Here is a 1,145,811-nt window from a genome sequence, read left to right on the forward strand (position 1 = left end):
TATATACAGGAGAGATGTACTGCAGGGGGGGTGTATATACAGGAGAGATGTACTGCAGGGGGGGGGTGTATATACAGGAGAGATGTACTGCAGGGGGGGTGTATATACAGGAGAGATGTACTGCAGGAGGGGGCAGTGTATATACAGGAGAGATGTACTGCAGGAGGGGGGAGTGTATATACAGGAGAGATGTACTGCAGGAGGGGGGGGGTGTATGCACTGGAGAGATGTACTGCAGGAGGGGGGGGTGTATACACTGGAGAGATGTACTGCAGGAGGGGGGAGTGTATATACAGGAGAGATGTACTGCAGGAGGGGGGGGGTGTATACACTGGAGAGATGTACTGCAGGAGGGGGGGGGTGTATACACTGGAGAGATGTACTGCAGGAGGGGGGGGTGTATACACTGGAGAGATGTACTGCAGGAGGGGGGAGTGTATATACAGGAGAGATGTACTGCAGGAGGGGGGAGTGTATATACAGGAGAGATGTACTGCAGGAGGGGGGAGTGTATATACAGGAGAGATGTACTGCAGGAGGGGGGAGTGTATATACAGGAGAGATGTACTGCAGGAGGGGGGAGTGTATATACAGGAGAGATGTACTGCAGGGGGGGGTGTATACACTGGAGAGATGTACTGCAGGAGGGGGGGGGTGTATACACTGGAGAGATGTACTGCAGGAGGGGGGAGTGTATATACAGGAGAGATGTACTGCAGGAGGGGGGGGGGTGTATACACTGGAGAGATGTACTGCAGGAGGGGGAGTGTATACACAGGAGAGATGTACTGCAGGAGGGGGAGTGTATACACAGGAGAGATGTACTGCAGGAGGGGGGAGTGTATATACAGGAGAGATGTACTGCAGGAGGGGGGAGTGTATATACAGGAGAGATGTACTGCAGGGGGGGGTGTATACACTGGAGAGATGTACTGCAGGAGGGGGGGTGTATACACTGGAGAGATGTACTGCAGGAGGGAGGTGTATATACAGGAGAGATGTACTGCAGGGGGGAGTGTATGCACAGGAGAGATGTACTGCAGGAGGATTGTATATACAAGAGAGACGTACTGCAGGAGGGGGACTGCATATATAGGAGAGACGTACTGCAGGAGGGGGGGTGTATACACAGGAGAGATGTACTGCCGGAGGATTGTATATACAGGAGAGATGTAGTGCAGGGGGGGGGGGTGTATATACAGGAGAGATGTACTGCAGGAGGGGGACTGTATATACAGGAGAGATGTACTGCAGGAGGGGGACTGTATATACAGGTGAGATGTACTGCAGGAGGGGGACGTGTATACACAGGAGAGATGTACTGCAGGACGGGGGAGTGTATACACTGGAGAGATGTACTGCACGAGGGGGGAGTGTATACACTGGAGAGATGTACTGCACGAGGGGGGAGTGTATACACGTGGTCAAAATTGTTGGTACCCCTCGTTTAATGAAAGAAAAACCAACAATGGTCACTGAAATAACTTGAATCTGACAAAAGTAATAATAAATTAGAAGTGTATGAAAATGAACAAATGAAAGTCAGACATTGCTTTTCAGCCCTGCTTCCACAGAAATTTTAAAAAAATTAATCTCATGAAATAGGCCTGGACAGAAATGATGGTACCCCTGAAAATAATGTGACAAAAGGGACATGTTAAATCAAGTTGTGTCCACTAATTAGCATCACAGGTGTCTACAATCTTGTAGTCAGTGGGCCTATATATATATACTCACTGCGCTGTTTGGCGACATGGTGTGTACCACATCAACATGGACCAGAGGAAGCAAAGGAAAGAGTTGTCTCAGGAGCTAAGAAAGTAAATTATAAACAAGCATGTTAAAGGTAAAGGTTATAAGACCATCTCCAAGCAGCTTGATGTTCCTGTGACTACAGTTCCACATATTATTTAGAAATTTAAGATCCATGGGACTGTAGCCAACCTCCCTAGGCGTGGCCGCAGTAGGAAATTTGATGACAAATCCAAGAGACGGATAATACGAATGGTAACAAAAGAGCCCTTTAAGACATTAAAGGTGAACTTCAAGCTCAAGGAACATCAGTGTCAGATCGCACCATCCATCGTTGTTTGATCCAAAGTGGACTTCATGGGAGACAACCAAGGAGAACACCATTGTTGAAAAAAAATCCTAAAAAAGCCAGACTGGAATTTGCCAAACTACATGTTGACAAGCCACAAAGCTTCTGGGAGAAAGTCCTATGGACAGATGAGACAAAAATGGAAGTTTTTGGCAAGGCACATAAGTTCTATGTTCACAGACGGAAAAATGAAGCATATCAAGAAAAGAACACTTGTCGCTACTGTGAAACATAGAGGAGGCTCTGTTCTGTTCTGGGGCTGCTTTGCTGCATCTGGCACAGGGTGTATTGAATCTGTGCAGGGTACAATGAAATCTCAAGACTATCAAGGGATTCTAGAGAGAAATGTGCTGCCCAGTGTCAGAAAGCTTGGTCTCAGTCGCAGGTCATGGATAACGACCCAAAACACACAGCTAAATACACCCAAGAATGGCAAAGAGGAAAACATTGGACTATTCTGAAGTGGCCTTCTATGAGCCCTGACCTAAATCCTATTGAGCATCTTTGGAAAGAGCTGAAACATGCCGTCTGGAAAAGGAAACCTTCAAACACGAGACAACTGGAGCAGTTTGCTCATGAGGAGTCGGCCAAAATACCTGTCGAGAGGTGCAGAAGTCTCATTGACAGTTACAGGAATCGTTTGATTGCAATGATTGCATCAAAAGGTTGTTCAACAAAATATTAAGTTAAGAAGAACCATCATTTCTGTCCAGGCCTATTTCATGAGTTTTATTTTTTTTTAAATTCTGTGGAAGCAGAAAAGCAATGTCTGACTTTCATTTGTTCATTTTCATAGATTTTTAATTTATTACTTTTGTCAGATTCAAGTTATTTCTGTGACCATTGTGGGTTTTTCTTCCATTAAACGAGGGGTACCAACAATTTTGAGCACGTGTTGAGCACGTGTGTGTATATACAGGAGAGATGTACTGCAGGAGGGGTGTATATACAGGAGAGATGTACTGCTGGAGGGGGGTGTATATGCAGGAGAGATGTAGTGCAGGAGGGGGACTGTATATACAGGAGAGATGTAGTGCAGGAGGGGGACTGTATATACAGGAGAGATGTAGTGCAGGAGGGGGACTGTATATACAGGAGAGATGTAGTGCAGGAGGGGGACTGTATATACAGGAGAGATGTAGTGCAGGAGGGGGACTGTATATACAGGAGAGATGTAGTGCAGGAGGGGGACTGTATATACAGGAGAGATGTAGTGCCGGAGGGGGGTGTATATACAGGAGAGATGTAGTGCCGGAGGGGGGTGTATATACAGGAGAGATGTAGTGCCGGAGTGAGGTGTATATACAGGAGAGATGTAGTGCAGGAGGGGGGTGTATATACAGGAGAGATGTAGTGCAGGAAGGAGGTGTATATACAGGAGAGATGTAGTGCCGGAGGGGGGTGTATATACAGGAGAGATGTAGTGCCGGAGGGGGGTGTATATACAGGAGAGATGTAGTGCCGGAAGGGGGTGTATATACAGGAGAGATGTAGTGCCGGAGGGGGGTGTATATACAGGAGAGATGTAGTGCAGGAGGGGTGTATGTACAGGAGAGATGTACTGCAGGAAGGGGGTGTATATACAGGAGAGATGTAGTGCAGGAGGGGGGTGTATATACAGGAGAGATGTAGTGCAGGGGGGGGGGTGTATATACAGGAGAGATGTAGTGCAGGAGGGGGGTGTATATACAGGAGAGATGTACTGCAGGAAGGGGGTGTATATACAGGAGAGATGTAGTGCAGGAGGGGGGTGTATATACAGGAGAGATGTACTGCAGGAAGGGGGTGTATATACAGGAGAGATGTAGTGCAGGAGGGGGGTGTATATACAGGAGCGATGTACTGCAGGAAGGGGGTGTATATACAGGAGAAATGTAGTGCAGGAGGGGGGTGTATATACAGGAGAGATGTAGTGCAGGAGGGGTGTATATACAGGAGAGATGTAGTGCAGGAGGGGTGTATATACAGGAGAGATGTAGTGCAGGAGGGGGGTGTATATACAGGAGAGATGTAGTTCAGGAGGTGGGTGTATATACAGGAGAGATGTACTGCAGAAGGGGGGTGTATATACAGGAGAGATGTACTGCAGGAGGGGGGTGTATATACAGGAGACATGTAGTGCAGGAGGGGGGTGTATATACAGGAGCGATGTAGTGCAGGAGGGGGGTGTATACACAGGAGACATGTAGTGCAGGAGGGGGGTGTATGTACTGGAGAGATGTAGTGCAGGAGGGGGGTGTATACACAGGAGAGATGTAGTGCAGGAGGGGGGTGTATATACAGGAGACATGTAGTGCAGGAGGGGGGTGTATACACAGGAGAGATGTAGTGCAGGAGGGGGGTGTATATACAGGAGAGATGTAGTGCAGGAGGGGGGTGTATATACAGGAGAGATGTAGTGCAGGAGGGGGGTGTATATACAGGAGAGATGTAGTGCAGGAGGGGGGTGTATATACAGGAGAGATGTACTGCAGGAGGGGGGTGTATATACAGGAGAGATGTACTGCAGGAGGGGGGTGTATACACAGGAGAGATGTAGTGCAGGAGGGGGGTGTATATACAGGAGAGATGTAGTGCAGGAGGGGGTGTATATACAGGAGACATGTAGTGCAGGAGGGGGGTGTATATACTGGAGAGATGTAGTGCAGGAGGGGGTGTATATACAGGAGAGATGTAGTGCAGGAGGGGGGTGTATATACAGGAGAGATGTACTGCAGGAGTGGGGTGTATATACAGGAGAGATGTAGTGCAGGAGGGGGGTGTATACACAGGAGAGATGTAGTGCAGGAGGGGGGTGTATATACAGGAGAGATGTAGTGCAGGAGGGGGGGTGTATATACAGGAGACATGTAGTGCAGGAGGGGGGTGTATGTACTGGAGAGATGTAGTGCAGGAGGGGGTGTATATACTGGAGAGATGTAGTGCAGGAGGGGGGTGTATATACAGGAGAGATGTACTGCAGGAGGGGGGTGTATATACAGGAGAGATGTAGTGCAGGAGGGGGGTGTATACACAGGAGAGATGTAGTGCAGGAGGGGGGTGTATATACAGGAGAGATGTAGTGCAGGAGGGGGTGTATATACAGGAGACATGTAGTGCAGGAGGGGGGTGTATGTACTGGAGAGATGTAGTGCAGGAGGGGGGTGTATGTACTGGAGAGATGTAGTGCAGGAGGGGGTGTATATACAGGAGAGATGTAGTGCAGGAGGGGGGTGTATATACAGGAGAGATGTACTGCAGGAGTGGGGTGTATATACAGGAGACATGTAGTGCAGGAGGGGGGTGTATACACAGGAGAGATGTAGTGCAGGAGGGGGGTGTATACACAGGAGAGATGTAGTGCAGGAGGGGGGTGTATATACAGGGGAGATGTACTGCAGGAGGGGGGTGTATATACAGGAGAGATGTACTGCAGGAGTGGGGTGTATATACAGGAGAGATGTAGTGCAGGAGGGAGGTGTCTATACAGGAGAGATGTAGTGCAGGAGGGGGGTGTATATACAGGAGAGATGTACTGCAGGAGGGAGATGTATATACAGGAGAGATGTAGTGCCGCAGGGGGGTGTATATACAGGAGAGATGTAGTGCCGCAGGGGGGTGTATATACAGGAGAGATGTACTGCAGGAGTGGGGTGTATATACAGGAGAGATGTAGTGCAGGAGGGAGGTGTCTATACAGGAGAGATGTAGTGCAGGAGGGGGGTGTATATACAGGAGAGATGTACTGCAGGAGGGAGATGTATATACAGGAGAGATGTAGTGCCGCAGGGGGGTGTATATACAGGAGAGATGTAGTGCAGGAGGGGACTGTATATACAGGAGAGATGTACTGCAGGAGGAGAGTGTATATACACGAGAGATGTAGTGCAGGAGGGGACTGTATATACAGGAGAGATGTAGTGCAGGAGGAGAGTGTATATACAGGAGAGATGTAGTGCAGGAGGGGAGTGTATATGCAGGAGAGATGTAGTGCAGGAGGGGTGTATATACAGGAGAGATGTACTGCAGGAGGGGGGTGTATGTACAGGAGAGATGTACTGCAGGAGAGGGGTGTATATACAGGAGAGATGTACTGCAGGAGGGGGAGTGTATATACAGGAGAGATGTAGTGCAGGAGGGGGGGTGTATATACAGGAGAGATGTAGTGCAGGAGGGGGGGTGTATATACAGGAGAGATGTAGTGCAGGAGGGGGGTGTATATACAGGAGACATGTACTGCAGGAGGGGGGTGTATATACAGGAGAGACGTACTGCAGGAGGGGGGTGTATATACAGGAGAGACGTACTGCAGGAGGGGGGTGTATATACAGGAGAGATGTAGTGCAGGAGGGGGGTGTATATACAGGAGAGATGTAGTGCAGGAGGGGGACTGTATATACAGGAGAGATGTACTGCAGGAGGGAGGTGTATATACAGGAGAGACGTACTGCAGGAGGGGGGTGTATATACAGGAGAGATGTAGTGCAGGAGGGGGGTGTATATACAGGAGAGATGTAGTGCAGGAGGGGGGGTGTATATACAGGAGAGATGTAGTGCAGGAGGGGGGGTGTATATACAGGAGAGATGTAGTGCAGGAGGGGGGTGTATATACAGGAGAGATGTAGTGCAGGAGGGGGGTGTATATACAGGAGCGATGTACTGCAGGAGGGGGGTGTATATACAGGAGCGATGTAGTGCAGGAGGGGGGTGTATATACAGGAGCGATGTAGTGCAGGAGGGGGGTGTATATACAGGAGAGATGTAGTGCAGGAGGGGGGTGTATATACAGGAGAGATGTAGTGCAGGAGGGGGGTGTATATACAGGAGCGATGTACTGCAGGAGGGGGGTGTATATACAGGAGAGATGTAGTGCAGGAGGGGCGTGTATATACAGGAGAGATGTAGTGCAGGACGGGGGTGTATATACAGGAGAGATGTAGTGCAGGAGGGGGGTGTATATACAGGAGAGATGTAGTGCAGGAGGGGGGTGTATATACAGGAGAGATGTAGTGCTGGAGGGGGGTGTATGTACAGGAGAGATGTACTGCAGGAGAGGGGTGTATATACAGGAGAGATGTACTGCAGGAGGGGGAGTGTATATACAGGAGAGATGTACTGCAGGAGGGGGGTGTATATACAGGAGAGATGTACTGCAGGAGGGGGGTGTATATACAGGAGAGATGTACTGCAGGAGGGGGGGTGTATATACTGGAGAGATGTAGTGCAGGAGGGGGGTGTATATACAGGAGAGATGTACTGCAGGAGGGGGGGTGTATATACTGGAGAGATGTAGTGCAGGAGGGGGGTGTATATACAGGAGAGATGTACTGCAGGAGGGGGACTGTATATACAGGAGAGATGTAGTGCAGGAGGGGGACTGTATATACAGGAGAGATGTACTGCAGGAGGAGAGTGTATATACAGGAGAGATGTAGTGCAGGAGGGGACTGTATATACAGGAGAGATGTAGTGCAGGATGAGAGTGTATATACAGGAGAGATGTAGTGCAGGAGGGGAGTGTATATACAGGAGAGATGTAGTGCAGGAGGGGGGTGTATGTACAGGAGAGATGTACTGCAGGAGAGGGGTGTATATACAGGAGAGATGTACTGCAGGAGGGGGAGTGTATATACAGGAGAGATGTACTGCAGGAGGGGGGGTGTATATACTGGAGAGATGTAGTGCAGGAGGGGGAGTGTATATACAGGAGAGATGTACTGCAGGAGGGGGGGTGTATATACTGGAGAGATGTAGTGCAGGAGGGGGAGTGTATATACAGGAGAGATGTACTGCAGGAGGGGGGGTGTATATACAGGAGAGATGTAGTGCAGGAGGGGGGTGTATATACAGGAGCGATGTACTGCAGGAGGGGGGTGTATATACAGGAGAGATGTAGTGCAGGAGGGGGGTGTATATACAGGAGAGATGTAGTGCAGGAGGGGGGTGTATATACAGGAGAGATGTAGTGCAGCAGGGGGGTGTATATACAGGAGCGATGTACTGCAGGAGGGGGGTGTATATACAGGAGAGATGTAGTGCAGGAGGGGCGTGTATATACAGGAGAGATGTAGTGCAGGACGGGGGTGTATATACAGGAGAGATGTAGTGCAGGAGGGGGGTGTATATACAGGAGAGATGTAGTGCAGGAGGGGGGTGTATATACAGGAGAGATGTAGTGCTGGAGGGGGGTGTATGTACAGGAGAGATGTACTGCAGGAGAGGGGTGTATATACAGGAGAGATGTACTGCAGGAGGGGGAGTGTATATACAGGAGAGATGTACTGCAGGAGGGGGGTGTATATACAGGAGAGATGTACTGCAGGAGGGGGGTGTATATACAGGAGAGATGTACTGCAGGAGGGGGGTGTATATACAGGAGAGATGTACTGCAGGAGGGGGGTGTATATACAGGAGAGATGTACTGCAGGAGGGGGGGTGTATATACTGGAGAGATGTAGTGCAGGAGGGGGGTGTATATACAGGAGAGATGTACTGCAGGAGGGGGGGTGTATATACTGGAGAGATGTAGTGCAGGAGGGGGGTGTATATACAGGAGAGATGTACTGCAGGAGGGGGACTGTATATACAGGAGAGATGTAGTGCAGGAGGGGGACTGTATATACAGGAGAGATGTACTGCAGGAGGAGAGTGTATATACAGGAGAGATGTAGTGCAGGAGGGGACTGTATATACAGGAGAGATGTAGTGCAGGATGAGAGTGTATATACAGGAGAGATGTAGTGCAGGAGGGGAGTGTATATACAGGAGAGATGTAGTGCAGGAGGGGGGTGTATGTACAGGAGAGATGTACTGCAGGAGAGGGGTGTATATACAGGAGAGATGTACTGCAGGAGGGGGAGTGTATATACAGGAGAGATGTACTGCAGGAGGGGGGGTGTATATACTGGAGAGATGTAGTGCAGGAGGGGGAGTGTATATACAGGAGAGATGTACTGCAGGAGGGGGGGTGTATATACTGGAGAGATGTAGTGCAGGAGGGGGAGTGTATATACAGGAGAGATGTACTGCAGGAGGGGGGGTGTATATACAGGAGAGATGTAGTGCAGGAGGGGGGTGTATATACAGGAGCGATGTACTGCAGGAGGGGGGTGTATATACAGGAGAGATGTAGTGCAGGAGGGGGGTGTATATACAGGAGAGATGTAGTGCAGGAGGGGGGTGTATATACAGGAGAGATGTAGTGCAGGAGGGGGGTGTATATACAGGAGAGATGTAGTGCAGGAGGGGGGTGTATATACAGGAGAGATGTAGTGCAGGAGGGGGGTGTATATACAGGAGAGATGTAGTGCAGGAGGGGGGTGTATATACAGGAGAGATGTAGTGCAGGAGGGGGGTGTATATACAGGAGAGATGTAGTGCAGGAGGGGGGTGTATATACAGGAGAGATGTAGTGCAGGAGGGGGGTGTATATACTGGAGAGATGTAGTGCAGGAGGGGGGTGTATATACAGGAGAGATGTAGTGCAGGAGGAGGGTGTATATACAGGAGAGATGTAGTGCAGGAGGGGGGTGTATATACAGGAGAGATGTAGTGCAGGAGGGGGGTGTATATACAGGAGAGATGTAGTGCAGGAGGGGGGTGTATATACAGGAGAGATGTACTGCAGGAGGGGGGTGTATATACAGGAGAGATGTAGTGCAGGAGGAGGGTGTATATACAGGAGAGATGTAGTGCAGGAGGAGGGTGTATATACAGGAGAGATGTAGTGCAGGAGGAGGGTGTATATACAGGAGAGATGTAGTGCAGGAGGGGAGTGTATATACAGGAGAGATGTACTGCAGGAGGGGGGTGTATATACAGGAGAGATGTACTGCAGGAGGGGGGTGTATATACAGGAGAGATGTACTGCAGGAGGGGGGTGTATATACAGGAGAGATGTACTGCAGGAGGGGGGTGTATATACAGGAGAGATGTACTGCAGGAGGGGGGTGTATATACAGGAGAGATGTACTGCAGGAGGGGGGTGTATATACAGGAGAGATGTAGTGCAGGAGGGGGGTGTATATACTGGAGAGATGTAGTGCAGGAGGGGGGTGTATATACAGGAGAGATGTACTGCAGGAGGGGGGTGTATCTACAGGAGAGATGTACTGCAGGAGGGGGGTGTATCTACAGGAGAGATGTACTGCAGGAGGGGGGTGTATCTACAGGAGAGATGTACTGCAGGAGGGGGGTGTATATACAGGAGAGATGTACTGCAGGAGGGGGGTGTATATATAGGAGAGATGTAGTGCAGGAGGGGGGTGTATATACAGGAGAGATGTACTGCAGGAGGGGGGTGTATATACAGGAGAGATGTAGTGCAGGAGGGCGGTGTATATACAGGAGAGATGTAGTGCAGGAGGGGGGTGTATATACAGGAGAGATGTAGTGCAGGAGGGGGGTGTATATACAGGAGAGATGTAGTGCAGGAGGGGGGTGTATATACAGGAGAGATGTAGTGCAGGAGGGGGGTGTATATACAGGAGAGATGTAGTGCAGGAGGGGGGTGTATATACAGGAGAGATGTAGTGCAGGAGGGGGGTGTATATACAGGAGAGATGTAGTGCAGGAGGGGGGTGTATATACAGGAGAGATGTAGTGCAGGAGGGGGGTGTATATACAGGAGAGATGTAGTGCAGGAGGGGGGTGTATATACAGGAGAGATGTAGTGCAGGAGGGGGGTGTATATACAGGAGAGATGTAGTGCAGGAGGGGGGTGTATATACAGGAGCGATGTAGTGCAGGAGGGGGGTGTATATACAGGAGCGATGTAGTGCAGGAGGGGTGTATATACAGGAGCTATGTAGTGCAGGAGGGGGGTGTATATACAGGAGAGATGTACTGCAGGAGGGGGGTGTTTATACAGGAGAGATGTACTGCAGGAGGGGGGTGTATATACAGGAGAGATGTAGTGCAGGAGGGGGGTGTATATACAGGAGAGATGTAGTGCAGGAGGGGGGTGTATATACAGGAGAGATGTAGTGCAGGAGGGGGGTGTATATACAGGAGAGATGTAGTGCAGGAGGGGGGTGTATATACAGGAGAGATGTAGTGCAGGAGGGGGGTGTATATACAGGAGCGATGTAGTGCAGGAGGGGTGTATATACAGGAGCGATGTAGTGCAGGAGGGGGGTGTATATACAGGAGCGATGTAGTGCAGGAGGGGGGTGTATATACAGGAGCGATGTAGTGCAGGAGGGGGGTGTATATACAGGAGCGATGTAGTGCAGGAGGGGGGTGTATATACAGGAGCGATGTAGTGCAGGAGGGGGGTGTATATACAGGAGCGATGTAGTGCAGGAGGGGGGTGTATATACAGGAGCGATGTAGTGCAGGAGGGGGGTGTATATACAGGAGAGATGTAGTGCAGGAGGGGTGTATATACAGGAGAGATGTACTGCAGGAGGGGGGTGTATGTACTGGAGAGATGTAGTGCAGGAGGGGCGTGTATATACAGGAGCGATGTAGTGCAGGAGGGGGGTGTATATACAGGAGCGATGTAGTGCAGGAGGGGGGTGTATATACAGGAGCGATGTAGTGCAGGAGGGGTGTATATACAGGAGCTATGTAGTGCAGGAGGGGGGTGTATATACAGGAGAGATGTACTGCAGGAGGGGGGTGTATATACAGGAGAGATGTACTGCAGGAGGGGGGTGTATATACAGGAGCGATGTACTGCAGGAGGGGGGTGTTTATACAGTACATCTATCTTGTATTTACTTCAGTCTCCATACAAATGACCTGCTTGTTATATTTAGCTACGGTAATCCTAGCTGTACTTTGGTGCCACCTTTTTTGCTTATTGCCATAATTTACCCACCCACCATTTTGTATTGTTTTTATTGTTATTTGAATGAATAAAAATAAACTTTTATTTAGTGCTGTGCGCACTTCCTTTTATATGATCAATCTCTTATAATCCGAATGTAGTTTACCCGGGGGGGGATGAGGTGGCTGCAATGGAGCGGGGTCCAGGAGGCAGGGTCATTGCTCCAGGAGGGTGGCGATCGGAGTGGGGTGATGCTGTGGGCCCCTGGCTGGGAGGACTGCCCAGGGTCTGCAGCCTTGCAGCGCTGGGACACCCCCTTCTCCCAACTCGCAGCATCGCCCCACTCCTGCCACCGCCAGCTTTTTTCAGCAGTGACCCTGGCCCACCGCAGCTGCTTCACTCCTTCCTGGTAAGCTACGGTAAAATCAGACTATAAGGCTGTGTGCCCACTATGTGTTTTTCCAGCGTTTTTGATGCGGAATTTCCGCAGTGTAAGCGCAAAACGCTTGGTAATCCGTGCCCCATGATCCCCAATGAAAATCTGCTTGTTCTGTGCCCATGCTGCGGAATTTCCTTGAAAAATCTGCAGCATGTCCTTTATTTGTGCGTTTCTGCATGTGGATTTTAGGTCCCAATGCATTTGAAAAACGCAAGTCAAATCCGCATGTAAAAACGCTGCAAAAACGCGTGTAAAATCCGCAAGCGTTTTTACTGCGAAGAACATGCAGAAACGCTGCAGAAATTTTCTGCTTCATTTCTGCATTGTGGGCACATGCCCTAAGACGCACCACCATTTAAAAAAAAATAAAAATTCCTATTTTGGGGTGCATCTTATGGTCCTCAAAATATGGTAATTGTGTGTTGATAAAAGTATAGTGATGCCACTCCTAAAGAGTAACTAAACATTAGATCTTTTTGTGAGTAGATTGGTTTGGATTCAAGTCTTGAGACGCCCACTGATCGCTCAAAAACGACCCAAGAGGTATGCAACTCATGAGATGTGAGTGCAAAGATAATGCCTTCGTACTCACACAGAGCACATGCTTTCTGTTGTTTTCTTCCTTTAGCTGCTCATATTAATGCAAACTCCTCGTGGTGCCTCACACTGTGCCCTCTGCACCCCTAATTATTATCACACCAAACACTGCATGACTAACTATAATTACATCAGACCGTCCTCAAAGTAAGTGTCCCACACATTGCATCTTAATAGCACCCCTTTAATATTTTTTAAAACTTTTTTTTTTCACTTTTTACTGTCTTCAATAGTCCCTTTTGGAGACTTGAAGTTGCGTTCATCCAATCACCGCTGCTATACATAGCAGGGCTTCAGCACTGCTATGTATAGCAAAAATCACAATCTCCTATGAACGCCGGCCTTAGGCCGTGATGACAGGCACGGGAGCAGGGGTGTACATAGAAATTATGGGGCCCCATAGCAGAAGTTCTAATTGGGCCCCCCACCCCAAAAAAAAATATTAAATAGTTGTCAGGGTCACAGAAGAGCAGACAACCTTCCAGCCTTTACATAGCAATTTTCTTCCTGCTGAAGTCCTAGATTCATCTTTCATTGCTCCCATAAAGTATGATACCATCAAAAGTGCCCCCCAAACACAGTATGATACCATATGGTGAACTCAAGAGTGAATATTAATTTTCTTTAGCAGCGGACGCACATGGTAGCTGCAGCAGCCGGCTACTGCTTGTGTCAGCTCCTCCACCGCAGCAACACCCCACCGGTGTGTGTGTGTGTGTGTGTATGTATGTATGTATATATATGTATATATACAGTGGTGGCCAAAAGTATTGGCACCCCTGCAATTCTGTCAGATAATACTCCGTTATTATAAATGGGGTTGGGACCATCAGTTGTATTGTGCTGAAGTCTGGTGGATACACAGCTGATAGTCCTACTGAATAGACTGTTAGAATTTGTATTATGGCAATAAAAAAGCAGCTAAGTAAAGAAAAACGAGTGGCCATCATTACTTGAAGAAATGAAGGTCAGTCAGTCTGAAAAATTGGGAAAACTTTGAAAGTGTCCCCAAGTGCAGTTGCAAAAACCATCAAGCGCTACAAAGAAACTGGCTCACATGAGGACCGCCCCAGGAAAGGAAGACCAAGAATCACCTCTGCTTCTGAGGCTAAGTTTATCTGAGTCACCGGCCTCAGAAATCGCAGGTTAACAGCAGCTCAGATTAGAGACCAGGTCAATGCCACACAGAGTTCTAGCAGCAGACACATCTCTTCAACAACTGTTAAGAGGAGACTTTGTGCAGCAGACCTTCATGGTAAAATAGCTGCTAGGAAACCACTGCTAAGCACAGGCAACAAGCAGAAGAGACTTGTTTGGGCTAAAGAACACAAGGAATGGACATTAGACCAGTGGAAATCTGTGCTTTGGTCTGATGAGTCCAAATTTGAGATTTTTGGTTCCAACCACCGTGTCTTTGTGCAACGCAGAAAAGGTGAACGGATGGACTCTACATGCCTGGTTCCTACCGTGAAGCATGGAGGAGGTGTGATGGTGTGGGGGTGCTTTGCTTGTGACACTGTTGGGGATTTATTCAAAATTGAAGGTATACTGAACCAGCAGGGGTACCACAGCATCTTGCAGCGGCATGCTATTCCATCTGGTTTGCGTTTAGTTGGACTATCATTTATTTTTCAACAGGACAATGACGCCAAAAACACCTCCAGGCTGTGTAAGGGCTATTTGACCAAGAAGGAGAGTGATGGGATGCTACGCCAGATGACCTGGCCTCCACAGTCACCAGACCTGAACCCAATCGAGATGGTTTGGGGTGAGCTGGACCGCAGAGTGAAGGCAAAAGGGCCAACAAGTGCTAAGCATCTCTGGGAACTCCTTCAAGATTGTTGGAAGACCATTTCTGGTGACTACCTCTTGAAGCTCATTAAGAGAATGCCAAGAGTGTGCAAAGCAGTCATCAAAACAAAAGGTGGCTACTTTGAAGAACCTAGAATATAAGACATATTTTCTGTTGTTTCACACTTTTTTGTTAAGTATATAATTCCACATGTGTTAATTCATAGTTTTGATGCCTTCAGTGTGAATGTACAATTTTCAGAGTCATGATAATACAGAAAAATCTTTAAATGAGAAGGTGTGTCCAAACTTTTGGTCTGTACTGTATATATATACAGTGAAGGAAATAATTATTTGATCCCTTTCTGTTTTTGTAAGTTTGCCCACTGACCAAGACATGAACAGTCTAATATTTTAAAGGTAGGTTAATTTTAACATTGAGAGCTAGAATATCCAAGAAAATCACATTGTATAAATTAGATAAATTTATTTGCATTTTGCAGTGAGAAATAAGTATTTGATCCCTCTAGCATACAACCCTTAATACTTGGTGGCAAAACCCTTGTTGGCAAGCACAGCAGTCAGATGTTTTTTGTAGTTGATGATGAGGGCTGCACACATGTCAGGAGGAATTTTGGTCAACTCCTCTTTGCAGATCATCTCTAAATCATTAAGATTTTGAGGCTGTTGCTTGGCAACTCGGAGCTTCTCCGTAAGTTTTCTATGGGATTAAGGTCTGGAGACTGGCTAGGCCACTTCATGACCTTAATGTGCTTCTTTTTGAGCCACTCCTTTGTTGCCTTGGCTGTATGTTTTGCGTCATTGTCTTCCTGGAAGACCCAGCCACGAGCCATTTTTAATGTCCTGGCAGAGGAAAGGAGGTTTTCGCTCAGGATTTTAAGGTACATGGCTCCATCCATTCTCCCATTGATGCGGTGAAGTAGTCCTGTGCCCTTAGCAGAGAAACACCCCCAAAACATAATGTTCCCACCTCCATGCTTGACAGTGAGGACAGTGTTCTTTGGGTCATAGGCAGCATTTCTTTTCCTCCAAACACGGCGAGTTGAGTTAATGCCAAATAGCTAAATTTTTGTCTCATCTGACAACAGCACCTTCTCCCAATAACTCACAGAATCATCCAGGTGTTCATTGGCAAACTTCAGATGGGCCTGCACATGTGCCTTCTTGAGCAAGGGGACCTTGCGGGCACTGCAGGATTTTAGACCTTTATGGCATAATGTGTTACCAATGGTTTTCTTGGTGGCTGTGGTCCCAGCTGCCTTGAGATCATTAACAAGTTCCCCCATGTAGTTTTAGACTTATCTCTCACCTTCCTCATGATCAAGTATACCCCATGAGGTGAGATTTTGCATGGTGCCCCAGATCAATGTCGATTGACAGTCATTTCGTATTTCTTCCATTTTCTTACTATTGCACCAACAGTTGTCTCCCTCTCACCCAGCCTCTTATTTATTGTTTTGTAGCCCATTCCATCTTTGTGCACGTCTATGATCTTGTCCCTGACATCCTTAGAATGCTCTTTGGTCTTGCCCATGTTGTAGAGGTTAAAGTCTGACTGATTAATTGATTCTCTGGACAGAGTCTTTTATACAGGTGACTATGTAAGACAGCTGTCTTTAATGCAGGTAACAAGTTGATTAGGAGCATCTGACTGGTCTGTAGGAGCCAGAACTCATAATGGTTTGTAGAGGATCAAATACGTATTTCTCACTGCAAAATGCAAATAAATTTATCTAATTTATACAATGTGATTTTCTTGATTTTTTGGGGATATTCTATCTCTCAATGTTAAAATTAACCTACCCTTAAAATTATAGACTGTTCATGTCTTTGTCAGTAGGCAAACTTACAAAAAACAGCAAGGGATCAAATAATTATTTCCTTCACTGTAAGTATATACAAGTGCTTCTCACTAAATTTGAACATCATCAAAAAGTTAAATTTATTTCAGTTTTTCAATACAAAAAGTGAAACTCATGTATTATATAGAGTCATAACAGAGTGATCTATTTCAAGTGTTTATTTCTATTATTGATGATTATGGCTTACAGCCAATGAAAACACAAAAGTCATTAGCTCAGTAAATTAGAATTATTAACAAAAAACACCTGCAAAGGCTTCCGATGCGTTTAAAAAGGTCCCTTAGTCTGTTTCAGTAGGCTCCACAATCATGGTGAAGACTGCTGACTTGACAGATGTCCAGAAGGCAGTCATTGACATACTCCACAAGGAGGGTAAGCCACAAAATATCATTGCTAAAGAAGCTGGCTGTTCAGAGTGCTGTATCCAAGCATAGTAATTGAAAGTTGAGTGGAAGGAAAAAGTGTGGTAGAAAAAGGTGCCAAGCAACCGGGATAACCGCAGCCTTGAAAGGATTGTTAAGAAAAGACCATAAATTTGTGGGAGATTCACAAGGAGTGGACTGCTGCTGGAGTCATTGCTTCAAGAGCCACCACACACAGACGTATGCAGAACATGGACTACAAGTGTCGCATTCCTTGTGTCAAGCCACTCATGGCCAATAGACAACACCAGAAGCATCTTACCTGGGCCAAGGAGAAAAAGACCTGGACTGTTGCTCAGTGGTCCAAGGTGTTGTTTTCAGATGAAAGTAAATTTTGCATTTCATTTGGAAATCAAGGTCCCAGAGTCTGGAGGAAGAGTGGAGAGGCACACAATCCAAGCTGCTTGAGGTCTAGTGTGAAGTTTCCACAATCGGTGATGGATTGGGGAGCCATGTCATCTGCTGGTGTAGGTCCACTGTGGTTTATCAAGACCAAAGTCAGCGCAGCCGTCTACCAGGAAATTTTAGAGCACTAAATGCTTCCCTCTGCCGACAAGCTTTTTGGAGATGGAAATTTCATTCTTCAGCAGGACTTGGCACCTGTCCACATAGCCAAAAGTACCAATACCTGGCTTAAAAACAACAGTATCACTGTGCTTGATTGGCCAGCAAATTCGCCTGACCTTAACCCCATAGAGAATCTATGGGGTATTGTCAAGAGGAAGATGAGAGACACCAGACCCAACAATGCAGACGAGCTGAAGGCTGCTATCAAAGCAACCTGGTCTTCCATAACACCTCAGCAGTGCCACAGGCTGATCGCCTCCATGCCACGCCGCATTAATGCAGTAATTGATGCAAAAGGAGCCCCGACCAAATATTGAGTGCATTTACTGAACATACATTTCAGTAGACCAACATTTCGGATTTTAAAATCATTTTTCAAGCTGTTGTTATAAAGTATTCTAATTTACTGAGATAATGACTTTTGTGTTTTCATTGGCTATAAGCCATAATCATCAACATTAACAGAAATAAACACTTGAAATAGATCACTCTGTTTGTAATGATTATATATAATATATGAGTTTCACTTTTGGTATTGAATGACTGATATAAATTTACTTTTTGATGATATTCTAATTTAGGGAGAATCACCTGTATAAGTATATACCCGAGTATATACGCCTATAGTATATATACATAGTATACTACTGCTAAAAAAAATAAAGGGAACACTTAACACAATGTAACTCCAAGTCAATAATACTTCTGTGAAATCTAACTGTCCAGTTTTCAAGCAACACTGATTGTGAATCAATTTCTCCTGCTGTTGTGCAAATGGAATAGACAACTGATAGAAATGATAGGCAATTAGCAAGATACCCCCTATAAAGGAGTGGTTCTGCAGGTGGTGACCATAGACCATTTCTCTGTTCTTATCCTTTTTGGCTGTTGTTTTGGTCACTTTTTTATTTTGCTATTGCTCTCACCCCTAGAGGTACAGTAGCATGAGGCGGTGTCTACAGTACAACCCACAGAAGTTGCTCAGGTAGTGCCGTTCATCCAGGATGGCACATCAGTGCAAGCTGTGGCAAGAAGGGTAGCTGTGTCTGTCAGCACAGTGTCCAGAGCATGGAGCAGATACCAGGAGATGTGGAGTGAGCCATAAGAGGGCAAAAACCCAGCAGCAGGACCGTTACCTCCTTTGTGCAAGGAGGAACAGGAGGAGCACTGCCAGAACCCTGCAAAATGACCTCCAGCAGGCCACAAATGTGCATATGTCTGCACGAACGGTTAGAAACCGACTCCATGAGGATGGTATGAGGGCCGGACGTCCACAGATGGGGGTTGTGCTCACAGCCCAACACCGTGCAGGACGCTTGGCATTTGCCACAGAACACCAGGATTGTCAAAGTCGCCACTGGCGCCCTGTGGTCTTTACAGATGAAAGCAGGTTCACACTGAGCACATGTGACAGAGTCTGGAGACGCCGTGGAGAGTGATCTGCTGCCTGCAACATCCTTCAGCATGACCAGTTTGGCAGTGGGTCAGTAATGGTGTGGGGTGGCATTTCTTTGGATGGTCGCACAGCCCTCCATATGCTCACCAGAGGTAGCCTGACGAGATGAGATCCTCAGACCCCTTGTGAGACCATATGCTGGTGCGGTTGGCCCTGGGTTCCTCCTAATGCAGGACAACGCCAGACCTCATGTGGCTGGAGTGTGTCAGCAGTTCCTGTAAGATGAAGGCATTGAAGCTATGGATTGGCCCGTCCGTTCCCCAGACCTGAATCCGATTGAACACATCTGGGACATCATGTCTCGCTCTATCCACCAACATCACGTTGGACTATAGACTATCCAGGAGTTGGCGGATGCTTTAGTCCAGGTCTGGGAGGCGATCCCACAGGAGACCATCCGCAACCTCATCAGGAGCGTGCCCAGGCGTTGTAGGGCGGTCATACAGGAACGTGGAGGCCACACACAATACTGAGCCTCATTTTGACTTGTTTTAAGGACATTACATCAAAGTTGGATCAGCCTGTAGTGTGTTTTTCCACTTTAATTTTGGGGGTGACTCCAAATCCAGGCCTCCGTTGGTTAATAAATTTGATTTCCATTGATGATTTTTGTGTGATTTTGTTGTCAGCACATTCAACTTTCTACAGAACAAAGTATTCAATGAGAATATTTCATTCATTCAGATCTAGGATGTGTTATTTGAGTGTTCCCTTTATTTTTTTGAGCAGTGTATATAAGCCGGGGTGGGCTTTTTCAGCATAAAAAATGTGCTGAAAAAGTCGGCTTATCCTCGAGTATATACGGTAACAATAATTCAACCACAGGTAAAGCTAATTATTCATTAACCTCTTTACACCCCCAATGTGGTTTGCACTTTAATGACAAGGCCAATTTTTACAATTCTGACCACTGTCACTTTATGAAGTAATAACTCTGGAACGCTTTAACGGATCCCCCTGATTCTGAGATTGTTTTTTCGTGACACATTGTACTTCATGACAGTAGTAAAATTTCTTCGATATCACTTGCGTTTATTTGTGAAAAAAACGAAATTTGGTGAAAATTTTGAAAATTTTGCAATTTTCAAACTTTGAATTTTCATGCCCTTAAATCAGAGAGATACAGTACAGACAAAGTTTGGACACACCTTCTCATTTAAAGATTTTTCTGTATTTTCAGGACTATGAAAATTGTACATTCACACTGAAGGCATCAAAACTATGAATTAACACATGTGGAATTATATACAGTTATATGAAAAAGTTTGGGCACCCCTATTAATCTTAAGCTTAATGTTTTAGAAAAATTGGTGTTTTTGCAACAGCTATTTCAGTTTGATATATGTAATAACTGTTGGACACAGTAATGTTTCAGCCTTGAAATGAGGTTTATTGTACTAACAGAAAATGTGCAATCTGCATTCAAACAAAATTTGACAGGTCCATAAGTATGGGCACCTCACCAGAAAAGTGACATTAATATTTAGTAGATCCTCCTTTTGCACAAATAACAGTCTCTAGTCGCTTCCGGTAGCTTTTAATGATTTCCTGGATGAAGGTATTTTTGACCATTCCTCTTTACAAAACAATTCCAGTTCAGTTAAGTTTGATGGTCGCCGAGCATGGACACCCCTCTTCAAATGATCCCACAGATGTTCAATGACATTCAGGTCTGGGGACTGGGATGGCCATTCCAGAACATTGTAATTGTTCCTCTGCATGAATGCCTGAGTAGATTTGGAGCGGTGTTTTGGATCATTGTCTTGCTGAAAGATCCTTCCCCTGCGTAACTTCAACTTTGTCACTGATTCTTGAACATTATTGTCAAGAATCTGCTGATACTGAGTGGAATCCATGCGTCCCTCAACTTTAACAAGATTCCCGATGCCGGCATTGGCCACACAGCCCCAAAGCATGATGGAACCTCCACCAAATTTTACTGTGGGTAGCAAGTGTTTTTCTTGGAATGCTGTGTTTTTTTGCCGCCATGCATAACGCCTTTTTGTATGACCAAACAACTCAATCTTGGTTTCATCAGTCCACAGGACCTTCTTCCAAAAAGAAATTGGCTTCTCCAAATGTGCTTTTGCATACCTCAGCCGACTGTTTTGGCGTGCTTGAAGAAACGGCTTCTTTCGCATCACTCTCCCATACAGCTTCTCCTTGTGCAAAGTGCGTTGTATAGTTGACCGATGCACAGTGACACCATCTGCAGCAAGTTGATGCTGCAGCTCTCTGGAGGTGGTCTGAGGATTGTCCTTGACTGATCTCACCATTCTTCTTCTCTGCCTTTCTGACGTTTTTCTTGGCCTGCCACTTCTGGCCTTAAGAACTGTCCCTGTGTTCTTCCATTTCCTTACTATGCTCCTCACAGTGGAAACTCACAGGTTAAATCTCTGAGACAGCTTTTTGTATCCTTCCCCTGAACAACTATGTTGAATAATCTTTGTTTTCTGATCATTTGACAGTTGTTTTGAGGAGCCCATGATGCCACTCTTCAGAAGAGATTCAAACAGGAGAACAACTTGCAAGTGGCCACTTTAAGTAGCTTTTCTCATGATTGCATACACCTGGCTATGAAGTTCAAAGTTCAATGAGGTTACAAAACCAAAAAAAGTGCTTTAGTAAGTCAGTAAAAAGTAGGTAGGAGTATTTAAAACAAGAAAATAAGGGTGCTCATACTTATGCACCTGTCAAATTTTGTTTGAATGCAGATTGCACATTTTCTGTTAGTACAATAAACCTCATTTCAAGGCAGAAACATTACTGTGTCCAACAGTTATTACATATATCAAACTGAAATAGCTGTTGCAAAAACACCAATTTTTCTAAAACATTAAGCTTAAGATTAATAGAGGTGCCCAAACTTTTTCATATAACTGTACTTAACAAAAAAGTGTGAAACAACAGAAAATATGTCTTATATTCTAGGTTCTTCAAAGTAGCCACCTTTTGCTTTGATGACTGCTTTGCACACTCTTAGCATTCTCTTGATGAGCTTCAAGAGGTAGTCACCGGAAATGGTCTTCCAACAATCTTGAAGGAGTTCCCAGAGATGCTTAGCACTTGTTGGCCCTTTTGCCTTCACTCTGCGGTCCAGCTCACCCCAAACCATCTCGATTGGGTTCAGGTCTGGTGACTGTGGAGGCCAGGTCATCTGGCGTAGCACCCCATCACTCTCCTTCTTGGTCAAATAGCCCTTACACAGTCTGGAGGTGTGTTTGGGGTCATTGTCCTGTTGAAAAATAAATGATTGTCCAACTAAACGCAAACCGGATGGAATAGCATGCCGCAGCAAGATGCTGTGGTAGCCATGCTGGTTCAGTATGCCTTAAATTTTGAATAAATCCCCAACAGTGTCACCAGCAAAGCACCACCACACCTCCTCCATGCTTCACGATGGGAACCAGGCATGTAGAGTCCATCTGTTCTCCTTTTCTGCGTCGCACAAAGACACGGTGGTTGGAACCAAATATCTCAAATTTGGACTCATCAGACCAAAGTACAGATTTCCACTGGTCTAATGTCCATTCCTTGTGTTTTTTTGGCCCAAACAAGTCTCTTCTGCTTGTTACCTGTCCTTAGCAGTGGTTTCCTAGCAGGTATTTTACCATGAAGGCCTGCTGCACAAAGTCTCCTCTTAACAGTTGTTGCAGAGATGTGTCTGCTGCTAGAACTCTGTGTGGCATTGACCTGGTCTCTAATCTGAGCTGCTGTTAACCTTCGATTTCTGAGGCTGGTGACTCGGATAAACTTATCCTCAGAAGCAGAGGTGACTCTTGGTCTTCCTTTCCTGGGGCGATCCTCATGTGAGCCAGTTTTTCTGTAGCGCTTGATGGTTTTTGCAACTGCACTGGGGGACAGTTTCAAAGTTTGCCCAATTTTTCGGACTGACTGACCTTCATTTCTTAAAGTAATGATGGCCACTCGTTTTTCTTTACTTAGTTGCTTTTTCCTTGCCATAATACAAATTCTAAGTAAAGAAAAACGAGTGGTCAGCATTACTTTAAGAAATGAAGGTCAGTCAGTCCGAAAAATTGGGCAAACTTTGAAAGTGTCCCCAAGTACAGTTGCAAAAACCATCAAGCGCTACAGAAAAACTGGCTCATATGAGGACCGCCCCAGGAAAGGAAGACCAATCGCAGGTTAACAGCAGCTCAGATTAGAGACCAGGTCAATGCCACACAGAGTTCTAGCAGCAGACACATCTCTACAACAACTGTTAAGAGGAGACTTTGTGCAGCAGGCCTTCATGGTAAAATAGCTGCTAGGAAACCACTGCTAAGGACAGGCAACAAGCAGAAGAGACTTGTTTGGGCTAAAGAACACAAGGAATGGACATTAGACCAGTGGAAATCTGTGCTTTGGTCTGATGAATCCAAATTTGAGATCTTTGGTTCCAACCACCGTGTCTTTGTGCGATGCAGAAAAGGAGAACAGATGGACTCTACATGCCTGGTTCCCACCGTGAAGCATGGAGGAGGAGGTGTGATGGTGTGGGGGTGCTTTGCTGGTGACACTGTTGGGGATTTATTCAAAATTTAAGGCATACTGAACCAGCATGGCTACCACAGCATCTTGCTGCGGCATGTTATTCCATCCGATTTGCGTTTAGTTGGACAATCATTTATTTTTCAACAGGACAATTACCCCAAACACACCTCCAGGCTGTGTAATGGCTATTTGACCAAGTAGGAGAGTGATGGGATGCTACGCCAGATGACCTGGCCTCCACAGTCACCAGACCTGAACCCAGTCGAGATGGTTTGGGGTGAGCTGGACCGCAGAGTGAAGGCAAAAGGGCCAACAAGTGCTCAGCATCTCTGGGAACTCCTTCAAGATTGTTGGAAGACCATTTCCGGTGACTACCTCTTGAAGCTCATCAAGAGAATGCCAAGAGTGTGCAAAGCAGTCATCAAAGCAAAAGGTGGCTACTTTGAAGAACCTAGAATATAAGACATATTTTCAGTTGTTTCACACTTTTTTTTGTTAAGTATATAATTCCACATGTGTTAATTCATAGTTTTGATGCCTTCAGTGTGAATGTACAATTTTCATAGTCATGAAAATACAAAAAATCTTTAAATGAGAAGGTGTGTCCAAACTTTTGGTCTGTACTGTATTTTTTTTTTTTGCCTAAAATACAAAGGAAATGTGTAATCCTTAACTTTAGCCCTTTTTAGAGATCATGTCATCTTCAACTCTCTTAACTGTTCACAATAACAGTAATTTTGACAAGGGGTGCCCAAACTTTTACATGCCACTGTAAAAGGGTGTTACAAACAAAACCCCTTACCATTTCATGCCGTCAGCAATGGCACCAAGAAGTCGAAAGCCAAGCTGGGGTGTTTACCATAACACAATATGGTGTACACTGCAGAGGAATGGTATGCATGGGCGCTACCTCTTGCCTCTCTGGGGGTGCGCAATTAAAAAAATAGCACACACTTGTACAGAACTTTGCCAGCAGCCGCCTTGCACCTTTCTCCAGCCGACAGCATTGAGCACACTCACAACCAGTGCACAGGCTGTGACAGTAGTGTCAGTGAGTCACTAACACCGCTCCCTCTGGCCATTGAATGCTGGATATAAAAGCCTGTGGGGTCATTATACTGTATGGTGCGGGGGCCATCATGCTGTATGGAAGGCTGAGGGGCCATCTTATATATGGGGAGCTGTTGTAACCATACAATATATGGGTGGCTATGGTGGTGGCCATACAATATATTGGGAGCTATGGTAACCATCATACTCATCATACCCTATGGGGGGTTTTGGTGGTGACCATACTGTGTAGGGGGGTTGTGGTAACCATACTCAATGGGGGCTAAGGTGGACATCATACTGTATATTGTGGGGCCATTATGCTGTATGAGTGTCAGTGAAGGACATTATACTGTGTATAAGGGGCTGTGGGGGTCATTATACTGTATGAGGGATTGTGATGCCATCATTCTGTATGGGGGACTGTTGAGAACATCATACTATATAAGAGGCTATGTTGACCAAACTGTATGGGGGTTGTGGTGGACATCATACCATGTATTGGAGGGGCTTTAGTGGATATCATACTGTGTGTAGGGCTGTGGTGAACATCATACTGTATATGGGGATTGTGGTGACCATCATACTGTGTAGGGGGACAGTATGAGAAGGGGAAACAGTTTGGAGAGGGCAGTATGGTGGGTATTATGACAGCATAGTGAGAAGAGGGGGTACACTATGAATATGGAGAAGGGAAAGCGTAAGATGGGGCACAGTATGGAGAGGGGCTAGAATGTTGGGGGAACAGCATGGAAATATAAAGAACTTAAGGGAAAACAGTGAAGAGGGGACAGCCAATGTATAGGCCGTGGTTCATAAGGACAAACAGTATGGGACTTATAGCTGAAAAAGACCGACAGTGTGGCTGTTATAGCTCATTGAGGTGGACAGTGTGCCGGGTGTAGCTCATAAGGGCAGACAGTGTGGAGGCCATATACCTTAAGAGGCTTATTTATGTGGCACCCCAGGAGTCCGGTTGCCACATTGGCATTGCCTCCCTCACAGGGAGCGTTCCCCTTATCAGGTAACACCAGCATCCAACACTTTTCCTGACTCCAGACCAGAAAGGGGAGCTCTAACCCAGTTTCAGGGGAGCTTCCCCTTTAAATTGGGGCCCGGAGGCGGGGGTTAGGAGAGTCAGTTGGGGACGGAGGAGAGTGAGTGAGAGACGAGGGAGAACCTGGGGAGGGGAGCTGTGACCAAGATCGCCCCAAAGAAAAGCGCCAGAAACCGGACACCGGAGTCCATGGTTGCTCGGGTACTGAATAAAACTGAAAACACTGTTGTCCGGCAAGGACTAGGAGGCAGGTGCTGGGTAATAAAGGGTGATACAATCACCTGACCAAGACAAACCCAACACTATGGGAAAAAGACCAGCAGCCAGAAAACCACAACAAAATGGCGGATGGTCAAAAAGACACAGATTCTAACAGTACCTCCCCTTTTATGAGGATCCTCCAGATCCTCTTGGCCGAGCCTTATTCGGAAATCTCCTGTGAAAAGCTTTAAACAGCCTTGAGGCCGAGACGTCCCCAGCTTTCACCCAGGAATTATCCTCGGGGCCGAACCCCTTCCAGCACACGAGATACTGTAAACTTCCTCTGTGCCACCTAGAATCTAAAATGTGTGACATTTCAAATTCGCTGTCCTCATCAACTGGAGGGACAGTCTGCATCGCGTCCTTATCTGGCGTGTCCGCTTTCTTCAGTAAAGATACATGAAAAACTGAATTAATTCTCCTGGATCAGGGGATGGCTAATCTCACGGCTGCCGAGTTGACCACCTGGACCACTTTGAAGGGTCCTATAAACCTAAGCCCCAGTTTTTTAGAAGGGATCTTCAAACGCAGATTCTTAAAGGACAACCAGACCATGTCCCCAACTGCAAACAACGTCTCCTTTCTTTTGTTGTCAAAATATTTTTTGGAGCCCCTATTTGCCTCTTTCAGATTATGGCATACCTTGGTCCAAACCCTTTCTAAATTTCTTGAAAAACTCTCCTCCTCAGGCACCGCCGCCCCAATTTTTGAAAATGGTCCGAAAGATGGATGTCTCCCTGTACAGCAAAAAAAAGGAGAACACCCAGCCGAAGAAGACGTATAGTTATTTAGAGCAAACTCAGCTAGTGGTAGATATTCCGACCTCATCTCCTGATTGTCTGCTAGAAAACATCTTAAAAACTGCTCAACGTCCTGGTTCTTCCTTTCGGTCTGTCCATTGGACTCCGATTGATACCCAGACGAAAATGACAAATGAACCTTTAATCTGTCACAGAAAGCACGCCAAAGGCAAGCGACACACTGAGGTCCTCTATCCAAAACAATATCCGTGGGAACACCATGGAGCCTAACAATCTCTTTCCCAAAAGCCTTAGCTAGAGTCTTGGCACAGGGTAGTTTATTGAACGGGACCAGATGGCACATCTTACTAAACCCGTCCACAACAACCCAGATGACAGAAAAACCCTCAGAGACCGGCAGATCGGTGATAAAATCCATGGCAAGATGCGTCCATGGCGAACTAGGGACCTCCAAAGAGCACAGCAACCCCGCAGCCCCGGGGAATGTGAGGCCTTCAACCTAGCGCACACCATACACTGACGCACCCACTTGATGATTTCTCTTTGCCACCCTGGCCACCAGAAACTTTGACCGATCGACTTTCTAGTTTCCGAAATCCCTAGATGACCCGCCAACTGAGACTCATGACATTCGGCAAATAAAGCTCTCCTCAAGCCTTTAAGCACAAATAATTTACCATATGGAGTGTTTGTTGGTGCAACATTCTGGGCCTCTAAGATGCTATCCTCCAACTCCGAACCCAATACTGCTACCACCACCCCTCTCTGCAAAATACATTCTTCCTTCTCAGTATTAACTGCTGGAGTGAAACTATGAAACAGAGCATCCACTTTAACATTCTTTGTCCCAGGAGTATATGTTACAGAGAAATGGAACCGGGCGAAAAACAGTGCCCACCTAGCTTGATGGGCATTCAAACATTTAACAGCATCCAGATACATCAGATTTTTATGATCCGTAAAAACCTGTACCGGATGTCTAGCCCCATCCAAAAAATGACGCCAATACTCAAATGCGAGTTTAATAGCCAGCAATTCTCGGTTTCCTACATCATAGTTGAGCTCTGTCTCCGAGAATTTTTTAGAAAAGAAAGCACAGGGATGCACCCCATCCTCTCCCTCCTGGGTCAGAACAGCCCCTATTCCCACTGATGAGGCATCAACCTCTACCAGAAATGGCTTAGACTCATCTGGCTGGATCAAAACAGGCGACCTCCTAACAGGAAAAGAGGAAGCTGCAGTAACGAAAAAGGACTAAAAGGAATCTTAGCAGGCAGAACTAGAAGATCCCAGAACTGCGCAAAACTAAACACAGAAACACTACTATCAAACCTCCTGGCCAGAACACTAACGGATAAACACTGTTGTCCAGCAAGGACTAGGAGGCAGGTGCTGGGTAATAAAGGGTGATACAATCACCTGACCAAGACAAACACGCCAGCAGCCAGAAAACCACAACAAAATGGCGGATGGTCAAAAAGACACAGGTTCTAGCAGAAACCACTATTCCTGTGTCGTCTGGTCATTATCTGCACCCTCAGTCCTACACCCCAACATCCACAATCCCCTACATAAACCGTACCGGTAACCCTTGGGCCCCACTCTACCCGTTGGGAGCAAATCCATCCCAGCTGCGTCACCAACGGCCCAGCGGTCTCTTTCAGCACCGGCAGCCACCTATAGCCGCATACCACTGGTGGCGTCACAAAACTTTTCCCCTAAATAAACTGTCCTTTTTATTGACCGCCCAGGGCCCCGGACCGTGACTATCCCGAGGAACCGACCGACCTGGTGGCGAGTACCCCACGGTCCTAGGGGCGCGTCATTTAGTGCACAGTATGGACAGATATTTTTATGTAGAGGGCATTGTAATACCACTTGTTGTTAAAGGTACAGTCTCGGGATGTGCTGCAGAAGACAGGGGAAGATTGAAGGCTGTAGCTATGAAAATTTATTATGGCATCTGGACCAGATAACGAGATGAAAGGGTTGAAAACAACTACAGAAGGTGTTACCTGGATGTAATTTTTTATTGGTGATACTGTCAATGTGTCATCAATACTGCATGGTCCGCATTCTGATGATGGCTGTTAACAACAACCCCCAGTATCTCCTTAGTATTGTTAAAGACATACTTTTACTTATAGATTCATGTGATACACCTGTATATGCGGCTGACCTGATATTACAATTGCTCTATATACTGAGCTTTGTTCTAATAGTCAATTGCTGAAGGTGGATGTGGTGCCGTATTCATGTTCTGAGGACCGTTCTGGTAATGTATCATATACTGGTGACGTATTCATTTAGTGATGGTGGTTCTGGTGACATATTTATGTATTGGTGGTTCTGGTAATGTATTCATGTACTGATGATAGTACTGGTGTTGTATGCATGTACTGATGATGGTTCTGGTACTATATTCATGTGCTGATGATGGTACTGGTGTCTTATTCATGTACTATTGATGGCTCCAGTGTTGTAGTTGTATACTGATGATGCCTTTGCTGTCGTATTAATTTACTGATGATAGTTCAGGTGTTGAATACATCACCAAAACCATTATGACTACATGAATACATCACCAGATGCATCAATAGTACATGAATTTAATACCATAACCACCATCACTACATGAACACGTCACCAGAACCATCATCAGTCATGAATATTGCAAAAAAAGCACAATAAGTTTTGTTGCAAGGTATATTTGTTCTGTGATGTGCACAAGCACAATCAGACTTATTCCTTTATCTATAATGGGGTCTGTTTACTTTCCATTATGGTATCTGTCAAATGCTGGACATCTTAATTGAAATCAAGTGGCCCCCATTATTTATTATTATTATTTTATAGCCTTCAGCTCGGTCTCCAGCCATGGCGACTCGGTGGATGAACGCTGTGTAGGAAGATCATTCTTATGCATGCCCAGATAGGTCCAAAAGGGTCTCATATCTGCTATTATTTTCTCATGCCGATTCGGTATGTGAAAATAATCGCAGCATGCTGTGAATGACTACGAGAATCGGATCGCACTCACCCATGTGAAACATCGCATTGCACTCGGATGTCATCCGAGTGCAGTGCAATTCCCGCAGACGCCGGCAATAGAGGAGATGGAGAAATTCATTTCTCAGTCCCCTCCACACCTGTGCTGCGATTCTCACATGCAAAAGGAGCACAATGCACAGACATTCAGCTTAAACTCGCACCAGTGTCATTAGAATTTCGCATTCGATGCTCTCGCATCGTTATACGCTAGTGTGACTCAAGCCTTAGGAAACTTACTTTCTGATACACTGCTTTGCTTGGAGGGGTGGAGTGTCATTTGCCCCATCTGCCTACTGCACCAAAATACCTTGTTCTGGCCCTGTGCATGGGTGTTGTCCACAAAGGAAGCCTCTCCTATAGCCCATACACAAAAAAGCCCACCTATAATTTGCCAGGGCCCATGCTGAAATATATGAAGGCTACTGGGATGCTATACTCTGGAATGATGAGACCAAACTATATGGAATTGCAAAGGTGAAGAGTACAAAGAAAAATGCATTGTGCCTACAGTACAGTGAAACGTGGTGGCAGTGTTTTTATGGTGGACTGCATGAGTGCTCCTGGTATCGGGGAGCTACATTTCATTGATGGTATCATGAATTCACAGATGTACTGCTCTATGTTGAAAGAGCACTCCATGCCCTTGGTAGACATACACTTTTCCCACAATGATCCAAAACACAGATCTAAAGCCACTGTTGCATTTCTGAAGAAGAACGGTGAAAGTAATTCAGTGGCAAAGTATGTCTCCTCATCTGAACCCAACCGAAACACCTGTGGGAGATTCTGAAGAGACAAGTTGATCATCACTCTCCATCTTGCATCCAGGCTCTAAAAGAGGTTGTTCTCTGTTATTCAAGAAAGATAGATGTTGCAATATGTCACCAACATGTTGATTTTATGCCTAGAAGACTTGGTGCTGTCCTTAAAGGGAATCTGTCAGTAGGTTTTTACTACCTCATCTGAGCCCAACAGGATGTAGGCAAAGAGACGCTGAATCCAATGATGTATCACTTAGATTACTGAGTGCAACAATCAGTTTTTAGATTTAGAATGAAGCAGAGCTGAGAAAGCTAACCCCACCCACACCAGGCTCTCTGTGTACAAAGTCCATAGACAGTGAGCTGCTTAGTTGCCGGACTAGTCCAGCAATGTTAATCTCTTAGTGATAAATCCTTCAGTTAGTAAACTACAGCATGCACTTTGACAAGTGACACATCCCTGAATTCTGTGTTTCAGCCTCTATCTCCTGCTGTCTTCAGATTGCATAGCAAAAACTTGCTGACAGATTCCCTTTAAAAATGATGGATGTCATATAAAATACTAGATGTACTGTAGCTGTTTTTGATGTGGGTATATTCATTTTTGCACCAACTAATTATAATAAAACTGAAGATTTTGTAATTTTAAATGTAGGTATATTATTAACCTCCTTGATTTGGGTTAAAAAATGTTCTATGAAACTCAGTTTTGTCATTTTTTTAACTTGTTGTGCTGAGTGAGATATTGATTAAAATGTTACTTTTCAAAAGGAGACTACTCATTTATGCCGAGCACTGGACAATCTAGTTAACAGCGATTAATATGTTACATAATTGTTACGTACAGTATTTGTTGTGCCTATGAATTATACATATTTTTATACTCAGCCCCACCCTTTTTTGTTGTATTTTTACTTTATTTTGTTTTCCCCAGAATGCCAATTTTCTATAAGGGTTCTGTTACTCTCTCTGCTAATACTATAATAGTATATGAAATAATTATATGCCTTTTAAGTTTTTGTTTGACATTTTTATTGCTGTTGGTTTTATTACATGTCGGTTGAATGGTCAATCCAACAATAGATCTTGGCAAATATACATATTTTTTTATGGATAGATTTTTGTGATGCAATTTGAAACTAGTTTACCCTTTGAAGTGTTGGTTATCTTGCCATTGGCACTGTTTCGTCCTGTTTAAATTTTCCTGTTCTTGTCGCTATTGGTATACCTAACTGTGTTGTAATTCAAGAAGAATCCAGTCCGAAAATGTGTTTTTTTTTATTGATGCAAAATAAGTACTTTGAGCAGTATTTTTGGATCCGGTAGTGTTCGAATGTGGTGCTAACAAGGTCTGCAAATACAATTTCTTCCTTTCTACAGTGAAAAGGATGTCCTTGCCCAGTGCCAACAGTGAGCTATTCCTCCCTTGCAGTGCAAGTATCAGTGCAGTGATCTGACATATACATCTTTAGTTTATACAAAGCTATAAGTATTATGTTAGCAGCATCCAGCAGACCTCAGTGGCATTGGGTCAACATGGTGGCTCAATGGTTAAGCACTGTTGGACAACAAAAACAACATCTGCAAGTAGTTTGTATGTTCTCCTCGTGTTTGCATGGGTTTCCTCCGGGTTCTCCGGTTTTCTCCCACTCTCCAAAGACATGATAGGTTTGTTTAGATAGTGAGGCCCAGTGGGGACAGCAATGATAATGTCTGTAATGTGCTGTGGAATTAATGGTGCTATATAATGAAAATAAATAAATCTGCCATGTCCATGGGCCAGTACACCTTCATTGCACATATATTAAATGCTGATGACTTAAGTTCGATGCCACTGTACGAGCACTGTATATATCAGAAGCTTTATGCCGCTGGGGGGGTTTATAGCAGCACTGTTGTGAATCCTGTGAACTTGACTGGCAGATTACATCTAAGCCGATTAAACTAACTTTTTCTGTTTTCCCCTTTCTACATTATTTCTCAGATCCTGGTTCCTTCTTGCCAAAACTCCATACACTTAGTAGGATTTCATATCTAAAGAGAAAACAAAGACACAAGGATGGTATACACACAAATATGTCTAGCAAATAAATAATGATACATATAGTATCCAGCAGGGTCAGACTGGGGTGTCTGGGGCCCACAGGGAGAACTGACTCTAGGGGCCCACCTACAGCCATATGCAAATATCTGTTATCCGCTATCCCTGTTATAGTGGAGCATTGACTGGCGGCTCCTGCACATCTACTGTGCGACACTAACTGGGATGTAGAATTACTGTAGTTTGCATTAAAGGGGTTCTTTGGTTAAAATAAGTTATCACCGATCCATGGGATCCACAGGATAGGTGATAACTTATTGATCGTTTGGGTCCGAACATTGGAAAACGCACCTATCGGAAGAATGGGGAAGTTTTATCCCTGACAGGACACTTATCCCCATTTTAAAATGCAGCGACAGGTGGGACGTCTGACCGCAGCTCCATTCATTCTCTTGGGGGCTTCCAAAAAAGATCAGCGCTCACAGCCACTGAGGGAATGAATGGATCAGTGGTCGCATCTCACATGCCGCTCCAGTCTAATGGGGAGAAAAGCTCCACATTCTGCCAATTGTGTCCCAGCAGTCAGACCCCCACCAATCAATATTATCACTGATCCTGTGGAGAGGTGATTACTTGTTTTCACCAGAGAACCCCTGTAACTGCATCTCTGCTGCTCTGGTCCAAGTATTTAATCTCTAAAGCCACGGCCCCACTATCAGTATTTGGTCAGTATCCGGTCAGTATTTTTTTTTCAGGAGCTAAAACCAGGTGAGGAACAATCAGAGAAAAGGTAGAATAGAAACAAGTCACCAATTCTGCATTTATCACCCACTACTTGATTTGGCAGCGACTCCTGAGAAAAAATACTAACCAAATACTAATGGTGGGGCTGTGGCCTAATGGAAAAAATCTTTTCCTAGTTAATATCAGCAAGAACAAAATGACCGCCATACACAACACAGTTCACTATATCAACACCAATAATACCACATACAAAAGGGACAAATATCGCCACACCATGACTAGATCACATATTACCACCACATAGTGACCGAATAATACCACATACAAGGAACAAATATGGCCACACCATGACCAGACCACATATTACCACCCCAAAGTGACCAAATACTACAATACTGATCATGAATACAAACCACAATACTAGCAACCCTGTTATTACCACCAGCGACATTATACACAGGAGCTCTATATATAGTGTCAGTGTACAGGTAACACAGTGATCACCAGTGACATTATACACAGGGACTCTGTATATTGTGTCAGTGTACAGGTAACACAGTGATCACCAGTGACATTATAAACAGCAGCTCTGTATATAGTGTACAGGTAATACAGTGGTCACCAGTGACATTATACACAGAAGCTCTGTATATAGTGTATACGTAATACAGTGATCACCAGTGACATACACAGGAGCTCTGTATATACTATATACACACGTGGTCAGAATTGTTGGTACCCCTCGTTTAATGAAAGAAAAACCCACAATGGTCACAGAAATAACTTGAATCTGACAAAAGTAATAATAAATTAAAAATCTATGAAAATGAAGAAATGAAAGTCAGACATTGCTTTTCTGCTTCCACAGAATTTTAAAAAAAATTAAACTCATGAAATAGGCCTGGAAAGAAATTATGGTACCCCTGAAAATAATGTGACAAAAGGGACATGTTAAATCAAGTTGTGTCCACTAATTAGCATCACAGGTGTCTACAATCTTGTAATCAGTCAGTGGGCCTGTATATAGGGCTACAGATACTCACTGTGAGGTTTGGTGACATGGTGTGTACCACACTCAACATGGACCAGAGGAATCAAAGGAAAGAGTTGTCTCAGGAGATTAGAAAGAAAATTATAGAAAAGCATGTTAAAGGTAAAGGTTATAAGACCATCTCCAAGCAGCTTTATGTTCCTTTGACTACAGTGTCACATATTATTCAGAAACTTAAGATTCATGGGACTGTAGCCAACCTCCCTGGACGTGGTCACAGGAGGAAAATTGATGACAAATCAAAGAGACGGATAATATGAATGGTAACAGAAGAGTCCAGGAAAACTTCTAAAGAGATTAAAGGTGAACTTCAAGCTCAAGGAACATCAGTGTCAGATCGTACTATCCATCGTTGTTTGATCCAAAGTGGACTTCATGGGAGACGACCAAGGAGAACACCATTGTTGAAAAAAAAAATAATAAAAAAGCCAGACTGGAATTTGCCAAACTACATGTTGACAAGTCACAAAGCTTCTGGGAGAATGTACTATGGACAGATGAGACAAAAATGGAAGTTTTTGGCAAGGCACATCAGCTCTATGTTCACAGATGGAAAAATGAAGCATATCAAGAAAAGAACACTGTCCCTACTGTGAAACATGGGAGAGGCTGTTATGTTCTGGGGCTGCTCTGCTACATCTGGTGCAAGGTGTCTTGAATCTGTGCAGGGTACAATGAAATCTCAAGACTATCAAGGGATTCTAGAGAGAAATGTGCTGCCCAGTGTCAGAAAGCTTGGTCTCAGTCGCAGGTCATGGGTCTTGCAACAGGATAATGACCCAAGAATGGCTAAGAGGAAAACATTGGACTATTCTGAAGTGGCCTTCTATGAGCCCTGACCTAAATCCTATTGAGCATCTTTGGAAAGAGCTGAAACATGCCGTCTGGAAAAGGCAACCTTCAAACACGAGACAACTGGAGCAGTTTGCTCATGAGGAGTCGGCCAAAATACCTGTTGAGAGGTGCAGAAGTCTCATTGACAGTTATAGGAATCGTTTGATTGCAGTGATTGCCTCAAAAGGTTGTTCAACAAAATATTAAGTTAAGAAGAACCATCATTTCTGTCCAGACCTATTTCGTGAGGTTAATTTTTTTTTAAATTCTGTGGAAGCAGAAAAGCAATGTCTGACTTTCATTTGTTCATTTTCAAAAATTTGTAATTTATCAGATTCAAGTTATTTGTGTGACCATTGTTGGTTTTTCTTTCATGAAACGAGGGGTACCAACAATTTTGACCACGTGTGTAGTGTAAGTGTACATAGAATCATAGAATGGCAGAGTTGGAAGGGACCTCCTGGGTCATCTGGTCCAACCCCCTGCTCAACGCAGGATTCACTAAATCATCTCAGACAGATGTCTGTCCAGCCTCTGTTTGAAGACGTCCATTGAAGGGGAACTCACCACCTCTCGTGGCAGCCTGTTCCACTCATTAATCACCCTAGCTGTCAAAAAGTTTTTTCTAATATCTAATCTGTGTCTCCTCCCATTTAGTTTCATCCCATTGCTTCTAGTCTTTCCATGTGCAAATGAGAATAAAGATGATCCTTCTACAATGTGACAGCCCTTGACGTATTTGTAGACAGCTATTAAGTCTCCTCTCAGTCTTCTTTTTTGCAAGCTAAACATTCCCAAATCCTGCAACCATTCCTCATAGGACATGGTTTGCAGACCAGTCACCATTCTGGTTGCTCTTCTCTGAACTTGCTCCAGTTTGTCTATTTCTTTTTTAAAATGTGGTGCCCAAAACTGTACACAGTATTCCAAATGAGGTCTGACCAAAGAGGAGTAAAGACCGATAATGACTTCACGTGATCTAGACTGTATGCTTCTGTTAATACATCCCAGAATTGTATTTGCCTTTTTTGCTGCTGCATCACACTGTTGACTCATGTTCAGTCTATGATCTATTAGTATACCTAAGTCTTTTTCACATGTACTGTTGCTTAGCTCTATTCCTCCCATTCTGTATATGCTTTTTTCATTTTTATTGCCCAGATGCAGTACTTTGCATTTTTCCCTGTTAAAAACCATTCTGTTGGTTGCTGCCCACTGCTCCAGTTTATTTAGGTCTTTTTGAATCCTCTCTCTCTCTTCTCTAGTATTAGCTATCCCTCCTAGCTGACTCACCAGTGACGTCTCTAGGTGAAGTCCTTCATCTTCGCTTTTCTTCTTCATCAGGCACAGTCCGCCATCACTTCTTCCAGACAGGAATCGTCTCTGCAGAAAATAACACACAGTTACCAATAACTGATCTCTTCTAGAGAATATTCCCACTTTTCCCCCCTGACTTCTACACTATACCAGTTGAATAAAAAAAGCAACATAGTGCCATCCTGCACAGTAACAGGACTCCTCTTTTGTCCCATCCCATGGAAAACAGTTTCCTAAAAAGTAAATTATATTACAGAAGTAATAATGTAATAATAATAATTGGAATCTAAAGTAATAATGTTCCCCACTGGCCACCATAAACTAGTAAAGTATGTTCCTCAATCTGGCCCCCAAACAGTAATTAAGTCCCTTGTGCAGCCAGGCACCCCCATATGTCCCTTCTGGCCCCCATATGTCCAGGGTGGCCTTTCCATATATTTATCCTAGCCCACATGTATCGAGCCTGCCTCCCCCATATATCCACCCTAGCCCCCCATGTTTCCAGCCTGCCCCCCATATATCCATCCTGGACTCCATGTATCCATCCTGACACCCCCTGCTTATATCCCTTCTGGCCCCCATTTGTCCAGTGTGACCCCTCCATATATTTATCCTAGCACACGTGTATCGAGCCTGCCCCCTCCCATATACCCATCCTAGCCCCCCCATGTGGCCAGCCTGCCCCCCCATATCCATCCTTGCCTCCATGTTTCCAGCCTGCCCCCCCATATATCCATCCTGGACTCCATGTGTCCAGCCTGCCCTCCCATATATCCATCCTGGCCTCCATGTGTCCAGCATGCCCCCCATATATCCATCCTGACCTCCATGTGTCCAGCCTGCCCCCCCATATATCCATCCTGGCCTCCATGTGTCCAGCCTGCCCCCCCATATATCCATCCTGGCCTCCATGTGTCCAGCCTGCCCCCATATACCCATCCTGCCCACCCCCCTTTGCCTGGGTCCAGCCAGGGTCCCTCCTTGGGTGTCCAGCCAGGCCCCCCCCTTGTGTGTCCAGCCAGGGCTCCCTCTTGTGTGTCCAGCCAGGGCCCCCCCTTGTGTGTCCAGCCAAGGCCCCCCTTGTGTGTCCAGCCGGGCCCCCCCTTGTGTGTCCAGCCAGGGTTCCCCCTTGCGTGTCCAGCCAGGGCCCCCCTTGTGTATCCAGCCAGGGCTCTTGCCTCATGTATCCAGCCAGGGCTCCCGCCTCGTGTATCCAGCCAGGGCTCCCGCCTCGTGTATCTAGCCAGGGCTCCCCCCTCGTGTGTCCAGCTTGGCCCCCCCTCGTGTGTCCAGCTTGGCCCCCCCTCGTGTGTCCAGCTTGGCCCCCCTCGTGCGTCCAGCCAGGGTTCCCCCTCGTGTGTCCAGCCAGGGTTCCCCCTCGTGTGTCCAGCTGGGCCCCCCTTGTGTCTCCAGCCAGGGTTCCCCCTTGTGTGTCCAGCCAGGGCCCCCCTTGTTTGTCCAGCCAGGCCCCCCCTTGTGTGTCCAGCTGGGCCCCCCCTTGTGTGTCCAGTCAGGGTTCCCCCTTGTGTGTCCAGGCAGGGTCCCCCTTCTGTGTACAGCAAGGGCACCCCCTTGTGTGTCCAGTCGGCTCCCCCCTTGTGTGTCCAGCTGGGCCCCCCTTGTGTGTCCAGCCAGGGATCCCCCCTTGTGTGTCCAGCCAGGGTTCCCCCTTGTGTGTCCAGTCACCTCCCCCCTTGTGTGTCCAGCTGGGCCCCCCTTGTGTGTCCAGCCAGGGTTCCCCCCTTTTGTGTCCTGTTGGCTCCCCCTTGTGTGTCCAGCTGGGCCCCCCTTGTGTGTCCAGCTGGGCCCCCCTTGTGTGTCCAGTCGGCTAACCCCTTGTGTGTCCAGCCAGGCTACCCCCTTGTGTGTCTGTCCAGCTGGGCCCCCCCTTGTGTGTCCAGCTGGGCTTTCTTCTTGTGTGTCCAGCCAGGGTTCCCCCTTGTGTGTCCAGCCAGGGTTCCCCCTTGTGTGTCCTGCCAGGGTTCCCCCTTGTGTGTCCAGCAAGGGTTCCCCCTTGTGTGTCCAGCCTGGGCCCCCCCTTGTGTGTCCAGTCGGCTCCCCCCTTGTGAGTCCAACTGGGCCCCCCCTTGTGTGTCCATCCAGGGTTCCTCCTTGTGTGTCCAGCCAGGGGCCCCCCCTTGTGTGTCCAGCCAGGGTTCCCCCTTGTGTGTCCAGCCAGGGTTCCCCCTTGTGCATCCAGCCAGGGCCCCACCTTGTGTGTCCAGTCGGCTCCCCCCTTGTGTGTCCAGCTGGGCCCCCCCTTGTGTGTCCATCCAGGGTTCCCCCTTGTGTGTCCAGCCAGGGTTCCCCCTTGTGTGTACAGCAAGGGCCCCCCCTTGTGTGTCCAGTCGGCTCCCCCCTTGTGTGTCCAGCCAGGGTTCCCCCCTTTTGTGTCCAGTAACTCCCCCTTGTGTGTCCAGCTGGGCCCCCCTTGTGTGTCCAGCTGGGCCCCCCTTGTGTGTCCAGACGGCTAACCCCTTGTGTGTCCAGCCAGGCTACCCCCTTGTGTGTCTGTCCAGCTGGGCCCCCCCTTGTGTGTCCAGCTGGGCTTCCCCTTGTGTGTCCAGCTGGGCCCCCCCTTGTGTGTCCAGCCAGGGGCCCAGACCATTACACACACACACACACACCTCTTACCTTCCTGCGCTCCCGTGCGGTGTCCTCCTTCTCCTGAGTTGCGCGCCTCCTTCACAGCAGGCGTATGACGATGACGTCATACGCCGGCCGGCGAAGGGAGATGCGCAGCTTCAGCTGCTTCACTGGGACGTGCGCCGCGGTGGTTCAGATAATGAACGCTGCGTGCGCGCGTCCCTGCATACACTGTGCCTGCGCTTTTAAAGGGCCCGTGCCCCTTAAAACCGCAGGATTTTTTTTTTGCTCTCTTCTCCCCCCTCTCATCTGCAGCAGGGGGCGGGGCCCACCGGGAAAATTCCCGGTATCCCGCCAGCCCAGACCGACCCTGGTATCCAGTATCTGGGGTATGCGCATGTGTGTGTATTGGACTAAGCATTGAACATGACCCTCGGTAAGTATACACACATCTACTGGATTTACTGCTCGGGACCACCCACTAGTCCCACAAATTCAGTCCTGTTTAGGTCTATTACATTAACTGTATCTTACCCTAATGTCGCTACCTAACTATAACCAACTACCTTATACTAAACTATGTCTTACCCAACACTTATCCTATACTGTACACTATACGTTACCAACATTATGCATTACCTTTACTTTACTTATACACTATACATATTACACTTCATACGACACAATATATATAAAAAAGACGCAAGACACAATACACATAACGCAATTGGTAGGAACGCGACAGCCATTGTCCACCACCCTTACATTACCTTAACCTACTTGTATTTTTTGCATTTTTTACTAATAGAAATATATCTTGTGTATTGATCCATGTTAGTGATCTGGTACATGTGTGTTACATGGATATGCACTACATAATGCATTTACCATATATGTACCATATCTATATATATATATATATTTAATCATTGCATTGCATGTCAGTAGATATCGGATATACTACAATACGGATGCAAATATTTACATATTCTATACAGCAGGTCCTTTTTTACATATTGCACATGTTTTTTCAATTTTCATCTGTTATGCGCCTCCTTTCTGCTATGTTGCAGATTCATTGCAAATTCTTTGATTAATTTTTACTTTAATAAAAGTATTTGTTATTGTACCTTATGACCATTATCTCGATTCCTCTCTTTTTCTCTGTTAGCATTTCATATCTGTGCATATACTGATATTGGCTGGTGAACAATTCATGCAGCTTTATATGAATGGCCTTATTTCTCATAAAAGATGGCTGGACCATATAATACAAACAGATTTTACCTACTGTGTCACCTCTATGTCTTCATAGATTGTAAGCTCCTGTGAGCAAGGACATAAATCCTCTTGTTTAATTGTTGAATTATGTGTTAAAGCGAACCTGTCACCAGATTTGACTGATAGAAGATACGGCCATCACCTTTCAGGCCTGATAGACAGCATTCTATAATACTGTGTATATGCCCTTGATTCGACCTGCCAGACATGAAAAACACCTTTTATAATACTCAACTGGGGGCGGGCTGGTCCGAGGGGCGTCGCTGGTCTTGTTCCGGTGCCTCCTTTCTTTTTTCGATGCCGTCCTCCTTCTTGCTTTGTGTGCATGACTCGTCCCTACGTCATCCACACAGTCTCCCCGGCATCATGCTCTTTGACTTTTCCCAGCACCTGCACACTGCAGTACTTTGCTCTGCCCTTGCCAGGGCAGAGAAGTATGCCTGCGCAGGATAGCTATACCGGGGAAACTGTGTGGATGACGCCAGTGAAAGTAAAATATAAAAGAAATAATTATTTAAATAAAAATAATAAACATATTATATTCACCTACATCTTGTCCCCTCGTCCCCTATAAAAAATAAAAAAACACCTATCACGCCAGGTGTGGGAAAGACTTAGTGCAACACAGAGGGAAAGGGAGCCCAGACACTAGGGAAAGGGAGAAGTGGAGACCTTCTAGTCTGGTCTAGTGTCACCCTGTCTCAACTACTTCCCCTATATTGCCTCCTCAGCAATCGCCGCACGTGTGCCTCGCCATGTCTTTCCCTGGCGAATAGCTAAGGTTAGGGATGGGAGGAGATGAGCACTAGTCGATCTCCACTAAACTCTATAGACAACAAGGGTAGACAAACAGGGGGAGAATGCTTAGCTTTAGATGACTCCAGACAAATGTGAACTCAGCCTCAAGCTCCAGAGAGGACGAAGTACTGCTAAGTCTTGCTAAGCCTTCACAAGTAGAAATTAATATAGCCGGCACCTCCCTCTCAGACACACCAGGTAAATATACACCCAGGGAGCTAATTACCAGAGGGAGGTACCCACTAGGTTTAGAGACAGCCTCTCACCTAAGAAGATATCTGTAATGCCAAACGTAGAGATCTCCTGCAACCAACTGCACGGGGACTGTCTGTCACCCTTGATACACCCATGACAACACCATATACTCACCTTACACCTAATCCCCGAAGCCATTGTCTCCCGAAATAAAGAAAAAATAATAAACCACCATAACCTCACCTGTCTGCCGTAGTCCAGGTAATATCGAGTTTCCCACAACGATCTCACTGATAGCACAGCCACATCTGGAGATGTGACCGTGCTATTCGGCAGCCGGCGATACACTGACAGGAGCGCGATTGCTCCCGGCAGTGTATAGCGCAGAGCTGCCGGCACTGAGGTCACTGGAATTTATCAGTTGAAGATCAGCTGAGTGTTCCTGTGCCCTCACGGTATCGATGTTGCGTGAGAATTTTCCCACGCATCTTATAGACTTCTCTCCATTACTTACTTGGGCTTCATGTCAACCGCCAATACAAGGCTGACATGAACCCCAACCCTATTACCCCACTCACCACCATTACTCGGCAGTGGGAAGAGCGGAGGCTAAGCGCCAGAATTGGCGCCATTTCTGGGGCTGCTGAGAGCTGATATTATTAGCCTTGGAGGGGACCAGGATCCATGACCCCTTCCCTGGCTATTAATATCAGCTCACAGCTGTCTGTTTAGCCTATGCTGGTTAGATTTTATAGGGGGATCCTACGTCAAATTTTTCTGGGGTCCCCCTATAATCTTCAGACAGCTGAAGTTCAGCTGAGAGCTCCAGTGACCTCACGGCATCAGTGTTGCATGGCAAAATTCTGGAGCGACCTCAGTGCTGGCAGCTCTGTGCTATACACTGCCGGGAGCCATATCGCTCCTGTTAGTTTATCGCTGGCTGACGAATAGCACAGTCACATCTCTGGATGTGGCTGTTCTATCAGTGAGATCATTGTGGGACACTCGATATTACCTGGACTACGGCGGGGACAATAATGTGTTTATTATTTTTATTTAAATAATTATTTATTTTAACTTTTTTTTATCTTTTACCTTCGAGCACGGCTGATGAGAGATTACTCCTCCCATCAGTGGTGCTTGCGCTGCCTGTTTACAGTGACAGAAGGCGCTGGATGATGGGGGTGGTAGCCCAATCAGCCGGCGCCTATGACACCTGACAGTGTGATCAGCAGCGCTGTGCCTGATGGTAGCGATGTTACTGTCAATCACAGCCCCTGTTTCCTGCGCTGGCACGCAGGTGACAGTTTGGGAAACCAGGGATTTTCGTGTTCGGGCCAACTTTTGCAGATTTTTGCACAAAAGGCTTGGGAGCCCGAACAGTAATCCGAATGTGCAACATTTGTGCCGAATTTGAAAAAATTAACGTTTGCCAAATATGTTCGCTCATCTCTACTAAAGACCTTACTGTTTGTAACGCTTCGTTTGAAGCTGGATTTTTTCTGCTTTTGACAGTGACATCACAAGTATGGTAAAGTAAGGTGGACATAACAATTGTGGTAATGTAAGGTAAACCACTGTGACATTACAAGTGTGATAAAGTACAGTAAGTGTGGCAGATCGCTCACTTGGCTGCACACAGAGGTAGAAACAGGTATGCCGTCTCTTTAAATCTTTGGTTGATTTATTGTAATGCTGCATAAACCAACCTTTAGTCCAGAAAAATAAACACAGCCCGCTGGCCAAAACAGGAAAACAAAGCAAAAATGGTTACACATAGAACACAGTCCTTGGAGTAGCAGGGATTCACCTGCTGAGAGTTCATCAACTACACATGGTTTAAACACAAGCTCCCTTCTGGAGCTTACTTCTCCAGACATTGAACCCTGAATGCCACAGCTGTCCAAGTATTTAAACCTCCCCCAGACCACACGCTGGGGAGGAGATATGGAGAACAACCTCCCACCCGCTCTTTGGTTATTCTCATAAAAAAAATTTGGATATGGAGACTTAACCTTTCCTTGCACATAATATGGTGGAGGAAACTTAATGGTTTCAATTCACTGACGCCCATAGCCTTAGGGAAACATATCTCCCCTCCACCACTTTCCCAGTGATTTTGTCACATATCCCCGTCCCCTGCCCAAAGCCAGAGGTTTTGGCACCTTCACTCGCTAAACAGGGAAGTCTGGACAGGGCGTCTGCGTTTCCATGTAGTCTCCCGGGCCTGTGCTGTACATGAAAATTAAAATCTTTGAGTGCTCGGAACCACCTAGTTACCCGGGCATTGTTCCCCTTCCTTTCCCTCATCCATCTCAGGGGTGCATGGTCTGACACTAGCCTGAACTTTCGGCCTAACAAGTAGTATATTAGTGTCTCAACTGCCCATTTGATGGCCAATCACTCCTTTTCTACAATGGCATCGTTTTTTTCACAGGAGGTGAGTTTCCTACTCAGGAATAGGACTGGATATTCATCCCCATCTATTTCCTGGGACAACACAGCTCCCAAACCGACCTCAGAGGCGTCAGTCTGCACCACAAATTCATTAGTGAAGTCAGGCGTGACTAAGACCGGCTGTCCACATAGGGCGAGCTTCAACTCCTGGAATGCCATCTACGCTTCCGAGGACCATTTTGCCATCGATGTCTTCGAGCCCTTAAGAAGATCAGTCAGGGGAGCGGCTATCATGGCGAAATTTAGAATAAATCGCCGATAATAGCCCACAATTCTCAGAAACGCACAAACTTGCTTCTTGGAGCTTGGTTGCGGCCAGTTTTGGATAGCCTCCACCTTCTTTACTTGCGGCTTTATTTCGCCCCTTCCGACAACGTAGCCCAAATACTTTGCCTCTTCCTTTCCGATGGCGCACTTCTTTGGGTTTATTGTAAACCCTTCCTTCTTTAGCGCATCCAGTAATGCCTGGACCTTCTGTAAATGACTTTCCCAATCCGGGCTGAATATTATGATGTCATCCAGGTAAGCTGCAGCGTACTTCTTGTGAGAGGCTAGTATCCGGTCCTTGGCCCTCTGGAAGGTAGCTGGGGCTCCCTGCAGACCGAATGGCATCCTGGTGTACTGGAAGCACCCGTCAGGAGGCTGTCTTCTCCTTGGCACTTGGGGACAAGAGAATCTGCCAGTACCCTTTCGTTAGGCCCAGGGTGGTGATTAGTGATGAGCGAGCATACTTACAAGTACTCGGTACTTGCCCGAGCATCTTGCTTGGAGCTCGCCGAGTACTTGCGTGATGCTCAGGTGGATGCTCGGGTCCCCTCCCTGCGTGTTTGGCGCTTTTTAGAGCGCCAGTCAACATGCAGGGATTGCCTGCCACTCATTGTAATGCCGCAACCATGGTGGTTGTGGCATTACCGTGATTGCCTGGCTGCACAGCGTCATCAGGTCTATATCAGACCTGGCGCTGCTGTGTTCATCACAGTCACTCAGGAATCGGGCAGAGTAGGGAGAGGTGCTGCTGAGCTAGGGAGAGATTTGGTTGTGTATTAGGTAGTGTAGGGAGAAAACCCGTACACTACACATATCCATCTTAACAAACAGTCCTTCTGAGGACTAATCCATCTGCAGAGATATCAGGCAGGCAGTGTATATAGCAGACTGCAGTGCATATAGCACAAGAGGCTCCATTCCAGTTCTGCCTTCTGCTGCTGTTAGATATTTCTAGACAAAGGCCCAGGTCTCAGGGGCCAGAAATACTTTTTTTTGGATCTTAATCCTCATTATTTGCTTAAAAAGCAATCCAGAGAACACCGTTTTCTGCACCATTTGCTTGTTGGCACTGCAGAATACAGCCAGGTCCTTTCCATATTACTGCACTAAAAATCCAGCTATTTAAAACTGTGTTTTCTCCATCACACGGATCACATATACGTTTTCAGAAAATACTGCCATTTCTGACCTCCATTAAAAATTTGTTTCAGTGTGTCAGTGAAGCAATTCACACCAGTTTGCTGTTCAAAATAGTTGCCTACAGGCCAGGTAATTAAAACTGTGGTTTCGTCGTCACACGGATCACATATAAATTCGCTCCAAATTCAGTCATTTGTAGTAAGCGTGGAAGACATTGTCCTACATTTAAAATGGGCAAGGCACGTGGCAAGGAACGGGGAACTGGATGTGATGGTGAAAGTGCATGCAGAGGCTGAGGACAAGGTCATGGGCAAGCTGAAATTATGCCACAACAAACACCCACATCTTCTCGCCCGACCTTCCTGTCACAATTCCTAGGGGACCGTAGCACACCACTATTGAACCCAGAGCAGTGTCAAAAGGTTGTTGGTTGGATAGCGGATAATGCTTCCAGTCACTTAGCCACCACGACCACCCTGTCTTTCAGTAGCCGTGAGTCTGGACCGCATATTCCTCACCCTGATCCTCCTTCCTCCCACCATGCCGAGTGGAGACAAATGATCCCACACCTGGACACTCTGAAGAGCTGTTCACTTTTGCATTTATAGATTCGGGCCTCTCGCCCGGTCCACTTGAAGCGGGGCAAGAGGAGATCGCATGTAGCGATGCCCAAATATTTGAGCAGCCACGGTCACACGAAGGTGACGGTGGGAAAGTGTCACAAGAGGTGGACGATGATGAGACACAATTGCCAGAAAGTCAGGAGGGGGACCAGGGTGCGGAAGTGGAATACGAGGTTGTGGATGATGTAGTAACTGACCCAACCTGGCAGGAGGACATGCAGAGCGAGGACAGCAGCACACAGGGGGAGGGAGGCAGAGCACCCCAACAGGCAGGAAGAAGCAGTGTGGTGGCCGCAGACAGAAGGCAGGCAACTGTTCCCCGTAACAACAACACGAAGGAAGTTGCCAGTACAACTGTTAGGTCTTCCCGAGTCTGGTTGTTTTTTAAAGACTCTGCCGATAACCACAAAAAAGCCATTTGCACCATCTGCCAGGCCAGCATCAGCAGGGGTGGCAAAACTATCAGCCTGACCACCACCAGCAAGATCAGGCACATGGCAGCAAAGCACCCGACTTTGTGGGCCGAACCCCAGGGTCCAGGAACAGTGTCTGGGGGTGGCACCATTGCTTCTTCCTCTGTTGTGCATGTAAGCCAATCCCCTGTCCATGGTGCATGCGAAGATGCCTCCTGCCCTGCACCTGTCGTTGCACATTCTCAAGTAGCAGCATCAGGAAGCACATCCACGTCCTTGTCCCAGCGCAGCATTCAGTTGTCCATACTCCAGTCCTTGGAACGCAAGCGCAAATACGCAGCCAACGCCCCACAGGCCACACTACTAAATTCTCAAATTTCACGACTGCTTGCGCTCGAAATGTTGCCTTTTAGGCTAGTGGAGACGGAAGAATTCCGCAACCTGATGGCGGCAGCCGTCCCTCGGTACTCGGTCCCCAGCCGCTACCGGTGTGCCGTCCCCGCATTACACAAGCATGTTTCCCAAAACATTAGCCGTGCCCTCAACAACGCAGTTACTGGAAAAGTCCACCTAACAACGGACACGTGGACAAGTGTTTGTGGGCAGGGACGGTACATCTCGCTGACGGCACACTGGGTTAACATAGTGGAAACCGGGACCCAGTCGGACCTTGAGACGGAACACATCCTCCCGACGCCAAGGATAGATCAATCAGGGTTTCCCCCACAGTCTACAGCTCCTGCACCTCATCCTCCTCAGCCTCCTTCTCCTCTTCAGCCTCCATCTCTGAAATGACCACATCAGTCACAAGCTGGAAGCACTGCGGCACTGCCTCGGCCAAGCGGCAACAGCTAATATGCTTAGGTGACAAACCACACAATGATGAAGAGTTGTGGACAGCTCTGAAAGAGCAGGCAGCTCTGTGGCTCACACCGCTGAACCTACAGCCAGGAATGGTCGTGTGTGACAATGGCTGGAACCTGGTGGCAGCTCTGAGGCGAGGCAAGTTCACACACGTACCATGCCTGACCCATGTGCTTAACCTCGTGGTTCAGCGATTTCTCAAATCCTACCCGGAGCTGCCGGATCTGCTTGTTAAAGTACACCACCTGTGTGCCCATTTTAGAAAGTTACCTACAGCTTCCGCTGCCCTTGCCATGTTTCAGCAGCGTTTGCAGCTTTCGGCTCACAGACTGGTGTGTGATGTCCCCACGCATTGGAACTCCACACTGCAGATGTTGGGAAGTATTTGTGAGCAGAAGAGGGAAGTTGTTGAGTACCAGGTATTCAGCTCAGACTCCACACATAAGACCTCAGGAGTGCACATGGATGTCAGACATATGTACCATCCTCCAAAACTTTGAGGACTCCACCAAGATGGTGAGCGGCGATGAAGCCATAATTAGTGTCACCATCCCGCTTCTCTGTCTTCTTTGGTGGACCTTGTAGTTGACGTCACTCAACTTTTCGACCACCTTATGGCCCTTGCCACTTAGCCAGTAATTTACTCTCCACTGTTGGGATCAACACCAACACCCGGTCTCCAGGGCTGAACTGTCTCAGTCTCGCCGATCGATAGTAGACTCTTGCCTGGGCCTCTTGGACTTGAAGGAGGCTCTCTCTTACAATCGGCATCACCCTCGCAATCCGGTCTTGCATCTGGGCCACATGCTCAATGATGCTCCGGTGGGGTGTCACCTTGGCTTCCCAGGTCTCCTTTGCAATGTCCAGCAGCCCCTGAGGGCACCGCCCGTAAAGCAGCTCGAAGGGTGAGAACCCTGTAGAGGCCTGGGGAACTTCCCCAATGGAGAATAGCAGGTAGGGAAGTAGGCAATCTCTGTCTCAGCCATCCTTCTTCACAACCTTTTTTAGCATAGACTTTAGGGTCTTGTTCAATCTCTCAACCAGGCCGTCCGTCTGCGGATGGTACACAGACGTTCGGAGTTGGGTAATTTGCAGAGGTTTACACAACTCCCTCATAACTCTCGACATGAACAGAGTCCTTTGGTCTGTCAGGATCTCCTTTGGCAGGCCCGTTCTGGAGAAAATATGGACTAGTTCACGCGCTATACTCCTGGCAGAGAAGTTTCTCAATGGTATCGCCTCCGGGTATCATGTTGCGTAGTCCAGCGTAGTCCATCCCGTATTGGTGACCCCTGGCGGACTTAACTAAGGGCCCTACCAGGTCCATAGCAATGTGGTCAAATGGAAACTCTATAATGGGTAATGGGACCAGGGGACTATGGAAGTCGGACATGGGAGCAGTTAGCTGGCACATAGGACAGGACCGACAGTAATTAATAATTAACAACCTCCCGGTGACACCCAGGCCAGTAAAACCTCTGAAGGACCCGCTCTTGGGTTTTGTCTATGCCCAGATGCCTCCCATGAGAATGGGCTAGGTCTAGCACCCTATGCCTGTAGGGTCCTGGTACCAACAGCTGCTCTAACACTTCCCCTTTCTGTTTAGTGACCTGATATAGCAAATCCTCATTGACTGCAAAATAAGGAAACCTGGTGTCAGCCCCCGCCTCTTGGGCAACCCCATTTATCACAGTGACATTGTGCCATGCACCTTTTAATGTAAGGTCCTCGATTTGAGCAGTCCCAAAATTCCCCCCAGAAACCCCAATTCTGGAATTTCATCTTCATGGGTCACGGTCTTGTCCTCGTCGCCAGCAAGGACACACAAGGGAAACTCTTCTGCCTCTGACTGCAAAGAGGATTGTTCTGTCCCATGATTGGGACATTTACAGTTTATCCTGGACATTTTAATTGCTGTACAGCATTTCCATGTGTTTTGGGGTTTGCTGTGTATTGCATAGCTGTAAGCTTCACTTTTTTTGAAGTTTGTCCCTTCCCTCTCCTTCTCTCTCTGTTGGCTGTGATGTCGCTATCTCTTTCTTCTTCCTGCTTCCCCTCTCATTCTCCATCTTGGCACAATAGGAAGCTCATGTGCTTTCAGCCTGTCTGAAGAAAGTCTTTTTTACCTGCTGTTATTCATGCATTTAACAAGAGTTCTTAAAGAAAAACAAAGTCTCTTCTGAATTCTTCACAACGTGCCTGCTAGCAGCCGAGGTAAGCTATCTGCGACCGTCGCCAATTGTAAGTACAAGTGAAGAGATCCAGCATCTCACAGAGCCATATTTACAGCCACAGGCCATGAGGACAGAATAGTAAAAAAAAGACTTCCCAGATTCATCTGTAAAGCCAGCTACAGCTTCTATAAAGCTACAGAACTTTCAGCAGAGCATCTGTTCTCATCATAAAAGAGACTATACAGCTTCCCTCCTCCCTGTGAATTAAGATGGCTGAGGGAATGACTACATGGTCTCTGCCAGACCCAATGTTGGAGGAAAAGTGCATAGAACTAGATCCACTTTTTAATGAGAAGGCTAGACATCCCACAAAGCCCACATGGAAAGTCAGGAAGAACCTTGAAGTCAGTAAACATGATCAGTCCCGTGTTGTAGCAGACTTATGGCAAAAACTGCTGAGTCACATGGACAGCCTGTCTCATCCTGCTTCTCTCAAACTACCACCAGAGTGAGCCCTTGCACAACTGCATTCAGATTATCAACTGTATGTAAAAACAACAGATGAATACGCCACCATTTTACAAAAAAATTATCCTATGGTTCCCTGCAAAGAGCTGCAAGCTTTCCAACAACTTAACTCTGAGAGAGAAAGCATGGTGAGTGATATTAAAGCCAAGACAGAGGCAAGAATTGCACTAATGGCCGAAATGTCATCTTGCATTTCTGGCTCAGCCAGGCAGTCAAAGTGATCATCTAAGTCACGCTCTTCAAAATCTTCAACCCTCAGCGAACAGCTTATAAGAGCACATGCCGAAGCCGAGGCTACTATGGTACAAGCTGCCTTTGCTCAAAAGAAAACTGAGATGTAAGTTGAGGCAGCCGAAGCAGTGCACAGAAAGGCAGAAATGGAAGCCAGCGCAGCACGCCAAAGGGCTGAAATGAAAGCCAGCGCAGCACGCCAAAGGGCAGAAATGGAAGCCATCTCAGCATGCCAAAAGGCAGAAATGTAAGCCAACGCAGCACGCCAAAAGGCAGAAATGGAAGTGGAAGCAGCCAAAGCAGCACGCAAAAGGGCAGAAATAGAGGCCCTAGAAAAGGAATGTGAACACGCCATGGCCATGGCAAGGTTAAAGGTCCTGGAACAAGCCATCTGTGGGAGCTAAAGAGACAGCATCAGTTTAAGTGTTTTTGATACCAAAGACCCTCTTAAACGTACCAGAGACTTCATACAAAGTCAGAATAGTGCACCCCCAGCTCCAGCAATCGTTCCCAATGCCACAGCCATTCGTCTAAAGCAACAGGACACAGAGTGTTTATCAGCATCCTGCATTCAAGGTCAGTACGCTGCCAACCCTGCATCCTGATCATCCTCCGTGCACCGGAACGTACCTGGCCCCTGCACCTCACCAAACCCTATACACAGAAGCACACGTGCAGGCCAGTATGCAAACAAGTCATCACATTCTGGTGAGCCACACAGTTCTAGTCCCATGTGTGTCAGAAACTAAGCACATTAAGCCAGTTACTGGACTGAATGCCTACGCTGCTCCATATTTTCCTGCATTCCTAGGTCGAAACACCACAGACTGTATGAACAATGCTACCCAGCCATCAACAATCCTTCCAAAATCAGAGAATGGTGATATGTCCGGCTTTGCAAAGTACATCTAACTAAGTTTGACGATCAACCTGAGAGCTACAGGGGTTGGAAATGTGCCTTTAAAACCACAATTAGCGAACCTCGGCATCACCACTGCTGAAGAGCTAGACCTGCTAATCAGGTGACTCGGGCCACAATCCACAAAATGGGTCAAGAGACTTAAGTCTGTCCACATCAGTAATCCAATCTCTGGTCTCACCGCTGCATGGAAGAGGCTAGAAATAAGCTATGGCAGTCCTGAGGCCATAGAAAAGGCCCTGTTGAAATGACTAGATGATTTCCTAAAGGTATCCGGTAAGGACAGTGCAAAATTCCAAGAGCTCAGTGACCTTCTGTTAGAGCTTCAGCTGGCCAAAGCAGACCCGAACCTGCCTGGCCTCAGCTACCTGGACACTGATCATGGGGTAATCCCAATGGTTTCTAAGCTACCATCCAATATATGAGATAGGTGGGCCACACTTTGATCAAACTACAAAAGGGAAAACCAAGTCTCCTTCCCTCCATTTTCCTACTTTTGTGAGTTTATCGAAAATATTGCAGAGTGTAAGACTGACCCAAGTTTTTCCCATGGAGAACCCATTGACCCTGTTTTATCACCTAAACACGAGAGTCCATGTCTTAACTACAGGAACCTCCGAGCTCCAATGTCCGTCAAGAAGACTGATGTTCTTCCCACACCTACATCATCACAAGACAAGAGCAGCAAAGGTATGAAGGTTGAAAATCCAAATTGTATGTGTCCCAATCATAAGAAACCGCATCCCTTAAAGAAGTGCATTGGCTTCAGAAAGAAACCACTCCAGGAACACAAACAGCTTCTAAAGAACTTTGGGGTGTGTTATAGGTTTTGTGCTTCTACTGAACACTTTGCTAAGGACTGTAAAATCCATATTAAGTGTTTGGAATGTGACAGTGAGGACCATGTGCAAGCGCTCCATCCGTCCCAATCTAACGCTGCACAGCGTACGCCTTCCCCCACCACAAGGCAAGGTGGGGAGGATGCTGATCAAACAATGTGTCCTATCACAATATCTTCTTCATGCACAGAAGTCTGTGGAGAAGGCCTCTGGGACAAGTCGTGTGCGAAGATATGCCTGGTCAATGTGTGTCCCAAGGGTCAACCAGAGAAAACCGTAAAGGTGTATGTTATCCTGGACGATCAGAGCAACCGATCCCTCGCAAGGTCAGAACTCTTTGATCTATTTGACTTAAAGGGAAATGCTCACCCCTACACCTTGGGCACCTGTAGTGGTGTTACGGAGGTCTCTGGGAGAAGAGCCAATGGGACTCATGGTGTCTTCTCTTGAGAACAATGTGGAGATACCTGTAACGGGTCCGGGAGGCGGAACCTCTGAGCTACTATACAAGGGGGCGGCCCTTGTAAGGGAGCGGGTGGCAGTCTCTGGGTGAACGGACAGGGAGTTACGGCAAGTGATCAGGGCAGTCTCTGGGTAAGGGGTAGGTACGACCTGTGATGGCAGAGCCTCCGGGTAGGCTAGCAGGCAGATGGTAGATGTGTGCTCCCAGGTGAGCAAGCGAGAGTCTCTGGAATAGCAGGTGGTCACGGCACGTGACGGCGGAACCTCCGGGCTGGCAGGCAGGTAGGTAACGGAGAAGCGCTCCCAGGTGAGCGGGCAAGAGTCTCTGGAATAGCTGGTGGTCACCGCACGTGACAACGGGACCTCCGGGCTGGCAAGCAGGCAGGTAACGGAGATGCGCTCCCAGGTGAGCGGGCAAGAGTCTCTGAGATAGCTGGTGGTCACAGCACGTGACAACGGAGCCTCCGGGCTGGCAAGCAGGCAGGTAGCGGAGAAGCGCTCCCAGGTGAGCGGGCAAGCTGGTCCATAGACAGACTGACCGGAGTTGTAAGGCAGACCGTCGGACCTCAGGCAAGCAGGCAGGTAGCTGATGTGCGCTCCCAGGTGAGCGGACAAGTTGGTCCTTAGACAGACTGACCGGAGTTGTAAGGCAGACCGTCGGACCTCAGGCAGGCAGGCAGGCAGGTAACAAGTATTCAGGCAGGAATCAGGCAGGTAACTAGCAGGAAACTGGCAGGAAACTGGCAGATAACTGGCAGATAACTGGCAACGGGACCTGAGGGCTGAAGCACAGGTGAGACACAGGTGCAAACAACATTGCTCGGGCACCTCCATTTTGGAGGAGGTGCCTTATATATGATGAAGTCCTCCGGCCATTGGCCGGGGACTCTTTAGGGCGGCGCGTGCGGCCCCTTTAAGAGGAGGGGAGCGCGCGCGCGCGCGCCCTAAGCACAGGGGCCGGGAAGGAGCGCGCGCTGAGAGCAGAGCAGGAGGAGGACGCCGGGACGGAGCGCGCGCTGACAGCAGAGCGGGGAGAGGACGCCGGGCACGGAGCAGAGCGGTGAGGGGAGCAGCGTCCCTGCCTAGCAGAGGGCAGGGACGCCAGCGCTACAGTACCCCCCCTTTAGGCCCCCCCTTTTTTAGGCCAGACAGAAATTTAGCTAGGATGAGAGGGGCATGGATGTTCTCCCGGGGCTCCCACGTTCTCTCCTCAGGACCAAACCCCCTCCAATCTACCAGAAAAAAGGTCTTTCCTCTTACCCTTTTGCTGGCAAGAATGTTCTCTACCTCAAACTTGTCCTCAGCAGAAACCAGAGCAGGAGGCGTACCTGTAGACTTAGAAAAAGAGTTAAGTACCACAGGTTTGAGGAGAGATACATGGAAGGAGTTAGGGATCCGTAAGTTGGCCGGGAGTTTCAATTTATAGGCTACCGGGTTGATCTGACCGATGACCACCAGTGGGCCGATGAACCGAGACCCTAACTTATAGGAAGGGATCTTGAGTCGGACATATTTGGACGAGAGCCAGACTTTATCCCCAGGACGGAATTGAGGAGGGTCCATCGCTAAATGCTGCCAGGGGGCAGCAGGTACTGGCAGAGGAAGAAGGCGGCCGGCCGACAGGTGTCTCGGAACTTTGTTGCGGGCGCAGGACACACAGGCAGAAACAAAGTCCATAACATCCTTGTGCAGGTTAGGCCACCAGTAGTGTCGGGTAATAAGCTGGAGGGTCTTTTTCCGACCGGCGTGGTCAGCTAGTTTAGACGAATGACCCCAGTGTAGGATTCTCTCCCGATCAGGTACCGGTACGAACGTCTTACCAGGAGGGAGACAATTTAGACTCACGGGAGCCACCTGCATTACTCTGGCGGGATCGATGGGGCAGTCACATGGTCTATGAGGTGGTGATGTCTCTGCCTCCTCCTTAACAAAGACATCAGCACTAGACCAATAAGGAATCGGAAGTCCAGGTAGATTAGCTGGGATAGGAGAGGGACGGACGGAATGGACGGGAACCAGGCAGGTTTTATGACAGGCCTGTCCCCAGTGAAGGACTTCTCCGGTTTGCCAGTCAAGCACGGGTGCATGTCTCTGGAGCCAAGGCAGACCTAGCAAGAGGGCGTGAGGGAGACCAGGCAGAACGTGAAAGGAGATACTCTCTGAATGCAGCATTCCCACCTGCAGAGTAATGGATTCGGTGATGAATTGGATGGGGCGAGGTAAGAGGCCCCCATCCACGGCAACAACAGACAAGGGTACAGCCAGAGGTTTGGTGGGGATGCGGAATTTCTCCACCAGGGACTGTGAAATAAGATTTCCGGCTGCTCCAGAGTCAAGTTGGGCTAGTTCGGAATAACGATTCTCCCCGCAGATGATTGAGACTGACAACAGCAGGGATGGAGAGGATTTATTTTTGTCTAGATCGACCCCTCTGAGTGAACCTAGATACAGGCGTTCTCCCGACCTCTCCGGGCAGGCACGGATCAGATGCTCCTTACTGCCACAGTAGAAGCAGCTCCCCTCGGCACGGCGGAAATCCTGACGGGATTTGACCATCTTGGTCTGGTCGACCTGCATAGGCTCAGGAGAGTGTACCTGTGGAGAAACGGAAGGAATGACGGGTTCCTGGAAAGTAGGAGCTAGACGTGGAATCCTTCTCTCACGGGTGACCTCTTTGGCACGCTCCTGGAACCGTAGGTCAATCCGGGTGGCAAGGGTTATTAGATCATCGAGAGTGGTAGGAATGTCCCGACCAGCAAGTTCATCTTTAATACGGCCGGACAGACCCTCCCAGAAGACGGATACCAGGGCTTCGTTATCCCAGGCCAGCTCCGAGGCAAGGGTACGGAACCGTATGGCATATTGGCCCACGGTGAGGCTTCCCTGACGGAGGCGAAGCAGAGAAGATGCGGATGAGGTCCTCCGTCCGGGTTCGTCGAAGGCTTTCCGGAAAGCCATGAGAAAGGCAGGCAAGTCGGACACCAGAGGATCTCCTCTCTCCCATAGAGGATTTAGCCAGGCCAGGGCCTCCCCGGTGAGATGGGACATGATAAAGGCAATTTTGGCTCGGTCGGAGTTAAACTGGTGGGATAATAGTTCAAAATGCAGGGTGCACTGATTTATGAAGCCCCGAGCCAGGACGGAGTCGCCTCCGAAGCGAGGAGGTGCAGAGAGCCGGGGTCCGGAAAAGGATACCATGGTACTGGCGGAGGTTGTTGGTGGATCAGACAGAGTGTTCAGGCGAGTATTAACATTCCGCAGGTGACCCAGGATGGTCTCCTGTTGGGACCTCTGACGGGACAGTTCAAGACAGAGGTCCGAGAGCGAGGGAGCTTGGGTGCCACCGGGTTCCATGGCCCGAGCAAACTGTAACGGGTCCGGGAGGCGGAACCTCTGAGCTACTATACAAGGGGGCGGCCCTTGTAAGGGAGCGGGTGGCAGTCTCTGGGTGAACGGACAGGGAGTTACGGCAAGTGATCAGGGCAGTCTCTGGGTAAGGGGTAGGTACGACCTGTGATGGCAGAGCCTCCGGGTAGGCTAGCAGGCAGATGGTAGATGTGTGCTCCCAGGTGAGCAAGCGAGAGTCTCTGGAATAGCAGGTGGTCACGGCACGTGACGGCGGAACCTCCGGGCTGGCAGGCAGGTAGGTAACGGAGAAGCGCTCCCAGGTGAGCGGGCAAGAGTCTCTGGAATAGCTGGTGGTCACCGCACGTGACAACGGGACCTCCGGGCTGGCAAGCAGGCAGGTAACGGAGATGCGCTCCCAGGTGAGCGGGCAAGAGTCTCTGAGATAGCTGGTGGTCACAGCACGTGACAACGGAGCCTCCGGGCTGGCAAGCAGGCAGGTAGCGGAGAAGCGCTCCCAGGTGAGCGGGCAAGCTGGTCCATAGACAGACTGACCGGAGTTGTAAGGCAGACCGTCGGACCTCAGGCAAGCAGGCAGGTAGCTGATGTGCGCTCCCAGGTGAGCGGACAAGTTGGTCCTTAGACAGACTGACCGGAGTTGTAAGGCAGACCGTCGGACCTCAGGCAGGCAGGCAGGTAACAAGTATTCAGGCAGGAATCAGGCAGGTAACTAGCAGGAAACTGGCAGGAAACTGGCAGATAACTGGCAGATAACTGGCAACGGGACCTGAGGGCTGAAGCACAGGTGAGACACAGGTGCAAACAACATTGCTCGGGCACCTCCATTTTGGAGGAGGTGCCTTATATATGATGAAGTCCTCCGGCCATTGGCCGGGGACTCTTTAGGGCGGCGCGTGCGGCCCCTTTAAGAGGAGGGGAGCGCGCGCGCGCGCGCCCTAAGCACAGGGGCCGGGAAGGAGCGCGCGCTGAGAGCAGAGCAGGAGGAGGACGCCGGGACGGAGCGCGCGCTGACAGCAGAGCGGGGAGAGGACGCCGGGCACGGAGCAGAGCGGTGAGGGGAGCAGCGTCCCTGCCTAGCAGAGGGCAGGGACGCCAGCGCTACAATACCCCTACCCACACTGGTCGAATGCAACCAGATACTGTGCAACAGAGAGTAAATCCCATTTCCAGAGGCTGCACTCCATCACCCTCATTTATGGACTTTGGCAAACAAGAAACCAGCTCTTGACAACAGCGCAAACATCTTGATTTTGCTCGGCAGAGACATTCTGCAGCTACACAAGGTACATCAGCAAATCAACGGGCCACATGACGCTCCATTTGCTCAACGCTATCATAGGAAATGTCTGTATAGAAAGGATGAAGAGACCTACGAGGATTTCCTCATTTAAGACTCACGTCCTACCAAACGGTGGCAGCACTTACTTTCAACTATGCCCACATCATTACTGGGTGAAAGAGAAGATAAGCGACAGTAAGTGGCAGCAAGAAACCTCTGACTACACGAACATGTTCCTGTTCCGTGATGACGACCTCGGGTCAACAGTGTTCAATTCTACAAGAGAAGACAACCAGTTAGCACCTGCAAGAGACGACAAAGAATTCATAAAGATTATGGAAAAGGATTTTGCCCAAGACGATTCAAATAGCTGGGTAGCACCTTTACCTTTTCGATTTCCAAGAAGAAGGTTACCTGATAATCTGCAACAAGCGACGGCAAGGTTTTCATCTCTAAAATGAACCTTAAAGAAAAGGCCGGAGATGGAGAAACATTTTGTCGACTTCATGCAGAATATCTTCAACAGAGGTCACGCAGAACCTGAACCTTCGCTAAAGGAAGGAGAAGAATGCTGGTATCCTTTGGTGTCTACCACCCTCGCAAACCCGACCAAATTAGAGTGGTGTTTGACTCCAGTGCTCAGTATAAAGGCATCTCTCTCAATAGCCTGCTCCTCACTGGGCCTGATCTAAACAACAGCCTAATAGGAGTACTGATTCGCTTCAGACAAGAACCTGTTGCAGTAATGGCCGACATTCAACGGACAGCACAGGAAGGTGAGAGAGAGTATGGGCCTGATGCTCGTCTATTTGAGGAAAGAAACTTCTATGTAGATAATGGGCTTAAGTCTCTGCTCACAAGCAAAGAGACAATTGATCTGCTCTCTAGAACATAGGAAATGCTGTTGACAGCAAACCTTAGACTCCACAAGATCATCTCCAACAGTAAGAAAGTAATGAAAGCATTTCCATCAGAGGATCACGCAGCTAGCGTAAGGGATCTTGTTCTGGGTCTGACGTTCCTTCTATGCAACGCAGCCTCAGTCTTATTTGTGATAATTAGGCAGGACACGTTCGCATTCCAGGTGTCAGCTTGTGATAAACCTTTCACTAAACGATGAGTCTTATCTGTTGTGAACAGCATCTATGATCCTCTCGGGTTTATTGCACCCATCACCATTCAAGGCAAGATACTATTGAGACCGCTGAGATCATGGATTGGGATACTCCGCTACCATCCCAGAAAAAACAAAGGTGGGAGACATGGAAGAAGTCTCTGAAAGTCTTAGAGCATCTCCAAATCCCACGTTATTATTCCCTAGGCACCCTTTCAGTCACCACCAGAACAGAAGTCCACATTTTCTCCGACGCTTCTACAAAGGCCATAGCTACAGTAGCCTACCTGAACACCTAGGAAGCCAACAACAAGGTACATTGCGGATTCGTCCTCGGTAAGGCAAAACTAACCACAAAACCTGCTCACTCTCTACCAAGACTCGAACTTTGTACTGCCGTACTGGCAGTGGAATTAGCTGATGCTCTAAAGGACAAAATGGACTTTGCTATTGATTCATTTACATTCTACACAGACAGTAAAGTGGTACTTGGTTACATTTACAACCAAACAAAACAATTTTATGTCTACATCAGCAATAGAGTAGAGTGTATCAGAAGCTTTTCTATCCCTGAGCAGTGGCACTACGTCACTACTGACCTGAACCCAGCTGACAAAACTCACAGCCGCGTCTAAACTCAATGACAACATGTGGCTGTCGCCACCAAGGCTCCTATACGAGGATTCCAGTTCAAAGGACTTCAACAATACTTATGAGCTGGTGGAACCGGAGTCTGACAAAGAGATCAGAACAATCATCTCTACTTGCTACACTTCTGTGATGCCAAAATTGAAGCTAAGATCTCACCGCTTTGAACGCTTCTCAAGATGGTCAGCGGTTGTGCAAGCCATAGCTCATCTTATTCACATCACTCGTTCCTTTGCCAGTGACAAAACATCAGAGTGTTGTGGCTGGCATATGTGTAGAGGACACCTTACTGTTGCTGACATCAGACATGCAAAGCAATTCATCATCCGATGTGTGGAACAAGAAGAATATGGTCACGAGATCGATAGTATCACAAAGGGTACCAGCCTGTCTAAGAACAGTTCACTGCTTGAATTGAACCCAGTGGTTGATCATCACGGACTGTTAAAGGTGAGTGGTCGTATAGAGAAGTCTGATCTAAGTGATAAGGAGCAGAATCCTATCATCATTCCAGGTCGGCACTACATTACTATTGGTCCGTCACTATCATGAACAAGTGCAGCACCAAGGAAGACAGTTTACTGATAGAGAGAATGCCAAGAGTGTGCAAAGCAGTCATCAAAGCAAAAGGTGGCTACTTTGAAGAACCTAGAATATAAGACATATTTTTAGTTGTTTCACACTTTTTTGTTAAGTATATAATTCCACATGTGTTAATTCATAGTTTTGATGCCTTCAGTGTGAATGTACAATTTTCATAGTCATGAAAATACAGAAAAATCTTAAAATGAGGTGTGTCCAAACTTTTGGTCTGTACTGTATATCCTCCAGCTGTGCTGGAACATTGGAACATTTGAACTTTTTCCAGCGCATTGTTGGGTTAGTGGAAGTGTTTGCATGTTGCGGCTTCCCCAATCCGAAGATGGGTTTCCATTTAGACTCTGACTATCCGGCCGTTGAGGACTTCAGTCCTCCAACTGAAAATTGGACTACAGCAATTGGACTACAATGGTTATTGTTGCATGTTTGTTTTCTCTTTTGTCTTTCAGGTCTACAATGATATCCTCAGAAGACATCACGTTATAGAATCATTGAAATCTAAAGATTTCAGACGGGGAGTGTTCTGCCCCATGATTGGGACATTTACAGTTTATCCTGGAGACTTTAATTGCTGTATTGAATTTCTTCTATTTCCATGTGTTTTTGGGTTTGCTATGTACTGCTGTGTATTGCATAGCTGTAAGCTTCACTTTTCTTGAAGTTTGTCCCTTCCTTCTCCCTGTCGCCCTCTGTTGGCTGTGATATTGCTATCTCTTTCTTCTTCCTGCTTCCCCTCTCATTATCCATCTTGGCACAAGAGGAAGCTCATGTGCTTTCAGCCTGTCTGAAGAAAGTCTTTTTTACCTGCTGTTATTCATGCGTTTAATAAGAGTTCTTAAAGAAAAACAAAGTCTATTCTGAATTCTTCACAACGTGACTGCTAGCAGCCGAGTTAAGCTATCTGCGACCGTCGCCAAATATAAGTACAGGTGAAGAGATCCAGCATCTCACAGAGCTATATTTACAGCCACAAGCCATGGGGACAGAATAGAGATTCTTCACGGACGAACCGGCTCTTACCTGAGTTAGTGGGTCTGCTGCAATAGTAGCTTGCTTGTCTCCTGCTGCGATAGCACAAGATGCTTGACCTGGTCAAGCTTATAGCCGCCTTTACTCAGGACATGCGGTTTATCCTCAGCCGTTACACGTGCCTCCTGGGGATCTTGCCCGCACTTCTACTGCCACTGTGGTAGATCGCTCACTCGGCTACACACGGAGGTAGACACAGGTACGCCATCTTTTTAAATCTTTGGTTGATTTTTTGTAATGCTGCATAAACCAACCTTTAGTCCAGAAAAATAAACACAGCCCGCTGGGCAAAACAGGAATACAAAGCAAAAATGGTAACACATAGAACACAGTCCTTGGAGTAGCAGCGATTCACCTGCTGAGAGTTCAGCAACTCCACATGGTTCAAACACAAGCTCCCTTCTGGAGCTTACTTCTACAGACATTGAGCTCTAAATGCCTCAGCTGTCCAAGTATTTAAACCTCCCCCAGACCACACCCTGGGGAGGAGATATGGAGAACAACCTCCCACCCGCTCTATGGTTGTTCTCATAAAAACACACCCTTTGGAAATGGAGACTTCACCCCTCCTTGCACATAACATGCTGGAGGAAACTTAAGGGTTTCAATTCACTAACACCCATAGGCTCAGAGAAACATATCTCCCCTCCACCACTTTACCAGTGACTTTGTCACATAAGGTAACCCACTATGACATAAAAAGTGTGGTAAAGTTAACCATAGTGACATCACGATTGTGTGGTAAAGTAAGGCTAACCACAGTGACATCACAAGTGTAGTAAAAAAAAGGTTAAAGGGAACCTGTCATCCGAAAAAAACGCTATTATCCTACAGATTGCAATACTCACCTGGCTGGTGCCCACACGTAGTCGAACGCTGTGAGGAGATAATTAACTTTATTCCCTCTGCAGCGTCCTGGTTCCAGTCACGGGGGCGGCATCGCCGCTGGTTCAGTCACTGATCTGAAAATGCAGAGCGGTGGCTGCAACCGCCCACCCAGCCCTGACTGACAGCAGGCCCTAATGCAGAGCCAGTGTCAGTCAGGGCCGGGGTTGCAGTTACAGCCGCTGTTCTGTATACTCAGAGTGATGATGGAACCTGCGCCAACACAGCCCCCGTGACTGAAACAGGAACGCTGCCAGGAGAAATAAAGTTGATTTTCTCTCCGCAACGTTTGGCTAAGTGCAGGTGCCGGGCAGGTTAATAAAATTGTTAACCTGCAGTTTAGCCCCATATCTGCAGGTTAATAGCATTTCTTTCTGCTGACAGGTTCCCTTTAAACACAATGATATCACAAGTGTGGTGAAGTTAATCATTATGACAGCACACGTGTGGTAAAGTAAGGTTAACCACTGTGACATTGCAAGCATGGTAAAGTTAGGTAAACCACAGTGAAACCACCTGTGATCAACCCTTTCATGCATCACTGCTATTAACCATTACCCTTCTGGAAGATTCAAGACTGCATTTATTCCTCTCTCTTTCCTGTGATTAACTGCTTGCCTGCTGTAAGATACTAGTTTCCTATAAAGTTATGGTCCCAATGTGTATCTGCACACCTGGCTCAGATGACCTGGTACTATCTTGTTATGCAAGCTAGTTCTTATTTTAACAACTAGTTTGAGTTAACTAGTGAAATCATAGCCCCTGTAACAACTCTGTTTCTTTTTTAACCCCTTCGCAACCCTGGGATTTTCCATTTTTGCATTTTGGTTTTTTGCTCCACTTGTTCCCAGAGCCATAGCGTTTTTATTTTTGGGTCAATATGGCAGTGTGAGGGCTTATTTTTTGTGGGATGAGTTGTACTTTTGAACGACATTACTGGTTTTACCATATCATGTACGGTAAAACGGGAAAAAAAATCCAAGCGTGGTGAAATTGCAAAAAAGTGCAATACCATAGATGTTTTTTTTTTTTTTCCCACGTTCACTGAATGTTAAAACTGACCTGCCATTCTTATTCTCTAGGTCATTACGAGTTCGTAGACACCAAACATGTTTAGGTTCTTTTTTATTTAAGTGGTGAAAAAAAATTCCAAAGTTTGCTAAAAAAAAAAAAAAGGCGCCGTAGCGTCTCCATTTTTCGGGATCTGGGGCCGGGTGAGGGCCTATTTTTTGCGCGCCGGGCTGACGTTTTTATTGATACCATTTTGGGGTAGATCCGATGTTTTGATCGCCCGTTATTGCATTTTATTGCAATGTTGTGGCGCCCAAAAAACGTAATTCTGGCGTTTAGAATTTTTTTCTTGTTACGCCGTTTACTGATCGGATTAATTCCTTTTTTTATATTGATAGATCGTGCGATTCTGAATGCGGCGATACCAAATATGTGTATGTGTTTTTTTTTATTATTATTTTATTTTGAATGGGGCGAAAGGGGGGTGATTTAAACTTTTATATTTTTTTACATTTTTTAAATATTTTTGAAAACATTTTTTTTTCACTTTTTGCATGCTTCAATAGTCTTCATAGGAGACTAGAAGCAGCATTTGTCTGATCACCTCTGCTACATAGAGGTGATGAGCAGATCACCTCTATGTAGCAGAAATGATCCTGTGCTATGAGCGCCGACCACTAGGTGGCGCTCATAGCGATCAGCACATGACAACCACTGGGGTCTGCTGCAGACCCAGGGTTGTAATAAAGTTACTTCATCGCACTCTCATAATTGTGATAAAGTGTAATTTATTTATACAGCATAAATCAAATTAATTTTGTCAAACCAGAGATGGGTGGCGACAATATATTGAGACTTTTTGGCCTGAGATGGCCTTATTCAATCCAGTCGCTATTGCTGCTGGTTGATATATGAGTAGAGGATTTAGGCTGTACTTTCAAGCAAAAAGAACCTCTCTTTGTAATCCAGGTGGTGCTGGCTTAAGTAATTTTATGGAAACCGGTATCAGGTCGGTAGCAATGGTGAACAGCAGCGCTGGCTGCATCACCTGGATTACAAAGAGAGGTCCCTTTTGCTTGAAAGTACAGCCTAAATCCTCTACACATATATCAACCAGCAGCAATAGCGACTGGATTGAATAAGGCCATCTCAGGCCGAAACGTCTCAATATATTGTCGCCACCCATCTCTGGTTTGACTAAATTAATTTGATTTATGCAGTATAAATAAATTACACTTTATCACAATTATGAGAGTGCGATGAAGTAACTTTATTACATTATCTTGGGCTTATAAGCCCATTGCATCTGCACCTCGACTTGAGACAGAGTGCACGCCAACTTAACCCCTTATTTGCAGACCCAGGGTTGTCATGCCCACGCATCGGTGACCCGCGATCATGTGATGGGGTGACCAATAGGCGGGGTAAGTGACGTGCTTCCGGCGCGGCGATGTTAAATGCCATTGTCAGAGATTGACAGAGGCATTTAACATGTTAACAGCCGCGGGTGGATCGCGATTCCACCCATGGCTGTTGCGGGCACATGTCAGCTGTAATAATCAGCTGACATGTGCCCGGTTCAGGGTGGGCTCACCGCCAGAGCCCGCGCTGAACAGAGGGTGACAGCCTGGTGCGTACTAATACGCCATAGGCTGTAAAGGGTTTAAAGGGAGTCTATCAACACAAAATAGATAAACTGTAGGGAAACAGAACTCACCAGACCACAGGGTGATATCTTTATAAAAATATATAATAGATCCAGGTAACATGCTCACCTGAGTGAGTTGCACAAATCCTGTGAAAGCTCAATAATGGTTGCTGCTGCCCCATGGCTAGGGGATCAACATCACCAGGATGCTTGGAGGAAGCGACAGTTCACGATTTTGGGCTGCGCTAATCGAAATAAAGATCCTTGATCCAATAATATAAGGAAGCGGCTTTTATTCCACAATGTGTTGCTATTGTGGCGCCCCTGCGGGTTCAGTCGCCGCAGAGGTACTGCATCTCACCCAGAGGTGTGGTATCTCACTCTCAGGTAAGGATAGAGTGCTGCCCGGGACCCTAACACCTGCATCCAACACTACACTACTCCAGACCAGACCAGCAGGAGGGGAAAGATATGTCGCTTCCCTGCTGAGCCCTGTCCCTGGCTGGAGTGGGGGGAACCAAAGTAGGGGGAACCATGTAGTGGGTGTGGATGGAGGAAGAAGTTCAGGGGAGCTCAGTAAGAAGTGATATAAAAAGAGAGTGGAACATTCTAGAGAGGGGAGAGTCTTAGCAGAGTTCAGTCAGGGAAGGACAGTGAGAGGAGCAGGAGCTCGGTAGGAGCTCTGCTCAGGAGGAGGGCCTAGCCAGAGAGGCCCAAGACTGAAGAGAGAGAGGAGCAGGAGAAAGGCTCCAGGAACGTGGAAGTGATCCCAGGAGTACGGGCAGTGCTGGAGGCCACCCGTACGCCCGAATCTGCCAGGCGGTGGAGGGATTGAGCCGCAGAGGGGACCGGCCCCTAACTAGTGAGAATTACAAAGTTCAACTAGAAACCGGAGGCTCCTGTACTTTCAGGGTGCAGTTGCCACATCCGTACTCAAGTCGCCAAAAAGGTAACCACATAGGATCCAGGGAACTCCAGGTTGCCCAGAAAGATCCGAGGATACCGGCTTGGGACATTGTTTAGTGAGGCGCAGGGCAAGAAGGGTGAGGGCCAGCGCAGGAAGATGGCTGAGAAGGGCATATAGAACGGGGTCCTGTCAGGCACTCTTGAAACACCTGGGAGTTTGCTGAACCCCTGCCTGGTGAATGCAGCGCGACGTGGGAGGTTGTAATCCGGAAAGTGCAACCTGAGGGACTTATCAAATGTGAGTAAATCCGGAAGACTGCACCCCACTGTCTCTGTCAATTATTACTGCTGCGCCATCACCCCCTGCACTACACTGCACCACAACTGCAACAGCAACATCCATAGCATCTCAGCACAGCCCTGGAGCTAAGCTCTGCCTGTGGAGAGCTGAACCAACTCTGCTGCATTAACAACAGCTCCAGAGGTCCTGCTCCGCAGCGGCGCTCCCTTTAGCCGCATACCACAGGTGGTGTCACGAACTGTATATAAGAACTATAATCCCCTGTAAATATCCCCTTTTATTGACCGCCCTGGGTCACGGACCGGGTCACCGCCGCTGTGACATCTCCCCTAGCAATGACTGGCCCGGCACTGAGTTCCCCACGGCCCAGGGGCCGCGTCACTATGTTGGACTGATTTCTTCCTCAAATGTAGAAACCAACTGTACAGTGCGCATAGGAGCAAGAGGGGATACAGGAGGTCCACGCTATTTAAACCCTTCTTGCTCCTATGTGCACTGTACAGTTGGTTTTTATATTTGAGGAAGATACTAGTCTGGGGTTGAAACACACATTTTGGAATAAAAAACGCTCCCTTATAGTATTAGCTCAAGGATCTTCATTTTGGTTAGCTTAGCCCAAAACTGTGAATTGTCTTTTCCTATCAGCACAAAATGACTGTTGAAACCAAGCAAAAGTGCTGAGTGCAACTGATGTTTAACAGTTCTGTGTACCTTCCAATTCTAATTATTTTACATCTATCTCAGCCCTTCTCTGGCTATAGTAAAGCCAGGGCTGTCAATCAAGGAAGAAGGGGCAAAGGTAGATTGAATACAAGTAGATGGAAAAGTGCACTGAACTGCTCTACCTTGAGAAGGGTAAACTGAGCGTTTGTGCTTTGTTTGAACAGTCGTTTTGTGCTGACAGACTCCAGTTAAGGCTATGTACTTTTTGCACCCTCTACCCTAACATTGAAAATGAGATGCCAGCTCATGCTACTGTAGGAGGGTGGCGGGCTGAGAAGACGCCGAGTCAACAAGGGGTTACTGAATTGTGATTTTATATGTTTTATGCGGTTTATGTTATTTATGTGATAAAAATGTTTGCTGTGTGTTATCCCTATGGCCATTATTGTATGCCGGTTCTCCATAGGGTCTGCCTAAGGTCATCCCTGGGATGCGGGAGGTCTGCCCAGAGGGGAACCATACAATAGGTAGGGATTGAGTTACACTGCACTACTTAGAAACTAGAGAGTTAAATTCCGGGTTGCATGAGGTTGCATCAATAGCTGGGAGGGGTTTAGAACAGTTTTTACTGAAAACAATTTCGGGTTGCAGACAGTTAGGGGGAGAGTCAGAGAGAGTCAGGCAGCGAGACTGCCAGGGGGTTGTCTGTGGCAAGGCCACCCCAGTTCTGGGTCCACAGCCCAAATAGCACAGGACTGGTGCAGGTCCTGTTTCAACCAGAGTGAATGAAGTGTAGAAGGAAGACTGAACGGACAGAGAAGCAAAATCCAACGGCAGATACAGTGGTGGAGAAAGTGTTTTAATGGTGCAAGTTGTCAGAATAGAATGGGGACACATTTTATACTCGATCTGGACACTGGCACAGTCCTAGGCTTACAGCCAACCAGAGATGCTCAAAGGGAGGCCTCTAGATCCCTCATGGGGAGATTCTCAGCGGGGGCGCAGAAGAAGTGGATGATGTTGGGTCTCAAGACAGGATGAGGACGAACACTGGAAAGGCACATAACCAAGAGTACTTCACTAACTAAAGATTATGTCTTAATCTGTATGCTGCAGCCATGTGTAGAAGACTTGGACAGTAAAAGTGAGTCTGTTAATCCAGATCTAAGATCTCCTGTCTTGTTTGAAGTCGGTTCTGGTTCTAATCCAGAGGTCATTGTGGAGAGACAGTCTTGTGCAGTAGTGTATGGAGGTATGGGGAGTTATGGATCACCCAGATTAAGGCCCTTTTTCTCTTGAGCACCATTGTAGTTGGCTATATGCTACGCACACCAACGCATTGATTATATATTAGAGTACTGAGCGCTTTACCCTTTTTCTTCATATCTGACTCCCTCTGGAAAACATGAAGTTGTTTTGCAAGAAGTACAAGTGATTAGATATACTTTACTTCAATCTACAATCTGTTTGACATATATAACGTTAACTAGACTTGCCTTTAGCTGTGATTTATTGGAAACTGGAAAATCAATCCATCAGCCTTTCTGCAAAGTAAACAAGAAAATGTACAATATTTTCTGCGAGCGTTACCATGGAGATCTCGCTGCATTACCGCAGTCTGTTCTCTTTGAATGCTATAAACCCCTTCGAAGACCTTTTGCACTCTCTCCGAATTCTGATAATCTTGCAAAAGTAACGGAGGCTAAATATTTTACTAATCCCATTTGCTAGTTAGAAACAATTCCATATTATCGTCTGATTTTATCACGTGTTCCACGTATATTTACGAGCATTATTTCAGTATTTTATGCAATGTGAAACGCACAGAGAGAACATTCATTTCTGGTGGGTGAACACAATAAATGCATAGATGCCAGGTCCAAAACGTCATTTTTTTTTTTAAGATGAAACTGCCTCCATGCCCTAAAAACCGTGCAACGTTAAGCTTCAGTTAGAATCTTCTAATATCTATGAACTGTATCAAATAACATAGAATCCTGCAACAATTCATTGAAATATGGTACATTGCAAAACTGAAAAAAAAAATTTGCCCCATTGTTCTGAGATGAGTATTGCCAGAATTGGTTCACAGCTGTGCACCCTCCTAGGGACTAATATGGTCATTCATCTGAGCTGAATATGGATGTTATTGAGGGACTTGTGAGTGATCATTTCTGAATTCTGGCTTGCAAATATCTACTGCACAGAATTTAGGAAATATACAAGACAAGGGCGCAGCTGTTTAACCCCTTCCCACTACAGTCACCCAAAGAAAAGCTTTATATAAAGGCCAAAGTATTACAAATATATACATTTCATTGGTGGAATTAATACAAGACACAATAAAAACGCGTATAAAACATGAAAAAAACACTGGTAAGACACTGGTGGGAACACCCGGATGGTAAAACAATCATCAGTGTGCTAAATATTAGATTTATCCTTGCAACATGAATACAATCAATCCTCTAAGAAAATATACTTCATATACCTGTATGAAAACATGTATATATATTATTAGATGTGGGCATAACAGTTTATGCCTATTGAATTATCATAGCATATAATACAGCATCAGAATGGTAGTGCATATGAATAACAGAAATATATTTGAATACATTTAAATACAGCAGGAAGAAAACATTATATCAAAAGCACATGGATTACCTTAGCAGCTGTTCCAGGGACCCACCACACCCGATGCACGTTTCGCACTGAAATGCTTTGTCCAAGGGTGGTTAGGTGGTGGCCAGGTAGGTATTTAAGGTATCAACAACCAATAAAAAGGAGGATAGAACAGGTGTACCGGTATATACAATAATTACGAATGCACTTGCCGCCGATAGTTACAAAATCATTTGCCGTCGATACACTCAGAATCATTACGCCGTTACTATGGTTTGCTGTCATTTGACAGGATGGAAAGGGTACCAGGTCACTTCATGGTTACCGCATGCAGAGCATGCGTGGAGAGACAATCTCCGCCAGATGGGGAGGGTGCCGGTTCGCGTCACTTCCTGGTTACCGGGTCGCGTCACTTCCTGGTTACCACACGCCGAACATGCACGGAAGAACAACTTCCACCCTTCCCACTACAGCTAAACATTTTCTTCACTTTCATAATTTTTATATCCTTTCATAACTTTTGTATTTTCCATCAACATAACCATGAGAGGGCTTGTTTTTGCTAGAAGAGTTGCATTTTATTTTAGCAGGAGCTTCAGCTCGAAGGGGTCTGCATCCTGAGACCACCACTGATCACTCAAAAAACTGCTCTTGATTGTGCTGCACAGAAAGCAGAAGAACTGACCTCCTACATGAGAGTGAGTACAGAGCAGAATATGAGAGCAAAAGTCTATGAGTCCTTACATCGCTCATGTGTATGCAGGTGCTTGGCTCTTCTGCCTGCTGTGCTCCGCCATTAGAGCAGTTTTTTCAGTGATTGAACCTGGACCCTCACAGATCGGTAACACCCATGACAAAGGAATAAAGTTAAAAATATATGTAGGTACTCTTTCATTAACTGAAAACACAATATTAGAATATGGGATAATAGGGTCTGAGAATATGGCAATACAAACCCAATCTATTTCAATATTTTTTTTATTTTGAAAAAGAGTAAAATCTAAAAAAATTACATGTATCCTTAATCGCCCCAATGACTGATCCAATAAAGTTAACATGTCATTTCTACCATACAATGTACAACATAAAAACTTAAACCATCAAGGATCCACTACCACATACTACGACCATTCAAATTGCCTTACCTTACGGACTCAACTCTCATCCACACCCAAACCAGGTAAATCCTATTTCTTTCTGCTCATGTGGTGAGTAAGTGTGCTTACTAACCTCCCTTCCCCCTCTATTTCAACTTAGGAAACCACCTGGACTATCCTTACAACGTCCAACTCCAACCAGCTCCCAGACCCACGGGTCCACTGCAAAAGAATCCCGCTCATAGCTTCTTTTTACCCTTCAGGAGCTACGTTTTAACTTTTTATCTTCCCCTCTCTCCCCCCTATTTTAATGTGATATTAACCTTAATAAACATTGTGTGTGAAATATACCCACGTTTTTAATATTTGTACTACTTTAACTATCCTACCTCTACACTAAGGCCTAAACTTACCAGCGCAAGACATCTTATATATCTATTTTATTATTGGATTTATCCAAATTTGTCAACCTGTGGTAGGTTGTCTGTCCTTGCAGCAGGTATAACCAGGCCTACCTACCAGCACCTTCATACTTTTTATCTAAAAACTTAAACCATCAATAGTTTATATGTTAAATACAATTGATGAAAGACATAGAAAGGCTTCCCACCGGATGGTAATGTACTTTGGTAACAACTGTTATCCACTTCATGTTTTCCCTAATAGTTCTATTTTGTTTTGTTTCAGTCAATTTAAATGTCTTGGATATTCCAGATTATACTACCTACAGATATTTGTTAATTACTTCTAGGTATTGTTGTTATTATTGTTTGTACCGTGAACTCACTTGTTTCACTAACGTTTGTAATTATATATTAACAGGTCATTGAACTGTATGTGTTTACTACTCAATAAATTAAGAATGATTAAAAAAAGAAAGACATAGAAAGGGGCCATTGAAACCAAATTTTGACAAACTGAGTTTTAGAATGCCCCATAGCACCCTTTGATTGCCTTCAGGCCATTTATTAGATTTGTGAATTTGCAAGTTCCATTTATTCTACAGTACAGACCAAAAGTTTGGACACACCTTCTCATTTAAAGATTTTTCTGTATTTTCATGACTATGAAAATTGTACATTCACACTGAAGGCATCAAAACTATGAATTAACACATGTGGAATTATATACTTAACAAAAAAGTGTGAAACAACTGAAAATATGTCGTATATTCTAGGTTCTTGAAAGTAGCCACCTTTTGCTTTCATGACTGCTTTGCACACTCTTGGCATTCTCTTGATGAGCTTCAAGAGGTAGTCACCGGAAATGGTCTTCCAACAATCTTGAAGGAGTTCCCAGAGATGCTTAGCACTTGTGGGCCCTTTTGCCTTCACTCTGCGGTCCAGCTCACCCCAAACCATCTTGATTGGGTTCAAGTCTGGTGACTGTGGAGGCCAGGTCATCTAGCGTAGCACCCCATCACTCTCCTTCTTGGTCAAATAGCCCTTACACAGCCTGGAGGTGTGTTTGGGGTCATTGTCCTGTTGAAAATTAAATGATGGTCCAACTAAACGCAAACCAGAACGAATAGCATGCCGCTGCAAGATGCTGTGGTAGCCATGCTGGTTCAGTATGCCTGGTCTCTAATCTGAGCTGCTGTTAACCTGTGATTTCTGAGGCTGGTGACTTGGATAAATTTATCCTCAGAAGCAGAGGTGACTCTTGGTCTTCCTTTCCTGGGGCGGTCCTCATGTGAGCCAGTTTCTTTGTAGCGCTTGATGGTTTTTGCAACTGCACTTGGGGACACTTTCAAAGTTTTCCCAATTTTTCGCACTGACAGACCTTCATTTCTTAAAGTAATGATGGCCACTCGTTTTTCTTTATTTAGCTGCTTTTTTGCTGCCATAATACAAATTCTAACAGTCTGTACAGTAGGACTATCAGCTGTTTATCCACTAGACTTCTGCACAACACAACTGATGGTCACAACCCCATTTATAAGGCAAGAAATCCCACTTATTAAACCTGACAGGGCACACCTGTGAAGTGAAAACCATTTCCGGTGACTACCTCTTGAACCTCATCAAGAGAATGCCAAGAGTGTGCAAAGCAGTCATCAAAGCAAAAGGTGGCTACTTTGAAGAACCTTTCATAATCAGCAATGGGACAAGGCAGGGATGTCCTCTGTCCCCTCTCTTATACATCCTAGTGATGGAGCACCTGCTCTCATCAATTCACGATAACCCCAATATTAGGGGGATTGAGGTGGGAGGCACCGAGTACAAGTGCTCTGCATTTGCTGATGATTTCCTAGTATATATCACTCAATCACATATATCCATCACTGCTGTTATGGCTGAAATAGATCACTTTGGTACATGGTCAAATTTTAAAATCAATGCAGCGAAGTCTGAGGCCCTCGATGTCTCCCTCCCCAAATCCATACAGAATTCCATCCAGTCCAACTTTCCCTTTGCCTGGCCCTCACAGGGTATCAAATACTTAGGAATTCGTATTCATAGAGACCTCTCCCGTCTATTTTATCTTAATTTTGGGCCCGTTATTGAACAACTCCATAGAGATCTTACTTCTTGGCCGGTGAAGGATTTTTCCTGGTTCGGCAGAATAAATATACTAAAAATGAACGTCCTACCTAAACTCTTATACCTCTTCCAAACCATTCCCGTGGTAATTCCCTCAAATTTTTGGAAAATACTACGCAGTAGCTTTTGCAGATTTATCTGGGCAAGTGGGTGTCCACGCATTCGGGGGGACATTCTGATCAGACACAAACAAAAGGGGGGCCTTAGCCTTCCGGATTGTAGAAGGTATTACATGGCCGCAGTACACGCTAGAATCCTGGACTTCTTCCATCATTCGGAGGGGAAATTGTGGGTCAAAATAGCTCAATCCATTTGTCCTAAAGCTCTTACCACTCTCCCATGGTGCGCCCATTTAATTGTCCCCTCTCTTGGCCTCATGTCTCTTATGCCACTGCTTTGGCTTTGAGATCCCAAAAAAAAAGCTTATCCTCAATCGACCCCCAGGGCCCCTTGCTCCCGATTTCAGATAATCCAGATTTCCCACCAGGACTATCTGCAAATAGATTTCTCGGTTCATAGAATCATAGAATCATAGAATCATAGAATGGTAGAGTTGGAAGGGACCTCCTGGGTCATCTGGTACAACCCCCTGCTCAAAGCAGGATTCACTAGATCATCTCAGACAGATGTCTGTCCAGCCTCTGTTTGAAGACGTCCATTGAAGGGGAACTCACCACCTCTCGTGGCAGCCTGTTCCACTCATTAATCACCCTAACTGTCAAAAAGTTTTTTCTAATATCTAATCTGTGTCTCCTCCCATTTAGTTTCATCCCATTGCTTCTAGTCTTTCCTTGTGCAAATGAGAATAAAGATGATCCTTCTACAATGTGACAGCCCTTGACATATTTGTAGACAGCTATTAAGTCTCCTCTCAGTCTTCTTTTTTGCAAGCTAAACATTCCCAAATCCTGCAACCGTTCCTCATTGGACATGGTTTGCAGACCAGTCACCATTCTGGTCGCTCTTCTCTGAATTTGCTCCAGTTTGTCTATGTCTTTTTTAAAATGTGGTGCCCAAAACTGTACACAGTATTCCAGATGAGGTCTGACCAAAGAGGAGTAAAGACCGATAATGACTTCACGTGATCTAGACTGTATGCTTCTGTTAATACATCCCAGAATTGTATTTGCCTTTTTTGCTGCTGCATCACACTGTTGACTCATGTTCAGTCTATGATCTATTAGTATACCTAAGTCTTTTTCACATGTACTGTTGCTTAGCTCTATTCCTCCCATTCTGTATATGCTTTTTTCATTTTTATTGCCCAGATGTAGTACTTTGCATTTTTCCCTGTTAAAAACCATTCTGTTGGTTGCTGCCCACTGCTCCAGTTTATTTAGGTCTTTTTGAATCTTCTCTCTCTCTTCTCTAGTATTAGCTATCCCTCCTAGCTTTGTGTCATCAGCAAATTTAATCAGTTTACCCTCAATTCCTTCATCTAAATCATTGATAAAGATGTTGAACAATACAGGTCCCAGGACGGAGCCCTGTGGTACCCCACTTGAGACATTCATCCAGCTGGATGTGAAGCCATTTACAACCACCCTTTGAGTCCGATCACTAAGCCAGTTATGAATCCACCTAACAGTTGCCTGGTCCATTGCATACTTGGTCATTTTTTCAATAAGGATGGTGTGAGATACTTTGTCAAATGCTTTGCTGAAGTCAAGATATACTATATCTACAGCATTTCCCTGATCCACCCAGTCAGTGATTCTGTCATAGAAGGAAATTAAGTTAGTCTGACATGACTTGTTAGTTACAAACCCATGCTGACTCTGGTTAATCACTTCATTCTTATCCATGTACTTACATACATGTTGTTTAATAATTTGTTCAAAGATCTTTCCTGGTATAGAAGTCAGACTCACCGGCCTATAGTTCCCTGGGTCCACTTTCTTCCCCTTTTTGAAGATAGGAACAACATTTGCTCTTCTCCAGTCTTCTGGGACTTCTCCTGTTCTCCAAGAATTTTCAAAGATTATGGAGAGTGGTTCTAAAATTTCTTCTACGATCTCCTTCAGTACTCTGGGGTGTAATTCATCTGGACCTGGAGACTTGAACTCATTTATGTTAGCTAAATATTCCCTCACAATCTTTCTGTTTACAGATAACTTGGATTCCTCTATTCCTTTAAAAGGACAGTGAAGATCAGTTGATGTTACATTTTCTTTCTGAGAGAAAACAGATGCAAAATAGGAATTAAAAAGTTCGGCCTTCTCAACATCCTCTCTTACCATTTCTCCATTTTCATCCTGTAAAAATCCTATAGCATCTTTGACTTTTCTTTTACTTTTGACATACCCCCAAAATCCTTTTTTATTGCTTTTGACATCTCTTGCAAGCCTTAATTCATTGTCAGCTTTAGCTAACCTGATACGTGCCCTGCAGGATCTGCAGACTGCATTATAATCTTCTTTAGATATGCCTCCCTCTTTCCATTTAATAAACATTTCTTTCTTTCTTTTTAGCATGTTGTAACGGGTCTGGGAGGCGGAACCTCTGAGCTACTATACAAGGGGGCGGTCCTTGTAAGGGAGCGGGTGGCGACCAGGGAAGACGGGCAGGCGGTCACAGCAGGTGACCGGGACAGTCTCTGAGTGAATGGGCTGGAGGTCACGGCAAGTGACCGGGGCAGTCTCTGGATGAACGGGCAGGAGGTCACGGCAAGTGACCGGGGCAGTCTCTGGATGAACGAGCAGGAGGTCACGGCAAGTGACCGGGGCAATCTCTGGATGAACGGGCAGGAGGTCACGGCAAGTGACCGGGGCAGTCTCTGGATGAACGGGCAGGAAGTCACGGCAAGTGACCGGGGCAGTCTCTGGATGAACGGGCAGGAGGTCACGGCAAGTGACCGGGGCAGTCTCTGGAATGGCAGGTGGTCACAGCACGTGACGGCGGAGCCTCCAGGTAGGCTAGCAGGCAGGTAGCAGATGTGCGCTCCCAGGTGAGCAGGCAAGCTGGTCCATAGACAGACTGACAGGAGTTGGAGGGCAGACCGTCGGACCTCAGGCTAGCAGGCAGGTAGCAGAAGAGCGCTCCCAGGTGAGCGGGCAAGCTGGTCCTTAGACAGACTGACAGGAGTCGGTAGGCAGACCGTAGGACCTCAGGCTAGCAGGCAGGTAAGCGGAATATCAGGCAGGAATCAGACAGTAAACTGGCAGGAATCTGGCAGGTAACTGGCAACGGGACCTGAGGGCTGAAGCAGAGTAGTGAACAGTGCAACAACATTGCTCGGGCACCTCCATTTTGGAGGAGGTGCCTTATATATGGTGAAGTCCTCCGGCCATTGGCCGGGGACTCCTTAGGACGGCGCGCGCGGCCCCTTTAAGAGGGAGGGAGCGCGTGCGCCCTAAGCACAGTGGCCGGGAAGGAGCGCGCGCTGCCAGCAGAGCGGGAGGAGGACGCCGGGCTCGGAGCAGAGGGGTGAGGGGAACAGCGTCCCTGCCTAGCAGAGGGCAGGGACGCCGGCGCTACAGTACCCCCCCCTTTAGGCCCCCCATTTTTTAGGCCAGAGAGAAATTTAGCTAGGATGAGAGGGGCATGGATGTTCTCCCGGGGCTCCCACGTTCTCTCCTCAGGACCAAACCCCTTCCAATCTACTAGAAAAAAGGTCTTCCCTCTTACCCTTTTGGTGGCCAGAATGTTCTCTACCTCAAATTCGTTTTCAGCGGAAACCGGAGCAGGAGGCGTACCTGTAGACTTGGAAAAAGAGTTAAGTACCACAGGTTTGAGGAGAGATACATGGAAGGAGTTAGGGATCCGCAAGTTGGCCGGGAGTTTCAATTTATAGGCCACCGGGTTGATCTGACTGATGACCTCCAGAGGACCGATGAACCGAGGCCCTAACTTATAGGAAGGAATCTTGAGCCGGACATACTTGGACGAGAGCCAGACCTTATCCCCTGGACGGAATTGAGGAGGATCCAGACGTTTTTTGTCAGCATGTCTTTTCATACGCTCGGATGACAGAAGGAGTGCGGATCGGGTACTCTCCCATATGGAGGAAAATTTGTTAACAAGAGATTCCGCAGCCGGATTGTCCACTGAGGTGGAGACGGGAAATGGGATCCGAGGATGCTGACCGAAGACTACAAAAAATGGGGATTTGGAGGAAGATTCGCTCTCGTGATTGTTGTAAGAAAATTCGGCCCATGGCAGGAGATCCACCCAGTCTGAATGGTGGGCATTAACGAAGTGCCGGAGGTAACTGGTCAGGTTCTGATTGATCCGCTCCACTTGACCATTAGACTGTGGGTGGTAAGCGGAGGAGAAGTCCAGGGTGACGTCTAGCAGTTTACAAGTGGCTCTCCAGAAGCGTGAGGTGAACTGTACCCCACGATCCGACACGATGTGGAGGGGCAGGCCATGGAGACGGAAGATGTGGCGGATAAAGTCTTTAGCCAGCTCGGGTGCAGACGGGAGGCCTGGCAGGGGAACGAAATGAGCCATCTTGGAAAAGCGGTCAGCGACCACCCAAATGACCGTACAACCGGCAGAGACGGGGAGATCAGTTATAAAGTCCATAGCTATATGCTGCCAGGGGGCAGCAGGTACTGGGAGCGGAAGGAGGCGACCGGCTGGCAGATGTCTCGGAACCTTGTTGCGGGCGCAGGACACACAGGCAGAAACAAAGTCTATTACGTCCTTGTGCAGGGTAGGCCACCAGTAGTGCCGGGTAATAAGCTGGAGGGTCTTTTTCTGACCGGCGTGGCCAGCTAGTTTAGACGAGTGACCCCAGTGTAGGATCTTCTCCCGATCAGGTACTGATACGAACGTCTTACCGGGAGGGAGACGATTTAGACTCACGGGAGCCACCTGCATTACTCTGGCGGGATCGATGATGTGTTTCGGTTCTTCCTCGAGATCAGACACCAGAAAGGATCGGGATAAGGCGTCCGCCTTGATGTTTTTGTCAGCCGGGCGAAAATGAAGAATAAAATCAAAGCGAGCAAAAAACAAGGACCACCGAGCTTGGCGCGGGTTAAGTCTCTGGGCATGCTGAAGGTAAGCCAAGTTCTTGTGGTCAGTGTAAATTATTACCGGGTGAAGAGCCCCTTCGAGCAGGTAACGCCACTCCTCCAATGCCAGCTTGATGGCCAATAACTCTCGATCTCCAATGGAATAGTTGCGCTCAGAAGAGGAGAAGAGTTTGGAGAAGAAGCCACAAGTTACCATTCTCCCGGAAGATGATTTTTGGGTAAGTACCGCTCCGGCTCCAGAGGAGGAGGCGTCAACCTCCAGGAAGAACTGCTTGTTGCCATCTGGGCGATGCAGCACCGGGGCGGAAGAGAAGGCCTGTTTTAAGGAAAGAAAGGCCTCCTCTGCTTCGGGCGGCCACTCTCTGGGATTAGTGCCCTTACGGATGAGCGCGGAAATTGGGGCAGTCCGGGAAGAGAAGTGCGGTATGAAGAGGCGGTAGTAGTTGGCGAAGCCCAGGAACCGCTGAATGGCCTTCAACCCCTCCGGTCGGGGCCATTTCTCGATGGCAGACAGTTACTCTGGATCCATTCGTAGGCCGGTCTGAGAAATAATGTAGCCCAAAAACGGAAGCGAGGTCTGCTCAAAGAGGCACTTCTCATATTTAGCGAAGAGGTGATTCTGCCTGAGCCTGAGCAGGACCTGACGAACGTCTCTCCGGTGAGTTTGAAGATCCGGAGAGAAGACCAAGATGTCGTCCAGGTACACCACTACGCAGGAGTAGAGAAGGTCCCGGAAGATGTCATTGACCAACTCTTGAAAGACGGCAGGAGCGTTACAGAGACCAAAGGGTATTACCAGATATTCATAGTGGCCGTCCCGGGTGTTGAATGCAGTCTTCCATTCATCCCCTTGACGGATACGGACCAGGTTGTGCGCCCCACGGAGGTCCAGTTTGGTGAAGATTCTAGCCCCCCTCAGACGATCAAATAATTCTGGAATGAGCGGAAGGGGGTACTTATTCTTTACCGTGATCTGGTTAAGGCCTCTATAGTCTATACAGGGACGGAGAGTGCCGTCCTTCTTTTTTACGAAAAAGAAGCTTGCTCCCGCCGGGGAGGTAGATTTCCGGATGAATCCCCTGGCCAAATTCTCCTCAATATATTCGGACATCGACCGGGTCTCAGCAGCGGACAATGGGTAAATACGCCCACGGGGAGGCGTAGCACCGGGTAACAGGTCGATAGGACAGTCGTATGGTCTATGAGGGGGTAATGTCTCTGCCTCCTTTTTATTAAAGACATCAGCAAATGACCAATAGGGAATCGGAAGTCCAGGTAGATTAGTTGGGGTAGGAGAAGGACGGGCGGGATGAACAGGAACCAAACAAGTCTTATGACAGTCCTGTCCCCAGCGAAGGACCTCTCCGGTCTGCCAGTCAAGCACGGGTGCATGTCTCTGGAGTCAAGGTAGACCTAGTAAGAGGGCGTGAGAGAGTCCAGGCAGAACATGAAAAGAGATGCTCTCAGAATGCAGCATTCCCACCTGCAGAGTTACGGATTCGGTGATGAGTTGGATGGGACGTGGTAAGAGGCCCCCATCCACAGCAGCGACAGATAATGGTATAGCCAGAGGTTTGGTGGGAATGCGGTATCTTTCTACCAGGGCCAGTGAAATAAGATTCCCGGCCGCTCCAGAGTCGAGTTGGGCTAGTTCGAAAAAACGATTCTCCCCGCAGATAATTGAGACTGACAGCAGCAGAGATGGAGAGGATTTATTCTTGTCTAGGTCGACCTCTCTGAGCGAACCTAGACACAGGCGTTTCCTGACCTCTCCGGGCAGGTACGGATCCGGTGCTCCTTACTGCCACAGTAGAAGCAGCTCCCCTCGGCACGGCGTAAGTCCTGACGGGTTTTGACCATCTTGGTCTGGTCGACCTGCATAGGCTCAGGAGAGTGTACCTGGGGAGAAACGGAGGGAGTGACGGATTTCTGAAAAGTAGGAGCTAGACGTGGGAACCTCCTCTCACGGGTGACTTCTTTGGCACGCTCCTGGAACCGTAGGTCAATCCGGGTGGCAAGAGTTATTAGGTCATCGAGAGTGGTAGGAATGTCTCGACCGGCAAGTTCATCTTTAATACGGCCGGACAGACCCTCCCAGAAGACAGATACCAGAGCGTCGTTATCCCAGGCCAGCTCCGAGGCAAGGGTACGGAACCGTATGGCATATTGGCCCACGGTGAGACTTCCCTGACGGAGGCGTAGCAGAAATGATGCGGATGAGGTCTTCCGTCCAGGTTCGTCGAAGACTTTCCGGAAAGCCGTGAGAAAGGCAGGCAAGTCGGACACCAGGGGGTCTCCTCTCTCCCATAGAGGATTTAGCCAGGCCAGGGCCTCCCCGGTGAGATGGGACATGATGAAGGCAATTTTGGCCCGGTCGAAGTTAAACTGGTGGGACAGGAGTTCAAAGTGCAGGGTGCACTGATTTATAAAGCCCCGAGCCTGAGCGGAGTCGCTTCCGAAGCGAGGAGGTGCAGAAAGCCGGGGTCCGGGGTAGGATACCATAGTATTGGTGGGCAGCGGAGCTGCCGGATTACGAGTCATGGCACTGGCGGTGCTTGCTGGTGGAGCAGTCAGAGTGTCCAGGCGAGAATTGACATTCCGCAGGTGACCCAGGATGGACTCCTGTTGGGACCTCTGACGGGACAGTTCATGACACAGGTCCGAGAGTGAGGGAGCTTGGGTGCCACCGGGTTCCATGGCCCGAGCAAACTGTAACGGGTCTGGGAGGCGGAACCTCTGAGCTACTATACAAGGGGGCGGTCCTTGTAAGGGAGCGGGTGGCGACCAGGGAAGACGGGCAGGCGGTCACAGCAGGTGACCGGGACAGTCTCTGAGTGAACGGGCTGGAGGTCACGTCAAGTGACCGGGGCAGTCTCTGGATGAGCGGGCAGGAGGTCATGGCAAGTGACCGGGGCAGTCTCTGGATGAACGGGCAGGAGGTCACGGCAAGTGACCGGGGCAGTCTCTGGATGAACGGGCAGGAGGTCACGGCAAGTGACCGGGGCAGTCTCTGGATGAACGGGCAGGAGGTCACGGCAAGTGACCGGGGCAGTCTCTGGATGAACGGGCAGGAGGTCACGGCAAGTGACCGGGGCAGTCTCTGGAATGGCAGGTGGTCACAGCACGTGACGGCGGAGCCTCCAGGTAGGCTAGCAGGCAGGTAGCATATGTGCGCTCCCAGGTGAGCGGGCAAGCTGGTCCATAGACAGACTGACAGGAGTTGGAGGGCAGACCGTCGGACCTCAGGCTAGCAGGCAGGTAGCAGAAGAGCGCTCCCAGGTGAGCGGGCAAGCTGGTCCTTAGACAGACTGACAGGAGTCGGTAGGCAGACCGTCGGACCTCAGGCTAGCAGGCAGGTAGCAGAAGAGCGCTCCCAGGTGAGCGGGCAAGCTGGTCCTTAGACAGACTGACAGGAGTCGGTAGGCAGACCGTCGGACCTCAGGCTAGCAGGCAGGTAAGCGGAATATCAGGCAGGAATCAGACAGTAAACTGGCAGGAATCTGGCAGGTAACTGGCAACGGGACCTGAGGGCTGAAGCAGAGTAGTGAACAGTGCAACAACATTGCTCGGGCACCTCCATTTTGGAGGAGGTGCCTTATATATGGTGAAGTCCTCCGGCCATTGGCCGGGGACTCCTTAGGACGGCGCGCGCGGCCCCTTTAAGAGGGAGGGAGCGCGCGCGCCCTAAGCACAGTGGCCGGGAAGGAGCGCGCGCTGCCAGCAGAGCGGGAGGAGGACGCCGGGCTCGGAGCAGAGGGGTGAGGGGAACAGCGTCCCTGCCTAGCAGAGGGCAGGGACGCCGGCGCTACACATGTGTTTAAGTTCTGTGTTCATCCATCCTGGTTTCCTTAAATGCTTCCCATTCTTCCTACTTTTCGGGATTGTTAACGATTGTGCTTTGAGAATCTCATTTTTAAAAATTTCCCATCCATCCTTTCCCATCCGATATTATTTTCCCATCCATCCTTTCCCATCCGATATTATTTTCTTATGTCATCTCCAATACTTCGCTGCTCCCCCTCAATGACTTGTTACAGGCAAGAGCCACTTCCCCGAAGGCTAATTTTGAATATAGCCAGTTACAACACTTCTATTCAACTGTGAAGAAGCGCACACATCTTCATAGAGATCTCACAAACTTTGAAAACTTGAGCCTATCATTGTCACCCCCTACACACTCCATCTCCTTACTGTATAATCTCCTCATTGCCCAGGTAACTGACAATAGGCCAGGATTCTGCGGTGCATGGGAAAGGGAACTAGGGAAGTCCTTCTCTGACTCACAATGGGATAAATGTTTCTTCCTAACACATAAAACCTCAATAGGGTCCAAAGCTCAAGAAACTTCCTTCAAAATTATCTCTAGATGGTACCGGGTACCAGCAGTCCTTCATAGATGGTATCCAGTGGTCTCAGATAGATGATGGAGATGTGGGGAGGGGGAAGGGACAATGTCACACATATGGTGGGCATGCCCTACAATAAATGCATTTTGGGCAAAGGCGGTTCCCATGATTGAGAAAATAACTGGTTTGACTATCCCTAATACGCCAGAAGCCCTCCTTTTATCAATGTTACCAATAAGTAAACGTAGTTATAAAAGGTCATCAATAGGCTACCTAATACAGGCGGCTAAGAATGTCATTCCACGAAACTGGAAAAGCAGAGACCCACCCACTGTGGAGGAATGGTTTGCGGAGATCTCTCTCCTTAATAGGATGGAGCATCTGATTGCCATCTCACCGGCTGATGTTGATAGATACTGTGTGATTTGGAGGGATTGGATTGATTTGCAAAACTCTGACGCCTACCATCTAGCCCCCAACTAAAGTTATCTGTGATGTCGGCACAACAATGATCATAATCTCACTCTATTGATTGGTGGTCTGCCGTGGTCCGCTCCCTCTCTCTCTATCTTTCATATGGAAAAATACATGCTTGATCTGGATATTGATGGAAAACCCTCCCTGTACCCCCCAATGTACTGTTGTTATGCATAGATTTATAGTTATACTACCCCTTTTACTATGTATATTGTATTTTCTTGTACTTTTTCAACACAAAAAAAAAAAAAAAACTTGAATTTGAAAAAAAAAATTGTAATTAGATCTATAGGCGGTGGCTACTCCACTGACTAGCAGACACTGAAGCTTTGGAGCAGACCTCTGATTCCCAGGCTATAGTATGAGTAAACAGCTCTTCAGACTCAACCATCTGTGTTACCCCAAGCCATAGTGTATGTAGTTTCTTACGGTTAAAAGGGGGGGGAGACCCGACCCACCTGGAATTGACGATTCCAACGTCATGTAAAACACAGCAAGGGGACTCCAAAAAGAGTCTCCATTTTTTCCCAAAATTGTGGCACAGACACCACTTAAGTGGCATCAATTGTCCCAGAGTTGCTTAAAATGGTTGGTGAGGTGATTTTCCAAAATCCTCAAGCTTTTAGTCTCCCCAGAATGACACAGGTGGGGCAGATGGTGGTTGTCCCGGCCCGCTAGGCCGCATTGTAGCACAGTGAGCTTCACACTGCAACTTATGCTTCATATCCGTGTGACGGTTCATGCATGAAGTACTCAAACTATGGATTTTTTGGTCTCTACTTAGTTTTTGGTGACAAATGTTACCGATAACACGAGTTTGGTCATCCTTATCAATCTGAAAAAATGCACAGGCTATGCAAGGTTTAGAGCCCATGCGACTCTGCTACTAGCAATACTATCAAATGATTGGCCGGGTTAGATGCAGAGCGTCTGGGTTTGGTTGGCGGTCCCCAAAGTCTGCCTAGGCTAGATGCAGTTAAAAATTATTATTAGATACACAGGCGGTGCAGCTTGCTTCGCAGCTGGGCTAATACGCCCAAAGTATTGGTAGACTCTATACTAAATAAGGAAGGATTCACTGACTGTGGTGTCCCCTCCGTGGGCCGTGGCGATTGGTGGAGATTTGGTGGATGATTATAGGAGAAAGCTCCTTAATAGAGAAAGTTGGTGGATTTATACTTTAAATGCACGTGTACCAGTGGGTTTAAACATCAGACATGATTTGATGTATCATTATGAATGATCATTTATGGATTATTATTATATATATGTTCCTTTTTTCTTCTTTTCTTTTGGATTATTTACATTTATATGCATTGTTTCTATGCTATACGATTTTAACATGGTATGTGTGTTTAAATTTCTGATTAACTCAGCCTTGAACAGGTGCATAGCAGGACATGACATATAAATACCACTTCCTTGCTGTTTTTTTGCTATGCAATGATTAAGAACCTTTAGTTCGAAACGCGTTTGCTGTTCTTCTCCAAGGTGGACTTTTAAAATATTTTTTGTATGACCCAATAAAAAGTGGATTTTAGAAGATTTGTTCAGCTGGATCTTCCTGGTTCCTCATGTTCGTCTGGTAGCACTCCTGGCTCCGTGCTGTTGATCTTCTAGGTGGGTGAGCTGATTTTTTCCTTTCTTTTTCTGCCATGTGGCGATTGGTCATCCACTTTCGCTGCCCCTTACTCAACGAATTCACAAACATCTCCCGTCGGTTTGGAGTCCCATTATGCCCAACCAAAAACATAGGCCCCACAACTAAAAAAAATCGTTCTTAGGCATCGAAATTGACACCACAGCAAGGTTGTTCCGCCTCCCATGGAAAAAAATACCAAAACATTACACCTGATCTAGGTTTTTGCGCAGTATGGAAAGTAACACTACAGCAGATGCAAGTATTACTAGGTCTCCTCGTGTTTGCGAGCCGGGTGATGCCAGTCGGAAGGGTTTTTTCTCTTCATTTATCGCCCGCAACAAAAGGGACATCTAAACCGAATCATACAATCAGAATCAGCATGAAGCTACGGGCGAACTTAGAGGTGTGGAAAACCTTCTTATAATCATTCAACAGTCACATGTTATTTATGTCAGCAGAACAGTCCAACATTCAACTAAGATTATTCACCGGGGCGGCAGAATCAGGCGGATATGCAGCGATACTAAATAACCAATGGTGCACAAGCTTATGGCCTCCGTATTGGGCAGAACAAGTGCTGACAAAAAAACAGACAGTCCTGGAACTGTTTCCAATAGTGGTAGCAATAGAAATATGGGGCGTTCGCTTGGCTAACAAAAATATACTCTTCATAGCAAAAAACACCAGCCTAGCGCACTGCATTAATAAGATGGCATCATGGTCTCTCCCAGTGCTAGGCCTACTACGCCGGCTAGCATTCCTGTGCCTAAAACACAATGTATGGGTCCGCGCTAGCCACGATGCTGTTAACGCTTTATCACAATTCAATTGGCAGTTTTTCACAGAGCTTCTCCCCATCGCCCACCCATCGGGCGCAACAGTTGCCCAGCCTCCCTATGGGATCTAGTGGAGAATAGTTGATACCATTAATCAGAGCGTCAGTTGCCCCGTCGATGTGGGAAGCATACGGTAAGGCATGGGAACAGTGGACACGACTAGTAGCAGGCAGACGGGTTGACCAATGTGAACAAGCCAGATTACAAGTCACCATAGAATTTCTCCACCAGCTAATGATGAGGGGCATATCAGGGGCGTCAGCGCAGCGGTGGCTGACCGGAGTATCATTTCACTTCCAACTACTGAATTGGGGACATGTGACAAAGAGATTCATCATCAGACAATCCATAAAAGGGTGGAAAAGGGGTCAGCCAAGTCAGGAGTGTAGACGTCCCGTCCCGTGTCACTAAAACTGATTTCTCACATCATTTCCCTAACACCATTAATATGATACTCACAATTCGAAGCAACACTACTGTCTACTGTATTTGCAATCGCCTTCTTTGGGGCGCTATGCATAAGCGAATTAGTCCCTCAATCCAAAATTACCACCAGTGGAGGCTTATTACACCAGGACGTAATCATAGCCAATAATGCAATACGTCTACGCATACGCAAATCGAAAACGGTTCCAGCGGGCAGGGGCACTTGGGTACTTCTACAACCCACAAATGGTACGCTGAGTCGGGTAACAATAGTAAAAGCATATATAACCATCAGATCACAAAGTAATTTCTTCCAATCACACATTGATGGAACGCCATTATCAAGATACCAGTTCCAAGCTATATTTAATAAATGCATAACATCGGCAGGGAACCACCCCAAAGGTTATGGGACACACTCATTCCGCATAGGCGTGGCCACGGAAGCAGCAAGAGCAGGACTGTCACAAACGGAAGTTCAGAGTATAGGGAGATGGCGATCCACGTGTTTGGCGAGATACATAAGACCGGACTTGTTATCCTAACGTGGTTTGTTTCTTTTACAGGTGACGCTAAGCCAACAGTGTGGGTGATAGGCCACTCGTATATATATTGGGCAGAAAAAAGGGCGAAAGTCCGTCCAGGTGGGAGTAAATTAGAGTTTCATAACATATATTTCAACTGGAGAGGTATTAGAGGCCTGCAATGGCCACAGGTACTAATGGAGGTAATCAAGGTAGGGAGAGAGGCAAGAGGTCCGGTCATCTTAGTTATACAGGCCGGGGGAAACGACCTAGGTTATCACGAGAGTGCATAACTAATGGCAATAATGAAACTAGACACTGAGCTCTTCAGAGAATTTTTCACAAAAATAGTCAGAGATTGTGCCGAGCGCGGTATGGCAAGGTGCCCGAGACATCACGGCCATCGAACGGACAAGGCGGCTAATAAATATTTGGATGCCAAAATTTATAAGAGACAGAGGTGGACAACTGGAAAGAGATAAAGCAGGCCTCATACGCCCCGACTGTCTTCATTTAATGGATATTGGACTGGTCATATTGCTGTCAGGACTCCAGGACGGAGTGGAACAAGCGTTAAGAGTGATGGATGGGGGCCAGAGTCCTGCATACGAGTACGTAGGATTCTCCGTGGCCTGGAAATAGGACATGTTGGAGAGTTACACTTGTTGGCCAACTTGCCGTTGTGGAGACTGGAGACACAGGGTATGCTGCAACAAGCTGAATTATTTTAGAAATAAAATGCCTTTCTAATGTAATTGTAGCGTCGGCGTCCCTGCCTCCTGCCAGACAGGGACGCCGTTCCCCTCACCTCTCCGCTCCATGCCCGGCGGCTTCCTCCCGCTCTGCTGGCAGCGCGCGCTGCTTCCCGGCCTCTGTGCTTAGGGCGCGCGCGCTCCCCCTCTCTTAAATGGGCCGCGCGCGCCGTCCTAAGGAGTCCCCGGCCAATGGCCGGAGGACCTCACCATATATAAGGCACCTCCTCCAAAATGGAGGTGCCCAAGCAATGTTGTTGCAAAGCCTTTCAACTCTGCTTCAGCCCTCAGGTCCCATTACCAGTTACCTGCCAGTCACCTGCCAGATTCCTGCTTGATACCTGCCTGATACCTGCCTGATATCTGCTTACCTGCTTGCTATCCTGTGATCCGACAGTCTGCCTACCAGCACCTGCCAGTCTGTCTATGGATCAGTCCGCCTGCGGACCAGGAAGTACCTGCCAGATACCTGCCTGATACTTGCCTACCTGTCCAGAGACTCTTACTCGCTCACCTGGGAGCGCTTACCTGCTACCTACCTGCTAGCCTACCTGGAGGCTTAGCCGTCACTCGCTGGGACCACCTGCCTGTCCAGAGACTCTTGCCCGCTCACCTGGGAGCGCTCACCTGCTACCTGCCTGCTAGCCTACCTGGAGGCCCTGCCGTCACTTGCCGTGACCACCTGCCTGTCCAGAGACTCTTGCCCGCTCACCTGGGAGCACTCACCTGCTACCTGCCTGCTAGCCTATCTAGAGACTCTTCCCTGCTGTCACTTGCCGTGACCACCTGTCCGTCTAGAGACTCTTTCCCTGCTGTCACTTGCCGTGATCTCCTGCCTGTTTAGAGACTCTTTCCCTGCTGTCACTTGCCGTGACCACCTGCCTGTCTAGAGACTCTTACCCTGCTGTCACTTGCCGTGACCATCCGCCTGCCTGGAGACTGTCCCCGTCACTTGCCGTGACTTCCTGCCCCTTCTACCCAGAGACTGTCCCCGTCACTTGCCGTGACTTCCTGCCCCTTCTACCCAGAGACTGTCCCTGTCACTTGCCGTGACTACCTGCCCGCCTTCCCTGGGAGCCACCCGCTTCCTTACAAGGACTGCCCCTTTGTATAGTTGCTCAGAGGTTCCACCTCCCAGACCCGTTACAGTAATGAGTATAAACAGTTAATAAAGCTGTGACCGATCCTCACCCATCCAGTTGTAAGAGTTACATGATTGTATTGTTAATGAAAGGGGGGTGGTAGGGGGCTGAGCGTCTGGGTTTGGTTGGGGGTCACCACAGTCTGCCTAGGCTAGATGCAGTTAAAAATCATTATTAGATACACAGGTGGTGCAGCGTGCTTCGCAGCTGGGTTACTACGCTGACTAGCAGACACTGAAGCTTTGGAGCAGACCTCTGAGTAAACAGCTCTTCAGACTCAACCATCTGTGTTACCCCAAGCCATAGTGTATGTAGTTTCTTACGGTTAAAAGGGGGGGGGGAGACCCAACCCACCTGTAATTGATGATGCCAACGTCACGTAAAACACAGCAAGGGGACTCCAAAAAGAGTCTCCATTTTTTCAAAAAATTTGGGGCACACACACCACTTAAGTGGCATCAATTGCCCCAGAGTTACTTAAAAAGGTTGGTGAGGTGATTTTAACAAATCCTCAAGCTTTTACTCTCCCCAGGATGACACAGGGGTAGAAAAGTCCTTGCGGATCCATGATTTGTTCATCTTTATGAACGTGAGTCTGTCTACATTGTCAGGGGACAGCCGCGTGCGCTTATCTGTCAGCACACCACCAGCAGCGCTGAACACACGTTCAGAGAGAACAAAAATTATTATTAATTTGAAAGCTGGTGGAGCTTAGTATAGATGGCCTAATAGAATGAGTACCACACACTGCTACAGGCCCAAAATTATTTTCCGGGCTAGATGCAGCTAAAAATTATTATTAATTTGAAAGCTTAAAACGGTTGGTGAGGTGATTTTAACAAATCCTCAAGCTTTTACTCTCCCCAGGATGACACGGCTAGAAAAGTCCTTGCAGATCCATGATTTGTTCATCTTTATGAACGTGAGTCTGTCTACATTGTCAGTGGACAGCCGTGTGCGCTTATCTGTTAGCACACCACCAGCAGCGCTGAACACACATTCAGAGAGAACGCTGGCTGCGGGGCATGACAAGATCTCCAAGGCGTGAGTGGCGAACTCCGGCCATTTATCCAGATTGGAAGCCCAAAAAGAGCAAGGGTCCAGTGACACAGTCATGGCTTCGATGTTCACTTGGAGATACTCCTGTACCATCGTCTCTAGGCGTTGACTATGTGTCTGACTTCTTGTCTCCTGTGGCCTTGCAAAGGATGGGCTAAAAAAGTGGTGAAAGGATTCCGTAAAATTGCTGTTACCAGCAGATACTGTGTTTCTGTTACGGTTTGAGTGCTGAAGACTCGACAGTCCCACGGTTGGCAAGTTAGAACTGTGAGATTCACTACGTGCACCACTGGTGTTTTGTGGAAAAGCGCATGTAAGATTCTGCAACAGTCTCTGCTGATACTCCTGCATGCGTGAATCCCTTTCTATGGCAGGAATTATTTCGGCAAATTTACTTTTGTACCGGGGATCTAAGAGTGTGGCTACCCAGTAGTCAGGATTATTTCGAATTCTGACAATTTGAGGGTCATGTTGCTGGTAGTGCAGCAAGAAGGCACTCATGTGTCTTGCGCATCCAGGAGCACCAAGTCCCTGTTGTGTTGGTGGCGAGGTAAGAATCATGCTTCCTTCCTCTGCCTTCTCCCCCCAACCTTGCACAACAGAAATGTGATCAAGGTCTCCCTCATCTGATGAGTCTTCCATGCCCATCGCCAGTTCGTCCTCCACTTCTTCCTGGGCTCCTGCACCTTCCTCACTAGTTTGGCTGCTACCATGCGCCCTGGTTAATCCCTCTCCCCCACCCTCCCATGCCTGCCGTCTTGGTGCTGCCGACCGTCTGGACCTTGCAGATGTTAGCCCTTCCGCATACAACTCCTCCTCCTCTACTTCCTCCACCTCCTCTTGTCCCACCACCTGACTCCGAATTCTGTTTAACATGTGCTCCAGCATGTAAATCACCGGAATAGTCATGCTGATAATGGCATCGTCAGCACTAAATATCTTCGTCGCCATTTCAAAACTGTGCAGAAGGGTGCATAGGTCCCTGATCTGAGACCACTCCTCCAGCGTGATTTGCCCCACCTCTGGATCTCGTTGACCCAGGCTATAAGTCAGAACGTATTGCACCAGGGCTTGTCGGTGCTGCCACAGTCTCTGCAACATGTGCAGAGTTGAATTCCACCGTGTTGGCCCATCGCATTTTAGCCGGTGAAGTGGCAGGCCCAACGACTTCTGTAGAGATGTAAGTCGCTGAGCTGCGGGATGCGAACGGCGGAAGTGAGCACACAGCGACCGTGCCCTCTGCAGAAGGCCATCTAGTCCGGGATAGTGGGCTAAAAATTGCTGGACAACCAGGTTCAACACGTGAGCCATACAAGGCACGTGTGTGTGACATTGCCCCGGCGAAGGGCCGCACCCAGGTTTGCAGCATTGTCGCATACGGCCTTCCCTGGTTTCAGGTCCAGTGGAGACAACCATTCATGAAACTGGTTCTCCAGAGCTGACCACAACTCCTCAGCTGTGTGACTCACATTTCCCTGACATTTCAAAGTAAAAACCGCCTGATGACATTGAGCCCTGCTGCTAGCATAGTAAGGAGGTGTGCAGGATCCCTTCTGCGCAGTTAGAAAGCGGGTGGCATGACCAGACAGGCTTTGGGTGCAGGTGGAGGACCAAGAGGAGGTTGAGGAGGCAGAAGCAGTGGAGGAACTTCGAGATAAAGAGGATTGACGCACAACTCGTGGGGACGGCAAGACTTGGACAGCAGCCCCTTGTCCTGCTGTCACCATAGTTACCAAGTGCCCAGTCAGCGACATGTAACGCCCCTGTCCATGCCTACTCGTCCAAGTGTCTGTGGTGAAATGCACCCTGTCACACACAGAGTTTCTCAAAGAAGCGGTGATGTTGTGTGCGACATGCTGGTGGAGCGCAGGCACACCTTTCTTTGAGAAGTAGTGCCGACTGGGCATCTGGTACTGGGGCACTGCGATGGACATAAGGTCTCGAAAATCCTCTGTGTCCACCAGGCGGAAAGGCAGCATTTCTGTAGCCAAGAGCTTGCAGATGGTGAAATTCAACCTCTTAGCTTTCTCATGGCTAGCAGGAAATGGTCTTTTACTTGTCCACATCTGAGGGACCGAGGGCTGGCTGTTGTGCTTAGACAGGGTTGAGTAGGGTGTCCCCGGCAAACTGACGGTCTGTGAGGAAGATGCAGGCGGAAAAGTTAGGTTGCCTTGATCCAAAGGTGGTGCTCTCGATGTCGGAGAGCGCTCAACACCAGCTGGTGTTTCCACTTACAAATGAAATTATGACCTGCCAATCACACTGGCTGTTGCGGGTAAAGAGGTGGCAAGTCTGCATCTCAAAACAGGTGTGACTGCTGTCCCCCCAGTCACAGAGGATGAAGAGGCCGCAGATGCACAAGATGGGGCAGACGGTGGTTGGCCCGGCCCGCTAGGCCGCATTGTAGCACAGTGAGCTTCCCACTGCAACTTATGCTTCATATCCATGTAACGGTTGCATGCATGAAGTACTCAAACTATGGATTTTTTGGCCTCTACTTAGCTTTTGGTGACAAATGTTACAGATAACATGAGTTGGGTCATCCTTATCGATCTGAAAAAATGCCCAGGCTATGCAAGGCTTAGAACCCATGCGACCTGAAGAGCCACCACGTCTTGTGGTCAGAGGCAGAGTTGTGTTTGAGGATGCAGTTGTTGACGTGCTTCCAGTACTACGTCTCTGTCCAGGAAGGCGCAACCTGACCTCATCATCACTAGCATCCTCCTCCACCTCCTCTGCTGACCTCATCGACTAGCTGACTGTGGGTTGACAGTAAGTGGGATCTGCATCCTTGTCATCATCACCCTGTGTGTTCTCACACCCGTCGTCCTAAGAGCCAACCTCTTCCTGCCCTGACAAAAAACTCAAGTTGTCGCTCCAATCAGGTATTTGAGTCTCATCATTGTCTTCCTCATTGTCTCCACCAACAGGAGTTACAGTTTGGGAACGAGGGTCTACATTATGCTCAGAACCTTCTTCATCTGGTCCTGGATCCGACTCATAAAGATTCTGGGCATCAGTGCAGATCATTTCCTCGTCTGGATTCACAGAAGCTCTGGAGCCGACCTCTGATTCCCAGGCTATAGTATGAGTAAACAGCTCTGCAGACTCAACCATCTGTTCTACTCCATACTCAGACGGGCAGCTGGAGACTTGGGAGCTGTGAGGAAGCAAGTGCGATTGGGGTGACACCTCTGAGGACTGGAGTATTTCTGATGTTGAAGTTGAGGTGGAGGAGAGCCCACTTAAAGGAGCACTTGATATCCGTTGAAGCACCTGCTGTTTTTGTGCCTCATCTGGAATTTGTAGCGATGGGCGTGGCCGTAAGAAAGGGATCATATCACATTGTCCACTCAAAGAAGTAGACATCTTAGTTTGGCTGGAAGATGATCTTTCTTCTGCAGATGTTACTGTTGCTTTAACACCTACCCTACGGACACAACCTTTTTTTCCCTTCCCAACACGCCTATTCCCCTTTCCACCAGCAGCAGGCCTTTTGCCACTTATTTTGGTGGTTAACTAATTGACAACTCTTGAGTTGTTTGCACAAAAAACGATGGATGGAAACCGAGCACAGCTGAGTGGCCAAATTGTGGTACTAGCCCAAAAGGATTGGCTGGGTTAGAAGCAGTAAAACAATTTTATTAGATACACAGGTGGTGGAGCTTGGTATAGATGGCCTAATAGAATGAGTACCACACACTGCTAATATGCCCAAAATTATTTTCCAGGCAAGATGCAGCTAAAAATTATTATTAATTTCAAAGCTGGTGGAGCTTGGTATAGATGGCCTAATAGAATGAGTACCACACACTGCTACAGGCCCAAAATTATTTTCCAGGCAAGATGCAGCTAAAAATTATTAGGAATTTGAAAGCTGGTGGAGCTTAGTATAGATGGCCTAATAGAATGAGTACCACACACTGCTATTATGTCCAAAATTATTTTACAGGCAAGATGCAGCTAAAAATTCTTAGTAATTTGAAAGCTGGTGGAGCTTAGTATAGATGGCCTAATAGAATGAGTACCACACACTGCTAATATGCCCAAAATTATTTTACAGGCAAGATGCAGCTAAAAATTATTATTAATTTCAAAGCTGGTGGAGCTTGGTATAGATGGCCTAATACAATGAGTACCACACACTGCTACTATGCCCAAAATTATTTTCCGGGCTAGATGCAGCTAAAAATTATTATTCATTTCAAAGCTGGTGGAGCTTGGTATAGATGGCCTAATACAATGAGTACCACACACTGCTACTATGCCCAAAAGGTTTTATTTGGCTAGGTGCAGTAAAAAAATTGTATTACATACACAGGTGGTGTAGCTTGCAACACAGATAAGCTACTCCACTGACTAACACACACTGCAAGAGGCCCAAAAGGATTTGCTTAGCTAGATTTAGCCAAATGCTGTGAAAAACACTTGCACAGCACTAAAACAGACCTGCCTGGCAAAAATTGATAGGAACTGATGTAACCTAGCCCTCAAAAGGGCTGGAATTACAACTAGTCACTACTCCCAACCTATCTGTCTATTTAAGAGCACAGACCTGCCTGCTAAAAGTGCTAGGAACTGCTGTAACCTAGCCCTCAAAAGGGCTGGAATTACAACTAGTCACTATTCCCAACCTATCTATTTAAGAGCACAGACCTGCCTGCTAAAAGTGCTAGGAACTGCTGTAACCTAGCCCCCTCAAAAGGGCTGCAATTACCAACTAGTCCCTACTCCCTAAACCTTTCTGTCTATTTAAGAGAAAAATCGCTTGCAATTCAGTTACACAATATAGCGCTAACAGCAGCAGCAGTGCCGTCTAACACTCAGCTGCAGCAGTGAGAAAATTCTGGCGACGGGGAAAATGGCTGGGTCTTATAGGGCAAGGACATGTGACATACACAGCCAATGACACATGCCCTTGCTTGTGTGAAAAAAAGCACTTCGCTGCGTGTGTGCGCTGCTGATAGGCTGACAGACTGCACCTCCCCACTGTAAATGTGGGAAAGAGAAAAAAAAAGCAGATCTTCATTATTTCTGCAGAGATCCATCCCATGCCCCTCCCCCCGCCCCGCTGTACACTCAAACTGTGTATTAACATTGATTATCAGCATTACTGTGAAAAAATCCAGTTACGATTTTGGTGCACGAACAGTTATCGAACATAACCTTGAACAGCCGGATTTTTTTCAAATCGCTCGGGTTCGTCGAACGGCTCAAACGCCGCCCAAAACAGCTCGAATTTGAAATTGGCGAACAGTTCGATTCGAACACCGCTCATCTCTAGTCAGGAGCAAGCTCCTGTCTGTGGTCTGCAGCAACCAGTGATGCCTCTTACCCTGGAGGAGGCAATTTCTAAACTGTCCCTGGAGGATACAGAGTTCCTCCATGCCGAGGTCCAAGAGCTAGGCCGGAGGATGGAGAGGGCCCAGCAGGATGCCATCGCTAGCTGGAAGGAGGAGCTGCTGGGAAAGATTGTGACCCCGCAGCAGCCAGCGCTGCATTCCACCAGCAGCTCCCCAGCCCCGGAGGAGCCTGAACGGAGCCAGGAGGTAGAGTGCAGCACAGGAGCGGCCATGGGAGCAGGTAAGAGGAGTCTCCCTGTCCCAGGGGCTGAGAGTGCTGACCTGCTCCTGGATCCCCTGGCAGAGCCTCGGATCCCGGGCGCCTGCTCCGCCAATCTGCTCTTAGGCCCCTTACCAGAGCCATCTGCCCCCGCACTCGAGTGGATATACGGAAGCCCCGTCTATGACTGGTCCGCCAAGTTCGAGGATCAGCAGGGACTCCCTCTGACACCTACATCTGCACCCCCGGTTGCCTGCCAAGGAGGAGAGGAGTTTCAGTGGGAGAACCGGGAGGGGGACCTCATGGGGTTCCCGTGGGAGACCCAGGCCATCAGGAGGGAGGAGCACTGCAGACGGGAGCTCCTGCAGTTGGAGAAGGAGCGGTACAATCGGCAGGTGCTTTGGGAGCAGATGGAGGCCCGGAATATGGTTGCCAAAACCCGGGCCCGCAAGAGAAGATCTGCCACATCCAGTCCGTGTCTGCAGGGGAAAGTGGTGAAATTCGACCTGGAAGCCGGGTAGGGTTTCGTCAGAGAGCCGCAGATGGACTGCAACGTCTTTGTAAATCGGCGGGACGTCGAACACCATCTCCAATGGGCGTCCCGGCCAAGAGACCTCTACCCCGGTGACCGTGTCACCTTTACCCGACACAAGGGAGAGCGCGGGTGGTATGCCCTCCAGGTGTACAGAGTAGTGGAGGAGGAACAGCACATGCCCCCGCAGTACAAGGCTGATGACCCGGCTGGGTCAGCCAGCAGGAATCAGGTGTTTCCCAGGAGGGAGCACCACTATTAAACTCCGCAGTTAAAAGACTGTATATAGTTACCCGGAAGGGTATAGCATTGTTTGTGCGAACTGAAAAGAAAGGTTATGTGTGTGTTACCCAGTTACCCGGTAAGGGTACCAAAAACTGACAGGCTGAGGACTGTGAGCAGCCAAAAACTTTACTGTAAATAGTTGCACTTCTTAAAGTGTCCCTTATTGGTATTATATAACAAGACTGACCTCAGAACAAAAACCTGTTTGGCGTGGCCGAAGACGTGGTCCAACACCTGGATCACCTATGCCCTGCAGCCATGCCCAGGGCCTACGTTGAGGGTTTTCGAACGGGTCCCTCATGTTGCTTAAATCGCACCTTACCAGTGAAAAGGACATTCGGCTGTAAATTTCACTGTATTTGATTGAAAATGTTTGATATGAGAAGTGTTTTATCTGCTTGAAAAATGTTTTATATGTGTGAAGAAGGAAAATGTGTTCTTTAAAAAGTTTTATTTGGTAACCTGTAACGTTTAAGAAATGTGCCTTCCATAAAGGGAAGAAAAGTTTTGTTTATTATCTTCTTTGTGAATGCATTCAAAAATTTGCATGTCTAAAATATGTTTTTACTCTGTTCCAGCCCGCGGATGTGCTGTGTTTTACCAGGGGGGTATGTGGTGCCCCTGCGGGTTCAGTCGCCACAGAGGTATTGCATCTCACCCAGAGGTGTGGCATCTCACTCACAGGTAAGGAAGGAATACTGCCCGGGACCCTAACACCTGCACCCAACACTACACTACTTCAGACCAGCAGGAGGGGCAAGATGCGTCGCTTCCCTGCTGAGCCCTGTCCCTGGCTGGAGTGGGGGGAACCAAAGTAGGGGGAACCATGTAGTGGGTGTGGGTGGAGGAAGTAAATCAGGGGAGCATTGGAAGAAGTAATATAAATAGAGAAGCCATCTTGAAAGGACAGATCAGTGTGAGAGGAGAAGTAGAGGGAGCAGGAGCTCTGTAGGAGCTCTGCTCTGGAGGAGGGCCTAGCCAGAGAGCCCCAAGACTGGAGAGAGAGAGAGAGGAGCAGGAAAGGCTCCAGGAACGTGGAAGGGACCCCAGGGTTATGGGTAGTGCTGGAGGCCACCCGTACTCCCGAATCTACCAGGAGGTGGAGGGGTCAGGTCGCACAGAGGGGACCGGTCCCTAAACTAGCAGAGTTCTTTAAGCCTCAGCTAGGAAACCGGAGGCTGCAGTATTTCAGGTACTGCAGCCACAAGCCACATCTGTCTCACCAAGAAGGTGGCCATAGAGGACCCAGGGGACAGAGAAGACGTCTCCCGGGAAGGTCCGCGGTCACTGGATTGGGACACTAGGTGTGAGGTGCAGGGAGACAACCAGAGGGAATACACAGAAGGGGGTCCCGTTACGTACTCCGGAGAGACCTGGGAGTTTACTGAACCCATCCCTGAGTGAGCACAGAACGCCGTGGGAAGTTACTTTAGTACTGGTAACTGGAAGTCTAAGAAACCGTGAGTAAACCCTGAGGACTGCACCTTACTGTCTTTGTGATCATTATCTGCGCCATCCTCTGCACTACACCATAACAGCAACATCTACACCGCCCTGGAGCTAAGCTCTACCTGTGGAGAGCTAAACCAACTCTGCTGCATTCACACCAGCTCCAGAGGACCTGCTCCGCAGCGGCGGCTCCCTTTAGCCGCATACCACAGGTGGCGTCACAAACTGTACATAAAAACTATAAATCCTGTGTAAATAATATTCCCCTTTTGATTGACCGCCCTGGGTCACGGACCGGGTCACCGCCACTGTGACATCTCCCCTAGTTACTACCGGCCCGGCACCGAGTACTCCACGGCCCAGGGGGGCATCAATAGCAGTGACAATAGCTGTGTTAAGTGACCGCAGTGCCACCCCTTGTTGATGTCCTGTTTCAGGAAAGGTGATAGACTCTACAGAGGAGTGAGTGCAGTTCCAGCCTTCTGTGACATCCTGTTTGATACTCCTCTCAATCGAAACATCATAGGAAGTAAAGTAAAAAAACACATAAAGGAAAAAGCAGGATAGGAGAAGTGTAGGGAATTTAATAATAAAACGAATTATTGGTTAAGGCTTAAAGATAGATTTGAAAAGCCGGGGTCTTCCATGGGCGTAACGCCACTCAGACAACACAGGGTGAGGGCAAAATAGCGTGGCAATACTTTATTGAACAACAAAGTCGGACAATAAACACACAGAACAGTCCCAGCAAGTACCCAAGATGGTACAACATTACACAGTCTCACCCTTCCTTCTCCGCCCGCCTGGGATAGAACAGCTGTGACTTTGGAGACTTCCAGGGCCGACTACCTTAACCAGTGGCCCCCCGCTTCTGGCGGGCCCCCACAGAGAGAAGGTAGCGGCAAGCTTAGGAAGCTATCAGTCCATCGAGGTACAAGACCAGGAGACCCGAGGGTCCCAACCTGGCCTATTTGAGAGTTTCCATGGGGCCAGATGACCGGTGGGTCCCAATCTGGCTTCTCTGAATCTCTCTGGGGGTTGCAGGCAACCAGAGGGTCCCTCCTGGCAACCCTAAACAACATATCCATGGGGCCATGTGACTTCTTCTTCCCGACCCTGGTCTCCCCAAAATGTATCCATGTATTTCTGATGGTCAAATGGGGCAGATCCATATCTTTCCAATCAGGGCTGATACCCTTAGACTAGAATCATATAGAATACAAACTGTGTCTCTTTGGGTAATGCTCCTTGATTCTCCTCAAGTCTGACTGCTACAGAAACACATGTCCCTTCTGCTTCTCTGGGCTCAGCCCCCTGAATGGCAGGACTGCTCTCACCCTGCTCCCTAAAGCTAAGTGTGCATTAGTGGAGGTATCTTTCTCAGGTGACCTCATCACCTGGGTCTACATGTGAGACTCCCTGTGGTGAAGGCTCCTCTGGATCTTCTTTCAACACTTACACAATGGGCCCAGATGACTTTTGAACAATGGTTAGAGGCTCCTGAGATACTAATGAGATTAGTGGAATGCTGGACACTTTACAAGTTAAATTAGTGTACATAAACTGACGAGAAAGCAGACCATTAATAAAACACAGCCAGCAATCTCTAATAAAACACAATAAGGTATTTCTCTTGGATTAACAAATCTAATCATCTGGCTAATTAAGATTTTACACTGTATCGTCATAATAGATATTTATAAAGGGCTTTATAGGTATCAGACCACCCTTTTAACATGCAATGGGTATAAAGAGTCCCTCTTTTGCATTGCTTTGCTGTAACTCCTATGTTCATAAGGAGGTTTTTTAGGAGTTTTTGGTAGAGGATCCATTTCAAAATCCTCCTCAAAAACTAATTGAAAATTTTTGTTCAATATAAAAGGCTCAAAACACTAAAGGACCTACCCATATATACAGTCATGGCCAAAAGTATTGAGAATGAGACAAATAGTAATTTTTCCAAAGTTTACTGCTTCATTTTTTGTAATGGCAAATTGCATATACTCCTGAATGTCAAAGAGTGATCAGCTTAACAGCAATTACTGTACTTGCAAAGTCAATATTTGCCCAGAAAATGAACTTTAACCCCCAAAACACATTTCAACATCATTGCAGTACTGCCTTAAAAGGAGCAGCTAACATCGTTTTAGTGATTGATCCATTAACACAGGTGTGGGTGTTGATGAGGACAGGGCTGGCGATCAATCAGTCATGATTAAGTAAGAATGATATCACTGGACACTTTAAAAGGAGGCTGGTTCTTGGTATCATTGTTTCTCTTCAATTAACCATGGTTATCTCTAAAGAAACACGTGCAGCTATCATTGCACTGCACAAAAATGGCCTAACAGGGAAGAGTATCGCAGCTACAAAGATTGCACCTCAGTCAACAATCTATCGCATCATCAAGAACTTCAAGGAGAGAGCTTCCATTGTTGTCCAAAAGGCTCCAGGGCGCCCAAAAAAGACCAGCAAGCGCCAGGACCGTATCTTAAAACTGTTTCAGCTGCGGGATCGGACTACCAGCAGTGCCGAGCTTGCTCAGGAATGGCAGCAGGCTGGTGTGAGTGCTTCTGCACGCACTGTGAGGCGGAGACTCTTTGAGCAAAGGCTGGTTTCAAGGAGGGCAGCAAAGAAGCCACTTCTCTCCAGAAAAAACATCAGGGACCGACTGATATTCTGCAAAAGGTACAGGGAGTGGACTACTGAGGACTGGGGCAAAGTCATTTTCTCTGATGAATCCCCTTTTCGATTGTTTGGGACATCGGGTAAACAGCTTATTCGGAGAAGAAGAGGTGAGCGCTACCACCAGTCTTGTCTCATGCCAACTGTAAAGCATCCTAAAACCATTCATGTGTGGGGTTGCTTCTCAGCCAAGGGAATCGGCTCACTCACAGTCTTGCCTAAAAACACAGCCATGAATAAAGAATGGTACCAGAATGTCCTCCAAGAGCAACTTCTCCCAACCGTCCAAGAGCAGTTTGGCGCCCAACAATGCCTTTTCCAGCATGATGGACCACCTTGCCATAAAGCAAAAGTGGTAACTTAATGGCTCATGGAACAAAACATAGAGATTTTGGGTCCATGGCCTGGAAACTCCCCAGATCTTAATCCCATTGAGAACTTGTGGTCAATCATCAAGAGACGGGTGGACAAACAAAAACCAACAAATTCTGGCAAAATTCAAGCATTGATTATGCAAGAATGGACTGCTATCAGTCAGGATTTGGTCCAAAAGTTGATTGAGAGCATGCCAGGGAGAATTACAGAGGTCTTGAAGAAGAAGGGGCAACACTGCAAATATTGACTTGTTGCATTAACTCATTCTAACTGTCAATATAACCTATTGGTACTCATAATATGATTGCAATTATATTTCTGTATGTGATATAAACATCAGACAAACACTAATAAAAACCAGAGGCCAGCAGATCATGTGAAAATATAATTTTGGTGTCATTCTCAAAACTTTTGGCCATGACTGTAGACTTGTAAGGGTCATTTTGATCCATGACTTGGATCGACAACATCCAAGTCTCTCTAATTTTATTGTGGACACACTGTACAAAAAACGCGGCCATATAAGTAGCACCATAGACTTTAATGGGTACGTGTTTGATTCATGAAAATCATAGATAGGACTCATATTTGATTCATAGATATCTGAATGAGACCTAAGATGTATCTGGCTATAGGATGCAACTACATTTAGATAGAAGAAAGCAGGAAAAAATATTTGATAGTAATTAAAACTTCTATGGTGTTCTAAGGAAGCCAAGGGGTTAATGTAACTCTGCACAAAGATTATTGATGCATGACAACCATATTTACTGTGGCTTTAGAAATAATGCATAGCAATAGCGAAATTAGGATGTGCAAGACTGATGCAGCAGAGCTGAAAGTATAATTAAATGCCAAATTATCTACATTTTGTGGAAGAAAGCAGACTAACTATACATGCAAAATCATTAAAGGGGTTGTTTAGACTTAAAGTACAAGTCTGCCGTCATTCTATGAGACTGCAGACTTGTGAATCCTCACATCATGCGCACTGTGAGGATTCTCCGATGCCTGTAGTGGGCGCGTGACCGCAAGTATGTGATTTGCATACATGCTTTCACATGCCGACTTGATGGGTGATGCCTTCGTCAATGCAGGTATATTGAGTGAGGCCGGATACAGTCTAATCGGAATGTGGCCAGAAATCTGGAAATCATATACTTACGGTTACATGACTGCCTGTTCCAGGAACCGACTCTGGAGAATCCTCTCAGCATGCAGTGAGCGCGATGTGAGGATTCACAAGTCAGATAGAATGACTGCAGACTTGTAGCTTAAGACCACACAACCTCTTTAGCTGCCAATTTGCTGAAGTTTCCAATGCACATCTAAAGCTATCTCCCTCTTTGAGCTGCACTTTCCCTTTTAGCTCAATGGATTCTGTATGCATTTATGAGCAGAGAAATTTCTGGCAGATGTAGTGCAGGAGTGTCAGTAAGGAAGCTATACAAACTGCTTTTTCACCTGCCCTGCTCTGATCAGACAGGCCAGTGTCTGGCAGGGAAAGATATATATATACAGTACAGACCAAAAGTTTGGACACACCTTCTCATTTAAAGATTCTTCTGTATTTTCATGACTATGAAAATTGTACATTCACACTGAAGGCATCAAAACTATGAATTAACACATGTGGAATTATATACTTAACAAAAAAGTGTGAAACAACTGAAAATATGTCTTATAGTCTAGGTTCTTCAAAGTAGCCACCTTTTGCTTTGATGACTGCTTTGCACACTCTTGGCATTTTCTTGATGAGCTTCAAGAGGTAGTCACCGGAAATGGTTTTCACTTCACAGATGTGCCCTGTCAGGTTTAATAAGTGGGATTTCTTGCCTTATAAATGGGGTTGGGACCATCAGTTGTGTTGTGCAGAAGTCAGGTGGATACACAGCTCATAGTCCTACTGAATAGACTGTTAGAATTTGTATTATGGCAAGAAAAAAGCAGCTAAGTAAAGAAAAACGAGTGGCCATCATTACTTTAAGAAATGAAGGTCAGTCAGTCCGAAAAATTGGGAAAACTTTGAAAGTGTCCCCAAGTACAGTTGCAAAAACCATCAAGCGCTACAAAGTAACTGGGTCACATGAGGACCGCCCCAGTAAAGGAAGACCAAGAGTCACCTCTGCTTCTGAGGATAAGTTTATCCGAGTCACCAGCCTCAGAAATCGCAGGTTAACAGCACCTCAGATTAGAGATCTGGTCAATACCACACAGAGTTCTAGCAGCAGACACATCTCTTCAACAACTGTTAAGAGGAGACTTTGTGCAGCAGGCCTTCATGGTAAAATAGCTGCTAGGAAACCACTGCTAAGGACAGGCAACAAGAAGAAGAGACTTGTTTGGGCTAAAGAACACAAGGAATGGACACTAGACCAGTGGAAATCTGTGCTTTGGTCTGATGAGTCCAAATTTGAGATCTTTGGTTCCAACCACCGTGTCTTTGTGCGATGCAGAAAAGGTGAACGGATGGACTCTACATGCCTGGTTCCCACCGTGAAGCATGGAGGAGGAGGTGTGATGGTGTGGGGGTGCTTTGCTGCTGACACTGTTGTGGATTTATTCAAAATGGAAGGCATACTGAACCAGCATGGCTACCACAGCATCTTGCAGCGGCATGCTATTCCATCTGGTTTGCGTTTAGTTGGACCATCATTTATTTTTCAACAGGACAATGACCCCAAACACACCTCCAGGCTTTGTAAGGGCTATTTGACCAAGAAAGAGAGTGATGGGGTGCTACACCAGTTGACCCGGCCTCCACAGTCACCAGACCTGAACTCAATCGAGATGGTTTGGCGTGAGCTGGACCACAGAGTGAAGGCAAAAGGGCCAACAAGTGCTAAGCATCTCTGGGAACTCCTTCAAGATTGTTGGAAGACCATTTCCGGTGACTACCTCTTGAAGCTCATCAAGAGAATGCCAAGAGTGTGCAAAACAGTCATCAAAGCAAAAGGTGGCTACTGTGAAGAACCTAGAATATAAGACATATTTTCAGTTGTTTCACACTTTTTTGTTAAGTAGATTATTCCACATGTGTTAATTCATAGTTTTGATGCCTTCAGTGTGAATGTACAATTTTCATAGTCATGAAAATACAGAAAAACCTTTAAATGAGAAGGGGTGTCCAAACTTTTGGTCTGTACTGTATATATATATATATATATATATATATATATATATATATATATAGAACCCCTGGCAAAAATTATGGAATCACCGGGCTTGGAGGATGTTCATTCAGTTGTTTAATGTTGTTGAAAAAAAGCAGATCACAGACATGGCACAAAACTAAAGTCATTTCAAATGGCAGCTTTAGGGCTTTAAGAAACACTAAAAGAAAGTAAATATTATAAATGTGGTACTCATTAAGGGTAATCTTTTTCAGACCAAGCAGAGGGAAAAAATTATGGAATCATGAATAACACACACACACAAAAGAACACTCCAATACGTCACTAGTATTTTGTTGCACCACCTCTGGCTTTAATAACAGCTTGCAGTCTCTGATGCATGGACTTAATGAGTAACAAACAGTACTCTTCATCAATCTCGCTCCAACTTTCTCTGATTACTGTTGCCAGATCAGTTTTGCAGGTTGGAGCCTTGTCATGGACTATTTTCTTCAACTTTCACCAAAGATTTTCAATTGTATTGAGATCCGGACTATTTGCAGGCCATGACATTGACCTTATGTGTCTTCTTTCAAGGAATGTTTTCACAGTTTTTGCTCTATGGCAGGATGCATTATCATCTTAAAAATGATGTCATTATCCCCAAACATCCTTTCAATTGATGGGATAAGAAAACTGTCCAAAATATCAATGTAAACTTGGGCATTTAATGAAGATGTAATGACAGCCATCTCCCCAGTGTCTTTACCTGACATGCATCCCCATATCATCAATGATTGTGGAAATTTGCATGTTCTCTTCATGCAGTCATCTTTGTAAATCTCATTGGAACGACACCAAACAAAAGTTCCAGCATCATCACCTTGCCCAATGCAGATTCGTAATTCATCACTGAATATGACTTTCATCCAGTCATCTACAGTCCACGATTGCTTTTTCTTAGCCCATTGTAACCTTGTTTTTTTCTGTTTAGGTGTTAATGATGGCTTATGTCTAGCTTTTCTGTATGTAAATCCCATTTCCTTTAGGCAGTTTCTTACAGTTCGGTCACAGACATTGACTCCAGTTTCCTCCTATTCGTTCCTCATTTGTTTTGTTGTGCATTTCCTGTTTTGGAGACATATTGCTTTAAGTTTCCGGTCTTGACGCTTTAATGTCTTCCTTGGTCTACCAGTATGTTTGCCTTTAACAACCTTCCCATGTTGTTTATATTTGGTCCAGATTTTAGACACAGCTGACTGTGAACAACCAATATCTTTTGCAACATTGCGTGATGATTTACCTTCTTTTAAGAGTTTGATAATCCTCTCCTTTGTTTCAATTGACATCTCTCGTGTTAGAGCCATGATTCATGTCAGTCCATTTGGTGCAACAGCTCTCTAAGGTGTGATCACTCCTTTTTAGATGCAGACTAACAATCAGATCTAATTTGTTGCAGCTGTTAGTTTTGGAAATGAAAATTTACAGGGTGATTCCATAATTTTTTCCTCAGAATTGAGTGATTCCATAATTTTTTCCCTCTGCTTGGTCTGAAAAAAATTACCCTTACTGAGTACCACATTTTTAATATTGATTTCTTTTAGTGTTTCTTAAAGCCCTAAAGTTGCCATTTGAAATGACTTTAGTTTTGTGCCATGTCTGCGATCTGCTTTTTCTCAACAACATTAAACAACTGAATGAACATCCTCCGAGCCCGGTGATTACATAATTTTTGCCTGGGGTTGTATATATATGTATCACTGCACAATGCTCAGCATTTTGAGACAAATGTTTCATGAGTGCTCTGCACTGTGAGGTGTTAGGCTCACCTTGTGAAGTGGACCTCTCATGTCTCACTACTTTGTCCTGTAACTCTCCCTGAAGCCCGGTTCTGATGTCAGTAACCCTTCCCTTCCTCCTGTGCCAGTGTTTGTCAGCCAAATTTGTCTGATGATTATTTCTATACATCTCTGCTTCAGAATTGTCTTTTTACATACTGCAGCTGATGTAGCTCTTCGTAGCTACTGCTATTGTGCATAATACAAGAATTCAGTTTGAAAATAAAAACTTCTTCTGCAATCTTCTTATGTGCCTCCTGCAGTAGAGTTGAAGCTATATGATGAAATCACTTTGTGTGAGTACTGGATCAATACAGACCTCCATAGAAATACTGTCTCAAGAACCTCACACTCGGAGCCAAGTTATGGAGTCAGAATAGGACCCACTAAGGTCCAGGTCTGGGTGGGTACATGGACACTGGGTGTTGGTACAGCTGGCAAAATGGCACATGGGGAGTGAGCATGTGGCACACTCAGGAATCTTGGGAACAACAGGATGGATGATGTGAAATCAGCAGGGATAGAAGTAGGTTAGCACTGTATGCATAGAAGGTGGACTACACCAAACTAGAGTCTTGAATAGAGATGAGCGTTGTTCTACTCGAACTGTTCGCCAATCTCAAATTCGAGCTGTTTTGGGCGGTGTTCGAGCCGTTCGGCGAACACGAACAATTTGAGAAAAATTCGGCTGTTCGAGGTTATGTTCGATAACTGTTCGTGCACCAAAATCATAACTGAATTTTTTCTCAGTAATGATGAAAATTAATGTTAATACGCAGTTTGAGTGTACAGCGGGGTGGGGGGAGGGGCAGGGGATGGATCTCTGCAGGAACAATGAAGATCTCCATTTTTTTTTCTCTTTCCCGCATTTGCAGTGGGGAGGTGCAATCTGTCAGCCTATCAGCAGCGCACACACGGAGCGAAGTGCTTTTTTTCACACAAGCAAGGGCATGTGTCATTGGCAGTGTATGTCACATGTCCTTGCCCTATAAGACCAAGCCATTTTCCCCGTCGCCACCATTTTCTCACTGCTGCAGCTGCGTGTTAGACGGCACCGCTGTTGCTGTGTGCGCTATACCTTGTTAATTTCAAGCCAATTTTCGCACAAATATACAGATAGCTTGGGAGTAGGGAATAGTTGTGATTGCAGTCCTTTTAAGGACTAGGTTACAGCATTTCCTACGACTTTTATCAGGGAGGTCTGTGCTCTTAAATAGATAGGTTGTGGGAGTAAAGACTAATTGTAATTGGAGTCCTTTTCAGGACTAGGTTACATGAGTTCCTATCAGTTTTTGCCAGGCAGGTCTGTGCCAGTGCTGTGCAAGTTTTTTTCACAGCATTTGGCTGAATCTAGCAAAGCTAATCCTTTTTGGCCTATTGCAGAGTGTGTTAGTCAGTGGAGTAGCCTATCTGTGTTGCAAGATATAACACCTGTGTATAGAATACCAATTTTTTTACTGCACCTAGTGAAGTAAAATCTTTTGGGCATAGCATCATTCTATTAGTCCATCTATACTGACCTCCATCAGGTTGCAAACTGAATATAATTTTTTTCTGCATCTAGCTCTGAAAAAATATTTGGGCTTCTAGCAGTGTGTGGGACTTGGTCTATTAGTCCATCTATACTGACCTCCATCAGGTTGCAAATTAAAAATAATTTTTTTCTTCATTTAGCTCTGAAAAAATATTTGGGCTTCTAGCAGTGTGTGGGACTTGTTCTATTAGTCCTTCTATACTGACCTCCAGCAGGTTGCAAATTGAATATAATTTTTTTCTGCATCTAGCTCTGAAAAAATAGTTGGGCTTCTAGCGGTGTGTGGGACTTGGTCTATTAGTCCATCTATACTGACCTCCATCAGGTTGCAAATTAAAAATAATTTTTTTCTGCATCTAGCTCTGAAAAAATATTTGGGCTTCTAGCAGTGTGTGGGACTTGGTCTATTAGTCCATCTATACTGACCTCCATCAGGTTGCAAATTAAAAATAATTTTTTTCTGCATCTAGCTCTGAAAAAATAGTTGGGCTTCTAGCGGTGTGTGGGACTTGGTCTATTAGTCCATCTATACTGACCTCCATCAGGTTGCAAATTAAAAATAATTTTTTTCTGCATCTAGCTCTGAAAAAATATTTGGGCTTCTAGCAGTGTGTGGGACTTGGTCTATTAGTCCATCTATACTGACCTCCATCAGGTTGCAAATTAAAAATAATTTTTTTCTGCATCTAGCTCTGAAAAAATATTTGGGCTTCTAGCAGTGTGTGGGACTTGGTCTATTAGTCCATCTATACTGACCTCCATCAGGTTGCAAATTAAAAATAATTTTTTTCTTCATTTAGCTCTGAAAAAATATTTGGGCTTCTAGCAGTGTGTGGGACTTGTTCTATTAGTCCTTCTATACTGACCTCCAGCAGGTTGCAAATTGAATATAATTTTTTTCTGCATCTAGCTCTGACAAAATAGTTGGGCTTCTAGCGGTGTGTGGGACTTGGTCTATTAGTCCATCTATACTGACCTCCATCAGGTTGCAAATTAAAAATAATTTTTTTCTGCATCTAGCTCTGAAAAAATATTTGGGCTTCTAGCAGTGTGTGGGACTTGGTCTATTAGTCCATCTATACTGACCTCCATCAGGTTGCAAATTAAAAATAATTTTTTTCTGCATCTAGCTCTGAAAAAATATTTGGGCTTCTAGCAGTGTGTGGGACTTGGTCTATTAGTCCATCTATACTGACCTCCATCAGGTTGCAAATTAAAAATAATTTTTTTCTGCATCTAGCTCTGAAAAAATATTTGGGCTTCTAGCAGTGTGTGGGACTTGGTCTATTAGTCCATCTATACTGACCTCCATCAGGTTGCAAATTAAAAATAATTTTTTTCTGCATCTAGCTCTGAAAAAATATTTGGGCTTCTAGCAGTGTGTGGGACTTGGTCTATTAGTCCATCTATACTGACCTCCATCAGGTTGCAAATTAAAAATAATTTTTTTCGGCATCTAGCTCTGAAAAATATTTGGGCTTCTAGCAGTGTGTGGGACTTGGTCTATTAGTCCATCTATACTGACCTCCATCAGGTTGCAAATTAAAAATAATTTTTTTCTTCATTTAGCTCTGAAAAAATATTTGGGCTTCTAGCAGTGTGTGGGACTTGTTCTATTAGTCCTTCTATACTGACCTCCAGCAGGTTGCAAATTGAATATAATTTTTTTCTGCATCTAGCTCTGAAAAAATAGTTGGGCTTCTAGCGGTGTGTGGGACTTGGTCTATTAGTCCATCTATACTGACCTCCATCAGGTTGCAAATTAAAAATATTTTTTTTCTGCATCTAGCTCTGAAAAAATATTTGGGCTTCTAGCAGTGTGTGGGACTTGGTCTATTAGTCCATCTATACTGACCTCCATCAGGTTGCAAATTAAAAATAATTTTTTTCTGCATCTAGCTCTGAAAAAATATTTGGGCTTCTAGCAGTGTGTGGGACTTGGTCTATTAGTCCATCTATACTGACCTCCATCAGGTTGCAAATTAAAAATAATTTTTTTCTGCATCTAGCTCTGAAAAAATATTTGGGCTTCTAGCGGTGTGTGGGACTTGGTCTATTAGTCCATCTATACTGACTTCCATCAGGTTGCAAATTAAAAATAATTTTTTTCTGCATCTAGCTCTGAAAAAATATTTGGGCTTCTAGCAGTGTGTGGGACTTGGTCTATTAGTCCATCTATACTGACCTCCATCAGGTTGCAAATTAAAAATAATTTTTTTCTTTATTTAGCTCTGAAAAAATATTTGGGCTTCTAGCAGTGTGTGGGACTTGTTCTATTAGTCCTTCTATACTGACCTCCAGCAGGTTGCAAATTGAATATAATTTTTTTCTGCATCTAGCTCTGAAAAAATAGTTGGGCTTCTAGCGGTGTGTGGGACTTGGTCTATTAGTCCATCTATACTGACCTCCATCAGGTTGCAAATTAAAAATAATTTTTTTCTGCATCTAGCTCTGAAAAAATATTTGGGCTTCTAGCAGTGTGTGGGACTTGGTCTATTAGTCCATCTATACTGACCTCCATCAGGTTGCAAATTAAAAATAATTTTTATCTGCATCTACAGTACCTCTGAAAAAATATTTGGGCTTCTAGCAGTGTGTGGGACTATTTGTATTAGTCCATCTATACTGACCTCCATCAGGTTGCAAATTCAAAATAATTTTTTTCTGCATCTAACCCAGCCAATAGTTTTGGCCTAATACCACAGTTTGGCCACTCAGCTCTGCTCGGTTACCATCCATTGTTTTTTTGTGCAAACAACTCCAGAGTTGTGAATTAGTTAACCACCAAAATGAGTGGAAAAAGGCCTGCTGCTGGTGGAAAGGGGAATAGGCGTGTTGGGAAGGGGAAAAAAGGTTGTGTCCGTGGGGTAGGTGTTAAAGCAACAGTAACATCTGCAGAAGAAAGACCATCTTCCAGCCAAACTAAAATGTCTACTTCTTTTAGCGGACAATGTGATAAGATCCCTTTCTTACGGCCACGCCAATCGCTACAAATTCCAGATGAGGCACAAAAACAGCAGGTGCTTCAACGGATATCAAGTGCTCCTTTAAGTGGGCTCTCCTCCACATCAACTTCAACATCACAAATACTCCAGTCCTCAAAGGTGTCACCCAAATCGCACTTGCTTCCTCACAGCTCCCAAATCTCCAGCTGCCCGTCTGAGTATGAGGTAGAACAGATGGTTGAGTCTGCAGAGCTGTTTACTCATACTATAGCCTGGGAATCAGAGGTCGACTCCAGCGCTTCTGTGAATCCAGACGAGGAAATGATCTGCACTGATGCCCAGAATCTTTATGAGTCGGATCCAGGACCAGACGCAGAAGGTTCTGACCATAATGTAGACCCTCATTCCCAAACTGTAACTCCTGTTGGTGGAGACAATGAGGAAGACGATGATAAGACTCAAATACCTGATTGGAGCGACAACTTTAGTTTTTTGTCAGGGCAGGAACAGGTTGGCTCTGAGGACGACGGGTGTGATAACGCACAGGGTGATGATGATGAGGTCGGAGATCCCACTTACTGTCAACCCACAGTCAGCCAAGAGATGAGGTCAGCAGAGGAGGTGGAGGAAGATGCTAGTGACGACGAGGTCAGGTTGCGCCTTCCTGGACCGAGACGTAGTACTGGAAGCACGTCAACAACTGCATCCTCAAACACAACTCTGCCTCTCACCACAAGTCGTGGTGGCTCTTCAGGTCGCATGGGTGCTAAGCCTTGCATAGCCTGGGCATTTTTTCAGATCGATAAAGATGACCCAACTCGTGTTATCTGTAACATTTGTCAGCAAAAGCTAAGTAGAGGCCAAAAAATACATAGTTTGAGTACTTCATGCATGAACCGGCACATGGACATGAAGCATAAGTTGCAGTGGGAAGCTCAGTGTGCTACAATGCGGCCTAGCCGGCCGGGCCAATCACCGTCTGCCATATCTTGTGCATCCGCGGCCTCTTCATCCTCTGTGACTGGGGGGACAGCAGTCACACCTGTTTTGGGGCGCAGACCTGCCACCTCTTTACCCGCAACAGCCAGCGTGATTGGCAGGTCATCATTTTCTTTGGAGGTGGTAACACCAGCTGGTGTTGAGCGCTGTCCGACATCGATAGCACCACCTTTGGATCAAGGCAACCTAACATGTCCGCCTGCATCTTCCTCACAGACCGGCAGTTTGCCGGGGACACCCTTATCAACCCCGTCTAAGCACAATAGCCAGCCCTCGGTCCCTCAGATGTGGACAAGTAAAAGACCATTTCCTCCTAGCCATGAGAAAGCTAAGAGGTTGAATTTCACCATCTGCAAGCTCTTGGCTACAGAAATGCTGCCTTTCCGCCTGGTGGACACAGAGGATTTTCGAGACCTTATGTCCGTCGCAGTGCCCCAGTACCAGATGCCCAGTCGGCACTACTTCTCAAAGAAAGGTGTGCCTGCGCTCCACCAGCATGTCGCACACAACATCACCGCTTCTTTGAGAAACTCTGTGTGTGACAGGGTGCATTTCACCACAGACACTTGGACGAGTAGGCATGGACAGGGGCGTTACATGTCGCTGACTGGGCACTGGGTAACTATGGTGACAGCAGGACAAGGGGCTGCTGTCCAAGTCTTGCCGTCCCCACGAGTTGTGCGTCAATCCTCTTTATGTCAAAGTTCCTCCACTGCTTCTGCCTCCTCAACCTCCTCTTGGTCTTCCACCTGCACCCAAAGCCTGTCTGGTCATGCCACAAGCTTTCTAACTGCGCAGAAGGGATCCTGCACACCTCCTTACTATGCTGGCAGTAGGACTCAACGTCATCAGGCGGTTTTTACATTGAAATGTCTGGGAAATGTGAGTCACACAGCTGAGGAGTTGTGGTCAGCTCTGGAGAACCAATTTCATGAATGGTTGTCTCCACTGGACCTGAAACCAAGGAAGGCCATGTGCGACAATGCTGCAAACCTGGGTGCGGCCCTTCGCCGGGGCAATGTCACACACGTGTCTTGTATGGCTCACGTGTTGAACCTGGTTGTCCAGCAATTTTTAGCCCACTATCCCAGACTAGATGGCCTTCTGCAGAGGGCACGGTCGCTGTGTGCTCACTTCCGCCGTTCGCATCCCGCAGCTCAGCGACTTACATCTCTACAGAAGTCGTTGGGCCTGCCACTTCACCGGCTAAAATGCGATGTGCCTACCCGGTGGAATTCAACTCTGCACATGTTGCAGCGACTGTGGCAGCACCGACAAGCCCTGGTGCAATACGTTCTGACGTATAGCCTGGGCCAACGAGATTCAGAGGTGGGGCAAATCACGCTGGAGGAGTGGTCTCTGATCAGGGACCTATGCACCCTTCTGCACAGTTTTGAAATGGCGACGAAGATGTTTAGTGCTGACGATGCCATTATCAGCATGACTATTCCGGTGATTTACATGCTGGAGCACATGTTAAACAGAATTCGGAGTCAGGTGGTGGCACAAGAGGAGGTGGAGGAAGTAGAGGAGGAGGAGTTGTATGCGGAAGGGCTAACATCTGCAAGGTCCAGACGGTCGGCAGCACCAAGGCGGCAGGCATGTGAGGGTGGGGGAGATGGTTTTACCAGGGCGCATGGTAGCAGCCAAACTAGTGAGGAAGGTGCAGGAGCCCAGGAAGAAGTGGAGGACGAACTGATGGAAGACTCATCAGATGAGGGAGACCTTGATCACATTTCTGTTGTGCGAGGTTGGGGGGAGAGGACAGAGGAAGGAAGCATGATTGTTACCTCGCCACCAACACAACAGGGACTTGGTGCTCCTGGATGCGCAACACACATGAGTGCCTTCTTGCTGCACTACCTGCAACATGACCCTCGAATTGTGAGAATTAGAAATAATCCTGACTACTGGGTTGACACACTGTTAGATCCCCGGTACAAAAGTAAATTTGCAGAAATTATTCCTGCCATAGAAAGGGATGCACGCATGCAGGAGTATCAGCAGAGACTGTTGCAGAATCTTACATGTGCTTTTCCACAAAATACCAGTGGTGCACGTAGTGAATCTCACAGTTCCAACTTGCCAACCGTGGGACCGTCAAGTGTTCAGCACTCAAACCGTAACAGAACCACAGTATCTGCTGGTAACATCAATTTTGCGGAATCATTTCACCACTTTTTTAGCCCATCCTTTGCAAGGCCACAGGAGACAAGAAGTCTGACACATAGTCAACGCCTAGAGACGATGGTACAGGAGTATCTCCAAGTAAACATTGAAGCCACGACTGTGTCACTGGACCCTTGCTCTTTTTGGGCTTCCAATCTGGATAAATGGCCGGAGCTAGCCACTTACGCCTTGGAGATCTTGTCATGCCCCGCAGCCAGCGTTCTGTCTGAACGTGTGTTCAGCGCTGCTGGTGGTGTGCTGACAGATAAGCGCACGCGGCTCTCCACTGATAATGTAGACAGACTCACGTTCATAAAGATGAACAAATCATGGATCCGAAACGACTTTTCTACCCCTGTGTCATCCTGGGGAGAGTAAAAGCTTGATGATTGGTTAAAATCACCCTACCAACCGTTTTAAGCTTTCAAATTACTAATCATGTTTATCTGTATCTTGACTGGAAAATAATTTGGGCTTTGTAGCAGTGTGCAGCACTGATCCTATTAGGCCATCTATACTAAAGCTTCACCAGATTTAAAATTAAAAATAATTTTTAGCTGCATCTAGCCCGGAAAATAATTTTGGGGCTCCGAGATGCGCAAGACACATAAGTGCCTTCTTGCTGCACTACCTGCAGCATGACCCTCATATTGTCAGAATTCGAAGTAATCATGACTACTGGGTTGCCACACTCTTAGATCCCCCAAACTTTTCGATCAACCTTTTCATTTTAATAAAGACCAAAAAAATGGTCATTTTTGAAATTATAAGCATTAGCAGGTTGTTAGAAACTGAAATCAAACAGTTTTCAACTCAAAACTTTATTCTAGGTGATGTTACATTTTCACATAGGACCCCTTGTTCGAAAGGAGCTTCTGAACTCTCTCGTCCATTGAATTTGTCAGGTTTTGGATGGTTTCTGCTTCAATTGTTTTGCATGAGGACAGAATACCCTCCCAGAGCTGTTGCTTAGATGTGAACTGCCTCCCGCCATCATAGACACTCCTTTTAATGATGCTCCAAAGGTTCTGAATGGGGTAGAGGTCAGGGGAGCATGGGGGTCACACCATAAGTTTGTCCCCTTTTATGCCCATATCAGCCAGAGATGCAGATGTTTTATGTGCAGCATGAGATGGTGCATTATCATGCAGAAAAATGATCTTGCTGTGAAATACACGGTTCTTCTTCTTGAACCATGGCAGGAAGTGCTGTTTGAGAAAATCCACATACATTATGGAGTTCATCTTTAGCGCCTTCAGGGATCCTAAAGGGGCCGACAATCTCTCTCCCCATGATTCCAGCCCAAAACATTACTCCACCTCCTCCTTGTTGGCGCTGTAGCCGTGTTTGCGTGGGGTGTCCATCAACCAGCCATCCTCCACTCCATCCATCTGGACCATCGAGCGCTGCACGGCACTCATCCGTGAACAAAACCGTTTTGAAATCAGTCTTCATGTAATGTTTGGCCCACTGGAGCCGTTTCTGCTTGTGTGAAGTGGATAGAGGAGGTCGACAGGATGGCGCATGCACAGCTGTAAACCTCTGAAGGACCCTGCATCTTGTTGTTCGGGGGACGTTGGAGGCACAAGCAGCTTCAAAAACTTGTCTGCTGCTATGACAAGGCTTTTTTGCCGCTGCTCTTTCAACCTGACGTAATTGCCTGTAGGAAAGAGTCCTCAATTTGCCCTTATCAGCACGCACACGTGTGTACTGTGAATCAGCTACATACTTCTTGATTGCCAAGACACTTCATCCTGATCATCGCACAATGTTGATTGTAGTCATGCCTTGACCTAAACACTCCACAATTTGTTGCTTCTCAGCAGCCGACACATCCTTTTTCTTTCCCATTTTGGCAGAAAATGTAGGCTGCTTAATAATGTGAGAGAGCCTTCTTAAGTAGTCTTGCCTTTCATTGGACACACCTGCCAAACTAATTAGCACAGGTGTCTGCAATTGCTTACAGTGATATAAAGAGCCCTGACACACATCACCATCAATGAGTTTAACTGACAAACAAACAAATTCTTCCCTTATCACTCCTAAACACTTTTTGTATAATAATTTGGAACGCAGTGTACATGTGCTTTTCCACAAAACACCAGTGGTTCACGTAGTGAATCTTACAGTTCTAACTTGCCAACCGTGGTCTGTATGGAGTTGTTCAATAAAGGGCCCAAAATTAAGATAACATAGATGGGAGAGGTCTCTATGAATAGGAATTCCTAAGTATTTGATACCCTGTGAGGGCCAGGCAAAGGGAAAGTTGGACTGGATGGAATCCTATATGGATTTGGGGAGGGAGACATCGAGGGCCTCAGACTTCGCTGCATTGATTTTAAAATTTTACCATGTAACAAAGTGATCTATTTCAGCCATAACAGCATGGATGGATATATGTGATTGAGTGATATATACTAGGACATCATCAGCAAATAGAGAGCACTTGTACTCGGTGCCTCCCACCTCAATCCACCTAATATTGGGGTTATGGCGAATTGATGAGAGCAGGTGCTCCGTCACTAGGATGTATAAGAGAGGGGACAGAGGACATCACTGCCTTGTCCCATTGGTGATTGTGAAAGGTGATGAAAATGTTCTGACGCACCCCCTGGGCCTTGGGACACCCGGAGCCGGACCCTTTTTGGTGGATGCTGGTGGTTGTAGTCTTCGTGGCGGCGACCCAGTTCCGTGGCTCAGGGCGGTCAAACCAGTGGCGGAACTATTTATGTGGTTTTCATGTTTAAATGTCCGACTACGCCACCCGTGGATTGCGGTCAGAGTGAACCGCCGCTACAGGGCAGACCACTGAGGCTGGTGTTGTGGGTGCAGCAGAGCGTAGCATAACTCCCCACGGGAGGAGTATAGCCTCAGGGCAGTGTATGCGGAGGATGGGGGTGATGGTGCAGGGCAGCAGCAGTAACGACACGGAGTCAGTGATGCAGTTCAGGGCCTTTACTCACAGTTCTTATTATCCAGACCACGTCTGCAGGTAACGGCTGCCCACGTCGTACTGTGCTCACCAGGTGAGGGGCTCAGACAACTCCCAGATAACTTTGGAGCACTTCACAGGACCCCCTTTGTGTGTCCTTTGTCTGGCCTTTCTTACCAACACTTCTGTCCGGCTGCCTCGGGCCTCCTCTTGGTAAACTTGGCGCCAGTTTCCCTGACCCTATGTGGTGCCTTCCTAGCGGGTGTAGCGAGGGGCTGCGCCACATAAAATGTCAGAGCCTCCGGTTTCTAGCTGAGGGTCGTTTCCTGCCTCCACTAGTTCGGGGACCGGTCTCCCCCTTTGGCCTGACCCCTCCACGCAGGTGGATTCGGGCGTGCGGTGGCGACTCGCCCGTCCGCACCCCTGGGATCCCTTCATTCCTCATTCCTGGAGCCTTCTCCGCTCCTCTTCCTTCCTTCTCCCTCTTCCAGGCCTGGGCCTCTGTTACTAGGCCCGCCTCCGGAGCAGAGCTCATGCAGAGCCCCTGCTCCCTGCCACTTCTGCTCAGACTTCTCTGCACTGAACTAAGATGGTGCCCACCTTTTATACTCCCTTCTCAATGCACCCAGGAACTGCTTCCTCCCTGCTCCTGCACTACAGGGTTCCCCTTCCTCAGTGTTCCCTCCCCCCACTCCAGCCAGGGACAGGGACTGTCGTGCCCATCTCAGGGGCATATTGGTCGCCCTGCCCCACGGCAATGTGGTGTAATGCATGCAGGTGTCGGGTCCTGATCCACACTCCATCCTTACCTGAGAGTGAGATATCACACCTCTGGGTGAGGTGCAATACGTCTGTAGCAACCGAGCCCTCAGGGTGCTACAGTTCCATTTATCTTCAGCCTAGGTGACGTATTGCGATACAGGGCCGTGATTTTGGCTATAAAAGGGTCCCCTAGACCCCTACCCCAAGCTTTTTAAGAGAATCATATATGGCGTGCCAGGAGACTCTATGGAATGCTTTCTCAGCATCCAACGAGAGTATCTAATTACAAATTTTTAACTGCATCTAGCCCAGGAAATACTTTGTGCCTAGTAGCAGTGTCTGCTAGTGAGCGGATTATCCCGGCTGTTAAGCAAGCTGCACCACCTGTAGTTTAGACACTTAATTTTTTCAAAGGAAATGCTTCGGGACCATGGGATTCTTAGTGAAGAGCATCAGGAGGCACCCCAAGGCATAGGGGCTGGGACTGGCAGTAGGATGCCTTGCGGTGGACAGCCGAGCTCGATCCTTATAAAAGCTTTTTAACTGCAGCAGCTTTAGTGGACGCTACTGGAGCTGGAATTACCGCGGCTGCTGGCATGAGACTTGCCCTCCAATAGATCCTTGTAAATGGATTTAAAGTGTATTCATTCAAATTAGAGAGACAATTTAAATTAAAAAGCTTAGAGCTGCCTCCACCACAGGGGGGCTCGCTCGACCCACCAGCGGACAGGCACCAGTATTGGGAGAGGGGGGCTGGCCGTCAGGGTTCACCGCGGCTCTGGCACAAACCCGGCGACACGGAGGTGGCACGGGCAGGAGCGGACTGGCCGTGTCGGCTTCTCACTTTTTGGATTTTAGAAGGGCATGACATGCCTATATCTGTGTCTCCCCCTCCTTTTACTCCTCCACCTCTTTTATTTTCGCATGACTATATGTACTTGTCACTTTTCCATGTGTTAGTTATGTCTTCTGAGCAGTTTGTCAGCTTTTGGACACCTTTGAAGGTGTTTTCTATGTGTTTCTATGTGTTTTTGTTTGCCTGCCATTGGTTTTAACGGTGTTCGAAGGTGTTCGACGAACAGTTCGACGAACAGTTCGGCGAACACACAGGTGTTCGACGAACCGAACCGAACTCGAACACTACGGGGGTGGCTCAACACTAGTCTTGAATCACACTCCTAAAACACAGGTGTGTGTCTTGTTGGGCCTTAAATCGGATTATGGAGATGACGTCACTAAGCCAGGTCATGCAACCTGCAATACCCGACGTGCAGCACAACAGAGGCAGCAGATCGAGGTGAAGGAAGCAGAGCCCGAGATACTTGAGACAAGTGTGTAGCAGGAGGGTTCTGAGAGCAGATTATAAGATTAAGGCACTTTTAGGAAGTTTTTTCATTGCTACAAATGTGAGCATTATAGCAAAAAAAAAACTGTAGTTTTCATTTTGTTCGAAATATTCTGATTTGGTTTCTTCGTTTTATCATTTAGTTATTTTTTTCTGGATTACAAATTTACTAAAAATTGTTAAAGCGCACATGTCAGCAGGATTGTGCGCAGTAAACCTCATACACTGTCAGGTGGGCGCCATTACACTGATTAAAATGATACCTTTGTTGATGAAATCCATGCCGTGGTTCTTGTGTAATCTTTACATTCAGTTTGGAGATAATGATATGCTCGTGCTTTGGGCCGGCCTGTGGGGACGCTCTGTCTGGTGCTCTGCTTACTTATTCATCTGTATGCTCTTATGACAGCTCACTGTGCCTTTACTGACCTGCCTCCTATTTTACATAATGCATCTAGTAGTGCGGGGCTAGGTACAGATGAGTATGTAAGCAGAGCACCAGATAGAGCGCCCCCCACAGGCTTCCCCGAAGCACGAGCATATCATTATCTCCAAACTGAATGTAATAGTGTATGTAGTTTACTGAGCACAATCCTGCTGACAAGTGCGCTTTAAGTAATTTTTGTTCTTATAAATTTAAAAAGGTTTCACCCTTTCAGCAATCTGAATGACAACTTTTGTTCACTTGTTTTTCGTTGCTTTGTGTTTTCTTAGAAGTGAGCTTCCTTCAACTTTTGTGGTGGTTAAGGACCATCTGGCAGGAAATTTTTAGCTGTGTTTGGAGAAATAGAAAACATGATTGTTATGATTTTTTATGAATTCACATATTTATAGTTGCCTCTGTGAATTCTTTGTGGAAACATTACATTTTCAGCGATACACCAAACTAGCAGATGAAAGGCTAGGTACATTACAATAATTTGGAGATTATCTGTCAGGTTTGATTTCTTCTTAAAGTCTGTAACAATTGCATCTTTGAAACTGTAGAAGTATCATTCACTCTATTCACTCTGGGCTTTCACAGTCGTTTGGAATTTGGGGTGACAAAAAGTAAATTAGGTACTTATGTATTTGTGTAGATAATTATCTATTACTATATTTGTAATGTCTCTAAGGTGAATGTGTTTGCAGTGTGACGGATCTTCCTGGTTAGTTACTTGGAATTTTATGGCCCTACAACTTCAATTACAAAAAAGTCGGGACTTTGTGTTAAATGTAAAGAAAACAAGAATGCAATGATTTGGAAATCTCTTAAAGCCATATTTTATTCACCGTAGAACATAGATTAGAAGTTGAAAATTAAACATTTTTCCATTTTGTTTTGGTAGAATTAAATTATTTAGAAATTGATGGCAACAACATATCTTAATAATGTTGGGACAGGGTTAACAAAAGGCTGGAAAAGTAAATTTTTAATAATGAAAGACAGTTGGAGGGTCAATTTGCAGCTCAGTCACATGACTGTGTCATATGACAGGTTAGAGAGGCAGAGTCTCTCAGAATCAAATATGGTCAGAGGTTCACCAACCTATGAACAACTCCATCTAAAGATTGTGGAATAATTTCAGAAAAATGTTCCTCAACATAAAATTGCAAAGACTTTGAATATCCCATCATCTACAGTACATAATAACATCAAAAGATTCAGAGATTCTGCAGAAATCCATATGCACAAGTAACAAGGCAGACGGCCAATATTGGATGCTTATGATCAACAGGTACTTAGACAGCACTGCATTAACCCCTTCCCGACCTTAGACGTTATCAGTAGTTACTGGTTGGGAAGTGCTTCTCAACCTTGGACATACTGAGTACGTCCAGGCAATTTTACACGCAAAAGGGCTATGCGCGTGAGATCACAACCAGGTGTCAGCTAATTCTGACAGCTGACATGTGGCACTCCATGGCAGAAGCGGTGCCCGCACCGCTCCCAGCACCCTAACCCCGTAAATGCTGTGATTGCAGCATTTAGCAGGCATGCAGAGGAAGGGAGCACCCCATGCACTCTGATCGGCGTTCTCATGACGTCATCGCGGGGCCCGACCGTTGCCATGGTGACTCGATGCCGTCATAATGACATCCAGGTCACCACGCACTAGCAAGTTAGTTAGATCATGCACACTGCATGATATATAACTAACTTGTGACAGTGGAGAACTGACAGTTACAAAGATATGCTTTATAACTGCAATCAAATGGCTAAAAGTGAAAGTACCATAGTGGGACTTAGTAAAAAAAAAAGTAAAAACAAATTATAAAAATATATTTTTTTAAATATCAGAAAATAATAAAAAATAAATAAAAATATATTGTACTGATAAATTTGTGATTTTATGTAAAAAAATAAATAACTAAAAAAAATACACGTTTGGTATCGCCGCGTCCGGAACAACCTGTCCCATTAAACTGTCACACTAGTTAACCCCTTCAGTGAACACCGTAAAAAAAAAAAAAAAATGGTCAAAAGACAATGCTTTTTCATCATACTGCCAAACAAAAAGTAGAATAAATCGCGATCAAAAAGACAAATGAAACTAAAAGTAATATCACCGAAAACATCATCTTGTCCCGCAAAAAACAAGCTGCTATATAGCTCAATCAGCAGAAAAATAAAAAAGTTACAGCTCTCAGAATACAGCGATGCAAAAATATTTCTTCTTTCTATAAAATAGTTTTTATTATTTAGAAGCTCCAAAAAATAAAAAAATTAATAAATGTGGTATCGCTGTAATCGTACTGACTCGAAGAAGAAAGTTACCATTTCCATTTCACCACACGATGGACAGCATAAAAAAAAAAAAATTCTTGAATTGCTGGATTTTGTTCATTCTGCCTCCCAAAAATCGGAATAAAAGACAATCAAAAAATGTCATGTGCCCAAAAATGATACCAATGAAAACGACAGGTCCCGCAAAAAACAAGACCTCACATGACTCCGTGAGAAGAAATATGGAAAAATTATAGCAATCAAAATATAGCGATGCAAAACCTAGTTTTTGAAAAAAAAGCGTCTTTTAGTATGTGACAGCAGCCAAACATAAAAATTATATAAATCTGGTAGTGCTGTAATCGCACCGACCCGAAGAATAAAGTTGTCTAATCACCTATATCACATGAAGAATAGCATAAAAAATAAATAAAAGCAATTTTTGATCTACTGTTGATTTGTTCATTCTGCCTCCCAAAGATCGCAGTAAGGCTCGGTGCACATTTATCCTGCACTCTGCGCTGAGCACTTACACCGGGGTTTCTGTGTAAATCTCTGAAATAAGTGAGTCAGACGGAACCACTGGCAGATGATTCCCTATAATGAGGCAGATGGGGGACACTGTGAATGCCGTCTGGCCTGTGATCCAGCAGTGTCCGTCTTTTTAAGCGTGCATAAAAGTGCCATCGGCTACAGTTTTGTGCACTTCTGAAATGAAGGACACCACTGAACAGAGGCCAGATGTAGTCGAGAGTAACTCTGCTGCCTCATTATAGTGAATGGATCCCTCAGGGATTTCATCTGAATCACATCACTTGGAGATTTAGATGGAAACCCCGATGTAAGTGCTCAGCGTAGAGCACAGGATAAATGTGATCTCAAATGTTATGTAAAATGTTCCCAACAAAAGCTACAACTCAATCCACAAAAAAAGCAAGTCCCCACTCAAGTCTGTCCCCTGTTATTGGAAATATAGTGGGCTTCCACATTACTGGTAATACAAAGGCTCTGGAAAAGTGCTATGGCTCCTCGCCCTCCAAAAGAAATCTGATGAATTATGCACTCCCAAATCCAAATGCTCCCTTCCCTTCTGAGCCCTAGTGTGCTTAAACCACATTTATGGTCCAATTGTTTGGCATTTCTGTAGCGATGAGAGCACACCTAATTTATGGGTGTGTGTCTCCAGAATCATGAGCTGGGCACTACCACGTACTGGTGACTACAACGTACTGGTCACTACAATGTAGGGGGAACTAGAATCTACTGGGCTCTACAATGTACTGGTCACTAGAACGTACTGGTCACTACAACGGCAGTTTGCAATTTTAACTTAACAACATCCACTGCTGCTTGTTTCTGGAAAACACCCATGGAGTCAAAATTGTCACTACACCTGTAGATAAATTCCCAAAGGGGTATAATTTCCAAAATGGGGTCACTTGAGGGTGGATTCTGCTCTTCTAGCACTTAGGGTCTCTGTATATGGAGTCCGCAAACTATTCTAGAAAAATCTGCGCTCCAGGAGGCAAATAGTGCTTCATCCCTTCCGAGTCTCGCCTTGCGGCTAAACAGTACTATATAGCAACATATGGGGTATTGCCATGTTCAGCAGAAGTTATGGGACAAATTTTGGTGCCATTTTTACCCACCTCTCCTTGTGAAAATGTAAAATCTGGGGCTAAAACAAAATTTTGGTGTTAAAATTGTAATTATTTTTTCTCCACTGCTCAATTTTTTAAAATTCTGTGACACACCCGTGGAGTCAATATGATCACTGCATCCCTAGATGAATGCATTGAGAGGTGTAGTTTGTAAAATGGGGTCACTAGTGTTTTTTTTGTGCTGTTCTGGCACCTCAGGGGCTCTCCCAGTGGGTCATGGCATCCACAAACCATAACAGAAAATCTGCACTATAATATGGCGCTTCATCCCTTCTGAGCTTTGTACTGTTCTTGAAAAGTATTTCCCGGATACATGTATTGACGCACTCAGGAAAAAATGGACCTCAGTTTGTTGTAAACATTTCTCCTATTAGCCCTTAGAAAAATTACAAACTTGTGGCTAAAACAACATTTTTGTAGTAAAAATGTAATTTATTCTTTCTTCACTGCTCAATGGTATAAAATTCTGAGGCATATGTGATGTCAGTATGATCACTGTACCCCTAGATGAATTCATTGAGGGGTATAGTTTGTAAAATGCAGTCACATATGGGAGGTTTCTGTTGCTCTGGCACCTCAGGAGCTCTGCCAATGTGACATGGCCCCCTCAAACTATTTCAGCAATATCTGAACTCAAATATGGCACTTCTTCCCTTCTGATCTTTACACTGTGCCTCAAAAATAGTTTTTGACCACATATGGTGTAATCAGGAGAAATTGCACCAAAAAATTTGGGGTCCATTTTCTCCTGCTATCCTTGTGAAAATGAAAAAATTTGGGGCTAAAAAATTTTTTTGTGGGAAAAATATATATTGTTTTCATTTTCAGAGTTCAATGTTGTAAAATCAGTGAAGCACCTTTGCGGTTAAGGTGCTAACCTTACATATAGATAAATTCCTTAAGGGGTTTAGTTTCCAAAATGGAGGTGGGGGTTTCACCGTTTAGGCACATCAGGGGCTCTCCAAATGTAACATGGCTTCTGCTACCGATTTCAGACATTTTTGCATTTAAAAAGTCAAAAGGTGCTCCTTCCCTTCCGAGCTCTGCTATGCGCCCAAACAGTAGTTATCTCCCACATATGGTGTATTGGCGTATACAGGAGAAATTACACAACACAGTTTTGGGTCCATTTTCTCCTCTTAAAAGAAATAAATTTGGGGTTAAATTAACATTATTGTGAAAAAAAGTAAAATGTCCATTTTTTTCTTCCACATTGCATTAATTCCTGTGAAGCTCCTGAAGGGTTAATAAACTTCTTGAATGGGGTTTTGAGGATCTTGAAGGATGCAGTTTTTGAATGGTGACACTTTTGGGTATTTTCTGTCATATAGGCACCTCAAAATCACTTCAAATGTGATGTGGGTCCTAAAAAAATGGTTTTATAAATTTTGTTGGAAAAATTAGAAATTGCTGATCAACATTTAACGCTTCTAACTTCCTGACTAAAAAAAATATGTTTCAAAAATGATGCAGATGTAAAGTAGACATGTGGTAAATTATATTTTTTAACTACTTTGTGTGACATAACTCACTGGTAAAGAGCATAAGAATTAAAAGTTTGAAAATTGCAAAATGTTCTAAATTTTCACCAAATTTCTGATATTTTCACAAATATCAAACAAATGTTACCACTATCACAAAGTACAATATGTCATGAGAGAACTATCTCAGAATGACTGGGATCCGTTGAAGCGTTCCAGAGTTATTACCACATAAAGTAACGCTGGTCAGAATTGTAAAATTTGGCCTGGTCATGAAGGTGAAAACTGGCTTGGGAGTGAAGGGGTTAATCACGTCATTGTGATTTTGCATGTTGTTATCACTATTTTACACTTCAAATTAAAAGTTATATAACATATTATGCTTATTAGTGATGAGTGAGTGTGTTCGTCACTGCTCGGTACTCGCCCAAGCATCTCACTGCTCGACATGCTCTGCGCTCCTCGAGTATTTCCAGCATGCTCGGGCTGGAGCTCGCGTCCCCACCCTGCATGTCTGGTGCTCTTTAGACAGCCAATTAACATGCAGGGATTGCTTGCCATGCACTGTAATGCCATAGCCATGTTGGTTGTGGCATTACAGTGATTGGCTATCCGCATAGCGTCATCGGGTTTATATAAGACCTGGTGGCCCTATGCTCGTGACAGTCTAACCAGTAAACAGGCAGAGTAGGGAGAGATTTGCTTGTTTATTAGTTAGTATAGGTATTCCACAACATATATATATATATATATATATATATATATATATATATATATATACAGTACAGACCAAAAGTTTGGACACAACTTCTCATTTAAAGATTTTTCTGTATTTTCATGACTATGAAAATTGTACATTCACACTGAAGGCATCAAAACTATGAATTAACACATGTGGAATTATGTACTTAACCAAAAAGTGTGAAAGAACTGAAAATATGTCTTATATTCTAGGTTCTTCAAAGTAGCCACCTTTTGCTTTGATGACTGCTTTGCACACTCTTGGCATTCTCTTGATGAGCTTCAAGTGGTAGTCACCGGAAATGGTCTTCTAGTAATCTTGAAGGAGTTCCCAGAGATGCTTAGCACTTGTTGGCCCTTTTGCCTTCACTCTGCGGTCCAGGTCACGCCAAACCATCTCGATTGAGTTCAGGTCTGGTGACTGTGGAGGCCAGGTCATCTGGCGTAGCACCCCATTACTCTCCTCCTTGGTCAAATAGCCTTTACACAGCCTGGAGGTGTGTTTGGGGTCATTGTCCTGTTGAAAAATAAATGGTGGTCCAGCAAAACGCAAACCCGATGGAATAGCATGCCGCTGCAAGATGCTGTGGTAGCCATGCTGGTTCAGTATGCCTTCAATTTTGAATAAATCCCCAACAGTGTCACCAGCAAAGCACCCCCACACCATCACTCCTCCTCCTCCATGCTTCACGGTGGGAATCAGGCATGTAGAGTCCATCCGTTCACCTTTTCTGCGTCGCACAAAGACACGGTGGTTGGAGCCCAAAATCTCAAATTTGGACTCATCAGACCAAAGCACAGATTTCCACTGGTCTAACGTCCATTCCTTGTGTTCTTTAGCACAAACAAGTCTCTTCTGCTTGTTGCCTGTTCTTAGCAGTGGTTTCCTAGCAGCTATTTTACCATGAAGGCCTGCTGCACAAAGTCTCCTCTTAACAGTTGTTGTAGAGATGTGCCTGCAGCTAGAACTCTGTGTGGCATTGACCAGGTCTCTAATCTGAGCTGCTGTTAACCTGCAATTTCTGAGGCTGGTGACTCGGATAAACTTATCCTCAGAAGCAGAGGTGACTCTTGGTCTTCCTTTCCTGGGGCGGTCCTCATGTGAGCCAGTTTCTTTGCAGCGCTTGATGGTTTTTGCAAATGCACTTTGGGACACTTTCAAAGTTTGCCCAATTTTTTGGGCTGACTGACCTTCATTTCTTAAAGTAATGACGGCCACTCGTTTTTCTTTACTTAGCTGCTTTTTTCTTGCCATAATACAAATTCTGAAACAAGAGGGGATTGTAGGGAGAGAAAATAGGAAGCGCAGGCTTCTAAGTGTAGTAGTTAGATTCCAAGGGTATATACTCAGTATAAATCCACTCACCTATTTGGTATCTTGAGGTAAAGCATGTAAATCCAATCAGTGGATCACTCCATTCCTCTTTCCATTCAGTTTGCTGCAGAAATCTGGGAGCTGATGAGAGCACTGGACAGAGCTTTCATAGGCAATACCACTTTGTAAATGTTTTTTCCCAGCAATATGCGCTCCTGAAGGATGATGATGGAACTTGATATTCGGATTCAAAGAATTTTTATTTCAAACTAAAATACAACCGGTTTCGACTTCTTTGCAAAGAAGTCGAAACCGGTTGTATTTTAGTTTGAAATAAAAATTCTTTGAATCCGAATATCAAGTTCCATCATCATCCTTCAGGAGCGCATATTGCTGGGAAAAAACATTTACAAAATAATACAAATTCTAATAGTCTATTCAGTAGGACTATCAGCTGTGTATCCACCTGACTTCTGCACAACACAACTGATGGTCTCAACCCCATTTATAAGGCAAGAAATCCCACTTATTAAACCTGACAGGGCACACTTGTGAAGTGAAAACCATTTCCGGTGACTACCTCTTGAAGCTCATCAAGAGAATGCCAAGAGTGTGCAAAGCAGTCATCAAAGCAAAAGGTGGCTACTTTGAAGAACCTAGAATATAAGACATATTTTCAGTTGTTTCACACTTTTTTGTTAAGTATATAATTCAACATGTGTTAATTCATAGTTTTGATGCCTTCAGTGTGAATGTACAATTTTCATAGTCATGAAAATACAGAAAAATCTTTAAAAGAGAAGGTGTGTCCAAACTTTTGGTCTGTACTGTATATATATATATCCATCTGAACTAACAGTCCTTCTAAGGACTAATCCAGCTGCATATATTATTCCTGATAGCAGGAGTTAGGCAGGCAGGGTTTGTATACAGCACAATAGGGTCAATTACATGTTCTGTCTGCTGCTGTTACAGATATTTTTGCTCTTAATCCTGATTATTTGATTAAAAAGCCATCCAGAGTATACCATTTTACTGCTTCATTTGCTTGTTTGCAGAATACAGCCAGATTTTTTGGATTATATTTGCATAACTGTATTGTGGAAGCAGAGAAACTTTTCCATGATCACAAGTAATCCGATATTACTGCAGTAATAATACAGACATTTTGTGTAGCGTGCCAAATATTCCACACCATTTAAAGTCAGCCAGCTGTGTTTTGTTGAACCTACTCACAGTTGGTCGCTGACAAATACCATACTATTAGGTGACTGCTTGAAACCGTGGCCATCAGACGTGATCCCATATTACTGCCATAATAATAATACAGAAATTTTTAGGAAAATGTCAGCTATTACACTACATTTAAAGCATGGCAGTTGTGTGTTCAAACCTACTTACAGTTGGTCGCTGACAAATACCATACTATTAGGCGACTGACTGAAACTGTGGTCATCAGACATGATCCCATATTACTGCCATAATAATAATACAGAAATTTTTGGGAACGCGTCAGATATTACACTACATTTAAAGTAAGGCAGTTGTGTGTTCAAGCCTATTTACATTTGGTCCCTGACAAATACCATACTATTAGGAAAACCAAACCTAGTATTCACAGTTGGTCGCTGACAAATAGCATATCTGTGAACAATGTTGTCAGAGTATTATGCCACTTTTACAGACTGACAATAAAACATACAAAAACCAAGCTAAAATGGATTTTCCTGAAAAAAAATGCTAAGAAACATTCTTTCCAGGATAATGACTTGAATATAAGGCCAAAGAAATAATAATAAAAAAAAGTTATGGACTGTGGAAGAGATTTATGCGACCAGAATCAACAGTCATCTGGAGCTGATGATACCACCTAGCAGCACTTGTCTCTATTATAAATGCATGTAACAGTGTTATCGATAGGGAATAGTATAGATTTTTATTTTTTTCGGCAGCAGCATGCAGTAAAAGGCAATAATACCTGGCTGGATCGGTGTAATACGCTATCCATACTGCGATACCTCACCCATAAATGAATTTCAGATAAGACAGATAATATTCTAGAATATAGAATCTTGTAAAGTGTAGAATTCAGTGTATATGGAGTCTTGGCATGAGTGCAAGGAAGTACAAGAAACACAGGTCTTGATAAAGTAATATTCTTGTATTACGTCATACAAGCAGATGCACAGTAATATACAAGTCTCTGAGCAAAAGGGAACACCTCCTGGTGTAACTGGATTAACCCCGGATTCCCCGGAGTTGCAAAAGGCACAACAACAAAAGACAGTCTTTAAGCAATAAGCAAAGTCTCTCTTACGGGTGCTGAGAAGTCCTTTGAGTAAAGCAGTAGTCCAGTGATCCAGCAGGTAAGAAGACTCAGATCCATAAATGGGAACTTCAGACAGGCAGGTAAACTATGAGGATTCCTCAGAGAGTGAAGCTGACTTGAAGAGCTTAGTCCAGAGGCTTCAGGAAGCAATGTTACAGACTGGCTGCAGACAGGATTCAGAAGCACTGAACTAACAGCTGAGGCTGCTTAAGTGCAAATGGCAGAAAAACAGGGTGGAGACATAGAGGCTGAAGACTCCATTACAACTGAGGGCAAAATGGATGCACAAAACAGAAAGCAAGATGGCTGCAGGGAAAAAACAAGATCTAAGCACAACATGAAAAAACCATGATAGAAAGTCTCAGAACCTCACATTACTCCCCCCTTGAGGACGGCCTCCGGACGGCTCCGAACCAGGTTTGTCTGGGTACCTCTGATGGAACTGGCGGAGTAAACGGGGGGCATTGATGTTGTCAACTGGTTCCCAAGAGTTATCTTCCACTGAATAGCCCTGCCATTTGATCAAGTATTGGAGACGATTTCTGTGCAGCCTAGAGTCCAGAATCTTTTCCACCACAAATTCTTCCTGTCCATCGATCAACACTGGATCAGGAGGGGAAGGAGACCGTCCAAGAAATATATTAGGAACTGCTGCCTTAAGTAAAGACACGTGAAACACTGGGTGAATTCTCATAGATTTAGGAAGTTGAAGACGATAAGCCACTGCACTTATAATCTTGTTAATCTTATAAGGACCCACGTACTTTTGTCCAAGTTTAGATGATGGAATTCTTAAGTTCAAATTCTTGGTTGACAACCAGACTAAATCTCCTACCTTGAAGTCTGGTGCTGGCTTTCGAAATTTATCGGCTGCTTTTTTATACCTTTCCCGAGCTGATTCCAGATTCTCCTTTAACACCTCCAGATTTTGTTGCAGGGAAGAAATTCTGTCGGCCACAGCTGGTAGAGGCGTATCTATGGGAAACCGAGGAAGAATGTTAGGATGATAGCCTAAATTGGCAAAAAATGGAGATTGCTTTGTGGAAGCGCTCTGTGAGTTATTATATGAAAACTCAGCCAATGGGAGAAGATCCACCCAATCATCCTGCAGATGGCAAATAAAGCAGCGGAGATATTGCTCCAGGGTCTGATTGGTGCGTTCAGTTTGTCCATTTGTCTGGGGGTGAAATGCAGAAGAGAGATTAACTTTAATGTCTAAAGCAGCGCAGAAACTCTGCCAAAATTTTGAAGTGAATTGCACCCCCCGATCAGAAATGACTTCATCTGGTACTCCATGTAGGCGAAACACATTTTGAACGATTAAGTCTGATGTCTGTTTGGCAGAAGGTAAACCGGTACAAGCAATAAAGTGAGCTGCCTTTGTCAAACGATCCACCACCACCAAAATGGAGTTTTTCCCCTGAGAGTTTGGCAACTCCACAATGAAATCCATAGAAATTGAGCCCCAAGGGCGGGATGGGATGGGCAAGGGCTGCAAAAGACCTGTAGGTGAGGAACGTGGTGTCTTGAATCTGGCGCAGACTTCACAAGAAGCAACATAATTTAGGACATCCTTCCTGTAGGTGGGCCACCAAAAGAAACGGGATAGAAACTCCTGAGTCTTTAGACTTCCTCTGTGACCCGCCATCTTAGAGTCATGAACTAAATGCAGTACTCTCAATCTGACAGTCTCAGGTATATACAAGCGTTGTCCCTGCATCCACACACCATTCTTATAAGTCAGACTTACCTCGTTAGAAGGTTGTTCTAACAAGGAATCCAGTTGATAAGCTTCCTTAATGTCGTTTAGTAAATCTTGATTATGGATCACCCCCAGGACCTTGGAATCAGGAAGAATGGTCTTAGGTGTCATGATTGGAGTGGTCTCAATTGAGTGGATCCTAGATAATGCATCCGCCTTTCCATTGCGGGAACCAGGCCTATAGGAAATTACGAAATTAAATTGATTTAGAAAAAGACTCCAGCGGGCCTGACGAGGGGTCAGGCACTTGGCCGACCTAATGAATTCCAGATTGCGGTGGTCCGTCAGTACAACTATCTGCTGAGATGCTCCTTGAAGATGATGTCTCCATTCCTTGAAGGCGGCAATAATGGCCAGCAGTTCTCTGTTCCCTACGTCATAGTTCTTTTCTGCTGACGACAATCGCTGAGAAAAGAAAGCACAAGGATGTAAAATACTGTTCTCACCTATCCTTTGGGAGAGTATAGCTCCAATGGCACAGTCCGAAGCATCCACCTCTATTATGAAAGCAAGTTCAGGATCTGGGTGCACCAAGATGGGTGCCGTCGTGAATCTGGTCTTAAGACGGGAGAACGCTTCTTGGGCTTGAGAGGTCCAGGCAAAGGTAGACTTCTTACGGGTCAGCTGTGTGATGGGTGACACTATTTCAGAAAAGTTCCTGATAAAACGCCTGTAAAAATTTGCAAACCCGATGAAGCGCTGAACCTCTTTCACATTCCTGGGCACTGGCCAGTCCTGAATAGCCTGAGTCTTCCTCACATCCATGGTTATTCCCTGTGAAGAAATTACGTACCCCAAAAACTGGATCTTAGTTACATGAAACTCGCATTTCTCAGGCTTGATATAGAGGCGGTGCATTCTTAGACGTCCCAAGACCGTCCTCACATGTTCATGATGTTCATCTATGGAATTAGAGAAAATTAAAATATCGTCCAAATAAATCACCACAAATGTATCCAAAAGATCCCTGAAGATGTCATTGGCTAAATGTTGAAATGTTGCTGGCGCATTGCATAAGCCGAACGGCATGACTTGATATTCAAAATGTCCGTAACGTGACCTGAAAGCTGTCTTCCACTCATCACCTGGCCTAATGCGGACCAGATTGTAGGCCCCACGAAGATCTAATTTAGTAAAAATCTTAGCCTGTCGTACCCTCTCCAACAATTCGGGGATCAAGGGTAGTGGGTAGCGATTCCTGATGGTGACCTTATTAAGCTCCCGATAATCTATACAGGGTCTAAGAGATCCGTCCTTTTTCTTTACAAAAAAGATGGGTGCACCTGCAGGGGAAGAAGAGGGACGTATAAAGCCTTTAGCTAGATTTTCATCGATATAGTCTTTCAACGCCTTTAGTTCTGGGCCTGCCAGAGGGTAAATATTACCAAAGGGTATTGCTGCACCTGGTAATAGTTCAATTGGGCAGTCATAGGGACGGTGGGGAGGAAGCTGGTCAGCATTCTTCTTATCACAGATGTCAGCATACTCACTATACATGGGCGGCAGCTTGAAGACTGATGGTGTGGAAATTACCGGAGTGGAGCAAATCATAACCCCGGGAATTGTCTTCTTCTCCGGGAAATGCAGCTCCTTGGTTTCCCAATTTATTGTAGGGTTCTGAATCTGCAACCAAGGTAATCCTAAAATAATGGGGAAATGTGGAGAAGTGATGAGCATAAATGACAGTCTCTCTAGATGACCTTTCCCCATGAAAACCTTGACGGGTACCGTCTCCTGATCCACGGGTCCTGAACTTAACAGAGAGCCATCCACTGTCTCCATCTGTACAGGGGTTGTCCTCTTCACAGAACGTATTCCGTGTCTTTGGGCAAAGGAAATGTCCATAAAATTGCCGCTAGCTCCAGAATCAATCATAGCTGAAGTGGACACCCAAACAGCATTAATCCAGAGTTTAATAGAAAGAAGACAATGAGAACTGTTCTTGTTGCAGTTCGGACGAGACACAGCAGAGGAAACCGGAAAAATTGCAGCATTGATATGTGAATCAGGCTCAGATGTGACAGAGTTTAAGTCTGAATAGTCAATATCTATAGGTGCAGCCGGGTCAGACAAGAGTTCCCGAGCCGCCATCACAGACCCCTTTTCACAGCATTCACAGTGTATAACTGCAGCAGTAGCCTTACGGGAATGGCTGGGACAGTTTATAATGAAGTGCCCAGACTTACCGCAGTAGAAACATAGATTCTCCTTCAACCGATGCTCCTTACGTGCGTCACTGACCCGTTTCTGTAGAGAGTCCACTTGCATGGGTTCAGGTTCAGCTTCTCGAGGAGTCAGAGGAACAAAGTCTCTAGTTGGAGAGGGAGGAAGGTATCTGTTAACACGATTAATTGCCGACCATCTCTCCTGTCTACGTTCCGTAAGCCGGGCATCGATCCGGATGCAGAAATTGATGAAATCTCCCAAAGCAGTGGGAGGGTCAGCACGGGCGAGCTCATCTTTAACTTCAGAAGACAACCCCTTCCGGAAAATGGATTTCTTGGCGGAGCTATTCCAAGTAGTGTCGAGGGCCCATCTCCTAAAATCCAGCGCATATTCTGCTACTGAGCGTTTACCTTGACGCAAGGTTAGCATGGCAGCTTCTGCTGTAGCACTGCGATTGGGATCATCAAACATTTGCCCCAGGGCCAATATGAAAGTATTTAGATCGTCCAGACATGCATCATTAGTCTCAATCAAAGGGTTCGCCCATGCTAGGGCCTTGTCAGTGAGAAGCATGATTATTGTTAGTACCTTAGATCGGTCAGTAGGGTATTGTAATGCCTGGGTGGCAAAAAACAGTTTGCATTGATTGAGGAATCCCCTGAATTTTTCTCGTTCTCCGCCAAAGCGAAAAGGTGGTAACTTGGGGAGGCCCGATACCGGGTAGGAACTGGTGCACGAACTAACTCCTCCAAAGCTTCAGTCCGGGTGCAGAAATCTCGAAAATTTTGACCAAGCACCTGTAGGCTGTGATCGCTACGATCCTGCAGACCTGCAAAGTTCACCTTTAAAGTCTGCAAATCAGTGAGGATTGAGTTAGTCACCTCATACAATTTCTTAATGCGGGCATCAATACTCCCAGACCCAGCTGACTCCATCTTGTGGCTTCTGAATCTTGTAAAGTGTAGAATTCAGTGTATATGGAGTCTTGGCATGAGTGCAAGGAAGTACAAGAAACACAGGTCTTGATAAAGTAATATTCTTGTATTACGTCATACAAGCAGATGCACAGTAATATACAAGTCTCTGAGCAAAAGGGAACACCTCCTGGTGTAACTGGATTAACCCCGGATTCCCCGGAGTTGCAAAAGGCACAACAACAAAAGACAGTCTTTAAGCAATAAGCAAAGTCTCTCTTACGGGTGCTGAGAAGTCCTTTGAGTAAAGCAGTAGTCCAGTGATCCAGCAGGTAAGAAGACTCAGATCCATAAATGGGAACTTCAGACAGGCAGGTAAACTATGAGGATTCCTCAGAGAGTGAAGCTGACTTGAAGAGCTTAGTCCAGAGGCTTCAGGAAGCAATGTTACAGACTGGCTGCAGACAGGATTCAGAAGCACTGAACTAACAGCTGAGGCTGCTTAAGTGCAAATGGCAGAAAAACAGGGTGGAGACATAGAGGCTGAAGACTCCATTACAACTGAGGGCAAAATGGATGCACAAAACAGAAAGCAAGATGGCTGCAGGGAAAAAACAAGATCTAAGCACAACATGAAAAAACCATGATAGAAAGTCTCAGAACCTCACAAATCTACTCCTTCCCATTATTAAAGAGTGAGTCTCCTATACTGTTATTCCATATATGCAGTAATTTTAATGGCTGGCAAAAATTAAGACACGCTCCTATACACATTTGAAGAGACGTAAAAAAATAAATAAACAAAATATAAAAACACAGCAGGATCTTTTGTATAAAAAACAGACTTGCCAATGTAACCTCAATGTAATCACATTGTACAATTCCTGCACCTCCTCCTCTTCGGCCTCCATCTCCGAAATGACCACATCAATCACAAGCTGGAAGCACTGCAGCACTGCCTCGGCCAAGCGGCAACAGGCTGTGCTGAAGATAATATGCTTATGCTTAGGTGACAAACCACACACCGCTGCAGAGTTGTTGAAAGCTGTAACAGAGCAGGCAGATCTGTGGCTCTCATCGCTGAACATATAGCCAGGCATGGTCATGTGTGACAATGGAAGGAACCAGGTGGCGGAGAAATGACAGGCGGAGTAGGTACGGTTTCCCTCTATGCCAGTTCTTTCATCCTACCTAAAGAATATGGCTGTGGTGAAATACAACTCTCACCGATAAGCAGCCTTGGCTCAGAAAAGTCTGTGTGAAGGTTCCCGGACACTCTATGGCTGATTTTTTACTGTGGACTGGATCCAGCAATCTATAAGATTGCAATCTATAAGATCCCTTCACTGGCTTCCAATTGCCAAGCGTATCCAGTTCAAACTACTAACACTGACCTACAAAGCCATCCCTTATTCCCTTACGTAATCTCTGGTCCTCCCAAGACTTCCTTCACTCCTCCATACTTATTCGTTCCTCACCCAATTGTCTCCAAGATTTCTCCCGAATGTCCCCCATCCTCTCAAATTCTGTGCCTCAACACGTCCGATTAGCCACCACATTTGGATCCTTCAGACGGAACCTGAAAACCCATCTCTTAAAGACAGCCTACAGCCTGCTATTACCTCGCTGCCACCTCAACACCAACGGAGCTAATGCAACAGCTCAACCTACTATCTCCTTCCCCACCATCCTGTAGAATGTAGGCCCGCAAGGGCAGGGTTTATAAGACTTAAGATGCAATCTGGCATCTTGGCAAAGCACAATTCTGTTCTCCCTCTGATATCTAACAATACCAAACATGTCATGCTGGAGAGACTTGCACCTACTGCCACTCAGTGTCTTCAGCTCCTTTGTTAGAAACTAGTGTTTGGGCAGCTACTCAGTCTGCCAAATAAAATTCCTGAGAAGGAAATTGTGGATGGCTTCACTGCACTGCTAATACCATGGCATGCCATAATTCACTGGAAATATTCCTGGCTGGTTGGAGACAAGCTCATTCCCACAGAAAAGTACTAGAAATCTAAGGAGATGGTGGCCTCTATCATCATGAATAATTTGCTCGTTGTCTAGGAGATGAACCACTGCTGCTGTCTACTTTGTGAACATTGTGTTGAAGCTTGATTGACCCAGGGCCCGCAATCCTATGTGTCGGGAAGATGTGTTCCATCCCAGGGTCCGACTGGGTCCCAGATTCCACAATATTAACCCAGTGTGCCATGAGTGAGATGTACCATCCCTGGTCACAAGCACTTGTCCACATGTCTGTGCTTACGTGGTCCTTCCCAGTAACTGCGCTGGTGAGGGTACGGGTAATGTTTGGGACCCATGCTTGTATAAGGCGGGGACGACACCAGGAGAACTAGTCGCGGCTGGGGACTGAGTACTGAGGGCCAACCGCCACCATAAGGTTGCGGAAAGCTTCTGCCTCCATGAGCCTAAAAGGCAAAATTTCTAGTGCAACCAGTCGAGAAATGTGGCAGTTTAGTATTGTGACTTTTGGGTGGTTGGCTTCGTATATACACTTGCGTTCAAAGGACTGGGGTAAGGATAACTGAACGCTGTGCTGGGACAAGGACTTGATGTGCTTGCTGATGGTGATGATTGCAAGTGTGCAACTACTGGTGCAGCGAGGCATTTTCGCCTGCATCGTGGATGGAGGCTTGGCATGCTTGTACAACAGGGAAAGAATCAGTGATATCACATTCGGCCCATCGACTTCATCGTTCACCACCTCGTATTACACTTCCGCACCCTGGTCCTCCTCCTGACTTTCAGTTCATTGTATCCCATCATCATCCACCTCTTGCGACAGTAATTGCACTTTCTCACTGTCACCTTCGGGTGGCCGTGGCTGCGCAAATATTTGGTCATCGTTACATGCTATTTTCTGTTGCCCTGCTTGAAGCGGGCCGGGTGAGAGGCCCGAATCTATAAATCAAATAGTGAACAGCTCTTCGGAGTGTCCAAGTGTGGGGTGTGTTGTCTCCAGGCACTCTGCAAGGTGGGAGGAAGGAGGATCAGGTACTAACCAAAATCCCATAATGTCTGTCCGCTATTTCATCCTTCTTCTCTGCTAGATTTCTAAACCTTAACATGGATAAAACAGAACTCATCATCTTTCCACCATCTCATTCAACCCCCTCATCTGACCTTTCTATCAATGTCAATGGCTGTCCAATCTACCCAGTCCCGCAAGCTCGCTGCCTTGGGGTAACCCTGGACTCTAATCTCTCCTTCAAACCACATATCCAAGCCCTTTCCACTTCCTGCCGACTCCAACTCAAAAATATCTCCCGGATCCACACATTCCTCATCCACGAATCTGCAAAAACACTAGTGCATGTGTAGCACCCTGAGGATTCGGCTGCTACAGGAGTATTGCACCTCAACCCAGAGGTGTGATATTCCACTCCCGGGCAAGGATGGAGTGTGGAACTGAGCTCGGTAGGCTGCATGCACTACACACATCCCATTTCCGAGGAGCAGACCGACGGTACTCCCACTTAGAAATGTGCAGGTACGACCGAGTCTGTTCCTGGCTGGAGTGGGAGGGGGGTGGTACATCCCATGTAGTGTAGGGGCAGATAGGGGGAGCAGCCTGGGTAAAGATAGGAGCTCATTGGGTGCTGGTCACCTGAGCTCACACATAGAGGGTGTATATAAGGTGGGCACCAACTAAGATCAGGGTCAGATGCAGAGGATCAGATGCAGAGAGTCAGTCAGCTGCAGAGAACAAGTCAGGAGCAAAGGAGAGAAGAAAGACAAAGACCCAGAGTGAGAGAGGAGAAAAGAGAGAGACCCAGAGCACAGAAGAGAAGGACTCTGAGATCCCAACTAAAAGCACCGGGTGAAGAGTCGGCATCAGGGTACCGGAACCCAAGCTGGTGGGGGTAAAAACATTCCCCAGCCAGAGACCGGAGACCGTGGGCAGCGTTTGCCACGGTCACCCACCACATCCACCCCGAAGGCACACCACATGAAGGGTCAGGGAACCCAGGGCCAAGGGTGTCCCAACAGAAGGCCCGAGGGAGCTGGACCTAGGTGGATTACTGGTGGGGACGGCCAGAGAACGGGACAGAAAGAGAGCTCAGGGCCACGCTCCGGACTTGTTTGGGGGTTGGCTGGATCCAGGACCTGGTGGACGCAGCACGGCTCGGGTGGTCACTCGGAGCTGGAGTGACCAGTACAACATCTGCAGTAAGTAAACACCCTTAACTGCACAACCCGACTCTGTCTTCACTGCCGTCTGCACTACACCACCACAACCCCCATCCTCTGCGCCTGTCCCCTCTGAGGCTATACCCCTCCCGTTGGGGGTTATCCCACCAAGCTGCGCACCCACCATCAGCCTCAGCGGACCCTGCTGCAGCGGCGGCCACAGTGACCGCATCACAACGGGTGGCGTAGTCGACACAAAAGAACTCTTAATAACATCTGTAGGACTGCCACATAACACTGAGCTTGACGCCCTGGGCACGGGGCCGGGTCACAGCCGCTCGGAGACTACAACCCCCCATCTGATCCGGTGCCGGGTATTCCCCTCAAAAAGGAATATGTCCCAGGGGGCGCGTCAACTTTGGCGTAGTCGGCAGGATTACGTGCCCGCAACACCCGGGTACTGCGTGCCTGAAGAAAAGTGCAAGTTTACCTCAGAAAGAAGTCTCCCGCCGGTTCCGGAGGGTCCACGCCATCGGACCCCATCACAAGTCGATTCCCGCCGATTGTCCGCCATTTCCAGCTTGTTCCCGCCATCTGCAGAGTTTCCCGCCACTGGGCGACGCTTCCCGCCAAAACCGCAGATTTCCCGCCTTGGAAGAGCAGCGGACGCCATTATGGTGTGCCAAAGGAGGGCAAGAGGCCGCCTCCCATCGTGGGCCGGGACAGAAAATGGCGCCAAAAGTGGAAACCGCCCCCACCAACAGAGACTGTGATGCTAGAGGTGTCTGTCAGCGTGAAAGAACTACCCCTGGAGCTGACAGTCACCGAGTTGCCCCGGGACCGCCCTCGAAGTGGGAGGAGACGAAAGAAAAGAGCGAAGATGGGTGCCGCCTGGAGCAGTCTAGAGCGAGCGCACCCGGAGGCAAGAAGTCTAACGAGGAGTAGCAGAGAAGCTCACCCGGAGATGTCCAGAGAGCAGAGCAGCACCGGCCCGCTGGCCAGGAGCCTGCTGGAAGAAGAGCAGAGCAGCACCGACCCGTTGGTCAGGAGCCTGCTGGACACCACGACCCCACTAGGCCTAGTGGAGGTCCTTGCACAGCTCCCCCGAGACCGGGAGTGTGCACAGACTGCCCTGGAGGGCCTCGCACGGAGGATGGCCCGGGTACAGCGCGAGATATTGGCGGAATGGAGCCGGGAGATGGCCCAGCAAGCTGAAACCAAGACGCAAGCTGAAACCAAGACCCGGAGCACGCCAGCCGAGATGAGGAAGGAGACCGCCTCTGAGGATGGCGCGGGAGGACCCAAGGCCGGAGACGGCGCCGAGGAGGGAGCCGAACGCAGGGAGGCAGGTAAAGGGGACGCCTATACCCCAAGCCGAGACACCGCTTACCTGCCCCAGCTCCCCGTCGCAGAGCCCGAAAGTCCCCCTGCTGTGCCCGAAAACGCCATGTCACCGACGCAGACTAGGCCCCAACCGGAAGCCGCCGCCGCGACCCCTGTGACGTCACACGCCTCGACCCCGAGCGTGACCAAGCAGGAAGTACCACCAGCCTGGTCGCAGGGCCTAGAATTCCCGGGCGTCGCATCACCAACAGCGCCCCCTACCTCCGCGGAGCCTCCGGCCTGGTCGCAAGGCCAGGTAGCCCAGGGCGCCGCCGTCCTAACGGTGCCCTTCACCTTCCAGGTGCCCCAGGCCTGGCCGCAAGGCCTGGGCAACCCGGGCGCCACCACCACCGCGCCCGCGCCCGTAAAACCAAGGGTGCCGCGTCTGGGAGAGGACTTGTTTGCCCAGCACACGTGGCCGGACGGGCAGCCTTTCATCTGGCCCCAGAAATATTATGAACTGGAGCACCAGAGGAGGGTTGGGGCCATGTGTGCACCCCTGATTCCGGCTCCGAAGCCCGTAATAAGGATCTCGCCCCCGCTAGCGGAAGCGCAGTTTGAGTGGGACCCCACCGGAGAAGATCTAATGGGGTTCACTCAGGAAACCAGGGCGGCTGCAGCGGAGCGTGCTGAGTGCTGCCGCCAACAGCTCGAGGAGTTTGCGAGGGAGCGGAGAGAGAGGCGGGTCCGGGAACAGCAAGCTCAAGTGAGGAGCGCGGAGCAGAAGAGCCGGACCAGGAGGGACCCCCGTGCAGCGCATTGTCCCCGCACCATCGGGACAGTGATAAAGTTCAACCAGCAGCACGGGTGGGGCTTCATTAGAGACAACAACACCCCCGGCGACGTCTTTGTCACGCGCAGAGACGTGGAGTCCCATCTGCCGGAGGGGCACAGAGGTCGTGACCTCTACATCGGAGACGAGGTCACCTTCACCCGGCACAAGTGTGCCAAAGGACCTTACGCCCTCCACGTACACCGCCTGACGGAGGAGGAGGAGCAAGAGGACCCGGACGGGTCTGAAGTAACAACCAGCTGTAAGCAAAGAGCAGGAGGAAGACGCCGTTGAGTGCGGCAGAGAAGTGATGTAAATAGTTACCCGACCGGGTACCAAAGAAACTGTTGATACTTATATATAGTCCCCGTTGGGACCAGCTGAGTGAACTGTTTACCCGTTTACCCCTTAATCCCACAGGCTGAGGACTGTGAGCAGCCATTCCCTTCCCTCTACCTGGCCGAGGACTGAGAGCGGCCAACTTCCCCTGTATATAGTTGCGCTTCCTAAAGCGCCCCCTACCGGTTTTATAGTAAAACCAGTTTTTCTAAGAGACTGTCGCACTTTTCCCGGACACACGTTGCACAGTGTCCGGAGGAGGAACCTGAAACAAGAGACGACGAGAATGTTTATATGAAAAGTTTTATATATATAATGTTTTATATGTTTTATTATGTTTATATGAAAATTTTGTATGTTTTGGAGATGTTTTATGTCTTACAGCCCGAGGACGTGCTGTGGTTTACCAGGGGGGAATGTAGCACCCTGAGGATTCGGCTGCTACAGGAGTATTGCACCTCAACCCAGAGGTGTGATATTCCACTCCCGGGCAAGGATGGAGTGTGGAACTGAGCTCGGTAGGCTGCATGCACTACACACATCCCATTTCCGAGGAGCAGACCGACGGTACTCCCACTTAGAAATGTGCAGGTACGACCGAGTCTGTTCCTGGCTGGAGTGGGAGGGGGGTGGTACATCCCATGTAGTGTAGGGGCAGATAGGGGGAGCAGCCTGGGTAAAGATAGGAGCTCATTGGGTGCTGGTCACCTGAGCTCACACATAGAGGGTGTATATAAGGTGGGCACCAACTAAGATCAGGGTCAGATGCAGAGGATCAGATGCAGAGAGTCAGTCAGCTGCAGAGAACAAGTCAGGAGCAAAGGAGAGAAGAAAGACAAAGACCCAGAGTGAGAGAGGAGAAAAGAGAGAGACCCAGAGCACAGAAGAGAAGGACTCTGAGATCCCAACTAAAAGCACCGGGTGAAGAGTCGGCATCAGGGTACCGGAACCCAAGCTGGTGGGGGTAAAAACATTCCCCAGCCAGAGACCGGAGACCGTGGGCAGCGTTTGCCACGGTCACCCACCACATCCACCCCGAAGGCACACCACATGAAGGGTCAGGGAACCCAGGGCCAAGGGTGTCCCAACAGAAGGCCCGAGGGAGCTGGACCTAGGTGGATTACTGGTGGGGACGGCCAGAGAACGGGACAGAAAGAGAGCTCAGGGCCACGCTCCGGACTTGTTTGGGGGTTGGCTGGATCCAGGACCTGGTGGACGCAGCACGGCTCGGGTGGTCACTCGGAGCTGGAGTGACCAGTACAACATCTGCAGTAAGTAAACACCCTTAACTGCACAACCCGACTCTGTCTTCACTGCCGTCTGCACTACACCACCACAACCCCCATCCTCTGCGCCTGTCCCCTCTGAGGCTATACCCCTCCCGTTGGGGGTTATCCCACCAAGCTGCGCACCCAGCATCAGCCTCAGCGGACCCTGCTGCAGCGGCGGCCACAGTGACCGCATCACAACGGGTGGCGTAGTCGACACAAAAGAACTCTTAATAACATCTGTAGGACTGCCACATAACACTGAGCTTGACGCCCTGGGTACGGGGCCGGGTCACAGCCGCTCGGAGACTACAACCCCCCATCTGATCCGGTGCCGGGTATTCCCCTCAAAAAGGAATATGTCCCAGGGGGCGCGTCACATGCTCTTATCATCTCCCGTCTGCAACCTTCTGCTCTGTGGCCTCCCTTCCAACACTCTCGCACCCCTCCAATCTATCCTAAACTCTGCTGCCTGACTAATCCACCTGTCCCCCTGCTATTCCCCGGCCTCTCCTCTCTGTCAATCCCTTCACTGGCTCTCCGTTGCCCAGAGACTCCAGTTCAAAACCCTAACCTTGGCATGCAGAGCCATCCCCAACCTACCTCCTCCATACATCTGTGACCTAGTCTTCCAGTACTTACCTGCATGCAACCTCTGATCCTCAAAAGATCTCCTTCTCTACTCACCTCTTATCTCCTCTTCCCACAATCGCATACAGGATTTCTCCTGTGCATTCCCCCTACTCTGGAATTCTCTACCCCAACATATCAGACTCTCGCCTACTGTTGAAACCTTCAAAAGGAGCCTGAAGACCCACCTCTTCCGAAAAGCCTACAACCTGCAGTAACCACCGCTCCACCATACCACTGCATGACCAGCTCTATCCTCACCTACTGTATCCTCGCCCATCTCTTGTAGACTGTGAGCCCTTGTGCGCAGGGTCCTCTCCTCTCCTGTACCAGTCGCCGTCACATTTTTGTTTAAGATTATTGTAATTGTTTTTGCGATGTATACCCCTTTTTCACATGTAAAGCGCCGTGGAATAAATGGCGCTATAGTAATAATAATAATGTGGTCCAGACTCACGGCTACTGAGAATGGACCGTGTGGAAGACAGGGTAGTGGTGGTGGTTGCAAACTGACTGGAAGCATTATTTATTTATCTGCTATTCAACCAAAAACCTTTTGACACTGGTCTGGCTTCAAGAGTGGTATTCCGCGGCCCCCTAGAAAGTGGGACAGGAAGCTAGGTCGACATGATGTGGGTGCATGTTGTGCTCCCTCAGCAGGCACAGTTTCATCTTGCCCACGGCCTCGGCCTCTGCATGCACCATCACCAGTATGTCCACTTCCCAGTCCCTTGCCACGCGCCTTGCCCATTTTAAATGGAGTTTAATATTTGTCACGTTGCCAAAAATGGCTGTATTATTACCACAGTAATATAGGATCAGGTCTGATGACCATGGTTTTAGGCAGTGACCTGGTAGTTAAAGATGCTTCCAGGGGTCTTCTCCATGCTGTTTCCATGTCTTTTCAGCACTGTATGGATGTGTCTTTCATGTCTCACACACCACATGGCCAGATAAGGTAGTAAAATATTAAAATTACATTTAGTGGTCAATGTATTTTTTCACCATTGAAAGCAAAGCAAAAGTGCAAAAACGCATCAAAAACTCTACGTGTGAACAAAGCCCAAGGTGTGGAGGAGCATTTTTTTGGGGGTTGTTTATTTTGCCATATATGCAAGTTATTACCCTTGAAAGAATGTCCCTTAACATGTTTTCCAGGAAAAACCTGTTTGGTTTAGTTTTTGTATGTTTTATTGTGAATCCGTAAAAGCGGAGTAATACTTCTGACAACGTTGTTCACAGCAGTAACCTGGGAGTCAGAGATGCTTCCAGGGGTCTTTCCCATGCTGTTCCCATGTGATTTGAGCACTGTTCCCATCGATTTCGGCAATTTCTGGGCCCCCTGCAGACCTCCGGCGGGGGAGTGGAGGGGCCGCAGGAAAATGCTTGAGTTTCCCATAGACTTACATTGGGCTCGTTGCTCGGGTCGAGCACCCGAGTATCACGGCGAGCTGGGCCCGAGCTTCGAGCACCCGAGCATTTTAGTGCTCACTCATCACTAATGCTTATTATTCATTTAAGTTTTCTAATTGTCCATACAAAACCTTGGTTGTAAGTGGGGGTTTTTAGGACCTGGATACTGACCTTCATATTTCCTTTTTTCCTTCACGAAAAAAAATAGTGAACCTAACTTGAACTTAAAGAAAACCAGTCACCTTATTCATGCTGCCCAAACTCAAAGCAGCATGAATCAGATCTTGGCCACAGGATTGTAGCTAGTTATAATTTTGTCTGAAACACTCTGGTGTTTCAGAATAAATAAACTTTCAAGATCCAGCCAGCTTCTCCCAGCAGCGCTGCAGGTGATTCATGGGTCACTAACATAGTGAGAGACTTGTCGATCACCTTTAGCAGCGCCAGTCTTATCTCTGCTTATGGTCCCCGGACTTATTTTGAATGTATATTTTCTCTTAAATGCTGGAGCGTAGGATTGTTAAAGTATATTTTCTCTGAAGAGAAATCACAGAGAAAGAATGATACCATCCTAGAGCACATATACCAAATTCTGAATATATTTTCTCTGAAAGGCCAGAGTGTTCCAGAGAAAAATTTACCTGGTTGCATCTGTATAGCCAGTATCTGATTCATGCTGCCCGCGGTTTGGGCTTCATGACTCAGGCGGCAGGTTCCCTTTAACCTAATCTCAAATAACAATATAATCATCCCATTAATGTCACAGTTAACTGCCTTTTTCTAATGACAAAGGGTAGATTTAAACCTGATGGATCTGCTGATAAATTTCTGTGACTTTCCCACTTATCTGAAGAGGGTTTGAAAAAATTGACTGATCTTGCTGCCAAATTCAGTCAAATTCACTGAATTCAGCTTGTTGGAACTTATTTTCAGGTACATAAACTTCTGCAAAAAAATGTACTAGGTGTGAATATCAAGATGTAGCAATGGGGTTTGAATAGGGTAACCACACAATCAAGACAAATTAAAGCAAATAAAGTGGTACAAGAGGCTAAAACATAACCTTTAATAAATAGAATAGGTAAAATTGGAGATACAAAAAGTCACTAGGACCTAAAATCAGATAAGTGCCTGCCGATGGTGGTACATACCACACTAATTTAGAAACTCGTTAAATACAGGATTTTAACGGTATATTACCTAGATATAACCCTCCTGTGTCATAACCAAGACTAATGGCAGGGACTAATGGGGCTGTCAAGGGAATATCCCAGCGCTGATGAACCTTAACAGATACTCTATGGGTGTATAGACATTCACACTTCAAACATAATCATGGAACAACCTCACAGTAACGGGTCTGGGAGGCAGAACCTCTGAGCAACTATACAAGGGGGCGATCCTTGTAAGGAAGCGGGTGGTGACCAGGGAAGATGGGCAGGTAGTCACAGCAGGTGACCGGGACAGTCTCTGGGTAAACGGGCAGGAGGTCACGGCAAGTGACCGGGACAGTCTCTGGGTAAACGGGCAGGAGGTCACAGCAAGTGACCGGGGCAGTCTCTGGGAGAACGGGCAGGGGGTCACAGCAAGTGACCGGGACAGTCTCTGGGTATAGGGTTGGTACGACCTGTGACGGTTGAGCCTCCAGGTAGGCTAACAGGCGGATGCAGATGAATGCTCCCAGGTGAGCAGGCGAGAGTCTCTGGATAAGCAGGTGATCACAGCTTGTGACGGCGGAGCCTCCAGGTAGGCTAACTGGCAGGTAGCAGATGAGCGCTCCCAGGTGAGCAGGCAAGAGTCTCTGGACTGGTAGATGGTCACAGCACGTGACGGCGGAGCCTCCAGGTAGGCTAACAGACAGGTAGCAGGTGAGCGCTCCCAGGTGAGCGGGCAAGCTGGTCCATAGACAGACTGACAGGTGTCGGAAGGCAGACCGTCGGACCTCAGGCTAGCAAGCAGGAAAGCGGATGACAGGCAGGAATCAGGCAGGCAACTGGCAGGCAACTGGCAGGCAACTGGCAGGTAACTGGCAACGGGACCTGAGGGCTGAAGCAGAGTAGTGAACAGTGCAACAACATTGCTCGGGCACCTCCATTTTGGAGGAGGTGCCTTATATATGGTGAAGTCCTCCTGCCATTGGCCAGGGACTCCTTAGGACGGCGCGCGCGGCCCCTTTAAGAGGGGGGGAGCGCGCGCGCGCCCTAAGCACCGTGGCCGGGAAGGAGCGCGCGCTGCCAGCAGAGCGGGAGGAGGACGCCGGGCTCGGAGCGGAGGGGTGAGGGGAACAGCATCCCTGCCTAGCAGGGGGCAGTGACGCCGACGCTACAGTACCCCCCCCTTTAGGCCCCCCCTTTTTTAGGCCAGACAGAAATTTAGCAAGGATGAGAGGGGCATGGATGTTCTCCCGGGGCTCCCACGTTCTCTCCTCAGGACCAAACCCCTTCCAATCTACTAGAAAAAAGGTCTTTCCTCTTACCCTTTTGGTGGCCAGAATGTTCTCTACCTCAAACTCGTCTTCAGCAGAAACTGGAGCAGGAGGCGTACCTGTAGACTTGGAAAAACAGTTAAGTACCACGGGTTTGAGAAGAGATACATGGAAGGAGTTAGGGATCCGTAGGTTGGCCGGGAGTTTCAATTTATAGGCCACCGGGTTGATCTGACTGATAACCTCCAGAGGACCGATGAACCGAGGCCCTAACTTATAGGAAGGAATCTTGAGCCGGACATACTTGGACGAGAGCCAGACTTTATCCCCAGGACGGAATTGTGGAGGATCCAGACGTTTTTTGTCAGCGTGTGTTTTCATCCGCTCGGACGACTGAAGGAGTGCGGATCGGGTACTCTCCCAAATGGAGGAAAATTTGTTAACGAGAGATTCCGCAGCCGGATTATCCACCGAGGTGGAGACGGGAAATGGGATCCGAGGATGCTGACCGAAGACTACAAAAAACGGGGATTTGGAGGAAGATTCGCTCTCGTGGTTATTGTACGAGAATTCAGCCCATGGCAGGAGATCCACCCAGTCAGAATGGTGGGCATTAATGAAGTGCCGGAGGTAACTGGTCAGGTTCTGATTGATCCGCTCCACTTGACCATTAGACTGTGGGTGGTAAGCGGAGGAGAAGTCCAGGGTGACGTCTAGCAGTTTACAAGTGGCTCTCCAGAAGCGTGAGGTGAACTGAACCCCACGATCGGACACGATGTGGAGGGGCAGGCCATGAAGACGAAAGATGTGGCGGATAAAATCTTTAGCCAGCTCGGGTGCAGACGGGAGGCCTGGCAGGGAAACGAAATGAGCCATCTTGGAAAAGCGGTCAGCGACCACCCAAATGACCGTACAACCAGCAGAGACGGGGAGATCAGTTATGAAGTCCATAGCTATATGCTGCCAGGGGGCAGCAGGTACAGGAAGCGGAAGGAGGCTACCGGCTGGCAGATGTCTCGGAATCTTGTTGCGGGCGCAGGACACACAGGCAGAAACAAAGTCAATTACGTCCTTGTGCAGGGTAGACCACCAGTAGTGCCGGGTAATAAGCTGGAGGGTCTTTTTCTGACCGGCGTGGCCAGCTAGTTTAGACGAGTGACCCCAGTGTAGGATCTTCTCCCGATCAGGTACTGATACGAACGTCTTACCGGGAGGGAGACGATTTAGACTCAGGGGAGCCACCTGCATTACTCTGGCGGGATTGATGATGTGTTTAGGTTCCTCCTCGAGATCAGACACCAGAAAGGATCGGGACAAGGCGTCCGCCTTGATGTTTTTGTCAGCCGGGCGAAAATGAAGAACAAAATCAAAGCGAGCAAAAAACAAGGACCACCGGGCTTGGCGCGGGTTAAGTCTCTGGGCATGCTGGAGGTAAGCCAAGTTCTTGTGGTCAGTGTAAATTATTACCGGGTGAAGAGCCCCTTCGAGCAGGTAACGCCACTCCTCCAATGCCAGCTTGATGGCCAATAACTCTCGATCTCCTATGGAATAGTTGCGCTCCGAAGGGGAGAAGAGTTTGGAGAAGAAGCCACAAGTTACCATTCTCCCGGAAGACGATTTTTGGGTAAGTACCGCTCCGGCTCCAGAGGAGGAGGCGTCAACTTCCAGGAAGAACTGCTTGTTGCCATCTGGGCGATGCAGCACCGGGGCGGAAGAGAAGGCCTGTTTTAAGGAAAGAAAGGCCTCCTCTGCTTCGGGCGGCCACTCTTTGGGATTAGTGCCCTTACGGGTGAGCGCAGAAATTGGGGCAGTCTGGGAAGAGAAGTGCGGTATGAAGAGGCGGTAGTAGTTGGCGAAGCCCAGGAACCGCTGAATGGCCTTCAACCCCTCCGGTCGAGGCCACTTCTCGATGGCAGACAGTTTCTCAGGATCCATTCGTAGGCCGGTCTGAGAAATTATGTAGCCCAAAAACGGAAGCGAGGTCTGCTCAAAAAGGCACTTCTCATATTTAGCGAAGAGGTGATTCTGCCTGAGCCTGAGCAGGACCTGACGAACATTCCTCCGGTGAGTCTGGAGATCCGGAGAGAAGACCAAGATGTCGTCCAGGTACACCACCACGCAGGAGTAGAGAAGGTCCCGGAAGATGTCATTGACCAACTCTTGAAAGACGGCGGGAGCGTTACAGAGACCGAAGGGCATTACCAGATATTCATAGTGGCCGTCCCGGGTGTTGAATGCCGTCTTCCATTCATCCCCCTGACGGATACGGACCAGGTTGTACGCCCCACGAAGGTCCAGTTTGGTGAAGATTCTAGCCCCCCTCAGATGATCAAATAATTCCGGAATGAGCGGAAGGGGGTACTTATTCTTCACCGTGATCTGGTTTAGGCCTCTATAATCTATGCAGGGACGGAGAGAGCCGTCCTTCTTTTTAACGAAGAAGAAGCCTGCTCCCGCCGGGGAGGTAGATTTCTGGATAAATCCCCGGGCCAGGTTCTCCTCAATATATTCGGACATAGACCGGGTCTCAGCAGCGGACAATGGGTAAATACGCCCACGGGGAGGAGTAGTACCGGGTAACAGGTCGATAGGACAGTCGTACGGTCTATGAGGGGGTAGTGTCTCTGCCTCCTTTTTATTAAAGACATCAGCATATGACCAATAAGGAATCGGAAGTCCAGGTAGATTAGCTGGGGTAGGAGAAGGACGGACGGGATGGACGGGAACCAAACAAGTCTTATGGCAGTCCTGTCCCCAGCGAAGGACTTCTCCGGTCTGCCAGTCAAGCACGGGTGGATGTTTCTGGAGCCAAGGTAGGCCTAGCAAGAGGGCATGAGAGAGTCCAGGCAGAACATGAAAGGAGATACTCTCAGAATGCAGCATTCCCACCTGCAGAGTAATGGATTCGGTGATGAGTTGGATGGGACGTGGTAAGAGGCCCACATCCACGGCAGCGACAGATAAGGGTACAGCCAGAGGTTTGGTGGGGATGCGGTATTTCTCTACCAGGGACTGTGAAATAAGATTCCCGGCTGCTCCAGAGTCAAGTTGGGCTAGTTCGAAATAACGGTTCTCCCCGCAGACGATTGAGACTGACAACAGCAGAGATGGAGAGGATTTATTCTTGTCTAGGACGACCTCTCTGAACGATCCTAGACACAGGCGTTTCTCGACCTCTCCGGGCAGGTACGGATCCGGTGCTCCTTACTGCCACAGTAGAAGCAGCTCCCCTCGGCACGGCGTAAGTCTTGACGGGTTTTGACCATCTTGGTCTGGTCGACCTGCATAGGCTCAGGAGAGTGTGCCTGGGGAGAAACGGAGGGAATAACGGGTTTCTGGAAGATGGGAGCTAGACGTGGAAACCTTCTCTCACGAGATACCTCTTTGGCGCGCTCCTGGAACCGTAGGTCAATCCGGGTGGCAAGAGTTATTAAGTCGTCGAGAGTGGTAGGAATGTCCCGACCGGCGAGTTTATCTTTAATACGGCCGGACAGACCCTCCCAGAAGACAGACATCAGAGCGTCGTTATCCCAGGCCAGCTCCGAGGCAAGGGTACGGAACCGTATGGCATATTGGCCCACGGTGAGATCTCCCTGACGGAGGCGTAGCAGAGACGATGCGGATGAGGTCTTCCGTCCGGGTTCATCGAAGACTTTCCGGAAAGCCGTGAGAAAGGCTGACAAGTCGGACACCAGAGGGTCTCCTCTCTCCCATAGAGGATTCAGCCAAGCCAGAGCCTCCCCCGTGAGGTGGGACATGATAAAGGCCACTTTGGACCGGTCGGAGATAAACTGGTGGGACAAGAGTTTGAAGTGCAGGGTGCACTGGTTTATGAAGCCCCGAGCTTGAGCGGAGTCACCTCCGTAGCGAGGAGGTGCGGAAAGCCGGGTTCCAGGACAGGATACCATGGTATTGGTGGGCAGCGGCGCTGCCGGGTTGCGAGTCATGACACTAGCGGTGGTTGCTGGTGGAGCAGTCAGAGTGTCCAGGCGAGAGTTGACATTCCGCAGGTGACCCAGGATGGACTCCTGTTGGGACCTCTGACGGGACAGTTCATGACATAGGTCCGAGAGCGAGGGAGCTTGGGTACCACCGGGTTCCATGGCCCGAGCAAACTGTAACGGGTCTGGGAGGCGGAACCTCTGAGCAACTATACAAGGGGGCGATCCTTGTAAGGAAGCGGGTGGTGACCAGGGAAGACGGGCAGGTAGCCACAGCAGGTGACCGGGACAGTCTCTGGGTAAACGGGCAGGAGGTCACGGCAAGTGACCGGGACAGTCTCTGGGTAAACGGGCAGGAGGTCACAGCAAGTGACCGGGGCAGTCTCTGGGAGAACGGGCAGGGGGTCACAGCAAGTGACCGGGACAGTCTCTGGGTATAGGGTTGGTACGACCTGTGACGGTTGAGCCTCCAGGTAGGCTAGCAGGCGGATGGCAGGTGTGTGCTCCCAGGTGAGCAGGCGAGAGTCTCTGGATAAGCAGGTGGTCACAGCATGTGACGGCGGAGCCTCCAGGTAGGCTAACAGGCGGATGCAGATGAGTGCTCCCAGGTGAGCAGGCGAGAGTCTCTGGATAAGCAGGTGATCACAGCTTGTGACGGCGGAGCCTCCAGGTAGGCTAACTGGCAGGTAGCAGATGAGCGCTCCCAGGTGAGCAGGCAAGAGTCTCTGGACTGGCAGATGGTCACAGCACGTGACGGCGGAGCCTCCAGGTAGGCTAACAGACAGGTAGCAGGTGAGCGCTCCCAGGTGAGCGGGCAAGCTGGTCCATAGACAGACTGACAGGTGTCGGAAGGCAGACCGTCGGACCTCAGGCTAGCAAGCAGGAAAGCGGATGACAGGCAGGAATCAGGCAGGCAACTGGCAGGCAACTGGCAGGCAACTGGCAGGTAACTGGCAACGGGACCTGAGGGCTGAAGCAGAGTAGTGAACAGTGCAACAACATTGCTCGGGCACCTCCATTTTGGAGGAGGTGCCTTATATATGGTGAAGTCCTCCGGCCATTGGCCGGGGACTCCTTAGGACGGCGCCCGCCCTAAGCACCGTGGCCGGGAAGCAGCGCGCGCTGCCAGCAGAGCGGGAGGAGGACGCCGGGCTCGGAGCGGAGGGGTGAGGGGAACAGCGTCCCTGCCTAGCAGGGGGCAGGGACGCCGACGCTACACTCACCATATACAGAGTCGGTTCTCGTCTTTTCCCTTTAAGACAGCTCCCTGTAGTGGGGCATCAAAACCTCTTCAGCCTCCAACTACATGTGGAACACCACTCCCAACGCGTTTCATCACCTCAGTTACTCATCAGGGGTGATAGGGGTGTCATCTCATTCAGTGTGATCCTGGTGTCCATCGCCAAGCCTATCCCAGAGGCAGCGCCGTTTCCAGATAGGCTTGTAGTCATTTTTATACCTTCCGCGCTCCCTAATCGCGTGGACGCATCACTTCCGGTTCCGGCCAAGTTACATCTGGTATGTGGAACGCAAGTGCCGGCCGTGACTCGCACACGTCACATCCGGTGCGCGCCTCGTGAGACGCGCTCAGACGCAGACCAGGTGATGTAAGTATAGGGTGTGTACACAGCGTGTAGGAATATCCACACAATGCTGTGGGTGGGACCTAACAGCTGGTGCCCACTTTCACTCCAGCCAGGAGGTGTGTCCATCCAAAGACAACACGGGACACATCTCCGTCTACATACCAAATGCGGCGATATACATTTAAACAACGCTATAACCTACCCCGGTGGTATATGGCCAAAAAGACTCCACAGGTACAAAAGAAGTCAGTGGCCCCTTGGCACAGATTTAAAGAGCACATGCACTGCCCAAAGAGAAGCACACCCATAGGAGATATCAGTGGCAAGAATTGGCAAGGACTGCAACCATATTAAGGGAGACAATTAGATGAAAAAACATGGAAAGTGGACTAGTGAAGGGTTGAGGAGGGAACAAGTATCAACCAAAGGACTATCTATCCCTAGTAAATATACTAGTGGAAAAAATCCCTACCTGTCAGTGGAGGTTGGCACTCTAGAACCTGCGCAATGGCGCCCCCACTCCGTGACGGCTTTCCCTACTCTCCTTACCCTATAATTCCCTACACTTATAAGAACGACCTATAGGACACTTGTGTTCCACATACCAGATGTAACTTGGCCGGAACCGGAAGTGACGCGTTCGCGTGATTAGGGAGCGGTGCAGGTATAAAAATGACTACAACCCTATCTGGAAACGGCGCTGCCTCCGGGATAGGCTTGGCGACGGACACCAGGATCACACTGAATGAGATGACACCCTATCTCCCCTGATGAGTAACTGAGGTGATGAAACGCGTTGGGAGTGGCGTTCCACTTGTAGTTGGAGGCTGAAGAGGTTTTGATGCCCCACTATAGGGAGCTGTCTTAAAGGGAAAAGGCGAGAACCGACTCTGTATACGGTGAGGTTGTTCCATGATTATGTTTGAAGTGTGAATGCCTATACACCCATAGAGTATCTGTTAAGGTTCATCAGCGTTGGGATATTCCCTTGACAGCCCCATTAGTCCCTGCCATTAGTCTTGGTTATGACACAGGAGGGTTATATCTAGGTAATATACCGTTAAAATCCTGTATTTAACGAGTTTCTAAATTAGTGTGGTATGTACCACAGGCACTTATCTGATTTTAAGTCCTAGTGACTTTTTGTATCTCCAATTTTACCTATTCTATTTATTAAAGGTTATGTTTTAGCCTCTTGTACCACTTTATTTGCTTTAATTTGTCTTAGGTGTGAATATCCCATTATGGTAAGAGATCATGACATTGTGTGTTTTTCCCACCTAAACATTAAGGTAACGAATAATCCTTCACCTTCTCTGTTCTCAGGGACAGTTGTCATGTTGGCATCAGTGTCACGTGGGCCGCTTTATGTTGTTTTACAAGGTTCTTATGATAAATGTAGTTTGGCCTTTCCAGTTCACATCAGCTTTCATTAATGGTCTCTCCATGCCAGATAATGTTTTTATGCTTGAGGACATGCAGGAAAATGTGTTTCTGGAATTGTACCAACTAGCAACAGAAGAGACCCATGGCAGGAGTTGATGATAGTTGTGAACATAATTTCTAAAGCAAATCCCCTTTCTGGGAACTGTACCAAATTGCCAATATCAACTTTCAGATCTCAAAATGAAATTTCCTATAAAATGTCTATGATTTCATCTTCATCTTATAGATCAACATATACAGTGGGTATGGAAAGTATTCAGACCCCTTTACATTTTTCACTCTTTGTTTCATTGCAGCCATTTGGTAAATTCTAAAAAGTTCATTTTTTTCTCATTAAAGTACACTCTGCACCCCATCTTGACTGAAAAAAAACAGAAATGTAGAAATTTTGCAAATTTATTATAAAAGAAAAACTGAAATATCACATGGTCATAAGTGTTCAGACCCTTTGCTCAGACACTCAAATTTAAGTCACATGCTGTCCACTTCCTTGTGATCCTCCTTGAGATGGTTCTACTCCTTCATTGGGGTCCAGCTGTGTTTAATTAAACTGATAGAGCTTGATTCGGAGAGGCACACACCTGTCTATATAAGACCTCACAGCTCACAGTGCATGTCAGACCAAATGAGAATCATGAGCTCAAAGGAACTGCCCAGGGAGCTCAGAGACAGAATTCCTAGACCTGGCCATCCAACCAAACTGAGCAATCGTGGGAGAAGAGCCTTGATGAGAGAGGTAAAGAAGAACCCCAAGATCACTGTGGCTGAGCTCCAGACATGCAGTAGGGAGATGGGAGAAAGTTCCACAAAGTCAACAATCATTGCAGCCCTCCACCAGTCAGGCCTTTATGGCAGCCTCTCCTCAGTGCAAGACATATGAAAGCCCGCATAGAGTTTGCTCAAAAACACATGAAGGACTCCTAGACTATGAGAAATAAGATTCTCTGGTCTGATGAGACGAAGATAGAACTTTTTGGTGATAATTCTAAGCGGTATGTGTGGAGAAAACGAGGCACTGCTCATCACCTGCCCAATACAATCCCAACAGTGAAACATGGTGGTGGCAGCATCATGCTATGGGGGTGTTTTTCAGCTGCAGGGACAGGACGACTGGTTGCAATTGAAGAAGACATGAATGCAGCCAAGTACAGAGATATCCTGGATGAAAACCTCTTCCAGAGTGCTCTGGAACTCAGACTTGGCTGAAGGTTCACCTTCCAACAAGATAATGATCCTATGCACACAGCTAAAATAACAAAGGAGTGACTTCAGAACAACTCTGTGAATATCCTTCACTGACCCAGCCAGAGCCCTGAACTAAACCCAATTGAGCATCTCTGGAGAGACCTCAAAACGGCTGTTCACCAAAGTTCACCATCCAACCTGACGGAACTGGAGAGGATTTGCAAGGAAGAATGGCAGAGGATCCCCAAATCCAGGTGTGAAAAACTTGTTGCATCATTCCCAAGAAGACTCATGGCTGTACTAGCTCAGAAGGGTGCTTCTACTCAATACTGAGCGAAGGGTCTGAATACTTATGACCATGTGATATTTCAGTTTTTCTTTTTTAATAAATTTGCAAAAATTTCTACATTTCAGTTTTTTTCAGTCAAGATGAGATGCAGAGTGTACTTTAATGAGAAAAAAATGAACTTTTAAGAATTTACCAAATGGCGGCAATGAAAGAGTGAAAAATTTAAAGGGATCTGAATACTTTCCATACCCACTGTAATTGTGATCTCAGCTTTAATGTGCATTCCAAGGTGTCTTGAAAAATACTTGACTCTTGTAGCATTTCTGCATACATTGCACAAGGACAAAGCTAACTTTGGCCTTCATGAGACAGCATATTTTTTTCTTATTTGCTTTACTGCTTTCCTAGAGACGTAATAGTTTTATTCATTCATTGACGTCGCTATATGATGTCTTTTTTTGTGCTTTTCCAGATATTTTTTATGGTATTATCTTGTGGTATAAATAACATTTTGTTTAATCTACTGTGTATTGCTTAGATTCTTTAGTGGAATGCAAAGAAATAAAATTTACTGAACTGGTTGTAACAATTTATCGATGTCTAATATCTGTAGGCTGTTTATTTTTTTTATAACTTTTATTTACCGTAATTAAAAAAGCGTTTCCAAAAATATTTGTTGATACCATTTATTTATTAATTTTGTTTTCTATTATATAGATTTTTTTGTTAACCCCTTCATGACCGGAGCATTTTCCATTTTTGCGTTTTTGTTTTTTGCTCCCCTTCTTTCCAGAGCCAGAACTTTTAAATTTTTTTTCAATATGGCCATGTGAGAGGTTACTTTTTGCGGGACGAATTGTACTTTCAAACGCCATCCTTGGTTTTACCATACCATGTACTGGAAAACAGGAAAAAAATTCCAAGTGCGGTGAAATTGCAAAAAAAATGGAATTCCACAGTTGTTTTTTTTTTTTTACCACGTTCACTGAATGCTAATACTGACCTGCCATTATTATTCTCTAGGTTATTACGAGTTCGTAGACACCACACATGTAAAAAGTTTCTTTTCTATTTATGTGATGAAAAAAATGTCAAAGTTTGCTAAAAAAACAAAACAAATGGCACCATATTCCGAGACTCGTAGCGTCTCCATTTTTCGGGATCTGGGGCCAGGTAGGGACTTATTTTTTGCAAGCTGGGCTGATGTTTTTATTGATACCATTTTGTGGTAGATCCAATATTTTGATCGCCCGTTATTGCATTTTATAGCAATGTTGTGGCGATCAAAAAAATGTAATTCTGGCTTTTGGAATTTTTTTCTCATTACACCGTTTACCGATTGGATTAATTATTTTTTTATATTGATAGATCGCGCGATTCTGAACGCGACGATACCAAATATATATATATGGGGTTTATTTTTTATTATTTTATTTTGAGTGGGGCAAAAGGGGGGTGATGTAAACTTTTATATTTTTTTTAATATTTTTAAAAACTTTTTTTTTTACACTTTTTGCTTGCTTCAATAGTCTCCCTCGGAGATTGGAAGCAGCAATTACCTGATCGCCTCTGCTACATAGAGGCGATGAGCAGATCGCCTCTATGTAGTAGAAATGCTCCTGTGCTTTGAGCGCGGACCACTAGGTGGCGATCACAGCAATCTTTACATGACAACCACAGGGGTCTGCTGCAGACCCCGGGTTGTCATGCCCACGCATCGGTGACCCGCGATCATGTGACGGGGTCACCGATGGGCGGGGTAAGTGACGCGCTTCTGGTGCAGCGCTGTTAAATTCCGCTGTCAGAGATTGGCATTTAACTAGTTAACAGCTGTGTGTGGATTGTGATTCCACCCGTGGCTGTTGCGGGCACATGTCAGCTGTATAAATCAGCTGACATGTGCCCGGTTCAGTGCGGGCTCAGCGCCGAAGCCCACGTCGGAAAGGGGTTTAACTGCATTTAAACAAAAATGTATTCCAAACATTAGACTGTGCATATAAAGTACGTAGTTAGCTTTTAGGGTACAGTTAAATTGGATATCCGGGACTTTTATATTAATGGCCTATCCTTAAGATAGGTCATCAATGTATGATCAGTGAGATTGGGACACCTGGCACTCCAGCAGTTCAGCTGTTCCTGGTTCTGGCAGTGGTCAGTTGTGCTGAGTTGTGGAGCTGCACAAAACAGCTCCGTTATTTGTATGGTAGTCACGGCCAGTACAGCGCATTTGCCTCATATTCGCATTAATACTCTGTCATCAGATGTCAGGAATTTCTGAAACCTACTGAACAGTCTAGAGTAGACCACAGAGAAAATTATTTGCCCCCTAGTGGCCAAAGCTGAGCAGACAAGTCACTGCTGTGAATTCCAATGGAAAGAATAAGAGCAAATGAAAGATGAGGTTATAAAAGTCCTGCAACCCTAGGCACGTGCCCACCAGTGCCTTATTGTTAATATGGCCCTGTATATACTTGCATTTATGTGCTCTGGCGTAGTCTTTTCTTTGCTTATTCTCATTTTGTATAGTTGCCTTAGCAGATATAATTTGTATTTTAGACTAGATCCTTCTTGTCTCTATGTTGTATGTGAGAAAGACACTCTCAGACATGTGCAGTGCGCCTATGTAGCCGGGAAGCGTGCATGCTGAAATTTGCTGGGAATTAGCAATGAAGACTCTTGAAAATCATGTTATCATGTGTTTAGGGGCGTGATAACATGCTGTGAGGCCTGTGTAGTCTGGGGAAAACAATGCCCCATGGACTAGTCAAAGGCCTAATTAGCGTATGAGATGCAAAGATTATAAAGCCTTTTCATAAGCATGGGTCTAGGCTTTAAACACTATAAAGGGCTGGTTAGGCAGGGTATTAGCAACAAATTGTCTCATGAGAAGGGGACCTATCAGAATCCCTTTAACATTTCGATCTCTTTCATGTTTGCAATGTAAATTAGGTCACTTGTGTTTCACCTCATCACTTAATAAAGAGAAGTAATCACCAAAAATTATCTATTTATTAAATCAGGCTTTTTGTGTTAAATGTATTTTTTAAACATTTTTGGCAATGTTTCTTCTTACATAGCACAATCTATATTAACAATAAAAAATATAAATCTTGCAATTTTAACACTGACCACTGGGACTTTTTAGATGTAACCTCCTGTTATTTTAGAATATAACACTTGTACATTAGCCATATTGCTTGGATCTCTATCTTTTGTATTGAAGTGTCTAATGAGCATGTGCAAAGGTCAATGTGAAAGGAGGGGGAACAGGGTTAGCTGTTACGTCGCCTATTGTGATTGGTGGATACTATGTTATCAGCTGTGTGTAGAGGAGTTACCTGTCATTATAACTAGAGATGAGCAAACCCGAACTGTAAAGTGCTGAAGTCCGAGCATGGACTTCTCTCGGACGTCCGTTTTAGAGTTTGGGTGCTGAGGATAGAGACTTTTGCAGACCCCTAGCCCTTACTATGACAATTTTACAGCACCAAAGTTCTGGTCACCTTTGACTTCTATGGGGTTTGGGTTCAGGTTAATGTTTGGGTACAGCTCTGGTAGCCAAACTGAACTTTGGACTAAAGTTTTCTCGAACCTGAACATCCACTAGTCCGCTCATCCCTAATTATAACCCTACCTCTACTAGTAAGAAAACTCCCATGAACTCTTCCTAAAAAAACAAGAAGTATGGGTCTAAAGAAGCCCCATAGGCCAGTGTGAAAATTACAAAAGTACTTATTTTATTTTTTAAATAAATATCATAATATGAAAAAAATTCACTTTTTAAAAAAAAAAAATACATGTAGCACAAAAAAAGGATTTAAACCATTGCTCATTTTTTGATAACTTCTTTTTAACAAATATTACAATCGAATAAGATTTCACACTTGTCACATTTGAAATCCAAAAAGCCGAGGGGATGATACATAAAAGTGTTGAGAGCAGAAAATTGCAGAGTTGCGGCAAAACTTTAACAACTTTTACCATTTTCACACCAGTTTTAAGCAGCTCCACCAAAATGGAAAGAGCTGGGTGGATCCATGATGGATTGTTGGCTACGCCTACCCATAAAATTTATAGAAAATGGCTGCATTTCTTATGCCAGAAATATTACTCCAGTCCCTGACTGCAGTAACATTTCTGATGAGGCGCTATTGAGAAGATGCACCAAATTTTTAAAGTGATGTGGACATCTTAATAAATTTGGGGTATCTTATTTCTGCATGCCCCTCGCTATGACTAGCAAATGAAACCCCAGTCATAACGAATTGAGGCCATAGTATTCAGTTAACCTACTAATTTAGCTCATGCATGTCCAAAGCTTGGAGTAACTGTAATATCACATTGCATCGATCATATGCTTCTCTATAATATACTCAGCAAAAATGAAGTGGCTTGAAATTAAAGTCATGGTGTACATGCAGTAAGGCATTTATTTTCATTCTTGAGACAAATTATATGAACATAGCAAAATATTATTCTGCACCTAGTTGTCTGTCCTAAACTGATTTTGTGATAACTTGGTAGCTAATTTAATGCTTTATCTGAACAGATTAGTTTAAGACTTGTCTCCTGAAGTCACCCTCTGTTCAAATGATCTATCAAGGCATAAGAACATCATATAAAGGGTTTGCCTGTTTGAGTCTTTTATATATGAGCAGCTCTTGTTCTAGCAGATTTGATATGTCCTCCTTATATTACATAGACGACCATCCATGTAAATGGCAACTGTCCACATTCTTTCCCCAGGAAAATCAGCTGATAAGCCAGGAGCAGGACCCATGGTTATCAGCTCATCATCCCAGTGCCTGCATTTTAATAGGAGTTGCCCAAGTGAAAAAAATGTGGACTCATTTAAGTGCTATATTTTAGCTTCCCAACTGAAGCCTTTATCAGTTATGAAGCTGAAATACTGCACCTAGGTGGGTGAATGAAACTTCACATATTTCGCTAGGACCCTTAAGTGCTGCCTCAATTTTTTCCTTTATTTTATATCTATAGGACTTTCTTGGCTACAGAACAAACCTAGAAGGGATTGCACCATTGACTGAAGACTGCTGCCATCTTTTGAGATATATATATTAGGGTGACAATGCGTTCTATAGAAAAAATAAAAATTAGCTTTATTCAAAGTCTCACCCCCTATAATTGATACACATAATGATCTGTAATATTTAAAAAAAAATATTTCTTTTGGTTGTGTTGAAAAGGTGGCTCAGTATCTTCAATGTCAGCCCTTGAACACTTAATAGCCGTTAAATTAGGATTTGGATAGTTTTAATATAGAACAGCAATAAGGGCCCCACCGCTCCTTGAAACTCTCTCCAATTTACTTATTTGTAGTTTGTAAAGAATATTTAATATTATTGATTTTAGTTTATATTTCCTGTTTCAAAGTAAACTTGTCAGATTACAGAGAACATTCAGTATTATTCATTGTTTTAGCTAAATCTAATCTCTATTTGCGCTGCAGCCTACACCACTCCGATTGTTTCTTTTACGGTCTAATTACATTTTTGCCTGAAATTCACTTACTTAAATTTATAATAGTAATTTCCAAGTGTTGATGAGCGATATTATGGTGATTTGCAGCAAGTAGGGTAAGGGTATGTGCACACGATGCAGAAATGAAGCAGAAAATTTCTGCATCATTTCTGCATCTCCCTGGCAGAAAAAACGCATGCAGATTGTGCATGCGTTTTTCCTGCAGAATACATGCGGATCCACATGCAGATTGACATGCGTTTCCGCATGCAGATTGACAAGCGCTTTCCAGGCGATTTTAGCATCACCTGGAAAGTGCTTGACAACTAGGTCACACTATATAAATCCATGCAAACAGCATGGATTTATATAGTGTGACCCGAGAGAGTGTATATACTTACCTCTGATGGCCCGCGCTGTCCTGCTTTACAAAGTTCCCGGCTGCCGGCAACTTTGAATTGAAAGACCTGCCGACGTCAGCGTCACGTGACCCGTCACATGACTCTGACGTCACCGCAGGTCCTACAACTCACTGCAAGTGCCGGGAACCAAGCGGGAGCGCTGCGAGGGCCGACAGAAGGTAAGAATACATTTATTTTTTATTTTATTCTTTTTTTTACAGCTTTTTTAATGGTACCTGGGTGTGGATGAGACTCTCCTCTCCTCCACACCCGGGTACCATCCGCATATTAGAACGCGCCAATAACGCAAGTACAAATGCTGTCTTGCGGAATTGGCGCGTTCTAATGCAAGTCAATGGCGGCGAAATCGCCGCGTTTCCGCAAAATTAATTGACATGCTGCGGATTTTTGACCGCAGCGTTAACGCTGCGGAAAAATCCGCATCATGGGCACAGCACATGCGGATTTCCATTGGGGAACATTGCTGCCCTTCTACCATGCGTTTTTCATGCGTTTCCGCGGCGTTTCCGCAACTGCAAAAACGCCGCGGAAACGCATGAAATACGCATCGTGTGAACTCAGCCTTAAGTGTAGTTTATGTCATTCGACACGACCAGTAGTAACCCTGGTACAAAGGCTGGTGCATACATCCTCCTGCAACAGAAACTGCAGAAAGAACTACTGAGTTTGCCATGTAGGCACCACATTCACAAGCTAATTATTGCAAGCATGTTTGATAAATTGTGGCCGGCATCAACAGGTCCAAATATAAAGTTGTTTGAGAGATTTTCGGCTGCCTGGAATCAATTTGATAAAACCAAGTTTTCAGCTGGAATGGAAGATGACATAGTTTCAACTGAGCTTGGTCTACTTAAGGAGTGTCTAGTAGAATTTTGCACCAACCAACTTGCACAATGCCATCCAAGAGATGATTACAAGGAATTGTTAACACTGGCTCTCCTGTTCCTTATTCGCCGGCAAACCCAGACGTACACATCAACACTTCAGGCTCCTATCATCGTGCCCGATGGATGGCCAAGTGATATACACTCTGAAGATCTTAATGTTTTGTCACCAAATCTCCTTCAATTTTATTTGCACTGTCCGCTTATACTTGAAGGCTCGGTACCTCTGTCAGATCCCAGTCACACCGCTTGTATCATACAAAGGAATCAACAAGCCTGTTGCTGAGGCAGCAATAAAAACTTTCAACAGACACCTATGGTACCTCAGTGAGATTATGGTGGGTCTGGCTTTTTTTGACAGTGAGGTTCCAACAGCAGAAAAAGGTTGAGATGGTACTGGCTCTGCGGAAGGAAGGCAACGATGTCTGCTCAACTCTCGTGCAGCTTCACCGAAGACCTTGTGTCACACAAAGAAGCTTCATCACTTCATGTCGTCCAACACAAAAAAACTGTTTGTTTCACTGGAAATAAACCAAGATTTTCTTCATCAAGATCCTTGTCTGTGGCACACTAATGCAAGTGACATCAATGCATCCTCAAAAGTCGCGGTATTGAAAATCGTGAATGATGCCGTCGAACGCTCCATTGTACTCATGAGTACATTCCATTCGTCACTGAGAACTCAAGAAGACAAGAAACAGTTTATTCTCCAGTGTGTGAAGAAGCATCGCCATGACTATCCTGAACAAAATAGAGCGTGTTTCATTAAACAAAGCAAACCCATGAAACTACTGTAAAACTGTACCTTTACTTTGCTGCAAGACATTTATTACAAATAATTGTTAGTTTAGTGATGATTGAGCTACCAGTAAACAACGTGCAATGTTATGAAACTTTGTGTATGTTACAATCACACCAAAGGGAATTATTCCCAGTGGTGGGAAATAAAACTTTAGACAAAAAAAAAGTTTTGCCTGTCACCCTAATATACAGTTGAAACCAGAAGTTTATATACACTATATTTACACTACACATATAATGTACACATATAGTATATGTAAACTTCTGGTTTCAACTGTTTATTTATATATACAGTACAGACCAAAAGTTTGGACACACCTTCTCATTTAAAGATTTTTCTGTATTTTCCTGACTATGAAAATTGTACATTCACACTGAAGGCATCAAAACTATGAATTAACACATGTGGAATTATATACTTAACAAAAAAGTGTGAAACAACTGAAAATATGTCTTATATTCTAGGTTCTTTAAAGTAGCCACCTTTTGCTTTGATGACTTCTTTGCACACTCTTGGCATTCTCTTGATGAGCTTCAAGAGGTAGTCACTGGAAATGGTTTTCACTTCACAGGTGTGCCCTGTCAGGTTTAATAAGTGGGATTTCTTGCCTTATAAATGGGGTTGGGACCATCAGTTGTGTTGTGCAGAAGTCTTGTGGATACACAGCTGATAGTCCTACTGAATAGACTGTTAGAATTTGTATTATGGAAAGAAAAATGCAGCTAAGTAAAGAAAAACGAGTGGCCATCATTACTTTAAGAAATGAAGGTCAGTCAGTCTGAAAAATTGGGCAAACTTTGAAAGTGTCCCCAAGTGCAGTTGCAAAAACCATCAAGCGCTACAAAGAAACTGGCTCACATGAGGACCACTGCAGGAAAGGAAGACCAAGAGTCACCTCTGCTTCTGAGGATAAGTTTATCCGAGTCACCAGCCTCAGAAATCGCAGGTTAACAGCAGCTCAGATTAGAGACCAGGTCAATGCCACACAGAGTTCTAGCAGCAGACACATCTCTACAACAACTGTTAAGAGGAGACTTTGTGCAGCAGGCCTTCATGGTAAAATAGCTGCTAGGAAACCACTGCTAAGGACAGGCAACAAGCAGAAGAGACTTGTTTGGGTTAAAGAACACAAAGAATGGACATTAGACCAGTGGAAATCTGTGCTTTGGTCTGATGAGTCCAAATTTGAGATCTTTGGTTCCAACCACTGTGTCTTTGTGCGATGCATAAAAGGTGAACGGATGAACTCTACATGCCTGGTTCCCACCATGAAGCATGGAGGAGGAGGTGTGATGGTGTGGGGGTGCTTTGTTGATGACACTGTTGGGGATTTATTCAAAATTGAAGGCATACTGAACCAGCATGGCTACCACAGCATGTTTCAGCGGCATGCTATTCCATCCGGTTTGCGTTTAGTTGAACCATTATTTATTTTTCAACAGGACAATGACCCCAAACACACCTACAGGCTGTGTAAGGGCTATTTGACCAAGAAGGAGAGTGATGGGGTGCTACGCCAGATGACCTGGCCTCCACAGTCACCAGACCTGAACCCAATCGAAATGGTTTGGGGTGAGCTGGACCGCAGAGTGAAGGCAAAAGGGCCAACAAGTGCTAAGCATCTCTGGGAACTCCTTCAAGATTGTTGGAAGACCATTTCCGGTGACTACCTCTTGAAGCTCATCAAGAGAATGCCAAGAGTGTACAAAGCAGTCATCAAAGCAAAAGGTGGCTACTTTGAAGAACCTAGAATATAAGACATATTTTCAATTGTTTCACACTTTTTTGTTAAGTATATAATTCCACATGTGTTAATTCATAGTTTTGATGCCTTCAGTGTGAATGTACAATTTTCATAGACATGAAAATACAGAAAAATCTTTAAATGAGAAGATGTGTCCAAACTTTTGGTCTGTACTGTATATATATATATATATATATATATATATATATATATATATATATTTATTTATATATATTTATATTATATGTTACTGCAGACTTTGATTCGAAATACATAAATATTAATTCCATTTCACAAGTTGCATGGCAATAAATTGAGAAATCTTGCAATTTTCACACTAGCCTTTGGAGCTTTTTTAGACTCTAACTTTCAGGAAATCCACATGTATATTAGCAGCAATAGTCTGACTCAGGCCCAACTTTTGTATTGAAACATCTAATGAGCGCAAATAAATAGATTTATGGATCGTGTGTTTTCAGCTATATGAATTACCTGTAAATGTCCTGCCTGTAATGATAAGGAATCTGCTGAAAACTCTTAATGAAAGGACAGGAAAGATCCTATAATAGCCACAATGGCCAGTGTGAAAATTGCCAGATTACTTTTTTTTAATACATGGTATGAAAAAAAGGCCAATTTGTTTTGAATATATGGAACACAAAAACCTGATTTAAACAATGGTCATTTCCTAATCCCACATTCCCGTTACAGAGGGCTGTGTTACTATAGAATTTAATGTACACCAATATATAGAAAGCTCCTATGCTCCATCCAGTGGTGGCTGCGCACAACTTTGAACCTATTTAGTTAAAAAAAAAAAAAAAAAAGGTTATAGAAGAGAAAAATATTAAAACATAGTTTATGTCATTATCAAATAGCCTATTTAGGGTCCTAATATGATATAAAATGAGCAACAAATCTAAAAAATGCATGCTTTACTAAGGCGTATGCAGTATTAAATGAGGAGATAATTGAAGGTAATCCTAGAGGACTGTGACATAGGGGAGAAGAAAAGTTTAGTTTCCTTGTGATGAAATAGTATTGAAGGAAGAGGGCACCAGAGTACAGACAAAACTCTGCCTCCGCAGCTCTGTGTGCCAGTGCAGCAGCTGGTGCTCACACAGCAGAGTCCATCGGAGCCAGGTCTGCAGCTCTCACCCAGGTAAGTGGGCAACTTTCATCCCTGCTCAGCACTGTCCCCCAGAAACCGCAGAGTCCAGCCTTGGTTTTATCATCTTTACCACCGGACACTCATTATTTGCTGCTTTCCTAATGACTGCCCTGCGTTTGCTGATCATGGATCTAATCCCTATTGATTATTGAGTGGCTGTCAGTGGTCAGTCTGTGTCCAGCCTTGGTGCCACCCTGCAGAGAGTGGGCAATGCACTGCGCCCACGGCGACAGAAGGAGCTGCTGCTGGTTGCATTTGCTGGTGTGTGGGCTGTGACTGTGTGTGGGAGCTTCGTGGTTGTGGGAGAGAGTTACAGACAAAGCTACATAAGAAAGCAACTGTGGCTATGGACGTGAGTGGACCCGGCTTCACTGCACTGTCTGGGTAAGTAGGGATGAATGGGAGTTGTAGTCACACAGGTGGTGCAGGGTCCTTGGTGGCGGAACCAGCAGCTGATATAGAAGGCACCTACATGTCAGTGCCAATAGTAACGAAGCCTCCTGGGCAATGCAGCACACATGGGCTGGAGCGCTGTCCACTGTGCTGAAACCTGCGGGGACCGTGGAAAGTACGTGCTGATCCCACACACGAGTGTGCAGATGGGGCAGAGCGCATAGTGATAGGGAACTCTGCAGAGCCCATAGAAAGCACATAGCATTACACTTAGTGCATGTGTATGGGAGCATGCAAGGAGGAGTTTTTCCTATTCATTCACTGTGCAATAATATATATGTATAGCATCTGTATATAGCTCTGTCCCTGGTACTGGAGCCAGTGGGTGCCATAGGAGCCCATACAGTGAGTGCAGAACATGCACAGAGTGATGAAGCTCTGTCCCTGGTACTGGAGCCAGTGGGTGCCATAGGAGCCCATACAGTGGGTGCAGAACATGCACAGAGTGATGAAGCTCTGTCTCTGCTGCTGGAGTCAGTGGGTGCCATAGGAGCCCATACAGTGGGTGCAGAACATGCACAGAGTGATGAAGCTCTGTCCCTGGTACTGGAGCCAGTGGGTTTCATAGGAGCCCATACAGTGGGTGCAGAACATGCACAGAGTGATGAAGCTCTGTCTCTGCTGCTGGAGTCAGTGGGTGCCATAGGAGCCCATACAGTGGGTGCAGAACATGCACAGAGTGATGAAGCTCTGTCCCTGGTACTGGAGCCAGTGGGTTTCATAGGAGCCCATACAGTGGGTGCAGAACATGCACAGAGTGATGAAGCTCTGTCTCTGCTGCTGGAGCCAGTGGGTGCCATAGGAGCCCATACAGTGGGTGCAGAACATGCACAGAGTGATGAAGCTCTGTCTCTGCTGCTGGAGTCAGTGGGTGCCATAGGAGCCCATACAGTGAGTGCAGAACATGCACAGAGTGATGAAGCTCTGTCCCTGGTACTGGAGCCAGTGGGTGCCATAGGAGCCCATACAGTGAGTGCAGAACATGCACAGAGTGATGAAGCTCTGTCCCTGGTACTGGAGCCAGTGGGTGCCATAGGAGCCCATACAGTGGGTGCAGAACATGCACAGAGTGATGAAGCTCTGTCTCTGCTGCTGGAGTCAGTGGGTGCCATAGGAGCCCATACAGTGGGTGCAGAACATGCACAGAGTGATGAAGCTCTGTCTCTGCTGCTGGAGTCAGTGGGTGCCATAGGAGCCCATACAGTGGGTGCAGAACATGCACAGAGTGATGAAGCTCTGTCCCTGGTACTGGAGCCAGTGGGTTTCATAGGAGCCCATACAGTGGGTGCAGAACATGCACAGAGTGATGAAGCTCTGTCTCTGCTGCTGGAGTCAGTGGGTGCCATAGGAGCCCATACAGTGGGTGCAGAACATGCACAGAGTGATGAAGCTCTGTCCCTGGTACTGGAGCCAGTGGGTTTCATAGGAGCCCATACAGTGGGTGCAGAACATGCACAGAGTGATGAAGCTCTGTCTCTGCTGCTGGAGCCAGTGGGTGCCATAGGAGCCCATACAGTGGGTGCAGAACATGCACAGAGTGATGAAGCTCTGTCTCTGCTGCTGGAGTCAGTGGGTGCCATAGGAGCCCATACAGTGAGTGCAGAACATGCACAGAGTGATGAAGCTCTGTCCCTGGTACTGGAGCCAGTGGGTTTCATAGGAGCCCATACAGTGGGTGCAGAACATGCACAGAGTGATGAAGCTCTGTCTCTGCTGCTGGAGTCAGTGGGTGCCATAGGAGCCCATACAGTGGGTGCAGAACATGCACAGAGTGATGAAGCTCTGTCCCTGGTACTGGAGCCAGTGGGTTTCATAGGAGCCCATACAGTGGGTGCAGAACATGCACAGAGTGATGAAGCTCTGTCTCTGCTGCTGGAGTCAGTGGGTGCCATAGGAGCCCATACAGTGGGTGCAGAACATGCACAGTGTGATGAAGCTCTGTCCCTGGTACTGGAGCCAGTGGGTTTCATAGGAGCCCATACAGTGGGTGCAGAACATGCACAGAGTGATGAAGCTCTGTCTCTGCTGCTGGAGCCAGTGGGTGCCATAGGAGCCCATACAGTGAGTGCAGAACATGCACAGAGTGATGAAGCTCTGTCCCTGGTACTGGAGCCAGTGGGTGCCATAGGAGCCCATACAGTGAGTGCAGAACATGCACAGAGTGATGAAGCTCTGTCCCTGGTACTGGAGCCAGTGGGTGCCATAGGAGCCCATACAGTGGGTGCAGAACATGCACAGAGTAATGAAGCTCTGTCTCTGCTGCTGGAGTCAGTGGGTGCCATAGGAGCCCATACAGTGAGTGCAGAACATGCACAGAGTGATGAAGCTCTGTCCCTGGTACTGGAGCCAGTGGGTGCCATAGGAGCCCGAACAGTGAGTGCAGAACATGCACAGAGTGATGAAGCTCTGTCTCTGCTGCTGGAGCCAGTGGGTGCCATGGGAGCCCATACAGTGGGTGCAGAACATGCACAGAGTGATGAAGCTCTGTCCCTGGTACTGGAGCCAGTGGGTTTCATAGGAGCCCATACAGTGGGTGCAGAACATGCACAGAGTGATGAAGCTCTGTCCCTGGTGCTAGAGTCAGTGGGTGCCATAGGAGCCCATACAGTGAGTGCAGAACATGCACAGAGTGATGAAGCTCTGTCCCTGGTACTGGAGCCAGTGGGTGCCATAGGAGCCCATACAGTGAGTGCAGAACATGCACAGAGTGATGAAGCTCTGTCCCTGGTACTGGAGCCAGTGGGTGCCATAGGAGCCCGAACAGTGAGTGCAGAACATGCACAGAGTGATGAAGCTCTGTCTCTGCTGCTGGAGCCAGTGGGTGCCATGGGAGCCCATACAGTGGGTGCAGAACATGCACAGAGTGATGAAGCTCTGTCTCTGCTGCTGGAGTCAGTGGGTGCCATAGGAGCCCATACAGTGGGTGCAGAACATGCACAGAGTGATGAAGCTCTGTCCCTGGTACTGGAGCCAGTGGGTTTCATAGGAGCCCATACAGTGGGTGCAGACCATGCACAGAGTGATGAAGCTCTGTCCCTGGTGCTAGAGTCAGTGGGTGCCATAGGAGCCCATACAGTGAGTGCAGAACATGCACAGAGTGATGAAGCTCTGTCCCTGGTACTGGAGCCATTGGGTGCCATAGGAGCCCATACAGTGAGTGCAGAACATGCACAGAGTGATGAAGCTCTGTCCCTGCTGCTGGAGTCAGTGGGTGCCATAGGAGCCCATACAGTGAGTGCAGAACATGCACAGAGTGATGACGCTCTGTCCCTGGTACTGGAGCCAGTGGGTGCCATAGGAGCCCGAACAGTGGGTGCAGAACATGCACAGAGTGATGAAGCTCTGTCTCTGCTGCTGGAGTCAGTGGGTGCCATAGGAGCCCATAGAATTAAGAAGTAAACTAATAATTTACATTTTAAAACTCTGACCCCGGGGTCCTTCTATACTGAATATCTAGTCATCACTTATTGGTATTCTTTATGTTATATTATATATGCCCCAAACCACATCTACAAAACAATTTCAGACCATTAAAGTTTAGGACTTTTTTATAGGACGTGATATAGGGCGATATAGTCTTCAGTATATCTAACACTGGTTCTGCTTAGTGAGCTGCTCTCAATACACTAGTTCTGACCTTGCCAAAAGGACAAGATAAACAAGTTGCATTTTTTAACATAAATTGAGAAAGAATGATGTAGGGCTGTTCTCTATCCTATCGTTTGCCTGGAGCAGGGAAATGACAACCTTTCATGAGAACCGGAGTTGACATGCAACAAGATACATACCAGCAATACCCATATGCTGGCTTGATATATATACAGTATATATATATATATATATATATATATATATATATATATATATGTATATGAATAAAGTCTACTTTTTCCACTGAATTCCATTGGAGTGCTGCTTCCAATCTATCCTCTCTACACTTGGAAGCTTCTTGACTGGTTGCTTACAGAAGCATTGCACCCATAGCATTAGGACTTTGCCATTTTTCCTTGTTGAGATATATATAAATATATATATATATATATATATACATATATATATATGTATATATATATATATATATATATGTCATAACAGGAATATAATCAGCACTGTGTTCAGCTATAGTACAAGCCTCAGGATCCAAGTTATAAGTCTCTACTTGATAAGTCCATAAAAAAATATAAAAGAAGGCTTCACTCCAAAATACCAAATGTGGGGGGAGAATTTTATTGGCCCAATATAACATTTCAGTCAAGGCTGCATTGGGCCAATAAAGCTCTCACTCTACATTTGGTATTTTGGAGGGCTGTCTTTCTTTATATTTTGTGTATATATATATATAAATATATATATATATATATATATACACATATATATATATATATATATATTGCATTTACTGTCTCTAGTAGCAGACAAACTTACAGCTGACTTAGCATTCTGACAATATACTATTTTACATCACTATGAGTATTCTTTCTATTTCTCTATAACAGGGTCACAGTGTCTGCGGAGATGTCCCTGGCTACTGTCTCAGTCTGCGTAATGTACAGTTACTAAGGCGGGATCTGGACGTATTGGATTGTGATTAGGAAAAATACAGCGTGAACAGGCATTTGTTTTCAGAGCAGTTCATTTACTTTTCCCAAAGATCTGCATGGCGTTCTTTTGTAAAATGCTTGATTTCTGCTTGATCCTCTTGATGATGATGATGATGACACTGGGCAGCTTTGATGGGAGTGTTGGTAGAGCAGGTGCTTCTAGCCCAAGGTCGGTAGCAAGGATGGATGGAGATATTATTATAGGAGCCTTGTTTTCTGTACACCACCAACCACCAGCTGAAAGGGTACCAGAGAGGAAATGTGGGGAAATCAGAGAACAATATGGCATCCAAAGAGTAGAAGCCATGTTTCACACCCTGGATCTGATTAACATGGATCAGAACTTGCTACCCAACATTACCCTGGGAACAGAAATACGAGATTCCTGTTGGCATTCCTCTGTCGCCCTGGAGCAAAGCATAGAATTCATACGAGATTCCCTTATTTCAATGAGAGATGACAAAGATGGCATCAGTAAGTGTTTAGATGCCACTCCGACTCCTCAGGGCAGAATTAAAAAACCTATTGCTGGTGTGATCGGTCCAGGGTCTAGTTCTGTAGCGATCCAAGTTCAGAACCTATTGCAACTTTTTGATATACCACAGATTGCTTATTCTGCAACAAGTATTGACCTTAGTGACAAAACTTTATATAAGTACTTTCTGCGAGTGGTTCCTTCTGATATACTTCAAGCCAAGGCTATGCTGGACATCGTGAAAAGATATAATTGGACTTATGTGTCTGCTGTCCATACAGAAGGTAAGATAACTGTGAAGCAAGATAAATAAAATAGAATAATCGCCCATTATAAATAAATGATAGTTGGTTGTAAGATTATTTTACTACATCCGCCAGTCTAGACATCTTCACAAGTATGTATTGTATTGCACAAAGTTATAACTAACAGCAGCTTCCTTAGATCTCTGTGTGACACTTATGTGTCTAGTGTACTACTATATCCTTACTGTGTGACACATCATTGCACAGTACAGAATATACTCCTTCCCTTCAGGTATTTTATGCAATTATTTACTTTGCCTTTTCCTGTTTCCCCAAATGATATGATACTCTTTTATTCTGTAGGAAACTGACCTTTGAATCTTGTATTACCTTGTAATAACAAGAATGCCTTTACAATCTACAATTAGGTTGCATTTATTTGTTAGAGCTATGTGAGTGACACAGTGCTTGTAATATTGCCACAATGGGACTGAAGTTCTTATTCCTATATCTTTACTGATTGTCCTGGTGATTTATTATATTTGGACACTATATTGCTTTTTTTTGCATTATGATGATTATTGGCTACAAATGTTGAGTGAACCTGCTCGGATAAAAGTTTTTCCGAGCACGCTCGAGTCCTAACCGAGTATCTTCGGCATGCTCGGAAAATAGATTTGCGTCGCCGCGGCTGCATGATTCGCGGCTGTTTGACAGCCATGAGACATGCAGGGATTGTCTGACAAACAGGCAATCCCTGCATGTCTTGCGGCGGTCTAACAGAGACATGCAGCTGCGGCGACGCAAACATATTTTCCGAGCATGCCGAAGATACTCGGTTAGGATTCGAGCGTCCTCGGAAAACCCCTTATCCGAGCATGTTCGCGCAACACTATTGGCTACTGAAGATTTATTTTATAAGATCTGGCAGCTTTGCTATATTTTGATATTTATATAGTTGTGAAATCCTTCCATAATATGTTGTATCACAACCAAGATGGAAAACGTGTAAATTCTTATGATAAAGACCAGAAAAACCAAAATATAATGTCACGAGACTATTAGCGAATAAAAAAACATTTCCGCAAACCATCGACTATCCTGCTATTCCTTATCTCAAAATGCTGCCATGACATCTAACCTTTGGGAGACACAGACATAGATTGCCCTGAAAATGTGCATGTACAATAATGCTCACAACATTAATGTCAGTGTAAAGGTGTGCTTGGGGGCATGCTAAGCTTGCTAAATTTGTATACTCCTGTATCTGTTGTGCACCCTTATAATGGATCTTTCCAGGTGTAATACTGTCTCGCTTAAATCTATGCAGTTTTTTTCCTTCATTACTCTCTTCTACCGAAACCCTATTTATATAAGGGTTTATCTTGTTACTCTAGTTTTATGCTACGATTTTTTTTTTTTCTTGAATGAGACATTATTCTACCGTGTATTCAGGTAATGTAACTTATGAGATATCTTTCTTAAAGAGATTGTCCAAGAATCCCAAAAAATAGTGCCCTTCCTTTGCACGGGCTGTTCCTGATATTGAAGCTCAGCTCCACTAAAAATAAATGGATCAGACACAACCCATAGACAGGAGTAGTGCTGTTTCTGTGGAAACAAAAGCAGACCCCTTTTTCTCTAATCCTTGAAAGCCCCTTTAATTCTGCTGGAGAGTGTTTTACATATTTTCTCAAACAACTTTCTGCACATCTATATTACGTTCTTGTTGATTTGTTGGCTCTTCTTTAAAAAGATGTAATATTCTAGCAAAGTTAAATAAGGCTGCAAAAACATCATCTAAGAGGACTTTTATTTTTTTTACTCTAATACGTCCCTACAAATGGATGCGAGAATAGAACATGACAAACATTTATTACTCAGGAATCCAAATAAGTTGACCTTCGTGATTTTATACTCTTTCAGCTATGATAGATTAGCACTGGGATACATTTTTTAGGAGCTAGAGAGTTATAGCAGCATTTATAGATTTTCTAGGCATTTTCAGGGACATCCATAAGCCATCACTATTGAGGTGAAGCTTTGACTCCAGTATTGCACAAATCAGTAGAAGAAAGGGGATGCTGTCATGAATGAAGCTGTGTCTCGTAACGGCCGCTTGCCCTTTGCCTAACCCCATTGACTGGAATGGGTTTCTTGTAGCGTTTATTGAGGTTCGGTCATTTATTTTATATTCCTAAAAATCCGAACTATAGGTAACTCTCAGCAAAATTGTATTACCGATGTAATGATCATTGTTGGAGTAAGTTTTTATGGGGTAAATAGCAATGGTTTCATACTATCTCTACTCCGTATGTGCCAGTTTCCTAGTACTTGTACAATGTTTCAGACTCCTGTGCCTCATGTTTAGCGGCTATAAACTGATATTTTGTGAAAAATTTTTAGTTTTATATTTTAGTTTAATTGAATGGATAGTTCCCAATGCACTTGTGTTGCTTTCTTCGTTCATATCTATATGCAATTTCTATGCAATTGAAGCCCTATATGCAAATTGCCTCCTCAAAGAGGAAGAGGACTTGAATGCTAGTGCAACCTATGGGAAGTAGCAATCCTAAAATTCACTGTAGTCCAATTAATGATTTTTCCATATGACTTAGGCTAAAAGCAAACCTTACACTGACATGCCAGGCAGGTCACTCTCCACAAGGAGAAACATTACCCTTTAAATTTGAAGCCCTAGTAATCCTAAACAGTGAAGCCAGCAGATGAAGAATATTAAAAATGTATTTTTGTGGGATTAATGAAACATCATTTTACTGGTTGAGACAAATAAATAATAATTACTAAATAAATCATGACACAATAGTTTTAAAAAAGGATTATTATATTTAAATGAGCAATTAAACTCTTAAAACTATTTTACAATTTACAAAGTTTATCTTTATCTGATTGCTAACATAAATAAGATAGTAAGTGCAAAACAGATGTTAAATTATTTCATTATTTTTACTTTTCTACCTGTGAATCATAATTTGTCATATATTGACTATCAAAAGTCGATATATACAGTACAGACCAAAAGTTTGGACACACCTTCTCGGTTAAAGATTTTTCTGTATTTTCAAGACTATGAAAATTGTACATTCACACTGAAGGCATCAAAACTATGAAAAAAACTAACAAAAAAGTATGAAACAACTGAAAATATGTCTTATATTCTAGGTTCTTCAAAGTAGCCACCTTTTGCTTTGATGACTGCTTTGCACACTCTTGGCATTCTCTTGATGAGCTTCAAGAGGTAGTCACCGAAAAAGGTTTTCACTTCACAGGTGTGCCCTGTCAGGTTTAATAAGTGAGATTTCTTGCCTTATAAATGGGGTTGGGACCATCAGTTGTGTTGTGCAGAAGTCTGGTCGATACTCTGCTGATAGTCCTACTGAATAGACTGTTAGAATTTGTATTATTGCAAGCAAAAAGCAGCTAAGTAAAGAAAAACGAGTGGCCATCATTACTTTAAGGAATGAAGGTCAGTCAGTGCGAAAAATTGGGAAAACTTTGAAAGTGTCCCCAAGTGCAGTTGCAAAAACCATCAATCGCTACAAAGAAACTGGCTCACATGAGGACCACCCCAGGAAAGGAAGACCAAGAGTCAGCTCTGCTTCTGAGGATAAGTTTATCCGAGTCACCAACCTCAGAAATCGCAGGTTAACAGCAGCTCAGATTAGAGACCGGGTCAATGCCACACAGAGTTCTAGCAGCAGACACATCTCTTCAACAACTGTTAAGAGGAGACTTTGTGTAGCAGGCCTTCATGGTAAAATAGTTGCTAGGAAACCACTGCTAAGGACAGGCAACAAGCAGAAGACACTTGTTTGGGTTAAAGAACACAAGGAATGGACATTAGACCAGTGGAAATCTGTGCTTTGGTCTGATGAGTTCAAATTTGAGATCTTTGGTTTCAACCACCGTGTCTTTGTGCGATGCAGAAAAGGTGAACGGATGGCTCTACATGCCTGGTTCCCACCATGAAGCATGGAGGAGGAGGTGTGATGGTGTGGGGGTGCTTTGCTGGAGACACTGTTGGGGATTTATTCAAAATTGAAGGCATACTGAACCAGCATGGCTACCACAGCATCTTGCAGCGGCATGCTATTTCATCCGGTTTGCGTTTAGTTGGACCATCATTTGTTTTTCAACAGGACAATGACCCCAAACACACCTCCAGGCTGTGTAAGAGCTATTTGACCAAGGAGGAGAGTGATGGGGTGCTACGCCGGATGACCTGGCCTCCACAGTCACCAGACCTGAACCCAATCGAGATGGTTTGGGGTGAGCTGGACCACAGAGTGAAGGCAAAAGGGCCAACAAGTGCTAAGCATCTCTGGGAACTCCTTCAAGATTGTTGGAAGACCATTTCCGGTGACTACCTCTTGAAGCTCATCAAGAGAATGTCAAGAGTGTGCAAAGCAGTCATCAAAGCAAAAGGTGGCTACTTTGAAGAACCTAGAATATAAGACATATTTTCAGTTGTTTCACACTTTTTTGTTAAGTATATAATTCCACATGTGTTAATTCATAGTTTTGATGCCTTCAGTGTGAATGTACAATTCTCATAGTCATGAAAATACAGAAAAATCTTTAAATTAGAAGGTGTGTCCAAACTTTTGGTCTGTACTGTACATACTAAACAATTATATGACATATTTTCTATTTATATGTTTTTCAGCATATAACATTATATAATGCAAAACCCTTCTAGAATAGACTCCTCATATTTATCCAGTTTGATCACTCCTTGCTGCAGTTTTGCATTTTACCTTCACACCATCTCCAACTATATGACAAATTATCACTAACACTGCATTTGTAACTTTGGATGTACCGCTACCATTGTCTAGTGGTTACTTTCTTTTGTGGTCAAGACAAAAATATAGAGTTGTATAAACATATACAGTGGGGAAAAAGGTATTTAGTCAGCCATCAATTGTGCAAGTTCTCCCACTTAAAAAGATGAGGTCGGCCTGTAATTGACATTATAGGTAGACCTCAACTATGAGAGACAAAATGAGAAAAAAATCCTGAAAATCACATTGTCTGATTTGGAAAGAATTTTTTTTCAAATTTGGGTGGAAAATAAGTATTTGGTCAATTACAAACAAGTAAGATTTCTGGCTCTCACAGACCTGTAACTTCTTCTTTAAGAGGCTCCCCTGTCCTCCACACATTACCTGTAGTACTGGCACCTGTTTGAACTTGTTATCAATATAAAAGACACCTGTCCGCAACCTCAAGCAGTCACACTCCAAACTCCACTATGGTGAAGACCAAAGAGCTGTCGAAGGACACCAGAAACAAAATTGTAGCCCTGCACCAGGCTGGGAAGACTGAATCTGCAATAGGCAAGCAGCTTGGTGTGAAGAAATCAACTGTGGGAGCAATAATTAGAAAATGGAAGACATACAAGACCACTGATAATCTCCCTCGATATGGGGCTCCACACAAGATCTCACCCCATGGGGTCAAAATGATCTCAAGAACGGTGAACAAAAATCACAGAACCACACGTGGGGACCTAGTGAATGACCTGCATAGAGCTGGGACCAACGTTACACAGGCTACCATCAGTAACACACTACGCCGCCAGGGACTCAGATCCTGCAGTGCCAGACGTGTCCCCCTGCTTAAGCCATTACATGTCTGGGCCTGTCTGAAGTTTGCTTGAGAGCATTTGGATGATCCAGAAGAGTATTGGGAGAATGTCACATGGTTAGATGAAACCAAAGTAGAACTGTTTGGTAGAAACACAGCTCGGCGTGTTTGAGGAGAATGAATGCTGAGTTGCATCCAAAGAACACCATACCTACTGTGAAGCATGGGGGTGGCAACATCATGCTTTGGGGCTGTTTCTCTGCCAAGGGACCAGAACGACTGATCTGTGTACATGAAAGAATGAATGAGGCCATGTATCGTGAGATTTTGAGTGCAAACCTCCTTCCATCAGCAAGGGCATTGAAGATGAAACGTGGCTGGGTCTTTCAGCATGACAATGATCCCAAGCTCACCGCCAGGCAACGAAGGAGTGGCTTCGTAAGAAGCATTTCAAGGTCCTGGAGTGTCCTAGCCAGTCTCCAGATCTAAACCCTATAGAAAACCTTTGGAGGGAGATGAAAGTCCGTGTTGCCCAGCGACAGCCCCAAAACATCACTGCTCTAGAGGAGATCTGCATGCAGGAATGGGCTAACATACCAGCAACAGTGTGTGCCAACCTTGTGAAGACTTACAGAAAACGTTTGACCTCTGTCATTGCCAACAAAGGATATATAACAAAGTATTGAGATGAACTTTTGTAATTGACCAAATACTTATTTTCCACCAAAATTTTTAAAAAAATTCTTTCCAAATCAGACAATGTGATTTTTAGGATTTGTTTTCTCATTTTGTATCTCATAGTTGAGGTCTATCTATGATGTCAATGACAGGTCTCTCTCATCTTTTTAAGTGGGAGAACTTGCACAATTGGTGGGTGACTAAATACTTTTTTTCCCCACTGTAAAATGCTGGGTCTTATATGCTGTACCTAGATGTTAAAGGGAACCTGTCAGGTCCGCCGTGCCCCCAGAACCAGCAGCAGTTGTGTGTGCATATATAAATTCCCTGCCTAATTGTCCCTGCATTACATTACATACATAAATAGATCTTTAGAAAAAGTATTTCTAATGTTCATTTATGATATGTAATTGAGGGTTTTGACTAGTCGAGGGGATGCTAGTGTCTCCAGACTAGTCGGCCCACTTAGCATGTTATCATGCCCCATAACTTCCAAGTGCCGGCGTCATTGCTAGTGCTATACTTACCTCTCAAATGCATGCGGCTACCCCCTCTCCTCATCGATCCTATGAAGTCATGTGTCACAGTGCCAGGTTCAGAGAGTCGCACTGCACATGATCGGAAGTGCGGAGACTTTCAGTATGAGCAGACTCGCAGAAATTTGGTTTTGGCGGGTTCAGCCAAACTTGAGTCTAAAGTTCGTTTCGGGTACACAAAGTTGACCTGAACTTGACGCCGGACCCAAACCCCACATAAGTCAATGGGAACCCAAACTTTGGTGCTGTAAAATAGTTGTAGTAAGGGCTAGGGGGGCTGCAAAAGGAAGAAAAATGAGAGTTAGAGCAGGACAATAGCCCTGCAAACAAATGTGGATAGAAAAATAACTTAGAACAAAAAAAAATAAAATAATAATCTTGAACCAGGAGGAGGAGGTTCAAGTTGTGGAGTAGAGCAGTGTCTTAGTTGTGTAGTTTATTGGACTTGTTAATAAATAAATAAATGGAAAAAAAACATGTGAGGTCCCCCTATTTTTAATAACCAGTTAAGGAAAAGCAGACAGCTGTGAGCTGGTATTATTATGCTGAGAAGGGGCCAATATCCATGGACCTTCCCAGCCTATTAATATCAGCTCCCAGCTATGTGCTTTGCCTTTGCTGGTTATTAGAAATTACCCTAAAAAATTACTATGTTTAATAACCAGCTAAGGCATAGCAGACCACTGGGGGCTTATATTAATTTGCTGGAAAGGGACATGGATATTAGCCCCTTCCCAACCTAATTAAGACCAGCTCTCAGCCGCCCCAGAAATGGTGCATGCATTAGATGCGCTAATTCTGACTCTTAGCCTTGGCTCTTCCCGATTCCCCTGATGCATTGGAAATCAGGGTAATGATATTGTGGGGTTGATGTCAGCTGTGTAATGTCTGCTGACATCAAGCCCATCGGTTAGTAATGGAGATGCATCTGTCAGACACCCCCATTTCTAACCCCGTTGTCAGGCTTTTTTCAATTGTCACAATTGAAAAAAGCCTGTAAGGGGCTGAAACGTCTTGTTGTAGTTTTCCTACATGTGGAATAAATGAACTGATCGAATACACGTGAGTGCCGGGATTTCTTTACTTTGCTTTTCTCTCTAAACCTTAAAGGGAACCTGTCATGTAAAATAATGCTATTATCCTGCAGATATGGGGTTAATCTTCAGGTTAATAGCATTTTGACACAGTGCGGCCACTGTACTGTGAGGCCCGCATCCGGGAGGATATGAATTTTATTACTCCTGGCAGCTTTCCAGTAATAGGGGTAACACCGACATGGTTTCAGTCACCGTTCTATACATAGAGAGTGATGGCTGTAACTATGCCCCTGGCATTGATTAATTAGCCAATTATTCCCTGGCCAATAAATTCATTAGCCACTGTGCCTTTCTGTGTGACACCTCAGTCGCCCTCCCTGACGCCAGGTCAGTGTAGGGGTCGCGGGGGATGCAGTCGTGGTCCAGACCCGTTCCGTGCCCAGGGCTGTCACATTAAAAATAATGAGCTTTCAAGTAAGAGTGGTATTTCGACTACACCACCTGTGGTTTCCGGTGATGGACACCAGCGCTGCTACAGTCCACTGAGGCTGGTGTTACGGGCAGCTAAGATGGGACCGCTCCCCGCAGGCGGAGCAGGCCTCATGGCAGTGTGAGAAGGAATGGTGGGTGCAATGCCGCGCAGGAAATAACAGGCTGAGGCGGTGTGTGAAGTCATCCGGATCTTTACTCACTTTAGATGAACTTTCAGCCGCAAAGCTTCTCTCTGCTCCACACGGCGTACTGCGGCCACCGGAAAGGGGGTCCAGCACTTCCCAGGTAGATCAGGAGCACCTGTCGAGACCCCTCTTGTGTGTGTTCCTCTCCTTTATAAGTTCTCCCACTAAGTCTTCTCCTGACTGTGTGTGTTACGAACGTGGTGTAAGGCCGGGTCCCACTGGATAAACGCAGTGTGAGAGATACAGGTGGCGACTCCGCTTCGTCCGTATCCCCCTGGGATCCTTTTGCCTGTGGAGCCTATCTCCTCCGCTCCCCTCCAAGGCCTTCTTAGGTCAGGACCTTGACCGGCTAGAGACAGTGGTTAACTCTGACCCGCTAATCGTCTCAAGGCCAGAGTACGAGGACCGCGAACCTTCCGCCAGCTACAGCCTCTTGCTGGACCCTGACAGTAGACTCTCAATCTAAGACCTTGAACTTAAGATGGCCGTAGATTAAATATGAATCAATAAGTGTTTCCTAAAAGTGTGTCCTCCACCCTCACCCACTACATGGTTCCCCCTATCTTTGGTTCCCCCCATCTCCTCTATCCCGGGCCAGGGCAGCACCCTGGTGCATTTAGGCCTCCTTCAGGACAGGAGTGGTGTAGTGTTGAGTGGTGAAGTGGGGTCCTGAGAGATGCTCCATCCTTACCTGGAAGAGGAGATACCACACCTCAATCTGAGGTGCAGTACCCCTGTGGCGACTGAACCCTCAGGGGCGCCACATTCCCCACCGGTGAAACACAGCACGTCCGCGGGCTGCAATAGAGTAAAGAATAGGTACAGACATTCAAATTTTGAAAGTTTTTGTAAACATGAAACAATCTTCCCTTTATGGGAGGTTCAGATTCTTTAACGTTGCATGATATATATATATATATATATATATATATATATATATATAGTATAAATCTAGAAAAACATCAAAGAGACATTATGCATATATGGAAAACATCAAAGAGACATTATGCATGTAGACAGTACTGTAGAAAATACGGTAGAAAGTGTCAGTTCAGCAGCATGAGGGACCTGTCCCAAACCCTCAACGTAGGCCCTGGGGTGGCTGCAGGGCATGGAGATCCCGAGTTGGACCTCCAGTAGGGCCACTCCAGGCAGGTTTTTCTTCTGAGGTCTGAGGTAGAAGGAGTTTTGCATAAAACCAATAGGGAGCATCTAAATAGGTGCAAAACTATATACAAAAGTCAGTCTGTCTACTGCTTAGCGTCCGCAGGAATAAATGTCTCTCTCAACTAAATTCGGGTGTAGAAAAGAAAACAAAGAACAGTTCACACAACAGTTCACACAACAGGGAGATGCATCTCTGGGGGCTGCTCAAAAGTGGTATCCCCACCAGGGAAATGGCTCATCTTTCCCGACGGAGCCTGACCGGTCCTTTGTAAGTAGGTGGGTGGGGGTATCCTCCTTAAATACCCTGTGGACGTTCAGGGCATACCACCCACGCTCCCCATGGTGGCGGGTGTAGGAAACCAAATCGCCCGGGTAGAGGTTCTGGCCAGGGTGGCCCTGCTCCAGCCGTGGCTCAACGTCCCGACAAGTGACAAATACGTCTCGGTCGAACTGTGGGCTGCGGATAAAGCCCCATCCTGCCACCTGGTGGAAGCACACAATAACGCCTTCTTCCTGGGGGCTTGGATGGGTGGCCTGCGTTTTGGCAGCCTTGGCACGCACCTCCAGACGCTCACAGCGGACCCTCCTGTCGTGCCGCTCCTTCTCGAACTGGAGGAGCTCTTTCCTGCAAGTGTCCTCCCGCCTACGCGCTTCGGCCTGGGTCTCCCGGGGGAAGCCTATCAGATCGCCCCCCCGGTTGTCCCAGGCAAACTCTTCGCCCGCTTGACAGGTCACTGGGGGCGCGGGTAGCGGCTGTAACAGGGGTTGCTTTTGGCCCTCTGTTGGTGCGGACCAGTCCGGGTTGGGGCAGGTGTTCACCCAGGTAAGCGCAGGCGGTTCTGGCACGGGAGTCGGGAGGCATAGCAGGTCTCCGGTACTGGCGGTGGCTTGGGCCTCGGCCTCTGGAGCCAGGAGCTGCTCCCATACGATGGCGCCCGGGGATAGGGGTGCCAGCAGGATATTCAGGAGGGCTTTGGTGCGTCCCGCGCCTGGGATAAGAGTTTCAGTCTTACCCGCACTTGGGCTGCACGGGGCCTCCTGGGCTTCCTCCGCCTGGGCTGGAGCCTCACTTGTCAGGCACGACGAACTCTGGCGGCGGGCCTTGATCCTCCGCAACACTTCTTCTCTCCACTCTGCGGCGGCCAGTCGCTGGGCCTCTGCGACCCTCCGGGTCAGGTCCTGCATTTCACCACGGAGGAACTTGGCCTCCTCCGCAGTCAAGTAGATTCCCTCTATAGTGAGGGGAGTAGCAGCAGGTGGGCCAGCGACGGAGGACATCTCCTTTGCTGCTTCCATCTTTGCTGCTGGGCACGGTCTGTTTCTCCTCCTCCTTTTAGGGCAGCTCCAGGGCGGCTGGCTGACGGGCACTCCTTGGGACGTCCCATCCGTCTTGACGGACACTACTATGCGGACTGTCTCTGCTGGAGGGGGCGGTCTGCACTTTTGGCGCCATTGGGGAGCCAGGCCCACGATGGGAGGACTTTGGTTGCTGTTGTTTTTGCACATAATGGCGTCCGTTCTTCCTGGGCGGGCGTCACATGGAGTGTGAAACGACAGTCTTTTTGTGAAAAGGCGCACAGTACCCGTCGGCAATGGGGGTTATCCTCTTCCGTTGCTGCGGGCACGATATCCTGCCGACTACGCCAAGTGTGTGACACCTCAGTCGCCCTCCCTGGGTTCTTGGGGTACTCGGAGCCAGGTCAGTGTAGGGGTCGCGGGGGATGCAGTCGTGGCCTAGACCCATTCCGTGCCCAGGGCTGTCACATTAAAAATAATGGGCTTTCAAGTAAGAGTGGTATTTCGACTATGCCACCTGCGGATTCCGGTGATGGACACCAGCGCTGCTACAGTCCACTGAGGCTGGTGTTACGGGCAGCTAAGATGGGACGGCTCCCCGCAGGCAGAGTAGGCCTCATGGCAGTGTGAGAAGGATTGGTGGGTGCAGTGCCGCGCAGGAAATAACAGGCTGAGGCGGTGTGTGAAGTCATCCGGGTCTTTACACACTTTAGATGAACTTTTAGCCGCAAAGCTTCTCTCTGCTACGCACGGCGTACTGCGGCCACCGGGAAGGGGGTCCAGCACTTCCCAGGTAGATCAGGAGCACCTGTCGAGACCCCTCTGGTGTGTGTTCCTCTCCTTTGTAAGTTCTCCCACTAAGTCTTCTCCTGACTGTGTGTGTTACGAACGTGGTGTAAGGCCGGGTCCCACTGGATAAACGCAGTGTGAGAGATACAGGTGGCGACTCCGCTCCGTCCATATCCCTTTGGGATCCACTAAGCCTCCGGGCTTTTCTGACTGAGACGTCAGATATCGGGGGGCAGTTACCCCTCTTGCAGCAGGAATCCCTCTGACTAGGCCAGAGTAAAGAATACAGGTGGCGACTCCGCTCCGTCCGTATCCCCCTGGGATCCTTTTGCCTGTGGAGCCTATCTTCTCTGCTCCCCTCCAAGGCCTTCTTAGGTCAGGACCTTGACCGGGTAGAGACAATGGTTAACTCTGACCCGCTCCTTGTCTCAAGGCCAGAGTACGAGGACCGCGGACCTTCCGCCAGCTACAGCCTCTTGCTGGACCCTGACAGAACACTCTCAATCAAAGACCTTGAACTTAAGATGGCCGTAGATTAAATATGAATCAATAAGTGTTTCCTAAAAGTGTGTCCTCCACCCTCACCCACTACATGGTTCCCCCCTATCTTTGGTTCCCCCCATCTCCTCTATCCCGGGCCGGGGCAGCACCCTGGTGCATTTAGGCCCCCTTCAGGACAGGAGTGGTGTTGTGTTGAGTGGTGAAGTGGGGTCCTGAGAGATGCTCCATCCTTACCTGGAAGAGGAGATACCACACCTCAATCTGAGGTGCAGTACCCCTGTTTTGACTGAACCCTCAGGGGCGCCACATTTCCCCATAATTCATGACTAGTCCTGTGTCCTATCCTCACAATTCTTTGCAATTCTATATCCCCTCTCCAACCCACATCTGCCCGGTTCAATGCATTTTCATGTCCTCTATCACACCCCAAAATTCTTTACAATTACATGTCCTCTCTCCCTCCTCTACCCCAATTAATTTCAGTTAAATGTCCTCTCTCTCACCCCCACACCATGTGCATCGTGCTCTCCCTCATTGTAAAAAAAAAAGGAATAACTTATCCCTCCAGACGAACCCTTGTGCCGCCACTTCCATCCTCTTCTGGCCGGATATGTGCTAAATGACTCAGCCGGTGTGATGACGTCATTGTGCCGGCAGTGTCATAGAGAAAGCACCTAGCTGAAAGCCAAGAATGACTTCCGGCAGCTACTCTGCTACTTGCTATTGTCGGAAGCCGAACTGAGCTACTCCCTGCCTGGCACTGCCTCGGTCCTGGGTGCTAGCCCAGATTGCCTTCATGATAATTCATGGCTGCGGGCCATCAGAAATTTGGCCCTTGGGCTGTGTGCTTGAAATCTCAGCTCAAGACTATACAAAAAAATATATTTCTGTACACGGTACAAAGATAAATTCCTCCGGCTTAAGACTATACTTCTTTGTTTATGCCACTGTACTCTCCAGGCACCCCCTAGTACATAGGACAGAAACTAGTGACCCATTGTCACAACAGTGTCTACATTTCTATGTTAGTTGACAACATTTGGAATAGCGCTATTGGATGTCATCATGGTGCCCACTACTGGTGACCTATGCCTGACTTATGTGAATATTGCTACATTAGAAGCTCTATGGTGCAAAGTCTGAATAAGTAGATTGAGGTGTGTCCATAAAAGTTTGTGTATTTGGCATATTGAGCACAAGACAGATACCTCCTGTGAGATTGGGCAGAGATCTGATTCTCGACAGCCACAGAGGAGCATTTCAGTGGGCTACAAAGGAGTGCCCGGGAGAGACTGCAGCCTGAAGAAAAGCAGAAGCAATCTGAAATGAGACAGCGTGAGTTAGAGAAGGGTTCCCCAACTCCAGTCCTCAAGGCCCACCAACAGGTCATCTTTTCAGGATTTCCTTAGTATTGCACAGGTGATGGAATTATTGCCTGTGCAGGTGATGGAATTATCACCTGTGCAATACTAAGGAAATCCTGAAAACATGACCTGTTGGTGGGCCTTGAGGACTGGAGTCGGGGAAGACTGAGTTAGAGAGAGGCAGGTCTTTGTGAAAGAAACCCTCAGTGGTGTCACTCAGAGAAAGACAAGAATGGCTGCGCCGCAGAGTTTCATGAGTCTGAGAGATTGTTTTCAAAGGAGCCAGTGGCTAATTATTATGAGGATGTAACATGTAATTGAAATGTGCACAGATGAAGTAAAAAGAATGCAAGTATGACTGCAGATTTATTGTATTAAAGTTAAATGACATCCAAGCACTTATCCCAGTCATGTCAACTTATGCGTTTCGGATATCCAGTGCTGTGAGTGTACAGTATGCTGTGGATTGTGATTACTGATATGGAATCAGCGTCTGTAGTTATTCTCCCGTAATATCAGACTCAAAGCGTGCAAGTTCAGAATTACTGTCAAGGTGACGTATGTGCTGTTAAATTAAGTTAAAGTGGTACTTGAAAAGGTGGCATCACGCTTCATGCACTCTGAACTTGAGCTTTGCTGAAAAGAGACGGTGCAATGTTAAAACTGCAAGTGTGAAAGGTATGCACAATACAAATCACACATTGGTGGTGTCATGTGGATTTTTGAAAATAGGTAGTGCCTTAGCAGTTGCAAGAAATGCCAGAGCATCCTAAAGCAGGTGATTGGTACAGACCCCATACATCAACTAGACAAGGTATGCTGTAATAGGGATTGTGAAGACACGGGGTCTTCCGTGGGCAGAACACTACTCAGAAAACACAGGGTGATGGTAAACAGTGTGGCAATAATTTATTGAACCACCAGCAATCAATAACATATAGAACAGTCCCAGCAAATACCCAAGATGGTACAACATTACACAGTCTCACCCTTCCGCTGGCCCTCCTGGATTAGAGTCGTGAGATATGTAGTCAGGTGACCTGATTGTCCCAACCTGGATTCTTCACATCGTCTCTGAGAGTTCAGCAATGGTCAATGGAGCAGTTCTGTATCTTTCCAGCCAGGGCAATGGTCCCCTAGGCTCTCATCCTGTAGTGTCTCTCTGTATAAAGCCATGCTACCAAGCTGATGTTCTGAAGAATGTCTCTCTGATTCTCTGATTCTCCTTGAAGCAGGATATAAAACCCTTTTTATATTTACATATGTGGCTAAGGTCATCAGTCACAGGTTGGTGGGGGGGGGGTGCAGTGCTCAGGTCTCATTGTTTGAGCCAATCCCCCTGCTCTTGTAAATAAACTAGCTGGCTTAGTAGAATATGCTATTAGCATAGTAACAAACATCATTGTTTCCCAACACTGAGTCACTGTCCTTCTTGACCAGCCAAAGATAAACATACATTCACAAGTCAACACAAGCACAATAGTTTATTTCTCTTGGCTTAGCAAATCTAGACGTCTGGCTGAGTAAGATAAGAAGCTGTTTCGTCACAGGTATTAAAAAACAATTTACTAAAACAAGGACTAAAAATAAATTAAAAACATCACTAAAAAAGAAAAATAGCAGCCATATTTACAATAACATATATAACAGGATGCGGCAGGTCCCTCGTAATAAAAAGGGGGGGCAGCACACATGAAAAATACTAATAAAAGAACGACTTTCTAACCCACCAAACATCCGTGGCTTGCCGCCTAGTTTTCAAAAAGCACACAGGCTTGCATAGGGCGCCGTTCACACAATTACGTGAGATGCACCTCTGTCCGTATAACAGCCTATTACCAACGCCCCTACTATTACATCAAGCGGGGTTCCAGTACAATATGTGCACCCACAGGCCAGACCCCCCATTTACCCAGCCAACCCCACGTAATGGTGTGAATGGCAGCCTATGCAATCCTGTATGCATTTTTAATACTAGGCACCCACCCCACAGATGTTTGGTGGGTTAGTAAGTGGTTGTTTTATTAGTATTTTGCACCTGTACTGCCCCCCACCTTTATAATGGGGGACCTGCTGCATCTAATAGAGATTATCTGTCTTTAGACCAATGTGTGTGGGTTTGGGCAAAAGGTATAAATCATCTTGGGCAAAACCTGACATGACCACCAGGTCTAAACCAAAGTCTTGCCTACTTCTCTCGCATTCTTGAGCCTATAACCATTACACTTACAGTGCTGGCCAAAAGTATTGGCACCCATGCAATTCTGTCAGATAATACTCAGTTTCTTCCTGAAAATGTTTGCAATCACAAATTCTTTGCTATTATTCTCTTCATTTAATTTGCTTGCAAGGAAAAAACACAAAAGAGAATGAAGCAAAAATCAAATCATTGATCATTTCACACAAAACTCCAAAAAAGGACCGGACAAAAGTATTGGCACCCTCAGCCTAATACTTGGTTGCACAACCTTTAGCCAAAATAACTGCGAGCAACCGCTTCAAGAAACCATCAATGAGTTTCTTACAATGCTCTGCTGGAATTGTAGACCATTCTTCTTTGGCAAACTGCTCCAGGTCCCTGATATTTGAAGGGTGCCTTCTCCAAACTGCCATTTTGAGATCTCTCCACAGGTGTTCTTTAGGATTCAGGTCTGGACTCATTGCTGGCCACCTTAGAAGTCTCCAGTGCTTTCTCTCAAACCATTTTATAGTGCTTTTGGAAGTGTGTTTTGGGTCATTGTCCTGCTGGAAGACCCATGACCTCTGAGGGAGACCCAGCTTTCTCACACTGGGCCCTACATTATGCTGCAAAATTTGTTGGTAGTCTTCAGACTTCATAATGCCATGCACACGGTCAAGCATTCCAGTGCCCGAGGCAGCAAAGCAACCCCAAAACATCAGGGAACCTGCGCCATGTTTGACTGTAGGGACCGTGTTCTTTTCTTTGAATGCCTCTTTTTTTTTCCTGTACACTCTATGTTGATGCTTTTTCCCAAAAAGCTCTACTTTTGTCTCATCTGACCAGAGAACATTCTTCCAAAACATTTTAGGCTTTCTCAGGTAAGTTTTGGAAAACTACAGCCTGGCTTTTTTATGTCTCGGGTTTAAAAGTGGGGTCTTCCTGGGTATCCTACCATACAGTGCCTTTTCATTCAGACGCCGACGGATAGTACAGGTTGACACTGTTGCACCCTCGGACTGCATGGCAGCTTGAACTTGTTTGTATGTTAGTTGAAGTTCTTTATCCACCATCCGCACAATCTTGCGTTGAAATCTTTCGTCAATTTTTCTTTTCCGTCCACAGCTAGGGAGGTTAGCCACAGTGCTATGGGCTTTAAACTTCTTGATGACACTGCGCACGGAAGACACAGGAACATTCAGGTCTTTGGAGATGGACTTGTAGCCTTGAGATTGCTCATGCTTCCTAACAATTTGGTTTCTCAAGTCCTCAGACAGTTCTTTGGTCTTCTTTCTTTTCTCCATGCTCAATGTGGTACACACAAGGACACAGGACGGAGGTTGAGTCAACTTTAATCCATGTTAACTGGCTGCAAGTGTGATTTAGTTTTTGCCAACACCTGTTAGGTGCCACAGGTAAGTTACAGGTGCTGTTAATTACACGAATTAGAGAAGCATCACATGATTTTTCAAAGGGTGCCAATACTTTTGTCCACCCCCTTTTTTAGGTTTGGTGTGGAATTATATCCAATTTGGCTTTAGGACAATTCTTTTTGTGTTTTTTTCATTGAAGACAAATTAAATGAGAATAATACTAAAGAATTTGTGATTGCAATCATTTTCAGGAAGAAACTGAGTATTATCTGACAGAATTGCAGGGGTGCCAATACTTTTGGCCAGCACTGTACATACCACTTAAAGTGACAGTAGCCGCCATGATCCCTGGTGTGTATACTGCCTTTTAAGGAGCATGCCTGTTATCCATACAACTCTCACCTCCAGACTCGGCACATGCATTCTCACTGATGGCTCCCATCATGCTCAGTGTCACTGAAGTCAAATTAACACAAACCTTTGCAGCATAGACAAAGCCTGCAGGATCTGATAGGTTCAGTCTATGCAGCATGGTTTTGTGGAAATTTGATGTTTGCAGTTCAATAATTACATCACAAATTGGCCTTCAAATATACTTCTCCGATACACCACCCCCATCTTGCCCCATCAGTCATCCCAAGGTTAAAATAACTTTGATCATACTTTATCCATTCTCTTTCCGCTGAATAATATTTGGCCAGGCATTCATGATTTTATGCATTTAGTCCCTGCCACATGATTGGCTTATTGGATCAAGGAGGCAGTGTATGAAATCAATCACAAGTTTTTAGCTATACCTTCTGAGAGCAGAATAATGTAGGGACGTCAATCCTGATTCCAGTGATGTATCATTTACTGGGCTGCTTGCTGCAGTTTTGATAAAATCACTGTTTTATCTGCTGCAGATCTAGCAGTTCTCTCAATGTTGAGATCTGTATATCCCTGCCCACACCACTGATTGGCAGCTTTCTGTGTACACTGTGGGCAAAAAGCTGCCAATTAATGATGGAGGCGAGACTATAAGAGCTCATGAATATGAAGAACTACATGACAGCAGGTTTATTAGTGATAATCGCCTGCTGATCAGCAGTGATTTTATCAAAACTACAGCAAGCATCTCAATAAGTGACACATTGCTGGAATTAGGGTCTCTGCTCCAACATTATGCTGCTCTCAGATTAGATGGCAAAACCCTGGTGACAGATTCCCTTTCACAAAATCATTTATTTTCTATACAGTATTTTAAATCTATATACTGTATATAAAGTCAAACCACTTTAAGACATCTATCCAAAATTGCAGGAAAAACTGGTCTTTCAGAGCGATGATCTCATAGAAGAGGGTGAATGTTTATAGAATATAAAGGAGATAAAAGTCTATCACGGAAAAATCAGGCCTTGGTCAAGTGTGATCTCAAAAGTGTTGTCCTCTCGAAAGGTTGCCTGTTTCCATATACACTGCTCAAAAAAATAAAGGGAACACTTAAACAACACAATGTAACTCCAAGTCAATAACACTTCTGTGAAATCTACCTGCCCAGTTATGAAGCAGCACTGATTGTGAATCAGTTTCTCCTGCTGTTGTGCAAATGGAATAGACAACTGATAGAAATGATAGGCAATTAGCAAGATACCCCCTATAAAGGAGTGGTTCTGCAGGTGGTGAACACAGACCATTTCTCTGTTATCATCCTTTTTGGCTGCTTTGGTCACTTTTTCATTTTGCCATTGCTCTCACCCTTAGAGGTACAGTAGCATGAGGCGGTGTCTACAGTACAACCCACAGAAGTTGCTCAGGTAGTGCAGTTCATCCAGGATGGCACATCAGTGCGAGCTGTGGCAAGAAGTGTAGTTGTGTCTGTCAGCAGTGTCCAGAGCATGGAGCAGATACCAGGAGATGTGGAGGGAGCCATAGGAGGGCAACAACCCAGCAGCGGGACCGTTACCTCCTCCTTTGTGCAAGGAGGAACAGGAGGAGCACTGCCAGAGCCCTGCAAAATGACCTCTAGCAGGCCACAAATGTGCATGTGTCTGCACAAATGGTTAGAAACCGACTCCATGAGGGTGGTATGAGGGCCCGACGTCCACAGATGGGGGTTGTGCTCACAGCCCAACACCGTGCAGGATGCTTGGCAATTGCCACAGAACACCAGGATTGGCAAAGTTGCCACTGGCGCCCTGTGCTCTTCACAGATGAAAGCAGGTTCACACTGAGCACATGTGACAGACTTGACAGAGTCTGGAGACACCGTGGGGAGCGATCTGCTGCCTGCAACATCCTTCAGCATGATCGGTTTGGCAGTGGGTCAGTAATGGTGTGGGGTGGCATTTCTTTGGAGGGCCGCACAGCCCCTCCATGTGCTCACCAGAGGTACCCTAACTGCCATTAGGTACTGAGATGAGATCCTCAGACCCCTTGTGAGACCATATGCTGGTGCGGTTGGCCATGGGTTCCTCCTAATGCAGGACAATGCCAGACTTCATGTGGCTTGAGTGTGTCAGCAGTTCCTGCAAGATTAAAGCATTGAAGCTATGGACTGGCCCACCCGTTCCCCAGACCTGAATCCGATTGAGCACATCTGGGACATCATGTCTCGCTCCATCCACCAATGTCACGTTGCACCACAGACTGTCCAGGAGTTGGTGGATGCTTTAGTCCAGGTCTGGGAGGCGATCCCACAGGAGACCATCCGCAACCTCATCAGGAGCATGCCCAGGCGTTGTAGGGAGGTCATACAGGCACGTGAAGGCCACACACAATACTAAGCCTCATTTTGACTTGTTTTAAGGACATTACATCAAAGTTGGATCAGCCTGTAGTGTGTTTTTTCCACTTTAATTTTGGGGGTGACTACAAATCCAGGCCTCCATTGGTTAATAATTTTGATTTTCATTGATGATTTTTGTGTGATTTTGTTGTCATTCAACTTTCTACAGAACAAAGTATTCAATGAGAATATTTCATTCATTCAGATCTAGGATGTGTTATTTGAGTGTTCCCTTTTTTTTGAGCAGTGTATATTTAACATTATACTAACTTCATATCACTGTAACCTTCCTTAATGACCCATTTGCAGATTGTAAGCTCTTCTTGTGTTTGGAGCTGTAATATGCATCTGTCTATGACCAAGCACAGCATGAATCACTTTCCTTGCTTGAGTCTAAATGACATGTTGACAGTTTACTTTAGAATCATGTAAAATGTGGTTGCAGATGTTCACTTGCTCAGCATGCGTCCTCTGTGTCCTGCAAGTTTAGGAAGCTATGGTATATTTATTGAGATCAGACTGCTGTTAAAACATCCTTCAGCTGTATTTTCTTAATCTACAATCCCCCAGTGTGAATTATGCATCAAACTTTACTGGTTTGATCTTCACGCAGTTGTTAAAATATTCCACGAACTCAATGTTTAGAATAAAAAACATATTTTAGTGTTAGATTTATTTTTAAAGTTAAATAATGATTATCAGCCTAAGGATTCAGTGACAGATTGAGTACAACATAGACCCTGGGGTGTATCCCCAAATTTGGACCCCTCTCTTCCTTACCATCGCTACAGTGAACATTGTCTATCACTGCTGGTAGACTTAAAGGGAACCTGTCATGTCCTATCGACTATCTACACTGCCCCCATTGGTTTGTTAGTGATGCAGTGTGCATCACTAACAAGCTGTTTTCATGAAAATCGGTGGTATTATAATGATTTTATAACGTTTTATATACTGTACTTTGTCCTTCCTGCTGTATTCAGTCATAGGGGTGTGATTCTCAGATTCAGTCATGGGCGGTCGCCGCGTTCAGTTAGTGCTGGTGCCAGCCATGACATTTGAATACTGCTCCTGGCAAGCGCTATGTTTGTGGGGCGCATGTGCATTTGCACGCGCCGGGAGCCACAGGTCACAGCGTGTGCGCAGTCAATGTATTTTGCTGTCACCGCATGTGACGCGCCCCCTGGGACATATTCCTTTTTGAGGGGAATACCCGGCACCGGATCAGATGGGGGGGGTTGTAGTCTCCGAGCGGCTGTGACCCGGTCCCGTGCCCAGGGCGTCAAGCTCAGTGTGATGTGGCAGTTCTACAGATGTTACTAAAGTTCTTTTGTGTCGACTACGCCACCCGTTGTGATGCGGTCACTGTGGCCGCCGCTGCAGCAGGGTCCGCTGAGGCTGATGGTGGGTGCGCAGCTTGGTGGGATAACCCCCAACGGGAGGGGTATAGCCTCAGAGGGGACAGGCGCAGAGGATGGGGGTTGTGGTGGTGTAGTGCAGACGGCAGTGAAGACAGAGTCGGGTTGTGCAGTTAAGGGTGTTTACTTACTGCAGATGTTGTACTGGTCACTCCAGCTGCTAGTGACCACCCGAGCCGTGCTGCGTCCACCAGGTCCTGGATCCAGCCAACCCCCAAACAAGTCCGGAGCGTGGCCCTGAGCTCTCCCTCTGTCCTTTCTTCAGCCGTCCCCACCAGTGATCCACCTAGGTCCAGCTCCCTCGGGCCTTCTGTTGGGACACCCTTGGCCCTGGGTTCCCTGACCCTTCATGTGGTGTGCCTTCGGGGTGAATGTGGTGGGTGACCGTGACAGACACTGCCCACGGTCTCCGGTCTCTGGCTGGGGATTGTTTTTACCCCCACCAGCTTGGGTTCCGGTACCCTGATGCTGACTCCTCACCCGGTGCTCTGATTTGGGTTCTTGGGTCCCTTCTCTTCTGTGCTCTGGGTCTTTCTCTTTTCTCCTCTCTCACTCTGGGTCTTGGTCTTTCTTCTCTCCTCTCCTAACTTGTTTTCTGCAGCTGATCCTCTCTGCATCTGACTCTCTGCGTCTGACCCTGATCTTAGTTGGTGCCCACCTTATATACACCCTCTATGTGTGAGCTCAGGTGACCAGCACCCAATGAGCTCCTATCTTTACCCAGGCTGCTCCCCCTATCTGCCCCTACACTACATGGGATGTACCACCCCCCTCCCACTCCAGCCAGGAACAGACTCGGTCGTACCTGCACATTTCTAAGTGGGAATACCGTCGGCCTGTTCCTCGGAAATGGGATGTGTGTAGTGCATGCAGCCTACCGAGCTCAGTTCCACACTCCATCCTTACCCGGGAGTGGAATATCACACCTCTGGGTTGAGGTGCAATACCCCTGTAGCAGCCGAATCCTCAGGGTGCTACACATGCGCAGTGACATTCCAGTGGTGACAGCAAGATACATTGACTGCGCACTCGCGGGTAGCCACAGGTGACAGCGCATGCGCACAGAAGCTGGTAATCACACAGCCTCAGTGTGCATGCACCGGACTAGCGGCTCGACGTGTGCAAATGTGCATGCACCCCACAAACATAGCGCTTACCGGGAGCAGTATTCAAATGTCATGGGCGGCACCAGCACTAACTGAAAGCGGCGACCGCCCATGACTGAATCTGACAATCACACCCCTATGACTGAATAGAGCAGGTAGGACAAAGTATATAAAACGTTAGAAAATCATTATACTACCACTGATTTTCATGAAAACAGCTTGTTAATGATGCACACTGCATCACTAACAAACCAATGGGGGCAGTGTACATAGCAACTAGGATGTGACAGGTTCCCTTTAATTCTGGTTGAGAAGTTTACTCTTGTTCTGCTTGTGTGGACAAAAATTGGGTGTTATTGAGTGTCTACACAGTCTGACACGGTCTACTCATCTTCAACTTTATGGTAACGCATAGGTTGAAAAAAGGCACAGGTCCATGAAGTCCAACCTTTCTTATACCAATAGTACATTCTTTTTTACTAAATTATCTATATCCAACAATGCCATTTCTGCTGAGTAAATCATCCAGCCCTCTTTTAAAAGTTCTTAAAGAGTCTGACAATATTACCTCTTGTTGTCAGTATTCCACAGTCTGACTGCTCTGACTATAAGGCTGTAAACCCTTTCCTATTTAGCTGCCAGAATCGCCTTTCTTCCACCCGTAATGAGGGCCCCCTGGTCCATAGTATGGTCTGTGAACAGAATAAGTCTACATGTATTTATACATATAAATGAGATCTCTGAGATGCGTTTTTTTCTAAGCTAAACCAGCCCAACTTATCCAACCTCTCTCATATGAGAGGCCTTCCATCCCTTGTAATAATCTAGTTGCCCGCCTTTGAACTGACTCTAACTTCTGAATATCTTTTTTATGTGGAGCCCAAAACTGGATCCCATGTTATACATGTGGCCTCACCAATGATTTATAGGGGGGTAACTACACGTTGGGATCGCAGGATTTTATCTCTCCTTTTATACATCCTAAAATCTTGTTTGCTTTTGCGACTGCTGCTTGACATTGAGTACTGCTGCTCAGCTTACTTGTAACCAGAATACTCAAGTCCTTCTCCTGTTCTGTAGTCCCAAGTATACTCCCATTTAATGTATATGCAGCAATAGGATTACTCCGTCCTAAGTGCATTACTCTACATTTATCTACATTAAATCTCATTTGCCAAGTGTTTTCCTATTCAGACATCTGATGCAGATCATTCTGTAATAGCAAATGTCAAAATCAGATTTTAATATCCTACATAGTTTTGCGTCATCAGCAAAGACTGACACTTTACTCTCAATCCCAACCCCAAGGTCATTAATAAAGAGGTTAGAAATAATCTGTCCTAGCACAGATTCCTGCGGTCCCCACTGCTGACTATATCACATTTAGAGAATGTACCATTTATGACGACTGTTTCTTGTCTTTTAGTCAGTTCCTTACAGATCTGCATATAGTTCCCCAAAGTCCTTGCCTGTGTAGCTTTAGTATAAGGCTGTTCTGTAGTACAATATCAAATGCCTTTGCAAAGTCCAGATAAATTACATCAGCCGCATTAGCAATATCAGATATGCACTTACCTCCTTATAGAAACCCAACATATTGGTTAGACACAACTTATCTTTCATGAATCCATGCTGATTGCCAGTTATTATATTATTCTCTGCAATATATTTCTGCAGGTCATCACTTATATGCACTGAAAAATTTTACACACTACTGATGTCAGGCTTACCGGACGGTAGATAACTGGATCCCTCTTCTTACTTGTTTTAAATATCGGTACCCGATACCAACTCTGTTACAAGAGAGTCTGAGAAGATGAGATACAGTGGTCTGTCAATTACTGAGCTTAATTCCCTCAATGTCCGTGGATGAATGTCATCTGGCCTCGGGATTTGTCAGACGCAGGCGTACTTCGTTTTGTGGTAAAGAGGTTATCACTATTTTATCATTAATGACTTATCAGTAGGATAATTGATGACTTATCATTAGGATAGGTTATCAGTGTCTGAACGGTCGGGGTCCAACACCCTGCGCACCACGCCGATGAGCCATTCTCGGTTTATGGTTTCATGAAAATCATGATCAGCACATTGATGCTATTTGTGTGCTGAGATTAACAAAATCAAAGAAATGAGCTGGAATATAAGTTGGTATAAGTGCAATGTGTAGGTACACATTCAAACTGTGGTCATTTAACAGACAAAATCTAAATACTAAATGTAAATAACATAGGGCACTTAGTTGACATTATTTTAATTAAAAAGCTTTAAGGCCATCTCACCTCGAGGAGGTGGACCCAATCAGAATGGTCCCTAACATGTGTAGTAGGGAACAGCAGGACCCAAACTGGACTATGCAAAAAAACAAAAGCAAAACCAAACAAATGAGAAGGAAAACATGTTGGTATAAGTGCAATGTTTAGGTACACATTCACACTGTGGCCATTTAACATTTAACAGACAAAACCTTAGATTAAAAAAATCAACAAATACATTGTAATGAGTAAGAGAAGCTTTGCATTTTTTTTTACTTTGGCATACGAAAAAGTCACTGATGATAGAAATGAACGCACTGGCCAAACACTGGTGAAATTTGTATCCAACAAATGGATGAAAATCAATCTGATTTTGTAAGGGAAATTATAACATCAGTAAAATAACATTAGATTAAGTCTGCTATTCAAATGATTGACACTACACATCGGGCATAACATCTATGTACTTTTATTACAGGAATTCAGAACCAATATAGGTATCGCTGGGATCACTGAGAATGTCATTCCTGGCACCTCGGCTTGGTGAGCCCAAGTTTGGAAGCTTGGACAGATGGTGCTTTGTGGCCAGGCTGGATAGTTCCTATTTACCATAGAGAGGGGGGAGCTTGAAAAAGTAAGGTATTTAATGTGCTATGTGCTCACCCCTAATTAGCCAATAGTCCAGTTACAGATCTGTGATTTCAATATTACAATCTAGGCTGTCATTGATAGGCTACACAGTGGATAGGTATTTGCATGTGGTGGTTGGCCTGAGTTGAATGTGATCCATAAACACTTTCTCCTGCCCTCAAGGAAACAGAAGAATAACTTTAGAAGGAAAAGTTAAGGCATTTCTGTTGTTTCTCCATTTTTATTTTATAACTGTTTTCCTTATTTGTGTGTCACTTTATTTTTCTCTTTTTATACCTTTTCTTTTAAGCACTATATTTTTTATAATAAAGCTTAAAACTTTAATAATTGGTCCTTGTATGCTCTAAAGAATCCAATGCCTTTCAGAGAGTGTGTGGCCTTTTGACAGTTGGACAGTCAAAATAAGTAGTGAACACGTCACCAATTTTCTAAGTAAATATATTTCTAAAGATTTTTAAGAAAATCCAGTTTAACATTTTAATATATATTATTTATTGCCCAAATATCCATAACAACTCAATCAAACATGCAAAAACAGAGAAGTAAGAGTAAATGCCACCTCTAAAAATTGATTTTATTGAAAATACTTTAAAAATCTCCTGATGACTGGGAATGAGATATATATTTGAATACAAATTTTAATATTGCTATCTACATTTTAATTTTATAGGATATTGCGTTTTTTTTGTCAACAGGGTTAAACACAGAGCAGTGGTTGTTAGAGGCCAGAGAAGTGTTTTCAGATCAGGACTTTATACAAAAAAGATATACACCATCTTATAATGCAGCATTCAGAGAATTGATGCAGACTTTTAAAGACCAAATAGCCACATGGTGGGAAGTGAGGAGTCTTGAAGGCTATATCAAAGCAGGAATTGTACCTCGGGGCTTGAAAATTAATTTGACATTGGGACCTAAACATAGAGACCCTGGTTTTCTGGCTAAATGGGAACAAGACGCCACCCATAGCTCAATACGCTTTATGAAATTGCTGCTTGAACAGGAACAATTATCTTTGAATACATTAAACGAGAAAGTGAAGGAACAGGTGGAGGTCACCAAAATATTCTCAGCAGAACCAGATTTTTCAACAAAAGAAACTAAATTGCAGGGCACTCTAGAACGCTATCAATACCATCTAAAAGATAGGAAACACAAACAATACTCTAGGGACTGCCAAGACTTTAAGGACAATAAAGCCTATTTGGTTCTTAATTCTAACCCTATCCCACATGAAAGGGAAACTGATTTATCTTCTACAGACGAGTTCTCAGATTCAGAGGGTAGAGGATGACCTGAGAGAAGAAGGGGAAGAGGCAGACGAGGGGGATATAAATCTCGTGATCATCAATTCAGACCCTTCAGTCGCTCTTTTTTTAGAACAGAACTACCCACTGAGGAACCACATGCAGCAGAACAAGATCTAAAATCTAACATACAGATTATTAATTTATCTAAAAAGAACCTGAATCATTCTGAAATGGCAGTCCTAAGTAAGGGTCTAACTTTCGTCCCTAGTTCTAATTTTGACCTATTTGGGGCAAACAGGGACTTCCATCTGTTCCTTCGCAAGTTAAGGTGGAGGAAACATTTCCTTAGGCAGGATAACCATACTTGCCAAGATATGGGTATTCCAAATGAAATACTCTCTGATGTTAGACTATTAAACAGTATCGGAGACATGGACCCTAACCTTTTGGGCATGGGCCCATTTACTTCTCTAAAAACTAAAAGTACTAAAAATACACCACCTTCTAATGATGTATCAGCCATCGATATCTTCTGTAACTTTGTTTCCAAGGACCTGAGAGAACTGTCTGCATCACCCAGGTTCACCACATACAATTGCAGTAAGGTGAAGATGTCGGCCCTGAGGGGTTTGGAACAAGACAGCCACATTATCATTAAACCCTCTGACAAAGGTGGCAATGTGGTTGTCCTGGACACTCCTCATTACAAACAGATTTGTGAGGACCTACTCAGTGACCACCGAAGGTTCACAAGAGTCTGAAACCTTTGAAGGGAAGACGCATTGTTTCGGGAATTTGCAGTTTGACACAGAATTGTGGCATTTATCTGGATAAAGTTCTAAAACCCTTTAACACGTCATTACAATCCTTTGTATGTGATACTCCTGACTTATTGCGGAAATTGGAGGGACTATCCGTCGAACCTGGAGTGATGATTGGGAGTATTGACGTTGAGTCCCTCTACTTTTCTATTCCTCATGAGAAGGGTTTGCAAGCAGTGCATTTCTCAGCTCCAGGGGTGTCAATATCAGGCCCTTAATGAGTTTGTCATTAAATTGTTGGAATTTTGCCTAACGCGGAGCTACTTCCTGTTTGACCATAAAATGTACCACCAGCTCAGGGGCACCACGATGGGTAGCCCTTGTGCGCCCACTTACGCAAATCTGTTCCTGGGCTGGTGGGAAGACACTAGAGTCTTCGGGGGTCTTCTGGATGAACACACCTCTAGACTGGAATTTTGGACACGTTACATCGATGATGTGTTTCTAGTCTGGAATGGTGGTCGGCAGGACTTTAGTAAGTTCATTTCTGCTCTTAATGAGAATGATATAGGAATGTTCTTTACCTCTGTACTAGAGACATCGGAACTACCCTTTCTGGATTTGCTAATTACCAAAAACAATGTAGGTGAATTGTCCACATGTACTCACAGAAAACCGACAGCAACAAACTCCCTCTTACAGTGGGACAGTAGTCACCACAAACATCTAAAAATGGGTATACCCAAAGGGCAGTACCTGAGACTGAGGAGAAATTGCACCGATACCACTACTTTTGAACTTCAAGCCAGGGATCTGAGAGAGAGGTTCAAGATTAGGGGCTATCCTGACTACATCTTGAGGAAAGCCTATCATCATGCTAGAGGTCAGACTCAAATCGAGCCTGCTTGCACCCCCGAGGAGACCCACCACCACTGAATCTTTTAGGTTCATTACCACCTTTGATAATGGAGCCCCACAGGTCAGGGAAATTTTTAACAAACATTGGGCCATCCTAAAAATGGATTCTGATATTGGGACTTTACTGCCGGACAGTCCCTTAATAACATATAGAAAGGGAAGATCCCTCAGCGATCGACTTGTCCAAAGCCACTTTCAAATTTCTAGAACCCCTACATGGCTTGAAAACCATAAGGGGTGTTACAAATGCCACAATTGTGTGTCCTGCCGACATGTCCAGACAGGCTCGAGCTTTATGGGCAACGTCACCAAGAAAAATTATGATATAAGATCCTTTATTAATTGTCGAACCCAGGGTGTGATTTACAAAGCGACATGTGCTTGTGGCCTTGAATACGTGGGTAAGACCATCCGGGAGTTTAGACACCGTATAGGTGAACATGTTGGTGATGTTGAACATCAAAGAGACACTCCACTTGCTAGACATATGAATTTGCATCATAATGGAAACATGAAATTGATTAAATTCATGGGGATTGATCACATTCCTAAACCCCAGAGAGGTGGAAATTGGGACAGATTGATATTGCAGGCCGAGACTAGGTGGATTTTCTATCTCAATACAGTGGCACCATTAGGATTAAATGAGCAATGTACTTATAATTGCTTTATTTAAAGAATTACAGCCTTTTGGTTGCCCTTCACATTGTAATTTTATGCCTTTACTTCTTTAGCTTGATCAATTTAATACTGGCTGATGTCGCACAATTATGTCTCTGTCTTGGACTCTGTACCGCCAGAGGTAATCCTATTAATCTGTACCTATAGTGGTGGCCAAAAGTATTGGCACCCCTGCAATTCTGTCAGATAATACTCAGTTTCTTCCTGAAAATGATTGCAATCACAAATTCTTTGGTATTATTATCTTCATTTAATTTGTCTTCAATGAAAAAACACAAAAATAATTGTCCTAAAGCCAAATTGGATGCAATTCCACACCAAACCTAAAAAAGGGTGTGGACAAAAGTATTGGCACTGTTTGAAAAATCATGTGATGCTTCTCTAATTCATGTAATTAACAGCACCTGTAACTTACCTGTGGCACCTAACAGGTGTTGGCAATAACTAAATCACACTTGCAGCCAGTTAACATGGATTAAAGTTGACTCAACCTCTGTCCTGTGTCCTTGTGTGTACCACATTGAGCATGGAGAAAAGAAAGAAGACCAAAGAACTGTCTGAGGACTTGAGAAACCAAATTGTGAGGAAGCATGAGCAATCTCAAGGCTACAAGTCCATCTCCAAAGACCTGAATGTTCCTGTGTCTTCCGTGCGCAGTGTCATCAAGAAGTTTAAAGCCCATGGCACTGTGGCTAACCTCCCTAGATGTGGACTGAAAAGAAAAATTGACGAAAGATTTCAACGCAAGATTGTGCGGATGGTGGATAAAGAACCTCAACTAACATCCAAACAAGTTCAAGCTGCCCTGCAGTCCGAGGGTACAACAGTGTCAACCCGTACTATCCGTCGGCGTCTGAATGAAAAGGCACTGTATGGTAGGATACCCAGGAAGATCCCACTTCTTACCCCGAGACATAAAAAAGCCAGGCTGGAGTTTGCCAAAACTTACCTGAGAAAGCCTAAAACGTTTTGGAAGAATGTTCTCTGGTCAAATGAGACAAAAGTAGAGCTTTTTGGTAAAAAGCATCAACATAGAGTGTACAGGAAAAAAAAAGAGGCAGGAAAGCAGGACAATGACCCAAAACACACTTCCAAAAGCACTATAAAATGGTTTGAGAGAAAGCACTGGAGACTTCTAAGGTGGCCAGCAATGAGTCCAGACCTGAATCCCATAGAACACCTGTGGAGAGATCTCAAAATGGCAGTTTGGAGAAGGCTCCCTTCAAATATCAGGGACCTTGAGCAGTTTGCCAAAGAAGAATGGTCTACAATTCCAGCAGAGCATTGTAAGAAACTCATTGATGGTTACCGGAAGCGGTTGTTCGCAGTTATTTTGGCTAAAGGTTGTGCAACCAAGTATTAGACTGAGGGTGCCAATACTTTTGTCTGGCCCATTTTTGGAGTTTTGTGTGAAATGATCAATGATTTCATTTTTGCTTCATTCTCTTTTGTGTTTTTTCCTTGCAAGCAAATTAAATAAAGATAATAATACCAAAGAATTTGTGATTGCAATCATTTTCAGGAAGAAACTGAGTATTATCTGACAGAATTGCAGGGGTGCCAATACTTTTGGCCACCACTGTATATGACTCCTAGTACCAACGTTCAACATATCCTCTTTTGTACATTGCCAATATAGTGTGAACTCCTTAATCATTTTGGTGTGGACACTATAATAATACACTGTTTTATGTGGCCCTTCTCCCCTGTATATACAGGAGGGATTAACCTGGTTATGCTATCCATTGCATAAACTAGCCATGTGTTGATACATGTGCGGTCTGTGCCCCTTCCATGCACGCTTAATGGGGTAAGTTATGGATTTGCATGTTATGCGACGCCGGTGTGAATTGGGACATTATGTGAATGGTCCCATGCCTGTGTCTTGATATGGCCCCGAGTGATGCTGTTTTTTTGAGCTCCTCTGGCTATGAAGCTGTAATTAGTGTTGTGACTGCTTGACCAGCGATGAGGCCGCTTAGGGTAACGTCTCCGGAGATATCGTCACCGGAAGTGACGTCCGGTGCGTTCCACAGGTATAGCATGCTTGTCACACGCTGCTGCGTTCACTCCACCGGATATGACATCACCGGAAGTGGTCTGCGTTTCACTAGGTGAGCATGCGTTCCCCACATTACCCCATGCCACTGTCCGGCGTGTCATTTACTCTTATACATCAAACTGATGGGTTTGACATTATTGGCAATTATAAGTGGACCTACATCCACCTGACTACTTGAATATTAGCATCATATATAAACTCCTCCTCTGTGCCATAGCACTGCTTCACCTGAGATTAGTGAAGACAGTTATGCTTTATCATGTTGAGATAACTTAGCCTTTATGGTGCTACACAGTAGGGAGAAAGGAAGAAACGTGTCGGGACTACAGGGCAAGCAGAGGGCTACTAGAGCAGTCTAGATGTGGACTGTCCTTGTTAGGGCAAGAGTAAAGGGGCACAGGGATAGTGCAGTATATGTAGGTTGTTAATAGGGACAGAAAAATATGCCTCCCCTGGACCATTGCCTTTCTACCTGCTTCCCCTTCAAGAAACATCTCGTTCTTTTTTTTCCCTACTGTGATGTGTACTACTCCACATATTGGGTGAGGATGTTCCATTACTTTTATTCAATTTTCTACATATTATTCTATATGGATGATAAATGTTTTCTATTGTTGAAGTCATTATAGTAATCCTACCTTATCTATGTTGAATGCATATGAGAAACGTTTTTTCAATCATTCTAAGACGTTTATCCTGTGTTAATAGCAGGATCATCATATTGATACTATTTGATCACTTGAGAAACGTCTAATTTTGTCCACTTACTTGTTGGACGTTTCACAGAGACTCTGTGTCATTTAGGCATTAATAAATGATCCTTTCTGATCAGGGTCTGGTACCCCACTTAGGTGACGTGCTTTACTCTCTTATAGTGATGAGCGAGCACTAAAATGCTCGGGTGCTCAAAGCTTGGGTCGAGCACATTTTAATACTCGGGTGCTTGACCCGAGCAACGAGCCTAATGTAAGTCTATGGGAAACTCAAGCATTTTTCTGGCAGTCCAGGAGCAGGACCCATGGTTATCAGCTCATCATCCCAGTGCCTGCATTTTAATAGGAGTTGCCCAAGTGAAAAAAATGTGGACTCATTTAAATGCAATATTTTAGCTTCCCAACTGAAGCCTTTATCAGTTATGAAGCTGAAATACTGCACCTAGGTGGGTGAATGAAACTTCACATATTTCGCTAGGACCATTGAGTGCTGCCTCAATTTTTTCCTTTATTTTATATCTATAGGACTTTCTTGGCTATAGAACAAACCTAGAAGGGATTGCACCATTGCCTGAAGACTGCTGCCATCTTTTGAGATGTATATACAGTATATATATATACAGTACAGACCAAAAGTTTGGACACACCTTGTCATTTAAAGATTTTTCTGCATTTTCATGACTATGAAAATTGTACATTCACACTGAAGGCATCAAAACTATGAATTAACACATGTGGAATTATATACTTAACAAAAAAGTGTGAAACAACTGAAAATATGTCTTATATTCTAGATTCTTCAAAGTAGCCACCTTTTATTTTGATGACTGCTTTGCACACTCTTGGCATTCTGTTGATGAGCTTCAAGAGGTAGTCACCTGAAATGGTCTTCCAACAATCTTGATGGAGTTCCCAGAGATGCTTAGCACTTGTTGGCCCTTTTGCCTTCACTCTGCGGTCCAGCTCACCCCAAACCATCTCGATTGGGTTCAGGTATGGTGACTGTGGAGGCCAGGTCATCTGGCGTAGCACCCCATCACTCTCCTTCTTGGTCAAATAGTCCTTACACAGCCTGGAGGTGTGTTTGGGGTCATTGTCCTGTTGAAAAATAAATGATGATCCAACTAAACGCAAACCGGATGGAATAGCATGCCGCTGCAAGATGCTGTGGTAGCCAAGCTGGTTCAGTATGCCTTCAATTTTGAATAAATCCCCAACAGTGTCACCAGCAAATCACCCCCACACCATCACACCTCCTCCTCCATGCTTCACGGTGGGAGCCATGCATGTAGAGTCCATCCGTTCACCTTTTCTGCGTCACACAAAGACACGGTGGTTGGAACCAAAGATCTCAAATTTGGACTCATCAGACCAAAGCACAGATTTCCACTGGTCTAATGTCCATTCCTTGTGTTCTTTAGCCCAAACAAGTCTCTTCTGCTTGTTGCCTGTCCTTAGCAGTGGTTTCCTAGCAGCTATTTTACCATGAAGGCCTGCTGCACAAAGTCTCCTCTTAACAATTGTTGAAGAGATGTGTCTGCTGCTAGAACTCTGTGTGGCATTACCTGGTCTCTAATCTGAGCTGCTGTAAACCTGCGATTTCTGAGGCTGGTGACTCGGATAAACTTATCCTCAGAAGCAGAGGTGACTCTTGGTCTTCCTTTCCTTTTCAGACTGACTGACCTTCATTTCTTAAAGTAATGATGGGCACTCATTTTTCTTTACTTAGCTGCTTTTTTCTTGCCATAATACAAATTCTAACAGTCTATTCAGTAGGACTATCAGCTGTGTATCCACCTGACTTCTGCACAACACAGCTGATGGTCCCAACCCCATTTATAAGGCAAGAAATCCCACTTGTTAAACCTGACAGGGCACACCTGTGAAGTGAAAACCATTTCAGGTGACTACCTCTTGAAGCTCATCAAGAGAAGGCCAAGAGTGTGCAAAGCAGTCATCAAAGCAAAAGGTGGCTACTTTGAAGAACCTAGAATATAAGACATATTTTCAGTTGTTTCACACTTTTTTGTTAAGTATATAATTCCACATATGTTAATTCATAGTTTTGATGCCGTCAGTGTGAATGTACAATTTTCATAGTCATGAAAATACCGAAAAATCTTTAAATGACAAGGCGTGTCCAAACTTTTGGTCTGTACTGTATAGGCAGACAGGCAGGCAGGGTATATAGGAGGGTGCATGGAAAACATAGCAGGGCACTTAGAACACACTAGTGCCCTCCGATTTTCATGCACCCGTCTCTTTAAAAAAAACATCCGGCAATTCATCAGTGGCATACACTGGTACCCGACAATTTAGAACAGAAAGAATAGAGCATCACACATAGATTAGATAGATAGAAACACGTCAGTCACATATATAATAAGTACAGTGACAGTGTTGGTTACTGTACTTGTCATTTAGTGTTAAAATAAAGGATTTATTAAAAAAAAATTGGCGTGGGATCCCCCGTAATTTTAGTCTCTAGCAGAGGTTAAGCAGACGGCTGGGGCAGATGTTTGAAGCCTGGGAAGGGGGTAATACCCACAGAGCTTCCCAGGCTACTAATATCAGCCCCCAGCTGAATACCTAGCCTTTACTAGCTATTAAAATTGGGGACCCAAAAAATGATGTGCGGTCCCCCTATTTTAATAGCTAGCAAAGGCTAGGCAGACAGCTGGGGGCTGATATTAGTAGCCCAGGAAGCCCAGCCCTCAGCCATCCCAGAAATGGCGCATCCATAGGATGCGCCAATTCTGGCACTTAGCCTCACTCTTCCCACTGCCCTGTAGCCGTGGCAGTGGGGTAATAGGGCTGGGGTTGATGTCAGCTTATAATGCCAGCTGACATCAAGCCCAGGTTAGTAATGGAGAGGCGTCTATAAGACACCCCCATTACTAACCCCATAGTGAAAGTTAAAAAAAACTGCAACACCCAGAATAAAATCCTTTAATTGAAATAAACACACATTCCTCTAATGTTCTAAATTAAACTCTACTTACCGTATCGTCCATTCCAGCTGAAGCCAATGTCTTCTGCAATAAAAGTAAAATAATAAACCAACCTCATCATTACCTTTCCATGGTCCCAGGACGGCTTCAGCTCTGCTACATTAACATGATAGGCTGGATCGCAACAGAACGCTGCCATCCAGCTTGCCGTGCCGCAGACACTGAGAAGCTCCTCAGTGAAGCTCCTCAGTGTCTCGCTGTGACGGCATCCCGATGAGTCGAGTTCATGTCCAATGAACTCAGCTCACCTCATGCATGTCACTGACAGCGTGGGAGAATTCTCCTGCTCATGCGGTGCCGGCAAATTACGTCACCGCTTGAGCAGGAGAATTTTCCCACGCTGGGATGGCATTGAGATGGCAGGCTGGATGGTAGCAGAACGCTGCCATCCAGCTTGCCATCCTTCAGAGACACTGTGAAGCGCAATGCCTTTTATTATTTTGTATGTCCATGGTGCTGTGGGCAGTGCAATTAGATATCAAGATGAGAAAAGTTGAAAGAGAGTATGATCATAACTGCCAACAATTTGTTTAGGGATACTTCGGCTTAAACAGAGAATGTGTCTTTTTGGGGAGTGGTTTCTTATACTGTGACTTTCCATGAAGCAGAATAATTTTTTCTCTAAATATTACGTTTATTTTCCTCACTAAAGTTTTTATAAAGTCTTGATAATCCATTAAATCCAGACCAGGCCCAAAATTATCTGAGACCTCATAATTCTGAACCCTAATTTGCACAAGCTAGACCCCATACAGTAGTTCATACCCCAGTATTTGGATTCCAGTATTCAGACCTCCCACCATATTCCAGACCTTTTCTGAAAATTTAGACTACTTTAATACTTACTTCTTCTTCATCCTGGCTCAGGATGATATCAGAATGTTGCATGTTATGACAACTAGACCCAAAGAAGAGCTAAGTCTGAGAGAGGAAGAAGTAAGATCGAATACAGATGAGTAATTTTGTGCTAGCAATTACTCTGCAAAAATTCCAAACCAAATTCGAGGCGACAAATTGGTCACTAATATTCACAGCATAAATTGACAGGCTGAAGATGTAATATCTGCCGAGCTAGTCAATTTACGATGCAGGTTTTACCATCATTTCTTAAAATCTCATGCACTCTGCTGGTACTTGAAAACATTAATTAAATCACAGACAGCTGACATTTTACAGACACTTTGGAAATCTAAAATAACTTAAGATTTTAAGTGTTATATGTCTGCAGCATACACTACCAGTATGAACACATTAGCACCTGCTTCTCCAGTTTCAAAAAAGCACATTTTTTTACTGACAGTAGAAAATTGTTGTAACATCCCTGGCGGCGTGCTTGCATGACTTACCATGTCTCACCATGCAAGACCGCCATCTTACCTATCAATCCAGGCTGCACACTTTGCTCCAGTACCTGCTGTGTCTCTTGTCTGATTGCTTAGGGTGGCGGCGCGGCTACTGCCTGATTCTTATAGTTACTGTGTGAACACTCCTAATGCCTCCCCAGCCTATTGCTGTGAGTCACTGGATACTTAAACCCCCTCCACCCAGTAGGGAGTGCCTGAGCAACACTTTCATTCAGTGTGTTCTGTGCAACTGAGTTGCCAGGTCCTGTCCTGTATCTTGTCTGTTTCCGCCACACTGGGGGCTGTATACCCAGGCCTGTTACCTGTATCTGTGACTTCTCGTCTGTTCCGCCACCCTGGGGGCTGTATACCCAGGCCTGTTGCCTTTATCTGTGACTTCTAGTCTGTTTCTGCCACCCTGGGGGCTGAGTTCCCAGGCTCGTTCCTGTATCTTGTTCCTGGTTCAGTTCCTGTCTGAACAGTGTTCTAGCCCGTTACCTGTTTGTCTCTATGTCCGAACCTTCCCTTTTCCTGCAGTGTCTGAACCTGCACCTAACTCCAACTCATTGTCACTGTACTTCTGTTTGTGAGTTTTGTGTCCACTCGCTACTTCATTGTAAGTACCTTGTGTGTATCTGGTTCTGCTTGTCCTGTTTCCCTGCCTCCGTATCTACCTCCTGTGTTCTAACTATCTTCCTGTATTTTCCACTCTGTTCCATGTGAACAGAGCCCTGTCCTGTCTGCCTGCACCTTCTGCTCTGCTTGTTCACTGCACCTGCGGTTCCGCTCTGCTCTGCTTGTTCACCGCACCTGTGGTTCCGCTCTGCTTGTTCACCGCACCTGCGGTTCCGCTCTGCTCTGCTTGTTCACCGCACCTGCTTTCCGCTCTGCTCTGCTTTTTCACCGCACCTGCGGTACCGCTCTGCTCTGCTTGTTCACCGCAGCTGCGGTTCCGCTCTGCTCTGCTTGTTCACCGCACCTGCGGTTCCGCTCTGCTCTGCTTGTTCACCACACCTGCGGTTCCACTCTGCTTGTTCACCGCATCTGCGGCTCCGCTCTGCTCTGCTTGTTCACCGCACCTGCGGTTCCGCTCTGCTCTGCTTGTTCACCGCACCTGCGGTTCCGCTCTGCTTGTTCACCACACGTGCGGTTCCGCTCTGCTCTGCTTGTTCACCGCACCTGCTGTTCCGCTCTGCTCTGCTAGTTCACCGCACCTGCGGTTTCGCTCTGCTCTGCTAGTTCACCGCACCTGTGGTTTCGCTCCGCTCTGCTTGTTCACCGCACCGGCGGTTTCGCTCTGCTCTGCTTGTTCACCGCATTGGCGGTTTCGGTCTGCCCTGCTTGTTCACCGCATTGGCGGTTTCGCTCTCCTCGTTCACCGCATCTGCTGTTTCGCGCTGCTCTGCTGTCCACTGCACCTGCGGTTTCGCTCTGCTCTGCCCCACTTGTCCTCGGTGCCTGCGGTTCTGCTCTGCTAGTCCACCGCACCTGCGACTCCATTCCTGTGTCCCAGTCTGTACTGGTCCCTATCCTGCCTGCGCGCCTACCTGCCAGTACCCACCTGTCTGCATGCCAGCCGTGCCTGCCAATACCCATCTGTCTTCATACCAGTCGTTCCTGCCAGTACCCACCTGTCTGTATGCCAGCCTAACCTGCCTGTTCCTGCATTCCCAAGCTGTGACCAGGGTCTGACCTGTAGTAGCACCTGGTCCCTGTGCTCGGTTCCTCCCTGGTTCACGGAGTCGACCTTGGTTGGACCGAGTTGATACTTAGTTACGCCCCTCCAGGCACGCCTCTATTCATGGTCCAGTGGGATCACTAACCACGCTCACGCCAGTTAGTCCGGGCGTGAGCGTAACAATTGTGTCCTATTTTACGGATTATGCAGGAATTTTTGGAGAGTTGACAAACCTGCCATAGTGGAGAACTTCACATTTATTGAATACAAGAGATGATCAAAGGCTTTGAATTTCAATTTCACCAGGTTTGACAAATTTTTTAAGAAAATTAAATTTGATTCACTGCAAATACTGCAAATCATCCAACTTCCCTGAAAAGATGTATGTGGCACTCTGTGGTCCCGTAGTACTTTTTTCAATCCCTTTAAAGCTCTTTAACACAAATACTGCTTCAGTAATGTCATCTTGACCTCACCATAGAAATAGATGGTAACTGGTAGAAACCAACAGCCATTTTATTAACACAATGCATTGATAGACTTTTCATGTTTTTTAATTAAAAAACTGTCCAAAAAGTATCCCTCAGACTCTAATCATTTGTGAACAGGCAGACTGTTCTGTGCAGAACACTGACTCAAACTGACAGTGTTACTTTCAGAGGTAATATCGTCCTGTGAGATGTGCCATATATTCTATAACGCCCTCCACTTCTTCCACACTAACATGCTTCCCAGAGGCAAAAGAAATCAGTTTGGTGGTACTACTGTTACACACCTGTCCCAGGTCTGGGCTCTGCGCCCTACACCCTAAATTTTCTTGTGCTCCATGTTGGGCTTTGCAGGTAGCTCAGTGTGCTCCCATGTGTTGAACTTCCTAAACCGATATAAGGCCTCCCAAGACACACACCTGTGGTATAACAGCGTTCTAGTAAGACTTTGTCTGTGCACAGTTCCTGTCCACAGTCTCCTGGTAGTCTCCTTGCTGCCTGTGGTTTCCAATCCCCGAGTTACTTTTCTGCAGTTATCAGTATCACTGCTAACTATCTTCAGTCTCCAGGACATCTCCTGTCTGTCTGCGGCTGTTACTGGTCTTCTAGGACCCCTGCTTCATGTCTGCCTGCGGCTACCAGGACGTCTCCTATCCGGATATGGGTTCCATGGTATTCAAACTTTCTTTCTCCGGAGTTCTGTCTGCTACCTGTCTGCGGTCTTCAGGACATCTCCTGTCCGCCTGCATCCTCCAGTGCATCTTATGTCCGTTTGTGGCTTCCCGGACATTACGACTTTTAGTTTGCCTCTGCTATGTGTCCAGCTTCAGCTTCCAGGACCTCATTAAGACATTAAGACTTATAGTTTGCCTCTGGTACGTGTCTGCCTGTGGCTTCCAGCATGTCTTCTGTTCGCTTGCGGCTTCCTGGACTCCAGCTATGTATCCACATGCGGCTTCCAGGACGTCTCCTGTCCGCTTGTGGCCTCCAGGACCTTATTAAGACTTTCAGTTTGCCTTTGCTATGTGTCCTCCTGCAGCTTACAGGATGTCTCCTATCCACCTGCAGCTTCCATGGTATTCAGACTTTCTAATAACTCCAGAGTTCTTTCTGTGGCCTTCAGGACATCTCCTGTCTGCCTGTGGCTTCCAGGATGTCTCCTGTCAACTTGCGGCTTCCAGGACCTCATTAAGACTTTTAGTTTGCCTCTGCTATGTGTCCGGTCTCAGCTTCCAGGATGTCTCCTGTCTACTTGTGGTTTTGAGAAACTTATTAAGACTTTTAGTTTGCTTCTGCTATATGTCCACCTGAGCTTACAGGACATCTCTGGTCTGCTTGCGGCTTACAGAACTTCTACTACGTGTCCACCTGTGGCTCCCATAGTGTCTATTGCCCACTTTCAGCTTGCAGGACCCTATTAAGACTTTTAGTTTGCCTCTGCTATTGACTCGCCCCCTGGGCCGTGGGGCACTCGGATCCGGGCAATTAGGGAAACGGTGGGAGTAGTAGTGGCAACCCGGTTCCGTGGCTCAGGGTGGTCAGGCCAATGGTAGTCTGCTACGTTCTGCTGATAATGTCCGACTACGCCACCCGTGGATTGCGGTTATTAGGAACCGCCGCTGCATGCAGACCGCTGGGGCTGATGAGGTGTGCAGCTAGGGTAGTGTGACTCCCCACGGGAAGAGTGCGGCCCCAGGGCAGTATAATGGATGGTGGGAGTGATGGTAGTGAGAATCCCAGTGCTGATAGTGCTGGAGGAGCAAGGAGCACACAGACAACAAGTTGCAGTCCAGGGTCTTTACTACAACAGGTAAACTGACCCATAAACAGTCCCGGCTAGGAGGGGACCTGGATGTCTGAGAGCAACGGGAAAATTGGCCCTGGTCAGGGTGAGGGTGTAGGCCTACCGTGCTTTCTGCGCTCCTTCTGGCTATCTCCTCCTGATAGGGTAACAGCCCACGTTTCCAAGCTTTCCGTGTATTCTCGCCTGTATGGCCTGCGACGTGGGTTCCTTTCTGCTCCCAGCCTTGTACGGCTTTACTGGTCCCTTCGGTTGTGGCAGGGCCTTCAGGCTTCTTAGGCCAAGGAATGTACAGTCCCTTGCGGACTGGTTCTCTGCTGGGGGATGTGGAATCCTTCCAGCCTCAGACACCAAAGTCTGGTAAAAATTAAGTCTTTTCTCTGCCAAGACAGGCTCTCCTTGCCTCTTGTCCCTGGCTTGTGGCTCTCCTCCTGCCACACTTCCTCTTAGGTGCAGTGCAACTGTCTGTCCCTGCTCTGCTGAGACACGTCTCAGTCCTGAGACAGGTCATCTGGTTTCTCTCTAACCCTGCCCCCAGCACCAGCTTTTATAGAGGCAGCCTGCTCCCCCTACTGGCCTGAGACAGGAGGCATTGCATGCTAATGTTCCCCTGACTAGAGAACCTCCCCCTTGCTCTCAGACACAGCTTTAATACATTTTGTGGCATCCAGGTCAGGGTGACACATTCCCCCATAGTGAAATTTAGTACTCCGGGACTAAACAATAAACAAAGACAATATGCATAACAATAAAACATTAATAGACAGACGACGCACAAATTGAGTTCTTACTGTCACAGTGTGGCCTATGACCGGGTGTCCATATCACCAGTACAACGGGGAGCCTTAACCAGGTGGGGGTCTGTCCTACCCCAAGTCCTTTACAGTCTTAGTTCATTCCTTGGTTAGGCTCCGAACACAGTCCATACAAGGTCCCAGTTATAAAAAGTCCATAACCTTTGAGTCCTTACGGTAGCTGCAAGAAACTGAAACACACTATTAATAAACATGCAGGTAACTTGGCAAACATGTCAACATTTTGCAACAGGGTTATTTACAATTTTAGTACACTCTATATTCTCCAGCGAGCGGGTATCTGTCCCTTTGTGCTCCTGGTTGACCTACGTAGCCCACTGTCTGGTGGTGGACTGACCTGGCTATCTCCACTAGCGTTAGGGGTACAGCTACCAGCTGGGTGTACAGGTAGGGCAGGCAGCTGTCTGCGGGTCCTTTGGCTTACCGCAGGCATGGCAGGCTCACTGTCAGCAGAGGGTTGACTCTCCTGGGCTGCTGGTACAGGCTCTTCTGCCTCTGGAACCGCTTGCTCCTCTTCACCTTCCGGCTCTGGTGTTGGTTGTTGCTGTGCCGGTTGCAGGAAATGCAGGACGGGTACCACTATGGCATCATTTATGCGAGTCCAGGACGGAGGGAACTCTCCGAGAACGGTGCTGATCATTTCTTCCTTGTCCTCTGTGGGTTCAAGGTCACTCTGATCCTCTTCTGCACTACGGAGTTGCTCGGGGCACCTTTTGAGGTGGTCTCTGGAGACGGTGCTAGTGGTTTCTCCTCCGTCCTTGGTGATTACGCACACCTTCGGGTTGTCGTGATCAGACTGCAGTACGGTGTAGGGTTCCCTTTCCCACTGGTCGTCCAACTTATGTAGCCTTCTCTTCCGCTTCAGGACTTGCTCACCAGGTTCTAGGGGACCAGCAGGGGCGTGTTGATTGAAGAGTCTTTCTTGCTTCTCTCTCACCTGGGCCAGGCTCTTCTCCACACTCTCCTGTACCTTCTTGTACTGCAGTTGCCTTTCCGCATCCCAGTCCACATCCGGGGAGGTGTCCTCAGGTATTAGGACTCCCATCTCCAGGTCTACGGGCAGCTTACCTGGTCTAGCTCGCATCAGGTAAGCCGGGGTGCAGTTTGTAGCGTTCACCGGGATGTTGTTGTACATGTCTACCAGGTCCGGCAATTTTTCTGGCCACAGGCTGCGTTCCTCCAGGGGCAACGTCTTCAGGAGATCAATGACTATATTGTTCATCTTCTCACACATCCCGTTGGTTTGGGGGTGGTAAGGCGTTGTCCGAATCTTCTTACAGCCATAGAGGTTGCAGAACTCCTGGAAGATTTCAGCTTCGAACGCTGGACCCTGGTCTGTCAGGACCTGTTCCGGATACCCGTGAGGATGGCAGAAGTATTGTTGGAAGGCTCTGGCCGCTGTTTGGGCTGTCAAGTCCTTTACCGGGACCACCACTAGAAAACGGGAATAGTGGTCCACGATTGTCAGGGCATAGATGTATCCAGACCGGCTTGGAGCCAATTTGACGTGGTCCAGAGCTACCAGCTCAAGAGGCTGCGTGGTGACGATGGGCCTCAAGGGTGTCTTCTGGCTGGCACGGTCCTTCCTCCTTAGGTGACAAGGGCCACAGTCTCTGCACCACTTTTCTACAGCTCCTCTCATGCCGACCCAAAAGAACCTTCCTCTTAGCAGGAACTCCAGTTTCTTCCAACCGAAGTGTCCCGCTCTGTCATGGTAAGCCCCCAGGACCTTAGCTGCATCCCGCCTTGGGAGCACGACTTGCCAGGTCAGCTCGTGCGTCCGGTGGTTAACAATCCTTCTGCACAACTTGCCTTCGTAGAGGAACAGCTTGCTCTTCTCTTTCCATAGCTGCTTGGCTTCCTCTGGGGCATCTGGATCTAGGCAGGCGTCTTCCTGGGCCAGCAGATCTTTCACCAGGCGGACTGCGGGGTCACTATCTTGGGTCTCGGCCCAGCTGTGGTGAGGTAGGGGATTGATCATCACGGTTGTTAGATCCTCCTCTTTCACGCGGTGGGAGTATTGAGCGGCTCCATACCGGTGAAACGCGGGAAGTTCTACCTCTTCCAGCTCTTCTGGGTCTTCGTCACCTTCAGGTAAGTGAGGCATCCTCGACAGGGCGTCTGCGTTGGCATTGGTTTTGCCGGCCCGGTACTTGATCACAAAGTCATAATTGGAGAGACGGGCCATCCACCGCTGTTCTAGGGCACCCAGTCTTGCATTGTCCAGGTGTGTCAACGGGTTGTTGTCCGTGTACACTGTGAACTTTGCGGAGGCCAGGTAATGCTTGAAGCGTTCCGTCACGGCCCACACCACCGCCAAGAATTCTAGCTTGAAGGAGCTGTAATTCTCCGGGTTCCTCTCGGTGGGCCTCAGCTTCCGGCTGGCGTATGCGATCACCCGTTCTCTGCCTTGTTGGTTTTGGGACAGTACGACTCCCAGTCCCACATTACTGGCGTCTGTGTGGAGAATGAAAGGCTGGCCATAATCAGGGTAGGCCAGGATCTCATCCCCTGTGAGGGCCATCTTTAGCTGGCGGAAGGACTCCTCTTCCGGTTTATCCCACTTGAAGGGTGGCTTTTGACTTCTGGACTTGGACTGTCCGATCAGGAGGTCCTGCATAGGAGCTGCCATCTTAGTGAACCCGGGGATGAACCTTTGGTAGTAGCCTACCAACCCGAGAAACTGTCTCACCTCTTTGATGTTCGAGGGGCTTGGCCAGCTCTTGATTGCCGTGACCTTGTCAGGGTCGGGGGCCACTCCTTCCGCGCTTACCACGTGCCCTAGGTACTGGACCTTTGGTTTCAGCAGGTGACACTTCGATGGTTTCACCTTCAGGCCGTAGCCTGCCAGGGCTTCGAACACCTCGGCCAGGTGCTTTAGATGGTCCTCGTAGGTTTTCGAATAGACGATCACGTCGTCCAGGTAAAGGAGGACCGTCTCGAAGTTTTGGTGCCCTAGACAGCATTCCATCAGCCGCTGGAAGGTCCCTGGTGCGTTGCAGAGCCCGAAAGGCATACAGTTGAACTCACTCAGTCCCATCGGGGTGGTGAAGGCGGTCTTCTCCTTGTCAGCCTCTGCTACAGGAACCTGCCAGTACCCGCTAGTAAGGTCCAAAGTAGAAAAGAAGTTAGCTGATTTTAGTGCGGCTAAAGACTCCTCTATTCTAGGCAGCGGATATGCGTCTTTGTGAGTGATACGGTTGATTTGTCTATAGTCGACGCACATTCTCATGGTGCCGTCTTTCTTTTTGACCAGAACCAAGGGGGCTGCCCAGGGGCTACAGCTGTCTCTAATGACCCCAGCTTCTTTCATCTCTCTTAGCATGCCCTTGGCGTTCTGATAATGTGCAGGGGGTACAGGTCTGTGTCTCTCTTTTATTGGTGGGTGGCTCCCTGTGGGGATGTGGTGTTCTATCCCCTTTACTCTGCCGAAGTCTAGCGGGTGCTTACTAAAGACTCTCTCGTACTCCTGTACCACCCGGTAGACTCCTTGTTTTTGGTGCAGGGGAGTGGAGTCAGCACCCACATGGAGTTTCTGGCACCAGTCCTCCTTTTGTTTCTGGGAGCCATTACCCTCCGCCTGAGGAGATGGAGGCAAGGGTTCCACGGCCCTGATAGCTTTGTGTTCGACGACAAACAGTTTGGCGAGTGTAGCGTACCTGGGTAAGTGTACTTCCCTCTCCCCAATGTTGAGGATGCGGACGGGCACCCTCCCATGACGGACATCAACCACCCCCCGGGCTGTCAAAATGGTGGGCCTGCTGTCTGAGTACACGGGTTCTACCATGGCTTGGTAGTCTCTACCTCTCAACCCGATTGCAGTCCGACACCAGATCATCATTTCACTTTTGGGAGGCATGGAAATGGGAAATGGATCACTGAGTCTTACGCTACCGATCTCACCACCAGACAGTTCTACCTGCTGCCGTCTCATCAGGGCTTTTATCTCCTTGTTGAGGACTCTCTGTTGGCTGGAACTAGCATTCGCCGCCACCTGTTGTAGAATTACAATTACCTCTGAAAGACAATTTTCAATTACATTAGTACTCACAGTTATTTTAGGGTGACTTTCACGACGGTCAATGTCCACAATAATCACTCCCTGTGCCGGCAGTTCAACTTTACCAATTTTAATGGTCATCTCCTTGAACCCCATCTGCGGCACGGGTAAGCCATTACTGGCGATGATGCTCAAGTTACTGTCTGGATACCGTGTGATATCAGCATCAGTCCAATACTGCTTAAAAAGTACATAAGGGATAGTGGTTACTTGTGACCCAGTATCCAGCAAGGCGCTCATGGGGATACCGTCCAGCACCACGGGTAAAACCGGGCGCCCCCCAACGTACTTATCACGCCAATTATAAGGGCCTGGTGATCTTATACCTGGGGGTTGGCCCTCTGCCCCAGGTTGGACCCGTTTAAATTACAGTACCTGGAAATGTGTCCGGGCTGGTTGCATCGACGGCAAATGGGCTGTCCATCCTCTGTGTAGCGGTCTGTGGGCCTCCCCCAGAACGACGGGATCCTCCTCTGTCGACGCCACGGGACATCCTCCGGACTTGAAGCCGACTCGATGGGTCTTGACGGGTCCACTTGCAACGCCTGGTGGACGGTCCTGGTCAACGCTGCGACGCTCCTGGTCAGCTCCTGGACTTGGTGGTGCAGGTCTTTCGACGGGGCTTGGTTCAGGGCCTGTGCATCAGCCCCCACGGGGTCCATAGAGGAGGGCGCCGCCTCCTGGTGGTAGGTGAGAGCAGGGCGCCGGGGGTTTATAGCGCCACTGGTTGCAGATTCACGGAGCACCCTTATGGCCCTGTCCTTAAATTGGGCAAAGGTCAGGTCGGGGTTCTGAAAGAACATGAGGCGCAGTTGGGCCCTGTGGGCGCTAGACAGCAGACCTTCTATGAATTGTTCTGTTAGCAGTTTATCCGTTTCCTGCACACTGCCAGGGTCAGTTTGTTGAATAGCCCTCAAGGCTTCCTGCAGATTTAGGGCATAGTCTCTGATGCTGTCCTGTGCCCGCTGCTTACATCCATAGAACCTCATTTTAATCTCAGCGGAGGTACGTGTGTCAAAGGTACCCCACAGCCGGGCCAGAATACCCTTCACAGTCCTTTTCTCCTCAGTGGGCCATGATTTTACCTCCCTTTGGGCTGCGCCAGTTAACTGCCCTGTCAATATGCTGACCTTCTGCTCCTCTGTCAGGGGGTAAACCTGGAACAAACTCTACAGCCTTTCTTTAAAGTCAGTTAGGGCATGGGGCTCCCCTGAGTATTTGGGCAGCCAGGCCGCTCCAGGGATGTAGGGCAAGGAAAAGGGCATTACCGCTGCTGCAGCTGCGTTGGTGGTAGTGGGCGCCTCTGTGTCCGACATCTTCCTCCCCCCTAGTTAAGTGTGGCCTACCTTCCGACGATCCTCTTCTGTAGGCCGCGGCTCCGCTGCTGCTGCTATGGATGAGGACCTGGCGTCGCGTCCTGATGACGTCAGCGTCGCTCTCTCTCCCTTCCAGGACCTTGCGCAGCGTCGGTGCGTGGGGCGGAGCTTCGGATCTCGCGCGGTTTGGACGTCCACGCCCCTCTTCTTCCCGCGCGGCGTCCTGAAGATGGCGTCCGATGGCGGGAAACAGCTGCGGATGGCGGGAAGACGGCAGAAGACGGTGGGAAACGGTCCAAGATGGCGTCTGATGGCGGGAATCGGCTCCGGATGGCGGGAAACTTCGCCACAGGTAAGTTACAAAAGTCTTTTTTCAGGCACGCAGTACCCGGTGGTTGCGGGCACGAAATCCTGCCGACTACGCCAAAGCTGACTCGCCCCCTGGGCCGTGGGGCACTCGGATCCGGGCAATTAGGGAAACGGTGGGAGTAGTAGTGGCAACCCGGTTCCGTGGCTCAGGGTGGTCAGGCCAATGGTAGTCTGCTACGTTCTGCTGATAATGTCCGACTACGCCACCCGTGGATTGCGGTTATTAGGAACCGCCGCTGCATGCAGACCGCTGGGGCTGATGAGGTGTGCAGCTAGGGTAGTGTGACTCCCCACGGGAAGAGTGCGGCCCCAGGGCAGTATAATGGATGGTGGGAGCGATGGTAGTGAGAATCCCAGTGCTGATAGTGCTGGAGGAGCAAGGAGCACACAGACAACAAGTTGCAGTCCAGGGTCTTTACTACAACAGGTAAACTGACCCATAAACAGTCCCGGCTAGGAGGGGACCTGGATGTCTGAGAGCAACGGGAAAATTGGCCCTGGTCAGGGTGAGGGTGTAGGCCTACCGTGCTTTCTGCGCTCCTTCTGGCTATCTCCTCCTGATAGGGTAACAGCCCACGTTTCCGAGCTTTCCGTGTATTCTCGCCTGTATGGCCTGCGACGTGGGTTCCTTTCTGCTCCCAGCCTTGTACGGCTTTACTGGTCCCTTCGGTTGTGGCAGGGCCTCCAGGCTTCTTAGGCCAAGGAATGTACAGTCCCTTGCGGACTGGTTCTCTGCTGGGGGATGTGGAATCCTTCCAGCCTCAGACACCAAAGTCTGGTAAAAATTAAGTCTTTTCTCTGCCAAGACAGGCTCTCCTTGCCTCTTGTCCCTGGCTTGTGGCTCTCCTCCTGCCACACTTCCTCTTAGGTGCAGTGCAACTGTCTGTCCCTGCTCTGCTGAGACACGTCTCAGTCCTGAGACAGGTCATCTGGTTTCTCTCTAACCCTGCCCCCAGCACCAGCTTTTATAGAGGCAGCCTGCTCCCCCTACTGGCCTGAGACAGGAGGCATTGCATGCTAATGTTCCCCTGACTAGAGAACCTCCCCCTTGCTCTCAGACACAGCTTTAATACATTTTGTGGCATCCAGGTCAGGGTGACACACTATGTGTTCACCTGTGGCTACAGGACGTCTCCTCTCTGCCTGCACTTCCATGGTATTCAGACTTTATAGTAACTCCACAGTTCTGTCTGCGGTCTTCAGGATGTCTCATGTTCGCCTGTATCTTCCAGGATGTCTCCTGTCTGCTTGTGGCTTCCAGGACCTCATTTAGTTTTTCTCTGCTATGTGTCCGCTTGCGGATTCCAGAATATCTCCTGTCCAGTTGAGGATTCCAGTAATTCTGCTACCTGTCTGCTGTCTCCAGGACTTTTCCTGTCTGCCTACGGCTTTCAGTAACTGTGCTGTTTGTCTCTGGTCTTCACGACATTTCCTGTCTGCTGGTGGTTTCCAGTAAATCTGCTACCTGTCTGTGGTCTTCAGGATGTCTCCGGTCAGCTGTGGCTTATAGTAACCATGCTACCTGTCTGCAGTCTCCACGATGTCTCGTGTCTGCCTGCTGCTTCCAGTAACTCTGCAATCTGTCTGCAGTCTCCATGATGTCTCGTGTCTGCCTGCTGCTTCCAGTAACTCTGATATCTGTCTGTAGTATCCCAGATGTCTTTGGTCTGCCTGCATTTTCCAGTAACTCTGCTACCTGATTCTCCCTTGCAACACCCGCCTGCTGCACTGACGCCAATGGCCCGGCCCGTGTGCCCTCTTGGACTTTGAGGATCCACCTCACCTAGTGACAACTCTTGACAACTACTGCCCGAACAACTGCTGTCAATTTTGGTGGTGCATCTGTTGCTGCGAAAAGTTCCCACATTCTTAGCCATGATATGTTTTTTTTTCTTTTACACTATCCCATCCATCACAACACTATAATTAACTTTTGAAAATATTTTAAAATCAATTTTTTAAACCCTTACCAAGAATAATGTAACAAAAATATCTAGGTTGGTAAGGACATGTACAGAAAGAAAAAGGTCACAGTACACAAACTATCTAGTGTTTTTGACAATGTTTATGGGTCTCTCTTCCTAACTCTATAGCCAACCTGTGAGCTCTGATATCCTCTTACAATCCTAAATAACTCTAAAATGGATGCTGCATTCCCTGCCTTGTCTTTAATATAGGCTATGATAGTCCATTCTATTTGCTATGCTATACCATGGGATGTGATACCTTCAAGGCATTATGAAGATGTCCACATGGTCATTCCTAAGGTTTGTGAGCCTTCTATGACTGATACAATCTTCTGCAATGTGTATAACTGAAGTAGGCATTTTTTGGGCATTGTCGCAAATTGAAATGCAAATTGTTAACATTCGCCAGGACCTTAGAATTTAATAAAATTTCTAACAAATGCATAGTTTTTTCAAAGTTTTTCAAATTTATGATATTAAAGGGGTTGTCTGGTCCAAATCGATAAGTCTGCAGTCGCTCTGTGTGACTACAGACTTACGAATCCCCCCCAGCACGTCTACTGTGTCAGGATTCGCCGATTTCTGACCCGGGACCGGAGGGTATATTTGCGTTATACATACTCCTGACCAGTTGGCGCGGCCTCACTTCCATACACTTGTATGAAGTGAGGCTGCGCCCTCTAGTTGGCCACGCCCAATGGACAGCTGCATCACTAGACGGGGCGTGGCCTTGCTCTATGCAAGTGTATGGAGCGGGGCCGCGCTCACTAGACGAGCCCCGGCCGGGAGTATGTGTATAACGCATACATACTCTCCGGTCCCGGGTCAGAAACTGGTGAATCCCCACAGTACACAGTGTGTGCACTGGGAGGGTTCGGGGGTTCATAAGTCTGCAGTCACATGGATTAACTGCAGGCATATCGATTTGGATCGGACAACCACTTTAAGAAAGAACATCCTAAGCTAACGAAAATGTCATGTTTTCCTTACATAAATCCAAATCTTTTCCATTTAAGACTTCATTTCTAGTCAACACCTAAGTTTATTGGTTTTGTTTGTAGCTGTATTTTATTTTGCCCGCAGCTAAGAATCACTGTGGGAAATAAAGGAGTAGCATGCTGACATGAATGCCGCTCTTCCTACAGCTGTCGGAAATGTTTGTGTCCTTTAACCATCTTGGGAACTTGTGCGGAAAGTGAACAAAACCTAAGCTTGGGAAAATCATGTCTCCTTCTATATAAGCAAACATGTCTTATAAACTTTATAGTCCATTCTAAGCTAGTATTGCAATTACAAAATATTTTTGATTTATTTTGTTTAAATGAGTGCAAAACTTTTGTAGCAGCCATCTGTTGTTGTTTCTACTATTTTCAAAAAATAGTCTCATGTTCTTTTTGGCACAGTTTTTGAGCGTCCAATGTTAGCACTAATTACCATTACCAAAAGCTATGGCAACAGCAAGATCTAATGCAGTGGAGATCAATAAATAATTTTTAACTTAGGCTTGGTTCACATATGTTTTTAGGAAATCATGTGTTTCTCTTATGTTTCAGGAATCAAAAAAATAAATTTATGTAACTTTGAATTCTAGGAATCTCCATTTAAAGAAGTTTTCCAATTTTATAGAAAAAAGGCCTAAAGTCTGGATATGCTTTAAAATAACATAACAAGTAGGACTGCTGAAGGCTCTACACGAGAGAGACATCTTTCTGCTGCTCCAAGATGGTCTGTGTTTAAAGCAGGGGTGGTGAATCTTTTTTCTGCCAAGGGCTATTTGGATATTTATACCATCCTTCAGGGGCCGTACAAACCGCTCTCTCTAACTCTGCCCACAAAGTACATCCTGATGCTGGCACTGGTGTCAAGACGTAACTTTCATTGCACGTGCCTCAGAGTTCAGTAGTGAATACTGCATGCATATGCTCACAGAACAAGAAGATATGAATGGGCCGGCGGCCATTAAAATACAGCTGCTGGCCCAAGCACTGCATTCCCCAGGAATCTGCCCAGAGGCCAGATAAAATCATTGAGGGCCATAAACATCCTTAAGGTTCCCCACCCCTGGTTTAAAAGGTCCAGCTGTGACATTACATCTCCAGTACGTGAATGATGACACCAGTGATTGGCTGCAGTGGTCACCTGCTGTATTTGGAAATCACTGATGCAGCCCTGTCATCAAACACCTCTAGGGAATAGTAGGTAAGTTGTGCTTATTTTATTATTTTTAACAGAGTATTGCTAATGCCAGCAGGCAGTCACGTGACTGCATGTTTGAAATCTGTATACTAGCATTCCTACGCCAACTAGTCTCATCCGGCTTCTCTCAACTCACTTCTATGGAGTGAAGCCAAAGGTGTCTAGTAGACATGTGTCCACACGTATGCAAATTGCATATATCCATGAGTGCCCTCCCGTGCTGGCAATACCGGGGAATTGTGACAGCATGTGCACTACACACTGTCACGATTCAGCACTCTGCAGTCATATAGAATGAATACTGACTTTTGTCCCAAGACTAGGCAACCCCTTTAATAAATAATAAAGTTTATTTCTAAAAACCAAAATTTTAGTTTGTAGAGGTACTTTATTTTTTATTTCACTCATAAATTATATTACATATATCTGTCACTGTAGGAGTACCATCATGACAAGAATGGGGATGTTCAGCAGACACCCTGCCATCATGACAACCTATTAGAGCTCCATGGTTTGTTACGGGGGAGCCGATGAGTGGCTAGACTAGTGCGCACCCCAGAAAGAGCTCTGTAAATGCCGCTGTCAGAAAATGAAAGGTGCACTTAACAGGTTACCAGCTGCTACTCTCCACTCTCGGCTGTTAGAGGCAGATGATGGCTGAATGTCAGTCATTATCTGCCAGGAGTGGGTTAATCTTAGCTCCTGAGCCCTCTCCATTCATCCTCTGTCGACTATCGTCATTCATGTAGGGTGCTGGCCGTTAATAGGGATAGGATTTCTCCCTCTAACTACTTTAAATATGCATGTAGCTCTTTTAAAAGCAAGTCTAGCAATATCTTTACAAGGACCGTCTGTTCCTCCATTACTGAGAAACCAGCTTTTAAATGATATGCAAATGAGGCTGAAGAACTATTTGTAGATCTGAAGCTTCTGTCACTTCAGCTCTATTCCTCCCCAATGCCACCACCTCCTGCTTGACTGACAGCTTCTATGTTGTATGACGTCAGACAGAGGACCGGTCAGTCATGCAGGAGGAGACAATGCTGGGTAGTGTATAGACCTGGAGTGACAGAGGTTTCAGAGCTACAGCCTCATTTGCATATAAACTCAATTGTTGATTTCTTAGTAATAGAGGGATGGACTGACCATGTAAAGGTATTTCTGGACTTGTCTTTGAAATAGCTACATGCACATACACTGGAGAAAATAAGTATTTGATACACTGCCGATTTTGCAAGTTTTCCCACCTACAAAGAATGGAGAGGTCTGTAATTTTTATCATAGGTACAATTCAACTGTGAAAGACAGAATTTAAAAATAATCCAGAAAATCACATTGTATGATTTTTACATAATTAATTTGCATTTTATTGCATGAAATAAGTATTAGATACAATAGGAAAATAGAACTTAATATTTGGTCCAGAAACCTCTGTTTGCAATTACAGAGGTCAGATGTTTCCTGTAGTTCTTCACCAAGTTTGCACACTCTGTAGTAGGGATTTTGGCCCACTCCTCCATACAGATCTTCTCAAGATCTTTCAAGATTTGGGGCTGTCGCTGAGCAACATTGAGTTTCAGCTTCCTCCAAAGATTTTCTATGGGGTTTAGATCTGGAGACTGGCTAGGTCACTCCAGGATATTGAAATGCTTCTTACGGAACCATTCCGTAGTTGCCCTGCCTGTGTGTTTTGGGTCATTGTCATGCTGGAAGACTTAGCCACGTCCTCTCAGTAAGAGCACTGAAGATTGAAGGAGGTTGTTGGCCAAAATACATGACCCCATCCATCCTCCCTTCGATACAGTGCTGTCGTCCTGTCGTCCTGTGCAGAAAGGCACCCCCGATGTATGATGTTTCACCCACCATGCTTCACGATTGGGAATAGAATTGTATGAGAGATTGTTTTTTTTGGAATACAAGCTGTAGTTTTTGTTATTACCATTTTGGGGTCCATACAACTTTCTGATCTCTTTTTAATTACTTTTTTAAGTGATGAAGTGACCAAAGCAATCTTGACATTTCGATAAAAATGCAAAAATGATTTTTTTAGCCCCAAATTCATGCAAAGGGAATCTGTCACCACAGCTTTCTATGTACTTTGTCAAGTGACAGTGAGCTGCTTATCAGAGGAGGGGCGTGGTCGATCTAGCAGGCACATGAGACCTAGTCCAGGAAGTGATAATGTCCTGGTGATAAAACCTTCTTTGTAAGTAAACAATAGCACACACCTAATAAGTGACACATCCCTGAATTCAGTGTTTTAACATCACATCATGCTGTCCTCGGATTACATAGCAAAAACCTGCTGACAGATTCCCTTTAAAAGTACTAACCTCTTATCCCTTTACAGGGAAGCCACATGTCACTTTAATAGTGCCAGTCTCTTGCCCTATAGCTGTGCCAACCTCATGACCCTTCATTCTGCTGTGTGCACATGCCATGCCTGTGAATTATGACATTAGTTGGCAGAGCAGTGCCTCCACTGATGCCTGTCATGGCTTGGGGAAGCTTGGCATCAGCTTTGGATTTGATCTGCCACTCTGATTCATTTCTGACTTTATGAATTGCAAGATAATACTTCCACGCCTTTATAGTTTTATTACATAAAAGGTAAAAATCTTGAATGTGTGCTGCATTTTCTGCGTAATAATTTCATCCAATTTTCAATTACTTTCTTTTCATATAATAGATACTGTGGTGAGGCGGTTTACTTCACAGTATCTAATATCCTAAATAGTTATTTGTGAGAAAGGATATTGTAACCCACTGTGATATCTGTATTAGCTATCTGACTAATGGTACGGGCTCCGCTGGGTTCATTGAAACAAAGTCATTAAAAATAAGCAGAATGAACTATGGGATATCTATCAATCTTACTGCTTTTATTTGAACAGTGGCATAACTTTTCATTTTCATTATGAAACACTGATTCATCTGTCATTTATCCCCTTGTCCACTAGATGGAAGAGTATGAATTTTATCAAGGACACCCAGTGTACTTTTACTAACCTTCCATAATGCTAAATGACAGCTATTCATATCTTCATCAGACTCAAAAAACAAACACTTTTATATAGGCATAAGGTATATCAAAAGACTAAAACATGATGCAAAACTATCTGATACACTTCAGTTTTCAACTAATACTGTTACTGTATATCCTTTTTCATATAATTCTGAACTTTATGTCCCAGTAAATGTTGAAAAAATGGTACAAAATGATTATGGTACAAAGTTAAAAGGGTCTTTTGGCAAGCAAAGCTTATATATTTATAGTGAAAAGTTATACACAGTGGTGGTCAAAAGTATTGGCACCCCTGCAATTCTGTCAGATAATACTCAGTTTCTTCCTGAAAATGATTGCAATCACAAATTCTTTGGTATTATTATCTTCATTTAATTTGCTTGCAAGGAAAAAACACTAAAGAGAATGAAGCAAAAATCAAATCATTGATCATTTCACACAAAAATCCAAAAATGGGACAGACAAAAGTATTGGCACCCTCAGCCTAATACTTGGTTGCACAACCTTTAGCCAAAATAACTGCGAACAACCGCTTCCGGTAACCATCAATGAGTTTCTTACAATGCTCTGCTGGAATTGTAGACCATTCTTCTTTGGCAAACTGCTCCAGGTCCCTGATATTTGAAGGATGCCGTCTCCAAACTGCCATTTTGAGATCTCTCCACAGTTGTTCTATGGGATTCAGGTCTGGACTCATTGCTGGCCACCTTAGAAGTCTCCAGTGCTTTCTCTCAAACCATTTTATAGTGCTTTTGGAAGTGTGTTTTGGGTCATTGTCCTGCTGGAAGACCCATGACCTCTGAGGGAGACCCAGCTTTCTCACACTGGGCCCTACATTATGCTGCAAAATTTGTTGGTAGTCTTCAGACTTCATAATGCCATGCACACGGTCAAGCATTCCAGTGCCCGAGGCAGCAAAGCAACCCCAAAACATCAGGGAACCTCCGCCATGTTTGACTGTAGGGACCGTGTTCTTTTCTTTGAATGCCTCTTTTTTTTCCTGTACACTCTATGTTGATGCTTTTTGCCAAAAAGCTCTTCTTCTGTCTCATCTGACCAGAGAACATTCTTCCAAAACGTTTTAGGCTTTCTCAGGTAAGTTTTGGCAAACTCCAGCCTGGCTTTTTTATGTCTCGGGGTAAGAAGTAGGGTCTTCCTGGGTATCCTACCATAGAGTCCCTTTTCATTCAGACGACGACGGATAGTACGGGTTGACACTGTTGTACCCTCGGACTGCAGGGCAGCTTGAACTTGTTTGGATGTTAGTCAAGGTTCTTTATCCACCATTCGCACAATCTTGCGTTGAAATCTCTCATCAATTTTTCTTTTCCGTCCACATCTAGGGAGGTTAGCCACAGTGCCATGGGGTTTAAACTTCTTGATGACACTGCGCACAGAAGACACAGGAACATTCAGGTCTTTGGAGATGGACTTGTAGCCTTGAGATTGCTCATGCTTCCTCACAATTTGGTTTCTCAAGTCCTCAGACAGTTCTTTGGTCTTCTTTCTTTTCTCCATGCTCAATGTGGTACACACAAGGACACAGGACAGAGGTTGAGTCAACTTTAATCCATGTTAACTGGCTGCAAGTGTGATTTAGCTATTGCCAACACCTGTTAGGTGCCACAGGTAAGTTACAGGTGCTGTTAATTACACGAATTAGAGAAGCATCACATGATTTTTCAAACAGTGCCAATACTTTTGTCCACCCCATTTTTTAGGTTCGGTGTGGAATTGTATCCAATTTGGCTTTAGGACAATTCTTTTTCTGTTTTTTCATTGAAGACAAATTAAATGAAGATAATAATACCAAAGAAATTGTGATTGCAATCATTTTCAGGAAGAAACTGAGTATTATCTGACAGAATTGCAGGGGTGGCAATACTTTTGGCCACCACTGTAATTACCTAATATAGGGCGCGATTCGTCATGCTGTTTTCAGAAGACATAAAACTGCTTAAAATGTCACAAATTTTTACACAAGTTATATTTTCACTACAATTTTGCAACTTTTGGCCCCCGATTCATTAAAGGGAACCTGTCATGTCATGTCATTTTCACAAAAAAAGCAGTTTGTACTTGTTTGACAGTATGTTTGCACATATGTCATTCTTGTAAATAGCTGACATATAATACTAAATTTTCTGCATCATCTGCTGCAGGGGAAATTCCTGCCTAATGTTGCTGATGAACGTAAGCTCTTAATCATCAATGGACTCATGAGCTGCTAATATTTGAAAGAAAGGTACCGCACACCACATACCGTTAACTAAAAATAGTGAAAGAAAACTTGCATAAAAACGTGCATAAAACACAAACATGAATAAGCAATGGCTCATTCCAGCAGCCCATGACAATGTTGAAAATTTTGGGGCAGCAGAGCAGTAAACATTTGTTTGGAAATATGTAAAAAGTACTTGGAGACATTGTGGACTAGGAAGAAGTAATAGTTTAGCTTGCCTGTGAAACTTTTTAAAAAATTACTTTTAGATTTTTGTTGGCAACAGTAAAATTTACTAAAAATAGTGAAAGAAAACAGCTGACTCTGAAATCCATGGGGTATGGCTCAGCGTATGCGTGAAAAGAGAACACAGTCCTGGTATGACTGAACCTGGTTCTTCAGAAGTGTATCATGTTGACCTGCGGCTGATAAAACATCTGGTCCATCATGTCATATATGCTGTAATCGCTGCTACTCCTTTGAGTCCTTGGTTCGGTAGTGGTTGTAAAGGTGTGGGGGTGTTGGCTCTCTGGGGAGCAGATATTACTCTCCTGACCAAATATGCATTCTACAGGCCTCTGCTCTGTGAAAGCTTTCCTGAGAAAGAAACACAGTTTATTTTGATAATGCATCAATTTTGACTTCTCTTTTGTGAATGAAAAATTCATCCATTTTGCTTTGATGAGGATCTTAAACCAAGACTGTCCAATAGTCATCCCTTTGCTTAATGCTTATGATACGCCTACCAACCCAAGAGTAATCAAGCATGAGCTTACCATGTTTGCCAGTATGACCTAGGGCCCGCTGCCCTCCGCTGTCCCCCGCTGAGATGGTCACTTATCATTGTCAATGTAGCGTCGGCGTCTCTGCCTCCTGCTGGGCAGAGACGCCGTTCCCCTCACCGCCGCGGTCCCAGTCCGGCGTTCTTCAGCTCCCCTGCTGCTGTTGCACGCACCGTGCGCTGCTTCCCATGCACTGTGCTTAGGGCACGCACGCGCTCCCTCCCTCTTAAAGGGGCGGCGCGCGCTGTCCTAAAGAGTCCCAGTCCAGTGGCAGGAGGACCACTCCTATATTAAGCACCACCTCCAAAATGGAGGTGCCTGTGCAAGGTTATTGTATGTGTGCTAACACTCTCCTCAGCCCTAATGTTCCAGTACCTGCCAGCCTGTCTGTTAGCCGTGCCCATCAGCCAGTCTATAAGTCGTGCCCGCCAGCCTGTATATCAGCCGTGCCCGCTAGCCTGTCTATCTGCCGTGCCCGCCAGCCTGTCTGTCAGCCGTGCCCGCCTGCCTGTCTACCCGGATCACCTGTCAGGCCACCTGCCGTGTCCGCCTGCCTGTCTACCCGGATCACCTGTCAGGCCACCTGCCGTGTCCGCCTGCTTGCCTACATGGATCACCTGTCTGGCTACCTGCTGAGCCCGCCTGCCTGCCTACCTGGACCACCCGTCAAGCTACCTGCCGTGCTCATTCGCTGTACCGGTCAGCTTCAGCCATCTGACCCGTGGGAGTCGCCTACTCTCACACATGGTCGGTCCCAGAGTGGCACCTGGTCCACCTGCCCGGTCCCTCCCTGGTTCACGGAGTCAATTAAGCTGCCATGTGGCCAGGGTCGGTCCGAGTTGGCACTTAGTTACGCCCCTCTGGTCCCTCCTTGCATCTCAGCACAGAGGTTCCACCAACCGGACCTGTAACAGTTTGCACAGGCCATGGAACCCGGTGGCTCCCAGGCTCCTTCGCTCTCAGACCTGTACCAAGAGGTCTCTCGCCAGAGATCCCAACATGATACTACCCTGTCCAATCTGCGGACAGTACACTCCCACCTGGACGCGCTGTCCACCTTGACTGTGTCCGTCTCTAACCGAGCGGCACCCGCTCCGGCGGCACCTCAACCCAATGGTGCTGTAGCACCTGGCTTTGGACCCCGGCTCTCTGCGCCTCCACGTTTTGGTGGTGACCCCGTTCTATGTCGGGGCTTCAGAAATCAGTGTGCGACAGGACACAGAAACATAGCACTCTTTCTCCTCCTGTACTTGGGATAACACGGCTCCCAGACCATGTAGGCTCCCATCAGTGTGGAGTATGAATGTTTGGGAGAAATCCGCATAGGCAAGTATTGGGGCCTCAGTCAGGGCCATTTTTAGGGCACAGAAGGTTCGTCACGAATCTTCAGTAGTACCCAGCAAGTCCCAGGAAGGCCCGAATGTCCTTCACTGTCTTCGGGGAAGGCCACTCCTGTACGGCGGCCACCTTTTCCCGGGTGGGCCTGACTCCTTCACCGGACACAGTATGACTGAGATATTCGATCTGCTTGCAGAACAGGTGGTACTTCTGGGGCTTCACCTTTAGGCCATGACTCTGTAGACGACTCAGTACTTGCTCCAGTCGCTGGAGGTGCTCCTCGAAGGTGGCGGCATAGACAATTATGTCGTCAAGATAAATCAGTGTCGCCTCGAAGTTCAAATCGCCCAGGCACCTCTCCATCAGATGCTGGCAGTCCCGGGGATGTTAGTCAGGCCGAAGGGCATCCGGTTGAACTCGAACTGTCCCATGGGTAATATGAACGCCGTCTTCGCACAGTCATGTTCGGCCATGGGCACTTGCCAATACCCACTGGCCAGATCCAAGGAGGAGAAGTATCTTTCCTTCCCTAAGGCTGACAGGGACTCTTCGATTTGGGGTAGTGGGTAAGAGTCTCATACTGTACAGGCATTCGGTCATCTATAGTCCACACAGAACCGCAGGGTCCCATCTTTCTTCCTGACCAGGACAATCGGGGCTGCCCACAGACTCTGACCCTCCCGTATCACACCATTCTGTAACATATGGGCTAACATCTCCTTAACCTCTTTATACATCTGGGGAGGTATCTGCCGATGTCTCTCCCACACTGGGGCAGCACTCCCCATGGGAATCTCGTGGGTAATGGCTTCGGTGCAACCAAAATCATCCTCATGGCGAGCAAAGACTTCCTGGTCCCGCTCCGGTACCTCCTCAACCTGCTTCACCTGTCAAGGTGAAAGTCCCGTCAATTCAGACCGCATTTGTTCTAGGATTCTTCGTCCCCCCTTCACACTAGCATGGTGGGATTCCGGCGGCATGGTGACCGCCAGAGTCCAGGGGTCTCCTCGTACAGCGGACAGCTGTACCACATCAGGTTGCACCAACTTCTCTGGCATTACCAGAATCTGGGCTATTTCCGCCCTGGGAGGGAGTGTGAGATCACCTTCTTCCAGATTAACGCACCGCACTATAACAATGCCACCCTGGACTGTGGCCAGTGTCCGAGCCATGGGGATACTCTGTCCATCAATGTTGGTTCTATCTGAACATTCGACCCCCTCAAGAGGTGTGCAGGCCCGTGCGGGTAATGTGAGTACAGTTTGTCCTGGCGGTAAGGTGAGCGCCATAGCCGCTGGTATTATTATTTTCCCCAGGACCTTCCCTTCACTCGACGTCTCCTGAGTCTGTACGGCTTGGATTAATTGTTGAAAAACCCTCCTTTGGGGGGTTCGTGGGTCCCTTCGGCTCACTACTCGGGATTTTCCTAATCTTTTTCAGCACATTCCTTCCGAGGGTCACTGGGGGTCCACTTCCGGTTCCCCCTGCGACCAAAGCGACCCCTTTTTCTCCCACATCTTTTCCACACACTCGGATCTTCATCCATACCACCCCTGCGACCGGGATGGGTAATTTATTAGCTGCTGTGAGTCTAATTACTGGTCCCCATTCAGGCTGCGCTATCTCTGGAAATCGCTGTTGAAAGTAGGCTTCTGTCATCATAGTCACCTGGGATCCCGTGTCAATCAGGCAGTGAACAGCCCGACCGCTTATTTCGGCCCAGACAGTCGGGCTGGTGGAAACTAGATCCTGGGGACTTCCTCTTTTTCTTTCCCCTTCCTTAGGCTCCGGCTGTGTCCCCCAAACACGGAGCCCGTTAGTTTAACGGCTGCCGTGACGGGCCGCCCTCGGCTAGCACAGCCCCTGGCGTAATGTGCTGCACCTCCACACTTCCAGCAGGTCGTGTCTCTGTCTGTGTAGGGTTGCCTCACTTCTCTATGGAACTCTCCTGCAGGGCAGGGCCTGAATTAAATTCTTTCCCTAACTGGGGCAATCGATCCGGGTATCTCTGGTGTCGGTGCAGGGGTCTTCTTGAGACTGGACCATTCACCCCGCATCTTCTGTATCTCCTTTGGCATCTCTGGAGCCCATTCTGGTTCAGCTGCAGGCGGGGTGGGAACCTCGTTACTCCGGACCATCCCTGCCAGGGCCGTCATCCCCATCTCCTGCTCTCTCACACGTGCCTCCGCCCCCACTTCTAGAAAAGTCATACGTGGGTTAGCGCGCAGTTGCTCCCACAAGGCCTGCTTCAGCTGCACATCCCTGAGGCCTGCCACAAATTGGTTCCTTAAGATCATGTCAGGGGGGCCCATTCTCAAATATCCGCATCACTTTTTCTACAGTATCCCGGTCATGAGGAGGGCATTACATCACGGAGTGTCGGGCCTCGCCGTCCAGGGTCAGTAAGGCTATTTCGGCTTGCATAGTGTGGGGTCATCGGATGCATACGTAACATACTTCTAACTCTCTCAACCCAGTCCCACAGCATCATATTGTCCCCGGTGAACTTTGGAAGATTGCTGAGCATGGCCCCCAGCGGCAAGCTAGATCCAGGTGCTCCCAGGAGGGACTGATCTGCAGTGTCTGTGTCTAAAGACTGCATCCTGCCGACTATGCCAAATGTGACACAGGTACTTTAGATGCAGTGACACAGAAACACAGAGCAGCCAGTACAGGGTTAATAAACAGGGGGGATTTATTGATACATGCAGGGAGTAACAGGGGAAATATGGGGACAACAAAGGGAGTAGCAGGTAACTGGCTATACCCGACAATCCACAGTTTGGCTAGATGTAGCAGAGTCTAAACGGTTGTAATCGGTAGTTTTACACTTAGCTGACTCTTGTTTCCCACAAGGCCGTTGTCGGCTGATGCCGGTGTTGTTGCCTTCTGGCTTCCCCACCTAAACAATGCTCCGTCTTCTGGCAGCAGCGGGCGGTCTCCAGTTTGACCCGCTGAGCCCCTAGTCCATAACACTGCAGCTCACTTGCTCGGCTCCATGGACCCTGAGTCTCTTCTCCCTCTAGTCGGGCTTGACTCCAACTGTCAACTGCCTGCTTTCCCACGCAAAACTCCTTTTCCTCCCTCTTCCTAGACACGCGCCCAGCTCCCCGGTCACCTGACCCCTGAGCTCTGGCTCTGGACACACTCCCAGCTTCCCGGTCACCTGACTCCTGTGCTCGCAGTCTGTCTTCCCCCTGCAACCAGAGGCATGGCCCCGGCAGTTCCGGATCCCTTGTTCTGAAAGTACAAACACCCCGGTCTTCCCCCTTACACTTGCACCCTGCACTTTGAACTCCTGGCACACCAGTTCACCTCCAACCGGGTCAAGTTAGCGTTCATCATGTCTCACCTCACCGAAGAGGCGTTGGCGTGGCTTAACCCTCTGTGGGAGAGAGGGGATCCCCTGGTGTCCGATCTTTAGGGATTTCCTCGCTGCCTTCCAGAAGGTGTTCGATGAGCCGGGACGAAAATCTTCTACTGCCTCCTCACTTCTCCGTCTCCACCAAGGGAGTCTCACTGTGGGCCAGTATGCTGTGCATTTCCGAACCCTCGCCTCTGAACTTTCTTGGAACAATGAGACCCTGGTGTCCACCTTTTGGGAGGGTCTTTCCGGACAGATCAAGGATGAGCTAGCCGGTCGTGACATACCACCCTCCCTGGACAACCTGGTGTCATTAGCTACCCAGATTGACATCCGTTTCCTGGAACGCGCTAAGGAGATGACCCGTGAGAAGAGACCTCCGTGTCTCGCTCCCGTCTTCCAAAGTCCAGTCTCGCAACCTACACTCCCCTGGGTGGCTTCTACAGAACCGATGCAAATTGACCAAGCCAAGATGGTCAAGTCTCGCCAGGAGACCCGTCGTGCCGTGTGGAGTTGCTTCTATTGTGGCAAGATAGAGCATCAGATCTGCTCTTGCCTGGTGAGACCGGGAAACTCCAGTGTCTAGGACCGCTTGGAGAGGTCGTCCTAGACAAGAGTTCTTCCTCTCCACCCTTTACTCTGCTTCCGTTACCAGTGGTGAGACCCGCTTCTTCGAGACTGCCCATCTGGATTCCAGAGCCGCTGGGAATCTCATTCAACAGGCCATTGTGGAGCATTTTCAGATTCCTACCATGCGCCTGGCGGATCCTTTAGCAGTTTCCTCTGTGGATGGAAAACTTCTCCCTGAAACCATCTTGTTGGTCACTGAGCAGGTAACTCTTCAGGTGGGAATGCTGCACTCGGAGAAGATCTCCTTTTATGTACTGTCCGGTCTCTCTCATCCCATCTTGCTTGGCCTGCCTTGGTTACAGAGACATGAGCCCTTCCTGAATTGCAGCTCGGGAGTGGTGCTCCGTTGGGGGCAGAAATGCTATAAGACCTGTCTGATTCCAGTTCGTCCTGCTCGACACCCATCTACTCCGGCTAACCTACCTGGCTTGCCTGCACCCTACTGGTCCTATCCGGATGTTTTTGATAAAAAGGAGGCAGAGACACTACCACCTCATAGGCCGTATGATTGCCCCATCGACCAAATACCTGGTGCTTCGCCTCCTCGCAGGGCGAATCTGCCCTTTGTCACTGGCCGAAACCCGTGCCATGTCTGAATATATTGAAGAAAATCTTGCTAGGGCATTTATCCAGAAATCCACCTCTCCGACTGGAGCAGGATTCTTCTTCGTCAAGAAGAAGGACGGCTCTCTTCATCCTTGTATCGACTATAGGGGTCTAAACCTGATTACCATCAAGAATAAGTACCCCCTGCCTCTCATCTCCAAGCTGTTTGACCGCCTAAAGGGCGCCAAGGTCTTCACTAAGCTCGAACTGCATGGGGCGTACAATCTGGTCCGGATCCGCCAGGGAGACGAATGGAAGACGGCACTCAACACCCGTGATGGTCACTACGAATACCGCATGATGCCCTTCGGTCTCTGCAATGCTCCAGCCGTCTTCCAGGAGTTGGTAAACGATATCTTTTGAGATCTCCTGTATGTTCTCCCCTTATCTGCCCTCTCACTGGAGGGATGTTCGTCAGGTACTGCTGAGGCTCCGGAGAAATCTCCTTTATGCTGAGTACGAGAAATGCCTCTTTGAGCAGAAATCCCTGCCATTTCTAGGGTATATCATCTTAGAGACCGGACTGCGGATGAATCCCGACAAGGTGTCTGCCATCTTAAAGTGGCCCGTACCTAAGGGGTTGAAGGCCATTCAGCGGTTTCTGGGATTCGCTAACTATTACCGCCTCTTTATTTCTCATTTCTCCTCCCGGATAGCTCCCATCTCTGCTCTTACCCATAAGGTAGCAAATCCCAGGGAGTGGTCTCCCGAAGCAGAGAAGGCCTTTATCTCTCTTAAACAAGCCTTCTCCTCTGCTCCTGTGCTACACCATCCTGATGGCAATAAACAGTTCTTCCTGGAGGTTGATGCCCCTTCCTCCAGAGCCAGAGCAGTGCTCACCAAGAAATCCTCGTCCGGGCGAATAGTCACCTGCGGCTTCTTCTCCAAACTCTCCTCTCTCCGGCCAAGCGTAATTGACACGCCCCCCGGGCCGTGGGGTACCCTGTGCCGGGCCGGTAAATGCTGGGGGATGTCACAGTGGCAGTTACCCAGGGCGGTCAATTAAAAGGGGTTATTGATAGGGGATTTATAGTGATTGTATAAAGTTCGTGACACCACATGTGGTTTGCGGCTAGGGGAGCCGCCGCTGCGGAGCAGGTCCTCTGGAGCTGATGTTGCTGCAGCAGGGATGGTGTGGCTCTCCACAGGTAGAGTTTAGCTCCAGGGCAGTGTAGATGTTATGGGTTATGCTGGGCGTTGTAGTGCAGGGTTTGATGGCGCAGCAATAATCAGTCCACAACTTAATGGCGATTTCCTCTTATCTTTACTGGTGGTGATTAGACAAGCCAGGACTAGGGTACTGGCTAGAAGTGGAAGTCCGGGCAGCCTGGAAGCAAGTAAAGAATCCTCCTTGCCAGGTGAAGTTGGAGGCCTTCCCTTTCCACTAAACACTTTGGCCCTGCTGCTTGTAGCTGTGCGGTGGTCCTCGTCCCTGAGTGCAACGTTTCTGTGCTCACCCGTATGGCAGGCAGCTCGGGCCTTGCTGGTGCATCGCTCCCACGTGGCGGTGCTGGACCCTGCGGTGCTGCTGAGCCTCCGGGCGTCTGATAAGGCCAGGAGACCTGCAGTCTCCTGCCCTCCGGTTTCTACTGCTGGGCCTTCGGTGCCCCACAGCCTTGGACTCCCGTGTCCGGTTCTTCTGTGCTGGTTCTTCTGGGGTGAGCTGCCGGGAAGCTCCAGTCCCCAGCTTCTCTCTCCTCGACGTCCTGACTTCAACTCCTCACACTAAGTGTCACTAACCCCGCCCCCAGATCCCAGTAGCTAAGGGGAGGAACTCCCCTTGCTGGTCTGGAGCCAGGAAAGTGTTGCATGCTCAGTAAAATCTGATTAGGGGACGCCTGCTTGCTTCCTGGCATGGCATCACCTCTTGTGAGGGAGGTAATGCCACTGTGGCAACCGGACCCCCAGGGTGCACATAATTACTCCATAGGAGATCGTAAACTGCTGGCCATCAAATTAGCGCTGGAGGAGTGGTGCTACTTGCTTGAGGGGGCTCTACACCTGGTGGTCATCTACACTGACCATAAACACCTCGCATATTTGCATACCGCCCAGAGACTAAACCTGCATCAGGCCAGATAGTCTTTGTTCTTTACTCGATTCTGCTTCAACCTCCATTACCGCCCGGCAGACAAGAACATTAAAGCCGACGCTCTATCCTCTTCTTTTCTGTCTTCCGACCTGGAGGAAGAGCCTCTGCACATCATTGATCCCTCCAGAATAAAGACTGTTGCTCCTTTTGACCTGTCTCATCTTCTCCCTGGTAAGACCTTTGTAGCGGCTCAGGATCGGAAGAGGCTCTTACTCTGGGGCCATTCGTCCAAGCTGTCTGGCCATGCCGGCCAGAGGAAGACACTTATGGTCATTACCCGGCACTATTGGTGGCCCACACTGCGCAAGGATGTTGCGGATTTTGTCGCGGCTTGTTCCTCTTGTTCCCGTAACAAGATACCCACCCACCTTCCAGCCAGTCGTCTCCTTCCTCTTCCCGTGCCTTCCGCTCCGTGGCAACATATTGTGATGTATTTCATCACGGATCTTCCTCTATCGGCCGGTTGTACTGTACTGTCATTTGAGTGGTTACCTACCGCTTCTCCAAGATGGCTCACTTCATCCCTCTGCCTTGTCTTCTGTCTGCACCTGTGCTGGCTAAGGATTTTATCCGTCACATCTTCCGTCTCCACGGCTTACCCCTCCACATTGTCTCGGACCGAGGAGTTCAGTTCATTTCACACGTGCCAGCTGCTGGATGTCTCTTTGGATTTCTCTTCTGCCTATCATCCTCGGTCCAATGGTCAAGTGGAACATATCAATCAGATCCTTACCAGTTTTACTCGGCACTTTGTCAACGCTCACCATAGCGATTGGGTTGAGCTCTTACCCTGGGCCGAGTTTTCCTATAACAACCATGTGAGTGAGTCCTCTGCTAAGACTCCGTTTTTCGTGGTCTATGGTCAACACCCCCGGATTCCGTTTCCCGTCTCCGCTTCAGTGGACAATCCTGCCGTGGAGTCTCTCATCAGTGAATTTTCTGCAATTTGGGAGGACACTAGATCTGCGCTTCTTCAGTCCTCCGAGCGGATGAAGAAGCATACTAATAAGAGACGTCTGGATCCGCCTCAATTCCGTCCGGGAGACAAGGTCTGGCTTTCCTCCAAATATGTCCGTTTCAAAATTCCATCATATAAGTTGGGTCCGCGGTTCATCGGTCTGTTCGAGATCCTGAATCAAGTAAATCTAGTGGCTTACAAGCTGAAACTCCCGGCCTCCTTACGGATCCCCAACTCCTTTCACATGTCTCTCCTCAAACCTGTTGTCCTTAAATCTTTCTCTGATGATCCAGGTGCCGCTCCAGCTCCAGCCTCCGCTGAGGACGTCGTTGAGGTAGAGAACATTTTGGCCATCAAGAGGGTAAGAGGAAAGACTTTCTTTCTTGTGGATTGGAAGGAGTTTGGTCCTGAGGTGAGATCTTGGGAGCCCAGGGAGAACATTCATGCCCCTCGTCTTCTTGAAAAATTTCTTGCGGGCCTAAAGAAGAGGGGGCGTAAATGGGGGGGGGGTACTGTAGCGTCAGCGTCTCTGCCTCCTGCCCAGCAAAGACACTGTTCCCCTCACCGCCACGGTCACTGTCCGGCTTTCTCCAGCTCCCCTGGTGCTGCTGCTGTTGCGCACACCGCGCGCAGCATCTTCCCGGGCACTGTGCTTAGGGCACACGCGCGCCGTGCTAAAGAGTCCCTGGCCAATAGCCGGAGGACCACTCCTATATTAAGCACCTCCTCCAAAATGGAGGTGCCTGTGCAAGGTTGATGTTTGTGTGCTAACACTCTCCTCAGCCCTCAAGTTCCAATACCTGCCAGCCTGTCTGTTAGCCATGCCCGCCAGCCAGTCTATCATTCGTAACCGCCAGCCTGCCTATCAGCCGTGCCCGCCAGTCTGTCTATCAGCTGTGCCCGCCAGCCTGTCTATCTGCCGTGCCAGACAGTCTGTCTGTCAGCCGTGCCTGCCTGTCTACCGGATCACTTGTCAGGCCACCTGCCATGTCCGCCTGCCTGTCTACCCGGATCACCTGTCAGGCCACCTGCCATGTCTGCCTGCTTGCCTATCTGGATCACCTGTCTGACTACCTGCTGAGCCCGCCTGCCTGCTTACCCGGACCAACTGTCAAGCTACCTGCCGTGCTCATTCGCTGTACTGGTCAGCTTCAGCCATCTGACCCGTGGTAGTCGCCTGCTCTCACACAAGGTCGGTCCCAGAGTGGCACCTGGTCCACTTGCCCGGTCCCTCCCTGGTTCACGGAGTCGATTAAGCCTCCGTGTGGCCAGGGTCAGTCCGAGTTGCCACTTAGTTACTCCCCTCTGGTCCCTCCTTGCATTTCAGCACAGAGGTTCCCCCACCCTACCCCGTAACAGTCAACGACGTGATTGTCATCAATTTCGCACTGTCAGCCTTGTCCTTTGCTTGTGCCTGTGATAACTCAATGTCTGCCTACTCATCCACTTGCTGTGCTCCTCCTCCACATCCTGCTGCATGAAACATTGTCCTTGAGGGTTCCCAGGGCAGCACTCAACATGTAAAAGTTGTAGTCTTTCCTTCATCACTTGTTGCATCCTTGTCTAATATAAATATTGAAGCCACAGTTGTCTCTACAGACTAATTTAATAGTCTCTTTGAGGGGCCTCAGTAGGAGACATGTGTCTGCCAATGGTAGATTTTAAAGTAATTGAAGCTCCAACTTGTCTTTTGCATTTATATAATCAGTCACTGCTTTACACTGCTCATACAGATGCTCTAACATATGCAACATTGAATTCCATCATGTTTCAATGTTACAAATCAAGTGGTACTCAGAAAGACCATTCTGTTTGTGTAAAGCCCGAAGACCATGTTTCAGCACGTAAGAATAGTTAAAATGGGCAGACACACTTCAACCGGGAATAATAATGAATTTTGCATAATTAGTTTCAGGATGAGCGCAATGTAGGGACCATGTGTTTCATTGCCAAGAATGCAGCCAACTTGTTCCTTGCATTGTTGTACTTGACATGCTTAGTTGTACTTGACTGGGAGCCATCCAGCAAAACATTTGTTGCTGTATGGCTTTTGTCTTCGTTGCAAAACTTGGCAGCACTTCAACGTATATGATTGGAAAGTAGATGCAACATTCTGATGTGTTGCCTTTGGAGGATAATAAAATATCGATTGAGGATGATGTGGATGAATTTTATATGTGCCACCTTTTGTTTGAACCAGACTCATTGCCCAACCGTATATACAGTGCTGGCCAAAAGTATTGGCACCCCTGCAATTCTGTCAGATAATACTCAGTTTCGTCCTGAAAATTATTGCAATCACAAATTCTTTGGTACTATTCTCTTCATTTAATTTGCTTGCAAGGAAAAAACACAAAAGAGAATGAAGCAAAAATCAAATCATTGATCATTTCACACAAAACTCCAAAAAAGGGCCAGACAAAAGTATTGGCACCCTCAGCCTAATACTTGGTTACACAACCTTTAGCCAAAATAACTGCGAACAACCGCTTCCGGTAACCATCAATGAGTTTCTTTCAATGCTCTGCTGGAATTGTAGACCATTCTTCTTTGGCAAACTGCTCCAGGTCCCTGATATTTGAAGGGTGCCTTCTCCAAACTGCCATTTTGAGATCTCTCCACAGGTGTTCTTTGGGATTCAGGTCTGGACTCCTTGCTGGCCACCTTAGAAGTCTCCAGTGCTTTCTCTCAAACCATTTTATAGTGCTTTTGGAAGTGTGTTTTGGGTCATTGTCCTGCTGGAAGACCCATGACCTCTGAGGGAGACCCAGCTTTCTCACACTGGGCCCTACATTATGCTGCAAAATTTGTTGGTAGTCTTCAGACTTCATAATGCCATGCACACGGTCAAGCAGTCCAGTGCCAGAGGCAGCAAAGCAACCCCAAAACATGAGGGAACCTCCGCCATGTTTGACTGTAGGGACCGTGTTCTTTTCTTTGAATGCCTCTTTTTTTTCCTGTACACTCTATGTTGATGATTTTTGCCAAAAAGCTCTACTTTTGTCTCATCTGACCAGAGAACATTCTTCCAAAACGTTTTAGGCTTTCTCAGGTAAGTTTTGGCAAACTACAGCCTGGCTTTTTTATGTCTCGGGGTAAGAAGTGGGGTCTTCCTGGGTATCCTACCATACAGTGCCTTTTCATTCAGATGCCGACGGATAGTACGGGTTGACACTGTTGCACCCTCGGACTGCAGGGCAGCTTGAACTTGTTTGGATGTTAGTTGAGGTTCTTTATCCACCATCCGCACAATCTTGAGTTGAAATCTTTCGTCAATTTTTCTTTTCCGTCCACATCTAGGGAGGTTAGCCACAGTGCCATGGGCTTTAAACTTCTTGATGTCACTGCGCACGGAAGACACAGGAACATTCAGGTCTTTGGAGATGGACTTGTAGCCTTGAGATTGCTCATGCTTCCTCACAATTTGGTTTCTCAAGTCCTCAGACAGTTCTTTGGTCTTCTTTCTTTTCTCCATGCTCAATGTGGTACACACAAGGACACAGGACAGAGGTTGAGTCAACTTTAATCCATGTTAACTGGCTGCAAGGGTGATTTAGTTATTGCCAACACCTGTTAGGTGCCACAGGTAAGTTGCAGGTGCTGTTAATTACACGAATTAGAGAAGCATCACATGATTTTTCAAAGGGTGCCAATACTTTTGTCCACCCCCTTTTTTAGGTTTGGTGTGGAATTCTATCCAATTTGGCTTTAGGACAATTCTTTTTGTGTTTTTTTCATTGAAGACAAATTAAATGAAGAGAATAATACCAAAGAATTTGTGATTGCAATCATTTTCAGGAAGAAACTGAGTATTATCTGACAGAATTGCAGGGGTGCCAATACTTTTGGCCAGCACTGTATTTCATCACCTATTTTGGTTAAGATGGTGCATAACTGCCTCTGTAAACACTAACTCAGGGGACCATGAAAGACATGTACTGTCACTGATCGTAATTGTTGCTCCATGTGTCAGTGGTGCAGTACACTTTCCAGCACCACTATGATGCTTGTCAGTGCCCCTGCCACAAAGGCTACTAGTACCACTACAATTGGCATCACCAACACAACTAGGCATTTGAGTCATGTCCTCCAACTCTACCAGTTCTATCACATCCAAGGCCAAATACTGGTTGTTTTTATTCAAAACATTAACTTGAAGTAGTAGTTGTGGAATATCTTCCTTAGTACCTGGAGTGCTATGGTTTAGTGGACAATGCATCTGGGTAGGGGATCAAAAATGACAGAGATATTTTTGATGGAATTGTAAGTGTGGTGTGTATGTTTGTCAAATTAGACTGATTATTTTATTATTTACTCACTTATATAGCACCATTAATTCCACAGCACTTTACAGACATTAGCATCACTGTCCTCATTGGGGCTCACAATCTAGATTCCCTATCAGTATGTTTTTGGAGTGTGGGAGGAAACAGGAGAACCCAGAGGAAACCCACGCAAACACAGGGAGAACATACATCTCCTTGCCGATGTTGTCCTTGGTGGGATTTGAAACCAGGACCCCAACACTGCAAAACAACAGTGCTAACCACTGAGCCACCGTGCTGCCCAATAAATAAAACAGTTGTGCACAAAATCAGTACTATATGTACTTTTCTCCTTTCCCACAATCGAGTGACCAAAAATGCTACGGCAGCCAGACAATAAATGTTATTTTTTTTTCTTTTAACAGTATTGGTGGCTTGCTTTTGCACGAATACAAAAAAATGTGTGATTAAATTGCAGTAAGGCTGTGTGCCCACGATGCATTTTTTAAGCGTTTCCGCAGCAGCAAAAACGCTGCAGAAACGCTTAAAAAACGCATGGTAGAAGGCCTGCCATGTTCCCCAATGATAATCCGCATGTGCTGTGCACATGCTGCGGAAATTTCCGCTGTGGATTATCATTGCGGAAATAAACGCAGCACTACCAATTATTTTGCGGAAGTGCTGCGTTTTCGCCGCCATTGACTTGCATTAGAATGCATGTATTCCGCTTCACTAGATAAGGACATGCGGAATACATGCATTCAATGTGCGGATGGTACCCAGGTGTGGAGGAGAGGAGACTCTCCTCCGGACCCGGGGACCATAGAAACTGTGAAAAAAAGAATAAAATAAAAAATAAAGATTATACTTATCTTCTGACGGCCCCTGGTGCACTCGTCCTTTCATGCCGGCAGCTAGCGATGGACTGAAGGACCTGCACTGACGTCATAGTCATGTGACGGGTCACGCGACCCCTGACGTCGGCAGGTCCTTCAGTGTACCGTTGCCGGCATGAGAGGACGGAGTGAAGCAAGACTGCGGGGGCCATCTGAAGGTAAGTATAATATTTATTTTTTTATTTTTTACCATTCTTTCGGTCACAGTATATAAATCCATGCCGTTTTCATGGATTTATATAGTGTGACCAAGTTGTCAAGTACTTTCCAAGTGATGCTAAAATCGCTTGGAAAGCGCTTGTCAACCCGCATGCGGAAATGCATGCGAAGAACGCTTCACATCCGCATGTCCCTGGCAGGAAAAACGCATGTACAATCCGCATGTACAATCCACATGTACAATCCGCATGTACAATCCGCATGTACAATCCGCATGCGTTTTTTCTGCCAGGGAGATGCAGAAACGCTCAGGAAAAAATCCGGAGCATTTCTGCATCGTGGGCACATAGCCTAACACTATAACCACACTGATTAAATTAGCAGCAGCAGCTATATGTCCCTCCCTAGCCCTGCAGTTTATCAGACACTGTCCCTCTCCTCTCCTATCTGGCAGTGAGTAAGTACAACCATATTTGTTATTTTTATGCACAGGAAACAAATGGATAAGAAAACAATTAAAATAGACAACCCCTTTAAGAACACCTTTAGGGGAAAGCTTCAAATTTGGAGCTCCTTTAGTAAGTACTGTATATTAGATGGCACAGTCATTATAAGGCTATAAATATTAATGTTTAAACGACCATATAAAAATGTAATAGAGTTTCATCCAGAAAAATGACTTTTTTTCTCACTTGTCATCTGTGTGTAGTCTCTATGCAGGACGTTTTTTACAGCAGCAGCTTTTAATCATTTACAAGACCATTTACAGTTACCTATGCTACAGAATTACAATGTATCCGTAAAAATCTGATTTTTTCCTCGCACCCAGAGACTTGAATGGGCGAGTCTCATTCGATTTCCAGAGGAAAATCGTGCATGCTTCAATTTTATTCACACACACATTTAGTTAGTGAAAAAAATCCTTCATCTGCACTGCCCCATTGAATAACATTGGTCAGAGTGCGATCCATTTTTTTAATGGATAGCACTCATATTAAAATTATGAATGTGTGCATGAGCCCTAATAGAAATAATCAGATATAAATATTCTTAGTGGCAGGAAGTATCCACAAAATAAACAATATCCCACATTCAGGTCAGGATCAGTGATATCCATTTGCTGATCTGCTATATAAGCAAAATGTATGACATGGGAATCAAATTGTATTTATGACTCAGTATTTATTGCGGATTGTTTATTGAAATCTTCTAGCACTTAATTTACTGGAAATCTGGCCTTTATTGAGATCATTCTCTATTTTCAATTCTATTTCAGGTAAAGTATAATCATCTAATGATAATATATGACCTATTAATGGTACAGCATATTTTTAAGTTTCACCTTGATCAAATGATATGCACTATAGATTTTCTTTATGCATTAAAAAGCACTCCCAGCAAAGTTTTTATCCTCATATTATATTGCAATCATCATATTATACAACACAGTGTGCTTACAATTGCTCATTTTGCATTTCTATCCAGTAAATTCTTCTCTTTTCTCTGCTGTAAGTAGAAACAGGAAGTCTCTTGTCCGTACATTTATCATTCCCCTCTTCAACTCCTGACCCAACTGATCCCTCCTATCTCCCGCCAGGGACTTTTGCAGTGACATATGACTCATACAGGGAAAATTGACCTCCTGTTTCTACATAGAGCTTAGAAGGATTCATCCAGTCAGTTTTCAATCACGTGATGTCATAGACCTAATAGAAAAGAAGAAAAGAATTAGATGGGTAGAAGGGCCAAATTAGCAATTGTAAGTACGAAGTGATGTATAATTTGATGATTGCAATACATTAAGAGGATAAAAATTTTGATGGGAGTGCTTATTTAGTTAAAATTTACATTTTATTTCTCGGTTTGATTACAATGGAAATTTTTGGACTTTTTGCTATTGGTTTAAAAATGATTTATTAATCTCTACTAATGCCATAGAGCCTTACAGCTTCATTTATATTAGATGACTGCACAACTTTTAAAGAAAGTTTTTTTGTGAGTAACAGTGTAGAGTAGATGCAGAACTATCATTTTTTTACAGAATGGAGAGAGCAGCATTGCAATTGTATTGACAGTCAGGATTTAAAGGGAATCTGTTAGCAGGTTTTTCAGGTTTCTAATGTGGAATCTGAGGACAGCATGAGGTAGAGGCTGAGACACAGATTTCAGGCTTATGTCACTTACTAGGCTGTGTGCTGCTGTTTCCATACAATGAATGTTTTATCACCAGGAAATTATCACTGCCCGGACTGATTCTCACCAGAGCCCTGGTCTGACCATGCCCCCTCCTCTAATAAGCAGCTTACTGTCAATATGAAATGCACACAGAAAGTTGTGGTGTGGGTGGTGTTAGCTTTCTTAGCTTTCTTTATGTTGCAATCAGCATCTCTTTTCCTACATTATGCTGCTCTTAGATGAGGTAATAAAAATCTGGTGACAGATTCCCTTTAACCCCTTAACGCCCAATGTCGGGGATAAGCCATCATGGCAGGATACTAGTTTGCGCACCATGATGGGTTAAACCCGTCATGACTTTGAACTGTCACTGCGTGACAGTTCAGTGCCGACACCAGTCACAGACAGCTGAGCAGCAGGGGAAGAGGTGCAGGGACCCATGCCAGTGGTCCCCACACCCAGATCGCTGTGATCGGTCAGTCAATCTGACCGATCACAGCACGATTGCACAGGAGAAGCTGAAATATCAGCGTCTCCTGCCGATCACTGCCGAGCCCCAGCACTAAACAGCCAGGAGCGGTGTCAGGGCCGCCCCTGGCTGTTAACCCCCTGAATGCTGCGATCGATCAGGTTCGCAGCGTTCAGGAGGCAGGCAGAGGGCTGGGAGCTCCCTCTGCCTTCAGATCAGTGCACGTCATTGTGGGGGCCCAACCGTTGCCATGGTGACCTGGGGTCATCATGACGACCCCCAGGTCACCAAGCTACAGTAAGCTTTTGAGCCCATTTACACAGCATAGTCTCAGGAGCTTTCACTATGGGTATAATGTACTGCAATGCTAGTGCATTGCAATACATTATACCTGTGGAAAAAGTGAAAAAAGTGTAAGTCCCATAGTGGGACTAAATAAAAAAAATTGTAAAAATCTAAAAAAAAAGGTTAAAAAAGAATAAAATATATTACACTTATAAATATACATCTTTATGTAAAAAAAAAAAAATAAACAAAAAAAGTACACATATTTAGTATTGCCACGTCTGGAACGACCCAATCTATAAATGTGTCACACTAGTCAACCTCTTCTGTGAACAGTGTAAAAGAAAAAAAAACGTGGGAAACTATGTCTTTTCATCATACCGCTAGAAAAAAGTGGAATAAAAAGCTATCAAAAAGACAAATGTAAATAAAATGGTACCGCTGAAAACATCATCTTGTCCCGCAAAAAATAAGCCACCGTACATCTCCGTCAGCGGAAAAATAAAAAAAGTTATAGCTCTCAGAATAAAGCGATGTAAAGATAGTTATTTTTTCTATAAAAGTTTTTATTATGTAAAAGCGCAAAAACATTAAAAAAATTACATAAATGAGGTATCGCTAGAATCGTACTGACCCAGACAATAAAGCTGCTTATCAATTTTACCACACGCAGAATGGCATAAAAAAAATAAAAAAAAACAATTCCTGAATTGTTGGTTTTTGTTTATTTTCCCAAAAATCGGATTAGAAAGTGATCAAAAAGTGTCACGTGCCCACAAATGGTACCAATAAAAACGTCAACTTGTCCTGCCAAAAAAAAAGCCCTTACACCACTCTGTCGGCTGAAATCTGGAAAAATTTTAGCTATCAAAATATGGTGATGGAAAAACTAGTTTTTGCAAAAAAAGCGTTTTTTAGTGTGTGACAGCTGTCAATCATAAAAATCCGATATAAATCTGGTATCGCTGTAATCGCACCGACCCGAAGAATAAAGTCACCTTATCACTTATACTGCATGAGGAACTACGTAAAAGATAAATAAAACCAATTCTTCACCTGCTGTTTATTTGTTCATTCTGCCTCCTAAGAACACATTTATCTTGCGCTCTGCGCTGAACACTGGGGTTTCCGTGTAAATCTCTGAAATACGTGATTCAGCTTTGTGAACCTCTGAAAAGGACAACGCTGAACAGAGGCCAAACGGAGTCCAGAGTAACTCAGCTGCCTCATCTCATTATAGTGAATGGATCCTTTGGGAGTTTCATCTGAATCACGTCATTCAGAGATTTAGATGGAAACCCCAAAGTAAGTGCTCAGCGTAGAGCACTGGATAAATGTGATTCAAAATGTTATGTAAAATGTTCCCAATAAAAGCTTCATATAAAAAGCGCCCACTCAGGTCTGTCATGTATTAATGGAAATATAGGGGGCTTGCACGTTACTGGTAGTACAAAGGCTCTAGAAAAGCGAAATGGCTTCTCATCCCCCCAAAAGAAATTCAGCAAATTCTGCGCTCCCAAATTCAAATTCCCCCTCCCTTCTGAGCCCCACATTTAGCATCCACATGTTTGGCAGGAGTATGATTTCCAAAATGGGGTTACTTGAAGGGGCAGTTCTGCTCTTCTAGCACTTAGGGGCTCAGTATATGGAGTCTGCAAACTACTCTAGGAAAATCTGCGCTCCAGCATGCAAATAGCGCTTCGTCCCTCCCGAGTCTCACCGTGTAGCTAAGCAGTACTGTACAACACATGTGAGGTATTGCCACGTTCAGCAGAAATTGTGTGACACATTTCGGTGCCATTTTTTTACCAATTTCCCCATGTGAAAATGTAAAATCTGGGGCTAAAACAAAATATTTGTGGTAAAAATGTAATTATTTTTTCTTCAATGCCCAATGGTATAAAATTCTGTGACACATATGTGGTATCAATATGATCACTGCAACCTTAGATGAATTCATTGAGAGGTGTAGTTTGTAAAATTGGGTCACTTATGGGGGATTCTGCTGTTTTGGCACCTCAGGGGCTATGCCAATGTGACATGGCACACTCAAACCATTCCAGCTACATTTGAACTCCAATATGGCGCTTCTTCACTTCTGAGCTTTGCACTGTGCCTCAAAAGTAGTTTTCGACCATACATTGTGTGTTGGCATACTCAGGAGAAATTCCACAACAACTTTTGAGGTCCATTTTCTCCTGTTACCCTTGTGAAAATAAAAAAATTGGGACTAAAAGATAATTTTTGTGGAAAAAATTGACTTTTTATTTTTACATCTCTACATTATAAACTTCTGTGAAGCACCTGGGGGTTCAAGGTGTTCACCACACATCTAAACATGTTACTTTAGGGGTCTAGTTTCCAAAATGGGGTCACTTGTGGTATGTTTCCACTGTTTAGGCACATCAAGGGCACTCCAAACGCAACATGGAGTCCGCTTTCGATTCCAGACAATTTTGCATTCAAAAGGTCAAATGGTGCTCCTTACCATCCAAGCCCTGCCATGCACCCAAACAGTGATTTTCCCTCAAATATGAGGTATTGGCATACTCAGGAGAAATTGCACAACTAATTTTGAGGTCCATTTCCCCTGTTACCCTTGTGAAAATAAAACATTTTTTAACTAAAAGATCATTTTTGTGGAAAAAAATAGATTTTTTATTTTCACAGCTCTACGTTATAAACTTCTGTGAAGCACCTGGGGGCTCAAGGTGTTCACCACACATCTAAATATGTTCCTTGAGGGGTCTAGTTTCCAAAATGGGGTCACTTGTGGCATGTTTCTACTGTTTAGGTACATCAGGGGCTCTCCAAACGTAACATGGCTTCCGCTCTCGATTCCAGACAATTTTGCATTCAAAAAGTCAAACCATGCTCCTTGCCATCTGAGCCCTGCCGTGCGCCCAAACAGTGATTTTCCCTCACATATGGTGTATTGGCGTACTCAGGAGAAATTGCACAACAAATTTTGAAGTCCATTTTCTCCTGTTACCCTTGTGAAAATTAAACATTTTGAAATAAAAGATCATTTTTGTGGAAAAAAAATAGATTTTTTATTTTCACAGCTCTACGTTATAAACTTCTGTGAAGCACCTGGGGGTTCAAGGTGTTCACCACACATCTAAATATGTTCCTTGAGGGGTCTAGTTTCAAAAATGGGGTCACTTGTGGTATGTTTCCACTGTTTAGGCATATCAGGGGCACTCCAAAGGCAACATGGCATACGCTCTCAATTCCAGCCAATTTTGCGTTCAAAAAGTCAAACAGTGCTCCTTCCCTTCCGAGCCCTGCCGTGCGCCCAAACAATGGTATTCCCCCACATATGGGGTATCGGCATACTCAGGAGAAATTGCACAACAAATTCAGGGTCCATTTTCTCCTGATACCCTCGTGAAAATAAAAAAAATGGGTCTAAAGTAACATTTTTGTGAAAAAAAGTTAAATGTTCATTTTTTCCTTCCACATTGCTTAAGTTCCTGTGAAGCACCTGAAGGGTTAATAAACTTCTTGTATGTGGTTTTGAGCATCTTCAGTGGTGCAGTTCTTAGAATGGTGTCACTTTTGGGTATTTTCTGTCATATAGACCCCTCAAAGTCACTTCAAATGTGATGTAGTCCCTAAGAAAAATGGTTTTGAAAATTTTGTTGGAAAAATGAGAAATTGCTTGGCAACTTTTAACCCTTATAACTTTCTAACAAAAAAAATGATGTTTCAAAAATTGTTCTGATGTAAAGTAGACATGTGGAAAATGTTATTTATTAACTATTTTGTGTGACATAACTCTCTGGGTTAAGGGCATAAAAATTCAAATTTTGAAAATTGTGAAATTTTCTAAATTTTTGACAAATTTCCAATTTTTTCACAAATAAACGCAAGTCCTATCGAAAAACTTTTACAACTACCATGAAGTACAATATGTGATGAAAAAACAATCTCAGAATCAGTGGGATCCGTTGAAGCTTTCCAGAGTTATTACCTCTTAAAGTGACAGTGGTCAAATTTAAAATATGAGGCCTGTTCATTAACCTACAAAATGGCTTGGACCTTAAGGGGTTAAAAAGAGAAAATGTACAACAATTTAAATTTCAAATCTAAATCCTGATTCCAATTATTCACACCTGCTCTTGTGGATTCTGTGCTTCTGTGCTCCTAGAGCCTGGGTGAGCTGGTTTTCTTTTTGCTTATTCATTTAAATTTTGTCACAGCAATTCCTCTCTTAATCTCCTTATTTTCTTTGATTCTGTTTTGTTTCATGTTTATTTTAAAACTGAAAAATATATAGAAATCTTTTCTGCCTGTCACAGATCATCCTTGTCCTTTTTTCATGACTGTGGCTATAAGACAACTAGTTTAATTTAAACTTTTATCTCTAAATTTAGTTTCCGTTAACTCCACGCACATTTACAACCATCTTTAGTGTTCTACTGCATATCAGTAAACATTGCAGCTACTTAGCACTTTTTATTAAAAATATTCTTCTGTTTAATTTGCATTTTTTTTCATTTGGGAAGAATGCACTAAAATTAGTTGTGATGGTGGACATAGTCTTTAAGTGCTGGCAGGCATCACATCTGCTCTGCTGCTTTCTCCATTCTGAGAATTCATGCTCATAAATGCACCTTTAACAACTTCCCCCATTGTTTTTTTATTATTAAATGACAGAATTCTATTTGGACACAAGAACAGCAGTGAGTGAATTTAACTTTCTCTTTAAATTTTGATGAAATTACTAATAATAATTCCTTACTATAGACAGTTCCCCGGTTACCAACTAGACAGGTTCTGAAGGTCTGTTTATAACCCGAATTTGTATGCAAGTTGGAAAAGTGATAGCAAAAAAAAACCTCACCACATCGCTGTCCTTTCTGGCCGCCCCGCTGCTCGCCGTCCAGTCCCCTTATTTCTACAATATCATCTCCGGCCTCTTCACTATAAGCCAAGACTCCATAGGCCATGTCCAGGCCTCAGAGGTCAATCTGTGTTTTAAGGTCGTGACATAGCGACGTCAAGATTTGCGTCACAACTTTATGACACTCAGTGACCTTCAAGGCCTAGACACAGCTGGAAGTTATGGCATGTATTGAAGAGGCCAGAGATACGGTGCACAACAGTGAAAAAGAAGTGGACTGGACAGCCGGGCGCTAAGGTTTTTTTGTTTGCGAATACTAATCGCTTTGCTTATCTCTCCAGCCGCCTCTCTGCCTGCCATACAGTCCTCTTCTTCTTACTGTTGCGCGCCACATCTCTGGTCTCTTCACCATAGACCAGGATTTCCAGACTCAAAGTTCATTATACGTCATAAGGTAGCAGCGCATATCTTGATGTCACAACGTCACAACAGTACATCACACGGTGACCTCCGAGGTCTGGAAGTGGCTGGATGTCCTGGCCCATAATGAAGAGAGTGGCAATGTGATGCACAAAAGTTGAGATAAGAGCACTGGACACTGGGCAGCATGCAGCGAGGCAGCCAGAGAGGTGAGCTGTTAAGGATTGTTTTTTTCATTACATCTTACGTTCATAACTATAAGTTGTGTGTAAGTCGCATATACGTAAGTCGTGACTGCCTGTATACCGGTCAATGTTTTCAAATGTACATCAGTATCCTTTGCACAGATTGCGTCTCAAATTCAACCTCTGCCCAAATGCAGTACCTGGAAAAATGGGTATCAATTGATGTACCAGAAAGGAGAGCCGTTCTGTAAGAGTGGCACCTGATCCAGTTGACCCCACAGTTTTATAGAGGTGCACCTCTCAGTATAAATCTCACTCAATGCAGCACTTCATTGAAACCATAATTGGCAGTTATGTGTTTCTATTTTGTGTTGTTTTATACTATAAAGATTGAATTTTCTTTATGTATTTTTTTTCTTTCCAGGAATTCTAATTGGTTAGTTACAACTTTACAACTGTTTATCCTCATTGTACTGCTTTCTTTAATACATAGTTGGTTGTGCTGGCAATGGAAATATTTTTTAGATACCAGAATCCTTGAGTTTGCTGCATTGTGATTTATGCTTAAAGACAAATTCTATGACTTTAATTTTAAATATTTATTTTCTTCGCAGTCTTATTAAAGCCTATTTTGTGGATATAGTGATGGTCATTTTTACCTTTTGTCAGTTTTAGCTTTCATTTAGGTTGTGTATTTTGACAAATAGCTTCCAATTTGCTAAAAGTTGAGAGACGATTTGTTTGATAAACTTAATAAATAAATAATAACTCTGGCAGATTCATGGAGAATGATCAGAGATGCTGTGCATATCCCAGACTGCCACTCAATTAAGACTGGGTCCTACAGAGCATAGATGGAGGAGGAGGGTGGGTGTTCTGACCTACAGCAATCAATAAGTTGTCATCCATCCTTAGTATAAGTGATAATTTTACTTTAGGGCAACCCATTTAAGCACCTTGATGATTCACTTTTTACAGTGAGTTTTTATAACATTATTGATTACTTTAAGACCTACAGTGGGTACGGAAAGTATTCAGACCCTTTAAAATTTTTCACTCTTTGTTTCATTGCAGTCATTTGGTAAATTCTAAAAAGTTCATTTTTTTCTCATTAAGATGCACCCCATCTTGACTGAAAAAAAAACAGAAGTGTAGAATTTTTTGCGAATTTATTAAAAAAGAAAAACTAAAATATCACATGGTCATAAGTATTCAGACCCTTTGTTCAGTATTGAGTAGAAGCACCCTTTTGAGCTAGTACAGCCATGAGTCTTCTTGGGAATGATGCAACAAGTTTTTCACACCTGGATTTGGGGATACTCTGCCATTCTTCCTTGCAGATCCTCTCCAGTTCCGTAAGGTTGGATAGTGAACGTTGGAGGACAGCCATGTTCAGGTCTCTCCAGAGATGCTCAATTGGGTTTAGGTCAGGGCGCTGGCTGGGCCAGTCAGGAATAGTCATAGAGTTATTCTGAAGCCAGTCCTTTGTTATTTTAGCTGTGTGCTTAGGGTCATGGAAGGTGAACCTTCAGCCAAGTCTGAGGTCCAGAGCTCTCTGGAAGAGGTTTTCATCCAGGATATCTCTGTACTTGGCCGCATTCATGTTTCCTTCAATTGCAACCAGTCGTCCTGTCCCTGCAGCTGAAAAACACCCCATAGCATGATGCTTCCACCACCATGTTTCACTGTTAGGATTGTATTGGGCAAGTGATGAGCAGTGCCTGGTTTTCTCCACACATACCGCTTAGAATTATCATCAAAAAGTTCTATCTTCGTCTCATCAGACCAGAGAATCTTATTTCTCATAGTCTGGAAGTCCTTCATGTGTTTTTGAGCAAACTCTATGCAGGCTTTCATATGTCTTGCACTGAGGAGAGGCTTGCGTCGGTCCACTCTGCCATAAAGGCCCGACTGGTGGAGGGCTGTAGTGATAGTTGACTTTGTGAAACTTTCTCCCATCTTACTACTGCATCTCTGGAGTTCAGCCACAGTGATCAGTTAAAAAATAGCATAAAAAAAACAGTAGGATCTTTCTTTAGTATAAAAAACAGAGTCACCAATGTAACCTCAATGTAATCACATTGTTCAGCTCCTGCACCTCCTCCTCCATCTCCGAAATGACCACATCAGTCACAAGCTGAAAGCACTGCAACACTGACTTGGCCAAGTGGCAACAGGCTGTGCTGAAGATAACATGCTTAATGCTTAGGTGACAAACCACCCAGCGTTGCAGAGTTGTTGAAAGCTGTAACACAGCAGCCTGATCTGTGGCTCTCACTGCTGAACATACAGCCAGGCATGGTTGTGTGTGACAATGGGCGGAACCTCTTGACGGAGAAATGACAGCCGGAGTAGATACAGTTTCACCGAGCTAAAGAATATGGCTGTGGTGAAATACAACTCCCACTGAGAAGTATACTCCAGTATACAACTTGTCATGGGTATGCAATCCTTAACCAGCTGTTTGAGTGTATATACTGTCACGCTGGATGTTTGCATGTTGAACGGTTGAAAGTCAGGTACTGGATCTAAATGAGCAAATAAGACTTATTGTCATTATGGAATGGTATTTGCTGCTCACTGAAATGGTGCTCACTGGGATAGATGTGGTGGAGGATGGTGGCATAGAGGTGCAGAATAATGAGGCAGCTAGCTGGGTGACAGAAGACAGGGTAGAGGGAAATTATCAGGGGGGCTAGTCCTGATCTGGATTACCCCATCGAGTTTGCCAGGTAGGCAGATGATGGGGATGTCAGTACAGGGGTAGCACTGCTACAAGATATTTCCTCTGAAAGCCAGAATAAAGAAGGGAATAGGAGCACCGGACAGGTCAGACAAATGTTGGTAGCGAGGGATTCAATTATTAGGATAACAAATAGCAATCTCTCACAAAGACCAAAATTGTTCAACGGTGTGTTATCTTGCTGGCACTTGAGTTCAACATATTGTGGATTGGGTTGATAGATTATTGGAAGGGGCTGATGAAGACCCCACTGTGATGAGGCAAATTGGCACCGATTTCAAAGTTCGAAGTAGGAGGAAGGTTCTTAAAAATGATTTCAGGGATTTAGACTATGAGTTTAAAAAGTGCCTATCAGCAAAATACCACTTTTATTAAAAAAATAAAAAAAATGTAGTTATACAGTACAGACCAAAAGTTTGGACACACCTTCTCATTTAAAGATTTTTCTTTATTTTCATGACTATGAAAATTGTACATTCACACTGAAGGCATCAAAACTATGAATTAACACATGTGGAATTACATACTTAACAAAAAAAGTGTCAAACAACTGAAAATATGTCTTAGATTCTAGGTTCTTCCAAGTTACCACCTTTTTGCTTTGATGACTGCTTTGCACACTCTTGGCATTCTCTTGATGAGCTTCAAGAGGTGGTCACCGGAAATGGTCTTCCAACAATCTTGAAGGAGTTCCCAGAGATGCTTAGCACTTGTTGGCCCTTTTGCCTTCACTCTGCGGTCCAGCTCACCCCAAACCATCTCGATTGGGTTCAGGTCTGGTGACTGTGGAGGCCAGGTCATCTGGTGCAGCACCCCATCACTCTCCTCCTTGGTCAAATAGCTCTTACAGAGCCTGGAGATGTGTTTGGGGTCATTGTCCTGTTCAAAAATAAATGATGGTCCAACTAAACGCAAACCGGATGGAATAGCATGCCGCTTCAAGATGCTGTGGTAGCCATGCTGGTTCAGTATGCCTTCAATTTTGAATAAATCCCCAACAGTGTCACCAGCAAAGCACCCCCACACCATCACACCTCCTCCTCCATGCTTCACAGTGGGAACCAGGCATGTAGGGTCCATCCGTTCACCTTTTCGGCGTCGCACAAAGACTCGGTGGTTGGAACCAAAGATCTCAAATTTGGACTCATCAGACCAAAGAACAGATTTCCACTGGTCTAATGTCCATTCCTTGTGTTCTTTAGCCCCAACAAGTCTCTTCTGCTTGTTGCTGTCCTTAGCAGTGGTTTCCTAGCAGCTATTTTACCATGAAGGCCTGCTGCACAAAGTCTCCTCTTAACAGTTGTTGTAGAGATGGGTCTGCTGCTAGAACTCTGTGTGGCATTGACCTGGTCTCTAATCTGAGCTGCTGTTAACCTGCGATTTCTGAGGCTGGTGACTCAGATAAAGTTATCCTCAGAAGCAGAGGTGACTCTTGGTCTTCCTTTCCTGGGGCTGTCCTCATGTGAGCCAGTTTCTTTGTAGCGCTTGATGGTTTTTGCAACTGCACTTGGGGACACTTTCAAAGTTTGCCAAATTCTTCAGACTGACTGACCTTCATTTCTTAAAGTAATGATGGCCACTCGTTTTTCTTTACTTAGCTGCTTTTTTTCTTGCCATAATACAAATTCTAACAGTCTATTCAGTAGGACTATCAGCTGGGTATCCACCAGACTTCTGCACAACACAACTGATGGTCCCAGCCCCATTTATAAGGCAAGAAATCCCACTTATTAAACCTGACAGGGCACACCTGTGAAGTGAAAACCATTTCCGGTGACTACCTCTTGAAGCTCATCAAGAGAATGCCAAGAGTGTGCAAAGCAGTCATCAAAGCAAAAGGTGGCTACTTTGCAGAACCTAGAATATAAGACATATTTTCAGTTGTTTCACACTTTTTTGTTAAGTATATAATTCCACATGTGTTAATTCATAGTCTTGATGCCTTCAGTGTGAATGTACAATTTTCATAGTCATGAAAATACAGAAAAATCTTTAAATGTGAAGGTGTGTCCAAATGTTTGGTCTGTACTGTATATATACTGAAAGTCAGTGTCTGTCTAAAAATCTTTGATTTATACAACAATTTTTTAATATAAATGCATCGTCATCTTATGGATCCAAATTTGTGAAAAGCCGGCAACACTGCACAATTTTACGTGCTTGAGGAAAGGACTATAGTTCTATAGAATTATAGAAGAGATCACAGAACCGAAGACAGAGGTTATAAATCCTTGCTCCAAGTTATATATTTATTGAAATCTGGAAAAAGGCAAGAACAGATAGCGTCTGACTTTTCGACTGACAAATGGTCTTTTTCAAGGACGACAAATAAAACAAATGAAAGTAGCATGCATGTAGGATATATCAGATGTGTAGGTATATCAGAGTATGTCAGGAGATATGTTAGTAGATAGTATACGAAAGTCACAGTCAATGGATAAATAAATATGTTTGGCTTAGGTATGATTTTTGCAAAATGTGCCACAACAGGGGCTGCATATAAAGACAATGTGCAAAAGTAATGATACTGGTATAGTGATAGGAAGAAAGGATGAGCAAATAGGAAACTGCAAGTATTAGGCTATGTGCCCACGATGCAGAAATGCTCAGGATTTCTCCTGAGCGTTTCTGCATCTCCCTGGCAGAAAAAACGCATGCGGATTGTACATGTGGATAGTACATGCGGATTGTACATGCGTTTTTCCTGCCAGGCACAAGCGGATGTGAAGCGTTCTTCACATGTATTTCCGCATGCGGGTTGACAAGCGCTTTCCAAGTGATTTTATCATCACTTGGAAAGTGCTTGACAACTTGGTCACACTATATAAATCCATGCAACCGGCATGGATTTATATAGTGTGACCGAAAGAATGTTAAAAAATAAATATATACTTACCTTCTAATTGCCCCCGGTGTCTTTATTCGATGCGTCTCGGCTTGCCGGCAGCTCGCGGTACACTGAAAGGACCTGCCGACGTCAGCGGTCGCGTGACCCGTCACATGACTAAATTACGTCATGGCAGGTCCTTGAATCCACCGCGATCTGCCGGCAAGCCAGGACAAATAGCCAAGGCTATCAGAAGATAAGTATAATGTTTATTTTTTATTTTATTTTATTTTTTTTCAGGTTCTATGGTACCCGGGTCCGGAGGAGAGTCTCCTCTTCTCCAGACCCGGTTACCATCCGCACATTGAAACGCATTTAATCCGCATGTACAGATCCAGTGCTGCGTTTTTTTCCGCAATGATAATCCGCAGCGGAAATTTCCGCAACATGTGCACAGCACATGCGGATTATCATTGGGGAACATGGCAGGCCTTCTACCAAGCGTTTTTTAAGCGTTTCTGCAGCGGAATTGCCCCTGCGGAAACGCTTAAAAAACGCATCGTGGGCACACAGCCTTAATGGAAAGCATAGAACTAAAGGCATGGCGATAGGTGGGATTATCTGTACTTTGGAGAGATGGGGATGAGATTTGCTAGTCAGTGCCATGTGTGGAGTGTCGTGGCTGGTGGTAGGATCTATACAAAGGCAAATCTCAGTGACTCGTGCGCCCCATCCCGAAAGTACTTGATGTGATATAAGCGCTGCCCAGTAAACTAAAGCCCCCGTCTCACATAGCGATATCGCTAGTGAGATCGCTGCTGAGTCACGGTTTTGGTAACGCAACAGCGACCTCACCAGCTATGTCGCTATGTGTGACACTTTGCAGCAAAGTGTCCTGGACCATTTTTTGGTCGTTGGCCTCCCACTGGCCAGCACACATCGCTGTGTGTGACCAGCGGGACCAACGATCAGGCTGGTATCCATGGTAAACATCGGGTTACTAGGGGCACGCACGCACTTAGTAACCCGCTGTTTACCATGAATACCACTCTGCTACGGTGTGCGGGAGGTTACCGTTCACCTTAGCAGAGTCGTATCCATGATAAACATCGGGTTACTAAGTGCGGGTATGCCCCTAGTAACCCGATGTTTATCATGGATACGACTCTGCTAAGGTGAACGGTAACCTCCCGCGCACCGTAGCAGAGTGGTATCCATGGTAAACATCGGGTTACTAGGGGCACACGCGCACTTAGTAACCCGATGTTTATCATAGTTACCAGCCTGCACCTGCTTCAGCAGCAGGCTGGTAACCGGGAGCAGGACATCGTGGAAAGATTCTTTCCACGATATCGCTGCTCCCCTGATCGCTGGTGAGCCTGCCTGTTTGACAGCTCACCAGCGACCACATAGCGATGCAGCAACGATCCCTGACAGGTCGTATCGTTGTCGAGATCGCTGCTGCATTGCTTAGTGTGACAGGGCCTTGAGATCTAATCCTATGTGTGCCAATAAATAGTGGGTGTGTGGAGGGGAAGAAAGATAATTGTCTGACATGAAGTTTTGACTGTGGGGTGAGTTAATGTGACAGACCAGATGAGAGTCTGGTAAAGAAGGGCAGTATGAATAGAAGAGAAAAGAAAAAGAAGAGGAGTTTGTACTAAGAGGAATAAAGTAAGGAAAAGAATATCTGAACTTGAGGATATGGGATAAGGAATCTGGAAAGAGAATCAGGAAAATAACGTTATACTTAACTTGCAATGGGGAGACCAAATCATATGCAGGGTACATATAATGATGTTGTGTCATGATTAGTGTTGAGTAGTGTTGAGCATTCCGATACTGAAATATCGGGTATCGGCCGATATTCGCAGTATCGGAATTCCGATACTTAATTCCGATACTTTTGCAATATCGTATACCGGAATCGGAAGTTCCCATAATGCAATGAGCCATTTTCATTTTATTCAGCCAATGAGGATCCTAAGAAGTGTGGGCACATCCTGTTAGGCATGTAGGCATCTTAACTAATGGCATGGCTGTGATTGGCTGCTGAAATGATGTCATGATGCACTATAAAAGCCGCCGCCGCCATTTTGAGCTCACTCTGCTGTGAATTCAGTTAGGGATAGGACGCTGTTGTTCTGAGGGACAGTTTTAGCTACCTATTTGGTCTATTCTGCTTTACCCAAGCTACTTTATAAATCGCTGTGCCTTGCAGTGCTAGTGCACAGTTCTCTGTGCTGTTCACCGCTGTCTGCAAGGTCTCTGTGTGTGAGTGCAGCTCACCCTGTAGTGTGTGCTTCAACCACGTCTGGTTGTAGTGCACTCAGTGTGTGTCACTGCCTCATACATTGTCCTTTATTGCCAATTCATAATTTTTCCTGATATCTCCTATTAGTGTGGTGGTTCCATCCGTATTCAGCTAAATTGGTTCCAAACACACTATATAGGAGTAGATAGAGAAATTTTTTTGGTCTTGCAGCGCTAGTGCACAGTGCTCTGCATCTGTACTGTTCACCGCTGTCTGCAAGGTCTGGTGTGTGAGTGCAGCTCACCCTGTAGTGTGTGCTTCAACCCCGTCTGGTTGTAGTGCACTCAGTGTGTGTCACTGCCTCATACATTGTCCTTTATTGCCAATTCATAATTTTTCCTGATATCTCCTATTAGTGTGGTGGTTCCATCCGTATTCAGCTAAATTGGTTCCAAACACACTATATAGGAGTAGATAGAGAAATTTTTTTGGTCTTGCAGCGCTAGTGCACAGTGCTCTGCATCTGTACTGTTCACCGCTGTCTGCAAGGTCTGGTGTGTGAGTGCAGCTCACCCTGTAGTGTGTGCTTCAACCCCGTCTGGTTGTAGCGCACTCAGCGTGTGTCACTGCCTCATACATTGTCCTTTATTGCCAATTCATAATTTTTCCTGATATCTCCTATTAGTGTGGTGGTTCCATCCGTATTCAGCTAAATTGGTTCTAAACACACTATATAGGAGTAGATAGAGGAGCCTTTCTGCAGCATTGGGCCCTGCAGCCCCAGCCAGATTAGTATTAGCCTATTTTTTGCAGCCTCATCTATTGCATTGTAGGTTACCTTCCTACATTGTAATAGCTACAAAAAGTTTGTGATACTATCGTTATTACATCTTTAGGCACATCCAGTGTCTTTTTGTGAAAAAAAAAACCTAAATAAAGTTCACCAAACACTCCACTTTACAGTTGTGTAGGCCACATTAGCTCATATTAAAGTCTAGTCCACACTTTATAAAATTAGTGTTTCTTATACCTGTTAGCAGCTGTTCAGGAATAAGCACACTAAGCCCTTAGTACTTTTCTGCCTATCTTTATCAGTCTACCAAGATGAAGAAGGCAGGGAGTAAGGCATGTGGTCGTGGGCGTGGGCGTGGAGTTTCTGCAGGGAGAGGACGTGAGGATTCTGCGCCTGCAGGGAGAGGACGTGGGGATTCTGTGCCTGCTGCGGGCACCAGTGACTCAGCATCCCCCAGTTTTACCAGGGAACAGTCCTTCATGCGCAGCTTTGTAGGAGCTAGCCGTACCCCACTGCTGCGCGAGGACCAAATTGAAGCCGTTGTCGGATGGATGGCAGCTAACGCATCGACTTCAATTAGTTCCAGATCCTCTCAGGTCCTGAGCACTGAAGAGCACCCATCTGTCTCTTCACCACCTGCCAAATTGCCCAGGCAGTCAGAGAGCCCTGGACAGGAGCCATCTCTACTTCTGTTCTCTGAATCTCTTGGCTTGGAAAGAGGGGGCCAGCCAAGCAGAATTCTAGAATTTGAAGAAGAGGTAGTATGCAGTGATGCGCAACCGTTTTGTCTCTCTGAATCTGAAGAGGCGGGTGGGCCAGTGCCTATGGTCAGCAGCACACCTCAGTACGCATCTGATGATGAGACTCAGGTGCCACTTTCTGGTGCGTACTGTGCTGTCGAGACTACCCAGGAGAAGCAGTTGTTTGAAGAGGGTGGTGTAGATGATGAGGTCCTTGACCCATCATGGCGTGAGGGACAGGAAGGTGGTGGGAGCAGCTCTGAGGAAGAGATTCCCCGAACGGCCCAAAAAGGAGGGAGAGGGAGGGGGCAGACTTGGTTGCCTGTAGCCTCCACTTCGGCACCCATTAGGAGCATGGCTCTTCCAAAATCCAAAGCGGGCGCTCCCAAGACTTGCAGTGCCTGGTCCTTTTTTGACACAGTTGCAGATGACATTTGCTTTGTCAAATGCAAGCTGTGTAATCAGAAGGTGAAAAGAGGGAAAAGTGTCAGCAACCTCAATACCACAAATATGTGGAAACATGTGCGGACCAAGCACGTGGTGGAGTTACAAAAACACACTGAAGACCTAGGCCAACCTACAGCGCCACCTACCACCTCTTCAGCTCGTGTTGTAGCCTCTTCCTCCAGCTCACACACAGCTGGTTCGGCTTCCTCACAGGATCGCCATGGAAGAATCTCTGGCACTGTTGTACAGAGACACAGTGTAATTCCACCCACAGCACCACTTTCCCAGTCATCCTCACACTCCCAGGCCAGTCTACAGCCATCGTTAGCACAGGCATGGGAGAAAAGGCGCCCATACTCGGCAAACCACCCCCGAGCACAGGCTCTGAATGCTGGCATTGCTAAACTACTGGCCCTTGAAATGCTATCATTCAGGCTGGTGGAGACTGACACATTCCGTAACTTTATGGCATTGGCAGTCCCACAATACAACTTGCCCAGCCGCTTTTATTTCAGCAGGCAAGCCGTCCCTGCCCTGCAACATCATGTGGAGGGAAAAATTAAACATGTGCTACAAAACGCCGTCAGTAGCAAGGTCCACCTGACCACCGATGCGTGGACCAGTAAGCATGGACAGGGACGATACCTTTCCCTCACTGCCCATTGGGTAAATGTTGTGGAGCTGGGTACAGATCTTGAGAGTGGCGCTGTACGTGTTCTGCCAACTCCAAGGATTGCAAGAATCCAGTCTGTACACATTGACTCCTCCTCATACTCCAGTTCCTCTGAATCAGCGCTGCAGGAGCCGTCACGGTCTACCTCCACATCGACCCGTGAACGGTTGGTTACCTGTTATGATGACCGATATGAGCACAGCCGTGGCCAAACGTCAACAGGCCGTATTAAAATTAATTTCTTTGGGGAATCGAAGCCACACAGTGCAGGAGCTCTGGAATGCCATCAAGCAGCAGAGCGACGTGTGGTTTGTGCCAGCGAATCTCCAGCCAGGCATGGTAGTGTGTGACAATGGCCGAAATCTGGTGGCAGCTCTGGGCCTAGGCAACCTCACTCACATCCCATGTCTGGCACATGTGCTCAACTTGGTCGTGCAGAGTTTTTTGAGGGACTATCCGGATCTTGATGCACTGCTTCACAAGGTCCGCATAGAGTGCGCTCACTTGCGGCGTTCCAGCAATGCAAGATCATGCATTGCAGCTCTGCAGCGCCGATTACGTCTTCCAGAACATTGCATCATATGTGACCTACCCACCAGGTGGAATTCAACGTTACATATGTTGGAGAGGTTATGTGAGCAGCAGGCAGCAGTAATGGAGTACCAGCTGCAGCAGGCGCAAACAAGTCGCAGTGCGCGCCGTTCACACTTCACCACCACTGAGTGGGCCTCTATGAAGGACATTTGCCACGTTTTGCGTGCCTTCGATTATTCCACGCGGATGGCGAGTGCAGATGATGCACTAGTCAGCATGACTATCCCCCTTATCTGCCTGCTTGAAAAAACACTGCAAGCACTAAGGGACGAGGTTTTGGAAGAGGTGGAGGATGAGGAGTCACAAATGCCATCTGCTTCTCTACAGTCTGCGCAACGTGGTTCCTCACAAAGGCCTAGGCAGGGGACACTTTGTGAGGAGGATGAGGAGGAGTCAATGGATGAGGAAGACATCTGTCCAGAGGAGGGAGGTACACAATGCTCTAGTAGTCAGTATCTAGAGCGAGGGTGGGGTGATGCAGAGCAGGCAGAGATCACGCCTCAAGCAGGGGACAGTGTTTCTTGGCCAGTTGGCAGTCTGCAGCACATGGTTGATTTCATGCTGCAGTGCCTGAGAAACGACCGCCGCATCGCCCACATTCTCAACACGGCTGATTATTGGGTGTCCACCCTCTTAGATCCTCGCTACCGGGACAACTTACAAAGCCTCATAACAACGTTGAACCGGGAGCGTAAAATGCGGGAGTACCAAGACGCACTGGTGCATTCCATCATGTTCTCCATTCCAACCGAGAGCAGTGCTGCTAGTGCTTTACAAAGCAGCACAGTGCGTCGAGGCAGTGGAGGAAGCTCTGCACAAAGAGGGAGCAGAAGCAGCGCCTCAGCACAAGGCAAGACCAGTATGGCCGAAATGTGGCAAAGTTTTGTGTCCCCGCCGCCACAAATGTCTACACCATCACAGACGGCTCCAGTCAGCAGGAGGCAACGTTTCCGTCAGATGGTGACAGACTACATGTCTTGCCCTCTTAGTGTACTCCCAGACGGCTCTTCTCCCTTCAAGTTTTGGGTCTGTAAGCTGGATACATGGCCAGAGCTTAGTCAGTATGCATTGGAGGTGCTAGCTTGCCCTGCTGCTAGTGTATTATCGGAATGCGTCTTTAGTGCCGCAGGTGGTGTACTAACAGACCGTCGCATGCGACTATCCTCCGATAACGTTGACCGGCTTACTTTTCTCAAAATAAACAAGGCCTGAATCTCTCATGAATTTGCCAGTCCTCTTCCAGAATAAATAATTGGTTGGCAACAGTATCCAGGTCTCCTGTTCTGTTCATGTTTCCACCACCTGAACTGTAATCTCTGAGCTCCAACACCGCCAGTTGGCGCTCGGAAGTGCCGTCTGCACAGTCAACACTTGCTGCCGTGTTATTGGGGTTCAGTAACGTCAGCTGTTCCCCTGCTGTGCGGACGGCAATTTCTCCTGCTCTGTCCACATTCTCACTACTACAGATTTGAAAGTTTCTCCAATTACACCTCTGGCTCCTCTGTTTTCAGTATTATCCCTGAGCTCCAACACCGCCAGTTGGCGCTCGGAAGTGCCGTCTGCACAGTCAACACTTGCTGCCGTGTTATTGGGGTTCAGTAACATCAGCTGTTCCCCTGCTGTGCGGACGGCAATTTCTCCTGCTCTGTCCACATTCTCACTACTACAGATTTGAAAGTTTCTCCAATTACACCTCTGGCTCCTCTGTTTTCAGTATTATCCCTGAGCTCCAACACCGCCAGTTGGCGCTCGAAAGTGCCATCTGCACAGTCAACACTTGCTGCCGTGTTATTGGGGTTCAGTAACGTCAGCTGTTCCCCTGCTGTGCAGACGGCAATTTCTCCTGCTCTGTCCACATTCTCACTACTACAGATTTGAAAGTTTCTCCAATTACACCTCTGGCTCCTCTGTTTTCAGTATTATCCCTGAGCTCCAACACCGCCAGTTGGCGCTCGGAAGTGCCGACTGCACAGTCAACACTTGCTGCCGTGTTATTGGGGTTCAGTAACGTCAGCTGTTCCCCTGCTGTGCGGACGGCAATTTCTCCTGCTCTGTCCACATTCTCACTACTACAGATTTGAAAGTTTCTCCAATTACACCTCTGGCTCCTCTGTTTTCAGTATTATCCCTGAGCTCCAACACCGCCAGTTGGCGCTCGGAAGTGCCGTCTGCACAGTCAACACTTGCTGCCGTGTTATTGGGGTTCAGTAACATCAGCTGTTCCCCTGCTGTGCGGACGGCAATTTCTCCTGCTCTGTCCACATTCTCACTACTACAGATTTGAAAGTTTCTCCAATTACACCTCTGGCTCCTCTGTTTTCAGTATTATCCCTGAGCTCCAACACCGCCAGTTGGCGCTCGGAAGTGCCATCTGCACAGTCAACACTTGCTGCCGTGTTATTGGGGTTCAGTAACGTCAGCTGTTCCCCTGCTGTGCAGACGGCAATTTCTCCTGCTCTGTCCACATTCTCACTACTACAGATTTGAAAGTTTCTCCAATTACACCTCTGGCTCCTCTGTTTTCAGTATTATCCCTGAGCTCCAACACCGCCAGTTGGCGCTCGGAAGTGCCGTCTGCACAGTCAACACTTGCTGCCGTGTTATTGGGGTTCAGTAACGTCAGCTGTTCCCCTGCTGTGCGGACGGCAATTTCTCCTGCTCTGTCCACATTCTCACTACTACAGATTTGAAAGTTTCTCCAATTACACCTCTGGCTCCTCTGTTTTCAGTATTATCCCTGAGCTCCAACACCGCCAGTTGGCGCTCGGAAGTGCCGTCTGCACAGTCAACACTTGCTGCCGTGTTATTGGGGTTCAGTAACGTCAGCTGTTCCCCTGCTGTGCGGACGGCAATTTCTCCTGCTCTGTCCGCATTCTCACTACTACAGATTTGAAAGTTTCTCCAATTACACCTCTGGCTCCTCTGTTTTCAGTATTATCCCTGAGCTCCAACACCGCCAGTTGGCGCTCGGAAGTGCCGTCTGCACAGTCAACACTTGCTGCCGTGTTATTGGGGTTCAGTAACGTCAGCTGTTCCCCTGCTGTGCGGACGGCAATTTCTCCTGCTCTGTCCACATTCTCACTACTACAGATTTGAAAGTTTCTCCAATTACACCTCTGGCTCCTCTGTTTTCAGTATTATCCCTGAGCTCCAACACCGCCAGTTGGCGCTCGGAACTGTCATCTGCACAGTCAACACTTGCTGCCGTGTTATTGGGGTTCAGTAACGTCAGCTGTTCCCCTGCTGTGCGGACGGCAATTTCTCCTGCTCTGTCCACATTCTCACTACTACAGATTTGAAAGTTTCTCCAATTACACCTCTGGCTCCTCTGTTTTCAGTATTATTCCTGAGCTCCAACACCGCCAGTTGGCGCTCGGAAGTGCCGTCTGCACAGTCAACACTTGCTGCCGTGTTATTGGGGTTCAGTAACGTCAGCTGTTCCCCTGCTGTGCGGACGGCAATTTCTCCTGCTCTGTCCACATTCTCACTACTACAGATTTGAAAGTTTCTCCAATTACACCTCTGGCTCCTCTGTTTTCAGTATTATCCCTGAGCTCCAACACCGCCAGTTGGCGCTCGGAAGTGCCGTCTGCACAGTGAACACTTGCTGCCGTGTTAATGGGGTTCAGCAACGTCAGCTGTTCCCCTGCTGTGCGGACGGCAATTTCTCCTGCTCTGTCCACATTCTCACTACTACAGATTTGAAAGTTTCTCCAATTACACCTCTGGCTCCTCTGTTTTCAGTATTATCCCTGAGCTCCAACACCGCCAGTTGGCGCTCGGAAGTGCCGTCTGCACAGTCAACACTTGCTGCCGTGTTATTGGGGTTCAGTAACGTCAGCTGTTCCCCTGCTGTGCGGACGGCAATTTCTCCTGCTCTGTCCACATTCTCACTACTACAGATTTGAAAGTTTCTCCAATTACACCTCTGGCTCCTCTGTTTTCAGTATTATCCCTGAGCTCCAACACCGCCAGTTGGTGCTCGGAAGTGCCGTCTGCACAGTCAACACTTGCTGTCGTGTTATTGGGGTTCAGTAACGTCAGCTGTTCCCCTGCTGTGCGGACGGCAATTTCTCCTGCTCTGTCCACATTCTCACTACTACAGATTTGAAAGTTTCTCCAATTACACCTCTGGCTCCTCTTTTTTAAGTATTATCCCTGAGCTCCAACACCGCCAGTTGGCGCTCGGAAGTGCCGTCTGCACAGTCAACACTTGCTGCCGTGTTATTGGGGTTCAGTAACGTCAGCTGTTCCCCTGCTGTGCGGACGGCAATTTCTCCTGCTCTGTCCACATTCTCACTACTACAGATTTGAAAGTTTCTCCAATTACACCTCTGGCTCCTCTGTTTTCAGTATTATCCCTGAGCTCCAACACCGCCAGTTGGCGCTCGGAAGTGCCATCTGCACAGTCAACACTTGCTGCCGTGTTATTGGGGTTCAGTAACGTCAGCTGTTCCCCTGCTGTGCAGACGGCAATTTCTCCTGCTCTGTCCACATTCTCACTACTACAGATTTGAAAGTTTCTCCAATTACACCTCTGGCTCCTCTGTTTTCAGTATTATCCCTGAGCTCCAACACCGCCAGTTGGCGCTCGGAAGTGCCGTCTGCACAGTCAACACTTGCTGCCGTGTTATTGGGGTTCAGTAACGTCAGCTGTTCCCCTGCTGTGCGGACGGCAATTTCTCCTGCTCTGTCCACATTCTCACTACTACAGATTTGAAAGTTTCTCCAATTACACCTCTGGCTCCTCTGTTTTCAGTATTATCCCTGAGCTCCAACACCGCCAGTTGGCGCTCGGAAGTGCCGTCTGCACAGTCAACACTTGCTGCCGTGTTATTGGGGTTCAGTAACGTCAGCTGTTCCCCTGCTGTGCGGACGGCAATTTCTCCTGCTCTGTCCACATTCTCACTACTACAGATTTGAAAGTTTCTCCAATTACACCTCTGGCTCCTCTGTTTTCAGTATTATCCCTGAGCTCCAACACCGCCAGTTGGCGCTCGGAACTGCCATCTGCACAGTCAACACTTGCTGCCGTGTTATTGGGGTTCAGTAACGTCAGCTGATCCCCTGCTGTGCGGACGGCAATTTCTCCTGCTCTGTCCACATTCTCACTACTACAGATTTGAAAGTTTCTCCAATTACACCTCTGGCTCCTCTGTTTTCAGTATTATCCCTGAGCTCCAACACCGCCAGTTGGCGCTCGGAAGTGCCGTCTGCACAGTCAACACTTGCTGCCGTGTTATTGGGGTTCAGTAACGTCAGCTGTTCCCCTGCTGTGCGGACGGCAATTTCTCCTGCTCTGTCCACATTCTCACTACTACAGATTTGAAAGTTTCTCCAATTACACCTCTGGCTCCTCTGTTTTCAGTATTATCCCTGAGCTCCAACACCGCCAGTTGGCGCTCGGAAGTGCCGTCTGCACAGTGAACACTTGCTGCCGTGTTATTGGGGTTCAGCAACGTCAGCTGTTCCCCTGCTGTGCGGACGGCAATTTCTCCTGCTCTGTCCACATTCTCACTACTACAGATTTGAAAGTTTCTCCAATTACACCTCTGGCTCCTCTGTTTTCAGTATTATCCCTGAGCTCCAACACCGCCAGTTGGCGCTCGGAAGTGCCGTCTGCACAGTCAACACTTGCTGCCGTGTTATTGGGGTTCAGTAACGTCAGCTGTTCCCCTGCTGTGCGGACGGCAATTTCTCCTGCTCTGTCCACATTCTCACTACTACAGATTTGAAAGTTTCTCCAATTACACCTCTGGCTCCTCTGTTTTCAGTATTATCCCTGAGCTCCAACACCGCCAGTTGGTGCTCGGAAGTGCCGTCTGCACAGTCAACACTTGCTGTCGTGTTATTGGGGTTCAGTAACGTCAGCTGTTCCCCTGCTGTGCGGACGGCAATTTCTCCTGCTCTGTCCACATTCTCACTACTACAGATTTGAAAGTTTCTCCAATTACACCTCTGGCTCCTCTTTTTTAAGTATTATCCCTGAGCTCCAACACCGCCAGTTGGCGCTCGGAAGTGCCGTCTGCACAGTCAACACTTGCTGCCGTGTTATTGGGGTTCAGTAACGTCAGCTGTTCCCCTGCTGTGCGGACGGCAATTTCTCCTGCTCTGTCCACATTCTCACTACTACAGATTTGAAAGTTTCTCCAATTACACCTCTGGCTCCTCTGTTTTCAGTATTATCCCTGAGCTCCAACACCGCCAGTTGGCGCTCGGAACTGCCGTCTGCACAGTCAACACTTGCTGCCGTGTTATTGGGGTTCAGTAACGTCAGCTGTTCCCCTGCTGTGCGGACGGCAATTTCTCCTGCTCTGTCCACATTCTCACTACTACAGATTTGAAAGTTTCTCCAATTACACCTCTGGCTCCTCTGTTTTCAGTATTATCCCTGAGCTCCAACACCGCCAGTTGTCGCTCGGAAGTGCCGTCTGCACAGTCAACACTTGCTGCCGTGTTATTGGGGTTCAGTAACGTCAGCTGTTCCCCTGCTGTCCGGACGGCAATTTCTCCTGCTCTGTCCACATTCTCACTACTACAGATTTGAAAGTTTCTCCAATTACACCTCTGGCTCCTCTGTTTTCAGTATTATCCCTGAGCTCCAACACCGCCAGTTGGCGCTCGGAAGTGCCGTCTGCACAGTCAACACTTGCTGCCGTGTTATTGGGGTTCAGTAACGTCAGCTGTTCCCCTGCTGTGCGGACGGCAATTTCTCCTGCTCTGTCCACATTTTCACTACTACAGATTTGAAAGTTTCTCCAATTACACCTCTGGCTCCTCTGTTTTCAGTATTATCCCTGAGCTTCAACACCGCCAGTTGGCGCTCGGAAGTGCCGTCTGCACAGTCAACACTTGCTGCCGTGTTATTGGGGTTCAGTAACGTCAGCTGTTCCCCTGCTGTGTGGACGGCAATTTCTCCTGCTCTGTCCACATTCTCATTACTACAGATTTGAAAGTTTATCCAATTACACCTCTGGCTCCTCTGTTTTCAATATTATCCCTGAGCTCCAACACCGCCAGTTGGCGCTCGGAAGTGCCGTCTGCACAGTCAACACTTGCTGCCGTGTTATTGTGGTTCAGTAACGTCAGCTGTTCCCCTGCTGTGCGGACGACAATTTCTCCTGCTCTGTCCACATTCTCACTACTACAGATTTGAAAGTTTCTCCAATTACACCTCTGGCTCCTCTGTTTTCAGTATTATCCCTGAGCTCCAACACCGCCAGTTGGCGCTTGGAAGTGCCGTCTGCACAGTCAACACTTGCTGCCGTGTTATTGGGGTTCAGTAACGTCAGCTGTTCCCCTGCTGTGCGGACGGCAATTTCTCCTGCTCTGTCCACATTCTCACTACTACAGATTTGAAAGTTTCTCCAATTACACCTCTGGCTCCTCTGTTTTCAGTATTATCCCTGAGCTCCAACACTGCCAGTTGGCGCTCGGAAGTGCCGTCTGCACAGTCAACACTTGCTGCCGTGTTATTGGGGTTCAGTAACGTCAGCTGTTCCCCTGCTGTGCGGACGGCAATTTCTCCTGCTCTGTCCACATTCTCACTACTACAGATTTGAAAGTTTCTCCAATTACACCTCTGGCTCCTCTGTTTTCAGTATTATGCCTGAGCTCCAACACCGCCAGTTGGCGCTCGGAAGTGCCGTCTGCACAGTCAACACTTGCTGCCATGTTATTGGGGTTCAGTAACATCAGCTGTTCCCCTGCTGTGCGGACGGCAATTTCTCCTGCTCTGTCCACATTCTCACTACTACAGATTTGAAAGTTTCTCCAATTACACCTCTGGCTCCTCTGTTTTCAGTATTATCCCTGAGCTCCAACACCGCCAGTTGGCGCTCGGAAGTGCCGTCTGCACAGTCAACACTTGCTGCCGTGTTATTGGGGTTCAGTAACGTCAGCTGTTCCCCTGCTGTGCGGACGGCAATTTCTCCTGCTCTGTCCACATTCTCACTACTACAGATTTGAAAGTTTCTCCAATTACACCTCTGGCTCCTCTGTTTTCAGTATTATCCCTGAGCTCCAACACCGCCAGTTGGCGCTCGGAAGTGCCGTCTGCACAGTCAACACTTGCTGCCGTGTTATTGGGGTTCAGTAACGTCAGCTGTTCCCCTGCTGTGTGGACGGCAATTTCTCCTGCTCTGTCCACATTCTCACTACTACAGATTTGAAAGTTTCTCCAATTACACCTCTGGCTCCTCTGTTTTCAGTATTATCCCTGAGCTCCAACACCGCCAGTTGGCGCTTGGAAGTGCCGTCTGCACAGTCAACACTTGCTGCCGTGTTATTGGGGTTCAGTAACGTCAGCTGATCCCCAGCTATGTGTCCGGCAAATTCTCCTGCTTTGTCCACATCCACTGTACTACGGATTTAAAACCTCCTCCAAATACACCTCTGGCTCCTCCGTTTTTAGTATTTACCCTGGGCTCCAATACCGCTAGTTGCTGCTCAGAAGTGCCGTCTGCACAGTCAATGCTTGCTCCAGTGTTATTGGGGTTTAGTAAAGTCAGCTGATCCCCAGCTGTGTGTCCGGCAAATTCTCCTGCTTTGTCCACATCCACTGTACAACGGATTTAAAACCTGCTCCAAATACACCTCTGGCTCCTCCGTTTTTAGTATTTACCCTGGGCTTCAACATCGCTAGTTGCTGCTCAGAAGTGCCGTCTGCACAGTCAACGCTTGCTCCAGTGTTACTGGGGTTCAGTAACGTCAGCTGATCCCCAGCTGTGTGTCCGGCAAATTCTCCTGCTTTGTCCACATCCACTGTACTACGGATTTAAAACCTCCTCCAAATACACCTCTGGCTCCTCCGTTTTTAGTATTTACCCTGGGCTCCAATACCGCTAGTTGCTGCTCAGAAGTGCCGTCTGCACAGTCAACGCTTGCTCCAGTGTTATTGGGGTTCAGTAACGTCAGCTGATCCCCAGCTGTGTGTCCGGCAAATTCTCCTGCTTTGTCCACATCCACTGTACTACGGATTTAAAACCTCCTCCAAATACACCTCTGGCTCCTCCGTTTTTAGTATTTACCCTGGGCTCCAATACCGCTAGTTGCTGCTCAGAAGTGCCGTCTGCACAGTCAACGCTTGCTCCAGTGTTATTGGGGTTCAGTAACGTCAGCTGATCCCCAGCTGTGTGTCCGGCAAATTCTCCTGCTTTGTCCACATCCACTGTACTACGGATTTAAAACTTGCTCCAATTACACCTCTGGCTCCTCCGTTTTTAGTATTTACCCTGGGTTCCAGCACCGCCAGCTGGTTCTCGGCAGTTCCATTTGCTCTTGTACCTTCTACTACCCATCCGGGTTCCAGTACCGTCAGCTGGTTCTCGGCAGTGCCTTTGGATTAGGTGCCTCCTTCTCGGTATCCAAGTTCCACCAACGTCTGCTGGTCCTTGGTAGTGCTTTCTGGCACAGGTACCTCCTGCTTAGTAACCGAGTTCCAGTACCGTCAGCTGGTGTTCGGCAGTTCCATTGGCTCTTGTACCTTCTGCTACCCATCCGGGTTCCAGTACCGTCAGCTGGTCCTCGGTAGTTCCATTTGCTCTTGTACCTTCTACTACCCATCCGGGTTCCAGTACCGTCAGCTGGTTCTCGGCAGTGACTTTGGCACGGGTACTCCCTCCTGCCCAGCCTGGTTCCAGCACGCCAGCTGTTTCCGGGTAGTGTCAACGTCACTTTGCCTCCAATGCGTTGTCCTGTCGTGTTGCGGTCGGGTTAGCCGACTCTATGGTGCCTGCAGTTTAGGTGACTCCTATGTGGGCTGCGGGATCTGGCAATGAAGGCTGGTTCCATAGTGCCAATAGGACAAGCACCCCCTGTAGGACTGTGGGTTTTGGTAACTGCGGTCGGCTTCTGCTACCCATCCGGGTTCCAGTACCGTCAGCTGGTCCTTGGTAGTTCCTCAGCTTTCTTGTACCTTCTGCTACATTTCCAAGTTCAAGCTTTTTGAAATGGTTCTTGGTAATCACTCTAGATCTCCCTGACCAGGACCCTGAAGACGAGGACCCTGAAGACCAACCCTAAGAAGACGAGGACCCCGAAGACGACGACCCTGAAGACGAGGACCCTGAAGACCACCCCGAAGGAGACGAGGACCCTGAAGACCACCCTGAAGAAGACGAGGACCCTGAAGACCACCCCGAAGAAGACGAGGACCCTGAAGACGAGGACCCAGAAGACCAACCCGAAGAAGACGAGGACCCCGAAGACAAGGACCCCCGAAGACGACGACCCTGAAGACCACTTCTTCAGGGTCATCTTCTTGGTCTTCTTCGGGGTGGTCTTCAGGGTCGTCGTCTTCGGGGGTCCTCGTCTTCGGGGTCCTCGTCTTCTTCGGGTTGGTCTTCTGGGTCCTCGTCTTTGGGGTCCTCGTCTTCTTCGGGGTGGTCTTCAGGGTCCTCGTCTTCTTCGGGGTGGTCTTCAGGGTCCTCGTCTTCTTCGGGGTGGTCTTCAGGGTCCTCATCTTCGGGGTGGTCTTCAGGGTCCTCGTCTTCAGGGTCGTCGTCTTCGGGGTCCTCGTCTTCTTAGGGTTGGTCTTCAGGGTCCTCGTCTTCAGGGTCCTCGTCAGGGAGATCCAGAGTGATTACCAAGAACCATTTCAAAAAGCTTGAACTTGGAAATGTAGCAGAAGGTACAAGAAAGCTGAGGAACTACCGAGGACCAGCTGACGGTACTGGAACCCGGATGGGTAGCAGAAGGTACAAGAGCCAATGGAACTGCCGAAGACCAGCTGACGGTACTGGAACTCGGTTACTAAGCAGGAGGTACCTGTGCCAGAAAGCACTACCAAGGACCAGCAGACGTTGGTGGAACTTGGATACCGAGAAGGAGGCACCTAATCCAAAGGCACTGCCGAGAACCAGCTGACGGTACTTGAACCCGGATGGGTAGCAGAAGGTACCCATGTAAAAAAAAGTTCAAGGCCGCGAGCCAGCCGCAGTTACCAAAACCCACAGTCCTACAGGGGGTGCTTGTCCTATTGGCACTATGGAACCAGCCTTCATTGCCAGATCCCGCAGCCCACATAGGAGTCACCTAAACTGCAGGCACCATAGAGTCGGCTAACCCGACCGCAACACGACAGGACAACGCATTGGAGGCAAAGTGACGTTGACACTACCCGGAAACAGCTGGCGTGCTGGAACCAGGCTGGGCAGGAGGGAGTACCCGTGCCAAAGTCACTGCCGAGAACCAGCTGACGGTACTGGAACCCGGATGGGTAGTAGAAGGTACAAGAGCAAATGGAACTACCGAGGACCAGCTGACGGTACTGGAACCCGGATGGGTAGCAGAAGGTACAAGAGCCAATGGAACTGCCAAAGACCAGCTGACGGTACTGGAACTCGGTTACTAAGCAGGAGGTACCTGTGCCAGAAAGCACTACCAAGGACCAGCAGACGTTGGTGGAACTTGGATACCGAGAAGGAGGCACCTAATCCAAAGGCACTGCCGAGAACCAGCTGACGGTACTGGAACCCGGATGGGTAGCAGAAGGTACCCATATAAAAAAAAGTTCAAGGCCGCGAGCCGGCCGCAGTTACCAAAACCCACAGTCCTACAGGGGGTGCTTGTCCTATTGGCACTATGGAACCAGCCTTCATTGCCAGATCCCGCAGCCCACATAGGAGTCACCTAAACTGCAGGCACCATAGAGTCGGCTAACCCGACCGCAACACGACAGGACAATGCATTGGAGGCAAAGTGACGTTGACACTACCCGGAAACAGCTGGCGTGCTGGAACCAGGCTGGGCAGGAGGGAGTACCCGTGCCAAAGACACTGCCGAGAACCAGCTGACGGTACTGGAACCCGGATGGGTAGTAGAAGGTACAAGAGCAAATGGAACTACCGAGGACCAGCTGGCGGTGCTGGAACCCAGGGTAAATACTAAAAACAGAGTGGAGCCAGAGGTGTAATTGGAGCAAGTTTTAAATCAGTAGTACAGTGGATGTGGACAAAGCAGGAGAATTTGCCGGACACACAGCAGGGGAACAGCTGATGTTACTGAACCCCAATAACACGGCAGCAAGTGTTGACTTTGCAGACGGCACTTCTGAGCAGCAACTAGCGGTATTGGAGCTCAGGGATAATACTGAAAACAGAGGAGCCAGAGGTGTAATTGGAGCAACTTTAAAATCTGTAGTTGTGAGAATGTGGACAGAGCAGGAGAAATTGCCGTCCGCACAGCAGGGGAACAGCTGACGTTGCTGAACCCCAATAACACGGCAGCAAGTGTTGACTGTGCAGACGGCACTTTCGAGCGCCAACTGGCGGTGTTGGAGCTCAGTGATAATACTGAAAACAGAGGAGCCAGAGGTGTAATTGGAGCAACTTTAAAATCTGTAGTAGTGAGAATGTGGACAGAGCAGGAGAAATTGCCGTCCGCACGGCAGGGGAACAGCTGACGTTACTGAACCACAATAACATGGCAGCAAGTGTTGACTGTGCAGACGGCACTTCCGAGCGCCAACTGGCGGTGTTGGAGCTCAGGGATAATACTGAAAACAGAGGAGCCAGAGGTGTATTTGGAGGAGGTTTTAAATCAGTAGTACAGTGGATGTGGACAGAGCAGGAGAAATTGCCGTCCGCACAGCAGGGGAACAGCTGACGTTACTGAACCCCAATAACACGGCAGCAAGTGTTGACTGTGCAGACGGCACTTCCAAGCGCCAACTGGCGGTGTTGGAGCTCAGGGATAATACTGAAAACAGAGGAGCCAGAGGTGTAATTGGAGCAACTTTAAAATCTGTAGTAGTGAGAATGTGGATAGAGCAGGAGAAATTGCCGTCCGCACAGCAGGGGAACAGCTGACGTTACCGAACCCCAATAACACGGCAGCAAGCGTTGACTGTGCAGACGGCACTTCTGAGCAGCAACTAGCGGTATTGGAGCTCAGGGATAATACTGAAAACAGAGGAGCCAGAGGTGTAATTGGAGCAACTTTAAAATCTGTAGTAGTGAGAATGTGGACAGAGCAGGAGAAATTGCCGTCCGCACAGCAGGGGAACAGCTGACGTTACTGAACCCCAATAACACGGCAGCAAGTGTTGACTGTGCAGACGGCACTTTCGAGCGCCAACTGGCGGTGTTGGAGCTCAGTGATAATACTGAAAACAGAGGAGCCAGAGGTGTAATTGGAGCAACTTTAAAATCTGTAGTAGTGAGAATGTGGACAGAGCAGGAGAAATTGCCGTCCGCACAGCAGGGGAACAGCTGACGTTACTGAACCCCAATAACACGGCAGCAAGTGTTAACTGTGCAGACGGCACTTTCGAGCGCCAACTGGCGGTGTTGGAGCTCAGGGATAATACTGAAAACAGAGAAGCCAGAGGTGTAATTGGAGCAACTTTAAAATCTGTAGTAGTGAGAATGTGGACAGAGCAGGAGAAATTGCCGTCCGCACAGCAGGGGAACAGCTGACGTTACTGAACCCCAATAACATGGCAGCAAGTGTTGACTGTGCAGACGGCACTTCCGAGCGCCAACTGGCGGTGTTGGAGCTCAGAGATAATACTGAAGACAGAGGAGCCAGAGGTGTATTTGGAGGAGGTTTTAAATCAGTAGTACAGTGGATGTGGACAGAGCAGGAGAAATTGCCGTCCGCACAGCAGGGGAACAGCTGACGTTACTGAACCCCAATAACACGGCAGCAAGTGTTGACTGTGCAGACGGCACTTCCAAGCGCCAACTGGCGGTGTTGGAGCTCAGGGATAATACTGAAAACAGAGGAGCCAGAGGTGTAATTGGAGCAACTTTAAAATCTGTAGTAGTGAGAATGTGGACAGAGCAGGAGAAATTGCCGTCCGCACAGCAGGGGAACAGCTGACGTTACCGAACCCCAATAACATGGCATCAAGTGTTGACTGTGCAGACGGCACTTCCGAGCGCCAACTGGCGGTGTTGGAGCTCAGGGATAATACTGAAAACAGAGGAGCCAGAGGTGTAATTGGAGCAACTTTAAAATCTGTAGTAGTGAGAATGTGGACAGAGCAGGAGAAATTGCCGTCCGCACAGCAGGGGAACAGCTGACGTTACTGAGCCCCAATAACATGGCAGCAAGTGTTGACTGTACAGACGGCACTTCCGAGCGCCAACTGGCGGTGTTGGAGCTCAGGGATAATACTGAAAACAGAGGAGCCAGAGGTGTAATTGGAGCAACTTTAAAATCTGTAGTAGTGAGAATGTGGACAGAGCAGGAGAAATTGCTGTCCGCACAGCAGGGGAACAGCTGACGTTACTGAGCCCCAATAACATGGCAGCAAGTGTTGACTGTACAGACGGCACTTCCGAGCGCCAACTGGCGGTGTTGGAGCTCAGGGATAATACTGAAAACAGAGGAGCCAGAGGTGTATTTGGAGGAGGTTTTAAATCAGTAGTACAGTGGATGTGGACAGAGCAGGAGAAATTGCCGTCCGCACAGCAGGGGAACAGCTGACGTTACTGAACCCCAATAACACGGCAGCAAGTGTTGACTGTACAGACGGCACTTCCGAGCGCCAACTGGCGGTGTTGGAGCTCAGGGATAATACTGAAAACAGAGGAGCCAGAGGTGTATTTGGAGAAGGTTTTAAATCAGTAGTACAGTGGATGTGGACAGAGCAGGAGAAATTGCCGTCCGCACAGCAGGGGAACAGCTGACGTTACTGGACCCCAATAACACGGCATCAAGTGTTGACTGTGCAGACGGCACTTCCAACGCCAACTGGCGGTGTTGGAGCTCAGGGATAATACTGAAAACAGAGGAGCCAGAGGTGTAATTGGAGCAACTTTAAAATCTGTAGTAGTGAGAATGTGGACAGAGCAGGAGAAATTGCCGTCCGCACAGCAGGGGAACAGCTGACGTTACTGAACCCCAATAACACGGCAGCAAGTGTTAACTGTGCAGACGGCACTTTCGAGCGCCAACTGGCGGTGTTGGAGCTCAGGGATAATACTGAAAACAGAGGAGCCAGAGGTGTAATTGGAGCAACTTTAAAATCTGTAGTAGTGAGAATGTGGACAGAGCAGGAGAAATTGCCGTCCGCACAGCAGGGGAACAGCTGACGTTACTGAGCCCCAATAACATGGCAGCAAGTGTTGACTGTGCAGACGGCACTTCCGCGCGCCAACTGGCGGTGTTGGAGCTCAGGGATAATACTGAAAACAGAGGAGCCAGAGGTGTAATTGGAGCAACTTTAAAATCTGTTGTAGTGAGAATGTGGACAGAGCAGGAGAAATTACCGTCCGCACAGCCGGGGAACAGCTGACGTTACTGAACCCCAATGACACGGCAGCAAGTGTTGACTGTGCAGACGGCACTTCCGAGCACCAACTGGCGGTGTTGGAGCTCAGGGATTACAGTTCAGGTGGTAGAAACATGAACAGAACAGGAGACCTGGATACTGTTGCCAACCAATTATTTATTCTGGAAGAGGACTGGCGAATTCATGAGAGATCCAGGCCTTGTTCATTTTGAGAAAAGTAAGCCGGTCAACGTTATCGGAGGATAGTCGCATGCGACTGTCTGTTAGTACACCACCTGCGGCACTAAAGACGCGTTCCGATAATACACTAGCAGCAGGGCAAGCTAACACCTCCAATGCATACTGACTAAGCTCTGGCCATGTATCCAGCTTACAGACCCAAAACTTGAAGGGAGAAGAGCCGTCTGGGAGTACACTAAGAGGGCAAGACATGTAGTCTGTCACCATCTGACGGAAACGTTGCCTCCTGCTGACTGGAGCCGTCTGTGATGGTGTAGACATTTGTGGCGGCGGGGACACAAAACTTTGCCACATTTCGGCCATACTGGTCTTGCCTTGTGCTGAGGCGCTGCTTCTGCTCCCTCTTTGTGCAGAGCTTCCTCCACTGCCTCGACGCACTGAGCTGCTTTGTAAAGCACTAGCAGCACTGCTCTCGGTTGGAATGGAGAACATGATGGAATGCACCAGTGCGTCTTGGTACTCCCGCATTTTTCGCTCCCGGTTCAACGGTGTTATGAGGCTTTGTAAGTTGTCCCGGTAGCGAGGATCTAGGAGGGTGGACACCCAATAATCAGCTGTGTTGAGAATGTGGGCGATGCGGCGGTCGTTTCTCAGGCACTGCAGCATGAAATCAATCATGTGCTGCAGACTGCCAACTGGCCAAGAAACGCTGTCCCCTGCTTGAGGCGTGATCTCTGCCTGCTCTGCATCACCCCACCCTCGCTCTAGATACTGACTACTAGAGCATTGTGTACCTCCCTCCTCTGGACAGATGTCTTCCTCATCCATTGACTCCTCCTCATCCTCCTCACAAAGTGTCCCCTGCCTAGGCCTTTGTGAGGAACCACGTTGCGCAGACTATAGAGAAGCAGATGGCATTTGTGACTCCTCATCCTCCACCTCTTCCAAAACCTCGTCCCTTAGTGCTTGCAGTGTTTTTTCAAGCAGGCAGATAAGGGGGATAGTCATGCTGACTAGTGCATCATCTGCAATCGCCATCCGCGTAGAATAATCGAAGGCACGCAAAACGTGGCAAATGTCCTTCATAGAGGCCCACTCAGTGGTGGTGAAGTGTGAACGGCGCGCACTGCGACTTGTTTGCGACTGCTGCAGCTGGTACTCCATTACTGCTGCCTGCTGCTCACACAACCTCTCCAACATATGTAACGTTGAATTCCACCTGGTGGGTAGGTCACATATGATGCGATGTTCCGGAAGACGTAATCGGCGCTGCAGAGCTGCAATGCGTAATCTTGCATTGCTGGAACGCCGCAAGTGAGGAAGTGCACAAAGCATGGGCAACAAATAAGGAGAATTGGAACTACTAATGCAGGAAAAGGAATATGATGTCATTGGAATCACTGAAACTTGGTGGGACGATACACATGATTGGAATAAAAGGCTAAAAGGATACAACTTATTTGCAAGAAACAGACTTGATAAACGAGGAGGAGGTGTTGCATTGTATGTTAGAAAAGCGTATATCTGCACAGAGATTGAAGCTTCAGAGACTGGGAGTTCTGTGGAAACTGTTTGGGTAAGAATACAAGGAGAGAACAACGGAAAGGACACCATTGTAGGCATTTACTACAGGCCACCTGGGCAAGCTGAAGATATGGATGAACTCTTTATGTATCAAATGACCAAGTTCTCCAAAAAATATGACGTAGTGGTCATGGGAGATTTCAACTATCCAGACATTTGTTGGGAATCTCTCAAGTAAAACTAACAGGTCAAGCAAATTCTTATCCTCTCTTGCTGACAACTTTATCTTCCAAAAGGTAGGGGAGAAAACAAGGGGATCTGCTACTTTGGATCTAATCCTTATAAACAGGGAGGAAATGGTTGAGGAGGTAAAGGTGGCTGGGACCCTAGGAGGCAGCGATCATGCTATTATAGAATTTTGGATAACTAGAGGAGGAAGACATGTGAAGACTCAAACTTCAAGGTTAGATTTTAGAAAGGCAGATTTTAAGAAACTCAGAAAGAGAATAGGAGGGATCCAATGGCTGGATGTCCTTAAGGACAAAAATGTCCAGGAAGGATGGGAAATTTTTAAAAATGAGATTCTCAAAGCACAATCGTTAACAATCCCGAAAAGTAGGAAGAATGGGAAGCATTTAAGGAAACCAGGATGGATGAACACAGAACTTAAACACATGCTTAAAAGAAAGAAAGAAATGTTTATTAAATGGAAAGAGGGAGGCATATCTAAAGAAGATTATAATGCAGTCTGCAGATCCTGTAGGGCACGTATCAGGTTAGCTAAAGCTGACAATGAATTAAGGCTTGCAAGAGATGTCAAAAGCAATAAAAAAGGATTTTGGGGGTATGTCAAAAGTAAAAGAAAAGTCAAAGATGCTATAGGATTTTTACAGGATGAAAATGGAGAAATGGTAAGAGAGGATGCTGAGAAGGCCGAACTTTTTAATTCCTATTTTGCATCTGTTTTCTCTCAGAAAGAAAATGTAACATCAACTGATCTTCACTGTCCTTTTAAAGGAATACAGGAATCCAAGTTATCTGTAAACAGAAAGATTGTGAGGGAATATTTAGCTAACATAAATGAGTTCAAGTCTCCAGGTCCAGATGAATTACACCCCAGAGTACTGAAGGAGATCGTAGAAGAAATTTTAGAACCACTCTCCATAATCTTTGAAAATTCTTGGAGAACAGGAGAAGTCCCAGAAGACTGGAGAAGAGCAAATGTTGTTCCTATCTTCAAAAAGGGGAAGAAGGTGGACCCTGGGAACTATAGGCCGGTGAGTCTGACTTCTATACCAGGAAAGATCTTTGAACAAATTATTAAACAACATGTATGTAAGTACATGGATAAGAATGAAGTGATTAACCAGAGTCAGCATGGGTTTGTAACTAACAAGTCATGTCAGACTAACTTTATTTCCTTCTATGACAGAATCACTGACTGGGTGGATCAGGGAAATGCTGTAGATATAGTATATCTTGACTTCAGCAAAGCATTTGACAAAGTATCTCACACCATCCTTATTGAAAAAATGACCAAGTATGCAATGGACCAGGCAACTGTTAGGTGGATTCATACCTGGCTTAGTGATCGGACTCAAAGGGTGGTTGTAAATGGCTTCACATCCAGCTGGATGAATGTCTCAAGTGGGGTACCACAGGGCTCCATCCTGGGACCTGTATTGTTCAACATCTTTATCAATGATTTAGATGAAGGAATTGAGGGTAAACTGATTAAATTTGCTGATGACACAAAGCTAGGAGGGATAGCTAATACTAGAGAAGAGAGAGAGAGGATTCAAAAAAACCTAAATAAACTGGAGCAGTGGGCAGCAACCAACAGAATGGTTTTTAACAGGGAAAAATGCAAAGTACTACATCTGGGCAATAAAAATGAAAAAAGCATATACAGAATGGGAGGAATAGAGCTAAGCAACAGTACATGTGAAAAAGACTTAGGTATACTAATAGATCATAGACTGAACATGAGTCAACAGTGTGATGCAGCAGCAAAAAAGGCAAATACAATTCTGGGATGTATTAACAGAAGCATACAGTCTAGATCACGTGAAGTCATTATCGGTCTTTACTCCTCTTTGGTCAGACCTCATCTGGAATACTGTGTACAGTTTTGGGCACCACATTTTAAAAAAGACATAGACAAACTGGAGCAAGTTCAGAGAAGAGCGACCAGAATGGTGACTGGTCTGCAAACCATGTCCTATGAGGAACGGTTGCAGGATTTGGGAATGTTTAGCTTGCAAAAAAGAAGACTGAGAGGAGACTTAATAGCTGTCTACAAATATGTCAAGGGCTGTCACATTGTAGAAGGATCATCTTTATTCTCATTTGCACAAGGAAAGACTAGAAGCAATGGGATGAAACTAAATGGGAGGAGACACAGATTAGATATTAGAAAAAACTTTTTGACAGTTAGGGTGATTAATGAGTGGAACAGGCTGCCACGAGAGGTGGTGAGTTCCCCTTCAATGGACGTCTTCAAACAGAGGCTGGACAGACATCTGTCTGAGATGATCTAGTGAATCCTGCTTTGAGCAGGGGGTTGGACCAGATGACCCAGGAGGTCCCTTCCAACTCTACCATTCTATGATTCTATGATTCTATGAGCGCACTCTATGCGGACCTTGTGAAGCAGTGCATCAAGATCCGGATAGTCCCTCAAAAAACTCTGCACGACCAAGTTGAGCACATGTGCCAGACATGGGATGTGAGTGAGGTTGCCTAGGCCCAGAGCTGCCACCAGATTTCGGCCATTGTCACACACTACCATGCCTGGCTGGAGATTCGCTGGCACAAACCACACGTCGCTCTGCTGCTTGATGGCATTCCAGAGCTCCTGCGCTGTGTTGCTTCGATTCCTCAAAGAAATTAATTTTAATACGGCCTGTTGACGTTTGGCCACGGCTGTGCTCATATTGGTCACCATAACAGGTAACCGTTCACGGGTCGATGTGGAGGTAGACCGTGACGGCTCCTGCAGCGCTGATTCAGAGGAACTGGAGTATGAGGAGGAGTCAATGTGTACAGACTGGATTCCTGCAATCGTTGGAGTTGGCAGAACACGTACAGCGCCACTCTCAAGATCTGTACCCGGCTCCACAACATTTACCCAATGGGCAGTGAGGGAAAGGTATCGTACCTGTCCATGCTTACTGGTCCACGCATCGGTGGTCAGGTGGACCTTGCTACTGACGGCGTTTTGTAGCGCATGTTTAATTTTTCCCTCCACATGATGTTGCAGGGCAGGGACGGCTTGCCTGCTAAAATAAAAGCGGCTGGGCACGTTGTATTGTGGGACTGCCAATGCCATAAAGTTACGGAATGTGTCAGTCTCCACCAGCCTGAATGATAGCATTTCAAGGGCCAGTAGTTTAGCAATGCCAGCATTCAGAGCCTGTGCTCGGGGGTGGTTTGCCGAGTATGGGCGCCTTTTCTCCCATGCCTGTGCTAACGATGGCTGTAGACTGGCCTGGGAGTGTGAGGATGACTGGGAAAGTGGTGCTGTGGGTGGAATTACACTGTGTCTCTGTACAACAGTGCCAGAGATTCTTCCATGGCGATTCTGTGAGGAAGCCGAACCAGCTGTGTGTGAGCTGGAGGAAGAGGCTACAACACGAGCTGAAGAGGTGGTAGGTGGCGCTGTAGGTTGGCCTAGGTCTTCAGTGTGTTTTTGTAACTCCACCACGTGCTTGGTCCGCACATGTTTCCACATATTTGTGGTATTGAGGTTGCTGACACTTTTCCCTCTTTTCACCTTCTGATTACACAGCTTGCATTTGACAAAGCAAATGTCATCTGCAACTGTGTCAAAAAAGGACCAGGCACTGCAAGTCTTGGGAGCGCCCGCTTCGGATTTGGGAAGAGCCATGCTCCTAATGGGTGCCGAAGTGGAGGCTACAGGCAACCAAGTCTGCCCCCTCCCTCTCCCTCCTTTTTGGGCTGTTCGGGGAATCTCTTACTCAGAGCTGCTCCCACCACCTTCCTGTCCCTCACGCCATGATGGGTCAAGGACCTCATCATCTACACCACCCTCTTCAAACAACTGCTTCTCCTGGGTAGTCTCGACAGCACAGTACGCACCAGAAAGTGGCACCTGAGTCTCATCATCAGATGCGTACTGAGGTGTGCTGCTGACCATAGGCACTGGCCCACCCGCCTCTTCAGATTCAGAGAGACAAAACGGTTGCGCATCACTGCATACTACCTCTTCTTCAAATTCTCGAATTCTGCTTGGCTGGCCCCCTCTTTCCAAGCCAAGAGATTCAGAGAACAGAAGTAGAGATGGCTCCTGTCCAGGGCTCTCTGACTGCCTGGGCAATTTGGCAGGTGGTGAAGAGACAGATGGGTGCTCTTCAGTGCTCAGGACCTGAGAGGATCTGGAACTAATTGAAGTTGATGCGTTAGCTGCCATCCATCCAACAACGGCTTCAATTTGGTCCTCCCGCAGCAGTCTGGTACGGCTAGCTCCTACAAAGCTGCGCATAAAGGACTGTTCCCTGGTAAAACTGGGGGATGCTGAGTCACTGGTGCCCGCAGCAGGCACAGAATCCCCACGTCCTCTCCCTGCAGGCACAGAATCCTCACGTCCTCTCCCTGCAGAAACTCTACGCCCACGCCCACGCCCACGACCACATGCCTTACTCTCTGCCTTCTTCATATTGGTAGACTGATAAAGATAGGCAGAAAAGTACTAAGGGCTTAGTGTGCTTATTCCTGAACAGCTGCTAACAGGTATAAGAAACACTAATTTTATAAAGTGTGGACTAGACTTTAATATGAGCTAATGTGGCCTATACAACTGTAAAGTGGAGTGTTTGGTGAACTTTATTTAGGTTTTTTTTGTCACAAAAAGACACTGGATGTGCCTAAAGATGTAATAACGATAGTATCACAAACTTTTTGTAGCTATTACAATGTAGGAAGGTAACCTACAGTGCAATAGATGAGGCTACTAAAAATAGGCTAATACTAATCTGGCTGGGGCTGCAGGGCCCAATGCTGCAGAAAGGCTCCTCTAACTACTGCTATATAGTGTGTTTGGAACCAATTTAGCTGAATACGGATGGAACCACCACACTAATAGGAGAAATCAGGAAAAATTATGAATTGGCAAAAAAGGACAATGTATGAGGCAGTGACACACACTGAGTGCACTACAACCAGACGTGGTTGAAGCACACACTACAGGGTGAGCTGCACTCACACACCAGACCTTGCAGACAGCGGTGAACAGTACAGATGCAGAGCACTGTGCACTAGTGCTGCAAGACCAAAAAAATTTCTCTATCTACTCCTATATAGTGTGTTTGGAACCAATTTAGCTGAATACGGATGGAACCACCACACTAATAGGAGATATCAGGAAAAATTATGAATTGGCAAAAAAGGACAATGTATGAGGCAGTGACACACACTGAGTGCACTATAACCAGACGTGGCTGAAGCACACACTACAGGGTGAGCTGCACTCACACACAGAGACCTTGCAGAAAGCGGTGAACAGCACAGAGAACTGTGCACTAGCACTGCAAGGCACAGCGATTTATAAAGTAGCTTGGGTAAAGCAGAATAGACCAAATAGGTAGCTAAAACTGTCCCTCAGAACAACAGCATCCTATCCCTAACTGAATTCACAGCAGAGTGAGCTCAAAATGGCTGCGGTGGCTTTTATAGTGCATCATGACATCATTTCAGCAGCCAATCACAGCCATGCCATTAGTTAAGATGCCTACATGCCTAACAGGATGTGCCCACACTTCTTAGGATCCTCATTGGCTGAATAAAATGAAAATGGCTCATTGCATTATGGGAACTTCCGATTCCGGTATACGATATTGCAAAAGTATCGGAATTAAGTATCGGAATTCCGATACCGCGAATATCGGCCGATACCCGATATTTCAGTATCGGAATGCTCAACACTAGTCATGATTTAATAAGATGCCAAATGACCACCATGTTATGTAACATCTAAGTTTATAAGCTGGATGAACCAGAAAAACAGAGTGGATGTACAGTTCATAATTTCTGATTAAGCAGTACCTGGTCCATAATGTTTATTGGGTATATTAATAGTAGTAAATTGCGTAGTGACGCTTCAGACCTCGTAGTTCTTTAGACTGTAAGGTGTGTAACCAGATAGCCTCTCCTTCTTTCAACCTCTGGATACTGTTCCCTATTCTACGTACTGTAGGAACGTGTTTGATCACTTGGAACTGTAGTTGTCACACTAAGCATCGAGCTACACAGAATTGGGTTGGAAGGGGCAGCATGGTCTTTCCACAATTAATGGTAGATTCATGCTGTGGTATTGTGTCCGTTATATGCTGAGTAATTTCACCCACATATTCAAGACAACAAGGATATTGGATGAACTAAATAACCAAAGATGAATCACTTGAATAGAGCCCTTGATGAGTATTATTTCTCAGTTTGTGGATGTGTGAAGAACGTGCCCTTAGTTGAGTACTGATTACCATTGAGACATGGAAATGTGCCTCTGTGGTGTAGTGTACAAAGTCTGTTGGTAAGTTTGTTGCACTGTGTCCCTACATCTGACAAGTTGGTCTCTCAGATTCGGTGGGCGTTTATGGCACATTAGTGATGAGTTTTGGAAGGTGCAGTGGGATATGGTTTTGACAAAAGGGACCAAGTTTGTGAGATGATATAATGTATTTTGTTCATAAAAGGATGGCATGTGTTTACAAAAGCAATGTGTTGTATATTTTTCGTATTTGGTTCATTCTGCTGACACTGGCATTGTTGTAATTGTTTCCTGATTCATTTTGTATGATACCCCTGTTGATAAACTTGTTGTGTCATCTCAATTTGTCTAGTTCCCTTGGTAGTGGTATCTGATAAAATGCGTTTTACATGGCAAAGTTGTGATGTCGGTAGTGACAGTTTGGGATTTTGTGGATGACAACTTCTGTAGTGGAAAATATTGCTGAAGTTGGTGGATTTTACATATAGGTCAGTAGATTGGGACCTGTCCATGTTTACAATACCCATAGTGTCCAAAAGGTTAATGTTTTTCATGTCATAATGAATTATTATTGTTATTTATTATTATAGCGCCATTTATTCCATGGAGCTTTACATGTGAAAAAGGGGGTATACATAGCAAAAACAGTTACAATAATCTTGAACAAAGCATGACCGTGACTGGTACAAGAGGAGCGAGGACCCTGCCCGCGAGGGCTCACAATCTACAAGGGATGGGTGAGGATACAGTAGGTGAGGGTAGGGCTGGTCATGGAGCGGTAAGATGGAGCGATGGTTAATGCAGGTTGTAGGCTTGTCGGAAGAGGTAGGTCTTCAGGTTCCTTTTGAAGGTTTCCACGGTCAGCGAGAGTCTGATATGTTGGGGTAGAGAGTTCCAGAGTATGAGGGATGCTCGGGAGAAATCTTGTTTGCGATTGTGGGAAGAGGAGATAAGGGAGTAGAGAAGGAGATCTTGTGGGGATCGGAGGTTGCATGTAGGTAAGTATCATGAAAGGTAAGTATTATGAAAGAAAGGCCTGGAACTCTAGTACTGAGTTCATTAAAAAGTGGTACAGTGTTTCAAGGGGATTTTTCCAGATGAGGAAAATATCATCAGTGTATGTTTTCCACATTATGATGTGATCTTTGTAACTGGTATGTGTATAGACAAATCTTTTTTTCAAACGGGCTATAAAAATGTTTGCATATAGAGGCATTACATTTCACCCCATTATGGTTCCTTTTTTCTGTTAATAGAATTATTCTTCAAATAGAAAGTATTTTCTGATGAAAATAATAGTGAGAATCTCAATATAAAATTGTTTCTTTATTGGGCTCAATTCAATATTATTGTACAAGAACACTTGTGTGGCCTGTATACTCTATAGGTGCTCAATACTCGTGTAGAGGTTATTAACATCCATTGTCACAAGGAAACTATTAGGTGGAATGGAACCTTCTTCAGAGAGGGCTTTAAGAAAGTCATTAACAAGGAAGAAAGATTTGGTACATCAGATGAGAGGAGTCAGGATTTTCTCTAGTATAATGAAGTGGGGAGAAAGGATGTAATCAGTAAAGGACATAATAAGATGACAAAGTGGTCATTATAAGTTTTTGTGTATCTTGGGAAGGGTGTAGAAAACAGATGACAATTAGTCATGTATTCTTTTAATTTGGTATTGTTTGTGCCCGAATTATCATATCTATGACGCGCCCCCTGGGCCTGTGTTGTGCAGGGGAACCCAGAACGGGGCCAGTTGTAGAATGCTGGGGGTTGTAGTCTCCGTGTGGCGGTGACCCGGTCCGTGCCCAGGGTGGTCAAACCAGTGGCAGTCTTAATGTATAGCAAATGTCCGACTACGCCACCCGTGGATTGCGGTCAGTGGGGACCGCCGCTGCGCTGCCGACCGCTGAGGCTGATGTTGTTTGCGCAGCCGAGTATGGGGTAACTCCCCACGGGAGAAGTATTGCCTCAGGGCAGCTAATGTGAGAGATGATGGGAGTGATGGCGTGAGGGTCCCAGTGCTAATGGTGCTGGTGCGGCAAGGAATCACAGAGACATGAGGTTCAGGGTCTTTACTGATGGTACAAGGCAGACCCTCCCAGGAGTACTGGCTAGTATAAGGGGCCTGGTCAGTCTGCGAGCAAGCAGGAGTTCCCCTGGCCAGGTGGAATTGTAGGCCTTCCCGTTTATCTGCACTCTTCCTGGCTACCTTGCTGTCAGCGGTTACAAGTAGCCCACGTCTGTTATGTTCTGCTACCAGAGCTAAGGAAAGAGAGGAGATCTGTCCCTACGATAGAACTCAGCTGAATCCCTACGATGTAACAGGGGACCTGATCCTGCGATCAGACCTGCTAAAGTCCTAAGCTAGTCTGTACGGAGACCTATAGATGTGGGGAAGGAATCCCTACAAGTACTAAGGACTGGGAGGAATATGGGACACCTCCTAACAGAAATAGTAGCAGACAGACGAACAAACAAAAAATATAGAACATAGAGGTCAGTAGACCAAGCAAACTAACAGAGCAAGACACAGAGCACAGGCTAGCTAGAAAGTAGATATACAATGAAGTCCAGCAAAGGCAGAAGGGCGGAGCAGGATTAAATAGGCCAACAAGGTCAAGTGACCAGCAAAGGAAAAAAAACCTAAGAGCAAGGTTCTAACAGTACCCCCCCTTCTAAGAGGATCCTCCGGATCCCCTAGGACCAGGCTTATCAGGAAATCTCCTGTGAAACGCTCTGATAAGTCTGGACAAGGAAACATCATCCGACCTCACCCAAGAGTTATCCTCGGGACCGAAACCTTTCCAGGCCACAAGATACTGCAAACTACCTCTATACCGTCTAGAGTTAAGGATGCGAGAAATTTCATATTCCCCGTCCTCCACCACCGGAGGAACAGAGGCAGAGGCGTCACAATCCGATACAACAGCTTTTTTCAACAGAGAGACATGAAATACCGGATTAATTCTCCAGGAGGTAGGAACCTCCAACCTAACAGCAGATTGGTTGACAACCTGAAGCACCTTAAAGGGCCCTACAAACTTGGGACCCAATTTCTTTGAAGGAATCCTCAACCGCAGATTCCTAGAGGACAACCAAACCATGTCACCAACAGCGAACAAAACCTCCTGTCGTTTCCTATCAAAGTAGTCTTTAGATTTTCTGTTGGCCTCCTGAAGATTACCACGCACATCCGTCCAAACTCTCTCCAAATCACCGGAAAAATTCTCCTCCTCAGGCACGGCAGATCCCAACTTGGAGAACGACCCAAACGACGGATGTCTCCCAGAACAACAAAAAAAAGGCGAACAACCAGCAGAAGATGTATGATTGTTCAGAGCAAATTCAGCAAGTGGCAGAAACTCAGACCACCCCTCTTGATTGTCTGCCACAAAACAACGCAAGAACTGCTCAACATCCTGGTTTTTCCTTTCTGTCTGGCCATTAGATTCAGGATGATATCCGGACGAGAACGACAAATGAACTCCCAACCTATCACAAAAGGCACGCCAAAAAAGAGCCACGAACTGAGGACCCCTATCAGAAACAATGTCAGTAGGAACGCCATGAAGTCTGACAATTTCCTTGACAAAGGCCTTAGCGAGAGTTTTAGCGCAGGGCAGTTTGACGAAAGGAACCAAGTGACACATCTTGCTAAAACGGTCCACGACCACCCAGATGACAGTAAAACCCTCAGAGGGGGGAAGGTCAGTTATAAAGTCCATAGCCAAATGTGTCCAAGGAGCACTGGGAACCTCCAAAGGACAAAGCAACCCCGCAGCAGGAGTATGTGAGGACTTAGATCTAGTACATATAGTACATTGACGCACCCACTTAATGACTTCCTTCTGCCATCCAGGCCACCAAAAACTGCGACCCACCAGTCTCTTGGTCTCAGAGATTCCGGGATGACCTGCCAACCGAGATTCGTGACACTCAACAAACAAATCTCTCCTAAAGGTCCCAGGCACAAACAACCTCCCATGAGGAGTGTTAGAAGGGGCATTCTCCTGTGCTTTAAGAATCTCATTTTCCAAAACGGAGTCCAAAGCAGCTATCACAACACCTTCTTGTAAAATGTTCTCCTCTTTCTCAGCACCGACTATGGGAGAAAAACTGCGAGACAAGGCATCCGCCTTAACATTCTTAGTACCAGGGATGTAAGTAACGGAGAAATTAAACCGAGAGAAAAACAGTGCCCACCTAGCCTGACGGGCATTCAGGCGCTTGGCAGCATCAAGATATATCAGATTTTTATGATCCGTAAGAACCTGAACGGGAAATTCCGCACCTTCCAAGAAGTGGCGCCAGTGTTCAAATGCGAGTTTAATAGCCAATAATTCCCGATTACCAATATCGTAATTCAGTTCAGTCTCCGAAAATTTTTTTGAAAAAAAGGCACAGGGATGTAATCCATCCCCGTTATCCTGAGACAATACTGCGCCAACCCCCACAGAGGAAGCATCAACCTCAACCAAAAACGGCCTAGTAACATCAGGCTGCATAAGGATGGGAGCAGAGGTGAACTTCTCCTTGAGATACACAAAAGCTTCAATGGCCTCAGAAGACCACTGAACCGCATCAGCACCTTTCCTGGTGAGATCAGTCAGAGGTTTGACAATACTAGAAAAATTTTTTATGAATTTTCTGTAGTAATTGGCGAAACCCAAAAACCTCTGTATCGATTTCAAACCAATAGGCCTAGGCCATTCCTGCACAGCCTGAACCTTAACCGGATCCATCTCAAAACCTTTGCTGGAGATAATGTAGCCCAAAAAACTAATTCTCTGTACAGCGAACTCACATTTCTCCAGCTTAGCAAAAAGCGAATTGTCCATTAATAACTGTAATACCTCACGCACGCTCCGCCAATGAGACTCCAGATCCGGCGAATAAATCAAAATGTCATCCAAATACACAACCACATTTTTACCGATCAAAGGTCTAAGGATGTCATTAATCAGATTCTGAAAAAATGCAGGAGCATTAGTAAGACCAAAAGGCATAACCAGATTCTCAAAATGACCCACAGGAGTGTTAAAAGCAGTCTTCCATTCGTCACCCTCCTTCATGCGCAACAGATTGTATGCCCCCTTAAGGTCAATTTTAGAGAACCACTTGGCCCCCATTAACTGGTTAAACAGATCAGGAATCAATGGCAGTGGGTAAGGATTGCGTACAGTAATTTTGTTAATCTCACGAAAATCCAGACAAGGACGTAAACCGCCGTCCTTTTTTTTTACAAAAAAAAATCCAACCGCCACAGGAGACTTAGAGGGCCTAATGTGACCGGCGGCCAAACTTGTCTGTATGTATTCCTCCAAAGCCTTCCTCTCAGGAATAGTAAGGTTAAATAAACGACTTTTAGGAAGAGTCGCTCCAGGGACAAATTCAATAGAACAATCATAGTCTCTATGGGGAGGCAAAACCTGCGATTCCTTCTCAGAAAAAACTCTCCAAAAATCCTGAATAGGAACAGGCAATTCTCCCCTATCCAAAGCTGCAATACGCCCGTTACAACACTTGTCATAACATTTATGGCTCCAGGATTTAATTTCACTGGTAGACCAATCCAGTACAGGATTGTGAAATTTTAACCAGGGCAATCCCAATATTACTGGAGAAGGCAAATTATTCAACACTACCAAATCCAATTTCTCATGGTGAACACCATTAATAGTGAGAGGAAATTCACAGACCTTGAGAGTAATATTCTTCAAAGGGGAACCATCCACAGAAACCACAGCAATGGGGGAAGATAAAGGTTCAGGTTTTAAATTGAGTCTTTCCACGAATCCCCCATCAATTACATTCAGAGTAGACCCGCAATCAACAAACACCCGAAATTCCATTAATTTTTTCTGAGCAATCGTGGAAGCAGCTAAAAATATACCCTTGGAATTTAAACAGGCAATACGGGCGTGACTGACCTTTTTTTTTTCTTTCTTCATACGAAGCTCACAGCCTTTAATCAAATGACCAGATTTTCCGCAATAGAAACACAAGCCTTCAGAAAATCGACGGTCTTTTTCTTGAGAGCGAGGTGCCACCGATCCAATCTCCATTGGTTCACCACTGTTAGTACACACATTCTCATAACCAGAAACTGACATAGCAGAGGATTTGCTCTCATTAACCCTTGCACGCAGTCTTCTATCCACCCGTATAGCTAATTGCATAGCCTGTTGCAAATCTTCAGGTGTAGGATAAGCAATTAGCAGGTCTTTAACCCTTTCACTGAGCCCAGCAAGAAATAGACTTTTCAGTGCAGAATCGTTCCACCCTGTTTGAGTAGACCAACGACGGAAATGAGTACAATATTTTTCCACATTACCTGATCCCTGTTTTAAACGTCTCAACTCAGTCTCAGCTGATGCGACACGGTCAGGATCATCATATAATAGTCCCAAAGCAGAAAAAAAACTATCCACTGATCTGAAGCATGTATCACTAGGTTGCAAAGAAAAGGCCCACTCCTGAGGCTCTTTGCGCAAAAGTGACATTATGAACCCTACGCGCTGGGATTCATCCCCAGAGGACTTAGGTCTCAAACGAAAATACAATAAGCAAGCATTTTTAAATGAAAAAAATTCCCGGTGTTCACCAAAAAATAAATCCGGCAAACATACCTTAGGCTCCAAGAAATGTGCTCCAGGACAGCTACTCACGTGCTGACGGAGCTCGGCCACCTCCAGAGAGAGTCCCTGCAGGCGATGAGCCAAATCCTGAACCGACACCATGATGGAACAGAAAAATCTTTCCTTAGAGAATTTGCAGGCTGGACTTACTGTTATGTTCTGCTACCAGAGCTAAGGAAAGAGAGGAGATCTGTCCCTACGATAGAACTCAGCTGAATCCCTACGATGTAACAGGGGACCTGATCCTGCGATCAGACCTGCTAAAGCCCTAAGCTAGTCTGTACGGAGACCTATAGATGTGGGGAAGGAATCCCTACAAGTACTAAGGACTGGGAGGAATATGGGACACCTCCTAACAGAAATAGTAGCAGACAGACGAACAAACAAAAAATATAGAACATAGAGGTCAGTAGACCAAGCAAACTAACAGAGCAAGACACAGAGCACAGGCTAGCTAGAAAGTAGATATACAATGAAGTCCAGCAAAGCCAGAAGGGCGGAGCAGGATTAAATAGGCCAACAAGGTCAAGTGACCAGCAAAGGAAAAAAAACCTAAGAGCAAGGTTCTAACAACGTCCCTGAGTATACCGTGTGGTGCTCACCCGTATGGCTGGTGACTTGGGGCCTTCTGTTAGCCTCCGCTCTTGGATGGCGGCGCTGGTCCCTTCTTTGTGACTGAGCCTCCGGGCTTCTATGGCCAGAGGACCTGGAATCCCCTGCCGGTTGGTTTCTGCTGCTGGGTATATATCAGTCCCCACAGCCTCGGACTCCTGTGTCCGGTTTTAGTAACTTCAGCCAGGGCGAGCTATATCTCTGCTCACAGCCCCTGGCCTTCTGCCTCTGCTCCTACAGAGCTCCTGGTTCTTACTTTCCCTCTCCAGGCTCTGACTGCTCTGCTTGTTCTGCAGGCTCTGTCTAACCTAATCCTGCCCCAGACCCAGTTTATAAGGGCAGATTCCTCCCCTCCCAGGTCTGGGTGGGCCGTGTTGCATGCTTAGGGCTCCTGACCAGAGAAACCTCCCACTTGCTCTCAGACATAATATCTCTATTACTGTGGCAACCAGACCCCTGGGGTGTCACATTTATCTCGTGTGTTTTGGATCTACTTCTTAAACTTGGTTTGTGGGTCATTAGGTATTGCAATACATGTTTTGCTATCCTGTATTTGTGAGAGTATTTTATTCACATATTAGCTTTTGTCCATAATGACAATGGCTCCTTATTTATCCACTGCTTTTATTATCATTTTTTAATGATCAATGAGGCTATTAAAAGCAGCCCATTCATTAGGTGGGAGATTCCATTACAAATGGAGCTCACTTACTTGGATCTGTTATGAAACCTATTGTACATCTCTGTTAATATGAAAGTTTCAACTGGATGGTGGGTTTTAGGGGATTGTAGTGGCTCTGATGGTGGAGGCCAAGTTGGAAAATGATAAAGGTGGATGGCATGGCTTCTCATTCATCCCTCTGCACCACACGTTTCTATTGAACATGTCCAGGTAGAAGAATCGGATAGTGTGCTGGTGTTAGGACAAAGTTTTACTTCATTAACCCCTTTCTGACATGGGGCGTATTAACACGTTTCTGTGCCCTGGGCCTTTTGGGCCAGATACGTATTAGTATGCCCTGGTGATTTCGCCCGCACAGAGGCTGTGCGGGCGCGATCGCCACTGGGTGTCAGCTGATTGTCACAGCTGACACCCGGTACTATGTGCAGGGAGCGGTGCCGCACCGCTCCCTGCACATTAACCCCAGAAATGCTATCGAAGTCGATTGCAGCATTCCGGGAGCAAGGGGAGGTAAGGGCCGTTACTTACCTCCTCTCCGGCATCCCGTGCTGTCTCTACTGGGTCCCGGTGGTTGTCATGGTGACCTGATGTCGTCATGGTGGCATCCGGGTCACCAGACAGCAGGAAGCTACTTTGATCATGCGCAGTGCACGATCAAAGTAACTTCTCCCTGTGCAGCCCTGACAGTCTGGCTAGCATAGAGATGCTGCTGCATCTCTATGCTATATAGGCGATCAGACTGCAAAAAGTGAAAGTCCCATACTGGGAAAAAGTGTAAAAGTAAGAAAAAGTATCAAAAATTTAAAAAAAAATGTAAAAGTATTTTTTTAAAAATTAAAAAAATAATCCAAAAAAAGAAAAATATATTGTACCCATAAATAAATATTATTATGAAGAAAAAAATCCCCAAACAATAAAAGTATACATATTTGGTACTTCCGCGTCCAGAATGACCTGCCTATAAAACTTTCCCACTAGTTAACCGCTTTAGTGAACATGGTAAAAAATAAATAAAAAACAAAACAAAAAACGATGCTTTATCATCATACCGCCAAACAAAAAATGGAATAAAATACGATCAAAAAGACGAATGTAAATAAAAATGGTACCGCTAAAAACATCATCTTGTCCCGCAAAAAACAAGCTGCCATACAGCTCCATCAGACGAAAAATAAAAAGGTAATAGCTCACAGAATAAAGCGATACAAAAAAATTATTTTTCCTAAAAAATAGTTTTTATCATGTAAAAGCGCCAAAACATAAAAAACAATATATAAATGTGGTACCGCTATAAATGTACTGACCCAAAGAATAACGCTGCCTTATCAATTATACCACACACGGAATGGCATAAAAAAAACTCAAAAAAACTATTCCTGAATTGTTGGTTTTTCTTTATTCAGCCTCGCAAAAATCAGAATAGAAAGCGATCAAAAAATGTCATGTGCCCGAAAATGATACCAATAAAAGCTACAACTTGTCCCGTTGTCATATGAATCTGTCGGCCGAAATTTGGAAAAATTATAGCTCTCAAAATATGGCGATGCAAAAACTAGTCTTTGCAAAAAAAGGGTTTTTTAGTGTGTGACAGTTGTCAATCATAAAAACCCGATATGAATCTGGTATCGCTGTAATCTCACCGACCCGAAATATCACTTATACTGCACAAGGAACGGCGTAAAAAATAAATTCTAGGGTTAGGGTTGTGCTAGGGTTAGGGTTGTGCTAGGGTTAGGGTTGTTCTAGGGTTAGAGTTGTGCTAGAGTTAGGGTTGTGCTAGAGTTAGGGTTGTGCTAGAGTTAGGGTTGGGCTAGGGTTATGGTAACGCTAGGGTTAGGGTTGCGCTAGGGTTAATGTTGTGCTAGGGTTAGGGTTGTGCTAGGGTTAGGGTTGTGCTAGGATTAAGGTTGTGCTATGGTTAGGGTTGTGCTAGGGTTAGGGTAGCGCTAGGTTTAGGGTTGTGCTATGGTTAGGGTTGTGCTAGGGTTAGGGTAGCGCTAGAGTTAGGGTTGCGCAAGGGTTAGGGTTGCGCTAGGGTTAGGGTTGCGCTAGGGTTAGAGTTGTGCTAGGGTTAGGGTTGTGCTAGGGTTAGGTTTGTGCTAGGGTTAGGGTTTTGCTAGTGGTTAGGGTTGTGCTAGGGTTAGGGTAGCACTCGGGTTGGGGTTGTGGTAGGGTTGGGGTTGCACTAGAGTTAGGGTTGTGCTAGGGTTAGGGTTGTGCTAGGGTTAGGGTTGTGCTAGGGTTAGGGTTGTGGTAGGGTTAGGTTTGTGCTACGGTTAGGGTTGTGCTAGGGTTAGGGTTTTGCTAGGGTTAGGGTTGTGCTAGGTTTGGGGTTGTGGTAGGGTTGGGGTTAGGGTTGTGTTGGGGTTGGGATTTTTTCAAAAGTAAAGGAAAAAAATTATGACGATATGACGACTAGTGTTGAGCACAAGTGCTTGCTACTTGAGTTTGCATCCGGTACTCGGGTATGCACCGAGCATTGCGGGTGCTCGAGTGACATTCTTGAGTCTCCGTCCCATTTGTTTCGCGGCTCTTATACAGGCAGAAAAACCTTGCAGGGATTGCCTGGGTGTCTAATAACAGTGAAACATGGGGGTGGGGACTCGAGCATCCGCGATACATGGTGCATACTCGAGTACCTGATACAAACTCAAGTGGCGAGCACTTGCGTTCAAGACTAATGACTTATTCAATATGATGACCTAATGTTATCAAATTCTGTGTTGTACCTTGAGGGGTCTAGTTTCCAAAATGGTGTCACTTGTGGGGGGTTTCCACTGTTTAGGCACATCAGGGGCTCCCCAAAGTGGACTGTTTGGTGGATACCGGATCACAGGCAACGACTATGCCCGAGTCATACTTCAATCTCTACTTCCAGGCGATGGCCAAGCCAGAGCGGGAGACGTTAATTCGGGTGACGTCAGCTAATCAGCTGACACACTGTGTTGTGTGTTATCTCAGGTCCTAAGTCTCCAGGGAAAATGTTCTTCAAGAAAAGGATGAATTTCTCTATTCCTTGACACAGTCCCAAACAAATCTTGCTATAGTCCGTAATCTTCTCTTTCCATAGATTAACAGTGTCTTTTTTATTAAGTCACAGTGTATTCAATGTCCGGTAAGGGCCGATCCCCTACACACACATAAACCCCAATGTGATCCAGCAAGTCAGAATTGCCGTCACCTGAGTGAGAAGAGGATTGGTGCGGCGCTGGAAACCGGGGAAGGTGTCAATTGGTGAGTACATTATTGCACATACACTAGAGTACATCTTAGATTTACATAGGGTTAGGACATAAAACATTTTATGGGATTGCTTCTTTAAATCACTGCTGAGACCACTAAAATCATAATTTATTAGCAACTTTTACCTACAAATATCATTCTTGGTAAGATATTCAAAAAAATCTACACACAATTGTTTGCCTAGTATAAACATAATTAGTCTACCTAAACATCTGTCAAGTGCTTTGTTGTATAATTAGAATTATCTGTATTTGTGAATTGACAATGCCTATTATTTATGATCTGATCATACAAAGATCCAATTTGGCACAGACTGGTAAAGAGACTAGTACATCATTTACGCTATTTTTCTTATTATAATTGGTACTGGCAATGCTGAATGTATGTCTAGATAGAAATAAAAACTTGTGCGTCTGAATTCCCCTGTGATAAGTATAATAGGATAGTGCTTTATTATGTATCTGCAAAATGCAGGCTTTGGTTGAAGCGCTTGCATAGATTTATGAAATTTTTGTTCAAAATGTTTTTATTGAAAATGTTTTCAAATATTATGGGGGAAGGGGTACAGAAAAGAAAAGGGGAAGTCATTAGGAAAAGTATGGGGAAACAAGAGACAAATAGGAAAAAAGGGGGAAAGAAGGATACTTCTTAAAGCAGACAATATAAGGATCAAGAAATGCACTATATTCCTTTCATGTAATAGCTGTTAATAAAATTTTCAATTGCAGTATCATAGCATGAATATGACAAACGTTTTTGTTAGAACTCAGTTAAACATAAATTGGGCATACATTTTTTTAGACCAAGGAAGCCATCTTAAATTGTATCTTCCGAAATTCTTGTGTCTTAGTGCAAAATTGTATTCATAGACATTGTGTGCTGAAACTCTTTGGATTATTTCAGTAATGGTTGGGATTTGTTTGCTTCCATTTTGTATCAAACAAATATTTGGTAACTAACAAAATATGACATATTATATGTATATACTTATTTGAAAAGGGTTCAAGATCTATGAAGAAGAGGACAAGTTGTGGGGAAAGAGTAATATTAAACTGAGAAATATTATATATCAGATTTTGAATTTTCTGCCCTAGGGGATTTAATTTAGGGCAACTCCAAAAGATATGGTTTATGCTTCCTATCTCTCCACATTCTCTCCAGCACAATGGGGAATGATTTTGAAAAGTTCTATTTAGTTTTTTGGGGGTAAAATACCATCTGGAAATTATCTTGTACTGTGTTTCCTGACTTATGAAATTTTTAAACTATGGCATGTGCAGTGAGAAGGAAAAATAGTGACTCTGAAAGTTTCTAAAATAATAATTTAATTTTTAGGATGGCAAGTCCTTTGAACCTATACACCTAGGGAAAAACCTGTTTTATGCCACATATGAGAACTAGTGTTGAGCGAGCACTAAAATGCTCGGGTGCTCGAAGCTCGGGCCGAGCTCGCCGTGATACTTGGGTGCTCGACCCGAGCAACGAGCCCAATGTTAGTCTATGGGAGACCCGAGCATTTTTGCAGCGGCACCCCTGGCAGTCTTTTAAAAGTCTAACAAGTGCCCAAAACGATAGTGACAGTGCTCAAATGACATGGGGACCGCATGGGGATCGCCCCAGGAAGCATTTCTGACCCCCAGGTCACTGCTGTCAACAATGTGGTCAAAGGTATTAAGCCACTTTTACGGGCTCACAATAAAACGTTCAAAAACTAAACTGAAAGTGCTTTCCTGTGAAATATGTTAAGGAAGTTCCTTTCCAGGGTAAAGGCTTGTGTATAAGGTAAAATAAATAACCCCCCCAAAAAATACTCCTCCACACCTTGGGCTATGTTCACAAGTAGCATTTTTTATGCGTTTTTGCACTTTTGTATTGCTTTCAACCGTGACAAATGCATTCACCGGGAAATGTCTTTTTAACATTTTACAACCTTATCTGGCCATGTGCTGTGTGACACATGCATACAGTGCTGAAAAGAAATGGGAACAGCATGGGGAAGACCCCTTGAAGCATCTCTGACACCCAGGTCACTGCCTAAAAGTGTGCCCATCAGAAGTCATCCTTGCCGCATCAGAAGATGCAGACTTGCAACTATCCCCGTGCAAGTTCTTGTCCCAGGGCAGTGTTCAATTGTACCACCCCCATTACTTGCAATGCAAGCGCAAATATGCAGCCAACCACCCACCCACCCCCAGGCTGCAATACCATACTGCTTGCTTGCTTGCACTTGAAATTGGGCCATTTAGGCATGTGGAGGCGAAATCTGGCCACCACGTCATGGCTGCGTTGGCGGCCTGGTATCCATACTCAGTCCCAAGCCGCCCGGCGGCCGGGTGTCCACACTCGGTCCCCAGCCGCCAAGGGGCAGCCGGGTGTCCATACTCGGTCCCCAGCCGCCCCGCGGCCGGGTGTCCACACACGGTCCCCAGCCGCCTGGGGGCAGCCGGGTGTCCATAAACGGTCCCCAGCAGCCCCTATTTCTCCTGTCAACTTCCCCCCACACACTTTTCTTAGCCCGGACTGCTTTAGGGCTGCATTGGATGAGCCCACCAGAGAACCAGACTCCTCCCGTGGGCCCTGGCTTCTCCATCAGGGGAGTTGAGAGTGCCAAGGTGAGGACCATGATGATGATGATAGAAGTTAGCATCTGCTTTGTTTTCTTGGAATGCAAGCGCATGTATGTAGTAGCGGCTAGGCCTGAGGTGGTCAGCGTTTTGGCGCCTATCCTACCTCCTCCGAGGATTGCTGGATGTTTTCCTGCTACTATCCCAGTTCTATGACTCCCGTTAAAACAAAGCTTCAGGTGATAAATGATGGATGAGGTATTCGCAAAGGAGAAAGAGCAGGAGGAACAGGGACCATTCACATCAATATCAGGCCAGTCAACCACATATGTCTTGTAGGATATGTTTCTGTAACAAAAGGAGCGGTTCAGCTACACAGTTATAGGGCATAAGTGAGTGCAATGCCTACCAAAAATTTTGAGACACTCCAATGCCCCTTGGAAATGACATGGAGGTCACAGGTCCTTACCTAAACCGTTTTTTCCATTTATAGCAACTGGGCCTCCTGTACACTGTTGGCCTAAGCAGTGAATGGAAGGCTTTCCAAAAATTATGAGGAACTGCAATGCCCCTTGAAACAGACGTGGATTACAGCGTACTAAAAACCTTCTACCCTTTATTTGGGAGTCAGTCTCCCTTAGTTTTCGCCTTTGCATTGAAAAGAAAAATCTGACTAAAATTAGGAGGAAATGCAATGCCCGTTGGAAGAGTCGTGGAGGTTAGAGGTAATTAAAAACAACATTTCAATGCCCCTTGGAAGAGCTGTGGAGTTCAGAGTGGCTTAAGAAGACGGTTTTAATGCCCCTTTGAAGAGACGTGGAGGTCACAGTAGCTTAATAAGACGGTTTTAATGCCCCTCGAAAAAGACTTGGAGGTCCCAGTAGCTTAACAAGACGGTTTGAATGCCCCTTGGAAGAGACGTGGAGGTCACAGTAGCTTAACAAGACGGTTTTAATGCCCCTTGGAAAAGTGGTGGAGGTCGAAGTAGCTTAACAAGACGGTTTTAATGCCCCTTACAAGAGCTATACAGTACAGCATCTTAAAAACATTATTCCCATTATTGGGGAATGTGTCTCCCATAGTATTTGCTTATGCCTTCCAAGCAAAAGCTGCCAAAAATTAAGACGGAGGAACTTGCAATGCCCCTTACAAGAGCCATGCAGTACAGCATATTACAAACATTATTCCCATTATTGGGGAGTGGGTCTCCCATAGTCTTTGCTTATGCCTTCCAAGCAAAAGCTGCCAAAAGTTAGGAGGAAATGCAATGCCCGTTGGAAGAGTCGTGGAGGTTAGAGGTAATTAAAAACAACATTTCAATGCCCCTTGGAAGAGCTGTGGAGTTCAGAGTGGTTTAACAAGACGCTTTTAATGCCCCTCAGAAGAGACGTGGAGTTCCCAGTAGCTTAACAAGACAGTTTTAATGCCCCTCGGAAAAGTGGTGGAGGTCCCAGTAGCTTAACAAGACGCTTTTAATGCCCCTCAGAAGAGACGTGGAGGTCCCAGTAGCTTAACAAGATGGTTTTAATGCCCCTCGGAAAAGTGGTGGAGGTCGCAGTAGCTTAACAAGACGCTTTTAATGCCCCTCAGAAGAGACGTGGAGGTCCCAGTAGCTTAACAAGATGCTTTTAATGCCCCTCAGAAGAGACGTGGAGGTCCCAGTAGCTTAACAAGATGCTTTTAATGCCCCTCAGAAGAGACGTGGAGGTCACAGTAGCTTAATAAGATGGTTTTAATGCCCCTCAGAAGAGACGTAGAGGTCCCAGTAGCTTAACAAGACACTTTTGATGCCCCTCAGAAGAGATGTGGAGGTCCCAGTAGCTTAACAAGACGCTTTTAATGCCCCTCAGAAGAGACGTGGAGGTCCCAGTAGCTTAACAAGACGCTTTTAATGCCCCTCGGAAAAGTGGTGGAGGTTGCAGTAGCTTAACAAGACGCTTTTAATGCCCCTCAGAAGAGACGTGGAGGTCGCAGTAGCTTAACAAGACGCTTTTAATGCCCCTCAGAAGAGACGTGGAGGTCACAGTAGCTTAATAAGACGGTTTTAATGCCCCTCAGAAGAGACGTGGAGGTCCCAGTAGCTTAACAAGACACTTTTAATGCCCCTCAGAAGAGACGTGGAGGTCCCAGTAGCTTAACAAGATGCTTTTAATGCCCCTCAGAAGAGACGTGGAGGTCCCAGTAGCTTAACAAGACACTTTTAATGCCCCTCGGAAAAGTGGTGGAGGTCGCAGTATCTTAACAAGACGCTTTGAATGCCCCTCGGAAAAGTGGTGGAGGTCGCAGTAGCTTAACAAGACGCTTTTAATGCCCCTTACAAGAGCCATACAGTACAGCATCTTAAAAATATTATTTCCATTATTGCGGAGTGGGTCTCCCACAGTCTTTGCTTATACCTTCCAAGCAAAAGCTGACAAAAATAAGGACGGAGGAACTTTCAATAATGGCAACACGGACCACGGTCACCCTGGTGGTATAGTTGTGGTGGAGGCTGAGGTTAAGGAGAAGAACATGAAACAGCCAAAATGAGGAAGCGTATACCCATGTGTGGGTGTGAAGCGGTGCATGTGAATACACCTCCCGAAAAAACACAGTGGATTTGATTTTATGTTACTCTGCTGTCATTTGGTGGTGATGAGAAGTCTGGCCCAATCCAGCCCTTGTTCATTTTGATAAGGGTCAGCTTGTCAGCATTGTCAGTTGACAGGCGAGTGCGCTTATCAGTTATAATTCCCCCAGCGGCACTAAAAACACGCTCCAATAGCACGCTAGCGGCAGGGCAGGCCAGGACCTCCAAGGCGTACAGAGCGAATTCATTCCAAGTGTCCAGCTAGGATGCCCAATAATTAAAAGGCACAGAGGAATCACGGAGGATGCTGGTACGGTTGGCAAGGTACTCCCTCACCATCTTTTGAAACTTTCCACTCCTTGTGAGAGTACCCCGCGCCTCAGGGCCTGTAAGCTGGGCGGGTCTCAGAAAACTGTCCCAGAATGTTGACAGTGTTCCCCTGCCTCTGCTGGATTGGAGGTGCCTCTCTCTCGCTTGTACGCCTTGGTTGGTCAACGAACTGTGACCTCTGCCGCTAGCATGTTCAGATGGGAACTTTTTTAACAGTTATGCAGCAAGGGCCTTCTGGTACTGCCCCATTTTTGTAGACCTCTCCACCTCAGGAATAAGAGAGTGAAAGTTCTCCTTGTAGCGGGGGTCTAAAAGTGTCACCAACCAGTAATGACTGTCAACCAACATTTTGACAAAGCGAGGGTCACGGTTAAGGCAGCGTAACATAAAGTCAGCCATGCGTGCCAGACTGGTAACGGGCTAGACTTCCATGTCCTCACCAAGATGACGACTGACCATGCTCTCCTCCTCCTCCTCCCCCCTGTCCTCAGGCCACCCACACTGAACCGACGGAATAACAGTTGTACAGGGACTACCGTCTACAGCGCATGATACAAGCTCCTCCTCCTCGTCCTCTCCCTCATTGTCCCCCAATGCACGTTGGGATGAGATGAGGCTGGGCTGTGTGTAATCGACCGCTACGGCTTCTTGATCCATCTCATCATACTCTGGCTGCAATGCCTCCTCTTTAATTCTCTGCAGAGAGCGTTGCAAAAGACAGACAAGTGGAATGCTGACGCTAATGATGCCGTCATCGTCAGTCACCATCTGGTTGGACTCCTCAAAGTTTGTCAAGATGGTACAGATGTCAGACATCCAGATCCACTCCTGAGGTCTTATGTGTGGAGTCTGACCTGAATATCGACGGCCTTGTTGCAGCTGGTACTCCACAACTGCTCTCTTCTGCTCAACTGTAGCCGACTTGCGAAAATGAGCTGACAGGCGGCGTACTTTGACGAACAAATCTGGCAACTCGGGGTACGATTTAAGAAACCGCTGAACCACGAGGTTAAGCACATGAGCCAGGCATGGTACGTGTGTGTTATCGCCTCGCATCAGAGCCGCCACCAGGTTACGCCCATTGTCACACACGACCATGCCTGGATGTAGGTTCAGCGGTCTCAGCCACAGATCTGCCTGCTCTTTCACAGCTGTCCACATCTCACAAGCAGTGTGAGGTTTCTCACCTAAGCTTATGAGTTTCAGCACAGCCTGTTGCTGCTTGGCGGAGGCAGTACTGCAGTGCTTCCAGCTGATGTGTTGATATCTGAGATGGAGGCTGAACATGAGGAGGAGGATGATGCGCAGGAGCTGTACACTGTGGGGGCAACTCTGACTGACATAGGGTCCGCAATCCTAGGTGTGGGGAGGATGTGTTCCGTCCCAAGGTCCGACTGGGTCCCAGCTTCCACTATGTTTACCCAGTGTGCCGTCAGGGAGATGTACCATCCCTGGCCACAAGCACTTGTCCACATGTCCGTTGTCAGGTGGACTCTCCCAGTAACTGCGTTGTTGAGGGCACGGCAGATGTTTTGGGACACGTGCTTGTGTAGTGCGGGGATGGCACACCGGGCAAAATAGTGTCGGCTGGGGACCGAGTACCGAGGGACGGCCACCGCCATAAGGTTGCGGAAGGGTTCCATCTCCACCAGCCTAGAAGGCAGCATTTCCAACGCAAGCAGTCGTGAAATGTGCGAATTTAGAACTGTGGCCTGTGGGGCGTTAGCTGCGAATTTCCGCTTTCGTTCAAAGGTCTGGGATATGGACAATTGAATGCTGCGGTGGGACGTGGACGTGGACGTTGATGCTGTTTCTTGAGAAACTGCCATAACAAGTGAAGACTGAGAGGAGGGGGCATCTCTGCATGCAGTATGGACAGGGGATTGCCTTGCACACACAACAGGGGGTTCTATTGCACGCACAACAGCGGAAGAAGCAGTGGTGACACCCGCTGACACTGGTCTTGGACCCTGGGGTTCGCCCCACAAAGTCGGGTGCTTTGCTGCCATGTGCCTGATCATGCTGGTGGTGGTCAGGCTGGTAGTTTTGTCACCTCTGCTGATGCTGGCATGGCAGGTGGTAGAAGTGGCCTTTTTGGGGTTATCAGCAGAGTCTTTAAAAAAATTCCGGACTCTGGAAGACCTACCGCTTGTACTGGCAACGTCCCTCGTGTTGATGTTACAGGGAACGGTTGCCCTCTTTCTGTCTGCGACCACCACACCGCTTCTTCCTGCCTGTTGGGGTACTCTGCCTCCCTCCAACTGTGTGCTGCTGGCCTCACTCTGCATGTCCTCCTGCCACGTTGGGTCAGTTACTAGATCATCCACCACCTCCTCCTCTTCCACTTGCGCACCACGATCCTCCTCCTCACTTCCTGGCAATTGTGTCTCGTCATCGTCCACCTCTTGCGACAAATTGCCAGCGTCTACTTCCTGTGGCCGTGGCTGTTCAAATATTTGGGCATCGCTACATGGGATCTCCTCTTCCACCACTTCAAGCGGAGCAGGCGAGGGGCACAAATCTGGAAATGGACCAGTGAACAGCTCTATAGAGTGTCCAAGTGTGGGATCAGTTGCTGTCTGACGACACTCGGCATGGTGGGAGGAAGGAGCATCAGGGAGAGGAGGAATATGCGGTCGAGACTCACGGCTACTAAGAATCGACTGTGTGGAAGACAGGCCGGAGGTGGTGGTGCCCAGGTAACTGGAAGTATTATCTGCTATCCAATTAATAACCTGTTCATACTGATCAGTTCGCAATACTGGTGTTGTTCTGTGCTTCCCTAGTAATTCGGTCAAGAAGTGGGAGCGAGAGGATGTGGCTGTTGGTTGTGGCACATTTTCACCTTGGCCACGGCCCCGTCCTCTGCACGCACCATCACCAGAACGTCCAGTTCCACGTCCCTTGCCACGCTCCTTGCCCATTGTAAAGGTAGTAAAATAGCTTACACTCGCACTATCAATGGAAAAAGGGTAAGAAAAAGTAGATTAGAACCGTGGAAGAGGAAAACCACAGTTCTATTTCTCTGGCCTACACCCGACTCTTTTAAACAATCTGAACAATCAGGGAAAAACTATTACTGTTTTTCTTTACAGAAAAAACACCAAAAGCTGAATAATAGAGATTTCTTACTGTGGAACAGCAAAACCACAGTTATAATTTACTGGTGTATACCAGACTTTTTTAAATATACAGTACAGACCAAAAGTTTGGACACACCTTCTCATTTAAAGATTCTTCTATATTTTCATGACTATGAAAATTGTACATTCACACTGAAGGCATCAAAACTATGAATTAACACATGTGGAATTATATACTTAGCAAAAAAGTGTGAAACAACTGAAAATATGTCTTATATTCTAGGTTCTTCAAGGTAGCCACCTTTTGCTTTGATGACTGCTTTGCACACTCTTGGCATTCTCTTGATTAGCTTCTAGAGGTAGTCACCGGAAATGGTTTTCACTTCACAGGTGTGCCCTGTCAGGTTTAATAAGTGGGATTTCTTGCCTTACAAATGGGTTTGGGACCATCAGTTGTGTTGTGCAGAAGTCAGGTGGATACACAGCTGATAGTCCTTCTGAATAGACTGTTAGAATTTGTATTATGGCAAGAAAAAAGCAGCTAAGTAAAGAAAAACGAGTGGCCATCATTACTTTAAGAAATGAAGGTCAGTCAGTCCAAAAAATTGGGAAAACTTTGAAAGTGTCCCCAAGTGCAGTTACAAAAACCATCAAGCGCTACAAAGAACCTGGCTCACATGAGGACCGCCCCAGGAAAGGAAGACCAAGAGTCACCTCTGCTTCTGAGGATAAGTTTATCCGAGTCACCAGCCTCAGAAATCGCAGGGTAACCGCAGCTCAAATTAGAGACCAGGTCAGTGCCACACAGAGTTCTAGCAGCAGACACATCTCTTCAACAACTGTTAAGAGAAGACTTTGTGCAGCAGGCCTTTATGGTAAAATAGCTGCTAAGAAACCACTGCTAAGGACAGGCAACAAGCAGAAGAGATTTGTTTGGGCTAAAGAACACAAGGAATAGACATTAGACCAGTGGAAATCTATGCTTTGGTCTGATGAGTCCAAATTTGAGATCTTTGGTTCCAACCACCGTGTTTTTGTGCGACGCAGAAAAGGTGAACGGATGGACTTTACATGCCTGGTTCCCACCGTGAAGCATGGAGGAGGAGGTGTGATGGTGTGGCGGTGCTTTGCTGGTGACACTGTTGGGGATTTATTCAAAATTGAAGGCATACTGAGCCAGCATGGCTACCACTGCATCTTGCAGCTGCATGCTATTCCATCCGGTTTGCGTTTAGTTGGACCATCATTTATTTTTCAACAGGACAATGACCCCAAACACACCTCCAGGCTGTCTAAGGGCTATTTGACCAAGAAGGAGAGTGATGGGGTGCTACGCCAGATGACCTGGCCTCCATAGTCACCAGACCTGAACCTAATCGAGATGGTTTGGGGTGAGCTGGACCGCAGAGTGAAGGCAAAAGGGCCAACAAGTGCTAAGCATCTCTGGGAACTCCTTCAAAATTGTTGGAAGACCATTTCCGGTGACTACCTCTCGAAGCTCATCAAGAGAATGCCAAGAGTGTGCAAAGCAGTCATCAAAGCAAAAGGTGGCTACTTTGAAGAACCTAGAATATAAGACATATTTTCAGTTGTTTCACACTTTTTTGTTAAGTATATAATTCCACATGTGTTAATTCATAGTTTTGATGCCTTCAGTGTGAATGCACAATTTTCATAGTCATGAAAATACAGAAAAATCTTTAAATGAGAAGGTGTGTCCAAACTTTTGGTCTGTACTGTATATATTTGCGGCTGAACAGTGAGCGACACACTCAAACTGTTTTTTTTTAGATACAAATGGCCCAAAAGTGGATAATACAGAGGTTTGAACCGTGGAACTGCAAAACCACACTTGTATTTCTCGGGCCTACACCAGACTATTTTCAACAGATATATTTGTGTCTGAACAATCAGGAGACTCTATTATTTATTTTTTACGGCAAAAAATGCCAAAAGCAGGATAATAGAGATTTTTTACCGTGGAACAGCAAAACCACAGTTATAATTTACTTGTGTATACCAGACTTTTTTCAGTATATATATTTGCGGCTGAACAGTGAGCGACACACTCAAACTGTTTATTTTAGATACAAATGGCCCAAAAGTGGATAATACAGAGGTTTGAACCGTGGAACTGCAAAACCACACTTGTATTTCTCGGGCCTATACCAGACTATTTTCAACAGATATAATTGTGTCTGAACAATCAGGACAGGAGACACTATTGTTTATTTTTTTATGGCAAAAAATACCAAAAGCAGGATAATAGAGATTTTTTACCGTGGAACTGCAAAACCACAGTTATAATTTACTGGTGTATACCAGACTTTTTTAAATATATATATTTGCGGCTGAACAGTGAGCAACACACTCAAACTGTATTTTTTAGATACAAATGGCCCAAAAGTGGATAATACAGAGGTTTGAACTGTGGAACTGCAAAACCACACTTCTGTCTCTCTGGCCTACTCCAGACTATTTTCAACAGATATATTTGTGTCTGAAAAATCAGGGAGACACTATTATTTTTCTTTTTACGGCCAAAAATGCCAAAAGCAGGATAATAGAGATTTTTTACCATGGAACAGCAAGACCACACTCCTGTCTCTCTGGCCTACACCAGACTATTTTCAACAGATATATTTGTGTCTGAAAAATCAGGGAGACACTATTATTATTTTTTTTTACGGCAAAAAATGCCAACAGCAGGATAATAGAGATTTTTTACCGTGGAACAGCAAAAGCACACTTCTGTTTCTCTAGCCTACACCAGACTATTTTCAACAGATATATTTAAATGCCAAAAGAAGGATAATAGAAATTTTTTACCGTGGAACAGCAAAACCACAGTTATAATTTACTGGTGTATACCAGACTTTTTTAAATATATATATTTGCGGCTGAACAGTGAGCGACACACTCAAACAGTTTTTTTTAGATACAAATGGCCCATGGAACTGCAAAACCACACTTCTATTTCTGTGACCTACACCAGACTATTTTCAACAGATATATTTGTGTCTGAAAAATCAGAGACACACTTTTTTTGGGGGGGGGGGGGGCGGACACCAAAAGGTTAATAAGACGGGTATTTGTACAGTGTGGAGGGAAAAAAAAAAAGAGGATTTAGATGAAAAAAAAAAAAAGATTTTTCCTGGTCCCCGAGACCTAGAGCTAAGTCCAGCAATTTCAGCAACAGGAGCACACAGGACTGTAATGCAGCGTTTGCTGGTATAACCACTGCGTCTCCTATACAGCCTGCCTGCCTGCCTGATATCTGGGATGGATATTAGTCCTGAGAAGGACTGTTTGTTTGATCTGGCAACCTTTACAGACCCTACACTAACTATTTCGCAGGATATCTCTCCCTAAATCGGCAGCGCTGTCCCTACACTGTCTGATCCGGAGCGACTGTGTCCAAGATTGCGGCGCCCGGTTTTAAATACTCGAGGTGACGCTGTGCGGCCAGCCAATCACTGTAATGCCCACAAACAACATGGCTGTGGCATTACAGTGACTGGATGGCAATCCCTGCATGTTCATTGGCTCTGTAAAGAGCGCCAAACATGCAGGGCGGAGTAACCCGGAAATGCTCGGTGCTCGCCGAACATCCCGAGTAGCGTTATGCTCGGGCGAGTACCGAGCAGTGTCGAGCATACTCGCTCAACACTAATGAGAACCAACTCATGGGATCACATCTACAGTTGCAATCAAAATTATTCAACTCCAATGGCAAATGATGTTTACTAGCAAAATTTACAAGCTTTCTGCTATTTCAAATAAACCAATCAAATATGAACAATTTATAAAAACCTCAGCTCTATTAACCCCTTTAACCCCTAAGGCTGTTTTCACCTTAATGACCAGGCCAATTTTTACTATTCTGACCAGTGTCACTTTATGAGGTAATAACTCTGGAACACTTCAACGGAACCCACTGATTCTGAGAATGTTTTTTCTTGACATATTGTACTTCACAATAGTGGTAAAAATTCTTTGATATGACTTGCATTTATTTGTGAAAAAAATGAAAATTGGGCAAAAATTTTGAAAATTTAGCAATTTTTAAACTTTGAATTCTTATGCCCTTAAATCAGAGAGTTATGTCACACAAAAAAAGTTAATAAATAACATTTCCCACATGTCTACTTTACATCAGTACAATTTTTTAACATTTTTTTTTAGGAAGTTATAAAGGTTAAAAATTGACCAGCGATTTCAAATTTTTCTAACAAAATTGACAAAACTGTTTTTTTAGGGACCACATCACATTTGAAGTGACTTTAAGGGTCCTATATGACATAAAATACCCAGAAGTGACACCATTCTAAAAACTGCACCCCTCAAAGTACTCAAAACCACATTCTAGAAGTTTAATAACTCTTCAGGTGCTTCCCAGGAAATTTTGGAATGTGGAAGAAAAAAATGAACATTTAACTTTTTTTCACAAAAATTTTACTTTAGACCCAATTTTTTTTATTTTTGCAAGGGTAAAAGTAAAAAATAGACCCAAATTTGTTGTGAAATTTCTCATGAGCATGCCGATAACCCTTATGTGGGGGAAAACCACTATTTGGGCACAGGGCTTGAAAGGGAAGGAGCACCATTTGACTTTTTGAATGCAAAATTTGCTGGAATAATTAGCGGTCGCCATGTCACGTTTGGAGAGCCCCTGATGTGCCTAAACAGTGGAAACGCCTCACAAGTGACACCATTTTGCAAACTAGACCCCATATTTGATACATGGAGCATATTTATGGTCCACATTGTGGGACCAATATACTTTGAATCATCTAATCATCTATCGCCTATACTTTCCACATGTGTGGTTACCACACAGAAGATTATCATATACATGTCTGTATTGTCTTACGAATGCTGACACAATCGATACATGTGCTTTTTTCCTTATCATCCCTATATTTGTTTAATTTGTCTTAGGGTGAACATTAGGGTATTCAGGGTTACCGACACTGAGTGGGGTCACCATACCGTTTAACATTAGGGTGCCAACCTCCGCAGCAAGATAGGGCATACTAGGGTAAGGCTAGCCCCTTTTATGCCCCACCTGCATACAACAATTATTCCTGATTATTTATCTGTATGTTCTCCTTTGCATTATGTTTATTACTGGTTGACATGCCTTCATTCTAAAACTCAAGTCTTTTTAAGCACTTTTTTGCACTTTGTTCACTTTGTACTTGAACTATTTTAGGTGGGCTATTAGAGCATTTGGGGGTGTAGACACTTAACGAGGGCGCCATACTATTATTTAAGGATATGCCATTTCCCGCAACAAGTTAGTTTGATTGCTAAGAACTATTAAGACATCTTTAATCTTAATACCTGAATATAGGTATTTTCCCACCCTTATGCCGTGTGTATAATTTATATGGGGATATTTTATGTGTTTTGCTGTGAGTCCGAATGCTTTTAAATATTAATAGTTAAATTTTAGGGATCTATTTTGTTCTGAGGTTTTCAAGTATATGAGATCCTGCTCTATTTTGAATAATAGGTTTTGTTGCTTTATATGCCTACAATACTGTGTACAATTTTGAGCTCGAGGGTAGAAGAAGGATATTTCTGAACTAGAGCGTGTGCAGATAAAAGTGATCAAGATTATTAAGAGAATGGGAGGACTGCATTACCAAGACAGATCAAATTTGTCATTATTCAGTTTGAAAAGAGTTTACTAGTGATCTTTTTGCGATATACAGAATATGGACAGTACAGAGATCTTTTTAACAATATTTTTTTTTCACCTATTCATGCAAGGATTTCAAGTTTCTATACTTTATATCTAGACACAGGGACGTCAAACTCAAATTCACAGAAGCCAAAATTAAAAACTTGGACAAAGTTGCCGGCCAACTTTGATATTCATTAAAAAGATGTCTACCATTGAGGATGTTTTTCCTTATCATCAAATACAAAGATGACCCTTTTCATATGTAAACAAAATTAAATCAGTTGTCCCACAAACAAAGTACATTTTAATGAATAGATCTTAGAATAAAATAAATACACGGTCACAAATGGAATAGTATACAGTGAAGGAAATAATTATTTGATCCCTTGCTGTTTTTGTAAGTTTTCCCACTGACAAAGACATGAACAGTCTATAATTTTAAGGGTAGGTTAATTTCAACATTGAGAGATAGAATATACAAAAAAAATAAAGAAAATCACATTGTATAAATTAGATACATTTATTTGCATTTTGCAATGAGAAATAAGTATTTGATTCCTCTGGCAAACAACACTTAATACTTGGTGGCAGGCACAGCAGTCAGACTTTTTTTGTAGTTGATGATGAGGGTTGCGCACATGTCAGGAGGAATTTTGTTCCACTCCTCTTTGCAGATCATCTCTAAATCATTCAGATTTTGAGGCTGTCGCTTGTCAACTCGGAGCTTCAACTCCCTCCATAAGTTTTCTGTGGGATTAAGGTCTGGAGACTGGCTAGGCCACTCCATGACCTTAATGTGCTTCTTTTTGATCCACTCCTTTGTTGCATTGGCTGTATGTTTTGGGTCATTGTCTTGCTCGAAGACCCAGCCATGACCCATTTTTAATGTCCTGACGGAGGGAAGGAGATTGTCACTCAGAATTTTACGGTACATAGCTCCATCCATTCTCCCATTGGTGCGGTGAAATAGTCCTGTGCCCTTAGCAGAGAAATACCCCCAAAACATAATGTTTCCACCTCCATGCTTGACAGTGGGGATGCTGTTCTTTGGGTCATAGGCTGCATTTCTCTTCCTCCAGTTTTTGTCTAATCTGACTACAGCACCTTCTCCCAATAATTCACAGAATCGTCCAGGTGTTCATTGGCAAACTTCAGACGGGCCTGCACATGTGCCTTCTTGAGCAGGGGGACCTAGCGGGCACTGCAGGATTTTAAACCTTTAAGGCGTAATGTGTTGCCAATGGTTTTCTTGGTGACTGTGGTCCCAGCTGCCTTGAGATCATTAACAAGTTCCCCCGTGTAGTTTTAGGCTGATCTCTCACCTTCCTCATGATCAAGGATACCCCACGAGGTGAGAATTTGCATGGTGCCCCAGACTCATTGACTTGCATGGCCGAGTGCAATCTAAATTTCAGATCAACCTTGTGCATGCTGCGATTTTTTCAATTTTTTTGCACAAACTCTGTCTGAGGAAAAAATTGGACATGTGCACTGCCTCATAGAATAATGTGGAGACGAGTGTCAAAATGACGGATTGCACTCTATAATTACGGTCATGTGCACAAACCTTTAGGGGGTTTCTGAAGCTGGACCTGTAGCAATCAACTGATTTTTAGTGGCTTGCTTCAATTGAAAATCCATAATTTGCTTTTTGTATCTACAGCTACAAACACAGTTCCACGCTTGTGGTATGTAGAGATGAGAAAATTACAAAAAGTCAGCTTAAACGTTGACTTACCAAATCAAGCTGTATAGTTTATACTGTTCCAGTTTGCTAATTAAATGGTTCATCCTAATTACCTTAAATGCACACAAAATCAGTATTTGGGTTCAATCATTATTATTTATTTTTTTATTTATATGCAGCATAGACATTAAAGGGAACCTGTCACGTCCTATCTACTATCTACACTGTCCCCATTGCTTTGTTAGTGATGCAATGTGCATCACTCACAAGCTTTTTTTCATTAAAATGTCCAGCTTTGGGTCCACTCGCATGTGCAGTGAGGCTGTGTACTTTGCAGCTTCACTGCGCATGCGCTATGACCTGTGGCTCCCCGAGTCATAGTGCATGCGCAGTGAAGCTGCAAAGTACACAGCCTCACTGCACACATGCTGGGACCCGGGGCCGGACATGTAAAACTGTGCATGTGCTCCACAAATATCAGCGCTCGCTGGGAGCAAATTTCAAATACATGGGTGACGCCAGAAGTGACAGCATGCTGCGCCCGCCCCTGACTGAATATGAGGATCACCCCCCTATGACTGAAAATGAGCAGGTAGGATATAAGTATTAAAATGTTATAAAATCATTAGAACACCACCAATTTTAATGAAAAAAACTTGTTAGTGATGCACATTGCATCACTAACAAAGCAATGGGGGCAGTGTAGATAGTCGACATAACAGGTTCCCTTTGAGACCATTAATAATCTTTAAATTTATTGTTTGTTTAACTCATTTGGAAAATGAAATTGAAAATACAAAAATATAATTACCTTTTTAACACCTCTAAGAATGCAACCAATTTTCATTTTTAAGTTTTTAATTTTTCCTCCTATTTTTCCAAGTGCCATATCTTTTTTCTTTTTTCCATCAACATAGCCTTATGAGAGCTTTTGTTTTGCCGAATGAGTTGTAGTTTTGAATGACACCATTTACTTTACCATACTTTACATGGAAAATTCGATTCACAGCGAAGTTATTCAATGCAAATTGAATATTCCATTTTATGCTCTGGGTTTCTAGAGTCCTTTGTGCTTCTTCTTTTCACATTTTTGCATTGCACAAATTTTCTTCGGGATCTTCCAAGCTGGTAGTTGTGAAATGACTAGGTCCCTGACATTGCGCCTCACCCGAGTGACGTGTAACTAATTGCCCAGCCCTTTACAGTTCAGCAAAATGATGGCAGTAGCTGACCATCATTTTGCTGAATTTGTATGGAGTGAATTACAAAAATTCTGTATTCAGGAGGTTATGAATATTTTTGAAAAATTAGAGGAAAATTCTATTCCACGCAAATAAATTCACTCATTTTTATTTACCATACAATATAGTGAAAAATGGTCAAAAAGAATCCAAGTGCAATGAAATGATGAGAAAAACGCAATTCCAACATTGTTTTTTGCTTTTACAGCATTTATTGTGTAGCAAAAAAATTAGCTCGCAATATGAATGTCTAAATCAGCATGACTAGAATTATACCAAACATGTATAGTTATTTTATTAGGTTAAAAAAAAAGTTACATTTTTTAAAAATAAATTTAGTTTGCGTTACCAGTTTCCTTGACAATAACTTATTGATTTTCCATTGATGAAAATGTATGAGGGATTGTTTTATGCCATGCTGTATTATATAAAGGTACTATTTTGAGGTATATATGACTTTTTGACCCCTTTTAACTGCATTTTTTTGTGACAGGTGCTGCAGCCATAAGAATTTTGGCACTTTTCTTTTTACAATGCTTACTGTATGGATTAACAATTTTATATTTTCAGAAATAGTTTTTTTTCAGATATGGCAATACCGAATTAGCTTTTTTTTTTTTTTTTATTAGATGTAACAGAAAAAGCAGGTTCATTTGGATTTTTTTAAAACTTTTTTTTTTACTTTACATTTTATTTTTTAGATCTCATAAGCGATATCAACCTGCAATAGTTTCAGCACTATGGTGTAGTGGAGTATATAGAACAAATCACTGTCTCCTATGATGCCCAGCCAATGGCTGGGCTTCATAGGAGTGCCAATATAGCAGCAACTGGGCTCTTCAGCATGCTGCTTTGGCATCCCATTGGTAAGCAGTGATCACGCTGCCGTGGGGGACCAAAAGGCACTCAGTATAGACCAGGGATGTCAAACTCAAACACACAGAGGGCCACAATTAAAAACTTGGTCAGAGTCGCAGGCCATCCAGTATACAGTATAATGGGTCCACATAGTCCTCCATAAAGAATAATGGGCCCCACATAGTGCTCCATACATACAGTATAATCAGTATAATGGGCCCCACATAGTCCTCCATACAGTATAATGGGCACCACATAGTCCTCCATACAGTATTATGGGCACCACATAGTCCTCCATACAGTATTATGGGCACAACATAGTCCTCCATACATAATAATGGCCCCACGTTGTCCTATATACAGAATAATGGGCCCCACATAGTCCTGTATACAGAATAATGACCCCACATAGGGGTGGTGGTTATGGTGTCGCGAGCCAAATAAAATCACCCTGCGGGTCAGATTTGGCCCACAAGCCAGAGTTTGACATGTATGGTATAGACGCTTGGTTGGGATCATGTAAATTAAATGCCTGTTAGTGATTGACAGCAGCATTTAAGAGATTATCAGCAGCAACCAGATCTAGCTCAGCTTGCTGATGTTAGAGGCAGATGCAGTCCATATAACACAGCTGACAACTGCCCTGGGTGGTGCAGGCTTTGATCTACAGGCTGCTCCACATAGGGCAGGTGCCAGCTGTGTTACATAAATACTTACTCCATGACATATATATCTGGGTTAATATTTTATAAGAAATAAAACATTCCAGTGATGATATTACTTTATTGTGTACTTTGTAATTTGGAGCTGTTAATTCACTATGACAATTCCATTTTTGTTCAAAGTCATAAAGATCCTTAATTGCAGAAAGTTCCATTAATTCAGCCATTTACTGTGAGTATTCATAGTACAATTCTATATATTGCGCTGTAGTTTATTAAAAATTTAAGCAGGTTAAACCACCCAGAGTGATGACATAATTGGATATTATTTAATGTATTTGCCATAAAACAGTAGCACTGAAAATGCTGTTACTAAGTCACCTAGGAGAAAAAAAAACATAAACTGCTTGTCCAGAAAAGACTATTCAGTTCTTACAAGCGAATTATGCTAGCAAAGACTAACTCAGGTATTAGAGAATTATTTTTACTGACAAATAAATGGTATAGATATCTGCCTGGTAGACTAAATGTACAAGATAAAACGTATTTAAGGCATATTTAGATAACAGAAAATATTCAACAAATGTATCTATTTATTATAGGGTAAGATGAAAATCTGGCATTTTGTTCTGCTTTTGCGAGTATGCTGAAATGCATCAATGACAAACATAAATGATGACATTGTCTTGATATGCCTAAAATACACTCCTCAAAATTGAAAGTACAACACCAAGAAGGAAAAGTCATAGAATAACGGAAATCACAGGGTGGATACACATGTTAATATTATATAAACAATGAAAAAGTGGAAACAAAATTTTTGAAACATCTCGATTTATTAAGTATCAAATAAGAGTACTGCATACATGCGCTTACACACCTTGGCTGCTATCAATGAGGTTATGAATGGTTGTCTGAGGAATGTTCTGCTAAGCTGAATGCACATGGGCACATAAATCATCAAGATCCGCTGCTGACAGCTCTCTTTGCAATTGCCTACGAATGACGTACCAGGTACAGTATGTTTGATGGGAGACGATTTTGGAGATACTGCAGGACATGGTACCATGTTTAGGCCACCCAAGCAGCTCACAGTAACACGAGCTGGCTTGGTCTTGTCGTAATGAAAAACAGCTCCTGTAACACTTTTTACTGCCCAATTAAAAAATAAAAAACAAAAAACAATAGCAGAATTGAGTTTTTTCATCATTTCACTACACTTGGAATATTTTTTTGGCTTTCTCTATATGGTAAAATCAATGATGTTATGCAAAACTACAACTCATCCTCCAGACAACATGCTCTCATACGTCTATGTTGAAGGAAAATGAAAAAAGTTAGAACTATTTGAAAAAGGGGAAGAAAAAATTAAAATACACAAACAAAAATTGGGATTACAAAAAGAAAATATTTGCACTACTCTGGAGGTGTTTTTTAAGATTTAAATGTCTGTGTGAGAAGGTATTGAATTTGGAATTTGGAACGAAGTCAAATTTTTGATTCATTCCATGACTGTTGTCGTGAACTGTTGGCATATACGGTGGAAAAATCCCCAGATATATACATGCACATGCCTATAAAATTGAATCTTGACTGGAATATACAAGTGGTTAACTTAGGCATTAAACAGATAGACTGAACCACTACAAGTTAATACCTTAATATTTTGAAGTGTGCTAAAAAGTAGTGCCGCCAAATAACATTGCCTCAAGGTAAAGCTATGGTGTAGTTACACACTTGTTGCTAAATTTTAGAAGTGCATGTTGCAGGGTGCAATATTGCCTAAAATGAAGCAGCCGATGTCACCGCTCAGCACTGCATCTGGATGTAGCAGAGTCGGGGATTGTTGTGGGATGTGGGATGGATTTACGGTGGACCCCTTTGGATTATTTTATTTTCTAAAGGTAATAAATGAGTAAAAGTAGGTCAGAGAGTTCTTTTTACAATTAAAGGACTTTTCTCTGTGTGTATGTTTATTGCTTTTGACTGCCGTGTTAGTAATGGGGGTGTCTTATAGACCCCTCTCCATTACTAACCCCTGGGCTTGATGTCAGCAGACATTACACAGCTGACATCAACCTCAAAACCATTACCCCACTTGCCAATGCACCAAGGCAAGCGAGAAGAGCCAAGACTAAGCGTCAGAATTGGATGTGCCATTTCTGGGGCGGCTGATGGCTGGTGTTATTAGTCTGGGAGGGGGCCAATATCCATGGCCACTTTCCAGCCTATCAATATCAGCCCACAGCTGTATGCTTAGTCTTTGCTGGTTATTAAAAATAGGGGTTACCCCACATCATTTTTTTCGGGGAGCCCCCCTTTTTAATAACCAGTAAAGGCTACCCAGACAGCTGGGACCTGTTATTAATAGTCTGTGAAGATCCATGGATATTGGCCCCTTGCCAGAATAACACCAGCTCACAGCTGTCTGCTTTCCCTCAGATGGAAAAATTAAAAATAAGGGGGACCCCACGCCATTTTATTTTTTTCATTTAATTTTATATTTATTAGCTAAATACATGTACAGTAAACTACACTGTGTTCCAAATCATTATGCAAATAATATTTTCTCAGTTTTTCCCAAATTACCTATATGAATTGCAGTCATTGTAATTTTACAGTCAAATAACTATTAGAGTACAATTGAAAGGTTTTTGTACAAACTGCCTATGATAACAGTATATTTTTAAAAAAATAAAAACTCAAACTGCACTCAAAATGCATGTACCAAGTTATTATTCACAGCAGAGTTTTCAACCTTTTCATTTTAATAAAGAACAAAAAAATGGTCATTTTTGAAATCATAAGCATTAGCAGGTTATTACAAACTGAAATCAAACAGTTTTCAACTCAAAACTTTATTCTAAGTGATGTTACATTTGCATATAGGATCCCTTGTTCGAAAGGAGCTTCTGAACTCTCTCGTCCATTGAATTTGTCAGGTTTTGGATGGTTTCTGCTTGAATTGTTTTGCATGAGGACAGAATACCCTCCCAGAGCTGTTGCTTAGATGTGAACTGCCTCCCGCCATCATAGACACTCCTTTTGATGATGCTCCAGAGGTTCTCAATGGGGTTGAGGTCAGGGGAGCATGGGGGCCACACCATAAGTTTGTCCCCTTTTATGCCCACAGCAGCCAGAGATGCAGATGTGTTATGTGCAGCATGAGACGGGGCATTATCATGCATGAAATGATCTTGCTGCGGAATGCACGGTTCTTCTTCTTGAACCATGGAAGGAAGTGCTGTTTGAGAAACTCAACATACATTATGGAGTTCATGTTGGAATAATACATATTAATCTGTATGTGTATTGCAACAACTACTGTGCGGTTGAAAACTCTGCTGTGCATAATAATTTGGAACATGCATTTTGAGTGCAGTTTGAGTTTTTTATTTTTTTTAAAAATATACTGTTATCATAGGCAGTTTGTACAAAAACCTTTCAATTGTACTCTAATAGTTATTTGACTGGAAAATTACAATGACTGCAATTCATATAGGTAATTTGGGAAAATCTGAGAAAATATTATTTGCATAATAATTTGGAACACAGTGTACACACGCACTGCACTAATTATACATCTCACTGATATCTTTTTATCTATCTGTTCTATTTTTATACAGTATCTATTCTATCTAATCTATTCTGATGGTTCACACTGTGAATTTACTGTACTCGACTGATGAAATGTCGGGTTTCCTATGAGATCGGTGCATAAAAATCGGACGGCACAAGCATGGTCCATGTGCTGTGCGATTTTTTTTCTCACACCCATTGACTTGCATTGGTGAGTTGTGGCCATTTTACGCAGCCATACGCTCTATGTGAGGTAAAACTTGCAGATGAACACTGCCTAATTGAATAACATTGTTGCGAATGCAATGCGATTTTTTCTCACATTGCACTCTCCGATATTATACGCAGATGTGAGCGCAGTCTAATTCTTCCACTAGCCATGCGATTTTATTTGGGAAACTGTGCCTAGTCCAATCAAGTTCCTTTCTAAGATTTTGTGTGTATGAGTATATGAGTGTATGTATATATATATATATATGTATATATATATATATATATATATATATATATATATATATATATATATATATATATATATATATATATATATATACAGTGGGGAAAATAAGTATTTTGCAAGTTTTCCCACCTACAAAGAATGGAGAGGTCTGTAATTTTTACCATAGGTACACTTCAACTGTGAGAGACAAAATCTTAAAAAAATCCAGAAAATTACATTGTATGATTTTTACTTAATTAATTTTCATTTTATTGCATGAAATAAGTATTTGATACAATAGAAAAATAGAACTTAATATTTCATACAGAAACCTTTGTTTGCAATTACAGAGGTCAGACGTTTCCTGTAGTTCTTGACCAAGTTTGCACCCACTGCAGCAGGGATTTTGGCCCACTCCTCCATACAGATCTTTCCAGATCTTTCAGGTTTCAGCTCCCTTCAAAAATTTTCTATTGGGTTCAGGTCTGTAGACTGGCTAGGCTACTCCAGGACCTTGAAATGCTTCTTATGGAGCAACTCCTTAGATGCCCTGGCTGTGTGTTTCAGGTCATTGTCTGCACCGCTTCACTGCAGTCATCAGGAGCAAGGTCTGAGAGGCAGAGAAGGAGGTAATGCAAGGGCAGGCCAGACGAGTGAAAGAAGCGTGTTTTTCTGGGCACAGCACCGCTCTTTCTCTTTTCTCCATACCCCGGGCATCCCGGACGCCTGCGGCTTGCTTCACTTACACTTTCCCGGTGAGGCGCCCCCTCACCTCGTCACTGCAGTCCTCAGGAGCAAGATCAGAGAGGCAGAGAAGGAGGTACCAGTAATAGGATACAAGGACGGGTTAGAGGGATGTGCTGCCGCTCTGATAGTCTTGGAGACAGGGAGGGCTTATAAATTACCATAAATACTGTATTTTTCGGACTATAAGATGCACCGGACCATAAGACACACCTAGGGTTTAGAGGAGGAAAATAGAAAAAAAATGTAAGCAAAAAATGTGTTCCCGATGCACTTTTAAGGGGGAGGGGGTATCCTGCTGACACTGGTATAGGGATAATGTCCCCCAATTCTGACAATATCCCCCATCCTGGTATATACGCCCCCCCTTCCTTTTATACATGGCCCCCACCCCCATCCTGGTATGCCTGGCATCCCTCCATCCTGGTATGCATGGAACCCCTCCATCCTGGTATGCATGGCACCCCTCATCCTTATCCTGGTATGCATGGCACCCCTCATCCCTATCCTGGTATGCATGGCACCCCTCATCCCTGTCCTGGTATGCATGGCACCCCTGATCCCTATCCTGGTATGCATGGAACCTCTCCATCCTGGTATGCATGGCACCCCTCATCCTTATCCTGGTATGCATGGCACCCCTCATCCCTATCCTGGTATGCATGGCACCCCTCATTCCTATCCTGGTATGCATGGCACCCCTAATCCCTATCCTGGTATGCATGGCACAGCAATCCCCATCCTGGTATGCATGGCACCCCTCATCCCTGTCCTGGTATGCATGGTACCCCTCATCCCTGTCCTGGTATGCATGGCACACATCATCCCTATCCTGGTATGCATAGCACCCCTCATCCTTATTCTGGTGTGTATGGTCCCTCATCCTTATCCTGGTATGTATAGCCCCCTCATCTTTATCCTGTTATGTATGCCCCCCTCAGCCTTAACCTGGTATGTATGGCCACCTCACCTTTATCTTGTTATGTATGCCCCCTCATCCTTATTTTAGTATGCATGGTCCCCCTAATCCCCATCATGCTGCACATAAAAAAATAAACACTCCTACTCACCTTTATTCTCTCCTCCAGCGCTGCGTCCTGTCTGCCCGCACTGATCTCGCCATGTTAGCCGCGGATGGCGTCACTACCATGCGCGGCTCACAAGGAGATATCAGCTGCCGGAAGTCACTGCTCCCCACGCCGGTACTGTGTGCGCGGGGAGCAGTGACTTCATACTCCTTAATAGCCGGCACACAGCGTAGGCGCAGCGCGGGTCCTGCTGCCGGGCGATCGCATGTGCCCGCTATTAAAGGGCATGAATATTCACCCCTCCCCACGCCCATGGGAGGAGCTACCAGGAGACAGGCCAGTACACCAGATGTGGAGGGGGCCGTAGGAGGGCAACAACCCAACAGCAGGACCGCTACCTCCGCCTTTGTGCAAGGAGGAGCAGGAGGAGCAATGCCAGAGCCCTGCAAAATGACCTCCAGCAGGCCACAAATGTACATGTGTCTGCACAAATGGTTAGAAACCAACTCCATGAGGGTGGTATGAGGGCCCGACGTCCACAGATGGGGGTTGTGCTCACAGCTCAACACCGTGCAGGACACTTGGCATTTGCCACAGAACACCAGGATTGGCAAAGTTGCCACTGGCGCCCTGTGCTCTTCACAGATGAAAGCAGGTTCATCCTGAGCACATGTGACAGACGTGACAGAGTCTGGAGATGCCGTGGAGAGCGATCTGCGGCCTGCAACATCCTTCAGCATGTTTGTCAGTGGGTCAGTAATGGTGTGGGGTGGCATTTCTTTCTAGGGCCGCACAGCCCTCCATGTGCTCGCCAGAGGTAGCCTGACTGCCATTAGGTACCGAGATGAGATCCTCAGACCCCTTGTGAGACCATATGCTGGTGAGGTTGGCCCTGGGTTCCTCCTAATGCAGGACAATGCCAGACCTCATGTGGCTGGAGTGTGTCAGCAGTTCCTGCAAGATGAAGGCATTGAAGCTATGGACTGGCCCGCCCTTTCCCCAGACCTGAATCCGATTGAGCACATCTGGGACATCATGTCTCGCTCCATCCACCAACGTCACATTGCACCACAGACTGTCCAGGAGTTGGCAGATGCTTTAGTCCAGGTCTGGGAGGAGATCCCACAGGAGACCATCCGCAACCTCATCAGGAGCATGCCCAGGCATTATAGGGAGGTCATACAGTCACGTGGAGGCCACACATAATGCTAAGCCTCATTTTGACTTGTTTTAAGGACATTACATCAAAGTTGGATCAGCCTGTAGTGTGTTTTTCCACTTTAATTTTGGGTGTGACTTCAAATCCAGGCCTCCGTTGGTTAATAAATTTGATTTCCATTGATGATTTTTGTGTGATTTTGTTGTCAGCACATTCAACTTTGTACAGTACAAGGTATTCAATGAGAATATTTCATTCATTCAGATCTAGGATGTGTTATTTGAGTGTTCCCTTTATTTTTTGAGCAGTGTATATATACAGTACAGACCAAAAGTTTGGACACACCTTCTCATTTAAATATTTTTCTGAATTTTCATGACTATGAAAATTGTACATTCACACTGAAGGCATCAAAACTATGAATTAACACATATGGAATTATACACTTAACAAAAAGTGTGAAACAACTGAAAATATGTCTTATATTCTAGGTTCTTCAAAGTAGCCACCTTTTGCTTTGATGACTGCTTTGCACACTCTTGGCATTCTCTTGATGACCTTCAAGAGGTAGTCACCGGAAATGGTTTTCACTTCACAGGTGTGCCCTGTCAGGTTTAAGTGGGATTTCTTGCCTTATAAATGGGGTTGGGACCATCAGTTGTGTTTTGCAGAAGTCTGGTGGATACACAGCTGATAGTCCTACTGAATAGACTGTTAGAATTTGTATTATGGCAAGAAAAAAGCAGCTAAGTAAAGAAAAACGAGTGGCCATCATTACATTAAGAAATGAAGGTCAGTCAGTCCGAAAAATTGTGAAAACTTTGAAAGTGTCCCCAAGTGCAATTGCAAAAACCATCAAGCGTTACAAAGAAACTGGCTCACATGAGGACCGCCCCAGGAAAGGAAGACCAAGAGTCACCTTTGCTTCTGAGGATAAGTTTATCTGAGTCACCAGCCTCAGAAATCGCAGGTTAACAGCAGCTCAGATTAGAGACCAGGTCAATGCCACACAGAGTTCTAGCAGCAGACACATCTCTACAACAACTGTTAAGAGGAGACTTTGTGCAGCAGGCCTTCATGGTAAAATAGCTGCTAGGAAACCATTGCTAAGGACAGGCAACAAGCAGAAGAGACTTGTTTGGGCTAAAGAACACAAGGAATGGACATTAGACCAGTGGAAATCTGTGCTTTGATCTGATGAGTCCAAATTTGAGATCTTTGGTTCCAACCACCGTGTCTTTGTGCGATGCAGAAAAGGTGAACGGATGGACTCTACATGCCTGGTTCCCACCGTGAAGCATGGAGGAGGAGGTGTGATGGTGTGGGGGTGCTTTGCTGGTGACACTGTTGGGGATTTATTCAAAATTGAAGGCATACTGAACCAGCATGGCTACCACAGCATCTTGCAGCGGCATGCTATTCCATCTGGTTTGCGTTTAGTTGGACCATCATTTATTTTTCAACAGGACAATGACCCCAAACACACCTCCAGGCTGTGTAAGGGCTATTTGACCAAGAAGGAGAGTGATGGGGTGCTACGCCAGATGACCTGGCCTCCACAGTCACCAGACCTGAACCCAATCGAGATGGTTTGGGGTGAGCTGGACCGCAGAGTGAAGGCAAAAGGGCCAACAAGTGCTAAGCATCTCTGGGAACTCCCTCAAGATTGTTGGAAGACAATTTCCGATGACTACCTCTTGAAGCTCATCAAGATAATGCCAAGAGTGTGCAAAGCAGTCATCAAAGCAAAAGGTGGCTACTTTGAAGAACCTAGAATATAAGACGTATTTTCAGTTGTTTCACACTTTTTTGTTAAGTATATAATTCCACATGTGTTAATTCATAGTTTTGATGCCTTCAGTGTGAATGTACAATTTTCATAGTCATGAAAATTCAGAAAAATCTTTAAATGAGAAGGTGTGTCCAAACTTTTGGTCTGTACTGTATATATATATATATATATATATATATATATACATTAAATTGCTGTGGTTTTAGTCATTTATACCATTTGGCCAGCTAAACACTTTTTAAAGAAGCATAAATGCAATTTAGAGTCTTTCTTAATTTTTTTGGCATTGAGTAGGTTAACAAGCCCAAAAAGCTGGGTAGCAATTGGAGGAGGGTTTTGTTAAATAGGGAAACACTTTGGATAGTGAAATTCATACCTTGTTCCCAAATGATATGAATAACCATACCAACTTTATATATATATATATACAGTACAGACCAAATGTTTTACACACCTTCTCATTTAAAGATTTTTCTGTATTTTCATGACTATGAAAATTGTACATTCACACTGAAGGCATCAAAACTATGAATTAACACATGTGGAATTATATACTTAACAAAAAAGTGTGAAACAACTGAAAATATGTCTTATATTCTAGGTTCTTCAAAGTAGCCACCTTTTGCTTTGATGACTGCTTTGCACACTCTTGGCATTCTCTTGATGAGCTTCAAGAGGTAGTCACCGGAAATGGTTTTCACTTCACAGGTGTGCCCTGTCAGGTATAATAAGTGGGATTTCTTGCTTTATAAATGGGGTTGGGACCATCAGTTGTGTTGTGCAGAAGTCTGGTGGATACACAGCTGATAGTCCTACTGAATAGACTGTTAGAATTTGTATTATGGCAAGAAAAAAGCAGCTAAGTAAAGAAAAACGAGTGGCCATCATTACTTTAAGAAATGAAGGTCAGTCAGTCCGAAAAATTGGGAAAACCTTGAAAGTGTCCCCAAGTGCAGTTGCAAAAACCATCAAGCGTGTAATGCCGTGTGCGTGTTTAGTAGTTCCACTGGGCCATGAACCGGAGAGTGCCTGGAGGGGCGTAACTAAGTATCTGCCCGATCCGACCAAGGTCGCACGACGGCATACGACGCCAGTGCACCAGGGAGGAACCGAGCAGAGGGACCAGGGTCTACTCCAGGTCAGACTCCGGACACAGCTGGTATGCAGACGGGTGGACGCTGGTAAGCACGGCTGGTATGCAGGCAGAGAGGTGCTGGCAGGTACGGCCGGAATGCAGGCAGGTGGATGCTGGTAAGCACGACTGGTATGCAGGCAGGGAGGTACTGGCAGGCACGACAGGCTGGAGCACAGAATGGATAGGACCCAGTACAGACTGGGACTTCCAGAACAGAACCGCAGATGCAGTGGACAAACACAGCAGGGTGAGACCGCCCAGAGTGGCGGGCAAGAGCAGAGCAAGACTGCCGGAGCAGCGAGCAAAGGGTCAGAGCAGAGCGAGGCTGCCGGAGCAGCGAGCAAAGGGTCAGAGCAGAGCGAGACTGACGGAGCAGCGAGCTAAGGGTCAGAGCAGAGCGAGGCTGCCGGAGCAGCGGGGACAGGGCTCTGTTCACATGGAACAGACAGGAAGGGAAAGGCAGAACCAGATACACACTAGATACTTGCAATGAAGTAGCCAGTGGACACTAAACTCACAAACAAAAGTACAGCGACTACGAGTAGGAGTTAGGAGCAGGTTCAGACTCTGCAGAAAAAGGGAAGGGACGGACATATAAATAAAACAGGTAAAAGGTAGGAGAGTGTTCAGGCAGGAACTGAGTGTTCGGACAGAAACCGACACTGCAGCGAGAGACAGGAGCGAGTCTGGGTATGCGGCCCCCAGAGAGGCGGGACGAAGAGGCATGGAGCATGTTCAGACTGGCCTAGAAATACAGCCTCAGGAAGGCGGACAAACAGGCAAACAAACACAGAAACAGATCTAGGTATGCAGCCCCTAGAAGGCAGGATGAACAGGCTAAGAGCGTGTTCAGACAGGTAGCTGGCTAGAGTGCACAGACAGGACACAGTTCAGACACGGGAACTGATACCGTAAGGCAGGGAACAGGGAAGAACCTGGCATGTCAGCGACCAAAGGCCAACTGACAGAACAAGATGCTCAGGCAAGGATTCCAGGAAAGAGCTGGGTTAAATACCAGGTGACAGACAGCAATAGGCTGAGGACGCACAAGGGGTGTGCCCGCAGCAGCTACAAGAAGCAGGAAGTGATCGGGCGCCGCCCTTAAGCAGAAGAAACAGAGGCAAGCAGACAGCATGGAGGAAAGCCAGAGTGATAGTCTGGACTGGAAATCAAGTGCGCGCTCTTGCACAGTGGGAGATGGACCACTATGCAAGGACGCTGCCAGGTATGTTACAGTACCCCCCCCTTACGCCCCCTCTTCTTCAGGCCTGCCAGAATCTTCCACAAGGAATTCGAGGGACAATCCTTCACTTCAAGAAGATCACTCCCACTGTCCACAGGAAAAACTGGTCTCATCTGGGTAGCTAGGATGCTACCTCCTATCCAGCCATCCTCAGTAACAGACGAAACGGGTGGAGTACCAGGAACAGCACACAAGGAAGTCTCTCTCCACATATTTTCAGGTGGCACCCCAGAGGGTACAGGAGACAACTGGAAGTCCTCCGCCGGGTTGGAGGGGGGCAGAGACTCGGAGGTAACCTCTGCTTCGGGGTACATCTTGTCAAGCTCACAGGAAGAAATAGGCGGGGTATCAGGTACAAGATGAAGAAAAGTCACTGTCCCTTTGTTATCTGGTGGTACCCCGGAGGATTCAGGAAACAACTGGAGGTCCTCCGCCGGGTCGGAAGAGTGCAGAGACTCGAGGGTAACCTCTTCTTCGGAGTACACTAGGTCGGACTCACTGGATGAAGCGGACGAGGTATCAGGTACCGAGTATAGGAAAGTCTCTGTCCATTCACTACGAGGTAGTACCCCGAAGGGTTCTGGAGACAACTGGAGGTCCTCCGCCTGGTCGGAGGGGTGTAGAGACTCGGGGGTAACTTCTGCTTCGGAGTACACTAGGTCGGACTCACTGGATGAAGCAGCCGAGGTATCAGGTACAGAGTGTAGGAAAGTCTCTGTCCATTCACTACCAGGTAGCACCCTGAAGGGTTCTGGAGATGACTGGAGGTCCTCCGCCTGGTCGGAGCGGTGTAGAGACTCGGGGGTAACTACCGCTTTGAGGTACCCATTGTCAAGCTCACAGGACGGAGGGAACGAAGTATCGGGTACCGGGTGTAGGGAAGTCTCTCTCCATTTGTCATCAAGTGGTATCCCGGAGGATTCAGGAGGCAACAGGGAGTCCTCTGCCAGGTAGTAGAGGTGCACAGACTCGGAAATAATCACTGCTTCGGAGCACCCTTGGACAGGCTCACTGGTTAAAGTGGGTGAGGTATCAGATACCGGGTGCAGGAAGTCCTCCTGTGTGGATTCTGGGTGGGCAGTAGACTCTTCGGGCAGGAAAACTGGTGCGCTACCCATGCACATTATCCGTCGGGGCTGCTCCAGGATACAGGGAAATGAAGCTTCAGCAGGGACTTCAAGGTTGGGATCAGGAGGTCTTTGGGAGGACAGACCCTGGCGTGATGGCTTGCCTCTACGCCTAGCACGTCTGGACTGCCTTTTGAGGTTGGGAGAAGTATTCCGGAGAGCGTAGTCATCCTGTGTGGATTCTGGGTGGGCAGTAGTCTCTTCGGGCAGGAGGACTAGTGCGCTACCCACACACATCACCCATCAGGGCAGCTCCGGGACATTGGAAAGTGAAGCTTCAGCAGGGGTCTCCGGGTTAGGGTCATCAAAGACCATTAGAAAGGCCACCAGGAAGGCCTGAAGGTCCAGGAGGATAGGATCCTGTGCTTCCCATAGGGGGATGATCCATTCCAAGGCATCACCTATTAGGTAAGACATCATGAATCCTACCTTAACCCGATCGGTGGGAAAACAAAGAGGGTAGAACTTGAAGTGTAGCATGCATTGCTCCACAAATGCACGACTCAGTCTTGGATCCCCATAGCACCGTGGCGGATCCGCTGGAACGAGTGCTGATAGATCCATCTGGACGGGTGCATAATTCGCCTGAAACTCAGTTGGTAGCAAAAAAAAAAAATTTCTTCTAGAAGCACGTATTCGCTGGAAAACGTCTCAGAGAGCGAAGGCCGTGGGGCTCAACGGGAACCATGGCCTGAGCATGCTGTAATGCACACACCCGGATTGACTGGCGTGTGCGTGTTTAGTAGTTCCACTGGGCCATGAACCGGAGAGTGCCTGGAGGGGCGTAACTAAGTATCTGCCCGATCCGACCAAGGTCGCATGACGGCATACAGTGCCAGTGCACCAGGGAGGAACCGAGCAGAGGGACCAGGGTCTACTCCAGGTCAGACTCCGGACACGGCTGTTGGCCCACACCGGGGAATACAGGAACTGGAAGGTAAGGCTGGAACACAGACTGGGGGTATAGGCAGACACGGCTGGTATGCAGATGGGTGGACGCTGGTAAGCACGACTGGTATGCAGGCAGAGAGGTGCTGGCAGGTACGGCCGGAATGCAGGCAGGTGGATGCTGGTAAGCACGACTGGTATGCAGGCAGGGAGGTACTGGCAGGCACGACAGGCTGGAGCACAGAATGGATAGGACCCAGTACAGACTGGGACTTCCAGAACAGAACCGCAGATGCAGTGGACAAACACAGCAGGGTGAGACCGCCCGGAGCAGCGGGCAAGAGCAGAGCAAGACTGCCGGAGCAGCGAGCAAAGGGTCAGAGCAGAGCGAGGCTGCCGGAGCAGCAAGCAAAGGGTCAGAGCAGAGCGAGACTGATGGAGCAGCGAGCAAAGGGTCAGAGCAGAGCGAGACAGCCGGAGCAGCGAGCAAAGGGTCAGGGCAGAGCGAGACTGCCGGAGCAGCGGGGACAGGGCTCTGTTCACACGGAACAGACAGGAAGGGAAAGGCAGAACCAGATACACACTAGATACTTGCAATGAAGTAGCGAGTGGACACTAAACTCACAAACGAAAGTACAGCGACTACGAGTAGGAGTTAGGAGCAGGTTCAGACTCTGCAGAAAAAGGGAAGGGACGGACATATAAACAAAACAGGTAAAAGGTAGGAGAGTGTTCAGGCAGGAACTGAGTGTTCGGACAGAAACTGACACTGCAGCGAGAGACAGGAGCGAGTCTGGGTATGCGGCCCCCAGAGAGGCGGTACGAACAGGCAAGGAGCGTGTTCTGACTGGCCTAGAAATACAGCCTCAGGAAGGCGGACAGACAGGCAAACAAACACAGAAACAGATCTAGGTATGCAGCCCCTAGAAGGCAGGATGAACAGGCTAAGAGCGTGTTCAGACAGGTAGCTGGCTAGAGTGCACAGACAGGACACAGTTCAGACACGGGAACTGATACCGTAAGGCAGGGAACAGGGAAGGACCAGGCACGTCAGCGACCAAAGGCCAACTGACAGAACAAGATGCTCAGGCAAGGATTCCAGGAAAGAGCTGGGTTAAATACCAGGTGACAGACAGCAATGGGCTGAGGACGCACAAGGGGTGTGCCCGCAGCAGCTACAAGAAGCAGGAAGTGATCGGGCGCCGCCCTTAAGCAGAAGAAACAGAGGCAAGCAGACAGCATGGAGGAAAGCCAGAGTGATAGTCTGGACTGGAAATCAAGTGCGTGCTCTTGCACAGTGGGAGATGGACCACTATGCAAGGACGCCGCCAGGTATGTTACAAAGCGCTACAAAGAAACTGGCTCACATGAGGACCGCCCCAGGAAAGGAAGACCAAGAGTCACCTCTGCTTCTGGGGATAAGTTTATCCGACTCACCAGCCTCAGAAATTGCAGGTTAACAGCAGCTCAGATTAGAGACCAGGTCAAAGCCACACAGAGTTCTAGCAGCAGACACATCTCTACAACAACTGTTAAGGGGAGACTTTGTGCAGTAGGCCTTCAAGGTAAAATAGCTGCTAGGAAACCACTGCTAAGGACAGGCAACAAGCAGAAGAGACTTGTTTGGGCTACAGAACACAAGGAATGGACTTTAGACCAGTGGAAATCTGTGCTTTGGCTGATGAGTCCAAATTTGAGATCTTTGGTTCCAGCCACCGTGTCTTTGTGCGACGCAGAACAGATGAACGGATGGACTCTACATGCATGGTTCCCACCGTGAAGCATGGAGGAGGAGGTGCGATGGTGTGGGGGTGCTTTGCTGGTGACACTGTTGGGGATTTAATCAAAATTGAAGGCATACTGAACCAGCATGGCTACCACAGCATCTTGCAGCGGCATGCTATTCCATCTGGTTTGCGTTTAGTTGGACCATCATTTATTTTTCAAAAGGACAATGACCTCAAGCACACCTCCAGGCTGTGTAAGGGCTATTTAACCAAGAAGGAGAGTGATGGGGTGCTACGCCACATGACCTGACCTCCACAGTCACCAGACCTGAACCCAATCAAGATGGTTTGGGGTGAGCTGGACAGCAGAGTGAAGGCAAAAGGGCCAACAAGTGCTAAGCATCTCTGGGAACTCCTTCAAGATTGTTGGAAGACCATTTCCGGTGACTACCTCTTGAAGCTCATCAAGAGAATGCCAAAAGTGTGCAAAGCAGTCATCAAAGCAAAAGATGGCTACTTTTAAGAACCTAGAATATAAGACATATTTTCAGTTGTTTCACACTTTTTTGTTAAGTATATAATTCCACATGTGTTAATTCATAGTTTTGATACCTTCAGTGTGAATGTACAATTTTCATAGTCATGAAAATACAGAAAAATCTTTTAATGAGAAGGTGTGTCCAAACTTTTGGTCTGTACTGTATATACACTTTGGGGTCATTCAGAAATTTCATTATTTTTGAAAGAAAAGCACTTTTTTTTTCAATGAAGCTAACATTAAATGAATCAGAAATACACTCTATACATTGTTAATGTGGTAAATGACTATTCTAGCTGCAAATGTCTTGTTTTTATTGCAATATCTACATAGGTGTATAGAGACCCATTTCCAACAACCACCACTCAAGTGTTTTAATGGTACATTGTGTTTTCTAACTGTGTAAGAAGGCAAATAGATGTTTAGAAAACCCTAGAAAACCCTTGCACAAGTATGTTAGCCCAGCTGAAAACGGTTTGGCTGATTTGAGAAGCTATAAAATTGACCTTCCTTTGAGCTAGTTGAGAATCTGGAGCATTACATTTGTTTGTTCTTTGAAACTCTCAAAATGGCCAGAAAAAGAGAACTTTCATGTGAAGCTCAAACTCGACAGTCTATTCTTGTTCTTAGAAATGAAGGCTATTCCATGCGAGAGATTGCCAAGAAACTAAAGATTTCCTACAACGGTGTGTACTACTCTCTTCAGAGAAGAGCAGAAACAGGCGCTAACCAGAGTAGAAAGAGAAGTGGGAGGCCCCGCTGCACAACTGAGCAACAAGACAAGTACATTAGAGTCTCTAGTTTGTGAAATCGACGCCTCACAGCCCCTCAACTGGCAGCTTCATTAAATAGTATACGCAAAACGCCAGTGTCAACGTCTACAGTGAAGAGGCAACTGCGGGATGTTGGCCTTCAGGGCAAAGTGGCAAAGAAAAAGCCATATCTGAGACTGGCTAATAAAAGTAAAAGATTAATATGGGCAAAAGAACACAGACATTTGACAGAGGAAGATTGGAAAAAAGTTTTATGGACAGACGAATTCAAGTTTGAGGTGTTTGGATCACACAGAAGAACATTTGTGAGACGCAGAACAACTGAAAAGATGTTGGAAGAGTGTCTGACGCCATCTGTCAAGCATGATGGAGGTAATGTGATGGTCTGGGGTTGCTCTGGTGCTGGTAAAGTGGGAGATTTGTACAAGGTAAATGGGATTTTGAATAAGGAAGGCTATCACTCCATTTTGCAACGCCATGCCGTACCCTGTTGACAGCGCTTGATTGGAGACAATTTCATCCTAGAACAGGACAATGACCCAAAGCACACCTCCAAATTATTCATGAACTATTTAGGGAAGAAGCAGGCAGCTGGTATTCTATCTGTAATGAAGTGGCCAGCGCAGTCACCAGGTCGCAACCCAATTGAGCTGTTGTGGGAGCAGCATGACCGTATGGTACGAAAAAAGTGCCCATCAAGCCAATCCAACTTGTGGTAGGGGCTTCAGGAAGCATGGGGTGAAATTTCTCAAGATTACCTCAGCAACTTAACAGCTAGAATGCCAAAGGTCTGCAATGCTGTAATTGCTGCAAAGGGAGCATTCTTTGACGAAAGCAAAGTTTGAAGGAGAAAATTATTCTTTCTAATAACAAATCATTATTTCTAACCTTGTCAATGTCTGGACTATATTTTCTATTCATTTTGCAACTCATTTGATCAATAAAAGTATGAGTTTTCATGGAAAACACAAAATTGTCTGGTTGACCCCAAACTTTTGAACGGTAGTGTGTATACAGTCATGGCCAAAAGTTTTGAGAATGACACCAAAATTATATTTTCACATGATCTGCTGGCCTCTGGTTTTTATTAGTGTTTGTCTGATGTTTATATCACATACAGAAATATAATTGCAATCATATTATGAGTACCAATAGGTTATATTGACAGTTAGAATGAGTTAATGCAGCAAGTCAATATTTGCAGTGTTGCCCGTTCTTCTTCAAGACCTCTGTAATTCTCCCTGGCATGCTCTCAATCAACTTTTGGACCAAATCCTGACTGAAAGCAGTCCATTCTTGCATAATCAATGCTTGCATTTTGCCAGAATTTGTTGGTTTTTGTTTGTCCACCCGTCTCTTGATGATTGACCACAAGTTCTCAATGGGATTAAGATCTGGGGAGTTTCCAGGCCATGAACCCAAAATCTCTATGTTTTGTTCCATGAGCCATTTAGTTATCACCTTTGCTTTATGGCAAGGTGCTCCATCATGCTGGAAAAGGCATTGTTGGGCGCCAAACTGCTCTTGGACGGTTGGGAGAAGTTGCTCTTGGAGGACATTCTGGTACCATTCTTTATTCATGGCTGTGTTTTTAGGCAAGACTGTGAGTGAGCCGATTCCCTTGGCTGAGAAGCAACCCCACACATGAATGGTTTCAGGATGCTTTACAGTTGGCATGAGACAAGACTGGTGGTAGCGCTCACCTCTTCTTCTCCGAATAAGCTGTTTTCCAGATGTCCCAAACAATCGAAAAGGGGATTCATCAGAGAAAATGACTTTGCCCCAGTCCTCAGCAGTCCACTCCCTGTACCTTTTGCAGAATATCAGTCGGTCCCTGATGTTTCTTCTGGAGAGAAGTGGCTTCTTTGCTGCCCTCCTTGAAACCAGCCCTTGCTCAAAGAGTCTCCGCCTCACAGTGCGTGCAGAAGCACTCACACCAGCCTGCTGCCTTTCCTGAGCAAGCTCGGCACTGCTGGTAGTCCGATCCCGCAGCTGAAACAGTTTTAAGATATGGTCCTGGGGTTGCTGGTCTTTCTTGGGTGCCCTGGACCCTTTTTGACAACAATAGAAGCTCTCTCCTTGAAGTTCTTGATGATGCGATAGATTGTTGACTGAGGTGCAATCTTTGTAGCTGCGATACTCTTCCCTGTTAGGCCATTTTTGTGCAGTGCAATGATGGCTGCACGTGTTTCTTTAGAGATAACCATGGTTAACTGAAGAGAAACAATGATACCAAGAACCAGCCTCCTTTTAAAGTGTCCAGTGATGTCATTCTTACTTAATCATGAGTGATTGATCGCCAGCCCTGTCCTCATCAACACCCACACCTGTGTTAATGGATCAATCACTAAAGCGATGTTAGCTGCTCCTTTTAAGGCAGGACTGCAATGATGTTGAAATGTGTTTTGAGGGTTAAAGTTCATTTTCTGGGCAAATATTGACTTTGCAAGTACAGTAATTGCTGTTAAGCTGATCACTCTTTGACATTCAGGAGTATATGCAAATTGCCATCACAAAAAATGAAGAAGTAAACTTTGGAAAAATTACTATTTGTCTCATTCTCAATACTTTGGCCATGACTGTATATATATATATATATATATATATATATATATATATATATATATATATATACAGTATATATACAGTTGGAAACAGAAGTTTTCATACACTATACAAAAGACACATTTGCATGTTTTTCTCAATATCTGACATGAAATCAGAATAAATCTTTCGCGTTTTAGGTCAATTAGGATTGCCATAATTTTTAATATTTGCCAAATGCCAGAATAATGAGAGAGAGAATGTTTTAAGACATTTTTATTACTTACTGCAAAGTCAAAAGTTTACATACACTAAGATTACTATGCCTTTAAACAATTCTGGACTGCCCATATGATGATGTCATGTGTTTGGAAGCTTCTGATTTTTGATTGTTTTTTTGGCAACATTTCAGTTAATTAGAGACACACCTGTGGACGTATTTTAATGCACACCTGAAGCACACTGCTTCTTTGTGTAGCATCATGGGAAATTCTAAACAAATCAGCCAAGATATCAGGAAGAGAATTGTGGACTTGCACAAGTCTGACTCATCCTTGGGTACAATTTCAAGATACCTGAATGTGCCTCGTTCATCTGTGCAAATAATTATATGCAAGGTCAAAAAAGATGGGAATGTCCAGCCATCATACCACTCAGGAAGGAGATGGGTTCTGTGTACAAGAGATGAACATGCTGTGGTTCGACATGTGCATATCAAGCCAATGGCAAAAGCAAAAGACCTTGTAAAGATGATGGCGAAAGCTGGTAAGATTGTCTCAATATCCACAGAGAAACGAGTACTGCATCAACATGGGCTGAAAGGCCACTCTGCCAGGAAGAAGCCATTACTCCAAAATAAACATAAAAAACCCAGATTAATGTTTGCAAACACACACAGGAACACAGACTTGTAGTCTGATGAAACTAAAATTGAACTTTTTGGGCAAAATGATCATCATTACGTTTGGAGGAAAAAGGGAGAAGCTTGGAAGCGTAAGAACACCATCCCAACTGTGAAACACTGGGGTGGCAGTCCCATGTTGTAGGGTTGTTTTGCAGCAGAAGGGACTAGTGCACTTCACAAAATAGATGGCATCATTAGAAAAGAAGATTATGTGGCAATACTGAAGCAACATCTCAAGACATTAGCCAAGAAGTTAAAGCTTGGGTGGAAATGAGTCTTCCAAATGGACAATGACCCGAAGCATACTGCCAAAATGGTAACAAAGTGGCTTGAGGATAACAAAGTCAATGTTTTGGAGTGGCCATCACTGGATCAGTTACTCCAGTTTTGTCAGGAGGAATGGGCCCAAATTCCGACCAATTTTTATGAGAAGCTCGTGGAAGGATATCCCAAACGTTTGACCTAAGTCATTCAGTTTAAGGGCAATGGTACCAAATACTAATGAAATGTATGTAAACTTTTGAATTTGCAGTAAGTAATAAAAATGCCTTAAAACATTCTCTCTCTCTCATTATTCTGGCATTTGGCAAATATTAAAAATTATGGTAATCCTTATTGACCTAAAACGGAAAAGGTTTATTCTGATTTCATGTCAGATATTGAGAAAAACACGCATATGTGTCTTTTTATATAGTGTATGTAAACTTCTGGTTTCAACTGTGTGTATATATACATATACATATATATATATATACATGTATATGTATATATACAGTACAGACCAAAAGTTTGTACACACCTTCTCATTTAAAGATTTTTCTGTATTTTCATGACTATGAAAATTGTACATTCACACTGAAGGCATCAAACTATGAATTAACACATGTGGAATTATATACTTAACAAAAAAGTGTGAACTAACTGAAAATATGTCTTATATTCTAGGTTCTTCAAAGTAGCCACCTTTTGCTTTGATGACTGCTTTGCACACTCTTGGCATTCTCTTGATGAGCTTCAAGAGGTAGTCACCGGAAATGGTTTTCACTTCACAGGTGTGACCTGTCAGGTTTAATAAGTGGGATTTCTTGCCTTATAAATGGGGTTGGGACCATCAGTTGTGTTGTGCAGAAGTCAGGTGGATACACAGCTGGTAGTGCTACTGAATAGACTGTTAGAATTTGTATTATGGCAAGAAAAAAGCAGCTAAGTAAAGAAAAACGAGTGGCCATCATTACTTTAAGAAATGAAGATCAGTCAGTCCGAAAAATTGGGAAAACTTTGAAAGTGTCCCCAAGTGCAGTTGCAAAAACCATCAAGCGCTACAAAGAAACTGGCTCACATGAGGACCGGCCCAGGAAAGGAAGACCAAGAGTCCCCTCTGCTTCTGAGGATAAGTTTATCCGAGTCACAAGCCTCAGAAATCGCAGGTTAACAGCAGCTCAGATTAGAGACCAGGTCAATGCCACACAGAGTTCTAACAGCAGACACATCTCTACAACAACTGTTAAGATGAGACTTTGTGCAGCAGGCCTTCAAGGTAAAATAACTGCTAGGAAACCACTGCTAAGGACAGGCAGCAAGCAGAAGAGACTTGTTTGGGCTACAGAACACAAGGAATGGATATTAGACCAGTGGAAATCTGTGATTTGGTCTGGTGAGTCCAAATTTGAGATCTTTGGTTCCAACCACGTGTCTTTGTGCGACGCAGAAAAGGTGAACGGATGGACTCTACATGCCTGGTTCCCACCGTGAAGCATGGAGGAGGAGGTGTGATGGTGTGGGGGTGCTTTGCTGGTGACACTGTTGGAGACTTATTCAAAATTGAAGGCATACTGAACCAGCATGGCTACCACAGCATCTTGCAGCGGCATGCTATTCCATCCCGTTTGCGTTCAGTTGGACCATCATTTATTTTTCAACAGGACAATGACCCCAAACACACCTCCAGGCTGTGTAAGGGCTATTTGACCAAGAGGGAGAGTGATGGGGTGCTACACCAGATGACCTGGCCTCCACAGTCACCAGACCTGAACCCAATCGAGATGGTTTGGGGTGAGATGGACCGCAGAGTAAAGGCAAAAGGGCCAACAAGTGCTAAGCGTCTCTGGGAACTCCTTCAAGATTGTTGGAAGGCCATTTCCAGTGACTACCTCTTGAAGCTCATCAAGAGAATGCCAAGAGTGTGCAAAGCAGTCATCAAAGCAAAAGGTGGCTTTTTTGAAGAACCTAGAATATAAGACATATTTTCAGTTGTTTCACACTTTTTTGTTAAGTATATAATTCCACATGTGTTAATTCATAGTTTGATGCCTTCAGTGTGAATGTACAATTTTCAAAGTCATGAAAATACAGAAAAATCTTCAAATGAGAAGGTGTGTCTAAACTTTTGGTCTGTACTATATATATATATACTAGCTATTGAACCCAATATTTTTATTGGTATATAGTCTCCCATGCTGGTATGTGCTGCCCCCCTCCTGTCCCCACCATCCTATACTGGTATGCGTGGTACCCCTCACCCCAATCCTGGTATGCATGGTACCCCTCACTCCAATCCTGGTATGCGTGGTACCCCTCACCCCAATCCTGGTATGCGTGGTACCCCTCACCCCATTCCTGGTATGCGTGGTACCCCTCACCCCAGTCCTGGCATGCATGGTACTCCTCACCCCAATCCTGGTATGCATGGTACACCTCACCCCAATCCTGGTATGTGTGGTACCCCTCACCCCAATCCTGGTATGCATGGTACCCCTCACCCCAATCCTCGTATGCGTGGTACCCCTCACCCCAATCCTGGTATGCTTGGTACCCCTCATCCCAATCCTCGTATGCGTGGTACCCCTCACCCCAATCCTCGTATGCGTGGTACACCTCACCCCAATCCTGGTTTGCGTAGTACCCCTCACCCCAATCCTGGTATGCGTGGTACCCCATACCTCATCCCTATCCTGGTATGCATGGTACCCCATCCCTATCCTGGTATGTATGGTATTCCTCATCCTGGTATGCATGGCCCCCCTCATCCGAATTCCGGTGTGCGTGGCCCCCCTCATCCGAATCCCGGTATGCGTGGCACCCCTCATCCGCCCAATCCCGGTATGCGTGGCACCCCTCATCCCCTCAAATCCAGGTATGCGTGGCACCCTTCATCCCCCCAATCCCGGTATGCATGGCACTCCTCATCCCCCCAATCAAGGTATGCGTGGCATCCCTCATCCCCCCAATCCCGGTATGCTTGGCACCCCTCATCCCCCCAATCCCGGTATGCGTGGCACCCCTCATCCCCCCAATCCCGGTATGCGTGGCACCCCTCATCCCCCCAATCCCGGTATGCGTGGTACCCCTCACCCCAATCCTGGTATGTGTGGTACCCCTCACCCCAATCCTGGTATGTGTAGCCCCCGCATCCCTTTCACGCTGTACACACATCCAAAAAAAATAAACACTTATACTCACTTTTCTTCTCTGTGCTCCAGCGCTGCTGCGTCCTGTTCTGCCGGAGGCTGGGGAGGAGCACTGTGCGAGAGCACCGCGCTGTCCGGCGCCATTTTGCTGAAGACACTGCAAATGTGTCTTCAGTAAAATGGCGCCAGATAGCGCTATGCGCATGCGCCAATCCGACGCCTCACTCCTGCCCCGGTCTCCGGCGAAGAGAGAGGCGCCGCGGCAACGCTTCTCCCGGTCAGGTAAGTATCTAAGTATGGCGCTGGAGATCGCGGTATGCTTTCAGTGTCTACACATACCGCGATCTCCGGCGCCATACAACTCCTCTTACCTGTAACGGCTCCAAGCATTCTTCTGTCTGGAGCCAGACTGCGTGTCACGCATGCGCAGTCTATAAAGGCTTCAGACAGAGGGATGCTTGCAGCGTTATATTATAGATATATATATATAAATACAAACGAATGTGGTGAAAATTGTTGGTACCCCTCGTTTAATGAAAGAAAAACCCACAATGGTCACAGAAATAACTTGAATCTGACAAAAGTAATAATGAATTAAAAATCTATGAAAATGAACAAATGAAAGTCAGACATTGCTTATTAACCCTGCTTCCACAGACTTTAAAAAAAAATTAAACTCATGAAATAGGCCTGGATAGAAATGATGGTACCCCTGAAAATAATGTGACAAAAGGGACATGTTAAATCAAGTTGTGTTCAGTAATTAGCATCACAGGTGTCTACAATCTTGTAATCAGTCAGTGGGCTGACAAATACTCACTGTGCTGTTTGGTGACATGGTGTGTACCACACTCAACATGGACCAGAGGAAGCAAAGGAAAGCGTTGTCTCAGGAGATTAGAAAGAAAATTATAAACAAGCATGTTAAACGTAAAGGTTATAAGATCATCTCCAAGCAGCTTTATGTTCCTGTGACTACAGTTGCACATATTATTCAGAAATTTAAGATACATGGGACTCTAGCCAACCTACCTGGACGTGGCCGCAGGCGGAAAATTGATGACAAATCAAAGAGACGGATAATACGAATGGTAACAAAAGAACCCAGGAAAACTTCTAAATAGATTAAAGGTGAACTTCAAACTCAAGAAACATCAGTGTCAGATCGCACCATCCGTAGTTGTTTGATCCAAAGTGGACTTCATGGGAGACGACCAAGGAGAACACCATTGTTAAAAAAATTCATAAAAAAGCCAGACTGGAATTTGCCAAACTACATGTTGACAAGCCACAAAACTTCTGGGAGAATGTCCTATGGACAGATGAGACAAAGATGGAAGTTTTTGGCAAGGCACATAAGTTCTATGTTCACAGACGGAAAAATGAATCATATCAAGAAAAGAACACTGTCCCTACTGTGAAACATGGAGGAGGCTCTGTTATGTTCTGGGGCTGCTTTGCTGCATCTGGCACATGGTGTCTTGAATCTGTGCAGGGTACAATGAAATCTCAAGACTGTCAAGGGATTCTAGAGAGAAATGTGCTGCCAAGTGTCAAAAAGCTTGGTCTCAGTCGCAGGTCATGAGTCTTTCAACAGGATAGTGACCCAAAACACACAGCTAAAAACACCCAAAATGGTTAAGGAAAACATTGGACTATTCTGAAGTGGCCTTCTATGAGCCCTGACCTAAATCCTATTGAGCATCTTTGGAAAGCGCTGAAACATGCTGTCTGGAAAAGACAACCTTCAAATACGAGACAACTGGAGCAGTTTGCTCATGAGGAGTGGGCCAAAATACCTGTTGAGGGGTGGAGAAGTCTCATAGACAGTTACAGGAATCGTTTGATTGCAGTGATTGTTTCAAAAGGTTGTTCAACAAAATATTAAGTTAAGGGTAACATCATTTCTGTACAGGCCTATTTCATGAGTTTAATTTTTTTTAAATTCTGTGGAAGCAGGGTTGAAAAGCAATGTCTGACGAGCAACGAGCCCAATGTAAGTCTATGGGAAACTCAAGCATTTTTCAGGCGGCTCCCCCCGGCGGTCTGCAGATGGCCTAAAATTTGCCCAAATCGATGGGAACAGTGCCCAAATGACATGAGGACAGCATGGGGAAGACCCCTGGAAGCATTTCTGACTCCCAGGTCACTTCTGTCAACAATGTTGTCAGAGGTATTATGCCACTTTTACGGACTCACAATAAAACATACCAAAACGAAACCATAATGATTTTTCCTGGGAAATATGTTAAGGAACATCCTTTCCAGGGTAATGACTTGTACATAAAGCAAAATAAATAACCAAAAACAAAAATGCTACTCCACACCTTAGGCTATGTTCACACGTAGCGTTTTTGATGCGTTTTTTCACTTTTGCATTGCTTTCAACCGTGACAAATGCATTTACCAGGAAATGTCATTTTAACATTTTACAACCTTATCTGGCCATGTGGTGTGTGAGATATCATCAGACACATTAACATAGTAACATAGTTTTTAAGGTTGAAGGAAGACTAAGTCCATCTAGTTCAACCCATAGCCTAACTTGTTGATCCAGAGGAAGGCAAAAGAAACCCATGTAGCAAACACTAAGCTCCACATTGGGGAAAAAAATTCCTTCCCGACTCCATATGACAATCAGACTAGTTCCCTGGATCAACGCCCTATCAAGGGATCTAGTATTTATAACCTGTAATATTATACTTTTCAAGAAAGGCATCCATGCCCTTCTTAAATTTTAACAGTGAATCACTTATTACAACATCATGCGGCAGAGAGTTCCATAGTCTCACTGCTCTTACAGTAAAGAATCCCCATCTGTGATTATGTTTAAACCTTCTTTCCTCCAGGCGTAGAAGATGCCCCCTTGTTCTCGTCTCAGGCCTCAGAGTAAAAAGATCATTAAAAAGGTCTTTGTACTGTCCCCTCATATACTTGTACATTGTAATAAGATCACCCCTAAGCCTTCTTTTTTCCACAGTAAATAACCCCAAGTGTAATAACCTGTCTTGGTATTGCAGACCCCCCAGTCCTCTAATAACCTTGGTCGCTCTTCTCTGCACCCGCTCTAGTTCAGCTATGTCTTTCTTATACACCGGAGACCAGAACTGTACACAGTATTCTAAGTGTGGTCGCACTAATGACTTGTATAGAGGTAAAATTATGTTCTCCTCATGAGCATCAATGCCTCTTTTAATGCATCCCATTATTTTATTTGCCTTTGCAGCAGCAGCCTGACACTGGCCACTAAACGTGAGCTTGTCGTCCACCAATACACCCAGGTCTTTTTCAGTTACAGTTTTGCCCAGTGTTTTACAATTAAGCATATAATTGGACATTTTATTTCCTCTGCCCAAGTGCATTACCTTACATTTATCCCCATTAAAGCTCATTTGCCATTTATCAGCCCAAGCTTCTAGTTTACATAGATCCTCCTGTAATATAAAATTGTCCTCCTCTGTATTGATTACCCTGCAGAGTTTAGTGTCATCTGCAAATATTGAAATATTACTCTGTATGCCCCCTACAAGGTCATTAATAAATATGTTAAAAAGAAGGGGGCCCAATACTGACCCCTGTGGTACCCCACTGTTAACTGAGACCCAGTCTGAGTGTTTTCCATTAATAACCACCCTTTGCTTCCTATCACTGAGCCAATTCTTAACCCACATACATATATTTTCCCCTATCCCCATTGTTCTCATTTTATGTATCAACCTTTTGTGTGGAACCATATCAAAAGCTTTTGAAAAGTCCATATACACAACATCCACTGCATTTCCTTGGTCCAGTCCAGAACTTGCTTCCTCATAAAAACTGATCAGATTAGTTTGACAGGAACGGTCCCTCGTAAACCCATGTTGATATTGGGTCATGAGGTTATTCTTCTTCAGATACTCTAATATAGCATCTCTTAGGAAACTCTCCAGGATTTTACCCACAGTAGAGGTTAAGCTTACCGGCCTATAATTTCCAAGTTCAGTTTTTGTCCCCTTTTTGAATATTGGCACCACATTTGCTATACGCCAGTCCTGTGGTACAGACCCTGTTATTATGGAATCTTTAAAGATTAAAAATAATGGTCTATCTATGACGTTACTTAATTCCTGCAGTACTCGCGGGTGTATCCCATCCGGCCCCGGGGATTTGTCAACTTTAGTGATTTTTAGACGCCGCCGTACTTCCTGCTGGGTTAAGCAAGTGACATTTACTGGAGAATTTTTGTTATCACTAATCATGTTTTCTGTCATGTGATTTTCTTGTGTAAATACAGTTGAAAAAAAATCATTTAGCATATAGGCTTTTTCCTCATCCTCATCCACCATTTCACCCAGACTAATTTTAAGGGGGCCAACACTATCATTTTTTAGTTTTTTACTATTTATGTAGTTAAAGAATATTTTGGGGTTATTTTTACTTTCTCTGGCAATGATTCTCTCTGCCTCAATCTTTGCTGCCTTGATTTGGTTTTTACATAATTTATTTAATTTTCTATATTTATTTAATGCCCCATCACTACCTACTTGCTTTAGTTCTCTAAATGCTTTCTTTTTGTCACTTATTGCGCCCCTTACAGCTCTATTTAGCCATAGTGGTTTCCTCCTATTTCTAGCATGTTTATTCCCATAGGGTATATATTGTGCACAGGTCCTATTCAGGATGTTAATAAATGTCTCCCATTTTCTTTGTGTAGTTTTATGTCTCAGGATATCATCCCAGTTTATTGCACTAAGATCATCTCTTAACCGTTGGAAATTTGCCTTCCTGAAGTTTAGTGTCCTTGTAACCCCTCTACTACACATCTTATTAAAGGTTACATGAAAACGTATTATTTTGTGATCACTATTACCCAAGTGACCCCCAACTCATATATTTGATATGCGGTCTGGCCTATTGGTTAATATTAGGTCTAGCAGTGCCCCCTTCTTGTTGGGTCCTGAACCAGTTGTGAAAGGTAATTGTCTCTCATAGTAGTCAAAAACCTATTTCCTTTGCTTGAACTACATGTTTCTGTCCCCCAATGTACTTCAGGGTAGTTGAAGTCTCCCATAATAATGACTTCTCCTTGAGTCGCTGCTTCATCTATTTGCTTTACGAGGATATTCTCCGCTACTTCCATTATTTTTGGAGACTTGTAACAAACTCCTATCAGTAATTTATTATTTTTTCCCCCTCCCCTTATCTCCACCCACAGGGACTCTACATTTTCATTAGATTCACATATATCCTCCCGCAGGACAGGTTTTAAGGATGATTTTACATATAAACACCCCCCCCCCCTCGCTTGTTTGTACGGTCATTTCTGAACAGACTATAGCCCTGTAAATTAACTGCCCAGTCATGGCTCTCGCCCAGCCATGTCTCAGATATCCCTACCATGTCATAATTATTTTCCAACAAAATTAATTCTAATTCCTCCATTTTGTTGGTGAGGCTTCTGGCATTAGTGTACATGCATTTTATGTATCTCTCTGTACCTCTATTCCTTCTTACTTTATTGACTGTTCTAACCCCACCCCCAATTTCTTTATTTGTGCCCAGGTCACTATCTGCACTATCTTCCCCACCTATAAAATGAATACCCTCCCCCCCAATCCCTAGTTTAAACACTCCTCCAACCTTCTAGCCATTTTCTCCCCCAGCACAGCTGCACCCTCCCCATTAAGGTGCAGCCGGTCCCTAGCGTAGAGTCTGTAGCCAACTGAGAAGTCGGCCCAGTTCTCCAGGAACCCAAATCCCTCTTTCCTACACCAGTTCTTGAGCCACTTATTTATCTCCCTAATCTCCCGTTGCCTCTCTGGCGTGGCACGTGGTACTGGTAGTATTTCAGAGAATACCACCTTGGAGGTCCTTGCTTTCAGCTTGCAGCCTAATTCCCTGAAATCATCTGTAAGGACCTTCCACCTACCTCTAACTTTGTCATTTGTGCCAATGTGCACCATGACTGCTGGGTCCTCACCAGCCCCTCCCAGTAATCTGTCAACCCGATCAGCGATGTGCCGGACTCGAGCGCCAGGTAGGCAGCACACTGTTCGACGATCCCTGTCTTTGTGACAGATTGACCTATCTATTCCTCTAATAATTGAGTCCCCCACTACCATTGTGTTTGCCTATGCAGTGAATGCAAGGGTTGCCAAAAATTTGGAGGCACTCCAATGCCCTTTGGAAGAGACGTAGAGTGCCTCATGAAAAAATGTTCCCATTATTAGGAAGTGGGCCTCCCATAGTGCTGGCCTATGCTGTGAATGCAAGGGTTAGCAAAAATTTGGAGGCACTCCAATGCCCCTTGGAAGAGACATGGAGGTCAGAGGGCCTCCTCAAAACAATGTTCCCATTATTAGGAAGTGGGTCTCCCATAGTGCTGGCCTATGCAGTGAATGCAAGGGTTGCCAAAAATTTGGAGGCACTCCAATGCCCCTTGGAAGATACGTGGAGATCAGAGGGCCTTCTGAAAACAATGATCCCATTATTAGGAAGTGAGTCTCCCATTGTGTTTGCCTATGCAGTGAATGCAAGGGCTGCCAAAAATTTGGAGGCACTCCAATGCCCCTTGGAAGAGACATGGAGGAGGGCCTCATAAAAAAATGTTCCCATTAGAAAGGAGCGAGCCTCCTATACTTGTAATGCCCATGCACTAAGTGTATGGGCTGACAAACATTTACCCCTGGGGGGTATACATGAACATACTGTATAAAATTTTTCTTTACAGGCATCATAAACACCCTTTAAAAAAAATATGTGGGTGTTGCATCACGGACCACGGTCACCCTGGTGATATGGTGGTGGAGGATGAGAAGAAGGAGGAGGACAAGAGCAAATAGACAAAATCAGGAAGCATATACCCATGTCTGGGTGTGAAAAGGTGCATGGGAATACACCTCCCAAGAAAAGACACTGGATTTGAGTTTGTTACGCTGTTATCATTCGGTGGTGTTGAGAAGTCTGGCCCAATCCAGCCCTTGTTCATTTTTACAAGAGTCAGCCTGTCAGCATTTTCAGTTGACAGGCGGATGAGCTTATCAGTTATAATTCCACCAGCGGCACTAAAAACCCGCTCTGATAAAACGCTGGTGGCAGGGCTGGCCAGGACCTCCAAGGCATAGAGAGCCAGCTCATTCCATGTATCTAGCTTGAATACCCAATAATTATAAGGCACAGAGGAATCACGGAGGATGTTGGTATGGTCGGCAAGGTACTCCCTCAGCATCTTCCCAAACTTTGCACTCCTTGTGAGAGTACCTTGCGCCTCAGGGCCTGTGCAATGGGAGGGGCTGATAAAATTCTCCCAGAACTTTGACAGTGTTCCCCTGCCTCTGCTGGATTGAAGTTGTGTCTCTCTCGTCTGCACTCCTTAGTTATCCAAAGAAGTGTGCCCTCTGCCGCCAGCGTATTCAGATGGGAATTTTTTTAATAGTTCCGCAACAAAGGCCTTCTGGTACAGCACCATTTTTGTAGACCTGTCCGCCTCAGGAATAAGAGATATAAAGTTCTCCTTGTAGCGTGGGTCTAGAAGTGTCACCAACCATTAATGACTGTCACCCAAAATTTTGAGAACGCGATGCTCATGGGAAAGGCTCAAACTCAGCCATGCGTGCCAGACTACTAACAGGCAAGACTTCCGTGTCTTCACCAAGAGGATGACTGACCATGCTCTCCTCCTCCTCTCTGTCCTCTGGCCATCCACGCTGAACAGACGGTATGACAGTTGTGCAGGTAGTACCGTCTATAGCGCATGAAACTAGCTCCTGTTCTTCCTTCTCCTCCTCTTCCTCATTGTCACCCAATCTATGTTGGGATGAGATGAGGCTGGGCTGTGTGTAATCACCCTGTATGGTTCCTTGGTCCATCTCATCATGATCCGCCTGCAATGCATCCTTTGATTGTGAGCAGAGAGCATTTCAGAAGAAAGACAGGCAAGATGGTGACGCTAATTATGGCGTCATCGCCACTCACCATCTTAGTAAAGTCCTCAAAGTTTTGGAGGATGGTACATATGTCTGACATCCAAGTCCACTCCTGAGGTCTTATGTGTGGAGTCTGAACTGAATACCGATGGCCTTGTACCGATGGCCTGGTACTCAACAACTGCCCTCTTCTGCTCACAAATCCTTCCCAACATCTGCAGTGTAGAGTTCCAATGCTTGGGGACATCACACACCAGTCTGTGAGCCGGAAGCTGCAAACGCTGCTGAAACACGGCAAGGGCGGCTGAAGCTGTAGGTGACTTTCCAAAAACTGCTCCGGGTAGGATTTGAGAAACCGCTGAACCATGAGGTTAAGCACATGGGCAAGGCATGGTATGTGTGAGAGCCTGCCTCGCCTCAGAGCCGCCACCAGGTTCAGGCCATTGTCACACACGACCATGCCTGGCTGTAGGTTCAGCAGTGTGAGCAACAGATCTGCCTGCTCTTTCAGAGCTGTCCACAACTCTTTAGCATTGTGCAGTTTGTCATCTAAGCATATTAGCTTCAGCACAGCCTGTTGCCGCTTGGCCGAGGCAGTGCTGCAGTGCTTCCAGCTTGTGACTGATGTGGTAATTTCGGAGATGGAGGCTGAAGAGGAGGATGAGACTGAGGAGGATGAGGTGCAGGAGATGTAGATCGTGGGGGCAACCCTGATTGACATAGGGCCCGCAATCCATGGCGTCGGGAGGACGTGTTCCGTCCCAAGGTCCGACTGGGTCTCGGCTTCCACTATGTAAACCCAGTGTGCCGTCAGCGAGATGTACCATCCCTGCCCACAAGCACTTGTCCACGTGTCCATGGTAGGTGGACTTTCCCTGTAACTGCATTGTTGAGGGCACGGCTAATGTTTTGGGACATGTGCTTGTGTAATGCAGGGACGGCACACCGGAAGAAATAGTGGTGGCTGGGGACCGAGTACCGAGGGACGGTCGCCGCCATCAGGTTACGGAATGCTTCCGTCTCCACGAGCCTAAAAGGCAAAATTTTGAGCGCAAGCAGTCGTGAAATGTAAGAATTTATTAGTGTGGCCTGTGGGGCGTTGCCTGCGTAATTGCGCTTGCATTCCAAGGACTGGGGTATGGACAACTGAACGCTGTGCTGGGACAAGGACGTGGACGTGCTATCTGATGCTGCTACTTGAGAGTGTGCAACGACAGGTGCAGGGCAGGAGGCATCTTCGCATGCACCATGGACAGGGGATTGGCTTGCATGCACAACAGCGGAAGAAGCAATGGTGCCACCCGCAGACACTGTTCATGGACCCTGGGGTTCGGCCCACAAAGTCGGGTGCTTTGCTGCCATGTGCCTGATCATGCTGGTGGTGGTCAGGCTGGTCGTTTTGCTACCTGCTGATGCTGGCCTGGCAGGTGGTGCAAATGGCCTTTTTGGGGTTATCGGCAGAGTCTTTAAAAAACAACCAGACTTGGGAAGACCAAACAGTTGTACTGGCAACTTCCTTCGTGTTGGTGTTACGGGGAACGGTTGCCTACCTTCTGTCTGTGGCCACCACACTGCTTCTTCCTGCCTGTTGGGGTGCTCTGCCTCCCTCCCCCTTTGTGCTGCTGTCCTCGCTCTGCATGTCCTCCTGCCAGGTTGGGTCAGTTACTATATCACTTCCGCACCCTGGTCCTCCTCCTGACTTTCTGGCAATTGTGTCTCATCATCGTCCAACTCTTGTGACACTTTCCCACTATCGCCTTCGTGTGACCGTGGCTGCTCAAATATTTGGGCATCTCTTCATGCGATCTCCTCTTGCCCCGCTTCAAGTGGACCGGGTGAGAGGCCCGAATCTATAAATGGAATAGTGAACAGCTCTTCAGAGTGTCCAAGTAAGGGATCAGTTGTTTTTGGGCACTTGGCATGGAGGGAGGAAGGAGGATCAGGGTGAGGAATATGCGGTCCAGACTCACGGCTACTGAGACTTGACCGTGTGGAAGACAGGGTGGTGGTGGTGGCTAAGTGACTGGAAGCATTATCCGCTATCCAACCAACAACCTTTTGACACTGATCTGGGTTCAATAGTGGTGTGCTGCGGTCCCCTAGGTATTGGGACAGAAAGGTCGGGCGAGAAGATGTGGGTGTTTGTTGTGGAACAATTTCAGCTTGCCCACGGCCTTGTCCTTGGCCTCTGCATGCACCATCACCATCATGTCCAGTTCCCCGTCCCTTGCCACTTGCCTTGCCCATTTTAAATGGAGGACAATATCTTCCACGCTCACTACAAATGACTGAATTTGGAGCGAACTTATATGTGATCCGTGTGACGGAGAAACCACAGTTTTAAATACCTGGCCTGTAGGTAACTATTTTGAACAGCAAACTGGTGTCAATTGCTTCACTGACACACTGAAACAAATTTTTATTGGAGGCCAGAAATGGCAGCATTTTCTGAAAACGTATATGTGATCCATGTGACGGAGAAAACACAGTTTTAAATAGCTGGATTTTTAGCGCTGTAATATGGAAAGGACCTGGCTGTATTCAGCAGTGCCAACAAGCAAATGGCGCAGAAAAACGGTGTTCTCTGGATTGCTTTTTAAGCAAATAATGAGGATTAAGATCCAAAAAAATTATTCCTGGCCCCTGAGACCTGGGCCTTTGTCTAGAAATATCTAACAGCAGGAGAAGGCAGAATTGGAATGGAGCCTCTTGTGCTATATGCACTGCAGTCTGCTATATACACTGCCTGCCTATATACACTGCCTGCCTGATATCTCTGCAGATGGATTAGTCCTCAGAAGGACTGTTTGTTAAGATGGATATGTCTAATGTACTTTTTTTCTCCCTACACTACCGAATACACAACCAAATCTCTCCCTAGCTCAGCAGCACCTCTTCCTACTCTGCCTGATTCCGAAGTTACTGTGATGAGCACGGCGGCGCCAGGTCTGATATAGATCTGATGACGTTGTGCGGCCAGCGAATCATAGTAATGCCACAACCACAATGGCTTGGGCATTGCAATGAGTGGCAGGCAATCCCTGCATGTGGATTGGATGGAAAGAGCGCCAAACATGCAGGGAGGAGACCAAGCATCCGCCCGAGCATCTCGTAAGTACTCGGCGAGCTCCGAGCATCTCGAGTACTGAGATGCTCGGGCAAATATTGAGTACTTGCGAGTATGCTCGCTCATCACTAACGGGAATCATATGCGAGGAACAATATGTTTCTCCTAGAATGTGCATAGAGGCATATTAAACCGGCTGGAGTGCATTGCAGTCACAGGGATAGCTATGATTGCAGTGCAGAATTAAAGTAAGTTCGAACTTGGTCAAACTAGTTGTCCAAGGCAGATTTGGTAAAACCCGGCATGGGCTTTTATTCTTGGAGTGGACTACAGGAATGGCAGTGGGGCGGTCAACTCCCTCCAGCCCGGGTCTTACAGGTGGCTCATGGCCACAGATTCCTGTTTAAAACCTCCTTCAAAGGTTTTGGGTATGTCATTGTTTTGTCTACAAGCTGCAGAGCTGGTGGCTCTGCAACACAGGCCTGTGTGAACCTAAACACAGAGCCAAGGGAAGCAAAACTCCTGGCGCACCTCAGGGCGACACGGCGGTGCCGTCGCCCTCGGTAACGGGTTGGAAAAGGACTGTGTTTCGTCCCGGCTGCGATCCGGAGGATATCGTTTATCTTTACTTTGTGAGTTGTTGCTGAATAAAGCCGTTTAAGTTGGACTTTCCTTGGGTCACCGCCTCATAACTGCACAATGTGAACACCGTCGCACTACTATATATACTGTATATATATATATATATATATATATATATATATATATATATATTGTAATGCAGCGGCTTGCTGCATTGCCAAAATGTCTGAGGGGGTGTGTTCTGGCTGACCACGTACCTCCCCTTCAGGTGACTGATCACATGACTGTGACATCATCACAGGTCCTGTGCGCACAGAGGGATATACATATATCCGGGTGGCTTTGAAACACTGGGAGGCAAGTGACCTGATCCCTGCGTCTGGGACACCATTAGCCCTGGAAGGCACGAGGCCTGGAGGCCACACCTGGTGAGCCTTAAACCACAACTTTGGCAGAACAGAGCTGATGTAAGCAGCTAGTCCCGGCAAAGGTAAATACGGTGCTTGAAATGGACATTGATGTTGTTACCTTGCTGAAGACTGTATTTAAAACCAAGCAGGCATAGCAGCCACTGAAAAGGCTCTAGGATATTGCATGTGTAACATTCCTGCAAGCCACTGAGATGGACTATGTTATAAGCAGTTTATGATGTGTAATAAACTGCTGGACTTCAGATTACCGGAAAATGTTGCATGTGTGCTTTAATTGACCTGGTGAAGTGAGTGCCCGTCAACATGATCGATAGTGCTACCTCAAAATATATATACAGTAGCTTATAAAAGTATTCATGCCCTTGGAAGTTTTTGTGATTTGCTTTCTCATAACCTGGAATTTCACTGTTTTTATTGTAAACAACATGCCTACAACTGTGAACATTTGGTTTCTTTTTATTGTGAAGCAAACAACAAATAGGAAAAAATAACTGAAAAGTCAGTGCTTTGTAGAGCCTCCTTTTGCAGAAACTGCAGCTGCAAGTCACTTTGGATGAGTCTTTATGAGATTTCCACATCTTGCCACTGGTAGTTTTGCCTATCCCTAAAGCCGAAACTGCTCCAGCTCCTTCAAGTTAGATGATGGTTTCCTCTGGTGAATAACAATCTTTAAGTCTGACCACAAATTCTCAATTGGATTGAGGTCTGGGCTTTGACTAGGCCACTCCAAAACATTTACACATTTCTCCTTAAGCCACTCAAGTGTTGCTTTGGGTCATAGACTTGTTGGATGGTGCACCTCTGTCCCAGACTCAAATCACTGGCAGACTGAAACAGGTTTTGCTCAAGAATATCCCTGTATTTCACAAAATCCATTTTCCCCTCGACTTGGACCATTTTCTCTGTCCCTGCTGCTGAAAAACATCTCCACAGCATGATGCTGCCACCACCATGCTTCACTGTAGGGATGGTGTTCTTGCAGTAATGAGCTGTATCCACAACCCCATGCACAAAATATGATCTTCCCCATACAGCCCTTATGAGCAGTAAGATGTAGAAAAAAAACAAGCTACTCACCTAACCCTGTGCCCCCACAGCTCCAGTTTGCGCTGTCTACTGAGGCACAGTTGGTGCGATGTAGTGACGTTATTGCGCCTGCTGTGCTCTCAAATGCACAGGCTGAATGATGGAAGATGGAACTGTCAGCTCCCTGTTTCCTCATTGATTTCACTGGTAACCATATCCCGATGATGCAGATACCAATGAAAGTAAAACATTGTGTGGAGGGCAGCCACATGGTGCAGGATGCCACTGTATAAAGCCCTTTCGCTGTTCCTGTCCACGGGCCGCACTTTGCCCAAATATGCCTTAAAGGCATTATTTCTAGGGGAAAAAACATACAGTGGGTTACAGGAAAATAGTATAATCCAGCACTCATCAGAACATTAAAACCTATGAATTTTATTATTGATCCATTTTAAAAACAATATATAAAGCACAACGTCCTGGAAGCTCATTTGTTTTGAACTGAACTGCATGGATTCTTATTCATAACAACTCTTGCAAGTCGGCTTGAAACAATAAAAGTCAGTTTGGATCAATAAAATGATGAATTTTAATTTGCTGACAACTGCTGGATCTTCCTTATTTTATCTGGTTTACTGCAGCACTACCCTGGAATTACAAGCGTGGATTACTAATTGACTACTACTACTTCTACATGGATTACTGATTATATTGATTGACTACAACATAGTGAGCTGGATTAGCCATATACTTTTCTGTTTATAGTTTGCAGCGGTCAATCGAGTGTCTATTAGTATTTTCAAAGTCTGTGCACACAATTTTGGTATGAGCATTAGCCTCAAGCTTTGAAAAAAAGTAGATGCTCCAATTGTGAATCACCTAGCAAATCGATAATAAACCCTGAGAAAGCTTGAATGAAGAGCCCAATCACATTAAAAGGAATCAATCAATAAAGCAAATGTGTTACAACTTAGAAAGTTTCCCTTTAAGAAGAAAAAAAGTGCCCTTTTTTTCTCTCTTCCTATAGATTATGCCCTGTAGACACCAGTCAATGTTTTGCGAAGAAAATTACTAAGTATGCTGGAGAGTAGTTGCTTATAAAGTACATTAGTCGTACTGATAAATTGTGCTCATATTGAATATGAGTGGGAGGGAATGCTGGAAATGCCAAACTGCGCTGTTTGAGATTTTCTAAAACCCCTTGTCTTCTTGTCACCAATTTCAGATCGCTTGTGAGGCTTTACACAATTAACCTCTATCCTGCCAACTCAGCTCATTTACAGCTCATTCTCATTTATTATGCCAATATTGTTTTTAAAAAAAAACCTTTTTGATTCTCTGGAAATTGGTTTTAAATGAAACATTCCTTCATATAACGTATGTATGTAGGATTTTACAAATCCCCACTACTAGTATACCATACAAGACAAGAAATAATGTTAGAGACGTTCTCCAGTCACAACTAAGTGACTACTGAATAATGGCAATTTCTGAGGTAAGCAATGTAATGTGGCTTCTTGCTGATGTTACAGCTACAAGGCTATAATTCACCTCTGCCTGCTGTAAAACTAAGTTTGCGATGGAAGCCATGAGACACCATGCTCCACGTGCATGAAATGTGAAGAAGAGGTCTAGCAGGCTGCACAGTGTCTTTGCGTAGGTAGTGTGGGGACCTGAGTTTTCAAAAGAGTGCAGGACTAATTTACCAGCTCATCCCATTTATAAGTGTAAAAAGTAATTTAAAAGAAAACAATGACAATTTATGAGGGAAGTATACTGCAGTAAAGTAGCTACATTTATATGTTGCACTCCTAGTTCAAGCAAAAGTTTTTGATAAGATTTACTGTGTGGTCAATCCAACAATAAGTGAAAGTGTCCTGGACTGTTGATTTGGGACACTTTTATATCAAACTCAACTGCCAAGATTAACTGTCATAAAGGGTTGGTTTGGTTACTATTGGGATCCAGAGATTGGATCACCTAATGTTTGAGTTATTTACTTTTATACAAGGATCTATGGATTCTTGAATTAACTTGCCATTTTTTTTTACATTTCTCTTCCTTATTTTATTGAAAAAGGAACTATCAACTTCAAGAAAACCACATGTTGCTCTTCCATTACCTACAGTAATAGAAGACTGAAATTCAAAACCCTTCTCAGAGTGTACTCTCTCCCTCTCTCTCTATCTCTCTTTATATTTACATTATGGCAAGACGACTCGCTCAGCCGCTTCCAGAAGTAGACTCAGGAACCTTGGTTTTCTCTGCAGGTTTAATTAAACGGCATAAAGCCCTGCATTTCAGCAAAATAAACACAGCCTTACTGGCGAAACGACAAAACAAAAGAATAACCGATAGCAGAGTCCATATGAGTATGGGATTCACCCACACAGGTTGTAGTCCGAGCCTTCAGCTCTGTCCTGAGCTGAAGCTCTCCCAGTCTGGGGACCTTACCTCTCCAAACCACAACAGAGAAAAAAAAACAGGACTGAACATTTAAATGTTGCTCAGCCACACCCTGAGGTGGAGGTATGGGGAATGACTTCCCTCCCATCTCTGCGTCATTCCCATAAAACAACACCCTTTAAAAGAGCTAACCCCTAGCATATAACATGCTGGCAGAAAGTTTATTGTTTTCAGTTCACACAGGCTAGCAACCTGCGTGACACATACCTCCCCTCATATATCATACCAGTGACTCTGTCACAACATATATAAATATATGGACTAGAAGGAATCATGTCATAGGGATCTTCTCCCTCATCAAACCCCCCCCCTTCCATCTCCATGCAGGATAAAGAATGTTATGCACTACTGTGTCCTTGTGAAGGAAAAAAACTGTGGTTGTGTATGCATAGAAGTGTGCTGCAAAGAGATTTAATCTGTGCTGAATTATGTTACTGAAGAGACTAACGTTACTGTGCCTGGTTTAATAGACTGTACTGTGGTGAAGCCTGTTGCTTCAAAGAGTTAAATGGTACTGGCCGTACTTGATTAAACTCCACTGTTCAACTGTGTATAAAGACTCTTGTCAGAAGTGTCTGGTCAGCAATTGAATCTATCGTGTGCCTGAGAGAAGCTGCAGCCTATGGTCACCCTGAGTAACAATTCCCCCAGGATTCCAAAGAATTCATGAAATCTGTCTCGCCTTATCTGAACCTAGCAGCATGCAAAAGCGTGCAAAAGTGTTAATAGTGATAAGCGAGCACTAAAATGCTCGGGTGCTCGATGCTTGGGTCGAGCACATTGGAATACTTGGGTGCTCGACCCGAGCAATGAGCCCAATGTAAGTCTATGGGAAACTTGAGCATTTTTCAGGCGGCTTTCCCCGGCGGTCTGCAGAGGGCCTAAAAATTGCCCAAATCGATGGGAACAATGCTCAAATGACATGGGGACAGCATGGGGAAGACCCCTGGAAGCATTTCTGACTCCCAGGTCACTTCTGTCAACAACGTTGTCAGAGGTATTATGCCACTTTTACGGACTCACAATAAAACATACCAAAACGAAACAAAAATGGATTTTCCTAGGAAATATGTTAAGGAACATCCTTTCCAGGGTAATAACTTGTATATAAAGCAAAATAAATAACCAAAACCAAAAATGCTCCTCCACACCTTGGGCTATGTTCACACTTAGCGTTTTTGATGCGTTTTTTCACTTTTGCATTGCTTACAACCGTGACAAATGCATTTACCAGGAAATGTCATTTTAACATTTTACAACCTTATCTGGCCAAGTGATGTGTGAGATATCATCAGACACATCGTGTTTCATTTATGAAGGAGGGACTCTGAGAGTCACAAAGCCTATTTTTATAGGGCCATCAGGCGGCTCTTACTATTCTTAAAGGGCCAGCAGTTGGCCCTCACTATTCTTAGAAAGCCATCAGCAGGCTATGTTTTATTGTTCCCATTACGAAAGAGTGGGTCTCCTATACTGTTATTGCATATGCAGTGAGTGCCAGGGCTGCCAAAAATTTGGACGCACCCCAATACCACTTTGAAAATTTGGATGCACCCCAATAACCCTTTGAAGAGACTTAGAGGAGGGCCTCCTGAAAACTATATTCCCATTATTAGGAAGTAGGTCTCCCATTGTGTTTGGCTATGCAGTGAATGCAAGGGTTTCCAAAAATTTGGAGGCACTCCAATGCCCCTTGGAAGAGACGTAGAGGGCCTCATAAAAAAATGTTCCCATTATTAGGAAGTGGGGCTCCCATAGTGTTGGCCTATGCAGTGAATGCAAGGGCTGCCAAAAATTGGGAGGCACTCCAATGCCCCTTGGAAGAGACGAGAAGGTCAGAGGACCTCCTGAAAACAATGTTCCTATTATTAGGAAGTGGGTCTCCCATTGTGTTTGCCTATGCAGTCAATGCAAGGGCTGCCAAAAATTTGGAGGCACTCCAATGATCCTTGGAAGAGACGTGGAGGAGGGCCTCATAAAAAAATGTTCCCATTAGAAAGGAGCGGGCCTCCTATACTTGTAATGCCCATGCACCCTGGGGGGTATACATGAACATACTGTAGAAAAAAATTTTTTTTAGGGCATCATAAACACCCTTTAAAAAAATTATGTGGATGTTGCATCACGGACTACGGTCACCTTGGTGATATGGTGGCGGAGAATGAGGAGAAGGAGGAAGACAAGAGCAAATAGCCAAAATCAGGAAGCATATACCCATGTGTGGGTGTGAAAAGATGCATGGGAATACACCTCCCAAAAAAGACACTGGATTTGAGTTTATGTTATGCTGCTATCATTCGGTGGTGTTGAGAAGTCTGGCCCAATCCTGCCCTTGTTCATTTTTATAAGAGTCAGCCTGTCAGCATTTTCAGTTGACAGGCGGATGCGCTTATCAGTTATAATTCCACCGGCGGCACTAAAAACCGCTCTGATAAAACGCTGGTGGCAGGGCAGGCCAGGACCTTCAAGCTATAGAGAGCCAGTTCATTCCATGTATCCAGCTTGAATACCCAATAATTATAAGGCACAGAAGAATCACGGAGGATGTTGGTACGGTCCGCAAGGTACTCCCTCAGCATCTTCCCAAACTTTTCACTCCTTGTGATAACACCCCGCGCCTCAGGGCCTGTGCGATGGGAGGGGCTGAGAAAACTCTCTCAGAACTTTCATAGTGTTCCCCTGCCTCTGCTGGATTGAAATTGTGTCTCTCTTGCCTGTACTCCTTGGTTGTCCAACGAAGTGTGCCCTCTGCCGCCAGCATTTTCAGATGGGAATTTTTTTAATAGTTCCGCAACAAGGGCCTTCTGGTACAGCCCCATTTTTTTAGAACTGTCCGCCTCAGGAATAAGAGATATAAAGTTCTCCTTGTAGCGTGGGTCTAGAAGTGTCACCAACCAGTAATGACTGTCACCCAAAATTTTGAGAATGCGAGGGTCATGGGAAAGGCAGCGTAACATAAACTCAGCCATGCGTGCCAGACTACTAACAGGCAAGACTACTGTGTCTTCACCAAGAGGATGACTGACCATGCTCTCCTCCTCCTCCTCTCTGTCCTCTAACCATCCATGCTGAACAGAGGGTATGACAGCTGTGCAGGTAGTACTGTCTAGAGCGCATGAAACTAGCTCCTGTCCTTCCTCCTCCTCCTCATTGTCACCCAATCCACGTTGGGATGAGATGAGGCTGGGCTGTGTGTAATCACCCTGTATGGTTCCTTGCTCCATCTCATTGTGCTCCCCCTGCAATGCATCCTCTTTGATTGTGAGCAGAGAGCATTTCAGAAGACAGAGAAGCGGGATGGTGACTCTAATTATGGCGTCATCGCCGCTCACCATCTTGGTAGAGTCCTCAAAGTTTTGGAGGATGGTTCATATGTCTGACATCCATGTCCACTCCTGAAGTCTTATGTGTGGAGTCTGAACTGAATACCGACTGCCTTGTTTATGCTGGTACTCAACAACTGCCCTCTTCTGCTCACAAATCCTTTCCGACATCTGCAGTGTAGAGTTCCAACGCGTGGGGACATCACACACCAGTCTGTGAGCTGGAAGCTGCAAACTCTGCTGAAACACGACAAGGGTGGCGGAAGCTGTAGGTGACTTTCTAAAATGGGCACACTGGCGGCGTACTTTAACAAGCAGATCCAGCAGCTCCCGGTAGGATTTCAGAAGCCGCTGAACCACGAGGTTAAGCACATGGGCCAGGCATAGTACCTGTGTGAGCTTGCCTCGCCTCAGAACCGCCACCATGTTCTGGCCATTGTCACACATGACCATGCCTGGCTGTAGGTTCAGCGGTGTGGGACACAGATCTGCCTGCTCTTTCAGAGCTGTCCACAACTCTTCAGCATTGTGTGGTTTGTCACCGAAGCATATTATCTTCAGCACAGCCTGTTGCCGCTTGGCTGAGGTAGTGCTGTTGTGCTTCCAGCATGTGACTGATGTGGTCATTTCGGATACGGAGGCTGAAGAGGAGGATCAGGAGGAGGTGCCGGAGCTGTAGACCGTGGGGGCAACCGCGTGGGTAACTGCATTGTTGAGGGCACGGCTAATGTTTTTGGGGACACGTACATGTGTAATGTACATGAGAAATAGTAGTGGCTGGGGGCCGAGTACCGAGGGATGGCCGCCGCCATCAGGTTGTGGAATGCTTCCGTCTCCACGAGCCTAAAAGGCAACATTTCGAGCACAAGCAGTCGTGAAATGTGAGAATTTAGTAGTGTGGCCTGTGGGGCGTTGGCTGCATATTTGTACTTGTGTTCCAAGGACTGGGGTATGGACAACTGAACGCTGCGCTGGGACAAGGACATGGACGTGCTTCCTGATGCTGCTACTTGAGAGTGTGCAACGATAGGTGGAGGGCAGGAGGCATCTTCACATGCACCATGGACAGGGGATTGGCTAGCATGCACAACAGCAGAATAAGCAATGGTGCCTCCCGCAGACATTGTTCCTGGACCCTGGGGTTCGGCCAACAAAGTCCGGTGCTTTGCTGCCATGTGCCTGATCATGCTGGTGGTGGTCAGGCTGGTCGTTTTGCCACCCCTGCTGATGCTGGCCTGGCAGGTGGTGCAAATGGCCTTTTTGGGGTTATCGGCAGAGTCTATAAAAAACAACCAGACTTGGGAAGACCTAACAGTTGTACTGGCAACTTCCTTCGTGTTGGTGTTAGGGGGAACGGTTGCCTGCCTTCTGTCTGCGGCCACCACACTGCTTCTTCCTGCCTGTTGGAGTGCTCTGCCTCCCTCCCCCTGTGTGCTGCTGTCCTCGCTCTGCATGTCCTCCTGCCAGGTTGGGTCAGTTACTATATCATCCACCACCTCGTCTTCTACTTCCGCACCCTGGTCCTCCTCCTAACTTTCTGGCAATTGTGTCTCATCATCGTCCACCTCTTGTGACACTTTCCCACTGTCGCCTTCATGTGACCGTGCCTGCTCAAATATTTGGGCATCGCTACATGCGATCTCTTGCACCGCTTCAAATGGACCGGGCGAGAGGCCCGAATCTATAAATGGAAAAGTGAACAGCTCTTCAGAGTGTCCAAGTGTGGGATCAGTTGTCTCCAGGCACTCGGCATCGTCAGTGGAAGGAGGATCAGGGTGAGGAATATGCTGTCCAGACTCACGGCTACTGAGACTTGACCGTGTGGAAGGTGGTGGTGGCTAAGTGACTGGAAGCATTATCCGCTATCCAACCAACAACCTTTTGACACTGCTCTGGGTTCAATAGTGATGTCCTGCGGTCCCCTAGGAATTAGGACAGGAAGGTCGGGCGAGAAGATGTGGGTGTTTGTTGTGGCACAATTTCAGCTTGTCCACGGCCTTCTCCTCGGCCTCTGCATGCACCATCACCATCATGTCCAGTTCCCCATCCCTGCCATGTGCCTTGCCCATTTTAAATGGAGGACAGTATCTTCCACGTTCACTACAAATGACTGAGTTTGGAGTGAATTTATATGTGATCCGTGTCACGGAGAAAACAGAGTTTTAACCCCTTTACAACCCAAGGTGGTTTGCACGTTAATGACCAGGCCAATTTTTACAATTCTGACCACTGTCACTTTATGAGGTAATTACTCTGGAACGCTTCAACAGATCCCCCTGATTCTGAGATTGTTTTTTCGTGACATATTGTACTTCATGATTTTCATAAAATTTCTTCAATATCACTTGCGTTTATTTGTGAAAAAAATGGAAATTTGGCGAAAATTTTGCAATTTTTAAAATTTTAATTTTTATGCCCCTAAATCAGAGAGATATGTCACACAAATTAGTTAATAAATAACATTTCCCACATGTTTACTTTACATCAGCACAATTTTGTAACCAAAATTTTTTTTTGTTATGGAGCTATAAGGGTTAAAAGTTGACCAGCGATTTCTCATTTTTCCAAGAAAATTTACAAATCCATTTTTCTAGGGACCACATCACATTTGAAGTCACTTTGAGAGGTCTTTATGACAGAAAATACCCAAAAGTGACACCATTCTAAAAACTGCACCCCTCAAGGTGCTCAAAACCACATTCAAGAACTTTATTAACTCTTCAGGTGCTTCACAGGAATTTTTGGAATGTGGAAGAAAAAAATGAACATTTAACTTTTTTCACAAATATTACTTTAGACATAATTTTATTTATTTTCGCAGGGGTAACAGGAAAAAATTGACCCCAAAATTTGTTGTGCACGCAGATACCCCATTTGTGGGGAAAAACCACTGTTTGGGCGCACCGCAGGGCTCGGAAGGGAAGGAGCGCCATTTGAATTTTCGATTGTAAAATTTGCTTGAATAATTAGCGGACGCCATGTTGCGTTTGGAGAGCCCCTGATGTGCCTAAACAGTGGAAACCCCCCACCAGTGATCCCATTTTGGAAACTAGAACCCCCTGGGAACTTATCTAGATGGGTGGTGAGCATTTTGAACCCCCAGGTGCTTCACAAATTGATTCGTAAAAATGGAAAAGTGGAAAAAAAATACTTTTTTATTTTTACGGATTAATTTGTGAAGCACCTGGGGGTTCCAAGTGCTCTCTATTCATCCAGATAGGTGCCTTTGGGGGTCTAGTTTCCAAAATGGAGTCACTTGTGGGGGAGCTCCAATGTTTAGGCACACAGGGGCTCTCCAAACGCGACATGGTGTCCGCTAACAAATTGGAACCATGTCGCGTTTGGAGAGCCCCTGTGTGTCTAAACATTAGAGCTCCCCCACAAGTGACCCTATTTTGGAAACTAGACCCCACAAGGCACCTATCTAGATGCATAGTGAGCACTTGGAACCCCCAGGTGCTTCACAAATTGATTCTTAAAAATGAAAAAGTATTTTTTTCCACTTTTAATTTTTACAAATCAATTTGTGAAGCACCTGGTGGTTCCACATGCTCACTATGCATCTAGATAGGTGCCTTGCGGGGTCTAGTTTCCAAAATGGGGTCACTTGTGGGGGAGCTCCAATGTTTAGGCACACAGGGGCTCTCCAAACGCAACATGGTGTCCGCTAACAATTTGAGCCGATTTTCCATTCAATTTGTTAGCGGACACCATGTCGCGTTTTGAGAGCCCCTGTGTGCCTAAACAGTGGAAACTCCCCACAAGTGACCCCATTTTGGAAACTACACCCCTCAAGGATTTTATCAAGGGATATAGTGAACATTTTGAACCCAGAGGTAGGACACAGAATTTGATAACATTAGGTCATCATATTGAATAAGTTGTCTTTAGTCTTGAGCGCAAGTGCTCGCTACTTGAGTTTGCATTGGGTACTCAGGTATGTACCATGTACTGCGTGTGCTCGAGTGACATGCTCGAGTCCCTGCCCCGCATGTTTCACGGTTATTAGACACCCCCCAAAAAAATGCGGGGATCGCTCGTGCATGGCAGGCAATCCCCGCAAAGTTTTCTTGGCCGCGAAGCATATGGGGCGGAGACTCGAGCATGTCGCTCAAATACCTACGATACTCAATGCATAACAGAGCACCCGATGCAAACTCAAGTAACGAGCACTTGCGCTCAACACTAGTCGCCATATCGTCATCTTTTTTTCTTACTTTTGAAAAAAATCCCAACCCCATCACAACCCTAACCCCAACCCTAACCTCAACCCCAGCCCTAAACCTAGCCCAACCCTAACCCTAGCACAACCCTAACCCGAGAGTTTATTTTTTACGCCGTTCCTCGTGCGGTATAAGTGATTAGACGACTTTATTCTTCGGGTCGGTGCGATTACAACGATACCAAAATCATATGGGGTTTTTACGATTGACAGCTGTCACACACTAAAAGACGCATTTTTTGTAAAATCTAGTTTTTGCATTGCCATGTTTTGAGAGCTATAATTTTTCCATATTTTGGCCTACAGAGTCATGTGATGGTTTGTTTTTTGCGGGATGAGTTGACGCTTTTATTGGTCCAATTTTCAGGCATGTGACATTTTTTGATCGCTTTCTATTCCGATTTTTGTGAGGCAGAATAAACAAAAAACACCAATTCAGGAATTTTTTATTTTTTTTTAAATTCTGTTTCGCGTGTGGTAAAATTGTTAAGGCAGCTTTATTCTTTGGGTCAGTACGTTTACAGCGGTACCACATTTATATTGTTTTTCTATGTTTTGGCGCTTTTACACAATAAAAGATATTTTATAGAAAAAAATATTTTTTTGCATCGCTTTATTCTGAGAGCTATAACTTTTTGATTTTTTGGATGATGGAGCTGTATGGTGGCTTGTTTTTTGCGGGACAAGATGAAGTTTTCAGTGGTACCATTTTTATTTATATTCGTCTTTTTGATTGCGTGTTATTCCATTTTTTGTTTGGGAGTATGATGATAAAGCATTGTTTTTTGCTTTGTTTTTTTGGTTTTTTTTTACCGTGTTCACTGAAGGGGTTAACTAGTGGGACAGTTTTATAGGTCAGGTTGTTCCGGACGCGGTGATACCAAATATGTGTACTTTTATTGTTTGTTTGCTTTTTTTTCATAATAATATTTATTGATGGGTACATTATATTTTTATTTTTGGTGGATTATTTTTTTTATTTTTTTTTAAATACTTTTGCAATTTTTTTTTTTTCTTTCACTTTCTGAGAGTTTTTACACTTTTTTACTTTGTCCCACTGTGGGACTTTCACTTTTTTTATTCTGATCGCCTGCATAGCATAGGGATGGAGCACCATCCCTGTGCTATGCAGGCAGTCAGCGCTGCACAGTGGGAAGATTGTTTGGTCGTGCACTGCGCATGACCAAACAATGTTCCTGCTGCCTGGTGACCCGGATGTTGTCAGGACGACATCGGGTCGTCATGGCAACACCCGGGAAGCCGCGGCAGACAGCGCTGGAGGCCGGAAAGGGAGGTGAGTATTGTGATCACCTACCCTTGCCTCCGCAATGCCGCGATCGACTTCGATCGCAGCATTGCGGGGGTTAATGTTCCGGGAGCGGTGCGGGACCGCTCCCTGCACATAGTACCGGGTGTCAGCTGTGACAATCAGCTGACACCCGGCGGCGATCGCGCCCGCACAGCCTGTGTGCACGCGCGATCACCATGACGTATTAATACGGGTCAGGCTCTTAAGTCCCAGGGCACAGACGCGTATTAATATGTCATGGGCTGTAAAGGGGTGAAATACCTGGCCTGTAGGTAGCTAGTTTGAAGTGCAAACTGGTGTGAATTGCTTCACTGACACACTGAAAGAAATTTTTAATGGAGGCCAGAAATGGCAGTATTTTCTGACAACATATATGTGATCCGTGTGACGGAGAAAACAGTGTTTCAGATACCTGGCCTCTAGGTAACTAGTTTGAACAACAAACCGGTGTCAAAAACTTCGCTGACACAGTGAAAAAAAATTGGAATGGAGGCCAAAAATGGCAGTATTTTCTGAAAACGTATATGTGATCCCTGTGACGGAGAAAACACAGTTTTAAATAGCTGGATCTCTAGCGCTGTAATATGGAAAGGACCTGGCTGTATTCTGCAGTGCCAACAAGCAAATGGCGCAGAAAAACAGTGTTCTCTGGATTACTTTTTAAGCAAATAATGAGGATTAAGATCCAAAAAATTATATATTCCTGGCCCCTGAGACCAGGGCCTTTGTATACAAATATCTAACAGCAGCAGAAGGAAGAATTGGAATGGAGCTTCTTCTGCTATATGCACTGCAGTCTGCTATATACACTGCCTGCCTGCCTATATACACTGCCTGCCTGATATCTCAGCAGATGGATTAGTCCTCAGAAGGACTGTTTGCTAAGATGGATATGTGTAATGTACGGTTTTTCTCCCTACACTACCTAATACACAAGCAAATCTCTCCTTGATGCAGCAGCACCTCTACCTACTCTGCCTGATTCCGGAGTGACTGTGACGAGCACAGCGGCACCATGTCTGATATAGACCTGAGGACGCTGTGCAGCCAGCCAATCACTGTAATGCCACAACCACAATGGCAGCGGCATTACAATGAGTTGCAGGCAATCCCTGCATGTTGATTGGCGCTTGAAAGAGCGCCAAACATGCAGGGAGGGGACCCGAGCATCCGCCCGAGCATATCGCAAATACTCGGCGACCTCCTTGTATCTAGAGTACTGAGATGCTCGGGTGAGTACCGAGTAGTGTTGAGCCACCCCCGTAGTGTTCGGGTTCGGTTCGGTTCGTCGAACACCGGGATGTTCGAGGAACTGTTCGTCGAACTGTTCGTCGAACACCTTAGAACACCGTCGAACACCGTTAAAACCAATGGCAGGCAAACAAAAACACATAGGAACACATAGAAAACACCTTCAAAGGTGTCCAAAAGCTGACAAACTGCTCAGAAGACGCTTTCTTTAAAAAAGCGGCCGGCAATTCAGCAGCGGCATACACCGGTACCCGACAATTTAGACATGAAGGAATAGAGCATCACACATAGATTAGATAGATAGAAACATGTCAGTCACATATATATGAAGTACAGTGACAGTGTTGCTTACTGTACTTGTCATTTAGTGTAAAGGATTTATTAAAAAATATAATAGTGTTTTCGTGCACCGTCTCTTTAAAAAAGCCGGCCGGCAATTCAGCAGCGGTACCCGACAATTTATAACAGACAGAATAGAGCTTCACACATAGATTAGATAGATAGAAACATGTCAGTCACATATATATGAAGTACTGTGACAGTGTTGCTTACTGTACTTGTCATTTACTGCAAAGAATTTATTTAAAAAAATAATAGTGTTTTCATGCACCGTCTCTTTAAAAAAGCCGGCCGGCAATTCAGCATCTGTACCCGACAATTTAGAATAGAAGGAATAGAGAGTCACACATAGATTAGATAGATAGAAACATGTCAGCCACATATATACGAAGTACAGTGACAGTGTTGCTTACTGTACTTGTCATTTAGTGTAAAGGATTTATTAAAAAATATAATAGTGTTTTCGTGCACCGTCTCTTTAAAAAAGCCGGCCGGCAATTCAGCAGCGGTACCCGACAATTTATAACAGACAGAATAGAGCTTCACACATAGATTAGATAGATAGAAATATGTCAGTCACATATATATGAAGTACTGTGACAGTGTTGATTACTGTACTTGTCATTTACTGCAAAGGATTTATTAAAAAAAATAATAGTGTTTTCATGCACCGTCTCTTTAAAAAAGCCGGCCGGCAATTCAGCATCTGTACCCGACAATTTATAACAGACAGAATAGAGCTTCACACGTAGATTAGATAGATAGAAACATGTCAGTCACATATATAATAAGTACAGTGACAGTGTTGGTTACTGTACTTGTCATTTAGTATTAAAATAAAGGATTTATTATTAAAAAAAATTGGCGTGGGGTTCCCCGTAATTTTAGTCTCTAGCGGAGGTTAAGCAGACAGCTGGGGCAGATGTTTGAAGCCTGGGAAGGGGGTAATACCCACGGAGCTTCCCAGGCTACTAATATCAGCCCCCAGCTGAATACCTAGCCTTTACTAGCTATTAAAATGGAGGACCCCCCCAAAAAAATGACGTGGGGTCCCCCCTAATTTAATAGCTAGCAAAGGCTAGGTAGACAGCTGGGGGCTGATATTAATAGCCCAGGATGGGAGCCATGAATATTGGCCCCCTCCCAGGCTAGAAACACCAGCCCTCAGCCGCCCCAGAAATGGCGCATCCATAGGATGCGCCAATTCTGGCACTTAGCCTCGCTCTTCCACGCTGCCCTGGTGCGGTGGCAGGGGGTAATAGGGTTGGGGTTGATGTCAGCTTATAATGCCAGCTGACATCAAGCCCAGGTTAGTAATGGAGAGGCGTCTATAAGACACCCCCATTACTAACCCCATAGTCAAAGTTAAAAAAAAAACACAAACACCCAGAATAAAGTCCTTTAATTGAAATAAAGACACAATTCTTTATTGTTCTAAATTAAACCATACTTACCATCACGCCCATTCCAGCTGAAGCCAACGATCTCCTGCAATAAAAGAAAAATAATAAAGAAACCTCATCCTTACCTTTCCATGGTTCCCAGGACAGCTCCAGCTCTGCTACATCGAGATGACAGGCTGGACCGCAGCAGAACGCTGCCATCCAGCTTGCCATGCCGCACACACTGAGAAGCGCAGGCATGCTTGCGCTCCTCAGTGTCTGACTGTGACGGCATCCAGATGAGCCGACAATGAACTCGGCTCACCTCATGTACGTCACTGACAGCGTGGGAAAATTCTCCTGCACTCAGCGCTTCAGCGTGAGAATTTTCCCACGCTGTCAGTGACGTGCATGAGGTGAGCCGAGTTCATTGGACATGACCTCGGCTCATCTGGATGCCGTCACAACCAGACACTGAGTAGCGCAAGCATGCCTGCGCTTCTCAGTGTCTGCGGGATGACAGGCTGGATGGCAGCGTTCTGCTGCGGTCCAGCCTGTCATCTCGATGTAGCAGAGCTGAAGCTGTCGTGGGAGCCATGGAAAGGTAAGGATGATGTTGCTTTATTATTTTACTTTTATTGCAGGAGATCATTGGCTTCAGCTGGAATGGGCGTGGCGGTAAGTATGGTTTAATTTAGAACAATAAAGAATTGTGTGTTTATTTCAATTAAAGGACTTTTTTCTGGGTGTTTGTGTTTTTTTTAAATACTTTACTAGAAATTCATGGTGGTCATGTCTAATATTGGCGTGACCCCATGAATTTCGGGCTTAGGGCCAGCTGATAATGCCAAGCTGGCCTTAACCCCTTTATTACCCAGTGAGCCACCGCACCAGGGCCCTGGATGAGTTGGGTACAGCGCCAGAAGATGGCGCTTCTATGAACGCGCCATTTTCCGGGGCGGCTGCGGACTGCAATTTGCAGCGGGTGGGGCCCAGAAAGCTTGGGCCTCCCTGCGCTGCAGATTCCAGCCCCCAGCTGCCTAGTTGTACCTGGCTGGACACAAAAATAGGGCGAAGCTCCACGTATTTTTTTTTTAAATTCATGAAATTCATGGAATAATTAAGAAAAAAAGGGCTTCCCTATATTGTTGTGTCCGGCTAGGTACAAATAGGCAGCTGGTGGTTGGGAGCAGCCCGTTCCTGCCTGCTGTACCTGACTGGACACAAATATAGGGCGAAGCCCCACATCAATTTTTTTTTCATTATTTCATGAATTTCCTGAAATAATTTAAAAAAAATTGACGTGGGGCTTCGCCCTATATTTGTGTCCAGTCAGGTACAGCAGGCAGGAACGGGCTGCCCCTAACCACCAGCTGCCTATTTGTACCTGGCCAGACACAACAATATAGGGAAGCCCTTTTTTAAAAAAATTATTTCATGAAATAATTAAAAAAAAATTGACGTGGGGCTTCGCACTATATTTGTGTCCAGCCAGGTACAGCAGGCAGGGACGGGCTGCCCCCAACCACCAGCTGCCTATTTGTACCTGGTTGGACACAACAATATAGGGAAGCCCTTTTTTTCTTAATTATTCCATGAATTTCATGAAATAATTTAAAAAAAAAATGCGTGGGGCTTCGCCCTATTTTTGTGCCCAGCCAGGTACAACTAGGCAGTTGGGGGCTGGAATCTGCAGCGCAGGGAGGCCCAAGCTTTCTGGACCCCACCCGCTGCATATTGCAGTCCACAGCCGCCCCGGAAAATGGCGCGTTCATAGAAGCGCCATCTTCTGGCGCTGTACCCAACTCATCCAGGGCCCTGGTGCGGTGGCTCACTGGGTAATAAAGGGGTTAAGGCCAGCTTGGCATTATCAGCTGGCCCTAAGCCCGAAATTCATGGGGTCACGCCAATATTAGACATGACCACCATGAATTTCTAGTAAAGTATTTAAAAAAACACAACACCCAGAATAAAGTCCTTTAATTGAAATAAACACACAATTCTTTATTGTTCTAAATTAAACCATACTTACCGTCACGCCCATTCCAGCTGAAGCCAATGTCTTCTGCAATAAAAGTAAAATAATAAAGCAACCTCATCCTTACCTTTCCATGGTTCCCACGACAGCTTCAGCTCTGCTACATCGAGATGACAGGCTGGACCGCAGCAGAACGCTGCCATCCAGCCTGTCATCCCGCGGACACTCAGAAGCGCAGGCATGCTTGCGCTCCTCAGTGTCTCGCTGTGACGGCATAAAGATGAGACAAGCTCATGTCCAATGAACTCGGCGCACCTCATGCACGTCACTGACAGCGTGGGAGAATTCTCCTGCACTCAGCACTTCAGCGTGAAAACTCTCCCACGCTGTCAGTGACGTACATGAGGTCAGCTGAGTTCATTGGACATGAATGAGCTCACCTCATGCACGTCACTGACAGCGTGTGAAAATTCTCACGCTGAAGCGCTGAGTGCAGGAGAATTTTCCCACGCTGTCAGTGACGTGCATGAGGTGAGCTCATTCATGTCCAATGATCTCAGCTCACCTCATGCACGTCACTGACAGCGTGGGAAAATTCTCCTGCACTCAGCGCTACAGCGTGAGAATTCTCCCACGCTGTCAGTGACGTGCATGAGGTGAGCTCATTCATGTCCAATGAACTCAGCTGACCTCATGCACGTCACTGACAGCGTGGGAGAATTCTCACGCTGAAGTGCTGAGTGCAGGAGAATTCTCCCACGCTGTCAGTGACGTGCATGAGGTGCGCCGAGTTCATTGGACATGAACTCGTCTCATCTTTATGCCGTCACAGCCAGACACTGCAGAGCGCAAGCATGCCTGCGCTTCTCAGTGTCTGCGGGATGACAGGCTGGATGGCAGCGTTCTGCTGCGGTCCAGCCTGTTATCTCGATGTAGCAGAGCTGAAGCTGTCGTGGGAACCATGGAAAGGTAAGGATGAGGTTGCTTTATTATTTTTCTTTTATTGCAGGAGATCGTTGGCTTCAGCTGGAATGGGCGTGACGGTAAGTATGGTTTAATTTAGAACAATAAAGGAATGTGTCTTTATTTCAATTAAAGGACTTTATTCTGGGTGTTTGTGTTTTCTTTTAACTTTGACTATGGGGTTAGTAATGGGGGTGTCTTATAGACGCCTCTCCATTACTAACCTGGGCTTGATGTCAGCTGGCATTATAAGCTGACATCAACCCCAACCCTATTACCCCCTGCCACCGCACCAGGGCAGCGTGGAAGAGCGAGGCTAAGTGCCAGAATTGGCGCATCCTATGGATGCGCCATTTCTGGGGCGGCTGACGGCTGGTGTTTCTAGCCTGGGAGGGGGCCAATATTCATGGTTCCCTTCCTGGGCTATTAATATCAGCCCCCAGCTGTCTGCCTAGCCTTTGCTAGCTATTAAATTAGGGGGGACCCCACGTCATTTTTTTGGGGGGTCCCCCATTTTAATAGCTAGTAAAGGCTAGGTATTCAGCTGGGGGCTGATATTAGTAGTCTGGGAAGCTCCGTGGGTATTACCCCCTTCCCAGGCTTCAAACATCTGCCCCAGCTGTCTGCTTAACCTCCGCTAGAGACTAAAATTAAGGGGAACCCCACGCCAATTTTTTTTAATAATAAATCCTTTATTTTAATACTAAATGACAAGTACAGTAACCAACACTGTCACTGTACTTATTATATATGTGACTGACATGTTTCTATCTATCTAATCTATGTGTTAAGCTCTATTCTGTCTGTTATAAATTGTCGGGTACCGCTGCTGAATTGCCGGCCGGCTTTTTTAAAGAGACGGTGCACGAAAACACTATTATATTTTTTAATAAATCCTTTACACTAAATGACAAGTACAGTAAGCAACACTGTCACTGTACTTCGTATATATGTGGCTGACATGTTTCTATCTATCTAATCTATGTGTGATTCTCTATTCCTTCTATTCTAAATTGTCGGGTACAGATGCTGAATTGCCGGCCGGCTTTTTTAAAGAGACGGTGCATGAAAACACTATTATTTTTTTTGATAAATCCTTTACACTAAATGACAAGTACAGTAAGCAACACTGTCACTGTGCTTCTTATATGTGTGACTGACATGTTTCTATCTATCTAATCTATGTGTGATTCTCTATTCTTTCTGTTCTAAATTGTCGGGTACCGGTGTATGCCGCTGTTGAATTGCCGGCTTTTCATGTTTCACTGTGAGCACTGTTCCCATCGATTTGGGCAATCACTGTAATGCCACAACCACCATGGCTGTGGCATTACAGTGAGTGGCAGACAATCCCTGCATGATTGGTGCTCTAAATAGCGCCAGACATGCAGGACACGCTTTTGGTGCACGAACAGTTATCGAACATAACCTCGAACAGCCGAATTTTTTGCAAATCGTTCGGGTTCGTCGAATAACTCGAACACCGCCCAAAACAGCTCGAATTTGAGATTGGCGAACAGTTCTAGTCGAACACCGCTCATCTCTAGTACCGAGCACTTGCGAGCATGCTCGCTCATCACTAGTTAATAGTTTTATTTTTATCAATTGAAAAAATGCAAAGTGAATGAGCAAGAGCAAAAGAGAAACTTAAATCAAATCATTATTTGGTGTGACCACACTTTACCTTCAAAACAGCTTCAATTCTTTTAGGTACATTCGCACAAAATCAAAATTTTGTAGGATTCTAATCAGGTGTATTGACGCGCCCCCTGGGCCATATTCTTTTAGGGGGAATATCCGGAGCCGGATCAGATGGGGGTTGTAGTCTTCCGAGTGGCTGTGACCCGGTCCGTGCCCAGGGTGTCAAACTCAGTTGTATGTGGCAGTCCTACAGATGTTATTAAGTTCTTTATTGTCGACTACGCCACCCGTTGTATTGCGGTCACTATGGCCGCCGCTGCAGCAGGGTCCGCTGAGGCTGATGGTGTTGGTGCAGCTTTTGGTGGTATAGCCCCCAACGGGTGGGGTATAGCCTCAGGGGGTCAGGTGCAGAGGATGGGGGTTGTGGTGGTGCAGCATAGGTGTTAAAGGAAGACAGAGTCGGGTTATGCAGTTTAGGGTATTTACTCACTGCTGATGTTCCGGTCACTCCAGCTTCAAGTGACCTCCCGAGCCGTGCTGCATCCACCAGGTCCTGGATCCAGCCAACCCCCAAGCAAGTCCGGAGCGTGACCCTGTGCTCTCCTTCTGTCCTTTCTCTGGCCGTCCCCACTAGTGATCCACCCAGGTCCAGCTCCCTCGGGCCTTCTGTTGGGAGACCCTTGGCCTTGGGTTCCCTGACCCTCCACGTGGTATGCCTTCGTGGTGGATGTGGTGGGTGGCCGTGGCAGATGCTGCCCACGGCCTCCGGTCTCTGGCTGGGGTGTGTTTTTGCCCCCACCAGCTTGGGTTCCGGTACCCTGATGCCGACTCTTCACCCGTGGATTGGATTTGGGGTCTTAGAGTCCTCTCTTCTGCTTCCCCCTCTGGGTCTCTCTTGCTTTCTCCTCTCTCTCTCTCTGGGGCTTCTCTGCTCCTCTGACTTCTCTCTGCAAAGACTCACAGCCTGACCGACTGTGGCTGACTGACCCTGTTCTTTGATGGTGCCCACCTTATATACACCCTCTATGTGTGAGCTCAGGTGACCAGCACCCAATGAGCTCCTATCTTTACCCAGGCTGCTCCCCCTATCTGCCCCTACACTACTTGGGATGTTCCACCCCCCTCCCACTCCAGCCAGGAACAGACTCGGTCGTACCTGCACATTTCTAAGTGGGAGTACCGTCGGCCTGTTCCTCGGAAATGGGATGTGTGTAGTGCATGCAGCCTACTGAGCTCAGTTCCACACTCCATCCTTACCCGGGAGTGGAATATCACACCTCTGGCTGAGGTGCAATACCCCTGTAGCAGCCGAGTCCTCAGGGTGCTACATTCCCCCCTGGTAAATCACAGCACGTCCTCGGGCTGTAAGACATAAACATCCACAACATACAAAAATTTTTTTATATCAACAACATATAAAACATATAAAACAACATATATTAGCAGCATAACTCTTCATATAAAACATTCTCGTCGCCTCTGCTCCTCCTCCGGTCACTGTGCAACGTGTGACCGGGTACAGTGCGACAGTCTCTTAGAAAAATGGTTTTCCTATAAAACCGGTAGGGGGCGCTTTAGGAAGCGCAACTATATACAAGGGGTAGTGGCCGCTCTCAGTCCTCGGCCAGGTATTTGGGAAAGGGATGACCGCTCTCAGTCCTCAGTCAGTGGGATTTAAGGGATAAACGGGTAAACAGTTCACACTTGCTGGTCCCAACGGGGACTATATTAGCAACAGTTCACTGTGCCCCGACGGGCAACTATATACAGCTTGTACTCTGCTGTACTTAACGACGGCGTCCTCCTGCTCTTTCTTTGTGGTTACCTTTACCTTCAGACCCGTTTGGGCACGTATGATGGGCAAACAGATCTTCACCCAGATGCGGCACTTTAGGTTTTATGGGCGCGGTGGTGGTGGCGGCGCCCGGGTTGCCCAGGCCCTGCGGCCAGGCCTGGGGCACCTGGAAAGTGAAGGGCACCGTAAGGACGGCGGCGCCCTGGGCTACTTGGCCCTGCGACCAGGCCGGGGGCTCCGCGGAGGTAGGGGGCGCTGTTGGTATTGCGGCGCCCGGGGGTACTAGGCCTTGCGACCAGGCTGGTGGTACTTCCTGCTTGGTCACGCTCGGGGTCGAGGCGTGTGACGTCACAGGGGTCGCGGCTCCCGTTTGAGGCCTAGTCTGCGGCGGTGACGTTGCAGCGACGGGCACGGCAGGATAGACTTCGGGCTCTGCGACGGGGAGCTGGGGCAGGTGCGCGGTTTCCCGGTTTGGGGTATAGACGTCCCCTTTACCTGCCTCCACTCGTTCGGCTCCCTTCTCGGCGCCGTCTCCGGCCTTCAGTCCTCCTGCTCCATCCTCAGAGGCGGTCTGTCTCCTCGTCTCGGGTGGTGTGCTCCGCTGACAGGTCTCGGTCTGCTGGGCCATCTCACGGCTCCACTCCGCCAACGTCTCTCGCTGCACCCGGGCCATCCTCCTTGCGAGGCCCTCCAGAGCGGTCTGTGCACACTCCCGGTCTCGGGGAAGCTGTGCTAGGACCTCCACTAGGCCTAGTGGGGTCGTTGTTTCCAGCAGGCTCCTGACCAACGGGTCGGTGCTGCTCTGCTCTCCTTCAGTTGTTTCCAGCAGGCTCCTTGCCAGCGGGCCGGTGCTGCTCTGCTCTCCCTCCGTTGTTTCCAGCAGGCTCCTGGCCAGCGGGCCGGTGCTGCTCTGCTCTCTCTCCTCTGTTTCTAGCAGGCTCCTGGCCAACGGGCCGGTGCTGCTCTGCTTTCTCGCCATCTCTGGGTAAGCTCCTCCGATACTCTTCTCCAGGCTTCTTGCCTCCGGGTGCGCTCGCTCCAGACTGCTCCAAGCGACACCCATCTTTGTTCTCTCCTTTCGTCTCCTCCCCCTTCGAGGGCGGTCCCGGGGCCACTTGGTGACTGTCAGCTCCAGGGGCTGTTCTTTCACGCTGACAGACACCTCTAGCATCACAGTCTCTGTTGGTGGGGGCGGTTTCCACTTTTGGCGCCATTTTCGGTCCTGGCCCACGATGGGAGTCGGCCTCTTGCCACCCTCTGGCACGCCCATAATGGCGTCCGCTCTTCCAAGGCGGGAAACCTTTGGAAATGGCGGGAACCGCTTCCCAGTGGCGGGAAACTCTGCAGATGGCGGGAAAAAGCTGTTAATGGCGGACAACCGGCGGGAATCGACTTGTGATGGAGTCCGATGGCGGGGACCCTCCGGAACCGGCAGGAGACTTCTTTTTGAGGTAAACTCGTTCTTTTCTTCAGGCACGCAGTACCCGGGTGTTGCGGGCACGTAATCCTGCCGACTACGCCAAAGTTGACGCGCCCCCTGGGCCATATTCTTTTAGGGGGAATATCCGGAGCCGGATCAGATGGGGGTTGTAGTCTTCCGAGTGGCTGTGACCCGGTCCGTGCCCAGGGTGTCAAACTCAGTTGTATGTGGCAGTCCTACAGATGTTATTAAGTTCTTTATTGTCGACTACGCCACCCGTTGTATTGCGGTCACTATGGCCGCCGCTGCAGCAGGGTCCGCTGAGGCTGATGGTGTTGGTGCAGCTTTTGGTGGTATAACCCCCAACGGGTGGGGTATAGCCTCAGGGGGTCAGGTGCAGAGGATGGGGGTTGTGGTGGTGCAGCATAGGTGTTAAAGGAAGACAGAGTCGGGTTATGCAGTTTAGGGTATTTACTCACTGCTGATGTTCCGGTCACTCCAGCTTCAAGTGACCTCCCGAGCCGTGCTGCATCCACCAGGTCCTGGATCCAGCCAACCCCCAAGCAAGTCCGGAGCGTGACCCTGAGCTCTCCTTCTGTCCTTTCTCTGGCCGTCCCCACTAGTGATCCACCCAGGTCCAGCTCCCTCGGGCCTTCTGTTGGGAGACCCTTGGCCTTGGGTTCCCTGACCCTCCACGTGGTATGCCTTCGTGGTGGATGTGGTGGGTGGCCGTGGCAGACGCTGCCCACGGCCTCCGGTCTCTGGCTGGGGTGTGTTTTTGCCCCCACCAGCTTGGGTTCCGGTACCCTGATGCCGACTCTTCACCCGTGGATTGGATTTGGGGTCTTAGAGTCCTCTCTTCTGCTTCCCCCTCTGGGTCTCTCTTGCTTTCTCCTCTCTCTCTCTCTGGGGCTTCTCTGCTCCTCTGACTTCTCTCTGCAAAGACTCACAGCCTGACCGACTGTGGCTGACTGACCCTGTTCTTTGATGGTGCCCACCTTATATACACCCTCTATGTGTGAGCTCAGGTGACCAGCACCCAATGAGCTCCTATCTTTACCCAGGCTGCTCCCCCTATCTGCCCCTACACTACTTGGGATGTTCCACCCCCCTCCCACTCCAGCCAGGAACAGACTCGGTCGTACCTGCACATTTCTAAGTGGGAGTACCGTCGGCCTGTTCCTCGGAAATGGGATGTGTGTAGTGCATGCAGCCTACTGAGCTCAGTTCCACACTCCATCCTTACCCGGGAGTGGAATATCACACCTCTGGCTGAGGTGCAATACCCCTGTAGCAGCCGAGTCCTCAGGGTGCTACATGTATGAGTAACCAAATATACTAAACGGGTGGTAATGATCATCATTTTCAGATGTAGGTTAAAACACATGCATAAAAGCACCACTCCAGTGTTTTTTTTTTTCATTTTAACGCTGGAGTGGTTCTTTAAATCTAAGTTTCTTGCCCCGTCTTAAACTCACCTTTCATTGTCTTCATCTGTTTTAACCGCTTCTCCCATCAGTCTCCAGCAGTTTTGACCTGTTAGCTGCTCAAGTATTTTATGGAGCGAGCCAGAGTCACAGCTCAATACAAGACTATGAGAGCTTTTTCTATCAGAAGGCTGAGCTAAAAGACACAAGGTAGTTATTCTACATCAGCAATGTCTCTCTCTGTCAAAGATTTTAAAGCAGACTGCGGTTTCAGGATGTGCTGTTCAGTTAATGAATGAAGTTCATTTTTGTCTTAACTCATTTGTTGCGTGAATGATTATAAATTTGTCAACTGTGCTCAAATATACCCCTACCCGGCTAAGCTCCACCCACTCTTAAAAACTTGTCAGAGCTGGTAGGAACTGTCGTAAGAATGCCAAATGTCATAAAAAGGTTTTTATATAAAACGCTAAAAGTAAAATCTACACTACTAGTATGATTTTTATAGGGGCTAGGAATTTTTAAGAGATTTAATTTAGTTTTTAGTAGACACATTCCCTTTAACTAGTGAAACTAAAGAATCCATAAAAGAAAGTGACTTAAAGTGAATCTGTCAGCATGATTTCACACTTCAATCTATTTATATGTGCATGTAGCCCTTTCAAAGAAAAGTCAACAAATACCTTTACATGGCCAGACCGTTCCTCTGTCACTCAGAAATCAGTGTTTGAATTGATAGACAAATGACGCTGAAGAGCTATTGTAGATCTGAATCCTCCAGCTCTATTAATTTAATGACCCAGAAGCTTGTGTTTCCAATATAGAACTGTATTGTGACTAGTGATGAGCGGACCCGTGGATATTCGGGTCCGGCAGGATTGACGAATATACAGTTAAAAGTTCTGTTCAGGTCTGAACTTGACCCTGAACTTGACCCCGAACCCAAACCCAATACAAGTCAATGGGGACCCAAACTTTGGTGTTGTAAAATGGCTATAAAATGGTTGTGGTAAGACGTAGGGGGCTGCAAAAGGAAACAAAATGGGGGCAAGAGCAGTACAATTGCCCTGAAAACAAATGTGGATAGGTAGAAGACTTAAATCCCTTAAATTATTCAATAAAGATTTAGTTAATTAGTTTACCCAACAGACTGGATAGAATCAATAGAATAGTCTGAGGCTAGACAACACACAGTCCAAAAATAATGTAAATATGACGGGTGTGTCAGATGTAACAGTTGCTCTGGATCTGGCTGCAGAAGGTCACTGCATTTGGCATTGCAGATGCCTTCTTAACCCTTCTCACTTTTGGATCCAGCAGCAACCTCCCTCCTGCTCTGATTGACACACACCCTGGTCTAGGTGTTTATAAACTCTCAGTCTGCTTCAGGGAGTCGCCCGTGATATTCTCGTTTTCCCTTGTGAAGGCTTGGAGCAATAGCAGTCAGCTAGCTTCCTCTTTGGTGCCCTTGGAGGATGTTTGGTGTTATCTTTCTGGTGTCTGCTCAAGCTAAGATTTCCCCCCTTTGTTTGTTTCCCTTGTTGTCTTTAGTTTATAGTGGGGATTGACCAGTGCTCACCCGCCTCCCTATCTAGGACCTAGCTCTAGGGATATACAGGGATTAGATTTCCTGTTTGGCGATAGGTGTGGAACCTATATAGGGATGGTAGGACAGGTAGGGTGATATTAGATCTGCTTAGGGGTCTCCACTTCCCCTTTCCCTAGCATCTGGGCTACCCTCCCCTCATCCCTTTTTGTTGCAATTATTCTTTCCCACACTGTGCATGACAGTAAGTCAATGTAGACTGTTCTTATCAATGTCATGTGTAACTATCTATCCATTCATTGAAACACACCCAAAGTTAAATCACATTAGTAAGAAAAGCAGACAAGACAGCTGTGAGCTGGTGTTATTATTCTGGGAAGGAGCCAATGTCCATGGATCTTCCCAGCCTATTAATGTCAGCTCACAACTGTCTGCTTAGCCTTTACTGGTTATCAAAAATGGGGGTCCAAAATATTATGTGGGGTCCCCCCTATTTAATAACCAGGTGAGGGAAATCAGACAGGTGGGGGCTGGTGTTATTATTCTGGGAAAGGGGCCAATATCCATAAAGGTTCTCAGCTTATTAATATCAATTCACAGCTGTCTGCATAGCCTTTACTGATTATTAAAAAGAGGACCCAAAAAAAAACCGATGTGGGGTCCCCCCTATATTCAGTAACCAGGAAAGGCTATGCAGATAGCTGCTGACTGATATTAATAGGCTGGGAAGGGGCCATGGATATTGGCCCCCACCCAGACTAATGACATCAGCCTTCAGCTGCCCCAGAAATGGCACATCCATTAAATGCCCCATTTCTGGAGCTTAGCCTTGGCTTTTCCAGCTTGCCCTGCGTTTGCAAGAGGGGTAATGGTTTTGTGGTTGATGTCAGCTGTTTTATGTTGGCTGACATGATGCCCAGGGGTTAGTAATGGAGAGGCGTCTATAAGACACCCCCATTACTAACCCCATAGTCAAAAGTAAGAAAGACACACACAGAGAAAAGTCCTTTAATTAAACATAACACTCCCTGACAAATCCCCTCTTTTACCCATTTATTAAGATAAAATTAAAAATCAAAGTAATCCTAACCTGTCCACCTGTCCATAATGATGAGGCCCCAAGATGATCCCCAACTCTGCTTCATCCAGATGCAGTGCTGAGCGGTGACATTAGTAATGTTACCACTCAGAACGAGCATCCAGAACACACTGACAGTAGCATGTGAATCCGGCTGCTGCAACGAGCAATAACGTCACAAAGGTTATCACAGTTCATAGCTGATAAACTGTGGTAACCTTACTGAGGTCACCTAAGTTCACAGGCACCGGTTCTTACAAATTCAGCGCGAGTACCGGTCTAATGAGTGCTCACTCATTAGTCTGGCAGTCGCGCTGAACTCTTGAGAATTGTTAATAACACCGCCCCCAGCTGTCTGTTTTCCCTTGGCTGGTTTTAAAAAAGACACGGACCGCACATATTTTTTTTTTAATTATTTATTTATTTTACACAGTCCGGATCACGTGTTGCGCCAGCCAATCACAGTCCTGCCCTTACTTGACATGTCTGTGATGAAGCCTTTCAACAAGCTTTGTTAGGATGATGAATCTGAACAGGAAACTGGATATACAGTAAGTAGTCCGTGTTCGGGGTCAGATACCGGAACCTAGGAGTCCAGTTTGGGTTCGCTCATCCCTAATTGTGACCTTTAATTTTTGGAACCGATGTCTGAGCATAGAGAACAAATTATGAGACTTCTATGATTGAAAAATAAAAATCGTGGCATATTTAGGTTAATATTATTTTCAAAATTGTTTTAACCAAGGCTCCATATTCTTATAAGTATTTTTTCCTACATTTCTATTACCATTGAGTAAGCTAGAATATCATGTCCTACTAGTGCTGGATTAAAGGAATTCAATAAATTTTTTTTTTGGTTTTTTAAAACTGTTTTCTAGCTTTCTTTCACCTTTTTCCTATGTTTATTTGCTATTTTACATCACTTTGTGTGCATTTACGTAGATGGAGAGCTTGTTTAGTAGTTTCTTATTCAGCTGTTAAAAGCAGAACTAGGGCCTGTGCTGCAAATGTCCTTATATTTTTATGTAATGCCTTGGGCAAGGATTTCCCATCAGAAAGACTGTAGAATCATTTTAGTTATGTTATGACTGAGTGCAATGCTTGGTTCAGTGGGTCATGTCTATGCAAGCTTTCAGCTATGAAGACTAATGTCAAATAATCAAAAAAATCATGAATTTTAAATATCTCAAACACAACATAAGGAGAAATACTATGAAGTAGAAAAGACTAAAGTAATTTTTATTTTATAGGAAACTATGGAGAAAGTGGGATGGAGGCATTTAAAGAACTCGCTGCACAAGAAGGACTGTGCATTGCCCACACAGACAAGATATACAGCAATGCAGGGGAGAAAAGTTTTGACAGATTACTCAAAAAACTTCGTGAGAGATTGCCGAAAGCAAGAGTGGTGGTTTGTTTTTGTGAGGGAATGACAGTGAGAGGACTTTTAATGGCAATGAAGAGATTGGGTGTGATCGGTGAATTTCTGCTCATTGGAAGGTAAGTTTATCTTTGGAAATTTATTTTCTAATTATGAATAAAATTACGTTTTATACATATTAAATCAATGTGATATTCACAGATTTTATATATTTTTCTACCAATAATTTCTGATATTAGACATTTTATATTGGTTATATATTGCTTTAAAGAAGCTCAGAGTCACAACAGAGGCAGAACGGCCCACCAGATTATCCGAGGATCTCCTGGTGCATTCATTCTCTGATGCAATAATGATGAACCTCAAAAGTCCATTTGAAGTTGACTCTGGAACAAATTCATTGACCGCTATCTATTTCCTATCTGTTCATTGACAAATAACCTTTTATATCATATTTATTATGTATCCTGTCTGTGCAATGATAAAAATAACGTGTAATATGCAAATGGAAGAGGAAAGATCAACGGTGCGCTGTTAGAATCATTTCTACTTTTGGATTAAAGGAACCAAACTATATTGTCATCACACAAGATAGTTGCTTAGGATCATCCATCCAAGCAAATTATAGTCTTTGGTAGAATCATGCGTACATACATTCATTTTGGTGCAGATTCCAAATGTAAAGACGTATAGACCATACACAGTTGCCAATAGATAGGTAAAGTTAAACAACCTGTTCAACAACCTTTAGACATTGGCTGGCATTTTCGCATTTCAGTATGAATAATTTCCATTAACCAATTATAATCATTAAATAATACCTAAATACATTTACATATACAGTACAGACCAAAAGTTTGGACACACCTTCTCATTTAAAGATTTTTCTGAATTTTCATGACTATGAAAATTGTACATTCACACTGAAGGCATCAAAACTATGAATTAACACATGTGGAATTATATACTTAACAAAAAAGTGTGAAACAACTGAAAATACGTCTTATATTCTAGGTTCTTCAAAGTAGCCACCTTTTGCTTTGATGACTGCTTTGCACACTCTTGGCATTATCTTGATGAGCTTCAAGAGGTAGTCATCGGAAATTGTCTTCCAACAATCTTGAGGGAGTTCCCAGAGATGCTTAGCACTTGTTGGCCCTTTTGCCTTCACTCTGCGGTCCAGCTCACCCCAAACCATCTCGATTGGGTTCAGGTCTGGTGACTGTGGAGGCCAGGTCATCTGGCGTAGCACCCCATCACTCTCCTTCTTGGTCAAATAGCCCTTACACAGCCTGGAGGTGTGTTTGGGGTCATTGTCCTGTTGAAAAATAAATGATGGTCCAACTAAACGCAAACCAGATGGAATAGCATGCCGCTGCAAGATGCTGTGGTAGCCATGCTGGTTCAGTATGCCTTCAATTTTGAATAAATCCCCAACAGTGTCACCAGCAAATCACCCCCACACCATCACACCTCCTCCTCCATGCTTCACGGTGGGAACCAGGCATGTAGAGTCCATCCGTTCACCTTTTCTGCATCGCACAAAGACACGGTGGTTGGAACCAAAGATCTCAAATTTGGACTCATCAGACCAAAGCACAGATTTCCACTGGTCTAATGTCCATTCCTTGTGTTCTTTAGCCCAAACAAGTCTCTTCTGCTTGTTGCCTGTCCTTAGCAATGGTTTCCTAGCAGCTATTTTACCATGAAGGCCTGCTGCACAAAGTCTCCTCTTAACAGTTGTTGTAGAGATGTGTCTGCTGCTAGAACTCTGTGTGGCATTGACCTGGTCTCTAATCTGAGCTGCTGTTAACCTGCGATTTCTGAGGCTGGTGACTCAGATAAACTTATCCTCAGAAGCAAAGGTGACTCTTGGTCTTCCTTTCCTGGGGCGGTCCTCATGTGAGCCAGTTTCTTTGTAACGCTTGATGGTTTTTGCAATTGCACTTGGGGACACTTTCAAAGTTTTCGCAATTTTTCAGACTGACTGACCTTCATTTCTTAATGTAATGATGGCCACTCGTTTTTCTTTACTTAGCTGCTTTTTTCTTGCCATAATACAAATTCTAACAGTCTATTCAGTAGGACTATCAGCTGTGTATCCACCAGACTTCTGCAAAACACAACTGATGGTCCCAACCCCATTTATAAGGCAAGAAATCCCACTTATTAAACCTGACAGGGCACACCTGTGAAGTGAAAACCATTTCCGGTGACTACCTCTTGAAGGTCATCAAGAGAATGCCAAGAGTGTGCAAAGCAGTCATCAAAGCAAAAGGTGGCTACTTTGAAGAACCTAGAATATAAGACATATTTTCAGTTGTTTCACACTTTTTTGTTAAGTATATAATTCAATATGTGTTAATTCATAGTTTTGATGCCTTCAGTGTGAATGTACAATTTTCATAGTCATGAAAATTCAGAAAAATATTTAAATGAGAAGGTGTGTCCAAACTTTTGGTCTGTGCTGTATAGTAACATTGCAGAGCAAGGGACTGAGAAATGTAGTTCACTATCTGATATCGTAAATACATTATTTATATAATAAATAATAAATATATAAATACATTATTGTGCACTTCCTGGGCATAAATATGCATCAGATTTGAATAACATAAATTAATAAAAGTTCATTTTTTCAAGAGGTTGCGCTGATCACTTTTGCAAGAGTTTTATTTTATTTGTTGTATTTTTCAAAAATGATCGCTAATATTCTACTTTATGTTTTCTGAAGTAAACACTTGAGGGTGGGCAGCTTACTTTCAGTTTTTTGTTTTCAAGTTTGAAAGTTTGAAATGGAATGACTCCGATGTTAATATGTTTTCCGATATAAAGGTTACATCTCTTCGTATGGGCTTTCGTGGGGTTAAAAAATAAAATAACACAATTTGCAATATTCACTCATTGATATTCCAGTGATGCCTCTCCGAGGTTGTCACAAGCCATTATTGACAGGCTGCAGCAGTGACATCACAACTACACTGCATGTTACTGTTGCAGCCAATCACTGGGTTCAGCCATCACATTGACGTATGCTGTTCCAGGTAGAATGTGTATAACCTGCGCAGATGATATAATTCCGGGAAACAATGTATTCTTGAATAGAATTTATTAAAAGCATTTCAAATCAACGCATTTCGAAGTCATTCATAACTTCTTCTTCAGGACATAACCTAATTGATGCAATGTGTACCTGGAACAGATATACATGCGGCCTTTTTTTGGAAAAAAAAACAAAAAACGCCGAACGGGCATGTGATGTGTCAGAGTTCAAATGCAAGTCTGTTTAAATGAGGTCAAATTGAGATGAAAAGACAGGGAACACAAAATACATTAAATGCATTAAAACATAAATTTATATCATATATTAATTTAAATTAATTGATTAAAAAGGAAAAAGACATTCATATGATTTGCATACCAATAAAATATATATATACACATATTCCCTATGGGATGTGAATTAGTACTGGGTTGTTTAATGGGAGCATGAGTGTAGTGTTTCAATGCTATGTGCCATCTGAAGGTTCAACTGATATACATGGAAATGAAAGGTCATTTCCCTATAAATGGACAAAAAAAAAGAGAATGATATCCCGATGTATTTATGAACCACTGGCAATGTTTGCAAAGTGGTTCTATGTATAATGTTACAAAGGAAATGAGGAAATGATTATTAAAAAAAAATGAAAAAAAAAAAGGGGAAAAAAAAGAGAGTTAGTGTATAGATCCATAGTTAATTATTTTCGAACGCGGCATTTCTGATATTCTACATAGAGCTGGTGTTCACTGTCAGAGGAGAACTGCAAGCACAGAAGCTAAACCGCCTATCTAGTGACAATGAATATCAAGTGGACCTTAAGGTTTTCTGAATGAAAGGGGAAAATGAACAATGAAACAAAGGCTCGAAATTGTGATATAAGTAGGACTGATGGTATAACACGAAGGATCGTCGGCGCATCTCACTAGCCACACCAGGAGATCGTGGCCGGCAACTATTACGAGTTGGAGAAAAGAACATTGCAAGTCGGGTTACAAGGTAAAATAATTGATGGATATGGGGGAAGGAATGATAAAAGGAGGGGTTTTAATAAACTCTATTCAAGAATACACTGTTTCCATGAATTCTATCAACAGCGCAGGTTAGACACATTCTACATGGAACAGCATTTCCTGCGGTCTGACGACCCGTGTCTTTCAGCAGCTGATCTATGCTATTGAATGGTTGCAAATTATTGCTTATTAATTATTAATTATTGCGTATTACTAACTTTCTCATAATTTTTCTGCTTATCAGTTAAGACCCTATTTGCGCTTGTTATGCTCTCCAGCATTTCTACTGCATCACATTGATGTAAACAGCACAAGAGAAAAATAATTTGATTACAGAAAACCTCTTTAACCCCTTCCCGAGATGGCTATTTTCTATTTTTTGCATTTTTTGTATTTTCCTCCTCTTCTTCCAAGAGCTATACCTTTTATATTTTCCTTTTGATATATCTGTATGGGGGCTTGTTTGTTGCAGGGCTAATTGTATTTTAGAATGACACCGTTCATTTTATCATGTGATGTACAGTAAAGCGGGAAAAAAATGAAAGTACATCGATATTTGATTCCATAATTGTTTTATGTTTTTTTTTAATTTAACATGTTCACTATATGATAAAACTGACCTGGCAATATGATTGTCCAGGTCATACGATTATGGAGATTGCAAACATGCATATTTTTGTTTTTTATTTACGTGTCGGAAAAAAATTTGGCCTGTGTGAGGGCTTATTCTTTGCGCATTGAGAATGTTTTATTGATACCATTTTTGGGGTAGATACAATGTTTCGATTTTCCTCTTATTGCATTTTTTTTCAGTTTTATGCCATTTACTGATTGGGTTAATTAATTTCATATTTTGATAGATTGTACTTTCACAAGTGTAACAACATACAAGTATGTGTATTTTTTTTACTATTATTATTTATTTATTTTTAATGGTGTAAATGAGGGGGGTAATTTGAACTTTTATATTTTTTTAATTTTTGTTAAAACATTTTTTTTACTTTCTACTGTACTTGTTAGTCCCCTTAGGGAACTTGAACCTGCGATCATTCGATCATTTGTTCCAAGTACAGCAATACCACCATACTGCTGTACATAGCAAAAATCATGGTCTGCTATGAACATCAGCCAGAAGCTGTTGTTCACAGGAGAACCATCATGAAAGGCACAGGGGTCTTCAGCAGACTCCGGGATGTCAGAGCAACTCATTGGCGCCCCTTGATTGCATCACAGGTGCGCCAATGGTGCTTGGAATGATGTGCTCCCTGCCAATGCACTGTAAATGCTGCTAAGATTGGCATTTAACAGGTTAACAGCCACAGGTGAGCCGGCATATGATGTAACTGCATGTCATATGTTGGTAAGGGGCTAACTTTTGCCAGCTATATGATGTACATTTAAGTCATTAGTCAGGTCCCCTTCTGTGATCTGTTGTTTACAGCAGTGGGTGGAATTGGGTTGGTTAACCTCTTAAATGATGTAATCAATTTCTGACATCGACATTTAATATGTGGAAACTGGGGGCGCCACCCGCTCACCTTCGATCATAGGGTGCCCATAGGTTAACATGGCAGCCGAGGGTCTGTTGAGAAGACCCTTGATCTTGCCATTACATCACTGCTGTGAAGGCCATCCTCTTCCCCGATTAAAAGTAAAGAAATAATAAAAATGTTAAAAATAAACTTTTGTCCACTTCTGTAAAGCGTGATCTATGAAAATATAAAATTAATTAAGTCAGTTGGTTAATTCTGTAAAGAGAGAAGAAATTGAAACACCCAAATTGCAGCCTTTTGGTCACTGCAACACCGCAAAAAAATGCAATAAGACGCAATTAAAACTTAGTGTCTAACCCAAAATGATATCAATAAAATAGTAGCTTGGCACGCAAAAACACAAGCTCTCATCAACACTGAAAATGAAAACGTTATGGATTTCAAAAAAAGCTAATTAATTTTTTTTTATGAATTTCAGAAATATTTTCACCACTTAAAAAAAACCTGTACACCTTTAACATCACTGTAATATTACTGACCTGGAGAATTATGTTACCAGATTATTTTTACTGCACAATGAACCACGTAAAAGCTAAATACTAAAAGCTATTACGGATTTGCATTTTTTGTGCAACTCCATCACACTCTTGTTTCCTGCTTTCCGGAACTTTGATAAAATGATGGTATCACTAAATACTAATGTATGTGATGTCACATCTACAACTCACTGCAGCCAATAATTACACTGATAAGGCTCATGTAGACAGTTTGATATTACTGAGCCTAATGATTGTCTGCAGTGGTCACATATCACAGCCATATCAACAAATTCTGATGAAAAGCAGCAGAAAAGAGGAACAGAAGCCTGAAATCCTCTTTAGGGAATGTGTACCCGACGTCTGAAAGATGCCAACGTACCAACATAGTTTTTGTAAATTCTGCAGGTACACGCTAGAAATGTTTTTTCTGAAGTGACTTCTTTGTCATCTTTTTAGTCATTTTGTGTCTTTTTTTTCAAATTTTACATACAAAATAGAGGCGGTTTCCGAGCGGAAGCCGCCTGAAGATTGGTCAGGTCACATTGGCTTTCAAACCTTGAAGTGGTTAAAATAAGTTACAAAAGACTAAGCATATGCACAGCAAGTTGTTTTGACATTGCAGTGCATATGTTAATTCTTCTTTTACATTTTTTCAGCACTTTGTCAGACATGTTCCATGCGGAATCCGCTTAACGAAGACGCCATGTGCACATACCGTTAAATTGCGTGTTAACGAGAGAATGAAAGCCAACTCAGCAGAAGCAAGGCATTTGGATATACAAATCCAACAAATGTGCTGTCAGGATTTTCCTGTGACAGCTATATACTATTAGCATATATTTTTTAGAGCAGAGGTATTATGTAGATTTGTACAGTCTCAAGATGCCGTAGTTGACAGTTTGATAGCATGAAGATTTTTTCATCTCATTAAACCTGTGTTGGGTTAAAGACAGAGAATACAATAGGCATTGCTTGATTGCAGTCATGATTAACTTAATGGAGAGGATAATGGCAACATCAGAACTGACAGGACAGATGAGGATGATTATACTAAACAGATTGGTGGGGATGCCAGTCTTGCTTTAAAAAGAGTTGACTATCTTTTTTCTTTATGTTAATTTGTTTTTCTGTCTTTGAAACAAAACTTCATGCATAGCGCTGTCTTTTTTTTACAGCTTTAAAACTGTACAGTGACTTATCATTTTATGCTTTCTAGAATTAAACTGAGCATCAGAAAAAAAATCCTTTTACATTGTATAAAATGTGGTTGTTTTATAGCTCAGCACCTAGGCTGTGATCTGTGACTACAGCTTAGCTACACTGTCTACAGGATGTCTGGGGTAGTCTGAGACACACCCCCTGTCTCATAATTGGTTCACTCTCATTCTTCCTCGAAACTCTGACTCTTTTGATTGGCTATTATGTATAAACACAGTTAGACTGGGTGCCCACGTAGCGTTTTTCAAGCATTAAGGCTGGGTGCCCACGTAGCGTTTTTCAAGCGTTTATGCTGCGGAATTTCTGCAGCGGAAACGCTTGTGAAACGCTAGGTAATCCGCACCCCATGGTCCCCAAGGGGATTCCGCATGTTCTATGCACATGCTGCGGATTTTTCCGCAGCGTTTATGCTGCGTACAAAAATCCGCAGCATGTCATTTAATTTTGCGGAAGCGCAGCGGAACTCCCGCCATTGACTTGCATTGAAATGCATAGAAACCGCGACTGTACATTTGTACAAGCGGCTTCTATGCGTCTCTATGTGCGGATGGTACCCAGTTCTGGAGGAGAAGAGACTCTCATCCAGACCTGGGTACCATTGTACCTGTAAAAAAAGAATAAAATAACAAATAAAGTTTATACTCACTTTTCCGAAGGCTTTTCTCTGAATGCCGGCATCGCTTGAGGACCAGCGGTGACGTCACAGTCATGTGACCGCAGGCCCTTCACCGCTCTGTCTCGCGATATGCCGGCAGCCGGGAACCAGACAGGAACGAGCGCTGCTGCACACACCGGGGCCTCGGGGGTGAGTATAGCTTTATTTGTTTTAATTTTTACGGTTCACTCTGTATAAATCCATGCCGGTTGCATGGATTTATATAGTGTGACCTAGTTGTCAAGCACTTTCCAAGTGATGCTATCGCCTGGAAAGCGCTTGTCAATCTGCATGCGGAAACGCATGTGAATCCGCATGTGGATCCGCATGTATTCTGCAGGAAAAACGCATGCACAATCAGCATGCGTTTTTTCTGCCAGGGAGATGCAGAAATGCTGCAGAAATTTTCTGCTTCATTTCTGCATCGTGGGCACATAGCCTTATACTGCGGAATTTCCGCAGCATAAACGCTTGTGAAACGCTAGGTAATCCGCACCCCATGGTCCCCAAGGGGATTCCGCATGTTCTATGCACATGCTGCGGATTTTTCCGCAGCGTTTATGCTGCTTACAAAAATCCGCAGCATGTCATTTAATTTTGCGGAAGCGCAGCGGAACTCCCGCCATTGACTTGCATTGAGACGCACAGAAACCGCGACTGTACATTTGTACAAGCGGCTTCTATGCGTCTCTATGTGCGGATGGTACCCAGTTCTGGAGAAGAGGAGACTCTCATCCAGACCTGGGTACCATTGTACCTGTAAAAAAAGAATAAAATAACAAATAAAGTTTATACTCACCTTTCCGAAGTCTTCTCTCTGAATGCCGGCATCGCTTGAGGACCTGCGGTGACGTCACAGTCATGTGACCGCAGGCCCTTCACTGCTCTGTCTCGCGATATGCCGGCAGCCGGGAACCAGACAGGAACGAGCGCTGCAGCCACGCCGGGGCCTCGGGGGTGAGTATAGCTTTATTTGTTTTAATTTTTACGGTTCACACTGTACAAATCCATGCCGGTTGCATGGATTTATATAGTGTGACCTAGTTGTCAAGCACTTTCCAAGTGATGCTATCGCCTGGAAAGCGCTTGTCAATCTGCATGCGGAAACGCATGTGAATCCGCATGTGGATCCGCATGTATTCTGCAGGAAAAACGCATGCACAATCTGCATGCGTTTTTTCTGCCAGGGAGATGCAGAAATGCTGCAGAAATTTTCTGCTTCATTTCTGCATCGTGGGCACATAGCCTTATATTACAGGCTAAAATTTATTCAATGCAAGCAGAGTGGATTTTTAATAATGAATAATAATTATAAATCATCGATGGTTAAACAACCAGAAAGCAAAAGAAGATCAGCAGGAGAATTGAGAATTGCTTTAAAATCACCACATTCCAGAATTGTTGATATAGATTTAGTTTTATCTGTGACACTTACATAAAAATCTTAGTAAGACAATGTCTTGATAAATATGTGTCCTATCCAGTAAAGGTAATCACTGGATGTTTGCTTATTGTTCACAAATGTCACCATTGCAGCTTCCTCGACTTTCAGTAATATACATCCTTACATTTTTCTCTTTGAACTTTCAGACTGTACAATAAGCAGGATTTAATTTATGACTGCAGCTCAATTTTTGATGACCTTTCAATGTGCCCTTCTATTTGCATTGTAGAAATACTGTCAAAATTAAGTTATTTTTATTCCTCCATAATAATTTTCTGTTCATACCTTTCTATAATTACTCTTTCTTCCATTCAAAGATAAAAAGCATTACTTTTGCCTGCAGAAAGTTGTCACAGAGTATGGTTACTAACATATATTTTTGTAGTTCTTTTTATGTGTTATTTTTATATATTCTTTGATTTTACATAAATATTAAAATATAAACCAATGTTTATATATATTTAGGTTTAACTTGCGTTAAGTTCTCTGCTGGTGGATAATCGATTTACTCCAGCAGTGTAGCCGACCTTATGTGTTCATCCAACTGGATCCCTTGAATCAAACCGTGACTGCATGATTGCAGCCAGATATACTTTTCTCTCAAGTGCTTTTGCGTTTCAGAGAAAATATAGCTTGAAAATGTATCTATTCTCCCAGCACTGCTAGAGGTGATTGACAGGTCTCTCCATCTTTTCTCCCAGCTCTGCTAGAGGTGATAGACAGGTCTCTCCCATATCAAGAGTCAAATCAACCACTACGAGTGCGCTAAGAGAAGTCGGCCGGGCACAGTACTGGACAAGTCTTGTCTCTGGTTATGGTCCCAACCAGATCTTCAAACTATACTTTCTCTGAAATGCCTGCCTGTGGATTGGGCAGCATGAATCAGCTGACAGATTACCTTTAAATAATTTAGTTCTAGAAACCTATTTGTGCTCTACCATTATTCCAGTGGGCAGTGGCTTCATATCAACAGTCACCTATCAAATAAAAGCAAAGGATAAAGCCCCCTCGTTCTGGAGAAACAACTAATAGATACATTTTTTTCTAAAATGTAAAACACTTTGATGTGCCGAATCGGTGGATTTTTTTATTTAATTGAATAATACATACACCATTGACCTCAATGCAAAAAAAGCATCATTAAATTTTGTTTTGGCAACATGTGCTTTAGTATGGATCAGACAACTGATCCAAAGAAATTCATGAGAACATCATGCTTTACACTTGCAAAGAAATATTCTAGTGTGAACACTCCCTTTTCTGCTCATTACTTAACCCCTCTCTGACGTGATCAGTAATAGTACGTTGCACTGGTCTGGGCCTATTGAACCAGGTACGTACTATTACACGTACCAGGATCGCGCCCACACACAAGTGGTGCGGAGTGATTGGCGCCGGGTGTCTGCTGATTGTCACAAATGACACCAGGTGCTATGTGCAAGGAGTGGTCCTTGGCATATTAACCCCTTGAATGCTGCGATCTAAGTCGATCGCAGCATTCTGGGAGCAAGGGGAGGGAAGCGCCACTTACTTACCTCCTTTCTGGCGTCCCGCGCTGTCTGTGCCGGGTCCCGGAAGTTGTCATGGTGACCCGATGTCATGATGACGACATCCGGGTCACCAGGCAGCAGAAATGCACGAGCGATCCCCGCATGTTACTTTTGGGTGTCTAACAACCGTGAAACATGCGGGGCGGGGACTCGGGCATGTTACTCGAGCACCCGCGATAAATGATGCATACCCGAGTACCCGATGCAAACTCAAGTAGTGATCACTTGCACTCTAGACTAATGACAACTTATTCAATATGATGACCTAATGTTATCGAATTCTGTGTCGTACCTTTGGGTTCAAAATGTTCACTATACCCCTTGATAAAATCCTTGCGAGGTCTAGTTTCCAAAATGGGGTCACATGTGGGGGGTTTCCTCCATTTAGGCGCATCAGGGGCTCTCCAAACGTGACATGGCGTCCGCTCTCAATTCCAGCCAATTTTGCATTCAAAAAGTCACACAGTTCTCCTTCACTTCTGAACTCTGCCATGTGCCCAAACGGTGTATTTTCCCCACATATGGTATATCGGCTTACTCAGGAGAAATTGCACAACAGTTTTTGGGGTCCATTTTCTCCTCTTACCCTTGTGAAAATAAAAAAATTGGGGCTAAAAGATCATTTTTGTGAAAAAGTTAGATTTTTTTATTTTCAGCTCCATGTTATAAACTTCTGTGAAACACCTGGGGGTTCAGGGTGCTCACCACACATCTAGATAAGTTCTCTGAGGGGTCTAATTTCCACAATGGTTTCACTTGTGGGGGGTTTCCACTGTTTAGGCACATCAAGGACTCCCCAAACGCAACATGACGTCCGATAATTATTCAAGCAAATTTTACAATCAAAAAGTCAAATGGCGCTCCTTCCCTTCAAAACCCTGCCGTGCGCCCAAACAGTGGTTTTCTCCCACATATGAGGTATAGGCTTACTCAGGAGAAATTGCACAACGAATGGTCTGGTGCATTTTATCCTCTTACCCTAACGAAAATACAAAATTTGAGGCTAAAAAACATTTTTTGTGGGAAAAATTTGAAAATTGTATTTTTACGGCTCAATGTTATAAACTTCTGTGAAGCACCTGGGATTTCAAGGTGCTCACCACACATCTAGATAAGTTCCCTGAGGGGTCTAGTTTCCAAAATGGTGTCACTTGTGTGGGGTTTCCACTGTTTAGGCACATCAGGGGCTTCCCAAACGCAACATGGCATTCTCTAATTATTCAAACAAATTTTAAAGTCAAATGGCGCTCCTTCCCTTCCGAACCCTGCTGTGCGCCCAAACAGTAGTTTTCCCCCACATATAGGGTATCGGCTTACTCAGGAGAAATTTCACAACAAATGGCATGGTGCAATTTCTCTTGTTACCCTTATGAAAATGCAAAATTGGAGGCTGAAAAACATTTTTGTGCGAAAAATTAGAAAATTTTATTTTTACGGCTCAATGTTATAAACTTCTGTGAAGCACCTGTGGGTTCAAGGTGCTCACCACACATCTAAATAAGGTCCCTGAGGGGTCTTGTTTCCAAAATTGTGTCAATTGCAGGGAGTTTCCACTGTTTAGGCACATCAGGGGCTCCCCAAACGCAACATGGCATCCGCTAATTATTCCAGCAAATTTTACATTCAAAAAGTCAAATGGCGCTCCTTCCCTTCCGAGCCCTGCCGTGTGCCCAAACAGTGGTTTCCCCCCCCCATATGAGGTATTGGCGCGCTCAGAAGAAATTGCACAACAAATGTTGGGGTCCATTTTTTCCCGTTACCCTACCAAAAATAAAAAAAAGGGGTCTAAAGTAACATTTTTGTGAAAAAATGTAAATGTTAATTTTTTTCTTCCACATTCCAAAAATTCCTGTGAAGCACCTGAAGGGTTAATAAACTTCTTGAATGTGGTTTTGAGCACCTTGACGGGTACAGTCCTCAAAGTCACTTCAAATGTGATGTGGCCCCTAAAAAAATGGTTTGGTAAATTTTGTTGGAAAAATGAGAAATCGCTGGGTCAACTTTTAACTCTTATAACTTCCTAACAACCAAAAAATGTTGGTTTCAAAATTGTGCTGATGTAAAATAGACATGTGGGAAATGTTATTTATTAACTATTTTGTGTGACATATCCCTCTGGTTTAAGGGCATGAAAATTCAAAGTTTGAAAATTGCGAAATTTTTGCCAAATTTCCGATTTTTTCACAAATAATAATAAAAATCATATCAAAGAAATTTTACCACTATCATGAAGAACAATATGTCACGAAAAAGCAATCTCAGAATCAGTGGGATCCGTTGAAGTGTTCCAGAATTATTACCTCATAAAGTGACTGGGGTCAGAATTGTAAAAATTGGCCTGGTCATTAACATGCAAACCACCCTCGGGGGTAAAGGGGTTAATATAATTTTCAAATGTGTAATATTGAAAGGTTTTTATTTGGATAACAAATTATTAATTTCTTCCTCGCTCTACAGAGCCCAAGGTGCATGTTCAAAAGATGCCTTAAATGAACTGTCATTTTTTTTACTGGATATATGGAATAGATACTGTTCGTCACCTGTAGGCTCCCATATTAAAAAAAACACAGCAACAAAAAAAAAAACATTAAACATATTATTTTATTTTTACTGGCTGTGATGAGTGCTCTTGATGGATGGCACCTGTCAGCAGTCAAAATAATAAGCTCCCATGTTTTACTCATATGTTTTTTACTGGATGGCTATGGATTGTACTTGATTAGTAGAATGAAAAATTGTATTACTTAGCTATAGGGTGGACATCTGTACAAGACTAAGACTACTATATCAACAAACTGATTTTTTCTTAAGTTGGAAGAAAGCATTTTCTTATTTTGGGCTAATCTTCAGAAAACTATCCAATATGAATTGACCATGTCTTGTAAAACCATAAGAAAACCTGAATTCTAGCTATTTACCTAATTGCAGTGTTAAATATTTACATCAACTAATTGCTGTTGCATTTGTTATACTGCACATTCTGCCATTAAATGGTCCTAAATGAAAGATGTGTTTGATTTAAACTAAACCATTCATAGTGAGATAAAAGGCTATGTTATATGACCTTCATAAAAGGGAGAAGAAGACTGAAATGCTAATCATATTTTCAGAATCTGAAGCCAGTACAACACATGTTTAGCTTACAGTTATTCAAGAGTCGCCCAAGCATATAACTAGTACAGATCCAATTAGTCTAAACCTTCTGCTACAGTAACTTAATTTTTACAATATTATTTTTTCATTGTGTTCTCATCTCTGACATGGGGACATTAATTGTTAGAGTATATCACTTTTTATTTTTTTATATGCGGCACTGATACCTTTTTGTTTTTTATACTCCTAATAATTTTATGTCTGTTTCTCTGTAAAGATGTCATTTGTAATGCTCTAATCATTATTCTGTCTCCTTACCCGATGAAAAGGATGTCTAAAGGAGAAAACTAATATTGTTTTGGTGACATATAGTAAACTGTTCCTCATTGAAATGTGAAAAAGTCTCAACTTATTGCTTCATTATCCTCAAAAAGACGAAGCAAGGTCATGAGGAAGATGATTTCGCTTCTGTGCCATGAGAAAAATAAACTACTCCTGTACGCTTATTCCTATATGTACTTGCAGTTTTGGTATAACTATAATGAGGCCAATTAGTGCTATGGCCAATTATAAAAAGTTTTAACAGTTTATAAGTTTGGCTTGCACCCTGATAACACATTTTTTTTTGGCTCCACCTAGAATGTTTTTGATTTTCAGTATTACATAAATGGAAAATATTGAAAGTTGCTCAGTAGAATATCACCATTTTCAATTAGACTGTAAAGGAATTATGAGTTTAGATGTGGGGTCTTTTGTTTATCAACCCAATTAGTAGCTCACTCTGCTCCTTACTCCTCCTACAGCTCCGTTCTCCATATTGAGCGAGACTGATTTTAGCTGTTTTCTCAAAATGAAGGGAAAAATTCAGGAGGAAGAGTTGGAGGGGGCAGGGAGAAAGAAGTGATTGATAGGTGGACAGCAAAGCATATAACCCTGATTTCTTATATTCACTTGTACTATTCATTTACGCAAAGTTTGTTGAAAGTATAGATCCCATATAAATTTTCTCTGTACATAGGCTTTCATTTGTGATTTTCTATGAAATCCGTTTAGAGTGGTGGCCAAGAGCCAATATTTTAATCTACAGGGTAGGCCATTTATATGGATACACCTAAATAAAATGGGAATGGTTGGTGATATCAACTTCCTGTTTGTGACACATTAGTATATGGGAAGGAGAAAACTTTTCCAGATGGGAGGTGACCATGGCGGCCATCTTGAAGTTGGCCATTTTGGATCCAACTTTATTTTTTTCAATGGGAAGAGGGTCATGTGACACATCAAACTTATTGAGAATTTCATAAGAAAAACAATGGTGTGATTAGTGTTAAAGTAACTTTATTCTTTTATGAGTTATTTACAAGTTTATGACCACTTATAAAATGTGTTCAAAGTGCTGCCCATTGTGTTGGATTGTCAATACAACCCTCTTCCACTCTTGACACACTGATAGCAACACCGCAGAAGAAATGCTAGCACAGGATACCAGTATCCGTTGTTTCAGACACTGCACATCTCGTATCTTCACAGAATAGACAATTGCCTTCAGATGACCCCAAAGATAAAAGTCTAAGGTGGTCAGATTGGGAGACCTTCATAGAATCATAGAATGGTAGAGTTGGAGGGGACTTCCTGGGTCATCTGGTCCAACCCCCTGCTCAAAGCAGGATTCACTAAACCATCTCAGACAGATGTCTGTCCAGCCTCTGTTTGAAGACGTCCATTGAAGGGGAACTCACCACCTCTCGTGGCAGCCTGTTACACTCATTGATCACAATAACTGTCAAAAAGTTTTTTCTAAATATCTAATCTGTGTCTCCTCCCATTCAGTTTCATCCCATTGCTTCTAGTCTTTCCTTGTACAAATGAGAATAAAGATGATCCTTCTACAATGTGACAGCCCTTGAGATATTTGTAGACAGCTATTAAGCCTCCGCTCAGTCTTCTTATTTGCAAGCTAAACATTCCCAAATCCTGTAACCGTTCCTCATAAGACATGGTTTGCAGACCAGTCACCATTCTGGTCGCTCTTCTCTGAACTTGCTCCAGTTTGTCGATGTCTTTTTTAAAATGTGGTGACAAAAACTGGACGCAGTATTCCTGATAATGACTTCACGTGATCTAGACTGTATGCTTCTGTTAATAAATCCCAGAATTGTATTTGCCTTTTTTGCTGCTGCATCACACTGTTGACTCATGTTCAGTCTATGATCTATTAGTATACCTAAGTCTTTTTCACATGTACTGTTGCTAAGCTCTTTTCCTCCCATTTTGTATATGCTTTTTTCAGTTGTATTGCCCAGATGTAGTACTTTGCATTTTTCCCTGTTAAAAAGCATTCTGTTAGTTACTGCCCACTGCTCCAGTTTATTTAGGTCTTTTTGAATCCTCTCTCTCTCTTCTCTAGTGTTAGCTATCCCTCCTAGCTTTGTGTCATCAGCAAATTTAATCAGTTTACCCTCAATTCCTTCATCTAAATCATTGATAAAGATGTTGAACAATACAGGTCCCAGGACAGAGCCCTGTGGTACCCTACTTGAGACATTCATCCAACTGGATGTGAAGCCATTTACGACCACTCTTTGAGTTCGATCACTAAGCCAGTTATGAATCCACCTAACAGTTGCCTTGTCCATTCCATACTTGGTCATTTTTACAAACCCATGCTGACTCTGGTTAATCACTTCATTCTTATCCAGGTACTTACATACATGTTGTTTAATAATTTGTTCAAAGATCTTTCATGGTATATAGAAGTCAGACTCACCGGCCTATAGTTCCCTGGGTCCACCGTCTTCCCCTTTTTGAAGATAGGAACAACATTTGCTCTTCTCCAGTCTTCTGGGACTTCTGTTCTCCAAGAATTTTCAAAGATTAAGGAGAGTGGTTCTAAAATTTCTTCTACGATCTCCTTCAGTACTCTGGGGTGTAATTCATCTGGACCTGGAGACTTGAACTCATTTATGTTAGCTAAATATTCCCTCACAATCTCTCTGTTTACAGATAACTTGGAATCTTCTATTCCTTTAATAGGACAGTGAAGATCAGTTGATGTTACATTTTCTTTCTGAGAGAAAACAGATGCAAAATAGGAATTAAAAAGTTCGGCCTTCTCAACATCCTTTCTTACCATTTCACCATTTTCATCCTGTAAAAATCCTATAGCATCTTTGACTTTTCTTTTACTTTTGACATCCCGCCCAAATCCTTTTTTATTGCTTTTGACATCTCTTGCAAGCCTTAATTCATTGTCAGCTTTAGCTAACCTGATAGGTGCCCTGCAGGATCTGCAGACTGCATTATAATCTTCTTTAGATATGCCTCCCTCTTTCCATTTGATAAACATTTCTTTCTGTCTTTTTAGCATGTGTTTAAATTCTGTGTTCATCCATCCTGGTTTCCTTAAATGCTTCCCATTCTTCCTACTTTTCGGGATTGTTAACGATTTCGCTTTGAGAATCTCAATTTTAAAAATTTCCCATCCTTCCTGGACATTTTTGTCCTTAAGGACATCCAACCATTGGATCCCTCCTATTCTCTTTCTGAGTCACTTAAAATCAGCCTTTCTGAAATCTAACCTTGAAGTTTGAGTCTTTACATGTCTTCCTCCTCTAGTTATCCAAAATTCTATAATAGCATGATCGCTGCCTCCATTCAACTGGCCAACGACGACCAATCCACTTTCCAGGAGACTGTTCATGTAGGAATGCTCAGACCTGACACCCATAATGTGGTGGTGCACCATCTTGTTGGAAAAACTCAGGGAACGTGCCATCTTCAGTGCATAAAGAGGGCAACACATCATCATGTAGCAATTTCAGGTATCCAGTGGCATTGAGGTTTCCATTGATGAAGAATGGCCCCACTATATTTGTACCCCACATACTACACCATACCATAAATTTTTGTGTTCCAACATTCTTGGAGGAATCTATCCACTGTGGGTTAGTGTCAGACCAATAGCCGTGGTTTTGTTTGTTAACTTCACCATTCACAAAAAAGTTTGCCTCATCACTGAACATAATGATCTGTGTAAACTGAGGGTCCTATTCCAATTTTTGTTTTGCCCATTCTGCAAATTCAGTGCGCCGATCTGGGTCATCCTCGTTGAGATGCTGCAGCAGCTGGATTTTGTAAGGGTGCCATTTGTGAGTAGCTAATATCCGCCGAAGGAATGTTCGACTGATGCTACTCTCCAGTGACATGCGGCGAATGCTACGCTGTGGGCTGTTGCTGAATGAAGCTAGGACAGCCACTGATGTTTCTTTATTAGTAACAGACTTCTTGCGTCCATATTTTGGCAAATCCAACACTGAACCTGATTCACGAAATTTGGCAAGCAGTTTGCTAACTGTAGCATGGGAGATGGGTGATCTCGTAGGGTGTCTTGCATTGAAATCTGCTGCAATGACCCGGGTACTGCGTTCACCAAACATCATCACAATTTCTATCCGCTCCTCACGTGTTAACTTCTGCGACATGTCAATGGCTGTAAACAAAGAGAAACTTGTAAATAACTCATGAAAGAATAATGTTACGTTAAAATCAAGCACACCATTGTTTTTCTTATAAAAATCTCAATAAGTTTGATGTGTCACATGACTCTCTTCCCATTGAAAAAAATAAAGTTGGATCCAAAATAGCCAACTTCAAAATGGCCGCCATGGTCACCACCCATCTGGAAAAGTTTTCCCTCTCCCATATACTAATGTGCCACAAACAGGAAGTTGATATCACCAACCATTCCCATTTTATTTAGGTGTATCCATATAAATGGCCCACCCTGTAATCCCACTTTGATTTGACACCACCACTAAGCACAAAATTTGAGATTCTTCAGGCAATATAACTTCTCTAAATTAGCTTGTGGTTGAGAAGTTCACCCCTTTACTTAAAGTGATTTTCTCAGTCCAATTTTATGTTTCAAATTATTCTATGCATTCTGGCCACCCTATTTCGGAACCGCAACCCTCCAAAAGACATTTTTTAAATGTAAATTGGGATAGTGACCTCAAAAACATTTTATAATAGTTTATGCATGTCTCATATAATTTCTACATCACATATTTTAAAAGATATTCTGGAACTATTGTATATATATATATATTATATATACATATATATATATATATATATATATATATATATACAGTACAGACCAAAAGTTTGGACACACCTTCTCATTTAAAGATTTTTCTGTATTTTCATAACTATGAAAATTGTACATTCACACTGAAGGCATCAAAACTATGAATTAACACATGTGGAATTATATACTTAACAAAAAAGTGTGAAACATCTGAAAATTTGTCTTATATTCTAGGTTCTTCAAAGTAGCCACCTTTTGCTTTGATGACTGCTTTGCACACTCTTGGCATTCTCTTGATGAGCTTCAAGAGGTAGTCACCGGAAATGGTTTTCACTTCGCAGGTGTGCCCTGTCAGGTTTAATAAGTGGGATTTCTTGCCTTATAAATGGGGTTGGGACCATCATTTGTGTTGTGCAGAAGTCAGGTGGATACACAGCTGATAGTCCTACTGAATAGACTGTTAGAATTTGTATTATGGCAAGAAAAAAGCAGCTAAGTAAAGAAAAATGAGTGGCCATCATTACTTTAAGAAATGAAGGTCAGTCAGTGCGAAAAATTGGGAAAACTTTGAAAGTGTCCCCAAGTGCAGTTGCAAAAACCATCAAGTGCTACAAAGAAACTGGCTCACATGAGGACCGCCCCAGGAAAGGAAGACCAAGAGTCACCTCTGCTTCTGAAGATAAGTTTATCCGAGTCACCAGCCTCAGAAATCGCAGGTTAACAGCACCTCAGATTAGAGACCAGGTCAATGCCATGCAGAGTTCTAGCAGCAGACACATCTCTACAGCAACTGTTTAGAGGAGACTTTGTGCAGCAGGCCTTCACGGTAAAATAGCTGCTAGGAAACCACTGCTAAGGACAGGCAACAAGCAGAAGAGACCTGTTTGGGCTAAAGAACACAAGGAATGGACATTAGACCAGTGGAAATCTGTGCTTTGGTCTGAGGAGTCCAAATTTGAGATCTTTGGTTCCAACCACCGTGTCTTTGTGCGACGCAGAAAAGGTGAACGGATGGACTCTACATGCCTGGTTCCCATCGTGAAGCATGGAGGAGGAGGTGTGATGGTGTGGGGGTGCTTTGCTGGTGACACTGTTGGGGATTTATTCAAATTGAAGGCATACTGAACCAGCATGGCTACCACAGCATCTTGCAGTGGCATGCTATTCCATCCGGTTTGCGTTTACTTGGACCATAATTTATTTTTCAACAGGACAATGACCCCAAACACACCTCCAGGCTGTGTAAGGGCTATTTGACCAAGAACGAGAGTGATGAGGTGCTACGCCAGATGACCTGGCCTCCACAGTCACCAGACCTGAACCCAATCGAGATGGCTTGGGGTGAGCTGGACCGCTGAGTGAAGGCAAAAGGGCTAACAAGTGCTAAGCATCTCTGGGAACTCCTTCAAGATTGTTGGAAGACCATTTCCGGTGACTACCTCTTGAAACTCATCAAGAGAATGCCAAGAGTGTGCAAAGCAGTCATCAAAGCAAAAGGTGGCTACTTTGAAAAACCTAGAATATAAAACATATTTTCAGTTGTGTCACACTTTTTTGTTAAGTATATAATTCCACATGTGTTAATTCATAGTTTTGATGCCTTCAGTGTGAATGTACAATTTTCATAGTCATGAAAATACAAAAAAACCTTTAAATGAGAAGGTGTGTCCAAACTTTTGGTCTGTACTGTGTATATATATATATATATGTATAGTGGTGGCCAAAAGTATTGGCACCCCTGCAATTCTGACAGATAATACTCAGTTTCTTCCTGAAAATTATTGCAATCACAAATTCTTTGGTATTATTATCTTCATTTAATTTGTCTTCAATGAAACAACACAAAAAGAATTGTCCTAAAGCCAAATTGGATACAATTCCACACCAAACCTAAAAAAGGGGGTGGACAAAAGTATTGGCACTCTTTGAAAAATCATGTGATGCTTCTCTAATTCGTGTAATTAACAGCACCTGTAACTTACCTGTGGCACCTAACAGGTGTTGGCAATAACTAAATCACACTTGCAGCCAGTTAACATGGATTAAAGTTGACTCAACCTCTGTCCTGTGTCCTTGTGTGTACCACATTGAGCATGGAGAAAAGAAAGAAGACCAAAGAACTGTCTGAAGACTTGAGAAACTAAATTGTGAGGAAGCATGAGCAATCTCAAGGCTACAAGTCCATCTCCAAAGACCTGAATGTTCCTGTGTCTTCCGTGCGCAGTGTCATCAAGAAGTTTAAAGCCCATGGCACTGTGGCTAACCTCCCTAGAAGTGGACTGAAAAGAAAAATTGATGAGAGATTTCAACGCAAGATTGTGAGGATGGTGGATAAAGAACCTCGACTAACATCCAAACAAGTTCAAGCTGCCCTGCAGTCCGAGGGTACAACAGTGTCAACCCGTACTATCCGTCGGCGTCTGAATGAAAAGGGACTGCATGGTAGGATACCCAGGAAGACCCCACTTCTTACCCCGAGACATAAAAAAGCCAGGCTGGAGTTTGCCAAAACTTACCTGAGAAAGCCTAAAACGTTTTGGAAGAATGTTCTCTGGTCAGATGAGACAAAAGTAGAGCTTTTTGGCAAAATGCATCAACATAGAGTGTACAGGAAAAAAAAAGAGGCATTCAAAGAAAAGAACACGGTCCCTACAGTCAAGCATGGCGGAGGTTCCCTGATGTTTTGGGGTTGCTTTGCTGCCTCTGGCACTGGACTGCTTGACCGTGTGCATGGCATTATGAAGTCTGAAGACTACCAACAAATTTTGCAGCGTAATGTAGGGCCCAGTGTGAGAAAGCTGGGTCTCCCTCAGAGGTCATGGGTCTTCCAGCAGGACAATGACCCAAAACACACTTCCAAAAGCACTATAAAATGGTTTGAGAGAAAGCACTGGAGACTTCTAAGGTGGCCAGCAATGAGTCCAGACCTGAATCCCATAGAACATCTGTGGAGAGATCTCAGAATGGCAGTTTGGAGAAGGCACCCTTCAAATATCAGGGACCTGGAGCAGTTTGCCAAAGAAGAATGGTATACAATTCCAGCTGAGCATTGTAAGAAACTCATTGATGGTTACCGGAAGCTGTTGTTCGCAGTTATTTTGGCTAAAGGTTGTGCAACCAAGTATTAGGCTGCCGGTGCCAATACTTTTGTCCGGCCCATTTTTGGAGTTTTGTGTGAAATGATCAATGATTTGATTTTTGCTTCATTCTCTTTTGTGTTTTTTCCTTGCAAGCAAATTAAATGAAGATGATAATACCAAAGAATTTGTGATTGCAATCATTTTCAGTAAGAAACTGAGTATTGTCTGACAGAATTGCAGGGGTGCCAATACTTTTGGCCACCACTGTATATATATATATAGATCTAAACAAATTGACTTTCTCTTTAACCAAACATTTTTACCATTTTTTTTAACTTGAAAAGACATTTGAATGTGTAAAGCCATAAACTAATTGCACCAATCATGTACAGTGTCCATTTTATTACATGATCAGATATCAAAATCAAACATCAGAATGATGTCTGTGTGAGGCTAAATACCCTGTCTGAGAACTGATTTTGATAAGTGATTCTGACAAGTGATTTTGACGAGTGATTTTGATGAGTGATTCTGACAAGTGATTCTGACAAGTGATTTTGACAAGTGATTCTAACGAGTGATTCTGACGAGTGATTCTGACAAGTGACTTTGACAAGTGACTTTGACAAGTGACTTTGACAAGTGACTTTTACAACTGTAATAATAATAATAAAAAAATAAAAAAACTGTTTCACTGATGGGACTTGAACCCAAAATTCTGTGTCCTAAAGCCAGTGCACTAACCACTGAGCTATAAACTCAGCTGTGAAAACCTAGGAGTTCTATGATTTTCAGTGCAAACTTGTCTAAAACTCATTGGGACTTATGCACAGACTACAAGCAAGCCAAATTAAAATGATGTGTTTGATTTTGATGTGTGAGTCTGATGTGTGACTTTCTTCAAACATCATAATCAGAATCACAATGACTTTTAGTAACCTTGAGTACGTTCATGGTTGATCTCATAAGACAAGAAAAGCTGTCAGTTAGTATTACTTGACTGGATGGCATATTGGTAAGACATCAGTCTCTGAAGCTGCAGTGTTATAGTTCAAATCCTGATAGGAATTATATATTTTTTTTTTTAAATTATGGCTATTAAGCACACAAACTACAGGGGTGTTTTACTTTTAATATTTGACACTCTGATTGTCATCCTGATGTGTTAAGAGTTTCAGACACGCTGTCTATTTGCATGGTAAATTGCATAGCAAAAGTAAATTGGGAGTTTGCAGCCAGTACTTGGGTGGAAATAAAAATTTACAATAAAGACATTTTATCATTAGACCCCTTTAAGAAATTATGCATGTATAAAGTCACTTGGAAATAGATATGTAGTAAATTATTGCCCCCCAATTTACTTTGGCTATGTAATTTACCATGTAAATAGACAGCGTGTCTGAAACTCTTAACACATCAGGATGACAATCAGTGTCAGATATTAAAAGTAAAACACCCCTGTAGTTTGTGTGCTAAACAGTCATAATTAAAAAAAAAATGTCTTATTCCAGTCAGGATTGGAACTCTTAACTCTGTAGTTTCAGAGGCTGATGCCTTACCATTGTGTAACCAAGTCTAGTGATACTAACTGATAGCTTTTCTTGTCTTATGAGATCAACCATGAAAATACTCAGGGTGACTAAAAGTCATTGTTATTCTGATTCTGATGTTTGAAGAAAGTCACACATCAGACTCACACATCAAAATCAAACATCATTTGAATTTGGCTTGCTTGCTGTCTGTGCATAAGTCCCAATGAGTTTTAGACAAGTTTGCACTGAAAATCATATAACCAAATAGAACTGTTAGGTTTTTACAACTGAGTTTATAGCTCAGTGGTTAGTGCACTTGCTTTGGGACACAGAATTGTGTGTTTAAGTCCCATCAGCGAACAGTTACTTTTTTATTATTATTATTTTTACAGTTGTAAAAGTCACTTGTCAGAGTCAATTGTCAGAATCACTTGTCAGAATCACTCGTCAAAATCATTCATCAAAATCATTTGTCAGAATCATTTGTCAAAATCACTTGTCAGAATCAATCATCAAAATCACTTGCCAAAATCACTTGTCAGAATCACTCATCAAAATCACTTGTTAGAATCACTCATCAAAATCACTCATCAAAATCACTTGTCAGAATCACGTATCAAAATCAGTTCTCAGACATTTTCTCAGAGTATTTAGCCTCAAACTGACATCATTCTGATGTTTGATTTTGATATCTGATCATGTCCTAAAATAGACACTGTAATCATGAAATGGTTGTCAGACTTTAATATTCAGATGAAAATCTCATCATAACAGTACAGTTAAAAAAGGGTGAGCTTCAAGGCTGGTGCATAACTGTGTCACTACTAATTAACAATCTTAAGTGTTACTTGGGGATTAGTCTTTTTTTAAGCAAATGCAGAACTCAAAGTCTAAATTTCCAACCAGGACTTGGGTTTAAACCCATATGGATACCTATCCATTCAATCTTGCATCCAAAGCCTTAACCACTCGGCCATCCTGGTGAAATTATTCTAAGATTTGAATTCCATACTAGTGATGAGCAAGTATGTTCTGTTAACCCTTTCAGCGAGCATGCTCGGTTGCTCGTTGAGTATCTTCAGCGGTGCTCGGTGCTATGTTTTCGTCACTCAGTGCTCATGATTTGTTTGACAGCTTTAATACATGTGAGGAATGCCGAAGAAACAGGCATTCCTCACATGTATTAAGGCTGTCACACAGTCGCAAATCATACACACAGCGTGACGAAAACATAACACCTGAGCACGCTGAAGATACTCGGGACACACCGAAGCATGCTCGTAAATCTCGAGTAACGAGCATCCTCGCTCATCACTATTCCATACACATAATTTGTCAGTGACCCATTATGCCTATACACTACATAGTTTAAGGGTTTATCCTTTACAGACAACCCCTTCTCAATTACTGTAGTCCCCCATGTAAAATAAATACAGCATATACTCACCTCTGGTGTCAGCACCAGTCTAGCTATGTTGGCTCCAGGTCTACTGAAGCTCGGGTGATGTTATGTCACATGAGCCTTGCAGCCAATCAGTGCTTTCTAATTGGTGGTTTAACTCTCACTTCTTTTCAACCTAGTTAACATCCAGAGGAAGTCAGAGAGCAGCAGCAGCTCTTACTTTTTCCAGATGTCATTTTCATCCAAAGGAAATGAGAGTGAAGTGGTCCATTACTGGCTGCTGATTGCCTGCATGGCTCACCTAATATAACAACGTTACTGGAGCCCCAGGAAACTCTGTGCTGACATCGCTGGAATAGCGACGGCACTGGAGCTGGGTACTGTTTTTATTTTTCATAAGGAATATAGTAAGTGAAAAGAGGTTATCCAAGTAGTGGACAACCCCATTAATTCATAGTAATCTGAACTATGTGATGCTTTATTTATCCTTTGGTGGCATTGTTTAAGAATTCAGCAGTTGCTGCTATATTGTCCAATGTATTATAGCTGAATGCTGATGATTGCAGTAGTGAACAATCTATAAGCAGCTTATCAAAGTCAACCTTTCTAAAATTAGGTACAGTGTAAAGAAGAGGACCACTTCAACACATACTTCATGAGGCCTAAATCAGTTAAAGGGTTTTCTGAGAGTATACTAATAGAAAATGTGATCATTTAAAAAGATAACCATTACTCAACTGTCAAATTATTTTCAGAATTAGAATCCATAGTCGACAGATGATGTTCTATGCCATCTGTAGAAGGTCAAACCCTCATGATGTAATATATATATATATATATATATATATATATATATATATACAGTACAGTCCAAAAGTTTGGACACACCTCGTTTAAAGATTTTTCTGTATTTTCATGACTATGAAAATTGTACATTCACACTGAAGGCATCAAAACTATGAATTAACACATGTGGAATTATATAGTTAACAAAAAAGTGTGAAACAACTGAAAATATGTCTTATATTCTAGGTTCTTCAAAGTAGCCACCTTTTGCTTTGATGACTGGTTTGCACACTCTTGGCATTCTCTTGATGAGCTTCAAGAGGTAGTCACCAGAAATGGTCTTCCAACAATCTTGAAGGAGTTCCCAGAGATGCTTAGCACTTGTTAGCCCTTTTGCCTTCACTCTGCGGTCCAGCTCACACCAAACCATCTCGATTGGGTTCAGGTCTGGTGACTGTGGAGGCCAGGTCATCTGGTGTAGCACCCCATCACTCTTCTTCTTGGTCAAATAGCCTTTACACAACCTGGAGGTGTGTTTGGGGTCATTGTCCTGTTGAAAAATAAATGATGGTCCAAGTAAACGCAAACCGGATGGAATAGCTTGCCGCTGCAAGATGCTGTGGTAGCCATGCTGGTTCAGTATGCCTTCAATTTTGATGAAATCCCCAACAGTGTCACCAGCAAAACACCCCCACACCATCACACCTCCTCCTCCATGCTTCACGGTGGGAACCAGGCATGTAGAGTCCACCCGTTCACCTTTTCTGCGTCGCACAAAGACACGGTGGTTGGAACCAAAGATCTCAAATTTAGACTCATCAGACCAAAGCACAGATTTCCACTGGTCTAATGTCCATTCCTTGTGTTCTTTAGCCCAAACAAGTCTCTTCTGCTTGTTGCCTGTCCTTAGCAATGGTTTCCTAGCAGCTATTTTACCATGAAGGCCTGCTGCACAAAGTCTCCTCTTAACAGTTGTTGAAGAGATGTGTCTGCTGCTAGAACTCTGTGTGGCATTGACCTGGTCTCTAATCTGAGCTGCTGTTAACCTGCGATTTCTGAGGCTGGTGACTCGGATAAAGTTATCCTCAGAAGCAGAGGTGACTCTTGGTCTTCCTTTCCTGGGGCGGTCCTCATGTGAGCCAGTTTCTTTGTAGTGCTTGATGGTTTTTGCAACTGCACTTGGGGACACTTTCAAAGTTTGCCCAATTTTTCACACTGACTGACCTTCATTTCTTAAAGTAATGATGGCCACTCGTTTTTCTTTACTTAGCGGCTTTTTTCTTGCCATAATACAAATTCTAACAGTCTATTCAGTAGGACTATCAGCTGTGTATCCACCAGACTTCTGCACAACACAACTGATGGTCCCAACCCCATTTATAAGGCAAGAAATCCCACTTATTAAACCTGACAGGGCACACCTGTGAAGTGAAAACCATTTCCGGTGACTACCTCTTGAAGCTCATCAAGAGAATGCCAAGAGTGTGCAAAGCAGTCATCAAAGCAAAAGGTGGCTACTTTGAAGAACCTAGAATATAGGACATATTTTCAGTTGTTTCACACTTTTTTGTTAAGTATATAATTCCACATGTGTTAATTCATAGTTTTGATGCCTTCAGTGTGAATGTACAATTTTCATAGTCATGAAAATACAGAAAAATCTTTAAATGAGAAGGTGTGTCCAAACTTTTGGTCTGTACTGTATATATATATATATATATACTATATATATATATAGTACTCAGCATAAAGCAGTACACCCACTTTGAAAAATAAGATTTTAATCAATATTTTACTGAATACAATAACAATTTTCAAAATTTTAATAAGACTGAGTTTCATTGCACATTTTGCAAATTTTGTAACCCATAAAATGAAAGAGAGGTTGATAATATAACTTTCATTACAAAATCTTCCGTTTTACTCAAATTAGATGATGCAGAAATGAGTACACCCAACAATAAAAACTACTACATCTAGTATTTTTGTATGACCTCCATAATTTTTAAGTACAGCACCAATTCTTCTAGGCCTGGAATGAACAAATTGGCAACATATTGTAACATACATGTTTTTCAGTTCTTCAAGAGTGACCTCTGGATTCTAGGTGGAGAGTGATGCTCAACTTGTCTCTTGAGAACTCCCCATAGGTGTTCGGTTGGGTTCAGCTTAGGAGACATACTTGGCCACTGAATTACTTTCACCATGTTCTTCAGAAATGCAATGGATGTGTGTTTTGGATCATTGTCATTTTGGAAAAGTGCACGTCTACCAAGGGCATGGAGTGATGGAAGCATCTTATCTTGCAATACAGAGTAGTACATCTGTGAATTCATGACACCATCAATGAAATATAGCTCCCGACACCATGTGCAGCCCCACATAAGGACACTGCCACCACCATGTTTCACTGTAGGCACCATGAATTTAGAAAAATTTAAATTAATTTAGAAAAATGCATGAAACATGTTGGCAGGGTCATCATGTTCTTTCATGTTATGAATTAAAAAATGTTCTATGAAACTCAATCTTGTCAAAATTGTGGAAATTGTGCTTGTGAATTCTCATCGCCACACAATAAAAGAAAAAAGAATAGATCTACTTGTGGCAAAACATTTTTGTATTCCTGATCACAGTCTGGTATTAAAAGGTGGCTTCAAATCTCAGAGAGACAGAAAAATTTGGGAATACAAACTCATAACAACCTTTGACACACTCAGTGCAGGGATGAATGTGTCACATGGATTTATGTCATACTACATTAACTAAGGAACGTGCTCTTCAGACCTGTAGGGGCATCAGAACCTTGGATCAGACCTCAATCACAGGACAATAAAACTTTCACATTCCTTATCTATGAACTGCTCCAATATTTACAGCCACAACTCTTTCTCCCCCTACCATACTCATAGTTCTGCTTCACGTCACTTGACTCATCTACTGCATTATTATTGTGTCCTGTTGTGTATAAATATGTGACTCTTTTTTAGATTTTGTGTTATTTTATGCCTGATGAAGAGACCTGAGTAGCCTCGAAAGCTTGCAATTTGTTATCATCTTTTCAGTTAACCATTAAAAGGTAACTATCAACCACTGAGGACTCTCAAATCTTCATATTGTGATATTTCAAGGAGTTTTACCCTAGAATTCTAGCAATAACTTCTTGTTGAATCAAGCTTATATCTTTCTCACAAAATAAAAACTTGCTTAAAAATGTTAAATGTAGTGAATGGTGCAAAATAGCAAACTAATCATTACATAAAATGCTTCTCCAAGTTGACACTCTGGAGTTCCACTCCTTTCTCTTTTTACTTTTCTACAGCCGTCACATGTTGTGCATCTACATGACTATTGTAGCCAAACACTAGACTAACTTTTGATGATGCTGGAAAAAAAAGCAAAATATAGCACAGTAATTCAGAAATAACATCACCTTGAAAAATTAAATATGTGGCTATCAGACATGATGTGATCAGACAATTTCAAAGATCTGCAATATGTCTGCAATGGCATCAATATGATGCATTTCTATTGTTACTCTTGTTACTTCCTGATAACATTGCACTATACTGTGCTCTTTGTCTGCATTATCGTAGCATTGAAGTTACAAATGTGTTAATAAAGTATAAGTGTTGTATTATTATATTATTCTTTTATAAGTAACTTGTTGAAATAGTAGTTTAACTAAGTTAAAGGGAACCTGACAGATGATTTATGCAGGCAGCATATTCTTACTTCACATAAGGAGGAGGAGATAGATTTAGCTCCACGAAGTCAAAGTCAAGAATTTTATTCACTCATTTTAAATAATGCGATACATCCAAATGATATCCATGTAAGGAGTACACCAATGTGTTTCTGGTGCATGTAGCACCTTTATTCATACTGTGGACATGCACCGCAAAATGTCAAAATGCGTTGTTGTACTCTGTGAATATTTATCATTTGGATGTATAGCATGATTTTAAAATGAACAAATAAAATGTATGGTTTTAACTCTGTGAAACTAGTTTTACCTCCTTCTCCTTACGTGTTTTCCGTCTTTGGCAGTGACGCTGCTCCGTGCTCCAGAGGACTGTAGACTGTGTGGATGAGCTGGCTACTCCCCTTTTACTCTGTACTACTTCAGCCTGGTATGTTTTACTCTAAAATGGTGTTTCTGAGAAATCAGACTTTGAAAAACCAGCCAGGAACAGTGTGTCTTCACTGATTAGTCCAAGAGGCATGTCCCACCGGCTCCATCCATTAGACTGCCAGGTTTCTCCCTATACACACACCTGTCAGTTTAGTGGAGCAGAACATGAAGAAACTGCTTTGGATCAGCCTCTTGGACTTGTCATCAGGGATGTCACTGTACTGTTGCAGGATTTCTTGGGGCAAGGGGCTCCTTCCCTATCCCTCCCGCTAGTCCTGTCCTCCGGATTACCTTGGAAGGTGGAGATGCCAGGGTCACGTGCCTTGCTATGCTCCTGTCTTACTCTTATCTGTTCTCTCCCCCACTCAGGAAGGTGTGAGGACAAAGTGTACAGGATTACACTAACCAGACAGACAAGGGAAGACAGACAGGGATAAACGAAAACTGCAATCATACAAAATACACTCACCAAACAACAGAGTGGAACACAGGGGAGGGTAAGGTAGGTGAACCCAAATAGGAGAGGACAAGAATAAACGCGCAAACAAACTCCCCGCAGAAATCTCCAGAACAAGTCTCCAAACCCCAACTCCAAACACCGAACAACTCCTCCAACTACAAACCAGGCAGAATGAACTATCACTGGCAATTCCCAAATGTCAATGGTAAGCATATATAGCAGAGGGGAGTGTCCAACACAGAACAGCTGAGGTAATCCATGATGGAGAGCTCCAGGAGATCAACTGAACTGATTAACCCTAGCAATGCCAGAGCAAATAAAACCTGCACTGTTTAGTATGATGGTGAAGAAATTCTAACCAGTGCAGGAGTTCGGGTGACCAGACGCCGCGATCTTCTGGCCCCTCTCTGTCGTGGTATCCCTGTTACAAGACAGGAATGGTTCCTGGTTCACTTTTCAAAATATGTTTTGAAATGCCATGGCAATTCAGAGTAAAACATACATGGCTGCAATAATGCAGCCAGTGTCTGATTCATGTCGCCTATGATTCGGTCAGCATAAATCTCCTGCAAAGTTCCCTTTCAGTTTGTGCTAATTTACAGACAGGAATTAAATAAAAGCATTCTAGCAGAACAGATATTTTCCTGCTGTAGAAAAAAAATTGAAATTTAATCTGCATGTGTTATAAATTCAGCTTTGAACTTTTTAACAGATTTTACCTTTTGCAATAAAATTCAAAGCAAATCCAGAATAAAAAACAAAGACAGATAGGTCATGGTGCCATTTGTACAATCCACAGCATATCTAAGAGATGCACTCTGATTGTTGTACTTGTGAATATTCGGGAACGCCTTCTTGTTATGTTCTGCTACCAAAGCTAAGGAAAGAGAGGAGATCTGTCCCTACTATAAGACTCAGCTGAATCCCTACGATGTAACAGGGAACCTGATCCTGCGATCAGACCTGCTAAAGTCCTAATCTAGTCTGTACGGAGACCTATAGATTTGGGGAGGGAATCCCTACAAGTACTAAGGACTGGGAGGAATATGGGACACCTCCTAACAGAAATAGCAGCAGACAGACGAACAAACAAAATAGATAGAACCTAGAGGTCCGTAGACCAAGCAAACTAACAGAGTTAGATACAGAGCACAGGCTAGCTAGAAAGTAGATATACAATGAAGTCCAGCAAAGCCAGAAGGGCGGAGCAGGATTAAATAGGCCAACAAGGTCATGTGACCAGCAAAGGAAAAAAAACCTAACAGCAAGGTTCTAACAGTACCCCCCCTTCTAAGAGGATCCTCCGGATCCCCTAGGACCAGGCTTATCAGGAAATCTCCTGTGAAACGCTCTGATAAGTCTGGACGCGGAAACATCATCTGACCTCACCCAAGAGTTATCCTCGGGTCCGAAACCTTTCCAGGCCACAAGATACTGCAAACTACCTCTATACCGTCTAGAGTCAAGGATGCGAGAAATTTCATATTCCCCGTCCTCCACCACCGGAGGAACAGAGGCAGAGGCGTCACCATCCGACACAACAGCTTTTTTTAACAGAGAGACATGAAAGACCGGATTAATTCTCCAGGAGGTAGGAACCTCCAACCTAACAGCAGATTGGTTGACAACCTGAAGCACCTTAAAGGGCCCTACAAACTTGGGACCCAATTTCTTAGAAGGAATCCTCAACCGCAGATTCCTAGAGGACAACCAAACCATGTCACCAACAGCGAACAAAACCTCCTGTCGTTTCCTATCAAAGTAGTCTTTAGATTTTCTGTTGGCCTCCTGAAGATTACCACGCACATCCGTCCAAACTCTTTCCAAATCACCGGAAAAATTCTCCTCCTCAGGCACGGCAGATCCCAACTTGGAGAACGACCCAAACGACGGATGTCTCCCAGAACAACAAAAAAAAGGCGAACAACCAGCAGAAGAAGATGTATGATTGTTCAGAGCAAATTCGGCAAGTGGCAGAAACTCAGACCACCCCTCTTGATTATCTGCCACAAAACAACGCAAGAACTGCTCAACATCCTGGTTTTTCCTTTCTGTCTGGCCATTAGATTCAGGATGATATCCGGACGAAAACGACAAATGAATTCCCAACCTGTCACAAAAGGCACGCCAAAAACGAGCCACGAACTGAGGACCCCTATCAGAAACAATGTCAGTAGGAACGCCATGAAGTCTGACAATTTCCTTGACAAAGGCCTTAGCGAGAGTTTTAGCGCAGGGCAGTTTGACGAAGGGAACCAAGTGACACATCTTGCTAAAACGGTCCACGACCACCCAGATGACAGTAAAACCCTCAGAGGGGGGAAGGTCAGTTATAAAGTCCATAGCCAAATGTGTCCAAGGAGCACTGGGGACCTCCAAAGGACAAAGCAACCCCGCAGCAGGAGTATGTGAGGACTTAGATCTAGCACATATAGTACATTGGCGCACCCACTTAATGACTTCCTTCTGCCATCCAGGCCACCAAAAACTGCGACCCACCAGTCTCTTGGTCTCAGAGATTCCGGGATGACCTGCCAACCGAGATTCGTGACACTCAACAAACAAATCTCTCCTAAAGGTCCCAGGCACAAACAACCTCCCATGAGGAGTGTTAGATGGGGCATTCTCCTGAGCTTTAAGAATCTCATCTTCCAAAACGGAGTCTAAAGCAGCTATCACAACACCTTCTTGTAAAATGTTTTCCTCTTTCTCAGCACCGACTATGGGAGAAAAACTGCGAGACAAGGCATCCGCCTTAACATTCTTAGTACCAGGGATGTAAGTAACGGAGAAATTAAACCGCGAGAAAAACAGTGCCCACCTAGCCTGACGGGCATTCAGGCGCTTGGTAGCGTCAAGATATATCAGATTTTTATGATCCGTAAGAACCTGAACGGGAAATTCCGCACCTTCCAAGAAGTGGCGCCAGTGTTCAAATGCGAGTTTAATAGCCAATAATTCCGGATTACCAATATCGTAATTCAATTCAGTCTCCGAAAATTTTTTTGAAAAAAATGCACAGGGATGTAATCCATCCCCGTTATCCTGAGACAATACTGCGCCAACCCCCACAGAGGAAGCATCAACCTCAACCAAAAACGGCCTAGTAACATCAGGCTGCATAAGGATGGGAGCAGAGGTGAACCTCTCCTTGAGATACACAAAAGCTTCAATGGCCTCAGAAGACCACTGAACCGCATCAGCACCTTTCCTGGTGAGATCAGTCAGAGGTTTGACAATACTAGAAAAATTTTTTATGAATTTTCTATAGTAATTGGCGAAACCCAAAAACCTCTGTATTGATTTCAAACCAATAGGCCTAGGCCATTCCTGCACAGCCTGAACCTTAACCGGATCCATCTCAAAACCTTTGCTGGAGATAATGTAGCCCAAAAAACTAATTCTCTGTACAGCGAACTCACATTTCTCCAGCTTAGCAAAAAGCGAATTGTCCATTAATAACTGTAATACCTCACGCACGCTCCGCCAATGAGACTCCAGATCTGGCGAATAAATCAAAATGTCATCCAAATACACAACCACATTTTTACCGATTAAAGGTCTAAGGATGTCATTAATCAGATTCTGAAAAAATGCAGGAGCATTAGTAAGACCAAAAGGCATAACCAGATTCTCAAAATGACCCACAGGAGTGTTAAAAGCAGTCTTCCATTCATCACCCTCCTTCATGCGCAACAGATTGTATGCCCCCTTAAGGTCAATTTTAGAGAACCACTTGGCCCCCAATAACTGGTTAAACAGATCAGGAATCAATGGCAGTGGGTAAGGATTGCGTACCGTAATTTTGTTAATCTCACGAAAATCCAGACAAGGACGTAAACCGCCGTCCTTTTTTTTTTACAAAAAAAAATCCAACCGCCACAGGAGACTTAGAGGGCCTAATGTGACCGGCGGCCAAACTTGTCTGTATGTATTCCTCCAAAGCCTTCCTCTCAGGAATAGTAAGGTTAAATAAACGACTTTTAGGAAGAGTCGCTCCAGGGACAAATTCAATAGAACAATCATAGTCTCTATGGGGAGGCAAAACCTGCGATTCTTTCTCAGAAAAAACTCTCCAAAAATCCTGAATAGGAACAGGCAATTCTCCCCTATCCAAAGCTGCAATACGCCCGTTACAACACTTGTCATAACATTTATGGCTCCAGGATTTAATTTCACTGGTAGACCAATCCAGTACAGGATTGTGAAATTTTAACCAGGGCAAACCCAATATTACTGGAGAAGGCAAGTTATTCAACACTACCAAATCCAATTTCTCATGGTGAACACCATTAATAGTGAGAGGAAATTCACTGACCTTGAGAGTAATATTCTTCAAAGGGGAGCCATCCACAGAAACCACAGCAATGGGGGATGATAAAGGTTCAGGTTTTAAATTGAGTTTTTCCACGAATCCCCCATCAATAACATTCAGTGTAGACCCGCAATCAACAAACACCCGAAATTCCATTAATTTTTCCTGAGCAATCGTGGAAGCAGCTAAAAATATACCCTTGGAATTTAAACAGGCAATACGGGCGTGACTGACCATTTTTTTTTCTTTCTTCATACGAAGCTCACAGCCTTTAATCAAATGACCAGATTTTCCACAATAGAAACACAAGCCTTCTGAAAAACGACGGTGTTTTTCTTGAGAGCGAGGTGCCACCGATCCAATCTCCATCGGTTCACCACTGTTAGTACACACATTATCATAACCAGAAACTGACATAGCAGAGGATTTGCTCTCATTAACCCTAGCACGCAGTCTTCTGTCCACCCGTATAGCTAATTGCATAGCCTGTTGCAAATCCTCAGGTGTAGGATAAGCAATTAGCAGGTCTTTAACCTTTTCACTGAGCCCAGCAAGAAATAGACTTTTCAGAGCAGAATCGTTCCACCCTGTTTGAGTGGACCAACGACGAAAATGTGTACAATATTTTTCCATATTACCTGATCCTTGTTTTAAACGTCTCAACTCAGTCTCAGCTGATGCCACACGGTCAGGATCATCATATAATAGTCCTAAAGCAGAAAAAAAACTATCCACTGATCTGAAGCATGTATCACTAGGTTGCAAAGAAAAGGCCCACTCCTGAGGCTCTTTGCGCAAAAGTGACATTATGAACCCTACGCGCTGGGATTCATCCCCAGAGGACTTGGGTCTCAAACGAAAATACAATAAGCAAGCATTTTTAAATGAAAAAAATTCTCGATGTTCACCAAAAAATAAATCCGGCAAACATACCTTAGGCTCCAAGAAATATGCTCCAGGACAGTTACTCACGTGCTGACGGAGCTCGGCCACTTCCAGAGAGAGTCCCTGCAGGTGTTTAGCCAAATCCTGAACCGACACCATGATGGAACAAAAAAAAATCTTTCCTTAGAGAATTTACAGGCTGGACTTACTGTTATGTTCTGCTACCAAAGCTAAGGAAAGAGAGGAGATCTGTCCCTACTATAAGACTCAGCTGAATCCCTACGATGTAACAGGGAACCTGATCCTGCGATCAGACCTGCTAAAGTCCTAATCTAGTCTGTACGGAGACCTATAGATTTGGGGAGGGAATCCCTACAAGTACTAAGGACTGGGAGGAATATGGGACACCTCCTAACAGAAATAGCAGCAGACAGACGAACAAACAAAATAGATAGAACCTAGAGGTCCGTAGACCAAGCAAACTAACAGAGTTAGATACAGAGCACAGGCTAGCTAGAAAGTAGATATACAATGAAGTCCAGCAAAGCCAGAAGGGCGGAGCAGGATTAAATAGGCCAACAAGGTCATGTGACCAGCAAAGGAAAAAAAACCTAACAGCAAGGTTCTAACACTTCTCTTGTCAGTGCTATTGTCATTTCTCTTTACATTCAGTAGCATAAATTACTGGAATTGTTTAAATTAGGCAGAAAAAGGAGGAAGGCAGAAGGAATCTCTGCATAGTTACATTGATAGATTGGCAGCTATTCATGATGTCCATTAAAGGGAATCTGTCAGCAGGTTTTTGCTATGTAATCTGAGAACAACATGAGGTAGGGTTTAAAACACCGAATTCAACAATGTCACACTTATCAAGCTGTGGGCTGTTGTTACAGTGAAGATTTTATCACTGGGATATTATAATTGCTTAGACTAGCTGACACACTTGTGAGGGGTACAGGGCGGTAGTTGTGGCGAGGGGCTGCAGATGTGCTCCCACACTCTGATGCCCCACAAACAGTAGATAATGTCCAGTCTGTCTAGTAGTCTGTGTGTATTGCACAACCCTCATGGTTTTCATGGCGGTTCCCATCAGCTTCTGAATTCCAGATGCCGCTGCAGGCGGACAATCCCTTTCAGATTCTGTTTCTTTTTCAATCAAAACAACTTTACTCAACTTTTTCAACAGTCCAGTTTTGTTCACAGATAAAACACTTTGGGACACAGCCAATACAGTTTCAGCCTTCTCTGTCCCTCTATTTTCTAACTCCTTTTCCACCAGGTCTGACCCACCCCGTACCGCAGCTTCCAGGAACACGGTCCTGCTCTCTATAGGTGCATCCCCACCCGTTTCCCCTTCTTGGGAAGTAAGTAAGGCTGGCTCCTCCAGGCCTTCTCTGAGCCGTATGCCCCGGATGTTTAGGGAAGTTTCCTTGCAGTTATCCACTTCCTCTTTCCTCATGCTGCCCTTTTCTCTTCCTCTTGCTGCATATCTGCTGACCTTAAGCCCCCAGGGCCCTGAACTCTTTCTCTTCCTCAATTGTACCTCCTGCACCAGCTTGAACGTTACAACTAACACAACCCTACTACCCTATCTGACTAAACCAGGAAGTACTCTTTCTATTTATAACTTCTCTCCCCCTCCCAACTGGAAAAACCCCTGGACCCAACAACTTCAACTTCTAGCTATTCCTCACACTACAGTGCCCCCTGTCTTCTGCTGAACCCCTGGTACCTAGCTAACCTTATCTTATTCCTGCACTTATACCCTTTTCTTTCCCTATATTATCTTGTTACAGTTTACTAACACACACTTTCACTATTTCACCATAATGTACATATTACGCATTACACATGTACCTGTTTTATCAGGAAGATATGCAGAGTGTGTGCAGGTGTCCACACACCCTTACATGCTCTTACTAGTTCAACTCCGCCACCTCCTGTGATAAGCCTTTTACTGTCAATAGACTATGCACATAGAGAGCTGTGGTGCGGGGTTAGCTTTCTCAGCTCTGTTGCATGCTGTATCAAAAAGCTCTGATAGTGTCAGTACTGCTGCACCAAGTGATCTAAGTGATACATTGTTGGATTCAGGGTCTCTTTGCCTAAATCATGCTGCTCTCGGATGAGGTCGCAAAAACCTACTGACAGAGTCCCCTTAGGCTGTGTGCCCACGATGCGTTTTTTAAGCGATTCCGCAGTGGCAAAAACGCTGCAGAAACGCTTAAAAAACACATGGTAGAAGGCCTGCCATGGTCCCCAGTGATAATCCGCATGTACTGAGCACATGCTGCGTAAATTTCCGCTGCGGGTTATCATTGCGGAAAAAAACGCAGCACTACCAATTATTTTGTGGAAGCGCTGCGTTTTCGCCGCCATTGGCTTTCATTGGAACGCATGGAATCTGCATCACTGGATCTGTACATGCGGAATCCAAACGTTTCAATGTGCGGATGGTACCCGGGTCTGGAGGACAGGTGACTCTCCTCCGGACCCAGGTACCATAGAACCTGTAAAAAAAAGAATAAAATAAAAAATAAACATTATACTTACCTTCTGATGGCCCCCGGTGCGCTCGTCTTCAGTTGCCGGCAGATCGCGGTGGACTGAAGGACCTGCGCTGACGTCATAGTCATATGACGGCAGGTCCTTCAGTGTAGTGTACCGCGAGCTGCCGGCAAGCCAGGACGGAGCGAAGCAAGACTGCGGGGGCCATCGGAAGGTAAGTATAGATTTATTTTTTTATTTTTAACCATTATTTAAGGTCACACTATATAAATTCATGCCGTTTGCATGGATTTATACAGTGGTGGCCAAAAGTATTGGCACCCCTGCAATTCTGTCAGATAATACTCAGTTTCTTCCTGAAAATAATCACAAATTCTTTGGTATTATTATCTTCATTTAATTTGTTTTCAATGAAAAAACACAAAAAGAATTGTCCTAAAGCCAAATTGGATACAATTCCACACCAAACCTAAAAAAGGGGGTGGACAAAAGTATTGGCACTGTTTGAAAAATCATGTGATGCTTCTCTAATTCGTGTAATTAACAGCACCTGTAACTTACCTGTGGCACCTAACAGGTGTTGGCAATAACTAAATCACACTTGCAGCCAGTTAACATGGATTAAAGTTGACTCAACCTCTGTCCTGTGTCCTTGTGTGTACCACATTGAGCATGGAGAAAAGAAAGAAGACCAAAGAACTGTCTGAGGACTTGAGAAACCAAATTGTGAGGAAGCATGAGCAATCTCAAGGCTACAAGTCCATCTCCAAAGACCTGAATGTTCCTGTATATTCCGTGCGCAGTGTCATCAAGAAGTTTAAAGCCCATGGCACTGTGGCTAACCTCCCTAGATGTGGACGGAAAAGAAAATTTAACAAGAGATTTCAACGCAAGATTTTGCCGATGGTGGATAAAGAACCTCGACTAACATCCAAACAAGTTCAAGCTGCCCTGCAGTCCGAGGGTACAACAGTGTCAACCCGTACTATCCGTCGTCGTCTGAATGAAAAGGGACTGTATGGTAGGATACCCAGGAAGACCCCACTTCTTACCCCGAGACATAAAAAAGCCAGGCTGGAGTTTGCCAAAACTTACCTGAGAAAGCCTAAAACGTTTTGGAAGAATGTTCTCTGGTCAGATGAGACAAAAGTAGAGCTTTTTGGGAAAAAGCATCAACATAGAGTGTACAGGAAAAAAAAAAGAGGCATTCAAAGAAAAGAACACGGTCCCTACATGGGGGAGGTTCCCTGATGTTTTGGGGTTGCTTTGCTGCCTCTGGCACTGGACTGCTTGACCGTGTGCATGGCATTATGAAGTCTGAAGACTACCAACAAATTTTGCAGCATAATGTAGGGCCCAGTGTGAGAAAGCTGGGTCTCCCTCAGAGGTCATGGGTCTTCCAGCAGGACAATGACCCAAAACACACTTCCAAAAGCACTATAAAATGGTTTGAGAGAAAGCACTGGAGACTTCTAAGGTGGCCAGCAATGAGTCCAGACCTGAATCCCATAGAACACCTGTGGAGAGATCTCAAAATGGCAGTTTGGAGAAGGCACCCTTCAAATATCAGGGACCTGGAGCAGTTTGCCAAAGAAGAATGGTCTACAATTCCAGCAGAGCATTGTAAGAAACTCATTGATGGTTACCGGAAGCGGTTGTTCGCAGTTATTTTGGCTAAAGGTTGTGCAGCCAAGTATTAGGCTGAGGGTGCCAATACTTTTGTCTGGCCCATTTTTGGAGTTTTGTGTGAAATGATCAATGATTTGATTTTGGCTTCATTCTCTTTTGTGTTTTTTCCTTGCAAGCAAATTAAATGAAGATAATACCAAAGAATTTGTGATTGCAATCATTTTCAGGAAGAAACTGAGTATTATCTGACAGAATTGCAGGGGTGCCAATACTTTTGGCCACCACTGTATAGTGTGACCAAGTTGACAAGCACTTTCCAAGTGATGCTAAAATCGCTTGGAAAGCGCTTGTCAACCCGCATGCGGAAATGCAAGTGAAGAACGCTTCACATCCGCATGTCCCTGGCATGAAAAACGCATGTACAATCCACATGTACAATCCGCATGCGTTTTTTCTGCCAGGGAGATGCAGAAACGCTCAGGAAAAAATCCTGAGCATTTCTGCATCGTGGGCACATAGCCTTAAGAAGCTTTCTTTGTTTAATAGTCATCTGACTGGCGTTGAATCGATAAAGTATAGTAAGCTTCTTACTGGACATTACCAGTCCTCATGGATGGCTGTGAATCATTATAAGCATCCCTATATGTTATAACACATAACACAAGGGTGAGTCGAGGGCAATAACAGCACACCCAGGTCTTGTATCCTTCACATTTCTGACACTACATTTGGAGCTCTCTTTGATCCCTCTTGGTTACATTCTGTAGCATTCATTGACTTCCGTACAGTGCATTCTGCTGTGATTGGCATGATCTGTGATATCAAGGAACCCTAGCCTAAGGATTTGCTGTGAAGATTTTACTCTTACTTTAAAGCTATTATCGAAATCCCAAACTCTGTGTTTATTTCTTTTTACAATTTCTGATACAGAGTTTTGAATTCCTAGTACAGACAAAAATGATAAAAATCTTGCAGCGTACATATCACAGGGAATAACGTAGGAGATCAAAGGAATCTGTCAGCAATTTTTTGCTATTGAATCTGAGAGCAGCATGATGTAGGGGCAGAGAACCTCATTCCAGCGATGCTTGGAATCCCTGTTTTATCTGCTGTAGATCTTGCAGTGCTCAGAGTGCTGAGCTTTGTATAACCCCACCCACACCAATGATTGACAGCTTTCTGTGTACACTGTACATTGTCAGCAAGCTACCAATTAATGGTGGGGATGTGGTCACACAGATTAGCCGAACTGCCTTGCAAGTGACATCTAGTCCTCTACTGATTACATAATCTTCTGCTGACAAAAACACAGATTTTATACAGACTACAACAAGTATGCTGCTCTCAGATTAACTAGCAAACATCTGCTGACAGATTCCATTTAATTGTATCGAATATGCAAAAAGCACCCAAACTCCCTCTAGTGGCAGCAGCACAGAGAACCTATCTAGCTAATTTAGTGTTCTATATTAAAGATGGAGGATGGTAAACATTTATAACAAAATTAATCAGAATATTGGACATAAAAACATGTTAAATTGTGCAAAGTCTTCCATTGTTTTCTCCATGTACAGTCACGAGAAAAGCAAAGTATATGGTTTTACATATCTGGCTATAATAACAAAAATAAGATTTAATCCTTAGAAGATTTTAAAATTAGGCAAATACAACGTCAGATGAAGAAAAACACATAACAAATTCCATCATGTAATTATTTATTTAATAAAAACTTTGCCAAAACGCAGGAGCAGTGAGTGAAAAATTAATTACACCCTTACTGCTTCCATATGAATTAAAAGTGTAACAAGTAGCCAAATGCTGTTAATCAAATGCACTGCAGCAATTATCATAGAAAAGCAATTTAATCTGCCCATCAATTTGGGAAGTATTATTAAGCCATTTCCCAACAATTTAGAGTCCATTGATTGTCTACGTGGGAGTGAACATGTCCGAAAATTCAAGTCAAGGTCAGCCTATGTAATGTTTAGCGAAATTGCGAAAAGCCAATGAACTACAGCTCAGACTCTAAAGGCCTCAGCATGGAAAATGTTCAAGTTTATGACAATACAGTTAGAAATAGACTAAACAAGTATGTAGTAAAATGAAAGCTTGGCCAACGCTTGGTCATGCTACTGGGCAATGATCCAAGAGAACACCAACAAATCTACATCAGAATCGTTGAAAAAGAAAAAATCAAGATGTTGCAATACACCAGTAAAGTCCAGTTCTTAACCAATAGAAATGCTGCAGTGATGGGACTTTAAGAAAGCTGTGCATAAATGAATGCCCCAAAACATTCAATGAACTTAAGCAACGTTCTAAAGAAGAGTATGCAAACATTTCTCCAAAATGATGTGAGAGACTGATGAAATCATATTACAGAATACGATTATTTCAAGTTATTGCTGCGAACATTGCTTATTGATTCATGAGGTGTTCTTAATTGTTATATATATAAAAAAGGAAAATAGCTCACCTGTTCTGTTCTGTAATGCATGCTGTTAATTGGAAGCATGAATTAAAAATGCACAGGCTGTACAACAAGGAAGCTTAAAACTAGGATTAGGGAGCACCCTAATGATATTAGTCAACCATCCAATCACAGAATATCCAACACTGCCAAATACATTTATCAACAAAATAGGGACCTTTTAACATTTGTGACATGCAATTGAACAAACACCTGCACATATACATGGAGGTAATAGAGAGCATACCCTTCATAATGGGGAAGCATACTGCCTATATAATCTGTTAGTAACGTTACATTACTTATGGTATGTGCCTTGATACTGTTCTATGTTTTTCTGTTTTTTCTACTCTCATGTTTGTAATATATAATATTTTGTTATGTTACATGACATTTATTATGTTGATTTTAAAGTGTTGCTCCAATTACCTCTACAGCGCCCCATTGTTTTCTCTGTTTTTTATACATAAGTAAACCACTAATTAGAAAGAATTAACTGCAGAAAAATCTCCTAAAGTGGGGAGTATCATTATGTGGGGCTTTCTGCGCAGTTATGGAATTGAGAATTTAGGTATGACTTCTGATTTGTTCAGGCTTACCAGGATTAAAAACACTTAATGGGAAACTGTCAGCAGGTTTTTGCTTTGTAATCTGAGGACAGCATGAGGTAGGGGTTGAAACACAGATTTCAATGATGTTTCATATGTCAGGATGTGTGCTGTTGTTTACTTACAGTGAAGGTTTTATCACCTGGTGATTATCATCATCTGGCCTACATGGCACCTGCTTGCTAGACTGTGATAAGCAGCTCACTCTTAATAGACTATGTACATACATAGCCTGGTTTGGCCGGGGTTAGCTTTCTCAGCTCTGCTACATCTAAGAACTCTGATTGTGTCATAGCTAGTGTTGAGCGATACCTTCCGATATCAGGAAATATCGGATCGGATTGGATCGGGCTGATACCCAAAAAATATCGGAATGAAAATAAACCCTTTCTTTCCTTGTAGGTTAATTCTACATGAAGGAAAACAACTAACAATAATGTAGAATGTATTGGGGAAGGTGGTTGCCCAAATCGATGGGAACAGTGCTCACAGTGAAACATGAAAAGCCAGCAATTCATCAGCGGCAAATACCGGTACCCGACAATTTAGAACAGAAAGAATAGAGCTTCACACATAGATTAGATAGATAGAAACATGTCAGTCACATATATAAGAAGTACAGTGACAGTGTTGGTTACTGTACTTGTCATTTAGTGTTAAAGGATTTATTTAAAAAAATAATAGTGTTTTTTGCACCGTCTCTTTAAAAAAGCCGGCCGGCAATTCAGCATCAGTACCCGACAATTTAGAACAGAAAGATAGAGCATTACACATAGATTAGATTGATAGAAACATGTCAGTCACATATATAATAAGTACAGTGACAGTGTTGGTTACTGTACTTGTCATTTAGTGTTAAAATAAAGGATTTATTAAAAAAAAAATTGGCGTGGGGTTCCCCGTAATTTTAGTCTATAGCGGAGGTTAAGCAGACGGCTGGGGCAGATGTTTGAAGCCTGGGAAGGGGGTAATACCCACGGAGCTTCCCAGGCAACTAATATCAGCCCCAGCTGAATACCTAGCCTTTACTAGCTATTAAAATGGGGGATCCCCAAAAAAATGACGTGGGGTCCCCCCTATTTTAATAACTAGCAAGGGCTAGGCAGACAGCAGGGGGCTGATATTAATAGCCCAGGAAGGATGCCATGAATATTGGCCCCCTCCCAGGCTAGAAACACCAGCTTATAATGCCAGCTGACATTAAGCCCAGGTTAGTTATGGAGAGGAGTCTATAAGACACCCCCATTACTAACCCCATAGTGAAAGTTAAAAAAAACACAAACACCCAGAATAAAGTCCTTTAATTGAAATAAACACACAATTCTTTATTGTTCTAAATTAAACCATACTTACCGTCACGCCCATTCCAGCTGAAGCCAACGATCACCTGCAATAAAAGAAAAATAATAAACCAACATCATCCTTACCTTTCGATGGTTCCCAGGACAGCTCCAGCTCTGCTACATCGAGATGACAGGCTGGATCGCAGCAGAAAGCTGCCATCCAGCTTGTCATGCCACAGGCAGACTCTGAGAAGCGCAGGCATGCTTGCGCTCCTCAGTGTCAGGCTGTGACTGCATCCAGATGAGCCGAGTCTCTCACGCTCACCGCATGCGCAGGAGAATTCTCCCTCGCTGTCAGTGACGGGCATGAGGTGAGCTGAGTTCATTGTCGGCTCATCTGGATGCCGTCACAGCCTGACACTGAGGAGCGCAAGCATGCCTGCGCTTCTCAGTGTCTGCCTGCGGCATGACAGGCTGGATGGCAGCTTTCTGCTGCGATCAAGCCTGTCATGTGAATGTAGCAGAGCTGAAGCCGTCCTGGGAACCATGGAAAGGTAAGGATGATGTTGCTTTATTATTTTACTTTTATTGCAGGAGATCGTTGGCTTCAGCTGCAATGGACGGTAGGTATGGTTTAATTTAGAACAATAAAGAATTGTGTGTTTATTTCAATTAAAGGACTTTATTCTGGGTGTTTGTGGGTTTTTTTAACTTTGACTATGGGGTTAGTAATGGGGGTGTCTTATAGACGCCTCTCCATTACTAACCTGGGCTTGATGTCAGCTGGCATTATAAGCTGACATCACCCCCAGCCCTATTACCCCACTGCCACCGCTACAGGGCAGTGGGAAGAGTGAGGCTAAGTGCCAGAATTGGCGCATCCTATGGATGCGCCATTTCTGGGGCGGCTGACGGCTGGTGTTTCTAGCCTGGAAGGGGGCCAATATTCATGGCACCCTTCCTGGGCTATTAATATCAGCCCCCAGCTGTCTGCCTAGCCTTTGCTAGCTATTAAAATAGGGGGGACCCCACGTCATTTTTTTGGGGGTCCCCCATTTTAATAGCTAGTAAAGGCTAGGTATTCAGCTGGGGGCTGATATTAGTAGCCTGGGAAGCTCCGTGGGTATAACCCCCTTCCCAGGCTTCAAACATCTGCCCCAGCCGTCTGCTTAACCTCAGATAGAGACTAAAATTACGGGGAACCCCACGCCAATTTTTTTTTTAATAAATCCTTTATTTTAACACTAAATGACAAGTACAGTAACCAACACTGTCACTGTACTTATTATATATGTGACTGACATGTTTCTATCTATCTAATCTATGTGTGATGCTCTATCTTTCTGCTCTAAATTGTCGGGTACCAATGCTGAATTGCCGGCCGGCTTTTTTAAAGAGACGGTGCATGAAAGCACTATTATTTTTTTAAATAAATCCTTTAACACTAAATGACAAGTACAGTAACCAACACTGTCACTGTACTTCTTATATATGTGACTGACATGTTTCTATCTATCTAATCTATGTGTGAAGCTCTATTCTTTCTGTTCTAAATTGTCGGGTACCGGTAAATGCCGCTGATGAATTGCCGGCTTTTCATGTTTCACTGTGAGCACTGTAATGCCACAACCACCAAGGCTGTGGCATTAACGTCTTAAAAAAATATTAATTCCTGCTATTCCATTTAATTGTAATGTAAGGGAGATAATGTAATGTCAGCGCTTGAGCAGGAGAATTCTCCTACGCTGGGATAGCATTCTGATGACAGGCTGGATCGCAGCTGAGCACTGCCATCCAGCTTGTCATCCTTCAGAGACACTGCAGAGCGCAGGCATTATGTGAACTTCCGATTCCGGTATTCGATATTGTAAAAGTATCGGAACTCAGTATCGGAACTCCGATACAGCGAATATCGGTCGATACTCGATATTTCAGTATCGGAATGCTCAACACTAGTCATAGCTGATGCACCCAGTAAACTAAGTGAAACATTGTGTCCCTTTCTCTACATTATGCTGCTCTCAGATGAGGTAGCAAAAAGCTGCTGACAGCTTCCTTTAATATGTTTGAAATGCATTGGGCACCAATATTGCACTATGTTACCATATTTTAAACCACATCTCAATAAAGAATGATAGATTTTAACCTTATGAATTGACCTGGATGCCAAACCATTCTTTTCCATGGCACTTAATTTTTCATACACTGCTTTTGCATTTTGGTCTATATATGACGCAGTGTACTTTATAATGTGTTGTTGGTCATCTGAGGTTGTATTTACCTAATATGTCTTGATGCGAAAAATCACAGAATGCAGAGAGAGTATACTGTACTTAGTTTTTCTTATGGCTGTAAATACTCAGTTTTTTGCTTTGACATACGAGTTACTAGAGATAGGAAGAAATAATATCTTGCAACAAAGGAACAATTTGCCTATAAACCATGGCAACGGAAGAGAATATTGAACATTGAGCTAGTCTTACTTGTCTCATATGTTGGCTAAAATGCATTTTTTGTTTGGCATCAAAATGTAGTTTCTGGATTTGCCAAAAAAGGATCCTTCTCATATTTGTAAACACATGTTTTCTGTGCATTCTTGTCAGTAACTCATTCAGTTGTAATCTTATATGCAGTAATCTGTGGTACATACACACTGTTATATTTGTGTTTGGGTTGCTACAATAATTCATTGACAAATTTGCATTGTGGCGAACAATAATTAAATATTCCTTTAAACAATATTTAATATCCCATTGTGTGTTCTATTCCATTTTGCATTTTCTTTTTTGTAAACATCAGTGTTTCTTATCCAAATTAAACCTCTATAAAGCCGTCATCTGGCACACTGGTGTGATTATTTCTATAGCAGCCAATTGCTGCTGTAGTACATTATGTTTCTATGGACACGTCAATGTGGTCAACAGTCACCGCATCATCACATTATAATAAAAACACTGCAGTGGCAGCACCTACGAGGGCTGTGGTGGTGACTGGCATGTAATTAGTCTATCAGTATGACTTCTCATGCTGATAATAAATAAACCAAGTGAAGCACGCTCACAAGTGGATTGCAATCTAGTATGCCAGCGTTTTTGCAAGCAAAGTGCATAAAATTCAGTATTTGTATTGTCTTAATGTATAAAAAAACAAACAAAAAGCAGAATAAACATTAAAGGATTCAATAATCAATATTTGTAGCTTATTACCTACTTTAGGTAATACTGAGCTACGAGGGCATGCATCTTAGACCATCGTTTATAGTGTTCAGAGGTTGCATTTGCTGCTTGACTCCTACTGCTTGTTTATGCAAAGACTCAATATTTACAATGTCGACCCATATTTTTCAAAACTTCTGGGCCAAATGTCGACTGATGGCTACCTATTTTTGCCTAATCTGTCTGTAGTTTTGTTAATCCACCCGCTTTTTGACAACTGACAACAAGTTCTCAATGGTATTGAGATCTGGAGAGTTTCCTGGCCATGGTCCCAAAATTTCAATGGTTTGTTCACCAAGCCACTTAGTTATCATTTTTGCATTGAGACATACTCTCCAACATGCCGGAAAAAGCATTGTTCATCATCAAATTGCTCCTGGTTCATTGAGAGACGTTGCTCTTTGAGGAAGTTTAGATACCATTCTTTATTCATGGCAGTGTTCTTAGGCAAAATTGTGAATAAGTCCACTCCCTACGATTGTCTTAGAATGCATTACTGTTGGCATGACACAGGACTCGCCTTCTTTTCTCCAGAAAATCATTCTTCCAAATGACCTAAACAGTCTGAAGGAAACTTCATCAGAGAAAATCACTTAACTTCAGTCATTTGTAGTCAAATCCATGTACTTCCTGCTGAATGTCAGTCTGTCCTTCAGATGCACTGACACTTGCCTGTTGCCATTTGTGAGCAAGCTCTGCATTGGTGGTTGACCAAGCCCATAGTTGAATCATCATTTGGAGATGGTCCTAACACTTGTTGGACTTTATTGGGTGCTCTGAAGACTTCCTCATATCAAATGAACCTCTCTCTTTGAAGTTATTGATGATCACATAAGTGGTAGATTTAGGAGCAGTCTTATAAGCACCATTGTCCTTGCCTGTAAAACCATTTTATGCAAAGCAATGATGACTACACTTGTTTCCTAGAAGGCAACCATGGTTAACAGAAGAAGGCAGTGACTTCAAGCACCAGCCCCCTTTTAATGCAAGTAGTCTGTTCTTATAATTCAGTTAGCATGACAGAGTGATATCAGATGCCTTGTCCTCGGTCCTCGTCACCTATTTCTCCAGAGCTAACAAATAGGTCACTAAAATGATCTAAGCAGGTCATTTTGTGGCAGGTTGAAATTTAGTAAAAATGGAGTTTTAATGATTAAGTTAATTTTCATGGCCAGAAATTAATTAGAAATTATTTGCAACTCATCTGATTCTTCATAACAATCTAGAGTTAAAGATGCTGCTATAAAAACTGAGACAGCAAACTTTGTTAACATCATAATTTGTGTCAGTCTCAAAACTTTTGACCATGACTGTCTTGTAAAAGTTAGGGCTGTAAGTAGGGGTGTACTGGAATTAAAAAGCAGCTCCATCAGCCCACATGCAATTTCAGCATCCCCCATTACATAGCACATAAAATAGTGATTCAAATACACAATATAATGTATGTAAAGTATATAAAGCGCTGCAAAATATGATAGCACTGTATAAATATAACAGAGTAGCGTTACTGGCAGCAGAACCAGCAGCCCATCCTTCCACCTCTTGGTGGCAACCTTGAATCCCTACCCACCCCACCCCTCCACATTGTCAGCAACGTTATGTCCCTCCTCCACTGTAAACTGCATTGTGCCCCCACCTTCCCATCCTCCCCACTTACAGCAGTATTGTGTCCTTTCTCACCCCTTAGCCATTAACAGTATTATTCAACCACTTTCCAAACTCCCCCATTGACAGCAATTTTTTTCTGCAGTTGTTGAAAACTCCTGCTAAGTGCATGGGAACATATTACACAGGTCCTTTTCCCCTTCTAACTGCAGAAACTACACTGGTAATGCAGACCTGGCATTATCAGCGTAGTTTTTGTTTTGCGAATGCAGGCAGCCCACAGACTGATTGGCCCGCTGAGAATCTGCCCGTTATCAGTCTGGGCCTTACTGTAGGCAGGTATTACTACCAGTATTTCAGTTATAAAATGTATGTTGATAATTTTCTATTTAAAAAAAGAATACACTGTAAAATCAGCAGGATACCAAAGACCTTGCAGAACAGGTATTAGACTTTATTGAAGTGCCTGTTCTTTATACTTATTTCTTTGATGGTGTATTAAGTCTATGATGTAAGATACAGCGCTAAATCCTTGACATTTCCCAGAAGTCCTTTGGCTTCCTCTGAATGTATTTGGCATTCATGTATAACAAATGGCAAAAGCAATCTGTAGTGAAATAATCTTTTTGCTTGACAGAATCAGCTTCTTGAACAGCGTTCTGTTCCGCAATCTGAGGTCCATGGATGTGTAATCTCACCACCTGGTATTCAGTAACTGGCTGATCCTACTATTGCAAAATGTGCAGAATGAGTGTTGTCTTTATCGAAAATGTGTGTGTATATATATATATATATATATATGGCTCAACTAGTTAAATGATAGCATAACCAGAAATTAAAATACAATTATCATATTATGACTCACTTAGTATACCAGTTTCCTAGCTGTAGTACATTGAAAAATAGCCTTTGGTTTGAGTGATATAATTTTGAGGCACATGGGACACATTTTCCACGATATAAGATTGTGTTTAATGCAACAGGGTGTACTACTACACACATGGGTTTCTTTAAGCTTCTGGGATATATCTTCTAGCTGATAAAAAATTATTTTGAATGCTATAACATTAATATACAGGTGCATCTCACTAAATTAGAATGTCATCAAAAAGATAATTTATATGGGTTCTTCAATACAAAAAGTGAAACTCATATATTATATAGAGTCATTGCAAACAGAGTGATCTATTTCAAGTGTTTATTTCTGTTAATGATGATTATGGCTTACAGCCAATGAAAACACAAAAGTCATTATATAAGTAAATTAAAATAATTAACAAAAAACACCTACAAAGGCTTCCTAAGTGTTTAGAAAGGTTCCTTAGTCTGTTTCAGTATTCTCCACAATCATGGAGAAGACTGCTGACTTGACAGATGTCCAGAAGGCAGTCATTGACACACTCCACAAGGTCCCAGAGTTCAAATTTTCATTTGGAAATCAAGGTCCCAGAGTCTGAGAGTAGAGAGGAGAAGCACACAATCCAAGCTGCTTGAGGTCTAGTGTGAAGTTCCACAATCAGTGATGATTTGAGGAGCCATGTCATCTGCTAGTGTAGGTTCACTGTGTTTTATCAAGACCAAAGTCAGCGCAGCCGTCTACCAGGAAATTTTAGAGGACTTCATGCTTCCCTCTGCCGACAATCTTTTTGGATATGGAAATGTCATTCTGCAGCAGGACTTGGCACCTGTCCACACTGCCAAAAGTACCAATACCTGGTTTAAAAACAACAGTATCACTGTGCTTGATTGGCCAGCAAACTCACCTGACCTTAACCACATAGAGAATCTATGGGGTATTGTCAAGTGGAAAATGAGAGACACCAGACCCAACAATGCAGACGAGCTGAAGGCTGCTATCAAAGCAACCTGGGCTTCCATAATACCTCAGCAGTGCCACAGGCTGATCGCCTCCATGCCATGCCGCATTGATGCAGCAATTGATGCAAAAGGAGCCCCGACCAAGTATTGAGTGCATTTACTGAACATACATTTCAGTAGGCCAACATTTCAGATTTTAAAAACATTTTTCAAGCTGATGTTATAAAGTATTCTAATTTACTGAGATAATGACTTTTGTGTTTCATTGGCTGTAAGCCATAATCATCAACATTAACAGAAATAAACACTTGAAATAGATCACTGTTTGTAATGACTCTATATAATATATGAATTTCACTTTTTGTATTAAACAACTGAAATAAATTTACTTTTTGATGATATTCTAATTTAGTGAGATGCACCTGTAGTATGGAGCCTTTGGTAGATAGTGTAGCAGAAGAGATGAGCAAATCGTTTGAAATTCGAATTCACTAGATTTTACTGAATTTACCCAGGAAATATAATTCATGGTAAATCAACTTGACGCAACTTCAAAGTACTCCATATCCTTCAGTTGACCTGGAAAAAAATTGCCCATGCTGCAGTTTTCAAAAAAGCAGCAGTTTTTCTATTCAGTCAGGAAACAAAAAAACAAGTGTGTGCATGAGATGTCCAAAATCTCAAAACTTTTGCTGGTACTGTAAAAAGCAGCTTTTAATTTGCAAAAAAAATAAAAAATACAGGAAAAACGCAACGTGTGAACATAGTCTAACACAATTTTTTTCCTGGCAAAATTGGTTAGGGAACAAGATAGCGCAGTCAGGTGTTATCTGGATAACAGTGATGGTGTTGGGGTGGTTAGGCTCACATGGTTTGGTTGTGTATTCCACACACCAAACCATCGCAGCTGCTGAAGCACCATGGGTTAAAAAAACTATATTATGTCTGGTAAGTAAGGAAAAATGGTTTCCTGCTCTGCTGGCAGAGATCCAAATGAAGAATCCGTGAGACAAGTATGATAGCAATGCGGTTTTATTTTTTCCACATTTCAAAGTAATCCAACTTTTTCAGGAAAAAAACACAGTTTACTTCGAAAAGCTTAGGAGATAAAACCACATGGCTATTATATTTGTCTCACAGATTCTTAATTTGGATCTATACCAGCTGCGCAGGAAACCATTTTTCTTTACCAGATACAATTTTTTTCCTCACATACTAATTTTCTTCACTGTTGCGCTGTCACATGCTATCTGTATAATTTCTTCAGTGTTTTACAGCCTAGCTCTGTGGCTAAGCTGTGATGTCCTCTCACTATTGAGGTCCATCACAAAATGGCTGCTGCATATGATGATTCTGTTTTTATACAGGCTATGTTAGTTCCTCCAGATTGGCTGTGCTACACCATGTGACAGCTGCAGCACATTATGGGGAAGCCTGATGGAGGTCATGTGATCTTTTTCTGGCTGCTGCAACCTTCTGCTTTGTGTATTATCATGGCGGTGATTTTAAACAATTTGCGCTAAGGGAATTGCAAAGTGTTTGTATTCATCAGGTTCAGCAAGTTCCTAAAAATTTTTATTTGCATTGAACAAATTCTCTCACCTCTACACTGTGTTCACTATTATTAGACAAGTGAGTATTTTGACCATATCATAATTTTTAGGCAGATTTTCCAACTCCAAGCTGTATAAACATGAATGCTTATTGGATGAAGCAGATCAGGTGATGTGTATTTGTGTAATGAGGAGGGTGAGGCCTAAAGATATTAACACCCTTTATCAAGGTGTGCAGAATTATTAGGCGGCTTGTTTTCCTCAGGCAAAATGGGCCAAAAAAAGAGATGTAACTGACTCAGTAAATTCCAAAATTGTTATAACTCTTAGACGGATGCAGCACTCTTGAAATTGCTAAAATATTCGAACATGATAGGTTGAAATGTCAAGACTGCGCCAAGAAATTTCTGAAGACAAACTTTTCAAGGTTTTATGGACTGATGAGATGAGAGTGAATCTTGATGGACCAGATGGATGGGCCAGTGGCTGGATCAGTAATGTTTACAGACCTCGACTTCAACTTTGACGCCAACAAGGTGGAGGTGGGCATTAAAAATGAGCTAGTTGGACCTTTTTGGGTTTTAGACGGACTCAATATCAACTCCCAAACTTACTGCCAGTTTTTAAAAGACACTTTCTTCTAGTAGTGGTACAAGAAAAAGTCTGCATCTTTCAAGAAAACCATGATTTTTTTTGAAGGACAATGCTCCTTCGCATACATCGAAGTACACCACTATTTGGCTAGCCAGAAAAGACCTTAAAGGGAACCTGACATGTCCCCCAAGCTCTCCAACCCACCAGCATTTGTGTATTGCTAAATTCCCTGCCTAAATAACCCTTTATCCTGTTAGTCAACTAAACACATGTTGAAAAAAACTACTTATAACCTCTGTTTTCTTATGCAAATTAGTCCTTTGACTAGTCAATGGGGGCATTAGTTTCTCCAGACTAGTTGTCACTCTTTGCATGTTATCCTGCCCCTGAGGGGTGTGATATGATGAACTAGAGATTCATTTCATAATGAAAACATGATAACGATACAAAAGAATGATAGTCAGGGGTATTGTAGGTTTAGTCCTGTGCTATCTGGCAATAATAACTTTAGTGTTGCTCAGACCACTCCTTTCTGAGAATCCTTGTAAAATTTAAAGTGCAAAATTCATAGCAAGAGTGGATTCAAATCCACGTTGACACATAGCCATCGAATCTTAACAGGAATCTGTCAGCAGATTTTTGCTATGTAATCCGAAGATAGCATGCTGTAAAACTGATGTCAGCAATGCCTCTCTTATCATGCTCCATCTTGTTGTTTACTTGCTATGATTGTTTTAGCACCAGGAGCTTATCATTTGCTGAACTATAGCAAGGGGTATCTGGTTGTCCCTCTCCTGTGATAAGCAGCTCACTGTCTATAGACATTGAATATACAGAGCCTGGTGTGGCCAAATTAACTTTCTCAGCTCTGCTGCATTGCTATATATAAAAACTATGTCAGAAGGACTGCACCCAGTAAACTAAGTGAACCAGGAAATCTTTCTCTATATCATGCTGCTCTCAGATGAGATAGCAAAAACTTGGTGACAGATTCCCTTTAAGTCCAACACCTTAACTACTCAGCCATCCTGGAGGTTAGTTTGCAATTTTGCAGCCTGTAATCACAGCTGATGGTTAATGAAATCAGTGCTATCATAATAAGTTTTCACTAATTAATTCCTCTTTCTCTATTTCAGCAGCCATTATAAAAGAGCATTGAACAAGGCACCACTGTAAACCATACTATTCACCGGAAATATCATCCCATAGCCTTGAAGGGTATCTATACTTTTAAGTAACTTTCAGAATAAGCTGTCATGTGAGTGCGCATTAGGAATAACACTTTATTTCCCTTACATGACTGGTAGCATGAATTTTCACCAGTTTTCCCTATGTAGACTTTATCTTTTAATTTGCATCTAATTTGATGCCGAGGAGACTGATTGCTATAGGCCCCATCACACTTAGTGATGCTACAGCGATCCCGACAACGATGCGACCTGTCAGGGAACGTTGCTGCGTCGCTATGTGGTCGCTGGTGAGCTGTCAAACAGGCAGGCTCACCAGCGATCAGGGGAGCAGCGACATCGTGGAAAGGATCTTTCCACGATGTCCTGCTCCTGATTACCAGCCTGCTGAAGCAGGAGCAGGCTGGTAACCATGATAAACAGCGGGTTACTAGGGGCACACGCGCCCCTAGTAACCCGACGTTTATCATGGTTTCCAGCCTGATCGCTGCTCCCGCTGGTCACACACAGCGATGTGTGCTGACAAGCGGGAGGGCAAAGACCAAAAAAAGGTCAAGGACATTCTGCAGCAATCAGCGACCTCACAGCAGGGGCCTGATCGCTGCAAAGTGTCACACATAGCGACCTCACTGGTGAGGTCGCTGTTGCGTCACCAAAACCGTGACTCAGCAGCGATCTCGCTAGCGATCTCGCTATGTGAGATGGGGAGTTATGATGTCTCCCATACCTAGCACAACACACAGAGGGGTAATCCTGCTCTTCATTATTTAGTGAGATGGATGCTGCTCCATGATGCTGCCCAAAAAGTTGTTTGTCAACAGATTACGAAACTGACTCCATGGATGGAAGGCTTATCAGTGTTATTGAGATGAAGGGTAACTATATTGATCACTGATATATATTTTTAAAATGTCATAAATGTATTTTCTTACATTTTGAGTTGACTGGGTATTGTTCTCACTTTAACAGATGAAATTAAACAATCGAATAGAGATGGGAAAAATTATGTTTTTCATTTAGTTGCATAATAATTCTGCACACATAGATATTCTCCTAAGAAAGACAAAACCTCAGTCTTACTATTATTAAATATTCAGGTTTCAGGTCTATTAACCTTTTGAATTGACCAACAGCACTGTAGCTGTTCAATAATAAAATTAATCATCAAAAATACAAATTGCCTAATAATTCTGCACACATTGTATACAGCAGCATAATTAATTCTAAGGTAATAAACATATTTATTCAACTTTCTTGACAGATTGATACAATGCATTAAGGAACTCACAGGCTGTTGGATTTGATTTATGCATTGTCGTCTTACTCAAAATGGAGTGCATCAAGCTGTTACCATGGCCATGATGTTATTGTTGGTCAAAATGTGCAATTTTCCAATATTTTAAAATATGTCAATTGCTTGCTTATAATATATTTTTTAATCCAACAGACTAGTTTTCAGTAGAAATTCCATCCAGAAACTGATCTGGTATGTTGGATTTTTCAGCTCGTAGCAGTCAGTTGTAATATCATATTTACATGAGGAATGTCCAGTTTGCAGTCACTGTAGCATCCAAAGGGGTGTTTCATTTTTTCATTTGACAGTAGTTACGTTTATAATGCTATTGTCCAAACCATGTATGACTGTCCATGAGACATCTGTTCCACCTACTGTCTATAACCAGCTGTAGGGTTATCTGGTTTATATAACTCATTTTTAAACATCTACTAGGAAATTTGAAATAAATAGGAGGATCACTCATTTATAAAAATATTTTAAAAAAATGTCAAAGTATTCTACAACACAGATATCTCTCAGGGTGTTCAAACACCCGTTCAGTGGCTTCGTCGGGGCTTACGTCCGAACCCCCTGCTTTTGGGGCTTTTGCACTGACAAGGCTATAGACTATAATGGTGCCAGCAGAGCGAATATGTGCTCTGACGTGCATCATTTTCACGTGTATATGCCTACTGTATTCGGACACTCAGACATAGTAGTAGTAGTAGTAGTAGGCATACACAGCCAAAAATGATGCACATCAGAGCACACGGCAGCATTATAGTCTATGGCCCCGTCAGTGCATACGTCTGAATCCCGTTTTATGGGGGTTTGGATGTAAGAAGCCCCGACGGAGCCACTGAACGGGTGCCTGAACGTAGTGTGAAAGCACCTAAGCTCTAACAATATAACCTGATGGGGTGGGTCTCGTCGGTAAAAAACTTGTGATCGCTTGCTATCAGAAACCCTTTCAACAAATGGAATTGCTAAAAGTAAAAAAAACTCATTGTAGGAGTTACTCTTGATCCATTTGTGAGCACAGGTGGTATAGGAATACTGAAAATATATGTCAACAATATAATGCAGTGCAAGCATCTCCACTTGTTTTCTGTCAACCTCGTCCATTATCTCCAAAGGCATCTTCATCTTTATGTCATTTGTTTTGCTTTTTGACTTCTTTCTATGTGACATGATTTGTCAGATACGATGCTTACAGTGCCAATGATATATAGTGTCACTTTGCTTTTTATGCTTCTTGTTCTTCCTCGGTTTTCCAAGAACAATCGCCTACAGTCACTGGTACAATTTGCATATAAGTAGGATATCATTTCCACACATTGAATCGTATTCCTGTTACAGTCAGTAGAAATAAATATTATTTCTTTACAAAATATGGGGATATATAGTGTCCTGAACAACTGAAATTATTTAATTGTGTTTTTGTATTTGTTTGCTACTAAATTACATGTAATCCTCAAATGGTTTCTTTGTATGAAAAGGGGATTAAAAATATTTACAGTTTTATGGAAATCATTTTCAAGCTTTGTGAAAGTGAACATCTTTTCCTTTCCTGCACATATTGTTTAAAGTCTGTTGCAGTAGACTATTGGGATCAGGCAAAGCCAGTGAATAATACTTATTATGCAAAACTTTTCATTATACAATATATGCTTTCAGCAAAATATTTCTTGATCTCTTCCTTCTGTGGGTTATATATTTGTGACAGGGATGTAGAGCATAGACCTTGTAACACAGACAATGGCAACGTTTCGCCTATACATTGCTAATAGGCTCCCATTGTAAAAAAAATTCACCCTTATCAATATATTTGGAGCTTTTTTTGTAGTATACACCAAACATAAATGCTAAATTTTTCCTCAACATAGGCAGATGGTTTTTATCCATTCCTTTGAAGGTGAAGTTTTGAAGTGGGCTAGACTATGAGATGGGATGTTGATCCAGGGAACTAGTTTGATTGCCATATGTTGAGTCAAGAATTAATTTTCCTTGGGATCCTGGAAGGTAAGAGATTCATGAGTCTCCCATCCAGCAGCCATAGACTACTGACCTGACCGATGGACCAGAGTCCTACTGTCACGATTCCACCCCTCAGTGTGTTTTGGATGCAGTTACTGATGGCTCAACTGCCCAATCTGCTGCAGGGGCATGCTGAAGCTGTCAGTACTTTGATTGACAGCTTAGTCGTCCAGTCTGGTGCAGGGGCATGCTGAGCTGTCGAGATTTTGATTGACAGCTCAGCCGTCCAATATGAGACTGGGAGGTGCTGGGCTGTCTTCAGGTTTTCCCTGTCCCAGGTGATTGCCCAGCTACTTAGCCTGGTTGTCAGCCCCAGACCTTTGCCAGACATAGCTTCAGCTAAGTGTGATTGAATGTCTTTATGCCTTTGCTTGATGATATCTCGCTACCTGACCTTGGAGCTCATTCTGACCCAGAGTCTGTTTAACCCCTTTGTTTTGATCTCTATCCTCCTGTTTTTTTGACCTTGGAATATTACCTGATGAATGCATTTGTCTCTTCCATCTGTTTATGTCATACCCTACTGGCTTTTGACCTTGGACTCCTTGACTATCCCGACTCACAGCTTGTCCAAGAGAAGTGACTCAGCATCACACCTGCGAATCGATCCGCCCATCTCTATTTACTATTAGTGTTGAGCGAGCACTAAAATGCTCGGGTGCTCGAAGCTCGGACCGAGCTCACCGTGATACTCGGGTGCTCGACCCGAGCAACGAGCCCAATGTTAGTCTATGGGAGACTCGAGCATTTTTGCGGCGGCTCCCCCGGCAGTCTGTAGAAAGCCTAGAAAGTGCCCAAAACGATAGTGACAGTGCTCAAATGACATGGGGACAGCATGGGGATCGCCCCAGGAAGCATTTCTGACCCCCAGGTCACTGCTGTCAACAACGTGGTCAGAGGTATTAAGCCACTTTTACAGGCTCATAATAAAACGTTCAAAAACGAAACTGAAACTGTTTTCCTGTGAACTATGTTAACCCCTTAACGACCTTGGGTCTTTCTGTTTTTGTGTTTTCATTTTTTTCTCCCCTTGTTCCCAGTGCCATAGCGTTTTTATTTTTTGGTCAATATGGCCATGTCAGGGCTTATTTTTTGTGGGACAAGTTGTACTTTTAAACGCCATCACTGGTTTTACCATATCGTGTGCTAGAAAACGGAAAAAAAAATTCCAAGTGCGGTGAAATTGCAAAAAAAGTGCAATACCACAGATGTTTTTTTTTTTTTTTTCCACGTTCACTGAATGCTAAAAATGACCTGCCATTATTATTCTCCAGGTCATTACGAGTTCGTAGACACCAAACATGTATAAGTTCTTTTTTATTTTAATGTTGAAAAAAAAATCCAAAGTTTGCTAAAAAAAAAATGACACCATTTTCCGAGACCCGTAGCGTCTCCATTTTTCAGGATCTGGGGCCGGGTGAGAGCTTATTTTTTGCGCACCGGGCTGTTGTTTTTATTGATACCATATTGGAGTAGATCCGATGTTTTGATCGCCCGTTATTGCATTTTATTGCAATGTTGCAGCGACCAAAAAAATGTAATTCTGGCATTTAGAATTTTTTTTCTCGTTACGCCGTTTAACGATTGGATTAATTTTTTTTTATATTGATAGATCGGGTGATTCTGAAAGCGGCGATACCAAATATGTGTGTGTGTTTTTTTTTTTTTAATTATTTTATTTTGAATGGGGCAAAAGGGGGGTGATTTAAGCTTTTATATTTTTTTAATTTTTTTTATATTTTTAAAAACATTTTTTTTACACTTACTACATGCTTCATTAGTCTCCATAGGAGACTAAAAGCAGCAGTTGTCTGATTGCCTGTATGCTGGAGAAATGCTCCTGTGCTATGAGCGCCGACCACTAGGTGGCGCTCATAGCTAGTGAGACATGACAACCATAGAGGTCTGCTGCAGACCCTGGGTTGTCATGCCAACCCATCAGTGACCCGCGATCACGTGGTCACCGATGGGCGGGGCATAGGACGCGCTTCCCGTAAGCGCGAGTTAAATGCTGCTGTCAGAGATTGACAGCGGCATCTAACTAGTTAACAGCTGCGGGTGGATCGCGATTCCACCCGCGGCTGTTGCGGGCACATGTCAGCTGTGCGAATCAGCTGACATGTGCTCAGTTCAGTGCAAGCTCAGCGCCGGAGCCCCGCTGAACCGGCCTTTCCGACCTGGTGCGTACTATTACTGACAAGGTCGGAAAGGGGTTAAAGAACATCCTTTCCAGAGTAAAGACTTGTGTATAAGGTAAAATAAATAACCAAACACAAAAATACTCCTCCACACCTTGGCCTATGTTCACAAGTAGAATTTTTCATGCGTTTTTGCACTTTTGTATTGCTTTCAACCGTGACAAATGCATTCACTGGGAATTGTCATTTTAACATTTTACAACCTTATCTGGCCATGTGCTGTGTGACACATGCATACAGTGCTGAAAAGACATGGGAACAGCATGGGGAAGACCCCTGGAAGCATCTCTGACTCCCAGGTCACTGCCTAAAAGTGTGCCCATCAGAAGTGATCCTTGCAGCATCAGAAGATGCAGACTTGCAACTATCCCTGTGCAAGTCCTTGTCCCAGGGCAGTGTTCAATTGTACCTCCCCCATTCCTTGCAATGCAAGCGCAAATATGCAGCCAACCACCCACCCACCCGCAGGCTGCAATACCATACTGCTAGCTTTTACTTGAAATGAGGCCTTTTAGTTTGGAGGAGGCCGAAGCTGGCCACTACCTCATGGCTGCTACGGCTGAGAGGTATCCATACTCAGTCCCCAGCCGCCCGGCGGCCGGGTGTCCACACTTGGTCCCCAGCCACCAGGGGGCGGCCGGGTGTCCACACACGGTCCCCAGCCGCCTGGGGGCAGCCAGGTGTCCATAAACGGTCCCCAGCCGCCCCGATTTCTCCTGTCACCTTCCCACACACTTTTCTTAGCCTGGCCTGCTTTAGGGCAGCATTGGACGAGCCCACCAGAGAACCAGACTCCTCGGGTGGGCCCTGGCTTCTCCTTCAGGGGAGTTGAGAGTGCCAAGGTGAGGAGCATGATGATGATGATAGAAGTTATCATCTGCTTTGTTTTCTTTTAATGTAAGAGTAAGTGTGCAGCCTGCCACCCACCCACCCCCAGGCTGCAATGCCATACTGCTAGCTTGCACTTGAAATGGGGCCATTTAGTTTGGAGGAGGCCGAAGCTGGCCACTACCTCATGGCTTCTTCAGCGGCCTGGTATCCATACTCTGTCCCAAGCCGCCCGGCGGCCGGGTGTCCATAAACGGTCCCTAGCCGCCCCTTTTTCTCCTGTCACCTTCCCACACACTTTTCTTAGCCTGGCCTGCTTTAGGGCAGCATTGCACGAGCCCACCAGAGAACCAGACTCCTCCGGTGGGCCCTGGCTTCTCCATCAGGGGAGTTGAGAGTGCCAAGGTGAGGAGCATGATGATGATGATAGAAATTAGCATCTGCTTTGTTTTCTTGGAATGCAAGCGCATGTACGTAGTAGCGGCTAGGCCTGAGGTGGTCAGCGTTTTGGCACATATCCTACCTCCTCCGAGGATTGCTGGATGTTTTCCTGCTACTATCCCAGTTCTATGACTCCCGTTAAAACAAAGCTTCAGGTGATAAATGATGGATGAGGTGGTGGCAAAGGAGAAAGAGCAGGAGGAACAGGGACAATTCACATCAATATCAGGCCAGTCAACCACATATGTCTTGTAGGATATGTTTCTGCACCAAAAGGAGCGGTTCGGCTACAAAGTTATAGGGCATACAGTGAGTGCAATGCCTACCAAAAATTTAGAGGCACTACAATGCCCCTTGGAAGTGACATGGAGGTCAGAGGGCCTTAACTAAACCATTTTTTCCATTTATAGCAACTGGGTCTCCTATGCACTGTTAGCCTAAGCAGTGAATGGAAGGCTTTCCAAAAATTATGAGGAACTGCAATGCCCCTTGAAACAAACGTGGATTACAGCATACTAAAAACCTTCTACCCATTATTGGGGAGTGGGACTCCCTTAGTGTTCGCCTATGCATTGAAAAGCAAAAGCTGACTAAGATTAGGAGGAAATGCAATGCCTGTTGGAAGAGTCGTGGAGGTCGCAGTAGCTTAACAAGACGGTTTTAATGCCCCTTGGAAGAGATGTGGAGGTCGCAGTAGCTTAACAAGATGGTTTTAATGCCCCTTGGAAAAGTGGTGGAGGTCACAGTAGCTTAACAAGACGGTTTGAATGCCCCTTGGAAAAGTGGTGGAGGTCGCAGTAGCTTAACAAGACGGTATTAATTCCCCTTACAAGAGCCATACAGTACAGCATCTTAAAAACATTATTCCCATTATTGGGGAGTGGGTCTCCCATAGTCTTTGCTTATGCCTTCCAAACAAAAGCTGACAAAGAGCCATGCAGTACAGCATATTACAAACATTATTCCCATTATTGGGGAGTGGGTCTCCCATAGTCTTTGCTTATGCCTTCCAGTTCCAAGCAAAAACTGCCAAAAATTAGGACGGAGGAACTTGCAATGCCCCTTACAAAAGCCATGCAGTACAGCATATTACAAACATTATTCACATTATTGGGGAGTGGGTCTCCCATAGTCTTTGCTTATGCCTTCCAAGCAAAAGCTGACAAAAATAAGGACGGAGGAACTTTCAATAATGGCAACACGGACCAAGGTCACCTTGGTGGTATAGTGGTGGTTGAGGCTGAGGATAAGGAGAAGAACATAAAACAGCCGAAATGAGGAAGCATATACCCATGTGTGGGTGTGAAGCGGTGCATGTGAATACACCTCCAAAAAAAACACAGTGGATTTGACTTTATGTTACTCTGCTGTCATTTGGTGGTGATGAGAAGTCTGGCCCAATCCAGTCCTTGTTCATTTTGATAAGGGTCAGCTTGTCGGCATTGTCAGTTGACAGGCGAGTGTGCTTATCAGTTATAATTTCCCCAGTGGCACTAAAAACACGCTCCGATAACACGCTAGCGGCAGGGCAGGCCAGGACCTCCAAGGTGTACAGAGCGTGTTCATTCCAAGTGTCCAGCTTGGATACCCAATAATTAAAAGGCACAGAGGAATCACGGAGGACGCTGGTACGGTCAGCAAGGTACTCCCTCACCATCTTTTGAAACTTTCCACTCCTTGTGAGAGTACCCCGCGCCTCAGGGTCTGTCCGAACTGAGGGTCTGAGAAAACTGTCCCAGAACGTTGACAGTGTTCCCCTGCCTCTGCTGGATTGGAGTTGCGTCTCTCTCGCATGTACGCCTTTGTTGGGCAACGAACTGTGACCTCTGCCGCTAGCGTGTTCAGATGGAAATTTTTTTAACAGTTCTGCAGCAAGGGCCTTTGGTACTGCCCCATTTTTGTAGACCTCTCCACCTCAGGAATAAGAGAGTGAAAGTTCTCCTTGTCTAAAAGTGTCACCAACCAGTAATGACTGTCACCCAACATTTTGACAACGCGAGGGTCACGGTTAAGGCAGCGTAACATAAAGTCAGCCATGCGTGCCAGACTGGTAACGGGCAAGACTTCCGTGTCCTCACCAAGATGACGACTGACCATGCTCTCCTCCTCCTCCCCCCTGTCCTCAGGCCACCCACGCTGAACCGACGGTATGACAGTTGTACAGGTACTACCGTCTACAGCACATGATACAAACTCCTGTTCTTCCTTCTCCTCCTCCTCCTCCTCTCCCTCATTGTCCCCCAATACACGTTGGGATGAGATGAGGCTGGGCTGTGTGTAATCGACCGCTACGGCTTCTTGATCCATCTCATCATACCCTGGCTGCAATGCCTCCTCTTTAATTCTCTGCAGAGAGCGTTGCAAAAGACAGACAAGTGGAATGCTGATGCTAATGATGGCATCATCGCCACTCACCATCTTGGTGGACTCCTCAAAGTTTGTCAAGATGGTACATATGTCAGACATCCAGGTCCACTCCTGAGGTCATATGTGTGGAGTCTGACCTGAATATCGACGGCCTTGTTGCAGCTGGTACTCCACAACTGCTCTCTTCTGCTCACAAATCCTTTGCAACATGTGGAGGGTAGAGTTCCAACGTGTGGGGACATCACACACCAGTCGGTGTGACGGAAGCTGCAAAACGCTGCTGCAACACAGCTAGGGCGGTGGAAGCTGTAGCCGAATTTGCGAAAATGAGCTGACAGGCGGCATACTTTGACGATCAGATCTGGTAGCTCGGGGTACGATTTAAGAAACCGCTGAACCACGAGGTTAAGCACATGAGCCAGGCATGGTACGTGTGTGATCTCGCCTCGCCTCAGAGCCGCCACCAGGTTACGGCCATTGTCACACACGACCATGCCTGGATGTAGGTTCAGCGGTCTCAGCCACAGATCTGCCTGCTCTTTCAGAGCTGTCCACAACTCACAAGCAGTGTGAGGTTTCTCACCTAAGCTTAAGAGTTTCAGTACAGCCTGTTGCCGCTTGGCGGAGGCAGTACTGCAGCGCTTCCAGCTTGTAACTGATGTGGTGATATCTGAGATGGAGGCTGAACATGAGGAGGAGGAGGAGGATGATGCGCAGGAGCTGTACACTGTGGGGGCAACTATGACTGACATAGGGCCAGCAATCCTCGGTGTGGGGAGGATGTGTTCCGTCCCAGGGTCCGACTGGGTCCCGGCTTCCACTATGTTTACCCAGTGTGCCGTCAGGGAGATGTACCGTCCATGGCCACAAGCACTTGTCCACGTGTCCGTTGTCAGGTGGACTCTCCCAGTAATTGCGTTGTTGAGGGCACAGCAGATGTTTTGGGACACGTGCTTGTGTAGTGCGGGGATGGCACACCGGGCAAAATAGTGTCGGCTGGGGACCGAGTACCGAGGGACGGCCACCGCCATAAGGTTGCGGAAGGATTCCATCTCCACCAGCCTAAAAGGCAACATTTCCAACGCAAGCAGTCGTGAAATGTGCGAATTTAGGACTGAGGCCTGTGGGGCGTTAGCTGCGAATTTCCGCTTTCGTTCAAAAGTCTGGGATATGGACAATTGAACGCTGCGGTGGGACGTTGACGTGGACGTTGATGCTGTTTCTTGAGAAACTGCCATAACAAGTGAAGACTGAGAGGAGGAGACATCTTTGCATGCAGTATGGACAGAGGATTGCCTTGCACACACAACAGGGGGTTCTATTGCACGCACAACAGCGGAAGAAGCAGTGGTGACACCCGCTGACACTGGTCGTGGACCCTGGGGTTTACCCCACAAAGTCGGGTGCTTTGCTGCCATGTGCCCGATCATGCTGGTGGTGGTCAGGCTGGTAGTTTTGTCACCCCTGCTGATGCTGGCCTGGCAGGTGGTACAAATGGCCTTTTTGGGGTTATCAGCAGAGTCTTTAAAAAAATTCCAGACTCTGGAAGACCTACAGGTTGTACTGGCAACGTCCCTCGTGTTGGTGTTATGGGAAACTGTTGCCTGCCTTCTGTGTGCGGCCTCCACACTGCTTCTTCCTGCCTGTTGGGGTACTCTGCCACCCTCACCCTGTGTGCTGCTGTCCTCGCTCTGAATGTCCTCCTGCCACATTGGGTCAGTTACTAGATCATCCACCACCTCCTCCTCTTCCACTTGCGCACCACGATCCTCCTCCTCACTTCCTGGCAATTGAGTCTCGTCATCGTCCACCTCTTGTGACAAATTGCCAGTGTCGACTTCCTCTGGCCGTGGCTGTTCAAATATTTGGGCATCGCTACATGGGATCTCCTCTTCCACCACTTTAAGCGGAGCAGGCGAGGGGCACAAATCTGGAAATGGACTAGTGAACAGCTCTTCAGAGTGTCCAAGTGTGGGACTAGTTGCTGTCTGACGACACTCGGCATGGTGAGAGGAAGGAGCATCAGGGTGAGGAGGAGTATGCGGTCGAGACTCACGGCTACTAAGATTTGACCGCGTGGAAGACAGACCGGAGGTGGTGGTGCCCAGGTAACTGGAAATATTATCTGCTATCCAATTAATAACCTGTTCACACTGATCAGTTCGCAATACTGGTGTTGTTCTGTGCTTCCCTAGTAATTCGGTCAATAAGTGGGAGCAAGATGATGTGGCTGTTGGTTGTGGCACATTTTCACCTTGGCCACGGCCCCGTCCTCTGCACGCACCATCACCAGAACGTCCACTTCCATGTCCCTTGCCACGCGCCTTTCCCATTGTAAAGGAAGTAAAATAGCTTACACTCGCACTATCAATGGAAAAAGGGTAATAAAAAGTAGATTAGAACCGTGGAAGAGGAAAACCACAGTTCTATTTCTCTGGCCTACACCCGACTCTTTTAAACAATCTGAACAATCAGGGAGAAAATATTACTGTTTTTCTTTACAGAAAAAATACCAGAAGCTGAATAATAGAGATTTTTTTACCGTGGAATGTCAAAACCACAGTTATTGTTTACTGGGGTATATCAGACAATTTTAAATAGATATATTTGCGGCTGAACAGTGAGCGACACACTCAAACTGTTTTTTTAGGCAAAAATGGCCCAAAAATGGGTAATACAGAGGTTTGAACCGTGGAACTGCAAAACCACACTTCTATTTCTCTGGCCATCACCAGACTATTTTCAACAGATATATTTGTGTCTGAACAATCAGGAGACACTATTACTGTTTTTCTTTACAGCAAAAAATGCCAAAAGCAGGATAATACAGAGATTTGACCCGTGGAACTGCAAAACCACAGTTCTATTTCTCGGGCCTACACCAGACTATTTTAAACAGATATATTTGTGTCTGAACAATCAGGAGACACTATTACGGTTTTTCTTTATGGCAAAAAATGGCAAAAGCAGGATAATAGAGATTTTTTACCGTGGAACGGCAAAACCACAGTTATAATTTACTGGTGTATACCAGACTCTTTTAAACAGATATATTGGTGTATGAGCAATCAGGAGACACTATTACTGTTTTTCTTTATGGAAAAAATACCAAAAGCTGGATAATAGAGAATTTTTACTGTGGGACGGCAAAACCACAGTTATAATTTACTGGTGTATACCAGACTCTTTTAAACAGATATATTTGTGTCTGAACAATCAGGAGACACTATTACTGTTTTTCTTTACGGAAAAAATACCAAAAGCTGGATAATAGAGATTTTTTAACGTGGAACGGCAAAACCACAGTTATAATTTACTGGTGTATACCAGACTCTTTTAGAAGAGATATATTGGTGTCTGAACAATCAGGAGACACTATTACTGTTTTTCTTTACGGCTAAAAATGGCAAAAGCAGGATAATACAGAGATTTTTTACCGTGGAACAGCAAAACCACAGTTATAATTTACTGGCGTATACCAGACTTTTTTAAATATATATATTTGCGGCTGAACAGTGAGCGACACACTCAAACTGTTTTTTTTTAAGTAAAAATGGCCCAAAAGTGGATAATACAGAGGTTTTAACCGTGGAAGTGCAAAACCACACTTCTGTTTCTCTGTCCTACACCAGACTATTTTAAACAGATGTATTTGTGTCTGAACTGTCACAGACCCACTTTTTTTTTGGGGGGGGGGCACCAAAAGGTTAATAAGACGGGTATTTGTACAGTGTGAAGGAGGAAAAAAAAAGAGGATTTAGATGAAAAAAAAAGGATTTTTCCTGGCCCCCCAGGACCTGGAGCTAAGTACAGAAATTTCAGCAACAGGAGCACACAGGACTGTAATGCAGCGTTTGCTGGTATAACCACTGCGTCTCCTATACAGCCTGCCTGCCTGATATTTGGGATGGATATTAGTTCTGAGAAGGACTTTACAGACCCTACACTAACTATAATCTCTCCCTAGCTCAGCAGCGCTTTCCCTACACTAGCTGATCCGGAGCGACTGTGTCCAAGATGGCGTCGCCCGGTTTTAAATACTCGAGGTGACGCTGTGTGGCCTGCCAATCAATGAGTCCCACTGGTTGGTGCCAGTACTGAGCTGATGGCTATATAAGTGAGTAAAAGAAATATAGAGACAGAAGGATTTACGCAAGCCTGTGTCCACAAAAGATCTGTGTATAGTTCTCCAAGATATTTTGAAGAACTTTCCTATCAAATTCCTTCAAAAACTGAGAAGAATTGATGCTTTGTTGCCATTTTGTAGGCAAAGGGTGGTCACACCAAATTTTGATTTGATCTTTTGTTCTATTTACTTTGCATTTAGTTAATTGATAACAATGTATTAACCCTAACCCTAGTATTGAAAGTGTTCTTTCCAGCATTTTTTTCAACATCTGCCTAAAACTTTTTCACACTACTGTATATTGAAGTATAGGGGATGCTATGTGTTTATGATCTGTAGTGTTTCAGGTCAAACTACCAATATGAAGTGCACAGGTCTTGGATGAGATCCGTACACTCACACTATATCCGTACACTCACAGAGCAGTGAACAGATCTGTGGGAATTGGATGTTTCGCCCCCAGCAGTTCGCCCCCAGCAATTCGCCCCCGCGTACATTTCACCCTCGCACATTTCGTCCCCAGCATTTGGCCCCCAGGATGTTTTGCCCCTGCACTTTTCACCCCCGCACATATTGCCCCCAGTTCGCCCCGGTCTGGGTGGGAAACGTGCGGGGGCGAAATGTGCGGGGGCGAATCTTCCTGGGGACGAAATGATAGGGGCGAAATGTGCGGGGGCGAACTACTGGGGGCAAACTGCTGGAGGCGAACTGCTGGGGGTGAAACTTCCTATAACCCAGATCTGTAAACTTACTTTTGTGCCTATACCCTTATGTGTGCGCACAGCTCATGAAGTAGCTGAGCACTTTCGAGTACTGCTTTGACTGATCACTTGTGGTCTTTAGAAGTTGGATAAGCCCTTCAATAAAAAAATATGAAAAATATATCGCTTATCTTTTAAATTTCCCTGTTTTCACAAAAATCATTTTTATAACTGCCATTATTCTCTAGCCCCTCAATAGCTTTAGCATATTTTCTCTTTTTTTCAATCTTGTTTGTTGCCATGATAATTATTTCTATGGTATTGTACTGCTGTTTTACTGATTGAAATGTGTAGTGTGGAAGCAACTCAATTAGCAATTGAAACTGCTTTGAATTGCTGGATAGAAATAATTTAAAAAATGAAAACATTATATTTCAATGGGTGTATAGAATTTTATGTTTCATTTTTTTCTAAATGTGTTAGAATTTGCAAGATAAGCAAAGAATTAACACAAAAAGAGAAGCACAAATTGACATGTGATAGTTTTAGCACACAGCCATCAATTGCTTGGTCTAATGAAAAGAAATAACAAAATGTAATCTAGACACGAAGGACATAAAAGTCAAAAGTTGAAGAAGAGCAAAGTCTCTCCACTAACAACACATGAAGATTTTGTGTAAGGTGTACACAATGATCTCACCGGGTGATAATTGCATGCAGTCACATTGAAGGTGGTATCAAACTCGAGTTGAAAGCTCATCTCCTACTTCATGGTTGTGCTAATTTATTAGGTGATTAAGCACACTGTGTATCTCTTTGCAATCAGAATATAAAATGGAAAACTGGAAACCAATTAAAATGTCTCTGCAGAAAACATCTGAGTTAGGTTTCGTAAAATCTTTGTGATAGCAGAAAATAATTAGCTTTGCTTCACTATCTCTACATCACATCCATGACTTGAAAGGAAATGTGATTTTATTTTTGTTCATTTTGTGTTGTGCAAAAATGAGTGGCCATATAATCATTTCATGGAAGCTACTCTCTCATTGTATTTTTAACCACAAATACTTTTTTTCTAGCATTGTCAAAACTTGTGACTAACAGAGTCCAAAATATAGTTTTCATTCTTGACCATCACAAAAGGTGCATCTTTTATCCCAGGGTGTATGTTCAAGCCAACAACCCCAGGTGGGGTCACTGAACAGGGTATCTAATGTACTGTATAGGTACAGAATCTTGTAGCACAGACATAATTGGTTCTGACTAGAGACAACCTAATTTTTTGATTTTCCCCCAAAATTTGATTTGCATTGAATTTGGCAAATTTCAATACCAGAAAGTAATTGATCATAAAATACAGGTGGGCAAGAGAAAAGAAAGAACCTCGATGACCATGAAAAATTACAATTTACAGATGCGAGAGTGAGAGGAACCCATTGGTCATAAGAGTTTACACTTTACAGATGAGAGAGAGGGGACCCTGCTGACCATAAGAGCGTACACTCTACAGGAGAGAGAAAGAGAGAGAGGACCATGCTGACAATAAGAGCTTACACTCTACAGGCGAATGAGAGGGGACCCTGCTGATCATAAGAGCTTACACTCTACAGGAGATAGAGAGAGGATCTTGCTGAGAATAAGAGATTACACTCTACAGGAGAGAGAGAGGACTCTGCTGATCATAAGAGCTTACACTCTACAGGAGATAGAGAGAGGGTCTTGCTGATCATAAGAGCTTACACTCTACAGGAGATAGAGAGAGGATCTTGCTGATCATAAGAGCTTACACTCTACAGGAGATAGAGAGAGGATCTTGCTGAGAATAAGAGCTTACACTTTACAGAAGAAAGAGACTTACCCAGTGACTCTAAAAGTGGAAAATAGGTCTGCTATGCAAACTGTGATCCACTTGGAAACGCTGATTTCTGATGATCCAGGTACTGACCACCTCTGTACAAGGTATGATAATCCATAAGATGTCATAGCTGCAGGGCATTATGGGGAGGCCCGTGTGACCATGCAAAATGACTTTAGCCTGCTCTCTGATGTTTCAGCAGTGTGAGAAATGGCGCAAGTTTTTTTTTTTTCAAGAATCATGAATCGGACCACAAAATATTTGAATTCATGTTAAACTGCAAATTTCAGGAAATTCGACTCGATCCTTCACAAATTGATCTTCTCATCTCTGGTTCTGACAAGTGCGGCTTCACAGATATCTGTTACATCAGGCCCAGTTCTTTGAGTTTTATGCAAGTCAATCGAATCACACGTGATGGAAATGCTGAGGCAAAAATGGATAATTTGCCTTAAAGCTGTTTCTCCATTTTCCTCCTAGGCGCAGGTCCAGGGCCTGAATAATGTTGCATGAAGTTTTATGATCAGATCACTGGACTAAGCCTACACTTGCAGAGCGCAACAACTGTTGTACCAGATAGTTCTGAACATTCCCATTGACGCGCCCCTGGGCCTGTGTCGCGCTGCGTTGCGCACGCGGGAGCTTACCCGGAGCCGGATCGCTTGAGGGTTGTAGTCTCGTGGCGGGGACCCGGTCCGTGCCCAGGGAGTCAAACTGAGCGGCGATGTATCAGCGGTAGATGTGTACGACTACGCCACCCATTGAATGCAGCTATGGAGCTGCCGCTGCAGGACAGTCCGCTGAGGCCGGTGGATGGATGGTGCAGCGTAGATGGTATAACCCCCAACGGGAGGGGTATGGCCTCAGGGCAGCAGATGTGGATGATGGGGGTAGCAGGAACCACTCAGAGACGGTGCGGTGTAATTCAGGGTCTTTACTGGTAACAACGATAGACCCTCCCGGAGTACTTGCTAGCGAACGGGGGCCTGGTCAGTCCTTGAGCAGATGGGATCTCCCCTGGCCAGGCGGAGTTGTAGGCCTCCCAAACTGACTGTACTCTTCTGGCTACCTTGCTAGAAGCGGATATAAGTAGCCCACGTCCCTGAGTGTACCGTGTGGTGCTCACCCGTATGGCCGGTGACTCGGGGCCTTCTAATGGCTTCCGCTCCACGATGGCGGTGCTGGTCCCACGCGTGTGACCGTGCCTTCGGGTTTCTGGGCCTGAGGACCTGAAATCCCCTGCCGGTCGGCTTCTGCTGCTGGGTCAGAGTTAGTCCCCACAGCCTCGGACGCCGGGTCCGGTAAGAAATCTTCTCAGTCAGGGCGAGCTCTGCAGCTGCCAGCCCCTGGCTTGTAGTAGTATTGCTCCCACTGAGCTTCTGCTGTTTCTTCCTATGCTGCTTCTCTGTCTCTACTCTCCTTGACTGACTAACCCTGCTTCAGCCCCGGGTTTACATAGGGGAAGTTCTTCCCCTCCCAAGACTGGGCAGGAGGTGTGGCATGCACAGGATCCCTGACCAAAGGACCTCCCACCTGCTCTCAGACATAACATTACATTACTGTGGAAACCAGACCCCTGGGGTGCCACATTCCCCCCTAGTAAAATTTAGTACTCCGGGACTAAACATATTTTAGAAAAACATAACAAGATATAAACAATAATAATACAATAAGAAAACACATAACGATGGTTACGGCGTGTCCGCAACCGGGTGCAGTTTTGAAGAAAAGCAAGGTGTCCATTTCACCAAAACAGGGAGACGTAACCAGGTAGGGGTCTGTCCTACCCCGAGTCCTTAACAGTCTCTAGTCCATCCTGGGTTACGTTCCAACTATGTACAAGGATTCCCGGTAATCCACCAAGGATTCCTAAAAGTAACTGGAAACACAAAATTATACACAAGCAACAATACACAGGTAAACATAAATAAAACAATTTATACACTTCAAATCCTCCAGCGTGCGGGTAACTGGCCTCTAGTGGCCCTAGTGGACCTACGGAGCTGACTGTCTGGCCCTGAACTACAGGGTGTAGGAGCTGTCAAGGGTAAACTGGGCAGCTGTCTACCGGCTCTTTGTCTCACTAGGGGTACGGCAGGCTCACTATAAGCAGAGGGTTGATCCTCCTGTTCTGCTTGTGTGGAGTCTTCTGCCTCCTGGACCGGCTGTTCTTCCAGCTCTACCTGTTGCTCCGTAGGTGCTTGGGATGCTGGTTGGAGGAAGGTGAGTACGGGTACCACAACTGCACCATTGACTTGAGTCCAAGACCGAGGGAAGTCCCCGAGCACAGTACTAACCATATCTTCCCTTTCCTCTACGGGTCGATGGTCTTCTTGTTCCTCTTCAGGGTTCCTCAGTTGTTCGGGACACTTCTTCAGGTGGTCCCGGGATACAATGGCTGTGGTTTCCCCTCCGTCTTTACTGATGGTACAAACCTTCGGGTTCTCGTGGCTTGAGGGCAGTACGGTGTACGGGTCCTTCTCCCACTGGTCGTCCAACTTGTGGAGCCGTCTCTTCCTCTTCAAGACCTGCTCTCCGGGTACCAGGGGAACAGCGGGAGCATACTGGTTGTAAGTTTTCTCTTGTCTTTCCCTAGCCTGACAGAGACTTCGCTCCACGCTCTCCTGTACTCTCCGGTACTGCTGCTGCCTCTCTGTGTCCCAGTCTGTTTCTGGTGAAGTGTCCTCGGGTGTCAGGACTCCCATTTCCAGGTCAACAGGTAACTTACCAGGTCTTGCCCTCATTAGGTAAGCCGGGGTACAGTTGGTGGAACCTACCGGGATGTGGTTGTATAGGTCCACCAGATCGGGCAACTTCTCAGGCCACAGACTGCGTTCTTCCAGGGGCAACGTTTTTAGAAGATCCATTACCACCTGGTTCATTTTCTCACAAAGTCCATTAGTTTGCGGATGGTAGGGTGTCGTCCTTATCTTCCGGCAGCCATACAGATTGCAGAATTCCTGGAAGACCTCCGCTTCAAAGGCAGGTTCCTGGTCCGTCAGCACTCGGTCCGGGTACCCGTGTGGACGGCAAAAGTGCTGCTGGAAGGCTCTAGCTGCTGTTTGAGCCGTTAAGTCCTTGACGGGGACGACAACCAGAAACCGGGAGTAATGATCCACGATGGTTAACGCGTAGACGTAGCCACTTCTGCTTGGGGTCAGTTTTACATGATCCAAGGCTACCAGTTCCAACGGTTGCCGGGTGACGATGGACTGCAGGGGAGTCTTCTGGCTGGCGCGGTCCTTCCTTCTCAGGTTGCACGGGCCACAGTCTCTGCACCACTTCTCAATGGTTCCCCTCATGCCTACCCAGTGGAATCGCTCGCGCAGCAGGAACTCCAGCTTCTTCCACCCGAAGTGTCCAGCTCCGTCGTGGTATGCCTCCATCACCATGGCTGCGTCTCTTTGTGGCACTACTACTTGCCAGAGTAGTTCATGCGTCCGGGAGTTAACCATTCTGCGGCACAACTTCCCCTTGTAAAGGAACAGTCGACTCTTCTCTGCCCATAGTTGTTTGGCTTCCTCCGGAGCGTCTGGTTCAAGGCAAGCCTCCGGGCGAGTCAGCATCTCCTTCACCAGTCGGACGGCAGGGTCGCTGTCTTGCGTTTCCGCCCAGTTGTAGTGAGGTAAGGGGTTCAACGTAACAGCCTGCTTACTCCTTACCCGGTGGGAATACTGGATAGTCCCATGACGGTGGAACGCAGGGAGTTCAACTTCTTCCAGTCCCTCCGGATCTTCTCCTTCGTCCGGCAGGTTGGGCATCCTGGACAGGGCATCCGCGTTGGTATTGGAGCGTCCGGCCCGGTATTTGATTGTGAACTCGTAGTTGGACAGACGGGCCATCCACCTCTGCTCCAGGGCACCGAGTCTTGCCGTGTCCAGGTGTGTCAACGGGTTGTTATCCGTGTACACGGTGAACCGGGAAGAAGCGAGGTAATGCTTAAAGCGCTCGGTGACTGCCCATACTACGGCCAGGAACTCTAGCTTAAATGAGCTGTAATTCTCGGGGTTCCTTTCGGTGGGTCGCAGTTTTCGGCTGGCGTAGACGATTACTCGTTCCTTCCCCTGCTGGATCTGGGACAGTACGGCTCCTAGCCCGATGTTACTGGCGTCGGTGTAGAGGATAAAGGGCTGGCTATAATCCGGGTACGCCAGGATTTCGTCCCCCGTGAGGGCCATCTTCAGCTGGCGGAAGGACTCTTCTTCCAGCTCCTCCCATTTGAAGGGCGGCTTCTGGTTCTTGGCCTTCCGGGACTGGCCTATCAGGAGGTCCTGCATAGGTGCTGCCTTTTTGGTGAAACCGGGAATAAACCTTCGGTAGTAGCCTACCAACCCGAGGAACTGCCGCACTTCTTTTACGCTGGAGGGGCTTGGCCATTCCTTAATTGCGGTGATCTTATCAGGGTCGGGAGCCACTCCGTCAGCGCTCACCACGTGTCCCAGGTACTGCACCTTTGGTTTCAGGAGGTGACACTTGGAGGGTTTCACCTTTAGGCCGTAACTCGCCAGAGCCTCGAACACTTCCGCCAGGTGTTTCAGGTGGTCCTCATACGTCTTGGAATATACGATGACATCGTCCAGGTACAACAGGACCGTCTCGAAGTTTCTGTGGCCCAGACAACACTCCAATAGTCGTTGGAAGGTTCCTGGTGCGTTGCAGAGTCCGAACGGCATGCAGGTGAACTCGCTAAGTCCCATCGGGGTGGTGAATGCGGTCTTCTCCCGGTCCGCCTCTGCTACAGGAACCTGCCAGTACCCGCTAGTGAGATCCAAGGTAGAGAAGAAGTTAGCAGATCTTAAAGCAGCCAATGACTCCTCTATCCTTGGCAAGGGGTACGCATCCTTGTGTGTGATACGGTTGATTTTCCGGTAATCTACACACATCCTCATGGTGTTGTCTTTTTTTCTGACTAAGACTAGTGGAGCTGCCCAGGGGCTACAGCTATCCCTGATCACCCCAGCCTCCTTCATGTCTCTAAGCATCCCCTTGGCGTGTTGGTAGTGGGCAGGGGGTACGGGTCGATACCTCTCTTTTATAGGAGGATGGTCTCCCGTGGGGATGTGGTGTTCTACCCCCTTGACTCGCCCGAAGTCTAACGGGTGTTTACTGAACACTCTCTCGTACTCTTGAACCACCCGATAGACTCCTTGTTTCTGGTGTGCGGGAGTGGAGTCAGTACCCAGATGTAGTTGCTGACACCAGTCCTCCATGTTTTTCTTAGAGCCGTTACCTTCCTCCGGGTGAGATGGAGGCAAGGGTTCCACAGATTGTATAGAATTTTGGTTAATGGTATATAATTTGGCTAGCGTGGCATACCGGGGCAGGTACACTTCCCTCTCCCCGATATTTATTATGCGAACGGGCACCCTCCCATGGCGTACATCAACCACCCCCCGTGCTGTCAAAATGGTGGGCCTACTGTCCGAGTAAACTGGTTCTACCATTGCCTGGTAATCTCTACCTCTCAGACCAATAGCTGCCCGGCACCAAATCATCATTTCACTTTTTGGGGGCATGGCAATAGGAAAAGGGTCACACATTCTTACGCTACCAATCTCACCGCCGGAGAGTTCCACCTGTTGCCGTCGCATCAGTGCCCGGATCTCTTTCTGGAGCACCCGCTGCTCGCCGGAGCTGGCGTTCTTGGCAACCTGCTGTAAAAGGAAAATCACCTCTGCAAGACAATTTTCAATTACATTAGTTCCTAGAGTTATTTTTGGGTGACTCCCATGTTTGTCAATATCTACAATGATCAGTCCCTGTGCTGCCAGTTCGACTCTACCGATTTTGATGGTCACCTCTTTAAATCCGATCTGTGGCACGGGCTGGCCATTGCTGGCGATGATACTCAAGTCGTCGTCAGGGTAGCGGGTAATATCCGAGTCATTCCAGTACTGCTTAAAGAGCACGTACGGGATGGTGGTGACCTGTGACCCGGTGTCCAGTAGGGCACTCATGGGAATGCCATCCAGTACCACAGGCAAGACTGGACGTCCTCCCACATATCTGTCGCGCCAGTTCGATGGGCCTGGTGATCTTTTTCCTGGGGGTTGGCCCTCTACCCCAGGTTGTGCCCGTTTAAAGAACAGTACCTTGCCATATGTCCGGGTTGATTGCAGCGGCGGCAGATGGGTCGTCCGTCCTCGCTGTATCGGTCACTGGGTCTTCCTCTGGCCGGTGGGGTCCTCCTTGGTCGACGCCACGGGATGTCCTCCGGTCCGGATGCCAGCTGGATCTTCCCTGGGGTGGAAGCCTGTAAAGACTGCACAGTTCGGGTTAGCGCAGCAACGCTCTTAGCTAGCTCTTGGACCTGATGGTGTAGGTCTGGAGCCGGGTCATTGTCCAAAGCCTGCGCATCAGCTCCCACAGGCCCTGCCAACAAGGGCGCCGCCTCCTGGTGGTAAGTGATAGCAGGGCGCTTGTGGGTCACAACGCCACCCGGTGCCGGTTCTCGGAGCACCCGGATGGCTCTGTCCTTGAACTGTGCAAAGCCCAGATGGGGATCCTGTAAGGCCATTGCCCGCAACTGGGTTCGGTGGGTATTACAATACAGTCCCTCTATAAACTGTTCGGTCAACAGCCTGTCCTCGTTTCCCACTCCATCAGGGTCGGTCTGCTTAATGGCCCTCAGGGCCTCTTGTAGGTTTAGTGCATAGTCCCTTATACTCTCATGCGCTCGCTGCTTGCACCCGTAGAATCTAAGCTTAATCTCGGCTGAGGTGCGGGTATCAAAGGTGTCCTTCAGCCGGGTTAGTATCCCTGCGACAGTCTTCCTCCCAGGTGGCCAGGATTTTACTTCCCTTTTGGCTGCCCCGGTTAGTTGGGCCACCAGGATGCTCACTTTTTGCTCTTCTGTGAGGGGGTACACCTGGAAGAGGCTATCTAGCTTTTCTCTAAAGTCATGCAGAGTATGTGACTCCCCTGAGTACTGGGGTAGCCAAGTTGCTCCCGGGATATAGGGCATGGTGAAGGGCATAACTGCAGCAGCGGTAGCGCTGGCGGGGGTTGAGGCAGTGAAGCTCTCCTCCGTATCCGACATCTTCCTCCCCCCTAGTGGACCGTGGCCTACCTTGCGATGATCCTCTTCCGTAGGCCGCGGCTCCGCAGTGGATCGTCAGGGTTGAGGACCTTCCGTCGCGCTCCTGTGACGTCGGCGTCTGCTGGGCTCCTTCCAGGACCTTACGCAACGTCCGGACGTGAGGCGGGGCTTCAGTTCTCGCGCGCTTTTGGAGTCCACGCCCCTCTTCTTCCCGCGCGGCGTCCTCAAGATGGCGTCCAATGGCGGGAAAACTCCACGGATGGCGGGAAGAAGGCAGAAGATGGCGCCGGATGGCGGGAAACTTCACCGATGGCGGGAAGAAGGCTGAAGATGGCGCCGGATGGCGGGAATCTTCACCACAGGTAAGTTTGAAAAGTCTCTTTTTCAGGCACGCAGTACCCGGTGGTTGCGGGCACGAAATCCTGCCGACTACGCCAAAGTTGACGCGCCCCTGGGCCTGTGTCGCGCTGCGTTGCGCACGCGGGAGCTTACCCGGAGCCGGATCGCTTGAGGGTTGTAGTCTCGTGGCGGGGACCCGGTCCGTGCCCAGGGAGTCAAACTGAGCGGCGATGTATCAGCGGTAGATGTGTACGACTACGCCACCCGTTGAATGCAGCTATGGAGCTGCCGCTGCAGGACAGTCCGCTGAGGCCGGTGGATGGATGGTGCAGCGTAGATGGTATAACCCCCAACGGGAGGGGTATGGCCTCAGGGCAGCAGATGTGGATGATGGGGGTAGCAGGAACCACTCAGAGACGGTGCGGTGTAATTCAGGGTCTTTACTGGTAACAACGATAGACCCTCCCGGAGTACTTGCTAGCGAACGGGGGCCTGGTCAGTCCTTGAGCAGATGGGATCTCCCCTGGCCAGGCGGAGTTGTAGGCCTCCCAAACTGACTGTACTCTTCTGGCTACCTTGCTAGAAGCGGATATAAGTAGCCCACGTCCCTGAGTGTACCGTGTGGTGCTCACCCGTATGGCCGGTGACTCGGGGCCTTCTAATGGCTTCCGCTCCACGATGGCGGTGCTGGTCCCACGCGTGTGACCGTGCCTTCGGGTTTCTGGGCCTGAGGACCTGAAATCCCCTGCCGGTCGGCTTCTGCTGCTGGGTCAGAGTTAGTCCCCACAGCCTCGGACGCCGGGTCCGGTAAGAAATCTTCTCAGTCAGGGCGAGCTCTGCAGCTGCCAGCCCCTGGCTTGTAGTAGTATTGCTCCCATTGAGCTTCTGCTGTTTCTTCCTATGCTGCTTCTCTGTCTCTACTCTCCTTGACTGACTAACCCTGCTTCAGCCCCGGGTTTACATAGGGGAAGTTCTTCCCCTCCCAAGACTGGGCAGGAGGTGTGGCATGCACAGGATCCCTGACCAAAGGACCTCCCACCTGCTCTCAGACATAACATTACATTACTGTGGAAACCAGACCCCTGGGGTGCCACACCATTGCAAACAATGGTATTAGTTCCTTCATCAGTTTACATTCGGTGTTTTTGTTAAACACAGCACTGGAGATACAGTATGTACATGGGGCTTAATCAAGAATCACTTATACAGTAGTCTCATAACTGGGGCCGTTTCTAAAAAAAATGAACAGACAAATTGAGTTTTAAAACAAAGCATGTCATGAAAGAAATAAAACAGAAATATAAGACTAGTTCGCATAGAGAGAATTTACGCATCCCATTGCTAAAACACCAGAATGATGTCTTGATGAAGAATATGCAGGCACTGGTGTATAAATTACATTAAAATGCAGAAAGCTACTCAGATGTAAGCAGAGTGAAACAGCAGAAAGACCAAAGTATGATTCAGCTGCAACCATGGCCATGTGCGACCACACAGATAAAAATAAAAATCAAGCCGTCCAGATGAACTTTAAATTTTAATCCGAGCTAAAGTTCCCCTGGACTAATCCTCTACCACATCCTGTAAGCACGCCCCAGGGTGTGATTGACATGATTTGCAAGAGCAACATCACAGTCAGATTTTTGAAAATCTTGCACCTACTGGACAAATATGTAGCTACATGGGTTTTGCCAAATGGTATGACCACAACTGGCATAACAATCCCGTCAGCCACAAATGTAAAGTACAAAATTATTTGGAATATGTAATTATTTCACAGATATCTCGTAGATTTATCTATTAATGTTTCGTACAAACAATTAAATAGTAATCTGAATATTGCATTAAAAAGAGATTAAAAGGCATTAAGCAAATCTGTAATAAAATCTTGACCAAGCAATCATCAGGCAGTTTACTGAAAAGGATATGAAATCAAAAAAGCATCAAGGAAGAAAAGCAGCCATACTTACTAATACCTGGCCACAATACCAATACACTAGAGGATGCAGCAAGCCCCCCATGATAAAAGGTGGAGGAAGCACAGGTACAAAGTACTGATAAAATAGTCTAGTAATAGTCAAGAACAGAAAAAGATAAGTGCATATATGGAAACTACATATTAGGCCTCATTTAGACGTCCGTATTTCACCTACGTGTTTTATCTGTGATTTTTACAAATATAACACGTACCCATTATAGTCTATGGGTCTGTTCACATGCCCATGTTTTTGCAAACATCACGGAGAAAAGTCTGCTTTTACTGACATCATGGATGAAATGTACCAATATTAGGCTGTGTGCCCGCTATGCATTTTTTAAGCGTTTCCACAGCGGCAATTCCGCCGCAGAAACACTTAAAAAATGCTTGGTAGAAGGTCTGCCATGTTCCCCAATGATAACCCGCATGTGCTGTGCACATGCTGCGGAAATTTCCGCTGCGGATTATCATTGGGAAAAAATCCGCAGCACTACCAATTATTTTGCGGAATCACAGCGTTTTTGCCGCCATTGACTTGCATTGAATCGCTTAATATCCACATGACTACATGTGCACATGCGGATATTAAGCAATTCAATGTGCAGATGGTACCGGGGTCTGGAGAAGAGAAGACTCTCATCCAGACCCGGGTACCATAGTATCTGTAAAAAAAAAAAAATTGAAAATAAAAAAAAATTATACTCCCCTTCTGATGGCCCGCGATCTTCTATCTCGTACGTCTTGGCTCCCCGGCGGCTCGCGATGGAGTAAAAGGACCTTCCATGACGTCATTCAGTCATGTGACAGGTCATGCGACTGCTGATGTCGACGGTCACCTGGCCGGTCACATGACTAAATGACGTCATGGAAGGTCCTTTTACACCACCACGAGACACCGGGGAGACTGGACGCATCGGAGAAGGAGACCGGGGGCTATCGGAAGGTGAGTTTTTTTTTTTTTACCATTTTTATTCTTTTAACTAACTTGGTCACACTATATAAAATCCATGCCGGTTGCATGGATTTATATAGTGTGACCAAGTTGTCAGCCACTTTTCCAAGTGATGGTAAAAATCGCTTGGAAAGCGCTGGACTACCCATATGCGAAATCGCATGTGCAAAACGAGTGATAAACGCTTGTCCCTGGGTGAAAAAAACGCATGTACAATCCGCATGTACAATCCGCATGTACAATCCGCATGTACAATCCGCATGCATTTTTTCTCCCAGGGAGATGTAGAAATGCTCAGGAAAAATCCGGAGCATTTCTGCATCGTGGGCACTTAGCCTAAGTCGATGGTTGATGGTCACAGACAGCACATGGATGGCATCTTTGTGCTGTTCGTGATTACATTGCAAAGTATAGGAGAAGTTTTGCAATTTATTTATTTGTTTATCCATCTGTGAAAACTGTCTTGTCCCATGATTTAGGAATCATACAGAGGGTATTGAATTCTCATTGTGTTGTTATTATGCTGCCTTGCAATAGGGTTTGCCCATTTTAGAAGTTTCCCTCCCTCTCTCCATCTGACTCTGATGTAGCTCTAATGTCAGTAACCCCTCCCTTCTTCTTCTTCTTCATTCTGTATGTCAGCCATGTTAAGAAGCACATGTGTCTGCATCTCTGGTTCAGAATAAGTTCTTTTTATTTGCCTTAATTGTTCATAACTACAAGAATTCAGCTGGCAAATAAACCTCTTCTGCAATCTTCACATGTGTCACCTGCAGTCGAGTTCAAGCAATCTGATAAAATCACAGCATGAGTAAGAGTACATAGAGAGTCACAGAAATGGTCTCTCAAGCGCCCCATGCACCCAGCCTAGTTATGGAGTCAGAATCAAAACATTGATGACACACTGATCATAAAAACTGTCACACAAACCAAACACTGAAGAAAATCTGATCCAACACACTGATGATACTTGTACCATTTTCTTGCATATGTAAAAAAAACACGGATATCTGAATGATGCTTTCAATGTAGCCAAGATTGTCTATATGAGCAATACTGTGTATGTAATGTAAATTACCTTTGGTAGTGCGAAAGGAGATCTTAGTAAAGCTACATTGATAGTATATTCCTAAGATAGGCCACCATAATGATGTGATCAGTGAGTCCAACTATGATTACCCCAACCAATCAAAGTTTAAAACAAGAGCCCCTTTGTATTACTTGCTGACATGGCACTACTCTGTTTCATGTGCAGTGTCTGATATTACAGCACAACTCCAATTACTTATATGATCCTGAGCTGAAAAATCTGTTTCATGACTCAGACAACAACATCACTGTGCTTGAAATAATCTTTAAGGGGTCACCGCACCTTTACTTTCATTATTGCTGGAGATCCCAAAGGTTAGAATGTGCTGATCCTCAATTCATTGCATATCCTTAGCTCACACAGCCCTTTAAAGTGACAAAGGTTACTTTTGTATGACTGTTAGCGGTTTACTGTACAAACCTTTTTAAGTCCATTTATTCCAGTACAATAAAATTGAAGAAGCACTCCCATCTCTCTCTATATTTTTTAAATGTGTGTAAAGTGGGTGAAATATAGTAAGTATTGAACACATGACCAATTTTCTAAATAAATACATTTCTAAAGGTGCTATTGACATGAAATACTCAACAGATGTCGGTAACAACCCATCCAATCCACACAGGCAGAGAAATCAAACTATAGATGTCCATACATTAAATTATGTGTAATGATTATGAGAAATGACAAAGGGAAAAGTAATGAACACGCTTACTGAAATGTGTTTAATACTTCTTATAAAAATCCTTTGTTGGTGATGACAATGTAAGGTGCCTGAGTGAGATAGTCGTGGGCGAGCTGCTGCTTCTGCACGATCTGGTACCCTACAGGAAAATCGTATCCCAGTCCCGGTGTGCTGCTATGAGTGGGGTGCATCACACTTACTTGTGGCCCAAAGGCCTCCACTGTCTCCAGGCTTTCATCTTTCAGAACCGCAGCACACAATTCAGGGGACACCGAATATTTTAAAACAGTCCATCTTTTACTGAGCAGTTTACGGTCATTACAATGAAGCATGTAGGATAGGGAACAACAGGTTACAGTCTTTCCCACAAGTACCGGACATTACTTCAGCCCTAGTTCTCGGTCTGGGTAGATCATCCCTCTTGCTAACTCCGTTAGCACTAGGAATTCTTCTCAGTGCACCCGGATTCCATTACCTCCCACCTCTGAGAGTTTGAGTCCATCTTTCTCTGCAGCTCCACAGGCTTAGTGCACCCAAAGGCCCCGACATCCATCTCGAGGTCCCTAGGCCGACAGATGGATTAGTGTGTCACCCTGGCCTGGATGCCACAAATATAATAAAGCTGTGTCTGAGAGCAAGGGGGAGGTCCTCTAGTCAAGGACCATTAACATGCAGCACCTCCTGTCCCAGGCCAGTAGGGGGAGCAGGCTGCCCCTATAAAAGCTGGAACTGGGGGCAGGGTTAGTGAGAACTGGACAACCTGTCTCTGGATAGAGAGGTGTCCCAGAGTAGGGACAGACGGTTGTGTTGCAGCCTAAGAGGACGTGTGGCAGTAGGAGAGCCACAAGCCAGGGACAAGAGGCGAAGTGCGCCTGTCCTGGCAGACGAAGAGACTAATCTTCCAGACTTTGGTGTCTGAGGCTGTGAGGATTCCACGTCCTACAGCAGATAACCAGTCCACAGGGGACTGTATGTTCCTTGGCCTAAGAAGCCCGGAGGCTCCGCCACAGCAGAAGGGACCAGCAAAGCCGTACCAGGCCGGGAGTAGAAAGGGACCCAAGTTGCAAGCCGTATGGGCGAGAGGACACGGTGAGCTCGGGAACGTGGGCTGTTACACTACAAGGAGGGAAATAGCCATAAGGAGCACAGAGAGCACGGTAGGCCTACACCCTCACCCTGACCAGGGCCAGCCTCCCACTTGCTCTCAGACATCCAGGCCCCCTCCTAGCCGGGCCTGTTTCTGGGTCATATTACCTGTTCTAATAAAGACCCTGAACTGTTTAAGAGGCCTCCGTTTCCTGGCTATCGCGGTCGGAATCATCCCCTCCATCATCCATTATATATTCTGCCCTGGGACCATACTCCTCCCGTGGGGAGTTGAACTATTCAGTGCTGCATATTTACATCAGCCCCAGCGGTCTGCACTGCAGCGGCGGTTAGACCTGACTGCAATCCACGGGTGGCGTAGTCGGACATTACCTACAGCACATAGCAGACTACCACTGGTCTGACCACCCTGAGCCACGGAACCGGGTCGCCACTACTACTCCCAGCATTGCCCTGAATTCCGGTTCCGAGTGCCCCACGGCCCAGGGGGCGAGTCATTAGCGCAGAAAGGTTCTATGGCAATCCACTGCCCCGAGTAACAGGCTCATGTTGGTCCTAGCAGTCCACTGCATATGACCACCGCTATCACTTCACCACACTTTTCCAAACTGAACTCACACTTTTCCACCTGAACTTGGCACTAACTCTCAGTTTACCCCTCCCCAATCTGGGCTGGCCATTACAGTTAACCCTGTCTAGGAAAAACTGCAGTCCCAGGGGGTTATGCTTTCAGATAACATACATTACTATAAAATACATTTAACCACTTGGGGTGTCAGAGAGTAGAACAATCATCTCCACCACATTCACAACAGCTGCAAGACGCCTCCTGTATGGAGAAACTAGTCACATGTATTGCTCAGGTGCGATTTTGGCCCATTACTTCATACAAACAGTCTTCAAATCTTGAAGGTTCTGTGGGCTCCTTCTTTGAACTCTGAGCTTTAGTTCCTTCCATAAATTTTTTATTAGATTCAGGTCAGGTGATTGGCTGGGCCATTCTAAGCAGCTTTATTTTCATTCTCTGAAACCAATTGAGAGTTTCCTTGGCTGTGTATTTGGGATCATTGTCTTGATGAAATGTCCACCCTTGTTTCATCTTCATAATCCTGTAGATGGCAGCAGATTTTTATTAAGAATGTCTAGGTACATTTGTCCATTCATCATTCCTTCAATTAAATTAAGTTTGACAATCCCTTATGCTGAAAAACAGCCCCACAGCATGATGTTCCCACCTCCAAACTTCACTGTTGGTATGGTATTTGTGGGGTGATATGCAGTGCCTTTTGGCCTCTTAAAATGGTGTGTATTATGGGATCCAAAGTATTTAATTTTGGTCTCTTCTGACCATACTGTATTTCCCATTATTTCACAGGCTTGCCTAAATATTGTTGAGTAAACTTTAAACTCACTTGAACATGCTTTTTGTTCAGCAACGGTGTCTTGCATGGTGTGCGGATAAATCAAAAACACTGCTTCACATCTGCACCAAAAGTGCATCAAATAAAAGGGAAAATGCATAAAAAAATGCAATGAAGATGCAATAGCCAGAGAGGATTGTTATTGCATAGTATGATGCAAACACTTGCAGAAAACATGTAGAAAAAAACAAGCACTGTATTTATGCAACGTGTGAACACAGCCATTCAGGCATAACATCCAAACACCTCATATAGTGAAGCTTATGTAAAAACGAGAAGTTATGGCTGCTACAAGTATAAATGAATGAGCCAAAAAATACATTTGACGCGCCCCTGGGCCTGTGTCGCGCTGCGTTGCGCACGCGGGAGCTTACCCGGAGCCGGATCTCTTTAGGGTTGTAGTCTCGTGGCGGTGATCCGGTCCGTGCCCAGGGAGTCAGACTAAGTGGCGGTCTATGGCAGTAGATGTTAACTGGATCGACTACGCCACCCGTTGAATGCAGCTATGGAGCTGCCGCTGCAGGACAGTCCGCTGAGGCCGGTGGATGGATGGTGCAGCGTAGATGGTATAACCCCCAACGGGAGGGGTATGGCCTCAGGGCAGCAGATGTGGATGATGGGGGTAGCAGGAACCACTCGGAGACGGTACGGTGTAGTTCAGGGTCTTTACTGGTGACAACGATAGACCCTCCCGGAGTACTGGCTAGTGATTGGGGCCTGGTCAGTCCTTGAGCAGATGGGATCTCCCCTGGCCAGGCGGAGTTGTAGGCCTCCCAAACTGACTGTACTCTTCTGGCTACCTTGCTAGAAGCGGGTATAAGTAGCCCACGTCCCTGAGTGTACCGTGTGGTGCTCACCCGTATGGCCGGTGACTCGGGGCCTTCTAATGGCCTCCGCTCCACGATGGCGGCGCTGGTCCCACGCGTGTGACCGTGCCTTCGGGCTTCTTGGCCAGAGGACCTGAAATCCCCTGCCTGACGGATTCCGCTGCTGGGTAGGAGTTAGTCCCCACAGCCTCGGACTCCGGGTCCGGTAAGAAATCTTCTCAGTCAGGGCGAGCTCTGCAGCTGCCAGCCCCTGACTCGTAGTAATATTGCTCCCACTGAGCTTCTGCTGTTTCTTCCTATGCTGCTTCTCTGTCTCTACTCTCCTTGACTGACTAACCCTGCTTCAGCCCCGGGTTTATATAGGGGAAGTTCTTCCCCTCCCAAGACTGGGCAGGAGGTGTGGCATGCACAGGATCCCTGACCAAAGGACCTCCCACCTGCTCTCAGACATAACATTACATTACTGTGGAAACCAGACCCCTGGGGTGCCACACATTCATAGGTACCAATCATCCAATACAGCGAGACAATCCAGGATTTACGTCCTCGCACTGCGGTTTGCTTAATGTCTCTCACTGCTACCATGCTCTACTTCTGACATCTCTTCCTGCCAGGGTATAAAAAAATGGTAAATGAGTGTGGCTTGTGTGTGTGGCTATGGGCATGGTCAAATTGCTGTGGTGCTCCTAGCACCACAAAGTTTTTCCCTCTTTCTGTTCAGTAAAAGTTGGAAGGTATGCATTACTATGCATTACTATACTTCACTTGCTTTTTAGGAGAGGGTTACAAGATGGCTATTGATTATTTTTAATTCTACCCAATGAGATGTACTGTTGTGCAAGGAAGACAAATGTAATTTTTTTTCTATTCATTTTCTATCCAGAGTAGAACAGTTTTCATAGATGTGATGCTCAGGAATCTAATGTGACGAGCAAATTGCTTTATGCATCCTACACCTGAATGACTTCTTAACACAGCAATGCTGTCAGTTCAGAGTGTAATTGATTGAGTTAACAGAATTACTGGTATTGTGACAATGCACAAGTACAAACATTGCTAGGATGAAAATTGAAAGATTTCACCAGTCTTCTTTGCTGTTTTTCATTTTATTAATTTAAATAGGAAAACTTCAATGCATAGTAGCTCAGGAGCAGACACAGACAGAAGAACAATATATGGGCCCTCCGCAGGCCAATAACTCATCCTAATGCACAATTTCACCTGCTTTGGAGGTAGAGGGGGCCCCTTTACCTCTTGGGCCCTTGGGCCTCTATGCAGCTGCTCCATTGGTATCTCCACGCCTGTAGTAGCGTGTCGCTTATCATAACAGATATTTCAGTTCTTTGATTTTTTAAATCTATACAAACAAAATATTTACAAAAAAATGCACCAGAATCTTTTGTTTTTATAAACAGCTGATATTTTGAAAAAATAACGAGAAAAAAGAGACATCAGCTGAAAGTTATTGATGGCATCTCCAGTGGAGATGTAACTGCCAGGTCTCATTCAGATGGTCCGTGTTTCATCAGCATTTTGGATCTGATCAGTGTTGGGTCATGTCATTGTTTCTGTTTTTACCATACATTTTTCATCAGTGTTTTTCACGCATGAATAAATAAATACATTTCAAAGCTTCTCCTATTCTTTGCAGTGTTAATCATGGACACCACATGGACTATCTTTCATTGATCCATAGACTTGTATGGGTAATTTTGGTCTTTGACTCCGATCAAAATAAGACGTGAATCCGTGAATTTTTGGGAGACACATTGCCCACAAAGAACATGGACATGTTAATAGCGCTATGGACTTTAATGGATACATGTTCTATCCTAGAAAATGTCATATAAAAGTATGCGAAAAAAGATGTCTGACTGAGGCTTTAGACTCAAAGGATTGTCCGGTGTAAAATGAAAAGTCTGCAGCCCCTCTGTGTGACTGCAGATTTTTGAATCCTCCCAGCGCATACAATGTAGCGGGCAGAACCCGTCTAGTGGGCACAAGTTCGCTCCATACACTTGGACAAAAGGTGTAAAAATGACAATCAATAGTTCAAAATAATCAAAAAGTATCAAAATTTATTAGATAATTGAACATGGGAAAAACAGGGATACACACATGTGAGGAATAAACATGTTAAAAGGCACGCAGGGAAGGAGCAAAGGCATGTATAACAAATATGTTATATAGAATCAATAGACATCGCATTGTATGACAGAATAACCATACATTTCTCCAAGTGGAGGGAGGTGATAGTAAGTACTAAAACATCAGAAACCTTATATGGACACCAACATGTGCAGTGGCTCCAAAACACCAGCGCGCTAGGCCCGACGTGCGTTTCGAACCAGCCTTTGTCAGGGGGCATGGCTACGCAAATATGTAAACATTGAAAAAGGGGGAAAGGACCAATCGTGTGATGCCCCGGACCGGACATGACACATTCGTCACCACGGCAACCACAGTGCCGGGCAGCGTCCGCGTCCTGTGATGGCGGTGTCGGAATGATGCGGAGAACACGTGATCTGACGTCACCAGCCACATAGAGACACAGAGAGCTGGCTGGGATGCCAGGGACACGGCGCATATGGGTGCATGATCTAGGGGAAAAAAAGCATAAAAAGTTAACCTTAAAGGAGCCAAAAGCATAAACAAAGCCTGGAATGTATTGTAAACAACTGGAGGGTTATGGGCACCAATATGGAATAGGAAAATGTAAAAGGTGACAGCAGATATTGGCAATCAAAACACCAACCCTTTACATAGATGAATGATAGTGCACATGTCCGCTCACTGTAGCGCAATAGGGTTGTCACGGTGGGTATAAATAGTAATCATAACAATGTATAAATATAAATAATAAAATGATGGGCCACCCAATGAACATGGACGCACACACATAAACACATACATACACCAAAATTAGTATTATCACGGAGAACACATATTCAATGCGTGTACCACACAAATACAGAATAGAAAAAAAAGCTCAGTTGTTGATTTCATAGTCGTTGTTTGATGCAGTCGTTAATTTTAAATCTTCAGCTTGATTCTCAAAATTGGCATTTATGGAACATATTCTGCTGAGGCGGTTAAACTGTCTTATATGGACAGATTGAGTCTTATTCCTATGATGTGAGGAGGAAGCTCGCAACTGCATATTAGTTGATGTTGGTTTCCTAAATATATTAGTCTGTATTGTGTTGGTACTAGTGTTGAGCCACCCCCGTAGTGTTCGAGTTCGGTTCGGTTCGTCGAACACCCGTGTGTTCGCCGAACTGTTCGTCGAACTGTTCGTCGAACACCTTCGAACACCGTTAAAACCAATGGCAGGCAAACAAAAACACATAGAAACACATAGAAAACACCTTCAAAGGTGTCCAAAAGCTGACAAACTGCTCAGAAGACACAACTAACACATGGAAAAGTGACAAGTACATATAGTCATGCGAAAAGAAAAGAGGTGGAGGAGTAAAAGGAGGGGGAGACACAGATATAGGCATGTCATGCCCTTCTAAAATCCAAAAAGTGAGAAGCCGAGACGGCCAGTCCGCTCCTGCCCGTGCCACCTCCGTGTCGCCGGGTTTGTGCCAGAGCCGCGGTGAACCCTGACGGCCAGCCCCCCTCTCCCAATACTGGTGCCTGTCCGCTGGTGGGTCGAGAGAGCCCCCCTGTGGTGGAGGCAGCTCTAAGCTTTTTAATTTAAATTGTCCCTCTAATTTAAATGAATACACTTTAAATCCATTTACAAGGATCTATTGGAGGGCAAGTCTCATGCCAGCAGCTGCGTAATTCCAGCTCCAGTAGCGTCCACTAAAGCTGCTGCAGTTAAAAAGCTTTTATAAGGATCGAGCTCGGCTGTCCACCGCAAGGCATCCTAGTGCCAGTCCCAGCCCCTATGCCTTGGGGTGCCTCCTGATGCTCTTCACTAAGTATCCCGTGGTCCCGAAGCATTTCCTTTGAAAAAATTAAGTGTCCAAACTACAGGTGGTGTAGCTTGCTTAACAGCCGGGATAATCCGCTGACTAGCAGACACTGCTACTAGGCACAAAGTATTTCCTGGGCTAGATGCAGTTAAAAATTTGTAAGTAGATACTCTCGTTGGATGCTGAGAAAGCATTCCATAGAGTCTCCTGGCACGCCATATATGATTCTCTTAAAAAGCTTGGGGTAGGGGTCTAGGGGACCCTTTTATAGCCAAAATCACGGCCCTGTATCACAATACGTCACCTAGGCTGAAGATAAATGGAACTGTAGCACCAAGGGCTCGGTTGCTACAGACGTATTGCACCTCACCCAGAGGTGTGATATCTCACTCTCAGATAAGGATGGAGTGTGGATCAGGACCCGACACCTGCATGCATTACACCACATTGCCGTGGGGCAGGGCGACCAATATGCCCCTGAGATGGGCACGACAGTCCCTGTCCCTGGCTGGAGTGGGGGGAGGGAACACTGAGGAAGGGGAACCCTGCAGTGCAGGAGCAGGGAGGAAGCAGTTCCTGGGTGCATTGAGAAGGGAGTATAAAAGGTGGGCACCATCTTAGTTCAGTGCAGAGAAGTCTGAGCAGAAGTGGCAGGGAGCAGGGGCTCTGCATGAGCTCTGCTCCGGAGGCGGGCCTAGTAACAGAGGCCCAGGCCTGCAAGAGGGAGAAGGAAGGAAGAGGAGCGGAGAAGGCTCCAGGAACGAGGAATGAAGGGATCCCAGGGGTGCGGACGGGCGAGTCGCCACCGCACGCCCGAATCCACCTGCGTGGAGGGGTCAGGCCAAAGGGGGAGACCGGTCCCCGAACTAGTGGAGGCAGGAAACGACCCTCAGCTAGAAACCGGAGGCTCTGACATTTTATGTGGCACAGCCCCTTGCTCCACCCGCTAGGAAGGCACCACATAGGGTCAGGGAAACTGGCGCCAAGTTTACCAAGAGGAGGCCCGAGGCAGCCGGACAGAAGTGTTGGTAAGAAAGGCCAGACAAAGGACACACAAAGGGGGTCCTGTGAAGCGCTCCAAAGTTATCTGGGAGTTGTCTGAGCCCCTCACCTGGTGAGCACAGTACGACGTGGGCAGCCGTTACCTGCAGACGTGGTCTGGATAATAAGAACTGTGAGTAAAGGCCCTGAACTGCATCACTGACTCCGTGTCGTTACTGCTGCTGCCCTGCACCATCACCCCCATCCTCCGCATACACTGCCCTGAGGCTATACTCCTCCCGTGGGGAGTTATGCTACGCTCTGCTGCACCCACAACACCAGCCTTAGCGGTCTGCCCTGTAGCGGCGGTTCACTCTGACCGCAATCCACGGGTGGCGTAGTCAGACATTTAAACATCAAAACCACATAAATAGTTCCGCCACTGGTTTGACCGCCCTGAGCCACGGAACCGGATCGCCGCCACGAAGACTACAACCACCAGCATCCACCAAAAAGGGTCCGGCTCCGGGTGTCCCAAGGCCCAGGGGGTGCGTCAGAACATTTTCATCACCTTTCATAATCACCAATGGGACAAGGCAGGGATGTCCTCTGTCCCCTCTCTTATACATCCTAGTGACGGAGCACCTGCTCTCATCAATTCGCCATAACCCCAATATTAGGTGGATTGAGGTGGGAGGCACCGAGTACAAGTGCTCTCTATTTGCTGATGATGTCCTAGTATATATCACTCAATCACATATATCCATCCCTGCTGTTATGGCTGAAATAGATCACTTTGTTACATGGTAAAATTTTAAAATCAATGCAGCGAAGTCTGAGGCCCTCGATGTCTCCCTCCCTAAATCCATATAGGATTCCATCCAGTCCAACTTTCCCTTTGCCTGGCCCTCACAGGGTATCAAATACTTAGGAATTCCTATTCATAGAGACCTCTCCCATCTATGTTATCTTAATTTTGGGCCCTTTATTGAACAATTCCATACAGACCACGGTTGGCAAGTTAGAACTGTAAGATTCACTACGTGAATCACTGGTGTTTTGTGGAAAAGCACATGTACACCGCGTTCCAAATTATTATGCAAAAAGTGTTTAGGAGTGATAAGGGAAGAATTTGTTTGTTTGTCAGTTAAACTCATTGATGGTGATGTGTGTCAGGGCTCTTTATATCACTGTAAGCAATTGCAGACACCTGTGCTAATTAGTTTGGCAGGTGTGTCCAATGAAAGGCAAGACTACTTAAGAAGGCTCTCTCACATTATTAAGCAGCCTACATTTTCTGCCAAAATGGGAAAGAAAAAGGATGTGTCGGCTGCTGAGAAGCAACAAATTGTGGAGTGTTTAGGTCAAGGCATGACTACAATCAACATTGTGCGATGATCAGGATGAAGTGTCTTGGCAATCAAGAAGTATGTAGCTGATTCACAGTACACACGTGTGCGTGCTGATAAGGGCAAATTGAGGACTCTTTCCTACAGGCAATTACGTCAGGTTGAAACAGCAGCGGCAAAAAAGCCTTGTCATAGCAGCAGACAAGTTTTTGAAGCTGCTTGTGCCTCCAACGTCCCCCGAACAACAAGATGCAGGGTCCTTCAGAGGTTTGCAGCTGTGCATATGCCATCCTGTCGACCTCCTCTATCCACTTCACACAAGCAGAAACGGCTCCAGTGGGCCAAACATTACATGAAGACTGATTTCAAAACTGTTTTGTTCACGGATGAGTGCCGTGCAGCGCTCGATGGTCCAGATGAATGGAGTGGAGGATGGCTGGTTGATGGACACCCCACGCAAACACGGCTACAGCGCCAACAAGGAGGAGGTGGAGTAATGTTTTGGGCTGGAATCATGGGGAGAGAGATTGTCGGCCCCTTTAGGATCCCTGAAGGCGCTAAAGATGAACTCCATAATGTATGTGGATTTTCTCAAACAGCACTTCCTGCCATGGTTCAAGAAGAAGAACCGTGTATTTCACAGCAAGATCATTTTTCTGCATGATAATGCACCATCTCATGCTGCACATAAAACATCTGCATCTCTGGCTGATATGGGCATAAAAGGGGACAAACTTATGGTGTGACCCCGATGCTCCCCTGACCTCTACCCCATTCAGAACCTTTGGAGCATCATTAAAAGGAGTGTCTATGATGGCGGGAGGCAGTTCACATCTAAGCAACAGCTCTGGGAGGGTATTCTGTCCTCATGCAAAACAATTGAAGCAGAAACCATCCAAAACCTGACAAATTCAATGGACGAGAGAGTTCAGAAGCTCCTTTCGAACAAGGGGTCCTATGTGAAAATGTAACATCACCTAGAATAAAGTTTTGAGTTGAAAACTGTTTGATTTCAGTTTCTAACAACCTGCTAATGCTTATAATTTCAAAAATGACCATTTTTTTGGTCTTTATTAAAATGAAAAGGTTGATCGAAAAGTTTGGGGGATCTAAGAGTGTGGCAACCCAGTAGTCATGATTACTTCGAATTCTGACAATATGAGGGTCATGCTGCAGGTAGTGCAGCAAGAAGGCACTTATGTGTCTTGCGCATCTCGGAGCCCCAAAATTATTTTCCGGGCTAGATGCAGCTAAAAAATATTTTTAATTTTAAATCTGGTGAAGCTTATTATAGATGGCCTAATAGGATCAGTGCTGCACACTGCTACAAAGCCCAAATTATTTTCCAGTCAAGAAACAGATAAACATGATTAGTAATTTGAAAGCTTAAAACGGTTGGTAGGGTGATTTTAACCAATCATCAAGCTTTTACTCTCCCCAGGATGACACAGGGGTAGAAAAGTCGTTTCGGATCCATGATTTGTTCATCTTTATGAACGTGAGTCTGTCTACATTATCAGTGGAGAGCCGCGTGCGCTTATCTGTCAGCACACCACCAGCAGCGCTGAACACACGTTCAGACAGAACGCTGGCTGCGGGGCATGACAAGATCTCCAAGGCGTAAGTGGCTAGCTCCAGCCATTTATCCAGATTGGAAGCCCAAAAAGAGCAAGGGTCCAGTGACACAGTCGTGGCTTCAATGTTTACTTGGAGATACTCCTGTACCATCGTCTCTAGGCGTTGACTATGTGTCAGACTTCTTGTCTCCTGTGGCCTTGCAAAGGATGGGCTAAAAAAGTGGTGAAATGATTCCGCAAAATTGATGTTACCAGCAGATACTGTGGTTCTGTTACGGTTTGAGTGCTGAACACTTGACGGTCCCACGGTTGGCAAGTTGGAACTGTGAGATTCACTACGTGCACCACTGGTATTTTGTGGAAAAGCACATGTAAGATTCTGCAACAGTCTCTGCTGATACTCCTGCATGCGTGCATCCCTTTCTATGGCAGGAATAATTTCTGCAAATTTACTTTTGTACCGGGGATCTAACAGTGTGGCAACCCAGTAGTCAGGATTATTTCTAATTCTCACAATTCGAGGGTCATGTTGCAGGTAGTGCAGCAAGAAGGCACTCATGTGTGTTGCGCATCCAGGAGCACCAAGTCCCTGTTGTGTTGGTGGCGAGGTAGCAATCATGCTTCCTTCCTCTGTCCTCTCCCCCCAACCTCGCACAACAGAAATGTGATCAAGGTCTCCCTCATCTGATGAGTCTTCCATCAGTTCGTCCTCCACTTCTTCCTGGGCTCCTGCACCTTCCTCACTAGTTTGGCTGCTACCATGCGCCCTGGTAAAATCATCTCCCCCACCCTCACATGCCTGCCGCCTTGGTGCTGCCGACCGTCTGGACCTTGCAGATGTTAGCCCTTCCGCATACAACTCCTCCTCCTCTACTTCCTCCACCTCCTCTTGTGCCACCACCTGACTCCGAATTCTGTTTAACATGTGCTCCAGCATGTAAATCACCGGAATAGTCATGCTGATAATGGCATCGTCAGCACTAAACATCTTCGTCGCCATTTCAAAACTGTGCAGAAGGGTGCATAGGTCCCTGATCTGAGACCACTCCTCCAGCGTGATTTGCCCCACCTCTGAATCTCGTTGGCCCAGGCTATACGTCAGAACGTATTGCACCAGGGCTTGTCGGTGCTGCCACAGTCGCTGCAACATGTGCAGAGTTGAATTCCACCGGGTAGGCACATCGCATTTTAGCCGGTGAAGTGGCAGGCCCAACGACTTCTGTAGAGATGTAAGTCGCTGAGCTGCGGGATGCGAACGGCGGAAGTGAGCACACAGCGACCGTGCCCTCTGCAGAAGGCCATCTAGTCTGGGATAGTGGGCTAAAAATTGCTGGACAACCAGGTTCAACACGTGAGCCATACAAGGCACGTGTGTGACATTGCCCCGGCGAAGGGCCGCACCCAGGTTTGCAGCATTGTCGCACACGGCCTTCCCTGGTTTCAGGTCCAGTGGAGACAACCATTCATGAAATTGGTTCTCCAGAGCTGACCACAACTCCTCAGCTGTGTGACTCACATTTCCCAGACATTTCAATGTAAAAACCGCCTGATGACGTTGAGCCCTACTGCCAGCATAGTAAGGAGGTGTGCAGGATCCCTTCTGCGCAGTTAGAAAGCTTGTGGCATGACCAGACAGGCTTTGGGTGCAGGTGGAAGACCGAGAGGAGGTTGAGGAGGCAGAAGCAGTGGAGGAAAAATGACATAAAGAGGATTGACGCACAACTCGTGGGGACGGCAAGACTTGGACAGCAGCCCCTTGTCCTGCTGTCACCATAGTTACCCAGTGCCCAGTCAGCGACATGTAACGCCCCTGTCCATGCCTACTCGTCCAAGTGTCTGTGGTGAAATGCACCCTGTCACACACAGAGTTTCTCAAAGAAGCGGTGATGTTGTGTGCGACATGCTGGTGGAGCGCAGGCACACCTTTCTTTGAGAAGTAGTGCCGACTGGGCATCTGGTACTGGGGCACTGCGACGGACATAAGGTCTCGAAAATCCTCTGTGTCCACCAGGCGGAAAGGCAGCATTTCTGTAGCCAAGAGCTTGCAGATGGTGAAAATCAACCTCTTAGCTTTCTCATGGCTAGGAGGAAATGGTCTTTTACTTGTCCACATCTGAGGGACCGAGGGCTGGCTATTGTGCTTAGACGGGGTTGATAAGGGTGTCCGCGGCAAACTGACGGTCTGTGAGGAAGATGCAGGCGGACATGTTAGGTTAAACCAAAGAAAAAAGGAAAGACAAAGACCTTAGGTCTGTAATAAAAGATAATAGCAATTGAAATTTTTTTAAAACAGTATCAAAGTATTAGCTATGGGTTCGAGTAAGTCTCAGAGAGAGAAAGAACCAAAGGACTCTTTGTCCAAAGAAAAAACCGCGGGAACGGTTTAAATATCAAAATAATTTTATTAAGGCAAGATAATAATACATACAGAGAAATCCACAAATGGTGAGAAAGAATATGTTGCTAAAATATTGACAGCGATGGTGTGCAAATAGAGACTCATAGAGACCCACAGAATTCCCTGCCCTTAATCAACATAGGCAGAAATCCACCACCTTACATTATAAGCATGTATAGTAGCCTCTCGAACAGCAGAGATTTTAGATATAAATAAAGATCAAAGTAAGCTTGGCACAAAACGCCAAGCGGGTGTAATGCAACATAATATAAAAAGTTAGATGCATGCTGTACCTGAGGACATAACAGCGTTATGGAGAGAGGGCAGGGGATCCACACAAGCGCCTCGACGCGCGTTTCTCCTTCCGGCTTCGTCAGGAGGCGTGACACAAATTTAGAATGGGCACTATAAATATCACAGGGTCCGGGCGGCTGGCGAATCGGCGCATGTCTCGTCATGTTGCTCCTCCCCTAGGAGGCGCGGCCGGCCGACGCGCGCCGGGAGAAGACGGGAGGGAGGACAGTGTCATCGCTCCCGTCGTCCCGGCAACGCGTGCAGCCGGCGACGTCACAGGGGACGAGCAGCGCATGAGCGGGATGCGTCTGCACCATCAAAATAAAGAGGTAGTCGAGATGCAGTAGTTATAATGATGAGGGGGTTCAGATTAAGTAATTAAATAGTGAAGGTACACAGTCATTAAGGGGTAGAATACAAAGTTAATATAGGCACGGTATCCTGAGGGCAGCAGAAAGATAGGACCACTTGCTCAGAAATGGCCCTACCAGGTCAGGTTTATTAAAAATAAATATCATATATCGATATAGTAGTGTCCTTTTAAGAACTAACAGATAGTGTATTTGATTAAGAGGGGCTATATGGTGGACGGATGTAATAGGTATCAACTGTGCCGTGCACATGTATGCCATCTCTTAAATACCGTAAATGCAGTTTTATAGAAAGAATAGCATGCCACAATATAGATATCAATCAAGGAAGACTATAAGAATGGCCCTCCGTTTCTAGCAAAAATAATGACAGTCTTCTATCAAGACTGATGACACAATTTCAAAGATGATAATTAATCAGTATAAGCAGACATAATTAGAATGTACAAACATCAATATTATACTACAGTAATAGCAATCTCGACGATCCTTCTTGTAACGATACACGGAAGATATGCAGTAATCAGCCCATCAGCTTGCTGCTTTAGTAGTATAGGAGTTCCGTCAAAACGGTGCATCGATCCACAGCCTCATGGTGGAGGGTACATAGTAGCGCCGATCCTTACCACCCGATACCAGACAAAAATGAAGGACAGCGATACCTAACAACTACAAATTATAAGAAAGTATAAATATACACAGACAAAACTATAGTTAAAACACAAAAAATAGTGCCCACGATTAAGAACACAATTTAAAGAAAAGGCTTGAAACTGATGGTCTCATTAAGACCATTGGGGGATAGCGTGTCCAAGATGACCATCCAACGTGTCTCTTTCTGGAGCAGCTTTTGCTTAAGATTCCCCCCTCTAATGCCCATGTAGACGTGATCAATCCCACAAACGGTCAAACCCTTTGGATTGCAGTTATGGTATTCAAAAAAGTGTCTAGGAATAGTCTTTAATAGATGTAGATCAGGGCAATTAGCTGCATTAATTATATCCCGCACATGTTCTTGTGTTCTAATTTTTAACGCTCTAGTTGTCATGCCCGTGTAGATACGTCCGCAAGGACATTTGGCAAGATATATCACTGCTGTGGTGTTGCACGTGATATGATGAACAATTTTAAAAGTTTTTTTATTATTTGCATTGCCAAATGTTTTTGTTCTGGTTATGTATTTACAGGCCGAGCAATCTCCGCAAGGGAAGCAGCCCCAAGGAGGGCCCGAACCGCCAAACAGGTATTGATTTTTAGGAGGAACATAGTGGCTATTACAGAGTAGATCACCCAGTGTACGTGATTTGCGCCAAGTCACGGATGGATATTTTGGTAACTGATATTGTAGGTCTTTATCCGAACGTAATATTGGCCAATGTTTGGACAGGATTTTGTGGATCCCGTCCCAATTGGCATTGAAGGTGGTAATAAATCTCGGAGGTTGATCAGAAAGGGAACGTTTTTGAAATTTTGAGTTCCCAGTTAGTAGGGTTTGTCTATTAGTATTTTTAGCACGATTATAGCCCTTTCTGATATCCTGATAGTTGTATCCCCTGCTCAAGAATCTGCGGGATAGATCATCAGCCTGAGTATTAAAGCTCTTATGATCAGAGCATATACGACGGGCTCTTAAGAATTGACCAACGGGGATTGATTTTTTCAATTTCGGAGGATGAGAAGAATGAAAATGCAGAAGAGAATTGGTGGATGTTTTTTTCCTATGAATATCCGTATTGATAGTCCCATCCGGGGACTTGGTAATGAGGAGATCCAAGAAGTCAATCTGACATCGGCTATATTTCCATGTGAGTTTGATATTGAAGTCATTAATATTAAGTAAATTTAAGAAAGAATCTAGATGCGACGAGGGTCCCTGCCAGATAAAAATAATGTCGTCGATATATCTAGACCACGAGACCACATGCTCATGTCCGGGTGTGTCCAGGACCGTATCCCTCTCCCACAGCCCCAGGAAAAGATTGGCATAGGAAGGGGCACAAGATTCCCCCATTGCCGTGCCCTGGAGCTGTAGGAAGGGGCGGTCCTTAAACACGAAAAAATTATGCGTTAGAACAAATTGTAGCAATGACAGAATGAATAAAATAAGGTCTGCCTCGAGATTAGTCATATTTAAAAAGACCCGCGCCGCATTGATCCCGTGGTCATGGCATATCGACGTGTACAGGGACTCCACGTCGCAAGTGACAAGCCACATGTCTTCCTCCAGAACTACCCCGTCCAATCTCCTCAGAACATCAGAGGTATCCCTAAGATAGGATGGGAGGGTTTCGACACACTTTTTCAAGTAGAAGTCAATAAACTGGCATGCTGGTTCACAAAGACCCCCCATGCCGGAGACAATAGGTCTCCCAGGAGGGCAGAGGGGGTCTTTGTGAACTTTAGGAAGCAAATAAAAGGTGGGTATGATAGGGTGTTCTGGTAATAGAGCTTCCCCAATTTTTGGCGGAATGACAGAGACCGCTAGGCCATCGTCAATCAGTTCAGTCAGTTCTTGTTTGAATTTAAATAATGGGATAGAGTCCAGTCTCTTGTACCAGTCCTTCCTATTCAACTGCTTAAAGGCTTCGGTCTCATACGAATCCACCGGCCAGACAACCACGTTACCTCCCTTATCAGCCCTTTTCACAACGACATCCTTCATATTCATCAATTCTTTGAGAGCTAATCTATGTGATCTAGAAAGATTATCCTTAATAGATTTATTATTAAGCTTAGCAAAGTCCTCCCTTACCATGTCAACAAAGATCTCCACCGGTGGACAGGAGGACAGAGATGGAAATGTCTGAGAGCGTGGATACAAATTAGGAGGAAAGGGAGGATCACATTGTGAAATACTCTCGGCTTCCAAGGACTCTAAGTCCCGAAGTGCCCGAAGCTCAGTAGCCGTCGTGAATGATGATAGATCCGGACTAAAGTGTTTTTTAAAAAGGAGTTTACGGGCAAATAATTCTAGATCTTTAATTAGGGTAAAATAATCAGAACCCGTCACCGGTGCAAAGGAGAGGCCTTTAGCAAGTACTTCCACCTGAGATTTAGAAAGATTTTTATTAGAAAGGTTAATTACCTTTAAGGTTTCTTCATTTTCTTGTCCCTGAAGAAATAGGGATGATTTCTCCCTTTGGAGTTTAATGTCCTGAAACGTGTCTTTGAATTTTGAGGTGTATCGTCTTCTACTGATGTTAACCGTTTTTCTAAAAAATGATCTCCACATTCTTCCTCTGAAGTTGTCGAGAAGTTGGAAACTGATTGTGAGCGGGCAGTAAGTCTATGGTGCTTCTGATGCCAACGGTACACACGTTTGGACTGATAGTCCGCCAGGTCACGTTGGTACTTTTTAGTCTTAATATTCTGTATTTCCGACTCCCACTTAGATAAGTCTATGTCCAGAGATTGATCAAATGATTTATACTCGTCGCTAGAGAGTGTATTCTGAATTTTAATGCGTAAATCTTCAATTTCTTTCTCCAAAACTTCAAGAGTCCTTTTATCTATTCCTATCAGTAGTTCCAACAATGTGCTGGAACACTTGGTTAAAGTGTCCTCCCATTTTTGAGTAAATAGTGGATCCTCAATCTCAAGGGTAGGAAATAATTGGACACGTAATCCTCTAGGTATAATACCTTTGGCTAAATAATTTTCAAGAGCGGCCTTATTCCACCAAGTCTTAATTCTCTTTTTGATTAAATCTTTAATTCTCAGTTTCAAGTCTTTTATATCAGGAGTCTCATGAGTTACGGTATTCTGCTTGTCACCAAATATGGTCCCGAGTTGGTTAACCCAGGTTCTATCACGTTTCTTAAAATCCATGTAACCTGTAGGAGAGTCTGTGAATATAACACGATCACAAAACTGAAAACCTATAACGAATCCACTATAAGTGGAATCTAACCCGAATATATATATTAAACCAAAGAAAAAAGGAAAGACAAAGACCTTAGGTCTGTAATAAAAGATAATAGCAATTGAAATTTTTTTAAAACAGTATCAAAGTATTAGCTATGGGTTCGAGTAAGTCTCAGAGAGAGAAAGAACCAAATGACTCTTTGTCCAAAGAAAAAACCGCGGGAACGGTTTAAATATCAAAATAATTTTATTAAGGCAAGATAATAATACATACAGAGAAATCCACAAATGGTGAGAAAGAATATGTTGCTAAAATATTGACAGCGATGGTGTGCAAATAGAGACTCATAGAGACCCACAGAATTCCCTGCCCTTAATCAACGTAGGCAGAAATCCACCACCTTACATTATAAGCATGTATAGTAGCCTCTCGAACAGCAGAGATTTTAGATATAAATAAAGATCAAAGTAAGCTTGGCACAAAACGCCAAGCGGGTGTAATGCAACATAATATAAAAAGTTAGATGCATGCTGTACCTGAGGACATAACAGCGTTATGGAGAGAGGGCAGGGGATCCACACAAGCGCCTCGACGCGCGTTTCTCCTTCCGGCTTCGTCAGGAGGCGTGACACAAATTAAGAATGGGCACTATAAATATCACAGGGTCCGGGCGGCTGGCGAATCGGCGCATGTCTCGTCATGTTGCTCCTCCCCTAGGAGGCGCGGCCGGCCGACGCGCGCCGGGAGAAGACGGGAGGGAGGACAGTGTCATCGCTCCCGTCGTCCCGGCAACGCGTGCAGCCGGCGACGTCACAGGGGACGAGCAGCGCATGAGCGGGATGCGTCTGCACCATCAAAATAAAGAGGTAGTCGAGATGCAGTAGTTATAATGATGAGGGGGTTCAGATTAAGTAATTAAATAGTGAAGGTACACAGTCATTAAGGGGTAGAATACAAAGTTAATATAGGCACGGTATCCTGAGGGCAGCAGAAAGATAGGACCACTTGCTCAGAAATGGCCCTACCAGGTCAGGTTTATTAAAAATAAATATCATATATCGATATAGTAGTGTCCTTTTAAGAACTAACAGATAGTGTATTTGATTAAGAGGGGCTATATGGTGGACGGATGTAATAGGTATCAACTGTGCCGTGCACATGTATGCCATCTCTTAAATACCGTAAATGCAGTTTTATAGAAAGAATAGCATGCCACAATATAGATATCAATCAAGGAAGACTATAAGAATGGCCCTCCGTTTCTAACAAAAATAATGACAGTCTTCTATCAAGACTGATGACACAATTTCAAAGATGATAATTAATCAGTATAAGCAGACATAATTAGAATGTACAAACATCAATATTATACTACAGTAATAGCAATCTCGACGATCCTTCTTGTAACGATACACGGAAGATATGCAGTAATCAGCCCATCAGCTTGCTGCTTTAGTAGTATAGGAGTTCCGTCAAAACGGTGCATCGATCCACAGCCTCATGGTGGAGGGTACATAGTAGCGCCGATCCTTACCACCCGATACCAGACAAAAATGAAGGACAGCGATACCTAACAACTACAAATTATAAGAAAGTATAAATATACACAGACAAAACTATAGTTAAAACACAAAAAATAGTGCCCACGATTAAGAACACAATTTAAAGAAAAGGCTTGAAACTGATGGTCTCATTAAGACCATTGGGGGATAGCGTGTCCAAGATGACCATCCAACGTGTCTCTTTCTGGAGCAGCTTTTGCTTAAGATTCCCCCCTCTAATGCCCATGTAGACGTGATCAATCCCACAAACGGTCAAACCCTTTGGATTGCAGTTATGGTATTCAAAAAAGTGTCTAGGAATAGTCTTTAATAGATGTAGATCAGGGCAATTAGCTGCATTAATTATATCCCGCACATGTTCTTGTGTTCTAATTTTTAACGCTCTAGTTGTCATGCCCGTGTAGATACGTCCGCAAGGACATTTGGCAAGATATATCACTGCTGTGGTGTTGCACGTGATATGATGAACAATTTTAAAAGTTTTTTTATTATTTGCATTGCCAAATGTTTTTGTTCTGGTTATGTATTTACAGGCCGAGCAATCTCCGCAAGGGAAGCAGCCCCAAGGAGGGCCCGAACCGCCAAACAGGTATTGATTTTTAGGAGGAACATAGTGGCTATTACAGAGTAGATCACCCAGTGTACGTGATTTGCGCCAAGTCACGGATGGATATTTTGGTAACTGATATTGTAGGTCTTTATCCGAACGTAATATTGGCCAATGTTTGGACAGGATTTTGTGGATCCCGTCCCAATTGGCATTGAAGGTGGTAATAAATCTCGGAGGTTGATCAGAAAGGGAACGTTTTTGAAATTTTGAGTTCCCAGTTAGTAGGGTTTGTCTATTAGTATTTTTAGCACGATTATAGCCCTTTCTGATATCCTGATAGTTGTATCCCCTGCTCAAGAATCTGCGGGATAGATCATCAGCCTGAGTATTAAAGCTCTTATGATCAGAGCATATACGACGGGCTCTTAAGAATTGACCAACGGGGATTGATTTTTTCAATTTCGGAGGATGAGAAGAATGAAAATGCAGAAGAGAATTGGTGGATGTTTTTTTCCTATGAATATCCGTATTGATAGTCCCATCCGGGGACTTGGTAATGAGGAGATCCAAGAAGTCAATCTGACATCGGCTATATTTCCATGTGAGTTTGATATTGAAGTCATTAATATTAAGTAAATTTAAGAAAGAATCTAGATGCGACGAGGGTCCCTGCCAGATAAAAATAATGTCGTCGATATATCTAGACCACGAGACCACATGCTCATGTCCGGGTGTGTCCAGGACCGTATCCCTCTCCCACAGCCCCAGGAAAAGATTGGCATAGGAAGGGGCACAAGATGCCCCCATTGCCGTGCCCTGGAGCTGTAGGAAGGGGCGGTCCTTAAACACGAAAAAATTATGCGTTAGAACAAATTGTAGCAATGACAGAATGAATAAAATAAGGTCTGCATCGAGATTAGTCATATTTAAAAAGACCCGCGCCGCATTGATCCCGTGGTCATGGCATATCGACGTGTACAGGGACTCCACGTCGCAAGTGACAAGCCACATGTCTTCCTCCAGAACTACCCCGTCCAATCTCCTCAGAACATCAGAGGTATCCCTAAGATAGGATGGGAGGGTTTCGACACACTTTTTCAAGTAGAAGTCAATAAACTGACTTGCTGGTTCACAAAGACCCCCCATGCCGGAGACAATAGGTCTCCCAGGAGGGCAGAGGGGGTCTTTGTGAACTTAAGGAAGCAAATAAAAGGTGGGTATGATAGGGTGTTCTGGTAATAGAGCTTCCCCAATTTTTGGCGGAATGACAGAGACCGCTAGGCCATCGTCAATCAGTTCAGTCAGTTCTTGTTTGAATTTAAATAATGGGATAGAGTCCAGTGGTTGCCTTGATCCAAAGGTGGTGCTATCGATGTCGGACAGCGCTCAAGACCAGCTGGTGTTACCACCTCCAAAGAAAATGATGACCTGCCAATCACGCTGGCTGTTGCGGGTAAAGAGGTGGCAGGTCTGCGCCCCAAAACAGGTGTGACTGCTGTCCCCCCAGTCACAGAGGATGAAGAGGCCGCGGATGCACAAGATATGGCAGACGGTGGTTGGCCCGGCCGGCTAGACCGCATTGTAGCACACTGAGCTTCCCACTGCAACTTATGCTTCATGTCCATGTGCCGGTTCATGCATGAAGTACTCAAACTATGTATTTTTTGGCCTCTACTTAGCTTTTGCTGACAAATGTTACAGATAACACGAGTTGGGTCATCTTTATCGATCTGAAAAAATGCCCAGGCTATGCAAGGCTTAGCACCCATGCGACCTGAAGAGCCACCACGACTTGTGGTGAGAGGCAGAGTTGTGTTTGAGGATGCAGTTGTTGACGTGCTTCCAGTACTACGTCTCTGTCCAGGAAGGCGCAACCTGACCTCGTCGTCACTAGCATCTTCCTCCACCTCCTCTGCTGACCTCATCTCTTGGCTGACTGTGGGTTGACAGTAAGTGGGATCTCCGACCTCATCATCATCACCCTGTGCGTTATCACACCCGTCGTCCTCAGAGCCAACCTGTTCCTGCCCTGACAAAAAACTAAAGTTGTCGCTCCAATCAGGTATTTGAGTCTTATCATCGTCTTCCTCATTGTCTCCACCAACAGGAGTTACAGTTTGGGAATGAGGGTCTACATTATGGTCAGAACCTTCTGCGTCTGGTCCTGGATCCGACTCATAAAGATTCTGGGCATCAGTGCAGATCATTTCCTCGTCTGGATTCACAGAAGCGCTGGAGTCGACCTCTGATTCCCAGGCTATAGTATAAGTAAACAGCTCTGCAGACTCAACCATCTGTTCTACCTCATACTCAGACGGGCAGCTGGAGATTTGGGAGCTGTGAGGAAGCAAGTGCGATTTGGGTGACACCTGTGAGGACTGGAGTATTTGTGATGTTGAAGTTGATGTGGAGGAGAGCCCACTTAAAGGAGCACTTGATATCCGTTGAAGCACCTGCTGTTTTTGTGCCTCATCTGGAATTTGTAGCGATTGGCGTGGCCGTAAGAAAGGGATCTTATCACATTGTCCGCTAAAAGAAGTAGACATTTTAGTTTGGCTGGAAGATGGTCTTTCTTCTGCACCTACCCCACGGACACAACCTTTTTTCCCCTTCCCAACACGCCTATTCCCCTTTCCACCAGCAGCAGGCCTTTTTCCACTCATTTTGGTGGTTAACTAATTCACAACTCTGGAGTTGTTTGCACAAAAAAACAATGGATGGTAACCGAGCAGAGCTGAGTGGCCAAACTGTGGTATTAGGCCAAAACTATTGGCTGGGTTAGATGCAGAAAAAAATTATTTTGAATTTGCAACCTGATGGAGGTCAGTATAGATGGACTAATAGACCAAGTCCCACACACCGCTAGAAGCCCAAATATTTTTTCAGAGCTAGATGCAGAAAATTTTTTTATTCAATTTGCAACCTGATGGAGGTCAGTATAGATGGACTAATAGACCAAGTCTCACACACTGCTAGAAGCCCAAATATTTTTTCAGAGCTAGATGCAGAAAAAAATTATTTTTAATTTGCAACCTGATGGAGGTCAGTATAGATGGACTAATAGACCAAGTCCCACACACTGCTAGAAGCCCAAATATTTTTTCAGAGCTAGATGCAGAAAAAAATTATTTTTAATTTGCAACCTGATGGAGGTCAGTATAGATGGACTAATAGACCAAGTCCCACACACTGCTAGAAGCCCAAATATTTTTTCAGAGCTAGATGCAGAAAAAAATTATTTTTAATTTGCAACCTGATGGAGGTCAGTATAGATGGACTAATAGAACAAGTCCCACACGCTGCTAGAAGCCCAAATATTTTTTCAGAGATAAATGAAGAAAAAAATTATTTTTAATTTGCAACCTGATGGAGGTCAGTATAGATGGACTAATAGACCAAGTCCCACACACCGCTAGAAGCCCAAATATTTTTTCAGAGCTAGATGCAGAAAATTTTTTTATTCAATTTGCAACCTGATGGAGGTCAGTATAGATGGACTAATAGACCAAGTCACACACACTGCTAGAAGCCCAAATATTTTTTCAGAGCTAGATGCAGAAAAAAATTATTTTTAATTTGCAACCTGATGGAGGTCAGTATAGATGGACTAATAGACCAAGTCCCACACACTGCTAGAAGCCCAAATATTTTTTCAGAGCTAGATGCAGAAAAAAATTATTTTTAATTTGCAACCTGATGGAGGTCAGTATAGATGGACTAATAGACCAAGTCCCACACACTGCTAGAAGCCCAAATATTTTTTCAGAGCTAGATGCAGAAAAAAATTATTTTTAATTTGCAACCTGATGGAGGTCAGTATAGATGGACTAATAGAACAAGTCCCACATGCTGCTAGAAGCCCAAATATTTTTTCAGAGATAAATGAAGAAAAAAATTATTTTTAATTTGCAACCTGATGGAGGTCAGTATAGATGTACTAATAGACCAAGTCCCACACACTGCTAGAAGCCCAAATATTTTTTCAGAGCTAGATGCAGAAAAAAATTATTTTTAATTTGCAACCTGATGGAGGTCAGTATAGATGGACTAATAGACCAAGTCCCACACACCGCTAGAAGCCCAAATATTTTTTCAGAGCTAGATGCAGAAAAAAATTATATTCAATTTGCAACCTGCTGGAGGTTAGTATAGAAGGACTAATAGAACAAGTCCCACACACTGCTAGAAGCCCAAATATTTTTTCAGAGCTAAATGAAGAAAAAAATTATTTTTAATTTGCAACCTGATGGAGGTCAGTATAGATGGACTAATAGACCAAGTCCCACACACTGCTAGAAGCCCAAATATTTTTTCAGAGCTAGATGCAGAAAAAAATTATATTCAGTTTGCAACCTGATGGAGGTCAGTATAGATGGACTAATAGAATGATGCTATGCCCAAAAGATTTTACTTCACTAGGTGCAGTAAAAAAATTGGTATTCTATACACAGGTGGTATATCTTGCAACACAGATAGGCTACTCCACTGACTAACACACTCTGCAATAGGCCAAAAAGGATTAGCTTTGCTAGATTCAGCCAAATGCTGTGAAAAAAACTTGCACAGCACTGGCACAGACCTGCCTGGCAAAAACTGATAGGAACTGATGTAACCTAGTCCTGAAAAGGACTCCAATTACAATTAGTCTTTACTCCCACAATCTATCTATTTAAGAGCACAGACCTGCCTGATATAAGTCGTAGGAAATGCTGTAACCTAGTCCTTAAAAGGACTGCAATCACAACTATTCCCTACTCCCAAGCTATCTGTATATTTGTGCGAAAATTGGCTTGAAATTAACAAGGTATAGCGCACACAGCAACAGCGGTGCCGTCTAACACGCAGCTGCAGCAGTGAGAAAATGGTGGCGACGGGGAAAATGGCTTGGTCTTATAGGGCAAGGACATGTGACATACACTGCCAATCACACATGCCCTTGCTTGTGTGAAAAAAAGCACTTCGCTCCGTGTGTGCGCTGCTGATAGGCTGACAGATTGCACCTCCCCACTGCAAATGCGGGAAAGAGAAAAAAAAATGGAGATCTTCATTGTTCCTGCAGAGATCCATCCCCTGCCCCTCCCCCCGCCCCGCTGTACACTCAAACTGCGTATTAACATTAATTTTCATCATTACTGAGAAAAAATCCAGTTATGATTTTGGTGCACGAACAGTTATCGAACATAACCTCGAACAGCCGAATTTTTCTCAAATTGTTCGTGTTCTCCGATCGGCTCGAACACCGCCCAAAACAGCTCGAATTTGAGATTGGCGAACAGTTCGAGTAGAACAACGCTCATCTCTAGTTGGTACAATCCCTCTTTAGCGTCACATCCAAAAATTCAATGACATCCGTATCGCATTGATAGGTGATATGTATGATGTGATCATTGATATTCAAGTTACCCATAAATTCATGTAACAAAGATTTAGATCCCAGCCAGATCAAGAGAATGTCATCAGTGTACCTTGTCAAGGAGAGGACATGGTCCATTGATGACTCCCAGATCTGGCGGGAGGAGGTCTCTTTCCCGCAGTCCCAGAAACAGGTTGGCATAGGAGGGAGCGAAGTACGCCCCCATGGCTGTTCCCTGAAGCTGTAGGACCCTTTAAAAGTAAAAAATTATGCGTAAGCGTAAACACAAGTATAAGATTTTTAATGTCAGATGGTAAGTTAGACATGTCGAGGAAGAATTTAGTTGCCTTCAAATCGTTACAGTGCTTAATGTTCGTATAGAGGGACTCAACGTCTGCTGTTACTAATACAAAATCTGTATCAATATATAAGCTTTCAGCCTTTATAATGAGTTCATCAGTGTCCTTAAGAAAAGGATGGCAAGCACTCAACTAACGGTTGAAGTTAGATCTCAACTAACGGTTAGATCTAACCATCGATTCACATGCTCCAAGTAGTTCCCCCCTCCCGAAATGATGGGACATCCCGGTGGAGTTTCAATGTTCTTATGAATTTTAGGGAGTAGATATAATGTAGGAATAGTGGGTTCTGTAATCAACAGTGCTGAAGCCAGATCTTTTATAATTACTCTATTCTCAGTGGCTCTAGTGAGGATGGTTTGTAATTGTGACATATATGCAGAAAAGGGGTTGAACGTCATTTTTTTGTTGTTCAACTGGCAAAAAGCCTCCTTTTCATATAGTATTTTGGACCAAATGACAATGTTTCCCCCGTCTGCTTCAGTACTACATCTGATTTTGTAACAGATGCAGTTGGTCCCGTTCCTCCCTTGACAGATTGTCACGATAGATGTGACAGGGGATTTGTAAGAAATCCCTCGTGACAATCTGAATGAATAAGTCAACATTAGCACAGGTGGAAAGAGGGGGGAACGTCTTGGAGCGTGGACGAATGTAGGGAGGTATCTTACCTCCTTCAAAGCTGTTTAGTTCGATGAATAGATCCTCCAAGGTGCGTACTGCTATCAGTTCTTCCTCTGTAGGAAACAAATCATAACGTTTAGAGTCATAAAAATGTTTTGTAACATCCCTGGCGGCGTGCATGCATAGTGCACCACCTCCCACTATGCAAGACCCAATCTTACCTGTCAGTCCAGTCTGCAAATCTTGCTCCAGTTCATGCTGTGTGCATGTCTCTTGACTGACTGCTTAGGGCGGCGGCCCGGTTACTTCCTGATTCTTATAGCTGCTGTGGGCGCACCCCTAATGCGTCTCTAGCCTATTACTGTGAGTCACTGGATATTTAAACCCCCTCCACCCAGTAGGAGGTGCCTGAGCAACACTAACATTCAGTGTGCTCCTTGACTCTGAAGTTGCCAGGTCCAGATCTGCTTCTTGTCTGTTTCCGCCATCTCTGGGGGCTGCATACCCAGACCTGTTATCTGTGACTTCTTGTCCGTTTCCGCCATCTCTGGGGGCTGTATACCCAGGCCTGTTATCTCTGACTTCTAGTCTGTTCCGCCACTCTGGGGGCTGTATACCCAGGCTCATTCTTGTATCTCATTGCAGTAGCAGTTCCTGTCTGAACTGTATCCTAGCCTGTTACCTGTTTTTCTCTATGTCCGTACCTTCCCTTTTCCTGCAGTATCTGAACCTGCACCTAACTCCTACTCGTTGTCTCTGTACTTCTGTTTGTGAGTTTTGTGTCCACTCGCTACTTCATAGTAAGTACCTTGTGTGTATCTGGTTCTGATTGTCCCTTTTCCCTTCCTCCGTATCCACCTCCTGTGTTCTAGACATCTTCCTGCATTTTCCAGTCTGTTCCATGTGAACAGAGCCCTGTCCTCTCTGCTTGCACCTTCAGCCCTGTTCTGCTCTGCCTTGTCCACCGCACCTGCGGTTTCGCTCCACTCTGTCTTGCCCACTGCTCCGTTGGCTTCTCTCTGCTCTGACTTGCCCACCGCTCCGGCGGTTTCTCTCTGCTCTGCCTTGTCCACCGCTCCGGCGGTTCCGCTCTGCTCTGCCTTGCCCACCACACCTGCGGTTTTCGCTCCGCTCTGCTTGCTCACCGCACCAGCAGTTCTTCTCTGGTCTGCCTTGTCCTCGGCTCCGGCGGTTTCGCTTTACTCTGCTTGTCTACTGCATATGCGGCTCTGTACCTGTCTCCCAGTCTGTACTGGACCCTATCCAGCCTGCTCTCCAACCTGCTAGTACCTCCCTGTCTGCACTCCAGCCGTGCTTGCCAGTATCTCCCTGTCTGCACTCCAGCCGTGCTTGCCAGTGCCCACCTGTCTGCGTACCAGCCATGCTTGCCAGTGCACACCTGTCTGCATACCAGCCGTGCTTGCCAGTGCCCACCTGTCTGCATACCAGCCGTACTTGCCAGTACCCACCTGTCTGCATACCAGCCGTACTTGCCAATACCCACCTGCCTGTATGCCAGTCTAACCTGCCTGTTCCTGCATTCCCCGGTGTGGGTCAACAATTGTGACCGGGGTCTGACCTGGAGTCGCACCTGGTCCCTCTGCTCGGTTCCTCCTTGGAAGCCGCCGTGCGACCTTGGTCGGATCGGGTTGATACTTAGTTACGCCCCTCCAGGCACTCCTCGGTTCATGGTACAGTGGGATCACTTATCACGCTCACGCCAGTCAGTCCGGGCACGAGCGTAACAGTTTGCTCAGGCCAAGGTTCCCATTGAGCCCCACGGCCTTTCGCTCTCAGAGACATTTTCAATCCTTCTCTGGCGAATAAGTGCACCAAGAAAATTTTTTTTCTCAAGCTATGGCCCAGGCGATTTATGCACCAGCCTAAATGGATCTATCAGCACTCGTTCCTGCGGATCCACCACGGTACTATGGGGATCCAAAACGAAGCCGTGCATTTGTGGAGCAAAGCATGCTGCATTTCAAGTTCTATGCTCACTATTTTCCTACTAATCGGGTTAAAGTAGCATTCATGATGTCCTACCTAGCGGGTGATGCCTTGAAATGGATCACCCCCCGATGGGAAGCATGGGATCCTATCATCTTTGACCTGCAGGCCTTCCTGGTGGCCTTTCTAATGGTCTTCGATGACCCTAATCCTGAAGCCTCTGCTAAAGCTTCCCTTCCCAATATCCTGGAGCAGCCCCGATGGGTAATGTGTGTAGGTAGCCTACCAGTCCTCCAGCCCGAAGAGACTGCTGCCCACCCAGAATCCACACAGGATGACTATGCTTCACAGAATACTTCTCTTTCCAATCTCAAGAGGCAGTCCAGATGTTCAAGGCGTAGAGGTAAACCGTCACGCCAGGTTATGTCCTCCCAAAGACCTCCTGTTCCCCAGCCTGTAGAGGCAACTTTCCGCACAGAATCCATGAAGGATGACTATGTTCGTCAGTCCGGGCCCGAGCGTAACATGTTTTTTGAATATCAATGATCGTGCAAAGATGTGATGTTCTTAGACTGCTGTAAATGTGTCAAACCCAGATGCAGGGGAGAATGACAGTCCTCTACTTAATAGGGAAAGATCAGTAGGTGTGAGGATGTGATTACTCAAATTAATTACCTTATTTTCTTTATTTTATCTTTTGGGAGGCCTAAAATCTGGACGTTTATATGGATGGTAGTTAAACTCCCTTGTTCTCTTAGCGACCGTCCCTGAACGGGTAACCATAGATGTAGAAGGTGCGTCGGACTGGAAACTAAGGGATGAAATAGACATATTTGATCGTGTACGTTGGAATCGAGCGGTTGGGAAGATGACTTTCTCCAAAGATACACTATTTTAAGTTGAATGTCTCTCAGATCTCTATTGAATTTGGTGGTTTGTGTCTCATGGATCTTCTTAATCACCATAATAGTTTTTTCCATCTGATTATCAAAAGATTGAAGTTTCTCAAGAGGACAACCTGATCTAAGCTCAGTATGAGCAACATCAATAAGTTTGTCAAGATTGGTAATTGAACTGGTATTGAGATCAATGAGGAGTTGCATCAGAGAGTTGGAACAGCTATTGCACGCTTCCTCCCATTTGGTAATAATCGCCTCATCTTCCACAGGAAAAGTAGGAATAAACTGCATACAAAGTCCCCTAGGGATTAATCTATGTGAAATATATTTTACCAAAAATGCACGATTCCACCACATTTGTATTGAGCGAGGCCATGTCCACTAGATGAGTTTTGCCCAAGGGTGTACATAGCGCATACCTGACAGCTATTCCCGGGGCAGAGAATGGCATTGCGTGTGCGAGGAGGATTCAAAAGTCTGCAGTCACACAGAGTGCCTTCAGACTTTTCATTTTAGGCCAGACAAGCTCTTTAAGATGTCCCCACATACTGGGTGTCAGACAGTATAAACATCTGCCAGTATGGCAATATATGAAGCAATAGTGCTATATTTTATAACACTATTATTTAGAAGCTTTATATAACTGTATGACGTCAGTTGATTTGGACTGGCATTGTTTGCTGACAATTCTATAGCATTTCTTTTTTGGTGCATTTTTTGAAGATTGTATAGTACTATTTGGTTCATTATATGGCACTACAGTACAGCACTGATATATGTAACTTATTTGGGGTGATGTAAGTACATTGTATGGTGACTTTATTTTGGGCCTTATTTTGCAATGTTGTTTGCAATGAATAAGAGTTTTATTTTTAAGATGTTTTTGGCACTTGTTTATGATTCAACATCGAGCAAGAATATTTCAAAGCATTATTTGGGTATTATATAGCAATGTTGTCTTAGTACTATTTTTTTGCACATGACCCTATAATTTGGGCATTTTATGGCACAATTTTTGAGAAAATATGGCTCTGTTAATTTTTTTACTGTAGTACACTTTTAATTTTGTGTTTTTGTCAGTATTATTTGCACATTGTAATCTCAATTGGACCTTGTCATTGCTTTTACATGATTTATGTCGGTATTATTTTGATTATTTGTCTTTGCTGTTGGTACTATTATGGAGATACATTTTGCTACTGCTCTTTGGTGGAACTCACATGCACAGGGTGTCATTCAACCATCTGTAATAAATATGCATAATAAAAAGACTGACTGTCACTTCCAAACAGAAAACTGGTGTGTACAGTTGCAAAATAAGAGTAGCCATCTTTATACATAACAAACAAATAAAGTTGCACTCTGTAGTGCTATAGCATGTGAACATGAAATATATGAAATTTTAATTGCATTACTGCTCTAGACAATAGGAAAAAATTGAGACACTTAGCGCATAATTATGCAGTTATATACAGTTGTACTCATACATTTACTTACATTTACATACATTTACTTACACTTAGGTTGAAGTCATTAAAACAAGTGTGGCAAGTTGTTTGTGATATCTACAGTACTCTGTTCATGATACAAGCAATTATTATCATTTTAAGAGGTTTGCATACACCAAGTTGACTGTGTCTATAATTTGCTTGGGAAATTCCATGTAAGGATAGTTGACATCATTTTAGGTAACTTGAAATGTACATGTGTCGGTATTTAAGGCCTTCCTTCAAGACTTACTTGCCTATTTTCTTGACATCATTAGAAATTTCAAATCAATTGAGCTAAAAAGTCAGAAAAAAAGGTGATCCTCCACAAGTCTGAAACATCCTTGGGGCAATTTCCAAACATCTTATGATTTAACGTTTTTCTGTTCAAACACTAATCTGCAAGTTTAACCACCTTGACACCTTGCAGCCATCATACCATTAAGGAAGGAGACACATATCTCCTAAAGGTGAGCAAATATACAAATCAGTATAGGCACCACAGCCCCCCAGTATAATGTCCACCACAGCCATCTATAAAGTATGGTCACCATAGCCTCCAATATAAAATCCTCATCAGCCCCCAATGCAGCATGGTCACCACAGTCCCAAGAATAATGTCCCTGACAGCCCGCTATAGAGTATGATGTCCCCACAGCCCCCAGTATTATGTCACCTATAGCACCCTATACAGTATGTTGTCTCCACAGCGCCTCATATAATATGTTTTTCCAGCAGCCCAGGTTTTAAATCTCTCACATCACCCCATGTAATATGATGCCCCCTCAACCCAGATATAATGTCTCCCAAAGACCCCTATATAATATGTTCTCCCATCTCAGGTATAATGTCCCCCACATATCTCCATATTATATGATATCCCCATAGCCCAAATATAATGTCCTTCACAGCTCCTCATATAATATGATGTTTCTACAGCCCAGCTATAATGTCCCCCGCAGTCCCTCATATAATATGATGTCCCTACAGCTCAGGTATAATGTGCCCCACAGATCCCCATATAATATTATATCCTCACAGCCCAGATATAATGCCCCATCACAGCCCCTCATATAATAGGATGTTTCCACAGCCCAGGTATAATGTCTTCCATAGCCCCTCATATAATATGATGTCCCTACAGCCCCCCATTCAGTAGCCAAAAAATATAAGAAAAAAAAAAGTTTATACTCACCCTATCCAGATTCCTCATCCACTGTGGCCGCTGTCTCCTCATCTATCTGATTTACCAATGGGTGCTGGATGGCACTATGTAGTGATGTCATCGCGCCATCTGACTTTCCCTGCGTGGAGCCATCCTGCAACAGGGTGCAGGCTGGAAGTAGCCTGTGTCTTGTTGGAATTACCAGCAGAGCAGGGAGCTGATTAGTGCTCCTCAGGTCCTGTCCCAGTGCTCACATCAATTGTATTTGCATCCTAAAGACGCAAATACAATTGAATGCAGGGCGGGGTGACGGCCAGGCACAGGCGGTGAGCAGTGTTAGTGTTTCACTGACACTGCTCACCTGTGCGCTTGTGCCCTGGCTGTCAGTGTGCTGAATGCCAGTGGCCAAAGAAAGGTGTCGGGTGGCCACAGTCATAGCACTGCCTACTCCTTGTCCCGGCCCTGATTATGAAGATGCTTGAGGGACAACAGTATTGATATCAACAGTAAATATGTCCTTGTAAAGGACATATTGATACTCATGCTAGAGCAACTCCATTTTGTCTGCTCGCTTTAAAATCATGTTATTATCACTCCTTGCATAACATACATTCTTTCTTTCTCTTCCCATGGAACTTATCTCACACTAACCTTTTCTCAAGAGAACATTTTGTCAGACACTCTGTTATCTAACTTGTTTAGGCCAGGTTTGACCTTGTAAAATTTCCATAGTGCTTCAAACTAACAATGATAATATGACCATATATGTGTTTTCCGCAATAATTGTACTAACATTGGTTAGCCTACAGTACTGTAGTATGGCTGCAGAGTTGATTGGCTATTGATATACTCAAAACAATATAAAATGCTAAAAAAATAAACGGGATCAGAGATTCTTTGAATCCTCCCAATACAGAACATTGTTTCCGTTTGGTTTTCTGTGGATAGCAATTAACATAATAATTTGACACTGTGAAGGGTTATTGCCCTCCCTTAACATCCTAAATTGACATGACCTACAACGCTGCTCAGTCGCTGGTCCAAAATCCCCATAAACTCCCCATAAAAAAAGCCAGGTTACTGTTTGCTAGTACACATGTCGACAAAGATTGTACTATCATTAGAAATGCTCTCTTGTTTAGTGAAACAAAGTTTTTGGCCATAATCACCATCATAATGAGTAGAGGAAAAGGGGGAGGCTTGACAGACAAATGACACCGTCCCAGCCATAAAGTATTGAAGTGGCAGCATCACATTGTGGGGGTGTAGAGGAATGGGTGCAAGTCACAAAAAAGATGGCAATATGAGGAAGGACAATTATCTGGAAACGGTGAAGTAACATTTCAAGACCATTAGCCAGGTGGTGAAATCTTGGGTGCAAATGAGTCTTCCAAATGGACAATGACCCCAAGCACACTACAAACTTGAGGCAAAATGGCTTATATTTACATTCATACAATTATACATTAGAATTATACATTTATCACCTATTCTGTGTTTTTATGGGACAAACCTTTTACCATCTGCCAGCAATGCATTGCTGTCCTATAACAGTAGACTTTAGCATCTAGTTTTAGGCAATAATGGGGAATGTGTAAGTGTATGACCAGTAGGGCATTAAGCACAAGTCAGTTTTTGACTCCTTTAAAAAATAAATCAAAACCACTTTTTTTGAAGTTACAGTTGCATGAGCAGCATACTTGGATAAAATCTTTGCTGGATGTAAATCACAGAGGCGGATAAATATATCTCCACAAAAAAGAGAGAAAGGAAGACAGAGCGCACTAATCTAAGTGTAGTACATAGCGTTAATATGAATATTTATAATGGTCTTTTGCACTCACCTTTATTTGGTCTTTCCATTTAGCTTACTGATCTCTAAGGATCACAAAGAAAGAGATTTTCTCCTTTCAGTTGGTTTGCTGCATACACCTGTTGGCTATTCGATAGCCCTGCTCGGGTTATCATAGGAAAGAGATTTTGACAATAATGTTCATCCAGGCCCATGTGCTCCCAAGAAGCCAGTGAATACTGTGGGTATATATTCTCCAAACGATTTTTAAGAATTTTTAAAAATTTCTGAGAATATACCTGGGGAAGACATAATCTTGTCGAAACGCATTGTATTTACTTGAGAAATAAAAATCGTTTGGAGAATATATACCCACAGTATTCACTGGCTTCTTGGGAGCACATGGGCCTGGATGAACATTAGAGGCGGATAAATGAATTGTAAACCCAATCCTCAGTGCATCCTTTAGCAGGCTTTTAATAATAAATGTTTAAAAAGATTCTTAAAAAGGGAAGACCGGATTAGTTTAGTTATAAACAGACAAATCAATTCTGAAAAGGAAACTCATTTATTTCTGTGGATTACTAAGAGAATGTCAAAATGATCTTGGAACATTATAATAAAAGTCAGGTCGTCTATAATTCTATGTTATAATGCAAATTAGCCTTGGTTATTGGCATGTGAAAGCATTAATGTGGTTTGACTTCAATCCAAGGATTAAACAATTGTTCACATAAAAAGGTCAGGAAATAAGAAAATTGATTTACATGTAGGATTTTCCAGTTTCTTTGGATTGCAAACAATTCAATAGAGTAATATTTTTAAAAGTGTATTCAGTTTTATTGAAAGTTTCATATTGAAATCTATTTTAAAGCAATATTTCCAGGATGGATTGAACGTTATTGGATAGGGGATAGCTTACTGATTACTGGAGGTTCCACAACTGGTACCTGCTGTCATCATAAGAAAGGGGCTCTATAGGAGCTAACTTGAATAGAACAGAGGTGTGCATGGTCAAGCTCCTCTCCATTCAATGTCTACGTTACTGGCCGAAATTACTGAGTGATATAAACATAATTTTCTGACATTGATAGCAGTTAGCCCTCTTGGAAAATCGCCATTAATTGTCTACAAGTACCAGCTTAACCCCACCAGGATATGGCTTGCAAAAGTATTCAAACCCCCCCCCCCCCATTGGCATTTTTCTTGTTTTGCTACATCACAGCTTGAAATTTCACTATTTTTTAGGGTTTGCATCAGTTTATATAAAAAAGATACCTAGAAGTGTGAACATTTGTTTTTTTTTATTGTGAAGCAAACAACAAATAGGACAAAATAACTGAGAACTTTAGTGTGCATAGCTATTCACCCCCCTAAAGTCAGTACTTTGTAGAGCCTCCTTTTGCAGCAATTATAGCTACAAGTTACTTTGAATAAGTCTCTATGAGCTTTCCACATCTTTCCACTGGGATTTTTGCCCATTCCTCAAGGCAAAACTGCTCCAGCTCCTTCAATTTAGATGGTTTCCTCTGGTGAACAGCAATCTTCAAGTCTGACCACAGATTTTCAATTGGATTAAGGTCTAAGCCACTCCAAAACATTTACAACTTTCCACTTAAACTATTCGAGTGTTGCTTTAGCATTATGCTTTGAGTCATTGTCTTGTTGGAAGGTGAACCTTGGTCCCAGTCTCAAATCACTGACAGACTGAAACAGATTTTACTCAAGAATATCCCTATATTTCACATCATCCATCTTCCCCGCTACCATTTTTCAATTCCTTGCTACCGAAAAACAACCCCACAGCATGATGTTGCCACCACCATGTTTCACTATGGGGATGGTGTTCTTGGTGTGATGGTTTAGCGCCAGACATAGCGTTTACCTTGGTGGCAAAAAGTAAAATTTTGGTCTCATCTGACCACAGCACCTTCCTCCACATATTTGGGGAGTCTCCCACATATCTTTTGGCATACTGAAAACGAGCCTTACAATTTTTGTGTATAAGTAAAGGTTTTTTCTGCCCACTCTTCCATAAGGGTCACCTCTATGGAGTCCTCGACTTATTGTGGTCACATGGACAGATACTCCAGTTTCTGCTTGGGAAGTCTGAAGCGCCTTCAGGGTTACCTTTGGTCTCTGTACTGCCTCTCTGATTAATGCCCTCCTTGCTGGGCTGAGAGTTTTAGTGGCCGGCTTCTTTGGCAGGTTTGTTGTGGTACCATGTTTTTTCCATTTGATGATAATGGATTTGACGGTGCTCCGGGGAATCGTCAGAGATTGGGATATTTTTTTTATAACCAAATCCTGACTTGTACTTCTTAACAACTTTGTCAATGACTTGTTTGCAGATCTCCTTGGTCTTCATGGTGTTGTTTGGTTACTGTACCTCTTAACTGTGTTGCAGCCTCTGTGGCCTTTCAGAAAATGAGTGTATATACTGACAGACCATGTGACACTTAGATTGCACACAGGTGGACTTCCTTTCACTATGCATGTGACTTGGTAATTGCTTGCACCAGAAATTTTTAGGGGCTTCATAGCAAACGGGGTGAATACATATGCACATGACAATTTTTAGTTATTTGATCCCATAAATTATATTTATGCCTATATTTTATCACTTCACCAATTTAGACTATTTAGTGCTGATGCATCACACAAAAATCAAATTACAAAAATATTTAACCCCTTCACCACCTTGGGTTTTTCCTTTTTTGCGTTTTTGTTTTTTGCTCCTCTTCTTCCCAGAGCCATAACTTTTTTATTTTTCTGTCAATATGGCCATGTGGTGGGCTTGCTTTTTGTGGAACAAGTTGAAAAAAATTCCAAGTGCGGTGAAATTGCAAAAAAGTGCAATACCAGAGAAGTTTTTTTTTTGTTTTTTTTTACCACATTCATTGAATGCTGAAACTGACCTACCATTATTATTCTCCAGGTCATTACGAGTTTGTAGACACCAAATATGTACAGGTTCTTTTTTATTTAAGTGGTGAAAAAAAATTCCAAAGTTTGCTTATAAAAAAAGAAAAAAAAATGGCGCCATTTTCCAAGACCCGTAGCCTCTCTATTTTTCGGGATCAGGGTGAGGGCTTATTTTTTGCGCACTGAGCTGATGTTTTTATTGATACCATTTTGGAGTAGATCCGATGTTTTGATCACCCGTTATTGCATTTTATTGCAATGTTGCGGCGACCAAAAATCGTAATTCTGGCGTTTAGAATTTTTTTCTCGTTACGCCGTTTAACGATTGGATTAATTCTTTTTTCATATTGATAGATCGGGCGATTCTGAACGCGGCGATACCAAATATGTGTATGTGAGGTTTTTTTTTATTATTTTATTTTGAATGGGGCAAAAGGGGGATGATTTAAACTTTTATATTTTTTTATATTTTTAAAAACAATTTTTTTTACTTTACACATGCTTTAGTAGTCTCCAAGGGATGTCTGATCGCCTGTGTGTAGCACAGTCGAGCTGAAGCCCTGCTATGTGTAACACAGGCGAGCAGATGATCGCACCTTCTAGTCTCCAATGGAGACTATTGAAGCCAGTGATAAGTAAAAAAAATGTTTTTAAAAATATAAAAAAATAAAATCACTCCCAATTCAGCTCGACACATAAAAAATAAGCTCTCACCCGGCCCCAGATCCCAAAAAATGGAGACGCTACAGGTCTTGGGAAAGGGCATCTTTTTTTTTTTTTAACAAACTTTGGATTTTTTGTCACCACTTAATAAATAAAAATAAACCTATACATGTATGGTGTCTACGAATCACTAACCACTGACTCACTCTAACAGGAAGAAACTCTCTTCTTATTCCCAAATACTCAGGCCTCAGTAATGTAAAGTCTGTACCAGTAACACTAGGTTTCTGAGAAAGTTTTAATTTAACAATTTTACTGGATTTGAGTTCCGGGATTTAGGAGCAACAAAAAGAGTCTGGGTAGAAGGTAATTCGCCTAACCCAGCCCAGGGTTTACACACCTAATTACAGTAGCTGGGTTAGCTCAGCAGTGTGGAGTTTGGGATGAATAGAGGTATGTTTGTCCGTTGAACATGTTTACACTGCTGGAGCCTGAAATATTGAGATTGGCGAGGCTGCTACATTTGCCTTGTTTCATTGTGCCTGAAGGAAGGACTGTTTATGTCATTCACTTGTACTTAAGAAAGGCTATTTTCATTTTGGAGCTGTAAAATTAATGATGGACAATAAACTTTATGCTGTTTTGATATAAAAACCCTGTGCATGTGCATATCCTAGCGGCTACCAAAGAGCTGAAACAATTATTACTTTAAAATTACAAGCGCAAAGAGGGGCATAAGTCACATACTAAACAATCGCATGAAACATCACATGTAGAAAAAGCAGCAATATAATACATTAGAGTTATCATAACATCTTCAGGGTTGTTTCTTCTTCTGACATAATCCTACAATACCATGATATTTTTATTTTTTGGGTCAGTGCAATAGTGCAATTTACAGGCCTAATTACAGTAGCTGGGTTAGCTCAGCAGTGTGGAATTTGGGATGAATAGAGGTGTGTTTGTCTGTTGAACATGTTTACACTGCTGGAGTCTGAAATATTGAGATTGGCGAGGCTGCTACATTTACCTTGTTTCATTGTGCCTGAAGGAAGGACTGTTTATGTTATTCACTTGTACTTAAGAAAGGCTATTTTTGTTTTCGAGCTGTAAAATTAATGATGGACATTAAACTTTATGCTGTTTTGTTATAAAATCCCTGTGCATGTGCATATCCTAGCGGCTACCAGAGAGCTGAAACAATTGTTACTTTAAAATTACAAGCGCAAAGAGGGGCATAAGTCACATACTAAACAATCGCATGAAACATCACATGTAGAAAAAGCAGCAATATAATACATTAGAGTTATCATAACATCTTCAGGCGTGTTTCTTCTTCTGACAAAATCCTACAATACCATGATATTTTTATTTTTTGGGTCAGTGCAATTTTGAGAGTATCAAGTTCCAGAAGGAAACTTAACACCATTTTCTAATCATTTACATAATGTTTTGATATTCCAAAGCATTTTTGCTAGACAGTTTTACATGGTTTTACATTGACTTGCCTTACCTAATTCTAAATTTGCTCAACGGCACCTATGATTGTGTTGCAAGATGACTCAATGGTGTGGACTGTCTAACCACATAAATTTCACAGTTAATTAGATAGTTGTATTTAGGGGTACGACAATGTAGTAGTAGTGATACTAATTTTCTCTTTGTTTCAAGTGGTCACAGGACTCTGCTGCACCCCTGGTTACCAGCAATTTCAGGAAAGTCAGCTGTGAGCCTCTGTGTATAAACATTGATTCACAGGTTTTTACTGACTATAGTTTGTTTAAAAAAACAACAATGCTTTCCTCACCCTCCCTGGGTCTATAGCTGAGTCTCTGCCGCTGTTCCTGGTGTCTGGTATTTTCTGCAGCGCTAACATCACGTCGATAGCTTGGCAGCAAATAATTGAGCTCAGTGATTCTGCCCGAGTTGACGGTAATGAGCCACTCAAAGCCATTGTGCTCCTTGATTGACTGCAGTGCTGTTAATGCTGCAGACAATAAAACAATGGGAGTAGCATCACAGTCTCATTGCTAGACCCAGGAAGAATGAGAAAAGCGCATTTTGTTTTTTTTAAACAAACTGTAGCCGGGGAATGGGTTTCTTAAACCAGAAAACCCCTTTAATCGCCTTCTGCTGCAATTTAAATACTGTTTCGGAGTGGGCAAGATAATAACTATTTTTGTGGGGTGCACTTTGTTATGCTATTAAACTTTATTTAACTTAATTTCACTTTTTATTAGTGGACAGGATTTTGTTGCAAATATACTATTGCAGACCTGGAGACCTTCATCAGGTTCGGCTGCCGTAAGACCATCGGCATTCCTCAATTACTTAAAAGGGTACTGATAGACTGACAGAGGAAGTCACTTTCCTCTGCCAAGCTCCCTAGATGGTGCAGCAGTGCTGGATTAAAACCTGTGGAGGCCCCCTAGGCAGTCAAAATCTTTGGGTCCCTCCAGCAATTATTTCCGAGTACATTTTTGAATTTCCTAACAACAATTTTAATATACCAATTAGATATTATTAAACGGAAGAATAATTAAGGTAATACAGCTTGAATATAACCCAGAAAAGGTAGGGTGTATGCCTATATTTGTTTGTGTTCTCAAAGCTTCAACTTATGAATGTACTATTATGATCTAGAGTCAACAAGATCTCACGGCCACTTACCTCTCCTCCACTCCCACCCAATATTGTGGCCAATCACACAGTTACCATGCCCGATCTCATAGATCACCCACGTACTCAACTTGTGAATTCTCAAATTTACCCAACAGCCAAAACATCATTTCATTGATCCAGCTGACTTCTAATGTCAGCTTATCGTACATTTTTTTCAATATTAAAGCAATATTTTTTTTCAGCAATTCCATAAGGCCCCCAAAAAACCTATAGGCCGGTGCCTACTATGCCTAATTGGTAATCCGGCACTATACTGAATTCAATATTGACATCAGCATATAAAATATTAAATTACGGACATCAGAGGTAACTCTGAAGTCAGACATTGAAGCTAAATGTTGGCTGTATATTACAACTGCAACCAATTGCTTTTGGCAGGGACACATTTCCTTCAGGGCATAGCCCCATTATGTCGCGCTGCAGTTAGAATACAGTAATTGAGAATGAAATGAAACGTTGATTTTTTGGGAATTTGTTAAAGAGGTTAAACAGGATTACACAAACATGTATCAATGCCACACCTGTCATCGGGCTGGTATTGAAGCCTTATTAAAGGGACTCTGTCAGCACAGAATGACTATTCAAACTAAGTCCCACCACTCGGTGCTTCACGGCGGGGCCAGTCATTTAAATACATCTCCCCACCTGCTTGTGTTCCCCTCTATCTCCACCTCCCCCTTCTTTGATTGACACCTCCAGATAAGGGAGGAGATAGATGGAAAACAAGCAGGTGGTAAGGTGTATTTAAATAATTGGCCCTGCAGTGAAGCACCGAGCGCCTGTACTTTTAAGAAACTATTCGCAACATCTAGACCAAGTGGCAGCCATGTTTTTCCAAAGTATAAACATTTTCTACAACCATATAAACTGATTTTTTACAGTGCTGCTTATGATCTATTTGGTGGATCTTTTTCAATTAGTTTATTATGAATTAATCATGTATCTTTTTTATTTTTTAGTAGATAGAATAGTCCAATATATTACTCTATTTTAGGTGGAAACCTGTCAAAAAATAAAGCAAATATGAAGAAAGTCTTAGCTCTTTTCCATTTAGTTTCCATTACTCTGCGATGATCAGAATGCACCAATAAAATTCTGACAATGTGGGAAAATTCAGATCCATTAAATAGATCCAAAAGATCATATGGATTTATCATGTTTACCTTGGATCCTACTAAGGCATATTGTGATGAGAATGAAAACAGTCATCTGCTTAATTAAGGCTAGGTGCAGACGGCCGTATGTTTTCTCTTCAGAGAGAATTGGGTTGATTATGCAAATCACTCTCTGATCAAACTCTGATCAGTGTTTGATCAGAGTATGAGCATAATGTGATCCGATTATCTCAGATGATGACAAGTTGGAGAAAAAAATTCTTCATCTTCTCCATTATGTCAGTCCGTGGAAATCGAACTGAACTCATATGTCACCCAAGTGCAGTCCAGTGTTTTTCACAGACTCATTGACTTGCATAGCCTAGTGCAATCTGAATATCACATCAAAATTGGACATGCAGCAATTTTCTCCTTGGACTGGCTTGGTCCAAGGAAAAAACCTGACATGTGCATGGCCACATAGTATAACATTGGTGCAAGGGCGATCCGATGTTTTGTTGGATTGACCTCAGGCCAAAAATGCGGTCGTCTGCACGAGCCCTATTAAGAATCACACAGCTAAACTAACAAAGCAGTGGCTTCAGAACGACTCTGTGACCATTCTTGACTGGCCCAGCCAGAGCCCTGATCTAAACCCAATTGAGCATCTCTGGAGAAACCTGAAAATGGCTGTCCACCAACATTCACAATCCAGCCTGACGGAACTGGAGAGGATCCTGGAGAGGATCTGCAAGGAAGCATGGCAGCATGGTAGTACAATGGCTCGGGAAAATCTCTATGGTTCCTCATCCCCCAAAAGAAATTCAAAAGAAATCTAGCAAATTCTACACTCCCAAATCCAAATGCCCCACTCCCTTCTTAGCCCCACAGTGTGCCTAAACCACATTTAAAGTCTACATGTTTAGCACTTCTGTAGCGATGAGAGCCTGCCTAATTTACGGGTGCGTGAATCCAGAAGCACAAGCTGGGCAAAATGTATGGGCACTACAACGTACTGGTGACTACAATATACTGATGACTACAACGTACTTGACACTACAATGGCAGTTTGCAATTTTCACTCAGCAACATCCACTACTACTTGTTTCTGGAAAACACCCATGGAGTCAAAATCATCACTACATCAGTAGATAAATTACCAAAGGGGTATAATTTCCAAAATGGGGTCACTTGAGGGGGGATTCTGCTCTTCTAGCCCTTGGGGCTCTGTATACGGAGGAAAATCTGCGATCCAGGAGGCAAATAGCCCTCCGTCCCTCCCAAATCTCGCCGTATGGCTAAGCAATACTGTACAGCCACATATAGGGTATCTCTATATTCAGCAGAACTTGTGGGACACATTTTGGTACCATTTTTACCCATTTCTCAGTGTGAAAATGTAAAATATGGGGCTAAAACTAAATTTTGTTGATAACAATGCAATTATTTTTTCTTCACTGCCCAATGGTATAAAAGTCCGTGACACACCTGTGATGTCAATATGATCACTGCACCCCTAGATGAATTCATTGAGAGGTGGAGTTTGTAACATTGGGTCTGGCACCTCAGGGGCTCTGCCAATGGGACATGGCAACCTCAAACCAGTCCAGCAAAATCTGAACTCCAATATAGCGCTTCTTCCATTTTGAGCTTTGCACTGTGCCTCAAAACTAGTTTTTGACCACATATGGTGAAAAATATATTTTTTTCATTTTCACAGATCAACGTTGTACAATTCAGTGAAGCACCTGTGGGTCCAAGGTCCTCACCACACATCTAGATAAATTCCTTGAGGGATCTATTTTCCAAAATGTGGTCATTTGTGTGTGGTTTTCACTGTTTAGCAACATCAGGGGCTCTCCAAGCATGACATGACACCTGCAGACCATTCCATCAAAATCTTCTTTCCAAAACGTCACTCCTTACTTTCTGAGCCCTGCTGAGCGCCAAAACAGTAGTTTCCCCCCACATATGGGGTATCTTCATACTCAGTAAAAATTGAATAACAAATTTTGGGGTCCCTTTTCTCCTGTTACCCTTGTGAAAACAAAAAAATTGGGGCAAAAAGAACATTTTTGTGGGAAAAATGTGATTTTTTTTTCACAGCCTCACGTCATAAACTTCTGTGAAGAATCAGGGGGTTCAAGGTGTTCACCACACATCTAGATATGTCCCTTGAAGGGTTTAGTTTCCAAAATGGGGTCACTTGTGGGAGGTTTCCACTGTTTAGGCACATCAGGGGCTCTCCAAACGTGACATGGCGTCCGCTAATGATTCCAGCAAATTTTGAATTCAAAAAGTCAAATGTCACTCCTTCCCTTTCGAGCCCTGCTGTTTCCCGAAACATAGTTTTCTCCCACATATGGGGTATTGGCGTGCTCAGGCAAAATTGTACAACAAATTTTACGGTCCATTTTCTCCTGCTGCCATTGTAAAAATATAAAAATTTGGGTCTAAAGTTACATTTTTGTGAAACAAAAGTTAAATGTTCATTTTTTTCCTTCCACATTCCATTAATTCCTTTGTAGCACCTGAAGCGTTAATAAACTTCTTGAATGTGGTTTTGAGCACCTTGAGGGGTGAAGTTTTTTGAGTGATGTCACTTTTGGGTATTCGCTGGTCAACTTTTAACCCTTCTAACTTCCTAACAAAAATAATTATGTTTCAAAAATTGTGCTGATGTAAAATAAACATGTGGGAAATGTTATTTATTAACTATTTTGTGCGACATAACTATCTGGTGTAAGGGCATAAAAATGAAAAGTTTGAAAATTGCTAAATTTTCACCAAATTTCAGATTTTTTTCACAAATAAACACAAGTCATATCGAACAAATGTTACCACTATCATGAAGTACAATATGTCATGAAGAAACAATGGGATATGTTGAAGCGTACCAGAGTTATTACCTCATAAAGTGACACTGGTCAGAATTGAAAAAATTGGCCTGGCAGGAAGGTGAAAACAGGCTTCAGGTTGAAGGGGTTAAAGACCTAAAAAACAATTTCGGATAAAATATTGTATTTTCTTTTATGTCAATAAATATTTTAATAACCAGTTACTTCCGGAAAATATTTTACACAAGTACACACTCTAGTTACTTTAGTATGTATAACAAAAAATAAACCTGCCAACTTAAGCTGTGCCATCCAGAGATGTGCAGGTACCATAATTATTTTTCAAAGAGTTTTGACATATCTAGGGCATTTTCAGTCTTTACTGCAGTGGAACATTTTAATGCATAGCAGGCTCTCTGGAATAAAGATTCTGCAGTAGAAACACTAATGACACTACAATAGGCTTGCACTGACAGCTGCACAGACATGAAGCAAACCCCAGATCTAGAAGATTCTTGCATTTATTTTCTTTAAAGAATTCCCCTACCTACCAGTTTTACAGATCATGAGATGCACGTGGGATGAATGTATGGCTGATAGGCAAGTAGCAGGATGATTTAATAAGAGAAGACTAGTAAACATATTGGCTGCCATGGAAACATTTACACCAAGTCAGTATAATTTCTACGCTTCAGCATCACCCTCTGCTATTAAAGTTTTGTGTAGGCTCAGTCATAATGGAGCGCCTACAGAAGTCTGCGGGGTCATACTATGCCTCCTTATGTCACTAATTTCTTAGGATTTTTGTTACAGAAGTTTTTTTTTATGGCCATACTATACCTCCTTATGTCTCTGATTTTATAAGATTTATAAATTGGACTCCATATGCATGCGTGCATTATTAAATGCAATATTTTACTGTTTTGATATTATTTAATCAAATTAATTACTGTATATACTAGAGTATAAGCTGACCCGAATATAAGCCAAGGCACCTAATTTTACCACAAAAACCTTGGAAAACGTATTTACTCGAGTATAATATTTACTCGAGCCTAGGGTGAGATATGCAGCAGCTACTGGTAAACTTCCCCATCCTGGTATGCATGGCCCCCTCATCCTCAATCCTGGTATGCATGGCCCCCTCATCCCCAATCCTGGTATGAATCTCCCCCTCACCCTAATCCTGGTATGCATGACCCGCTCATATCCATCCTGGTATGCATGCCCCCATCACCCCCAATCCTGGTATACATGGCACCCCATCACTGCACACATGAAAAAAAAATAAACACTTCTACTCACCTTCCTTCCCTCTGCTCCAGTGTTGTGTCCTGTTCAGTCAGCAGCTGATCTCAGCAACTGTGCAGCGCATGACATCACTGCCATGCACCCTCAGACGCTGAGGTGAGCTGCAGGGATATTCACTCCTCTCCACGCCAGGACTATGGGCCTGGAAAGGAATAAATACTCATTTTCTTTAATAGCGCACACTGTAGCCACGGCCGTGGCTTACTGCAGAGGCTCGGCGATCCTGTGTGCCCACTACTAAAGAAAATGAATGTTCACTCTTTTCTATGCCCATGGGAGTGGAGAGGAGTGAATATTCATGCTCTCTAATAGCGGGCACAGAGGATCGCTGAGCCGTAGCAGGAATCCGGTGGCTGCATAAACAGTGTGAGCTATTAAGGAGAATGAATATTAACTTCTCTCCACTCCCATGGGCATGGAAAAGAGTGAATATTAATTTTCTTTAGTATCGGGCACACAGGATAGCCGAGCAGCAGCAGGAAGCCGGCTACTGCCTCTGCACTGCTCCTCCACCGCCGCTCTCCCCACCCCACCACACCATCCACCGCCGGAATGTAAGCATATACTCAAGTATAAGTCGGGGGGGGGGGCTTTTTCAGCATAAAAAATGTGCTGAAAAAGTCAGCTTATACATGAGTATATACGGTATATAATTATGTTCAGACTGCACGGTGGCTGGGTTCAAATCCCAACAAGGACAACATCTGCAAGGAGTTTGTATGTCCTTCCTGTGTTTGTGTGGGTTTCCTTCCAAAGACATACTGATAGGGTATTGTGAGCCCCAATGGGCGCAGGGACGATAATGTCTGTAAAGCGCTGCAGACTATGATGGTGCTATATAATAAATAATGGCATAATAATTATGTTACTACTACAGTACTTGCAAGATTCAGATTTTTTTCCTTCATTCTGTTCTCTTAAAGATGTTGCCTCATTTAGATATCCCTATGAAAATGCCCTGGATTTTGTAGAGGATGGTTCGTTCTCAGGATCTCCCACTACAAGCCAGAACAGAGAGCCATTCTATAGTAGCCACAATGTAATTTTACAGTGCAACTGCATATGAAATATATGGACAGACATGGCATTCCCCCTGCTGCAGAGGTTTATGGAAGGTGGACCCACAGTGATCACTTGATTGCTGGGCTAAACGAAGCTGTGAATTTGCAAATCAAGACTAGTGTTGAGCCACCCCCGTAGTGTTCGAGTTCGGTTCGGTTCGTCGAACACCCGTGTGTTCGCCGAACTGTTCGTCGAACTGTTCGTCGAACACCTTCGAACACCGTTAAAACCAATGGCAGGCAAACAAAAACACATAGAAACACATAGAAAACACCTTCAAAGGTGTCCAAAAGCTGACAAACTGCTCAGAAGACACAACTAACACATGGAAAAGTGACAAGTACATATAGTCATGCGAAAAGAAAAGAGGTGGAGGAGTAAAAGGAGGGGGAGACACAGATATAGGCATGTCATGCCCTTCTAAAATCCAAAAAGTGAGAAGCCGACACGTTCAGTCCGCTCCTGCCCGTGCCACCTCCGTGTCGCCGGGTTTGTGCCAGAGCCGCGGTGAACCCTGACGGCCAGCCCCCTCTCCCAATACTGGTGCCTGTCCGCTGGTGGGTCGAGCGAGCCCCCCTGTGGTGGAGGCAGCTCTAAGCTTTTTAATTTAAATTGTCTCTCTAATTTGAATGAATACACTTTAAATCCATTTACAAGGATCTATTGGAGGGCAAGTCTCATGCCAGCAGCCGCGTAATTCCAGCTCCAGTAGCGTCCACTAAAGCTGCTGCAGTTAAAAAGCTTTTATAAGGATCGAGCTCGGCTGTCCACCGCAAGGCATCCTACTGCCAGTCCCAGCCCCTATGCCTTGGGGTGCCTCCTGATGCTCTTCACTGAGTATCCCGTGGTCCCGAAGCATTTCCTTTGAAAAAATTAAGTGTCCAAACTACAGGTGGTGTAGCTTGCTTAACAGCCGGGATAATCCGCTGACTAGCAGACACTGCTACTAGGCACAAAGTATTTCCTGGGCTAGATGCAGTTAAAAATTTGTAATTAGATACTCTCGTTGGATGCTGAGAAAGCATTCCATAGAGTCTCCTGGCACGCCATATATGATTCTCTTAAAAAGCTTGGGGTAGGGGTCTAGGGGACCCTTTTATAGCCAAAATCACGGCCCTGTATCACAATACATCATCTAGGCTGAAGATAAATGGAACTGTAGCACCCTGAGGGCTCGGTTGCTACAGAGGTGTTGCACCTCACCCAGAGGTGTGATATCTCACTCTCAGGTAAGGATGGAGTGTGGATCAGGACCCGACACCTGCATGCATTACACCACATTGCCGTGGGGCAGGGCGACCAATATGCCTCTGAGATGGGCACGACAGTCCCTGTCCCTGGCTGGAGTGGGGGGAGGGAACACTGAGGAAGGGGAACCCTGTAGTGCAGGAGCAGGGAGGAAGCAGTTCCTGGGTGCATTGAGAAGGGAGTATAAAAGGTGGGCACCATCTTAGTTCAGTGCAGAGAAGTCTGAGCAGAAGTGGCAGGGAGCAGGGGCTCTGCATGAGGTCTGCTCCGGAGGCGGGCCTAGTAACAGAGGCCCAGGCCTGGAAGAGGGAGAAGGAAGGAAGAGGAGCGGAGAAGGCTCCAGGAACGAGGAATGAAGGGATCCCAGGGGTGCGGACGGGCGAGTCGCCACCGCACGCCCGAATCCACCTGCGTGGAGGGGTCAGGCCAAAGGGGGAGACCGGTCCCCGAAACTACTGGAGGCAGGAAACGACCCTCAGCTAGAAACCGGAGGCTGTGACATTTTATGTGGCACAGCCCCTCGCTACACCCGCTAGGAAGGCACCACATAGGGTCAGGGAAGCTGGCGCCAAGTTTACCAAGAGGAGGCCCGAGGCAGCCGGACAGAAGGGTTGGTAAGAAAGGCCAGACAAAGGACACACAAAGGGGGTCCTGTGAAGCGCTCCAAAGTTATCTGGGAGTTGTCTGAGCCCCTCACCTGGTGAGCACAGTACGATGTGGGCAGCCGTTACCTGCAGACGTGGTCTGGATAATAAGAACTGTGAGTAAAGGCCCTGGACTGCATCACTGACTCCGTGTCGTTACTGCTGCTGCCCTGCACCATCACCCCCATCCTCCGCATACACTGCCCTGAGGCTATACTCCTCCCGTGGGGAGTTATGCTATGCTCTGCTGCACCCACAACACCAGCCTCAGCGGTCTGCCCTGCAGCGGCGGTTCACTCTGACCGCAATCCACGGGTGGCGTAGTCGGACATTTAAACATCAAAACCACATAAATAGTTCCGCCACTGGTTTGACCACCCTGAGCCACGGAACCGGGTCGCCGCCACGAAGACTACAACCACCAGCATCCACCAAAAAGGGTCCGGCTCCGGGTGTCCCAAGGCCCAGGGGGTGCATCAGAACATTTTCATCACCTTTCACAATCACCAATTATACATCCTAGTGACGGAGCACCTGCTCTCATCAATTCGCCATAACCCCAATATTAGGTGGATTGAGGTGGGAGGCACCGAGTACAAGTGCTCTCTCTTTGCTGATGATGTCCTAGTATATATCACTCAATCACATATATCCATCCATGCTGTTATGGCTGAAGTAGATCACTTTGTTACATGGTCAAATTTTAAAATCAATGCAGCGAAGTCTGACGCCCTCGATGTCTCCCTCCTCAAATCCATATAGGATTCCATCCAGTCCAACTTTCCCTTTGCCTGGCCCTCACAGGGTATCAAATACTTAGGAATTCCTATTCATAGAGACCTCTCCCATCTATGTTATCTTAATTTTGGGCCCTTTATTGAACAACTCCATACAGACCACGGTTGGCAAGTTAGAACTGTAAGATTCACTACGTGAACCACTTGTGTTTTGTGGAAAAGCACATGTACACTGTGTTCCAAATTATTATGCAAAAAGTGTTTAGGAGTGATAAGGGAAGAATTTGTTTGTTTGTCAGTTAAACTCATTGATGGTGATGTGTGTCAGGGCTCTTTATATCACTGTAAGCAATTGCAGACACCTGTGCTAGTTAGTTTGGCAGGTGTGTCCAATGAAAGGCAAGACTACTTAAGAAGGCTGTCTCACATTATTAAGCAGCCTACATTTTCTGCCAAAATGGGAAAGAAAAAGGATGTGTCGGCTGCTGAGAAGCAACAAATTGTGGAGTGTTTAGGTCAAGGCATGACTACAATCAACATTGTGCGATGATCAGGATGAAGTGTCTTGGCAATCAAGAAGTATGTAGCTGATTCACAGTACACACGTGTGCGTGCTGATAAGGGCAAATTGAGGACTCTTTCCTACAGGCAATTACGTCAGGTTAAAAGAGCAGCGGCAAAAAAGCCTTGTCATAGCAGCAGACAAGTTTTTGAAGCTGCTGGTGCCTCCAACGTTCCCCGAACAACAAGATACAGGGTCCTTCAGAGGTTTGCAGCTGTGCATACGCCATCCTGTCGACCTCCGCTATCCACTTCACACAAGCAGAAACGGCTCCAGTGGGCCAAACATTACATGAAGACTGATTTCAAAACTGTTTTGTTCACGGATGAGTGCCGTGCAGCGCTCGATGGTCCAGATGGATGGAGTGGAGGATGGCTGGTTGATGGACACCCCACGCAAACACGGTTACAGCGCCAACAAGGAGGAGGTGGAGTAATGTTTTGGGCTGGAATCATGGGGAGAGAGATTGTCGGCCCCTTTAGGATCCCTGAAGGCGCTAAAGATGAACTCCATAATGTATGTGGATTTTCTCAAACAGCACTTCCTGCCATGGTTCAAGAAGAAGAACCGTGTATTTCACAGCAAGATCATTTTTTGCATGATAATGCACCATCTCATGCTGCACATAAAACATCTGCATCTCTGGCTGATATGGGCATAAAAGGGGACAAACTTATGGTGTGACCCCCATGCTCCCCTGACCTCTACCCCATTCAGAACCTTTGGAGCATCATCAAAAGGAGTGTCTATGATGGCGGGAGGCAGTTCACATCTAAGCAACAGCTCTGGGAGGGTATTCTGTCCTCATGCAAAACAATTGAAGCAGAAACCATCCAAAACCTGACAAATTCAATGGACGAGAGAGTTCAGAAGCTCCTTTCGAACAAGGGGTCCTATGTGAAAATGTAACATCACCTAGAATAAAGTTTTGAGTTGAAAACTGTTTGATTTCAGTTTCTAATAACCTGCAAATGCTTATAATTTCAAAAATGACCATTTTTTTGGTCTTTATTAAAATGAAAAGGTTGATCGAAAAGTTTGGGGGATCTAAGAGTGTGGCAACCCAGTAGTCATGATTACTTCGAATTCTGACAATATGAGGGTCATGTTGCAGGTAGTGCAGCAAGAAGGCACTTATGTGTCTTGCGCATCTCGGAGCCCCAAAATTATTTTCCAGGCTAGATGCAGCTAAAAATTATTATTAATTTTAAATCTGGTGGAGATTAGTATAGATGGCCTAATAGGATCAGTGCTGCACACTGCTACAAAGCCCAAATTATTTTCCAGTCAAGATACAGATAAACATGATTAGTAATTTTAAATCTGGTGGAGCTTATTATAGATGGCCTAATAGAATCAGTGCTGCACACTGCTACAAAGCCCAAATTATTTTCCAGCCAAGATACAGATAAACATGATTAGTAATTTGAAAGCTTAAAACGGTTGGTAGGGTGATTTTAACCAATCATCAAGCTTTTACTCTCCCCAGGATGACACAGGGGTAGAAAAGTCGTTTCAGATCCATGATTTGTTCATCTTTATGAACGTGAGTCTGTCTACATTATCAGTGGAGAGCCGCGTGCGCTTATCTGTCAGCACACCACCAGCAGCGCTGAACACACGTTCAGACAGAACGCTGGCTGCGGGGCATGACAAGATCTCCAAGGCGTAAGTGGCGAGCTCCGGCCATTTATCCAGATTGGAAGCCCAAAAAGAGCAAGGGTCCAGTGACACAGTCATGGCTTCAATGTTTACTTGGAGATACTCCTGTACCATCGTCTCTAGGCGTTGACTATGTGTCAGACTTCTTGTCTCCTGTGGCCTTGCAAAGGATGGGCTAAAAAAGTGGTGAAATGATTCTGCAAAATTGATGTTACCAGCAGATACTGTGGTTCTGTTACGGTTTGAGTGCTGACACTTGACGGTCCCATGGTTGGCAAGTTGGAACTGTGAGATTCACTACGTGCACCACTGGTGTTTTGTGGAAAAGCACATGTAAGATTCTGCAACAGTCTCTGCTGATACTCCTGCATGCGTGCATCCCTTTCTATGGCAGGAATAATTTCTGCAAAATTTACTTTTGTACCGGGGATCTAACAGTGTGGCAACCCAGTAGTCAGGATTATTTCTAATTCTCCCAATTCGAGGGTCATGTTGCAGATAGTGCAGCAAGAAGGCACTCATGTGTGTTGCGCATCCAGGAGCACCAACTCCCTGTTGTGTTGGTGGCGAGGTAACAATCATGCTTCCTTCCTCTGTCCTCTCCCCCCAACCTCGCACAACAGAAATGTGATCAAGGTCTCCCTCATCTGATGAGTCTTCCATCAGTTCGTCCTCCACTTCTTCCTGGGCTCCTGCACCTTCCTCACTAGTTTGGCTGCTACCATGCGCCCTGGTAAAACCATCTCCCCCACCCTCACATGCCTGCCGCCTTGGTGCTGCCGACCGTCTGGACCTTGCAGATGTTAGCCCTTTCGCATACAACTCCTCCTCCTCTACTTCCTCCACCTCCTCTTGTGCCACCACCTGACTCCGAATTCTGTTTAACATGTGCTCCAGCATGTAAATCACCGGAATAGTCATGCTGATAATGGCATCGTCAGCACTAAACATCTTCGTCGCCATTTCAAAACTGTGCAGAAGGGTGCATAGGTCCCTGATCTGAGACCACTCCTCCAGCGTGATTTGCCCCACCTCTAGATCTCATTGGCCCAGGCTATACGTCAGAATGTATTGCACCAGGGCTTGTCGGTGCTGCCACAGTCGCTGCAACATGTGCAGAGTTGAATTCCACCGGGTAGGCACATCGCATTTTAGCCGGTGAAGTGGCAGGCCCAACGACTTCTGTAGAGATGTAAGTCGCTGAGCTGCGGGATGCGAACGGCGGAAGTGAGCACACAGCGACCGTGCCCTCTGCAGAAGGCCATCTAGTCTGGGATAGTGAGCTAAAAATTGCTGGACAACCAGGTTCAACACGTGAGCCATACAAGGCACGTGTGTGACATTGCCCCGGCGAAGGGCCGCACCCAGGTTTGCAGCATTGTCGCACACGGCCTTCCCTGGTTTAAGGTCCAGTGGAGACAACCATTCATGAAATTGGTTCTCCAGAGCTGACCACAACTCCTCAGCTGTGTGACTCACATTTCCCAGACATTTCAAAGTAAAAACCGCCTGATGACGTTGAGCCCTACTGCCAGCATAGTAAGGAGGTGTGCAGGATCCCTTCTGCGCAGTTAGAAAGCTTGTGGCATGACCAGACAGGCTTTGGGTGCAGGTGGAAGACCGAGAGGAGGTTGAGGAGGCAGAAGCAGTGGAGGAACTTTGACATAAAGAGGATTGACGCACAACTCGTGGGGACGGCAAGACTTGGACAGCAGCCCCTTGTTCTGCTCTCACCATAGTTACCCAGTGCCCAGTCAGCGACATGTAACGCCCCTGTCCATGCCTACTCGTCCAAGTGTCTGTGGTGAAATGCACCCTGTCACACACAGAGTTTCTCAAAGAAGCGGTGATGTTGTGTGCGACATGCTGGTGGAGCGCAGGCACACCTTTCTTTGAGAAGTAGTGCCGACTGGGCATCTGGTACTGGGGCACTGCGACGGACATAAGGTCTCGAAAATCCTCTGTGTCCACCAGGCGGAAAGGCAGCATTTCTGTAGCCAAGAGCTTGCAGATGGTGAAATTCAACCTCTTAGCTTTCTCATGGCTAGGAGGAAATGGTCTTTTACTTGTCCACATCTGAGGGACCGAGGGCTGGCTATTGTGCTTAGACGGGGTGGATAAGGGTGTCCCCGGCAAACTGCCGGTCTGTGAGGAAGATGCAGGCGGACATGTTAGGTTGCCTTGATCCAAAGGTGGTGCTATCGATGTCGGACAGCGCTCAACACCATCTGGTGTTACCACCTCCAAAGAAAATGATGACCTGCCAATCACGCTGGCTGCTGCGGGTAAAGAGGTGGCAGGTCTGCGCCCCAAAACAGGTGTGACTGCTGTCCCCCCAGTCACAGAGGATGAAGAGGCCGCGGATGCACAAGATATGGCAGACGGTGGTTGGCCCGGCCGGCTAGGCCGCATTGTAGCACACTGAGCTTCCCACTGCAACTAATGCTTCATGTCCATGTGCCGGTTCATGCATGAAGTACTCAAACTATGTATTTTTTGGCCTCTACTTAGCTTTTGCTGACAAATGTTACAGATAACACGAGTTGGGTCATCTTTATCGATCTGAAAAAATGCCCAGGCTATGCAAGGCTTAGCACCCATGAGACCTGAAAAGCCACCACGACTTGTGGTGAGAGGCAGAGTTGTGTTTGAGGATGCAGTTGTTGACGTGCTTCCAGTACTACATCTCTGTCCAGGAAGGCGCAACCTGACCTCGTCATCACTAGCATCTTCCTCCACCTCCTCTGCTGACCTCATCTCTTGGCTGACTGTGGGTTGACAGTAAGTGGGATCTCCAACCTCATCATCATCACCCTGTGCGTTATCACACCCGTCGTCCTCAGAGCCAACCTGTTCCTGCCCTGACAAAAAACTAAAGTTGTCGCTCCAATCAGGTATTTGAGTCTCATCATCGTCTTCCTCATTGTCTCCACCAACAGGAGTTACAGTTTGGGAATGAGGGTCTACATTATGGTCAGAACCTTCTGCGTCTGGTCCTGGATCCGACTCATAAAGATTCTGGGCATCAGTGCAGATCATTTCCTCGTCTGGATTCACAGAAGCGCTGGAGTCGACCTCTGATTCCCAGGCTATAGTATGAGTAAACAGCTCTGCAGACTCAACCATCTGTTCTACCTCATACTCAGACGGGCAGCTGGAGATTTGGGAGCTGTGAGGAAGCAAGTGCGATTGGGGTGACACCTTTGAGGACTGGATTATTTGTGATGTTGAACTTGAGGTGGAGGAGAGCCCACTTAAAGGAGCACTTGATATCCGTTGAAGCACCTGCTGTTTTTGTGCCTCATCTGGAATTTGTAGCGATTGGCGTGGCCGTAAGAAAGGGATCTTATCACATTGTCCTCTAAAAGAAGTAGACATTTTAGTTTGGCTGGAAGATGGTCTTTCTTCTGCAGATGTTACTGTTGCTTTAACACCTACCCCACGGACACAACCTTTTTTCCCCTTCCCAACACGCCTATTCCCCTTTCCACCAGCAGCAGGCCTTTTTCCACTCATTTTGATGGTTAACTAATTCACAACTCTGGAGTTGTTTGCACAAAAGAACAATGGATGGGAACCGAGCAGAGCTGAGTGGCCAAACTGTGGTATTAGGCCAAAACTATTGGCTGGGTTAGATGCAGAAAAAAATTATATTCAATTTGCAACCTGATGGAGGTCAGTATAGAAGGACTAATAGAACAAGTCCCACACACAGCTAGAAGCCCAAATATTTTTTCAGAGGTAGATGCAGAAAAAAATTGTATTCAGTTTGCAACCTGATGGAGGTCAGTATAGATGGACTAATAGAACAAGTCCTACACACAGCTAGAAGCCCAAATATTTTTTCAGAGGTAGATGCAGAAAAAAAATATATTCAGTTTGCAACCTGATGGAGGTCAGAATAGATGGGCTAATAGAGAAAGTCCCACACACAGCTAGAAGCCCAAATATTTTTTCAGAGCTAGATGCAGACAAAAAATTATTTTTAATTTGCAACCTGATGGAGGTCAGTATAGATGGACTAATAGAGAAAGTCGCACACACTGCTAGAAGGCCAAATATTTTTTCAGAGCTAGATGCAGATATAAATTATTTTTAATTTGCAACCTGATGGAGGTCAGTATAGATGGACTAATAGAGAAAGTCCCACACACTGCTAGAAGGCCAAATATTTTTTCAGAGCTAGATGCAGAAAAAAATTATATTCAGTTTGCAACCTGATGGAGGTCAGTATAGATGGACTAATAGAACAAGTCCCACACACAGCTAGAAGGCCAAATATTTTTTCAGAGGTAGATGCAGATAAAAATTATTTTTAATTTGCAGCCTGATGGAGGTCAGTATAGATGGACTAATAGAGAAAGTCCCACACACTGCTAGAAGGCCAAATATTTTTTCAGAGCTAGATGCAGACAAAAAATAATTTTTAATTTGCAACCTGATGGAGGTCAGTATAGATTGACTAATAGAGAAAGTCCCACACACTGCTAGAAGGCCAAATATTTTTTCAGAGCTAGATGCAGATATAAATTATTTTTAATTTGCAACCTGATGGAGGTCAGTATAGATGGACTAATAGAGAAAGTCCCACACACTGCTAGAAGGCCAAATATTTTTTCAGAGCTAGATGCAGAAAAAAATTATATTCAGTTTGCAACCTGATGGAGGTCAGTATAGATGGACTAATAGAACAAGTCCCACACACAGCTAGAAGCCCAAATATTTTTTCAGAGGTAGATGCAGAAAAAAATTATATTCAGTTTGCAACCTGATGGAGGTCTGTATAGATGGATTAATAGAACATTTCCCACACACAGCTAGAAGCCCAATATTTTTTCAGAGGTAGATGCAGAAAAAAAATATATTCAGTTTGCAACCTGATGGAGGTCAGTATAGATGGACGAATAGAGAAAGTCCCACACACTGCTAGAAGGCCAAATATTTTTTCAGAGCTAGATGCAGACAAAAAATTATTTTTAATTTGCAACCTGATGGAGGTCAGTATAGATGGACTAATAGAGAAAGTCCCACACACTGCTAGAAGGCCAAATATTTTTTCAGAGCTAGATGCAGATATAAATTATTTTTAATTTTCAACCTGATGGAGGTCAGTATAGATGGACTAATAGAGAAAGTCCCACACACTGCTAGAAGCCCAAATATTTTTTCAGAGCTAGATGCAGAAAAAAATTATATTCAGTTTGCAACCTCATGGAGGTCAGTATAGATGGACTAATAGAACAAGTCCCACACACAGCTAGAAGGCCAAATATTTTTTCAGAGGTAGATGCAGATAAAAATTATTTTTAAATTGCAGCCTGATGGAGGTCAGTATAGATGGACTAGTAGAGAAACTCCCACACACTGCTAGAAGGCCAAATATTTTTTCAGAGCTAGATGCAGACAAAAAATTGTTTTGAATTTGCAACCTGATGGAGGTCAGTATAGATGGACTAATAGAAAAAGTCCCACACACTGCTAGAAGGCCAAATATTTTTTTCAGAGCTAGATGCAGACAAAAAATTATTTTTAATTTGCAAGCTGATGGAGGTCAGTATAGATGGACTAATAGAGAATGTCCCACACACTGCTAGAAGGCCAAATATTTTTTCAGAGCTAGATGCAGATAAAAATTATTTTTAATTTGCAACCTGATGGAGGTCAGTATAGATGGACTAATAGAGAAAGTCCCACACACTGCTAGAAGGCCAAATATTTTTTCAGAGCTAGATGCAGAAAAAAATTATATTCAGTTTGCAACCTGATGGAGGTCAGTATAGATGGACTAATAGAACAAGTCCCACACACAGCTAGAAGCCCAAATATTTTTTCAGAGGTAGATGCAGAAAAAAATTATATTCAGTTTGCAACCTGATGGAGGTCTGTATAGATGGATTAATAGAACAAGTCCCACACACAGCTAGAAGCCCAATATTTTTTCAGAGGTAGATGCAGATAAAAATTATTTTTAATTTGCAACCTGATGGAGGTCAGTATAGATGGACTAATAGAGAAAGTCCCACACACTGCTAGAAGGTCAAATATTTTTTCAGAGCTAGATGCAGACAAAAAATTATTTTGAATTTGCAGCGTGATGGAGGTCAGTATAGATGGACTAATAGAACAAGTCCTACACACTGCTAGAAGGCCAAATATTTTTTCAGAGCTAGATGCAGAAAAAAATTATATTCAGTTTGCAACCTGATGGAGGTCAGTATAGATGGACTAATAGAACAAGTCCCACACACTGATAGAAGCCCAAATATTTTTTCAGAGGTAGATGCAGAAAAAAATTATATTCAGTTTGCAACCTGATGGAGGTCTGTATAGATGGTTTAATAGAACAAGTCCCACACACAGCTAGAAGCCCAATATTTTTTCAGAGGTAGATGCAGATAAAAATTATTTTTAATTTGCAACCTGATGGAGGTCAGTATAGATGGACTAATAGAGAAAGTCCCACACACTGCTAGAAGGCCAAATATTTTTTCAGATCTAGATGCAGACAAAAAATTATTTTGAATTTGCAGCTTGATGGAGGTCAGTATAGATGGACTAATAGAACAAGTCCCACACACTGCTAGAAGGCCAAATATTTTTTCAGAGCTAGATGCAGAAAAAAATTATATTCAGTTTGCAACCTGATGGAGGTCAGTATAGATGGACTAATAGAACAAGTCCCACACACTGCTAGAAGCCCAAATATTTTTTCAGAACTAGATGCAGAAAAAAATTATATTCAATTTGCAACCTGATGGAGGTCTGTATAGATGGATTAATAGAACAAGTCCCACACACTGCTAGAAGCCCAAATATTTTTTCAGAGCTAGATGCAGAAAAAAATTATATTCAATTTGCAACCTGATGGAGGTCAGTATAGATGGACTAATAGAATGATGCTATGCCCAAAAGATTTTACTTCACTAGGTGCAGAAAAAAAATTGGTATTCTATACACAGGTGGTATATCTTGCAACACAGATAGGCTACTCCACTGACTAACACACTCTGCAATAGGCCAAAAAGGATTAGCTTTGCTAGATTCAGCCAAATGCTGTGAAAAAAACTTGCACAGCACTGGCACAGACCTGCCTGGCAAAAACTGATAGGAACTGATGTAACCTAGTCCTGAAAAGGACTGCAATTACAATTAGTCTTTACTCCCACAATCTATCTATTTAAGAGCACAGACCTGCCTGATAAAAGTCGTAGGAAATGCTGTAACCTAGTCCTTAAAAGGACTGCAATCACAACTATTCCCTACTCCCAAGCTATCTGTAGATTTGTGCGAAAATTGGCTTGAAATTAACAAGGTATAGCGCACACAGCAACAGCGGTGCCGTCTAACACGCAGCTGCAGCAGTGAGAAAATGGTGGCGACGGGGAAAATGGCTTGGTCTTATAGGGCAAGGACATGTGACATACACTGCCAATGACACATGCCCTTGCTTGTGTGAAAAAAAGCACTTCGCTCCGTGTGTGCGCTGCTGATAGGCTGACAGATTGCACCTCCCCACTGTAAATGCGGGAAAGAGAAAAAAAAATGGAGATCTTCATTGTTCCTGCAGAGATCCATCCCCTGCCCCTCCCCCCACCCCGCTGTACACTCAAACTGCATATTAACATTAATTTTCATCATTACTGAGAAAAAATCCAGTTATGATTTTGGTGCACGAACAGTTATCGAACATAACCTCGAACAGCCGAATTTTTCTCAAATCGTTCGTGTTCGCCGAACGGCTCGAACATCGCCCAAAACAGCTCGAATTTGAGATTGGTGAACAGTTCGAGTCGAACAACGCTCATCTCTAATCAAGACCCTTGTTTGCATTCTGATTTTTTGCGCCATATCTGATCAAATATATACTTTCCCAATAACATTATGTCATTTTGCCAGTTATACAAATGAATCCTGCTAAGTAAAGAATGCATTGACTAAAATTCTGTAAAGAATGTTTGTAGGAAAAAAATAATGAAAAACAAATTGAAATTTGCTACAACATTACTGGATAATTTAATCCTTCACCCGATAAAGGATCATTTCAAGTGAGAAGTTCATTTTGAGCAACCGGTTGTCATGGTAAAACACACAGAGCAAAGAGTACATTCACTTACATGAACAAAATGTGGGAATAAAGGCAAACACTGAGTTTTTCAGTTATTTTCAATGGGAACCTGAGAGGAGATTTATGAAGATTCAGACATTAGAAAGCCGGTGGGATACTCTGCATCTCAGATGACTAGACCAAGAGACCTGTCCCCAATGGCTTCTTCCCATCCCGATCCTCTACACTGACAGATCTCTACCTATGTGAGTCTGGAAAACTCTGTGAAGTTTACATGGAGTACTCTGGTACCACTCTGCATAAATACATTTCAAATAATGTTCACAGGAGATTAAAGATAATAAATATTACAGTACTACTTATGTCTAATGTGTATATCCTTCAACACTACAAAGAACTCATACCGGCGGAAAAACTTGTAAAAAAAATAATTCATCCTTTATAGCAAATAATTGGTAGAAATCAAAGTAACTACATAATTTTCTTGGTTTCCATCTGGGTTTTCCAAGCCCCACTTAGCGATGTCTACTTTTTCACTGAAGCTGTATTTAAGGGAGTTTGTCACTCTCAAAATGCAATTTAGACTACTTAAACAGTCCTATAGGGAACTTAACCTCTATAAAACACATACTTGAAGTATAGATTTTTATTCTTTAGTTGGACAGAAAAATTTATTTCATATGTAAATTAGGGCTTCTCATAGTTTAGCCAAGGGCTCAGTGCACCATTCCACCATTCCACCCCCTCAATCAACATGCAGTGCACCACTCTTTAGCTTTTCCAGAGGGAGAACTGCCTGAATTAATTCCCCGGCAGTGAACATCTGCACTTACACTGTCATTTCACCAAGGGTGCACAGATGTACCCTCATCGGCATATGAAATAAAACTGTTTTTTAGTCCAACTAAAGAGAAAATATATGCAGATGTGAGTTTTATAAGTGCTTTGTTTCTTATATGAATTGTAGGGATCCACTTACTCTTTGGCAGCAGTTTAAAGTAAACACAGGCACAAAGTGTCTTGGTGCAAACAAGAGATTTATTTTAGTCTATGAATCTCTTCAACATAAACAGAACAGCCTTGTCTCTGCACAAAGGAACATAATAAAGAAAACAGTCCATATAAATGAAACAGGCTTTGCAGACCTTGTGAGCTTATTACAGAGCTGATCAGTACACTAGAGGGGTTTCCAACTCAACTCCCAGCATTAAATGAGCCAGCTGAACTGCATTTTATAGCCTGTTCCAAGTCCTGCAACTGGAGGTAAGGGAACGTCCAGTCCTTCCCAGCTCTGTGGCTGTTCCTAAAACCAGGACCCAAAATCCGTGCCTATTAAAAAACATATCTCAGCACTATACATGATGGAGCCTGCTTTTCTGAGTCCTACATCACCAAGGCTTGGCACCACGTTGACCCATACCTCCCATCCAGGACCTGTCTAGCTGCCACCTTACAGACTGTATAAGTACCTTAAATTGTATTTTGAGGGTGAAAGACTCTCTTTAAGCTCTAGCTATATTGAGTGGTCATTGACCACAGGAGCATTTCCATGATCCTTAGGACATGTGCACACAATGTTATTTTCAGGTGGATTCTGCTCTGAAACCTGTCTGACAAAAACCCAAACTAAACACTCAAAAGAATGAACAGTTCTATGTAAAAGCAACATGATGTTCGTATGTTCCATCTTTTGAGCTTCTTTCAACCACTTCAGGTTTCCAATGATGCCAAGTGGTAAAAGAAATGAATTGTCAATTCTTCAGGTGTTTTCTGCTCTGAAGAAGCTCTATCCTTTACAATACAGTCAATGGGAAGACTCAAAAGATGTCCGAAAGACGCTTGGGAGTCATTTTGAGCATTTTGCCAGCGTTATTGCATCAAAAACGGCTATTCTTCGTTGCAGAATGGAGTTTAAAAAACGTCTGATAAACATCAATAGAAAGGACACTCCAAACACACAAGTGGTTAAAAATGTTGCAAAAGCGTCCAGATAATGCCAGAAAAGTAATGACAAAATGCAAAGGAAAAGCAAAGTTTCCTGAAGTGTCTTATCAGCGGATTAAGAAATAAAAATGAAATACGAATGGATAGATTTATGGAGGGCTGTGTGCCACAATTGTGTTATTAAATAGTCCTATATTTTCATTCAATCTTTGCTTTTACTTTTTCTTGTTTTGTAAGCCTAAAACTAATGTCATGTTTGGGAAAAAAAACAATAATTTTTAATTATTGTTTCGCAAAACCAATCTTGGACCACTTTCAAGCATTCAGTATTTGGTCAGTATTTTACATCAGTATTTGTAAGCCAAAACCAGGAGTGGGTGAAAAATACAGAATTGATCCTCTGATTATCCCACTCCTGAATGTAGCTGACAAATACTGATGTAAAATACTGACCAAATACTGAGTGTATGAATGTGGCCTTATTGTGATTAAAAAGCTACGTTATTAGTACTTAAAGTAAATCTGTAACTCAATTTTTCATTACACAGTATATATTATTAAATAAAACTCCTAGTCCTGATAAGGCTGGTGTACTTACATTGAAAGTGTATGCTAGAATTCCTTTATAATGCATTTTGAAAGTTTTCCCACCTAATAATGCAATTCTCATTTTCATATCAGATGGAAAACATTTAAAAAGGATTACACAGCCATTCTGTAATGGATGGTTCTAAATAAGTATACCTGCCTCATAAGATCTAAGAGATCTATTTAATATTGTATGCAGTTTGCATTGCGAGATCTAGTTGATAGATGTTCTAAATAGCCATATAATCTAACAACAATGTTATTGTATTAATAACTGGATTACATTAAAATATAGATGTTGATGACCTATTCTTATCAGATCATATTCAATTGAAATGACTAAGAGCTGAGTAGCAGCACCTGAGAATGCCTATTGCACAGTGTATGAAGCTGTGTTTGCCGTCGCGTCGGTACACTGTGCACATCTGGCTGACTTGCGGCCTGCAAACATTTGTTAGGGGCTGCTGGGTGACAGGCCTAAGGATACTCCTGGACCACCCCTTTAATAAAGCACAAGCCATTGAACATATCAAATTAGCAGTCAGGTGATAGTTTTTTGCATCTTGATATGTGTATCCATTAAAAAATACTACATCTGTATTTAAGGCTTCATTTTCTCATATGTGGCAAATAAGGCTGTATATATTTGCTGCAAAATGCAAATAAATCACAAATTTGCTTATTCTTATTAGTAACCAATGTTGCTGCCATGTACATTGTTTAAAACTCGATATATTTTTCCAATATCTTGGCCAAATCATACAAAGATTCTGACTATTTTTTATGTTACTGACTAGCAGGTAATGTTGGTTTTTATCAGCTTTTATTTTTTTTTTCCATATAATTATGACATATGAATTATTGGCTAGTTAATAAATTAATTATTTTGCATGATTTGCATATATAATGTTGCCAGAGAGAGAAAAGAGAAAAATAATAATCATCCTCAGTACTGGAGAAAAATGTACTGTGCAAAAATGGTATTACAATTTTCTTTTTTTTTTATTTCAGTACCAATTCTAAGAAACAATGCCTTTTTGTAGTTTAAATTACCATCCCATAGCTAAACACATTAGGATCTATCTTATGTTTTACACCAACTACTACAAGACCATAAGAGCTGGCTTTTATTTTTCTAACATTTTTTTTTGCTAAAAACACAATTTTGTAATCGTATGTATGACAAATACAGTTAAGTAATGGAACATCATTTTTATTGGGAAAGGAACCAAGAAAATGACAGATAGAAGCATTGGCTTGTATCTATGGAATTTATCCAATAATGTCTACATTCAACATGGAATGGCTTGTTATAATAACCATTCTGTACAATAGTTCTGAGATAGAGCCAGAAAAGCTTCTTTTTAAAAAATGAATCTCTTCACGACATATGACGTACACTTTCGTCGTATGCTGTGTCCCTGCCATTGATGAGAGAACCCGCATATTTCCCGGCAGATGATGGCTGATTTAATCAGCCATCATCTGCCTCTAACAATCTCTAAGATTCTCATGCAAATTAGTGTCCTGCCCATAGCCCTGAACAGCTCATTTACATATAAGAAAAATGTGGATTTCTCTGGAATACGACATCGGATCGCAGATACCAAGGTATCATTGTATTCAGATTCCTATAACCTACATGCCCATAAGGATGGCTTAGGAAGGTTGATCTTACTGACAGATTCCCTTTAAGGAATTGTTTATCATGACTGTGTGGTTAACTGCTTCCGGACTACTCCTACTCTGCAGTGACATTCTAAAACATCACTACAAGCGCTGTGTATACAGTAATAGGAATCACTTACGGCGCTTCCTCCTCCATACATTGCGGTCATGTGATCGTTACGTGTAGGGAGGGAGCAGGAGCTGCTGGTTCACAGGAAACTCACACGTTTCTGCTGTGCGGCTGGGAGACTACATTTCCCTTGGAGGTAATATAGCTGCCCCAGTTACAAAGGAAATTACATGAAAACAAAAATATTTCAATATTTAAATGTCCCCCAAAGGAATTTTATGACCTTATGGGAGGCACATTGTGTAAAATAAATGAAAAACAAATTAATTAATTAAAAATAACAGGAAAAAAAATAATAACAATCCACTGTTGATCCAAATCGCTGTTACTAACCACACGCCCATAAAAAATCTGTTCAATATATAAAAATAATTGGTACAGAATGGGAAACCATTTTTTAATGTATTTTAGCCATCTTGTGTGGTCATAAAAACAAAAATAAAAAATGGGAAAAATAAACATTTAATTCCTAATTTTTCCACTGCTATTGCCCGATATCAGCAAAAAAAAAGAGAGAATGTAAAAGTGACATAAAAATGAAACCCCATGTATCACAGAAGCAATGCAAAAATTACTTGAATATTGAAACAAGTTTTTTTTTAAAGCTCTTTAAATACGTATGTACGAAAAATCCCGAAAATCTGCCTGAACAGGAATGGGACTAAATGGTCCAGTCTTGAACTAGTTAATATACATACTAGTCATAGCCGTCTTTTTTATTTGCAGACCTTTTTAAATCTCCATGGGACTTTCAGATGCTGATCCAGCAGGTTCTTTCACTAACAACAAGTCTTTGTAGTAGAAACATCTTAATGCAGGATTACTGAACATCCTGATTTAAAATTGTATTCATTAATACAAATATTAAAGGGCTTTTTTTATGTTTTTAAGCATGTTTAAATGCATTGCTCAAAGTATGCTGCGCACTAACTTTATTTTTTATTTGTTTTCAACCATGTTTTATATGCTATGATGAAGTGTTCCAATTTTGAAATGAGGAATCTATATAAAAAGTGATTATATCTTAGCTGCAATCTTACTATTTTGAAAACAGCATATCCCGTAGTTCTCTTTTATGTTCCTTCCATTGAGACTTTCTGTGAATATCCACAGGAACAAACTTCTCCATTTGAAAAGGAGACAGCAGTTACCAGTTTTACAGCAATGTGTAATTGTGTCGTGCCTAATATTATTCACAATTATACAAGATGAACTGCAGCTTGTTTTGTATATTCTGATTCTTTTTTTACCCTTCTCTGTTCCTAGTTTTTTTTTTAAGGTAGACATAGGATAAGGTTCTAAAATTGACTTGAACAACATTAAATTATAGTTTTATGATAAAAATACACAATATATGAACAATGATAAAAAATCATTCATAATAGGGGAGTTGGACTTTTGTGTATACTGGCAGAGAGGGTTCTGAGAGTGTAAAACCTCTATATTAAATAGTTATTCAAAAAATAAATTAATGTTATGATTAAGGGATAACTTGATTGCAAGACATTTGACCGATAGACCACCAATAATACCAAGATCTGGGCACTGCAGCTCTGTCCTGAATGGAGAGGAGGTGCGCATTCGTGAACTGATGGAAATAGCTGAGCACTGTGCACAACAGTCCCATAGACGATGAATGGAGTTGAGGCCCCACATGCCCATCCCAGCTCCATACAAGGCAGGACTTCAGAGCGCTGATGTCGGATTGGCTGGATTGCTATATAAAAAAAAAATACTACGTGTATATGACACATTAACTTACCTGAATAGATTGATACAATTATAGAGATACGGAATTTATATAGTTTACCTTTTTTATGTTAAACAATAATAAAATTCTTTATAATTTTTTTTCATCACAATTTTATTAGGAGCATAACTTTTTATTTTTGTATTGATAGAGCAGTATGAGGATTTGTTTTCTAAAGGACAAATTGTAGATTTCATTGATCATTACTTAGAGTACATGTGACAAATTGCAATTCTGGCAGCTCTATTTTTATAGAATTCACCATGTAAAGTCATGCTAGTTTTATTGTATGTATCTGTACAATTGCAGAGATACAAAATTTATTTAGGATTTCAATTTTATATTTTTAGAAGTTTTGCTGAATATGTAAGCTTTTTATGTTAAATGCAAACTTATTGAAGGATCTACAGTACAGACCAAAAGTTTGGACACACCTTCTCATTTAAAGATTTTTCTGTATTTTCATAACTATGAAAATTGTACATTCACACTGAAGGCATCAAAACTATGAATTAACACATGTGGAATTATATACTTAACAAAAAAGTGTGAAACAACTGAAAATATGTCTTATATTCTAGGTTCTTCAAAGTAGCCACCTTTTGCTTTGATGACTGCTTTGCACACTCTTGGCATTCTCTTGATGAGCTTCAAGAGGTAGTCACTGGAAATGGTCTTCCAACAATCTTGAAGGAGTTCCCAGAGATGCTTAGCACTTGTTGGCCCTTTTGCCTTCACTCTGTGGTCCAGCTCACCCCAAACCATCTCGATTGGGTTCAGGTCTGGTGACTGTGGAGGCCAGATCATCTGGCGTAGCACCCCATCACTCTCCTTCTTGGTCAAATAGCCCTTACGCAGTCTGGAGGTGTGTTTGGGGTCATTGTCCTGTTGAAAAATAAAGGATGGTCCAACTAAACGCAAACCGGAAGGAATAGCATGCCGCTGCAAGATGCTGTGGTAGCCATGCTGGTTCAGTATGCCTTCAATTTTGAATAAATCCCCAACAGTTTCACCAGCGAAGCACCCCCACACCATCACACCTCCTCCTCCATGCTTCACGGTGGGAACCAGGCATGTAGAGTCCATCCGTTCACCTTTTCTGCATCGCACAAAGACACGGTGGTTGGAACCAAAGATCTCAAATTTGGACTCATCAGACCAAAGCACAAATTTCCACTGATCTAATGTCCATTCCTTGTGTTCTTTAGCCCAAACAAGTCTCTTCTGCTTGTTGCCTGTCCTTAGCAGTGGTTTCCTAGCAGCTATTTTACCATGAAGGCCTGCTGCACAAAGTCTCCTCTTAACAGTTGTTGTAGAGATGTGTCTGCTGCTAGAACTCTTTGTGGCATTGACCTGGTCTCTAATCTGAGCTGCTGTTAACCTGCGATTTCTGAGGCTGGTGACTCGGATAAACTTATCCTCAGAAGCAGAGGTGACTCTTGGTCTTCCTTTCCCGGGGCGGTCCTCAAGTGAGACAGTTTCTTTGTAGCTCTTGATGGTTTTTGCAACTGCACTTGGGGACGCTTTCAAAGTTTGGCCAATTTTTCAGACTGACTGACCTTCATTTCTTAAAGTAATGATGGCCACTCGTTTTTCTTTACTTAGCTGTTTTTTCTTGCCATAATACAAATTCTAACAGTCTATTCAGTAGGACTGTCAGCTGTGTATCCACCTGACTTCTGCACAACACAACTGATGATCCCAACCCCATTTATAAGGCAAGAAATCCCACTTATTAAACCTGACAGGGCACACCTGTGAAGTGAAAACCATTTCCGGTGACTACCTCTTGAAGCTCATCAAGAGAATGCCAAGAGTGTGCAAAGCAGTCATCAAAGCAAAAGGTGGCTACTTTGAAGAACCAAGAATATAAGACATATTTTCAGTTGTTTCACACTTTTTTGTTAAGTATATAATTCCACATGTGTTAATTCATAGTTTTGATGCCTTCAGTGTGAATGTACAAATTTCATAGTCATGAAAATACAGAAAAATCTTTAAATGAGAAGGTGTGTCCAAACTTTTGGTCTGTACTGTATATGATTTTAACATTTTTGTAGAGGTTTTTTTTCATATGGGATGAGCTTTCATCTTTATTGGTACCACTTTAGGATATATTCGACATTTTCATTGCTTTTTAGTGGGGGAAGATAGATAAGAATAATAGAAACAAAACCATCAATTCCAGGATGGATTAATGGTGTTTACTATGAGTGTAAAATAGCGTGACAATTTTATTGTATGAATCATGATGGATGTCGGGTGATTGCTTCCTCTTATGAAAAGAAGACTCATGGTATAGTAGTTGCTACATAATAAAATATCCTGATTATTTTGTTATGTGAATTGTTGAATACTTTTATGCAGAATTTCACTTTTTATGCAGAAATCACATAAGACAGAAAATGTTAGAATACTAAGTGTTTTAATATAGTAGTGTAAAGTTACCTAATCCAGAATAAAGTTAAAAAAAATTCTGAGCTGAAATTAATTTGCTTTAGGCAAAATATATTTGGGCAATGTATATCAGCAATCTGTAAATAAATTGTAAGCAATAAAATATATATATTTTCTTTTAATATTATTAATAAAATTATGAAAAAGGAAGTATTATTTTAAAGTATCTATAGTTTTTTTAATTAGCCTTAAAGGGAAATTGAGGGCAGCATAATATAAGAAAGGAGAAGCTGTATAAAGTGATGTATCACATAGTTTACTGGGTGCAGCCGTTCTCACACAATCAGAGCTTTTAGATTCAGAATGAAGCAAAGCTGAGAACGCTAACCCCGCCCACACCAGGCTCTCTGTGTACAAAGCCCATTTACAGTGAGGTGCTTATCACAGGAGGGGGTGTTGATGGACTAGTCAGTCAATGTTAATCTCTTGTGATTAGAATTTTCCCACGCTGTCAGTGACGTGCGTGAGGTGAGCTCATGTCCAGTGAACTCAGCTCACCTCATGCACGTCACTGACAGCGTGGGAAAATTCTCCTACGCTCAGCGCTTGAGCAGGAGAATTTTCCCACGCTGTCAGTGACGTGCATGAGGTGAGCTGAGTTCATTGGACATGAACTCGGCTCATCTGGATGCCGTCACAGCCAGACACTGAGGAGCGCAAGCATGCCTGCGCTTCTCAGTGTCTGTGGCATGGCAAGCTGGATGGCAGCTTTCGGCTGCGATCCAGCCTGTCATGTGAATATAGCAGAGCTGGAGCCATCGTGGGAACCATGGAAAGGTAAGGATGAGGTTGCTTTATTATTTTACTTTTATTGCAGGAGATTGTTGGCTTCAGCTGGAATGGGGTTGATGGTAAGTATGGTTTAATTTAGAACAATAAAGAATTGTGTCTTTATTTCAATTAAAGGACTTTATTCTGGGTGTTTGTGTTTTTTTTTAAACTTTGACTATGGGGTTAGTAATGGGGGTGTCTTATAGACGCTTCTCCATTACTAACCTGGGCTTGATGTCAGCTGGCATTATAAGCTGACATCAACCCCAGCCCTATAACCCCACTGCCACCGCTACAGGGCAGTGGGAAGAGTGAGGCTAAGTGCCAGAATTGGCACATCCTATGAATGCGCCATTTCTGGGGCGGTTGACGGCTGGTGTTTCTAGCCTGGGAGGGGGCCAATATTCATGGCACCCTTCCTGGGCTATTAATATCAGCCCCCAGCTGTCTGCCTAGCCTTTGCTAGCTATTAAAATAGGGGGGACCCCACGTCATGTTTTTGGGGGTCCCCCATTTTAATAGCTAGTAAAGGCTAGGTATTCAACTGGGGGCTGATATTAGTAGGCTGGGAAGCTCCGTGGGTATTACCCCCTTCTCAGGCTTCAAACATCTGCCCCAGCTGTCTGCTTAACCTCCGCTAGAGCCTAAAATTACGGGGAACCCCACGTCAATTTTTTTTTTAATAACTCCTTTATTTTAACACTAAATGACAAGTACAGTAAGCAACACTATCACTGTACTTATTATATATGTGACTGACATGTTTCTATCTATCTAATCTATGTGTGATGCTTTATTCTTTCTGTTCTAAATTGTCGGGTACTAGTGTATGCCACTGCTGAATTGCCGGCTTTTCATGTCATTCTACATTATTCTTAGTTGTTTTCCTTCATGTAGAATTAACCTACAAGGAAAGAAAGGGTTTATTTTTATTCCGATATTTGTGTCCCATTGACTTGCATTGGTTTCCGGTATCGGAATCGGCGATATCCGATACTTTTTGGGTATCGGTCCGATCCAATCCGATCCGATATTTCCCGATATCGGAAGGTATCGCTCAACACTACTTGTGATAAATCCTTCCCAGTTAGTAAACAACAGCACAGCACTTTGACAAATGACACATCCCTGAATTCTGTGTTTCAACCTTTATCTCCTGCTGTCTTCAGATTATATAGCAAAAGCCTGTGGACAGATTCCCTTTAAAGGGGTTGTTTACAACTGTACAACTCCTTCTTAACTGCTAAAATGCCCCAGAAAAAAAAAACCTCAACACATTCTCACTTCCCGAACCACTGTGACCACCGGGAGACATAGTACTGACATTGTTAGAATGTCCCTGGTCCAAGAGGTATGTGTTATTTGTTTTATTTCTGGCACTTTAGCAGTTAATATAGGGCTGGATAACCCCTCTAACAAAGAAAAGGCTCTACAATTCTCTGACTGATTGCTAAACTTAAAACAAAATACGAAGAATAGAGCTAAAAAATCTTAGCTGTCTATAGACAGTTTAGAAGTATAGTAGATCACCATATAATGATCCCAATTTACCTACAATTAAACTTGTTATATACAGAATCAAAATTGCAGTATCTTTCACATCACTATACAAAATTTCTTAACATAATTGCATGATTACATTTGCAAGATTTGGACTTTTTGAATGGTTTTCATGAAAAGAATGCTAAAGAGCTCAAAACAGAAACAATGTAGAGTATGAATCATGAAATACAGTGATTATGTCAATTTTTCAGATATACACTATATAGTGATAAGTATATAAGTAGATACCTCTCTTAATTATTCCTAATTATTTTAGTTAACATGCTGCAGCCACACACCATTACAAACATTAATTACCCAGTCTTCATAGACAAATTTTAGCACTAGTATAAGTTGTACCAATGAGCTCATGTTATTTTGGGCGTCCCCATAACACCTTGTAACTATCACATCACATGGTACAGCATAGCCAATTAGGAAAGATTACCATAGCCTGTATAAAAGCCAAGACAGGGAATTCCGTAGCCATATTCAGGTGATTTAGGATAGTGAGAAGATGCCAGTCACAGCTCAGCAGCAAAGTTAGGAAAAGAAAGTCCTAAAACATTTGACAAATATTCCAGACAGTAATACATTGTACAACTGCAGCAGTGAAAAAAGCAAATGTAGTAATACAAAGAGAAAATTCCCCAAAATCAAGTAATGTAACTGCGACCCCATGTCTGTATACCTCACAAAGTGTACATGTCAAATTTTGATTTTTGCACATTTGTTTTATTAGTCAAATATTACTTCTATACACACCATACCAATACTGCGCCCTGTTGCAGGTATCAGCTTTTTGGACATGTGCCCATTTGTGCCCATATGCTCATTTGTTATTTTGTCATTTTTAGGAAGCAGGGTGAATTTTGTTGAAAAAAAAAATGGAAGACAAAATGCAGATATTTTTCTGTGCATGTTCTGTTTAATGGCATCAGTTTGACAAACGTATACGCCACAATGATTCGAGCCTGTTGTCACGTTTTGCTTTCTGTTCGCGCACCTACGTAGCATTTTATGTAAAGTCATTTTTGGCTACAGTTGAATAACTGAGGTTGCAAAGAATGTCATAGGTTATTAAATTGTCGGAAAAAATGTATGGTCAAAGAAAAAGTACAATGGCAATTTTCCGTATAATGTAAAATAAAAAAACCCTATCATAACTAAGAATGTGGGATCTGCTAGCAGCAGAAGCTCCACTACCACTGGCACAGATCACAATTAGCCTTCTTTGCTTCTGGCACAGATCACAATTAGCCTTCTTTGCTTCTGGCACAGATCACAATTAGCCTCCTTTGCTTCTGCCACAGATCACAATTAGCCTCCTTTGCTTCTGGCACAGATCACAATTAGCCTCCTTTGCTTCTGGCACAGATCACAATTAGCCTCCTTTGCTTCTGGCACAGATCACAATTAGCCTCCTTTGCTTCTGGCACAGATCACAATTAGCCTCCTTTGCTTCTGGCACAGATCACAATTAGCCTCCTTTGCTTCTGACATAGATCACAATTAGCCTCCTTTGCTTCTGGCACAGATCACAATTAGCCTTCTTTGCTTCAGGCAAGCATAGTAGTGGGGAGGAAGTAGAGATAATTACGAAATATATGGCACAAAACTTGTCTCAGTCACAGCAGGATGATGTTACCTCTGACAGCGAAACCGTCAGTGTGAGCCAATGTTCTGCACACAGCGTCTTCCTGATCACAATTGAACACGTGGGATGACATTTGGACCATGTTTTAATTTTAAAAAACATGAACAGTCTCTCAGTGTACTATGTTTCTAAATGAGCTGTTATTTCCTACCTGGTTACCATCTGTTTCTTTGCTGAGATTAGAGATGAGCGTTGTTCTACTCGAACTGTTCGCCAATCTCAAATTCGAGCTGTTTTGGGCGGTGTTCGAGCCGGTCGGCGAACACGAACAATTTGAGAAAAATTTGGCTGTTCGAGGTTATGTTCGATAACTGTTCGTGCACCAAAATCATAACTGGATTTTTTCTCAGTAATGATGAAAATTAATGTTAATACGCAGTTTGAGTGTACAGCGGGGCGGGGGGAGGGGCAGGGGATGGATCTCTGCAGGAACAATGAAGATCTCCATTTTTTTTTCTCTTTCCCACATTTGCAGTGGGGAGGTGCAATCTGTCAGCCTATCAGCAGCGCACACACGGAGCGAAGTGCTTTTTTTCACACAAGCAAGGGCATGTGTGATTGGCAGTGTATGTCACATGTCCTTGCCCTATAAGACCAAGCCATTTTCCCCGTCGCCACCATTTTCTCACTGCTGCAGCTGCGTGTTAGACGGCACCGCTGTTGCTGTGTGCGCTATACCTTGTTAATTTCAAGCCAATTTTCGCACAAATATACAGATAGCTTGGGAGTAGGGAATAGTTGTGATTGCAGTCCTTTTAAGGACTAGGTTACAGCATTTCCTACGACTTTTATCAGGCAGGTCTGTGCTCTTAAATAGATAGATTGTGGGAGTAAAGACTAATTGTAATTGGAGTCCTTTTCAGGACTAGGTTACATCAGTTCCTATCAGTTTTTGCCAGGCAGGTCTGTGCCAGTGCTGTGCAAGTTTTTTTCACAGCATTTGGCTGAATCTAGCAAAGCTAATCCTTTTTGGCCTATTGCAGAGTGTGTTAGTCAGTGGAGTAGCCTATCTGTGTTGCAAGATATACCACCTGTGTATAGAATACCAATTTTTTTACTGCACCTAGTGAAGTAAAATCTTTTGGGCATAGCATCATTCTATTAGTCCATCTATACTGACCTCCATCAGGTTGCAAACTGAATATAATTTTTTTCTGCATCTAGCTCTGAAAAAATATTTGGGCTTCTAGCAGTGTGTGGGACTTGGTCTATTAGTCCATCTATACTGACCTCCATCAGGTTGCAAATTAAAAATAATTTTTTTCTTCATTTAGCTCTGAAAAAATATTTGGGCTTCTAGCAGTGTGTGGGACTTGTTCTATTAGTCCTTCTATACTGACCTCCAGCAGGTTGCAAATTGAATATAATTTTTTTCTGCATCTAGCTCTGAAAAAATATTTGGGCTTCTAGCGGTGTGTGGGACTTGGTCTATTAGTCCATCTATACTGACCTCCATCAGGTTGCAAATTAAAAATAATTTTTTTCTGCATCTAGCTCTGAAAAAATATTTGGGCTTCTAGCAGTGTGTGGGACTTGGTCTATTAGTCCATCTATACTGACCTCCATCAGGTTGCAAATTAAAAATAATTTTTTTCTTCATTTATCTCTGAAAAAATATTTGGGCTTCTAGCAGCGTGTGGGACTTGTTCTATTAGTCCATCTATACTGACCTCCATCAGGTTGCAAATTAAAAATAATTTTTTTCTGCATCTAGCTCTGAAAAAATATTTGGGCTTCTAGCAGTGTGTGGGACTTGGTCTATTAGTCCATCTATACTGACCTCCATCAGGTTGCAAATTAAAAATATTTTTTTTCTGCATCTAGCTCTGAAAAAATATTTGGGCTTCTAGCAGTGTGTGGGACTTGGTCTATTAGTCCATCTATACTGACCTCCATCAGGTTGCAAATTGAATAAAAAAATTTTCTGCATCTAGCTCTGAAAAAATATTTGGGCTTCTAGCGGTGTGTGGGACTTGGTCTATTAGTCCATCTATACTGACCTCCATCAGGTTGCAAATTAAAAATAATTTTTTTCTGCATCTAGCTCTGAAAAAATATTTGGGCTTCTAGCAGTGTGTGGGACTTGGTCTATTAGTCCATCTATACTGACCTCCATCAGGTTGCAAATTAAAAATATTTTTTTTCTTCATTTAGCTCTGAAAAAATATTTGGGCTTCTAGCAGTGTGTGAGACTTGTTCTATTAGTCCTTCTATACTGACGTCCAGCAGGTTGCAAATTGAATATAATTTTTTTCTGCATCTAGCTCTGAAAAAATATTTGGGCTTCTAGCGGTGTGTGGGACTTGGTCTATTAGTCCATCTATACTGACCTCCATCAGGTTGCAAATTAAAAATAATTTTTTTCTGCATCTAGCTCTGAAAAAATATTTGGGCTTCTAGCAGTGTGTGGGACTTGGTCTATTAGTCCATCTATACTGACCTCCATCAGGTTGCAAATTAAAAATAATTTTTTTCTGCATCTAGCTCTGAAAAAATATTTGGGCTTCTAGCAGTGTGTGGGACTTGGTCTATTAGTCCATCTATACTGACCTCCATCAGGTTGCAAATTAAAAATAATTTTTTTCTTCATTTAGCTCTGAAAAAATATTTGGGCTTCTAGCAGTGTGTGGGACTTGTTCTATTAGTCCTTCTATACTGACCTCCAGCAGGTTGCAAATTGAATATAATTTTTTTCTGCATCTAGCTCTGAAAAAATATTTGGGCTTCTAGCGGTGTGTGGGACTTGGTCTATTAGTCCATCTATACTGACCTCCATCAGGTTGCAAATTAAAAATAATTTTTTTCTGCATCTAGCTCTGAAAAAATATTTGGGCTTCTAGCGGTGTGTGGGACTTGGTCTATTAGTCCATCTATACTGACCTCCATCAGGTTGCAAATTAAAAATAATTTTTTTCTGCATCTAGCTCTGAAAAAATATTTGGGCTTCTAGCAGTGTGTGGGACTTGGTCTATTAGTCCATCTATACTGACCTCCATCAGGTTGCAAATTGAATAAAAAAATTTTCTGCATCTAGCTCTGAAAAAATATTTGGGCTTCTAGCGGTGTGTGGGACTTGGTCTATTAGTCCATCTATACTGACCTCCATCAGGTTGCAAATTAAAAATAATTTTTTTCTGCATCTAACCCAGCCAATAGTTTTGGCCTAATACCACAGTTTGGCCACTCAGCTCTGCTCGGTTACCATCCATTGTTTTTTTGTGCAAACAACTCCAGAGTTGTGAATTAGTTAACCACCAAAATGAGTGGAAAAAGGCCTGCTGCTGGTGGAAAGGGGAATAGGCGTGTTGGGAAGGGGAAAAAAGGTTGTGTCCGTGGGGTAGGTGCAGAAGAAAGACCATCTTCCAGCCACACTAAAATGTCTACTTCTTTTAGCGGACAATGTGATAAGATCCCTTTCTTACGGCCACGCCAATCGCTACAAATTCCAGATGAGGCACAAAAACAGCAGGTGCTTCAACGGATATCAAGTGCTCCTTTAAGTGGGCTCTCCTCCACATCAACTTCAACATCACAAATACTCCAGTCCTCAAAGGTGTCACCCAAATCGCACTTGCTTCCTCACAGCTCCCAAATCTCCAGCTGCCCGTCTGAGTATGAGGTAGAACAGATGGTTGAGTCTGCAGAGCTGTTTACTCATACTATAGCCTGGGAATCAGAGGTCGACTCCAGCGCTTCTGTGAATCCAGACGAGGAAATGATCTGCACTGATGCCCAGAATCTTTATGAGTCGGATCCAGGACCAGACGCAGAAGGTTCTGACCATAATGTAGACCCTCATTCCCAAACTGTAACTCCTGTTGGTGGAGACAATGAGGAAGACGATGATAAGACTCAAATACCTGATTGGAGCGACAACTTTAGTTTTTTGTCAGGGCAGGAACAGGTTGGCTCTGAGGACGACGGGTGTGATAACGCACAGGGTGATGATGATGAGGTCGGAGATCCCACTTACCGTCAACCCACAGTCAGCCAAGAGATGAGGTCAGCAGAGGAGGTGGAGGAAGATGCTAGTGACGACGAGGTCAGGTTGCACTTTCCTGGACAGAGACGTAGTACTGGAAGCACGTCAACAACTGCATCCTCAAACACAACTCTGCCTCTCACCACAAGTCGTGGTGGCTCTTCAGGTCGCATGGGTGCTAAGCCTTGCATAGCCTGGGCATTTTTTCAGATCGATAAAGATGACCCAACTCGTGTTATCTGTAACATTTGTCAGCAAAAGCTAAGTAGAGGCCAAAAAATACATAGTTTGAGTACTTCATGCATGAACCGGCACATGGACATGAAGCATAAGTTGCAGTGGGAAGCTCAGTGTGCTACAATGCGGTCTAGCCGGCCGGGCCAACCACCGTCTGCCATATCTTGTGCATCCGCGGCCTCTTCATCCTCTGTGACTGGGGGGACAGCAGTCACACCTGTTTTGGGGCGCAGACCTGCCACCTCTTTACCCGCAACAGCCAGCGTGATTGGCAGGTCATCATTTTCTTTGGAGGTGGTAACACCAGCTGGTCTTGAGCGCTGTCCGACATCGATAGCACCACCTTTGGATCAAGGCAACCTAACATGTCCGCCTGCATCTTCCTCACAGACCGGCAGTTTGCCGGGGACACCCTTATCAACCCCGTCTAAGCACAATAGCCAGCCCTCGGTCCCTCAGATGTGGACAAGTAAAAGACCATTTCCTCCTAGCCATGAGAAAGCTAAGAGGTTGAATTTCACCATCTGCAAGCTCTTGGCTACAGAAATGCTGCCTTTCCGCCTGGTGGACACAGAGGATTTTCGAGACCTTATGTCCGTCGCAGTGCCCCAGTACCAGATGCCCAGTCGGCACTACTTCTCAAAGAAAGGTGTGCCTGCGCTCCACCAGCATGTCGCACACAACATCACCGCTTCTTTGAGAAACTCTGTGTGTGACAGGGTGCATTTCACCACAGACACTTGGACGAGTAGGCATGGACAGGGGCGTTACATGTCGCTGACTGGGCACTGGGTAACTATGGTGACAGCAGGACAAGGGGCTGCTGTCCAAGTCTTGCCGTCCCCACGAGTTGTGCGTCAATCCTCTTTATGTCATTTTTCCTCCACTGCTTCTGCCTCCTCAACCTCCTCTCGGTCTTCCACCTGCACCCAAAGCCTGTCTGGTCATGCCACAAGCTTTCTAACTGCGCAGAAGGGATCCTGCACACCTCCTTACTATGCTGGCAGTAGGGCTCAACGTCATCAGGCGGTTTTTACATTGAAATGTCTGGGAAATGTGAGTCACACAGCTGAGGAGTTGTGGTCAGCTCTGGAGAACCAATTTCATGAATGGTTGTCTCCACTGGACCTGAAACCAGGGAAGGCCGTGTGCGACAATGCTGCAAACCTGGGTGCGGCCCTTCGCCGGGGCAATGTCACACACGTGCCTTGTATGGCTCACGTGTTGAACCTGGTTGTCCAGCAATTTTTAGCCCACTATCCCAGACTAGATGGCCTTCTGCAGAGGGCACGGTCGCTGTGTGCTCACTTCCGCCGTTCGCATCCCGCAGCTCAGCGACTTACATCTCTACAGAAGTCGTTGGGCCTGCCACTTCACCGGCTAAAATGCGATGTGCCTACCCGGTGGAATTCAACTCTGCACATGTTGCAGCGACTGTGGCAGCACCGACAAGCCCTGGTGCAATACGTTCTGACGTATAGCCTGGGCCAACGAGATTCAGAGGTGGGGCAAATCACGCTGGAGGAGTGGTCTCAGATCAGGGACCTATGCACCCTTCTGCACAGTTTTGAAATGGCGACAAAGATGTTTAGTGCTGACGATGCCATTATCAGCATGACTATTCCGGTGATTTACATGCTGGAGCACATGTTAAACAGAATTCGGAGTCAGGTGGTGGCACAAGAGGAGGTGGAGGAAGTAGAGGAGGAGGAGTTGTATGCGGAAGGGCTAACATCTGCAAGGTCCAGACGGTCGGCAGCACCAGGGCGGCAGGCATGTGAGGGTGGGGGAGATGATTTTACCAGGGCGCATGGTAGCAGCCAAACTAGTGAGGAAGGTGCAGGAGCCCAGGAAGAAGTGGAGGACGAACTGATGGAAGACTCATCAGATGAGGGAGACCTTGATCACATTTCTGTTGTGCGAGGTTGGGGGGAGAGGACAGAGGAAGGAAGCATGATTGTTACCTCGCCACCAACACAACAGGGACTTGGTGCTCCTGGATGCGCAACACACATGAGTGCCTTCTTGCTGCACTACCTGCAACATGACCCTCGAATTGTGAGAATTAGAAATAATCCTGACTACTGGGTTGCCACACTGTTAGATCCCCGGTACAAAAGTAAATTTGCAGAAATTATTCCTGCCATAGAAAGGGATGCACGCATGCAGGAGTATCAGCAGAGACTGTTGCAGAATCTTACATGTGCTTTTCCACAAAATACCAGTGGTGCACGTAGTGAATCTCACAGTTCCAACTTGCCAACCGTGGTCTGTATGGAATTGTTCAATAAAGGGCCCAAAATTAAGATAACATAGATGGGAGAGGTCTCTATGAATAGGAATTCCTAAGTATTTGATACCCTGTGAGGGCCAGGCAAAGGGAAAGTTGGACTGGATGGAATCCTATATGGATTTAGGGAGGGAGACATCGAGGGCCTCAGACTTCGCTGCATTGATTTTTAAATTTTACCATGTAACAAAGTGATCTATTTCAGCCATAACAGCAGGGATGGATATATGTGATTGAGTGATATATACTAGGACATCATCAGCAAATAGAGAGCACTTGTACTCGGTGCCTCCCACCTCAATCCACCTAATATTGGGGTTATGGCGAATTGATGAGAGCAGGTGCTCCGTCACTAGGATGTATAAGAGAGGGGACAGAGGACATCCCTGCCTTGTCCCATTGGTGATTGTGAAAGGTGATGAAAATGTTCTGACGCACCCCCTGGGCCTTGGGACACCCGGAGCCGGACCCTTTTTGGTGGATGCTGGTGGTTGTAGTCTTCGTGGCGGCGATCCGGTTCCGTGGCTCAGGGCGGTCAAACCAGTGGCGGAACTATTTATGTGGTTTTGATGTTTAAATGTCCGACTACGCCACCCGTGGATTGCGGTCAGAGTGAACCGCCGCTACAGGGCAGACCGCTAAGGCTGGTGTTGTGGGTGCAGCAGAGCGTAGCATAACTCCCCACGGGAGGAGTATAGCCTCAGGGCAGTGTATGCGGAGGATGGGGGTGATGGTGCAGGGCAGCAGCAGTAACGACACGGAGTCAGTGATGCAGTTCAGGGCCTTTACTCACAGTTCTTATTATCCAGACCACGTCTGCAGGTAACGGCTGCCCACGTCGTACTGTGCTCACCAGGTGAGGGGCTCAGACAACTCCCAGATAACTTTGGAGCGCTTCACAGGACCCCCTTTGTGTGTCCTTTGTCTGGCCTTTCTTACCAACACTTCTGTCCGGCTGCCTCGGGCCTCCTCTTGGTAAACTTGGCGCCAGTTTCCCTGACCCTATGTGGTGCCTTCCTAGCGGGTGGAGCAAGGGGCTGCGCCACATAAAATGTCAGAGCCTCCGGTTTCTAGCTGAGGGTCGTTTCCTGCCTCCACTAGTTCGGGGACCGGTCTCCCCCTTTGGCCTGACCCCTCCACGCAGGTGGATTCGGGCGTGCGGTGGCGACTCGCCCGTCCGCACCCCTGGGATCCCTTCATTCCTCGTTCCTGGAGCCTTCTCCGCTCCTCTTCCTTCCTTCTCCCTCTTGCAGGCCTGGGCCTCTGTTACTAGGCCCGCCTCCTGAGCAGAGCTCATGCAGAGCCCCTGCTCCCTGCCACTTCTGCTCAGACTTCTCTGCACTGAACTAAGATGGTGCCCACCTTTTATACTCCCTTCTCAATGCACCCAGGAACTGCTTCCTCCCTGCTCCTGCACTGCAGGGTTCCCCTTCCTCAGTGTTCCCTCCCCCCACTCCAGCCAGGGACAGGGACTGTCGTGCCCATCTCAGGGGCATATTGGTCGCCCTGCCCCACGGCAATGTGGTGTAATGCATGCAGGTGTCGGGTCCTGATCCACACTCCATCCTTATCTGAGAGTGAGATATCACACCTCTGGGTGAGGTGCAATACGTCTGTAGCAACCGAGCCCTCGGTGCTACAGTTCCATTTATCTTCAGCCTAGGTGACGTATTGTGATACAGGGCCGTGATTTTGGCTATAAAAGGGTCCCCTAGACCCCTACCCCAAGCTTTTTAAGAGAATCATATATGGCGTGCCAGGAGACTCTATGGAATGCTTTCTCAGCATCCAACGAGAGTATCTACTTACAAATTTTTAACTGCATCTAGCCCAGGAAATACTTTGTGCCTAGTAGCAGTGTCTGCTAGTCAGCGGATTATCCCGGCTGTTAAGCAAGCTACACCACCTGTAGTTTGGACACTTAATTTTTTCAAAGGAAATGCTTCGGGACCACGGGATACTTAGTGAAGAGCATCAGGAGGCACCCCAAGGCATAGGGGCTGGGACTGGCACTAGGATGCCTTGCGGTGGACAGCCGAGCTCGATCCTTATAAAAGCTTTTTAACTGCAGCAGCTTTAGTGGACGCTACTGGAGCTGGAATTACGCGGCTGCTGGCATGAGACTTGCCCTCCAATAGATCCTTGTAAATGGATTTAAAGTGTATTCATTCAAATTAGAGGGACAATTTAAATTAAAAAGCTTAGAGCTGCCTCCACCACAGGGGGGCTCTCTCGACCCACCAGCGGACAGGCACCAGTATTGGGAGAGGGGGGCTGGCCGTCAGGGTTCACCGCGGCTCTGGCACAAACCCGGCGACACGGAGGTGGCACGGGCAGGAGCGGACTGGCCGTCTCGGCTTCTCACTTTTTGGATTTTAGAAGGGCATGACATGCCTATATCTGTGTCTCCCCCTCCTTTTACTCCTCCACCTCTTTTCTTTTCGCATGACTATATGTACTTGTCACTTTTCCATGTGTTAGTTGTGTCTTCTGAGCAGTTTGTCAGCTTTTGGACACCTTTGAAGGTGTTTTCTATGTGTTTCTATGTGTTTTTGTTTGCCTGCCATTGGTTTTAACGGTGTTCGAAGGTGTTCGACGAACAGTTCGACGAACAGTTCGGCGAACACACGGGTGTTCGACGAACCGAACCGAACTCGAACACTACGGGGGTGGCTCAACACTAGCTGAGATCACTTTGCCATTACTAAGGTTGTGCTTGTGCTAAAGGGTTTGAAAGGGGCTTCATATAGCCCTTGTTGACCTCAAAGTGTTACACAGAACTATTGGAGACTTTGCAGTATTGCGATTCGATGTGAATCCATTTCTTGATAAAAATTTGTTAAACCTGGCAAATTCGAATTTCAAAATCAAGCCTGCTGTCCATACAGTACAGACCAAAAGTTTGGACACACCTTCTCATTTAAAGATTTTTCTGTATTTTCATGACCATGAAAATTGTACATTCACACTGAAGGCATCAAAACTATGAATTAACACATGTGGAATTATATACTTAACAAAAAAGTGTGAAACAACTGAAAATATGTCTTATATTCTAGGCTCTTCAAAGTAGCCACCTTTTGCTTTGATGACTGCTTTGCACACTCTTGGCATTCTCTTGATGAGTTTCAAGTGGTAGTCACCAGAAATGGTCTTCCAACAATCTTGAAGGAGTTCCCAGAGATGCTTAGCACTTGTTGGCCCTTTTGCCTTCACTCTGCGGTCTAGCTCACCCCAAACCATCTCGATTTTGTTCAGGTCTGGTGACTGTGGAGGCCAGGTCATCTGGCGTAGCACCCCATCACTCTCCCTCTTGGTCAATTAGCCCTTACACAGCCTGGAGGTGTGTTTGGGGTCATTGTCCTTTTGAAAAATAAATGATGGTCCAACTAAATGCAAACCAGATGGAATAGCATGCCGCTGCAAGATGCTGTGGTAGCCAAACTGGTTCAGTATGCCTTCAATTTTGAATAAATCCCCAACAGTGTCACCAGCAAAGCACCCCCACGCCATCACACCTCCTCCTCCATGCTTTACGGTGGGAACCAGGCATGTAGAGTCCATCCGTTCACCTTTTCTGCGTCGCACAAAGACACGGTGTTTGGAACCAAAGATCTCAAATTTGGACTCATCAGACCAAAGCACAGATTTCCACTGGTCTAATGTCCATTCCTTGTGTTCTTTAGCCCAAACAAGTCTCTTCTGCTTGTTGCCTGTCCTTAGCAGTGTTTTCCTAGCAGCTATTTTACCATGAAGGCCTGCTGCACAAAGTCTCCTCTTAACAGTTGTTGAAAAGATGTGTCTGCTGCTAGAACTCTGTGTGGCATTGACCTGGCCTCTAATCTGAGCTGCTGTTAACCTGCGATTTCTGAGTCTGGTGACTCGGATAAACTTATCTTCAGAAGCAGAGGTGACTCTTGGTCTTCCTTTCCTGGGGCGGTCCTCATGTGAGCCAGTTTCTTTGTAGCACTTGATGGTTTTTGCAACTGCACTTGGGGATACTTTCAAAGTTTTCCCAATTTTTCGGACTGACTGACCTTCATTTCTTAAAGTAATGATGGCCACTCGTTTTTCTTTACTTAGCTGCTTTTTTCTTGCCATAATACAAATTCTAACAGTCTATTCAGTAGGACTATCAGCTGTGTATCCACCTGACTTCTGCACAACACAACTGATGGTCCCAACCCCATTTATAAGGCAAGAAATCCCACTTATTAAACCTGACAGGGCACACCTGTGAAGTGAAGACCATTTCCGGTGACTACCTCTTAAAGCTCATCAAGAGAATGCCAAGAATGTGCAAAGCAGTCATCAAAGCAAAAGGTGGCTACTTTGAAGAACCTAGAATATAAGACATATTTTCAGTTGTTTCACACTTTTTTGTTAAGTATATAATTCCACATGTGTTAATTCATAGTTTTGATGCCTTCAGTGTGAATGTACAATTTTCATAGTCATGAAAATATAGAAAAATCTTTAAATGAGAAGGTGTGTCCAAACTTTTGGTCTGTACTGTAGGTGATAAATTGCTGGAATCAGGGTATCTCCCAGTACATTATAATCTCAGATAAGATAGCAAAAACCTGGTGACAGATTCCCTTTAAGGGGTCACAATTTAAGATGATATATACAAGGTGAAATGAGAAGGAGAACTGACTACTTTTGGAGGAGGATTGTTGTGAAGGGGCTGCTGCTGTGAATCTTTTTGTTCGAAAACAGGACACTGTAACCATTATATTGTGTAGGGAGGCTGTTGTGACTAATATTTGTGGAAGACTGCTGACATTACCTTAAGGGCTCGCTCACACCAGTCTTATGATTGGACGAATGCTATCTGACGTTTTAGCACTTGGTTCAATGTTATTCTATGGGGCAGTGCAGATCTGCCATTTTTTTCTCATGCTGATGCAAGTGGCTCCTCAAATCAGATCACGTGCACCCATTCATGTATATGGGTGCATGGAAAACATTGGATGGCACTTGGACGTCATCCGAGTGCAGTCCGATTTACACGGAAGCAGTGACAATGGAGAAGATGGAGAAATTACATTTTCTGTCTTCTCCGCACATGTACTAGAATTTAATCACAGTAAATTGATACTCGGCTCAAACTCTGATCAGAGTTTGAGCCAAGTGTCATTAGTATAGTCAAGCCTATTCCTTTACATGAGAGAACATACGCTCATCTGACCCTGGCCTAAAGAGGAGGCTGCTATTACTGCTGTTAATAAAATAGATAGGCGAGGATGCTGACTACCTGAAAATTGTGCAAAAGATGAAGTCATGTACATCTGCTAGCCTTTTTAAAAAAAAAAATGTGCATCAGTTGCTCTTAATCTAGTTTTCTTGACCTGATCCCCACAGCGTGTAGCTATAGATCAGGCTACAGATTTATCCAAGTTTCTTTTAAAGGGTATTTGTCAGCAGGTTTTTGCTATGTAATATGAGAGTACTATAATGTTGGAGCAGAGACTTGATAACAATGCTGTGTAATTTACTGGGCTGTGTTTTGCTGTTTCAATACAATCAGTGTTTTATCAGCAGGAGATCACTACAGGACAACTGACATCCTGCCTCTTGGTCCAACCACACCCCCAGCACTGATTAGCAGCTCTCTGTCACTATACAATGTACACAGAAAACTGTGGTGTGGGCAGGGTTATACAGGGCTCAACAACTGAACTGCAGCACAAAGTAAACTAAGTGCTATATTGCTGGAATCAGGGTCTCTACCCCTACCTCATGGTGCTGCCAAATTACATAGCAAAAACCTAATAGATTCCCTTTATGTTTTAAGGGCTAAACCTATATTGTTTACATTAAAGTCTTGTAGACATAAATGGAAAAAGGTAAATAACTGGCAGTACTGTCACATTTGACAGCAAGAAAAGAGCAGAAACAGCAGTATTCTTGCGATCACAATTATAAAAACCCATAACAGATACTCAGCAGACTCCATTACAGGTCAACGGAGATTATAAGATGGATCAAGCAGAACATTGTAGCTACCATTATACATTGCGTCCCTATAGAAATGAAATCCTTATCATACTAACACAATGAGAGATGTTACAAATGGTTAAAAAACAGAGAGAGGTTCTCCTTAAGGATAAGGTATGTTGTGTTTTTTTCCTTGGCTATTTATCTTATAGAGTAGCAACAACATATGCAGAGCATAATCTGATGCATGAAACATGCCAGCTCTGCAAAATATAAGATTGAAAATAATATGCAGCATATGGTTAGGTAGCCAATAAATGCTGAGCATCTGATTCACCAACACATAGTTGGTGAGAAGAGATGAAACCTAACACTACTTACAGCTTGACTAGGTGGCTCCTTCAGGATTCTCACCTTAGCAGCGTGAAGAAACACTGCATAAATTTATACCTTGTTATAAGAAGCATTAGAATAGAAATCTTAAAGAGTATAAACGTCTTTTGCCAAGCAACAAAATAAGTTACCATATAAAAATACTATAATATATCGCCATCTACTGTTCAGCCTCATAGGAATAAGAAGAAAAAATGTGTATGCATATATGGGGTGTGTTGTAGTGAACTTTCGTAAAATGAATAGGAGCTGATCTGCAGTACCTGGGAGCGACCACAAAACAGTGTACAGAGCTGGGCTGCTTAAATTGTGCATACTCAGCTATTGAAGGAACTAGTATCAGCTGATTGGTGGGGTGCCAACAAATGTATATTGATGACCTAGCCTAATAGCATAGTAGTGGATAGCCTCTAGAAATGTAATATCCTCTTCAACATTGAAATTACAACACCAAGAAGGATAAGTAGTGAAATTGTGGATTAATAGTGTCACGTACACACTTCTCCGCACGTGACCTGGGGCACGCCTCAAGGGTTACTTTATCTCCTCTTACTCAGTCCACCACTCAACCTCTGTTCTAGGCTATAAAGTGAGCATAAATCACGCCCCGACACAGTTCACACACCCCGATTACTTAACACGATGCCACCACTCATTAAACACATGGGGCGATGAGTTCCCAAAATATGTTACTATCTGACAATCAAAAAAGGCCACACACTCTCTGAAAGGCTATGGATACTGTAGAGCATACAACTTATTAAAGATTTTAAGCTTTAATATAAAAATATACAGTGCTTACATTAAAAGATATAGAAAGGTAAAAATAAAACGACACACAAATATGCAAGACAGTTATAAAATAAAAAGGGAGAAATAGCAGAAATAACTATTGTTCTTCTGTTTCCTTGGGGGAAGGAGAAAATGAATTATGGATCACAAGCAGCATCGCCAGCCCCTGACTACCATAATGGTAAGAGATTTTCATGCTGGAATACAGTATTTTTCTTTCTCCAACCATAATGCTTTTGTTTTAAACCAAATGGCTCTCTTTTAGTCTTATCCATTCATAAAATGTTGTTCCGACAGACCTCTGGTTTGCCAGGGTGATCTTTAGCAAACTGCAGACAGGCAGCAATGTTCCTTTTAGAAAGTGGGGGCTTTCTCCTTGCAATACTACCATGCACACTATTGTTATTTAGTATCTTGCAAATGATATACTTATGAATATTAATATTAACTCATGTGATAGAGGCTTTTAATTGCTTAGAAGTTACCTTGGGTTCCTGTGTAACCTTGCAAACTATATGCCATGCTTGTGGCGTGATCTTTGTTGTATGTGTGCTCCTGGGGAGGATAATAATGGCCTTGAATTTCCTCCATTTGTACACAATCTGACTGGAGACCAAACCCTTTAGTGGTGTTTTATAACATTTTCCAGCCTTTTGGGCATCAATAACTCTACTCAGGGGTGGATTAAGAGTAGCAAGGGCCCCGGGCAGTTTAGAAGGCGCAGGCCCCCCCCACCTGATTTATCACGTGACATGTCACATGATCTCCTGTGATAGATCATGTGATAGTTCACGGGAAATTAATTTGGCACAATATTAATTGTGCTGCCTCATCTGAGAGCAGCACAATATTGGGGCAGATACCCTGATTCCAGCGATGTGTCTCTTTTTCAGCTGCTTGTTGTCATTTTGAGAAAATCACAGTTTTATCTGCTGCAGCTCTAGCAGCTCTCTGAATGCTGCGCTCTGTATAGCCCCACCCACACCACTGATTGGCAGCTTTCTGCCCATGCTCAGTGTACACAGAAATCTACTAATCAGTGATGGGGGTGGGGTCCTACAGAACTTACTAGTCATCTAGTGATAATTACCTTCTGACAAATCAATGATTTTATCAAAACAACACTAAGCAGCCCAGTAAGTGACACATTACTGGAATCAGTGCCTCTAACCCTACATTATGCTGATCCCAGATTAGGTGGCAAAAACCTGATGACAGATTCCCTTTAAAGGAGCTGTAAACACAAAAAAAAGTTTGTATTAAAAAAATACAAGCCATTTGTGAAATTAACTTTTTTTCATTGTTAATTCACATTAGACTGTATCTTCAACACTTTTGTCAGCAGGTCTTATTACAGACTCTTAATAGGGCAGCTCTCTCCCTCTCCCTCAGCAGAAAGTCACAGCATGGTTAAAAAACGGGATCTTTTATGATTTTCTCATAATAAATAAAAAAGGACATGCAAGTCCTCCAAACTATTTTCCGTTTCTCTATAGGGGAGGTCCTAAATCTTTCTTGTTCTTTAGTTGATCACATGTCAAAAAGGCAAAGCATTTACTATGAACTCGCTTAAAAAAATATACACTTGGAGAGTAATATCATCATCTGCATGTAAATATTCCTTGACTCTAAGGGCTCGCTCACACTGTCGTATAACATGGCCGAATGCTATGTGATGTTTTATCGGATAGGACTCGGCCCTATGTTATACTATGGGACAGTGCAGATCTGCTATTATTGGCATGAGAAAATAATCTCATTCGATATTCGGACCATGTGCACCCATACAAGTCTATGGGTGCACGCAAAACATTGGACTGCACTCGGATGTCATCCAAGTGCAGTCTGATGAACACTCACAGAGACTATGGAGAAGATGGAGAACTTAAGTTCTCCATCTTCTCCATATCTGTGCTGCGAGAGAATCGGATCACACTCAGTTGAAGCTCTGACAGAGTTTGAGCCGAGTGTCATTAGCATAATTGGCCGTATTCTCTTGCATGAGAGAATATATGGCTTAGTGAGTGGACCCTAAAACTGAATAGTAGTGACGGACAGGCACCTCACAAGCGGGATCCATGTAGCTCTCAGATGTCGTGTAGGTAGGGCTTCATTCCATGGGGTAGGGCTTAATTTCAAGGTATATAAAAAAATGGACTTCAAATAAAAATTATATGAACGCAAAAAGCACTAACTGAATTATTTTTTTCGTATTTATGTTTGCAGCCCCTTTAAAAACCCTTTGAGGACCAAGGCACATATATGTCCCATAGTTTTAAACTGGAAAAAAATTTGATTGAATAAAATTTAAGGTCCTCGAAGGTTTAAGTAGGTCATAAATTCATATGAATACATGTGTGTATTTTTTTTTTAAGTTAAAAACAAGTAAAATGCATGTGGCATCAATATCAAGACTCCAGATATAAGGGCCTATTCACACTGAATTTTGCAATGCATTAATCTCCTCTTTCCAGGCTTCTATCTAAATCCCTGAAAAATGGCATTCAGATGGGCCTTGACATAGTCATTGATTTGAACAAAGGCAAACTGAGGCTAAAGTCTGAATCTTTAGGCTCCATTTGCTCTGCTTTCAGATGTCTAATTTCAGACAGCACAATCCTGAATTTCAGGGATTCAGTTGTAAGCCTTGTGTAAAGACCTGAATGCAGCGCTGGATGTAGTGTGAATAGGTCCTTACATCCTACACCACCTCAGGGTATTGTTGTTATGGAGTATTGCCCCTGGGTGGCCACAGTTATGACCACCACCAGGGCTCGCGGTCACCCACCCTAGCTTTGGTATTCTGGGGAGCTGGTATAATGAATATCTGAGAAGAGCCCTAGAGAAGCAAGAACATTGGACAACCAAGAGGAGGTGGCCTCAAGTCAGGTGTAGTGTTCAACAGGGCGAGACTTTCTAACCAACCCACACACACACACACACACACACACACCTGCCCACACATACACACACACACACACCTGCCCACACACACACACACACACACACACCTGCCCACACACACACACCTGCCCACACAGACACACACACACACACCTGCCCACACACACACACCTGACCACACACACACACCTGCCCACACACACACACACAGACACACACACACACAGACACACACACCTGCCCACACAGACACACACACACACCTGCCCCCACACACACACACCTGCCCACACACACACACCTGACCACACACACACACCTGCCCACACACACACACACAGGCACACACACACACAGACACACACACCTGCCCACACAGACACACACACACACACCTGCGCCCACACACACACACCTGCCCCCACACACACACACCCGCCCACACACACACACCTGCCCACACAGACACACACACCTGCCCACACACACACACCTGCCCACACACACACCTGCCCACACAGACACACACACACACACCTGCCCACACACACACACCTGCCCACACAGACACACACACTTGCCCACACACACACACCTGCCCACACACACACCTGCCCACACAGACACACACACACACACCTGCCCACACACACACACCTGCCCACACAGACACACACACCTGCCCACACACACACACCTGCCCACACAGACACACACACACCCACACAGACACACCTGCCCACACACACACACACACGCCTGCCCACACACACACCTGCCCACACACACACACTTGCCCACATCTGCCCACACACACATCTGCCCACACACACACACTCACCATCCCCCGGCTCCATTCCTCCTGCTGCTCTCTCTCCTCTCCGGTGGTAAGTAGCAGTACAGGCCGGGCACGCACTGCGTGACGTCACAGCTAGGAGACACGGCCGCGCACAGGGCCGTGTCTCCTAGCAGTGACGCGGCCGGGCCAGCACAGGGAAGTTAACTGCTGCAGTGCTGGCCCGGCCGATGAAGAAGTAGTGGCGGCCGCTACTGGGGGAGCGGTCCAGGGCCCCCCCTCCCGCCACTGCTACCGGTATGTGCCGCGGCGGCCCGCACATATAATAAGGGCAATCCGGCATTAGACACCCCGCCCGGAGCCGCGGGCCCCCTGCAGGCTCGGGGCCCCGGGCGGTCGCCCGGATTGCCCTCATTATAATCCGCCTATGACTCTACTACTGCAGTCCTCTGAAATCTCTTTTATTTATGGCATAATATACCAACACAAACGTGAGCAGTATCTTCAAAGCAGAATGCATATTTAAAAAAAATGAGTGTAGAGAATACCCAATGCATTCATACAGGGCCTACTCCAAATATCTGCATGGACACTCCTTAAGCGGAATGAATACTGAAAACATGGAGTCAAAGTCCATAAAAATACCATAAAGTTTATTGAAATACAAAAGGCATACACAAATATAACTCAATAGTCATATATCGATACAAAATCAATTCGAACAGAGGCTCGGGTACCAAGGCATTCATACCCATTGTTACCCAGTTGTGTGGTACCACGGTGACAGCCCCATCACGCATTTCGCATTGGCTTCCTCAGGGGGCAATAGTCTGGCCCCCTATCAGCGTGGTACCACACAACTGGGTAACAATGAGTATGAATCTCCTTGTCCTTGTATGGATGGTGGCAGAATTATTCTGAATATTACTGATGATGTATTGAATTTGTTACCATTAGTTTAATATACATTTAATCTTCTATGGCTATCAGCAACATAGATGGTCCTGGCAAACCCTATCATTTAACAGTTATGGAAGACTATACAAGCATTTACACTTTATGGAATGGTGATATAAAATATATATTCTCCAAGCCCTAGATATATATGTGTGATACTCATTCCTTGGTACCCTAGTCTCTGTTCTAATTGATTTTGTATCGATATATGACTACTGAGTTATATTTGTGTATGCCTTTTGTATTTCAATAAAGTTTATGGTATTTTTATGGACTTTGACTTTGTTTTCAGTATTCACAAACATGTGTTGTGAAGATCAGACTCTGACAGATCTTTTAATAAAACAGGTCACCCACTAACATCTGATTGTCATCCCATTGATGCCATGCTGTAGATATTGTTGTATAATTGTATGTTCTTCATGGCAGCTCAGCACCTAAAATAAATCATTAGGATTAGAGCATAGATGGTGAAGGAGCACCAGCAAACTATTCTGTGAAAGTGATGGGGATGTTGTGATGAATACCTGGGGAAGGGAAACAAGCAAAACAATGGCATTTTAAGAGAAATCATCTCAACAGCGGGCACAAACATTGTAAAGTTAAAGAATCTTACCTTCAATCCTCCTAAAATATTATTACCTTTTGTCAGGTGAAGTCACTGCCAACCAGTCATTGACTGTAAGACAAGGATGGTTTGGGTCCTCCATTATGGCTCATAGACGTGGTTCTATTAGGGCATATGGACAAAAATATTTGTTTATCTTTTAAGATCAGTAGGATAATTTCCATGGATCACTTTTACAGTATCCACCTCCTTATTAATTATTACTCTTAAAGTGGATCATTTAATACTTGTATTATAGCATGGCATAGTATGGTGACAGGTCCGCAAATAAAAGTTAAGAACTATACACATGCAGATGCACCCATTCTTAAACTAGCACTAACAAGAAAAATTCATGTGATTTTACTACACTAGGGCACGACTTCAAAGATCATAGGACATGGCGTCCATCTTGCTACTAATTATGCAAGCCAGCTCACTGACCAAGGCTTATTGCATGATTTGAGAAAAAGCATGGCACTTCTGGATCCAAGGTGCACAAGTAGGATCCTAATCCATAGTTTGCATTGCAAAAGACACTTGGCACTCATGAAATGTGTTCAGGATGAATTAATTTATTGTGGAAAATGAAGAAAATAATAAGACGTTTCGGTTAAAATAAGCGCTTCCTGTGGACATGCACCCAGGACTGTTGTAAGCAGCACTTCACTACCCAGAGGACTGGTGAAGATCTTGTTTTGACCGAAACGTCTGTTATTTTCTGGATTTTCCACAAATAAATTAATTCATTCTGAACACATTTCGGAAGTGCCAAGTGTCTTTTGCAAATCAAACCAAGGCTTATTGCAGTCTGTGTGCGGGTTTAATGAACCTACTCCACCTGTCTCTGGTCCTGCACTTCCTGCCTGCACCTTCACAGCTTGTACATGACCTGTCATTTCCCTTTCTCTGCTTCTCCAGTTCTCACACCATGCTCCTTGACAAGTCATATATCAGACCTTGCATGTATCAGGCATGAACTTAGCCCGGTATGTTTGACTCTGAAACACTGCAATGTTTTAGAGAAAACCATACTTTATTAGCCACCAAGCCACACGTTAGACTAGTCGACAGGAGGATCCCCGACAGCTTCTCCCCACTTCACATATCTCAGCACAATTAAATCTAAAGGAGAAGCGCAATCTACTGCTCTCCTTCCACCATACTCTACACTGTGGCTTTGTCATTACAGATGGTCTGCTGTATTTGACCAGAAGTCCTGCACAAGCTCAGCAGGTATAAATCAACAAAAATGTCCTTATAAACGATATAATAAATATCAAGTGCAGGATTCTAATTCCACAGCAATAGTACTATCACATGCCCAGGACAATATGAGAGAAAAGGCCCTGGGCATAAAGAAGTAAAAAAAAATCCCTAAAAATTATAAATTTTATTAAATGTACAGTACAGACCAAAAGTTTGGACACAACATCTCATTTAAAGATTTTTCTGTATTTTCAAGACTTTGAAAATTGTACATTCACACTGAAGGCATCAAAACTATGAATTAACACATGTGGAATTAAATACTTAACAAAAAAGTGTGAAACAACTGAAAATATGTCTTATATTCTAGGTTCTTCAAAGTAGCCACCTGTTGCTTTGATGACTGCTTTGCACACTCTTGGCATTCTCTTGATGAGCTTCAAGAGGTAGTCACCGGAAATGGTTTTCACTTCACAGGTGTGCCCTGTCAGGTTTAATAAGTGGGATTTCTTGCCTTATAAATTGGGTTGGGACTATCAGTTGTGTTGTGCAGAAGTCTGGTGGATACACAGCTGATAGTCCTACTGAATAGACTGTTAGAATTTGTATTATGGCAAGAAAAAAGCAACTAAGTAAAGAAAAACGAGTGGCCATCGTTACTTTAAGAAATGAAGGTCAGTCACTCTGAAAAATTGGGCAAACTTTGAAAGTGTCCCCAAGTGCAGTTGCAAAAACCATCAAGTGCTACAAAGAAACTGGCTCACATGAGGACCGCCCCAGGAAAGGAAGACCAAGAGTCACCTCTGCTTCTGAGGATAAGTTTATTCGAGTCACCAGCCTCAGAAATTGTAGGTTAACAGCAGCTCAGATTAGAGACCAGGTCAATGCCACACTGAGTTCCAGCATCAGACACATCTCTACAACAACTGTTAAGAGGAGACTTTGTGCAGCAGGCCATCTTGGTAAAATAGCTGCTAGGAAACCACTGCTAAGGACAGGCAACAAGCAGAAGAGACTTGTTTGGGCTAAAGAACACAAGGAATGGACATTAGACCAGTGGAAATCTGTGCTTTGGTCTGATGAGTCCAAATTTCAGATCTTTGTTTCCAACCACCGTGTCTTTGTGCGACGCAGAAAAGGTGAACGGATGGGCTCTACATGCCTGGTTCCCACCGTAAAGCATGGAGGAGGAGGTGTGATGGTGTGGGGGTGCTTTGCTGGTGACACTGTTGGGGATTTATTCAAAATTGAAGGCATACTGAACCAGCATGGCTACCACAGCATCTTGCAGTGGCATGCTATTCCATCCGTTTTGCGTTTAGTTGGACCATCATTTATTTTTCAACAGGACAATGACCCCAAACACACCTCTAGGCTGTGTAAGGGCTATTTGACCAAGTAGGATAGTGATGGGGTGCTACGGCAGATGACCTGGCCTCCACAGTCACCAGACCTGAACCCAATCGAGATGTTTTGGGGTGAGCTGGTCCGCAGAGTGAAGGCAAAAGGGCCAACAAGTGCTAAGCATCTCTGGGAACTCCTTCAAGATTGTTGGAAGACCATTTCCGGTGACTAACTCTTGAAGCTCATCAAGAGAATGCCAAGAGTGTGCAAAGCAGTCATCAAAGCAAAAGGTGGCTACTTTGAAGAACCTAGAATATAAGACATATTTTCAGTTGTTTCACGCTTTTTTGTTAATTATATAATTCCACATGTGTTAATTCATAGTTTTGATGCCTTCAGTGTAAATGTACAATTTTCATAGTCAAGAAAATACAGAAAAATCTTTAAATTAGAAGGTGTGTCCAAACTTTTGGTCTGTACTGTATGCACCGCATACTGTGCCCAGAGGACCAGCGTGATGTTTATGGCCTCCTCTTCTGCACAATCTCTTTTTCAGCGCATTACCGCTCACGGTGGGCAGCTCACTCGCTGTCTTGGGGTTATATTTGATTCAGATCTTTTGTTCACTCCCTACATTTAATCACCCGCTCACTTATGCCACCTGCACCTCAAAAGTATCTTTAGAATTTCGACCTTTTCTTACCTTTGGCTTTGCAAAAACTCTCACTGTTGCTCTGATTCTTTCTTGTTTGAACTACTGTAACTCTCTACTAATTGGTTTCCCTCTTACTAAACTCTCCCCTCTGCAATCTATCCAATCTATCTAGCCAGGATCACATTTCTGTCTAGCTGCTACCAGTCTTTGTACTGGTTGCCTATCCACTACAGAGTACAATATAAACTTATCACTCTCACCCACAAAGCTCTCCAAGGTTATATACCGCCCTACATCTCCTTCTTCATCTCTGTCTACCAACTTACCCTTGCTCTCTGTTCTGCTAATGAGCTTACGCTAATATGCTCTATAATCTGAACTTCCCACACCCTTCTCCAGGACGTCTCTCTTGCTGCACCAGTTTTCAGATCCCAGACAATCCCAGCATGCCCTAGTAAAAGTGGTGGACTGTACTAACACATTCCTACCGCTGAAATCACCAATCGCATCATGTAAGTGTAATATGTGAGTGGATATGTGAACCTGTTGTGGGGTAAGCTTAGCTCATTGTCAGCCTATTGCGATAGATGAGTGGACAAGTGACATTCTTAGTCCATGGCTAGAGCAAGATTTATGAAGCAGCACAGGGGGGCGCTTGCCACTTTTAAGCCACTCCTGATTCATTAAAAGGCATGATCCTCTTATTCCAAGACGCCCTCTTATTGAAAATGGAATCTTGATGATTAGGGGCCTATGTTGGGCCACCAGCTAGCAGCGTGGCCTAAAATAAGATCTACTTTCTGTTACAAACAATTAAAAGCTGTACATCATAGAGCATATCAGTTGTCCTTCGCCCGTGGCTTTCCAGCTGTTGCAAAACTACATTTTCTGTCAAATGCCAAATGTCAAGTAGTGTCTAATCCCAAATGCCCAAACAAATGTAGGAAAGATTGAGGAAGAAAAACATATTTGTTTCCTAAGTTTAACATACTTTGCCTGAAGCAAACATACTCTACATTTATAGGTGAAGGCACTCTAAAGGGAAACAGTAGAAAGCGGAGAATTCTAAAAACAAGAAAATGTTGAAATCTTGGGGAAAATAGAGCAAACCAATGGCTACCTAAATATTATTCAAAATAAAATGTACACCTATTTATGATGGTGTCACTGTAGCTCGCCTGACAGTGATTTTGAATATCACAAATATCTTATTAATTGTCTAAAATCCACTTGTAATTTCAAAGCCTTTACAAGTTTTAATGTCACAAACCTACATTAGTATCATACGCTTTAGGTGTAAAGCTTATTTGCACAGTGAAATCAGGAGATACAGCGAAGAAAATAATTATTTGATCCCTTGCTGTTTTTGTAAGTTTGCCTACTGACAAAGACATGAACAGTCTATAATTTTAAGGGTAGGTTAATTTTAACATTGAGAGATAGAATATTCCCCAAAAAATCAAGAAAATCACATTGTTTAAATTAGATAAATTTATTTGCATTTTGCTGTGAGAAATAAGTATTTGATCCTCTACAAACCATCTTGAGTTTTGGCTCCTACAGACCAGTTAGACGCTCCTAATCAACTCGTTACCTGCATTAAAGACAGCTGTCTTACATAGTCACCTGTATAAAAGACTCCTGTCCACAGACTCAATTAATCAGTCAGACTTTAACCTCTACAACATGGGCAAGACCAAAGAGCTTTATAAGGATGTCAGGGACAAGATCATAGACCTGCACAAAGCTGGAATGGGCTGCAAAACCATAAGTAAGATGCTGGGTGAGAAGGAGACAACTGTTGGTGCAATAGTAAGAAAATGGAATAAATACAAAATGACTGTCAATCGACATCGATCTGGGGCACCATGCAAAATCTTACCTCGTGGGGTATCCTTGATCATGGGGAAGGTGAGAGATCAGCCTAAAACTACATGGGGGGAACTTGTTAATGATCTCAAGGTAGCTGGGACCACAGTCACCAAGAAAACCATTGGTAACACATTACGCCTTAAAGGTTTAAAATCCTGCAGTGCACACAAGGTCTCCCTGCTCAAGAAGACACATGTGCAGGCCCATCTGAAGTTTGCCATTGAACACCTGGATGATTCTGTGAGTTATTGGGAGAAGGTGCTGTGGTCAGATGAGACAAAAATTGAGCTCTTTGGCATTAATTCAACTCGCCATGTTTGGAGGAAGAGAAATGCTGCTTATGACCCAAAGAACACCATCCCCACTGTCAAGCATGGAGGTGGAAACAATGTTTTGGGAGTGTTTCTCTGCTAAGAGCACAAGACGACTTTACTGTATCACTGGGAGAATGGATAGAGCCATGTACCGTAAAATCCTGAGTGACAGCCTCCTTCCCTCCACCAGGACATTAATAATGGGTCATGGCTGGGTCTTCCAGCAAGACAATGACCCAAAACATACAGCCAAGGCAACAAAGGAGTGGCTGAAAAAGAAGCACATTAAGGTCGTGGAGTGGTCTAGCCTGTCTCCAGACCTTAATCCCGTAGAAAACTTATTGAGGGAGTTGAAGCTCCGAGTTGCCAAGCAACAGCCTCAAAATTTGAATGATTTAGAGATGATCTGCAAAGAGGAGTGGGCCAAAATTCCTCCTGACATGTGTACAACCCTCATCATCAACTACAAAAAACGTCTGACTGCTGTGCTTGCCAACAAGGATTTTGCCACCAAGTATTAAGTGTTGTTTGCCAAATACTTATTTCTCACTGCAAAATGCAAATAAATGTATCTAATTTATACAATGTGATTTTCTTGATTTTTTGGGGGGATATTCTATCTCTCAATGTTAAAACTAACCTACACTTAAAATTATAGACTGTTCATGTCTTTATCAGTGGGCAAACTGACAAAATGTGCAAAGTTTAAAAAATAGAAAGATATTTTTAGTATTGGTATTAATGATTAAAGCATACAAAATCGTACACAAATAGGTGAGAAATGACATCACACTTTTGAATGTTTGAACAAAATAATAAAGAATATAAGTAATTAATATCTAAGCACTCAAGATGGATACTCATAAAAGAAAAAAACAAACAAACCCAAAGTAATCAATTCTTTAACTCAATATTGGTGAGAAAGGAGGATGTTGTCACATATATTAAAGTACATACACAGTACATACACAGTGGTATCAATAAGACCTCATCTATAAGAATTGCACCCAAGAACAATTGTAATGATAGATGCTGTCGATGGATGTGGGGGTCTAGACAATACAATGTTGGATCTGATGAAAGAAAAGTTTAAATAATGAATAAATAATAATAAAAGTAAAATGAGAAATAACAAAGAATAAAAAATAAAAAGGGGGACAAGAAAAGGTACTTATAAGAAAGACACAGGGCAGCTTGAACTTGTTTGGATGTTAGTCGAGGTTCTTTATCCACCATCCGCACAATCTTGCGTTGAAATCTCTCGTCAATTTTTCTTTTCCGTCCACATTTAGGGAGTTTAGCCACAGTGCCATGGGCTTTAAACTTCTTGATGACACTGTGCACTGAAGACACAGGAACATTCAGGTCTTTGGAGATGGACTTGTAGCCTTGAGATTGCTCATGCTTCCTCACAATTTGGTTTCTCAAGTCCTCAGACAGTTCTTTGGTCTTCTTTCTTTTCTCCATGCTCAATGTGGTACACACAAGGACACAGGACAGAGGTTGAGTCAACTTTAATCCATGTTAACTGGCTGCAAGTGTGATTTAGTTATTGCCAGTTACAGGTGCTGTTAATTACATGAATTAGAGAAGCATCACATGATTTTTCAAACAGTGCCAATACTTTTGTCCACCCCCTTTTTTAGGTTTGGTGTGGAATTGTATCCAATTTGGCTTTAGGGCAATTCTTTTTGTGTTTTTTCATTGAAGACAAATTAAATGAAGATAATAATACCAAAGAATTTGTGATTGCAATCATTTTCAGGAAGAAACTGAGTATTATCTGACAGAATTGCAGGGGTGCCAATACTTTAGGCCACCACTGTATGTAATATGGGGGGTTACACTCTATGGTTTCTATCTTCTCTGATTTAAAGCAACTCAGGACCAATCAGGACTGTTATGAATGGAGTTATAAATTATGTCAATCAAAGGCTTAGCTCATTTGAGTACAGGCAGCACCTCTTATGTGAGTGTAGCACCCTGAGGACTCGGCTGCTACAGGGGTATTGCACCTCGACCCAGAGGTGTGGTATTCCACTCCCGGGTAAGGATGGAGTGTGGGACTGAGCTCAGTAGGCTGCATGCACTACATACATCCCATTTCCGGGGGACAGAACTACGGTACTCCCACCAAGTATATGTGCAGGTACGACAGCGTCTGTCCCTGGCTGGAGTGGAAGGGGGGGTGGAACATCCCAGTAGTGTAGGGGCAGATAGGGGGAGTAGTCTGGGTAAAGCTAGGAGCCCATTGGGTGCTGGTCACCTGGGTTCACACATAGAGGGAGTATATAAGGTGGGCACCATCTTAGGACAGGGTCTTTTTAGCAGAGGAGCTCAGCCAGGAGGGCTGACAGGGAGCTGTGGCTCCGGCTGGGCCCAGCTCCAGGGCCAAGCCTGCATTGAAGAGAGAGAGGAGGAAGAAAGGCCCAGAGAAGCAGAGTCAGAAGGAACCCTAAGAACCCAGAATCAGACCAAAAAGGGTGAAGGGTTGGCGGACACGGTACCGGAACCCGAACTGGTGGAGGCCACTTATCCTCAGCCAGGAACCGGAGGTCGTGGTCAAGATTTGCCACGACCCTCACAAAATCCACCAGAAAGGCACACCAAGCATAGGGTCAGGGAACCCAGAGGAGGTTTGACCACCAAGAGACCCGAGGGAGCCGGCCAAAGGTGGATCCCTGGTGGGAATGGCCAGAGACAGAGAGGGAGAAAGGGAGCTCAGGACCACGCTCCAGAACTGCCTCTGGGTTAGCCGAGTCCAGGACCTGGTGGACGCAGCACGGCTCGGGTGGTCACTCAAGGCCAGAGTGACTGAGAGAACAACCGTGAGTAAAAACCCTGAAACTGCACCTCAAGTCTCTGACTCTCCTTTCTACAACATAACTACACCCATCATCCACACCTGCTGCCCTGAGGCCATACCTCTCCCGTTGGGGGTTATACCATCACTGCTGCACATATACCACCGGCCTCAGCGGACTGCTCTGCAGCGGCGGCTTCAAAGCCGCACTCAACGGGTGGCGTAGTCGATCAAATTAACATCTACTGCCATAGACTGCCACTTAGTTTGACACCCTGGGCACGGACCGGTTCACCGCCACAAGGACTACTACCCCTATCCAGATCCGGCTCCGGGTATCCCCTGAATATGGCCCAGGGGGCGCGTCAACTTTGGCGTAGTCGGCAGGATAACGTGCCCGCAACCACCGGGTACTGCGTGCCTGAAGAAAAGTTCACATTTACCTCAAAAAGAAGTCTCCCGCCAATTCCGGAGGGTCCCCGCCATCGGACGCCATCACGGGTCGTTTCCCGCCGGTTGCCCGCCATCTGCAGCTTTTTCCCGCCATCCACAGAGTTTCCTGCCACTGGGAGACGATTCCCGCCATCTGAGAAGATTTCCCGCCCTGGCAGAGCGGACGCCATTATGGGCGTGCCAGAGGGTGGTAAGAGACGACCTCCCATCGTGGGCCAGGACCAAGAATGGCGCCAAAAACGAAGACCGCCCCCACCAGCAGAGGCTGCGATGCTAGCGATGTCCATCAGCGTGGGGGGTCTGCCCCTGGAACTGACAATCACCAAGTTGCCCCAGGACCGCCCTGAGTGTGGGCGGATACAGAACAAAAGAGCGAAGATGGGTGCAGCCTGGAGGAGTCTGGAGGAGCCGCACCCGCAGATGGAGGGAGAGGCAGGCAGCACCGACCCTGTGGTCAGGAGCCTGATGCAAGCAACCACCCCACAAGACCTGGTGGAGATCCTGGCACAGCTCCCCCGAGACCGGGAGCGTGCACAGACCGCGCTGGAGGGCCTCGCACGGAGGATGGCCCAGGTGCAGCGAGAAACGCTGATGGAGTGGAGCAGGGAGATGGCCCAGCAGGCTGGAACCCGCCAGCGGAGCACACCACCCGCAACGAGGAGCACGCCTGCCCCTGAAGAGGATGCAGAAGGGACGGAGGCCGGAGACGACGCCGCAGAGGGAGCTGAAGAGACGGAGGCAAGTAAAGGGGACGTTACTACCCCGAGCCCAGCCACCGTAAGCCTACCCCCGCTCCCCGTCGCAGAGCCCGAAGTCCCACTGATCGTGCCCGTTGCCGCACCGCTACCGCTCCAGACTAGGCCCCAAGCAGGAGCCGCGACCACGCCCCCTGTGACGTCACGCGCCTCAACCCTGAGCGCGGCCAAGCAGGAGACGCCACCGGCCTGGTCGCAAGGCCGAGTGCCCCCGGGCGCCGCCGTCTTCACGGTGCCCTTTACCTTCAGGGTACCCCAAGCCTGGTCGCAAGGCCTAGTGATCCCGGGCGCCGCTGCCACCACCGCGCCCTCAACTTCCACTGTGCCGCACCTGGGTGAAGACTTGTTTGCCCAGCACACTTGCCCGGATGGGCAGCCTTTTGAGTGGCCACCGGAGTACCACCATCCCCGACTCCGGAAAGAAAGGCCCCTGGATGAGCCCCTAATCCCAGCTCCGGCGCCCGCCAAGATCACCCCACTCTCGCTGGAGGAAGGAGCAGGAGGACGCCGCTACTAAAGTACGGTAAATGGAACTGTAAAATAGTTACCCGTTAGGGTACAGGAACTGTTACCATTATAGTCCCCGTTGGGACCAGCAAATTAAACTGTTACCCGTATGTCCCTTAATCCCACTGGCCGAGGACTGAGAGCGGTCATTCTTCCCTAATCCCACTGGCCGAGGACTGAGAGCGGCCACCTCCCCTTGTATATAGTTGCGCTTTCTAAGGCGCCCCCTACTGGTTTTATAGGAAAACTGTTTTTTTTTTTTTTTCTTAAACTGACTGTTGCACTTTTGCCTGGTCACAAGTGCCCAGTGGCCAGAAGCTCAAGAATATTTATATGAAGAAGTTTTATTGCTAGAGATTGATAATGTTTAATGTTTGATATGTTCTTGTATGTTTTGAAAAAATTGTATGTTTTTGGATATTTTATTCTTTTACAGCCCGAGGACGTGCTGTGATTTACCAGGGGGGAATGTAGCACCCTGAGGACTCGGCTGCTACAGGGGTATTGCACCTCGACCCAGAGGTGTGGTATTCCACTCCCGGGTAAGGATGGAGTGTGGGACTGAGCTCAGTAGGCTGCATGCACTACATACATCCCATTTCCGGGGGACAGAACTACGGTACTCCCACCAAGTATATGTGCAGGTACGACAGCGTCTGTCCCTGGCTGGAGTGGAAGGGGGGGTGGAACATCCCAGTAGTGTAGGGGCAGATAGGGGGAGTAGTCTGGGTAAAGCTAGGAGCCCATTGGGTGCTGGTCACCTGGGTTCACACATAGAGGGAGTATATAAGGTGGGCACCATCTTAGGACAGGGTCTTTTTAGCAGAGGAGCTCAGCCAGGAGGGCTGACAGGGAGCTGTGGCTCCGGCTGGGCCCAGCTCCAGGGCCAAGCCTGCATTGAAGAGAGAGAGGAGGAAGAAAGGCCCAGAGAAGCAGAGTCAGAAGGAACCCTAAGAACCCAGAATCAGACCAAAAAGGGTGAAGGGTTGGCGGACACGGGTACCGGAACCCGAACTGGTGGAGGCCACTTATCCTCAGCCAGGAATCGGAGGTCGTGGTCAAGATTTGCCACGACCCTCACAAAATCCACCAGAAAGGCACACCAAGCATAGGGTCAGGGAACCCAGAGGAGGTTTGACCACCAAGAGACCCGAGGGAGCCGGCCAAAGGTGGATCCCTGGTGGGAATGGCCAGAGACAGAGAGGGAGAAAGGGAGCTCAGGACCACGCTCCAGAACTGCCTGGGGGTTAGCCGAGTCCAGGACCTGGTGGACGCAGCACGGCTCGGGTGGTCACTCAAGGCCAGAGTGACTGAGAGAACAACCGTGAGTAAAAACCCTGAAACTGCACCTCAAGTCTCTGACTCTCCTTTCTACAACATAACTACACCCATCATCCACACCTGCTGCCCTGAGGCCATACCTCTCCCGTTGGGGGTTATACCATCACTGCTGCACATATACCACCGGCCTCAGCGGACTGCTCTGCAGCGGCGGCTTCAAAGCCCCACTCAACGGGTGGCGTAGTCGATCAAATTAACATCTACTGCCATAGACTGCCACTTAGTTTGACACCCTGGGCACGGACCGGTTCACCGCCACAAGGACTACTACCCCTATCCAGATCCGGCTCCGGGTATCCCCTGAATATGGCCCAGGGGGCGCGTCATGAGCAGGTAACCGAAACTAGCTATTCCCAGAGAGATCAAATGTGTATGTACTATAAGGTGATTAGCAACTAGTTGTGAATTCTAGATAACCAAAAAGTTGAACAGATGCTTCTCACATGCATCCTTGTTAGCATCTAGGTGTCAAACCAATCATGTGAGAAAGGCATGAATAGCCTCAGATACTATGGTTCTGCAGTGGCAGGAGGTCCACCTGATATGAGGAAAAACAATATTTTTAAAATTATCTTTTTAATACTTTGAGTTTGACACAATCCATGGCTATATCCAGGATTAGAGAACATATTGGCATCTGCGGGTAAAATTGCAAAAGTGCTGGTAGCTGTTATCCCACAGGAACGCAATATTTATTTCCCCAAATTATGGTTATACCATATTCCTGTTGGGTGTGTATACAATGCTTAAAGTGTGCCGGTAAGATGACAGCCATATTGTTTCTCTAGCTGATTCCTGGGGGAAAATATGACCCAGAGTAGAAATTAGGGACAAAACTGAGGTTTAATTGTATCCAATCAGAAAACCTCCTCTTACTTCAGCTGAGGGAGGGGTGAGGGATCTTCCAGATCTGTCCATATTTTTTGCCATGTTCTCCTCCACCATAAGCTCTCATGGATCCAATTTGTAAGACATATCTGTGTTTTATCACTTTTGTTTTATACTGTTTTTGCCTATATATATACAGTACAGACCAAAAGTTTGGACACATCTTCTCATTTAAAGATTTTTCTGTATTTTCATGACTATGCAAATTGTACATTCACACTGAAGGCATCAAAACTATGAATTAACACATGTGGAATTATATACTTAACAAAAAAGTGTGAAATAACTGAAAATATGTCTTATATTCTAGGTTCTTCAAAGTAGCCACCTTTTGCTTTGATGACTGCTTTGCACACTCTTGGCATTCTCTTGATGAGTTTCAAGAGGTAGTCACCGGAAATGGTTTTCACTTCACAGGTGTGCCCTGTCAGGTTTAATAAGTGGGATTTCTTGCCTTATAAATGGGGTTGGGACCATAAGTTGTGTTGTGCAGAAGTCAGGTGGATACACAGCTGATAGTCTTATTGAATAGACTGTTAGAATTTGTATTATGGCAAGAAAAAAGCAGCTAAGTAAGGAAAAACGAGTGGCCATCATTACTTTAAGAAATGAAGGTCAGTCAGTCCATAAAATGGGTAAAACTTTGAAACTGTCCCCAAGTGCAGTTGCAAAAACCATCGAGCGCTACAAAGAAACTGGCTCACATGAGGACCGCCCCAGGAAAGGAAGACCAAGAGTCACCTCTGCTTCTGAGGATAAGTTTATCCGAGTCACCAGCCTCAGAAATCGCAGGTTAACAGCAGCTAAGATTAGAGACCAGGTCAATGCCACACAGAATTCTAGTAGCAGACACATCTCTACAACAACTGTTAAGAAGAGACTTTGTGCAGCAGGCCTTCATGGTAAAATAGCTGCTAGGAAACCACTGCTAAGGACAGTCAGCAAGCAGAAGAGACTTGTTTGGGCTAAAGAACACAAGGAATGGACATTAGACCAGTGGAAATCTGTGCTTTGGTCTGATGAGTCCAAATTTGAGATCTTTGGTTCCAACCACCGTGTCTTTGTGCGACGCAGAAAAGGTGAACGGATGGGGTCTACATGCCTGGTTCCCACCGTAAAGCATGGAGGAGGAGGTGTGATGGTGTGGGGGTGCTTTGCTGGTGACACTGTTGGGGATTTATTCAAAATTGAAGGCATACTGAACCAGCATGGCTACCACAGCATCTTGCAGCGGCATGCTATTCCATCTGGTTTGCGTTTAGTTGGACCATCATTTGTTTTTCAACAGGACAATTACCCCAAACACACCTCTAGGCTGTGTAAGGGCTATTTGACCAAGTAGGATAGTGATGGGGTGCTACGGCAGATGACCTGGCCTCCACAGTCACCAGACCTGAACCCAATCGAGATGTTTTGGGGTGAGCTGGTCCGCAGAGTGAAGGCAAAAGGTCCAACAAGTGCTAAGCATCTCTGGGAACTCCTTCAAGATTGTTGGAAGACCATTTCCGGTGACTAACTCTTGAAGCTCATCAAGAGAATGCCAAGAGTGTGCAAAGCAGTCATCAAAGCAAAAGGTGGCTACTTTGAAGAACCTAGAATATAAGACATATTTTCAGTTGTTTCACACTTTTTTGTTAATTATATAATTCCACATGTGTTAATTCATAGTTTTGATGCCTTCAGTGTAAATGTACAATTTTCATAGTCAAGAAAATACAGAAAAATCTTTAAATTAGAAGGTGTGTCCAAACTTTTGGTCTGTACTGTATGCACCGCATACTGTGCCCAGAGGACCAGCGTGATGTTTATGGCCTCCTCTTCTGCACAATCTCTTTTTCAGCGCATTACCGCTCACGGTGGGCAGCTCACTCGCTGTCTTGGGGTTATATTTGATTCAGATCTTTTGTTCACTCCCTACATTTAATCACCCGCTCACTTATGCCACCTGCACCTCAAAAGTATCTTTAGAATTTCGACCTTTTCTTACCTTTGGCTTTGCAAAAACTCTCACTGTTGCTCTGATTCTTTCTTGTTTGAACTACTGTAACTCTCTACTAATTGGTTTCCCTCTTACTAAACTCTCCACTCTGCAATCTATCCAATCTATCTAGCCAGGATCACATTTCTGTCTAGCTGCTACCAGTCTTTGTACTGGTTGCCTATCCACTACAGAGTACAATATAAACTTATCACTCTCACCCACAAAGCTCTCCAAGGTTATATACCGCCCTACATCTCCTTCTTCATCTCTGTCTACCAACTTACCCTTGCTCTCTGTTCTGCTAATGAGCTTACGCTAATATGCTCTATAATCTGAACTTCCCACACCCTTCTACAGGACGTCTCTCTTGCTGCACCAGTTTTCAGATCCCAGACAATCCCAGCATGCCCTAGTAAAAGTGGTGGACTGTACTAACACATTCCTACCGCTGAAATCACCAATCGCATCATGTAAGTGTAATATGTGAGTGGATATGTGAACCTGTTGTGGGGTAAGCTTAGCTCATTGTCAGCCTATTGCGATAGATGAGTGGACAAGTGAGTGTGGGAAGCGGAGTCCCCCTTTACAATAGCATCCGAGGCATGTGTGTCGTGAGCAAGTGGGTAATAGCACTAAAATGGCACTGTCTGTAGTTTACATAGTAAAATTCTGCTGATAGGTTCTCTTTAAAGACGAGTTTTCCTACAAAGTGTGCGTGTTGTTTCAAATAATTTTTTGACTTTGCTTCATTGCTTAAATAGCAAAATATTAGACATGTACACTTGCCACCGGAATACAGCAGCCAGTTGCATGTGCTTGCTATTGATATGTAATTCTGCCTAGATTTCCTGGACCCATCCTATTTGTTAAAGGCCCTGAACATTTTTATTATTTTTTATTTTATTTTTTTATAGACAAAACAATATAATCCTAAAACTTAAACACAAAAGTTCACCTACTAAAGTGTGCGCATCATTTTAAATAATTTTTAAGACCTCTACATTGCTACAATTAGTATAATATTAGACATGTACACCTAATACCTGAATGCAGCAGTCAGTTGCACTGGCTTGCTTGTGGGAAGTGATTCTACCTACATTTTCTGTTCCCATCCTATTTTGTAAAGACATGTGACATTTTTTTCACCTTTAATATGAAAGATCTCCTTATTTTTTATAAAACCCGTTTTAATGGCTACTCTAGATTCAATTGTGTTAAAAGCAGATCGGGGCAGCAAAAATTGAGACAGAGGAGCTCATAGCCAAATAAAGAAAAAATAACTCAAAATTATTCTTCAACTATATAATCAGTAAGAAACTCAAAAATAATAGTGTTGCCCCCCCCACCCCACCCAAAAAAAAAATAATAATCTGGGTGAAATGGTGGAAAAGGATAATGATAATACCAATCTAGTGTCTTCTTTTGTAAAGTATTTACACAAGAATATCCCATGACAGATAGCATGATCAGGGATGCCATCAATTCTCCATTAAATGTCACCTTGTTAATCCAGCAGAATTAGCACTGCCTCAAAAACACTAAAATAGACAAATCACCGGGCCCGGAAGACATACACCACCGCCGAGTCAGAAAGAATTAAGTAGACATAACTATATTTCTAATATTCAAGGATTCCATAACATCAGGGTCTGTACCACAGGACTGGTGCATAGCAAATTTGGTACCAATATCGGAAAAATTTGGTATCAATATGGGAAAAATGGAACAAAAAATGAGCCTTGATAGACGAGTAAATTTAACCTCTTCTTTAAGGGTTTTCTAAGATTCTGTATTGGAGCATCACAATTAGAGATGAGCGTTGTTCGACTCGAACTGTTCGCCAATCTCAAATTCGAGCTGTTTTGGGCGGTGTTCGAGCCGTTCGGCGAACACGAATGATTTGAGAAAAATTCGGCTGTTCGAGGTTATGTTCGATAACTGTTCGTGCACCAAAATCATAACTGGATTTTTTCTCAGTAATGATGAAAATTAATGTTAATACGCAGTTTGAGTGTACAGCGGGGTGGGGGGAGGGGCAGGGGATGGATCTCTGCAGGAATAATGAAGATCTCCATTTTTTTTTCTCTTTCCCGCATTTACAGTGGGGAGGTGCAATCTGTCAGCCTATCAGCAGCGCACACACGGAGCGAAGTGCTTTTTTTCACACAAGCAAGGGCATGTGTCATTGGCAGTGTATGTCACATGTCCTTGCCCTATAAGACCAAGCCATTTTCCCCGTCGCCACCATTTTCTCACTGCTGCAGCTGCGTGTTAGACGGCACCGCTGTTGCTGTGTGCGCTATACCTTGTTAATTTCAAGCCAATTTTCTCACAAATCTACAGATAGCTTGGGAGTAGGGAATAGTTGTGATTGCAGTCCTTTTAAGGACTAGGTTACAGCATTTCCTACGACTTATATCAGGCAGGTCTGTGCTCTTAAATAGATAGATTGTGGGAGTAAAGACTAATTGTAATTGCAGTCCTTTTCAGGACTAGGTTACATCAGTTCCTATCAGTTTTTGCCAGGCAGGTCTGTGCCAGTGCTGTGCAAGTTTTTTTCACAGCATTTGGCTGAATCTAGCAAAGCTAATCCTTTTTGGCCTATTGCAGAGTGTGTTAGTCAGTGGAGTAGCCTATCTGTGTTGGAAGATATACCACCTGTGTATAGAATACCAATTTTTTACTGCACCTAGTGAAGTAAAATCTTTTGGGCATAGCATCATTCTATTACTCCATCTATACTGACCTCCATCAGGTTGCAAATTGAATATAATTTTTTTCTGCATCTAGCTCTGAAAAAATATTTGGGCTTCTAGCAGTGTGTGGGACTTGTTCTATTAGTCCATCTATACTGACCTCCATCAGGTTGCAAACTGAATATAATTTTTTTCTGCATCTAGCTCTGAAAAAATATTTGGCCTTCTAGCAGTGTGTGGGACTTGTTCTATTAGTCCATCTATACTGACCTCCATCACGCTGCAAATTCAAAATAATTTTTTGTCTGCATCTAGCTCTGAAAAAATATTTGGCCTTCTAGCAGTGTATGGGACTTTCTCTATTAGTCCATCTATACTGACCTCCATCAGGTTGCAAATTAAAAATAATTTTTATCTACATCTACCTCTGAAAAAATATTTGGGCTTCTAGCTGTGTGTGGGACTTGTTCTATTAGTCCATCTATACTGACCTCCATCAGGTTGCAAACTGAATATAATTTTTTTCTGCATCTAGCTCTGAAAAAATATTTGGCCTTCTAGCAGTGTGTGGTACTTTCTCTATTAGTCCATCTATACTGACCTCCATCAGGTTGCAAATTAAAAATAATTTTTATCTGCATCTAGCTCTGAAAAAATATTTGGCCTTCTAGCAGTTTGTGGGACTTTCTCTATTAGTCCATCTATACTGACCTCCATCAGGTTGCAAACTGAATATATTTTTTTTCTGCATCTACCTCTGAAAAAATATTGGGCTTCTGTGTGGGACTTTCTCTATTAGTCCATCTATACTGACCTCCATCACGCTGCAAATTCAAAATAATTTTTTGTCTGCATCTAGCTCTGAAAAAAATATTTGGCCTTCTAGCAGTGTGTGGGACTTTCTCTATTAGTCCATCTATACTGACCTCCATCAGGTTGCAAATTAAAAATAATTTTTATCTGCATCTACCTCTGAAAAAATATATGGGCTTCTAGCTGTGTGTGGGACTTGTTCTATTAGTCCATCTATACTGACCTCCATCAGGTTGCAAACTGAATATAATTTTTTTCTGCATCTAGCTCTGAAAAAATATTTGGCCTTCTAGCAGTGTGTGGGACTTTCTCTATTAGTCCATCTATACTGACCTCCATCAGGTTGCAAATTAAAAATAATTTTTTGTCTGCATCTAGCTCTGAAAAAATATTTGGCCTTCTAGCAGTGTGTGGGACTTTCTCTATTAGTCCATCTATACTAACCTCCATCAGGTTGCAAATTAAAAATAATTTTTTGTCTGCATCTAGCTCTGAAAAAATATTTGGCCTTCTAGCAGTGTGTGGGACTTTCTCTATTAGTCCATCTATACTGACCTCCATCAGGTTGCAAACTGAATATATTTTTTTTTGCATCTACCTCTGAAAAAATATTGGGCTTCTAGCTGTGTGTGGGACTTGTTCTATTAATCCATGTATACAGACCTCCATCAGGTTGCAAACTGAATATAATTTTTTTCTGCATCTACCTCTGAAAAAATATTTGGGCTTCTAGCTGTGTGTGGGACTTGTTCTATTAGTCCATCTATACTGACCTCCATCAGGCTGCAAACTGAATAGAATTTTTTCCTGCATCTAGCTCTGAAAAAATATTTGGCCTTCTAGCAGTGTGTGGGACTTTCTCTATTAGTCCATCTATACTGACCTCCATCAGGTTGCAAATTAAAAATAATTTATATCTGCATCTAGCTCTGAAAAAATATTTGGCCTTCTAGCAGTGTGTGGGACTTTCTCTATTAGTCCATCTATACTGACCTCCATCAGGTTGCAAATTAAAAATAATTTTTTGTCTGCATCTAGCTCTGAAAAAATATTAGGCCTTCTAGCAGTGTGTGGGACTTTCTCTATTAGTCCATCTATACTGACCTCCATCAGGTTGCAAACTGAATATATTTTTTTTCTGCATCTACCTCTGAAAAAATATTGGGCTTCTAGCTGTGTGTGGGACTTGTTCTATTAATCCATCTATACAGACCTCCATCAGGTTGCAAACTGAATATAATTTTTTTCTGCATCTACCTCTGAAAAAATATTTGGGCTTCTAGCTGTGTGTGGGACTTGTTCTATTAGTCCATCTATACTGACCTCCATCAGGTTGCAAACTGAATATAATTTTTTTCTGCATCTAGCTCTGAAAAAATATTTGGCCTTCTAGCAGTGTGTGGGACTTTTTCTATTAGTCCATCTATACTGACCTCCATCAGGTTGCAAATTAAAAATAATTTATATCTGCATCTAGCTCTGAAAAAATATTTGGCCTTCTAGCAGTGTGTGGGACTTTCTCTATTAGTCCATCTATACTGACCTCCATCAGGTTGCAAATTAAAAATAATTTTTTGTCTGCATCTAGCTCTGAAAAAATATTTGGCCTTCTAGCAGTGTGTGGGACTTTCTCTATTAGTCCATCTATACTGACCTCCATCAGGTTGCAAACTGAATATATTTTTTTTCTGCATCTACCTCTGAAAAAATATTGGGCTTCTAGCTGTGTGTGGGACTTGTTCTATTAATCCATCTATAAAGACCTCCATCAGGTTGCAAACTGAATATAATTTTTTTCTGCATCTACCTCTGAAAAAATATTTGGGCTTCTAGCTGTGTGTGGGACTTGTTCTATTAATCCATCTATACAGACCTCCATCAGGTTGCAAACTGAATATAATTTTTTTCTGCATCTACCTCTGAAAAAATATTTGGGCTTCTAGCTGTGTGTGGGACTTGTTCTATTAGTCCATCTATACTGACCTCCAACAGGTTGCAAACTGAATATAATTTTTTTCTGCATCTACCTCTGAAAAAATATTTGGGCTTCTAGCTGTGTGTGGGACTTGTTCTATTAGTCCATCTATACTGACCTCCATCAGGTTGCAAATTAAAAATAATTTATATCTGCATCTAGCTCTGAAAAAATATTTGGCATTCTAGCAGTGTGTGGGACTTTCTCTATTAGTCCATCTATACTGACCTCCATCAGGTTGCAAATTAAAAATAATTTTTTGTCTGCATCTAGCTCTGAAAAAATATTTGGCCTTCTAGCAGTGTGTGGGACTTTCTCTATTAGTCCATCTATACTGACCTCCATCAGGTTGCAAACTGAATACATTTTTTTTCTGCATCTATCTCTGAAAAAATATTGGGCTTCTAGCTGTGTGTGGGACTTGTTCTATTAATCCATCTATACAGACCTCCATCAGGTTGCAAACTGAATATAATTTTTTTCTGCATCTACCTCTGAAAAAATATTTGGGCTTCTAGCTGTGTGTGGGACTTGTTCTATTAATCCATCTATACAGACCTCCATCAGGTTGCAAACTGAATATAATTTTTTTCTGCATCTACCTCTGAAAAAATATTTGGGCTTCTAGCTGTGTGTGGGACTTGTTCTATTAGTCCATCTATACTGACCTCCATCAGGTTGCAAACTGAATATAATTTTTTTCTGCATCTAGCCCTGAAAAAATATTTAGCCTTCTAGCAGTGTGTGGGACTTTCTCTATTAGTCCATCTATACTGACCTCCATCAGGTTGCAAATTAAAAATAATTTTTATCTGCATCTAGCTCTGAAAAAATATTTGACCTTTTACCAGTGTGTGGAACTTTCTCTATTAGTCCATCTATACTGACCTCCATCAGGTTGCAAACTGAATATAATTTTTTTCTGCATCTAGCTCTGAAAAAATATTTGGCCTTCTAGCAGTGTGTGGGACTTGTTCTATTAGTCCATCTATACTGACCTCCATCACGCTGCAAATTCAAAATAATTTTTTGTCTGCATCTAGCTCTGAAAAAATATTTGGCCTTCTAGCAGTGTGTGGGACTTTCTCTATTAGTCCATCTATACTGACCTCCATCAGGTTGCAAATTAAAAATAATTTTTATCTGCATCTACCTCTGAAAAAATATTTGGGCTTCTAGCTGTGTGTGGGACTTGTTCTATTAGTCCATCTATACTGACCTCCATCAGGTTGCAAACTGAATATAATTTTTTTCTGCATCTAGCTCTGAAAAAATATTTGGCCTTCTAGCAGTGTGTGGGACTTTTTCTATTAGTCCATCTATACTGACCTCCATCAGGTTGCAAATTAAAAATAATTTATATCTGCATCTAGCTCTGAAAAAATATTTGGCCTTCTAGCAGTGTGTGGGACTTTCTCTATTAGTCCATCTATACTGACCTCCATCAGGTTGCAAATTAAAAATAATTTTTTGTCTGCATCTAGCTCTGAAAAAATATTTGGCCTTCTAGCAGTGTGTGGGACTTTCTCTATTAGTCCATCTATACTGACCTCCATCAGGTTGCAAACTGAATATATTTTTTTTCTGCATCTACCTCTGAAAAAATATTGGGCTTCTAGCTGTGTGTGGGACTTGTTCTATTAATCCATCTATAAAGACCTCCATCAGGTTGCAAACTGAATATAATTTTTTTCTGCATCTACCTCTGAAAAAATATTTGGGCTTCTAGCTGTGTGTGGGACTTGTTCTATTAATCCATCTATACAGACCTCCATCAGGTTGCAAACTGAATATAATTTTTTTCTGCATCTACCTCTGAAAAAATATTTGGGCTTCTAGCTGTGTGTGGGACTTGTTCTATTAGTCCATCTATACTGACCTCCAACAGGTTGCAAACTGAATATAATTTTTTTCTGCATCTACCTCTGAAAAAATATTTGGGCTTCTAGCTGTGTGTGGGACTTGTTCTATTAGTCCATCTATACTGACCTCCATCAGGTTGCAAATTAAAAATAATTTATATCTGCATCTAGCTCTGAAAAAATATTTGGCATTCTAGCAGTGTGTGGGACTTTCTCTATTAGTCCATCTATACTGACCTCCATCAGGTTGCAAATTAAAAATAATTTTTTGTCTGCATCTAGCTCTGAAAAAATATTTGGCCTTCTAGCAGTGTGTGGGACTTTCTCTATTAGTCCATCTATACTGACCTCCATCAGGTTGCAAACTGAATACATTTTTTTTCTGCATCTATCTCTGAAAAAATATTGGGCTTCTAGCTGTGTGTGGGACTTGTTCTATTAATCCATCTATACAGACCTCCATCAGGTTGCAAACTGAATATAATTTTTTTCTGCATCTACCTCTGAAAAAATATTTGGGCTTCTAGCTGTGTGTGGGACTTGTTCTATTAATCCATCTATACAGACCTCCATCAGGTTGCAAACTGAATATAATTTTTTTCTGCATCTACCTCTGAAAAAATATTTGGGCTTCTAGCTGTGTGTGGGACTTGTTCTATTAGTCCATCTATACTGACCTCCATCAGGTTGCAAACTGAATATAATTTTTTTCTGCATCTAGCCCTGAAAAAATATTTAGCCTTCTAGCAGTGTGTGGGACTTTCTCTATTAGTCCATCTATACTGACCTCCATCAGGTTGCAAATTAAAAATAATTTTTATCTGCATCTAGCTCTGAAAAAATATTTGACCTTTTACCAGTGTGTGGAACTTTCTCTATTAGTCCATCTATACTGACCTCCATCAGGTTGCAAACTGAATATAATTTTTTTCTGCATCTAGCTCTGAAAAAATATTTGGCCTTCTAGCAGTGTGTGGGACTTGTTCTATTAGTCCATCTATACTGACCTCCATCACGCTGCAAATTCAAAATAATTTTTTGTCTGCATCTAGCTCTGAAAAAATATTTGGCCTTCTAGCAGTGTGTGGGACTTTCTCTATTAGTCCATCTATACTGACCTCCATCAGGTTGCAAATTAAAAATAATTTTTATCTGCATCTACCTCTGAAAAAATATTTGGGCTTCTAGCTGTGTGTGGGACTTGTTCTATTAGTCCATCTATACTGACCTCCATCAGGTTGCAAACTGAATATAATTTTTTTCTGCATCTAGCTCTGAAAAAATATTTGGCCTTCTAGCAGTGTGTGGGACTTTCTCTATTAGTCCATCTATACTGACCTCCATCAGGTTGCAAACTGAATATATTTTTTTTCTGCATCTACCTCTGAAAAAATATTGCGCTTCTAGCTGTGTGTGGGACTTGTTCTATTAATCCATCTATACAGACCTCCATCAGGTTGCAAACTAAAAATAATTTTTTTCTGCATCTACCTCTGAAAAAATATTTGGGCTTCTAGCTGTGTGTGGGACTTGTTCTATTAGTCCATCTATACTGACCTCCATCAGGTTGCAAACTGAATATAATTTTTTTCTGCATCTAGCTCTGAAAAAATATTTGGCCTTCTAGCAGTGTGTGGGACTTTCTCTATTAGTCCATCTATACTGACCTCCATCAGGTTGCAAATTAAAAATAATTTATATCTGCATCTAGCTCTGAAAAAATATTTGGCCTTCTAGCAGTGTGTGGGACTTTCTCTATTAGTCCATCTATACTGACCTCCATCAGGTTGCAAATTAAAAATAATTTTTTGTCTGCATCTAGCTCTGAAAAAATATTTGGCCTTCTAGCAGTGTGTGGGACTTTCTCTATTAGTCCATCTATACTGACCTCCATCAGGTTGCAAACTGAATATATTTTTTTTCTGCATCTACCTCTGAAAAAATATAGGGCTTTTAGCTGTGTGTGGGACTTGTTCTATTAATCCATCTATACAGACCTCCATCAGGTTGCAAACTGAATATAATTTTTTTCTGCATCTACCTCTGAAAAAATATTTGGGCTTCTAGCTGTGTGTGGGACTTGTTCTATTAATCCATCTATACAGACCTCTATCAGGTTGCAAACTGAATATAATTTTTTTCTGCATCTACCTCTGAAAAAATATTTGGGCTTCTAGCTGTGTGTGGGACTTGTTCTATTAGTCCATCTATACTGACCTCCATCAGGTTGCAAACTGAATATAATTTTTTTCTGCATCTAGCCCTGAAAAAATATTTGGCCTTCTAGCAGTGTGTGGGACTTTCTCTATTAGTCCATCTATACTGACCTCCATCAGGTTGCAAATTAAAAATAATTTTTATCTGCATCTAGCTCTGAAAAAATATTTGGCCTTCTAGCAGTGTGTGGGACTTTCTCTATTAGTCCATCTATACTGACCTCCATCAGGTTGCAAACTGAATATAATTTTTTTCTGCATCTAGCTCTGAAAAAATATTTGGCCTTCTAGCAGTGTGTGGGACTTGTTCTATTAGTCCATCTATACAGACCTCCATCACGCTGCAAATTCAAAATAATTTTTTGTCTGCATCTAGCTCTGAAAAAATATTTGGCCTTCTAGCAGTGTGTGGGACTTTCTCTATTAGTCCATCTATACTGACCTCCATCAGGTTGCAAATTAAAAATAATTTTTATCTGCATCTACCTCTGAAAAAATATTTGGGCTTCTAGCTGTGTGTGGGACTTGTTCTATTAGTCCATCTATACTGACCTCCATCAGGTTGCAAACTGAATATAATTTTTTTCTGCATCTAGCTCTGAAAAAATATTTGGCCTTCTAGCAGTGTGTGGGACTTTCTCTATTAGTCCATCTATACTGACCTCCATCAGGTTGCAAATTAAAAATAATTTTTATCTGCATCTACCTCTGATAAAATATATGGGCTTCTAGCTGTGTGTGGGACTTGTTCTATTAGTCCATCTATACTGACCTCCATCAGGTTGCAAACTGAATATAATTTTTTTCTGCATCTAGCTCTGAAAAAATATTTGGCCTTCTAGCAGTGTGTGGGACTTTCTCTATTAGTCCATCTATACTGACCTCCATCAGGTTGCAAATTAAAAATAATTTTTATCTGCATCTAGCTCTGAAAAAATATTTGGCCTTCTAGCAGTGTGTGGGACTTTCTCTATTAGTCCATCTATACTGACCTCCATCAGGTTGCAAATTAAAAATAATTTTTTGTCTGCATCTAGCTCTGAAAAAATATTTGGCCTTCTAGCAGTGTGTGGGACTTTCTCTATTAGTCCATCTATACTGACCTCCATCAGGTTGCAAACTGAATATATTTTTTTTCTGCATCTACCTCTGAAAAAATATTGGGCTTCTAGCTGTGTGTGGGACTTGTTCTATTAATCCATCTATACAGACCTCCATCAGGTTGCAAACTGAATATAATTTTTTTCTGCATCTACCTCTGAAAAAATATTTGGGCTTCTAGCTGTGTGTGGGACTTGTTCTATTAGTCCATCTATACTGACCTCCATCAGGTTGCAAACTGAATATATTTTTTTCTGCATCTAGCTCTGAAAAAATATTTGGCCTTCTAGCAGTGTGTGTGACTTTCTCTATTAGTCCATCTATACTGACCTCCATCAGGTTGCAAATTAAAAATAATTTTTTGTCTGCAGCTAGCTCTGAAAAAATATTTGGCCTTCTAGCAGTGTGTGGGACTTTCTCTATTAGTCCATCTATACTGACCTCCATCAGGTTGCAAACTGAATATATTTTTTTTCTGCATCTACCTCTGAAAAAATATTGGGCTTCTAGCTGTGTGTGGGACTTGTTCTATTAATCCATCTATACAGACCTCCATCAGGTTGCAAACTGAATATAATTTTTTTCTGCATCTACCTCTGAAAAAATATGTGGGCTTCTAGCTGTGTGTGGGACTTGTTCTATTAGTCCATCTATACTGACCTCCATCAGGTTGCAAACTGAATATAATTTTTTTCTGCATCTAGCTCTGAAAAAATATTTGGCCTTCTAGCAGTGTGTGGGACTTTCTCTATTAGTCCATCTATACTGACCTCCATCAGGTTGCAAATTAAAAATAATTTATATCTGCATCTAGCTCTGAAAAAATATTTGGCCTTCTAGCAGTGTGTGGGACTTTCTCTATTAGTCCATCTATACTGACCTCCATCAGGTTGCAAATTAAAAATATTTTTTTGTCTGCATCTAGCTCTGAAAAAATATTTGGCCTTCTAGCAGTGTGTGGGACTTTCTCTATTAGTCCATCTATACTGACCTCCATCAGGTTGCAAACTGAATAAATTTTTTTTCTGCATCTACCTCTGAAAAAATATTGGGCTTCTAGCTGTGTGTGGGACTTGTTCTATTAATCCATCTATACAGACCTCCATCAGGTTGCAAACTGAATATAATTTTTTTCTGCATCTACCTCTGAAAAAATATTTGGGCTTCTAGCTGTGTGTGGGACTTGTTCTATTAATCCATCTATACAGACCTCCATCAGATTGCAAACTGAATATAATTTTTTTCTGCATCTACCTCTGAAAAAATATTTGGGCTTCTACCTGTTTGTGGGACTTGTTCTATTAGTCCATCTATACTGACCTCCATCAGGTTGCAAACTGAATATAATTTTTTTCTGCATCTAGCTCTGAAAAAATATTTGGCCTTCTAGCAGTGAGTGGGACTTTCTCTATTAGTCCATCTATACTGACCTCCATCAGGTTGCAAATTAAAAATAATTTTTATCTGCATCTAGCTCTGAAAAAATATTTGGCCTTCTAGCAGTGTGTGGGACTTTCTCTATTAGTCCATCTATACTGACCTCCATCAGGTTGCAAATTAAAAATAATTTTTTGTCTGCATCTAGCTCTGAAAAAATATTTGGCCTTCTAGCTGTGTGTGGGACTTGTTCTATTAGTCCATCTATACTGACCTCCATCAGGTTGCAAATTCAAAATAATTTTTTGTCTGCATCTAGCTCTGAAAAAATATTTGGCCTTCTAGCAGTGTGTGGGACTTTCTCTATTAGTCCATCTATACTGACCTCCATCAGGTTGCAAATTAAAAATAATTTTTATCTGCATCTACCTCTGAAAATATATTTGGGCTTCTAGCTGTGTGTGGGACTTGTTCTATTAGTCCATCTATACTGACCTCCATCAGGTTGCAAACTGAATATAATTTTTTTCTGCATCTAGCTCTGAAAAAATATTTGGCATTCTAGCAGTGTGTGGGACTTTCTCTATTAGTCCATCTATACTGACCTCCATCAGGTTGCAAACTGAATATATTTTTTTTCTGCATCTACCTCTGAAAAAATATTGGGCTTCTAGCTGTGTGTGGGACTTGTTCTATTAATCCATCTATACAGACCTCCATCAGGTTGCAAACTAAAAATAATTTTTTTCTGCATCTACCTCTGAAAAAATATTTGGACTTCTAGCTGTGTGTGGGACTTGTTCTATTAGTCCATCTATACTGACCTCCATCAGGTTGCAAACTGAATATAATTTTTTTCTGCATCTAGCTCTGAAAAAATATTTGGCCTTCTAGCAGTGTGTGGGACTTTCTCTATTAGTCCATCTATACTGACCTCCATCAGGTTGCAAATTAAAAATAATTTATATCTGCATCTAGCTCTGAAAAAATATTTGGCCTTCTAGCAGTGTGTGGGACTTTCTCTATTAGTCCATCTATACTGACCTCCATCAGGTTGCAAATTAAAAATAATTTTTTGTCTGCATCTAGCTCTGAAAAAATATTTGGCCTTCTAGCAGTGTGTGGGACTTTCTCTATTAGTCCATCTATACTGACCTCCATCAGGTTGCAAACTGAATATATTTTTTTTCTGCATCTACCTCTGAAAAAATATTGGGCTTCTAGCTGTGTGTGGGACTTGTTCTATTAATCCATCTATACAGACCTCCATCAGGTTGCAAACTGAATATAATTTTTTTCTGCATCTACCTCTGAAAAAATATTTGGGCTTCTAGCTGTGTGTGGGACTTGTTCTATTAGTCCATCTATACTGACCTCCATCAGGTTGCAAACTGAATATAATTTTTTTCTGCATCTAGCCCTGAAAAAATATTTGGCCTTCTAGCAGTGTGTGTGACTTTCTCTATTAGTCCATCTATACTGACCTCCATCAGGTTGCAAATTAAAAATAATTTTTTGTCTCCATCTAGCTCTGAAAAAATATTTGGCCTTCTAGCAGTGTGTGGGACTTTCTCTATTAGTCCATCTATACTGACCTCCATCAGGTTGCAAACTGAATATATTTTTTTTCTGCATCTACCTCTGAAAAAATATTGGGCTTCTAGCTGTGTGTGGGACTTGTTCTATTAATCCATCTATACAGACCTCCATCAGGTTGCAAACTGAATATAATTTTTTTCTGCATCTACCTCTGAAAAAATATTTGGGCTTCTAGCTGTGTGTGGGACTTGTTCTATTAGTCCATCTATACTGACCTCCATCAGGTTGCAAACTGAATATAATTTTTTTCTGCATCTAGCTCTGAAAAAATATTTGGCCTTCTAGCAGTGTGTGGGACTCTCTCTATTAGTCCATCTATACTGACCTCCATCAGGTTGCAAATTAAAAATAATTTATATCTGCATCTAGCTCTGAAAAAATATTTGGCCTTCTAGCAGTGTGTGGGACTTTCTCTATTAGTCCATCTATACTGACCTCCATCAGGTTGCAAATTAAAAATATTTTTTTGTCTGCATCTAGCTCTGAAAAAATATTTGGCCTTCTAGCAGTGTGTGGGACTTTCTCTATTAGTCCATCTATACTGACCTCCATCAGGTTGCAAACTGAATATAATTTTTTTCTGCATCTAGCTCTGAAAAAATATTTGGCCTTCTAGCAGTGTGTGGGACTTTCTCTATTAGTCCATCTATACTGACCTCCATCAGGTTGCAAATTAAAAATAATTTATATCTGCATCTAGCTCTGAAAAAATATTTGGCCTTCTAGCAGTGTGTGGGACTTTCTCTATTAGTCCATCTATACTGACCTCCATCAGGTTGCAAATTAAAAATATTTTTTTGTCTGCATCTAGCTCTGAAAAAATATTTGGCCTTCTAGCAGTGTGTGGGACTTTCTCTATTAGTCCATCTATACTGACCTCCATCAGGTTGCAAACTGAATATATTTTTTTTCTGCATCTACCTCTGAAAAAATATTGGGCTTCTAGCTGTGTGTGGGACTTGTTCTATTAATCCATCTATACAGACCTCCATCAGGTTGCAAACTGAATATAATTTTTTTCTGCATCTACCTCTGAAAAAATATTTGGGCTTCTAGCTGTGTGTGGGACTTGTTCTATTAATCCATCTATACAGACCTCCATCAGATTGCAAACTGAATATAATTTTTTTCTGCATCTACCTCTGAAAAAATATTTGGGCTTCTACCTGTTTGTGGGACTTGTTCTATTAGTCCATCTATACTGACCTCCATCAGGTTGCAAACTGAATATAATTTTTTTCTGCATCTAGCTCTGAAAAAATATTTGGCCTTCTAGCAGTGAGTGGGACTTTCTCTATTAGTCCATCTATACTGACCTCCATCAGGTTGCAAATTAAAAATAATTTTTATCTGCATCTAGCTCTGAAAAAATATTTGGCCTTCTAGCAGTGTGTGGGACTTTCTCTATTAGTCCATCTATACTGACCTCCATCAGGTTGCAAATTAAAAATAATTTTTTGTCTGCATCTAGCTCTGAAAAAATATTTGGCCTTCTAGCTGTGTGTGGGACTTGTTCTATTAGTCCATCTATACTGACCTCCATCAGGTTGCAAATTCAAAATAATTTTTTGTCTGCATCTAGCTCTGAAAAAATATTTGGCCTTCTAGCAGTGTGTGGGACTTTCTCTATTAGTCCATCTATACTGACCTCCATCAGGTTGCAAATTAAAAATAATTTTTATCTGCATCTACCTCTGAAAATATATATGGGCTTCTAGCTGTGTGTGGGACTTGTTCTATTAGTCCATCTATACTGACCTCCATCAGGTTGCAAACTGAATATAATTTTTTTCTGCATCTAGCTCTGAAAAAATATTTGGCATTCTAGCAGTGTGTGGGACTTTCTCTATTAGTCCATCTATACTGACCTCCATCAGGTTGCAAACTGAATATATTTTTTTTCTGCATCTACCTCTGAAAAAATATTGGGCTTCTAGCTGTGTGTGGGACTTGTTCTATTAATCCATCTATACAGACCTCCATCAGGTTGCAAACTAAAAATAATTTTTTTCTGCATCTACCTCTGAAAAAATATTTATACTTCTAGCTGTGTGTGGGACTTGTTCTATTAGTCCATCTATACTGACCTCCATCAGGTTGCAAACTGAATATAATTTTTTTCTGCATCTAGCTCTGAAAAAATATTTGGCCTTCTAGCAGTGTGTGGGACTTTCTCTATTAGTCCATCTATACTGACCTCCATCAGGTTGCAAATTAAAAATAATTTATATCTGCATCTAGCTCTGAAAAAATATTTGGCCTTCTAGCAGTGTGTGGGACTTTCTCTATTAGTCCATCTATACTGACCTCCATCAGGTTGCAAATTAAAAATAATTTTTTGTCTGCATCTAGCTCTGAAAAAATATTTGGCCTTCTAGCAGTGTGTGGGACTTTCTCTATTAGTCCATCTATACTGACCTCCATCAGGTTGCAAACTGAATATATTTTTTTTCTGCATCTACCTCTGAAAAAATATTGGGCTTCTAGCTGTGTGTGGGACTTGTTCTATTAATCCATCTATACAGACCTCCATCAGGTTGCAAACTGAATATAATTTTTTTCTGCATCTACCTCTGAAAAAATATTTGGGCTTCTAGCTGTGTGTGGGACTTGTTCTATTAGTCCATCTATACTGACCTCCATCAGGTTGCAAACTGAATATAATTTTTTTCTGCATCTAGCCCTGAAAAAATATTTGGCCTTCTAGCAGTGTGTGTGACTTTCTCTATTAGTCCATCTATACTGACCTCCATCAGGTTGCAAATTAAAAATAATTTTTTGTCTGCATCTAGCTCTGAAAAAATATTTGGCCTTCTAGCAGTGTGTGGGACTTTCTCTATTAGTCCATCTATACTGACCTCCATCAGGTTGCAAACTGAATATATTTTTTTTCTGCATCTACCTCTGAAAAAATATTGGGCTTCTAGCTGTGTGTGGGACTTGTTCTATTAATCCATCTATACAGACCTCCATCAGGTTGCAAACTGAATATAATTTTTTTCTGCATCTACCTCTGAAAAAATATTTGGGCTTCTAGCTGTGTGTGGGACTTGTTCTATTAGTCCATCTATACTGACCTCCATCAGGTTGCAAACTGAATATAATTTTTTTCTGCATCTAGCTCTGAAAAAATATTTGGCCTTCTAGCAGTGTGTGGGACTTTCTCTATTAGTCCATCTATACTGACCTCCATCAGGTTGCAAATTAAAAATAATTTATATCTGCATCTAGCTCTGAAAAAATATTTGGCCTTCTAGCAGTGTGTGGGACTTTCTCTATTAGTCCATCTATACTGACCTCCATCAGGTTGCAAATTAAAAATATTTTTTTGTCTGCATCTAGCTCTGAAAAAATATTTGGCCTTCTAGCAGTGTGTGGGACTTTCTCTATTAGTCCATCTATACTGACCTCAATCAGGTTGCAAACTGAATATATTTTTTTTCTGCATCTACCTCTGAAAAAATATTTTGCTTCTAGCTGTGTGTGGGACTTGTTCTATTAATCCATCTATACAGACCTCCATCAGGTTGCAAACTGAATATAATTTTTTTCTGCATCTACCTCTGAAAAAATATTTGGGCTTCTAGCTGTGTGTGGGACTTGTTCTATTAATCCATCTATACTGACCTCCATCAGGTTGCAAATTAAAAATAATGTTTTGTCTGCATCTAGCTCTGAAAATATATTTGGCCTTCTAGCTGTGTGTGGGACTTGTTCTATTAGTCCATCTATACTGACCTCCATCAGGTTGCAAATTCAAAATAATTTTTTGTCTGCATCTAGCTCTGAAAAAATATTTGGCCTTCTAGCAGTGTGTGGGACTTTCTCTATTAGTCCATCTATACTGACCTCCATCAGGCTGCAAATTAAAAATAATTTTTATCTGCATCTACCTCTGAAAAAATATTTGGCCTTCTAGCTGTGTGTGGGACTTGTTCTATTAGTCCATCTATACTGACCTCCATCAGGTTGCAAACTGAATATAATTTTTTTCTGCATCTAGCTCTGAAAAAATATTTGGCCTTCTAGCAGTGTGTGGGACTTTCTCTATTAGTCCATCTATGCTGACCTCCATCAGGTTGCAAATTAAAAATAATTTTTTGTCTACATCTAGCTCTGGAAAAATATTTGGCCTTCTTGCAGTGTGTGGGACTTTCTCTATTAGTCCATCTATACTGACCTCCATCAGGTTGCAAACTGAATATATTTTTTTTCTGCATCTACCTCTGAAACATATTTGGGCTTCTAGCTGTGTGTAGGACTTGTTCTATTAGTCCATCTATTCTGACCTCCATCAGGTTGCAAACTGAATACAATTTTTTTCTGCATCTACCTCTGAAAAAATATTTGGGCTTCTAGCTGTGTGTGGGACTTGTTCTATTAGTCCATCTATACTGACCTCCATCAGGTTGCAAATTGAATATAATTTTTTTCTGCATCTAACCCAGCCAATAGTTTTGGCCTAATACCACAGTTTGGCCACTCAGCTCTGCTCGGTTCCCATCCATTGTTTTTTTGTGCAAACAACTCCAGAGTTGTGAATTAGTTAACCACCAAAATGAGTGGAAAAAGGCCTGCTGCTGGTGGAAAGGGGAATAGGCGTGTTGGGAAGGGGAAAAAAGGTTGTGTCCGTGGGGTAGGTGTTAAAGCAACAGTAACATCTGCAGAAGAAAGACCATCTTCCAGCCAAACTAAAATGTCTACTTCTTTTAGCGGACAATGTGATAAGATCCCTTTCTTACGGCCACGCCAATCACTACAAATTCCAGATGAGGCACAAAAACAGCAGGTGCTTCAACGGATATCAAGTGCTCCTTTAAGTGGGCTCTCCTCCACATCAACTTCAACATCCCAAATACTCCAGTCCTCAAAGGTGTCATCCCAATCGCACTTGCTTCCTCACAGCTCCCAAATCTCCAGCTGCCCGTCTGAGTATGAGGTAGAACAGATGGTTGAGTCTGCACAGCTGTTTACTCATACTATAGCCTGGGAATCAGAGGTCGACTCCAGCGCTTCTGTGAATCCAGATGAGGAAATGATCTGCACTGATGCCCAGAATCTTTATGAGTCGGATCCAGGACCAGACGCAGAAGGTTCTGACCATAATGTAGACCCTCATTCCCAAACTGTAACTCCTGTTGGTGGAGACAATGAGGAAGACGATGATGAGACTCAAATACCTGATTGGAGCGACAACTTTAGTTTTTTGTCAGGGCAGGAACAGGTTGGCTCTGAGGACGACGGGTGTGATAACACACAGGGTGATGATGATGAGGTTGGAGATCCCACTTACTGTCAACCCACAGTCAGCCAAGAGATGAGGTCAGCAGAGGAGGTGGAGGAAGATGCTAGTGACGACGAGGTCAGGTTGCGCCTTCCTGGACAGAGACGTAGTACTGGAAGCACGTCAAAAACTGCATCCTCAAACACAACTCTGCCTCTCACCACAAGTCGTGGTGGCTCTTCAGGTCGCATGGGTGCTAAGCCTTGCATAGCCTGGGCATTTTTTCAGATCGATAAAGATGACCCAACTCGTGTTATCTGTAACATTTGTCAGCAAAAGCTAAGTAGAGGCCAAAAAATACATAGTTTGAGTACTTCATGCATGAACCGGCACATGGACATGAAGCATAAGTTGCAGTGGGAAGCTCAGTGTGCTACAATGCGGCCTAGCCAGCCGGGCCAACCACTGTCTGCCATATCTTGTGCATCCGCGGCCTCTTCATCCTCTGTGACTGGGGGGACAGCAGTCACACCTGTTTTGGGGCGCAGACCTGCCACCTTTTTACCCGCAACAGCCAGCGTGATTGGCAGGTCATCATTTTCTTTGGAGGTGGTAACACCAGCTGGTGTTGAGCGCTGTCCGACATCGATAGCACCACCTTTGGATCAAGGCAACCTAACATGTCCGCCTGCATCTTCCTCACAGACCGGCAGTTTGCCGGGGACACCCTTATCAACCCCGTCTAAGCACAATAGCCAGCCCTCGGTCCCTCAGATGTGGACAAGTAAAAGACCATTTCCTCCTAGCCATGAGAAAGCTAAGAGGTTGAATTTCACCATCTGCAAGCTCTTGGCTACAGAAATGCTGCCTTTCCGCCTGGTAGACACAGAGGATTTTCAAGACCTTATGTCCGTCGCAGTGCCCCAGTACCAGATGCCCAGTCGGCACTACTTCTCAAAGAAAGGTGTGCCTGCGCTCCACCAGCATGTCGCACATAACATCACCGCTTCTTTGAGAAACTCTGTGTGTGACAGGATGCATTTCACCACAGACACTTGGACGAGTAGGCATGGACAGGGGCGTTACATGTTGCTGACTGGGCACTGGGTAACTATGGTGACAGCAGGACAAGGGGCTGCTGTCCAAGTCTTGCCGTCCCCACGAGTTGTGCGTCAATCCTCTTTATGTCAAAGTTCCTCCACTGCTTCTGCCTCCTCAACCTCCTCTCGGTCTTCCACCTGCACCCAAAGCCTGTCTGGTCATGCCACAAGCTTTCTAACTGCGCAGAAGGGATCCTGCACACCTCCTTACTATGCTGGCAGTAGGGCTCAACGTCATCAGGCGGTTTTTACTTTGAAATGTCTGGGAAATGTGAGTCACACAGCTGAGGAGTTGTGGTCAGCTCTGGAGAACCAATTTCATGAATGGTTGTCTCCACTGGACCTGAAACCAGGGAAGGCCGTATGCGACAATGCTGCAAACCTGGGTGCGGCCCTTCGCCGGGGCAATGTCACACACGTGCCTTGTATGGCTCACGTGTTGAACCTGGTTGTCCAGCAATTTTTAGCCCACTATCCCAGACTAGATGGCCTTCTGCAGAGGGCACGGTCGCTGTGTGCTCACTTCCGCCGTTCGCATCCCGCAGCTCAGCGACTTACATCTCTACAGAAGTCGTTGGGCCTGCCACTTCACCGGCTAAAATGCGATGTGCCTACCCGGTGGAATTCAACTCTGCACATGTTGCAGCGACTGTGGCAGCACCGACAAGCCCTGGTGCAATACGTTCTGACGTATAGCCTGGGCCAACGAGATCCAGAGGTGGGGCAAATCACGCTGGAGGAGTGGTCTCAGATCAGGGACCTATGCACCCTTCTGCACAGTTTTGAAATGGCGACGAAGATGTTTAGTGCTGACGATGCCATTATCAGCATGACTATTCCGGTGATTTAAATGCTGGAGCACATGTTAAACAGAATTCGGAGTCAGGTGGTGGCACAAGAGGAGGTGGAGGAAGTAGAGGAGGAGGAGTTGTATGCGGAAGGGCTAACATCTGCAAGGTCCAGACGGTTGGCAGCACCAAGGAGGCGGCAGGCATGTGAGGGTGGGGGAGATGTTTTTACCAGGGCGCATGGTAGCAGCCAAACTAGTGAGGAAGGTGCAGGAGCCCAGGAAGAAGTGGAGGACGAACTGATGGAAGACTCATCAGATGAGGGAGACCTTGATCACATTTCTGTTGTGCGAGGTTGGGGGGAGAGGACAGAGGAAGGAAGCATGATTGTTACCTCGCCACCAACACAACAGGGACTTGGTGCTCCTGGATGCGCAACACACGAGTGCCTTCTTGCTGCACTAACTGCAACATGACCCTCGAATTGTGAGAATTAGAAATAATCCTGACTACTGGGTTGCCACACTGTTAGATCCCCGGTACAAAAGTAAATTTGCAGAAATTATTCCTGCCATAGAAAGGGATGCACGCATGCAGGAGTATCAGCAGAGACTGTTGCAGAATCTTACATGTGCTTTTCCACAAAACACCAGTGGTGCACGTAGTGAATCTCACAGTTCCAACTTGCCAACCGTGGGACCGTCAAGTGTTCAGCACTCAAACCGTAACAGAACCACAGTATCTGCTGGTAACATCAATTTTGCGGAATCATTTCACCACTTTTTTAGCCCATCCTTTGCAAGGCCACAGGAGACTAGAAGTCTGACACATAGTCAACGCCTAGAGACGATGGTACAGGAGTATCTCCAAGTAAACATTGAAGCCATGACTGTGTCACTGGACCCTTGCTCTTTTTGGGCTTCCAGTCTGGATAAATGGCCGGAGCTAGCCACTTACGCCTTGGAGATCTTGTCATGCCCCGCAGCCAGCGTTCTGTCTGAACGTGTGTTCAGCGCTGCTGGTGGTGTGCTGACAGATAAGCGCACGCGGCTCTCCACTGATAATGTAGACAGACTCACGTTCATAAAGATGAACAAATCATGGATCCAAAACGACTTTTCTACCCCTGTGTCATCCTGGGGAGAGTAAAAGCTTGATGATTGGTTAAAATCACCCTACCAACCGTTTTAAGCTTTCAAATTACTAATCATGTTTATCTGTATCTTGGCTGGAAAATAATTTGGGCTTTGTAGCAGTGTGCAGCACTGATTCTATTAGGCCATCTATAATAAGCTCCACCAGATTTAAAATTACTAATCATGTTTATCTGTATCTTGACTGGAAAATAATTTGGGCTTTGTAGCAGTGTGCAGCACTGATCCTATTAGGCCATCTATACTAAGCTCCACCAGATTTAAAATTAATAATAATTTTTAGCTGCATCTAGCCCGGAAAATATTTTTGGGGCTCCGAGATGGGCAAGACACATAAGTGCCTTCTTGCTGCACTACCTGCAACATGACCCTCATATTGTCAGAATTCGAAGTAATCATGACTACTGGGTTGCCACACTCTTAGATCCCCCAAACTTTTCGATCAACCTTTTCATTTTAATAAAGACCAAAAAAATGGTCATTTTTGAAATTATAAGCATTAGCAGGTTATTAGAAACTGAAATCAAACAGTTTTCAACTCAAAACTTTATTCTAGGTGATGTTACATTTTCACATAGGACCCCTTGTTCGAAAGGAGCTTCTGAACTCTCTCGTCCATTGAATTTGTCAGGTTTTGGATGGTTTCTGCTTCAATTGTTTTGCATGAGGACAGAATACCCTCCCAGAGCTGTTGCTTAGATGTGAACTGCCTCCCGCCATCATAGACACTCATTTTGATGATGCTCCAGAGGTTCTGAATGGGGTAGAGGTCAGGGGAGCATGGGGAGTCACACCATAAGTTTGTCCCCTTTTATGCCCATATCAGCCAGAGATGCAGATGTTTTATGTGCAGCATGAGATGGTGCATTATCATGCAAAAAAATGATCTTGCTGTGAAATACACGGTTCTTCTTCTTGAACCATGGCAGGAAGTGCTGTTTGAGAAAATCCACATACATTATGGAATTCATCTTTAGCGCCTTCAGGGATCCTAAAGGGGCCGACAATCTCTCTCCCCATGATTCCAGCCCAAAACATTACTCCACCTCCTCCTTGTTGGCGCTGTAGCCGTGTTTGCGTGGGGTGTCCATCAACCAGCCATCCTCCACTCCATCCATCTGGACCATCGAGCGCTGCACGGCACTCATCCGTGAACAAAACAGTTTTGAAATCAGTCTTCATGTAATGTTTGGCCCAATGGAGCCGTTTCTGCTTGTGTGAAGTGGATAGAGGAGGTCGACAGGATGGCATATGCACAGCTGCAAACCTCTGAAGGACCCTGCATCTTGTTGTTCGGGGGACGTTGGAGGCACCAGCAGCTTCAAAAACTTGTCTGCTGCCATGACAAGGCTTTTTTGCCGCTGCTCTTTTAACCTGACGTAATTACCTGTAGGAAAGAGTCCTCAATTTGCCCTTATCAGCACGCACACGTGTGTACTGTGAATCAGCTACATACTTCTTGATTGCCAAGACACTTCATCCTGATCATCGCACAATGTTGATTGTAGTCATGCCTTGACCTAAACACTCCACAATTTGTTGCTTCTCAGCAGTCGACACATCCTTTTTCTTTCCCATTTTGGCAGAAAATGTAGGCTGCTTAATAATGTGAGACAGCCTTCTTAAGTAGTCTTGCCTTTCATTGGACACACCTGCCAAACTAATTAGCACAGGTGTCTGCAATTGCTTACAGTGATATAAAGAGCCCTGACACACATCACCATCAATGAGTTTAACTGACAAACAAACAAATTCTTCCCTTATCACTCCTAAACACTTTTTGCATAATAATTTGGAACACAGTGTACATGTGCTTTTCCACAAAACACCAGTGGTTCACGTAGTGAATCTTACAGTTCTAACTTGCCAACCGTGGTCTGTATGGAGTTGTTCAATAAAGGGCCCAAAATTAAGATAACATAGATGGGAGAGGTCTCTATGAATAGGAATTCCTAAGTATTTGATACCCTGTGAGGGCCAGGCAAAGGGAAAGTTGGACTGGATGGAATCCTATATGGATTTGGGGAGGGAGACATCGAGGGCCTCAGACTTCGCTGCATTGATTTTAAAATTTGACCATGTAACAAAGTGATCTATTTCAGCCATAACAGCATGGATGGATATATGTGATTGAGTGATATATACTAGGACATCATCAGCAAATAGAGAGCACTTGTACTCGGTGCCTCCCACCTCAATCCACCTAATATTGGGGTTATGGCGAATTGATGAGAGCAGGTGCTCCGTCACTAGGATGTATAAGAGAGGGGACAGAGGACATCCCTGCCTTGTCCCATTGGTGATTGTGAAAGGTGATGAAAATGTTCTGATGCACCCCCTGTGCCTTGGGACACCCGGAGCCGGACCCTTTTTGGTGGATGCTGGTGGTTGTAGTCTTCGTGGCGGCGACCCGGTTCCGTGGCTCAGGGTGGTCAAACCAGTGGCGGAACTATTTATGTGGTTTTGATGTTTAAATGTCCGACTACGCCACCCGTGGATTGCGGTCAGAGTGAACCGCCGCTGCAGGGCAGACCGCTGAGGCTGGTGTTGTGGGTGCAGCAGAGCGTAGCATAACTCCCCACGGGAGGAGTATAGCCTCAGGGCAGTGTATGCGGAGGATGGGGGTGATGGTGCAGGGCAGCAGCAGTAACGACACGGAGTCAGTGATGCAGTCCAGGGCCTTTACTCACAGTTCTTATTATCCAGACCACGTCTGCAGGTAACGGCTGCCCACGTCGTACTGTGCTCACCAGGTGAGGGGCTCAGACAACTCCCAGATAACTTTGGAGCGCTTCACAGGACCCCCTTTGTGTGTCCTTTGTCTGGCCTTTCTTACCAACCCTTCTGTCCGGCTGCCTCGGGCCTCCTCTTGGTAAACTTGGCGCCAGTTTCCCTGACCCTATGTGGTGCCTTCCTAGTGGGTGTAGCGAGGGGCTGCGCCACATAAAATGTCACAGCCTCCGGTTTCTAGCTGAGGGTCGTTTCCTGCCTCCACTAGTTTCGGGGACCGGTCTCCCCCTTTGGCCTGACCCCTCCGCGCAGGTGGATTTGGGCGTGCGGTGGCGACTCGCCCGTCCGCACCCCTGGGATCCCTTCATTCCTCGTTCCTGGAGCCTTCTCCACTCCTCTTCCTTCCTTCTCCCTCTTCCAGGCCTGGGCCTCTGTTACTAGGCCCGCCTCCGGAGCAGAGCTCATGCAGAGCCCCTGCTCCCTGCCACTTCTGCTCAGACTTCTCTGCACTGAACTAAGATGGTGCCCACCTTTTATACTCCCTTCTCAATGCACCCATTTACTGCTTCCTCCCTGCTCCTGCACTACAGGGTTCCCCTTCCTCAGTGTTCCCTCCCCCCACTCCAGCCAGGGACAGGGACTGTCGTGCCCATCTCAGAGGCATATTGGTCGCCCTGCCCCACGGCAATGTGGTGTAATGCATGCAGGTGTCGGGTCCTGATCCACACTCCATCCTTACCTGAGAGTGAGATATCACACCTCTGGGTGAGGTGCAATACCTCTGTAGCAACCGAGCCCTCAGGGTGCTACAGTTCCATTTATCTTCAGCCTAGGTGACGTATTGTGATACAGGACCATGATTTTGGCTATAAAAGGGTCCCCTAGACCCCTACCCCAAGCTTTTTAAGAGAATCATATATGGCGTGCCAGGAGACTCTATGGAATGCTTTCTCAGCATCCAACGAGAGTATCTAATTACAAATTTTTAACTGCATCTAGCCCAGGAAATACGTTGTGCCTAGTAGCATTGTCTGCTAGTCAGCGGATAATCCCGGCTGTTAAGCAAGCTACACCACCTGTAGTTTGGACACTTAATTTTTTCAAAGGAAATGCTTCGGGACCACGGGATACTCAGTGAAGAGCATCAGGATGCACCCCAAGGCATAGGGGCTGGGACTGGCAGTAGGATGCCTTGCGGTGGACAGCCGAGCTCGATCCTTATAAAAGCTTTTTAACTGCAGCAGCTTTAGTGGACGCTACTGGAGCTGGAATTATGCGGCTGCTGGCATGAGACTTGCCCTCCAATAGATCCTTGTAAATGGATTTAAAGTGTATTCATTCAAATTAGAGAGACAATTTAAATTAAAAAGCTTAGAGCTGCCTCCACCACAGGGGGGCTCGCTCGACCCACCAGCGGACAGGCACCAGTATTGGGAGAGGGGGGCTGGTCGTCAGGGTTCACCGCGGCTCTGGCACAAACCCGGCGACACGGAGGTGGCACGGGCAGGAGCGGACTGAACGTGTCGGCTTCTCACTTTTTGGATTTTAGAAGGGCATGACATGCCTATATCTGTGTCTCCCCCTCCTTTTACTCCTCCACCTCTTTTCTTTTCGCATGACTATATGTACTTGTCACTTTTCCATGTGTTAGTTGTGTCTTCTGAGCAGTTTGTCAGCTTTTGGACACCTTTGAAGGTGTTTTCTATGTGTTTCTATGTGTTTTTGTTTGCCTGCCATTGGTTTTAACGGTGTTCGAAGGTGTTCGACGAACAGTTCGACGAACAGTTCGGCGAACACACGGGTGTTCGACGAACCGAACCGAACTCGAACACTACGGGGGTGGCTCAACACTAATCACAATTAAAATAACCTCATGACCCAACATCAAAGTAGATTTATGAGGGATCTGTCCTGTAATCTGATCAGCTTCTATGAGGAGATAAAAGGTTGTCACATCAAATAAGAGCAATCAAATAAAAGAAAAGTATGGTAATTGGTATAAGAAAGCCAGGTAGGCTAGGGGAAAAATTCTAGCACTACAGGTCCTGATTAGGTGCGCCTGGGTAGCTAGGACTAGAACCAGGTCATGTGTAGTGAGCTGTGGAGGGCTGGGGGAAGCCGAGCAGAGTAGGCTGTGTTGCACTAAACTGCAAGTATCACTGGTTGCTATAACTGTTTTGTGTGACTAAGCTGTGGCTAGCTCTGCCATGTCTGAAAAGATAGGGTATATATTGATTAGTTAGTGCCTGGACAAGGCTAGGGAATTTATGTTTATGGTTTTGTTTTCTGTACTGTACACTGAGTGGAAATAAATGCTATTCCGTGTGTGATCTAAAAAACCTTGTGACTTCATGTTCCATGAAGCTACCTCAGAGAGAGAACCCCTACAATGGATTAACAACTGTCTCAGTGATAGGAAACAGAGGGAGGTTATTAATTGTGTCACAGTACACAGTGAAGTACCACAGGGGTACGTTTTGGGCCCTCTTCTTTTTAACATATTTATTAATGACTTTAAAGAAGGCATACAGAGTAGAATTTCAATATTTGTAGATAATACTAAATTCAACAAGGTAATCAACACAGTGGAGGATAATTCAATATTTCAGAGAGAGTTATGTAAGCTGGAGGTTTTGGTTGGCAAAATGCAATTGACATATAAATTAAATAAATGTAAGGTCATGTAGTTGGGTAGAGAAAATTGAATGTACAATCATGTACTAAATGGTAAAACACTGGGTAAAACTGTAATTGAAAAGACTTGGGTGTATGGGTAGTATAGTAACTTGTGCCAGGCAGCTGGTGCCAAGGCAAATAAAATCATTGAATGCATTAAAACAGGTATAGATGCTCATGGCAACAACATAGTTTTGCCTCTATGCAAATCCATAGTGTGGCCACATTTAGAATACTGGGGTAGAATTTTGGCCAAGAGAAGAGCAACCAAGATTATTAAGGGAATCGGTGAACTGCAATACCAAGATGGGTTATTAAACTTGGGGTTATTCAGTTTGGAAAAACGAAGGCTTGGGTGCAGTCTTATTACAAATTGTATTAAGGAACAGGGCATAAATCATTCTAATGACCTTGTTATACCTAGGTCTGCAAAGGCAACAAGGGGGCAACCTCTTCTTCTAAACGATAGGAGGTTTAAACATAATCACAGATGTGAATTCTTACTTTAAGAGCAGTGAGACTATGGAATACTCTGCCACATGATGTTGTAGTGAGTGATTCACTACAAAAGTACAAGGAGGGCCCATATGCCTTTTTTGAAACATATAATATTACAGGTTATGGGTACTAGTTTCTGTGATAGGACCTTGATTCAAGAAACTAGTCTAATTGCCATATGTGGAGTAGGTAAGGAATTCTTATCCTAATATGGGGCAGCAATTAGAATCTGCCTCTTGGGGTTTTTGCCATCCTTTGGATCAACATTTTAACTTCTAGGCTGAACTTGACGGACTTAATGTCTATCTTCAACCTAAATTAAACTATGAAAGTTTGAAACTCTGGAAATTTTAGAGTTAAAAATAACACTCTGCAGACAGGTACGGCATATTTGTAATTAAGCTCATTGACCTCATTAGTATGTTGCTTCTCTCCTTTCCACATTATTCAGCTTAGAAGGAACACTGGATATGACAGATGTGAAAAATCAGATAACAATTCTAACCATGGTTTATTCACATATCAGAGTGGTGGGCAAGGTGTTACGTGTGCACTGACCTTAGTGACTCTCATGTACAGCACTCTGCATTTGGTTTGACAGTGCCTGTGCCCTCACTGCAGTTTGTGTAAATCAAAGCAAAATTCAGGCTCTTCAGATTTGTGATTGGGAAAAAAACTTTATTTGTACAGTAGATTTACTAGGACAGCTGAAATTATAAAGCTATACAATCCGTCAGATAATTAACTAACTGTTCTCAAAAGTCTAACACTGGCTTTAGGTATGCAAGTTGGAGTGTTCACCTGAACCTTGTGTATACTTGTAGTGGGAATAAACACCACACGGTGCATTAAATTCATTGTCTTTAGTTTATAATGCACTATGGAGTTCTGTACTTTGTCTCGGGATTCTGTCTGTACCTTGTATTCAGCTTTTTGCACCCTAAAACTTCATCCTGTACCCTGGAACACGTTGAGCTTGTATTTGCAGAAAATGCAGAAAAGGAACCTAAACCTGATGTCTTGGTCCTGAATTTCCTCAATCCTCAATGTGATTCTTTTTTCTGTACCCTGTATATTGAGTGAATATCCTTTACCCTGTATCTTTTGACGTAACCCTGTGTTTTAAATATGAGACCCCAGTGGAACAAAGTTTGCCAGGTTTGCCATATATCTAGACCATTTGGTCTGTGCCTTTGTTCTTGTCTTCTGAGCATCAACTTTTTAAGACCCGACTCCTTGCCTTGCGCCCAACTGTACTGTCTGCCCCACGTCCAGTATTCTAAATTCCTAAAGGTTGCCTGTATTCTGAACCCAAATCCATTAAATAAAAGTGTTTCCTGAATCTTGTATCTGTGCCTGTACACTGAAACGCTATTGGCTTTCTGATGAGGAAAGGGGCCCTTAAGGTATTAACTTGACTCTAAATTCCATGCCTATACCCCAAAATCTGAATCTAGATACTCTGAATCTGATCCTAAGTCCTTATATTCTGAGGCTCCTGAAGACAGCTTTGGGAAGAAAAAAACATTTAAAGTGCCCTACAAAGACTTACTATTCCGTTTATTCCAGTAACACTTTCTTTAATTGGATTAATGTGCTATAAACACATCATCAGTTAAGCTCAGTTTTGCAAAGAAGTAAAAACAATGTCAACACAAAGTCATATAAGTCAGTGGCAATAGCCGTCTATGGCTCACTAATTGGCTACGTGAATATAACGGTCCTTGTTTACTTTTAAAAGTAATATCTGAAACTATTGAAGATGACAAATGAAAGACAATTATGATCAACTCAATTCAATGGATCATTTTATCATCTGCATGATAGTCACATTAAAGTCAAGGACAAGTTTGTTCAAACATGAATCAGTTCAAAGAAAAATCAAATACATTTGTAGTATTTCTCATTAGACTTGGCAAGATACACGTAGATGCAAAAAGGGAAGTATTTGCATTTTGCTTATAAAATTGCATTATTTATTTTTTTGCTTATCAAAAATAAAATCTCTATGTGTCTTTGTTGGACCTGTGCTATGGGTAACAAGGGCACATATTAAGTAAGTATTCCATAATCGAATTGCATTTCATAAAGATTACACAATTTGATTCAACCATATTCATCTCTATCCACCTTTTATTGTTAAGGTACTGTACACATCATATTCTGCTCCCCGCGACCACTCAATGGGGGCGCCATAAAACAGTAGGAAAGCTTTCCACCTCTGTAGCTATTTACTGGAATGAGGCAATAGGGTCTAAAGTATAACATAAACATTTTAATGACCAAAGGTTGAGACCATTCAGAAAATTGGGCACAATTGGCAATCGAAGTAAAAAAGTTGTAGTCTGATATCTTCTATAAAAAAAACCTGAGTCTTATTTACTTATCTAACTATATCATTATCATTATTAGTCAAAAATGTATGATTCATGTTCGGTTGTTACATAATTATTAGTCATGAGCGAGCAATAAAATGCTCGGGTACTCGTTGCTCGGGTTGAACAAATTGGAATACTCGGGTGCTCGACCCGAGCAAAGAGCGCAATGTAAGTCTATGGGAAACACGAGCATTTTTCAGGCGGCTCCGCCCGACGGTCTGCAGAGGGCCTAAAAATTGCCCAAATTGATGGGGACAGCGCTCAAATGACATGGGAACAGCTCACTGCTGTCAACAACGTTGTCAGAGTATTACGCCACTTTTACGGACTCACAATAAAACATACAAAAACTAAACCAAAATGGATTTTCTTGGGAAATATGTTAAGGAACATCCTTTCCTGGGTAATGACTTGTATATAAGGCAAAATAAATAACCGAAAACAAAAATACTTCTCCACACCTTGGGCTATGTTCACACGTAGCGTTTTTGATGCATTTTTTCACTTTTGCATTGCTTTCAACCAAGACAAATGCATTCACCGGGAAATGTCATTTTAACATTTTACAACCTTATCTGGCCATGTGGTGTGTGAAACATCATCAGACACATGCATACAGTGCTGAAAAGACATGGGAACAGCATGAGGAAGACCTCTGGAAGCATCTCTGACTCCCTGGTCACTGCCTAAAAGTGTGCCCATCATAAGTGATCCTTGGCGCATACGAAGATGCCTCCCGCCATGCTCCTGTCATTGCAGACTTGCAACAATCACCGTCCACGTCCTTGTCCCAGTCCAGGATTCAGTTGTCCCTACCCCATTCCTTGGAATGCAAGCGCAAGCATGCAGCCAGCCACCCACCCACCCACAGGCTGCAGTACTATACTGCCAAATTTTTGACAGCTGCTTGCACTTGAAATGTGGCCTTTTAGGCTCGTGGAGGCAGAAGCTTTTCATAACCTCATGTCGGCGGTGGCTGGGTGTCCATACTCAGTCCCCACTGTTTCTCCCGGTGTCGGCTCCGCCTTCCACAAGCACGGGTCCCACAACATTACCCGTGCCCTCCCCAGTGCACTTACTGGGAAGGACCGCCTAACCACAAACACGTGGACAGGTGAAAGTGGCCAGGGATGGTACGGAGCCAGTCCACAGCTTTTTTTGCTGAGTTGTATTTCACCACAGCCATATTCTTTAGCTTAGTGAAAGGACTTGGGAAACCATATCTACCCAGCTGTCATTTCTCCCAGGAAGTCCTCTAAAGCTGCTTTCACTTGAAATGTGGCCTTTTAGGCTCGTGGAGGCGGAAGCTTTTCATCACCTTATGCCTCATGCCTCGTGTCCATACTCGGTCCCCAGCCGTCACTATTTCTCCCGGTGTTGTCTCCGCCTTCTACAAGCGCGGATCCCTGAACATTACTTCTGGTACTTTTCTGTGTTAATGTGCTTGCCTCCTACCAGCCTGGAATATTTCCAGTAAACTATGGTACGATACCATGGTATTAGCACTGCCCCCAGTACCAGTAGCGAAGCCTTCCCCAATTTCCTTCTCAGGAATTTTATTTGGTAGACTGAGTGGCTGCCCCAATACATTAGTTTCTCACAAAGGAGCTGAAGATGGAGTGGCAGTAGGTGCAAGTTTCTCCAGCCTGTTAGATATCAGAGGGTGAACAGCAGCACATTGGATCAGTGGTTAGCACTGAAGCCTTGCAGCGCTGGGATCCTGGGTTCAAATCCCAGCAAGGACAACATCTTCAAGGATTTTGTATGTTCTCCCCGGGTTTGCGTGGGTTTCCACCTCAGTAAAAAAGCTGCCATAGAGTGTCCGGGAAACTTCCCACACACTTTTCTTAGCCAGGACTGCTTCTCGGCAGGGTTGGGCAGTCCCACTAGAGAATCCTTGTTAGAACCCTCCTGTTTGTTTGTTTTTTCTTCTTGTGTTTTGCGGTCATGTGACCACCTGCTTTTATATTCCAGCTCCGCCCTTTTGGCTGTGCTGGACTTCAGTGTTTGACTGTTTCTCTAGCCAGGTGCTTCAGTGCCTTTCTCTGTCAGTTCGCTTGGTCCTTCTGGGACCTCTAGTACCTTTTTTTCTGTTCGTCTTTTTGTGTTCTGCAACAACTTCTCTGTTTAGGAGGTGTCACATTTTTTGTTCTTGTCCTTAGTTCTTTTAGGGACCCCTCCCCTTATGCTATAGGTCTTCGTTCAGACTAGCCGAGGACTAAGGCGGGTCTGTTCGCTAGGAGCAGGCAGCCCGCTACATCATAGGGATTCAGCTTAGTCTTACTGTAGGGACAGTTTTCCCTTATCTTTCCTTAGTACTTGTTGCAGATCATAACAGTAAGTCCAGCCCAAAAAAACTAAAAGGAAAGAAATTCGGGGATCAGTATGGTTTCTGTCCAGGATTTGGCTCAACACCTGCAGGGATTGTATCTGGAGGTAGCCAAGTTCCAGCAACACGTGAGTAGCTATTCATGTCGAGCATTTTGTGGAACCCAAGGTAGGACTGCCTGATGTTTTTTATGGTAAACAGCAAGATTTTTTTTCCTTTAAAAATGCTTGTTTGTTATATTTTCGTTTGAAACCAAGGTCCTCTGGGAATGAATCACAGCGCATTGGTTTTATTATGTCACTTTTGCGCAAAGAACCACAGGGGTGGGCCTTTTCTCTCCAACCTAATGATCCATGTTTAAGGTCTGTAGAAGAATTTTTTTCTGCTATGGGGCTATTATATGATGATCCTGATCGAATCTCATCTGCTGAGGCAGAACTCAGGCATTTGAATCAGTGGTCGAGTGATGTTGAAAATTATTGCACACACTTCAGAAGATGGACCTCAGAAGATAAATGGAATGATCCTGTTCTGAAATGTCTATTTCTTTCTGGTCTGAGTGAAAGGGTTAAGGATTTGCTAATTGCATTCCCCGCACCTGAGACTCTGCAGGATGCCATTCAATTAGCTGTATGTGTGGATAGGAGACTGATATTTAGACAGAATGAGGTAAAGACTCCTGTAATACCAGGTCCTAGTCCCCAGAAAATCTGCTCTGATAACGGAGAACCGATGGAGGTTGGGGCGAAGTCGCTCTCCTCTCAGGAAAGAGACCAGAGGTTCGCCGAGGGATTGTGTCTTTATTGTGGTAAAGCTGACCATTTGATTAAGTATTGTGAGCTTCATTTAAGTAAAGAAAAAAAAAGGTCAGTTACTCCCGTATAGCTTGTTTACGCTCTGCAGGAGTATTTCTTTCTGGGAGTACTACTTTGCAGGAAAATTTGATTGAATTTCAGGTATTTGTGGATTGTGGTTCAACACTTAATGTGATTAATAAAGGGTTTTTGGAAAACCTTAAATTGAAATCCAAACCTTTGTCATCACCTATTTCTGTGATTGCAATTGATAACACTCCCTTGAAATGTATTACGCACAAGGTTGCTGCATTTCCCCTCACTATCAATGAAGTTCACCAAGAAATTTTGGACTTGGTTGTATTAGATAATTTACCCTCTCCAGTCGTTTTAGGTTTGCCTTGGTTAAAACTGCACAATCCTTTGCTGGACTGGTCTACTAATGTGATTAAGTCTTGGAGTCTGAAGTGCTTTGATAAATGTTGTAATGGTCGCATTGCGGCTGTGGAAAAAGGGGAATTACCTGTACCTATTCAAGATTTTTGGAGGGTCTTTTCAGAGGAGGAGTCGCAAGTTTTACCTCCTCACAGGGATTATGATTGCGCCATTGAGTTTGTTCCTGGAGCTACTCTCCCCAAGAGTTGCTTGTTTAATCTGACTTTTCCTAAAAGAAAGGCCTTGGAGGAGTACATACAGACTAGCCTGGCTGCTGGTCACATTAGACCTTCTAGGTTGCCTGTGGCAGTTGGATTTTTCTTTGTTAAAAAAAAACATGTCTGGATTTTTGTGAAATTAATAAGATTACCGTATGCAATTCCTATTGCCGTTAATTCCTGACTTATTTAACCAGTTGGTGGGGGCCAAGTGGTTCTCTAAAATTGATCTCCGGGGGGCATACAATTTGTTACGAGTGAAGGAGGGTGATGAATGGAAAACTGCCTTTAACACTCCGGTAGGTCATTATGAGAATCTGGTGATGCCTTTTGGTCTTACCAATGCACCTGCATTTTTTCAGAACCTTATTAATGACATCCTGAGATCTTTGATTGGTAAGAACGTGGTTGTGTATTTGGATGACATTTTGATTTATTCACCAGATCTAGAGTCCCATTGGCAGAGTGTACATGAAGTTTTGTAGTTATTGAGCGATAATTCACTCTTTGCTAAGCTGGAGAAATGTGAGTTCGTTGTGCAGAAAATTAGTTTTTTGGGCTACATTTTTTTCCAGCGAGGTCTTTGAGATGGACCCGGTGAAGGTTCAGGCTGTGCAGGAATGGCCTAGCCCTATTGGTTTGAAATCTATACAGAGATTTTTGGGTTTTGCCAATTATTACAGAAAACTCATTAAGAATTTTTCTGTAATTGTTAAGCCTCTGACCGATGTCACGAGGAAAGGTGCGAATACGGTCCAGTGGACGACTGAGGCCATTGAAGCGTTTGAGTATCTCAAAGAGAGGTTCAGTTCTGCCCCTATCCTTATGCAGCCTGATGAGACCAAGCCTTTTTTGGTCGAGGTCGATGCTTCATGGGTGGGGGTTGAGCAGTTTTGTCTCAGGAGAACAAGGATGGAGTACATCCTTGTGCCTTCTTTTCAAAAAAAAATTCGGAAACCCAACTGAATTATGATGTTGGAAATCGGGAGTTGCTGGCTATTAAACTCGCGTTTGAACATTGGTGTCATTTTTTGGAAGGCGCTAGATTTCCTATTCAGGTGTTCACAGATCATAAGAATTTGATCTATCTAGATGCTTAGATATAATCAAAGACCCCACCAGATGTTCTATTTGCTCCTGGTGGTAATTAGAAGTGACACAGATTAGTTCAATAAAATAGTTTTTTATTTGAAAATATTTTTAAAAAATCATTATATTAAAAGACAGAAAAAGGTGCAGGAAAAAAGGTACAGGAGCTGTCATTCATAGAAAGTGAAAGCGATAATTGCAAAATACAACCTCAATTATAGTATTCAAAAAATGTGTATATTTATCTAAGTTTTCATTTGCACTTTGCACCTTGGCTTGAACTACTAATACACAGTGCCCCAAATAATATTAGGATACTGCTGACCCTCCTGATACAGAAATATGCTATTTTGGGCCCAAAAAAAGGTCATATATTAATTAAATCTAGGACGTGCAAAAAAAGGTGCTAGTGCAATTGCAAATATAATTTTGGCCCATGCATTTTCTTGCATACTGCCCACTGGCCGCAAAAAATAGTATACATTCCCCAAAATCTCAGTCTTATATTGCTGCAGAGCCTTCATGGGGAGTCACAACATTTGGGCTCACAGGTGCATGTGAAAATATAAAGGACAAGCTGGATATCGCAGGGACTCTTTTTCGTAAAGACATACCCTCCGTATTATCAAGACATATCAGCTGTAACATCGAAGAAGCTGAGTGAAACGTGCACGTCGGGGCTGTGTACACGAGCTCCCACATTGACAGCATAGCGATTTTGAATTAGGTAAAAACAACTTAGGTTCTACTAGTTTCTTGAATATATATATGTAAGTTTTTTATCCCTCAGATGTTACAGCTGTTATGTCTTGATAATACGGAGGGTATGTCTTTATGAAAAAGAGTCCCTGCTATATCCAGCTTTTCCTTTATATTTTCACATGCACCTGTGAGCCCAAATGTTGTGACTCCCCATGAAGGCTCTGCAGCAATATAAGACTGAGATTTTGGGGAATGTATACTATTTTTTGCGGCCAGTGGGCAGTATGCAATAAAATGCATGGGACAAAATTATATTTGCAATTGCACTAGCACCTTTTTTTGCACTAAACTTTACCTCCTAGGTTTAATTAATATATGACCTTTTTGGGCCCAAAATAGCATATTTCTTTATCAGGGGGGTCAGCAGTATCCTAATATTGTTTGGGGCACTGTGTATTAGTAGTTCAAGCCAAGGTGCAAAGTGCAAATGAAAACTTAGATAAATATACACATTTTTTGAATACTATAATTGAGGTTGTATTTTGCAATTATCGCTTTCACTTTCTGTGAATGACAGCTCCTGTACCTTTTTTCCTGCACCTTTTTCTGTCTTTTAATATAATGATTTTTTAAAAATATTTTCAAATAAAAAACTATTTTATTGAACTAATCTGTGTCACTTCTAATTACCACCAAGAGCAAATAGAACATCTGGTGGGGTCTTGGATTATATCTATGCATTTGAGAAGTGCCAATTCAGTGTTTCCAGGTATTGTGGTAAAAATAAGGACATTTTGATTAAATGATTCTATCTGGATGCTGCCAAGCGCTTGAATGCCCGTCAAGCTTTTTTTTTCTCGGTTTCATTTTTCTGTTACCTATATCCCTGGTACTAAGAATGTTAAAGCCAATGCTTTATCTCGCAGCTTCTCGTCTACGGTCGGTGCCAAGGAGGAGGAGAGCATTTTACAGAAAGGAGTTGTGGTGGCGGCATTGGACTCCCTTTTGGAGAATGGGATTCTGAAAGCTCAAGATGATGCTCCATCTAACACTCCCCATGGGAGGTTGTTTGTGCCTAGAGCCTTTAGGAGAGATTTGTTTGTGGAGTGTCCTAAGTCTCGGTTGGCAAGTCATCCAAGAAGTTCTGAGAATAAGAGACTTATCAGTCACAGTTTTTGGTGGCCTGGATGGCAGAAGGAAGTCATCAAGTGGGTGCGTCAATGTACTGTGTGTGCTAGGTCAAAGGCTTCACATACTCCTGTTGCGGGGTTGCTTTGTCCTGTGGAGGTTCCTAGTGTGCCTTGGACGCATCTCACAATGGATTTTATTACTGATCTTCCTGTGTCCGAGGGTTTTACTGTCATCTGGGTGGTCGTGGACCGTTTTAGTAAGATGTGTCATTTGGTTCCATTCATTAAGTTGCCCTGCGCCAAGACACTCGCTAAGGCGTTTGTTAAGGAGATTGTCAAGCTTCATGGCGTTCCCACGGATATTGTTTCTGATAGATGACCTCAGTTTGTGGCTCGCTTTTGGCGTGCTTTTTGTGACAGGTGGGAGTCCATTTGTCATTTTCGTCTCCTCCTCCGGAGGAGAATTTTTCCGGTGATTTGGAGAGAGTTTGAACTAATGTACGTTGCAACCTTCAAGAGGCTAACAAGAAGTCCAAGAAGTATTTTGACAGGAAACGTAAGGAGGTTTTGTTTACTGTGGGTGACATGGTTTGGTTATCCTCAAAGAACCTGCGGTTGAGGATTCCCTCTAAAAAACTGGGTCCTAAGTTTGTGGGTCCATTTAAAGTGCTTCAGGTTGTTAACCCGTCTGCGGTTAGGTTGGATGTCCCTACTTCCTGGAAAATTAATCCTGTGTTTCATGTTTCCTTGTTGAAAAAGGCTGATGTATCAGATAGGGATTCCACTGTCACAGTTCCTCCTGTGGTGGAAGACGGCGAAGATGAAATTTCTCGTATCTTGAATTCTAGATGGTATAGAGGGAGATTACAGTATCTTGTGGGTTTCGGTCCCGAAGATAACTCCTGGGTAAGGGCAGATGATGTCTCTGCTCCTAGGTTTGTTAGAGCTTTCCACAGGAGGTTTCCGGATAGGCCTGGGCCTGGAGGATACAGAGTTTCCTCATAAAAGAGGGGGTACTGTTAGAACCCTCCTGTTTTTTTTTTTTTTTTCCTTCTTGTGTTTTGCGGTCATGTGACCACCTGCCTTTATATTCCAGCTCCGCCCTTTTGGCTGTGCTGGACTTCATTGTTTGACTGTTTCTCTAGCCAGGTGCTTCAGTGCCTTTCTCTGTCAGTTCGCTTGGTCCTTTTGGGACCTCTAGTACCTTTTTGTCCATTTGTCTAGTTGTGTTCTGCAAAAAATTCTCTGTTTAGGAGGTGTCCCAATTTTTGTTCTAGTCCTTAGTTCTTTTAGAGACCCCTCTCCTTATGCTATAGGTCTTCGTTCAGACTAGCCGAGGACTAAGGCGGGTCTGTTCGCTAGGAACAGGCAGCCCGCTGCATCGCAGGGATTCAGCTTAGTCTTACTGTAGGGACAATTTTCCCTTATCTTTCCTTAGTACTTGTTGCAGATCATAACAATCCTCTGGTGTGCCCTGGCTTCTACATCAGGAGAGTTCATGATAGCGCTAACTTTGCAGCTGCTATGGGGCTCTTGAGTGGGGGAGAATGGTGAGCCCTCAGAATCAAATCCTCTGGTGGGCACAATGTTTTTCAATCTAAACAGCTTCTCAGTGGGAGTTGTATTTCACCACAGCGATATTCTTTAGCTCGGTGAAAGGACTGGCATAGAGGGAAACCGTATCTTCTCCGGCTGTCATTTCTCCGTCACCAGGTTCCGCCCATTGTCACACACGACCATGTCTGGCTGTATGTTCAGCGGTGAGAGCCACAGATCAAGCTGCTGTGTTACAGCTTTCAACAACTCTGCAGCGCTGGGCGATTTGTCATCTAAGCATTAAGCATGTTATCTTCAGCACAGCCTGTTGCCGCTTGGCCAAGGCAGTGCTGCAGTGCTTTCAGCTTGTGACTGATGTGGTAATTTCGGAGATGGAGGAGGAGGTGTAGGAGCTGAACAATGTGATTACATTGAGGTTACATAGGCGACTCTGTTTTTATACTAAAGAAAGATCCTACTGTTTATTTTTTTTTTACGTTATTTTTTAAGGCAAATGCATTCACCGGCAAATGTAATTTTAACATTTTACAACCTTATCTGGCAATGTAGTGTGTGACACATCATCAGACACATCCTGTTTCATTGATGATGGAGGGACTCTGAAAGACACATAGAGCAGGGCCACAGTAACGAGTACGACATGTTCCCATTAGAAAGGAGAGAGTCTGCTATAGAGTTTTAGGGTATGCAGTGATCTAACTGCTGACCAAATTTAGGAGAAACCCCACTAAGAATTTAAAGACACATAGAGCAGGGCCACAGTAACAAGTACAACATGTTCCCATTAGAAAGGAGAGGGTCTGCTATACTGTTATAGGGTATGCAGTGAGTCCAATGGCTGATCAAATTTAGGAAAAACCCCACTAAGAAATTAAAGACGCATAGAGCAGGGCCACAGTAACGACAAATTCCCATTAGAAAGTAGAGAGTCTGCTATACGTTATAGGGTATGCAGTGAGTCCAACGGCTGACCAAATTTAGGAAAAACCCCGCTAAGAAATTAAAGACACATAGAGCAGGGCCACAGTAACGACAGATTCTCATTAGAAAAGAGAGATTCTGCTATACAGTTAGAGGGTGTGCAGGGAGTCCAACGGCTGACCAAATTTAGGAAAAACCCCACTAAGAAACTAAAGACACATAGAGCAGGGCCACAGTAATGACAAATTAAGAGTCTGCTATACAGTTATAGGGCATGCAGTGACTCCAACGACTGACCAAATTTAGGAAAAACCCCACTAAGAAATTAAAAACACATTGAGCAGGGCCACAGTAATGACAAATTCCTATTAGAAAGGAGAGAGTCTGCTATACAGTTATAATGCATGCAGTGAGTCCAACGGCTGACCAAATTTAGGAAAAACCCCACTAAGAAATTAAAGACACATAGAGCAGGGCCACAGTAATGACAAACTCCCATTAGAAACGAGAGAGTCTGCTATACAGTTATAGGGTATGCAGTGAGTCCAACGGCTGACCAAATTTAGGAAAAACCCCACTAAGAATTTAAAGACACATTGAGCAGGGCCACAGTAACAAGTATGAAATGTTCCCATTAGAAAGGAGAGGGTCTGCTATACAGTTATAGGGTATGCAGTGAGTCTAACGGCTGACCAAATTTAGGAAAAAACCCACTAACAATTTAAAGAGACATAGAGCAGGGCCACAGTAACGACAAATTCCCTTTAGAAAGGAGAGAATCTCCCATAGTGTTGGCCTATGCAGTGAATGCAAGGGCTGCCAAAAATTTGGAGGCACTTCAATGCCCCTTGGAAGAGACGTGGAAGAGGGCCTGTTAAAAAATGTTCCCATTAGAAAGAAGCGGGCCTCCTATACTTGTAATGCCCTTGCACTAAGTGTATGGCTGACAAACATATACCCCTGGGGGGTATACATGAACATACTGTATAATTTTTTTTTTACGGGCATCATAAACACCCTTTAAAAAAATTATGTGGGTGTTGCATCATGGACCACGGTCACCCTGGTGGTATGGTGGTGAAGGATGAGGAGAAGAAGGAGGACAAGAGCAAATAGCCAAAATCAGGAAGCGTATACCCATGGGTGGGTGTGAAAAGGTGCATGGGAATACACCTCCCAAGAAAAGACACTGGATTTGAGTTTATGTTACGCTGCTATCATTCGGTGGTGTTGAGAAGTCTGGCCCAATCCAGCCCTTGTTCATTTTTATAAGAGTCAGCCTGTCAGCATTTTCAGATACGCTTATCGGTTATAATTCCACCAGCGGCACTAAAAACCCGCTCTGATAAAACGCTGGTGGCAGGGCAAGCCAGGACCTCCAAGGCATAGAGAGACAGTTCATTCCACATATCCAGCTTGGATAACCTCTAATTATAAGGCACAGCTGAATCACGGATGACGTTGGTCCGGGCGGCAAGGTACTCCCTTAGCATCTTCCCAAACTTTGCACTCATTGTGTGAGTACCCCGTGCCTCAGGGCCTGTGCGATGGGAGGTGCTGAGAAAACTCTCCTAGAACTTTGACAGTGTTCCCCTGCCTCTGCTGGATTGAAGTTGTGTCTCTCTCGCCTGTACTCCTTGGTTGTCCAATGAAGTGTGCCCTATGCCACCAGCGTTTTCAGATGGGAATTTTTTTAATAAGTACAGCCCCATTTTTGTAGACCTGTCCGCCTCAGGAATAAAAGATATAAAGTTCTCCTTGTAGCGTGGATCTAGAAGTGTCACCAACCAGTAATGACTGTCACCCAAAATTTTGAGAATGCGAGGGTCATGGGAAAGGCAGCGTAACAAAAACTCAGCCATGCGTGCCAGACAAGACTTCCGTGTCCTCACCACGAGGATGACTGACCATGCTCTCCTCCTCCTCCTCTCTGTCCTCTGGCCATCCACTCTGAACAGACAGTATGACAGCTGTGCAGGTGGTACCGTCTATAGTGCATGAAACTAGCTACTGTCCTTCCTCCTCCTCCTCTTCCTCATTGTCACTCAATCCACGTTGGGATGGGATGAGGCTTGGCTGTGTGTAATCACCCTGTATGGTTCCTTGCTCCATCTCATCGTGCTCCGCCTACAATGCATCCTCTTTGATTGTGAGCAGAGAGCGTATCAGAAGACAGAGAAGCGGAATGGTGACGCTAATCATGGCGTCATCACCGCTCACCATCTTGGTGGAGTCCTCCAAGTTTTGGAGGATGGTACACATGTCTGACATCCATGTCCACTCCTGAGGTCTTATGTGTGGAGTCTGAACTGAATACCGATGGCCTTGTTGATGCTGGTACTGAACAACTGCCCTCTTCTGCTCACAAATCCTTCCCAACATCTGCAGTGTAGAGTTCCAACACGTGGGGACATCACACACCAGTCTGTGATCCGGAAGCTGCAAACGCTGCTGAAACACTGCAAGGGTGGTGGAATCTGTAGATGACTTTTTAAAATGGGCACACACTTTAACAAGCAGATCCGGCAGCTCCGGGTAGGATTTGAGAAACCGCTGAACCATGAGGTTAAGCACATGGGCCAGGCATGGTATGTGTGTGAGCTCGCCTCAGAGCCGCCACCAGGTTCCGGCCATTGTCACACACGACCATGCCTGGCTGTAGGTTCAGCGGTGAGAGCTGTCATCAACTCTTCAGCATTGTGCAGTTTGTCAGCTAAGCATATTAGCTTCAGCAATGCCTGTTGCCGCATGGCCGAGGCAGTGCTGCTGTGCTTCCAGCTTGTGACTCATGTGGTCATTTCGGAGATGGAGGCTGAAGAGGAGGAGGAGGCTGAGGAGGATGAGGTGCAGGAGCTGTAGACCGTGGGGGCAACCCTGATTGACCTAGGGCCCGCAATCCTTGGCATCGGGAGGACATGTTCCATCCCAAGGTCCGACTGGGTCCCGGCTTCCACTATGTTAACCCAGTGTGCCGTCAACGAGATGTACCATCCCTGCCCACAAGAACTTGTCCACGTGTCCGTGGTTAGGTGGACTTTCCCAGTAACTGTGTTGTTGAAGGCACGGCTATTGTTTTGGGACACGTGCTTGTGTAATGCGGGGACGGCACACCGGGAGAAATAGTGGCAGCTGGGGACCGAGTACCGAGGGACAGCCACCGCCATCAGTTTGCAGAATGCTTCTGTCTCCACGAGCCTAAAAGGCAATATTTCGAGCGCAAGCAGTCGTGAAATGTGAGAATTTAGTAGTGTGGCCTATGGGGTGTTAACTGCGTATTTGCGCTTGTGTTCAAAGGACTGGGGTATGGACAACTGAACGCTACGCTGGGACAAGGACATGGACGTGCTTCCTGATGCTGCTACTTGTGAGTGCGCAACGACAGGTGCAGGGCAGGAGGCATATTCGCATGCACCATGGACAGGGGATTGGCTTGCCTGCACAACAGCGGAAGAAGCAATGGTGCCACTAGCAGACACTGTTCCTGGACCCACAAAGTGGGGTGCTTTGCTGCCATGTGCCTGATCATGCTGGTGGCCGTCAGGCTGGTCATTTTGCCACCTCTGCTGATGCTGGCCTGACAGGTGGTGCAAATGGCCTTTTTGGGGTTATCGGCAGAGTATTTAAAAACAGCCAGACACGGGAAGACTTAACAGTTGTACTGGCAATTACCTTCGTGTTGGTGTTACGGGGAACGGTTGCCTGCCTTCTGTCTGCGGCCACCACACTGCTTCTTCCTGCCTGTTGGGGTGCTCTGCCTCCCTCCCCCTGTGTGCTGCTGTCCTCGCTCTGCATGTCCTCCTGCCAGGTTGGGTCAGTTACTATATCATCCACCACCTCGTCTTCCGCTTCCGCACCCTGGTCCTCCTCCTGACTTTCTGGCAATTGTGTCTCATCATTGTCCACCTCTTGTGACACTTTCCCACCGTCGCCTTCATGTGACCGTGGCTGCTCAAATATTTGGGCATTGCTACATGCGATCTCCTCTTGCCCCGCTTCAAGTGGACCGGGCGAGAGGCCCGAATCTATAAATGTAAAAGTGAACAGCTCTTCAGAGTGTCCAAGTGTGGGATCAGTTGTCTCTGGTCATACGGCATGGTGGGAGGAAGAAGGATCAGGGTGAGGAATATGCGGTCCAGACTCACGGCTACTGAGACTTGACCGTGTGGAAGACAGGGTGGTGGTGGTGGTGGTGGCTAAGTGACTGGAAGCATTATCCACTATCAACCAACAACCTTTTCACACTGCTCTGGGTTCAATAGTGGTGTGCTGCGGTCCCCTAGGAATTGGGACAGGAAGGTCAGGCGAGAAGATGTGGGTGTTTGTTGTGGCACAATTTCAGCTTGCCCACGGCCTTGTCTTCGGCCTCTGCATGCACCATTACCATCACGTCCAGTTCCCCGTCCCTTGCCACGTGCCTTGCCCATTTTAAATGGAGGACAGTATCTTCCATGCTCACTACAAATGATTGAGTTTGGAGCGAACTTATATGTGATCCATGTGACAGAGAAAACAGAGTTTTAAATACCTGGCCTGTAGGTAAGTAGTTTGAACAGCAAACTGCTGTGAATTGCTTCACTGACACACTAAAGGTAATTTTTAATGGAGGCCAGAAATGGGAGTATTTTCTGACAACGTACATGTCATCCGTGTGACGGAGAAAACACAGTTTTAAATAGCTGGATTTCTAGCTCTGTAATATGGAAAGAACCTTGCAGTATTCTGCAGTGCCAACAAGCAAATGGCTTTTTAAGCAAATAATGAGGATTAAGATCCAAAAAAAAGTATTCCTGGCCCCTGAGACCTGGGCCTTTGTATAGAAATATCTAAAAGCAGCAGAAGGCAGAATTGGAATGGAGCCTCTTGTGCTATATGTACTGCAGTCTGCTATATACCCTGCCTGCCTGCATAAATACACTGCCTGCCTGATATCTCTGCAGATGGATTAGTTAGTTCTCAAAAGGACTGTTTAAGATGGATATGTGTAATGTACATTTTTTCTCCCTACACTACCTAATACACAAGCAAATCTCTCCCTGACCCAGCAGCACCTCTCCCTACTCTGCCTGATTCCGGAGTGACTGTGACGAGCATGGCGACGCCAGGTCCGATATAGACCTGATGACGCTGTGCGGCCAGCCAATCCTTGTAATGCCACAACCACCATGGCTGCGGCATTACAATGAGTGGCAGGCAATCCCTGCATGTTGATTGGCGCTCTAAAGAGTGCCAAACATGCAGGGAGGGGACCCGAGCTCCCGCCGAGCAACCCCGGAAATACTCGGCGAGCGCCGAGCATCTAGAGCATTGAGATGCTCGGGCGACCACCGAGCATTAGCGAGCATGCTCGCTCATCACTAATAATTATGTGATGTTAAGCTTTACAACTTAGCTTTGTATGTTTATAATGATGTTTTCACATGTAATTGGCAGTTGTGATTTTAAAGAGTTTTATTCGACACTACCATTATAACTATCATTAAGAATGCAGAGAGCATTGGAAATGTATCAATTTATGGATACATCTTTACATCAGACTATACATAACATATACAGTATATCCAATTTTATGTTGTATCATCTATCTATATATCATTCTATCTGCAGGTGCTGTGTCTATTACATTCCAGCACTGTGCACACCATGATGATACTTATTTGACATATGTTTTCTGTCTGGAAGCTTTTCCATCGAGTCTCTGTTCTTCTTGGTTGTAAGAAATATAATTATTTGTTAGGGTCCCTGCGGGCATTGCTGCTATCATTAGCTCCAGTGTTGGCTGCTCGACTGTTGCAATTTTAAACTGAGCTAATTATCCTCTCAGCAGATTCTAAAGGAGAAAGTATAATCATCACTGACAAAACAGCCTCAACATGTTCATGCCATATTTGATCTGCTCCTTACTAAACAGATAGTGTTAGCTCAACAAGTGTAATTAACATGTAGCACCTAAAACCATAAGTATTATCACATTACTAAAAAAAAATGTATCATAAATGAGAAACATATAACAGACTGGCATTTGACAAGACTCTCTTGCCTTAAAGAAGTTTTACACCAATTGGACAACTCCTTGTCATACCTCACGCTGGGCGCAGGTAAAATAAAGCCTATACTCCCCTCACGTGCTGGCGCCATTCCAGCGCTGTCAGCACTCGTGGTCCCGGGGCTCTCGTGTGGTTGTTGTGACACGTGAACCAGGCTCCCAATCAGCGCTGGCGTCACTGGCCCCACCTTCATACTAATTGAATATGAAGAGGAAGTCAGAGATCAGCTGCAGCCCGGACTTCCTCTTCATGTTCAATTCGACAGAAGGTGGGGCCAGTGACGCTGGCGCTGATTGGGCAGCGCACAGGAGCCCCGTTACTGCGAGTGCCGACACCTTTTATATTTTCTCGGGGCCAAACATTTAGATAAAAAAGGGGTTGTCCTAGTAGTGGACAACCCTTTAACTCTTGTGTGTACACTGAACATAATGCATGTAATACTTACAGAAATACAAAGTCAATTATTTCCATGTACAGTTCAGAAATACACAATGTTAATATTTTTTTCTGTAACATAAAGCTGAATTTTTCCATTCGTAAAAGAGTCCTGTCTCACGTCTAGGACACAGACTAGTTAGTCCTGAAGAAATATTTGGGTATACAGCTTTATATAATGACCTGGAATATAATGTCTCCTGATAACTAATAAGATTTGGCTTAGTATTGCTAAGTAAGAGAAACAGAAAATCGCAGTTTACTGCCATGAAATATGTTATGTGATCCCAGTGAGATCACTTTAATTTCAAAGGACTGCATTTCAATAAATCATAGCAGATGGTACTTCAACAAATGTTAAACACAGTTAAGCTTTTCACACTTTCGAAAAGTGGAGGAAAGTCACAAAGTGAAGAACCAAAGCATTTGAAATGTTATCATCACCAATTATTATTCATCAAGTAAATAAAGAATATAAAAATAATAGATAAAATAACCATAGTATATTTATTTCACTGATTTTTACCTGAAATAAATCCTATAACATTAAATACTAACTACAACACAGGTTACAAGGTGACAGTGATGTCTACTACAGCTAAAAATTTGTTAATAGGTTCACTAATAGTTTGATTGATATATTGATTTTCTAATAGATAGAGTTTTAGACTCTAGTGCTAAAAAGAAGACCTTTTAGCTTCCCTGTCATGTCTGAATTTGTAAACGCTTGTATCCCCCCCTGAATAGAAATGTTGGATCATCTTTTCTTAAAGCGTTGCATTGTGTCTGTTGGTCTCCTATTCTGCCTAAAAATACATCGTTGCTGCAAGAGATAAAAAAGAGGCATTGATTGTTTCTTTTGCATTCCTCACATGTAATAAAGTTGTCAAATAGTCGCAAATCATGCACACGGGAGCGATTCAAACATATCACCGAGCAGCTGTAAATACTCGGAGCTCGGCCCGAGCATACTCGCCGAAAGGGTTAACAGAACATACTCGCTCAACACTAGTCATGATGTTTTGATTCTAAACTTTAGCTCTGTCTTTAGAATTGTATATTTGTATTGTAAAGATTTTATGATCTGGACAGTTAGAAAGGTATAAGCCTGCTCAATTCTCTTTATGTAGCTTATTCAGTAAGACCTGGATGGGGAGTGTACTGCAGATTAAACGAGTATCTACATTTTTACCACTTTTTATATTTCATTAGATGTAGTAAGAAAAAAAAGGGAAAATTTTGTTAAAAAAATACGGTTTGATGTCATGTCAGCTTTCTTTTTAAATGGTCTAATAAGGCAGTTTGCTTACTTATGTGATAAATACAATGTTGTAAATGAGTCCTGTTTACAGTTCAAGCATGGTTTGGATGCTAGGAGTAATATAAAATTGATTATATGTGTAAGCACCTGCTACCATAGCCTGACTGCGGCAGTGTGAGATGTGTTTGTACCACCTCAATGAGTCTGTAAAAATGAGTACATAACTGTATATACCTCTGGCGCTGATGACTATAAAGGCTGAAAATGTGAACGCGCAGAGCAATAGACTAGAGATGAGCTCTATATTAAGGTAAATTCACTGACTTTGCCGAATTTTCCCCAAAAAATTGATTAGCAGCAAATACATTTCTATACTGGAAAGCTTGTAATTGCTCAGAAAATACATGTGAGGAAAAGGAGAAAGAGAGAGCTTGCTGACCATAAGAGCTTACACTTTATAAGAGAAAGACAGAGAGAAAGAAGACCCCAACGACTTTAAGAATGTCCCGCAAGGCGTGGGAAAGACTTAATGCAACACAAAGGGAAGAGGGAAAGGGAGCCCAGACATTAGGGAACGGGGGAACTGGAGACCTCCTATGCTGATCTAATATCACCCTGTCTCCACTAATATCCCTATAATGGTTCTTCACCAATCGCCACACGCAAACCTTGGCCTGTCTTTCCCTGGCATTAGGTTCTGGTTAGGGAAGGGAGGGGGATGAGCGCTAGTCTATTCCCACTGAAAACTAAAGACAAAAAGGGGAACAAACAAGGGAAGGTTGCTTAGCTTTAGTCGACTTCAGAGAGATGAACACCCGTCCTCATAGCTCCAGAGAGGAAGAAGTAATGCACTTGCTCTGAGTCTTCACAAGGGGTAATGTGAGTATCGCCGGCACCTCCCTCTAGCAGACAGCAGGTATTTATACACCCAGGCCAGGGTGTTAATTAGCCAGAGGAAGGTAGCCATTGGGTCCTAGGGAGATGTAGCGCCCCTAGAGTTCGGTCACTACAGAGGTATTGCATCTCAGCCAGATGTGCGATATCTCACTTGCAGGTAAGGATGGAGTGTGGATCAGGACCCTGACACCTGCATGCATTACACCACATTTCCGGGGGGCAGGGCGACCGATATGCTCCAAGTGGAGCACGACAGTCCCTGTCCCTGGCTGGAGTGGGGGGAGGGAACACCGAGGAAGGGGGACCCTGTAGTGCATAGGAGGGAGAGGGTGGTTCCTGGGTGCACTGAGAAGGAGGTATAAAAGGTGGGAGCCATCTTAGAGACAGAGAGGAGAAGTTCAGTCAGTAAGAGGAGAGGACATGGAGCAGAGGCTCAGACCAAGCTCTGCTCTGCAGGCAGGCCTGGGAGAGGCCGGGGCCTGGAGGAAGGAGAAGGAAGGAAGAGGAGAGGAGAAGGCTCCAGGAACAAGGAACGAAGGGACCCCAGGGGTGTGGACCGGCGAGTCGCCACCGCACGCCTGAATCTACCTGCTTAGGGGGGTCAGGCCAAAGGGGGAGACCGGTCCCCGAAACTAGTGGAGGCGGGGAACTACCCTCAGCTAGAAACCGGAGGCTGTGACATTTTATGTGGCGCAGCCCCTCGCTAGACCCGCTAGGAAGGCACCACATAGGGTCAGGGAAACGGCACCAACGTTTACCCGAGAAGGCCCAAGGCAGCCGGACAGAAGCGAGGTCACTGGTGGGGTATGACAGGCCAGAGAAAGGACACACAAAGGGGGTCCTGTGAAACGCTCCAAAGTTATCTGGGAGTAGGCCGAGCCCCTCACCTGGTGAGCACAGTGCGACGTGCGATGTTATGACCAGCTGGAGTAACGTGGATAAAGAACTGTGAGTAAATACCCTGGACTGCATTACAGGACTCTGTGTCGTTACTGCTGCTACTGCGCACCATCACCCCCAACATCCGCACTCGCTGCCCTGAGGCTATACTCCTCCTGTGGGGAGTTATACTACCCTCTGCTGCACCCACAACACCAGCCTCAGTGGTCTGCCCTGCAGCGGCGGTTCACTCTGACCGCAATCCACAGGTGGTGTAATCGAACATTCAACATATAGACTGCCATTTGGTTTGACCGCCCTGGGCACGGACCAGGTCGCCGCCACGGAGATTACAACCCCCAGAATCCACAAATGGTCCGGTTCCGGGTATCCCCACACACACACGGCCCAGGGGGCGCGTCAACTTTGGCGTAGTCGGCAGGATTTCGTGCCCGCTACCGCCGGGTACTGCGCGCCTTCAGTGACTGAGATACTTACCGTGGTGAAGTTTTCCCGCCATCCGCAGCTGTTTTCCCGCCATCCGCAGCCGTTTTCCAGCCATTGGGCGCCATCTTCGGGACGCCGCGCGGGAAGAAGAGGGGCGTGGATGCCGAAAGCACGTGAGATCTGAAGCCCCGCCCCACGCACTGATGCTGCGCAAGGTCCTGGAAGGAGCCCAGCGAGCGCTGACGTCAGCAGCGCGCGACGCCAGGTCCTCAACGCAGACCATCGCCTGCGGAGCTGCGGCCTTCGGAGGAGAAAGAAGAGAAGGTAGGCCGCGGTTCACCAAGGGGGATGAAGATGCCCAAGATGGAGGAAACTTCAGCCGCAGTCGCTGCCATGGTAATGCCGTTCTCCATGCCGTGTACACCGGGGGCGGCGCTGCAAGTGATCAGCGGTGCCCAAGCCCTGGCGAAGCTTCTCATGGATCGGGAGGTGATAGGCTGAGCTGAAGCAGTCGCAGGAGCAGGTAGGAGTGATGTCCCGGACGCAGCTGGCGCTGCACCGTCCCTGGTTCCCCTGCCAGAACTGCTTATCCCGGGAGCTCGCGTCCCAGATCTGTTCCCGGGGGAACGGGTAACATACACCCGACACCGAGGTCTGCGGGGGTGGTACGCCCTCAATGTCCAGGAGGTAGAGGAAGAACACTACCCTGAACCCTACTACCCAGAGGACCCGGACGGGTCTGAAGAGTACGGCAAGTAGGAGGAGCGTCCACAAGGGGGACATCGCTACTAATGAGCCACAGCCTGACTGTACATAGTTACCCGTCAGGGTAAGAGAAGAAAAAGTTTGATAAAAGTTCATCCCGGCTGGGGACTGTTACCTGTTGTTTTGCTAAAAGTTACCCGGAAACTGGTCAGTAATATCCGGCTGAGGACTGGGAGCAGCCAACCCTCTGTGAACTATCCGGCTGAGGATTGGGAGCAGCCAATCCATGTAAATAGTTGCACTTCCTAAAGTGCCCTCTATTGGTTTTATAAGCGTTGCAACAACAGACCTCAGAACAAAAACCCGTTTGGCGTGGCGGAAGACGTGGTCCAACGGCCGAATCACCTATGCCCTGCAGCCACGCCCAGGGCCTACGTTGAGGGTTTGCGAACGGGTCCCTCATGTTCAAAAGTTTTGCCAAGTTTGCACCTTAAGAAGAATGGACACCTGGTCGCAGAAAGAACTGTGACCTGTTGAAAAAAGACTTCGCTGATGATATGCTGCTGATGATGTTTTATATGTTTTCTACTAAAAAGAATGTTTTATATGTTGGTGAAAAGAGAAAATGTTTCCCATAAAGGGAAGTTGTGTGCAGTTGGTAGTTTTATGGTGTGAAAAGTTTAAAAAAAAAAAATTAAATTTTGCATGTCCTAATTTGCATTGTCTTTTGCTCTGTTCCAGCCCACGGACGTGCTCTGATTTACCAGGGGGAAATGTAGTGCCCTGAGGGTTCGGTCGCTACAGAGGTATTGCATCTCAGCCAGATGTGCGATATCTCACTTCCAGGTAAGGATGGAGTGTGGATCAGGACCCTGACACCTGCATGCATTACACCACATTTCCGGGGGGCAGGGCGACCAATATGCTCCAAGTGGAGCACGACAGTCCCTGTCCCTGGCTGGAGTGGGGGGAGGGAACACCGAGGAAGGGGGACCCTGTAGTGCATAGGAGGGAGAGGGCGGTTCCTGGGTGTACTGAGAAGGAGGTATAAAAGGTGGGAGCCATCTTAGAGACAGAGAGGAGAAGTTTAGTCAGTAAGAGGAGAGGACAGGGAGCAGAGGCTCAGACTGAGCTCTGCTCCACAGGCAGGCCTGGGAGAGGCCAGGGCCTGGAGGAAGGAGAAGGAAGGAAGAGGAGCGGAGAAGGCTCCAGGAACAAGGATCGAAGGGACCCCAGGGGTGTGGACTGGCAAGTCGCCACCGCACGCCCGAATCTACCTGCATAGGGGGGTCAGGCCAAAGGGGGAGACCGGTCCCCGAAACTATTGGAGGCGGGGAACTACCCTCAGCTATAAACCGGAGGCTGTGACATTTAGGGTCAGGGAAACGGCACCAACGTTTACCCGAGAAGGCCCAAGGCAGCCGGACAGAAGCGAGGTCACTGGTGGGGTATGACAGGCCAGAGAAAGGACACACAAAGGGGGTCCTGTGAATCGCTCTAAAGTTATCTGGGAGTAGGCCGAGCCCCTCACCTGGTGAGCACAGTGCGACGTGGGATGTTATGACCAGCTGGAGTAACGTGGATAAAGAACTGTGAGCAAATACCCTGGACAGCATTACAGCACTCTGTGTCGTTACTGCTGCTCCCGCGCACCATCACCCCCAACATCCGCACTCGCTGCCCTGAGGCTATACTCCTCCCGTGGGGAGTTATACTACCCTCTGCTGCACCCACAACACCAGCCTCAGCGGCCTTCCCTGCAGAGGCGATTCACTCTGACCGCAATCCACGGGTCGCGTAGTCGGACATTCAGCATAAAGACTGCCATTTGGTTTGACCGCCCTGGGCACGGACCGGGTCGCAGCCACGGAGACTACAACCTCCAGCATCCACAAAAGGTCCGGTTCCGGGTATTCCCACACCCACACGGCCCAGGGGGCGCGTCAGAGACAGCCTCTAAGAAGGTGTCTGTAATGCCAAATGTAGAGATCTCCTGCAACCAACTGCAGGGCAACCGTCTGGCACTTCTCACACACCCGTGACAAAGAGCTTACACTCTGCAGCAGAAGAAAAAGAGAGAGGTACATACTGATCATAAGAGCTTACACTCTACAGAAGAGAGAGTGGACCCTGCTAATCAAAAGAGCTTACACTCTACAGGAGAGAGAGAGAGGGGACCCTGCTGATCATAAGAGCTTACACTCTACAGGAGAGAGAGAGAACCCTGCTGATTGTAAGAGCTTATACTCTACAGAAGAGGGAGAGAGGGAAGACCCTGCTGATCATAAGAGCTTACACTTTACACGAGAGAGAGGACCCTGCTGATCATAAGAGCTTACACTTTACAGAAAAGGGAGAGAGGGGACCCTGCTGATCATAAGAGCTTAGACTTTACAGGAAAGGAGGAGGGGGTAGTCTGCTGATCATAAGAAACTTATACTTTACACGAGAGAGAGAGAAGACCCTGCTGATCGTACGAGCTTACACTTTACAGGAAAGGGAGAGAGAAGACCCTGCTGATCATAACAGCTTACAATTTTTAGGAGAGCGAGAAAAAGAGGATCTTGCTTACTATAAGCGCTTACGCTCTACAGGTGAAGGATGATACACTAGATATCATAGCTGCAGAGCATTATGGACAGGCCTGTGCAGCAATGCAAAAAATCATTAGCCTACTCTCTGATGCTTCAGCAATGTGGGAAATGGTGCCGGGCAAATTTCTTTTTTGCAAACGGAATTGAATCTGAAAATGTTTGAATTTGTGTGAAACCGCTAATTTCAGGAAATTCGCCTTGAGTTCAATACTCCCCGATTGATCTGCTCATTTCTGCAATAAACTCAAGTAAGAAACACAAAAAAAAATCAGCAACAACCCTGAATAGTAACTATATATAAACAGTTACAGTAATAGCGTAGTAAGTGTGAATTTGGAAGGTCACTAACCTATGTATATATGGAGAAAGTGTGCCGACAATGTCTGAGCCAGTCACTTAATCCAATTCAATAGATGATCTTCTGGGTCCATAGTAGCTAATTAGAGATAATCCTTTCTAAATAAAAATCTAATGTCCTGAGAGTGCTCCAGAAAGTAGCAGCTCTCCGAAGTCCACAAGTGCAAGACAACGCTATCAGAAACGTTAGCTACAGAAGTCCAAAGCGGACAAAAAAACATTTTTTATAGAGTAAAACATTATGTTTCAGTGTTGCGTATAAAATTTTATGGAATATTTAGAAGTTTCTAATAACTGTAATGGGGCTATATCAAGGTTATATACTTTCTCATTGCAAGGTAAAGACGGGCTAATTCATGATAGCAGGTCAGGTGGAAATAGAATTGGGACATTGGTCCTTGGAGGAAGAGAAATGGAAAAGGATTTTAAAAACGGAACTCTGATGTTATTCAACAATGCACATATGGTCACTCAAGATTTCTTACTACATTGTATGTGTTATACTTCAAACTCATTGGCAAAATGTAGTTAAAATATGAATATGCTTATTTGAGATGAAGAGAGTACGCAACAAGTTTATTCATTTTTAGGTTTATTGTCCAGATATAAAAATATTCTGTCAGAAGATAAAAAAGTTAAAAGAAAATCTACAAATTGGAATCCCTGTGAATGATTCGGTTTTTTTTTTTGTAAGATTCAAATGTCTCTAAATGGGAAGTAACTTGAATGAATGTCTACTGCCTTTTTACCTTTTTCTGAAAACCTTTTTCGGAAAATTTCATTAGTAAAATATACAATTATATATATGATGTCACTTTTAAAAGAGGTGGGACCCCATAATTTTGGGGCATATAAAAACTCATAGTATCTTTGTTTAACATTTTGAGGTAGTTGTGGGGTTTTCCCTTATGTATGTGTGTGCCGCTTTTACAATGAAAAGAAATAATAAAAAAAAATGTATTAAAAACATATTTGGCCAGATTCATTATTTGCATTTTTTAAGCCAGTTTTCTTTTTTTTTTTGTCTTGTGGTATTTGTTGCCATTTTTACCACCAAATTCCTTTACATTTTAGAACAAAAACTCACATGATCAGTTAAAAAAATAATTCACTCCAAGGGGAGATTGGAGTACATTGCAGAAACATTTGTTTCATTTTTCAAATAGTCATAAATAATGAATCAGCCTCAAACATTTGGTTAACAAAAACCATGGCTACAATGGCGAACTGAGAAAAAAACGGCAAACAAGTGAAAAAAAGACATCGAAAGAAGAATTTAGCGCAAAAACAGGAAATCCTAAACAGCAAATCGGCTTTTTCTAATGTTTTATATACTGATTGTAAATATTTATTTCTATGCATTGTCTTTAATTTCTTTTTATCTGATTTTTTCTTTTGTATACTTTTTAATTCTCTATTCTTGACATAATGGGAACAGCCATCTTACCTCAACATGTCCCATGAGCTGTGAACAGTAGTCTACTTTACAGATGCCAAAAAGTTAAAAAAAAACTCATCCAACACCTACAATGAAGGCTGTGCTCCTGTGTAGTTACTCTCCAGATTTATATTTAAGGTGTTACCTTTCATTCTCATCCCTGTCAGTAATGATATTGAGATAAGGACTATAAAGTAACCTATATAAAAAAAGGAAAGGTCACCCTATTAGTGAAAACTGCAAGATTTCAGGAGCTTGTTTAAATCTAGAAAGTAACATCATGCAAAGTTAACTTTTTAAATAATCATATACCATATAAAGCCTAAGCCATTAAAGAGCTAGTTCCTTGATTCGTCATAAATAACAATCATGATGCAACAATCATTGGATGTTCTGTGAATTCAGAGTATTCACAAGATTGCATACTTGCCCAATGATCACATTGTTAACACATACATACAGTAACTTCACATTTTATCCTGTTTTCCCACAAGCCTCACACAATTCTTTTACACGTTCAGACTGTGACAGATAGAGAGCACAATTATGCTGAGTCTGACATTGTCAAGGTTATCTTGTTAAGATAATTTTTTCATTTTTTAATTCTGATCTGACATTGCAATGTGCTTTATTCTATAAATAACATTGACATTATTTCAGCATTCACTCTTCATACACATTGAAATCAAGAGATCTAAAAAAAGAATTCCTATATGGGAGGAGGTTGCTTTTACGCTTAGCTTTGCTTTCACTACCTTGTTGGAAAGTTAGCACCCAATTGTAGTACAGGGGATTATATTAAGGCTGTGACTCTCCCAATTTCGAGTATTGTAAACTATATGGAATATCTCCAGCATGTGACTGCTTACATTTTGTAAAGCTAGACAGCATTTCTATTCCAATTATCTGTCAGTTGTTCTGTAACGACAAGACTCAAGAAAATTACAGTTATGCCATTTTTTTAGCCCAATTCTTCCCAAAATAGCTGCATAGACAATCGAAGGTGATTTGATTGTTGACTGTAACCCTTACCGTTGGAGCCACTTTTCACCTTCTTGACAGAGCATTATTTTTCAAATCTGATGTGTCACTTTATGTGGTAAGAACTTTGATAATTTTGCAATATTTCTACATATCCCAGTGATTCAGAGAATGTTTATTCATAACTCATTATAAATTTAGGTCGTTAAGCTTTGCCTTTATTTAGGGAAGCATTGTAAATTTGGCAAAAGTTTAGAAAAATTTGCAATTGTGAAACTTAGAATTCTTATGCCTTTAGAATAATATATAAGAGGATCAATCTACGGAGGATTGACTTTTAGCTGAATTTCCTGAAATTCTCAGGTCCCTGCATATTCAGACACATGATTCAATTTAAAAGGATTGACAAAAAAATGTCTCGTGCTATTTCACACACTGCTGAAGAGAATGGGCAAATTATATCAAGTGTGCCCTGCAGCTATCACATTGTCTAGCACAGTTAATCTGGGTGTACCATCACAGCCAGTCTAAAAGCTGGGCACTGGCCAAGCAGTGTCATATCATGCTTTTTCAGCATTGTGATAGGAGGTCAGAGCGCACAGTTCACTCCACTTATAGTGAGAAAAAGGCTTAATCTGATTGCGGTATACTACTTCAGTGCTGAATCACATTGAAAATGAGTGGTAGTCTCAACCTGTGATTAATAATCCATAGATTCAAGTGATGTAGGGAAGTGCTGTAGCTGTATAGTCACTAAATTTGACAGACTTGTAAGACTTGTTCTAGGTTTCGATCAGGTTCAGAACGCTATTAACCTGCAGATTAATCCCATATCTTCAGGTTAGTAGAGTTTTTTTCACGTGGCAGGTTCTCTTTAAAGAGCTCAAAATTGGTTCAGAACACTCCTAGAAGAACACATTGTTATTTGCATATTTTCCGGTCATTTAGAGGCTTTTCGGTATTGCTAATTGAGGTGAATAGATTATAATTTTGAGGGGAAAATTCATTAAAGGGTGAATTTGAATTCCAAACAATTTGTCCAATTCTAATTCTTCTAACAGATATTCATACCACACAAAATTGTTAAGTAACATTTCCCATATGTCTAGGTTACAGTATCAATTTTTAAAAAGTTCTTTTATTGTTTTAAGATGTAAGGGTTCAATGTTTTGGACAACATAACATTGTTTTATCACTTTTTATTTTGATTTTTGGATGGCAGAGTGATCAAAAACTAACAATTCGTGAGTTGTTTTTATTTTGTGCTTACGCCATTCACCGTGCAGTAAAAGTGATATGGCAACTTTATTCTGTAGGTCAGTAACATCACAGCGATATCACATTTAAATAGTGTTTTATGTTTTGCTACTTTTACACACTAAAAACTATTTTTTGCAACAAATGTTTTGTATTATTTTGTATATTTTGCATTGCCATATTATGATAGCTATAACTTGTTTATTTTTTATATATATGACTTTTTGATCATTTTTATTTTATTTTTTGTGTGTCAATGTGATGAAAATGCTAAATTGTTGGCTTTTTTTATGGCATTTACTGTACAGGTTAAATAAAAGGAAAACTTTACAGATCTTGTTGTACTGGATACAATGATACCAATTAATGATGAGCGAGCATGCTCGCTACTGCTCGGTGCTCGCTCCAGCATCTCACTGCTCGAGATGCTCGGCACTCGCCTAGTATTTCCAGGTTGCTCGGACGGGAACTTGGGTGCCCTCCCTGCATGTTTGGCGCTCTTTAGAGAGCCAATGAACATGCAGGGATTGCCTGCCATGCACTGTAATGCCGTAGCCATGTTGGCTGTGGGCATTACAGTGATTGGCTGGCCGCACAGCGTCATCAGGTCTATATCAGACCTGGCGCCGCCATGCTCGTCACAGTTACTCCATATCAGACAGTGCAGGGAGAGCTGCTGCTGTGTCAGGGAGAGATTTGATCGTGGATTAGGTAGTGTAGAGAGAAAAATCACACATTACACATATCCATCTTAACAAACAGTCCTTCTGAGAACTAATCTATCTGCAGAGATATCAGGCAGGCAGGGTGTATAGGCAGGCAGTGTATATAGCAAACTGCAGTGCATATGGCACAAGAGGCTCCATTCCAATTCTGCCTTCTGCTGCTGTTAGATATTTCTATACAAAAGCCCAGGTCTCAGGGGCCAGGAATATTTTTCTTTGGATCTTAATCCTCATTATTTGCTAAAAAGCAATCCAGAGAACACCGTTTTTCTGCGCCATTTGCTTGTTTTGGGAGAGGTGCTGGTGCGTCAGGGACAGATTTGCTTGTATATTAGGTAGTGTAGGGAGAAAAACCGCACATTACACATATCCATCTTAACAAACAGTCCTTCTGAGGACTAATCTATCTGCAGAGATATCAGGCAGGCAAGGTGTATAGGCAAGCAGTGCATACAGCAGAATGCAGTGCATATAGCACAAGAGGCTACATTCCAATTCTGCCTTCTGCTGCTGTTAGATATTTCTATACAAAGGCCCAGGTCTCGGGGCCAGGAATACTTTTCTTTGGATCTTAATCCTCATTATTTGCTTAAAAAGCAATCCAGAGAACACCATTTTTTCTGCGCCATTTGCTTTCTGGCACTGCAGAATACAGCCAGGTCCTTTCCATATTAGAGCGCTAGAAATCCAGCTATTTAAAACTGTTTTCTCCGTCAAACGGATCACATATACGTTGTCAGAAAATACTCCCATTTCTGGCCTCCATTAAAAATATCCTTTAGTGTGTCATTGAAGCAATTCACTGCAGTTTGTTGTTCAAACTACTTACCTACAGGCCAGGTATTTAAAACTCTGTTTTCTCTATCACACGGATCACATATAAGTTCGCTCCAAACTCAGTCATTTGTCGTGAGCGTGGAAGATACTGTCCTCCATTTAAAATGGGCAAGGCACGTGGCAAGGGACGGGGAACTGGACATGATGGTAATGGTGCATGTAGAGGCCGAGGACAAGCCGAAATTGTGCCACAACAAACACCCACATCTTCTCACCTGACCTTCCTGTCCAAATTTCTACGGGACCGCAGCACACCACTACTGAACAACCCAGAGCAGTGTCAAAAGGTTGTTGGTTGGTTAGCGGATAATGCTTCCAGTCACTTAGCCACCATCACCACCACACTGTCTTCCACACGGTCAAGTCTCAGTAGCCGTGAGTCTGGACCGCATATTCCTCATCCTGATCCTCCTTCCTCCCACCATGCCGAGTGCCCAGAGACAACTGATCCCACACTTGGACACTCTGAAGAGCTGTTCACTTTTCCATTTATAGATTCGGGCCTCTCGCCCGGTCCACTTGAAGCGGGGCAAGAGGAGATCGCATGTAGCGATGCCCAAATATTTGAGCAGCCACAGTCACACGAAGGCGACGGTGGGAAAATGTCACAAGAGGTGGACGATGATGAGACACAATTGTCAGAAAGTCAGGAGGAGGACCAGGGTGCGGAAGTGGAAGACGAGGTGGTGGATGATATAGTAACTGATCCAATCTGGCAGGAGGACATGCAGAGTGAGGACAACAGCACAAAGGGGGAGGGAGGCAGAGCACCCCAACAGGCAGGAAGAAGCAGTGTGGTGGCCGCAGACAGAAGGCAGACAACCGTTCCCTGTAACACCAACACGAAGGAAGTTGCCAGTACAACTGTTAGGTATTCCCGAGTTTGGTTGTTTTTTAAAGACTCTGCCAATAAACCCAAAAAGGCAATTTGCACCACCTGCCTGGCCAGCATCAGCAGGGGTGGCAAAACGACTAGCCTGACCACCACCAGCATGATCAGGCACATGGGAGCAAAGCACCCGACTTTGTCGGACGAACCCCAGGATCCAGGAACAGTGTCTGCAAGTGGCACCATTGCTTCTTCCGCTGTTGTGCATGCAAGCCAATCCCCTGTCCATGGTGCACGGGAAGACGCCTCCTGCCTAGCACCTGTCGTTGCACACTCTCAAGTAGCAGCATCAGGAAGCACATCCATGCCCTTGTCCCCATTCAGTTGTCCATACTCCAGTCCTTGGAACGCAAGTGCAAGTATGCAGCCAGCGCCCCACAGGCCACACTACTAAATTCTCACATTTCACGACTGCTTGCGCTCGAAATGTTGCCTTTTAGGCTCATGGAGACGGAAGCATACTGCAACCTGATGGTGGTGACCGTCCCTCGGTACCTTGTCCCCAGCCGCCACTATTTCTCCTGGTGTGCCGTCCCCGCATTACACAAGCACGTGTCCCAAAACATTAGCCGTGCTCTCAACAACGCAGTAACCGGTAAAGTCCACCTAACCACGGACACGTGGACAAGTGCTTGTGGGCAGGGATGGTACATCTCGCTGACGGCACACTGGGTTAACATAGTAGAAGCCAGGACCCAGTCGGACCTTGGGACGGAACACGTCCTCCCGACCCCAAGGATTGCGGGCCCTAGGTCAATCAGGGTTGCCCCCACGGTCTACAGCTCCTGCACCTCACCTTCCTCAGCCTCCTCCTCCTCTTCAGCCTCCATCTCCGAAATGACTACATCAGTCACAAGCTGGAAGCACTGCAGCACTACCTCGGCCAAGTGGCAACAGGCTGTGCTGAAGCTAATATGCGTAGGTGAAAAACCGCACAATGCTGAAGAGTTGTGGACAGCTCTGAAAGAGCAGGCAGATTTGTGGCTCACATCGCTGAACCTACAGCCAGGCATGGTTGTGTGTGACAATGGCCGGAATCTGGTGGCAGCTCTGAGGCGATGCGAGCTCACACATGTACCATGCCTAGCCCATGTGCTTAACCTCGAGGTTCAGCGGTTTCTCAAATCCTACCCGGAGCTGCCGGATCTGGTTGTTAAAGTACGACGCCTGTGTGCCCATTTTAGAAAGTCAGCTACAGCTTCCGCCGCCCTTGCAGTGTATCAGCAGTGTTTGCAGCTTCCGGCTCACAGACTGGTGTGTGATGTCCCCACGCGTTGGAACTCTACACTGCAGATGTTGGGAAGGATTTGTGAGCAGAAGAGGGCAATTGTTGAGTACCAGCATCAACAAGGCCGTCGATATTCAGTTCAGACTCCACACATAAGACCTTAGGAGTGAACATGGATGTCAGACATATGTACCATCCTCCAAAACTTTGAGGACTCGAACAAGATGGTGAGCGGCGATGGCGCCATAATTAGAGTCACCATCCCGATTCTCTGTCTTCTGAAAAGCTCTCTGGTCACAATCAAAGAGGATGCATTGCAGGCGGAGCACAATGAGATGGAACAAGGAACCATACAGGGTGATTACACACAGCCAAGCCTCATCTCATCCCAACATGGATTGGGTGACAATGAGGAAGAGGAGGAGGAGGAGGAAGGACAGGAGCTAGTTTCATGCACTATAGACGGTACTACCTGCACTGCTGTCATACCGTCTGTTCAGCGTGGATGGCCAGAGGACAGAGAGAAGGAGGAGGAGGAGAGCATGGTCAGTCATCCTCTTGGTGAGGACACAGAAGTCTTGCCTGTTAGTAGTCTGGCACGCATGGCTGAGTTTATGTTACGCTGCCTTTCCCATGACCCTCGTGTTCTCAAAATTTTGGGTGACAGTCATTACTGGTTGGTGACACTTCTAAACCCAAGCTACAAGGAGAACTTTATATCTCTTATTCTTGAGGCGGACAGGTCTACAAAAATGGGGCAGTACCCGAAGGCCCTTGTTGCGGAACTATTAAAAAAATTCCCATTTGAAAACTCTGTCGGCAGAGGGCACACTTCGTTGGACAACCAAGGAGTACAGGCGAGAGAGACACAACTTCAATCCAGCAGAGGCAGGGGAACACTGTCAAAGTTCTGGGAGAGTTTTCTCAGACCCTCCCATCGCACAAGCCCTGAGGTGCCGGGTACTCTCACAAGGAGTGCAAAGTTTGGGAAGATGCTGAGGGAGTACCTCGCCGACCATACCAACGTCCTCCGTGATTCCTCTGTGCCTTATAATTATTGGGTATCCAGGCTGGATACGTGAAATGAACTGGCTGGACTGTGGTCCGTGATGCGTCACCCACATCATTTTTTTAAAGGGTGTTTATGATGCCCGTGAAAATTTTTTTTTATACAGTATGTTTGTTAGAACTCTCCTGTTAGGTTTTTTCTAGTTTGCTGGTCACATGACCTTTTTTTCCTATTTAATCCTGCTCCCCCCTCCTGGCCTTGCTGGACTTCATTGTAATTTCTACTCTTGAGCTAGCTTGGTGCTCTGTTACCTTTCTCTGTCAGTTTTGCTAGGTCTTCGGACCTCTATGTTCTTTGTTGTTTGTTTGTCTTATTTCTGCTACAATTTCTGCTAGGAGGTGTCCATCTTTCTCCCAGTCCCTAGTTCTTGTAGGGATCCCTTCCTCACATCTATAGGTATTCGTTCAGACTAGCCGAGGACTTTAGCGGGTCTGATAGCAGGATCAGGTTCCCCGTTACATCGTAGGGATCCAGCTTAGTTCTATTGTAGGGACAGATCTCCTGTCTTTCCTTAGTGATTGTAGCAGATCATAACAGTAAGTCCAGCCCAAAAAATTTCTCTAAGGATAGACCTCCAGTTTCCATCATGGTCTCGGTTCAGGATTTGGCTCAACGCTTGCAGGGACTCTCTCTGGAGGTGGCCGAGCTCCAACAACACGTGAGTAGCTGTTCTGGAGCGCATTTTGTGAAGCCAAAGGTACGTCTGCCTGATGTATTTTTTGGTGAACAACAAGATTTTTTTTCCTTTAAAAATGCTTGTTTGTTGTATTTTCGTTTGAGGCCCAGATACTCTGGTGATGAATCACAGCGCATAGGGTTCATAATGTCACTTTTGCGCAAAGAACCTCAGGGATGGGCCTTTTCTCTCCAACCTAGTGATCCGTGCTTTAGATCAGTGGATAGTTTTTTTTCTGCTTTGGGGTTGTTGTATGATGATCCTGATCGTGTCTCATCTGCTGAGTCTGAATTAAGACGTTTGAGGCAGGGATCAGGTAATGTGGAAAATTATTGTACTCACTTCCGTCGGTGGTCTGCTCAGGTGGGGTGGAACGATTCAGCTTTGAAAAGTTTGTTTCTTGCGGGGCTAGATGAAAGGGTTAAGGATCTGCTGATTGCTTATCCTTCACCTGGAAACTTGCAGGAGGCAATGCAATTAGTTATACGGGTGGACAGGAGACTGCGTGCAAGGGTTAATGAGAGTAAATCCTCTGCCATGTCAGCTCCGAGTCTTGAGAGGGTCTGTACAGATATTGGAGAGCCGATTTAGTTTGGGGCGATGTCACCCCACTCTCAGGAAAAAGACCGCAGATTTTCTGAAGGTTTGTGCTTTTATTGCGGTGGATCTGACCATTTCATTAGGAACTGTGTGCTTCGTATGAACAAAGAAAAAAAAAAGGTCAGTTACGCCCGTATAGCCTGTTTAAATACTAAGGGTGTACTTCTTTCTGCTACTACCACTGCTCAGGAAGAATTAATTGAATTTCGGGTATTTGTGGATTGTGGTTCTACTCTGAATGTGATTGATGGGGGATTCTTGGAAAAACTTAAATTAAAACCCAAACCTTTGTCATCCCCTATTGCCGTGGTTTCTGTCGATGGCTCTCCCTTAAAGAGTGTTACTCACAAGGTCTGTGAATTTCCCCTCACTATTAATGGTATTCACCAAGAGAATTTGAATTTGGTAGTATTAAATAATTTGCCTTCTCCAGTAGTGTTGGGGTTACCCTGGTTAAAATTGCACAATCCTGTACTGGATTGGTCTACCAATGAAATTAAGTCCTGGAGCCCTAAGTGTTATGACAAGTGTTGTAACGGTCGCATTGCTGCTGTGGATAAAGGGGAATTACCTGTACCTATTCAGGATTTTTGGAAAAAAAATTTCTGAGAAGGAATCGCAAATTTTGCCTCCCCATAGAGACTATGATTGTACCATTGAATTTATCCCTGGAGCGACTCTTCCTAAAAGTCGTTTATTTAATCTTACTATTCCTGAGAGAAAGGCTTTGGAGGAATACATACAGTCAAGCTTAGCCGCCGGTCACGTTAGGCCTTCCAAGTCTCCTGTGGCTTTGGATTTTTTTTTGTTAAAAAAAAGGACTGCGGTTTACGTCCTTGTCTAGACTTTCGTGAGATTAATAAAATTACTGTACGCAATCCTTACCCACTGCCATTGATTCCTGATTTGTTTAACCAGTTAGTGGGGGCCAAGTGGTTCTCTAAAATTGATCTCCGGGGGGCATACAATTTGTTGCGTATGAAGGAGGGTGATGAATGGAAGACTGCTTTTAACACTCCTGTGGGTCATTTTAAGAATCTGGTTATGCCTTTTGGTCTTACCAATGCTCCAGCATTTTTTCAGAATCTTATTAATGACATCCTTAGACCTTTGATCGGCAAAAATGTGGTAGTGTATTTGAATGACATTTTGATTTATTCGCCGGATCTGGAGTCTCATTGGCGGAGCGTACGTGAGGTATTGCAGTTATTGATTGACAATTCGCTTTTTGCTAAGCTGGAGAAATGTGAGTTCGCTGTTCAGAGAATTAGTTTTTTGGGCTACATTATCTCCAGCGAGGGCTTTGACATGGACCCGGTGAAAGTTCAAGCTGTGCAGGAATGGCCTAGGCCTATTGGTTTGAAATCGATACAGAGGTTTTTGGGTTTCGCCAATTATTACCGAAAATTCATAAAAAATGTTTCTATTATTGTCAAACCACTGACAGATCTCACCAGGAAAGGTGCTAATACGGTTCAGTGGACTTCTGAGGCCATTGAAGCTTTTGTGTTTCTAAAGGAGAGGTTCACCTCTGCTCCCATCCTTGTGCAGCCTGATGTGACTAAGCCGTTTTTGGTTGAGGTTGATGCTTCTTCTGTGGGGGTCGGTGCGGTGTTGCCTCAGGAAAACAAGGATGGAGTACATCCCTGTGCCTTTTTTTCAAAAAAATTTTCTGAGACTGAACTTAATTACGATATTGGTAATCGGGAATTGCTGGCTATTAAACTCGCATTTGAACACTGGCGTCATCTCTTGGAAGGTGCTGAATTTCCAATTCAGGTTTTCACTGATCATAAAAATCTGATCTATCTTGATGCTGCCAAGCGCTTGAATGCCCATCAGGCTAGGTGGGCACTTTTTTTCTCGCGGTTTAATTTTTCCGTTACTTACATCCCGGGTACCAAGAATGTTAAAGCTGATGCTTTGTCTCGCAGCTTTTCTCCCATGGTCAGTGCTAAGGAGGAGGAGAGCATTTTACAAGAAGGTGTTGTGATTGCTGCTTTGGACTCCGTTTTGGAGGATGAGATTGTTAAAGCGCAGGAGAATGCCCCATCTAACACTCCCCATGGGAGGTTGTTTGTGCCTAGAACCTTTAGGAGAGATTTGTTTGTTGAGTGTCATGAGTCTCGGTTGGCCGGTCATCCAGGAATTTCTGAGACCAAGAGACTTGTGGGTTGCAGTTTTTGGTGGCCTGGAAGGCAGAAGGAAGTTAGATCTAAGTCTTCGCATGCTCCTGCTGTGGGGTTGCTTTGCCCTCTGGAGGTTCCTAGTGCACCTTGGACACATCTGGCTATGGACTTTATTACTGACCTTCCCCCCTCTGAGGGTTTCACGGTCATCTGGGTGGTCGTGGACTGTTTTAGCAAGATGTGTCACTTGGTTCCCTTCATCAAACTGCCCTGCGCTAAGACACTCGCTAAGGCCTTTGTCAAGGAAATTGTCAGACTACATGGCGTTCCTACTGACATTGTTTCAGATAGGGGACCTCAGTTCGTGGCTCGTTTTTGGCGTGCCTTTTGTGACAGGTTGGGAGTTCATTTGTCGTTTTCATCCGGATATCATCCTGAGTCTAATGGCCAGACAGAAAGAAAGAACCAGGATGTTGAGCAGTTCTTGCGTTGTTTTGTGGCAGACAATCAAGAGGGGTGGTCTGAGTTTCTGCCACTTGCTGAATTTGCTCTTAACAACCATACATCCTCTTCTGCTGGGTGTACGCCTTTTTTTGTTGCTCTGGGAGACATCCGTCTTTTGGGTCATTCTCCAAATTGGTATCGGCTGTGCCTGAGGAAGAGAGTTTGGACGGATGTGCATGGTAATCTTCAGGAGACTAACAAAAAATCTAAGAGGTACTTTGATAGGAAGCGGCAAGAGGTTTTGTTTGCTATTGGTGACATGGTTTGGTTGGCCTCTAAGAATCTGCGATTGAGGATTCCTTCTAAAAAATTGTGTCCCAAGTTTCTAGGGCCCTTTAAGGTGCTTCAGATAGTTAACCAATCTGCTGTTAGGTTGGAGGTTCCTACCTCCTGGAAGATTAATCCGGTGTTTCATGTTTCTCTGTTGAAAAGAGCTGATGTGTCGGATGGTGACGCCTCTGCCACTGTTCCTCCGGTGGTGGAGGACGGGGAATATGAAATTTCCCGCATCCTAAATTCTAGACGGTATAGAGGGAGTTTGCAGTATCTTGTCGCTTGGAAGGGTTTCGGACCCGAGGATAACTCATGGGTGAGGGCGGATGATGTTTCTGCTTCCAGACTTGTCAGAGCATTTCACAGGAGGTTTCCTGATAAGCCCGGGCCTAGGGGATCCGGAGGATCCTCTTAGAAGAGGGGGTACTGTTAGAACTCTCCTGTTAGGTTTTTTCTAGTTTGCTGGTCACATGACCTTTTTTGCCTATTTAATGCTGCTCTGCCCTCCTGGCCTTGCTGGACTTCATTGTAATTTCTACTCTTGAGCTAGCTTGGTGCTCTGTTACCTTTCTCTGTCAGTTTTGCTAGGTCTTCGGACCTCTATGTTCTTTGTTGTTTGTTTGTCTTATTTCTGCTACAATTTCTGCTAGGAGGTGTCCATCTTTCTCCCAGTCCCTAGTTCTTGTAGGGATCCCTTCCTCACATCTATAGGTCTTCATTCAGACTAGCCGAGAACTTTAGCGGGTCTGATCGCAGGATCAGGTTCCCCGTTACATTGTAGGGATCCAGCTTAGTTCTATTGTAGGGACAGATCTCCTGTCTTTCCTTAGTGCTTGTAGCAGATCATAACAATGTTCATGTATACCCCCCAGGGGTAAATGTTTGTCAACCCATACACTTGCACGGGCATTACAAGTATAGGAGGCCCGCTCCTTTCTAATGGGAACATTTTTTTATGAGGCCATCCTCCACGTCTCTTCCAAGGGGCATTGAAGTGCCTCCAAATTTTTGGCAGCCCTTGCATTCACTGCATAGGCCGACACTATGGGAGACCCTCTCCTTTCTAATCCGAATTTGTCGGTACTGTGGCCCTGCTCTATGTGTCTTTAAATTCTTAGTGGAGTTTTTCCTAAAATTGGTCAGCCGTTGGACTCACTGCCTACCCTATAACTGTATAACAGATCCTCTCCTTTCTAATGGGATCATGTCGTACCTTGTTACTGTGGCCCTGCTCCATGTGTCTTTAAATTCTTAGTGGAGTTTTTCCTAAAATTAGTCAGCCGTTGGACTCACTGCATACCCTACAACTGTATAGCAGAACCTCTCCTTTCTAATGGGAACATGTCATACCTTGTTACTGTGGCCCTGCTCCATGTGTCTTTAAATTCTTAGTGGGGTTTTTCCTAAAATTGGTCAGCCGTTGGACTCACTGCATACCCTATAACTGTATAGCAGAACCTCTCCATTCTAATGTGAACATGTCGTGCTTGTTACTGTGGCCCTGCTCTGTGTGTCTTGAAATTCTTAGTGGGGCTTTTCCTAAAATTGGTCAGCCGTTGGACTCACTGCATACCCTATAAGTGTATAGCAGACCCTCTCCTTTCTAATGGGAACATGTCATACCTTGTTACTGTGGCCCTGCTCCATGTGTCTTTAAATTCTTAGTGGGGTTTTCCTAAAATTGGTCAGCCGTTGGACTCACTGCATACCCTATAACTGTATAGCAGACCCTCTCCTTTCTAATGGGAACATGTCGTTCTGTGGCCCTGCTCTATGTGTCTTTAACTTCTTAGTGGGGTTTTTCCCAAATTTTGGCAGCCCTTGCAGTCACAGCATGGGCATTACCACTATTCAAGACCCGCTCCTTTATAATGGGAACATTTTTTTTACTGACACCCTTCTCTATGTCTCTTCAAATGGGTATTGGGTTGCGTCCAAATATTTGGCAGCCCTTGCAGTCACTGGATATGCAATAACAGTATAGGAGACCCACTTGTTAATAATGGGAACATCAAAGCATAGCCGGCTGATGGCTCTCACACACCATATTGCCAGATAAGGTTGTAAAATGTTAAAATGACATTTCCCGGTGAATACATTTGTCTTAAAAAATAACGTAAAAAAACTAAAACAATAGGATCTTTCTTTAGTATAAAAAACAGCGACACCAATTTAACCTCAATGTAATCACATTGTTCAGCTCATGCACCTCCTCCTCCATCTCCGAAATGATCACATCATTCACAAGCTGACAGCACTGCAGCACTGCCTTGGCCAAGCGGCAACAGGCTGTGCTGAAGATAACATGCTTAATGCTTAATTGACAAACTGCCCAGCGCTGCAGAGTTGTTGAAAGCTGTAACACAGCAGCCTGATCTGTGGCTCTCACCGCTGAACATACAGCCAGGCATGGTCGTGTGTGACAATGGGCAGAACCTGGTGACGGAGAAATGACAGCCGGAGTAGATACAGTTTCCCTCTATGCCAGTCCTTTGACCGAGCTAAAGAATATGACTGTGGTGAAATACAACTCCCACTGAGAAGCTGTTTCAGATTGAAAAATATTGTGCCCACCAGAGGATTTGATTCTGAGGGCTAACCTTTCTCACCCGCTCAAGAGCCCCATAACAGTTGCAAAGTTAGCGCTATCATGAACTCTCCTGAGGTAGAAGCCAAGGCACACCAGAAGACTCTCTGGTGGGACCATCCAACCCTGCCGAGAAGCAGTCCTGGCTAAGAAAAGTGTGTGGGAAGGTTCCCGGACATTCTATGGCTGCTTCTTTACTGAGGAGGAAACACACGCAAACACGGGGAGAACATACAGATGTTGTCCTTGCTAGGATTTAAACCCAGGATCAGAGCGCTGCAAGGCTTCAGTGCTAACTACTGATCCAATGTTCTGCCGTTCACCCTCTAATGTCTAAAAGGCTGGAGAAACTTGCACCTACTGCCACTCTATCTTCAGCTCCTTTGTGAGAAAATGTATTTGGGCAGCCACTCAGTCTACCAAATAAAATTCCTGAGAAGTAAATTGGGGATGGCTTCGCTACTGGTACTGGGGGCAGTGCTAATACCATGGCGTCGCACCATAGTTTGCTGGAAATATTCCAGGCTGGGAGGAGGCAAGCAAATTCCCACAGAAAAGTACCAGCAGTAATGTTCAGGCCACATTTCAAGTGCAAGCAGCTTTAGAGGACTTCCTGGGAGAAATTACACACAGGGTAGATATGGTTTCCCTCTATGCCAGTCCTTTCACCGAGCTAAATACAACTCTCAGCAAAAAAAGTTGTGGACTGGCTCCATACTGTCCCTGGCCATATTCACCTGTCCACGTGTTTGTGGTTAGGCGGTCCTTCCAAGTAATTGCACTGGGGAGGGCACGGGTAATGTTGTGGGACCCGTGCTTGTGGAAGGTGGAGGTGATACCGGGAAATATAGTGGCGGCTGGGGACCGAGTATGGACACCCAGCCGCCGCCGGCATGAAGTTATGAAAAGCTTCCACCTCCACGAGCTTAAAAAGCCATATTTCAAGTGCAAAGAGCTGTCCAGAAATCTGGCAGTTTAGTGTAGCGGCCTGTGGGTGGGTGGGTGGCTGGCTGCATACTTGCACTTGCATTCCAAGTAACAGAAAACTAATCAGATGGTGGCCTCTATTATTATCATGGCCTCACCTCGGCACTATGAACTCTCCTGAAGGAGAAGCCAGGTCCCGCCGGAGGAGTATCCGGTTCTCTGGTGGGCCCGTCCAACCCTGCCGAAAAGCAGCCCTGGCTAAGAAAAGTGTGGGGGAAGGTTCCTGGACACTCTATGGCTGCTTTTTTAATGTGGATCGGCCATGCTTATGCATGTTATTTCTCAAAATGCTTTACAGATCAGGCCATTATCCAACTCTGTATTCAAGAAATTAAATGCCCAAAGAAAGATGTGTGTGTGTCAAAGCACCACCGACAAGTGCGAGTTGATGTTGGACGGGCTGCCATTGCTTCTGCAACAAGCTCAATTACAGGACTTCCTGGGAGAAATGACACGCAGGGTACATACGGTTTCCTTCTATGCCAGTCCTTTCACCGAGCTAAATACAACTCTCAGCAAAAAAAGTTGTGGACTGGCTCCGTACCGTCCCTGGCCACATTCACCTGTCCACGTGTTTGTGGTTAGGCAGTTCTTCCCAGTAAGTGCACTGGGGAGGGCACAGGTAATGTTGTGGGACCCGTGCTTGTGGAAGGCGGAGGCGATACCGGGGAATATAGTGACGGCTGGGGACCGTGTATGGAAACCCGGCCGCCACCGGCATGAGGTTGTGAAAAGCTTTCGCCTCCCCGAGCCTAAAAGGCCACATTTCAGTGCAAGCAGCTGTCAAAAATGTGGCAGTATAGTATTGCAGCCTGTGTGTGGGTGGCTGCCTGCATACTTGCATTCCAAGGAATGGGGTAGGGACAACTGAACGCTGCAGTGGGACAAGGATGTGGACGGTGATTGTTGCAAGTCTGCAACGACAGGTGCTTGGCGGGAGGCATCTTCGCATGCACCAAGGATCATTTATGATGGGCACACTTTTAGGCAGTGACCTGGGAGTCAGAGATGCTTCCAGAGGTCTTCCCCATGCTGTTCCCATGTCTTTTCAGCACTGTATGCATGTGTCTGATGATGTGTCACACACCACATGGCCAGATAAGGTTGTAAAATATTAAAATGACATTTCCTGGTGAATGCATTTGTCTTGGTTGAAAGCAATTCAAAAGTGCAAAAATGCATCAAAAACGCTACGTGTGAACATAGCCCAAGTTGTGGAGGAGTATTTTTGTTTTGGGTTATTTATTTTGCCTTATATACAAATCATTACCCTGGAAAGGATGTTCCTTAACATATTTCCCAGGAAAATCCATTTTGGTTTCGTTTTTGTATGTTTTATTGTGAGTCCATAAAAGTGGCGTAATACTCTGACCACATTGCTGACAGCAGTGATCTGGGAGTCAGAAATGCTTCCAGGGGTCTTCCCCATGCTGTTCCCATGTCATTTGAGCACTGTTCCCATCGATTTGGGCAATTTTTAGGCTCTCTGCAGACCGCCGGGGGGAACAGCCTGAAAAATGCTCAAGTTTACTTTGTTTCATTAAGGTTATAGAATGTTGAAAAAAGTCCTACCTGTATGAGTTATATCAGATGCCTTATTGTGGATAAATCTTCCTTTATCACTTTATCGCTTTATATAAATGACCTCTTCCATTATGGGAAGGACGCTGCATGGAAGATAACTCTGCCTCCAGAGATGATTTTTGTGAAGACACGAGGGTCAGTGGGTGCTTTTGTCTGCTGGCCTGCCTGTCTTTAGAAAGGCCGCATGGACCATGGCTCATCCCACTGAATGCCCCCACTCCTTTTCCGTGGGCAGAATACTACTCAGGCAACACAGGGTGAGGGTAACACCCTACGGTAATAATTTATTGGATCAGCAACAGTCAATAACATATAGTACAGTCCCAGCAAGTACATAAGATGTTGCAAATGTCAAGGTCTCATCCTTCCGCTAGCTCGCTGGGAATAAGAACATCTGCGACTTCAAGGCTTCTAGGGCCACCTACCCCAACCAGTACAGAGGAGGTAGCGGCAAGCTTAGGAAACTGAGTCCATTGAGGTATGTGGCCAGATGACCTGATTGTCCCACCCTGGGTTCTCCAAATGTCTGTATGGGTTCAGTGATGAGCAGTGGATCAAATCTGTATTCCTCTGGTTGGATCCATGGAGCCTTGGCTGCTGTCCTCTAGAGTCTCTCTGTAGAAGGAGAGATGTCCCTTTTATACCCGCAGGTGTCCTTCAGGGCATTATCCACAGGTTTAGAGGGAGGTGGGAGAAGATAATGCCTCATTTTTCGAATGTTCAATTAACCTGCATATTTTGTCCTTCAATATTTGCAGAACAGCAAGCTGCAGGGTCTGATATAATAGGTAGTCAGCAGGCATTCACTAAATTAACAAACATCGATTGTTCAGTTAAACTGCGCCTTTGTCCCTCAAGGATAGCAGAACAATAAGCTGTAAGGACTGATACAATAGGTAGACAGCAAGCATTCAACAAATCAACAAACATCAATTCAACCTACAACAAGAGTCAACATTCAGGCTCATATGAACAATAGCTCTTGTCCCTGGGCCTACTGAATAATACATCTGGACTTAATAAAGAATAAACACGGTGTTGTCACAATTTTACATGAAGGGGGATTATAGATTGGGATTCCCTGCACTAAGCTCGACCTGCTTGGATTTTTTTTGCTTTTTTATTTTTAATAAATTGGTGAACTGGGGAAAGTGTTGGGGAGTGTTTATCTAAATAAACAATTTTGTTGAGTGTGTTTTTTACTTTTTAGTACTGAGTTAGTAATGGGGGTGTCTGACACCTCTCCATTACTAACACCAGAGCTTTTATGCCAGCTGTGACTTTTGACATATCACAGCTGATATCAACCCCAAGCCCCATAACCCTGATTGCCACCGCACTAGGGCAATCAGGAAGAGCTGGGTAAAGTGTCAGAATTGGCACATCTAATGTGATGCGTCAATTCTGGGGTGACTGCGAGTTGGTATTTTTGGGCTGGGAAGGGTCCAATAACCATTGACCTTCCCAGCCTGATAATATGAGCTCACAGCTGTCTGCTTTAGCTCTGCTGGTTTCATAAAATAGGGGAGACCCCACATCATTTATTTCATTCATTTATTTATTTGGTTAAACAAGCTTAAAAAGCTGCAAAATAAATTCCACATGAAAGGCACTAAAGGGTGCAAGGTTATTAATATGTAGGGGACTTATTAAATGATATATCTGCATGATATGTATCTAATCTATCTATTTTATATATCTGTCTATTCTATTTATCTCTATATCTATCTCTCTATCTAATATCTATATATTTATTATCTATTTATTCTATATCTAATATCTTTCTATCATCTATCTATTATCTATCTATCTATTATATATCTAATATCTTTCTACCATCAATCTACTATCTATCTATCTATCTATCTATCTATCTATTTATCTATCTATCAATCTATCTATCTATCTATCTACAGTATATCTGTATATATGATTGCTTTATTACTGTTGTACACTAGCTTTAAGTTACATAGAGCATTATAGTATGTAAAAGATAATGTTAAAAACGCATGTAATACGGATGTCATATGGATGCTAGGCGAGAAAAAAATTGTGCACTCACGTGACATATGGAATTACATACGCATGATACTTGTCCAACTTTTCAGGATGAACGTTGGAACGATTTTTAATATGCAGATGTGAGCAAACCCTTATAATAATAGTAATCCCTGTAATTCCTTAGAATAATAATGCCCTTTGTGCCTTCCTAAGACAATAAATAATAATGCTCTTGTGACTCTTAATTACAGATGAGCGGTGTTCGACTCGAACTGTTCACCAATCTCAAATTCGAGCTGTTTTGGGCGGTGTTCGAGCCGTTCGGCGAACCCGAACGATTTGAAAAAAATTTGGCTGTTCGAGGTTATGTTCGATAACTGTTCGTGCACCAAAATCATAACTGGATTTTTTCTCAGTAATGCTGAAAATTAATGTTAATATGCAGTTTGAGTGTACAGCGGGGCGGGGGGAGGGGCAGGGGATGGATCTCTGCAGAAATAATGAAGATCTCCATTTTTTTTTCTCTTTCCCGCATTTACAGTGGGGAGGTGCAATCTGTCAGCCTATCAGCAGCGCACACATAGAGCGAACTGCTTTTTTTCACACAAGCAAGGGCATGTGTCATTGGCAGTGTATGTCACATGTTCTTGCCCTATAAGACCCAGCCATTTTCCCCGTCGCCACCATTTTCTCACTGCTGCAGCTGCGTGTTAGCCCGCACCGCTGTTGCTGTGTGCGCTATACTTTGTTCATTTCAAGCCAATTTGCGCACAAATCTACAGATAGCTTGGGAGTAGGGAATAGTTGTGATTGCAGTCCTTTTAAGGACTAGGTTACATCATTTCCTACGACTTTTATCAGGCAGGTCTGTGCTCTTAAATAGATAGGTTGGGAGTAAAGACTAATTGTAATTGCAGCCCTTTTCAGGGCTAGGTTACATCAGTTCATATCACTTTTATCAGGCAGGTCTGTGCTCTTAAAAAGATAGGTTGGGAGTAAAGACTAATTGTAATTGCAGTCCTTTTCAGGGCTAGGTTACTTCAGTTCCTATCACTTTTTGCCAGGCAGGTCTGTGCCAGTGCTGTGCAAGTTTTTTTCACAGCATTTGGCTAAATCTAGCAAAGCAAATCCTTTTTGTCCTCTTGCAGTGTGTGTTAGTCAGTGGAGAAGCCTATCTGTGTTGCAAGCTACACCACCTGTGTATAGAATACAAATTTTTTTACTGCACCTAGTGAAGTAAAACCTTTTGGGCATAGCATCATTCTATTAGTCCATCTATACTAACCTCCAACAGGTTGCAAATTCAATCTAATTTTTTTCTGCATCTAGCTCTGAAAAAATATTTTGGCTTGTAGCAGTGTGTGGGACTTGTTCTATTAGTCCATCTATACTAACCTCCACCAGGTTGCAAATTCAATCAAATTTTTTTCTGCATCTAGCTCTGAAAAAATATTTTGGCTTGTAGCAGTGTGTGGGACTTGTTCTATTAGTCCATCTAAACTAACCTCCACCAGGTTGCAAATTCAATATAATTTTTTTCTGCATCAAGCTCTGAAAAAATATTTCAGCTTGTAGCAGTGTGTGGGACTTGTTCTATTAGTCCATCTATACTAACCTCCACCAGGTTGCAAATTCAATCTAATTTTTTTCTGCATCTAGCGCTGAAAAAATATTTCGGTTTGTAGCAGTGTGTGGGACTTGTTCTTTTAGTCCATCTATACTAACCTCCACCAGGTTGCAAATTCAATCTAATTTTTTTCTGCATCTAGCTCTGAAAAAATATTTTGGCTTGTAGCAGTGTGTGGGACTTGTTCTATTAGTCCATCTATACTAACCTCCACCAGGTTGCAAATTCAATCTAATTTTTTTCTGCATCTAGCTCTGAAAAAATATTTTGGCTTGTAGCAGTGTGTGGGACTTGTTCTATTAGTCCATCTATACTAACCTCTACCAGGTTGCAAATTCAATATAATTTTTTTCTGCATCTAGCTCTGAAAAAATATTTCAGCTTGTAGCAGTGTGTGGGACTTGTTCTATTAGTCCATCTATATTAACCTCCACCAGGTTGCAAATTCAATCTAATTTTTTTCTGCATCTAGCTCTAAAAAAATATTTTGGCTTGTAGCAGTGTGTGGGACTTGTTCTATTAGTCCATCTATACTAACCTCCACCAGGTTGCAAATTCAATCTAATTTTTTTCTGCATCTAGCTCTGAAAAAATATTTCGGCTTGTAGCAGTGTGTGGGACTTGTTCTATTAGTCCATCTATACTAACCTCCACCAGGTTGCAAATTCAATCAAATTTTTTTCTGCATCTAGCTCTGAAAAAATATTTCGGCTTGTAGCAGTGTGTGGGACTTGTTCTATTAGTCCATCTATACTAACCTCCACCAGGTTGCAAATTCAATCAAATTTTTTTCTACATCTAGCTCTGAAAAAATATTTCAGCTTGTAGCAGTGTGTAGGACTTGTTCTATTAGTCCATCTATACTAACCTCCACCAGGTTGCAAATTCAATCTAATTTTTATCTGCATCTAACCCAGCCAATACTTTTGGGCTAATACCACAGTTTGGCCACTCAGCTCTGCTCGGTTCCCATCCATTGTTTTTTGTGCAAACAACTCCAGAGTTGTGAATTAGTTAACCACCAAAATGAGTGGAAAAAGGCCTGCTGCTGGTGGAAAGTGGAATAGGCGTGTTGGGAAGGGAAAAAAAGGTTGTGTCCGTGGGGTAGGTCTTAAAGCAACAGTAACATCTGCAGAAGAAAGACCATCTTCCAGCCAAACTAAAATGTCTACTTCTTTTAGCGGACAATGTGATAAGATCCCTTTCTTACGGTCACGCCAATCGCTACAAATTCCAGATGAGGCACAAAAACAGCAGGTGCTTCAACGGATATCAAGTGCTCCTTTAAGTGGGCTCTCCTCCACCTCAACTTCAACATCACAAATACTCCAGTCCTCAGAGGTGTCACCCCAATCGCACTTGCTTCCTCACAGCTCCCAAGTCTCCAGCTGCCCAGGGTAGAACAGATGGTTGAGTCTGCAGAGCTGTTTACTCAAACTATATCCTGGGAATCAGAGGTCGGCTCCAGAGCTTCTGTGAATCCAGACAAGGAAATGATCTGCACTGATGCCCAGAATCTTTATGAGTCGGATCCAGGACCAGACGCAGAAGGTTTTGACCATAATGTAGACCCTCGTTCCCAAACTGTAACTCCTGTTGGTGGAGACAATGAGGAAGATGATGATGAGACTCAAATACCTGATTGGAGCGACAACTTTAGTTTTTTGTCAGGGCAGGAAGAGGTTGGCTCTGAGGACGACGGGTGTGATAACACACAGGGTGATGATGACGAGGTTGGAGATCCCACTTACTGTCAACCCACAGTCAGCCAAGAGATGAGGTCAGCAGAGGAGGTGGAGGAGGATGCTAGTGACGACGAGGTCAGGTTGCGCCTTCCTGGACAAAGACATAGTACTGAAAGCATGTCAACAACTGCATCCTCAAACACAACTCTGCCTCTGACCACAAGTCGTGGTGGCTCTTCAGGTCGCATGGGTGCTAAGCCTTGCATAGCCTGGGCATTTTTTCAGATCGATAAAGATGACCCAACTCGTGTTATCTGTAACATTTGTCAGCAAAAGCTAAGTAGAGGCCAAAAAATACATAGTTTGAGTACTTCATGCATGAACCGGCACATGGACATGAAGCATAAGTTGCAGTGGGAAGCTCACTGTGCTACAATGCGGCCTTGCCGGCCGGGCCAGCCACCGTCTGCCACATCTGGTGCATCCGCGGCCTCTTCATCCTCTGTGACTGGGGGGACAGCAGTCACACCTGTTTTGGGACGCAGACCTGCCACCTCTTTACCCGCAACAGCCAGCGTGATTGGCAGGTCATCATTTTCTTTGGAGGTGGAAACACCAGCTGGTGTTCAGCGCTGTCCGACATCGATAGCACCACCTTTGGATCAAGGCAACCTAACATGTCCGCCTGCATCTTCCTCAAAGACCGCCAGTTTGCCGGGGACACCCTTCTCAACCCGGTCTAAGCACAACAGCCAGCCCTCGGTCCCTCAGATGTGGACAAGTAAAAGACCATTTCCTCCTAGCCATGAGAAAGCTAAGAGGTTGAATTTCACCATCTGCAAGCTCTTGGCTACAGAAATGCTTCCTTTCCGCCTGGTGGACACAGAGGATTTTCGAGACCTTATGTCCGTCACAGTGCCCCAGTACCAGATGCCCAGTCGGCACTACTTCTCAAAGAAAGGTGTGCCTGCGCTCCACCAGCATGTCGCACACAACATCACCTCTTCTTTGAGAAACTCTGTGTGTGACAGGGTGCATTTCACCACAGACACTTGGACGAGTAGGCATGGACAGGGGCGTTACATGTCGCTGACTGGGCACTGGGTAACTATGGTGACAGCAGGACAAGGGGCTGCTGTCCAAGTCTTGCCGTCCCCACGAGTTGTGCGTCAATCCTCTTTATCTCCAAGTTCCTCCACTGCTTCTGCCTCCTCAACCTCCTCTCGGTCCTCCACCTGCACCCAAAGCCTGTCTGGTCATGCCACAAGCTTTCTATCTGCGCAGCAGGGATCCTGCACACCTCCTTACTATGCTGGCAGCAGGGCTCAACGTCATCAGGTGGTTTTTACTTTGAAATGTCTGGGAAATGTGAGTCACACAGCTGAGGAGTTGTGGTCAGCTCTGGAGAACTAGTTTCATGAATGGTTGTCTCCACTGGACCTGAAACCAGGGAAGGCCGTGTGCGACAATGCTGCAAACCTCGGTGCGACCCTTCGCTGGGGCTATGTCACACACGTGCCTTGTATGGCTCACGTGTTGAACCTGGTTGTCCAGCAATTTTTAGCTCACTATCCCAGACTAGATGGCCTTCTGCAGAGGGCACGGTCGCTGTGTGCTCACTTCCGCCGTTCGCATCCCGCAGCTCAGCGACTTACATCTCTACAGAAGTCGTTGGGCCTGCCACTTCACCGGCAAAAATGCGATGTGCCTACCCGGTGGAATTCAACTCTGCACATGTTGCAGCGACTGTGGCAGCACTGACAAGCAAAAGGTGCAATACGTTGTGACGTATAGCCTGGGCCAACAAGATCCAGAGGTGGGGCAAATCACGCTGGAGGAGTGGTCTCAGATCAGGGACCTATGCACCCTTCTGCACAGTTTTGAAATGGCGACGAAGATGTTTAGTGCTGACGATGCCATTATCAGCATGACTATTCCGGTGATTTACATGCTGGAGCACATGTTAAACAGAATTCGGAGTCAGGTGGTGGCACAAGAAGAGGTGGAGGAAGTAGAGGAGGAGGAGTTGTATGCGGAAGGGCTACCATCTGCAACGTCCAGACGGTCGGCAGCACCAAGGCAGCAGGCATGTGAGGGTGGGGGAGATGGTTTTACCAGGGCGCATGGTAGCAGCCAAACTAGTGAGGAAGGTGCAGGAGCCCAGGAAAAAGGGAGGACGAACTGATGGAAGACTCATCAGATGAGGGAGACCTTGATCACATTTCTGTTGTGCGAGGTTGGGGGGAGAGGGCAGAGGAAGGAAGCATGATTGTTACCTCGCCACGAACACAACAGGGACTTGGTGCTCCTGGATGCACAAGACACATGAGTGCCTTCTTGCTGCACTACCTGCAACATGACCCTCGAATTGTGAGAATTAGAAATAATCCTGACTACTGGGTTGCCACACTGTTAGATCCCCGGTACAAAAGTAAATTTGCAGAAATTATTCCTGCCATAGAAAGAGATGCACGCATGCTGGAGTATCAGCAGAGACTGTTGCAGAATCTTACATGTGCTTTTCCTCAAAACACTAGTGGTGCACGTAGTGAATCTCACAGTTCCAACTTGCCATCCGTGGGACCGTCGAGTGTTCAGCACTCAAAACGTAACAGAAACACAGTATCTGCTGGTAACATCAATTTTGCGGAATAATTTCACCACTTTTTTAGCCCATCCTTTGCAAGGCCACAGGAGACAAGAAGTCTGACACATAGTCAACGCCTAGAGACGATGGTACAGGAGTATCTCCAAGTAAACATTGAAGCCATGACTGTGTCACTGGACCCTTGCTCTTTTTGGGCTTCCAATCTGGATAAATGGCCGGAGCTCGCCACTTACGCCTTGGAGATCTTGTCATGCCCCGCAGCCAGCGTTCTGTCTGAACGTGTGTTCAGCGCTGCTAGTGGTGTGCTGACAGATAAGCGCACGCAGCTCTCCACTGATAATATACACAGACTCACGTTCATAAAGATGAACAAATCATGGATCCGAAATGACTTTTCTACCCCTGTGTCATCCTGGGGAGAGTAAAAGCTTGATGATTTGTTAAAATCACCTCACCAACCGTTTTAAGCTTTCAAATTACTAATCATGTTTATCTGTATCTTGGCTGGAAAATAATTTGGGCCTTGTAGCAGTGTGTAGTACTGATTCTATTAAGCCATCTATACTAAACTCCACCAGATTTAAAATTACTAATCATGTTTATCTGTATCTTGGCTGGAAAATAATTTGGGCCTTGTAGCAGTGTGCAGTACTGATTCTATTAGACCATCTATACTAAACTCCACCAGATTTAAAATTACTAATCATGTTTATCTGTATCTTGGCTGGAAAATAATTTGGGCTTTGTAGCAGTTTGCAGTACTGATTCTATTAGGCCATCTATACTAAGCTCCACCAGCTTTCAAATTAATAATAATTTTTAGCTGCATCTAGCCCGGAAAATAATTTTGGGGCTCCTAGATGCGCAAGACACATGAGTGCCTTCTTGCTGCACTACCTGCAACATGACCTTCAGATTGTCAGAATTCGAAATAATCCTGACTACTGGGTTGCCACACTCTTAGATCCCCCACACTCTTCGATCAACCTTTTCATTTTAATAAAGAACAAAAAAATGGTCATTTTTGAAATTATAAGAATTAGCAGGTTATTAGAAACTGAAATCAAACAGGTTTCAACTCAAAACTATATTCTAGGTGATGTTACATTTGCACATAGGACCCCTTGTTTTAAAGGAGCTTCTGAACTCTCTCGTCCATTGAATTTGTCAGGTTTTGGATGGTTTCTGCTTCAATTGTTTTGCATGAGGACAGAATACCCTCCCAGAGCTGCTGCTTAGATGTGAACTGCCTCCCGCCATCATAGACACTCCTTTTGATGATGCTCCAGAGGTTCTGAATAGGGTTGAGGTCAGGGGAGCATGGGGGTCACACCATAAGTTTGTCCCCTTTTATGCCCATATCAGCCAGAGATGCAGATGTGTTATGTGCAGCATGAGACGGTGCATTATCATGCATAAAAATGATCTTGCTGCGGAATACACTGTTCTTCTTCTTGAACCATGGCAGGAAGTGAAGTTATGGAGTTCATCTTTACCCCTTCAGGGATCCTAAAGGGGCTGACAATTTCTCTCCCCATGATTCCAGCCCAAAACATTACTCCACCTCCTCCTTGTTGGCGCCGTAGCCGTGTTTGCATGGGGTGTCCATCAACGAGCCATCCTCCACTCCATCCATCTGGACCATCGAGCATTGCACGGCACTCATCGGTGAACAAAACAGTTTTGAAGTCAGTCTTCGTGTATTGTTTGGCCCACTGGAGCCGTTTCTGCTTGTGTGCAGTGGATAGAGGAGGTCGACAGGATGGCTTACGCACAGCTGCAAACCTCTTAAGGACTCTGCATCTTGCTGTTCGGGGGACGTTGGAGGCACCAGCAGCTTCAAAAACTTGTCTGCTGCTATGACAAGGTCTTTTTGCCGCTTCTCTTTTAACCTGACGTAATTGCCTGTAGGAAAGAGTCCTCAATTTTCCCTTATCAGCACGCACACGTGTGTACTGTGAATCAGCTACATACTTCTTGATTGTGCGATGATCAAGATTAAGTGTCTTGGCAATGTTGATTGTAGTCATGCCTTGACCTAAACACTCCACAATTTGTTGCTTCTCAGCAGCCGACACATCCTTTTTCTTTCCTATTTTGGCAGAAAATGTAGGCTGCTTAATAATGTGGGACAGCCTTCTTAAGTAGTCTTGCCTTTCATTGGACACACCTGCCAAACTAATTAGCACAGGTGTCTGCAATTGCTTACAGTGATATAAAGAGCCCTGACACACATCACCATCAATGAGTTTAACTGACAAACAAAAAAATTCTTACTTTATCACTCCTAAACACTTTTTGCATAATAATTTGGAACACAGTGTACATGTGCTTTTCCATAAAACACCAGTGGTTCACGTAGTGAATCTTACAATTCTAACTTGCCAACCGTGGTCTGTATGGAGTTGTTCAATAAAGGGCCCAAAATTAAGATAACATAGACGGGAGAGGTCTCTATGAATAGGAATTCCTAAGTATTTGATACCCTGTGAGGGCCAGGCAAAGGGAAAGTTGGACTGGATGGAATCCTGTATGGATTTGGGGAGGGAGACATCGAGGGCCTCAGACTTCACTGCATTGATTTTAAAATTTGACCATGTAACAAAGTGATCTATTTCAGCCATAACAGCAGGGATGGATATATGTGATTGAGTGATATATACTAGGACATCATCAGCAAATGCAGAGCACTTGTACTCGGTGCCTCCCACCTCAATCCACCTAATATTGGGGTTATGGCGAATTGATGAGAGCAGGTGCTCCGTCACTAGGATGTATAAGAGAGGGGACAGAGGACCTCCCTGCCTTGTCCCATTGGTGATTATGAAAGGTGATGAAAATGTTCCATTCATCTTCAGCTTAGGTGACGTATTGCGATACAGGGCCGTGATTTTGGCTATAAAAGGGTCCCCTAGACCCCTACCCCAAGCTTTTTAAGAGAATAATATATGGCGTGCCAAGAGACTCTATGGAATGCTTTCTCAGCATCCAACGAGAGTATCTAATTACAAATTTTTAACTGCATCTAGCCGAGGAAATACTTTGTGCCTAGTAGCAGTGTCTACTAGTCAGCGGATTATCCCAGCTGTTAAGCAAGCTACACCACCTGTAGTTTGGACACTTAATTTTTTCAAAGGAAATGGTTCGGGCCCCCGGGACACTCAGTGAAGAGCATCGGGGAGGCACTCCAAGGCATAGGGGCTGGGACTGGCGGTAGGACACCTTGCGGTGGACCGCCGAGCTCGATCCTTATAAAAGCTTTTTAACTGCAGCAGCTTTAGTGGACGCTACTGGAGCTGGAATTACGCGGCTGCTGGCATGAGACTTGCCCTCCAATAGATCCTTGTAAAAGAATTTAAAGTGTACTCATTCAAATTAGAGAGACAATTTAAATTAAAAAGATTAGACCAGCCTCCACCGCAGGGGGGCTCGCTCGACCCACCAGCGGACAGGCACCAGTATTGGGAGAGGGGGGCTGGCCGTCAGGGTTCACCGTGGCTCTGGCACAAACCCGGCGACACGGAGGTCGCACGAGCAGGAACGGACTGGCCGTGTCGGCTTCGCACTTTTTTTGTTTTAGAAGGGCATGACATGCCTATATCTGTGTCTCCCCCTCCTTTTACTCCTCCACCTCTTTTCTTTTCGCATGACTATATGTACTTGTCACTTTTCCATGTGTTAGTTGTGTCTTCTGAGCAGTTTGTCAGCTTTTGGACTCCTTTGAAGGTGTTTTCTATGTGTTTCTATGTGTTTTTGTTTGCCTGCCATTGGTTTTAACGGTGTTCGAAGGTGTTCGACGAACAGTTCGACGAACAGTTCGGCCAACATACGGGTGTTCGACGAATCGAACTCGAACACTACGGGGGTGGCTCAACACTACTCATAATGATGATAATAATTAGACTTCCTGTGCTTCCTTATAATAAAAATAGTGTCCCCTGAGCCACCTTATAAGAATAATGTCCCCCTGTGCCTCTGCATGATAATTGTGTCTCCTGAGCATCCTTGTAATAATAATAGTGTTCCACAGTGTTTCCTATAATAATAGCTCCCGTCGGCTTCCTGATAATAATATTGCTCCCCTGGACCTCCTTATAAGAATAATGTGCCCTTGGACCTCCTTATAATTATAATATCCCCCTGTGCCTCCTTATATTAATAATAGTGTCCCCTTAGTCTCCGTGTAATTATAATACTAATGATCCCCCATCCCATTTGGCCTCCTTGTAATAAGAGTGGCACCCTGATCCTCCTTACTCACTTGTTAGCACTGTTGTTTTGCTGTACTGGGGTCCTGGGCTCAAATCCCATGAAGGACAACATCTGTAAGACGTTTGTATGTTCTCCCCATGATTTCGTGGATTTCCTCTGGGTTCTCCAGTTTCCTTTCATATTCCAAAGACATACTGATAGAGAATATCGATAGTGAGCCCCAATGGAGACAGTGATGATAATGTCTGTAAGGCCCTGTGGAATTGGATGGTGCTTATATACAAAGCATAATAAATAAATAAATAATTATGCTCCCCGTAGACTTCCTTAAAATAACAATAGTGCCCCATGGTGCCTTCTTATAATAATAATAATAATAATAATAATATTAATAATAATAATAGTGCCCCTTTTGGTCTCCTTATAATAATAATAGTGCATCCCTGGGCCTCATAATAATAATAGTCATAGTGTCGTTCTGGGTCTCATAATAATAATAGTGCCCCTTAGGCGTTCTTATAATAATAATGGGGCCATGGTCTTTTTATAGTAATAATAATAGTGGCATCTTGACCTCCTTATAATAATAGTAATAGTGCACTACTGACCTCCTTCTAATAATAAGGGCCTCCTTAAGATAATAATAGTGCCTCTGTGCCCGACAAACAGTAAAAATAAATACTCAACTCAACGTGTTCCCATTTCAAACAGTGATGATATTCTCCTCCTTCTTCAGTACACTGCCCCATGCATGCAGAGCAATGAAATAATGTAATTTAAAAACATGTGTTAAGGAAGTTGTGCACTAATTTATATTACTCCCCCAATGTATCCCCCCGGGGCCCCTAAGACTTTTTGTAAATACCTTTGGTTGTTCTTCTTGCCTGTGAGTGGCGCTATCGCTGGCTGCTCACAGGCATCACATGACCCCGCACTGACATCACGACAAGTGAGGCGTGACTCAGCGCTGGGGTCCCCGCGGTGGCTGCTGGGTTGTGGGTGGGGTTACCCCCGCGTCACACTCAGCATCTCAATGAATGGGGAGAGGCAGGGCGCGCGGTGGATGCCGGTTGTAACGCGGGGGTAACCCCGCCCACAACCCAGCATCCGCCGGGGAACCAGGAAGGCAAAGACCCCCGGCAGCTGCAGCCGGGGGGTCACGTGATGCCTGTGAGCAGCCAGTGATAGCTCCGCTCACAGGCATTATCTGCAACGGAAGGTAATTACAAAAAGTCTTAGTGGCCCCGGGGGAATACATTGGGGGGGGGGTAATCTAAAGTAGTGGACAACCCCTTCAAAAGTGTTGCTGGGCTATGCAGCCTACTGCTGGACTAGCCCATCTTGCCACTTGTCAGGTGGCCATTCCTACCCCGCTAACAGGGAATATCTGCATGTTGCTGTAGTGTCGACCGCTAGAATCAATTCTTCTTGGGGTCCATAGCAGCCCAGTCTGACACTTTAAAAAAAATATTAAGTAAAATAATTGAGAAATGAAATTGTACTTTTAAAATACATTGTTAGTAAATGTTTACAAGTAGTTCATCTCCTTGTCACAAACTGTTAACTATTCAGCAATAAAATACAGTTTCACCCCAGGCATTACAAAATTCAGAAAAGAATTCTGCCTTTTAAACCATAAAGTGCATCAGGCATGCTAGCAAGAAAATTGCAGTATGCACACATGCTAGTAAGTTGATGGAAAGCAAAGCTGGCAAGGTGATATTTTTTAGAAAGGGTATGCATAGTGAAGTGCACATTAATTAAAAGGAATACAATACCAGCGAATAAAACAGAAATTCAGTGCAGAGACAGACTCAACATGAATCGCAAAATCTGCAAAGCACCGCATGTGTACAGTCCATTGTTTCTATAAAAGCATATGGTCACACTGCCAGGCTTTATAGATTTTTTTACAGTTAACTACAAACCAATGTTGATGATAATTTTGGAACCATTGTCTTTAAAAGCTTAATTGTCTTTTTATAGATTTTGACCTAGCTGAGTTTTCGTGCAAAATGATGAATTCTTGAGTATATATAAAGTATCTATTAAAAATAACATATAAATAGAAACAATTTAATTTTACTTACAGTATGGTAAAATCTGAGTTTTGTACTCTATATTTAATTGTATGTATGTAAAGTGAATAAAGATACAGTTCTATGCTGTTTCATTTTTTTATATATATTTTGATACAAATTTGAAATGCCATGAGCAGACATATAGTTATATGGTAACATTATTGCTGGAGGGAGCTGAGAAATATTTATTTTAGTGGTCAATGAATACAGTTGCAATCAAAATTATGTCACCTCCACTGCAAATTAGGTTGAATAACAAAATTTACCAATGTCCTGCTGTTTGCAATTAACCAAATGAGAACAACTTGATATATTTGTTGTGTTGAACCTTTTACATTGTTTGTTTTTGTTTTATGGCAAACAGCAGAAAGTTTGCAAATTTTCAAAGTTGTAAGGTTCAAAGAAGATCCAAGTCCATCGTGATCAATTTATAACCTAACATGATCATCCCAAGGAAGATGAAAACCCCAAGAGTTAGATGCTAAATGCCCCATATTAGTGGAAAATTCCTTCCTGACTCAAAATATGACAGACTAGTTCCCTGGATCAACGTCCCATCACGGAATTTAGTGCCCATAACCTATAATAGTATATTTTTCAAGAAAGGCATCTAGGCCCACCCTGATCTTTTTTTAGTGAATCAACCATTACAACATCATGTGGCAGAGAGCTTATGATCTCATTGCTCTTACAGTAAAGAATTGCCATCTGTGATGATAGAGAAACCTTTTTTTCTCAAGATGTAACAGATGCACCTTTGCTAATAATACTAATATAAGTAGAAAGATAGGGCACAATAGCGCTGTTATCCAACAACAACCAAGTAGGTAAAAAGAAAATGTGCTCACCTTTATAAGTTGTGTAATGCACAACTCATGTAAGAATTAGTAGCGAAGGGCTGCAGCCAGTACAGAATCCCTAGGGATCTTGTAAGGTTGTCTGTAGTAGGATGAAGTAGGTGCCGGGAAAAATCCGCGCTCCTCCGTAGTGAAGAATTTTGACGAGAGATTGTTTAATTAAACAATCTTGTAGTTTATTGCTAAAAGCTACGATTACTACGCGTTTCATGGACGTCCCGTCCACTTCCTCAGGTACATAGATTGTTTAATTATACAATCTCTCGTCAAAATTCTTCACTACGGAGGAGCGCGGATTTTTCCCAGCACCTACTTCATCCTACTACAGACAATAATACTGATATGCAATGTGGACTGGGTCCTGTCTTTCTCTCGCCTGTAAAGTGTAAGCTCTTATGGTCAGTAGAGTCTCCTCTCATCTATAAAGTGTAAGTCCCTATGTTCAGTGAGGTTCTCTCTCTCCCCCCTCCAGCACATGTATTTTATGGGCAATTATATGCTTTCTAGTATTGAAATCAGCGCATATTTATTTTCCGCAAATCAAATTCTTTGAGAAAATTTAGCGATGTCGGCAAACTTGAATTTCAAAAGATCCACTCATCCCTGATCTTCAGTGATTCAGTTAAATTATCAGCATGGTATTTGCATATTTTTGTGCTTGGGTTCATTTGCTCACTGTACTAGCTCAAATAATATTGATGCAATTTGCCCCAGTGGATGCGAGAGAGCATGAGAAGAAAATCAGGGGAGAGGAAACAATATGATATATTTTTGGTATATACCATAGAATATGATAGCAGTATACAGTTATATGAAAAAGTTTGGGCACCCCTATTAATCTTAAGCTTATTGTTTTTTAAAAATTGGTGTTTTTGCAACAGCTATTTCAGTTTGATATATGTAATAACTGTTGGACACAGTAATGTTTCTGCCTTGAAATGAGGTTTATTGTACTAACAGAAAATGTGCAATCTGCATTCAAACAAAGTTTGACAGGTGCATAAGTATGGGCACCTCACCAGAAAAGTGACATTAATATTTAGCAGATCCTCCTTTTGCAAAAATAACAGCCTCTAGTCGCTTCCTGTAGCTTTTAATGAGTTCCTGGATCCTGGATGAAGGTATTTTTGACCATTCCTCTTTACAAAACAATTCCAGTTCAGTTAAGTTTGATGGTCGCCGAGCATGGACAGCCCTCTTCAAATGATCCCACAGATGTTCAATGATATTCAGGTCTGGGGACTGGGATGGCTATTCCAGAACATTCTAATTGTTCCTCTGCATGAATCCCTGAGTAGATTTGGAGCGGTGTTTTGGATCATTGTCTTGCTGAAAGATCCATCCCCTGCGTAACTTCAACTTTATCACTGATTCTTGAACATTATTGTCAAGAATCTGCTGATACTGAGTGGAATCCATGCGTCCCTCAACTTTAACAAGATTCCCGGTGCTGGCATTGGCCACACAGCCCCAAAGCATGATGGAACCTCCACCAAATTTTACTGTGGATAGCAAGTGTTTTTCTTGGAATGCTGTGTTTTTTTGCCGCCATGCATAACGCCTTTTTGTAAGACCAAACAACCCAATCTTGGTTTCATCAGTCCACAGGACCTTCTTCCAAAAAGAAATTGCCTTCTCCAAATGTGCTTTTGCATACCTCAGCCGACTCTGTTTGTGGCGTGCTTGCAGAAACGGCTTCTTTCGCATCACTCTCCCATACAGCTTCTGCTTGTGCAGAGTGCGTTGTGTAGTTGACCGATGCACAGTGACACCATCTGCAGCAAGTTGATGCTGCAGCTCTCTGGAGGTGGTCTGAGGATTGTCCTTGACTGATCTCACCATTCTTCTTCTCTGCCTTTCTGATGTTTTTCTTGGCCTGCCACTTCTGGCCTTAACAAGAACTGTCCCTGTGTTTTTCCATTTCCTTACTATGTTCCTCACAGTGGAAACTGACAGGTTAAATCTCTGAGACAGTTTTTTGTATCCTTCCCCTGAACAACTATGTTGAATAATCTTTGTTTTGAGATCATTTGACAGTTGTTTCGAGGAGCCCATGATGCCACTCTTCAGAGGAGATTCAAACAGGAGAACAACTTGCAAGTGGCCACTTTAAGTAGCTTTTCTCATGATTGCATACACCTGGCTATGAAGTTCAAAGCTCAATGAGGTTGCAAAACCAAAAAAAGTGCTTTAGTAAGTCAGTAAAAAGTAGGTAGGAGTATTTAAAACAAGAAAATGATAAGGGTGCCCATACTTATGCACCTGTCTAATTTTGTTTGAATGCAGATTGCACATTTTCTGTTAGTACAATAAACCTCATTTCAAGGCAGAAACATTACTGTGTCCAACAGTTATTACATATATCAAACTGAATTAGCTGTTGCAAAAACACCAATTTTTATAAAACATTAAGCTTAGGATTAATAGGGGAGCCCAAACTTTTTCATATAACTGTATATAATGAGGGATAAATTAATATATAAATGCAATAGATGGTCCTAAATGACATAGTCCGTCAAAACTTTTAGTGAAAGTGCTGTAGTTTTGATAAAATCACTGTTTTATAAGCAGGAGATTATTACTAGAGGACTAGTAAACCTGCTTCCGTGTAGTCCAACCCTGCCCCCACCACTGATTGGCAGCTTTAGGCTATGTGCCCACGTAGCAGATTTGATGCAGAGCGTTTTTGCCTCTCTCTGGCAGAAAAAAACGCATGCAGATTTACAAGCGTTTTTTCTGCCAGAGAGAAGCGTTTTTTCAGCGTTTTTACATGCGTTTTTTCAAGCACTTTTCCAAGCTATTTTGAGCATCACTTGGAAAAGTGCTTGACAAGTTGGTCACACAATATAAATCCATGCAACCAGCATGGATTTATATTGTGTGACCAACTTAGATGCTTTAAATGCTGCATCTATAGTAAAAAAAAAAGAATTAAAAAGTTAAAACTAAAAAAAACCTAGAAACTCACCTCTCCAGTCTCCTCCTGGCGGCGATCCTCTCTCTTCCTCGTCCCGCGGTGTACTTGACGTCATTTAGTCAGCTGATGGTCACGTGACCTCTGACGTCAGCGGTCAGGTGATGGTCGCGTGACCATCAGCTGACTAAATGACGTCACCGCAGGTCCTGTCAGTACACCGCGGGACGCCGAAGAGAGAGGACGCCGCCGGGAGCAGGCCGGAGAGGAGAGTATACAGGTTTTTTTTATTTTTAACTTTTTTATTTCTTTTTTTCACCTCGTGGTAGCCAGGATGAAGCGGAGTTGTAGTCTCCTCTTCATCCCGGGTACCACACGCACCGCGATTACGCTGCAAATTCGCGGCCATTGAATTTAATTGAAACTCAGCAAATCCACATATACTGCGTTTCAATGTTCCTCAATGGCAACGAATTTGCAGCGTAATCATGGTAGAAATGGTCATGCTGTGTTTTGCAATGCAATGCGAATTCGGCACGCTAATTAGCGCATCATGTGCACAGCACATCCAAATTCACATTGCTTTGCATGGCAGACGGTTTTACAAGCATTTTCGCGGCCACAAAAACGCTATGTGGGCACATGGCTTTATGCCTATGCACAGGGTACACTCAAAGCAGCTTATCAGTGGTGTGGGTGAGTTTATACAGAGTTCAGAATTCAGAGAATCTGCAACAGATAAAACAGTGATTTAAATCAAAACTGCAGCAATCACACTAGTAAGTGATACTTTTCTGGAATCAGGATCTAAGCCCCTACATTATGCTGCTCTCACAAGTTATAGCAATATCCTGGTGCCGGATTTCCTTTAAACGCCAATGCAATGTTTGCATGCAGAGGTGCTCGGTTATAAGAGGAGGAAGGATCATGTTGAAAAATGGGAAAAATAATATAACTAAGAAACCCATTTAGGTATGATAACTATATAAAATTAGAGGAAATCAGGAAATATATTTTCACAGCCCTATGTGTTATATAACATGGTCATATACTGTATAATTTCTTTGATTGAAAAATTTGTTGCAAAACACATAAGTGCATTAGATTTCTTAATACGTCTAACTAATTAAAATGGAAGGAATGTGCACTGAAAGCTTCATTGTTCATTACAAGCATTTAAGAACATACATTGTGTTGTTAGCAAGACAGCCTATTTGCATATTCCATGTACCATGCAGATAATTGTAATGACAAGTCTAATAAGATGTTTACCACAGTCTTCTAACTGATACCATGTTTTCCCTTTGCACAGACTGAAAAGCAAATCACAATAGATGGATAATCCTACAGAATGTAACATTGTTCTCAACTTTGGAGGTTTAGAGATTTTTTAAAGTACATTATCCTGATATGTTTATTTAGCTTTAAAGAGAAACTTCCACCACTTTTAGCATGTTAAACTGGCCACATCATGGAATAGTGGCTGCAAAGTTGAATAAAATGTAGGTTTTATTTTTTAATTAAAGTCACCAACGACCTACTAACCGCCAAATCCAAGCGACACTACTCTGTCCTCCTCCTCCTAGACCTGTCATCTGCCTTTGACACAGTAAACCATTCCCTCTTACTACAGACTCTCTCATCTCTCGGCATTATAGACTTGGCCCTATGTTGGATCTCTTCATACCTAACAGACAGGACATTCAGTGTCTCCCACTTACACACCACCTCCTCATCTCGCCCACTATCTGTTGATGTCTCCCAAGGTTCAGTTCTAGGACCTCTGCTCTTCTCTATCTACCCCTTCAGCCTAGGACAGCTCATAGAGACTCACGGCTTTCAGTATCACATCTATGATGATGACACACAGATTCACCTCTCCGGACCCGACATCTCCTCCCTACTAACCAAAATCCCACAATGTCTGTGCGCTATTTCATCCTTCTTCTCTGATAGATTTCTAAAACTTAACATGGACAAAATAGAATTCATCATCTTTCCACCATCTCATTCACCCCCCCACCTGACCTATCTATCAACGTCAATGGCTGTTCACTCTCCCCAGTCCCGCAAGCTCGCTGCCTTGGGGTAACCCTGGACTCTGATCTCTCCTTCAAACCACATATTCAAGCCCTTTCCACTTCATGCCGACTCCAACTCAAAAATATCTTCCGGATCCGCACATTCCTCAACCACGAATCTGCAAAAACACTAGTGCATGCCCTCATCATCTCCCGCTTCGACTACTGCAACTTCCTGCTCTGTGGCCTCCCTTCCAACACTATTGCACCCCTCCAATCTATCCTAAACTCTGCTGTCCGACTAATCCACCTGTCACCCTGCTATTCCCCAGCCTCTTCTCTCTGTCAATCCCTTCACTGGCTCCCCATTGCCCACAGACTCCAGTTCAAAACCCTAACCATGGCATACAAAGCCATCCACAACCTGTCTCCTCCATATATCTGTGACCTAGTCTCCCAATACATACCTGCACGCAACCTCAGATCCTCACAAGATCTCCTTCTCTACTCACCCTCTTATCTCCTCTTCCCATAATCGCATACAAGATTTCTCCAGTGCATCCCCCCTACTCTTGAACTCTGTACCCCAACATATCAGACTCTCGCCTACCGTGGAAACTGTCAAAAGGAACCTGAAGACTCACCTCTTCCGACAAGCGTACAACATGCAGTAACCCTCGCTCCACCCTACCACTGCACGACCAGCTCTGCCCTCACCTACTGTATTCTTACCCATTCCTTGTAAACTGTGAGCCCTCGCAGGCAGGGTCCTCGCTCCTCCTGTACCAGTCAACGTCACATTTTGTTCAAGATTATTGTAATTGCTCTTGTATGTATACCCCTTTTTCACATGTAAAGCGCCATGGAATAAATGGCGCTATAATAGTAAATAATAATAATAATTTCTCCTCTTGATTGAGGAGATATTATCTTGTAAAGTTTAGAGTTTAGATTCTAAAGTGTAAAATTTAGATTCTAAATTATGATAAGCCCACATTGGGCATTGCCAGAGATGAAGCCAGGAATCTCTCTTTGCATACAGGGTATTTTGGATGAGTAAATATGGCTCCATTATGATAGAATTTACTTCCGGGAAGTGATTTTTTTAAAGCCAGGGAAGCCATAGCCATAAAATGGGTAGGGGCGTAGTCTGTCTCTTGTTCCCAGTGTAAAGAGTTGGTAAAAAATATAATACCATATGAAAATAGATAGAGGTTTTAGTACTCTACTGTACTTTGGGGTGCTCTCTTTATATGAAAGAGAGCTTGAGTGCATTATATTAGTATTTCATCTAAACTACCCCAGTGTAGGTTTAGTAGTTTGGTTAGGTTCATTGTCATCCTGTTAAGTGACCTGCCATCCCAGTCTCAAACCAATGTCAGGGTTTTCTTCAAGAATTGCTTCGCATTTTCTGCCATCTATCTCTCCATTCCTGACAAGTTTTCGCATTCCAGCTTACAAAAACTATTCCCATATTATGATGCTACCACCACCATGCTTCACTATGGAAATGATATTCTTGGGGTAATGAAAAGATTTAGGTTTGTGACACAAATATGGGCTATTTCATTAAGACTGGCATTGCTCATACCAGTCTTAAAGAAGCACTCCTCCTCCCATCACAGTTTTTATCCACTTAATATATTGCAATCATCATATTATACAGCACTGTGTACTTACAATTGCTCATTCTGCCCTTCTACAATTCTTCTCTTTGCTCTGCGCTATGTACTGTAGAAACAGGAAGTCTCTTTTCCGTGCATGAGGACTTTTGCAGCGATTTATGGCTAATAATGAAAAGAGACTTCCTGTTTCTACATAGAGCTTAGAAGGATTCAGCTAGTCAGTTTTTAATCACGTGATGTCTAATGGAAAAGAGAAGACTTAACTAGATGGAAGGGTAAAATGAGCAATTGCAAGTACACAGTGCTATATAATATATAATGACTGCAATATATTAAGAGGATAAAAACTTTGATGTGAGTGCTTCTTTAATGAAGGGCTCACTGGAGTATGATGTGCCAAATTCATACAGAGGTGCACACCACTTAATGAATTTGGCACACCTGGTATGTGCCTCACCAGAAATGCTATTCTACTTAGGGACTGGCATAACATTTCTGGAGTAAAAAATGCTGCCATTCTTGCTGAATTTTATGGGTGGCTATAGCTTTCCTCAGTTCTGCCCATTTTGGCAGAGCTGCTTCAGACTGGCATGAAAACACCATAAGTCGCAACATTACTTCCGAACTGTACATTGTGCAAAAGTTTTGCTTCTTTACAATATGCAAATTGCCTCTTCAGAGAAAAAGAGGACTTGAACTCCACAGCACCAAGTATTGGAAGCAGCAATCCTACAAGGATTGCTGCTTCCAATAGGTAGGGCTCTGGAGTTCAAGTCCTCTTTGTCTCTGAAGATGCAATTTGCGTATTAAATTTCCCGAGGAGCATTGCACGGCAAATAAGCCTCTGTTACATGGACATGCCAGAGCCGGTATATCACTCTCCACAAGGAGAAATGTTACCCCTTAGGCTTCTTTTCAAAGCATTTTACACCAGTATTCTGTTATAATAGCTGTGATGAATCATCTTCATAGTGTTTCCCATGATGGCCAAAAATATTAATCTCGTCTGTGACGAGAACTTTCTTTCATGTATTTGAGAATCTGCCACATGCTGTTTGGGATTGCCAAATGTGTTTATTATATTTTTTCTTTAGATAAATGGCTTTTTTTGGGCACTTTTCCATAAAACCCCATTTTGTGGCTTATACAGTTTATGAGGGTCTTGTGGTCACATAATTCCATCTCCACTGTATATCTATGGAGCTTTTTGTTATTGGTGACTTTGTTAAATTTGATTAATTCTCTCATTGTCCGGTCTGTGAGTTTTGGTGGGTGGCCTTCTCTTGTCGGGTTTCTACTTCTATCATATTTACTTGATTTTATTACAATGGAGTTAATGGTTCTTTGTGGGAGATTCAAAGTTTGGGTTAACCCTGATCTATACTTTACTACTTTATCTCTGACCTGTTTGGAGAATTCCCAGAGTTGCATGTTATTTGCTTGTTGGTATTGAAGACTTAGGGGCTCTTCAGGGCAAATATACCGTATTTATACTGAACTCATGTGACAGATAATGTGACATTTTGCACACAGGGGGACCCTTTCAACTAATTACATAAGTTCTAAAATTTATTGGTTTGACCATAAATTACTTGGGGGTTTCATAACAAAGGAGGTAAATATATATTTTTTTAAGCAAGGGATGTTTTTCTTCTTGATCCATTATGTAAAATGAAATATCAAATCCATTTAATTCCAGGTGATAATGCAACAAATCAGGAAAAACAGCAAGAGGGATGAATACTTTCACAGAGCACTGCATCAGGGTCTGTGGCCTGCTGTTTTGAAGCATGTTCAAGGGAAAAATGTTGTGTACTCTGTGATTTATTATTATTATTATTATTATTATTATTCATGTTAGCCAATTGAACATGGTCTTAGGTGGGGTTATTTTTGAGCTCTGTTTAAGAAATGCACCTTTTTCAGACAATATTCATATGCAGCAGATTTGTTGCAAACATTTTGGTGACTATTGAACTCACCTAAAGAAATCCATGTGGCTGCCGATCAAGACAATCCTATTCAGATGGAAAAAAAAGATTTTCACTCACACAAAATGCTGCCTATAAGAGGTCTCACAAAAGTTGCATCTGACATTACCAACAGGCGGACATAAAAAGAAAGCCACAAAATTAAACCATCAAAACTATCATTTTTTTTTATATAAAATGCAACAATTATAACAAAATACATGAAATATTTGGTATATTTTTTACAGAATTATCTAAAAAACTGCCACAAAAATTATGTTTAGTTTTGGGACCTTATAAATGTGTATGAGCAAAAATAATGACATGTGTCAGTTTTCTTGATCTATTTCATAACTAATTTATAGGATATTGCTCAGCACAAAACAAAGCAGAAATTATAGTGGATACAGTGTTTTCTTTCAAACTAACAAGCTTTTGTTATACTTGAAAGTCTCGGTTATTGATTCTTCTGAGTAAGCAAGAATTTGCCTCTCATACGTTACTGCAGAATCATGCTGTCCACTCATTAGAGAAATATTGTCAGGGTCTGGTTCAATACAGGCTAGAGATTGATTACACCACAAAAGCCATTCATCACCAAGTCATTCTGATAATCCAATCTTTAGTCTCTGCAGATGTTTTGTTTGGAAACACTGTTTAACCCCTTAGTGACGGAGCCAATTATGTCCTTAATGAGCAAGCCAAATTTTACAATTCTGACCAGCGTCACTTTATGAGGTAATTACTCTGGAACGCTTCAACAGAGCCCACTGAATAGGAGATGTTTTTTCGTGACATATTGTACTTCATGATAGTGGTAAAATTTCTTTGATATGATTAGGTCTATTTGTGAAAAAAAATGGAAATTTGGCGAAAATTGTGAAAATGTTGCAATTTTTAAAACTTTGAATTCTTATACCCCTAAATCAGAGAGTTATGTCACACAAAATAGTTCATATATAATATTTCCCACATGTCTACTTTACATCAGCACAATTTTTGCAACAACATTTTTTTTGTTAGGAAGTTATACACTGTGTTCCAAATTATTATGCAAACAATATTTTCTCAGACTTTCCCAAATTACCTATATGAATTGCAGTCATTGTAATTTTCCAGTCAAATAACTATTAGAGTACAATTGAAAGGTCTTTATACAAACTGCCTATGATAACAGTATATTTTTAAGAAATAAAAATCTCAAATTGCACTCAAAATGCATGTTCCAAATTATTATGCACAGCAGAGTTTTCAACCTTTTCATTTTAATAAAGAACAAAAAAATGGTCATTTTTGAAATTATAAGCATTAGCAGGTTATTACAAACTGAAATCAAACAGTTTTCAACTCAAAACTTTATTCTAGGTGATGTTACATTTGCACATAGGACCGCTTGTTCGAAAGGAGCTTCTGAACTCTCTCATTCATTGAATTTGTCAGGTTTTGGATGGTTTCTGCTTCAATTGTTTTGCATGAGGACAGAATACCCTCCCAGAACCTCTGGAGCATCATCAAAAGGAGTGTCTATGATGGCAGGAGGCAGTTCACATCTAAGCAACAGCTCTGGGAGGGTATTCTGTCCTCATGCAAAACAATTGAAGCAGAAACCATCCAAAACCTGACAAATTCAATGGACGAGAGAGTTCAGAAGCTCCTTTCGAACAAGGGGTCCTATGTGCAAATGTAACATCACCTAGAATAAAGTTTTGAGTTGAAAACTGTTTGATTTCAGTTTGTAATAACCTGCTAATGATTATAATTTCAAAAATGACCATTTTTTTGTTTTTTATTAAAATGAAAAGGTTGAAAACTCTGCTGTGCATAATAATTTGGAACATGCATTTTGAGTGCAGTTTGAGTTTTTTATTTTTTTTAAAAAATATACTGTTATCATAGGCAGTTTGTACAAAAACCTTTCAATTGTACTCTAATAGTTATTTGACTGGAAAATTACAATGACTGCAATTCATATAGGTAATTTGGGAAAATCTGAGAAAATATTATTTGCATAATAATTTGGAACACAGTGTAAGGCTGTGTGACCACTATGCATTTTTTAAGCGTTTAAGCGGCGGCAAAAACGCTGCAGAAATGCTTAAAAAACGCTTGGTAGAAGGTCTGCCATGTTCCCCAATGATAATCCGCATGTGCTGTGCACATGCTGCAGAAATTTCCGCTGCGGATTATCATTGCAGAAAAAAATGCAGCACTACCAATTATTTTGCGGAAGCGCTGCGCTTTCGCCGCCATTGACTTGCATTGGAACGCATGGATTCTGCATCACTGTATATGTAGATGCGCATTCCATGTGTTCCAATGTGCGGATGGTACCCGGGTGTGGAGGACAGGAGACTCTCATCCAGACCCAGGTACCATAGTACCTTTAAAAAAAGAATAAAATAAAAAATAAATGTTATATTTACTTCTGAAGGCCCCCGCCGCGCTTGTCCTCCCATGCCGGCAGATCGCGATGGACTGAAGGACCTGCGCTGACATCATAGTCATGTGACAGGTCACGCAATGCTGATGTCGGCAGGTCCTTCAGTGTACCGCGATCTGCCGGCAGCCAGGACGAAGCGAAGCAACACTGCGGGGGCCATCGGAAGGTAAGTATATATTTATTTTTTTATTTTTAACCCCTCTTTGGGGTCACACTATATAAATCCATGCCGTTTGCATGGATTTATATAGTGTGACCAAGATGACCAGCACTTTCCAAGTGATGCTAAAATCGCTTGGAAAGCGCTTGTCAACCCGCATGCGGAAATGCATGTGAAGAACGCTTCACATCCGCATGTCCCTGGCAGGAAAAACACATGTACAATCCGCATGTACAATCCACATGTACAATCCGCATGTACAATCCACATGCGTTTTTCCTGCCAGGGGAGATGCAGAAACACTCAGGAAAAATCCGGAGCATTTCTGCATCGTGGGCACATAGCCTAAGGGTTAAAAGTTGACCAGTTATTTCTCATTTTTCAACAACATTTACAAAACCATTTTTTTCGGGACCACATCACATTTGAAGTGACTTTGAGTGATCTATATGACAGAAAATACCCAAAAGTGACACCATTCTAAAAACTGCATCCCTCAAGTACATTTATTAACCCTTCACGTGCTTCACAGGAACTGAAGCAACATGGAAGGAAAAAAAGAACATTTAACTTTTTTTCACAAAAATTTTAATCAGACCCAAATTTTTTTATTTTCACAAGGGTAACAAGAGAAAATGGACTACAAAATTTGTTGTGCAATTTCTTCTGAGAACGCCGATACCCTATATGTTGTGGAAAACCACTGTTTGGGTTCACGGCAGAGCTCGGAAGGGAAGGAGCACAGTTTGACTTTTTGAACACAAAATTTACTAAAATCGAGAGCAGATGCCATGTTGGGGTTGGAGAGCCCCTGATGTGCCTAAACAGCAGGAACCCCTCAAAAGTGACACCATTTTTGAAACTAGACTCCTCAAGGATTTTATCCAGGGGTATAGTGAGCATTTTGAACCCACAGGTACTACAAAGAATTTGATAACATTAGGTCGTCATATGGAAAATTTTCTTGGCTATTAGAACTCAGATTCCGTTTGAATAGATTGTTGCTCTTTTAGCAGAGCCCCTGATGTTCCAGAACAGTATAAACCCCTTCGAGGCAACCCCATGTTGGAAACTTCACTGCCTAAAGAATTCATCTAGGGATGTAGTGAGTATTTTGAACCCATAGGTGCCTCACAGAATTTTGTAACATTGAGAAGTGGAAATATGACATTTTAGTGGTAAAAATGTAATTTTTGTATTTGCTGCAAATTTTTCAGGTACACAAGGGTTTATAGGGGAAACTGGTTGCCATAATTTATTGTGCAATTTCTCCCGAACGCGGTGATGCCCCATATGTAATCAGAAATTACTGCTAGGCCATGGCCCCACTATCAGTATTTGGTCAGTATTCGGTCAGTATTTTTTCTCAGGAGTAAGAGCCCAAATAACGAGTGTGTGGTAAATGCCGAATTGGTGACTTGTTTTTATTATAGCTTTTCTCTTATTTTTCCTCACCTGGTTTTGGATCCCACTCCTGAGAAAAAATACTGACTGAATACTGACCAAATACTGTTGGTGGGGCCGTGGCCTTAGACCACATGTCAGGGCTGGAAAGGAAGAAGCGCTATTTGGCTTTTGGATCCCAGATTTTTTTTAGAATAATTTGCAGGTGACATTTATTGAGCCCCGAAGGTGCCAAAACAGGAGAAAAACCCCAAAAGTGATCCCATGTTAAGCATGTTAGAGGGTCACTATTGACTTTTAGGATTGCTACTTCCTGTAGGTGGCACTAGAGTTCTGGTCCTCTTCCTCTCTGAAGAGATAATTTGCATATTTCCCAGAGGAGCATAGCGGCTTTAAAAGTCTACTCACTATAACATGCTTAACATGTCGCTATCTGCAAGGAGAAATGTTACCTCTTACATACCTGTCTGACGCCTCTCACCCAACCAAACCAGAACTCACACTTTGCACTGACGAGAGCCAGTACCTCGAAACACAGTGTCTGCAAATTGAGTTTCTGGTTCTGGCTTATATCCTAAGTCATGTGATAAGGCTCCATAAAGGGTCACTATTGACTTTTAGGATTGCTACTTCCTGTAGGTGGCACTAGAGTTCTGGTCCTCTTCCTCTCTGTAGAGACAATTTGCATATTTTCTAATATCCACGCTAGGCTTTATTCTGGAGAACTGCACATATGCCAGTTTAGTGCACATAGATTTTGCCCCCATATATTGTCGCTCCATACATTGTACCCAGTTTGTGCTTCTGGTGACATGCACCCCATAAATTGTTAAGTGCTCTCTCCCCACTAAAATAATGCCAAACATGTGGCCGCTTTCTGTGGTTTAGGCACAGTGAGTCTCAGAAGGAAGGGAGCATTTGAATTTGGGAGCACCAAATTAACTGGATTTTATTTGGGGGGGCAAGAGCCATGTCACTATTCCAGAGTCTTTGTTCTATCAGTAATGTTGGAACCCTCTATAGTTTCTGTGACAGATGACGGACCTGAGTTGGGGCTGGTTTTGTGTGGGATAAAGTAGGGGTTTTTATTGGTAATATTTTGGGGAAAATAATATTTTTTGATCGCTTTCAAAATAAGGCTGAATCACCTTGTGTTCTACACTGAGCACTTATGTTGGGGTTTCCGTGTCAAATTCCACAAAAATTCGCTGGAGACAAAACCCCCAATGGAACCACCCACCATAATGAGGCAGATGGAGACTCCTTGGAGTCCGTTTGGCATCTGCTCCGGTGGTATCCATCTTTTTAGGTGTGCACAGATCTGTGATCGATCACACTTCTGCGCTAAAAAAATGCCTAAAATGATGTGACACCGCCGGATCACCGGACCAGTCCAAAGTAACTTCATCTGCTTCATAAGTGAGTGGTTCCATCTGGGGTTTTGTCTGAATCTCGGTTTTGAAGAATTTACATGGAAACCCCAAAGTAAGCGCTCAGCATACAGTGCAGGATAAATGTGAGCCGAGCCTTATTCTGATTTTTGGGAGGTAGAATAGAAGAAAGATATAGAAAGCAGTACCAGAATAGTTCATATCTTTAGTTTTGCGCCATTCTGTGCGGTGCAAGTGATAAAGCAAATTTATTCTTCGGGTCAGTGCGATTACAGCGATACAAGATTTATATATAGATTTTGCTGCTATCAAACAGTAAAAGTGCTTATTTATAAAATGTAGTTTTTTTCGTCGTCATATTCTGAGAGCTGTAACTTTTTAATTTTTTGGCAAAGAGAGCTGTATGAGGGCTTATTTTTTGTGGGACGAGTTGCACATTTTTTTGGTACTATTTTGGGGCACATTATATTTTTTGATCACTTTTTATTCAGTGATAAGTCTGATTTGTCCATCGGGTCGGTACGATTACAGCGATACTAGATTTATGTTGCTTTTTTTAGGTTTTGCTATTTTTACAGACTAAAAATAATATATTACAAACATGAATTTGTTTTTACGTCATATTCTGAGAGCTGTAACTTTTTTATTTTTTGCCGAGTGAGCCATATTAGTGCTTGTTTTTTGCGGTACTATTTATTTACATACAACTTTTTGATCTCTTTTTATTCACTTTTTTTGTGAGTCAGTATGATGAAACGGCAAAACGGATTTTAATTATTTTTGTGCACTTTTTTGTGTTTTTTTTTACTTTTTTACATATTTTATTTCACTTTTTTTACTTTTTCACTTAGTCCCACTGTGGGACATGCATATTTTTTAGTTTGATTGCTGGTCTCATACAATGCAGTATTCCTGTACTGCAGTGCATGAGACTTGTCAATGAGTCACTGCAAGAAAACAAAACACCTGACCACCACCTCCATATAGTGTGAACAGGTGCACGCTGCAATGACTGCATAACATACAATAAAACAGCACAGCATAACACATATGCAAACACTGAGAAGAGCTAAACCGCATCATTGCTAAATAAAATATACTTACAAAAAGTGAAGGCTCTTAGCGCATAAATTGGCCAATTCATGTATGCCCATCAACCACGGCAAGGTGGCCTCCGCATGATTACCCCCTTGTAACCACTTAAATAGTGCTGTCACGATTGAAAGCAGTATTTAAGGGGTTAATCGGCCTCGATCTGCATCAAAACTGGCTGGGGCTGATACTGCAGGGTGTCAGCTGTCACCAACAGCTGACACCCACGGGAATTGCCACCACCGGACGGCGCTATTTTCCTATTCCAGATCACCGTTTTAAAACGGCAATGAGGGAATAGGGCCCCGTAACGACCGCCGTTTTAATGCGTATCGGCGGTTGTTAATGGGTTAAAGGAGCAATTCACTTATAGAGAGTTCTCTTGGATGGTAGCCAAATAATTAAGGCTTTTACTTCAGAACCCCCCGATGGCTAAAACGAATGTGTTATCCATATTTTTGAATTAAAACTGCATTTTTTATCTTCTGATATACTTTTAATCTATTTTTTGTACATGATTAGGGAGGTGGGCATCCTGCCTGAGCTGTTGATCTGAGATGTGATCGGCAGTTTAGTGATTTGCATTACAGCAGCCATATGAACATGGAAAACCTCCATCAGTAAATGATATCTGTAGGAGATTTTGATGCATTTGGTCTGTGACTTTTGCAGGGGTGAATGTGCAGGAAGGGGAACAGGTGAGCTGTCACCTTTAGCTGTGTAATAGACATGTTTCCTTCAATTTTAATCTTGCACTTTGATCAGGGCCGGACTGGGATAGAAACTCACCTTTGGCTTTTGAAAGAACACAGGCCCAGGCATCTTTCCCCATGAACACTTCCTCAGATGAGAGCATCAATTACAAATATGACCCTGAGTGACTTTGGAGGAAACTAAGTCTGGCGATATTGCAATTAATAACACTATATTAAATAATATCATTGTACTATGACCAAATAACACCACCACATAATACCAGCACATAAAGACAAAATGCCGCGATATTGATTATTAACAAACACACCTTTAAAGGGAATCTGTCACCCCCCTGGGCGATATCAGACCACTACTATGGGCATACAGGTGATAGAAAAGTAAATCTATACTTACCCGTATGGCCAATAGCAGAGGTCTGATTCCAGAGAAATCTTCTTTTATAAAGTTTCTTCTCCAGAAGTTGGGCATCCGGGGGACGCCAAGCAAACCCCTCCTATCTGCTTATTTTCATTGAATGAGGCCATGCATGCTTAGTCGGCACAAGACCACATGTATGTAAATCACCGGCATCAGAGAATCCTGACAGTGTGCAGTGCGCACTGGGAGAATTCAGAAGGCTGCAGTCACATAGAATGACTGCAGAATCATCACACACTTGGACAACTCTTTAATGCTCCTAACTAGTGATGAGCGAGCATGCTCACTACTGCTCGGTGCTCGCCCGAGCATCTCACTGCTCGAGATGCTCGGCGCTCGCCGAGTATTTCCGGGGTTGCTCGGCGGGAGCTCGGGTCTCCTCCCTGCATGTTTGGGGCTCTTTAGACAGTGGCGGGGGGGCCCCCGGACCGCTCCCCCAGCAGCGGCGCACGGCCGCTTCTTCTTCTTCGTCCAGCCTAGCACTGCACCTGTTAACTTCCCTGTTTGCTGGCCCGGCCGCGTCACAGCAAGGAGACACGGCCCTGTGCGCGGCCGTGTCTGCTAGTGTGACTTCACGCAGTGTGCGCCCGGCCTGCACTGCTGCATCGGAGAGAAGCTGGACAACTGGAGCTGAGCCGGGGGATTATTGAGTGTGTGTGTGTGTGTGTGAGCGTGTGTGTGTGAGTGTGTGTGTGAGGGTGAGTGTGTGTGAGTGTGTGTGTGTGAGTGTGTTTGTGTGTGTGTGATTGAGTGAGTGTGTGTGTGTGTGCAGGCAGATATCATTGTGTGATGTCTGTTTATATGTATTTTTGTGTTTCAAATGTGTTCATGCGTGTATGTATATGTCTGTATATGTTTGTGCGTGTGCGTGACTGCATGCGGCCTCCCACTGTCTGTGGGGGGGTCGCCGTGCGGCCTCCCGCTGTGTATAGATGGTGCCATGCGGCCTCCTGTTGTGTATAGATGGCTACGTGCGGCATCCTGCTGTGTATAGATGGCACCGTGTGGACTCCCGCTGTGTATAGATGGCACCGTGCGGCCTCCTGCTGTTTATAGATGGCACCGTGCGCGGCCTCCCGCTGTGTATTAAAAACTACGTGCAGCCTCCCGCTTTGTATAGATGGCTACATGCGGCCTCCCGCTGTGTATAGAAGACTACATGTGGCCTCCCGCTGTGTATAGATGGTGCCGTGTGGCCTCCTTCTGTGTATAGATGGCACCGTGCGGCCTCCTGCTGTGTATAGATGACTACGTGCGGCCTCCTGCTGTGTATAGATGGTTACGTGCGGCCTCCTGCTGTGAAAAGATGGCTACATGCGGCCCCCCGCTTTGTATAGATGGCTACGTGTGGCCTCCTGCTGTGTATAGATGGCTATGTGCGGCCTCCTGCTGTGTATAGATGGCTACGTGTGCTCAATATTAAGTCATACAATTAATGTAAGGCTATGTGCCCACGATGCAGAAATGTTCCGGATTTTTTTTGAGCATTTCTGCATCTCCCTGGCAGAAAAAACGCATGCGGATTTTACATGCGTTTTTCCTGGCAGGGACAAGCGGAAGTGAAGCGTTCTTCACAAGCATTTCCGCATGGGGGTTGTCAAGCGCTTTCCAAGCGATTTTAGCATCACTTGGAAAGTGCTTGACAACTTGGTCACACTATATAAATCCATGCAAGCGCCATGGATTTATATAGTGTGACCGTAAAAGAATGGTAAAAAAAAAAAAATAAATATATACTTACCTTCTGATGGCCTGCCGACTTCAGCAGTCGCGTCACCTGTCACATAACTAAATGACGTCACCACAGGTCCTTTAGTCTACCGCGAGCTGCCGGCAAGCCAGGATGCATCGGATAAAGACACCGGGGGCCATCTGAAGGTAAGTATAATATTTATTTTTTATTTTATTCTTTTTTTTACAGGTACTGTGGTACCCCGGTCTGGAGGTGAGTCTCCTCTTCTCCAGACCCGGGTACCATCCGCACATTAAACCACATGATATCCGGATGTGCACATGTAGTGATGCGGATATTATGCGTTCCAATGCAAGTTAATGGCGGCAAAAACGCCGCGCTTCCGCAAAATTATTGGTAGTGCTGCAGATTTTTCCGCAATGATAATCCGCAGCGGAAATTTCCGCAGCATGTGCACAGCACATGCGGATTATCATTGGGGAACATGGCAGACCTTCTACCAAGCATTTTTTAAGCGTTTCTGCAGCGGAATTGCCGCTGCGGAAATGCTTAAAAAATGCATAGTGGGCACACAGCCTAAAAAAAATTATTATAATTAATATATTAATATTGTGGCAAATTAATTTCACGTGAACTATCACATGATCTATCACAGGGATCATGTGACATGTGATACATCAGGTGTGTGTGTGTGTGCCTTCTAAACTGCCCAGGGCCCTTGCTACTCTTAATCCACCCCTGCTCTCTGGTCACAATCGAAGAGGATGCATTGCAGGCGGAGCAGGATGAGATGGAGCAAGGAATCATAGAGGGTTATTACACACAGCCCAGCCTCATCTCATCTCAACATGGATTGGGTGATAATGAGGAAGAGGAGGAGGAAGAAGAACAGGAGCTAGTTTCATGCGCTATAGACAGTACTACCTGCACAACTGTCATACCGTCGGTTCAGCGTGGATGGCCAGAGGACAGAGAGGAGGAGGAGGAGAGCATGGTCTGTCATCCTCTTGGTGAGGACACGGAAGTCTTGACAGTTAGCATTCTGGCACGCATGGCTGAGTTTATGTTACGCTGCCTTTCCCATGACCCTCGCATTCTCAAAATTTTGGGTGACAGACATTACTGGTTGGTGACACTTCTAGACCCACACTACAAGGAGAACGTTATATCTCTTTTTCCTGAGGCGGACAGGTCTACAAAAATGGGGCAGTACTAGAAGGCCCTTGTTGCGGAACTATTAAAAAAATTCCCATCTGAAAACGCTGGCGGCAGAGGTCACAGTTCGTTGGACAACCAAGGAGTACAGGCGAGAGAGACACAACTTCAATCCAGCAGAGGCAGGGGAACACTGTCAAAGTTCTGGGAGAATTTTCTCAGCCCCTACCATCTCACAGTCCCTGAGGCGTGGGTACTCTCACAAGGAGTGCAAAGTTTGGGAAGATGCTGAGGGAGTACCTTGCCGACCGTACCAAAATCCTCCGTGATTCCTCTGTGCCTTAAAATTATTGAGTATCCAAGCTGGATACGTGGAATGAACTAGCTCTCTACGCCTTGGAGGTCCTGGCCTGCCCTGCTGCTAGAGTTTTATCAGAGCAGGTTTTTAGTGCCGCAGGTGGAATTATAACTGATAAGCGCATCCGCCTGTCAACTAAAAATGCTGACAGGCTGACACTTATAAAAATGAACAAGGGCTGGATTGGGCCAGACTTCTCAACACCACCGAATGATAGCAGCGTAACATAAACTCAAACAGTGCCTTTTTTTTGGGAGCTGTATTCCCATGCACCTCTTCACACCCACACATGGGTATACGCTTCCTGATTTTGGCTATTTGCTCTTGTCCTCCTCCTTCTCCTCATCCTCATCCTCCACCACCATATCACCAGGGTGACCGTGGTCCGTGATGCAACACCCACATAATTTTTTTAAAGGGTGTTTATGATGCCCTTAAAAAAATTTTTTTATACAGTATGTTCATGTATACCCCCTAGGGGTAAATGTTTGTCAGCCCATACACTTAGTGCATGGGCATTACAAGTATAGGAGACCCACTCCTTTCTAATGGGAACATTTTTTATGAGACCCTCTAAGTCTCTTTCAAGGGGCATTGGAGTGCCTCCCAATTTTTGGCAGCCCTTGCATTCACTGCATAGGCCAACACTATGGGAGACACTCTCCTTTCTAATGGGAATTTGTCATTACTGTGGCCTGTGTCTTTAAATTCTTAGTGGGATTTTTCTGAAATTTGGTCAGCCGTTGGACTCACTGCATACCCTATAACTGTATAGCAGACCCTCTCCTTTCTAATGAGAACATGTCGCACTTGTTACTGTGGCCCTGCTCTATGTGTCTTTAAATTGTTAGTGGGGTTTTTACTAAACTTGGTCAGCCGTTGGAATCACTGCATACCCTATAACTGTATAGCAGACCCTCTCCTTTCTAATGGGAACATGTCATTAAGGTGGCCCTGCTCTATGTGTCTTTAATTTCTTAGTGGGATTTTTCCTAAATTTGGTCTGCCATTGGAAGCACTGCCTACCCTATAACTGTATAGCACACCTGCTCCTTTGTAATGGAAACATGTCATTACTGTGGCCCTGCTCTATGTGTCTTTAAATTCTTAGTGGGATTTTTCCGAAATTTGGTCAGCCGTTGGACTCACTGCCTACCCTATAACTGTATAGCAGACCCTCTCCTTTCTAATGAGAACATGTCGCACTCGTTACTGTGGCCCTGCTCTATGTGTCTTTAAATTGTTAGCGGGGTTTTTACTAAACTTGGTCAGCCATTGGAATCACTGCATACCCTATAACTGTATAGCAGACCCTCTCCTTTCTAATGGGAACATGTTTTACTCTTTACTTTGGCCCCGCTCTATGTGTCTTTAAATTGTTAGTGGGGTTTTTGCTAAATTTGGTCAGCCGTTGGACTCACTGCCTACCCTATAACTATATAGCACACCTGCTCCTTTGTCACAGCATGGGCATTACCACTATAGGAGACCCGCTCCTTTATAATGAGAACAGTTTTTTTACTGAAACCCTCCTCTATGTCTCTTCAAAGGGGTATTGGGTTGCGTTCGAATTTTTGGCAGCCCTTTCAGTCACTGCAAACGCAATAACAGTATAGGAGACCCACTTGTTAATAATGGAACAACAAAGCATAGCCGGCTGATGGCTCTCTAACAATAGCGAGGGCCGACTGCTGGCCTTTTAAGAATAGTAAGGGCCGCCTGATCTTCCTATAAAAATAGGCTTTGTGACTTTCAGAGTCCCTCCATCATAAATGAAACAGGATGTGTCTGATGATGTGTCACACACCACATGGCCAGATTGTTGAAGGTTGTAAAATGTTATAATGACAATTCCTGATGAATGCATTTGTCTTAAAAAATAACGTAAAAAAAACCAAACAGTAGGATCTTTCTTTAGTATAAAAAATAGAGTCGCCAATGTAACCTCAATGTAATCACATTGGTCAGCTCCTGCACCTCCTGCTACATCTCCGAAATGACCACATCAGTCACAAGCTGAAAGCACTGAAGCACTGCCTTAGCCAAGCGGCAACAGGCTGTGCTGAAGATAACATGCTTGATGCTTAGGTGACAAACTACTCAGCGCTGCAGACTTGTTGAAAGCTGTAACACAGCAGCCTGATCTGTGGCTCTCACCGCTGAACATACAGCCAGGTATGGTCGTGTGTGACAATGGTTGAACCTGGTGACGGAGAAATGACAGCCGGAGTAGATATGGTTTTCCTCTATGCTAGTCCTTTAACCAAGCTAAAGAATATGGCTGTGGTGAAATACAACTCCCACTGAGAAGCTGTTTCAGATTGAAAAACATTGGGCCCACCAGAGAATTTGATTCTGTTGGCTCACCTTTCTCCCCCGCTCAAGAGCCCCATAGCAGCTGCAAAGTTAGCGCTATCATGAACTCTCCTGATGTAGAAGCCAGGACACACAAGAGGATTCTCTCGTGGGTCCGTCCAACCCTGCCGAGAAGCAGTCCTGGCTAAGAAAAGTGTGTGGGAAGGTTCCCGGACACTTTATGGCAGCTTTTTTACTGAGGTGGAAACCTACGCAAACACAGGGAGAACATACAAAATCCTTGCAGATATTGTCCTTGCTAGGATTTGAACCCAGGATCCCAGCGCTGTAAGGCTTCAGTGCTAACCACTGATCCAATGTGCTGCCGTTCACCCTCTGATATCTAACAGGCTGGAGAAATTTGCACCTACTGCCACTCCATCTTCAGCTCCTTTGTGAGAAACTAATGTATTTGGGCAACCACTCAGTCTACCAAATAAAATTCTTGAGAAGGAAATTGGGGATGGCTTCGCTACTGCTACTGGGGGCAGTGCTAATACCATGGCGTCATACCATAGTTTACTGGAAATATTCCAGGCTGGTAGGAGGCAAGCAGATTCCCACAGAAAAGTACCAGCAGTAATGTTCAGGGACCCACGGTTTTAGAAGGTGGAGACAACACCGGAGAAATAGTGGCAGCTGGGGACCAAGTATGGACACGAGGCATGAGGTTGTGAAAATCTTCCGCCTCCATGAGCCTAAAAGGCCACATTTCAAGTGCAAGCAACTGCCCAGAAATCTGGCAGTTTAGTATTGCGGCCTGTGGGTGGGTGGGTGGCTGGCTGCATACTTGCGCTTGCATTCCAAGTAACAGAAAACTAAGCAGATGGTGGCCTCTATCATCATCATGGCCTCACTTCGGCACTATGAACTCTCCTGAAGGAGAAGCCAGGGCCCACCGGAGGAGTCTCCGGTTTTCTGGTGGGTCCGTCCAACCCTGCCGAGAAGCAGCCCTGGCTAAGAAAAGTGTGAGGGAAGGTTCCCGGACACTCTATGGCTGCTTTTTTAATGTGGTTCGGATGTGCTTATGCATGTCATGTCTCAAACCGCTTTGGAGATCAGGCCATTGCCCAACTCTGTAGTCATGAAATTAAATGCGCAAAGAAAGATGTTTGTGTGTGAAAACACCACTGACAAGTGCGATTTGATGTTGGACGGGCTGCCATTGCTTCTGCAACAAGCTGCATTAGAGGACTTCCTGGGAGAAATGACACCCAGAGTAGATACGGTTTCCCTCTATGCCAGTCCTTTCACCGAGCTAAAGAATATGGCTGTGGTGAAATACAACTCTCAGCAAAAATAGGTTTGCATGGCTCCGTACTGTCCCTGGCCACATTCACCTGTCCACTTGTTTGTGGTTAGGCGGTCCTTCCCAGTAAGTGCACTGGGGAGGGCACAGGTAATGTTGTGGGACCCGTGCTTGTGGAAGGCGGAGACGATACCTTGAGAAATAGTGGCGGCTGGGGACCGAGTATGGATACCCGGCCACCGCCGGCATGAAGTTATGAAAAACTTCCACCTCCACGAGCCTAAAAGGTCACATTTCAAGTGAAAGCAGCTTTAGAGGACTTCCTGGGAGAAATGACAACTGGAATAGATATGGTGTCCCAAGTCTTTTCACCAAGCTAAACAATATGGCTGTGGTGAAATACAACTCAGCAAAAAAAGCTGTGGACTGGCTCCGTACCATCCCTGGCCACATTCAGTTGACCACATGTTTATGGGTAGGCGGTCCTGCCCAGTAAGTGCACTGGGGATGGCACTGGTAATGTTGTGGGACCCGTGCTTGTGGAAGGCGGAGACGATACCGGGAGAAATAGTGGCGGCTGAGGACCGAGTATGGACACCTGGCCGCCGCCGGCATGAGGTTATGAAAAGCTTCCACCTCCTCGAGCCTAAAGGGCACATTTCAAGTGCAAGCACCTGTCAAAAATTTGGCAGTATAATATTGCAGCCTGTGGGTGGGTGGGTGGGTGGGTGGATTGCTGCATACTTGCGCTTGCATTCCAAGAAATGGGGTAAGGACAACTGAACGCTGCACTGGGACAAGGACGTGGACGGTGATTGTTGCAAGTCTGTAACAACAGGTGCATTGCGAGAGTCATCTTCGCATGCGCCAAGGATCACTTATGATGGGCACACTTTTAGGCAGTGACCTGGGAGATAGAGATGCTTCTAGAGGTCTTTCCCATGCTGTTCCCATGTCTTTTCAGCACTGTATGCATGTGTCTGATGATGTGTCACACACTACATGGCCAGATAAGGTTGTAAAATGTTAAAATGACATTTCCCAGTGAATGCATTTGTCTTGGTTGAAAGCAATGCAAAAGTGCAAAAACGCATCAAAAACGCTATGTGTGAACATAGCCCAAGGTGTGGAGGAGTATTTTTGGTTATTTATTTTGCCTTATATACAAATCATTACGCTGGAAAGGATGTTCCTTAACATATTTCCCAGGAAAATCCATTTTGGATTCATTTTTGTATGTTTTATTGTGATTCCGTAAAAGTAGCGTAATACCTCTGACAACGTTGTTGACAGCAGTGACCTGGGAGTCAGAAATTCTTCCAGGGGTCTTCCCCATGCTGTTCCCATGTCATTTGAGCACTGTTCCCATCGATTTGGGCAATTTTTAGGCCCTCTGCAGACCGCCGGGGGAAGCAGCCTGAAAAATGCTCAAGTTTCCCATAGACTTACATTGGGCTCGTTTCTCGAGTCGAGCACCCAAGTATTCCAATTTACTCAATCTGAGCATTTTAGTGCTCAACCATCACTACTCCTAACAAATAAAAACTTGAGAATTAGTCAGTTTAAAAACATTTACATCCTGTTACCTGATAGATGACGTTGTCTCTGGAGTCGTTCTCTTTATTTTCTTCTTCATCTTATCCGGACTCCATGATGAGTGTTCGCATCCACATCTCGTCTCTGTAGACTTCCATCTTCTCTGGTCTTCTGCAGCACATCCCCACACGATGCCCTTAAAGATAGCAGTGTCATTATAATGCTCTGGAGTAAAAATATTTGCCCTACACTGAGCCCCGGAATAAATTGTTGCCCTTCACTATATTCCCTGCACAAAATATGACCCACACTCTGTCCCTCTTATGGTACATGCTCTCCACACTGCCCCTCCTTTCCATACTGGACCCCCTCTTCACACTGTCCTCACACTGTGTCCCCCTATAGTGCCCAGTCTCTTTACTGTGCCCCCTCATCACCCTCCCCCTTCTTGGCTTACTGTGACCTTACACTGTCCCCCCATACAACCCCAACACTACTCAGTCTCTTTTCTGTGCCCACTCACACTTTTCTCCCCCATACTGTTTCCTCACACGTTTCCCCTCACATCCCCCCGCTAACCATACTGTCTACTCATATATTTACCCCCTCACACATCCCCCTCAATTTCCCATACTGTGTCTGCACACATCAAATCACCCTCGCTCCCCATACTGTGTCCGCATACATTCCCCTCCCCATATTGCAAATGCACCCATCCTCCCCTTTCTGTGTCTGCACCAATCCCCCACACACAAAATCTTCCCACCCCTCTCTCCAACACTAAATCTCCCCCAGCCATACAATAAATCTCCCCCCACAGTAAATCATCCCCCAGCCATATAATAAATCTCCCCACAGACATACACTGCTCAAAAAAATAAAGGGAACATAGAATCATAGAATCATAGAATGGTAGAGTTGGAAGGGACCTCCTGGGTCATCTGGTCCAACTCCCTGCTCAAAGCAGGATTCACTAGATCATCTCAGACAGATGTCTGTCCAGCCTCTGTTTGAAGACGTCCATTGAAGGGGAACTCACCACCTCTCGTGGCAGCCTGTTCCACTCATTAATCACCCTAACTGTCAAAAAGTTTTTTCTAATATCTAATCTGTGTCTCCTCCCATTTAGTTTCATCCCATTGCTTCTAGTCTTTCCTTGTGCAAATGAGAATAAAGATGATCCTTCTACAATGTGACAGCCCTTGACATATTTGTAGACAGCTATTAAGTCTTCTCTCAGTCTTCTTTTTTGCAAGCTAAACATTCCCAAATCCTGCAAACGTTCCTCATAGGACATGGTTTGCAGACCAGTCACCATTCTGGTCGCTCTTCTCTGAACTTGCTCCAGTTTGTCTATGTCTTTTTTAAAATGTGGTGCCCAAAACTGTACACAGTATTCCAGATGAGGTCTGACCAAAGAGGAGTAAAGACCGATAATGACTTCACGTGATCTAGACTGTATGCTTCTGTTAATACATCCCAGAATTGTATTTGCCTTTTTTGCTGCTGCATCACACTGTTGACTCATGTTCAGTCTATGATCTATTAGTATACCTAAGTCTTTTTCACATGTACTGTTGCTTAGCTCTATTCCTCCCATTCTGTATATGCTTTTTTCATTTTTATTGCCCAGATGTAGTACTTTGCATTTTTCCCTGTTAAAAACCATTCTGTTGGTTGCTGCCCACTGCTCCAGTTTATTTAGGTCTTTTTGAATCCTCTCTCTCTCTTCTCTAGTATTAGCTATCCCTCCTAGCTTTGTGTCATCAGCAAATTTAATCAGTTTACCCTCAATTCCTTCATCTAAATCATTGATAAAGATGTTGAACAATACAGGTCCCAGGACAGAGCCCTGTGGTACCCCACTTGAGACATTCATCCAGCTGGATGTGAAGCCATTTACAACCACCCTTTGAGTCCGATCACTAAGCCAGTTATGAATCCACCTAACAGTTGCCTGGTCCATTGCATACTTGGTCATTTTTTCAATAAGGATGGTGTGAGATACTTTGTCAAATGCTTTGCTGAAGTCAAGATATACTATATCTACAGCATTTCCCTGATCCACCCAGTCAGTGATTCTGTCATAGAAGGAAATTAAGTTAGTCTGACATGACTTGTTAGTTACAAACCCATGCTGACTCTGATTAATCACTTCATTCTTATCCATGTACTTACATACATGTTGTTTAATAATTTGTTCAAAGATCTTTCCTGGTATAGAAGTCAGACTCACCGGCCTATAGTTCCCTGGGTCCACCTTCTTCCCCTTTTTGAAGATAGGAACATTTGCTCTTCTCCAGTCTTCTGGGACTTCTCCTGTTCTCCAAGAATTTTCAAAGATTATGGAGAGTGGTTCTAAAATTTCTTCTACGATCTCCTTCAGTACTCTGGGGTGTAATTCATCTGTGTTATGCACACGCCCGGGCTGAGCGGCGTGTGCGTGTGATTGTAGTGATTCCACTGGACCATGAACCGGAGAGTGCCTGGAGGGGCGTGACTAAGTATCTGGCCGATCCGACCAAGATGGCACGACGGCATACGACGCCAGTGCACCAGGGAGAAACCGGGCAGAGGGACCAGGTGCTACTCCAGGTCAAACTCCGGACACGGGGGTTGACCCACACAGGGATTACTGGATCAGGCTGGTTAGGCTGGCGCACAGACTGGAGGGTATAGGCAGGCACGACTGGTATGCAGGCAGGCGGGTAAAGGCAAGCGCAGCTAGAGTGCAGACAGGGAGGCACTAGCAGGTAGGAACACAGGCAGGATAGGACCCAGTACACACTGGGACTCAGGAACAGGCAGGTTAGGCTGGCACAGACTGGTGGATGTAAGCAAACACGGCAGGTATGCAGATGGGTAGATACAGGCGAGTATGCAGGCAGGGAGGTACTGGCCGAAAGGACGGGCTGGAGCACAGAAAGGTTAAGACCCAGTACAGACTGGGTCACAGAACCGCAGATGCGGTAGACAACCACAGCAGAGAGGGAACGCCCGAAGCGGTGGGCAAGAACAGAGCAGGACGGGGCTGCAGGAGCAGCGAGCACAAGCAGGGCAGGACAGGACTGCCGGAGCAGCGGGCAGAAGCAGGGCAGGACAGGACTGCCGGAGCAGCGGGCAGAAGCAGGGCAGGACAGGACTGCCGGAGCAGCGGGCAGAAGCAGGGCAGGACAGGACTGCCGGAGCAGCGGGCAGAAGCAGGGCAGGACAGGACTGCCGGAGCAGCGGGCAGAAGCAGGGCAGGACAGGACTGCCGGAGCAGAGGGCAGAAGCAGGGCAGGACAGGACTGCCGGAGCAGCGGGCAGAAGCAGGGCAGGACAGGACTGCCGGAGCAGCGGGCAGAAGCAGGGCAGGACAGGACTGCCGGAGCAGCGGGCAGAAGCAGGGCAGGACAGGACTGCCGGAGCAGCGGGCAGAAGCAGGGTAGGCTAGAACCGCCGGAGCGGTAAGCAAAGGAGTCAGAGCAGACTAGAACCGCCGGAGCGGTGAGCAAAGGAGTCAGAGCAGGCTAGAACCACCGGAGCGGTGAGCAAAGGAGTCAGAGCAGGCTAGGCTGAGTAGGGGGGACAGGGCTCTGTTCACACGGAACAGACAGGAAGGGAAAGGCAGAGCCAGACACCCACAGGGTACTAGCAGAGAAGTAGCGAGTGGACCACAAACTCACAAACGGGAGTACAGAGACAACAAGCAGGAGTTAGGTACGAGTTCAGACTCTGCAGAAAAAGGAAGGGAACGGACATAGAGGCAAAACAGGTAAAGGATAGGAGAGAGTTCAGACTGGAACTGAGTGTACGGAGGAGACCGACACTGCAGCGGAATACAGGAGCGGGTCTGGGAATACGGCCCCCAGAGAGGCAGGACGAACAGGCAAGGTGCGTGTTCAGACAGGACAGACAAGATACAGGAGCAGGTCTAGGTAATCGGCCCCTAGAAGGCAGGAGGAACAGGCTAGGAGCGTGTTCAGACAGGTCAGACAAGATACAGGAACGGGTCTAGGTAATCGGCCCCTAGAAGGCAGGAGGAACAGGCTAGGAGCGTGTTCAGACAGGCCTGGAAATACAGCCTCCAGGATAGGCAGACAAGAGAACACAGAACGGGACCTGGCACCTTCAGAGTGCAAGCACACACTGAATGAAACACTATGCTCAGGCAGGAATAGATGGGAGCAGCTGAGCTATATACCAGGTGACAGACAGCAATAGGCTGAGGACGCACAAGGGGTGTGACCCACAGCAGGTACAAAAAGCAGAAAGTGATCGGGCGCCGCCCTTAAGCAGCAGAAACAGACACAAACAGACAGCATGGAGGGAAGCCAGAGAGACATTCTGGACAGGAGATCAAGTGCGCGCTCTTGCACAGTGGGAGATGGACCACTATGCAAGGACGCCGCCAGGTATGTTACAATCTGGACCTGGAGACTTGAACTCATTTATGTTAGCTAAATATTCCCTCACAATCTTTCTGTTTACAGATAACTTGGATTCCTCTATTCCTTTAAAAGGACAGTGAAGATCAGTTGATGTTACATTTTCTTTCTGAGAGAAAACAGATGCAAAATAGGAATTAAAAAGTTCGGCCTTCTCAACATCCTCTCTTACCATTTCTCCATTTTCATCCTGTAAAAATCCTATAGCATCTTTGACTTTTCTTTTACTTTTGACATAGCCCCAAAATCCTTTTTTATTGCTTTTGACATCTCTTGCAAGCCTTAATTCATTGTCAGCTTTAGCTAACCTGATACGTGCCCTGCAGGATCTGCAGACTGCATTATAATCTTCTTTAGATATGCCTCCCTCTTTCCATTTAATAAACATTTCTTTCTTTCTTTTTAGCATGTGTTTAAGTTCTGTGTTCATCCATCCTGGTTTCCTTAAATGCTTCCCATTCTTCCTACTTTTCGGGATTGTTAACGATTGTGCTTTGAGAATCTCATTTTTAAAAATTTCCCATCCTTCCTGGACATTTTTGTCCTTAAGGACATCCAGCCATTGGATCCCTCCTATTCTCTTTCTGAGTCTCTTAAAATCTGCCTTTCTAAAATCTAACCTTGAAGTTTGAGTCTTCACATGTCTTCCTCCTCTAGTTATCCAAAATTCTATAATAGCATGATCGCTGCCTCCTAGGGTCCCAGCCACCTTTACCTCCTCAACCATTTCCTCCCTGTTTATAAGGATTAGATCCAAAGTAGCAGATCCCCTTGTTTTCTCCCCTACCTTTTGGAAGATAAAGTTGTCAGCAAGAGAGGATAGGAATTTGCTTGACCTGTTAGTTTTACTTGAGAGAGATTCCCAACAAATGTCTGGATAGTTGAAATCTCCCATGACCACTACGTCATATTTTTTGGAGAACTTGGTCATTTGATACATAAAGAGTTCATCCATATCTTCAGCTTGCCCAGGTGGCCTGTAGTAAATGCCTACAATGGTGTCCTTTCCGTTGTTCTCTCCTTGTATTCTTACCCAAACAGTTTCCACAGAACTCCCAGTCTCTGAAGCTTCAATCTCTGTGCAGATATACGCTTTTCTAACATACAATGCAACACCTCCTCCTCGTTTATCAAGTCTGTTTCTTGCAAATAAGTTGTATCCTTTTAGCCTTTTATTCCAATCGTGTATCGTCCCACCAAGTTTCAGTGATTCCAATGACATCATATTCCTTTTCCTGCATTAGTAGTTCCAATTCTCCTTGTTTGTTGCCCATGCTTTGTGCATTTGTATAAAAACATTTTAGTTTGTGATTGGTTTCTCTTCCTCCCATATTTTTATTATTTAGATTTTTTTGTCTTTGTTCTTCTTTTCCACTTCCAGTAGCAGAGATCTCAATAGTATTTGTCAGCTGTATGGCTTTTTCTGGCCTTTTGCTTCCCTTCCCACATTGTTCTAGTTTAAAGCTCTTCTGATGAGTGTAGCAAGGCGACTTCCAAATACATGTTTTCCAGTCTTCGTAAGGTGCACCCCATCTCTAGCAAGTAGTCCATCGTATAGGTAATTCATTCCGTGATCCAGAAATCCAAATCCTTGTTGACGGCACCATCGAAGTAGCCAGTTGTTCACCTGTAGAATCTTATTCCACCTCATTGTTCCATGGCCATCCACTGGGAGGATGGATGAGAAGACCACCTGCGCTCCCAATTCTTTCACTTTCTTGCCTAAGTCTTCAAAGTCACTGCAGATGGTTTCCAGGTCTTTTCCTGCGGTGTCATTTGTCCCCACATGTATTAGCAGGAATGGGTAGTGATCTGTAGGTCTGAAGAGTCTTGATATCCTGTCAGACACATCTTTAATTTTTGCTCCTGGAAGACAGCACATTTCTCTTGAGGTTATGTCTGGTCTGCAGATAGCGGCCTCTGTTCCTCTTAACAGGGAATCCCCCATGACCACCACTCTCCGTTTTTTCTTCACAACATTCTTCTTTCTCCATCCAGGAGGATTCTGAGGGCTTACATAGAATCATAGAATCATAGAATCATAGAATGGTAGAGTTGGAAGGGACCTCCTGGGTCATCTGGTCCAACCCCCTGCTCAAAGCAGGATTCACTAGATCATCTCAGACAGATGTCTGTCCAGCCTCTGTTTGAAGACGTCCATTGAAGGGGAACTCACCACCTCTCGTGGCAGCCTGTTCCACTCATTAATCACCCTAACTGTCAAAAAGTTTTTTCTAATATCTAATCTGTGTCTCCTCCCATTTAGTTTCATCCCATTGCTTCTAGTCTTTCCTTGTGCAAATGAGAATAAAGATGATCCTTCTACAATGTGACAGCCCTTGACATATTTGTAGACAGCTATTAAGTCTCCTCTCAGTCTTCTTTTTTGCAAGCTAAACATTCCCAAATCCTGCAACCGTTCCTCATAGGACATGGTTTGCAGACCAGTCACCATTCTGGTCGCTCTTCTCTGAACTTGCTCCAGTTTGTCTATGTCTTTTTTAAAATGTGGTGCCCAAAACTGTACACAGTATTCCAGATGAGGTCTGACCAAAGAGGAGTAAAGACTAGAGATGAGCGTTGTTCTACTCGAACTGTTCGCCAATCTCAAATTCGAGCTGTTTTGGGCGGTGTTCGAGCCGGTCGGCGAACACGAACAATTTGAGAAAAATTCGGCTGTTCGAGGTTATGTTCGATAACTGTTCGTGCACCAAAATCATAACTGGATTTTTTCTCAGTAATGATGAAAATTAATGTTAATACGCAGTTTGAGTGTACAGCGGGGCGGGGGGAGGGGCAGGGGATGGATCTCTGCAGGAACAATGAAGATCTCCATTTTTTTTTCTCTTTCCCGCATTTGCAGTGGGGAGGTGCAATCTGTCAGCCTATCAGCAGCGCACACACGGAGCGAAGTGCTTTTTTTCACACAAGCAAGGGCATGTGTGATTGGCAGTGTATGTCACATGTCCTTGCCCTATAAGACCAAGCCATTTTCCCCGTCGCCACCATTTTCTCACTGCTGCAGCTGCGTGTTAGACGGCACCGCTGTTGCTGTGTGCGCTATACCTTGTTAATTTCAAGCCAATTTTCGCACAAATATACAGATAGCTTGGGAGTAGGGAATAGTTGTGATTGCAGTCCTTTTAAGGACTAGGTTACAGCATTTCCTACGACTTTTATCAGGCAGGTCTGTGCTCTTAAATAGATAGATTGTGGGAGTAAAGACTAATTGTAATTGGAGTCCTTTTCAGGACTAGGTTACATCAGTTCCTATCAGTTTTTGCCAGGCAGGTCTGTGCCAGTGCTGTGCAAGTTTTTTTCACAGCATTTGGTTGAATCTAGCAAAGCTAATCCTTTTTGGCCTATTGCAGAGTGTGTTAGTCAGTGGAGTAGCCTATCTGTGTTGCAAGATATACCACCTGTGTATAGAATACCAATTTTTTTACTGCACCTAGTGAAGTAAAATCTTTTGGGCATAGCATCATTCTATTAGTCCATCTATACTGACCTCCATCAGGTTGCAAACTGAATATAATTTTTTCTGCATCTAGCTCTGAAAAAATATTTGGGCTTCTAGCAGTGTGTGGGACTTGGTCTATTAGTCCATCTATACTGACCTCCATCAGGTTGCAAATTAAAAATAATTTTTTTCTTCATTTAGCTCTGAAAAAATATTTGGGCTTCTAGCAGTGTGTGGGACTTGTTCTATTAGTCCTTCTATACTGACCTCCAGCAGGTTGCAAATTGAATATAATTTTTTTCTGCATCTAGCTCTGAAAAAATATTTGGGCTTCTAGCGGTGTGTGGGACTTGGTCTATTAGTCCATCTATACTGACCTCCATCAGGTTGCAAATTAAAAATAATTTTTTTCTGCATCTAGCTCTGAAAAAATATTTGGGCTTCTAGCAGTGTGTGGGACTTGGTCTATTAGTCCATCTATACTGACCTCCATCAGGTTGCAAATTAAAAATAATTTTTTTCTTCATTTATCTCTGAAAAAATATTTGGGCTTCTAGCAGCGTGTGGGACTTGTTCTATTAGTCCATCTATACTGACCTCCATCAGGTTGCAAATTAAAAATAATTTTTTTCTGCATCTAGCTCTGAAAAAATATTTGGGCTTCTAGCAGTGTGTGGGACTTGGTCTATTAGTCCATCTATACTGACCTCCATCAGGTTGCAAATTAAAAATAATTTTTTTCTGCATCTAGCTCTGAAAAAATATTTGGGCTTCTAGCAGTGTGTGGGACTTGGTCTATTAGTCCATCTATACTGACCTCCATCAGGTTGCAAATTGAATAAAAAAAATTTCTGCATCTAGCTCTGAAAAAATATTTGGGCTTCTAGCGGTGTGTGGGACTTGGTCTATTAGTCCATCTATACTGACCTCCATCAGGTTGCAAATTAAAAATATTTTTTTTCTGCATCTAGCTCTGAAAAAATATTTGGGCTTCTAGCAGTGTGTGGGACTTGGTCTATTAGTCCATCTATACTGACCTCCATCAGGTTGCAAATTGAATAAAAAAATTTTCTGCATCTAGCTCTGAAAAAATATTTGGGCTTCTAGCGGTGTGTGGGACTTGGTCTATTAGTCCATCTATACTGACCTCCATCAGGTTGCAAATTAAAAATAATTTTTTTCTGCATCTAACCCAGCCAATAGTTTTGGCCTAATACCACAGTTTGGCCACTCAGCTCTGCTCGGTTACCATCCATTGTTTTTTGTGCAAACAACTCCAGAGTTGTGAATTAGTTAACCACCAAAATGAGTGGAAAAAGGCCTGCTGCTGGTGGAAAGGGGAATAGGCGTGTTGGGAAGGGGAAAAAAGGTTGTGTCCGTGGGGTAGGTGCAGAAGAAAGACCATCTTCCAGCCAAACTAAAATGTCTACTTCTTTTAGCGGACAATGTGATAAGATCCCTTTCTTACGGCCACGCCAATCGCTACAAATTCCAGATGAGGCACAAAAACAGCAGGTGCTTCAACGGATATCAAGTGCTCCTTTAAGTGGGCTCTCCTCCACATCAACTTCAACATCACAAATACTCCAGTCCTCAAAGGTGTCACCCAAATCGCACTTGCTTCCTCACAGCTCCCAAATCTCCAGCTGCCCGTCTGAGTATGAGGTAGAACAGATGGTTGAGTCTGCAGAGCTGTTTACTCATACTATAGCCTGGGAATCAGAGGTCGACTCCAGCGCTTCTGTGAATCCAGACGAGGAAATGATCTGCACTGATGCCCAGAATCTTTATGAGTCGGATCCAGGACCAGACGCAGAAGGTTCTGACCATAATGTAGACCCTCATTCCCAAACTGTAACTCCTGTTGGTGGAGACAATGAGGAAGACGATGATAAGACTCAAATACCTGATTGGAGCGACAACTTTAGTTTTTTGTCAGGGCAGGAACAGGTTGGCTCTGAGGACGACGGGTGTGATAACGCACAGGGTGATGATGATGAGGTCGGAGATCCCACTTACTGTCAACCCACAGTCAGCCAAGAGATGAGGTCAGCAGAGGAGGTGGAGGAAGATGCTAGTGACGACGAGGTCAGGTTGCGCCTTCCTGGACAGAGACGTAGTACTGGAAGCACGTCAACAACTGCATCCTCAAACACAACTCTGCCTCTCACCACAAGTCGTGGTGGCTCTTCAGGTCGCATGGGTGCTAAGCCTTGCATAGCCTGGGCATTTTTTCAGATCGATAAAGATGACCCAACTCGTGTTATCTGTAACATTTGTCAGCAAAAGCTAAGTAGAGGCCAAAAAATACATAGTTTGAGTACTTCATGCATGAACCGGCACATGGACATGAAGCATAAGTTGCAGTGGGAAGCTCAGTGTGCTACAATGCGGTCTAGCCGGCCGGGCCAACCACCGTCTGCCATATCTTGTGCATCCGCGGCCTCTTCATCCTCTGTGACTGGGGGGACAGCAGTCACACCTGTTTTGGGGCGCAGACCTGCCACCTCTTTACCCGCAACAGCCAGCGTGATTGGCAGGTCATCATTTTCCTTGGAGGTGGTAACACCAGCTGGTCTTGAGCGCTGTCCGACATCGATAGCACCACCTTTGGATCAAGGCAACCTAACATGTCCGCCTGCATCTTCCTCACAGACCGACAGTTTGCCGGGGACACCCTTATCAACCCCGTCTAAGCACAATAGCCAGCCCTCGGTCCCTCAGATGTGGACAAGTAAAAGACCATTTCCTCCTAGCCATGAGAAAGCTAAGAGGTTGAATTTCACCATCTGCAAGCTCTTGGCTACAGAAATGCTGCCTTTCCGCCTGGTGGACACAGAGGATTTTCGAGACCTTATGTCCGTCGCAGTGCCCCAGTACCAGATGCCCAGTCGGCACTACTTCTCAAAGAAAGGTGTGCCTGCGCTCCACCAGCATGTCGCACACAACATCACCGCTTCTTTGAGAAACTCTGTGTGTGACAGGGTGCATTTCACCACAGACACTTGGACGAGTAGGCATGGACAGGGGCGTTACATGTCGCTGACTGGGCACTGGGTAACTATGGTGACAGCAGGACAAGGGGCTGCTGTCCAAGTCTTGCCGTCCCCACGAGTTGTGCGTCAATCCTCTTTATGTCATTTTTCCTCCACTGCTTCTGCCTCCTCAACCTCCTCTCGGTCTTCCACCTGCACCCAAAGCCTGTCTGGTCATGCCACAAGCTTTCTAACTGCGCAGAAGGGATCCTGCACACCTCCTTACTATGCTGGCAGTAGGGCTCAACGTCATCAGGCGGTTTTTACATTGAAATGTCTGGGAAATGTGAGTCACACAGCTGAGGAGTTGTGGTCAGCTCTGGAGAACCAATTTCATGAATGGTTGTCTCCACTGGACCTGAAACCAGGGAAGGCCGTGTGCGACAATGCTGCAAACCTGGGTGCGGCCCTTCGCCGGGGCAATGTCACACACGTGCCTTGTATGGCTCACGTGTTGAACCTGGTTGTCCAGCAATTTTTAGCCCACTATCCCAGACTAGATGGCCTTCTGCAGAGGGCACGGTCGCTGTGTGCTCACTTCCGCCGTTCGCATCCCGCAGCTCAGCGACTTACATCTCTACAGAAGTCGTTGGGCCTGCCACTTCACCGGCTAAAATGCGATGTGCCTACCCGGTGGAATTCAACTCTGCACATGTTGCAGCGACTGTGGCAGCACCGACAAGCCCTGGTGCAATACGTTCTGACGTATAGCCTGGGCCAACGAGATTCAGAGGTGGGGCAAATCACGCTGGAGGAGTGGTCTCAGATCAGGGACCTATGCACCCTTCTGCACAGTTTTGAAATGGCGACGAAGATGTTTAGTGCTGACGATGCCATTATCAGCATGACTATTCCGGTGATTTACATGCTGGAGCACATGTTAAACAGAATTCGGAGTCAGGTGGTGGCACAAGAGGAGGTGGAGGAAGTAGAGGAGGAGGAGTTGTATGCGGAAGGGCTAACATCTGCAAGGTCCAGACGGTCGGCAGCACCAAGGCGGCAGGCATGTGAGGGTGGGGGAGATGATTTTACCAGGGCGCATGGTAGCAGCCAAACTAGTGAGGAAGGTGCAGGAGCCCAGGAAGAAGTGGAGGACGAACTGATGGAAGACTCATCAGATGAGGGAGACCTTGATCACATTTCTGTTGTGCGAGGTTGGGGGGAGAGGACAGAGGAAGGAAGCATGATTGCTACCTCGCCACCAACACAACAGGGACTTGGTGCTCCTGGATGCGCAACACACATGAGTGCCTTCTTGCTGCACTACCTGCAACATGACCCTCGAATTGTGAGAATTAGAAATAATCCTGACTACTGGGTTGCCACACTGTTAGATCCCCGGTACAAAAGTAAATTTGCAGAAATTATTCCTGCCATAGAAAGGGATGCACGCATGCAGGAGTATCAGCAGAGACTGTTGCAGAATCTTACATGTGCTTTTCCACAAAATACCAGTGGTGCACGTAGTGAATCTCACAGTTCCAACTTGCCAACCGTGGGACCGTCAAGTGTTCAGCACTCAAACCGTAACAGAACCACAGTATCTGCTGGTAACATCAATTTTGCGGAATCATTTCACCACTTTTTTAGCCCATCCTTTGCAAGGCCACAGGAGACAAGAAGTCTGACACATAGTCAACGCCTAGAGACGATGGTACAGGAGTATCTCCAAGTAAACATTGAAGCCACGACTGTGTCACTGGACCCTTGCTCTTTTTGGGCTTCCAATCTGGATAAATGGCCGGAGCTAGTCACTTACGCCTTGGAGATCTTGTCATGCCCCGCAGCCAGCGTTCTGTCTGAACGTGTGTTCAGCGCTGCTGGTGGTGTGCTGACAGATAAGCGCACGCGGCTCTCCACTGATAATGTAGACAGACTCACGTTCATAAAGATGAACAAATCATGGATCCGAAACGACTTTTCTACCCCTGTGTCATCCTGGGGAGAGTAAAAGCTTGATGATTGGTTAAAATCACCCTACCAACCGTTTTAAGCTTTCAAATTACTAATCATGTTTATCTGTATCTTGACTGGAAAATAATTTGGGCTTTGTAGCAGTGTGCAGCACTGATCCTATTAGGCCATCTATAATAAGCTTCACCAGATTTAAAATTAAAAATAATTTTTAGCTGCATCTAGCCCGGAAAATAATTTTGGGGCTCCGAGATGCGCAAGACACATAAGTGCCTTCTTGCTGCACTACCTGCAGCATGACCCTCATATTGTCAGAATTCGAACTAATCATGACTACTGGGTTGCCACACTCTTAGATCCCCCAAACTTTTCGATCAACCTTTTCATTTTAATAAAGACCAAAAAAATGGTCATTTTTGAAATTATAAGCATTAGCAGGTTGTTAGAAACTGAAATCAAACAGTTTTCAACTCAAAACTTTATTCTAGGTGATGTTACATTTTCACATAGGACCCCTTGTTCGAAAGGAGCTTCTGAACTCTCTCGTCCATTGAATTTGTCAGGTTTTGGATGGTTTCTGCTTCAATTGTTTTGCATGAGGACAGAATACCCTCCCAGAGCTGTTGCTTAGATGTGAACTGCCTCCCGCCATCATAGACACTCCTTTTAATGATGCTCCAAAGGTTCTGAATGGGGTAGAGGTCAGGGGAGCATGGGGGTCACACCATAAGTTTGTCCCCTTTTATGCCCATATCAGCCAGAGATGCAGATGTTTTATGTGCAGCATGAGATGGTGCATTATCATGCAGAAAAATGATCTTGCTGTGAAATACACGGTTCTTCTTCTTGAACCATGGCAGGAAGTGCTGTTTGAGAAAATCCACATACATTATGGAGTTCATCTTTAGCGCCCTCAGGGATCCTAAAGGGGCCGACAATCTCTCTCCCCATGATTCCAGCCCAAAACATTACTCCACCTCCTCCTTGTTGGCGCTGTAGCCGTGTTTGCGTGGGGTGTCCATCAACCAGCCATCCTCCACTCCATTCATCTGGACCATCGAGCGCTGCACGGCACTCATCCGTGAACAAAACAGTTTTGAAATCATTCTTCATGTAATGTTTGGCCCACTGGAGCCGTTTCTGCTTGTGTGAAGTGGATAGAGGAGGTCGACAGGATGGCATATGCACAGCTGCAAACCTCTGAAGGACCCTGCATCTTGTTGTTCGGGGGACGTTGGAGGCACAAGTAGCTTCAAAAACTTGTCTGCTGCTATGACAAGGCTTTTTTGCCGCTGCTGTTTCAACCTGACGTAATTGCCTGTAGGAAAGAGTCCTCAATTTGCCCTTATCAGCACGCACACGTGTGTACTGTGAATCAGCTACATACTTCTTGATTGCCAAGACACTTCATCCTGATCATCGCACAATGTTGATTGTAGTCATGCCTTGACCTAAACACTCCACAATTTGTTGCTTCTCAGCAGCTGACACATCCTTTTTCTTTCCCATTTTGGCAGAAAATGTAGGCTGCTTAATAATGTGAGAGAGCCTTCTTAAGTAGTCTTGCCTTTCATTGGACACACCTGCCAAACTAATTAGCACAGGTGTCTGCAATTGCTTACAGTGATATAAAGAGCCCTGACACACATCACCATCAATGAGTTTAACTGACAAACAAACAAATTCTTCCCTTATCACTCCTAAACACTTTTTGCATAATAATTTGGAACGCGGTGTACATGTGCTTTTCCACAAAACACCAGTGGTTCACGTAGTGAATCTTACAGTTCTAACTTGCCAACCGTGGTCTGTATGGAATTGTTCAATAAAGGGCCCAAAATTAAGATAACATAGATGGGAGAGGTCTCTATGAATAGGAATTCCTAAGTATTTGATACCCTGTGAGGGCCAGGCAAAGGGAAAGTTGGACTGGATGGAATCCTATATGGATTTAGGGAGGGAGACATCGAGGGCCTCAGACTTCGCTGCATTGATTTTAAAATTTTACCATGTAACAAAGTGATCTATTTCAGCCATAACAGCAGGGATGGATATATGTGATTGAGTGATATATACTAGGACATCATCAGCAAATAGAGAGCACTTGTACTCGGTGCCTCCCACCTCAATCCACCTAATATTGGGGTTATGGCGAATTGATGAGAGCAGGTGCTCCGTCACTAGGATGTATAAGAGAGGGGACAGAGGACATCCCTGCCTTGTCCCATTGGTGATTGTGAAAGGTGATGAAAATGTTCTGACGCACCCCCTGGGCCTTGGGACACCCGGAGCCGGACCCTTTTTGGTGGATGCTGGTGGTTGTAGTCTTCGTGGCGGCGATCCGGTTCCGTGGCTCAGGGCGGTCAAACCAGTGGCGGAACTATTTATGTGGTTTTGATGTTTAAATGTCCGACTACGCCACCCGTGGATTGCGGTCAGAGTGAACCGCCGCTACAGGGCAAACCGCTAAGGCTGGTGTTGTGGGTGCAGCAGAGCGTAGCATAACTCCCCACGGGAGGAGTATAGCCTCAGGGCAGTGTATGCGGAGGATGGGGGTGATGGTGCAGGGCAGCAGCAGTAACGACACGGAGTCAGTGATGCAGTTCAGGGCCTTTACTCACAGTTCTTATTATCCAGACCACGTCTGCAGGTAACGGCTGCCCACGTCGTACTGTGCTCACCAGGTGAGGGGCTCAGACAACTCCCAGATAACTTTGGAGCGCTTCACAGGACCCCCTTTGTGTGTCCTTTGTCTGGCCTTTCTTACCAACACTTCTGTCCGGCTGCCTCGGGCCTCCTCTTGGTAAACTTGGCGCCAGTTTCCCTGACCCTATGTGGTGCCTTCCTAGCGGGTGGAGCAAGGGGCTGCGCCACATAAAATGTCAGAGCCTCCGGTTTCTAGCTGAGGGTCGTTTCCTGCCTCCACTAGTTCGGGGACCGGTCTCCCCCTTTGGCCTGACCCCTCCACGCAGGTGGATTCGGGCGTGCGGTGGCGACTCGCCCGTCCGCACCCCTGGGATCCCTTCATTCCTCGTTCCTGGAGCCTTCTCCGCTCCTCTTCCTTCCTTCTCCCTCTTGCAGGCCTGGGCCTCTGTTACTAGGCCCGCCTCCGGAGCAGAGCTCATGCAGAGCCCCTGCTCCCTGCCACTTCTGCTCAGACTTCTCTGCACTGAACTAAGATGGTGCCCACCTTTTATACTCCCTTCTCAATGCACCCAGGAACTGCTTCCTCCCTGCTCCTGCACTGCAGGGTTCCCCTTCCTCAGTGTTCCCTCCCCCCACTCCAGCCAGGGACAGGGACTGTCGTGCCCATCTCAGGGGCATATTGGTCGCCCTGCCCCACGGCAATGTGGTGTAATGCATGCAGGTGTCGGGTCCTGATCCACACTCCATCCTTATCTGAGAGTGAGATATCACACCTCTGGGTGAGGTGCAATACGTCTGTAGCAACCGAGCCCTCGGTGCTACAGTTCCATTTATCTTCAGCCTAGGTGACGTATTGTGATACAGGGCCGTGATTTTGGCTATAAAAGGGTCCCCTAGACCCCTACCCCAAGCTTTTTAAGAGAATCATATATGGCGTGCCAGGAGACTCTATGGAATGCTTTCTCAGCATCCAACGAGAGTATCTACTTACAAATTTTTAACTGCATCTAGCCCAGGAAATACTTTGTGCCTAGTAGCAGTGTCTGCTAGTCAGCGGATTATCCCGGCTGTTAAGCAAGCTACACCACCTGTAGTTTGGACACTTAATTTTTTCAAAGGAAATGCTTCGGGACCACGGGATACTTAGTGAAGAGCATCAGGAGGCACCCCAAGGCATAGGGGCTGGGACTGGCACTAGGATGCCTTGCGGTGGACAGCCGAGCTCGATCCTTATAAAAGCTTTTTAACTGCAGCAGCTTTAGTGGACGCTACTGGAGCTGGAATTACGCGGCTGCTGGCATGAGACTTGCCCTCCAATAGATCCTTGTAAATGGATTTAAAGTGTATTCATTCAAATTAGAGGGACAATTTAAATTAAAAAGCTTAGAGCTGCCTCCACCACAGGGGGGCTCTCTCGACCCACCAGCGGACAGGCACCAGTATTGGGAGAGGGGGGCTGGCCGTCAGGGTTCACCGCGGCTCTGGCACAAACCCGGCGACACGGAGGTGGCACGGGCAGGAGCGGACTGGCCGTCTCGGCTTCTCACTTTTTGGATTTTAGAAGGGCATGACATGCCTATATCTGTGTCTCCCCCTCCTTTTACTCCTCCACCTCTTTTCTTTTCGCATGACTATATGTACTTGTCACTTTTCCATGTGTTAGTTGTGTCTTCTGAGCAGTTTGTCAGCTTTTGGACACCTTTGAAGGTGTTTTCTATGTGTTTCTATGTGTTTTTGTTTGCCTGCCATTGGTTTTAACGGTGTTCGAAGGTGTTCGACGAACAGTTCGACGAACAGTTCGGCGAACACACGGGTGTTCGACGAACCGATCCGAACTCGAACACTACGGGGGTGGCTCAACACTAGTAAAGACCGATAATGACTTCACGTGATCTAGACTGTATGCTTCTGTTAATACATCCCAGAATTGTATTTGCCTTTTTTGCTGCTGCATCACACTGTTGACTCATGTTCAGTCTATGATCTATTAGTATACCTAAGTCTTTTTCACATGTACTGTTGCTTAGCTCTACTCCTCCCATTCTGTATATGCTTTTTTCATTTTTATTGCCCAGATGTAGTACTTTGCATTTTTCCCTGTTAAAAACCATTCTGTTGGTTGCTGCCCACTGCTCCAGTTTATTTAGGTCTTTTTGAATCCTCTCTCTCTCTTCTCTAGTATTAGCTATCCCTCCTAGCTTTGTGTCATCAGCAAATTTAATCAGTTTACCCTCAATTCCTTCATCTAAATCATTGATAAAGATGTTGAACAATACAGGTCCCAGGACGGAGCCCTGTGGTACCCCACTTGAGACATTCATCCAGCTGGATGTGAAGCCATTTACAACCACCCTTTGAGTCCGATCACTAAGCCAGTTATGAATCCACCTAACAGTTGCCTGGTCCATTGCATACTTGGTCATTTTTTCAATAAGGATGGTGTGAGATACTTTGTCAAATGCTTTGCTGAAGTCAAGATATACTATATCTACAGCATTTCCCTGATCCACCCAGTCAGTGATTCTGTCATAGAAGGAAATTAAGTTAGTCTGACATGACTTGTTAGTTACAAACCCATGCTGACTCTGGTTAATCACTTCATTCTTATCCATGTACTTACATACATGTTGTTTAATAATTTGTTCAAAGATCTTTCCTGGTATAGAAGTCAGACTCACCGGCCTATAGTTCCCTGGGTCCACCTTCTTCCCCTTTTTGAAGATAGGAACAACATTTGCTCTTCTCCAGTCTTCTGGGACTTCTCCTGTTCTCCAAGAATTTTCAAAGATTATGGAGAGTGGTTCTAAAATTTCTTCTACGATCTCCTTCAGTACTCTGGGGTGTAATTCATCTGGACCTGGAGACTTGAACTCATTTATGTTAGCTAAATATTCCCTCACAATCTTTCTGTCTACAGATAACTTGGATTCCTCTATTCCTTTAAAAGGACAGTGAAGATCAGTTGATGTTACATTTTCTTTCTGAGAGAAAACAGATGCAAAATAGGAATTAAAAAGTTCGGCCTTCTCAACATCCTCTCTTACCATTTCTCCATTTTCATCCTGTAAAAATCCTATAGCATCTTTGACTTTTCTTTTACTTTTGACATACCCCCAAAATCCTTTTTTATTGCTTTTGACATCTCTTGCAAGCCTTAATTCATTGTCAGCTTTAGCTAACCTGATACGTGCCCTGCAGGATCTGCAGACTGCATTATAATCTTCTTTAGATATGCCTCCCTCTTTCCATTTAATAAACATTTCTTTCTTTCTTTTTAGCATGTGTTTAAGTTCTGTGTTCATCCATCCTGGTTTCCTTAAATGCTTCCCATTCTTCCTACTTTTCGGGATTGTTAACGATTGTGCTTTGAGAATCTCATTTTTAAAAATTTCCCATCCTTCCTGGACATTTTTGTCCTTAAGGACATCCAGCCATTGGATCCCTCCTATTCTCTTTCTGAGTCTCTTAAAATCTGCCTTTCTAAAATCTAACCTTGAAGTTTGAGTCTTCACATGTCTTCCTCCTCTAGTTATCCAAAATTCTATAATAGCATGATCGCTGCCTCCTAGGGTCCCAGCCACCTTTACCTCCTCAACCATTTCCTCCCTGTTTATAAGGATTAGATCCAAAGTAGCAGATCCCCTTGTTTTCTCCCCTACCTTTTGGAAGATAAAGTTGTCAGCAAGAGAGGATAAGAATTTGCTTGACCTGTTAGTTTTACTTGAGAGAGATTCCCAACAAATGTCTGGATAGTTGAAATCTCCCATGACCACTACGTCATATTTTTTGGAGAACTTGGTCATTTGAAACATAAAGAGTTCATCCATATCTTCAGCTTGCCCAGGTGGCCTGTAGTAAATGCCTACAATGGTGTCCTTTCCGTTGTTCTCTCCTTGTATTCTTACCCAAACAGTTTCCACAGAACTCCCAGTCTCTGAAGCTTCAATCTCTGTGCAGATATACGCTTTTCTAATATACAATGCGACACCTCCTCCTCGTTTATCAAGTCTGTATCTTGCAAATAAGTTGTATCCTTTTAGCCTTTACAAGGTTATTCATTGCTGGCAAAGTCTTATTTTGCTGTATTTCTTCATGGTTCTCCTGCGTGAGAGCCTGGTACTGGTTCCTGAGCAGTATGGGTGCTGACTGCCTCTCGATCCTCCTGCTTCTGTGGGTCACATGCTTCCATTCCTCTGTTTCGTCAGGTGCAGTTCGAATTTCTTCTCTTTCTGAATCATGAAGAGATAATTCTGCTCTGTCTAAGAACTCTTCACCTTCCTTAATGATTTTCAAGGTAGTTAACCTCTCTTCTAGATTTCGCAACTTTTCCTCCAACAGGGACACAAGCTTGCATTTCTGGCATGTGAAGTTTTGCTTTTCCACTGGCAAGTCTGTGAACATGTAGCAGGATATGCAGCTCACCAAATGGCTCCTGGACTCTTCCATGTTCTTATTGTTAATGTTCTGAAAACAGTGAAAAAAGCTTAAAAAAAAAAAGCTTCAAAATGCGGTTTACCGATGTCCTCTTTTCAGCTCCAACAGCCAAAATCCAGTGTTTTTTGAGCTCGCGGAGACTCTTCACTTACCCCAAAATGCAGTGGGAATATGCAAATTATCTCCTCAGGACTCCTCCCCTGGTTTACCGATGTCCTCTTTTCAGCTCCAACAGCCAAAATCCAGTGTTCTTTGAGCTCGCGGAGACTCTTCACTTACCCCAAAATGCAGTGGGAATATGCAAATGATCTCCTCAGGACTCCTCCCCTGGTTTACCGATGTCCTCTTTTCAGCTCCAACAGCCAAAATCCAGTGTTTTTTGAGCTCGCGGAGACTCTTCACTTACCCCAAAATGCAGTGGGAATATGCAAATTATCTCCTCAGGACTCCTCCCCTGGTTTACCGATGTCCTCTTTTCAGCTCCAACAGCCAAAATCCAGTGTTCTTTGAGCTCGCGGAGACTCTTCACTTACCCCAAAATGCAGTGGGAATATGCAAATTATCTCCTCAGGACTCCTCCCCTGGTTTACCGATGTCCTCTTTTCAGCTCCAACAGCCAAAATCCAATGTTCTTTGAGCTCGCGGAGACTCTTCACTTACCCCAAAATGCAGTGGGAATATGCAAATTATCTCCTCAGGACTCCTCCCCTGGTTTACCGATGTCCTCTTTTCAGCTCCAACAGCCAAAATCCAGTGTTCTTTGAGCTCGCGGAGACTCTTCACTTACCCCAAAATGCAGTGGGAATATGCAAATTATCTCCTCAGGACTCCTCCCCTGGTTTACCGATGTCCTCTTTTCAGCTCCAACAGCCAAAATCCAGTGTTCTTTGAGCTCGCGGAGACTCTTCACTTACCCCAAAATGCAGTGGGAATATGCAAATTATCTCCTCAGGACTCCTCCCCTGGTTTACCGATGTCCTCTTTTCAGCTCCAACAGCCAAAATCCAGTGTTCTTTGAGCTCGCGGAGACTCTTCACTTACCCCAAAATGCAGTGGGAATATGCAAATTATCTCCTCAGGACTCCTCCCCTGGTTTACCGATGTCCTCTTTTCAGCTCCAACAGCCAAAATCCAGTGTTCTTTGAGCTCGCGGAGACTCTTCACTTACCCCAAAATGCAGTGGGAATATGCAAATTATCTCCTCAGGACTCCTCCCCTGGTTTTCAACACTTAAACAACAGAATATAACTCCAAGTAAATCAAACTTCTGTGAAATCAAACTGTCCACTAAGGAAGCAACACTGATTGACAATCAATTTCACATGCTGTTGTACAAATGGAATAGACAATAGATGGAAATTATTGGCAATTATCAAGGCACACTCAAAAAAGAAGTGTTTCTGCAGGTGGGGACCACAGACCACATCTCAGTACCAATGCTTTCTGGCTGATGTTTTGGTCACTTTTGAATGTTGGTTGTGCTTTCACACTCGTGGTAGCATGAGACGGACTCTACAACTTACAGAAGTTGCTCAGGTAGTGCAGCTCATCCTGGATGGCACATCAATGTGATCTGTGGCAAGAAGGTTTGCTGTGTCTGTCAGCGTAGTGTCCAGAGGCTGGAGGCGCTACCAGGAGACAGCCCAGTACACCAGGAGACGTGGAGGGGGCCGTAGGAGGGCAACAACCCAGCAGCAGGACCGCTACCTCCACCTTTGTGCAAGGAGGAACAGGTAGAGCACTGCCAGAGCCCTGCAAAATGACCTCCAGCAGGCCACAAATGTGCATGTGTCTGCACAAACAGTTAGAAACCGACTCCATGAGGGTGGTATGAGGGCCCGACGTCCACAGATGGGGGTTGTGCTCACAGCCCAACACCATGCAGGACGCTTGGCATTTGCCACAGAACACCAGGATTGGCAAAGACCACTGGTGCCCTGTGCTCTTCACAGATGAAAGCAGGTTCACATGGAGCACATGTGACAGACGTGACAGAGTCTGGAGATGCCGTGGAGAGCGATCAGCTGCCTGCAACAACCTTCAGTATGACCGGTTTGGCAGTTGGTCAGTAATGGTGTGGGTGGCATTTCTTTAGAGGGTCGCACAGCCCTCCATGTGCTCGCCAGAGGTAGCCTGACTGCCATTAGGTACCGAGGTGAGATCCTCAGACCCCTTATGAGGCCATATGCTAGTGCAGTTGGCCCTGGGTTCCTCCTAATGCAGGACAATGCCAGACCTCATATGCCTGGAGTGTGTCAGCAGTTCCTGCAAGATAAAGGCATTGAAGCTATGGACTGGCCCGCCCGTTCCCCAGACCTGAATCCGATTGAGCACATCTGGGACATCATGTCTTGCTCCATTCACCAACGTCACGTTGCACCACATACTGTCCAGGAGTTGGCGGATGCTTTAGTCCAGGCCTGGGAGAAGATCCCACAGGAGACCATCTTCAACCTCATCAGGAGCATGCCCAGGCATTGTAGGGAGCTCATACAGGCACATGGAGGCCACACACAATACTGAGCCTCATTTTGACTTGTTTTAAGGACATTACATCAAAGATGGATAAGCCTGTAGTGTGTTTTTTCACTTTAATTTTGGGGGTGACTCCCAATCCAGGCCTCCATTGGTTAATAAATTTGACTTCCATTGATGATTTTTGTGTGGTTTTGTTGTCAGCACATTCAACTTTGTACAGAACAAAGTATTCAATGAGAATATTTCATTCATTCAGATCTAGGATGTGTTATTTGAGTGTTTCCTTTATTTTTTTGAGCAGTGTACAATAAATCTCCCCCCCCACAGTAAATCATCCCCCAGCCATACAATAAATCTCCCCCCAGCCATACAATAAATCCCCCCTCAAGTAAATCTCCCCCAGTCATACAATAAATCTCCCCCCACAGTAAATCATCCCCCATCCATACAATGAATCTCCCCGCATAGTAAATCTCCCCTAGGCTCCAGCCATACCATAAATCTCCCCCCATAGTAAATCTCCCCCAGACCCCAGCCATACCATAAATCACCCCCCATAGTAACTCTCCCTGAGACATACAATAAATCTCCCCCAGACATACAATAAATCTCCCCCCATAGTAAATCTCCCCTCAGCCATACCATAAATCACCCCCCATAGTAAATCTCCCCCAGACATACCACAAATCTTCTCCCCCATAGTAAATCTCCCTCAGTCATGCCATATATCACCACCATAGTAAATCTCCCCCCATAGTAAATCTCCCCCCATAGTAAATCTCCCCCCATAGTAAATCTCCCCCAGGCCCCAGCCATACCATGAATCCTCCCCTCCATTACATCCTTGGTGTCTTTAGCTCTGGAGCACAGAGCACTTTCCACCAATGTGCGCCTTTGCAGCGCCAGTGAGTGACATCAGCAGCGTGATCACATGACCTGATCATGCTGCTGGCATCACTCTGACCCTGAGGACAGAGCTTCAATTGTACTCGAGTCTGAAAGACACGAGTACAATCACTGGGAGCCGGCGCGCTGCAGCTGATGCGCTGCAGCAGAATGCAGCCGCCAGGTGAGACTCCTCGGACCGCTGCATTAGGCGGTCCAACTGCGTCCCCCTGCCGGATGCGCCCAGGGCACATGCCCTGCCTGCCCCCCTAGATATGCCTCTGGTTTCATCCATGACTTGTTTCTGCAGAATGTAACACAGACATTTTTGGTTTATCTTTGGCTTATCACTTTCCCAGTACTTTCCTCACATTCCTCTACCACTACTGTACACACAACTATTGAGTTCAATAACTAGTGCCCTAGAAAGTAATAATGCCCACCTGTGCCTCCTAATAATAATAATAATAGTCCCTGTGCCTCATAGTAATAATAATACACCTCTGTGCCTCCTTATAATAATGACACTCCATGCCTTCTTATAATATTAATGTCCCCTGTGCCTCCTTGTAATAATGTTCCTTATTTTGCCTACTTATATTAATGACGTAGATTGTGCCTCCTCATAATAATGACCCTCCCATTGTACATCCTTATAAAAATTACCCCTTATTTTTGCCTCCTTATAATGACCTCTCAATACACCTCTTCATAACCCACCCATTGGGGCTCCTTATAATAATTACCCCTATTGTTCCTCTTTTTAATAAAATCATCCGATTGTGCCAACTTTAAAAATCATCCCTGTATTGTGCTTCATTTTATTAATCACCCCCACTATGCATCCCCTGTTCTTGCTAAATGAGATGAAAAGTAACTAATACTCACTTCACCTTACTCCTACACCGAACAGTGATGCAGTCCTCCTCTGCTGCAGTCTCCAGGCCAGATCTGGCAGCACGATGAAGTGACGTCATTGCATAGCCTGATGTCCACTGCAGTCTGCCAGACTAAAGTGGTGAAGCAGGGTGCACATGGCTCTCTGCTCCACTCCAGTTGTTAAGTTGTCCAAGGACATAAGGATAGGAAATATAGATTGTGATCCCCCATGGGGACAATGATAATGAGATGTTTAAAGCCCTGTGAAATTAATAGCGTGATGTAAGCGAGTAAAAACAAACAAATAAAACAGCATCAACATACTGAGGATGTGGATACTGTTAAAAGTGTTGTTGGCTGATGCGTCCCACTGCTGGATCAGCCAGCCCATCTGGCATTTGCCAGAATTGCTAGATGCCTAATTAGACCCTGTCTTTGATGATAATGAACATATCGCACCACATCAGATTTTCACTGCCTATTCAACCTCCAGACAAAACTGACCAAAAACTATATGAAAAATTCTACTTTCACTCCCAAACAATACCGAGACAGCTCAACTGCCTTAAATAGGCTGTTCAAGCCCTGGATTGGAAATATGAGAATGACCAATCCCACACAGCTCTTCTGGCCATTCTTAAAGCCCAGACCCAAGATCCGGGCCCATAAAAAAACCCCTCTCAGCACTAACGGTGCTGGAGCCTCCTTTTCTGGGCTTCACATCACCGAGGTTAACCACCTCAGGGACAAATATCGCCCGTCCAGGACCTGTCCAGATGCAACTTTACTATATTTATCGGTCACATACTGTATATTCATGGATGATTATTATAACTTTAAAGGAAATCTTTCATTCTCAAAAAGCAAATTAAACAGTTATATAGGCAACTTAGCCCCTATAAAAATCATATAAATAGTATATTTTTGCTTCATGCAATTACTTGTAAAATTCTCTTTATTCTGTATACAAATGAGGGGGCTTGGGTGCACCCTTGGCATGGCCAAGAGTTCAGAGCACCTTTACGCCTTCTTAATTTGCATACTGAAGAGTTCCCCTAAATCTAATTTACGGTGGTCGTATGATAAAGGCGATCACTGCCTGACACTAACTGAGGTGCTGCTCATACACAATGACTATGAAGGAGTCAGCAGCCTGCTTCTCTTTCATAATTGCCTCCTGGCAGCGACTACTACTCCATAAAATGCACCCAGAAATGAACAGAGCAGTTTCAGAGGCTGCAGGTATGGTATTCAAAGGATTATTCAAATGACAGACATTGGGACCTTGAAAAGCCCCTCTGTGCAACCAATCAGCACACCGCAAATGCATAACGTGGGGTACCAATGGGTGTCAGAAAAGATAGCCATCAATTTAAATAAGTTTAAATGCTGCTGTCACGTTTGACAACAACATTTAAGAAGTTAAACTGATACGATCAAAAACAGCTCCAATCGTATCAGTCACTATAAGGTGTCGGATATGTAAGACAGACAGAATCTGTGCTGTGCGGAGGGGGCTCAGTTCCAAAGCCTGCTCACAACAGTGATAGTGCATGGCACTGTACATATTCCATACCTCCTCCCAAGTTCTACAAAACAGAAAGAGGCACAGGCTATGCTACTGTATGCGGGAAGGTTGGGACTAGAGACGTGAGGATCGATACACCACACTCTGGTCCAGCGTCCAGGTCAGTGGTAACTGACAGCTGTACGGGATGTCCACGAATCTCTTACCTTCTGGTTTCCCCAGCGTTGTTTCTAGCCAGGGCTGGTTCAACATCATTTGTGCATCCTGCTCATCTCTAGTTGGAACCTAAGGATTAATTTTTTGTTCATTCATTCATAGTCGTAGCAACCATAATTTTCTCATTTTTATGAAAGCTTCGTTATGTGATATCCTGCTTTTTTGTGTTCACGTGTTGCATAAATACTGTGAATACTGTGTTTTTTGTTTTCTGTATATTTTCTGCAGGTGTCCACAGCAAACTATAAAATAACAATCTTCTCTGGTTATTGCATTTTTGCTGCATTTTATGCGTTTTCCCCCTTATTTGATGCAATTTTGGTGCAGATGTGAAGCAACCTTTTTAGGGTATGTGCACATGATGCAGAAATGAAGCAGAAAATTTCTGCATCATTTCTGCATCTCCCTGGCAGAAAAAACACATGCAGATTGTGCATGCGTTTTTCCTGCAGAATACATGCGGATTCACATGCGTTTCCACATGCGTTTCCGCATGCAGATTGACAAGCGCTTGCCAGGCGATTTTAGCATCACCTGGAAAGTGATTGTGGCAACTAGGTCACACTATGTAAATCCATGCAGCCGGCATGGATTTATATAGTGTGACAAGAGAGAGTGTATATACTTACCTCCGATGGTCCGCGCTGTCCAGCTCAATCCGTTCTCCCTCGCCGGCAACTTTGAATTGAAAGACCTGCCGACGTCAGCATCACGTGACCCGTCACATGACTCTGACGTCAGCGCAGGCCCTTCAACTCAAGTGCCGGGAACCAAGCAGGAGTGGTGCGCGGGCCGACAGAAGGTAAATATACATTTATTTTTTATTTTATTCTTTTTTTTACAGCTTTTTTAATGGTACTTGGGTGTGGATGAGACTCTCCTCTCCTCCACACCCGGGTACCATCCGCGCATTAGAACGCGCCAATAACGCAAGTACAAATGCAGTCTTGCGGAATTGGCTCGTTCTAATGCAAGTCAATGGCGGCGAAAACGGCGCGTTTACGCAAAATTAATTGACATGCTGCGGATTTTTGAGCGCAGCGTTTACGCTGCGGAAAAATCCGCATCATGGGCACAGCACATGCGGATTTCAATTGGGGAACATTGCTGCCCTTCTACCATGCATTTTTAATGCGTTTCTGCGGCGTTTACGTAACTGCAAAAACGCCGCGGAAACGCATTAAAAACGCATCATGTGAACTCAGCCTTAATGTGTTTTTTATAATAGAGAACAGCTTTCATTCTGCACTTAAAATAAGTATTTGATACACTGACAATGTTGCAAGTTTTGCACCCTACAAAGAATGGAGAGGTCTGTAATTTTTGTTGTAAGTACACTTCAATTGTGAGAGACAGAATCTAAAAAAATGCAAAAAATCACATTGAATGATTTTTACATAATTAATTAGCATTTTATTGCTTGAAATAAGTATCAGGCTGCGTGCACACGATGCGTTTTTCATGCGTTTATGCTGCGGAATTTCCGCAGCGGAAACGCATCAAAAACGCATGGTAATCCGCACCCCATGGTCCCCAATGGCATTCCGCAATGTCAATGCACATGCTGCGGATTTTTCCGCAGCGTTTCTGCAGTGCAAATAAATCCGCAGCATGTTCATTAATTTTGCGGAAGCGCAGCGAAAGCGCCGCCATTGACTTGCATTGAGAAGCATAGAATCCGTGTGCGGATTTTATGCTTCTCTATGTGCGGATGGTACCCAGTTCTGGAGGAGAAGGAGACTCTCATCCAGACCTGGGTACCATTCTACCTGTAAAAAAAAGAATAAAATAATAAATAAAGTTTATATTCACCTGTCCGGCGGCCCCTGCAGCGCTTACCTTCCAGGACCTGAGATGACGTTGCGGTCATGTGACCGCAGGCTGTCTCGCGAGATGCCGGCAACCCGGAAGAAGCCAGGACGAGCGCAACAGCACACGCGGCGGGGGATCGGGGGTAAGTATAGCTTTATTTTTTTATTTTTTACGGTCACACTATATAAATCCATGCCTTTTGCATGTATTTATATAGTGTGACCTAGTTGTCAAGCACTTTCCAAGTGATGCTATCACTTGGAAAGTACTTGTCAGTCCGCATGCGGAAACACATGCGATAACGCATGTATTCCGCATGCACAATCTGCATGCGTTTTTTCTGCCAGGGAGATGCAGAAATGCTGCAGAAATTTTCTGCTTCATTTCTGCATCGTGGGCGCATAGCCTCAGATACAATAGAAAAACAGAATTTAATATTTGGTACAGAAACCTTTGTTTGCATTAACACAGGTCAGACTTTTCCTGTAGTTCTTGACCAAGTTTGCAGACTCTACAGCAGGGATTTTGGCCCCCTCCTCCATTCAAATCTTCTTCAGATCTTTCAAGTTTCAGGGCTGTCGCTGGGCAACACTGAGGTTCAGCTCTCTCCAAAGAATTTTTATTGGGTTCAGGTCTGGAGACTGGCTGGGCCACTCCAGGACCTTGAAATTCTTCTTTCGGAGCCACTCCTTAGTTGCCTTGGCTGTGTGTTTTAGGTCATTGACCCAGCCATGACCCATCTTCAATGCTTTTACTGAGGGAAGGAGGTTGTTAGCCAAAATCTCACGATACATGACCCCATCCATCCTCCCTTCAATATGGTGCAGTCACCCTGTCCCCTTTGCAGAAAAGCACCCCCAAATTATAATGTTTCTCCCACCATGCTGCATGATTGGGACGGTGTTCTTGGGATTGTACTCATCCTTCTTCTTCCTCCAAACATGACGAGTGGAGTTGATACCAAAAAGTTCTATTTTGATGTCATCTGACCACATGACCTTCTCCCATGCCTCCTCTGTATCATCCAGATGGTCATTGGTTAACTTCAAATGGGCCTGGACATGTTCTGGCGTGAGCAGGGGGACCTTGCGTGCCCTGCAGGATTTTAATTCATGACAGCATATTGCGTTACTAACGGTAATGTTTAAGACTGTGGTTCCAGCTCTCTTCAGGTCATTGACCAGGTCCTCATATGTAGTTCTGGTCTAATTCCTGACCTTTCTCAGAATTATCCTTACCTCATGAGGCGACATTTTACATGGAGCCCCAGACTGAGGAAGATTGACAGTCATCTTGTGTTTCTTCCATTTTTCAATAATTGTGCCAACAGTTGTTGCCTTCTCACCAAGCTGCTTGGCTATTGTCCTGTAGCCCATCCCAGCCTTGTGCAGGTCTACAATTTTGTCCCTGGTGTCCTTAGACAGCTCTTTGGTCTTGGCCATGGTGAAGAGGTTGGAGTGTGATTGATTGATAGTGGGGACAGGTGTCTTTTATACAGGTAATGAGTTCAAATAGGTTTTATTAATACATGTAATGGGTGCAGAAGAAAAACTAACAGGTTTGTGAGAGACAGAATTCTTGCTGGTTGGTGGGTGATCAAATGCTTATTTCATGCAATAAAATGCAATTTAATTATTTAAAAATCATACAATATGATTTTCTGTTTTTATTTTTAGATTCTGTCACTCACAGTTGAAGTGTACCTACAATAAAAATGACAGACCTATCCATTCTGTGTAGGTGGGAAAACTTGCAAAATCGGCAGTGTATCAAATACTTTTTTTCCCCACTGTACATGCGTTTTGTTTAGGCTCCACATAGAAGCCTTTAGAAAAAAAAGCACCAAAACCACACAGCTCAGTAGCATCTTTAGACACACAGAGGGCTCAGTTTTTATGAAGTCACATCCCATTTGATTGGATAGTGTAACATACCTGGCGGCGTCCTTGCATAGTGGTCCATCTCCCACTGTGCAAGAGCGCGCACTTGATCTCCTGTCCAGAATGTCTCTCTGGCTTCCCTCCATGCTGTCTGTTTGTGTCTGTTTCTGCTGCTTAAGGGCGGCGCCCGATCACTTCCTGCTTTTTGTACCTGCTGTGGGTCACACCCCTTGTGCGTCCTCAGCCTATTGCTGTCTGTCACCTGGTATATAGCCCAGCTGCGGCAATCAATCCCTGCCTGAGCATAGTGTTTCATTCAGTGTGTGCTTGCACTCTGAAGGTGCCAGGTCCCGTTCTTTGTCTCCTGCCTTGCGGTATCAGTTCCCGTGTCTGAACTGAGTCCTGTCTATGTCTCCTGCCTTGCGGTATCAGTTCCCGCGTCTGAACTGAGTCCTGTCTATGTCTCCTGCCTTGCGGTATCAGTTCCCGTGTCTGAACTGAGTCCTGTCTTTGTCTCCTGCCTTGCGGTATCAGTTCCCGTGTCTGAACTGAGTCCTGTCTATGTCTCCTGCCTTACGGTATCAGTTCCCGTGTCTGAGCTGAATCCTGTCTATGTCTCCTGCCTTGCGGTATCAGTTCCCGTGTCTGAACTGAGTCCTGTCTATATCTCCTGCCTTACGGTATCAGTTCCCGTGTCTGAAATGAGTCCTGTCTGTGTTCTCTTGTCTGCCTATCCTGGAGGCTGTATTTCCAGGCCTGTCTGAACACGCTCCTAGCCTGTTCCTCCCGCCTTCTAGGGGCCGATTACCTAGACCCGTTCCTGTATCTTGTCTGTCCTGTCTGAACACGCTCCTAGCCTGTTCCTCCCGCCTTCTAGGGGCCGATTACCTAGACCTGTTCCTGTATCTTGTCTGTCCTGTCTGAACACGCTCCTTGCCTGTTTGTCCCGCCTCTCTGGGGGCCGTATTCCCAGACCCGCTCCTGTCTCCTGCTGCAGTGTCGGTCTCCTCCGTACACTCAGTTCCAGTCTGAACTCTTTCCTATCCTTTACCTGTTTTGCCTCTATGTCCGTTCCCTTCCTTTTTCTGCAGAGTCTGAACTCGTACCTAACTCCTGCTTGTTGTCTCTGTACTCCCGTTTTTGAGTTTGTGGTCCACTCGCTACTTCACTGCAAGTATCCTGTGGGTATCTGGCTCTGCCTTTCTCTTCCTGTCTGTTCCGTGTGAACAGAGCCCTGTCCCCCCTGCTCTGACTCCTTTGCTCACCACTCCGGAGGTTCTAACCTGCTCTGACTCCTTTGCTCACCGCTCCGGCGGTTCTAGCCTGCTCTGACTCCTTTGTTCACCGCTCCGGCGGTTCTAGCCTGCTCTGACTCCTTTGCTCACCGCTCCGGCGGTTCTAGCCTGCTCTGACTCCTTTGCTCTCTGCTCCGGCAGCCTTGCTCCGCTCGGACCCTTTTGCTCGCTGCTCCGGCAGTCTCGCTCCGCTCTTATCCTTTTGCTCACTGCTCCGGCAGTCTTGCTCCACTCTTGCTCACCGCTCCAGGCGGCCTCGTCCTGCTTTACTCTTGCTCACTGCTCCGGCAGTCTCGCTCAGCTCTGACCCTTTGTTCACCGCTCCTGGCGGCCTTGTCCTGCTCTACTCTTGCTCACCGCTCCAGGCGGCCTTGTCCTGCCCTGTTCTCGCTCACCTCTCTGGGCGGCCTCACTCTGCTGTGTTTGTCCGCCACATCTGTGGTTCTGTTCCTGAGTCCCAGTGTGTACTGGGTCCTATCCCGCCAGTGTTCCTACCTGCTAGTGCTTCCCTGTCTGCACTCTAGCTGCGCTTGCCTGTACCCCCCTGCCTGCTTACCCGCCTGCCTGCATACCAGTCGTGCCTGCCTATACCCACCAGTCTGTGTGCCAGCCTACCAGTCTGTTCCTGTATTCCCCTGTGTGGGTCAACAGCCGTGTCCGGGGTCTGTCCTGGAGTAGCACCTGGTCCCTCTGCTCGGTTCCTCCTTGGTGCACTGGCGTCGTATGCCGTCGTGCGACCCTGGTCGGATCGGGTGAATACCTAGTTACGCCCCTCCAGGCATTCACTCTCCGGCACGGTCCAGTGGAATCACTACAGTCACACGCACACGCCGCTCAGCCCGGGCGTGTACATTACAGCATGCTCAGGCCATGGTTCCCGTTGAGCCCCACGGCCTTCGCTCTCTGAGAAGTTTTCCAGCGAATACATGCATTAAAATAAATAAATTAATTTTTTTTCCCTTTAGCTGAGTTCCAGGCGAATTACGCACCCGTCCAGATGGATCTATCAGCTCTCGTTCCTGCGGATCCGCCACGTTACTATGGGGATCCAAGACAGTGTCGTGCATTTGTGGAGCAATGCATGCTACACTTTAAGGCCTACCCTCTCTATTTTCCTTCCGATTGGGCTAAAGTGGCCTTTATGATTGACTACCTAGCGGGTGATGCCTTGAAATGGGTCACCCCCCTATGGGAAGCATGGGATCCTGTCGTCCTTGACCTGCAGGCCTTCCTGGTGGCCTTTCGTATGGTCTTCGAGGACCCTAACCCTGAAGCCCCTGCTGAAGCTTCACTTCCCAATATCCCGGAGCAGCCCCGACGGGTAATGTGTGTGGGTAGCGCAATAGTCCTCCAGCCCAATGAGACTACTGCCCACCCAGAATCCTCACAGGGTGACTACGCTTTCCGGAATACTTCTCCCAACCTCAAGAGGCAGTCCAGACGTGCTAGACGTAGAGGCAAGCCGTCACGCCAGGGTCTGTCCTCCCTGAGACCTCCTGACCCCAACCTTGAAGTCCCTACTGAAGCTTCATCTCCCTGTATCCCGGAGAAGCCCCAACGGGTAATGTGCGTGGGTAGTGCACCAGTTCTCCTGCCCGAAGAGACTTCTGCCCATCCAGAATTCCACACAGGAGAACTTCCTGCACCCGGCATCAGATGCTTCACCCACTTTAACCGGTGTGCATGTCCAAGGATGCTCCAAAGCTGTGGTTATCTCAGAGTCTGTGCACCTCTACTACCTGGTGGAGGACCCCCTGTTGCCTCCTGAATCCTCCGGGATACCACTCGATGACAAATGGAGAGAGACTTCTCTACACCCGGTACTCGATACTTTGTCCGCTTCGTCCTGTGAGCCTGACAATGGGTACCCCAAAGTGGTAGTTACCCCCGAGTCTCTACACCCCTCCGACCAGGCGGAGGACCTCCAGTTGTCTCCTGAACCCTTCGGGGTGCTACCTGGTAGTGAAAGGACAGAGACTCTCCTATACTCTGTACCTGATACCTCGCTCGCTTCGTCCAGTGAGTCCAACCTAGTGTACTCCGAAGCAGAGGTTACTCCCGAGTCTCTACACCCCTCCGACCAGGCGGAGGACCTCCAGTTGTCTCCAGAACCCTTCGGGGTGCTACCTGGTAGCGAAAGGACAAAGACTCTCCTATACTCTGTACCTGATACCTCGCTCGCTTGGTCCACTGAGTCCAACCTAGTGTACTCTGAAGCAGAGGTTACCCATGAGTCTCTACACCCCTCTGACCAGGCGGAGGACCTCCAGTTGTCTCCAGAACCCTTCGGGGTGCCACCTGGTGGTGAATGGACAGAGACTTTCCTATATCCTGGATCTGATACCTCGCTTGCTTCGTCCAGTGAGTCCGACCTAGTGTACTCTGAAGCAGAGGTTACCCGTGAGTCTCTACACCCCTCTGACCAGGCGGAGGACCGCCAGTTGTCTCTAGAACCCTTCGGGGTGCCACCTGGTGGTGAATGGACAGAGACTTTCCTATACTCGGTACCCGATACCTCGCCTGCTTCGTCCAGTGAGTCCGACCTAGTGTACTCTGAAGCAGATGTTTTCTCCGAGCCTCTGCACTCTTCTGACCCGGCGGAGGACCTCCAGTTGTTTCCTGAATCCTCCGGGTACCGCCTGATAACAAAGAGACAGTGACTTTTCCTCATCCTGTACCTGATAACCCGTCTATTTCTTCCTGTGAGTTTGACAAGATGTACCTCGAAGCAGAGATTACCCCCAAGTCTCTGCTCCCCTCCAACCCGGTGGAGGACTTCCAGTTGTCTCCTGTACCCTCTGGGGTGCCACCTGAAAATATGTGGAGAGAGACTTCCTTGTGTGCTGTTCCTGGTACTCCACCCGTTTCGTCTGTTGCTGAGGATGGCTGGATAGGAGGTAGCATCCTAGCTAACCAGATGAGATCAGTTTTTTCTGTGGACAGTGGAAGTGATCTATTCGAAGTGAAGAATTGGCCCTCGAATTCCCTGCGGAAGATTCTGGCAGGCCTGAAGAAGAGGGGGCGTAAGGCGGGGGGTACTGTAACATACCTGGCGGCGTCCTTGCATAGTGGTCCATCTCCCACTGTGCAAGAGCGCGCACTTGATCTCCTGTCCAGAATGTCTCTCTGGCTTCCCTCCATGCTGTCTGTTTGTGTCTGTTTCTGCTGCTTAAGGGCGGCGCCCGATCACTTCCTGCTTTTTGTACCTGCTGTGGGTCACACCCTTTGTGCGTCCTCAGCCTATTGCTGTCTGTCACCTGGTATATAGCCCAGCTGCGGCAATCAATCCCTGCCTGAGCATAGTGTTTCATTCAGTGTGTGCTTGCACTCTGAAGGTGCCAGGTCCCGTTCTTTGTCTCCTGCCTTGCGGTATCAGTTCCCGTGTCTGAACTGAGTCCTGTCTATGTCTCCTGCCTTGCGGTATCAGTTCCCGCGTCTGAACTGAGTCCTGTCTATGTCTCCTGCCTTGCGGTATCAGTTCCCGTGTCTGAGCTGAGTCCTGTCTATGTCTCCTGCCTTGCGGTATCAGTTCCCGTGTCTGAACTGAGTCCTGTCTATATCTCCTGCCTTACGGTATCAGTTCCCGTGTCTGAACTGAGTCCTGTCTGTGTTCTCTTGTCTGCCTATCCTGGAGGCTGTATTTCCAGGCCTGTCTGAACACGCTCCTAGCCTGTTCCTCCCGCCTTCTAGGGGCCGATTACCTAGACCCGTTCCTGTATCTTGTCTGTCCTGTCTGAACACGCTCCTAGCCTGTTCCACCCGCCTTCTAGGGGCCGATTACCTAGACCTGTTCCTGTATCTTGTCTGTCCTGTCTGAACACGCTCCTTGCCTGTTTGTCCCGCCTCTCTGGGGGCCGTATTCCCAGACCCGCTCCTGTCTCCTGCTGCAGTGTCGGTCTCCTCCGTACACTCAGTTCCAGTCTGAACTCTTTCCTATCCTTTACCTGTTTTGCCTCTATGTCCGTTCCCTTCCTTTTTCTGCAGAGTCTGAACTCGTACCTAACTCCTGCTTGTTGTCTCTGTACTCCCGTTTGTGAGTTTGTGGTCCACTCGCTACTTCACTGCAAGTATCCTGTGGGTATCTGGCTCTGCCTTTCTCTTCCTGTCTGTTCCGTGTGAACAGAGCCCTGTCCCCCCTGCTCTGACTCCTTTGCTCACCGCTCCGGAGGTTCTAACCTGCTCTGACTCCTTTGCTCACCGCTCCGGCGGTTCTAGCCTGCTCTGACTCCTTTGCTCACCGCTCCGGCGGTTCTAGCCTGCTCTGACTCCTTTGCTCGCTGCTTCGGCAGCCTTGCTCCGCTCGGACCCTTTTGCTCGCTGCTCCGGCAGTCTCGCTCCGCTATTATCCTTTTGCTCACTGCTCCGGCAGTCTTGCTCCACTCTTGCTCACCGCTCCAGGCGGCCTCGTCCTGCTTTACTCTTGCTCACTGCTCCGGCAGTCTCGCTCAGCTCTGACCCTTTGTTCACCGCTCCTGGCGGCCTTGTCCTGCTCTACTCTTGCTCACCGCTCCAGGCGGCCTTGTCCTGCCCTGTTCTCGCTCACCTCTCTGGGCGGCCTCACTCTGCTGTGTTTGTCCGCCACATCTGTGGTTCTGTTCCTGAGTCCCAGTGTGTACTGGGTCCTATCCCGCCAGTGTTCCTACCTGCTAGTGCTTCCCTGTCTGCACTCTAGCTGTGCTTGCCTGTACCCCCCTGCCTGCTTACCCGCCTGCCTGCATACCAGTCGTGCCTGCCTATACCCACCAGTCTGTGTGCCAGCCTACCAGTCTGTTCCTGTATTCCCCTGTGTGGGTCAACAGCCGTGTCCGGGGTCTGTCCTGGAGTAGCACCTGGTCCCTCTGCTCGGTTCCTCCTTGGTGCACTGGCGTCGTATGCCGTCGTGCGACCCTGGTCAGATCGGGTGAATACCTAGTTACGCCCCTCCAGGCATTCACTCTCCGGCACGGTCCAGTGGAATCACAATCACACGCACACGCCGCTCAGCCCGGGCGTGTGCATTACAGATAGTTAAATGTAGCAGAATTTCTGTGAAAATAAAGCAGCAGAAAAAATTAAGCATTGACGCTTCAAGTGAACATGGCCTAAATATCCAAGAAATGTGGATGTGATTAACACCACTCACTGTGTATATAAAGATGCTGTTGTACTGTGTAGTTTTGGTGTATGTTTTTCCTTATAGGCTTCTATGTGGAGCCTGAAAAAAATACATAAAAAAAAATAAACGCCGTTGCACTTTTGAGGTTGGAATCAAAGATTTTCTGTACTATTAAAAAAGCATTAACAATGCTGTTTCACATCTGCACCAAACATGCATCAAATAAGGGGGGAAATGCATAAAAGAAACACAGCAAACATGCAGTAATTAGAGAACATTGTTATTGTGTCATGGAGTGCAGAAACCTGCAGAAAAAAAGCAGTACAATAACGCAGCATTTCTGCTACATTGAGTCTTCTAGAATACAGGGACATAGAGATACACTGCTATGTAAAGATGTATTTCTGTGTACCAATATAATCTGCCTGTGGGGTCAGAGTCTGCAATGCAGCTTCAAGTATAGAAAATTCTCACTTCCTTGTCAGTATAGGCTGTGGCTTATAGCTTTAGCTGCTGCCTGCAATGATACAGGTTGTGGATTTGATTCACTGGGAGAACAGATCACAAAAAAAGAAGAGAATTGTTTATTTAAGTTTGTGCAGAGCAGAGGTGCCAGCCTTGCCCATCAAGGATGAAGGAGCAACAGAGTAATGAAGAAAAAATACAGTGCATGAGTGGAAGTTGACACAAAGCCCTGACCTGCTGGGATAGTGGGTCAGTCCCCTCAAATCAGGAGAGTCCCACTGATTATGGGATGGTTGGTAGCTATGCGTGTACAGTGGCCATTGTGAAGGTGTTAATAGATGCTCTTTTATAGTTTATTCATTTTAAATTTGCTAATTAAGTTTAATGAATGGAATAAATGTATTAACACATAGTTTTGGTATATTTTGTTGTATAAATATTACTGAAAAATATCCAATGAAAGCAAACAATCCAACACTAACCATGGGTCTATACTAATATATTGTACACCATATTGCCTAAGCTCTGAATAATGTTGTTTTAATAAAATACGGATCTAGCATTGTAATCTTCTGAAAGTGCTGTGAATTTCTTTCTTCAATATTTGAGCTGTGTCGACTTAAACACTTATATTCAATGGGAGTTGACAATGCGCAGGAGAAACGTATTGTACTGCTCACTAAGCAATCAGAATAAGTACTTTACACTGTCAAGTGATAAATTTCCTACTGTCTTACATAATTTTTCTTTCAATGAAGACTGATTTAAGAACCATTTTCTTGATTAAAGGTAATTCTATAGGTTCTGTTACACATCATTAAAATTATCCTCAACTCCAACTCAGCACATTCTGTGAAGGAGAGATCTATTTGTTAACAAATGCAAAAAAGGAAGTTGGAAGCTAAAGGGTTATATGAGATTAGAAAAAGAAAAGACCAACTTTTTCCAGATACCGCACTATTCTGGTCCTTTGCCTGTGTCTGGCATTGTAGCTCTGCCTCTTTCAAGTAAATGAAGTGGGAGACCAACTTCATTGATCCTTCAAATTTTTCGCAGTTCTGGAAATAGACAGTAAGGTGTGTAGTCAAACATAACTGTTACACTCTGCATGCATAAACAGTTTTTGATAAAACAACTAATGGTTGCTTACTCCCACTAAGAACCATTTAGATTCCAAATGTGACTTCTTGGCATTTTCCCACAATATGTCATATGGGGGTGGTTGATGGTCATAGTGACAAAAATTGGTTAAAAATTAGTTTAAACAAAACTTTTACTTTGTTTTTAATTTTCTCACAGTGGCTCAATTATCTTATTAATCTCATATGCAGCGCAAGATCTTGGTGGTTGCAATTCATGCACTAGTAGCTGAAAATCCATGACACAACCTTTACAGTCTTTAGGTTACAACAATTATAACTCTCTCAGGTCCCTGCCAGCTCCACAGGGACTTTAGAGTAATGTTGTTTCATACAGATCATCAGACTCAGGAGTGCACCATTCAGGCATTAAGGACTCTATGCTTCTGACTTTCTATGTCTCTCTCTTGAACTGATGTCTTTTACAGCCCCAGCACACATCTCAAAACTCACTTTGCTCTAGGTTGACAATGCGCTCCACCAACACCGCTTTAGGCCTCCTTCACACGTCCATGTTTAAACACATACGTGGAAAAACGGTACTGGTGCCATCAGTGTTTTCCATAAGTGTGTCATCCATGTATCCGTGTCTACCAGCAGCATTTTCCCAGTATGATTAAAGAAAGAATTAAATTGCAATGCTTCTCCTACACTTTGCTACGTTAAACACATACAGCACACGTACAGTACACGAATGCCATCTGTGTGCGGTACGTGTTTTTCACGGGCCCATAGACATGTATTGGTCCTTGTCATCCGAGCTGCAGGAAAAAAATGAACATGTCTCCTTGTGTTTTGCATGAACAAGTGCATAGAAGCAAACGTTTTAATGGATACTTGTAGTATCCATGAAAAAAACAGATACAACACGTACTGGAAACATGGACATGTGAAGGAGGCCATAGCAACAGCTAGCACCGATTTCTGCAAGTTGCTTTCTTTTGCACTTAGACTAAACCAGCCTTTAACTCTCAAGCAAGTAATCTATAATCATCTCACTGTCTGCTGTATGTGACAATCCTCAGGCTTATGTCAGGGATATCAAGGTGCTAACTCTCACCCAATAGATGTCGCAAAGAGCTGTAGGTAGACCCAGTATACAGCATCTTCATAGACACCACCTAGCCTGCTCTAGCCTTCAACCACCTATGCTCACCTGATGAGTACGCATAGTTTATCCTTAAGTTCACTAATGCTCTTTCAAGGCCCCATGTCTAACTTTCTAATCAACCCAACCTCAGGTTCACTTTCATCACACGTGGACAAACTCCACTTTGCTTCCTTGGTGCCAAATCTCTTCCTTTTATTCACTCAAAATTTAATATCACCATTTTGGCATAGCATTCAAAATCACAACTCCTCCTGAGTTTCGGGGGTAGGCTCCTATATTGGTCATATTTTATAATTGAACTAGATGCGTAAATATAAAACTCTTAGGGTATGTGCCCATGATGCAGAAATTAAGCAGAAAATTTCTGCAGCGTTTCTGCATGTTCTTGGCAGTAAAAACGCTTGACGATTTTACACGCGTTTTTGCAGCGTTTTTACATGCGGATTTGACTTGCGTTTTTCAAATGCATTGGGACCTAAAATCCACATGCAGAAACGCACAAATAATGGACATGCTGCGGATTTTTCCGCAAGGAAAATCCGCAGTGGAAAATTCCGCAGCATGGGCACAAAACATGCAGATTTTCATTGGGGATCATGGGGCACGGATTACCAAGCGTTTTGCAAGCGTTTACGCTGCGGAAATTCCGCATCAAAAACGCTTGAAAAACGCATAGTGGGAACACAGCCTTACCTTTTTTATTTAAAAGTCAAGAAACTCTAAGGCTGTGTGCCCACAATGCGTTTTTTAAGCATTTCCGCAGCGGCAGAAACGCTTAAAAAACGCATGGTAGAAGGCCTGCCATGTTACCCAATGAAAATCCGCGTGTGCTGTGCACATGCTGTGGAAATTTCCGCTGCGGGTTATCATTGCGGAAAAAAACGCAGCACTACCAATTATTTTGCGGAAGCGCTGCGTTTTCGCCGCCATAGATTTGCATTGTAACGCTTGGATTCCGCATCATTGGATCTGTACATGCGGAATCCAAGCGTTTCAATGTGCGGATGGTACCCGGGTGTGGAGGACAGGAGACTCTCCTCCGGACCTGGATACCATAGAACCTGTAAAAAAAAGAATAAAATAAAAAATAAATATTATATTTACCTTCTGATGGCCCCCGGTGTGCTTATCTTTGCTTGCCGGCAGATCGCGGTGGACTGAAGGACCTGCGCTGTCGTCATTTAGTCATGTGACGGGTCACGCGACGCTGACGTCGGCAGGTCCTTCAGTGTACCGCGAGCTGCCGGCAAGCCAGGACGGAGCAAAGCAAGACTGCGGGGGCCATCGGAAGGTAAGTATAGATTTATTTTTTTATTTTTAACCATTCTTTCGGTCACACTATATAAATCCATGCCGTTTGCATGGATTTATATAGTGTGACCAAGTTGACACGCACTTTCCAAGTGATGCTAAAATCGCTTGGAAAGCGCTTGTCAACCCGCATGCGGAAATGCAGGTGAAGAACACTTCAGATCCGCATGTCCCTGGCAGGAAAAATGCGTTTTTTCGGCCAGGGAAATGCAGAAACCCTCAGGAAAAATCGTGGACACAATCGTGCATCGTGGGTACATAGCCTAAGACCTCCAGTGCTGATGTCATAATCTACCTACTTGTGCTTTGAGAAGCAATAACATATTACAGGAACATTTTCTGCGCACCCACCTATTCAAAACACAAAGAAAGTAGACAGATTTTGAGTGAATTAATTCTTCTCTATAGCAATGGTAATCATATACAATATTATACTTTGATTTTATCGAGGTTTTCTGTAAAGCTCAATCTTACAATTCTGCTATATGTAATTTAGGTTTCATTTTCAAACCATTCCATTGAGCAAGGAAAATTCGTTTGAGAGCCATATATAACAGACAGGGACTGATATAAATGATGATAAAATGTTTGCATCATGTAATATAATGTGCATGAACTTCCTCTACAGCTGCAAAAAATAGGCATAAGCTTAATAACTACCGTGAATATGTTGATTATTAATTACTTTTTTCATGTAAACTACTTTTTTTTTCTTTCAGTGATGGATGGGCAGACAGAGATGAAGTCATAGATGGCTTTGAGCCTGAAGCAAATGGAGGAATTACCATAAAGCTTCAGTCTCCAGAGGTCAGGTCCTTTGATGACTATTTCCTTAGTCTACGTCTGGACACCAATTCACGAAACCCTTGGTTTACTGAGTTTTGGCAATACCGATTTCAGTGTCGTATTCCCGGACATCCTCAAGAAAATGCCAACTTTAAAAAGATTTGTAAAGGTAAGAGGATTATTTATTTAATGATTTCTGGGTTATTAAGTTCTTATATACATGGGATTTTTGAGTGATTATTTAGTTAAAGTAACAATTGTTTTACATGAATATGTTCTATCTCAGAAAGCCATAATGTACAGGATATGATGGGTTTAGCTCCAGAAACATCCAAAATATCTCCAATCCCAGTTGTTGCTGCAGAGTTCCATATATGTGCGATCCAGGCTGTTTAACTAATAATCTTAAAAATAATATTCTTTTTTAACTCAAGAATGACTGCAGGATCTAAGTGATTGACAGAGGGAGGGGGCTCCCTCTGTCACCTCATTCTGCCTTCCGCACACAATATTCCATTGGGTTGCTCTGGCAGCCAAGGGCTAAACAATGGTAAACCAAGTAAGACCTTCCTCCTGAGTATTGTTGAGCCACCCCCGTAGTGTTCGAGTTCGGTTCGGTTCGTCGAACACCCGTGTGTTCGCCGAACTGTTCGTCGAACTGTTCGTCGAACACCTTCGAACACCGTTAAAACCAATGGCAGGCAAACAAAAACACATAGAAACACATAGAAAACACCTTCAAAGGTGTCCAAAAGCTGACAAACTGCTCAGAAGACATAACTAACACATGGAAAAGTGACAAGTACATATAGTCATGCGAAAATAAAAGAGGTGGAGGATTAAAAGGAGGGGGAGACACAGATATAGGCATGTCATGCCCTTCTAAAATCCAAAAAGTGAGAAGCCGACACGGTCAGTCCGCTCCTGCCCGTGCCACCTCCGTGTCGCCGGGTTTGTGCCAGAGCCGCGGTGAACCCTGACGGCCAGCCCCCCTCTCCCAATACAGGTGCCTGTCCGCTGGTGGATCGAGCGAGCCCCCCTGTGGTGGAGGCAGCTCTAAGCTTTTTAATTTAAATTGTCTCTCTAATTTGAATGAATACACTTTAAATCCATTTACAAGGATCTATTGGAGGGCAAGTCTCATGCCAGCAGCCGCGGTAATTCCAGCTCCAGTAGCGTCCACTAAAGCTGCTGCAGTTAAAAAGCTTTTATAAGGATCGAGCTCGGCTGTCCACCGCAAGGCATCCTACTGCCAGTCCCAGCCCCTATGCCTTGGGGTGCCTCCTGATGCTCTTCACTAAGTATCCCATGGTCCCGAAGCATTTCCTTTGAAAAAATTAAGTGTCTAAACTACAGGTGGTGTAGCTTGCTTAACAGCCGGGATAATCCGCTGACTAGCAGACACTGCTACTAGGCACAAAGTATTTCCTGGGCTAGATGCAGTTAAAAATTTGTAATTAGATACTCTCGTTGGATGCTGAGAAAGCATTCCATAGAGTCTCCTGGCACGCCATATATGATTCTCTTAAAAAGCTTGGGGTAGGGGTCTAGGGGACCCTTTTATAGCCAAAATCACGGCCCTGTATCGCAATACGTCACCTAGGCTGAAGATAAATGGAACTGTAGCACCCTGAGGGCTCGGTTGCTACAGACGTATTGCACCTCACCCAGAGGTGTGATATCTCACTCTCAGGTAAGGATGGAGTGTGGATCAGGACCCGACACCTGCATGCATTACACCACATTGCCATGGGGCAGGGCGACCAATATGCCTCTGAGATGGGCACGACAGTCCCTGTCCCTGGCTGGAGTGGCGGGAGGGAACACTGAGGAAGGGGAACCCTGTAGTGCAGGAGCAGGGAGGAAGCAGTTCCTGGGTGCATTGAGAAGGGAGTATAAAAGGTGGGCACCATCTTAGTTCAGTGCAGAGAAGTCTGAGCAGAAGTGGCAGGGAGCAGGGGCTCTGCATGAGCTCTGCTCCGGAGGCGGGCCTAGTAACAGAGGCCCAGGCCTGGAAGAGGGAGAAGGAAGGAAGAGGAGCGGAGAAGGCTCCAGGAACGAGGAATGAAGGGATCCCAGGGGTGCGGACGGGCGAGTCGCCACCGCACGCCCGAATCCACCTGCGTGGAGGGGTCAGGCCAAAGGGGGAGACCGGTCCCCGAACTAGTGGAGGCAGGAAACGACCCTCAGCTAGAAACCGGAGGCTCTGACATTTTATGTGGCGCAGCCCCTCGCTACACCCGCTAGGAAGGCACCACATAGGGTCAGGGAAACTGGCGCCAAGTTTACCAAGAGGAGGCCCGAGGCAGCCGGACAGAAGTGTTGGTAAGAAAGGCCAGACAAAGGACACACAAAGGGGGTCCTGTGAAGTGCTCCAAAGTTATCTGGGAGTTGTCTGAGCCCCTCACCTGGTGAGCACAGTACGACGTGGGCAGCCGTTACCTGCAGACGTGGTCTGGATAATAAGAACTGTGAGTAAAGGCCCTGGACTGCATCACTGACTCCGTGTCGTTACTGCTGCTGCCCTGCACCATCACCCCCATCCTCCGCATACACTGCCCTGAGGCTATACTCCTCCCGTGGGGAGTTATGCTACGCTCTGCTGCACCCACAACACCAGCCTCAGCGGTCTGCCCTGTAGCGGCGGTTCACTCTGACCGCAATCCACGGGTGGCGTAGTCGGACATTTAAACATCTAAACCACATAAATAGTTCCGCCACTGGTTTGACCGCCCTGAGCCACGGAACCGGGTCGCCGCCACGAAGACTACAACCACCAGCATCCACCAAAAAGGGTCCGGCTCCGGGTGTCCCAAGGCCCAGGGGGTGCGTCAGAACATTTTCATCACCTTTCACAATCACCAATGGGACAAGGCAGGGATGTCCTCTGTCCCCTCTCTTATACATCCTAGTGACGGAGCACCTGCTCTCATCAATTCGCCATAACCCCAATATTAGGTGGATTGAGGTGGGAGGCACCGAGTACAAGTGCTCTCTATTTGCTGATGATGTCCTAGTATATATCACTCAATCACATATATCCATCCCTGCTGTTATGGCTGAAATAGATCACTTTGTTACATGGTAAAATTTTAAAATCAATGCAGCGAAGTCTGAGGCCCTCGATGTCTCCCTCCCCAAATCCATATAGGATTCCATCCAGTCTAACTTTCCCTTTGCCTGGCCCTCACAGGGTATCAAATACTTAGGAATTCCTATTCATAGAGACCTCTCCCATCTATGTTATCTTAATTTTGGGCCCTTTATTGAACAATTCCATACAGAGCACGGTTGGCAAGTTAGAACTGTAAGATTCACTACGTGAACCACTGGTGTTTTGTGGAAAAGCACATGTACACTGCGTTCCAAATTATTATGCAAAAAGTGTTTAGGAGTGATAAGGGAAGAATTTGTTTGTTTGTCAGTTAAACTCATTGATGGTGATGTGTGTCAGGGCTCTTTATATCACTGTAAGCAATTGCAGACACCTGTGCTAATTAGTTTGGCAGGTGTGTCCAATGAAAGGCAAGACTTCTTAAGAAGGCTCTCTCACATTATTAAGCAGCCTACATTTTCTGCCAAAATGGGAAAGAAAAAGGATGTGTCGGCTGCTGAGAAGCAACAAATTGTGGAGTGTTTAGGTCAAGGCATGACTACAATCAACATTGTGCGATGATCAGGATGAAGTGTCTTGGCAATCAAGAAGTATGTAGCTGATTCACAGTACACACGTGTGCGTGCTGATAAGGGCAAATTGAGGACTCTTTCCTACAGGCAATTACGTCAGGTTGAAAGAGCAGCGGCAAAAAAGCCTTGTCATAGCAGCAGACAAGTTTTTGAAGCTGCTTGTGCCTCCAACGTCCCCCGAACAACAAGATGCAGGGTCCTTCAGAGGTTTGCAGCTGTGCATACGCCATCCTGTCGACCTCCTCTATCCACTTCACACAAGCAAAAACGGCTCCAGTGGGCCAAACATTACATGAAGACTGATTTCAAAACTGTTTTGTCCACGGATGAGTGCCGTGCAGCGCTCGATGGTCCAGATGGATGGAGTGGAGGATGGCTGGTTGATGGACACCCCACGCAAACACGGCTACAGCGCCAACAAGGAGGAGGTGGAGTAATGTTTTGGGCTGGAATCATGGGGAGAGAGATTGTCGGCCCCTTTAGGATCCCTGAAGGCGCTAAAGATGAACTCCATAATGTATGTGGATTTTCTCAAACAGCACTTCCTGCCATGGTTCAAGAAGAAGAACCGTGTATTTCACAGCAAGATCATTTTTCTGCATGATAATGCACCATCTCATGCTGCACATAAAACATCTGCATCTCTGGCTGATATGGGCATAAAAGGGGACAAACTTATGGTGTGACCCCCATGCTCCCCTGACCTCTACCCCATTCAGAACCTTTGGAGCATCATTAAAAGGAGTGTCTATGATGGCGGGAGGCAGTTCACATCTAAGCAACAGCTCTGGGAGGGTATTCTGTCCTCATGCAAAACAATTGAAGCAGAAACCATCCAAAACCTGACAAATTCAATGGACAAGAGAGTTCAGAAGCTCCTTTCGAACAAGGGGTCCTATGTGAAAATGTAACATCACCTAGAATAAAGTTTTGAGTTGAAAACTGTTTGATTTCAGTTTCTAACAACCTGCTAATGCTTATAATTTCAAAAATGACCATTTTTTTGGTCTTTATTAAAATGAAAAGGTTGATCGAAAAGTTTGGGGGATCTAAGAGTGTGGCAACCCAGTAGTCATGATTACTTCGAATTCTGACAATATGAGGGTCATGCTGCAGGTAGTGCAGCAAGAAGGCACTTATGTGTCTTGCGCATCTCGGAGCCCCAAAATTATTTTCCGGGCTAGATGCAGCTAAAAATTATTTTTAATTTTAAATCTGGTGGAGCTTATTATAGATGGCCTAATAGGATCAGTGCTGCACACTGCTACAAAGCCCAAATTATTTTCCAGTCAAGATACAGATAAACATGATTAGTAATTTGAAAGCTTAAAACGGTTGGTAGGGTGATTTTAACCAATTATCAAGCTTTTACTCTCCCCAGGATGACACAGGGGTAGAAAAGTCGTTTCGGATCCATGATTTGTTCATCTTTATGAACGTGAGTCTGTCTACATTATCAGTGGAGAGCCGCGTGCGCTTATCTGTCAGCACACCACCAGCAGCGCTGAACACACGTTCAGACAGAACGCTGGCTGCGGGGCATGACAAGATCTCCAAGGCGTAAGTGGCTAGCTCCGGCCATTTATCCAGATTGGAAGCCCAAAAAGAGCAAGGGTCCAGTGACACAGTCGTGGCTTCAATGTTTACTTGGAGATACTCCTGTACCATCGTCTCTAGGCGTTGACTATGTGTCAGACTTCTTGTCTCCTGTGGCCTTGCAAAGGATGGGCTAAAAAAGTGGTGAAATGATTCCGCAAAATTGATGTTACCAGCAGATACTGTGGTTCTGTTACGGTTTGAGTGCTGAACACTTGACGGTCCCACGGTTGGCAAGTTGGAACTGTGAGATTCACTACGTGCACCACTGGTATTTTGTGGAAAAGCACATGTAAGATCCTGCACAGTCTCTGCTGATACTCCTGCATGCGTGCATCCCTTTCTATGGCAGGAATAATTTCGGCAAATTTACTTTTGTACCGGGGATCTAACAGTGTGGCAACCCAGTAGTCAGGATTATTTCTAATTCTCACAATTCGAGGGTCATGTTGCAGGTAGTGCAGCAAGAATGCACTCATGTGTGTTGCGCATCCAGGAGCACCAAGTCCCTGTTGTGTTGGTGGCGAGGTAACAATCATGCTTCCTTCCTCTGTCCTCTCCCCCCAACCTCGCACAACAGAAATGTGATCAAGGTCTCCCTCATCTGATGAGTCTTCCATCAGTTCGTCCTCCACTTCTTCCTGGGCTCCTGCACCTTCCTCACTAGTTTGGCTGCTACCATGCGCCCTGGTAAAACGATCTCCCCCACCCTCACATGCCTGCCGCCTTGGTGCTGCCGACCGTCTGGACCTTGCAGATGTTAGCCCTTCCGCATACAACTCCTCCTCCTCTACTTCCTCCACCTCCTCTTGTGCCACCACCTGACTCCGAATTCTGTTTAACATGTGCTCCAGCATGTAAATCACCGGAATAGTCATGCTGATAATGGCATCATCAGCACTAAACATCTTCGTCGCCATTTCAAAACTGTGCAGAAGGGTGCATAGGTCCCTGATCTGAGACCACTCCTCCAGCGTGATTTGCCCCACCTCTGGATCTCGTTGGCCCAGGCTATACGTCAGAACGTATTGCACCAGGGCTTGTCGGTGCTGCCACAGTCGCTGCAACATGTGCAGAGTTGAATTCCACCGGGTAGGCACATCGCATTTTAGCCGGTGAAGTGGCAGGCCCAACGACTTCTGTAGAGATGTAAGTCGCTGAGCTGCGGGATGCGAACGGCGGAAGTGAGCACACAGCGACCGTGCCCTCTGCAGAAGGCCATCTAGTCTGGGATAGTGGGCTAAAAATTGCTGGACAACCAGGTTCAACACGTGAGCCATACAAGGCACGTGTGTGACACTGCCCCAGCGAAGGGCCGCACCCAGGTTTGCAGCATTGTCGCACACGGCCTTCCCTGGTTTCAGGTCCAGTGGAGACAGCCATTCATGAAATTGGTTCTCCAGAGCTGACCACAACTCCTCAGCTGTGTGACTCACATTTCCCAGACATTTCAAAGTAAAAACCGCCTGATGACGTTGAGCCCTACTGCCAGCATAGTAAGGAGGTGTGCAGGATCCCTTCTGCGCAGTTAGAAAGCTTGTGGCATGACCAGACAGGCTTTGGGTGCAGGTGGAAGACCGAGAGGAGGTTGAGGAGGCAGAAGCAGTGGAGGAACTTTGACATAAAGAGGATTGACGCACAACTCGTGGGGACGGCAAGACTTGGACAGCAGCCCCTTGTCCTGCTGTCACCATAGTTACCCAGTGCCCAGTCAGCGACATGTAACGCCCCTGTCCATGCCTACTCGTCCAAGTGTCTGTGGTGAAATGCACCCTGTCACACACAGAGTTTCTCAAAGAAGCGGTGATGTTGTGTGCGACATGCTGGTGGAGCGCAGGCACACCTTTCTTTGAGAAGTAGTGCCGACTGGGCATCTGGTACTGGGGCACTGCGACGGACATAAGGTCTCGAAAATCCTCTGTGTCCACCAGGCGGAAAGGCAGCATTTCTGTAGCCAAGAGCTTGCAGATGGTGAAATTCAACCTCTTAGCTTTCTCATGGCTAGGAGGAAATGGTCTTTTACTTGTCCACATCTGAGGGACCGAGGGTTGGCTATTGTGCTTAGCCGGGGTTGATAAGGGTGTCCCCGGCAAACTGCCGGTCTGTGAGGAAGATGCAGGCGGACATGTTAGGTTGCCTTGATCCAAAGGTGGTGCTATCGATGTCGGACAGCGCTCAACACCAGCTGGTGTTACCACCTCCAAAGAAAATGATGACCTGCCAATCACGCTGGCTGTTGCGGGTAAAGAGGTGGCAGGTCTGCGCCCCCAAACAGGTGTGACTGCTGTCCCCCCAGTCACAGAGGATGAAGAGGCCGCGGATGCACAAGATATGGCAGACGGTGGTTGGCCCGGCCGGCTAGGCCGCATTGTAGCACACTGAGCTTCCCACTGCAACTTATGCTTCATGTCCATGTGCCGGTTAATGCATGAAGTACTCAAACTATGTATTTTTTGGCCTCTACTTAGCTTTTGCTGACAAATGTTACAGATAACACGAGTTGGGTCATCTTTATCGATCTGAAAAAATGCCCAGGCTATGCAAGGCTTAGCACCCATGCGACCTGAAGAGCCACCACGACTTGTGGTGAGAGGCAGAGTTGTGTTTGAGGATGCAGTTGTTGACGTGCTTCCAGTACTACGTCTCTGTCCAGGAAGGCGCAACCTGACCTCGTCGTCACTAGCATCTTCCTCCACCTCCTCTGCTGACCTCATCTCTTGGCTGACTGTGGGTTGACAGTAAGTGGGATCTCCAACCTCATCATCATCACCCTGTGTGTTATCACACCCGTCGTCCTCAGAGCCAACCTGTTCCTGCCCTGACAAAAAACTAAAGTTGTTGCTCCAATCAGGTATTTGAGTCTTATCATCGTCTTCCTCATTGTCTCCACCAACAGGAGTTACAGTTTGGGAATGAGGGTCTACATTATGGTCAGAACCTTCTGCGTCTGGTCCTGGATCCGACTCATAAAGATTCTGGGCATCAGTGCAGATCATTTCCTCGTCTGGATTCACAGAAGCGCTGGAGTCGACCTCTGATTCCCAGGCTATAGTATGAGTAAACAGCTCTGCAGACTCAACCATCTGTTCTACCTTATACTCAGACGGGCAGCTGGAGATTTGGGAGCTGTGAGGAAGCAAGTGCGATTTGGGTGACACTTTTGAGGACTGGAGTATTTGTGATGTTGAAGTTGATGTGGAGGAGAGCCCACTTAAAGGAGCACTTGATATCCGTTGAAGCACCTGCTGTTTTTGTGCCTCATCTGGAATTTGTAGCGATTGGCGTGGCCGTAAGAAAGGGATCTTATCACATTGTCCGCTAAAAGAAGTAGACATTTTAGTTTGGCTGGAAGATGGTCTTTCTTCTGCAGATGTTACTGTTGCTTTAACACCTACCCCACGGACACAACCTTTTTTCCCCTTCCCAACACGCCTATTCCCCTTTCCACCATCAGCAGGCCTTTTTCCACTCATTTTGGTGGTTAACTACTTCACAACTCTGGAGTTGTTTGCACAAAAAAACAATGGATGGTAACCGAGCAGAGCTGAGTGGCCAAACTGTGGTATTAGGCCAAAACTATTGGCTGGGTTAGATGCAGAAAAAAATTATATTCAATTTGCAACCTGATGGAGGTCAGTATAGATGGACTAATACAACAAGTCCCACACACAGCTAGAAGCCCAATATTTTTTCAGAGGTAGATGCAGAAAAAAATATATTCAGTTTGCAACCTGATGGAGGTCAGTATAGATGGACTAATACAACAAGTCCCACACACAGCTAGAAGCCCAAATATTTTTTAAGAGGTACTGTAGATGCACATAAAAATTATTTTAAATTTGCAACCTGATGGAGGTCAGTATAGATGGACTAATAGAGAAAGTCCGACACACTGCTAGAAGGCCAAATATTTTTTCAGAGCTAGATGCAGAAAAAAATTAGATTCAGTTTGCAACCTGATGGAGGTCAGTATAGATGGACTAACAGAGAAAGTCCCACACACTGCTAGAAGGCCAAATATTTTTTCAGAGCTAGATGCATACAAAAAATTATTTTGAATTTGCAACCTGATGGAGGTCAGTATAGGTGGACTAATAGAACAAGTCCCACACACTGCTAGAAGGCCAAATATTTTTTCAGAGCTAGATGCAGAAAAAAATTATATTCAGTTTGCAACCTGATGGAGGTCTGTATAGATGGATTAATAGAACAAGTCCCACACACAGCTAGAAGCCCAATATTTTTTCAGAGGTAGATGCAGAAAAAAATATATTCAGTTTGCAACCTGATGGAGGTCAGTATAGATGGACTAATACAACAAGTCCCACACACAGCTAGAAGCCCAATATTTTTTCAGAGGTAGATGCAGAAAAAAATTATATTCAGTTTGCAACCTGATGGAGGTCTGTATAGATGGATTAATAGAACAAGACCCACACACAGCTAGAAGCCCAATATTTTTTCAGAAGTAGATGCAGAAAAAAATATATTCAGTTTGCAACCTGATGGAGGTCAGTATAGATGGACTAATACAACAAGTCCCACACACAGCTAGAAGCCCAAATATTTTTTCAGAGGTACTGTAGATGCAGATAAAAATTATTTTTAATTTGCAACCTGATGGAGGTCAGTATAGATGGACTAATAGAGAAAGTCCGACACACTGCTAGAAGGCCAAATATTTTTTCAGAGCTAGATGCAGAAAAAAATTAGATTCAGTTTGCAACCTGATGGAGGTCAGTATAGTTGGACTAACAGAGAAAGTCCCACACACTGCTAGAAGGCCAAATATTTTTTCAGAGCTAGATGCATACAAAAAATTATTTTGAATTTGCAACCTGATGGAGGTCAGTATAGGTGGACTAATAGAACAAGTCCCACACACTGCTAGAAGGCCAAATATTTTTTCAGAGCTAGATGCAGAAAAAAATTATATTCAGTTTGCAACCTGATGGAGGTCTGTATAGATGGATTAATAGAACAAGACCCACACACAGCTAGAAGCCCAATATTTTTTCAGAGGTAGATGCAGAAAAAAATATATTCAGTTTGCAACCTGATGGAGGTCAGTATAGATGGACTAATACAACAAGTCCCACACACAGCTAGAAGCCCAATATTTTTTCAGAGGTAGATGCAGAAAAAAATATATTCAGTTTGCAACCTGATGGAGGTCAGTATAGATGGACTAATACAACAAGTCCCACACACAGCTAGAAGCCCAAATATTTTTTCAGAGGTACTGTAGATGCAGATAAAAATTATTTTTAATTTGCAACCTGATGGAGGTCAGTATAGATGGACTAATAGAGAAAATCCGACACACTACTAGAAGGACAAATATTTTTTCAGAGCTAGATGCAGAAAAAAATTATATTCAGTTTGCAACCTGATGGAGGTCAGTATAGATGGATTAATAGAACAAGACCCACACACAGCTAGAAGCCCAATATTTTTTCAGAGGTAGATGCAGAAAAAAATATATTCAGTTTGCAACCTGATGTAGGTCAGTATAGATGGACTAACAGAGAAAGTCCCACACACTACTAGAAGGCCAAATATTTTTTCAGAGCTAGATGCAGAAAAAAATTATATTCAGTTTGCAACCTGATGGAGGTCTGTATAGATGGATTAATAGAACAAGACACACACACAGCTAGAAGCCCAATATTTTTTCAGAGGTAGATGCAGAAAAAAATATATTCAGTTTGCAACCTGATGGAGGTCAGTATAGATGGACTAATACAACAAGTCCCACACACAGCTAGAAGCCCAATATTTTTTCAGAGGTAGATGCAGAAAAAAATATATTCAGTTTGCAACCTGATGGAGGTCAGTATAGGTGGACTAATAGAACAAGTCCCACACACTGCTAGAAGGCCAAATATTTTTTCAGAGCTAGATGCAGAAAAAAATTAGATTCAGTTTGCAACCTGATGGAGGTCAGTATAGATGGACTAATAGAATGATGCTATGCCCAAAAGATTTTACTTCACTAGGTGCAGTAAAAAAATTGGTATTCTATACACAGGTGGTATATCTTGCAACACAGATAGGCTACTCCACTGACTAACACACTCTGCAATAGGCCAAAAAGGATTAGCTTTGCTAGACTCAGCCAAATGCTGTGAAAAAAACTTGCACAGCACTGGCACAGACCTGCCTGGCAAAAACTGATAGGAACTGATGTAACCTAGTCCTGAAAAGGACTCCAATTACAATTAGTCTTTACTCCCACAACCTATCTATTTAAGAGCACAGACCTGCCTGATAAAAGTCGTAGGAAATGCTGTAACCTAGTCCTTAAAAGGACTGCAATCACAACTATTCCCTACTCCCAAGCTATCTGTATATTTGTGCGAAAATTGGCTTGAAATTAACAAGGTATAGCGCACACAGCAACAGCGGTGCCGTCTAACACGCAGCTGCAGCAGTGAGAAAATGGTGGCGACGGGGAAAATGGCTTGGTCTTATAGGGCAAGGACATGTGACATACACTGCCAATGACACATGCCCTTGCTTGTGTGAAAAAAAGCACTTCGCTCCGTGTGTGCGCTGCTGATAGGCTGACAGATTGCACCTCCCCACTGTAAATGCGGGAAAGAGAAAAAAAAATGGAGATCTTCATTGTTCCTGCAGAGATCCATCCCCTGCCCCTCCCCCCACCCCGCTGTACACTCAAACTGCGTATTAACATTAATTTTCATCATTACTGAGAAAAAATCCAGTTATGATTTTGGTGCACGAACAGTTATCGAACATAACCTCGAACAGCCGAATTTTTCTCAAATTGTTCGTGTTCGCCGAACGGCTCGAACACCGCCCAAAACAGCTCGAATTTGAGATTGGCGAACAGTTCGAGTAGAACAACGCTCATCTCTACTCCTGAGCTATACTGACAAGCATAATACACTGCAGTACAATGCAGTGCAAATGGAAGATACAACAAGTTATGGATCTTTTGAGCTAAAATATAAAAAATATATCGCCACAATTGTAATGATTAAAGTTAGCATGTTATTGATATCTCACAATGAACGCTGAAAAAAGACTAATAAAACAATGCTATCATGCTGCTATTTGTATATCTTACCTCCCAAATAAAATAGAATTAAAAATGTTTCAAAAAGTGACATGTACTCCAAAATGGCGTAGATAAAAACTACTGAATAAAGTAAATGTGGTGTCAATCAAGTCACCATTCAGTGGTAGTCAGTAAGCAATAGGGCGGCATGACATAGATTTGCTGGGTCAGTGCAGATGAGCTAACTGTATAGGAGTAATGGAATAATTATTAATATGGCTATTAACACAATTATTCTGCACGTGAATTTACTTGTATAACATTACTGCACATCTTTAAGTGATTCATAATATAGCTGATATTTTACTCCTCAATAAACTACTATTTACTTCTTAAATATTGTTTTTATGATGGCGATGGCTAAATGCGAAGGTAACATGATGTGTCTGATACATATGCCTCAGACCTTGATCTAACCAATGACCAGTTAATTGAATGAAATTTTATGAACCATTCCTTCTTAGTACGCTTCAACATTTTGCTAATGTTCAGTACACCAGTTTTATTTTGTTCATCAATTTTTCACAGTACATACTTATTTCCCTAAGTGAGGGTATAAAAAATAATTTATTTCTACCCTAAGTTATGATGTTTTCTTGCCTGAATTTAAAGTTCAGGAAAAATGTTACCATAGCAACCAGAATTTCAATATTCCGAAAGAAGTTTAAAGATTTACAGAATTGCTTCAAGGGCATCATATTCACAATCGAAAACCTCTTTAGATTTAGCAGTTTAGCACTAACCTTATTCAGCGTTATGTCATTTGAATGATTCTTATACTGTTGTATACCCATATTACAGTCAAATGAGGAAGGGAAGCAGATTTTAGAATTGCATGTGAAGTGACATAATTATTGAATGGGTAAAAATAAATCAGATAATGTCCTTATTTTCAAAATTGGCACCCTTTTCTACTCATTTAGATAAATACTGGCAACCATACATAAATCATAGCGCAAAAGACCAATTACATACAGTAGAGAAAATAAGTATTTGATACACTGACGATTTTGCAACTTTTCCCACCTACAAAGAATGGAGAGGTCTCTAATTTTTAGAGTAGATACACTTCAACTGTGAGAGACAGAGTCTTAAAAAGATCCAGAAAATCACATTGTGTGATTTTTACATAATTAATTTGCATTTTATTGCATGAAATAAGTATTTGATACAATAGAAAAACAGAACTTAATATTTGGAACAGAAACCTTTGTTTGCAATTACAGAGGTCAGACATTTCCTGTGATTCTTGACCAAGTTGGCACACACTGCAGCAGGCATTTTTGCCCACTCCTCCATACAGATCTTCTCCAGATCTTTCAGGTTTTGGGGCTGTCGCTGGGCAACATTGAGTTTCAGCTGAAAATTTTTCTATCGGGTTCAGGTCTGGAGACTAGCTAGGCCACTCGAGGACCTTGAAATTCTTCTTACGGAGCCACCCCTTAGTTGCTCTGGCTGTGTGTTTTGGGTTATTATCATGTTGGAACACCCAGCCACGGACCCATCTTCAATGCTCTTACTGAGGGAAGTAGGTTGTTGGCCAAAATCTCACGATACATGACCCCATCCATCCTCCCTTCAACACGGTGCAGTCAATCTGTCCCTTTTGAAGAAAAGCACCCCCAAAGTATGATGTTTCCCCCACCATGCTTCATGGTTGGGATGGTTTACTTGGGGTTGCACTCATCCTTCTTCTTCCTCCAAACATGGCGAGTGGAGTTGATACCAAAAAGTTTATTTTGGTCTTATCTGACCACATGACCTTCTCCTATGCCCGGTCTGGATTATCCAGATACTCATTATCGAACTTCAAAAGGGCTTGGACATGTGCTGGCGTGAACAGGGGGACCTTGCGTGCCCTGCAGGATTTTAATTCTTGATGGTGTAGTGTATTACTAATGGTAATGTTTGAGACTGTGGTCCCAGCTCTCTTCAGGTCATTGACCAGGTCCTCCCATGTAGTTCTGGGCTGATTCCTGACCTTTCTCAGAATCATCCTTACCCTACGAGACAAGATCTTGCATGGAGCCCCAGACTGAGGAAGACTGACAGTCATCTTGTGTTTCTTCCATTTTCTAATAATTGTGCCAACAGTTGTCTTCTAACCAAGCTGCTTGGCTATTGTCCTGTAGCCCATCCCAGCCTTGTGCCGGTCTACAATTGTGTCCCTAGTGTCCTTAGACAGCTCTTTGGTTTTGGCCATGGTGGAGAGGTTGGAGTGTGATTGAGTGTGCGGACAGGTGTCTTTTATACTGGTAAAGAGTTCAAACAGGTGCAATTAATACAGGTAATGAGTGCAGACTAGGAGGGCTTCTTAAAGAAAAACTAACAGGTCTGTGAGAGTCAGAATTCTTGCTAGTTGGTAGATGATCAAATACTTATTTCATGCAATTAAATGTAATTTAATTATATAAAAACATACAATGTGATCTTCTGGTTTTTATTTTTAGATTCTCTCGAAATGAAAGTGTACCTACAATAAAAATTACAGACCTCTCCATTCTTTGTGGGTGGGAAAACTTGCAAACTCAGCAGTGTTTCAAATACTTCTTTTCCCCACTGTAAATCAAGAGGAAAAAAACACATTGAACTTACTTCCCAACTTTTGACCATGTAGGAGTTTTGCAAATATGTGTCCTGACACTGGGAAACTTAACCAAAGGTTTTAAAAGGTTAAGCACTTTCTTACTCAAAGTTTACTGACTTAATGTTTTAAAAAGTCATATCAATCTTTTTTACATGTAGCCACTATGGAATCTCAAGTTTCTAACAAACCTTGGTTGAGAAAAGCTTATACTGTATGCACTAACTGACCATTTTATTAGACACATGGCCTTTCATAATTGGAGTTTCTTTGTGTGGAAATTAGACATGTGGTCCTGAAGCGCAAAATAAAATAAAATTATTACGTTTTCAGTGGATCAGTTTCAGAGTGAATCCACATTAGAATGGAAAAATTGAGCAATCTGAAAAACTCAAAGTAGGCATGGCCATTGGTCCTAGACCAGCCTGGGCCAGTATTTCTAGTCCAATATTGTTGAGAGTATACTGAGTATGGTGGGATCAAGGACAGATACAGTTGTGCTCAAAAGTTTACATACCCCAGCAGAATTTTTCCTTTCTTGGCCTTGTTTCAGAGAATATGAATGCTAACAAAAAACTTTTTCTCCACTCATGGTTATTAGTTGGGTGAAGCAATTTAATATCAAGCTACTGTGTTTTCTCTTTTTAAATCTTAATGACAATTAAAAACATCCAAATGACCCTGATCAAAAGTTCACATACCCTAGTTCTTAACACCATGTATTGCCCCCTCTAACATCAATGACAGCTTGAAGTCTTTTGTGGTAGTTGTGGATGAAGTTCTTTAATTTCTCAGATGGTAAAGCTACCCATTCTTTTTGGCAAAAAGCCTCCAGTTCCTGTAAATTCCTGGGCTGTCTAGCATGAACTACACACTTGAGATCTCCCCAGAGTGGCTCAATGATATTGAGGTCAGGAGATTGAGATGGCCACTCCAGAACCTTCACTTTGTTCTGCTGTAGCCAATGACAGATCGACTTGGCCTTGTGTTTTGGATCGGTGTCATGTTGGAACGTCCAAGTATGTCCCATGCGCAGCTTCTGGGCTGATGAGTGCAAATTTGCCTACAGTATTTGCTTATAACTAGTGATGAGCTAGTATGTTCTGGTAACCCTTTCGCCGAGTATGCTCGGGCGAGCACCGAGTAGTTACAGCTGCTCGGTATTCTGTTTGAATCACTCCCGTGTGCATGATTTGCGACTGTTTGACAGTTTTAATACATGTGAGGAATGTGTAAGAAATAGACATTCCTCACATGTATTAAAACTGTCAAACAGTCGCAAATCATGCACACGGGAGTGATTCAAACATAACACCGAGCAGCTGTAACTACTCGGTGCTCGCCCAAGCATACTCGGCGAAAAGGTTAACAGAACATACTCGCTCATCACTACTAATAACGTGCTGCATTCATCTTTCATTCAACTTTTACTAAGTTTCCTGTGCCTTTGTAGCTCACACATCCCCAAAATATCAGCGATCCACCTCTATGCTTTACTGTAGGAATGGTGTTCCTTTCATCATAGGCCTTGTTGACCTCTCTCCAAATGTAACATTTATGGTTGCGGCCAAAAAGTTCAGTTTTGGTCTCATCACTCCAAGTTACCTTGTTCCAGAAGTTTTAAGGCCTGTCTCTGTGCTGTTTGGCATATTGTAGGTGAGATACTTTGTGGCATTTGCGCAGTAATGGCTTTCTTCTGGCGACTCAACCATGCAGCCCATTTTTCTTCAAGTGTCTCCTTATTGTGTATCTTGAAACAGCCACACCGCTAGTTTTCAGAGAGTCCTGAATTTCAGCTGATGTTATTTGTGGGTTTTTCTTTGCATCCCGAACAATTTTTCTGGCAGTTGTGGCTGAAATTTTTGTTGGTCTACCTGACCGTGGTTTGGTTTTTACAGAGTCCCTGATTTTCCATTTGTTAATCACAGTTTGAACGCTGCTGACTGGCATTATCAATTCCTTGGATATTTTTTTGTATCCCTTTCCTGTGTTATACAGTTGAACTACCTTTTCCCGTAGATCCATTGACAATTCTTTTGGTTTCCCCATGACTCACAATACAGAAACGTAAGTGGCTGCATGAAAAATGCAAGAATCTGTCTGGATCCCAGAAACTCACTCAGCTTTTATGCAGACACACTGACTACAAGCAAACAGGTCACAGGTGAGGATGTTACCTTTAGTAGCCATTCAAACCCATTTGTGTCAAATTCTGTGCATTTTATCAGGCCAAAATCACCAGGGTATGTGAACTTTTGGTCAAGGTCATTTGGATGTTTTTGGTTGTCATTAAGATTTAAAAAGAGAAAACACAGTAGTTTGACAATAAATGGCTTCTCCCAACCAGTAACCATGAGTGGAGAAAAGGTTTTTTTGTTACCATTCATATTCTCTGAAACAAGGCCAGGAAAGGAAAAATTCTGCCAGGGTATGTAAACTTTTGAGCACAACTTGTATCTATCAAAAGGTGATCTTGTGGACTTAAAAAACTTCTCAACAAAAAGGATCAGAGTGGGATGTGAAGAATTGTACTGATGAAGTACAGATAGGTTATAACAAGTAACTTTGCTGTGTAGGGTAAACAGAAAAGAATGTCTTGAATGTTAAAAAGAACACAAAGTCGATCATAGAACTGTAGAAAAACAGGGCCTGGTCAAATGAATCCACAGTTCTCTTGCACCATGCTAATGGGAGGGTTAGAATTAGCATAAGCAACATGAATTAATTAATCCTTAATTAATCAACAGTTAAGGCTGGTAGAGGTGAAGTAATGGTGTGGGGCAGGGGCTGTGGTAAATTTTGGCCTGGGGGGCAGGCACAAAGCAATGGTCCATGACAAGCAGCCTTATTGGCTCCTAATGAAGAAGCGCATTGGAGGAAGAAGTGCCTAATTCATTACAGTGTGTGCAAAATTATTAGGCAATTGAGTATTTTGACCATATAATCATTTTTATGCCTATTTTCCAACTTCAAAATGTATAAACCTAAATGTGTATTGGTTTGAAGAACATCAGGTGATGGGTATTTGTGTAATGAAGAAGGATGAGGCCTAAGGATATCCTCAGCCTTTATCAAGGTCTGCATAGTAATCAGGCAGCTCTTTTTCTCAGACAAAATGAGCCAAAAAAGAGATTTAACTGACTCTGAAAAGTCCAAAATTGTTAACATTCTTACAGAGGGATGCAGCACCCTTGAAATTGCTAAGATATTGGGCCGGGATCACAGAACCATCAAAAGTTTTGGCAAGACTCAAATATGAAGTGACTAGGAGTCATTATTCTCCAGAGCCATCATATTTGAGAACTTCAACCTCCTTAGAGTGCCCAGAAGTGCAATTCAGTGCTTAGATACATGCCAAGGAAAGGGGGACTAAAACCCGACCACCTCTGAATAAGACACAAAAGTGGTAACTAGAATTTCTGGTGGTGCCGGGTTCCTTTTAAATCTAGATTGTTCTAAAGACTTCCCCTTGAAGTCAATTGAACATGATTTCAAATCTTTAAAGCAAACACAGCCTTTTTAATGTCCAAATGACTTTAATACATCTGGCTAGGAGAAAATGGTTAGTAACAAGAGGTAACTAACAAAATATTTAATAGGACACTGCAGAATCACACTTTTTAGGCTACCTAAATTGTATAAATGGTCTAAAAATGATCCCTTTTGGGGGAGCAGATACATGCATTGCTGTTGTTTATAGACAGGTGATACAAATGGAAGGATATACCCCTGCTTGGGGTATATAAAGAGCTGTGTACTTTGCAAATTGAAGAAGAAGCAATAGCTTTTACATAAGATCATCCAAAAATTAACCCATTACTTAGGGAGACAAAATAGGTATATTGTACTGTTTTGAATGTGAAAAAGTAATGGCCTCTCAGCTAATAGTAAAAAAAATCTCTTTTTTGAGGTTCACAACTGATCAGAAAATCATTGGGCAATTACAAGGCTTTATATCAAGTCACTCAAAAATTATCCACTTTTTTCTGGAGACAAAACACTTGCACCATTCTGAACGTGAATAATTTATTGGTTTTTGTCACCAAGTCTTTTAAAAATTAGCCATCTTTTCAGAACTTTTTCTTGAGGGTAGAAAAACATGAGAGTAAGTTTCTCAGCATCAGTAGTACTGTCTTGCACTATAAAACACAGTTGGACAGCCAGACGTTGTGTGGCTGTGGCAAGAGCAACATGGTAGAAAGTTAAGATAGGGCAGGAAAGAAGATGCTTGTCAGTTTAGGGCTAGCAATAGAAGCCTCAGCAGCGACAGTACAGTCTAGCACTATGAAATACAGTGGGTAGCCAGGAGTTGTGTGGATTATTATTATTATTTCTTTATATAGCACCATTGATTCCATGGTGCTGTACATGAGAAGGGTTTACATAAAAAAGACCGATATCACTTACAGTAAACAAACTAACAATGATAAACTGGTACAGAGGGGGAGGGAATTCTGCCCTCCCAGGCTTACATTCTTTAGGATGATAGGAAGGAGACAGTAGGTTGGGGGGGTTGCAGCAGCTCCAGTGGTGTTGAGGAGGTAGCAGGGTCATGGCAGGCTGTAAGCTTTCTTGAAGAGATGGGTTTTCAAGTTCTGTCTGAAGGATCTGAGTGTAGCGGAAAATTGGATGTGTTGAGGCATAGAATTGCAGAGGATGGGGGATATTCGGGAGAAGTCTTGGAGGCGATTTGTGTGGAGGAGAGAAGGAGGTCCTGGGAGGACTGGAGATTATGTGAGGCAAAATATTGGGAGATTAGTTCAGAGATATACAGAGGAGACATCTTATGGATGGCTTTGTAGGTCAGTGTTACTAGTTTGAATTGGATATGCTAGGGAAATGGGAGCCAGTGAAGAGATTTGCAGAGGGGAGAAGTGGAGGAGTAGCGATTAGAGAGATGAATTAGTCGGGCAGCAGAGTTAAGAACGGACTGGAGAGGTGAGAGAGTGTTAGTAGGTAGGCCACAGAGGAGGATATTGCAGTAGTCCAGGCAGGAGATGATGACGGCATGTACAAGCATTTTAGTAGATTGAGGATTGAGGAAAGGACGGATTCTGGAAATATTTTTGAGCTGGAGGCAACAGGAGGTGGAAAGAGCTTGGATGTGTGGTTTGAAGGACAGGGCTGAGTCAAGGGTTACTCCGAGGTAGTGGATGTCCGGTACAGGGGAAAGTGTGATGTAATTTATTGTGATAGATAGATAAGGTAGGGAAGATACATGAGATGGAGGAAAGATGGTGAGTTCAGTTTTGTGGATATTAAGCTTGAGGAAGCGAGAGGAGAAGGACGATATGGCTGAGAGACACTCTGGGACTCTGGACAGCAGAGAGGTGACGTCTTGGCCAGAGAGGTAGATCTGTGTGTCATCTGCATATAGGTGATACTGGAAGCCATGGGAATTTATGAGTTGTCCCAGGCCAAGGTTACTGATGGAGAAGAGTAGGGGTCCTAGGCCAGAGCATTGAGGGACTCCAACAGAGAGAGGGTGGGATAAGGAGGTAGTGTGGGAGTGGAAGACGCTAAATGTGCGGTTGGAAAGGTATGAGAAGATCCAGGATAAGGCAAAGTCTTTGACACCAAAGGAAGAGAGGATCTGTAGTAGGAGGCAGTGGTCAACTCTGTCAAAGGCAGAGGACAGGTCTAGAAGGAGGAGTATAGAGAACTGTCTGTTAGCTTTGGCTGTAAGTAGGTCGTTAGTAGTGATGAGTGAGCATACTCGTTACTCGAGATTTACAAGCATGTTCAGGTGTTTTCAGACTATCTTCAGCATGCTTGGGTGTTATATTTTAGTCACTACATGCTCATGATTTGCGACTGCTTGACAGCTTTAATACATGTGAGGAATTCTTATTTCTTAGGCATTCCTCACATGTTTTACAGCTGTCAAACAGTCGCAAATCATGAGCAGGGAGTGACTAAAACATAACACCCGAGCACGCTGAAGATACTCGGGGAGCACTCTAGCATGCTCGCTGAAAGAGTTAACAGAACATGCTCGCTCATCACTAGTCATTAATAAATTTCATCAGGGCAGTTTCAGTGTAATGATGGGGACGGAAAGTAGATTATAGGTTGTCAAAGAGCAAGTTAGATGAGAAATCGGAGGAAAGTTTAGCGTGGATATGCTGCTCAAGGAGTTTGGAAGCAAATGGGAGCAGTGATATGGGGCGACAGCTTGACATAGCAATAGTGTCGAGGGATGGTGTAACGCTTCTGGGAGGCGGAACCTCTGAGCTACTATACAAGGGGGCGGTCCTTGTAAGGGAGCGGGTGGCGACCAGGGTAGACGAGCAGGCAGTCACAGCAGGTGACTGGGACAGTCTCTGAATGAACGGACAGGAGGTCATGGCAAGTGACCGGGGCAGTCTCTGGATGAACGGGCAGGAGGTCACGGCAAGTGACCGGGGCAGTCTCTGGATGAACGGGCAGGAGGTCACGGCAAGTGACCGGGGCAGTCTCTGGATGAACGGGCAGGAGGTCACGGCAAGTGACCAGGGCAGTCTCTGGATGAACGGGCAGGAGGTCACGGCAAGTGACCGGGGCAGTCTCTGGATGAACGGGCAGGAGGTCACGGCAAGTGACCGGGGCAGTCTCTGGGTAAAGGATTGGTACGACCTGTGGCGGCAGATGATAGACGTGAGCTCCCAGGTGAGCAGGCGAGAGTCTCTGGATAATCGGGTGGTCACAGCATGTGACGGCGGAGCCTCCAGGAAGACCAACAGACAGGTAGCAGATGAGCGCTCCCAGGTGAGCGGGCAAGAGTCTCTGGAATAGCAGGTGGTCACAGCACGTGACGGCGGAGCCTCCGGGTAGGCAAGCAGGCAGGTAGCGGAGGAGCGCTCCCAGGTGAGCGGGCAGGAGTCTCTGGAATAGCAGGTGGTCACAGCACGTGACGGCGGAGCCTCCAGGAAGGCTAGCAGGCAGGTAGCAGATGTGCGCTCCCAGGTGAGCGGGCAGGAGTCTCTGGAATAGCAGGTGGTCACAGCACGTGACGGCAGAGCCTCCAGGAAGACTAGCAGGCAGGTAGCAGATGTGCGCTCCCAGGTGAGCGGCCAAGCTGGTCCATAGACAGACTGACAGGAGTAGGAAGGCAGACCGTCGGACCTCAGGCTAGCAAGCAGGTAGCAGGAATATCAGGCAGGAAACAGACAGCAAACTGGCAGGACTCTGGCAGGAATCAGGCAGGTAACTGGCAACGGGACCTGAGGGCTGAAGCAGAGTAGTGAACAGTGCAACAACATTGCTCGGGCACCTCCATTTTGGTGGAGGTGCCTTATATATGGTGAAGTCCTCCGGCCATTGGCCGGGGACTCCTTAGGACGGCGCGCGCGGCCCCTTTAAGAGGGAGGGAGCGCGAGCGCGCGCGCCCTAAGCACAGTGGCCGGGAAGGAGCGCGCGCTGCCAGCAGAGCGGGAGGAGGACGCCGGGCTCGGAGCAGAGAGGTGAGGGGAACAGCGTCCCTGCCTAGCAGAGGGCAGGGACGCCGACGCTACAGTACCCCCCCCTTTAGGCCCCCCCTTTTTTAGGCCAGACAGAAATTTAGCAAGGATGAGAGGGGCATGGATGTTCTCCCGGGGCTCCCACGTTCTCTCTTCAGGACCAAACCCCTTCCAATCTACTAGAAAAAAGGTCTTCCCTCTTACCCTCTTGGTGGCCAGAATGTTCTCTACCTCAAATTCGTTTTCAGCGGAAACCGGAGCAGGAGGCGTGCCTGTAGACTTGGAAAAAGAGTTAAGTACCACAGGTTTGAGGAGAGATACATGGAAGGAGTTAGGGATCCGCAAGTTGGCCGGGAGTTTCAATTTATAGGCCACCGGGTTGATCTGACTGATGACCTCCAGAGGACCGATGAACCGAGGCCCTAACTTATAGGAAGGAATCTTGAGCCGGACATACTTGGACGAGAGCCAGACCTTATCCCCTGGACGGAATTGACGAGGATCCAGACGTTTTTTGTCAGCATGTCTTTTCATACGCTCGGATGACAGAAGGAGTGCGGACCGGGTACTCTCCCATGTGGAGGAAAATTTGTTAACAAGAGATTCCGCAGCCGGATTGTCCACCGAGGTGGAGGCGGGAAACGGGATCCGAGGATGCTGACCGAAGACTACAAAAAACGGGGATTTGGAGGAAGATTCGCTCTCGTGATTGTTGTACGAGAATTCGGCCCATGGCAGGAGATCCACCTAGTCAGAATGGTGGGCATTAACGAAGTGCCGGAGGTAACTGGTCAGGATCTGATTGATCCGCTCCACTTGACCATTAGACTGTGGGTGGTAAGCGGAGGAGAAGTCCAGGGTGACGTCTAGCAATTTACAAGTGGCTCTCCAGAAACGAGAAGTGAACTGTACCCCACGATCCGACACGATGTGACGGGGCAGGCCATGAAAACGGAAGATGTGGCGGATAAAGTCTTTAGCCATCTCGGGTGCAGACGGGAGGCCTGGCAGGGGAATGAAGTGAGCCATCTTGGAAAAGCGGTCAGCGACCACCCAAATGACCGTACAACCTTACAGAGACGGGAAGATCAGTTATGAAGTCCATCGCTATATGCTGCCAGGGGGCAGCAGGTACAGGCAGAGGAAGAAGGCGACCGGCTGGCAGGTGTCTCGGAACTTTATTGCGGGCACAGGACACACAGGCAGAAACAAAGTCTATTACATCCTTGCGCAGGTTAGGCCACCAGTAGTGCCGGGAAACAAGCTGGAGAGTCTTTTTCTGACCGGCGTGGCCAGCTAGTTTAGACGAATGACCCCAGTGTAGGATCTTCTCCCGATCAGGTACCGATACGAACGTCTTACCGGGAGGGAGACGATTTAGACTCACGGGAGCCACCTGCATTACTCTGGCGGGATCGATGATATGTTTAGGTTCTTCCTCGAGATCAGATACCAGAAAGGATCGGGACAAGGCGTCTGCTTTGATGTTCTTGTCAGCCGGGCGAAAATGTAGAACAAAATCAAAGCGAGCAAAAAACAAGGACCACCGGGCTTGGCGCGGATTAAGTCTCTGGGCATGCTGGAGATAAGCCAAGTTCTTGTGGTCAGTGTAAATTATTACCGGATGAAGAGCCCCCTCGAGTAGGTAACGCCACTCCTCCAATGCCAGCTTGATGGCCAATAACTCTCGGTCTCCTATGGAATAATTGCGCTCAGAAGAGGAGAAGAGTTTGGAGAAGAAGCCGCAAGTTACCATCCTCCCGGAAGAAGATTTTTGAGTAAGTACAGCTCCGGCTCCAGAGGAGGAGGCGTCAACCTCCAGAAAGAACTGCTTGTTGCCGTCCGGACGATGCAGCACCGGGGCGGAAGAGAAGGCCTGTTTTAAGGAAAGAAAGGCCTCCTCTGCTTCGGGCGGCCACTCTTTGGGACTAGTACCCTTACGGGTGAGCGCGGAAATTGGGGCAGTCCGGGAAGAGAAGTGCGGTATGAAGAGGCGATAGTAGTTGGCGAAGCCCAGGAACCGCTGAATGGCCTTCAACCCCTCCGGTCGGGGCCATTTCTCGATGGCAGACAGTTTCTCTGGATCCATTCATAGGCCGGTCTGAGAAATAATGTAGCCCAAAAACGGAAGCGAGGTCTGCTCAAAGAGGCACTTCTCATATTTAGCGAAGAGGTGGTTCTGCCTGAGCCTGAGCAGGACCTGACGAACGTCCCTCCGGTGAGTCTGGAGATCCGGAGAGAAGACCAAGATGCCGTCCAGGTACACCACAACGCAGGAGTAGAGAAGGTCCCGGAAGATGTCATTGACCAACTCTTGAAAGACGGCAGGAGCGTTACAGAGACCAAAGGGCATTACCAGATATTCATAGTGGCCGTCCCGGGTGTTGAATGCAGTCTTCCATTCATCCCCTTGACGGATACGGACCAGGTTGTACGCCCCACGGAGGTCCAGTTTGGTGAAGACTCTAGCCCCCCTCAGGCGATCAAATAATTCTGGAATGAGCGGAAGGGGGTACTTATTCTTCACCGTGATCTGGTTAAGGCCTCTATAGACTATACAGGGACGGAGAGAGCCGTCCTTCTTTTTTACGAAGAAGAAGCCTGCTCCCGCTGGGGAGGTAGATTTCCGGATGAATCCCCTGGCCAAATTCTCCTCAATATATTCGGACATCGACCGGGTCTCAGCAGCGGACAATGGGTAAATACGCCCACGGGGAGGAGTAGTACCGGGTAACAGGTCGATAGGACAGTCGTATGGTCTATGAGGGGGTAATGTCTCTGCCTCCTTTTTATTAAAGACATCAGCAAATGACCAATAGGGAATCGGAAGTCCAGGTAGATTAGTTGGGGTAGGAGAAGGACGGACGGGATGAACAGGAACCAAACAAGTCTTATGACAGTCCTGTCCCCAGCGAAGGACTTCTCCGGTCTGCCAGTCAAGCACGGGTGCATGTCTCTGGATCCAAGGTAGACCTAGTAAGAGGGCGTGAGAGAGTCCAGGCACAACATGAAAAGAGATGCTCTCAGAATGCAGCATTCCCACCTGCAGAGTAACGGATTCGGTGATGAGTTGGATGGGACGTGGTAAGAGGCCCCCATCCACAGCAGCAACAGATAATGGTACAGCCAGAGGTTTGGTGGGAATGCGGTATTTTTCTACCAGGGACTGTGAGATAAGATTCCCAGCCGCTCCAGAGTCAAGTTGGGCTAGTTCGAAATAACGATTCTCCCCGCAGATAATAGAGACTGACAGTAGCAGAGATGGAGAGGATTTATTCTTGTCTAGGTTGACCTCTCTGAGCGAACCTAGACACAGGCGTTTCCCGACCTCTCCGGGCAGGTACGGATCCGGTGCTCCTTACTGCCACAGTAGAAGCAGCTCCCTTCGGCACGGCGTAAGTCCTGACGGGTTTTGACCATCTTGGTCTGGTCGACCTGCATAGGCTCAGGAGAGTGTACCTGGGGAGAGACGGATTTCTGAAAAGTAGGAGCTAGACGTGGAAACCTCCTCTCACGGGTGACCTCTTTGGCACGCTCCTGGAACCGTAGGTCAATCCGGGTGGCAAGAGTTATTAGGTCATCGAGAGTGGTAGGAATGTCCCGACCGGCAAGTTCATCTTTAATACGGCCGGACAGACCCTCCCAGAAGACGGATACCAGAGCGTCGTTATCCCAGGCCAGCTCCGAGGCAAGGGTACGGAACCGTATGGCATATTGGCCCACGGTGAGACTTCCCTGACGGAGGCGTAGCAGAGATGATGTGGATGAGGTCTTCCGTCCGGGTTCGTCGAAGACTTTCCGGAAAGCCATGAGAAAGGCAGGCAAGTCGGACACCAGGGGGTCTCCTCTCTCCCATAGAGGATTTAGCCAGGCCAGGGCCTCCCCGGTGAGATGGGACATGATGAAGGCAATTTTGGCCCGGTCGGAGTTAAACTGGTGGGACAGGAGTTCAAAGTGCAGGGTGCACTGATTTATGAAGCCCCGAGCCTGGGCGGAGTCGCCTCCGAAGCGAGGAGGTGCAGAAAGCCGGGGTCCGGGGTAGGATACCATGGTATTGGTGGGCAGCGGAGCTGCCGGGTTGCGAGTCATGGCACTGGCGGTGGTTGCTGGTGGAGCAGTCAGAGTGTCCAGGCGAGAATTGACATTCCGCAGGTGACCCAGGATGGACTCCTGTTGGGACCTCTGACGGGACAGTTCATGACAGAGGTCCGAGAGCGAGGGAGCTTGGGTGCCACCGGGTTCCATGGCCCGAGCAAACTGTAACGGGTCTGGGAGGCGGAACCTCTGAGCTACTATACAAGGGGGCGGTCCTTGTAAGGGAGCGGGTGGCGACCAGGGTAGACGGGCAGGCAGTCACAGCAGGTGACTGGGACAGTCTCTGAATGAACGGACAGGAGGTCACGGCAAGTGACCGGGGCAGTCTCTGGATGAACGGGCAGGAGGTCACGGCAAGTGACCGGGGCAGTCTCTGGATGAACGGGCAGGAGGTCACGGCAAGTGACCGGGGCAGTCTCTGGATGAACGGGCAGGAGGTCACGGCAAGTGACCGGGGCAGTCTCTGGATGAACGGGCAGGAGGTCACGGCAAGTGACCGGGGCAGTCTCTGGATGAACGGGCAGGAGGTCACGGCAAGTGACTGGGGTAGTCTCTGGGTAAAGGATTGGTACGACCTGTGGCGGCAGATGATAGACGTGAGCTCCCAGGTGAGCAGGCGAGAGTCTCTGGATAATCGGGTGGTCACAGCATGTGACGGCGGAGCCTCCAGGAAGACCAACAGACAGGTAGCAGATGAGCGCTCCCAGGTGAGCGGGCAAGAGTCTCTGGAATAGCAGGTGGTCACAGCACGTGACGGCGGAGCCTCCGGGTAGGCAAGCAGGCAGGTAGCGGAGGAGCGCTCCCAGGTGAGCGGGCAGGAGTCTCTGGAATAGCAGGTGGTCACAGCACGTGACGGCGGAGCCTCCAGGAAGGCTAGCAGGCAGGTAGCAGATGTGCGCTCCCAGGTGAGCGGGCAGGAGTCTCTGGAATAGCAGGTGGTCACAGCACGTGACGGCAGAGCCTCCAGGAAGACTAGCAGGCAGGTAGCAGATGTGCGCTCCCAGGTGAGCGGCCAAGCTGGTCCATAGACAGACTGACAGGAGTAGGAAGGCAGACCGTCGGACCTCAGGCTAGCAAGCAGGTAGCAGGAATATCAGGCAGGAAACAGACAGCAAACTGGCAGGACTCTGGCAGGAATCAGGCAGGTAACTGGCAACGGGACCTGAGGGCTGAAGCAGAGTAGTGAACAGTGCAACAACATTGCTCGGGCACCTCCATTTTGGAGGAGGTGCCTTATATATGGTGAAGTCCTCCGGCCATTGGCCGGGGACTCCTTAGGACGGCGCGCGCGGCCCCTTTAAGAGTGAGGGAGCGCGCGCGCGCCCTAAGCACAGTGGCCGGGAAGGAGCGCGCGCTGCCAGCAGAGCGGGAGGAGGACGCCGGGCTCGGAGCAGAGAGGTGAGGGGAACAGCGTCCCTGCCTAGCAGAGGGCAGGGACGCCGACGCTACAGATGGCTTTTTGAGGATAGGCGTGATTGTGGCATGTTTGAAAGCAGAAGGGAAGGTACTAGAGATTAGTGATAGATTGAAATGGTGGGTTAGGGCCGGGATAAGTGGGGTAGTGAGGTTGGGGAGGAGGTGGGATGGGGTCAAGTGCACAAGTGGTGAGGTGTGATTTGGAGAGATGAGTAAGTTCTCCTTCAGTGATGTTGGAGAGGGAGGTTATGGGGGAAGGGCGGTGGTCTGGTATACCAAGGGGTTGTGGTGGTTGAACAGTAAAGACTTGCCTTGTTTGTCTATCTTATTTTTTAAGTGTGTGGCAAAGTCCTCTGCAGAGATGAGGGAGGTCATAGGGGGCAGCGGAAGGCGAGGAGGAAGCTAAAAGTGCTGAATAACTGTTTGGAGTTGTAGGATAAGGAAGATTTGTGAAGTAGGCCTGTTTAGCAGAGGTGAGGGCTGATTTGAAAGTGAGTATTACTTGTTTGAATGTAGTGAAGTCATCTTGCAAATGTGTCTTCTTCCAACGCTGCTCTGCAACCCTGGCCACTTGCCGAAGCTTTTCAGTGAGGAAGCTAAAAGTGCTGAATAACTGTTTGGAGTTGTAGGATAAGGAAGATTTGTGAAGTAGGCCTGTTTAGCAGAGGTGAGGGCTGATTTGAAAGTGAGTATTACTTGTTTGAATGTAGTGAAGTCATCTTGCAAATGTGTCTTCTTCCAACGCTGCTCTGCAACCCTGGCCACTTGCCGAAGCTTTTCAGTGAGGTTATTGTGCCAGGGCGGTCTATTGATTCATCGCACTCTGCCATGCACGAGAGAAGCGACCGAGTCAATAGCTGATGCAAGAGTGGCATTGTAGAAGGCAGTGGCGCCATCTGTGTAGTGGAGTGAGGATATGGATGCAAGTGGTAGAATAGAGTCAGAGTGTGTGTGAGTGTGTAGATGTGCAAGGTTTTTGTGGAAGTGTGTTAGTTGCTTGACATGGGCGACAGGTGAGGAGGACAGGGATGAGAAAGTGAGTAGATGGTGGATGATGTGACTGTGCCATGGCTATGGCAGGAGCAGGATGGTGGAAAGTTAAGACAGGCAGGCAAGGAACTGCTTGGCAGTTTGGGCCCAGCAACGGCAGTTCCAACAGCAGCAGCTTTACTTCATTTCACTGTGGATTTATCCTCTCATCTCTATTCAACACTGTACATATTTGAGTCTTGGCATAAACTTAAAGGGAATCTGTCACCCCCCTGGGTGATATCAGACCTCTATACTCAGGCCCTGTGATGTGCACTGTGCTCCCTGACTTCCAGGCATGCGCAAAGCGCCGCTCACATAGAGCACGCTTTGCTTCATCCCTGCCCCATCTGCCTGTGCTCAGCGCTGCAGGTTTCGATTGTGCAGGCACCGGAAAGTGACAGTGACCCCCGACACCTGCGCAATAGAAACTTGCGGCCCAGAGCACGGAGAGACGGGGCCGGGATGAAGCAAAGCACGCTCTATGTGAGCGGCGCTTTGCTCATGCCCGTAAGTCAGGGAGCACAGTGCACGTTACAGGGCCTGTCGCAGGGCCCTGTGATGTGCTGGGGGGGGATATGATAATTAAGCAGAGAGGCGGGGATTTAGGGGATTAATAAGCACATAGGTGGGAATTGCTTGACGTCCCCCGGACGCCAAGCCTGTGGAAAAAAGAATTGAAGTGCTTTTCTCTGCAATCAGACCTCTACTATGGGCCATACAGGTATGTATAGATTTACTTTTCTATATCCTGTTTGGCCATAGTAGAGGTCTGATATCGCCCAGGGGGTGATAGATTCCCTTTAATGTATGTGTCAAAAATAGTGTAAAAAGATACTGTACATAAAAATGCTTAGAATTAGTGTTGAGCATTCCGATACCGAAATATCGGGTATCGACCGATATTCGCGGTATCGGAGTTCCGATACTGAGTTCCGATACTTTTAGAATATCGAATACTGTAATCGGAAGTTCCCATAATGCCTGCGCTCTGCAGTGTCTCTGAAGGATGACAAGCTGGATGGCAGCGCTCAGCTTACTGTACTTGTCATTTAGTGTTAAAGGATTTATTATTTATAATAAATGCTTTAACACTAAATGACAAGTACAGTAAGCAACACTGTCACTGCACTTCTTATATATGTGACTGACATGTTTCTATCTATCTAATCTATGTGTGATGCTCTATTCTTTCTGTTCTAAATTGTCGGGTACCGGTGTATGCCGCTGCTGAATTGCCGGCTTTTCATGTAATACAGTCTACATTATTCTTAGTTGTTTTCCTTCATGTAGAATTAACTTACAAGGAAAGAAAGGGTTTATTTTCATTCCGATATTTGTGTCCCATTGACTTGCATTGGTTTCCTGTATCGGAATCGGCGATATCCGATATTTTTTGGGTATCGGTCCGATCCAATCCGATCCGATATTTCCCGATATCGGAAGGTATCGCTCAACACTACTTAGAATTGCACTTCAGTAATCATATAAAGTCTGGCTAATAGACCCAAAAGCAGCAAACTTTGTGTAAACTAAAATTTGTGTCACATCTAAAACCTTTTGGCCTTGACTTTACAATGTATTCTACAACAACCTAGCAATATGCAAAAGAAAAAGGAAAATGTCAATGAACATCACTACAGACTTCTGTCATTAAACAAAGAGTCACTATTACAGCTTATACTTTTTTATGGACTAATACGAAAAGCAATAATAAATCATAGTGATTTCTGTCGGTAGACTCGAATACTAATATGAACACATCAAAAGCATTTATTATAAACTCTATAGTGCTAATAATGACCTTAAAATCAACTAAAAAAATTATCACGGGCATATCCATTGTTCTTCTATGGACACTGGAAATAAAGTTCAATATTTTTAGAAATGTAAGGATCTAAAAGGTAAAGATATCTATATGAGGAGGTAGCAAAGTCATCTCAGCCAAATGATATATAAATATAATATAAATATTAAACATGGCACATAATTGTTTGAGGGTCTCATACAAGATTTTGCGTTGAGGTCCATAAGCTGTAAGTTAAATTTCTGCATGGAACATTTTGATATTCAGTCTGCCTGGTCTAGCTCTTCTTTTACTAGCTAAATCATTTGCAGACACGTTAATCAATAATTGGCTGTGCTTCTTTTGCCTTTGGTCTTTTGTTTCTTCTCTTGGCTCTCTTGGGTCATTTGTATCTTTGTGGAAAATAAGATTCATTCTGTGAATAAAGGTCACAGAAATGTATGCAGCTTGTGTAAGAAAAATGGTGATAAATGAGGGGAACAATTATATACTTGTGTCAACAGGTTTTTATAGTCGGAAAACTGATTGAGTCAGATAACTTAACAAGATTGTCCATATTTTCTTTATTTTAACAGATATGCTGGGGACATAAATTAATGAAATAATCTAATACTAACCTATAAACTTTGCAAGTTCTTCTCCAGTACTTGATAGTGCAGCCTTCCTGACAGACTGCACCCCCAAAATGTGTGTCCCAAAAACATTTGTTAAAATATACAATTGCCAACTTCTTTAAAGAGAACCTGTCAGTATGATTTTGTAATGTGAAGTAAAGACATGGCTGTAATGGCGCTGTAACACATTAAATTAATTTGATTGGTGAAGAAATCTGCATTGTGGTCCTTCTTTAATCACCATTTGAAGTTTTCTGCTAACTACATTTCGGTGCATCTAAATTCTATCTATTAAATACTACATGACAGTTCTTTGATAACTTGATAGTAGGGCATCATAACTTTTGCAATAACTTTTTCTTAGCAATTAAATGTGCTTAACCCTTTATTGCCAAAACCAGATTTCATCTTCCTGACCAGGCCAAATTTTTCAAATCTGACGTGCTACGTTATGCGGTAATAACTTTGGAATACGACATACATATCCCAGTGATTCCAACACATTGTATTTTATGTTTGTTGTAAATTTAGGTTCTATGTGATTTGCATTTATTTATAAATGTATCTGAAATTTGTAAAAATTATAAAAACTTAGCAATTTTTTTACTTTGAAGTATTATGCCCTGAAAACAAATAGTTATACCACACAAAATAGCTAATTGAAACCCAATTTTAAATAAAAAACAGTTGGAGGGTCAATATTCAACTAAGTCACGTGACTTTGTAGAAGAGCAAAAGAATCTCTCAGAATAAAGATTGTCAGAGGTTCAACAATCTGTGACCAACTGTATTTAAACATCATTATGGAACAATTTTTAGAAAAGTTTTCCTCAAAGTAAAATTGCAGACTTTGAATATCCCACCATCTGTAATGCATGATATCATCAAAAGATTCATAGATTCTGGAGAAATCCATTTCCACAAGGGACATGGAATCAGGAATACTTCCAGAAATCATTGTATGTTAACACAATTTACTGTGCAATGAAAAATTGCAAATTAAAGTTATGTCATACAAAGAAGAAGCCATATATCAACACAATCCAGAAACGCTGCTGTCTTCTCTAGGCCAGAGCTCTTTTGAAATGGACTGAGGCAAAATGGAAAACTATTCTGTGGTCAGATGAATCAAAATGTGAAATTCTTTACGGAAACCATGAATGCCATGTCCTGTGGACTAACAAGAGGAGAGGGACCATCAAGCTTGTTATCAGCGCACAGTTCAAAAGCCTGTATCTGATGGTATTGGGCTGCATTAGTGCCTATGACATGTTCGGCTTACACATCTACACGGGCAGACTGCAAAGCTCAGAAGGGAAGGAGTACAGATTTTGCTGGAATGACTTGTGTGTGTCATGTCACATTGGCATAGCCCCTGAGGTACCAGAACAGCAGAACCCCTCGAAAAGAGACCCCATTTTATAAACTATTCCCCACAATGAATCAATCCAGGGGTGTGGTGAGCATTTTGAAGCCACAGTAGTTTCATTGAATTTTATAATATTAGGCTATGAAGAGGAAAACATTTTTTCCACTAAAATGTTGTTTTAGACAAAGATTTCTCATTTTCACATTGGGTAATAGCAGGAGAAAATGGACCCTGTAATTTTTAAATAAACTTGTCCCAAATGTATCAATGCACAATTGGAAAGTACTGTTTGGTCACACGACAGATCTTGAAAGGGAAGGAGCACCATTTGACTTTTGTAGCAAAGATGTTCTTGGAATAGTTTGCTGGCGACATTTGCCGAGCCCCTAGGGGGCTAGACCAGCAGAATCTTCCCACAAGGGATCCCATTTTGGAAAGTAGACCACTTAGGGAATTCATCTGAGGATACAGTTACTATTTTGGCGTAACAGGAGTTTTCTAGAAATAGGCATAATAAAAATTGCAATAGTGCCAAATACACTGAGGCTAGTTTGTGCTTTTGGAAACACACACCCCACGAACTGTTAACTGCACCCTCCACCCTACATAAGTGTCATACATGTGGATACTAACTGCTGTCTAAGTACACTTCGGGGCTCAGAAGGGAGTGGTACCATATTTTTTTTTTTGGGGGGGGGGCTATGTCGTGTTTTAAGAGCCTTTGTGGTACTAGTAACAAGGAACCCCAGTATTTTTCCTTTGACAGTTTTTGGTACCACAATTTGGGTACATAAAAATTTAGATAACTTATAAAGCTATGTTCAAATTTATGTTGTGCTTGTTGCTGAGCACTTACCTTTATTTATTTAGTTTACTCACTTATAAAATGCTATTAATTCCACAGCGCTTTACAGACATTATCACATTGTGGTTTCTGTCTGAAGTGAAATGAACCATTGCTGCTAGTAGTTACCCCTAATTTTTTTTCAAAACTATATTTTGAGAGCTGTAACTTTATTTTTGTACTAATAGAGCCAGTATGAGAGCTTTTTTTTTGTGGGATCAGTTAAAGTTTCTTTAATGCCATTTTGAGGTACATAACAATTTTTTATTGTTTTCCTATTCCAATTTTTTGGAGGCAGAATGAACAAAATACAGCAATTATTTTATTTTTTTATTCTTTACTCTGTTCACAATGTTCACAATATTAACTCAACTTGATTCTTCAGATCAGTACAATTACAGTAAATGCCAGAATAGATATTTTTTTATGTTTTGCAACTTTTGCATACTAATATTTTACCAAAAAAAATTATTTTTTCTATCATATTCTCAGAGCTGTATATAGTAAATCTGTGTCTTCATAGGAATCAGATTGCTACAATATTTCTCCATTGTAGCCCCCCTTTGCCATTATTTTGTTTAATCTGTTCTTTTTAACCTGTCAGCAAAGGTTTATTTGTATTCCACTGCATTATAAAAGCGATCAGATCAGAGTAGCCTTGCAGAACTGAAAAATATTTTCAAACAAGTTTAATAATTGTGGAAAAACAAAATGTAATACAACTTTTTTCCCTTTACACATTATTTTATTATGTGAAAAAAATCAATCAATTAAAAAATCTATAAATAATTGATATAACTGAGTCAAATTATTATGTTATTTCACCCACATGTTGAATGTTGCGTTAAAGTCACCAAAAAGATAAGGGCTCATGCGCACGACCGAATTTTCGAACCGAGTGCTGTCCGCAAAAATAACGGTCCACACTCTAACCAATGTCATTCAATGGGGCAGTGCAGATGACCTACTTTTTACTGACCAAATCTGCTTGTGAAAAAAATCGCAGCATGTACTAGTTTCTTCCGTAAATCGGATGTGACTACCATATGGAGCCACACTATAGCATCCGATATTTACAATATGTGGCATGTAAAAGTTTGGGTACCCCTGGTCAAAATCACTATTATTGTGAACAACTGAGCAAGTTGAAGATGAAATGATCTCCAAAAGGCCTAAAGTTAAAGATGACACATTTCTTTTGTATTTTAGGCAATATATATGTAGTCATTTTTTCCTTTGTAAAAATTACAAAAAGGAAAATGGGCCGATGCAAACATTTGGGCATCTGATACAAAATTCCCAGCTTTTTAAAAACCCAGCCTCCTCTAACCTTGTGCCAAAAAAACAGTAGCCATGGGTTCTTCTAATCAGCTGCCTAGCACTCTGAAAATGAAAATGGTGGAGGCCTACAATGCAGGAGAAAGCTATAAGATAGCAAAGCGTTTTCAAGTTGCCCTTTCCTCGGTTCCTCAGTTCAGAAGAAAACCTCTCCTGCGTCTTCACCATAAAATTCAGCATCAGAAGTATGCAAAAGAACATCTAAACAAGCCTGATGCATTTTGGAAACAAGTCCTGTGGACCAATGAGGTTAAAATAGAACTCTTTGGCCACAATGATCAAAAGGTATGTGTGGAGAAAAAAGGGCACAGAATTTCAGGAAAAGAATATCTCGCCAACCATTCAGCATGGGAGTGGATCAATTATGCTTTGGGGTTGTGCTGCAGCCAATGGCACCGAGAACATTTCAAAGGTAGAGGGAAGAATGGGTTCAATGAAATTTCAACAAATTCTTGATGCAAACATAACACCATCTGTGAAAAAGCTGAAGTTGAAAAGAGGATGGCTTCTACAAATGGACAATGATCCTAAACACACGTCAAAATCCACAATAAACTACCTCAAAAGGCACAAACGGAAGGTTTTACAATGTCCCTCACAGTCCTCTGATCTGAATATTATTGAAAATCTGTGGCAGTGCATGCAAGACGACCCAGTAATCTCACAGATATGGAATAATTTTCCAAAGAAGAATGGATGAAAATCCCTCAAACAAGATTTAAAAGACTCTTGCTACAAAAGCGTTTACAAACTGTTATTCTTTGAAAAGGGGTTGCTACTAGGTACTATAACAATGCAGGGTGCCCAGACTTTTGCATCAGCCCATTTTCCTTTTTGTAATTTTGAAAATATAAAAGATGACTATATATATATTTTTGTCTCTAAATAGATAGGAAATGTGTCATCTAAAACTTTAGGCCTTTTAGAGATCATTTCATCTTCAACTTGCTCAACTGTTCACAACAACAGTAATTTTGACCTGGGGTGCTCAAACTTTTACATGCCACTGTACATTGCAATTCTGTAACATATGAAACTGTAAATGGTCTTGTAAATGATTAATACTGTAGCTGCTGCTATAAAAAAGATATATAGAAAAAGATTTCCATTGCACACTCAGAGGTCATGCAAAACTATAGACTTATTGAGAAAATTGGTAAAATTGCAAAAACTTGAACGCTGCATCTCTGTTCGTGACCATACGTGATGTGTGGACTCACTAAGTCTTTTTCAAACTGTCATAGCACTGTAAATACAAGGGTGTATGGTAGTATAGTATAGAGAGAAAGTACCATGGGGGGCTCAGTATGGAGAGAGGGTAGAATGAGGGGGCTTAGTATGGAAAAGGGGCAGCAGGGGGGCTCTGTATGGAAAGAGGATAGCATTGGGGACTCAAAGTGGAGAGGAAGAGAAGCATGGCAGGCTCAGTATGGAGTAGGCAGGATGAGACATGTGACTGATGCTAAAACTAATGGGGCAAAATGTAAGGCAGCCCCAAAAGCATAAGGAGATCCGAGTATAATGTTATTTTTGCTACAATCTCTGTTGAAACTTGCTGTCTTTGGATCTTCAGAGGAAAATTGTGTGGCTTCTCACTGCACCACAACACTACATACAAATTTTAGTTTCCCAGACATATTAAAGGGAGCCTGTCAGCATGGACAGCATGAATCAGACAGTGACTGCATTATTGCAGCCATGTATATTTTACTCTGAAACGCTGCAGCATTCAGAGAACACTTTTAAAGACTGGCCAGGGAACCATGCAGCTCGCATGAGTAGTCCAAGAGACCTGTGTCTGTGGCTTCTGCCCATCCTGTTCCTCTAGTCTTACAGGTCTGTCAGTCTTACATGGAAAGACCTGTCAGCCTAGTGGAGCTGGGTGGAAAGAAGCCACTGAGGACTGTCTCCTTGGACTAGTTATCCGAAATACATGGTCCCCGGCTGGGACCATACACAGCTGCAATGACAAAGCCAGTGTCAGATTTATGCTACATGTGGTTCTGTCAGCATGAATCTGCTGTTATGTTCACACTGGCAAATCCCTGCAATTCTGACAAGATCATACTGTAATAGTGAGGAAGGGTGTAACCTTCCCCTGGGACTGAAGTAGGTAGAATTACATATCCCCATAGTTAGGCACTCTCTGAACTGCTCTTATGTCATGTTACGGGATTAATTTAAGTGGCGCAGTCAGTAGAGTAAGGGGGAAGCGTAGTGACAGGGATAGACATTGGGCATGTCTAGAGGTTAGATATAATTCCTTGTAGGGCTGCAGTACTTTTTATCAGCCACAAGATGCCACTGCTGGGCATAGTTGTCAGTGAGAGGCAAGGCAGTTGCTAAGCAGATGGCTTAGTGGGTGGAGCCTCTGGGTGTGCTAAAAATAGCTGCAGCCATTATTTTTGAGTTCAGTTGAAGCCCTGTAAGGGACGTGACAGGAACTCTTATGTGCGGACGTTCAGGGAAATTAGCTGCTAGGGTAGACGGGGGCTCTCTACCCTCAGACAGTGAATCCGTAGTGTGAATATCTTCTCAGCAGGAGTCCCGTTAGCCGGCCGGAGAAACTCAACGGAGGTATTGAGGACCCGGGGCACTTCTAGTCTGCAGGTAGCAGAGGAAGATAGGACTCCAGGATAAGCCATGAGGGAGATAAAGGATCTGGGCACACTGTCACTGGTGAGGAACCATCTCTTAGGCTAAGGAATAGAAACAGAGAGATGCTTCACCTAAAGAGGGCACCAGGGCTGAAGATGATTTTATCACCTGTATGGGAGACAAGAACCTGTTGGGCCTTATCCAATCTACCAGACTGTAAATATTGTAATTACTCCTTTCCCCCAAGTAAAGCCCCAGTTATGGTTAATAACTTTGTGTCCTCTGAAATTATTACTGCCCTGGTCCCAGAAGAGAAATGTCTGGAGACAGCTACAACCGGATCGTGTGACGTAAGTGAAGAATGTCACATGCACAGTCACACATCAGAGGGAGGACACGAATTGTCTGTAAGGTGTCAAAACGAGCAGGGATCACAACTCGCCCACGACTACCTCGCTGGGGCACCTTACAATACAACCATTTAATGCATGTGGGGATCATTAGATTCCTCCACGACAACTGATGTACAAGTATGTGGGATCCCCTGTTACCACAGCAGGTAATTCACTGAGAGAAGTGTCTGGAAGTGACTCATTTACTTTTCTTCATTAAAAATGTATGCATTCTTTGTTGAGTGGGCATCTTTAAGGAGTTCCAGTGTTGGAAAAAAACTTATGTAAAAGAAATGTCATTATAAATAAATTCCTAAATACCTTTAATTAGCAAACCACATTACAATGGTCACCTCCTTCTTATGCTGACAAACCAGGTCTTCTGTAGTCTCTAAACCCAGCTACATTGTGCAGATTAGTACTTTTAATTTATTTACAATCAATCTTTACAAATGAGACACGGACTTGATGTCATTCAACACATTCACTGATGACATTTTTATAGATTTATTATAAGCATATGTCAATTAGTTATTGTTCAGGTATCGCTAAACATCCCGGTCTGCATTTATTGATATTATTATTAAAATTATATTTCAATTATACTGTTACAATTATATTGATTATTATTAAAATTATAATAAAATTGAATGCCGAAATACAAAGCAAGTCTATAATTTATGCAGGACTTGAATATGATATAGTATTTGTATAGTGTGAGATTTTCATGTATATCTTCTTGTATATCAGATTTTCCTTCCCTCTGCCTATTTTACAGCATAAGTCTCATGTAAACTGTGATTTATGCTGTTCATAAATTTCAAGATGTTTTCTGTCTCCTAGGCTCGCTTTTCAGGAATTTTTCTTTGCAGCTCCAGTTCTTTGTAATAGGTGCTTTAATTTAGAAGTTCCTACCAAGTATGGATTTATCTGTAATATATGCAAAAGGAGAGGAAACATGCTCAGAAAGTATGTTCTGAAAATGTTAAATTTAGTTATGGAAATATAATGCATACCTGCATAAGTTATTGATTAAAGAATATATATATTTTTTTAAAATATACATAATTAGAAAAATAGAGCAGAACCTTTAACCTTAGAACTTATGACCATAAAAATCTACACTTTCACATACCTGGGGCCTTGTAGGCCAGTGTGCAAATAATAAATAAATGACCAACTGGAAATGACAAACAACTATATACCTGAGGAATACCTAGAGTTTCAAAATTCTAACTAAAGAAATCTTGCAGAAAATAGAAAACAATTAACAGGGCGGGCCTGCGAGGCCCCAGGTATGCGTTCTAGGGTTAAGAAACAAGGTACATACGGTATATATTCTGAGTTGGTGTTACTATATTTACCTTTATTGGAATCATACATATCTTTTAATAAATACTATTTAAATCTTTTCTTCTTTACCTTTACCTGCTAAACAGTTCTTTTTTCAGTTTTTGTCAAGGGTTATTAAATGATGGAATAAAGTAAGAAAAATGTGTAGTTCTTTTTTTTATTCTTAAAGGGAACCTAGCTGCAGATCTTTACTCCCCAAACTGTCATCTATGTAAAGTAAGTTACTGTAATGTTGATTGAATGACTACTTTTGCTTTAGAAATCCGTGGGTTTTTTTTTTTGAGAAATCCATCTGTAATTCTTGATACAAATGGGCTGCATTTACAACAGGACTGGCACTGAACTTACAGCGCTCAAGTCCTTCTACCGATTTCCCCAGCCACCAATTGCCCCCTGTCAGTGACTAACAGATCACTAGTGTTGAGCGATACCTTCCGATATCGGGAAATATCGGATTGGATTGGATCGGACCGATACCCAAAAAATATCGGATATCGCCGATTCCGATACCGGAAACCAATGCAAGTCAATGGGACACAAATATCGGAATGAAAATAAACCCTTTCTTTCCTTGTAGGTTAATTCTACATGAAGGAAAACAACTAAGAATAATGTAGAATGTATTACATGAAAAGCCGGCAATTCATCAGCGGCATACACCGGTACCCGACAATTTACAACAGAAAGAATAGAGCTTCACACATAGATTACATAGATTAGATAGATAGAAACATGTCAGTCACATATACTGTATAAGAAGGACAGTGATAGTGTTGCTTACTGTACTTGTCATTTAGTGTTAAAGGATTTATAAAAAAAAATAATAGTGTTTTCATGCACCGTCTCTTTAAAAAAGCCGGCCGGCAATTCAGCGTCGGTACCCGACAATTTATAACAGAAAGAATAGAGCATCACACATAGATTAGATACATAGAAACATGTCAGTCACATATATAAGAAGTACAGTGACAGTGTTGATTACTGTACTTGTCATTTAGTGTTAAAATAAAGGATTTATTTAAAATAAAATTGGCGTGGGGTTCCCCATAATTTTAGTCTCTAGCGGAGGTTAAGCAGACGGCTGGGGCAGATGTTTGAAGCCTGGGAAGGGGGTAATACCCACGGAGCTTCCCAGGCTACTAATATCAGCCCCCAGCTGAATACCTAGCCTTTACTAGCTATTAAAATGGAGGACCCCCAAAAATATGACGTGGGGTCCCCCCTATTTTAATAGCTAGCAAAGGCAAGGCAGACAGCTGGGGGCTGATATTAATAGCCCAGGAAGGGTGCCATGAATATTGGCCCCCTCCCATGCTAGAAACACCAGCCGTCAGCCGCCCCAGAAATGGCGCATCCATAGGATGCGCCAATTCTGGCACTTAGTCTCGCTCTTCCCACTGCCCTGTAGCTGTGGCAGTGGGGTAATAGGGCTGGGGTTGATGTCAGCTTATAATGCCAGCTGACATCAAGCCCATGTTAGTAATGGAGAGGCGTCTATAAGACACCCCCATTACTAACCCCATAGTCAAAGTTAAAAAAAAACACAAACACCCAGAATAAAGTCCTTTAATTGAAATAAACACACAATTCTTTATTGTTATAAATTAAACCATACTTACCATCACGCCCATTCCAGCTGAAGCCAATGTCTTCTGCAATAAAAGTAAAATAATAAAGCAACATCATCCTTACCTTTCCATGGTTCCCACGACAGCTTCAGCTCTGCTACATTCACATGACAGGCTGGATCGCAGCCGAAAGCTGCCATCCAGCTTGCCATGTCACAGACACTGAGAAGCGCAGGCATGCTTGTGCTCCTCTGTGTCTCGCTGTGACGGCATAAAGATGAGCTGAGGTCATGTCCAATGAACTCAGCACACCTCATGCACATCACTGACAGCGTGGGAAAATTCTCCTGCGCTTGCAGTGAGCGTGAGAGAATTTTCCAGCCGAAGTGCTGAGCGCAGGAGAATTTTCTGACGCTGTCAGTGACATGCATGAGGTTAGCTCATGTCCAATGAACTCAGCTCACCTCATGCACGTCACTGACAGCGTGGGAGAATTCTCCTGCGCTCAGCGCTTGAGCAGGAGAATTCCCCCACGCTGGGATGGCATTGAGATGACAGGATGGATCACAGCTGAGCGCTGCCATCCAGCTTGTCATCCTTCAGAGACACTGCAGAGCGCAAGCATGCCTGCGTTCTGCAGTGTCTATGAAGGATGGCATGCTGGATGGCAGCACTCAGCTGCCATCCAGCCTGTCATCTCAATGCCATTCCAGCGTGGGAGAATTCTCGTGCTGAAGTGCTGAGCGCAGGAGAATTTTCCCACGCTGTCAGTGACGTGCATGAGGTGAGCCGAGTTCATTGGACATGACCTCGGTTCATCTGGATGCCGTCACAGCCAGACACTGAGGAGCGCAAGCATGCCTGCGCTTCTCAGTGTCTGTGGCGTGGCAAGCTGGATGGCAGCTTTTGGCTGCGATCCAGCCTGTCATGTCAATGTAGCAGAGCTGAAGCTGTCGTGGGAACCATGGAAAAGTAAGGATGAGGTTGCTTTATTATTTTACTTTTATTGCAGGAGATCGTTGGCTTCAGCTGGAATGGGCGTGATGGTAAGTATGGTTTAATTTAGAACATTAAAAAATTGTGCGTTTATTTCAATTAAAGGACTTTATTCTGGGTGTTGTGTTTTTTTAAATACTTTACTAGAAATTCATGGCGGTCATGTCTAATATTGGCGTGACCCCATGAATTTCGGGCTTAGGGCCAGCTGATAATGCCAAGCAGGCCCTAACCTCTTTATTACCCAGTGAGCCACCGCATCAGGGACCTGGATGAGTTGGGTACTGCGCCAGAAGATGGCGCTTCTATGAACGCGCCATTTTCTGGGGTGGCTGCGGACCGCAGTTTGCAGCGGGGGGGCCCCAGAAAGCTTGGGCCTCCTTGCGCTGCGGATTCCAGCCCCCAGCTGCCTAGATGTACCTGGCTGGACACAAAAATAGGGCGAAAGCCCCACGTATTTTTTTTTTAAATTATTTCATGAAATTCATGAAATAATTAAAGAAAAAAGGGCTTCCCTATATTCTTGTGTCCGGCCAGGTACAAATAGGCAGCTGGTGGTTGGGGGCAGCCCGTTCCTGCCTGCTGTACCTGGCTGGACACAAAAATAGGGCAAAGCCCCATGGCAATTTTTTTAACATTATTTCATGAAATTCATGAAATAATTTAAAAAAGGGCTTTGCTGTATTTTTGTTTCCAGCCAGGTACAAATAGGCATCTGGGGGTTGGGGGCAGCCCGTTCCTGCCTGCTGTACCTGGCTGGACACAAAAATATGGCGATGGCCACGTCAAATTTTTGGCGAAAAATTCAATAAAATGTAAAAAAAAAAACACATTTAGGGACTGCATCTTTATTAACCCCTCCACGTCAGGGGTTAATAAAGATGCAGTTCCTAAATTTTATTTTTTTTTTTATTATTTTTTAATTCATTTTTCCCAAAAATTTTGACGTGGGCTTCGCCATATTTTTGTATGCCAGCCAGGTACAGCATCCAGGAACGGGCTGCCCCCAACCACCAGATGCCTATTTGTACCTGGCCGGATACAACAATATAGGTAACCCTTTTTTTTTATTATTTCATGAATTTCATGAAATAATTAAAAAAAAATACGTGGGGCTTCGCCCTATTTTTGTGTCCAGCCAGGTACAACTAGGCAGCTGGGGGCTGGAATCGGCAGCGCAGGGAGGCCCAAGCTTTCTGGGCCCTCCCCGCTGCAAATTGCAGTCCGTAGCCACCCCAGAAAATGGCGCGTTCATAGAAGCGCCATCTTCTGGCGCTGTACCCAACTCATCCAGGGCCCTGGTGCGGTGGCTCACTGGGTAATAAAGGGGTTAGGGCCAGCTTGGCATTATCTGCTGGCCCTAAGCCCGAAAATTCATGGGGTCACGCCAATATTAGACATGACCGCCATGAATTTCTAGTAAAGTATTTAAAAAAACACAACACCCAGAATAAAGTCCTTTGATTGAAATAAACACACAATTTTTTAATGTTCTAAATTAAACCATACTTACCATCATGCCCATTCCAGCTGAAGCCAACGATCTCCTGCAATAAAAGTAAAATAATAAAGCAACCTCATCCTTACCTTTCCATGGTTCCCACGACAGCTTCAGCTCTGCTACATTGACATGACAGGCTGGATCGCAGCCTAAAGCTGCCATCCAGCTTGCCATGCTGCGGACACTGAGAAGCGCAGGCATGCTTGCGCTCCTCAGTGTCTGGCTGTGACGGCATCCAGATGAGCCGAGGTCATGTCCAATGAACTCGGCTCACCTTATGCATGTCACAGACAGTGTGGGAAAATTCTCCTGCGCTCAGCGCTCAACAGGAGAATTCTCCCACGCTGGGATGGCATTGAGATGACAGGCTGGATGGCAGCTGAGCGCTGCCATCCAGCATGCCATCCTTCATAGACACTGCAGAGCGCAGGCATGCTTGCGCTCTGCAGTGTCTCTGAAGGATGACAAGCTGGATGGCAGCGCTCAGCTGAGATCCAGCCTGTCATCTCAATGCCATCCCAGCGTGGGAGAATTCTCCTGCTCAAGCGCTGAGCACAGGAGAATTCTACCACGCTGTCAGTGACGTGCATGAGGTGAGCTGAGTTCATTGGACATGAGCTCACCTCTTGCACGTCACTGACAGCGTTGGAAAATTCTCCTGCGCTCAGCGCTTCAGCAGGAGAATTCTCTCACGCTCACTGCAAGCGCAGGAGAATTTTCCCACTCTGTCAGTGATGTGCATGAGGTGAGCCGAGTTCATTGGACATGACCTCGGCTCATCTGTATGCCGTCACAGCGAGACACTGAGGAGCGCAAGCATGCCTGCGCTTCTCAGTGTCTGCGGCATGGCAAGCTGGATGGCAGCTTTCGGCTGCGATCCAGCCTGTCATGTGAATGTAGCAGAGCTGGAGCCGTCGTGGGAACCATGGAAAGATAAGTATGATGTTGGTTTATTATTTTATTGCAGAAGACATTGGCTTCAGCTGGAATGGGCGTGATGGTAAGTATGGTTTAATTTAGAACATTAAAGAATTGTGTGTTTATTTCAATTAAAGGACTTTATTTTGGGTGTTTGTGTTTTTTTTTTAACTTTGACTATGGGGTTAGTAATTACTTATAGACGCCTCTCCATTATTAACCTGGGCTTGATGTCAGCTGGCACTAAATGACAAGTACAGTAATCAACACTATCACTGTACTTCTTATATATGTGACTGACATGTTTCTATGTATCTAATCTATGTGTGATGCTCTATTCTTTCTATTCTAAATTGTCGGGTACCGATGCTGAATTGCCGGCTGGCTTTTTCAAAGAGACGGTGCATGAAAACACTATTATTTTTTTTAATAAATCCTTTAACACTAAATGACAAGTACAGTAAGCTGAGCGCTGCCATCCAGCTTGTCATCCTTCAGAGACACTGCAGAGCACAGGCATTATAGGAACTTCCGATTCCGGTATTCGATATTCTAAAAGTATCGGAACTCAGTATCGGAACTCCGATACCGCGAATATCGGTCGATACCTGATATTTCAGTATCGGAATGCTCAACACTACAGATCACTCTTGTCTACTCTGCCCAAAATCTTAGGCAGGTGCCATCATTCCTATGGCATGTGCAGTATGGTCCTGTAGCAAGAGTAGACTATCTATTTGCCCATGCAGGGCCTCAGCGAGTAACCATGAGCAAAAGTTTGGGACAGGAGGCAGGTGGCCGGTGAAGAAATAGGGAGAGAGGCCGGAGAGCTGTAAGACCAACTCTACTTGTGGGTCATTTGCATAAAAGTTAGCTGATGGATTTCAAAAACAAAGATTTGGATTTAATCAAAATTTTACTGACTTTACATGGATGACATTAGTTTGAGGTGTAAAAAACTGCTGACAGGTTCCCTTTAATAGTGTCATGAATGCAATATTCCCTGAAGAATAAAAAATGTATCTTTGATTTTGTTATCTTTCAGGCAACGAAAGCTTAGAAGACAACTATGTACAGGATAGCAAAATGGGATTTGTGATTAATGCAATCTATGCAATGGCTCATGGCCTCCATGATATGCATGCAGTCTTGTGCCCAGGACATGTTGGTTTGTGTGATGCAATGAGGCCTATTGACGGCAGCAAACTGCTTGAATTCCTAATAAAAAGTTCATTTACTGGTGTTTCTGGAGAAGATGTTTGGTTTGATGAAAAAGGAGATGCCCCCGGAAGGTAAAAGCTTGGTTTATATCAGCACAGAATAACGACACATTTTATGACGTGAGATTTGGCGGCATCATTGTACTGGGATTTTTATCTTACTTGAAAAGTGATGCCCACTATTGAATAACCCTTGTTTAATCAATTTCAGGCCCCGTGGAAAATAAAAACACTGTATACTCACCTCCTGCAATGGTGCCGTCCAGAGATATCAGTACTGCTCTCTGGTGGGTGAAGTGACATTGTTGTCACAAGACCACTGCAGCCAGTCACATCCACTGATCAGCTGCAGCTGTTCATTCTTCCTTCATCTGCTCTAACAAAATTGTAAAAACTGCAGCCAGTTAGCGGATCGGTTCCGATCTCATCCACTTTTCTGCTAATATTGCAGATTTTTTTGTCTAAAATTTTTGAAACTAAAAAAATCAATAGCATTTCTGGATGAATGAGACACAGCTTTGAATTTGGCTCTAATTTTGAAGTATATAAATAAAAACAATGAAAGTGATAAGAAATTAAAATAACGCTAAACCTGAAATATACTTCTATAATAAGAAATACTTTTTCCTATTTTCTGCTTTCTAAAGGTCATTCCTTTCGTTAAGTCCGTTTCATCTCCAAAAAAATACAGCAAACCAGGATATTTTATTTTTTCTTTGCAAAGCTGATCTATTCTGTAACATACAGCATAATACATTATAATATAGTAAATCATATATAAAATTATATAAAATACATAATGTTTTCAGCAGAGAGCAAAATATTCTGGAATTAGAATACAGTAAATGAGGAGTTTCAATTTCATAAAATAGGGATCTTAGCAATTTCTATAATGAAAACATATACAATTTTTCAATCTGATCCATGTTTTTCACTTAATCGATGATAGGGATTTATGCAACCACCCTATGCTTCATATTATCCATGTAGCCACCTCTTATTTTTCGCCAGGACATTGGATGGCAGCAGCCTCACCCTGCAGGTGAGGAAGTTCGTTTCTCTACACAAGCATTGGTCCCAGAAGCATAACCTGTGAATCTGCCACAAATGTCTGTGTTGGGAATATTATTTTGAATTTGTTGAGTTCTTTCCAATGCTATACATTGTAACATTGCACTTGAATGGGAATTATACTTTCACCAAATATTGCATAAATTCTCCAAAATTTGCATAAATCAGTAGTGCAGAAGATAAGAAATTTTATATTATCTAAGAATTCTGCTTGTTTCTACTGTTAGAAACATAGCAAAAAGGCAATGGTATTTACCAGCCAAGATCTCAAGGAAAATGCACAACAGGATGCAGTAGACCCCCTTATTAGAAGGAAGTAACAAAGGTGCAGAATGCTAATGAACAATCACTCTCAACCTCTTAATCCATGGAGAGGGTGATTGCCTAGCACTAAAACTGCACACAGATGAAACTTGCAATAGGGCGCAGTTCACACACATGTACCACATGAAGCACAGTGCCTTGCCAGCAACCTATTACACGCCCCTACTATTTGATTAGGCGGGATGCCCAGCACCCTATCAGTGCATAACAGAGGTGAAAGCCCCTAATTTACAAGGTCACCATTGATGGGCCTGGCTGCACCCTGTAAGATGAAAAAGTGCATAAAAATATATAATAGGAGGTATTGGTTAATATTTTGGCCAAAATAAGCAAGCTCGCAACCTGCATCAAGGGTCTTCACTTTCTTTCGAATCCCTACACTACAGTAAAATAAAACTGCACAGCCAAAGCAATAAAAGGAATTTAAAAATTCCACAATAATTTAATTAGAAACATAGCAAAAAGGCAATGGTAGTTACCAGCCAAGATCTTAAGGAAAATGCACAACAGGATGCAGCAGATCCCCTTATTAGGAGGTAACACATGTGCAGAATGCTAATGATGAACAATCACTCTCAATCTCTCAATCCATGGAGGCTGTGATTGCCTAGCACTAAAACTTCACACAGATGAAACTTGCAATAGGGCGCAATTCTTTCTACTCTTATAACAAGCTGTCCCCACAACCAAACTGCCTCCTAAACTCATCATCCTATGTAAAAAAAAAAAAACTTAAAATTCCCCTTGCTCAAGTCAAGATGGACTGCCAGCACAATGAGGTCTCAGATTACACTGCATATTATACTCTACGAAGAAGGGGGAGGGCGGAGCAGAGTGAGAATAAGCAGATGGAGACATAGAACAATAATAGTGAGCTTTGTAACAAGCCTTTTACCTCCCCAAAGAGATGGATTTGCATCTACACTGCTCAGTACTGCAGTATATTTTCTTCCATGTTGCACCTGTCTCTGTGCTAACCAGGGGCAAACATAGAAATCACGGGGCTCCATTGTATAGTCCTAATTGACCCTCCATTCCCCAAAAAAATATTCAATGGGGTAGGTGTGGCCATGGTACATAGACCAAATGACAGGAGGTCATACATCCCAACTTTTAAAGATAAAGAAAGGAACATGTATTGTAGTATGCATGCTGCAGTGGTGCCTCTGCTGAAGCCACTTAGTGTTCTCACTCAATATGATACTCCTTTCATAGCCCCTATAGAGTATGATGAACCCAAAAGGCCCCTTACACAAAATATGATACCCCCACAGTGAATTCTTCCACACAATTTGTCACAAGAGTATCCCCCACATGCACTGTATGATCACCCCACAGTGTCTCCACAGTATGTTGGTGCTACAGTGCCATGAACACAATATAAACTCCCCACAGCAACCCCCAACACAGTATCATGCTCCTATAGTGTCACACACACAGTATGATGCTTCCACAATCGTCCACACACATGATGAGGACCTCACAGTGACCCCCCATACACGCACACAGTATAATGCCCCTACAGTGACCCCCTAACAAATACAGAAACCCTTTACGGTATGATATTCCCACAATTCCAACACAACAATTATGAGATACCCACAGTGAACCCCAACACAATACAATGCCCTCAGCATCCTTCACAGCCCCCACAAACAGTGTGATGCTTCCAAATTGAACCCCACAGTACATTGTCATGTCACAATATGATACCTCACATTCTTTCCACAGAGTATGATGAGCCCACAGCTCCCACACAGTATTATAGCTCCCAATGCACCCATACACCATGTGATGGCTCCCACAATCCTCACAGCCCCTAATTAGTATAATTCTCCCACAGCCGACCCACATAGATTGATACCCCACAGCCCCCTCACATATTATGAAGATCCCCTGCATACAGTATAATGGCCCCCACAGCCCCTCACAGTATGATACCCCTACAGCCCCCACACACAGTATGATTAGCCACACAGAGCTTTGACAGTATGAAGCCCCCACAGCCCACATGAAGTATGAGCCTTTCCCACACTATATGATGGTCCTCACATTCCACGCCCACACATTATGATGGCACTCACAGCCCCTCACATTGTATGATTTATCCCACAACTGCCTACTCAGTATGATGGCACCCTTGAACAAGAAGGTCTGTGCTGATTCATTTCATTATTTAGCAGTGAGAGCTGTAGTTTCCTGATACAGAAGACAAATACCTAAATGATAAACTCAATGGACAACCAGGAATTTATCAATAAACTCTATGGCAGTATGAAGAAAATCAGGGAACTTGAAGCTCTGTTTCAGAAAATCAGATCCCCAATTTTCATAAACATATGTTACCCAATGTATCCTCACAGAATGATGGATCTCAAAAATTAGATGAAGGGACAACATTTGCTTTAGGTCTTATCCAGAAGTCCATTCTCTTGTTTTGTTTTGTTTTCGAGGTGATAGGGGGATTTTAGTTTGTTTTGGCACAAAAGAAAAATAGGACCATTTATCCAATTTTCAGTGACTTTTTGTCTGGACAACCATTTCCACCATCAGTGTTGCATTAGTTTATCTCATATAAAAAAGTCCAAGCTTCTCCCATCTATTAAACTGTAAAAACGGACAGCAAACAGATGAAATACAGATGGCATCCATGTGCTGTCAGTGTTTTTATTGCCCCATTGACTTGCATTGTCAAGTTTGATCCTTTACTCGAATCAAAATGGATGTCAATTTTTTTTTTATGCATTTGGTCACACGAACATGTAGACTATGATGGGTATGTGTTTTATCTGTGAAGAACATAGATAGAACACATACAGTGGTGTGAAAAAGTGTTTGCCCCATTCCTAATTTGTTATTCTTTTGCATGTTTGTCACACTTAAATGTTTCAGATCACAAAACAAATTTAAACAGACAAAGATAACACAAATAAACACAAAATGCAGTTTTTAAATGAAGGTCTTTATTATTAAGGGAAAAAGAAATCCAAACCTAAAGGGCCCTGTGTGAAAAAGTGATTGCCCCCTAAACCTAATAACTGGTTGGGCCACCCTTAGCAGCAACAACTGCAATCAAGCATTTGCGCTACCTGCCAATGAATCTTTTATAATGCTATGGAGGAATTTTGGTCAACTCATCTTTGCAAAATTGTTGTAATTCAGCCACATTGGAGGGTTTCCGAGCATGAACCGCCTTTTTAAGGTCATGCCACAGCATGTCGATCGGATTTAGGTCAGTACTTTGACTAGGCCACTCCAAAGTCTTAATTTTGTTTTTCTTAAGACATTCAGAGGTGAACTTGCTGGTGTTCTTTGATCATTGTCCTAATGCATAACCCAAGTGCTATTCAGCTTGAGGACACGAACAGATGTCTGGACATTCTCTTTCTGGATTTTTTGGTAGACAGCTGAATTCATGGTTCCATTTACCACAGCAAGTCTTCCAGGTTTTGAAGCAGCAAAATAGCCCCAGAGCATCACACTACCACCACCACATTTTACTGTTGGTATGTTGTTCCTCTTCTGAAGTGCTGTGTTACTTCAACGCAAGATGTAATGGGACATACACCTTCCAAAAAGTTAAACTTTTGTCTCGTCAATCCACAGAATATTCTTCCAAAAGTCTTGGCGATCATCAAGATGTTTTCTGACAAAACTGAGACTAGCCTTTATATTCTTTTTGCTCAGCAGTGGTTTTTGTCTTGGAACCATGCCATTTTGCCCAGTCTCTTTCTTATGGTGAAGTCATAAATACTGACCTTAACTGAGGCAAGTGAGGCCTGAAGTTCTTTGGATGTTGTTGTGGGGGTCTTTTGTGACCTCTTGGATGTCTCACCGCTGCTCTCTTGGGGTAATGTTGGTCAGTCGGCCACTCCTGGGAAGGTTCACCACTGTTCCATGTTTTCAACATTTGTGGATAATAGTCTAACTGTGGTTCACTGGAGTCCCAAATCCTTAGAAATGGCTTTATAACCTTTTCCAGACGGATAGATCTCAATTACTTTGTTTCTTATTTGTTTCAGAATTTCTTTGGAACGCAGCATGATGTCTAGCCTTTGAGGGTCTTTTGGTCTACTTCATTTTGTCAGGCAGGTACTATTTAAGTGATTTCTTGATTGAGAACAGGTGTGGCAGTAATCAGGCCTGTGTGTGGCTAGTGAAATTGAACTCAGCTTCCCAAAGATATGATAAACCACAGTTAATATACATTTTAAGGGGCAGGGAAGGTTATCATTTTTTCACACAGGGCCTTGTAGGTTTGGATTTCTTTTTCCCTTAATAATAAAGACCTTCAATTAAAATCTGGATTTTGTGTTTACTTGTTTATCTTTGTCTAATATTTAAATTTTCTTTGTGAGCTGAAACATTAACGTGTGACAAACAACCAAAAGAATAAGAAATCAGGAAGGGGGCAAACACTTTTTCACACCAGTGTATCTGAAAAACGAACATCTGAATGAAGCTTTAGCCTGAGAACTTTTTTGGATTTATATTTGCACTTTCCATGATTTACAGGTATTACTAGATAACCTCACTTTCTTTTTGAAGCTGCAGAGGTATGATCAATAATATTAATTAGAGAATTGAGCGGATCGATAGACAGGACTTCAGTCCAGGTCAATGATACTTGGCAGCTAGACTGGAGACCCACGAATCTCTTACCTTCCAGCGTTCCTGCCGCGTTGTTTGATTAGCCAGTCTCGTGCGACATAGGAGGAACTTAAGAAATTTGAGGATCTCTTGTCTAGTTGACAGATACAATTGACCTGGACACTGGATCGGAGTCCCGCGAATCGATCCCCTCATCTGTAATATTAATACAATTTCAAGTTACATGGCCATTAAGTTCAAACTATTCTCAATTATATATCATCATTCATAGCTAGATTAATTATATCCCTCAATACCATTTCATACTATTTCCTTTTGGATAAGCATATATACCTTTTTTAAAATGACAGTATCTACTGTTACTACTAGTGTTGAGCCACCACCGTAGTGTTCGGGTTCGGTTCGGTTCGTCGAACACCGGGATGTTGAGGAACTGTTCGTCTAACTGTTCGTCGAACACCTTAGAACACCGTCGAACACCGTTAAAACCAATGGCAGGCAAACAAAAACACATAGAAACACATAGAAAACACCTTCAAAGGTGTCCAAAAGCTGACAAACTGCTCAGAAGACGCTCTCTTTAAAAAAGCCGGCTGGCAATTCAGCAGCGGCATACACCGGTACCCGACAATTTAAACAAGAAGGAATAGAGCATCACACATAGATTAGATGGATAGAAACATGTCAGTCACATATATAAGAAGTACAGTGACAGTGTTGGTTACTGTACTTGCCATTTAGTGTAAAGGATTTATTAAAAAAAATATTAGTGTTTTCATGCACCGTCTCTTTAAAAAAGCCGGCCGGCAATTCAGCAGCGGTACCCGACAATTTATAACTAGTGTTGAGCCAAACCCGTAGTGTTCGAGTTCGGTTCGGTTCGTCGAACACCCGTGTGTTCGCCGAACTGTTCGTCGAACTGTTCGTCGAACACCTTCGAACACCGTTAAAACCAATGGCAGGCAAACAAAAACACATAGAAACACATAGAAAACACCTTCAAAGGTGTCCAAAAGCTGACAAACTGCTCAGAAGACATAACTAACACATGGAAAAGTGACAAGTACATATAGTCATGCGAAAATAAAAGAGGTGGAGGAGTAAAAGGAGGGGGAGACACAGATATAGGCATGTCATGCCCTTCTAAAATCCAAAAAGTGAGAAGCCGAAACGGCCAGTCCGCTCCTGCCCGTGCCACCTCCGTGTCGCCGGGTTTGTGCCAGAGCCGCGGTGAACCCTGATGGCCAGCCCCCCTCTCCCAATACTGGTGCCTGTCCGCTGGTGGGTCGAGCGAGCCCCCCTGTGGTGGAGGCAGCTCTAAGCTTTTTAATTTAAATTGTCTCTCTAATTTGAATGAATACACTTTAAATCCATTTACAAGGATCTATTGGAGGGCAAGTCTCATGCCAGCAGCCGCGTAATTCCAGCTCCAGTAGCGTCCACTAAAGCTGCTGCAGTTAAAAAGCTTTTATAAGGATCGAGCTCGGCTGTCCACCGCAAGGCATCCTACTGCCAGTCCCAGCCCCTATGCCTTGGGGTGCCCCCTGATGCTCTTCACTGAGTATCCCATGGTCCCGAAGCATTTCCTTTGAAAAAATTAAGTGTCTAAACTACAGGTGGTGTAGCTTGCTTAACAGCCGGGATAATCCGCTGACTAGCAGACACTGCTACTAGGCACAAAGTATTTCCTGGGCTAGATGCAGTTAAAAATTTGTAATTAGATACTCTCGTTGGATGCTGAGAAAGCATTCCATAGAGTCTCCTGGCACGCCATATATGATTCTCTTAAAAAGCTTGGGGTAGGGGTCTAGGGGACCCTTTTATAGCCAAAATCACGGCCCTGTATCACAATACGTCACCTAGGCTGAAGATAAATGGAACTGTAGCACCCTGAGGGCTCGGTTGCTACAGACGTATTGCACCTCACCCAGAGGTGTGATATCTCACTCTCAGGTAAGGATGGAGTGTGGATCAGGACCCGACACCTGCATGCATTACACCACATTGCCGTGGGGCAGGGCGACCAATATGCCTCTGAGATGGGCACGACAGTCCCTGTCCCTGGCTGGAGTGGAGGGAGGGAACACTGAGGAAGGGGAACCCTGTAGTGCAGGAGGAGGGAGGAAGCAGTTCCTGGGTGCATTGAGAAGGGAGTATAAAAGGTGGGCACCATCTTAGTTCAGTGCAGAGAAGTCTGAGCAGAAGTGGCAGGGAGCAGGGGCTCTGCATGAGCTCTGCTCCGGAGGCGGGCCTAGTAACAGAGGCCTAGGCCTGGAAGAGGGAGAAGGAAGGAAGAGGAGCGGAGAAGGCTCCAGGAACGAGGAATGAAGGGATCCCAGGGGTGCGGACGGGCGAGTCGCCACCGCACGCCCGAATCCACCTGCGTGGAGGGGTCAGGCCAAAGGGGGAGACCGGTCCCCGAAACTAGTGGAGGCAGAAAACGACCCTCAGCTAGAAACCGGAGGCTGTGACATTTTATGTGGCGCAGCCCCTCGCTACACCCGCTAGGAAGGCACCACATAGGGTCAGGGAAACTGGCGCCAAGTTTACCAAGAGGAGGCCCGAGGCAGCCGGACAGAAGGGTTGGTAAGAAAGGCCAGACAAAGGACACACAAAGGGGGTCCTGTGAAGCGCTCCAAAGTTATCTGGGAGTTGTCTGAGCCCCTCACCTGGTGAGCACAGTACGACGTGGGCAGTCGTTACCTGCAGACGTGGTCTGGATAATAAGAACTGTGAGTAAAGGCCCTGGACTGCATCACTGACTCCGTGTCGTTACTGCTGCTGCCATGCACCATCACCCCCATCCTCCGCATACACTGCCCTGAGGCTATACTCCTCCCGTGGGGAGTTATGCTACGCTCTGCTGCACCCACAACACCAGCCTCAGCGGTCTGCCCTGCAGCGGCGGTTCACTCTGACCGCAATCCACGGGTGGCGTAGTCGGACATTTAAACATCAAAACCACATAAATAGTTCCGCCACTGGTTTGACCACCCTGAGCCACGGAACCGGGTCGCCGCCACGAAGACTACAACCACCAGCATCCACCAAAAAGGGTCTGGCTCCGGGTGTCCCAAGGCCCAGGGGGTGCATCAGAACATTTTCATCACCTTTCACAATCACCAATGGGACAAGGCAGGGATGTCCTCTGTCCCCTCTCTTATACATCCTAGTGACGGAGCACCTGCTCTCATCAATTCGCCATAACCCCAATATTAGGTGGATTGAGGTGGGAGGCACCGAGTACAAGTGCTCTCTATTTGCTGATGATGTCCTAGTATATATCACTCAATCACATATATCCATCCATGCTGTTATGGCTGAAATAGATCACTTTGTTACATGGTCAAATTTTAAAATCAATGCAGCGAAGTCTGAGGCCCTTGATGTCTCCCTCACCAAATCCATATAGGATTCCATCCAGTCCAACTTTCCCTTTGCCTGGCCCTCACAGGGTATCAAACACTTAGGAATTCCTATTCATAGAGACCTCTCCCATCTATGTTATCTTAATTTTGGGCCCTTTATTGAACAACTCCATACAGACCACGGTTGGCAAGTTAGAACTGTAAGATTCACTACGTGAACCACTGGTGTTTTGTGGAAAAGCACATGTACACTGCGTTCCAAATTATTATGCAAAAAGTGTTTAGGAGTGATAAGGGAAGAATTTGTTTGTTTGTCAGTTAAACTCATTGATGGTGATGTGTGTCAGGGCTCTTTATATCACTGTAAGCAATTGCAGACACCTGTGCTAATTAGTTTGGCAGGTGTGTCCAATGAAAGGCAAGACTACTTAAGAAGGTTGTCTCACATTATTAAGCAGCCTACATTTTCTGCCAAAATGGGAAAGAAAAAGGATGTGTCGGCTGCTGAGAAGCAACAAATTGTGGAGTGTTTAGGTCAAGGCATGACTACAATCAACATTGTGCGATGATCAGGATGAAGTGTCTTGGCAATCAAGAAGTATGTAGCTGATTCACAGTACACACGTGTGCGTGCTGATAAGGGCAAATTGAGGACTCTTTCCTACAGGCAATTACGTCAGGTTGAAAGAGCAGCGGCAAAAAAGCCTTGTCATAGCAGCAGACAAGTTTTTGAAGCTGCTTGTGCCTCCAACGTCCCCCGAACAACAAGATGCAGGGTCCTTCAGAGGTTTGCAGCTGTGCATACGCCATCCTGTCGACCTCCTCTATCCACTTCACACAAGCAGAAACGGCTCCAGTGGGCCAAACATTACATGAAGACTGATTTCAAAACTGTTTTGTTCACGGATGAGTGCCGTGCAGCGCTCGATGGTCCAGATGGATGGAGTGGAGGATGGCTGGTTGATGGACACCCCACGCAAACACGGCTACAGCGCCAACAAGGAGGAGGTGGAGTAATGTTTTGGGCTGGAATCATGGGGAGAGAGATTGTCGGCCCCTTTAGGATCCCTGAAGGCGCTAAAGATGAACTCCATAATGTATGTGGATTTTCTCAAACAGCACTTCCTGCCATGGTTCAAGAAGAAGAACTGTGTATTTCACAGCAAGATCATTTTTCTGCATGATAATGCACCATCTCATGCTGCACATAAAACATCTGCATCTCTGGCTGATATGGGCATAAAAGGGGACAAACTTATGGTGTGACCCCCATGCTCCCCTGACCTGTACCCCATTCAGAACCTTTGGAGCATCATTAAAAGGAGTGTCTATGATGGCGGGAGGCAGTTCACATCTAAGCAACAGCTCTGGGAGGGTATTCTGTCCTCATGCAAAACAATTGAAGCAGAAACCATCCAAATCCTGACAAATTCAATGGACGAGAGAGTTCAGAAGCTCCTTTCGAACAAGGGGTCCTATGTGAAAATGTAACATCACCTAGAATAAAGTTTTGAGTTGAAAACTGTTTGATTTCAGTTTCTAACAACCTGCTAATGCTTATAATTTCAAAAATGACCATTTTTTTGGTCTTTATTAAAATGAAAAGGTTGATCGAAAAGTTTGGGGGATCTAAGAGTGTGGCAACCCAGTAGTCATGATTACTTCGAATTCTGACAATATGAGGGTCATGCTGCAGGTAGTGCAGCAAGAAGGCACTTATGTGTCTTGCGCATCTCGGAGCCCCAAAATTATTTTCCGGGCTAGATGCAGCTAAAAATTATTTTTAATTTTAAATCTGGTGAAGCTTTAGTATAGATGGCCTAATAGGATCAGTGCTGCACACTGCTACAAAGCCCAAATTATTTTCCAGCCAAGATACAGATAAACATGATTAGTAATTTGAAAGCTTAAAACGGTTGGTAGGGTGATTTTAACCAATCATCAAGATTTTACTCTCCCCAGGATGACACAGGGGTAGAAAAGTCGTTTCGGATCCATGATTTGTTCATCTTTATGAACGTGAGTCTGTCTACATTATCAGTGGAGAGCCGCGTGCGCTTATCTATCAGCACACCACCAGCAGCGCTGAACACACTTTCAGACAGAACGCTGGCTGCGGGGCATGACAAGATCTCCAAGGCGTAAGTGGCTAGCTCCGGCCATTTATCCAGATTGGAAGCCCAAAAAGAGCAAGGGTCCAGTGACACAGTCGTGGCTTCAATGTTTACTTGGAGATACTCCTGTACCATCGTCTCTAGGCGTTGACTATGTGTCAGACTTCTTGTCTCCTGTGGCCTTGCAAAGGATGGGCTAAAAAAGTGGTGAAATGATTCCGCAAAATTGATGTTACCAGCAGATACTGTGGTTCTGTTACGGTTTGAGTGCTGAACACTTGACGGTCCCACGGTTGGCAAGTTGGAACTGTGAGATTCACTACGTGCACCACTGGTATTTTGTGGAAAAGCACATGTAAGATTCTGCAACAGTCTCTGCTGATACTCCTGCATGCGTGCATCCCTTTCTATGGCAGGAATAATTTCTGCAAATTTACTTTTGTACCGGGGATCTAACAGTGTGGCAACCCAGTAGTCAGGATTATTTCTAATTCTCACAATTCGAGGGTCATGTTGCAGGTAGTGCAGCAAGAAGGCACTCATGTGTGTTGCGCATCCAGGAGCACCAAGTCCCTGTTGTGTTGGTGGCGAGGTAACAATCATGCTGCCTTCCTCTGTCCTCTCCCCCCAACCTCGCACAACAGAAATGTGATCAAGGTCTCCCTCATCTGATGAGTCTTCCATCAGTTCGTCCTCCACTTCTTCCTGGGCTCCTGCACCTTCCTCACTAGTTTGGCTGCTACCATGCGCCCTGGTAAAACCATCTCCCCCACCCTCACATGCCTGCCGCCTTGGTGCTGCCGACCGTCTGGACCTTGCAGATGTTAGCCCTTCCGCATACAACTCCTCCTCCTCTACTTCCTCCACCTCCTCTTGTGCCACCACCTGACTCCGAATTCTGTTTAACATGTGCTCCAGCATGTAAATCACCGGAATAGTCATGCTGATAATGGCATCGTCAGCACTAAACATCTTCGTCGCCATTTCAAAACTGTGCAGAAAGGTGCATAGGTCCCTGATCTGAGACCACTCCTCCAGCGTGATTTGCCCCACCTCTGGATCTCGTTGGCCCAGGCTATACGTCAGAACGTATTGCACCAGGGCTTGTCGGTGCTGCCACAGTCGCTGCAACATGTGCAGAGTTGAATTCCACCGGGTAGGCACATCGCATTTTAGCCGGTGAAGTGGCAGGCCCAACGACTTCTGTAGAGATGTAAGTCGCTGAGCTTCGGGATGCGAACGGCGGAAGTGAGCACACAGCGACCGTGCCCTCTGCAGAAGGCCATCTAGTCTGGGATAGTGGGCTAAAAATTGCTGGACAACCAGGTTCAACACGTGAGCCATACAAGGCACGTGTGTGACATTGCCCCGGCGAAGGGCCGCACCCAGGTTTGCAGCATTGTCGCACACGGCCTTCCCTGGTTTCAGGTCCAGTGGAGACAACCATTCATGAAATTGGTTCTCCAGAGCTGACCACAACTCCTCAGCTGTGTGACTCACATTTCCCAGACATTTCAATGTAAAAACCGCCTGATGACGTTGAGCCCTACTGCCAGCATAGTAAGGAGGTGTGCAGGATCCCTTCTGCGCAGTTAGAAAGCTTGTGGCATGACCAGACAGGCTTTGGGTGCAGGTGGAAGACCGAGAGGAGGTTGAGGAGGCAGAAGCAGTGGAGGAACTTTGACATAAAGAGGATTGACGCACAACTCGTGGGGACGGCAAGACTTGGACAGCAGCCCCTTGTCCTGCTGTCACCATAGTTACCCAGTGCCCAGTCAACGACATGTAACGCCCCTGTCCATGCCTACTCGTCCAAGTGTCTGTGGTGAAATGCACCCTGTCACACACAGAGTTTCTCAAAGAAGCGGTGATGTTGTGTGCGACATGCTGGTGGAGCGCAGGCACACCTTTCTTTGAGAAGTAGTGCCGACTGGGCATCTGGTACTGGGGCACTGCGACGGACATAAGGTCTCGAAAATCCTCTGTGTCCACCAGGCGGAAAGGCAGCATTTCTGTAGCCAAGGGCTTGCAGATGGTGAAATTCAACCTCTTAGCTTTCTCATGGCTAGGAGGAATTGGTCTTTTACTTGTCCACATCTGAGGGACCGAGGGCTGGCTATTGTGCTTAGACGGGGTTGATAAGGGTGTCCCCAGCAAACTGCCGGTCTGTGAGGAAGATGCAGGCGGACATGTTAGGTTGCCTTGATCCAAAGGTGGTGCTATCGATGTCGGACAGCGCTCAACACCAGCTGGTGTTACCACCTCCAAAGAAAATGATGACCTGCCAATCACGCTGGCTGTTGCCGGTAAAGAGGTGGCAGGTCTGCGCCCCAAAACAGGTGTGACTGCTGTCCCCCCAGTCACAGAGGATGAAGAGGCCGCGGATGCACAAGACATGGCAGACGGTGGTTGGCCCGGCCGGCTAGGCCGCATTGTAGCACACTGAGCTTCCCACTGCAACTTATGCTTCATGTCCATGTGCCGGTTCATGCATGAAGTACTCAAACTATGTATTTTTTGGCCTCTACTTAGCTTTTGCTGACAAATGTTACAGATAACACGAGTTGGGTCATCTTTATCGATCTGAAAAAATGCCCAGGCTATGCAAGGCTTAGCACCCATGCGACCTGAAGAGCCACCACGACTTGTGGTGAGAGGCAGAGTTGTGTTTGAGGATGCAGTTGTTGACGTGCTTCCAGTACTACGTCTCTGTCCAGGAAGGCGCAACCTGACCTCGTCGTCACTAGCATCTTCCTCCACCTCCTCTGCTGACCTCATCTCTTGGCTGACTGTGGGTTGACAGTAAGTGGGATCTCCAACCTCATCATCATCACCCTGTGCGTTATCACACCCGTCGTCCTCAGAGCCAACCTGTTCCTGCCCTGACAAAAAACTAAAGTTGTCGCTCCAATCAGGTATTTGAGTCTTATCATCGTCTTCCTCATTATCTCCACCAACAGGAGTTACAGTTTGGGAATGAGGGTCTACATTATGGTCAGAACCTTCTGCGTCTGGTCCTGGATCCGACTCATAAAGATTCTGGGCATCAGTGCAGATCATTTCCTCGTCTGGATTCACAGAAGCGCTGGAGTCGACCTCTGATTCCCAGGCTATAGTATGAGTAAACAGCTCTGCAGACTCAACCATCTGTTCTACCTCATACTCAGACGGGCAGCTGGAGATTTGGGAGCTGTGAGGAAGCAAGTGCGATTGGGGTGACACCTTTGAGGACTGGAGTATTTGTGATGTTGAAGTTGATGTGGAGGAGAGCCCACTTAAAGGAGCACTTGATATCCGTTGAAGCACCTGCTGTTTTTGTGCCTCATCTGGAATTTGTAGCGATTGGCGTGGCCGTAAGAAAGGGATCTTATCACATTGTCCGCTAAAAGAAGTAGACATTTTAGTTTGGCTGGAAGATGGTCTTTCTTCTGCAGATGTTACTGTTGCTTTAACACCTACCCCACGGACACAACCTTTTTTCCCCTTCCCAACACGCCTATTCCCCTTTCCACCAGCAGCAGGCCTTTTTCCACTCATTTTGGTGGTTAACTAATTCACAACTCTGGAGTTTTTTGCACAAAAATACAATGGATGGGAACCGAGCAGAGCTGAGTGGCCAAACTGTGGTATTAGGCCAAAACTATTGGCTGGGTTAGATGCAGAAAAAAATTATATTCAATTTGCAACCTGATGGAGGTCTGTATAGATGGATTAATAGAACAAGTCCCACACACAGCTAGAAGCCCAATATTTTTTCAGAGGTAGATGCAGAAAAAAATATATTCAGTTTGCAACCTGATGGAGATCAGTATAGATGGACTAATACAACAAGTCCCACACACAGCTAGAAGCCCAATATTTTTTCAGAGGTAGATGCAGAAAAAAAATATATTCAGTTTGCAACCCGATGGAGGTCTGTATAGATGGATTAATAGAACAAGTCCCACACACAGCTAGAAGCCCAATATTTTTTCAGAGCTAGATGCAGAAAAAAATATATTCAGTTTGCAACCTGATGGAGGTCTGTATAGATGGATTAATAGAACAAGTCCCACACACAGCTAGAAGCCCAATATTTTTTCAGAGGTAGATGCAGAAAAAAATATATTCAGTTTGCAACCTGATGGAGGTCTGTATATATGGATTAATAGAACAAGTCCCACACACAGCTAGAAGCCCAATATTTTTTCAGAGGTAGATGCAGAAAAAAATATATTCAGTTTGCAACCTGATGGAGGTCTGTATAGATGGATTAATAGAACAAGTCCCACACACAGCTAGAAGCCCAATATTTTTTCAGAGGTAGATGCAGAAAAAAATATATTCAGTTTGCAACCTGATGGAGGTCTGTATAGATGGATTAATAGAACAAGTCCCACACACAGCTAGAAGCCCAATATTTTTTCAGAGGTAGATGCAGAAAAAAATATATTCAGTTTGCAACCTGATGGAGGTCTGTATAGATGGATTAATAGAACAAGTCCCACACACAGCTAGAAGCCAAAATATTTTTTCAGAGGTAGATGCAGAAAAAAATATATTCAGTTTGCAACCTGATGAAGGTCTGTATAGATGGATTAATAGAACAAGTCCCACACACAGCTAGAAGCCCAATATTTTTTCAGAGGTAGATGCAGAAAAAAATATATTCAGTTTACAACCTGATGGAGGTCTGTATAGATGGATTAATAGAACAAGTCCCACACACAGCTAGAAGCCCAATATTTTTTCAGAGGTAGATGCAGAAAAAATATATTCAGTTTGCAACCTGATGGAGGTCTGTATAGATGGATTAATAGAACAAGTCCCACACACAGCTAGAAGCCCAATATTTTTTCAGAGGTAGATGCAGAAAAAAATATATTCAGTTTGCAACCTGATGGAGGTCTGTATAGATGGATTAATAGAACAAGTCCCACACACAGCTAGAAGCCAATATTTTTTCAGAGGTAGATGCAGAAAAAAATATATTCAGTTTGCAACCTGATTGAGGTCATTATAGATGGACTAATACAACAAGTCCCACACACAGCTAGAAGCCCAATATTTTTTCAGAGGTAGATGCAGAAAAAAATATATTCAGTTTGCAACCTGATGGAGGTCTGTATAGATGGATTAATAGAACAAGTCCCACACACAGCTAGAAGCCCAATATTTTTTCAGAGGTAGATGCAGAAAAAAATATATTCAGTTTGCAACCTGATGGAGGTCTGTATAGATGGATTAATAGAACAAGTCCCACACACAGCTAGAAGCCCAATATTTTTTCAGAGCTAGATGCAGAAAAAAATTATATTCAATTTGCAACCTGATGGAGGTCAGTATAGATGGACTAATAGAATGATGCTATGCCCAAAAGATTTTACTTCACTAGGTGCAGTAAAAAAATTGGTATTCTATACACAGGTGGTATATCTTGCAACACAGATAGGCTACTCCACTGACTAACACACTCTGCAATAGGCCAAAAAGGATTAGCTTTGCTAGATTCAGCCAAATGCTGTGAAAAAAACTTGCACAGCACTGACACAGACCTGCCTGGCAAAAACTGATAGGAACTGATGTAACCTAGTCCTGAAAAGGACTCCAATTACAATTAGTCTTTACTCCCACAATCTATCTATTTAAGAGCACAGACCTGCCTGATAAAAGTCGTAGGAAATGCTGTAACCTAGTCCTTAAAAGGACTGCAATCACAACTATTCCCTACTCCCAAGCTATCTGTAGATTTGTGCGAAAATTGGCTTGAAATTAACAAGGTATAGCGCACACAGCAACAGCGGTGCCGTCTAACACGCAGCTGCAGCAGTGAGAAAATGGTGGTGACGGGGAAAATGGCTTGGTCTTATAGGGCAAGGACATGTGACATACACTGCCAATGACACATGCCCTTGCTTGTGTGAAAAAAAGCACTTCGCTCCGTGTGTGCGCTGCTGATAGGCTGACAGATTGCACCTCCCCACTGCAAATGCGGGAAAGAGAAAAAAAAATGGAGATCTTCATTGTTCCTGCAGAGATCCATCCCCTGCCCCTCCCCCCACCCCGCTGTACACTCAAACTGTGTATTAACATTAATTTTCATCATTACTGAGAAAAAATCCAGTTATGATTTTGGTGCACGAACAGTTATCGAACATAACCTCGAACAGCCGAATTTTTCTCAAATTGTTCGTGTTCGCCGAATGGCTCGAACACCGCCCAAAACAGCTCGAATTTGAGATTGGCGAACAGTTCGAGTAGAACAACGCTCATCTCTATTTATAACAGAAAGAATAGAGCATCACACATAGATTAGATAGATAGAAACATGTCAGTCACATATATAAGAAGTACAGTGACAGTGTTGGTTACTGTACTTGTCATTTAGTGTTAAAATAAAGGATTTATTAAAAAAAAAATTGGCGTGGGGTTCCCCGTAATTTTAGGCTCTATAGGAGGTTAAGCAGACGGCTGGGGCAGATGTTTGAAGCCTGGGAAGGGGGTAATGCCCATGGAGCTTACCAGGCTACTAATATCAGCCCCCAGCTGAATACCTAGCCTTTACTAGCTATTAAAATGGGGGACCCCCCCAAAAAAATGACGTGGGGTCCCCCCTATTTTAATAGCTAGCAAAGACTAGGCAGACAGCTGGGGGCTAATATTAATAGCCCAGGTAGGGTGCCATGAATATTAGCCCCCATCCCAGGCTAGAAACACCAGCCGTCAGCCGCCCCAGAAATGGCGCATCCATAGGATGTGCCAATTCTGGCACTTAGCCTCGCTCTTCCCACTGCCCTGTAGCGGTGGCAGTGGGGTAATAGGGCTGGGGTTGATGTCAGCTTATAATGCCAGCTGACATCAAGCCCAGGTTAGTAATGGAGAGGCGTCTATAAGACACCCCCATTACTAACCCCATAGTCAAAGTTAAAACAAAAACACAAACACCCAGAATAAAGTCCTTTAATTGAAATAAAGACACAATTCTTTATTGTTCTAAATTAAACCATACTTACCATCACGCCCATTCCAGCTGAAGCCAATGTCTTCTGCAATAAAAGAAAAATAATAAAGCAACATCATCCTTACTTTTCGATGGTTCCCAGGACAGCTTCAGCTCTCCTACATCGAGATGACAGGCTGGATCGCAGCAGAACGCTGCCATCCAGCTTGCCATGCCGCAGAGACTGAGAAGCGCAGGCATGCTTGCGCTCCTCAGTGTCTCGCTGTGACGGCATCAAGATGAGCCGAGGTCATGTCCAATGAACTCGGCTCACCTCATGCACGTCAATGACAGCGTGGGAAAACTCTCCTGCTCTCAGCGCTTCAGCGTGAGAATTCTCCCACGCTGTCAGTGACGTGCATGAGGTGAGCTCATGTCCAATGAACTCAGCTCACTCCATGCACGTCACTGACAGCGTGGGAAAATTCTCCTGCACTCAGCGCTTCAGCGTGAGAACTTTCCCACGCTGTCAGTGACGTGCATGAGGTGAGTTCATGTCCAATGAACTCGGCTCACCTCATGCACGTCACTGACAGCGTGGCAAAATTCTCCTGCGCTCAGCGCTTCAGAGTGAGAATTCTCCCACGCTGTCAGTGACGTACATGAGGTGAGCTGAGTTCATTGGACATGAGCTCACCTCATACACGTCACTGACAGCGTGGGAAAATTCTCCTGCACTCAGCGTTTCAGCGTGAGAATTCTCCGACGCTGTCAGTGACGTACATGAGGTGAGCTGAGTTCATTGGACATGAGCTCACCTCATGCACGTCACTGACAGCGTGGGAGAATTCTCACGCTGAAGCGCTGAGTGCAGGAGAATTTTCCCACGCTGTCAGTGACGTGCATGAGGTGAGCTGAGTTCATTGGAACCATGGTCGTGGGAACCATGGAAAGGTAAGGATGATGTTGCTTTATTATTTTATTTTTATTGCAGAAGACATTGGCTTCAGCTGGAATGGGCGTGATGTTAAGTATGGTTTAATTTAGAACAATAAAGAATTGTGTCTTTATTTCAATTAAAGGACTTTATTCTGGGTGTTTGTGGGGTTTTTTAACTTTGACTATGGTGTTAGTAATGGGGGTGTCTTACAGACGCCTCTCCATTACTAACCTGGGCTTGATGTCAGCTGGCATTATAAGCTGACATCAACCCAAGCCCTACTACCCCACTGCCACCGCTACAGGGCAGTGGGAAGAGCGAGGCAAAGTGCCAGAATTGGCGCATCCTATGGATGCGCCATTTCTGGGGCGGCTGACGGCTGGTGTTTCTAGCCTGGGAGGGGGCCAATATTCATGGCACCCTTCCTGGGCTATTAATATCAGCCCCCAGCTGTCTGCCTATCCTTTGCTATCTATTAAAATAGGGGGGACCCCACGTCATTTTTTTGGGGGGTCCCCCATTTTAATAGCTAGTAAAGGCTAGGTATTCAGCTGGGGGCTGATATTAGTAGCCTGGGAAGCTCCATGGGTATTACCCCTTCCCAGGCTTCAAACATCTGCCCCAGCCGTCTGCTTAACCTCCGCTAGAGCCTAAAATTACGGGGAACCCCACGCCAATTTTTTTTTAAATAAATCCTTTATTTTAACACTAAATGACAAGTACAGTAATCAACACTGTCACTGTACTTATTATATATGTGACTGACATGTTTCTATCTATCTAATCTATGTGTGATTCTCTATTCCTTCTATTCTAAATTGTCGGGTACCGCTGCTGAATTGCCGGCCGGCTTTTTTAATGAGACGGTGCATGAAAACACTAATATTTTTTTTAATAAATCCTTTACACTAAATGGCAAGTACAGTAACCAACACTGTCACTGTACTTCTTATATATGTGACTGACATGTTTCTATCTATCTAATCTATGTGTGATTCTCTATTCCTTCTATTCTAAATTGTCGGGTACCGCTGCTGAATTGCCGGCCAGCTTTTTTAAAGAGACGGTGCATGAAAACACTAATATTTTTTTTAATAAATCCTTTACACTAAATGACAAGTACAGTAACCAACTCTGTCACTGTACTTCTTATATATGTGACTGACATGTTTCTATCTATCTAATGTATGTGTGATACTCTATTCTTTCGGTTCTAAATTGTCGGGTACAGGTGTATGCCGCTGATGAATTGCCGGGTTTTCATGTTTCACTGTGAGCACTGTTCCCATCGATTTGGGCAATCACTGTAATGCCACAACCACCATGGCTGTGGCATTACAGTGAGTGGCAGACAATCCCTGCATGATTGGTGCTCTAAATAGCGCCAGACATGCAGGACACGCTTTTGGTGCATGAACAGTTATCGAACATAACCTCGAACAGCCGAATTTTTTGCAAATCGTTCGGGTTCGTCAAACAACTCGAACACCGCCCAAAACAGCTCGAATTTGAGATTGGCGAACAGTTCTAGTCGAACACCGCTCATCTCTAGTTACTACCTCTTGCGTAGTTTGACTTCTCTAACTGTAAAGAACTGTTATGAGCTGTTGTGGAAATCTAGCAATTCTGAAGATGGCTTTTACAGACATTCTTTCCACTAGCTATTCTACTGTCAAAGATAGAACAATTAGACTACAAAGGGCCCATACTTGTGGTTTAGGATGAAATGTTTTTATCTCTTTTGCTACACTTTATTTTCTTTTTTACAGGCTGCTGCTTGACATTGAGTACTGCTGCTTAGCTTAGTGGTAGTCAGAATACCCAAATCCTTTTTCTGTTGTTTTCCATAGTTTTATTCAATTTATTGTATATGTAGCAATGCGATTACTGCAACCTAGTTGCATTCCTCTACATTTATCAACATTAATTTTCATCTACCATGTTTTTGACAATGTAGTCTGCTTGTCTATCTCTTTCTGTAATATTATACAATCAAGACGAAATTTATATATTCCACAATGGACTTTACCATTTTTATTTTTACTATAAAAGCAAATGCAAATAAGATATATTAAGTACTGGCAAATACAATCAGCTCAGGACAGAATACATTTTATTTTGCCTCCTCACTGATCTGCTTGTCCAATTGTATTAACCATGAGGGGTTTACTTGAACGTGTATTGATTTTTAAACCCATGGTAAATAGTAAATGGATGAAGGCACGATAAGAAGATATTCTAAATGAAAAAATAATTTCTTTCCAACTTTAGATATGATATCATGAATCTTCAATTCATTGAGCCAAACCGCTACGATTATGTTCTTATAGGAACTTGGCATGAAGGAATTTTAAATATTGATGACGATATGATACAAATGAATAAAAGTGGAATGGTGAGATCTGTATGCAGTGATCCTTGTTCAAAAGGACAAATAAAGGTAAGTTTGTGCAAAATAATTTAGATCTATTAACAATATGAAAAATAGGTGAAATACAAAGATTTCGAATAAAAAAACATTTTACGTATGTTGATTTTAAATAATTACATTTTATTCTGAACTTATGGATTGTGACAAGCATTCAGATGAGTTTTTGGGGTTCATGAAAAAAATAATCACTGCATAAATGAAGTTTCACAACTTTCTATAACATTTTATTATGAGTTTTTCTTACTATTTTCAAGATATTAGCTGTCAGTGAATCAGAACAGTGAAGACAATGAAGAAGAAGTAGACAATGGTATCCAAATATCGTCATGGCCTGATACTTTGTAGCAAACTGGAAGAGAGATTTGCACAGCTGCAGTAGATGTGTTTAGTTCAGAGAATATTACTAAGGCTGGGTCCACTTATATCGGGGGCTGCATTGTAGTTTCAGAAACACCAGATTGAAACTGTTGGAGGAAGTGAAAAAATTGTTTTACAATGGGATCGTTCCCACCTACACGGCACATCATGTTTTGTGTTAAACTGTTGACTTGAGGGTCTGGAGAGTGAATCATAATGTTTTATGAAGCATCATGATCTGGACTGAGAGTAAAGGGAAAAAACTCTAGACAACAGAAGCATTTTGGCTTTAAAAACTGATACTTAAAAACCGAACCCAGACTAAGGCTAAGTTCACACATTGCATTTTTTTCAGCGCTTTTTTCTGCAGGTGGTATGTTCAGGATTTTTCTTGCTTTTTTTGCTTGCTTTTTGGTGCGTTTTTGATGCGTTTTTTTCACTGTTCTTTTGTTTCTTTTATGTATGTACATAAAGTTAAGTGAAAAAAAAATCTCATTCTGGTTTTGGCACAAAAAACGCTGAAAAACCTGACACCTGTGTTTTTTTTAGCATTTTTTCAGCATTTTTTTTTACCATCCATTACTTCCAATGAGTGAAAAAACACTGAAAAAATGCTGAAAGAAATGACATTAGAGAAAAAAAAACATGAAAAACACAAAATACTGATCAAATAAAAACCAAGCTGTGTGCATGAGATTTCTGCAATTTCAGACTTTGCTGGTACTGTAAAAAGCAGCTGAACATTTGCATAAAAAAAGCTAAAAAAATGCAATGTGTGAACATAGCCTTAGGCTGCATATACTTGCTTTGGCTGAAAATATCTGAGTCCACGTCTCAACCTAGTGCAGGACTAAGTAAAGGAATGCTTCTGAGAATTCAATTATGCTGGTATTTCATATGTCTGTTTTAAACAGAAGCTGGCCCGAGTAAGATTGACCAAATTTACTGAGGTACATGCACCTCTTTAAACTTAGTACATCTTGGACTATGTGTACTCCACAAAATTAAATTTTGATTTACATTATGACTTACACCAATACCTGGCATAAGTTTAAAGAGGATCACTTGTCACTTTTTTTTTCGCAACTACCTATTTCATCTTAAAGGTGTTGAAGAACTGATTAAAATATTTTTTTATCATGTCTCTTATATTTTTTTCCCCTCCATTGTGGAGATATGAACTTCTGAATTTTACTGTGCCCAATAAGCACATTTTTCTTTCAGCCAAGGTGGTGATGACAAAGATTCTTTTCCGGAGGCGTTTACTTTTTCCCTTGTATGACGCTGCCCAATCATAAAAAGGCATTGTCATACAGGGGTAAAAACACCTCAAAATGGTTTAAAGGGACTCTGTCAGGACAGACAGACTGTTCAAACTAAGTACCGTTGCTCGGTGCATCATGGTGTTCCCACCTGCTTGTTTTCCCTCAATATCCATCTCCCCTCTTCTTTGATTGACAGCTCTGGCTTGATAGAGCCATAGAAGGGAAGAGATAGATAGAAAACAAGCTGGTGGGAAGGAGTAGTTTAATATTTGGCCCTGTCTTTGTTCACTGAGCACCTGTACTTTATTTGAATAGTCATTGTATGCTGACTTAAATACAATGGTTAAATAAATCTCCACAAATATATTAGAAGGTTGCATAACTTTCATTTATATAGCATTTATGCTTTATGAACCTAAAACAACAAGAATTGATAAATAATATTAACCAGACAGCAAAAATAATTTTAACATGATACTTTTGTAACAAATAATACATTATATTCTCTTTTTAATATTTTGGACACTATTGTTTTCTTAACAATCCAATTTACACCTCCACCAGACGGTCTGCAGATAATGAAACATTCCCACAGACTTGCCATTTGCAACTAAAAACCCTAAGGCTGTGTGCCCACTATGAGTTTTTTAAGCGTTTCCGCAGCGGCAATTACGCCGCAGAAATGCTTAAAAAACGCTTAGTAGAAGGTCTGCAATGTTCCCCAATGATAATCCGCATGTGCTGTGCACATGCTGGGGAAATTTCCGCTGTGGATTATCATTGTGGAAAAATCTGCAGAACTACCAATTATTTTGCATAATCGCGGCATTTTCGCCGCCATTGACTTGCGTTGAATCGCTTAATATCCGCATGACTACATGTGCACATGTGGATATTCAATGTGCGGATGGTACCTGGGTCTGGAGAAGAGGAGACTCTTCTCCAGATGCGGGTACCAAAGTCCCTTTAAAAAAAAGAATTTAAAATAAAAAAATACATTATACTCACCTTCTGATGGCCCCCGGTCTCCTTATCCAATGCGTCCTGGCTCCCCGGCAGCTCGCGATGGTCTAAAAGGACCTGCCATAACGTCATTTAGTCATGTGACGGATCACGCGACCGCTGACGTCGGCGGTCGCGTGACCTGTCACATGACTAAATGACGTCATGGAAGGTCCTTTTACACAACCGCGAGACTCCGGGGAGACCGGATGTATCGGATAAGGAGACCGGGGGCCATTGGAAGGTATAATGTTTTTTTACATTTTTTTACCATTTTTATCTTTTTTTTAACTAACTTGGTCACACTATATAAAATCCATGCCGGTCGCATTGATTTATATAGTGTGACCAAGTTGTCAAGCACTTTCCAAGTGATGCTAAAATCGCTTGGAAAGCACTTGACAATCCACATGTAAAATCTCATGTGAAAAACGCTTCACTTACGCTTGTCCCTGGCAGGAAAAACGCATGTACAATCCGAATGCATTTTTTCTGCCAGGGAGATGCAGAAACACTCAGGAAAAATCCGGAGCATTTCTGCATCGTGGGCACATAGCCTAAATTTGATCTCTTTGCCTTATTATTAGGAGGCATCACTCCTTACACCTCATGAACAAATGTCTTGCTGTAACGTCTCTTAAATGTTGTGCCTTTTGTCTTATCAATTAATTTGTAATATTAAAAAAAAACAAAGACAAAAGCACAATACACAGTTACCCTAAAGTAAATAAAATAAATAAACTGCAAAAGTGCATGAAGGTAATGATAATAATGAAAATAATGAAGGGTATTTAGTTAACATCATTTTGATCAAAATAATGTAAAAGCCATCCTGCCACGTCACGGCAACCCTTATGGGACAGTCCTAACTCTAATATTAAAACCTTACCATTTGTCAAGTGATGTGCATATGAATGAATTTGTCTTTGTTTTTTTCTGTTCAGTGGCCATGTGTGAACATGTACTTACACTGCATGCACACTAATTTACTTTTTCAGTTCAGAATTTCCATTTTTTTTTCATTTGTAATATTGCCTGAAGAAGGAGCCTGTGTGCTCTGAAAGCTTGCATATATATATATTTTTCTGGTTAGCCAATTAAGGTATCACTCCGAGAATACTTTTGTCATTTTTGGCAATAAAAGTATTTACATCGATTGTTTCCTTAAAAAATGCTTCATCTGTCACCATGCACCTGGCTAGGTACACTGTAGGACAAATTAGTTCATAGGCTCCCAGTTGAAATGTTGGTAAACAGTGAGCTAATTTCTCTTGTTTGCTTATCACTTCTGCGGGTTTATCACATGTATTACATGTATCATTCAGGTAGCTAGGTTTCTCCTGGAAATACTGCCAATAAAACCTCCCACTCAATTCCCAGGTCAACCGTGTAATTGAACAATTTAAATAATTACTCGTTTAGTATTCAACCACAGGTTACTGTTTACTACACATGTTGATTAACACAGACAATTCTTCTTGGGAAACATTATTTACAAAGCATCTTTACAGTGAATTCACAAGTGGAAGATTTTTGCAATAAACTCTTCTGGGGAAAAATATTGTGCCACACAGAACATCATATGGTGATATAGGCAATGCCTACTGGTCCTTACCCCCCACCTTACAGGATATGTGTATATGACAATTGCTGTGTATGGATTATTAGATTTATTTTTTATGTATTGACTATTTATAAATACAAAAAACAATTTTAAGAATAAGAAAATACTCATGTTATTCAAACATAGAAAAGATAGGTTTGTGTGTTGTTATATTTACTTTTTGAAATATTATTAGTCATTCTCGGACTTTTCCTAGAGAACAGGCATTTCTATAGGAATATTCTTAGCACGTTTAATATTTGTACTTATGCAAACATAGGACCATTTCTAGAAAAATGCTAACACCTTAAAGTGACTGTCTTCATTAATTAGATTTAAGTCTGTAGAAGAGAAATGACATGCTTGTTTTTTCTTAATGATGGAGCAATTTCTATTTTATTTTTTAAACCTTTGGGAACGTGAACATTGGAGCCATATATTTCCTACAGCTCACAGAAAAGGACATGAATTAACCCTCCGTGACATACAATATCAGTTCTAACGAGTTCACCTACAATGTGACTGTCAGGCGCAGGCTAGAAAAATACCTATAATATCTAATGTTTGCAATTTCAGTGCTCTAAAAGTGATCAGTGACCTTCATAGGGATGTACTAAAAGAGACTACACATAATCAGGTGCAAAAAAAAACCATTTACTTAACATAAAACTAATAACTCTGAAATACAAACATTTCAAAACTCCCGCCAAATAGTCCCCAGTTCGACTCTGTCCAAAAACTCTACAAAGAAAATTTGTGGAAACAAACTTAATTTTAAGGTACCTTAAGTACTATTAAACACATATTCAATCAGAATTAGATCCTGAAGTTTCCCCAGAAAAATTACACTTGCAGAGCAAAGAGCAAGAATTGCACATCATTTTTGCATGCGTCAGGCAGATTGCATTATGACATTTGTGACATTCATAATTAGAAAGCCTTCTGATTCCGCTTTCCGTGGTGCAGGTGGTGCATCTCCTTCTTTTGGGAGGTGGTGCAGGTGGTGAATTTTCACTATCATCTTCTGGACGGAATCTTTTGAGCTGAACTTGAAGGCGAGAGGGGATACCGATTGTTTTCATACTTCTCCTGCGTAGCTCTCCAAGCACTAGTTCATGGGCCAATTTTTTCAGATAGAATCGTCTACGGAGTGGTTCAAGCTTGTTTTCAAGGTAAATGACTTGTGAATTTATACCACCCAAATTCAACATAGCAAAAAATATGACCATTGGCCAGCGTTTGGTGTTTCTGCTGACGTTGAAAGTTGAGCACATCTGATCAGCTGTATCAACACCCCCTTTGGTTGCATTATAAAATGTAATTATCTCCGGGTTTTTTTGTGCCTCAGTCCCAGGATCGATGGCATCATCATCATGAAGTGTTGATAGAAGAAGTACAATTTTTTTTGCTTGTGGTACATAGGAAACCAAAACCTTTCCATTATGGAATGCAAACATACTGCTGTACTGTTGTCTCCCTTTCACACTTACAAACTGTGTAGGCAATTCTTTTTTATTTTTTCTTACAGTTCCGACATATGAAAGCTTCTGCATTTTCAGATAATCAATCAGATCACAATTTGAAAACCAATTGTCAGCTGTTATATTGCGACCCGATCCAAATAAGGGCTCAGCCAGTCTTTTTACAACATCACTGGGTTTGTTGCTGACACAGTAAGGACCTTCTGGTTGTTTTCCTGCATAAACTTCCAGGTTGTAAGTGTAGGTCTTACTGGCATCAACAAGGGCATACATTTTTATTCCATATTTGTTAGGCTTTGATGGAATATATTGACGAAAGGCACATTTACCACGAAAATCAGGGAGCATTTCGTCAATAGTGAGATTCTCCCCAGGGCAATAGCTTTTTTTTACAGTTTTCAACAAATTTTTGGAATATATCACGAATTGGAGCAAGTCGGTCATGTGTTTTACGTTCGGTTCGGGTAGTTCTGTCGTCAAACCGAAGGCAACGAATTAGAAGCTTGAATCTGTTTATGGACATAACAAGGCCAAATTTTTCAACTCCATCCCCATCTTTACTCCAAAGTTCCTCCAAACTTTGTCTATTTGCCCTATAAACTCCTGCAAGGTATAATAATAAAAAAAAGCATGCAGTTCTATTTCATCTGTGGCCTTGATGGTTCTGTTGCAGATGAACTTGTCCTTTATAATGTCTATATATTGGTTGGTATATGTGACAATAGAGTCCAGAATGTCATCTGTGAATAAACTATTCCAGCATTCAACTGCAGTTTTTGCATTACTTGCAGTTCCTATAACTGCAGGAAGGTGAGTAATAATGTTTTGAGGTTCCCTACGTTTTTTCTGGAGTGGCTTCTTGTTCCATTGTTTTTTTTTATCTTTTCCCATATAATAAGATTCTACATCTTCATCCTCATCACTGTCACCATCTTGCTCTGTTTCAGAATCCACTTCACATACTTCCACCTCATCATGAGAATCAATCTCACTTTCTTCTCCTAAATCCTCATTCAGTGTGGGGTCTGCATCATCTAACAGCATGTTTGTTACTTCCTCAACATCAAGGTTTTTTGATAAATTGTACATTTTCCTCTCCATTTCAGCAGATAATCTGAAGCAAGAGAAGGAATATGTGTTAGGGAACTACTGTATATGCCTGAGCAGCACACTTTCTTTTTTAATCTGCCTTATTTCTATGAAATATCCTCACACTTTGTGCTATACATTCATAAAACAAGCTAAATAAACAATTGTGATGAATAAAAACATAAAATACCAACCTTATTGAGTGTGACGTGTTCACATACAATGAGCCTGAGAGATTAGCGCAGTTATATCTGTCCTCCTGAAGCTCTGCAATCCAACTGTGGTATGAGGTTTCACAGAGCTGCTAGAGACAGGAGACTACCTGGAGGGAGGGGATTTCCTCACAATCTGGTGAGGAAGGAGAAATGAAAGTAAAAGAGATGTGCCTGTCAGGCTTATTGTATGTGACGGAGGGTTAAAAAAAATCACAGAAAATAAACCAGTCTTACCAAGACCAGGTCAGATTACCAATGCAATAAACAGCAAATACATACAAATCTCAAAAAAAGGCCATCTGGCCACAAAAAATCCGCCAACAAGAATCGGACATATACAGCAAAAAATGGCAGAATTAAAATATAACTTTTAATGGGATAATTAAAATCTAAAATAGTATCTAGATACACACAAACAAACAAAAATAGGGATGTTATTCACCCAGTGGGGTGGACTAGTTCAGAAAATACAACAGGAGATATATGTTCCTTAATTTACTACAATAATGTTTACTCCTTAATAGTAGAGAGAGACTATCATATGCAAACAGTGGAAATTCATAAGTAGAAAGAAAAGGAACAATCTCACCGGTCCTGCAGCACGAATTTCTCCACAGAATAGCACAGGGTTAATCCAGCGGTCATCCACCTCTGACCCTATAATGCCCTGTTCTCATATGCTGTCCCTAGGACCCCAAAGCTCCCGCCCTGACAAGGGCAGTCCACAGCTGACCCTAAAGATCTGATCAGCCCTACATAGACCCTACAGAAGTTTCCCAACGCGTTTCCTCACCATCAAGTGATTCATCAGGGGAGTAACAGAAAAATTATTATCAATGGTCTAGGGTATGGTAACCCTCCATGCAGGTATATAGAAAAGGCAGTGGCAAAATGGCCACAGGTTGATTGCCTTAAGTATGTTCAGGTACAATTAATCCAAATAATTCCCATGTGTGTACCTTGAGACACATCTGGTCTCATTGGATAACACCGTAAATAGCAGCGAACTTTAGCCAATTAAAGCTCGTATATGCAAATGCCCCCTGCAGGAGCTAAACCCACCCACACATACATGCCCCAGTGATCCACAAACGCCCCATAAAGGGCAGACAGCGATCCCCTACCCCCCAAGGCAGGGTCCCCCCGAGGAGACACATCTAAGACCCCCACAAAGAAAAATCCATTATAAGACCCCCTGAAAACGAGACAATCTAACACTTCCCATGCAGTATGCTCCATTCCCACGCCGTGGAACGCTGTTTGCGCTCCACCGATGTCACTTCCGGTCATGTGATCCACACCGCGGCGTCACTTCCAGTTTCTTGGAACGCAAGCCTGCGCTCCACCGCCGTCATTTCCGGTTTCGTGGAACGCAAGCCTGCGCTCCACCGCCCCATAGCCATCTCACAGACCCAAAATCAGTGGTCTCAGCAAGCATAGCACAATGACCGACCACAAAGAGCATCCCCACTATGTCATAAAGCCTGCACAATGCCCCTAAAGAGGGAATGTGCAAATGACAAGAAAGGGGGGGGGGGGAGCGCCTCGTATACATAAGATCTATAAGACACACCCCCTATATATATATATATATATATATATATATACCTCATAAGCTTAAAGCCACACAACCTCCAGTGGGAGGATAAAAATGCAAAGAGTGAGGATATGTACAGGGGTTTATAAACGATCTTAGATAGCATGGGATAAGAGGGCATAATGAGTACATTAGAAACGAATAAGTGGTGAAAAGGGGGGTGAAGATGGAGAGGAGGGGGGGAGGGGAAAAGGAAGAAGGGAACGGGAGGGGGACAAAAAAGCTCAACTCACAGGGAGAATATATAAGTAGATTTGCATATAGGGATTCAGAGCCATATCCCTGTTCACTCTATCTCATACACATATGAAAGAGAAAAGGTGTATTTATACATTGATGTCCAAGCAGGTTCAAAAGAAGGTTATGTAATATCTAGTTCCAAAGAGTAAAAGAAAGTCCAAGGCTAAGGAAGCCAGCAGTATCGGGAGAAAAATACAAGAGTTTACTCATCTATAAAGCAGTTGAATGTAAGTTGTTCATTCAGCCCCATAGGGGCCATAGTTTTAAGTCGGAAAATCCACCTTGTTTCCTTCTGTAGGATTACACGATCCCAGTTACCTCCCCTATGGGGTTTAGGGACCTTTTCTATCCCCATGAACAAAATGGCCTTCTTGTCCCCTCCATGAAACTCATTAACGTGTCTCGCAATGGGTGTTTCCCTATGATGTTCAATGTCCCCCAGATGCTCGCCTATCCTCCGTCTCAATTCACGTTTTGTTTTACCAACGTACTCAAGGCCGCATTTACAGGTACCTTTATAAACCACCCCTTGTGTACGGCAGTTAATAAAGTCCAGCACCCGAAATTCCCTGTCAATGTTATTGCCTCGGAATGTTTTACCACACTGTATCGATGAGCAGACCACACATTTTCCACATTTATAGCATCCCTTAGTCAAAGAGCCAAGCCAATTATCCTGTCTAGGTGCAGAGTAGTGACTATGTACCAAACGGTCCCGGAGAGAGCGGCCTTTTTTATATGTTACATGGGGGAACCCCCCAAGGTATGGAGATATATCTCCATCCATTTCCAAGATAGGCCAATACTTGTTAAGGATCTCCTTCGCCTCCCTAGCTCCGTTTCTAAAGGTTGTAATAAACCTAACCACTTCTCCATCATCACCCTTAGGTTTAGAGGTCAACAGGCTGGATCTTCTTCTGGACCTACTCTTGAGGTATGCTTGATGTACCACATCTCTAGGGTAACCCCTTTCATGGAATCTATTGTGGAGGTCGGCAGCCTGCTCCTCAAAAGCAAGATTGGTGGTACAATTTCTGCGAACTCGCAGATATTGGCCTGTAGGGATACCTCTCTTCAGGGGAACAGGATGATGACTTTCCCATCGAAGCAACGAGTTGGTCGTTGCAGGTTTTCGAAACGTACTCGTTTCCACAAGACCACCTCTACCCTTGCGAATCAAAACGTCAAGAAAAGGAAGACAAGTAGAGTCTGCTTCACACGTAAATCTCAGGCCAATCGGATTTTTATTAAGCCCCTCAACGAAGAGCTGAAATTCCTGAACGGAGCCCCTATATATGACAAATACGTCATCTAAATACCGTGCCCACATTTCAATCCTCTCTACGCCTGAGCAGACTCCCTCCCCAAAGACCATTGTTTCCTCCCACCAGCCCAGGAGCAGATTAGCGTAGGTAGGCGCACAAGGGCTACCCATCGCAGTGCCCCTGAGCTGGTGGAAGTACTTATGGTCAAAAGTAAAGAAATTTTTAGTCAAACAAAATTCAAGCGCTTTCAGCAGAAACCCATTATGGGCCCGACACTGCATACTCCTTGTGGATAGGTAGTACTGTACTGCCTTCAGACCCATATCATGTGGTATGGAGGAATACAGTGCCTCTACATCCACACTTGCCAAAATGACCTCGGGTCCCAGTGTCACCCCATCCAACTTACGAAGCAAGTCTGCTGTATCTCTGGTGTAAGATGGTAATGCAAGAACAAAAGGGCGTAGCACCTGATCGAGGTATATGCCTAGGTTCTGACAAAGACCACCCACCCCCGATACTATCGGCCTACCTCTAAGGGGATTAATTCCTTTGTGTATTTTAGGTAGGCAATAGAATGTCGCCATCACCGGATGTTGTGGCAGCATAAAATCAAATTCATTTTTGTCAATCAGTTTATCTCTCAGGCCTTTTTTCAATAACTCTGTTAATTCACCCAGAAAGGCCGACATTGGGTTTTCAGAAAGGATCGCATACCCCTGCCTGTCCTTTAACAAATCCAAACACATCCTACAGTATTTTTCGACGTCCATGACCACCACATTACCCCCTTTATCTGAAGGTTTGATAACAATGTGGTGGTCCTGTTCAAGATGTCTAATAGCCATTATTTCATCTCTACTACAGTTATACTTATAGAATGTGTTTGTTCTATCAAGTGCCAACAGTTCTCTAGTAACCATATTCACAAACGTGTCAATTGAAGACACGTCTCTCTGTACAGGTGGCATCCTAGTACTCTTCTTCTTAAGGGTAGAGAAAGGTCCCAGTCCCCTAGAATTAGGTTCGGGGATTTCTAGGTTACTGAGGAGGCGCACATCAGGCAAGATATCAAGAGGAATATCAAACTCCTCACACGATTTTTGATCCTGTCTTGCGAAGAATTTTCGCCACCTCAATTTCCTCGCAAAGAGATGCAGGTCCTTTATATATTCAAAGTTATCAAAATCAGAGGTGGGCACAAATGAGAGACCCTTATTAAGTACTGCTAATTCCGCGGATCTCAATGTTCTCGATGAGAGATTTATAACTCTTGTATCAGATTCAGAGGTTAGGGTCTTCCCTGATTGATCCGATTCCTCAGGGGGTATGTTGAATCTAAAAAATGAGTATTTTGTACTACATATTGTTGTCTCCCCCTGCCCGGACCACGAGCACGTCCCCCAACCCTCTGTCGCCCCCTACCTGATTTACTCCTACTATCAGTATCTGAGAATTCAGTATCAGTAGAGGAGATATCTGTCTCTCGTTCAACCGATACAGGTTTATTATTCAGAAAAAGGTAGGCCTTATTTTCTTTAAAGTCCTGTGAATCTCTCAGAAATTGTTTGCGTTTCCTTTCTTTAATATGATACTGGAACCTTTCAATATCAGCTTGAAGTTTAGCCTCCCTTGTCCCAAAGTCAGTCTCCTGTGAGAATTTTTTGGTGAGTTCTATTTGCTCCCTCAATTTATCATCGAGAGTCAGTAAGGTTTGTTTCTCCTCCTCCAACAATAATGTCATAAGACGTAGGGAGCTAGCAGTCACCTCCCGTTCCCATCTAGAGATAAACCCTGTATTTCTGTGTCTATTGCCCGGATTAAGAGTGATTCTAAGTCCCCTTGGTACAATCCCTGCCTTGATATAGTTATCCAAACTCTGTACTTCCCACCAGGAGGATATTTTATCCTTATAGGCCCTAGTCAGCTCTCTGAATGCAGCCTTATTAGTGGGTGTATATTTCTTTTGAGTAAACACTTGTTCTGAAAAGACCTCCTTAGCCTCCACTAGCCACTGTTCTGTGTCAAAATTCATGGAGAGAAAACCTGCCATACCAATATCAGATTCTATACAATAAACAGCAAATACATACAAATCTCAAAAAAAGGCCATCTGGCCACAAAAAATCCGCCAACAAGAATCGGACATATACAGCAAAAAATGGCAGAATTAAAATATAACTTTTAATGTGGCTTTAAGCTTATGAGGTATATATATATATAGGGGGTGTGTCTTATAGATCTTATGTATACGAGGCGTTCCCCCCCCCCCCCCATTTTTTGTCATTTGCACATTCCCTCTTTAGGGGCATTGTGCAGGCTTTATGACATAGTGGGGATGCTCTTTGTGGTCGGTCATTGTGCTATGCTTGCTGAGACCACTGATTTTGGGTCTGTGAGATGGCTATGGGGCGGTGGAGCGCAGGCTTGCGTTCCACGAAACCGGAAATGACGGCGGTGGAGCGCAGGCTTGCGTTCCAAGAAACTGGAAGTGACGCCGCGGTGTGGATCACATGACCGGAAGTGACATCGGTGGAGCGCAAACAGCGTTCCACGGCGTGGGAATGGAGCATACTGCATGGGAAGTGTTAGATTGTCTCGTTTTCAGGGGGTCTTATAATGGATTTTTCTTTGTGGGGGTCTTAGATGTGTCTCCTCGGGGGGACCCTGCCTTGGGGGGTAGGGGATCGCTGTCTGCCCTTTATGGGGCGTTTGTGGATCGCTGGGGCATGTATGTGTGGGTGGGTTTAGCTCCTGCAGGGGGCATTTGCATATACGAGCTTTAATTGGCTAAAGTTCGCTGCTATTTACGGTGTTATCCAATGAGACCAGATGTGTCTCAAGGTACACACATGGGAATTATTTGGATTAATTGTACCTGAACATACTTAAGGCAATCAACCTGTGGCCATTTTGCCACTGCCTTTTCTATATACCTGCATGGAGGGTTACCATACCCTAGACCATTGATAATAATTTTTCTGTTACTCCCCTGATGAATCACTTGATGGTGAGGAAACGCGTTGGGAAACTTCTGTAGGGTCTATGTAGGGCTGATCAGATCTTTAGGGTCAGCTGTGGACTGCCCTTGTCAGGGCGGGAGCTTTGGGGTCCTAGGGACAGCATATAAAGAACAGGGCATTATAGGGTCAGAGGTGGATGACCGCTGGATTAACCCTGTGCTATTCTGTGGAGAAATTCGTGCTGCAGGACCGGTGAGATTGTTCCTTTTCTTTCTACTTATGAATTTCCACTGTTTGCATATGATAGTCTCTCTCTACTATTAAGGAGTAAACATTATTGTAGTAAATTAAGGAACATATATCTCCTGTTGTATTTTCTGAACTAGTCCACCCCACTGGGTGAATAACATCCCTATTTTTGTTTGTTTGTGTGTATCTAGATACTATTTTAGATTACCAATGCACTAGCAGGATGCAGCAGACCCCCATGATAAAGGCGGGGGCAGCACAGGTGCAAAATACTGATGCGACAGCCACCCCCTCCATGAATTGGCAGATATGTGAGTGGCTGTGTAGTATTACAAATGCACACATATGGGGCTTGCACAGGACGGCGTCATTAATAGGCTGTAAGCCAGACACTGAGCATCACACGTCTCTGTGTGACTGGCGTTCTATGCAAGCCCCACACATACACAGTTGTCTTGCAATCAACCTTCTTTACCAGAGTACTAGGGTTTAAACTGTATAACCTATTAGGAAATTCTGGGTAACTGAAGGTGGAGGAATAGTTATCATGAGCATCTTTCCTTCTGGAGGACCATGTCCTCTCTAGCGTTACACAAACATTTAATTGAGATTTGCCATGTGTAATACTTAAAATGGATCTATCTCCAGATTTTACTACGCAAACATACAGAAATAAATACTGTATATCTCATAGACTTAATGATGCTGGACTACTTACTTTGAAAATCTGTGTCAGAATGGCTATATAATCTTTAGCTATATTTTATGAGTATAGCTAAAGAGTGTTAAATCTTTGTGAGCCCAGCCTTATTGACTACAATAACTTGTACAGAGCAAAGTGAAATTTCCACAGTATCAGAGATGAGGGACACTGAGTAGCTGTCATTCAGGCTGAGTGAGTGAAGTAAACTTTCCGAGAGGATTATACAGCCATACTATATGCAGTCATACTATATGCAGTTTGTACTGTGAAATCGAATTACAGGTCAGTAGTGATGAGCGAGCATGCTCACTACTGTTCGGTACCCGTCTGAGCATCTCACTGCTCGAGATGCTCGGAGCTCGCCAAGTATTTCCGGGGTTGCTCGGTGGGAGCTCGGGTCCCCTCCCTGTAATGACCACGCAGGGATTATCTGCCACACACTGTAATGCCGCAGCCATGTTGGTTGTGGCATTACAGTGATTGGCTGGCCGCACAGCGTCATCAGGTCTATATCAGACCTGGCGCCGTCATGCTCGTCACAGTCTACTCCGGAATCAGGCAGAGTAGGGAGAGGTGCTGCTGAGTTAGGGAGAGATTTGCTTGTTTCTTAGTTAGTGTAGGTATACCACAATATATTATACACATGTCCATCTCAACTAACAGTCCTTCTGAGGACTAATCTAGCTGCAAAGATATCAGTGCTAGGCAGACAGGCAGTGTATGTGGCAGACTGCAGTGCATATAGCAAGAGGGTCCATTCCAGTTCTGTCTGCTGGTGCTTTTACAGATATTTGTAGAAATAGCCCCAGGTATCAGGGCCAGGAATAATTTTTTTTTGGATCTTAATCCTATTATTTGCTTAAAAAGCAATCCAGAGAACACCGTTTTTCTTCTCCATTTGCTTGTTGGCATTGCAAAATACAGCCAGATCCTTTCCATATTACAGCGCTAAAAATCCATCTATTTAAAACTGTGGTTTGTCCGTCACACGGATCACATATAAGTGCGCTCAAAATTCTGCCATTTCTGGGCTCCATTTAAATTTTGTTGCAGTGTGTTAGCGAAGATATTGACACCAGTTCGCTGTTAAAAATAGTTACCTACAGACCAGCTAATTAAAACTGTGACTTTCCATCGCACATATCACATATCACTGCAGTTCAAATCCAGCAAATTGTAGTGAATGTGGAAAATATTGTCCTCCAGTTAAAATGGGAAAGACGCAGGCAAGGGACGGGGAAGTGGACGTGATGGTGATGATTGTGCATGCAAAGGACGAGGCTGAGGCCGTGGGCTAGCTGAAATTATGCCACAACAAACACCCACATCTTCTCGCTCAACCTTCCTGTCCCAATTAAGAGGGGACCACAGAACACCACTATTGAACACAGAGCAGTGTGAAAAGGTTATTGGTTGGATAGCAGATAATACTTCCAGTCACTTAGCCACCAGTACCACCACCCTGTTTTCCACACGGTCAAGTCTTAGTAGCCGTGAGCCTGGACTGCATATTCCTCACCCTGATTCTCCTTCTACCGACCATGCCGAGTACCCAGAGACAACTGATCCCACACTTGGACACTCCAAAGAGCTGTTCACTTTTACATTTATAGATTCGGGCCACTTGCAGCGGACCAAGAGCAGATCGCATGTAGCGATGCCCAAATATTTGAGCATCCACGGTCATACGAACGCAATGGTGGGAGAGTGTCACAAGAGGTGGATGATGATGAGACACAATTGCCAGAAAGTCAGGAGGAGGACCAGGGTGCGGAAGTGGTAGATGAGGTGGTGGATGATATAGTAACTGACCCAACCTGGCAAGGGGACATACAGAGCGAGCACAGCAGCACACAGGGGGAGGGAGGCATAGCACCACAACAGACAGGAAGAAGCAGTGTGGTGGCCGCAGACAGAAGGAGGGCAACAGTTCCCCGTAACACCAACACAACGGAAGTTGCAGTACAACTATTAGGTCTTCCCGAGTCTGGTTGTTTTTTAAAGACTCTGCCGATAACCCCAAAAAAGCCATTTGCACCACCTGCCAGGCCAGCATCAGCAGGGGTAGCAAAACGACCAGCCTGACCCCCACCAGCATGATCAGGAACATGGAAGCAAAGCACCCGACTTTGTGTGCTGAACCCCAGGGTTCAGGAACAGTATCTACGGGTGGCAAAACTGCTTCTTCCGCTGTTGTGTATGCAAGCCAATCCCCTGTCCATGGCACATGCGAAGATGCCATCTGCCCTGCTCCTGTCATTGCACACTCTCAACTAGCAACATCAGCAAGCACTTCCACATCCTTGTCCCAGTGCAGCGTTCAGTTGTCCCTTCCCCAGTCCTTGGAACGCAAGCGCAAATACGCAGCCAACGCCCCACAGGCCACCCTGCTAAGTTCATACATTTCGCGGCTACTTGCGCTCGAAATGTTGCCTTTTAGGCTTGTGGAGATGGACACTTTATGCAACCTAATGGAAGTGGCCGTCCCTCGGTACTCGGTCCCCAGCCGCCACTATTTCTCCCGGTGTGCCGTCCCCGCATTACACAAGCACGTGTTCCACAACATTAGCAGTGCCCTCAACAATGCAGTTACTGGGAAAGTCCACCTAACCACGGATACGTGGACAAATGTTTGTGGGTAGGGATGGTACATCTCTCTGACGGCACACTGGGTTAACATAGTGGATGCCGGGACCCAGTCGGACCTTGGGACGGAACACGTCTTCCCGACGCCAAGGATTGCGGGCCCTAGGTCAATCAGGGTTGCCCCCATGGTCTATAGCTCCTGCACCTCCTCCTCCTCTTCTTCAGCCTCCATCTCCGAAATGACCACATCAGTCACAAGTTGGAAGCACTGCAGCACTGCCTCAGCCATGCAGCAACAGACTGTGCTGAAGCTAATATGCTTAATTGACAAACCGCACAATGCTGAATAGTTGTGGACAGCTCTGAAAGAGTAGGCAGATCTGTGGCTGACACCGTTGACCCTACAGCCAGGCATGGTCATGTGTGACAATGGCTGAAATCTGGTGGCGGCTCTGAGGTGAGGCAAGCTCACACAAGTACCATGCGTGGCCCATGTGCTTAACCTCGTGGTTCAGCGGTTTCTCAAATCCTACCCGGATCTGTTGGATCTGCTTGTCAAAGTTCAGCGCCTGTGTGCCCATTTTAGAAAGTCAGCTACAGCTTCCGCTGCTCTTGCCATGCTTCAGCAGCGTTTGCAGCTTCCGGCTCACTGACTGGTGTGTGATGTCCCCACGCATTGGAACTCTACATTGCAGATGTTGGGAAGGATTTGTGAGCAGAAGAGGGCAGCTGTTGACTACCTGCATCAACAAGGCTGTCGGTATTCAGGTCAGACTCCACACATAAAACCTCAGAAGTGGACATGGATGTCAGACATCTGTACCATACTCCAAAACTTTGAGGACTCCACCAAGATGGTGAGCGGCGATGACGCCATAATTAGCGTCACCATCCCGCTTCTCTGTCTCCTGAAACGCTCTCTGCTCTCAATTAAAGAGGATGCATTGCAGGCAGAGCACGATAAGATGGAGCAAGGAACCATACAGGGTGATTACACATAGCTCTGCCTCATCTCATCCCAAAGTGGATTGGGTGACAATAAGGAAGAGGAGGAGGAGGAAGAAGAGCAGGAGTTGGTTTCCTGCGCTATAGACGGTACAACCTGCACAAGTGCCATACCGTCTGTTCAGCGTGGATGGCCTGAGAACAGGGAGGAGGAGGAGGATGAGGAGCAGAGCATGGTTAGTCATCCTCTTGATGAGGACACGGAAGTCTTGCCTCTTTGCAGTCTGGCACACATGGCTGAGTTTATTGTACGCTGCCTTTCCCGTGACCCTCGCGTTGTCCAAATTTTGGATGACAGTCATTACTGGTTGGTGACGCTTCTAGACCCACGCTACAGGGAGAACTTTATGTATCTTATTCCTTTGCAGGACAGGCCTAATAAAACTGGGCAGTACGAGAAGGCCCTTGTTGCGGAATTAGTGAAATAATTCCCATCTGAAAACGCTGGTGGCAGAGGTCATAGTTCATTGTACAACTAAGGAGTACAGACGAGAGAGCCACAAATGCAATCCAGCAGAGGCAGGGGAACACTGTCAAAGTTCTGGAACAGTTTTCTCAGATCCTACCATCGCACAGGCCCTGAGGCGGAGGCTACTCTCACAAGGAGTGCAAAGTTTCGGAAAATGGTGAGGGAGTATCTTGCCGACCGTACCAATGTCCTCCGTGATTCCTCTGTGCCTCATAATTATTGGGTTATCCAAGCTGGACACGTGGCATGACCTGACTCTCTATGCCTTGGAGGTCCTGGCCTGCCATGCCGCTAGTGTTTTGTCAGAGCGGGTTTTTAGTGCCGCGGGTGGAATTATAATCGATAAGCGCATCCGCCTGTCAACTGAAAATACTGACAGGCTGACTCTTATAAAAATGAACAAGGGCTGGATTGGGCCAGACTTCTCAACACCACTGAATGATATCAGCGTAACAAACTCAAATCCAGTGTCTTTTTTTGGGAGGTGTATTCCCATGCACCTCTTCACACCCACACATGGGTATACGCTTCCTAATTTTGTCTATTTGCTCTTGCCCTTCTCCTTCTCCTCATCCTCCATCACCATATCATTCACCACCATATCTACCAATTTGCTCTTGCCCTCCTCCTTCTCCTCATCCTCCATCACCATATCATTCACCACCATATCTACCATATCACCTCCTCTACGTGTCTTGCAAGGGGCATTGGAGTGCCTCCAAATTTTTGGCAGCTTTTGCATTCACTGCATAGGCAAACACTATGGGAGACCCACTTCCTAATAATGGGAACATTTTTTCATGAGGCCCTCTACATTTCTTACAATGGGCATTGGAGTGCCTCCAAATTGTTGGCAGCTTTTGCATTTACTGCATAGGCAAACACTATGGGAGACCCACTTCCTAATAATGGGAACATTGTTTTTAGGAGGCTCTCTGACCTCTACGTGTCTTGCAAGGGGCATTGGAGTTCCTCCAAATTTTTGACAGCTTTTGCATTCACTGCATAGGCAAACACTATGGGAGACCCACTTCCTAATAATGGGAACATTTTTTCATGAGGCCCTCTACGTCTCTTCCAAGGGGCATTGGAGTGCCTCCAAATTTTTGGCAGCCGTTGTACTCACTGCATATCCTATCCTTTAACTGTATAGCAGAACCGTTCCTTTTGTAATGGGAACATGTCATTACTGATGGCCACCTCTATGTGTCTTTAAATTGGTATTGGGGTTTTTCCCTAATTTAGGCAGCCGTTGAACTCACTGCATACCCTATAACTGCATGGCAGAACCGCTCCTTTGTAATGGGAACATGTTGTTACTGTGGCCCTGCTCTATGTGTCTTTAAATTGGTAGTGGGGTTTTTCCCAAGTTTTGTCAGGCCTCGACATTACCACTATAGGAGACCCGCTCCTTTATAATGGGAACATTTTTTTTACTGAGACCCTCCTCTTTGTCTCTTCAAAGGGGTATTGGGTTACGTGCGTCCAAATTTTTGGCAGCCCTTGCAGTCACTGCATACGCAATAACAGTATAGGGGACCCACTTGTTAATAATGGGAACAACAAAGCATAGCTGACTGATGGGTCTCTAACTATTAGCGAGGGCCGACTGCTGGCCCTTTAAGAATATTAATGGTCGCCTGTTGCCCCTATAAAAATAGGCCTTGTGACTTTCAGAGTCCCTCCATCATAAATGACACAGGATATGTCTGATGATGTGTCACACATCACATGGTCGTGTGTGACAATGGGCGTAACCTGGTGATGGAGAAATGAAAGCCGGGGTAGATACAGTTTCCCTCTATGCCAGTCCTTTCACCGAGCTAAAGAATATGGCTGTGGTGAAATATAACTCCCACTGAGAAGCAGTTTCAGACTGAAAAACATTGGGCCCACCAAAGGATTTGAGTCTGAGGGCACATCTTTCTCCCCCGCTCAAGAGCCCCATGACAGCTGAAAAGTTTGCGCTATCATCATGAACTCTCCTGATGGAGAAGCCAGGGCCCACCCGAGGATTCTCTGGTGGGACTGTTCAACCCTGCCGAGAAGGAGTCCTGGCTAAGAAAAATGTGTGCGAAGGTTCCTGGACACTCTAGAGCTGCTTTTTTACTGTCGATTGGACGTGCTTATGCATGTTATTTCTCAAACCGCATTGCAGATCAGGCCATTGCCCAACTCTGTAGTCATGAAATTAAAGGCGCAAAGCACCACCAAGAAGTGTTAGCTGATGATGGATGGGTTGCCATTGCTTATGCAAGAAGATGCATTAGGGGACTTCCTGGGAGAAATGACAGCTGGAGTAGATACGTTTTCCCAAGTCCTTTCACCGAGCTAAAGAATATGGCTGTGGTGAAATACAACTCTCACCGACGAGCTGTGAACTGGCTCTGTACTGTCCCTGGCCGCATTCACTTGTCCACGTGTTTGTGGTTAGGCGGTCCTTCCCAGTAAGTGCACTGGAGAGGGCACGGGTAATGTTGTAGGACCCGTGTTTGTGGAAGTTGGAGACGACACCGGGACAAATAGTGGCAGCTGGGGACCGAGTATGGACACCCCGCGCGCCACCGGCATGAGGTCGTGAAAATCTTCCTCCACGAGCATAGAACACCATGTTTCAAGTGCAAGCAGCTGTCAAAAATTTGGCAGTATAGTATTGCAGCCTGTGGGTGGGTGGCTGGCTGCATACTTGCCCTTTCATTCCAAGGAATGGAGTAGGAATAACTGAACGCTGCGGTGGGACAAGGATGTGGACGGTGATTGTTGCAAGTCTGCAACGACAGGTGCATGGCGGGAGGCATCTTTGCATATGCCAAGGTTCACTTATGATAGGCACACTTTTAGGCAGTGACCTGGGAGTCAGAGATACTTCCAGGGGTCTTCCCCATGCTGTTCCCATATCTTTTCATCACTGTATGCATGTGTCTGATGATGTGTCACACACCACATGGCCAGATAAGGTTGTAAAATGTTAAAATGATATTTCCCAGTGAATGCATTTGTCTTGGTTGAAAGCAATGCAAAAGTGCAAAACCGCATCAAAAAGGCTATGTGTGAACATAGTCCAAGGTGTGGAGAAACATTTTTGTTTTTGGTTATTTATTTTGCCTTATATACAAGTCATTACCCTGCAAAGGATGTTCCTTAACCTTTTTCCCAGTAAAATCCATTTGGTTTCATTTTTGTATGTTTTATTGTGAGTCCGTAAAAGTGGCATAATACCTGTGACAACATTGTTGACAGCAGTGACCTGGGAGTCAGAAATGCTTCCAGGGGTCTTCCCCATGCTGTTCCCATGTCATTTGAGCACTGTTCCCATCGATTTCCGCAATTTCTAGTACCTCTGCAGACCGCCGGGGGGTCTGCCGGAAAAATGCTTAAGTTTCCCATAGACTTACATTGGGCTCGTTGCTCGACGCGAGCCCATCACTACAGGTCAGCTTTAATTTCTACAGTGATGGTTCTGCTCGAAAATCAAAAGCCTATTGCCAGGTTTCTATAGCTCCTTAACAACCTATGTTTTCATCAGAGGTCTCTGAAAAAAGTATGAAGCTGGTGCAGGATCTCCGTCATACTAGACAGATGTCGACTGTGTTACACAGCTGACATTTGTTGTTAATGGCAGTGACTGGAGCTTGCTGTAATTTAAAATTAGCGTACTCAGGAGAAATTGCACAAAAGTTTTTGGGGTCCATTTTCTCCTCTTACCCTTGTGAAAATAAAAAAATTGGGGCTAAACATCATTTTTGTGGAAAAAGTTAGATTTTTTTATTTTCAGGGCTCCATGTTATAAACTTCTGTTTAAGGTGCTCACCACACATCTAGATAACTTCCCTGAGGGGTCTAGTTTCCAAAATGGTGTCACTTGTGGGGGGTTTCCACTGTTTAGGCACATCAGGGGCACATCCGCTAATCATTCAAGCAAATTTTACAATCAAAAAGTCAAATGGTGCTCCTTCCCTTCCAAACCCTGCCGTGCGCCCAAACAGTGGTTTTCCCCCACATATGGGGTATCTGCTTACTCAGGAGAAATTGCATAACAAATTGCATGGTGCAATTTCTCCTGTTACCCTTATAAAAGTGAAAAAGTGGGGGCTGAAAAACATTTTTGTGGGAAAAATGTGAAAATTGTATTTTTACGACTCAATGTTATAAACTTCTGTGAAGCACCTGATGGTTCAAGGTGCTCACCACACATCTAGACAAGTTCCCTGAGGGGTCTAGTTTCCAAAATGGTGTCACTTGTGGGGGGTTTCCACTGTTTAGGCACATCAGGGGCTCCCCAAATGCAACATGGTGTCCGCTAATTATTCAAGCAAATTTTACATTCAAAAAGTCAAATGGCGCTCCTTCCATTCCGAACCCTGCCGTGCGCCCAAACAGTGGTTTTTCCCCACATATGGGGTATCTGCATGCCCAGGGGAAATTGCACAACAAATTTTGGGGTCCATTTTTTCTTGTTACCCCTGCAAAAATAAAAAAAAAGGGTCTAATGTAACATTTTTGTGAAAAAAGTTAAATGTTAATTTTTTTTTTCCACATTCCAAAAATTCCTGTGAAGCACCTGAAGGGTTAATAAAGTTCTTGAATGTGGTTTTGAGCACCTTGAGGGCTTCAGTTTTTAGAATGGTGTCGCTTTTGGGTATTTTCTGTCATAAAGACCCCTCAAAGTGACTTCAAATATGATGTGGTCCCTAAAAACATGGTTTTGTAAATTTTGTTGGAAAAATGAGAAATCGCTGGTCAACTTTTAACCCTTATAGCTCCCCAATAAAAAAAAATTTTGGTTCCAATATTGTGCTGATGTAAAGTAGACATGTGGGAAATGTTATTTATTAACTATTTTGTGTGACATATCTCTCTGATTTAAGGGCATAAAAATTCAAATTTTGAAAATTGCAAACTTTTCAAAGTTTTTACCAAATTTCCATTTTTTTTCCACAAATAAACGCAAGTGATATTGAAGAAATTTTACCACAATCATGAAGTACAATATGTCACGAAAAAACACTCTCAGAATCAGGGGGATCCATTGAAGCGTTCCAGAGTAATTACCTCATAAAGTGACAGTGGTCAGAATTGTAAAAATTGGCTTGGTCATTAATGTGCAAACCACCTTGGGTTGTAAAGGGGTTAAAAACTTTTTTTAAAACTTTTTATTGTATTTAATAGTCCCCTTTAGGGGACTTCAACCTGTGATTGTCTGATCGCTTGTAAAATACATATTAGTGTATCAGCCCTGCTATGTACAGCTAAAATCAAAATCTCCTATGAACGCCCGCTACAGACAGGCTTTCACAGGAGAATAGTTATGACCTCCAGCTGTCATGGTAATCCATCGGTGCCCCACGAGCACGTCACAGGTGCCGATGGGTGCGTAGAATAATGTGCTCCCCTGTCACTCCAATCCACCCGTGGCTGTTAAAGACATCTGACGGGAAATCTCACATCAAAGTGGGGGACATGACACATGACGTAAATGTACGTGTTATGTCGTGAAGGCATTAAAAGCATATAAAGTTTAAATCACCCTTGTTTAAGTAAATCAAAACATTTTAAAAATTAATATATTGTGTATTGTCATATCCAGAAAAGTCCAATCTATTAAAAAAATAAAATTATTTAAGTCAAATGATAAACACTGTGACAGAAAAAAAATTGGAATGTCAGAATTGCCATTTTTTGGGTTACTACACCCCAAAAAATACAAGAAAAAAAATATCAAAATGACATATGTACCCCAAAGTGGTATCAATTAAAATATCAACTCAGAGGACAAAAAGCACGCTCTTGCACAGCTCCACTAATGGAAATATAAAAAAAGTTATGGGTCTCATAAAATGTTGACACAAATTAAAATGTGGGTTTTTTTTTTTTTACTAATTTTAGATTTTTTTCTATCACCCATAACATTATATATAAAAAAAACTGGACAAGTTTGGAATTTCCATAATCATTCGCTCAAGAAAATTCCTGATCATGTGCACAGACCTTGCAAAATGTCATATGAAGTCATGGGATAAGGCATGCAATGCGTTTCTGGCCCATTTCCATGCTGAAAAAATGCTCAAAAAACACACCAAAAACACACTGTGTGCCCATAACCTTATTCCTGTTTTCCAGTACATTTTATGGTAAACTAAATGGTGTCATTCAAAACTACAACTTGTCTTCCAATTAATTAATTTTTAAAAATAAAAATGTTATAGCTATTGGAACAAGGGGAGCAATAAACGAAGGCGCAAGAACGAAAAATTGCTGGGTGTTTAAGAGGTTAAAGAGAAGAGTTGATTGCTGAGGATTCTTATTGTCAAATGACCCTTTTAAAATATAAAGATTGTCCAATATGGAGAACCCCTTTAATAGCCATCAGCTTTTAGTGGGCAATAATATTTACTTTTCTGCACAATGGTAATTCACATATACTGGTTAATGGAAGATCTAAAGTGAATGTATGTTATAATTAAAGGGGTTGTCCACTACTTTTACATTGATCGGCCGGGGTCCCGCAAGCGGCACCCCCGCCGATCAGCTGTTATCGGTGCCCGCGGCGGCCGCCAGCCGGAAGTGCTCACCTGCAGGGCTCCTCCGTCAAGTGGTAGTGGGCTCTGCAGTGTACTGCAGATCCGCCTCCCATTCAATTCAATAGGAGGCGGATGTGCAGTACACCGCTGCGGCCACTACCACTTGACGGTGGAGCCCCGCAGGTGAGCACTTACGGCACCGATAACAGCTGATTGGCAGGGGGTGCCACGTGCGGGACCCCGCCCGATCATACATTGATGCCCTATCCTACGGATAGGGCATCAATGTAAAAGAAGTGGACAACTTCTTTAATAATAAAAATTGCAGACACATTTCTCTCCACCATTTGTTCTGATTGATATTATTTCTTTCTCTATTGATTTAGGTGATCAGAAAAGGTGAAGTAAGTTGTTGTTGGATCTGCACTCCCTGCAAAGAAAATGAGTTTGTACAGGATGAGTTTACATGCAAGGCTTGTGATCTGGGCTGGTGGCCCAACCCTGGTCTGACAGGTGAGATGGATGGCATGTTTTATAATGCATATTTCTTATATATATTAAATTATGATTTAAAAAAGAAATAAAATGTTCATAAAACATAATCTTTATTTTTGACATTAAGGATTCTACATCTGATTTACTACACACCAAGCGTAACTTTGTTTCTGTTAATTCTTAAAAGAGACCTTTCTTACAAGTAAATTAAAAGTGATGGCTTCTAAAAGACTACAGATAGGTCATTGACCCAAAAATTCCATACATGTTCGATATTGTTCCGACTGTCAGATCAAAATCGCCAATGCAAGTTTATGGATCACAAAAATTATCTGACAGTATTCGGATGCCATCCGTGTGCTGTCCATTTTTCACTGAACTATAAATAGGAGAAGGTGGAGAAACTTTTTTTCTCATCAATGAAAATAACAGACTAGTGACGCGGCTGTCCAGTGTATGGAGCAAGCCCGTGCCCAATGGACGGACTCTGGATGGGAGTATGTATAAAGCATACATACACGTCGGGGAATCCCTGCAGCACACAATGTGTACACTGGGGGATTCATAAGTCTTAAGTCACACAGGGCGACTGCACACTTATCGATTTGGACTGGACAACCCCTATAAATCCCACCAAGGGCAACATCAGCAAGGAGTTTGTATGTTCTTCTCGTGTTTGCATTTGTTTCCTCCAGGTTTCTCTCACACTCCAAAGACATACTGATAGGGAATTTAGATTGTGAGCCCGAATGGGGATAGTAGTGATAATGTCTGTGGCGCTACATAAGTAAAATAAATAAAATGATGTCTGAATGAACCCTAAGTTGGTATGTTACTTCTGTATTTTACTATAAGTTAGAATTCACTCACAACATTAAGGTCTTGATTTTTCAGGGGGTCTTTTTAGTGGGGGACTCATGTTTGTTGGCAGATGATTGGAGAATATAAAGTTCTATATTCACAATAGGGCAGAATTTTCAATATAGTAGCTTTTTGAGTAAAATGGATTGAAACAAGAAGGTATTAAGCTTGACAAAATATAGCATATTTATTTATTTAGGAACAAGGGAAAGTTACTGGAACATTGCACGGTGAAACAGTATTGATCAAATCATCCCTAATGTATTCTTAGAGGTCTATATTTATGTTTTGGCCCGTGTGGTATTTATTCTTACTCAAAGCATGATATTTTGAGGTTTTCCACCCAGATAGTTAATTTTTAACAAAGCCTGAATGAAAAGTGCAGTTTTTTTATAAAATCACTTAGATAAAGAAATATGTGAAATCTCTAAAAAACAGAACCTGCAATGTGATGAAACTGTTACTTATATTGATGTAAATCAGACCAGAAAGTGCCAAAACATGCCATAAATATGGCATTTCTCTATGTCTTAAAGGAGCACTAAAGCTAGAAAGAAAAAGTTTAAATAAAACAAAAAATGACACCCTATATATAATAAGATAACTATATACAGTAAGCATATATAGGAAGTCTTTTTGCATGATCCTGAAACAATCAGTCTTCTAAAAATCCCACAGAAAACACAACAGTTAATATCCTGCCGATCAGCTACATCCTTACTTAGTGGATGTCTGAAGCCCTGTCCTCTAGGACTTGGTGACCTTTTGTTCTGCAGCACAGCAGGGAGGCTTCTGCTGAAGTGAGTTGTCTTAGGGTAGGTTCTCACATGTCAATCATGGCTTTTAAACGACCATTGATTGGCTACATGCAATCTAATTGCCGGTTATTTAATGGCCTGTTCGGAGAGGCTGACTGCACTTCCATGCGCACAGCATAATCGTTAATATAATCATTCTGTGCTCATAGAATATCATTGTTCTCGGAAGCACATCAGCTTATTACACAGGACAATATGCTGCCGAGAACAATAATTTTTAAGCCTGCTAAAAATATCACTGCACTCGTCCAACTAGTGTTTGCCAGTCTGTTTAGACAGTCTATTCTTCCTCAATTATCAGCCCGTCTAAGAGGAGCTTTATAGTCACACACAGAATACTGAGGAGGAAGAAAGGAAATGGCTGAGCTGAGACACATATAGAAGTCTTCTTTATTTATTTCCTAGTTTCAAATATAATATGAGGCAACTGGTCAACAGCATTTTTGGTGCCAAAGATATTTCAACGAATTTAGGGTAACTTTGGGGTGCTGATTCTGAATATGTCATCAGTTTTGCCAGATTGGCTCTAGTTCTTGATATTTTCTGTAAAATGTGTAAAAAAATGACGTAATTTGCTACACGCACATTAACTTTATTGATATTGTCATGAATACTATAAATTAAACAAAGTAAATGTTGATTATAGTTTATTTTAACTAGTTTTAGAAAGTAATCTTCAAAAATGAACAAGACATGAAAGATAGGAGACATTTAATCTCTGGAAAAGCGCTTATTATATGATTTTCTTCTATGTGAGCTTTTCGGGCAGTCACGCTGTAGATTCCAGCAGTAATCAGCCATCATATGTCTGTCCCATCTGCCTTGGTACCTTTCCTCCATCACCATAATATCCTGATGAAATCTCTCCCCTTGTTCTTCGCTAAAATCTCCAAGATTTTCTGGAAATCTGTCCAAGTGACTGTGAAGATAATGCAATTTAATGCTCATGTGTACACCCAGATTTCTAAATCTCAATAGCATGTTTTGTACCAGTTCTTCATAATTGTCTGCCTTTTTATTTCCCAAGAAGTTCTTCACTACCAACACAAAACTACACCATGCAGCAGCTTCCATGTCATTCATTTCCTTAGGAAAATTTGAATCTTTAATGAGTTTCCGAATTTGAGGACCATCAAAGATTCCTGCCTTCAGTTTTTCGCTACTAAGACCAGGGAAAGATCTGCAGATGTACATGAAGCAATTACCATCTTTGTCTAATGCCTTGACGAACTGCTTCATTAATCCTAACTTTATGTGAAGTGGTGGTAGAATGATTTTTTCCCTGTCCACCAAAGGTTCGTTCACTATGTTTGATGCTCCTACTGTCAAGGTGTCCCTTGGAGGCCAATTCACTTTCTCCCAGTGCTGATGTTTTGCTCTACTATCCCACATGCAGATGAAGCAAGGATACTTTGTGTATCCACTTTGCTGTCCAAGTAAAAAGTTGACCATTTTTAAATCAACACATATCAGCCACGAATGTTCATGGTAGCACAGTTTCTCCAAGACCATTTTGACATTTTTGTATTGTTCTACAAGTTTAGTTGAGTGAGCTACTGGAAGAGATGCACACTGATTGCCATTGTTCAACAAAACACATTTCAAACTCCTTTTAGAACTATCTATGAAAAGCCTCCAGTCTTCAGGACGATATACTTGTAAACCCATTTGCAGCATCAGGCCAGGAATATCCTTACAATATACAAGTAGGTCATCTTCACAGAAAAATTGAAGAAGTGCTTCTTATCTGGTCCTGTAAGATGTAATTTTAGTTCCAGGCGTCAGACAATTTTTCTCACTTAGCCTGGAAGATAAAAGTTCGGATGCACTTTTTGAGAGGTTGAGGTCTCTTATTAGATCGTTGAGCTCTCCTTGGGTAAATTGCATAGGTGTTCTGAAACTTCCTTCATATTCTGGTTCACTTCCAGAACTAATGCTTAGTTCCATACCCTGCATTTCATCATCATCAGGTGGGGGAAGGTCAGGTAACATGGTAAACACAGGTACAGGCACATCTTCACAATGAGGGACAGGCCTTCTTGCAGATTCCATGTTAGGATACTCCCATTTTCGTTTCTTATGCTTATTGAATCCTTGCACTTGCACTGCACAGAAATAACAGTCATCATGATGATTTTTTTGCTCTCTCCACACCATTGGAACACCAAATTTGAAGCTTTTTCTTTGTCCTTTGCTCCATTTTCGTAATAATTCGATACATGCTTTGCACACTATGTGTGGTGCCCAAAACTTGTCTTGGTCCCCAAGCATAACCCCAAAATAGGCCAAATACACTTTTTTTACGAAGTCTGTTATGTTTCTTCTATGTTTTGGCAGTGTATATTCACCACAAATGTAACAGAATGAGTCTGGATCGTTAAGGCAACTTCTTCTTGATGAGTTCATGCTTTTCACTGGAAAACAGACAACAACATAAAGTTAGTATAAAAATCAAGCTATGAACAAACTTCTAGAACACTAATTAACACAAAACTATATTGAGAACTGCTCAGTTCAAGTACTAATCTAAAGAAATTAATGAGATGACGCGTCGCATTTACCAACACGTGCTATAAATAAGATACCAAAAATCTCAAAAACTAGAGCCAATCTGGCAAAACTGATTGCATATTCAGAATCAGCACCCCAAAAATACCCCAAATTCATTAAAATATCTTTGGCACCAGAAAAAAAATATTTTTTTGTTGACCTGTGGGCAGAGAAAGAAATAGAAAATATTAATACGATGCTTTGCTCTCACTTCCTTTGGATAAGCCTCGGACAAGTAGAAGTAAGAGTGCAGCAGCCCATTAGAAGCCATTGTTTAGCTGTAGTGCTCATGTGGCGTAACAATGATACACGAACCTCTACAGTCTCTGCACTGAAATCATTGGAATGGTGCCAATACGGGAGGCGAGTATATGTTATTTGTAAAAGCAGGACTGATTGTTTGTCCAGGTAGTGGACAACCCCTTTCATGCAGACATTGCTGGAATATATTTTAATCTTTTGTCTATTTTCTTTGTTTTTTGTTCCTTTATCACATGAGTTTGCTAACTCATCAACATGATAACCTCTCCAAGATTAAAAGTAATGTATAATAAATCATATTTTCTGTTCAAGCAACATTATCCATCAAAGCTATTGATAGCAGAACAGATGATGGGATAGAAACCTTGAATCTTGTGCGGGAGTCTCTTAACATTTTTCAATATCCCATTTATAGATGCAGCAGTAAAAGGTTCACAACCTATGCCGCAGCTTATCATAGCACAAATTGTTACTTGACTTTGAAATGGCCGGCAGAGGGATTTAACTGCAAGTATAATACACAGAAATTACTGTATTGCACATCAGGACAACATAAAAACACCATAAGGTGATATTGTAAAAGTTCCAAGCAGATGGAGATTACCATCTACAAACTGTTTGCTTAAGTAGAGAATTTGCATACTACAATAAAAATGTAAATGCAATTTTCTAAGCCATTCTGCTGTGCAGCATCTTTGCTTATTGTCTAACTTATCAACAGGACCTGCTCCAATGCTGACTCTTTGTATTCATGGTAAAGATCTTCAGCATCTCACCCAAAATGAACTTATTATTTTCCGTCTGCTTTCTACATTGTTCAAAGATAAGTTAAAAAGAAACTACTTTCAACAAACGTTGCATAAATCACTAGTGCAAGTGATTATAAGTAGAGATGAGCGGTGTTCGACTTGAACTGTTCACCAATCTCAAATTCAAGCTGTTTTGGGCGGTGTTCGAACCGTTCGGCGAACACGAACGATTTGAAAAAAATTTGGCTGTTCGAGGTTATGTTCGATAACTGTTCGTGCACCAAAATCATAACTCGATTTTTCTCAGTAATGATGAAAATTAATGTTAATACGCAGTTTGAGTGTTCAGCGGGGCAGGGGGAGGGGCAGGGGATGGATCTCTGCAGGAATAATGAAGATCTCCAATTTTTTTTTCTCTTTCCCGCATTTACAGTGGGGAGGTGCAATCTGTCAGCCTATCAGCAGCGCACACACGGAGCGAAGTGCTTTTTTTCACACAAGCAAGGGCATGTGTCATTGGCAGTGTATGTCACATGTCCTTGCCCTATAAGACCCAGCCATTTTCCCCGTCGCAACCATTTTCTCACTGCTGCAGCTGCGTGTTAGACGGCACCGCTGTTGCTGTGTGCGCTATACCTTGTTAATTTCAAGCCAATTTTTGCACAAATCTACAGATAGCTTGGGAGTAGGGAATAGTTGTGATTGCAGTCCTTTTAAGGACTAGGTTACAGCATTTCCTATGACTTTTATCAGGCAGGTCTGTGCTCTTAAATAGATAGGTTGTGGGAGTAAAGACTAATTGTAATTGCAGTCCTTTTCAGTACTAAGTTACATCAGTTCCTATCAGTTTTTGCCAGGCAGGTCTGTGCCAGTGCTGTGCAAGTTTTTTTCACAGCATTTGGCTAAATCTAGCAAAACTAATCCTTTTTGGCCTATTGCAGAGTGTGTTAGTCAGTGGAGTAGCCTATCTGTGTTGCAAGCTTCACCACCTGTGTATAGAATACCAATTTTTTTACTGCACCTAGTGAAGTAAAACCTTTTGGGCATAGCATCATTCTATTAGTCCATCTATACTGACCTCCATAAGGTTGCAAATTGAATATAATTTTTTTCTGCATCTAGCTCTGAAAAAATATTTGGCCTTCTAGCAGTGTGTGGGACTTGTTCTATTAGTCCATCTATACTGACCTCCATCAGGTTGCAAATTGAATATAATATTTTTCTGCATCTAGCTCTGAAAAAATATTTGGCCTTCTAGCAGTGTGTGGGACTTGTTCTATTAGTCCATCTATACTGACCTCCATCAGGTTGCAAATTGAATATAATATTTTTCTGCATCTAGCTCTGAAAAAATATTTGGGCTTCTAGCAGTGTGTGGGACTTGTTATATTAGTCCATCTATACTGACATCCATCAGGTTGCAAATTGAATATAATTTTTTTCTGCATCTACCTCAGAAAAAATATTTGGGCTTCTAGCTGTGTGTGGGACTTGTTCTATTAGTCCATCTATACTGACCTCCATCAGGTTGCAAATTGAATATAATATTTTTCTGCATCCAGCTCTGAAAAAATATTTGGCCTTCTAGCAGTGTGTGGGACTTGTTCTATTAGTCCATCTATACTGACCTCCATCAGATTGCAAACTGAATATAATATTTTTCTGCTTCTAGCTCTGAAAAAATATTTGGGCTTCTAGCAGTGTGTGGGACTTGTTCTATTAGTCCATCTATACTGACCTCCATCAGGTTGCAAATTGAATATAATTTTTTTCTGCATCTAGCTCTGAAAAAATATTTGGCTTTCTAGCAGTGTGTGGGACTTGTTCTATTAGTCCATCTATACTGACCTCCATCAGGTTGCAAATTGAATATAATATTTTTCTGCATCCAGCTCTGAAAAAATATTTGGCCTTCTAGCAGTGTGTGGGACTTGTTCTATTAGTCCATCTATACTGACCTCCATCAGGTTGCAAATTCAATATATTTTTTTTCTGCATCTACCTCTGAAAAAATATTTGGGCTTCTAGCTGTGTGTGGTACTTGTTCTATTTGTCCATCTATACTGACCTCCATCAGGTTGCAAATTGAATATAATATTTTTCTGCATCTAGCTCTGAAAAAATATTTGGCCTTCTAGCAGTGTGTGGGACTTGTTCTATTAGTCCATCTATACTGACCTCCATCAGGTTGCAAATTGAATATAATATTTTTCGGCATCTAGCTCTGAAAAAATATTTGGCCTTCTAACAGTGTGTGGGACTTGTTCTATTAGTCCATCTATACTGACCTCCATCACGTTGCAAATTGAATATAATTTTTTGTCTGCATCTAGCTTTGAAAAAATATTTGGGCTTCTAGCTGTGTGTGGGACTTGTTCTATTAGTCCATCTATACTGACCTCCATCAGGTTGCAAATTGAATATAATATTTTTCTGCATCTAGCTCTGAAAAAATATTTGGCCTTCTAGCAGTGTGTGGGACTTGTTCTATTAGTCCATCTATACTGACCTCCATCAGGTTGCAAATTGAATATAATATTTTTCTGCATCTAGCTCTGAAAAAATATTTGGCCTTCTAGCAGTGTGTGGGACTTGTTCTACTAGTCCATCTATACTGACCTCCATCAGGTTGCAAATTGAATATAATTTTTTTCTGCATCTAGCTCTAAAAAAATATTTGGGCTTCTAGCTGTGTATGGGACTTGTTCTATTAGTCCATCTATACTGACCTCCATCAGGTTGCAAATTGAATATAATATTTTTCTGCATCTAGCTCTGAAAAAACATTTTGCCTTCTAGCAGTGTGTGGGACTTGTTCTATTAGTCCATCTATACTGACCTCCATCAGGTTGCAAATTGAATATAATATTTTTCTGCATCTAGCTCTGAAAAAATATTTGGCCTTCTAGCAGTGTGTGGGACTTGTTCTATTAGTCCATCTATACTGACCTCCATCAGGTTGCAAATTGAATATAATTTTTTTCTGCATCTAGCTCTGAAAAAATATTTGGCCTTCTAGCAGTGTGTGGGACTTGTTCTATTAGTCCATCTATACTGACCTCCATCAGGTTGCAAATTGAATATAATATTTTTCTGCATCTAGCTCTGAAAAAATATTTGGCCTTCTAGCAGTGTGTGGGACTTGTTCTATTAGTCCATCTATACTGACCTCCATCAGGTTGCAAATTGAATATAATATTTTTCTGCATCTAGCTCTGAAAAAATATTTGGCCTTCTAGCAGTGTGTGGGACTTGTTCTATTAGTCCATCTATACTGACCTCCATCAAGTTGCAAATTGAATATAATTTTTTTCTGCATCTAGCTCTGAAAAAAATATTTGGGCTTCTAGCTGTGTGTGGGACTTGTTCTATTAGTCCATCTATACTGACCTCCATCAGGTTGCAAATTGAATATAATATTTTTCTGCATCTAGCTCTGAAAAAATATTTGGCCTTCTAGCAGTGTGTGGGACTTGTTCTATTAGTCCATCTATACTGACCTCCATCAGGTTGCAAATTGAATATAATATTTTTCTGCATCTAGCTCTGAAAAAATATTTGGGCTTCTAGCAGTGTGTGGGACTTGTTCTATTAGTCCATCTATACTGACCTCCATCAGGTTGCAAATTGAATATAATATTTTTCTGCATCAAGCTCTGAAAAAATATTTGGCCTTCTAGCAGTGTGTGGGACTTGTTCTATTAGTCCATCTATACTGACCTCCATCAGGTTGCAAATTGAATATAATTTTTTTCTGCATCTAGCTCTAAAAAAATATTTGGGCTTCTAGCTGTGTGTGGGACTTGTTCTATTAGTCCATCTATATTGACCTCCATCAGGTTGCAAATTCAATATAATATTTTTCTGCATCTAGCTCTGAAAAAATATTTTGCCTTCTAGCAGTGTGTGGGACTTGTTCTATTAGTCCATCTATACTGACCTCCATCAGGTTGCAAATTGAATATAATATTTTTCTGCACCTAGCTCTGAAAAAATATTTGGCCTTCTAGCAGTGTGTGGGACTTGTTCTATTAGTCCATCTATACTGACCTCCATCAGGTTGCAAATTGAATATAATTTTTTTCTGCATCTAGCTCTGAAAAAATATTTGGCCTTCTAGCAGTGTGTGGGACGTGTTCTATTAGTCCATCTATACTGACCTCCATCAGGTTGCAAATTGAATATAATATTTTTCTGCATCTAGCTGTGAAAAAATATTTGGCCTTCTAGCAGTGTGTGGGACTTGTTCTATTAGTCCATCTATACTGACCTCCATCAGGTTGCAAATTGAATATAATATTTTTCTGCATCTAGCTCTGAAAAAATATTTGGCCTTCTAGCAGTGTGTGGGACTTGTTCTATTAGTCCATCTATACTGACCTCCATCAGGTTGCAAATTGAATATAATATTTTTCTGCATCTAGCTCTGAAAAAATATTTGGCCTTCTAGCAGTGTGTGGGACTTGTTCTATTAGTCCATCTATACTGACCTCCATCAGGTTGCAAACTGAATATAATTTTTTTCTGCATCTAGCTCTGAAAAAATATTTTGCCTTCTAGCAGTGTGTGGGACTTGTTCTATTAGTCCATCTATACTGACCTCCATCAGGTTGCAATTTGAATATAAAATTTTTCTGCATCTAGCTCTGAAAAAATATTTGGCCTTCTAGCAGTGTGTGGGACTTGTTCTATTAGTCCATCTATACTGACCTCCATCAGGTTGCAAATTGAATATAATTTTTTTCTGCATCTAGCTCTGAAAAAATATTTGGCCTTCTAGCAGTGTGTGGGACTTGTTCTATTAGTACATCTATACTGAGCTCCATCAGGTTGCAAATTAAATATAATATTTTTCTGCATCTAGGTCTGAAAAAATATTTGGCCTTCTAGCAGTGTGTGGGACTTGTTCTATTAGTCCATCTACACTGACCTCCATCAGGTTGCAAATTGAATATAATATTTTTCTGCATCTAGCTGTGAAAAAATATTTGGCCTTCTAGCAGTGTGTGGGACTTGTTCTATTAGTCCATCTATACTGACCTCCATCAAGTTGCAATTTGAATATAATTTTTTTTCTGCATCTAGCTCTGAAAAAATATTTGGGCATCTAGCTGTGTGTGGGACTTGTTCTATTAGTCCATCTATACTGACCTCCATCAGGTTGCAAATTGAATATAATATTTTTCTGCATCTAGCTCTGAAAAAATATTTGGCCTTCTAGCAGTGTGTGGGACTTGTTCTATTAGTCCATCTATACTGACCTCCATCAGGTTGCAAATTGAATATAATATTTTTCTGCATCTAGCTCTGAAAAAATATTTGGCCTTCTAGCAGTGTGTGGGACTTGTTCTATTAGTCCATCTATACTGACCTCCATCAGGTTGCAAATTGAATATAATATTTTTCTGCATCTAGCTCTGAAAATATATTTGGCCTTCTAGCAGTGTGTGGGACTTGTTATATTAGTCCATCTATACTGACCTCCATCAGGTTGCAAATTGAATATAATATTTTTCTGCATCTAGCTCTGAAAAGATATTTGGCCTTCTAGCAGTGTGTGGGACTTGTTCTATTAGTCCATCTATACTGACCTCCATCAGGTTGCAAACTGAATATAATTTTTTTCTGCATCTAACCCAGACAATAGTTTTGGCCTAATACCACACTTTGGCCACTCAGCTCTGCTCGGTTCCCATCCATTGTTTTTTTGTGCAAACAACTCCAGAGTTGTGAATTAGTTAACCACCAAAATGAGTGGAAAAGGGCCTGCTGCTGGTGGAAAGGGGAATAGGCGTGTTGGGAAGGGGAAAAAAGGTTGTGTCCGTGGAGTAGGTATTAAAGCAACAGTAACATCTGCAGAAGAGAGACCATCTTCCAGCAAAACTAAAATGTCTACTTCTTTTAGCGGGCAATGTGATAAGATCCCTTTCTTACGGCCACGCCAATCGCTACAAATTCCAGATGAGGCACAAAAACAGCAGGTGCTTCAACGGATATCAAGTGCTCCTTTAAGTGGGCTCTCCTCCACATCAACTTCAACATCACAAATACTCCAGTCCTCAGAGGTGTCACCCCAATCGCACTAGCTTCCTCACAGCTCCCAAATCTCCAGCTGCCCGTCTGAGTATGAGGTAGAACAGATGGTTGAGTCTGCAGAGCTGTTTACTCATACTATAGCCTGGGAATCAGAGGTCGGCTCCAGCGTTTCTGTGAATCCAGACAAGGAAATGATCTGCACTGATGCCCAGAATCTTTATGAGTCGGATCCAGGACCAGACGCAGAAGGTTCTGACCATAATGTAGACCCTCATTCCCAAACTGTAACTCCTGTTGGTGGAGACAATGAGGAAGATGATGATGAGACTCAAATACCTGATTGGAGCGACAACTTTAGTTTTTTGTCAGGGCAGGAACAGGTTGTCTCTGAGGACGACGGGTGTGATAACACACAGGGTGATGATGATGAGGTTGGAGATCCCTCTTACTGTCAACCCACAGTCAGCCAAGAGATGAGGTCAGCAGAGGAGGTGGAGGAGGATGCTAGTGACGACAAGGTCAGTTTGCGCCTTCCTGGACAGAAACGTAGTACTGGAAGCACGTCAACAACTGCATCCTCAAACACAACTCTGCCTCTGACCACAAGTCGTAGTGGCTCTTCAGGTCGCATGGGTGCTAAGCCTTGCATAGCCTGGGCATTTTTTCAGATCGATAAAGATGACCCAACTCGTGTTATCTGTAACATTTGTCAACAAAAGCTAAGTAGAGGCCAAAAAATACATAGTTTGAATACTTCATGCATGAACCGGCACATGGACATGAAGCATAAGTTGCAGTGGGAAGCTCACTGTGCTACAATGCGGTCTAGCTGGCCGGACCAACCACCGTCTGCCCCATCTTGTGCATCTGCGGCCTCTTCATCCTCTGTGACTGGGGGGACAGCAGTCACACCTGTTTTGGGACGCAGACCTGCCACCTCTTTACCCGCAACAGCCAGCGTGATTGGCAGGTCATCATTTTCTTTGAAGGTGGTAACAACAGCTGGTGTTGAGCGCTGTCCGACATTGATAGCACCACCTTTGGATCAAGGCAACCTAACATGTCCGCCTGCATCTTCCTCACAGACCGACAGTTTGCCGGGGACACCCTTATCAGCCCCGTCTAAGCACAACAGCCAGCCCTCAGTCCCTCAGATGTGTACAAGTAAAAGACCATTTCCTCCTAGCCATGAGAAAGCTAAGAGGTTGAATTTCACCATCTGCAAGCTCTTGGCTACAGAAATGCTGCCTTTCCGCCTGGTGGACACAGAGGATTTTCGAGACCTTATGTCCGTCGCAGTGCCCCAGGACCAGATGCCCAGTCGGCACTACTTCTCAAAGAAAGGTGTGCCTGCGCTCCACCAGCATGTCACACACAACATCACCGCTTCTTTGAGAAACTCTGTGTGTGACAGGGTGCATTTCACCACAGACACTTGGATGAGTAGGCATGGACAGGGGCGTTACATGTCGCTGACTGGGCACTGGGTAACTATGGTGACAGCAGGACAAGGGGCTGCTGTCCAAGTCTTGCCGTCCCCACGAGTTGTGCGTCAATCCTCTTTATGTCAAAGTTCCTCCACTGCTTCTGCCTCCTCAACCTCCTCTCGGTCCTCCACCTGCACCCAAAGCCTGTCTGGTCATGCCACAAGCTTTATAACTGCACAGAAGAGATCCTGCACACCTCCTTACTATGCTGGCAGTAGGGCTCAACGTCATCAGGTGGTTTTTACTTTGAAATGTCTGGGAAATGTGAGTCACACAGCTGAGGAGTTGTGGTCAGCTCTGGAGAACCAATTTCATGAATGGTTGTCTCCACTGGACCTGAAACCAGGGAAGGCCGTGTGCGACAATGCTGCAAACCTGGGTGCGGCCCTTCGCTGGGGCAATGTCACACACGTGCCTTGTATGGCTCACGTGTTGAACCTGGTTGTCCAGCAATTTTTAGCCCACTATCCCGGATTAGATGGCCTTCTGCAGAGGGCACGGTCGCTGTGTGCTCACTTCCGCCGTTCGCATCCCACAGCTCAGCGACTTACATCTCTACAGAAGTCGTTGAGCCTGCCACTTCACCGGCTAAAATGCGATGTGCCTACCCGGTGAAATTCAACTCTGCACATGTTGCAGCGACTGTGGCAGCACCGACAAGCCCTGGTGCAATACGTTCTGACATATAGCCTGGGCCAACGGGATCCAGAGGTGGGGCAAATCACGCTGGAGGAGTGGTCTCAGATCAGGGACCTATGCACCCTTCTGCACAGTTTTGAAATGGCGACGAAGATGTTTAGTGGTGACGATGCCATTATCAGCATGACTATTCCGGTGATTTACATGCTGGAGCACATGTTAAACAGAATTCGGAGTCAGGTGGTGGCACAAGAGGAGGTGGAGGAAGTAGAGGAGGAGGAGTTGTATGCGGAAGGGCTAACATCTGCAAGGTCCAGGCGGCAGGCATGTGAGGGTGGGGGAGATGGTTTTACCAGGGCGCATGGTAGCAGCCAAACTAGTGAGGAAGGTGCAGGAGCCCAGGAAGAAGTGGAGGACGAACTGATGGAAGACTCATCAGATGAGGGAGACCTTGATCACATTTCTGTTGTGCGAGGTTGGGGGGAGAGGACAGAGGAAGGAAGCATGATTGTTACCTCGCCACCAACACAACAGGGACTTGGTGCTCCTGGATGCGCAAGACACATGAGTGCATTCTTGCTGCACTACCTGCAACATGACCCTCGAATTGGGAGAATTAGAAATAATCCTGACTACTGGGTTGCCACACTGTTAGATCCCCGGTACAAAAGTAAATTTGCAGAAATAATTCCTGCCATAGAAAGGGATGCACGCATGCAGGAGTATCAGCAGAGACTGTTGCAGAATCTTACATGTGCTTTTCCACAAAACACCAGTGGTGCACGTAGTGAATCTCACAGTTCCAACTTGCCAACCGTGGGACTGTCGAGTGTGCAGCACTCAAACCGTAACAGAAACACAGTATCTGCTGGTAACATCAATTTTGCGGAATCATTTCACCACTTTTTTAGCTCATCCTTTGCAAGGCCACAGGAGACAAGAAGTCTGACACATAGTCAACGCCTAGAGACAATGGTACAGGAGTATCTCCAAGTAAACATTGAAGCCATGACTGTGTCACTGGACCCTTGCTCTTTTTGGGCTTCCAATCTGGATAAATGGCCGGAGCTAGCCACTTACGCCTTGGAGATCTTGTCATGCTCCGCAGCCAGCGTTCTGTCTGAACGTGTGTTCAGCGCTGCTGGTGGTGTGCTGACAGATAAGCGCACGCGGCTCTCCACTGATAATGTAGACAGACTCACGTTCATAAGGATGAACAAATCATGGATCCGAAACGACTTTTCTACCCCTGTGTCATCCTGGGGAAAGTAAAAGCTTGATGATTGGTTAAAATCACCTCACCAACCATTTTAAGCATTCAAATTACTAATCATGTTTATCTGTATCTTGGCTGGAAAATAATTTGGGCTTTGTAGCAGTGTGCAGTACTGATTCAATTAGGCCATCTATACTAAGCTCCACCAGATTTAAAATTAATAATAATTTTTAGCTGCATCTAGCCCGGAAAATAATTTTGGGGCTCCAAGATGTGCAAGACACATAAGTGCCTTCTTGCTGCACTACCTGCAACATTACCCTCATATTGTCATAATTCAAAGTAATCCTGACTACTGGGTTGCCACACTCTTAGATCCCCCACACTGTTCGATCAACCTTTTCATTTTAATAAAGACCATAAAAATGGTCATTTTTGAAACTATAAGCATTAGCAGGTTATTAGAAACTGAAATCAAACAGTTTTCAACTCAAAACTTTATTCTAGGTGATGTTACATTTGCACATAGGACCCCTTGTTCGAAAGGAGCTTCTGAACTCTCTCGTCCATTGAATTTGTCAGGTTTTGGATGGTTTCTGCTTCAATTGTTTTGCATGAGGACAAAATACCCTCCCAGAGCTGTTGCTTAGATGTGAACTGCCTCCCGCCATCATAGACACTCCTTTTGATGATGCTCCAGAGGTTCTGAATGGGGTAGAGGTCAGGGGAGCATGGGGGTCACACCATAAGTTTGTCCCCTTTTATGCCCATATCAGCCAGAGATGCAGATGTGTTATGTGCAGCATGAGACGGTGCATTATCATGCATGAAAATGATCTTGCTGCTGAATACACGGTTCTTCTTCTTGAACAATGGCAGGAAGTGCTGTTTGAGAAACTCCACATACATTATGGAGTTCATCTTTACCCCTTCAGGGATCCTAAAGGGGCTGACAATCTCTCTCCCCATGATTCCAGCCCAAAACATTACTCCACCTCCTCCTTGTTGGCGCTGTAGCCGTGTTTGCGTGGGGTATCCATCAACCAGCCATCCTCCACTCCATCCATCTGGACCATCGAGCGTTGCTCGGCACTTAGCCGTGAACAAAACAGTTTTGAAATCAGTCTTCATGTAATGTTTGGCCCACTGGAGCCGTTTCTGCTTGTGTGCAGTGGATAGAGGAGGTCGACAGGATGGCGTACGCACAGCTGCAAACCTCTGAAGGACCCTGCATCTTGTTGTTCGGGGGACGTTGGAGGCACCAGCAGCTTCAAAAACTTGTCTGCTGCTATGACAAGGCTTTTTTGCTGCTGCTCTTTTAACCTGACGTAATTGCCTGTAGGAAAGAGTCCTCAATTTGCCCTTATCAGCACGCACATGTGTGTATTGTGAATCAGCTACATACTTCTTGATTGCCAAGACACTTCATCCTGATCATCGCACAATGTTGATTGTAGTCATGCCTTGACCTAAACACTCCACAATTTGTTGCTTCTCAGCAGCCGACACATCCTTTTTCTTTCCCATTTTGGCAGAAAATGTAGGCTGCTTAATAATGTTGGACAGCCTTCTTAAGTAGTCTTGCCGTTCATTGGACACACCTGCCAAACTAATTAGCACAGGTGTCTGCAATTGCTTACAGTGATATAAAGAGCCCTGACACACATCACCATCAATGAGTTTAACTGACAAACAAACAAATTCTTCCCTTATCACTCCTAAACACTTTTTGCATAATAATTTGGAACACAGTGTACATGTGCTTTTCCACAAAACACCAGTGGTTCACGTAGTGAATCTTACAGTTCTAACTTGCCAACCGTGGTCTGTATGGAGTTGTTTAATAAAGGGCCCAAAATTAAGATAACATAGACGGGAGAGGTCTCTATGAATAGGAATTCCTAAGAATTTGATACCCTGTGAGGGCCAGGCAAAGGGAAAGTTGGACTGGATGGAATCCTGTATGGATTTGGGGAGGGAGACATCGAGGGCCTCAGACTTCGTTGTATTGATTTTAAAATTTGACCATGTAACAAAGTGATCTATTTCAGCCATAACAGCAGGGATGGATATATGTGATTGAGTGATATATACTAGGACATCATTAGCAAATAGAGAGCACTTGTACTCGGTGCCTCCCACCTCAATCCACCTAATATTGGGGTTATGGCGAATTGATGAGAGCAGGTGCTCCATCACTAGGATGTATAAGAGAGGGGACAGAGGACATCCCTGCCTTGTCCCATTGGTGATTATGAAAGGTGATGAAAATGTTCTGACGCGCCCCCTGGGCCTTGGGACATCCGGAGCCGGACCCTTTTGGGTGGATGCTGGTGGTTGTAGTCTCCGTGGCGGCGACCCGGTTCCGTGGCTCAGGGCGGTCAAACCAGTGGCAGAACTATTTATGTGGTTTTGATGTTTAAATGTCCGACTACGCCACCCGTGGATTGCGGTCAGAGTGAACCGCCGCTGCAGGGCAGACCGCTGAGGCTGGTGTTGTGGGTGCAGCAGAGCGTAGCATAACTCCCCACGGGAGGAGTATAGCCTCAGGGCAGTGTATGCGGAGGATGGGGGTGATGGTGCAGGGCAGCAGCAGTAACGACACGGAGTCAGTGATGCAGTCCAGGGCCTTTACTCACAGTTCTTATTTTCCAGACCACTTCTGCAGGTAACGGCTGCCCACGTCGTACTGTGCTCACCAGGTGAGGGGCTCAGACAACTCCCAGATAACTTTGGAGCGCTTCACAGGACCCCCTTTGTGTGTCCTTTGTCTGGCCTTTCTTGCCAACCCTTCTGTCTGGCTGCCTCGGGCCTCCTCTTGGTAAACTTGGCGCCAGTTTCCCTGACCCTATGTGCTGCCCTCTTAGCGGGTGTAGCGAGGGGCTGCGCCACATAAAATGTCACAGCCTCCGGTTTCTAGCTGAGGGTCGTTTCCCGCCTCCACTAGTTTCGGGGACCGGTCTCCCCCTTTGGCCTGACCCCTCCACGCAGGTGGATTCGGGCGTGCGGTGGCGACTCGCCCGTCCACACCCCTGGGATCCCTTCGTTCCTCGTTCCTGGAGCCTTCTCCGCTCCTCTTCCTCCCTTCTCCCTCTTCCAGGCCTGGGCCTCTGTTACTAGGCCCGCCTCTGGAGCAGAGCTCATGCAGAGCCCCTGCTCCCTGTCACTTCTGCTCAGACTTCTCTGCACTGAACTAAGATGGTGCCCACCTTTTATACTCCCTTCTCAATGCACCCAGGAACTGCTTCCTCCATGCTCCTGCACTACAGGGTTCCCCTTCCTCAGTGTTCCCACACTCCAGCCAGGGACAGGGACTGTCGTGCCCATCTCAGGGGCATATTGGTCGCCCTGCCCCACGGCAATGTGGTGTAATGCATGCAGGTGTCGGGGTCCTGATCCACACTCCATCCTTTCCTGAGAGTGAGATATCACACCTCTGGGTGAGGTGCAATACCTCTGCAGCAACCGAGCCCTAGGGGTGCTACAGTTCCATTTATCTTCAGCCTAGGTGAAGTATTGCGATACAGGGCCGTGATTTTGGCTATAAAAGGGCCCCCTAGACCCCTACCCCAAGCTTTTTAAGAGAATAATATATGGCGTGCCAGGAGACTCTATGGAATGCTTTCTCAGCATCCAACGAGAGTATCTAATTACAAATTTTTAACTGCATCTAGCCCAGGAAATACTTTGTGCCTAGTAGCAGTGTCTGCTAGTCAGTGGATTATCCCGGCTGTTAAGCAAACTACACCACCTGTAGTTTGGACACTTAATTTTTTCAAAGGAAATGCTTCGGGACCAGGGGATACTCAGTGAAGAGCATCAGGAGGCACCCCAAGGCATAGGGGCTGGGACTGGCGGTAGGACGCCTTGCGGTGGACAGCCGAGCTCGATCCTTATAAAAGCTTTTTAACTGTAGCAGCTTTAGTGGACGCTACTGGAGCTGGAATTACGCGATTGCTGGCATGAGACTTGCCCTTCAATAGATCCTTGTAAAAGGATTTAAAGTGTATTCATTCAAATTAGAGAGACAATTTAAATTAAAAAGCTTAGAGCTGCCTCCACCACAGGGGGGCTCCAGTATTGGGAGAGGGGGGCTGGCCGTCAGGGTCCACCGCGGCTCCGGCACAAACGGAGGTGGCACGGGCAGGAACGGACTGGCCGTGTCGGCTTCTCACTTTTTGGATTTTAGAAGGGCATGACATGCCTATATCGGTGTCTCCCCCTCCTTTTACTCCTCCACCTCTTTTCTTTTCGCATGACTATATGTACTTGTCACTTTTCCATGTGTTAGTTATGTCTTCTGAACAGTTTGTCAGCTTTTGGACACCTTTGAAGGTGTTTTCTATGTGTTTCTATGTGTTTTTGCTTGCCTGCCATTGGTTTTAACGGTGTTCGAAGGTGTTCGACGAACAGTTCGACGAACACAAGGGTGTTCGACGAACCGAACCGAACTCGAACACTACGGGGGTGGCTCAACACTAATTATAAGAAACTTTATAATGTATTTTAGCAGAAAAATCAGCTTCCTTCGCTATTTATCAGATTCTTCTTTCCATTCCCCCTGAATTTGTCATCTAATGTGAAAAATCAACTCAAGCCCATCTTGCTCAGGAGAGACAGACTGAAGGTGTTATGTGACATCTCTATGCACAAAGGAGGAGTGAGCCGCAGGGAACTAAACAGGCAGAGGCACGCCAAAAACATTGTTCAGAGATCTGTAACAAGCATTTTATCTCATGTCAGAGCTTGATGCAGATCAAGACCGCTGAGCTCTGCTGTGTAATATCATGACCAGGTACGGCCAGTACGGCTTTCTTACCATATTTTCCTGTTTCCACCTTCTCCAACACTACACCTTACCCCCACGAATAAAAAACACTGCAATACAGGATTCTATGGATAAATTTGGCCACAGCGGCCATTTTATTAACAAGCAAACATTAACATATTAACAATAATGATACCAGATAAATTAAGAGGGGAGGGTTCTTAGAGCTAATAGGTCTGGCTTTTATAACATTAAAGAAATCCAACTGCCATCTTACCCTCAGCCATGCACCACCAGCTCGAGGGCACCATACTTCCACAATACATGAAAGATTAATCACCTAAGAGCTCCCAGGGTAAAACCCCATCCAGAGCCCTGACCAAAAATTGCCAGACCACCCTCCATGTAACTTCAAATTACCCGGAATTCCTTGTACCAACAAATCCGTACCAACTCCAAGAACCCCACCCCCCGCCAACCACGCACAGCCCTGACACCTCAGACTCGTGAGTGCCCCAACCCCAACAATGCCCTTTCGATCCCATCCTGTATTGCCAAAGCCCTGAGATCAATTCCAATGGCATTCAAATAAACACCATCCGCCATCCAAAAATTCCCCGTTCAGGACTCTAAATCTAAATGTCTAATACTTACACCTCCATTTCTGGATACAAAGGCCCCTATGGCCCTATTCAACTTCATCCTCACTCTATTGATCTCTTTTAACGATCTCGCCGCCCTCCACTTCTGTCTAGGCACGATGTCTGACCACACCGTCAGCAACCCTGGAAAAGTTGTCCATAACCTCAAAAAATCGAAGCGAATGTCGCAAATTAATTCCCTAATGGGCCTTGTTCCCAAATCGTTCCCACCTATGTGAATCACCAAGATATCAGGTGCTCTATCCAACCGGGCCGCCTTGTGTAATTCGGGCAAAAACCGACTCCACACTATCCCCCTAAAACCCAGTCAGTTGACAACAACAAGCTCCCTGCCAAAACCCAGTTGCCTAGCATCCGGCCTTACGTTGGCCCGCAGTGCCCCCCAATGCACAAACGAATATCCTAAAATCCAGGCTAACAATGGACCAGCACCTAAAATGATTAACGAAAAACATATTAACCAACTTGACAAACTACTTTTGCCATTGCCTTATCATAATTAATACCGCACATACGTAAGATAGCGGTCAGAATTCCACCTGCCGATGCGCTTTATCACCTCAGCACCCAAACCGCACCTATCTGCCTCTGACGCTGCGCCAATCCTAAATGAATGTGAGCCATATAATTTGGGGCTAAGCCCCAACTTGAGAATCCCTTTTTTAAGTACTGCAGTAAACTGAAAACGGGACAAAAACGTCCTGTCCTCATGGCATAAAAGCGGGCCAACTCTACCCAACCATACTTGCCAATATTCTTCCAAACATCTCCTTGGGCACATCATTGACCCATCCACCTTGCCCAACACCACACGCCTACCTTTTCCAACTTGATCCATCTTAGAGTGTCTTAACCAAATATCAATGCCCCCAACCCAATATCCCACAACCGCCCTGCTTTTACTTGGAGCCACCAATTCCCCAACTCGCATTGCGCCAAAGAAAGCTAACGAAAAAGCCAGCCTAAACAATGCCAACTCAAAACTAGAACTGCAAATCGTCCTTAGTACTGCACCCAAACCCTCTAACGTAGTAAACTACACTGGTCTCCTTTTGTCTGGCATGTGTCTGCCCCTCCTGAAACCCTTTAACGCTTGCCTGACTAAAAAAGATTTTGTAGCATCCCCTACTCCCTGCAATTTAAAACCGAGCACCAGCCCAGCCATGAACTTACTAACCCTTGACCCGGACCACCCAATTTCTGACGCCTTACCAATCAGAAACAAAACTCCCAAACTTCTATCCTCGTCGCTCACAATTGGCCCCCATTCAGCCACCCAACTTTGCCATACTCGCCATGATGCCTCGTAAGCAGACCAGGTATTACTCGCTATAGATTCCCGAATTAGCCTTCCTGCTCCTCCGTAATCAGTTGCCACAAGTGCGAAGGGCATTTGTCTCCCACGTCCTCCGCCTCTGGCGCCAGAGCCCGGAAACCGTTCCACTGAAAACGAGACAATGCATCCACTATAGAATTCTGAACACCCGGAACATGTACAGCCGAAATCCAAGCATTCAATTCAAGACACCTGAGCATGAGTTCCCTGAGCAGCTTAATGACCGGAGGGGATGAGGCAGACAAACTGTTAATCACCGCCACCACTGCAATATTGTCGCAATGAAAACGTACCCTCCTATTCAAGAAAATTTCCCCCCAAATAGAAACCGCCACCACTATTGGGAACAAGTCCAACAAGGTCAAGTTTTTTGTGTAACCCAACTGTTTCCACGATGTTGGCCACGCTCCAAAACTCCACCTCCCCTTACAGTACGCTCCGAAACCTGCCCCGCCGGCTGCATCCGTATAGATTTTGCAATCAAAACTGTCCACAAAATCCTGCTGAATTAACGACCTCCCATTGTAATTCTCCAAAAAACGTTTCCACACTTCCAAGTCATCTCTGTGGTCCCTATTCAAACGAATGAAATGGTGCGGTGCCCTCACACCTGCAGTCACCCCGGACAACCTGCGATAAAAAATCCTGCCCATAGGCATAATTCTGCAAGTGAAATTCAACCTCCCCAACAGGGATTGCAACTCCTTCAACGTTACCTTACGCAAGCTCCCACCCTGTCCACCTCCTGCCTCAGCATGATCAATTTATCCTCCGGTAAACGACATTCTATCTTTTCTGAAACAATCAGAATACCTAAAAAACTCAACACAGTACAAGGCCCTTCTGTTTTTTGTTCTGCCAACGGAACTCCAAAACACTTAGCCACCCAAAACATAGATGCTAACAAGTTCCCACAAACTAACGATTCTGGAGGACCTATAAACAAAAAATCATCCAAATAATGAATGACCGACTGTACACTGGCAACGTCCCGTACCGCCCATTCCAAGAAAGTGCTAAAAGTTTCAAACAACGAACAAGAAATTGCACAACCCATGGGCAAACATCTGTCTAGGTAGTACTCCTCACGCCAAAAACACTCTAACAACGGAATGCTATCTGGGTGCACCGGAAGCAATCTGAATGCCGACTCAATGTCGGTCTTAGCCAACAACGACCCAGGCCCGTACCTGCGCACCCATTTTACTGCCGCATCAAATGATGTATACACCACCGAACATAGATCCTGATCAATACCATCCATATTCCTTTTGAATATGACAAGTGCTGAATCAAATGAAATTTATTCGGTTCCTTCTTTGGCACAACTCCCAAAGGAGAAATAATCACACCCTCACACGGCAAACGCTGAAAAGGACCAGCCATACGACCCAACTCCACCTCTTTAGACAACTTTGCACTGACCACGTCCGGATGCAACTGGGCTGAGCTCAAGTTCTTAAGTGAAAAAGGAACTTTTTGTGCGGGTGGAGGAATCCTAAAACCTTTTAAAAAACCGTGACTAATAGCATCCGCTTTTTCCCGCTCTCGATATCTACTTAGATAGGGGGCCATCCCGGGAAGTTTCACTGGAGTCTCCCCCTTGACCGGGACCCACTGAAGGCTTCCCATTTCCTTTCTTGAAACATCTAGAGGCGCCGTGGGAACTCCCGTTACAATGGGAACACACATGTTTGAACTTACAACTGTTCTTGTACTTGCATTGTCCGTCATTAAACTGCCAACACGTTCACGATTTTTCTTTTCCACCCTGCGCCACCGCGTTACTTCCCCTGTGTCCAGATGATTGACTACCACTGCCTTCGCTCCCGTGAAAGGACTGCCTGTACCTGACTGGAGCCATTACCTTAAGCCACAACCCTATGTCCTTCTGATCCCACCTAATTTCTGGCCTCACCGCCTTCCTCTGCCTAAACTGCTCGTCGTAACATAGCCATGCCTGCCCCCCATATGTACGGTGGGTCTCCCCTATGAAGTCCAAATAACAAAATAAACCGGAGCAATTTTCCGAAAACTTTTCCCCGATAACGCTTGCAACCAATTTACAAACGTCTGGGGAATCAAATGCCACCTCAGCTTTTCTTCCTCCTCCTTCTTGCTATCATCCTTCTTTCCTTTATCTAAATTGAACTTTTCCAAGGGGAGGAGGGAGAAAATTTTGACATACTCATCCCGGCAATTTTTTTCCCTTACCTCATTTTTTAAATGTGCCCCCAAAGGTCCTTCAAAACACACGTATACCTCACCCATTGCCCTATCATCCAGCTTTACCGTATCGCCTTTTTCTTTCTCAGTTTGGACCGATACCGAAACCCCAGATGACACCTCCTTGCTAGGAACCATTGACCTGACAGCTTCATGCCTAGCCCGCTGCGCCGCCTGCCCAGGCAACCAAGCTCTCATGGGTGAGACACCTGTCTCGCCTGCTGTCCCATCTTCTAACCTCAACAAGAATTGCGACATAGTGCGTAAAATATCACTAAGCCCCGGTACCTGCGCCCCACTCGACCCACCCACATTCCTAGCATCGTAACCCACAAATTGACTACTCGCTACCCCTTGTGATACAGCCCCTGCTGGCAACACACCAGACATATAATCATACTCTCGTAGCTTCGCAGGTGCTGTGTCCCCGCCAGCCGACAATCCTGAGTCCTGCCGATCCCGTGAGTTGTCGGTTCCTTGTTCCAAATACGATCCTTCCGATTGGAGGCCATGCTCCAGGCCCGCGCCCCTGGCCTCCTCGTCACCGGGGAGGAACCCGAGCGCCTGCCGCAGCCGCTAGTGCTCCCACGCCTGGAGTTTGCCTCCCGCTTGTCCTCAGTCTGCTCCACTTAAGAGGCCTGTGACCCCGATCGCCCACAGACCCGGACCAACCGGCCCAGCCCATGCTGGATGTGATGAGACTGCCAGGCAGCTCCACTCTGCCGCCCACCGCTGACTGAAGGGCTGGGCCTGCCAGTGCTGCTTCTCCTTGCTGCTGCCTGCCATCTGATCGCTGCCGTATGGTGAGTCTCCTGCTCCGTCTGGCAGGTACCCCAACAGGAGCATTGCCAAGGATACCTGCCATTCCAGATGTCCATCCCGCCGGCTCCACTGCTGCGCGCCAGCGATCCCCCATTTTTTGCTGAGTGCAGGCAGTTCTGCCTGGTGCAGGGGTGTCCCTGCAAGGCGCTGCCCTGACTTCTGGTCCGGGCTGTGCTGTTGCCACCGGCCGCACTTCCTGTGCGGCCCGAACTTTCTGTGCGGCCAGTACCTCGGTGCCGGTCCCCGATCCACGCCGTCCAGGGCCTGCAGGTCGGCTGTGCGGATTTCTGCTGGTGCGAGCACGGTGGCGTGGCATCGCACTGTGCAGCTCGCTACCCGCAGGGTACCGGGAGGGGCTCCGCAGCCGCCGCCTGCTACCCGCAGATGCTCCGTTCGACAGCCGCTCCGGAGACCGCGATCTTCCTGGTCTCCCAAAGGATCCCGGTGCGTCGTCCTCCGCACGAGCTGCCCCCAGCAAGGCTGACAGCTTGGACGCCAGCCAGCCTCCCTCCATATAACGGGCCGTGTCCCGCAGCAGGGCCACAAATGAATCTATGGACTCCATAGAGGTAGGGATTTTTTGCTATGCGGTCTTCCCTGTCCGAGTCCTACAGGAGAATGGCCCTTCTGGCATTATTACCCATAGACCACCCCTCAACTCTTATAGTGCCCGCCCCCATACTTTCTCACCCAATCCTAAACCCACGCATTTTCCAAACTCAAATCCTCCCGGCCAATCCCAGTCATGGGGGGATTCCCTTTAACTACGCCCGAATCCAGACTCCCTCCTTTATTGTTATTGCAGTTTGTCTCTGTGAGCTGAAAAGTGAATGAAGAGCAGGCATTCCCCTCACTGTGCTGTGTAGTGTATGGGAGAACTCATCTGCTCTCCCCAGTAAATAGTGGATTGCAAATTACAGATAGAGTACACAGAGGAGAAAACTGGTGACAAGTCACATTGTAATACCCCAGAGTTGGGTATTCCTAGAGAACTCTGTAAAGGTTAAATGTTTAGACTATTATTATTATAATTATTAGTGTTATAGTGATTCAGCACTTTTCATGCTAGTTTGTACAGTAACAATTCACATCCACACCAAGGCAGGTTGTCAAGTGAACAGGTGGTGGGTGGAACTCTGCACACAAGACTAAGTAAGACACATTTGATAGTCAGTTCAGTCTAGGGTCTGTATGAGCTATTAGAGAGAAGATGTAGGACACATGAGGAAGAGAGGGGGAAGAGAGAGTCCAAAGTGGAAGTTATGAAGAGAAGCTCAGCAAGCACCACTAAACAGCCACAGCCAAGCATTTAGGGGATTCTTTCCTTTGTTCCTATAATGGAGCGGCTAACTTGAGAACCTAACATGAGGGAGCAAGACGTCTGCCAATCGGGGTGAGTGCTGGGTCCTCTAGAGCACACATTCGTCTACTGCTATTACAGGTGTGTCCAGGATGCAGGAGCTACATTTGGCCATTGGTAGTTACTTATAGAAGACTCAGAAGTATATACCATATGTTATTTTATACAATGATAAAGGCTGTAGCATGTAGATGAGATTTAATAGAGCCACTTCTGCTTTACTGGCATTTTATTGTGCTGCAGATTCACAGCTAATGCACCCTGTGTGCAGATAGCCTTAAGGTCCACATACACATTGAACTAATGTCAGCTGAATCCCACTGATAATGACTATTACGACTGACAGTCTAATGTGTGTGGGGGCACCGACCAATTGATCATTTGGGGAGATTGAACATGTCCGATTTTGTACTGCGAATCACATTGTTCTCCCAGAGATAAGTTACCAACCGATATGTCAACTTTCTCATAGAAAACACAGAAGTGCTTGGCCAATTGAAAGAAGAGCTACTGGCCAAACGATCAGCCAAACCATTATTCGGTCGACAGCCATTAAGTGTGTATGACCAGCTTTAAAAAGGTTTCCCTCCACAGAAAGGTTTGACCTTATAAAACACTGGACAAAAAATGGATACATTTCACAAGGATTATAGGTTTAAACCATGTTTACGAGGCACATTTTGATTTAGTTTCAGAAAATTACTGATCCCTACTAGGATAACTGGCTCACATACGTTACCTCAATATACAACTTGGGATTGACTTTCCACTCTAACCCCTTTCTTCACTCATATGCAATATCTCTGATTCAAATTCCAGTGTAACAAAATATCACCAGTCTCTAATACATCCCCGAACTCTACTAGGCACTTTCAGCCACTAAGCAATGTTATAGGTATGTAATGCCAGAAAATTAGCCTGTTGCTTGGCATAGGTCTCTAATGTTATGGTCACCGCAATACAATAGATCCAGAAAATTGTAGAGCTGTAATATTCATCCATAAAGTCTAAGGTGCCTTACTGTAATTAAATATGCTAATGATTTCATAAGAAGGCTGTATTATAGCGGTATTATTTTCTACATAGCATTGGTAGTCTGATCTTTTTCTCTAGAGTAGTGTCGGTTCTCACAGCCCACCAACAAATCATGTTTTCAGGATTTCCTGAATATTACAATAATGAGGAAATCCAGAAAACATGGGGTGCCATTAAAATTGGGTTGTAATCTGATATGCCAGTAGCAGTCCATCTTATTTTGACCAAGACCAAGAGTTTAGCAGTTCCAAATTTAATGCTTACTTCAGGAGGTGAGGATGGGAAGAAATGGTTTATAAGTGGAGAAAGAAGCATATTTATCTAATAAGATACATTAGAATGTTTTTTCTAGGGTATGGAAACTATTAAAATTAAGTAGAAAGTGAAAGTACATATATTAGTAAGAAGAGCAACTAACCCAGTCTTTCTTTCTCTCAACAGGTTGTGAGCCGATAGTTATAAAATACCTGCAGTGGAGTGACATTGAATCCATCATTGCTGTGGCCTTCTCCTGTGTGGGAATTCTTATCACTATGTTTGTCACCCTGATCTTCATTCTCTACAGGGACACACCTGTGGTGAAGTCATCCAGTCGAGAGCTCTGCTACATTATCCTAGCTGGGATTTTCCTAGGTTATATATGTCCTTTCACACTCTTAGCCAAGCCCACTACAACTTCATGTTACTTGCAGCGTCTCTTGGTTGGTCTCTCTTCAGCAATGTGCTACTCAGCGCTGGTGACCAAAACCAATCGTATTGCCCGAATACTAGCAGGAAGTAAAAAGAAAATTTGTACCCGTAAGCCACGTTTTATGAGTGCTTGCGCTCAAGTAATCATTGCTTCAATATTGATTAGTCTGCAGCTTACTTTGGTAGTCACATTGATGATAATGGAGCCGCCAATGCCGATTCTTTCTTATCCAAGCATTAAAGAAGTCTATTTGATCTGTAACACTAGTAATTTAGGTGTGGTGGCTCCTCTAGGCTACAATGGACTGCTGATAATGAGCTGCACCTATTACGCATTCAAGACCCGCAATGTTCCAGCAAACTTCAATGAAGCTAAATACATTGCATTCACAATGTACACTACTTGTATCATCTGGTTGGCATTTGTCCCAATATATTTTGGGAGCAACTACAAGATCATTACCACATCTTTTGCTGTAAGTCTTAGTGTCACAGTTGCTTTGGGTTGTATGTTTACTCCCAAGATGTACATTATTATTGCCAAACCTGAAAGGAACGTTCGAAGTGCTTTCACTACTTCTGATGTTGTACGTATGCATGTTGGAGATGGAAAAACACCATGCAGATCAAACACCTTCCTCAGCATCTTCAGAAGAAAGAAACCAAGTGCTGGGAATACAAAGTAAGTACACTTCACTTTATTATTTCCACACAGTATTATAAAATATGCATTATAAATCCTATACAGACTTTTTATTCTGTCTGTTATGACAAAGCTCTAGATAACCTATCCTACATCACGGAGACAATACATTGATCTGAATGGGCACTGTGTAATGCATCATTTCCTCCATGGAACTGCTGCAGGGAAACTGAAACAACAACAATAATAATCATTTTTATTCATACAGTGCCAAGATATTCCGCCTTACTTCACAATTAAGTGCCTTCCTTCTTTTCCCAGAGCTTACAGCGATTCCTTCAGTCTGTTTTCACCAGTAGTCTAGTTTTGCTAAACTCAAAGTTATGCAAAATGATTGGTGCTGCCCTGTTCCAGCATTTCATCTAGATCAGTGTTTCCCAAGCTCCAGTCCTCATGGGCCCCAACAGGTCATGTTTTCAGGATTTCCTTAGTGTTGCACAGGTGATGGAAATCTTCAAGGCATGAGGAATTCTCTCCCCTGTGCAACACTATGGAAATCCTGAAAACATGACCTGTGGGGGTCCATGAGGACTGGAGCTTGGGAAACACTGATCTAGAGTAAATAATGAATAGGCTTTAAGTGACACTATAAGCGACTACTAAGCGCAAAAAAACATTCAAGATGTTGGGACAAGGATGCCAGCCACAGAACCAAATACTGCACTGGTCCTGCAGCCACGGAGGAACAATCTGTATCCCTGTATCTCATGGCAGTGTGAATATTTTTTTCAACTCTAACACTACATCTTTTTATTTCCACAGTAGTCACAAAGGGTTTTCCCCTCTCTTCCCATAGTAGTCACAGCTGTTCCTTCTCTTCTATTAGTTACAGTAGTGCGGCCTTCCCTTATTTCAGTAACCATAAAAATGCCCCCAACATTTTGCCCATAAATCACCACCACACTGCGTTTCCCCAATACTTACATCAGAACCTTCTTCCCTCATACCTGTATTTAGAGCTGTTTTCTCCCCTACTACTGTTCTCACATTTGCTCATTTCTCTTTTCTCCACACTACTCAATGCACTGACTTATTTGCAGTAATTAACAGTCAAAGCCGAGTCTTTCCTAGTAATTATACCAATCTTTTCTTGTAGTGGGTGTATCTCTCTACTTTCCAGTAGTTAGTGGCTTATTTCCACATCTCAAGTAGTCAAAGCAATGAGAGTAATGCTTTCCCAATCTTATCACTTAATCATTGTAGTGTCCCTCCTTTTCCTCCAATGGACACATTACTAACTACCAGTGCACGCCATTGAACGCACGACTACAGTGGCAATTCCTCAGCGCTACTTCTCCTGGAACTACCTCATCCATGACAATTCATTACTTTCTGATGAAGGTCCGGAATCTAGGACCGAAACGTCAAATATATATTGCAATTGGATTATTTAAATAAAAATTCTCACTGCTCTACAGCTCAGCCCCTGAGTGTAGAGTTTTTCTCTATTTATGTCACCTCTACCAGTAGTTATAAAAGTGCAAATCCTTGCCCTCCTTAGTCACAGAAGTGTGTAAAACCCTCTTCCATTAGTTATAACAGATTATATAGTTTTCCATCACCTTTGATTGTATTCATGTAACCACATCCAGTCGTTCACACCAAATATTTGTATTGGTTGTATCAACATTTCAAGTTATTCTCCTTCATCAGGCTTGAAGTACAGAAGTAGAAAGCACAAGTTGCAATAGTTTAGCGTCATATAACACTGTCATACAAATATATACTGCACATATACAGTAAATGCAAAACTGTATTGTACAACAATACATGGTTATAAAATGAGGCAATAGCTTGTCAAGTGGGAGACTCTGGGTATGGCTAAAGCTGGAGAACAACAAACAATGAAGGCCAGCTTGTGGTTAAAGGGACCATATGGTTGTCCTGCATAATAAAAGTACCTACCTGGAAAGCACATACACTATGGTATATTAGAAAAGGACCCACTGGAAAATAGATAATTCACTGCCACTACCAATGAATATGAGTGAGCTACATTACAATTACGCATCACCTGTTATTTAGCCTTTGATGTAATGTGATGTGTACAGATCTATTACAAACTGAGATACTACCATAGTACGCGCTCGTAAACAACACGTTGTACAAGGATCAATCCACCATAAAAGAGCCTGCGTACAAAAGAGTAATAATGTCTAAAATGGGTAAAAACCATAAATCATATCAATCATAAGGCAGTGAATGTCATGCTTGTAGAAAATATAGCACATATACTGTAGCTATACTATCCTAATTCTACTAACTTATCGGTCTTGGAAATGGTTGAATACAATTCTCCATAGATTACATTTATTTCTAGCTGCTTTATTATTAACTTAACAAAGGGAGAGACTGAGAGGTTAAAGCCTCTGAAGTACATGTACTGTATGGGGAGGGTAACAGACTGAATCCGCTGAAAATCAGTAAAATGATGTCGATATTAAATTACACTCAAGAGGTCTCATTAAAAATTATTATCTGATTTTTTTCTACTTGACATTCCTGCTTACTCCACAGGTTCTTCTATATGGTACAAAACCCCGGAAATACCTTCTTCCTGATGCCCACACTACAAGATGTATATGTGTAAATACTATGGTATTATCCCTGTCCTTAGTAGATCTGTACTATCTGTTTTACAGAGAGTCCTTTTCTGACATACCCAAGTGCCTCTACTACCTAGGTACTTCAGCTATGCAGGACAACCATGCATGGCACCTTAAACCACAACCACATTATATCTGTAACTATTGGATAATGGCATGTCTCCTTAAATTTTGCGTTTATGGACATACTTGTTTTTTAGTTTCCTATGTCATTATTATTTCTATTATGTATCTCATTCACATTTTAGGCCAATGCTACTACTTCCATCCAACCTTCTGAGTAGTCAAATCGGCGCTTCTCTTTCACCAATAAACTCAGAATTCCCATTTTCACTAGTAGTCAAGACCTTTCTCAAGCAGTGCCCATTTCTTCAATAGTTCAGAATGGCATCTCTTAATATCTCTGCCAGTATGTAAAGTAGAGATGAACCTTTACGCTGTTTAGCCTTCGTAGAAGAAAAGAAGCGATTCCTTCCTGCAAGCAGCCACAACAGTGCTTCCATCTTCATATTTAATGGGAAGCGATCATCATAAAATGACTGATTATTTAAATCAAGTTCTTGTATTACATGTAGTGTTGAGCGATACCTTCCGATATCAGGAAATATCGTATCGGATTGGATCGGGCCGATACCCAAAAAGTATCGGATATCGCCGATTCCGATACCGGAAACCAATGCAAGTCAATGGGACACAAATATCGGAATGAAAATAAACCCTTTCTTTCCTTGTAGGTTAATTCTACATGAAGTAAAACAACTAAGAATAATGTAGTGAAACATGAAAAGCCGGCAATTCATCAGCGTCATACACCGGTACCCGACAATTTACAACAGAAAGAATAGAGCTTCACACATAGATTAGATAGATAGAAACATGTCAGTCACATATATATGAAGTACAGTGACAGTGTTGCTTACTGTACTTGTCATTTAGTGTAAAGGATTTATTTAAAAAAATAATAGTGTTTTCATGCACCGTCTCTTTAAGAAAGCCGGCCGGCAATTCAGCATCTGTACCCGACAATTTAGAATAGAAAGAATAGAGAATCACACATAGATTAGATAGATAGAAACATGTCAGTCACATATATATGAACTACAGTGACAGTGTTGATTACTGTACTTGTCATTTAGTGTTAAAATAAAGGATTTATTTAAAAAAAAATTGGCGTGGGGTTCCCCTTAATTTTAGGCTCTAGCGGAGGTTAAGCAGACGGCTGGGGCAGATGTTTGAAGCCTGGGAAGGGGGTAATACCCACGGAGCTTCCCAGGCTACTAATATCAGCCCCCAGCTGAATACCTAGCCTTTACTAGCTATTAAAATGGGGGAACCCCCCCAAAAAAATAACGTGGGGTCCCCCCTAATTTAATAGCTAGCACAGGCTAGGCAGACAGCTGGGGGCTGATATTAATAGCCCAGGAAGGGTGCCATGAATATTGGCCCCCTCCCAGGCTAGAAACACCAGTCGTCAGCCGCCCCAGAAATGGCGCATCCATAGGATGCGCCAACTCTGGCACTTAGCCTCGCTCTTCCACGCTGCCCTGGTGCGGTGGCAGGGGGTAATAGTGGTGGGGTTCATGTCAGCGCTAGCTGCCATGAAGCCCAGGTTAGTAATGATGGGCGTCTATAAGACACCCCCATTACTAACCTACAAAGTGTTAAAAAGAAAAAACACACTACACCCAGAAAAAAATAATTTATTTGAAATAAAACACACAATTTTATTTAATTCTTAGTTTACTAAAAATAATAGTTACCTGTCCACGTTCCTGCGCTGATATCCCATGCACAGCTGTCACATCTGGAGATGGTGACAGCTGTGCATGGCTGCTGTAAGCTCACGCTGCCGGGAACACGTCCGCTCCCGGCAGCGGGAACCACTGACTGAGGTCACCGGAGTGCATTCAGGCAGCGCAGCTCCGGAGACCTCCTTTACGGCACTGCTGTACCGTGGGAATTTCTCACGATACAGCAGGGCCGTAAAGGAGCTAACCGGAGCAGCGCTGCCTGAACTCCGGTGAACCCTTACGGCCCCGTCATTCTAGCGGCGGCAGCGGTTCAGAGCGGTCACATTCTATGTGGCTGCTCTGAACTGGAGATCTTCGTGGGACACTCGTGGACTGCTACGGAGGGGTAAGGATAAGGTTGTGGTTTATTATTTTATATTTTATTACAGGAGATCGATGGCTTCGGGGAATTAGGTGTCTTGGTGAGTATAGGTGTAGTTTTTTATTTTTTACTTTATTTTAGGTGGCGATCGGCGGGGACAAGTATTGTATGAACTAATTTCTTTTAGGTAACCACTGGCCACCAATGACATGTATTTAACATTTATTGGGGACACAGTAGGGCAATTTAAATAGCAGGATCAGGCTGATGGGAACTACTGCTCCCATCGAGCTGATCCTGCTGGCAGGAGTGGACGGGGGACAGACATAGGCCGATGGGAGTAGTAGTGTCACATCGGCCTATGTCTGCCTGCACGCACACACACCGCACACACCCGCACACATCGCACAGACACCGCGCACACCCGCACAAACATCGCGCACACACCCCGCACACACACCCCGCACACACACTAATCATGACGGGTCTGGGAGGTGAGGCTGACCTGTGCGGCCGTGGGAAAGTTCATGTGAGTTCATGCAGTCAAGCATGAACTCACATGAACCCTCTGAGGGCAACGCGGCGACTTCAAATGAACAGCTGATCGGCATCACCTGATACCTCAGCTGTTCATTTGAAATAACCGGCGGGAAAGCGCAGCACAGAACGGGAAAGCCGGCGGTGAAGTCTTTTCCCTGCCGGCTTCCCCGCCCGGGTCCTTCACTCCCCGCTCCTTGGAGCTGCGCTCCCCGCCCGGTCCTAACTTACGATCGGGATGGGAGGTGGCGAGGGGAGCGGAGGATCGGGGTGGGAGGCTGCGGGGAAGCAGTATGGGGCTGTGTGATTGTTTAAAAGCCGGCGGCTTTATACCGCCCGCCGGCTTTTAAACAATCAGGAGAATTCTCCCACGCTGGGATGGCATTCTGATGACAGGCTGGATCGCGCTGCCATCCAACTTGTCATCCTTCACAGACACTGCAGAGCGCAGGCATTATGGGAACTTCCGATTCCGGTATCCGATATTGTAAAAGTATCGGAATTAAGTATCGGAATTCCGATACCGCGAATATCGGCCGATACCCGATATTACAGTATCGGAATGCTCAACACTAATTACATGTAATCTGACAAAGTATATATATAGATATACCAATATTTATCATTATTTCTATTTAAAAAAATAAAAGTTTTCAAAAGGGCCAAAGGCAGGATTACATTGACAGGTAACACCTCTATACAGAGCTGTTAACACAAGATCCACCATTCACAATAAATGATGTCACACCTGACCCTGCTTCCCCTCCCTCCACAATGACACATGGAACTCTGCACTGGCTCATTAGATACTTTAATACAAAAGATAGGGTCCAGATCTGACCATTGTGGCTATGTAAATGTGGTGTTTCCTAACATAACAATCTAAATCTAAAAAAAAACATGTGGCTAGTATAAAAATTGCAAGAATTCTAATCTTTATTTTTAATGCAGATTGTAATATGTTAAAAAAATGGCCAAAATGTTTAAAAAATAATTTTAACACAAAAACCTGATTAAAACAACAGATCATTTTCTGGTGGTAGCTTCCCTTTAATCACTTCCCACATAGCCCCACTTGATGATGGGAAGCTGCACATAAACAAACTGTTCTTGGCTGTATGTAGCTTTATACTCCTGAATACATTTCTGAAACCTCAATCTATGAAGTCCACAGCTATTATTTTACAGTTTTCTTTGGAATATACCTGAAAACTGTTAATTTTTTTTCCAAACACGATCACAAATAACAATTTATGAGTGATGTTGTCATGGTTTTAGGGTTCTCAGCAGTATTTGGACTTTGTTCTGCATATTACCAAATGTCTACAAAGTCTTAATTTAATTAAAAATGTAACTTTTCAACGTCTGTATATGTGGTCAAGCCCCTTGCCTTAATAATATCAAGTAACCAACAAATATATATAGGAGGAAACAAGAAACATTAAAACTATTCGTTTCATATGATAATTTTTCATTCTATACTTGAGTTTATGTAACATTGGAAGCCCCACAAACTCATTGTCATAGATTTTCTTTTTTCTAAGCTGCACTAGACATTCCGAAATTGAAGGAGCCACATGAAAAATGCAAGTGTCAGACTTTATTACACAATCCAGTCCAGCTGAACAGATGTCCTTTTTTATAGTAATGTTAAATTATGGTGTAGAAGTCGGAAACAGATTTTGAATAGTGCCCCAGCTGCATTGCCACTGTAATTCACAAAAGATCTCAATCAGCTGAAAGGGCTAAATTGCAGCTCAGGAAGTAGATTGCAATTTCATGGCATTATTCAAGCTACGCCATATAAGTTCCCTTCCTGTTTCTACAAAGTATGTCCTACTTTATGGGACCTGTAAGAAAATATTAATTTTACAAATGAGAAAAATAAATAATATTTTTTTATATTAAAGCATATATTTAAAAAATATCAACATTTTCTTATTAGAAATGAAGGAAATCTTTATGGCAATGAGAATTACAGTTAGGTCCATATAAATTTGGACAGAGACAACATTTTTCTAATTTTGGTTCTAGACATTACCACAATGAATTTTAAACAAAACAATTCAGATGCAGTTGAAGCTCAGACTTTCAGCTTTCATTTGAGGGTATCCACATTAAAATTGGATAAAGGGTTTAGAAGTTTCAGCTCCTTAACATGTGCCACCCTGTTTTTAAAGGGACCAAAAGTAATTGGACAATATCCAAGGCTATTTCATGGACAGGTGTGGGCAATCCCTTCATTATGTCATTCTCAATTAAGCAGATAAAAGGCCTGGAGTTGAGTTGAGGTGTGGTGCTTGCATTTGGAAGGTTTTGCTGTGAAGTAAACATGCGGTCAAAGGAGATCTTCATGCAGGTGAAACAAGCCATTCTTAAGCTGCAAAAACAGAAAAAACCCATCTGAGAAATTGCTACAATATTAGGAGTGGCAAAATCTACAGTTTGGTACATCCTGAGAAAGAAAGAAAGCACTGGTGAACTCATCAATGCAAAAAGACCTGGGCGCCCACGGAAGACAACAGTGGTGGATGATCACAGAATAATCTCAATGGTGAAGTGAAACCCCTTCACAACAGCCAACCAAGTGAACAACACTCTCCAGGAGGTAGGCGTATCAATATCCAAATCTACCATAAAGAGAAGACTGCATGAAAGTAAATACAGAGGGTTCACTGCAAGGTGCAAGCCACTCATAAGCATCAAGAATAAAAAGGCTAGACTGGACTTGGCTAAAAAACATCTAAAAAAGCCAGCACAGTTCTGGAAGAACATTCTTTGGACAGATGAAACCAAGATCAACCTCTACCAGAATGATGGAAAGAGAAAAGTATGGCGAAGGCGTAGTACAGCTCATGATCCAAAGCATACCACATCATCTGTAAAACACGGCAGAGGCAGTGTGATGGCTTGGGCATGCATGGCTGCCAGTGGCACTGGGTCACTAGTGTTTATTGATGATGTGACACAGGACAGAAGCAGCCGAATGAATTCTGATGTATTCAGAGCCATACTGTGTGCTCAGATCCAGCCAAATGCAGCCAAACTGATTGGTCGTCGTTTCATACTACAGATGGACAATGACCCAAAACATAAAGCCAAAGCAACCCAGGAGTTTATTAAAGCAAAGAAGTGAAATATTCTTGAATGGCCAAGTCAGTCACCTGATCTCAACCCAATTGAGCATGCATTTCACTTGTTAAAGACTAAACTTCAGACAGAAAGGCCCACAAACAAACAGCAACTGAAAACCACCGCAGTGAAGGCCTGGCAGAGCATCAAAAAGGAGGAAACAGCGTCAGGTGATATCCATGGGTTCAAGACTTCAGGCAGTCATTGCCAACAAAGGGTTTTCAACCAAGTAATAGAAATTAACATTTTATTTACAATTATTTAATTTGTCCAATTACTTTTGGTCCCTTTAAAAACAGGGTGGCACATGTTAAGGAGCTGAAACTCCTAAACCCTTTATCCAATTTTAATGTGGATATCCTCAAATGAAATCTGAAAGTCTGAACTTCAACTGCATCTGAATTGTTTTGTTTAAAATTCATTGTCGTAATGTCTAGAACCAAAATTAGAAAAATGTTGTCTCTGTCGAAATATAATATGGACCTAACTGTATATAGATTTATCATAATTTTCCTGGAATATATCTAATGCCAAGAATGCACATCTATAACACAGGCAGACAATGTGGCTATTAGCACAGGTGCAGGCGGCTGTGGATTTAGAGAATCGGGCCAATCATTGAAATGACAACCAGAGTTTGATCAGAGTGTACAGTAATCATATTGTGATCCGATTCTCTCAGATGAGGAGAAGATGGAGAAAAAAATATCGGATCAAACTTGAGCATGCAGCTATTTTTTCTGCAGAGTCGGCAAACATTGGACAAATGCATGGCCCCTAGAATAACATTGGTCCAAGTGCAATCTGATGTTTTGTCGGATCGCACTTGGACTGATGATAGGGTCATCTGCACGAGCCTCTATACAGTCTTTGCAGAGAGAGTGTCAAACCCTTGGTGACGAGGACCTGTGCAGGACTGACTTCTCGAGAGAAACTATATTATTACTAAATATTGAGTTTGAACATGGCCCAGTGGTCATGGAACAATTATGAGCAGGAAAACAAACACTCAGCCTTCTGGGCTGATTGTCAAAATGCAGATGTGTTCCTTCAAGAGTTCCCTATCTAGAACTCTACATCCATAAGTATCATTCAACATACTCACTTTATTTTATTTAAAGGGAAAAAAATAGCTTAATTCATGTGACGCTGGGACTTTCATGATAAACATTATAGCTAATATGCCAATTCCCCATAGCATCCAAGTATGTATGTAGAAAATAAAGATACAGTTTTGATAAATAAAGTCCTAATGTGTACAAAGATTTCAAAATAGATAATATTTGTATTATAATTTATATTTTCCTTTCATGCAAAACACATTTACAGCAGTAGTAGTGTATACATAAGGCCAATCACCATAAATGTACATCTCAGGGATGTTGGGGACTCAGGAGCTGTGCCCAATCCATTAGCAGTGGGTGCCGGCAGTATATGATAGCTGACAAGCTACTACAATAGGTGGGATCAGAAATAACAGCATCTGAGTAATTATACAGGAGGAGGTGGATAAATAAATAGCAAAATAAAAGAGAGCAAAAAATCAAATGTGAAAAAAATTCCATACAAAATAGTTATTGTGGAAAAAATAATACATAATTCATATTCAAATGTAACAGACCATGCTATAAAAGTCACATCTTCGTTATCCTGTGGGGTGAAAACTGTAAGAAAAAAAGGCAGAATTGCTGTTTTTTTGCTTTAAAAGAAAAACCATGACTCTCAAAATGTAGCAACTCAAAATTGAATGATTTAAAACGGTGTTTTCCACCCGACACTGTCCGGTTTCAAGAATCACTAGCACTGAAGAACCTTTAAAATAGATTATTTTAATATTCACTACCACACATTCGGCACATTAGGCAGTATATCAAACGACAGGTAACAAGCATGAGGTTGAGAAGGACTGATAGAGGTTTCTATCAACAATATGAAGTTGTATTTTGTTATATTTTGAAGTCTTTAAAGCAAACTTTTATTTTTTTGTTCCACATAAAATGTGTAAATACTAGTGAGTATGTTTTGCTAACCCTTTCAGCGAGCATGCTCGGGTGCACGCCGAGTATCTTCAGCGTGCTCGGTGTTATGTTTTCGGCACTCAGTGCTCATGATTTGCGACTGTTAGACAGCTCTAATACATGTGAGGAATGCCTAAGAAACAAGCATTCCTCACATGTATGAAAGCTGTCAAACAGTCGCAAATCATGCACACAGAGTGACTCAAACATAACACCGAGCACGCTGAAGATACTCAGGAAACACCCGAGCGTGCTTGTAAATCTCGAGTAACGAGCATGCTCGCTCATCACTAGTAAATGCCCTTATACTTCAGATATGAAGAATGCCTTTTCAGAAGGCAAAAAGTCTAATAATCTAATAACATATTTTTCCTTCCTCTTGAATAGTGGACTTCACTTATTAACAGTTGATTTCTAGCAATGATTTATACCTAAAGGGTTTTTTAAGAAGTGCTATAAACAGCCTTTCCTTAGGTGTGATCAGTGGAGGTCTGACCCCAGAGACCCCTGTTGACTTCTGTTCTGTTCTAGACTGGACTGTACCAAGCTAATCTTAATTTACTTGAATAGGGCACTACAGAATTTATGGAGATGCTGCCTTGTCTGGCATAAGAGTGAAAAACCCTACTGATCATTTAGATTCATAATTCGACCTGCAATAATCACACCTAAGGAAAAGCCATCAATAAAAATCACGGGAAGACAACTTTATGTTCTTGACTTATGCTAATTTAAAACTGATGTCATATACTGTACAGTATGCATGAATGATATTTAAGGTGATGATCCAGTTGTGTCATATGTATTCCTTCTTGGGTGGGGGATTGTGTGCAACCATGTATGTTGGTCCATAATTTAACAAGTGGCATGCTTCATGCGGAATGACATTGTGAATGTTTTTGCATAATTTCTCCTTGAATGTATATATAATTAATTGCATGATTTCATATATGCTATGGCCAAACTGATGTGCGCATGGAATGTAAGCTATGAAAGTCATTCACCGTGCTGCTTTAGCGAGCTAAGTTTATTTTTTTTGTTTCAATTCTGCATCCATCAGATTCTGTTAAGAGCAAATATTTTGCATGTAAATCATCAGTTTGCTACACAAAAACATCAATTTACCAAAATACAAAGACACACAGACACAATACTACATATTAATAGGTTTAAAGTGAACCTGGCACCTGATACATGCTGCCCAATCTGTGGCCAACATGTATCAGGCACTGGCTGTGTTATCTCACCCAGGCATGTTGACTCTGAAACGTGGCGGCATTTCAGAGAAAAACATACTTCAATAGCTGCCTGGGACCAAGCCGAGCTGGAGACTAGTCGGACAGGCGTGTTCCTGGCGACTTCTCCCCCCCCACTGACCTGGATTGACCGGTCTCTGTTTATACGCACACATAGGCTGAGACCTGTCAATCTAGGGCAACGGGCTGGGAGAAGCCGCCAGGAACCCGCCTGTTCGACTATTATATAATGTGGACTCCCGGCGGCTATTAAAGTATGTTTTTCTCTAAATTGCTGCAGCATTTTAGAGTCAAACATATCTGACTGAGATCATACAGCCAGTGCCTAATATATGTTGGCCACGGATTGAGCAGCAAGTATCAGCTGTCAGGTTCTTTTTAAATTAGATGAAAAAAATAATATATTTGTATACATTAATAAAGAAATCAAGCAGTTGTTGCTAGATAATTCAAATGGCATCTAACAAGCATTAGAGATAAGACAAAATTAATATAACATTATTTTAGCTTTAAACTGAAGATCAAAATTAGTTTGATAAAAGTGAATTATTATTAAATTATTAAAACCATGCATAAGTAACTTCATATATCCAATTTTGGACGCTAAGTGTAGGTCTTCATTTCCAAATTGTACAGATAGTAAACAAATCCTACAGTCACAATATAGAGAATAAGATGTAAATTAAAGAGGGTATCAAGTACTTTTATATAGGTCTATCCTTAGGATAGGACATCAATATCAGATCAGGTGGTGGGTGAGTGCGATACCTAGCACCCCTGTAGATCAGCTGTTCCCAGTAATGGTGGCTGCCGGATGTGATCAGTTGTAGAGCACAGCACAAGTACGTTAACTGCATAATTGCCCTGGCTGTGTACTGCAGCCCCTATTCACATCCTCCCCAATTCACATGTGTCCACTATATAGAGCTGTGGTGTCCCGCTCCACAACAGATCACATTTGGCCACTGCCTTAGGGGACAGTTGATCGGCCGATTTGATATTGATGAACTATCGTAAGAATAGTAAGCCTGAAGATGTGTGGCACTCCTGGTTCATGGGTGCTAAAGTAGGGTTCCTTCCCATATCCTAAAAAAAGGCCATCAGTATAAAAGTACTGGACAACCCCTTTAATGTTGATGGATATGATTTTATACTATTCATAATTCACACATAAACATAAACAGAGAGAGAGAAATATAATATATATACTACACATAGCTTAAATTATATTCCAAAAATATGAATCATTCATTTGCACATTTTCTGGCTTTTTATTTTTAGTTTTTGAAGTGATTTTCTGCATGCTGTATATTCAAATGCATCCATCTTTATTTTATTCATAGTTCTAATGGAAAGTCTGTATCATGGTCTGAACCAGGTGGAAGACAAGTACAGAAGGGGCAACACATGTGGCACAGACTATCAGTGCATGTGAAGACCAAGGAAACAGGATCATCAAACCAGACAGCTGTGATAAAGCCCATAACCAAAGGCTACCAAGTGCAGAGCAAGAGCCTCACATTTTCAGATATTAGCACTAATGCTTTATACAATGTGGAAGAGGAAGAAGAAAATGAGCCATCGAGGTTCAACCAACCAAACAGTCCATCTATGATGGTACATAGGCGATTGAATGCAAGTCCTCCACCTTCTAAAGAATTTGAGGAGGGATCAGTATATCTATCAGAGCCAGTCTCTAAGAGCCTGCCATTGCAAAAGTCTATTTTAGACCAGCTGCATGGGGTGATCAATAAATTTTCAACCGGCATTCCAGACTTTAACTCTGTTATACCAATACCTGGACCAGAGAATGGTGTTGACTCCATCTACCCTACTCAGCAAGTGCTTCCACTTCAGATGGCGGCTTTCAGTGAAGGTGTAGACTCCTCCACTGAGGAGGTAGAGAATGAAAAATTGAACCTTATTCGGGATTATATGTACGATAGCACAGATACACCTGATGAAGAACTTGTTCCAAGCAAATTAGTGTTGGAGGATTCACCTGCTTTGACTCCTCCATCCCCTTTCCGGGATTCAGTAGCTTCAGGCAGTTCTGTGCCTAGTTCACCAATGTCGGAGTCCGTACTCTGTACACCCCCAAGTGTGACATATGCTTCAGTTATGTTGAGAGACTATAAGCAAACCTCATCCACCTTGTAGAGAATTGTTCTTATATTTCTTAAGCTATACAGGGCTTGTAAATGTAAGTAAAAGGGACAATTTACAGTAAAAGTGAAATCAGAAAGAAAAGCAAATAATAAGTGTCCTGCACTAAAATCGATTTTTATGAGGGCTCCAAGTCTTAACAGCTGTATTATTTGTTTCACTGTATTCATAGAGAGATGCTGTATATTTAACTAAGCACAACATTGTAATCAACACCTAAAGGAAACTATAATCCACATTTGGCATCCATAGCTAAAAATTTGGGTAGAAATCATCATGGTCGTACTGGTCTTATTAGAATTTTATTGGGCTCTGATGAATATTAAATACATATGGTTGTTTTTCTGAAAGCCTTTATAGTGTATACAATGCTGTATTTAGCAGGGAAGCTGAGTAACCTTATAGCTTTTTTTAGTACATTAATTTATTCAAAAAAGTAATATGTTAGGAAAGAAAAGAAAAAAAAAAAGGTTGATCTCAATGGCACATCATTGCTCTTCATAACCATCCTATAGTCAGGGTATATACCAAATGTGGCAATCATGCGTAACTGACACGATATATGCAGCCAGAGGCATCTCGATGTGACATCCCATTTACATCACAATATAATGCAATGCCTAAAAACATTGAAGCGCCAACTGGTGCTTCCAACCATTTAGGTGGTTATAACTATAGCTTCCCTAACCTGTTAAAAAAAACATTCCTTTCTACTCATCAGTAGACTTTGTTTTAGCTGGTGGTGGATTTTCTTTACTGTAAAGAAAATATATATACTGTATACTGTGTGATCATAACATAAGAGATACTGCCAAAATGGACCTTCTGGGTAAGCGGTTCTACTATATAAAAATCCAAACCGGAAGAGAGTAACTACCAGAATGTTTGGGTGGAAATTCTTTGTAAAGTCTTAAGTCTTAAGTTTTAATTAACTGAGTAATTGATAACCTTATCTAAATGATGTAACACGTTTTCTTTACATGTTTTTCCATATCTAGAAGGCATTTAGCTGCTGGAGAAACCTTCTTCTACTGTTCTATCCTCAACGGGAGACCAAATAAACTAAGAATTTTTTAAGATTGGTGTTTCATACTCTGGAATAAGGTGTGACAAATATATTGAGATTTGCCTGCCTTGTAATAAATTTGCTGGATCCTAAAGCAGTTCATGCACCATAAAAAGAAATCTTTGATAGCCATGATCTGGCATAGATTTTAACTACAATGAATACCAATTTGTGTTGCTCCACCTCTTAAACTCTTCCCATCTCATTTTGTATAGAAATACTGGGACTGGCACAAAAAAAGGGAAAAAAATCATAATTTTTTTTCGTATCTACTCCTTGTGCCAAATTTTGGGACTTATTGGTTTGAGGGAGTGATAAATTCCATATTATGTGTTGCACCTTGGGTAGGCCCATTTAGTTCCCAATTAGTGAAAACCTATAATATATTTTTACATGCATTATTAGATTGTGTCCTTTTACCATTACACGTACAACTTTCATATTGAGAAGGGCAGCTATTTTTAGTTAGTATTTGTAACAATTATTTTAATATTTTAACTGTAGATGAGTCAATTATATTAATATATACATTCCAAGAAAGCAGGGCTGATGTTTAAACTGGGATAATCCATGGGGTATTCTAAGCTTTTCAAGGGTTTGCCTGTGTCCGCACTATGTTCATGGTGAGAATGGAGATATACGTATATAGCTCTTCTCATCAGAAACTTTGATCTGCACAATCATTGTTTGTATATTTTTAATCACTGTGGGGAAAGGAAAGTCACTTGTCATTATTTTCTTTGTATATTTGAACTGTTTAAACTACTTATAGTTGTCTCACAGATAATAAATATTACTGCTATTTTTGTCAACCTGTGTTTATGACTTACATACAGTTTTAGAAATAAACCTTTTTCATATATGGCTACTATCTTTAAAACTTAAAGCCAAACTTTGTATGTCTGAGATAGCTGCTAATATTAATACAAAAAAAAAAGTTTTGGTTTATATGTGAAAGTCATTAAGGTGTTTGCATAAGATTAAAAATTGTAGAAAATGTATTGCACAATCAAGTATTTATTATAATCTCATAACGGTGAAGAAGAAAAATACATTTTTGAAAATGTTTTCATAGACAATATTTATTGTTCCGGATTAGAATCTTTCCCTATAGCTTAATGTGAATTAAAATGTAGAATAGGAGTTGTATTAACCAGTTGGAGTTCTCTTTCCCAGCATGTTCTCACAACTAGCTGTCATCCAGAACTGCTGGCGAGCTAAAGGTTGACAACATTTGAATTGGAAAAACCAGACCATTTTTACCTCAATGTTGGTATTTTAGATTCCGTTTTGTTTTGTATGTTGCATGTTTCCTCTGTATTTTCTATTTCAGAGGATAATTATCTATATTTTGCCAAGGAAATTACAGTGTTTCTGGTGGCATTAAATGTTAAAGAACCTTTATTGCATCGCTGTGGTCCATTTCACTTGTTACAAGGCCACAATCTGCTGTATGTTGTATGAGCAAGTGAAGAATGAAGCAAAGACCTACACTGCATATAACATATTAAAGCTGTTTACCATATAAATGCTGCCATTTATTTATCAATGAATGTAAAATATTTGCATTGATAACAATAAAAGTTACAAATCTTTTCTACCTGGTTTTCTACTTCTTTGAGAGTTTGAGAAAGGAGATTTCTATCTTTTTTTGTTATGTATATTCGCCAAGGTATGATCCCTCCATATGAGAGGGAATGCAGGGTTAATACATAGCTGCAATGACTATCCATCTGAGAAAGATTTATCCTGAATTAGCATGGGTAGCAAAAAAGCCAAATCATGCATTTTGGGACGAGGCTGACCCCAACCTTACTCAGAAACATACCTACTTAGCTATCCACATTATTTACTCCAGATTAGTCTTGGCCGTTTTTTGCTTTGACTCCGATTTCCTCATTGTATCTTTCAACAATACCTCTTGAAGTTCCAGATCACAAAGTCTTAGAATCCAACGGGATCTCTGTCTTTTTTCTCCTGCTATGCAATATATCCATATTGTGCCCAGTCAGTACAACACAACCAGTTAGCTAGGTGTTTTCTGCCCAACTTGGGACCATACATCCAATTAAGTTGCCTGCTGTCCAAATAAACTAGCATATTGATCACTTCTGTATAGTTTTATTAGGACTCACTCACATGAGCGTAAAACCCGAACAAGTGCTACTGGATGCTTTATCGGATAGCACTCGGCCCAAAGTTATACTATAGGGCAATGCTGACCTGCATATTTTTTCTCATGCCACATCGGCATGAAAAAACAGTCGCAGCATGCTGTGAGTGGTTCTACAAATCGGATCACAAACACTCATTCAAGTCTATGGATGCGTGTAAAACATCGGACTGCACTCGATTGTCTTCCAAGTGCAGTCCGATTTCAATTCTACGTCTTCTCCACACTTGTGATACGATTCTCACAGCCGAGAGAATCGGATCAAATTCAGATGACACTTGACTCAAAAACTCGGGTCAGAGTTTGACCGGAGTATCATTAGCATAATCAAGCCGATTCTCTCGAAAGAGAGAATCATCACTCGTGTGACCCCAGCCTAATTCTGATAATCTGACCATATAATATTCTATTACTATGTTCATCCAACATGTAAACTCTTTCGTTATAGATGATTACTTGTTAAACAAAAGTTCATTTTAATAATTGTCTGTGTCTGACCGTGTAAGGAACACTATGTGCATAATAATTGGGTAATTTACTGGTGTTAATCGTATGTATTACAATAATGGTTCCTTGTGATCCTTCAGACATGCCGGCTGTTAGCAGTATTAGTTATGTAGCTCCTTTATTATGTTGCTTTTAATCAGCAAATACAGCTGGCATATACTTATAGTGGTTGGCTTCAATAATGTCTAATAAATGTTTTAGGCTTTTTATATCTACTAGTAACCATAGTATATAAAAGACAAAATTCACAAATCTGAGATAAAATGTTCACTGAAGACAGACTTTCCCATTACTGATTCCATCAGCACTCCCACAAAGCGATCATGATTGCTGTCATGCCAGCAACACAATGGTTGCCATCCCATCTGGAGGTCAAACAATGACAACCAGGTGTGGCAAGTATGGTGGCCTTTTAGGCCGTGCCCTAAGCCGGGTCTAATAGGTGTTCTGTCAATGCAAAACTGATAGGTGTAATTCACTGCAATACATATGTATTTCCCTGCATTAGACCAGTGATCAGACAAATAAATGTTGAAAAGGGATTAAGTAAAAAAAAGTTTAAAAAATTGTGAAAGTGTAAAAAAACAAACAAAATAAAGAATGAAAATATCTAAAAAAAATCACACAAGTAGATATGCATTTTTATGTAAAAACAAATATTAAAATAAGAACACATATTTGGTATTGTCACATCCGGAACGATGCACCCTATAAAACAGTCAAATTGTTCAACTCCTACATTGAACACTGTGAAATGAAAAAATAAAAGAACTTAACAAAGACAATGTTTCTTCATTATAGCTCCAAACAAAAATTATAAAAAAAAATAAATGATCAAAAATGAAATGTAAATTTTTTTTTACCTGAAATCATCATCTTGTCCTGCAAAAATCAAGCCCTAACTAAGCTCTGTCAACAGCTATGTAAAAAAAAGTTATAACTCTCAGAAAATGGTGACATTTTTTTTTACATAAAATTCTTTTAAATGTGCAAAAGTACAAAAACATAAAAAAAGCCTGCAGTGGGTGAAATAAGTATTGAACATGTCACCAATTTTCTAAATAAATATATTTGTAAAGGTGATATTGACATGAAATGCTCACTAGATGTCGGCAACAACCCATCCAATCTACATAGGCAAAAAAATCAAACCATAGATGTAGATAAATTAAGTTAAGTTATGTGTAATAATGAGAAGTGACACAGAGAAAAAGTATTGAACACATGAGGAAAGAGAGGTGCGAAAAGCCATGGAAAGTCTTGATATCAGTTGAAATCAGTTATTAGAAGGCAATCCAGCCATCTAGTGAAAAATAATATTAGCTGGTTCAACTGATGACCTATAAAAATCTGCCTCATTACCAAGGTCCACAAAAGAAACATCTCATGATGGGTAAAACCTGTGAGCTGTCTCAAGACCTTCACAACCTTATTGTTGCAAAACATATTGATGGCATTGGCTGCAGAAGAATTTCTAAACTACTGAAGGTTTCAGCGAGCACTGCTGGGACCATAATCCAGAAGTGGAAAGAACATCATTTCATCCTAAACCTGCCAAGACCAGGTGCTCCACATGAAGTTAAAGACATATGAGTGAAAATAATTATCAGAAGAGTTGTCCAGGAGCCAAGGACAACCTGTGGAGAGCTACAGAAAGACCTGTAGGTACAGCAGGTACAATTATTTCAAAGAAAGTAATGCACTCAACCTCCATGGCTTGTATGAACGTTCTCCGCGCATGACTCCATTGCTGAACAAAAAATATGTTTAAGCTTGTTTAAAGTTTCCTCACCAACATTTAGACCAGCTTGTGAAATACAAGGAGAACATAGTCTGGTCAGATGAGACCAAAATGTATTGATACCATAATACACACCATGTTTGAAGGCCAAAAGGCACTGCATATAACTCCCAAAGCACCAAACCAATAGTGAAATTTGAAGATGGGAACATCTTGGTGTGGGGCTGTTTTTCAGCATAAGTCATTGGCAAACTTTATGTCTGTGAAGACCCGGGGTATTCCTTGGGCACAATGCTACTCAGACAAAACAGGGTGACGATAAACAGCGTGGCAATACTTTATTGAACCAGACAATAAACACATAGAACAGTCCCAGCAAATACCCAAGATGGTACAACATTACACAGTCTCACCCTTCCTTCTCTGCCCACCTGGGATAGAATAGCTGGGACTTTGGAGACTTTCAGGGCCAACTACCTCAACCAGTGGCTCCCCACTTCTGGCGGGCCCCACAGAGGGAAGGTAGCAACAAGCTTAGGAAGCTAGCAGTCCAGTCGAGTTACAAGGCCAGGAGACCTGAGGGTCCCACCCTGGTCTCTCCGAAAGTTTTCATGGGGCTAGATGACCGGTGGGTGACAATCTGGCTTCTCCAAATGTCTCCATGGGATCCAGGCAACCGGTGGGTCCCTTCTAGCAACCCCAAACAACATATTCATGGGGCCAGGTGACTTCTTCATCTCAACCTGGTCTCCCCAAAATGTATCCATGTCTCTCTGATAGTCAATGGAGCAGATCTGAATTTTTCCAGTCAGGGTTGATACCATTAAACTAGAATCATGTAGAATCCAAATCTGTGTCTCTTTAGATGGAGCCGCCATGCTATCCATCTACTTTCCTGAAGGATGTCTCTCATTCTCCTTGTAAAGTCTTTCTGACTCTCTGTTTTAAGCCTCTCTGCTACAGAAGCACATGTCCTTTCTGCTTCTCTGGGCTCAGCCCCCTGAATGGGCACAACTGATTTCACCCTCTCCCCAAAAGCTAAGTGTGCATTAGTGGAGGTATCTTTCCCGGTCGACCACATCACCTCGGTCTACATGTGAGACTCCCTGTGTTGAAGGCTCTGCCGGATCTTTTTTCAAGACTTACACAATGGGCCTAGATGATTTTTGAACAATGGTTAGAGGCTCCTGAGATACTAATGAAATTAGTGGAATGCTGGACACTTTACAAGTTAAATTAGTGTACTTAAACTGATGAGCAAGTAGAACATTAATAAAACACAGCCAGCAATCTCTAATAAAATACAATAATGTATTTCTCTTGGATTAACAAATCTAATCGTCTGGCTAATTAAGATTTTACGCTGTATCGTCACATTGTTCCCCCAATCTTAATTAGCCAGACATGATCGGATCCAAACCATCCTTCTCCACTTATTAGAGAGAGTCCATCAGCATGTATTTAAGCACAGACACGAATGTAAGAGGTCTCACCTTCATGAGAACAAAACTTTGCATCATCTAGTTTCCTCAGAGCATATTCCATGTCTGCCTTGCAAATAAACTCAAAACGTAATTGAAGAAAACAGACTGGTATCCATTGCATTCACTCATGCCATCCTCTGCATCCTGTGATTCCTGAATTAAATCCGAAGCGTGTCGGTGGCCTGGTGTTCAATCCGTTGAAGCTGGCACAGCTCCTGTAATTGCCGTTTCTTGTCGCTGCTGTATATCCTGTCCGGTCCTCCTCCCAGGGCCAAGCTAGTAGGGTTGGACATGGTAGCGTCCGAAACCCACTGTGTATGCCTCACCTATGGTCTTCTAGGTCTGTCTACATGCCTACTTGATTGTGAAGCCCTTTGGATGGTGTGTAAGAACACCAGTCCCCTGCAGCTCCCCCAAATCTGCTGGGCTGAGTAGTATCCCACTGCTGCCACCAAAATGTGAAGACCTGGGGTCTTCTGTGGGCGTAACGCTACTCAGACAACACAGGGTGATGGTAAAACAGCGGGGAAATACTTTATTGAACCACAAATTGGACAATAAACACATAGAACAGTCCCAGCAAATACCCAAGATGGTACAACATTACACAGTCTCACCCTTCCTTCTCCGCCCGCCTGGGATAGAACAGTTGTGACTTTGGAGACTTCCAGGGCCAACTACCTCAACTAGTGGCTTCCTGCTTCTGGTAGGCCCCCACAGAGGGAAGGTAGCGGTGCAGCAAGTCACAAGGCCAGGAGACCCGAGGGTCTAACCTCTCCTAGAGTTTCCATGGGGCCAGATGACCGGCGGGTCACAATCTGGCTTCTCCGAATGTCTCCATGAGTTCCAGGCGACCGGTGGGTCCCTTCTGACAATCCCAAACAACATATCCATTGGGCCAGGTGACTTCTTCGTCCCAACCTGGTCTCCCCAAAATGTATCTATGTCTCTCTGATAGTCAATGAAGCGTATCCGAATCTTTCCAGTCAGGGCCAATACCCTTAGACTAGAATCATGTAGAATCCAAATCTGTGTCTCTTTAGATGGAGCCGCCATGCTATCCATCTCGTTTACTGAAGGATGTCTCTCATTCTAATTGTAAAGTCTTTCTGACTCTCTGTTTTAAGCCTCTCTGCTACAGAAGCACATGTCCTTTCTGCTTCTCTGGACTCAACCCCCTGAATGGGCAGAACTGCTTTCACCCTCCCAAAGTTTTTCACCAAAGCTAAGTGTGCATTAGTGGAGGTATCTTTCTCAAGTCGACTGCATCACCTGGGTCTACATGTGAGACTCCCTGTGGTGATCTTCTTTCAACACTTACACAATGGGCCTAGATGATTTTGAACAATGGTTAGAGCCTCCTGAGATGCTAATGAGATTAGTGGAATGCTGGAAACTTTACAAGTTAAATTAGTGTACATAAACTGACGAGCAAGCAGAACATTAATAAAACACAGCCAGCAATCTCTAATAAAACACAATAATGTATTTCTCTTGGATTAATAAATCTAATCGTCTTGCTAATTAAGATTTTATGCTGTATAGTCACAATGTCATTGAAGGAAAAATATATATTTGTACCGTGCTAGCCAGTAGATGTAAAAATATTAAAATTTGAAAGTCCTCAGTAGTTGATACCATCTTTTTGTTAGTCATTAAAATGTAACAAATTTGAAGCCCTTCAAGACTACTCAGGGACCTTCATAGTATATTCTGATACTATGCCTGATGAAGAGACCTGAGTCATCTCGAAAGCTTCCTATTTGTTACCATCTTTTTAATTGGTCATTAAAAAATGTCAACTACTGAGGACTCTAAAATGTTAGTATTTTTATAACTGAAAAAAGGATGAATGGACAAAGGTACCGAGACATTCTTGTTAAAAATTCGCTGCTATTTACCAGGATGATAAAAATGAAATGAGGGTGGACATTTCAGCAAGATAATGAACCCAAACACACAGCGAAGGAAACTCTCAAATTGGTTTCAGAAAAAGAAAATAAAGCTGCTAGAATGGCCCAGCCAATCACTTGACTTCAATCCAATGAAAAATTTATGGAAGGAACTAAAGCTCAGAAATCATAGAAGGAGCCCACGGAACCTTCAGGATTTGAAGAGCGTTTGTGTGTATAAGAATGGACCAAAATCACACCTGAGCAATGCATGCTATTAGTTTCTCCATAGAGGAGGCATCTTGGAGCTGTCATTACCAACAAAGGCTTTTGTACGAAGTATTAAATAAATTTCAGTAAGCGTGTTCAATACTTTTTCGAAGTGTCATTTATCATTTGATCTCTTTGCTCATGTGATTGGATGGGTTGTTATCAACATCTGGTGAGAATTTCATGTCTATAGCAGCTTTAGAAAAATATTTACTTGGAAAATTGGTGACTTGTTCAATACTTATTTCACCAACTGTATATTAATGTATCATTGTAATTATACCTATCTGAATAATAAAGCTATCATATCACTTTTATTTCACATTAACTAGTGTAAAACTAATCAATAAAAATCTTAAATTGCTGTTTTTTGTTCATTCTGCATCTGAAAAATCTGAATAAATATTGCCCAAAAAATCTTATGTACCCCAAAATGGTGCAAAAACAAACTTTGACATCCTACAAAAAATAAGCCCTCACATGGCTCTGTCAGGTAAAAAGTAAAAAAAAGTCATAGCTCTTTGAATTTGACTATGAAAATACAATTTTTACTTAAAAAAAAGTTTTGAATTTCTATTTTTTGTTAATTCTGCCTTCCAAAAATTGGACTAGAATGCTGACAAACATTATTATGTACCAATAAAACTTCAACTCATTCTTCAAAAAATAAGCCCTCATGTAATTTTGTTATCAGAAAATTAAAATATGTGAACTGAGTCTTAAAAGTGATCCAAAAATATTATGTGCCCCAAAATGCTACCAATAAAAACTTTCTACTGAGCTCACAAAAAACAAGTCCCCAATTAGGTCTGTCATCTGTTAAAGGATATATAAAGGGTTTCTACTTCACTGGTAGCACAAAAGCTCTGGAAAAGCAACATTGCTCAAAACAAAGGAAATCTAGGAAAATCTGTGCTCCCAAATCCAAGTGCCCCATCTCTGCTGAGCCCCACAGAGTGCATAAACCACAGTTAGTGTCCACATTTTTCACATTACTGTAATAATATTACACTTAATATTTTACGGAGTACATGTTTCCAGAAGCACAAGCTGGATGCAATGTATTGGGTGCTAAGCTAGCATATTACCAAGTTTACTTACTGTGTGCTTATTTCTGGAAAACACACATTAAGTCAAAAGCAGCACTACATATGTAGGTATATTCCCAGAGGGTTGTAATTTCCAGAATGCAGTCACTTGAAGGGGTTTCTGTGTTCTGACACTTAGTATGTGTGCCCACGATGTGTTTTTTAAGCTTTTCCGCAGCAGCAATTCCGCTGCAGAAAAAGCTTAAAAACCACTTGGTAGAAGGTCTGCAATGTTCCCCATGTGCTGTGCACATGCTGTGGAAATTTCCGCTGTGGATTATCATTGCGGAAAAATCCCCAACACTACCATTAATTTTGCGTAATCGCGGCATTTTCACCATTGACTTGCATTGAATCGCTTAACCCCTTAATAACATCTGACGTACTAATACGCGTCTGTGCCCTGGGACTTAAGAGCCAGACCCGTATTAGTACGTCATCGCGATCGCGCGCGCACACAGGCTGTGCGGGCGCGATCGCCGCCGGGTGTCAGCTGATTGTCACAGCTGACACCCGGTACTATGTGCAGGGAGCGGTCACGCACCGCTCCCAGCACATTAACCCCCGCGATGCTGCGATCGAAGTCGATCGCGGCATTGCGGGGGCAAGGGGAGGTGATCGGCGATACTCACCTCCTCTTCCGGCTTCCAGCGCAGTCTGCAAAGGCTTCCCGGGTGTTGCCATGACGACCCGATGTCGTCATGACAACATCCGGGTCACCAGAGAGCAGGAAGATTGCTTGGACATGCGCAGTGCATCTCCAAGCAATCTTTACACTGTGCACTTCTGACAGCCTTCATGGCATAGGGATGGTGCTCCATTCCTGTGCCATGCAGGCGATCAGAAAAAAAAAAGTGAAAGTCCCAGAGTGGGACAAAGTAATAAAGTGTATAAACTGTGTGAAAGTGGAAAAAAAAAAAAAAAAAAATGTGCAAAAATATTATAAAAAAATAAAAAAAATAATACACCAAAAATAAAAATATAATGTACCCATCAATAAATATTATTATAAAAAAAATAAAAAAAAACAATAAAAGTACACATATTTGGTATCGCCGCGTCCGGAACAACCTTACCTATAAAACTGTCCCACTAGTTAACCCCTTCAGTGAACACGGTAAAAAAAAAAAAAAAAAAAACAAGCAAAAAACAATGCTTTATCACCATACCGCCAAACAAAAAGTGGAATAACACGCGATCAAAAAGACGCATATAAATAAAAATGATACCGCTGAAAACGTCATCTCGTCCCTCAAAAAACAAGCCACCATATAGCTCCATCAGCCAAAAAATAAAAAAGTTATAGCTCTCAGAATAAAGCGATACTAAAAAATATTTTTTTCTATAAAATAGCTTTTATTGTGTATAAGCGCCAAAACATAGAAAAATGATACAAATGTGGTACCGCTGTAAACGTACTGACCCGAAGAGTAAAGCTGCCTCATCAATTTTACCACACGCAGAACAGAATAAAAAATAAAAAAAAAAAACAATTCCTGAATTGTTGGTTTTTGTTTATTCTGCCTCCCAAAAATCGGAATAGAAAGCGATTAAAAAATGTCACGTGCCTGAAAATGGCACCAATAACAACGTCAAGTCATCCCGCAAAAAACGAGCCGTCACATGACTGTCTGCCAAAATCTGGAAAAATTATAGCTCTCAAAATATGGCGATGCAAAAACTAGATTTTACAAAAAATGCGTCTTTTAGTGTGTGACAGCTGTCAGTCATAAAAACCCCATATGATTCTGGCATTGCTGTAATCACACCGACCCGAAGAATAAAGTCGTCTAATCACTTATACTGCACAAGGAACGGCGTCAAAAATAAACTCTTGAGTTAGGATTGGGCTAGGGTTAGGGCTGGGTTTGGGGCTAGGGTTGTGCTGGGGCTAGGGTTGTGCTGGGGCTAGGGTTGTGCTGGGGCTAGGGTTGTGCTGGGGCTAGGGTTGTGCTAGGGTTAGGGCTGGGGTTGGGATTTTTTTCAAAAGTAAGAAAAAAAGATGACGATATGGCGACTAGTGTTGAGAGCAAGTGCTCGCTACTTGAGTTTGCATCGGGTGCTCTGGTATGCATTTAGTATCGTGGGTATTTGAGTGACATGCTCGAGTCTCTGCCCCATATGCTTCGCGGCCAAAAAACTTTACGGGGATTGCCTGCCATGCACGAGCGATCCCCGCATGTTTTTTTTTGGGTGTATAATAACCGTGAAACATGCGGAGCAGGGACTCGAGCATGTCACTCGAGCACACGCTGTACATGGTGCATACCTGAGTACCCGATGCAAACTCAAGTAGCGAGCACTTGCGCTCAAGAATAATGACAACTTATTCAATATGATGACCTAATGTAAACAAATAATGTGCCGTACCTCTGGGTTCAAAATGTTCACTATACACCTTAATAAAATCTTTGAGGGGTATAGTTTCCAAAATGGGGACACTTGTGAGGGAGCTCCACTGTTTAGGCACATCACGGGCTCTCCAAACGCGACATGGTGTCCGCTAACAAATTGAATGGAAAATCGGCTCAAATTGTTAGCGGACGCCATGTTGCGTTTGGAGAGCCCCTGTGTGCCCAAACATTGGAGCTCCCCCACAAGTGACCCCATTTTGGAAACTAGACCCCCCAAGGCACCTATCTAGATGCATAGTAAGCACTTAGAACCCCCAGGTGCTTCACAAATTGATTCGTAAAAATGAAAAAGTGAAAAAAAAAACACTTTTTCATTTTTATGAATCAATTTGTGAAGCACCTGGGGTTCCAAGTGCTCACTATGAATCTAGATAGGTGCCTTGGGGGGTCTAGTTTCCAAAATGGGGTCACTTGTGGGGGAGCTCCAATGTTTGGGCACACAGGGACTCTCCAAATGCAACATGATATCCGCTAACAAATTGTCGGCTCAAATTGTTAGCGGATATCATGTTGCATTTGGAGAGTCCCTGTGTGCCCAAACATTGGAGCTCCTCCACAAGTGACCCCATTTTGGAAACTAGACCCCCCAAGGCACCTATCTAGATGCATAGTGAGCACTTGGAACCCCTAGGTGCTTCACAAATTAATTTGTAAAAATGAAAAAGTGTTTTTTTTTTCACTTTTTCATTATTACGAATCAATTTGTGAAGCACCTGGGGGTTCCAAGTGCTCACTATGCATCTAGAAAGGTGCCTTGGGGGGTCTAGTTTCCAAAATGGGGTCACTTGTGGGGGAGCTCCAAAGTTTGGGCACAGAGGGGCTCTCCAAACGCAATGTGGCGTCCGCTAACAATTTGAGCCGATTTTCCATTCAATTTGTTAGCGGATACCATGTTGCATTTAGAGAGTCCCTGTGTGCCCAAACATTGGAGCTCCCCCACAAGTGACCCCATTTTGGAAACTAGACCCCCCAAGGCACCTATCTAGATGCATAGTGGGCAGTTGGAACCCCCAGGTGCTTCACAAATTGATTCATAAAAATGAAAAAGTGTTTTTTTTTTCACTTTTTCATTGTTACGAATCAATTTGTGAAGCACCTGGGGGTTCCAAGTGCTCACTATGCATCTAGATAGGTGCCTTGGGGGGTCTAGTTTCCAAAATGGGGTCACTTGTGGGGGAGCTCCAATGTTTGGGCACACAGCAGCTCTCCAAACGCAACATGGTGTCGCTAACAATTTGAGCCAATTTTGCGTTAAATTTGTTAGCGGACACCATGTTGCATTTAGAGAGCCGCTGTGTGCCCAAATATTGGAGCTCCCCCACAAGTGACCCCATTTTGGAAACTAGACCACCCAAGGCACCTATCTAGATGCATAGTGAGCACTTGGAACCCTCAGGTGCTTCACAAATTGATTCATACAAATGAAAAAGTGTTTTTTTTTTAACTTTTTCATTGTTACGAATCAATTTGTGAAGCACCTGGGGGTTCCAAGTGCTCACTATGCATCTAGATAGGTGCCTTGGGGGGTCTAGTTTCCAAAATGGGGTCACTTGTGGGGGAGCTCCAATGTTTGGGCACACAGGGACTCTCTAAATGCAACATGGTGTCCTCTAACAAATTTAACGGAAAATCGGCTCAAATTGTTAGCGACACCATGTTGCGTTTGGAGAGCCGCTGTGTGCCCAAACATTGGAGCTCCCCCACAAGTGACCCCATTTTGGAAACTAGACCCCCCAAGGCACCTATCTAGATGCATTGTGAGCACTTGGAACCCTCAGGTGCTTCACAAATTGATTCATAAAAATGAAAAAGTGTTGTTTTTTTTCACTTTTTCATTGTTACGAATCAATTTGTGAAGCACCTGGGGGTTCCAAGTGCTCACTATGCATCTAGAAAGGTGCCTAGGGGGGTCTAGTTTCCAAAATGGGGTCACTTGTGGGGGAGCTCCAAAGTTTGGGCACACATGGGCTCTCCAAACACAACATGGCGTCCGCTAATTATTCAAGCAAATTTTACAATCAAAAAGTCAAATGGCGCTCCTTCCCTTCCGAGCCCTGCCGTGCGCCCAAACAGTATTTTTTCCCCAAATATTGGGTATCTGCGTGCCCAGGGGAAATTGCACAACAAATTTTGGGGTCCATTTTTCTTGTTACCCCTGTGAAAATAAAAAAAATTGGGTCTAAAGTAACATTTTTGTGAAAAAAGTTAAATGTTCATTTTTTTCTTCCACATTCAAAAAATTCCTGTGAAGCACCTGAAGGGTTAATAAAGTTCTTGAATGTGGTTTTGAGCACCTTGAGGGGTGCAGTTTTTAGAATGGTGTCACTTTTGGGTATTTTCTGTCATAAAGACCTCTCAAAGTGACTTCAAATGTGATGTGGTCCCTAAAAAAATGGTTTTGTAAATTTTGTTGGAAAAATGAGAAATCGCTGGTCAACTTTTAACCCTTATAGCTCCCTAACAAAAAAAAATTTTGGTTCCAAAATTGTGCTGATGTAAAGTAGACATGTTGGAAATGTTACTTATTAACTCTTTTGTGTGACATATCGCTCTGATTTCAGGGCTTAAAAATTCAAATTTTGAAAATTGCAAAATTTTCAAAATTTTCGCCAAATTTCCGTTTTTTTCACAAATAAACGCAAGTGATATCGAAGAAATTTTTCCACAATCATGAAGTACAATATGTCACGAAAAAACAATCTCAGAATCAGGGGGATCCGTTGAAGCGTTCCAGAGTAATTACCTCATAAAGTGACAGTGGTCAGAATTGTAAAAATTGGCCCGGTCATTAACGTGCAAACCACCCGCGGGGCTTAAGGGGTTAATATCCGCATGACTACATGTGCACACGCAGATATTTTGCTATTCAATGTGCAGATGGTACCTGGGATGGAGAAGAGGAGACTCTCATACAGACCCGGGTACCATAGTACCTGTAAAAAAAAAGAATTTAAAATAAAAAATAAACATTATACTCACCTTCTGAGGGCTCCCGGTCTTCTCTCCGGTGCGTCCTGGCTCCCCGTCGGCTCGTGATGGTGTAAAAGGAACTTCCATGACGCCATTTAGTCATGTGACAGGTCACGCGACCGCTGACGGCGGTCGTGTGACCTGTCACATGACTAAATTATGTCATGGAAGGTCCTTTTACACCACCGCGAGCCGCCCAAGACGCCGGACGCACCGGAGAAGGAGACCGGGGGCCATCGGAAAGTGAGTATAATTTTTTTTTTTACCATTTTTATTCTTTTTTTAACTATTAACTTGGTCACACTAATCGCATGTGCAAAACGTGTGACATACGCTTGTCCCTGGAAGAAAAAATGCATGTAAAATCCGCATGCGTTTTTTTTCTGCCAGGGAGATGCAGAAACGCTCAGGAAAAATCCGGAGCATTTCTGCATTGTGGGCACATAGCCTAAGGGACTCAATATATGCAGTTTGCAAAATATTCTAGGAGGAAAATCTGCACTCCAAATCTTAAATAGCGTTCCTTCCCTCCTGAGCCCTGCCATATAACCAGGGGAGGAGTCCTGAGGAGATAATTTGCATATTCCCACTGCATTTTGGGGTAAGTGAAGAGTCTCCGCGAGCTCAAAGAACACTGGATTTTGGCTGTTGGAGCTGAAAAGAGGACATCGGTAAACCAGGGGAGGAGTCCTGAGGAGATAATTTGCATATTCCCACTGCATTTTTGGGTAAGTGAAGAGTCTCCACGAGCTCAAAGAACACTGGATTTTGGCTGTTGGAGCTGAAAAGAGGACATCGGTAAACCGCGCGCCTGCCGGCGTGCGCATTTTGAAGCTTTTCTTTTAAGCTTTTTTCACTGTTTTCAGAACATTAACAGTAAGAACATGGAAGAGTCCAGGAGCCATTTGGTGAGCTGCATATCCTGCTACATGTTCACAGACTTGCCAGTGGAAAAGCCAAACTTCACATGCCAGAAATGCAAGCTTGTGTCCCTGTTGGAGGAAAAGTTGCGAAATCTAGAAGAGAGGTTAACTACCTTGAAAATCATTAAGGAAGGTGAAGAGTTCTTAGACAGAGCAGAATTATCTCTTCATGATTCAGAAAGAGAAGAAATTCGAACTGCACCTGAGGAAACAGAGGAATGGAAGCATGTGACCCACAGAAGCAGGAGGATCGAGAGGCAGTCAGCACCCATACTGCTCAGGAACCAGTACCAGGCTCTCTCGCAGGAGCACCATGAAGAAATACAGCAAGATAAGACTTTGCCAGCAATGAATAACCTTGTAAGCCCTCAGAATCCTCCTGGATGGAGAAAGAAGAATGTTGTGAAGAAAAAACGGAGAGTGGTGGTCATGGGGGATTCCCTGTTAAGAGGAACAGAGGTCGCTATCTGCAGACCAGACATAACCTCAAGAGAAATGTGCTGTCTACCAGGAGCAAAAATTAAAGATGTGTCTGACAGGATATCAAGACTCTTCAGACCTACAGATCACTACCCATTCCTGCTAATACATGTGGGGACAAATGACACCGCAAGAAAGGACCTGGAAACCATCTGCAGTGACTTTGAAGGCTTAGGCAAGAAAGTGAAAGAATTGGGAGCGCAGGTGGTCTTCTCATCCATCCTCCCAGTGGATGGCCATGGAACAATGAGGTGGAATAAGATTCTAGAGGTGAACAACTGGCTACGTCGATGGTGCCGTCAACAAGGATTTGGATTTCTGGATCACGGAATGAATTACCTATACGATGGACTACTTGCTAGAGATGGGGTGCACCTTACGAAGACTGGAAAACATGTATTTGGAAGTCGCCTTGCTACACTCATCAGGAGAGCTTTAAACTAGAACAATGTGGGAAGGGAAGCAAAAGGCCAGAAAAAGCCATACAGCTGACAAATACTATTGAGATCTCTGCTACTGGAAGTGGAAAGGAAGAACAAAGACAAAACTATTTAAATAATAAAAATATGGGAGGAAGAGAAACCAATCACAAACTAAAATGTTTTTATACAAATGCACAAAGCATTGGCAACAAACAAGGAGAATTGGAACTACTAATGCAGGAAAAGAAATATGATGTCATTGGAATCACTGAAACTTGGTGGGACGATATACATGATTGGAATAAAAGGCTAAAAGGATACAACTTATTTGCAAGAAACAGACTTGATAAACGAGGAGGAGGTGTCGCATTGTATGTTAGAAAAGCGTATATCTGCACAGAGATTGAAGCTTCAGAGACTGGGAGTTCTGTGGAAACTGGGTAAGAATACAAGGAGAGAACAATGGAAAGGACACCATTGTAGGCATTTACTACAGGCCACCTGGGCAAGCTGAAGATATGGATGAACTCTTTATGTATCAATTGACCAAGTTCTCCAAAAAATATGATGTAGTGGTCATGGGAGATTTCAACTATCCAGACATTTGTTGGGAATCTCTCTCAAGTAAAACTAACAGGTCAAGCAAATTCTTATCCTCTCTTGCTGACAACTTTATCTTCCAAAAGGTAGGGGAGAAAACAAGGGGATCTGCTACTTTGGATCTAATCCTTATAAACAAGGAGGAAATGGTTGAGGAGGTAAAGGTGGCTGGGACCCTAGGAGGCAGCGATCATGCTATTATAGAATTTTGTATAACTAGAGGAGGAAGACATGTGAAGACTCAAACTTCAAGGTTAGATTTTAGAAAGGCAGATTTTAAGAGACTCAGAAAGAGAATAGGAGGGATCCAATGGCTGGATATCCTTAAGGACAAAAATGTCCAGGAAGGATGGGAAATTTTTAAATATGAGATTCTCAAAGCACAATCGTTAACAATCCCGAAAAGTAGGAAGAATGGGAAGCATTTAAGGAAACCAGGATGGATGAACACAGAACTTAAACACATACTAAAAAGAAAGAAAGAAATGTTTATTAAATGGAAAGAGGGAGGCATATCTAAAGAAGATTATAATGCAGTCTGCAGATCCTGCAGGGCACGTATCAGGTTAGCTAAAGCTGACAATGAATTAAGGCTTGCAAGAGATGTCAAAAGCAATAAAAAAGAATTTTGGGGGTATGTCAAAAGTAAAAGAAAAGTCAAAGATGCTATAGGATTTTTACAGGATGAAAATGGAGAAATGGTAAGAGAGGATCTTGAGAAGGCCGAACTTTTTAATTCCTATTTTGCATCTGTTTTCTCTCAGAAAGAAAATGTAACATCAACTGATCTTCACTGTCCTTTCAAAGGAATAGAAGAATCCAAGTTATCTGTAAACAGAAAGATTGTGAGGGAATATTTAGCTAACATAAATGAGTTCAAGTCTCCAGGTCCAGATGAATTACACCCCAGAGTACTGAAGGAGATCGTAGAAGAAATTTTAGAACCACTCTCCATAATCTTTGAAAATTCTTGGAGAACAGGAGAAGTCCCAGAAGACTGGAGAAGAGCAAATGTTGTTCCTATCTTCAAAAAGGGGAAGAAGGTGGACCCAGGGAACTATAGGCCGGTGAGTCTGACTTCTATACCAGGAAAGATCTTTGAACAAATTATTAAACAAGATGTATGTAAGTACATGGAGAAGAATGAGGTGATTAACCAGAGTCAGCATGGGTTTGTAACTAACAAGTCATGTCAGACTAACTTAATTTCCTTCTATGACAGAATCACTGACTGGGTGGATCAGGGAAATGCTGTAGATATAGTATATCTTGACTTCAGCAAAGCATTTGACAAAGTATCTCACACCATCCTTATTGAAAAAATGACCAAGTATGCAATGGACCAGGCAACTGTTAGGTGGATTCATAACTGGCTTAGTGATCGGACTCAAAGGGTGGTTGTAAATGGCTTCACATCCAGCTGGATGAATGTCTCAAGTGGGGTACCACAGGGCTCCGTCCTGGGACCTGTATTGTTCAACATCTTTATCAATGATTTAGATGAAGGAATTGAGGGTAAACTGATTAAATTTGCTGATGACACAAAGCTAGGAGGAATAGCTAATACTAGAGAAGAGAGAGAGAGGATTCAAAAAGACCTAAATAAACTGGAGCAGTGGGCAGCAAACAACAGAATGATTTTTAACAGGGAAAAATGCAAAGTACTACATCTGGGCAATAAAAATGAAAAAAGCATATACAGAATGGGAGGAATAGAGCTAAGCAACAGTACATGTGAAAAAGACTTAGGTATACTAATAGAACATAGACTGAACATGAGTCAACAGTGTGATGCAGCAGCAAAAAAGGCAAATACAATTCTGGGATGTATTAACAGAAGCATACAGTCTAGATCACGTGAAGTCATTATCGGTCTTTACTCCTCTTTGGTCAGACCTCATCTGGAATACTGTGTACAGTTTTGGGCACCACATTTTAAAAAAGACATAGACAAACTGGAGCAAGTTCAGATAAGAGCGACCAGAATGGTGACTGGTCTGCAAACTATGTCCTATGAGGAACGGTTGCAGGATTTGGGAATGTTTAGCTTGCAAAAAAGAAGACTGAGAGGAGACTTAATAGCTGTCTACAAATATGTCAAGGGCTGTCACATTGTAGAAGGATCATCTTTATTCTCATTTGCACAAGGAAAGACTAGAAGCAATGGGATGAAACTAAATGGGAGGAGACACAGATTAGATATTAGAAAAAACTTTTTGACAGTTAGGGTGATTAATGAGTGGAACAGGCTGCCACGAGAGGTGGTGAGTTCCCCTTCAATGGACGTCTTCAAACAGAGGCTGGACAGACATCTGTCTGAGATGATTTAGTGAATCCTGCTTTGAGCAGGGGGTTGGACCAGATGACCCAGGAGGTCCCTTCCAACTCTACCATTCTATGATTCTATGATTCTATGATTCCATGTGGCCAAACAGTACTTTATGACCACATATGGGATATTGCTGTGTTCAGGAAAAATTGTGTAATAAACAATTGACCCATTTACACCCATTTTCCCTTGTGAAAATGTAAAATCTGGGAATGAAACTGTATTTACATGGTAAAAATGTAATTATTTTTTCTCCACCGTCCAATAGTCTAAAATCCTCTTAAACACCTGTGGTGTCAACATGCTCACTGTACACCTAAGAGGTGTAGCTTGTAAAATGGGGTCACTTATTGGGGGTTCTGCTGCACTGGCATCTCAGAGGCTCTGCCAAAGTGACATGGCACCTGTAAACCATTTCAACAAAATCTGCACTCCAATATGGCGCTTCTTCCCTTCTGTACTTTGCACTGTGCCTCAAAAGTAGTTCCTGACCATATATGGGTTATTGGTGTGCTCAGGAGAAATTGTGTAACACATTTTGTGGTCTGTTTTCTCCTATTTAAAAATTTTAAATTTGGGACAAAAGCAACATTTTAGTGGAAAAAAATTAATTTATAATTTTCATAGCCCTGTGCTATGAAAATCTCTGAATCACTTGTGTCTTTAAAATGCTCGCTTCATCCATAGATGAATTAATCGAAGGGTGTAGTTTCCAAACTATGGTAAATTGTTGGTGGGGTTTCTTCTGTTTTTGCATCTCATGGGCTCTCCCAATGTGACACGGCTTCCAAAATTTATTCTAGCAAGAATTGTTCTCCAGTAGTCAAATAGCGCTTGTTCCCCTCCGAGCCCTTTCATCTACCCAAACATTACTTTCTGTGCACATACAGTACAGACCAAAAGTTTGGCCACACCTTCTCATTTAAAGATTTTTCTATATTTTCATGACTATGAAAATTGTACATTCACACTGAAGGCATCAAAACTATGAATTAACACATGTGGAATTATATACTTAACAAAAAAAGCGTGAAACAACTGAAAATATGTCTTATATTCTAGGTTCTTCAAAGTAGCCACCTTTTGCTTTGATGACTGCTTTGCACACTCTTGGCATTCTCTTGATGAGCTTCAAGAGGTAGTCACAGGAAATGGTTTTCACTTCACAGGTGTGCCCTGTCAGGTTTAATAAGTGGGATTTCTTGCCTTATAAATGGGGTTGGGACCATCAGTTGTGTTGCGCAGAAATCTGGTGGATACACAGCTGATAGTCCTACTGAATAGACTGTTAGAATTTGTATTATGGCAAGAAAAAAGCAGTTAAGTAAAGAAAAACGAGTGGCCATCCTTACTTTAAGAAATGAAGGTCAGTCAGTACGAAAAATTGGGAAAACTTTGAAAGTGTCCCTAAGTGCAGTTGCAAAAACCATCAAGCGCTACAAAGCAACTGGCTCACATGAGGACCGCCCCAGGAAAGGAAGATCAAGAGTCACCTCTGCTTCTGAGGATAAGTTTATCTGAGTCACCAGCCTCAGAAATCGCAGGTTAACAGCAGCTCAGATTAGAGACCAGGTCAATGCCACACAGAGTTCTAGCAGCAGACACATCTCTTCAACATCTGTTAAGAGGAGACTTTGTGCAGCAGGCCTTCATGGTAAAATAGCTGCTAGGAAACCACTGCTAAGGACAGGCAACAAGCAGAAGAGACTTGTTTGGGCTAAAGAACACAAGGAATGGATATTAATCCAGTGGAAATCTGTGCTTTGGTCTGATGAGTCCAAATTTGAGATCATTGGTTCCAACCATCGTGTCTATGTGTGACGCAGAAAAGGTGAACGGATGGACTCTACATGCCTGGTTCCCACCGTGAAGCATGGAGGAGGAGGTGTGATGGTGTGGGGGTGCTTTGCTGGTGACACTGTTGGGGATTTATTCAAAATTGAAGGCATACTGAACCAGCATGGCTACCACAGCATCTTGCAGCGCATGCTATTCCATCCAGTTTGCATTTAGTTGGACCATCATTTATTTTTCAACAGGACAATGACCCCAAACACACCTCCAGGCTGTGTAAGGGCTATTTGACCAAGAAGAAGAGTGATGGGGTGCTACACCAGATGACCTGGCCTCCACAGTCACCAGACCTGAACCCAATCGAGATTGTTTGGGGTAAGCTGGACCGCAGAGTGAAGGCAAAAGGGCCAACAAGTGCTAAGCATCTCTGGGAACTCCTTCAAGATTGTTGGAAGACCATTTCCGGTGACTACCTCTTGAAGCTCATCAAGAGAATGCCAAGAGTGTGCAAAGCAGTCATCAAAGCAAAAGATGGCTACTTTGATGAACCTAGAATATAAGACATATTTTCAGTTGTTTCACACTTTTTTGTTAAGTATATAATTCCACATGTGTTAATTCATAGTTTTGATGCCTTCAGTGTGAATGTACAATTTTCATAGTCATGAAAATACAGAAAAATCTTTAAATGAGAAGGTGTGTCCAAACTTTTGGTCTGTACTGTATATGGCATCTTCGTTCTCAGAAGAAATTCCACAACAAATTATGAAGCCCATTTTCTCCTGTTAGCATGGTGTAAATGTGAAATTTAAGGATAAAGCAACATTTTTTGTGGAAAACAAATATTTCATTTTTACTGTCAAATGTTATAAAATTAGGCAAATCACTTGTGTGTCCAAAATTCTCACTACATCCCTAGATAAATCCCTGGAGGGGTAAAGTTTCCAAAATGGAGTCATCTGTGGGGAGTTTCTGCTATTTTGCTTCTTTGGGGTTCTCCAAATGTGATGAAGCGTCTGCAATCTGTCACGCAAGGTGTGGGATAGACTTAGTGCAACACAGAGGTAAGAGGGAAAGAGAGCCCAAACACTAGGGAAAGGGGGGGAGTGGAGACCTCCTAGTCTGGTATAGAGTCACCCTGTCTCAACTATCGACCCTATATTGGCTCTCAACCAATCGCCGCACGCGTTCCTTGCCCTGTCTTTCCCTGGTGTTAGACTCACGCTAGGGAAGGGAGGAAATGAGCACTAGTCGATCTCCACTTAACTCTAAAGACAAAAAGGAAGGACAATCAGGGGAAATTGCTTAGCTTTTTGATGACTCCAGACAAATGCGCACATGTCCTCAAACACAAGAGAGGAGGAAGTACTGCTCTTTCTGAAGTCTCACAAGGAGTAATGAATATTGCACGGTGGCGCAGTGGTTAGCACTGCAGTCTTGCAGCACTGGGGTCCTGGGTTCAAATCCCACCAAGGACAACATCTGCAAGGAGTTTGTATGTTCTCCCCGTGTTTGCGTGGGTTTCCTCCGGGTTCTCCGGTTTCCTCCCACACTCCAAAGACATACTGATAGGGAATCTAGATTGAGAGCCCCGATGGGGACAGCGACAATAATGTATGTAAAGCGCTGCGGAATATGTTAGCGCTATATAAAAATAAAGATTATTATTATTATTATTATTGCCCGCACCTCCCTCTGTACACAGCAGGTATTTATACACCCAGACCAGGGAGTTAATTAGCCAGAGGAAGGTAGCCGCTAGGTCCTAGAGACAGCCTCTAAGAAGATTTCTGTAATGCCAAATGTAGAGATCTCCTGCAACCAACTGCAGGGTGACTGTCACTTCTGACACACCCGTGACACAATCTGTTCCAGCAAAAGTTATGTTGCAAAAGTCAAATGGTGTTCCTTCTCTGCCAAGCCCTGTTGTGTGCCCAAACTGTGGTTTCCAACCACTTATGCGGTATCATCATACTCAGGTGAAAATGGACCTTACACTCAAAATTGTAATTTCTCCTTTTACCCTTGTGAAAATGAGAATTGAATTTAAAATATGAGAATATTTAATTTACAAGGCTCATTATTGTAAAATTATGTAAAGCAGCTGTAGGTTTAAAATGGTCATCATACCCATACATGAATTCCGTGATGGGTATAGCTTTCAAAATAAGGTCACTTGTAGAGATTCTGCAATTTGGGCACCTTAGGAGCTCGGCAAATGTAACATGTCGTCCACCATGAATTACAGCCAAATTTGAGCTCCAAAAATCAAATAACTTTGAGTCTATTTTCCCTTTTTACACTCTATAAAAATGAAACATTTGAGCCTAAATCAACATTTTAGTAAAAAAATGTAGTTTTTATTTTTATTCCAGTTTGCTTTAATTCCTGTATTGCTTCCACAAATTTCTGGACACGGTTTTGACTACATTTTTTGATCGTGCAGAATTTCTGAATATAGGCCCCTCAAAGTTACTTCAAAAGTGAAGTGGTCCCAAAAATGAAGGATTTGTAAATTTTCATTGAAAGTTTTAAAAAATTGCTGTTAAACTTTTCACACATTTTCACTACTATAAAAAATAAATTTAAAAAAAATGATGCATCAAAATTATGGGCATTAAAATTCAAGGTTTGAATATTGAAAAATTTTCCACATTTTTGTTAAATTTATATTTTTTTAAATTTACAGAAATCATATCGAACTACATTTACCAGTATCATAAAGTACAAAGTGTTACTAAAAAGCATTCTCAGAATCACTGATACATGTGGAAGCATTCTGAAGTTATGAACACATAAAGTGATACACATCAGATTTGAAAAATTTCACCTGGTCAAGAAAGTGAAAACAGGCTTAGACTTTGAGGAGTTAAACATCTGTTCTTCTCCAGTCCCACACTTGGTAAAGGGGTCTCTCATTATGGAAGAGACCTGTCAGTTACCTGGAGCAGTGCTAGGAAAACCAACTTTTAAATATATCTTCTCTGAAATTCAGTATACGACTTCAATTGTGCAGCCAGTCTTTGATTCATGTTGTCAGCGATTTGGGCGGTTTGTGCTCCATAAATCAGATGACAGATTCTGTTTAAGAGAACCTGCACTAACTTTCACAAAAAAACTGTATATTTCATTAAATACAATCCTCAAAAAATGAAGACAAAACTTCGGCATCACAATAAACAGTGGGTACTGAAAGTATTCAGACCCCTTTAAATGTTTCACTCTTTGTTTCATTGCAGCTATTTGGTAAATTCTAAAAAGTTCATTTTTTTTCTCATTATAGTACACTCTACACCCCATCTTGAGTGAAAAAAAAAAACAGAAATGTAGAAATTTTTGCAAATTTATTAAAAAAGAAAAACTGAAATATCACATGGTCATAAGTGTTCAGACCCTTTGCTCAGACACTCATATTTAAGTCACATGCTGTCCATTTCCTTGTGATCCTCCTTGAGATGGTTCTACTCCTTCATTAGAGTCCAGCTGTGTTTAATTAAACTGATAAGACTTGATTTGGAAAGGCACACACCTGTCTATATAAGACCTCACAGCTCACAGTGCATGTAAGACCAAATGAGAATCATGAGCTCAAAGGAACTGCCCAAGGAACTCAGAGACAGAATTGTGGCAAGGCACAGATCTGGCCAAGGTTATAAAAGAATTTCTGCATTACTCAAGGTTCCTAAGAGCAAAGTGGCCTCCATAATCCTTAAATGGAAGTAGTTTGGGACCACCAGAAGTCTTCCTAGACCAGGCCGTCCAGCCAAACTGAGCAATCGTGGGAGAAGAGCCTTGGTGAGAGAGGTAAAGAAGAACCCTAGATCACTGTGGCTGAGCTTGCTCAAAAACAGATGAAGGACTCCCAGACTATGAGAAATAAGATTCTCTAGTCTGATGAGATGAAGATATAACTTTTTGGTGATAATTCTAAGCGGTATGTGTGGAGAAAAGAAGGCACTGCTCATCACCTGTACAATACAATCCCAAGAGTGAAACATGGTGGTGGCAGAATCATGATATGGGGGTGTTTTTCAGTTGCAGGGACAGGACGACTGATTGCAATTGAAGGAAACATGATTGCGGTCAAGTACAGAAATATCCTGGATGAAAACCTCTTCCAGAGTGCTCTGGACCTCAGACTTGGCCGAAGGTTCACCTTCCAACGAGACAATGATCCTAAGCACACTAAGCACTAAGCTAAAATAACAAAGTAGTGGCTTCAGAACAACCCTGTTGTAACATACCTGGCGGCGTCCTTGCATAGTGGTCCATCTCCCACTGTGTAAGAGCGCACACTTGATCTCCAGTCCAGTCTGCTAGCCTGGCTTCCCTCCATGCTGTCTGCTTGCCTCTGTGTCTGCTGCTTAAGGGCGGCGCCTGATCACTTCCTGTTTCTTGTACCTGCTGCGGGCACATCCCTTGTGCGTCCTCAGCCTATTGCTGTCTGTCACCTGGTATTTAACCCAGCTTCTCCAATGAATCCCTGCCTGAGCATTGTGCTTCATTCAGTGTGCTCTTTCACTCTAAATGTGCCAGGTCCCTTTCTGTGTTTGCTTGCCTGCCTTTCCTGCAGGCTGTATTTCCAGGCCTGTCTGAACACGCTCCTAGCCTGTTCGTTCCGCCTTCTAGGGGCCGCATACATAGACCCGCTCCTGTACCTTGTCTGTCCTGTCTGAACACGCTCCTAGCCTGTTCCTCCCGCCTTCTAGTGGCTGCATACCTAGACCCGCTCCTGTATCTTGCTACTGTGTCTGTTCTTGTCTGTATACTCTTCTAGCCTGTTTCCTGTGTTTCTCTATGTCCGTACCTTTCCTTTTTCTGCAAAGTCTGAACTCGTACCTAACTCCTGCTTGTTGTCACTGTACTTCCGTTTGTGAGTTTGTGGTCCACTTGCTACTTCACTGCAATTACCCTGTGGGTATCGGGTTCTGCCTTTCCCTTCCTGCCTGTTCCGTGTGTACAGAGCCCTGTCCCCCCTGCACTGCCCTGTTCACCGCTCCGGCGGTTCTACCCTGCTCTGCCTTGCTCACCGCTCCGGCGGTTCTAGCCTGCTCTGCCTTGCTCACCGCTCCGGCGGTTCTAGCCTGCTCTGCCTTGCTCACCGCTCCGGCGGTTCTAGCCTGCTCTGCTTTGCTCACCGCTCCGGCGGTTCTAGCCTGCTCTGCCTTGCTCACCGCTCCGGCGGTTCTAGCCTGCTCTGCCTTGCTCACCGCTCTGGTGGTTCTAGCCTGCTCTGCCTTGCTCACCGCTCCGGCGGTTCTAGCCTGCTCTGCCTTGCTCACCGCTCCGGTGGTTCTAGCCTGCTCTGCCTTGCTCACCGCTCCGGCGGTTCTAGCCTGCTCTGCCTTGCTCACTGCTCCGGCAGTCTCGCTCCGCTCTGACCCTTTGCTCACTGCTCCAGCAGTCTCGCTCTGCTCTGACCCTTTGCTCACTGCTTCGGCAGTCTCGCTCCGCTCTGACCCCTTGCTCACTGCTCCGGCAGTCTCGCTCCGCTCTGACCCCTTGCTCACTGCTCCGGCAGTCTCGCTCTGCTCTGACTCCTTGCTCACTGCTCCGGCAGTCTCGCTCAGCTCTGACCCTTTGCTCACCGCTCCAGGCGGCCTTGTCCTGCTCTACTCTTGCTCTCCGCTCCAGGCGGCCTCATCCTGCTCTACTCTTGCTCACCGCTCCAGGCTGCCTCGTCCTGCTCTACTCTTGCTCACCGCTCCAGGCGGCCTCGTCCTGCTCTACTCTTGCTCACCTCTCCAGGCGGCCTCGTCCTGCTCTACTCTCGCTCACCGCTCTAGGCGGTCTCGTCTTGCCCTGCTCTCGCTCACTTCTCTGGGCGGCCTCACTCTGCTGTGTTTGTCCGCCACATCTGTGGTTCTGTTCCTGAGTCCCAGTGTGTACTGGGTCCTATCCCACCGGTGTTCCAACCTGCTAGTGCCTCCCTGTCTGCACTCTAGCCGTGCTTGCCTTTACCCCCCTGCCTGCATACCCGCCTGCCTGCATACCAGTCGTGCCTGCCTATACCCACCAGTCTGTGTGAAAGCCTAACCTGTCTGTTCCTGTATTCCCCTGTGTGGGTCAACAGCCGTGTCCGGGGTCTGTCCTGGAGTAGCACCTGGTCCCTCTGCTCGGTTCCTCCTTGGTGCACTGGCGTCGTATGCCGTCGTGCAACCCTGGTCGGATCGGGTGAATACCTAGTTACGCCCCTCCAGGCATTCACTCTCCGGCACGGTCCAGTGGAATCACATGCACACGCCGCTCAGCCCGGGCGTGTGCATTACATCTGTGACCATTCTTAAGTAGCCCAGCCAAAGCCCTGACCTAACCCCAATTGAGCATCTCTGGAGACACCTGAAAATGGCTGTCCACCAACGTTCACCATCCAACCTGATGGAACTGGAGAGGATCTGCAAGGAAGAATGGCAGAGGATCCCCAAATCCTGGTGTGAAAAACTGGTTGCATCATTCCCAAGAAGACTCATGGCTGTACTAGCTCAAAAGGGTGCTTCTACTCAATACTGAGTAAAGGGTCTGAATACTTATGACCATGTGATATTTCAGTTTTTCTTTTTTAATAAATTTGCAAAAATTTCTACATTTCTGTTTTTTTTCAGTCAACATGGGGTGCAGAGTATACTTTAATGAGAAAAAAATGAACTTTTTAGAATTTACCAAATGGCTGCAATGAAACAAAGAGTGAAAAATTTATAGGGGTCTGAATATTTTCCATACCCACTGTATCAGTAGTTAAAAAATGTAATGCCCTAAACAAGCAAATCATGACAGTAATAGATAGACCTGTTTTCTTTCTTACCCTATTAAGTCCCTTATAGGTCCCTGCCTTGCTGGGGGGGTTGGCGCCCTCACTTGAACGCAATATAGTGCCCCCGCTCAGTGATGGCTCCCCCTGATGGATCCTATTGTTTACTACCCAATGAAATACTAATGGAAACTGCAGACTATAGATGTCATTCAAAACAGATTATGATAAACACTGCTATAAATGCTACAGCTACATATTAATACAGTTTACACAAGAAAAGCAAGGTAATCATATAGAAGCTGTATTAATATCTAACTGCTAAGGTTGGGCTTTGTAGTATCTCCCTGTGTCATGTCTTCTTCCATCTTCACCTGATCCGCATGCAAAGCTTCATGTTTAATTGTGAGCAGCAACTGTTTAAGTAGGCACACAAGCTGGATTATTGTGCTAATTATGGCATCGTCACCGCTCCCTGTTTTGTAGAGTCCTCAAAGTCTTGGAGAACCGCACAAATGTCAGACATCCATGCCCACTCTTCAGTTGTTATGTGTGGAGTCTGACTAGAATACCGATGGGCGTGTTGGAGCTGGTATTCATCAACTGCTCTCTGCTGCTCACAAAGCCTTGTCAGCATGTGCAGTGTGGAGTTCTTGAGTGTGGTCACATTGCACACCAGTCGGTGAGCTGGCACTTGCATGTGCTGTTGCAGCACTGCCTGACCAGAGGCAGCTGTAGCTGATTTGCGGAAATGGGCAATGACGAGGCGCACCTTGACCATAAGCTCTGGCAAATATGGGTGGGTTTTCAGAAACTGCTGAACCACCAACTCGAGCATGTGTGCCAAGCACAGTACATATGTGAGCTTGCCAAGCTTTACAGCAGCCACCAGGTTACAGCTATTATCACGCATGACCATGCCTGGTTGAAGGTTCAATGGCAAAAACCACAGATCTGTCTGATCTGTTATTCCCTTCAATAACTCTGCCGCAGTGTGCGGTTTGTCTCCTAGACAAATTAGCATCAGCAGAGTCTATTGCCACTTTGCTGAGTCACTGCTTCTGAGCTTCTGGCTTATGTGGACAACATGCTCTGAAATAGTACATCAGAGATGGAGGATGAGGATGAGCAGGAAAGGGTGTAGGAACTGGTGTAGGAGGTGGAGGAAACCCTGATAGAAGTAGGGCCATAAATCCTCGGCGTTGGTAGCATATGTGCCTCGCCAGGGTGGGACTTGGCCCTGGCTTCCACAATGTTCACCCAGTGTGCGGTCAGAGAAATGTAGCATCCCTAGCAGCAAGCGCTTGTCCACATATCAGCTGTTAAGTCGTCAATCCCAGCAAGTGCGTTGGTAAAGGCATGGGTGATGTTCCTGGACATGTGCTGGTACAAAGTGGGAATGCCACACCGGGAGAAATATTGGCAGATGTGGACCAAGTACCGAAAGACTGCTGCTGCCATGAGTCGGCGGAAATCCTCTTTGTTCACAAGTCTAAATGGCAACGTTTCCATGGCAAGTAGCCTGTAAATGTGCTCATTTAGCGTTTGGGCCTATGGATGAGCGGCTGGGAACTTTCTTTTTCTTTCCAATTCCTGGGGTAGGAACAGCTGAACGCTGTGCTAGGACAAGGATTTGGAAGTGCCTGATGATGGTGCCTCAGAATGTGCAGGGACAGGTGCAAGGCGGGAGACATCTGTGCCAGTGTCATGGACAGGGGATTGGCAAGCACCTAGCACAGGGGAAGAGGCAGTCATGTCACCCTCTGGCACCAATTGTGGACCCAGGCATTCGGCCCACTGAGTTGGGTGCTTAGATGACATGTGCCTGATCATGTTGGTGGTGGTTAGGCTCTTAGTGGTCAGGTCCCTGCTGATCTTGCTGTGGCACAGGTTGAAAATGACCATTTTTTTTGTCTCAGAACTCTTTTTAAAAAAGTCCTAAACTGGGTAACACCTAACTCTTTGATGGAGAAATTCACGAGTGTTGGTGCTCTGCAGAACAGTTGCCCACCTTCTCCCTTTGGTCACCCCACTGCCTCTTCCTGCCTGTTTTGGTGCTGCCGAACCCTCACCCTCAGCGCTGCTGTCCGCGCACTTCATGCCAGCTTCCCAGGTTGGGTCAGTGACTTCATCATCCACCACCTCATCTTCCACCACAGCACCCTGGTCCTCCTGACTTGGTGAAGACTTAACAACAGCATAACTTATCAGCAACTGTGTCTCAGTATCCTCTATCTCCTTAGACAAAATTTGCCATTCCCCACCGTCATTTTCTTGTGACCATGGATGCTCTAAGTTTTGTGCATCACTAAACAGCATGTCGCCCTGTCCCTCATGGAACATGCAGGGTAAGAGGCCACAATCAAGAGATGATGGAGGATCAGGGTAAGGATTAAGTGATCCAGACTCTTGGCTGGTGAGACTGGACCATGTGGAAGTAGGGTGGTGCTGTCAAGCATGCTGGAAGCATTATCTGCTATCCAACTGACCACCTGTTCACAGTGGAGTGGCTTCAGGAGTGGTGTCCCATTCCTCCCTGAAAATTGGGAAAGGAAGCTATGTGTCATGGATGGGTGTGTTGCTTGTGCTGCAGCAAAAGGTGTAGTCGCACCTGCCCCATTGTAGCGTCGGCAGGGACGCCGTTCCCCTCACCTCTCCGCTCCATGCTCGGCGTCCTCCTCCCGCTCTGCTGGCAGCGCACGCTGCTTCCCGGTCACTGTGCTTAGGGCGCGCGCTCCCTCTCTCTTAAAGGGGCCACGCGCGCCGTCCTAAGGAGTCCCTGGCCTATGGCCGGAGGATCTCACCATATATAAGGCACCTCCTCCAAAATGGAGGTGCCCGAGCAATGTTGTTGCAAAGCCTTTCAACTCTGCTTCAGCCCTCAGGTCCCGTTGCCAGCTTGCTTTCCAATGCTGTCTACCTGCTTGCAATCCTGCGGTCCGACAGTCTGCCTACCAGCATCTGCCAGTCTGTCTATGGATCAGTCCGCCTGCGGACCAGGAAGTACCTGCCAGATACCTGCCTGATACCTGCCTGGTACCTGTCTACCTGCTTGCAATCCTGCGGTCCGACAGTCTGCCTACCAGCATCTGCCAGTCTGTCTATGGATCAGTCCGCCCGCGGACCAGGAAGCACCTGCCAGATACCTGCCTGATACCTGCCTGTTACCTGCCTGCCTGCCAGCCTGTCCAGAGACTCTGGGAGTGCTCACCTGGGAGTGCTCACCTGCTACCCGCCTGCTAGCCTACAGGGAGGCTTAGCCGTCACTTGCTGTGACCATCTGCCTGTCCAGAGACTCTTACCCTGCTGTCACTTGCTGTGACCACCTGCCTGTCCAGAGTCTCTTATCCTGCTGTCACTTGCCGTGACCACCTGCCTGTCGAGAGACTCTTACCCTGCTGTCACTTGCTGTGACCACCCGCCTGTCTAGAGACTCTTATCCTGCTGTCACTTGCCGTGACCTCCCGTCTGTCAAGAGACTGTCCCCGTCACTTGCCGTGACCTCCTGCCCTTCTACCCAGAGACTGTCCCTGTCACTTGACGTGACTGCCTGCCTGCTTTCCCTGGGAGCCACCCGCTTCCTTACAAGGACTGCCCCTTTGTATAGTAGCTCAGAGGTTCCATCTCCCAGACCCGTTACAGTTTGCTCGGGCCATGGAACCCGGTGGCACCCAAACTCTCTCGCTCTCGGACCTATGCCATGAACTGTCCCGTCAGAGGTCCCAACAGGAGTCCATCCTGAGCCACCTGCGTAGTGTTAACTCCCGCCTGGACACACTGACTACCTCTTCGGGACCTGCTTCCAGTCGCACGACTCCTACCCCGGCAGCGTCGCCCCGCCTCGTTTTAGTGGAGATCCCGGCCAGGCACGGGGCTTCTTTAACCAGTGCACCCTGCAGTTCGAACTTTTGGCATACCAGTTCACCACTGACCGAGCCAAGGTGGCCTTCATCATGTCCCATCTCACTGGGGAGGCACTGGCTTGGCTAAATCCTCTATGGGAGAGAGGAGACCCCCTGGTATCCAACCTGCCAGCCTTTCTCACGGCCTTCCGGAAAGTCTTCGACGAACCAGGACGAAAGACCTCATCCACCTCATCTCTGCTACGCCTCCGTCAAGGGAATCTCACCGTGGGCCAATATGCCATACTGTTCCGTACCCTTGCTTCCGAGCTTGCCTGGGATAATGAGGCACTGGTTTCCGTCTTCTGGGAAGGCCTGTCCGGCCGGATTAAAGATGAACTTGCCGGTCTGGATATTCCTACCTCTCTCGATGACTTAGTGACACTTGCCAGCCGGATTGACATCCGGTTCCAGGAGCGCACCAAAGAGGTCACCCGTGAGAGGAGGTTTCCACGCCTTGCTCCTACTTTTCTGAATCCCGTCTCTTCCTCTGTAACTCCCCGGGCGCACTCGCCAGAGCCCATGCAGGTCGACCAAACCAAGATGGTCAAAACCCGTCAAGAGTCTCGCCGTCCCGAGGGGAGCTGTTTCTACTGCGGTAGTAAGGAGAACCGGATCCGTTCCTGCCCGGAGAGGTCGGGAAACGCCTGTGTCTAGGATCGCTCAGAGACAAAAATAAATCCTCTCCTTCTCTGATGCTGTCGGTCTCTATCATCTGCGGGGAGAAGCGTTACTTTGAACTTGCTCAACTTGATTCTGGAGCTGCCGGAAATCTCATTTCTCAGTCCCTGGTAGAGAAATACCGCATTCCCACCAAACCTCTGGCTGTACCCTTATCTGTCGCCTCCGTGGATGGGGGTCTCTTACCGCATCCCATCCAACTCATCACCGAATCCATAACTCTGCAGGTGGGAATGCTGCACTCTGAAAGCATCTTCTTCCATGTTCTGCCTGGACTCTCTCACGCCCTCTTGCTAGGCCTACCTTGGCTCCAGAGACATGCACCCGTGCTTGATTGGCAGACCAAAGAAGTCCTTCGCTGGGGGCAGGACTGCCATAAGACTTGTTTAGTTCCCGTTCGTCCTGCCCGTCCTTCTCCTACCCCAGCCAATCTACCTGGCCTACCGGTTCCCTATTGGTCTTATGCGGACGTCTTTAACAAAAGAGAAGCAGAGACATTACCCCCTCATAGACCATACAATTGCCCAATCGACCTGATACCCGGCGCTACTCCTCCCCGTGGGCGTATTTACCCTTTGTACGCTGCTGAAACCCGGTCCATGTCTGAATATATCGAGGAGAATCGGGCCCGGGGATTTATCCGGAAATCTACCTCCCCGGCGGGAGCAGGCTTCTTCTTCGTCAAAAAGAAAGACGGCTCACTCAGTCCCTCTATAGAATATAGAGGCCTTAACCAGATCACGGTGAAAAATAAATACCCCCTTCCGCTCATTCCTGAATTATTTGACCGTCTGAGGGGTGCTAGAATCTTCACCAAGCTGGATCTCCGTGGGGCGTATAACCTGGTTATACCGTCAGGGGGATGAATGGAAGACGGCATTCAACACCCGGGACGGCCACTATGAATACCTCGTAATGCCCTTCGGTCTCTGTAATGCTCCCGCCGTCTTTCAAGAGTTGGTCAATGACATCTTCCGTGACCTTCTCTACTCCTGCGTGGTGGTGTACCTGGACGACATCTTGGTCTTCTCTCCGGATCTTCCCACACACCGGAGGGACGTTTGTCAGGTCCTGCTCAGGCTAAGGCAGAACCACCTCTACGCAAAATATGAGAAGTGCCTATTTGAGCAGACCTCGCTTCCGTTTCTGGGCTACATAATCTCTCAGACCGGCCTACGAATGAATCCTGAGAAACTGTCTGCCATCCAGGAGTGGCCCCGACCAGAGGGGTTGAAGGCTATTCAGCAGTTCCTGGGCTTCGCCAACTACTACCGCCTCTTCATTCCGCACTTCTCTTCCCGGACTGCCCCTATCTCTGCGCTCACCCGTAAGGGCGCTAATCCCAAAGAATGGCTGCCCGAAGCAGAGGAGGCCTTCCTTTCCTTGAAACAAGCTTTCTCCTCCGCCCCTGTGCTGCATCGTTCGTACGGCAACAAACAATTCTTCCTAGAAGTAGACGCTTCCTCCTCCGGAGCCGGAGCGGTACTCACCCAAAAGTCGTCTTCCGGAAGAATGGTAACCTGTGGCTTCTTCTCCAAACTCTTCTCCTCTTCTGAGCGCAATTATTCTATAGGAGACTGAGAATTATTAGCCATTAAGCTGGCACTGGAGGAGTGGCGTTACCTGCTCGAGGGGGCTCTTCACCCGGTAATAATTTACACGGACCACAAGAACTTGGCTTACCTCCAGAGTGCCCAGAGACTTAACCCGCGCCAAGCCCGGTGGTCCTTGTTCTTCGCCCGCTTTGATTTCAATCTTCATTTTCGCTCGGCAGACAAAAACATCAAAGCTGATGCCTTGTCCCGATCCTTTTTGGTCTCTGATCTAGAGGAGGAGCCTAAGCACATCATCGACCCCGCCAAAGTAATGCAGGTGGCCCCCGTGAATCTAAATCGTCTTCCACCCGGTAAGACGTTCGTAACAGTACCTGATCGTGAGAAGGTCCTACACTGGGGACATTCGTCTAAGCTAGCTGGCCATGCAGGTCAGAAAAAGACCCTCCAGCTTATTACCCGGCATTACTGGTGACCTACCCTGCATAAGGACGTAATAGACTTTGTTTCAGCCTGTGCGTCCTGCGCCCGCAACAAGGTTCCTAGACACCTGCCAGCCGGCCGCCTCCTGCCTCTTCCTGTATCTGCTGCCCCGTGGCAGTATATAGCCATGGACTTTATAACGGACCTCCCTGTCTCTGCCGGTTGTACGGTTGGACCGCTTTTCTAAGATGGTTCACTTCATTCCCCTGCCGGGCCTCCCGTCTGCGTCTGAGTTGGCTAAAGACTTTATCCATCATATTTTCCGTCTTCATGGTCTTCCTCTCCACATCGTATCCGATCGAGGAGTTCAGTTCACCTCTCGCTTCTGGCGAGCCATGTGTAAATTGCTGGGGGTCACCTTGGACTTCTCTTCTGCTTATCACCCACAGTCCAATGGTCAAGTAGAGCGGATCAACCAAATTTTAACCAGTTACCTCCGGCACTTTGTTAATGCTCACCATTCCAACTGGGTGGATCTTTTACCGTGGGCCGAATTTTCCTACATTAATCACGAGAGCGAATCTTCCTCCAAATCCCCATTTTTTATAGTCTACGGTCAGCATCCTCGGATTCCGTTTCCCGTCTCCACCTTGGTGGACAATCCGGCTGCGGAATCTCTTGTTAGCGAATTTTCCTCCATTTGGGAAAGTACCAGATCCGCACCTCTTCAGTCATCCGAGCGGATGAAAAAACAGGCTGACAAAAGACGTCTGGATCCGCCACAATTCCGTCCTGGAGATAAAGTCTGGCTCTCGTCCAAATATGTCCGGCTCAAGATTCCTTCCTACAAGTTAGGGCCTCGGTTCATCGGCCCACTGGAAGTTATCAAGCAAATCAACCCGGTGGCCTATAAATTGAAACTCCCGGCCAACTTGCGGATCCCTAACTCCTTCCATGTATCTCTACTCAAACCCGTTGTACTTAACTCTTTTTCCAAGTCTACAGGTACGCCTCCTGCTCCGGTTTCCGCTGAAAACGAGTTTGAGGTAGAGAACATTCTGGCCACCAAAAGGGTAAGAGGAAAGGCCTTTTTTCTAGTGGATTGGAAGGGGTTTGGTCCTGAGGAGAGAACGTGGGAGCCCCGGGAGAACATCCATGCCCCTCTCATCCTTGATAAATTTCTCTATGGCCTAAAAAAGGGGGGGCCTAAAGGGGGGGGTACTGTAGCGTCGGCGTCCCTGCCTCCTGCTAGGCAGGGACGCCGTTCCCCTCACCTCTCTGCTCCATGCCCGGCGTCCTCCTCCCACTCTGTTGGCAGCGCACGCTGCTTCCCGGTCACTGTGCTTAGGGCGCGCGCGCGCTCCCTCTCTCTTAAAGGGGCCGCTCGCGCCGTCCTAAGGAGTCCCCGGCCTATGGCCGGAGGATCTCACCATATATAAGGCACCTCCTCCAAAATGGAGGTGCCCGAGCAATGTTGTTGCAAAGCCTTTCAACTCTGCTTCAGCCCTCAGGTCCCGTTGCCAGCTTGTTTTCCAGTGCTGTCTACCTGCTTGCAATCCTGTGGTCCGACAGTCTGCCTACCAGCATCTGCCAGTCTGTCTATGGATCAGTCCGCCTGCGGACCAGGAAGTACTTGCCAGATACCTGCCTGATACCTGCCTGGTACCTGTCTACCTGCTTGCAATCCTGCGGTCCGACAGTCTGCCTACCAGCATCTGCCAGTCTGTCTATGGATCAGTCCGCTCGCGGACCAGGAAGCTCCTGTCAGATACCTGCCTGATACCTGCCTGTTACCTGCCTGCCTGCCAGCCTGTCCAGAGACTCTTACCCGCTCACCTGGGAGCGCTCCCCTGCTACCCGCCTGCTAGCCTACCTGGAGGCTTAGCCGTCACTTGCTGTGACCACCTGCCTGTCCAGAGACTCTTATCCTGCTGTCACTTGCCGTGACCACCTGCCTGTCGAGAGACTCTTACCCTGCTGTCACTTGCCGTGACCACCCGCCTGTCTAGAGACTCTTATCCTGCTGTCACTTGCCGTGACCTCCCGTCTGTCAAGAGACTGTCACCGTCACTTGCCGTGACCTCCTGCCCTTCTACCCAGAGACTGTCCCTGTCACTTGACGTGACTGCCTGCCTGCTTTCCCTGGGAGCCACCCGCTTCCTTACAAGGACTGCCCCTTTGTATAGTAGCTCAGAGGTTCCACCTCCCAGACCCGTTACACCCATTTTCTCGCTGTCTACGTGCACCATTATCAGCACTTCCACTTCCCCGTTCCTTACCGCATGCCTTACACATTTTCTAATTGCTAGGTCTCTGAAAACCAAGTTTCCTTGATTAATTGAAAATACATTTTTTGAATAAAAAAAAATGTGAACACCTGTAGCAGGCAAGGCAGTTTCTTTAAATTTCAAACTACTCTAATTTCACACAAAGCAGGTTAAATCGTTTGGATTACAATGGTCAATTTTTGGAACAAAAACATTTGGTCACCTGTAGCAGGCCAAGCAGTTTTTTTACATATCAAACCACTGTACTTTCACACAAAGCAGGTTAAACTGTATGGATGACAAGCGTACAACCTGCACTAACCCTCGCTCCACCACACCACTGCACGATCAGCTCTACCCTTACCTACTGTATCCTCATCCATTCCTTGTAGATTGTGAGCCTTCGCGGGCAGGGTCTTCTCTCCTCCTGTACCAGTTGCCGTTGCGTTTTTGTTCAAGATTTTTTAAATTGCTTTTGCTATGTATACCCCCTTTTTCAAATGTAATAATAGTAAATTATTGGAACAAAGAAATTTGGTCACCTGTAGCAGGCCCAGCATTTTTTTTTTGAATTTCAAACCACCGTAATTTCACACAAAGCAGGTTAAACTGTATGGATGACAATAGTTAATTTTTGGAACAAAAACATTTGGTCACCTGTAACAGGCCAAGCAGCATTTTTACATTTCAAACCACCATAATTTCACACAAAGCAGGTTAAACTGCATGGATGACAATACAGTCAATTTTTTCACCAAAAAAATGTGGTCACCTGCAGCAGCTATATATTTAGCAACAGGCTGTAAAGCCCTAAGCTTGCCTAGAGGCTGCATTCAGCCACTCTCCTTGCTCCAGCAGATGTCCCTAGGCTAAATGCAGAATGTATCTGATAGAAACAGCACAGCACAAGATTAGCCCTTAGAAGGACTTTTAGCATGATAGTTCAGCAAAGTATGGATAACTACTCTCTCCCTCTAATCAGAACTGTCCCTGAGCTATGCAATGGTGTCAATGTGCAGCGCCTGTCCTTTTATAATCTCTGATGGGGTAATGCAACCAGCCAATCACCTGTAATGCCACTACCAACATGGCTACAGCATTGCAGTGACTGTCAGGCAATCCCCGCATGTTTATTGACTGTGTAACAGGCACCAAACATGCGGGACGGGGATTAAAGCATTAAATTCAAGCACCAGCCAATGCTTGACGAGTGCCAAACACATCCGAGCACTCAGGTACTTGAGTGATACCCGAGTATCACCAAGCACAAGCTATTGTCTTTTTTCACTATTGGAAGCATAAGGTAGGTGGAACCTGCAGCCCACTCAGTTTGCACAGGAAGTGTAGCTTCCCCAGGATAACAACAAAAAATCTGCCTTGTCTCCCAGCTCAGAGTCAAGACCATGGATCAGATACCAGGACAGGACTGTTGCATGATCAGAGCCACGAAGGGCCATAAAAGAGTATTAAGTTATCAGCAGGTAGAAGTCTACAAAATGATCCCCAGTGCTACTGGTGTGCATGTTTTTATCTAAACTGTCAGAAACAGAATCCATGAGGTTGGCATGAGGGCCAAACATCTTGTAGCGGTACCTGTGCTCACAGTCAAGAACCATGCTATCTTCACTGATATGAGCAGATTTACACTGAACACATGACAGATGTGAAAGAGTGTGGAGACACCATGGTGAATGTTATGCTGCCTGGACCATCATCCAGCCAACTGGTTTGGTGGTGAGTCAGTGATGGTCTACAGAGGAATATCTTTGAAGGGTTGCACACACCTCCACATGATAGGCAACAGTGCCTAGACTGCTGTTAGATGCCAGTATGAAATCCTCAGAGCCATTGTATTGGTTACCTTACATTGGTGCAGTGAACTCTTGATTCCTCCTGGTGAAAAACAATACCTGGCCTCAAATAGCCAGAGTATGTACTGTAGGCAGTTCATGGATGATGAAGGCTTTGATACTGTTGACTTGCCCTCATGTTCCCCAGACGTTATTCTAATTGAAAACCTCTATATCAGTACATTATATTGTACAGGCACTCATTTCTGATCCACGATCTAGAATACCATCAGGAGCATATTAAGACATTGCCGGTAGTGAATACAGGCATGTGAGAGTAATACAGGGTGGGCCATTTATATGGATACACCTAAATTAAATGGGAATAGTTGGTGATATCAACTTACTGTTTGTGGCACATTAGTATATGGGAGGGGGAAAACGTTCCCAGATGGGTGGTGACCATGGCGGCCATTTTGAAGTCGGCCATTTTGGATCCAACTTTATTTTTTCAATGGGAAGAAGGTCACATCAAATTTATTGAGAATTTCAAAAGAAAAACAATGGTGTGCTTGGTGTTAGAACCCTCCTGTTTTTCCATCTTGTGTTTTGCGCTCACGTGACCATCTGTCTTTATATTCCACCTCCGCCCTTTTGGCTGTGCTGGACTTAAGTGTTTGACTGTTTCTCTAGCCAGGTTCTTTGGTGCCTTTCTCTGTCAGTTCGCTTGGTCCTTCTGGGACCACTAGTACCTTTTTGTCAGTTTGTCTTTTTGTGTTCTGCAACAACTTCTCTGTTTAGGAGGTGTCCCATTTTTGTCCCAGTCCTTAGTTGTTTTAGCGACCCCTCCCCTTATGCTATAGGTCTTCGTTCAGACTAGCTGAGGACTAAGGCGGGTCTGTTCGCTAGGAACAGTGAGCCCGCTACATTGTAGGGATTCAGCTTAGTCTTACTGTAGGGACAGCTTTCCCCTATCTTTCCTTAGTACTTGTTGCAGATCATAACAGTAAGTCCAGCCCAAATAAACTAAAAGGAAAGAAATTCGAGGATCAGTATGGTTTCCATCCAGGATTTAGCTCAACGCTTGCAGGGATTGTCTCTGGAGGTGGCCGAGCTACAGCAACACGTGAGTAGCTGTTCTGGAGCGCATTTTGTGGAACCCAAGGTAGGACTGCCTGATGTTTCTTTATGGTAAACAGCAAGATTTTTTTTCCTTTAAAAATGCTTGTTTGTTATATTTTTGTTTGAGACCAAGGTCCTCTGGGAATGAATCACAGCGCATTGGTTTTATTATGTCACTTTTGCGCAATGAACCACAGGGGTGGGCCTTTTCTCTCCAACCTAATGACCCATGTTTAAGGTCTGTTGAAGAATTTTTCTCTGCTATGGGGCTATTATATGACGATCCTGATAGAATCTCATCTGCTGAGGCAGAACTCAGGCGTTTGAATCAGGGGTCAGGTGATGTTGAAAATTATTGCACACACTTCAGGAGATGGGCTTCAGAAGTCAAATGGAATGATCCTGCGCTGAAATGTTTATTTCTCGCTGGTCTGAGTGAAAGGGTTAAGGATCTGCTAATTGCATTCCCCGCACCTGAGACTCTGCAGGATGCCATGCTCTTAGCTGTTTGTGTGGGCAGGAGACGGAGGTCCAGGGTGAATGAGGTAAAGACTCCTGTAATGTCTGGTCTTAGTCCCCAGAAAATCTGCTCTGACGGCAGAGAACCGATGGAGGTTGGGGCGATGTCACTCCGCTCTCAGGAAAGAGACCGGAGGTTCGCCGAGGGATTGTGTCTTTATTGTGGTAAAGCTGACCATTTGATTAAGTATTGTGAGCTTCGTTTAAAGAAAAAAAAAAAGTCAGTTACGCCCGTATAGCTTGTTTACGCTCTGCAGGAGTATTTCTTTCTGTGAGTACTACTTTGCAGGAAAATTTGATTGAATTTCAGGTATTTGTGGATTGTGGTTCAACACTTAATGTGATTGATAAAGGGTTTTGGGAAAAACTTAAATTGAAATCCAAACCTTTGTCATCACCTATTTCTGTGATTGCAATTGATAACACTCCCTTGAAATGTATTACTCACAAGGTTGCTGCATTTCCCCTCACTATCAATGGAGTTCACCAAGAAATTTTGGACTTGGTTGTATTAGATAATTTACCCTCTCCGGTCGTTTTAGGTTTGCCTTGGTTAAAACTGCACAATCCTTTCCTGGACTGGTCTACTAATGTGATGAAGTCTTGGAGTCCGAAGTGCTATGATAAATGTTGTAATGGTCGCATTGCGGCTATGGAAAAAGGGGAATTACTTGTACCTATTCAAGATTTTTGGAGTTTTTTTTTCAGAGGAGGAGTCGCAAGTTTTACCTCCTCATAGGGATTATGATTGCGCCATTGAGTTTTTTTCCTGGAGCTACTCTTCCCAAGAGTCACTTGTTTAATCTGACTATTCCTGAAAGAAAGGCCTTGGAGGAGTACATACAGGCTAGCCTGGCTGCTGGTCACATTAGACCTTCTAAGTCGCCTGTGGCAGTTGGATTTTTCTTTGTTAAAAAAGGATGGGGGTTTACATCCATGTCTGGATTTTCGTGAAATTAATAAGATTACCGTACGCAATTCCTACCCATTGCCGTTAATTCCTGACTTGTTTAACCAGTTGGTGGGGGCCAAGTGGTTCTCTAAAATTGATTTCCGGGGCGCATACAATTTGTTACGAGTGAAGGAGGGTGATGAATGGAAAACTGCTTTTAACACTCCAGTAGGTCATTTTGAGAATCTGGTGATGCCTTTTGGTCTTACAAATGCACCTGCATTTTTTCAGAACCTTATTAATGACATTCTGAGACCTTTGATTGGTAAGAATGTGGTTGTGTATTTGGATGACATTTTGATTTATTCACCAGATCTAGAGTCCCATTGGCAGAGTGTACGTGAAGTTTTGCAGTTATTGAGTGATAATTCACTCTTTGATAAGCTGGAGAAATGTGAGTTCGCTGAGCAGAAAATTAGTTTTTTGGGCTATATTGTCTCCAGCGAGGGCTTTGAGATGGACCCGGTGCAGGAATGGCCTAGGCCTATTGGTTTGAAATCTATACAGAGATTTTTAGGTTTTGCCAATTATTACAGGAAATTCCTTAAGAATTTTTCTATAATTGTTAAGCCTCTGACCGATCTCACCAGGAAAGGTGCGAATACGGTCAAGTGGACTACTGAGGCCATTGAAGCGTTTGAGTATCTCAAAGAGAGGTTCAGTTCTGCCCCTATCCTTATGCACCCTGATGAGACCAAGCCTTTTTTGGTCGAGGTCGATGCTTCATCGGTGTGGTTCGGAGCAGTTTTGTCTCAGGAGAACAAGGATGGAGTACATCCTTGTGCCTTCTTTTCGAAAAAAATTTCGGAAACCGAACTGAATTATGATGTTGGAAATCGGGAGTTGCTGGCTATTAAACTTGCGTTTGAACATTGGCGTCATTTTTTGGAAGGCGCTAAATTTCCTATTCAAGTTTTCACAGATCATAAGAATTTGATCTATCTGGATGCTGCCAAGCGCTTGAATGCCCGTCAAGCTTGGTGGGCGCTTTTTTTTTCTCGGTTTCATTTTTCTGTTACCTATATCTGTAGTGCCGGCGTCCCTGCCCTCTGCTAGGCAGGGACGCTGTTCCCCTCACCGCTCTGCTCCGTGCCCGGCGTCCCTCTCCCGCTCTGCTGGCAGCGCGCGCTCCTTCCCGGCCACTGTGCTTAGGGCGCGCGCGCGCGCCCTCCCTCTCTCTTAAAGGGGCCGCGCGCGCCGTCCTAAGGAGTCCCCGGCCAATGGCCGGAGGACTTTACCATATATAAGGCACCTCCTCCAAAATGGAGCTGCCCGAGCAATGTTGTTGCACCGTTCTACTCTGCTTCAGCCCTCAGGTCCCGTTGCCAGTTACCTGCTAGTTACCTGCCTGATTTCCTGTTACCTGCCTGCCTGCCTGAAGTCCGACGGTCTGCCTTACAACTCCGGTCAGTCTGTCTAAGGACCAACTTGCCCGCTCACCTGGGAGCGCTTCTCCGCTACCTGCCTGCTTGCCTGCCCGGAGGCTCCGCTGTCACGTGCTGTGACCACCAGCTATTCCACACTCTTGCCCGCTCACCTGGGAGCGCTTCTCTGCTACCTGCCTGCTTGCCTGCCCGGGGGTTCCGCTGTCACGTGCTGGGACAACCAGCTATTCCAGAGACTCTTGCCTGCTCACCTGGGAGCGCTTCTCCGCTACCTGCCTGCTTGCCTACCTGGAGGCTCCGCCGTCACGTGCTGTGACCACCTGCTATTCCAGAGACTCTCGCTTGCTCACCTGGGAGCACACATCCTCCATCTGCCTTGCTAGCCTACCTGGAGGTTCAGCCATCACAAGTCGTACCTACCCTTTACCTAGAGACTGCCCCGGTCACTTGCCGTGACCTCCAGCCCGTTCTTCCAGAGACTACCCCGGTCACTTGCCGTGACCTCCAGCCCGTTCTTCCAGAGACTGCCCTGATCACTTGCCGTGACCTCCTGCCCGTACACCCAGAGACTGTCCCGGTCACCTGCTGTGACTGCCTGCCTGGTCGCCACCCGCTCCCTTACAAGGACCGCTCCCTTGTATAGTAGCCCAGAGGTTCCGCCTCCCAGACCCGTTACAATATCCCTGGTACTAAGAATGTTAAAGCCAATGATTTATCTCGCAGCTTCTCTCCTACGGTCGGTGCCGAGGAGGAGGGAGCATTTTACAAAAAGGAGTTGTGGTGATAATTGGACTCCGTTTTGGAGAATGGGATTCTGAAAGCTCAAGATGATGCTCCATCTAACACTCCCCATGGGAGGTTGTTCGTGCCTAGAGCCTTTAGGAGAGATTTGTTTGTGGAGTGTCATGAGTCTCGGTTGGCAGGTCCAGGAATTTCAGAGACTAAGAGACTTATCAGTCGCAGTTTTTGGTGGCCTGGATGGCAGAAGGAAGTCATCAAGTGGGTGCATCAATGTACTGTGTGTGCTAGGTCATGTTATGTTCTGCTACCAAAGCTAAGGAAAGAGAGGAGATCTGTCCCTACTATAAGACTCAGCTGAATCCCTACGATGTAACAGGGAACCTGATCCTGCGATCAGACCTGCTAAAGTCCTAATCTAGTCTGTACGGAGACCTATAGATGTGAGGAGGGAATCCCTACAAGTACTAAGGACTGGGAGGAATATGGGACACCTCCTAACAGAAATAGTAGCAGATAGACGAACAAACAAAATAGATAGAACATAGAGGTCCGTAGACCAAGCAAACTAACAGAGTTAGATACAGAGCACAGGCTAGCTAGAAAGTAGTTATACAATGAAGTCCAGCAAAGCCAGAAGGGCGGAGCAGGATTAAATAGGCCAACAAGGTCATGTGACCAGCAAAGGAAAAAAAAACCTAACAGCAAGGTTCTAACAGTACCCCCCCTTCTAAGAGGATCCTCCGGATCCCCTAGGACCAGGCTTATCAGGAAATCTCCTGTGAAACGCTCTGATAAGTCTGGACGCGGAAACATCATCTGACCTCACCCAAGAGTTATCCTCGGGTCCGAAACCTTTCCAGGCCACAAGATACTGCAAACTACCTCTATACCGTCTAGAGTCAAGGATGCGAGAAATTTCATATTCCCCATCCTCCACCACCGGAGGAACAGAGGCAGAGGCGTCACCATCCGACACAACAGCTTTTTTTAACAGAGAGACATGAAAGACCGGATTAATTCTCCAGGAGGTAGGAACCTCCAACCTAACAGCAGATTGGTTGACAACCTGAAGCACCTTAAAGGGCCCTACAAACTTGGGACCCAATTTCTTAGAAGGAATCCTCAACCGCAGATTCCTAGAGGACAACCAAACCATGTCACCAACAGCGAACAAAACCTCCTGTCGTTTCCTATCAAAGTAGTCTTTAGATTTTCTGTTGGCCTCCTGAAGATTACCACGCACATCCGTCCAAACTCTTTCCAAATCACCGGAAAAATTCTCCTCCTCAGGCACGGCAGATCCCAACTTGGAGAACGACCCAAACGACGGATGTCTCCCAGAACAACAAAAAAAAGGCGAACAACCAGCAGAAGAAGATGTATGATTGTTCAGAGCAAATTCGGCAAGTGGCAGAAACTCAGACCACCCCTCTTGATTGTCTGCCACAAAACAACGCAAGAACTGCTCAACATCCTGGTTTTTCCTTTCTGTCTGGCCATTAGATTCAGGATGATATCCGGACGAAAACGACAAATGAATTCCCAACCTGTCACAAAAGGCACGCCAAAAACGAGCCACGAACTGAGGACCCCTATCAGAAACAATGTCAGTAGGAACGCCATGAAGTCTGACAATTTCCTTGACAAAGGCCTTAGCGAGAGTTTTAGCGCAGGGCAGTTTGACGAAGGGAACCAAGTGACACATCTTGCTAAAACGGTCCACGACCACCCAGATGACAGTAAAACCCTCAGAGGAGGGAAGGTCAGTTATAAAGTCCATAGCCAAATGTGTCCAAGGAGCACTGGGGACCTCCAAAGGACAAAGCAACCCCGCAGCAGGAGTATGTGAGGACTTAGATCTAGCACATATAGTACATTGGCGCACCCACTTAATGACTTCCTTCTGCCATCCAGGCCACCAAAAACTGCGACCCACCAGTCTCTTGGTCTCAGAGATTCCGGGATGACCTGCCAACCGAGATTCGTGACACTCAACAAACAAATCTCTCCTAAAGGTCCCAGGCACAAACAACCTCCCATGAGGAGTGTTAGATGGGGCATTCTCCTGTGCTTTAAGAATCTCATCTTCCAAAACGGAGTCTAAAGCAGCTATCACAACACCTTCTTGTAAAATGTTTTCCTCTTTCTCAGCACCGACTATGGGAGAAAAACTGCGAGACAAGGCATCCGCCTTAACATTCTTAGTACCAGGGATGTAAGTAACGGAGAAATTAAACCGCGAGAAAAACAGTGCCCACCTAGCCTGACGGGCATTCAGGCGCTTGGCAGCATCAAGATATATCAGATTTTTATGATCCGTAAGAACCTGAACGGGAAATTCCGCACCTTCCAAGAAGTGGCGCCAGTGTTCAAATGCGAGTTTAATAGCCAATAATTCCCGATTACCAATATCGTAATTCAGTTCAGTCTCCGAAAATTTTTTTGAAAAAAAGGCACAGGGATGTAATCCATCCCCGTTATCCTGAGACAATACTGCGCCAACCCCCACAGAGGAAGCATCAACCTCAACCAAAAACGGCCTAGTAACATCAGGCTGCATAAGGATGGGAGCAGAGGTGAACCTCTCCTTGAGATACACAAAAGCTTCAATGGCCTCAGAAGACCACTGAACCGCATCAGCACCTTTCCTGGTGAGATCAGTCAGAGGTTTGACAATACTAAAAAAATTTTTTATGAATTTTCTGTAGTAATTGGCGAAACCCAAAAACCTCTGTATCGATTTCAAACCAATAGGCCTAGGCCATTCCTGCACAGCCTGAACCTTAACCGGATCCATCTCAAAACCTTTGCTGGAGATAATGTAGCCCAAAAAACTAATTCTCTGTACAGCGAACTCACATTTCTCCAGCTTAGCAAAAAGCGAATTGTCCATTAATAACTGTAATACCTCACGCACTCTCCGCCAATGAGACTCCAGATCTGGCGAATAAATCAAAATGTCATCCAAATACACAACCACATTTTTACCGATCAAAGGTCTAAGGATGTCATTAATCAGATTCTGAAAAAATGCAGGAGCATTAGTAAGACCAAAAGGCATAACCAGATTCTCAAAATGACCCACAGGAGTGTTAAAAGCAGTCTTCCATTCATCACCCTCCTTCATGCGCAACAGATTGTATGCCCCCTTAAGGTCAATTTTAGAGAACCACTTGGCCCCCAATAACTGGTTAAACAGATCAGGAATCAATGGCAGTGGGTAAGGATTGCGTACCGTAATTTTGTTAATCTCACGAAAATCCAGACAAGGACGTAAACCGCCGTCCTTTTTTTTTACAAAAAAAAATCCAACCGCCACAGGAGACTTAGAGGGCCTAATGTGACCGGCGGCCAAACTTGTCTGTATGTATTCCTCCAAAGCCTTCCTCTCAGGAATGGTAAGGTTAAATAAACGACTTTTAGGAAGAGTCGCTCCAGGGACAAATTCAATAGAACAATCATAGTCTCTATGGGGAGGCAAAACCTGCGATTCCTTCTCAGAAAAAACTCTCCAAAAATCCTGAATAGGAACAGGCAATTCTCCCCTATCCAAAGCTGCAATACGCCCGTTACAACACTTGTCATAACATTTATGGCTCCAGGATTTAATTTCACTGGTAGACCAATCCAGTACAGGATTGTGAAATTTTAACCAGGGCAAACCCAATATTACTGGAGAAGGCAAGTTATTCAACACTACCAAATCCAATTTCTCATGGTGAACACCATTAATAGTGAGAGGAAATTCACTGACCTTGAGAGTAATATTCTTCAAAGGGGAGCCATCCACAGAAACCACAGCAATGGGGGATGATAAAGGTTCAGGTTTTAAATTGAGTTTTTCCACGAATCCCCCATCAATTACATTCAGTGTAGACCCGCAATCAACAAACACCCGAAATTCCATTAATTTTTCCTGAGCAATCGTGGAAGCAGCTAAAAATATACCCTTGGAATTTAAACAGGCAATACGGGCGTGACTGACCATTTTTTTTTCTTTCTTCATACGAAGCTCACAGCCTTTAATCAAATGACCAGATTTTCCGCAATAGAAACACAAGCCTTCTGAAAAACGACGGTCTTTTTCTTGAGAGCGAGGTGCCACCGATCCAATCTCCATCGGTTCACCACTGTTAGTACACACATTATCATAACCAGAAACTGACATAGCAGAGGATTTGCTCTCATTAACCCTAGCACGCAGTCTTCTATCCACCCGTATAGCTAATTGCATAGCCTGTTGCAAATCCTCAGGTGTAGGATAAGCAATTAGCAGGTCTTTAACCCTTTCACTGAGCCCAGCAAGAAATAGACTTTTCAGAGCAGAATCGTTCCACCCTGTTTGAGTGGACCAACGACGAAAATGAGTACAATATTTTTCGACATTACCTGATCCTTGTTTTAAACGTCTCAACTCAGTCTCAGCTGATGCCACACGGTCAGGATCATCATATAATAGTCCTAAAGCAGAAAAAAAACTATCCACTGATCTGAAGCATGTATCACTAGGTTGCAAAGAAAAGGCCCACTCCTGAGGCTCTTTGCGCAAAAGTGACATTATGAACCCTACGCGCTGGGATTCATCCCCAGAGGACTTGGGTCTCAAACGAAAATACAATAAGCAAGCATTTTTAAATGAAAAAAATTCTCGATGTTCACCAAAAAATAAATCCGGCAAACATACCTTAGGCTCCAAGAAATATGCTCCAGGACAGTTACTCACGTGCTGACGGAGCTCGGCCACTTCCAGAGAGAGTCCCTGCAGGTGTTTAGCCAAATCCTGAACTGACACCATGATGGAACAAAAAAAAAAAAAAAAAAAAAAAAAAAAATCTTTCCTTAGAGAATTTGCAGGCTGGACTTACTGTTATGTTCTGCTACCAAAGCTAAGGAAAGAGAGGAGATCTGTCCCTACTATAAGACTCAGCTGAATCCCTACGATGTAACAGGGAACCTGATCCTGCGATCAGACCTGCTAAAGTCCTAATCTAGTCTGTACGGAGACCTATAGATGTGAGGAGGGAATCCCTACAAGTACTAAGGACTGGGAGGAATATGGGACACCTCCTAACAGAAATAGTAGCAGATAGACGAACAAACAAAATAGATAGAACATAGAGGTCCGTAGACCAAGCAAACTAACAGAGTTAGATACAGAGCACAGGCTAGCTAGAAAGTAGTTATACAATGAAGTCCAGCAAAGCCAGAAGGGCGGAGCAGGATTAAATAGGCCAACAAGGTCATGTGACCAGCAAAGGAAAAAAAAACCTAACAGCAAGGTTCTAACAGTCAAAGGCTTCACATACTCCTGCTGCGGGGTTGCTTTGCCTTCTGGAGGTTCCTAGTGCGCCTTGGACGCATCTCACAATGGATTTTATTACTGATCTTCCTGTGTCCAAGGGTTTTACTGTCATCTGGGTGGTCGTGGACCGTTTTAGTAAGATGTGTCATTTGGTTCCATTCATTAAGTTGCCCTGCGCCAAGACACTCGCTAAGGCGTTTGTTAAGGAGATTGTCAAACTCCATGGCGTTTCCGCGGATATTGTTTCTGATAGAGGACCTCAATTTGTGGCTCGCTTTTGGCGTGCTTTTTGTGACAGGTTGGGAGTCCATTTGTCATTTTCATCTGGTTATCATCCTGAGTCTAATGAACAGACAGAAAGAAAGAACCAGGATGTTGAACAGTTTTTGCGTTGTTTTGTGGCGGACAATCAAGAGGTGTGGTCTGAGTTTTCTCTTAACAATCATACATCCTCCTCTGCTGGGTGTTTTCCTTTTTTCTGTTATACTGGGAGTCATCCGTCTTTTGGTTCGTTCTCCAAATTGGGGTAGGCGGTGCCGGAGGAAAAGAATTTTTCCGGTGATTTGGAGACAGTTTGGACTAATGTACGTTGCAACCTTCAAGAGGCTAACAAGAAGTCCAAGAAGTATTTTGACAGGAAACGTAAGGAGGTTTTGCTTACTGTGGGTGACATGGTTTGGTTATCTTCAAAGAACCTGCGGTTGAGGATTCCCTTTAAAAAACTGTGTCCTAAGTTTGTGGGCCCATTTAAAGTGCTTCAGGTTGTTAACCCGTCTGCTGTTAGGTTGGATGTCCCTACTTCCTGGAAGATTAATCCTGTGTTTCATGTTTCCTTGTTGAAAAAGGCTGATGTATCAGATAATGACGCCACTGTCACAGTTCCTCCTGTAGTGGAAGACGGCGAATATGAAATTTCTCGTATCTTGAATTCTAGATGGTTAGAGGGAGATTACAGTATCTTGTCTCCTGGAAGGGATTCGGTCCCGAAGACAACTCCTGGGTAAGGACGGATGATGTCTCAGCTCCTAGGCTTGTTAAAGCTTTCCATAAGAGGCTTCCGGATAGGCCTGGGTCTGTAGGATCCGGAGGATCCTCATAAAAGAGGGGGTAGTGTTAGAACCCTCCTGTTTGTTTTTTCCATCTTGTGTTTTGCGGTCACGTGACCATCTGCCTTTATATTCCAGCTCCGCCCTTTTGGCTGTGCTGGACTTCAGTGTTTGACTGTTTCTCTAGCCAGGTGCTTCGGTGCCTTTCTCTGTCAGTTCGCTTGGTCCTTCTGGGACCCCTAGTACCTTTTTGTCAGTTTGTCATTTTGTGTTCTGCAACAACTTCTCTGTTTAGGAGGTGTCTCATTTTTGTCGCAGTCCTTAGTTCTTTTAGGGACCCTCCCCTCATGCTATAGGTCTTCGTTCAGACTAGCCAAGGACTAAGGCGGGTCTGTTCGCTAGGAACAGTCAGCCCGCTACATCGTAGGGATTCAGCTTAGTCGTCTTACTGTAGGGACAGCTTTCCCCTATCTTTCCTTAGTACTTGTTGCAGATCATAACACTTGGTTTTAACGCAACTTTATTCTTTCATGAGTTTTTTACAAGTTTATGACCACTTATAAAATGTGTTCAAAGTGCTGCCCATTGTGTTGGATTGTCAATGCAACCCTCTTCTCCCACTCTTGACACACTGATAGCAACACCGCAGAAGAAATGCTAGCACAGGCTTCCAGTATCCGTTGTTTCAGATGATTCACATCTCGTATCTTGATGGTATGGTGTGGTTTTTGGGGTACAAAGATAGTGGGGCCATTCTTCATCAATGGAAACCTCAATGCCACTGAATATCTGAAATTGCTACATGATGATGTGTTGCCCTCTTTATGCACTGAAGATGGCCCCCTTCCCTAAGTTTTTCCCTTGATGTGAAGCTAGATCAAGTTCATATATCAGGCCCGCGGAGTTGTCCTGCAGATGCCCCTCCCTCCTTCCTATAATCAAATGTATTCATGTCTTTCAGATGCGAATACACTTGAATAGTGTGGTGCTGGGACTGGGACAGAAGAGTGCTAGTCAGCTCCGGCCCCGACATGCAGCAGCATAATGAGGTCAGCGCCACAGAGACACGTCGGGCACTGGTAAGCGCTCCATCAAGGAGCCAAAGTTACATGTTTTATCAATGTGGATAAGGGTATGAGGCGGTTAGGACACTTAATAGGTGAAAAATTGTGAAAGGGCATACAGTTTTGCGAGAGGCAGTGGGGGTTACTTTATTCAGAGGGGCAGTGAGGGGGGATATTTTGGAGAAGGGTTAACAAATAAAGTAGCACTCTGTAGCGCTATAGTATGCAAACATGAAATATATGAAATTTGAATAGCATTACTGCTCTAGAAAATAGGAATAATTGAGAATACTTGGCACATAAATTGGCCAATTCATATGTACCCGGCAGCGATGGTAAGGCGATTTTCATTGCTTGAAACCTGTCTAATGTAAAACATCTCTTAGGCTGAAGCCAGCATTAATATGGGAAGGTAGGATTCTGCTATAATTAAAAAAGCCTGAGGCTTAGGGGTGGGGTGCTCAGTCAGAGAGCCTATGTATACAAATATCAAAAGACTGACCCTCACTTCCAAACAGAAAACAGGTGTGTACAGGTGTTTGCTAAGAGTAGCCATATATAACTAACAATTAAAGTAGCACTCTGTAGCGCTATAGTATGAAAACATGAAACATATGAAATTTGAATTGCATTTCTGCTCTAAAAAAGTGGAATAATTGAGAATACTTACTGCATAAATTGGCCAATTCATGTGTACCCGGCAGCCACGGTAAGTCGAAGGGCAGCATGGTGGAAATATTATCGAGAGGGGCAATGTGGGGGATATTTTGGAGAAGGGCAGTGTGAGGGACATTATGAACAGAGGCAGCGTGGGGGAAATATTATGGAGAAGGGCAGTGTAGGGGAAATATTATGGAGAGGGGCAGTGTGGGGGGATATTTTGAAGAGTGGCAGTGTGTGCGGGTGGGGTATACTTGCCCAGCAATTATTTTTTCAGGTGCGAATCATGGGAGATATATTTATGGTGCAGAATAATGATACTTTTATTTTTAACCACTTCGCTCCAGAGCCTGTTTTTGCCTTCGTGACCGGGCCATTTTTTTCAATTCTGACCACTGTCACTTTATGAAGTATATACTCTGGAACACTTCAACGTATTCCCCTGATTCTGAGATTGTAGACTGTTTTTTCGTGACATATTGTACTTCATGATAGTGGTAAAATTTCTTCGATATCACTTGCGTTTATTTGTGAAAAAATCAGAAATTTGGCGAAAATTTAGAAAATTTTGCAATTTTCAAACTTTGAATTTTCATGCCCTTAAATCAGAGATATGTCACAAAAAATAGTTAATAAATAACTTTTCCCACATGTCTGCTTCACATCAGCACAATTTTGGAACCAAAATTTTTTTTTGTTAGGAAGCTATAAGGGTTAAAATTGACCAGCAAACAAAATTTACAAAAACATTTTTTTAGGGACCACATCTTATTTGAAGTGACTTTGAGGGGCCTTTATGACAGAAAATACCCAAAAGTGACACCATTCTAAAAACTGCACCCCTCAAGGTGCTCAAAACCACATTCAAGAAGTTTATTAACCCTTCAGGTGTTTCACGGGAATTTTTGGAACGTGGAAGAAAACAATGAACATTTAACTTTTTTTCACAAAAATGAAATTTTAGACCCAATTTTTTTATTTTCACAAGGGTAACAAGAAAAAATAGAATACACAATTTGTAGTGCAATTTCTCATGAGCGCGCTGATACCCCACATGTGAGGGAAAACCACTGTTTGGGCGCACTGCAGGGTTTGGAAGGGAAGGAGCGCCATTAGACTTTTTGAATGTAAAATTTGTTTGAATAATTAGCGGACGCCATGTTGCATTTGGGGAGCCCCTGATGTGCCTAAACAGTGAAAAAACCCCACAAGTGACACCATTTTGGAAACTAGACCCCTTAGGGAACTTATCTAAATGTGTGGTGAGCACCTTGAACCCCAAGGTGCTTCACAGAAGTTTATAATATTGAGCTGTAAAAATAAAGTTTTCACATTTTTCCCACAAAAACGTTTTAAATCCCTTAATTTTGCATTATCATAAGGGTAATGGGATAAATTGCACCATGAAATTTGTTGTGCAATTTCTCCTGAACACGTCGATACCCCATATGTGGAGGCAAACCACTGTTTGGGCGCACGGCAGGGTTTGAAACGGAAGGAGCGCCATTTGACTTTTTGAATGTAAAATTTGTTTGAATAATTAGTAGACACCATGTCGCATTTGGGGAGCCCCTAATGCGCCTAAACAGTGGAAAACCCTGACAAGTGCCACCATTTTGGAAACTAGACCCCTTGGGAACTTATCTAGATGTGTGGTGAGCACCTTGCACCCCCAGGTGCTTCACAGAAGTTTATAATATTGAGCCGTAAAAATAAAATTTTCACATTTTTCCCACAAAAAATGTTTTTCATTCCCTAATTTTGCATTATCATAAGGGTAACAGGAGAAATTGCACCATGAAATTTGTTGTGAAATTTCTCCTGAGTACGCCGATACCCCATATGTGGGGGAAAACCACTGCTTTGGAGTACGGCAGGGTTCGGAAGAGAAAGGAGCGCTATGTTGGCTGGGATAGGCAGCAGACACCATGTCACATTTGAAGAGTCGCTGACATGCCGAAACAGCAGAAACCCCCACAAGTGTCCCCATTTTGTAAACTACACCTCTCAAGGAATTCATCTAGGAAAGTAGTGAGTATTTTTTAATTTTTACATTTATACCATTGGGCAGTGAAAAAAGCATAATTATATTTCTACCACAAAAAAAATGTTTTACCCGCAGATATTACATTTTCACACAGGGCAATGGGTAAAAATGGTGCCGAAATGTGTCACACAATTTCTTCTAAAAGCGGCAATACCCCATATGTGACTGTATCGTACCGCTTAGCCATACGGCGAGATCTGGGGGGGACGGAGCGCTATTTGACAATTGGAGAACAAATTATTGTAGAATAGGCATTTGGATTTGGGAGCACAAAATTTTCTGAATTTCTTTTGGGGGGCAAGGGCCATTTCGCTTTTCCAGAGCCTTTCTGCTACCAGTAACTTGGAAGTCCCTTAAATTTTTAACAGATGACGGACCTGAGTGGGGACTAGCTTTTTTTGAGGACTGAGTTGAAGCTTTTATTGGGAACATTTTACGTAACATTTATCCGGCGCTCTAGGCTGAGCACTTGCATCGGGGTTTCCATCTAAATTTCTAAGTGATGTAATTCAGATGAAACCCCTGCGGGATCCATTCACTGTAATGAGGCAGCAGAGTTACTCTGGACTCCGTCTGGCCTCTGTTTAGCGGTGTCCTTTTTTTCAGAAGTGCACAAAACTGTGGCCAACCGCACTTTTATGCACGCCTAAAACAAATGACACCGTGGGATCACAGGCCAGACGGCATCCACAGTGGCCTATATCTGCCTCATTACAGGGAATCTTCCGTCATGGGTTCTGTCTGAATCATGTATTTCAGAGATTTACACGGAAACTCTGGTGTAAGCGCTCAGCGCAGAGCGCAGGATAAATATGGGCAGAGCCTTACTGCGATCTTTGTAAGACATAATAAACAAATCAGTAGCAGGTGAAGAATTGGTTTTATTTATTTTTTACGCCGTTTCTCGTGTGATATAACTGATTAGATTACTTTATTCTTTGGGTCAGTGCGATTACAGAGATACCAGATTTATATTGGGTTTTTATGACTAACAGCTGTCACACACTAAGAGACACTTTTTTTTGCAAAATCTAGTTTTTGCATCGCCATATTTTGAGAGCTATAATTTTTCCATATTTCGGCCGACAGAGTCATGTGATGGCTTGTTTTTTGCGGGACAAATTGACATTTTTATTGGTACCATTTTTGGGTACGTGACAATTTTTGATCGCTTTCTATTCCATTTTTTGGGAGGTAAAATTAACAAATACCAACAATTCAGGAATTGTTTTTTGAGGGTTTTTTTATGCCGTTCTGCGTGTGGTAAAAGTGATCAGGCAGCATTATTCTTCAGGTCAGTACGTTTACAGCGATACTACACTTACTGTATATTTTTTTTATGTTTTGGCACTTTTACACAATAAAACAATTTTATAGAAAAAATATTTTTTTGCATCACTTTATTCTGAGCGCTATAACTTTTTTATATTTCGGCTGATGGAGCTGTATGGCGGCTTTTTTTTGCGGAACAAGATGACGTTTTCAGCGGTACCATTTTTATTTCCATTTTGCTTTTTGATCGCATTTTTTTCCCCTTTTTAGTTTGGCGATATGATGAAAAAGCATAGTTTTTTGCTCCGTTTTTTATTTATTTTTATTACGGTGTGCACAGAAGGAGTTAATTAGTGTGACAGTTTTATAGATTGTGTTGTTTCGGACGCGGCGATACCAAATATATGTACTTTTTTTGTTTTTGCATAAATATACGGATTTATTGGTTTAATATTTTATTTATTTATTTTGTGATTTTTTTTAACAGTTTAAAAACTTTTTTTTTACTTTTTTTTTACATTTTTACTTAGTCCCTGTATGGGACATTAATTTTTATTTTTCTAATCACTGATCTCATCCAATGTAATAGACATGTGTTACATTGGATGAGATCTTTGCTGACTGTTTCACAGTCAGTGTGTCCTGCCAGGCTTCAGCTGCAGGCTGAGCCTAGCAGGACACCATATATGGCAGATCTGGAGGCAGTCATGTGACCTCCAGCTGCCATAACAACGGAAGGTCCTGGAAGCTATCAGGGGGCCATCGGAGAGGTAAGTTGACGACCCCCTCTCCTCTCACTATCTTCGATATGCCGCGATCACTATAGATCGTGGCATATAGAAGATAGCAAAGGATTAACATCATTGGGACCTGATCCAATCAGGTCCCGATGATGTCCCCTGTCAGAGCTATCACTCTGCACCGGAATCGCAGTGTTTGCAGGACCCTGGGGGTCCTGTGTGCTGCGGGACCACCCACCGTTTTTAAATGTCGGCGCTGTACAGAGCCCAGGCAGCGCCGACGTTTATCTACAGTGGGCGGTTGGGAACCGGTTAAGGGCACCGTGTAGAAAAGTTCTGCTGAAGATAGAGAAGAGGGAAGTCTGTACTTTATGTACTTCAAGTGATGGGCGAACTCGTGGATGTTTGGGTCTAGCTGGTTCGGCTGAACATTTAAAAAAAAGTCCGGTTCGGGTACCAGAATGGTACCCAAACTTGAACCCTCACACGGATCCCATTCACATGAATGCGGGGCCTGATCATGTATTATTTCCAACGCTGTCATCTGCATGACAGCGTGGGAAACATGGGCACTGATTGGCGGTAAGATCATTATTGCCGGTCAGAGCGATGCGGTTCCCATGCTGTCAGATGACAGCATGTGAGCCAGCAGCTGTGACCGCCAGTTGCAGGCATCGGCTGATCATCATCCTACACCTGCTGTGACTGATAGCAGCGAGCTATCCGGCAGGTCACAAACTGTTGTAGATCGACCAGAGCGGCGGGCGCTGAGAACAAATGAAGATGGTGGCTGGTATGTATAACACTAGGGTCAGAGATCTTAGATTAGTGCATCCACTCTAGTTGTTGCTAAATGGTTAACTGGTGTTCAGTAGAGTTCCTGAAAGTGGAGTCAGGCTTGAGCTGCAGATAGCTGCCAGGTACCACTCCCAGGTAGTCCCCGGTACTGCAGCTGCCAATCCCAAGGGGTCAGGTTCGCTGGAAGTGGTGATATTACCGGAGTCACTGGTGAGCAGGATTAGGAGACTGACGGACAGTCTGGATAATGGGATCTCAGTGATAGGTTCTCGTTCCGACATCATGCAGTTTATTGGGAAACGGTTCAGGTCCTGCCGATGAGGTTTCAGGGTTCAGGCACCGCTGAAGCGGACACAGGATCATGTACAGACTACACAGGGCTATAGGGAATATACTGAATAGGGGAATACTATTAACAGATTAAGGATGGAGGACCTGGCAACATACAGTTGCACACACTACTACTACAAACTAACTATAGAGGTTGCTCCAACATCTACCTATTAGGGAGGGTGCCTTATATACAAGATTCCTTCCAGCTATTGTCTGGGGGCATCTTTGTGGGTGCATGTGCAGCCCCTTTAAGAGCAGTGGAATGTGCATGCACTAGGCCCTCTGCCGGAAGACAGTGCGGTGTGCACAGGGGAAGGAAGAGTGTGAGGACACTGCCGCGGCCGGGGCGGTGAGTATGTCGGCGTCCCTGCATGGAGAGAGAAGAGGAACCATTCAGGGATGTCGGCAATGGATGTTACAGTACCCCCTTTACGACCCCTCCTTGGTGGCCACACAAAATATTGACAATTTGGGAACAATTTTGCCATTTTCACTTAAGGGTGTACTCACTTTTCTTGTTGGTGGTTTAGACATTAATGGATGTGTGGTCATTTATTTAGAGAGCACACCAAATTTACACTGTTATACAAGCTGTACATTGACTACTTTAGATTGTAAGTCAAAGTGTTATATTGTCAAGGCACTGTTGCAGGATATCCCAGGGCTAGGGGCTCCTTCCCTCTCCCTCAAACTAGGGGGCACTCTAGCCTATCCCTGCTCCCAGGAATACTTTTGATGCCTTACTGAGCTCCTAAATCAGCCCTAGTCTGTCCCCTCCCCTACCCAGGGAAGTGCGGAGTTGAAGTGTATAAGATACACAAACCAGATTAACAATGGGAGATGTACAGGGATAAATGAAAATATCAATCATACAAATATGCACTCACAAACAGCACACAACACAGAGGAACACCGGGGAGTTAAGTAACAAAAAAACAAATAGGAGAGGATGAGCATATACACACAGACAAATTACCAAGCAACAGTCTTCAGATCAACACTCCAAATGTCTCTTCAAACAACCAACACCTAAAACTCCAGAACCAGGCAGTATGAACTAATACTGCCAATCTTTAAGTGCCAGAGATTAGTATATATAGCAGAGGGGAGAGGTCAACACTGAACAGCTGAGACCAACAAATCAGGAAAGCTTCACGAGCCCTCAATTTAACAGATTAACCCCTGCACCACCAACAAGTAGAAAACCTGCACTGTTTAATATGATGGTGAAATGCTTCTAACCAGTGCAGGAGCATGTGACACCAGACATCACGGACTTCTGGCCCCTCTCTGTTGCTATATACCCATGACACATATCTTCAGTGTGGTCCCATGAAAAATATAATAGAATATTTACAAAAATGTTAGGGGTGTACTCACTTTTGTGAAATACTGTGTTTGGTATCGAGAATGAGTGTCATGAGTAGAAAAGTTGTTAATGATTGATTGAGGATTGCTCTGCCTTGATGAAATCACTTGGGCTCCCAAATCATAAAGATATGCTGATGGAAACCATTGCAGTCCCATGTGAGCTTTATTATTATTATTATTATTATTATTATTTATTATTATAGCACCATTTATTCCATGGCACTTTACATGTGAAAAAGGGGTATACATACAAGAACAATTACAATAATCTTGAACACAATGTGACGGCGACTGGTACAGGAGGAGCGAGGACCCTGCCCGTGAGGGCTCACAGTCTACAAGGGATGGGTGAGGATACAGTAGGTGAGGGTAGAGCTGGCCGTGCAGCAGTATTGGTGGAGTGGTGGTTACTGCAGGTTGTAGGCTTGTCGGAAGAGGTGGGTCTTCAGGCTCTTTTTTAAGGTTTCCACAGTCGACGAGAGTCTCATGTGTTGGGGTAGAGAGTTCCAGAGTAGGGGGCAAGCACGGGAGAAATCTTGTATGCGATTGTGGGAGGAGGAGATTAGCGGGGAGTAGAGAAGGAGATCTTGTGAGGATCGGAGGTTGCGTGCGGGTATGTAGCGGGAGACTAGGTCAGAGATATATGGAGGAGACAGGTTGTGAATGGCTTTGTATGGTTAGGGTTTTGAACTGGAGTCTCTGGGCAATGGGGAGCCAGTGAAGAGAGGCCAGGGAATAGCGGGGGGACAGGTGGATTAGTCGGGCAGCAGAGTTTAGGATGGATTGGAGGGGTGCGAGAGTGTTGGAAGGGAGGCCACAGAGCAGGAGGTTGCAGTAGTCAAGGCGGGAGATGATGAGGGCGTGCACTAGTGTTTTTGCAGATTCATGGTTGAGGAATGTGCGGATCCGGGAGATATTTTTGAGTTGGAGTCGGCAGGAAGTGGAAAGGGCTTGGATATGTGGTTTGAAGGAGAGTTCAGAGTCCAGGGTTACCCCAAGGCAGCGAGCCTGAGGGACTGGGGAGAGTGGGAGCCATTGACGTTGATAGATAGGTCAGTTGGGGGGGTTGAATGAGATGGCAGAAAGATGATGAATTCTGTTTTGTCCATGTTATGTTTTAGAAATCTAGCAGAGAAGAAGGATGAAATAGCAGACAGACATTGTGGGATTTTGGTTAGTAAGGAGGTGATATCGGGTCCAGAGAGGTAGATCTGTGTGTCATCAGCATAGAGGTGATAATGAAATCCATGAGACTCTATGAGCTGTCCCAGGCCTAAGGTGTAGATGGAGAAGAGCAGGGGTCCTAGAACTGAACCTTGGGGGACACCGACAGATATGGGGCAAGATGAGGAGGTGGTCTGTGAGTGAATGTCCTGTCTGTTAAGTCTGTGATGCCGAGAGATGAGAGAGTTTGTAGTGAGAGGGAATGGTCCACTGTGTCGAAGGCAGATGACAGGTCTAGGAGGAGGAGGACAGAGTAGTGTCGCTTAGATTTGGCAGTTAGTAGGTCGTTGGTGACTTTAGTCAGTGCAGTTTCAGTAGAATGGTGAAGTCGGAAACCAGATTGTAGGCGGTTGAAGAGGGAGCAGGAGGAGAGGTGGGAGGACAGCTCAGAATGGACGTGTTGTTCCAGTAGTTTTGAGGCATAGGGGAGAAGTGATATGGGGCGATAGCTAGACAGAGAGGATGGGTCAAGGGAGGGCTTTTTGAGGATTGGTGTGATTGAGGCATGTTTGAAGCATGAAGGGAAGACACCAGTTGTTAGTGACAGGTTGAAGAGGTGGGTTAGGGGTGGGATGAAGATAGTGGTAAGGTTTGGGATGAGGTGGGACAGGATTGGGTCAAGTTTACAAATGGTGAGGTGTGATTTGGAGAGTAAAGAGGAAAGTTGATCTTCTGTAATGGTGGAGAATCTGGTTTTGGAGGAGGAGGGTTGAGTAGGTGTGGGGAGGGGCTGTGGGGGCTTTAGGCAAAAGCTTTGTTTGATGGTGTCAATCTTCTGCTTGAAGAATGAGGCAAAGTCTTCGGCTGAAATAAGAGGAGAGGGAGGAGGCACTGGGGGACGGCGGAGAGAATTGAAGGTGTTGAATAGTTGTTTGGGGCTGTGAGACAGGGAGGATATGAGAGATGAGAAGTATGTTTGTTTTGCTGCAGTGAGCGTGGACTTGAAGGTAGTGAGGGACTGTTTGAATGCGATGAAGTGCTCATTGGAGTGGGACCTTTTCCATCTACGCTCAGCAACCCTGGAGGCCAGTCGCAGTCCTTTAGTTAGGCTGGTGTGCCAGGGTTGTCTGTTGATTGTGCGAGCTTTGGTATGTGTGAGGGGGGCGACTGAATCGAGAGCTACAGCTGTTGTGATGTTGTATAAAGTGGCAGCAACATCTGCATCATGTAAGGAACTAATGTCTGTAAGAGGGAGAAGGGATTCAGAGAGTGAGTGTAGGTCAAGGTGTTTGAGATTTCTGCGAGGTTATACAAGTTTGTGGAGTGGGGATTGTTGCCCTGGAGAGGAGAGGGTAGAGAATGTAAGTAGGTTGTGGTCAGAAAGAGGGAGAGGTGAGATAGAGAGGTTAGATAGGGAACAGAGGCGGGTGAAGATGAGGTCCAGCATGTGGCCATCTTTGTGGGTGAGTGTGGAAGATCACTGGGTAAGACCGAAGGAGGAAGTGAGGGATAGAAGCTTAGAGGCAGCTGAGAGGGCAATGTCAATGGGGATGTTTAAGTCACCCATGAGGATAGTGGGGATGTCAATGGAGAGGAAATGAAGTAGCCAAGTGGTGAAGTGGTCAAAGAAAGTGGTGGCTGATCCTGGGGGGGCGGTAGATGACAGCCAGTTGGAGGTTGGAGGGGGAGTAGATGCGCATGCAGTGCACTTCAAAAGAGGGGAGAGTAATTGAGGGTGGCAGTTGGATATGGGTGAAGGAGCAGTTATCTGAGAGGAGGAAACCTATTCCTCCAACATGCTTGCTGGTGGGGCGGGGGGGTATGGGAGAGGTGGAATCTGCCGTACGAAAGTGCATCAGGAGAGGCCGTGTCGGAGGGGGTGAGCCAGGTTTCAGTGATGCCAAGGAAGGAAAGCTTGTTAGTGATGAAGAGATCGTGAATGTAGGAAAGTTTGCTGCAGACAGTGCGAGCGTTCCATAGAACTCCTGCTAGGGGAAGCAGGGGCTGGGCGGATGGGTATAAGGTTAGAAGGGTTACGAAAGTTTGGGATAGATTGTGGGTAGGAGGTGGAAGTGACTGTGGGGGTGTGGTGAGGAGGGCCGGGATGTGGAGAGATGTCGCCGGCAGTGAGGAGGAGCAGAGAAAGCGTTAGTAGGTGGGAGCAGGAGAGGGCATGAGGTGCCTGTCTGTGTTTGGAGGCAAAGGATTGTATGTTGAGGAATAGCTCTGAGGAGGAGGTGAGATGGGTGGGGAGAATGGAGGGAGAGATGAAGAATTCGTTACCAGGTGTAGGGATTAGGGGTGGTTGGAAAAGGTGAAGGATTAAGGGGGTGAGAGTGAAAACAAACACAAACATTGTTTACTGTGACTTAGTATCCAGTTACCTTCAGTTCCCTTCAGGTTCAATTCAGGATTAATTCATGTTTCTCACACTTCAGCTAATGGCCACACTTAAGGTAATGGACACAGACTAAAGTCATGATGGGAGACTTTATGGGAGACAAGTCCGAAGACGCTGCAGGTCATGATGGCATGTTTGGACTACTGTTTCTATTTTTCATCAGTTTCATATCATTAACAAGTTTATCAATTCTGTAAATGCCATAATGCCACAACTTTGCCTTCTTGGTGTTGAAATTTTAATGTTGAGGAGTATATGTATGTGAGACGTCAGCCATGGTCATAACTACTAAGGTAGCTAATATAGCAGAGGCTAAAGTGGCCCACATCCAACCAAAAGTGAAGTGTGCTTAATAAGTGATGAAGATGGAGTAAAGAGGGAGAGAAATGTTTGGTAACATAGCAACCAGAATTATCATCAACTTATCATATCCTGACCCCACACGCTTTAGTTGACTTACAGTGCTTTTCTCATTTTAGCGCAAGTATCTGCATGGCACATATCCTAATAACTTATTAACTGCATACAAATTACATATCCCTACAATACAATCAGGTTTACAGAAAATTAGCCCAGGATAAAAAAAAATGTAAACCAATGTTTGATGATGGTCTAGTAAATATTAGCTACATTTTTTTAATGACACTGATCTTTAACAATGTACAGTTGTGTATTGTGCTTAAAGGGGTTGTCCAGTCCTAAATTAAAAGTCTTCAGTCACTCTATGTGAATGGAGACTTGTGAATCCTTACACTGCGCACTGCGCGCTGTGGGGATTCTCCTGTGAAGGCATCAAGAATGTAGGTCATGTGACCGCAAGTATGCGATATGCATACTCCTGGCCATATTCCGACTAGATGGGTGCGACTTCACTTAATTCAAGTGTTTTGAGTGAGGCTGGAAACAGTCTTATCACAAGGTGGCAGAGAGAATTCATATTACATACTTATGGTCACATGACCGCCTTTCCCGGCAAGGGACAATCCTGACAGCGCACAGTGCACGCAATGTGAGGGTTCACAAGTCTGCAGTTATATATAGTGACTGCAGACTTGTAGATTAGGACTGTGCAACCCCTTTAACTTAGAAGGGAGTAAGTTGCTTTCTGATGATGATATCATCAATCTATAATGGTAGAATCACAAGGATGACGTTAGTGTTCTTTTCAGCTTCAATTGGTTTCATGTAAAGGAATATTACTTTTGTTCATGCCTGTTGAGAAATATTTAGGTCTTGTATGGCCATAAATAAAATTACCTTTCTCCAATAGCCAACTTGTATGTGACGAGGTATTTTAAGCATTTGTTAGACTAAACAAAGAAAGACCTTTTTGAATCAGGACTACCATCCAAGAACAATTGAGAACCAGATTACAAGAGCCACCAGAATATCAAGGAATCATCTCTTACATGACAAAACTAAACAAGAAAGCAACCAGGTGCCTCTAATAGTCACCTACAACCCAAATCTGGAGGTGCTAAGGAGAGCTGCACAGAAACTACAACCTTTACTACAAAAAGATGCCCGATTACAATCCATATTTCCAGACCCCCACTTCTGTGTTTCAGGCAACCCACAAATTTAAGAAGCATCGTTGTCAAAAGCTCTCTGTCATCTCCACCACCTACAGGTACCTTTCCCTACAACCAGAAAAAATTTAAAACCTGTCCATGTATAATGACCACAGACAAGATAAAGATCCCCAACTCACATCAGGACCACAAGATCCCAGGTGCTTTCAGCTGTATCACATCTAATGTAGTGTAATTAATTATATGCCCCAAATGTCCATCAGGTGGTCTGTATGTAGGGGAGACAGGGCAGCAACTTAGGACAAGGATGAATCATCATTGCCACACAATAAAAGAAAAAAAAAATAGATCTCTCTGTGGCCAAGCACTTTTGTTTACCTGATCACAACATCACGGACATGAAATTATTGGTATTAAAAGGTAACTTCAAGTCTCAGAGAGACAGAGGAATCTCGGAATTTAAACTAATGATGACCTTTGACACCTTCGGAGCAGGAATGAATGTGTCACATGGATTTATGTTATTCTACATCAACTAAGGAATGTGGTCCTCAGAACTGAGGTGTCATCATAACAGTCCTTATCTATATAATCCAATATTTACAGCCAGAACTGTTTATCTTTCTCCCACAGTAATTGCTCTGCTTAACGTTACCTGTCTCATCTATTGCATTATTTCTGTGTCCTAATGTGTATAAATATGTGACTCTTCAGATATTGGGTTATAATATGCCTGATGAAGAGGCCTGAGTAGTCTCGAAAGCTTGCAATCTGTTACTATCTTTTCAGTTAGCCATTAAAAGGTATCAACCACTGAGGACTCTCAAATCTAAATATTTTTAGACTAGACAGCAATTCTAGCATCTTCCTAAAGTGCTGAATATAGGAAACTGTTTCAGGAAAATGTATGAGGATGTAAAGTATACTTCATTTGGCCAAAATTATGGAGTCTTTACATAAATATATTACTGTACCTGGACGGTACAATTCTGGAGATCTTCTGAGAACTAAGCTGCAACTGTGTTGGCCGTGAAAACATTACAGCTAAACAGCCATTAGTTAAACTGAACTTTCAAGTAATATCACAAACATGGAGTATTTGGAATGGCCTATAAAATGCCATAATACATGCAAGGTGCAAATCTTACAACCACACTGCAGCATACCCCCATATACTACGCCCAGCATTTGGCCAGGAGATAAAGTATGGCCTTGTTAAATGTAAGTATGCCCTTATGTTCTGTGATGAGATAACTCTTTTGATGTAAGCAAAATTAATTTTATTGTGGAGGAGATAAGATATAAGCAACCATCACAACTGTAAGTTATATTTATGGACTTGTTTTTATATTCCTTGAGGATGTACTTTGTATTAGTGTTATCTAAAATAGCATAACTAACAGTTCATGAATATTAATAGTGGTGAAAATACAAAACACATAAATATGTAAACAGCGTGCATAATATACTACTTCTTAAGTAATTCATGCATAATAAAATGCTTTGGTTATATATTTCACAATGTAAATAATTTATAAATTAAACATATTATAGAATCATAGAATGTTAGAGTTGGAAGGGACCTCCAGGGTCATCACGTCCAACTCCCTGCTCATTGCAGGATTCACTAAACCATCTCAGACAGATGTCTATTCAGCCTGTCAGTGAAGTCAATGAAGACTTCCATTGATGGAGAACTCACCACCTCTCGTGTCAGGCTGTTCCACTCATTGATCTCCCTCAAAATGTTTTTTGTTTTTGTTTCCATGTGCAAATGGGAATAAGGATGATCCCGCTACACTGTGACATTCCTTCAGCTATTTGTAGAAAGCTATTAGCTATCGTTTTTGCAAGCTAAATATTCCCAGATCCTTTAATTGTTTCTCATAGGACATAGTTTGCAGTCCACTCACCATCCTGGTAGATCTTTTCTGAACTTGCTCGAGTTTTCCAATGTCTCTTTTAAAATGTGATGACCAGAACAGCACACAGTATTCCAGATAAGGTTTGACCAAGGATTAGTAGAGGGGGATAATTACTTCACGTGATCTAGACTCTATGCTTCTCTTAACATCCCAGAACTGCGTTTGCCTTTTTTGCTGCTGCTGCTGCATCACACTGTGGACTCATGTGCAGTCTGTGATCTATTAGCATACCCAAGTCTACTAGTTCAAAACATATTTTGTCTTATTTTTTCAAAAAATGTTATACCTTTGGCACAAAATCACAAAATTCTCCTTATTGTTGTAACAAATAGAAAAGGCTGCACTGTCACCTACACTATTGTACACACAACACTCATAAATAGCAATAATTAAACTATTTGAAACTCAAATATACCAGCTTTGTCATATCTTCCCAAGCAATTGCAATACTACAAATCTTCGTATTGCCATGAAATTAGGTGTATAACACTCAGAGGTCTCCTAGTAGTATATTGAACCAATTTTGAGCCCTTTAATGCAAATGTAGCCTGCCTTATTAAAGGGAAACTAACACCACCAGAACTGCTATTTACTGCAGATTTAGCATTAATCTGCAGTTAAGTCGTTTTAAAAACACTGTGTAGCTGGTTGACTTGAAGTGCAACTATCTAAAGAAAGTGAAGTTTTAATCTCCGTGTAACTGCTTTGTTCAGGTTACTGCGGTGGCACAGGAAATTGATTATGTTACCGCTCACTACACTATGAGCATCGCTGTAATCGGCACTTTGATTGACAGTCTGCATTGCAACATATGTGCAGAGATACATACGGTTTTAATAGTATTAACCTGCAGATTTTTCTGCAGATAAATAGCATTTCGCGTGGTGACAGGTTGCCTTTTATGTCCAAGTAAGTACCACATATTTGCCAAGAGGAAAGCAAATGGTAACAGGCTATGTAAAAAAACACTGCAGAATCAGACTTTTTAGGCTGCTTACATTGTAGAAACACTTAAAAAAAGATCCCTTTTTAGGGGTAGATGCCTTACATACACAGTCTTTTTCACATGGTGAAGTACAAAAATTATTCCGGTTTGGGAAATTTCAGGAGCTTTTTTTCTTTACTAAATTAAGAAACAAAAACATTTTCACAAGGTGTCCAAAAATTATCTATTTATTCAAGGAGAAAAAGCAAGTGTGCTCAGCACTTTTGAAAGTGAAGAGGTAATAGCTTTTCAACTATTGTGAAAAAAATTATCCTTTTTTGGATTCCAGAACAGATTTGCTACTCTAAACACAAGTAAACAATTACAAGCGTTTTTATCAAGTATTCCAAAATGTATCCCTTTATTCTTTATTTTGAAAACAGCAATAGGTTTGCTGTTTTCAAAATGAAGACGCAATCGCTTGTGGTCAGCAAACCTTTAAAAAAGATAGCCCTATTTAAAAAAGATAGCCCTATTTTGTGATCTGCTTGATGTTTGTGTACTCTCAAGACAGTACATTTTGCATCAGGAGTACATTCTATCACTATAAAACAATCCATCCAGATGTATGGCTATGGCAGAAGCTTCACAGGAGAGAATTAGAGAATTAGGATGGGGCAGGCAAGGAGAAGTCTGGCGAGGTAGTGCTAGAAATAGCAAGTCTGGCAGCAGCAGTACAGTCTAACACAGGGGTCTCAAACAGATAATTGGGCCGCAAACAGAAAAATTTAAGTTGACGGGCCGTAGCAGTACCACAGTAAATGCCTGATTGTGGGAGGGCCCTCTGCACTGGCGGCAGCAAAAATGTGTAGTAGAAGACAGATAAGTGTCAGTCAGACAAACAGTTGGTACTGATCCATGCCTGATCGCAGAGGGGTCTGCTGATCAGTTGAGCAACCAGCAGCCATCCGATTGGTGAAAACTTTGTGTTTTCATTGGCTGTAAGCCATAATCATCAACATTAACGGAAATAAATACTTGAAATAGATCACTCTGTTTGTAATGTTGAGGAGAGCCATAGGATCAAATAATTAATTAACCTCAAGACATAGGAGATTGGGAGAAAAGACCTATAAAGTGTATTATTTCACCTTACATAAGCTTGTTTAGATCAAAAGATGGCTGCCATTTCCAGTTTCATCACACCATGCTCTGTTATGCAAGATGGCAACTGGACCTATGACTACATCCTGTTGTACATGTGGCAAAGGTGGAGACTTTATTTATGACTACATCCTGTCGTACAAGGAAGTTCTAAGAGGAAGCTGAATTCTATAGGACTAACCAATCACCGAGCGACACGTCGTTTGGAGACATCCACCCTGATGACCTCATGGATCACGCCCCCTGATGACCTCATGGATCACGCCCCCTGATGACCTCATGGACCAACCCACCCTGATGACCTCATGGATGTGCCCATGGACTAACCAATCAATACATCTGGTTACTCACATTCTGGGGCGAACCGAGCCCATATACAGAGTTTATATAAATCTATGTTGGAGTTGAATAAAGGACACCTGGAGCTGTGCCATAGCTGATCAAGGAGAGCTTACATCCGACTGTGTGTGTGTCTGATGTTATTCTTTCTTGCATGCACTTGATCATATCCATTAGGCCAGGAGCAGGCAACTAGTGAACATACCAAAGTGTTCACCCTAACAGTAATAACTGAAATAAATGACCTTTTTGATGATATTCTAATTTAGTGAGATGCACCTGTATATATATACAGTACAGACCAAAAGTTTGGACACACATTCTCATTTAAAGATTTTTCTGTATTTTCATGACTATGAAAATTGTACATTCACACTGAAGGCATACAAACTATGAATTAACACATGTGGAATTATATAGTTAACAAAAAAGTGTGAAACAACTGAAAATATGTCTTATATTCTAGGTTCTTCAAAGTAGCCACCTTTCGCTTTGATGACTGCTTTGCACACTCTTGGCATTCTCTTGATGAGCTTCAAGAGGTAGTCACCGGAAATGGTCTTCCAACAATCTTGAAGGAGATCCCAGAGATGCTTAGCACTTGTTGGCCCTTTTGCCTTCACTCTGCGGTCCAGCTCACCCCAAACCATCTCGATTGGGTTCAGGTCTGGTGACTGTGGAGGCCAGGTCATCTGGCGTAGCACCCCATCACTCTCCTTCTTGGTCAAATAGCCCTTACATGGCCTGGAGGTGTGTTTGGGGTCATTGTCCTGTTGAAAAATAAATGATGGTCCAGCTAAACGCAATCTGGATGGAATGGCATGCCGCTGAAAGATGCTGTGGTAGCCATGCTGGTTCAGTATGCCTTCAATTTTGAATAAATCCCCAACATTGTCACCAGCAAAGCACCCCCACACCATCACACCTCCTCCTCCATGCTTCACGGTGGGAACCAGGCATGTAGAGTCCATCAGTTCACCTTTTCTGCGTCGCACAAAGACACGGTGGTTGGAACCAAAGATCTCAAATTTGGACTCATCAGACCAAAGCACAGATTTCCACTGGTCTAATGTCCATTCCTTGTGTTCTTTAGCCCAAACAAGTCTCTTCTGCTTGTTGTCTGTCCTTAGCAGTGGTTTCCTAGCAGCTATTTTACCATGAAGGCCTGCTGCACAAAGTCTCCTCTTAACAGTTGTTGTAGAGATGTGTCTGCTGCTAGAACTCTGTATGGCATTGACCTGGTCTCTAATCTGAGCTGCTGTTAACCTGCGATTTCTGAGGCTGGTGACTCGGATAAACTTATCCTCAGAAGCAGAGGTGTCTCTTGGTCTTCCTTTCCTGGGGCGGTCCTCATGTGAGCCAGTTTCTTTATAGCGCTTGATGATTTTTGCAACTGCACTTGGGGACACTTTCAAAGTTTGCCCAATTTTTCGCAAAAAACCTTCATTTCTTAAAGTAATGATGGCCACTCGTTTTTCTTTACTTAGCTGCTTTTTTCTTGCCATAATACAAATTCTAACAGTCCATTCAGTAGGACTATCAGCTGTGTATCCACCAGACTTCTGCACAACACAACTGATGGTCCCAACCCCATTTATAAGGCAAGAAATCCCACTTATTAAACCTGACAGGGCACACCTGTGAAGTGAAAACCATTTCCGGTGACTACCTCTTGAAGCTCATCAAGAGAATGCCAAGAGTATGCAAAATAGTCATCAAAGCAAAAGGTGGCTACTTTGAAGAACCTAGAATATAAGACATATTTTCAGTTGTTTCACACTTTTTTGTTAACTATATAATTCCACATGTGTTAATTCATAGTTTTGATGACTTCAGTGTGAATGTACAATTTTCATAGTCATGAAAATACAGAAAAAATTTAAAATGAGAAGGTGTGTCCAAACTTTTGGTCTGTACTGTATATATATATATATATATATATATATATATATATAGATAGATATATATATATATAGATAGATATAGATATCTATATAAATATATTAAGCCAGCACTCCAAATAGATTCAGTTCTTAGAAAAAATAGACTTTATTGAGCCCAAATGGCGACGTCTCGGCTCACAGAACCTTTCTCAAGCCTTGAGAAAGGTTCTGTGAACAGAAACGTCGTCATTTGAGCTCAATAAAGTCCATTTTTTCTAAGAACTGAATCTATTTGAAGTGCTGCCTTAATATATTTTTCTATAAAGATGCAATTTGGACAGATTGCTTGTAGGCCTGGCACCCATTGTGAGTATATGTGAAATGGTGCTGTTCCAATATACATTTTATTATATATATATATATATATATATATATATATATATATATATAAACGGGATTACATCTCCCAAATTTTATAAACCAGGAGAAAGAAATGCATTGTGGAACGTACACAGCAATTTTGTCTCTATTGAAGCTCCTTAGTGATCTCACCGGTGATACCCCGTTTCTGGCCATTATAGAGTGTGATGCTTTCAAAAATAACCCTGCCCATAAATACACTGAGCATAGTATGCCCACAATGATTCCATCTCCGCACAGACACACCATACATACAGTATAGAACGCGATAGCTCCAAAGTTCATTTAGCAAAGGTATGATGTCACCAGAACCACCAACAAAGTATAATATCCCAGCAGCATGATTCTCCTAAAGTAAGATATCTTCATGATGTCTATCAGCCATCTTAAAAGCCCCATGTGTTTGCAGCCCTGTTTCTGAAAAGTCTTTTTTACCTGCTGTATGTGTGCATATCTACAACAATTCAGCTGGGAAATAAACTTTCTTCTGGAATCTTCATACGTGCCATCTACAGTTGAGTTCAAGCTATATGGTTATATCTACGTGTGCGTACTGTTTTTATACTGAGGCAGCCTAGAAATGGGGTCTCTAGTGCCCTACACTTGCAGGCTAGCTATGGAGTTAGAATAACTGTAAAAAAACATATTGAAAACATTGCTTCAAATCTTCCCCAAAAATGCATCAAATAAGGGGGAAAAGGCATAAAAAAACAAGCAAAGGTGCAATAATAATAGGAGAATGTTATTGCGTAGTTTGGTGCGGACACCTACAGAGAACAAAAAACATATTATTTATGCAACATGTGAACACGACCTCACAGACACCAAAAAGACAGATGTCATATTGTGAGGCTTACATAAAAATGAGAACGTTCTGGCTGCTACGACTATGAATGAAGAAAATATAAATCCATAGGTACCAACTACAAATAAGCATGACACAAGGTTAGATATTTGCGGGCATTCTGCCCAGCCATCCGATGCCACTAAACCTGGATGCTGGAGCAGAGTCCCATGGATCGATTTGCTCATCTCTAGTGCCAACTGTCCCAGATACAGCAGGACAGTGCCGGATTTGTTTTTACAGCCTGCAGTTTAGTTTTGGGCATCTGATGAATGTCACTCATTGCCATGCCATCCGACATCTTCTCCTACCAGAGTAGAAAGAAGTGATAAATGGCTGTGGCTTGGGGCGTAGCTAGGGGCTTCGTCAAATTTGCCATTGTGCACTATGCGTATCACATGATTTGACCCTCTTTCTCTTCTGTTAAAGTTGGGCAGTATGTAACTATGGAGCTTCAGCAACTCCTTATGTGACGCCTCTACTCAGAAAGCCCGTGTTTTACCCTGGGTGTTGGGGGACTCGGTGTCGGGCCCTGTGATGGAGAGATGGGGTGCAGCCGTGGCCCGGGCCTGACCCGTGCTCAGGGCCGTCACATTAGAAAGAGATGGTGTGGGCTTGTCTGGGTTGAGTGGCTGATTAACGACTACGCCACCTGTGGTGTCTGGTGAAGGATCACCAGCGCCGCTGCAGTCCGCCGAGGCCCGGTGTCATGGCGGCTAAAGTTATTACTGCTCCCAACAGGCGGAGCAAGGCCTCAGGGCAGGCAGACAGGATGAAGGGGGGTAGTAGTAGCGCGGGGAGTACGGGCACCGCGTCGCGTGGTATGGCGCGTAGTGAACAGTCCGGAGGCCAAAGGGGTGAACTTCCAAGGCTTTACTCACTCAGAGATGTTTGCGGGAACGCGACTCCCTGCTCCTCGCGGAGTCCTGCGGCCACCAGGGACGGGGGTCCGACTACCTCTGAGGAAGTCCAGTGTTCAGTAGCGACCCTAGACCAGAGTGTTCCTGCACTACAGGCTTCACCCTTTCCCGTCTGTGCGTGTGTAGATAGGCCGGGTCTCCCTCTGAGCTCCTCTCAGGTGTAGGGCTCGGGTGGCAATTCCTCTCCATCCGACGCCCGGTGGGATCCTCAGGGCCTAACCGAGCTTTCCCGTCCTGGACGTAGAGTACGAGGTCGGGTGTCGGGGGCCAGTACCCCTCTTGCATCCGGAATCCCTCTGAATAGATCAGGTAGGCGAGGACAGGTGGCGTACTCCGCTCCGTCTGCATCCTCCCCGGGACCCATTTGCTAGGGAGCCACACTCTAAAGCTCCCGGGCCTTCTTGATCCTGGTCCTCGGCCGGGTTGAGACATTCCTTGCCTACAACCTACCTCTCGTCCCAAGATCAGGGTACGAGGGCCGTGTCCCTTGCCGGTGCAGGCCCACACAGGATCTGCGCTCCCGGAGGGAAGTCACATTACACACAGTAGTTTGACAGCACAGTGACAGCCGACAGACTAGCCAAGGCTAGACTGATGAACCAGAGAAGAGAACCAAGATCAAAGATGGCATTCTATTAAGTACTAGATTTGAAGTGTAACCAACCAGTTGTTCCTCCACCCACACTCACTAACTGGTTCCTACCACTTTGTATTCCCCAGTCTCCCTGTATCCAGGGGAGCAGCACCTAGCGCATACTAGCTCTGTAGCATCGGTGTCTCTGCCCCGTACTAGGCAGAGACGCCGTCCCTCTCACCTCCCCGCTCCTGGCGCGGCGTCCTCCAGCGCTTCTCTCCCCGCTACTTCCGGCACGCGCTCCTTCCCCGGCAGTGTGCTTAGGGCGCGCGCGCTTCCCCTCTCTTAAAGGGACCGCACGCGCCGTCCTAAGGAGTCCCCGGCCAATTGCCGGAGGACCTCCCATATATAAGGCACATCCTCCAAAATGGAGGTGCCCGAGCAATGTTGTTGCAAAGCCTTCACTCTGCTTCAGCCCTCAGGTCCCGTTACCAGTTACCTGCCAGTCACCTGCCAGATTCCTGCTTGATACCTGCCTGATATCCGTTTACCTGCTTGCAAGCCTGCGGTCCGACGGTCTGCCTTCCGACACCTGTCAGTCTGTCTATGGACCAGCCTGCCCGCTCACCTGGGAGCGCTCGCCTGCTACCTGTCTGCTAGCCTACCTGGAGGCTCCGCCGTCACTTGTCGTGACCACCTGCCTGCCCAGAGACTCTTGCCTGCTTACCTGGGAGCGCTCACCTGCTACCTGTCTGCTAGCCTACCTGGAGGCTCCGCCGTCACTTGCCGTGACCACCTGCCTGTCCAAAGACTCTCGCCCGCTCACCTGGGAGCGCTCACCAGCCACCTGCCTGCTGTCCTTCTACCCAGAGACTGTCCCTGTCACTTGCCGTGAGTACACGTCCTTCTACTCAGAGACTCTCCCTGCCACTTGCCGTGACTACCTGCCCTTCTACCCAGAGACTGTCCCTGTCACTTTCCGTGACTACCTGCCCTTCTACCCAGAGACTGTCCCTGTCACTTGCCGTGACTACCTGCCCGTCTTCCCTGGGAGCCACCCACTTCCTTACAAGGACCGCCCCCTTGTATAGTTGCTCAGAGGTTCCGCCTCCCAGACCCGTTACAGTTTGCTCGGGCCATGGAACCCGGTGGCCCCAAGATCTCCGATCTGCATCAGGAAGTCTTACGTCAGAAAACTCAGCAGGAGATGGTACTGTCCTATCTACGGTCCGTTAACTCTCATCTAGGCGCATTGTGTGACTTGTCTATGTCTACCTCTGGTCCAGCCGTGCCCATTCCTGCGGTACCGCAATCCAGTCCCTTCATGGTACCCGACTATGGACCTCGGCTTCTGGCACCTCCACGCTTTGCCGGCGAACCTACTTTAGCTCGGGGTTTCATAAACCAGTGCACCCTGCACTTTGAGCTTTTGGCATACCAGTTCATCTCCGACCGGGCCAAGGTGGCCTTCATCATGTCCCATCTCACTGGGGAGGCACTGGCATGGCTAAATCCCCTGTGGGAGAGAGGGGATCCCCTGGTGTCCGACCTGCCGTCTTTCCTCGCTGCTTTCCGGAAAGTCTTCGATGAACCTGGACGGAAAACCTCTTCTGCCTCCTCTCTGCTACGTCTCCGCCAAGGGAGTCTCGCTGTGGGCCAATATGCCATACGGTTCCGCACCCTCGCCCCTGAGCTTGCCTGGGAAAATGAGGCTCTGGTGTCCGTCTTCTGGGAGGGTCTTTCCGGTCGGATTAAGGACGAGTTAGCTAGTCGGGACATTCCTACCACTCTGGATGACCTGGTGTCACTAGCTACCCGGATTGACATCCGGTTCCAAGAACGTGCCAAAGAGACTACCTGGGAGAAAGACTTTTCTTGCTCTGCTCCTACTTCCCTGAGACCTGCCTCTCAACCACTTACTCCGCGGGCGCCCTCGCCAGAACCTATGCAGATCGACCAGACCAAGATGGTCAGATCTCGCCAAGAATCTCGCCGAGCCGAGGGAAGCGGTTTCTATTGTGGCAGTATGGAGCACTTCATCCGTTCCTGCCCGGAGAACCCGGGAAACGCCAGTGTCTAGGACCGCTCGGAGAGGTCGTCCTAGACAAAAGTAAGCCCTCTCCGTCTCTGACTTTACCGGTTTCTATTGCTTGGGGAGAAAACCGTCACTTTGAACTCGCCCACCTGGATTCTGGAGCTGCTGGAAACCTCATCTCCCAGTCTCTGGTAGAGAGATACCGTATTCCCACCAAGTCCCTGGCTGAACCATTATCAGTCGCCTCCGTGGATGGAAGACTTCTCTCGGAGACCATCCTGCTCGTCACTGAACCCATAACCCTGCAGGTGGGAATGCTGCACTCTGAGGAAATCTCATTCCATGTGTTGTCCGGACTTTCTCACTCCCTGTTGCTAGATCTACCTTGGCTCCAGACACACGAACCCGTATTGAACTGGCGATCCGGTGAAGTACTCCGATGGGGTCCAGACTGCCATAGGACCTGCCTGGTTCCGGTCCGCCCAGCTCGCCCTCCGCCAACTCCAGCTAATTTACCAGGTCTCCTGGCTCCTTACTGGCCCTATGCGGATGTCTTCGGTAAGAAGGAAGCAGAGACGTTGCCACCCCATAGGCCGTATGACTGCCCGATCGACCTGGTACCTGGCACCACTCCTCCCCGTGGGCGTATCTACCCGTTGTCTGCAGCCGAGACCCGGGCCATGTCTGAGTACATTGAAGAGAATCTGGCTAGGGGATTTATCCGAAAATCTATCTCCCCGGCTGGAGCCGGATTCTTCTTTGTCAAAAAGAAAGACGGCTCGCTACGCCCCTGTATTGACTATAGAGGACTCAATCAGATCACGGTTAAAAATAAATACCCCCTTCCGCTCATCTCTGAGTTATTTGATCGTCTAAAAGGCGCCAGGATCTTCTCCAAGCTGGATCTACGTGGAGCGTATAACCTGGTCCGTATCCGTCAGGGAGACAAGTGGAAAACAGCATTTAATACCCGGGACGGACACTATGAGTACCGTGTGATGCCCTTCGGTCTCTGCAATGCTCCCGCCGTCTTCCAAGAACTGGTCAACGACATCTTCCGTGACCTTCTTTACTCCTGCGTGGTGGTATACCTGGACGACATCTTGGTCTTCTCTCCAGATCTTCCCACACACCGGAGGGATGTTCGTCAGGTCCTGCTTAGGCTCAGGCAGAACCACCTCTATGCTAAATACGAGAAGTGCCTTTTTGAGCAGACCTCTCTTCCTTTCCTGGGCTATGTTATCTCCCAGACAGGCTTGCGAATGGATCCCGAGAAGCTCTCTGCTGTCCTAAAGTGGCCCCGTCCGGAGGGCTTGAAGGCGATACAGCGATTCCTGGGCTTCGCTAATTACTATCGTCTCTTCATTCCTCACTTCTCATCACGGACTGCGCCCATATCTGCGCTCACCCGTAAGGGAGCAAATCCCAAGGTATGGTCATCCGAAGCTGAGGAGGCCTTCCTTTCCCTGAAACAAGCCTTCTCCTCTGCCCCTGTGCTGCACCGTCCGGACTGCAACAAACAGTTCTACCTGGAGGTTGATGCCTCCTCCTCTGGAGCCGGAGCGGTGCTCACCCAGAAGTCTTCCTCCGGGAGAATGGTAACCTGCGGCTTTTTCTCTAAAATCTTCTCCTCCTCTGAGCGCAATTACTCCATAGGAGACCGAGAACTGCTTGCCGTTAAATTGGCGCTGGAGGAGTGGCGTTACCTGCTTGAAGGGGCTCTATACCCGTTGATCATCTATACGGATCACAAGAACCTGGCATATCTCCAAAATGCCCAGAGACTTAATCCACGTCAGGCCCGGTGGTCTTTGTTCTTTGCCCGCTTCGATTTCATCCTTCATTTCCGCCCGGCGGACAAAAATGTCAAAGCTGATGCCTTGTCCCGATCCTTCCTGTCCTCCAACCAAGAGGAGGAGCCTATGCACATTATCGACCCCTCCAAGGTGATGAATGTGGCCCCCTTGGATTTGACTCATCTTCCACCCGGCAAGACGTTCGTGGCGCCTCCAGACCGTGAGAGGGTTCTTCGTTGGGGTCATTCTTCTAAACTAGCTGGCCATGCCGGCCAAAAGAAGACCTTCCTACTCATTTCCCGGCATTGCTGGTGGTCTACCCTGCGTAAGGATGTGGTAGACTTCGTCTCTGCCTGTTCATTTTGTGGCCGCAACAAAATTCCCAGACACTTACCAGCTGGTCATCTCCTGCCGCTTCCCATACCTGTTGCCCCGTGGCAACACATCGCTATGGACTTCATTACCGATCTTCCTGTCTCTGCCGGGTGTACTGTCATTTGGGTGGTCACGGAAAGCTTCTCGAAAATGGCCCACTTCATTCCCCTGCCTGGTCTTCCGTCTGCACCTGAGCTGGCTAAGGACTTTATTCGCCATATCTTCTGTCTCCATGGCCTACCCCTCCACATCGTGTCGGATCGAGGGGTTCAGTTTACCTCACGCTTCTGGAGAGCCACATGTAAACTGCTGGACGTCACCCTGGACTTCTCCTCCGCTTAGCACCCTCAGTCCAATGGTCAAGTGGAGCGGATCAATCAGATCCTTACCAGCTATCTCCGGCACTTTGTTAATGCCCACCATTCTGATTGGGTGGACCTCCTTCCTTGGGCCGAGTTCTCTTATAATAACCACGAGAGCGAATCCTCATCCAAGTCCCCGTTCTTTATTGTCTATGGCCAGCACCCCCGGATTCCGCCTCCTGTCTCCGTTTCTGTGGACAACCCTGCTGCGGAGTCTCTTGTCAGCGAATTTTCTACTATTTGGGAGAGTACCAGGTCCGCTCTTCTTCTGTCCTCTGAGCGGATGAAGAGATATGCTGATAAGAGACGTCTGGATCTGCCTCAATTCCATCCGGCAGACAAGGTTTGGCTCTCGTCCAAACATGTGCGGCTCAAAGTACCCTCCTTCAAGTTGGGCCCTCGATTCATCGGTCCCTTCGAAGTCCTCAGGCAAATTAACCCTGTGGCCTACAAATTAAAACTCCCGGCCACCCAACTCCTTTCACGTATCTCTCCTCAAACCCGTTGTCTTTAATTCTTTTTCCAAAAATCCAGGTGCCCCTCCTGCTCCGGTTTCCGCTGATGACGTCTTTGAGGTACAGAGTATTCTGGCCTCCAAGAGGGTAAGAGGAAAGACCTTTTTTCTGGTAGATTGGAAGGGGTTTGGTCCTGAGGAGAGAACTTGGGAACCCAGGGAGAACATCAACGCCCCGCTTCTCCTTGAAAAATTTCTTTCTGGCCAAAAAAAGAGGGAGCCTAAAGGGAGGGGTACTGTAGCATCGGCGTCTCTGCCCCGTACTAGGCAGAGACGCCGTCCCTCTCACCTCCCCGCTCCTGGCGCGGCGTCCTCCAGCGCTTCTCTCCCCGCTGCTTCCGGCACGCGCTCCTTCCCCGGCAGTGTGCTTAGGGCGCGTGCGCGCTTCCCCTCTCTTAAAGGGACCGCGCGCGCCATCCTAAGGAGTCCCCGGCCAATTGCCGGAGGACTTCCCATATATAAGGCACCTCCTCCAAAATGGAGGTGCCCGAGCAATGTTGTTGCAAAGCCTTCACTCTGCTTCAGCCCTCAGGTCCCGTTACCAGTTACCTGCCAGTCACCTGCCAGATTCCTGCTTGATACCTGCCTGATATCCGTTTACCTGCTTGCAAGCCTGCGGTCCGACGGTCTGCCTTCCGACACCTGTCAGTCTGTCTATGGACCAGCCTGCCCGCTCACCTGGGAGCGCTCGCCTGCTACCTGTCTGCTAGCCTACCTGGAGGCTCCGCCGTCACTTGTCGTGACCACCTGCCTGCCCAGAGACTCTTGCCTGCTTACCTGGGAGCGCTCACCTGCTACCTGTCTGCTAGCCTACCTGGAGGCTCCGCCGTCACTTGCCGTGACCACCTGCCTGTCCAAAGACTCTCGCCCGCTCACCTGGGAGCGCTCACCAGCCACCTGCCTGCTGTCCTTCTACCCAGAGACTGTCCCTGTCACTTGCCGTGACTACCTGCCCTTCTACCCAGAGATTGTCCCTGTCACTTTCCGTGACTACCTGCCCTTCTACCCAGAGACTGTCCCTGTCACTTGCCGTGACTACCTGCCCGTCTTCCCTGGGAGCCACCCACTTCCTTACAAGGACCGCCCCCTTGTATAGTTGCTCAGAGGTTCCGCCTCCCAGACCCGTTACAGTTTGCTCGGGCCATGGAACCCGGTGGCCCCAAGATCTCCGATCTGCACCAGGAAGTCTTACGTCAGAAAACTCAGCAGGAGATGGTACTGTCCTATCTACGGTCCGTTAACTCTCATCTAGGCGCATTGTGTGACTTGTCTATGTCTACCTCTGGTCCAGCCGTGCCCATTCCTGCGGTACCGCAATCCAGTCCCTTCATGGTACCCGACTATGGACCTCGGCTTCTGGCACCTCCACGCTTTGCCGGCGAACCTACTTTAGCTCGGGGTTTCATAAACCAGTGCACCCTGCACTTTGAGCTTTTGGCATACCAGTTCATCTCCGACCGGGCCAAGGTGGCCTTCATCATGTCCCATCTCACTGGGGAGGCACTGGCATGGCTAAATCCCCTGTGGGAGAGAGGGGATCCCCTGGTGTCCGACCTGCCATCTTTCCTCGCTGCTTTCCGGAAAGTCTTCGATGAACCTGGACGGAAAACCTCTTCTGCCTCCTCTCTTCTACGTCTCCGCCAAGGGAGTCTCACTGTGGGCCAATATGCCATACGGTTCCGCACCCTCGCCCCTGAGCTTGCCTGGGAAAATGAGGCTCTGGTGTCCGTCTTCTGGGAGGGTCTTTCCGGTTGGATTAAGGACGGGTTAGCTGGTCGGGACATTCCTACCACTCTGGATGACCTGGTGTCACTAGCTACCCGGATTGACATCCGGTTCCAAGAACGTGCCAAAGAGACTACCTGGGAGAAAGACTTTTCTTGCTCTGCTCCTACTTCCCTGAGACCTGCCTCTCAACCAGTTACTCCGCGGGCGCCCTCGCCAGAACCTATGCAGATCGACCAGACCAAGATGGTCAGATCTCGCCAAGAATCTCGCCGAGCCGAGGGAAGCTGTTTCTATTGTGGCAGTATGGAGCACTTCATCCGTTCCTGCCCGGAGAAGCCGGGAAACGCCAGTGTCTAGTACCGCTCGGAGAGGTCGTCCTAGACAAAAGTAAGCCCTCTCCATCTCTGACTTTACTGGTTTCTATTGCTTGGGGAGAAAACCATCACTTTGAAGTCGCCCACCTGGATTCTGGAGCTGCTGGAAACCTCATCTCCCAGTCTCTGGTAGAGAGATACCGTATTCCCACCAAGTCCCTGGCTGAACCATTATCAGTCGCCTCCGTGGATGGAAGACTTCTCTCGGAGACCATCCTGCTCGTCACTGAACCCATAACCCTGCAGGTGGGAATGCTGCACTCTGAGGAAATCTCATTCCATGTGTTGTCCGGACTTTCTCACTCCCTGTTGCTAGGTCTACCTTGGCTCCAGACACACGAACCCGTATTGAACTGGCGATCCGGTGAAGTACTCCGATGGGGTCCAGACTGCCTTAGGACCTGCCTGGTTCCGGTCCGCCCAGCTCGCCCTCCGCCAACTCCAGCTAATTTACCAGGTCTCCCGGCTCCTTACTGGCCCTATGCGGATGTCTTCGGTAAGAAGGAAGCAGAGACGTTGCAACCCCATAGGCCGTATGACTGCCCGATCGACCTGGTACCTGGCACCACTCCTCCCCGTGGGCGTATCTACCCGTTGTCTGCAGCCGAGACCCGGGCCATGTCTGAGTACATTGAAGAGAATCTGGCTAGGGGATTTATCCGAAAATCTATCTCCCCGGCTGGAGCCGGATTCTTCTTTGTCAAAAAGAAAGACGGCTCGCTACGCCCCTGTATTGACTATAGAGGACTCAATCAGATCACGGTTAAAAATAAATACCCCCTTCCGCTCATCTCTGAGTTATTTGATCGTCTAAAAGGCGCCAGGATCTTCTCCAAGCTGGATCTACGTGGAGCGTATAACCTGGTCCGTATCCGTCAGGGAGACAAGTGGAAAACAGCATTTAATACCCGGGACGGACACTATGAGTACCGTGTGATGCCCTTCGGTCTCTGCAATGCTCCCGCCGTCTTCCAAGAACTGGTCAACGACATCTTCCGTGACCTTCTTTACTCCTGCGTGGTGGTATACCTGGACGACATCTTGGTCTTCTCTCCAGATCTTCCCACACACTGGAGGGATGTTCGTCAGGTCCTGCTTAGGCTCAGGCAGAACCACCTCTATGCTAAATACGAGAAGTGCCTTTTTGAGCAGACCTCTCTTCCTTTCCTGGGCTATGTTATCTCCCAGACAGGCTTGCGAATGGATCCCGAGAAGCTCTCTGCTGTCCTAAAGTGGCCCCGTCCGGAGGGCTTGAAGGCGATACAGCGATTCCTGGGCTTCGCTAATTACTATCGTCTCTTCATTCCTCACTTCTCATCACGGACTGCGCCCATATCTGCGCTCACCCGTAAGGGAGCAAATCCCAAGGTATGGTCATCCGAAGCTGAGGAGGCCTTCCTTTCCCTGAAACAAGCCTTCTCCTCTGCCCCTGTGCTGCACCGTCCGGACTGCAACAAACAGTTCTACCTGGAGGTTGATGCCTCCTCCTCTGGAGCCGGAGCGGTGCTCACCCAGAAGTCTTCCTCCGGGAGAATGGTAACCTGCGGCTTTTTCTCTAAAATCTTCTCCTCCTCTGAGCGCAATTACTCCATAGGAGACCGAGAACTGCTTGCCGTTAAATTGGCGCTGGAGGAGTGGCGTTACCTGCTTGAAGGGGCTCTATACCCGTTGATCATCTATACGGATCACAAGAACCTGGCATATCTCCAAAATGCCCAGAGACTTAATCCACGTCAGGCCCGGTGGTCTTTGTTCTTTGCCCGCTTCGATTTCATCCTTCATTTCCGCCCGGCGGACAAAAATGTCAAAGCTGATGCCTTGTCCCGATCCTTCCTGTCCTCCGACCAAGAGGAGGAGCCTATGCACATTATCGACCCCTCCAAGGTGATGAATGTGGCCCCCTTGGATTTGACTCATCTTCCACCCGGCAAGACGTTCGTGGCGCCTCCAGACCGTGAGAGGGTTCTTCGTTGGGGTCATTCTTCTAAACTAGCTGGCCATGCCGGCCAAAAGAAGACCTTCCTACTCATTTCCCGGCATTGCTGGTGGTCTACCCTGCGTAAGGATGTGGTAGACTTCGTCTCTGCCTGTTCATTTTGTGGCCGCAACAAAATTCCCAGACACTTACCAGCTGGTCATCTCCTGCCGCTTCCCATACCTGTTGCCCCGTGGCAACACATCGCTATGGACTTCATTACCGATCTTCCTGTCTCTGCCGGGTGTACTGTCATTTGGGTGGTCACGGAAAGCTTCTCGAAAATGGCCCACTTCATTCCCCTGCCTGGTCTTCCGTCTGCACCTGAGCTGGCTAAGGACTTTATTCGCCATATCTTCTGTCTCCATGGCCTACCCCTCCACATCGTGTCGGATCGAGGGGTTCAGTTTACCTCACGCTTCTGGAGAGCCACATGTAAACTGCTGGACGTCACCCTGGACTTCTCCTCCGCTTAGCACCCTCAGTCCAATGGTCAAGTGGAGCGGATCAATCAGATCCTTACCAGCTATCTCCGGCACTTTGTTAATGCCCACCATTCTGATTGGGTGGACCTCCTTCCTTGGGCCGAGTTCTCTTATAATAACCACGAGAGCGAATCCTCATCCAAGTCCCCGTTCTTTATTGTCTATGGCCAGCACCCCCGGATTCCGCCTCCTGTCTCCGTTTCTGTGGACAACCCTGCTGCGGAGTCTCTTGTCAGCGAATTTTCTACTATTTGGGTGAGTACCAGGTCCGCTCTTCTTCTGTCCTCTGAGCGGATGAAGAGATATGCTGATAAGAGACGTCTGGATCCGCCTCAATTCCGTCTGGCAGACAAGGTTTGGCTCTCGTCCAAACATGTGCGGCTCAAAGTACCCTCCTTAAAGTTGGGCCCTCGATTCATCGGTCCCTTCGAAGTCCTCAGGCAAATTAACCCTGTGGCCTACAAATTAAAACTCCCGGCCACCCAACTCCTTTCACGTATCTCTCCTCAAACCCGTTGTCTTTAACTCTTTTTCCAATAATCCAGGTGCCCCTCCTGCTCCGGTTTCCGCTGATGACGTCTTTGAGGTACAGAGTATTCTGGCCTCCAAGAGGGTAAGAGGAAAGACCTTTTTTCTGGTAGATTGGAAGGGGTTTGGTCCTGAGGAGAGAACTTGGGAACCCAGGGAGAACATCAACGCCCCGCTTCTCCTTGAAAAATTTCTTTCTGGCCAAAAAAAGAGGGGGCCTAAAGGGAGGGGTACTGTAGCATCGGCGTCTCTGCCCCGTACTAGGCAGAGACGCCGTCCCTCTCACCTCCCCGCTCCTGGCGCGGCGTCCTCCAGCGCTTCTCTCCCCGCTGCTTCCGGCACGCGCTCCTTCCCCGGCAGTGTGCTTAGGGCGCGCGCGCTTCCCCTCTCTTAAAGGGACCGCGCGCGCCATCCTAAGGAGTCCCCGGCCAATTGCCGGAGGACTTCCCATATATAAGGCACCTCCTCCAAAATGGAGGTGCCCGAGCAATGTTGTTGCAAAGCCTTCACTCTGCTTCAGCCCTCAGGTCCCGTTACCAGTTACCTGCCAGTCACCTGCCAGATTCCTGCTTGATACCTGCCTGATATCCGTTTTCCTGCTTGCAAGCCTGCGGTCCGACGGTCTGCCTTCCGACACCTGTCAGTCTGTCTATGGACCAGCCTGCCCGCTCACCTGGGAGCGCTCGCCTGCTACCTGTCTGCTAGCCTACCTGGAGGCTCCGCCGTCACTTGTCGTGACCACCTGCCTGCCCAGAGACTCTTGCCTGCTTACCTGGGAGCGCTCACCTGCTACCTGTCTGCTAGCCTACCTGGAGGCTCCGCCGTCACTTGCCGTGACCACCTGCCTGTCCAGAGACTCTTGCCTGCTCACCTGGGAGCGCTCACCTGCTACCTGTCTGCTAGCCTACCTGGAGGCTCGGCCGTCACTTGCCGTGACCACCTGCCTGGCCAGAGACTCTTGCCTGCTCACCTGGGAGCGCTCACCTGCTACCTGTCTGCTAGCCTACCTGGAGGCTCTGCCGTCACTTGCCGTGACCACCTGCCTGTCCCAAGACTCTCGCCCGCTCACCTGGGAGCGCTCACCAGCCACCTGCCTGCTGTCCTTCTACCCAGAGACTGTCCCTGTCACTTGCCGTGAGTACCCGTCCTTCTATTCAGAGACTGTCTCTGCCACTTGCCGTGACTACCTGCCCTTCTACCCAGAGACTGTCCCTGTCACTTGCCGTGACTACCTGCCCTTCTACCCAGAGACTGTCCCTGTCACTTGCCGCGACTACCTGCCCGTCTTCCCTGGGAGCCACCCGCTTCCTTACAAGGACCGCCCCCTTGTATAGTTGCTCAGAGATTCCGCCTCCCAGACCCGTTACAAGCTCCCTCTGGTGGAAATGTGGTGTTGGATGCAAAAGGTTAGGTCACCACCATCACACCGGCCTTACCTCAGAGTGCAGCATTCCTGTGGCGGTCGAACCCTCAGGGGCGCCACATTCCCCCCTGGTAAAACACAGCACGTCCACGGGCTGCAAAGGAAGTAACACCCAGGAAATTTTCTTTTTATAATAACAAAACTATCATCCCTTTATGGGAGGCACATTTCTTAAACGTTGCATAACAAGGTATAAAAGTGTAAAAGTGCAAAAGTACAAAATTATAAAAGTATAAAGCATAAGTTAGGACAAGAGACTTTTGACAATGGCAGCAGACTTGTTAGAAGTGGCGACAGTCAGTTCAGTAGCAAGAGGGACCTGCCCTAAACCCTCTACGTGGGCCCTGGGGTGGCTGCAGGGCATGAAGATCCAGAGTTGGACCTCCACAAAAGCCACTCCAGACAGGTTTTGCTTCTGAGGTCTGAGGTAGAAGAAGAGGCACGGTTTTACATAAAACCAATAGGAAGCACCTAAATAGATGCATAACTATATACAAACACAGTCCGCCGCCTGCCATAGTCTGCAGGGACCAAAGTCTCTGTAAACAGGGGGAAAACATAAAATAGCAGCATTGAACTTAAAACTTTAACAACAGCAGCAGCCAGGGGCTGCTTTAGACCTCGGGCTCTCTTCTTGGAAAAGGCTCATTCCTCCCGACGGAGGCTAGCCGGTCACCTGAGGCTGAGGGCGGGGTGGCGTCGCTCCACGACACTTTGTGGGCGTACCACCCACGCTCCCCCTGGTGGCGAGAGAAAGTCACTGTGTCGCCCGGGAGGAGGTTCCGACTGGGTTGTCCCTTCTTGAGGCGCGGCTCGATGTCCCGCCGGCTGACGAACACATCGTCCTGGAACTGGGGACACCGGATGAACCCCCACCCCGTCTCATGATGAAAACGGACGACTTGGCCTTCGTACCGGGGACTGGGACGGGTGGCCTCCTCCGGACGCGCCCGAGTCTTTGCAGCTTTGGTCCTGACCTCGAGGCGTTCGCAACGCTGCTCCCGCCGATGCTACACCCATGCGAGCTGGAATATCTGGTCGCTGCACCACTGGCTCCTCCTTCGCGCTTCAGACCGGGTCTCCCAAGGGAAGCCCATTAGGTCGCCCCCCTGGTTTTACCAGGCCCACTCCTCAGCCTCGGGCCAGGTTACTGCTGGTGCGGGTAGCGGGGTAAGAGCGGGTTGCTGCGAGTCCTCTGTAGACGCGGACCAGTCCGGGTTGGAGCCGGTAGTTTCCTCCGCAGCTTCAGGCACCTCCGAATCAGGATTTGGGCGGCATCACAGGTCTCCACTGATGGCTGCCGATTGCAGCTCTGGAGCTAACGCTTGCTCCCAGGTGAACTAAGTGGGGAACTAAGTGCTCCGACATGAGGTCCAGGATAGTCACGGTAGGCTCTGCAGCCGGGACAGGGGTTGCACACTCACCCGTCGCGAGGTCACCCTCGACCTCTGTCACCGAGTCGACTTATCCTGGGACCTCAACTCCTTGGCGGCGGTCTCGGATACGTAACAGCATCTCCTCCCGCCACGCTGCCGTCGCCGCCTCCGGGGCCTCTCTCTGCCTTCTTAGGAGTTCCGGAGCTTATTGATGGAGAAATGCAATATCTCCCGGGGTCAACACGCTGCCGCCTTGCTCTCTGCCGGGTGAAGGGCCTGAACAGGGTTCAGTAGATGCATGGTCTTGTTCCCCAGAGGCATCCATGTCTGCCTCCGTTGACTGCCAAGCTCGGACCACCATGGCCGCACCTTGTTGCTTTTCTTCTTCCTCCTCTTTCGGGGCGGTTCCTGGGTGGAATGCTGACAGGCCCGCCTTCGTTCAGCCCATCCGGTTGACGGGCATTACCCCGCGGACAGTCTCTGATGGAAGGGGCAGTCCACATTTTTGGCGCCAAGTGGGAGCCCAGTGTCACGCTGTCTCTGTATACTGGAGGTAGGAGGCCTAAGCTGACCCTAAGCTGGGGCCCTGACTAATCCCTCAACCTGGAGGTACTGTTAAAGGTACAGAGGTCCAGGCCGCCAGCGTAACCCCTACCTCCTGAAGATCCCTGCACCTCAGTAATCTAGTCCTGAGAAGGACCCCGATCACAACCAAAGGGAACAAGAAATAATATGCCCAAACACAGTATTTAGACGAACGAGACAGTACAAGGGAAAAACCAAAACCACCTTGCATACAAACAACTTCTCAACTACAACAGAGGGAAAACCAACGGGAAGGAGATAAATGATAAAGCGAGGAAAGGGAAAAAACACTTCCAAATACACTTATCTCAGCAACTCCAAACACCACGATCCGCTCTGTCAGTCTGAATGAAATGCTTTCACCGACACCTCCCAAACAGACCAGCAGGTATATGAAGGAGTCTAACTACAGAAGTATTGATTGCAGCTGGGCGAGGCTGGACCTCATCTAGCCCAGAGAGAGAGAGAGAATTAACTCCCTCACTGCCGAGAAACACAAAGCACCAACAAGTCAGCTGCGAGAAGTCAGGCTGTGTACTCGTGACGATCTTTGTGGCAACACACCCGTGACACCCAGCCCTCGATGGGAGGCGTTCAAAGACAGTCTTTTCACAGCATTATGGCGTCTGTTCTTCTTGGGCGGGCGCCATTTTAAGTGTAAAACAACAGTTCAAGGTGTAAGGCACACAGTACCCGATATCAATGGGCACTCTTCTCCGTTGCTACGGGCACGATATCCTGCCGACTACGCCAGGTTGTGACGCCTCTACTCAGAAAGCCCGTGTTTTACCCTGGGTGTTGGGGGACTCGGTGTCGGGCCCTGTGATGGAGAGATGGGGTGCAGCCGTGGCCTGGGCCCGACCCGTGCTCAGGGCCGTCACATTAGAAAGAGATGGTGTGGGCTTGTCTGGGTTGAGTGGCTGATTAATGACTACGCCACCTGTGGTGTCTGGTGAAGGATCACCAGCGCCGCTGCAGTCCGCCGAAGCCCGGTGTCATGGCGGCTAAAGTTATTACTGCTCCCCACAGGTGGAGCAAGGCCTCAGGGCAGGCAGACAGGATGAAGGGGGGTAGTAGTAGCGCGGGGAGTACGGGAACCGCGTCGCGTGGTATGGCGCGTAATGAACAGTCCGGAGGCCATTGGGGTGAACTTCCAAGGCTTTACTCACTCAGAGTTGTTAGCGGGAAGGCGACTCCCTGCTTCTCACGAAGTCCTGCGGCCACCAGGGACGGGGGTCCGACTACCTCCGAGGAAGTCCAGTGTTCGGTAGCGACCCTAGACCAGAGTGTTCCTGAACTACAGACTTCACCCTTTCCCGTCTGTGCGTGTGTAGATAGGCCGGGCTCCCTCTGAGCTCCTCTCAGGTGTAGGGCTCGGGTGGCAATTCCTCTCCATCCGACGCCCGGTGGGATCCTCAGGGCCTAACCGAGCTTTTCCGTCCTGGACGTAGAGTACGAGGTCGGGTGTTGGGGGCCGGTACCCCTCTTGCAGCCGGAATCCCTTTGAATAGATCAGGTAGGCGAGGACAGGTGGCGTACTCCGCTCCGTCTGCATCCTCCCCGGGACCCATTTGCTAGGGAGCCACACTCTAAAGCTCCCTGGCCTTCTTGATCCTGGTCCTCGGCCGGGTTGAGACATTCCTTGCCTACAACCTACCTCTAGTCCCAAGATCAGGGTACGAGGGCCGTGTCCCTTGCCGGTGCAGGCCCACACAGGATCTGCGCTCCCGGAGGGAAGTCACATTACACACAGTAGTTTGACAGCACAGTGACAGCCGACAGACTAGCCAAGGCTAGACTGATGAACCAGAGAAGAGAACCAAGATCAAAGATGGCATTCTATTAAGTACTAGATTTGAAGTGTAACCAACTAGTTGTTCCTCCACCCACACCCACTAACTGGTTCCTACCACTTTGTATTCCCCAGTCTCCCTGTAACCAGGGGAGCAGCACCTAGTGCATACTAGCTCCCTCTGGTGGAAATATGGTGTTGGATGCAAAAGGTTAGGTCACCACCATCACACCGGCCTTACCTCAGAGGAGGAACACCACACTCCATTGCAGAAGTGCAGCATTCCTGTGGCGGTCGAACCCTCAGGGGCGCCACACTTATCTCACTTGAATCTTTGGATTATTATTCTCAGTCTGACTACCACTCAATGTTCTTCAACACTAGTGCACTAGTACAATACAATACAATTTTGGCCTTTTTCTGTTCCTATATTAATGAGCTGAGCAGACAGACATCTGTCCATATGCTGTGTTCAGCCAGGCCACATCTTTAATACTGGCTATGATAGTCACCCCTGATTGGCTGCTGAAGGACATGTGATATGATAGCTGCCGGGCATTATGAAGAAGCCCACACTTTGACTCTTCAGCAGTGTGGCCAATCAGCGTAAGTCAAATCACAAACTGTTCTAATTGGTGGGGACCTGGGAATGTCAGGAAGTTCAGCTCAAAGTCAATTCTTTGCAAAGCAATATCTTTATAATGATTGAGAAGGAAATGATAGCAAAAGCTTAGGACTTATTTTCACATGAGCTTTTCCACATATGCTATCCATTTTTTTGATGCATAGAACTCGTACCTATGACAGTCTATGGGGCTGTTCACATATCCGTGATTTTTTGCGGACAGAGTGGTCCATGCAAAATCACAGAGACATGTCCAATATTGATCCGAGTGTAAGCTTAAACTCAGCAATGAAAGTGTATGGGTCTGTGAAAAATCGGACAGCACTTGGATGCCATTTGTGGCTTGTCTCAGCTTCCACACACTGAACAACACCTGAGTGAAAAGGCTGGCTATTTAAATCCCAGACCCCACCCTGGGGGGGAGATCTGGTGAATGGCCTCCCGCCCGCACTGTAGCCACCCACCTATCAAAAGGCAAGAAAAGTCACAAGTTATACCACAAGCATGGTTGGTATACACCAAAAAATGCTGAATGAATTCACCCCACAGAGATTTTCTTTGCTGTACATAAGTTCCATCACATTCCATAATATGCAGCAGGCAATGCTTCTATGAGAGAATAAAGAGCCTCACAGGGGCACAACCTAAGGGCATTCACAATGCATGTGCAGAAGCATAGCTAGGGGTTCAGCTCAGGGCAGGGGGGGGGTCAAAATATCTGAGTGGGCCCCTTACCAGGTAACCCTGATTACAACTACAGTGGCGTTCCCTAAATGTGGGTATAAGGGAACCTCGGCTGATGACCATAGTTTTACTGAAAATAAATCTTTAAAGTCCAACACTAATATTAACGCCATATGGTGACCGTATAGTGGTAGATATCACTCCTGCAGAACATGTAAGAGATAAAAGTACAGTTATAGTTATAGATAGTGACTTACACCTGACATTCTTTTTGATGGAGTCATTCACTTTTCTCGTCTTTTCCATCTGGCCCAGACCAACATGACAACTTCTTCCAACCACAAGTCGTCTGCAGAGATTACAACAAAGACATTTTACTTCTCCCATTTCCACCACAGTCCCACTGTATTCCCAACTAGAGATGAGCGTTGTTCTACTCGAACTGTTCGCCAATCTCAAATTCGAGCTGTTTTGGGCGGTGTTCGAGCCGGTCGGCGAACACGAACAATTTGAGAAAAATTCGGCTGTTCGAGGTTTTGTTCGATAACTGTTCGTGCACCAAAATCATAACTGGATTTTTTCTCAGTAATGATGAAAATTAATGTTAATACGCAGTTTGAGTGTACAGCGGGGCGGGGGGAGGGGCAGGGGATGGATCTCTGCAGGAACAATGAAGATCTCCATTTTTTTTTCTCTTTCCCGCATTTGCAGTGGGGAGGTGCAATCTGTCAGCCTATCAGCAGCGCACACACGGAGCGAAGTGCTTTTTTTCACACAAGCAAGGGCATGTGTGATTGGCAGTGTATGTCACATGTCCTTGCCCTATAAGACCAAGCCATTTTCCCCGTCGCCACCATTTTCTCACTGCTGCAGCTACGTGTTAGACGGCACCGCTGTTGCTGTGTGTGCTATACCTTGTTAATTTCAAGCCAAATTTCACACAAATCTACAGATAGCTTGGGAGTAGGGAAGAGTTGTGATTGCAGTCCTTTTAAGGACTAGGTTACAGCATTTCCTACGACTTTTATCAGGCAGGTCTGTGCTCTTAAATAGATAGATTGTGGGAGTAAAGACTAATTGTAATTGGAGTCCTTTTCAGGACTAGGTTACATCAGTTCCTATCAGTTTTTGCCAGGCAGGTCTGTGCCAGTGCTGTGCAAGTTTTTTTCACAGCATTTGGCTGAATCTAGCAAAGCTAATCCTTTTTGGCCTATTGCAGAGTGTGTTAGTCAGTGGAGTAGCCTATCTGTGTTGCAAGATATACCACCTGTGTATAGAATACCAATTTTTTTACTGCACCTAGTGAAGTAAAATCTTTTGGGCATAGCATCATTCTATTAGTCCATCTATACTGACCTCCATCAGGTTGCAAACTGAATATAATTTTTTTCTGCATCTAGCTCTGAAAAAATATTTGGGCTTCTAGCAGTGTGTGGGACTTGGTCTATTAGTCCATCTATACTGACCTCCATCAGGTTGCAAATTAAAAATAATTTTTTTCTTCATTTAGCTCTGAAAAAATATTTGGGCTTCTAGCAGTGTGTGGGACTTGTTCTATTAGTCCTTCTATACTGACCTCCAGCAGGTTGCAAATTGAATATAATTTTTTTCTGCATCTAGCTCTGAAAAAATATTTGGGCTTCTAGCGGTGTGTGGGACTTGGTCTATTAGTCCATCTATACTGACCTCCATCAGGTTGCAAATTAAAAATAATTTTTTTCTGCATCTAGCTCTGAAAAAATATTTGGGCTTCTAGCAGTGTGTGGGACTTTGTCTATTAGTCCATCTATACTGACCTCCATCAGGTTGCAAATTAAAAATAATTTTTTTCTTCATTTATCTCTGAAAAAATATTTGGGCTTCTAGCAGCGTGTGGGACTTGTTCTATTAGTCCATCTATACTGACCTCCATCAGGTTGCAAATTAAAAATAATTTTTTTCTGCATCTAGCTCTGAAAAAATATTTGGGCTTCTAGCAGTGTGTGGGACTTGGTCTATTAGTCCATCTATACTGACCTCCATCAGGTTGCAAATTAAAAATAATTTTTTTCTGCATCTAGCTCTGAAAAAATATTTGGGCTTCTAGCAGTGTGTGGGACTTGGTCTATTAGTCCAGCTATACTGACCTCCATCAGGTTGCAAATTGAATAAAAAAATTTTCTGCATCTAGCTCTGAAAAAATATTTGGGCTTCTAGCGGTGTGTGGGACTTGGTCTATTAGTCCATCTATACTGACCTCCATCAGGTTGCAAATTAAAAATAATTTTTTTCTGCATCTAGCTCTGAAAAAATATTTGGGCTTCTAGCAGTGTGTGGGACTTGGTCTATTAGTCCATCTATACTGACCTCCATCAGGTTGCAAATTAAAAATAATTTTTTTCTTCATTTAGCTCTGAAAAAATATTTGGGCTTCTAGCAGTGTGTGGGACTTGTTCTATTAGTCCTTCTATACTGACCTCCAGCAGGTTGCAAATTGAATATAATATTTTTCTGCATCTAGCTCTGAAAAAATATTTGGGCTTCTAGCGGTGTGTGGGACTTGGTCTATTAGTCCATCTATACTGACCTCCATCAGGTTGCAAATTAAAAATAATTTTTTTCTGCATCTAGCTCTGAAAAAATATTTGGGCTTCTAGCGGTGTGTGGGACTTGGTCTATTAGTCCATCTATACTGACCTCCATCAGGTTGCAAATTAAAAATAATTTTTTTCTGCATCTAGCTCTGAAAAAATATTTGGGCTTCTAGCAGTGTGTGGGACTTGGTCTATTAGTCCATCTATACTGACCTCCATCAGGTTGCAAATTGAATAAAAAAATTTTCTGCATCTAGCTCTGAAAAAATATTTGGGCTTCTAGCGGTGTGTGGGACTTGGTCTATTAGTCCATCTATACTGACCTCCATCAGGTTGCAAATTAAAAATAATTTTTTTCTGCATCTAACCCAGCCAATAGTTTTGGCCTAATACCACAGTTTGGCCACTCAGCTCTGCTCGGTTACCATCCATTGTTTTTTTGTGCAAACAACTCCAGAGTTGTGAATTAGTTAACCACCAAAATGAGTGGAAAAAGGCCTGCTGCTGGTGGAAAGGGGAATAGGCGTGTTGGGAAGGGGAAAAAAGGTTGTGTCCGTGGGGTAGGTGCAGAAGAAAGACCATCTTCCAGCCAAACTAAAATGTCTACTTCTTTTAGCGGACAATGTGATAAGATCCCTTTCTTACGGCCACGCCAATCGCTGCAAATTCCAGATGAGGCACAAAAACAGCAGGTGCTTCAACGGATATCAAGTGCTCCTTTAAGTGGGCTCTCCTCCACATCAACTTCAACATCACAAATACTCCAGTCCTCAAAGGTGTCACCCAAATCGCACTTGCTTCCTCACAGCTCCCAAATCTCCAGCTGCCCGTCTGAGTATGAGGTAGAACAGATGGTTGAGTCTGCAGAGCTGTTTACTCATACTATAGCCTGGGAATCAGAGGTCGACTCCAGCGCTTCTGTGAATCCAGACGAGGAAATGATCTGCACTGATGCCCAGAATCTTTATGAGTCGGATCCAGGACCAGACGCAGAAGGTTCTGACCATAATGTAGACCCTCATTCCCAAACTGTAACTCCTGTTGGTGGAGACAATGAGGAAGACGATGATAAGACTCAAATACCTGATTGGAGCGACAACTTTAGTTTTTTGTCAGGGCAGGAACAGGTTGGCTCTGAGGACGACGGGTGTGATAACGCACAGGGTGATGATGATGAGGTCGGAGATCCCACTTACTGTCAACCCACAGTCAGCCAAGAGATGAGGTCAGCAGAGGAGGTGGAGGAAGATGCTAGTGACGACGAGGTCAGGTTGCGCCTTCCTGGACAGAGACGTAGTACTGGAAGCACGTCAACAACTGCATCCTCAAACACAACTCTGCCTCTCACCACAAGTCGTGGTGGCTCTTCAGGTCGCATGGGTGCTAAGCCTTGCATAGCCTGGGCATTTTTTCAGATCGATAAAGATGACCCAACTCGTGTTATCTGTAACATTTGTCAGCAAAAGCTAAGTAGAGGCCAAAAAATACATAGTTTGAGTACTTCATGCATGAACCGGCACATGGACATGAAGCATAAGTTGCAGTGGGAAGCTCAGTGTGCTACAATGCGGTCTAGCCGGCCGGGCCAACCACCGTCTGCCATATCTTGTGCATCCGCGGCCTCTTCATCCTCTGTGACTGGGGGGACAGCAGTCACACCTGTTTTGGGGCGCAGACCTGCCACCTCTTTACCCGCAACAGCCAGCGTGATTGGCAGGTCATCATTTTCTTTGGAGGTGGTAACACCAGCTGGTCTTGAGCGCTGTCCGACATCGATAGCACCACCTTTGGATCAAGGCAACCTAACATGTCCGCCTGCATCTTCCTCACAGACCGGCAGTTTGCCGGGGACACCCTTATCAACCCCGTCTAAGCACAATAGCCAGCCCTCGGTCCCTCAGATGTGGACAAGTAAAAGACCATTTCCTCCTAGCCATGAGAAAGCTAAGAGGTTGAATTTCACCATCTGCAAGCTCTTGGCTACAGAAATGCTGCCTTTCCGCCTGGTGGACACAGAGGATTTTTGAGACCTTATGTCCGTCGCAGTGCCCCAGTACCAGATGCCCAGTCGGCACTACTTCTCAAAGAAAGGTGTGCCTGCGCTCCACCAGCATGTCGCACACAACATCACCGCTTCTTTGAGAAACTCTGTGTGTGACAGGGTGCATTTCACCACAGACACTTGGACGAGTAGGCATGGACAGGGGCGTTACATGTCGCTGACTGGGCACTGGGTAACTATGGTGACAGCAGGACAAGGGGCTGCTGTCCAAGTCTTGCCGTCCCCACGAGTTGTGCGTCAATCCTCTTTATGTCAAAGTTCCTCCACTGCTTCTGCCTCCTCAACCTCCTCTCGGTCTTCCACCTGCACCCAAAGCCTGTCTGGTCATGCCACAAGCTTTCTAACTGCGCAGAAGGGATCCTGCACACCTCCTTACTATGCTGGCAGTAGGGCTCAACGTCATCAGGCGGTTTTTACATTGAAATGTCTGGGAAATGTGAGTCACACAGCTGAGGAGTTGTGGTCAGCTCTGGAGAACCAATTTCATGAATGGTTGTCTCCACTGGACCTGAAACCAGGGAAGGCCGTGTGCGACAATGCTGCAAACCTGGGTGCGGCCCTTCGCCGGGGCAATGTCACACACGTGCCTTGTATGGCTCACGTGTTGAACCTGGTTGTCCAGCAATTTTTAGCCCACTATCCCAGACTAGATGGCCTTCTGCAGAGGGCACGGTCGCTGTGTGCTCACTTCCGCCGTTCGCATCCCGCAGCTCAGCGACTTACATCTCTACAGAAGTCGTTGGGCCTGCCACTTCACCGGCTAAAATGCGATGTGCCTACCCGGTGGAATTCAACTCTGCACATGTTGCAGCGACTGTGGCAGCACCGACAAGCCCTGGTGCAATACGTTCTGACGTATAGCCTGGGCCAACGAGATTCAGAGGTGGGGCAAATCACGCTGGAGGAGTGGTCTCAGATCAGGGACCTATGCACCCTTCTGCACAGTTTTGAAATGGCGACGAAGATGTTTAGTGCTGACGATGCCATTATCAGCATGACTATTCCGGTGATTTACATGCTGGAGCACATGTTAAACAGAATTCGGAGTCAGGTGGTGGCACAAGAGGAGGTGGAGGAAGTAGAGGAGGAGGAGTTGTATGCGGAAGGGCTAACATCTGCAAGGTCCAGACGGTCGGCAGCACCAGGGCGGCAGGCATGTGAGGGTGGGGGAGATGATTTTACCAGGGCGCATGGTAGCAGCCAAACTAGTGAGGAAGGTGCAGGAGCCCAGGAAGAAGTGGAGGACGAACTGATGGAAGACTCATCAGATGAGGGAGACCTTGATCACATTTCTGTTGTGCGAGGTTGGGGGGAGAGGACAGAGGAAGGAAGCATGATTGTTACCTCGCCACCAACACAACAGGGACTTGGTGCTCCTGGATGCGCAACACACATGAGTGCCTTCTTGCTGCACTACCTGCAACATGACCCTCGAATTGTGAGAATTAGAAATAATCCTGACTACTGGGTTGCCACACTGTTAGATCCCCGGTACAAAAGTAAATTTGCAGAAATTATTCCTGCCATAGAAAGGGATGCACGCATGCAGGAGTATCAGCAGAGACTGTTGCAGAATCTTACATGTGCTTTTCCACAAAATACCAGTGGTGCACGTAGTGAATCTCACAGTTCCAACTTGCCAACCGTGGGACCGTCAAGTGTTCAGCACTCAAACCGTAACAGAACCACAGTATCTGCTGGTAACATCAATTTTGCGGAATCATTTCACCACTTTTTTAGCCCATCCTTTGCAAGGCCACAGGAGACAAGAAGTCTGACACATAGTCAACGCCTAGAGACGATGGTACAGGAGTATCTCCAAGTAAACATTGAAGCCACGACTGTGTCACTGGACCCTTGCTCTTTTTGGGCTTCCAATCTGGATAAATGGCCGGAGCTAGCCACTTACGCCTTGGAGATCTTGTCATGCCCCGCAGCCAGCGTTCTGTCTGAACGTGTGTTCAGCGCTGCTGGTGGTGTGCTGACAGATAAGCGCACGCGGCTCTCCACTGATAATGTAGACAGACTCACGTTCATAAAGATGAACAAATCATGGATCCGAAACGACTTTTCTACCCCTGTGTCATCCTGGGGAGAGTAAAAGCTTGATGATTGGTTAAAATCACCCTACCAACCGTTTTAAGCTTTCAAATTACTAATCATGTTTATCTGTATCTTGACTGGAAAATAATTTGGGCTTTGTAGCAGTGTGCAGCACTGATCCTATTAGGCCATCTATAATAAGCTTCACCAGATTTAAAATTAAAAATAATTTTTAGCTGCATCTAGCCCGGAAAATAATTTTGGGGCTCCGAGATGCGCAAGACACATAAGTGCCTTCTTGCTGCACTACCTGCAGCATGACCCTCATATTGTCAGAATTCGAAGTAATCATGACTACTGGGTTGCCACACTCTTAGATCCCCCAAACTTTTCGATCAACCTTTTCATTTTAATAAAGACCAAAAAAATGGTCATTTTTGAAATTATAAGCATTAGCAGGTTGTTAGAAACTGAAATCAAACAGTTTTCAACTCAAAACTTTATTCTAGGTGATGTTACATTTTCACATAGGACCCCTTGTTCGAAAGGAGCTTCTGAACTCTCTCGTCCATTGAATTTGTCAGGTTTTGGATGGTTTCTGCTTCAATTGTTTTGCATGAGGACAGAATACCCTCCCAGAGCTGTTGCTTAGATGTGAACTGCCTCCCGCCATCATAGACACTCCTTTTAATGATGCTCCAAAGGTTCTGAATGGGGTAGAGGTCAGGGGAGCATGGGGGTCACACCATAAGTTTGTCCCCTTTTATGCCCATATCAGCCAGAGATGCAGCTGTTTTATGTGCAGCATGAGATGGTGCATTATCATGCAGAAAAATGATCTTGCTGTGAAATACACGGTTCTTCTTCTTGAACCATGTCAGGAAGTGCTGTTTGAGAAAATCCACATACATTATGGAGTTCATCTTTAGCGCCTTCAGGGATCCTAAAGGGGCCGACAATCTCTCTCCCCATGATTCCAGCCCAAAACATTACTCCACCTCCTCCTTGTTGGCGCTGTAGCCGTGTTTGCGTGGGGTGTCCATCAACCAGCCATCCTCCACTCCATTCATCTGGACCATCGAGCGCTGCACGGCACTCATCCGTGAACAAAACAGTTTTGAAATCAGTCTTCATGTAATGTTTGGCCCACTGGAGCCGTTTCTGCTTGTGTGAAGTGGATAGAGGAGGTCGACAGGATGGCGTATGCACAGCTGCAAACCTCTGAAGGACCCTGCATCTTGTTGTTCGGGGGACGTTGGAGGCACAAGCAGCTTCAAAAACTTGTCTGCTGCTATGACAAGGCTTTTTTGCCGCTGCTCTTTCAACCTGACGTAATTGCCTGTAGGAAAGAGTCCTCAATTTGCCCTTATCAGCACGCACACGTGTGTACTGTGAATCAGCTACATACTTCTTGATTGCCAAGACACTTCATCCTGATCATCGCACAATGTTGATTGTAGTCATGCCTTGACCTAAACACTCCACAATTTGTTGCTTCTCAGCAGCCGACACATCCTTTTTCTTTCCCATTTTGGCAGAAAATGTAGGCTGCTTAATAATGTGAGAGAGCCTTCTTAAGTAGTCTTGCCTTTCATTGGACACACCTGCCAAACTAATTAGCACAGGTGTCTGCAATTGCTTACAGTGATATAAAGAGCCCTGACACACATCACCATCAATGAGTTTAACTGACAAACAAACAAATTCTTCCCTTATCACTCCTAAACACTTTTTGCATAATAATTTGGAACGCGGTGTACATGTGCTTTTCCACAAAACACCAGTGGTTCACGTAGTGAATCTTACAGTTCTAACTTGCCAACCGTGGTCTGTATGGAATTGTTCAATAAAGGGCCCAAAATTAAGATAACATAGATGGGAGAGGTCTCTATGAATAGGAATTCCTAAGTATTTGATACCCTGTGAGGGCCAGGCAAAGGGAAAGTTGGACTGGATGGAATCCTATATGGATTTAGGGAGGGAGACATCGAGGGCCTCAGACTTCGCTGCATTGATTTTAAAATTTTACCATGTAACAAAGTGATCTATTTCAGCCATAACAGCATGGATGGATATATGTGATTGAGTGATATATACTAGGACATCATCAGCAAATAGAGAGCACTTGTACTCGGTGCCTCCCACCTCAATCCACCTAATATTGGGGTTATGGCGAATTGATGAGAGCAGGTGCTCCGTCACTAGGATGTATAAGAGAGGGGACAGAGGACATCCCTGCCTTGTCCCATTGGTGATTGTGAAAGGTGATGAAAATGTTCTGACGCACCCCCTGGGCCTTGGGACACCCGAGCCGGACCCTTTTTGGTGGATGCTGGTGGTTGTAGTCTTCGTGGCGGCGATCCGGTTCCGTGGCTCAGGGCGGTCAAACCAGTGGCGGAACTATTTATGTGGTTTTGATGTTTAAATGTCCGACTACGCCACCCGTGGATTGCGGTCAGAGTGAACCGCCGCTACAGGGCAGACCGCTAAGGCTGGTGTTGTGGGTGCAGCAGAGCCTCAGGAGTATAGCCTCAGGGCAGTGTATGCGGAGGATGGGGGTGATGGTGCAGGGCAGCAGCAGTAACGACACGGAGTCAGTGATGCAGTTCAGGGCCTTTACTCACAGTTCTTATTATCCAGACCACGTCTGCAGGTAACGGCTGCCCACGTCGTACTGTGCTCACCAGGTGAGGGGCTCAGACAACTCCCAGATAACTTTGGAGCACTTCACAGGACCCCCTTTGTGTGTCCTTTGTCTGGCCTTTCTTACCAACACTTCTGTCCGGCTGCCTCGGGCCTCCTCTTGGTAAACTTGGCGCCAGTTTCCCTGACCCTATGTGGTGCCTTCCTAGCGGGTGTAGCGAGGGGCTGCGCCACATAAAATGTCAGAGCCTCCGGTTTCTAGCTGAGGGTCGTTTCCTGCCTCCACTAGTTCGGGGACCGGTCTCCCCCTTTGGCCTGACCCCTCCACGCAGGTGTATTCGGGCGTGCGGTGGCGACTCGCCCGTCCGCACCCCTGGGATCCCTTCATTCCTCGTTCCTGGAGCCTTCTCCGCTCCTCTTCCTTCCTTCTCCCTCTTCCAGGCCTGGGCCTCTGTTACTAGGCCCGCCTCCGGAGCAGAGCTCATGCAGAGCCCCTGCTCCCTGCCACTTCTGCTTAGACTTCTCTGCACTGAACTAAGATGGTGCCCATCTTTTATACTCCCTTCTCAATGCACCCAGGAACTGCTTCCTCCCTGCTCCTGCACTACAGGGTTCCCCTTCCTCAGTGTTCCCTCCCCCCACTCCAGCCAGGGACAGGGACTGTCGTGCCCATCTCAGGGGCATATTGGTCGCCCTGCCCCACGGCAATGTGGTGTAATGCATGCAGGTGTCGGGTCCTGATCCACACTCCATCCTTACCTGAGAGTGAGATATCACACCTCTGGGTGAGGTGCAATACGTCTTTAGCAACCGAGCCCTCAGGGTGCTACAGTTCCATTTATCTTCAGCCTAGGTGACGTATTGCGATACAGGGCCGTGATTTTGGCTATAAAAGGGTCCCCTAGACCCCTACCCCAAGCTTTTTAAGAGAATCATATATGGCGTGCCAGGAGACTCTATGGAATGCTTTCTCAGCATCCAACGAGAGTATCTAATTACAAATTTTTAACTGCATCTAGCCCAGGAAATACTTTGTGCCTAGTAGCAGTGTCTGCTAGTAAGCGGATTATCCCGGCTGTTAAGCAAGCTGCACCACCTGTAGTTTAGACACTTAATTTTTTCAAAGGAAATGCTTCGGGACCATGGGATACTTAGTGAAGAGCATCAGGAGGCACCCCAAGGCATAGGGGCTGGGACTGGCAGTAGGATGCCTTGCGGTGGACAGCCGAGCTCGATCCTTATAAAAGCTTTTTAACTGCAGCAGCTTTAGTGGACGCTACTGGAGCTGGAATTACGCGGCTGCTGGCATGAGACTTGCCCTCCAATAGATCCTTGTAAATGGATTTAAAGTGTATTCATTCAAATTAGAGAGACAATTTAAATTAAAAAGCTTAGAGCTGCCTCCACCACAGGGGGGCTCGCTCGACCCACCAGCGGACAGGCACCAGTATTTGGAGCGGGGGGCTGGCCATCAGGGTTCACCGCGGCTCTGGCACAAACCCGGCGACACGGAGGTGGCACGGGCAGGAGCGGACTGGCCGTGTCGGCTTCTCACTTTTTGGATTTTAGAAGGGCATGACATGCCTATATCTGTGTCTCCCCCTCCTTTTACTCCTCCACCTCTTTTATTTTCGCATGACTATATGTACTTGTCACTTTTCCATGTGTTAGTTATGTCTTCTGAGCAGTTTGTCAGCTTTTGGACACCTTTGAAGGTGTTTTCTATGTGTTTCTATGTGTTTTTGTTTGCCTGCCATTGGTTTTAACGGTGTTCGAAGGTGTTCGACGAACAGTTCGACGAACAGTTCGGCGAACACACGGGTGTTCGACGAACCGAACCGAACTCGAACACTACGGGGGTGGCTCAACACTAGTGCCCACCTTTTATACTCCCTTCTCAATGCACCCAGGAACTGCTTCCTCCCTGCTCCTGCACTGCAGGGTTCCCCTTCCTCAGTGTTCCCTCCCCCCACTCCAGCCAGGGACAGGGACTGTCGTGCCCATCTCAGGGGCATATTGGTCGCCCTGCCCCACGGCAATGTGGTGTAATGCATGCAGGTGTCGGGTCCTGATCCACACTCCATCCTTATCTGAGAGTGAGATATCACACCTCTGGGTGAGGTGCAATACGTCTGTAGCAACCGAGCCCTCGGTGCTACAGTTCCATTTATCTTCAGCCTAGGTGACGTATTGTGATACAGGGCCGTGATTTTGGCTATAAAAGGGTCCACTAGACCCCTACCCCAAGCTTTTTAAGAGAATCATATATGGCGTGCCAGGAGACCTTATGGAATGCTTTCTCAGCATCCAACGAGAGTATCTACTTACAAATTTTTAACTGCATCTAGCCCAGGAAATACTTTGTGCCTAGTAGCAGTGTCTGCTAGTCAGCGGATTATCCCGGCTGTTAAGCAAGCTACACCACCTGTAGTTTGGACACTTAATTTTTTCAAAGGAAATGCTTCGGGACCACGGGATACTCAGTGAAGAGCATCAGGAGGCACCCCAAGGCATAGGGGCTGGGACTGGCACTAGGATGCCTTGCGGTGGACAGCTGAGCTCGATCCTTATAAAAGCTTTTTAACTGCAGCAGCTTTAGTGGACGCTACTGGAGCTGGAATTACGCGGCTGCTGGCATGAGACTTGCCCTCCAATAGATCCTTGTAAATGGATTTAAAGTGTATTCATTCAAATTAGAGGGACAATTTAAATTAAAAAGCTTAGAGCTGCCTCCACCACAGGGGGGCTCTCTCGACCCACCAGCGGACAGGCACCAGTATTGGGAGAGGGGGGCTGGCCGTCAGGGTTCACCGCGGCTCTGGCACAAACCCGGCGACACGGAGGTGGCACGGGCAGGAGCGGACTGGCCGTCTCGGCTTCTCACTTTTTGGATTTTAGAAGGGCATGACATGCCTATATCTGTGTCTCCCCCTCCTTTTACTCCTCCACCTCTTTTCTTTTCGCATGACTATATGTACTTGTCACTTTTCCATGTGTTAGTTGTGTCTTCTGAGCAGTTTGTCAGCTTTTGGACACCTTTGAAGGTGTTTTCTATGTGTTTCTATGTGTTTTTGTTTGCCTGCCATTGGTTTTAACGGTGTTCGAAGGTGTTCGACGAACAGTTCGACGAACAGTTCGGCGAACACACGGGTGTTCGACGAACCGAACCGAACTCGAACACTACAGGGGTGGCTCAACACTATTCCCAACCTGTACAAATTTCTCATCCTACTGATACCTCAATGCTGAGCCGCTGCTGATAATGTCCCTATTTAAGTACCTGCAATGTGGCTCCTCTTACTGCCTCACATAATAATGCCCACCACTGTGCACCTTACATAGTAATAATGCCTCCTTTGTGCCCTCTAGATGGTAAAATTGCCCCCTAGAAAATATTCATGCCCTGTGCAAGTGCAGTAATAATGCCCCCATGTGCAATTTGACAGTCACATTACCTTGAGTGCCCCTATAACAATAATGCTTAAGTGCCCATTTAACATGTAATAGTATCCCCTGAGTCCCACCATGTATAGCTCCCATATACATAGTATGATGGGCCCACAGCTTTCCTATACACAGTAAGATGGGCCCACAACTCCCCTAAACAGTATAATGGGCCAACAGTTCCCTATACACAGTATAATGCCTACATAACTCCCTCACACACAGTATGATGGGCCCACAGCTCTCTTATACACAGTATGATGGGCCCATAGTTCCCCTATACACAGTATGATGGGCCCACAGTTCTCCTATACACAATATGATACCCACACAGCTCCCCTATACATAGCATTATACTGTTCCCTCAAAACACAGTATAATGACCCCACAGTAGTCCTCACACTGTATAATGGCTCTCATAATTGTTACCACACTGTATGATGGCCCTCTCAGTAGTCCCTACACTGTATGAGGGCCCACACAATAGCCCTTAAACTGTATAATAACCCCCACATTAGCTCTCACTGTATAATTGCTCCCACACTATATAAAGGCCCCTACAGTAGCCCCCACACTGTATGATGGCCCCCAGATGAGCTCACACACTATATGATTGCCCCCATAGTAGTCCCCAAGCTGTATAATGGCGCCCACACTGTATGAGAGCCCCCACAGCAGTCCCCATGCTGCATGATGGCCCCCACATTAGCTCCCACACTGTATAAAGGCCCCCAAATTAGCCCCCAAGCTGTATAGTGGCCCTCACATTAGCTCCCACACTAGATAATGGCCCCACACTGTATGATGGCCCCATATCACTCCCCAAACCATATAATGGCCTCCATACTTTATGTGGGCCTCCAGAATTGCCCCTACAATGTATAAGGAACCCCTCTCAACTGTATGAGGGGCAACCATACTATATGATATTCCCAAAGTCACACCACAAGTTTTATTTAAAATAAAAAACATCATATACACACCTAATCCAGGATCCTGACGTGTCCACCAGCAATGATGTCATCATTCTGGCTCACGCACAGAACATCAGAGTCCAAATACGGCACAATGACATCACTGCACTGGGACTCTAACATTCTGTAGGTGCACCGGCACTTCAGCCACTGCATCACCCTGCTGTTCTGTAGACACAGGCTTTGAGCGGCTTGCGGTCTACAGAACGGAGATAGTGCAGGGACATCATGTCTCTCTGCTCTACCACACAGCTTAACTTTATCAACGTGCCGCGCACTCCAATATAGTTATGGGTAGCGGTAGCTTAGGGTGGGCCCCACTGAGCGAGAGGCTCGGGGCAGCCACCCCCTCTGCCCCCCTGTAGCTACGCCACTGGGCCTATGGGTCTGTCAGGGTATTTGCATATTGCTTGAACTAATGCATGAGCCATAAAAAGAATTGCCTTCTATTTTTTTAAATATTACAACCTTTCAAATGGCAACAATAAATAACAATTCGTCTATGAATTCACAAAGTTGAGATGTTCAGGCTCATTATAAATTCTGTTCTTTGCAAGATTTAACATAACAATAAAGGAGAATGTAAGCCCTGCTGTTAATACTCTATTAGTATTCTTACAGTATGTTTTTGAAATGACAATCAATGGTCTGTTCATCTGAAATAATCTCCATAGTTATAGCAAATAGCTATAATTTAAAGTGCAGACTTATTGATATGCAGCCTTTGTTTATTATAAGGTCGCTGAAAAGCAGCCATAATTACTTTTACCCATTTAGAATATTAAAGTAATGTAAGACAGTCGCTGTAAAGGTTTGAAAATAAATATATTCACTCCGGTTTCTATGCTGAGCAGTATAAATCCAAGGTAAAAGTCAAAGACACCATCCTTGCCTATGCTATCCAGAAGATATTTTTACCTTCCTAACCTAACATAAGCCTTATTATTTAATCAATAGTGTTAATTTGTACCACTATAATACAATTTGTCATGTTGACATTTAGCACTGAACTTGTTTTCTTTAACCACACACTATTTACATTCTTAAAAGGGAATCTGTCAGTAGGAAAAAAAACCTCCTAAGTCTTCTATACCGGCATATAGGTCATAGGAAGCTGAATGAAATGATACCTTAATATCTGCGAATCAGAGTCTTATTCCAGAAAAATCCATGTTTCTCTTATATGTAAATGAGCTGTTCAGGACTATGGTCTGGACACTGATCTGCATTAGAATCTGCCTCCAGGGCTTATTTTACATAAGAGGTGTTACCAGTGTGAGACATAATGGTAACCAGTGTTACCAGTGTGATGTGTGATGGCCGCTCTCTGCTCTCCTGATCTCACTGCAGAGCTGTGTGTGATTATTACACGTTCAGTATTTGGTCAGTAATTTACCTCCGTATTTGTAAGCCAAAGCCAGGAGTGGCTGAAAAAGTGGTGCACATGTTTCTATTATAATTTTCTTCTGATTGTTCCACTCCTGGTTTTGGATTACAAATACTGATGTTAAATACTGACCTAATACTGAACGTGTGAACGGGTCGTGGCCTAACTGACACATCTGCAGGTTCCTCTCAGCCAGTGTGGCAATAGTGTTGTAATACAGCAGAGCTGTGAGAGCTGCAGCACATGTGTTTGTAAGGAGACAAAGTTCAGTTCTACTGTTCTGTGTTAGTTACATTTCTCACACTGGTAATATCCCTTTCTTTTTATCTATCTGCAGATTCTCATGCAGATCAGTGTCCGGCCCATAGTTCTGAACAGCTCATTTACATATAAGAAAAAAGTGAATTTCTCTGGAATAAGTCATCGGATCGGATATCAAGGTATCATTTTATTCAACTTAATATGCCTGTGCAAGTATCACAAACAGTGTACCAATTTATACATAAGGCAAGATTAAATCGTAAGTCACCTATATAGGCAAAGGCAGAGGTAAGTATAAGTGAAAAGGGGGCCCGAAAATTTTGCCAGTATGGGGCCCTGAAATTTCTGGTGGCAGCCCGGTTAATTAGGACTAGTGTTGAGCCACCCCCGTAGTGTTCGGGTTCGGTTCGGTTCGTCGAACACCGGGATGTTCGAGGAACTGTTCGTCGAACTGTTCGTCGAACACCTTAGAACACCGTCGAACACCGTTAAAACCAATGGCAGGCAAACAAAAACACATAGGAACACATAGAAAACACCTTCAAAGGTGTCCAAAAGCTCACAAACTGCGCAGAAGACGCTTTCTTTAAAAAAGCCGGCCGGCAATTCAGCAGCGGCATACACCGGTACCCGACAATTTAGACATGAAGGAATAGAGCATCACACATAGATTAGATAGATAGAAACATGTCAGTCACATATATATGAAGCACAGTGACAGTGTTGCTTACTGTACTTGTCATTTAGTGTAAAGGATTTATTAAAAAATATAATAGTGTTTTCATGCACCGTCTCTTTAAAAAAGTCGGCCGGCAATTCAGCAGCGGTACCCGACAATTTATAACAGACAGAATAGAGCTTCACACATAGATTAGATAGATAGAAACATGTCAGTCACATATATATGAAGTACTGTGACAGTGTTGCTTACTGTACTTGTCATTTACTGCAAAGGATTTAATAAAAAAAAAATAGTGTTTTCATGCACCGTCTCTTTAAAAAAGCCGGCCGGCAATTCAGCAGCGGTACCCGACAATTTATAACAGACAGAATAGAGCTTCACACATAGATTAGATAGATAGAAACATGTCAGTCACATATATAATAAGTACAGTGATAGTGTTGGTTACTGTACTTGTCATTTAGTATTAAAATAAAGGATTTATTATTAAAAAAAATTGGCGTGGGGTTCCCCGTAATTTTAGTCTCTAGCGGAGGTTAAGCAGACAGCTGGGGCAGATGTTTGAAGCCTGGGAAGGGGGTAATACCCACGGAGCTTCCCAGGCTACTAATATCAGCCCCCAGCTGAATACCTAGCCTTTACTAGCTATTAAAATGGAGGACCCCCCCCAAAAAAATGACGTGGGGTCCCCCCTAATTTAATAGCTAGCAAAGGCTAGGCAGTCAGCTGGGGGCTGATATTAATAGCCCAGGAAGGGAGCCATGAATATTGGCCCCCCTCCCAGGCTAGAAACACCAGCCGTCAGCCGCCCCAGAAATGGCGCATCCATAGGATGCGCCAATTCTGGCACTTAGCCTCGCTCTTCCACGCTGCCCTGGTGCGGTGGCAGGGGGTAATAGGGTTGGGGTTGATGTGAGCTTATAATGCCAGCTGACATCAAGCCCAGGTTAGTAATGGAGAGGCGTCTATAAGACACCCCCATTACTAACCCCATAGTCAAAGTTAAAAAAAAAACATAAACACCCAGAATAAAGTCCTATGGATGCGCCATTTCTGGGGCGGCTGACGGCTGGTGTTTCTAGCCTGGGAGGGGGCCAATATTCATGGTACCCTTCCTGGGCTATTAATATCAGCCCCCAGCTGTCTGCCTAGCCTTTGCTAGCTATTAAAATAGGGGGGACCCCACGTCATTTTTTGGGGGGGTCCCCCATTTTAATAGCTAGTAAAGGCTAGGTATTCCGCTGGGGGCTGATATTAGTAGCCTGGAAAGCTCCGTGGGTATTACCCCCTTCCCAGGCTTCAAACATCTGCCCCAGCCGTCTGCTTAACCTCCGCTAGAGACTAAAATTATGGGGATCCCCACGCCAATTTTTTTTTAAATATATCCTTTATTTTAACACTAAATGACAAGTACAGTAATCAACACTGTCACTGTATTTCATATATATGTGACTGACATTTTTCTATCTATCTAATCTATGTATGATTCTCTATTCCTTCTATTCTAAATTGTCGGGTACAGATGCTGAATTGCCGGCCGGCTTTTTTAAAGAGACGGTGCATGAAAACACTATTATTTTTTTAAATAAATCCTTTACACTAAATGACAAGTACAGTAAGCAACACTGTCACTGTACTTCATATATATGTGACTGACCTGTTTCTATCTATCTAATCTATGTGTGATTCTCTATTCCTTCTATTCTAAATTGTCGGGTACAGATGCTGAATTGCCGGCCGGCTTTTTTAAAGAGACAGTGCATGAAAACACTATTATTTTTTTAATAAATCCTTTATACTAAATGACAAGTACAGTAAGCAACACTGTCACTGTACTTCATATATATGTGACTGACATGTTTCTATCTACCTAATCTATGTGTGATTCTCTATTCCTTCTATTCTAAATTGTTGGGTACAGATGCTGAATTGCCGGCCGGCTTTTTTAAAGAGACGGTGCATGAAAACACTATTATTTTTTTTAATAAATCCTTTACACTAAATGACAAGTACAGTAATCAACACTGTCACTGTACTTCATATATATGTGACTGATGTGTTTCTATCTATCTAATCTATGTGTGAAGCTCTATTCTGTCTGTTATAAATTGTCGGGTACCGCTGCTGAATTGCCGGCCGGCTTTTTTAAAGAGACGGTGCATGAAAACACTATTATTTTTTTTGATAAATCCTTTACACTAAATGACAAGTACAGTAAGCAACACTATCACTGTGCTTCTTATATGTGTGACTGACATGTTTCTATCTATCTAATCTATGTGTGAAGCTCTATTCTTTCGGTTCTAAATTGTCGGGTACCGGTGTATGCCGCTGATGAATTGCCGGCTTTTCATGTTTCACTGTGAGCACTGTTCCCATCGATTTGGGCAATCACTGTAATGCCACAACCACCATGGCTGTGGCATTACAGTGAGTGGCAGACAATCCCTGCATGATTGGTGCTCTAAATAGCACCAGACATGCAGGACACCCTTTTGGTGCACGAACAGTTATCGAACATAACCTCGAACAGCCGATTTTTTTGCAAATCGTTCGGGTTCGTCGAACAACTCGAACACCGCCCAAAACAGCTCGAATTTGAGATTGGCGAACAGTTCTAGTCGAACACCGCTCATCTCTAATTATGACCAATTTTCTATTCATCACACAGTCCATGTATTATCTTCATACTAACATTGCTATAGCCTTTTCTATGTATTTACATATTTTCTATGTCAGCTATGTTTTTGATCTATCCCCCTTTTTTAAGCATTTTGGTTTTCATCACCATAATTAATAAAGGATACATTATTTAGTCTCATTTCTGTCTGGCATTTGTTCTCCCCTTTTTCATTATATTTTTCATAATATTTACATAAATGGTTGAACTATGCAGTGTTCACATCATGTTCTGCAGCCCGCTGAGCATTCCATTGGGGCCATCCATCTCAATAGTCGAAAAATTATATTTAGATATTTTGTAGATGTAGCTATTCACTTGAATGAGGCAAGCAGAGTCTATAATATGAAACTTTGTACTCTGACCTTCCTTCCATCTTTTTTGCCAAATACAAAAGCATGGTACACATCACTATTAAATTTTTCATGTTGAACTGGACACAGGATGTAATAGTGGCTGCACAGTGGAATAAAACATTTAATTTTGCCTATCTCTTGCAGACATATTAGCAATCAAAGTATTTGGTCCAAGTGGGTGTTATCAAACAGTTTTCCCTGAGGAGTGTATTTCTCCCTGTATGATGCTGATCAATCATAAGCAGGCAGCAACACTCGGAGTAAAGGAGAATATGCCCCCACAATAGCTAGAGCATGCTTCTCGACATCTGAGATGTAATGATACAGCCCTGATCTCAAGGTCTAACCTCCTCCATGAGTCAGTGTTGGGGAGGGACAGCACACCTGAGTTTAGCTGTGTCTCATTACAAACCATTGTATCAGCTTTCCTCCTCTCCTAGCACTGTCAGCTCTGACGTACTGCCCCTACCCCACACTGTCTGAAACTGTGTCAGTAATCACACTTATGTCTGCTGTGCTCAAGCAACTTATACTCAGTCTGCAGTGAGAGCAGGCTGTTATTACATCTCGCTCAGGAGTAACCTGCCTATTCTGGACTTCCCCTGTGTAAGATGTAATGAGACCCTGCTCTTCTCTCACTACTTAGTGATTACAAGTTGAGCACAACAGACATGTCATAAGATTCATTACTGACACATCACTGACCAGGCAGTGTGAGAGAGGGGCAGTGCAACTGATCTGACAGTCCAATGAGAGAAGGAGAGCTGATAGAAAGGTTTGTAATGTGAAACAGCTTAGCTCAGCTGTACTGCCCCTCCCCCACAGGGACATTATCTGAAAGCTGTTAGTCATCTGTGCTTTCTAATCATTTAGGAAGTTAGACCAGGAGATCAGAGCTGTCTGTCATAATATAATTCATATGTTTCACACACTGAGAAACGTGCTCTGAGCTATGGTGGGGCCGTGTTCTTCGTTCCTTTGAATGCTGCTCCCTGCTTATATTGGTCAGCATCATACAGAGGGTAGAAGTACACTCCGCAGTGAAAACTGTCTGATAACACCCAGTTGAACTTAAAAAAAGTTAACTCATTAGGTGTCAAATACTTTGATTTGAGTGCTAATATCTCCGCAAAGGAAAGGCAAAATAAAAAAACAAAAACAACGAAAAAAAGCACATTTTATTCCACTCACAGCCTCTATTATAGTGTATGCCCAGTTAAACATGAACAATTAACAAACCAAACGGTCAACTGCAGTCCAAAGTTTCATATTTTAGACTCCATTTGGCTCATTCTTGTGAAGGGCTATGAGACTAAGAAATGAATAAATATCATTTTTCTGCTATTCAGATGGGAGCCCCTGATCCAGTGCTCAGTGGGGTGAAGAACATGATGCTTTAGTTTTCAGGATTTTTTTTTCTCAGAAACAAATGAATCACTGAATAAGTTTATGTTCTGGCGCTTCAGTGATCACATTGACTAATCACATTTACTGTAACTTTACTATATTTAGCAGAGAAGTTAAGGTCAACTACTTCTGTTTTTAAACTTCTCTGCATAGAAGACTAGCTGCATGCAATCATACAGCTGCAGGAGTGAGGAGTCGGCGTCAAGCACAGCTGGATGTCCCATAGACAAGGCAGAGACTGTTTGTTATTGGCTCTACTTCTCTGATTGCTTTATACACAGCAGAGAACAAGCGCTACAACGCTTCCTCCTCCGGACCCAGTGGTCATGTTATCGCTGGGTGTTGGGAGAGAGAAGGAGTTGCTGGGTCCTACGAGATTCAGTCAACCACTGCCAATCAAAATCGTTGTTACCAGCCCCACCCAAGTAAAAACAAATAAATGTGTCCGATATATTAAAATTATTGCTACGGAAAAGGAAGCAGATTATAAAATGTATTTCTGTGATCCTTTGTGGTTCTAAAAATAAATAAATAAAAGGCAAAAAGCAGACACATATTTCCTTTTTTTCCCCCACCGATATTGCCCTATATCACCCGATATTGACAAAAACAATGAAAAATTATTGGAATGAGAAAAAATGTTACAGCTCTTCAAACCAAATGTACAAAAAAAAAAAAAAAATGTGCCTGTGAGAAACAGAAGTAACAATGGCCCGGTCTTGAATTATAGTAATAACAAGCCAGTTAGCTGTCAGCTTGTACTGGAAGATGCTAAATTAGGTTTTCTTTGACAGTAGTCACAGGCGAAAGTCCAGTCACACAACTACACTATGTTCATGTCATGCTTTTTTTTTATTATTTTACATTTTTTTCACATTTTTTTTCAATTGGCTTTCCTATTTTCAAAAAATGTGTGGTAAAAAAAATGATTTTAGATGCCACACTGCAATAAATTTCTCAGTCCTTGACTACAGTTATGGCAAAATGGCATCAGAAAGTACATTGGATATTTGCAGAACAGTAATGGTGTACCCTTAGTAGTCTGGGTAGGGGTAAAACCCAAAAAGAATATTCATGAGACGTTTTGATGAAGAAATATTGATAAAATTCAGTTGGATCGCAGTTACATTAAAAAAAATAAAACTCATGTGCACAGAATTTTATTATAATATTCTGTTTAAAACATTAAAAAACATCATTTTGGGGATAGTTGGTCTTAAATTAGTTATTGTGATACACAAATATGTATAAAATATTCACATATCTTTCTCCCAATTACGGGGCAACACTTTTATCTAGAATATGACTACCCATCTGCATCCTCTGTTAAAATTTAAAGGTAACCTGTCACTAGATTTTTCTGCCTGAGCCATAGACAACATGTGACGCGCCCCCTGGGCCATATTCTTTAGGGGGAATATCCGGAGCCGGATCAGATGGGAGTTGTAGTCTTCCGAGTGGCTGTGACCCGGTCCGTGCCCAGGGTGTCAAACTCAGTTGTATGTGGCAGTCCTACAGATGTTATTAAGTTCTTTATTGTCGACTACGCCACCCGTTGTATTGCGGTCACTATGGCCGCCGCTGCAGCAGGGTCCGCTGAGGCTGATGGTGTAGGTGCAGCTTGTGATGGTATAACCCCCAACGGGTGGGGTATAGCCTCAGGGGGTCAGGTGCAGAGGATGGGGGTTGTGGTGGTGCAGCATAGATGTTAAAGGAAGACAGAGTCGGGTTGTGCAGTTTAGGGTATTTACTCACTGCTGATGTTCCGGTCACTCCAGCTTCAAGTGACCACCCGAGCCGTGCTGCGTCCACCAGGTCCTGGATCCAGCCAACCCCCAAACAAGTCCGGAGCGTGACCCTGAGCTCTCCTTCCGTCCTTTCCTCTGGCCGTCCCCACTAGTGATCCACCCAGGTCCAGCTCCCTCGGGCCTTCTGTTGGGACGCCCTTGGCCTTGGGTTCCCTGACCCTCCACGTGGTATGCCTTCGGGGTGGATGTGGTGGGTGGCCGTGGCAGACGCTGCCCACGGCCTCCGGTCTCTGGCTAGGGTGTGCTTTTGCCCCCACCAGCTTGGGATCCGGTACCCTTTTGCCAACTCTTCACCCGCTGATGGACTTTGGGTTCTCAGAGTTCCTTTTCTGTTTCCCCCTCTGGGTCTTTCTTGCTTTCTCCTCTCTCTCTCTCTGGGGCTTCTCTGCTCCTCTTCCTGACTCTGACAGACTGACCGATTGTGGCAGACTGACTCCTCTGCAAAGACTGACCCTGTTCTTTGATGGTGCCCACCTTATATACACCCTCTATGTGTGAGCTCAGGTGACCAGCACCCAATGAGCTCCTATCTTTACCCAGGCTGCTCCCCCTATCTGCCCCTACACTACTTGGGATGTACCACCCCCCTCCCACTCCAGCCAGGAACAGACTCGGTCGTACCTGCACATTTCTAAGTGGGAGTACCGTCGGTCTGCTCCTCGGAAATGGGATGTGTGTAGTGCATGCAGCCTACCGAGCTCAGATCCACACTCCATCCTTACCCGGGAGTGGAATATCACACCTCTGGGTTGAGGTGCAATACCCCTGTAGCAGCCGAATCCTCAGGGTGCTACACATGTATTGGGGCCTTGATGCACTTTACTATTGAACGACCGACAATCTGAAAATATTAACTGATCGGAGGTCATTTAGTGCCGTCAATCGGTCCGTGTAAAAATCCTTTTGCTGTATTTACAAAAATACCTACAAAAGACATTTAATTCAGTTTTGGGAGTTTTTTCATATCACATACTGCAATACAGATAAATCATTGTCTGCCAATTTTTTGTCATTTCAATTTACCACAACACTGGACTATGTATGCTGCAAAACAAATAATTACATAAACAGGTACAACATTATTTGTCTTTGTCTCCTGTTGTTCATTCTTCATTCTAAAACGACAGGAAGCATTTGCAATGTCATTGTCAAGGTATATACTATGAATGAAAACTAATAATGTAGCTGGAAAATTCCAAAACAAACGACATTCAATGACAACTTGATAAACAGAAATTGTGGATATAACATTTTGTACAACTATAGACTTTTAAAGAGCCCTAATCAATCATCACATATATAACTTGAATATATATATATATATATATATATATATATATATATATATATATATATATATATATATATACACACAGTGGTGGCCAAAAGTATTGGCACCCCTGCAATTCTGTCAGATAATACTCAGTTTCTTCCTGAAAATGATTGCAATCACAAATTCTTTGGTATTATTATCTTCATTTAATTTGGTTGCAAGGAAAAAACACAAAAGAGAATGAAGCAAAAATCAAATCATTGATCATTTCACACAAAACTCCAAAAAAGGGCCGGACATAAGTATTGGCACCCTCAGCCTAATACTTAGTTGCACAACCTTTAGCCAAAATAACTGCGAACAACCGCTTCCGGTAACCATCAATGAGTTTCTTACAATGCTATGCTGGAATTGTAGACCATTCTTCTTTGGCAAACTGCTCCAGGTCCCTGATATTTGAAGGGTGCCTTCTCCAAACTGCAATTTTGAGATCTCTCCACAGGTGTTCTATGGGATTCAGGTCTGAACTCATTGCTGGCCACCTTAGAAGTCTCCAGTGCTTTCTCTCAAACCATTTTATAGTGCTTTTGGAAGTGTGTTTTGGGTCATTGTCCTGCTGGAAGACCCATGACCTCTGAGGGAGACCCAGCTTTCTCACACTGGGCCCTACATTATGCTGCAAAATTTGTTGGTAGTCTTCAGACTTCATAATGCCATGCACACGGTCAAGCAGTCCAGTGCCAGAGGCAGCAAAGCAACCCCAAAACATCAGGGAACCTCCGCCATGTTTGACTATAGGGACCGTGTTCTTTTCTTTGAATGCCTTTTTTTTTTTCCTGTACACTCTATGTTGATGCTTTTTCCCAAAAAGCTCTACTTTTGTCTCATCTGACCCGAGAACATTCTTCCAAAACGTTTTAGGCTTTCTCAGGAAAGTTTTGGCAAACTACAGCCTGACTTTTTTATGTCTCGGGGTAAGAAGTGGGGTCTTCCTGGGTATCCTACCATACAGTCCCTTTTCATTCAGACGCCGACGGATAGTACGGGTTGACACTGTTGTACCCTCGGACTGCAGGGCAGCTTGAACTTGTTTGGATGTTAGTCGAGGTTCTTTATCCACCATCCACACAATCTTGCGTTGAAATCTCTCGTCAATTTTTCTTTTCCGTCCACATCTAGGGAGGTTAGCCACAGTGCCATGGGCTTTAAACTTCTTGATGACACTGCGCACGGAAGACACAGGAACATTCAGGTCTTTGGAGATGGACTTGTAGCCTTGAGATTGCTCATGCTTCCTCACAATTTGGTTTCTCAAGTCCTCAGACAGTTCTTTGGTCTTCTTTCTTTTCTCCATGCTCAATGTGGTACACACAAGGACATAGGACAGAGGTTGAGTCAACTTTAATCCATGTTAACTGGCTGCAAGTGTGATTTAGTTATTGCCAACACATGTTAGGTGCCACAGGTAAGTTACAGGTGCTGTTAACTACACGAATTAGAGAAGCATCACATGATTTTTCAAAGGGTGCCAATACTTTTGTCCACCCACTTTTTTAGGTTTGGTGTGGAATTATATCCAATTTGGCTTTAGGACAATTCTTTTTGTGTTTTTTTCATTGTAGACAAATTAAATGAAGAGAATAATACCAAAGAATTTGTGATTGCAATCATTTTCAGGAAGAAACTGAGTATTATCTGACAGAATTGCAGGGGTGCCAATACTTTTGGCCAGCACTGTATAATATATATATATATATATATATATATATACACTGCTCAAAAAAATAAAGGGAACACTCAAATAACACATCCTAGTTCTGAATGAATTAAATATTCTCATTGAATACTTTGTTCTGTACAAAGTTGAATGTGCTGACGACAAAATCACACAAAAATCATCAATGGGAATCAAATTTATTAACCAATGGAGGCCTGGATTTGGAGTCTCCCCCAAAATTAAAGTGGAAAAACACACTACAGGCTGATCCAACTTTGATGTAATGTCCTTAAAACAAGTCAAAATGAGGCTCTGTATTGTGTGTGGCCTCCACGTGCCTGTATGACCTCCCTACAACGCCTAGGCATGCTCCTGATGAGGTTGCGGATGGTCTCCTGTGGGATCTCCTCCCAGGCCTGGACTAAAGCATCCGCCAACTCCTGGACAGTCTGTGGTGCAACGTGACGCTGGTGGATGGAGCGAGACATGATGTCCCAGATGTGCTCAATCGGATTCAGGTCTGGGGAACGGGGGGGGGGCAGTCCATAGCTTCAATGCCTTCATCTTGCTGGAACTGCTGAAACACTCCAGCCATATGATATGAGGTCTGACATTGTCCTGCATTAGGAGGAACCCAGGGCCAACCGCAAGGGGTCTGAAGATCTCATCTCGGTACCTAATGGCAGTCAGGCTACCTCTGGCGAGCACATGGAAAGCTGTGCGGCCCTCCAAAGAAATGCCCCGTCTCATGCTGCACATAACACATCTGCATCTCTGGCTGCTATGGGCATAAAAGGGGACAAACTTATGGTGTGGCACCCATGCTCCCCTGACCTCAACCCCATTGAGAACCTCTGGAGCATCATCAAAAGGAGTGTCTATGATGGCGGGAGGCAGTTCACATCTAAGCAACAGCTCTGGGAGGGTATTCTGTCCTCATGCAAAACAATTAAAGCAGAAACCATCCAAAACCTGACAAATTCAATGGACGAGAGAGTTCAGAAGCTCCTTTCAAACAAGGGGTCCTATGTGCAAATGTAACATCACCTAGAATAAAGTTTTGAGTTGAAAACTGTTTGATTTCAGTTAGTAATAACCTGCTAATGCTTATAATTTCAAAAAAGACCATTTTTTTGTTCTTTATTAAAATGAAAAGGTTGAAAACTCTGCTGTGCATAATAATTTGGAACATGCATTTTGAGTGCAGTTTGAGTTTTTTATTTTTTTTAAAATATACTGTTATCATAGGCAGTTTGTACAAAAACCTTTCAATTGTACTCTAATAGTTATTTGACTGGAAAATTACAATGACTGCAATTCATATGGGTAATTTGGGAAAATCTGAGAAAATATTATTTGCATAATAATTTGGAACACAGTGTATTTCTTCTTGTAATGATGTTTTTATTTAAAATGATACAGTCAGTGTTTCTTTGTTGCAAGGTACAGTAATTATTATTCTGCCCAACATCTAATAGTAAACTATCCTTTTGCAGTGGTAGTTAGTTAGTCATCACGCACTGAGCATCAATTTTCATTATTTCAAATGTACAGTGTCCATTTTAGGACATGATCAGATATCAAAATTAGTGTTGAGCGAGCACTAAAATGCTCGGGTGCTCGAAGCTCGGGCCGAGCTCGCCGTGATACTCGGGTGCTCGACCTGAGCAACGAGCCCAATGTTATTCTATGGGAGACCCGAGTATTTTTGCGACGGCACCCCCGGCAGTCTTTTAAAAGCCTAACTGTAGCATCGGCGTCTCTGCCCCCTGCTAGGCAGAGATGTCGTCCCTCTCACCTTCCTGCTCCGGGCACAGCGTCCTCCAGCCCTCCTTCCCTCGCTGCTGCCGGCGCGCGCTCCATCCCGGGCACTGTGCTTGGGCACGCGCGCGCGCGCTCCCCCTCTCTTAAAGGGACCGCGCGCGCCGTCCTAAGGAGTCCCCAGCCAATTGCCGGAGGACATCCCATATTTAAGGCACCTCCTCCAAAATGGAGGTGCCCGAGCAAAGTTGTTGCAAAGCATACTCACCTCTGCTTCAGCCCTCAGGTCCTGTTGCCAGCCTGACTACCAGTCCTGTCTGCCTGCTTGTCTTCTCTTCAGCCCAACAGTCTGTCTCCTGCATCCGCCAGTCTGTCTATGGGCAAGTCCACCTGCGGAACAGGAAGCACCTGCCAGTTACCTGCCTGCTACCTGCCGTAACTGCTAGCCCACTCACCTGGGAGCGCTCACCTGCTACCCGCCTGCTAGCCTACCTGGAGACTTCGCCGTCACTTGCCATGACCACCTGCCTGCCTGCCAAGAGACTCTTACCCGCTCACCTGGGAGCGCTCACCTGCTACCCGCCTGCTAGCCTACCTGGAGGCTCCGCCGTCACTTGCCGTGACCACCTGCCTGCCAGCCAAGAGACTCTTACCCGCTCAGCCATCACGTCCCGTGACCACCTGCCTGCCTGCCAAGAGACTCTTACCCACTCAGCCGTCACTTGCCGTGACCACCCGCCTGCCAGCCAAGAGACTCTTACCTGCTCTTCCGTTACTTCCCGTGACCACCCGCCTGCTCACCCAGAGACTGCTACCTACCTGTTGTGACTACCCGCTACTCCGGTCAGTCCCAGCTATCTGACCCGTGGGAGCCACCTGCACTCTACAAGGTCGTCCCCAGAGTAACTGTTGGGTCCCCCCTTGCACCGCGGCACAGAGGTTCCACCACCCGGACCCGTTACAGTTTGCTCGGGCCATGGAACCCGGTGGCACCCAAGCTCCCTCGCTCTCTGACTTATTCCATGAAGTCTCCCGTCAGAGATCCCAACAGGAATCCATCCCGAATCACCTGCATAAAGTCAACTACCGCCTGGACACACCGACTGCTCCTTCGGGACCTGCCTCCTGTCACACGACCCACGCCTCGGCAGCGCCGCTGCCCATCAATACCATGGTACCCGGTCCTGGTTCCCGGCTTTCTGCACCGCCCCGTTTTGGTGGAGATCCTGCCTTGGCTCAAGGCTTCATTAACCAGTGCACCCTGCACTTTGAACTTTTGGCACATAATTTTACCTCCGACTGGGCCAAAGTGGCCTTCATCATGTCCCATCTCACTGGGGAAGCACTGGCCTGGCTAAATCCCCTGTGGGAGCGAGGGGATCCCCTGGTATCCAACTTGCCGGCTTTCCTCACTGCTTTCCGGAAAGTCTTTGATGAACCGGGACGAAAGGCCTCATCAGCCTCCACTCTGCTATGTCTCCGCCAAGGGAGTCTCACCGTGGGCCAATATGCCATTCGGTTCCGTACCCTCGCTTCTGAGCTTGCCTGGGATAACGAGGCCCTGGTGTCAGTCTTCTGGGAGGGCCTTTCCGGTCGGATTAAAGACGAACTTGCCGGTCGGAATGTTCCAACCACCCTGGATGACTTGGTGACTCTAGCTACCCGGATTGATATCCGGTTCCAGGAACGTACGAAGGAGACCACCCATGAGAGGAGGTTTCCCCGCCTTGCTCCTACTTTCCAGAGACCTGTCTCCTCATCTGTCACTCCCCGGGCGCACTCACCCGAGCCCATGCAGATCGACCAGACCAAGATGGTCAAAACTCACCAAGAGTCACGCCGAGCCAAGGGGAGCTGTTTCTACTGTGGCAGTAAGGAGCACCTGATCCGTTCTTGCCCGGAGAAGCCGGGAAACTCCAGTGTCTAGGACCGCTCGGAGAGGTCCTCCTAGACAAGAGTAAACCCTCTCCATCTCTAACCTTGTCTGTCTCTATCTCCTGGGGAGAGAATCGGCACTTTGAAATTGCTCACCTGGACTCTCGAGCTGCTGGAAACCTCATCTCCCAGTCTCTGGTAGAGAAATACCGTATTCCCACCAAGCCCCTGGCTGAACCATTGTCTGTTGCCTACGTGGATGGAAGACTCCTTCCGGTGACCATCCTGCTCGTCACTGAACCCTTAAGGATGTTACCGATAGGATACCGAAGCTCATCAGTTCCAAGGATGTCCACCCATTTCTTCTGATACATGTTGGCACCAATGACACGGCAAAGAAGGACCTACTGACAATCTGCAAGGACTTTGAAGCATTGGGGAAGAAAGTAAAAGAACTGGATGCGCAGGTAGTTTTTTCTTCTATCCTTCCAGTAGACGGGCATGGCGTCAGGAGATGGAACAGGATCCTTGAGGTGAACAACTGGCTGAGACGATGGTGCAGACAACAAGGATTTGGATTCCTGAACCACGGTGTGAATTACCTCTATGACGGACTCCTTGCCAGAGACGGACTACACCTCAACAAACCCGGGAAACACACATTCGCCAGGAGACTCGCAACACTCATCAGGAGGGCGTTAAACTAGAAGAAGAGGGGATGGGAAGAAAAACGCCGGACACGATCATGCAACCAGAGAACATACTAATGAAAGATATGAAGTGCGACAAAGAAGGTCCAAGACAAGATACTTGGAAGGGAGGTAAGAAAATTTCTAATACAATCCACAGGGAGAAGATTGGAACAAAACAAAATCGTGTAAACTGCGTGCTAGCAAATGCCAGGAGCCTGACAAACAAGATGGATGAACTGGAAGCAGAAATATCTACAGGTAACTATGACATAGTGGGAATAACCGAGACATGGTTAGATGAAAGCTATGACTGGGCAGTTAACTTACAGGGCTACAGTCTGTTTAGAAGGGATCGAAGAAGTCGGAAAGGGGGTGGAGTCTGTCTATATGTAAAGACGTGTCTAAAGCCTACAATACGGGAGGATGTATGGGAGGGAAATGAGGATGTCGAGTCCTTATGGGTGGAGATACATGGGGCAAAAAACAATAATAAAATTATCATAGGAGTCTGTTATAAACCACCAAATATAGCAGAAACCACGGAAAGTCTATTAATGAGACAAATAGACGAAGTAGCAAAAAATAATGAGGTGCTTATTATGGGGGACTTCAACTACCCCGATATAGACTGGGAAACCGAAAGCTGTAGATCTCAGAAAGGAAACAGGTTTCTGTCAATTATCAAAGACAATTATTTGTCACAACTTGTGCAGGAACCAACTAGAGGGACGGCCCTTTTAGACTTAATATTAACTAACAGGCCAGACAGAATAACTGAGGTGCAGGTCGGGGGGCACCTGGGAAATAGTGACCACAACATTATACAATTCCACATGTGCTTCAGTAGGGTGCCCAGCAAGGGAGTCACAAAAACACTGAACTTTAGGAGGGCAAAGTTTGATCAGCTAAGAGATGCCCTTCACCTTATAGACTGGGATAGTATCTTTAGTAATAGGAGCACGGATAGAAAATGGGACATTTTCAAAACAGTCCTACATAGTCACTGTAGAAGGTACATACCTTATGGGAATAAAAGGGCTAGGAATAGGAGGAAGCCAATGTGGCTAAATAAGGAAGTCAAGAGGGCAATGAAAAACAAAAAAAGGGCTTTCGGTAAACTTAAACAAGAAGGCAGCGAGGAAGCGCTAATATCTTATAGGGAAAAAAACAAAATCTGTAAGAAACAAATAAGAATAGCAAAAGAGGAGACAGAGAGACTAATTGCCAAGGAAAGTAAAACGAATTCCAAACTGTTCTTTAACTATATAAACAGTAAAAGGATTAAAACTGATGGCGTTGGCCCATTGAAAAATAACCTGGGTAAAATCATAGAGGGCGATGAGGGTAAAGCAAACCTACTCAATAGCTTCTTCTCCACTGTTTTCACAAAAGAAAACAATTTATCGGAGGAAATGCAGAGTGATAAAGTAAATCCTCCGCTAAATATCACCCACCTAACCCAGGGGGAAGTTCAGAAACGCCTAAATAATATCAAAATAGACAAGTCACCAGGCCCAGATGATATACACCCCCGGGTACTAAAAGAATTAAGTAATGTGATAGACAGGCCGCTGTATCTTATATTCAAGCACTCTTTATGGACAGGGACTGTCCCACTAGACTGGCGCCAAGCAAATGTGGTACCAATATTCAAAAAGGGGTCTAAAAGTGACCCTGGGAACTATAGACCAGTCAGCTTAACGTCTGTTGTGGGTAAATTGTTTGAAGGATTTCTTAGAGATGCTATTGTAGAATATCTTAATGATAATAACTGTCTAACTCCATATCAACATGGATTCATGAGGGATCGCTCCTGCCAAACAAACCTGATCGCCTTCTACGAGGAGGTGAGCTCACAGCTGGACCGGGGAGAGTCAGTGGATGTTGTATACCTTGACTTCTCCAAAGCGTTTGATACTGTGCCACACAAAAGGTTGGTATATAAAATGAGAATGCTTGGTCTGGGGGATAATGTATACAAGTGGGTAAATAGCTGGCTGAGTGATAGAAAGCAGAGGGTGGTTATCAATGGAGTAAGCTCAGGGTGTGTCAGGGTTACTAGCTGGGTGCCTCAAGGGTCTGTCTTGGGCCCTATATTATTTAATATATTTATTAATGATCTAGTGGAAGGGTTGCATAGTAAAATAGCAATATTTGCAGATGATACTAAATTTTGTAAAGTAGTTAATACAGATGAGGATAGGGCACAGCTACAGGAGGATTTAGATAAATTGGGGAGTTGGGCCAAAAAATGGCAAATGGGGTTCAATGCCGATAAATGTAAGGTCATGCACATGGGAAAGAAAAACAGCAGTCACCCATACATATTAAATGGGAAACCGTTGGGGAAATCTGACATGGAGAAGGACCTGGGCGTCTTGGTTAACAGCAAATTAAATTGGAGTGCCCAGTGTCAGGCAGCAGCTGCGAAGGCAAATAGAGTCATGGCATGCATCAGAAGAGGAATAGGGGCATATGATGAGAACATTGTTCTTCCTCTGTATAAAGCGCTGGTAAGGCCGCACTTAGAATATTGTGCACAGTTCTGGGCTCCGGTGCTCAGGAAAGACATATTGGAGCTAGAGAGGGTACAAAGGAGGGCGACTAAGGTAATAAAGGGAATGGAGGGACTAGAATACCCAGAGAGGTTGTCAAAATTAGGCCTATTTACATTGGAAAAGAGAAGGCTTAGGGGAGACCTCATAAACATGTATAAATACATCAGGGGGCAGTACAGAGATCTCTCCCATGACCTGTTTATACCAAGGATGGTGACAAAGACGAGGGGGCACACTATGCGTCTGGAGGAAAGGAGGTTCCTGCACCAGCATAGAAGGGGATTCTTTACGGTCAGAGCCGTGAGACTCTGGAACTCTCTGGGAGAGGAAGTGGTGATGTCCAACTCACTTAAAGAGTTCAAGAGAGGCCTGGACGCCTTTCTTGAGAACAATAAAATTACATCTTATGCTTAGTTAATTAATCCAGGGATTTAATCTTACTGCCAGATTGGTGTCGGGAAGTGAATTTTTCCTCAGTGATGTAAATTGGCCTATACCTCATGGTTTTTTGTTGCCTTCCCCTGGATCAACGCTGCGGAATAGCTGCAGTGCACAAGAAATAGGCTGAACTGGATGGACGCTTGTCTTTTTTCGGCCTTATAAACTATGTAACTATGTAACTATGCAACCTTGCAGGTGGGAATGCTGCACTCTGAGAAAATCTCTTTCCATGTGCTGTCCGGACTTTCTCACTCCCTGTTGCTAGGTCTACCCTGGCTCCAGACACATGAACCCGTATTGAACTGGCGATCTGGTGAAGTACTCCGGTGGGGTCCAGACTGCCATAAGACCTGTCTGGTTCCGGTCCGTCCAGCTCGCCCTCTGCCTACTCCAGCTAATTTACCCGGTCTTCCGGCTCCTTACTGGCCCTATGCGGATGTCTTCGGTAAAAAGGAGGCAGACACGTTGCCACCCCATAGGCCATATGATTGCCCTATCGACCAGGTACCTGGCACCACTCCACCCCGTGGGCGTATTTACCCGTTATCAGCGGCTGAAACCCGGGCCATGTCTGAGTACATTGAAGAGAATCTGGCTAAGGGGTTTATCCAAAAATCTACCTCCCCGGCTGGGGCCGGATTCTTCTTTGTCAAAAAGAAAGATGGCTCGCTTCGTCCCTGTATTGATTATAGAGGACTTAATCAGATTACGGTAAAAAACAAATACCCCCTGCCGCTCATCTCTGAGTTGTTTGATCGCCTCAAAGGTGCCAGGATCTTCTCCAAACTAGATCTACGTGGTGCATATAACCTGGTCCATATCCGTCAAGGAGACGAGTGGAAGACAGCATTCAATACCCGGGACGGTCACTATGAGTACAGTGTGATGCCCTTCGGTCTCTGCAATGCTCCCGCCGTCTTCCAAGAACTGGTCAACGACATCTTTCGTGACCTCCTTTACTCCTGCGTGGTGGTATACCTGGACGATATCTTGGTCTTCTCTCCGGATTTGCCCACACACCGGAGGGATGTTCGTCAGGTCCTGCTTAGGCTCAGGCAGAACCACCTTTATGCCAAATACGAGAAGTGCCTCTTCGAACAGACCACCCTTCCATTCTTGGGCTATGTTATCTTCCGGACAGGCCTGCGAATGGATCCCGAGAAGCTCTCTGCTGTCCTAAAGTGGCCCTGTCCAGAGGGGTTGAAGGTGATACAGCGATTTCTGGGCTTCGCCAATTACTATCGTCTCTTCATCCCACACTTCTCGTCCCGGACTGCTCCCATATCTGCGCTCACCCGTAAGGGGGCAAATCCCAAGGTATGGCCGCCCGAAGCCGAGGAAGCCTTTCTTTCCTTAAAGCAAGCCTTCGCCTCTGCCCCAGTCCTGCACCGTCCGGACTGCAATAAACAATTCTACCTGGAGGTTGATGCCTCCTCCTCCGGAGCCGGAGCGGTACTCACCCAAAAATCTTCTTCCGGGAGAATGGTAACCTGCAGCTTCTTCTCCAAAATCTTCTCCTCTTCTGAGCGCAACTACTCCATAGGAGACCGCGAATTGCTAGCCGTCAAATTGGCACTGGAGGAGTGGCGCTATCTGCTTGAGGGTGCTCTTTACCTGGTGATCATCTACACGGATCACAAAAATCTGGCATATCTCCAAAATGCCCAGAGACTTAATCCGCGTCAGGCCCGATGGTCCTTGTTTTTTGCCCACTTCGACTTCATTCTACATTTCCGCCCGGCGGACAAGAATGTCAAAGTTGATGCCTTGTCCCGATCATTCCTGTCCTCCGATCAAGAGGAGGAGCCTATGCACATCATCGACCCCTCCAAGGTGATGGATGTGGCCCCCTTGGATCTGACTCGTCTTCCACCCGGAAAAATGTTTGTAGCAGTTCCTGATCATGAGAAGGTTCTTCACTGGGGTCATTCTTCTAATCTAGCTGGCCATGCTGGCCAAAAGAAGACCTTCCTGCTCATTACCCAGCATTACTGGTGGCCTACCCTGCGTAAGGATGTTGTAGACTTCGTCACGGCCTGTTCTTCTTGTGCCCGCAACAAAGTTCCCAGACATCTACCAGCCGGCCATCTCCTGCCCCTTCCCGTACCTGCTGCTCCATGGCAGCACATAACAATGGACTTTATCACCGATCTTCCTGTTTCTGCCGGTTTTCTAAGATGGCCCACTTTATTCCCCTGCCTGGTCTCCCATCTGCACCCGAGCTGGCTAAAGACTTTATCCAAAATAAATGAAGGCAAAGAGACAACTATAAGACCCGAAGTTGAAAAAATGCCAATACTTTAATGAAATACATATTAAAAATTACATATAATAATCATAAAAACAAGACACACCACAGATGCTTCCCCTGGACGAAGCATTTCCTGTGCGAAACGCGCGTCGGGTGCATGGGGGGTGCTTGGACCTCTGACCTGAGCTCATTGGTAACTATGGTTATATCTTATTTTTGTGTATAGTCCTTTTGGGCATTGATATATCTGTATATGTGATTGTATTGGGATATTGGATCAACAGAGGTTATTTACCTACTATCATTAATTTTGGATTGTTATTATTCTTTGTGATAAATATATTTATACATACACCTCTTTCTCTGTGTTCGTGATATTTTATCATGTTTTATATTGATTACCAATGATGTATTTTTGCTGGTTATTTGGATGACATAGCCTTTAGCTTATATACACTATGGGTCCAGGCATCCCACCATTTTTTCATCTGTGGTGTGTCTTGTTTTTATGATTATTATATGTAATTTTTAATATTTATTTCATTAAAGTATTGGCATTTTTTCAACTTCGGGTCTTATAGTTGTCTCTGTGCCTTCATTTATTTTGGTGTTTTCATAGGTTAATTTGGCCCATTTGATTCATTGGTGTTTAAAGACTTTATCCGTCACATCTTCCGTCTCCATGGCCTACCCCTCCACATTGTGTCAGATCGTGGGGTTCAGTTCACCTCACGCTTCTGGAGAGCCACATGTAAACTGCTAGATTTCACCCTGGATTTCTCCTCCGCTTACCACCCACAGTCCAATGGTCAAGTGGAGCGGAACAATCAGATTCTTACTAGCTACCTCCGGCACTTCGTTAATGCCCACCATTCCGATTGGGTGGATCTCCTACCATGGGCCGAGTTCTCTTACAATAACCATGAGAGCGAGTCCTCTTCCAAATCCCCGTTCTTTATAGTCTGTGGCCAACATCCCCGGATTCTGGTTCCCGTCTCCGCTTCCGTGGACAACCCTGCCGCGGAGTCTCTTGTCAGCGAATTTTCTACCATTTCGGAGAGTACTATGTCCGCTCTTCTTCAGTCCTCCGAGCGGATGAAGAGATATGCTGATAAGAGACGTCTGGATCCGCCTTAATTCCGTCCAGGAGACAAGGTTTGGCTCTCCTCCAAACATGTGCGGCTCAAAGTACCCTCCTACAAGTTGGGCCCTCGATTCATCGGACCCTTCAAAGTCCTCACGCAAATTAACCCTGTAGCCTACAAATTAAAACTCCCGACCACCCTACGCATTCCCAACTCCTTCCACGTATACCTCCTCAAACCCGTTGTCCTTAACATTTTTTCCAACAATCCAGGTACTCCTCCTGCTCTGGTTTCTGCTGAGGACGTCTTTGAGGTAGAGAGTATTCTGGCCACCAAGAGGGTAAGAGGGAGAACCTTTCTTCTGGTGGATTGGAAGGGGTTTGGTCCTGAGGAAAGAACTTGGGAACCCAGGGAGAACATCAACGCCCCACTTCTCCTTGAGAAATTTCTCTCTGGCCTAAAAAAGGGGGGGCCTAAAGGGGGGGGGTACTGTAGCATCGGCGTCTCTGCCCCCTGCTAGGCAGAGACGCCGTCCCTCTCACCTTCCTGCTCCGGGCACGGCGTCCTCCAGCCCTCCTTCCCTCTCTGCTGCCGGCGCGCGCTCCATCCCGGGCACTGTGCTTGGGCGCGCGCACGCTCCCCCTCTCTTAAAGGGACCACGCGCGCCGTCCTAAGGAGTCCCCAGCCAATTGCCGGAGGACATCCCATATTTAAGGCACCTCCTCCAAAATGGAGGTGCCCGAGCAAAGTTGTTGCAAAGCATACTCACCTCTGCTTCAGCCCTCAGGTCCCGTTGCCAGCCCGACTACCAGTCCTGTCTGCCTGCTTGTCTTCTCTTCAGCCCGACAGTCTGTCTCCTGCATCCGCCAGTCTGTCTATGGGCAAGTCCACCTGTGGAACAGGAAGCACCTGCCAGTTATCTGACTGCTACCTGCCATACCTGCTAGCCCGCTCACCTGGGAGCGCTCACCTGCTACCTGCCTGCTAACCTACCTGGAGGCTCCGCCATCACTTGCCGTGACCACCTGCCTGCCTGCCAAGAGACTCTTACCCGCTCACCTGGTAGCGCTCACCTGCTAACCGCCTGCTAGCCTACCTGGAGGCTCCGCCGTCACTTGCCGTGACCACCGGCCTGCCAGCCAAGAGACTCTTACCAGCTCAGCCGTCACTTCCCGTGACCACCTGCCTGCCTGCCAAGTGACTCTTACCCGCTCAGCCGTCACTTGCCGTGACCACCCGCCTGCCAGCCAAGAGACTCTTACCTGCTCTTCCGTCACTTCCCGTGACCACCCGCCTGCTCACCCAGAGACTGCTACCTACCTGTTGTGACTACCCGCTACTCCGGTCAGTACCAGCTATCTGACCCGTGGGAGCCACCTGCACTCTACAAGGTCGTCCCCAGAGTAACTGCTGGGTCCTCCCTTGCACCGCGGCACAGAGGTTCCACCACCCGGACCCGTTACACGAACAAGTGCCCAAAACGATAGTGACAGTGCTCAAATGACATGGGGACAGCATGGGGATCGCCCCACGAAGCATTTCTGACCCCCAGGTCACTGCTGTCAACAACGTGGTCAGAGGTATTAAGCCACATTTAAGGGCTCCCAATAAAACGTTCAAAAACAAAACTGAAACTGCTTTCCTGTGAAATATGTTAAGGAAGTTCCTTTCCAGGGTAAACACTTGTGTATAAGGTAAAATAAATAACCCCCCCAAAAAATACTCCTCCACACCTTGGGCTATGTTCACAAATAGCATTTTTTATGCGTTTTTGCACTTTTGTATTGCTTTCAACCGTTACAAATGCATTCACCGGGAAATGTCATTTTAACATTTTACAATCCTTATCTGGCCATGTGCTGTGTGACACATGCATACAGTGCTGAAAAGACATGGGAACAGCATGGGGAAGACCCCTGGAAGCATCTCTGACACCCAGGTCACTACCTAAAAGTGTGCCCATCAGAAGTTATCCTTGCAGCATCAGAAGATGCAGACTTGCAACTATCCCCGTGCAAGTTCTTGTCCCAGGGCAGTGTTCAATTGTACCTCCCCCATTCCTTGCAATGCAAGTGCAAATATGCAGCCAACCACCCACCCACCCCCAGGCTGCAATACCATACTGCTTGCTTGCTTGCACTTGAAATTGGGCCTTTTAGGCATGTGGAGGCGGAATCTGGCCACCACGTCATGGCTACGTTGGCGGCCTGGAATCCATACTCAGTCCCCAGCCAGGGGGCGGCCGGGTGTCCATACTCGGTCCCCAGCCGCCCCGCGGCCGGGTGTCCACACACAGTCCCCAGCCGCCTGGGGGCAGCCGGGTGTCCATAAACAGTCCCCAGCCGCCCCTATTTCTCCTTGGAACATCCTCCCACACACTTTTCTTAGCCCGGCCTGCTTTAGGGCAGCATTGGACGAGCCCACCAGAGAACCAGACTCCTCCGGTGGGCCCTGGCTTCTCCATCAGGGGAGTTGAGAGTTCCAAGGTGAGGAGCATGATGAGGATGATAGAAGTTAGCATCTGCTTTGTTTTCAAGGAATGCAAGTGCATGTGACGCGCCCCCTGGGCCATATTCTTTAGGGGGAATATCCGGAGCCGGATCAGATGGGAGTTGTAGTCTTCCGAGTGGCTGTGACCCGGTCCGTGCCCAGGGTGTCAAACTCAGTTGTATGTGGCAGTCCTACAGATGTTATTAAGTTCTTTATTGTCGACTACGCCACCCGTTGTATTGCGGTCACTAAGGCCGCCGCTGCAGCAGGGTCCGCTGAGGCTGATGGTGTAGGTGCAGCTTTTGGTGGTATAACCCCCAACGGGTGGGGTATAGCCTCAGGGGGTCAGGTGCAGAGGATGGGGGTTGTGGTGGTGCGGCATAGATGTTAAAGGAAGACAGAGTCGGGTTGTGCAGTTTAGGGTATTTACTCACTGCTGATGTTCCGGTCACTCCAGCTTCAAGTGACCACCCGAGCCGTGCTGCATCCACCAGGTCCTGGATCCAGCCAACCCCCAAGCGAGTCCGGAGCGTGACCCTGAGCTCTCCTTCTGTCCTTTCTCTGGCCGTCCCCACTAGTGATCCACCCAGGTCCAGCTCCCTCGGGCCTTCTGTTGGGAGACCCTTGGCCTTGGGTTCCCTGACCCTCCACGTGGTATGCCTTCGGGGTGGATGTGGTGGGTGGCCGTGGCAGACGCTGCCCACGGCCTCCGGTCTCTGGCTAGGGTGTGTTTTTGCCCCCACCAGCTTGGGTTCCGGTACCCTAATGCCAACTCTTCACCCGCTGATGGACTTTGGGTTCTCAGAGTTCCTTTTCTGTTTCCCCCTCTGGGTCTTTCTTGCTTTCTCCTCTCTCTCTCTCTGGGACTTCTCTGCTCCTCTTCCTGACTCTGACAGACTGACCCTGTTCTTTGATGGTGCCCACCTTATATACACCCTCTATGTGTGAGCTCAGGTGACCAGCACCCAATGAGCTCCTATCTATACCCAGGCTGCTCCCCCTATCTGCCCCTACACTACTTGGGATGTACCACCCCCCTCCCACTCCAGCCAGGAACAGACTCGGTCGTACCTGCACATTTCTAAGTGGGAGTACCGTCGGTCTGCTCCTCGGAAATGGGATGTATGTAGTGCATGCAGCCTACCGAGCTCAGATCCACACTCCATCCTTACCCGGGAGTGGAATATCACACCTCTGGGTTGAGGTGCAATACCCCTGTAGCAGCCGAATCCTCAGGGTGCTACACATGTATGTAGTAGCAGCTAGGCCTGAGGTGGTCAGCGTTTTGGCGCATATCCTACCTCCTCCGAGGATTGCTGGATGTTTTCCTGCTACTATCCAAGTTCTATGACTCCCGTTAGTTAGTGGCAAAGGAGAAAGAGCAGGAGGAACAGGGACCATTCACATCAATATCAGGACAGTCAACCACATATGTCTTGTAGGATATGTTTCTGTAACAAAAGGAGCCGTTCGGCTACACAGTGATAGGGCATACAATGAGTGCAATGCTAACCAAAAATTTTGAGGAACTCCAATGCCCCTTGGAAATGACATGGAGGTCAGAGGGCCTTACCTAAATCTTTTTTTCCATTTATAGCCACTGGGTCTCCTGTGCACTGTTGGCCTAAGCAGTGAATGGAAGGCTTTCCAAAAATTATGGGGAACTGCAATGCCCCTTGAAACAGACGTGGATTACAGCGTACTAAAAACCTTCTACCCATTATTGGGGAGTTTGTCTCCCTTAGTTTTCGCCTGTGCATTGAAAAGCAAAAGCTGACTAAAATTAGGAGGAAATGCAATGCCCGTTCAAGAGTCGTGGAGATTAGAGGTAATTAAAAACATTTCAATGCCCCTTGGAAGAGCTGTGGAGTTCAGAGTGGCTTAAGAAGACACTTTTAATGCCCCTTTGAAGAGACGTGGAGGTCACAGTAGCTTAACAAGACGGTTTTAATACCCCTTACAAGAGCCATACAGTACAGCATATTACAAACATTATTCCCATTATTGGGGAGTGGGTCTCCCATAGTATTTGCTTATGCCATCCAAGCAAAAGCTTCCAAAAATTAGGATGGAGCAACTTGCAATGCCCCTTACAAGAGCCATGCAGTACAGCATATTACAAACATTATTTCCATTATTGGGGAGTGGGTCTCCCATAGTATTTGCTTATGCCTTCCAAGCAAATGCTTCCAAAAATTAGAACGGAGCAACTTGCAATGCCCCTTACAAGAGCCATGCAGTACAGCATATTACAAACATTAATCCCATTATTGGGGAGTGGGTCTCCCATAGTATTTGCTCATGCCTTCCAAGCACAAGCTTCCAAAAATTAAGATGGAGCAACTTGCAATGCCCCTTACAAGAGCCATGCAGTACAGCATATTATAAAAATTAGTCCCATTATTGGGGAGTGGGTCTCCCATAGTATTTGCTTATGCCTTCCAAGCAATAGCTTCCAAAAATTATGAGGAAATGCAATGCCCGTTCGAAGAGTCGTGGAGATCCCAGTAGCTTAACAAGACGCTTTTAGTTCCCCTCAGAAGAGACGTGGAGGTCAGAGAGGTATAACAAGACGGTTTTAATGCCCCTCAGAAGAGACATGGAGGTCAGAGTGGTATAACAAGATGCTTTTAATGCCCCTTGGAAGAGAAGTGGAGGTCAGAGTGGTACAACAAGACGCTTTTAATGCCCCTCAGAAGAGACGTGGAGGTCAGAGTGGTATAACAAGACGGTTTTAATGCCCCTTACAAGAGACGTGGAGGTCAGAGTGGTATAACAAGACGGTTTTAATGCCCCTTAGAAGAGGCGTGGAGGTCAGAGTGGTTTAACAAGACAGTTTTAATGCCCCTTACAAGAGACTTGGAGGTCAGAGTGGTATAACAAGACGCTTTTAATGCCCCTCAGAAGAGACGTGGAGGTCAGAGTGGTATAACAAGACGCTTTTAATGCCCCTCAGAAGAGGCGTGGAGGTCAGAGTGGTTTGACAAGACGGTTTTAATGCCCCTCAGAAGAGACATGGAAGTCAGAGTGGTATAACAAGACGGTTTTAATGCCCCTTGGAAGAGACGTGGAGGTCAGAGTGGTATAACAAGACGCTTTTAATGCCCCTCAGAAGAGACGTGGAGGTCAGAGTGGCATTACAAGACGGTTTTAATGCCCCTTGGAAGAGACGTGGAGGTCAGAGTGGTATAACAAGACACTTTTAATGCCCCTCAGAAGAGACGTGGAGGTCAGAGTGGTATAACAAGACGGTTTTAATGCCCCTCAGAAGGGACGTGGAGGTCAGAGTGGTATAACAAGACGGTTTTAATGCCCCTTGGAAGAGACGTGGAGGTCAGAGTGGTTTAACAAGACGGTTTTAGCCCCTTACACGAGACGTGGAGGTCAAAGTGGTAGAACAAGACTCTTTTAATGCCCCTCAGAAGAGACGTGGAGGTCAGAGTGGTATAACAAGACTCTTTTAATGCCCCTTGGAAGAGAAGTGGAGGTCAAAGTGGTATAACAAGACGGTTTTAGGCCCTTACCCGAGACGTGGAGGTCAGAGTGGTATAACAAGACGCTTTTAATGCCCCTCAGAAGAGACGTGGAGGTCAGAGTGGTATAACAAGACTCTTTTAATGCCCCTTGGAAGAGACGTGGAGGTCAGAGTGGTATAACAAGACACTTTTAATGCCCCTCAGAAGAGACGTGGAGGTTAGAGTGGTATAACAAGACAGTTTTAATGCCCCTTGGAAGAGACGTGGAGGTCAGAGTGGTATAACAAGACGGTTTTAATGCCCCTTGGAAGAGACGTGGAGGTCAGAGTTGTATAACAAAATGCTTTTAATGCCCCTTGGAAGAGCCATACAGTACAGCATCTTAAAAATATTATTCCCATTATTGGGGAGTGGGTCTCCCACAGTCTTTGCTTATGCCTTCCAAGCAAAAGCTGACAAAAATCAGGATGGAGTAACTTTCAATAATGGCAACACGGACCACGGTCACCCCGGTGGTATAGTGGTGGTGGAGGCTGAGGATAAGGAGAAGAACATAACACAGCCGAAATGAGGAAGCGTATACCCATGTGTGGGTGTGAAGCGGTGCATGTGAATACACCTCCCGAAATAACACAGTGGATTTGACTTTATGCTACTCTGCTGTCATTTGGTGGTGATGAGAAGTCTGGCCCAATCCAGCCCTTGTTCATTTTGATAAGGGTCAGCTTGTCAGCATTGTCAGTTAACAGGCGAATGCGCTTATCAGTTATAATTCCCCCAGCGGCACTAAAAACACGCTCCGATAACACTCTAGCGGCAGGGCAGGCCAGTACCTCCAAGGCGTAGAGAGCGAGTTCATTCCAAGTGTCCAGCTTGGATACCCAATAATTAAAAGGCACAGAGGAATCACGGAGGACGCTGGTACGGTCGGCAAGGTACTCCCTCACCATCTTTTGAAACTTTCCACTCCTTGTGAGAGTACCCCGCGCCTCAGGGTCTGTCTGAAGGGAGGGTCTGAGAAAACTGTTCCAGAACGTTGACAGTGTTCCCCTGCCTCTGCTGGATTGGAGTTGCATCTCTCTCGCATGTACGCCTTGGTTGGGCAACAACGAACTGTGACCTCTGCCGCTAGCGTGTTCAGATGGGAATTTTTTTAACAGTTCTGCAGCAAGGGCCTTCTGGTACTGCCCCATTTTTGTAGACCTCTCCACCTTAGGAATAAGAGAGTGAAAGTTCTCCTTGTAGCGGGAGTCTAAAAGTGTCACCAACCAGTAATGACTGTCACCCAACATTTTGACAACGCGAGGGTCACGGTTAAGGCAGCGTAACATAAAGTCAGCCATGCGTGCCAGACTGGTAACGGGCAAGATTTCCGTGTCCTCACCAAGATGACGACTGACCATGCTCTCCTCCTCCTCCCCCCTGTCCTCAGGCCACCCACGCTGAACCGACGGTATGACAGTTGTAGAGGTACTACCGTCTACAGCGCATGATACCAGCTCCTGTTCTTCCTCCTCCTCCTCCTCCTCCTCCTCCTCTCCCTCATTGTCCCCCAATGCACATTGGGATGAGATGAGGCTGGGCTGTGTGTAATCGCCCGCTACGGCTTCTTGATCCATCTCATCATACTCTGGCTGCAATGCCTCCTCTTTAATTCTCTGCAGAGAGCGTTGCAAAAGACAGAAAAGTGGGTTGCTGACACTAATGATGGAGACATCGCCACTCACCATCTTGGTGGCCTCCTCAAAGTTTGTCAGGATGGTACATATGTCAGACATCCAGGTCCACTCCTGAGGTCTTATGTGTGGAGTCTGACCTGAATATCGACGGCCTTATTGCAGCTGGTACTCCACAACTGCTCTTTTCTGCTCACAAATCCTTAGCAACATGTGGAGGGTAGAGTTCCAACGTGTGGGGAAATCACACACCAGTCGGTGTGGTGGAAGCTGCAAACGCTGCTGCAACACAGCAAGGGCGGCGGAAGCTGTAGCTGACTTGCGAAAATGAGCTGACAGGCGGCGTACTTTCACGAGCAGATCTGGCAACTCGGGGTATGATTTAAGAACCCGCTGAACCATGAAGTTAAGCACATGAGCCAGGCATGGTACGTGTGTGATCTCGCCTCGCCTCAGAGCTGCCACCAGGTTACGGCCATTGTCACACACGACCATGCCTGGATGTAGGTTCAGCGGTCTCAGCCACAGATCTGCCTGCTCTTTCACAGCTGTCCACAACTCACAAGCAGTGTGAGGTTTATAACCTAAGCTTATGAGTTTCAGCACAGCCTGTTGCCGCTTGGCAGAGGCCGTATTGCAGTGCTTCCAGCTTGTAACTGATGTGGTGATATCTGAGATGGAGGCTGAACATGAGGAGGAGGAGGAGGAGGATGCGCAGGAGGTGTACACTGTGGGGGCAACTCTGACTGACATAGGGCCCGCAATCCTCGGTGTGGGGAGGATGTGATCCGTCCCAAGGTCCGACTGGGTCCCGGCTTCCACTATGTTTACCCAGTATGCTGTCAGGGAGATGTACCGTCCCTGGCCACAAGCACTTGTCCACGTGTCCGTTGTCAGGTGGACTCTCCCAGTAACTGCGTTGTTGAAGGCACGGCATATGTTTTGGGACACGTGCTTGTGTAGTGCGGGGATGGCACACCGGGCAAAATAGTGTCAGCTGGGGACCGAGTACCAAGGGACGGCCACCGCCATAAGGTTGCGGAAGGATTCCGTCTCCACCAGCCTAAAAGGCAGCATTTCCAACGCAAGCAGTCGTGAAATGTGCGAATTTAGGACTGTGGCCTGTGGGGCGTTAGCTGCGAATTTCCGATTTCGTTCAAAGGTCTGGGATATGGACAATTGAATGCTGCGGTGGGACGTGGACGTGGACGTTGATGCTGTTTCTTGAGAAACTGCCCTAACAAGTGAAGACTGAGAGGTGGGGGCATCTTTACATGCAGTATGGACAGGGGATTGCCTTGCACACACAACAGGGGGTTCTATTGCACGCACAACAGCGGAAGAAGCAGTGGTGACACCGCTGACACTGGTCATGGACCCTGGGGTTCGCCCCACAAAGTCGGGTGCTTTGCTGCCATGTGCCTGATCATGCTGGTGGTGGTCAGGCTGGTAGTTTTGTCACCCCTGCTGATGCTGGCATGGCAGGTGGTACAAATGGCCTTTTTGGGGTTATCAGCAGAGTCTTTAAAAAAATTCCAGACTCTGGAAGACCTACCGCTTGTACTGGCAACGTCCCTCGTGTTGGTGTTAAGGGGAACGGTTGCCCGCCTTCTGTCTGCGGCCACCACATTGCTTCTTCCTGCCTGTTGGGGTACTCTGCCTCCCTCCCCCTCTGTGCTGCTGGCCTCACTCTGCATGTCCTCCTGCCACGTTGGGTCAGTTACTAGATCATCCACTACCTCCTCCTCTTCCACTTGCGCACCACGATCCTCCTCCTCACTTCCTGGCTATTGTGTCTCGTCATCGTCCACCTCTTGTGACAAATTGCCAGCGTCGACTTCCTGTGGCCGTGGCTGTTCAAATATTTGGGCATCGCTACATGGGATCTCCTCTTCCACCACTTCAAGCGTAGCAGGCGAGGGGCACAAATCTGGAAATGGACCAGTGAACAGCTCTTCAGAGTGTCCAAGTGTGGGATCAGTTGCTGTCTGACGACACTCGACATGGTGGGAGGAAGGAGCATCAAGGTGAGGAGGAGTATGCGGTCGAGACTCTCGCCTACAAAGAGTTGACCGTGTGGAAGACAGAACGGAGGTGGTGGTGCTCAGGTAACTGGAAGTATTATCTGCTATCCAATTAATAACCTGTTCACACTGATCAGTTCGCAATACTGGTGTTGTTCTGTGCTTCCCTAGTAATTCGGTCAAGAAGTGGGAGCGAGAAGATGTGGCTGTTGGTTGTGGCACATTTTCACCTTGGCCACGGCCCCGTCCTCTGCATGCACCATCACCAGAATGTCCACTTCCACGTGCCTTGCCACGCGCCTTGCCCATTGTAAAGAAAGTAAAATAGCTTACACTCGCACTATCAATGGAAAAAGGGTAATAAAAAGTAGATTAGAACCGTGGAAGAGGAAAACCAAAGTTCTATTTCTCTGGCCTACACCCGACTCTTTTAAACAATCAGAACAATCAGGGAGAATCTATTACTGTTTTTCTTTACGGAAAAAATACCAAAACCTGAATAATAGAGATTTTTTACCGTGGAATAGCAAAACCACAATTATTGTTTACTGGGGTATACCATAAAATTTTAAATATATATATTTGCGGCTGAACAGTGAGCAACACACTCAAACTGTTTTTTTTTACATACAAAAGGCCCAAAACTGGATACTACAGAGATTTGACCCATGGAACTGCAAAGCCACACTGGTATTTGTCGGGCCTACAACAGACTATTTTCAACAGATATATTTTTGTGTCAGAACAGTCAGGAGACACTACTGTTTTTTTTTAAGGCAAAAAATGCGAAAAACAGGATAATAGAGATTTTTTACCGTGGAACAGCAAAACCACAGTTATAATTTACTGGTGTATACCAGACTTTTTAAAATTGATATATTTGCAGCTGAACAGTGAGCGACACATTCAAACTGGATTTTTTTTACATACAAAAGGCCCAAAACTGGATATTACAGAGATTTGACCCATGGAACTGCAAAACCACACTGGGATTTGTTGGGCCTACAACAGACTATTTTCAACAGATATATTTTTGTGTCAGAGCAGTCAGGAGACACTACTGTTTTTTTTTAAGGCAAAAAATGCGAAAAACAGGATAATAGAGATTTTTTACCATGGAACAGCAAAACCACAGTTATAATTTACTGGTGTATACCAGACTTTTTTAAATATATATATTTGCGGCTGAACAGTGAGCGACACACTCAAACAGGTTTTTTTTACATACAAAAGGCCCAAAACTGGATAATACAGAGATTTGACCCGTGGAACTGCAAAACCACACTTCTGTTTCTGTGGCCTATACCAGACTCTTTTCAACAGATATATTTGTGTCTGAAAAATCAGAGACACACTTTTTTTTTGGGGGGGGGGGGGGACACCAATAGGTTAATAAGACGGGTATTTGTACAGTGTGAAGGAGGGAAAAAAAAGAGGATTTAGATGAAAAAAAAGGATTTTTACTGGCCCCCGAGACCTGGAGCTAAATCCAGCAATTTCAGAAACAGGAGCACACAGGACTGTAGTGCAGCGTTTGCTGGTATAACCACTGAGTCTCCTATACAGCCTGCCTGCATGCCTGATATCTGGGATGGATATTAGCCCTGAGAAGGACTGTTTGTTTGATTTGGCAGCCTTTACAGACCCTACACTAACTATTTCACAGGATAAATCTCTCCCTAGCTCAGCAGCGCTGTCCCTACACTGTCTAATCCGGAGCGACTGTGTCCAAGATGGCGGCGCCCGGTTTTAAATACTCGAGGTGATGCTGTGCGGCCAGCCAATCACTGTAATGCCCACAAACAACATGGCTGCAGCATTACAGTGACTGGCTGGCAATCCCTGCATGTTCATTGGCTCTGTAAAGAGTGCCAAACATGCAGGGCGGAGACCCGAGCTCCCGCCCGAGTAACCCGGAAATGCTCGGTGCTCGCCGAACATCCCGAGTAGTGTGATGCTCGGGCGAGTACCGAGCAGTGTCGAGCATGCTCGCTCAACACTAATCAAAATCAAACATCAGAATGATGTCAGTTTGAGGCTAAATACCCTGTCTGAGAACTGATTTTGATAAGTGATTCTGACGAGTGATTTTTATGAGTAATTCTTACGAGTGACTTTTACAACTGTAATAATAATAAAAAAAAAAGTAACTGTTTGTGGATGGGACTTGAACTCAAAATTCTGTGTCTCAAAGCCAGTACACTAAGCACTGAGCTATAAACTTAGTTTGTAAAACCTACGAGTTCTATTTGGTTATATGATTTTCAGTGCAAACTCGTCAAACTCATTGGGACTTATACACAGACTGCAAACAAGCCAAATTCAAATAATGTTTGATTTTGATGTGTGAGTCTGATGTGCGACTTTCTTCAAGCATCAGAATCAGAATCACAATGACTTTTAGTCACCCTGAGTATTTTCATGGTTGATCTCATAAGACAAGGAAAGCTATCAGCTAGTATCACTTGACTGGATGACTGGATAGCTTAATGGTAAGGCGTCAGTCTCTGAAACTACTGTGTTAGAGTTCAAATCCTGATAGGAAAAAGATTTTTTTTTTTTTTGTGATTATGCCTATTTAGCACACAAACTACAAGGGTGTTTTACTTTTAATATCTGACACTCTGATTGTCATCCTGACGTGTTAAGAGTTTCAGACACGCTGTCTATTTGCATGGTAAATTACATAGACAAAGTAAATGGCGAGGCAATAATTTACTACATATCTATTTCCAAGTGACTTTATATGTGCATAATTTCTTAAAGGGGTCTAATGATAAAATGTCTTTATTGTAAATTTTTATTTCCATCCACCCAAGTACTGGCTACAAACTCCCAAAACTCTGCAATCAGACTCCTTCTTAGTCATGTCAGTAAGGGGTTTCACAATAACAGAGTAATTTTGGATGAATTTCCATTAAAAATCAGTAAAGCCCAGAAAACGTAAAGCCTTCAGGTTCTCGGGACGTTCCCAATCAAGGACTGCATGGATCTTCTCCGGATCCATCTGAAAACCCGAAGATGACAACCTCAAAAACTGCACCTTCTGAACAGCGAAAACACATTTTTCTAGTTTGGCATAAAGTTTGTTATCCCTTAATATCTGCAGCACCTGCTTAACATGCCCTCGATGAGTCTCAAAATCAGGTGAGTAAACCAAAATATCGTCCAGATAGACCACCACAAACCTCCCCACCAAATTATGGAAAATATAATTTATGAAATGCTGGTGCATTGGTCAAACCAAAAGGCATAACCAGACTCTCGAAATGTCCTTCCGGGGTGTGGAACTCTGTTTTCCATTCATCCCCTTCACTGATTCTAACCAGATTGTAGGATCCAACTTGGAGAACACCTTGGCTCCTACAACCTGGCTGAACAAATCAGGAAACAGAGAAAGAGGGTATGGATAATGGATGGTAATTTGATTTAATTCCCGGAAATCTAAACAGGGACGTAGACCGCCATCTTTTCTATTCACAAAGAACCCTGCCGCCACGGGCAAAGATGAGGGTCTGATATGTCCCTTCTCCAGACTTTCCACAATGAAATCCTAAATGGCTTGTCTCTCAGGGCCAGAAAGATTATACAGTCTGGATTTCGTTAGTTTAGCTCCGGGGGTCAGGTTAATAGGACAGTCATAAGCACGATGAGGAGGCAAATCCTGACACCCTCTCTCAGAAAAAACGTCCTTAAAATCAGACAGAAAAGCAGGTAATATTTCCATAGAGACAGTAGCACTTGAAATATCTAAACAGTTCTCATGGCAGTATCTATATATACAATTGTCTTATCCCGTCTGTCTGTCTGTCTTTCTGTCTGTCTGTCCAGGAAATCCCGCGTCGCTCATTGGTCCGACCGCTTTCTGTCCAGGAAATCCCACGTCGCTCATTGGTCCGGCTGCGGCCAATCAGCGACGCGGGATTTCAGAAAAAAGATGGCGGCCGTTAGCGGCTCATCTGCCGGACGGAGGTCAGCGGCGATGGAGCCGGGAGATGAGCGGCGCTAGCAGCAGAACTACCCCGACCGGCGGCGCCGCTGACCTCCATGCGGCTAACGTCGGGAGATCAGCGGCTAGGACCGCTGATCTCCCGACGGCAAGTGTGAACGGAGGACCGGGGAGTGGCGCCGCTGGTCGGGATGCTTCTGCTGCGAGCAGCCGCTCATCTCCCAGCTGCTCGCAGCGGAAGTACCCGCACAAGCAACACCGCTGCCCCGGTCCTCGCTAATACGACGCTGATTGGTCGCAGCCGCCGGACGCGACCAATCAGCGATATGGCCGGCAAATTTAAACGCCGCTCTGCTGATTGGTCGCGGCCGCCGCCCGCGTCCAATCAGTGATTTGGGCGCCAAATTTAAACTCGCTCTCCAGTACTCACTAACACGGTTCGCTGATTGGTCGCGGCCGCCAGCCGACCGCAACCAATCAGCGAGATTGGCGCCAAATTTAAACACCGCTCTGCTGATTGGTCGAGGCCGCCGGCCGCGACCAATCAGCGATTTTGGCACAAAATTTAAACAACGCTCTGCTGATTGGTCGCAGCCGCCGGCCGCGAATAATCAGCATTATTGGCGCCAAATTTAAACACCGCTTAGCTGATTGGTTGCGGCCGGCGACTGCGACCAATCAGCATTATTCGCGCCAAATTTAAACCCCGCTCTGCTGATTGGTCGCGACCACCGGCCGCGACCAATCAGCGATGTTGGCGCCAAATTTAAACACCGTTTTGCTGAGTGGTCGCAGTCGTGACTAATCAGCGATTTTATCGCCAAATTTAAACAAGCTCTCGGGTCCTTACTAACACAGTTCGCTGATTGGTCGCGGCTGCCACCCGCGACCAATCACCGATATTGCCGCCAAATTTAAACACCGTTTTGCTGATTGGTCGCGGTTGCCGGCCGCGACCAATCAGCGATTTTGGCGCCAAATTTAAACAACGTTCTGCTGATTGTGCCCTGTCGGCCGCATACATATTCTAGAATACCCGATGCATTAGAATCGGGCCACCATCTAGTTCAATAATAATAATCTCCCCGGGTTGCCAATCCAGCAACGGATTGTTTAACAAACCAAGGAATACCCAAAACAATCAGTGTGGGACGATTATCCAGGACATAGCAAGGGAATATTTCACAATGAACAGACCCCACCCTCAGTTTTACATTATATACAATCTGATTAAATGCTTTCTGTGCAAGTGGTACTAAGTCAATGTCAAAGATGGAAATAGGTTCAGCTAAAGCACAGCAAGCAAGACCATGAGTTTTTACAAACTCAGCATCAACCATGCTCACTTCGACTCCACTGTCAACAAACACAGAAATTTTCTCGGTTTTGCTCTCTAGCCCCACCTCTGCTGACAGGACAAAGTGGGAACTTCAGGTTGGTAACAAATGCACCCCTTGTTTATCCAACTCAAAGCTACTCCTTTTGTTTAGAAATTGCAGGACAGGTCCCAACAAAATGTCCCCTTTTCCCACAAAAAAAAACATACGCCTTTTTTCCAGCAAATCTCCAGGGAGATGTATGATATAGAGACACCTCCTAACTGCTTGGATTCCTCCACCTCTCCCAGTACTGGCTCAACCCCAGACCGCTCCCCCAGCACAGGTACACATTTCCGACAAGAAGGCCCCGGAGAAGGTGGTCTCACTCGCCTATCCCAAAGGCGTCTATCAATACGTATAGCCAACGACATGGCAGCCTCCAAGGACACAGAGGTTTCATATACTGCCAAAGCATCTTTCAACCTTTCAGTAAGCCCCTCACAAAATTGACTCAGTCAGGGTCATCATAGATGAGGGCCAGAGCTCCGGAAAACCCCTCCACAGACTGGAGACAAACCGAGTCCTGCTGTAAGGAAAACGCCCACGACTGAGTATCTCCCTGCAATAGAGAATTCACAATACCAACCCGTTGCTCGTTATCTCCGGAGGAGTAAGGATGAAGTTTAAAATACAATTTTCATGCCTCCTTAAATACAAAAAACTTCTCCCTACCTCCTGAGAACCTGTCCGAGAGGGCAACCTTTGGTTCAGGCTGGACAGGCCTACATGCAGAGACCCCCACATTGGCGACCTGTAACTGCTGATGCTGCTGCTCAACCTAACAGCGGAGGTCATTCACCTCCAGAGACAGATGGCAGAGCTGCTCTGCGAGCTCTGCAACTTAACCCATACCAAGGGAGAAAGGAAAAAAAAATGTCCACGCCCAAAAACACACAGAGAAAAAAAAGAAAAAAAAAACAAAGTGTCAGTTTTTTTTTTTTTTTTCCTTCCTTTTCAAAATGTGCTCGGCCAGCGATAATGTCACGCAAGGTGTGGGAAAGACTTAGTGCAACACAGAGGGAAGAGGGAAAGGGAGCCCAGACTCTTGGGAAAGGGGGGGGAAGTGGAGACCTCCTAGGTTGATCTAGCGTTACCCTGTCTCCCCTATCATCCCTGTATTGGCTCTTCACCAATCGCTGCACGCATGCCTCGTCCTGTCTTTCCCTGGCATATGGCTAAGGCTGGGGAAGGGAGGAGATGAGCATTAGTCGATCTCCACTAAACACTATAGACAACAAGGGTGAACAAACAGGGGAAATTGCTTAGCTTAGCTTTAAATGACTCCAGACAAATGCGCACACGTCCTCAAGCTCCAGACAGGACGAAGTACTGCTCTTGCTAAAGCATTCACAAGCAGTAATGAATATCGCCGGCACCTCCCTCTGAAACACAGCAGGTATTTATACACCCAGGCCAGGGTGTTAATTAGCCAGAGGGAGGAAGCTGCTGGGTCCTAGAGACAGCCTCTAAGGAGATGTCTGCAATGCCAAATGTAGAGATCTCCTGCAACCAACTGCAGGGCGGCGACTGTCTGTCACTTCTGACACACCCGTGACACCTTTATGCCGATTGAATGGAGCATAGAGAGTAGGAGGTGGTGGTCAATGGTGTCGAAAGCTGCAGAGAGGTCAAGAAGAATGAGCAGAAAGTAGACACTATTATGTTTTGCTGTCAGCAGGTCATTGGTTACTTTGATAAGTGCAGTTTCTGTAGAATGTAGGGGGGGAGTCAGACTGTGATGGGTCTAGAAGAGAGTGAATGGAGAGGTAACAGGTAAGGCAGGAGTAGACCATGCACTCCAAGAGTTTAGAGATGAAGGGGAGATTGGAGACTGTGCAGGAAGGGTTAAGAGAGGGCATTTTTTAATAATAGAATAATGATGGAGTGTTTGAATGAGGAGGGGAAGATACCAGATGATGTGGGGACGGATGGGAGTCACAGCACTTGGTGGATGGGAGATGATTTCCTGACGGATGTTCTCTATTTTCTCTGTTCTCAGTACAAATGTCCGTGATAGGGGCCTGCACTTTAGGACTGAGGAGGAACTGAAAGGTGTCAAAGAGGTTTTTTGGGTTGTTGGATTGTGAGGAAATCAGAGTGGTGAAGTATTTCTGTTTGGCGAGGTGAAGGGCAGAGTTATAGGTTTTTAACATAAATTTATAGTGGATAAAGTTTTCTAGTGTGCGAGTTTTCCGCCATAGGCATTCGGCACTTCTAGAGCATCGCTGGAGAAATCGGGTTTGCGGTGTGAGCCAGGGCTGTTTTCCTCTGTGTTTAGAGGTTCTGAGGGTGAGGGGCGCTACTTGGTCCAGGGTGCTTCTGAGAGTGTCATTGTAGTGATTTACAGCCAGATCAGGACAGGAAAAAGAGGAGATTGGGGACAGTTATAAGTGCAGGGAGTCTGTAATTGTATGAGGGTTAATGGTTTGTAGATTTCTGAATGCGTGATAGGTAGGAGTGTGCTGGGGTGGGTGAGGATTTGTGAGCGTGAAGGAGAGAATGTTATGATCAGAGAGGGGAAGAGGGGAGTTATCTCGTTGGGGGATTGAACAAAGCCAGACAAAGACCAGATCAAGGGTGTTTCCGTCTTTGTGTGTCTCAGAAGTTGAAATAGTGAGAGGCCAAGAGAAGTGGTTAAAGATAGAAGCTGGGATGTGGATGGGGAGGTGGGGCTGTTTATGGGGATGTTGAAGTCTTCCAGGATAAGGGTTGGTAAATCTGAGGACATGAAGTGTGGCAGCCAGGCAGAAAAATGGTCAAGGAACTGGGTGGGTGAGCCTGAGGGACAGCATACGACCGTTACTCTGAGGGAGAGGGGACTTAAGAGCCTGATGGTGTAGACCTCAAAAGAAGGGAATGAGAGTGATGGAACTGGGGGGCTGACCCGGAAGGTGCATTGTGGGGACAGGAGTAAGCCAACTCCACCACCTAGTCTGTTAGCAGGTCTTGGGGAATGGGAAAAATGCAAGCCGCCATGAGAAATAGCGGCAGGGGAGACAGTGGCAGAATCCTGAATCCAGGTTTCAGTGAGGGCCAGCAGATTGAGAGAGTTGGTCAGAAAGTAGTTGTGCAGGATAGGAAGCTTGTTGCATACAGACCGTGGATTCCACAGTGCACAATTGAAGGAGGGAGAGGAAGGAGCACAACTGATGTTAATAAGGTTAGCAGGGTTTCGATGTGAGGTGGGGAAGGGGTTGAGGTTGGCAGAGGGTGGACCGGGGTTAGGACGGAGAGATATCCCCTGAATGAGTAGTAGCAGTAAAAAGAGAAAGAGCAAATAGTTTTTGGATTTGTGACATGGTTTCTTGTGCAATATCTTTGGATAAGATAGAGTGAGATAAGATAGATGACTATAATATGTAAATGTTGACTTTCGAGATGTTCTCTGTATTGGTAAACCAGGAGAAGCTCAGTGTTTAGCACTGTTGCTTTGCAATTCCATCGTCCTGGGTACAAATCCCACCAAGGCCAACATCTGCAAGGAGTATGTATGTTCTCCCCGTGTTTGCATGGGTTTCCTCCAAATTGCTCACTCACTCCAAAGACACACTGATAGGGAATTTAGATTGTGAGTCCCAATGGAGACAGTGATGATAATGTCTGGAAAGCGCTGTATAATCAAGCATAATAAATAAATAAATATGTAGGTATTCGCATACACAGATGGTATGTTTCTAATTGTATAATAAGATGAGCTTCTAGTGATGTTTACTGCTCTGTTAGTTATCAACTAACTATGCACATAGTTCTTCACACATGGTCTGTGTGTACACGGTTATATCAACTAGATCTAGCTGCTCTAGATTGCTGTTCTCTGGAGCTGTTCTGTCTGGGTATCTGCACTGGATTGTCCACTTGTGCTGCTTGCTGTGCATTACAATTAGAGATGAGCGTTGTTCTACTCGAACTGTTCGCCAATCTCAAATTCGAGCTGTTTTGGGCGGTGTTCGAGCCGGTCGGCGAACACGAACAATTTGAGAAAAATTCGGCTGTTCGAGGTTATGTTCGATAACTGTTCGTGCACCAAAATCATAACTGGATTTTTTCTCAGTAATGATGAAAATTAATGTTAATACGCAGTTTGAGTGTACAGCGGGGCGGGGGGAGGGGCAGGGGATGGATCTCTGCAGGAACAATGAAAATCTCCATTTTTTTTTCTCTTTCCCGCATTTGCAGTGGGGAGGTGCAATCTGTCAGCCTATCAGCAGCGCACACACGGAGCGAAGTGCTTTTTTTCACACAAGCAAGGGCATGTGTGATTGGCAGTGTATGTCACATGTCCTTGCCCTATAAGACCAAGCCATTTTCCCCGTCGCCACCATTTTCTCACTGCTGCAGCTGCGTGTTAGACGGCACCGCTGTTGCTGTGTGTGCTATACCTTGTTAATTTCAAGCCAATTTTCGCACAAATATACAGATAGCTTGGGAGTAGGGAATAGTTGTGATTGCAGTCCTTTTAAGGACTAGGTTACAGCATTTCCTACGACTTTTATCAGGCAGGTCTGTGCTCTTAAATAGATAGGTTGTGGGAGTAAAGACTAATTGTAATTGGAGTCCTTTTCAGGACTAGGTTACATGAGTTCCTATCAGTTTTTGCCAGGCAGGTCTGTGCCAGTGCTGTGCAAGTTATTTTCACAGCATTTGGCTGAATCTAGCAAAGCTAATCCTTTTTGGCCTATTGCAGAGTGTGTTAGTCAGTGGAGTAGCCTATCTGTGTTGCAAGATATAACACCTGTGTATAGAATACCAATTTTTTTACTGCACCTAGTGAAGTAAAATCTTTTGGGCATAGCATCATTCTATTAGTCCATCTATACTGACCTCCATCAGGTTGCAAACTGAATATAATTTTTTTCTGCATCTAGCTCTGAAAAAATATTTGGGCTTCTAGCGGTGTGTGGGACTTGGTCTATTAGTCCATCTATACTGACCTCCATCAGGTTGCAAATTAAAAATAATTTTTTTCGGCATCTAGCTCTGAAAAAATATTTGGGCTTCTAGCAGTGTGTGGGACTTGGTCTATTAGTCCATCTATACTGACCTACATCAGGTTGCAAATTAAAAATAATTTTTTTCTGCATCTAGCTCTGAAAAAATATTTGGGCTTCTAGCGGTGTGTGGGACTTGGTCTATTAGTCCATCTATACTGACCTCCATCAGGTTGCAAATTAAAAATAATTTTTTTCTGCATCTAGCTCTGAAAAAATATTTGGGCTTCTAGCAGTGTGTGGGACTTGGTCTATTAGTCCATCTATACTGACCTCCATCAGGTTGCAAATTAAAAATAATTTTTTTCTGCATCTAGCTCTGAAAAAATATTTGGGCTTCTAGCAGTGTGTGGGACTTGGTCTATTAGTCCATCTATACTGACCTCCATCAGGTTGCAAATTAAAAATAATTTTTTTCTGCATCTAGCTCTAAAAAAATATTTGGGCTTCTAGCGGTGTGTGGGACTTGGTCTATTAGTCCATCTATACTGACCTCCATCAGGTTGCAAATTAAAACTAATTTTTTTCTGCATCTAGCTCTGAAAAAATATTTGGGCTTCTAGCAGTGTGTGGGACTTGGTCTATTAGTCCATCTATACTGACCTCCATCAGGTTGCAAATTAAAAATATTTTTTTTCTGCATCTAGCTCTGAAAAAATATTTGGGCTTCTAGCAGTGTGTGGGACTTGGTCTATTAGTCCATCTATACTGACCTCCATCAGGTTGCAAATTAAAAATAATTTTTTTCTTCATTTATCTCTGAAAAAATATTTGGGCTTCTAGCAGCGTGTGGGACTTGTTCTATTAGTCCATCTATACTGACCTCCATCAGGTTGCAAATTAAAAATAATTTTTTTCTGCATCTAGCTCTGAAAAAATATTTGGGCTTCTAGCAGTGTGTGGGACTTGGTCTATTAGTCCATCTATACTGACCTACATCAGGTTGCAAATTAAAAATAAATTTTTTCTGCATCTAGCTCTGAAAAAATATTTGGGCTTCTAGCAGTGTGTGGGACTTGGTCTATTAGTCCATCTATACTGACCTCCATCAGGTTGCAAATTGAATAAAAAAAATTTCTGCATCTAGCTCTGAAAAAATATTTGGGCTTCTAGCGGTGTGTGGGACTTGGTCTATTAGTCCATCTATACTGACCTCCATCAGGTTGCAAATTAAAAATAATTTTTTTCTGCATCTAACCCAGCCAATAGTTTTGGCCTAATACCACAGTTTGGCCACTCAGCTCTGCTCGGTTACCATCCATTGTTTTTTTGTGCAAACAACTCCAGAGTTGTGAATTAGTTAACCACCAAAATGAGTGGAAAAAGGCCTGCTGCTGGTGGAAAGGGGAATAGGCGTGTTGGGAAGGGGAAAAAAGGTTGTGTCCGTGGGGTAGGTGCAGAAGAAAGACCATCTTCCAGCCAAACTAAAATGTCTACTTCTTTTAGCGGACAATGTGATAAGATCCCTTTCTTACGGCCACGCCAATCGCTACAAATTCCAGATGAGGCACAAAAACAGCAGGTGCTTCAACGGATATCAAGTGCTCCTTTAAGTGGGCTCTCCTCCACATCAACTTCAACATCACAAATACTCCAGTCCTCAAAGGTGTCACCGAAATCGCACTTGCTTCCTCACAGCTCCCAAATCTCCAGCTGCCCGTCTGAGTGTGAGGTAGAACAGATGGTTGAGTCTGCAGAGCTGTTTACTCATACTATAGCCTGGGAATCAGAGGTCGACTCCAGCGCTTCTGTGAATCCAGACGAGGAAATGATCTGCACTGATGCCCAGAATCTTTATGAGTCGGATCCAGGACCAGACGCAGAAGGTTCTGACCATAATGTAGACCCTCATTCCCAAACTGTAACTCCTGTTGGTGGAGACAATGAGGAAGACGATGATAAGACTCAAATACCTGATTGGAGTGACAACTTTAGTTTTTTGTCAGGGCAGGAACAGGTTGGCTCTGAGGACGACGGGTGTGATAACGCACAGGGTGATGATGATGAGGTCGGAGATCCCACTTACTGTCAACCCACAGTCAGCCAAGAGATGAGGTCAGCAGAGGAGGTGGAGGAAGATGCTAGTGACGACGAGGTCAGGTTGCGCCTTCCTGGACAGAGACGTAGTACTGGAAGCACGTCAACAACTGCATCCTCAAACACAACTCTGCCTCTCACCACAAGTCGTGGTGGCTCTTCAGGTCGCATGGGTGCTAAGCCTTGCATAGCCTGGGCATTTTTTCAGATCGATAAAGATGACCCAACTCGTGTTATCTGTAACATTTGTCAGCAAAAGCTAAGTAGAGGCCAAAAAATACATAGTTTGAGTACTTCATGCATGAACCGGCACATGGACATGAAGCATAAGTTGCAGTGGGAAGCTCAGTGTGCTAGAATGCGGCCTAGCCGGCCGGGCCAATCACCGTCTGCCATATCTTGTGCATCCGCGGCCTCTTCATCCTCTGTGACTGGGGGGACAGCAGTCACACCTGTTTTGGGGCGCAGACCTGCCACCTCTTTACCCGCAACAGCCAGCGTGATTGGCAGGTCATCATTTTCTTTGGAGGTGGTAACACCAGCTGGTGTTGAGCGCTGTCCGACATCGATAGCACCACCTTTGGATCAAGGCAACCTAACATGTCCGCCTGCATCTTCCTCACAGACCGGCAGTTTGCCGGGGACACCCTTATCAACCCCGTCTAAGCACAATAGCCAGCCCTCGGTCCCTCAGATGTGGACAAGTAAAAGACCATTTCCTCCTAGCCATGAGAAAGCTAAGAGGTTGAATTTCACCATCTGCAAGCTCTTGGCTACAGAAATGCTGCCTTTCCGCCTGGTGGACACAGAGGATTTTCGAGACCTTATGTCCGTCGCAGTGCCCCAGTACCAGATGCCCAGTCGGCACTACTTCTCAAAGAAAGGTGTGCCTGCGCTCCACCAGCATGTCGCACACAACATCACCGCTTCTTTGAGAAACTCTGTGTGTGACAGGGTGCATTTCACCACAGACACTTGGACGAGTAGGCATGGACAGGGGCGTTACATGTCGCTGACTGGGCACTGGGTAACTATGGTGACAGCAGGACAAGGGGCTGCTGTCCAAGTCTTGCCGTCCCCACGAGTTGTGCGTCAATCCTCTTTATGTCAAAGTTCCTCCACTGCTTCTGCCTCCTCAACCTCCTCTCGGTCTTCCACCTGCACCCAAAGCCTGTCTGGTCATGCCACAAGCTTTCTAACTGCGCAGAAGGGATCCTGCACACCTCCTTACTATGCTGGCAGTAGGGCTCAACGTCATCAGGCGGTTTTTACATTGAAATGTCTGGGAAATGTGAGTCACACAGCTGAGGAGTTGTGGTCAGCTCTGGAGAACCAATTTCATGAATGGTTGTCTCCACTGGACCTGAAACCAGGGAAGGCCGTGTGCGACAATGCTGCAAACCTGGGTGCGGCCCTTCGCCGGGGCAATGTCACACACGTGCCTTGTATGGCTCACGTGTTGAACCTGGTTGTCCAGCAATTTTTAGCCCACTATCCCAGACTAGATGGCCTTCTGCAGAGGGCACGGTCGCTGTGTGCTCACTTCCGCCGTTCGCATCCCGCAGCTCAGCGACTTACATCTCTACAGAAGTCGTTGGGCCTGCCACTTCACCGGCTAAAATGCGATGTGCCTACCCGGTGGAATTCAACTCTGCACATGTTGCAGCGACTGTGGCAGCACCAACAAGCCCTGGTGCAATACGTTCTGACGTATAGCCTGGGCCAACGAGATTCAGAGGTGGGGCAAATCACGCTGGAGGAGTGGTCTCAGATCAGGGACCTATGCACCCTTCTGCACAGTTTTGAAATGGCGACGAAGATGTTTAGTGCTGACGATGCCATTATCAGCATGACTATTCCGGTGATTTACATGCTGGAGCACATGTTAAACAGAATTCGGAGTCAGGTGGTGGCACAAGAGGAGGTGGAGGAAGTAGAGGAGGAGGAGTTGTATGCGGAAGGGCTAACATCTGCAAGGTCCAGACGGTCGGCAGCACCAAGGCGGCAGGCATGTGAGGGTGGGGGAGATGGTTTTACCAGGGCGCATGGTAGCAGCCAAACTAGTGAGGAAGGTGCAGGAGCCCAGGAAGAAGTGGAGGACGAACTGATGGAAGACTCATCAGATGAGGGAGACCTTGATCACATTTCTGTTGTGCGAGGTTGGGGGGAGAGGACAGAGGAAGGAAGCATGATTGTTACCTCGCCACCAACACAACAGGGACTTGGTGCTCCTGGATGCGCAACACACATGAGTGCCTTCTTGCTGCACTACCTGCAACATGACCCTCGAATTGTGAGAATTAGAAATAATCCTGACTACTGGGTTGCCACACTGTTAGATCCCCGGTACAAAAGTAAATTTGCAGAAATTATTCCTGCCATAGAAAGGGATGCACGCATGCAGGAGTATCAGCAGAGACTGTTGCAGAATCTTACATGTGCTTTTCCACAAAATACCAGTGGTGCACGTAGTGAATCTCACAGTTCCAACTTGCCAACCGTGGGACCGTCAAGTGTTCAGCACTCAAACCGTAACAGAACCACAGTATCTGCTGGTAACATCAATTTTGCGGAATCATTTCACCACTTTTTTAGCCCATCCTTTGCAAGGCCACAGGAGACAAGAAGTCTGACACATAGTCAACGCCTAGAGACGATGGTACAGGAGTATCTCCAAGTAAACATTGAAGCCACGACTGTGTCACTGGACCCTTGCTCTTTTTGGGCTTCCAATCTGGATAAATGGCCGGAGCTAGCCACTTACGCCTTGGAGATCTTGTCATGCCCCGCAGCCAGCGTTCTGTCTGAACGTGTGTTCAGCGCTGCTGGTGGTGTGCTGACAGATAAGCGCACGCGGCTCTCCACTGATAATGTAGACAGACTCACGTTCATAAAGATGAACAAATCATGGATCCGAAACGACTTTTCTACCCCTGTGTCATCCTGGGGAGAGTAAAAGCTTGATGATTGGTTAAAATCACCCTACCAACCGTTTTAAGCTTTCAAATTACTAATCATGTTTATCTGTATCTTGACTGGAAAATAATTTGGGCTTTGTAGCAGTGTGCAGCACTGATCCTATTAGGCCATCTATACTAAAGCTTCACCAGATTTAAAATTAAAAATAATTTTTAGCTGCATCTAGCCCGGAAAATAATTTTGGGGCTCCGAGATGCGCAAGGCACATAAGTGCCTTCTTGCTGCACTACCTGCAGCATGACCCTCATATTGTCAGAATTCGAAGTAATCATGACTACTGGGTTGCCACACTCTTAGATCCCCCAAACTTTTCGATCAACCTTTTCATTTTAATAAAGACCAAAAAAATGGTCATTTTTGAAATTATAAGCATTAGCAGGTTGTTAGAAACTGAAATCAAACAGTTTTCAACTCAAAACTTTATTCTAGGTGATGTTACATTTTCACATAGGACCCCTTGTTCGAAAGGAGCTTCTGAACTCTCTCGTCCATTGAATTTGTCAGGTTTTGGATGGTTTCTGCTTCAATTGTTTTGCATGAGGACAGAATACCCTCCCAGAGCTGTTGCTTAGATGTGAACTGCCTCCCGCCATCATAGACACTCCTTTTAATGATGCTCCAAAGGTTCTGAATGGGGTAGAGGTCAGGGGAGCATGGGGGTCACACCATAAGTTTGTCCCCTTTTATGCCCATATCAGCCAGAGATGCAGATGTTTTATGTGCAGCATGAAATGGTGCATTATCATGCAGAAAAATGATCTTGCTGTGAAATACACGGTTCTTCTTCTTGAACCATGGCAGGAAGTGCTGTTTGAGAAAATCCACATACATTATGGAGTTCATCTTTAGCGCCTTCAGGGATCCTAAAGGGGCCGACAATCTCTCTCCCCATGATTCCAGCCCAAAACATTACTCCACCTCCTCCTTGTTGGCGCTGTAGCCGTGTTTGCGTGGGGTGTCCATCAACCAGCCATCCTCCACTCCATCCATCTGGACCATCGAGCGCTGCATGGCACTCATCCGTGAACAAAACAGTTTTGAAATCAGTCTTCATGTAATGTTTGGCCCACTGGAGCCATTTCTGCTTGTGTGAAGTGGATAGAGGAGGTCGACAGGATGGCGCATGCACAGCTGCAAACCTCTGAAGGACCCTGCATCTTGTTGTTCGGGGGACGTTGGAGGCACAAGCAGCTTCAAAAACTTGTCTGCTGCTATGACAAGGCTTTTTTGCCGCTGCTCTTTCAACCTGACGTAATTGCCTGTAGGAAAGAGTCCTCAATTTGCCCTTATCAGCACGCACACGTGTGTACTGTGAATCAGCTACATACTTCTTGATTGCCAGGACACTTCATCCTGATCATCGCACAATGTTGATTGCAGTCATGCCTTGACCTAAACACTCCACAATTTGTTGCTTCTCAGCAGCCGACACATCCTTTTTCTTTCCCATTTTGGCAGAAAATGTAGGCTGCTTAATAATGTGAGAGAGCCTTCTTAAGTAGTCTTGCCTTTCATTGGACACACCTGCCAAACTAATTAGCACAGGTGTCTGCAATTGCTTACAGTGATATAAAGAGCCCTGACACACATCACCATCAATGAGTTTAACTGACAAACAAACAAATTCTTCCCTTATCACTCCTAAACACTTTTTGTATAATAATTTGGAACGCAGTGTACATGTGCTTTTCCACAAAACACCAGTGGTTCACGTAGTGAATCTTACAGTTCTAACTTGCCAACCGTGGTCTGTATGGAGTTGTTCAATAAAGGGCCCAAAATTAAGATAACATAGATGGGAGAGGTCTCTATGAATAGGAATTCCTAAGTATTTGATACCCTGTGAGGGCCAGGCAAAGGGAAAGTTGGACTGGATGGAATCCTATATGGATTTGGGGAGGGAGACATCGAGGGCCTCAGACTTCGCTGCATTGATTTTAAAATTTTACCATGTAACAAAGTGATCTATTTCAGCCATAACAGCATGGATGGATATATGTGATTGAGTGATATATACTAGGACATCATCAGCAAATAGAGAGCACTTGTACTCGGTGCCTCCCACCTCAATCCACCTAATATTGGGGTTATGGCGAATTGATGAGAGCAGGTGCTCCGTCACTAGGATGTATAAGAGAGGGGACAGAGGACATCACTGCCTTGTCCCATTGGTGATTGTGAAAGGTGATGAAAATGTTCTGACGCACCCCCTGGGCCTTGGGACACCCGGAGCCGGACCCTTTTTGGTGGATGCTGGTGGTTGTAGTCTTCGTGGCGGCGACCCAGTTCCGTGGCTCAGGGCGGTCAAACCAGTGGCGGAACTATTTATGTGGTTTTCATGTTTAAATGTCCGACTACGCCACCCGTGGATTGCGGTCAGAGTGAACCGCCGCTACAGGGCAGACCACTGAGGCTGGTGTTGTGGGTGCAGCAGAGCGTAGCATAACTCCCACGGGAGGAGTATAGCCTCAGGGCAGTGTATGCGGAGGATGGGGGTGATGGTGCAGGGCAGCAGCAGTAACGACACGGAGTCAGTGATGCAGTTCAGGGCCTTTACTCACAGTTCTTATTATCCAGACCACGTCTGCAGGTAACGGCTGCCCACGTCGTACTGTGCTCACCAGGTGAGGGGCTCAGACAACTCCCAGATAACTTTGGAGCACTTCACAGGACCCCCTTTGTGTGTCCTTTGTCTGGCCTTTCTTACCAACACTTCTGTCCGGCTGCCTCGGGCCTCCTCTTGGTAAACTTGGCGCCAGTTTCCCTGACCCTATGTGGTGCCTTCCTAGCGGGTGTAGCGAGGGGCTGCGCCACATAAAATGTCAGAGCCTCCGGTTTCTAGCTGAGGGTCGTTTCCTGCCTCCACTAGTTCGGGGACCGGTCTCCCCCTTTGGCCTGACCCCTCCACGCAGGTGGATTCGGGCGTGCGGTGGCGACTCGCCCGTCCGCACCCCTGGGATCCCTTCATTCCTCGTTCCTGGAGCCTTCTCCGCTCCTCTTCCTTCCTTCTCCCTCTTCCAGGCCTGGGCCTCTGTTACTAGGCCCGCCTCCGGAGCAGAGCTCATGCAGAGCCCCTGCTCCCTGTCACTTCTGCTCAGACTTCTCTGCACTGAACTAAGATGGTGCCCACCTTTTATACTCCCTTCTCAATGCACCCAGGAACTGCTTCCTCCCTGCTCCTGCACTACAGGGTTCCCCTTCCTCAGTGTTCCCTCCCCCCACTCCAGCCAGGGACAGGGACTGTCGTGCCCATCTCAGGGGCATATTGGTCGCCCTGCCCCACGGCAATGTGGTGTAATGCATGCAGGTGTCGGGTCCTGATCCACACTCCATCCTTACCTGAGAGTGAGATATCACACCTCTGGGTGAGGTGCAATACGTCTTTAGCAACCGAGCCCTCAGGGTGCTACAGTTCCATTTATCTTCAGCCTAGGTGACGTATTGCGATACAGGGCCGTGATTTTGGCTATAAAAGGGTCCCCTAGACCCCTACCCCAAGCTTTTTAAGAGAATCATATATGGCGTGCCAGGAGACTCTATGGAATGCTTTCTCAGCATCCAACGAGAGTATCTAATTACAAATTTTTAACTGCATCTAGCCCAGGAAATACTTTGTGCCTAGTAGCAGTGTCTGCTAGTAAGCGGATTATCCCGGCTGTTAAGCAAGCTGCACCACCTGTAGTTTAGACACTTAATTTTTTCAAAGGAAATGCTTCGGGACCATGGGATACTTAGTGAAGAGCATCAGGAGGCACCCCAAGGCATAGGGGCTGGGACTGGCAGTAGGATGCCTTGCGGTGGACAGCCGAGCTCGATCCTTATAAAAGCTTTTTAACTGCAGCAGCTTTAGTGGACGCTACTGGAGCTGGAATTACCGCGGCTGCTGGCATGAGACTTGCCCTCCAATAGATCCTTGTAAATGGATTTAAAGTGTATTCATTCAAATTAGAGAGACAATTAAAATTAAAAAGCTTAGAGCTGCCTCCACCACAGGGGGGCTCGCTCGACCCACCAGCGGACAGGCACCAGTATTGGGAGAGGGGGGCTGGCCGTCAGGGTTCACCGCGGCTCTGGCACAAACCCGGCGACACGGAGGTGGCACGGGCAGGAGCGGACTGGCCGTGTCGGCTTCTCACTTTTTGGATTTTAGAAGGGCATGACATGCCTATATCTGTGTCTCCCCCTCCTTTTACTCCTCCACCTCTTTTATTTTCGCATGACTATATGTACTTGTCACTTTTCCATGTGTTAATTATGTCTTCTGAGCAGTTTGTCAGCTTTTGGACACCTTTGAAGGTGTTTTCTATGTGTTTCTATGTGTTTTTGTTTGCCTGCCATTGGTTTTAACGGTGTTCGAAGGTGTTCGACGAACAGTTCGACGAACAGTTCGGCGAACACACGGGTGTTCGACGAACCGAACCGAACTCGAACACTACGGGGGTGGCTCAACACTAATTACAATCAGCCTCGTTGGCATAGTGTGGGGAAAACCCTTTCCTGGGATCAGCTGTAATACATATGTCTGTCTGGTACATGCGCAGTGTGTCAATTGCCAATTGTTGGTTTTTCTAGTTTCCCAAATATCCTTCTATATATATAGTTATGTCCAGAAATATTTAGACAGTGACACAAGGTTTGGAATTTAAGCTGCTTACCAAAACATATTCAAGATACAGTTATATGACCAATATGGCCTTAAAGTACATACTCGCAGATTTAATTTGAGCGTATCAACGTCCTAATTGGGGTAAGGGTTTAAGAATTACAGCACTTTAATATGTAGATGCCTCTTTTTAAAGGGACCAAAAGTAATTCATTATCTCAAAATCTCTTTAATAGGCTGCATAGGCTATTCCCTTGTTAATCCATCATAAATTAAGCAGGTTAAAGGTCTAGAGCTGATTCTAGGTGTGGCATTTGCATTTGGAAGCTGTTGCTGTGAACCCACAACATGCAATCAAAGGAGCTCTCAATGAAGCGAAACAGACTATCATTAAGCTGATATCCATCAGACAGATAACAGAAATATTAGGAGTGGAAACATAGCAAAAAGGCAATGGTGGTTACCAGCCAATGTCTCAAGATAAATGCACAGACAGGATGCAGCATACCCCCTTATTAGAAGGAGGTAACACAGGTTCAGAATAATGATGAACAACCACTCCCAACCTCTCAATCCATGGAGGGGGTGATTGCCTAGCATTAGAACTGCACACAGATGAAGCTTGTAATAGGGCGTAAATCACACACATGTAGCTCAGTGCCTAAACAGCAGCCCACTACACGCCTCTACTATTTGATTAAGCAGGCTGCCCGGCACCCTATCAGTGCATCACAGATGTGCAAGCACCTAATTTACAAGGTCACCATTGATGCGCCTAGCTGCACCATGTAAAGATATAAAAAATGTGGAAAATATATATAATAATAGGAGATATTGGTTAATATTTTGGCCAAAATACCCAAGCTTGCAACCCACGTCAAGGGTCCTCACTGTCTTGCGAGTCCCTACACTACAGTAAAATAAACAGCACAGCCAAAACAGTAAAAGGAACTTTCAAAATTTCCCAAATAATTAAATTAGAAACATAGCAAATAGGCAATGGTAGTTACCAGCCAAGGTCTCAAGTAAAATGCACAGACAGGATGCAGCATACCCCCTTATTAGAAGGAGGTAACACAGGAGCAGAATACTGATGAACAACCACTCTCAACCTCTCAATCCATGGAGGGGGTGATTGCCTAGCATTAGAACTGCACATAGATGAAGTTTGCAATAGGTCTCTAGTCACACACATGTAGCACAGTGCCTAGCCAGCAGCATATTACACGCCTCTACTATTTGATTAGGCAGGCTTCCCGGCACCCTATTAATGCATCACAGAGGTGCATGCCCCTAATTTACAAGGTCACCATTGATGGGCCTATCTGCACCCTGTAAAGATAAAAAAAATGTGCAAAAATATATATAATAGTAGGAGGTATTGGGTATTTGGGCCAAAATACTCAAACTCACAACCCATGTCAAGGCTCGTCACTGAGGAGTGGCCAAATCAACAGTTTGGTAAATTCTTCAAAAAAAAGAGTGCCCTGGTGATCTAGGGGACTTATAAAAATATGGACGTCCACAGAAGAAAACAGTGGTGGATCATCACAGAATTCTTTCCATGATGAAGAGAAAAACCTCGTTCGTACAATTTCCCAAATGAAGAACATGCTCCAGGAAGTAGGTATCTCAGTATCTAAATCTACCATAAAGAGAAGAGTTCATGAGAACAAATACTGGGCGTTCAACACAAGGTGCAAACCATTAAATAGAAAAGCCAGATTAGAGTTTGCCAAAAAAAAATCTAAAGAAGCCATCCCAGTTCTGGAAAAGCATTCTTTAGTCAGATGAAATTAAGATCAGCCTCTACCAGAATGATGGGAAGAAGAAAGTATGGAGAAGGCTTGGAACGGCTCATGATTAGTGTTGAGCATTCCGATACTGAAATATCGGGTATCGACCGATATTCGCGGTATCGGAGTTCCGATACTGAGTTCCGATACTTTTAGAATATCGAATACTGGAATCGGAAGTTCCCATAATGCCTGCGCTCTGCAGTGTCTCTGAAGGATGACAAGCTGGATGGCAGCGCTCAGCTGCGATCCAGCCTGTCATCAGAATGCCATCCCAGCGTGAGAGAATTCTCCTGCGCTCACGTCAAGCGCAGAAGAATTTTCCCACGCTGTCAGTGACGTGCATGAGGTGAGCTGAGTTCATTGGACATGACTAATGTTGAGCCACCCCCGTAGTGTTCGGGTTCGGTTCGGTTCGTTGAACACCGGGATGTTCTTGGAACTGTTCGTCGAACACCTTAGAACACTGTCGAACACCGTCGAACACCGTTAAAACCAATGGCAGGCAAATAAAAACACATAGAAAACACTTTCAAAGGTGTCCAAAAGCTGACAAACTGCTCAGAAGACACTCTCTTTAAAAAAGCCGGCCGGCAATTCAGCATCGGTACACGACAATTTAGAACAGAATGAATAGAGCATCACACATAGATTTGATAGATAGAAACATGTCAGTCACATATATAAGTAGTACAGTGACAGTGTTGGTTACTGTACTTGTCATTTAGTGTTAAAGGATTTATTAAAAAAATAATAGCGTTTTCATGCACCGTCTCTTTTAAAAAGCCGGCCGGTAATTCAGCATCAGTACCCGACAATTTAGAACAGAAAGAATAGAGCATCACACATAGATTAGATAGATAGAAACATGTCAGTCACATATATAATAAGTACAGTGATAGTGTTGATTACTGTACTTGTCATTTAGTGTTAAAATAAAGGATTTATAAAAAAAAAAATTGGCGTGGGGTCCCCGTAATTTTAGTCTCTAGCGGAGGTTAAGCAGACGGCTGGGGCAGATGTTTGAAGCCTGGGAAGGGGGTAATACCCACGGAGCTTTCCAGGCTACTAATATCAGCCCCCAGCTGAATATCTACCCTTTACTAGCTATTAAAATGGGGGATCCCCCAAAAAAATGACGTGGGGTGCAATTCTCCTGCGCTTGCCGTGAGCGTGAGAGAATTCTCCTGCGCTCACAGCAAGCGCAGGAGAATTCTCCCACGCTGTCAGTGACGTGCATGAGGTGAGCTGAGTTCATTGGACATGATCTCGGCTCATCTGGATGCCGTCACAGCCAGACACTGAGGAGCGCAAGCATGCCTGCGCTTCTCAGTGTCTGCGGCATGGCAAGCTGGATGGCAGCTTTCGGCTGCGATCCAGCCTGTTCTGTGAATGTAGCAGAGCTGGAGCCGTCCTGGGAACCGTGGAAAGGTAAGGATGAGGTTGGTTTATTATTTTATTTTTATTGCAGGAGATCGTTGGCTTCAGCTGGAATGGGCATGATGGTAAGTATGGTTTAATTTAGAACATTAAAGAATTATGTGTTTATTTCAATTAAAGGACTTTATTCTGGGTGTTTGCGGGTTTTTTTTAACTTTGACTATGGTGTTAGTAATGGGGGTGTCTTATAGACGCCTCTCCATTACTAACCTGGGCTTGATGTCAGTTGGCATTATAAGCTGACATCAACCCCAGCCCTATTACCCCACTGCCACCACTACAGGGCAGTGGGAAGAGCGAGGCTAAGTGCCAGAATTGGCGCATCCTATGGATGCGCCATTTCTGGGGCAGCTGACGGCTGGTGTTTCTAGCCTAGGAGGGGGCCAATATTCATGGCACCCTTCCTGGGCTATTAATATCAGCCCACAGCTGTCTGCCTAGCCTTTGCTAGCTATTAAAATAGGGGGGACCCCACGGCATTTTTTTGGGGGTCCCCCATTTTAATAGCTAGTAAAGGCTAGGTATTCAGCTGGGGGCTGATATTAGTAGCCTGGGAAGCTCCGTGGGTATTACCCCCTTCCCAGGCTTCAAACATCTGCCCCAGCCGTCTGCTTAACCTCCGCTAGAGACTAAAATTACGGGGAACCCCACGCCAATTTTTTTTTTAATAAATCCTTTATTTTAACACTAAATGACAAGTACAGTAATCAACACTATCACTGTACTTCTTATATATGTGACTGGCATGTTTCTATGTATCTAATCTATGTGTGATGCTCTATTCTTTCTGTTCTAAATTGTCGGGGACCGATGCTGAATTGCCGGCCGGCTTTTTTAAAGAGACGGTGCATGAAAACACTATTATTTTTTTAAATAAATCCTTTAACACTAAATGACAAGTACAGTAAGCAACACTGTCACTGTACTTCTTATATATGTGACTGACATGTTTCTATCTATCTAATCTATGTGTGATGCTCTATTCTTTCTGTTCTAAATTGTCGGGTACCGGTGTATGCCGCTGCTGAATTGCCGGCTTTTCATGTAATACATTCTACATTATACTTAGTTGTTTTCCTTCATGTAGAATTAACCTACAAGGAAAGAAAAGGTTTATTTTCATTCCGATATTTGTGTCCCATTGACTTGCATTGGTTTCCGGTATCGGAATCGGCGATATCCGATATTTTTGGGGTATCGCTCCGATCCAATCCGATCCGATATTTCCTGATATCGGAAGGTATCGCTCAACACTACTCATGATCCAAAGCACACAACATCCTCTGTAAAACATGGTGGCTTCAGTGTGATGGTATGGTTATGCATGTCTTCCAATGGCACAGGGTCACTAGTTTTTATTGATGATGTGATTGAAGACAGAAGCAGCTGAATTAACTCTGAAGTGTCGAGGGCTATATTTTCTGGTCAGATTTAACCAAATACAGCAAGGTTGATTGGACAGCGCTTCACAGTACAGATGGACAGTGACCAAAAACATACTGCGAAAGCAACCTAAGACTTGTTTAAGACAAAGAAGTCGAATATTTTGCTATGGTCAAGTAAATCATCAGATCTCAACCCCAAACAGAATGTATTTTTCACGTGCTTAAAGTGAATCTGGCAGCAGGTTTTTGCTATGTTATCTGAAGACAGAGTGATATAAAGGCTGAAACACAGAATTCAGGGAGGTGTCACTTGTCAAAGTGGGAATGGTTGTTTACTAACTGTGAAGGATTTAGCACTAAGAGATTAACATTGCTGGACTAGAATGTCAATGCCCCCTCCTGAGATAAGCACCTCACTGTCTATGGACTCTGTACACTGAGACCCTGGTATGGGAGGGGTTAGCTTTCTCATCTCTACTTCATTCTAAATCTAAAAACTCTGATTGTGTCAGGACTAGTGTTGAGCATTCCGATACTGTAATATCGGGTATCGACCGATATTCGCGGTATCGGAGTTCCGATACTGAGTTCCGATACTTTTAGAACATCGAATACCGTAATCGGAAGTTCCCATAATGCCTGCGCTCTGCAGTGTCTCTGAAGGATGACAAGCTGGATGGCAGCCCTCAGCTGCGATCCAGCCTGTCATCAGAATGCCATCCCAGCGTGAGAGAATTCTCCTGATTGTTTAAAAGCCGGCGGGTGGTAAAAAGCCGGCGGTCGGTAAAAAGCCGCCGGCTTTTAAACAATCACACAGCCCCATACTGCTTCCCCGCAGCCTCCCATCCCGATCCGCCGCTCCCCCCGCCACCTCCCATCCCGATCGTAAGTTAGGACTGGGCGAGGAGCGCAGCACCAAGGAGTGGGGAGCGAAGGACCCGGGCGGGGAAGCCGGCAGTGAAAAGACTTCACCGCGGGCTTTCCCGTTCTGTGCTGCACTCTCCCGCCGGTTATTTCAAATGAACAGCTGAGGTATCAGCTGATGCTGATCAGCTGTTCATTTGAAGTAGCCGCGGTGCCCTCAGAGGGTTCATGTGAGTTCATGCTTGACTGCATGAACTCACATGAACTTTCCCACGGCCGCACAGGTCAGCCACACCTCCTAGACCATCCCATCAATCCAGGAAGACGAGAATCCCATGCCATTCCCGTCTTCCTGGATCATGGCTGAGCACCTGGGGTGGTACAAGAGGATGGACCTGAATGTCCCGGTCATGATTGGTGTGTGCGCGTTGTCTGTGGGTGTTTGTGGGTGTTTGCGGGTGTCTGTTGGTGTTTGCGGGTGTCTGCGCGGTGTCTGTGGGTGTTTGCTTCTGTCTGCGGGTGTCTGCGTGCAGGCAGACATAGGCTGATGTGACACTACTACTCACATCGGCCTATGTCTGTCCCCCGTCCACTCGTGCCAGCAGGATCAGCTCGATGGGAGCAGTGGTTCCCATCAGCCTGATCCTGCTATTTAAACGGCCCCATATGTTATTTTTGCCCCTATACACGTTTTATTTTTTTAGGCCCCCATATTTTTTTTTTGTTGTTGTTTTTGGTCCCCAATAAATTTTAAATACATTTCATTGGTGGCCAGTGGTTACCTAAAATAAATTAGTTTATGTAACGGGTCTGGGAGGCGGAACCTCTGAGCTACTATACAAGGGGGCGGTCCTTGTAAGGGAGTGGGTGGCGACCAGGGAAGACGGGCAGGCAGTCACAGCAGGTGACCGGGACAGTCTCAGAGTGAACGGGCTGGAGGTCACGGCAAGTGACCGGGGCAGTCTCTGGATGAACGGGCAGGAGATCACGGCAAGTGACCGGGGCAGTCTCTGGATGAACGGGCAGGAGGTCACGGCAAGTGACCGGGGCAGTCTCTGGATGAACGGGCAGGAGGTCACGGCAGGTGACCGGGGCAGTCTCTGGGTAAAGGGTAGGTACGACCTGTGATGGCAGAGCCTCCAGGTAGGCTAGCAGGCAGATGGTTGATGTGTGCTCCCAGGTGAGCAAGCGAGAGTCTCTGGAATGGCAGGTGGTCACAGCACGTGACGGCGGAGCCTCCAGGTAGGCTAGCAGGCAGGTAACAGGTGTGCGCTCCCAGGTGAGCGGGCAGGAGTCTCTGGAATGGCAGGTGGTCACAGCACGTGACGGCGGAGCCTCCAGGTAGGCTAGCAGGCAGGTAACAGGTGTGCGCTCCCAGGTGAGCGGGCAGGAGTCTCTGGAATGGCAGGTGGTCACAGCACGTGACGGCGGAGCCTCCAGGTAGGCTAGCAGGCAGGTAACAGGTGTGCGCTCCCAGGTGAGTGGGCAAGCTGGTCCATAGACAGACTGACAGGAGTTGGAGGACAGACCGTCGGACCTCAGGCTAGCAGGCAGGTAGCAGAGGAGCGCTCCCAGGTGAGCGGGCAAGCTGGTCCTTAGACAGACTGACAGGAGTCGGTAGGCAGACCGTCGGACCTCAGGCTAGCAGGCAGGTAAGCAGAATATCAGGCAGGAATCAGACAGCAAACTGGCAGGAATCTGGCAGGTAACTGGCAACGGGACCTGAGGGCTGAAGCAGAGTAGTGAACAGTGCAACAACATTGCTCGGGCACCTCCATTTTGGAGGAGGTGCCTTATATATGGTGAAGTCCTCCGGCCATTGGCCGGGGACTCCTTAGGACGGCGCGCGCGGCCCCTTTAAGAGGGAGGGAGCGCGCGCGCGCGCGCCCTAAGCACAGTGGCCGGGAAGGAGCGCGCGCTGCCAGCAGAGCGGGAGGAGGACGCCGGGCTCAGAGCAGAGGGGTGAGGGGAACAGCGTCCCTGCCTAGCAGAGGGCAGGGACGCCGGCGCTACAGTTTATACATTACCTGTCCCCGCCGATCGCCACCTAAAATAAAGTAAAAAATAAAAAAATACACCTATAGTCACCTAGACACCTAATTCCCCGAAGCCATCGATCTCCTGTAATAAAATATAAAATAATAAACCACAACCTTATCCTTACCCCTCCGTAGTAGTCCACGAGTGTCCCACGATGATCTCCAGTTTAGAGCAGCCACATAAAATGTGACCGCTCTGAACCGCTGCCGCCGCTTGGATGACGGGACCGTAAAGCAGCCCCGTCATTGCATAAGCGGGTTCGCCGGAGTTCAGGCAGCGCTGCTCTGGTTAGCTCCTTTACGGCCCTGCTGTACCGTGAGAAATACCCACGGTACAGCAAGGCCGTAAAGGAGGTCACCGGAGCAGCGCTGCCTGAATGCACTCCGGTGACCTCAGTCAGGGGCTCACGCTGCCGGGAGCGGACGTGTTCCCGGCAGTGTGAGCTTACAGCAGCCATGCACAGCTGTCACCATCTCCAGATGTGACAGCTGGGCATGGGAGATCAGCGCAGGAACGTGGACAGGTAACTATTTTTTTTTTAGTAAACTAAGAATTAAATAAAATGGTGTGTTTTATTTCAAATAAATTATTTTTTTCTGCGTGTAGTGTGTGTTTTTTCTTTTTAACACTTTGTAGGTTAGTAATGGGGGTGTCTTATAGATGCCCATCATTACTAACCTGGGCTTCATGGCAGCTGGCACTGACATGAACCCCACCACTATTACCCCCTGCCACTGCACCAGGGCAGCGTGGAAGAGCGAGGCTAAGTGCCAGAATTGGCGCATCCTATGAATGCGCCAAATCTGGAGCGGCTGAGGGCTGCTGTTGCTAGCCTAGGAGGGGGCCAATATTCATGGCACCCTTCCTGGGCTATTAATATCAGCTGCCAGCTGGCTGCCTAGCCTTTGCTAGCTATTAAAATAGGGGGGACCCCACGTCATTTTTGGGGGGGGTCCCCCATTTTAATAGCTAGTAAAGGCTAGGTATTCAGCTGGGGGCTGATATTAGTAGCCTGGGAAGCTCCGTGGGTATTACCCCCTTCCCAGGCTTCAAACATCTGCCCCAGCTGTCTGCTTAACCTCCGCTAGAGACTAAAATTATGGGGGATCCCACGCCAATTTTTTTTTTAATAAATCCTTTATTTTAACACTAAATGACACTTGAGGGGTTAATAAAGATGCAGTCCCTAAATTATTATTTATTTTTTAATTAATTTTTCCCAAAAATTTTGAAGTGGGCTTTGCCATATTTTTGTATGCCAGCCAGGTACAGCATCCAGGAACGGGCTGCCCCCAACTCCCAGCTGCCTATTTGTACCTGGCCGGACACAACAATATAGGGAAGCCCTTTTTTTTTTATTATTATTATTTCATGAATTTCATGAAATAATTAAAAAAAAAAAATACGTGGGGCTTTGCCCTATTTTTGTGTCCAGCCAGGTACAACTAAGCAGCGGGGGCTGGAATCCACAGCGCAGGGTGGCCCAAGCTTTGTGGGCCCTGTCGGCGGGGACAGGTAATGTATAAACTAATTTATTTTAGGTAACCACTGGCCACCAATGAAATTTATTGGGGACCAAAAACAACAAAAAAAAATATGGGGGCCTAAAAAATTAAAACATGTGTATAGGGGCAAAAATAACATATGGGGCAATTTAAATAGCAGGATCAGGCTGATGGGATCTACTGCTCCCATCGAGCTGATCCTGCTGGCACGAGTGGACGGGGGACAGACATAGGCCGATGGAAGTAGTATTGTCACATCGGCCTATGTCTGCCTGCATGCAGACACCCGCAGACACACTCAAACACCCACAGACACCGCGCAGACACCCGCAAACACCCACAGACACCCGCAAACACCCACAGACACCGCGCACACACCAATCATGACCGGGACATTCAGGTCCATCCTCTTGTACCACCCCAGGTGCTCAGCCATGATCCAGGAAGATAGGAATGGTATGGGATTCTCGTATTCCTGGATTGATGGGATGGTCTGGGAGGTGTGGCTGACCTGTGCGGCCGTGGGAAAGTTCATGTGAGTTCATGCAGTTAAGCATGAACTCACATGAACCCTCTGAGGGCACCGCGGCTACTTCAAATGAACAGCTGATCAGCATCAGCTGATACCTCAGCTATTCATTTAAAATAACCGGCGGGAGAGCGCAGCACAGAACGGGAAAGCCCGCGGTGAAGTATTTTCACTGCCGGCTTCCCCACCCGGGTCCTTCGCTCCCCACTCCCTGGTGCTGCGCTCCCCGCCCAGTCCTAACTTACGATTGGGATGGGAGGTGGAGGGGGGAGCGGGGGGAGCGGCGGATCGGGATGGGAGGCTGCGGGGAAGCAGTATGGGGCTGTGTGATTGTTTAAAAGCCGGCGGCTTTTTACCGCCCGCCGGCTTTTTACTGCCCGCCGGCTTTTAAACAATCAGGAGAATTCTCTCCCCCTGGGACTTCATTCCGATATTAGTGTCCCATTGACTTGCATTGGTTTCCGGTATCGGAATCGGCGATATCCGATATTTTTTGGGTATCGGTCCGATCCAATCTGATCCGATATTTCTCGATATTGGAAGTTATCGCTCAACACTAGTCAGGACAGTTGCATTGTCACGGCACTATAGCAGGATATCCCGGGTCTAGGGGCTTCTTTCCTATTGCTCAAGCTAGGGGGAACCCTAGTCTCTTCTTGTTCCCCGGATTACTTGTGATGGTGAAGATGCCATGGGCACGTGCCTTGCTGTACTCCTATTTAAATTCTTATCTGTCCCCTCCCCCACCCAAGGAAGTGGGGAGTAGAAGTGTATAAGAAAACATCACAAAAAACTACAGGAGGACCAATAGAATGAGTTGTCCCCCCCAACTGCATGGGTTTCTCAGTTTAACCAGTCATAAGTTCCCTTGAACCTGGGCCCCCTGCAAATTAGAATGCCTCTTTATGTCTCTGGTGAAGACAGCGGTCCACACGAATAGCCAGAGACGTGGCCGCATCAAGGGAGACCGGAGTCTCATATAGAGCAAAGGCATCCTTTACCGTTACAGATAACCATTGACAGAACTGGTCACAGAGCGCGGGGTCATTTCACTTAGTATCTGTTGACCACTGTCAAAACTCAGAGCAATACTCCTCCGCTGGCCGGTCTCCCTGCTGAAGCTGACGTAGTGTAGACTCAGCCAGGGAGACATGGTAGGGGTCGTCGTATATATGACACAACGCCTGAAAAAGTTCCTCAACCGTCCGAAGCAACAGAGAGTCTGCTGGGAGACAAAAAGGCCCAGGCTTGGGGGTCACCCTGAAGGAGAGAAATTTTGATCCTCGCCCGTTGCTCCTCGATTCCTGAGGAGTGAGGACCTAATTTAAAATAAAGCTTACAGGCCTCCCTGAAACCTGCAAACTTCTCCCGACTACCAGAGAAAATGTCTGGTAAAGCAATCTTGGGCTCAACCAGGGGTTTATGAGAGCCGCGGTCCCCAAACCAGACCTGTTAGGGTGGTGCAAAACAACACTGCATAGATCCACCACCTGCAGGCTGAGTTGCTGCACTTGCTCTACCAGAGCAGTCACGGGATCCATGATGGATCGAAAAGGTACGGGCCAGTGTTAATGTCACGGCACTGTGGCAGGATATCCCTGGGCTAATAACCCCTTCCCTATCGATCAAGCTAGGGGGTGACCTAGTCTTTTTCTGCTCCCCAGATTTCTTACTGATGGTGAAGATGCCGGGGCCACATGCCTTGCTGTGCTCCTATTTCAACCCTTGTCTGTCCACTCCCTCACCCAAGAAAGTGGGGAGTAGAAGTGTATAAGAATACACCAACCTGACAAACAAGGGAAGACATACAGGATTAAATGAAAATAGCAATTATACAAAAATGCACTCACAAATAACAGAGTGGAACACCGGGGAGTTAAGTAAGGATAAATCAAATAGGAAAGGATGAGGACTAATGATGATAAAATATGTTCGAAAAATCATCGCAAATTTCAAATTCGGCACGAATATGGCACATTCAGATTCGTGATTGGAAACCCAAGCATTTTTTTCTTAAAATCGGCTAAAATTGGTAAAATTCAATAAAAGTGCGGGAAATTATTGCATTACAACTAAAGTTTTTTTATCACTTTGGCTAGGATAGTGGTGGTGTATGATGAGTGGGGGGGTGTTTGATGAGGGGAGAGGCTGGGGAGAGCTCAGAGGAGCAGCGCGCTTGTAAACTTTTTTTTCCCCCTAACTTTATGTGTGCAAATCGCAGCTAGCCAATCAGGGCACAGGAAGCATCCACACTGTCCAGACACAAAGGCAGTGAAATCACTTGTCCCTCTGTATATAAAGAGCGGACATGTGTTAGCGCCATTTTGTGATTATAGCAAGTCACAGAGGCTGCTGCTGACAGTTCTCCTGCATACTGAGAGATTTTAGTTAGTTAAATAGGTGGTTGTTTCTAAGTCAGATAGTTTAGGTAGCTAATGTCTGTGTGGCTGTGAAATCGTCCTTCCAGCTGATTTTTTTTTCTTGTGCCATTACTGAGGTCCGCACAAACACATCAGGGCACATGTCATAGAAGTCTGTTGTGCACTGCTTCTATTGTGTTCCATGCACGAGTACATCTTTAAAAAAAAATTTTTTCAGTTGCTAATGTGATACAGCAAGCCATAGTAGCCCACTTTGTCTTTTTGTGGCGATGAAATTCAGCTGTATGCAAAGTAAAAAAAAACATTTTTTTCTGTGAGTAAAGTGACGTAGCATGCCATAAGCCACCTTGTCATTTTGTGTTGTTGAAATTCAGCTGTATGCAGAGTAAAAATATATATATTTTTTCTGTAACGTGACACAGCATGCCATGAGCCACCTTGTCCTTTTGTGATGTTGAAATTCAGCTGTATGCAGAGTAAAAAAAAATTTTTTTTTCTGTGAGTAACGTGACGCAGCATGCCAAAAGCCACCTTGTCATGTTGTGGCTTTGAAATTCAGCTGTGTGCAGAGGAAAAAAATCGATTTTTTTTTTTTTCTGTGAGTAACGTGACGCAGCGCGCCATAAGCCACCTTGTCATTTTGTGGCGTTGAAATATAGCTGTATGCAGAGGTAAAAAAATCTATTTTTTTATGTGACTAACGTGATACACCACGCCATATCTCACATTGTCATTTAGTGACGCTGAAATTCAGCTGTGTGCACTGCTCATGCAGAGTAAAAAAATCTATTTTTTCTGTGACAAATGTGATACAGCAGGCTTGATCTGAGTTTGAAATTGTTTGGAGCATATCTTCTCTGTTATACAGGCCTCATCCACACTAAAAAATATATTTTCATGTTACTAACGTGATATACTAGGAGAAATGTCAGTTTGAAATAGTTTGGAGCATATCTTCTCTGTTATAAAGGCCTCATCCACACTAAAAAAAATATTTTTTTCTGTGACTAATGTGATACAGTAGGGGAGATCTCAGTTTGAAATTATTTGGAACATATCTTGTATGTTATAGAGGCCTCATCCATACTAAAACAATACTTTCTTCTGTTACTAATGTGATACAGCAAGCCATATCTCACCTTGTCATTTAGTGCCATTGAAATTCAGCTGGGTGCAGAGCTGGTGCAGAGCAAAAAATCTAATTTTTTGTTGCTAAAAGCGTGCTCCTCCACACTATCTGAGCAACATAAGCGGGAAAAAGAGAGGTCATGGTGGAAGGGGGAATAGGCTTGGTGTTCAATATACAGTACAGACCAAAAGTTTGGACACACCTTCTCATTTAACGATTTTTCTGTATTTTCATGACTATGAAAATTGTACATTCACACTGAAGGCATCAAAACTATGAATTAACACATGTGGAATTATATAGTTAACAAAAAAGTGTGAAACAACTGAAAATATGTCTTATATTCTAGGTTCTTCAAAGTAGCCACCTTTTGCTTTGGTGACTGCTTTGCATACTCTTGGCATTCTCTTGATGAGCTTCAAGAGGTAGTCACCGGAAATGGTTTTCACTTCACAGGTGTGCCCTGTGAGGTTTAATAAGTGGGATTTCTTGCCTTATAAATGAGGTTGGGACCATCAGTTGTGTTGTGCTGAAGTCTGGTGGATACACAGCTGATAGTCCTACTGAATAGACTGTTAGAATTTGTATTATGGCAATAAAAAAGCAGCTAAGTAAAGAAAAACGAGTGGCCATCATTACTTTAAGAAATGAAGGTCAGTCAGTGTGAAAAATTGGGCAAACTTTGAAAGTGTCCCCAAGTGCAGTTGCAAAAACCATCAAGCACTACAAAGAAACTGGCACACATGAGGACCGCCCCAGGAAAGGAAGACCAAGAGTCACCTCTGCTTCTCAGGATAAGTTTATCCGAGTCACCAACCTCAGAAATCGCAGGTTAACAGCAGCTCAGATTAGAGACCAGGTCAATGCCACACAGAGTTCTAGCAGCAGACACATCTCTTCAACAACTGTTAAGAGGAGACTTTGTGCAGCAGGCCTTCATGGTAAAATAGCTGCTAGGAAACCACTGCTAAGGACAGGCAACAAGCAGAAGAGACTTGTTTGGGCTAAAGAACACAAGGAATGGACATTAGACCAGTGGAAATCTGTGCTTTGGTCTGATGAGTCCAAATTTTAGATCTTTGGTTCCAACTACTGTGTCTTTGTGCGACGCAGAAAAGGTGAACGGATGGACTCTACATGCCTGGTTCCCACCGTGAAGCATGGAGGAGGAGGTGTGATGGTGTGGGGGTGCTTTGCTGGTGACACTGTTGGGGATTTAATTAAAATTGAAGGCATGCTGTAACCAGCATGGCTACCACAGCATCTTGCAGCGGCATGCTATTCCATCCGGTTTGCGTTTAGTTGGACCATCATTTATTTTTCAACAGGACAATGACCCCAAACACACCTCCAGGCTGTGTAAGGGCTATTTGACCAAGAGGGAGAGTGATGGGGTGCTACGCCAGATGACCTGGCCTCCACAGTCACCAGACCTGAACCCAATCGAGATGGTTTGGGGTGAGCTGGACCGCAGAGTGAAGGCAAAAGGGCCAACAAGTGCTAAGCATCTCTGGGAACTCCTTCAAGATTGCTGGAAGACCATTTCCGGTGACTACCTCTTGAAGCTCATCAAGAGAATGCCAAGAGTGTGCAAAGCAGTCATCAAAGCAAAAGGTGGCTACTTTGAAGAACCTAGAATATAAGACATATTTTCAGTTGTTTCACACTTTTTTGTTAACTATATAATTCCACATGTGTTAATTCATAGTTTTGATGCCTTCAGTGTGAATGTACAATTTTCATAGTCATGAAAATACAGAAAAATCGTTAAATGAGAAGGTGTGCCAAAATTTTGGTCTGTACTGTATAAGTGGGGTAGGTGGTAATGTTAGTCAAAGCACTAGTGAACCAACACTGTCACGTACTATCCAAAGACAACTGACAACTTCTGTTACTGGACGGGCTACTCCACTCCCTTTCTTTGGCAGCCGCACAGTGGTAAGCCTTGTGGATGAAGGCCAGAAAGAGCATATGCTCCAATGGATAGCAAGTGCTGCTTCAAGTGGCCTCTCCTCCTCTTCCTCCACCTCAACATCACACACAGTACAGTCCACAAAGGTGGCACCCCAATTACCTTTGCTTCCCCCCACTTCACAACTGTCCAACCGCCCATCTGACTGTAGGGAACCACAGATGGGTGAGTCTGCAGAACTGTTCACACATTCTATGCCATGGGCATCAGAAATATACTCCAAAGATTCACAAAGTCAAGAGGAGGAAAGCACCGATGCCCAAAATTTTTTTAAGTTGGATTCGGGGCAGGACGAAGTAGGGTCCGTGCAGCTTCCTGACCCTCATCAACAGATGTTACCCCCCGGGGGGTGGAAAGTGATCCTGATGAAACTCAGATACCTGAGGCTCACGCGGACTGTACTGTGCTGTCAGGGCAGGAAGAGGAGGAGGGTGACTCTCAGGGCGAGTAATGGGATAAGACATTGGATGATGATGAGGTTGTAGATCCCACTTTGTGTGAACCCAGAGGCAGACAGCTGAGTAGCTCACCTGAGGAGAGGGAGGAAGAGGAAGACGAGGTGGTTATGTTGCGCCCTATGGCGCAGACACGGAGTAATGCAACAGCGACAATCACTGTATCCTTAGCCACAACTGTGGCAGTGACAAGCACCGGTCTCGGGTCTGCAGCTCGAAGGGATGGCAAGGATTGCCTAGCCTGGGCCTGTTTTTACACCGCAAAGGATGAGCCAACTCACATTATCTGCCAACTTTGCAAGAAAAAACTCAGTAGAGGGAAAAATTGCAATAATTTGACAACTACATCCATGAACCTTCACATGCACAATCAACATGCGTTACTCTGGCAATCTCACTGCGATAAAATGCGGACTAGCGGACCTCAACAACCATCAGTCACCCCATAAATTGCATCTGCTGCTTCTTCCTCCTCCTCTGTTACCGGGGCCAAGTATTGTCATGCAGGTCTCCAACCTCAGAACTTCCAGTTCTTTACTAGAGATGAGCGTTGTTCTACTCGAACTGTTCGCCAATCTCAAATTCGAGCTGTTTTGGGCGGTGTTCGAGCCGTTCGGCGAACACGAACAATTTGAGAAAAATTCGGCTGTTCGAGGTTATGTTCGATAACTGTTCGTGCACCAAAATCATAACTGGATTTTTTCTCAGTAATGATGAAAATTAATGTTAATACGCAGTTTGAGTGTACAGCGGGTGGGGGGAGGGGCAGGGGATGGATCTCTGCAGGAACAATGAAGATCTCCATTTTTTTTTTCTCTTTCCCGCATTTACATTGGGGAGGTGCAATCTGTCAGCCTATCAGCAGCGCACACACGGAGCAAAGTGCTTTTTTTCACACAAGCAAGGGCATGTGTCATTGGCAGTGTATGTCACATGTCCTTACCCTATAAGACCAAGCCATTTTCCCCGTCGCCACCATTTTCTCACTGCTGCAGCTGCATGTTAGACGGCACCGCTGTTGCTGTGTGCGCTATACCTTGTTAATTTCAAGCCAATTTTCGCACAAATCTACAGATAGCTTGGGAGTAGGGAATAGTTGTGATTGCAGTCCTTTTAAGGACTAGGTTACAGCATTTCCTACGACTTTTATCAGGCAGGTCTGTGCTCTTAAATAGATAGATTGTGGGAGTAAAGACTAATTGTAATTGGAGTCCTTTTCAGGACTAGGTTACATCAGTTCCTATCAGATTTTGCCAGGCAGGTCTGTGCCAGTGCTGTGCAAGTTTTTTTCACAGCATTTGGCTGAATCTAGCAAAGCTAATCCTTTTTGGCCTATTGCAGAGTGTGTTAGTCAGTGGAGTAGCCTATCTGTGTTGCAAGATATACCACCTGTGTATAGAATACCAATTTTTTTACTGCACCTAGTGAAGTAAAATCTTTTGGGCATAGCATCATTCTATTAGTCCATCTATACAGACCTCCATCAGGTTGCAAACTGAATATATTTTTTTCTGCATCTACCTCTGAAAAAATATTGGGCTTCTAGCTGTGTGTGGGACTTGTTCTATTAATCCATCTATACAGACCTCCATCAGGTTGCAAACTGAATATATTTTTTTCTGCATCTACCTCTGAAAAAATATTGGGCTTCTAGCTGTGTGTGGGACTTGCTGTATTAGTCCATCTATACTGACCTCCATCAGGTTGCAAACTGAATATATTTTTTTCTGCATCTACCTCTGAAAAAATATTGGGCTTCTAGCTGTGTGTGGGACTTGTTCTATTAATCCATCTATACAGACCTCCATCAGGTTGCAAACTGAATATATTTTTTTCTGCATCTACCTCTGAAAAAATATTGGGCTTCTAGCTGTGTGTGGGACTTGCTGTATTAGTCCATCTATACTGACCTCCATCAGGTTGCAAACTGAATATATTTTTTTCTGCATCTACCTCTGAAAAAATATTGGGCTTCTAGCTGTGTGTGGGACTTGTTGTATTAGTCCATCTATACTGACCTCCATCAGGTTGCAAACTGAATATATTTTTTTCTGCATCTACCTCTGAAAAAATATTGGGCTTCTAGCTGTGTGTGGGACTTGTTCTATTAATCCATCTATACAGACCTCCATCAGGTTGCAAACTGAATATTTTTTTTTCTGCATCTAGCTCTGAAAAAATATTTGGCCTTCTAGCAGTGTGTGGGACTTTCTCTATTAGTCCATCTATACTGACCTCCATCAGGTTGCAAATTGAATATAATTTTTTTCTGCATCTAACCCAGCCAATAGTTTTGGCCTAATACCACAGTTTAGCCACTCAGCTCTGCTCGGTTCCCATCCATTGTTTTTTTGTGCAAACAACTCCAGAGTTGTTAATTAGTTAACCACCAAAATGAGTGGAAAAAGGCCTGCTGCTGGTGGAAAGGGGAATAGGCGTGTTGGGAAGGGGAAAAAAGGTTGTGTCCGTGGGGTAGGTGTTAAAGCAACAGTAACATCTGCAGAAGAAAGACCATCTTCCAGCCAAACTAAAATGTCTACTTCTTTTAGCGGACAATGTGATAAGATCCCTTTCTTACGGCCACGCCAATCGCTACAAATTCCAGATGAGGCACAAAAACAGCAGGTGCTTCAACGGATATCAAGTGCTCCTTTAAGTGGGCTCTCCTCCACATCAACTTCAACATCACAAATACTCCAGTCCTCAAAGGTGTCACCCCAATCGCACTTGCTTCCTCACAGCTCCCAAATCTCCAGCTGCCCGTCTGAGTATGAGGTAGAACAGATGGTTGAGTCTGCAGAGCTGTTTACTCATACTATAGCCTGGGAATCAGAGGTCAACTCCAGCGCTTCTGTGAATCCAGACGAGGAAATGATCTGCACTGATGCCCAGAATCTTTATGAGTCGGATCCAGGACCAGACGCAGAAGGTTCTGACCATAATGTAGACCCTCATTCCCAAACTGTAACTCCTGTTGGTGGAGACAATGAGGAAGACGATGATAAGACTCAAATACCTGATTGGAGCGACAACTTTAGTTTTTTGTCAGGGCAGGAACAGGTTGGCTCTGAGGACGACGGGTGTGATAACGCACAGGGTGATGATGATGAGGTTGGAGATCCCACTTACTGTCAACCCACAGTCAGCCAAGAGATGAGGTCAGCAGAGGAGGTGGAGGAAGATGCTAGTGACGACGAGGTCAGGTTGCGCCTTCCTGGACAGAGACGTAGTACTGGAAGCACGTCAACAACTGCATCCTCAAACACAACTCTGCCTCTCACCACAAGTCGTGGTGGCTCTTCAGGTCGCATGGGTGCTAAGCCTTGCATAGCCTGGGCATTTTTTCAGATCGATAAAGATGACCCAACTCGTGTTATCTGTAACATTTGTCAGCAAAAGCTAAGTAGAGGCCAAAAAATACATAGTTTGAGTACTTCATGCATGAACCGGCACATGGACATGAAGCATAAGTTGCAGTGGGAAGCTCAGTGTGCTACAATGCGGCCTAGCCGGCCGGGCCAACCACCGTCTGCCATATCTTGTGCATCCGCGGCCTCTTCATCCTCTGTGACTGGGGGGACAGCAGTCACACCTGTTTTGGGGCGCAGACCTGCCACCTCTTTACCCGCAACAGCCAGCGTGATTGGCAGGTCATCATTTTCTTTGGAGGTGGTAACACCAGCTGGTGTTGAGCGCTGTCCGACATCGATAGCACCACCTTTGGATCAAGGCAACCTAACATGTCCGCCTGCATCTTCCTCACAGACCGGCAGTTTGCCGGGGACACCCTTATCAACCCCGTCTAAGCACAATAGCCAGCCCTCGGTCCCTCAGATGTGGACAAGTAAAAGACCATTTCCTCCTAGCCATGAGAAAGCTAAGAGGTTGAATTTCACCATCTGCAAGTTCTTGGCTACAGAAATGCTGCCTTTCCGCCTGGTGGACACAGAGGATTTTTGAGACCTTATGTCCGTCGCAGTGCCCCAGTACCAGATGCCCAGTCGGCACTACTTCTCAAAGAAAGGTGTGCCTGCGCTCCACCAGCATGTTGCACACAACATCACCGCTTCTTTGAGAAACTCTGTGTGTGACAGGGTGCATTTCACCACAGACACTTGGACGAGTAGGCATGGACAGGGGCGTTACATGTCGCTGACTGGGCACTGGGTAACTATGGTGACAGCAGGACAAGGGGCTGCTGTCCAAGTCTTGCCGTCCCCATGAGTTGTGCGTCAATCCTCTTTATGTCAAAGTTCCTCCACTGCTTCTGCCTCCTCAACCTCCTCTCGGTCTTCCACCTGCACCCAAAGCCTGTCTGGTCATGCCACAAGCTTTCTAACTGCGCAGAAGGGATCCTGCACACCTCCTTACTATGCTGGCAGTAGGGCTCAACGTCATCAGGCGGTTTTTACATTGAAATGTCTGGGAAATGTGAGTCACACAGCTGAGGAGTTGTGGTCAGCTCTGGAGAATCAATTTCATGAATGGTTGTCTCCACTGGACCTGAAACCAGGGAAGGCTGTGTGCGACAATGCTGCAAACCTGGGTGCGGCCCTTCGCCGGGGCAATGTCACACACGTGCCTTGTATGGCTCACGTGTTGAACCTGGTTGTCCAGCAATTTTTAGCCCACTATCCCAGACTAGATGGCCTTCTGCAGAGGGAACGGTCGCTGTGTGCTCACTTTTGCCGTTCGCATCCCGCAGCTCAGCGACTTACATCTCTACAGAAGTCGTTGGGCCTGCCACTTCACCGGCTAAAATGCGATGTGCCTACCCGGTGGAATTCAACTCTGCACATGTTGCAGCGACTGTGGCAGCACCGACAAGCCCTGGTGCAATACGTTCTGACGTATAGCCTGGGCCAACGAGATCCAGAGGTGGGGCAAATCACGCTGGAGGAGTGGTCTCAGATCAGGGACCTATGCACCCTTCTGCACAGTTTTGAAATGGCGACGAAGATGTTTAGTGCTGACGATGCCATTATCAGCATGACTATTCTGGTGATTTACATGCTGGAGCACATGTTAAACAGAATTCGGAGTCAGGTGGTGGCACAAGAGGAGGTGGAGGAAGTAGAGGAGGAGGAGTTGTATGCGGAAGGGCTAACATCTGCAAGGTCCAGACGGTCGGCAGCACCAAGGCGGCAGGCATGTGAGGGTGGGGGAGATGGTTTTACCAGGGCGCATGGTAGCAGCCAAACTAGTGAGGAAGGTGCAAGAGCCCAGGAAGAAGTGGAGGACGAACTGATGGAAGACTCATCAGATGAGGGAGACCTTGATCACATTTCTGTTGTGCGAGGTTGGGGGGAGAGGACAGAGGAAGGAAGCATGATTGTTACCTCGCCACCAACACAACAGGGACTTGGTGCTCCTGGATGCGCAACACACATGAGTGCCTTCTTGCTGCACTACCTGCAACATGACCCTCGAATTGTGAGAATTAGAAATAATCCTGACTACTGGGTTGCCACACTGTTAGATCCCCGGTACAAAAGTAAATTTGCAGAAATTATTCCTGCCATAGAAAGGGATGCACGCATGCAGGAGTATCAGCAGAGACTGTTGCAGAATCTTACATGTGCTTTTCCACAAAATACCAGTGGTGCACGTAGTGAATCTCACAGTTCCAACTTGCCAACCGTGGGACTGTCAAGTGTTCAGCACTCAAACCGTAACAGAACCACAGTATCTGCTGGTAACATCAATTTTGCGGAATCATTTCACCACTTTTTTAGCCCATCCTTTGCAAGGCCACAGGAGACAAGAAGTCTGACACATAGTCAACGCCTAGAGACGATGGTACAGGAGTATCTCCAAGTAAACATTGAAGCCACGACTGTGTCACTGGACCCTTGCTCTTTTTGGGCTTCCAATCTGGATAAATGGCCGGAGCTAGCCACTTACGCCTTGGAGATCTTGTCATGCCCCGCAGCCAGCGTTCTGTCTGAACGTGTGTTCAGCGCTGCTGGTGGTGTGCTGACAGATAAGCGCACGCGGCTCTCCACTGATAATGTAGACAGACTCACGTTCATAAAGATGAACAAATCATGGATCCGAAACGACTTTTCTACCCCTGTGTCATCCTGGGGAGAGTAAAAGCTTGATGATTCGTTAAAATCACCCTACCAACCGTTTTAAGCTTTCAAATTACTAATCATGTTTATCTGTATCTTGGCTGGAAAATAATTTGGGCTTTGTAGCAGTGTGCAGCACTGATTCTATTAGGACATCTATAATAATCTCCACCAGATTTAAAATTACTAATCATGTTTATCTGTATCTTGACTGGAAAATAATTTGGGCTTTGTAGCAGTGTGCAGCACTGATCCTATTAGGCCATCTATACTAAAGCTTCACCAGATTTAAAATTAATAATAATTTTTAGCTGCATCTAGCCCGGAAAATAATTTTGGGGCTCCGAGATGCGCAAGACACATAAGTGCCTTCTTGCTGCACTACCTGCAGCATGACCCTCATATTGTCAGAATTCGAAGTAATCATGACTACTGGGTTGCCACACTCTTAGATCCCCCAAACTTTTCGATCAACCTTTTCATTTTAATAAAGACCAAAAAAATGGTCATTTTTGAAATTATAAGCATTAGCAGGTTGTTAGAAACTGAAATCAAACAGTTTTCAACTCAAAACTTTATTCTAGGTGATGTTACATTTTCACATAGGACCCCTTGTTCGAAAGGAGCTTCTGAACTCTCTCGTCCATTAAATTTGTCAGGTTTTGGATGGTTTCTGCTTCAATTGTTTTGCATGAGGACAGAATACCCTCCCAGAGCTGTTGCTTAGATGTGAACTGCCTCCCGCCATCATAGACACTCCTTTTAATGATGCTCCAAAGGTTCTGAATGGGGTAGAGGTCAGGGGAGCATGGGGGTCACACCATAAGTTTGTCCCCTTTTATGCCCATATCAGCCAGAGATGCAGATGTTTTATGTGCAGCATGAGATGGTGCATTATCATGCAGAAAAATGATCTTGCTGTGAAATACATGGTTCTTCTTCTTGAACCATGGCAGGAAGTGCTGTTTGAGAAAATCCACATACATTATGGAGTTCATCTTTAGCGCCTTCAGGGATCCTAAAGGGGCCGACAATCTCTCTCCCCATAATTCCAGCCCAAAACATTACTCCACCTCCTCCTTGTTGGCGCTGTAGCCGTGTTTGCGTGGGGTGTCCATCAACCAGCCATCCTCCACTCCATCCATCTGGACCAATGAGCGCTGCACGGCACTCATCTGTGAACAAAACAGTTTTGAAATCAGTCTTCATGTAATGTTTGGCCCACTGGAGCCGTTTCTGCTTGTGTGAAGTGGATAGAGGAGGTCGACAGGATGGCGTATGCACAGCTGCAAACCTCTGAAGGACCCTGCATCTTGTTGTTCGGGGGACGTTGGAGGCACAAGCAGCTTCAAAAACTTGTCTGCTGCTATGACAAGGCTTTTTTGCCACTGCTCTTTCAACCTGACGTAATTGCCTGTAGGAAAGAGTCCTCAATTTGCCCTTATCAGCACGCACACGTGTGTACTGTGAATCAGCTACATACTTCTTGATTGCCAAGACACTTCATCCTGATCATCGCACAATGTTGATTGTAGTCATGCCTTGACCTAAACACTCCACAATTTGTTGCTTCTCAGCAGCCGACACATCCTTTTTCTTTCCCATTTTGGCAGAAAATGTAGGCTGCTTAATAATGTGAGACAGCCTTCTTAAGTAGTCTTGCCTTTCATTGGACACACCTGCCAAACTAATTAGCACAGGTGTCTGTAATTGCTTACAGTGATATAAAGAGCCCTGACACACATCACCATCAATGAGTTTAACTGACAAACAAACAAATTCTTCCCTTATCACTCCTAAACACTTTTTGCATAATAATTTTGAACACAGTGTACATGTGCTTTTCCACAAAACACCAGTGGTTCACGTAGTGAATCTTACAGTTCTAACTTGCCAACCGTGGTCTGTATGGAGTTGTTCAATAAAGGGCCCAAAATTAAGATAACATAGATGGGAGAGGTCTCTATGAATAGGAATTCCTAAGTATTTGATACCCTGTGAGAGCCAGGCAAAGGGAAAGTTGGACTGGATGGAATCCTATATGGATTTGGGGAGGGAGACATCGAGGGCCTCAGACTTCGCTGCATTGATTTTAAAATTTGACTATGTAACAAAGTGATCTATTTCAGCCATAACAGCATGGATGGATATATGTGATTGAGTGATATATACTAGGACATCATCAGCAAATAGAGAGCACTTGTACTCGGTGCCTTCCACCTCAATCCACCTAATATTGGGGTTATGGCGAATTGATGAGAGCAGGTGCTCCGTCACTAGGATGTATAAGAGAGGGGACAGAGAACATCCCTGCCTTGTCCCATTGGTGATTGTGAAAGGTGATGAAAATGTTCTGACGCGCCCCCTGGGCCTTGGGACACCCGGAGCCGGACCCTTTTTGGTGGATGCTGGTGGTTGTAGTCTCCGTGGCGGCAACCCGGTTCCGTGGCTCAGGGCGGTCAAACCAGTGGCGGAACTATTTATGTGGTTTTGATGTTTAAATGTCCGACTATGCCACCCGTGGATTGCGGTCAGAGTGAACCGCCGCTCCAGGGCAGACCGCTGAGGCTGGTGTTGTGGGTGCAGCAGAGCGTAGCATAACTCCCCACAGGAGGAGTATAGCCTCAGGGCAGTGTATGCGGAGGATGGGGGTGATGGTGCAGGGCAGCAGCAGTAATGACACGGAGTCAGTGATGCAGTCCAGGGCCTTTACTCACAGTTCTTATTATCCAGACCACGTCTGCAGGTAACGGCTGCCCACATCGTACTGTGCTCACCAGGTGAGGGGCTCAGACAACTCCCAGATAACTTTGGAGTGCTTCACAGGACCCCCTTTGTGTGTCCTTTGTCTGGCCTTTCTTACCAACCCTTCTGTCCGGCTGCCTCGGGCCTCCTCTTGGTAAACTTGGCGCCAGTTTCCCTGACCCTATGTGGTGCCTTCCTAGCGGGTGTAGCGAGGGGCTGCGCCACATAAAATGTCACAGCCTCCTGTTTCTAGCTGAGGGTCGTTTCCTGCCTCCACTAGTTTCGGGGACCGGTCTCCCCCTTTGGCCTGACCCCTCCACGCAGGTGGATTCGGGCGTGCGGTGGCGACTCGCCCGTCCGCACCCCTGAGATCCCTTCGTTCCTCATTCCTGGAGCCTTCTCCGCTCCTCTTCCTTCCTTCTCCCTCTTCCAGGCCTGGGCCTCTGTTACTAGGCCCGCCTCCGGAGCAGAGCTCATGCAGAGCCCCTGCTCCCTGCCACTTCTGCTCAGACTTCTCTGCACTGAACTAAGATGGTGCCCACCTTTTATACTCCCTTCTCAATGCACCCAGGAACTGTTTCCTCCCTGCTCCTGCACTACAGGGTTCCCCTTCCTCAGTGTTCCCTCCCCCCACTCCAGCTAGGGACAGGGACTGTCGTGCCCATCTCAGGGGCATATTGGTCGCCCTGCCCCACGGCAATGTGGTGTAATGCATGCAGGTGTCGGGTCCTGATCCACACTACATCCTTACCTGAGAGTGAGATATCACACCTCTGGGTGAGGTGCAATACCTCTGTAGCAACCGAGCCCTCAGGGTGCTACAGTTCCATTTATCTTCAGCCTAGGTGACGTATTGCGATACAGGGCCGTGATTTTGGCTATAAAAGGGTCCCCTAGACCCCTACCCCAAGCTTTTTAAGAGAATCATATATGGCGTGCCAGGAGACTCTATGGAATGCTTTCTCAGCATCCAACGAGAGTATCTAATTACAAATTTTTAACTGCATCTAGCCCAGGAAATACTTTGTGCCTAGTAGCAGGGTCTGCTAGTCAGCGGATTATCCCGGCTGTTAAGCAAGCTACACCACCTGTAGTTTGGACACTTCATTTTTTCAAAGGAAATGCTTCGGGACCACGGGATACTCAGTGAAGAGCATCAGGAGGCACCCCAAGGCATAGGGGCTCGGACTGGCATTAGGATGCCTTGCGGTGGACAGCCGAGCTCGATCCTTATAAAAGCTTTTTAACTGCAGCAGCTTTAGTGGACGCTACTGGAGCTGGAATTACGCGGCTGCTGGCATGAGACTTGCCCTCCAATAGATCCTTGTAAATGGATTTAAAGTGTATTTATTCAAATTAGAGAGACAATTTAAATTAAAAAGCTTAGAGCTGCCTCCACCACAGGGGGGCTCGCTCGACCCACCAGCGGACAGGCACCAGTATTGGGAGAGGGGGGCTGGCCGTCAGGGTTCACCGCGGCTCTGGCACAAACCCGGCGACACGGAGGTGGCACGGGCAGGAGCGGACTGAACGTGTCGGCTTCTCACTTTTTGGATTTTAGAAGGGCATGACATGCCTATATCTGTGTCTCCCCCTCCTTTTACTCCTCCACCTCTTTTCTTTTCGCATGACTATATGTACTTGTCACTTTTCCATGTGTTAGTTGTGTCTTCTGAGCAGTTTGTCAGCTTTTGGACACCTTTGAAGGTGTTTTCTATGTGTTTCTATGTGTTTTTGTTTGCTCGCCATTGGTTTTAACGGTGTTCGAAGGTGTTCGACGAACAGTTCGACGAACAGTTCGGCGAACACACGGGTGTTCGACGAACCGAACCGAACTCGAACACTACGGGGGTGGCTCAACACTATTCTTTACCCAGTCCCGTCAGGCTGAGTGAGAGCCCGTCAGCTGTAATGGAAGAGGACATGCTTGCTGTTTTTGACCGATCTCAGAGAACGAGCACACCACAAGTTTATCAATCCATCGTAACATCTCCACCTGCACTTCACTCACGGTCCAGCAGTTTGTCCGGTTCACCCTACTCCGCCCTCTCTCAGCACAGCAGCCAGCTCTCAGTCCTGCAGTTGTGGTCACATAAAAGATTGTTTCCTCCTACACATGACAAAGCTAAGAGGTTGAACTCCACCATCTCCAATCTGTTGGCCACGGAAATGGTGGTGTCAGGCCCTAATTTTTCAAAATTTTAAGACTCCTGATTGGGTCTCCATCTGCTGGGTTGGCTGTAGTGGAAGATGTGTTGGTCCCCATTAAAATTGTTATACTCTAGTGAAATTAATTCTTTGGTGCAGATATTGTTGTCCCAGGGCTACACATGATAATATTAAAATTGGTTTTCTTACTAACGTGGTATATAAAGCAGGCTACATTTCATCTTTTAATTCTTCACTGCTGATATTGCTCTCTATATAGGGGTACACATTAGTGATGAGAGAGCACTTAATGTGCTCAACTTAGTGGTTCAGCAGTTTCTCAAAACCTACCCATATTTGCTAGAGCTGCTTGTGAAAGTGCGCCGCATGTGTGCCCATTTCAGAAAGTCAGCTACAGCTTCGGCCACCCTGGCAGTGCTTCAGCAGCATTTGCAGCTTCCAGCTCACCGACTGGTGTGCGATGTCACCACACGTTTTAAATCAACGTTGCAGATGTTGGGAAGAATTTGTGAGCAGCAGAGGGTAGTTGTTGAGTACCAGCTTCAACACACCCGTTGAAATTCAGGTCAACCACCACACATAAGAGCTAATGAGTGGGCATGGATGCCTGACATCTGTGCTGTCCTCCAAAACTTTGAGGACTCCACCAAGATGGTGAGCTGTGACGTCACTGCTTTCTGGGTCTTCTATCCTTGGATTACGATATCGGAGAGAATGAGACACAGGACAGGATGTATGTGTCAAACAAGCTCTAACTTTATTACAAAGCATAGGGTTTATATACACCCTAAAGGCAGGAAACGGATTTACCATATATGGTCCGATTATACAATTTAGCAAACAAAGACTGATTTCTATTCTCATGCTTGTGTTGAAACATTTAATCGGACACACTTGATTAGACACATTTAATCAGATACATTCTGATGGTTAGCAAGGACATGTTAGTCTCTATTGATACAAGGAAGGAACATTTAGCTGGTGCTTTGACCTAAAGTAACTGTCAGATTTATATAGCATAGATGGGGCCTTTAAACTTGAGGGACCTCATCTTCTGCTATGACATTCCGTCCTTTTGTTCCTTCATTTATCAATATGAATTTCTATATTTTCTTTTAGTACAACGCTGAATACACATTAGAAAAAACTTAAAAAACAAATAAACCGCAAGACACATTAGCAAAACCTGAAAAATAGCTTGCACTATACCAGCCAACTACCCACCGATACCTTTAAACCAATTAGCGGGATTTAGAAAGGAAAAGGTGTTTGCCCACCAGGAATCCTGATTCTTGAGGTTGGCCTCATCATAACGGCTGTGCTTGTGGTCAGCAGAACTTGAAAGGGTCCGTCAAACTGTATATGTAGGCTTTTCCTCACGTGTCTTTTTATAACCACCCAGTCTCCAGGTTGCAGCGTATGGCTGCTAGAGTCTTGATCTGGATCTGGAAGAGAACTGAAGACATTATCATGTATTTGCTTAATCTTTTTGTGTAAAGCCCTCACGTAGGAACTTAGCACATGGTTGTTCATTTCTAATGCTTGCGGATAGAAACACCCTAGGCTGGGTACGTTGCCAAACAATATCTCATATGGAGAGAGTCCAGTCTTTTTATTAGGCGTGTATCTTACTGAAAACAGAGCAAGCTGTAAACAGTCCGGCCATGGTTTTCCTGTCTCAGCCATGGCTTTCTGAATTTTTAATTTCAATGTCCCATTCAGTCTTTCCACTTTACCACTACTTTGCGGGTGATATGGGGTGTGGAATGCTTGTTGAATTCCTAGAGCTGACATGACTTCATTCATTATTTCACCTGTGAAGTGTGTACCTCTGTCACTCTCAATTACCTCTGGTACCCCATACCTGCAGACCACCTCCGCAAGCAGTTTCTTTGCGGTTGCCGCAGCCGTGGCTTTGGCAATCGGGAAAGCCTCTGGCCATCCTGAGAACAAATCAATACAGACCAACACATATTCCCATGATCCTGACTTTGGCAGCTGAATATAATCAATTTGCAGTCTCTGGAATGGATAGAGGGGTCGGGGGGGGGGTGTTTGGGTGGTGTTTTAACTACTTTACCCTGATTATGTGTAGCACATATCATGCACCCTTGTATCAGGCTTTCTATACAGGTGGAGAATCCTGGTGCCACCCAATGTTTCTGCATCACACTCATCACAGCCGTTTTAGATTGGTGTACCGGTCCATGTAGCATCTGGGCAGCCGCTGGGTACAGTGCCCTTGGAAGGCATTATCGTGTCCCTTTCCCCCATACCAAATTTGCTTCATTCAGGCATGCACCTTCCTTTAATCACTTATCAACCTCCTCCTTTTTAGCCTGAGCCTGCATTTGGGATAAGATGTCCTCCGACACAAAGGGGTTTTTAGGGGCACTTAACTGACGTACTGTTGGCCCTTGTTGCGGCTTACAGGCTGCTATTTTTGCTGCTGCATCTGCCATCGCGTTTCCTTTACTCACCTGATCGGTGTGTCTGGTATGTGCTCTTACCTTTATGACAGCTACTTTTTTGGGTAGTTGTAGTGCATCAATTAACTGCTGGACCGCATCAGCATTCTTTATGGGGTGTCCTGCTGCCGTCAGGAAACCTCTTGACTTCCATATGGGACCAAAATCATGCGATATACCGAATGCGTACCTAGAATCCGTGTAAATGTTAACAATACTACCTTCTGCTAGTTTACAGGCCTCGGTTAGGGCCCTAAGTTCAGCCTCTTGAGCCGACTGGTGTGGGAGTATTGGTTCTGCCTTGATTACTGCATTGAGGGAGACAACTGCATATCCAGAATGGAAAGTACCTGAATCGTCCTGATGATGGGATCCATCTACAAAAAATTCAAAATCTGCATTTGCTAATTCATGTTCAAATACAGTAGGCAAACCTGCCGTTTCTTGTGCCATCATTTGTACACAGTCATGAGGAACTTCCTCTCTTGGATCTTCCTTAAAAAGCACAGTACCTGACCCCTCCTTTAGATCCGAGAGAGGTAACAAAGTTGCTGGATTCAGGGTAGTACACCTCTGTAAAGAAACATTGGGAGGCATTAACAGTGCACATTGTAACCTAAGATGACGTGCTGCTGAGAGGTGAGCAGGTTGCACTTGATTCAATATAGTGTAGACATCATGAGGTGTTAGAATGGTGAGCGGGTGGTCAAGAACAATATCTGTGGATTTATGGAGTAATAGTCCAACAGCATGCAGAGCACGTACGCAGGATGGCGCACCTCTGGCTACCGCGTCTAATCTGCCACTAAAGTAGGCAACAGTTCTCTGATTATCACCGTGTGTTTGAGTTAAAACTCCTGCTGCATGTCCAGCTTGTTCATGAAGGTACAGAGTAAATGGGAGCTCATAGTTAGGGGTACCCAAAGCTGGAGCGGCCAAAATACGTTTTTTGAGAGAATAAAAACAGTCTATTGCCTCTGGTGTTAGTACAAAAGATGTTGGGGCAAGACAGTCATAGAGGGGCTGCATTAAAACAGAGACGGCATGAATCCACTGTCTGCAATAGGAGACCAGTCCAAGAAAAGTTCTGAGGGCTGCAACATTGTTAGGGACAGTGAATGCCTGTACTGCTTGTTTGCGTGGATTTGTTAAATGACGGGCTCCTGGTGTAATGCAATGTCCCAAAAAGGTGACTGAAGATTTACAAAACTGAAGCTTATCTTTCAATCCCTTGCAGCCAGCGTGATAGAGAAACAACATAAGCGATATAGTTGCACTATGACATTGTTTCCTAGAAGGGGACAAATGAGCAGGTCATCGACATATTGCAAAACAACGATATGTGTTTCAGACCATCCTTCCAGTATTTTCTGCAGACTTGCAGTGTACATTGTGGGTGAATTCTGGGCACCCTGTGGCAACACTGTCCATGTATATTGACTGCCCTGGAACGTGAAAGCAAACAAGTACTGGCAGTCAGGATGTAATGGTACACTGAAAAATGCATTTGCCAAATCGACCACTGAAAAGCAAAGAGAGTTAGAAGGTATCTGTGACAGAAGAGTATGTGGGTTGGGCACAACTGGTGTTAGAAGTTCTGTGGCTTTGTTAACCAACCGGAGGTCATGGACCATTCTATATGCGGCTGGTTGTCCTGGCACTAGAGATGAGCGTTGTTCGACTCGAACTGTTCGCCAATCTCAAATTCGAGCTGTTTTGGGCGGTGTTCGAGCCGTTCGGCGAACACGAACGATTTGAAAAAAATTTGGCTGTTCGAGGTTATGTTCGATAACTGTTCGTGCACCAAAATCATAACTGGATTTTTTCTCAGTAATGATGAAAATTAATGTTAATACGCAGTTTGAGTGTACAACGGGGCGGGGGGAGGGGCAGGGGATGGATCTCTGCAGGAATAATGAAGATCTCCATTTTTTTTTCTCTTTCCCGCATTTACAGTGGGGAGGTGCAATCTGTCAGCCTATCAGCAGCGCACACATAGAGCGAAGTGCTTTTTTTCACACAAGCAAGGGCATGTGTCATTGGCAGTGTATGTCACATGTCCTTGCCCTATAAGACCCAGCCATTTTCCCCGTCGCCACCATTTTCTCACTGCTGCAGCTGCGTGTTAGACGGCACCGCTGTTGCTGTGTCCGCTATACCTTGTTAATTTCAAGCCAATTTTCGCACAAATCTACACATAGCTTGGGAGTAGGGAACAGTTGTGATTGCAGTCCTTTTAAGGACTAGGTTACAGCATTTCCTACGACTTTTATCAGGCAGGTCTGTGCTCTTAAATAGATAGGTTGGGAGTAAAGACTAATTGTAATTGCAGTCCTTTTCAGGACTAAGTTACATCAGTTCCTATCAGTTTTTGCCAGGCAGGTCTGTGCCAGTGCTGTGCAAGTTTTTTTCACAGCATTTGGCTAAATCTAGCAAAGCTAATCCTTTTTGGCCTATTGCAGAGTGTGTTAGTCAGTGGAGTAGCCTATCTGTGTTGTAAGCTACACCACCTGTGTATAGAATACCATTTTTTTTACTGCACCTAGTGAAGTAAAACCTTTTGGGCATAGCATCATTCTATTAGTCCATCTATACTGACCTCCACCAGGTTGCAAATTGAATATAATTTTTTTCTGCATCTAGCTCTGAAAAAATATTTGGGCTTCTAGCAGTGTGTGGGACTTGGTCTATTAGTCCATCTATACTGACCTCCATCAGGTTGCAAATTAAAAATAATTTTTATCTGCATCTAGCTCTGAAAAAATATTTGGGCTTCTAGCAGTGTGTGGGACTTGTTATATTAGTCCATCTATACTGACCTCCACCAGGTTGCAAATTGAATATAATTTTTTTCTGCATCTAGCTCTGAAAAAATATCTGGGCTTCTAGCAGTGTGTGGGACTTGTTCTATTAGTCCATCTATACTGGCCTCCATCAGGTTGCAAATTAAAAATAATTTTTATCTGCATCTAGCTCTGAAAAAATATTTAGGCTTCTAGCAGTGTGTGGGACTTGTTCTATTAGTCCATCTATACTGACCTCCACCAGGTTGCAAATTGAATATAATTTTTTTCTGCATCTAGCTCTGAAAAAATATTTGGACTTCTAGCAGTGTGTGGGACTTGGTCTATTAGTCCATCTATACTGACCTCCACCAGGTTGCAAATTGAATATAATTTTTTTCTGCATCTAGCTCTGAAAAAATATTTGGGCTTCTAGCAGTGTGTGGGACTTGGTCTATTAGTCCATCTATACTGACCTCCATCAGGTTGCAAATTAAAAATAATTTTTATCTGCATCTAGCTCTGAAAAAATATTTGGGCTTCTAGCAGTGTGTGCGACTTGGTCTATTAGTCCATCTATACTGACCTCCATCAGGTTGCAAATTGAATATAATTTTTTTCTGCATCTAGCTCTGAAAAAATATTTGGGCTTCTAGCAGTGTGTGGGACTTGTTCTATTAGTCCATCTATACTGACCTCCACCAGGTTGCAAATTGAATATAATTTTTTTCTGCATCTAGCTCTGAAAAAATATTTGGGCTTCTAGCAGTGTGTGGCACTTGTTCTAATAGTCCATCTATACTGACCTCCACGTTGCAAATTGAATATAATTTTTTTCTGCATCTAGCTCTGAAAAAATATTTGGGCTTCTAGCAGTGTGTGGGACTTGGTCTATTAGTCCATCTATACTGACCTCCATCAGGTTGCAAATTAAAAATAATTTTTATCTGCATCTAGCTCTGAAAAAATATTTGGGCTTCTAGCAGTGTGTGGGACTTGTTATATTAGTCCATCTATACTGACCTCCACCAGGTTGCAAATTGAATATAATTTTTTTCTGCATCTAGCTCTGAAAAAATATCTGGGCTTCTAGCAGTGTGTGGGACTTGTTCTATTAGTCCATCTATACTGGCCTCCATCAGGTTGCAAATTAAAAATAATTTTTATCTGCATCTAGCTCTGAAAAAATATTTAGGCTTCTAGCAGTGTGTGGGACTTGTTCTATTAGTCCATCTATACTGACCTCCACCAGGTTGCAAATTGAATATAATTTTTTTCTGCATCTAGCTCTGAAAAAATATTTGGACTTCTAGCAGTGTGTGGGACTTGGTCTATTAGTCCATCTATACTGACCTCCACCAGGTTGCAAATTGAATATAATTTTTTTCTGCATCTAGCTCTGAAAAAATATTTGGGCTTCTAGCAGTGTGTGGGACTTGGTCTATTAGTCCATCTATACTGACCTCCATCAGGTTGCAAATTAAAAATAATTTTTATCTGCATCTAGCTCTGAAAAAATATTTGGGCTTCTAGCAGTGTGTGCGACTTGGTCTATTAGTCCATCTATACTGACCTCCATCAGGTTGCAAATTGAATATAATTTTTTTCTGCATCTAGCTCTGAAAAAATATTTGGGCTTCTAGCAGTGTGTGGGACTTGTTCTATTAGTCCATCTATACTGACCTCCACCAGGTTGCAAATTGAATATAATTTTTTTCTGCATCTAGCTCTGAAAAAATATTTGGGCTTCTAGCAGTGTGTGGCACTTGTTCTAATAGTCCATCTATACTGACCTCCACGTTGCAAATTGAATATAATTTTTTTCTGCATCTAGCTCTGAAAAAATATTTGGGCTTCTAGCAGTGTGTGGGACTTGGTCTATTAGTCCATCTATACTGACCTCCATCAGGTTGCAAATTAAAAATAATTTTTATCTGCATCTAGCTCTGAAAAAATATTTGGGCTTCTAGCAGTGTGTGGCACTTGTTCTAATAGTCCATCTATACTGACCTCCATCAGGTTGCAAATTGAATATAATTTTTTTCTGCATCTAGCTCTGAAAAAATATTTGGGCTTCTAGTAGTGTGTGGGACTTGGTCTATTAGTCCATCTATACTGACCTCCATCAGGTTGCAAATTAAAAATAATTTTTATCTGCATCTAGCTCTGAAAAAATATTTGGGCTTCTAGCAGTGTGTGGGACTTGGTCTATTAGTCCATCTATACTGACCTCCATCAGGTTGCAAATTGAATATAATTTTTTTCTGCATCTAGCTCAGCCAATAGTTTTGGCCTAATACCACAGTTTGGCCACTCAGCTCTGTTCGGTTCCCATCCATTGTTTTTTGTGCAAACAACTCCAGAGTTGTGAATTAGTTAACCACCAAAATGAGTGGAAAAAGGCCTGCTGCTGGTGGAAAGGGGAATAGTCGTGTTGGGAAGGGGAAAAAAGGTTGTGTCCATGGGGTAGGTGTTAAAGCAACAGTAACATCTGCAGAAGAAAGACCATCTTCCAGTCAAACTAAAATGTCTACTTCTTTTAGCGGACAATGTGATAAGATCCCTTTTTTACGGCCATGCCAATCGCTACAAATTCCAGATGAGCCACAAAAACAGCAGGTGCTTCAACGGATATCAAGTGCTCCTTTAAGTGGGCTCTCCTCCACATCAACTTCAACATCACAAATACTCCAGTCCTCAGAGGTGTCACCCCAATCGCACTTGCTTCCTCACAGCTCCCAAATCTCCAGCTGCCCGTCTGAGTATGAGGTAGAACAGATGGTTGAGTCTGCAGAGCTGTTTACTCATACTATAGCCTGGGAATCAGAGGTCGGCTCCAGCGCTTTTGTGAATCCAGACGAGGAAATGATCTGCACTGATGCCCAGAATCTTTATGAGTCGGATCCAGGACAAGAAGCAGAAGGTTCTGACCATAATGTAGACCCTCATTCCCAAACTGTAACTCCTGCTGGTGGAGACAATGAGGAAGACAATGATGAGACTCAAATACCTGATTGGAGCGACAACTTTAGTTTTTTGTCAGGGCAGGAACAGGTTGGCTCTGAGGACGACGGGTGTGATAACACACAGGGTGATGATGATGAGGTTGGAGATCCCACTTACTGTCAACCCACAGTCAGCCAAGAGATGAGGTCAGCAGAGGAGGTGGAGGAGAATGCTAGCGACTACGAGGTCAGGTTGCGCCTTCCTGGACAGAGACGTAGTACTGGAAGCACGTCAACAACTGCATCCTCAAACACAACTCTGCCTCTCACCACAAGTCGTGGTGGCTCTTCAGGTCGCATGGGTGCTAAGCCTTGCATAGCCTGGGCATTTTTTCAGATCGATAAAGATGACCCAACTCATGTTATCTGTAACATTTGTCAGCAAAAGCTAAGTAGAGGCCAAAAATACATAGTTTGAGTACTTCATGCATGAACCGGCACATGGACATGAAGCATAAGTTGCAGTGGGAAGCTCACTGTGCTACAATGCGGCCTAGCCGGCCGGGCCAACCACCGTCTGCCACATCTTGTGCATCCGCGACCTCTTCATCCTCTGTGACTGAGGGGACAGCAGTCACCCCTGTTTTGGGACGCAGACCTGCCACCTCTTTACCTGCAACAGCCAGCATGATTGGCAGGTCATCATTTTCTTTGGAGGTGGTAACACCAGCTGGTGTTGAGCGCTGTCCGACATCGATAGCACCACCTTTGGATCAAGGCAACCTAACATGTCCGCCTGCATCTTCCTCACAGACCGGACACCCTTATCAACCCCGTCTAAGCACAACAGCCAGCCCTCGGTCCCTCAGATGTGGACAAGTAAAAGACCATTTCCTCCTAGCCATGAGAAAGCTAAGAGGTTGAATTTTACCATCTGCAAGCTCTTGGCTACAGAAATGCTGCCTTTTCGCCTGGTGGACACAGAGGATTTTCGAGACCTTATGTCCGTCGCAGTGCCCCAGTACCAGATGCCCAGTCGGCACTACTTCTCAAAGAAAGGTGTGCCTGTGCTCCACCAGCATGTCGCACACAACATCACCGCTTCTTTGAGAAACTCTGTGTGTGACAGGGTGCATTTCACCACAGACACTTGGACGAGTAGGCATGGACAGGGGCGTTACATGTCGCTGACTGGGCACTGGGTAACTATGGTGACAGCAGGACAAGGGGCTGCTGTCCAAGTCTTGCCGTCCCCACGAGTTGTGCGTCAATCCTCTTTATCTCAAAGTTCCTCCACTGCTTCTGCCTCCTCAACCTCCTCTCGGTCCTCCACCTGTACCCAAAGCCTGTCTGGTCATGCCACAAGCTTTCTAACTGCGCAGAAGGCATCCTGCATACCTCCTTACTATGCTGGCAGTAGGGCTCAACGTCATCAGGCGGTTTTTACTTTGAAATGTCTGGGAAATGTGAGTCACACAGCTGAGGAGTTGTGGTCAGCTCTGGAGAACCAATTTCATGAATGGTTGTCTCCACTGGACCTGAAACCAGGGAAGGCCGTGCGCGACAATGCTGCAAACCTGGGTGCGGCCCTTCGCCGGGGCAATGTCACACACGTGCCTTGTATGGCTCACGTGTTGAACCTGGTTGTCCAGCAATTTTTAGCCCACTATCCCGGACTAGATGGCCTTCTGCAGAGGGCACGGTCGCTGTGTGCTCACTTCCGCCGTTCGCATCCCGCAGCTCAGCGACTTACATCTCTACAGAAGTCGTTGGGCCTGCACTTCACCGGCTAAAATGCGATGTGCCTACTAGTGTTGAGCCACCCCCGTAGTGTTCGAGTTCGGTTCGGTTCGTCGAACACCCGTGTGTTCGCCGAACTGTTCGTCGAACTGTTCGTCGAACACCTTCGAACACCGTTAAAACCAATGGCAGGCAAACAAAAACACATAGAAACACATAGAAAACACCTTCAAAGGTGTCCAAAAGCTGACAAACTGCTCAGAAGACACAACTAACACATGGAAAAGTGACAAGTACATATAGTCATGCGAAAATAAAAGAGGTGGAGGAGTAAAAGGAGGGGGAGACACAGATATAGGCATGTCATGCCCTTCTAAAATCCAAAAAGTGAGAAGCCGACACGTTCAGTCCGCTCCTGCCCGTGCCACCTCCGTGTCGCCGGGTTTGTGCCAGAGCCGCGGTGAACCCTGACGGCCATCCCCCCTCTCCCAATACTGGTGCCTGTCCACTGGTGGGTCGAGCGAGCCCCCCTGTGGTGGAGGCAGCTCTAAGTTTTTTAATTTAAATTGTCTCTCTAATTTGAATAAATACACTTTAAATCCATTTACAAGGATCTATTGGAGGGCAAGTCTCATGCCAGCAGCCGCGTAATTCCAGCTCCAGTAGCGTCCACTAAAGCTGCTGCAGTTAAAAAGCTTTTATAAGGATCGAGCTCGGCTGTCCACCGCAAGGCATCCTACTGCCAGTCCTAGCCCCTATGCCTTGGGGTGCCTCCTGATGCTCTTCACTGAGTATCCCGTGGTCCCGAAGCATTTCCTTTGAAAAAATGAAGTGTCCAAACTACAGGTGGTGTAGCTTGCTTAACAGCCGGGATAATCCGCTGACTAGCAGACCCTGCTACTAGGCACAAAGTATTTCCTGGGCTAGATGCAGTTAAAAATTTGTAATTAGATACTCTCGTTGGATGCTGAGAAAGCATTCCATAGAGTCTCCTGGCACGCCATATATGATTGTCTTAAAAAGCTTGGGGTAGGGGTCTAGGGGACCCTTTTATAGCCAAAATCACGGCCCTGTATCTCAATACGTCACCTAGGCTGAAGATAAATGGAACTGTAGCACCCTGAGGGCTTGGTTGCTACAGAGGTATTGCACCTCACCCAGAGGTGTGATATCTCACTCTCAGGTAAGGATGTAGTGTGGATCAGGACCCGACACCTGCATGCATTACACCACATTGCCGTGGGGCAGGGCGACCAATATGCCCCTGAGATGGGCACGACAGTCCCTGTCCCTGGCTGGAGTGGGGGGAGGGAACACTGAGGAAGGGGAACCCTGTAGTGCAGGAGCAGGGAGGAAGCAGTTCCTGGGTGCATTGAGAAGGGAGTATAAAAGGTGGGTACCATCTTAGTTCAGTTCAGAGAAGTCTGAGCAGAAGTGGCAGGGAGCAGGGGCTCTGCATGAGCTCTGCTCCGGAGGCGGGCCTAGTAACAGAGGCCCAGGCCTGGAAGAGGGAGAAGGAAGGAAGAGGAGCGGAGAAGGCTCCAGGAACGAGGAACGAAGGGATCTCAGGGGTGCGGACGGGCGAGTCGCCACCGCACGCCCGAATCCACCTGCGTGGAGGGGTCAGGCCAAAGGGGGAGACCGGTCCCCGAAACTAGTGGAGGCAGGAAACGACCCTCAGCTAGAAACAGGAGGCTGTGACATTTTATGTGGCGCAGCCCCTCGCTACACCCGCTAGGAAGGCACCACATAGGGTCAGGGAAACTGGCGCCAAGTTTACCAAGAGGAGGCCCGAGGCAGCCGGACAGAAGGGTTGGTAAGAAAGGCCAGACAAAGGACACACAAAGGGGGTCCTGTGAAGCACTCCAAAGTTATCTGGGAGTTGTCTGAGCCCCTCACCTGGTGAGCACAGTACGACGTGGGCAGCCGTTACCTGCAGACGTGGTCTGGATAATAAGAACTGTGAGTAAAGGCCCTGGACTGCATCACTGACTCCGTGTCATTACTGCTGCTGCCCTGCACCATCACCCCCATCCTCCGCATACACTGCCCTGAGGCTATACTCCTCCCGTGGGGAGTTATGCTACGCTCTGCTGCACCCACAACACCAGCCTCAGCGGTCTGCCCTGGAGCGGCGGTTCACTCTGACCGCAATCCACGGGTGGCGTAGTCGGACATTTAAACATCAAAACCACATAAATAGTTCCGCCACTGGTTTGACCGCCCTGAGCCACGGAACCAGGATGCCGCCACGGAGACTACAACCACCAGCATCCACCAAAAAGGGTCCGGCTCCGGGTGTCCCAAGGCCCAGGGGGCGCGTCAGAACATTTTCATCACCTTTCACAATCACCAATGGGACAAGGCAGGGATGTTCTCTGTCCCCTCTCTTATACATCCTAGTGACGGAGCACCTGCTCTCATCAATTCGCCATAACCCCAATATTAGGTGGATTGAGGTGGGAGGCACCGAGTACAAGTGCTCTCTATTTGCTGATGATGTCCTAGTATATATCACTCAATCACATATATCCATCCATGCTGTTATGGCTGAAATAGATCACTTTGTTACATGGTCAAATTTTAAAATCAATGCAGCGAAGTCTGAGGCCCTTGATGTCTCCCTCCCCAAATCCATATAGGATTCCATCCAGTCCAACTTTCCCTTTGCCTGGCCCTCACAGGGTATCAAATACTTAGGAATTACTATACATAGAGACCTCTCCCATCTATGTTATCTTAATTTTGGGCCCTTTATTGAACAACTCCATACAGACCACGGTTGGCAAGTTAGAACTGTAAGATTCACTACGTGAACCACTGGTGTTTTGTGGAAAAGCACATGTACACTGTGTTCCAAATTATTATGCAAAAAGTGTTTAGGAGTGATAAGGGAAGAATTTGTTTGTTTGTCAGTTAAACTCATTGATGGTGATGTGTGTCAGGGCTCTTTATATCACTGTAAGCAATTGCAGACACCTGTGCTAATTAGTTTGGCAGGTGTGTCCAATGAAAGGCAAGACTACTTAAGAAGGCTGTCTCACATTATTAAGTAGCCTACATTTTCTGCCAAAATGGGAAAGAAAAAGGATGTGTCGGCTGCTGAGAAGCAACAAATTGTGGAGTGTTTAGGTCAAGGCATGACTACAATCAACATTGTGCGATGATCAGGATGAAGTGTCTTGGCAATCAAGAAGTATGTAGCTGATTCACAGTACACACGTGTGCGTGCTGATAAGGGCAAATTGAGGACTCTTTCCTACAGGAAATTACGTCAGGTTGAAAGAGCAGCGGCAAAAAAGCCTTGTCATAGCAGCAGACAAGTTTTTGAAGCTGCTTGTGCCTCCAACGTCCCCCGAACAACAAGATGCAGGGTCCTTCAGAGGTTTGCAGCTGTGCATACGCCATCCTGTCGACCTCCTCTATCCACTTCACACAAGCAGAAACGGCTCCAGTGGGCCAAACATTACATGAAGACTGATTTCAAAACTGTTTTGTTCACGGATGAGTGCCGTGCAGCGCTCGATGGTCCAGATGGATGGAGTGGAGGATGGCTGGTTGATGGACACCCCACGCAAACACGGCTACAGCGCCAACAAGGAGGAGGTGGAGTAATGTTTTGGGCTGGAATCATGGGGAGAGAGATTGTCGGCCCCTTTAGGATCCCTGAAGGCGCTAAAGATGAACTCCATAATGTATGTGGATTTTCTCAAACAGCACTTCCTGCCATGGTTCAAGAAGAAGAACCGTGTGTTTCACAGCAAGATCATTTTTCTGCATGATAATGCACCATCTCATGCTGCACATAAAACATCTGCATCTCTGGCTGATATGGGCATAAAAGGGGACAAACTTATGGTGTGACCCCCATGCTCCCCTGACCTCTACCCCATTCAGAACCTTTGGAGCATCATTAAAAGGAGTGTCTATGATGGCGGGAGGCAGTTCACATCTAAACAACAGCTCTGGGAGGGTATTCTGTCCTCATGCAAAACAATTGAAGCAGAAACCATCCAAAACCTGACAAATTCAATGGACGAGAGAGTTCAGAAGCTCCTTTCGAACAAGGGGTCCTATGTGAAAATGTAACATCACCTAGAATAAAGTTTTGAGTTGAAAACTGTTTGATTTCAGTTTCTAACAACCTGCTAATGCTTATAATTTCAAAAATGACCATTTTTTTGGTCTTTATTAAAATGAAAAGGTTGATCGAAAAGTTTGGGGGATCTAAGAGGGTGGCAACTCAGTAGTCATGATTACTTCGAATTCTGACAATATGAGGGTCATGCTGCAGGTAGTGCAGCAAGAAGGCACTTATGTGTCTTGAGCATCTCGGAGCCCCAAAATTATTTTCCGGGCTAGATGCAGCTAAAAATTATTATTAATTTTAAATCTGGTGAAGCTTTAGTATAGATGGCCTAATAGGATCAGTGCTGCACACTGCTACAAAGCCCAAATTATTTTCCAGTCAAGATACAGATAAACATGATTAGTAATTTTAAATCTGGTGGAGCTTATTATAGATGGCCTAATAGAATCAGTGCTGCACACTGCTACAAAGCCCAAATTATTTTCCAGCCAAGATACAGATAAACATGATTAGTAATTTGAAAGCTTAAAACGGTTGGTAGGGTGATTTTAACCAATCATCAAGCTTTTACTCTCCCCAGGATGACACAGGGGTAGAAAAGTCGTTTCGGATCCATGATTTGTTCATCTTTATGAACGTGAGTCTGTCTACATTATCAGTGGAGAGCCGCGTGCGCTTATCTGTCAGCACACCACCAGCAGCGCTAAACACACGTTCAGACAGAACGCTGGCTGCGGGGCATGACAAGATCTCCAAGGCGTAAGTGGCTAGCTCCGGCCATTTATCCAGATTGGAAGCCCAAAAAGAGCAAGGGTCCAGTGACACAGTCGTGGCTTCAATGTTTACTTGGAGATACTCCTGTACCATCGTCTCTAGGCGTTGACTATGTGTCAGACTTCTTGTCTCCTGTGGCCTTGCAAAGGATGGGCTAAAAAAGTGGTGAAATGATTCCGCAAAATTGATGTTACCAGCAGATACTGTGGTTCTGTTACGGTTTGAGTGCTGAACACTTGACGGTCCCACGGTTGGCAAGTTGGAACTGTGAGATTCACTACGTGCACCACTGGTATTTTGTGGAAAAGCACATGTAAGATTCTGCAACAGTCTCTGCTGATACTCCTGCATGCGTGCATCCCTTTCTATGGCAGGAATAATTTCTGCAAATTTACTTTTGTACCGGGGATCTAACAGTGTGGCAACCCAGTAGTCAGGATTATTTCTAATTCTCACAATTCGAGGGTCATGTTGCAGGTAGTGCAGCAAGAAGGCACTCATGTGTGTTGCGCATCCAGGAGCACCAAGTCCCTGTTGTGTTGGTGGCGAGGTAACAATCATGCTTCCTTCCTCTGTCCTCTCCCCCCAACCTCGCACAACAGAAATGTGATCAAGGTCTCCCTCATCTGATGAGTCTTCCATCAGTTCGTCCTCCACTTCTTCCTGGGCTCCTGCACCTTCCTCACTAGTTTGGCTGCTACCATGCGCCCTGGTAAAACCATCTCCCCCACCCTCACATGCCTGCCGCCTTGGTGCTGCCGACCGTCTGGACCTTGCAGATGTTAGCCCTTCCGCATACAACTCCTCCTCCTCTACTTCCTCCACCTCCTCTTGTGCCACCACCTGACTCCGAATTCTGTTTAACATGTGCTCCAGCATGTAAATCACTGGAATAGTCATGCTGATAATGGCATCGTCAGCACTAAACATCTTCGTCGCCATTTCAAAACTGTGCAGAAGGGTGCATAGGTCCCTGATCTGAGACCACTCCTCCAGCGTGATTTGCCCCACCTCTGGATCTCGTTGGCCCAGGCTATACGTCAGAACGTATTGCACCAGGGCTTGTCGGTGCTGCCACAGTCGCTGCAACATGTGCAGAGTTGAATTCCACCGGGTAGGCACATCGCATTTTAGCCGGTGAAGTGGCAGGCCCAACGACTTCTGTAGAGATGTAAGTCGCTGAGCTGCGGGATGCGAACGGCGAAAGTGAGCACACAGCGACCGTGCCCTCTGCAGAAGGCCATCTAGTCTGGGATAGTGGGCTAAAAATTGCTGGACAACCAGGTTCAACACGTGAGCCATACAAGGCACGTGTGTGACATTGTCCCGGCGAAGGGCCGCACCCAGGTTTGCAGCATTGTCGCACACGGCCTTCCCTGGTTTCAGGTCCAGTGGAGACAACCATTCATGAAATTGGTTCTCCAGAGCTGACCACAACTCCTCAGCTGTGTGACTCACATTTCCCAGACATTTCAATGTAAAAACCGCCTGATGACGTTGAGCCCTACTGCCAGCATAGTAAGGAGGTGTGCAGGATCCCTTCTGCGCAGTTAGAAAGCTTGTGGCATGACCAGACAGGCTTTGGGTGCAGGTGGAAGACCGAGAGGAGGTTGAGGAGGCAGAAGCAGTGGAGGAACTTTGAGATAAAGAGGATTGACGCACAACTCGTGGGGACGGCAAGACTTGGACAGCAGCCCCTTGTCCTGCTGTCACCATAGTTACCCAGTGCCCAGTCAGCGAAATGTAACGCCCCTGTCCATGCCTACTCGTCCAAGTGTCTGTGGTGAAATGCACCCTGTCAAACACAGAGTTTCTCAAAGAAGCGGTGATGTTGTGTGCGACATGCTGGTGGAGCGCAGGCACACCTTTCTTTGAGAAGTAGTGCCGACTGGGCATCTGGTACTGGGGCACTGCGACGGACATAAGGTCTCGAAAATCCTCTGTGTCCACCAGGCGGAAAGGCAGCATTTCTGTAGCCAAGAACTTGCAGATGGTGAAATTCAACCTCTTAGCTTTCTCATGGCTAGGAGGAAATGGTCTTTTACTTGTCCACATCTGAGGGACCGAGGGCTGGCTATTGTGCTTAGACGGGGTTGATAAGGGTGTCCCCGGCAAACTGCCGGTCTGTGAGGAAGGTACAGGCGGACATGTTAGGTTGCCTTGATCCAAAGGTGGTGCTATCGATGTCGGACAGCGCTCAACACCAGCTGGTGTTACCACCTCCAAAGAAAATGATGACCTGCCAATCACGCTGGCTGTTGCGGGTAAAGAGGTGGCAGGTCTGCGCCCCAAAACAGGTGTGACTGCTGTCCCCCCAGTCACAGAGGATGAAGAGGCCGCGGATGCACAAGATATGGCAGACGGTGGTTGGCCCGGCCGGCTAGGCCGCATTGTAGCACACTGAGCTTCCCACTGCAACTTATGCTTCATGTCCATGTGCCGGTTCATGCATGAAGTACTCAAACTATGTATTTTTTGGCCTCTACTTAGCTTTTGCTGACAAATGTTACAGGTAACACGAGTTGGGTCATCTTTATCGATCTGAAAAAATGCCCAGGCTATGCAAGGCTTAGCACCCATGCGACCTGAAGAGCCACCACGACTTGTGGTGAGAGGCAGAGTTGTGTTTGAGGATGCAGTTGTTGACGTGCTTCCAGTACTACGTCTCTGTCCAGGAAGGCGCAACCTGACCTCGTCGTCACTAGCATCTTCCTCCACCTCCTCTGCTGACCTCATCTCTTGGCTGACTGTGGGTTGACAGTAAGTGGGATCTCCAACCTCATCATCATCACCCTGTGCGTTATCACACCCGTCGTCCTCAGAGCCAACCTGTTCCTGCCCTGACAAAAAACTAAAGTTGTCGCTCCAATCAGGTATTTGAGTCTTATCATCGTCTTCCTCATTGTCTCCACCAACAGGAGTTACAGTTTGGGAATGAGGGTCTACATTATGGTCAAAACGTTCTGCGTCTGGTCCTGGATCCGACTCATAAAGATTCTGGGCATCAGTGCAGATCATTTCCTCGTCTGGATTCACAGAAGCGCTGGAGTCGACCTCTGATTCCCAGGCTATAGTATGAGTAAACAGCTCTGCAGACTCAACCATCTGTTCTACCTCATACTCAGACGGGCAGCTGGAGATTTGGGAGCTGTGAGGAAGCAAGTGCGATTGGGGTGACACCTTTGAGGACTGGAGTATTTGTGATGTTGAAGTTGATGTGGAGGAGAGCCCACTTAAAGGAGCACTTGATATCCGTTGAAGCACCTGCTGTTTTTGTGCCTCATCTGGAATTTGTAGCGATTGGCGTGGCCGTAATAAAGGGATCTTATCACATTGTCCGCTAAAAGAAGTAGACATTTTAGTTTGGCTGGAAGATGGTCTTTCTTCTGCAGATGTTACTGTTGCATTAACACCTACCCCACGGACACAACCTTTTTTCCCCTTCCCAACACGCCTATTCCCCTTTCCACCAGCAGCAGGCCTTTTTCCACTCATTTTGGTGGTTAACTAATTAACAACTCTGGAGTTGTTTGCACAAAAAAACAATGGATGGGAACCGAGCATAGCTGAGTGGCCAAACTGTGGTATTAGGCCAAAACTATTGGCTGGGTTAGATGCAGAAAAAAATTATATTCAATTTGCAACCTGATGGAGGTCAGTATAGATGGACTAATAGAGAAAGTCCCACACACTGCTAGAAGGCCAAATATTTTTTCAGAGCTAGATGCAGAAAAAAATATATTCAGTTTGCAACCTGATGGAGGTCTGTATAGATGGATTAATAGAACAAGTCCCACACACAGCTAGAAGCCCAATATTTTTTCAGAAGTAGATGCAGAAAAAAATATATTCAGTTTGCAACCTGATGGAGGTCAGTATAGATGGACTAATACAACAAGTCCCACACACAGCTAGAAGCCCAATATTTTTTCAGAGGTAGATGCAGAAAAAAATATATTCAGTTTGCAACCTGATGGAGGTCTGTATAGATGGATTAATAGAACAAGTCCCACACACAGCTAGAAGCCCAATATTTTTTCAGAGGTAGATGCAGAAAAAAATATATTCAGTTTGCAACCTGATGGAGGTCAGTATAGATGGACTAATACAACAAGTCCCACACACAGCTAGAAGCCCAATATTTTTTCAGAGGTAGATGCAGAAAAAAATATATTCAGTTTGCAACCTGATGGAGGTCTGTATAGATGGATTAATAGAACAAGTCCCACACACAGCTAGAAGCCCAATATTTTTTCAGAGGTAGATGCAGAAAAAAATATATTCAGTTTGCAACCTGATGGAGGTCTGTATAGATGGATTAATAGAACAAGTCCCACACACAGCTAGAAGCCCAATATTTTTTCAGAGGTAGATGCAGAAAAAAATATATTCAGTTTGCAACCTGATGGAGGTCAGTATTGATGGACTAATACAACAAGTCCCACACACAGCTAGAAGCCCAATATTTTTTCAGAGGTAGATGCAGAAAAAAATATATTCAGTTTGCAACCTGATGGAGGTCTGTATAGATGGATTAATAGAACAAGTCCCACACACAGCTAGAAGCCCAATATTTTTTCAGAGGTAGATGCAGAAAAAAATATATTCAGTTTGCAACCTGATGGAGGTCTGTATAGACGGATTAATAGAACAAGTCCCACACACAGCTAGAAGCCCAATATTTTTTCAGAGGTAGATGAAGAAAAAAATATATGCAGTTTGCAACCTGATGGAGGTCAGTATAGATGGACTAATACAACAAGTCCCACACACAGCTAGAAGCCCAAATATTTTTTCAGAGCTAGATGCAGAAAAAAATTATATTCAGTTTGCAACCTGATGGAGGTCAGTATAGATGGACTAATAGAATGATGCTATGCCCAAAAGATTTTACTTCACTAGGTGCAGTAAAAAAATTGGTATTCTATACACAGGTGGTATATCTTGCAACACAGATAGGCTACTCCACTGACTAACACACTCTGCAATAGGCCAAAAAGGATTAGCTTTGCTAGATTCAGCCAAATGCTGTGAAAAAAACTTGCACAGCACTGGCACAGACCTGCCTGGCAAAAACTGATAGGAACTGATGTAACCTAGTCCTGAAAAGGACTCCAATTACAATTAGTCTTTACTCCCACAGTCTATCTATTTAAGAGCACAGACCTGCCTGATAAAAGTCGTAGGAAATGCTGTAACCTAGTCCTTAAAAGGACTACAATCACAACTATTCCCTACTCCCAAGCTATCTGTAGATTTGTGCGAAAATTGGCTTGAAATTAACAAGGTATAGCGCACACAGCAACAGCGGTGCCGTCTAACACGCAGCTGCAGCAGTGAGAAAATGGTGGCGACGGGGAAAATGGCTTGGTCTTATAGGGCAAGGACATGTGACATACACTGCCAATGACACATGCCCTTGCTTGTGTGAAAAAAAGCACTTCGCTCCGTGTGTGCGCTGCTGATAGGCTGACAGATTGCACCTCCCCACTGTAAATGCGGGAAAGAGAAAAAAAAATGGAGATCTTCATTGTTCCTGCAGAGATCCATCCCCTGCCCCTCCCCCCACCCCACTGTACACTCAAACTGCGTATTAACATTAATTTTCATCATTACTGAGAAAAAATCCAGTTATGATTTTGGTGCACGAACAGTTATCGAACATAACCTCGAACAGCCGAATTTTTCTCAAATTGTTCGTGTTCGCCGAACGGCTCGAACACCGCCCAAAACAGCTCGAATTTGAGATTGGCGAACAGTTCGAGTAGAACAACGCTCATCTCTAGTGCCTACCTTGTGGAATTCAACTCTGCACATGTTGCAGCGACTGTGGCAGCACCGACAAGCCCTGGTGCAATACGTTCTGACGTATAGCCTGGGCCAACGAGATCCAGAGGTGGGGCAAATCACGCTGGAGGAGTGGTCTCAGATCAGGGACCTATGCACCCTTCTGCACAGTTTTGAAATGGCGACGAAGATGTTTAGTGCTGACGATGCCATTATCAGCATGACTATTCCGGTGATTTACATGCTGGAGCACATGTTAAACAGAATTCGGAGTCAGGTGGTGGCACAAGAGGAGGTGGAGGAAGTAGAGGAGGAGGAGTTGTATGCGGAAGGGCTAACATCTGCAAGGTCCAGACAGTCGGCAGCACCAAGGCGGCAGGCATGTGAGGGTGGGGGAGATGGTTTTACCAGGGCGCATGGTAGCAGCCAAACTAGTGAGGAAGGTGCAGGAGCCCAGGAAGAAGTTGAGGACGAACTGATGGAAGACTCATCAGATGAGGGAGACCTTGATCACATTTCTGTTGTGCGAGGTTGGGGGGAGAGGACAGAGGAAGGAAGCATGATTGTTACCTCGCCATCAACACAACAGGGACTTGGTGCTCCTGGATGCGCAAGACACATGAGTGCCTTCTTGCTGCACTACCTGCAACATGACCCTCGAATTGTGAGATTTAGAAATAATCCTGACTACTGGGTTGCCACACTGTTAGATCCCCGGTACAAAAGTAAATTTGCAGAAATTATTCCTGCCATAGAAAGGGATGCACGCATGCAGGAGTATCAGCAGAGACTGTTGCAGAATCTTACATGTGCTTTTCCACAAAACACCAGTGGTGCACGTAGTGAATCTCACAGTTCCAACTTGCCAACCGTGGGACCGTCGAGTGTTCAGCACTTAAACTGTAACAGAAACACAGTATCTGCTGGTAACATCAATTTTGCGGAATCATTTCACCACTTTTTTAGCCCATCCTTTGCAAGGCCACAAGAGACAAGAAGTCTGACACATAGTCAACGCCTAGAGATGATGGAACAGGAGTATCTCCAAGTAAACATTGAAGCCATGACTGTGTCACTGGACCCTTGCTCTTTTTGGGCTTCCATTCTGGATAAATGGCCGGAGCTAGCCACTTATGCCTTGGAGATCTTGTCATGCCCCGCAGCCAGCGTTCTGTCTGAACGTGTGTTCAGCGCTGCTGGTGATGTGCTCTCCACTGATAATGTAGACAGACTCACGTTCATAAAGATGAACAAATCATGGATCCAAAACGACTTTTCTACCCCTGTGTCATCCTGGGGAGAGTAAAAGCTTGATGATTGGTTAAAATCACCTCACCAACCGTTTTAAGCTTTCAAATTACTAATCATGTTTATCTGTATTTTGGCTGGAAAATAATTTGGGCTTTGTAGCAGTGTGCAGTACTGATTCTATTAGGCCATCTATACTAAGCTCCACCAGATTTAAAATGACTAATCATGTTTATCTGTATCTTGGCTGGAAAATAATTTGGGCTTTGTAGCAGTGTGCAGTACTGATTCTATTAGGCCATCTATACTAAGCTCCACCAGATTTAAAATTACTAATCATGTTTATCTGTATCTTGGCTGGAAAATAATTTGGGCTTTGTAGCAGTGTGCAGCACTGATTCTATTAGGCCATCTATACTAAGCTTCACCAGATTTAAAATTACTAATCACGTTTATCTGTATCTTGGCTGGAAAATAATTTGGGCTTTGTAGCAGTGTGCAGTACTGATTCTATTAGGCCATCTATATACTAAGCTCCACCAGATTTAAAATTAATAATAATTTTTAGCTGCATCTAGCCCGGAAAATAATTTTGGGGCTCCGAGATGCGCAAGACACATAAATGCCTTCTTGCTGCACTACCTGCAACATGACCCTCAGATTGTCAGAATTCGAAGTAATCCTGACTAGTGTTGAGTGAGCACTAAAATGCTCGGGTGCTCGAAGCTCGGGCCGAGCTCGCCGTGATACTCGGGTGCTCGACCCGAGCAACGAGCCCAATGATAGTCTATGGGAGACTCGAGCATTTTTGCGGTGGCACCCCCGGCAGTCTTTTAAAAGCCTAACAAGTGCCCAAAACGATAGTGACAGTGCTCAAATGACATGGGGACAGCATGGGGATCGCCCCAGGAAGCATTTCTGACCCCCAGGTCACTGCTGTCAACAACGTGGTCAGAGGTATTAAGCCACTTTTACAGGCTCACAATAAAACGTTCAAAAACGAAAGTGAAACTTTTTTCCTGTGAAATATGTTAAGGAACATCCTTTCCAGGGTAAAGACTTGTGTATAAGTTAAAATAAATGACCAAAAACAAAAATACTCCTCCACACCTTCAGCTATGTTCACAAGTAGCATTTTTTATGCGTTTTTGCACTTTTGTATTGCTTTCAACTATGACAAATGCATTCACCGTGAAATGTCATTTTAACATTTTACAACCTTATCTGGCCATGTGCTGTGTGACACATGCATAAAGTGCTGAAAAGACAAGGGAACAGCATGGGGAAGACCCCTGGAAGCATCTCTGACTCCCAGGTCACTGTCTAAAAGTGTGCCCATCATAAGTGATCCTTACCGCATCAGAAGATGCAGACTTGCAACTCTCCCCATGCAAGTTCTAGTCCCAGGGCAGTGTTCAATTGTACCTCCCCCATTCCTTGCAATACAAGCTCAAGTATGCAGCCTGCCACCCACCCACCCCCAGGCTGCAATACCATACTGCTTGCTTGCTTGAACTTGAAATTGGGCCTTTTAGGCATGTGGAGGCGGAATCTGGCCACCGCGTCATGGCTGTGTTGGCGGCCTGGAATCCATACTCAGTCCCCAGCCACCCGGTGGCCGGGTGTCCATACTCGGTCCCCAGCCGCCCCGCGGCCGGGTGTCCACACACGGTCCCCAGCCGCCTGGGGGCAGCCGGGTGTCCATAAACGGTCCCCAGCCGCCCCTATTTCTCCTTGGAACATCCCCCCACACACTTTTCTTAGCCCGGCCTGCTTTAGGCAGCATTGGACGAGCCCACCAGAGAACCAGACTCCTCCGGTGGGCCCTGACTTCTCCATCGGTGCAGTTGAGAGTGCCAAGGTGAGGAGCATGGTGATGATGACAGAAGTTAGCATCTGCTATGTTTTCCTTCAATGCAAGTGTAAGTGTGCAGCCTGCCACCCACCCACCCCCAGACTGCAATTCCAAACTGCTAGCTTGCACTTGAAATGAGGCCTTTTAGTTTGGAGGAGGCCTAAGCTGGCCACTACCTCATGGCTGCTTCGGCAGCGAGGTATCCATACTCAGTCCCCAGCGGCCCATATTTATCCTGGTGTGCCTTATACATAAGATTAAGCGCGTATACCAAAACATTACCTGTGCCCTCCCCAGTGCATTTAGTGGGAAGGAGAGCCTATTCCGCTGTAGTGTGTGCATGCCAAACCCCTGCTCATGGTACATGCGAAGATGCCTCCCACCTTGCACCTGTCGTTGCAGACTTGCAACTATCCCCGTTCAAGTCCTTGTCCCAGGGCAGTGTTCAATTGTACCTCTCCCATTCCTTGCAATGCAAGCGCAAGTATGCAGCCTGCCACCCACCCACCCCCAGGCTGCAATACCATACTGCTTGCTTGCTTGCACTTTAAATTGGGCCTTTTAGGTATGTGGAGGCGGAATCTGGCCACCACGCCATGGCTTTGTTGGCGGCCTGGTATCCATACTCAGTCCCCAGCCGCCTGGTGGCCGGGTGTCCCCGCTTGCTCCCCAGCCTCCAGGGGGTGGTCGGGTGTCCATACTCGGTCCCCAGCCACCCCTATTTGTCCTGGTAACCTTTCCCACACTTTTCTAAGCCTGGCCTGCTTTAGGGCAGCATTGGCCGAGCCCACCGGACTATCAGACTCCTCCGGTGGGCCCTGGCTTCTCCATCAGGGGAGTTGAGAGTGCCAAGGTGAGGAGCATGATGATGATAGAAATTAGCATCTGCTTTGTTTTGTTGTAATGCAAGCGCATGTATGTAGTAGCGGCTAGGCCTGAGGTGGTCAGCGTTTTGGCGCATATCCTACCTCCTCCGAGGATTGCTGGATGTTTTCCTGCTACTATCCAAGTTATATGACTCCCGTTAAAACAAAGCTTCAGGTGATAAATGATGGATGAGGTAGTGGTAAAGGAGAAAGAGCAGGAGGAACAGGGACCATTCAATATCAGGCCAGTCAACCAGATATGTTTTGTAGGATATGTTTCTGTAACAAAAGGAGCGGTTTGGCTACACAGTTATAGGGCATACAGTGAGTGCAATGCCTACCAAAAATTTCGAGCCACTCCAATGCCCCTTGGAAATGACATGGAGGTCAGAGGGCGTTAACTAAACCTTTTTTTCCATTTATAGCAACTGGGTCTCCCGTGCACTGTTGGCCTAAGCAGTGAATGGAAGGCTTTCCAAAAATTATGAGGAACTGCAATGCCCCTTACAAGAGCCATGTGTGGCACCCCAGGGGTCTGGTCACCACAGTAATAGAGATATTACGTCGGAGAGCAAGTGGGAGGTTTCCTGGTCAGGATCCCTTAAACATGCAACATCCTTCTGCCCCAATCCTGGGAGGGGAGAATTCTGCCCTTATAAACTGGATCTGGGGCAGGGTTGAGTGAGTCAGAGAACAGTCAGAGTCAGAGTGAGAGCAAGGGAAAGTAACAGCAATGAGCTCTGTAGGAGCTAAGAGCTAAAGACCAGGGGCTGGAAGCTGAGCAGAGCTCGCCCTGGCAGAAGACAATAGGAACCGGACACAGGAGTCCGAAGCTGTGAGGACTTATATATCTAGCAGCAGAAACCAGCCGGCAGGGGATTTCAGGTCCTCTGGCCATAGAAGCCCGGAGGCTCAGTCACAAGCAAGGGAACAGCACCGCCGTCGTGGAGCGGAGGCTAACAGAAGGCCCCAAGTCACCAGCCATACGGGTGAGCACTACACGGTACACTCAGGGACGCGGGCTACTTCTACCAGCTTACAGCAAGGTAGCCAGGAAGAGTGCAGACAGACGGGGAGGCCTACAACTCCACCTGGCCAGAGGAACTCCTGCTTGCTCACAGACTGACCAGGCCTCTTATGCTAGCCAGTACTCCCGGGAGGGTCTACCTTATAATCATCAGTAAAGACCCTGAACTGCACTACAAAGACTCTGAGTCATTCCTGCTGCGCTCGTGCACCATCACCCCCATCATCCACACTCACTGCCCTGAGGCTATACTCCTCCCGAGGGGAGTTATCCCATTCTATGCTGCGCACACAACACCAGCCTCAGCAGTCTGCCTCGCAGCGGTGGTACTCCCTGACCGCAATCCACGGGTGGCGCAGTCGGACAATTAACCTCAAAACCTAAGAAAGACTGCCACTGGTTTGACCAGCCTGAGCCACGGGACCGGGTCACCGCCAAGAAGACTACAGACCCCAGAGACCCGGCATCGGGTATCCCACACACGTGTACACAAGGCCCAGGGGGCGCGTCACATGCAGTACAGCATATTACAAACATAAGTCCCATTTTTGGGGAGTGGGTGTCCCATAGTATTTGCTTATGCTTTCCCAGCAAAAGATGCCAAAAATTAGGATGGAGCAACTTGCAATGCCCCTTACAAGAGCCATGCAGTACAGCATATTACAAACATAAGTCCCATTATTGGGGAGTGGGTGTCCCATGGTATTTGCTTATGCTTTCCCAGCAAAAGCTGCCAAAAATTAGGACGGAGCAACTTGCAATGCCCCTTACAAGAGCCATGCAGTACAGCATATTACAAACATAAGTCCCATTATTAGGGAGTGGGTGTCCCATAGTATTTGCTTATGCTTTCCCAGCAAAAGCTGCCAAAAATTAGGATGGAGCAACTTGCAATGCCCCTTACAAGAGCCATGCAGTACAGCATATTACAAACATAAGTCTCATTATTGGGGAGTGGGTGTCCCATAGTATTTGCTTATGTTTTCCCAGCAAAAGCTGCCAAAAATTAGGACGGAGCAACTTGCAATGCCCCTTACAATAGCCATGCAGTACAGCATATTACAAACATAAGTCCCATTATTGGGGAGTGAGTGTCCCATAGTATTTGCTTATGCTTTCCCAGCAAAAGCTGCCAAAAATTAGGACGGAGCAACTTGCAATGCCCCTAACAAGAGCCATGCAGTACAGCATATTACAAACATAAGTCCCATTATTGGGCAGTGGGTGTCCCATAGTATTTGCTTATGCTTTCCAAGCAAAAGCTGCCAAAAATTAGGACGGAGCAACTTGCAATGCCCCTTACAAGAGCCATGCAGTACAGCATATTACAAACATAAGTCCCATTATTGGGGAGTGGGTGTCCCATAGTATTTGCTTATGCTTTCCAAGCAAAAGCTGCCAAAAATTAGGACGGAGCAACTTGCAATGCCCTTTACAAGAGTCATGCAGTACAGCATATTACAAACATAAGTCCCATTATTGGGGAGTGGGTGTCCCATAGTATTTGCTTATGCTTTCCAAGCAAAAACTGCCAAAAATTAGGACGGAGCAACTTGCAATGCCCCTTACAAGAGCCATGCAGTACAGCATATTACAAACATAAGTCCCATTATTGGGGAGTGGGTGTCCCATAGTATTTGTTTATGCTTTCCCAGCAAAAGCTGCCAAAAATTAGGACGGAACAACTTGCAATGCCCCTTACAAGAGCCATGCAGTACAGCATATTACAAACATAAGTCCCATTATTAGGAAGTGGGTGTCCCATAGTCTTTGCTTATGCTTTCCAAGCAAAAGCTGCCAAAAATTAGGACGGAGCAACTTGCAATGCCCCTTACAAGAGCCATGCAGTACAGCATATTACAAACATAAGTCCCATTATTGGGGAGTGGGTGTCCCATAGTATTTGCTTATGCTTTCCCAGCAAAAGCTGCCAAAAATTAGGACGGAGCAACTTGCAATGCCCCTTACAAGAGCCATGCAGTACAGCATATTACAAACATAAGTCCCATTATTGGGGAGTGGGTGTCCCATAGTATTTGCTTATGCTTTCCCAGCAAAAGCTGCCAAAAATTAGGACGGAGCAACTTGCAATGCCCCTTACAAGAGCCATGCAGTACAGCATATTACAAACATAAGTCCCATTATTGGGGAGTGGGTGTCCCATGGTATTTGCTTATGCTTTCCCAGCAAAAGCTGCCAAAAATTAGGACGGAGCAACTTGCAATGCCCCTAACAAGAGCCATGCAGTACAGCATATTACAAACATAAGTCCCATTATTGGGGAGTGGGTGTCCCATAGTGTTTGCTTATGCTTTCCAAGCAAAAGCTGCCAAAAATTAGGACGGAGCAACTTGCAATGCCCCTTACAAGAGCCATGCAGTACAGCATATTACAAACATAAGTCTCATTATTGGGGAGTGGGTGCCCCATAGTATTTGCTTATGCTTTCCCAGCAAAAGCTGCCAAAAATTAGGACGGAACAACTTGCAATGCCCCTTACAAGAGCCATGCAGTACAGCATATTACAAACATAAGTCCCATTATTGGGGAGTGGGTGTCCCATAGTATTTGCTTATGCTTTCCCAGCAAAAGCTGCCAAAAATTAGGACGGAGCAACTAGCAATGCCCCTTACAAGAGCCATGCAGTACAGCATATTACAAACATAAGTCCTGTAATGCACACGCCCGGGCTGAGCGGCGTGTGCGTGTGATTCCACTGGACCGTGCCGGAGAGTGAATGCCTGGAGGGGCGTAACTAGGTATTCACCCGATCCGACCAGGGTCGCACGACGGCATACGACGCCAGTGCACCAAGGAGGAACCGAGCAGAGGGACCAGGTGCTACTCCAGGACAGACCCCGGACACGGCTGTTGACCCACACAGGGGAATACAGGAACAGGCTGGTTAGGCTGGCGCACAGACTGGTGGGTATAGGCAGGCACGACTGGTATGCAGGCAGGCGGGTATGCAGGCCGGGGGGTACAGGCAAGCACAGCTAGAGTGCAGACAGGGAGACACTAGCAGGTAGGAACACAGGCGGGATAGGACCCAGTACACACTGGGACTCAGGAACAATACAGGCAGAGTGGTACAGGCAAGCACAGCTAGAGTGCAGACAGGGAGGCACTAACAGGTAGGGACACTGGCGGGATAGGACCCAGTACACACTGGGACTCAGGAACAGAACCACAGATGTGGCGGACAAACACAGCAGAGTGAGGCCGCCCAGAGAGGTGAGCGAGAACAGGGCAGGACAAGGCCGCCTGGAGCGGTGAGCAAGAGTAGAGCAGGACAAGGACGCCAGGAGCGGTGAGCAAAGGGTCAGACCTGAGCGAGACTGCCGGAGCAGTGAGCAAGAGTAAAGCAGGACGAGACCGCCTGGAGCGGTGAGCAAGAGTGGAGCAAGACTGCGGGAGCAGTTAGCAAAAGGATAAGAGCGGAGCGAGACTGCCGGAGCAGTGAGCAAAAGGGTCAGAGCAGAGCAAGGCTGCCGGAGCAGCGAGCAAAGGAGTCAGAGCAGGCTAGAACCGCCGGAGGGGTAAGCAAAGGAGTCAGAGAAGGCTAGAACCGCCGGAGCGGTGAGCAAAGGAGTCAGAGCAGGCTAGAACCGCCGGAGCGGTGAGCAAAGGAGTCAGAGCAGGCTAGAACCGCCGGAGCGGTGAGCAAAGGAGTCAGAGCAGGCTAGAACCGCCGGAGCGGTGAGCAAAGGAGTCAGAGCAGGCTAGAACCGCCGGAGCGGTGAGCAAAGGAGTCAGAGCAGGCTAGAACCGCCGGAGCGGTGAGCAAAGGAGTCAGAGCAGGCTAGAACCGCTGGAGCGGTGAGCAAAGGAGTCAGAGCAGGCAAGGCTGAGCAGGGGGGACAGGGCTCTGTTCACACGGAACAGACAGCAAGGGAAAGGCAGAGCCAGATACCCACAGGGTACTTTCAGTGAAGTAGCGAGTGGACCACAAACTCACAAAAGGGAGTACAGAGACAACAAGCAGGAGTTAGGTACGAGTTCAGACTCTGCAGAAAAAGGAAGGGAACGGACATAGAGGCAAAACAGGTAAAGGATAGGAGAGAGTTCAGACTGGGACTGAGTGTACGGAGGAGACCGACACTGCAGCGGAATACAGGAGCGGGTCTGGGAATACGGCCCCCAGAGAGGCAGGACGAACAGGCAAGGAGCGTGTACAGACAGGACAGACAAGATACAGGAGCGGGTCTAGGTAATCGGCCCCTAGAAGGCGGGAGGAACAGGCTAGGAGCGTGTTCAGACAGGACAGACAAGATACAAGAGCGGGTCTAGGTAATCGGCCCCTAGAAGGCGGGAGGAACAGGCTAGGAGCGTGTTCAGACAGGACAGACAAGATACAGGAGCGGGTCTAGGTAATCGGCCCCTAGAAGGCAGGAGGAACAGGCTAGGAGCGTGTTCAGACAGGCCTGGAAATACAGCCTCCAGGATAGGCAGAAAAGAGAAAACAGAACGGGACCTGGCACCTTCAGAGTGCAAGCACACACTGAATGAAACACTATGCTCAGGCAGGGAATGATTGGAGCAGCTGAGCTATATACCAGGTGACAGACAGCAATAGGCTGAGGACGCACAAGGGGTGTGACCCACAGCAGGTACAAAAAGCAGGAAGTGATCGGGCGCCGCCCTTAAGCAGCAGAAACAGACACAAACAGACAGCATGGAGGGAAGCCAGAGAGACATTCTGGACAGGAGATCAAGTGCGCGCTCTTGCACAGTGGGAGATGGACCACTATGCAAGGACGCTGCCAGGTATGTTACAAGTCCTATTATTGGGAAGTGGGTGTCCCATAGTCTTTGCTTATGCTTTCCAAGCAAAAGCTGCCAAAAATTAGGACGGAGCAACTTGCAATGCCCCTTATAAGAGCCATGCAGTACAGCATATTACAAACATAAGTCCCATTATTGGGGAGTGGGTGTCCCATAGTATTTGCTTATGCTTTCCCAGCAAAAGCTGCCAAAAATTAGGACGGAGCAACTTGCAATGCCCCTTACAAGAGCCATGCAGTACAGCATATTACAAACATAAGTCCCATTATTGGGGAGTGGGTGTCCCATAGTATTTGCTTATGCTTTCCCAGCAAAAGCTGCCAAAAATTAGGACGGAGCAACTTCCAATGCCCCTTACAAGAGCCATGCAGTACAGCATATTACAAACATAAGTCCCATTATTGGGGAGTGGGTGTCCCATAATATTTGCTTATGCTTTCCCAGCAAAAGCTGCCAAAAATTAGGACGGAGCAACTTGCAATGCCCCTTAGAAGAGCCATGCAGTACAGCATATTACAAACATAAGTCCCATTATTGGGGATTGGGTGTCCAATGGTATTTGCTTATGCTTTCAAAGCAAAAGCTGCCAAAAATTAGCATGGAGCAACTTGCAATGCCCCTTACAAGAGCCATGCAGTACAGCATATTACAAACATAAGTCCCATTATTGGGGAGTGGATGTCCCATAGTATTTGCTTATGCTTTCCCAGCAAAAGCTGCCAAAAATTAGGACGGAACAACTTGCAATGCCGCTTACAAGAGCCATGCAGTACAGCATATTACAAACATAAGTCCCATTATTGGGGAGTGGGTGTCCCATAGTATTTGCTTATGCATTCCCAGCAAAAGCTGCCAAGAATTAGGACGGAGCAACTTACAATGCCCCTTACAAGAGCCATGCAGTACAGCATATTACAAACATAACTCCCATTATTGGGGAGTGGGTGTCCCATAGTATTTGCTTATGCTTTCCCAGCAAAAGCTGCCAAAAATTAGGACGGAGCAACTAGCAATGCCCCTTACAAGAGCCATGCAGTACAGCATATTACAAACATAAGTCCCATTATTGGGAAGTGGGTGTCCCATAGTCTTTGCTTATGCTTTCCAAGCAAAAGCTGCCAAAAATTAGGACGGAGCAACTTGCAATGCCCCTTACAAGAGCCATGCAGTACAGCATATTACAAACATAACTCCCATTATTGGGGAGTGGGTGTCCCATAGTATTTGCTTATGCTTTCCCAGCAAAAGCTGCCAAAAATTAGGACGGAGCAACTTGCAATGCCCCTTACAAGAGCCATGCAGTACAGCATATTACAAACATAAGTCCCATTATTGGGGAGTGGGTGTCCCATAGTACTTGCTTATGCTTTCCCAGCAAAAGCTGCCAAAAACTAGGACGGAGCAACTTGCAATGCCCCTTACAAGAGCCATGCAGTACAGCATATTACAAACATAAGTCCCATTATTGGGGAGTGGGTGTCCCATAATATTTGCTTATGCTTTCCCAGCAAAAGCTGCCAAAAATTAGGACGGAACAACTTGCAATGCCCCTTACAAGAGCCATGCAGTACAGCATAGTACAAACATAAGTCCCATTATTGGGGAGTGGGTGTCCCATAGTATTTGCTTATGCTTTCCCAGCAAAAGCTGCCAAAAATTAGGACGGAGCAACTTGCAATGCCCCTTACAAGAGCCATGCAGTACAGCATATTACAAACATAAGTCCCATTATTGGGGAGTGGGTGTCCCATAGTATTTGCTTATGCTTTCCCAGCAAAAGCTGCCAAAAATTAGGACGGAGCAACTAGCAATGCCCCTTACAAGAGCCATGCAGTACAGCATATTACAAACATAAGTCCCATTATTGGGAAGTGGGTGTCCCATAGTCTTTGCTTATGCTTTCCAAGCAAAAGCTGCCAAAAATTAGGACGGAGCAACTTGCAATGCCCCTTACAAGAGCCATGCAGTACAGCATATTACAAACATAAGTCCCATTATTGGGGAGTGGGTGTTCCATAGTATTTGCTTATGCTTTCCCAGCAAAAGCTGCCAAAAATTAGGACGGAGCAACTTGCAATACCCCTTACAAGAGCCATGCAGTACAGCATATTACAAACATAATTCCCATTATTGGGGAGTGGGTGTCCCATAGTACTTGCTTATGCTTTCCCAGCAAAAGCTGCCAAAAATTAGGACGGAGCAACTTGCAATGCCCCTTACAAGAGCCATGCAGAACAGCATATTACAAACATAAGTCCCATTATTGGGAAGTGGGTGTCCCATAGTCTTTGCTTATGCTTTCCAAGCAAAAGCTGCCAAAAATTAGGACGGAGCAACTTGCAATGCCCCTTACAAGAGCCATGCAGTACAGCATATTACAAACATAAGTCCCATTATTGGGGAGTGGGTGTCCCATAGTATTTGCTTATGCTTTCCCAGCAAAAGCTGCCAAAAATTAGGACGGAGCAACTTGCAATGCCCCTTACAAGAGCCATGCAGTACAGCATATTACAAACATAAGTCCCATTATTGGGGAGTGGGTGTCCCATAGTATTTGCTTATGCTTTCCCAGCAAAAGCTGCCAAAAATTAGGATGGAGCAACTTGCAATGCCCCTTACAAGAGCCATGCAGTACAGCATATTACAAACATAAGTCCCATTATTGGGGAGTGGGTGTCCCATAATATTTGCTTATGCTTTCCCAGCAAAAGCTGCCAAAAATTAGGACGGAACAACTTGCAATGCCCCTTACAAGAGCCATGCAGTACAGCATATTACAAACATAAGTCCCATTATTGGGGAGTGGGTGTCCCATAGTATTTGCTTATGCTTTCCCAGCAAAAGCTGCCAAAAATTAGGACGGAGCAACTTGCAATGCCCCTTACAAGAGCCATGCAGTACAGCATATTACAAACATGACTCCCATTATTGGGGAGTGGGTGTCCCATAGTATTTGCTTATGCTTTCCCAGCAAAAGCTGCCAAAAATTAGGACGGAGCAACTTGCAATGCCCCTTACAAGAGCCATGCAGTACAGCATATTACAAACATAAGTCCCATTATTGGAGAGTGGATGTCCCATAATATTTGCTTATGCTTTCCCAGCAAAAGCTGCCAGAAATTAGGATGGAGCAACTTGCAATGCCCCTTACAAGAGCCATGCAGTACAGCATATTACGAACATAAGTCCCATTATTGGGGAGTAAGTGTCCCATAGTATTTGCTTATGCTTTCCCAGCAAAAGCTGCCAAAAATTAGGACGGAGCAACTTGCAATTCCCCTTACAAGAGCCATGCAGTACAGCATATTACAAACATAAGTCTCATTATTGGGGAGTGGGTGTCCCATAGTATTTGCTTATGCTTTCCAAGCAAAAGCTGCCAAAATTTAGGACGGAGCAACTTGCAATGCCCCTTACAAGAGCCATGCAGTACAGCATATTACAAACATAAGTCCCATTATTGGGGAGTGGGTGTCCCATAGTATTTGCTTATGCTTTCCCAGCAAAAGTTGCCAAAAATTAGGACGGAGCAACTTGAAATGCCCCTTACAAGAGCCATGCAGTACAGCATATTACAAACATAAGTCCCATTATTGGGGAGTGGGTGTCCCATAGTATTTGCTTATGCTTTCCCAGCAAAAGCTGCCAAAAATTAGGACGGAGCAACTTGCAATGCCCCTTACAAGAGCCATGCAGTACAGCATATTACATACATAACTCCCATTATTGGGGAGTGGGTGTCCCATAGTACTTGCTTATGCTTTCCCAGCAAAAGCTGCCAAAAATTAGGACGGAGCAACTTGCAATGCCCCTTACAAGAGCCATGCAGTACAGCATATTACAAACATAAGTCCCATTATTGGAGAGTGGATGTCCCATAATATTTGCTTATGCTTTCCCAGCAAAAGCTGCCAAAAATCAGGACGGAGCAACTTGCAATGCCCCTTACAAGAGCCATGCAGTACAGCATATTACAAACATAAGTCCCATTATGGGGAATGGGTGTCCCATGGTATTTGCTTATGCTTTCCCAGCAAAAGCTGCCAAAAATTAGGACGGAGCAACTTGCAATGCCCCTTACAAGAGCCATACAGTACAGCATATTACAAACATAAGTCCCATTATTGGGGAGTGGGTGTCCCATATTCTTTGCTTATGCTTTCCAAGCAAAAGCTGCCAAAAATTAGGACGGAGCAACTTGCAATGCCCCTTACAAGAGCCATGCAGTACAGCATATTACAAACATAAGTCCCATTATTGGGGAGTGGGTGTCCCATAGTATTTGCTTATGCTTTCCCAGCAAAAGCTGCCAAAAATTAGGACGGAGCAACTTGCAATGCCCCTTACAAGATCCATGCAGTACAGCATATTACAAACATAAGTCCCATTATTGGGGAGTGGGTGTCCCATAGTATTTGCTTATGCCTTGCAAGCAAAAGCTGCCAAAAATAAGGACGGAGGAACTTGCAATGCTCGCACCCTGGTGGTATAGTGGTGGTGGAGGCTGAAGATAAGGAGAAGAAGATTAAACAGCCGAAACGAGGAAGCGTATACCCATGTGTGGGTGTGAAGCGGTGCATGTTAATACACCTCCCGAAATAACACAGTGGATTTGACTTTAAGTTACTCTGCTGTCATTTAGTGCTGATGAGAAGTCTGGCCCAATCCAGCCCTTGTTCATTTTGATAAGGGTCAGCTTGTCAGCATTGTCAGTTGACAGGCGAGTGCGCCTATCAGTTATAATTCCCGCAGCGGCACTAAAAACACGCTCCGATAACACGCTAGCGGCAGGGCAGTCCAGGACCTCCAAGGCGTACAGAGCGAGTTCATTCCAAGTGTCCAGCTTGGATACCCAATAATTAAAAGGCACAGAGGAATCACGGAGGATGCTGGTACGATCGGCAAGGTACTCCCTCACCATCTTTTGAAACGTTCCACTCCTTGTGAGAGTACCCCGCGCCTCAGGGCCTGTAAGCTAGACGGGTGTCAGAAAACTGTCCCAGAACGTTGACAGTGTTCCCCTGCCTCTGCTGGATTGGAGTTGCATCTCTCTCGCCTGTACGCCTTGGTTGGGCAACGAACTGTGACCTCTGCCGCTAGCGTGTTCAGATGGGAATTTTTTTAAGAGTTCTGCAGCAAGGGCCTTCTGGTATTGCCCCATTTTTGTAGACCTCTCCACCTCAGGAATAAGAGAGTGAAAGTTCTCCTTGTAGCGGGGGTCTACAAGTGTCACCAACCAGTAATGACTGTCACCCAACATTTTGACAACGCGAGGGTCACGGTTAAGGCAGCGTAACATAAAGTCAGCCATGCGTGCCAGACTGGTAACGGGCAAGATTTCTGTGTCCTCACCAAGATGACGACTGACCATGCTCTCCTCCTCCTCCTCCTCCTCTTCCTCCTCCCCCCTGTCCTCAGGCCACCCACGCTGAACCGACGGTATGACACTTGTACAGGTACTACCCTCTACAACGCATGATAGCAGCTCCTGTTCTTCCTCCTCCTCTCCCTCATTGTCCCCCAATGCACGTTGGGATGAGATGAGGCTGGGCTGTGTGTAATCGCCCGCTACGGCTTCTGGATCCATCTCATCATACTCTTGCTGCAATGCCTCCTCTTTAATTCTCTGCAGAGAGCGTTGCAAAAGACAGAAAAGTGGGTTGCTGACACTAATGATGGAGTCATCGCCACTCACCATCTTGGTGGCCTCCTCAAAGTTTGTCAGGATGGTACATATGTCAGACATCCAGGTCCACTCCTGAGGTCTTATGTGTGGAGTCTGACCTGAATATCGACGGCCTTGTTGCAGCTGGTACTCCACAACTGCTCTCTTCAGCTCACAAATCCTTTGCAACATGTGGAGGGTAGATTTCCAACGTGTGGGGACATCACACACCAGTCAGTGTGCCGGAAGCTGCAAACGCTGCTGCAACACAGCAAGGGCGGCGGAACCTGTAGCCGACTTGCGAAAATGAGCTGACTGGCGGCGTACTTTCACGAGCAGATCTGGCAACTCGGGGTACGATCTAAGAAACCGCTGAACCACGAGGTTAAGCACATGAGCCAGGCATGGTACGTGTGTGATCTCACCTCGCCTCAGAGCCACCACCAGGTTACGGCCATTGTCACACACGACCATGCCGGGATGTAGGTTCAGTGGTCTCAGCCACAGATCTGCCTGCTCTTTCACAGCTGTCCACAACTCACAAGCAGTGTGAGGTTTATCACCTAAGCTTATGAGTTTCAGCACAGCCTGTTGCCGCTTGGCGGAGGCAGTACTGCAATGCTTCCAGCTTGTAACTGATGTGGTGATATCTGAGATGGAGGCTGAACATGAGGAGGAGGAGGAGGATGCGCAGGAGCTGTACACTGTGGGGGCAACTCTGACTGACATAGGGCCCGCAATCCTCGGTGTGGGGAGGATGTGTTCCATCTCAAGGTCCGACTGGGTCCCGGCTTCCACTATGTTTACCCAGTGTGCCGTCAGAGAGATGTACCGTCCCTGGCCACAAGCACTTGTCCAGGTGTCCGTTGTCAGGTGGACTCTCCCAGTAACTGCGTTGTTGAGGGCACGGCAGATGCTTTGGGACACGTGCTTGTGTAGTGCGGGGATGGCACACCGGGCAAAATAGTGTCGGCTGGGGACCGAGTACCGAGGGACGGCCACCGCCATAAGATTGCAAAAGGATTCCGTCTCCACCAGCCTAAAAGGCAGCATTTCCAATGCAAGCAGTCGTGAAATGTGCGAATTTAGGACTGTGGCCTGTGGGGCGTTAGCTGCGAATTTCCGCTTTCGTTCAAAGGTCTGGGATATGGACAATTGAACGCTGCGGTGGGACGTGGACGTGGACGTTGATGCTGTTTCTTGAGAAACTGCCATAACAAGTGAAGACTGAGAGGAGGGGGCATCTTTACATGCAGTAAGGACAGGGGATTGCCTTGCACACACAACAGGGGGTTCTATTGCACGCACAACAGTGGAAGAAGCAGTGGTGACACCCGCTGACACTGGTCGTGGACCCTGGGTTTCACCCCACAAAGTCAGGTGCTTTGCTGCCATGTGCCTGATCATGCTGGTGGTGGTCAGGCTGGTAGTTTTGTCACCCCTGCTGATGCTGGCATGGCAGGTGGAACATATGGCCTTTTTGGGGTTATCAGCAGAGTCTTTAAAAAAATTCCAGACTCTGGAAGACCTACCGCTTGTACTGGCAACGTCCCTCGTGTTGGTGTTACAGGGAACGGTTGCCTGCCTTCTGTCTGCGGCCACCGCACTGCTTCTTCCTGCCTGTTGGGGTACTCTGCCTCCCTCCCCCTGTGTGCTGCTGGCCTCACTCTGCATGTCCTCCTTCCACGTTGGGTCAGTTACTAGATCATCCACCACCTCCTCCTCTTCCACTTGCGCACCACGATCCTCCTCTTCACTTCCTGGCAATTGTGTCTCGTCATCGTCCACCTCTTGTGACAGATTGCCAACGTCGACTTCCTGTGGCCGTGGCTGTTCAAATATTTGGGCATCGCAACATGGGATCTCCTCTTCCACTACTTCAAGCGTATCAGGCGAGGGGCCCAAATATGGAAATGGACCAGTGAACAGCTCTTCAGAGTTTCCAAGTGTGGGATCACTTGCTGTCTGACGACACTCGGCATGGTGGGAGGAAGGAGCATCAGGGTGAGGAGGAGTATGCGGTCGAGACTCACAGCTACTAAGAGTTGACCGTGTGGAAGACAAACCAGAGGTGGTGGTGCCCAGGTAACTGGAAGTATTATCTGCTATCCAATTAATAACTAGTGTTGAGCCACCCCCGTAGTGTTCGAGTTCGGTTCGGTTCGTCGAACACCCGTGTGTTCGCCGAACTGTTCGTCGAACTGTTCGTCGAACACCTTCGAACACCGTTAAAACCAATGGCAGGCAAACAAAAACACATAGAAACACATAGAAAACACCTTCAAAGGTGTCCAAAAGCTGACAAACTGCTCAGAAGACACAACTAACACATGGAAAAGTGACAAGTACATATAGTCATGCGAAAAGAAAAGAGGTGGAGGAGTAAAAGGAGGGGGAGACACAGATATAGGCATGTCATGCCCTTCTAAAATCCAAAAAGTGAGAAGCCGAGACGGCCAGTCCGCTCCTGCCCGTGCCACCTCCGTGTCGCCGGGTTTGTGCCAGAGCCGCGGTGAACCCTGACGGCCAGCCCCCCTCTCCCAATACTGGTGCCTGTCCGCTGGTGGGTCGAGAGAGCCCCCCTGTGGTGGAGGCAGCTCTAAGCTTTTTAATTTAAATTGTCCCTCTAATTTGAATGAATACACTTTAAATCCATTTACAAGGATCTATTGGAGGGCAAGTCTCATGCCAGCAGCCGCGTAATTCCAGCTCCAGTAGCGTCCACTAAAGCTGCTGCAGTTAAAAAGCTTTTATAAGGATCGAGCTCGGCTGTCCACCGCAAGGCATCCTAGTGCCAGTCCCAGCCCCTATGCCTTGGGGTGCCTCCTGATGCTCTTCACTGAGTATCCCGTGGTCCCGAAGCATTTCCTTTGAAAAAATTAAGTGTCCAAACTACAGGTGGTGTAGCTTGCTTAACAGCCGGGATAATCCGCTGACTAGCAGACACTGCTACTAGGCACAAAGTATTTCCTGGGCTAGATGCAGTTAAAAATTTGTAAGTAGATACTCTCGTTGGATGCTGAGAAAGCATTCCATAAGGTCTCCTGGCACGCCATATATGATTCTCTTAAAAAGCTTGGGGTAGGGGTCTAGGGGACCCTTTTATAGCCAAAATCACGGCCCTGTATCACAATACGTCACCTAGGCTGAAGATAAATGGAACTGTAGCACCGAGGGCTCGGTTGCTACAGACGTATTGCACCTCACCCAGAGGTGTGATATCTCACTCTCAGATAAGGATGGAGTGTGGATCAGGACCCGACACCTGCATGCATTACACCACATTGCCGTGGGGCAGGGCGACCAATATGCCCCTGAGATGGGCACGACAGTCCCTGTCCCTGGCTGGAGTGGGGGGAGGGAACACTGAGGAAGGGGAACCCTGCAGTGCAGGAGCAGGGAGGAAGCAGTTCCTGGGTGCATTGAGAAGGGAGTATAAAAGGTGGGCACCATCTTAGTTCAGTGCAGAGAAGTCTGAGCAGAAGTGGCAGGGAGCAGGGGCTCTGCATGAGCTCTGCTCCGGAGGCGGGCCTAGTAACAGAGGCCCAGGCCTGCAAGAGGGAGAAGGAAGGAAGAGGAGCGGAGAAGGCTCCAGGAACGAGGAATGAAGGGATCCCAGGGGTGCGGACGGGCGAGTCGCTACCGCACGCCCGAATCCACCTGCGTGGAGGGGTCAGGCCAAAGGGGGAGACCGGTCCCCGAACTAGTGGAGGCAGGAAACGACCCTCAGCTAGAAACCGGAGGCTCTGACATTTTATGTGGCGCAGCCCCTTGCTCCACCCGCTAGGAAGGCACCACATAGGGTCAGGGAAACTGGCGCCAAGTTTACCAAGAGGAGGCCCGAGGCAGCCGGACAGAAGTGTTGGTAAGAAAGGCCAGACAAAGGACACACAAAGGGGGTCCTGTGAAGCGCTCCAAAGTTATCTGGGAGTTGTCTGAGCCCCTCACCTGGTGAGCACAGTACGACGTGGGCAGCCGTTACCTGCAGACGTGGTCTGGATAATAAGAACTGTGAGTAAAGGCCCTGAACTGCATCACTGACTCCGTGTCGTTACTGCTGCTGCCCTGCACCATCACCCCCATCCTCCGCATACACTGCCCTGAGGCTATACTCCTCCCGTGGGGAGTTATGCTACGCTCTGCTGCACCCACAACACCAGCCTTAGCGGTCTGCCCTGTAGCGGCGGTTCACTCTGACCTCAATCCACGGGTGGCGTAGTCGGACATTTAAACATCAAAACCACATAAATAGTTCCGCCACTGGTTTGACCGCCCTGAGCCACGGAACCGGATCGCCGCCACGAAGACTACAACCACCAGCATCCACCAAAAAGGGTCCGGCTCCGGGTGTCCCAAGGCCCAGGGGGTGCGTCAGAACATTTTCATCACCTTTCACAATCACCAATGGGACAAGGCAGGGATGTCCTCTGTCCCCTCTCTTATACATCCTAGTGACGGAGCACCTGCTCTCATCAATTCGCCATAACCCCAATATTAGGTGGATTGAGGTGGGAGGCACCGAGTACAAGTGCTCTCTATTTGCTGATGATGTCCTAGTATATATCACTCAATCACATATATCCATCCCTGCTGTTATGGCTGAAATAGATCACTTTGTTACATGGTAAAATTTTAAAATCAATGCAGCGAAGTCTGAGGCCCTCGATGTCTCCCTCCCTAAATCCATATAGGATTCCATCCAGTCCAACTTTCCCTTTGCCTGGCCCTCACAGGGTATCAAATACTTAGGAATTCCTATTCATAGAGACCTCTCCCATCTATGTTATCTTAATTTTGGGCCCTTTATTGAACAATTCCATACAGACCACGGTTGGCAAGTTGGAACTGTGAGATTCACTACGTGCACCACTGGTATTTTGTGGAAAAGCACATGTAAGATTCTGCAACAGTCTCTGCTGATACTCCTGCATGCGTGCATCCCTTTCTATGGCAGGAATAATTTCTGCAAATTTACTTTTGTACCGGGGATCTAACAGTGTGGCAACCCAGTAGTCAGGATTATTTCTAATTCTCACAATTCGAGGGTCATGTTGCAGGTAGTGCAGCAAGAAGGCACTCATGTGTGTTGCGCATCCAGGAGCACCAAGTCCCTGTTGTGTTGGTGGCGAGGTAACAATCATGCTTCCTTCCTCTGTCCTCTCCCCCCAACCTCGCACAACAGAAATGTGATCAAGGTCTCCCTCATCTGATGAGTCTTCCATCAGTTCGTCCTCCACTTCTTCCTGGGCTCCTGCACCTTCCTCACTAGTTTGGCTGCTACCATGCGCCCTGGTAAAATCATCTCCCCCACCCTCACATGCCTGCCGCCCTGGTGCTGCCGACCGTCTGGACCTTGCAGATGTTAGCCCTTCCGCATACAACTCCTCCTCCTCTACTTCCTCCACCTCCTCTTGTGCCACCACCTGACTCCAAATTCTGTTTAACATGTGCTCCAGCATGTAAATCACCGGAATAGTCATGCTGATAATGGCATCGTCAGCACTAAACATCTTCGTCGCCATTTCAAAACTGTGCAGAAGGGTGCATAGGTCCCTGATCTGAGACCACTCCTCCAGCGTGATTTGCCCCACCTCTGAATCTCGTTGGCCCAGGCTATACGTCAGAACGTATTGCACCAGGGCTTGTCGGTGCTGCCACAGTCGCTGCAACATGTGCAGAGTTGAATTCCACCGGGTAGGCACATCGCATTTTAGCCGGTGAAGTGGCAGGCCCAACGACTTCTGTAGAGATGTAAGTCGCTGAGCTGCGGGATGCGAACGGCGGAAGTGAGCACACAGCGACCGTGCCCTCTGCAGAAGGCCATCTAGTCTGGGATAGTGGGCTAAAAATTGCTGGACAACCAGGTTCAACACGTGAGCCATACAAGGCACGTGTGTGACATTGCCCCGGCGAAGGGCCGCACCCAGGTTTGCAGCATTGTCGCACACGGCCTTCCCTGGTTTCAGGTCCAGTGGAGACAACCATTCATGAAATTGGTTCTCCAGAGCTGACCACAACTCCTCAGCTGTGTGACTCACATTTCCCAGACATTTCAATGTAAAAACCGCCTGATGACGTTGAGCCCTACTGCCAGCATAGTAAGGAGGTGTGCAGGATCCCTTCTGCGCAGTTAGAAAGCTTGTGGCATGACCAGACAGGCTTTGGGTGCAGGTGGAAGACCGAGAGGAGGTTGAGGAGGCAGAAGCAGTGGAGGAAAAATGACATAAAGAGGATTGACGCACAACTCGTGGGGACGGCAAGACTTGGACAGCAGCCCCTTGTCCTGCTGTCACCATAGTTACCCAGTGCCCAGTCAGCGACATGTAACGCCCCTGTCCATGCCTACTCGTCCAAGTGTCTGTGGTGAAATGCACCCTGTCACACACAGAGTTTCTCAAAGAAGCGGTGATGTTGTGTGCGACATGCTGGTGGAGCGCAGGCACACCTTTCTTTGAGAAGTAGTGCCGACTGGGCATCTGGTACTGGGGCACTGCGACGGACATAAGGTCTCGAAAATCCTCTGTGTCCACCAGGCGGAAAGGCAGCATTTCTGTAGCCAAGAGCTTGCAGATGGTGAAATTCAACCTCTTAGCTTTCTCATGGCTAGGAGGAAATGGTCTTTTACTTGTCCACATCTGAGGGACCGAGGGCTGGCTATTGTGCTTAGACGGGGTTGATAAGGGTGTCCCCGGCAAACTGCCGGTCTGTGAGGAAGATGCAGGCGGACATGTTAGGTTGCCTTGATCCAAAGGTGGTGCTATCGATGTCGGACAGCGCTCAAGACCAGCTGGTGTTACCACCTCCAAAGAAAATGATGACCTGCCAATCACGCTGGCTGTTGCGGGTAAAGAGGTGGCAGGTCTGCGCCCCAAAACAGGTGTGACTGCTGTCCCCCCAGTCACAGAGGATGAAGAGGCCGCGGATGCACAAGATATGGCAGACGGTGGTTGGCCCGGCCGGCTAGACCGCATTGTAGCACACTGAGCTTCCCACTGCAACTTATGCTTCATGTCCATGTGCCGGTTCATGCATGAAGTACTCAAACTATGTATTTTTTGGCCTCTACTTAGCTTTTGCTGACAAATGTTACAGATAACACGAGTTGGGTCATCTTTATCGATCTGAAAAAATGCCCAGGCTATGCAAGGCTTAGCACCCATGCGACCTGAAGAGCCACCACGACTTGTGGTGAGAGGCAGAGTTGTGTTTGAGGATGCAGTTGTTGACGTGCTTCCAGTACTACGTCTCTGTCCAGGAAGGCGCAACCTGACCTCGTCGTCACTAGCATCTTCCTCCACCTCCTCTGCTGACCTCATCTCTTGGCTGACTGTGGGTTGACAGTAAGTGGGATCTCCGACCTCATCATCATCACCCTGTGCGTTATCACACCCGTCGTCCTCAGAGCCAACCTGTTCCTGCCCTGACAAAAAACTAAAGTTGTCGCTCCAATCAGGTATTTGAGTCTTATCATCGTCTTCCTCATTGTCTCCACCAACAGGAGTTACAGTTTGGGAATGAGGGTCTACATTATGGTCAGAACCTTCTGCGTCTGGTCCTGGATCCGACTCATAAAGATTCTGGGCATCAGTGCAGATCATTTCCTCGTCTGGATTCACAGAAGCGCTGGAGTCGACCTCTGATTCCCAGGCTATAGTATGAGTAAACAGCTCTGCAGACTCAACCATCTGTTCTACCTCATACTCAGACGGGCAGCTGGAGATTTGGGAGCTGTGAGGAAGCAAGTGCGATTTGGGTGACACCTTTGAGGACTGGAGTATTTGTGATGTTGAAGTTGATGTGGAGGAGAGCCCACTTAAAGGAGCACTTGATATCCGTTGAAGCACCTGCTGTTTTTGTGCCTCATCTGGAATTTGCAGCGATTGGCGTGGCCGTAAGAAAGGGATCTTATCACATTGTCCGCTAAAAGAAGTAGACATTTTAGTTTGGCTGGAAGATGGTCTTTCTTCTGCACCTACCCCACGGACACAACCTTTTTTCCCCTTCCCAACACGCCTATTCCCCTTTCCACCAGCAGCAGGCCTTTTTCCACTCATTTTGGTGGTTAACTAATTCACAACTCTGGAGTTGTTTGCACAAAAAAACAATGGATGGTAACCGAGCAGAGCTGAGTGGCCAAACTGTGGTATTAGGCCAAAACTATTGGCTGGGTTAGATGCAGAAAAAAATTATTTTTAATTTGCAACCTGATGGAGGTCAGTATAGATGGACTAATAGACCAAGTCCCACACACCGCTAGAAGCCCAAATATTTTTTCAGAGCTAGATGCAGAAAAAAATTATTTTTAATTTGCAACCAGATAGAGGTCAGTATAGATGGACTAATAGACCAAGTCCCACACACCGCTAGAAGCCCAAATATTTTTTCAGAGCTAGATGCAGAAAAAAATTATATTCAATTTGCAACCTGCTGGAGGTCAGTATAGAAGGACTAATAGAACAAGTCCCACACACTGCTAGAAGCCCAAATATTTTTTCAGAGCTAAATGAAGAAAAAAATTATTTTTAATTTGCAACCTGATGGAGGTCAGTATAGATGGACTAATAGACCAAGTCCCACACACTGCTAGAAGCCCAAATATTTTTTCAGAGCTAGATGCAGAAAAAAATTATTTTTAATTTGCAACCTGATGGAGGTCAGTATAGATGGACTAATAGACCAAGTCCCACACACCGCTAGAAGCCCAAATATTTTTTCAGAGCTAGATGCAGAAAAAAATTATATTCAGTTTGCAACCTGCTGGAGGTCAGTATAGAAGGACTAATAGAACAAGTCCCACACACTGCTAGAAGCCCAAATATTTTTTCAGAGCTAAATGAAGAAAAAAATTATTTTTAATTTGCAACCTGATGGAGGTCAGTATAGATGGACTAATAGACCAAGTCCCACACACTGCTAGAAGCCCAAATATTTTTTCAGAGCTAGATGCAGAAAAAAATTATTTTTAATTTGCAACCTGATGGAGGTCAGTATAGATGGACTAATAGACCAAGTCCCACACACCGCTAGAAGCCCAAATATTTTTTCAGAGCTAGATGCAGAAAATTTTTTTATTCAATTTGCAACCTGATGGAGGTCAGTATAGATGGACTAATAGACCAAGTCCCACACACTGCTAGAAGCCCAAATATTTTTTCAGAGCTAGATGCAGAAAAAAATTATTTTTAATTTGCAACCTGATGGAGGTCAGTATAGATGGACTAATAGACCAAGTCCCACACACTGCTAGAAGCCCAAATATTTTTTCAGAGCTAGATGCAGAAAAAAATTATTTTTAATTTGCAACCTGATGGAGGTCAGTATAGATGGACTAATAGAACAAGTCCCACACGCTGCTAGAAGCCCAAATATTTTTTCAGAGATAAATGAAGAAAAAAATTATTTTTAATTTGCAACCTGATGGAGGTCAGTATAGATGGACTAATAGACCAAGTCCCACACACTGCTAGAAGCCCAAATATTTTTTCAGAGCTAGATGCAGAAAAAAATTATTTTTAATTTGCAACCTGATGGAGGTCAGTATAGATGGACTAATAGACCAAGTCCCACACACCTCTAGAAGCCCAAATATTTTTTCAGAGCTAGATGCAGAAAAAAATTATATTCAATTTGCAACCTGCTGGAGGTCAGTATAGAAGGACTAATAGAACAAGTCCCACACACTGCTAGAAGCCCAAATATTTTTTCAGAGCTAAATGAAGAAAAAAATTATTTTTAATTTGCAACCTGATGGAGGTCAGTATAGATGGACTAATAGACCAAGTCCCACACACTGCTAGAAGCCCAAATATTTTTTCAGAGCTAGATGCAGAAAAAAATTATATTCAGTTTGCAACCTGATGGAGGTCAGTATAGATGGACTAATAGAATGATGCTATGCCCAAAAGATTTTACTTCACTAGGTGCAGTAAAAAAATTGGTATTCTATACACAAGTGGTATATCTTGCAACACAGATAGGCTACTCCACTGACTAACACACTCTGCAATAGGCCAAAAAGGATTAGCTTTGCTAGATTCAGCCAAATGCTGTGAAAAAAACTTGCACAGCACTGGCACAGACCTGCCTGGCAAAAACTGATAGGAACTGATGTAACCTAGTCCTGAAAAGGACTCCAATTACAATTAGTCTTTACTCCCACAATCTATCTATTTAAGAGCACAGACCTGCCTGATAAAAGTCGTAGGAAATGCTGTAACCTAGTCCTTAAAAGGACTGCAATCACAACTCTTCCCTACTCCCAAGCTATCTGTAGATTTGTGTGAAATTTGGCTTGAAATTAACAAGGTATAGCACACACAGCAACAGCGGTGCCGTCTAACACGCAGCTGCAGCAGTGAGAAAATGGTGGCGACGGGGAAAATGGCTTGGTCTTATAGGGCAAGGACATGTGACATACACTGCCAATCACACATGCCCTTGCTTGTGTGAAAAAAAGCACTTCGCTCCGTGTGTGCGCTGCTGATAGGCTGACAGATTGCACCTCCCCACTGCAAATGCGGGAAAGAGAAAAAAAAATGGAGATCTTCATTGTTCCTGCAGAGATCCATCCCCTGCCCCTCCCCCCGCCCCGCTGTACACTCAAACTGCGTATTAACATTAATTTTCATCATTACTGAGAAAAAATCCAGTTATGATTTTGGTGCACGAACAGTTATCGAACATAACCTCGAACAGCCGAATTTTTCTCAAATTGTTCGTGTTCGCCGACCGGCTCGAAGACCGCCCAAAACAGCTCGAATTTGAGATTGGCGAACAGTTCGAGTAGAACAACGCTCATCTCTATTAATAACCTGTTCACACTGATCAGTTCTCAATACTGGTGTTGCTCTGTGCTTCCCTAGTAATTCGGTCAAGAAGTGGGAGCGAGAAGATGTGGCTGTTGGTTGTGGCACATTTTCACCTTGGCCACAGCCCCGTCCTCTGCACGAACCATCACCAGAACGTCCACTTCCACGTCCCTTGCCACGCGCCTTGCCCATTGTAAATTAAGTAAAATAGCTTACACTTGCACTATCAATGGAAAAAGGGTAATAAAGAGTAGATTAGAACCGTGGAAGAGGAAAACCACAGTTATTGTTTTCTGGGGTATGCCACACTTTTTTAAATAGAGATATTTGCGGCTGAACAGTGAGCGACACACTCAAACTGCTTTTTTTTTAGATACCAAAGGCCAAAACTGGATAGTACAGTGATTTAACCCGTGGAACTGCGAAACCACACTGGGATGTCGGGCCTACACAAGACTATTTTCAACAGATATATTTTTGTGTCACAACAGTCAGGAGACACTACTGTTTTTCTTTACGGAAAAAACTACCAAAAGCTGAATAATAGAGATTTTTTACCGTGGGATGGCAAAACCACAGTTATTGTTTACTGGGGTATACCACACTTTTTTAAATAGAGATATTTGCGGCTGAACAGTGAGAGACACACTCAAACTGCTTTTTTTTTTAGATACCAAAGGCCCAAAACTGGATAGTACAGAGATTTGACCCGTGGAACTGCGAAACCACACTGGGATGTCGGGCCTACACAAGACTATTTTCAACAGATATATTTTTGTGTCACAGCAGTCAGGAGACACTACTGCTTTTCTTTACGGAAAAAACTACCAAAACCTGAATAATAGAGATTTTTTACCGTGGGATGGCAAAACCACAGTTATTGTTTACTGGGGTATACCACACTTTTTTAAATAGAGATATTTGCAGCTGAACAGTGAGCGACACACTCAAACTGCTTCTTTTTTAGATACCAAAGGCCCAAAACTGGATAGTACAGCGATTTGACCCGTGGAACTGCGAAACCACACTGGGATGTCGGGCCTACACAAGACTATTTTCAACAGATATATTTTTGCGTCACAACAGTCAGGAGACACTACTGTTTTTCTTTACGGAAAAAACTACCAAAACCTGAATAATAGAGATTTTTTACCATGGGATGGCAAAACCACAGTTATTGTTTACTGGGGTATACCACACTTTTTTAAACAGAGATATTTGCGGCTTTACAGTGAGCGACACACTCAAACTGGTTTTTTTTTAGATACAAATGGCCCAAAATGGATAATACAGAGGTTTGAACCGTGGAAGTGCAAAACAACACTTCTGTTTCTCTAGCCTACACCAGACTATTTTCAACAGTTATAGTTGTGTCTGAAAAATCAGAGACACGCTTTTTTTTTGGGGGGGGGGACACATCAAAAGGTTAATAAGACGGGTATTTGTACAGTGTGAAGGAGGAAAAAAAAAGGAGGATTTAGATGAAAAAAAAAAGGATTTTTCCTGGCCCCTGACAACTGGTGCTAAGTCCAGCAATTTCAGCAACAGGAGCACACAGGACTGTAATGCAGCGTTTGCTGGTATAACCACTGTGTCTCCTATACAGCCTGCCTGCCTGGTATCTGGGATGGATATTAGTCCTGAAAAGGACTGTTTGTTTGTTCTGACAGCCTTTACAGACCATACACTAACTATTTTGCAGTTTATATCTCGCCCTAAATCAGCAGCGCTGTCCCTACACTGTCTAATCCGGAGAGACTGTGTCCAAGATGGCGGCGCCCCGTTTTAAATACTCGAGGTGACGCTGTGCGGCCAGCCAATCACTGTAATGCCCACAACCAACATAGCTGCAGCATTACAGTGACTGGCTGGCAATCCCTGCATGTTCATTGGCTCTGTAAAGAGCGCCAAACATGCAGGGCAGTGACCCGAGCTCCCGCCCGAGTAACCCGGAAATGCTCGGTGCTCGCCGAACATCCCGAGTAGCGTGATGCTCGGGCGAGTACCGAGCAGTGTCGAGCATGTTCGCTCAACACTAATCCTGACTACTGGGTTGCCACACTCTTAGATCCCCCACACTTTTCGATCAACCTTTTCATTTTAATAAAGACCAAAAAAAAGGTCATTTTTGAAATTATAAGCATTAGCACATTATTAGAAACTGAAATGAAACAGTTTTCAACTCAAAACTTTATTCTAGGTGATGTTACATTTGCACATAGGACCCCTTGTTCGAAAGGAGCTTCTGAACTCTCTCGTCCATTGAATTTGTCAGGTTTTGGATGGTTTCTACTTCAATTGTTTTGCATGAGGACAGAATACCCTCCCAGAGCTGTTGCTTAGATGTGAACTGCCTCCCGCCATCATAGACACTCCTTTTGATGATGCTCCAGAGGTTCTGAATGGGGTAGAGGTCAGGGGAGCATGGGGGTCACACCATAAGTTTATCCCCTTTTATGCCCATATCAGCCAGAGATGCAGATGTGTTATGTGCAGCATGAGACGGTGCATTATCATGCATGAAAATGATCTTGCTGTGGAATACACTCTTCTTCTTCTTGAACCATGGCAGGAAGTGCTGTTTGAGAAACTCCACATACATTATGGAGTTCATCTTTACCCCTTCAGGGATCCTAAAGGGGCCGACAATCTCTCTCCCCATGATTCCAGCCCAAAACATTACTCCACCTCCTCCTTGTTGGCGCTGTAGCCGTGTTTGCGTGGGGTGTCCATCAACCAGCCATCCTCCACTCCATCCATCTGGACCATCGAGCGTTGCACGGCACTCATCCGTGAATAAAACAGTTTTGAAATCAGTCTTCATGTATTGTTTGGCCCACTGGAGCCGTTTCTGCTTGTGTGCAGTGGATAGAGGAGGTCGACAGGATGGCGTACGCACAGCTGCAAACATCTGAAGGACCCTGCATCTTGTTGTTCGGGGGACGTTGGAGGCACCAGCAGCTTTAAAAACTTGTCTGCTGCTATGACAAGGCTTTTTTGCTGCTGCTCTTTTAACCTGACGTAATTGCCTGTAGGAAAGAGTCCTCAATTTGCCCTTATCAGCACACACACGTGTGTACTGTGAATCAGCTACATACTTCTTGATTGCCAAGACACTTCATCCTGATAATCGCACAATGTTGATTGTAGTCATGCCTTGACCTAAACACTCCACAATTTGTTGCTTCTCAGCAGCCGACACATCCTTTTTATTTCCCATTTTGGCAGAAAATATAGGCTGCTTAATAATGTGGGACAGCCTTCTTAAGTAGTCTTGCCTTTCATTGGACACACCTGCCAAACTTATTAGCACAGGAGTCTGCAATTGCTTACAGTGATATAAAGAGCCCTGACACACATCACCATCAATGAGTTTAACTGACAAACAAACAAATTCTTCCCTTGTCACTCCTAAACACTTTTTGCATAATAATTTGGAACACAGTGTACATGTGCTTTTCCACAAAACATCAGTGGTTCACGTAGTGAATCTTACAGTTCTAACTTGCCAACCGTGGTCTGTATGGAGTTGTTCAATAAAGGGCCCAAAATTAAGATAACATAGACAGGAGAGGTCTCTATGAATAGGAATTCCTAAGTATTTGATACCCTGTGAGGGCCAGGCAAAGGGAAAGTTGGACTGGATGGAATCCTGTATGGATTTGGGGAGGGAGACATCGAGGGCCTCAGACTTCGCTGCATTGATTTTAAAATTTGACCATGTAACAAAGTGATTTATTTCAGCCATAACAGCAGGGATGGATATATGTGATTGAGTGATATATACTAGGACATCATCAGCAAATAGAGAGTACTTGTACTCGGTGCCTCCCACCTCAATACACCAAATATTGGGGTTATGGCGAATTGATGAGAGCAGGTGCTCCGTCACTAGGATGTATAAGAGAGGGGACAGAGGACATCCCTGCCTTGTCCCATTGGTGATTATGAAAGGTGATGAAAATGTTCTGACACGCCCCCTGGGCCTTAGGACACCCGGAGCCGGACCCTTTTTGGTGGATGCTGGTGGTTGTAGTCTCCGTGGCGGTGACCCGTTTCCATGGCTCAGGGCGGTCAAACCAGTGGCGGAACTATTTATGTGGTTTTGATGTTTAAACGTCCGACTACGCCACCCGTGGATTGGGGTCAGAGTGAACCGCCGCTGCAGGGCAGACCACTGAGGCTGGTGTTGTGGGTGCAGCAGAGCGTAGCATAACTCCCCACGGGAGGAGTATAGCCTCAGGGCAGTGTATGCAGAGGATGGGGGTGATGGTGCAGGGCAGCAGCAGTAACGACACGGAGTCAGTGATGCAGTCCAGGGCCTTTACTCACAGTTCTTATTATCCAGACCACTTCTGCAGGTAACGGCTGCCCACGTCGTACTGTGCTCACCAGGTGAGGGGCTCAGACAACTCCCAGATAGCTTTGGAGCGCTTCACAGGACCCCCTTTGTGTGTCCTTTGTCTGGCCTTTCTTACCAACCCTTCTGTCCGGCTGCCTCGGGCCTCCAATTGGTAAACTTGGCACCAGTTTCCCTGACCCTATGTGGTGCCTTCCTAGCGGGTGTAGCAAGGGGCTGCGCCACATAAAATGTCACAGCCTCCGGTTTCTAGCTGAGGGTCGTTTCCCGCCTCCACTAGTTTCGGGGACCGGTCTCCCCCTTTGGCCTGACCCCTCCACGCAGGTGGATTCGGGCGTGCGGTGGCGACTCGCCCGTCCGCACCTCGGGGATCCCTTCGTTCCTCGTTCCTGGAACCTTCTCCGCTCCTCTTCCTTCCTTCTCCCTCTTCCAGGCCTGGGCCTCTGTTACTAGGCCCGCCTCCGGAGCAGAGCTCATGCAGAGCCCCTGCTCCCTGTCACTTCTGCTCAGACTTCTCTGCACTGAACTAAGATGGTGCCCACCTTTTATACTCCCTTCTCAATGCACCCAGGAACTGCTTCCTCCCTGCTCCTGCACTACAGGGTTCCCCTTCCTCAGTGTTCCCTCCCCCCACTCCAGCCAGGGACTGGGACTGTCGTGCCCATCTCAGGGGCATATTGGTCGCCCTGCCCCACGGCAATGTGGTGTAATGTATGCAGGTGTCGGGTCCTGATCCACACTCCATCCTTACCTGAGAGTGAGATATCACACCTCTGGGTGAGGTGCAATACCTCTGTAGCAACCTAGCCCTCAGGGTGCTACAGTTCCATTTATCTTCAGCCTAGGTGACGTATTGTGATACAGGGCCGTGATTTTGGCTATAAAAGGGTCCCCTAGACCCCCCACCCCAAGCTTTTTAAGAGAATAATATATGGCGTGCCAGGAGACTCTATGGAATGCTTTCTCAGCATCCAACGAGAGTATCTAATTATAAATTTTTAACTGCATCTAGCCAAGGAAATACTTTGTGCCTAGTAGCAGTGTCTGCTAGTCAGCGGATTATCCCGGCTGTTAAGCAAGCTACACCACCTGTAGTTTGGACACTTAATTTTTTCAAAGGAAATGCTTCGGGACCACGGGATACTCAGTGAAGAGCATCAGGAGGCACCCCAAGGCATAGGGGCTGGGACTGGCAGTAGGATGCCTTGCGGTGGACAGCCGAGCTCGATCCTTATAAAAGCTTTTTAACTGCAGCAGCTTTAGTGGACGCTACTGGAGCTGGAATTACGCGGCTGCTGGCATGAGGCTTGCCCTCCAATAGATCCTTGTAAAAGGATTTAAAGTGTATTAATTCAAATTAGAGAGACAATTTAAATTAAAAAGCTTAGAGCAGCCTCCACCACATGGGGGCTCGCTCGACCCACCAGCGGACAGGCACCAGTATTGGGAGAGGGGGGCTGGCCGTCAGGGTCCACCGCGGCTCTGGCACAAACCCGGCGACACGGAGGTGGCACGGGCAGGAACGGACTGGCCGTGTCGGCTTCTCACTTTTTGGATTTTAAAAGGGCATGACATGCCTATATCTGTGTCTCCCCCTCTTTTTACTCCTCCACCTCTTTTCTTTTTGCATGACTATATGTACTTGTCACTTTTCCATGTGTTAGTTATGTCTTCTGAGCAGTTTGTCAGCTTTTGGACACCTTTGATGGTGTTTTCTATGTGTTTCTATGTGTTTTTGTTTGCCTGCCATTGGTTTTAACGGTGTTCGAAGGTGTTCGACGAACAGTTCGACGAACAGTTTGGCGAACACACGGGTGTTCGACGAACCGAACCGAACTCGAACACTACGGGGGTGGCTCAACACTACCTGGCACGCTATTTTTCTTTACTGGGAACAGGGGAGTATTGCAAGGGGACTGGGTTTTTACTAGAACTCCCCTGTGTAGTAATTTTTGGACTTGTTGGGCTATGGCATTCTCCTGAGCCGAGCTAAGGGGATACTGCCTCTATCGAGGTAAGATTGCTCCTGGTTTTAATTTTACCATTACTGGTTGAACTCTTAACCTACCAACATCTGTTTTGTCTGAGGCCCAAAAATCATGTGGCACAGCAGCTCCAATATCGGGGGAAACTCATTTGTCTCTTCTATCCTGGCAATATCTAGTGACATAATTTTGCAAAGGGTACTTGGTTTTAAACCTGGGGTCATGGTGACAGTGCCATCGGGATGATATTCAATATGTGCTTGTAATTGGGACAACATATCATTTCCCAAAAGATTACATTGGCCTCGGGGCGATACCATGAGCTGGCTATGTACAGTAGCTCCTTGAATTTGCAGGGGAATTCTCTTGGTGACAGGGAGCAGGACAGACGGGGAATTGAAGGGGGTGGCAATGACATGATGTGAAAAATCAATGTCAGTGTATGGCCAATCACCTTGTGTAATTACTGAATTGTCGGCCCCCGTATCTACTTGGAAATCGATTTCATGTCCCCCTGGTAGGTTCACCTGCACTATACAACTGGGAGTTGGGGGTAAGGAGATGAGGGGGTTCATGTGCAAGCTACCCTCATCCTATGGGGGTGTTGTTTGGTCGGCTGGAGGACCCGTACTCTGAGGATTTGGATACGGGTTGGTCCTACAGTCCTTTCTAAAATATCCTGGCTTTTTACATCCGTAACATAGTCTCTGTCCCCCTCCTGCAGTCCGTCCTTTGTCTCTGTTGTTTCTAGGGGTAGTCTCTACTATGTGTACTCTGGCAGCTCTCTTTGCCTGCGCTATGTCATGCTGTGCCCCCTGGGCTATTCTAGCCAAATCCTCTGCTTTCACTGATCTCCAGTCTGGTCTACTTGCTTTTACCTTCTCTGCAATCTCCTTCTTTAGTCCATTCATGAAAGCACTTGCTAATACCCTCTCACTAGTCTTATTTTCGGGAATAAATCCCATTTCTGACCAAGTTCTCCTTAATGCCCAAAAGTAATCTTTGGGGTCTTCTTCCTTACCTTGAACCCGGTCTTCTAGTGTAACCTGCCTCTCTGCCTGTCTGTCTTTACATGCCTTTACCAACGCTGCTGCGAATAAGACTCCATGGTCTATACATTAACATTGTACGGGCTTCTTGACCTGGAACAACTGCGTCCCCTACTGCTGCTGCTGCTGCTGCTGCACCCGGTGCTCCTGGCACAACTACCGTTCTCATTGGGAATAGTCTAGCTGGGTGGGGTCTTGGTCCTCCACATGCCACACAGATGTCTACTGTCAAGGGGTTCTGCTGTCCACATCTGGGGCAAACCCAGCAATTGGGTTCCTGAGAATTCTGGTACTGGGGTGGGAGTGACGTCGGGAGCGGACAGGGAGGAAAATCTGTCATTCCGGTTTTTGTCAGTCTGTAACATCCGTCTCCTAATTTTTCAATCTTAAATTTTTCCAAAGGATAGAAGGCAGGACTGACAATTTATCTGAGGGGATTCTACTGGTTCAAAGGGACCTGAGCCAGACAACAATCTGTGAATTACCTGGGGAGCTGACCACTCGGGGGTGAGGGAGTCTCTTCTATGTAGTGATATAATTAGGTAGAATATAACAGTTATTCTTACCTCAGCGCTGTATATATCACCAACAGAGAGCTTCACTCGTCCCACGTCTCGGACCGGTCGAGCACCCCTGGGTAGATTAACTCAAGGTCCCTGTTCGGGCGCCAGCTAACATCACTGCTTTCTGGGTCTTCTATCTTTGGATTACGATATCGGAGAGAATGAGACACAGGACAGGATGTATGTGTCAAACAAGCTCTAACTTTATTACAAAGCATAGGGTTTATATACACCCTGAAGGCAGGAAACGGATTTACCATTTATGGTCCGATTATACAATTTAGCAAACAAAGACTGATTTCTATTCTCGTGCTTGTGTTGAAACATTTAATCGGACACATTTGATTAGACACATTTAATCAGATACATTCTGATGGTTAGCAAGGACACGTTAGTCTCTATTGATACAAGGAAGGAACATTTAGCTGGTGTTTTGAACTAAAGTAACTGTCAGATTTCTATAGCATAGATGGGGCCTTTAAACTTGAGGGACATCATCTTCTGCTATAACAGCTGCAATGACGCCATAATTAGCGTCACCATCCCGCTTCTCTGTCTACTGAAATGCTCGCTAATCACAATTAAAGAGGAGGCATTGTGCAGGTTGAGCAAGGAACTATACAGGGTGATGCTACACAGCCCAGCCTCATCTCAATATGGATTGAGTGATAATGAGGAGGAGAAGGAGGAGGAGAAGGAGGAGAACATGGACAGTCGTCCTCTTGATGAGGACAGGGACGTCTTGGCCGTCTTGGAAGTCTTGATACCCCTCTTTCAGTCTGTGGGAAAACTGTATGAGTTTCGCTTAATGATGACCTTCAGTGACCTAAACCGTGGCTTTGCTTATGCGCGTTATTTCTCAAAACGCATTGCAGATCAGGGCATTGGCCAACTCTGTTGTCATGAAATTCAAGGTGTAAAGATCTTTGTGTGTCAAAGCACCACCGAGAAGTTTGAGCTGATGTTGGATGGGCTGCCATTGCTTATGGAACAAGCTGCATTAGAGGACTTCCTGGGAGAAATGACAGTCGGAGTAGATATGGTTTCCCTCTATGCCAGTCCTTTCACCGACCTAAAGAATATGGCTGTGGTGAAAAAAAACTCTCACCAAGAAGCAGTGTCAGACTGAAGAATATTGGGCACACCAGAGGATTTGATTCTGGGGGCCCACCTTTCTCCCCCACTCAAGAGCCCCATAGCAGCTGCAAGGTTTGCACTATGAACTCTCCAGAAGGAGAAGCCAGGGCCCACCGGAGGATTCTCCAGGTCTCTGGTGGGCCCATCCAACCCTGCCGAGAAGCAGCCCTGGTTAAGAAAAGTTTACGTGAAGGGTCCTGGACACTCAATGGCTGCTTTTTTACTGTGGACTGGTTCCAGTAATCTATAACAGTTAAGATCTGCAATCTGGCACCTTGGTAAAGCCCGATTCTGTTCTCCCTCTGATATTTAACAAACAGGTCATGCTGGAGAAACTTGCACCTACTGCCACTCAGTGTCTTCAGCTCCTTTGTGAGAAACTAATGTTTGGGCAGCCAGTGTACCAAATAAAATTCCTGAAATATGGAAATTGTGGATGGCTTCGCTTCTGGTACTGGGCGCTAATACCAAACAATGGCGTGCCATAATTCACTGGGTTTTTCTGGCTGGTTGGAGACAAGCTAATTCCCACAGAAAAGTATCAGTGTCATGGAATGACAAGGGGATATCCGGCGGATGGCACAACACATGGATGCAATGGGAGATAGAGGGGGTAGGAGGGCCACAGTGGTAGGGAACAAGGAAAGGGACACCTCTCCCCGTGCGCAATCACATGCCTAAGCTCTTGCTGGCCCTGTACTTAACCTGGCTAGTGTGCAGGCCAGCGAGACACTAGTCTTACCACTACAATAGGACAACACAAGGAAGGGAAGAAAAACAATGGGAAGATAACAACATAAAATACACTTATCTCTCCAACAGAAAACTTCACCGCTGCAATAGCATCGAACACCACAGCTTCTCCAGAGACTGGCTCCTTCAAAGAGGTCTGCATAGAATGAACTATAACCGGCGGTCAGCTGATGGGTCATGTGGCTATTTAAAGGGAGGTGGGAGTGGCACCAACCAACATCAGCTGACCACTAACAAAAGGCTGCCAGCAAGAGACTAACATTAACCCTTGCTGGACCAAAATGAAAAAACTACATTTAAATTACAGCATAACCAGAGACACCACGAATCTCTATATTATTTGTGACAACCAGCAAACTAAGGAGATGGTGGCCTATCATTATGAAGCAGTTTGCTCGTTGTCTAGGAAACCGACCACTGATGCTGTCAACCTTGTGAACATTGTGTTGAAGCTTGATTGACCCAGGGCCCGCAATCCTCTGTGTTGGGAGGATGTGTTCTATCACAGGGTCCGACTGGGTCCTGGCTTCCACAATATTAACCCAGTAACCCAGTGTGCCATCAGTGAGATGTACCGTCCCTGGCCACAAGCACTTGTCCACGTGTCTGTGGTTAGGTGGTCCTTCCCACTAACTGCGTTGGTGAGGGTATGGGTAATGTTCTGGGACCCGTGCTTGTACAAGGCGGGGACGGCACATAGGGAGAAATAGTGGTAGCTGGGGACCGAGTACCAAGGGACAGCCGCCGCCATGAGATTGCAGAAAGCTTCCACCTCCACGAGCTTAAAAGGCAAAATTTCTAGTGCAAGCAGTCGAAAAATGTGCTAGTTTAGTATTGTTGCATGTGGGTAGCAGCGTAGTTGTGCTTGCGTTCCAAGGACTGGTGTAGGGACAACTGAACTCTGAGGGACAACTGAGGAATATATCGACTCCAAGTAAAAAAAATTTCCCGGATCCACACATTCCTCAAAGAAGAATCTGCAAATACAATTGTGCACGCCCACATCATCTCCCGCCTCGACTACTGCAAGCTCCTGCTCTGTGGCCTCCCTTCTACCACTCTCACACCCCTCCAATCTATCCTAAACTGTGCTAGCCAACTAATCCACCTGTCACCCCACTATTTCCCGACTTCTCCCCCCTGTCAATCCCTATGCTGGCTCCCCGTTTCAGAGACTCCAGTTGAAAAGCCTAACTTTGGCATACCAAGCCATCGAAAACCTGTCTCCTCCATATATCTGTGACCTAGTCTCCCTATAATTACCTGTGCGCAACCTCCCATCCTTACAAGATTTCCTTTTCTACTTCCCTCTTATCTCTTCTTGCCACAATCGCATACAAGATTTGTCCCGTGCATCTCCCCCACTGTGGAACTCTGTGCCACAACACATCAGACTCTCGCCTACCGTGGAAACCTTCAAAAGGAAGCGGAAGACCCACTTCTTCTGACAAGCGTACAATCTGCAGTAACCCTCGCTCCACCATACCGCTGCATGACCAGCTGTACCCTCACTTACTGTACCCTCACCCATCCCTTGTAGATAGTTTGTGCGCCATCACAGGCATGGTCTTCTCTCCTCTTGTACCAGTTGGTGACATCTTTTCACATGTAAAGCGTCATGGAATAAATGCTGCTATAATAATAAATAATAATAATTATACTAATTGTACTCTGGGTCAATTGATGCCACTTTCCTGGTGTCTGCCCCTAATTTGATGTGTTTTGGCAGCTTTTGGGCCCATTTGAATGAGTTGTGTATGCGTTTGGTTTTGCCCCCAATAGAATCCAATGGCGTTCGGCTATGTTCGACAAATATTCGGGGAATATTGCAAATTCAGTGATCGTAATCCGAACCAAATATTGAAATATTCACTCATCTCTAGTGGTGAGTGATGTACCCCTATCAATCTTATATTGGTGACCTATCAATTATAACTACTGAAAACCCCTTTTAAATATATTCTATACATGCCTTATAAACATGTTGACTATGTATGTTCTGTACAGATTTTCATAAGTATGAAATGTAAAGCACCAATATAGTATTTAATTATATTAAAATGTGAAAATTGAAACAAGAATGGCCAGCATAACCAGAAGGATACGTAGAACTCGCTATGCTTAAAGGCAGGCAAACAATGTCTAAAAAATGATGACTCTGCAGCCATGAATTAATCAAGAGTAAAGCTGACTTCAAAGTTTTATATCCTCTAAAGGCATATCGCTTCAGACTTTATTGTATTATTAGTAAAATGCTTATTCTTATAATTAAAGTTAATGTTTCTTTCATATCAATAAACCTTTAGATCAGCAATTATTTATACCAGGCCACAGCTCTACTGTCATTATTTAAATAACAATATGGTTATTTTTATTCCCCCTAATTCTAGTGCGCTTATGAGCATTGCTGCCTCAGAACCACATAGGATTGCATTGTTAGCTTAGCTTATAAAAAGCACTATCCATTAAGATGCACTTTAAAAGCTTCAAAATAGTTTTTTATTAAACAGAAAATTCTTGTCAATTGGTTTTACTATTTGTATCCTATATTGACAGAGAATCATTACACATTTCATTTATCTTTAATCAGCAGTATTTACAAACTACTCATGTTAAAAAATAAATCAAATGAAAGGGTGTTTTTGCACCAATCATGTCCATTGGTTGTGCATGCTTCAGAAGCTTAGTCTTATTCTTTTAAAGGGGTCGTCCAATTTATCTTCACTTTACTAAATGTGTTGGGGAAATGCTTCTATGGCTCTTATTGATGTTGTAATTACTACAAATTCTCCTCCTGTTCTTGTTATTTCAGCCTTCCTATTAATAGACTGCACTGAACTCTTATTGTTAAAACACAGTAGATTGAGGGGCATGTGACTGGTCCTGCACATGGAAAATCAGTTTTTCAATCATAGGAGGCTGATGGACAAGTCTGGTCACATGTAGTGTTGAGCCACCCCCGTAGTGTTCGAGTTCGGTTCGGTTCGTCGAACACCCGTGTGTTAGCCGAACTGTTCGTCGAACTGTTCGTCGAACACCTTCGAACACCGTTAAAACCAATGGCAGGCAAACAAAAACACATAGAAACACATAGAAAACACCTTCAAAGGTGTCCAAAAGCTGACAAACTGCTCAGAAGACACAACTAACACATGGAAAAGTGACAAGTACATATAGTCATGCGAAAAGAAAAGAGGTGGAGGAGTAAAAGGAGGGGGAGACACAGATATAGGCATGTCATGCCCTTCTAAAATCCAAAAAGTGAGAATCCGACACGTTCAGTCCGCTCCTGCCCGTGCCACCTCCGTGTCGCCGGGTTTGTGCCAGAGCTGCGGTGAACCCTGACGGCCAGCCCCCCTCTCCCAATACTGGTGCCTGTCCGCTGGTGGGTCGAGCGAGCCCCCCTGTGGTGGAGGCAGCTCTAAGCTTTTTAATTTAAATTGTCTCTCTAATTTGAATAAATACACTTTAAATACATTTACAAGGATCTATTGGAGGGCAAGTCTCATGCCAGCAGCCGCGTAATTCCAGCTCCAGTAGCGTCCACTAAAGCTGCTGCAGTTAAAAAGCTTTTATAAGGATCGAGCTCGGCTGTCCACCGCAAGGCATCCTACTGTCAGTCCGAGCCCCTATGCCTTGGGGTGCCTCCTGATGCTCTTCACTGAGTATCCCGTGGTCCCGAAGCATTTCCTTTGAAAAAATTAAGTGTCCAAACTACAGGTGCTGTAGCTTGCTTAACAGCCGGGATAATCCGCTGACTAGCAGACCCTGCTACTAGGCACAAAGTATTTCCTGGGCTAGATGCAGTTAAAAATTTGTAATTAGATACTCTCGTTGGATGCTGAGAAAGCATTCCATAGAGTCTCCTGGCACGCCATATATGATTCTCTTAAAAAGCTTGGGGTAGGGGTCTAGGGGACCCTTTTATAGCCAAAATCACGGCCCTGTATCGCAATACGTCACCTAGGCTGAAGATAAATGGAACTGTAGCACCCTGAGGGCTCGGCTGCTACAGAGGTATTGCACCTCACCCAGAGGTGTGATATCTCACTCTCAGGTAAGGATGTAGTGTGGATCAGGACCCGACACCTGCATGCATTACACCACATTGCCGTGGGGCAGGGCGACCAATATGCCCCTGAGATGGGCACGACAGTCCCAGTCCCTGGCTGGAGTGGGGGGAGGGAACACTGAGGAAGGGGAACCCTGTAGTGCAGGAGCAGGGAGGAAGCAGTTCCTGGGTGCATTGAGAAGGGAGTATAAAAGGTGGGCACCATCTTAGTTCAGTGCAGAGAAGTCTGAGCAGAAGTGGCAGGGAGCAGGGGCTCTGCATGAGCTCTGCTCCGGAGGCGGGCCTAGTAACAGAGGCCCAGGCCTGGAAGAGGGAGAAGGAAGGAAGAGGAGCGGAGAAGGCTCCAGGAACGAGGAACGAAGGGATCTCAGGGGTGCGGACGGACGAGTCGCCACCGCACGCCCGAATCCACCTGCGTGGAGGGGTCAGGCCAAAGGGGGAGACCGGTCCCCGAAACTAGTGGAGGCAGGAAACGACCCTCAGCTAGAAACCGGAGGCTGTGACATTTTATGTGGCGCAGCCCCTCGCTACACCCGCTAGGAAGGCACCACATAGGGTCAGGGAAACTGGCGCCAAGTTTACCAAGAGGAGGCCCGAGGCAGCCGGACAGAAGGGTTGGTAAGAAAGGCCAGACAAAGGACACACAAAGGGGGTCCTGTGAAGCACTCCAAAGTTATCTGGGAGTTGTCTGAGCCCCTCACCTGGTGAGCACAGTACGACGTGGGCAGCCGTTACCTGCAGACGTGGTCTGGATAATAAGAACTGTGAGTAAAGGCCCTGGACTGCATCACTGACTCCGTGTCATTACTGCTGCTGCCCTGCACCATCACCCCCATCCTCCGCATACACTGCCCTGAGGCTATACTCCTCCCGTGGGGAGTTATGCTACGCTCTGCTGCACCCACAACACCAGCCTCAGCGGTCTGCCCTGGAGCGGCGGTTCACTCTGACCGCAATCCACGGGTGGCGTAGTCGGACATTTAAACATCAAAACCACATAAATAGTTCCGCCACTGGTTTGACCGCCCTGAGCCACGGAACTAGGTTGCCGCCACGGAGACTACAACCACCAGCATCCACCAAAAAGGGTCCGGCTCCGGGTGTCCCAAGGCCCAGGGGGTGCGTCAGAACATTTTCATCACCTTTCACAATCACCAATGGGACAAGGCAGGGATGTTCTCTGTCCCCTCTCTTATACATCCTAGTGACGGAGCACCTGCTCTCATCAATTCGCCATAACCCCAATATTAGGTGGATTGAGGTGGGAGGCACCGACTACAAGTGCTCTCTATTTGCTGATGATGTCCTAGTATTAGTGTTGAGCGATACCTTCCGATATCGGGAAATATCGGATCGGATTGGATCGGACCGATACCGAAAAAGTATCGGATATCGCCGATTCCGATACCGGAAACCAATGCAAGTCAATGGGACATAAATATCGGAATTAAAATAAACCCTTTCTTTCCTTGTAGGTTATTTCTACATGAAGGAAAACAACTAAGAATAATGTAGAATGTATTGGGGGAGGTGGGGGAGACAATAAAGGCATAGAGGTTTAGCCCAGTCAAATGGAATAGCAGGAATTACTATTTTTTTATTATGTTCTGAGTTACGGAAATATTAACTATGTTAAGTATTTTTATATTTTGGCAGATATTTATGTTTCACTACTTCCATGCTCTTCACCTTCTTTTTTACTTCTCCCACACTTTCTCCTTCATCATCCTCAGCATCTTTTTCATCCACTTCTTCTTCACCTTCTTCTTCTTCACCTTCTTCGTATTATTCTTTTTTTTACATTCTTCATATTCTACTTCTTCATCTTCTTCATATTCTTCTTCTTCATCATATTCTTATTTGTGACAGGCATTCCTGTAGTTGTTATCTATAAAAGGTTGGACATTACACCTTTCGTTCTGCCCGTCACAAAAGATTTACAACAGGATTTGTCCGCGTTCAGTTTGGCCTGCAGCAGCAGGTCTTTTCCAGGGGCACCATGAGGAGGAACGGACTCACCCCCATACACTGCTTAGTCATCTTCTGCTTATAATTTAGATATTATCTTTTGCTCTGATTTTTAGTCTTATGCTTAATGTTCTTCCGCTTTTTGTTCTGCAGCTTCTTGTATTTCTGCTTCTTGGTTTTCTGTCTCTTGTTCTTCTGTATCTTGGTGCTTGTCTTCTCTTCTTTGTCTTCTTGGTCAACTTCTTCAGGGTCATCTTCTTGGTCTTCTTCGGGGTGGTCTTCAGGGTCGTCGTCTTCGGGGGTCCTCGTCTTCGGGGTCCTCGTCTTCTTCGGGTTGGTCTTCTGGGTCCTCGTCTTCAGGGTCCTCGTCTTCTTCGGGGTGGTCTTCAGGGTCCTCGTCTTCTTCGGGGTGGTCTTCAGGGTCCTCGTCTTCTTCGGGGTGGTCTTCAGGGTCCTCGTCTTCAGGGTCATTGTCTTCGGGGTCCTCGTCTTCTTAGGGTTGGTCTTCAGGGTCCTCGTCTTCAGGGTCCTCGTCAGGGAGATCCAGAGTGATTACCAAGAACCATTTCAAAAAGCTTGAACTTGGAAATGTAGCAGAAGGTACAAGAAAGCTGAGGAACTACCGAGGACCAGCTGACGGTACTGGAACCCGGATGGGTAGCAGAAGGTACAAGAGCCAATGGAACTACCGAGGACCAGCTGATGTTACTGGAACTCGGTTACTAAGCAGGAGGTACCTGTGCCAGAAAGCACTACCAAGGACCAGCAGACGTTGGTGGAACTTGGATACCGAGAAGGAGGCACCTAATCCAAAGGCACTGCCGAGAACCAGCTGACGGTACTGGAACCCGGATGGGTAGCAGAAGGTACCCATGTAAAAAAAAGTTCAAGGCCGCGAGCCGGCCGCAGTTACCAAAACCCACAGTCCTACAGGGGGTGCTTGTCCTATTGGCACTATGGAACCAGCCTTCATTGCCAGATCCCGCAGCCCACATAGGAGTCACCTAAACTGCAGGCACCATAGAGTCGGCTAACCCGACCGCAACACGACAGGACAACGCATTGGAGGCAAAGTGACGTTGACACTACCCGGAAACAGCTGGCGTGCTGGAACCAGGCTGGGCAGGAGGGAGTACCCGTGCCAAAGACACTGCCGAGAACCAGCTGACGGTACTGGAACCCGGATGGGTAGCAGAAGATACAAGAGCAAATGGAACTACCGAGGACCAGCTGACGGTACTGGAACCCGGATGGGTAGCAGAAGGTACAAGAGCCAATGGAACTACCGAGGACCAGCTGATGTTACTGGAACTCGGTTACTAAGCAGGCGGTACCTGTGCCAGAAAGCACTACCAAGGACCAGCAGACGTTGGTGGAACTTGGATACCGAGAAGGAGGCACCTAATCCAAAGGCACTGCCGAGAACCAGCTGACGGTACTGGAACCCGGATGGGTAGCAGAAGGTACCCATGTAAAAAAAAGTTCAAGGCCGCGAGCCGGCCGCAGTTACCAAAACCCACAGTCCTACAGGGGGTGCTTGTCCTATTGGCACTATGGAACCAGCCTTCATTGCCAGATCCCGCAGCCCACATAGGAGTCACCTAAACTGCAGGCACCATAGAGTCGGCTAACCCGACCGCAACACGACAGGACAACGCATTGGAGGCAAAGTGACGTTGACACTACCCGGAAACAGCTGGCGTGCTGGAACCAGGCTGGGCAGGAGGGAGTACCCGTGCCAAAGACACTGCCGAGAACCAGCTGACGGTACTGGAACCCGGATGGGTAGCAGAAGATACAAGAGCAAATGGAACTACCGAGGACCAGCTGACGGTACTGGAACCCGGATGGGTAGCAGAAGGTACAAGAGCCAATGGAACTACCGAGGACCAGCTGATGTTACTGGAACTCGGTTACTAAGCAGGAGGTACCTGTGCCAGAAAGCACTACCAAGGACCAGCAGACGTTGGTGGAACTTGGATACCGAGAAGGAGGCACCTAATCCAAAGGCACTGCCGAGAACCAGCTGACGGTACTGGAACCCGGATGGGTAGCAGAAGGTACCCATGTAAAAAAAAGTTCAAGGCCGCGAGCCGGCCGCAGTTACAAAAACCCACAGTCCTACAGGGGGTGCTTGTCCTATTGGCACTATGGAACCAGCCTTCATTGCCAGATCCCGCAGCCCACATAGGAGTCACCTAAACTGCAGGCACCATAGAGTTGGCTAAACCGACCGCAACACGACAGGACAACGCATTGGAGGCAAAGTGACGTTGACACTACCCGGAAACAGCTGGCGTGCTGGAACCAGGCTGGGCAGGAGGGAGTACCCGTGCCAAAGACACTGCCGAGAACCAGCTGACGGTACTGGAACCCGGATGGGTAGCAGAAGATACAAGAGCAAATGGAACTACCGAGGACCAGCTGATGGTACTGGAACCCGGATGGGTAGCAGAAGGTACAAGAGCCAATGGAACTACCGAGGACCAGCTGATGTTACTGGAACTCGGTTACTAAGCAGGAGGTACCTGTGCCAGAAAGCACTACCAAGGACCAGCAGACATTGGTGGAACTTGGATACCGAGAAGGAGGCACCTAATCCAAAGGCACTGCCGAGAACCAGCTGACGGTGGAACCCGGATGGGTAGCAGAAGGTACCCATGTAAAAAAAAGTTCAAGGCCGCGAGCCGGCCGCAGTTACCAAAACCCACAGTCCTACAGGGGGTGCTTGTCCTATTGGCACTATGGAACCAGCCTTCATTGCCAGATCCCGCAGCCCACATAGGAGTCACCTAAACTGCAGGCACCATAGAGTCGGCTAACCCGACCGCAACACGACAGGACAACGCATTGGAGGCAAAGTGACGTTGACACTACCCGGAAACAGCTGGCGTGCTGGAACTAGGCTGGGCAGGAGGGAGTACCCGTGCCAAAGACACTGCCGAGAACCAGCTGACGGTACTGGAACCCGGATGGGTAGCAGAAGATACAAGAGCAAATGGAACTACCGAGGACCAGCTGACGGTACTGGAACCCGGATGGGTAGCAGAAGGTACAAGAGCCAATGGAACTGCCGAGAACCAGCTGGCGGTGCTGGAGCCCAGGGTAAATACTAAAAACAGAGGAGCCAGAGGTGTATTTGGAGGAGGTTTTAAATCCGTAGTACAGTGGATGTGGACAAAGCAGGAGAATTTGCCGGACACACAGCTGGGGATCAGCTGACGTTACTGAACCCCAATAACACTGGAGCAAGCGTTGACTGTGCAGACGGCACTTCTGAGCAGCAACTAGCGGTATTGGAGCCCAGGGTAAATACTAAAAATGGAGGAGCCAGAGGTGTAATTGGAGCAAGTTTTAAATAAGTAGCACAGTGAATATGGACAGAGCAGGAGAAATTGCCGTGAACACAGCAGGGGAACAGCTGACGTTACCGAACCCCAATAACACCGCAGCAAGTGTTGACTGTGCAGACGGCACTTCCGAGCGCCAACTGGCGGTGTTGGAGCCCAGGGATAAGAATGAAAACAGAGGAGCCAGAGGTGTAATTGGAGCAACTTTAAAATCTGTAGTAGTGAGAATGTGGACAGAGCAGAAGAAATTGCCGTCCGCACAGCAGGGGAACAGCTGACGTTACTGAACCCCAATAACATGGTAGCAAGTGTTGACTGTGCAGACGGCACTTCCGAGCGCCAACTGGCGGTGTTGGAGCTCAGGGATAATACTGAAAACAGAGGAGCCAGAGGTGTATTTGGAGGAGGTTTTAAATCAGTAGTACAGTGGATGTGGACAGAGCAGGAGAAATTGCCGTCCGCACAGCAGGGGAACAGCTGACGTTACTGAACCCCAATAACACGGCAGCAAGTGTTGACTGTGCAGACGGCACTTCCGAGCGCCAACTGGCGGTGTTGGAGCTCAGGGATTACAGTTCAGGTGGTAGAAACATGAACAGAACAGGAGACCTGGATACTGTTGCCAACCAATTATTTATTCTGGAAGAGGACTGGCAAATTCATGAGAGATCCAGGCCTTGTTCATTTTGAGAAAAGTAAGCCGGTCAACGTTATCGGAGGATAGTCGCATGCGACGGTCTGTTAGTACACCACCTGCGGCACTAAAGACGCGTTCCGATAATACACTAGCAGCAGGGCAAGCTAGCACCTCCAGTGCATACTGACTAAGCTCTGGCCATGTATCCAGCTTACAGACCCAAAACTTGAAGGGAGAAGAGCCGTCTGGGAGTACACTAAGAGGGCAAGACATGTAGTCTGTCACCATCTGACGGAAACGTTGCCTCCTGCTGACTGGAGCCGTCTGTGATGGTGTAGACATTTGTGGCGGCGGGGACACAAAACTTTGCCACATTTCGGCCATACTGGTCTTGCCTTGTGCTGAGGCGCTGCTTCTGCTCCCTCTTTGTGCAGAGCTTCCTCCACTGCCTCGACGCACTGAGCTGCTTTGTAAAGCACTAGCAGCACTGCTCTCGGTTGGAATGGAGAACATGATGGAATGCACCAGTGCGTCTTGGTACTCCCGCATTTTACGCTCCCGGTTCAACGGTGTTATGAGGCTTTGTAAGTTGTCCCGGTAGCGAGGATCTAGGAGGGTGGACACCCAATAATCAGCCGTGTTGAGAATGTGGGCGATGCGGCGGTCGTTTCTCAGGCACTGCAGCATGAAATCAACCATGTGCTGCAGACTGCCAACTGGCCAAGAAACGCTGTCCCCTGCTTGAGGCGTGATCTCTGCCTGCTCTGCATCACCCCACCCTCGCTCTAGATACTGACTACTAGAGCATTGTGTACCTCCCTCCTCTGGACAGATGTCTTCCTCATCCATTGACTCCTCCTCATCCTCCTCACAAAGTGTCCCCTGCCTAGGCCTTTGTGAGGAACCACGTTGCGCAGACTGTAGAGAAGCAGATGGCATTTGTGACTCCTCATCCTCCACCTCTTCCAAAACCTTGTCCCTTAGTGCTTGCAGTGTTTTTTCAAGCAGGCAGATAAGGGGGATAGTCATGCTGACTAGTGCATCATCTGCACTCGCCATCCGCGTGGAATAATCGAAGGCACGCAAAACGTGGCAAATGTCCTTCATAGAGGCCCACTCAGTGGTGGTGAAGTGTGAATGGGGCGCACTGCGACTTGTTTGCGCCTGCTGCAGCTGGTGCTCCATTACTGCTGCCTGCTGCTCACACAACCTCTCCAACATATGTAACGTTGAATTCCACCTGGTGGGTAGGTCACATATGATGCGATGTTCCGGAAGACATAATCGGCGCTGCAGAGCTGCAATGCGTGATCTTGCATTGCTGGAACGCCGCAAGTGAGCGCACTCTATGCGGACCTTGTGAAGCAGTGCATCAAGATCCGGATAGTCCCTCAAAAAACTCTGCACGACCAAGTTGAGCACATGTGCCAGACATGGGATGTGAGTGAGGTTGCCTAGGCCCAGAGCTGCCACCAGATTTCGGCCATTGTCACACAATACCATGCCTGGCTGGAGATTCGCTGGCACAAACCACACGTCACTCTGCTGCTTGATGGCATTCCAGAGCTCCTGCGCTGTGTGGCTTCGATTCCCCAAAGAAATTAATTTTAATACGGCCTGTTGACGTTTGGCCACGGCTGTGCTCATATCGGTCATCATAACAGGTAACCGTTCACGGGTCGATGTGGAGGTAGACCGTGACGGCTCCTGCAGCGCTGATTCAGAGGAACTGGAGTATGAGGAGGAGTCAATGTGTACAGACTGGATTCCTGCAATCCTTGGAGTTGGCAGAACACGTACAGCGCCACTCTCAAGATCTGTACCCGGCTCCACAACATTTACCCAATGGGCAGTGAGGGAAAGGTATCGTCCCTGTCCATGCTTACTGGTCCACGCATCAGTGGTCAGGTGGACCTTGCTACTGACGGCGTTTTGTAGCGCATGTTTAATTTTTCCCTCCACATGATGTTGCAGGGCAGGGACGGCTTGCCTGCTGAAATAAAAGTGGCTGGGCACGTTGTATTGTGGGACTGCCAATGCCATAAAGTTACGGAATGTGTCAGTCTCCACCAGCCTGAATGATAGCATTTCAAGGGCCAGTAGTTTAGCAATGCCAGCATTCAGAGCCTGTGCTCGGGGGTGGTTTGCCGAGTATGGGCGCCTTTTCTCCCATGCCTGTGCTAACGATGGCTGTAGACTGGCCTGGGAGTGTGAGGATGACTGGGAAAGTGGTGCTGTGGGTGGAATTACACTGTGTCTCTGTACAACAGTGCCAGAGATTCTTCCATGGCGATCCTGTGAGGAAGCCGAACCAGCTGTGTGTGAGCTGGAGGAAGAGGCTACAACACGAGCTGAAGAGGTGGTAGGTGGCGCTGTAGGTTGGCCTAGGTCTTCAGTGTGTTTGTGTAACTCCACCACGTGCTTGGTCCGCACATGTTTCCACATATTTGTGGTATTGAGGTTGCTGACACTTTTCCCTCTTTTCACCTTCTGATTACACAGCTTGCATTTGACAAAGCAAATGTCATCTGCAACTGTGTCAAAAAAGGACCAGGCACTGCAAGTCTTGGGAGCGCCCGCTTTGGATTTTGGAAGAGCCATGCTCCTAATGGGTGCCGAAGTGGAGGCTACAGGCAACCAAGTCTGCCCCCTCCCTCTCCCTCCTTTTTGGGCCGTTCGGGGAATCTCTTCCTCAGAGCTGCTCCCACCACCTTCCTGTCCCTCACGCCATGATGGGTCAAGGACCTCATCATCTACACCACCCTCTTCAAACAACTGCTTCTCCTGGGTAGTCTCGACAGCACAGTACGCACCAGAAAGTGGCACCTGAGTCTCATCATCAGATGCGTACTGAGGTGTGCTGCTGACCATAGGCACTGGCCCACCCGCCTCTTCAGATTCAGAGAGACAAAACGGTTGCGCATCACTGCATACTACCTCTTCTTCAAATTCTCGAATTCTGCTTGGCTGGCCCCCTCTTTCCAAGCCAAGAGATTCAGAGAACAGAAGTAGAGATGGCTCCTGTCCAGGGCTCTCTGACTGCCTGGGCAATTTGGCAGGTGGTGAAGAGACAGATGGGTGCTCTTCAGTGCTCAGGACCTGAGAGGATCTGGAACTAATTGAAGTCGATGCGTTAGCTGCCATCCATCCGACAACGGCTTCAATTTGGTCCTCGCGCAGCAGTGGGGTACGGCTAGCTCCTACAAAGCTGCGCATAAAGGACTGTTCCCTGGTAAAACTGGGGGATGCTGAGTCACTGGTGCCCGCAGCAGGCACAGAATCCCCATGTCCTCTCCCTGCAGGCACAGAATCCTCACGTCCTCTCCCTGCAGAAACTCCACGCCCACGACCACATGCCTTACTCCCTGCCTTCTTCATCTTGGTAGACTGATAAAGATAGGCAGAAAAGTACTAAGGGCTTAGTGTGCTTATTCCTGAACAGCTGCTAACAGGTATAAGAAACACTAATTTTATAAAGTGTGGACTAGACTTTAATATGAGCTAATGTGGCCTACACAACTGTAAAGTGGAGTGTTTGGTGAACTTTATTTAGGTTTTTTTTTGTCACAAAAAGACACTGGATGTGCCTAAAGATGTAATAACGATAGTATCACAAACTTTTTGTAGCTATTACAATGTAGGAAGGTAACCTACAATGCAATAGATGAGGCTGCAAAAAATAGGCTAATACTAATCTGGCTGGGGCTGCAGGGCCCAAGGCTGCAGAAAGGCTCCTCTATCTACTCCTATATAGTGTGTTTGGAATCAATTTAGCTGAATACGGATGGAACCACCACACTAATAGGAGATATCAGGAAAAATTATGAATTGGCAATAAAGGACAATGTATGAGGCAGTGACACACACTGAGTGCACTACAACCAGACGGGGTTGAAGCACACACTACAGGGTGAGCTGCACTCACACACCAGACCTTGCAGACAGCGGTGAACAGTACAGATGCAGAGCACTGTGCACTAGCGCTGCAAGACCAAAAAAATTTCTCTATCTACTCCTATATAGTGTGTTTGGAACCAATTTAGCTGAATACGGATGGAACCACCACACTAATAGGAGATATCAGGAAAAATTATGAATTGGCAAAAAACGACAATGTATGAGGCAGTGACACACACTGAGTGCACTACAACCAGACGGGGTTGAAGCACACACTACAGGGTGAGCTGCACTCACACACCAGACCTTGCAGACAGCGGTGAACAGTACAGATGCAGAGCACTGTGCACTAGCGCTGCAAGACGGAAAAAAATTTCTCTATCTACTCCTATATAGTGTGTTTGGAACCAATTTAGCTGAATACAGATGGAACCACCACACTAATAGGAGATATCAGGAAAAATTATGAATTGGCAAAAAACGACAATGTATGAGGCAGTGACACACACTGAGTGCACTACAACCAGACGGGGTTGAAGCACACACTACAGGGTGAGCTGCACTCACACACCAGACCTTGCAGACAGCGGTGAACAGTACAGATGCAGAGCACTGTGCACTAGTGCTGCAAGACGGAAAAAAATGTCTCTATCTACTCCTATATAGTGTGTTTGGAACCAATTTAGCTGAATACAGATGGAACCACCACACTAATAGGAGATATCAGGAAAAATTATGAATTGGCAAAAAAGGACAATGTATGAGGCAGTGACACACACTGAGTGCACTACAACCAGACTTGGCTGAAGCACACACTACAGGGTGAGCTGCACTCACACACACAGACCTTGCAGACAGCGGTGAACAGCACAGGGAACTGTGCACTAGCACTGCAAGGCACAGTGATTTAGAAAGTAGCTTGGGTAAAGCAGTATAGAGCAAATAGGTAGCTAAAACTGTCCCTCAGAACAACAGCGTCCTATCCCTAACTGAATTCACAGCAGAGTGAGCTCAAAATGGCGGCGGTGGCTTTTATAGTGCATCATGACATCATTTCAGCAGCCAATCACAGCCATGCCATTAGTTAAGATGCCTACATGCCTAACAGGATGTGCCCACACTTCTTAGGATCCTCATTGGCTGAATAAAATGAAAATGTCTCATTGCATTATGGGAACTTCCGATTCCGGTATACGATATTGTAAAAGTATCGGAATTAAGTATCGGAATTCCGATACCGCGAATATCGGCCGATACCCGATATTTCAGTATCGGAATGCTCAACACTACCTAGTATATATCACTCAATCACATACATCCATCCATGCTGTTATGGCTGAAATAGATCACTTTGTTACATGGTCAAATTTTAAAATCAATGCAGCGAAGTCTGAGGCCCTCGATGTCTCCCTCCCCAAATCCATATAGGATTCCATCCAGTCCAACTTTCCCTTTGCCTGGCCCTCACAGGGTATCAAATACTTAGGAATTCCTATTCATAGAGACCTCTCCCATCTATGTTATCTTAATTTTGGGCCCTTTATTGAACAACTCCATACAGACCACGGTTGGCAAGTTAGAACTGTAAGATTCACTACGTGAACCACTGGTGTTTTGTGGAAAAGCACATGTACACTGTGTTCCAAATTATTATGCAAAAAGTGTTTAGGAGTGATAAGGGAAGAATTTGTTTGTTTGTCAGTTAAACTCATTGATGGTGATGTGTGTCAGGGCTCTTTATATCACTGTAAGCAATTGCAGACACCTGTGCTAATTAGTTTGGCAGGTGTGTCCAATGAAAGGCAAGACTACTTAAGAAGGCTGTCTCACATTATTAAGCAGCCTACATTTTCTGCCAAAATGGGAAAGAAAAAGGATGTGTCGGCTGCTGAGAAGCAACAAATTGTGGAGTGTTTAGGTCAAGGCATGACTACAATCAACATTGTGCAATGATCAGGATGAAGTGTCTTGGCCATCAAGAAGTATGTAGCTGATTCACAGTACACACGTGTGCGTGCTGATAAGGGCAAATTGAGGACTCTTTCCTACAGGCAATTACGTCAGGTTGAAAGAGCAGCGGCAAAAAAGCCTTGTCATAGCAGCAGACAAGTTTTTGAAGCTGCTTGTGCCTCCAACGTCCCCCGAACAACAAGATGCAGGGTCCTTCAGAGGTTTGCAGCTGTGCATACGCCATCCTGTCGACCTCCTCTATCCACTTCACACAAGCAGAAACGGCTCCAGTGGGCCAAACATTACATGAAGACTGATTTCAAAACTGTTTTGTTCATGGATGAGTGCCGTGCAGCGCTCGATGGTCCAGATGGATGGAGTGGAGGATGGCTGGTTGATGGACACCCCACGCAAACACGGCTACAGCGCCAACAAGGAGGAGGTGGAGTAATGTTTTGGGCTGGAATCATGGGGAGAGAGATTGTCGGCCCCTTTAGGATCCCTGAAGGCGCTAAAGATGAACTCCATAATGTGTGTGGATTTTCTCAAACAGCACTTCCTGCCATGGTTCAAGAAGAAGAACCGTGTATTTCACAGCAAGATCATTTTTCTGCATGATAATGCACCATCTCATGCTGCACATAAAACATCTGCATCTCTGGCTGATATGGGCATAAAAGGGGACAAACTTATGGTGTGACCCCCATGCTCCCCTGACCTCTACCCCATTCAGAACCTTTGGAGCATCATTAAAAGGAGTGTCTATGATGGCGGGAGGCAGTTCACATCTAAGCAACAGCTCTGGGAGGGTATTCTGTCCTCATGCAAAACAATTGAAGCAGAAACCATCCAAAACCTGACAAATTCAATGGACGAGAGAGTTCAGAAGCTCCTTTCGAACAAGGGGTCCTATGTGAAAATGTAACATCACCTAGAATAAAGTTTTGAGTTGAAAACTGTTTGATTTCAGTTTCTAACAACCTGCTAATGCTTATAATTTCAAAAATGACCATTTTTTTGGTCTTTATTAAAATGAAAAGGTTGATCGAAAAGTTTGGGGGATCTAAGAGTGTGGCAACCCAGTAGTCATGATTACTTCGAATTCTGACAATATGAGGGTCATGCTGCAGGTAGTGCAGCAAGAAGGCACTTATGTGTCTTGCGCATCTCGGAGCCCCAAAATTATTTTCCGGGCTAGATGCAGCTAAAAATTATTATTAATTTTAAATCTGGTGAAGCTTTAGTATAGATTGCCTAATAGGATCAGTGCTGCACACTGCTACAAAGCCCAAATTATTTTCCAGTCAAGATACAGATAAACATGATTAGTAATTTTAAATCTGGTGGAGCTTATTATAGATGGCCTAATAGAATCAGTGCTGCACACTGCTACAAAGCCCAAATTATTTTCCAGCCAAGATACAGATAAACATGATTAGTAATTTGAAAGCTTAAAACGGTTGGTAGGGTGATTTTAACCAATCATCAAGCTTTTACTCTCCCCAGGATGACACAGGGGTAGAAAAGTCGTTTCGGATCCATGATTTGTTCATCTTTATGAACGTGAGTCTGTCTACATTATCAGTGGAGAGCCGCGTGCGCTTATCTGTCAGCACACCACCAGCAGCGCTGAACACACGTTCAGACAGAACGCTGGCTGCGGGGCATGACAAGATCTCCAAGGCGTAAGTGGCTAGCTCCGGCCATTTATCCAGATTGGAAGCCCAAAAAGAGCAAGGGTCCAGTGACACAGTCGTGGCTTCAATGTTTACTTGGAGATACTCCTGTACCATCGTCTCTAGGCGTTGACTATGTGTCAGACTTCTTGTCTCCTGTGGCCTTGCAAAGGATGGGCTAAAAAAGTGGTGAAATGATTCCGCAAAATTGATGTTACCAGCAGATACTGTGGTTCTGTTACGGTTTGAGTGCTGAACACTTGACGGTCCCACGGTTGGCAAGTTGGAACTGTGAGATTCACTACGTGCACCACTGGTATTTTGTGGAAAAGCACATGTAAGATTCTGCAACAGTCTCTGCTGATACTCCTGCATGCGTGCATCCCTTTCTATGGCAGGAATAATTTCTGCAAATTTACTTTTGTACCGGGGATCTAACAGTGTGGCAACCCAGTAGTCAGGATTATTTCTAATTCTCACAATTCGAGGGTCATGTTGCAGGTAGTGCAGCAAGAAGGCACTCATGTGTGTTGCGCATCCAGGAGCACCAAGTCCCTGTTGTGCTGGTGGCGAGGTAACAATCATGCTTCCTTCCTCTGTCCTCTCCCCCCAACCTCGCACAACAGAAATGTGATCAAGGTCTCCCTCATCTGATGAGTCTTCCATCAGTTCGTCCTCCACTTCTTCCTGGGCTCCTGCACCTTCCTCACTAGTTTGGCTGCTACCATGCGCCCTGGTAAAACCATCTCCCCCACCCTCACATGCCTGCCGCCTTGGTGCTGCCGACCGTCTGGACCTTGCAGATGTTAGCCCTTCCGCATACAACTCCTCCTCCTCTACTTCCTCCACCTCCTCTTGTGCCACCACCTGACTCCGAATTCTGTTTAACATGTGCTCCAGCATGTAAATCACCGGAATAGTCATGCTGATAATGGCATCGTCAGCACTAAACATCTTCGTCGCCATTTCAAAACTGTGCAGAAGGGTGCATAGGTCCCTGATCTGAGACCACTCCTCCAGCGTGATTTGCCCCACCTCTGGATCTCGTTGGCCCAGGCTATACGTCAGAACGTATTGCACCAGGGCTTGTCGGTGCTGCCACAGTCGCTGCAACATGTGCAGAGTTGAATTCCACTGGGTAGGCACATCGCATTTTAGCCGGTGAAGTGGCAGGCCCAACGACTTCTGTAGAGATGTAAGTCGCTGAGCTGCGGGATGCGAACGGCGAAAGTGAGCACACAGCGACCGTGCCCTCTGCAGAAGGCCATCTAGTCTGGGATAGTGGGCTAAAAATTGCTGGACAACCAGGTTCAACACGTGAGCCATACAAGGCACGTGTGTGACATTGCCCCGGCGAAGGGCCGCACCCAGGTTTGCAGCATTGTCGCACACGGCCTTCCCTGGTTTCAGGTCCAGTGGAGACAACCATTCATGAAATTGGTTCTCCAGAGCTGACCACAACTCCTCAGCTGTGTGACTCACATTTCCCAGACATTTCAATGTAAAAACCGCCTGATGACGTTGAGCCCTACTGCCAGCATAGTAAGGAGGTATGCAGGATCCCTTCTGCACAGTTAGAAAGCTTGTGGCATGACCAGACAGGCTTTGGGTGCAGGTGGAAGACCGAGAGGAGGTTGAGGAGGCAGAAGCAGTGGAGGAACTTTGACATAAAGAGGATTGACGCACAACTCGTGGGGACGGCAAGACATGGACAGCAGCCCCTTGTCCTGCTGTCACCATAGTTACCCAGTGCCCAGTCAGCGACATGTAACGCCCCTGTCCATGCCTACTCGTCCAAGTGTCTGTGGTGAAATGCACCCTGTCACACACAGAGTTTCTCAAAGAAGCGGTGATGTTGTGTGCGACATGCTGGTGGAGCACAGGCACACCTTTCTTTGAGAAGTAGTGCCGACTGGGCATCTGGTACTGGGGCACTGCGACGGACATAAGGTCTCGAAAATCCTCTGTGTCCACCAGGCGGAAAGGCAGCATTTCTGTAGCCAAGAACTTGCAGATGGTGAAATTCAACCTCTTAGCTTTCTCATGGCTAGGAGGAAATGGTCTTTTACTTGTCCACATCTGAGGAACCGAGGGCTGGCTATTGTGCTTAGACGGGGTTGATAAGGGTGTCCCCGGCAAACTGCCGGTCTGTGAGGAAGATGCAGGCGGACATGTTAGGTTGCCTTGATCCAAAGGTGGTGCTATCGATGTCGGACAGCGCTCAACACCAGCTGGTGTTACCACCTCCAAAGAAAATGATGACCTGCCAATCACGCTGGCTGTTGCGGGTAAAGAGGTGGCAGGTCTGCGCCCCAAAACAGGTGTGACTGCTGTCCCCCCAGTCACAGAGGATGAAGAGGCCGCGGATGCACAAGATATGGCAGACGGTGGTTGGCCCGGCCGGCTAGGCCGCATTGTAGCACACTGAGCTTCCCACTGCAACTTATGCTTCATGTCCATGTGCCGGTTCATGCATGAAGTACTCAAACTATGTATTTTTTGGCCTCTACTTAGCTTTTGCTGACAAATGTTACAGATAACACGAGTTGGGTCATCTTTATCGATCTGAAAAAATGCCCAGGCTATGCAAGGCTTAGCACCCATGCGACCTGAAGAGCCACCACGACTTGTGGTGAGAGGCAGAGTTGTGTTTGAGGATGCAGTTGTTGACGTGCTTCCAGTACTACGTCTCTGTCCAGGAAGGCGCAACCTGACCTCGTCGTCACTAGCATCTTCCTCCACCTCCTCTGCTGACCTCATCTCTTGGCTGACTGTGGGTTGACAGTAAGTGGGATCTCCAACCTCATCATCATCACCCTGTGTGTTATCACACCCGTCGTCCTCAGAGCCAACCTGTTCCTGCCCTGACAAAAAACTAAAGTTGTCGCTCCAATCAGGTATTTGAGTCTTATCATCGTCTTCCTCATTGTCTCCACCAACAGGAGTTACAGTTTGGGAATGAGGGTCTACATTATGGTCAGAACCTTCTGCGTCTGGTCCTGGATCCGACTCATAAAGATTCTGGGCATCAGTGCAGATCATTTCCTCGTCTGGATTCACAGAAGCGCTGGAGTCGACCTCTGATTCCCAGGCTATAGTATGAGTAAACAGCTCTGCAGACTCAACCATCTGTTCTACCTCATACTCAGACGGGCAGCTGGAGATTTGGGAGCTGTGAGGAAGCAAGTGCGATTGGGGTGACACCTTTGAGGACTGGAGTATTTGTGATGTTGAAGTTGATGTGGAGGAGAGCCCACTTAAAGGAGCACTTGATATCCGTTGAAGCACCTGCTGTTTTTGTGCCTCATCTGGAATTTGTAGCGATTGGCGTGGCCGTAAGAAAGGGATCTTATCACATTGTCCGCTAAAAGAAGTAGACATTTTAGTTTGGCTGGAAGATGGTCTTTCTTCTGCAGATGTTACTGTTGCTTTAACACCTACCCCACGGACACAACCTTTTTTCCCCTTCCCAACACGCCTATTCCCCTTTCCACCAGCAGCAGGCCTTTTTCCACTCATTTTGGTGGTTAACTAATTAACAACTCTGGAGTTGTTTGCACAAAAAAACAATGGATGGGAACCGAGCAGAGCTGAGTGGCCAAACTGTGGTATTAGGCCAAAACTATTGGCTGGGTTAGATGCAGAAAAAAATTATATTCAATTTGCAACCTGATGGAGGTCAGTATAGATGGACTAATAGAGAAAGTCCCACACACTGCTAGAAGGCCAAATATTTTTTCAGAGCTAGATGCAGAAAAAAATATATTCAGTTTGCAACCTGATGGAGGTCTGTATAGATGGATTAATAGAACAAGTCCCACACACAGCTAGAAGCCCAATATTTTTTCAGAGGTAGATGCAGAAAAAAATATATTCAGTTTGCAACCTGATGGAGGTCAGTATAGATGGACTAATACAACAAGTCCCACACACAGCTAGAAGCCCAATATTTTTTCAGAGGTAGATGCAGAAAAAAATATATTCAGTTTGCAACCTGATGGAGGTCTGTATAGATGGATTAATAGAACAAGTCCCACACACAGCTAGAAGCCCAATATTTTTTCAGAGGTAGATGCAGAAAAAAATATATTCAGTTTGCAACCTGATGGAGGTCTGTATAGATGGACTAATACAACAAGTCCCACACACAGCTAGAAGCCCAATATTTTTTCAGAGGTAGATGCAGAAAAAAATATATTCAGTTTGCAACCTGATGGAGGTCTGTATAGATGGATTAATAGAACAAGTCCCACACAAAGCTAGAAGCCCAATATTTTTTCAGAGGTAGATGCAGAAAAAAATATATTCAGTTTGCAACCTGATGGAGGTCAGTATAGATGGACTAATACAACAAGTCCCACACACAGCTAGAAGCCCAATATTTTTTCAGAGGTAGATGCAGAAAAAAATATATTCAGTTTGCAACCTGATGGAGGTCTGTATAGATGGATTAATAGAACAAGTCCCACACACAGCTAGAAGCCCAATATTTTTTCAGAGGTAGATGCAGAAAAAAATATATTCAGTTTGCAACCTGATGGAGGTCTGTATAGATGGATTAATAGAACAAGTCCCACACACAGCTAGAAGCCCAATATTTTTTCAGAGGTAGATGCAGAAAAAAATATATTCAGTTTGCAACCTGATGGAGGTCAGTATAGATGGACTAATACAACAAGTCCCACACACAGCTAGAAGCCCAATATTTTTTCAGAGGTAGATGCAGAAAAAAATATATTCAGTTTGCAACCTGATGGAGGTCTGTATAGATGGACTAATACAACAAGTCCCACACACAGCTAGAAGCCCAATATTTTTTCAGAGGTAGATGCAGAAAAAAATATATTCAGTTTGCAACCTGATGGAGGTCAGTATAGATGGACTAATACAAGAAGTCCCACACACAGCTAGAAGCCCAATATTTTTTCAGAGGTAGATGCAGAAAAAAATATATTCAGTTTGCAACCTGATGGAGGTCTGTATAGATGGATTAATAGAACAAGTTCCACACACAGCTAGAAGCCCAATATTTTTTCAGAGGTAGATGAAGAAAAAAATATATGCAGTTTGCAACCTGATGGAGGTCAGTATAGATGGACTAATACAACAAGTCCCACACACAGCTAGAAGCCCAATATTTTTTCAGAGCTAGATGCAGAAAAAAATTATATTCAATTTGCAACCTGATGGAGGTCAGTATAGATGGACTAATAGAATGATGCTATGCCCAAAAGATTTTACTTCACTAGGTGCAGTAAAAAAATTGGTATTCTATACACAGGTGGTATATCTTGCAACACAGATAGGCTACTCCACTGACTAACACACTCTGCAATAGGCCAAAAAGGATTAGCTTTGCTAGATTCAGCCAAATGCTGTGAAAAAAACATGCACAGCACTGGCACAGACCTGCCTGGCAAAAACTGATAGGAACTGATGTAACCTAGTCCTGAAAAGGACTGCAATTACAATTAGTCTTTACTCCCACAATCTATCTATTTAAGAGCACAGACCTGCCTGATAAAAGTCGTAGGAAATGCTGTAACCTAGTCCTTAAAAGGACTGCAATCACAACTATTCCCTACTCCCAAGCTATCTGTAGATTTGTGCGAAAATTGGCTTGAAATTAACAAGGTATAGCGCACACAGCAACAGCGGTGCCGTCTAACACGCAGCTGCAGCAGTGAGAAAATGGTGGCGACGGGGAAAATGGCTTGGTCTTATAGGGCAAGGACATGTGACATACACTGCCAATGACACATGCCCTTGCTTGTGTGAAAAAAAGCACTTCGCTCCGTGTGTGCGCTGCTGATAAGCTGACAGATTGCACCTCCCCACTGTAAATGAGGGAAAGAGAAAAAAAAAATGGAGATCTTCATTGTTCCTGCAGAGATCCATCCCCTGCCCCTCCCCCCACCCCGCTGTACACTCAAACTGCGTATTAACATTAATTTTCATCATTACTGAGAAAAAATCCAGTTATGATTTTGGTGCACGAACAGTTATCGAACATAACCTCGAACAGCCGAATTTTTCTCAAATTGTTCGTGTTCGCCGAACGGCTCGAACACCGCCCAAAACAGCTCGAATTTGAGATTGGCGAACAGTTCGAGTAGAACAACGCTCATCTCTAGTCACATGCCCTTCCATCAAATGTCATTTTGATACACCGTGAGAATGGCTGAACTAAAAAGTATGCAGTGCTTCCCAAACGAAGAGAACCAGTAGTACATATCACTTAAGCTGAACTAAACACCATACATATAAATATATATATACTGTATATATGTAATGCAGGTGCCGGAATGCAACGCACAGCGACACAAGGCAAGGACAGTCGGAGATGATTATAAACAATTTATATATATAACAGGTATTCTGAACAAGGGGATAGCAAAAAGGGTATTGCACGGTAATTTGAAATATTAGCAAAGTACGAAGTCTCTCAAAGTAATGTGGTGCACCCAGTCAAGGGAGTCACCACGTCAGTTCTTTAGCTCTGTATATGGCCCTAGCGGGGGTCACCGGTTATTCCCGCAAGGCCGAAAGTCTTTTCTGGACAAAATCAATTAAAGCAAGTTTAGCTTCTTCCGCCCCAACCGTTCCCCTCCCAACCTGAGTACCTAAACCAGCTGGCCCTGGTACCGTGAGTGAACAGTGGAAGTGACGGCCCTGTTCACTTATGCAGCTCCTCTGCTTTCACTGGCGTGACTTTCCTGGCGCAACTCCTCCCAATCCTCTCTTTCTGGCTGTTGGAGGCAGTCTCTCAAGCCTTGGATAGGGGGGTCCAGACCTCGTCTGTCGGCTGGCGACGTTGGGTTCCGCGAACTCACTCAGCACTGCAAGCAGGTTCCGACTCTCCTCAGCAGGCACAGCACTCGGGTCACATCTGTGAGGGATTCGGAGCTCTTCCACCGGCGCCCGGCTGTGGCACCTCACAGGCCTCTGGCTCAGGCCTGCCATGCGGGGCTTCTCAACACGCAGGGAGCACATCTGCTCCTCTCTGCTGCTTGGCGCCAAAAACTCCTCAGGCTTGGCTCGCTGGCCTCTTATCTCCAGGAACTCCTTCCTGAAAGTCACCTGAACGGGTCCAGCGTCTAAATCTGCTCTCCCTTCAACTTCCCTTGTAAATCTTGGTTCCGCTTGACTGTGTCTGGCCAGCAGATGGCAGTCTCTCTCCATCTTTGAAGCATCATGTAAGAGTTCTCTTAAAGGCTCTCTCACCTCTACTACATATATACTGTATATATACACTACAGACCAAAAGTTTGGACACACCTTCTCATTTAAATATTTTTCTGTATTTTCATGACTATGAAAATTGTACATTCACACTAAAGGCATCAAAACTGTGAAACAACTGAAAATGTGTCTTATATTCTAGGTTCTTCAAAGTAGCCACCTGTTGCTTTGATGACTGCTTTGCACACTCTTGGCATTCTCTTGATGAGCTTCAAGAGGTAGTCCCCGGAAATGGTCTTCCAACAATCTTGAAGGAGTTCCCAGAAATACTTAGCACTTGTTGACCCTTTTGCCTTCACTCTGCGGTCCAGCTCACACCAAACCATCTCGATTGGGTTCAGGTCTGGTGACTGTGGAGGCCAGGTCATCTGGCGTAGCACCCCATCACTCCCCCTCTTGGTCAGATAGCCCTTACACAGCCTGGAGGTGTGTTTGGGATCATTAACCTGTTGAAAAATAAATGATGGTCCAAGTAAACGCAAACCGGATGGAATAGCATTCCGCTGCAAGATGCTGTGGTAGCCATGCTGGTTCAGTATGCCTTCAATTTTGAATAAATCCCCAACAGTGTCACCAGCAAAGCACCCCCACACCATCACACCTCCTCCTCCATGCTTCACGGTGGGAACCAGGCATGTAGAGTCCATCCGTTCACCTTTTCTGCGTCGCACAAAGACACGGTGGTTGGAACCAAAGATCCCAAATTTGGACTCATCAGACCAAAGCACAGATTTCCACTGGTCTAATGTCCATTCCTTGTGTTCTTTAGCCAAACAAGTCTCTTCTGCTTGTTGCCTGTCCTTAGCAGTGGTTTCCTAGCAGCTGTTTTACCATGAAGGCCTGCTGCACAAAGTCTCCTCTTAACAGTTGTTGAAGAGATGTGTCTGCTGCTAGAACTCTGTGTGGCATTGACATGGTCTCTAATCTGAGCTGCTGTTAACCTGCGATTTCTGAGGCTGGTGACTCGGATAAACTTATCCTCAAAAGCAGAGGTGACTCTTGGTCTTCCTTTCCTGGGGCGGTCCTCATGTGAGCCAGTTTCTTTGTAGCGCTTGATTGTTTTTGCAACTACACTTGGGGACACTTTCAAAGTTTTCCCAATTTTTCGGACTGACTGACCTTCATTTCTTAAAGTAATGATGGCCACTCGTTTTTCTTTACTTAGCTGCATTTTTCTTGCCATAATACAAATTCTAACAGTCTATTCAGTAGGACTAACAGCTGTGTATCCAACAGACTTATGCACAACACAACTGATGGTCCCAACCCCATTTATAAGGCAAGAAATCCCACTTATTAAACCTGACAGGGCACACCTGTGAAGTGAAAACTATTTCCAGGGACTACCTCTTGAAGCTCATCAAGAGAATGCCAAGAGTGTGCAAAGCAGTCATCAAAGCAAAAGGTGGCTACTTTGAAGAACCTAGAATATAAGACATATTTTCAGTTGTTTCACACTTTTTTGTTAAGTATATAATTCCACATGTGTTAATTCATAGTTTTGATGCCTTCAGTGTGAATGTACATTTTTCATAGTCAAGAAAATATAGAAAAATCTTTAAATGAGGTGTGTCCAAACTTTTGGTCTGTACTGTATATATATACAGTGAGTACGGAAAGTATTCAGATGCCTTTGTTTAATTTACTTAATTTTTCACTCTTTGTTTCATTGCAGCCATTTGGTAAATTCCAAAAAGTTCATTTTTTTCTCATTAAAGTACACTCTGTACCCTATCTTGACTGAAAAAAAACTGAAATGTAGAAATTTTTGCAAATTTATTAAAAAAGAAAAACTGAAATGTCACATAAGTATTCGGACCCTTAGCTCAGACACTGACATATGTAAGTCACATGCTGTCCATTTCCTTGCGATCCTCCTTGAGATGGTTCTACTCCTTCAGAAGTCCAGCTGTGTTCAATTAAACTGATAGAACTTGATATGGAAAGGCACACACCTGTCTATATAAGACCTCACAGCTCACAGTGCATGTCAGACCAAATGAGAATCATGAGCTCAAAGGAACTGCCCAAGGAGCTCAGAGACAGAATTGTGGCAATGTACAAAGTGTTGTGGTCAATTAAGGCGCCGGATACTGGACAGGTGACTAAAAGAAACAAACCTCTTTATTTGGATATTCTTATGCCCACAACGCGTTTCTGCAGCAATCCGCTGCCTTCATCAGGTGGAATACCACAACACTTTGTACATTGTCTCACCCTTCCCGTTGGGAGTTGTGGCTCGGGGCTGCAGGGAACTGGATGCACTTCCAGCAATAGGACCTGTCGTGATGTCACCACCCACGTGATCCACACCCGGAACCACAGGATTGGGAGCTCCATCCGCGGTTTCAGAGCATACACAGTGGACGCGGTGGTAATGCCATCAGCATCAGTGGCTTCTAAACCCGGGTTGTGCGGTCTGCACAACTCGATAAGGTGAGCAGACAATTGTCATCTGCACATGCACCCCATTCATAATACAGGTTCACACAAGTACAGCGCTTCTCCACCCCACCCCTTGTTTTTTTCAAAATTGTGGCAAGGCACAGATCTGGCCAAGGTTATAAAAGAATTTCTGCATTACTCAAGGTTCTTAAGAGCACAGTGGCCTCCATAATCCTTAAATGGAAGAAGTTTGGGACCACCAGAAGTCTTCCTAGACCTGGACGTCCAACCAAACTGAGCAATCGTGGGAGAAGAGCCTTGGTGAGAGAGGTAAAGAAGAACCCCAAGATCACTGTGGCTGAGCTCCAGAGATGCAGTAGTGAGATGGGAGAAAGTTCCACAAAGTCAACTATCACTGCAGCCCTCCACCAGTCAGGCCTTAATGGCTGAGTGGCCCGACGGAAGCCTCTCCTCAGTGCAAGACATATGAAAGCCCGCATACAGTTTGCTCAAAAACACGTGAAAGAATCCCAGAATATGAGAAATAAGATTTTATAGTCTCATGAGACGAAGATAAAACTTTTTGGTGATAATTTTAAGCAGTACGTGTGGAGAAAACCAGGCACTGCTCATGACCTGCCCAGTACAATCCCAACAGTGAAACATGGTGGTGGCAGTAACATGCTATGGGGGTGTTTTTCAGCTGCAGGGACAGGACGACTGGTTGCAATTGAAAGAAACATGAATGCGGCCAAGTACAGAAATATCCTGGATGAAAACCTCTTCCAGAGTGCTCTGGACCTCAGACTTGGCCAAAGGTTCACCTTCCAACAAGACAATGACCCTATGCACACAGCTAAAATAACAAAGGAGTGGCTTCAGAACAACTCTGTGACCATTCTTGACTGGCCCAGCCAGAGCCATGACTAGTGATGAGCAAGCACTAAAATGCTCGGGTACTCGTTGCTTGGGTCGAGCAAATTGGAATACTTGGGTGCTCGACCCGAGCAACAAGCCCAATGCAAGTCTATGAGAAACTCAAGCATTTTTCATGCGGCTCCCCCCGGCGGTCTGCAGAGGGCCTAAAAATTACCCAAATCAATGGGAACAGTGCTCAAATGACATGGGAGCAGCATGGGGAAGACCCCTGGAAGCATTTCTGACTCCCAAATAACTTCTTTCAATATTGTTGTCAGAGTATTACGCCACTTTTACGGACTCACAATAAAACATACAAAAATGAATCCAAAATGGATTTTCCTGGGAAATACAGTATGTGAAGGAACATCCTTTCCAGGATAATGATTTGTGTATAAGGAAAAATAAATAGCCAATACCAAAAATACTCCTCCACACCTTGGGCTTTATTCACACGTAACCTTTTTGATGAGTTTTTGCACTTTTGCATTGCTTTCAACCAAGACAAATGCATTCACTGGGAAATGTCATTTTAACATTTTACAACCTTATCTGGCCATGTGGTGTGTGACACATCATCAGACACATGCATACAGTGTTGAAAAGACATGAGAACAACATGGGGAAGACCCCTGGAAGCATCTCTGACTCCTAGGTCACTGCCTAAAAGTGTGCCCATCATAAGTAATACTTGGCGCATGCGAAGATGCCTCCCGCCATGCACCTGTCGTTGCAGACTTGCAAAATCATCGTCCACGTCCTTCTCCCAGTGCAGCGTTCAGTTGTCCCTATCCCATACCTTGGAATGCAAGCGCAAATATGCAGCCAGCCACCCACCCACAGGCTGCAATACTATACTGCCAAAGTATTGACAGCTACTTGCACTAGAAATGTGGCCTTTTAGGCTCGTGGAGGCGGAAGCTGTCCACAATCTTATGGCAGCGGTTACCGGGTATCCATACTCGGTCCCCAGCCGCCACTATTTGTCCTGGTGTCGTCTCCGCCTTCCTCCAGCACGTGTCCCACAACATTACCCGTGCACTCGCCAGGGAACTTACTGGGAAGGACCGCCTACCCACAAACATGTGGTCAAGTGAATGTGGCCAGGGACCGTACGGAGCCAGTCCACAACTTTTTTTGCTGAGTTGTATTTCACCACAGCCATATTCTTTAGCTTGGTGAAAGGACTTGGGTAACCATATCTACTCCAGCTGTCATTTTTCCCAGGAAGTCCTCTAAAGCTGCTTTCACTTGAAATGTGGCCTTTTAGGCTCGTGGAGGCTGAAGCTTTTCACAACCTCATGCCGACGGCAGCCGGGTGTCCATACTCGGTCCCCAGCCGCCACTATTTCTCCCGGTATCGTCTTCACCTTCCACAAGCACGGGTTCCACAACATTACCCGTGCCCTCCCCAGTGCAGTTACTGGGAAGGACCACCTAACCACAAACACGTGGACAGGTGAATGTGGCCAGGGACGGAACAGAGCCAGTCCACAGCTTTTTTATGCTGAGAGTTGTATTTCACCACAGACATATTCTTTAGCTCGGTGAAAGAACTGGTTGGTATAGAGGGAAACTGTATCTACTCTGGGTGTCATTTCTCCCAGGAAGTCCTCTAATGCAGCTTGTTGCAGAAGCAATGGCAGCCCATCCAACACGTGGCCAAGTGAATGTGGCCAGGGACGGTACGGATTCAGTCCACAGTTTTTTTGGCTGAGCTGTATTTCACCACAGCCATATTCTTTAGCTTGGTGAAAGGACTTGGGAAACCATATCTACTCCAGCTGTCATTTCTCCCAGGAAGTCCTCTAAAGCTGCTTTCACTTGAAATGTGGCCTTTAAGGCTTGTGGAGGCGGAAGCTTTTCACAACCTCATGCCTCATGTCCATACTCGGTCCCCAGCCGTCACTATTTCTCCCAGTGTTGTCTCCGCCTTCTACAAGCGCAGGTCCCTGAACATTACTGCTGGTACTTTTCTGTGGGAATTTGCTTGCCTCCTACCAGCCTGGAATATTTCCAGCAAATTATGGTACGACGCTATGGTATTAGCACTGCCCCCAGTACCAGTAGCAAAGCCATCCCCAATTTCCTTCTCAGGAATTTTATTTGGTAGACTGAGTGGCTGCCAAAATACATTAGTTTCTCACAAAGGAGCTGAAGATAGAGTGGCAGTAGGTGCAAGTTTCTCCAGCCTGTTAGAAATCAGAGTGTGAACAGCAGCACATTGGATCAGTGGTTATCACTGAAGCCTTGCAGTGCTGGGATCCTGGGTTCAAATCCCAGCAAGGGCAACATCTGCAAGGATTTTGTATGTTCTCCCCGTGTTTGCGTGGGTTTCCACCTCAGTAAAAAAGCAGCCATAGAGTGTCCGGGAACCTTTCCACACACTTTTCTTAGCCAGGACTGCTTCTCGGCAGGGTTGGAAGGTCCCACCAGAGAATCCTCTTGTGTGTCCTGGCTTCTACATCAGGAGAGTTCATTCATGATAGCGCTAACTTTGTAGCTGCTATGAGGCTCTTGAGTGGGGGAGAAAGGTGAGCCCTCAGAATCAAATCCCCTGGTGGTCACAATGTTTTTCAATCTGAAACAGCTTCTCAGTGGGAGTTGTATTTCACCATAGCCATATTCTTTAGCTCGGTGAAAGGACTGGCATAGAAGCAAACTGTATCTACTCCGGCTGTCATTTCTCCATCATCAGGTTCTGCCCATTGTCACACACAACATTGCCTGCCTGTATGGTCAGCGGTGAGAGCCACAGATCAGGCTGCTGTGTTACAGCTTTCAACAACTCTGCAGTGCTGGGCGGTTTGTCACCTAAGCATTAAGCATGTTATTGTAGCATCGGCGTCTCTGCCCCCTGCCAGGCAGAGATGCCGTCCTTCTCACCTCCCCGCGGGGCGTCCTCCTGCGCTCCTCTTCCTGCTGCTGCCGGCGTGCGCAGCCTCCAGGGCACACTGCTTAGGGCGCGCGCGCGCTCCCTCCCTCTTAAAGGGGCCGCGCGCGCCATCCTAAGGAGTCCCCGGCCAATAGCCGAGGGTCCTCCCATATATAAGGCACCTCCTCCAAAATGGAGGTGCCCGAGCAAAAGTTGTTGCACAGTGTTTCTGACCTCTGCTTCAGCCCTCAGGTCCCGCTGCTAGCCTGACTATCAGTCTTGCCCTCCAGCCTGTTTCCTGCCAGCCCGCTCACCAGGGAGCACTTGCCTGTTACCTGCCTGTTACCTGCCGTGCCTGCCAGCCCGCTCACCTGGGAGCACTTGCCGTGACCACCTAGAGACTCCTGCCGTCACTTGCCGTGACCACCCGTCTACTATCCAGAGACTTCTGCCTGCCTGTTGTGTCCATCCGCTATACCGGTTAGTCCCAGTCTGCTGACCCGTGGGAGCCACCTGCTCTCTTATAAGGTCGTCCCCAGAGTAGCACCTGGTCCCTCTGCTCGGTCCCTCCCTGGTCACGGAGTCGTTAGCCGCTGTATGACCAGGGTCAGTCTGAGTTGATACTTAGTCACGCCCCTCTGGGTCCCTCCTTGCACCGCGGCACAGAGGTTCCACCACCCGGATCCATAACAGTTATCTTCAGCACAGCCTGTTGCCGCTTGGCCAAGGCAGTGCTGCAGTGCTTTCAGCTTCTGACTGATGTTGTCAATTCGGAGATGGAGGAGGAGGTGCAGGAGCTGAACAATGTGATTACATTGAGGTAACATTGGCGACTCTGTTTTTTTACACTAAAGTATGATCCTACTGTTTTTTACGTTATTTTTTAAGACAAATGCATTCACCGGGAAATGTCGTTTTAACATTTTACAACCTTATCTGGCAATCTGGTGTGTGACACATCATGAAACACATCCTGTTTCATTTATGATGGAGGGACTCTGAAAGTCACAAAGGATATTTTTATAGGGCAATCAGGCGGCCCTTACTGTTATTAAAAGGCCAGCAGTCCGCCCTCGCTAATTTTAGAGAGCCACCAGCCGACTATGTTTTGTTGTTCCCATTATTAACGAGTGGGTCTCCTATACTGTTATTGCGTATGCAGTGACTGCAAGGGCTGCCAAAAATTCAGACACAACCCAATACTCCTTTGTAGAGACATAGAGGAGGGTCTCAGTAAAAAAAATGTTCCCATTATAAAGGAGCAGGTCTCCTATAGTGGTAATTCCCATGCTGTGACTGCAAGAGCTGCCAAAATTTGGGAAAAACCCCACTAAGAGTTTAAAGACACATAGAGCAGGGCCACAGTAACGAGTATGACATGTTCCCATTAGAAAGGAGAGAGTCTGCTATACAGTGATAGGGTATACAGTGAGTCCAACGGTTGACCAAATTTAGCAAAAACCCCATTAAGAATTTAAAGACACATAGAGCAGGGCCACAGTAACAACAAATTCCCATTAGAAAAGAGAGAGTCTGCTATACAGTTATAGGGTATGCAGTGAGTCCAATGGCTGACCAAATTTAGGAAAAACCCCACTAAGAATTTAAAGATACATAGAGCAGGGCCACAGTAATGACAAATTCCCATTAGAAAGTCGAGGGTCTCCCATAGTGTTGGCCTATGCAGTGAATGCAAGGGCTGCCAAAAATTGGGAGGCACTCCAATGCCCCTAGGGAGAGACTTAGAGGGCCTCATGAAAACAATTTTCCCATTAGAAAGGAGCGGGTCTCCTATAATTGTAATGCTCATGCACTAAGTGTATGGGCTGACAAACATTTACCCCTGGGAGGTATACATGAACATACTGTATAAAAAATTTTTTGGGGGGGGGCATCATAGACTCCCTTTAAAAAAATTATGTGGGTGTTGCATCACGGACCACGGTCACCCTGGTGATATGGTGGTGGAGGATGAGAATGAGGAGAAGGAGGAGGACAAGAGCAAATAGCCAAAATCAGGAAGCGTATATACCCATGTGTCGGTGTGAAAAGGTGCATGGGAATACACCTCCAAAAAATAGACACTGGATTTGAGTTTATGTTACGTTGCTATCATTCAGTGGTGTTGAGAAGTCTGGCCCAATCCAGCCCTTGTTCATTTTTTTATGAGTCAGCCTGTTAGCATTTTCAGTTGACAGGCAGATGCGCTTATCAGTTATAATTCCACCATCGGCATTAAAAACCCGCTCTGATAACACGCTGGCAGCAGGGCAGGCCAGGACCTCCAAGGCGTAGAGAGCCAGTTCATTCCACGTATCCACCTTGGATACCCAATAATTATAAGGCACAGATGAATCACGGAGGATGTTGGTACAGTCGGCAAGGTACTCCCTCAACATCTTCCCAAACTTTGCTCTTCTTGTGAGAGTACCCCGCACCTCAGGGCTTGTGCGATTGGAGGGGCTGAGAAATTTCTCCCCGAATATTGACAGTGTTCCCCTGCCTCTGCTGGATTGGAGTTGTGTCTCTCTCGCCTGTAGTCCTTGGTTGTCCAATGAACTATGACTTCTGCCGCCAGCGTTTTCAGATGGGAATTTTTTTAATAGTTCCGCAACAAGGGCCTTCTTGTACTGCCCCATTTTTGTAGACCTGTCCGCCTCAGGAATAAGAGATATAAAGTTCTCCTTGTAGCGTGGGTCCAGAAGTGTCACCAACCAGTAATGACTGTCACCCAAAATTTTGAGAACGCGAGGGTCATGGGAAAGGCAACGTAACATAAACTCAGCCATGCGTGCCAGACTGCTAACAGGCAAGACTTCCGTGTTCTCACCAAGAGGACGAGTGACCATGCTCTCCTCCTCCTCTCTGTCCTCAGGCCATCCACGCTGAACAGATGGTATGACAGTTGTGCAGGTAGTACCGTCTATAGCGCATGAAACTAGCTCCTGTTCTTCCTCCTCCTCTTCCTCCTCCTCATTGTCACCCAATCCACATTTGGATGAGATGAGGCTGGGCTGTGTGTAATCACCCTGTATGGTTCCTTGCTCCATCTCATCGTGCTCTGCCTGGAATGCATCCTCTTTGATCGTGAGCAGCGAGCGTTTCAGAAGACAGAGAAGTGGGATGGTGATGCTAATTATAGCGTCATCGCGTCATCGCCGCTCACCATCTTGGTGGAGTCCTCAAAGTTTTGGAGAATGGCACATATGTCTGACGTCCATGTCCACTCCTGAGGTCTTTTGTGTGGAGTCTGAACTGAATACCGACAGCCTTGTTGATGCTGGTGACGCGCCCCCTGGGCCATATTCGTTAGTGGGAATATCCGGAGCCGGATCAGATGGGGGTTGTAGTCTTCCGAGTGGCTGTGACCCGGTCCGTGCCCAGGGTGTCAAACTCAGTTGTATGTGGCAGTCCTACAGATGTTATAAGTTCTTTATTGTCGACTACGCCACCCGTTGTGTTGCGGTCACTATGGCCGCCGCTGCAGCAGGGTCCGCTGAGGCTGATGGTGTAGGTGCAGCTTGTGATGGTATAACCCCCAACGGGTGGGGTATAGCCTCAGGGGGTCAGGTGCAGAGGATGGGGGTTGTGGTGGTGCAGCATAGGTGTTAAAGGAAGACAGAGTCGGGTTATGCAGTTTAGGGTATTTACTCACTGCTGATGTTCCGGTCACTCCAGCTTCAAGTGACCTCCCGAGCCGTGCTGCGTCCACCAGGTCCTGGATCCAGCCAACCCCCAAGCGAGTCCGGAGCGTGACCCTGAGCTCTCCTTCTGTCCTTTCTCTGGCCGTCCCCACTATTGATCCACCCAGGTCCAGCTCCCTCGGGCCTTCTGTTGGGTAACCCTTGGCCTTGGGTTCCCTGACCCTCCACGTGGTATGCCTTCGTGGTGGATGTGGTGGGTGGCCGTGGCAGACGCTGCCCACGGCCTCCGGTCTCTGGCTGGGGTGTGTTTTTGCCCCCACCAGCTTGGGTTCCGGTACCCTGATGCCGACTCTTCACCCGTAGCTTGAATTTGGGGTCTTAGAGTCCTCTCTTCTGCTTCCCCCTCTGGGTCTTTCCTTCTTTCTCCTCTCTCTCTCTCTGGATCTGCTCTGCTCCTCTTCCTGTGACTCCTCTGCAAAGGCTGACAGACTGACCCTGTTCTTTGATGGTGCCCACCTTATATACACCCTCTATGTGTGAGCTCAGGTGACCAGCACCCAATGAGCTCCTATCTTTACCCAGGCTGCTCCCCCTATCTGCCCCTACACTACTTGGGATGTACCACCCCCCTCCCACTCCAGCCAGGAACAGACTCGGTCGTACCTGCACATTTCTAAGTGGGAGTACCGTCGGCCTGTTCCTCGGAAATGGGATGTGTGTAGTGCATGCAGCCTACCGAGCTCAGATCCACACTCCATCCTTACCCGGGAGTGGAATATCACACCTCTGGATTGAGGTGCAATACCCCTGTAGCAGCCGAATCCTCAGGGTGCTACATTCCCCCCTGGTAAATCACAGCACGTCCTCGGGCTGTAAGACATAACACCAAAACATACAAATTTTTGTATAAACATATAAAACATATAAAACAACATATATTAGCAAATAAAACATTCTCGTCGCCTCTGGCTCCTCCTCCGGTCACTGTGCAACGTGTGACCGGGTAAAGTGCGACAGTCTCTCTGGAAAACTGGTTTTCCTGTAAAACCATTAGGGGGCGCTTTAGGACGCGCAACTATTTACAGGGATAGTGGCCGCTCTCAGTCCTCGGCCAGGTATTGGGAATAGGGGTTGACCGCTCTCAGTCCTCGGTCAGTGGGATTAAAGGAATAAACGAGTAACAGTTCACACATGTTGGTCCCAACGGGGACTATATTAGCAGCAGTAACAGTTTCAGTTTCAGTTTATGGTGCCCCGACGGGCAACTATATACAGCTCCTGCTTCGCTGTACTTAACGACGGCGTCCTCCTGCTCTTTCTTTATTGTTACCTTTGGCTCTAGTTTCAGACCCGTCCGGGTCCTCTTGTTCTTCCTCCTCACACCGCAGCTCTTCCTCCGTCAGACGATGCACATGGAGGGCGTAGGGTCCTTTGGCACACTTGTGCCGGGTGAAGGTGACCTCGTCCCCGATGTAAAGGTCACGACCTCTGTGTCCCTCCGGTAGGTGGGACTCAACGTCTCTCCTCGTCACGAAGACGTCGCCTAGGGTGCGGTGGTCTCGGATGAAGCCCCACCCATGCTGCATGTTAAACTTTATCACAGTCCCGGTGGTGCGGGGACTATGCGCTGCACGGGGGTCTCTCCTGGCCCGGCTCTTCTGCTCCGCGCTCCTTACTTGAGCTTGCTGTTCCCGGACCCGCCTCTCTCTCCGCTCCCTCTCAAAGTCCTCGAGCTGTTGGCGGCAGCACTCAGCACGCTCCGCTGCAGCTGCCCGAGTCTCTTGAGTGAACCCCATGAGATCTTCTCCGGTGGGGTCCCACTCAAACTGCGCTTCTGCTAGCGGGGGCGAGATCCTCTTTACGGGCTTTGGAGCCGGGATCAGGGGTTCATCCAGGGGTCTCTCTCTCCGGAGTCGGGGATGGTGGAACTCCGGTGGCCATATAAATGGCTGCCCATCCGGGCACGTATGCTGGGCGTACAGGTCCTCTCCCAGATGCGGCACTTTAGGTCTTATGGGCGCGGTGGTGTTAGCGCCCGGGTTGCCCGGGCCTTGCGGCCAGGCCTGGGGTATCTGGAAGGTAAAGGGCACCGTAAGGACGGCGGCGCCCTGGGCTACTTGGCCCTGCGACCAGGCCGGGGGCTCCGCGGAGGTAGGGGGCGCTGTTGGTATTGCGGCGCCCGGGGGTACTAGGCCTTGCGACCAGGCTGGTGGTACTTCCTGCTTGGTCACGCCCGGGGTCGAGGCGTGTGACGTCACAGGGGTCGCGGCTCCCGTTTGAGGCCTAGTCTGCGGCGGTGACGTTGCAGCGACGGGCACGGCAGCATAGACTTCGGGCTCTGCGACGGGGAGCTGGGGCAGGTTCGCGGTTTCCCGGTTTGGGGTATAGACGTCCCCTTTACCTGCCTCCACTCGTTCGGCTCCCTTCTCGGCGCCGTCTCCGGCCTTCAGTCCTCCCGCGCCATCCTCAGAGGCGGTCGGTCTCCTCGTCTTGGGTGGCGTGCTCCGCTGACGGGTCTCGGTCTGCTGGGCCATCTCTCGGCTCCACTCCGCCAACGTCTCTCGCTGCACCCGGGCCATCCTCCTTGCGAGCCCCTCCAGAGCGGTCTGTGCACACTCCCGGTCTCGGGGAAGCTGTGCTAGGACCTCCACTAGTCCTAGTGGGGTCGTTGTTTCCAGCAGGCTCCTGGCCAGCGGGCCGGTGCTGCACTGCTCTCCTTCTGTTGTCTCCAGCAGGCTCCTGGCCAGCGGGCCGGTGCTGCTCTGCTCTCCCTCTTCTGTTTCTAGCAGGCTCCTGGCCAACGGGCCGGTGCTGCTCTGCTTTCTCGCCATCTCCGGGTAAGCTCCTCCGATATTCTTCTCCCGGCTTCTTGCCTCCGGGTGCGCTCGCTCTAGACTGCTCCAGGCGGCACCCATCTTTGTTCTCTCCTTTCGTCTCCTCCCCCTTCGAGGGCGGTCCCGGGGCCACTTGGTGACTGTCAGCTCCAGGGGCTGTTCTTTCACGCTGACAGACACCTCTAGCATCACAGTCTCTGTTGGTGGGGGCGGTTTCCACTTTTGGCGCCATTTTCGGTCCTGGCCCACGATGGGAGGCGGCCTCTCACCACCCTCTGGCACGCCCATAATGGCGTCCGCTCTTCCAAGGCGGGAAACCTTTGGAAATGGCGGGAATCGCTTCCCAGTGGCGGGAAACTCTGCAGATGGCGGGAAAAAGCTGTTAATGGCGGACAACCGGCGGGAATTGACTGGTGATGGGGTCCGATGGCGGGGACCCTCCGGAACCGGCAGGAGACTTCTTTCTGAGGTAAACTTGCACTTTTCTTCAAGCACGCAGTACCCGGGTGTTGCGGGCACGTAATCCTGCCGACTACGCCAAAGTTGACGCGCCCCCTGGGCCATATTCGTTAGTGGGAATATCCGGAGCCGGATCAGATGGGGGTTGTAGTCTTCCGAGTGGCTGTGACCCGGTCCGTGCCCAGGGTGTCAAACTCAGTTGTATGTGGCAGTGCTACAGATGTTATAAGTTCTTTATTGTCGACTACGCCACCCGTTGTGTTGCGGTCACTATGGCCGCCGCTGCAGCAGGGTCCGCTGAGGCTGATGGTGTAGGTGCAGCTTGTGATGGTATAACCCCCAACGGGTGGGGTATAGCCTCAGGGGGTCAGGTGCAGAGGATGGGGGTTGTGGTGGTGCAGCATAGGTGTTAAAGGAAGACAGAGTCGGGTTATGCAGTTTAGGGTATTTACTCACTGCTGATGTTCCGGTCACTCCAGCTTCAAGTGACCTCCCGAGCCGTGCTGCGTCCACCAGGTCCTGGATCCAGCCAACCCCCAAGCGAGTCCGGAGCGTGACCCTGAGCTCTCCTTCTGTCCTTTCTCTGGCCGTCCCCACTATTGATCCACCCAGGTCCAGCTCCCTCGGGCCTTCTGTTGGGTAACCCTTGGCCTTGGGTTCCCTGACCCTCCACGTGGTATGCCTTCGTGGTGGATGTGGTGGGTGGCCGTGGCAGACGCTGCCCACGGCCTCCGGTCTCTGGCTGGGGTGTGTTTTTGCCCCCACCAGCTTGGGTTCCGGTACCCTGATGCCGACTCTTCACCCGTAGCTTGAATTTGGGGTCTTAGAGTCCTCTCTTCTGCTTCCCCCTCTGGGTCTTTCCTTCTTTCTCCTCTCTCTCTCTCTGGATCTGCTCTGCTCCTCTTCCTGTGACTCCTCTGCAAAGGCTGACAGACTGACCCTGTTCTTTGATGGTGCCCACCTTATATACACCCTCTATGTGTGAGCTCAGGTGACCAGCACCCAATGAGCTCCTATCTTTACCCAGGCTGCTCCCCCTATCTGCCCCTACACTACTTGGGATGTACCACCCCCCTCCCACTCCAGCCAGGAACAGACTCGGTCGTACCTGCACATTTCTAAGTGGGAGTACCGTCGGCCTGTTCCTCGGAAATGGGATGTGTGTAGTGCATGCAGCCTACCGAGCTCAGATCCACACTCCATCCTTACCCGGGAGTGGAATATCACACCTCTGGATTGAGGTGCAATACCCCTGTAGCAGCCGAATCCTCAGGGTGCTACACTGGTACTCAACAACTGCCCCCTTCTGCTCACAAATCCTTCACAACATCTGTAGTGTAGAGTTCCAATGTGTGGGGACATCACACACCAGTTTGTGAGCCAGAAGCTGCAAACACTGCTGAAACACTGCAAGGGCGGCGGAAGCTGTAGCGTATTTGAGCTTGAGTTCCAAGGACTGGGGTATGGACAACTGAACGCTGCGCTGGGACAAGGACGTGGACGTGCTTCCTGAAGCTGCTACTTGAGAGTGTGCAATGACAGGTGCAGGGCAGGAGGCATCTTCGCATGCACCATGGACAGGGGATTGGCTTGCATGTACAACAGTGGAAGAAGCAGTGGTACCACCCGCAGGCACTGTTCCTGGACCCTAGGGTTCGCCCCACAAAGTCGGGGGCTTTGCTGACATGTGCCTGATCATGCTGGTGGTGGTCAGGCTGGTCGTTTTGCCACCCCTGCTGATGCTGGCATGGCAGGTGGTACAAATGGTCTTTTTGGGGTTATCAGCAGAGTCTTTAAAAAACAACCAGAATCGGGAAGACCTAACAGTTGTACTGGCAACTTCCTTCGTGCTGGTGTTAAGGGGAATGGTTACCTGCCTTCTTTCTGCGGCCACCACACTACTTCTTCCTGCCTGTTGGGGTGCTCTGCCTCCCTCTCCCTGTGTGCTGCTCTCATCGCTCTGCATGTCCTTCTGCCAGATTGGGGCAGTTACTATATCATCCACCACCTCGTCTTCCACTTCCGCACCCTGGTCCTCTTCCTGACTTTCTGGCAATTGTGTCTCATCATCGTCCACCTCTTGTGAAACTTTCCCACCATCGCCTTCATGTGACCGTGGCTGCTCAAATATTTGGGCATCGCTACATGTGATCTCCTGTTGCTCTGCTTCAAGTGGACCGGGCGAGAGGCCCGAATCTATAAATGGAAAAGTGAACAGCTCTTCGGAGTGCCCAAGTGTGGGATCAGTTGTCTCCAGGCACTCGGCATGATGGGAGGAAGGAGGTTCAGGGTGGGGAATATGACCTTGTAGAAGACAAGATGGTGGTAGTGGTGGCTAAGTGACTGGAAGCATTATCTGCTATCTAAGCAATAACCTTTTCACACTGCTCTGTGTTCAATAGTGATGTTCTGCGGTCCCCTATTAATTGGGACAGGAAGGTCGAGCAAGAAGATGTGGGTGTTTGTTGTGGTACAATTTCAGTTTGCCCACGGCCTCGGCCTCTGCATGCACCATCACCATCACGTCCAGTTCTCTGTCCCTTGCCACGTGCCTTGCCCATTTTAAATGGAGGACAATATCTTCCACGCTCACTACAAATGACTGAATTTGGAGCGAACTTATATGTGATCCATGTGACAGACAAACCATAGTTTTAAATACCTGGCCTGTAGGTAACTATTTTGAACAGCAAACTAGTGTCAATTGCTTCACTGACACACTGAAACAAATTTTTAATGGAGGCCAGAAATGGCAGTATTTTCAGTGCAATTATATGTGACCCATGTGACTGACAAACCACAGTTTTAAATAGTTGGATTTTTAGCGCTGTAATATGGAAAGGACCTGGCTGTATTCAGCAGTGCCAACAAGCAAATGGCGCAGAAAAGCGGTGTTCTCTGGATTGCTTTTTAAGCAAATAATGAAGATTAAGATAAAAAAAATAATAATTCCTGGCCCCGGAGACCTGGCCTATTTCTAGAAATATCTAACAGCAGCAGCAGACAAAACTGGAATGGAGCCTCTTGTGCTATGTGCACTGCAGTCTGCTATATACCCTGCCTGCCTGCCTATATACACTGCCTGCCTGATATCTCTGCAGATGGATTAGTCCTCAGAAGGACTGTTTGTTGAGATGGATATGTGTCTCTAATATTGTTTGGTACACCTACACTAACTAGAAACAAGCAAATCTCTCCCTAGCTCAGCAGCTCTCCCTACACTATGTGATTCCGGAGGGACTGTGACGAGCATGGCAGCACCAGGTTTGAAATAGACCTGATGACGCTGTGCGGCCAGCCAATCACACTAATGCCACAACCAACATGGCTACGGCATTACAGTGAGTGGCAGGCAATCCCTGCATGTTCATTGGCTCTGCAAAGAGCGCCAAACATGCAGGGAGGAGACCCGAGCTCCCGCCGAGCAACCCCGGAAATACTCGGCGAGCGCCAGGCATCTTGAGCAGTGAGATGCTCGGGCGAGCACTGAGCAGTAGTGTGCATGCTCGCTCATCTCTAGCCCTGACTTAAACCCAATGGAGCATCTCTGGAGAGACCTGAAAATGGCTGTCCGCCAGCATTCACCATCCAACCAGACGGAACTGGAGAGGATCTGCAAGGAAGAATGGCAGAGGATCCCCAAATCCAGGTGTGAAAAACTTGTTGCATCATTTCCAAGAAGACTCATGGCTATACTAGCTCAAAAGGATGCTTCTACTCAATACTGAGCAAAGGGTCTGAATACTTATGACCATGTGATATTTCAGTTTTTCTTTTTTAATAAATTTACAAAAATTTCTACATTTCTGGGTTTTTTTTCAGTCAAGATGGGGTGCAGAGTGTACTTTAATGAGAAAAAAAATGAACTTTTAAGAATTTACCAAATGGCTGCAATGAAACAAAGAGTGAAAAATGTACCCACTGTATGTATACTGTATATAAATAATTATATATATACATATATATATATATATATATATATATATATATATATATATATATATATATATATATATATATATACAATGTATGGTGTGTAATTCAGCTTAAATTTAAAGGATTTGTCCATTTTATCTTTTTAAAAAATGTCTTTGGGACATAGTTTGGTGCCATTTACTAATATATATAAACCATGCACAAGCCGTGAACAAGATTAATACAGTCTTTGAAAAATGGCAAACAGCCTTTTTAATCATAAACTAGTAAACACAATAAATCATTCAGGGTCCAACTTGCAGCTGACAGCACCAATCAGCCTTCCTATATACAGTACCAATACTTTAAAGAAAATGAATTGGGAAAATTTCAGATGTCATGCGAGATATTGAGAAGTTGGTTAGGTTTTAGAGAATAAGGAGCCATGCTATTATTACTTAGGCACTGAGTTTTTGGAGCCCTAAAGAAGAAGAACACGCTGGGAAAGGGACTTTAGTCTCAAAAGAGATGGATATTTCATAGTTGATTATGATATAGTAATGCCAGATTGGGAGAAAAATATCTTCACCATGATTGAGTCTTTGCAGTAGTAAGTAACAAATATGTTCTCGAATGTTTCGAAGAGAATTGCCCTTGCTATAGGTTTTATTTATGTATAAGGTATTCTTCATACAATCGAATTACATTTTTATGAACTGGTAAGGAATATAGATTGCCATTTCTGTCAAAAACTTGAACTCACAACTGACTCCGAATCAATGCCCCACTGATGATCAGACCAACAGGATAGTTGGCAAGTATGACTAAAAATTGGAAGTCTAGTCAATTACATGCCATAGACATATCTGCTTCCACAAATTTCAAGAATTATAGATTGCTCAAACTACTGTGCTCAAATTTGGAGTTTTCTGTCATTTGGAAACCTCAGACATAGCACTCTTAAAGAAAAACTCCCATCTATTATTTTTATTAAATGTGTGCATGTATGCATGTATTACTAACCTGCCACTGCTCTCTCCAGGATACAGCATTGCTCTTCTCCTCATCTCAGTGACGTCACCGTTCTTCAGGCTCTCCAGCTTTCTCTATGCTTTACGCGTGAGACAAAAGTCTCTTTTACAATGTAAGACTATGGAGCCTCGTTCGGATGCTTCAAGATAGATGATGTGTCAAATAGAATCATGCTGTAGGGAGGCACACCTTTTACCTATCAAAGAACATTCTTCCACATGCTAGCTGCGCCCCCTAAGTGGCATGTGGAAGAAGGTGCTTTGATCAGATGAGACCAAAGTAGAACTTTTTGGGCTGGCTGCAAAACGCTTTGTGTTGTGGAAAACTAACACTGCACATCAACCTGAAAACATTATCCCCACCGTCAAACATGGTGGTGGCAGCACCATGCTGTAGGGATGCTTTTCTTCAGCAGGGACAGGGAAGCTGGTCAGAGTTGATGGGAAGATGGACAGAGCTGAATACAGGGCAATCCTGGAGGAAAACCTGTTAGAGGTTGCAAAAGACTTGAGACACTGGCAAAGGTTCACCTTCCAGAAGGACAATGACCCTAATCATACTGCAAGAGCTACAATGGAATGGTTTAAATCAAAGCATATTCATGTGTTTGAATGGCCCAGTCAAAGACCTAATCCCATAGAGGCTCTGTGACAAGACTTGAAAATTGTTGATCACAGACTCTCTCCATCCAATCTCACTGAGCTATAGCTAGTTCGCAAAGAAGGATGGGCAAAAATTTCAGTCTCTATATGTGCAAAGCAGGTAGAGACATACACCAAAATCCTTCACGAAGAGAAGTATGTTCACGCAGGGTCTGACTGGGGTGTCTGGGGCCCACAGGGGAAATTAACTCTAGGGGCCCACCTACAGCAATATGCAAATATCTGTTATCCGCTATCGCTGTTATAGTGAAGCATTGACTGGCGGCTCCTGCACATCTACTGTGCGAAACTCTAACTGGGATGTACATGTTTGCATTAAAGGGCTTCTTTGGTTAAAACTAGTGTTGAGCGAGTATGTTCTGTTAACCCTTTCGCCGAGTATGCTCAGGCCGAGCTCCGAGTATTTATAGCTGCTCGGTGATGTGTTTGAATCACTCCCGTGTGCATGATTTGCGACTCCTTGACAGTTTTAATACATGTGAGGAATGTCTATTTCTTACATATTCCTCACATGTAATAAAACTGTCAAACAGTTGCAAATCATGCACACGGGAGCGATTCAAACATATCACCGAGCAGCTGTAAATACTCGGAGCTCGGCCCGAGCATACTCGGAACAGAACATACTCGCTCAACACTAGTGTTGAGCCACCCCCGTAGTGTTCGAGTTCGGTTCGGTTCGTCGAACACCCGTGTGTTCGCCGAACTGTTCGTCGAACTGTTCGTCGAACACCTTCGAACACCGTTAAAACCAATGGCAGGCAAACAAAAACACATAGAAACACATAGAAAACACCTTCAAAGGTGTCCAAAAGCTGACAAACTGCTCAGAAGACACAACTAACACATGGAAAAGTGACAAGTACATATAGTCATGCGAAAAGAAAAGAGGTGGAGGAGTAAAAGGAGGGGGAGACACAGATATAGGCATGTCATGCCCTTCTAAAATCCAAAAAGTGAGAAGCCGAGACGGCCAGTCCGCTCCTGCCCGTGCCACCTCCGTGTCGCCGGGTTTGTGCCAGAGCCGCGGTGAACCCTGACGGCCAGCCCCCCTCTCCCAATACTGGTGCCTGTCCGCTGGTGGGTCGAGAGAGCCCCCCTGTGGTGGAGGCAGCTCTAAGCTTTTTAATTTAAATTGTCCCTCTAATTTGAATGAATACACTTTAAATCCATTTACAAGGATCTATTGGAGGGCAAGTCTCATGCCAGCAGCCGCGTAATTCCATCTCCAGTAGCGTCCACTAAAGCTGCTGCAGTTAAAAAGCTTTTATAAGGATCGAGCTCGGCTGTCCACCGCAAGGCATCCTAGTGCCAGTCCCAGCCCCTATGCCTTGGGGTGCCTCCTGATGCTCTTCACTGAGTATCCCGTGGTCCCGAAGCATTTCCTTTGAAAAAATTAAGTGTCCAAACTACAGGTGGTGTAGCTTGCTTAACAGCCGGGATAATCCGCTGACTAGCAGACACTGCTACTAGGCACAAAGTATTTCCTGGGCTAGATGCAGTTAAAAATTTGTAAGTAGATACTCTCGTTGGATGCTGAGAAAGCATTCCATAAGGTCTCCTGGCACGCCATATATGATTCTCTTAAAAAGCTTGGGGTAGGGGTCTAGGGGACCCTTTTATAGCCAAAATCACGGCCCTGTATCACAATACGTCACCTAGGCTGAAGATAAATGGAACTGTAGCACCGAGGGCTCGGTTGCTACAGACGTATTGCACCTCACCCAGAGGTGTGATATCTCACTCTCAGATAAGGATGGAGTGTGGATCAGGACCCGACACCTGCATGCATTACACCACATTGCCGTGGGGCAGGGTGACCAATATGCCCCTGAGATGGGCACGACAGTCCCTGTCCCTGGCTGGAGTGGGGGGAGGGAACACTGAGGAAGGGGAACCCTGCAGTGCAGGAGCAGGGAGGAAGCAGTTCCTGGGTGCATTGAGAAGGGAGTATAAAAGGTGGGCACCATCTTAGTTCAGTGCAGAGAAGTCTGAGCAGAAGTGGCAGGGAGCAGGGGCTCTGCATGAGCTCTGCTCCGGAGGCGGGCCTAGTAACAGAGGCCCAGGCCTGCAAGAGGGAGAAGGAAGGAAGAGGAGCGGAGAAGGCTCCAGGAACGAGGAATGAAGGGATCCCAGGGGTGCGGACGGGCGAGTCGCCACCGCACGCCCGAATCCACCTGCGTGGAGGGGTCAGGCCAAAGGGGGAGACCGGTCCCCGAACTAGTGGAGGCAGGAAACGACCCTCAGCTAGAAACCGGAGGCTCTGACATTTTATGTGGCGCAGCCCCTTGCTCCACCCGCTAGGAAGGCACCACATAGGGTCAGGGAAACTGGCGCCAAGTTTACCAAGAGGAGGCCCGAGGCAGCCGGACAGAAGTGTTGGTAAGAAAGGCCAGACAAAGGACACACAAAGGGGGTCCTGTGAAGCGCTCCAAAGTTATCTGGGAGTTGTCTGAGCCCCTCACCTGGTGAGCACAGTACGACGTGGGCAGCCGTTACCTGCAGACGTGGTCTGGATAATAAGAACTGTGAGTAAAGGCCCTGAACTGCATCACTGACTCCGTGTCGTTACTGCTGCTGCCCTGCACCATCACCCCCATCCTCCGCATACACTGCCCTGAGGCTATACTCCTCCCGTGGGGAGTTATGCTACGCTCTGCTGCACCCGCAACACCAGCCTTAGCGGTCTGCCCTGTAGCGGCGGTTCACACTGACCGCAATCCACGGGTGGCGTAGTCGGACATTTAAACATCAAAACCACATAAATAGTTCCGCCACTGGTTTGACCGCCCTGAGCCACGGAACCGGATCGCCGCCACGAAGACTACAACCACCAGCATCCACCAAAAAGGGTCCGGCTCCGGGTGTCCCAAGGCCCAGGGGGTGCGTCAGAACATTTTCATCACCTTTCACAATCACCAATGGGACAAGGCAGGGATGTCCTCTGTCCCCTCTCTTATACATCCTAGTGACGGAGCACCTGCTCTCATCAATTCGCCATAACCCCAATATTAGGTGGATTGAGGTGGGAGGCACCGAGTACAAGTGCTCTCTATTTGCTGATGATGTCCTAGTATATATCACTCAATCACATATATCCATCCCTGCTGTTATGGCTGAAATAGATCACTTTGTTACATGGTAAAATTTTAAAATCAATGCAGCGAAGTCTGAGGCCCTCGATGTCTCCCTCCCTAAATCCATATAGGATTCCATCCAGTCCAACTTTCTCTTTGCCTGGCCCTCACAGGGTATCAAATACTTAGGAATTCCTATTCATAGAGACCTCTCCCATCTATGTTATCTTAATTTTGGGCCCTTTATTGAACAATTCCATACAGACCACGGTTGGCAAGTTGGAACTGTGAGATTCACTACGTGCACCACTGGTATTTTGTGGAAAAGCACATGTAAGATTCTGCAACAGTCTCTGCTGATACTCCTGCATGCGTGCATCCCTTTCTATGGCAGGAATAATTTCTGCAAATTTACTTTTGTACTGGGGATATAACAGTGTGGCAACCCAGTAGTCAGGATTATTTCTAATTCTCACAATTCGAGGGTCATGTTGCAGGTAGTGCAGCAAGAAGGCACTCATGTGTGTTGCGCATCCAGGAGCACCAAGTCCCTGTTGTGTTGGTGGCGAGGTAACAATCATGCTTCCTTCCTCTGTCCTCTCCCCCCAACCTCGCACAACAGAAATGTGATCAAGGTCTCCCTCATCTGATGAGTCTTCCATCAGTTCGTCCTCCACTTCTTCCTGGGCTCCTGCACCTTCCTCACTAGTTTGGCTGCTACCATGCGCCCTGGTAAAATCATCTCCCCCACCCTCACATGCCTGCCGCCCTGGTGCTGCCGACCGTCTGGACCTTGCAGATGTTAGCCCTTCCGCATACAACTCCTCCTCCTCTACTTCCTCCACCTCCTCTTGTGCCACCACCTGACTCCGAATTCTGTTTAACATGTGCTCCAGCATGTAAATCACCGGAATAGTCATGCTGATAATGGCATCGTCAGCACTAAACATCTTCGTCGCCATTTCAAAACTGTGCAGAAGGGTGCATAGGTCCCTGATCTGAGACCACTCCTCCAGCGTGATTTGCCCCACCTCTGAATCTCATTGGCCCAGGCTATACGTCAGAACGTATTGCACCAGGGCATGTCGGTGCTGCCACAGTCGCTGCAACATGTGCAGAGTTGAATTCCACCGGGTAGGCACATCGCATTTTAGCCGGTGAAGTGGCAGGCCCAACGACTTCTGTAGAGATGTAAGTCGCTGAGCTGCGGGATGCGAACGGCGGAAGTGAGCACACAGCGACCGTGCCCTCTGCAGAAGGCCATCTAGTCTGGGATAGTGGGCTAAAAATTGCTGGACAACCAGGTTCAACACGTGAGCCATACAAGGCACGTGTGTGACATTGCCCCGGCGAAGGGCCGCACCCAGGTTTGCAGCATTGTCGCACACGGCCTTCCCTGGTTTCAGGTCCAGTGGAGACAACCATTCATGAAATTGGTTCTCCAGAGCTGACCACAACTCCTCAGCTGTGTGACTCACATTTCCCAGACATTTCAATGTAAAAACCGCCTGATGACGTTGAGCCCTACTGCCAGCATAGTAAGGAGGTGTGCAGGATCCCTTCTGCGCAGTTAGAAAGCTTGTGGCATGACCAGACAGGCTTTGGGTGCAGGTGGAAGACCGAGAGGAGGTTGAGGAGGCAGAAGCAGTGGAGGAAAAATGACATAAAGAGGATTGACGCACAACTCGTGGGGACGGCAAGACTTGGACAGCAGCCCCTTGTCCTGCTGTCACCATAGTTACCCAGTGCCCAGTCAGCGACATGTAACGCCCCTGTCCATGCCTACTCGTCCATGTGTCTGTGGTGAAATGCACCCTGTCACACACAGAGTTTCTCAAAGAAGCGGTGATGTTGTGTGCGACATGCTGGTGGAGCGCAGGCACACCTTTCTTTGAGAAGTAGTGCCGACTGGGCATCTGGTACTGGGGCACTGCGACGGACATAAGGTCTCGAAAATCCTCTGTGTCCAACAGGCGGAAAGGCAGCATTTCTGTAGCCAAGAGCTTGCAGATGGTGAAATTCAACCTCTTAGCTTTCTCATGGCTAGGAGGAAATGGTCTTTTACTTGTCCACATCTGAGGGACCGAGGGCTGGCTATTGTGCTTAGACGGGGTTGATAAGGGTGTCCCCGGCAAACTGCCGGTCTGTGAGGAAGATGCAGGCGGACATGTTAGGTTGCCTTGATCCAAAGGTGGTGCTATCGATGTCGGACAGCGCTCAAGACCAGCTGGTGTTACCACCTCCAAAGAAAATGATGACCTGCCAATCACGCTGGCTGTTGCGGGTAAAGAGGTGGCAGGTCTGCGCCCCAAAACAGGTGTGACTGCTGTCCCCCCAGTCACAGAGGATGAAGAGGCCGCGGATGCACAAGATATGGCAGACGGTGGTTGGCCCGGCCGGCTAGACCGCATTGTAGCACACTGAGCTTCCCACTGCAACTTATGCTTCATGTCCATGTGCCGGTTCATGCATGAAGTACTCAAACTATGTATTTTTTGGCCTCTACTTAGCTTTTGCTGACAAATGTTACAGATAACACGAGTTGGGTCATCTTTATCGATCTGAAAAAATGCCCAGGCTATGCAAGGCTTAGCACCCATGCGACCTGAAGAGCCACCACGACTTGTGGTGAGAGGCAGAGTTGTGTTTGAGGATGCAGTTGTTGACGTGCTTCCAGTACTACGTCTCTGTCCAGGAAGGCGCAACCTGACCTCGTCGTCACTAGCATCTTCCTCCACCTCCTCTGCTGACCTCATCTCTTGGCTGACTGTGGGTTGACAGTAAGTGGGATCTCCGACCTCATCATCATCACCCTGTGCGTTATCACACCCGTCGTCCTCAGAGCCAACCTGTTCCTGCCCTGACAAAAAACTAAAGTTGTCGCTCCAATCAGGTATTTGAGTCTTATCATCGTCTTCCTCATTGTCTCCACCAACAGGAGTTACAGTTTGGGAATGAGGGTCTACATTATGGTCAGAACCTTCTGCGTCTGGTCCTGGATCCGACTCATAAAGATTCTGGGCATCAGTGCAGATCATTTCCTCGTCTGGATTCACAGAAGCACTGGAGTCGACCTCTGATTCCCAGGCTATAGTATGAGTAAACAGCTCTGCAGACTCAACCATCTGTTCTACCTCATACTCAGACGGGCAGCTGGAGATTTGGGAGCTGTGAGGAAGCAAGTGCGATTTGGGTGACACCTTTGAGGACTGGAGTATTTGTGATGTTGAAGTTGATGTGGAGGAGAGCCCACTTAAAGGAGCACTTGATATCCGTTGAAGCACCTGCTGTTTTTGTGCCTCATCTGGAATTTGTAGCGATTGGCGTGGCCGTAAGAAAGGGATCTTATCACATTATCCGCTAAAAGAAGTAGACATTTTAGTTTGGCTGGAAGATGGTCTTTCTTCTGCACCTACCCCACGGACACAACCTTTTTTCCCCTTCCCAACACGCCTATTCCCCTTTCCACCAGCAGCAGGCCTTTTTCCACTCATTTTGGTGGTTAACTAATTCACAACCCTGGAGTTGTTTGCACAAAAAAACAATGGATGGTAACCGAGCAGAGCTGAGTGGCCAAACTGTGGTATTAGGCCAAAACTATTGGCTGGGTTAGATGCAGAAAAAAATTATTTTTAATTTGCAACCTGATGGAGGTCAGTATAGATGGACTAATAGACCAAGTCCCACACACCGCTAGAAGCCCAAATATTTTTTCAGAGCTAGATGCAGAAAAAAATTATATTCAATTTGCAACCTGCTGGAGGTCAGTATAGAAGGACTAATAGAACAAGTCCCACACACTGCTAGAAGCCCAAATATTTTTTCAGAGCTAAATGAAGAAAAAAATTATTTTTAATTTGCAACCTGATGGAGGTCAGTATAGATGGACTAATAGACCAAGTCCCACACACTGCTAGAAGCCCAAATATTTTTTCAGAGCTAGATGCAGAAAAAAATTATTTTTAATTTGCAACCTGATGGAGGTCAGTATAGATGGACTAATAGACCAAGTCCCACACACCGCTAGAAGCCCAAATATTTTTTCAGAGCTAGATGCAGAAAAAAATTATATTCAATTTGCAACCTGCTGGAGGTCAGTATAGAAGGACTAATAGAACAAGTCCCACACACTGCTAGAAGCCCAAATATTTTTTCAGAGCTAAATGAAGAAAAAAATTATTTTTAATTTGCAACCTGATGGAGGTCAGTATAGATGGACTAATAGACCAAGTCCCACACACTGCTAGAAGCCCAAATATTTTTTCAGAGCTAGATGCAGAAAAAAATTATTTTTAATTTGCAACCTGATGGAGGTCAGTATAGATGGACTAATAGACCAAGTCCCACACACCGCTAGAAGCCCAAATATTTTTTCAGAGCTAGATGCAGAAAATTTTTTTATTCAATTTGCAACCTGATGGAGGTCAGTATAGATGGACTAATAGACCAAGTCCCACACACTGCTAGAAGCCCAAATATTTTTTCAGAGCTAGATGCAGAAAAAAATTATTTTTAATTTGCAACCTGATGGAGGTCAGTATAGATGGACTAATAGACCAAGTCCCACACACTGCTAGAAGCCCAAATATTTTTTCAGAGCTAGATGCAGAAAAAAATTATTTTTAATTTGCAACCTGATGGAGGTCAGTATAGATGGACTAATAGAACAAGTCCCACACGCTGCTAGAAGCCCAAATATTTTTTCAGAGATAAATGAAGAAAAAAATTATTTTTAATTTGCAACCTGATGGAGGTCAGTATAGATGGACTAATAGACCAAGTCCCACACACTGCTAGAAGCCCAAATATTTTTTCAGAGCTAGATGCAGAAAAAAATTATTTTTAATTTGCAACCTGATGGAGGTCAGTATAGATGGACTAATAGACCAAGTCCCACACACCTCTAGAAGCCCAAATATTTTTTCAGAGCTAGATGCAGAAAAAAATTATATTCAATTTGCAACCTGCTGGAGGTCAGTATAGAAGGACTAATAGAACAAGTCCCACACACTGCTAGAAGCCCAAATATTTTTTCAGAGCTAAATGAAGAAAAAAATTATTTTTAATTTGCAACCTGATGGAGGTCAGTATAGATGGACTAATAGACCAAGTCCCACACACTGCTAGAAGCCCAAATATTTTTTCAGAGCTAGATGCAGAAAAAAATTATATTCAGTTTGCAACCTGATGGAGGTCAGTATAGATGGACTAATAGAATGATGCTATGCCCAAAAGATTTTACTTCACTAGGTGCAGTAAAAAAATTGGTATTCTATACACAGGTGGTATATCTTGCAACACAGATAGGCTACTCCACTGACTAACACACTCTGCAATAGGCCAAAAAGGATTAGCTTTGCTAGATTCAGCCAAATGCTGTGAAAAAAACTTGCACAGCACTGGCACAGACCTGCCTGGCAAAAACTGATAGGAACTGATGTAACCTAGTCCTGAAAAGGACTCCAATTACAATTAGTCTTTACTCCCACAATCTATCTATTTAAGAGCACAGACCTGCCTGATAAAAGTCGTAGGAAATGCTGTAACCTAGTCCTTAAAAGGACTGCAATCACAACTCTTCCCTACTCCCAAGCTATCTGTAGATTTGTGTGAAATTTGGCTTGAAATTAACAAGGTATAGCACACACAGCAACAGCGGTGCCGTCTAACACGCAGCTGCAGCAGTGAGAAAATGGTGGCGACGGGGAAAATGGCTTGGTCTTATAGGGCAAGGACATGTGACATACACTGCCAATCACACATGCCCTTGCTTGTGTGAAAAAAAGCACTTCGCTCCGTGTGTGCGCTGCTGATAGGCTGACAGATTGCACCTCCCCACTGCAAATGCGGGAAAGAGAAAAAAAAATGGAGATCTTCATTGTTCCTGCAGAGATCCATCCCCTGCCCCTCCCCCCGCCCCGCTGTACACTCAAACTGCGTATTAACATTAATTTTCATCATTACTGAGAAAAAATCCAGTTATGATTTTGGTGCACGAACAGTTATCGAACATAACCTCGAACAGCCGAATTTTTCTCAAATTGTTCGTGTTCGCCGACCGGCTCGAACACCGCCCAAAACAGCTCGAATTTGAGATTGGCGAACAGTTCGAGTAGAACAACGCTCATCTCTACTCAACACTAGTTAAAACAAGTAATCAACGATCCATGGGCTATACAGGATAGGTGATCACTTATTGAGCATTTGTGTCCGAACATTGGAAAACGCACCTATCGGTAGAATGGGGAGGTTTTATCCCTGACAGAACACTTATCCCTATTTTAAAATGCAGCGACAGGTGGGACGTCTGACCGCAGCTCTATTCATTCTCTTAGAGACTTGCAAAAAAGAGCAGCGCTCACAGCCACTGAGAGAATGAATGGATCATTGGTCGCATCTCACATGCCGCTCCAGTCTAATGGGGAGAAAAGCTCCACATTCTGCCGGTGTGTGCAAGCAGTCAGACCCCCACCAATCAATATTATCACTGATCCTGTGGAGAGGTGATTACTTGTTTTCACCGGAGAACCCCTGTAAGTGCATCTCTGCCGCTCTGGTCCAAGTATTTAATCGCTAAGGCCACGGCCCTACTATCTGTATTCGGTCAGTATCCGGTCAGTATTTTTGCTCACGAGTGGGAGCCAAAACCAGGTGATGAACAATCAGAGAAACAGCTAATAGAAACAAGTCACCAATTCTGCATTTATCAACCATTCCTGGTTTTGGCAGCCACTCCTGAGAAAAATACTGACCAAATACTGATGGTGGGGCTGTGGCCTAATGGAAAAAAATCTTTTCCTAGTTAATATCAGCGAGAACAAAATAACCGCCATACACAACACAGTCTACTATATCAACACCAATAATACCACATACAAAAGGGACAAATATCGCCACACCATGACTAGATCACATATTACCACCACATAGTGACCGAATAATACCACATACAAGGAACAAATATGGCTACACCATGACCAGACCATATAATACCACCCCAAAGTGACCCAATACTACAATACAAACCACAATACTAACAACACTGTTATTACCACCAGCGACATTATACACAGGAGCTCTGTATATAGTGTCAGTGTACAGGTAACACAGTGATCACCAGTAACATTATACACAAGAGCTCTGTATATAGTGTATAGGTAATACAGTGATCACCAGTGATATACACAGGAGCTCTGTATATACTATATACACACGTGGTCAAAATTGTTGGTACCCCTCATTTAATGAAAGAAAAACCCACAATGGTCACAGAAAAAACTTGAATCTGACAAAAGTAATAATAAATTAAAAATCTATGAAAATGAATAAATGAAAGTCAGATATTGCTTTTTAACACTGCTTCCACAGAATTAAAAAAAAAATTAAACTCATGAAATAGGCCTGGACAGAAATGATGGTACCCCTGAAAATAATGTGACAAAAGGGACATGTTAAATCAAATTGTGTCCACTAATTAGCATGACAGGTGTCTACAATCTTGTAATCAGTCAGTGGGCCTGTAAATAGGGGTACAGATACTCACTGTGCTGTTTGGTGACATGGTGTATGCCACACTCAACATGGAGCAGAGGAAGCAAAGGAAAGAGTTGTCTCAAGAGATTAGAAAGAAAATTATAGACAAGCATGTTAAAGGTAAAGGTTATAAGACCATCTCCAAGCAGCTTGATGTTCCTGTGACTACAGTTGCACATATTATTCAGAAATTTAAGATCTATGGGACAGTAGCCAACCTGCCTGGACGTGGCCGCAGGAGGAAAATTGATAACAAATCAAAGAGACGGATAATATGAATGGTAACAAAAGAGCCCAGGATAACTTCTAAAGAGATTAAAGGTGAACTTCAAGCTCAAGGAACATCAGTGTCAGATCGCACCATCCGTCGTTGTTTGATCAAAAGTGGACTTCATGGGAGACGACCAAGGAGAACACCATTGTTGAAAAAAAATTATAAAAAAGCCAGACTGGAATTAGCCAAACTACATGTTCACAAGCCACAAAGCTTCTAGGAGAATGTCCTATGGACAGATGAGACAAAAATGGAAGTTTTTGGCAAGGCACATCAGCTCTATGTTCACAGATGGAAAAATGAAGCATATCAAGAAAAGAACACTGTCCCTACTGTGAAACATGGAGGAGTCTCTTTTATGTTCTGGGGCTGGTCTGCTGCATCTGGCACAGGGTGTCTTGAATCTGTGCATGGTACAATGAAATCTCAAGACTATCAAGGGATTCTAGAGAGAAATGTACTGCCCAGTGTCAGAAAGCTTGGTCTCAGTCGCAGGTCATGGGTCTTGCAACAGGATAATGACCCAAAACACACAGCTAAAAACACCCAAGAATGGCTAAGAGGAAAACATTGGACTATTCTGAAGTGGCTTCTATGAGCCCTGACCGAAATCCTATTGAGCATCTTTGGAAAGAGCTGAAACATGTCGTCTGGAAAAGGCAACCTTCAAACACGAAACAACTGGAGCAGTTTGCTCATGAGGAGTGGGCCAAAATACCTGTCGAGAGGCGCAGAAGTCTCATTGACAGTTACAGGAATCGTTTGATTGCAGTGATTGCCTCAAAAGGTTGTTCAACAAAATATTAAGTTAAGAGTACCATCATTTCTGTCCAGGCCTATTTCATCAGTTTAATTTTTTTTAAATTCTGTGGAAGCAGAAAAGCAATGTCTGACTTTCATTTCTTCATTTTCATAGATTTTTAATTTATTATTACTTTTGTCAGATTCAAGTTATTTCTGTGACCATTGTGGGTTTTTCTTTCATTAAACGAGGGCTACCAACTGTTATGATCTGCTACAGAGACTAAGGAAAGACAGGAGATCTGTCCCTACAATAGAACTAAACTAGATCCCTACGATGTAACGGGGAACCTGATCCTGCGATCAGACCCGCTAAAGTCCTCGGCTAGTCTGTACGAAGACCTATAGATGTGAGGGAGGAATCCCTACAAGAACTAGGGACTGGGAAAAGTTGGACACCTCCTAGCAGAAATCGTAGCAGACAAAGACAAACACACAACAAAAAGTAAAGAGGTCAGAAGACCTAGCAAAACTAACAGAGAACGGCAACAGAGCACCAAGCTAGCTCAACAGTAGTAAATACAAATGAAGTCCAGCAATGCCAGGAGGGCGGAGCCGGATTAAATAGGCAAAACTGGTCATGTGACCAGCAAACTAAAAAAAACCTAACAGGAGAGTTGTAACAGTACCCCCTCTTCTAAGAGGATCCTCCGGATCCCCTAGGCCCAGGCTTACCAGGAAACCTCCTGTGAAATGCTCGGACAAGTCTGGAAGCAGAAACATCATCCGCCCTCACCCATGAGTTATCCTCAGGTCCGAAACCCTTCCAAGCGACGAGATACTGCAAACTCCCTCTATACCGTCTAGAATTTAGGATGCGGGAAATTTCATATTCCCCGTCCTCCACCACTGGAGGAACAGTGGCAGAGGCGTCACCATCTGACACATCAGCTTTTTTCAACAGAGAAACATGAAACACCGGATTAATCCTCCAGGACGTAGGAACCTCCAGCCTAACAGCAGATTGGTTAACTATCTGAAGCACCTTAAAGGACCCTACGAACTTGGGACCCAATTTTTTAGAAGGAATCCTCAATCGCAAATTCTTAGAGGACAACCAAACCATGTCACCAACAGCAAACAAAACCTCTTGCCGTTTCCTATCAAAGTACCTCTTAGATTTTTTGTTAGCCTCCTGAAGATTACCACGCACATCCGTCCAAACTCTCTCCAAATCACCGGAAAAACTCTCTTCCTCAGGCACAGCCGAAACCAATTTGGAGAATGACCCAAAAGACGGATGTCTCCCAGAACAACAAAAAAAAGGCGAACACCCAGCAGAAGAGGATGTATGGTTGTTAAGAGCAAATTCAGCAAGTGGCAGAAACTCAGACCACCCCTCTTGATTGTCTGCCACAAAACAACGCAAGAACTGCTCAACATCCTGGTTCTTCCTTTCTGTCTGGCCATAAGACTCAGGATGATATCCGGATGAAAACGACAAATGGACTCCCAACCTGTCACAAAAGGCACGCCAAAAACGAGCCACGAACTGAGGTCCCCTATCAGAAACAAAGTCAGTAGGAACACCATGTAGTCTGACAATCTCCTTGACAAAGGCCTTAGCGAGTGTCTTAGCGCAAGGCAGTTTGATAAAGGGAACCAAGTGACACATCTTGCTAAAACGGTCCACGACCACCCAGATGACCGTGAAACCTTCAGAGGGAGGAAGGTCAGTAATAAAGTCCATAGCCAGATGTGTCCAAGGTGCACTAGGAACCTCCAGAGGGCAAAGCAACCCCGCAGCAGGAGCATGCGAAGACTTGGATCTAGCACACACAGTACATTGGCGCACCCACTTAATGACTTCCTTCTGCCATCCAGGCCACCAAAAACTGCGACCCACAAGTCTCTTGGTCTCAGAAATTCCTGGATGACCTGCCAACCGAGACTCATGACACTCAACAAACAAATCTCTCCTAAAGGTCCTAGGCACAAACAACCTCCCATGGGGAGTGTTAGATGGGGCATTCTCCTGTGCTTTAAGAATCTCATCCTCCAAAACGGAGTCCAAAGCAGCAATCACAACACCTTCTTGTAAAATGGTCTCCTCTTCCTCCTCAACACCGACCATGGGAGAAAAGCTGCGAGACAAAGCATCCGCTTTAACATTCTTGGTACCCGGGATGTAAGTAACGGAAAAATTAAACCGCGAGAAAAAAAGTGCCCACCTAGCCTGACGGGCATTCAAGCGCTTGGCAGCATCAAGATAGATCAGATTTTTATGATCAGTGAAAACCTGAATGGGAAAATCAGCACCTTCCAAGAGGTGACGCCAGTGTTCAAATGCGAGTTTAATCGCCAGCAATTCCCGATTACCAATATCGTAATTAAGTTCAGTCTCGGAAAATTTTTTTGAAAAAAAGGCACAGGGATGTACTCCATCCTTGTTTTCCTGAGACAACACCGCACCAACCCCCACCGAAGAAGCATCAACCTCAACCAAAAACGGCTTAGTCACATCAGGCTGCATAAGGATGGGAGCAGAGGTGAACCTCTCCTTTAAAAACACAAAAGCTTCAATGGCCTCAGAAGTCCACTGAACCGCATTAGCACCTTTCCTGGTGAGATCGGTCAGCGGTTTGACAATAATAGAAAATTTTTTTATGAATTTTCTGTAATAATTGGCGAAACCCAAAAACCTCTGTATCGATTTCAAACCAATAGGCCTAGGCCATTCCTGTACAGCCTGAACCTTCACCGGATCCATCTCAAAACCTTCACTGGAGATAATGTAGCCCAAAAAACGAATTCTCTGTACAGCGAACTCACATTTCTCCAGCTTAGCAAAAAGCGAATTGTCCATTAATAACTGTAATACCTCACGTACGCTCCGCCAATGAGACTCCAGATCAGGCGAATAAATCAAAATGTCATCCAAATACACAACCACATTTTTGCCGATTAATGGTCTAAGGATATCATTAATAAGATTCTGAAAAAATGCTGGAGCATTGGTGAGACCAAAAGGCATAACCAGATTCTCAAAATGACCCACAGGAGTGTTAAAAGCAGTCTTCCATTCATCACCCTCCTTCATGCGCAACAAATTGTATGCCCCCCAGGGATCAATTTTAGAGAACCACTTGGCCCCCACTAACTGGTTAAATAAATCAGGAATCAATGGCAGTGGGTAAGGATTGCGTACAGTAATTTTATTAATCTCACGAAAGTCCAGACAAGGACGTAAACCGCCATCTTTTTTTTTTACAAAAAAAAATCCAACAGCCACAGGAGACTTGGAAGGCCTAATGTGACCAGCGGCCAAGCTTGTCTGTATGTATTCCTCCAAAGCCTTTCTCTCAGGAATAGTAAGATTAAATAAACGACTCTTAGGAAGAGTCGCTCCAGGGACAAATTCAATGGTACAATCATAATCTCTATGGGGAGGCAAAACCTGCGACTCCTCCTCAGAAAAAACTCTCCAAAAATCCTGAATAGGTACAGGCAATTCCCCTCTA

At 45.1% G+C, this 1,145,811-nt stretch overlaps 1 protein-coding gene across 3 annotated transcripts; it reads left to right on the forward strand.

Moving 5' to 3' along the window:
• The first annotated feature begins 162,903 nt into the window (after positions 1–162,903).
• Positions 162,904–851,452, forward strand: GRM1 (glutamate metabotropic receptor 1). Of its 3 annotated transcripts, none has more exons than XM_073672688.1 (9): positions 162,904–163,038; positions 167,997–168,860; positions 376,186–376,435; positions 714,343–714,578; positions 759,683–759,929; positions 781,476–781,644; positions 806,632–806,758; positions 834,008–834,938; positions 847,964–851,452. In XM_073672688.1, exons 2-9 carry the CDS (start codon positions 168,158–168,160, stop codon positions 848,778–848,780), a joined length of 3,480 nt encoding a protein of 1,159 aa, XP_073528789.1. In that variant the 5' UTR covers positions 162,904–163,038; positions 167,997–168,157; the 3' UTR covers positions 848,781–851,452. The 3 variants fall into 3 exon arrangements, with proteins under 3 accessions (XP_073528789.1, XP_073528791.1, XP_073528790.1); XM_073672690.1 differs by having other exon boundaries at positions 847,999–848,305; XM_073672689.1 differs by lacking the exon at positions 162,904–163,038 and adding an exon at positions 163,088–163,431.
• The last annotated feature ends 294,359 nt before the right edge of the window (positions 851,453–1,145,811 follow it).

Source organism: Phyllobates terribilis, unplaced genomic scaffold (assembly GCF_046119375.1).
Source record: "Phyllobates terribilis strain yellow unplaced genomic scaffold, ASM4611937v1 Scaffold_3__8_contigs__length_932513732, whole genome shotgun sequence".
In the NCBI taxonomy this organism is placed as follows: domain Eukaryota; kingdom Metazoa; phylum Chordata; class Amphibia; order Anura; family Dendrobatidae; genus Phyllobates; species Phyllobates terribilis.

Excerpts from the sequence above, each read along its gene's own strand:
- GRM1 (XM_073672688.1), top strand. The coding sequence starts at position 168,158 with ATGGCGTTCTTTTGTAAAATGCTTGATTTCTGCTTGATCCTCTTGATG. Across the intron at positions 759,930-781,475 it reads AAAGGAGATGCCCCCGGAAG|ATATGATATCATGAATCTTC; the intron begins GTAAAAGCTTGG and ends TTCCAACTTTAG. Across the intron at positions 781,645-806,631 it reads GTTCAAAAGGACAAATAAAG|GTGATCAGAAAAGGTGAAGT; the intron begins GTAAGTTTGTGC and ends CTATTGATTTAG.